General features: G+C 40.7%; 2 protein-coding genes and 1 long non-coding RNA gene across 5 annotated transcripts; 2 read left to right on the top strand and 1 right to left on the bottom strand.

Annotated features, from left to right (window-relative positions):
• Positions 1-150,781: 150,781 nt before the first annotated feature.
• On the top strand, positions 150,782-189,054 carry Dhx15 (DEAH-box helicase 15). The gene is made up of 14 exons (XM_005068778.4): positions 150,782-151,007; positions 156,398-156,833; positions 159,503-159,696; positions 168,558-168,717; positions 169,711-169,929; positions 173,010-173,177; positions 177,464-177,550; positions 178,435-178,584; positions 178,905-179,013; positions 179,561-179,752; positions 182,494-182,616; positions 185,218-185,408; positions 187,255-187,424; positions 188,489-189,054. The coding sequence occupies exons 1-14, from the start codon at positions 150,937-150,939 to the stop codon at positions 188,604-188,606; spliced, it is 2,388 nt and encodes a 795-aa protein (XP_005068835.1). The 5' UTR covers positions 150,782-150,936; the 3' UTR covers positions 188,607-189,054.
• A 34,827-nt stretch (positions 189,055-223,881) lies between these two features.
• On the bottom strand, positions 223,882-225,069 carry LOC121140679. Its single transcript, XR_005877607.1, has 3 exons — positions 224,954-225,069; positions 224,280-224,395; positions 223,882-224,188 (listed from the first exon to the last, which is right to left on the bottom strand). It is a non-coding gene; the product is annotated as an uncharacterized LOC121140679 (long non-coding RNA).
• Positions 225,070-227,429: 2,360 nt separating this feature from the next.
• On the top strand, positions 227,430-867,765 carry Ppargc1a (PPARG coactivator 1 alpha). Of its 3 annotated transcripts, XM_005068780.4 has the most exons (14): positions 227,430-227,951; positions 422,476-422,540; positions 779,665-779,844; positions 827,139-827,333; positions 829,448-829,570; positions 830,422-830,626; positions 834,444-834,489; positions 834,599-834,672; positions 847,221-848,136; positions 848,654-848,758; positions 848,917-849,037; positions 858,756-858,877; positions 859,222-859,373; positions 863,827-867,765. In XM_005068780.4, exons 2-14 carry the CDS (start codon positions 422,523-422,525, stop codon positions 863,928-863,930), a joined length of 2,361 nt encoding a protein of 786 aa, XP_005068837.1. In that variant the 5' UTR covers positions 227,430-227,951; positions 422,476-422,522; the 3' UTR covers positions 863,931-867,765. The 3 variants fall into 3 exon arrangements, with proteins under 3 accessions (XP_005068837.1, XP_005068836.1, XP_021082073.1); XM_005068779.4 differs by lacking the exons at positions 227,430-227,951; positions 422,476-422,540 and adding an exon at positions 774,570-774,735; XM_021226414.2 differs by lacking the exons at positions 227,430-227,951; positions 422,476-422,540 and adding an exon at positions 775,494-775,688.
• Positions 867,766-1,120,285: the final 252,520 nt, after the last annotated feature.

Raw genomic sequence — 1,120,285 nt, 5'->3', positions numbered from 1 at the left:
TCTGGTGTCAGAGCAGAACCAGCCAGGGGAGAGGAGAGAGCAGAAGCTTCTCTGGTGGGAGCCTTTCTTAGGAAGTTTTTCTTGAACCTTTTTGGAGTCTGTTTAAAGTTTTCTTTACATCATTGAACGAGTCTCTGTGTTGTCAATCCCCGACACCCTCCGCACGTTCTCGGACACAGGCCGCGCGGCAGTCGCGACACCTGAGCTGACTCATCACATAGATCCTTACTCTTCCTCTCCTGTCCTCCTCCATGCCTGAGGGCTCCCCGAGCCTGAGCAGATGGCAGAACAGACTGCAGCACCAACTGAGAGGACCACATGTGTCCATTTCATTTCCTAGTTGTTTTAAAATCTTACCCATCCATCTCATCCCCTTCACCTTGGTTCAGACAAGCACCGATGTCCTGTGAACAGCCTTTGTGACCGACCCTACCCCGTCTCTTCTGCACAGTCCAGTCAGGGAATAATGAGTATCCAGGCCTTGAGTTCTGTGACGGTTAATTTTGATGGTCACCTTGACTGAACTGAGAAGAGCCTAAGAGACTGGAAAAGCACACATCTGGATGTATCTATGAGGCATTTCCTGGGTGGATTAACTAAGGAAAGAAGAATATGGGCACAGCATCCTATAGGCTGGTCTTCTGTGTAAAATAGAAGGGGAGGGTGAAAGAGCTGGCTGGGCAGGCATTTGTTTTCTCCGGTCACCATGGTGTGAGATGGTCCATTTGAGTCTGTCCTCCTCCATGGTGTGCCTTCTGAAACAGTGAGATAAAGCAAGTCTTTCCTCTCCTTAAGCTGTTTGTGGCAGGTCCCTGGTCATGATGAAGTCCACACAGTTTCTTTTCTGGTTTCTCCACTAAAGAGGATCCTGCTCTGCTTCCCTGGAACTGGACCTCTGCCCGTAGGACCATAAGTTGATAGATCAAGTGGCTGCTCCCACCCAAACCTTCCTCCCGCCTGACCCTCTCCCCTATACAATTCTAGAGCAGGATCTAGACACACAGGATCCTGTGACCCTGTGTCTTCTAGCCCTGTGTGGGTCTGTTCCCCTGAAGATGGAGCTGTGGCCAGGCCTGTGGTGTTGTCAATGGATGGCCTCTTACCTAGGAATAGGATGGGAACAAAACTGGCTGGAGACTGGGGAAGTCTATACAGTCAGAAAGCAGTGAGATTAATGCTGTCCTTGCCTTAATTTCTTCATTTTGTCCAGTCTCAGACCCTAGCCCATGACACTGTACAGTTCACATTCAACATAGATATTCCAAATCAATCTTCTCTGGAAACATCAATACAGATACACCTAGAGGTGTGTCTCCTAGGTGACTTTAAATCAAACCAAGTTGACAATAAAGATTGCTCAATACTGGAAGGAAGTAACTAAAGAAGACTAACATGGACCCTGCAGATAGAGGGCAAGCCTGAGATCACATCCTATCTCACCCCCTTTACATTGCCCTCAAGAGGATTTATCATCTTATGAGCCTGTACAATGGAGCCCAGGAAGATCCCTCTCTGAACTTTGGCCCCAGTGTGTCTCCTTGGTTCCCTTCATATTTGAATTCTGGACCTACTAAATAATACATCCTTTTAGCAGGTAACACACCATGATTTCTTGCTGTTTCTTTGCTCTTTTTGATCCCCTGTTCCCAGGTTGCCCAATAGACACTGTGCTACTTAAAGGAGGCATCATAACTTGTCTCTGAGTCTCCTTGCTTGTAGGACTGGACTTGACACAGTGTAGAAACTTGGGAGAAAGGGGCAGGGGCAGGCAAGCTGTGTTTTTGCTGGTGGGATTGGCAGCACCTCTAAGACCAACCTTGTCTCCACTGTCCTGCTCTTTAAAAAAAGCTTCAGACAGTTCTCTGTCCCAGCTGAAAAGGAGGTGTGCAGCCTACGTAGCCAGGAATGCCAGCACGGAAATAAGAACAAGCCCAGGTTGCAGGTTTCTACAGAGTCAGAAGCTGTGGATAAGGATGCAAATGTGGGCTTTAGATTGATTTTCTTTCTTTCTTTCTTTCTTTCTTTCTTTCTTTCTTTTTTTAACGAGACAGGGTTTCTCTGTGTTGTTTTGGAGGCTGTCGGTCCAGCCTGGCCTCGAACTCACAGAGATCCGCCTGCCTCTGCCTCCCGAGTGCTGGGATTAAAGGTGTGCGCCACCACCACCAGGCTAGATTGATTTTCAAAAACACAAAAGAGCATCTTCAGAGTTCCCTGTCTATGGGATCCTACCATGTCTTTTTCTATTAGGAGAAAACATGATCCTGGTGTGAACTCAGGCTAATACATCAATTAGCATCATTGGCATCCTGGCTCCATTTCTGATAACCAAGACCAAAGATCAGCAAATCTCTGCCCAAGGACAGAAGCCAACAGTTTAGCCTTCAAAAGCATCAACCACTCAATGTGAGTTTTACGGTACTAGAGAGGTCATAGGCAACTTGGAAGTCAGGATTGTGGGCAAATCTTTATGGATAGGCCAGGTGTGGTTGTCCACATCTTTAAACTCTGTACTCAGGAGAAAAAAAAGAATGTGGATCTCTGTGAATTCAAGGTCAGCCTGGTCTACATAGCAAGTCTGAATCAAGCCAGGGCTATATAGTGAGACTCTGTCTCAGAAAAAAAAAATAGGTAAAACAAACAGTAGGCTGAATTGGTCCATAAGCTAGTTCACCATTTCTGAGCATCTGATCTGTCATCTCCTTTAAAGGTAAGATCTGTAGTGTGTACTTCAATAGCAAACAGTAAAGTGCTACACAAAGTAGTCTTGAAAAATAAAATGAACCAAAGCACTGGATGTTGGCATTTTGGGCAGTTGGGAGTCACAGAATATTGAGTGTTACACAGCTCAGATGGAAAGGTATCCTGGAGCTCGGGAGCCAAGGACCACCACAGGTTGTAGTAAGTTTAGCAGCTTACAGCCTTGCCTTAGGGAAAGGCTTCCCCAGTGTATCTGCTCAGCTCCGACAGGACAGGGTCTTCCATCTGGGGATGTTTGCCCAGTGTAGCAGTTTTGCTTGGCAGGAGGTTTCTCAGGCGAGTTGCTACAGTTCAGCTCTGCTCCTGGAGAGCAGGGAGCAGAGAGCGGATAGCAGATACACTCCTATCTGCCAAGGGAAGGTTTCCCTGGCAAAAATGTTACAGCCCTGCTCGCTCTGCTCTGCCCAGCTCTGTCGCCGCTGCCGCAAAAGAAGGTCTTCACCCGAAGTTCAATGAAGGGTTTTATTGGGAGGGAAGAATCCAGGAGAGTGGCTGTCCTCTTCCACAGTGGCAGAGGACAGGCGGGTAGCGTGAACAGCCACAAGCTGAACAGACACAGGGTTTATATAGGGCTTCTAGGGTGTGGATTGGTCAGATTTTAGTGCTGAGCTCAGATTGGCTAGAGCTCTGCTGGAGAATTGGTTGACCTGAATAAGGTGGAGCTCAAGGACCTCAGACTGACAGCTGGGAAACCAGCATAGGACCAATCCAGAACCCCTGAACATAGGTGTCAGTTAGAAGGCCTGAGTAATTTATGAGACCTCTGGCAGTGGAACCAGTTTATATCCCTAGTGTATGAATGGACTCGGCAAGCCCATTCCACATAGAGGGATACTCTCTCAGCCTAGACACATGGGAGAAGGGCCTAGACCCTGCTCCAAATAATATGACAGACTTTGATGCTCCTCAATGGAAAGCCTCACCATCCCTGGGGAGCAGAAGGCGGATGGGATGGGGGGGGTCAGTGAGGGTCATGGCAGGATGGGAGGGAGAGGGAACTTGGACTGATATGTAAAATAAGATTGTTTTCAATTTAAATTTAAAAATTTAGAAAAAAATGAAAATAATTTTTAAAAAGGAATAGCCGGTCCCATTGGCACAGCACACTCACTAAACGCCACCCCCTTACAGTAGGCACATTGCATTCGCCATCTGTGTCAACTAATGTTCTCACGTGTGTAATGAAAGCAGCTCGAGGAAGGAGGGGTTCACTTAACTCTCAGTTGGTGCGTGGAGGCCATCACGGTTGAGACAGCAGGGGCTTGAGGCAGGGGGTCACACTGCGTCACAGTTAAGAAGCGGACAGAGCTGTGAAGCTTGGACTACCAGAGGGACCCCTGGCTGAGGATCATGATACAAACCTGGTACATGAGCTAGCTTGTTGGAGCCCATTCCTTAGGGTGGGATGCCATGCTCAGCTCAATGCTTGGGAGAGGGGCCTGGCCCTGCCCCAACCTATGGTGCCAGACTATGTTGACTCCTCGTGGGAGCCCTTACCTGTGAGGGGGACTGAACTGGTGGTGGGCTGAGGGAGGAGAGAAGGATGGGAGGAGGTGAGGGGAGTGGGAGGAGGGGTGGGAGGGGGAGCTGTGGTTGGAATGTAAAATGAGATAAAACAATTCTAAAAGGGGAAACAAAGAATGGAGAGAGATGCATGCTGCTGATTCACTCACTCTTTCCCTTTTTATCCAGCCCATGACACAGCACCACCCTCATTAGAGAGGGTCTTCCGGTCTCCGTTAATGCAGTCTTGAAATCCCTCCCACAGGACTGTCCCCTAGGTGATTCTAGATCTTGCCAAAGTAACATCAACATTGGCCATCACGCCATCTTACTCAGTCCTCACAAAGACCTCATGAAATGAGAAGCTGTTACTTACAGCACTGGAGAAATGGACTCAGTGGCTGTGAGTGCTTGCAGCTCCTGCAAAGAACCTAAGTTCAGTTCCCAGCTCCCAGGCAGGGTAGCTCACAACCGCCTATAACTCCAGCTCAAGAGAACCCAATGTCCTCTTCTGGCTTCCAAAGACACCTTGCCCTCACATGTACACATGAATACACACATACATACACACATACATATACACACGCTTTGAAAATCAAATAACATTTTAAAATGATACTAATAAGCCAGGCTTGTGAGGCAGAGGCAGGTGAATCTCTGAGTTCAAGGCTAACTTGGTCCGCAGAGTGAGTTCTAGGACAGCCAGGGCTACACAGAGAAACCCTATCTCAAAAACAAACCAAACAAAAAAGCAAAATTACCTACTAACTGATGTATGTGAAGGAAACTGAGACCCAGGAGCTGTGGTTTGGATGACCCCAGAAGGCAGAGACCGACTAATGTCTCCCAGCAGCCTAACAAAAGCAATACGAGTGTGGGCTGGGTGGAAATAAGAGAAACAACTAAATATTGGAGTACAAACAGATTGGCCCCTGGGTTTTCAGGAAACAGGCAGGACCAGATAATCTTCTCTTCACCACATTAGCTTTGGTAGCTGGTGACTCTGCTGGAAGAGAGGGGCTTTTCCTGGACCAATGCCCAACTCTAAATCCTAAACAAGGCAAGCTCTCAACAAAGGCTCTGCCAGTGGTGGAGGAAGGACCTTCTCAACAAGAGATTGCCTGAGTCATACGGCAACCTTCCAGAACTTTCTGGGCCTGCCTAACACCAGGCCTCAGCCCCACAGGGTAGCTGGAGCAGCCAGCACTACTTCATTGTAGAATTTCCTGCCTCTAGGAGGCCAGATTTAGCAATCTGTCATCCACAGCTGGCCTCACGGTGACACTGGGCTCAGAGAGGCAGGCAACATGGCAGGCAGCAAAGCATCTGCCCGGTTGCTGTGTGGACGGAGATTAGAGAGGGTTTCGGGGGGATAATGACAGGCAGTGGCTTTCCTGTAAAGTTCACGCCAGGAGGAAGGGATTAAGGTGATTGCAGAAATCCCTGGCACTCCATCAGAGTGGTAGTGGGCAATTGCTTTGTCTTGCATGTTACTGGCTTTGGACAGCCCAGGAGAGGTGACCTACCCATGACTTCACTCTATCCCCAGCAACTCTGCCACCCCACAAAGGGTGCTGAAAATAAGAGCCGTAAGGAGGTGCTCCGACTGTACTTTCAGTTTCCAAAGCTTGCATGGTGGCTGCACGTGAGACAAAGCATGGAATTTCTCCATGCAAGAGAAAGACAGACAGCTGACTTTCCCATGGTTTCATATAACTGTGCATTGCAGTGTGACAGGTGAGATCAGTGACACCTAGCTCAAGTGCTGCACTGGGACAGGTGGCGTGCAGTGCTCACCCGTCTTTTTCATCTCTCAGGAACATCAGTGTGTGCTCCCCAAGGACACAGTGCACGCAAAGAGAAAATGGCTGCTTCAGGTCACTTGTTATCATCTCAACCCTACTCTGCACCCTACGCCCCAAATACCTCCCAAACTAAAACCAAATGGAAAGATACAGACCTCTGTCTTCATCCCACATATGGAGGCTGTATCTGTCTATCTGTTTTCTGAGATCCCAGGTGACAGACTTTGGAATCATTGTGGACAGACTTAGAAAAGAGGAAAACCGTCAGAATGGTTGACTTCATCTTTGTCCTTGTCCTATGTCAAAGCATTCTATTACATGTGCCCAAATAATACAAGATCAATGGACTTTTGTTTCTGCCCGGAGAAAATATCATGTCTGAAAACTATGACCAGCTATGGAATTTTTGCAATAATGAGCACTTAGGCTGCTCTGAAGATGGATGGCCACATGGAGTCTAGAAAGTTTGGTCTAGCTTAGGGCTGGAAGCCTGGTTCTGTTCTCTGTCCTACACTAAAAGCCGTGATGAAAACTCACCAGTGTCCTCATTTGCAGAATGGGAAACAAAGCTCTCCATACAGCATAGTGTGTTCATTACACGAAACAGGTCTACCAGGCAGTGGGCACATCACATGGACACCACCACTGCCTCTACTTCATCACCGCTCTCACCATCTACCAGGAAGGCATCGATGTGCCCAAATCCTGAACCCCAAAATCACCAAGAGGCCCATTTCGATGCAAAAGCAAAGAGTCTTTTATTGTAGATGTTTAACGAGCTAACCCCATTAGCTCGGGCCCTTCACCCGGCCACCATGGCAAATGGCTGGAGAAAGACCCCAAGCAACCTTGAGGCAGGGATCTTAAAGTGCAGCGTAAGGGAAGTGTCTAGGGGCATGAAACAGTCTCAGGATTGGTGCTAGGTTTGGGTGGCCCGCCCTATGTTGATTGGTCAACTGGTTGTTCTGGCCCATAGGCCCTCCCAGGGTGGTTGCTATGCTCTGCACATCACTGTTGTGCACTGTCCATAAAGCACAGCCCTGCCAGCTAACTTCTGATTGGTTCCTTGCCGAGGAGGGCATCTGACCTTAGTGACCAGGACAGGAGTGGCAAGGTCATGCAAGCACATTTAGCTGCTAAAATGGGGGACAGCATCAGATAGGACCTCAGGCAGCATTCCCCAGGGAAGCAGATCAATAGGACACATGGGCACTTGCTCTTGTGAATGATGTAGACCCACAAAGAGAGAGTCACTTTAAGGAATTAGCTCACAGCCTTATGGGAGTCAGTGACTGTAAAATGCTGAGGACTAACCACCAGGTAGAAATTCAGACAGTCATTCATTCTATCTTGAATCCAAAGTCAGTCTTGAAGGAGAATCCCTTCATCTCTGGAAGATGTCTGTATGTGTGTGGACATGTTTTGTGTTGGTATACCCACATGTATTTCAGAGAAGATGTGTGTAAATTTGTAGAGGCCAGACATTAAGTCTTCCTTATTTTTTTTTTTTTGAGACAAGTTCTCTGACTAAACCTGGATTCCTCATGGATTCAGCTAGACTGTCTGGCCATTACACTCCAAGTATCCATCTGTCTCTTCGTCCTCTTTGCTGGGTCTATAGAATCCCGCCATGGGTTGTACTGAGGTCCCTATGGGTACATGATATTGGGGTTTGGATGCAAAATGCCCAACACAGGCTCTTGTGTTTGCACACTTGATGGCAGTTGGTAGTGCTGCTTGAAACCGTTATGGAACCTTTAGGAAGAGGCTTGCTGAAGGAAGTGAGTGACTGGGGGTGGGCTTTGAGCTTTTACAGTCCTGACTGCCTGTGCATTCTGTACTTCCTGTGCATTCTGTACTCCCTGTGATTCTGTACTTCCTGTGCGATGGCTGATGCATTGTAACCAACAGGCCTCCTGCTCCAGCCACCATCCTTTCTCTTTTGTGATGGACTTCTTGAAACTGTAGCCACAATAAGACCCCCCTTTTGTTGTTTAGCCAGATATTTGTCTCACATCAAGAAGGAAAGTAACTAGCACACGTGACAAGCTGGCCAGACCCCCAGTCTTTTTTCCTTAAGGCTTTCCACTGATGAGACAAGGCCTGCATGAGATTAGGAAAGGTTTAAAGTCTGCTACCTTGAGTGTTGATCCCAGATAACAGACACTATCACCGCAGCATCTGCACCGGTAATTGACAGAACAGCTGGGCACCATGGCCTTGACAAGATGACACATAAAATTACCATTCTCTTACTTTAGGGAAAACCTGGCTTGCCAAGACAATGAGTGCTGAAGAAGTCTTAAATTAACCACACACTATTAAAACCAGCTTAATAGGTTGATGAGGTGGCAGAGTGGATAAAGGCGCTTGTTGCCAAGTCTGAAGACCTGAGTTCTAGCCCCAGAAATCAGACAGTAAAAAGAAAACCTAAACTCTGACCTTCTCTGGTACACCCACACACCCACACATACAAAATAAATCCAACATTAAAAAATCCCAAAGATATTTAAATTAAAAAACAAACAAAGCAAACCTACCACCACTGTAAATAATGCAACCACTTGCTTAGCCCCTCAGAACCTACCAGAGTCACAAGGAAGAGGTGTGATGGGAAACTTTCCCTGCTAGAAGCTGGAATCCCCAGTTCAAATCCCAACTGCTCTCCTGTTACAGTGTGGCTTTCTGCAGATCCTGAAGTGTCACAAGCTTCCTCAACTCAAAATAAGTGTGTCTGTCCTGGGGCAGCACAGGAGAAATATGAGGGTCATGCAAGGCCCTTTGATGGAGGGCTTTGAGCGTAAATGTGGATGCATCTTCACAAAAGGCATTATCCTGTGCCACACAATGCTTGCATAGATTGCATTCAATTATTCCTACCAAAGCAAAGAGAGGGAAACTCCATCGTGCCTTAAGTTTGACCTTACCCTGATCGTGCAATCATTAATGTTTTCAATTAGAATTATTTTTCTAGCTTGCTTGGGACTTAGAATGGCTTTTTAAGATGTGAATTAAATAACTATGATGTCTGAACGCTAACCCTTTCTTTCTCCCTCTATCAATAAAATTTCGCATTGAAAGCATTCTGTTCCTTTTGCACAGGGCTCAGTATAGCAGGCCCAGCTAGTATTTATTGTAAATAATTATTTGTTACAGAAATACCTATGGAGCCCTTGCCACACACATGGTATTGCGCCAGCCATGAAAGGAAAGGGTGGTGATGATGGGGACTGAGTGTGAACTGTTCCCCATAGGCTCATGTGTTTGAACACTTGGTCCCCAATTGGTGGCGCTGTTTGGGAAGGTGGTGGAACCTATAGGAGGCAGAGTCTCGTTAGAGGAAGTGTGTCACCAGGGCCAGGTTCAAGGCTTACTAACATGGTTCTACTTTGTGTTCTCTCAAAGGTGGACAGCCTGCCTCCAGCTCAAGCGGCTGTGCCTCCCCCATCATAATGGAACAAGCCCCCTGAACAGTGAGCCAGAGTAAACCCCACTCCCTTAGATTGCTTCTGAAGGGTTATTACAGCAACAACTACAAAAAAAGTTACTAACATAAGTGGGGACTTTTAACTCTGAACCTAATCATGACACAGGTGGTGTGCAACAGAATATAGTCACACTATTTAACAACCATGTTTGGCTGGGTGTTCAGGTGCACTTTAATCTCCCATGACTTGGAGACAGAGACAGAAGATCTCTGTAGGTTCCAGGCCAGCATGGTCTGCATCATAAGTTCCAAGACAGCCAGAACTACCTAGAGGCACTCTCAGAAAACAAAGCATATAAACAAGTAGCCTTGCTTTGTTGTTGCTGCTGCTGCTGCTGTTTATTGATTTATTTTTGCATGTTATATAGATAGACCCTGGGATGATCCAAATAAAATATAAATCAAAAATAGTTAGGGAAATGCTTACTTTCAAAAAGTAGTGCATGTATTTGCAAAACATGAAAACAAAGAGACTAAAGCCTAACCTTGTCTTCTTGACTCCTACTAAATTTCATAGAAAATCCCTTATTTGTTCTCATATAACAAGGTATCAGTTGGAAACTTCACAGTACAATAAATAAACAGGACAGTGTAGCTTACAGATACCAAAGACCAGAATCAGTGTTCAGGTCCATTGGTTTAGTATTCTAGCTCAGCAATTTGCCCCTTTTGTTGAAAATAATTTTTTTCCTTCACATAAAATACTCTGATTATGGTTTCCCTTCCTTCTACTCTTTCCAGTTCCCCACCCCAACCTAATCTGGATCCTGTAGCTCAAATTCTAATTGGCCAGGTATCAGGGTAAATGCAGAAAGATGAGAGAAGTAAAGGAGCCAGCCACTAGAGAGATTTTATACCTCTATGAAATCTTCCCACCAAATAAGCTAAGATCCTGTCTCTAGGAATCCTCAGGCTGAATGCAACGAGCTCCTGTCTCCTCCCACCTTATATTTCTCTCTTTTCCCAGCCATATCACTCCTGTTTTCACCTTACTAGTACTAGGATTAATCTCATGACTCCCAAGTACTGGGATTAAAGGTGTGAGCCACCACCACCTGCCGTATATGACTAACTAATGTGTCTAGCCCCACACTCTGCTCTTCAGGAAAGCTTTCTTTGTTAGATCAAAGACAAAATATCACCGCAGGGTCCACTCTTTTCTGTTTCTAATTGGAAAACGGACAGGTTTCTAAGGGATAATAATGAAATAAAATAGGATAAAACAAAAACTAACACATTGGAATTAGACAAAATGAACAGAAGGAAAAGAGCCAGGGAGAAGGCCCAAGAAACAGAGACATACTCATTCACATACTCAGAAGCCCCCATAGAAACACTAAAATGGAAGCCATAATATATATGCAGAGGACTTGGTAAGGTCCTGCGCAAGCTGCCTCAGTCTCTGTGAGTGCATAGGTACATCTATCACATTGATTTAGAGGGCCTTGTTTTCTTGGTGCCCTCCATCACCTCTGGTTCTTACACTCTTTCTGCCTCCTCTTCCACAGGATTCCATAATCCCCGAGGATAGAGGATTTTATGGAGACATCCAATTTAAGGCTAAGCGTCCCAAGGTCTCTCATTCTCTGCATAATGTCCGGCTGTGGATCACTGTGTTTATTCCCATCTGCTACAAGAGGAAGCTTCTCTGGTGATGGCTGAGCAAGGCGCTGAACTATGAAGACAGCAGAATGCCATTAGGAGTCTTGTTATTGCTACTTTTTTCTTTCCAAGAACAGTAGTATTTGGTTTTACCCTATGTCACTGGCCTATCTAGTCTCAGGTTCTTGGTCACTCAAGCAATTCTGGGTATGGGTTCCATCTCATGGACTGGGCTCAAAGTCAAATCCGATCTTGGTTGCTCACTCCCACAAGTGTTGTGCTATCATTGCCCTAGCATATCTTGCATGGAGAACACCGTTGTCAGTTGTAGCTGGAAGTTTCCTGTCCCTCCTGTCAGTTCCTGAAGCTGCTTGTGAAATAGCACTCTGATGCTTAATATCAATTACAATTGTTTGACCAATGGCTCAGACACATTACTGGCTAGCTCTCTCTTATAAATGAACTCATTTCTATTAATCTATGTATTGCCACCAGGCTGTGGCTTACCGGAGATTCTTCAGCATGTTACTCTTTTGGTGGCTACATGGAATTTCTCTGACTCTGCCTTCTTTCTCTTCCTGTTTAGATTTCCTGCCTAGCTACATTTTGCCTGGTCATTAGTCAAAACAGCTTTGTTCATCAACCAATAAAAGCAACACATATTCACAGCATACAGAAGGATATGCCATACCATTTCCCCTTTTCTAATTAAAAAAGGAAGGTTTTAATTTAACATAGTAAGATTACATATAACAAAACAGTTATCAAGTAAGAATTACAGTTACAATATTTAGTCTCTTTGCCATTCTATAGGCTACTGCAGTGTGTCCTAATGACAAGGCGTTATTTGCCTTGCATAAGCTTCTCAGTTTCATTTGGTAATCCCATTTATTACTTGTTGATGTTAGTGTCTGTGTTAGTGATGTTCTGTTCAGAAAGACTTCTCCTGTACCAATGAATTCAAGACTGTTCCCCACTTTCTCTTTTATCAGGTTCCATGTATCTAGTTTTATGTTGAGGTATTTGATCCATTTGGAGTTGAGTTTTGTGCAAGGTGATAAATATGGATCTATTTGCTTTCTTCTGCATGCAGCTATGCAGTTTGACCCGCACCATTTCTTGAAGATGCTGCCTTTTTTTCTAGTGTACATTTCTGGCTTTTTTATCAAAAGTCAGGTATCCATACATGTGTGGATTTATATCTGGGTCTTCAATTGGATTCCATCGATCAACAGTTCTATTTTAGTGCTAATACCATGCTGTCTTAACTCTAAAGCTCTGTAGTACAACTTAAAATTGGGATAGTGGTACCTCTTGCCGTTCTTTTATTATTCAGGATTGTTTTAGCTATTCTGGCGTGTGTGTGTGTGTGTGTGTGTGTGTGTGTATGTGTGTGTGTGTGTGTGTGTGTGTGTTTCCATATGAAGCTGAAAATTGTCTTTTCAAGGTCTGAAGAACTGTGTTGGAATTTTCATGGGCATATCATTGAATTTATATATTGCTTTTGGTAGGGTGGCATTTTTACCATATTAATACTATGGACTCATGAGCATGGAAGATCTTTTTATCTTCTGCTATCTTCTTCAATTTCTCCAATGTCTTAAAGTTTTTATCAGACATGTCTTTTACTTCCTTTACTAGAATTTCTCCAAGAATATTTCATACTTTTTGAGGCTGTTGTGGAAAGTGTTGTTTCCTGATTTCTTCATCAGTCTGTCATTTGTATATAGGAATGCTACTGATTTTAGAGTTAAGTTTGTATCCAGTTACTTTGCTGAAAGTGTTTAACAACTATAGGAGTTTCCAGGGGGGATAGTATGGTTACTTATGCATACTATAATATCATTGAAGATACTTTGATTTCTTCCTTTCCAATCTGTGTGGGACAATCAACATGGGGCTGGGGACACCTAGGAGAGGGATGGGGGACAAGAGAGACGAGAAACGGACGACAAGACAGGATTCTGATCAAGTCGACAATCTTTATTCTTTCCAAGGGGGTTTATAAAGGGCCGAAGGCAGGAAATGAGGAGAGGAGGGAATGGGTAGTGTACTGCAGCCACAAGGAAGCTGGCAGGGCAAGAGGTCAGTGGGAGGGGTAGAGCATCCTGTGTTGCCTGGTAACCTGACAGCAGGGTCTGATCCTGTTTTTTACAATCTATCGTCTATTGCTCAGGCCTATCTTCTGACGGACTTTGTAGTTTTCCATTAAGCTAATCTTTAACTGACAGATAAGCTGCAGGCCTCTTTCTTGGAATTTGCTTCATGTCAGAAGAAGCGGCAGGGTGGTCTGGAGTCCCGTCTTCTCTATGAGGATGTGATGTTGCTAGAGCTGGTATGGCGGAGGTCCCTGACAAATCTGTGTCCCCTCAATCTCTTTCAGTTGTCATATTGCTTTAGCTAAAATGTCCAGTACTATACTGAATAGGTATATTGAGTGGACAGCCTTGTCTTGCTTAAGTTTAGTGGAAATGTTTTGAATTTCTCTGCATATAAGTCAACATTGACTCTGGGCTTGTTGTAAACTGTCTTTAATACGTTGAGGTATGTCACTTGTATTCCTGATTTCTCCAGGATTTTTAATCATGAAGGGGTGTTGGATTTTTGTCAAAGGTCTTTTCTGCACCTAATGAAATGATCATGTGGTTTTTGTCTTTCAGTTTGTTTATGGGGTGGATTTCATTTGCAAAGTTATGTATGTTGAACCATCCCTGCATCTCTGAGATAAAAACTACTTCATCATAGTGGAGGATCTTTTTGATGTTTTCGTGGATTCAGTCTGCAAGTATTTTATTGAAAAGTTTTGATCTATGTTCATAAGGGAGATTGGTATGCAATCTTTCTTTGTTGGGTCTTTATGTGGTTTGAATATCAGGTAACTGTGGCTTTGTAAAATGAAATGGGCTGTGTTCCTTCTGTTTCTATTTTGTGAAACAATTTGAAGAGTATTAGCCTTAACTCCTCTTTGAAAACTTGGTAGATTTCTGTGCTGAAACCACATGGCCTTGGGCTTTTTGCTGTTCCATGACTTTTAATGACTGCTTCTATTTCACTAGGGATTATAGGTCTATATAAATTGCTTATTTGATCTTAAGTTAACTTTGGTGTTATATAGAGAGAAAATTATGCATTTCTTTTATGTTTTCCAGTTTGGTGAAGTATAATTTTTAAAGATTATTCTTAGGATTCTCTGGATTTCCTCAGTGTTTGTTGTTATGGCCCTCTCTTTATTTCTAATTTTGTTAATTTGGATATTCTCACTCCCCATTCTAGTTAATTTGGATAAATGTTTGTCAACTTTATTGATTTTCTCAAAGAATTAACTCTTTGTTTCATTGATTCTCCATATTTTTTCAGTCCTGAGTTTGTTTATTTCTTGCCATCTATTTCTTTTTTTAAGTATTTTTTATTTAAATTAGTATCATGCATGCTTCAAATGTCAATCCCAGCTGCCCCTTCTCCCTCCACCAGCCCCACCCCCCCTACCCCCAGCCCAACCCCCACATCATTCCCCAGGGAGGATGAGGCCCTCCTTGGGGGGGATCTCCAGAGTCTGTCATTTCATCCAGGGCAGGACTTAGGTCCTTCCCCATGTGTCCAGGCTGAGAGAGCATACCTCCATGTGGAATGGGCTACCAAAGTTCATTTGTATGCCATGGTGAGCACTAGTCTACTACCCAAGGCCCCAGAGGTTTCTGAGGCCTCCTGACTGACACTACATTCATGGAGTCTGGATCAGTCCCCTGCTGGCCTCTCAGCTATCAGTCTGGGGTTCAAGAGCTCCCCCTTGTCTTTGTGGGTTTCACCAGCATGGTCTTGATGGCCTTGCTCATCACTCCTCCATCTCTGTCACTGGGTTCCAGGGGGTCAGTTCATTGATTAGCTGTGGGTATTTGTCTCTGCTTCCATCAGTCACAGGATGAAGGTTCTAGGATGTCACATAAGGTAGTCATCAACCTTATCATCACGTAGGGGCTATTAATGTAGTCTCTACGCTATTACTTAGTTTTCCAGTTGATGTTATCCTTGTACATCTCTGGAAATCTCAATAGTGTCAGCTCTCTCCTCAAAGCTATAATGACTCCAACTATTATGGTATCTCTCATCCTGGTCTCCTCTATTCTTACCCCGACTCAACCTTCCTGCTCCCCTATGTTTTCTTCTACCCTCCTCTTATCCTCCTCTCTTTTTCCTGGTTCTTTTGTATTTGGGGAAAAATGTTCTATAAATATCTACTAAGTCCATTTGGTTTATGACATCAATTAGCTCCAGCATTTCTCTGTTTAGTTTTGTCTGGGCGATCTGTCTGTTATTGAGAATGGGGAATTGAAGCCTCCTACTACCAGTGTGTGAGGATCAGCATATGATTTAAGTTGTACCCTTGTGTTTGGTGTGTAGATGCTAAGAATGTAATGATCTTCTGTTGGACTTTTCCTTTGGTGAGTACATAGTATTCTTCTCTGTCTCTTCTGATCAGTTTTTATTTGAAGTCTATTTTGTCAGATAATAAAAAAGCAACATCAACTTGCTTCTTTACGTCCATTTGCTTGGAATATCTTTTCCCATCATTTTACCCTGAGATGATGTATATCCTGGATGTTAAGGTATGTGTCTTGGATAGCCAAAAGATGAATCCTGTTTTCATATCCATTTTGTTAGCATGTGTCTTTTTATTGGAGAATTGAGACCTTTGTTGTTGAGAGATACCAGTGAGCAGTGTTTGTTGATTCCTGTTGTTTTGTTGTGGTGTGGTAGATGTGTGTTTTCTGTCTTTTGATTTGCTGATCTGGGGTGTTTAATTCCTTGTGTTTTCTTGAGTGTGGCTAACCTCTTCAGGTTGGAGTTTTCCCTCTAGCACCTTTTGTAGGGCTGGACTCATAGGTATTGTTTAAATATGGTTTTTACCATGGTATGTCTTATTTTCTCCATCACTAATGATTGAAAGTTTTCCTGGATATAGTAGTCTAACCTGACATCTGTATTTTCTTATTTATAACATCTCTTCAGGCCCTTCTGGTCTAGAGTCTTCACTGAGAAGTCAAGTGTTATTCTAATAGGTCTGCCTTTATGTTACTTGGTCTTTTCCCCTTGCAGTTTTTATTATTTTTTCTTTGTTCTGTACATTTATTGTTCTTATTATTGTGTGCTGAGGGGATTTTCTTTTCTGACCCAATCTATTTGGTGTTCTGAATACTTCTTATACCTTAATAGGCATCTCCTCCTTTAGGTTTTGGAAATTTTATTCTATGATTTTGTTGAAAATATTTTCTGTGTTCTTGACCTGGTTTTCTTCTCCTTTCTCTACTTCTATTATTATTAGATTTGGTCTTTTCAGAGTGTCCAAGATTTCCTGGATGTTTTTGCACCAAGTGTTTTTTAGATTGAATACTTTCTGTAACCAAGGTAATTTCTTCTATTGTGTCTTCAATGCCTAAGAGTCTCTCTTCCATCTCTTGTATTCTGTTAGTGAGACTTGCCTCTCATGGTCCTGTTAGAATTCCCAAAATTTTCATTTCCAGATGTCCCTCAGTTTGGATTTCTGTTATCGATTCTATTTCCATTTTCAGGTCTTAAACTGTTTTATTCATTTTCTTCAATTGTTTGAGTTTTCATAGATTTCATAAGGGATTTATTCATTACTTCCTTAAGAACCTCTATCATATTCTTAAAAGGTATTTTAAGGTCTTTTTTTGTGCTTCAGCTATGTTGGGATACTTAGGACCTGCTGTGGTAGAGTTTCTGGCCTCTAATGGAGACATATTGTCCTGGATGCTATTGATAGTGTTTTTATGCTGGTGTCTAGGCATCTGGGTTTGGGAAGATTGTAATCCTAGGTATTGATATTTAGTGTTGTCTTTGTTGGGTGGGTGGGTATTTTGTTTCTTGGTTTCTGTTGCCCTTTCTGGGTTTTAGGAGAGCATGGTGGCTGTATGTTGTCTGGTAGGAAATTCTTCTAGGATCCCTATATGTGTGGCCACAGAGGTTCCAGGCAAAATTTGTTTCTAGGGAGCTGACACTTAAGAGTGAGAATGGGGTTGGAGGGTGGGGCTGGGGAATCCATAGGAGGAAAGAAAATAGGGTGTTCTACCAGGATCTTTAGTACCCTGAAGAATGGAGGCAGAGGAAGAGAGGCCCTAGCAGGTGATCTGCTACAGAGCTGTGGACTGGATTTGGAGGAGCAGAGAGAAAGTTAAGATTTGCAGTCAGCCTACCTGCTTCCCTGGTCTGAGTATTTGTTTGTTTTAAGGACAGGATCTCTGCTTTAAAGTAAACAAGGGACTGGAGAAAAGACTTCTCTTCCAGAACACTAGGATTCAATTCCTAGCACCCACATAGAAGCTCACAACTGTCCCTAATTCCAGTTCCAGGGTGATCTAATGCCCTTTGCTGGCATCCTCAGGCACCAGGGACACACATGATACACAGATGCAAATACAGACAAAAAATTCACATATGTAAAATAAATAAATAGGTACATTTTTAAAATATAATAAAGTCCAGTATTGCCTCTACTTCAGTTTTTTCAAAGTTCCAGACAGTCAGCTCAATAACATACCAACACCAGGGCATATGGAGTGGGGTTGGAAACTGTGAGGCAGTCAATCTTTGGAAAACTTCAGCATCAAAGGAAATTGTTTTGTGTCTTCTCTTAGAACACTTCACACTTCATTGGGAAGCAATAAAAACAATTACCAGGTCATTAGTAAAGGTTATTATTTTTGTGAAGATCCAAAATCACCTCCGCAGGGTGACCTCAACGTTACAGCAAAGGTGGTGACTACTTGAAGGAGGAGGGCTTTGGGTGTAGGAACCAAAGGACCTTGCTAGAGGCAAAGGGCCTTTACTATCTCTGAGCCCCAGTTTCTTCAAACCTAGACAGAAGTCGAAAGTCCCTGCCTATCTCTTGGCTGTGAGAGACTGAGAGATAATATCATGGAAATAAATCCCAGAGTGGAGAAAATGCAGCATAAATTTGCCAATTTCTTCCTTTCCTGGTCCACCTGCCTGTGTCTGGGACTGGAGATGTAAATGAAGAATTCAGGAAAGTTGAAGTGGCCCCTGTCCATCAGGATGGGCCGAGGGGCACTCAATAACAGCTGGAAGCCTCGGCTGCTGAACAGACAGGCTCACTTCATAACAATAGCCCACGCCTATCATAGGCTGACTAGTGAGCTCCCTGAACCACAGTCACCTGGAAACTCATGTTGGCAGAAGCTCTGTCTTGACCGCAACTCGACCACAGAGGACAGATGAGAAGAATACACTAGGACTCGTGTTTGAACCGGAAGTGATGCAAACACTTCTCTTCACAGTCTATCCACCAATGAAAGCTGCATTGCCACACCTGCGACCAATAGGGTACCTGTGTGGCTTCCACCGTTGCAGCAAAAGTTGCATCTATAGAAAAGAGCTGAGGTTTAAGACTCCAGCTCCAACCTAAAGTCACACATAATAAGCCACAGGCATGTCTAGCAAGCATTCAGGTCCAATATCCCATCCATTCAGATTACTTCCTCTAACCAGCATTTTCTCTTGAACAATTAGTTCTTTACTTACCCAGTCACTCATTTGTGGGTCTTCAGTGCAGTACACACTGTCCCCAGCTCAGCGAACATGGCCTAACACCTGCCCAAGGTTTCCCTACTAGGAGGACAGATAACCAGCCAAGCACAACACATCAACTGTCATTCCAAGACAGAAGTGCAAGCCTCAATCAGAGAACCCTCTCTCAGCAATGAGTGGCTGTGAATGCAGGAGATTCATGGCTGCCCACGATGCAGAGAAGAAGCAACAGCTGTGGGCCCAGATCTAAACAAGACATTCACACCACCCCTTCTAAGGCTCAATAGGCTCGATGGAAAGCAGTGTGGGAGGGATGGGAGGCACAGTGAAGGGCTGAGAAACGTCAGCTTCTTGTGCAATCGTTAACTCACAGTGTGGTTACCTGCACGGGGCCCACACAAGACCAGCCCTGTCCACAATCAGTCAAGGAAATGGGGGGGGGGATCACGGGCCCACCCTTCACCTCTGAACTGGCTTGTCTTTAGTAGTGCCCCACTGCTGAGCTCACTAAGCTCCAGAAGATAGTTCCAAACACATGGTCACAAGGGGCACAAACAGTGCTGCTTAATCTCAGTGGATCCCAAATCAAAATGAGTAGCCATGAATATGACAATGAGAGAGAGAGAGAGAGAGAGTTGTGGGGCAGAGGGGGGTGTGACAAGGGTAGCGAGGTGATGGTGGGTAAGAGCTACCTGTATGTATTGTGTTCATACGCAAAAATGTCTAAAAGTACATTTAATTAATAAAAAGAAAGCAAAAACAAAAAGCCATGAAAACAAGCAAACAAACAAAAGGAATGCAGGAGGTGGTTAGAATAAACTGGGGTTTGAGATGCATGTCTACAATGTTGAATGAGTCAAATGATAGTTTCCAAACTTTTTTGTTTTATTCTCCACCACCTCCCTTCCCTGCTCCACCTCTAAACGCTGTCTGGAAAGCAGCTTGGCTGCATCAGAACAACGGCAACAGTGAAACAGACTCCACAGATGCAGAAACTGACAGTGACCTCTACCCAGTGCCACCCCGACCAGGCTTCCCTAGCAGCAGAGGCAGATCCTGGGACGCAGCCAGGTCTGCTGCTCCACTCTCACAGGGGCACACATGAGAACAAAGAAGCTCCAGGAAGGACAGACAAGAGCAAGCATCTTCACCAGCATCTTATGCTGTGACCACAGGCCAGGTCTCAGCCTTCCTGTGTATCTATACTGATCTAGAACATGCCATGTATTCACCAGCAACATCTAGGTCACTGGTTAGGAGCAAAGACGTAACTTAGGTAGTGCAGGTAGCCTGAGAAACAGGCCCATCACCTGGCCACTCCAGGCCCACCCTCCTGGTCTCCCTTTCTATAGCCTTTGAAGGAATTACTAGCAGGGGGCCAAGCACTCGTATTTCACATTCAAGCAAAATATCCGGTGACCTACAGGGTCTTACTACATATCCCTGGTTAGCCTACTGCTGACCTATGGCTCTGAGGGTCACCTACAGAGCCTGTGGCCTCTTGTGCTGCTTTAAACCTTCTGGCTGGAGTGACAGTTGTCTCTCAGATTCTCCTCTACAAGCTGGGAGTGGCAGTGTACACTCTAATCTCTTCAGGAGGAGGACTTCAAGTCCAAGGCTGACTTGGGCCCCAAATAATAAAATAGTAATAATAGTACAATTAAAAACACTTGAATTGATAGATTTTTGCTGAAGCCAGAGCTATAGGTCATGGGGAGAGTCATGATGTCACATCAGAGCCTTCTGCCCCTTCCAGCAAAGTCTTCTCACCTCAAAATCAGCCTTGAACTGCCCTCATTCTCTTCCCTTAAACACACACATTTTAACAAATGTCTCTCAAGTATAATCCCCCTGACCCAGCCTTGTGCTCAGATGAACAATCTATGCAGAGCCCACCCTGTTCAGACAGTTTGAAAAGTAAGTCCCCTTCTCATCCACTTCCTCCTGTTCCCTTAGATGAGTCACAACTCAGTTTCCCTTGCCCATGGAACACTGACAGAGGCCAAGAATGAAAACTCAGAATTGCAAAGCTGTATTGAAGTCTTCTTAAGAGTCGTCATAGAGAATGCTGCCACCCACAGCCTCCTGCCTCTCTCTCTACACCACCCGGTTTTCCCTCTGGTTCACTCTGCTGATAAGTGCAATCTAGATGCTGGTGTTCCCAGATACAATTGCTGCTTGCTGAAAGCCAGGGCAGAGATATTTTTCAAAAATCTGGCCACTTCGATATTAACGGTGACTTGGGCCCAGTGGAGAATGCTACCTCCTACTGCCAAATTGCAAAATGCCTCTTGAGTTTCCAAAAATACCTCCATGCCGAAAAGTTTTCTGCCTCAGAGGAGTAGGGTGAGGGGTCACAACAACCACTGAGTAGCAGGCAGCAGGCATTAGTCACGCTGGAGGAAGTTGCAGAGAAATTTTAAAGAAGTCGCTGCAAACATGGGACCATATGATGTCCGGGGGCATTTTTGTTTTAGCAGACATATCTGGGGATCTTTGAAGGAATAGCTGCATTGCCAACTCGTCAATTAATCAACCATCCCAAGGTCACCAGGGATGGTGTGGATTGGGCCTAGGCAATGGGGTCCTGGAGGAATGGGCTTTAATTAAAGGATTTGTGCAGTAATGGAATCCTCAGATCCTTCGAGCAATGTTGCATGAACTGGGCCTTTCAATCCCTGGGTGCATTTCCCATGGCAACAGAAACGTGACAGATCTCCTGACGAAGCACTCCAAGGAAGGATGATATTAGCCGTATTGGAAACTCCTCCAAAGGGCCCACTAATGGGAAATGAGTGCAAGGAATTGAGGACAGAGTCTCTGCTGCTTAGGGGAGGAGGTTCCTCTCCAAGCTCTTATCACAATGTCCTGGTAGAGTCATTTATCTTCCAACAAAGAATTGTCAGATACTGTCAGCTTGGCAAGGTCTAGAATCATCCATGAAATAGACTCCTGGGAATGTCTGTGAGGGAGTTCTAGGTTGTGTTAATTGAGGTGGGATGGCCCACCCTAATGGTAGAACACATCATTCCCTGGACTGGGGTCCTGGACTGAATTGAAAGGACAAGATGAGCTGAATACCCACAGTTGTCACTCTTTGCTACCTGACGGCAGATACTATATGACCAGCTGCCTCAAGTCCCAGCCACCATGCTAGTTTCCCCCGTGATGAATTGTGACCTCAAACTGTGAGCCAAAACAAACTCTTCCTTCTTTTGATGGCCTTTGTCAGCCATTCGGTCACACCAACAAGAACACTAACACAAAGCTGTAAGGGTTCCAACATCACCTGAAGCCTTGCCTGGCTTTCCTCTGGTTCCCACTCCCCATCAACACAATCTAGATGCTAGATTGTGTTACTTCTTGATGGATTCCCAAGAAGGCAGGGCCGAGTTACTTCACCCCTTTTCTTCATTGGAATGGCTTCATAGGATTTCTATGAGGTTGCTGGAAGCTGAGAACTAACAGCTAGCAGTTTGTGAGGCCCTGCTAGAATTCTGTGTTTATATATTTTCTGACATGCAAAACATCCTTGCAAGGCATATATTGGATTTTGAAAAGGTCAGAGCCCTACTTGTAGCCCATCCACACACAGCATCGCTGAGGACTCTTGAAGCTATGCTGAGTTTGTGAGCCCGATCAGACATCCCTCCAAAGCTGCACCCTGAGTGAATAAAAATGGCATGTACATAGCTTCCTCATTGTCCCAAAGTATGAGCTACAGCTCAGAAAAAAAGGAAATGGATTGGACTAGTGCTACCTGGCTGCTAGTCTCTATATGTCTTTCATCAAGTCCTGTAACAGGAAGTTCAGATCCTCCATCACAGGACGCCTTTTCAAAATCTGAGATTTGACTTTCAGACATAAGCTTTTTATCGGGAACTGTTATAAGGTCATCTTTACAGATTCTGAGAAACTGCTTTCCAATTCAAATATATTGTTCGGTGTTTCTTATCACAGAAACTTGCAGGCTGGTTTTACTCTGAGAGCTAGGAGCTAAGACAACAGTCTGTTCTCTCAATAACCATATATGTGCAGACTCAGGTCACAGCCTGTCCAAGATGCCCTAACAAACTCCATTGACTGATGGCTGGCACCACGGACCCTTATTTTCTACTGTTCTGGAGTCTGCAACTCTGAAACTGGGATGCCAGCTTGGTCAGTTTCTGTAGAAAAGCCTGGCTTGCAGATGGCCACTTCCTCAGTGTGTCCTCAAGTGGCAGAGAGATAGGGAACACACAGAGATCTCTCATGTGGACACTAGTGCTATTGGACTAGGGTTTTGGCCTCATGTCTTCTCTGATTTTGTTATTTTTGTAGTGCTAGGATTTAGCACTTTTCTCGATCTCTCTGTGAGTCAACCACAGTCTTGTCTTGTAATTTAAAGAAAGAGGGTACATGAAACGTTCTGAGTTATAACAGTTGATTTTAAGGTGGTAACTTTTGCCAATAAAAAAAACTGCACATCTCTCTACAGTTTTTCTTCCCTTATCTTATGCTAATGATGTTAACATTTGCATTCTTTATATTATATAAAAGCTATATTATATAGAGCTATAGTTTTTATATTCTATCTTTAATTTTTATACTGCAGCTAGTCGTGATTTACATATATTCATTACAGTATTAGAGTGTTTCGAATTTGACTATATTCTTAAATTGGTAGTGATATTCATATTTCTATATGGCTTTGGTTGTTTAAAAATCCTTTTTGAAACTGGGTGTGATGGCACACACCTTTAATCCCAGCATTCTGGAGGCAGAGGCAGGCAGATTTCTGTGAGGTCAAAGCCCGCTGGTCTACATAGAGAGTTTCAGGCCAGCCAGGACTACATACTAAGATGCTGTCTCAAAAAATAAATTAACTTTCCACCTTGGATACTTCCTTATTTTTTCTTTTAAATTGGGTATAGTGATAAGAAGTGCCCCTTGAAGTACCAATGGGAGCAGACAAGAAAGCTACTCTCTTGGGAAAAATAACCAGAATAGGAAAGCCAAGCAAGACATAAATGGTTGCCTTCATCTAGTTAAAACCACACACACACATACACACGCACACACACATGACCCTCCTCTAATACTGTCAGAAAGGGCTAAGACAATGCTCTGGCCATAAGCCATAATGTGTGGTGTCTCAACTTCCCTCCTGGGGTAAAAGAGAGAAGGCCAAAGAGGAATTAGGACCTCCATGGTCACCAGCACCAGACAGGCATGTCCCCTCTTTTCCTATGGAGTTAGCAGAGGCTCAGGGAAGGGTAGCCTTTCACCCACATAGGCTTTAATGAGGTGAGCCTCCCTGTACTTCCACTTCCTGGGATACAGTCAAGGACTCTATTGTCAAGTCTGCCATGCTCAGTAATTGGTATTAATACCCCCCCACGCCAGGTAGCACTCTGAATATATTGTCATATATAAATTAGAATAAAAATATGAGAAAAGATATTCTATGTGAAAGCTGGACAAAGGAAATCAGAAAAGGCTATATGAGTGTCAGATAAAATGTGCTTCAGAGCAAACACTTGGACCAGGGAAAGAGGAGGACATCACATGAGGATAAAAGTGAAAACCCAGGCAGGCAAGGCGGCTCTGGGGCATCTCACAAGTCTGAGGACCTGAGTTCCATCCCCAGGACCCACCCAGTAGAAGGAGAGAACAAACTCCTGCAAGTTGTTATCTGACTGTCATATTCACACACGCACAGGCACACACACCTGCATCATACACACCACATACGACACACCACACACACACAAATACACATACCACACACAATACACACACACCATATACATACACACAAACACACCAGATAAATAAATGGACTTTAAAATATTTAAAGAAATGCAAACCTGTTAATTATAAAAAAATTTCGAATATACATTACCAAAACTCAAAGCCTCAAATATAAGCTCTGCTGCATCGGTTGAACTTAAAGTATAACTAGACGAGTCCACAGTTTTACAGTTGGAGATTTCAGCATCCTTTGGCGATTGGAATGAGTCAGATGCAAAGCAAGCAGGTTTCTAGAACTCCATGGCTGCATCAGGCCAGGGGTGTGATAGGCATCTATGGAACATTTTATTTTCCAGGCAGCAGAGGACATGGCATTTTCAGTTACCCACGGAATACATCCGAGAGAAGGCTGATGACCTGGGATGTTATGAACAAAAAAAGCTCACACATTTCAAAGACCTGAAAATCATGCCAAGTGTGTTCTCTGGCCACAGTGAAAAGTCACTAACAGAAAAACAAAAAGAAAATCTTAAGCTGCTAGTCTATTCCTTTTTCAAAAACCGTGACTAGAAGAGCTGGTATTTACTTGTCACAATGCTGGAGGCCGGAAGTCTGGGGCAGAGGCTGGTAGAGACGGTTTCTATGGAGATGCCTCCCTTTGACTTACAGATGACCATCTTCTCCAACTTCTTTGCTACCCACTATGGGTGCTTGTCTGCGTCACCAAACTCTCTTCTAGGGACTCATCAGCCCTATTGGTTGAAGGTCCTCACGAACAGTGTCACTGTAACTTCCAATTTATTTTAAAAGACCCGTTTCCAATTATAGTCGTATTGTGATGTCTGTGAAAACTTCAACATGAGGATTCTGCTGATCCCTTAAGCAAATACCTATAGAACTCACTAAGGCCGAATAAGAGAGAAACTCATAGCACTAAACATTTAATATTAGAACAAAGAGGAGAAAATTGGAATTGATAATCTGCGTTCCCATTTTAAAAATGGAGGGATCAGAAACAAGAGAAACTAATACCCAAGTAAGCAAACGAAAGGAAATGATGAAGAACAGAAGTCAATAAAATGCAGAGAAATGATAGAGAAAAATGAATGAAATGATCAATAAAATTAACAAATCCTTAGTCACTCTGACAAAAGAAAAAAACAAAGATACAAATGGGTTTCGTCAGAAACAGAATGTTCTAGATTAGTAGAGCAGCAGCAGCCATTTAGAAAAAATGAGAGGGACTGGAGTTAAGAGCACTTGTTCCTGCGGGCACTCAGATTCAGTTCCTACCACCCATCTGAAACTCTAATTCTGTTGGCACCAGGAACACCTGTGGTGCACAGGCATACATGCACACACATAAAATATGAATCTAAACAAAAAGAAGAGACAGTGAGGAATACTCTAAACAACTCCACACATGTAAACCTAATTTTTGACAAATGCAAAAGCAATTCAGTTGACTAAACACAATGACCTTAATAAGGGTGCAGGGGAAATTGGACATTCATAGACAAAAGGAGAAAATAAAAGGAAACCCAACTAAAATTTCACGTGAAATTAATTCAAATATCTCATATATTTACTTAAATGTTAAAAATGCAACTTTGGAAGAAGAATGTAGGATAAGGTATTTGGGAATAAGAGGGAAATCCTAGGTAGGACTTACTGAAGACTTCTCAAACCTGATTCCAAAAACACAACCTATATTTTAAAAAGAATTCATACACCGGAGGCCATCAAAATTAAAATGGGTGCTCTGTGGTCCATGGATTCAACTAAGCAGGGCTCGTAAGAGCTCAGAGACTGAAGCAGTAACCATGGAGCCTTCATGGGCCTTCACAGAAACTTCATTAGTCTACACTAGGTTCTCTGCATATATGTAATGGTTGTGCAGCTTGGTGTTTGGGAAGACTCCCGACAGTGAGAGTGGGGGTGTCTCTGACTCTTTTGCCTGGTTTTTGGACCCTTTTCCTCCCATGGGGTTGCCTTGCCCAGCCTTGATGTGAGGGTTTGTGCATGATCGTTTATTGTATCTTTGTGCAGTGTTCCGTTGCTGTCCCTGGGGGAGAAGGGGCTGGATCTGGGGGAGAGGAGAGGTGGGGGGAACTGGGAGGAGTGGAAGAAGGGGTGTATTGTATAAGAGAAGAGTAAGTGAAAAATTTAAAAATAATAAAAAATAAAACATTCTGAACAAGAAAATGTTAAAAGGAGAGAAAGGATCTACAGGTTGAGGGAAAATGTTTCTAAGCCACACATCTGACAAAAGGTTCACTTCTGGAAAAGAGATGTGCCTCAGTTTACAGCGCAATCAGATCCTGATAACCAACTGTGTATTGAAAATATTGCAAGTCAAAACCGTGTTTAACATACTTACTCTACCAAGATTATGGCTCAACCTTAATCATGTGCAAAACACTTATATTTTCCTACAACTGGGCAAAATCTTCAAACACAAAGCCAATAACTGTAATTAAAACAGTTTTATTTGTTCATTCATAAGGCAAAGGGCAGGCACGTGTGGAGGCCGGAGACAGCTTGTGGAGTTGGGTCTTTCTCTCTACCTGGGGCGATTAGACTGGATTATTGGACTTGATCGTAAGTACCTTTGCCTGCTGAGCCATCTCGGCGGTGCCGTCTATTTTCAATAAGGTATTGACTGTCTCGTATACATAGAGATGACTGTTTCTTAGACATGATAGGTTTTTATACATGATGTCAATCTGCACATGCTGAGGGCAGTAGCTTCTAGAAGTCTAGAGTGTCAGTTATTTGCTCCCATGATCACATGGCTGTCTAGGAGACACAGCTACTGGTACAGTCCAGCACAGGATTATCCCACGGTTATCCATAGCCTTGGAAAAGACAAACCCCAAAATTGAAAGTCTGGCTTCTACTGAATATGTATCCCTTTCACACCATCATAAATCTGAAGGACTGCCAAGTGGAACCGTTGGGAGTCAGCCACCATCTGTGCATAAAGAATTCTCTAAAGTCAGCATTAAAAAAATGTAAGGGCCCGTGAGATGACTCAACAGATAAAAGCACTTGTGGCACAGGAGCTGACAGCCTGAGTTCTAACCCCAGAACCCACAGTGGAAGGACAGAACCAACTCCTAGAAGTTGTTCTCTGATCTCCACATGCCCACAATCTCTGGCCATGCCCCGGTGAACACATAGATTCCACACATGTGCAAACCGCTAGCACACACAATTATAAGTAAATAAATTAAACTTGACAAATGACAAAAACCAGGGACACTGCAGTGAGGAGTGTACAGGTGGCAAATGAGCACAACAAAAGCCATTCTACGTCACTGACCTTAAAAGAATGCAAAGGACACTCTGACTGCTACTTATGAAAAGAGCTCAAATAAACACGGACAAGATCGAATACTGAGGAAGAGGCAGAGAGATTGTATGTCCAGTGTACAGGTGATGGGTATGGAAAATTGGACAACCACACTAGAAAGTACCTGGACCTGGGCATGGTGGTGCACACCCTTAGTCCCAGTGCTCAAGGGCAGACAGAAGCAGATCTTGGAAGTTCCAGGCTAGCCTGGTCTACATATGGAGTTTTGGGCCAGCCATGGCTGCATAAATGAGAAGCCTGTCTCCAAAAAAAGTATAATAAGTTTTTCTTGGAGCTGGAGAGATGGTTCTGCATTTACAGAGCACTTGTTGCTCTTACAGAGGACCCCAGTGGTTCCCAGCATCCACATGGTGGCTCACAACCTTCTATAACTCCAATTCCAGGGGATCTGGAGCCCTTCTCTGACCTCAAAGGGCACTAGGCACACATGTAGTACACGGACATACATAAAAGGCAAAACATGCATACATAATAAATAAACAAATAAATAAAGGTTAGTATCAGAAGTATGAAGCCTCAGATTTGCACACAGCCTGGACATTCACAACGGCACTACCTAAAATACTAACAGCTGGAAGCAACCAAAGTATCCTCCAATAGATGAACAGTTTGACAAACTCTGGCATGTCTAGTCTGTGAGATGAATGGAATGAAAGGAGCGACAGAGTAAGTGTCAAGGGCATCATGTAAGGACTAAAGTGAGCCACCAAAGAACATATGCTATGCACCATTATGTGTAACAGCACCCTGAAAATGATGAAGCAGTTAAGGTGAAAGATGGATGAGTGGCCCCCACCCAGGATGTGGGGGTGTCGAGGGGGTCAGGGGGATGACTAGGTAAGAAAAGTCAGTGAATCCATGAATCAACACTTGATAAAATGACATAGAACTGGGCAACCTCATCTGGCAGTCATTTTCCTAGCATTTACTATAAATAGGCTCTAGCCACTGAAAGAAACCGTGTAAACAGTTAAAGGGTACCCAGGACCTACCTTATCCTCTTAGAGATTCCCAATGAAGCAATAGAAACCCTTAAATAAAAGGATCGAAGATAAGATCTTTGCGTATGGTCAGTTGCATCATTCCCAGATGTGCAACCCAAAAGTGCACACCCAGCCAGAAAGAAAGGACAGTCGTCACCATTGCACTGGACACTGAGGACATTTTACATCAAGTCTTTTTCAGCGCCTCCATGAGAAAGACAGAGACAGAGACAGAGAAAGAGGGGGAGGACAGAATGAGGAGGACGGGAATGACAGATGGAGGGAGGGAAAGAAGAAGAGGAGGAGAAGGAAAAACAGAAACCAACACCGAAAGCCAATCATGCACAGAGTAGAAGCTAGGGTCACATATCTAAGCCTCTGCCGCAGGAGGCCAGGAGGGCGAGCGCCCATCTTTTCACCTGTGTTGAGAGGCAGTCTTGGTTTTGAGTGAATATTTACAGGATGAGAAATCCTTCCAGTGGAATGAAAACTGTGTCTGTGTCTAGGTGGGGGAAAATGAACGGCCGCTGTTCACATCAAGTCCTGAACGGCCCTGTTTCTAGATGTGCCTGCCTCTGACTACAGCTCGTCATGCACGGGAGACCTTGACCTGCTGAAATTACTTTCTGCATTTCCCAGTGAGTGCTAACTTCTCAGTGCAGCACAGGGTCCTTCCAGCCTTCTGACCATGTCAGCACCCTACCCCACTCCTCCTTCCTCTCATCTCTGCAGACTCCATCAGGACCTCAGCTGGTCAGACACAGAGTCCTCACAGTCCTTTAAACAGCCATGTTGCCTCGACTCTTGCTACAGGCTCTTCCAAGGTCTAGACAGGTGACTCCTTAGTGTTACAAGATTCTTGTTAAATGGGTGACTGGTCACCTCAGAGGCAGAGCAGGAGAAACTACCCATTGCTCATGTCCTGTGAGATCCGGCTCTAGTTTCTACCTTTAGGTGCTTGCAAATTTTCCTCCTTGAAAAAAATTCCTTTTTAATTTTATCCAATTTAATTAGTCCCCATGCCTAACTTATCCTGGTCAGGGAAAAAAAAATACAATGGGACATTTGGCACATGTTCAGAGAGCTGAAGAGTCATTAGCAGATTGTTACTGAAGCAATCCCCACACCTCCCACGGAGCGTTACTGCCTCCAGGCCAGTGTTCCCTTCCTCAGACATCTTGCCTACACCAACGATACAGCTTCACTCTCCAGCCCAGCTCCTCTCCCCCAGGGCTCTCATCACCATCAGTAACTGGCTGGCTTCTGAGGTTCTCTGAGATGAGGCAGCATCTTTTGTTCATCGCCAATAATCCAACAAGACGTAAAACACAATGAGCATCGCCTGTGTGGAGGAACCTCTGAAACAGGACCAGCCCCCCCTTACCTCTATTCCCTGTCTCTCATCCCCGCCACACCTGATGGGGAGAGCTGATGGGAAGAAGGAAGGCAAATGCAGAGTTTGTCTGCACGGTCCTCGGTTGCTATGTTGCTGCTGCCCTCCCAGGAAAACTCCCAGAAAGGAAGAAATTGGTTCACGTCCCTGCCCACTTGTCTCAGCTTTGGATTCCTGGCCTGTGTTAGGGTGCTGGAGAAGAACCTCGGATAACCTGCAATGAGCTTCATGTCACTGTAAAGAAACACCCTGACCTGCGGAGTCTGAAGTATCCGTGGTTTACAAATATGCCATATAAGGAGCACGGTGTGGAGGATGCTTAGAGAGTTGACAGGGACAACTCTCTAAGTCCCTGGCTGCCAAATGCTGAGATCACATCCTCATCCCCTATCATCATCGATAGACTATCTGGATACAGTGAATGCTTTCTTTTTATTACATTAACTTATGCTCTCTATCTCTCTCAACCCAGTCTTGCAATGCATACTTGGATTTTCTGGGTTTGCTATGTTTTAAGACAAAAACTTCACATGTAGCCCTGGCTGACCTGTAATTGGATACGTAGACCAGGCTAGCCCAGAACTTAGGTGTTCCTCCTCCCTCTGTTGTGTGAGTAGGATGACAGGTGTACAGCACCACATCTGTTTCACGATTTCCCTGCTATGGCGGAGCCATAGGCCTTCACACCATAAACAGGCTGGGACAGAAAGATAGGACATCCTGTTTGGGACACATTGGCTGAAGCCGATGAGAGCTGTGTTCTGGTAGCATTGCATTGAGCAGGGAAGTAGACTGCTCTGTGATGAACAAGTGTTGGGGGAAGTCCTGTGCATTTGTCAATAAAGTACTGTTGAGCCTATAGGGAACCAAGATAGGAGGGACTAGGAGTCCAGGAGGATTCTGGGAAGGAGAAACACAAGAGAGTCGAGATGTAACGCCATTGGGGTAGGAGCCCGGAACTATTCTCCGGTAAGAGACATACTTAGATTAACAATTATGGGGTAATTACTTAAAGCAGAGCTAGCCAGTAAGAGACAAGCAAGGCCAACAGCTTCATAATTAATATAGCCTCCTGTGTGTTTATTTGGGGACTAGAAAGCAGCAGAGCCCAGGCGGCTGGCAGGGGATAAACCAAAGCAGCTAGCAAAGAAAAAGCTTCACTTAACAAACAAGTATTCACAGGATGTCAGAAACCCAATCTCACCTCTAGGTCTCCCCGATCAGGGAGAGAGCATCAGCTGTCATTGCTGCTGGAGTGATTAAAGCAAAAGCCAGGGTTCTGGCAGCCCAGACAGGCTAGGATGGCCATTGTCCCCAGGTAGTGGAAAGCAGACATTTATTCAAGGCAGTTACACTGAGAAGAACTTATCAGAGGGTTCAGTGACCTCCCCCCAAGTCCATCCTTAGGGTGCCAACATGAGGTTTAGGTTTAAACAGAGGGCAAGCATCCTTGGTTAAGGTGTATGGTCCTGTCCATCATTGTCTTAGCTGCAATCCGGTTAAGTGGCCTGCAAACCTACAAATCTGTTAGCTGCTGAGGGTGCCCCTCATTCTCATGAATGCTTGTCCTCGTCTGGAGATGTGGTCTGTCTTGGGATATTCTTCCATCCAAGGTGATTTAAGAGAAAAGGTTAAGAATAGCAACTTCCCCCAAAGTACAGGCCTCATCCCTCATCTAGTCTGGAGTCAGTGCTCTTTAGCAAAGACATTCCTCCCAGGGTTTCTCCAGCATGGACTGCAACTTTCAGGTTACAGTGGTGAGGCCTGGGGGCCTGGGGCCTTGATTTATAATGCTTTGTCACTTTCTTCAAGCATTGTCTGAAAGCCACACAGATAATATTTTACACTGGTAATGGACCCCATCATAACTATCCCACGATGTCACAATGTATAATTGTGATGTCATAGTGCAGCATAGAGATGTCACGGTGTATATTTGTGATGCCATAGTGCATTATTGTGATGTCACAGTGTATAATTGTTATAGTGTAGCATAGTGATATCACAATGTATAATTGTGATGTCACAGTGGAGTATAGTGATGACACAAGGTATAATTGTGATGTCACAGTGCAGCATAGTGATGTCGCAATGGATAATTGTGATGTCATAGCGAACTATAGAGTTTTCATAGTGTATAATTGTGGTGTCACAGTGCACTATATTGATATCACAGTGTATAATTGTGATGTCAGAGTGCACTATAGTGATGTCAGAGTGCACTATAGTGATGACACGATGTATAATTGTGATGTCACTGTGCACTATAGTGTATAATTGTGTTTCATAGTGCAGAATAGTGATGTCACGGTGTGAGCTAACAGGGGGGGGGGATGCATGACACAGGAGGCAGGGCAGTGATGAGGCATTCTTTCTCTGTCCTAAAAGACTGATAGATTCTAAAATACTGATTGAAGTTCAGGATAAGAATCAGAACACTGCTGGTCAGTCCAGAGTCAAATTATTTTGTGCCATCTTTGGGCTCCTTAATGGCCATTCTCTGCCCACCTCCGTAACTGACTCACACTCAGTGATATCACGTGAAACCTTTTGGGTCATATCAACTTAGCAGACCTCTAGCTTCCCCCAAACCAAAGGCTAAGAATGACATCTGAGATCTGCAGTGGAACTGTCCCTGCTTCGCTGTGCCCACCTACCTGCTGTTTCCACCACTGTACTTGAAAACTGAAATGCCTTAACTTATGATTTTTCTTTTGTTCTGTAACTCTAAAAGTCTCATGAAACTGTTACACGCTGACTCATATTGTCTGGGGCAACCCAAACCCATGTTCCCATAGTCATATTTTCCCCAGAATAAATCCTTTCTTTGAGATGAGAGCTAAGTCTCAGGTTCACAAGTCCAAATTGTCAGTCTTGACACAAGGTATTATGTGGGGTTCAACATTAGGGGAAGGAGGAAAACTAATCTATGAACTTTCTTTTATGATCTCATTTTGTCATTCTAAGAGTGACTTGAGTGTACTGTTCAGAAATTAAGATATGTTCACTCAACTTACTCCTCCAGCAGATTTGGAAGGAGAACATGCCTACAGTCAGTCACAAGGAAAACCAGGTCAATTTAGGCACACAGTAGAATTACAGTCAGGTACACTCCGAAGGAAAGGGCAGTAAAGGCACACACCTCACTATATCAAGGATAGAAATCTGATGCAGATGGCTGGGAGGTGGTGGTGCACACCTTTAATCCCAGCACTGGGGAGGCAGAGGTAGGCAGATCTCTGTGAGTTCAAGACCAGCCTGATCTACAAGGGGACAGCCTCCCAAGCCACAGAGAAACCCTGTCTCGAAAAACAAACAAAACAATATGATACGGCTTCAATTTTAAATGTTCCCCCTCCCAAAATGTTTTGAGACTTTGGTTTGATTTTTGTGTTTCAATTTTTGAGCAAAATGTAAAGAAATGTAAAACATGTCTCCAAAATACAGCATGACTTACTGCTGTGAGCATGGCATTTAGGGAACCACCGAGAAACAACAATTTTATAAAAAGAAGGGAAAAAATAAAAACCATGGGAAAAGCTCACATTTTTTCATATTTATTGTACCAAAACTTCAAGTAATTTGTCTTTATTACACTAATAAAAACAGGGTGGATCCTGGAAGATTTGGGGAAGAGAAATGGAATAATGAATGTGATCAAAATACATTGTATGTGTATATGAAACTCTCAAAAAATAATTTAAATTATATTTTTTAAAAAAAACTTGTTACTTCCCCACACCACAGAAGTAAGTAGGGAGGGAAGGAAGGAAGGAGGAAGGAAGGAGGAAGTCAGGGTAAAATTTGCCATACAACAGAGACATCTTTTTTAATTGGTTCTTTTAGACATGAGTGTGTAGACTATGCAAGGCTGATCCTAAACTCTCAGTCGTCCTGTCTCCACCTCTAGAGGACTGGACACACATGTTATCTTAGTTTGCTTTTCTGGTACTGTGATAAAATTCTAACCAAAAGCATTTTATGGTCATGATCCATCACAGAGGGAATTTAGGGCAGGAACTTGAAGTAGAAACTACAGAGAAACGGTACTTACTTACTGGCTTACTCCCTGGCCCAAGCCGAGTTAGGTGATATCTTTCCCAGTCTCACATACCTAGGATGGTGCCACCCATAGTGGCCTGGGACCTTCCACATCAATTATCAATCAGGACAGTTTCTCACAAGCATGACCTCAGGTCAATCCTCCAGTTAAGGCTCCCTCAGCAAACTCTGGGCTGTGTCAGGTTGACAGTTGAAGCTAACCAGGAGACAGAAGAATGCCAGGTTCTGCAGGGCTGGGATCAAACCCAGGGCCTCATGAATGTGAGGCAAATACCTTACCAACTGAGCCACATCCCAAGTTCTGAAGACTTAATTTTATTGCTTTGGTTGGGAACAAGTCCACCAACCCAATTTCCCAGGTAATTAAAATAGTTTAAATGCCACTATTATAATCTCTGATGTTTGGTGTGGGTCCTGACAGAGGTGATGATTTGTAGGGGAGGAATTGTCCCACCTCAAGCACCTGTTAGACGTCTAAGCACAAGACTTCGATGTTCCTATACGCACTTGAATCAGTCTGTGTGCTGGACAGACACTGCTATCACTTTGCTTCATCCTCAGTGTCTTGTAGGATCTCCCGGCAATGCCTCTCTTGTTTCTGTTCTGCATGGTGGGGCTGATGATCTCTGCTAATTGGAGTTCCAGGGTTACCAATCCGGGTTAGCTAGGACACTGTGTCTTTCCTAAGGGTGTAGATCCTGTGCTGCGGCCCAGTCACCCTCTAAAGAAAGCCAACAATAAGTAGCTGCTGGAGAAGTAGTTAAGAGCTGCTCTTCCAGGGGACCCCGATTTAATTCCCAGCACCCATGTGGTGGCTCACAGCCATTTGTCTCTCCAGCTCCAGGGGGTTTCAGACCTTCTTTTGGCCTCTGTTGACACTGCATGAATGTGATGCCCAGACATACAGCAAGGCAAAGCACCAATACGTTAGTAAAAACAACAACAACAACAACAAAGTTTAAGTGGAAAGTAAGGGGACTCCAGTGTCAATAACCTCTGACCTCCATACATGTAAACACACATGCACATGCATACAACACACAAACACACAACACCCACACTCATCCACGTAAGAATAACGATAACAATACCCTCCATAGACCTCTCACTGAGCTTCTGCTTCTGGCTCATTACTAAGAAGCAGTGCACAGTCGTTACAGCATAGAGCCAGTCAGCCTGGTTCCAATCCCCAGTTGACAAGCCTGCAGCCTCTGACCCAGTGTTTAGCATCTCTGTTCCTCATCCAACAAAGGTATACTGGCGATTTATTTCTTTAGGTTAATTAAATGAGCTACCGGCCAGTACACATCAGCCTGTACGTAGTCAGTAGCTCACCTTGGCTGTTTAGTGAGTGGTAACTGTTCACTAGCTTGCTCATTCTTACATGCAGTCATATTCCAGCTTCATTGTACGGCCCTGGCTCATCCCCGTCCAATCTACTCAGGCCTCCCTATTTCAAATGACGCCCTCATCACTGTACATGATACAACTCTCAGCAGCGGCACACACCAAGATCTGTCTTCATCCTGCTGCATGTTCATCCATATCTGTCCCAGAGCAGCCCTCCATGCCCCCACCCAATTCCCGACAGAGCACTGCACTACAGGGCCAAGCTAGGTGAGGGGCCCACTCCCGCCACCTCATAGGTAGTGTTCACCCGCTGTCATACTAGACCGGCATAATGGAGCTGCTTGATAAAAGCATGTGATCCACGGAGGTACTTGAAGCAGCACCACTAGGATACACGGGGAATTGTGATTGTGTCCATCTGTCTGCTCCACACCAACCAGCTGCCTCCTACTCCCACTTGGGCTCCAGCTAGCTCTGAACATCCTCCCTCTTTGCTTGCTATCCTTCCCTTCTTCGCCACACAGCAGTCAAAGGGAATTTTAGTGCAAAAGAGAATGCAACTCATCTCAGCGCTGCCAAGCATCTTTCTTTGTTGGAGAAAAAATCCAGATCCTTTGCCTCTGGCCTACAGCTCTCCACATTAGGTCACCTAGCAACTTAACTCTGCCCTTGCTACCTTGAGCCTTCCTCCCCTTGATGCAGTCCAAGGCACCATCGATTTCTCTGTCCCTTGATTAAATCCAGCTGTGATGGCCCCAGGGCCATGGCATGGCCTGGTACTCATTCTGTACCCACTTTGTATTTCCGGTCTCTGCAGCACAAATGTTCTCGCTATACAAGAAATTCCTTTGGGAAATCCAAAGCAGGGCTTGTCTCTCCCTGCTGCCTAGCTAAATCTTCTTATTTCCAGTTCTTTGTAGCCATTTTCAATGCTACTGTGGATAGCATCCATGATTTACTTTGTCTGCTCCACGAGCACGTAACTTGTTCCATTTACAAGCATGGCATAGCACATTGTCCCAAAGCTCATGGCATGGAGCAATCATTTGTTCCCTCATTTGTTCCCTCATGAGGTCATAGGGAGCTCAGACAGAACTTGAGATGGAGATTTACCTCTAAGGCCTTCACCAGAAGGTCTGGTGCTGGGGCAGGCAGGAACAACTGGGGCTTTCCAGAAGCATCCTCTATCTCCATGTGAACACAGCAGGCTTGCTGGATTTCTTCCATTCATCTGTTTAGGGCTCTAAGCACATACCTTGAAGGAGGACCAGAAAGAGTACAGTCTCACCCACTGTAACAATGCCTTAAAAGTGATCAAGTGTCAACCCCAGAGAAGCTGGAATCCTCTTCCAGAAACAGATGGAAGCAGATGCAGAAATCCACAACTAACCAATGGGCCAACCTCCTGCAGTACAATTGAAGTGAGGGAGGAGTGATAATATGAACAAAGGAGTCAAGACCAGGATGGGGAAACCCACAGAATCAGCTGACCCGAGCTAGTGAGGGATCACTGACTAAGGGCTGACAAATGGGGAACCTGCCTAAGACCGAACTAGACTCCCTTAATATAAGTGGCAATGGTATGGCTAGGAAAATATAAGAGGCTTGTTGCATCTGCTGCTCGGCCTGTGTCCAAGAACGTGCAGAGGGTGTCGGGGATTGACAACACAGAGACTCGTTCAATGATGTAAAGAAAACTTTAAACAGGCTCCAAAAAGGTTCAAGAAAACCTCCTAAGAAAAGCTCCCACCAGAGAAGCTTCTGCTCTCTCCTCTACCCTGGCTGGTTCTGCTCTGACACCAGAGGTGGATGTGTGTGGGTTTTTGAAGGTGCGGTTAGTCTCTGGACAAGGTCGAGGTCAGGGCGGTTTCTGTGGGAAGGCCTTTCCCAGGAACTTATTGTATCATTTTTAGTAAACATGTTTTTACTAAACATTGTCTTACAGCTGCCTACTCCCAGGCAGAAGGGGAAGTGGCCAGGAACTTATTGTATCGTTTTTAGTAAACATGTTTTTACTAAACATTGTCTTACAGCTGCCTACTCCCAGGCAGAAGGGGAAGTGGGTCTCTGCTCAAGGTCTGGTGTTCCCACAATTCACCCCTTTTTATTTTCAAATGAGGCACTCCTGGCTTAGGTCAAGTAGGGTCACCCTCCCTTTCCCGTCTTTGGGGGACCTTGAACCCCTGTTTTAGGTGGGAGGGGTCTTCCCCACAGGTTGCCCGTCATCGGAGATACCCCAACCTTAAATCATCTGTAACCAACCTTCATGGCTATCGGGATTGCCATGGGCTAAGCTAAGCAATACTTGGTTACGGATCTCTTGTCTCTGGAACAAGGCACGTTTGAGCTCGGCATAAAGCCAGAATGCCTACCGCCACTGCCACCATTTCCAGGACCCCCATTGACATAGCGCCTCTCCATTACCATACCCATCACCAGATCTGGGCCATAACATTCTACCAGCCTTCGTCTGTTACAAGGGTAACCCGCATGTGATTTACATTTACAATTTGATAAAGTTTCCAATCATTTTAAGATCTGCTCAGGAAAGCATTTAGAAAGTGCACTTGCACAGATACATTAGGTACAATCATTGATGTTACACATGTAGCATTACGAAAAATATGAACAATAGTTGTCGCATTAGGACAAGTTGCATTTCTCCAGAAAAATACACTGGCCTAGTCGTGATTCCAGAAACAGGAACCATCAAGTGACCATGTCCTGTTCAAATACTGAAAAGAGGCTTTTGCCACTCATAGTCCATACCAATGTCCAAATGCTTTAAATGGGTCCTTTTTTTCTCTGTTAGCTTCATGATGAAAACTCATGGGTCCGGAAGGTTGATGCAGCAGGTCTGTTGAGAAACTGGAAATCTCGAACTGACTGTTTTCTTTCTTTCTTGGGCTGTAGATTCGATGACATCAATGGTCAGGAACATTGATTTAGGAGATCTCACTCAAACTGGCTTAGGTAGGCTCCCATGGTCTCAGGTCCAGTTTTTCTCTGCTCCATGCATCTCACTAAATGGTCTGACAGTTGCCGAAGCTTTATTCTTTTCCTGCAAGAAAACACAAACATGCCCTCGACCCCAAATTAGGGTCTTCTCCACTGTCTAGTGTATGGATGTCTCCATTTGACCTGAGCAATGGTTTCTCAAGTTCCATCATGCCAGAATCTGTCTGAAGCTCACTGGCATTCACATTATAAAATTTTTAAATGAGGAGTGTATTATTTGATGAGTCATGTGGGGACTGGGGGCATTATTCCCCTTTTTTATTTTCTAAAAAAGTTTTCTTTTTGAACTGTTGAAGCTGGACCATAACAGTAGAAGGATTTGTCTACCCTCCTTGGTTAACTATCTAGGTAAATTGGGCTTACTAAATAACTTTTGAAAATTATTTGAAGTCTGTGAGCAGTCTTTCCTAATCTAACCTGTAGAACTCTCACTAGCTGACAAGGCCTCATTTGTATCTTAAATTTTTCTGTTAAAACATTAACAGACTGGCTGGATGTTCCTTTTGGCTATATTTAACGCAATCTAGGTAGCTTCTTAACTATTTTTGAAGGGATTTAAGTATCCTTTTAATCATATAAGCAGTTCACACTCACACATTCGCAATCACATTTCATACATACCGGTGTGGCCACACCATACATTCAGAACATACATGCATCTTTCAGTCATCCTTTTTCCCTAGGTCATGATTAGTCTGTTGCAATGAAGCTTCCTTAATTGAAATCTATGTAAAAGAACAACTCCAGCCAATCCTTGAACTAAAAAGGTTAAAAAGTCCTATATGTTTTTATCATTCCTCCATTTGAGCTACAGTCATGGGGTACAGCCGTACCTACTCCTTGTAACTCTGTAGATGCAAGGTAGAGAGGCCAGGCTTTTGGCCAAAAGTTTTTAGAGATGACTCACAAAATAGAACTTAAATGTAAACAAAATTTTCCATTCCATATACCTTTGTCTTTGTCTTTTTCTTTAATTAATACCAGTACCAATTTTTTTTTTGAGTCAGGTTTCTCTGTATTGTTTTCGAGGCTGTCGGTCCAGCCCCAGCCTCGAACTCACAGCGATCCGTCTGCCTCTGCCTCCTGAGTGCTGGGATTAAAGGCGTGTGCCACCACCGCCCAGCTCTCTGAATATCATAGCAAACATCCTCCGAATCTGGGACATTTAAGCCTTCCCCAGTAATGAACCATGGGCTCCCTCGTTCAATCCATTTTAAAAAGCCTGCCATGGTTGTAGTCCCCTGTTCTTCAAGCAACTTTTTTACGTGATACTGTAATTTAAACTTCCAGGGACTATTTCCCATTGTTTCTTTTCCTATTTTCCTCCATCTGTCCCTGGCTGGCAAAAGGGACAACCCCGTCCACTTACCTCACTTTCACGATCTCGGTGGGACCTCCAATTGTTGCATCTGCTGCTCGGCCTGTGTCCGAGAACGTGCGGAGGGTGTCGGGGATTGACAACACAGAGACTCGTTCAATGATGTAAAGAAAACTTTAAACAGGCTCCAAAAAGGTTCAAGAAAACCTCCTAAGAAAAGCTCCCACCAGAGAAGCTTCTGCTCTCTCCTCTACCCTGGCTGGTTCTGCTCTGACACCAGAGGTGGATGTGTGTGGGTTTTTGAAGGTGCGGTTAGTCTTTGGACTGTGAGTGCCACTATCCTATCGACTTCCTCCCACCCCAAAGCAAGGACAGACCCATGGTGTTCAATAGCATCTGTTGACGCACTCAAAGGCCAGTAGTGTGAAGACGTCATCTACATGTCACAAAACTGAATTGAGACTCTGTAATTGGCCCATGTGGAGACCCAAGGTACTCCACTCCCTCTCCCAGGGTGAAGCCAGAATAAAAGAAATTAAAGGAGTGAATGACTGTATGACCTACCGTAGGGACCTGATGCTGGGATTAGCATTCAGAGCCCATCAAGTTCTAACTCAGTTTCTAGATTTGTATTTATGGGGTACAATCTGTCATTTCAGGATTATATATATATATATATATATATATATATATATATATATATAATGTATTGCTCACTAGCGCATCTGTCACTTCAGACAAGTGTTGTGGAATTTCCTTTACACTGTGTGAAGATATTTTGCTGTGATTGGTTTCATAAAAAGCTAAACAGCTAATAGCTAGGCAGGATTTTTCAGGGCAAAGAGAATGCTGGGAAGAAGGGCCGAGTCTGGAAGAGTCACCAGCCAGACACAGAGAAAGCCAGAAAGCAGCATGGGCAGAAAGTAAATTAATAGAGCATGTTAACCTAAGTTATAAGAGCTAGTTAGAAACAAGCCTAAGCTAATGGCCTAACTTTCATAAATAATAAGAAGTCTCATTGTGGTCTTTTGGGAGTTGTCAAGTGAGAAGAATATTTCATCTATAGATATGTGTCACTAATGCTCAACCTTGGTGTCTAGTAAACAACCATTGTCAATGGGATCACAAAATGACTCTGGTCTTAGGACAGTTGATACTGCTGCTTCCATGGAGGAAAGTGGGGGAGAGATTATTTTCTGGTGAAGGAAAAGACATTTGAACTTATTTACTTGCCTTTTGCTCATTTTTAATATATTGGTGTGTAATCACTTCATACAGTATTAGGTTTTATAAGGACACTTCATACACGTGTAAAATGTATTTTGACCCTGTTCCCCCAATACCTCCCACCTAGCCCTTTCTTTCCTCTCCCACTCTTGTTAGCTCCCTTGTGCCCTGCACAGCTTGCTGCTAGTTTCATGTCATATGTACACACATGATTTGGTGCACCTATGCAAAGTCTGGGGTTCATAAATGAGCAAAAGCATGAGTTTGTCTTTCTGAGACTGGCTTAAGTCGTTTACTATAATGATCTCCAGTCACATCCATTTTCCTGCACAATGACACAGTTTCATTCCTCTCTATGGCTGAAAAATAAATGCCACTGTGCATGCATTTATACCATATGTTCTTTCTCCACTCCTGTGCTGTTGGACACTTTGGTGGGTTCCGTGACTTAATGTTGTGACCAGGGCTACAGGAAACATGGATGTGCAAATGCCTCTGTGGTATGTGGACTTGGAGTCTTTCAGATAAATCCCAGGAGTGCCACAGCTGGACTATGTGGTCGTTCTGTTTTTGGTTTTTCAAGAACCTCCATTTTGATCCCCATAGTGACTGGATAGTTTGTATTCCCACCAGCGAGGGGAATGATTTTCTTTTGTCTGCATCCCCATCTGCATTTTTTGTTATTTTCTTGATGATTGCCATTCCGGCTGAGCAAAATGAGCAATACTGGAGGTATCACCATACCCAATCTCCAGTTAAACTACGGAGTAATTGAAAGACAGCATGACACTGGCTTAAAAACAGCCATGCAGATCAATGGAATAGAAGGAGAGGACACAGATGCAAAGCCAGCTGCAGTTACCTGATTTTGACAAACGGTGTTTCTGTGAGCCACTTCCTCGTCTTGGCCAACAGATCCTGAGGTGTCTCAGGGGAAGAGTGCCACCTGTTGCTGACTTGTTCTACAGCCAATACTACAGTTGCACTCAGCCCTTCCTCTCAGGGTCCAAAGGAGTAGATTCCAAAACAATAGAACCTGGGTTTTGACTTTGGAAGTAACACTGAGACAATGGACTCTGAGTACATTAATTACAGGACAGGCCAATAGGATTCAGTGAAGCAGCAAGGTAATGGTGGTGGGGAATCATTCCCAAATACAGCTTACATTTTTCTAGCAAACATCTGCCGCACCTGCTGCACAGCCTGTGTCCGAGAATGTGCGGAGGGTGTCAGGGATTGACAACACAGAGACTCATTCAACGGTGTAAAGAAAACTTTAAGCAGGCCCCAAAAAGGCTCAAGAAAACTTCCCAAGAAAGGCCTCCCTCCAGAAAAGCTTCTGCTCTCTCCTTACCCTTGGCTGGTTCTGCTCTGACACCAAAAACTGATCTGGGTGTGTCAGAAAAGGCGGTTAGTCTTCGGACAAGGTCGAGGTCAGGGCAGTTCCTGTGGGCCAGCCCTTTTCAGGAACTTATTGCCCCGGGCATTGTATTGTTTTTAGTAAACATTGTCTTACAGCTGCCTATTCCCAGGCTGATGGGGAAGTGGGTCTCTGCTCAAGGTCTGGTGTCCCCACAAACATCTTTACCAAATATAATTCAACCAAGGAAGATAACCCTACAGCATCCACCTCTCCATTGCAGCAAATCCATAGCTAGGTTAGTATGGTGGTTTGACCAGGCATGGCCCCCATAGGCTCATAGTCATTAGGGAGTAGTACTACTTGAGAGGATTAGGAAGTGTGGCCTTGTTGGGTAAGTGTGGCCTGTCACAAGGGGTGGGCTTTGGGGTTTCAGAAGCCCAGTCTGTAAGACCCCGAATTTATAGAAATAAAATATAAGCTTAAACAGGGAGGGCACCCCACTAGAGAACTTGGGAAGTGAACAAAGGACCCCATCCCAGAAACCGGCCATACCACAGAATGGAATGTATGGTTTAGAGACCTTAATTGCAGAAGGGCTGTAAATCCACAAAAGGCCAATTATGGGCTGCCATCTGTGAAGAACTGACCAGGGCGTCAGAGATGGGCAAACAAGATTAATGGGAAACAAGGAGATACCACTATTTACTTATGCCAAGGTTTGAGGAATTTACAGTTACGTACCCCCTTCCCCCATCACGAGATAGGGACCCCTCCCAAAAGCTTGTGGTTTTTGTCTTTAAAAGCTGATTGTAACTGAACCTCGGGGCCAATCGGTCTAAAAGCTGACCGAGAGGCCCATCTGCAGATGCCTAATTAAAGCCTCTTGCGTGTTGCATCAATTGGCGCGTGGACTCTTGATTCTTGGGGTGATGAATCCAGCTTGGGGCCCCTCCTCAATTCGGGGTACCCCAACAAGTCCAGACCCAGTGTCTCTTTCTGCTGCTTGCCATCTCAGTTACCTCTCCAGCAAGCACCATGTCTGCTGTATGTCACCGTGTTCACCACCATGACAATAAGGAAGTAAACCTCTGAAACTGTAAGCAAATCCCAATTAAATGTTTTCCTTTATAAGAGTTGCCATGTTCATGGTGTCTCTTCACAGCAATAAAACATTGAAATGACAATTACTAAGTCCAGTGTGCTGCTTTCTCATGAGTTCATGAGAAATTCCAGTTTATGACATAAGACAAGAGAGATGTTTCCACTAAATCTGCCGTGAATGACTGAGCCTTCTCATGTTATAGAATATTCCAAGTTGGGTGCAGTTCCAAACTGGTTAACCCAATGGTACAAAGATGTCATCAAAAACAAGAAAGGGAAGATTAAGGCACATGTAGTGATGGTCCTGAGCAGAAAGAGCAAGTCATAAGTGCTTCAGACCTCATGATTCTTGTATCTGAAACCCTAAAACAGAAGCCGAGTGTTGTGGTGCACAGCTGTAACCCCAGCACTTTCTAGGCAGAGGCAGGAAGGCCAACAAAGTCCGGGCTCTACTTAGGGAATTCTAGTTCAGCTACAGCAGTCTCAAAAGATAATTTAAAAAAAATTTTAAGCTAGGCATTGGTGGCGCATGCCTTTAATCCCAGCACTCGGGAGGCAGAGGCAGGCGGATCTCTGTAAGTTCGAGACCAGCCTCGACTACCAAGCGAGTTCCAGGACAGCCTCCAAAGCCACAGAGAAACCCTGTCTCGAAAAAAAAATTTTTAAAGAAATTGAAGCAGGTAATGTTAACTTATAGTTATAAAATTTATATCCGTGACGGTCTGGGGCAAGGGATCATGAGGGACTTGGCAGAGGTGCACCAAGGAATATATAGTGATGAAAGCTTTCCATAGATCTGAATAGGATTTGGATTACTCAGATAAATATACTCATCTGACCCCAGTGAGCCATTCAATCAAGAACTCATAAAAGCCAGAGAAACAGATCATCTGCTTTGAAATTGTGTCTTTTATATATCACAGGAGGGTTGCATTCATGAAATTGTAACAATATGATCAACTAAATAAGACCTGTGTGGGGACATCAGACCTTGAGCAGAGACCCACTTCCCCATCAGCCTGGGAGTAGGCAGCTGTAAGACAATGTTTACTAAAAACAATACAATGCCCGGGGCAATAAGTTCCTGAAAAGGGCTGGCCCACAGGAACTGCCCTGACCTCGACCTTTTCCAAAGACTAACTGCCTCTTCGGATATACCCAAGTCAGTTTCTGGTGTCAGAGCAGAACCAGCCAGGGGTAAGACTGGGAGCAGAAGCTTTTCTGGAGGGAGGCCTTTCTTGGGAAGTTTTCTTGAGCCTTTTTGGAGTCTGTTTAAAGTTTTCTTTACATCATTGACTGGTCTCTGTGTTGTCAATCCCCGACACCCTCCGCACATTCTCGGACACTGGCTGCGCAGCAGGCGCGGCAGACCTGCACAAGGACAACACTAGGTGACTTGCCAATATATATGGTAAAAATGTCCCAAGCATTCACCCCTTGTTGAAAACCTACAGAAATTCAATGGCTACTTAAAAAGGGAAAATTAGACTTCTCCGGAGACCACTCCCTGGTAGGTTATTCAATTCAATTGGTCACCCCTAAACATGTATATACACAAACAATACTGCCTGCCTCCATGCTCTCTACCATAGTGGCCATGGAGTCTAGCACTCTGAAGCTGAAAACAAGCCTCCAGTAAACTCTATCTTCTATACGCTTCCTTGGTCATGGTGTCTCTTCATAGCAATAGAAAAGAAGGCACCTGACTAAAATGTGAACAAATTTTCATGTTCTTGCAATATGTTGCAGGGGCTCATGTGTGTGTGTGTGTGTGTGTGTGTGTGTGTGTGTGTGTGTGTGTGTGTGTAAGGGAAGGGGCTAGTCCCTTCCCTTCCCAGAGCCAATTCACTCCTATGAGAAACCTTTCCCAAGGTAAAGGGTACTTGGGAGGGACTGCAGAGCCTGGAAATCATACCCCCCTCCTAGGTTCAGGGCTGAGCTGGAACCTGCTGATACTGTCCTCTGAAAGATGGCACTCAGCTCGCACCAGGCACCCTGACAGTTTTTATTGAATTTCCCTTCAATTTCATTCTACCACACCAACGGACTCTGGAAGACAAAGTGAGCAAGGACCTTATGATGCCAGGTGAGCACGCATTTCCCACATGTCTTCCTCCGTTCTCCGTTATTTCAAATGTCAAATGCACTTTGCCTCCAGCTTCCTTGGCCTTTAATTTTTAAATCCACATGTACTTAATTTATTTATTGGATTTCTGTGGGACTTGAGGGGAAATTTAATTCATATACTTCTGGTTCATTGCTGCCATGCTTGCTGGATGAGAGCATTGTTTGTTGACTCTCTCAGAGAGCGGGGAGAGATGGAGAGGGCAATGTAGATGATAGATAGATAGATAGATAGATAGATAGATAGATAGATAGACTGACTCTGTGTGTGTGTGTGTGTGTGTGTGTGTGTGTGTGTGTGTCCTCCTTCCAGAGGTAGGACATTGGGGATAGAGTATTCTCACTGGAGAAAATGTGTCAGCCTGAGAAGGTGATGGCTTTTTGGGGAGAGCAGGCTCCCAGGCATTCATTAAGACACTCTTGCTAGTCAAAGGTGGCAGAAAGGCCCCGCTGGTTGCCGAAGCCTTCTCTTTGCTTGGGTTTAATTAGCCTAATTTGGGAGATCACCTCCACCACAGGAGCTCAGGGGCAACTCACATTCGTAAATTTTCTTATTAAAAAAGTTAATTGATGACATCTATAACTCCCCAATTTTGTCTTTAATAAGATGAGGTAACTTAGTAGAGATAATTCTGTCCCAAAGCATCACTAACTTGGCATTTTCTTAAGTCATTTTAGCCCAGCAGTGAGTTCTTAGATCATTCCCATTAAGCTTTCTTCTCTCTTTTTTTCCTACCTCTTTTCTTACTGTGGAAAATTTCCAACATTCAGAAACTGGAAATAATTCTATCATGAAGACTCACACATATAACAACCTGTCAGCGGTTAATCCTTCACCTAAGGCTCTATACCTCATCAATCTGTCTCCCAAGTTTTCAAACTCATTTCAGCATGGGGTTGATGAAGCCACACCTCCCAATCCCTCCCAAACGGTTCCATCAAGTGGGGACCAAGCATATGAGCCTATTGTGACCTATCTTCACTCAGTCACCAAATCAATTAATTTTCAACCCCTAGGAATTTAGCTTAAGCAAGGAATTCTGAGATGTGGCCAAAGCCATTCACATAAATATATAGGCCAATGAGATGGTTTGGGAAGTAAAGACATTTCCTGCCCAGCCTGATGATCTGGGTTAGAGATCCCTGGGACCTACATGGTGGAGAGAGCTGAGTTCTGCAAGTTGTCCTCTGGTTTCCACATGCACATCATACATAGTGTGTGAGCACGTGTGTGCACAGGCACACACATGCAATTAATAAATCGATTGATTAAAATGTAATTTAAAAATAAAACTAAAACTTATGAAAATATATTCACTATGGTGTTATTAAAAACAGTAAAATATCTATAGCAGCCATATATCCAGCAGCAGACGATTGCTTAAATAATTGTATCAGAGACTGCTAAACATAGCAATTGACACAGAGGTGTGTTTGGGGATTGAGATGAACACTAAGAGTGTGCCTGCCTGCCTGCCTGCCTGCCTGCCTGCTTGCTTGCTTGTTTGCTTGGCATGTACAAGGCTCTGGGTTAGATTCTCAGCACTACAAAAAGTGAGTAAAAGACAAGCCATAAGATGGAGGTGGAGACTCAGAGACATGTCCTGTGTCACGCATATCTCCTCATGATTCCACTTTTTCAGCCATTTGGTGGACATATTATCAGTGTCTGATACCCAAGCAAGAGATGAACTGAGATGATAGGAGGAAAGTCTGTCTTGATGCTCTATAGGCTGTCCCCAAAATTTCAATTACATAGCTCATAACACACACATGTATACACACACGCACACACACACACACACTACTGTGTAACCACCGCAAAGCATACTGTTCAAGATATATTTAATGCCATTTAAAAGAAATGTTCCCAACATCTTACTAAGTAAAAGAAATGGAGGACACAATTAATTGAACATCAATTGCAACTCTATTGGAGAATTAAGTCTTCCCTGGAAGTGAACACCTATGTAATTATCCAACCCCAAGACTATTGCTTGTAAGCCCCCATATGTACCATCCCAAGCCTCTACCCTCCCAGTCCATTGAGAAGTGTCATGAGTCCTTGCCAGTCCCTCCATCTGAAAGCACCCACAACTCCCCCTCATTCCAACACGGACATTGTTGTGAGGGTTTCCCATGTTGTGTTGGTGGCACCTGCTGTGTAATCAAGTTAAACCGAAGCCCAGATCATGTAGTATGGATATGCTAGAGTATAATTAGCATCCCCAAAAAATAGATATTGAAACTTATTTCAATTTTAATTTATCATATTATAACCAGGATGAATTCTTTTGCCTTACTTTCACTAAGCCTAAAATAATTCAGCACAACTTTTAAATGAGGTGTGAGAAGCTAAGGAAATTGAAGATAAGGAGGACACTGAGAAAGTGACCCCTAACAGCTGGCTGCTTTTGTAACAGTCCCTGAACTTAAGCAGAAGTTTCTGCTGAAGTGAAGTATGCTGTGACATTAACCTAAAACACGTGGCACTGGCTTTTGTTGTGGTTTGAATGAGAAGTGTCACTCACAGGCCCATGTATCTGAACACTTAGTTCACCATTGGTAGCATTCACTGGGGATGTTATGGAATTTTTAGGAAATGGAGGCTTGCTGGAGGAAATATGTCACTGGGAATAGATATCCGGAGTAATAGTCTTGCCTCATTTCCAGTTGACTCTCTGATTCCAGTGTGTGGCTGAGATGTGATTTCTCAGTTTTCTACTCCTGCTGTCATGTGCTGTCTGTCATTATGGAAATCTAACCCTATGGAACCATAAGCCAAAACAAAACTCTACTTTAAGATGCTTTTGGTCGCCAGGCGTTGGTGGCACATGCCCTTAATCCCAGCACTCGGGAGGCAGAGGCAGGCAGATCTCTGTGAGTTCAAGGCTAGCCTGGTCTACAGAGTGCGTTCCAGGACAGCCTCCAAAACAATACAGAGAAACCCTGTCTTGAAAACAAACAAACAAACAAAAAGATGCTTTTGGTCATGGTGTTTTGTCACAGAAACAGAACAGTAACTAATACAGCCTTCTAAGCAGTCACAGGTGTTGGTCACTTTGAATCTTCCTGGGATCATCTTCCTAGTGCTGAGCTGATTGCCGCTGAGTGACAAACAGCAAGCAGGAGGATTTGGGGAGCTGTAAGAATGAAGCCCATGCTAGGCACTAGCAAAAAAGGCAGAAACAAAGAAATCAATCAGACAAGAGCATTTTCTGTGTAGGAAAGCACTTTAGCCATGGTTTCTGTTCATAGAGCTGCCTGGAAACATGTTACTCAAAAGTCTAAGACTGGGAAGCATCATTGACAGTGTTGCCAAAGAAACTGTAAGCTGGAATTTTGCTCTGTCCTTAAATCAAAGGCCAGGGTGATTTTGCTTCTCGGAGCTACTTGGTGATGTCTAGACATTTGATTGTCACACCATTGCCTCTAATCAGTGTCATCTAGTAGAGAGAAGACAGGACAGGTCCAGTACCAAAGAATTCTCTGGCCTAAATTTTGTTAAAAGTGAAGCTGGGAGACCCTGCCTTAAACAACCTACCAGGACCTCCAACTTCCTCAAGCTTTGCGGCTCTCAAGGAGAAGGGATCCAGGAAAACAAAATAGATGAAGGAATCCAGGTCTGTAGAAGAAAGTATTCCTGCAGGCACCAGTGACTACAGTGACAGTCAGCAGGATGTGGCAGATAACTTGACTCTGAGGATTACAGATCAACAGACATGAAATACTGCAACTGGACTAAGAAGCTTGCTATTCCCCAGAGGCTTGGGACACAGAGCACAGCATAGGGACCAGACTAGGATTCTGAGTTGTATTCATGGGGGAGGGGTATGCATGCATGGGATGAAGGGTGGAAAAGTTACTTCTCGATCAAAAAGACAGTACCATAGAGTTCCCAAACCTAGCCCAGAACACATTTGTGAGCCCAGCCTCACAAAGTAGTTTGCTATGGCTGCAGACTGAAGTCTAGCCTGTACAGTATGTGCCATGCTCGCATCTGCCTGGCCTGCCCCATACAAACCTCTATCCTCTCTCATTGGGTTGATGATGACATCTGCCTGGCCTGCCCCATACAAACCTCCATCCTCTGTCGTCACCATCGCTGGGATGATGATGATGATAATTTTAAGGGATTTGGATTCCAAGTGCTAGAGAATACAGAGACACAGTGTAGAAAGAACCTGGGACCAAGACATACTGCTTTGAGGAGAGATAACTGTTTTTCAAAGCTATATATGGGAAGGCAAATCGTCTTTGATGTTAGCCACTACTATTTAAGGTTTATCTGTTAATATTGGAATTATCTGAACTTGTGCTCCAATAGAAGGGACTGTAGTTCAACTGGTTGGATTTTTACTCCTATGAGTAAAAACATTTCTCTAGCCTCCCCGACAAGACTAACCAGGGTGGGTCCTAGGTGGATAAGTCCATTATTCCTCAAATGCAACCATGAATCACTAAGGTCAGTTCTGCTTGGAAATGGTCAGAGAACTTGAGGGACCATTTGCAAAGGGACTAGAAGTCCTCTCCTGTGAGGGTGTTCCAGAGGATCTAGAGGGTACAGCTGGGTGTCTGGAATCTCTGGCTCACTCTCCCAGGTGCCCCTCCCACTCCACCCTTATGAAATGCATCCCCAGCAGACTTGAGGTTGGATCCAGCCAAAATGCCTGCTTGATCTAGTCCCAGATCGGGAAGCAAAGAAGTGAGAGGGGAGACAAATATCTTCCTGGGGTCCAAGTCAGACCCTACTCAAGGATCTCTTTACGGTGAAGCAGAGTACAAGACAGTGTCTAAACCACCCTCAATTTGACACTTCCCCACAAACACAGAATCTAATACAACCTTGGCTTGCAGACCACTAGATTCAATGAAGGATAAGCTGAGGAAAGAAATACCAGCTCAAATGCTTTGGGCTTTTAAGTACATACGTTGGTAAGACTAATCAGTGCTCCCTTTCAACTTGGGCTGCCTGAGTACAAAGAGTTTATTCTAGCCCTCTCTGTATTCTAGAGACCAGTCAGTCTGCCTGAGTAGCACTCAGCATTCTTGTGGGATTGAATCTAATTAGCCTAGATATACAGCCAGAAAGACAGAGTTTGGGAGATCAGGATGATTTCCATGATGCAGCTTTCTCGTTGTGTGGGTTCCTCCCTCTGCCACAACAATAATGTGCTTTTGAAATATCACAACATGCACTCTGCCTATGCGTGTTTGAGGGTTGCTGGGGCTCTGGACTCCAAAAAACAACATTCTGGGAGCCAGAGCCGTGGCTGAGTGGTTAGAACAACCTCCAAAATAATACAGAGAAACCCTGTCTAGAAAAACCAAAAAATAAATAAATAAATAAATAAATAAATAAATAAAATGAATACACCTTAAACAAACAACAATCCCTCTATGCTGCTTTACTGACCTGAGGCTGGTCACCAGCCCATATTCTAAGATTCACAAATGAAGATGACAAAGAAAATGTGGCATTGCTCTAGTGTGGGGTTTCTGTCGCCTCAGGAGGCAGAACTTATTTTTGGTCAAGGGAGAACTTGGATTATTAAAATCCACCCGGTAATTACATGTACTTGCTCACAATTGCCTTGGGCATGGGCATAGGACTCATGGCCAATGTGGCCCTTACGAAGCCTTCTGAGAGGGTGTGATTGGAAAGTTATCTTTACATCTATACACATGGATGAGCCATTGATGTGTAAAGATAAGATCCCTGGAGCTGTGGAGACCATTCTATTACAACGAGGAGAAATGGTCTGATACAAAGTGAAGAAATTGAACCAGGCAAGGATATGGAAAACAGCAACTGGAGACACCACTTGTCTTAAGCTACACACACACCCCTCTCCTGGCAATGCACTTAACAATAATTGAGCATGCACCAGCGTGGAGATACATGTACACCCCCTGAAAACAATTACAGTAAGTCAGTTCTCCCTAACAACCCTTCAATGACTTCCTGTGTCCATTCAAACAGGTCTCAGAATGCATCTGAGAACTAGAAGAAAGTTGTCCATCCAGCCTCAACTGTTTTTTGGTACAAGCCCAATGAGACAAACTATCTTCTGAGTGAATTTTTAAGGAAAAACCCTTATTTGCCATCTTGTGTCTATGCCTGATGAGGCACGCATGTGACTGAAACCAGACACATCCCAGGAAAGGACACACACAATGAAGAAAGGCTTGCCAACTCATGCCTGTCAATTAAAACAGAAAACCACCCATACCTGTCCCCTAGCAACTGACTGTGTCAGTCTCTAGATTAGGTTAATTGAAGTAGGACTATCCACTTAAATGTGGGTTGGTACCATTCCAAGGACAAGTGTCCTGGTCTGGAGAAAGTAAGAGCTGAGCACAGGCAATCTATCTCTCTGCTTCCTAACTGTAGATGCAATGTGATTGGCTGCCTACTATGCCCAGTGCCGTCTTTCCCACAGTGATAGACCATATCAGCTGCCTCCTCCGCCCACCGCCCTGCCTTTCTTACCACAGTGGACTGTATCCACTCAAACTCTAAGCCAAATAAACCCTCCCATCCTTAAGGTGCTTTGTGTCAGATATTTGATCATAACAATGGGAGAAGTAACTAATGTGGTCCACTTGAGGGTCACATGACAGCTTTCCTGGACATCCTTTCTACTTGCTATAGGTACTCAAAATGGCTGACACACCCATATGCAAATCCAATACATTGGTCTCCACAACCTGATGCAGAATCAGTGTTCAGCTGGGGAACAGGACTGAGCCCCTTGGCTTGCTTTGTGGGAACCAGATATTCCTGAAAATTATCAGTGCACCCAAGTTCCCACCTGTTATTCACAGATAAGGGCCTACAGCTGAGGCAGGGAAACTGTATAAGTTGTTGTCCATGTTAATGCCGGACAAACTGAGGCTTCTGTCTCATCAGAGCTGCCAGTCCATCAAGACACCTGGGGTGAGCCAGGTGTGGTGGCTTACGTCTTTAATCCCAGCACTCGACAGACAGACAGAAGCAGGGGAATCACTGTGAATGACCAAGCCAACCTGGTCTACATGTCAAATCCCAGGCTAGCTTGTCTCAAAACAAAATAACAAAAATATTCCTAAAACAATTAGGCCTAAGCAGTAAACAGCAGTCAGCTAAGCAATTCTCACGTTATCGGGAGGACATCTTCACCATTTGGATATAGCTCAAACAACAGCAGCAAACTGAACCAGAGGTGGGGATAGAGGGGAGATGCATGCGTGTGCTTGTGCACACGTATGTGTATGCGTGCCTGCATGCAAAGAGAAGCGGCCATCAGTATTGGAGGCAGTGTGTGCTGCCAGCACCAGGCTTGATGGTCACAGCAGCTGCGTTTCACAGACCTCCTCTCCTGTCCTGCCACCGACAAATTGCACTGATCTGCAAAACAGACAACTCTGCAATTGCCTGCGTGCATTTAATCTTTTCAAATTAAGCCAACTTCGCTTTGAGCACAGCATATGGAACTTTCCGGCGTGTTTATAAACACGGATCCACTCAAACCCTCGTCCACTCTGCTTAAACTGAACCAGAAATAGCACCAAGAGCAAAGCCATCTGGACTGAAGGGATGATCTGTCACCAGGCCACACACTCTCAGAGGTGGAAGGATGTCTGTAAGTAGACGTAGCTGAAGCAGAGACTCTGCTCTGGTAGACACAGGCTGTGTTCCCACATAACTATGCTACGCTTGGCTCATTTTGTATTTCTGGGGGAAAAATTCAAGAACTGAGGCCTGGAAAGAGGGCTCAGCAGTTAAGAGCACTGGCTGCTCTTGGCGAGGATCCAGGTTCAGTTCCTAGCACCCACATGGAACTCACAACCACTTAGAACCACCTGTGGGGGGATCTAGTGCCCTCTGCTGGCCTCTGGGGGCACTATACACACAGTGCACATACACACTCATGCACGTAAAACAAACTGTCTTTAAAAACTCAACTCAGAGAAAAAGTACTGGAACTTAAAAAAAAGAGGAATTTACATAAAAGGCCAGACTTCCTGAATGTTTTGAAAATAGGTGAACTGTGATCTCACCATGCTCTTACCTGCCATAGTGGCTGGAAACTCTGCCTTTTCCTCCTCACTGTAATTTCTCCTGTAATGACCACCTGTCTTAGTTAGGTTTTGTATTGAGATGAAGAGACACCATGACCACGGCAACTCTTAAATGAAAACATTTCATTGAGAGGGCTCGCTTACAGCTTCGGAGGTTCAGTCCATTATCGCCAATTTACAGCTTCAGAGGTTCAGTTCACTATTATGTGGGGAACATGACAGTGTGCAGGCAGATGTGGTACTGGAGCTGAGAGTCCTACATCTTGACTCAGAGGCAACAGGAAGTCAACTGACCCTCATCCTGTAAAGTTTGAGAAAAAGCCTCAAAGCCTACTCCCACAGTGACACATTTCCTCCAACAAGGCCACACCTCCTAATAGTGCCACTCCCTTTGAGGGCTATTTTCTTTCAAACCACCACAGGACCTGAAAAATGCTTTTGTTAAAAAGCACTAAGCCATCACTTGGACTTTCAGCATAAATAAAATCAGGAGAAAGCCTGGCATCTCTGCCTCCATGTTACCTCTGTCTGCCTTACTTAGGTTCCCTGTTTGCCTCACAAAACTTCTACCTAGAAATTAGTCACCTATCTTCTTCCCTTCAAGACTGAAGGTACATGAACAAGAGCAACTGAAACAACTTAGGCCCAGCTTTTTATCACGGTCCATTCCTGATCCCCCAAGCCCCCTAAAGGTGCCAGTTGCCCTAAACCTACAGTCGCCTTGTGGTCCAGGATCAGCAGAACCTGAAGGGTCAGACCACCCTGAGATGAGGGTCATTACCATGATGACAAGACTGGGGAACAGAAGCCACTGTCTTCCACAAACAGCTTGTCCCACTTAGTAGTAAGACTTCTTTGGACCGCATTGCAGAATCACAACTGAGACAATGATGAACACAGTCAGGACCACTTATGTATGCATACTTCTTGCCCTTTCAACAAATCTCCCTGTTTAGTCCCTAACGACACATGTGTGGGTGTCACTGGAGCCTTTATCTGTTCTTCCGAGGGTGTGCACTGACTCAGTCTCTCTGCCTTTCGCCATTACTCATCTCTCTAAGCGGCATATGGGATACGCAGCTGAGCCTAGCTTGTCAGGCTGCCAGAGCTAGCACGTTTGCTATAAAACCACTATTCCATCTCCACCCCTTACCCCTCTAGTCACCTACCCATCACTCATTCTCAGTGCTGGCCTTGGCCTTATATTATAATTATTTTCCCATCCTTATCTTTAACATGATATTCTTTTTGTAGAGGGAGAAACTGGATCTAGGAACCCAGCATCAATTTGTCCAAGGCCAGTGAGCAAGAGCTGAAGATCACATTTGTGTTGTGAGTGCGGTGAGAACATCAGGCGATACAGGGTTAGAGGACTAAGAATACAAGCCGTCCCCAACCCAGGAATTCTTTGATATTCTATGTGGGCTTTGAACTTATTTCTCAGTTGGTAGAATTAGTTAGAATGATTAGTTAAATTGATTGTACTGGGAGAGTTATAGTTATATTTTAAGTTTTAGTTGCTATGTCATAGAGATCCTTGAAACAAAAATGCCTCTGATCTGCAAGCCCCTTGCCCAAGAATGGTGGGTCCTGAAATGCTGGAGGCTAATGTTTATGGGAGAAAACAAGCCACATTTTCACTCTCCTAAACAAGTTTGTTGACCGGATGTGCTTGATCACATGTGTGTGGGAGGTTCACAGGCAGGAAATACATCAGGATGTATGCTTTCCCCTGATTGGACCTGATGGGAAATACTTAGGTCACAAACTATGGCTCAGGGTCATTTTTCTGGGGATCTCTAAGAAAAGGACCTAGCCAGAGCCCATCCACCTGGCCATCATTTAATTAAAGCTTGCTTCACATTTGGCTTTAAGTTGTGGTAGTGGTCTTATTCTCAATCAGTGGGATTAACAGCCCCCCTGTTTTAACAGCCTGGGAGACCATAGGTGCATGAAGATGAGAAGGAGAGATCTGATTCTTGGAGTTTGCTAGCTGTAGATCTCATTCGATGTTCTTCTAGTCTCCAAACATTCACCATGCCTTGCCTTTCAAAACCTAGGCTCTGGGGAGACAAACATAATAAGGCTTGGTTCTGATCCTGAGGGAGCTTCCAGCCCAGCAGAAGAAAACAGACGTGTGAGAGCATGGGTTCTAGCACATCTCTTCCTTCCTCTCCTCTAACTGGGTCTTAAGCCAAAGGGCAGTGCTGGGCAGTAATGAAGACTGCCGGCTAGTGGGCAGGCATGGATTCAAAGCCCAGTGCTGATCCTGCTTGCCTTGAGAAAGATGATCACTCTTCCATCAGTCTACAAGCTTGCCTAAAGTAATTTAATGATGACTTCAGCATGTAAAGGCACTTACCACCAAGCCTGATGACCCCAAATTTCTGGGACCCAACTTCCACAAATTGTCCTCTGCATGACAAGCATGACATCTCTCTTCTCTCTCTCTCTCTCTCTCTCTCTCTCTCTCTCTCTCTCTCTCTCTCTCTCTCTCTCTCTCTCTCTCACACACACACACACACACACACACACACACACACACATGAAGGTAATAAAAGTTTTAATAACTGGGTGGTGGTAGCGCACACCTTTAATCCCAGCACTCGAGAGGCAGAGGCAGGCGGATCTCTGTGAGTTCGAGCCCGGGCTGGTCCGACAGCCTCCAAAACAATACAGAGAAACCCAGTCTCATAACCCCCCCCCAAAAAAATTTTAATAATATAGCTAATGGAGCATCTGCCACACAGCTCCTTGCTCACAGTAAGCGTTTAATAATTGGTTGCTCTTCTACAATTTTCAAAACCTGTTCCTCAGTCTTTTCTTTTGGCCCTCTCCCATCTTCCTCTCCTTACTCCCTACCCTTTCTTCTCCTTCCCTCTCCCTCTCCTTCTCCACATTACTCGCTTCCTCCCACTCACTCCTTCCTTCCTCTTTCACCCTCCCCACCGTCTCCCTCTGTTCATGACATTGTTTTAAATGTTGAGATTTCCAAATACCCTCTGGCACCACAAGCAATTCCTCAGAGGGATGGGCAAGGCTAACAATGGAAAGTGCTAGCACTTATTAAAATATGCCCTCGATGCCTTGACTCGCAAGTGATGAATTGTTTGTGTTACTTCTTTGAAGGACAGAAAATTACTAAGAAATAAATCCTTAATTATTTGGTCTCATTTGCATGGAGTATCTTGGTTGACAGTCCTGCTCTGGGGTTCCCAAAATTCTTCTGGGCCTTGAACATTCCAGATTCAGAAGTAAAACAAAAGACCTAGAGCTAAAAGAAATCTTAGAATTTTTAATCCCAGGACAGATGCTGGCTCCCTTGTTGGCCAAAAGCAAATTACCTCCCCTCCTCACTTTCCCCAACAGCAACGCAGAAATCAATTATTTTCTTGCCTTACTCGAGGGCTGAGAGACTTAATTAAGCTTTTGGAAGATGGTCGTTAGTTAACCTAATTCTCTTTGTAAACTAACAATCCTTTGCTTTTCCAATCACATCTCCTAAACTCTTCATAAATTAGTCCCCCTTTCTTAAAGTCACAAAGTAGATGACGCTTCCTTTTTTACTGAATACTCCACTATAATTTTTTCCATGACATCTGGCTTGGTTTCCCATAAACAGACCCGAGGTGGATATATCTAAAAATATCAATTTAAAGATGATCAAGACCTCAGTATGGCTGGACAGAGACCCTCTTCTCTCTTCAGAACAGAAGCCTTCTCTTTGTCCTTGGCAATGGAAATGGCCTTGGGCCCTCTGGTCACTTGGCAGCCTTGGGGAGAATTGTGGATTAGGTCAAGCTGCTTATTTTATAATGGTGTGGGAAAGAGTCCTTCAGACACAGCTTCAACTCTTGATTTGGGAGGGGCAGGGGCAGGGGCAGGTGACCTTGAACACTCAGCCTCTTCTTTTAAGAGATGCTGATAAGAGAATTTCCCTGAGTTCATCCTGGGGATGAAATAAGGCCAAACAAGCTTCCTCTTCCTGATTGTTTGCAGAGAAGTGTGTGCCCAATTTCCGCAGCTAGGTTATAATAAACCCCTTGAGAGCATCGATGGCGTCATGTATACCCAGTCTTTCTAAATAGGCATTTCTCGGGAGAATTAAACTATGGTAGATGATTTGAGTTATTCCTTTCTCCCAAGAATGATATAAAACCAATCCATTTCCAATGCAAATAAAAATAGTTTTACCCCTTACCTACCGTGGTCACTTTAGACCTTTAGACTCTTGTCCTGCAGCCTGGCTAGAAGTCCCGGCAAAGTGGCACTAAGCACTGTAAAAGACAAGCTCCAAACCCCCACTGGGTTAGGGTGAGTCTGCGTCTACTGGGTAGTCAACGTTGGCAGGAGCAATCCTTCGTTGTTCTCAAGCTCCCCTTGCTCATCTGCCCTGAGAAGCTAGAAGAGGTTTTTCCATTCTCATCCTGTTAGCTGAAACTCAGGCTCAAGGGAGGCTGGGAAATGTAGTCCTTGAGTGAAGACAAGGCAGGGGTGGGAGAGGGGTGGAGAAATGACTGATCAGTGTTTGCCCAGAATATTATTCCACTGTGTTGGGCTACTGCGCATCGTCACATTGTGCAAGGCAGTGTTTGACGAGTTTATTAGATAGATGAATGAATGAATGAATGACCCAAACAATTCACCCCTACACCCTATTTGGTTAGTGTGTGTGTGTGTGTGTGTGTGTGTGTGTGTGTGTGTGTGCAAGAAGAAGTTGACATCAGTTGCCTTTCCTGATCACTCTCCACTTTTGTATTTATTTATTATTGAGTCTCTCACTGAACCTGGAGCGCATCACTTTGGCTAGGCTGGCTGCCAATGAGCTTCAGGGGTCCTCTTGCTCTCTGCCTCCCCAGCAGTGGCATTATAAGACACACCACCCTGGGGTTCTGGGAATCCGAACTCCGGTCCTCAATCTTGTGCGCTGTAGAAGCTTTACTGGTGGTGCTATCCTCACAGCACCTGCTCCTGCTTAGCACACGTCCAATTTCCTTTGAGTCCTTCCTTCTGGACAGCTGCCACTAAGAATGCAAAAATGGTGGGCTGTACTGCTCTGTAAAGTTAAACTCTGTCTGCAGAAAGCACTTGACCATAGATACCGGAGCCATGGACTTCAGTCTCAACTGTACCAATTACCAGGTGGGTGACCAAGACCCAGTTGTTAGTATCTACCATGACAGACAGGTTTTACCTACTCCTTTGATGGTAGTGGAAACAATGGTCTGTGGCCCATCCCCCGGTTTGAGGGAAGGCCACAGGATTTAATACAAATCACAGTACTTTGGGAACTGCCTTGCAAACATAAGCGCTATTCATATTAATCCTCTTTACATTATTAACTGGAAATGCTCACTGCATTTCTCCTCAAAGGGCATCTGCCTCAGAGGAGAAGACTCTGGACAGATTTCTAGTTGTGAAATACCAGGAACTTGCAGCTAAGCCCTTGCTTTCTGCTCCCTGTCCCTTTGCCCTAGTAGTTGCAGGTCAATAATTTCCATAAGAACCATCTCAGAGGAACCCGAGGACAGGGTGTGTGTGAATCTGTAATGACAGCAGGCTCTGGGATCAGGAGGGATATGCAAACATGAGCTGGTTATGTCAATGATATTCAAACCAATCCACAGATGGGGAAGGAAGGAAGGAGAGGGAATGGGAGGGAGAGGCAGGGCAGGGTGCCACTCCACACCAGACAGAGGCTGTCTCTAGCAACACAAATGAACATCCACTGATCCAACTGGATTATTTCCTTCAAAGGGGAGGGTTAGACAGAGCTGGGGGAAAGCAAAATAAAGAAAGTAAGTAATTTAGGGCTTATAGGCTCGTCCTTGGGGGCAATAGAAAAAAGTTCCTTTGTCATTTGCATGGGATCTAGGAGAATTCTGAAGTTAATGCTTGCCCTCTGTGGAGTCCTACTTTGAAGGGCACTCGTTACCACATACACAGCTGTTACCTCTTACGAGGGGAAGGAGTGTGGTATTATAGAAAGACCCCAGTCGCAGAATGAACAGAGGGGACAGGAGGATTCCCCAGCATCCAGATGAAATCCCAGGCACCGCAGCCTATAATCTGAACTCTGGCAGGTGAAAACTAGAGGTCTTAGAGGCTTGTTGGACAGTGTAGACAACCAGTGATCTCCAGGTTCTGTGAGAGACTCTGTCTCAAACAACTAAAGTGGAGCTGGAAAGACAGCTCGGTAAGAGTACCTGCTGCACAAGATCGAGGACCTGAGTTCAAGTCCTCAGCATTCATGTAAAAATTACACACATAAGACACACACACACACAGGAGAAAATAAAAATAAGATGGAGAGTAAATGAAGAAGACATCTGACATCGTTCTCCACACATCCACACAAGGGTGTACATACATGTGCATGTATACACACATATGTGCATGGACACACACACACACACCCCACACACATACAATAAATAGGTTAAACTCGTTGCTGCTTGGATATTCCTTCCACCAGGCAACCTAGCTCAGTGCTCTTCAGTCCCATCCATCAGAGAACTCTAAGATATGGTCATAAACCCATGACAAAGGTGGCCTTTCCTTAATACTATGTTCCTCTGGCCCAGTGAGCTCTCAACAGAGTGGCCTCTGCTCCCCAGAATTCTGCCAACACTCTGACCCCAGCTCTTATAGTGTCTGAAGGAAAACAAAACAAAACAAAACATCCTTTTCCTGTAGCTCTCTTCTGAGTCCTCACCAGTGTCATCTTAAACCCTCTCTCATGGCAGTCTGGACTCTTTCTAGTCTGCTCCCTCAAATTCCTTCACCTCTGCGGTCACCCAAGTTCCAAAGCCAATTCTACGCTTTCACATCAACATCTGCGCTTCTGTATACCAATCTTCCTGTCATAAGCCATATGTGGATCGGATGCTGTAACAAATCACCACAGGCTGCGTGACTTGTAAAATTATTTGACTCACAGTTCTGTGAGTTAAGGGGCCCAGGAAACAGCACCAGCCTCTGGTGGAGGTCTTCATCCTATATCTCACCTAAGTGGAAGGAAGAAAGGAAAGTGGCTCTACTTCATTCCCCCCCCAGCATCCTATTCTACCTCAGGGAACATTCAAACCCCAGCCCAGCATCCTATTCTACCTCAGGGAACATTCAAACCCCAGCATCTGCATTTCCAGTGCCCTAACTTGTCACCTTTGCTTCTTAGCATCAAAGTCTCTTTCTTAAGCGCCTCTCCCTGAGTAACCACTTCTGGTAAATTCATCATGGGGTGTGTGTTCGCAAACTTAGGTTTTTGTCTTTCTTTCCAAACAAAACAAACTCCAAGAGGGCAAAGAGCCTGTCTATCTTGTTCCCAGTGGTTGTGATGTGCGGCAGCCCCAGATGAGAGGGGTTTAAACAGAGTAAATATTTTAACTCTGACAAGCCTGCATCCCACACCGACGAGATCTGTATGTCCTGAAATACAAGAGGCCCTGGGAGAGGCCGCAGTTGACTGAAACGTGTTGTGGCGTGGAAAGCACTCCTATGAGAAGCTCCCTGGGAAAGAGACTCTGGGGAGCTTGGCTAGGAAGAAAGGGCAGAAAAGAAGCCTGTCTGGTTGTCATCTGGGCGGGCAGGATCCAGATGTGTGTGGGGGTAGAGAAGCCGCCTTCCCAGACACAATCCACCCCCACAAAAGCCGATTTGCACGCATCACCATGACCTCGCCCTTAGTGTAGCATCCATCTTCCCTTTCATCAGGGCTGTAGGACGAGGGAGGAGATACCTTTCAGGACCAGACATGAATCCTGCAGTAAAGGAGCTCAACTCTGCCTGGTGTGTGGGGTTTAACCCTTCCTGATACTCAGGGATCAGATAGGTCATGCAGCTTCCATGCAGGGCTGGGGGGAGATAATAAGGCATGGAAAGGTACCGAGAGTCTTCTTTAGAGAAGAGGCATGCGAGCTTGAGCTCTCTGTCTGCTGAGCTGCCTTTGCCCTTCTATAACGTGTCCTTCCTCCTGTCCTCTCTCCCCTTCTCTCTCTTCCCGTTCGTTCTTCCTTCTTTCCTCAGTTTTTCGTTTCATTCCCTTCCTTCTTAGTGAGATTCTAAGAGTTAAACGCTATGATATTAAGGTCTGGCAGACACCCACCACCACATCCCTTTGTCTCAGACCACTTCCTTTTGCCTTTAGGTCAAGATGTAGGAATCTTAGCTCTTTCTCCAGCGCCATGTCTGCCTGAATGCAGAAACCTCTAAAAATATAAGCTACCCCAATTAAATGTTTTTCCTTTATAAAAGTTGTCATTACATCTTATTCCTGTCAGAATGGCTAAAATCAAAAACACCAATGACAGTTTATGCTGGAGAGGATGTGGTGAAAGGGGAACACTACTCCACTGCTGGTGGGAGTGCCAACTTGTAGAGTCACTTTGGAAATCAGTGTGGCGATTCCTCAGGAAAATGGAAATCAGTCTGCCACAAGATCCAGCAATTCCACTCTTAGGCATATACCCAAAAGATGTGCATTTATACAACAAGGATGTCTGTTCCACTATGTTCATAGCAGCATTATTTGTAATAGCCAGGACCTGAAAGCAACCTAGATGCCCCTCAACCGAAGAGTGGATAGAGAAAATGTGGTACATTTACACAAGTACTACTCAGCAGAAAAAAACAATGGAATATTGAAATTCGTAGGCAAATGGATGGCACTAGAAGAAACCATCCTGAGTGAGGTAACCCAGTCACAAAAGACAAACATGGTATATACTCACTCATATATGAATTTTAGATTGCCAGCCTAGAATCCCACTGCCAGAGAGTCTGGGAAACAGGGAGGACCCTAAGAGAGATATGCATGGTACCCAGGAGAAGGGGAATGGGACAAGATCTCCTGAGTGGATTGGGAGCATGGGGGAAGAGGAAAGGGATCTGGGAGAAAGACAGGGGGAGAAGAAGAGAGGAGAGGAGGACATGAGGGAGCAGGAAGGTTGAGTTCGGGGGAAGAATAGAGGAGAGCAGGATGAGAGATACCATAACAGAGGGAGTCATTATGGTTTGAGGAGAGATCTGGCACTAGCAAGATTTCCAGAGATCTACAATCTAAACAATAGTAGAGAGACTACCTTAAATAGCCTTCCCCGACAATGAGATTGACAACTACCTTATATGCTTGCTATCCTAGAGACTTCATCCAGTGGCTGATGGAAGCAGAGGTAGACACCCACAGCTAAACACTGAACTGAACTCCTGGAATCCAGTTGAAGAGAGGGAGGAGTGATGAGCAAAGGGATCAAGACTGGGCTGGTGAAACCCACAGAAACAGCTGCCCTGAACAAGGGGGAGCTCATGGATCCCAGACTGATGTCTGAGAGGCCAGCATGGGACTGATGCAGACCCCCTAAATTTGGGTGTCAGTGAGGAGGCCTTGGTAATCTATGGGACCTCGGGTAGTAGATCAGTATTTATCTCTGGCATTTGAATGGACTGTGAGAGCCCATTTCACATAGAGAGATGCCCTCTCAGCCTGGACATATGAGGGAGGGCCTAGGCCCTGTCCTGGATGATATGACAGACTTTGGAGATTCCCCCATGGAGGGTCTCACCCTCCCTGGGGAGCATAGTAGGGATTAGGTGGGGGGCAGGGAGGGGGTTGTGGGGAGGGGCAGGGGGAAGGGGATGGAGAGAGAGCTGGGATTGACATGTCTCTAATTTAAATAAAAAATAAAATAAAAAGATAAGAGTTGTCATTGTCATGATATCTCTTCACAGCAATTGAAACCCTAACTAAGACAGCTATTTGAATAGTGTGTTTAAGGGGGTTGTTGTTGTTTTTGCTCATACTGTGTCTATTACTTGTTAGTCTTAGTGGAGAAGTTCTATTCTTCCTCTAGGCCAACTAGTTTCTTTTATGTACTAATTGTGATACCACTTTCTGCCCTAGTCTCCTGCCACAGAGTCGGCCCAAAGGTAAGACCCAAGACATAATTTACACCGTGGATTAAGACTGAAGGAGTAAGATGCTTGCATGAGCTGTGTGCCAGGCACTGTGCCCAGAACATCTGTCTCCCCATACTATTTTATTTAACTGCCCCAGCAAGCTCCACAGAAGTGGCTATCCCCTCCACCATAGACTCAATGTGAGGTTCAGCAGTTCATTTGCTTAAGATCACACAACTGTTGATCAGACATCTGTCAGGTTGTGCCTTGGAAAAACCAGGACTCTCTTTCATGGGTTCCTAGTCTTGTTAACACAATCATAAATGCGGGCGAGTGGGGATAGGATCGGGTGGGGTGGGGGCGAGTACTGAAAAAACAACTGGAAAAGAGAAGCATTTCAGGATCATGTAGAAACCTAGTGCAAGGAGAACTCCCAAGAATATACAAGGACGACCCCAGCTAAGACTCCTAGCAATAGGAGATATGTAGCCTGAACCAGCCATCTCCTGTAATAAGGCAAGACTTCCAGGGGAGGGACTGGAACACCAACCCAGCCACACAACCTTTGACCTACATCTGCCTTGCCTAAAAGATGTACTGGGGTATGTGGATGCTCTTTGAGAAAACACTTTTAAGCTTTTTACGGTATCCCTCTGTGCCCAGTTAACTAATGGATTCATTACACATGATTACAATTTGCTGAGTTCATTTGGCAGAATGTCTTCCTGGCACCATCCTTCTCTCTACCTAGTTTTCGTGGCTTGCTGGAATTGACGCAGTGTTTTCCTTGGAAATACTGTAGATATCATTCAGAATTTCCTTGAGAGCTTGCATGGTTTATGCTCTCACTTTCAATTTCTGGGTTATATCATGTTTTGGAGCCCAGTTGTTTGAGTTACTTTTCTGTTGCTGTGACAAAACACCATGACCAGAAGCAATATATGGAAGAAATAATTTATTTTGGCTTACAATTCAGAGGGACAAGAGTCTATCGCGATAGAGAGTCATGGCAGGTATGGCAGTGGGCACAGGAAGCTGAAAGTTCATGTCTTCAAACATACGCATGAAGCAGAGGCTTCAAGCTCTCAAATTCCACCCCCAGTGACATATTTCCTCCAACAAGACCACACCTTCTATACCATCCCAAACAGCATCACCATCTAGGGACCAAGTCATCAAATACTGGAGCCTGTGGGGAACATTTCTTATGTAAGCCACCACACCAGTATACATCCTCCTGAAGATTAAAATAAAATGAAACAGAAACCAAAACAACGAAGTTGGCACGGCCTGGGGAGAGGACTCAGTCAGTAAAGTGCCTGCTACTGAAGCACAGGTGTAACGTGTAATTTTCCACCACCAGCCACTTTGGTTTTTCCCCACCAGCTGCTTGGGCTCTGCCACAGTTGCAGTCCCCAAATAAACACACAGGAGGCTATACTAATTATGAAGCTGTAGGCCGTTTGCTTGGTTTCTTACTGGCTATCTCTGACTTAAGTATTTACCCCATAATTGCTAATCTAAGTATTTCTCTTACCAGAGAAAGGGTCCGGACCTACTACTTCTATGGCAGCTACATGCTGTCTCTGCGTGTCTCTTTCCCAGAATCCTCCTCGACTCCTAGTTCCACCTATCTTGCTTCCCTATTGGCCAACAGTGCTTTATTCAACAACCAATAAGAAACAGATTTCAGAATGACATCTCCCATCACACAGGGACATCAGTTCACATCCCCAGCATCCACAAACAGAGGCAAGTACGGTGGCATGAGTCTGTAATGTCAGAGCTGGGAAGGCAGAGACAGGAGCATCCCGGGAGTTCAGCTAAGCTTGCTTTAAGCTAATTTTTAAGATTAATATTGTTTTCTTTTATGTGTATAAGTGTTTTGACTGCATCGACATATGTGCACTGTGTGTATGCAGGTGCCCACAGAGGCCAAAAGAGAGCATTGAATCCCTTGGAACTGGAATCCTAGGCAACTGTGAGCCACTGTGTAGGTGCTGGAAATTGGTTATGAATCTTCTAGAAGAGCAGCAAGTGTCCTCAACCACTAAACCATCTCTCCAATCCCACTTGCTGGATTTTTGAGCTCCAGACTCTGTGTCAAGAGAGAAGGCCGGGGAGTGGAATGAGGAATGCTAGAGAAACACGCTCATTATTGCTATGGTAGCTTCAGGATATTGAAGCTTTGGGTCCCACCTCTTGTTTCCCTGGTAACACTAGAAATGTAAATATCAGCTGTGCCACATTTTTATAATTTAAGTTACCAAAATTAGAAGGGAGGGACTATTATCCTGTCGTGAGATAATCTTTTTGCACACTGTGAATATGTGTCTCTGCCTTAGGTGCCTTCTGAATGGTTTGGTAAAGAACTAACTGGCCAATAGCTAGGCAGGAGAGAATAGGAGGGACTTCCATGGAGAAAGAGGAACTTGGGAAGAATCTGAGACTCAAGGAATTAAACCAGTGAGATGAGATGTGGAGGGAGTCAGATTACAATATGGAGGAGAGGTAATAAGCCTGTGGCAGAACATAGACTAAAATAAGTGGGTTAATTTAAATTATAAGAGCTAGTTGAGAGCAAGCCTAAGCTAAGGCCAAGCTTTTATAATTAATAAGAAGTCTCCATGTCATTATTTGGAAGCTGGCAGTCTAAAGAAAGTTCTGCTACTTTATCCTTTTAATGAGATAATGTGCTTTTTCTTCCCAGGGATCTTTCCTCAGTACAGAGACTAGTAGCTGCTTCCATTGTGCAGTGCTATGGAGTGTCCACCATGTGCCTTATTAAGGACTCAGAAAAGCATGGCTTCTTCTTTTTGTTGTTGTTTGTATAACTTTTCTTCATCCCTTTTTGGGGATAGGCATGCTTTCTGTGGCACTCTCAGCTTTTTTACTTTCTAAGCCCCCTTCTCCCTCCTCAGTGTGGCTTCTGGTTGAACTCCATTGCAAACACCCCAGGTTTCTCTCTTTTTCAGAATTCTAGATTTCTCTGTTGGAAAAGAATAATCTTGGAGCTGCACAAAGGAATACAGGCACAAAGCAAAAGTAACTTGGCAAGGCAATTTATTTTTGTAAAAAGAGTGCATCAGAACCCAAACTAAACCACCAAAGATACATGACCAAGATGGCTTCTCTTTTATCTCTAGCACAAGTGGTTACTGTGTCTCATCACACTTGTGAGAGCTCAGCTTCACAATCTGCTGTGGTTGGATAATCAGAATGATGGGAAAGGGAAAAGTTCAAGGGATATGGGCCCTTGTCAGGGAAACTACTTTTGATGGGGGCTGGGGGAGTGTTAGTATTCTCGTGCCCTTTCTAGCAGCTGCCAAGATCACCCTGCTGTTTTTCTCTCATAAAATTGTCCTCAAGCTTCCTCTTGAGTCTGTCTCTAATTCTTTTATTAAGAAACCAAGAATCTCACACACAAAAAAGGGAACCACGGTTTCCCTGTTAACAGCATCAACCTCTGATGTGTATTATAAGCACACATGCGACTACACACACACACACACACACAAACATACCTCTGACTTGCATTAACACACACATCTTATAAACACACACACACCTCTGACTTCTATTAACACACAAGTATAAACACACACACACATACTCCTCTGGCTTGTATTAATACACAAGTATTATAAACACACACACATTCAAATAGTGTGAGGTTTTTGCTCCTGAACACTATTGCTAGAGTCACCAATGGAGCTGGGCTGGGATTTTTTCCTTACCTGGCTTCAGTTAGCTGAATGTTGTCAGACTCTCTGGTAACAGGCTTATGAACTGGTCACAGCCTCTTGGTACATACAAACCAACTAGATAGAGTTAGTGGTTTTCCAGTTTTGCAAAATGTTTTAGCTTTCAATGTTGTTTTTGCTTTGCTTCCAAAAGTAAACTCTTCAATAATCATTAATAGCATGTGTGTCAGGTAGTATTTTCCCCATCTTAGAAAAATGTACAAGAGCAGAGAATGTATATATCCATAGGTGTGTGTCACCTAAAATAGTGCTATGTTGTTCAATAAGGGTCTCACACTACAGCTCTGGTTGGCTTGGAACTTTCTATGTAATCCAGCTGGCCTCAAACTTGCAACAATTCTCCTGCCTCAGTTTCCCTCAGCACTAGGATTATAGGCCTGAGTCATTATGCCCAGCTTCTTTGTTTTAGGTTTTAGATTTTTTATTTATATGTATGTGCATATACATGTCACATATGTGTGAAATCAAGTGGACGTGAGAAGATCATGTCAGTTCCCTTGGAACTGGAGTTAGAGGTGGCTATGAGCCACCTCTAACTCCAGAATCCTGAGAGGGATAAGAGGTAGAGCCCCCAAAACTGTCCAAATTTTATTTTATTTTATTGTTATTTGTGTGTGGGGGGGTGCACATATGTGTGCATGCGCGTGCACACAACAGTAACCTGATACGGTTGAACCTGTTGTTGTTTTGCTGCAGCTGTGAGCAATGAAACACAAACCACAAAACTCACCAAAACCCATGTGGAGTTTATTGGGGAAAGGGAGCAAAGGGAGAGGTAGGTATTTGCCAACCAGGAACAGGGATGGAAGGGGAAGGGGGAAAGGGAAGAGGGGGAAGAAGAATGGGGAAGAGGGAAAGGGGAAGGGGGAACAGAAATGGAAGAGGGAGTAGGGGAAGGGGAGGGGGTGAAGGGGGAAGAAGGAGGGGCAAACAGGTGGGAGACGCTCACTTAAAAGGGAAAGCTTGCACATGCATACAGAGTCCTTACACAGCCGCATAATGCATGATGTAGCCTCACAACACAGGACCCTTTGAGCTGTCTAAGTATCTGCCTGAATGTTGGTGTGGGTATCCTGCCCATTGTCAGGGGACAGGGTCAGCCCAATGCCTCAGTCCTTACAGAATCCAACTCTGATCTTCTGAACCAACTGTGACTCACTGAACCATTTCTCCATCGCCACATCCAGTTTCTACACAGCTAAGTAACGTTTAACATCCAATTTCTTGGCTGTACTAGTCTTATTACAAGGGCTCAATCACCCTGTTATGGATTGAATTTGAAATGTCCCTCCCAGACTGACATTTTTGCTTAACCAATAGCCTATGGTGCTGTTTTGAAGACTGTGGAGGCTTTAGGAGGTGAAGCCCAGTTGACAAAAGTAGGTCACTAGGTATGGGCCTTCATGCTTGCCATTGTTCTAGCAATGATTTCTTCTTTCTTGTCAGCCACCACTTGAGGAGTCTCGACTCCTATCTCCACCAACTCCACCTCCATCAACTCTCACTACGGTAGACTGAACTTCCTGCTGCTTAGTCTCGACTGTCATCTTGATGATATGGGGCATTGACTGGTAGGTGGGCCTCTGCACACGCCTGTGTGGGGTTATTGTGATTACACTGATGTGGGATGACCCGCTGGACTTACGAGTGAGATCTGGGCTGGGTAAGCAAAGATGGTGAGCTGAGCACTGGCATGCACACATTCATCACTCCTTGTTCCTAATTATGGATACTGTACAACCAGGACCATCCAAGATGCAATTCTGTGAGTTCCCTTATATGACGGAGCTGAACCCAGACTGAGCTAAATAAATATGCCCCCTCTCCTCTAAGTTGCTTATGGTTTATATACACCCCCCACACACACACCCTACAGTAACACACCTCTGATACCGTGAGCCAAAATTAGTCTGATCTCTCTTGTTTCTGTCAGGCATTTGGCCACAGGGATGCAAAAATAGCCAACACACTCCCTGGTAGACACCAGATTAGACAGAGCAGTGGAGAATATTGTCAGTACTACACAATGTCTGCTTAGTTCATTCTTTTGTTGGAATTGATTTATTTATTTTTGGTGCTGGGTATGAATCATAGGGCCTCATACAAGCTGAGAATATTGCCACTCAGCTGCACATGAACCCCAACTGTAGAACTTTTTTTTTCTTTCTGTTGAGCCTTACTGCTCTAGAGTCTACTATGGGTCTGTGGTGGTTTGATAGAAAATGGCCTCATAGGGAGTGGCTCTATTAGGAGGTGTGGCCTTGTTGGAGTATATGTGGTGTCGTTGGAGGAAGTGTGTCATTGTGGGTGGACTTTGAGGTCTCAGAAGCTCAAGCCAGGCCTAGTGACTCATGGTCTCTTCCTGCTGCCTTCAGATCCAAATGTAGACCTCTCACCTACCTCTCCAGCACCTTGTATGCCTGAGTGTTGCCATGCTTCCCACCATGATGACAATGGACTGTAAGCCAGCACCAATCAAATGTTTTCCCATATAAGAGTTGCCATGGTCATGGTGACTCTTCACAGCAATGGAAACCCTAACTAAGACTGGGAAAAACCTGTAAAATCATGATTAAAACTCCTTCATAATATAAATGTTCACATTTGGATAACTGAAGTTGTTTTTTATGCAGAAGTCACAGTGCAAAAACTAGAGTGCACCAGGTAGTACAAGAATACACAATGGAGCCCGGCAGTGGTGGCGCACGCCTTTAATCCCAGCACTCAGGAGGCAGAGGCAGACGGATCTCTGTGAGTTCGAGGACAGCCTGGTCTCCAAAGCTACACAAAGAAACCCTGTCTCGGAAAAAAAAAAACAAAAACAAAAACAAACACATCCTGGGCTGTTAAGAGAAGCTTTTCTTTGCTAGCCGCTTTGGTATATCACCCGCCAGTCGCCTGGGCTCTGCCACATTGTAGTCCCAAATAACACACAAGACGCTGTATTAATTATGAAGCTGTTGGCCTTGCTTGTTTCTTACTGGCTAGCTCTGACTTAAGTAGTTACCCCATAATTGTTAATCTAAGTATGTCTCTTACCGGAGAAGTTTCCGGGCTCCTACCTCATGGCGTTACATGTCGAACTCTCCTGTGTTTCTCCTTCCCAGCATCCTCCTGGATTCCTAGCCCCACCTATCTAGATTCCTATTGGCCAGACAGTGCTTTATTAGCATAAGACTTCCCCAACACTGGGCACTGGCATTCTGTTGATACCATGGGACAAGCCACCAAGAGCAACGGTCTTTACGATTTTCCCAGGTCCTATGGCCTAGGTTGGGTGAGGTATGCCAGTTAGGGGTCTCTATGTAGTGGCAGACAGTGCCGGAGGTCTGCATGAAAAGCATCTTCATTTCCAGTGACTGGTGCAGCATCGGCTAGAAACATTCTGGAGGGAACAATAACCTCACACTCAGCATTCAGTGCCTGGCTCCATCCTCTATCAAGAGGGCACCAGTGCTCCTCTTCACCATGGAGAGGGCTTGGAGACAGCCCTCTTCTGCTGTTCTCAGAGATGGGCAAGGAGTCTGTGTTGGAGTGCCTTCCCTCCTGGCAGCTGGTCTTGACTGCACATAGAGTGTCAGCTAGGCTTTTTCCAGTAAAAGAAGAATTAGAAATCTGTTTGTGTTTGTATATTTGATTGGCTTCTTGACACAGGGTCTAACCATATAGCCCCATTTGCCTTGAACTCAATCCTTCTACATCAGCCTCCTGAATCCAAGAATTACAAATGCTTGCCACCAAGCCCATCTAGAATTCTATATCTTTATTGTGCCCTGGATCCCTGTAGCAATGTGGTGAAACCTATGGTTCTTCAGAATAATGTTTCCCAGGGCAAAACAAGTAAAATATAGTATTACAAACAAAAGCAGTTATGTGGTAAGAGTTATCAAGCCATTTAGTTAAACTATGATTTGGTAACATCCAGCAGGCTCTAGCAGCAGGTCTTATAAGTCCTATAATTTCAAAGTTGTGAGGAGTATAAATATTTAAAGACATTCATCGTAACAATCATGATGTGTTATAAAGAGATTTGTGATTTCCATTGATGATGAATTCATAAATACCCCTAGTTCTGTTGTGGCTTGTTGCTTACATTCATAGTGAAAGGAAATGTTAAAATTCAGTTAGCAGCAGAAACAAAGATGTGGGCTTTTTCCTGTGTGGTTTGTTTTTCACTCTAGGTTTGTAGAACATTGCTGTCAATCTCAGAAGCCCCAAGCCTCTGCCTCTCTCCCCACCATGGTCCTCTTCTCAGAACAGCTATGCTCTGACCTTGAAATAGCAAGACGAGGTACGGGCTGGCCCAAGGTGGACTTCAGACAGGGAATTGGAGCCGAAGTATTATGAATATGAAGGTAACAAAGCTATAGATTTAGGAAGAGAAGGTTCTAGAAGGGAAGAAACCTAGAGACTCAGGTCTGAGACTCAAGTCTCAGATAATGTTTAGGGGGTTCCTTGCTGGACTAGCCAAGAAAATCTTACTATTCCACACTCACTCCACCTCTTCCCCTCTACTTCCCCCACCCACTCTACTCCCCCACTACTCCTACCACTGCCCCCCATTACTCTCACTCCACCGCAACACACGCGCGCGCGCACACACACACACACACACACACACACACACACACACACACATCACCACCACCACCACCACCACCACCATCACTTCGACTCCTTATACTTGATTTTGCTTTCTCATCCCCAGCCCATGGCCTGAAATGGCTCCTCATTGCCCCACAGTGACCCACTCCATTTTCCCTGCCAATCTAGATTTCTCTCCAGCAAATAAAAGCTGAATTTTCTGCCACAGCACCTGCTCTGAGCCAGTTGTCCCAGCCCCTCCTAGAGCACTGAGGGAACAAATTAACTCCATCACTCTCTGTGTGCCTGAATCCTAAACTGGATGAAAGAACTGTGAGTGAGGAGGTGGGTATCAAAATATCTGCTTTATTACAATTGAAATCTCCATTGGAGCACATGGCTCCCTGTTCTTCCCTACCCAGACCACCAGTACCCACCAGTGAAGCTGGGATCCTGCAGGGGAAGGTTGGGGTCTCTGGCACTAAGATATGTACATATCTAGATTTGCTGTCTGCAGGTAAGGATGGCAGTGCCGGAAGAAGCCAAGAGAGGCATACTCACACATATTTACTATTAGAGTTCTGGATAGACTTGGTCTAGGATCATGGACCAGGGTGGCCACTCACCAGCCAGATCCTCATCTCATCCATACTACAGGAAGAATAAGGAATGTGACAAGACCAGGAATGCTTAGGGGAAATGGTGGAATCTCCACGTTCTTGCTCAGATCTAAGCAATAAGTTTAGTTACTTGTTAGTGCTAGTATTAGTAGCAATTATTGCTGTATCAAGAAGAAGAGGATTGAGAGGGTTCCCTCTCATAATAAGAGACTCAGTTGTAGAAGGTTAAACTCCATGAAATCATCACTGTTTGGCCATTTTGACTTACAAAAATGGTGATTTCTAACCTTCAGCCAAATGGGATCCTCATTTTACATATGAGATCACTGAGGTTTGGACAAGTCAAGTGACTTATCAGAGACACATAGCCAGTAAGTCATCCATCTGCGGCTCACTGTGAGCAGGCCTCATAGCCTGTAGTAGGAGCTCCATGGTAAGTCAAGCACAGCACAGCGAAACTCCAACATGTCTCTTATCAAGGGTAGATAGATAGATAGATAGATAGATAGATAGATAGATAGATAGATAGATAGATATTGAAGAGATCAATAAGATCAGTAATTGGGGTGGTGGCCACACCTTAGAATGTGGCTTTAGGTGTGTGGACACGACCCTTTATAAGGAAGGGGGGTCTGGCTTGCTATCTTGGGTTGTGGTCAGAGCATCCTGAAGGGCAGAAACTGCATCTCCAGGAACAAGAAGAGCACCCCAAGTCCACTGGCGGAACAAGATTCCACTACAAGTAACATAAAGGATGGCCTCTGGTGCTGTTCTTGTACAGTAAATGCTCAGTGGGTATGTTTGAAGTAGATAAATCCCTCAGGCTCTGAGAATTCTTATATCCTGAACAAGAGGAAAACCAGCTTGCGCCATCTCCAGTGTGGTGTCCAGTCTTTGCTGTTTAGGAACTGATACTCAGGAGAGCTCTGGGGTAGCCTGCTTTCTTGCTGAGCACCTGACCAAGGGCTGTGGCTGATGATGATTTAGCTTTCTGAGGGTCCTACAATGCCACTGTTCAGAAGCAGGCCAGTTTACAGCAGAAATCAACACAGGAGAGGGAGAAGCCTTGGGCCAATTTAGAATTTAGAGACATGCTAGAGATTAAGGGATGGGACAATCGAAAATGTCTTTCCTTTCTCTTTCTCTCTTTCTTTCTCTCTCTTTCTTTCTTTTTTCCTTTTTGTTTTCTGAGCATGAATCCATCCTGGACTCTTCTGCCCCACATTTCCAGGGTGAAATGGGGCAGTGGGATCTGCACCCTGGTAAGCTGGTTTTGCCTAGTTTTCAATATGAAGGTTTGGAGGGGTGCGCCCACTTGTGCTGCAGTCACAGACCAGGTTCGGGTGGCAATAATCTCTTCTGCACATTATTGATCAGTTAAGAACAAGATGCTATTCTGGATTAAGTGTCTGAATCTGTTTTGGGTTGCTATGGCAAAACCTTCCAAGCCTAAGTAACTTTTACTGTGACCTCTTTCACTAATAAAACTAGTGGCCATAAGGTTCAAGCATTATAGTGCTGGCATCCTGGACAGTGCTCTCTGGATGCACCACAATAAGATCCAGAACCAGGAAGGGAACTGTGTGCAAAGAAGCCAAGAGTTTGGGCTGGCTTTGAGTTACTCACGTTAGGGAGACAGCATTTATTCACATGTGAGGGTGGACTGTGTAACGTCATTACTTTTCAGAAAGCCCTACTTCTTGAAAGTTCTACCACCTTTTGTTGAGGACAAAACACATCTAAATCATAATATCAGGGTTACCTGGGAGTCCTACAGAAGTTAGCAAGGTCTACCCTGGGAGACTGGGGGTGGAGACGGGGGTGGAGACAGGTGTTACTTGCTCCAAAAACTCCAACTGCTGTGCTTCTTTAAAAGCCATAACACCAAAGTCTGGCTGAGAATAGCTATATCTTTAAAGATAACATTGGTACCTTTCAAACTTATACTTAATATATAACTAAATCCAAGACACAAGGTTGCATTACAGGAAAGCCTAGACAACCATTTGCTGTGAGCATTAAGAATGTTCTCTAGAGCCTGGAGCTGCATGTACTGGAAATTTGTTGAAACCTGATATAATAGTTCTAAGGTAGAGGCGCACTGTCAAAACTCCCAGGGCAATCCTGAGGGTCTCATCTATCACCGTTGATGTCACAGTACAAGAGAGACACTGTCAGTGAGATTGGGTCCCAAAACACCGAGAGTTCGGAGAAGATAATAAACATACATTATGCACGTGTCCATTCTTGGTCTGGTCCCACAAAGACCAGGGGATAACTTGAAATGTAAAACTGAAACAGGAAGACATCAATAAATGTTAAAATACAGCATCAGGGCAAGGATGCATGCAAATGGGATGTTATTTGGGAGGATGATGGGGAAACGACAATAGCTCGTTTTTGTTTTAGTTGTTTGTTTATCGATACATGGGCTCACTATGTATCCCAGGCTGGCCTTGAATTTATGATCATCCTGCCTCAGTCTCCTAAGGGCAGGGATTACAGCTACCATACCTCACTTAGAACATAGTTTAGAAGTCCAAAGGACCTCTGCATTATGGAAGACCTGGCAAGATTAGCTATTTTTTCTAGTGCCCAAGCAAAAACGAAATTTGAATAGCAATATTCACCATCAAGCCAAGAGCTGTGCCTTGGTCCTGCACAACTAAGAGATGATCTGTGTCTAGAAGCACCTCTGTTGGCAAGGAACATTGGGAAATCCCAGGCATCATGGAGACTGGTGGCATGGAGCTCTATTTTATCATGGGTAAAGGGATCTCCCATTCCTAAATCACATCAGAAAAGTCTCAACCTGTTCTGTCTTACAGGTCTATTCCAAGGTTCTGAAAGGGGTTTATCCATGCACCACTCACCAAGGCATATTGTGTACAGTTGCTTTACTCCTTTGACAAATGCTGGGGTGTGCTTTCCAAGCTTCTCTGAAGCATGGAAGAGCCTCTGGCTTCTAAGTGTGCTGCCTCACAGCCAGGACACCAGGATCAACCCAGTTTAGCAACCACTTGAGCTGAAAAGAACGGCCTGGTCTGGGGCTCCTGGCATCTGATGGCCGTTGGTGTTGAGTATGTGTGCTCCATGCACTTATCTCAGCTTGAGGCAGAGCTGCAGGGATGTCCTAGCTTCCTAACACATCACAGAGCTGGATGGAGACCACAGTTCCATGTAGACTGCATCACAGCTCAGCTTTTCTCTCTGCTCACTCCTGCTCCCTTCCTGCGGTGGTTACTGTTGTCACCTTGACAGGCTGTAGAATCCCCTAGGGGACACATCTGATCTTGTCAGTTAAGGAGTGTCTAGATAAGGTTAATTGGGGTTGGAAGATTCCCCCTACAGTGGGCAGTACCATTCCACCATGATCTAGAGTCCCAGACTGAACAGAAAGGAGAAAGCAAGAATTCGTCTTTCTCTGCCTCCTGGCCGCAGACACGATGTGAGCAACCCCCTCACACTCCTGCTACCACGCCTTCCCCACCATGAGGGACTGTGCCCTTAATGGCGATCCAAGAACAAAACTTCCTTCTTTAAGTTTATTTTGCCAGGTATTTGGTCACAGCAATAAGAAACGTAACTGATGCTATCCTTTCCTACAGGGTTGAATCCTAAAATCCTTTCCCAATGAGCTATAGTCATACTCTCAGAGCAAACTTATGGGAGAAAGAAAAGAGGTACTGGGTTATCCATTACAGCCCTGCTACCCACCCTGTCTCTGTCACAGCAGGTATGAGGAAGAAGGGCGCTTGTTTCTTAGTGTTCCAGAGACTGGGTAGTTCAGTGTGCAGCTTCTCCACCTTGTTGGCCTCCTATGGGAGTCCAGGGCTTTCTCTTCTTTCATCTGAAACTTACCTTGGGGGGCTGGAGAGATGGCTCAGTGGTTAAGAGCACTTGCTGTTCTTGCAGAGGACATGGGTTCTGTTCTCAGCACATGCATCACATGGCTCAAAACCACGTATCACTCCAGCTACAAAGGATCTGATACCTTCTGACCTTGACTGGTATCCACACAACACAGCATACCACTCTCACAGGCATGTACACATAGCTAAAATATAAAAATAAACCTTTACATTCTGTTGATATATGTTTAAAACTATAAGGACTGCTTCCTTGTAGTTAATGAGAGGGAAATAGACTTGGTGACTTGAAAGCATCGTAATGATAATCCGTAGAACATTCAAAGATGTATACTCATGTTCTTTTACATCTTAATCCACATTTTTCAGAGAGCCCCGATTTGTGTGAATGCAAACTAAAGGATGCCACAAAATACGGTTTGCATTTCCAGTACGCTGTATTTTAGTAAATATGTTTACGTCACCACCATTGAACATTCAATAAGCATCTACCAGATGTACCCTATAGCACTTGAAAAATCAGCAGGATGGGACGTTGGCATGTTTAAATTTGGCTCAGATTACATGAAGCAAAGTGACTGCATAACTTAACTTAGAAATTATATTCCTACTACATGGCAGTTATTTCTTCTCCTTCTTTCTTTTCTTCTGTAGCTGCCAGATGGTGTGCATCAAATTAGGCAGCCTGGATTTCTGCATGTGAGTATCAGGGTCAGTGCAGATTTTTGTATAATCGTCCTACCAAGGACACAACACTCCACCATACCCCACACCCCCACCACTCATGGTGCTGAGGTGTGGATGGATCCAGCAACTGTATTAAATGTTTATAGAGAATTTCTGGAATAAAACTTTGTTTTATGCATTTTTAAAATCTTTCTTAAAAATTGAAGTTTAATTTTAGTTTGCATTTGGTTTTGTTATTGTTGTTTGTTTGTTTGTTTTCCAGACAGGGCCCACTATGTAGCTCTGGCTGCCTTGGAACTCACTAACAGAGAAAGCATCGGCTTTTGAAACCTCAAAGCCCACCCCCCAGTAGCACATCTCCTCCAATAAGGCCACACCTCCTAACCTTTTCCAAACAGTTCTATCAACTGTTCAAGTACATGAGCCTATGTGGACCATTCTCCTTCAAGCCAGCACAATCATCTTCATTACAGGATTTAAGTGAGGGGACGAGGGATATAAAGAAATGAGTAGCTCCCTGTCAGTCACACAGCAAACTCTCAGACTCCCACCTACTAAACTGCAGGAGATCTGAGCACAGGAAGTGTCCCCTAATGATAAACAGGTGCATGGATGATATAGGTAGGTGGGAGAAAGGGGATAAATATGGAGATACAACATTCTATTTTTCTTAGTTTGAGTTCCTCTAGAATCACACTGAACAAAGACACAGAATGCTCCATAGGGAAGCCAGTCAAACAGGGGGGAAGGGGGGAAGGAGCATTATCAGCTACCAGGTTACCATTGATGGCAACTGGGTTGTAACCTTGCAAGGAATGCCTAGAAATCCAGGTGTGCTGAACTCCCCAACAGAGCACACTCTCTGCCAACCAGGTGGCTGGGTATTTATTCCCTATGTTCCATGTCTTTGGTTGTGGTCCATTTCCAAAAGCTCTGACTCTCGGGCAATTCCAGTACACTGATAATGCCCCAGAGGCCAATTGAGTAGTCTGCAGGCAAGAAAGTCAGGGGTGCACAGGAAGCAGGATTCAGGGTGCTGTGGGGGAAAGGAGAGAGGTAGTAGGTAGGTGGGGAGCTGGTGTTGGTGAATGGGACCAAGAAAGGGTGACTGAAATAGTGGAGGCCTGTCTATGGCCTCTGGGAGCTCTATTGCACTGTCTGTGCTCCCAAACTCGTTGGAAACAGAAAATCTGGTGACACTTGGGCACCTACAGTGGCCAGTGGCCAGAGCTAGGGGGCAGTGTCTGACTGTGAGGATGAGAACCTGATCACGGTGTTTAAAGTCAGAGGTGATGCTTTCTCTTGGAGCCACATGTCAGAGGGTAGAATCCCTTGGCTGAGAGAGTGCCACGGTAGATCTGGACTTCTCTGGCATCTTCAGTGCGTGGCATCTGCTCCTCGTGATCTCAGGATGGCTGCTGCATGTCCAGCTAAGCGACTATGCTTCAGGCAAGAAATGGAGGCGAGGAGGACAAAAGACACAATCTCTCCTAGCAAGACTCTACCCTTGTATATGTGAGAGAAAGTCTCTCTTGGGTCTCCACCTCATGTCTTAAAGATCAGAAGTCAACCCCAGCGACAATACTTTTACTTCAGGTTGGTTCTCAGCTGGTCATGTTCCCCTTTGGTGGTCACCTAAGACCATTGGAAAGCATAGATATTTACATTACAATTCATAACAGTAGCAAAATTATAGTTATGAGGTAACACTGAAAATAATTTTACAGTTGGAGGTCACCACAACACGAGGAGCTGTATTAAGGGATCGAAGCATCGAGAAGGTTGAGAACCACTTCTCTAGAGGGTTGAGTACTTCCGTACAACTTCCACGGCTGAGGAAAGGAGAGAGATGGACAGGTTCAGACTAAAATATCTCCGCTTGCAAAGATTCTTCCAAGTCAGAATTGCCATCTATCCACGATCCCGGCATGTAAGTGCTGGGCCCACTCCTTTGGCCAGTGTGCCACACCTGCTGCTGTTCATCTGAGCCCCACACAGCACTGAGGTTTGCTTTTGGATGTCTCTCTTGCAGTAGGGTCCTTGTAGGTCAGGACGGGCTTCCAAGGCCCCCTGCTCCCAGCTAATCTGCTCCAGTCTTGTCACCAGCTTCTGCTCACACCTAGGCTGGGCCAATCTACATCGTGCCCAAAGAAGTGGTTGAAAGTCACTGATCCACCTATTTAAAATGACTTTGGAAGCTGGGGTTAGTAACGAATATGGGTTCAGCACTCAGGAAGCTGAGGCAGGGCAATCATGTGGTGAAGTCAGCCTGAATTAAACAGAGGGTATCCTGTCGTCCTGGACCATATGAGACCCGACCCTTATCCCCCAAAATAATCCAGAGATGAGGAGTGATATGAAGTGCCATCTTCTGGACATGCCAAGGCCATTGCACTCATGAACCGCTGCAGCCATGATTACCTGCTTAAAACTTGCATAGGATCCAACCATCCACAGGATGCTGGAGGGCAATTAAGGGAGGGAAAGTTACTTTTCTTCACAGGGTGTAGTCAGACTTGAAAGTAGAAGGGGAATTCATTGGAAAGAAGAAGGGGACCAGAGGGAATGGGAAGAGTATAATAGAAGGGAACTGGGGGTATGACAAAAATGCATTATATACATGCTTGAATGTTTCCACAAGTAAATTTAAACTAATTCTTTTTTTTTTTTTTTTTTTTTTTTTTTTTGGTTTTTCGAGACAGGGTTTCTCTGTGGCTTTGGAGACTGTCCTGGAACTAGCTCTTGTAGACCAGGCTAGTCTTGAACTCACTGAGATCCGCCTGCCTCTGCCTCCCCAGTGCTGGGATTAAAGGCGTGTGCCACCACCGCCCGGCTTAAACTAATTCTTTAAACAAAAAATCCTTGATCATGCTGGCCATATTGACATGGACCTGGTGAACAGTAAGGACATCCTCTCACTGCTCCATTGTCGTGTTCTTCCTTGTGATGGATACTGATGGCCTCCCGCTGTACTTAAAGGCAGACTATTGAAGTTCCAAGAGGTGATCTCTGCTTACCCCAGTGAAATTAGTGGTTTATAGAAAGTCAGAATCCCACCCCTCGAAACACCCCTTTACCCCTGACTACCATTTCAACACAGCGTAAAGTATCCAGGGTAGTCCAAAGGCCTGAAGTGTGCAGCAAAACACATCACTTGTAAAATGCCGGTAGCCACTGAAGGTGTGAGCATTCTTAACACAAACTGGGCAACAGGAAATGTTGGGAAGCAGCAACCTTGGCTGTGGTATGTGACTCAAGTTGATGTGGGCCTGAGAAGACCGGCTATTTAATATCAATGCTCCTGAGAGACCGAAGAAAAACTTCAGGTTCCACTAGAAAGCAGAAGGCAAAATGTAGGTCTCAGAAGCACGAGCCCTTGACTCCTTTCCTCTGGATTCCTCTCTGCTCAAGGTTATTCTCTGCTTTATTTCTTTCTTTTTTCCCAGGTTCATTTTTTATTACTTTAATTTTAAATAGCTTGCTTCACATGTCAATCCCATTTCCTTCTCCCTCCCCTCCTCCTGTACTCCCCACCCCCCTCCAGCCTCCCATCCTACCCCCACTTCCTTCCACATAGGGGATATCCAGAGTCTGTCATTTTTCTCAGAGTAGGGTCCAGGCACTCCCCCAAGAGTCCAGGCTGAAAGAGCATCCCTCTTTGTGTTATGGACACACGAAGTCCGTTTGTATACCAGGGATAAACACTGATCCACTGCCCAGGGCCCCATAGATTGCCCAGGCCTCCTCACTGACTCTCACACTCAGAGGGTCTGGATCAGTTTCATGCTGGCCTCCCAGCTGTTGGTCTGGGGTCTTGCTCCCCCTTGTTCAGATCAGCTGTCTCTGCTGGTTTCACCAGCCCATTCTTTGCCCATCCTCTCTCTCTCTCTCTCTCTCTCTCTCTCTCTCTCTCTCTCTCTCTCTCTCTCTCTCTCTCTCTGTCATTCAGTTCCATGGGTTCAGTTCAGTGTTTAGCTGTGGGTGTTTGCTTCTGCTTCCATTAGTCACTGGATGAAGGTTCTAGAATGGCATATAAGGTAGATGTCAAGTTCATTATCAGGAATGGGCATTTAAGGTGGTCTCTCCATTATTGCTTAGCTTGCCAGTTGGTGTCATCCCTTTAGATCACTAGAGGTCTCACTGGTGCCAGATCTCTCTTCAAACCTATGACTCCCTCTATTATGGTATTTTTCATCCTGTTCTCCCCCTACTCTATCCCCTACTCAACTTTCCTGTTCCCCCATGACCGACTCTCTCCTCCTCTTCTCTCCCTCTCTTCTACCCAGCTCTTACTCCCCTCACACCCCGCCGTATTCCCAATCTGTTCAGGAGATCTTGCCTCATTCCTCTTCTCTGGGATACCATGCATATCTCTCTTAGGTTCTTTCCTGTTTCCCAGACTCTCTGTCAGTGGAATTGCAGACTGGCACTCTCCTGATCCATGTCTAAAATTCATACATGAGTGAGTACATACCATGTTTGTCTTTTTGTGACTGGGTTACCTCACTCAGGATGGTTTCTTTTAGTGCCATCCATTTGCCTGCGAATTTTAAAATTCCATCTCCCCCCCCGCGCTGAGTAGTACTCCATTGTATAAATGTACCACATTTTCTATATCCACTCTTCAGTTGAGGGGCATCTAGGTTGCTTCCAGGTTTTGGCTATTACAAATAATTCTGCTATGAACATAGTGGAACAGATATCCTTGTGTATGAATTTGCATCTTTTGGGTATATGACTAAGAGTAGAATTGCTGGGTCTTGTGGTGACTGATTCCCATTTTCCTGAGGAATCTCCATACTGATTTCCAAAGTGGGTATATGAGTTGGCACTCCCACCAGCAGTGGAGAAGTGTTCTCTTTTCTCCACATCCTCTCCAGCATAAATTTTCATCGGTGTTTTTGATTTTAGCCATTGTGACAGGGGTAAGATGATATCTCAGAGTTGTTTTGATTTGCATTTCCCTGATTTGCTAAGGATGTTGAGCACTTTCTCAAGTGTCTCTCAGCCATTTTAGCCTCCTCTATTGAGAATACTCTCTTTAGCTATGTACCCCACTTTTTAATTGCATCCTTCGGTGTTTTGGAGACTTGCTTCTTGAGTTCTTTGTAAATTTTGGAGATTAGCCCTCTGTCAGATGTGGGGTTAGTGAATATCTTTTTACCATTCTGTGGACTGCCTTTTTGTCTTGTTGACTGTGTCCTTTGCCTTACAAAAGCTTCTTATTTTCAGGAGGTCCCATTTGTTAATTGTCGATCTCAGTGTCTGTGCTGCTGGTGGTATGTTCAGGAAGTGGTCTCCTGTACCAATTCATTGAAAAGTATCTCCCACTTTCTCTTCTAAGAGTTTCAGTGTGGTTGTATTTATGTTAAGGTCTTTGGTTCATTTGGACTTAAGTTTTGTGCATGGCGATAGACATGGCTCTATCTGCAGTCTTCTGCATGCCAATATCCAATTATGCCAGTACCATTTGTTGAAGATGCTTTCTTTTTTCCATTGTATAATTTTAGCTTCTTTGTCAAAAATCAAGTGTTCATAGGTGTGTGGCTTAAAATCAGGGTTTTCAATTCAACTCCATTCGTCTACCTGTCTATTTTTGTGTCAATACCAAGCTGTTTTCAGGACTATAGCTCTGTAATAGAGCTTGACGTCAGGAATGGTGATGCCTCCTGAAGTTCCTTTATTGTATAGGGTTGTTTTGGCTATCCTGGGTCTTTTGTTTTTCCATATAAAGGTGATAAATGTTCTTTCAATGTCTGTGAAGAATTGTGCCGGAATTTTGATAGGGATTGCATTGAATCTGTTGATTGCTTTTGGCAAGATTGCCATTTTTATTATGTTGATCCTACCAATCCAAGAGCATGGGGGATCTTTCCATTTTTCTGGTATCCTCTTTGATTTCTTTCTTTAAGGACTCAAAGTTCTTGATATACAGATCGTTCACTTCTTTGGTTAATGTTATCCCCAGATATTTGATGCTATTTATGGCTATTGTAAAGGGTGATGTTTCTCTGATTTCTTTCTCCGCCACTTTATCATCTGTATATAATAGGGCTACTCGTTTTTTTTGAGTTAACCTTGTATCCTGCCACTTTGCTGAAGATGTTTATCAAGTCTAGGAGTTCCCTTGCAGAGTTTTTTGGGTCACTTATGTAAACTATCATATTGTCTTCAAATAGTGAAAGCTTGACTTCTTCTTTTCCTATTTGTATTCCCTTGATCTCCTTTTGTCTTATTGCTCTAGCTAGAACTTCAAGTACAATATTGAAGGGATATGGAGACAGTGGACAGCCTTGTCTTGTTCCTGATTTTAGAGGAATTGTGTTCAGTTTCTCTCCATTTAGTTTGATGTTGGCTGTTGGTTTACTGTATATTGCTTTTATTATGTTCAGGTATGTTCCTGTTATCCCTGATCTCTCTAGGACCTTTATCATGAAGGGGTATTGGATTTTGTCAAAGGCTTTTTCAGCATCTAGTGAGATGATCATGTGGTTTTTCTTTCGCAGTCTGTTTATATGGTGGATTACATTGATAGATTTTCTAATGTTGAACCATCCCTGCATTCCTGGGATGAAACCTACTTGATCGTGGTGGATGATTTTTCTGATGTGTTCTTGAATATGATTTGCTAGTATTTTATTGAATATTTTTGCATTGATGTTCATGAGGGAAATTGGTCTATAGTTCTCTTTCTTAGTTGTGCTTCTGTGTGGCTTGCGTACCAAGGTAATTGTAGCCTCATAAAAAGAGCTTGGCAATGAGCCTCTCGCTTCAATTGTATGGAACAATTTGAGGAGTATTGGAATTAGCTTTTCTTTGACTTTCTGGTAGAATTCTGCACTGAAGCCATCTAGGCCTGGCCCTTTTTTGGTTAGGAGACTTTTGATGACTGCTTCTATTTCATTAAAGGTTAAAGGTCTGTTTAGATTGTTTATCTGTTCTTGATTTAGTTTTGGCAAGTGATATCTATCCAGGAAATTGTCCATTTCCTTTAAATTTTCAAATTTTGTGGAGTACAGGTTTTCAAAGTATGCTCTGATGATTCACCGGATTTCCTCAGTGTACTTTGTTATGCCCCCCTTTTCATTTCTAATTTTGTTAACTAGCATGCTCTCTCTCTGCCTTTTGGTTAGTTTGGACAAAGGTTTGTCTGTCTTGTTGATTTTCTCAAAGAACCAACTCTTTGTTTCATTGATTCTTTGCAATGTTTTCCTGGTTTCTACTTGATTGATTTCAGCCTTCAATTTGATTATTTCCTGGTGTCTACTCCTTCTGGGTGAGTTTGCTTCTTTTTGTTCAAGAGCATTCAGCTGTCCTATTAATTCTCTAGTGTGACTGTTCTCCAGTTTCTTCATGTGGGCACTTAGTGCTATGAACTTTCCTCTCAGCGCAGCTTTCAGAGTGTTCCATAAGTTTGGGTATGTTGTGTCTTCATTTTCATTGAATTCCAGGATGTCTTTAATTTTCTTTTTTATTTGTTCCTTTACCCAGGAATGGTGCAATTGTGTATTGTTCAATTTCCATGAGTCTGTAGGGTTTCTGCAATTTGTGTTATTGTTGAATTCTAATTTTAATGCATGGTGTGGTCTGATAAGATACAGGGGGTTATTCCAATTTTTTTGTATCTATGGAGGTTTGTTATGTTTCCTATTATGTGGCCTATTTTAGAAAAGGTTCCATGTGGCGCCGAGAAGAAGGTATATCCCTTTGTGTTTGGGTGGAATGTTCTATAGATGTCTGTTAAACCCAGTTGGGTCATAACTTCTATTAGTTCTTTTGTTACCGTGTTAAGTTTCTATCTGGAAACTCTGTGATGAGAGTGGAGTGTTGAAGTCTCCTACTACTAGTGTGTGAGATTTTATGTGCAATTTGAGCATTAGTAATGTTTCTTTCACGAATGTGGGTGCCTTTGTATTTGGGGCATAGATGTTCAAAACTGAGACTTCATCTTTTTTTTTTCCTTTTTTTTTTTTCTTTTTGGTTTTTCCAGACAGGGTTTCTCTGTATTATTTTGGAGGCTGCCCTGGAACTTGCTTTGTAGACCAGGCTGGCCTCGAACTCACAGAGATCCGCCTGCCTCTGCCTCCCAAGTGCTGGGATTAAAGGCGTGCGCCACCAACGCCCGGCGAGACTTCATCTTGATGGACTTTTCCTTTGATGAATACGAAATGTCCTTCTTCATCTCTTTTGATTGATTTTAATTTGAAGTCTAATTTGTTAGATATGATTGCTACACCAGCTTGTTTCTTGGGTCTGTTTGATTAGAAAATCTTTTCCCAACACTTTACTCTGAGGTAACATTTGTCTTTGACGTTAAGATGTATTTCTTATATGCAGCAGAAGGATGGGTTCTGTCTTCGTATCCATTCTGATAGTCTGTGTCTTTTTATAGGCAAATTGAGACCATTGGCATTGAGGGATATTAATGACCATTGATTGATGATTCTTGTTTGTGCTTGATTTATTGGTAGTGGTGTTATTGTGTGTAGCTTCTCCTCCCTTTTTCTTTTGGTGTCTGGTAAAGTGGGATTATCTATTGCCTATGTCTTTGAGAGTGTAGTTATCTTCATTGGGTCTAGGTTTTCCTTCCAGCACTTTCTGTAGGGCTGGATTCATGGATACGTATTGTTTAATCTGGCTTTGTCGTGGAATATTTTGTTTTCTCCATCTATGGTAATTGAACGCTTTGCTGGATATAGTAGTCTGAGCTGGCATTCTTGTTCCCTTAGCATTTGTAGGACATCTGTCCAGGATCTTCTGGCTTTCATAGTTTCCATTGAGAAGTCAGGTGTAGTTCGGATAGGTCTGCCTTTATATGTTACTTGGCCTTTTTCTTTAGCTGATCTTAATATTTTCTCTTTATTCTGTAGGTTTGATGTTTTGATTATTATACGGCGTGGTGACTTCTTTTTCTGGTCCAGCCTATTTGGTGTTCTGTAAGATTCTTGTATTTTCATAGGCATATCCTTCTTTAGGTTAGGGAAGTTTTCTTCTATGATTTTGTTGAATATGTTTTCTGTACCTTTGAGCTGTATTTCTTGCCTTCTTCTATATCTATTATTCTTAGGTTTGACTTCTTCACAGTGCCCCATATTTCCTGGATATTTTGTGTTAGGGATTTGTTGGTTTTGAGATTTTGGTTGATGATTGTATATTCTCTAATGAGTCTTCAATACCTGAGATTCTATTGTATTCTATTGGTGATACTTGCCTCTGTAGTTCCTGATCTTTTACCCAACTCTTCTATTTCCAGCATCCCCTCATTCTGTGTTTTCTTTATTGTTTCTATTTCAGTTTTCAATCTTTCAACTGTTTGAGTTGTTTCCTTCATTTGTTTGGTTGTTTTTGCTTGGTACTCTTTAGATTCTTTAAGAGATTTGTTTATTTCTTGAATTTTTTGGTTCGTCTTTTCCTCCATTTCATGTATTTTTTGTTTGTTTTTTTTCTTCTATTTCTATAAGGGATTTCTTCGTTTCCTCTTTGAGGGTCTCTATCATCTTCATAAAGTAATTTATAAGGTCTGTCTCTTCTGCTTCATCTATGTTGTGCTTTTCAGGTCTTGCTGGTGTTGGGTCTCTAGATTCTGGTGGAGTCATGTCGGTCTTTCTACTGATGAGTGAGTTCTTATTCTGTCTTCTTCCCATCTCTTCGTCCAGTGGGTGTAGGTGGGGTCTTTCTGTCTCCACTGGTCTCCTTCTTTCCTGAAGCTGAAGCTGGGCACACCAGAGGGTGGGGTCTGGAAGAGTTTATGTCTTTCCTGTGTGGGCTGGTCCTCTTGATGCCAGGAGAGGGCTCCAGGAAGATTGAGGGAGTGGGTGGTGGGTGGGGGAGGGGCCCCAGGAGAACCCAAGGTAGTCTGGGGCTGGGCACCCAGGGGTGGGGAAAGCTGTGGGTTGGGTCAGTGAGGACTGATGTCTTTCCTGTGTGAACAGGTCTTCTCAATGCCCAGAGCTACCTCCAGAAAATTGAGGGAGTGGGTGATGGGTGAGGAAGGAGTCCCTAGGAGGACCCAAGCTCACCTGAAGCTGGGCCCACCGGAAGGTGGGGTCTGGAAGGACTGACACCTTTCCTGTGTGGCAGATCCTTTGGATGCCAGGAACGGAGCCCTGGAAGATTGAGGGAGTGGGTGATGGGCAGGGGAGTGGTCCCTGGGGGACACAAGCTCACCTGAAGCTGGGCAGGCGGCCATTCTCTGTTTTCTTATCTTGTCCTCCTAACTCCATCTCCACCCTCCCACCCTCCCCACCTACTAGTGTACTTCAGAAAACCCTACTAATGGCTCAGCACACTTCTGAGGAAATTCTTAATTTGGCTCCAACATAGACATTCAAATTTATGCAGGATGCGGGTGAAGCTCCTTATTCAGATGCACTTCATGTTGAGTTTGAATCAGCTTTCAAACCGGAAGCTCTGGAATGTGCGGAGCTGGGCAGAGCCCCTGGCAAGGTTTGCCTCTCTTTTAATTTACATGCCCAAGGTAGTCTCTGCCACAGGAAATCTTGGGAAGAACAAAGGTCTCTCTAGCTGGCCCAGTGACTCAGGTGGACTTGGCTGTTGAGTTGCATCTGCTCATACCATTTGACAGACTTTATTTTGAATTCTTCCTACAGTCGGGCGTAGTACTGGACCCGGAGGATTCAAAGATTCCCTCAAATATGCTTAGCCTTCTAGAGCTCAGTCCCTGAAGGAGGCTACTGCCCCCTGCACAAGTGACTGAGCACCTGACAATCAGTTCTTGTGGAACCTGAGTGTGTGTCTGAATTCTCCGGGGTCCTGGGGAAAATGTCAGCGTCAGTGCAGTCCATATGGGGTGGGGTCCCAGAGTTTATAAATCTAACAAGTTCCCAGGTGAGCCTACGTCTCTGGCCTAGGGCCACACTTTGAGCAATGCAGTCCTTGGAATGGGTGTCAGTCAGGAAGAGGAAGCCTAGGGAAGGGGGCTAAGAGAAGCCCCAGGGAGCAATGAGTGGCTACTCTGATGTAGCCATGGTTTCACTGCAGTTAAGCAGCATCAGCAGTCCTTCAATAAGGCCACATGATACTGGGTTGGCACAAACCAGAGGATCACTTTTCAGTTGCAGGCAGAACCATCTCAGGAGATGCATGGTTAGAAAGGATGTGTCGCCTAGGCATGGAACAAGTCTCGATGGCTGTGTTCTTGGGACACTACACTAGGTGGTGTTTATTGCCACCTTGGCACAAACTAGGGTCACCTGGGAAGAGGGAATCTCCAAGGAGGAATTGCCTAGATCAGATTGGCTTTATGAGTGTGTTTATAATTGCTGATTGATTTTGGAAGGCCCAGTCCACTGTGGGCAGCACAATCCCTCCGCACACACTAATGGGCTATATAGGAAAGCCTCCTGGGCATGCACCAGAAGGAGCTAGGCAGTAAGCAACATTCCTCCATGATCTCTGCTTTGGCTTCCGCCTCTATGTTCCTACTCTGACTTCCCTCAGTGACGGCCTCTGATCTGAAGTGTAAGGTGAAATGAGCCCTTTCTTCCCCAGATTGTTATTGTTTACAGTGTCTATCCCAGCAACAGAAAGCGAACTAGAGCAGCCTTCCTTTCTCTTTGCTATCGTCACTGGGAAAAGGTGTTTGTGTGTGCACACACCAAAGATACTCAGTGAAGGCTTCAACAGTGTTGAGCAGAAAACACATACTCTTTATTCTTTGACTTTTTTTTATGATAGGGTCTTATTATGTAGCCCTGGCAGCTTTAGAACTCTGGAACTCAGGCTGACTTCCAGCTTCCAACCCACAGATATTCAGCTGCCTCTCTCTGCACCCTGAATGCAGGGATTAGGGGCCTGAGCCATTGCACCGGCTTATTCTTTTGACTTTTAAAGGCTCTAGTAACAAGCTTCTATTTTCAAAACTCTCCCTGCCTTTCTCTCTGTGTGTTCCTAGAGATGGAAACCACACATGCTAAGTGCATGCTATGTCACTGAGTTACGATTCAGCCCATTTGAAAGGGGAGGGTTGTTTTCCCACTTTTAGACTTCTGAATCTCTACTTAGAAGACTTTTCTCCCCACCGTGTGTGTGTGTGTGTGTGTGTGTGTGTGTGTGTGTGTGTGTGTGTGTGTGTGTGTGTGTGCACCTGCATGCACGGGCATGTGTGTTGCTGCAGACCTAATTCAAAGTCTCCTATGTGCTAAGCAAGCACTCTTCCACTGTGCTGTTCCTCCAACCATCTTGTTCCTTTTTTTTTTTTTTTTTTTTTTTGGATTTTTGAGGCAGGGTTTCTCCGAGGCTTTTGGAGGCTGTCCTGGAACTAGCTCTTGTAGACCAGGCTGGCCTCGAACTCACAGAGATCCGTCTGCCTCTGCCTCCCGAGTGCTGGGATTAAAGGCGTGCACCACCAACGCCCGGCCATCTTGTTCCTTTTTAATAAAGCGGTGTGCCAGTGTTTATGTGAACCTTTGTAAACCCAGTGAATTCTCAGTCCCTTAGCCTCCAAATATGTGCTAGTCTACAAACTAAGGCTGTGTAACAAACAGGACCTTCTGGTTTGTTTTTGTGGTTTTTGTTTGTTTTGTCTTTCAAGACAGGGTCTCTCCATGTATTCTTGACTGTCCTAGAAGTCACTCTGTAGACCAGGCTGGCTTCCAGACTCACAAAGATCCACCTCCCTCTTCCTCTGGAGTTCTGGGATTAAAGGCGTCATCACTGGGATAAGCAAGACCTTCTGTAATACTTAACCACCCCTGCATTTGGTGCTTGGCTCACAGTTTCTGCAGCTATGGACTGGTCTGGCTCACATCTGGAGGTCATCTCCTTGTCATAAGACTCAGGACAGTCCTGACTGGACACCTGGAGCTACTGGGCTCTGATTTGTATGTCCCTTTTTAAGGCAAGCTGTCCCAGGCATATTCTCATAGAAGTGGTAGAGATACATGCACACAAGCAGGGACCCAAGTGCTTATCCTCAAGCCTGGGTTTGCAATATGTCTTCTCTAACACAACCAACATTATGTCCAGGTGGAGGGCACTGAGTGTTAGCATCCCGGCACACCTGGGGACATGGTAGAGTGTGTCACCCCTGTGCACATGGCAGGCAGTACACTGGCCTGCTGTGTGGTCCCTTTAAAAGGCAGAACTCCACCTACTCCTTCCTCTTCTTCCTCTGCCTCCTCCTGTCCCCTCCCTTCCTCTCCTCTCCCCTCTATCTCTTCCCTGCCCCCACTCTCTTCCCTTCCCCAAATAAAACTTCCCACTATAAGCTCTGTCCCTCACCCACCATGGGGCTTCCCGCCAAGGTCCCTCTAGAGCCATATTATGATGCTGAGGATATATTGAAAAGAGTCTGGATTCAGGGAAGAGAGAAGGTCTGGGCTGCTACGCAATCCATCCTCCTGGGCTTTCACGTGCCAGAGAAGAACCTCAGTTCCAGCTGAACTGATTCAAGCAACATCCCTGTACCCAGTACACAAATGTCCAACCTTCTCTGCTCCCAGAAAGGCAGAACAGCTGGGGGGAAGTCAGAAGAAAACAAAGGCATCCGAGAGGAGGGGGAGCGGTGGAGTTTTTACTGACAATGCTCTATTCATAATCCATACTCAATTCGGGCTCAAAAGGACGAATTTACAATCTGCCAAGCTTTAAAGTCCCCGCCCTTAAGTGAGTCTCTGCAGCAGCAGAAATACCAAGATTTCTGCCTGTTGCAAAAGCCAGAGCCTGAGCTGGCAAGGTAAACAAAGGGAAAGGAAACAGCAAAGGGCAGTATGGAGCTGTGGGGAGGTCTCCAGTGGTATGTCACATGTCACAGGACGGGATGCACTTTCATTCAACATCTTCATTAATGGTCTGGAAGAAGGCATGAACAGCACACTGATTATCCTCAGTGTGCTGCTAAATCGGGGGCTGTGGTTTGCACCAAAGGACCAGGCAGGAAGTACAGCCAGCTTGGATAAGACTAAAAGCACCTAGGAAAAGCATACAGCACCCATCAGGGAGTGATCCAACTGTTTACATCCTGCTCAGAGCTACCCAGGGTACTCACAAGCCAACCAGAAGGAGAAACCTTGCCACCAAGAATGTGGCCCAAGAAATTAGATACAGGCCAGCCATGGCCGGAGAAGGGGGTGATCAGACAAAGGAGTGGGAGCAGGGGAGCATCGATGCAATGGCAGGAGAGGACTGACAACTTTCCTTCACAGCCCCCTCCTCCCTAGGAAGCAAGCTCATGAGAACATAATCCGCGATTTGTGTTGATTCGTATTCAGCTGTGTGCCCAGCACCTGGAATTATGTGCGTGCTACAGAACCATCCCTTGATAAGTATTTGTTAAATAAATTCAAAACAGAAGGAAGGAAGGCAGGTCATTGGGGAGGGAAAAGAGGGGGGCCTGTCGGAGAGGACGGGGCACAACACAGGTTGACAAGGGGGTGAATAGAATCAAAGTATATTGTGTACATGTACGAAAATGTCGTAATGAGACGGTTATTATGTGTAATTAATGTATGCTAATAAAAAACATTTTGGGACTGGTAAAATGAAAGCGCCTGCCATTAAACCTGAGGACCGGAGTTTGACGCCTGGAACCCAGTCGGTGAAAGAATCAACTTTGCAAGTTGTCCTCTGACTTCCACATGTGTGTCATGGTTTGCCCCCACAAACAAGTAAATAAATAAATAAATAAATAAATAAATAAATAAAGCCAGGTGTGATGGCTTTAGTCCTAGCAGAGGCAGGGCCATCTGTGAGTTCCAGGCCAGCCTGGTTTACAGAGGGATTTGCAGGACAGCCACAGCTACACTGAGAAACCCTGTCTTAAAAAAAAAGAAAGAAAGAAAGAAAGAAAGAAAGAAAGAAAGAAAGAAAGAAAGAAAGAGGAAAATAAATTTTAAAATCAGTAATACATAAATAAATGAGCATCTAAAAGAAAGAGGAACGGGGTGAGGGTGGGGAGGAAGAAATGGAATATGACTCCTCAAGAAGGAATCAGAAGATGCTTTGTCTCCATAAGCAACAAGCCAGCATGAAGATGGAGCAAAAAGAAAGCAAAGAAACAGAACAGAAGCTAGGCGTGGGGAGAAGTGAAGCCAGGGAAGCCAGCCAAGTTCTCCTGAGAGCCCAGACCCACTCAGTTTTGCAATAGAAATCCTACTGGTGGCAGTCACAGCGCTTACGTGTGCCTAACCTTGCTGTGGGGGCTTGGTGTGCAGTCTTTATTAGCATCACAGTACATCACAGACACTCTAAGTATCTCCTCACCTGCTCCCATTTTACATACCATGAACAGAGACAGAAGAAAGGGTCCCCAGACCTGTGGGGGTGACAAAGGCCCATTAAGTCTATTCATTCTGACTTTGTGATTTTTCCCCCTACAGTCTTATTCTGCCTGCCCACGCAGGCTGGGGGATGGGGAGAGTATAGGTCAGAGGTCAGAGAGAGATCAAAAAGGGATAGTAAACAACCAGGTCAAGATAGCACCAAGACCTGCGCCTGCCCTCAGGGAGCCCCACCCACACTCCTTCAGGAACCACGGCCAGGTTGAAGCCCTTCCCTGTCTGTCTGTCACCAGAGGGCTGTAGTTTGCCTCTCTGGAGATTCGTGTTTTGGAGAGCACACACATGACCCATTACTGACCGCTGGTTTTTTGTACTCCTTGAGAGCTTGTCTTCCGGCTTCTGTCGCTGTGATAAAACAGACCAAAAGCCACCCGGGGAAGGAAAGGGTTCCCATCATCTTGCAGCTTGCAGCCACTTCATCATCCAGGGAAGTCAGTGCAGGAACTCAAGGCAGGAACCTGGAAGCAGGACCTGAAGCCGAAACCAAGGCAGGGTGCTGCTTACTGGCTTGCTCCTCGTGGCTGGCGCAACCTGCTTTCTTGCGGTACTTGGGACCACCAGCCCAGGGGTGATCCCATCCCCCAGCGGACTGGGCCTTCCCCCATCAATCACTCATTTAAAAAATGCGTGGCATGTCTGCCCACTGGCAGGACAGAGCTGACCGTGTGACATCTTGAGCATTGAACCTCAGATCCTTTCAAGAGTAGTTTAGTTCCTCTTGATTCTAAACCAAACCCCACCATCCTTTGCATGAAGCTACTGGTTCCCTGTCACTTTTGCCTTGGGTGGATTTTAAAATAATTGTTTGTCTTGTCTGGTATTTACTGTATTATGAAATGAAGATCCCAGGCCAACACTGATTGGCTGACTGTCACTGAAATGTAAACTGCACACTTTATGAAGGATACTGGTGACTATTGTGGAAGGTACTTACAAGAGAAACTGGCAACCTAGGTTGGTCTCAGTGGCTTCTGAGACCCGACTCGAACACCTGAAAAAAAAAAGAGAGAGAGCTTCTGCCCTGCACTGCCCTTTATTTGTCACATCCATAAGCGCCTGTAGCCACGCCCAAAGTGGGCGTGGTCATGCAGCACGGGTATCTAAGATCTCTCTCTACAGCTGACCAGAACATCTGTGATTGTGGAGAGTTGGAATGTAGCAGGCCCAGAACTTAATTATCCTCGGCTGTCTTTAGCTGCCTTAATAGCTATTCATTATTCACCTCTGTGTCTGATCTAACAGTCTTGACTGTCCTTTTGCAATGTTCTAACACACCACTGACTTCCACCAACCAGATGCCAAGAATGTCATCAGGTGCCATCTGAGGTCTATAGCAGAAGTTTCCCTACCTACCTGATGTCCTCCACCAATGTATTTGAAAGGGTTCTTGATTTAGGACTTTCTTCTGTTCTCTGTCACTTTACCACAGGATGATCTATGTATGAGTTCCCAACTGAACCATCGAAGTTCCTTCTAACCTAGAAATAAGGTTACTTTCACTAGATCCCTAGATCATGCATTCTGGGGTGTTTTCCTTGCAGTTGCATACTGCTGGCTGGAGCAAACAATTGCTTTTATCTTTGATAACATTATCATGACCAGGGATTGTATTCAATGCTTAATGGCCTTCCCTGCCATTAAGACATATAGCTCTCTGGGATCATAAGCCAAAACACGCTCTTCCTTAAGTTGCTGTGGTCTTAGTGGTGTTCCATCACAGCAATGGGAAAGCAGCAGCAAGTACACTCCCCTGGTCATCATGGTGACATCAAAGATAAGAGATATTTGACTTCTCCAGCACCACAGAATGGAACTGTCAAAGAAAACATCCCCAAATGCATAATCTAGGGATTCAATGAAATAAACTTCACTCCTGGATGGGAAGGAACCTTACTGGCTCATCTGGGAAGACATACATATACACGTTTATCACCCAGGGTCTTGAGCATCCTGCCTCCCTGCCCCCCCCATATTCCTGAGACATGCAGGCATGAAAACACAGGGATACAGTACATAAAGCTGACCTGAAACACCCATCTCCTACCTAGCACACAGAAGCCTGCCATTTTCAAGAGAAAATAGAAAACAGAGATGGAAGGAAGAAGAAAATGTTGGGGGGAAGCTGCCATTTGCTGCTCCAGCTGGTTTTATCTTCAGTGATTGTGTTAATTCAACTTGCAAGTATCTAGAAAAATGGACAGAGATAATTTCACTTTGCATGGCCCTCTCAGTTGGAGAACATTTAATTCGAAAAAACAAATTCTTGCTAACCCAGTTTCAGGCAGTGGAAATAAAACTCATGAATGGGCAGCCTACTATAGTCGGAGTTTTAGTAGAAAATGAAGGATGAGCTTGCTAATTTATGAAAAAATAATGTTTTATAAGACATATCTAAATTTAAAAGGAGATGTTAAAATTATCAAAAATTAATAAGATGATTCTAGAGGTTGTGTCAGAACTAGAGATGAATTCTGGACTTTCAATTCCCTTCCTCCATCCTCCCTGTCTAACTTTGCCTTCCCCCCCTTCCATCTTTATCTCCAAGCAGAAAAAAAAACCATATGTATCAAGGGAAAAGATCATTGTGGTCTATTTTAGAATAAAATCTAGAGGGAGGAGAGAGCCTATATAAATATTTTATATATTTCAAAGCTTCCATAAGGGTGTCTGCCTCGGCTGATTAGTGCTTTTTGAAATATTCTTTTTTATTAATTATTTGTATTGTATGTGTATGTGAGTGTGTGTGCAGGTGCCCACAAATGCCAGAAGAGGGCATCAGATCCCTCTGAACTGAAGTTACAGGCATTTGTGAGCTACATGATGGGATCCTGGGATTCAAACATCCATCCTCATGACAGAGCAGCAAGTTCTTTTAACCACTGAGTCATCTCTCCAGCCCCCTGATTAGCTCTTAAACAGGGAAATTTTAGTAATCTAAATCTGTATTAAAAGCTTCATTTAATTTTCTTACTTTTGCTGGGTCTTTCTTACATCAAAAATGTACAGAGATATAAAATTCACATTTTTGTTTTAACTGAGATGCAAGCACATTCTGAGTTAAAGTAATTGTGTTACATGTGTTCAGGATAATTGTTTTTTATGCATCATTTTGAGTCTAAAACAGCATGGGGCAAAACTCACTCTGCCCTTGAAATTCAAGAAAATAACAGAATAGCAAAACATAAAGCCACTTTGTTTCATATTTCATTGTGCACTAAAATTAAAATCCTCAGAATCACCAATTTAAGAGGTATGTACGAAGGATCTGGAGAGATGGGTCTGCAGTTAACAAAAGGACTGGCTGCTCTTCGAGATGACCTGGGTTCAAGTCCCAGCACCCACGTGGCAGCTCACTACTGTCTGTAACTTTAATCCCAGGGTTCCAGCCCCTCATACATACAGGCAAAACATTACCTCTTGCCTACATGGTGATCAAACATATCCAGTGCAATTAGGTCAAACAAACTTGTTTAAAGGAGTCAAAATATGTAGTTTGTTATCTCCCATAAACCAATAGCCTCCAGCATTTCAGAAAGTTCCTGTGCTTGGGCAAGCTACATGTTTTCACTCCCCTAAACTAGTTTGTTTGACCTAATTGCGCTGGATGTGCTTGATCATACGTAGGCAAGAGGTACATAGGCTGAGATACATAGGCTGGAAATACATCAGGATGTAAACTTGCCCTTGATTGAACCTGATAGGAAATGCAGTGAATTGTGGGTTTGCCTTTTTAAGCTCCTGCAAAATGTGACTCATGACCATTTCCTGGGAACCCCAGGATGGCCGTGGCCAGAGCCCATCCTCCTGGCCAGTATTTAATTAAAGCTTGCTTCAAATTTGGCTCAAAATTGTTGTAATGGTCTTATTTTTGACTGGCAGGACTAATAGCTGCTTTTCTATGGGACTCCAGTATGGTAGTCTAGGAAGTTCTAGGCCCACTGGAGTCTCACAGTGAGATCTTGTCTCTAAATAAATGAATAAACAAATGATGCTTCTTGCCTGAATAGTATTTGAGGCTTGTGAGATGGCTCCGTGGGTAAAGGTACTGGTTGCCAACGTGAGTTCAATCTAGGGACCCACGTGGTAGAAAAAGAGAACCAAGTCCTGCAAGTTGTCCTCTGACCACTTCATATGCACCCACCCACAAACACACACCAAGTAGATCGATGTTTATTTACATTGTAATGAGTAGTTAAGGGGTTCTAGGGTATGGTTGACTAGGATTAAGAAAAATTAAACAACATTCACATTTTGTCAATAAAAAATAAATGGACCACATTACAGAATGGCTTTCTGGAGTCCCGTTCCCCTTTCTAAACGTGAAATAAAAATGAGATTTGGCTATGGCCCACAAAAGCCTATAGAATCTTGAGTTCTCCCAATCATGACTTTCTTTTTAAGATTTATTTTCATTTATTTATTTTTGGTTTTTCAAGACTGTATTTCTCTATGTATCCCTGGCTATCCTGGGTCTTGTTCTATAGGCGAGGCTGACCTCGAACTCACAGAGATGTGCCTCTGCCTCCTGAGTACTGGGATTAAAGGTGTGCGCCACCACTGCCCATCAGTTTTTTTTTTTTATGTGCATGAATATTTCTCCTGCATGTATATCTGTGTACCACTTTCATACCTGGAACTGGAGTTATAGATGATTGTGAGCCACCATGTGGGTGCTGGGAATTGAACTCTGGCCCTACAGAAAAGCAGTCAGTGCTCTTAAGCGCTGAGCCACCTCCTCAGCCTCCTGACCTTCCTTTTTTTTTTTAACCCCATCATTAATATTTAGTATTATGAAAAGACGTTCTTGTCCGAAAGAGTTTAAAGTGGTACAGTATTGTTACCTGATCTCTTCCATTTATTTCCCCAAATCCAAATCTAGTACAATTCTAAAACAATAGGACAAATGAAATTATTAGCTCCAAATGAAGTTTACAATCATTTAGATTTTGAAGAATAATATCCTTCCTAGAGAAAATTGAAATTAGAAGGTAGTTTAATTTTTTTTAATTATCCAAACATAAATATAACACTGATAAAGCACAAATCACTATAGACACAGGGGAAACATAGTCAGTCTAGTTAAACAACAGAATTGCTGTTGGTTTAAAATACCTGCTTTCAGCTGTATTTTCTTCTGTAGGCCATGCTATATTCTTGATTACTTTCTAATATTCCGGTATATTTAAATGTCACTTGTAAATGTTAATTCAGATAATGAGGGCAGAGGGAAAACCAAACCTAGACCAGGATGGCTGATAATTTAACGTGATCCAGCGATTTCTTCTTTGATGTCTTTGCCAACTATTTCTCTCCTGAAGACTGGCTTCCTGTCCCCTGAACCTCATCTTTACCAGATCCTAGAGTTAAACATTCTTGGCATCATGGGACGTAAATGAGTGTCTGGCCTCCACTTCCATCAGATGTGATGCTTGGCCAGGGGAGGCCACTGTGAACTGAAGTTCCAAGGAAAATAATTAAGCTGGTATTAAAGATTCTACAAGGCTGTTGACTGAGGAGATCCATGATTGTGGGGCATTGACATATAGCAGGTCTGGCTCAAATCATTTTGAGCTATTTTTATCTCCTTTAATAGCCCATTTATTACTGCAAATTTGTGTTTGACATAATATCACTGCGAGTTTTGGAGCATACTAACAGACCATCATTTTCCACCAAAGCCAAAGTTAAGAATGTCATTGGAAGCATCTGAGGCTTATAGCAGAAGTTCCTCTGTTTTTCTGTACACATCTACCTGATATTTCCCCACTTAAAAGATATCTTGAGTGATTGGAGAGATGGCTCAGAGGTTTAGAGCACTGGCTGCTCTTCTAGAGGTCCTGAGTTCAATTCCCAGCACCCCAATGGCAATTCACAATTGTCGATAATGGGATCTGATGTCCTCTTCTGGTGTGCAGGTTTACATGCAGACAAAGCACCAATATTCATAAAATACAGAAATAAATATATCTTTTAAAAAGTGCATTAATGTATGACTTTCTTTTATTCCGCTGATAAAACGCTTCCACACTAGAAGGAGTTATTAAAGGCATCCTGAATCCATGTTCACAGGTCATGGTCACTCATACATGACTCCAGCAGGAGCCATCTCTTACTGCCTTTGAGGTGAAAGCTGAGTGTGTCTGCTGCATGTATATGCACATGCACATACCCATGTGATGTATGTGACATATATGCAAAAGAAAAAGGACAATTTTCCAATGTTGACTTTCTCTTTGTACCATGTGGATCCTGGGGATTGAACTCAGATCATCAGGGTTGGCAGCAAGTGCCTTCATCTCTGAGAAATCTTATTTTCCTTTTTCCTATTTTTTTAAAAGAATTATATTGTCAGTCCACAGATCTAGAGAGGCTAAGTAGCAGGATTGCTTAAGGGGAAGATGCATGAAATAGAATAGATTTTGAGGGTGACTGGGGCCAGGGGGGATGAGAACAAGAGGGATGAGGGGTGGGAGGGACAGAGGGAAAAAGTATCTTTGGAGATGACTGGAATCGGGAGACATATGAGGGTTGATATAGAAACCTAGTGCAGTGAAAACTCCCTGGAATCTACGAGAGTGACTCTAGTGAAGCCTCCCAGTAATGCCTAGGAGTAGAGCCTGAACTGACCATCTTCAATAACCAGGCAAGGTTCCCAGCAGAGAGACTGGGACATCAACCCAGCCACAAAAGACCTACAACCTCTCCTGCCTACGAGATGAGCTGGGATAATGTTGGCGCAGAAGTTGTGGGCGTAGCCAACAAATGTCTGGTCCAACTTGAGGCCCACGCCTGACACTGCCTGAATGGATAGCCCACACACCCAGGATAGAACCAATACTACTGTCAAAAAAGAAAAGAAAGTCAAGGAAATGATAACTAATGATATTCTGCCATACTCATAGATCAGTGCTTAGCCCAGTTGCCATCAGAGGGACATCATCTAGCTAGTAAATGCTTGGGCATTAGACAGAAGAAGGCCCAAGACTGGTTTTAAAAAGGCTGAAGGTTGCTCTCCATAAATCCAGAAGGCAACAGAAAGGCACTTTCTAAAGCCTTCTCCAATTAGACTAGGCAAGCTCGGAGCTTTGCCTCCACTGTGGGCATGGGTATTACCTTTAGCAGTAGTGTAGGCCCCTCAATGAGGAGGCCCCTTTGCCCCATGGGCTAAGAAACACCAGGTGCTGAATATTCTTTTTTTGAGAGCTACACACACATTCTGTTAAAGGCTCTGAGTCATCTTAGTAAACAGACTAACTGTCACGTAAGCTAGAACTTCCCAAGTAAATCCCAAAAGGTTTATTTTCAGCAACAATGCCATCCCAGGAACTCTGTGTTCCAGAGCACAGACTTCCAAAAACACCTACCATCAATATAACTAACTCAGCTATAGCGTGACTTGCTGCCTGCTTGAATGACCTGAGCCTGGAGGCCTCCAAACCAAAAATACCTTCCTCCCAAGTTCCCCTTTGGCAGGGAGTTCTATGGTTTACTGCTCTAAAGCCCTTCTAAGGGATATGCACTTATAATGGGATTAGGCATTATGTCAGCTAGAAGGAATAACTCATTAGCTAGCTAAACATTAGCAATAATTAGTTTATCTAAATCGCCACTTACCACCCATTGATTCTGATGGAGAATGAGTCCCCCAGGAATGGCCTCCATGAGCAGAGAGGGATAAAAAGGGTCTTGGGCACAGAACACTGGCTTGGCCTGTGCAGTCGTTGAGTGGAATAATATGATTCCAACCTTTGCTCTACTAATGACCACTTGTCTTTCTTTGCTCCCCTGTATCCTCAGTTTAAAAAAAAAAAAAACATTGACTCTCTTGCTGGCTGGGAAGAGTACTTGTAGCTTCACAAGCATGGACCCGAGTTCAAATTCCCAGTGCCCACTAAAGAGACAGACATGGACACATGTCTTCCTGTAACCCCGGTGCTGGAGGAGGAGGAGGAGGAGGAGGAGGAGGAGGAGGAGGAGGAGGAGGAGGAGGAAGGGAAGCAGAGGCAGAAGGATTGCTGGAACTTGCTGGCTACCAGCCTACCTGCAGGTCCAGTGAAAGATCCTGTCTTAGCAGAATAAGGCAGAAACTAACGGAACAGAACACCTAATGTCCTTCCTTTAGTCTCTGTACGTGTTCAGGTGATGACCTGTGTGCATACACATCGCACACGCAAAGAAAGCATGGTCTCTCACACCCCACCCATGCAGCTCCATTTGTAGTTTCACTCCCATCCATGCCCTGGCCTGTCTTTCATCATTGTCATACAATTCTTCCCTCTACCCCAGCCACTGGCATTCTAGAAAGAGTCTCCATGATCTTCTGAAATTTTGTCTTTTTGTTCATAACTGTTAGATTAAGAGTGGGTCTTGGACCAACCTCAGCCATCAGGAACGTTCCTGGAAGTTTCTGCATTGGCATTAGAGTGAGCAAGTCCAGTCCAGGACAAGGAGGCGAGTGGGAAGTGGTGGCTGCCAAAGATGTTGGGCTTAAATCTGAAAGCTGCCAGCAGCCATTTGTCCAACCACAGAGGAGAGCTTTGATTAGAATGTGTTCCCTAAAGTTCATAGGCTGGGAACATTATCCACAAAGGGATTATATTAGTAGGTGGGAACTTGAGATGCACCTCACTTAGCGTCGGATTGACTCCATTATTAAAAAGAGTGAGTGCCTCATAAAAAAAATGGATGGGATTTCTTTTGGGGGGGGTAGCTAGAGAAATGGCTCAGTGGTTAAGAACACTGTCTGCTTTTTCGAGGACCCAGGTTCAATTCCCAGTACCCACATGGCAACTCAAAACTGTAACTCCAGTTCTAGGGGATCTGATACCCTCAAACAGACATACCATGTAGGCAAAACACCAATACACATAAAATAATTTTTTAAAAAAAGATGGGTTTGTTCTCTCTCTGTCTGTCTCTGTCTCTGTCTCTGTCTCTCTGTCTCTCTGTCTTTCTGTCTCTCTGTCTCTGTCTCTGTCTCTGTCTCTGTCTCTCTCTCTCTCTCTCTCATTCTTTAGCCACAGCTTATCTTACACCATTGGAGAATACCACAAGAAGCAAGTAGGCTCTCGCCACATGCAGCCCTTCCCAACATCTGGAACATTGCTCAGCATGACTTCCTATTCTGTGGTATTATGCTACAGCAGCATATGTCTTTGACCAAGACTACTGACATTTGACGTGAGGTTGTTCTGTTCAGGGAGGCTGCACTGTGTCAACAGGATGGTGTGTTAGTTACTTTTCTATTGCTGTCGTAAAACACCATGACCAAGACAACTACAGAAGGAAGAGCTTGTATGGCCTTACGATTCCAGAGGAATAAGAGTCCACCATGGCGGGGAAGCCTGGCAGAAAACAGCATTGCGACGGGGGCAGGGAACTGAGAAATTAGCATCTAGACCACCAATGGGAATCAGAGAGAGTATACTGGAAGTATACTGTGAAATCTCAAACCCACATCCCTCTCCGGGTGATGTACTCCCTCCAGGAAGGCCACACCTCCTAAACCTCCCCAAATACCTCCTAAACCTCCCCAAACACCACCAACAACTGGAGACCAAATGTTCAAATACATGAGCCTATGGGGTGGGGCATGTTCTCATTTAAATCACCATAGGTGTTTAGCCCTGTCTTTGGCCTCTGCATGCCTGATGCCAATAGCATCTTCCTCCTCGTTGTGTTAACCACAAATCTCTCCAAATGCTGTAGGTGCCCTGGAAAGGGGACAAAAATCCCTTCTCATTACCAGGTGAGGAGAGAGAGTGTCCTGGTGACATTTAAGGCCCTGATGCTATCGGTCCCTGAGGCTCCGCACACTTCAGTTCTTCCATGGATTGATTTCATGAGCCAATTAGCTCTACTGTTTTCCTCTAAGCCTGTTGAAGTTAAATTTCTCAGTTGCTCACAAGAGTACTCTGTTAATCTATAATTTCCATTAGGATTTCTGACGAACTGCAAATAGCTTGCCGTCTATTTGGCGCCTCCTCCCCCTCTCCCCCTCCCCCAGCAGGACCATGATACCTGTGTAGACCCGGTGAGTCAGTTCCCTGTCCTGCAAGAGACCGACAGCCATGAGTCTTGAATGGAGACTGGGGAAGCTGAACTGAATCCTGAGAGCTGTTTAGTGAGTGGGCTCACCCTACCCATCCTCCACCAGAGCAAACCATGAGCTGCTGCTTTCCTGCCAAGCATCGGAAGCTGATGGTGTACAGATCAGTGTTATCTGGTTTTGTTTTGTTTTGTTTTTTTCTAATAGGCTTTATTTTATTTTTGAAGACAAAGTCTTACTATGTAGCCCAGACTGGCTCCCTACTTAATATGTAATCTAGGATGGCCTTGAATTCTGAATCCTCCCAATGTGTGTCGTCAGTGGCCTGAGATCACATCTGTGTACTGCTCTTCCTGACTGAAGGGTACATGGGGGTAACTGGGAAAAGGGAAACTGTTTTCTTCTTAGTGGTGGTAACAGCCTAAGGAATAGATGGAAGAAACAGAAAACTGATGTTTCAAGGTCACAAGAAGACTGCTTGAAGATATACATACATGTGTACACACACACACACACACACACACACACACACACACACACACACAGCAATGCTCAGTGCCTTACCAGAAGAGCTTTCCTAGCTTCTTCAGAGCTCTAGAGTTGGAGCTAAGGGCCTAGGACAGGATATTTGTTAAAGCGGTGAAGTTAACAAAACAAAATTAGGATACTTCCATGCCAGCAGGAGAGTAGGTTTCCTCCTAAACCCTGTTGAGGGGCCTTTGCTAATCTATCTCCTTCTCCCATAACCCTGGAGAGCCGGATGCCCCGGGGAACTGAAGGGTTAATGCTTTATACCAGGCAGTCCAAAAACCCTGCTTCAGGGCAAGCGAGCTGCTGCTTTTCTGATTGGCTAGTGCTGGACCTTCAGTTCAATATCTGAAGAAGCCACCTCTGAGGGAAGGGTGGGGAGGGTGTCAAGGACCAGGCTGATTTAACCCTGCTCTGCAGTGGTTCTGCTTGCCATCAATTCCTTGTGGGTACATGCATTCTCGATGCTCTTTGGGTATGCACTCCGCAGTGAAGCAGTCTGGGTTCCTGCTGTGGGACTCAGGGTGCAGGAGCAGCAGGAGAGAGAAAAAAAAATGTATGATCAGAGCCACAGGTGACCTGCTCCCATCAGGAGGCTGGAACTCGGCTGTCCTTTCCTGTGGAAGTAAGCCTGTGGCTTTGTGGTTTTTCCAGGGAGTTTGGAGGGATTGGTCAGTCTGTAGTTATACCCTTTTGGTGCCTCTTGGGCACCTATGGAAGTCCTTGATCAGGATGGTGGCATATTTTCTGCCTTAGAGGAAGCTCACCCAATTCCTTGTCCACATGCAGGCTTTGCTGTGACTCACTGGGCCACCAAGGCCACATGTGTACCAGGGGACTCATGCAATCAAGTACAGCTAAATTTAGAACAGGGGGTGTTAGAGCTATTTCCTTGCATTGCTCTTACTCTGCCTAATTTAGGCAAAGCAGAGCTCTGCCACCATCCCTCCTTAATTCAAGGGATGTTCAGGTCAAGGAGAAATGAACCAACCATTTTAAATCCACTGCTCTTGAGAAGGCAAAGGAGGTGGCTTTGGATAATGGTGAGCAAAGTTCACTTGGACCAAAATAGAAGACAGACCAGAAAATGACCCTTCCATAAATACCTTCTCTCCTTCCTGAATCTTCCACACCATAGCCTTGTCCCTCTGCTGTCCTGGGCTCTATTAAAGCAGGATCTTGTGTTCATTTCACAGTCAACCATTAGTAGATAAGGCTTAACAACTCCCAGTAGGTATTTGCATTTTAATAGAGAATTGTTGAGAACTAAAAAGCATGCAGGACCAGCAAGAACAAAGCAAAGAATTGGAGGCTGTAGGGTGATGTTTTGGGGGGCAGAAAGTTGAGCAGGTCATTCTAAAGTTTTTGCCATGATTGTTTCATTCCCTCTCCAAGGGTCACCAATTGCCTAGACCCTCTGACATTCCGCCTCTTGTACCGGGGGTCCATCCCCTCTCACAGGAGGCACATGCTGGCTACAACTCATTTGCACACTTGCAGAAAGAACTAGTTTACTTTGATTAGGGTGAAGAGGGTGAATTGGGAAATATTATGGATGAAGAGCTCAAGTTGGGATATGGCAATCCAAATAGGAAAGGTAAGAACCAATAAGGGGAAAAAATGGATGGAGAAGATGGAGATGACTAAGTCATGGTAAGAAAGGTCAATTGACTTTTAAAATAGGAATGTTATTCTAGTTTGCTTTTCTGTTGCTGTGATAAACACCATGAGCAAAAGCAACTTGATCGGCCGGGCGTTGGTGGCGCACGCCTTTAATCCCAGCACTTGGGAGGCAGAGGCAGGCGGATCTCTGTGAGTTTGAGGCCAGCCTGGTCTACAAGAGCTAGTTCCAGGACAGCCTCCAAAGCCACAGAGAAACCCTGTCTTGAAAAACCAAAAAAAAAAAAAAAAAAAAAAAGCAACTTGATCAAAATCCATCCATGTCAAAATCCATCACTGAGGGAAGTCAGGGCATGAACCAGGAGACAGAAGCCATGAAGGGAATCTTGTTTGCCGGATTGCTGTCTGCCTCACATTCATGCTAGCTTTCTTATATAGGTCAGGCTTTCCTGCCTAAGGATAGTGCTACCCACAGTGGGCTGGGCTTTCCCATATCAGTCATTAATCAAGACAGCCACAGACATGGCCACCGACTGAAGCAATTCTTCAGTTGTGCCTTCCTCTTTCCACTCTAGGTCGCGTCAAATTGAAAATGAAAATGAACTAGTCCAGACATTTAATTTTAAGTTGGCGTGTGTATAACTTGCTAAGCTCAAAGTCGCTCACTGCTACCAGTTGGGTGCAGTTGTTCCCTACACTTTCATACACTGGAGAATTATCCTCAGTGTGGTGACATGAGAAGAGGTGTTCTAGGTGTAGAGAGATGGTTCAATGGGTTAAGAGCTCTAGAGTTCAGTTCCCAGCATCTACATCAGATGGCTTCACCCATAACTCCAGTTCTAGGAGATCTGGCCCTCTCTTCTGGACATGTGAGCACACACATGTTATAGAATACTAGTCTAAGATGTGTTACTTTTGCTTATGCTGTGGAATATTGGTGTAATGATGCAAAGATGAGTTGTGTCCTTTTATGTTTCATCTATTTAACTCTGTAAATCTGTGTTACCTTGCCTGTCTAAAATACCTGATTGATCTAATAAGGAGCTGAACGGTCAATAGCTAGGCAGGAGAGGAATAGGTGGGTCTTTCAGATAGAGAGAATAAATAGGAGAATAAGAGGGAAAAATGAGGAGCCAGAAAAGGAGACCAGTCATCCAGCCACACAACCAGCCATGCCAGTATGAAGGAAAGAAAGGTATATAGAATAGAGAAAGGTGAAAGTCCAGAAGTAAAGCATAGAAGAAAAGAAGCAGGTTCATGAAAGTTAAGAAAAACTGGCTAAAAATCAGCCAAACTAAGGCTGAGCATTCATAAGTAGGAATAAATCTCCATGTATTTATTTGGGAGCTGGGTGGCAGGCCCCCAAAGAGTGAAGAGTAAATAAAATTAAAAAACCACAACTACACACATACACCACACATACACATATTTAAAAGTAATAAAACAACTCTCTTAAAAAAAAAAGAGGTGGAATCTAGTAAGAGGTGACTGGGTCATTAAGAATGCTACCTTTAGGAGAGATTTAATGGATTTTTCATGGGACGCCCAATTTTCTTGCTCATACATGGATTACTATAAAAAGAACAGGTATGGCCCTTTTCTGACTCCCTTTTGCCATGACAAAATCTGTATGTTGAGACCCAACCAGTGGTCTTAAGAGAAACTAGTTTGACTGGATCACTCAATCATGGCCAAATAAGTCTCTTTTCTTTATAAAGTACTAGCTTTAGCTATTTTGTTATAGCAACAGAAAATGGATTAATACTTTCCACTTGCACTAAAATCTCAGCTATATAAACCTTTTCCAAGATCTGAGATAAGTATCTGTTATCAGACTGATACTAGGTGTTAACATGAGGACTGCTGTGGCCAAAAGCCCGTGGAATAGAACGGAGTCCAAACTTAACAGGAAGTATTATTACACCTGCATAGTATTCACACAAAGGAAATTTAGAAACAAACTTCAAAAATGTACAAAAAAAACTTACCATGAACACCTTACTAGTCTTCTTCTGCTTGACCACTTAGCTTATCCATACTCTCGGGTGTCATAGTTTGACTTCTTTTCTTCAAGACAGAGTTTCTCTGTGTAGCCCTGACTGTCCTGGAACTCATTCTGTAGAGGAGGCTGGTCTCAACTCAAGGAGATCCTCCTGCCTCTGCCTCCTGAGTGCTGGGATAAAAGGTGTGTGCCACCACTACCCAGCCATAGTTTGACTCAGATAGAAGCAGACCCAAGACGAGGGCTTCAATGTAAGTTGTTTAACTGACTGCTCCTGACAGTGATCTGGGCACTCAGTCCCTTTGTGCATCTTCCAAGGAAATTTGCAAGATGTGTTATGGAACTGCTACACCTTGCAATGGGAAAGCTAGGGGAACGAGTCAGCAGCACCTGTACCACATTGGCTGGGGGCGCCTCTGGGGGCACTGCATCTGATGCTTGGAGGTTGTTAGTAAGAGGAGTGCGTCCTGGCACTGGGGATAGCCTCAAGCTGAAGAGCAGAGTCCTTTGGGGGAAGATGACAGCACAACGGAACTGTCAGTTGCATCAGTGATTTCAGAGGTGGTCCACAGTAACTTTTGGGACCAGGCAGCTTGGCCTCTGCGGCAGTACTGCAGAGCAAGCTCATCTCTAAGCTAAAAAAGCAGTGCGAGCTCATCACTAAGCTAAAAATGGGGTTCAAATCCTGTAAAAGAATCCCTTTATTGTTAATGCTATGCCCCTTTCATCTGTATTGCCATTATTTTCTGTGTGCCCCTGGGTCTTGGTTTTATCATCTGCAGAATAGGGATAATAATCGAGTCCACACAAGTTCTAAGAAGTGTCTGCAATTTCTAATCCTTCTGGAATCCATACCCTTCACAGCGGAAGTCTTGGACTCTCCCCATCCCTTCAAGAATCAAAATCTGTCTCTGCATTCCCTTTGGGAACTTTCCTTAGCAAAATGCTAATGCATCAGAAATGTGTGTGCCAGATCAGATGTGCCAGATGTGTGCTTTGGCTTCCAGAGGTTCAAGTATGGAGCCCTTTGATTGGCTTTCTTGGCCCTGCCCCTGCCAGGAGGACCAATCAGAGCTAATGCGCCACAGGAAGTCAGATTCTAAAACAGAAGTAAATTGTTTCACCAGAAGAACTTGTCCTTTTCTCCTTCTCTGGAGGATCATGTATGTCTGTCTCTCTTAGGGTCCTCTTTGCTTCCTAGCTTCTCTGGTGGTGTGGACTGTAGGTTGGTACTCCTTTGCGCTGTGTCTAAAATCCATATATGAGTGAGTACATACCATTTTTGTCTTTTTGTGACTGGGTTACCTTGCTCAGGATGGTTTCTTCTAGTTCCATCCATTTGCCTGCAAATTTCAAGATTCCATTGTTTTTCTTCTGCTGAGTAATACTCCATTGTGTAAATGTACCACATCTCCATCCACTCTTTAGTTGAGGGTCAACTAGGTTGTTTCCAGGTTCTGGCTACTACAAATAATGCTGTTGTGAACATAGTTGAACAGATGTCCTTGTTGTATGAATGTGCATCTTTGGGGTATATGCCTAAGAGTGGAATTGCTAGATCTTATGGTAGGCTGATTACCATTATTCTGAGGAACCTGATTTCTTTGTTTGTTTGTTTGTTTTGGTTTTTACGAGATAGGGTTTCTCTGTATTGTTTTGGAGGCTGTCGGTCCAGCCCCGCCTCGAACTCACAGAGATCCGCCTGCCTCTGCCTCCCGAGTGCTGGGATTAAAGGCGTGCGCCACCAACGCCCAGCAAGGAGGAACCTGATTTCTAAAGTTGCTTTACTACTAGTCGGCACTCCCACCAGCAGTGGAGGAGTGTTCCCCTTTCTCCACATCCTCTCCAGCATAAACTGTCATTGGTGTTTTTGATTTTAGATATTCTGACAGGAGTAAGATGGTGTCGCAAAGTTGTTTTGATTTGCATTTCCCTGATGGCTAAGGATGTGGTGCTCTTTCTTATGTGTCTCTCAGTCATTTTAGATTCCTCTATTGAGATTCTCTATTTAGTTTTATACCCCACTTATTAATTGGATTACTTGGTGTTTTGGTAACTAGTTTCTTGAGTTCTTTATATATTTTGGAAATCAGCCCTCTGTCAAATGTGGGATTGATGAATACCTTTTCCCAGTCTGTGGGCTGCCATTTTGTTTTGTTGACTGTCTCCTGAGCTAATTAGGAGCATGGGGGAAGGTAGAGGGAGTTAGAAGAAAGAGAAGGGGAGAAGAGGAGAGAAGATGAGGACAGGAGAGAACAGGAAGATACAGTCAGGGGAAGAATAGAGGAGAGCAAGAAAAAAGATACCATAAAAGAGCCATTATAGGTTTAAAGAGAAATCTGTCGTTAGGGAAATGTCCAGAGATCTACATGGTTGACCCCAACTAACAATCTAAGTATAAGTCAGAGAGGCTATCTTAAATGCCCTTCTCTGATAATAAGATTGATGACTACATTACATACCGTCCTAGAGCCTTCATCCAATAGCTGATGGAAGCAGAAGCAAACACCCACAGTTAAACACTGAAGTGAATTCTGGAATCCAATTGCAGAGAGGGAGGAGTGATGAGCAAAGGGGTTAAGACCAGGCTGGAGAAACAGATGACTTGGACAAGGGGTTGCTCATGGACCCCAGACTGATAGCTAGGAAACCAACATAGGACTGTTCCAGACCCCCTGAACGAGGATGTCAGTTTGGAGGTCTGGTTAATCTATGGGGCCTCTGGTAGTATACCAGTATTTATCCCTAGTACACAAATGGACTTTTGGAGTTCACTCCACATTAGGGATACTCTCTCAGCCTAGACACACAAGGGAGGGTCTAGGTACTACTCCAAATGATATGACAGACTTTGAAGATCCCCCATGGAAGGCCTCACCCTCCCTGGAACAGAAAGGGGATGGGATAGGGAATTGATGGGGGCAGGGGAGAAAGGGAGGGAGAGGGAATTGGGATTGACATGTAAAAGAAGCTTGTTTCTAATATAAATAAAAATGTGAAAAAAATTGTTTCAACAGAGACCCTTCCAGTGCAGCTAGTTCCCATCACCCCAGAGATCCATGAGAGACTCCTCTGAGGTGCCTCAGCCAACAGCCAGCTGCTCTGGAAGCCAGAGCGTCCAGCCTATCACGAATGAGGGAGCAAAAAGAAATGCTGGCTGCTGAGCTTTTATGGCTATTACCCAGCCTTAGTATAATGCATAACCGATACAGAAACACTTTCACTGCAGACTAAAGCGTATAAATGAGCAGGGCTGGTCCCTGTGCCAAGACCACTATCCACCCTCCTTAAATGTTTCTTGTTACTGTTGTCACTACGGCACGGCCAGAGCATGCCCTGGAGTCTGATTGTTTATACATCTGTCAGGTTCTCCCACATAACTAGCAGCTCCTGGGTGATGGGAAACCTGATCCCATTCATCCTGGATGATCTATTTCCCTATATTCAGGAGCTCATAATTCAGCAAGAAGATTGACAGCTACATAAAGCCGGCAGCAGGAGCTGGAGATAGCAAGCGTCCAAGACCACTGAGCCCAGAGCTAGCAGAAAGTCGATGTACAGCACTGATAGAGCCGATGATGGACAGCAGACATCCCCTGCATCGGAGCATTTGTGAGCAGGCAAGATGGACTAGAGCAGGGCCAGGCTTCTTCTGTGCCAGGCAGAAACATGGTCAGGGCAGTGAAGAACTGCTCTGGCTGTTTTATAGCCTAACTGTGGCTCCAGCTTTCAGGCTCCCTTTCTCTCAGGAGGCTAACCACCATATGATGCAAAAACTAATTAGAGCAAGTGTGGTGCCCAGAATAAGCGGCCTATTAAAGAGAATGTGAGCCAAACGAATGCAAAGGACATCTATTGTAAATCTGCTCTTAACAAGTATTTATTTCTGTTCTTTCCAAGCTTTCCTAGGGGAGTTTATTGTCTGAGAAAAGGTAAAAACAAAACTGTTTTCACAGTGTCCCTCCTGGTCCCCACAGAGATCCTCTCTGGGGTAGACGGCTCCGTGGAGCCAGCTCCCAGTAGAAACACTCAGGCAGCAAGGTTAACAGAGATTCGGGCAAATTCATCTTCATTTCATGTCTTCGACAGCCTCTCCACTTAGGTCAAGTCGAAGGAAAACCAAGTGATTTTATTAGAGGTAGGGAGAGGTGGTGGGAACACATGCATTCAAATTTCATTCCTGTCCAGGACCCACAAGCGTGGAGACCTTGACCAAGCTCCTTCATTTCTCTGAGTCTTTAGTCTCTCATCTGTGAACAATGGATAATAATAAGTCCCCTTGCTGGGCATAGTGGTCCATATCTGTAATCCCAGCACTTGGGTGATGGAGGCAGGAAGATCCAGAGTTCAGTGTCAGCCTCTGCTGTATAGCATATGTAAAGCCAACTTCAAGTTCAAAGCAAGTTCATAAAACAGACAACAAACAAACACACAAACAAGGAGAAGAGGAAGAGGAGAAGGGACTGGTAAGAAAGTCAAAGAAAAGGTGCCGGACTTGTGGGTCACAGTGGTGAGTGTGTAAGGTGGGGTAGTCTGGTGGTTAGGGATCAGGTTTAGAAGTCAGATGGGCTGTTTACGTTCCAGCTCTGCCCCCTTGCTAGCTAGCCACCTTACCTCTGTGTCTCAGATTCTGCAAAACCTTCTAAATGGGAAAAACCAGTGCTAGCTCTGAGATGACCGTGAGGATCAAATGCGTTAGGCATATGTCATGGCAAGCCTGCTAGGGTTGATATTTAAGTTGAATTATTAATAGAAGTCTCTGATGACCAGAGAGACCTTCTAATCATCTCACTTGAGTCCAGATATCAGCTGTGAGAGTATCAGCTGGTAGGCACAAATGGTGAGTGTAGATTGCAGCAAATCATAACTCAGTGAGTCACCATTCCAGCTTGTAAGCAAAGCATTCAATTTTTATAGGCAGCTGGGCTGCTAATTAAGAAGCCTTTAATCGCACCGCCCGACACAGAAGCCCTGCCCTCCCCTGTCGCCTGCACTTTCCTCACTACTCCCTTGGTCTATCACCACTTCTCCATTTGCTCCTATGTCCATTGAGGACACATCAGTTTTGTCAAAGGGCCCAAAGAACGCTACTGTCTGAATCTGGAACTCATGTGCCACACTGAACACTGGGGAAATTATACATAGGTCCCCATCTTGGTGAGTTTGAGGATGATAACCAACATGGGAGCCTCAAAAGTTGGAGAAGCAGAGAAAACGATCCATAGAATTTATCCAAGGAAACAAAGACCTATGTAAACCTATGGATGTAGGTATGCATAGAACTTTGCTCATGCTTGCCCTTAACTAGAAGCAATCCTAACACCCTGTAACTGGTGAATAGCTAAACAATCCATGGTGTTTTCCCACACTGGAATAGTATTTAGCAACAGAAAGCACAAACTAATCCCTTAATGATGGGGATACACTCTGAGAAACACATTCTAGAAAGTTTTGCCATTGTGCCAACAATACAAAGTATTTTTATGGGCTGGAGAGATGGCTCAGTGGTTAAGAGCACTGGCTGCTCTTCCTGAGGACCAGGGTTCAATTCCCAGCACCTATATGGCAGTTCACAACTGTCTATAAATTCAGTTCCAAGGGAGCCAACACCTTCACTCAGAATATATACAGACAAAACACCAGCACACATCAAATAATAAATAAATAAATCTTAAAAAAAAGAACATTATCTTTACACAAATATGGATGGCACGGGTTAATCACTCCATACAACCTCTGGAGGCCATGGAGAAAACAGCTAAGACAAGATTGATGAGTCCACTACTCATCTGTGATAGCATACTGTATTACAGTCAACTTTTTCTTTTATAAGTAAAAGAAGCACACTTTAAAACAATGGCAAAATGTATAGTAGTTTCATGAAACCCACATAGCTAAGGAGGGACAGTTGAAAGTTTGAAGACCAACCTAAGCTACATAAGGAGTTTAAGGCCAGCCTAGGCTCATGTAATGAGACCCCCATCTATCTAGGTATCAAAACAAAAGGTACAGTAGACCCAGTAATGTTTCTTGTCATTAGCAAGGATTCTGCACTGTGTGTAACTACACGCTAGACTGTCTTATGAATGGCAGGGCTGGCCAGGTGGTAGTGGCGCACGCCTTTAATCCCAGCACTCTGGAGGCAGAGGCAGGCGGATCTCTGTGAGTTCGAGGCCGGGCTGGACCGACAGCCTCCAAAACAATACAGAGAAACCCTGTCTCGTAAAAACCAAAATAAATAAATAAATAAATAAAATAAAAATGAATGGCAGGGCTGTGGTATGTTTCCCTTACCTTCAGCACAAGTATGAGACACAATGGCTTTACAAAGACTATGTTGTCATGCCATTATACATGTAGTGTGTCATGATCTAGAACAGTGGTTCTCAACCCCTTAGGGAGTTGCATATCAGATATTTACATTACGATTCACAACAGTAGCAAATTACAATTATGAAGTAGCAAAAAAATAATTTTATGATTGGGATGTCACCACAAAATGAGGAATTGCATTACATACAGGGTTGCAGCATTAGGAAGGCTGAGAACCACTAACCTAGAATGTAGTTATTTAGGGTACTCTGTGTTAACACAAGCACAGTGTGGATATGTCTCAAATGTCTTTATTTAAACAAAAGAAGGCAGATTTAAAAGGATACATATTATATGACGTCACCATGAAAACACCCTCCTCCCCAGAAAAGACACCTTCCAGGGATGAATCTGTTGTGGAATGATCTTTTTGTACACTGTGAAGATATGTCTTTGCCAAGGTGCCTTCTGGTTGGTTTACTAAAAAGCTGAATGACCAATAGCTAGACAGGAAGAGGTTAGACAGGACTTCCAGGCAGAGAGAGGGAGAAGACAGAATGAATCTAGGCATAGGAGAAATGTCCAAGGACATGGAGAGGAAACAGGAGGTGCAAGATGGAAGAGGGGTAAAAACCATGAGACAAAACAAATTAATATGCCAAGCGTTGGTGGCGCACACCTTCAATCCCAGCACTCTGGAGGCAGAGGCAGGCGGATCTCTGTGAGTTCGAGGCCAGCCTGGTCTACAGAGTGAGTTCCAGGACAGCCTCCAAAACAATACAGAGAAACCCTGTCTCGAGAAAACAAAAACAAAAAACGAAGCAAACAAACAAAAAGCATAGACTAATATAAATGGGTTCATTTAAATTATAAGAGCGAGTGGGACAAACCTAAGCTATAGGCCAAGCTTTCATAATTAATAATAAGTCTCCCTGTTGATTTTTATGAGCTGGGGCCCAAAGAAAAATCCATCTACAGGAAGCAAGCTAGTGGTTGTCAAAGCCAGGGCTAGAGAACCCGGCTGGCTAAACGCAGTCCCCGGAAACTTGAGAAAGGCTTACAGATGCTCTGTATGTGAACAGCGTTGGCACATGTCTTTGTTAAAGCTGATACTAAAACAGATAAATATTACTGCATGTGAGTTATACCTCAACACACCCAGCTTGAAAATGAACTCTTTCATGGGAGCCTTGGAGCAGCAAACACAGCAACAAAAAGAGACCATAGCACCTCCCAAAGCCAGACAACCACAAACAAAATAGCAAAAGCCCTTCATGCTGTTTGTTCACTTGCTTAAGGTATGTGGTATCTATGGACACATAAGGCAGATGGCGGAAGAGTTCAGAGGTCAGGCATCCTGAGAGGAAAGCCTACTGATTCTCCAGTCTCCACTCCCAACAGCAATGGGAGTTGTAGGCTTTCACAGTCATACCTAGTTTTTACATGGGTGCTGAGGATTAGAACTCAGGTCCTTGTGCTTGTGCTCTTGAGCTGCAGGAGTCTTATCCACCAAGCTATCTCCCCAAGCTCAACTTCATGCATTTCCTGAGGCCCTTGGTTAAGCACTAAAATGTATAGATTTAACGGTAGGGAATAACTGATCTCATCAATACTGGTATAGGAAAGTATTTCCGTTCTCAAGTAAAAACAACCTTGGAGGAAGAACCAGATATGAATTCTGTTGTTCTTAGAGCCTGATGTGTCCTCTACAGGCTTACATTTGGGGTGCTTGTTGCCCAGCTGGTGGCACACTTTGAGGAGTCTGTGGAGCCCTTGGGGGGGGGGTCTGGCTAGGTCACTAGGGACAGGCTTTAGAAAGTTATCCCAGACCCTGTGTCAGACGCCTCTCTCTCTGCTCTTTGTCTGTTGCTGTGTGAACAGGCACTCTCTGTTCCCACTGCTGCAGACAGGGCCACCTCTGACCCTCCTCACCCCACAGGTTGAAAGCTCTTTGCACCTATGAGCCAGGGTGTTTCTGTCATACAATGCAAAAGCAACTCAAATCCCACCGAAAAAAGCAGGTCCACAGCCTTTCTCCAGATCAGATGTTGGATGTCATGGAAGGCCTCATTTCAGACTAAGGAGAAGAGGGAATAGGGACACCCCCATTTCTTGGCTAGGCTATTCACAGTGACCTAGGAAAAACTGTCTCCACAAAGCTAAGGTAAAGTTGAATAGAGTCCAACACTAGGTGGGAAGTCCCAGAATATAAACTGTCCAAGAGAAGGACAGCCAATATTGATAACAATCCATTTAGAATCTTCCCAAACTTCTCAGGGTCTGATCATACAAAACAGACTGGCTTTTCACATATAATAGGAATGCACAAGCGAGGACTAGTTGTTATGAGTTATCCTGTCCCCCTTTCCAGTCAAAACCATCTCTGCACTCAAAGCACACTTCACTGATGAGTGATTAGTGCTAACCAATAAGGACGACAGCTCCAAAAAGTCAGTTGACAGTTAAGTCATCCAAGACCGAGGGAGTGAAAGGAGAACACCAGCAACATGAGCCAGCAAGGATTATGCCTAGAGCAGGGGTGAGAGAGAGAGAGAGAGAGAGAGAGAGAGAGAGAGAGAGAGAGAGAGAGAGAGAGAGAGAGAGAGCACGTGCATGCGTGCGTGCATGTGTGTGTGTGTGTGTGTGTGTGTGTGTGTGTGTGTGTGTGTGTGTGTGTGTGTGTGTGTCTCCTCATCAAATCCCACCCTAGCCGAACAGGAACATGTTATCATCACAGTACAGACAGGAGACGAAGGCTTTGGGAGGTGACACCATCTGCTCTTAAGCATTTTATATCTTCAAATGCAAATGCTCTGTGAACCTTTGTTACATAGAAGTGGTGATTCCTAAATTAAATTTAGACAGGTTGCAGGAGGCAAGAGAGAAAATAAAATCATAAAGGAGTGGGCAGTGGTAGGTGGGTAGGTATTTAAGAGCCAGTGCTGGCACAGGTGGGTGGCTTATACAATAAGTAAATATTCCAGCTGGTGACCACTTTCAAACGATCCTCCTGAAGCCTGCAGACTTCCCACTAGTTTCACAATCTTGAAAGGTTCAAGTAGAGAAGTGTGTGTGTGTGTGTGTGTGTGTGTGTGTGTGTGTGTGTGTGTGTGTGTGAAAATACTGATTCAAAGACAGTGTAAGAAGCTCCTCAGTAGAGCAGCCAGTAGAGGGGAGAGGAGCAGGGCTACTGAGAGGAATAGAAGCTGAAAGATATTGGGGAATGATAGAAAAGACACAAGCCAGGAAAGAATGTGAGGCCTCTGCATGCTAGGTGGGGAACATTGCTCAAAGTTAAAAAAAAAAAAAGAATCCCAGCTTGACACAAACTAGAGTCACCAGTTGAAGAATTGCCTCTATCAGATTGACATGTAGACCTGTCTATGAGTATTTTCTTGATTAATGATTGATGGGGGAGGGCCTAGGCCACTATGGGTGGTGCCACCTATGGGCAGGTTTCTTAGGTCACATAGGAAAGCAGATTGAGCAAACCATGGAGAGCAAGCCAGTAAGCAGCACTCCTCCATGGCCTCTGCTTCAGTTCCAGCCTCCAGACTCCTGCACTGAGCTTCTCCCCTGACTTCCCTCAATGATGGGCTGTGATCTGTAAGTTGAAGCAAATCCCTTCTTCCCCTAAGTTGTGCTTGGTCAGTTTTGTCACAGCAACAGAACATAAACAGTAGCAATGGAGGGGGAAAAATTCAAGGGGAAACCAGATTTACAAGGGCCAAGCTGGTCATCCATCAATTTTGAAGGGTGAATGAGTGTATGAGTAGGAGAATGGGAAGCAATCGATGGGAAGGTCTGCTGGTGCGAGAGGTTGGGAGACAGCCAAACCTGGAGGATGGGGAGAGATCTGTGGTAAGGGGTGCATTGGCTAGTGTATATGAGCAGTGATTCAACAGTCAAATGTCTCACACTGTGGCATGGTTGCTCTTTTTATCAGTTACTTTTTCTCCTCGTTGGGACAAAAGAACTGACAGAAGTAACTTAAGGGAGAAAGGTTTTATTTGGGCTCACAGTTTAAGGGCTCTATCCATGCTGGTGGAAAAGGCAACCATTAAGAGTGGCCATATAGCCGGGCGGTAGTGGCACACGCCTTTAATCCCAGCACTCGGGAGGCAGATGCAGGCGGATCTCTTTGAGTTCGAGGCTGGGCTGGACCAACAGCCTCCAAAACAATACAGAGAAACCCTGTCTCGAAAAACCAAAAAAAAAAAAAAAAAAAAAAAAAAAGAGTGGCCATATAGCTGTAAGAGATGCATCAGCTGGCCACATGGCCTGCAGTCAGGAAGCAGAGAGAGATTAGTGCAGACATCTGACTGGCCTTCTCTTTTGTATACAGCCTAGGCCCCCAACCCATGGAATGACACTGCCCATATTCAGGGTGGGTCTTCACAAGTCAGTTAAACCTATCTGGAAACATCATTATTATAGACCTAAGTATCCCCCTAGGTGATCTTAAAAGCTGTCAGGTTGACAGGTGGCCTCAAACTCATAGAGATCCTCCTGTCTCTGTCTCCCAAGTGCTAGGATTAAAGGCGTGAGCCATCACTGCCTGGTTTTTTTTAAATCATTTTTTATTTTAATTTTAAATAGCTTGTTTTACATGTCAATCCCAGTTCCCTCTCCCTCCCCTCCTCCCGCACTTCCCTTCCCCCCCACCCTCCCACCCTATTGCCAAATCCTTCCACATAGGGGATATCCAGAGTCTGTCATTTCACTCTGGGTAGGGTCCAGGCACTCCCCTAAGAGTACTGCCTGGTTTTTTTTTTTTTTTAAGATTTATTTATTCCAATTTTAAGTCAGGTGGTGGTAGTGTAAGCATTTGATCCCAGCACTTGGGAGGCAGAGGCAGACAGATCTCTGAATTTGAGGCCACCCTGTTCTACAGAGGTATTCCAGGACAACGAGGGCTACAGAGAAACCTTTTCTTGAAGAAAAAAAAAAGATTTAATTTAAATCTTGCATTTTGGTGGAACCACTTGACTGCAACACCCATGGAGACAAGAAGAGGGCACTAAATCCTCTGTAATTGGTGTTACAGACGGTTGTGAGCTGCTATTTGAGTGCTGAAAACCCAACCCAGTTTTTCTGGAAAAGCAACTAGTGCTCTTCAACCAGCCAACTGTCATAGTTCTTAAAAGATGCTTCTGTTGAAGAAATGGCCAGGGACACAATGATTACTGAGTAGGGTTTAAAATGTGGCCCAAGGATTACCTCTTCATGATTGTATCAGCCACTCTCAAACGTTTGAAAGAAAATGGCCCCTAGAGGGAGTAGCAGTTTTAGGAGATGTGGCTTTGTTGGAGTAGGTGTAGCCCTGTTGAAGGAAGTGCGTCACTGTGGGGGTGGGCTTTAAGGTATCCTTTGCTCAAGCAATGTGGCACTGCTGCCTGAGGATCAAGATGTAGAACTCTCAGCTCCTTCTCCTGCACCATATCTGCCTGCACACTGCCATGATGACAATGGACTAAACCTCTGAAACTGTAAGCCAGAGCCAATTAAATGTTTTCCTTTATAAGAGTTGCCGTGGTCATGGTGTCTCTTTATAGCAATAGAAACCCTAAGACAGCCACTTACCTCTCTCCTATGCGTTTATATCCATTGTCCATTTCTCTTTGGATCCTTGGTCTTCTGTGTGGATTGCTACGAATGCTTCATATATTCAAGGAACTGGGCTTTTGTGTATGAAGAATAGCAAGAAATTTTCTTTGTTTCTTGTTTATCTTTTATTTTTGTCTATGAGAGTTATTGATTTGGGATGGACTTCTTTTGAATATCAATATCAGAGTTTGAAGAAATATTTAAATAATCAACCTTATTCCTGGTAGTGTTTCTACTCCATGACATGTTTAGTATAGCCTTGTCTGTTGAAACTTAAAATATATCTGTTTTCTTCCAGATAATTAAAGTTTTGTGACATGTCTTTGGGAGTTGGAGCCACTGAATCTCCTTTGGTTGAAAGGAATGACCCTGGTGACCTTTGTTAAGCGGCTTTCCCTTGTTTGCAGCATGGGAGGAAGCAGGAGAAAGAGTGAAAGGGGCCATCTCTTCACTACTGTGGAGACCAGCCCAGTCCTAAATCACCCTCATGCATATGCTTCTGTTCATTTTAGAGTCTGGATTCTCTTTAATGGATGCTGTCTCCACACCAGTCCATAAAGAGTTAACCACCAAACGTGGCCCAACATCTAAGTCTTTAACAGGTATATTCTCCCATTTAAGTTTTTTAATTAGTATATGTATGGGTGCTTTACCTGTGTGTCCGTGTGTGTGTGTGTGTGTGTGTGTGTGTGTGTGTGTGTGTGTGTGTATGTATGTATGTATGTATGTATGTGTACCTGATGCTTAAGAGATCAGAAGAGGGAACCTGATACCCCAGAACTGGAATTATAGACAGTTTTGAGTTGCCATGTAGGTGCTAGGAATCCAATCTGTGTCCTCTGGAAGAGTGTTTTTAAATTTTTATTTATTATGTTGAGACTGGCTGACCTGGAATCCACTATGTAGACCAAGCTGGCCTTTAACTCACAGAAATCTGAATGCCTTTGCCTCCCCAGCACTGGGATTAAAGGTGTGTCCATTGGAGCACCCAGAAGGAGACAATGCAAAAAGAATGATGCTAAAGCATAGTTCTTGCACTCTATCTTCTTAGGTGACTATTTCTGGGAGGGAATGTAGCTTAAAGACTGTTCCAAACCCAAGTGACTCCTGTACAAGGCAATGGACCATGTTATGAATATGGATAGGGTCACAGAGTTTGAAGAAGGGCTTATATTGCTAAGGTTTGGGGCGGGGGTTCCCAAGCACGATCTGTTTTTTGACTAGATTTGGGGGAAAAGAAAGTGTTACCAATAATACCTAATGGAGACTTGATGCAACACACACACACAACACACACACACACACACACACACACAAGCCTTAGCTGTGCTACATAATGCAAATACATTTCCAGCTAGGGCTATTAATTTCTATAGCACAGAAGCACGAAAATTTTACAGTTAAATTTGTCACTTCCTGTTTAATTTCTCCCATTGTTTCAATCTTTCAAAAGCTACCATCTCCTCAAAGATCTTGTCAATAGACTCTCATTTCGGCCACATTTTAACAGTCACGTGGAATTTCTGAACAGCATCCAAAACATGACAAGGAATGAAAAGTAGGTTTCTGTTTTTCACAAGTAAAAGTGAAAATAGAATGGATTAAAGAGAGAACTTGTACATTGTCCCTGAAAATAATACAGAAGAAATGAGGAATAATCGTCCACATCCCCTCATGTGGATGGAGAGGAAAAATGTGAAGAGTGAATATTAAAAAGGTTTCAATGAGCATAAGGAAGAACTTACTTATGATGGTGGTATTATACTAATGGGATAAACTCCAAACAAAGATAGGCCCTACCTCACACATCTATTCTTAATGATATATGTCAATGCTCTATGAACAGTTCAGAACTGAGGTAGAAGGAGTTCTTTGGAGTATCTTGTAGATACTCTTCATCTGAGCACTCCTACAGAGAGAATTTCTTTGGAGTATCCTGCAGCAATAAGTAATAGAAGAAGGTAGGACTCAGCTCAGGTCATGGGTCTATTGCCAAGCATGGCGATCTGGAGAAACTGGTCAGTCCTGTCCTGTGTTCTCAAGTGAGGTCCCCTCTCCGAGGAGAACTCAGGATCTCTTCTCAGCATTGCTTGACATCAGAAGTCAAAGTGCAATGAGTTTCCTAAAAATCACAACATCAGTTGTCTGGCAGGATGCTAGCCATGAACGGCTGATGAGCTGAGGTCCAGTCCAAGACCCCACACATAGAGAATGGACTTGACAAAGCTGTCCTGTGGCTTCCACAGGTGTGTCATGCCCCCCCATACACAATACTAATAATGAACAAGAGACATTAAAATAATAATAATAATAAAGAATTCTGGGGTTGTGAGATTGTTTAATGGATGGAAGCCTGTGAACCTGAATTCAATTCCCAGAATCTACATACAAAGGCAAATGTGATGGCAATGTGTCTGTAATGTAAGCACTCTTGCAGAGAGACAGCACTCCTACAGTAGAGATGAGAACCTGATTTCAATTCCCGGAACCTACATACAAAGGCAAATGTGATGGCAATGTGTCTGTAATATAAGCACTCTTGCAGAGAGACAGCACTCCTACAGTAAAGACAAGAGAACTGCCCAAAGTTTGCAGGTCTGACTATAGTACTCATTGTGGCAAAAATAACATGAGGAGGTCTAGAGACATGTCTCAGCGGTTAAGAGCGCATACTGCTCTTGAAGAGGACCTGAGTTCAGTTTCTAATACCCACATTGGGCAGTTTGTAATTGGTTGTAACTCCAGCTCCAGGGGATCTGTTGAGGCCCTCTTCTGGCCTCACTTACAGCACATACCCACACATACTCATAACTAAAAATAGAAATAAAATTTTTTAAATATAAGGACAATTCTACCTAAAAATAAGGTGGAAGGAGACAACCAATTCTGAAAGTTGTCCTCTGACCTCTACATGTACCCCATGGCATGTATACAACGACATTTACGCACACACACATGAGATTTTATATACATATAACTTTTATATGCTATGCATACTTATATATGCTATAAACTTATAACCTAATATATAAATATGTATTAATATAGGCTATATATAACTTTTTACATAACTATATTTATTTATTTGTTTTGATTTTTCAAGACAGGGTTTCTCTGTGTAGATTTGGAGGCTGTCCTGGAACTCTCTTTGTAGACCAGGTCAGCCTCAAACCCACAGAGATCCACCTGCCTCTGCTTCCCAAGTGCTGGCATCAAAGGCGTGTGCCACCATGGCCCAGCATGTTTACTTATTTAAAAAGAACAAAAAACAATTCTGAGCTAGGCCTGATGGCACAGGTCTGTACTCTGAGTCTAAGACTGAGTGAGAAGGGTTGAAAGCTTTGGACCTTCTGAGCGACAGGAAAGTTCCAAAGCGGCCTAGTCAACTAAGAGAGTTGCTGAGTCAGTGCTTAATAATAACAATAACAGACGAGGATAAAGTTCAACGACAGAGCATTTAGCCAGTATTCACAAGCCTTGGGTTACACACACACACACACACACACACACACACACACACACACACACACACACACACACACACAGAAAGAAGAAAGGAAGAAAGAAAGCCAGAGGCTAAGAGGCTAGCGATGGTTCAGTGACTAAGAGCACTGGCTGCTTTCACAGCATCTGGCTTAATTCCCAGCACCCACATGGTGGCTCACTTCAGTCTGTAACTGCAGTTCCAGGGGATCTGACGTCCTCTTCTGCTCTCGAGGGCAGAGGCCTGTATGTAGTACACAGGCATAGATGCAGGCAGAATACCCACATACATTAAATAAAAACCAAGTAGATAGATAACCCCAGTTTGGGTGACGGTGTGACTTTGTGATCTTTACTAGTTCGTACTTGGTCTTGGACCAGTTTGTCCCTCAAATCCAACATGCCACAGAATTACATCAAACAACCAGAAGCATTGAGAATCTCATTTTTTGAAAGGAGAGAATTTTTAAAGCATGCTTTCCTGTGGCTGAGAAATACTATGTGGAAAGGAAATGCTATGCTAAGGTAAGTTAGATAAAAATAATTTAACATATGCTCAACTCTTTTTTTTTTTGAAAGCATGTTCAGCTTAGATGTCAATGGTCAAAAGCTGGTCTTTTAGCGATTTTGAAAACAGGCATGAAGTAGATATTTGAATTTAGAAACATCTTTAATTTGACTACTAGAGCCATGGTAAAAGGAGATTTAAAAGGTTTTCAGCTGCCTGAGATTTTCAATGGGTTCCCTAAGGACTGAGTGGCTATCTTTGATTTCACGATGGAGCCGATTAGTACGAAGGAAACATAGTGTCAGGCATTAGAAACACATTTTTATTATCTCACATTTGTGCCATTCATTTCCTCTCTGTATCTGAAACACACTTCATAATGTCTCGGTTAATATGGGTGAGGGTATATTTAATGGACTGCAGCTGTGCGTAGAGAGAGTGGGTGGCTGGCAGCCCAGGCAGGCTGCAGAAAACTACCTTGTAAGGGGAAGGGTGGTCACCAAGGCCCAAAGAACAGAAACTTCAACTCCTCAGATTTATGCAGATTTGAGGACAGCTGACTCACATGAACAAGCACTTGACTTTCTCAGGCCAAGATAGAGTGTTGAGTGACGGGTTAGAGGGGCTCACAACTGTCAAATCCTAGGAAAGCACCAGAGAGTTACTTTTGGGAAGAATCTGTCTGCCACAGTGAAGGGAAAACAGCAGAAAGCGTCAACAGAGAGCTGCGAACATGGAATAATTCTTAGGAGAGAGAAAGCACCAGGATTTAAAATCAAGAGCAGAAAGCATCTTACAAAAAGCCAGCACTTAAAGCACGTAGGAGTGGGGCCATTGAGATGGCTAAGAAGGAAAGGGTACCCGGTGGTATCTGATTTCATTCCCAGGGACAAACATGGTGGAAGGTGAGAATTAACTCCCTTACTTCTGTGTGTGTGTGTGTGTGTGTGTGTGTGTGTGTGTGTGTGTGTGTGTTGTGGTGTGCATAAAATAATGAAATAACAAATGAAAAATTAAAACACTTAGGAGGACTGGCTTAGCTCAGAGCTCCAAGTGTAGGGCTAATGCAATGCACTCACTCATTGTTTTATTGTTATTGAGGGCAGGGGGAGTTGTATGTCTACGTGTGGAAGACGGATGATAACTGAGTAGTCATTCCTTAAGTACTGTCTTGGAATTTTGGTTATTTAATTTTTATGTGTGTGAGGGTTTAGTCTATATGTATGTCTGTGTACCCTGGACATTCAGTACCTTAAGAGGATAAAAGTGGACATAGAATCAATCCCCTAGAACTAGGATTACTGCCATGTGGTGCTGGGAATTGAACTAGGGTCCTTTGGAAGAGCAGCAAGTGCTCTTCGCCACGAAGCACCACGGTTTTGCAGCCCCTTCTCTTTTTTAAAAATGTATTTATTATTTGTCTTATGTGTATGGGTGTTTTGTCTGTGTTCTTCATCTGGTGTCTGCAGAGGTCAGGAGAGGGGCATCAGTGTCCCCAGAACTAAAGTTCAACCACCGTGAACCACCAAGCAGGTCCTGAGAATTGAAGCCAGCTCCTCTGGAAGAGGTACAAGTGCTGCTAACCATTGAGATGTCTCTCTGGCCCCCAACTATCTTGTTTTTTTTTTCTTTGTGGTAAGGTCTCTCACTAATGCAAAACTGAACAAGTACACTAGGCTCAGTTGACAGTGAGCTCCGGGAATCTGTCTGTCTCTGTCTTCCCAGCATTAGGACTGCAAAAAAAAAAAAAAAAAAAAAAAAAAATGTGTCACCAAACCCAGATTTTGTCGTGTGAGTTCTAGGGACACAACTTAGATCCTCATGTTTGCATGACTGAACCATCTCCCCAACCCTTAAGTACCTTTTATGTTCCAGGCACTGTTCTTGGCATCTGAATAATAAAATCAATGATTAGAATGACATGTTTGCCTCTACCAGCTCTCTCTCTCTCTCTCTCTCTGTCTCTCTCTGTCTCTCTCTGTCTCTCTCTGTCTCTCTCTGTCTCTCTCTGTCTCTCTCTCTCTCTCTCTCTCTGTGTGTGTGTGTGTGTGTGTGTGTGTGTGTGTGTGTGTGTGTTAAGAGAAAGTCTCATTATGTAGCCCTGTCTGTCTTGGATCTTACTCTGTAGACTAGGTTGTCTTGGAACTCACAGAGATCTACCTACTTCTGGTTCCCAAGTACACGGATTAAAGGCTAAATACATCATGCTAGGCCTCTCAGAGCTTTCTTATATGAGGAGATAAACAACAAAAGAAAAATTTAATGTCACATATCTCACACCTGTAATCCCAGCACTTGGGGGGCAGAGCAGTTCTTCATAGCCAGTTTAAGACCATCCTATTTTACATTAGACTTTACCTAAGAAAAACAAAACAAAATATAAATAAACATTTTGGTTTATCAGAAAAGGGTACAGAAAATGCACAAGTACCTAATGTCAGAGAGACTTGTGGCAGGATAGGAGGGTGAGTGCTGAGTCAGGCATCCAGGAATGGTCTCTGGGAGGACTGAAGAGAGTTCCCTGGAGCACCATTCTGGGGGAAGAGCATTCTAAGAAAAAAAGAATGCAGTTCACAAGGGTGGGAGAGAAGATTCCTAGCAAGTTGAAAGACCTGTAGAGAAGCCACAGTGGCCTGGAATAATGAGTTAGGAGAACTGAAGGGCTGAGGCTGATGGCCACAGAGATTGAGAGTGTGTAGATGTTCCCGCTTGGACTTTGGAGAGGATCTCAACAGTAATTAAGGCAAGAGCAGGAAGTATGGGAGAGATGAGAGAGAGTTCAGAGTCCTAAGTGAAGGAGGGATGGCACCTAATATACACTCAAGGTTGAGAACTGACTATAAGAGGGTCAAGAATAGACATAAGGAAACCTGTGATCCAGGGAGGGAGGGTAGTTTCGTTGGTCAAGGTCTGTGCTGGCTAGTTTTGTATGTCATTTTGATACAAGCTAGAGTCATCAGAAGGAGGAGCCTCAGCTGGATTCCTGAGATCCAACTGTAAAGCATTTTCTCAATTAGTTATCTGGCTGTTCTGGCATCTCCTAAGACAGGGAAGGCCCAGCTCATGGTGGGTAGTGCCATCTCTGGGCTGGTGGTCCTGTGTTCTAGAAGAAAGCAGGCTGAGGAAGTCACAGGGAGCAAGTCAGTAAGCAGCACCTTTCCATGGCCTTTTCGTCAGTTTCTGTCTTCAAGATCCAGTCAGTCTTGCTTGAGTTCCTGTCTTGATTTCCTTCAATAATGAACAGCAATATGGAAGTGTAAGCCTAATAAACCCTTTCCACTCCAACTTGGGTTTTGGTCATGGTGTTTCCTCTCAGCAATAGAAACCCTAACCAAGAGAGGATGGGGGAAGGTCAGTGATAAAAGTGGACTGTTAAGAATATTTTTTGGAGAGGCAGTGGTGGTGCACGGCTTTAATCCCAGCACTCCGGAGGCAGAGGTAGGTGGATCTCTGTGAATTCCAGGCCAGCCTGGTATACAGAGCAAGTTCCAGGACAGCCAGAGCTGTTACGCAGAGAAACCTTGTCTTGAAAAACAAAAGAATATTTTTTGAAAGTAGAAGGAATAGAATTTCCCAAGAAAATTATGGATAACCCATGTCTGGCCTCAAAAACTCAATAGTTGGAGTTGCCCTGATTTGCAATAGTAACTCCTCTGAGGCCATGTAAGGTTTGGAGGAAATCAGAAGAGAGGGGAGGCTGTTAATCTAAAGTTCTATTTCAGGTCTTACTGAGTTTGGTCCAAACAGATGTTCAAAGTGCAGCTGTCAGTAGTAAGGAAGTAGTGTTGGGAGCCAGGAGAGCCAGGAGGAGAGATTCAGACTTTGGGGCTGATAATATGGGTGCTGCATTTAAAGGTCTGAGACTGGATAAGGCAACCACACAGGAGAGCATATGTAAGGAACAGGATAATAGTTAAGAAAGGAGAGCAACTGGATGACTGTCTTAGGAGATGCCATAAACCTAAAACCTCATTCTTGACTTAAAAAGAGGAGGCTGGAGGGACCAAGAAACTATTTATGTAGGGGGAAAATGAAGACTCCTATAAAGAGTGGAAACTACTATGTCCTTCTGTGAAATATATATATATTAAAGAATTTCTTTTTTCTTTTTTTAATTTAATTTATTCTGTATACATTGTTCCTGCCTGCACACCAGAAGAGGGCACCAGATCTTACCATAGATGGTCGTGAGCCACCATGTGGATGCTGGGACTTGAACTCAGGGCCTCTGAAAGAGCAGCCAGTGTTCCCAACCTCTGAGCCATCTCTCCAGTCCAAAAATAACCAATTTTTATTTGTTCATTATTTCAAATTACAAAGCATTCAGATTAATTCAACAAGTGTGGTGGTTTGAAAGAAAATGGCCCCCAAAGGGAGCGGCACTATGAGAAGGTGACGTTGTTGAAGGACATTTGTCACTGTTGTATGGGCTTTGAGGTCTGTTTTTCAAGCTTCACTCAGTGTGACAGTCAACTTCCTGTTGCTGTCTGATCAAGATGTAGCACTCTCTCAGCCGGGCGTCAGTAGTGCACGCCTTTAATTCCAGCACTCGGGAGGCAGAGGCAGGTGGATCTCTGGGAGTTCGAGGCCAGCCTGGTCTACAGAGGAAGTTCCAGGACAGCCTCCAAAATAATACAGAGAAACCCTGTCTTGAAAAACCAAAGGAAAAAAAAGATGTAGCACTCTCAGCCCAGCACTATGTCTCCCTGCATGCCTCCATGTTTCCTTTCACGACGATAATGGACTGAATGAACCTCTGAAACAGTAAGCAGGCCGCCCCAATTAAATGTTTTCTTTATAGGAGTTTCTGTGGTCATGGTGTCTCTTCACAACAACATAAACACTAACTAGGACAGAAGTTGGTGTCAAGGACTGGGGTATTGCTGTGATAGACCTGACCCTGGTTTGTTTCCAGTAATATGGACTTTGGTATGTTGGGTTAGGAAAGCAGTGGGCATGCTTACTGGGGCATACCAGTAGGAGCATGGAAGACAATGGTGCTGATAATGATTTGAAATGTGAGGAGCTGGCTCAAGAGGTTTCAGAGAAGAAGTTTAGTATGCTGCCTAGAAGTCATTCTTGTGATGTTTTGGTGAAGGAAGTAGCTGCCTTTTGTCCTTGCCCAAAGAGTCTGCCTGATGCTAAAGTGAAGAATTTTTTAAATTCATTTCATTGGTAGTAGAAGAAATCTCAAAACAGCCTAGTGCAGACTCTGTCATGTGGATATTAATGGTAACTCCAAAGATTTATAATGAAAGGAGCAAGCTGAGCAACAATAAATATTTGAGGAGAAAAAGAGCACCAGAAAGCAGAATGGAGATAAATCCTTTGTTCTAGGAGATAATCTTTAACCTCAGCACTTGGAAGGCAGAGGCAGGTAGATCTCTGTGAGTTCAAGGCCAGCATGGACTATAGAGATAGCTCCAGAACAGCCAGGGCTATACAGAGAAACCCTGCCTCAAAAAAAAAAAAAAACAAAAAACAAAAACAAAAACAAAAACAAAATAAAACTAAAAAGAAATGGAATAAAGAGAGTGGTAACCTCAGGGCAAGATCCCACCCAGTACGTTTCTAACTTGTGAACAAATACTGAAGAGAAGCTTGGAGATGGTCGTGGTAGGGCATACCTTTAATCCCAGCCCTGGGAAGTAGAGGCTGGCAGATCTCTGAGTTCCAGACCAGCCCAGTCTACAGAGAAAGTTCCAGGACAGACAAGCTTAGGAAATGAAAGACAGGACACTGATGAAGATAGAATTGAATGAGGGGACCTTATTCCAGCCCCAGTAAGCAACAGAACTTGAAGCTCCAACCATGTGGTTCTGGCTTTCAAATGAAGGATAGAAAAAAGGAGTTATGGAATAAAGCCACTGAGGCTAGGCAAGTGTCAGGGGTGTCGCTGAATGGAGGCCTAGTAGAGAGGTCGTTACATGAAACTGTGAAGCTGAAGCCTGGACTGCCTTGGAGAACCAAAGATGTTAGAGATGTCAGGAGTCTTGGGCTGCCTGCTGAGGAGAGCTGCTCACAGGAAGTGGAACCAGCCCAAGAGAAAGAAGTGTGCTGCAGTCGACAAATCTGAACTGGATTGGAGACGTGAAGAGTGTTTTGACATCAGACACGGAGATGTTTGGAGTTTGCCCAGCTGGTTTTCAGTCTTGCTTTGGTCTGGCATTTCCTCATTGTGCTCCATTCCCTGCATTTTGGAATGGTAACGTATGTCTTGCGGAATTATATGTTGGAAGCATGTGATCTGCTTTTTAATTATGATTTTTATAGGGGTATTACAGTTAAGAGATTGCCATGAGTCTCAGAAGAGGCTTTGGCCTTTGGACTTTGAAACAAGTTTGGGACTGTTAAAGACTATGGAGGCTTCTGAAACTGGAATGAATACATTTTTGCATTATGATATGGCTATTAGCCTTTGGGAGTCAGGGAGTGGAATATGGTTATTTGAAAGAAAATGCCCCCCCAAAGGGAGTGGCACCATTAGGAGATGCAGCCTTGGAGGAAGTGTGTCAGTGTGGGGCTTTGGGGTCTTTTTCTCAAGCTTCACTCACTATGACTGTCAGTCGACTTCCCGTTGCCTTCTGATCGAGATGTAGTACTCTCAGCTCCAGCATGGTGTCTGCCTCCTCGTGTCCCATCCTAATGATAATGGACTGAACCTCTGAAACTGTAAGTGAGCCACCCCAAATAAATGTTTTCTTTATAGGAGATGCCCTTTCATGTTGTCTCATCACAGCAGTAGAAAACCCTAACTAAGACATCTAGCAAAACAGCAGAACTAATGTGTAAAAGAAAAAAGTCATTATTTCACCGTCTCCACTCCCTTTAGGGTGCCATGTCAACAACCTGGCATTTGTCCCTTTCTATCTTTTGCATGACTCAGTAGTATAAGCATTGATATAGGTCAGCTCTGTAACCCTTCTTGCATATGCTTTGTTTTGACAAAAAACAATCATCACATGTTTTATATTTTAATAATGTATCAATCACATCCCCCAAAATACTTAGGTCTAATTAATGTCACCTTGTTCTGTTTATATAATGTATATTATGGTGTGTATATACACATGAAGTACACACACACACACACAATGTTTAAACATATTATTGTGATCTGGATGCAAAGGCTCACCCACAGGCACAGGTGTTTGAGCATTTGCTCTCCAGCTAGTGGTACTATTTGTGGAAATTATGGACCATCTGAAAAGGAAGTAGACCTCCCAGAGAGGTGTTGAAGATTATAGTTCACCTCACTTCCTGTCTCCTCTATGCTTTATGCTCTACCCAGATGTGGAACTAGAAGCTTTGAGCTCCTGTCATCACAGCTGAAAGCTGTTTCTGCCATAATGACTTCCCTGACCTAATGGCCCTTACCCCAAAGTGTAAGATGCTTCTTGTCAGGTATTTTTGCTCACAGAAACAAGAAAAGTGCACAATAAATACATTAAGGTATGGATACATTAATCCATATCATGCTAATTTTTTTTAAAAAATCTGAAATTCTTCTTACACTGTCCTCATTTCAGCATCTACACAAATCTTTTTTTTCTCTTTTTTTTAATTTTAATTTTAAATAGCTTGTTTTACATGTCAATCCCAGTTCCCTCTCCCTCCCCTCCTCCCACACCCCCCACCATCCCCCCATCCTCACACCCTATTGCCAATTCATTCTGCATAGGGGATATCTAGAGTCTATCATTTCACTCAGGGTAGGGTCCAGGCACTTCCCTAAGAGTCCAGGCAGAGAGAGCAACCTTCTTTGTGTTATGGACACACGATGTCTGTTAGTATTCGAGGGATAAACACTGATCCACTGCTCAGGACCCCACCCTGCCCAGCAGAGCTGCTGTTAACCCCCAAGGAGTCCATGCCTTACATTGTCCTTAAGCTCATGTAATCACAAACTGATAGGAGTCTTCGTACAAACAAGACATGCACAGTGTAGATCAGTCTACCACCAGGCACCATAAGAGTGTGGACCTTCTCCCTCAGCACGTGTGAGAATCCTAAGTTCTAATGCCATCTTGAAAGTTAAAGCCTAGGATTTTGTGAAGCAGGGACACCATTCAGCAAAAAGGGATTCATTAAACCCTTTCCTCAGGGATGTGTTCACTTGGTTTTGAATTTTTTGTTACTATAACTTTGCATAAAGCCTTCCGTATTGGTTTGTTGTTAATTATTTCTACATGCCCAGGGGTTGAATCACCAGGCCAAAGGTTATATGGATTCTTTATTTTAATAGACATTAATAGACTATTTTCTTTGAAAAGGTGGTAACAGTTCACAGTTTCACAAACAATGAGCGAGATTGCAACAGTAACAGTCTTTTGAATGTTTTCAGTCTTGTAGATGTAAAGTAATGCAGCATAATTAGTGAGGATGTTTTTATTTGGTGCTTTTAGACAGGGTCTCATGTAGTGATGACCTCAAACTCACTATGTAGTTGAGGATGGCCTTGTTCTTCTTGCCTTGACCTTCTGGGTGTGGGATTATAGTCCTATACTGCCACACCTGGCTAGATATCTCAGCATCACCCTAATATGCAATACCCAACATGCTGGTGAGTTTAAAGACCGTTAACATGTCTCTTAGTCGCTTGAATTTGTTAGTCTGTGAATTCCCTGTCGGTACATTTTGCCCCTTTAAAAAATGGAAAGCTTTATCTTTTCCTTATCAGTATCTATGAATTTGCTGTGTGAGAGAAATATTTACCCTTTATGTGTTATCTGTGTTGCACATGCTTTCCTAAACAAGTTTTAACATGATTTGTTTTGGTGTCTTTTGCCATTTAAACATTTTAAGCCTTGTTATCATACATTTCACATTTCCTAAGTTTCTGGTTTTAGTTTCTAGAGTGTGTACTCTGTTCCCTACATTCCATGTAGTTACCTAAATGTTTTTTCTAAGGCGTGTTGCTTACACTTAAGTTTTTAATTCATTCAGAATTCATTTTTAGACTTGTGAAATGGAGACCCAAGTTCATTTTGTTCTAGATGAATAACCAGTTACACCGGCACTATTTATTAAATAAACCATCCTTTCCCACAGAATTGAAATACTGCCTTTGTCACATATTAAATTATGATATATGCTGAGATCTATTTTTGGATTCAGTCTTCGGCTCCCCTGATTTGTCTGCCCTGATGCCGATACAATGTTGATTGTGTTACCTTGGTTTTTATCAGTGCAGCTTTCAGTTGAAGACAGGCCTCTCATTATTTATCTTCTGTATAACTTTTCTTTGCAATTCAGGCATCATATATTTGTGTGTGGATTCTTAAATGATCTCTGTCAAACTTTCTCCCCTTTGTAAAAGGGAGAACCACCAGAGTAGCAACTTGGAATCTACCGGTAACTTAAGAGTGCCACTGTGTATCAAAAGACATGAAAAGTTCAGTACCTTTTTTTTTTAATCAATGCATTTTTACTTTATGTGTATAAGTATTTTTCCCATATGATATATATGTGCACCACATCCCTTCAGAGCCCATGGCATTGGATCCTGGAATATGAGGTACAGGCAGTTGTAATTCACCATGTATGTGCTGGGAACTGAAACCTAATTCTCTATAAGAGCAGCAAGTGATCTTAACCATTGAACCACCTCTCCAGCCCATTATCACATATTTAAAATTAAGTGATTCCTGACATGAGGATATGTCTAGTCACTGTTCTAATTCCCCAGTTATTTCAAAGCTTATTTTACTAAGGTCTGTAAGGCTGTCATTGGGGTGGATGGAGGTAAGTGTTTAGGTAGTTTTAATCCACAAAACCATCCCCCTCCCCCATCCCTTGCTGAAGAAAGAGATTGTTTGCTAAGAACATTTCCATAGCCTGAATTTTGGTAGTTGCACCTCTGTAGTGTCATCTAACATAGTCCTCTGTCCCTGTAGTTCCCATGCATTAGTAGTTAGATCTACAGGTTTGATCAGACTCGGGTCAAATTTCTGGCAAACATTCATCTAGAAGACAGCCCAGAAGGCTAATTGTTGCTCTAGTCAGAACTCCATCCATTGATTTATTAGGGCCTCCACAATGCTGAAAGGGGTCCATTAGTTTCATCATCGTTAACTGTAGAAATCCCTTCTACAAAAACCAGTATCTTCTCCAACCACCTAGTGCCTGGGAATGTAGAAGAAAACATGACTGTTTTAGGGAAGTTGGTCTCCTCAAGCCACTAATGACTATGCTTTGTTTTATTTCTTTCCAAACTACCAAACACAAGCATAGTGTATAGATAAACATAACATAATTTTTATTGTTATTTCAATTCACTACTCAGTGGGAGCTTTTTTCAGGTAGCTCTTGAGTCTTTGGATACCAAAAGGAAAAAAAGAAAAAGAAAAGAAAATCAAATGCTCAGGTTGGATGCATTTCCTGCTTGAACCCCTCAAGGCTACCACCCAAGGGGCCCTGCTGTCTCACAGGGGGAACTGTGTCTGGAAGCCCTGTCTATGGACTTGCTGGTATTTGCTAAGTCATTACATTAGAGTTCTACTGGGGGACAGAGTAGAAGATGCTGTTTGTTTAAAACTTTGTGTGTTTTGAGTTTACAGTGATGGTTCAGATTCAATTATAGGATTTCCCATGACTTGCTTATGTGCTTTCTCCCATTCCAAAGATCTGCAGTTGTTGGTAATCCCAACAGAACTTCTGCTGAATTTAGGCCAAGATTTCTTAAACATTTTCCATTTGCAACCCATTTTCACTTAAGTTTTTCCAGTGCTGATGATCAAACCCCCCTATGTATGCAAATACTCTACCACTGAGCTACAGCCCCTGCCTCAGAAATGTGTGTGTGTGTGTGTGTGTGTGTGTGTGTGTGTAAGACAGATACACAATCAAAACCTTTGCTTGTAATAAACCATAAAGAAATTTACTTTAAAACAATTATTTGGTTTGGATATAGTTTCTCTATGTAGCTCTGGCTGTCTTGTAGACCATGCTGGCCTCAAACTCAGAGATGCACCTGCCTCTGCCTCCAGTGTGCTGGGATCAAAGGCATCCCACCAATGCCGGGATGACAATTTTTAATACATTTATGACGTGTGTGTGTGTGTGTGTGTGTGTGTGTATGCACTCACACCTGCAGGCACACGTGCATACACAGGCCATGGAGCATGTGTGGAGGTCAAAGGGCAGCTTGCAGGAGTCAATTCTGTCTTTCTACCATGTCGATTCTAAGGACCAAACGCAGGTCATCAATCTTGGCAGCAAGTACCTCTACCTACTGAGCCATCTCATGAACCTGGTGTGCTGCCTATGTTAATTTGACACAGGCTAGAGTCATTTGAGAAGGTAGAACCCCAGTTGAGAAAGTGCTTTTTGTATAAATGAGCTGTAGGCAAGCCTGTAGAGCATTTTCTTAATTAGTGGTTGATGTGCTTTGGTTCTAGGTTCTATAAAAAGGCAGATTCAACAAGCCCTGGGGAACAATCCAGAAAGCAGCACCCCTTCATGGCTTCTGCATCAGCTCCTTCCTCTAGGTTCCTGTCCTGTTTGAGTTCCTGTCCTAGCTACCTTTGATAATGAACAGTGACATAGAAGTATAAGCCAAATAAACCCTTTGTTTCATCACAGTAATGGTGACTCTAAACAAGGCACCTGGTATGAAAATAATTTTAGCATTCATTAGAAAATAAATCAAGCCGGGCGTTGGTGGCGCGCGCCTTTAATCCCAGCACTCGGGAGGCAGAGGCAGGCGGATCTCTGTAAGTTCGAGGCCAGCCTGGTCTACAAGAGCTAGTTCCAGGACAGCCTCCAAAGCCACAGAGAAACCCCGTCTCGAAAAAAAACAAAAAAAACAAAAAAAAAAAGAAAATAAATCAAATTTGCGTATTAATTGGAAACCATAACTCATAAGTACAGCAGGATTCCATGTCCAGAAGACAGATCGCACAGCACTCCATTCTCTGTGCTCAGGCTGTTGCATTCTTCTGCACTCTATTTGAGATATTCCTTGAGCCTTAGGGATAATTGATAAAGATGTATTTTTTAGGATTGAACATCCAACAGTCCATGTATTTTCAGGAGTTTCATCAGTTATGAGTCTACATTAATCACCACCCACAGCAAAAAGAAGTTTCTCAGACTAAATTTAAGAGCACAAATCTACAAGTACAGATGTAAATGTTCAGAAGATAGTTTGACAACGTGTCTATTTAGTAAAGTCGAAGTATTTGATTTCCCCTCTAGGTCCTATGAGCTCCTCAAGCAATAGACTTTGACAAGCATGCATTTCCTGTAGAGCAGATTTCAAATCCGATAAGAAAGCTGTAGGTTCCCCCTTTAACATTCATACAACTATTGTAATGGTGGATATCTCTTATGTACCAGGTATATTTAATTCTTTCTTTTTTTCCTCCCCAAGACAGGACCTCATTATGTAACTCTGACTGTCCTGGAACTCCTTATGTAGATCAAGTTGGTCTCAAACTCACAGAGATCTACCTGACTCTGCCTCCCAGTTGCTGGGATTAAAGACATACACCACTATGCTTGGCTTTTAATTATATATGTAAGAATAAATAAGCATATCTACCTCCTTATATGTAAATTGGCTTTCATTTTTAATATGTGGTAAAATTACATGTATGCCAAGGAATTATTTTAAGATATATTCCTTTATTACTTATTATCAATAAATGTTTGATATATGCCTACTTTATACACCCATATACCCAGTGTTGCATGAGAAATTCTTGGACAAAAAGGAATTGAGAGTGAAAAACTTTAAGAAGCCTCTAAATAGATGATTTCAGGAGACCCCTTTAGGGCACACAAAAGGGAAGCCTTTAGCCCATGCCCACAGTTTGCAGGGTCAAGGAAGGAAACATAATATCCACACAGGAACCCTGTGGGAGGTAACATAATATGTAGAGCCATTGTGTCCACAGAAAAGATACAGGCAGGAATGGTGATGCACACTTTTAATCCCAGCACTCTGGAGGCAGAGGCAGGAGGATCTTTGTGAATCTATGGCCCTCCTGGTGTACATAGCAACCAACAGGACAGCCAGGTCTGCATAGAGAGAGTCTGTCTCAAGAAAACCAAGAAAGACAGAAAGAACAAATGAAAGAGAGAGAGAGAAAGAAAAGGAATGAAGGAAGGAAAAGGAAAGAGAGAAGGAAGGAAAAGACGAAGTGTAAAGGAGTCTCAGGATCCCTAGGCAACTTTGAACGGTGAAGGTTTTCTTTTTAAAGTTAATAAGAGTGTAAAAGGCCTAGCAGAATGAAGGTATTCTCCAGAGTTCCTCGTCTCTCTCAATCTATCAGGGTATTCAAGCAATGGACCCCAAAGAAAAGGAAGTTTCTTCAGGAATCTCGTGCTTGGAGAAAGGAAAGGCAACAGCCAGAGAGGGAGCTGGTGCCTTAGAAAGAGTTTACACGTAGCTTTAACAACTCTGCAGACCACCTGACGGGATGAGAATGAAGGGTCAGAGATGGGTGGGACCACATCTCAAATGAGAGTTCTTGGATGTGCAAATCTTTGGCATCTATTAAATTAAATCTCACTTCAGAACCGCAGAGACAGACAGCATCTCTTTGTCCCTCTTTCCAATGTATTTATATTAAGTCATATTAAGCCCGGCTTAAGTTGGCTTTTTAAATTGGCTCATTGAGGACAGGTGGTCAGACCTGTCTTGGGGCACAAGTTGTTGCTTCCAAGTTCCATAAAAAGACTACAGTAGTTGAGTACTTCTTCAAGTAAAAAAGGAACAATACACATATTTGAAGAGCATTTTAAAGAAAGACACTATTAAGGAAATTGACTTTCTAGAAACTGATTCAGAGAAATGAACACCTATGGATTGCCTGATAAGGACTGCAAAATAGTTGTGCTTGAAGGGAATCCAGTAAGCTACAAAATAAAATGGTGACTGGGGGTATAGGTCTGTGGTCTAGTATGAGAATTTCTGGGAGGAAGCTGTGTCTGCAGAGATTGGTGGACTGATTCCAACTGCAGTTCTGTGGAAAGGTTAGAGTGTTCCAAGTCCAGGGCCTCGTTATCTTGTGTTGGGCTAGTTCTAGCTCTAAGAATAGCCAATCCTTGCCCACCTCTGGGTTTGAACTAACATCTTGTGACTAACAGAAATGCTGAGGAAGACAGTTCGAGAGGCAGAAGTGGAATGATGGTTGCCAAGCTGAGGGGGGGATGAGGAGTCGGTTAATGTTAACATGGTGATTAATGGGTGTAGAGTTTTAATTTACAAGATGAGAAAGCTTCTAAAAATAGGTGTGTAAATGTACTGGATTTCCATGCACGGCACACATTAAGAATAGGGCCAGGATGATCTGGAGATATGGTTCAGTGGTTGAAAATACATACTGCTATTGCCAAGGATCCCAGATCAGTTCCCAGAGCCCACAAGGCAGCTTAAAACCATATGTAATGCCTGTCTCAGGGAACCCGCCCTCTCCTAACTTCCTCAGGCACCAGACATACATGTGGTACATAGACATACATGCAAACAAAACACGGACACCATAAAAACAAACAAAAAAATGTACCAGAGGTGGTGGTGCATGCCTTTAATTCCAGCACTCAGGAGGCAGTGGCAAGCAGATCTCTGGCCTACATAGTGAGGTCTGGGGTAGCCAGAGCTACACAGAGATTCCTGGTCTCAAAAAACAAAACAAACAAAACCAAAAATCTTTTAGAATCATTAGCTTAGTAAACCATTAGCTTCTACTAAACCAAAATCTGAAAATGTCATCAGATAGCATCTTGGGCCTATAAAAGAGCTTCCCACGATCTCACTGTAACTGCCCAATGTGTTTTAAATTGCCTTGATTTATGACAGGCTCTGTTCTGTAAAGCTATCAAACGCCATGAAACTGTTCCCACACTGGAACATGAAATTTGGGGTTGTCTAAATCTGTGTTCCTGGGCCATAGTTACATGGTGTCAACAAGGGATTGCATGAGATTCTAGGGTCAGTCCAGAGCACCAGAAAAGCAAGACTAGAAAGGTAGATCGGTGGTTCAACCAAACACGGAAACAACATGTGACCTAAACGAGCAACATGGAGGTAGGAGTGTAAACTAACCGAATGGAAATGCAGTAGGTAATGTCAATAGAAGACCCAGTCAAGAACAGCAACCAAAGGAATCTGCGACCTGGATGGAAGTCAGTGTATTTGAAATTCTCCAGTTTATGAGTGAAACTGATGAATAAGTGAAAAAGAATAAAAGACCGTCCTGGGGACTTACAGGACATCATCCCGAAACTGCTGTCACAGATTATCAGGACCTCGTAAGAAGTGTGGAAGGCAGAACTTATTTAAGGAAGTAATAACCGTGGCTGAAGAGTTGGATCCGTGGTTAAGAGTATTCATTGCTCTTTCTGTGAACCCCGGTTCATTCCCGGCATCCACATGGCCATTAACAAACATCTGCACTCCATTTCAAGGTGCGGAGGCCTAACCTAACCATCAGTACAGCCATGACAGGCTACAGGCTAGCAATACTGGAACTAGGCCTCGCCTATAAAATGACTGCAGTCCAGAGAACAACCAGACAAACAAGTAGCAAATGATCCAGAGCATCAAAGACAGCTGACATAACTTGTGTATAGGTTGCCAATTTCCTTGCAGCAACACCAGCACCAATCCCTGTCTGACAAGGCTCCTGTTGCCCCAATCCTGCCCAGTCAGGAGTTCAACCCCCATTTGAATTTGGAATTCCCCACCCCTCCCTCCCACCCTTTACTCCTTAAAAGCCCTGCCATAACTGAGCTCAGTGCTCTCCCTGATCCAGCCGCTGTCTGGGAGCAGACTGAGAGCCCAAGCTTACAATAAAGGCTCTTTGCTTTTGCATAAGAACTGGGACTCCCTTGGTCCTGCCTCAACAAAATGATGGGACAGGGCTCATGACTTGGGCATAACAAACGGAATCTGATGACCTCTTTGGGTAACAGGCATGCATGTAGTGGACATGCATACGTGCAGGCAAAGTACTCACACGCCTAAAATCATAAAATCTAAAAAAAAAAGAAAGAATTAACTAAAATCTTCCAAAGTATGGACATTGTCCTTCTTGTAAATGAAGTGCAAATATCCCCAAATATATTTAACCTAAAGACACATTATAATCAAACTCATGAAAATTGAGACTAGAGAGATGGCTAGTGTTTGAGAGTACTTGTTGCTCTTGCATTGGACCTGGGTTCAATTCCCATTACCGACATGATACCATACATAACTCTGGTCCCAGGAGATCCAATAGGCATGCATGTAGTGCACAAACATGCATACAGGCAGAACAGTGTGTGTGTGTACGAATTCATATATATGATATATATATGTATATATGTGTGTGTGTATATATATGTATATTGTTGCCTGGCGGTGGTGGTGCATGCCTTTAATCCCGGCATTCAGAGGCAGACAGGCAGATCTCTGAGCTCCAGGCATGCCTTTAATCCTAGCACTTGGGAGGCAGAAGCATGCAGATTTCTGCATTGAAGGCCAGCCTGGTCTACAGAGCAAGTTCCAGGACAGGCAGGACTACACTGAGAAGACCTGCCTCAAAAAATAAAAAATAAAAAAACAAGCACACAAAAATTGAAGACAGATTTTGAAAGCGACACAAGAGAACAGACTAGTCACACACTAGAGTGCAGTACCCTCTCCCCTTAAAGTGGCTACAGGGTTCTCAGCGGAGTGCTTGTAAGTCAGGCATGCTCAAAGTGATGAAAGAAACTGCCAGCCAAGACTACTTAACCCAGCAAGGCTCCTCCAAAGAATTCCAGGACCAGTAGATAAGATGTTCTCAAATGCAAATGAGGGAGGGAGTGCCTTACCACCAAACCTGTTCTACAAGAACTGCCAGGGATCTTCAGGTTGAGACGAAAAGGTGATAATTAGCAGCGTGAGAGTATATGAAAGGATAAAATTCACTTGCAAAGTATGTTGGCAAATTGAATTCTCTAATACACATGGACAAGCTAGTACATGCCTGCAATCCAAGTGCATGAGAAGCTGCCTCTGGAAAACCACGAGTTCAGGGCGGGCTGAGTTACATTTTGAGATCTTGTCTCAAAAACCCCCAAACAAACGATAAACAAAGCAGTAGATATTTAATGCTCTTAAGCTTCCTCGACACTAACACAAAAACCAAATGAAAACAAAACAAAAACCCTGGGCAGTGGTGTCCTACACCTCTAATGCCAGCACTCAGGAGACGAGGAAGGTGGATCTCTGTGAGTTCGAGGCCAGCCTGGTTACAGAGTGAGTCCTGGGACAGCCAGGGCTACACAGAGAAGCAAACAAACAAACAAACCCCAAAATCAAAACAATGTCAAAACCGTGTGAGGTCAGGGGATGTAGCATAGTGGTAGAGCTTGCCAGCATGTAGGGTCCTGGGTTCAATTCTCCCCTCTACAAAATTTGAGAAACTTGTGACAGACCTGGCAGAAATTGAGATATTCTGAAGAGACCTTTCCTTTCCCATTCTAATGAAATAAAAATGTGCTGGAGAATCTCATGCTGGGAGAGGAAAAGGTTTTTAGAAGTGGTAACTTACCTCCTGAAATAGGCCATACAATGAAGGGTCAGAGGATGGGAGGCCACCCATGACTGGATTACTTAGTTGTGCGTATCTCTGGCCCTCTATTTAGACCTAATTTCAGACCCAAAGACAGAGTGGTGAGAGTGGATGGGTTATTACGGGATCTCCTTGCCCCTCTTCCAGTGTGGCCACGTTGAATAAATCTCATCGTTCTGCTTTTTACTGTTATTTTTGATGTCTTATTGACTTTCGTGGGTGGCAGAACTTGACATCTTGGGAGACAAACTGTGACTCCTAAGTTAGTATCAAGGGGGTTCAGTTGCTAAAGCTGATGGCTGCCAAGCCCGAAGACCTGCATTCAGTCCCTGAAACTACATAATGAAAAGAGAGAACTGAGCCTTGAAAGCTGTCTCTGACCTTTACACACCTTTCATGAAGCATGTGCCCATCACACACAGTAAATAAATGTAAAAAAACAAAGCAACAATACAATCAACTTTTTAAAAAGGAAAATAAAAGAACTACGTGAGTTGACTCATATACTAATTGACTTTATTTTGTTAGTGAATATACAATGTGTATGTATATAACTGATCAAAAATTGTACACATATGTACTGAAGTCTGTAAAACCATTAAGTAGAATTGCCAGGCATGCAGAGGGCAAGTACTGTACTTTCCAAGCATATCCTGGGAATAAGAGGGGAGAAAGACAACAGCAGCCATCTGGGGATGTGCTGACTCACAAGAATGAGAACCGACAGGCAAGCTCACACAGTGCTTCAGTAATCCCACTCAAGGGAAACATGTGGACCAATGACATCAGGCTGGTCCTGGGATGCTGGAATAATAACTCTTCCTGGGACCTCCTCAAGAGGAAGATGCATCTGCAAAATATATAAAAAGGCAGAGATGGAAAGAGAAGCTGTGTCTAAGCATACTGTATACATGAAGTTCTAGGCAGAATATGTACTTAGAAGTAGGAAAGTTTAGTAGTGTACATGTACAATTGAGGAAAATAAACTGTAAGAGAACCAGGAGCTCACCACACAGATAATTTGTTAGACTCTGGTGACCTGAGGCAGACAGGGATATCCGCAAAGTAGAGAAGTTACCTACCTTGGAGTTCTCCTCACAGGAATGCAGTGATTGTCAAGAGAGCTTCTTCAGGCCCTGGAGGCGGTATATTCCTAGAATACTATTCTAGCGCTCTGTCTCTGTCTGTCTGTCTCTCTCTCTTTCTCACACTCACACAGACACACACAGACATAGACACAGACACACAGGCACACAGACACACACACACACACACAGGCACACACACACAGACACACACACACACACACACACACACACACACACACACACACACACACACACACACACACACACAGAACCCAGAAAGGGATCCAAGGCTTCAAGGCAACAGGGGTGTCCTGCATGGGAAAAAAATGATGTGTAGATTTTATGGCAAACTCCAATAGGAGAGTCATAGTGTAGATTCTGGATCAAAGCCATACCAACTGCAAAAGAGAATTATGTACCTTGAAAACATAGCTTTTGGAGCAAGTGGTACCCAAATAGAAACAGAGAAGTGGAAATGTTGGAAAGCAAAAGTTTACTTTCCATTATGGTTGGTTTCAAACTACCACCATGGCATCCACAGGCCCACAACAAGTTCACAAAGGTACATATGGAAGTGTGCACAGTGTAAAGATCTTTGTTTCACATGTTCATACCTATTAGAAAGCATCCATTATACAGAAGACACTAAAAGGCCATATGCAATTCAGTTCACATCAGCCAGTCCCCATCACTATTGTGTCATTAACAAGCCTAAGGGCTGCTGTTCATATTACATATTGCAGGACCAAGAGGCCACAGTAGAGGCACCAGCTGGAGGGAAATATTACAAAGATGGCATGCTACCCTTCAAAGCACCATGTGCCTTTTGAATGAATAACCTCTAATGGAGCTATTTTCTTAACAGGTAGAATTCAAAGATCTAGGAATAAGAAATTGTTCCCAACAATCCATCCTTAGTGTTCTCTCCTAATGGAGACTCTGGGTAACCTAGCACTAAGAGCAATCTGTGTGTGTGTGTGGGGGGGGTCATTTGTTTGTTTTTATTATCATCTGTCTGTCTGTCTGTCTATCTGTCTGTCTGTCTGTCTGTCTATGGTTTTTCAAGACAGGGTTTCTCTGGTTACTCTGTAGGCCAGGATGGACTCAAACTCAGAGGTCTGTCTACCTCTGAGTGCTGGGATTAAAGGCATGTGCCACCACTGCCCAACTATTTATTCTTATTTTAGGTGTATGAATATTTTATGTGAACTCCTGTCCTTTTTAATTTTTATTTTAAAAATTTTCCAGTGTTGTTTACACAGAGGGTTTTACTACATACCCCAGGTTAGCTCTGAGCTCATGATCGAGTTCAGAGTTCATGGCCTCCTAAGTGCTCATGCATGAGGAGAATGGAGGTCCAAGACTTAGATTTGCCTCCTTACGGATAGAGTTTAGGGATCCTTAGCAGGTAAGGAAGCAGGTGACATAGGCACGGGGAAGCATGATTGGATATGAAGGAATCAGTATCTGTCATGGCTCACTTATTGATACTCATTCCAAAATTGGTGATATTAGCATTGTTTGAGGGTATGATACTGGTCTCCAGACATCTAAGAGCTCACCCCCCTGGACAGATGTGCAAGCTCAAAGAGTCTGTACGTGGAACCAAGATGTTAAAAGGCAAACCAGGCAACTGTCAGCAGAGCACTTTTCAAAGGTGTTACCTATAGCCATGCTAACAGCCCAGTCATATGGCCAACACAATTTTGACTTGTAAAGCCATCTAATAGTATCTAAAGGCAAGTGAAGTTAGAGCTTCAGGTTTCCCCTCGGTTTTATCATCACGGCTTAGGGGGGAGAGCTTTATCTCTTTTGGACATTCTCTATTGGTCTTCTCCTATTATGCTTAAGTCCTGACACCTAGTCCTCTGCCTTCCCACAGCTCCTCAGAATAAGACTCTCTGGTCTTTGCGCTGTTATTTTACTTTATGTATTTGTTTTTATATGCTGGGGGTGGGACGCAGTGCCTTGGGCATACTACAAATTGTATATTGACAAGACACCCTGGCATATACCTGTAATCTCAGTAGTCCAGATGTGGGGGTCAGAAAATTAAGAGTTCAAGGTCTTCCTTGACTAGCAGGTTGGGGCCAGCCTAAGCTACATGGGTCCTTGTCTCAAAGATTAAAATTAAATTAAAATATAATAAATATATAAAATATAGAGTAATTGTTCTTCCTAAATTCTTGCCATCGCTGTATCTCCCATATTTGAGAAGTGTGTATTTTCTTTTGCTGGACACCACAGGATCTTTCCAATGTTCTATTCTCCAATATAGTGCAGGTGAAAGATTCAGCGGTTTACCATATTCCTTGTGGTGAATATGTTTTCCTGGATGCCACTGATGTCAGTAATAGACTACAAACTCTAAACCCAGTCACAACACTGTGCTTTCTTGAATCATTCCTTGGCTCAAATATTTGAGGTTGGGTTCCATGAAATGTATACTCCAAACCAAAGATGAATAATCAAGAAGTTTATAAAAGTACATACTTAGGGCCTTCAGTGAAGGAAGGCATGAAAGCAGTTGGGCATGGTGGTGCCTGCCTTTAAATCCCAGCACTAAAGAGGCAGAGGCAGAGGCAGACTTGAATTCCAAGCCAGCTTGATCTACACTGTGAGGTCCAGGACAGCCAGGGCTATGTAGAAAGACCCCATTTGAAACACACACACACACACACACACACACACACACACACACACACACACACTAATGGCATTATAGTACTTATTTAATGTGAGCAAAGCTCTGGTATTGCAGGGAAAACATTCATATACTGAATCTCAACAAAACTTCCTGGCTTATGAGAATGTGGGTATACCACCAGGACATGTGTCCTGAACCTATGAGGGTAGGGCCAGGGGTTCTGATTGTAACCCTTAGGATGAAACCACAACCATGAACATATTGCTTCTTTGAGTTCTGCAAGTCATTGTAACAAATTGTTAAACTGGAACTTGTAGGTGGTTGGACAGAGACCCTGGCCGTCTGAGGACAGCTGAGTTTATAGATGGCACCTAGGGAGAGGACATCTTCAGGATTTTTTTGGGGGGGGGAATCTTCAGGATTTTTTGTTTGTTAGGTTTATACATTTTATTTTATGTATGTGTGTTTTACCTTGTGTGAGCCTATGCATATGCCTGGTGCCTGTGGAGGTCAGAAGAGGGTGATGGATCCCTAGGAACTGGAGTTGCAGATTGTTGTGACCTGCATATAGATTTAGGAACTGAACTCAGCTCCCCCTCAAGAGCAAGGGGTGCTTTGAACCACCTTTCTAGCCCTACATCTTCAGTTTTATTAGGGATGTTGGTCTTAACTTTTGGGGTCTGAGGTAACATCATGTAGCTTATGACCAAACTGCATTGTGGTCCAGAGATGCCGTCTACAGTGGTTGCTTCTCCATTGCTGTGATCGAATTATCCAGCACAGGCAGCTTAAAGAAAGAAAGATTCCTTTGGATTCATGTTCCCAGAGTGTTTATTCCATTGTGGCAGGAGAGGCGTGATGGAGGAGCTCACTCTACAGTGTGTCAGGAAGAAGAGAGTATGGTGGTTTCAATGAGAAATGCCCTCCATAGTCTTGGGCACTTAAACACTTGGTCCCTAGGTGGTTGTGCTGTCTGGGGAGTGTTCCAAAGAAACACACCCTGAGCAGAGCCAAAGAAACACTTCGGCCTTGCAAACAGAACCAAGGAAATGTGCTCTGACCCTGAAACCAGTGCCAAAGAAACACACTTTGTCCCTGGAATAAGAGCCAGTGAAAGAAATACACCTTGGCCCTAAAACTAGAGCCAAAAGGCTAAAAAGGACCAGTGAAAGAAATGCATGTTGGCCTTGAAGCCAGAGCCAAATCTGACCCTAACCCTGTGCAGAAAAATAACCAATCCCTGAGCAGGAGATCTAGCCATCCTAAGATCAGGGATTGAAATCTGACCAATCCCCACCCTGGAAAACCCCACCCCTAAGAAGCCCTATATAAACCCTGTGTCTGTTCAGCTTGTGACTATTCGTGCTGCCCAGCTGTCCTCTACCACTCTGGCAGAGGGCAACCACTCTCCTGGATTCTTCCCTCCCAATAAATCTCTTAAATGAGGTTTGGGTGAAGATCCTCTTTTGATGGAGCAGAGACGACTCTGGGTAGAGCAGAGCAGGACTGTAACACTTCCTTCCCTTGGCAAACTGAAGTTGTTACACTGTCCAGGGGAATGGAGCTGAATTGTAACAACTTCGCTGGGAAGCCCTTTCCTGCGGGAGCACAGCTGATACACTGGGGAACCTTTTCCCTGAAGCAAGGCTGTAAACTGCTATGCTTACTGTGACCTGTGTTATTTCTTGGCTCCTGAGTGCCAGAATACCTTTCTATCCAAGCTATAACACCCAGTATTCTGTAACTCCTGAGTGCCAGAATACCTTTCCATCTGAGCTGTAACACTCAGTACTCTTTGGCTCCCGAGTACCATAATCTATCCCTTTCCATCCCATCTGATCCGTTGAAATGCTTACAGGGAGGTCTAGGTGTTGCAGCATTGCTGGTGGAAGAATGTTACTCCAGGGGTGGTTTTGAGATTAAAAAGCCTCCCCTGCCTCCAATTGGCCCTCTCTGCTCTGTGCTTGCAGTTCAACATCTGAACTTTCAGCTTTCTACTCTTGGACCCATACTTTCTGTTTGCTGCCATGCTCTTCCTGCTATTATGGAGCTGAAAGTCAAACTAAACCCTTTCTCCTGTAAGATGTCTTGGTCATGGTGTTCTATCACAGTAATAGGACCTTCCAAATTTGTGATACTATCTGGGAAACAAACATTGTAAACACAAGTCGATAGGGATATTGCATAGTCAATAACACCATCAGAAAAAAAGAACTCAGTGGGTCCCTCAAGGAGTTCATATGTTTTGTAGCTCACAGCTTTCCTGGGTTGGAGAGACATCTCTAGTCTTTCTACTGTTGAAGTACACACTCTGACTACCTTGATCACTCAGCTTTCTTTAGCTAAGCAAGTTCCTGAGAGCACTGGAGGCTGAAGGGTTGTCTGTGGGTAGCACTCCGATTGCTGAGGAATGTCTCACTCTGGAAGTAGGGTTTTGGTGGCAAGTCACAGCACCCACTACATACTGTAACTATTTATAGTTCTTAAATAGCAGAGAGGACAAGTTGATTAAAAACGGTACTGAAGGGCTAGAGAGATAACTCAGTGGTTAAGAGCATTAGTTACTCTTCCAGAAGATCCAGGTTTGATGTACAAACCCATAAGGAGGCTCACAACTGTCTCTAACTCCAGTTCCAGGAATCCAATTCCTTATTTTGGCCTCCATTGGGGCCAGGCAGGAATATGGTGCACAGACACACATGCAGGCAAAACACCCATACAAAATAAAAGAAGCACTTAAAACTATTATAAATGTGCATTTTTTCATAGATACAGATAATTCGCTGGGTGGTGGTAGCACATGCCTTTAATCCCAGCACTTGGGAGGCAGAGGCAAGTGGATCTTTGAATTTGAGGCCAGCCTGGTCTACAAGTTCTAGGACAGTCAAGCTACACAGAGAAGTTCTGTCTCAAAAAACTAAAAGCCAAGCCGAACCAAACCAAACCAAACCAAACCAAGCAACAACAAAAGCCCCAAGATAATTCAAAAAGGGAGATGGGTAGACTGATTGTGGCAAATCCCAAATATTGATCATTCTCCTACTTACGTGTTCTGCTATTTTAGGCCATATGTCCTTAGCAGGGCTCCCTGGGCTGTGCACACTTCCCTTTCTAGTATCTGTTGTTCTCTCTGAGGCCTATAAGCATCTCTAAAGTTTTAGGGCTTCTGTTTGAGATGTTTTCCTCCTTTTCTTCCTGTCCACTTTTTTGGTTTTATTCCATTTTGTTTTTTGGAAACAAGGTTTCTCTGTGTAGCTCTGGCTGACTTCCAGTTTAGAGATCTGCCTGCCTTCCCGGTGCTGGGGTTGAAGATGTGTGCCACCATACCCAGCGCTCCCTGGCTACTTTATATTACCCTTCTGGGTCTTTATCTACATGTCTCTTTTCTCAGAGTGTCTTCTTTCTACCTCAGTCTAGATCAAGACCATTTATAACATGCCTCTGTAGATGGCATTTTTAGCACTTGTCTCAGGCCCACCAAAAGTCATTGTCCATGCATGTAGCCGGTTATGCTGTTTCTCTTTCTAGTAAGTTCCACGAAGGCAGAAATCATGCCTGTCCTATTTTTTCCTGTTTCTCTAGCACGGAACTCAATGACTGACATTGGCTTAAACATATCCATTGAATGAATAAACTAAAGATTGATGTGATGTGATGGTTAATCTAGATTGTCAGCTTGATACTTCTGAAATCAACTAAAACCCAAGCAACTGGCATGCCTATGAGAAACTTTTCTTTTCTTCCCTTCTTTTTTTTTTTTTTTTTTTTTTTTTTTTTTGAGGCTGGTCTTTTGATTTAGCTCTGGCCATCCTGGAATTCGGTAAGTAGAACCAGCTGGCCTTGAACTCACAGAGATCTACTACTGCCTCTGCTTCCCAAGTGCTGGAATTACCTCAGTGGTAGCCCATATGAAATGATGTGGCAGGATGAAGCTTTTGCTCTTTTTCTGTTTGCCTATTATGCCTGAGTCATGAGCCCCCTGGAGACCACCAGGAGTCCAAATTTGTATGCAAAATCAAAGAGCCTTTATTGCAAGCTTGAACCTGGGCTCTCAGTCTGCTCCCACACAGCGGCTGGATCAGGGAGAGCACTGAGCTCAGTTATGGCAGGGCTTTTAAAGAGTAAATGATAGGGTGGGGAGGGGAATTCTGGACTCAGATGGGGGTTGAACTCCTGATTGGCCAGGTATGAGGTAACAGAAGTCTTGTCAAACAGGGATTGGTGCTGGCATTGCTCTAAGGAAATTGGCAACCTATAAACAAGTTAGGTAAGCTATTCTTAACGTTCTGGAGCATCTAGTACTTGTTTGTCTCAATTCTGATTGGTGCCCCTACAGGGTAAAGTCTGTGGTTTCTCCTGGTTATTGTAAGGGTGAGGCCTAGTCCCAGTATTGTTAGCTTGCAGCCTGTCATGGCTGCACTGATATTAAGTTAGGCTTCTTCAGGCCTCATCCGTCCTGCTGCTGAGGCATTCCTTCCCTGGTATTAGAACCTATTTCTTTGGGACTCCAACATAGACCAAAGACCATCTGAGATATCCAGCTTCACAGACTGAACAACCACAGGATTCTTGGCCTTTCTGTTAGGGGACAGAGACTAGCCAGAGCATAGTCTTTAAGTCACGATAATAAATTCATGTATATTTATGATATATATACACGTATGTATATATATGTGTGTATATATTCTATCAGTTCTGTTTGGAAAAGACTGTTGTATCATAGAAGCTGTGATGATAATTCACATGAGATCCTTCTGGGATCTGGTCCACTAACATACGCTTTAGAGAGAAGAGGATGCTCATGGGGTTTACAATTCTCAGGAATCTGCATAAGAGGCTGGTCCTGTCCGGGAGATACGGAGGGAGGGAAACAACCGGCAGTGGTGGGGCTGACTCCGAACTCAGAGAGCCCATTGCCCTGCCCTCTGGAGTGCTGGGATTAAAGGTGTGTGCTGCCACACCGGCCTAATGGACTGTAGTGTACATTTAGGATAGAAAGTTGTATTGGATCCTGTGAAAGTAATAAAAAGATACTCATTTTCGCCCGGCAGTGGTGGGTCTTGCCTTTAATCCCAGCACTTGGGAGGCAGAGGCAGGGGGATCTCTGAGAGTTCAAGGCCAGCCTGGTCTACAGAGTGAGTTCCAGGACATCGAGGGCTGTTACACAGATAAACCCTGTCTCGAAAAACAAAACCAAACACACAAAAAGCACTCATTTTCTTTGTGTTGCTATTTGTTACAAAAATGGATAAGTTGGGGGCTGGAGAGATGGCTCAGAGGTTAAGAGCACTGACTGCTCTTCCAGAGGTCATGAGTTCAATTCCCAGCAACCACATGGTGGCTCACAACCATCCGTAATGAGATCTGGTGCCCTCTGCTGGTGTGTAGACGTACATGGGGGCAGGGTGTTGTGTTCATAATAAATAAATCTTTAAAAAAAAATGGATAAGTTGCCATCTGCGATTTTTCTGTTGTAGTTTTGAGAATTTGCAAGGAACTAGAGCCAAGGGGCAGCCAAGGGAAGCCGTGACGTGAAGTTGATACCCTGTGTGTTGGGCTGGTCCTGAGACCTTTCTCTCGCACTTCTGGGAAGGAAAGGAACTGACCAAGCACATAGACTGTAATGTTGTGGGAATTCCGCCATTCCGTCCAGTGACCAAATGGAGCGGCTTTTTCTTTATTCTTTTTGGCCTTATGGGTATGATATCCGTGACCCCTTAAAAACAGTGGGGGGAGGATCCCATGCTCTCTTGAGTGGTCAGACCAAGAGCAAGCAGCAGAGAAGCAGGCTGCTTGCAGTTTGGTTTCATCACCCTTGGGTGGAACTGCAGGACGGCGGCGGCGGCTCAGCTCTGTTCCGTGTCGTTGAGTGTATCTTATAGATTTCATGCCTTAGTAAGTCTTACCTGGCCCCATAACCCAGCATCCCGCATTCACAAAACTTTTTTTAAATTTTTTTTTTTTTCGAGACAGGGTTTTTCTGTGGCTTTGGAGGCTGTCCTGGAACTAGCTCTTGTAGACCAGGCTGGTCTTGAACTCACAGAGATACGCCTGCCTCTGCCTAAGGAGTGCTGGAATTAAAGGCGTGCACCACTACCCTCCAGGCCTACAGTAGAGTCTTAATGGCTGAGGATAGCCTCCTGCTGAGTTTCAGGATAGCCAGGGCTACACAAGAGAAACCCAAGGCAAACCGAACAAAGACCGGTAGAGCTAACACTGCCATAGACCTAATATGTACTCTTTGCACTCAAACGGAGGAAGACTAGGGCAGAGGATTGGAGGCAAAGTAAGATGCATAGTAAGATTACCTCCAACTTTCTGCACTCTATTCAAAACACCTATAGCTTGAATAAACAGATGTTATCTGTTCTGGGGCAAATGAGCAACACGAGTCGCGGTAAATTAACATTTTTCTCAACTTGTTGGGCATAGGGCGTTACAACTGCAAATTCTGGTTCTGGAGTTATAAAAATAGGTGTGTCCCGCTCTGCTGCTTATCGTCTGTGTGATCCTCATTATTTTCCTAACCTTGCTGAGCTACAAACCCTAAAAGCAAAAGTAAAGACACTGACGGATACATTTCCGAAATAGGATTAGGCTTTTTCAAGTTTCCCAGCGGACTCCAGACGGCGAGGAACAGCTCGAGGCGCGTCTCTGTTTCTCCCCAGCCGCGGCGAACCCCTTCCGAGGGAGAGGGAGGAGCCCGCGGGGCGCAGAACCTTTCAGCCAATCGCACAGCAGGAGGGGCTGGAGTTCCCGCCTCCGATCGGCGTGCGCGCGCACCACGCCTGCACGCCCGCGGCGGAGGCGCGCGCGCAGGCCCATCCCTCGTCGCGGCCGCCATTTTAGCTCCTGGTTCGGGCCGCACGGAGCGGGCTGTGGTGGCGGGAGGGGTGGGGGTCCCCGCGAGTTGAGCAGCGGGCCTCTTCGGTGTGGATCAGGCTGCTGGAGTCTCTGTTCTTCCTTCCTTCCTAAGCGTCCGCTCTAGGAGCTCGAGGATGTCCAAGCGGCATCGGTTGGACCTTGGGGAGGATTACCCCTCCGGCAAGAAGCGTGCGGGGACCGATGGGTAAGGCGGGCCGGGGCGCGCGGTCGCGGCCCAGGCTTTGTTGGCTTGTGGCGGGGAGCAGGCCCGGCGGCCGAGTCTTTGTCTAGCGCCGGCCGGCTTAGGGGCGCGGGCTGAGCGTGTGCGGCGAGGGCGAGAGGCCTGTGGTGGCCACGAGGCCGCGGGCCGCGAGGCCTCGGTGCTCGCGTGAGGCTCGCAGCCGGGGAGAGCGGCCGGAACCCGGTGGCCAAGGGCACCGGGCCGCGGGCGGCCGTGCACGGTGGCGGGAGCAGTCTGCTTGGCGGTAGAGGCGAGCCGGCCGCGGGGTGCACTGTTTGGCGGGAGACGGCGGGCCTCCTTCCATTGAGGCACTTCAGGGGAGGCCGTTGCCAACTTCCGCCCTCCGCCTGCCCTCCCGCCATCTCCTTTATTTCCTGCTTTGCTTAAAAATCGGTCTCGCCTAGCATCACTGGGGTAGGACTGTGGAAAGATGTATTTTCCCCTCCGCTGCATAAGTTGCTTTCTATCCCCTCCCCGCTTTGAATTCACTTTTCAAAAAGTGGTGTTAGGCGTGTATGAGCAAACAGCCCACGTGCAGATTGAGAAATGCTCATACCGATTCTTGGTCTGGCAGTTTGCTTCCTTGTCGTACTTTCGCAAAGGGAAGAGGTACTTAGCATGTAAGCAGTCGTATTAAAATGATCACCTCCCAGTTTTCCTCCTTTTCCCAGGTCATACTTAAAATGCACTTTGGTTTATATTCCTACGCCCCACTTTAGACCGTTGTATGTTTTCACTTCGGCAGACATACAGAGAATTGTTTGGTTACTTAAAAAACAAAATCCACAGAGGCCCGAACATCCAAATGTGTTGCATGGCTTTATCGGTTTGTACCCTGTGACACCGACTTCTGTGGCCTCTTGGGTTTTTATTCACGGACAGTCCTTTGGGGTTGATTTCTAACTATGAGTGTGACATATAGGTCAGGGTAGGATGTGTTCTGATACTCTAATTAGATTGAAATGTTGAGCATGGTATGCAGAATGTCACATTTTGATTGTGTAGATTTTTTTAAAGTCTCGTAATACCAGGCATTGTGATAGCATAGCATCATAAGACAGCTTCTTAGGCCGTCCTCTCAAGCAAAAATGCCAAAGTTAGTATATGAGCTGGTCATAGTACTTAGAGGTAGAAACACGGTGTATTCTCCAAGGGAGAGCAGAGTTACAGTGAGCTTTTCCATGCTTTATAGTGGCATCCAGAACTCCACTTTTCTCAACGTGAAACTTAGGAATGTAGTTAGACATTCACTTGTCATAATGATATTTCTTTTGGGTTGGTAAAGGCAGGGACGGCATTTGTTCTGAACGTCTATGAAGCTAAAATGAATGTCACATTTGGCTAAGATGCAACTAATTTCTCTGTCAGAGGCTACATTGGAATAAATACCAGGAAATAGTTCATTCGGTGCTTATTGTGTGTATGTTCATCATTCAAAAAGCTTTTATTAGGATTAGGGCTTCCGTGTTACATGTGTATATGGTGATTCCTTTTTCCTTGCAAAACATAACCTTGGTAAAATGGTCTTTTGGGTGTATCATGGTGGCATCATATTTCCTCTGAGTATTACATATTTGTCAGTATAGAAGAGTTAGTTCATTTGTACAGTAATTAATTTCTAGAGACACTGTTTCCTAAGGTTTTTTTTTGAGTACCTTTTCTTATAGAACTGTTTTTCTTTAGTAATGAGTTTATATAACATTTGTGCTTGATGTGCCCTCCCCCCACCACACACTTAGTTTAATGCACTTTTGGCAGCCAGGGATCCTTTGCCCCTCCCTCCCTCCCTGGTTAGTGTATTTGACAGCATAGGCTTTTTCATTTTGTGAACCCAGTTGTCAGCAGACCCTGTTTTATCTTAACAGTACACCTTTTTGTGTGTGAATACATGCCACTGCTTGTGTGTGGCCTTCAGAAGAAAACATGGTTTTCTGTTAACCTCCTTCCACGATATGGGCCTCAGGGGTCAACTTAGGGCTTCAGTCTTGGTGGCAAGTGCCTTTACTAGCTGAGCATCTCACCAGCTTTGGAAGAATCTGAAAATAAGGACATTTTCATTCTAATGGTTTTTTAAGATTTCTGATATGAACATTTAATTACAGAAGAGTAGGTGCTTTGCAAGTAGAAGTGTTTGGTGCAACTAAGATGAAATAATTGGATGTAGTGGACAAAAAATGTTCTTGTGTAAAAGTATTAAGGAAAAAAATCAGGAAATTACTCCAGATCTTCATTTCTATCTTTGGAGAGCTTATTCATAAATGTGAGCTGTAATACTAGTGAGCTCTCAGGATTTGTGTGCATGCATGCTTTGATTTTTTTTTTCACTCATAACCACACTGTTAGCTAGCCTTCCCATTGGTTGCATAGGTGCATCTCCTGTCTTGCTCAGTGAGGCTAAGTAACTTCCCATGTTTTATTTTGTAGATAGATGAAAAGCATTAGCATCTGTGTGTGTAAATATAAACACATGCCTAGAAGTTCTGAAAGTGAGATTGTCAGAAAAAGCAGTGTTTATGTAAAATATTCTGATGTAGATGACTAGTTTCCATCCTTATTAACAATTATAGTTGTGCCTGTTATTCCATGTACAATTTAAACTGAGCCATAAGTAGTAACCAGTATTTGTCCATACATTGCAGATATGCCCGTAAACATTGTCACAGTATTAGCTTACTTAATGTTACTAGTTCCATATCAATAGACGAACCTTGAATGTGAGGAAGGAAACACTGACTGTTCTTGATAAATGTCATAGTGTTGACTAAAGAACTATTTAGAGCCTGCTTTGCCTTTCTTCTGAGACAGTGTTTCTCTACATAGCTCTGGTTATCCTAGAAACTCACCGTGTAGACCAGAGATCAGCCTGCTGCCTCTGTCTCCAAGTTCTGGGGTTAAAGATGTGTGCTTCCATACCAGGATTGTTTTTATTTTCTTTGAAATTAAAAGTGGTATGCTTAACTAGCAAATTCTTATGAGCAAAACTTTTTGTAAGTGCCCATTGAAACAAGATACTGCATATGGACAAGTCTACCTATGCATGGAGAGGGACTTAAACATTTTTTAACTTTGTCACTCAAGAGTAGCCAGTGTGAACTGCAGCATCTTTTCTAGACAATTGAAGTAGTTTTCTGCATCCCAAATGTTTTCTTGATGGTTTGTTGATATTTTTCACTTTGCCGAGTAGATATTGAGTTTTAGGCCTTTTCTGTGTTTTTTTCAGCTAGTTGTCTTTCCCCTTTCTTGGGGGGTGGTATTAAATTCTCCCTACTGATCATTGAATCCTTGTGTTTTGTATTGTATTTCTTTCTCTGCGATAGTAATGAAGCTGTAGGTGAAATGTGTCCTGGAAAAGGTGTGTGTTAGTGTAGGTGTTAATTTATCACATAACATTTGTCTGGTACCTCTTCCCCCAGGTTTTGTTGTTTTGGAAAGGTTCCTATTTTAACTGATATCATACGTTTAAATATGGGAGATGCATGTTTAGTTTCTTTTTGTCCTTTTTGAAGTGATAACTACAAATATAAATTCCTTTTTAAGAGTTGTGTGTGTGCACGTGTGTGCGCACACACATGCTGAATACTTTGCCCAGTTGGTTGAGACAGTGTCTCACTGATGTGAAGCTGACTTTTTTCTGAAGCTGACCATTTTTTTTTTCAGCTAGGCTGGCCTTCAAACTCTTGAGATCCACCCTCACCAATGCTGGGTTACAGGCACCACAAGGTCATACCTGACTTACAGATTTGAACTCAGGTTTTCTTGCTTTCACAGTAAGTGGACCACTGAACCACTAGGCCTGCAAAGGTATCCAGTCCTTGAGCTGTTTGAGACTATATGTCTCCTTTGCTTTATAAACTTCATTTTGAGGTGATATCAGTGCCCAGTTAAAGAGCACCTAAATGAGAAGCAAAAAGAGCAACAAATGTGATGATATATTTCAAAGATAAGTTAAGGCTCATATTTGAAGTTTTAAGATTTATATTCTTCCCTTCCTCCTTCCCTCCTTTGGGAGGCAGTTTCTAGGCAGGTTTATCTGTGTTAACAGTCAGGTGTTCAGGAATTCTCTTTTGTAGGTCAGGCTGGCCTTGAACTCACAGATCTGATGTCCTCTGCCTCCCAAGTGCTGGGATTAAAGGTGTACCAGTATGGCCTGGTTTGTTTTATGTTTTTTATTTCTTCAGTAATCTTTTACCTATATACTTTTGATTTCTTTGGTTTTTGGGTGGCATGTGAAGATTTATTTTTTCAGTTTTATGTTGTATTTATGATTCTGTAGTGGGTGGACATTAGGATGGGAGAAGTCATATGCTAATAGGGCTTTACCTCACTGAAGTTTGTATGGGATAGAGTCCCATATTTTATGAACAAAATCAGATGCAGTTGTCAGCTTACCAGTGTTATGGCTGAACCATTCTCATACAGTGCTGTTTGGGAAGCCTTTTAGTTGTATTCTGCTTAAGGTATTTACTGTTACTCCCCTACAAGACTGGACATGGATGCTCTTTCCTGCTGTACTGTACAGATACTTGTGTCACAGGAAATGACCTTTATGTGTTGTAAGTAAAGAACAAAGATAGGTTTGGGGGTTTCTGACGTCTCCACATTGCCTCAATGTTTTAGTTCAGTTCCCAAAATCTTATGGCATTTTGTGGTATATGAGTTGAGTTTGCTCCATTAGGATTATCTGTTGTAGATACCAGAAATGACTAATTAAAATTATCCTTAGTTCAGTAAAATGATTGCTTAATTTTGCAACAGTTTTATATTGTATGAACTTTGTTTTTAATTTGACTACATTTCATTTTGATTCATCAAGATATATAGATTACAATGAACTCACAGAGATCTACCTGCCTCTGCCTACCATGTCCAGCTTCAGTTTTTGTTGTATTTTGTTTTTTTGAGACAGTGTTTCTCTGTATTGCTTTGGAGCCTGTATGTCCTGGCACTCTCATTGTAGACCAGGCTGCCTTCAGGCTCACAGATATCGGTCTGCCTCTGCCTCCCCAGTGCAGAGGGGATTAAAGGTGTGTGCCACTAACGCCCGGCTTGTTTTTTGTTTTAAGTTTTATTATATTATATATATATATATATATCTTGTGTTGAGGAGAGCTAAGAAGAGTTGGTCCTCCTACCACCATGTGGATTCTGGTATTGAATTCAGGTTGTTAGACTTGGACTCAAACCTCATTTTGATGGTCTGTGGATCAGTTCTTAAGGTTTTAGAAGGATGGAACTAGAGACCTTGCCTAGTAAAGGATGTTTATGGAGGTGCATGAAAAATGCGATCATTTCTAATAATTCATTGAGATATTTTATGTATAATTACTGTGATTTTTAAATTTTTATATTTCCAGGAAAGACCGGGATAGAGACCGGGATAGAGAAGACCGATCTAAAGATCGTGACCGAGAACGTGATAGAGGAGATAGAGAACGGGAAAGGGAGAAAGAAAAGGAAAAAGAATTGAGAGCTTCCACCAACGCTATGCTTATCAGTGCTGGATTGCCACCTTTAAAAGCTTCTCATTCAGCTCACTCAACCCACTCGGCTCATTCAACACATTCTACACATTCTGCCCATTCAACACACACTGGGCACGCAGGACACACGTCACTTCCACAGTGCATTAATCCATTTACCAACCTGCCCCATACGCCTCGATATTACGATATTCTAAAGAAGCGGCTTCAGCTCCCTGTTTGGGAATACAAGGATAGGTTTACAGATATTCTTGTTAGACATCAGTCATTTGTACTGGTTGGTGAGACTGGGTCTGGTAAGACAACACAGGTGAGTTGTTAAATACTGTGGTAAATACGCTATGCTGGTGTTTAAACTTAAGTAAATGTGCTGCTTTGTCACGATAGTCATTTTTTATTTGTTCATTTCCAATTGTCTGAAGAAGAGTGCTTTGGTGAATGCTTTTTAGTGACTTTTAGGGTATTATTCTAGTAGAGAGGGCTGGTTTCTTAGTCTATGGAGGAAAAGAACTGCTATCTTTTCATCTTGTTATTCTGAATGTAGCAGGAAAACCCTGGGACAGTAGAGTTAGGAGTGCAAACTTTGTTTCCTAGTGCTTGAGTGGAGTGATCTGAAACATTGGGGATAGTTTTCTTTGTTAAAATATTTGAATAGTGTTACAAATTGAAGTTTCCAGTAATGCTAACACATTTAATTCCAGCATTTAGGAATCAGAGGTAGACAGGTCTCTGAATTCAAGGTCACCCTTGTCTATGTGAGTTCCCATCTCACAGAAAGAAAAAGATTAGAAATGCTACAAAGATGCAAAGTCAAGTTGTCACCTGCCTTCGCCACCCCATATAATACTAAACACAGTTACAGGTGTCTCACTAGGTGTCTGTAGTTTTTAAACATGAACTAACTAGACCCTGTTGATAGAAGATGCAGCCTGTTTTTATGTTTTGTATTTTATTGCATCTATTTATGTGTATATGTTTGTATGGGTGCTCCCAGGCCCTAGCATGTGGGTGGTAATCAGGCTAACTTGGGCAGGTCCTCTTTTATGATACAGGTACTTAGGATTGAACTCAAGTTGTCAGGCTTAATGGCAAATGCCTGTAACTCAAGTGAATTTACTTGTTGGCCATAGGCTTTGTTTGTGGCATTGGGGGCAAGTATGTTTATAGATTTTGAACTGGCTGGATTTATTATAGTTGTAATACATGTAAACAAATAGTCCTTTCCTCAAGGAGGAAATCAACTTACCACCTCCCTCCAGTAGCCATCCATAAAATGTTGGGTTATGTCCCTGAATTTAAGTTCTATTAATCTGATAGGTGAAAAGTAGTAGTGCTTGTAGGGATTCATATGCATTTCCTATCTGGGTTGTGTGAAGTGTACTGCTTTTCATGTGTTCTAAACTGAAAACCATCAGTTAAAAAGTCACTGGAAATGACAGAAAATTTATAAAATTCAGGAAAATGGATTTTTTTTTAATCCATACATTTTTAAGAATTAAGGATTGGCGCACGCCTTTAATCCCAGCATTTGGGAGGCAGAGGCAGGCAGATCTTTGTGAGTTCGAGGCCAGCCTGGTCTACAGAGCGAGTTCCAGGGCAGCCTCCAAAGCCACAGAGAAACCCTGTCTCGAAAAAAACCACAAAAAAAAAAACCCAACAAGAATTAAGGATTAATTGTTCCTTTAATCTGCTAGTCAGTGCTTTGAGTTTCATGTTGCTTGGTCACCGCACTTTACCTTCTAATTTTGGAGGTTGGTGAAATGAAGGTACATGAATAAGGCTTTCCCAGAAAAGCAACCAACCATGGGTCTGCTGGTTTACAGAACTAGGGAGATAGTGTTATTTCAGCTTGAAGTTTTATTTATTTAAGCCCTTGAAAGGTACATACTATTTTCTTTGGAGAAACAGCATGATTGCCACCCCTTGAGTTATTTGTTTTTGTACAGTAGTTAGCCTAATGATAAAGTAATCTAAATCATATAATTATACCAACATTTTTCATCACGTGGCATTCATGTAAATACTTAGGTCCACCCAATGGCTGGTGGTGACACATGCCTTTAGTCCCAGCACTTGGGAGGCAGAGGCAGGTGGATCTCTGTTAGCTTAAGTCTAGCCTGGTCTATGCAAGTTTTGCTCCAAAGCTACACATAGAAACTCTGTCTCAACCCCCCCCCCCCCAAAAAAGAACTTAGATCCAAACCCTCTACATTCTGTAACATTAGAGCCTGTTAGAATTTCAGAACTTTGGTGGAGACAGATCCAGGTAATTTGTGGCAGAGGATTTTTAACTGAAGGTAATGAATGTCTGCCTCTTCTATTCTTTGCAGTTAAATAACTAGAGAACCAAACAGTGAGAGAACCCCTTCATGTCTACATAGTGTAACAGCTCACCATAATGGCTACCTTGAGCTTGGAGTATTTTCCCTTTTTTCCTTGGCTGCTGCTCTCAGTCCTGTTGAACTTGATGGTTGCGACTTTAAGATTGTACCTAAGGGCCTGTCATTGTGTGTGCCATTCCTGGAGGAAGAGGAAGGATGTTATAATGACCTTTTGATGGATTGCAATTTATAGCCACAAGAGGATGTGTGCTTGTGCCTACACTTTATAATTAAAAATATGTAATTTTCAGAACTATGCTATAGTTTGTTTTTGAGACTTAGAATTTTTTGAAGGGCACAATTTAAATTGGGTGTGTGTTTCCATTGTTTAAAAGATAGTGATGTTCCAGCTGTACTGTTGAGCATATTGAGTAGAGTGAGTGGACCTTGCCCACCAGGAGTATAATTATATTACATCAGTGCTACCTGTGAACCCTTCTGGTTTACATACTCATGTTATTTTACTTGTGTCATAAATAGCTTATTTGCATAATTGAATTTCGTTTTAAATTATTAGAATTAAGTAAAGTACTTGATGATGCATATAGTTTGTATTTGGGCAAAGCATAAAAAATTTAAATGTGAAATTATTTCATAGATACCACAATGGTGTGTGGAGTATATGCGATCATTGCCTGGACCCAAAAGAGGAGTTGCCTGTACACAGCCCAGAAGAGTGGCTGCAATGAGTGTGGCTCAGAGAGTTGCTGATGAGATGGATGTAATGTTAGGCCAGGAAGTTGGATACTCCATTCGATTTGAAGACTGCAGTAGTGCAAAAACCATTCTTAAGTAAGTACTGTATCTTTAAAATGGATGCTTCTCTAATTGTAGTTTTCTGCCACTAGAGAGCTTTACTAATGGAGTTACGAGTTTTAGAATAGTATGAAGTAGACTGTCTTAGACATGCCAGATGATTTCTTAATTTTTTAAATCAATTTCTTCAGTAGAAGTTGTTTTGAAGGTCAGGTTTTAGTTACATGGTGCAACATCTGTGAAAATGTTACTAATAGCATAAAATATGAGGTTTTAGTAGGTTATTCAGGGAAATATGATAAAGACTAAAAATGTCTGTTAGAAAAAAGTTACTTTTAGAACAAATGATGTGGGTGGTATATGATTTATTTGTGGTAAGGGAAATTAATAGTACTTGTGCATGAGTTCATAGAAGAATCTTGGAACACATGTGAAGTGAACCTTTGTGGTGTGGGGTATACCTTGTAATGAGATAAATAAGACTTGATTGGATTAGGAAAAATTGTGTAGTGTATAAAATTTCAAATGTCTGTACAAGTAGAACAATCTGAGATTCTGTATATTTACCATCTTTAGTCTTTTTTGTTTCATCCACATTTGAGAATTTTCACTCTTACTACTTAAATCAGATCGTAAATATTACATATTTTTTGTTAATATCTAATATGTTCCGTAAAATGTATAATTTAAAAGATTCTTTAATCAGAATATCCAGTAACTATCTATTTTACTTTTTTCTAGTCTTGGGTGTGTTTCATTTCATTAAAACTTAATAATTTCATAACAGATTTTTCTCAGCTCTAAGAGAAAGTTTTTCCCAACATTTGATTATATATAGTTAAGTGGAAAACAATTTGGAATTTTAGGAAGTTACAAGCCAGATTAATTGTGTGTGTGGCAGAAAGTAGACAAAGGGTAGAGTTTTCAGAAGATGCATCTTTGTGAAAGACTGGTTCAGTTTAAAAGAGTAACAGGTACAATAGGTCAAGTCAAAGCACTTTTGGTACCGTCATATCTTACTAAGCAATTCCCAGAAATTGTAATTAAGCTTTAGAAAAAAATTATCCCAATAAGGTAAGCTTTTTGGTGTTTTACAATCTATTCAGTAGTTAAAAACTAACCTGGCGTTTTTAACAGTCTTGGAAATGGGTATATTTTTTCATTACCTTAAAGGAAAGAAAAATTTTTAACTATTATTTAATGGAAATATTGCTAATGATAGTTTTAATTGACAGGGCTACTTCACTAAGCATTGTGGTAAAAGTAACTAGATATGTTTGCTATAGCAATGTATTAACTCACTGAAACCTCATGTATTAAAAATAGCTAAGCTTTAATAAACTGAGGGTCAGTTGTATAATTGAGTAGGAGAGTGCTTCCATAGGCTCTTTACATTGGAGCTATTTTCCTATCTAGAAATTAAAGTCCTCATATATTCATCAAATAGTCAAGTGAACTTTTACTATAAAAGAATAGTAAAGAAGACTTAAAGATTTTATTAGCAGTGTGGTGGTGGCATATACCTTATGCCAGCACTTGGGAGGCTGAGGTAGGCAGATCTGTCTGAATTTTGAGGCCAGCCAGGCATATGGAACAAGTCCAAGATAGCTATAGGGCTGCACAGAGAAACCCTGTCTCAGAAAAGAAAAGGGGGGAAAGGTTTTTCTTGAATGTCTCAGAATTTAGAGAGTTTGAGGCTATGTTTTTGTGCCTTTAAAATGAGTCCCATATATTATCCATAGTATATTGTTTTCAAAGTTTGAGTTGCATTAAGTTCTATATAGGATACTGCTGTTTGCATAGAATTTGATCTAGTACAAATTAGTTGATATACTCTAGGCTTAAATGGCTACCAGGACAAGGCTTTTTATTTGATTAGATGGTTGTTAGATGTCTTGGGGCCTCAAACTTAACTTCTGTGTGGTTGTCGTAGGATGGAAATTACAAATAAAAAAAATCCAAAGAACAAAAAACTGGACATAGCTTGAAGGAAGCTAAAGAAACAGTCCAGTCTGTGAAAATTAGTGGGTTAGGGATGAATGCCATTGTGACTGTTACTCATTGTGATGTGTGGAAGTAGACATTGACCCTAGTATCTTTGCAGGGTTGAAGTACTTTGTAGTATGAATTGTAACAGATTTGCAGGGAGCAGATAACTTGTGAAAGGGAACAGTTTGATATTCTTTCCTTCAGAAAAATATTTTTGAGTTGTCTTTGTGGCTAAGGTAGTTAAGGTGATAAATTTCCTGCTGCACATTTAGAAGAAACTTGAAATTGAGGGAACCCAGTATTTACCAAGAAATACTTAACAATTTAGCTATTTAACAGTACTTTATGTGTTAGTGTAGTTGTAAGGAATTAATCTGGTCCGTGTCTATCGGAAGCAAATGCAAATACATGTATCTGAAACAGAACATGGTGTTATAGAATAACTTGAATTCAATTTAGATGAGGAATTGGGTTGTTTTGGTGTTGGTGTGGAATCTAACCCGCGATCTTGTGCTCACTAGGCAAGTGCTTTTCCAATGAACTGTATCAGAAAAAATTACTGTTTCAAGTCTAAGACCCAGTTGAAGCTAATTGAAGGTTTTTGGTGTAAAGAGAAAGAATTTCAGGTGTACGGGAGAGAATCTTTCTTTGTTTCCTTGAGGGAAAGGTTAGTTTTTAAGCCTTTAAATACATAAAATTTGTGTGTGAGTTTGAGCATGGTCCATCATGACACATGTGTGAGTATATAACAGAGCAACTTGTAGTTCTCTTCACCATGTAGATTCCAGCAGATCAAACTCCTAGAAGTACTTTTACCTGCTGAGACATCTTTCTGTGGTAATAACTCAGTGTGTGCTTGAGGCAGGGTGTCTGTAGGCCTAGCTGTCCTGCACTTTGCTATATATATACATATCAGGATGGCCTAGAACTGAGTTCTCTGCCTGCCTCTGCTTTCTGAGTGTTGGTTTTAAGGCATGTGCTACCATATGGAGCAGTTAACTTTTTTCGAAAATATTACAGTTACTTCATTTATAATAAAAAATAGTAATACATTGAACAAACTTATATATATATATTTATGCCAGATTGCTTTTAAGATATTAAAGAACTAGATTATTATGGACACAGTATAAGACCAGAGATAGCATTTTTAATTCATCTTGCCTAGTTGAGCCGTATCATCTTTGGGACAGGGCTTATGTTTCTGTTTCCTATACTTGCCTTTTATGGAACTTTTGTGGGTTCTCCTTCCCTTCTCCACTTAGTCTGAGGAAGTGGAATAGCCAGGAAAGGAATGTGAAACTTGTAACTATCAGAATCTTGATGAATATTTAGCAAAATTAGGAAAGGAGGCAGATTCGGTAAAATCCCCTGACTTCCTTAAAAATTCTGTTGGTGAAGTAGGAGACAGGGATCAAGTGATGTATGTAATTTCCTTTCCATTCTGAATATGTTTTGGTTATCTGAGTAACTTTGGCTTTGGAATTTTAAAGGAGACTCAGTCTGGAGACAGTAAATAAAACAAAGTGTGATTTTTGGAGGGCATGAGCTTTTTTTCTGTCAATTATTCTGATAGTCTACTGAGAATTTTTTTTCTAGTGTATAATTTGAGGGTAAGGTGCCAGGAAGCCAAGAAAATGTAAAGTCAAGGGGGTGTGGTTGATTTTGTGAGAGGGAAAAATGAATGGCCATCTTGGGTTTCATATAATAAACTGCCCCATGTAAAGCTTGAAGAAATACATTTTTAAAAGTATTTTTATACAATCTAGATGATAAAATTTGTGTACTTGTTTTAATCTGAAAGGTAGGCAAGATGAAAGAAACCAAAAGGTCCTACCAAGCAAAATACAAACCCTTACTCAATAAGGATCTTGGTGGTACAGAACGTTTAAGGTTCGCACTCGATGGATTATGAGCTATTAGTGGCAAATTGAGTACTGAAGTGCTAACTATAAAAGAATTCAGTGTGGAGTGCTGGCCAACAGGGCACAGTGATCTAGCAGATGGAGAATTTGAGAACCAAGATGATGTTTCTTCTATTCTAGAGTCTTGAGTTGGTACTAGCCCTGTTATTTAAAGTGATAATTAGTTGCAAGTTTTCAGAAGATGGAGCTTCAGAAGATGAAGACACCTCAAGAATTACTCTTAAGTATGTTGGTCCTTATGCAAGCCTAAGTAATTACTGACACTCAATTAGTGTGAGGTCAACATGGCTAACGGTTGCGGCTGGTAGTAGTTAGTACACTACTGGCTTGATGACTTGAATCTTACTAACCAGGTGTGGTTTGAGTGAGAATAGCCCTTATAGACTCATATTTGAATCTTTTGTTCCCAGTTGTACTGTTTGGGAAGGACTCCTAAGGAAGTGTGGCTTTGTGGAGAAGGTGTGGCCTCGTTTGAGGAAGTGTGCCACTAGGGGTAGGTTGCAGTTTGTCTTTCTCCCTCCAGCTTTCTGGTAATATGTAAGCTCTGAGCTACTGCTCCAGTGCCATGCCTCTTTGCTCCCATCCGCCCTGCCATATGGCCATGGAATCAGACTTTGAAACTAAAAACAGGCCTCCTCCAAAAAACTTAGTTGCCTTGACTTGGTGTCACTCACAATAAAAGAAAAGTAACTTAAAGACACCAGCTAAACTAGTTAAAACGGGTCTTAAGGACATAATCTATATAACACAATAATTAAATTACAGTTGAGGGAAGTTAGCATGAATTAAAATTTGATGTTTGTTATTATGGAATGATTGTAGGCAAATACCTTTAGGGCTTGAGGTAAGAGATAACAACAGGTCTGCTGCTTTAATTAAGGCCACAGTTGCACAATTTAAAAGTAACTTATAGTAGACTCAACAGCACTGAAGCTAAATGGTTTATTTTATGTGACCTTGGGGAATAGATGGTTTGTTGACTCTTAAAGCAACTATTTTTTCTGAGACAGGATTTTTCTGTGTAGTCCTGAGTGTCCTGGGACTAGCTTTGTAGACCAGGCTGGCCTTGAACTCACAGAGATCTACTTGCCTCTGCCTCCCAAATGCTGGGATTAAAAGAGTGCACCACCACCGCCCAGCGAGTTCTTTATTTTTTAACGTGTGTGTGTGTGTGTGTGCGCGCGCGCGCGCGCGCACCTCACAGCTTTTGGAGATTTGAAGTTGGTTTTCTAATCATTACACTGAATTCAGGTCCTTGGTTTACAAGGGAAATGCTTTTTGCCCTTGAAAATAGAATACTATTGACTTTTATCAGTGTAAACTAATTTGTTTTTCTAACATTTCTAATATTAATTTATGCATTTGCAAAAGATTGATTGCAGAAAGGCTCACTTTGTTTGCACATTACCATTGTTTTAGGAAATACTGCATAGAAATGACAACAAATGCAGCTATCTCATGCTTTTCTGGGCTTAAAAGAATTTAGAGTTGTAGGAATTGGGAAAGTATTTAAAAATGACTTGATTGTTTTGTTTTCAGTTGTTGAATTTAGGGTTTTTCTTGTAAATGTCTTAATTCTGAAACAGACTAAATATATACTAAGTCTACATTCCATAGCAAATCTGTGTATTCAGTCTATTGAGGCGTCTGGATTAAGTATTTCAGCTAAGAATGAATATTTATGTATCACAAAGGGGGGTTAATGGTTCCTGATTTTTTGCATTGTTTGCTTTATTAGAGCATTAAGGTATTTAAAATAAATTTCTCTTTTATTTAAATTAGAAACAAGCTTGTTTCACATGTCAGTCCCTGCTCCCTTTCCCTTCCCTCCTCTGCCCTGCACCAACCCCCCCCCAGCTCCCCCACATAACCCCCACTACCCTTCCCAGGGTAAGTTGATATCCTTAACTATCTTGAATTAGTAGTAATGTTAATTTTTACATTGTTAGGATGAAAATATGTTTCCATAGCTTAAGTTATTTAGGAGATTTTCATAAGTTTAAAATCATTTTTGGTGACCTGTTCGTAACAGAAGTAGTTGTTTAATTTATTGGCTGTGAATATATATGCAGACAATGAGATTATTACCTATCCAAACTCAGGTTGGTGGAATGCCTGTAACATAGCCAGGGATTACAATAGGCTGTCTGTAAAAAGATCTTAATATTAGACAACAGTCTTACCTTTTTGTAAAGCTGTTTATTCATATTGGCTGAGTTTGTTTGAAGTTTTTATTTAATGATATAAATGTTTTGAGTTAGCACACCAGAAGGCTATGTTTTTAATACAGATAATCTTAGGGTAAAGTTTAACTACCTCTGTTTGGGGACAGTCTCTATTATGGATTTGTTTTCTGTTAATGAAGCCATTTTTGCTTTATTCCCTATGTTGCTGTTATCCAGAAATTCTGTAACTAAAGGTGGTTTGGTAAGGAATATAAAAGTGAATAGAATTCACACTGTTTAGCATTTGTGAAAAGCAGGGAAAAAATCACTATCTGCATTATACTTGGACACTTGCTTGTCATTCCTTAAAGAATACAACTTTATGTAACATTTACATTCTATTATGTGTTAATACATCTGGAAGATAAAATATAGGAAAATATTCAGAGGTTATATGTAAGTAACTAGGCTAATTTATAAGACTTTCAAAATCCACATAGATTTTGGTATCTGCTTAGTGTCTAAAATCAATATTCCAAGGTTACCATATTCAAAAGATCATGTCTTATAAATGTTGATTCTTTATAATTTTAAATAAATTGCTTTCTATAAACTTGTTTAAATAGGCATGTTAACGTGGGTGTATTCTTTTTCTTTGCCATGACCACATACTAGACAAGCAGCATAAGGGAGAAAACGTATTTTGGCTTACCTTTTAAGAAGGGATGGGGAACATCGTGAGGAGTGGTCAGAAGTGTGAGGCAGTTCTGTCTGCTGTGAAGAAGTAGAAGCAAAGCTCGGGTGGTGTTTCTAATCCAGGACCTGAGCCTTTGGCGTATAACCCACATCTAGTGGATCTTTCCCTCTCACTTTAAAGTTTCTAGAAACACCTTTAAAGAAACATACACGAGTTTATTTCCATTAGCTCTCATTAGTTTGGGGTAACTTGTATACAGTTCATTGGTCACTCTCCTTTGCAATTTATATATATTAGTTGAAAACTACTTAAGCCAGGTTAAGTGTTCCTCAGCACTTGGATTGTTTATTTTACTTGGTTTTTAATTTAATTCGGAAGCCTGTACAAGTTAGACATTTAATAATATACCAGCTTTGTAACTTCCTTATAAATTGAGGTACATTTTAGTATTAGTTGAAGTCTTGAAATTGGTAGTTTAGAAGTTGTCATTTCCTGAATATTTGATACTGATCTAGTTTTGTATGTTGTAACTTCAAATACACTGAATTTTTGGGAATAACAGACTGAATTAATCTAATAATTTAAGTGCTTCCAGAAATGTAGGGTTTTCTTTGAAAGACTAGCAACTGATAGTATAGAAAGGTGTAGAAGCAGCACTGAGGTATTTTAAGTAGGTATTTGAACAAATATTATTGAAACAAGATCTAGTTATTCATGTTTCCCTAGAAGATAAAACTAGAAGTTTGTTGCAGCTAAGGTACCACAATTACTTGGTCACTGAATGGCCTAGCTCATGTCAGTAACTCATCTGAAATCAGCAATTGCCAAATGCCCTCAAATAGATGAAAATTTTCAAGACATCTAGGAACTAGTATGGCTTATTAGGTCTGTGCTTGATTGTAAATGATGTTCATTCTTTGACAGTGATTTTCCTTTCATGTATTTAAAATGAATTCTTGGGAGTTGATTCCAAAACTGGTGGTGGTTTATTTTTGAAAGAACATTAAAGAAACACAAGCTATATAAATAGGGACCAGGTGTTTTGACTCTTGCCAGCACTCAAGAGGCACAGGCCAGCCAGTGCTATATAATAAGTCCTTGTATGACATCTGACTCACATGTATGTAGCGAAGGTGTACTTCTTTGCCAAATATTTTAATACACTTAAAATTACTCTTAGATGCAATAAAGAGAGGAGCTTACCATTTTGTGAGCTGTCAAGATTGCTTAACTTTACTGCTTCAATGAGATGGTATAAACTGAAGTCACGTTCATGAAAGGTTAGGTATGTCTAGACATAGGACAAAGAACCAAAATGAAGTCATAAATGAGAACTTCAGATTTATTTACGCCTTTTAAATTTCTAAATGAAATAATGGGCTTTTATTTAACTGACCATGAGATGTGACTTTAGCATTTAAAGGCATACTGTGTTTTTGCCCAGGTGCTAAACTTAAGGCTAGTTGTTCTGTATTAGTGACGGCACTGGCCAGGGTGGAATGACCAGGAGATGACTGGCCCATACAGTGTTCTATAAACCACCCTTAATTCCATATTAACTGCTTTCTCTGAAACCATCTCTAAGTCTGGGTTCTTGTTTTTTTTTTTTTTTTTTTTTTTTTTTGGATTCGATTCGCCATTCAGTCTGATGTCATTTGCTTTTTATTTTACATTTAAGGGTCAGCATTCTTATGGTGCTGATACTATCATTCCCATAGCTTTTATGAACTCATTTTGTCCTTTAGATCATTTCATTCATGGTGTTGAGGGGGAAAACAGTAGACTTCTGTGCAGTCAACTATTGTTAACATTTTAGGGTTTACCCCCCCCCCCAATACCTTAAAATGGTTTGTTTATTGACTTGTGTGGAAATTTTTAGGTTTTTTTTTTAAGTGACAAATTAGGTTTTAGCATTTGTGTGGATCATTCATTGTATGCCACAATCAGGAGTTGTGTTATGTTTCTCAGTATATTATAGTATTTGGTAAGATTTTATGATAATTAACTTTCATGTACTCTTAAAACTATTCTTGAAACTTAATTTTTGCAGTTGTTAACTTATGTCAGGATGGTTAGTTTTAAAATCACATAGCTGAAATTTGACCAATGTTGTTTTTATAGGTATATGACTGACGGTATGCTGCTTCGTGAAGCTATGAATGATCCCCTCCTGGAGCGTTATGGTGTGATAATTCTTGATGAGGCTCATGAAAGAACATTGGCTACAGATATTCTCATGGGTGTTTTGAAGGAAGTTGTAAGACAGAGATCAGATTTAAAGGTGAAGAAGTGATTTTTATTTTTTGGTATGTGTTTGTGTGTCTCCATGAGTGTAGGAACGTGCACGCCAGTGCAGGTGCCAGCAAAAGCCAAAGGTATTGGTGTCCCTAGTATAATAGGGTGGGAGTAACTACAGGGCCATGAGGCCCCAAGAAACAGTTTTTATGTTGAGTGTTGTGACATCTTCATGTATCTCCAGGCCAGGGAGGTGGATATGGAAAGATCCCTGGGCCTTGGTGGCCAACCAGCTTGAAGATTCTTATATACTTTAGATTTTCAAAATAGGCTGTGTTCATTACAGATTATGTAGGAGAAATAAGCAAAATTTTTTATGGTCTTTCTGGGTTTAGGGTATGTCTCCCCTCCCCCTCCTTATATAGGACTTATGAGAAGATACTGCGTACTTATCAGATAGTCTAATATTTTAAAATATAAATAGCTACAGTTTATTCCTTCTGTATTTTTCCATCCATCCATCATTTTTTGTTGTTTTTGAGAGACGGCTTTCCTTTGTTTCCTTGTTTGTCCTGGAATTTGCTGTGTGTGTAGACCAGGCTGGCCTTGAACTCACAGACATCTGCCTGTTTTTAGAAGCAGGGAGTCCACACAGTGATCTACCTACTTCCGTGTCTTGCATGGTAGGATTTAAGATGGGTGCCACTACATTATTTTTAATGTTTTCTTTATATTTAAAGACTGTCGGGGGGGGGGGGGCTGCTTAGGTTAGGTAGGTGAGACAGAGTCTTACTGTGTATTGTTGGCTGCCTGGAATTTACTGTAGACCAGGTTGGCCTCAGTTTCACAGATAAGCCTGCTCATGTCTCCCTAGTGCTGGGATTAAAGATGGCATATACCACCACACCCAGCCTTAAGGTCTGTCTTTATTGCTGATAATATACTTAATTAGAACAGTAATGACTTTTTTCCCTTTGAGACTATGTAAGAATCTTTAAAGATAAAACTTGAAAAGTAATTTGCTGTTTTCCTCTTACAGGTTATAGTTATGAGTGCTACCCTAGATGCTGGGAAATTCCAGATTTACTTTGATAACTGTCCTCTCTTAACTATTCCTGGCCGAACACATCCTGTTGAGATATTTTATACTCCAGAACCAGAGAGAGATTATCTTGAAGCAGCAATTCGAACTGTGATCCAGATACATATGTGTGAAGAGGAAGAAGGAGACCTTCTCCTTTTTTTGACTGGTCAAGAGGTATCATTTGCTTTATGTAGTTTTCGTTCAGAAATTTCTATTAGCCAGCAACTCTAAACTTATATGACAAAGGCTGGCCATATTTTTCTTACCTTAGTCATTCAAGGTTTTCATTGGTGTAATTGAGTGTATAAAATGTTTAACCACCTTTTCTAATATACTTATATTTAAAATGGTGCTTATTATTAAAGAAAAGTATATAATTGAAATGGTAGGTGGTTGTACTCCTTTAAGTGTTTGAGTACCTTTTACAATTGAAGGTCTAAGTCCTGTTTTAGAATGTCTTTCTCAAATATGATCAGTAGATTTCTGATCTAGGGGAAGAGAATTTGTTAAAGTAACTTACTGTTTCTGTTCAATGTTTTTGTGAAATAGGTGAAGTTTGAGGAAGAAATACAAGAGCCTATATTGCCTTACAAGCTCCTGAGGTCATTTAAAAGGAGTGCATATAGTTCCAAAAGATCCCTACTATGATACACAACTAAACAGTGTTGTAGAAATTTGCTCTAGTCTTATGCTGCACTAAAACTTTTTTTTTTGGTTTTGGTTTTTCCAGACAGGGTTTCTCTGTATTGTTTCGGAGGCTGTCCTGGAACTCGCTCTGCCTCATGAGTGCTGGGATTAAAGGCGTATGCCACCAATGCCCAGCTCCTATAAAACTATTAGCAAGATGATATTTTAGATAATGCCATTAAGTTGAGTGTTGTAATTTTTGATACTTGTTTTTAATCCTGGAATTGTCTGTATGTTTTGTGCCTTTGGACATGGATTCTTTGTAGAATATGGCTTTTCATCCTAAATACTATTTATGTTGTAAGTTGAAAAATTTGTGTTGTCAGATGCCTGTTCATTGTAGACATTTATCAGCATCTCAGCCTTTCCTTATTAGATCCATGCAGGATTACTTCATGAGGGGTAACCAGCAAAGACATATGTAGATGTTGCCAAATGTCTTGGGGAAAGGGGACTGTGAATTCTTTCCCTGTAGAGACTCACCCTTCGTTCTTTTGTGCAGTTTTTGTGTTGAAAGTGCAGGTTTCTGGGTAAAGTTTCCCTCTTTTGGTACTACTCATCCTTTTTGTGCAGTTAAAGTGGAAGTTTTCCATAAAGCTTCTGTGAGGCTTACTGCTTTTCAAATGGATGCAAACAGCTGTTGATGCTGTTGGTGTGCTCATTTTGCCCCCTTGAAAAAGTGTAAGAATTGTGCCCAGTTTCTCACTTCCTCTAACAATTAGGCATGTTGAATAATATTGAAGTTTCTGGTGGAAAGAACCAGAATGGGGAGAACTAGAAGGATCTTTTTCTGAGCCAGCTTAGTGCAATTCATTTCATTCATGGGGAAAGGAAAGCTGTAAGCTTTTGTTTTTAGGTGTGTGCTGGCATGTTATGAAAAGAAGTTGTAGCTGTGAACTCGATATTTTGAAGACTTAGCTGCTTTGTTTTGCATAGATTTCATTTATTGTGTTTAGCCATGTCTTTTAATAGATGAAGTGTAGATATTAGGAGGTTGATGACTTATTATTTGTGTTGCTGACATTAACAAATCTGAAATATTGGGAGTCTATTTTTCTTTATTTGATAGGGGTCTTAATTCTGTATTTACATGCCAGCAGGGAGCATTCTGATCTAGATAGAACATTTAAAAGCAGTTTTTTTCTAAAAATATTTTAAGTTTGTTTTCAATAAATGGTATTCAATTTCATTTTCTAGAAACTTGAGGTGGTCTCAAGAAACACTGGATTCTTTGTTTTGTTTTGTTTTTGTTTTCCAGGCAGGGTTTTTCTGTATAGCTCAGGCTGGCCAGGAACTCACTTTGTAAATCAGGCTGGCCTGGAACCAACAGAGATCCACAAGCTTCTGCCTCCCTAGTTAGTGGTGGGATTAAAGGGGTGTTCCACCACTGCCTGGCTCGAAATAATGGATTTTTAATAGTAATTTTCTTGTGTCAAACAACCTTGTGATAGTTAAGAAAATTGGTATTTTGCAGTAAACAAAAGGCTGTTTTATAAGGATTGTATATTTTTAAAGAACTGTTTTAACTTTTTGTATGCATGTTTGCCTGTATGTGTTGTGTATTTTATGCTCAGTTGGCCAGAACAGAGCACCAAAATACACTGGCCGTAGAGTTACATGGTTTGAACCCATATATGGGTGCTCAGAACTAAACTAAAGTCCTTTGGAGTAACAGCCAGTGGTGCCCTTAGCCTCTGAGCCAACCCCAAATTTTATATTCTTTAATTTAGAAACAGTTACAAGTTGGTTTAAATCATTTTTGGGAAGCCTAGTTTGGTACCCAGGTTACCTGAAATTCCCTTTTTCTCTTTATGATATTCTTTAAATAAATAGTTTATTAGTTAGAATAGCTGACTACCTCATTAAATACATGACAGACTGTTTAATAAATTAATGTACTTCCAAGTTTAATTGTTTCAGGAAAACATTTGTCTACCAATCTTCTCTTTATAAGCCATTTGCCACTCTAGAGTTCTGCTTCTCTCCCAAATGCATTTATCTCTTTCTTTAAATTTGTATTTGAATATTAATGCATTAGTTTGCTCTGTAATGCTCTGGTGAGGAAATTTCTGAAGCAGCTCTAAGGCATTTGCGCATCAGTCTACTTTTGAAATATCTATGTTGATACTGTAAAGGTACTTGTTCTCATTAGGTACGGTGAAGCAATTCTTCCATAAAATTACATTAGTGATATGTGACATTAAAGCCTAATTGGCTTATTTTAAATATCTAACACATCAGTTTCTTTTAGATTGTGAAAATTGAAAAGGTTATGAGTGCAGTTAAATATTCCTGGGTGAGAAATTCCAATTTTAATACAATTTGTTGAGAATTAATTAGGACATCTAAGTCTTCAAGAAAAGGGGCATAGAATGCAAATACAGTTACATATTTGGCTAATTTTGGTTACTAAATTTAAAATAGATTATCAGTTAAATGATATGCATGGATCATCGCTAAGAAAACAAAGATAGATTATTGATATGTCAAATGAAATACATACAATGAGGGTTATGATGAATATATTCTACAATTTTGTTTTTATCCTCAATGTTTTTGTTTTGTAGGAAATTGATGAGGCTTGTAAGAGAATAAAGCGTGAAGTTGATGATTTGGGCCCTGAAGTTGGAGATATTAAAATCATTCCATTGTATTCCACACTTCCGCCCCAGCAGCAGCAACGCATTTTTGAGCCACCACCTCCAAAAAAACAGAATGGAGCAATTGGAAGAAAGGTAATATTAAACATTCCTTATAGTGGTTGATAATAGAAAAGTTGTGAGATGCCAAATATGAACAACTATAAATAATAAGTTGGGTGATGACAGAAGTTTCTGTCCAGTCTGGTCCCTCTACCCTTCAGTTCCAAATAAACACACAGAGGCTTGTATTAATTATAAACTGTTTGGTAGATGGCTCAGGCTTCTTATTGTCTAGCTGTCTCTTAATTATTAACACATAACTATTAATCTGTGTGATTCCACATGGCCTTCTCTTACTGAAGAATGCTCTGGCAACTGTTTCCTGCCTTTCCTCTTCCCAGAATGCTTAGTCTGGTATTCCCACCTATACTTCCTACCTGGCTACTGGCTAATCAGCATTTATTCATCAACCTGTAAGAGAAACATATTCACAGCATACAGAGGGACATCCCCTGTAAGTTGGGTGTCATGGTATGTGTCTGTAATTCTCTTGCAGAGGAGGCAGGATAATGAAGAATTTATAATCAGCCTGTGTTATGAGTAAAATGTTCAGTAAAAAAAGAGCTCAAATTCAAGGCCAGTCTTGCTCGAGCTACATAGTGAGACCCTGTCTCCAAAAGAAAAACAACAATCAGAACCCAAAGTTATGGATGAGTGATTACACACCACAAAATAATTTGCATTTCAGAAGCTAATGGAAAAGTGTGTTGAGGTGAACTACGTTTTTTGAGGGGCGGGGTCGTTTCTTGTGTAAGAACGTAAAACGAGGGTGGTGGTAGTCACACCTTAAATCCCACAAACTCAGAAAACAGGCAGGTGGATCTCTGTCAGTTTGAGGCCAGCCTGGTCTACAGAGTGAGTTCCAGTACAGCCAGGGCTGTTATACAGAGAAACCCTGTCTCCAGAAGCAAAGAAAATGAATTCCTTTTCCCACATAGGCAGTTTGTTCTTAGCAGATGGAAGAGTACTTGCAGGAAAGTGGGGGGGGGTGATGGCCAAGTATTGTATTTGTCCTAGTAGGTGTATAACACTAATGCACTAATACTTTTTAATTCAGTGCTTTAGCCCCTTCCTAGAATTTTTTGTAAGAAAATGGGATTTTAAGTTAATAAGTGTTAAATATTGACTCTATACAGACTCCGAATAAATACATAGATTCCTTGAAGGCAGGAACCAGGTTTACATTCTTTTGGTAGAGGGACATGTAATTGTCCTAGATAGGGGAATAAGGGTACTCCTTTAAGTCACTGTGCTCAGTACCAGTTTCAAAATAAGCTAAGATGTTAAGATTTTAGGTGTATTTTTGGGGGGGAGGGGTGTTTGAGACAGGGTTTCTCTGTGTAATAATAGCCCTGGCTGTCCTGGAACTCACAGAAGTTCACCTGCCTCTGCCTCCTGAAAGCTGGGACTAAAGGCATGTACCACTAAAGCATATGGGTTTTAATAGTCTTGAAAATAAGACTGCATTGTTAAAAATACTAGAGCAGTGAATTCAACTTGAAAATGTTCCTACTGATTTCTGATCTAATACGCTTCATTGGGTTGAAGTTTCCTTATTAGATGTTAATGTATTCCCTAGGACATGATAAAGCATTTCTGTGGTGGTTAGCATCTAGGAAGAGCCCAAAGGACTACATTTGTGGTGAAAATATTTATATTTTATATGCCTATAGTTAAAAATACTTAATTTATTTGAAGTATGTTACTAGGCTCAAAGATGCAGCAGTATTAAGGAGAGAGACAGGTTTAGTGTAGTCTAGTGTGATCTCAACAGTTACTCTACTTGTGTCTCTTAGTGTTGGAATACCTAGCGTGATACAACATTCTAGGCTTAACCTATAGCTTACTAATTGCAGAGCCTCAAAATATGGTTCAGGTGAAAAGGATGCCCCTTGAGATAATTCCATAGTTTTGATCCATTATTTGAAGATAGTTAACTACACTAACTAATAAATGACTTTGAATTGGAGTAGAACACTCCTTATGTTCTAGTGACTTAAAATGCAAATTAGCTCAATTTAAAAAGATTATTGTGGCCAAAAAGTACTCAAGCAGGGCAATCCAAGCATCCTAAGTTCTATTTGGAAAACAGTTAGTAAACTAAATATTGGTTCCATTTAGAAGCTAGTTGTTGGGGGTTACTTACAAATTTTAGTGTTGGTGTCAACTGGGGACTTATTCTGTATTGTGGGTAATTTGCCTTAATATAGTTTCTTAGTCCTAAGCTTTTAACACCTTTCAAGTCTATTTTTGAACACTTGCTACAAACTTACAGTCTAGAAAAAATGTGTAACATTCCCACTGGTCCCATGCAAATCCCCTAACTAATTCAACATTTTGTTGACTAGTTCCTATTTGGATGGTGAACTGTTTCATCTAGATCAGATTTACTACTTGCTTTACCTGGGGTTGTAGAGCAGCCCTATAAACTATATCTTGCATTTATTTATTTCATTCAGTGCATGTGGCTGAAAGCATGGTGGTGCACAGGCAAACATGGGTGATTCTACATCTGAATCCCCAGGTAACAGAAAGTGACAGTGGCTCACTGGCCAGGTTTGAGCTTCTGAGACCTCAAAGCCCACCCTCTAGTGACACACATCCTCCATCAAAGCCATACCCCTCCAATAGGGCCACACATCCTAATAGTGCCACTCTCCTCTGAGCCTGAGGGCCATTTTCTTTCAAACCATCACAGGCCAGGTTTTAAGTTATGTACTATTCTAAGCAGCATGGTAACATTTCCTACCACCCAGTTCCCTTTGTTCATCTGTTTATTCATCATATCCAGAGGGTGTATGCTACCTGAATATTGACTATCAAGTGATGAGCAGTGCTTATTTTCTAAAATGGATGTTTGTTTTAATTCTTAGAATTGATCACATCGATAAATTTTTTCGCATTGTATATTACAATGTAAAATGCACTTTAATATAACACAGAATAACCCTTCCTTGACTGTCTCATATGTATTGAGAACTATGATCTTTTGATGAAGTCAGAGTACATATGATTTTGGTAGTTTATGTGGCATTTAAAATATCAGATCTTTTGTTCCCCACAACTCTATGTTAACTAGTCTAATATGTAGAGTTCTAAAAGTAATTTTGACACTTAGGGATATCAACACTTTGATACTATTCTGGTTTGATTTCTAGCTCTGACATTTTGTTTGTCTTCATTACAATCTCAATAAAAACTTGACTTTCTACAAGAATAGTGCAGTTGGGTTGTTCTCTTTTGCCTGTTAGTATAATATATTTTATTTCATTTTTGATTACTGATTGTGTTAATATATGATCTATAGATTGAAAGGTGATGGTGGTGCATGCCTTTAACCTCAGTACTCAGGAGGCAGAGGCAGGCAGATCTCTTGAGTTAGAGGCCAGCCTGGTCTACAAAACGAGTTCCAGGACAGGCTACAAGAGAAACCCTGTCTTGGAAAAAAAAAAAAAAGGAAAAAAGAAAACCCATAGCTAATCTGACCCTTTTTTGCCTCTGCTCTTCTGAGAAATTTTGTGTTGACTTTTCAAGTCCTATTCCATAAAGCTATTTTATTTTTAGGTAGAAGATAATTCTTTTTTAATCTCAAATCATTTTTTATCATTTGTACCTTCTATGTCTATAATCTCATCTTCCAAATTATAAACCTGTAGGAACATATTTTGATGTATCTGTGTCAACTACTTGCATACATATCTCCAAATGTCAGCATTACCATCAAGAAACATCTTTGTTTTTGTAGATAAAAAAATTTAACACTATTTCCCAAGTCAAACCAGCTTTCTTTTTGTCTTTGACCAAACATGATTCCTTGGGCTTACTAGTCAAGCACTCTGAGATGAATGAACCTTCTCAGACTAATTTCTAAAGACATAAAATCTCGGAAAAACATTCATATTTGGGAAAAGACTGCATCAAGTACTATTATTCACTGTAAGAATTTTTGTTTTTTTAATTGCCAAGCAGTGCTTTGTATGCAGTAGAAAACGCACTATTTTGTGAAACTTTCACATTTCATTGTTAGAATATGCCAGTTGTTATGGCATTGTAACTTTCCTGCCATTTAAAAAAAACTATTTGGGGATGAGCGTGTGTTAAACTATGCTTATTTTTCATTACTTTCCTTTTGGTAGGTATTCCATTTCTATTTGATAGTTATTGTGATTGATACGCAAGATGTTGATAAACATTGCTTTATGGGATAAGTTGAAATGGTAAATGTTGCACTTTTAGTTTGTCTTTTAAGGCCTTACTCATTGAAGAGAAATACTTGTTTTAGCTTTTAATCATGGTAATTTTGCTTGCTTCCTAAATAGGTGGTTGTGTCAACTAACATTGCAGAGACCTCGTTGACAATAGATGGTGTGGTGTTTGTGATTGACCCTGGGTTTGCAAAGCAAAAGGTAACTATCCTGGAGCTTACGTCATAACAGTGTGAGGTTGGGGGTGCTAAATGATTGCTCATCTTGTGGTGAAAATAATTTTTAGGGTTACTTCTCTCAAAATCAAATTCCTAACATTATCCTTGTATTCTGTCTGGCTTTCAGAAATTAAAACTGTGATCAATAATAAATCTAGGATACCCTTTCCCCCAATATGCCCCACTATAAGGCTGTTTCAGTGTCCCTTCTGTGTATGATAGTGATGACTTAGGCATATGGTCTCACGTAAGGAGAAAAGTGATAGTAATAGGAAATCCTGGATCAGCCTGCAGATCAGCCACTCATTTAGAATTAGTTTTTATTCTGTGTACTGGGCATACTTTTGGAATAATTTAATCTTTTAGGGTAAGAACGAAGAATGCTACCACTTCTCAGTGAATAGTTAAGTGTTCTGTATTTTGTCAAATATATTTTAAATAAGTTAATATAATTTGCAGGCATATTAACAGAAAACTTTCCCATTAAAGTGAATGCATATAACTAACTTAAGTAAGTTACCTACTGTCCATTCTTAACAACAGATGTTAAATTGTTATCTGTCATTTCTTGGGGTAGGGAACAGGCAACATTCTTCCTTATTAAAGAATATAGCTAAGTTTAAGTTAAGAGAAACAGATGTTTGCCCTCTGTATGTTAGAAAGTTTAGCTCCAGTCTTTTGGAATGGTAGCCAGAATGTCTGAAAGAAGGGTAGACCATGAGATGAGTAGTTTTTATTGTGGGAGTATATCATGGCTAGCAAAGCTACCTTTTATTTTGGCATTAATCGTGGCCTGTGAGTGATTGTCCTGGTTTCAGTTTTGTGTTTTCCTGAAGAAAGAATCACTAATTGTTCCCATTTCAATAGGTATATAATCCTAGAATCAGAGTTGAGTCTCTTTTGGTGACAGCAATTAGTAAAGCCTCAGCTCAGCAAAGAGCTGGTCGAGCTGGGCGTACCAGACCTGGGAAATGCTTCCGGCTTTACACAGAGAAAGCTTACAAAACGGAAATGCAGGTAAGGAGTAGTGTTAAACCTTGAATAAATGTAATGTTCTAGTTGAAGGAAAGGATACCTTTACGCTGAATGAGTTAATGGTATAACCTCTTGATATATGTTTTATTTTTACCATTTCCAGATGAAGTGGCTAGTTGTAAAACATACACATTATAGAAGTAGTTGCAAGGAGTGACCTGATGTTTTTTCCTTTAGTATAATTCTCAAGTAGTTTTTCCCCATGAGTTAGTTAGGTACAAGTTATGTAATGTCAAAGCAAGAGGTTAAGGAGGCAGGGACCAAGGGTATTATTACCATAACACATGTTTTTCTTTTATTAGGATAATACCTACCCTGAGATTTTACGCTCTAATTTAGGATCAGTTGTATTACAATTGAAGAAGCTTGGTATTGATGATTTGGTACATTTTGATTTTATGGACCCACCAGGTATGTCTTAAAACAGGACCTTTATTAGGTCTATTAACCAGACGTTTTTTTCTGTGTATCCTGTAGAGCATACATGTATTAAATACTTTTTGCCTTCATCGTGCATTAAGATTGGTCTTACATAATAGCATTAAGACTTTTTAAAAGGTGGCAGTTATGTGGCCGAATAAACTCCTCTAGATGTTTGTCTGTGAATTAGGTTAACGGAATTATTACCGGGGCATGGAAATGTAAAAACTCCAATGTTTCTAAATTTTTATGAAAAAGTAATTTTCTGCTAACTTCAGTCTTACTAAAGACATCCCTCAACTGATTCTCCTGGCTTCTAAATGTAAGAGTTACAGGTATTTGCCACCATGTCTGGCTTGAAAGTGATTTTAGTGTCGTGTTGTTTGCTATATCTATATATTACTGAATTTGATGACAATTTGAATTCTGAATTGGGTTCATTGTAGAGTGAAAAATGAGGTTACTTATAATAGTTTGTACTTTGTCATATTTTTGCTTACTCAAGACAACTTTTCTAATAGATTGCCTTTTTCCTTAGCTCCTGAAACTCTGATGAGAGCCCTAGAACTTTTGAATTATTTGGCTGCTTTAAATGATGATGGAGACCTGACTGAATTGGGATCCATGATGGCAGAGTTTCCTCTAGATCCACAGCTCGCTAAAATGGTTATTGCAAGTTGTGACTACAACTGTTCTAATGAGGTCCTATCTATTACTGCTATGTTGTCAGGTAATAGAGGGAGAGGGACCAAACACCCAGCTCCTCAGAGTTTGGGTGGACTATCCTTTTATTCGTTTTTATTATTATTATCATCACCATTATTCAGCATGCTAGTAGATTTTATAGATGGTTTTAAGGAACTTTTGTTTGTTTCCTAAATACCTTTATAAAAATAATTACAAAAGTAAAGTTTTTGTTCACAAAATATAGTAAAACTTTGGCTCTATTGCGTACAAATAGAAATTGCAATATGAATACATTTGAATGCAGTTTTCTTTAGATTCTTTAGTGCTATTTTAAAGGTTTATTGCAAGTACAAAAACTTGGCTAGTGTCTGACACACTATTCAGTGAGCCTGTGTTACATTTAAATTGAGCCTTTCCTATTTGTATGTGTATTCGGTGACAAACATGAGTTTCTGATTTAGTGTCACATGGAAGTAGTAATGTATAATCTGGGATGTAAAAATCAAAATCTGACTGTGATACTCTTTTACAGTGGCACAAAAACACTTTGTTAAAGAAATAACTTCTTGATAAACTTGATACTTTTAAAAAATTAGATATTACATTGAGAAAATAGTGCTGTTTCTTAGTGGCAATGAAACTTAATCTAATTTGGAAATTAGATTTCCAGAAAGGAGAAGAAATACTGAAAAAATAGTTTTTCTTTTAAAGCTAAAATAGAAAATAAAAATTCTGATAATCAAAACACTGTATATTACTAGTTTTAGTACTGGAGAGAACTGACTTTAATTGCAGAGTGGTTTATTGGTCCTGATTTCTTAATGCCATTATTCAAAACCTATGGAATTAAAGAATAATTAAGCTTTCTAAATATAAAATTATGGTGTAGTTCAGATGTATGGTATATTCTAAAGGTGTGACTTATTTAAGAAGTAGCTAAATGTTTTCTTGCAGAGTTATGTCTGATCAGACTCAGAGCAGATGGGCAGGGCAGTATCAATGTTTTAAATAAATTGTCTCATTTGCAGAGGTGGTGGTAGGTTGTTGTCTGCCTTGCTTACGTTTTGTTATATTCTCCCAGTTGTGTATCTCCCACGATTTTAGTTTTTAGCAGAAAGTTGGGGCAAGAGTTATTAGTGTGCTTGTTTGTTATCTGCCAGTATTTTTTTTTCCCTGTAGGTTCTCATATCAGACATAGTAAAACAGTACTATTGTATTTAGAATATTAGTCCTTTTGAGTTGGTCACTGTGGTGATAGTGAACTCATCCATCTAGATCTTAGTTATGTGTAGTAGGAGTTAGGGACAACAGTTTACTGTTGGTTGACTTTAGACTATCAAGAGATTGACCATACAGTGGTTTTTAAACAGGGCATTTCTGGACAGTGCTAAAATTTCACTGAGGGAGAAGTCCTGCCAAAAAACAGTCAGAGCTTGTGAAGCCTTGTCAGTTAGTTTGAGGTCCTGAGTTAGAAACCAGATGCCTATGGTGCTCTGTATATTCCCATTCAATTCTGGGGTCTATTTCATGTTAGTGTTTAGAGTTGTGAGATGCTTCTGTACTTAGGAGTTACCTTGCTTCAGTTATGTTAAGCAAGACCTTTAATGTTTACTGTGATTGCATTGATGTCCTTATTTGGCTACTTTGGCATCTTTAAAGGGGAAAATGGTGTGGGAAAGAGTTAATTTGATACTGTATTTGATCTCATTGTTGATTATTCCCATTTTCTTCTATCTGAACTGATATTTCATTTTTATTGGTAAGGTTATAAAAGCTTCAAAATATATCGAAAAGTCCCAAGCTTGTTAATTTATTTTGATACTGCTTTTTATAACTATGGAATTGCTAAAGTGAATTAAGGAAGCTTGTATTTCAAAAAATGTAGTGCATACTTTTAACAACTTAAAAGCTTGTGAGTTAATCTTGAAGCGCTAAACAACTACTGTAGTTCAATATTTTGATGACCCTTGAAATAATGACTGTTTCAGACTAATTGTCAACTCTTTAATATTGAATTTACTTTTATATTGAGGGTTTGATTCAAATTTTTTTTTACCTTGGGGCTATTTACTGATTTTTTTAAAAATAAAAATGCTGCAACATAAATTATTTACCCAGCCTTGAAATTTCTTAATTCTAAGGCGGTTTAACCTTCCACCACTACTGCTGTCATCAAACCCAAGATTTCTTGAATCCTTTTCTTTTTTTTTTTTTTTCTCCTTTTTTTATGTTTACATATGCTTTGCTCACCGGTGCTAATAGTGATACCCACCAGTTGGTAATAGCCACAGATTTAGGAAAACAATTTTGATAGAAATGTGGCAGTAGAATGGTTGCAAAGTTGTTTTTAGTTCTTCAGTGGGCATGTACAGCTTCCTAACTACAGCCATTCAGTGGGTTGAATGGATGGCCTTCTGAAAAATTAGTTAACTTAAAGGCTATTGACACCATATTTCTGGTTATTGGTAGAGCTATCAGCACTGGTTTTTGAAATAAGTTGAGCTTTCTAGTAATTGATGGCCTTCAGAATAGCTGTTTTGATGCCTACTTTTAGATCTAGTTAAAATAATCAGGTACTCTGTAGCTTTGAAACCCTCTTGTCTTACAGATGTGGTTAGGTGATGTACCAAATCAAGGTAGTAAACAGTCCAAGATGCAGTTGGAGGCCATCCTGCCCTGCCCTATGCTCTGTGAACTGACCTAGCTAGGCCTTGTTCCTCTATCTGTGAATGCGTGACTCATCGATATGGGCGTTTGTGTTGGGCCCATACCAACCTTGTTTAGTCCCACAGTGTTTTGTTCGCCCCACGGAGGCCAAGAAAGCTGCAGATGAGGCCAAGATGAGATTTGCCCACATAGATGGAGATCATCTGACACTGCTGAATGTCTACCATGCTTTTAAACAAAGTAAGTATGATTAGATTGAAGGCATTCTTTATGTCTAAATGCCACTTGTAACATTAAAAAAAAAGTTGTTTCGTCTCTTTATTATCTGTGACAACTTTACATTAGAAACCCAGAGGTTGGTTAGAAAAACTCCTGACTAGCATTTAAAATAGAATTACCAATCTTTTCCAGAATTGTTTACCTGTATAATAAGGGAAAGATAAGCAATCTCAGAAAACTTGAGAAATACAGTAATAAAAATGGGACCTGTATAAATTTACTGTTAACAGAAAAGTTGTGACTTTTATGTTTTCTATGTATTGTATGTTTTTCAATAATTTTATATTATACAATGGTTGCTAACAGTTTAATAAAACCAACAAATTGAATGAACAATAGGTTTGAATTACTGTTCTCTGCCATATATGCCTTTAGTCCCAGCTCTTGGGAGGCAGAGACAGGTGGTTCTTAAAGAGTTGACGACAGCCAGGGCCACACAGAGAAGCCCTGTCTCAAAAAATCAGACAAACAAACAAAAAATGCCCACTTAAGTAGCTACCAGAAAAGGAGTATTAAGCCGTGGTTGTTTTACAGGCCTGTTTCAAAACTCTGTCTTTGGATTGCGGCAAATATATTTAATAGAGCAGACACTTTCAAAGTAGGATAGTTAACCTTTACTCAGTAACTGCAACCTTTTAAAATACAAATTTTTCTAGATCACCATACCACTACTTGATTATTTCATACCCTGTTAATTGAGTCTGTGATTTTTATTTTGTTAATTAAAACATCGAGTACATTGGATTTAAGATATGCTTCAAATACTGGACAAGATGTTTTTCATTGGGGACTATGGATAATATGGAAAAACTTGAGGTGTCTTGTTAATAACATTTTAATATTTGTACAGTATCTACAGACAGTTAAATGTTGTAATATCTTTGTGGGAGGCGTCATTCTAATTTACAATTGGCTTACCTTTGAATATTAAGAGTAGCTTTTAACATTGTACAGAGTAGGCAGCATTAGTTTTAGATTCTTATCTGTCTCATTAGTTATTACCAATTTAGAAAATGATGACACTTGTTTATCTTAACTAACAGTTTTCATTTGATGAGTAAGTTGGCTAGTTGGTAGATTTACCCAAGACAGTATTGAATTTAGTAACACTCCCTTTCTGAGTAGCTAGACAACATGCCTGTTTAACCACACCTAGGTCTTGTTAGTCTTTGATGTTTGATTTCTAAATGAGAAACTTTAAAAAAGCTGCATTCTTAGGGTGTGCAAATCAACAACACCTTAAATAGAGATATTCATTGCCCAACTTTTAATATGAAGATCTATTTCATACGCTTGCTTACTCGTTATTCTACAATAGCATTGTGTTTTGTAATAACGAACCTATATACTTATTTGTGTTGAAGACAAGGTTGGACATTGTAGTTGCTAGAATCCCAGCACCAAGACAAAAGGAAGGTCCACATGGTCTAGTTTTTAATGCTTTTTTCCTTCATACTTATTCCATTTTACAACTCTTTCAGTTTTATTTATCAATGTCAGAGGCTCTGAATCAGATGATGATTCTTTCATGACTGCCATCAAAAACAGGTTTCACTCAAAAGGATCCTTTTCCATTCATATAGTTACTACCTTTTTAGCTTTGAGCTGAATAACACTGAGTTCGTTGAAAGATTTTCAAGAAATCATTAGTAGAGAAATACCTTTTATCATACACGTAGTTAGATTACTAGAACTTGACATACTTATTCATAGGCCTTGGAGGACACAGATGACAAAAACTTGACTGTAAATTGCTGAGGCAGGTGTGTCGCAGTCAGTTTAGCATCTCAGTTCAGACACAATTAGAAAACATACTAGTTATTTGAAGTTCACTTCATTACTTAATATTGTATTTGATTTTCTTTAGTTAAGGCTGTGATTTCTTTGAAAATGAGCAAAATCTGGCATTTTACCAAGTTCTCTGAATCTACCAGTGTCTAATAATCCTTTGTTGGAAACAGCCAGGTGGCTGTTAATAGGTAAATAACTCAATTTGCTAAGAACCATTGATTCAAATAGTTTGCCATCTATTATTAGTCAGAAACCTTAATACTTTTTCTTTGAATTCACTTGAATTAGGCTTATTGTTTGTTTTTAAGAAAAGTTGGTAATACACAATTTAGAGAAAATGATATATAGAAATGTTTTTCTCTTGTTTAGTTTATGCTTTTTTCTTATTAAAGATTTTATTCATGTGTATGTCTTTGTGTGTGTGTGTCTCTGTCTGTCTGTCTGTCTGTCTGTCTGTCTGTCTGTCCCTCTGTCTGTCTGTCTGTCTGTCTGTCTGTCTGTGGGTGAATGCAAGTACCCTAGGAGATCAGAGACTTTAGATCCCCTGGAGCTGGAGCTACAGGTGTCCCAGTGTGAACTGCCCAGTATGGGTGCTGAGAATCAATGTCTTGTCCTCTGTTAAGGCAGTCCATACTCTTAACCACTTAGCTACCTCTCTAGCCCTGTAGCCTATTTATTATTTTTTTAAAAAGTTGCCTTCCAGGATTTTCTGCTGTGTGGATGATTCATGGTTCCCTTTTTTTTTTTTTTTTATTTCCCCTCAATTTTTAGATCATGAATCTGTTCAGTGGTGTTATGACAACTTCATTAACTACCGGTCCCTGATGTCTGCAGACAATGTACGCCAGCAGCTATCAAGAATTATGGACAGATTTAACTTGCCTCGTCGAAGTACTGATTTCACAAGCAGGGACTATTATATTAATATAAGAAAAGCATTGGTTACTGGGTATTTTATGCAGGTAAGCAGTTAGATCAGGATTCCATAATTAAGCATTCATGTAGTATTTGCTTTTTAGTAAGCCCACTAGTTTGGTTTGAATTGAAGAGTATGTATAAAAATAGGTTCTAAGCCAGGTGATATGCCTTTAATCCCAGCACTTGGGAGGCAGAGACAGGCAGATCTCTGTGAGTTCAAGGACAGCCTGGTCTACAAAGCAAGTTCTAGGGAAAACCCTGTTTCAAAAAACCAAAACAAAAAAGAAAATGGTTCTAAATATTGTCTAGTTTATTTGAATGAGTTAGTGCGTGCAGAATCATGTCTTATGTACCTGTATATGTGTATTATATACAAATAAGAATGTATATAATATTTAAATATATGCATATGCATATCAATGTGGGTGCTGGGAATCTTGCCTGTGTCTCCACATCTAAATAACTACTTTGTTTGTATTCCTACATCGTGCCCGTTGCTATTTATAAGTCATTTCTTAATTTTTCCTGCTTTTTAATTTAAATGTACTGTATTAACATTTTTTGGAAGTGAGATTTAAAAAAAAACCAGTTGAGTATCTTAAGTGCAACAGCCTCAAAGCTGTGTTCAGTAGCTAGAAGGAATCTAGATGTATTTGGTTTTATAATCTAAAACCAAAGGAGATTCTTGACGTATGTGACTTTGAATCAAAGTATCAAGAAAACGTAGGCTGGTTTTGTGAGAAAGGGTCTTACAAAAGGGTGATCTTGAACACCAGTGAACCCTTTACCTACCTTTTGCTTTTACCTCCCAGGTGTTGGGATTGCAGATATGTGTGGTCTGTAGCTTGGAAGAATGCTTATTGTAGTATAAGGTGAATAATATAGTCAGGAATTAATGCTTTTTCTCTAGACATAATCATATTCTCAATATTTAATATATAGCTAGCTTTTCCTTGGTGTTTCTTAAATTTGCTTTTGTTATCTCACAGACACACATATATGTATAAATCTTAAAAACAGAACTGTAGTATTTCAGCTCCTATTCTAGGAAGCACCATCAAATGTTACCTGGTACCTAGTAGTATTTATTTTATAAATATTTACTGAACGACTTAATGATTGACATTATGCAGGGTTCTAGAATTGGAAAGGCAAACACTCTTAACATGTGTTATTTGGTAGATGTTACATATCATCAGTATAAGTGTATTATTTGCAAAAGAAATATAGGAAAGAATCATGTAACCTCTGTCCATTCTTACCATTTTCTTTTCTTTGTCATTTGCTGTTTACTGTTCGCTTAGGTTTTTCTTCTTCACCTTAGTTATGAGTGTGGTGATACTTCCCTACTCTTTAGCTGGTATGTGGTCTTACAAAGCCCTGTCCAGACATGTCTAAGATAGGAAGGAACAGATAGTAGATAATAAATAAGCTGTGTGTACTCATCAGATCTGTCACAACCTTAGTTCTGCTTTCCCTGGTAACATGATAACAGCCATAAATGGGTATGCCTATGTTCAGAAAGATTTAGGAATACTGAAAATTGAATTTTATGGGACTTGGCTTTGTTTTACAAAACAACTTTTTGAAAATAACCTTTGAATAAAACTCAATATGAGGCTTTGGGGGGTGGCTCAGTGGACTCAGGTTCAATTCTTAGCACCCAGATAACAGTTAAAAAGTCTGTAATTCCAGTTTCAAGGGGATCCAGCACCCTCTTCTGCCCTCCTCGTGCAGCCACACATATGGTACACAAATATCCAGACAAAATGTGCATGTGTGTGCAAAACTCAAATGTTTTTAAGCCTGAATCTGCTTATTTTCTTGTAAATATCATACTATTTTGTAACTATCTCACTAGAAGCACTGTTATTACTGTTTTGGTTTCAGGTGGCGCATTTAGAACGAACAGGGCATTACTTAACTGTGAAAGATAACCAGGTGGTCCAGTTGCATCCCTCTACTGTGCTTGATCACAAGCCTGAATGGGTGCTTTATAATGAGTTTGTGCTGACAACCAAGAATTATATTCGGACATGTACAGATATTAAGCCAGAATGGTGAGCATGCTTTGTTTTCAATTTCACCTTTAGTGTTTTGCTGTGGGTAGAGTGTGACTCTGGTTGTAGTAGATACAGTCTTCTCTGCTTATTATATAGCTGGATCCTCCCAGCTAGATGTGTAAATTCCTATATAATCTGGGATTTACATGATATGGTGGATTTGTATATAGTATGATGGAGTTTTGGTCTTGGGGGAGGTGTGGGAATTTTGGTGTGGACAGAGACTTGGGATTTTCTTTGGTGATATTTTGTATAGTCTGGTTACAGCTGCTTATCTTATTTTTTTAATTAGTATCTTAAGTATTTTATTTGACCTTATTTATTTATTAAATCTTGGTATTTTGGACTTATGCAAAGATAAAAATTAAATCAAGTTGTATCTTAGCTAGCCTATTAGTTTCTAAAAATTATTACAACTGACTTCACTTTTTAGCAAAATGTCACCTTGCCCCCTTCCCCCCCAAGCACACCCAGCACTTTATAAGTTATGGAGATTTCTGCCCAGAGTGGACTGGAGGGCATTTGTGTTAGGTGCTGTCTCCTAGTAGTTTGCAGCTTCCATCCAGCACTGATGATGACTTTTACTCTTAAATGTGTAGAAAATTAGCATTTTACTCTCTTTTGCTGAGGAGAAAAATGTATAGTTAAGTCTTCATTATAGTTTTTAAAACATTGAGAATGAAGTCATTTCACTATCAAAATAGTTTGTGGGACATGTCACATTTCTGAAACCTTAAAATATGGACTAAAGTAGTATGGTCAGATGAAACACTTCAGAGCTTTGTATTATTTTCATATTATGTAATATATAAATAAATGTAAGTAAATATTTTGAAAATTCCGGTACTGTTTTCAAGTTGATAAATTCAACAGAAAATTCGTATTTTTACTAAACTGACATTTCTAAAAGTGTTTATAAAAATGTGGGTTTATATTTCTTATTGATCTGTTTTTGAACATAAGCTTTTATTTAGCAGTTATACAATTAATTCCTAACTCATTAGCAACTCTTGTACTTACTTGAAATCTTGATTTCACAACTTTCCCCCTCTTCTGGACAGGTTGGTGAAAATTGCCCCTCAATATTATGACATGAGCAATTTCCCACAGTGTGAGGCAAAGAGACAGTTGGACCGCATTATTGCCAAGCTTCAATCCAAGGAATATTCACAGTACTGAATTCAATGCTTAGAACTGAAGTTATTCAGAGGACAGCTTTAAAAGATGAATGAAGTCAAGTTCAAGTTGTGCTCTTCATGTTGGTTCAATAATGGCCTTTATTTGAAAGCTTTTTAATTTTTTCTTTACAGTAAATATTCCATTCTGATTTCATAAATTAAACATTTATGGCTCCCTTTTGTGTTGACACTGTAGCTCATACTGGAAAAGTCGATCAATGTTTTGCAGTTTATTGAAAGTAGTTCTATATATAACAATGTTACAAGCATTTCTTTAGAAATGGTTGAAAATGCTTCTAAAATGTGATTATCGACCATGGTATGCATGATCGTTGTAATTGTTGACATTCCTTTTAGAAGTTGTGAAATGTTACAACTTGTGCTTATGTAGACACAATCTTCTGTCTCCGTACAGAGGCACTGACTTCAATAAAGTCTATTTATACTAATCTTGGCCCAAGTCTTTTGGTATCTTTTATTCTAGTCTCTAAGTATAGCAGCTGCTTTCCTATGGGTTGGGACTTTTCTTTTCTTGTTGTAATTATACTGTTATTACATATTTAGCATTTTTCGAAAGGAGTGCTCCTTAGGTACAGTAGTCATTAAAGCCAGGTTTTAAGGAGTATAATGTAGCGCTTTGTTGGGTTAATCGGTATGCGATCTAATGGGATAAAGTGTGTAATAGTTTCTGAAATTGGATCCCCAGAGACAGAATAATGGAAGAATTGCTTTCTCCTCATTCTTCTTAAAGTTCATTTCATAAGGCTGATAATTTACTACCTTGTTAAATGCATTTTTGTCAGATCTTATTATACTCAGGTGAACAGTTTAAGAGCTCAAGCCCCAGCACATGTTTATTTGTATTGGATAGGAGGGAACAGTATTGTTGATCACCATTAGTTTACTAAATATTTAATGTTGGAAGCTTTTTATAGTGCAGTTTGTATAGTGTGTTAAAATAGACCCTCCTATTATCAGACAGCAGACAAACTAAAATCCTTTTGAAACCAAAAATGAGATGTTTGATGTGGCCAGTCAAAGATAACTGCAATAAATTTTTTTCACTTACAGACTATTATTATTGCTGTTATTATTAAAATTGGGTGTCCCTTTCTCTTTTTGTTTTGATTTTAGACAGGGTCTCACTATGAATTCCTGACTGTAACTCATTGTGTAGACCAGGCTGGCCTCAGAAATCACAATGGTTCTCTTCCCTCTGCCTGCCTCAGTGTTTTAAATATGAAAGACAAGTGTATAGTTGTGTTCTGTTGATGTGTCAGTTTCGGTCAATTGATTATAGAAACCTCATCAGAAAGATAAGGGCAAAACAAAACTGGCTCGTTGGCCTCAACAGTAAGGCAAAGTAAGAGTTATCTGCATAGAACTACTTGGCAGTCCTTTCTTAAGAAAAAAAAAAACAACTCTTAAATCAGCATTTCTAGCAGAACATACTAGGAGTCTGTGAGAAGTAGTACTCAGGTGTCCTAACAGCACTAGAATTCTCAGACTGGCTCATTTACTTCATAGAGAAGCTGATTAGGATTCCTTTTTGATTCTGGCTTATGCGCTCATTGTTCATCAGTCCTGGGAACTGATCTCAGATTATTAGGTTTGTTGACAAGTGTCTGCCTAATAAGATATCTCACTGGTGTAAAACAACATTTAAGCCATATGAAATGTAAAACCAGCAAGCTCAGTAGATACTTGTTGATTATGTTTTGCATATACTACTTATTAGAGGAACTGGAACTGGAGTCATTTTTTTCAGATTTTTATTGCTGCTGGTCCCCCACTTGGGTTTTGTGACCTACGAGTTTAAAGCTCCATAGGCAGCCATTGCACAAGGGTAAGTATTTAGCCTTGCCACCAGTAAGACAAGCATAATTGCAGATTATGGAAACTTGAGTTTTGCCTAATGTGAATTACCCGGGCATTTGAACTCAGCCTAGCAAAAGTATTCCTTGCTGTTCTCATTTTTGTTTGATAAGATAACCTGGGTGTTAAGTAAATGCCCTATACTTTGTTTTTAAATAATTTGTTTTTTCTCTTCAAAATTCTATAGACTCATTCATAACTAACAGATGGTAGTAATGGGGTTGTTGGAATATTGTGGACTGAATCTAGGGTCTGCTGCATCAGTAAGTTTCATACCAGACCAAGACTAGAATAGATTGAACCCGATTACAACTTAGAAATATAGGAAGACCACTTGTACAACTTGTTAATTTTGAGAGGGGAGAGAGGGGGGATGAGAAAAATGTGTGAATTACTGGCCAGATTCCAATGTAAGAGATCTTCCTCTTACTGTCTACCTTATGTTTTGAGATGGTGTCTTACTGAACCTGGGGAGCCCACTAATAGATATCCATTTATCAGTCCATCACCTTTCTCTGCCCTTTTGTGGCTAGGGTTGCAGATGAGTGCCAGTATGCTCTATTTGGATGTGATTTTTGAGCATATGAACTCAGATCTTTATCCTTGATTGGCAGGTACTTGACTGACTAGTGTAATTCCTTGTGTAAGTGCTCTATACCATTGCTAGCTCCAGGAGGCATTGTGTGACGCTGTCTCTAAAAGTAGACTGATACTGTCCAGGACCATCTCAGTGTAATATGGTGCCAGGTGTAAGGAACATGGTTAGAAAAGGATACCCAAGGCGGAATCAATGAAGATTAGACAAGTGGCCTGGAGGGGTGGCTCAGAGGTTAAGAGCACTGCTCTTCCATAGGTCCTGAGTTCAGTTACCAGCAACATCAGGTGGCACACAACTATGTGTAATGACATCTGGTGCCCTCTTCTGGCAAGTAGGCATATATACAGACAGAACACTATACATGGGGACCAGAAAGGAGGAAGGGGGAACTGGGATTGGAATGTAAAAAAAGAAATTGGCAAAAAAATTGATAAAATAAAAAATACATAAATGTTTTTAAAAGGCAAAGTGTTAAAGTCACAGGAGAGGGAAGCCAGTAAGCAGCAGAGTGAATATTAAGTATGAACCATTGGGGTCATCCACCTCTTTTCATATGTCTTACATTCCTAGATGATTAGTAGCATTCTTGCTAGCATGGTTTTTAAAGTCCTGCTTTATTATAATTTAAATGTAGGAGACTGCCTTACATAGTTTGATAGTTAGGCAAATACATAGTAGTGATTATAGTACACAGCAATTTTTCATTGCCCCTCCAAATTATTGTCTCTGTTCCTATTCTCATCAACCATTGTACTTTTCTGTTTTTTGTTTTGCCCTTTAACAGGATCATAAGTGGAATTCACTTTTATATCTTGTTTATTTTTTTAAGATTCAAAATGTATCAGTGTTATTGTTACATACCATATAGAAGTTAGAAGTTTGGGTTTCTAATGTTAGGTATTTATGGGTCTATGGGGATATCGTCTTCATTCCTCTTGAGTTAAGCTTAATTTAGGTCACATGTCACTTTGAAAACTGTTATTTTCAGATGTTACTCTATTTTGCTACAGGTTTGTCAGATTTCATAATTACCCATTTTTCTCAAATTTGAGAGGTGAAAACAAAAAGTAAAACATTGTAGCAAATGCCCATTACAGTGCAAACTACCATGGCTAAGGCTGTGAATTAGAAGAGCTTTGAACTTAAATATCTGGTTTTTAGCTAGCCAGCTAGTTTAGGTTTGAAGTAGAGGTTATGTATTTGGTTTTTAGCTAGCTTAGGTTTGAGATAGAGGTGATAGGCAGGTGACCAGTGGGGTCAGATGCAGACTGCCATGTGTATGGGTGACCCTCAAGAGGTGTGTTTAGATAGTCATTTGAACATTTAGGAGGGAGCTCACAGTTTTCTAAACATGTACAAGTTTATGATCTGATCTCCGTGAAGTCCAGTATGTAAGTTTGGGCCCATGCCTGACCTTGTACAGTGACATCTCATTTTTCAGTTTGCTAGCATTCCTTACATACTGTCATCAATTATCTGACCTGTTGGGTTTGTAGAGGTTTCTTAAAATAAAACTTGCAAACGTTAATTTTTTAAAATTTGTGTATGTTTGTCAAATTCCCTAGGGCAGACTTTATGGTCAGTTTTAAACTAGCCATCAAGAGTGCTGGAAACCAAACTCATGACCCCTTCAAGAACAGTTGGGTTCTTAATTATTGATCTGTCTCCAGCTCCCAGTAGGCTTTTAAAGAGCTACATGAGGTAACATTGAGACCAAGACGTGAACAACACTTCTGAGGGGAAAAAATTTATTAATGTTCCTGTAAAGCACTCTCTTGAAGTCACATTTGAGAGAAGTAGAACTGAGACCAAACCTGATTGACTTGAATAGCCACACTTAGATCATGGTGAAGAAGGTGTGTATAAATGTGAATGAGTTATGTAGCCTGGGACCTGAAAGCAATGTGAAGGCCACCTCATGTGAAGTGAATTTAGAGTTTAATCATAGATTCATTGTGCTCAGGTGTGTGTGGCTTCTACAATACATAGATTTTTTGTATCCCGTGTGGTCCTGTGATACTTGATTGGGGGCATTCAGGTTAGTACTTGGGGATTTGCTGCCTCCAGAAATAATTGGGCATCTTAAAGGAGAAATTTTGCTTTACTCAAATCTGAAAAGAGCATAGTGAATTAAGATGTGGCTACTTTAGGGGATGCCTGAGCCCCCCTCGTGAATTGTAGTTTAATGCTTAGTATTAACTGCATGTCAGTTTAGATTGCACAACTGTTGCCAAGGTAAGGCACCAGAAAATATCATAGGTCTTTGGATATCACTGTTCAGTGCCTTAACAGGGAACCTTGTATTTCATCCAGGGGACAATTGACCAGTGCTTTAAAAAACAAAGCACAGTCTCAGAGAAACACATTCATTTTTGTACAGTTACTTTTAGAGAGTGGTTAGATTTTTTTTTTAACCTCTGATTCTTTATAGTGAGAATGCAGTTTTAGTATTCTTTTCCATGTATAATCTAAACACACACTGAAGATTACTTGAAAAAAATAAAATTCTTAACTATATTTTGGTGTTTTATGTAACATAGTTCCTAAGCTTAATTATATTCTCATGAAACTGTACTTGAGATTGGTTTACAATTCAATTTTTTCTTTTTTTTTACACCTAAAGAGCTGACTTTGAAGGCACTCACTAAGCTTTAAATGGGTCACCTGTACCTTCCTAGAGGAATTTTATTTTCTTAGTGTATTAGGAGGTTTTACAAAGAGTGGCTGCTTTGACAGTGTCTCTGGTGGATTGGTAAAAGTTAGTTTGATGGGGCCGGGGAAGTCTTTGAAACTCCAACTTCCCACATTTGTCTTAACAGAGATTTGCTGGCGGATTGGTGTCTTTTGGTAGAGTACAGTATAGGCCGCGCTTGAGGAGCAGATTTTATCACCATACAGGATTGCAGGTTTAGAGAAAGCATAGTGGGAGGAAAGAAAACAATCAAGTAGTGATGATTGTTGCCAGGACCTAGCATTTCAGATCAGAACTGAGTGGCTCACAGCCCCAGGGCAGAGGACTTTTCCCCCTGGTTTTGGAAGAAGTGGAACTAAGACCATCAGTGCTCAGCCATGCCTGGTCTGTACAGCTTGGTGCTGTTGACCTGGGTTATAGAGTACCAGGCCTTGAACTGCCAGCTTCCAGGTTGTGGTGCTCGCTATAAAAGGTGGATGTATAGTGTTGGCAGTTCTGTAGGCTTGGCTTTGTAACCCCAGCTGGACCCTAACTTGTCAGTACTCTTTCTGCTGCTGGGATTATAGGTCTCCCACCTTGCCCATCTCTCAAGTGTACTTTTCCACTCTGGCATACTAGACCCAAGAAGAGAACATGGAAGAACAGAGCAGATCTGGGTCCTTCACTGCAAAGGTTGGATGAAGTAGGGTTTTTATTATGAGATTTAAATTTTTTCCTGTGTGTGAATGTTTGCGCATGTGCACTATGCCTGGTGCTCTCAGGAGTTAGGGATGGTTTTGAGCTACCACTTTTGTGCTGGGAACTGAATGCAGGTCCTCTGGAAGAGCAGCCAGTGCTCTAACTAATGAGCCATCTTTCCAGCCCCAAGGTGGGTTGTGTAAAGCCAGTGGTTGCCTTCCTTATTCTAGTAGGTTTCAGTACTGACACTCTTGATGGTGCTAGTGGGCAGTCTGCATCTGAGCATGCTTGCTCCTAAGTTGTGGGTTAGAAACCTTGCATGATAAACTTCTGCTTGTCCACACCAACTGCCTTGTGTTGAGACCGGGAGCCATCCTGATGATGCCTTTGTTATTTTTTCTATCTCTGGACTTGGAGATTTGAAATTCAGAGCAGTTTTCCTCTGCTAGCCCGTAAGAGCTATATTTTAAGAATGTCCCTGGTATCACACCAAACCCAGCATGCCGTAGTTTTTCAGCAAATGTTTTTACCTCTTTTTACCTTTAGATTAATGTCTTAGATGAACATACAGAAATGGGCCACATGGCTTTTAAAAAATTATTTTGTGTGTGCATCCATTGCAATGGCACAATTCTACTGTATGGGTCTTAGAGATCAGACTCAGGTTACCTTTGCTACAAGAGCTTGGACCCACTGATCCTCATTGTGACTTTTCTTTTATGCATTGTTATTTTTTAAATTTATTTTCTTTCCCTCGTGCCCTCTGGGGGTTCCCCCACCCCACAGATCTATTAAAATGAAACTGCTATGACTTTGTTTTATGGGTGGTTCTTTTCCTTTTGTGGTGATGGAACTCTGCCTTCTACATCCTCTTTCATCTACTAAGCTAGAAACTGGGCTGACTGAGAACTGAGCTAGAATGAGGTAGGTGATCTGACCAGATAGAACTTCCCAAATAGACAGAGCTAGCTTTAAATTAACCCCATGCTCTTTTGACAGTGACCTGGACAATAGTCTTGTGGCTTTCTAGAACCATTTCCTCATTTACCGAGGGTATCTGACTGATCAGCACCCACGGGTGGGGAAGGGGGCACCCTAACTGACAGTTTCCTTCACCATTGCAGATGGAGCTAAAGAAGCAGTACTTGTGGAGTGTAAGTGAAGCCTAGACTTGGAAATGTGTTTTGTGGTGTGTCAGAGGTCACAGTAAGTCCCAACTCTTAGGGTTCTTAGTTGAAGTCTCTACAGTAGGGAAAAAAAAACAAAGCAAAAAAAAAAAAACAACCAACTTTTCTGGAGGGAGGGAGGTGTGTGTTTCTGGCCAGATTTTATCTACTTAGTAATTGGGAGTATTGTCAGCCTTCTGCTCGTATTGCTGACTTATTTCTGGCCACTAGTGCTCTGAAATCTTCTCAAAGCCATTGGGTTTCCTGTAGAATCTCTGAGGTCTGCTCCTTTTCTTTTTGTGGTTAACTGTTTTTACTTAAGCTGTTCATTAGAAAACATTGAAAGTAAGAGTAAAATGTCATTTCACCACCCGTGTTCCTTTTTTGTCCAAGTAATTATCTGGTTTCTGGCTACAGCATTGCTACCCTGGCTTTTACAGTTGATACACTAAAACATTTGTGATAAACTCTTAGTATTGAGGAAAGCCTGGACTTTTTGGTGGGGGGTTAAAGGAAATAGGATGGCAGGCTACAAAATGGTGTTGTCATAACTTATCAGTGGGTGGTAAATAGGGTAGTTGCCTTCTGACACCATTTGAGTGAAGGCAGTTTAATTGCCTGGGTTCTCTTTAGATAAGCCCTTGGGATCCACCATCAGATGTGTGAATGCTAAAGTATTTTTATTTCAGATTTGATTTCCCCATAAGTTCCACTTTACATCAAAAGTTTCTTGGGAAGTGTCTCACTGTATTCATTTCTGGGAAATTTAAACCTAGAGTTGTTGGGAAATCCAGTGACTATAAAAGTTGGGGACGTGAAAATACAGTTGGTGGTTTACTCTGATATGACTGCTAATACTGTTAAAACAACTAGACAATTCATAATATGAGTTTGTAGGGTTTCTAATCTGTTACTTCTTGGAGGCATGCCCTAGTGGCTGAAGGTTCAGCTTCTAAGTATATCATATTCACACTTTCAGCCTTATTGCTTCTGTGGCATAAACAATAAACAGTCAAACAAACCCCTAAGCATTTTCTGAGATACTCAGAAAGGCTGTAGCCATTTGGGCTAATTTTTGCATGGTTTGTCAACTCAGATTTTCTACTAGGTTAAAAATCCATTTTGGTTTTACTGGTGGTGAGTTTTATCCTCTGAGTCAACCTTTCTGCTGTTTAAAAAAAAGTTTTTACTTCTGTAGTCATGTGACCACAAGACTCTGGCTCCCTGAGTTTTAAGATGATATTGTGTGTTTTGTTTTTGTGGAATGGAAGGGCCACATTAGTGGGGAATGCCTTTGCAATTAAGATTAACTGTCCTAGAATTGTTCAAGAGTCATTGACTTCAAACCTTCATTTTCCTCTTAAAAAACAAGTCCTAGACATAAAAGTTGTTCAATGAAGGTCGTTGAGATTGTTACTTATTTCTTTATTCCAAAGGAGGACAGGCTCTCTGTACATAGCACATTCCTGATGCCTTTTTACTTTTAAATCCTGTGTGATCTCCCCAGTTTACCCAAAGTTTTTTTTTTATTAGATTCTTTATCTTATGTGCATTTTGCTTCCATGTGCATTAAGTGCATGTTTGGTCCCTGCAGGGCCTGGAAGAGGGCATTGAATCCCCCAAACTAGAGATGCAGGGAACCACTATGTGTTGGGAATTGGACTTAGGTCCTCTACAAGACCAACAAGTGCTCATTGCTGGTGAGCTATGTCTCCAGGCCATAACAATTCTTCTTTAGCTGGGTGTGCTTGTGCAAGGCTTTAATCCCAGTAGAGGCCTGTGTCTCTGAGTTAAAAGTTAACCTGATCTTCAGAGACCCAGTCTTCTCCCCTCAAAAATGTTATTTTTGAACTGTACAAGTGGCATGAAGATAAACAATGTAAAGTGTGGTACCATTTTAATGATTTAACTGGTGACAGTATAAGCCTTTGGTAATTGTAGATTGTCACTTTCTAATTATGAGATTAGCTTCTGATAAGACTGTAACATCTTGGTTCTTTACAACTAGAGACAAAATTCCCGTGTTTTTCTTTAATTTGCAGGTAGGTAATAACATACCGGTATAGTGATTATCTTAAGGGAAAGTCTGATCTCTGGGATAAGTTTCCAGTTTGGTTGTACCTCTTCTATTTGGACACTTAGTGTGGTATGGACACCATGCTAAACACTTACCACTTGCTGTTCATTATAGCCCAGATGAGACAAGAGAACACTGAGAAGGTATGTTACCATGATGTAGGCACTCAGTTACAGCTCTTGGGAGCACTCTAGGGTTCACAATGCCAACAACTTAGTCTGTACATCGTGCTGTGTTCCATGCTTGACCCCACCAGTGCAGACATACTTACCGTTGGAATTTCAGTCACCAGTCAGCTCCACTGTGCACTGTGCAGCTCCGAGTGTTTTGGTGTAAGGATCCTTTCGGGTTGTCTTCTAAGTTGGTGACAGTCATTGGCCATTCCTACTTCATCTTTAAATCACGAGACAGGATTGAGGTCATAGCACTCTGCTGTCTAATGAATTATTTGTACAGACTAAGACAGATAAATATTGATGTGTTCAGATGAGTGAAAGTTTAGTAAGCTTCCCCTGACATAACTGACATACTTGGACAGATTGATTTTCAGTCCTTTGGCAAATCTCACATGAGTTCTGTGGGCATAATTAAGTGGGGTGATAACCACCTCTTATTTTCCTTCCCCTGGTGAATGACACCCAGTGGTCAGGCTTTCAGATCAGAAAAGTGAAAACAAATTCTCAGCCTCCTGTTTCAGTCTCCACTAAAAGTGGGTGAATCATTGAGCCAGGGGCCAACTGGGGAGGGTGTGGTGGGCTTGGCTGCATCTGAGCTGGCCCCTACAGCCCAGCGCGGGGCATGGATAACTGCTGGACATATTCTTTCCTGTTTGTTATAGAAGTCACATTCATGTCTCATCCTGAGTTGCAGAAGTCAGTATGGCACCGACTTTCTCCACTGGAGAGGCAGGAGAGATGCACACTAGAGGTTTTTGAGGAATGTTTTTGAAATGGCCACATTTTCCTCCAGCCATTCACAGAACAGTCTTTGAGCTGAGAAATGATGTGCTTGTTTTTTGTTCAGGTGTGTGCATACAAAAGAAACTCTCCAAAAACTAGTCCGTGGAGGAGAATCAGAAGGTGGGCCAGGCTTGAAAAGAGTCTCGGGCTGGTGTTCACAGTGGGCAGAGTTGCTCAGAACTGTTCCGTTGGGTTTTCTGCTTGAATTCACCTATGTGTACTGACACCTAATCCAGTTATGAATTAATTTCTATCTTGATGCTGTGAGGATTATTGTGTTTTGAATGTTGTGCAAGTTTCCCCTGTGGTAGGCATTGCTCTTCTCCAGGTCTTTCTGGTTTAAGACTAGTTATGACTGAGGACTGACCTGAGAACTTGCCTAGAGGAAACCTAAAAGGACAATCCATGTAGTATTCATCAAGCTCCCCCCACTATGGCAGTGTTTCAGAAAAGGTGCCAGACAGTAGAACTCCTAGCTGACCCAAGATGGAGGTGAGCATCAAATGGACTGAGCTGGTGGGAACGATGGAGACCCGAGAGCCGTTGTTACTTAGTAACTCAGCAGGTCTTGAGGGCTGTAGTACACATACAGATCTTGCCAGATACAGTTAAAGAGGTGCATGGTGAGGGCGGAGTTGTCCGTTGTGAGATTTTTGTTTGGTTTTGGTTTTTTGAGATAGGGTCTCTTCATAGCCCAGGCTATTCTAGAACTTAGTATGTAGACCAGGCTGGCTTTAAACATGGAGGTCCACCTGTCTTGGCTTCTGAAGTGCTGTGGGTTTTGTATAAGGTGAAAGATAACTTTCTGATTTTGATATCCTGCAAGTGGATAGTCAATTTTACCAGCTCCGTTTGTTGACTAGGCTGACATTTTTCTGCTTGTACTTTTGTTGCCTTTGTCGGGAGTTAGATGGCCACACATAGCTTTGTTGGTTCTACTTCTGGGCCTATTCCATAGACCTGTTTTCATGTCAGTACCAGGTTATTTGAGAGCAGCATTCCAAACTGTATGGTATATCATTTATTATGTATTATGAATCCTCCATTTATTATTTATCTATATTTACCTTGATGAATTTCTGTGTGTGAGTGGGAAGTAAAAGATTTGCTAGCATTTTAGGAACTACTCCTCAGTGTGGTTCAAACTGGTTCTCACTCCAGAAGTTTGTACCCAAAGCTTGGTATGCCAAAAAGAGTACACAGTTGAGAACCATGGAGTGAAGAAGTTATGGGCTTGGCTTCAAATTATGGATCCACTGGGGAGATCACTTGACATCTTGTAGATTTGTACTTCGTTGAGTGGGTATATAGCTCCCTCAGGTTTGTATTAAGCAAGAAAGCACTTAATAGCATAACCCCTAGCCCCCATCAAGTGTTCAGTAAGTTTCTATGACTTGTTTTAAATGAGTTAGAGCAGGAAGGAATGCCTCTAATTTTGCCATTTTGCTCTTGTCCCCTCTGCTTTCCTTTGCTTTTGATGCAGTGCTTGGGGGTCAAACATGGAGCTCTGAACAGGCTAGGCAAGCAGTCTGTCCCTTATCTGCATCCTGGACCAATATCTGTTTGAGTGATGAAGACCCAGTAATGACTAGGTTTGAGATGGCTTGCCTGGGTTCTCATGTCTACACTGCAATCTTTCCTTTTCTTGAATCCAGATTTCCTAGTCATCTTTCCAAAATATCCCCTCTAGCTCTGACCATGCCCAAACGGTACCTAGAAGGTACTGGGGGGTGGGGAGAGGATAAAAGAGCTGAGGGGAAAGAGAGCTTGGGGTTCTGGTCAGGTCTTGGAGAGCAACAAGTGCTGACCTTGGATTCTTGGCTTCTCATGTAAGTGACTTCTCCCTAAATAACATGACATCCCTATTCTATGTAGGCTAATCTACCTCGATATCTGGTGTCAGAAAGACTTCCCCCATCAATCCAGGGTTTAATAGCTACCAGGAAAGACCTGAGCCTCCTTGGAGGGAGTGTGAACTAACACGGAACTGCCTGAGAGCCTGCACAGCCCAGGCTCCAACTGCTTCCAGTCTGCAGTTTCCTACGAAGTGGCTGTTAGGTGACTATACTCAGTTGAGGTAAGGTCTTCTCTATGTGTGGCTCTGCCCACTGGAGTCAGACAGTCTCCAGTCTTGGAAAGGTAGGCATCAGACAGACAGCAGTGTTGAGCACAGGCCATGACTCCACATGCCCAGGTGAGAGTCTGTTTGTACATCCCAAGGTCTTTTTGCATATCTGGTCAATGATGATGTTGCATATCTTATGATAAGGATGGATATACTGACTGGTTGTTGCTCAGTTGTATAACCTAAGGGATGCCTTGTTACCACAAATGGGGTGGTAAAATAACAGCATTAATATGCAAAGCCTATGTTCTGATTTAAAAGCATTTACATCTGAAATGTTGAGCATGTGTTTGGTCAAAGTTGGTACCTCAATGACAATAGTTACTCTCAAACCTTACGGGACTTTAATGACTTCCCATCCATCTGAAGTGACATTACACTCAAGCTACTCCATCCTGAGAGCTGACAGACAGTAGCCACCAAGTTAGGCCTGTGCCATAGATCCCTTTATGAAAACTCAGTTCCATATCTATGGGTGTTCTGTGGTCTTTCCAGGTTGGTCCCAGCATGTTTGGTCTGCAGCTTGTCTTCTGGTGTTTGTCTCAGCATGGAAAGTGTGGACTGAGCACATCTGGTTGTGGGAGGATACATTCCTACTGTGTTACCCCAACAGGAGCCTCTGGCCACAGGAGCCACTGCTCCTGTCCCCAGGACACTTGGAGGTGTGTTGCCTCTCAAGTGGATCATACCTTGTTTTCCAGCTGGGAAGATGAGAATGTTTAGGTCTGTCAGTATTGAAGACTTGGCTTAAAGTTCCTTCTATTTATGTTTGGGGGGGTGGGGGGCATGCATGTGAAAATCAGAGGACAACTTGTAGGAGTCAGTTCTCACCACCATGTGGGTACCCAGCATAGAAACTGGATTGTCAGGCTTGGTGACAATGCTATTAGCTGCTGAGCCATCCCCCAGCTCCTTTAGTCCTTTTAGACCCGGGTACCAAAGCTTGTGTGGATCATACATGCTCTTTAGTGATTGGCATCATCTGTTCAAATAAAGTTCTGACAGTACATAAGGAAGGAGCACCGCTGTGTACAGGGAGACTGAATCGGACTAAGGTTGGATGTGACCTGAGTGAGAGCAGTAGTTTGTTGGTCTCTGCTCCCAGACAAGTATTCTGTGCTTCATGGGAACTTCCTTGTTTCTGTGTCATTCCAAGTGGGTGTTCTGTTGTGTGGAGCTGCATTTTGAGTTCAGATTTTACTCTCCCCCTCCCTGCTCACTGCTCAAAGTATTGCCGTGGGTGTGTCTCATCCGTTGCCTCTCACCACCCCATGCCGGTTGAAGCTACGGCTTCCATCTCCACACACTCTCCCAGACGCAACAGATCATCCATCGTCGGCTGCCTCCGGATCTCCATGATGCTGCTGTGAGCACGTGGCTTACTCAAGGGACTGCACAGTGGTAGTCTTCCCTCCTCCAGGGCTCCCCAGTGCACAGAGCCACCTACGCTGCTGCCAGCCGTTCATCCTGTCTTCCCACTTTCCCTGAGTTGACATCTACTGTTTTCACTTCCGTCCCTCTGCTACTGAGTGTGCACCGCTCCTCGTGTGAATGGAGGACTTCACTTTTGGAGTAGAAAAGCCAAGCTCGTCCCGCAAGCTTCAGCTGACTTGTCTCCGGAGGGTTCAGGTTTTCAATGAGACATTTCCAACCTGAACGGGAGGTTGGCTATTATGCAGTGAAGTCCCATGCTGCCATCCGCTTGTGCCAACAGTTAACATTCTTTCCTGTTTGTTACAACTCTTGCTTTGTAGCTTTTTAGTTGACACTGGAGAGTTTTAAAGCCAGTTTGAGACCACATGTCCTTACATCGAAGTTCTTTTTGCAGCTTTGTTTTATCCTGGTGCTTTTTAAAGCAGCAGGTAGGCTGTTAACCCCAAACACAGTCAATAATTCCACATCCAGATGTGAGTAATGGCTTGCTATGCTGTCCATCTGTCCCTTTACTCTGGGATGCTGTCCGTCTGTCCCTTTACTCTGGGATGCTGTCTGTCTGTCCCTTTACTCTGGGCCTCTCATCTCTTGAGTGTACCTGTAGTTTTCCCCCCTGTGGGAGTCTCACCTGTGTGCATGCTGTCTCTCTCTCTCTCCCCCTTTCCCTCTCCTTTCTCTGCTTTCCTGACTACTCTTCCCGGCGCTCCACTCAGTAGTCATCTACTAAATAAGCCCTTCTCTGGTCTCCCTAACCAGACCCTCAGGGTGTTGTAACAAGCCTTTTTCTCTTCCTCCAGTCAGCTCTCAAATAATGACACAGAGACTTACTAATTGTGAAAGATAGGCCTTAGCTTAGGCTTGTCCTACTAGCTCTTATAATTTAAATTAACCTGTTTATATTAATCTATGGTTTGCTTCATGGCTTTTTAACCTTTCATTTTGTATGTCTGACTCCCTCCATGTCTCCCTCCATGACTTCTCCTGTGCACCTAGATTATCTCCTCCTACTTCCTCTCTGTGCCTGGAAGTCATGCCTGTACCTCCTGCCTAGCTATTGGCCATTCAGCCTTTTATTACACCAAGCACAGCAATTCATTTTCACACAGTGTACAAATATCCCACAACAGGGTGTGAAGACTGGGGTCCTAGCATTTTGACTGGCCAGAAGCTGGCATTGTGCTCAGTGGTGGGATGGATAATGGATCTTCTAAGTTGTCAACACCCTAATCCCTGAGTTTTTGAGTTGGTTACCATCCGCTCCAAAAGCGACTTTGCAGGCATGACTAAGGATCTTAAAATGTGATGAATTAATCTGGATGCTTACCTGGATCCAAAGTAATCACAAGCATCCCTGGAAGAGGGAGCAGAGGATCGCAGTGATGGACATGATGCATGCGCGGAGGTTAGAGTGTGTGAGGAAGGGAGGAATGCCTGTAGCCCTGAAGCCTGAGAGGGCAAGGAAACTTACCTCCTAAAGCTAGCTTCATAGAGGAATGCAGATCCGATGACAGCCTATAAGGACCTCCAGTAATAAGGTTGTGGTTTTTTACATCAGTAAGCTTGTGGCACTTCGTCCTAGCAGCAATAGGAGGCGATGCTTTTTCAGAAGCTGTTGGTCACTGTGGCAGTCCTTCCGGTTTCCTCTTCCTGAAGTGCCCCTTCACATACCCACATTGCTTCCTTCCTGCCTTGCTCGCTTCCTCAAGACTGGAGTGTACCTCCTCAGAGGTCTGCTTCAAGTCATGCCCCAGTACGAGACTCACCTTATCTTGGTCATATCATTCACCGCAACCTGACATTATTACAAGAGTGTCCCTTTTATGCTTAACTTTTAACATTGTGTGCACATGCATGTGGCTGTCAGGATAACCTATAGGAGAGGCTTCCTTCCTTCTGTCATGTAAGTTGCAGGGACTGAATTCAGGTCACTAGCCTCGGCGGCAAGTGCCATCTTGCCAGCCCGAAAAGCTTACATTTTTATTTCCATGTGAGATCAGGGGCTTAGCAGAACTTACATTTCCCTAGCAGAGTGGGGGCCCATTAAGTCATTGTTGAAACAGGAAAGGAAGGAAGGCGCTTGCTTCTTAAGTATCCTCTCGATTAAGGGCTTCCTAAGTGATGTCTCCACTTCACGGGTGTTCTCACAGTATAGTTCGTATAGTTTTTCCTAAAGTCTTCCACTAAAACGAGGATACTGCTTCAGTTGTGAAATTCTTCAAACGCTACAGATTGCCAGCAAGACATCCATTCATTTGACATAATACATGACGGAAATGAGTGCCTAGACTGGGGTCAGCAGGTTTTTAAAAGCACAATGAACAAGGATTTAAGCTGCTGTACCAGACCAACAGCAGAGCAGAGCAGTGGTTCCTGTTAGGCCCATCTGGACTCCCCTACGCCATGCTGCCTGGTAGGTTGGACCCTAATTCAGCACCTAAGCTTAGCAGAAAAACTTGAGCTAAGTGAGAGTCTTGCCCGTGTGCCCCAAAACCAGTCTCAATGCTAACTCGGCTGCCGGCCCCTAAACGTCTCTTCGGTTCTCTTTGGAACTCTGGCTTTCCAGGCTTTTGCAATAGACCTGACAGGCTTTGTGGTGTGGTTGGGGTAGAAATCCTGGCTTTCTGGGCTCAGTACATAGGCTGGCAGGTCGACCGTATGACCTTTTAGGCCTGGTAATACAATCTCTGCTTAGGCTTTTCCTGGACAGTCAGAATTGCCCGAAGTTAATGGCCCCCGGAACAGCCTCAAGTCAGTGGGGGAGGAAGTGAATGGTCTAGGACTGCCTCAGCTGAGTTACCCAGTGTCCCCAACAGGCTGGAACCCCAGTTAGCAAAGCCGTCTGACTGGCTTCCAGGTGTCTGACAGTGCCTGTTTGCTCACTGGGAAGAGAAACTGCAGTACCCACCACAGGTCCGCGCTGTGTCCTCCACACTTGAACTTCCCTAATGACATACCACAATTTGGGGAGTCTGTAGACGGCAGCGTGTTTCTCTCGGTTCCAAAGGTAGGAAGGATGGACAAGACCTGGGCACTGGTAGACTCTGCTGGGGGATGCTCTCTAGTTCACAGATGGCATCTTGTTGAGACGCCGTGACTTCAAGTGAGAGAAAGGCTAAGCGAGCTCTCTGGTCTCTTTGGGTACTAATCCTCTTCAGTGTTCGCGAGCTCCACCTAGTTCATGACGTAGTTCGCCTCCCAGGCTCCTTGCTTCTGATACCAGCAGCATGAGAATTTGGTGAGAGGTCACAGTCAGACCACAGCACCGACAGTCAGTCAGGAGTGCACTCGGAACATTGTCTCGCCCACAGGACCCACTCAGTAAGCATTTGCTTTTACTATAGAAAGCCCGGGAAACACTTTGGGCACTGTAGAAGCGCTTTCCAACATGACCGGAAGTGGCTGGTTGGTTAATGAAGTGACAATCTTCCGCCATGTTCTGTTCCTTCCACACTTTAATTTAAAGCATACCCATATCTGAAGGTGGCCAGGCAGGCCTGGAGCTGGTGAAACAAGCAGACAGGCACTCATTGGCTTAGACTGGAAGGGTGTGCTGGCTCAGTGTCTGCCTGCTCCTGAAAGTAAGGGCCTCCTGAAAGTCTGCACCCCAGGCCCCCCGATGGCCTAGGTTCCTCTTGGTCATCTGGGTGTGCCGACTGAAGCACTCTGTCTTGTATAAGCTACACCCTCAAGTACTGCAGTAACTGCGGTCTCTAAGAGGAACCTAAGCACACTTGCAGAACTGATCTGGGAATCTTACTTTAACTTCCAACTTAACGTTTTTTCTGGCCCATGCCAAAGCCTACAGCGTGTTCTTTTAAGCAACTTACATCTCTCCAATCAAGCCAGAAGGTTCTACCTGGTTTTTATAGGACTGTGGACTTCTTCTCACGTTTGCTTTTAAAGAGGTTTCATAATGTGTAAGGCAAGTGTGAAAGCAAAGAAGTGGAATAAAGCTTCCTGGTGATGGGCATCTTCTGTCTTGTTCTGCGTGTTTCTAGAACTGGAATTCGCATCCACCTCATAGGGTTCAGGTGGCTGTTGTAGGACGGAGTAAACCAGGCTTGACGGCTTTGCTAAGCAGACATAAGCTCACTAGGTGGCCATTTGGGGGCACACTCAAGTGGAGCTTCCATCAGCTGTGGGTGTCATCAAATGGTCCATGGCTAATAAATAAGCTGCTTGGTTGAGAAAACTACCACATTGTGTGGGAAGAGGTAGGGAAGGACCCAGAACCAGCTGACTTGTGTCTTTTGTAAGCCAGGGCATGCCTTCACTAGAGGACAGGAAATGACAGTATGACAGGTGTCATATCTGTTCCAGAAGGAGATGAGCATACAGAGTTGGAAAGGAACCTCCTTACCATGGTCACTGTGGATGAGCCAGGCTACTGTGGTATTCAAGAAAGTAACACGTGGGCAATGCAGTTCTAGATAGAGGTTCCATGAAGGTAAGCCCAGATGATTGTCCATCTGTGTCCAGTGCCTGGCAAATCATTCTTGCCCTACAAAGGCTATAGAAGAAAGTCAGTTCTAAGCATGAAGTGCACCCCTTACAGACAACTCATTCACCAAGGTATCCGGATGGGGAAGTGTTGGAAAACAATGCTTAAAAAATACAGTAAGAGCTTAGCATGGTGGTGCATACCTTTAATTCCAGCAGATGTATCTTGGAGTTTGAGGCCAGCCTGGTCTATACAGTGAGTTCCAGGTCAGGGCTGCATGGTGGGGCCCTGTCTCAAAACATTTCCCCAGTGGGAGTCACTAAATGACATGCTGGGGTGTAGCTTGGTTTCGAGAGTACTACTCTAGCTTAGCAGAGGCCCTGGGCTACCTTCTCATCGCCACCTAAAGAGAGGTGGTAGAGGTACCAGACACTGCGGAGGTGTGAGTTGGGACTTGAAGCCTGGGCTACTTTATAGTAGACCCTGTCTCTAAAACAATGAAACAAACAAACATTAACTCATTCTCCCAGTGTGTGAAGTCAGTTCTGAGGCTGGCCAGTCTTTGGGGATAAAGTGGCCTTGAACTTGGGTAATAGATACTCATTGAACCAGTTGGATGTGGTAGAGTTCACAGATACTGAAGCTTCAAAGTAGCCGGTTGTATTTGGTAGAACTTCCTAGAAGAGGGGACTGATAAAATTCATTCATTGTACCATTGTTTTCCACAAAATTGTGTGAGCCACTGGACTTGGCCCCCTCAAGAGGTCGGTGCTGAGGTTTCTGTCCCCGCTGCCCGCTCTGGTGGTGCTGGGCACACCACACACAGCCCCAGTGGCTGCCGTTTCTGGTGGAAGCCGCAAGTTCATCACTTCCCATCAGGTCCTCCTCTTTCACCTCTTTTTTTTTCTGGATCAGTATCCTGAGAATGCTGAGTTAGTTCCTCGCACAAGCCTGTTGAGCTCAGATTTTACACATCTAGGGTAAACTCCATTTCCTTGACTTTTTCCTCAGAGTTAGTAAAATAAGCAAGAACAATTTAAAAGCAACATTACCAAAACCAGCTGTGTCTTCGAGACAGGGCTGTGTGCTGTTGTGTTTGTCCTTTGCCTGTGCTGTTCCCTCAGCTGAGTGTGAGCTTTCAAGTTGTCAACGCCTGATGCTCAGACCCCAACTCATATTTTCTATGTGGTTTAGAAAATTCTTGTCCCATGTATCCCATCTTTCTCCAGTCTTTGTGAAGAAGGCATCTACATCGTTTTCAGATCTGGGTGGTGGGACAATGGCCAAGTGGCCCGCTCTACTGTGTTGCCTTTTAGTAGCCTTGGCTCCCTTCTGGGTCTGCTAAGGTCTTCTCACATTTCTCAAAAGTAAGCAACCGCAAATTGACCAAAAACCTCTTAAGATAGATATTGCAAAACAGAAACAGTCCTTCTTGGACCCTGTGCATGGTTTTCCTAAAACACTCCAATGTCACTAGCATTCTCCTGAGAGAAGTTCAGTGTCTCTGTTTCCCCAGGGATTTTCACCTCTGCACTTGTTACTAGGCTCTCTTTTCCCAAGTTGCATGGCGGGTAGAGTCTTACAAGGGTGAGTTTTATGTGTGCATTTGGCTAGACCACAGGACCCAGATAGGTGGTCCAACACGGAGGCATGTGCTGGGTATCTAGATTTGACATTCAGTTCAGATGACTGAGTGAAAGCTGATTCTCAGCTGAAGGCTGTCCCGAAAAAGAGAATTTGTTCTGCTGGAAGAACGCATTCAAGTCCAGCTTTTCCCTGCCTCTCCAGGCTCCTGATCCACACTGTAGATTTCAGTGACTGGTCTTTCTCACCCTCACATGCGCACACACTCAGATACAGAGGCCGATTGCCTTCTCGCTTTCCAGTGTATCCAGGACTTTTGGACACCCCCTTTATGGCTCATTGGCGTTCTCTAGGCTCAGGACCCAGTACTGCATGGGCTCGCAGTGCTCATTCCATATGATATTGAAGTTCCCTCTGTGGGAGGTGCATAGTGGAAATGGACTCCAATCTAGTGGGTGGGGGGAGTTTATCAAATGTGTGCTGGAAACTTCTGTACTTAAGGCTCTGGGGAAATGGGACTCCATGTCCAGGAAGCACATTTGAAAGTGTGGATTTGGTCTGAGTGTGAAAATGCCATCCGTGCTATGTATGCAGCCTCTGAGCTGGGAGTTTACTTTTTTGTTTGAATCTTGATTTCACCATAGACACATTCCCCAGCACTGGTTTGACAGAACTCTGATGGAAGTCGTCTGTGTGGCACTGCCACCCTCAGATACCCACCTTCTGACAAAACAGACTCCCTGTTTCTCCAGGATCAAAGCCTGCTGATTCCTGATTGGTGTAGCTTGGGTCACATGCCTGTGTCTAGCTGCAAGCGAGGTTGGGAAGTTGCCTTTAACCTGGGGAGGAGAATGGCATGGATAGGAACTGAGTTGCTGGGTGTGGCAATGGTGTTCTTTAGTATCAGACACTAGGGGAGCATCAGAAATGTCCTAATGTGCCTAACAGACAGCTTTCCCGGCAGCCACCTCTGCTTGAGTTTCCCCCCTCTCCGCCCTCAGCAAGGGAAGTGTCCTTGCTGAGCTGAAATCTGGATTCTGGAACCCTGTCCTCCGCTCACTTTAACCAGCCTAGGAAATGGGTTTGGCATGGTAGGGTGTTGAGCAAAGTGGGATTCAGGTCTCTGCTCCATTTTGGAGTTGTATGATTTTGTCCACTCTCTTTGCTGCTTAATGAATCGCCTGAAATATAGAAGCATTAAAAAAAACACATTTTAACCTGGTGTGGTGTCACATACTATAATCTTAGCACTTGGGTGCTAGAGGCAGGAGGACTACTGCAAGTTTGAGGCCACCTTGGCCTACATAGTGAGTTCCAGACAGGCCAGGGCTGCAGAGTGAAACTCTGTCTCAAATCCCCAAACTAAGTAAAACAAACAGAGGAAAGATGAGTGGAATTATAGTTCTGGGGCTGGGTTAGTGAGGCGGGTGTAGCTGGATGGCTTGCTGGCTTGGCAGGCTGCTTCCAAGAAGACTGAGGGACATGGCTAGCACGATGGTCCCCACTACAGCTCAGTCCCTGCATCATGTGGTCTCATCCGGCTGCTTGGCCTTTCTCACAGGCCCGGTTCTGAGACTCAGGGTTCCTGGAGATGGAAAGAAGCCATAATGCCTCTCATGAGCTAGCCTCTGAGAGCCCCTGGGGACACCACGATTGCCTTTTCTTAGTTATGCTAGCCATTGCGGCCAGCTGGGATTCCTAAGGGGAGTCAGACCCCACCTCCTGAGAGAAGGGCTCTGAGGGAGTTAAGCATTCTTTAACCCTGGATGTAGTTTCCCTCCTCGGGTCATCCTGAGGTGAGGTTATGACGTAATCTGCAGGCTCCTGTGTTGATGGAGGCTTGTGGGCTGACGGAGGGTCTCCTGAAGGTAAGGTTATGCCTTGAAGCTGCGGCAGCTGTGGGCCAGCGCTGGCTCCCTGCTTGTCCGAAGGTCTCTGCAGAAACGAAGAATGAGACTTCTGGAGTAGCTGTGGAGTGTGGACTGCACGCACATTCTGCACCATTCATGCATGCATAGTAAGACCTTGACAACCATGACCATGGCAGACCCATGTGACCCAAGCTGAGCTATGGCTCTGAGCATATTTCCAATATCAAAAGCTCATAACACGTAGCTTGTGTGCCTGCGCTGTGATACACCTTGTCCGATGTGTTTGTTTTCTGGGTTCATTTCAAGAGCCCCCTGAGCACTGAAATGAGTCTTCTTGCCTTAAAGACTTTATGATTCTGGGTCTGAGTTAGTTTGGCAACCCAGACTTTCCAGGGACATCTTGGTCGGGTCCTTGTTCCTCTGTCCCGGAGATAGTAATGCCCAGCTGTCATTCAAATGCACAATGCCCCACAACCGTACTTGAAGCATATTCCTTACTTTACCAAGCCATAGGTTCTCATACGACCATTTACAACTCGCATGTGTCTTATCAGGGTACCCAGCAGGCCAGGCCCACGCTGGGCAGCTTCGGTGCAGCAGAGCACACCCACTGCTTGCAGGGCCTTCTTAGGATTGTATACTTTGTGTTTTGGAGAGGTTACCACTGCCACACCTCACTAGCTTCTAAGACCCGAGACGCTTCTCACAGAGCACCTCTAAACGTCCGTGTTCTCAGGGGTACACTGGGTAGCAGCCCCATGCTCCTGCATGTTTGGGGTGCCACACCACTTCACTTCTTGCAGGCAAAATCCCTGGGGTGCTCTTTCCTGGGTCCTGGAAACTACCCGGCAGAGCAAGAGGCCCACTTTCCGTCACTGTTGCTCCTCTTAGCTCCGAGATCCTGGGTGAGTTAACTAACCCCACTAGCCTCAGATTTATTAGGTTTAACATGTAGAAAATTCAGCCTTGAGCAGAATGGAGGGACTGTCTGTGGTGATGGACACAGATGAGCCCCAAAGGTTCCCACATCGCCCTCCCTCCCCAGCACGGGGCCTGACAAGAGCGCATGCGCCCCCTAGTGGACACGTGCGCCGCTGCCACCCGAGCTGAGGAGAGAACATGTGGCTTGATTGTTGTTCCCAACTGGTGTGTAGACAGTTGTCTTAGACTAAAAAGGCAAGACATTATTCCAGCGAAGGCGATGGATTTGAGCAGCTACTGTGGCTCAACCCCCATCTTATGGATAGTGGCCTTGAGGTCACACAAAAGTGACATGATGGCATTGGGGTGGATGGGTGGATCATTTCCATACACCTGAATGCCTGTGTGGACAGCCAGAGCCAAGATTTTATTACCGTCACCATGTGTACTGTGTAGTTCTTAGTTGTGAGGGAACGTGAGGATCGTCGTAAGAATCATTTTGCTTTTGTGTGTCAAAGACATAGCTAATATCTAAATTCCTTCCAAAGAGTACTCAAAAAAACACAAGTTCCTTATCTACTTATTATGCTGGGTTTTGAACCCAGAGCCTTGAATGTTCCAGACAAGGTGCTCTACAAGTGGGTTACATCCCCAGAACAAAGGTTACTGGCCAGGGAGAATTTGCTTAGCCAGGTTTACGTGCTTCAGATAATTAATCCACTCTCCAAGATGGGCAAAAGGAATTCTCATTTTGTAGCAGGAGCAGAAGCACAGAGCATTTGAGTCAGTTGCTTAAGGTCACACAGCTAACATAAGAGGCTGCTGGAGCTGAAACCTGCACAGCCTGATTTTACACTCCTGTGCTTAAGCAGCACCCCAGCCTGCCTCACAGGAAGCTACCTGTTGGCCACGTGGATTAGCCAATGAGTATTTCTGACGTTCCTGCAGGGTGCCTACCAATGTGCTAGAGCTGTGGAGAATACAAAAGATTCATGAGACTATTTGGTGTATATGATTGCTCCAAAATTGGTTTTGACTTCTTAATAAATGGTAAAATCCCCCAGGAAATACTGTATGATGAAATTTAAAAAAGTGAGTTTTTCAAAGTAGGAAGAAACTGGTTAATAGCAGGCTGAAGGGCAAACATCTTTTAAAAAAGCAACCTAGGGAGAAATCAACACTGTATTAGTGGCACGTATGATTTGTATGCCTGTGAGCAGAAAAATGCAAAAGGGTGTGTGTGTGTGCCATCTCCCCAAGTAACTGAAGCGTGGAAGTTCATTAGGGCTCCGAGGAAGTGTTAGAGGAAGCCCACCCTTCAGAGCATCAAGGGACCGTAAGATAAATGATGTCAGATAGGTGCAAATTGGAAACTGCAGAAGCACAGGCATGATCTGAGGAATACATTTACAAAAATATCAGATAAATAATAAATTATTAAATATGTTAAAAGCTAAAAGGATCCTTGTGTCTGAAAGGCTCTTAAATTCAAGAGGGAAAAAATATATCAGGTTGGTTTGGCTCGACATGGTAAGGGGAGGAGACTGGAGACGGTCTGGCTAGATTAATTCTCCTCTGAAGACACAAGGAATACCCCAGTAGAACACAGGAAATCATGGGCCTAGCATAGGATGGGAGGCCCCTTGGGAAATGAGACACCTGCAATCTATTGAAAGCACATGTCCCAATAACTGGAAGACCTTCTATGATGCCCTCCTCTTCCCAAGGTTCCACGCCTTCTATAGACATCAAAATGGGGATTGGGCTAGGACCAAACTTTCAACATGGCAGGCAGCACTCATGGTCCCCAGGACAACACCCAGGCACTGCTGTAGCTTCTAGTTAACTTCTCCCACTTTGCCTGTGAGAAAGATCCCATGGCCGCTGCAGAGCTCACTAAGCATGCTCAGGGCCTCAGTCTCAGCCTCTGAACTAGCTGGTAATCTTGGAGCAGTGACTCAGTCTCGCTTATTGAATGAGAATGGCCATGCTGGTACTGCACCAATATTCACATATGTATGTGCATTGCCTCCTCTGCTGAGTGAGCATAGGCCTGCCCAAGTGCAGGATTTCACACAGCTCCGGGAGAAGGCCTGCTCCTCATTCACACATACCAAGTGCCATCCGTGGGACACTTACCCTAGATCTTTGGTCACATGATTTATTTCATCACTGTAGCCATCCTGTGATGGAGTCATGCCTATGATCATCATTTTACAGAGCAGGAAACTGAGATGGGAAGGAGCTAAACACTTTGTTCCAAGTCACTCAGATGAAGAGAGATGGTGTTTGCTCCCAAACCCATGGACCTGAAGGGGGGTGGGGTTCACTCCCAAATGCATCATCTGGCATCCGGGCCCGTGCTCTGAACCCCACTGAACATGTGGATCCAGTGGAATAACTCCACAAGTGTAACTATGATCAACAGGATGAAGGAGGCAGATACCGAGCCTGGGCATTTCACCGGGGAAGTGACACAAACAGACACTGAAGACAAGGTCAGAGTTCATCAGGCAGAAACAGAGGCTGATGTGCCAGTGTGAGGACAGTGCCTGAGTGACAGAAGGGACCCAGCCCAGAGCTGGTTTCTTACATGCAGTGTGACCTCCCAGAGGACTTCCATATATGTAAAACAAGGAAAGTGTGGTGGAAGATGAAGGTTCATCATCCATCGTGGAAAAAGGTGCTTAGTCCAGTGCCTGCCATGGGCTCTGAGCTGTCGTCAGTGTTATTCATTAACACAAGGTAAAGAGTTAGAAAATTTCCCCTAAGGCCTCTTCTTCAACAGTGGTACCACCAGAGAATTGAGAAGGTCAAAGGTGGCCCTGCATAGGTACTAGGCCTACCAGTTCATCACTGTAAATGGATTACATGACACACTGAAGGAACTTAACTTGAATTTTCCAAGCTGCCTCAGTGGGGGAAGCTTAGCAAATAATTGATCTAAAATCTGATATGATGCCATTGCCTTTATGTGTGTATTTTGTGAGGTCTCAGCAATCTTTTTATTCTATGACTGATTAAGTCTGGTGTTTTAGTGTCTAGGATTTGACCCTCTAAATGACAGCATAGTTGCACACAAGCATAGTAGACAATTTTTATATTTCTATAATAAAATATCCAAGGCTGGAAATTTTATGAAGAAGAGACGTGTGTTGAGCTCCCAGCTCTGGAGGTTTTGCACTGGCTTCTGCTATGCTTAGGTTACAGCTTTGTGGTGATGTCCTCAATGGTGGGATCACAAGTGGGAGTGAATGATGACATGTGACAAGATGCCAGAGAGTTAAAAATCAGCCCATTATACTTAAAAAAGTACTTGCAGAACTGTGGGCACATGTATGGAGGTTAGACAAAGGCTCTACCACTGAGTTACATTCAAGCTCACATTCACTCATTATCTAACCAAGGTCTCATGAGAGTTCCAGCAGTCCCTTGCAATCACCTAACCACTGTTCATTAAATCTTCCCTAAAGAGCCCATCACATCCTATGCTGCCACCTCAAGGCCAAACCTCTATTACATGAATCATGGGGGACACTCAAACGTGTAAACCCTAGCACACAGTGGTCATGACAACAGGAGCGGAAGCATTCAGGGTCCTTGGTGGGCTGGATGCTTTGTGTCCTGTGTTCTTGTCCTGCCGGCGGGCGTCACAGCCCATCTTGCAGAGGAGGTAGTTGATCCTATTAAAGGCTGCCAGCACGGAGTCACCTGACTCAGTCATGGATCACCTCACCAGCCTCTGACTCCGAATCCGGGCTGCTTGCTCTCTGCCCTGTCTTTATAAGGCTGTGCTAGGCAAGTGTTTCAGGACATCATTTCCTGGAGCGGCTATGTGAAGTGCTTGTTTTATGTGGTGATCTAAATGAATGTGACTCTAGGTTACTCTGTTGTCACCTCCTCCCTGACATTTGCACAGCCCTTGGAACTCCTCCCCCACTAGTTTTTTGAGATGTCACTGTCCATCCGTCATGTCCCATGTCCGTCATGTCCCAAGGACTTCTCTAACTTGTGTTCACATCTCAAATACTTTGATTGTCGTTGTCCTTATTTATGTATCTCTCAACCTGTTGAGCCCCCAAGTTCCACAACAGGAGAACTATACTTGTCTTTCAGGCTCCACTGAGACCAACAGGAATCCTGTACATAGCAGATGCTTGATATCTCGTTGTAAGCAAGCATTCTTGAGTGACAGCACCTGGGTTCCTACACAAGCTGTGATCATTACCCTCTTACTCTCTGCCAATGACTTTGAACAGTGGCATGCCTTTCTCACTTATAAAACAACAGGCAAGAATATTATGCATCACTCAGAATGTACAAATGCATGGACTAATACGGCTGGATGGTCACACTGCTGCAAGTGGAACGAAGAATTGTGCTATAAGGCAGTGTATGGGGATGACTGCCTACATATACACACTCACAAAATAAATATAAATGTGACAAAAATAAAAACAAAAAAGAAAGGACACAGAACATGGAGTTTAAGAGAGTGGCACCACCAAGCTGTGCGCTTTCTAGCTTCAGACCCTTCCATGTGTTAGTTCCTGTCTGTCACTTTTCTCATTGATAAGGACGAGTTTGTGTCAATGAGGCATTCCATTGACTGTTAAGGGACATTGGCACATTGTAAGAGCCTGGTAAGGCCAGCTACTGTTGTGGTGATTCCTACTGCTACTATTGTTGGGATGTAGCCAGAGATAATAAAAGATTACAAAATATTGTGTACAGTAGAAGTATATGTATAGATTGGAAATGTATGTGTCAAATGGTGCTTTTCCTCCATGCAGAAATGCTTTATCTGGTTCAGCAAGATAGCTCAATTGGTAAATGTGATTGCTACCAACCCAGGAGCCCACATGGTGGCAAGAACCCACTTCTGCAAGTTGTCCTCTGACCCTCCACATATGAGCTGTGGCATGCATTTGCCTACACATACACACAGAACATAAATATAAATGTGACAAAAGTAAAATAATTATTTTTTGCTTGCTTTTTCTTTTCAGTTCTCTCTTTCTTTTCCTTGAGAGACAAGGTCTTACCTGATAACACGGGCTGACCTTGACCTTGGGATGCTGCTGCTTCCACTTCCTGAAAGTGCACCGCCACGCTAGCCCTTGTCTCTTCGGTCTTTACCCCTCTAACAGCTGCGCTGTCTTTTTCACAAAAAGATTACTTTGTGTAATGAGAAAAAAGAAGGGACCGAACCTGGTCTCCAAATATGGGAGACAATAAAGTAACCAACTGAGCAAGCTACCGTTTCCAGGGAGCAGGGAGGATGCTCTGGTCTCCATCCTGTCATGATGGATGTCCCTCAGTATGAGAGACATTGGAACCATATTACATGAAGTCCCACACTCATTAAGTGCCTTTGTGATGTGGCAGATGTTGCACTAAACCTCTCACAGGCGCAACTGAATTTAATCCTCAGGGCAAACCTGTGTCATAGTTGCCATCATCACCACACAATGAAGTCTTCAGATCAGGAGCATCAGGTAACTTGGCCAGGAGAGCACAGCTTCTGAGACAGTGACTCACACCCTCTCCTGTGTGATTCAGAGCTCGAAGTGTATAATTTTCTCACTGGGATTGTGAGGTTCAGGCCAAGGCAGGGAAAGGAGCACTGGGAACTTTCTAGAAAATGCAGCCTCATAAGCCTCATACCAGTCCAGCCACACCACCATCTGTCTCCTAGAGATCCCTGGTAGCTTGTATGCCTACTAGAGCTTGAGAAGGCCTGGTCCCTGCCACCTGCCTGTGGTACTTCCCTCACTGTTTCCTCAGTGACAAATCCCCATCCGGTCCTAGGATTTCCCCACTGCCTGCCTTCTCCCTGAGTGATCCTGACATCATCTCTCTGAGGTCTCAATCTCCATATCTCACCAAAGGTGAATTGCAACAACTGGACCCATCACTGTAGGAACTATGTGCAGCTTTCAGACAAAGGTTGATTGAAAAAACAATGTTTGAATCCATAGACCCGAATGGGATTATCTGTGGAGTGGCTATATCCCCGTTATCCCTTTCCAAATAGTGTGCAGTAAATAGGATATTTTTATTATTTAAAGAAAAGTAAATATTGCAGGCTTCCAAACCAGAAGCCTCTGTGATCTATCTGTGCCAGGGCAGTTCAGGGGGCCCTGATTTAAGGGTCTAGTGACAGAGAGCAAAGGTAAATCCTCATGCTGCAGTTATTCATACAGTGATGGAATGTAAACAAGCCTTGTTTGGCTCAGAAAGCAAAACAGGAGAAAGCTTCATCTCGGTATTAAACTATGCAGGGCTGAGAGCAAATGGGCTGTTTCCTTGGTGGCTCAGGCCTGGAAACCGTGCGTGAAAGGCATTAAATGTGTAAGAGGGATGTGGGATGGAACAGTTAGCACAAGTTTATTGTGTTTCTGGTTGTTTTCTTTGTTGCTAGGGATGTTAGAGTTGTAATCCACAGAAGAGAGGAAGAAGTGGATAACATACTTATTAGTGTGTACATGTTGATACACACATGCACATACACAGAGAAATGTACACATACATGTATACACAGATGCACACACACAGATACACATAGACACATATGCAAACATACAAACACATGCACAAACTCACTTCATTGGGTGCTTATGAGAGACCCAAAGATCACATATGGGTGCTGGGAAGATAGTTCAGTTGGTAAAGTGCTCGCCTTGTAAGCACAGAACCTGAGTTCAACTCCCAGACACTATGTAAAGAAAAGCTGGGTACAGTGGCACACACTTGTAATTCTAGTGTTGAAGCAGAGACAGGAGGCTCCTGGAGCTTGGACAGTGAGCTTAGCATACTTGGTGAGTTCCAGAATACTGTACCATTCTGTCTTTGAAAAAGTGACTCTCTCCTGAAGACCAACACTGCAGGTTGACCTCTGGCCTCTTCCTACCCATATTTACACACACACACACACACACACACACACACACACACACACACACACACACCACCACCACCACCACCATCCATGGTAACTTGGTATTTAATTCTGGCTGGGGTTACAGCTGTATTGGAAACAAACGCTTTCTCCCATATTGTCTGTATTTATAGACCACACAACCAGATAAAAGTCAAGGTCCCAGGCCTGAGTTCTTGTTTTTGCCACTTTCTTATGAAATATCAGGCTTTTACACTAGTGTTAGAGCCAACACGGAGAACTAGAAAGATAAATGATTTAATTCAGCCTGTCAGATTCTGTTTGTTTGAAGCAAGGACTCACGAGGAGAAAAGCACATTAATTGAGGTCCCAAGGTGGTAGTAGAGCACATTTTCTTTATTGCTGCTCTCTGTGTAGGGGATTGCTTTTTTCCTTCTTGTTCTTTTAAAGGGTTATACAGTCTTTTCCAGTCAACTTGTATTGAGCAGGTCCTGAGCTAAATGCAGAAAGCCAAGGTGTGGAGCTCAGCTTGCAGGAAGTGGCATGAATGAGGAGATGGGAGACAAGGGATGGCCTCTGGGGACAGTATTAAGGCCTGTCCCCATGAAGATGGCTTCAGAGTTAGAGTTTGTGAAGGGGTTCATCAGGCTGTCGGGACAGGGTAGGAAGGGTGTTCTGACAGAGCAAATACAAATATGGAGTCGTACCCCAGGAGAACATCATCACTGAGAATTTCAATGTTCTGGCTGTCCTCAGGCAACCTGGGGCTTCGGAGACAGAACAAAAAGTTCTTGAGATTGGACAGGCAAGCGACAGGAATCCTATCCCAGGAGCCTTGAATTTCTTTAGGGGGCTGTGTAGGATTATGGGAAAACATATCTGTTCTGAGGTAGGGGACAGGCAGCTAAATTGAAGGAATTGGTGCCATTTATCAGATAAAAATTTTGATCCAAAGATCAATGAAAGGTTTCAAAGGGAATCTGTGACTCCATGTGTGCCTGAGCAAGATGGTTCTCTTTGCATGGTAAAGAATGCATGACAGAAGCAAGCATTGTATGGGAAAGACTTGCTACCCTTGTAAGTCCAGGGTGGGAGGGAAAGGGGGCCTGTTTTACGTGGCTGAGTAGTTGGGGGGTACCTGGGATATAGGTATTGAGGAGGCAGTGCTAAGACTTTCCTACAACACGGTCCACACTTCTGTTGTTAGTTCTCTTCATATGGCCTCTGTGGCTTCTAGGTTTGGCCCAGGGTGGCTTCTATGGCCGTTTCATGCCTCTGTCATTTAGGTCCTCTCACATAGCAAATGTTGGCATGAAAGTCAGGGTATCATTGTGACAGAGGATTGGATGTTAGGCCCCACCATCGTCTTCTTATCCGTGGATGCCGGCAGCCTGCTCTACAATAAATACTGCAAATTAATATACTCCTCTCCACTCCAGCACTCTCCCAATTAACCCCAAGGAGCATAGAGGCCAGAAAGCTAACATTCCACTTCCCAGATGCCTTTGCAGGTTAGATCATGTGAGCCAGTATTTTAGTTGCATTCTGTTGCTGTGAAATGCCACTATCAAAAGCAGTTTATGGGAGGAAAGGATTTATTTAATCTTATACTCTCAAATCACAGACCATCACTGAAGGAAGTCAAGGCTGGAACCTGAAGGTAGGACAGCTCATCAGGTAGGACAGCTCATCAAGCCATCCAGCAGTATTTCCACGGAGGGAATTCACTCACAACTAAGGTACAGGAGGAGCCATGTATGATGCTGGTTGCTAGCTGGATGCTAGTTGCTAGCTGGCTGGCTCATAGGCCCATGTTTAATTAGCCTTCTTACATAACTCAAGACTAGCTGTCCAGGGAGCAAGACCTTCCTACATCAAGGCAATTCCCCACAGATACAGACACAGCCACATACACAGACACAGGCTAGCAATATCTGGGTAGTCCTTCAATTGAAACTCCTTTCTCAGGGATGTGTCAAATAGGTGATTCTAAGATGTGCCAAGTTGAGAGTCAAAGCCAACTACAACATCAAGGTACCCCCAAGAAAACCTACTGTCTTTAGAGACATAGGCAGAAGACATAGGCTGCTAAGTTCAGAAAGATCTAACCTTCTGGCCGACAAACTCGTCAGGATTCCTTCCCTTCTAGGGCAGAGGATGGCAGAGGTGCTGGCATCCAATCCTGTGTCACACAGTTTTTGTCTCTTGAAGCTTTGTTCCTATTTGCATCACTCATTTATCTAGTCCTTTCAGAGATTGCACAGCTTCTCCAAGGCTTTCTGCTTAATGTATTCAAAGTGAATCTGTTGCCTACTAATAAGAACCTGCAATTTATACCCAAGTCGTAGCTTCATTCTTTATTATTACACAATTCTTTTGTTTGCACATGAAGCGATACTTTTCTCTAAACATAGTCTGAGCTTCTTAAAGTCAGGAAAGGGGTCGTGTGTCTGTGGTAATCTCAACTACTGTGTAGATGAATAATGGGTGTCCCGTGGATAGCTGCCATTTGTGTGTAAGGGTGCACATGTGTATAGGCTGGTTGACCATTAAGCTGTAGGGGTCTTCCTATCTTTACCTCCCTAGTGCTAAGATTACAGGGACATGTTGCCATGCCTGGGTTTTGAATGTGGGTTCTCAGGATGGAACTCACATCATTGGGCTTGGTCATAAAGATATCTATCTGCTGAGCCATCTTACTTGCTCCTGTGAGCTCTCTCAGTAGCTCTAGTCGCTGCCATGTTTGCCTGTTTAGTATCTATTCTTCTTATGGATTGAGATGAGCATGTTTGTCCTAGTTTTCCTCTGGGGAATCCCACCTCTTCTCCAGGCTCAGTCATTTGATTTGGTGAATCCAGTTATAGAGCCACATGGGACTCAGCCTGGCCAATCTGAGACTGTGTAGGTGTATATCAATGAAAGACACTTGAAAGTTCAGGATTTGTGCCTGAATGAGTAAGGAGGGAGAGAGGAGGGGAAAGAGGAGGGGAGGGAGGGAGAGAGGAGAAAGGTACTATTGGGGACCACTGATGGGAAAGAGGAGGTAAACCAGGTATTGTTGATGCTTGCCTGTCAAAGGTAAAACAAGCATACAAAAAAGCTGAGAGATTGTGTTGTCAACATAAGTTGAAATGTGTATACACCAGTCTCATCTGGGAACAGCACAGTCCCTAGTTTCTTCAGTTAGGTGAGCCAACTTTGCTCTTTATTTACTTGCATATTTATTGCTGTAACATTGTGTTTTTTTAAATCACTTGTAGCCAAGGGTCCTAACTAATACACAAAGCATCCATAAATATCCCTTGACAAGAACCAAAGGTCTTACTTAGTTCCATATGTTTAAGCCTATACACTCGCCCTCCTCCAGGGGATTAAGATTCAGTACAAGTTTGATGACTGATAGAAGGAACAGTTCAGATAACGCTAAGATGTAATTACTTTTGAGAAGGAAGAGGCTCCAAGTGAGGGACAGTCCACAGAAAGTGTGATGTGGCTCTGAGCTATCATGTATGCAAATCGCCACCATAGACTTGGTGGTTAAGAACATGGATTCTGGTCAACACAGAAGTTAGATGATGCGGGTTTGAGCATTGCACCACACTCTCTAGATACGTGATGTTGGCTGAAATGCTTAATTCTATGGCTTAGACTTAAGTCAGCTTAGAAAAGTTGTTTTTTGTTTTTGTTTGCCTGTTTGTTTGTTTTACTTATGCACCTGGAAGGTCCAGGGGAGTGTCCAGCCTCGGGTTGGGCTGGACCAATTGCCTTAAACTCTGGCAGATATCAGTTCTTCTCATGAGAGTAAGTAATACAGCCTAGAGGAGCTCCAGGATCCTTCTGTTCTCTTGTCAGAAGAAGAGTATCCTTTTCCAGTGGTCTCTGCAAAATCCAAGGCAGAGGTTTGTGGGCTTGGATTGGGTTCCTAGCATACCCATGAAAGGAGGTAATGAGGGCTGATGATGGAGACTGAAGGGAAGTGGTTCTGGGAGAGCAGGGACCCAGTGCTAGCTGAGTAGAAACAGTAAACCTATTCTACACTGTTCTATTACATCCTTCTGGGAAAACTGGAGATGTAACCCTTCCCACTTCATCAGGCTTGTCTAAGAAAACATAACTTGATGCTTGGACCAGATGTTGTGGTTACACCAACCATATCCTCACAGCCCTTCACATGTCCTCAAAACTAGCACCTGTAGCTGATGGGCTGAGGACCTCCTCACCACTGCCAGACCCCACCACTGTCCTGGCCACAAGATGTGCCAGGGAAATAGCAACACCTGGTAGTAGCTTTCTACCAGGGAACGGGGCATTAGTACCCCAAGGCACCTTACCCTTAGAATAGGATACCAATGAGACACATACCACACTGCCCCTAGTGGGTCCAAATGGGACTGAAGCCTCCTGGCCTGGAAGTATACTGTATAGCTTCTGTTTCCTTTACTTCTCTAAATGATCAGCATCATCTCTGTCTTTCTCTTAGGAAGCCCAGCATGCCTTCTATATTATACCAGTGTGTTTTTCTGTGGCTAATAACACAATGGGTATGTTTTAACGAAAAGGCTTGTTTTGGCTTGTGGTTCTGGAGATCCAAGGTGGACAGGTTTCATGAGAGACAGGGAACCCGTGACAGTGTATTTCTCCTGGTCTCTCCTCCTCTTCTTGTAGTCTCCAGTACTCAATGGAGGTGGCTTTGACTAATCCTGGTCTCCCAACCTTATTACCCTTAAACACCACAAACACTTTCCACCATCTTAATGCCTCACTGTGGGATTGTACTCCAGACAGAGTGAAAAATAATTGTACCTGGACAAGCTGGGTAGTTTACTTGGTATCTGTTTGCCATAGCACACACCACAAGAATTTAATAAATGCTATGATTACTGCCAAGGTGCTTTTGAGTTTATTTCGGCCTTACTTTCTCTTGGTGTTAAGTGCTGTTTCCTTTGTCCTGTGCCTCATGAAGAGTAGCTTTCTCCTTTGTTACACCCATCCTTCTGTCCTGTCCCTCTTCCACACCTTACTATGTCTTAGTTTGAATCTTTCTCCAGGGTATTACAATTTTGATGAGATCACAGTTTTTAAAACATTAGAAACAAACATTGGCAACGAACACCCCCCAAACAAGCAAAAGCAAACAGTAGTCCAGACTTTTGTTGACACTCTAAACTTCTTGGAGATAAGGATAAAATATTGGTTTTAATTTTGTCAGGAGTTGCCATAGCAAGCTAGAACTATTTGGTTCAGACTTAGCTGTGCCACTTATAGCTGTTTTCTGGTTGCCTTAAAGGGCGAAGAAGAAGAAGAAGAAGAAGAAGAAGAAGAAGAAGAAGAAGAAGAAGAAGAAGAAGAAGAAGAAGAGGAAGAGGAAGAGGAAGAGGAAGAGGAAGAAGAAGAAGAAGAAGAAGAGGAGGAGGAGGAGGAGGAGAAGGAGGAGGAGGAGGAGGAGGAGCAGGAGCAGGAGGAGGAGGAGGAGGAGGAGGAGGTGGGGGAGGAAGAGGGGGAAGAGGAGGGAGGAAGAGGGGGAAGAGGAGGGAGGAGGAGGAGGAGGAGGAGCAGGAGCAGGAGCAGGAAGAGCAGGAGGAGGAGGGGAGAGGAAGAGGGGGAAGAGGAGGGAGGAGGGAGGAGAAGGAGGAGGAGGAGGAAGAGGGGAGGAGTACAACTCAGCAGACTTGATTATAATAAAGGATGGGGACTGAATGGAACCCACTTCCTCTGTGCACTACATCTGCTTCCCATCTGCAGTTTTAGCCAGAAGTTATCCCCCCCACTTTTATACCCATATCCATAAGAATTTGGCCTCTCGCATTTGCAGAGCACAGCAGCCAGTCACTAAATGACACCCTAGTGGTATGAGAGCGCTAATGCAACTCATTTATAAACAAGGAAACCACCCAGACATTATCTGGACTATTAACCAATTTCCGAAGTGAGATTATTGCTAAACTTACGTCTGAGGGGCAAAGCGTTTGTGAATAAACGTAGATGGTTCATTAGCGGGACCACAGCAAGTCAATACGTCATGCATTTGTCAGCGTGACAAGTCGTGACTTGGCACACCGAAGAAGACTGGTTTGTCTTGGGAGAAGCAGCCACCGTGAGTCTGGAAATCAGACGCTTGTTGTTGTGGGTTTCCATCTTCAGATGTCTGTCTCCTGCACAGTGAGGAGCTGGCAAGGTGACTGGAGCTATCGTTTCTCAATGAGCTTGCTGCTCCCAGGGCTTCCCAAGGGGCCTGGCTCCATCTGTTCTGGTCCCTGGGGGCTGGAGGGGGGGGATGGTTTGTTTTCATGTTGCTGAGAACTAGCAACCAAACCTCCACATTACTGTGCTTGTGCCAGTTGAGCAAACCTACCGAGGAAGGCGGAATTCTTTCGGGGTGGCAGGGCTGCCCTGGGAGAGGGCCATATGAGATGGAGAATGGAGGTAGTTTATCAGAAACTGACTCTGGTGGCCTTCTTTTGGGTGTCCCTATTAAAAATCCAATGTTAGAGATTTGAGAGGTGCCAAAGGTTGATGGCTAGAGACCAAACTTCATGTGTTTAGATGTTCCCCCATGTGTGCCAAGGATGTTCTTGTCACTGGTGCCTCCCTGCTTCTGTCTGGATGCTGCTGCAGCCCCTGGGCCTGTTTGGTGGATCCATGCATGTGTTTCCCTGTGTGCTTAGCAATGGGAGAGACCAACTTTCAGAGAAAGAGAAGTATTGAGCCAAAGTTTTTTTTCAAGACCCAGTTGTATAGGTAGGAGCAGAAGGCAACAGTTTCCTACTGAGACTCATCTTACTCATCTAGCCAGATGGTGGTGGCGCATGCCTTTAATCCCAGTACTTGGGAGGCAGAGGCAGACAGATCTCTGTGAGTTCGAGACCAGCCTGGTCTACAAGAGCGAATTCCAGGACAGCCTCCAAAGCCACAGAGAAACCCTGTCTTGAAAAGCCAAAAACAAACAAAACAAACCAAAAAACAAAAAGAAATAAAAAAACCAAAACAGCAAAATTAAATTAAAATCCAGATATGGTGAACACATACGTAATTGCAGTACTCGGGCCTGAGGCAGGAGGATTGCTGTGAGTTTCCCAGTCTACATAGTGAGTTCCAGGTCCCCTTGGTGATACAGACTAAGGTTCTGCATTAACAAGCCAAAACCAAGCACCCCCCCCCCCCCCAGCCATCTAACAGGGCCCAGGACAAATGTCCATTTGTCATCAACTGGAGGCAATGACAAGACTGGGATTACAGTCTCCTTTTGTGACTGTACATTGTGAAATAGCCAGGTCAGTGATGCACTCAGCTGTACCTGAGAGGGGGGAGACACGTGAGGTGACAAGACTTGCATTTAATTCCTCTCATATACTAGTTGCATGACATCTCTGAATCCATTTCTCCATCTGTGAGAAGGAGCAGGGGTCTGGTAACAGACACTGAAGTAGCTAGCTCCCATTTGCCTGGCAAAGGAATAGGAAGTAGGGTCTTTGTGCCTGACTATATTCTCTAGTCCCTTTGTATTTAATGTGTGTATGGTGACTCCTCATCATAGAGATTGAAATGGGGGCAGGATGAAGGGTCCCTTCTTCATCTCACCCAGAATACCCAGAGAACAAGAGAAGGACCAGCGGAGGAGAAAGCCCTCTATTAACACGGATGATATCAGTCATGGATAACCGAATAGAATGCCCATGGGTCTAATAACTTAAAAAATATAACTGCATTTTGAAGTTCAGTCAGCATTACTTGGTTCTGAAGTTAAATCTCATCTTTTAATGTTCTTTTCAGCATCTCTTTTTGTTTGTTTGTTTTTGAAGAACAATCCTTTTCCTCCTTATTAAAAATCTAAATGCTCAGTACATCTAAGGACCAGTGATTTGAAATGTCATTCTTCATGGATCCAGGAGACATGATGTTGACCTATTTTTTAAAAGGCCATTAGACATAGAAAGTCAATCTCATAATAGGAAAATATCAAAGAAGAAGGAGGAGGAGGAGGAGGAGGAGGAGGAGGAGGAGGAGGAAGTGGAGGAGAAGGAGAAGGAGAGAGAAAGAAAACAGGCATTTAACCAGTATAAACCCAGAAACTAGAGAATCATTCTGTTTGCAAGAAAAAAGGGAGTTGTCTTTCTGGAGCGATCCTCTCTTCTTGGGTTGATTTCCTTTCTGCAATCATGAGTCCAAGGTTTGTGACATCACTGGGGTTGCTGTGGAAATGTTTATTCCCACAGAGGAGTTGGACCTCACGTGGGGAATTTAGAAGAGGAAGTGGGAACTCTCGGAAAAAACAAAATTGGTTTCGGAAAGAGGAGAATCAGAAAGAAAACAATATGGACTGCTAAGAGGTTTGCAAGTTTCCCTAGGAGGAATCAAGTACTCAGAAGAACACAGATATGCCTATTTTTTATTGGAATTTTACTTTCTATAAATATCTATACAAAGAGTCAGGAGAAGTAAGGAAATAATATCTTGCAGTGGGGAAAAAACGTTCAGCTGCGCAATTATTGAGACACAAAGGTTTGGTCTTGAAATACCTTGGCTAGGGGAGGGGAGGAAATTATATCCATTTACATTTTATTACATATAATGGACTTAAGAGGATATCTTTCTTTACAGAATTGTGACTCGAGGGGCCTGACTCTTAGTGCAGAAGCTACAAAATTGTTTTTCGTTTTGAACTGTTAAATGAACACAACACCAGACCAGAGCCTTTCTTCCTGCTGGGGCAGTATTGTTCCCTAAATCCACTTTCCAGTCCTCTCAGCCTAGCTTAGTTTGATGTAACATTTACTTCGCCTACTACAGCAACCGGAGAAATAAGTGGGTTTGCATTTGGAATGGTTGAGAAGGCAGTCACCAGCGTGTGTGTATGTGTGTGTGTGTGTGTGTTTGTGTGTGTCTGTCTGTGTGTCTGTGTCTGTGTGTATGCGCCGCCGGGGTTGGGGAGGTCTAGTGGCACCGGACAGGAAGAAAATCGAGACGTAGCAACTGTGTGAACACAGTATTTTTGTAGCTGGAAGAAGAGCCGCTGCATGGGAAGGCAATTTTAGGAATTAAAATGCAAAAGATCTTTCAGCAGAGTAGGAAGGCGGCTCGAGGAAGGCTCGAGTTGTAACGGGGTGCTGTGTATCTCCGAGGCATCCTCTCTCCTGGATTGGCTTGGGGCGGCCCCCTCCTCACCCACCCACCTGCCCACGGCAGCACCTGCGCCCCCTGCTGTCCCGGGACACACACAGCCGGGAGGGGGAGAACCTGGAGGTCCGACCGGTGGCAGGGGCTGCAAAGGTCTGGTGGCGCGGGCTGATTTAGTGGCCAGGGCTGTAGTACAGGCTGTCCCCGGCAGCCGGCGGAGTCGGGGAGCCCACGTGATGGCCCCGGCTCTCCGGTGAGCTCCCCAAACAGACGCACACCCAGGCGCGCGCGCACACGCGAGCGCGCGCACACACACACACTCACACACTCACACACGCACGCACGCACCCAGCCTCGCGCGCGCACACGCCCGCCCGCCCGCTCTGCCTCTGCGCCCTGCATCCCGGCTCGCTCATTCTCTCGCCCTCTCGCCTCCCCTGCGGTCTCTCGCTCGGCGCGCACACACCGCACACACGCACACGCGCACACACACACACACACGCGCGCATACACGCAGCCGGCACAGGCGGCGGCGGCGGCGGCGGCGGCGGCTGCCGGAGTCAGGACGAACCTCTCTAGGTACCGTCTTGAGAAGGCGGCAGCAACGGCGGCGACGGTGGCAGCCCGAGCATCCCTGCTCAGCCGGAGAGGGAGCAACGCCGAGAGTTCCCGTCCCCTCGGCCATTCCCTTCCCCCCTCCTTTTCTTTATTTGCGAGAGAATTTCAGCTGCCTTATTGATTTCGTTTGATTTGGAAACATTTTTGGTTGCTTTTGTGTGTGTGTCCTTTTTTTTTCTTTCCTCGTTTTATTTGCATCCAGAGCATGGCGGGCTGCGGGCTGTCGGAAGACACCTTCCTCTCCTCCTTCTTTTACAACTACGGCTCCTCCTGGGAAACCCCTTCCAACCAGGTAAGGGGTGGCTCAGTGCCGGGCGGCATCTCCCCGTACCCCCCCACTGCTCGTTCACTTGGCACCAGGCGGGTAGACAGAGGCTCGGGAGGGGGTGGGGAGGATGGGGGGCCAAGTGGGTCGCACTGTCTGGGTCAGCGCCAACCGGCGACAGAGGTGTTCCTCTTTCTTCATACCCCCCACACATAGCGCCAGCTCCAGGGGCTGTCGCGTCCCTCTGGTGCCCATTCTGCCTTGGACCCCTATCTACCCCCAAACCTCCCAGCCCAGCGGGAACCCGAGAAAGAGGCAGGAGCTGGCGCGTTACCCCGAACAACTCCAGGCAAAAGCAGGGAACTCGAGCGCAACCTTCACCAAGTCGCCGCGGGCGCCGCGCCCCTGTGCGCCCGCCTGCCGCCCGCCCTCCAGTTGAGCCCCGGGGCTGCCTAGCTGTAAGACCCCCCGCGACGTGTTGTCCCTCCCTCCACTCTCTTCGGGCCCGGAGCCTCCTCTTTCCCTAAAATGGCTGCAATCTCAAGTAGACGCGTCCCCTGACCCGCGGGGATGGGGGTGATGGTGGTGGTGGTAAGCAGAGTGGAGGCTCTACTCCTGCCGACCCCGTACCTCCCCGGGCGCGCACGAGCACCCCACAAACACACTTAACTTTGATGACTGTGCAATGCAGTCCGGCTGCATCGTGTCCTGCACGCTCCCTGCTGCCGGCCTGTAGGTGTGTGGATCGGTGTGACTGGGGGGGAGGCTGGAAGCTGGAGGAGAATGAGTGGGGGCGTGGAGACTCGTGTCCGCCGGCCACTGATTACCTGGAGAAACACAGGCTTGTGTCCAGGCTCTGGGAGGGGGTGCCAAAGCTATTCCAGCAGCCAGAGCGAGAATTAGAGGAAAAAATGCCTTTTAATTAAATAACTGTTGTAGTCTGCTGCCCCCACTGCTTGTTTGGTGAAAGTCTACAGGCATCTGTCATCTTCAAACTACACGGGGAAGTGGAGCTGGGGTCCAGGGAGAGGAGAGAGAGAGAGAGGGAGGGGGGAAGAAGGGAGAGAGAGAGAGAGGGAGAGAGGGAGAGAGAGAGGGAGAGAGAGAGAGAGAGAGAGAGAGAGAGAGAGAGAGAGAGAGAGAGAGAGAGAGAGAGAGAGAGAGAGAGAGAGGTGTGTGTGTGTGTGTGTCTGTGCGCGCGTGCGTGTGTGTACGATTTGGGAAAGTTGGGGCCAGAAGCGAGATGGAAGAGCAGCGACGAAGGCGGCACCAACTCGGTGGGCCGGCCAGGGCTCCGGGAGTTCCTGGGCCCCGTGGAGCGCGCACCCGAGGGCGCGGGCCCGCGAGGCTGAGGGTGCCGAAGGGGACTGCTCGGTCCGGCACGACTCTCCAGGCTGCTGCGGCGTCTCTCTCCCTGAGCCGGCCCGCCGGCCTCTGGCCGCTTTCGGGGCTGCTCGCCGCGCTTGCCCGCGCTGGCGCGCTCCCTCTGGGGCCCAGATCTCAGCGCGCTCCGGCGAGCTCGCGGATAGGGAAAAAATAAATAAATAAATAAATAAAATAAAAAAAACCAAAGCCCCAAAGCCAAACAACCGAAAAATGTGCTCCGCTGCCCCCTTCACCCCCCCACGTCTCCCAGACACAAATAGCTAAAGTAGTAGTGACCAGGTGACGACCTCGCCTCCCCGGCGTGGGTTCTCCGGATCCCGCTGCGGCCGCGGGAGTGAATAATACATAAGCCGCTCGGGAGATCCGAAGGCTCCCTCCGCCTCACCGCTCATCGGAGCGGGCCCCGAGCTCCCGCCAGCCCGCCGGCCCCAGATCAGCCGGCCCGTCGCGGGGCGCAGGGCGGCGGGAGAAGGCAGGCCCGGCTGCTAGCCGAAACTTGCTGGAGCTGCCGAGGTGGTCGCGCTGGCGATGGAGTTGGGGACCCTGGAGAGACACGGAATAGGATCAAGGGGGCGCCCTGGCTGCAGGTTGCTAGCTTCCAGAGGCATTTCTCCTAGCCACCGCGCCCCGCAAAGCTTGCTCGGGGTGCTCTCTCCACGCTTGCCCGAGAGAGCTCGGGGTTGCACGGACCCCTCGGGTTTGCCCAACTCCAGTCTCCAGGAGCCTCAGTGCGCACGCCTGGTGTGTGTGTGTGTGTGTGTGTGTGTGTGTGTGTGTGTGTGTGTGTGTGACGCGCGTGTGCCTGTCGATGAGTCAGAAGCCAACCTCAGCTCGCCTTTGAGGACCGAGGCACGGACCTAAGGCTTGAACAAGCACACACCTGCCACCATCCCTGAGGGCTGTGGGGGATTCCTAGGCAGCGCCGCGCCTCCCATTCCTGGACCTGAATGCTTTAGGCTAAGTTTCCGGGAGAGTGGCTCAGACCAGCACCGCGGGGAGCATAAACTCGGCTGTTTGCTATTCCTTGGGAGGAAGAGAGAGAGAAGGGAGACCCGGTGGGTGTCGCCAGGCACACGGCTTCACCACTCTAGAGCCACACGAGGAGGCTTCGCAGCGTTTTTTAAGGAGATAGGAAAAACGAGTCGGAGAGCGTAGGGAAGCGGAGGACCGGGCCCCTATTTCTCAAGATAGGCAATCACGTGCGAACTCCTTGGAAACCCGAGGTGGTGGGCTGCAGGGACTGAGGGGTGTGGGACAGATTCGTAGTGGGGCAGGTCATGGAAAGATGAGGACCTTGTAGAGTGGTCGTTGTAGAGGCAAAACATTGGCGTCTCCCTGGGTAAAGTTAGTTTAACTTGATTAGGAAAAGCCTCTCTCCAACAGAGCCTTTCTTCTAGATAGGGCCATGCATGTTGCTAAGAAAATGTAAAGAATTTCTGATAAAGCATCTGGGGCTGCTGGGGCGGTTGATTAGTTCACGGGGTGGTTCCGGGGAGCGAGCTACCCTGAATGCAGAGGAATTGGACGGCAAGCGGGGAAAAGCAGATGATTTGAAGTATTGATTTCCTCCTCCAGTGGTACAGAATGAACTTTAAGATAAAGTGCAGAAACAAAAAAAGGCAGGCATCATTAGGGGAAGGGGCAGTCACCACCCAGTTGTCCGGTGGGAAGCCCTGCCCAGCAGTATGTCATCAGGACTTGTTCCATCTCAGCCACCATCATTTTCGGGGAAGGAAGGAGACTGACTATGCAGTCTATGCATTAGGCCTCGCTGATCTTCAGTTTGTCCTTTCAGCATCTGAGCATGGGCAAATGACTATGGAAACTGCTCCCAACTGCTCCTGCGAAGAACAAGGAGAAAACAAAGGCAATAGTTTAAAATTCTATCCCAGGATTCAGGCAGAGCTGACATGGGGAGAGGCCTGGGCCAAATCTGAAAGAGTGAGACTTATTCATGATTTTACCTGAATTGCTGCCAAAAAAGCTCCAAATCCTTCATTCTCTAAAAATAGCAACGTTCTTCAGGTATAATTTGTTTACCTCAATTAAAAATAAAACCCTCTTCTTGGTGTTATAAAGTGCTTATGAAGGTAAGAGTTGGCTGTACTAAAAAAAAACAAGCTTTTTATTTCTAGATCAATATGATGCGCTCTCTACATCTTAATACCATGTGAAAGGAACCTTTTTACAACATCAATAGCAGGCAGCCGTGTCTACTAAGAACCTCCTTTCCTGGAATCACGAGGCGTTTTGATTTCTTTCGTTTTCATGAGAAACATGATTATGACCCTGCTCATTATAAACAAGAGAGTGAAAAATAGGATGAAGATGGAGACTATCGATATATAGAGCTGGGAAGGAGCGCGCCATTTATTCACTTCTAAAACCAGGCAAACAAAAACAAGCAAATAAACAGACATTAGAAATACTGCAGCTCCAGATCATTGTTGAAGGGAAGGATTCCAGTTATTCTGTGACATTTATGATAGCTGGGGTGGTGGTGGTATTTTTTTTTTTTTTGAGAGAAAGAGTCTAATGTGTATTAGAGCCGAAACTACATCTGTTACCATTTGAAAACTGGGAGATTCCATCCTGTTTCTGGGAGGCCAAGCTGCAGGTATTTTGCATGGGCTTTCCAATGTGCAAAACAAACCCCAAGTGCGTGTGGGCAGCAGTGGAGTGTGGGGGAGCATCTGCTGAGGTGGAGTCTGCTTCAGTTAGAGTGAAACCCCCAATTAAAGTGTATCTGTGAGATGGATTTGCTTTGGCTCAGTGCAGCAGAAGGCAGCCGTTCTTTAATTTACAGCTTCCCGCCTAGGGATGGCAGTAGAGCAAGCTCCCAACACTAGGAGCTTTCTCTTGTCATGTTGTGCCTTTCAGCCCCGGCTTCTCCCCCGGAGTTGGTTAAGCTCTCCGGCCCCCGTCTTCAGCAGTGGCCATTACCTGCTTGCATTTTGGACCTAGGTCACCTTATTAGTTGTCACTATGTAAGCCCAGATCGAAGCTGGCCTGGTCTGTATGATACAGAAGCAATCAATTGAAAGTGAAAAATGGAGCCAATTAGCCGACTGCTTGGGTGTCCCAGAGGCCAGACATCTGACTTTCCTCACCTGGTCGGCCAGTTCTTTGGTTACCTGGTCATTTCCCGGCCAGTTTGTGAAAGAGACATCACTATCTGGCGTGACTATGCATTTTAACTCTCCTTTGCCTCCTGCATTGTCAAACTCTAGGCTCGCAATATAAAATGGCCTCCATGGAAGCACATCTTTGCAGAGCAGGTCGTCTTCCTGCTGAATTTGGCCCCATACTTTTGCTACTCAGTGTAGCAAGATAGAGTATGTAGGCAAGATAGAGTACAAAGAGCCACGCACACTGAGTAGCAAAAGTAAAGTTCTAGTACACATTCATTTCAGGATGTAGGTAAGTTGTTGAGCACTTCCGGTCTGCCTTTTGTTTTTGGTAGGAGGAGAAGGGGAAGCTTGGCACTGTTTCCAGGAATAGGGTCAGTCAGAGCAGGAAGCACCAGGTCGAACTGAATGTATGTTTGTTTTCTTTCTGGCTATTCCACAACTCTTTAAGGATCCTTAGAGCTGAACCGAAACTTGCAAGTGGGAGGAGTCTACTTTCCTCTTCAGCACCCACATAAAAATGCCAGGCATGATGGCATGCTGGGGAGGCCGAGACAGGAAGATGCCAGGGGCTCACTGGACAGCCAGTCCATCCTGGTGGGCGAACAGCAGACCAGTGTCTCAAAGGAGATTGACAGAGCTCTTGAGAATGGTACCTGAGGCTGTCTCCTGGCTTGCACATGCTCGCAGGAGCACACTCATTCACACACGTGAGTCTGCTCACACAGTCACGCCACAACACACAGTAATGGAAAGAATGACCTGTCCCGACTTAGGTTTCTTGTGGGTCTTCCTGTTAGAGGAGCTTCCTTCCGGCAGTGGCTTGAAAATATTCTGCACCTGCTGTAAATCTCTATAAACTTGCCATCAAAGGATATTGACGGTAGCTACCATTATTTTTAATGCTGTTCTGAACACTTCACATGTATATGATTCTTTTAGTCTCTGTCACAACCCGGAAGTTGGGCCTTGTCTTGCTATTCCGGTTTCTAGAGAACGCAAACCAGACACAATTAAGTGCTAGTTAGGAACAAGCTGGGGGTCTGATTAGGCAGCCCGAGGCCAGCTTTCTCTTGTTCTCCACACTTTGTTCACTCTTCTCTACAACACAAAGACACCGTGAGGCTACACATCCATTTCTAGCCAAGTCTCTGAGGATGTCATTTAGTTGCCGTTACCAACAGTGGGCATCTCCTTTGCTTCCCCAAATCCTCTCTCTTTTCCTTTTCACTTTTTGTTGTGTACAGTGTGTACACATGTATACGTTCATGTGAGCTTACACAAGTGTGTGTGTGGGTACGTTCACAAGCGTGGGGAGGCCAGAGGTTGACATCAAATCTTTTCCTAAGCTGCTAACCCTCTTAGTCTTTTGAGACAGGGCTGCTAACGGGACACGGAGCCCACGAATTCAGCTATCAGGCAGCAAGCCCCAGTGTCCTTCCTGTTTGCATCTCCTGCTTTTGGGAGTTTTATGTGGGTGTTGGGGACAGTGCTTGAGTAGCAGCACGTCACTGACTTTACTGATTGGTCCATCTCTCCCATCCTCTTTTTCTTTCTTTTATATCACCAGATAGAATTCCCTTGGATGAAGTTGTCTGTTTTGGTGCAGCCAACCATAACCACCTGATGCTTTTTCTTCTTGGTGATGGACTTTGCTAGATACTTGAGTTTATCACACTCTGATTTTGACAGTTGATCCAGCCAGATAAACAGATGGAGTCTTTATATTGGTCAACTTTTCAAATGAAATGAATAATTTTACAGTTACTCAGATACATAACTCTCTCTCTCACATACACACACACACTCACACACATTTATGCATGTATTCAAGTTCCCTTTACACATGAGCTCATATCAGTTTGGCTTGCAGTATTATTTATGTTTTCAATTCAGAATGAGACTTGCATTTCTCATCACTCCTGTTTTCACAGGAGTCTTCTGTAAGGAATCAGACACCTAACCTTTCTGTCCATCATAACCAATGCCTTGTCGTGATTGGGCTCTTATATCATGTTCTTCCACAGTGTGGTTGTGGGAAGCGGAAGGAAGAAATTGCTGCCAGCAGTGAGATAGTATACCAAGAGGGTGTTTCTCGCTGGCTTCACTGTTCCTGTGGCCCTAGTGGAAATAGTTTGCACTGGAATGAGAATGGGGTCACCTCCCCTTTGTAGTCATCATCAAGGAAGCAGAACTTCCTTCCAGAGAGACCATAGGAAATCAATGGTCACACTTTGCCAGCAAAGAGGTAAATGTGTGCAGCAGATGGCATTAAATCAAACGGCAGCAGTGACGTGACTCACTCTCCGAGGCAGTGTGGCTTTTTGGTCTCTTCAAAGAATTCACATTTTTGATATAATACTTGCATTTAAATCTTTCTTTTCTTTTGGACTATTATATTTTAGAAATGAAGAAAAAAGGAAAATGCCATTACCTGATATTTCTCCCAAAGATACTTACTTAAACAAAGCCTGGTGCCTTTCTGGAATTCGGTGTCAGATCTGTCACCACCTCCCACCACACCCCCATTTTTTTGTTGTTGTTAATAAGAACTGACCTGATTTATGGAAAGTAACTGGGCTTGCGTGCATTTATTTACTTCTTTGGTGTATTCACTTAAGCAGAAGGAGATCTTGCGCTGAGGGAAGGTTCCTCTTGGCCAGAAGGGGCTGCAGAGGGACCCTAATACATAAGGAACCTGCTGTGGGGGAGAGAGAGATGGCTAATGTGTAGGGAAATGTAGGAATGGGGACCTAATGAAATGTGGAGAAGCAGGTGTGTGGCTCTAACATGTTTCCCTCTGTAGAGCGCACTTCTGATTGCTTTGTGAGCTCGTCTTCCTGTACGTTTGAAATCGAGCTGCAGGTAATAGCTGGGGGTAAAGGGAATGTCTGGTCTTTACCGGAAGAAGACAAGACACCCAAGAAATCTCTCAGGGGAAATAGTCTTAGAAATCAAACCGGCTGGAGAAAGCCAGGAAGGAAAAGGCAGGAGACACAGCAGCAACCTTAACCACATTTTATTCCAATTTATTATTTCCAGTAGCAGTTTGTCCCTACTGTTAACAATGAGTGATTATGATTCCGTAGTTTCGTTTACAGCATAAATTAGCATTTTGTTTTCCGTTACAGCTTTTGAATGAGGAATTATAATGTATAATTTGCTGAAAATAGATGTTATCATCTCTTAGGAGGAGAACAACCACATAAACTTGAACAAATGATAAAAATGGAATCAATTACATTTCAAATGGAAGTAGTTTACAAACCTCCAAATACAAAGTGGCAGGAGTAGCTGGTTATTGTAACAAATAATTAGTTTTTTTAAAACAACGTTTATTGAATTCCATTGACAATTTGGTAATTATTCCCACCCAGTTGGCTGTGGCGCTCCCTCTTCTGAGATGAAACTGGCATGGAATGACTGTATTTCATAAGCTGCATTTTTGCCTTATTAGTTCATGTTACACCCAGAATATATACTTCGTTTTGCTTGTAACCCTTCCTGAATCATAGGAAAGCACTGAGTTATGTCATCAAGCTTTGGTGACTTATGACTGTCCAAGGGTTGGCTGGTGACTGGGGGCACTGTCAGCTCCCAGCTGGGGTGGAGGTGGTCAGAGTGATGATGGGTATGTAAGAACACAGGCTGAAGCAAGACCATTTAGCACGACCTGTCAAACAGGTGAATCATACTCTTATTGGATTTTCTTAGTAGTATCTCTGTTCTCCCCCTTTAACCTCTTCTCTCTTGATTCTAATTTCTTTTGTGTCTCTGTCATCACATGCTCTACTAAGGAATGTCCCCATGTTCCTGGTACCTTACCATGCCCAGCCTGAAGCAGACAGCATGATTGTGTTGGACACGTGGCTCAGATACCAAAAAAAAACAACTTTTCCGTTATGTGGTGTGTCACTTTATCTCTCCATGTTCCATTGCTTGGGAAGATGAAGTTAATTCTGTAATGTCATTTTTTTTTTGAAAATGGGAATCTGACTTGGAGAACAAATGAATTCTGTTTCTATTAACGTGTCTCCAGGGAAGAGCATGGTTGGGTTACCATAGACTCTCTTAAACCTCTTAATTTTTAAAATGAAAAAGTGTAAAGTATATGCTTAATACACTCAGAAAGTGTGAGGGGGTAAGTGAGAATCAGGGGGATTACATTTCAACGCTCTTTGGTAACTGCTGCCCACTGAGTGGATCATTCATTTTTGATTATTTCTAAAAGATTAATCCATTTCTTTAAAGTTAATATGCAAAGAAATATGTTCACCATCTCTTTATTTTTAGATCCCACGATTTAGTCTGAAACAAATCAGTGGTGCATTATAAACACACAAGAATGTATCTAATGACGGGAGTTGGGATGAGCAGATGCTGGGGAAGATTCTCCCTGTGAAGCTGAGGGAGCTGCAGGAGGGAATGGAAAAAAGGCTCTAGATGGTGGAGGGCTTGTGAGGTGAATACTGGGAGGCAGTTCTCCCACCAAGCTTGCGCTGCAAGGGGCAGAGCAGAAGAGACACTCGTCCTTAGCACCACTGGTGAGGGTTCGGAAGGCGGTGGACCTGGGAGACCTGCGCTGTTGACTATACAGGGCCCGATTAAGATAGGATTTCTCAGCTGCTAGATTTTCTATGTGGTACCTACTAGGGGAGAGTCTAGGACACAGTTTCTTCTCAGGAAATTATCTTGTCCTGTCACAGTGAGATCCATATATTGAATATTGACTGTAACACTGAGAATCCATTAAAGTGACTTCCATGATGAACTCTTCAAAGCAGCCCCATGGGGGTGGCTGCTGTTATCAGTATTATACATTATAAAGGCAGTAGTGGAGAAACAGAGAGGTGAGGTGACCTAACCAAGATCATCACACAGCTGGCAAGTGGAAGAGCCAGGATTTGTAACCAAACATGCCTGCTTTCAAAGTCGAAGATTGAACTCTAACGAAGGCTACCATCAGCTAGGTGATTGGATGGGTGGACAGATAGAGGAGCATCAAAGGTAAAATGCCTACAACATGGATAGCCTCACCTGTGTTCAGAGTAATTAGGAAGTGACTGAGGCTCCAAGAAAGGACTGTTGTCACTATGGCCGTATGCTGCCTTCTTGCTGGAGGAATTGCAGAATTTCAGATCATGCCGTAGGTCCTAGGCTTTGAGGAACAGAGGATACAGGCAAAGAGAATAGGTGTGCAAACAGGGAAAGAAGGGGCATTCCAGGCAGAAGGAAAGCATAGAGGGATACAGCTCGGAGTGGGGATTGTTCGGATAATCTTTTTCATTTGAAAAATGTGTTGACCACTTTCCTTGTGCTTGTGTTATGTCTGCTCACAAGGATAAATAATTTAGTAGGACACACACACACACACACACACACACTTTCGCTTATAGTATGTATAAGTGAGGTAGGCTCATAGGTAGACGGATGCTATCTGTATTACACATGTCTGTATATGAAGCATATAGACACATCTATCCAGATCTAACATATGTATTTGTCTATCATCTATTCATGTGTATGTATCCACCCATCTGTCATCTGGCTATCATATATCTACCTGTCTATGTAAGTACCTACCATCTAACTACCTCTCATCAGGTCACCATGAACTTTTAAACTGTGTGAGGTGGACAGGGAGGCACTATTCTCTGTGAACCCAAGGGCTTCTTGGGGGTTATTGACTTATCCATCAGCAGTCCCCATGCTAAACTCTTGCTTAGGGAAGTGAAGGAGCCAGCACAGTTGGGGTCTTGTGAGCCAGGCTGGGGAGTTGTTTCACACATTGTCCTGTCTCACACCAGCCAGCAAACAAACAAGCTTTCCAACTTGAGGGGAGGGGGGGGACTTAAGATCTTGGCATCACTGAAATCTGCTTGGCTGACAATGTCAAAAGAACAGTTTAATTAGTAAGTCAAATGGAAAGTTTTATTTTGAGGTTTTATTGCACTTCAGTGGATAGCTAAACTTTTTTTGAGATTAAAATTAGTCACCCAAGTTAGAGAGTGAAACAGTATAAGAAGTCGGGGACACACTCTGAGGCCCGTGCAGCCGTGCTAATGAAATCCTTGACGCCTTGCTTTGCATGATGTCAACCTAAAAGGGTTACAGGGCTTTGAAGAAAAGAGCCCAGAACATCACAAACGGGAATGGAACCATCTCTTCAATACTGGTCAAAGCCTTATGGATTTAAGAAGTAAGACTCCATTGCTAATTGATTTTTCTGACCCTGATAGTAACAGTTGCATTAAAAATAATTTAAAAATCATTTCCCCTGATTAATCTGGTCCTGAAGAACAAGTTGCTGCGAAACAACAGTTTGGCTCATTATTTACATGTATTGTAAATAAATGTTTCTTTATTTTTCAAAGAAGTTGGTCTTGATTTTCGTTCACTGCGTCAACGTAATGAAGTACGAGGACAGTTTGGGGAGTGTAACTGTAAAGTGCTCTCTTGTCGTCTTTTTCATGGCAGAAGAAGAGTCCACCCGTGGAAAGAGGTACCTTTAACCTTGAATACAGACCCAGGAATGAAATAGATGCTCAAGAACCACACTGGCTACTTATTCAAGTTCTGCAGAGCGCTTGTTTACAGAGACGTTAAACACTTGGACCGTGGGGCTGGGAGTCATGACTAACTGCAGCACTTTTCTTCACTTCTCGTTTAACCAATAGTGTTAAGATGAACTCTCTAAGCATCTCTTCCCGAAGCTTTCACTGAGGTCATCTCAGGCTAATGAGTCTTCCCCGAGCGTCACTTAGTTGTTTAAATAAAGTAATTAGAGATTGTTCTGTAATGTGAGATCCAAATATTCCCTTCCCAGAGAATTTTGGGAAAATGCTTTTTCTTGTATGTGGGAATAGACCATATTTAAGAAGGTTGCAAGATAGGTGTGATGGTTCAAACTTGTAATCCCAGGAGTTGGGAGGCAGAGGCAGGAGGATGACCACAAGTTTGAAAGTTTTCATCTGGTCTAATAGCAAGTTCCAGACCAACAAAGCTTCTTGGCAAGACCCTGTCTCAAAATCCAAGACAAATGTATAACTATTAAGTACTTTTATTATTTATTTATTTATTTTAGCCGAGAAAGGGTTTCTCTGTGTAGCTTTGGAGCCTATCCTGACATTCACTCTGTAGACCAGGCTGGCCTCGAACTCACAGAGATCTTCCTGCTTCTGCCTCCCGAGTGCTGGGATTAAAGGGGTGTGCCACCAACGCCTGGCACTATTAAGCACTTTTAATGTGAGTTGTTACTAGTTTCTTTATATCAGTTTCATTTAGAATAAAATAGTTATAGATTTTTCTCAATTGATTTTTAAATGTCTAGAACTTTTTGTATTGGTGTGTGTGTGGGTGTGTATTTTAGTGTGTCTCTGCTTTGATATCAGATATCACTTGAAACGTGAAATACGATGAAAGGTACGGCATAGGTGCTAACTAGCCCCTTACTGTTCATTTATGAGAGAAGTAATCTTGAACTCACTCTAGCAATTTGGAGACATAGTCATCTTGTTAGTCACACAATTATGAGCTGAAAAGACAGAAGGTAGAGGGTTAAGAATATTCTTTTATGCACATCCACATAAGAACATTTTTCTGAAGAAGGGAGTTTTTCTCTTGGAATTAAGAGGACACTTTCTATTGATCTGCATTCTAATTTATAGGGAATATTGTCTCTATATTTTGCTGGCTAACTTAAAATACATTTTAAACTTGGTTTCCTAGGGTACTGTTGTTGAAAACTAGTATATAGAAATCATATCTATAAAAATGATTAAAAACACTTTTCTTGTTATAAGATGTATGTCTTACATGATAACCTTTTTGTTTTGGATTTTTCTTAGAAAATTTGAGAGAAAAGAGGAAAACCAAAATCATCCTTAATCTAAACACTTAAAGAGAATCACAGATCATATTTTGATTTGTATCTTTCCAACTTTTAAGATTATTTATTTAGTGTGTGTGTGTGTGTGTGTGTGTGTGTGTGTGTGTATAGCAGTTGGAGGGCATCTTGTGGGAGTTGGTCTTCAATACTTTGCTGGTCTTCTGCCAAAGCTGTCCTGATTCATAAATGCTGGAATTATTTTCTTCTTGAATATTTGTGTGATGTGTGATGTGTGTGTGTGTGTGTGTGTGTGTATGTGTGTATGTGTGTATGAGAGAGAGAGAGAGAGAGAGAGAGAGATTAAGAGAGGGGCTGTGCACATGCTATTGCATGCTTGTGGAGGTCAGGGGGCAATTTCAGAAGTTAGTTCTCTGCCTTCCACTTTAGTTGGAGCATTTAGTTACTGCATTGTGTGTTCATGACAATTTGCCCCACAGTGCCATCTCCATCTCACTGTAGGAGAGCTAGAGGGACAGATGCACGGACACTGGGTGTGTTTTTGTTTTGAAAATGTAGGGTCCAGGGATCCAAACTCAGGTTATCAGGCTTCTATGGCAAGCTCTTTTGAGCCACCTTCTTGTCCACAAATGTTGGAATTTTATTTCTCTCTCCCTCCTATGTTTTTAGACAGGGTCTCACTGTATAGGCTATGCCGGCCTGGAACTTACAGAGCTCTACCTGCTTCTGCCTCTCAAGTGCTGGGATTAAAGAGGTGCCATGCTGGGTTCAGTTCTATATTTTTGACATATCAATGATTTGACTCTGCCAAGAATAATCTGTTGTTTTTTGTGGTACTTCTCCTATCTATCTTCATGTCTACTCTCCTTTCTTCACTTTCTTGTTTGGTCTGATCTGAAATGTTAATGATCCCAAAGTCTCACTATGAATCAATTTCCCCTTCATTTTATCCATACTCATTTATAGGAACCTCTCCATGATTGGAAATCAGCAACTTCACTGTCTTTCAGATTTGTGCTTCAGATAAGCCTTCTCTTGCATGTATTTAAGGATTATGTAGCCAGTGAGGCACTCAACAGTCTCATTAATAGTTGTAACACAGTATGTTAAAGAGAGAATTTCCATCCAGATTGTTTTGCTCTTGAATTACTTATTTAGGTAGAAGGCAACAATATTCATTCTACAGTGCCATTACTTTTTGCTGTATAGTATACTAGAAGTCACCCTAAGACTAAAACAGCATCTATGTGTAAATGTACAATTATATGCATCAAGAATGTGGGCTGAGGTCAGCTGGGTGGTTCTGCTCTATTCGGTTGGTTCACTTGTGTCTGAAGTCAATCAGTAGTTGGTAATTTTGCCTGTGGTGGCAGATGACTGGCTACCAACAGGGGAATGGGGCTGACTGAGCTGAGTCCAGTATTCACCATTCAGAAGTCAGCTCTAACTCACCCAGTGGTAGTGTAGTGATCACAGGATTCTAAGAAGAACAAGAAGAGGAAGGTCTCAGGAGGCTTGGATTGGAGCTCATAGAAGGTTGCTTCTAATTCATCTTATTGGGCAGAGCAAATCACAGATCAAGCTTCAGGCTCAGATTCGGGGAGAGGGAAGGCACTCTAATTCTTGCTGGGGAGTCTGTCTTTGGGATCGTGTTTAAAAACATGCCATAAGGAAGTTTCATGCCTGTGTGGCAAAGTGAGTAGCCACTTCATAGCTTACTACATCCATAACCCTAAATGACTCATGTCTCCCACATTTCCTCTTTTAATTTTGGCCAGTCATCAAGTCAGGGTGATGCCGTCTTGATGGTGACTCTCTCATTAGTCTACATCTACTACTGCTACCCAACATGTTTCTCACACTTAATCTCTTATTAGTTTTCTAGGGCCAGTGTAGCAAAGTACCAGAAACTGGGCTTCCTAAACCATTAGTATTTACCCTACTGGAGTCTGGAGGCTAGAGGTCTGAGATGTTGGCAGTTTGGGTTCTTTCCAGGTTTTTCTCCTTTCCCTGAAGATGGCCAACTTTGCCCATTGTCTCATAGAATACTCCTTTTTATGCTTTTCTGCCCAAGTTTCTCTTCTTATAAGGATATTGGTCATGTTGGATTAGGGAGCACATTATTTTTTCCTATGCATATAATTATATCTACAAGGACCCTTTCTTCACATCCCACCACATTCAAAAGGCTTCAATATGAACTTAACCAAAGTAATGTTGTTAGTATAGAAATTACTTTCTTTTTTCCTAGCAATTACTTTCTATCACTTATTTTCAACTTCATTACACTGTGGGTCAATGAGTTGGCTCAGTGGGCACCTACATAAAATTGGAGATGGTGGGGCTGGAACGATGACTCAGTGGTTAAGAGTCCTCTGGCTGCTATTCCAAAGGACCTGGGTTCAATTCCCAGCACCCATATGATAGCTTTCAACTGTCTGTAATTTCAGTTCCAGCAGATCTGGCATCCTCACATGGACCTACACGCAGGCAAAGCCTAATAAAATAAATAAATAAATAAGTAACTCACTGTTTAAAAAAAACTGGACACGGTAGTACATGTTTGTAATCTCTGCTCTCCTATGGGGAGATGGGAATAGAGACAGTAGTCCCCAGAAGCTATTGGGCCAGCTATCCTGTTGTATCTAGCAGTTAACAAGAGAGCTTGTCTTAACTAACTTAAAAGGTGAGAATTAATACTTGAGGTTTTCTTCTGACTTAAACACCGAATAATTCAATTAAAAGCAGGGTACAGAACTAGATAGAGAATTCTCAATAGAGGTATCTAAAATGGCTGAAAGACACTTAAGAAAGTGCTCAACATCCTTAGCCTTAAGGGAAACACAAATCAAAACAACTCTGAGATACCATCTTACTCCTGTCAGAATGGCTAAAATCAAAAACACCAATGACAGGGTGTACATATACCAGGGTGTACATATGCCTGAAATCACACACACAAACATGAATGTGCACATACATAAAACAATGTTGTTCTAGAGATGAGGCTGAAATTTCATGCCCTTTGTAAAATGATCAGTATTGTTACTCTATTTTTTCCTTTTATATTTAAATTAAAGACAAGCTTCTTTTACATGTCAATCCCAGTTCCCTCTCCTTCCCTGCCCTCCTCTGGCCCCCTATCCCATTCCCTTTCTGCTCTCCAGGGAGGGTGAGGCCCTCTTCAAAGTCTGTCATATCATTTGCAGCGGGGCCTAGGCCCTCCTCCATGTGTCTAGGCTGAGAGAGTATTCCTTTATGTGGAATGGGCTCCCAAAGTCCATTCGTGTACGAGGGATAAATACTGATACACTACCAGAAGCCCCATAGATTAACCAGAACTCCAAACTGACATCCTCATTCAGGGGGTCTGGAACAGTCCTATGCTGGCTTCCCAGCTATCAGTCTGGGTTCCATGAGCAACCTCTTGTTGATGTCAATTGTTTCTGTGGGTCTCTCCAACCTGGTTTGGCCCCTTTGCTCATCACTCCTACCTCTCTACAACTGGATTCCAGAGTTCAGTCCAGTGTTTAGCTGTGGGTGTCTGCTTCTGCTTCCATCAGCTACTGGATGAAGGCTCTAGGATGGCGTATAAGGTAGTCATCAATCTCATCAGAGAAGGACATTTAAGATAGCCTCTCCACTATTGCTTAGATTGTTAGTTGGAGTCAACCTTGTAGATCTCTGGACATTTCCCTAGTGCCAGATTTCTCTTTAAACCTATAATGGCTCCCACTGTTACGGTATCTCTTTTTTGCTCTCCTCTGTTCTACCACTGCACTCAATCTTCCTGCTCCCTCATGTCCTCCTCTCCCCTCCTCTTCTCTCCTTCTCTTTTTTATAACTACCTCTCCCCTCCCCTCATGCTCTCAATTAGCTCAGGAGATCTTGTCCCTTTCCTCTTCTACGGGGGACCATGTATGTCTCTCTTAGGCTCCTCCTTGTTTCCTAGTTTCTCTGGCAGTGTTTTGATTTGTGTTTCCCTTAAGGCTAAGGATGCTGAGCACTTTCTTATGTGTCTTTCAGCCATTTTAGATACCTCTATTGAGAATTCTCTATTTAGTTTTGTACCCCACTTTTAATTGAATATTTGGTGTTTAAGTCATTAGCTTCTTGAGTTCTTTGTATATTTTGGAAATCAGCCCTCTGTCAGATGTAGGGTTGGTGAAGATCTTTTCCCATTCTTAGGGCTGCCATTTTGTCTTGTTGACTGTGCCCTTTACCTTACAGAAGCTTCTCAGTTTCAGGAGGTCTCATTTATTAATTGTTGATCTCAGTGTCTGTACTACTGGTATTATGTTCAGGAAGCGGTCTCCTGTACCAATTAGTTCAAGGGTACCACCTACTTTCTCTTCTAAGAGGTTCAGTGGGGATAGATTTATGTTGAGGTCTTTGATTCATTTGCACTTAAGTTTTGTGCACAGTGATGGACATGGATCTACCTGCAATTTTCTGCATACCAATATCCAGTTATGCCAGCACCATTTGTTGAAGGTGATTTCTTTTTTCCATTGTATAATTTTAGCTTCTTTATCAAAAATCAGGTGTTCATAGGAGTGTGGGTCCATATCAGGGTTTTCAGTTAGATTCTATTGGCCTACCTGTCTATTTTTGTGCCAATACCAAGCTGTTTTCAGGACTATAACTCTATAATAGAGCTTGAAGTCTGGGATGGTGGTGCCTCTGGAAGTTCTTTTATTGTTCAGGGTTGTTTTGGCTCCAGAGGAGTAGACTCCAGGAAATAATCAAATTGAGGGCTGAAATCAATAAAGTAGAAACTAGGAAAACAATACAAAGAATCAATGTAACAAAGAGTGGGTTCTTCGAGAAAATCAACAAGATAGACAAACCTTTATCCAAACTTACCAAACTGCAGAGAATGAACATGCAAATTAACAAAATCAGAAATGAAAAGGGAGACATAACAATGGACACTGAGGAAATCCAGAGAACCATCAGGTCATACTTTGAAAACTCCTCTGGAGTGAGTTTGCTTCTTTTTGTTCTAGAGCTTTCAGTTGTGCTGCTAATTCTCTAATGTGACTATTCTCCAGTTTCTTCCTGTTTTTGTGGTCCACTCTATTTGGTGTTCTGTCAGCTTATTGTACTTTCATTGGCATATCTTTCTTTAGGTAGGGAAAGTTTTCTTCTGTGATTTTGTTGAATATATTTTCTTCACCTTTGATGTGTGTTTCTTTGCCTTCTTCTATACCTATTATTGTTAGATTTGGTCTTTTCACAGTATCTCATATTTCCTCGATATTTTGTGTTAGGGATTTGTAGGACTTAAGATTTTCTTTGGTCGATGAATCTATTTCTCCTAGTGTATCTTCAACACCTGAGATTCTCTCTTCCATCTCTTGTATTCTGTTGGTTATGCTTGCATTTGTAGTTACTGATCATTTACCCAGCTTTTCTATTTCCAGCATTTCCTCAGTTTGTGCTTTCTTTATTGTCTCTATTTCAGTTTTCTTGTCTTGAACTGTTTGGATTTTTTCCTTCATCTGTTTGATTGTTTTTTCCTTGCTTTCCTTAAGAGATTTGTTGATTTCTTGTGGTTCTTTGTTTTTTTCTTCTATTTCTTTAAGGGATTTTCTCATATCCTCTTTGAGGGCCTCTATCATTTTCATGAAGGTGTTTTTAAGGTCATTCTCTTCTGCTTCATCTGCATTGGGATGTTCAGGTCTTGCTGGTGTAGAGCTCCTAGACTCTGGTGGTGTCATATTGGTTTTTCTGTTGTTGAATGTGTTTTTATTTTGTCTTCTTCCCATCCCTTCTTCCAGTGTGTGCAGAAGGAGTCTCTTCCTCTCCTGATGGGTACTGGACCAAGGTTCCCTTCTGGTGGGTGCAAGCAGGTCTAATACTCTGATGGCTCTCCTCTTCTCATGGATGGAGGTGGAACTAGTTCAGGGGCCTTGGCAGTTTCTGGGTGGGCTGGACCACTGGGACAGGTTCCCCAGTGTGAAGTCTCCAGGCCTCAGGCAGCTCCAAGCAGGACACCAGAAGGCAGGATGGAAACACGGCCAAGCTTGGGCAGAGAATGGGACTAGGTTACTGGCAGTCTCTAGGTGGGCTGGACCCTGCCAGGATGGGATCTGCAGTGAGCAGTTCCCAGGCCTCAAGTGGCTCCCAGAGGGCACAGAAGGCCTGTTACTCTATTTTTTGGCCACTATTTTTATCTGCTATTTTAGACTCTAAGCTCTTTGCAGGTAGGACATTTGCCTTTGTGTTTTCTACGTTATGGAACAGCAGATCACCTGATACACAGTGACTACCTTGAATAAAGCCTGCATTTTTTTCTGCTAATGGAAAAAGAAGTAACATTAGCAACCCTGAGCACATGGTCTGTTAGAGACATGATGATCTCAAGATTTAAAATGTAAAGAAGAGCAGTTAATGCAGGTTCTGTGATTTTAGGCTGATCATCAACATGGGTATAGAGAGATTTTGGTCTTCTCTCATTCCCTGTAGGATTCTCACCAGTACAGAATGATAGAAGATTGTCAGAGTGGAACTTCCCAGACATGCTGTGCAATTGGCACAGGTTCTGTTAACTAAAGAAATGGGACACCTTGCAAATGACAATGATATTAGATTTGTGTCAATCAGTCTGTAATATTCTAGAGAAAGACAAGATCTCTCTCTCCTATCAATCATCTATCTGTCTGTCTGTGTGTGTATGTATGTATGTATGTATCTCTCTATCTATATATCTATCATCTATCTATATCTGTCATCTTTTACTGGATCTGTTAGTAATTAATTGGCTCATGCCAATTAGAGAGACCTGGTAAATTCAAAATCTGCAGGGTATGCTTGTCAGACTTGAGATGCAGGGAAGAGCCACAGCTTAAATTACAAAGAACTGTCATTCAGCCTTCATCAGACCGGATGAGGTTTACCTATCCCAGAGAGGGTAATCTTCTTTGCTCAAATCCACTCATTTAAATGTTGATCGTGCAATTTAAACACCACCACAGAAATATCCAGAATAATGATTAGTCAAACCTTTGGGCACTGTGGGCCAGTCAAGTGAACATGTACAATAAATTATAGCACACAGTCCATTTTTGATGATCACATGGCATATTGTAGGCAAGATCAGATAAAAATAATGTATTGTATACATGTGATCTGTATACATGTGTAGAAGGGAATGACCTTGAAAGTGTCATTATGATCCTGTGTGTTTTAAATATCAGCCAGTGTTTAAAAAGCTACTCAGTTGTTTAGAAAGAAATAATCACAGGACTTAGGGTTACTGCAGTAGAAGACAGGAAAAGCCCTGAATGTTTAAGAAAACTTTAATATTCTTATTTGAGGGTTAATTAAATTCTGGTCAATAAGATAGAACAGAAATATAGAAATTAATATTCATTTTATGCAAATATGAAATCAAAGTTCATGGTGTGTGCTTGGAATGGGTAAAATCAAGAAGTTATGTGACTAGGAGGGCAGACTCAAGTGTTGATGGCTTGGGTTCCCTTATTGTCCTCAACTACTACTCTATCTCAACTACTACTCTATCTATGACTCTCATCAAATGCCCGATGCTTCCTGACTTTAAGCAGACTCAGAAGAGTTCAGAGAAGAAATCACTGTTTTCTTAGACAGTTTTTGGTTTCTGAGAAAATAATTCATAGCAGAAATGCTATCTGTGGGTGGTCATTCATGAGGCAGGAAGAGGCAGGTCATCACATTTTCATTGGCCCATAAAAACACTAGTAAAGGTATGAACTTGGGACAAGCTATTTTCTTTAAATGGCCAGATATTCTGATGATGAAATACTTTCTTCCAAGTAGACTGTAGGCACTTGGCCCAGATTTAATATGCAGTGTTTATAAAATCAAGGCGAGAGAGAAAGGTTACTTGTAGTGATAAATTCAACAAGGCTGTTATTAATGCTGCCATAATTTTTGCTAGTGAGTGTTGTCCCTTCAATTTTACCAGGAAAAGACTCTTGGAAACTTTTCTATCTTCCCAGGCATGCTCATAGAAGGATTCTGCATGGCTTTAATGTTGTAGCCTTCCCAATGTGAAATCCTCCTACAGGAAAGTTCCAGAGGGAATTTGACTAAATATGACAGTTGGTTTCACACATTACTGTTTTCTGATCTGTGAAATGGACCTGCAACATCTACTTTCCAAATTTAGGAGTTAAGTGAGGTCATACTCATGATGGGCTTAGGAACGCATTTGGCATGGAGGGAGAAAACACAAGGGGTAGTGATGTCAGTGTTATACTGAGAGACAGAAGACAGGTCTGATAGAGAATAAATGACTGGAATGCTCATAGATAGATGGGACATCTGTATCAGTCCCTAAACCCAAGGCTTGGAGAACATTGTGGAAGAAGGAACAGAAGAAGTAGAAGATTTGGAGGGGAAGACATGGCATAGAATGCTTCCAGAGGGCGTGATAGGGCTGTTGTACCCTGGAACTCAGAGCAGCTGTGAGTATCTGCACAAGATCTGCAAAATACTGGTCCATCAGCACCCTGTCTAGGAGGGGGGAAGAGCTTTTGGGGTCCCACCCTTACTGTTATTTGCAGATAATGGTTGGTGGGGGACAGTGAGACATTTTCTTCAGTGGTATAGCCACCAGGAAGCTGCACATTCTCCTACACACACACACACACACACACACACACACACACACACGACGTGAGTGAAAACTGAAGAGGGACTAGCTATGAGGAAGAAAGAGGATGATGGGAATGGGAGGGAGAAGGACAAGAGGAGGGGACATGATAGATAGTGAAAATGTCATAATGATCCATTATTGTGTATAATTTATATATATGAGTAAGACGCTAAAAACAAAAGAGACAGAGGGATGATATCTTAAATGATGTTACTTAGATATACAAGAGGCCATTTTGAGAAACTTTAGTCTACTTGGTCTAGCCAGCCCATTCTGCATTTATTCCCAGAGAGTATGTTGATTGTGAGTTAAATTTCAATAGAGTATTTTCCTTCCTTCCTTCCTTCCTTCCTTCCTTCCTTCCTTCCTTCCTTCCTTCCTTCCATCCTTCCTTCCTTCCTTCCTTCCTTCTTCCCTTCCTTCCTTTCTTCTTTTTCTTTTCTTTTTCTTTTTGAGACAGAGTTTTTCTGTGCAGCTCTGGCTGTCCTGGAATTCACTCTGCAGAGATCCACCTGCCTCTGTCTCCCTGAGTGCTGGTATTAAAAGTGTGTGCCACCACCACCAGGCCAATGTTTTCTAAGAACACATAGTGTTGTTGCTTTATTCAGAAGCCTTCTGCCCAAATATATACAAGTCAGGTCATTTTTAGGAGGTTTGTAGTCTGATTGCAATTTTAATATTTCCCCCCTGATTTCTGTATGCAAAAGTGGAACGATTTGCCCATTTATTTGCAAGGAATAAAAACATATAATACCAAAGAAAATTAGAAGGCAAAATTCTAAAATAACATGATTCTTCAGAAAATACAATCCAATTATAGGAGACAGGTAATATCCAGTTCTTTTTTGGTTGACCTATAATAAATGCAGATTGTCTAAGTATTTAATATAGAATGGTATTTCAAAGCCAAATGGTGGCTATTATTTCTATTATTGGGGGAAAAGTAATATCAAGGTAGAAATTAGTACTCTGGGCTTAGAAATGGGGGGGAATGTCTTAGGAACAAAAGTGTCTCAAAAACACTTTTTGAGCATAAGCTAGGGGGTTGTTCTTCTGAATAATCCTTTGGGAGTGCCTATGGCTTGGCAGGCACAATTCGAGGACCCGGGCATGGAGCAAGAGCAAAAATAATCAGCTCTAGCTTCACTGGACAGAATGACTATGCCTGTTATAAAAACCGGCCGAATGACGGAACAGATGGTGACCTGTGACAAGAATGGGTCATCCATGAGATGTGAAGTGTCCGGGCTGGAAGTTGTTGCGGGGAGGCTTCCTGGGGAACCTTCACTCAGGGTAGGCCCCAGGGGAAATACTGTCCACCAACTCAGCAAACGGTGTCTGGGGAATAGAGAGGGTGTGGCCATAGATAAGGTCAGGGGTCATAGAGCCCAGATCCTGCTGGACTGCAGGCCACAGGAGGAATTTAAAGTTGATTTCAGTGGCATTTGAAAACACTCGGAATGTTTTAAGCCAAAGAAGGACAAGGCCTGATTGACTGTTCTCTGAAGATCAGCCTGGCTTCTTAACGGAGAAGGGGCAAGAACAAGGTCAGCTGGAGGCCCTTGTGCGAGGCAGGTGCGAGGTGGCTGTGGGGGGTTAAAGCAGGGAATTGCTAACCCTGGTGGCTGCTGTTAACTGTCAGCTCAGTACCTCTGGGCATGCCAGTGGGGATTACCTTGATTGCATTAATCGAGGTGGGAAGAGCCACTCACTGTGGGTGGCACCATTTCCTGACTGGGACCCTGGACTGTAAAAATGGAGGAAGCAAGCTGGGCATTTACAGCTTTCTGCTTGTCGACTGCTGATGCATGCTGACCAGCTCCCTCAAGGGCCTGCTGCCGCTAGCCGACTTCCTGGTAACCTGGGATGGTGAGCCAAATACGCCTCCCTCCTAAATTGCTTTCATTTGGGTCTTTTATCACAACAACAGGGGAAAAAAGCTGAGACACTTATTTAAACCGAAAAGCATTTGTGAAGCTGCCTCTGCTCGCCAGTATGCTGGGGTCATGGGTATGCTTGGTAAGAAGACTAAAGGAATCTGAAGTCAGTCCCTCAGGCATCGACAACAGACAAAGCCTCCAGACCCAAGGTGTACTGACCCGGATTATTGGGAAGTGACTGAGAATGACCTACCCACCTATGTAAGAAAGCTGTGCTTGTTTGAGGGAGAGGCAAGGGAATTTAGCATGACAGAAGTTAAGGACAGGGGTCCAAGGGGTCCATGGCTGAGGATGGAGACAGGTTTTAGGTACTCTGTGGAGTTTTGTTTTGCTTCTAATTTATTCATTTTTATTTTATGTGCATTGATATTTTGCCATGGGTGTTGGGTCCCCTGGAATTGGAATCATGGACAGTTGTGAGTTGTCATGTGGGTGCTGGGAACTGAACTCAGGTCCTTTGGAAGAGCAATCAGTTCTCTTAACCACTGAGCCATCTCTCCAGCCCCTACTCTGCAGAGTTTTTAACACATGAATATTTTGGATGTTTACAAAAGCAGACAGCTGTTCTGTGGGTTAGCCAGCTGGTCAGTTGGAAGGGCTCAGCTAGGGCAACGTTTCTGGAAGATGTGAGGCATTGCCTGCCATTGTCCTGTAGAAAAGAATGTCTCTTAAGACTGTTTCAAGCCAATGTTTCTTTCTAACATCGAGGGGAACCTAAATGGGGAGGAATAGGTTGAGTATATATATGAGAGAGGGAAGAGCAAGCCAGGGACACAGTAGAAACCAGGGATCTGGTCTTTTTCTTTTCTTTTCTTTTCTTTTCTTTTCTTTTCTTTTCTTTTCTTTTCTTTTCTTTTCCTTTCCTTTCCTTTCCTTTCCTTTCCTTTCCTTTCCTTCCTTCCTTCCTTCCTTCCTTCCTTCCTTCCTTCCTTCCTTCCTTCCTTCCTTCCTTTCTTTCTTTCTTTCTTTCTTTCTTTTTCTTTTTTTGCTTTGGAAGAATGGATAGCATAGCAAATACCCTGGGAGGACTCTGACATACTTTGCAATTCATGGTCAGAAACGAAGTGAAGCTGTGTCTCCTGTGACATAAGGCCAGGCGGTTCTTAGAGTCCATTTCTGTTCTGCCTCACCTGGCTCAGGTCAGCACAAGGGCTGCCGGCATGTTCTGATCCCGTACTCTCCCCATCCCAGAATCAGAGCCATCTCCACCTTTCTCTGCTTCACTTGGCCCAGTTTTGAAGAGGGCAGTTCAGTGCTTTGTGGTCAGCCTTTGAATCACAGGCCTCACCCTCATTAGTGACAGGAGGCTGGGGCCCTCTGAGTGGACAGGATGTCAACAGAGCTGGGTAGGTGATGTTGGACATGCACTGTTGTCTGGTGAAAAAAAAAACCATCATCTGGTTTCTCCAAAGCCTAGCCATCATGTGGCAGGATAGCCAGGACAGAGAACATTTCTGCTCCTTGGAGAAGGCACCGTTAGTGCCTGTGGGGAGTTGTGGAATGTCTCTTAAGGGGGGTCAGGAAGAGCACAGTGGCAACATGGAGGGTCAGATGAGAGAGGCTGGCAGGGTACAAGAGAACACAGTCGGAAAGGAGTATGTGTGTGTCTTTCTTCGTGTATGTGTGTGTGTGTGCACGTGTGTGTATATGTGTGTGCGTGTACATGCATGTGTGTGTACATGTGCGTGTACATGTGTGGGTACATATGTGTGTGTACATGTGTGTGTGCGTGAAGAGTTTGCAGACTTTTTGCAAGAAAAGGCAAGGATGGGAGACAGTTCCCTAGAAGATTCAGCTTCCCACATTCTCCGCTGTGAGAGCCAGACCTTTCATCAGCACCGTCCATGTTGTTATTGCACAAATAGAGTCTGTCTCTTCCTTTCCTTGATGGATTAAAATATGTGAAGAGTTTCTAGACTCAATAATGAAAAGCCAAATGAAAAGCAGACTCAGAAAAACAAATACCATATGTTTTCTCTGATATGTATAACCTAAATAGTGTGTGTGTGTGTGTGTGTGTGTGTGTGTGTGTATGTGTGTACAACATGAAACTAGAAGAGGGACCATGAGAGTAGTGGAGAAGATTTTTAAAAAATATTTATTTTATTACTTTTACTTATGTGTACTTATGAGTGGGTATGAGTACCAGAGTGCAGGTTCTCACAGAGGCCAATGGAGTCACATTCCCCTGCAGCTGGAGTAACAGGCCTCTGTGAGCTGTTCTATATGGGTGCTGGCAATCAAACTTGGGTCCTCTGCAAGAGCAGTATGTGTTCCCTTAACCACTGAGCCATGTCTTCCGCTTTGAAGGAGGGGATCTTTAGGGAGGTGGGGAACAGGAAGAGTAATGGGACTCCTCTGGTGAATAACTAGGGGAAGAAAGGAAACTGGCTGGAGGGAGAGGATACCCTGATGAGGGAAGGAAACAAAAGAGGAAAAGTGTAAGGATACATAAACGATGATGCATGATGAAACCCACTACTCTGCACCCTAACTGAAAAAAAATATCTAATTACAAACTATAGGCCAAAGACCTGAATACAGTGTCACCAAAAGAGACACAGAGGTGGCTGACAGGTTTGAAAGGAGGCTCGGTCACTAAATAGCAGGGAAATACCAGTCAAAACTACAATTTGATGTTGTCACACATCTGCGTGGTTAGCTACTTTATAGAAACAATAAACACGAGAAGCAAAAGCAGCACCTGTGAGTGAGGATCTGCAGAAAGACCATCGTCTGCTGTCTCATTCTGGCTTTGGTGCGTTCCCTGTCCCAGGGCAAGGTGCTGTTGGACCTTAGAAGCCTGTTGAGAAAGACCTGCTCTCCCACCAGTGCTTCAGGGGCGTTGAACGAACACGTGCTTCCCAGAGATAGTCTCTTGATTCTCAAAACGCATGCATTTGCCCAATAAACGTAGGAGTTCCCAATGGGGAAATTCTTCAGATTATTTTTACACATCTCCCTTGCCCTTCAGACCCTGGAACTTCAACTGTGCTAAGGACTGAGTGTTCTTGACCCCTGAAATGCTTTATACCCAACCCGAGCTAACACATTTCATCCTCTGCACGTAAAGTCATTATTATTGTATAATTATGATAAACCCCGTTACTGGTACTTTGAAAGGAGCCTGTGAGAAATAGCAGGGTACAACACTGACAGCCTGGTTGTGTCATCAGAAGAGACAAAGAGGAATTGTCAGGGTATTGATTTTTGTCTCAACACAGCCTCACGGACACATGATTTAGAAAACACTTAAATGAAAAAGCAGTCAGGGAGGGATTATACGCCTTCAATAGAGCAAGATGATCAGTCTTGAGATCTTATTCAACGGTCACACCTGTGGATGCCACTGACCATAGGGTCTTGATTCTGGCTGATGTAATGATTGAACGCAGATGCATGTTTGGAGTAGACCTGATTTTTCAGCATCCCAGTTTCAGTGGAACATTCCCTGAGCTGACTTCAGGCCTTGCAGGGTGAAGCATGGCTGCACCGCCAAGTCTTCTGTAAACTTGTCTGAAGAGCCATCCTTTGCTCTCCAGGCAGATGATAGATTTAGTTGCTCATAAGAAACACACTCAACTCACCATTTCCAGGTAAGACATGAAGCTAGCTCATGGTTCTGGTTCATAGCCAAGCTGTTCTGTTTTATTGAATTAGTTTAATCTTCCAGTTGAGTAGAAGCTTCCCCAAAGGCAAAAATTCTCAAATCCCATTTTTTTGTTTTGTTTTGTTTTTTTTTTTTTCAAGACAGGGTTTCTTTGTAAAGCCCTGGCTGTCCTGGAACTGGCTCTGTAGACTAGGTTGGCCTTGAACTCACAGAGATCCACCTGCCTCTACCTCCCAAGTGCTGGGATTAAAACCTTATGCTACCACCGCCTGGCCTCAAATCACATTTTTCCCTCTTTACTATAACTTTAGTTTATATATTTGTATTTATTTATTTTTGACTTGGACAAGTTCTATAGACTATTAATTTGGACGGCCTAAAATCAATGTTTCTAAAACAGAAGTCTGGCTGTGATAATTGCTTAAAATTACTTTCCCAGGATGGCCAGAGTGATTCCACACCTGTATTCCAGCACTCAGGGGCTCAGGCAAGAGGACAGAGAACACCAGAGCAGTTTGGGCTACTTAGAATGTTCTAGGCCAGCCTGGACTCTGGCTTGGTCAGTTGGTCATGCATAAGCTTGGTGGTATCACTTTATTGCTTCATCACATTCCTCCCCTAGTGCCAGACTGACCAGGAGACCGTTTGTGGTGCTGATGTGTAACATGGTTCTCGTGCCACTGAGTCTTGGCTCACAGGGGTCTCTTTTCCTAAATCTTCCCCACTCAGCTCTGATGCTTCTGTTTAAAAAAAAAGCAAAACATGATTTGAAGTGAAATAGTCATATTAAAACTGAAGAGAGGAAGAGGATATATGAAACAATGAAGATTGTTTGCTCAGCCAGAAAAATAGGTATTTTGTGCAGGTTAAAAAAGCATATTAATAACTTTATGAGGCTAACCAATTTAGGACTCAATTAGGAATGTGATCCCAGGAACTACATACAAATTATTGTAATTATGGTGACAGGAAATGGGACTCCTAGGAAATGGTAGGAGGCAGAGATTTAAAAGGGAGAATATATTATTTAAAAGTCAGGTGGTTTGTCTTGGTGGCCCTAAGAGTTGGACTGGGAAAATTAAAGAGCTCAGATCATAAACTAGCAGCAGAAGGAAGCCCTAAGGTATCCACTCAGCAGAAAGCAGCGTTGCAGCTAGAAATACAGGCTTGCGGTTACTTAATGGACGTGAGTGTTTAATCGTGTCAGGGCCACTGTGCGCCATAGATTTAACATACCATCACGAACATATTTTGCAACTTGGACAATTAATTCCACACCTGTACTGTGCCGTATCCAGCTTTATAAAACATGTCATCCCCATAAAAATAAATGTACGTGGCAAATAGCCCTCTCTCTGTTTGCCAAAAAAACAGATTACTATCAGGAAGGCCGAATTATCACCTGCTGTCAACAAATGGATTACCCAAGTTAAGGTCATTATTGTTGCTGTCATTATGGTGCATATTAAAACTGGCATGTATGAGCTCACGGGGCCTAGATAGATGGGCCAGGATCTAGCCGGGGCTGTTATTAGACCTTTGTGAACTTCATTGTGCATGCTTGCAAAATGATGAATTAAATCTATCCATGCAGCCCTACAGTATTTTTTTTTAAAGAAACTGCTTCTTTAAATGAATATTTTTCTTTATTGCTAAAGGTTTTAGATTAACTCAGCATCCATGAACCTTTTACTGTTGCCATCTCCTGACATTTTTCCTTCTGGACTTAAAAAAAGAATATAATACAAGATAAAAATACACTTGGAGTTGAAACAGCAAGAAGCCGAGATAACAATATTTATTTAGTTTACTTGTCAGCTTTTATTTTCTTCCCTTTTTATTTATGGAATTTATATTTCTATCCCCCTGTAAAAAACACCTCTAAAGAAAATCTTTTGCAGTTAACTTTGATTTCCATGTTTCTATTTTATTTAATTAAACTTTTTGAAGACATTTTTCACCCCATTTAAATGAAACATGACTGAGGAGGAGATGAATATAAACACCTTTGCATAGCCGATATGTTGAAAAATGCATGACCACTTAAATGTCACAACTCGGCGAAGCATTTCCTTTTCATTCTTGTGCTGTTGAATTTTAAGGACAAATTGCACTTCATATTCCTTGCTTTGCTTAAATCAGGTAGTGCTGCGTGCTTCTGGGTAAGAACCAGCCGTTCCATAAGGAGCTTGCTAGATCTCAGGGGTTCTCTTGCCCTCTCCTTTCCTTCCTCTCCCCTCCCTCGCTTTCCCTTCTCTGCAGCTTCTCCTGTCACTTTCCACCCCCTTTTGCCTCTTCCTCCTCTCTGTTTTTCCTTTCTCTCTCTTTGCAAATAGCCTGGTTAGTGGAGGATGACCGATATGAGGCTGGCCTTGGACTGAGCCAGAAAGTTGCACGTTCTGGGCAATGGCCTTTGCTCCTACCTCCTGTGCCTCCATGGGCCTGACACCGAGCTTGCCCCATTCTGCCAGGTCTGGACAGCCTGAAGAATGAATTTTGCTAGGGGTGGCCCTGCTCTTGGCCCTGGCCATGGTCCTGCCCCTGCTCCTCATTGACTTGCTTTAGAAGCAAGGCTGCAGTAGCCTAGACTCTGAGAATGAGGTAAGGTCTGGTTCAGATGTCCTACCAGCCGGATCCCACGGCAGGAACAGGGCAGGGGAATACTAATCGGAAGAGGAAGTGAAAGGACACAGAAGCAATTAGGTAATTATAGCAAAAATAAATCAAAGCAGGGAGAGGAGTGTCAGGATAGGGGAAGTGGGTCAGGGAACTTGTCCTGAACACCTACTGCAGGTGGAACTCTCCCAGGACTACAGGAGTCTGGCTGTGCGGTGACTGGAGCGTGACTGCCCTTCCACACAGTTGTCACCATCCCACAGTGTCTCTAGCCAATAAGTGATGGCTGCTGAAAGGAACATGAAGTCTACATTATCTCTCATCTTAGCTTCATGTTCTTGATTTCTTGGCAATATGGGGGCACTGTAAACTAAAAAACCCTCCATATCTAGGGAGGATACAGCTTTTCTTAATCCTTGTAGGGAGGATACAGCTTTTCTTAATCCTTGCCCTGTAGGTTTGACTCTTTCATCCTATGCGACTGGTCCAGGCTTACCTATGTGTTTGCTTGTTTTGTGGGTCTTCTAGGTATTAAATGTTGACAATTAAATAAAAACATGAATACTGCCAAATAAGTACCTTGCGGTGGGGTATATGTGAACATGTTTAGGGTCAGAGGTTATAACTTGGTTTAAAGATGCAGTATTGAGCGTCTTCTAAGGTCTGAATCCCTTCTCTCTTGGTCTAGCCTTAGTCCTAGGCTGGGACTGCTATTCCCTTTGATAGAAGCTAAAGAAAGAAACTAATGAGGAGCTTGGAAGAATAATTGAATTCCCACTGTGTGTAGGAAATTGTACAAGGGTTTCTGTTCTGCAGATACTTCTGGTCAACCTCAGAGTAATGGAGGGGTATCTGCAAATGTCCTTACCACCAAAATGAAATAACAGTTCAGGACATGGTACAGGTCTCTTAGGATTCAGTGCCAAGTGAATAGCATAGATGATCCTGTTATAGGAATTCTGAGCAAAGAGGAAAACCTCTCTTTGGGTTTCATAGGCCAAAGTATCTCCACCACCCAAAGGGGTAGACATATTCTCCAAAATAGGATAGATAAAGAGGAGGGAGTTCAGAGTGAGAGACTTGGGGTAGCTTCCCCCTCGAGGAGAGGATCCAAGATGATGAACTTGCAGAGGGGTACACAGGAAGCAAAGCTAGCAAGCGAAGCTAAAGTCCCAGGCCTGGATGTGTGTGTAACTGTCCATCGGCCATCTCATCAGCTGGGCCTTGAACCTTTGATATCCAGGGATAAGAATAGTTATGACAGAATTCCTTCCATACCACTTCAGGGCTCCTGTGTGTGCTCGTTAGAGGTGAATTAATGCTGGCAAAGACTTTAAAAAATTTCTCTGGAAAAAATAGTTTTAACATAAAAAAACAGTTGCTGTTGGAACCCAGATGGTGGCTGTATAGTCCCTGGGTGTAAGAGTCAGCCTAGTACCAGTTGCACATTGTTAGGAGACATTGGGACTGCCTTGGACCTGAAAGAAAAACCTAGGAGTAAAGTACAGCAAGGGGGTATAGTAAAGTATGGAAGGGAGCAAGCAGGTGACTTCTTCCCGACATGCATTAGGAGCCCTTACTGCTCTGGAGAGCTGTGGTTTTTAGACCTGATCTTATTAACTGCAAAGCCCAGTGCTCAACTGAATTTCTCACTCAAAACCCTCAAATTTAAAACAGATGAAAATGGTGCTCCCTCCTCTCCCCCAAGCCTTTTCTCAGAGTGCTGTGTTTAGCCCTGGGGCTTGGGAATCCAATATCACATCAGGCTCTTCTCTCAAAGGATGAGAAGGATGGAGAATGAGGGAAGACAATGTTCTTGGCCAGGGCTCTCCACACTGTAGGGAGTTTCCCCAGGGTGAGTTCTGTGACGATGGGGAGAGGGATGGAAGCAGCAGGTTTGTGTGAGTCTATTTTATATCTCCTCAAGTTCTTTTTGGTATTTGTCTCAAAATATGCACAATACATTCATTAGCTCAGTGGAAAATAATCATAGTTAAATTACATTATAAATTACATTACATTATATTATAAATTTAACAGCAGCATGTTTTAGGAGTATGTACAAAACTTATTTTTTTTCTTTTTGCTGATGAGCTATAGTGTCTGGAGACCACACAGTCCTGGATTATAAATGTCAACCTTTGGTATTGCAAATCCTATCTACTCCAGGATCTAATTCCCACCATGCTAGAAGTGAGAAGCCCAGTGTTCCCAAGAAGAGAGTTTAACTGCTCAGGGGCACTCTGCAATTTGTCATTTATGGCAGGTTTTGAGGACATAAATATTGCAGTGGTATTTTTGAAAGGAAATGTTTATCATTATGGCTCCCAAACACATCACAAACAGAAACAATAATTTCATTAGTAGCCAAAAATTGTAATAATGCTGTTGAATATAAATTTCACTGCTATGGTAATTCTAAAACACAAGGATGATGAATAAACAATTGCAGCAGTATTATTGGGAATAAACTATTGCTGTGAGGAAGAAGCAAGTGGGAGGGTTGATGGAGACTGCAGTTTGGGGGTATTGTTTTTCAGCTGGTAGTAAGGGTGTCCCTGTAGGTGTGTGTCCTGTTCTCCAGTATTATATTTTTCACCAAGACTGTAGTGACAGGCCCTCACTCCACCCTGAATCTCACGTCTCTTTGCCTTAAGTATTTTATAAGCTCGCTGACTCTGTCCTGTTACAAGACCCATAGATCACTCTCTTTCTTTGTTTCTTCACATTGAAGATGAGGTTGCTGGCTTGTGTTTGGAGTCTGTTATTCCTCTCTACCTCATCTGGTAGCCTCCCACCCAAGTGGACCAGAGTGTTGCCTTCTACTTCTCTATTCCCTACCTGTGTGTTCCCCTCCAACTATACCATCAGTAGACTGAACATCACTGGGTCATCCCATCTTCAGCTACAACCTGCCTGTGGCTTTCTATTTCTTACAAAACCAACCCCCAAACTCCTTAACTACTCTTCAAAACCCTTGTGATTGCCTCATCCCATGCACCCCCCCCAAAGTTACCATTCACTTTGAAATCTTAGATGCCAGCCCATGTCAACCCTAGGATGTTCCTGTAGCTCATAGCCAACTCACATCCATCCTTCAAGACTACAGTTTTAAGTCCCTTTTCATAAGAGCCCCAATGTTTTCATGTCAGCTACAGTAGTTTCTGGGGACTTTTAGTCATGTCCATCTCCCTACAGCTGTGGCCTCCAGGCTTCTAGGGGGCAACATTCTCATAGGACATGGGGTGGTCCAGAAACCCCTGAAACTAGATCAGGAAGTAGTACTCCATCATTTGTGGCTTTCAGGGTTGCAGCCCCACTTCTGATGAGGACAGGCATCATCACCCATGACAAACAAAATGCTCACGTGTCTGTGGACATTCCTCTGGGCTCTTCACAGAGCAGGCCAGACAGATGTTCCTAACCTGCCACGGGCTTGCGCTTTGAGGTGTCTGATAGATGTCAAGTTGTCTGCCACCTCTGTTCGCCTCTGAGAGCTGCATATCTCAGAGCAGAAGCCCCTTCAGCCACCCTGAAGCCCAGGGCAGTGGAAAGATTTTTGCTCACTCTGTCTTTATACAAAATGTAGACATTTTGCTTATCATTGAACTCTTGTCTCACTCTTCTCCCCTTCTTCCCCACTTAAAAAAAAGATTTATTTTACGTGTATGTGTGTTTTGTCTGCATGCATGTCTATACACCATGTGTATTCCTGGTGTCCACAGAGGTCAAAAGAGTAAATGTGATATGCCCTGGGACCGGCAGGCTGGGACTGGAGTTACAGATGGTAGTGAGCTGCTGAATTGGTTGGTGTTGGAAATCAAAGCCGGGTCCTCTGCAACAACACCAAGTACTCTTAACCATGGAGCCATCTCTCCAGCTCCTTCTCTCTGACTCCTTAATATTAGATGAGTGCTATGCTACTGGGCTGTGTCTCTAGCCAACTGATGTCAGGTTTTTTTTGTGTGTGTATGCTATGTACATGCACACATGTGTGCAGATGTGTGTAAGCACATGTGTGTGTGTTGGCAAGTAGAAGTGAGAAGTCATCAATGGGTGTCTTCCTCAGTTTCTCTGCTTCTTATTTTTTGAGACAGTCTCTCTCACTGTACCCGGCTGCCTAGAGAACTCCAGGAATTCACCCATCTCTGTCTCCCCTGTGTTAGGATCACAGGTGGGCACCCTTGCACCCATCTTTTGTTGTGAGCTCTGGGGGATTCAAACCCCGGTCTTCACATTCAAACAGCAAGCATATTCAACTGTCTCCTCAGCCCTGCGTGTCAGTTTTAAATACTGTGTTGAAGCACATTATTGCTTATTGAAATTCTGGTGACTTTACATTTAGAGTCTAAAGCAAGTGCCCCACCTTCTCCACTTTGTCCCAGAACAATGGTGATCAAGATATGAGGACTTCTTAGGGTTCATTTAAAAAGCTGAGGGGAGTGCAGTGATTGGTGGATATCAGTGGTTGTGATGCTGAGGGTGCATGTAACCCTGGTTCCTGTCCTGCCATGCTGACACAGACAGTACAGATCAGGGCTGAGAACAAAACATTTATTTATTTATCACCTATTTTTCTGCCTGCTTATTTATTTATTTAAAATCATCCCGGGACCCAGGATCAGGTTTTAGCACAATGGAAAGCAGAGTTTGGGGATCTCAGGGCTACAGGCTCAAGTTTTGCCTTTGCTGTCTGAGGCCAGGTTGTATCCTCTTGGAGCCCTAAAGTCTCTATTAGTTAAACGGAGAGTTAAAAAAGCATCTGTGCTGGGTTGTGGTGAACACTAGTGAGACGCTTGGCTCATTCCATGCCTGTCTAGAGAGTGCCCGTGACTTTCCTTGTAGTTCTAGGCTTTAGAAGTGAGAAAGGAACATGAAAGCATTGTCTCTGCTCCCGCAGCATGGAGCCTTCAGGTAGAGGGGGTAGTGGAAATTCTGGGTCATATGTGCTCATCCTAGGTTCCCATGCTGTGCTGTGAGAAGCCATGGGAGGGCTTCATTGGGGAAGCTAGGTCCAGGTGGGTAGGAAGGGGCTCTAGGAAGAGAAGGGCTTGGGCAAAGGAGGTTATAGGAAAAAAAAAAAAAAGAAGTCAGTGTATGTATATGGAGGGCAGGGCATTCATTTATGTTGCTATTTCCCCATCACTAGCCTCTCTGCTGGGCCTTGGGTGATAAGAGGGTGAATTCTAGAAGCTTCCATGGCTGACTAAGCCACCCTTAGGTAGAACAGTTCTGCCTTCAGCTCATAAGAACTGAGTTCTGGGGGTAGGACAATACTTCTTGGGAAGTTTCCAGTAAAAGGCAAGCAAAACCTCTCGGAGTGAAGAAAGAGGAAGTGGAGTTAAGCCAGAAGGAGTCAACCTTACGATGGACAGTGAGTAGACAAGAAGGGACATTTCTGTGTCACCTGCCATTTTTCTTGTGAAATAAAAGTTGTTTTCCAGGTGTTTGGCAATAAAAGGTTCTAAGCCATGGAAGGGGCTCCAGTGCTGGTGAAAAATTCTCTAGTATGTTAACATTTGCAAACGGAATGTAAGGCAGCTCTCATGGACAATATCCATTTGCCCATGAGGCAGGTGAGTTAAGGATTACCCTAAAGATTTTAACTAGTAACTATGTTTCCACCAGTCTTTCAAGAATGCACAAAAAGCAAAGAGCCAGGAAGAACTCTAAGTGTAATCTTAATGCAGCAAAAGGAATTTTACTGTACTATATAATGTTGGCAGAACCATTTCCCCTAGAGGTCATGGGACAGGTGGAAAAGGGCCACTGATTGTCTTCCTCAGCCTCATGGCGTGACCTCAGAGAGCATGCTCTTCATGCCATGGTGAGTGTTGGTCATGTAAATGGCATTTGCGAAGCTGATACAGTCTGGAGACTTACATTGAATCCACCAGAAGGTATCCGCTCTTGCTTCTGAGCCAGTGATCGAGAGGTGAGAAATCCTATAGTCCATTATGAAGGCTGTCTGCTTTCCAGTCACCCCAAGAGTGCTGTAACACCACGGGCCATGTGTGGCATGCTCCATCAGCTCAGGATAAAAGCTACATTGGACCAAAAGCCAATCCGCCAGCCAAATCCCATGATGCCAGCTTGGCAATTAACAGTTTCAGCTTTCCTGAGGGGGCTTGTCACCACGAAGCTGAGAAAAGTCCCATCTGAGAGGTGGCAGGTTCGCAGCAGACCTCCTGCTATCGCCTGTTGTTTATGTCTCTCATAGCTCGAGTGGCTTCTTCCCTCCCAGGAGAGGAAGTCATTCTCATCAGTAGCCTTCAAGAGATCAAGTGAAGATTTTTTGCCATTCAGAGGTCACAAGTTGTTGACAGTGATGACAAGAGAGGCGATCAACAAGTTGTCCTTCCGCCCACGGCTTTGGAGGATGGGGAAAAGCAGCTCTTTTAGAGGCCGGTGAGCTTGGAGCCATTTGTGAACCAAGGCTTTATGATGAGCAGGAGTGCACCATCTGGCCCTGGGCCCCTGCCAGGCTGAGGACACTTCAAGCTTCTTGAGTTTCTGTAGCAATATCGGGGACCAGAATGCGTGCTCAGGAATGGCAGAGAGCTAGGGCTCAGTTAACAAAGGGGAGATGGAGGGCCAGAGAGGAGTTCAGTGATAGAAGTGTGTGTGGCATGCAGCAGACCCAGGTTCAGTCAGAGAAAGAGCACAGGGCTAAGAGAACTTATATTTGTAGAGAGACAGACCATGAGACCCGAGTACCTTCTGCAAGGATGTAAAAGCTGTAGCTATAGCTGCAGCTTAGTATTCCAGCTTAGTTTCCCCACTGTCTGAGGTCTGTGATTGACAGAGGGGAAAGGTAGACCAGGAAGTCCAAGCAAGCTCTTACTCCAAGGATAAAAAAATGAAAACAAAAATGGTTGGGTTGGTGGCTTATGTAAACCTGTAATTCCAACACTTGGGAGGATGAGGCAGAAGGATTGCCATGAGTTTCTGGCTAGCCAGGGCAGCAGAGTGAGATCCTGACTCAAAAGTACTGAAACAATCAAGCAGGTAAACACATCAGGGTACAAAAGGGAATAAATCATGGCTATGCTTAGGATCCATCACCGAGCAGATCTGGAATCTATGAATAGGTGTATTGGTATGTAAAAGCCTAACCAGTGTTTCTTGGAGCAAGAGAGCTCATCTGCTAACCTAAAAGACTCAAGGAAGGGGGCATGGGAGGTGGGGGCTCTCACGAACATTCAGCAGATAATGCTAAACGATAATGGTAGAGACATTGATTTTTCTAGTTTATGAAACTTGTAGGCCAAACTAAAACCCAGTGACCCATTGCATGAAGCAAATGGCTGCAGGCTTGGCAGTCACCCTCCAGAGAGTCACTTGTCCCCCCTGAGCAAAGTAAGTTAATATTTATTCATAGTATTAAAATTTTGAAATGAAGTCATCCAGGAGCAGGCTCCTGAGAAAGAAAGAAAAATGTGCAGAGACACTGGTTAGCAGTGTTGTCACAGGTGAAGACTATGGAGGCAATTAATATGGAGGAAAAAGTCAATCTAGCAAGCCAAGAAACTGAAATATTTATATAAAATGTTAAAAAATTCCCATTAGTTATTACCCAGGTGGACATATCTCCATGCAATTATGGAGTCTGCTAACAAAAGCAAATTTCTCTCTCTCCAGTTCCCATCTCCAAGGCATTTGAGTTGGCGGGATTTCTCTTCACGGGGAAGTAATTTAAATAGACAGGGAACGAGTTTAGGGTTGCTGTAAAATTTTCTTATTTGATAGGTCAAAATTGTGAGTTCCAGGGCTGGAAGCTGCTGGAGAGACGAGATGGCATATGCCACATGGATACTTCATGTGTCTTTAGAGAACCGTATTATGAAAGATGGCGGAGATACTGTACCATGGGGAGCCACTGAAGCAGCAACATGAGCAGGGTGTACGATCTGTCAAAATAACCATCTTGTTTGCACTAGTGAGGCAAGAACAGTGTGTGTGTGTGTGTGTGTGTGTGTGTGTGTGTGTGTGTGTATAGCAGTCTTTGTGATAGAACTCAGGGACTCCTACATGCTGGGCATAATTCACCATTAGAGATGCATCACGACTCATGATTATAGATAAGAAGCGTGCAGAAGAATCATAGAATCTCAAGACCCTGAGTGTAAGATGAGATTCATTGCTCTGAGCAGCAGAGAAAACAAACAAACAAACAAACAAGCAAACACACAGAAAATGCTGTGTTGTCTAACTCTGAGCAATTTTCACTGCCACCATCTGGTTTCTTGCTCTCCTCTGTGAGGCTCTGTGCTTTGTGAAAGGGTCATGGTGCCAGCCGATACCATAGACCAGCATGCTTTCCAGCTTAGACACCTTTGGATTCTCATTAGAGCCACCCAAAACAGGTGCCATCGCCCTCATCTTCCTAAGAGAGAACTAGGGTTCCATCATTTGAGGACAGTGTCATTTTTCTTCCATATACTCAGACATTTTTTCCTGAAAAACAGATCTCATCTCCTACCCCCTCAAAAAGTCAGCTCAACTTTTTTCATTCTTATTCTGGGCTATGTACAACCTTCACCCTATTCCAGTCCTTCACTTATGGCTTAAAGTTCATTTTCTGGCTGATTTGCTGAAATCTACAATTTGATCTCAGGTTGCTTCCATCTCTCTTCCCCCAAATTAACCTTTTAGTTTCTTGATCCAGCGTCATACCTCCACTTTCTTCAATGGCTTAGTGATATAGCTTTCCTACTGGCATATTGCAATGACCCTGGCTAAGCTCACTGGTGACCTAATTTTCACATTTAATAACCTATTTTCAATCTTCCTTCTTTCCTGATTCTTTAAAAACAACTTCTCTATTTTGAAACCATTTCTTTCCTTGGTCTTTCTTTGTTCCTTCATTTATATATGTTTATTGGTCCCTACTAAGTGCTAGGGGGCGCACCCTAGCTTCTGGAGAGACAGTTGTATAGTGTTTTCTAGTAGAAGAAGCAGGTAATGAATACTGCATAAATGAGGAGAAAGATGATGTTAATTAATGGCGCGGCCAAGAAGCACTTTCCATGACTGGCCAGCCCTGTCCTTCCCAATGCCTTTGACAATATCCCTGCATATTCTTCCATCTGGTTCTCTGATACTCTTTGTCCCAGGCCCTCTACGGCGGCTTGCTCACTACATGTGCATCTATAATTCCACTGTAGATGCATGTACTAAACTTGATTTTTCCCTTCCTTTCCATTGGAACATCCTCAAATTTGCCAAGTTTAGAGTGACAACCTTTGATCACCGAGTCTACTCTTCATCTGTGTTCATTGTCCTGGTTACAGACAGCAGTGTCTTGATCTAGAACTTGTCCCTCATCCCTACTGTTACAGTTGTGAAGGGCAGTTGATTTTGAATCTTAAAGGCCCAGGGTCTTGGCCTTTTTTTCCCCCCCGCCCTTAATCTCAGGTTCTCTCCCTCAGATTAGATTCCTGCCTTTAACATCTTTGTGCCCTCTAGCTGGTTCCCTGACTATGGGGCTTTCCACACCAGGTCACCTTTCACCTTGATACCCAAGTCACTACCCCAGGAACACCTGGTTTTGTAATTTCCCACTTCCCCCTTTTTTTCTTGTGTGTGTCTGGGTGGACATGCACATGTGTGTACATGTGGAGACACGAGGTTGATATCGGGAATCACCCTTGATTGCTTTTACTTTAGAGCTCACTGACACAGCTAACCTCATCAGTCAGCTTGCTCTGGGGATCCCTGTCTCCATTTTCTGAGGCTGGAATCACAGGTGTGCCACCATGCCTGTTTGACATTTGTGTGAGTTCTGTGATCTGAATTCTGGTTTTCACACCTGCATGGCATGTGCTTTAACCACTGAGGTATCTCCCCAGAACTGTCATTTCCCATTTTCTAAGACTCCCTTGCCCCTGGTGGCCCATAACATCACGTGAAGAACTGTCGGAGACGCACCGAGTTTGTGGCTTGCAGCAAGTGCTCTGAAATGTGAGACAGAAATTATCCAGGTGAGTTTCACATAGGAAGGGTAAGGATTGCTCTGTGTGCCTTCAGTTTCTGTTACAGACACACATGTGGCAATGTAAGAGGTTGGGGTGCAGCATCTGGAAAACTTCTCCAGTGCTGGCTCTGCGTCTCTGAGACAGACTCCGTCATGTGGCATCTAAGATCTGCCTCAGTTCTGCCTCTGTCATCGTCCTCATCACATTTCTAGATGCTGCTTTACTATAAGAAAGCTCTTCTTGGGTGACTCTTCCTGTTCCCAAGCATGTCTGGATGCCCCTTCTCTGTGACTTCATCCTTCCTGCCATATGGCCTGATTTTCTTTTTTGTAGGGAAATTCTTTATTTTCCACATCTCAGCATCAGTGTTCTTTCCCTAGTCCTCCCTGGGTAGGGCTATTTCTGTTTGCTCCTTATTGTGTGTGCATAGGTGTCCTCATCTTCCATCTCTATCTTTTTGGAAAACAATTTACGTTGATATGTCTTCTCTCCCTCATTAGGCCATGTAGAGGGTGGAATATCAATTTATCTCTGTATCTTCGGGCTTGGGGAAACAGAATTTTGGAAATATTGAAAACTGTGTGTCTGTGTTTGTGTGTGTGTGCACATAAGAACATGTGTGATATAGGAAGGTATGCATTACTGTCATGGCAGTGGCAAACATATTTACATACCCCACTAACATTTTCTTCTTTGGATACCTTTCCCATATTGCTGAGGCCAGATACTGAGTATGAGGCTGGGCTCCAGCACATCAGTCTCAGGCTGATGAGATATGGACTTCAGTGAAATTGTGCAATCATTTTGTCAGGTGACAGCAGGACTGTGACAATTGTCTCTGTCCTTGCCTTGGGACTCTCATCATTTATAGAGGTCAGTGACTGGTGACATTAGGTCCATGTCTTCATAAAACTGGGGATTGGTTATACCATGGCACCAGCCTGTTGGAATAAGGCATTTGTATACCTAACAATGAGGACGACATAACTCTATTTTCTTCACTTTCTGAATGGGTGTGACTCACAGCCATCTTAGGAAAGACAGGGCAGCGGATGACTGGCGTAACTTAACTGTTTATAAATATTTTTGAATTTGTTTCACAACATGTCTACTACATTTTCTTAGGGAGAGCAAATAGTATCCATGGGCATTCTTCACTGTCAAGGAACACTTGGTCCCGGGATGGGCATAAACCAAGTTTCACCTGAGCCTCTTTGGAACTTGGTGGCTTTCACAAAATACTTCTCTCTGTGACCTTTGGTTTTGCTTTTTTAGAGTAAAAAACAACTGTCCTTGTAGGATTGTGTTGAAAATCACATGAATTAAACAGTTTTGGCATGGGACATGCTTCAAATGTGACAATCCAAAGCAAAAAGATGGACTAGAAAGCAGAACGAGATGGGTGGGGGAAAAGAAATGGGGCGTGGCACGAGGGAGAGATGGAAGACAGTAGGATGGGAGCAGTAAAGGAGGAGGACAGGGTCATTCTTGGTAATTTGTCAGCACTGGCCCAGGACACCTTTGACTTTTGGAGCCTGATGATTCCTTGTCACAGGGGCCTCTTCTATGCATTTCCACTGAATACTTGTAACCACCCCTGTCTGGTCCCTTTAGTTATTAACCACTCCAAATGTTCCAGTCATGGCTCGGTGTCCCCTGTAGACAAACATTACCCTGTGGCATCTGTGCTCCAGACAGAACACACTGCAGCAGATCTGATGGTGTTGGGTAGGCTGTCATCCAAACAGCAGATTTGAAACAATGGTCTTCTAGTTTCTTTAGTAAACCCAAATGAGTGACATTATTTCCCAGATAGGCAGAGGAACAATGAGAAATCTGATATTAAGAAAACTGGTAACTGCCTGGGTATATATGCACCTCTAATCCTAGTACTGGGGAGCTAGAGGCAGGAGGATTATAAATTCAAAGTTATCCTTGGCTGTGTTAGAGGGGTGAGACTAGCCTGAGATACAGGAGGCCCTTTGGTGGCTTCAATGAGAAATGTCCCGTGTACATGAGAAATGCTTATGTAGTAAGCACTTGATCCTTGATGGTGGTGTTTGGAGAGGTCTAAGAATTGTGGCTTTGCCGGAAGAAATATGCCACTGGGGGCTGGCTGTCAGGTTCCAAATCCTTGTGCCGTTCCCAGTGCTCACTCTGTTTCAGTTTTGTGCTTGTGGTTTGAGATGTGAGCTCTTAACTTTTTTCTTCATCTACCAGGCCAGTCTGCTGCCTCTGCCCTGCCATTGTGGACTCTAACCCTCTGATATCAGAAAGTCCTTCTCCTATAAGTTGCCTTGATCATGCTGTTTTATCACAGCAGCAGAAAAGTAACTAATACAGATCTCCAAAATGAGAACCATCTCCCCTACAGACAAGAAACAACCAAGTGAAATCTCTGGTGACAAAGGATTCAAGTTTATTTGGATGCTGCTGTCAGCTTTGGATAAAACCTTAACGGTGAAAGGGTGAAAATGTGGTTTTGGAGGGACCCAAAAAGAACAGGGCAAGAATGTTCTGGGGAATGAGTTCATAGGCACCAGTAGAGGGGAATTGGTGCCAACCTTGGTTTACTTTTGTGTTTTACTCAGTCAAAACATCATTAAACTCACTGATTTAGTTTATCTTCTTGGAAGGGCCCAGTTTTCTCTATTCTTCCTCTATTGCTTTATAAAGAACCAACCAGTGGTCTTATTCTGAGTCCTGGCAATTCTTTTTTCAAGCTTTGCAGTGTCCAAGAACTGCTTCTAGACTATAGTTTTTTAGTTTTGCTTTTTTTGTTTTTTGTTTTTTGTTTTTTTTTTGGCCATAGACCTGCTTGCAAAGATTATTGTATGTAAAAAAAGTATTCCTACTTTTTGACAGAATTTCAAAGAAGAAAATGGATACAACATTTTTTTTGTACACTTGAAAAATAGTTTAAAATTATGCTTTTAATTGGCACATGAAAATTGGCCATCTTCATGGGGTACCATATGAAGTTTTAAAACATTTTCCCTATTTTTATTAGAGCATATTCATTGAATAATGTTTCATTATGACACTTTTAATACATATGTGCCCCGCACTTTCTTTATCTCCTCTCTGTCTTCACTGGTCCTCTTCCTCTTTCTAGGTAGTCTCCTGCATTAGTTACTTTTCTGTTGCTGTGATAAGACAACTGACAGAAGGCAACTAACAGAAGGAAGGGTTTTTTTTGGGCTTGTGGTTCTGGAGTGTTGAGTCCATCACTATCATGGGGACGTAGCAGGCATGGTGGCTAAGGCAGCATGCTGATAGCCCATGACTTGAAGTTCAAGCAGGAAGCAGACAGAGTGCACTTGAAAATAATGTGAGTCATTAAAATTTCAAAGCGGTCTAGGGACACACCTCCTCCAACATGGTTACACCTAATCCTTCCCAGACAGTGCTACCAAGAGGAGACAGATTATTTCTATGTCTGAGACCACGGGGCCATCTCAGCCAAACCACCACATCTCCTTTCTAATATCATATCTTCTAAAATTTTCCTTATTTCCAAGAATTTTATAGGTGCATAAAATAAAATATGATCATATGCGATGGCATTTTCCTCCTGCTCTCCATATACTTCTCCATTATAACCCCTGCCAACCCTATGTCTTTTTTTTTTCTTTGATAGCCCACTAGATCCAGTGAGTGCTGCCCATACATGCATGGGACATGGAAACCTCTCAGTGACCTCATCCTCTGAAGGAATGATTCTCCGTCCCCCAGGGTGTGTCCACTGTCAGTAGTTCCTCTGTCAGGATTCAGATCTGGAGATCATCTGCTCCATCAGTGTCAGCATTTTGTGCAGGTTACCACAGGTGCTGTGAGTTCATGGATGTCATAGCTATGTCATGTCCAGAAGACAGTGTTTTGTAGCTCTCCTTCCCATCCTGCTCACACCACGGGGGTAATATTTATTAATATTTATTAAATATTAAATTAAAATTTATTAAATATTCATCATTCATGAAAAAATTTACCTCCTCATGAGACTCCGAGCTTATATATGAGACTCTGAGCCTACACTCGCTGCTTCCAACAGTTGACTCTCAGTGACCTTGCTTTGCTTCCTTCCTAGCAGGCAGTTTGGCTCATGTGTGCTTTACTGGCTTGACCTATAAAATGGGGATACTGATGCATCATTTCCCAAAGGTGATGAGCATATTAACTGAGGTCCTCGCAGCCTTCCTAGCATCTGAGGCTTAAAAAAGGCCGAGATGTCTCCCAGAGGCTGCCTCAGAGCAGTCAGCCTTCCAAGTATGTTTCCCATCACATTGTCCGGGTCCCTATCTTCTCAGGATAGCTCTATTACCCTAAGGTACATATTTTTCAGATCATTATAAGATGCCTGGTGTGATAACAGTAGAGGTAAAGAAATCCATGCATGTGAGCCAGACATGGTGTGGCTTGGGCACTTACAGCAGGATTGCATTGGCTGTTTGGAAGCCCCACATCTGCAGTGCACGCTAGGCCATACTTACCCGTAATGCAGGGTTTTAAGGTCACTGCCGGTTATTATCTGGCCGGTAATGACCACAGAACTATACATTATTGCTATTAGGAGCCATTTTGGTACTATTTTCAGTTTTCCTTTTTATTGAGTAGCTGCTGACACCCAGACTTTCAGGGGTTGGATTACAGTAGCTGGGAGTCTTGGTTTCTCACTGCCTGTTGGGTCAGGGAGAAGTTGTGTACAGCTGCTGTTTTATTCAGATACTGTCAAGGACTGTGTAGTGGATTTGAAACGCTCCTTTGATTTTTAAGCAGCACTTGGGACTTTCATCCTGAGAAGCTGTGTTTTCCAGTTCCCTTAAATGGGGAACTAAGATTGGAGGAAAAGTTGGATTTGGATTTGTTGGTTTTTCTAGCCATCTTTTTAGAATAATTAATAATACAGCTCCAGGGAATCACAGTGTCAGTGATATATATTACAGAATTAGGAAACATCTCATTGGGAGTGCTTACCTTTCTAAGAGGTGAAGTGAGGATGGGATCTGGAGTTAGCCCACCGTGAGCACTTCCTTGCCTTGTAATTGTAGATTATAGTGTGATTATGATGCGGAGGCTCCTGAGAATACGGTAGTGCTAGAGTGTGAATTTGTAAGGTCTTTAGTTTTCAAACATGTAAGCGATCTTTTTTGAAATATTTACTGTTAAATAAAAACACCACAGATTTTTTAAAAATAAGAACTCATTTTCCCCCCTTGGTTAGCGTTAGTCAGTCTTTTGTTTTCTGCAGAGATTTGAATAACTAGTCAGAAGGTGATATTAATACGTGGGGAGGAGGAGACCAGCATTGGGCCATTATGACACTTGATCCAAGGCAGAAATTCTCTCCATGATAATGTATAGTGATGGGAATGGTTTTATTTAGCTGAACAGTTTGGTATAAAGGTCTTAATAATGAAACCTCACTCTGACAGCTTTTACTGTTCGACAGCAGGCTTCATTATATTTGCCTTGTTGATTTATTATTTTTAACTCCTTTTACATATGTATGCAGGTCATGCAGCAATTTCCCTTGTATCTTTTCTTTTCCATCTCTACGTGGACTTTTGCAAGAGCATATTAACATTTTTAATGGGAGATTTTATGTAGGAATAAGGAACAACTACCATTAATTATTATACTTGTCAAAAGTAGAGAAGAATCTACACCATACATCTTTGTCTATTTATGTAACTGTCTAATGCTGGATAAATTATACCCAAGTTGCTGCAGTAAATTAAAAAAATAATAATCCAGGCTAGAGAAGCCGTTTTATAAATCTACATTTCTATGGAAATATTTCAGGAGAGGATGAAGTTTGCCCAAGACTTTGTTATTATGTCATGTCCAAACCTCTGCTAGTGTGAGTCACTGTGGTCCAGTTATTGAGACAGTAATTGTGGCCTGTGATGTTTTATGATTTTCTCCACATTCTGTGGCCATCATAGCTCTTCTTTTACAGGAGAAATCAGGTGGGTGGCAGGTTGCATCTTCTGTGATTCCTTGCCACCCTCAAGAGCCATTGAGTGTTTGGATGGTGACAGAATGATCTTTTATACTCTTAAATACATAATCCCAAGAAGGTTTAAATCAATGTGTTAATTGGTAAGTGATACTGTAATTATATGCATAATCAGGGAAAATTTGAATGTAGATTATTTACGTGCTCTCAGGAAATTAATCTGCAGAGGTCATATATCAGATTGCTTGTTTATTAAGTAGAACCCCTGTAGTTACAAAATTCTGGCTGGTTCTGCCCTCCATGGGCAATTCCTCTAGATGTTCCCAGCAGGTGTTGATGGCACAAAGCCTCGAGTGCTTATTGATCCAGATTCAAACAGTTCATTAATCTAAGCACACATTATATAGATTTTTCAATGTAATTTTGAGAGGGTTGAAAAACTATATTGAATGATGAGATATGATACCTAAATTATGCTTTTTATAGGCCATCTCCCTTGGGATGGTGGCATCTGAACTGGGGTAGATACTGGAGTATGTGTCCCCTTCCAGTTCTCATTTAGGTAGTTACTTGAGAAGTTTGCCTAGTATTGCTTTTGCTTGGTAGTCTCACCACCCTTTCCTATTTGATATAACCACTGGAGCTTCCCACACAAAGCCAAGCAAAAATCAAAGCATCTCTAGATCCATAAAGGCTGAAAATATCATGCACAAAGCAAAATTTAAAAAACAAACAAACATGGTTTCTATTTTTCTTATGAATACAGTAAAAGTTTCCTTAAAATTTTTCATTTATTCTCGAGAGTTTTAGTTCTACACATGTGCCCAGTAGCTTCAAATATGTTATTATGTTCTTAACAAACACAGAGAGGCCACAGGACTCTGTAGGAGTTTCTAGAAAGAATGTTGTGCAAGGTTGGAGTGCCAACATCATGGACGCCATTTTGAGTTTCTCTCTCTGAGCCAGGGGAGTGTCCTGTTCCTCTGGCAGGCAAAGTGGGAAGGTCTTATCTTTCCATTCCTGTTGTACATGTTGTCAGGCCCTTTAACATGGTACGATGCCTTTACAGCATTAGAACCAAGGCCCTGTCCTGTAACTATATTGTTCATACAAATATGCATATTTCTCGAGAAAGAAGCAGTAACAGTAGGATGAATAAGATATTAAGAACTTGACTGGAAGAGAAAGCACAGGAAAGGGAAAGGCTAAGAAGGTATTGGCTACCTCCCTGCTACCCAACACCACTCTCTATATTTTACCTCAACCGTAGACAGAACTTCATCACAAGTAGGATGCTTCCTTAATTAGTGAGGAACATTTACTTGCCTTTGTTTTGTCTTCATAGTTTAATAGAGAATGTAGTCACCTTCTCTTTGGGCAACATTTAGAATAGCTTTGATAGAAGTGAGTGGACTGAGACATCAGCCAACCTTGACCTTGTCATGCATGAGGCACTGTAGGAAAGTGATGAAAACACAGGCCTTTGGCAACTGGTCACTGGCTTGTCATCAGATGTGTGATGCTGGCAAGTTGCTGGTGCTGTAAGAGAGCTCCAGATGAGTGGCCACAGAGTTTGTCTGGGTCAGTGTAAGGAGGTTTATAAGGTGATACAGAGCTGGAATTCAATATATGTAGTGTTTCTCAAGGTTTGAGAGAGTTTTTGGAACTATTTAAAGTCTTCACTCACACAATAGAGCTGTAGTTTCATTTTCCTTTAAACCCAGGGTGCCTATGTGCCCTCCTCTGTGTGAACTGGCCTGAGCAGCTACAGTACTGCTGACTTGTTGGATTCCAAGGCCATCATGCTTAAGGATGCTTAACTAGTGGGGTGCAATTATGCTTACTTGGGCATTTGTAACTGATTAAGATGTTCTTCCTGCAGCCTACCCTTTGTTTCAGAAGTAATTTGTGCATGATTACAGAAGCTACTATGTTACCTGCTTATGCTAACTTTAGCATGTTCCATAATAAATAGCGAAGCCATTACAATCAATTTGCCTTTACTATGAGAAAAGATTTTCTTTTTTCATTTTTATTCTTTTGTTTGTTTTGAGACAGCGTTTCTTTGTATAGCCTCGTCTGTCCTGGAACTAGTTCTGTAGACCAGGCTGGCCTGGAATAGATTTCTTTTTCATTTTTAAGGAGAACAAAATAAAAAGCATGCCAATGCCTTCTTACTGTTACATAGTTTGGGTCGTGGGTGGGCCAGAGTTAATAAGGGGGCTTGCCGAAGAAGTAGATTTTATTCTGAGTCTTCAAGCGAGTGAGCAAAAGGCAGAAGGCTTTGGAAGAAGCTTTAGCAGTGTGGGGAGGAGTTTCACAGAAGGGACATGAGGTGGGGAGGGGAAACGCAGTGAACCCTGGGTGCTATCGTGTCTGGTCCCTCGGCCCCAAAAGCCTTCCTCATGGGGACTTTCAAAGTTCTCTCTGTTCATCTTATAGTCTGGTGAGTGATGATTTAGGGGAAAGGTCAGTAAACTCCTCTTTCTCATTTGCCTCTTCTTTTAATTTGTGGAAGAGTATAGGCAGTTAATGTATTGGGCTTGTGTACAAGCATCACGATGTCAGTGGCAACTGTTCTACCTGCACGAACACAGCCACAAGTAGTACAAAAAAGAATGTTATGGGTATGTCCCGAATGAAGTTGTGTTTGCAAAAAAAAAGGAGGATGGTGCTGATTTGAAGACAGGGCAGCGATTTGCTAACTTCTGCTTGAGGACATTCCTTTGGGCACTACTGCTGGGACATTAGTTAATCCGGGCAGCATCTTCACTGTTGCGCGCTTAGTCCCTTCATATCGACTTGCTTTGTTTTAAACCTTCATTTCATGAAGAACTCTAGGTCACTATCACAGAAAAGTGTCAATTATGTCTCACTCAGAAGGAGCTGCTGCAAACTAGCAACGATGAAGACAAAGCAACTTAGTCATGAGCTGGTATGTCCTCCTGTCCTCTTCTACTTCCTCGTCCTCCTCTTCCTCTTCATTTTCTCACAATAAGATAATTTGAAACCAGTCTCTCAGAATTTATGATAATCCCTTGAACATCTCAGGAGAATGTAGCCAAGCAGACATCATCCTGGAGGCTGGCAGAGAAAGGGCTGAAGCAGGGGCTGCTGTGTGACAGAGTGGGTCATAGTATAACAGCCGACAGGGCTCCTCAAATACAGAATATCAAATATCAAATACAGAATATCCATTGAACTTTCCAGACCAAGTATAACTACATCCCCAATATTAATCACATCGGAACATGCTTCTACTGAAGATATTGTTTGCTTTTAAATATGCAAGTTGGATTTAGTTGGTGTCTCATTTTTCTTTTTTGCTAGATTTAGTGCTGTGGTCTCGAAAATGTCTGTTTCATGGTGGGGAGTAGGCATTCATATGTTGAAACCCAAATTTTTCAGTTCCAATGGTATTGGGAGGAGAGGTTTTGGATGGGATTCTACCCTCATGGGGGAATTAGGACCCTCATGAAGAGGCTGGGAGAGCTAGTCTTGTTCACCATGTGCAGACACAGCTACAGGGTGTCATCTATGAGGCAGGAAGCAGGTCTGATGATACACCTAACCTTTTAGCGCCGGCATTATTGACTTTTTAGCCTGAGAACTGTGAGAAACGGATCTGGTGTCTAAGGTATTTTGTGATAGCAACCTAGATAGCCCAAGGCTGGTTTGAGGACATGCTGTTGGGTGGAGAGGGCTGGAGTGCGGCTGCTGCAGAAGACAGGCCTGAAAGTGTCAACTTGGTTTGCACAACAGAGCCCACAGAGGGCCTCAGGAGAGGACAGATAGGCTGACCTCTTCAGAAAGCATGGGTCAGAAATGAAGGCAGATGCTATGACTTGGAATCTCAGCCAGAAGTCTGTTCACGACCAGGTTCTGTACAAGGAAAGCACCGGAGGGTTATGAAGGAGGCTACGTGGCAGGACAGAAATGAATCTTCAAAACAACTTGGTGTTTGCCTATTTATGTAGCTCCATCATGCTTTCAGTGCCCTGGAAAAATAATCAAAGGAGAATTTAGAGCCGTTCTCGGATTGTCAGTTTTTCATCTAAAAATGTTAATGTACATTAAACTTTTAATTAAAAAAAGCATATCCCATCACAAACTATTTTTAATATGGAATATTTAGCGGTGATGCGCACGTTCTGTTCTGAGCTCCAGCAGGCTATTACCCAGCATAATTTGGGTTTTAAAAAACGAACTGAATTAGGTTGTGTACCCTCAGGTTAAGTCTCAAACAATTCACATTATTTAAACTGTCATCACGACAAGGTGTGCACATGTTTTCAGTTGTTCTCTGCAGGGTGAAACCACAATTCTGTTGTGATTGTCTGCGCCATCAGAAATGCCAGCAACTGACAAAACCATTTATGGAAAAGAGAAAAGAGGATTTTCATCACAGGTCTTCAGAACCTTTAGACTTTGCCCCCCCTTTTTTGTTTGCAAATAATTTTACTTATATAATTGCAAGCCTGTGATGTTTGAAAGGGTGCAGGGTTGCCTGGATTTAGCTATAAGTATCTGCACAGTGGTGAGCTTGCATGAGGATGCATTTGGACATGAAAACCTAAAGTTGGCAGGATCTTTCCTATCATCTTTTGTCTCTTCTGGTTGATTTGGATGTTATTACAATCAGGAAACAGTTTGAATGTGCTAGAACCCTGATGATTCCTAATTCTGGCTGTCATATGCACCAGCCACTTCTGCTTCTCTGAGGGAAGAATTGAAGAGTCCGGTGATAGAAGTTGCCTTTTCAGACTGTGGAGGACTAGTTCAGGCCTAGCTCACCTGGCCACTAGGTGGCACTGCAGCCACAAGGAAGTGTGGTCACAGTTACATAGTTCGGCTGTGGCATTCAGGAAGTCCTCTAAGGAGGAAGTTGGGAAAGGACAGCTTGTGTGGCCCTGGCTTCCCTGGACTGCAGGGCTCTTTGGATCCTTCCTGATGCTTGGTGCATCAAGGCCACCGACAGCAAAGAAGAGTATTTGGCTAGGAAGGGACGTTTCCCTTCTGTGCAATGATGTGACCACACACACATATGTATATGTGCACGTTGAGGATTTGCTGGGATTGGTGTTGGTTGGAGTGGGAAGCAGGTTCTGAGCCGTAGTCTTTGCTCCAGCTGGACACCAGATGGTCTCCCGACCCTACCTTTTTCTTTGGTGTTTATGTGCTGGAAATGTTCTCTTAGAGACGATGGAGTACTGGAAGCTGGGAAATGTCACAGCATCTCTCTGTGTGCCAGTCTCTTCTTCTAGTTTTTTTTTTTCTGTATCCAACCACTGAGAAAAATATATTATCATTCAAAATAATGAGTTTTGCTTTTTCCTTTATGAACAGAAGCTGATTATTTGAAACATAGAATCCCTACTCCAGCCTCAAAGATGACTCTTGTAAGAGTAACAAAGGATAAAATTGGGGGAGGGGGATTTGCTCTCAAAATGCAAGAATTAGCAATTTTATCAATTTTGGCAGAGAATCAGTAGATGTTGCCTAATTGGTGAAAGCTGTGATATTGATCAATATTAAAGAGTGCTTGGTGAAATTAAATTTGCTATCAAATAACTCTAGAAAAAAACCTGCTTATGAGTTTGCCAAAGTCAGCAACAGTAATGGTGGAGTTTGCCAAAGTCCTGCTATGTGTCAGATACTACTGTGTGAGCATCCGGTGTTTAGCCCAAGTCTGTGAAATGCATATTAGTATTTGTCATGTAAAGACAGAGCTGTGGTGGTAAGTTGGCACCTAGCTTGGGTTCCAGGGACTTACCAAAGCTCCAAAGAGAGCTGTTGGGATCTGACCCATGCGTCTCATTGTTTGGAAAACGACTTGATAATGAGACATGGCGGAAGAGACAGTCAATATTGCTTCTCCTGCTGTTGTGGAGTCTGATTTGCTCACAGTGGACTTCAGTTCACATTTGCTCAGCCTATAGATAACTATTAGAGAACTTAAAACAAACAAACAAACAAACAGCAACCTACCAGTGACAGGCATCTTTTTCCAGCTTGGAAAGATGGGAGCCTACTTCATTTCATTTAATCTATCCTCAGTCTTGAGCTGAGTTGTCTAGTTGTACTGAGTTATAAAGTGAAAAACTGGGGTTAAGAACCTTTCAGAGCCTTGGCTGCTAGCTTGTTTGATTTAGGCTAAAGGGTGGTTAATGAGGCTCCATAGAGAACATTAGTTCTTAAAAATTAAAAAAACCCTTATGCATAATGAATAATAGCCTCATTTTAAAAGCTCTGTGTGATCCATATTCCTAAAGAAGACCTAAAATAATTAGTCTAATTTGGAAGCAACATGAGATAGACATTTCACTTAAAAATATCTGAGTTAGCAACAACAACAACAACAACAAATAACAACAAAAGTAGGAAGAGGCTTGCTGGTAAGAAGAGGAGGAGAAGAGAAGATGACAGGGGGGAAAGTATGATCAAAATACTGTGTGTATATATATATATATACATATATATATACATATATATGTGTGTGTGTGAAACCGTGAAAATAAATACAAAATGTAAAAGCTTTAGATATAACAAATGTTTATTCTAGAAAAAATGAGCTGCAATACTAAACTGAAATATGGTAAGTCACTATTTCTGCTGAGAGCTAGAGATAAACATATATATATACACATATATATGCTTATTACATATACTATGCATATATGATTTTAAAGAGAGATCATGTTTTTTAATTTGCTTTTGAAGAATGGTAGATTATACACACTTTATGTGTCAGTTAATTATTTGTCATAATTTTTAAACCTGAAGAATGATCTATAGGACAAATATGTCATAATTTATTTAACCAATCCCTATTATTGGCCATTTGGGTCCTTTCCAGATTTGAACTGTAATAAAGCAACAATGAAATATCTTTGACTATGTAGCTTTGTGCTGTTGGCCTTGACCCATGAATTTACACGGACCTGGTGGTTAGAGATTATCTGGGAGGTGGGACATGGTCACCAATGGACTCTTTCTGCCTCATCAGTGGAGGTCACAGAATCTGCCTGGTGACAGTGGCTGTTGTGTCTCTGGAATTCTGTGAAATGGGAGACTTCTGGGGGTCATTCAGGAGCAGAGCAAAGCTATGCTCAGAAGGAAACCATGCTCAGAAAAGGCAGATCCAGAGACGTCATTAGCGCTCAAGGAGAGCTCTGACGTTGTTAGCTTTTTTTCTCTAGTACAGCGTTTGCTCGGTTTTGTTCCTGTTTCTGTGACCTCTTCCCCCTCATTTCCTCACTGCCTAACAGTTACCAGTACATTTTTACTTCTGGCTTCAAATCTCTCTTCCTGTGACTCCTTCCCCATTTGGATGGCTCCGTGTACCATTGCCTCTTGACTCTGAAACCCTAGTTCGCATGAGTCTATTAGTGTCTACCAAGTGCTGGACATTCACATTCTGGAAGCTTCTAATTGGAGCCACTGCTCTCCATGGGGTAGATTTTCAGTCATCTGCTTCTTCAGTTGCTACACTGTTCTCTCTCCATTCTTGCCAAGTCTACCCAGTATGTTCTGGCTGGCTGGCATTTTGCCTTCCCCTCTATCCACCACCTCTTCCCCAAATTTTCAGTCACATCACCTTTTGCCTGGATGGTGGCAGTGGCCCCATATGGTCCCATTGCCTCCCTGCCATGGCCAAGGCATCTTGCACAGGCTTGGCAAATTCATCTTCCCAGATAAGTCACAGCCCTGTTCCCTTCTAGACTCTTAGTGATTTGACCCAAAAGTGCCTTCTGGCCTTGGCTAGCTTCATTTTCAGTGTTAAAAGTCTAAACCAGTGTGTTGGGTATGCTAGGAAAGCTATAACCACTGAGCCATAACCCAGATCCACCCCATTTCTCTAGTGTGCCCATTATGTTTCAGTCCAGCTGGGCTCCTTCCTACTCCCTTGGTACCTTTGCTCTGTATATGAGCTGGGGCAAGGCAGTAGTGCCTGCTGTCTTCTGCCTACCATTTACAGGAAGACTTGTTTGGTTTCTGAAGCCAAAGGTGACTGGGTCCCTCTTGGTTAATTGAACACAACCTTTTGCCAGTGACCTGAAACACCTACTATAACTACTTTGGTTTGTGACTTAGGCCCTATTTAAAGACTTTAATCTCCTTGTGGGTGTGGGTAGCAATATGAATCCTTCTCTTATTACTTCAGTCTCAGCCTCCTGCTTAACGTGGGTCTTACCCCCATTTCAGGTTCTCAAAAACTACTGTTTGAGCAAACAAATTAATTTGGGATTTAAGGTATTCTCTGTAAATGTTTATTGGACACATAACCACACTATGAAGCAACCTAGAAGCACTCAGTATTGTGAAGCAAACGATCCCACCTGTGTTTGAAATAGCAGTTTCTTACTGGGCCTTCTCCTTGCTCAGCGTCCTGGCAACATGTGTGAATGGGAGTCAAAAGTAGCTGCTCAGAAGGTCAGTGGAAATGTCTGGAGAGTTCTCCTTCTGTAAGTGGGAACCCTTTTCTCTGTCCTTAAAATACACTCTGCCCCATTCCTAGCAGAAAGGTCACAAGACTGGAGCCAAACAAGCCTGAGACACTTGGCCTCTGCTACTTAGAAACCCTGTAATCCTGGGCAACTTTGGTTACTTGTGACACAACGATGACTACTGTGTTACTTAAAAATTGCATTTGGCTGTTGGTCCTAGAAATTTGAGACGGTGACTTGGAAATGAAAAGATTTATTTTCTTTCTTGTGATAGCCTGAAGATAACCCAGAAGTCCTAGGAAATTGTGACTTCAGCTCTTACTACTTTTTCCCTGGGGTGTATACTTTTCATACTCAAGGGACCTCCACAGATCAACATGGCAGCATGAGTTCCAGCTATCATGTGTAGTTTTCTTAACAAGAAGACCACCAGAACATTTTCTTCACAAACTCTACCAAACAACTTTAGTTTAGGGCTGATGCAGTACCTGGTCCCAACAACAAAATCAAAATAGATGCGGGCTTAAAAAGTATCTACACTAAGCCTCAATGCAAGTAAGTTAAGGCAGAATGTATGTGGTCAGGGTGTAGAGTCAGTGTTTTACAAACACCACAGGTGATCTGATGATCTGATTATACAATTAAGACGGAAGACCACTGACCTAGGATGAGTATGTACTTAATCATTCACATCTGGACTTTTGAGAGGAAGAAGGGACGAATGATATAAATTGAGCTTATCCCAGGTGAACTCAGAGGAACCATGAGTGTAATTATACTTCATCTTGTACCGAGCTCTCTAAAGTGGTTAGACACACAGCTTTATTCTGCTACTGTCCTGGAAGGGAGAATGGGAGGCAAGATATTAGCTGGACACCCAGCATTCTTTTCCTTGTCTACTCAGGCTCCAGGCAACATCAGATGAGCTAGGTGAGAGAAAAATCACTGTGAGATGCAAATACTTGAGGGATAATGCCGAGACTGGTAGATACATCTATATCTACTCTCAGAATTAGCACCTGTAAGTGCACTAGTTCGAATTCATTCAGCTCTTGGTGGATTAATTTAGTGCACTCAGGTCCCTATCTTAACTAATGCTGACGAGGAGATGGTGTCCTTTCTTGCCAAGAATGGATATTGGGATGGATCATCCTAGTTTTAAATCCCAGCTCTGCTCCTTCCCTTGTTCCTTGCTAGCATGGTCATTCATCTTCTCTGATTCTTTCCCACTGAAAATATGGCTGACCTCTGGGGTGTTTACAAGGATCTAAGATGGACAGCCGGGATGGATCAGCAGGTTAGGGAGCTTGTCTCCAAGCCTGACAACTCATGTTTGACCTCAGAATCCTCATGGTGGAAAGAGGAAACCAGCTCCTGAAATTTGACCTCAACATGTTTGCTGTGGCGCGCCTGCACATGCACACGCACACACACACACACACACACACACACACACACACACAAACACACAAACACAAACACAAAACACACACACACGAGAGAGACAGAGAGACAGAGAGACAGAGAGATATGAACATGTGGAAACCACATGGTGGAAACCATGTAGTACAACGGGTGTTCAAACATTATTGCTCTCAAGATCACCTGAAGTTGTTGAACAAGGCCATCTTTGCTTTTTCAACCATGTTCAGTGACAGGGATTCTCTCGAGCAACACTGGGTAAGGTCCTTTCTCTCAAATGCCTCCCAGTCCTTTCTGACCACCATCAAGGGTCTCAGCTAGCTGGAGGAACTAACAGCCAGAATGAAATTAACAATTTCAGTGACTCACTCTGGGAGATTTGCACCTTCGAAGTCACCTTTGCCTGTGGTGATTCTGCCTCCCCACCCTCCTCCTGGCCATCGGTCACCTTGTTGCTGGTGTGATCTCTCTTTCCATTGCAGCCTTGCTAACTTGTATACTTTCGTCCCCAGGGCCTGTTCCTCTAATCTTGCCTGCTCTGAGTTTTGCTGTAGTCTTGTCTTCCTTTATTCCTTCTGCTTTGCTTTTATCTTCTTACCTGCCGAGTGTAAACAAACCTTAAGGCAAAAAAAAAAAAAAAAAAAAAGAAGTCAGGCAACATACTGCTTAGCTCCCTTGAAGAGGAAATGCTGGTTAAATCTTAGAGACTGTACTAGGTCGTGCTGGCAGACTCAAAATTCAATATTTTCTACTTGTAGCATGTCTGCCTAGACAATTCAAAGATGTGTGGGAGAGTAAGAAGGTTTCTGGGGAGGGACACCACAAAGGAAATTTTTCTCCATCAGCTAGCTTGTGTATTCTGGAGGATGGCTACAAAGCCTGCATTTGTCTCACAGGTGCTCTTAATTGTATTTGGCATTTTGGGCCATGCCTAGCAACCTCTGCTGTAGATCTTGCAGACCACACTACCTATTTGGCAAGTGCCACTCAGCTGCTTGGACAGTGGGAAAGCAGTGGGCATGACTGTGTTGCCAATAAAATTTTATTTGTGGGCATTGACATTTGAATTCCTGTAATTCTCACATGCTAAGTCTATTCTTTTAACTTGTTTTTCATCAAGAATATGTGGGGCTAGGGAGGTGGCTTTGTTGGTAAAGTGCTTGTCTCACAAACACAAGGACTTGAGTTTGATTCGCAGAACACACCTAAAAATGTCAGGAAAGGTAGCATATGCCTGTCCTCCCAGTGACGAGGAGACAGAGACAGGTGGTTGTCCAAGTCTCACTGGACAGCCAGTGTGGCCTAACTGGTGAGCTGCATACTAACGAGAGACCTTGTCTTAAAGGTCAGTGATAATGACACTAGAGATTGTCCGCTGGCCTCCCCATGTGCTTTCTTCCTCTCTTACACACACACACACACACACACACACACACACACACACACACACACTGCACATGTATATACACACACGTGCCTTCATACATGAACATGCACACAAATACATGTATACACATGTAAAATAAAAAAAATTAAAAAAATGTGTAAGTCATCCCCATCTCTAGGTTGCTAAGTTGTAGGACATCATGGAGTTGGGGGGACTCGACCTCCAGGCTACAGATGCTGACCCTCTGCCCTAGCAAAATGCAAGAAACAGAGTAACAGTTCCAAGAAAACCACAGGTACTTCATTTGGAGGCTAGATTACATTTGCTTATTAAGAAAAATTAGATAAGCTAGGTGTGGCAGCATGAAGAAGGCAGAAGCAGGGGGTTGTCACAAGTTTGAGGTCATTCCAGTCTACATAGTGAGGTCAGCCTGAGCTATACACTGAGACCCTGTCTTGAAAACACATTGACAAGCAAAGACGCAACAAAACCCTACCAACCCTAGACTGAATGCCAGTTTGTGGTGTGATCCCATTCATTGACAGTGTGAACTTTCATTTATTGCTCGATGGTTATGCAAAATGGAGCATCCAATTTGGAAAATAGTTTAACAATTTCTCACAAAATTACCTCCCCCTACCCCATCTACCATATGGCTCAACAGTCACACTCTACCCAATGTTGAAAACTTATATCCATGCCAAAGTCTACAAAAGGCTATTTGTGATGCTTTTATTAATAATTTCCCAAGTTTAGAGGTAAGGGAAATTTCTTTAATAAAAAAAATCAACTATATTACCACACAGTGGAATGCTATTCAGTGCTAAAAAAGAAACCAGCTATTAAATCATGAAAAACCACTGGGTAAACTTCAAAGTCAGGGATGGAAGCCTGTGTGGCAAACATAATTGTGGTATGATGCCAACTTCTTGACATCTTAGAGAAGGTATAACAATGAAGGTAGAGGCAAGATCAGTGGGTACTAGGAGGTGGGGTTGGGGAGGGGTGGGGATGTAGCACAGGTGACTCCAGGCAGAGAAACTGTTCTGTAGTGGAGGCATTGTGGAATGTCTTCTTATAGTTGTGCTTTACCAGTGGGAGCCCTGATGGAACACAGCCTCCTCTCACTCTGACTGGGAGGAGGCCGTGCATGTGTGGGGAAGGGGAAATAAATATGGCGACTCTCTGCATCTTCCGATGTGTGCACATTTAATTCCAGCACTCAGGAGGCAGATCGCTATGAGTTTGATGGACAACATGGTCTACAGAGTGAGTTCCAGGACAGCCAGGGCTACACAAAGAAACCCAATCTTGAAAAACAGACAAAACCTGGGGAGACGGCTTAGCAGTTTGGAGCACTTGTGGTGGTTGGGGGACTGGCCTCGCAGTTTAGAGCACTTGTTGCTCTGGCAGATGTCCTGATTTGATTACTCAGCATCCATGTGACGGCTCATAACCATCTGCAACTTGAGTTTCTGGGAAACTGAACCCTCTTTTGACTTTTTCAGTCATCAGGCACACATGTATACAGAGATTCATGCAGGCAAAACACTCATTCACATAAAGTTAGAAAATAATTTAATAATTAAAAAATAAAGGCTATTTAGATGTTCTGCTCGAGAAATCTACATGTTGGAAGGCTGACAAGGAAGGGTAAAAAAACAAGGAAGGGTGATGATGAAGGCCTAAATGTGGCTAATGAACACTTGGGCCATGAAAGGGGATATAAGTGTTGCGGTGACCCTACTAGTCTACCCTTGGGGGAAGGGGTGAGAAGATGCAGCACCAACGACTTATTCCTTGTGTTTTCTTGGAGGTAGTAACTTCCTTGACATTGAAAATTTCCTTCCAGCACCTTCCCTAGAGCTGAATTTGTAGATAGATACTGTTTAAATTTGGTTTTATCAGGGAATGTATTTCTTTCTCCATCTATGGTGATTGAAAGTTTTGATGGGTATAATAGTCTAGACTGGCCTTTGTGGTCTCTTAGAGTTTGTAGAACATCTTTCTGGACCCTTCTGACTTTCAGAGTCTCCATTTAAAAGTCAGGTGTTATTCTAATAGCTCTGCCTTTATGTTATTTGGTCTTTTCCCCTTAAAAGTTTTAATATTCTTTCTTTGTTCTTTTTTTATTTAAGTTAGAAACAAGCTTGTTTCACATGTCAATCCCAGCTCCCCCTCCATCCCCTCCTTGCCTGCCCTCCCTACCAGGTTCCCTAGTCACCCTACCCAATCTCTATTCCCATCCCCAGGGAGGGTGAGCCCCTCCATGGTGGATATCCAGTGACTGTCATTTCATTCAGGGCAGGGCTGAGAGAGCATCCCATATTGTGGCATGGGCACTCAAAGTCTATTTGTACACCAGGGATAAATACTACCCAAGGCCCTATAGATTACCTAGGCCTCCTCATTGACACCCTCCTTCAGGGGGTCTGGGTCAGTCCCATGCTTTCTACACAGCCATCAGTCTGGGGTCCAAGAGCTCCCCCTTGTTCAGGTCAACTGTTTCTGTGGGTTAAACCAGCCCAGTCTTAACTCCTTTTCCCATCAGTTCCCTCTTTCTGACACTGGATTCCAGGAGTTCAGTTCAGTGTTTGTCTCCCACACTTTTAATCCTCTCAGTGAGGTAGGAGGATCTCTCTGAGTCTGAGGCCAGCCTAGTCTACATAGTAAATTCCAGGTTAGCTAAGACTACTTAAGGAGACCCTGTCTCAAATATGAACATGACAGTGAAGAATGTAAAATCCAACATATAGCGCCAGAATTCCAGGTTGGCTATACTGATTGAGTAGAAGTTCATTGAGATGTACAGACATTGAATCTGGTTATCTCACTGCATCTTTCTTTCTTCCTTCCTTCCTTCCTTCCTTCCTTCCTTCCTTCCTTCCTTCTTTCTTTCTTTCTTTCTTTCTTTCTTTCTGGTTTTTTCGAGACAGGGTTTCTCTGTATTGTTTTGGAGCCTGTCCTGGAACTCGCTGGGTAGATCAGGCTTGGTCTCGAACTCACAGAGATTCGCGTGCCTCTGCCTCCGGAGTACTGGGCTTAAAGGCATGCGCCATCACTCCCCGGCGCATATTTATTTGTTTAAACAATATATATGTACATATATGTTTTATTTTATGTACCAATCCCGGTTTCCCCTCCCTCCCAGCCTCCCTCTTCCCCCCATCTGCCCCCAACGCCATCCACTCCTCAGAGAGAGTGCGGTCTCCCATGGGGAGTCAACAAAGACTGTCATATCATGTAGAGGCAGGACCAAGGCCCTCCCCCACCCTGTATCTTGGCTGAACAAGATATCCCTCTATAGGGAATGGGCTCCAAAACAACAGTCCATGCACTAGGGATAAATCCTTGTCCCATTGACAGTGGCCCCATGAACTGCCCAAGTCACACAACTGTTACCCACATTCAGAGGGACTAGTTTGGTCCTATGTAGGTTCCCCAGCTGTCAGTCCAGAGTCAGTGAACTGTAGCGAGAGATCTAACTACGCACCTGCAGTGCTGACCACACTCCTTTGGACATGGTCACAGGTGCATACAGGAAGGGAAGATTTAGGTTGGCACTGGGAGGCACTCAAGCGCTCTGACTGCTGGCCAGGTCACAGAACACAGCCTGGGAGGATCCTTGGAGCTGGAACTTGCTCTCCGAATAAACTTTTTAACCTGCACTGGGTCTAGCGAATCTTGATTCCCATGCATGGCAGTATTCTCCCACTAGCTTGGGTCAGCAGTTTCTGCGGGTTTCCCCATCATGGTCTTGACCCATTTGCCCATATTATCATTCTTCCCTTTCTTCGATTGGACTCTGGGAACTTGGCCTAGTGCTTAGCTATGTATCTCTGAATTTGCTTCCATCAGTTACTGGAATAAGGTTCTATGATGACAATTAAGGATTCAATCAATGAAAAAAGGCCATTAAATATAATACCTGCTCAATTTAAGTCAACATTCCAGTGGATATGATGGATTTTAGCTTTGCTGGTTTGTTTTGAGACAGGATCTCACTTAGCCCAGGCTGGCCTAGAACTTACTATGTGGCTAGTAATGACTTTGAACTCCTGATAGACCTGTTTCTATGCATGCACCACAGAGTTAGTTTGTAAAACAATCATAGACCTGTTTTTATGCATGCACCACAGAGTTAGTTTGTAAAACAATCAGTGAACAGGAAGTTGTGGGAGTGTTAGCTACCCAGTACAGCTACTGTCTCTTCTTCCCCTGGGTCTTCTCAGAAACAAGAATCCAGAGAACTTGAATAAAACATGTCTGGGTACCTTTTAGAGATTCACAACATACACTTGAATGTTTCTGAAGAGACGTCATTAAAAACCAGCTGTCACCAAATACAAAAATCACATTAAGGTTGTTTAACCCCATGTTTCCCACATATAAACACATCTTCAAAGTCAAATGACAAATGTAACACCATTAAAATTAGGTGTCCTGGGGTCTTTGTCACTCTTTGGACAATGCTAGCTTAAGGCTTTTCAATTAATGGCACAGAAAGAGAGCCACATGCTAGAGATATTTTGGTAGAGAGGAGAAAGGCAGCAATGTCTGACACTGATGCTATTTGTTTTATTACAGTTTGATGTTTCCTAACACATTGTTATATATTATTAGAAAACTATTAGAAAATTACCAGTCATTAGCAAATGTATGAGTTTACAGTGACTTCTTAAATACAGTCTTAAATATAATCAGTTAAAGGCCCTCTTCCCCCAGTATCAGACTATCAAAGTAGAAAGGCAGGGGCAAGAGGGATGACTCAGTTAGCAAAGTGTTTGCCAGAAGAATATGAAGACTTGAATTCAGATCCCTAGCACCCATACAAAAATTGTGTGGGGGCATCCCAGCACTGGGAAGGCAGAAGTGGGAGATTCCCTGGAGCAGGATAGCCAGCCAGACTAGACACTCACTGAGTTCCAGGTTCAGTGAGAAACCTTGTCTCAGAAAACAAGATGGAAATTGAGAAAGACACTCACTGTTGACCATAAGTACATGCATATACATGGGCCACTGTGCCCACACATGTGTTCACCAACATGTATGTGTGTATATATACATATACAGGGGAAAGGCAGGTTAGTAGAGGAGTCTGCTTCAGTTACAGAGTTTTTTCTTTCTGCCCCAAAACTCAGTGCATAAAGAGAGATGTACATAGAATTATAGTTCTTGATATCACAGCACACATTAGTAGAGATTAGTTTATTAGTGAAGTGAATGACTTGCTAGCCTACTAGTTGTTGTTTGTGAGAATAATTAATCATCTGAATATCAATGAACCTTTGAGTAGCTCAGTTATTAGGCTATGACATGGAGTTGCCCTCACTGAGTATTGATTTTTCATTGTGAGCACATATGGCCTTCTGGTCCAGGGAGGACATGTTCCTGCACAGACCACCACACTTTCTGATATCCCAGGTGATGAGCATGTGTCTTCTCAAGATGTCCCAAGCTTGCAGATGAACATTACACAGCCCACATGGCTTGATTTTCAACGGCCTTCTAAAATATCCTCTCAAGAGAATTCTATTCTGACTAGTTCTTGGATATGGTGTGCGTTTTAGAAGAAGAGTTTTGCATTATTTGCACCAGTAGTCATATGCAAGCATCTCCAGGAATCAAAGACAAGGGTCTTGGGAATAAGACTGTTTTCTGTTACAGCTCTCAGCAGTTATGTGCATATGCTTATAGTACTTCATAGTATCCCCTGTCACTTTAGCACTCTAAGCAATGACAGCTTCTTCAGGGCAAAGCTCAGAGAGGTTAGAGAATGTGGCCAAGGACTTGAAGCTTGAGGTGAAGTTGGGGTTTGAATGTCACTGTGGTGTCTAGGTTCTTTCTTCTCTGCTGCCATCATCTCAGAGAAGGGCTTCCACACATCGATGGGTAACTGATCATTTAAATAACATTTGTGGTTCTTTCTACCAGGTAGAATCACCTGATATCCACTAATACTTCTGTTTTTCTGTGTACTTCAGACTATGTCCTGCTAAGTCTAGGGCTCTAACAAAGAACATCCCACTAGAAACCATTTCAAAAATATCCAAGAGGAGAGGACTATATTCCCTCCTGATGCCTATTCACATTTAGACAAAGTAACTCATGGCTAAGCAGCTTATTTTAACTATTAGATGGAAGGATCTGAAGATCTCAGATAGATACCATTCTTTTCCCTGTTACAATCTAAGAATGTGTCTCCATCAGCTCCAATTTTCTAAGTGTGCTTTGCTGAATGATGGACCACCATCCAACCTTGGACTTGGATGCTAGCTCACAGTTATCTCTCATGGTTCTGAGGCTTGACTGACTTCATTTGGAGTCCAGCGTAACTGTGATCACCTTCCCATAGGGTGGCAGCATCTGGGAATATGTGAGCATAGATCTCTGGGTCACTTGCTCATCTGATGCTCAGTTGGAGACACAGATGTCACCATTAACTTCTCAGAGATACTCACATGTGTCTCTTCTCCAAGCATAGTTCCTGAGTTCAGACCTAATGTCCCAAGAGCAAGGTTTTAGAGACATGCACAGAAATGGAAGGCTCTAATGACCTACTTTTGAGTTGCATGCTTATGGTTCCTCCCACTGAAGACTGCTGGAGACTCAACATACAGGAATTAGGCTCTCTCAATGGGAAGACTATCTAACAAATAGGAATAATTACTTATTATTGTAGATATCCAGCTACTGTTCAAGTTGATCTAATTTGAACTGTTTCTGTCCCCATCCCCCAAAGCAAAAAAGAGGTCTATGCATCACATTTGGTGGGTGTGACATCTCCATTTCTTTTATTCTAAGACGGACCCTCTCCTTTTCCCTTCACTTGTAGTCTTTTGTTAAGATGCAGAGTGGTTCGCCTGTTTAATCCCCTGACCTGTGTTTTGCTGCTAGCATCTTCAGTGCATCTCTGTCCCCTGCATTTTGTGTTTGCAAACTGACTGCAAGATCTAGAAGCTTGAGAGCATTCAGGTCCAAAGGATTTGGTAGAAACAATTCATGGGTGGTCGTGTGTAGCTCTTATAGCATCAGTCTGGGAAAGAGCAGAATCTGTTTTGCTCTCTCTCATGATGGTGAAATTGATTTGTGGGCTCAAGTGTCGGATGCTGGGCTTCTGGCTCCAGTTGAGCCTTTTAAGAGGGAGCTTTGAAGTGCCTGCCTCCTGTTTTGCAGGCTGGAACATCATGGGTGTGGAAGGGCTCTACCTTTGCACTAGTGTGCTACCAGACACTAAGCATCTCTCAAGCTTATTCCCTGATTTAGTTTTCATCAATAACCCAGCAGAGGAGACATTTTACTGTCCCCATTTTACAGAGGCAATGACTGAGGAGGCACAGACCCCCTCTTTTTATCCCAGGTGGGTCAGTTCTATTTTTAAGATTTCTAGGAAAAAGCAACTTAGGTTCAGGAGAAAGAGAGCAGGGTTTGTGAGAGTAGCAATAAGGATTTTACAGATGTATTTGCTCTCTTTTAAAAACTGAGGGTCGCTGGACCAAATTCAGGAGAATCCAGAGACTGTGAGTAAATGGTGCCACAGCTTCCCTGTGTGGGAAAGTGATGCATTTTACAGGAACATCCCCTTCTGTGTGCATTTTCCCTGTGTGGAGGGGTCAGTAGGGTGTGGCCACTCCCTCTGCAAAGGGTGTAGAATGATGCCCCAATCCCAGGTTTACATTAGTGCTATTTGTTTTACCCATGACACTCGGTGCCTTCAGGAAGCTCAGAAAGAACAATTTTATTTTAAAGAAAATATTTGCAAATGCAATTTGCAGTTTGTACGTGTAATGAGCAAAATGGACGCAGCTGTCTCTTAAAGGAACCCTGCCATGCCACCCTGTTTTGCTTTCCTACAGAAGCCAGAATGCAGCCAGTTTTTGTGCCTGTAGAGAAGACTTTGGAGTGCCCAGGAGCTTCAGTGAGAGTGGGATGGAGGGAGGGAGGGAGGGAGGAAGAGAGGGAGAGAGACAGTGAGAGAGAGAGAGAGAGACCCAGCAAGTGGGGCTAAAAAGATGCCTCCTGGTGCCTGATATGCATTGCTGGCTGCCTGAGCTGAGAAAGAGAAGGCTGGAAGGAAGCCAACCCAGGGAGAACACAGAGATCTATAGAATGGCTCCCTCTGACTTAAGTGGTGGTGCCTGATATCAGGAGCAATTCCTGTTCTCTGGGGAACACAACTGAATTGCAGCAGCCTTTCCTACATCTCTGTAGAGAGTTTTAGAGCTAATTTGGTGCTGGATGTCCAGTTTTAATGTGGAACCAAACAGTCTTGTTCTATCTACCCAATGGCTTTGTTCACTGGCGTCCTGAGATGTTCTCTGACTGTTGGGCTAGAATGGAGTTCCTTCTGTCCCTAGGAAAGGACTGATTTTCCCTGTGGGTATGAACATTGGTAGCTTGGTTAGTCTCCAGGATCATGGACTTTGGATGTTTTTTAATGTTTGTATGGTCAAGATGACTAGTTCTGCCAATCTCTTGGCATTCCTAGTATTGGCTTGTAGTTACTTTGAAGGATATGAAGGAAGTTAAATCTGTAACTATAGTAGACACAAAGATGGTGTCTGTGACTCAGGGAGGGAGGATCATGGACTTTGGATGTTTTTTAATGTTTGTATGGTCAAGATGACTAGTTCTGCCAATCTCTTGGCATTCCTAGTATTGGCTTGTAGTTACTTTGAAGGATATGAAGGAAGTTAAATCTGTAACTATAGTAGACACAAAGATGGTGTCTGTGACTCAGGGAGGGAGGATCATGGACTTTGGATGTTTTTTAATGTTTGTATGGTCAAGATGACTAGTTCTGCCAATCTCTTGGCATTCCTAGTATTGGCTTGTAGTTACTTTGAAGGATATGAAGGAAGTTAAATCTGTAACTATAGTAGACACAAAGATGGTGTCTGTGACTCAGGGAGGGAAGACAGGTAACTCAGGTATAATGGGGACATACGTTCCCAGGAAAATTCTTGGTCCATTGAGGAGCTAGGATTCACTTGTATATGTTATGACTACTTACATAGGTAAATTCTGACTTCCTTTTGTGGGGTACTGGTTGTAGCCACCACACTGGCACCTCTATTAACTTGAGCACATTGTCTATAAAGGGTGGCCTTAGTTGCCTCATTAAGAATGTGATGACACTTTAGGTATAGCATGATAATGTCTGCTTACTGCTTAGGATCTGTTTTTACAGCATGTACTTTTCCCACCAACAAAGAGCCACTGTTTGTGTTCTCAGGTATGGGTTGTACTTTTATTTTGTATCAGTAGGGAGGAAGAGGAAGAAAGCAAGGGAAAAAGATCAAGGGAGAAGGAGTTGAGTGGAATTAGAAAAGAAGGTATGTACAACATCTTGTACTATACTAGGTCTGAGCAATCTATGAATGTTGAATTGGATGACACATTGTAGACTTGTTTGTCCTCCATTGTCTTTTCAAGTGAAGGGATTCTGCTCATTTGGCTGCTTAGAGGTCACTAATAGTTCCACTTTCATCTTAGGAGAGTAGTGTGGTATCTTAGGAGGGACACCATAGCCCATGGGTGATATAACAGGAGCTTCTGTCTCACTCTTGTGTGTCATTCATGCCGTGGAGCATCATGGGAACTGGGCTGGATTGATGTCCTCTCCAAGAATAGCACCGATTATAGAACAGATTCTCCTATAGCCAGAGCCATTTTTAATTCACTGCCTACCACAGCTGCCAGCCTATAGAGATAATTCCTTCTAGCAGAATAGTTTTAGTTATTATAGGGAAATAAAATTTGCATAAAAGCACTCTCTCTTTTCCCTCCTCCTTCCTCTCTCTGTCTCTCTCTCTTTCTCTCACTTCCTGGTACTAAACATATACTTTCCATTATTTCTGTTGAATGAACTCTTTTGGAGAGGAACTACATTGGCCACCTGCATGCTTTCTCTATAACTGAAAATTTGGAGGACTTCCATTTTGGGTGATACTTCCCATTCAGTACCCACTTTACAACATTCAACATGCTTTCCAGTTCAAGGGACTTTTTAGCTTTATTTTATTTTATTTGGATTGAGAACTGGCACTCAGAACATAAAGCAAAATTCCTTCCTTTTGAAATGACTATTTTATTGGATTTATGCATAAAATTGGATGAAACGAGCAAGGCAGGCATCCTTAAGTTCATTTTGCCGACGAAGAAAGTGAAGCCTGGGGAAGAAATTCAGAGGGCCACTGGGAAAGGTGGGTAGCTTGCAGCTGAAGGGTTGAGAGTGGGGTCTTTAGGGTCTAGTGTGTTTATTGTGTGATAGGCACTATAACATCATTCCATAGGGGACAGGGTCTAGTGTGTTTATTGTGTGATAGACACTATAACATCATTCCACAGGGGACAGGCTTCAGATTGTCAGCTTGTGGTGGCTTGTCCAAACCTTTTCATTGGACATCATTTATTTAAGAACCAGAAATCTTTACTCCCCACTTTCCCTAATAAAAGGGCATCTTGTTTCTGTAGAAAAATTCTACAAGCCACAGCAACTCAGGACCCATGTTCCACTGAATTAAGACTAAGTGGCCGCTGACTTTTGCTCCCTCATCCCCTAGCCCCTTGGAAACTCCCAGCTAAGGTATTTGTGCTTTCCTCTCCCAACCTGGGAAAGGGTAGGGATATGAGGATTTTACTTAGGGTAGCATTCCTGAAGGATTTTTACAATAATCTTTCAGTTTTTCCATGCCTTAATTTATCATCTTAAAAAAAAAACCTAAATCTCCCAAGATTATCCTCATGGGTTCCCAAGCCCGATGATCCAGGATTTGGAGATCTGGAAAAGATGTTTGCTTTATCAACCACTGTAGGCTGGTGCTCCCTCCAGTTGTGTCCTTGTGTGAGTGTTCATGGCTATTATCAGATCCGATTGCTATCGGTTTCCTTTTCTTGTTTAAGCCATCTTTGTGGGGGGGATGGAAAAATGTAGAAGTCTACCCAGCTCCCACGTTTGCACTTGGGCTTAAATTTCCTGGTCTTGTGGGCAAAACCCTGTGCATGTATCTAGGTTCTGCTTAAAAGGTAAATGAGGATATGGCTATTACAAGAAACAGAGAGAGGAGCATGGCCCAGAACACCCCTTAGAAGCAAGGTGCTGCTAAATTCTAATTTGCTGTGCAAGCTTAATTGAATCATTTGATTTAGCCATGGGAGTTTTAGGCTAGACAGATTGCCCAGGAATCTAAAAACAGCACCGAAGTTCAAGGGACTTCTTAAGCATGGATCATAGGCAGTGTGTCTTGTTCTGAGACCTGTAGCCAGGATACTTCTTCCTTATGCTATGCTGTCATTATCAAGCCGGTAGGGTTGATGTGACAGTCTACTGAGGGTCCCACACTGAGCAGAGTGTTGCTTTGGTGGCCCTTACATGATCTTGCAAATCTGTGCTTGGAAACTGGAGATGCTGTTCTCTGTCCACACAGTGAGAAGGTGGCCGCCTGGCACAGTATGATTTGATTTCAAAGCTACTGATGGCTCTCCTCCATGCCCCTTAGCCCCTCTCAATACACTTCTTTCTTCTCAGTACTTAAAATTCCACTTAACTTTTGCTGTTTTGGCTTTAGGCTTTGATTTTGTGTTAAGAAATCAGCTATCAGCTTTTCAAAGTGCAGAGTTTGCACAACACATTCATACCTTATCTCCCTCCATCTTCACAGTAGCCCTAGTAGGGGAATGACATTGTCTCCTTTGGGAATAGGAGATGCGATTTGGGAACCAGATGTACTGCTTTTGAATTTCATCTGTACCATTCATTAACTCTTATGACCTTTGATAGGGCATTTAATTGCTTTGCCTGCATGCATAAGATTCAAATTCTACTTCACAGAGTCATTGTTAAGGACTGAGTTGGAGATTTCCTTTTGTTTGTTTATTCATGACTCATTCATCCCAGAAATATTTGTTCAGTCACTCACTGAGAACCAAGAACTTGCCCTAGTTTCCAGAGATACAGTTGGAAGTTAGTCTGACTCTCATTCTGCCCTCATGGAGCTTAGAGTCTAGAACAAGCACGAGACAGAGGTTATAGCAGTCCCTCAGCAAGAGGATGCAAGAAGTGGAGCCACAGTAAATGCAGACGAGCCAAGTTCAAACCCAGGCTTTGTCTCCAAAGTCTTCAGCGGCTATGGAAGCTCATATCATTTTATTCTGTCACCATCTCTGGTTGATGCTTTAGGACAACATGGTAGAAGACTATGGCCCAGTTCTGGACTGAGCCCTAGCCCTACTATTTAACTGTATGTTCTTGGACAGTTGGCCTGACCACTCCAATTCTCAGATTCCCTATCTCTCTCTCTGTCTCTCTCTCTGTCTCTCTCTCTCTGTCTCTGTCTCTCTGTCTCTGTCTCTCTGTCTCTGTCTCTCTGTCTCTCTCTCTGTCTCTCTCTCTCTCTCTCTGTCTCTCTGACAGTCTTTGCCTCAGCAGCTCCTCATGAGGGTCATATTGAGAAGATCCTAGAATGCAGTGACAGGCTTGCTTGGTGGGGATGGAATTCACAGGCTCTCAAACAGCGCTCATGTCGGTGGGGAAGACACAATCCTCATCTTTCTCAGTATTAACCACCTGATGGCTGGGACATGGGAGTCAGTGGCAGGAGTTAGGCCTGGACATCTATCTCTGTCTCTAACCAGTCATCTACCCCCTTTAGTTAGAAACTATGCAAGGCTAAGGCAGGTCAAGAGTTGACCAGGCCCAGAAGACAGGACTTTCCTTGTTTCTATACAGTCCTGTATTTGGCCACAGCATCTGAAGAGGTGTGGGTTTGAAGACAGAACTCTGATAGCAGGGAGAAGGTGTTGTGTGTCACACCACCTCATTCTCTCAGGGCCTGGAGTGTCCCAACTTTGCTTCTAAAAACTGAGTAATCTAATCTGACTTATTTAAAAAAGATTTATTTTTATTGTTTTTAATCATGCTATGTGTGTATGTCTGTGTGTGTGCGCGCGCACATGTGAGTGCAGATGCTGTCAGATGCCAGAGGTGTCAGATCTCCCAGGAGTTAGGTTTACAGACAGTTTTTACCTCCCTAATACAGGAGCTGATAGTAGAACTCAGGTCCCCTTCATCTCTGAGCCATATCTCCTGACTGTAATCAGACTTCTTATATCACGTTCTGTTTCTTTGTCTGCCAGTAAGATAGTAATATCTTGGTCTTGATGGCTCCCAAAGCTTCTGATTTATTAACCCTCCTGCCTCCCACCCTGAGTGAGCTCCTGCTGTTACACCTACTGGTAGATTAGGACCCTAAGAAAGTGAAATCGCTTTCCTCAAGGTAAGTGAGAGAACCGGGATTCAGATCATACTGATTCCAGAATCATGGCCTTAATGGCACTGCTGTGTCACCACTTTTTGGGTGTTGGTACTAAGAATCTTCTTTAGGGGGGGTTTCTTTATTTTATTTTATTTTATTTTTTATTGACTTATTTTTTACATTCCTATCCCAGTTCCCTCTCCTTTTTCTCCTTCCGCTGCCCCTAATCCACCCCCACCTCTCATATATTCCTCAGAGAGAGTAAGGCCTTCTCTAGGAAGTCTACGAAGTCTGTCCTATCATCTCCTTGAGGCAGGACCAAGGCACCACTCTATCCCCATCCCACCCCTATGTCTAGGCTGAATGGGCTCCACCAAGTCAGTTTGTGCATTAGAGTTGGATCTTGGACCCACTGCCAGTGACCCCCATACATTATCCCATCTGCACCATTGTCACCTATATTAAGGGAGTCTAGTTCAGTCTTATGCAGGTTCCCCATTTGTCAGACCTGAGTCAGTGATCTCTCACTAGCTCAGGTTAGCTGATTCAGTGGGTTTCTCCATCATGGTCTTGACTCCTTTATTAGAGGGTTTTCTTAAAGATAGGAAGAGGTGAACAAGGAAAGCAGTGTGCTCCAAACCTGGCAATACTCGGACCTCAGAAAACATTAACCGTGTGAATCCTCGAAGGTGGAGTGATTTCCTCTTTGCACTTGAAATCATGAGGGTTTTTGAACAGTAGAAGTAAGGCACCCTCTGTAGACCTTGACTTCAGCGTGCAGTATACCTTGACCTCATACTGGAAGCATGAAACCCAATGCCCAAGAATTGTACCATGATAATACTTACTGTGGTTCTTTGCACAAACACTAATATTTCCTGTGAGAATAAAGTGTGTGATGGGTACCCACATACATCTGATGCAATTTCAGATGCTCCAGGCATGATGAGCAACTGTGAACTTTGCTTTGTCCAAACAAAGTAAGCTCCATATGTTCTGCACTGGCTTTTGTACTTAGTCACTTAGCTTGTGGACTTCACATGTCCCATGCATTTAAAAGCCATCAGCACCTCCATCACTGTCAGGAGTCTCATTGTCACTGTGATTAGCATTCTCAACTGCATAGACTCTACAACCACCTAGATCACTTTTGAATCCAGAATTGCAAACACACAAAGAAACTCCTTGTCACATGCTTGAGTTTAAGGAACCACAAATGGCAGTACAAGACCCTTATCATAGTTATGACACACAGAAAAACAAAATGGGCAATGAAACAAAGCAGATTTACAAGTTTTACAATTCCCGTGTTTGCGTCCATAACCTTTTTCTGTAGGATCCAGTTGTGGAAGTTAAAGGAACTTTTGTAGTTGGATGTTTTCTCTGTCTTGCCTAGTTCCACTGGACCACTTTTTCTTTCCTGCCCTCAGGGTCCCTGCAGCCACTCATGAAATAATCACTCAGAGGCTAATATATTAGAATATAATTGTTTGACTAATAGTCCAAGCTTCTTACTGGCTAGTTCTACCTATAAATTAACCCATTTCTGATATTCTATGATTTACCATGAGTCTTATGGCTTGTTACCCCACATTTTACTTCCCTGGCAGCTACATGGTATCTCCCCAACTCCTCCTTCCTTTTCTCTGCATCTTTTTTTTTTGAATTCCCTGCCTAGCTATATTTTGTCTGTCCATTGGCTGAAACAGCTTTATTCACCAACCAATAAAAGCAACCCATATTTTCAGTAGACAGAAAGACATCACACATCAAACTTTCTAGAAAGAGACCAGAAAATAAGAACAAGTGGCAGAAAGGGAATCATGGAGAGTATTACATCTTGTGTCTAAAGCATGAGCTATGGCCAGTGCAGTGCTCTTTTATCAATGAACTGATTGCTGGGGCAATCTGAATCCTACTTTGTCAGGATAGAGAGGAAGAGGGAGAGGGAGGAGGAGAAGGAGGAGAGGCAAGGGGAGAGAGGGGAGAAAGGGAGGGGAAGAGGGAGGGGAGAAGGAGAGGGAAAGGGAGGGGAAGAGGGAGAGGTAGAGGGAAAGACTGCACACAGAGTTCAGAGGAACTTACCTTTGTTGTTTTACAGTAGAGCAGGTTGTAATGGTATCACCCATCCAACATAAAGTGCTCCACAAACAGACATCTTGTCTGTCTTTCCCTTGAGTGCTCTTGGTAGACATAGTCTCATTCAGTCTATACTGCAGCGTGCCTACAGCAAGAATACATCAAAGCACTTTAGTGCTTGATGCTAGGGGTCAAGACCCAGTGGCTCTTTTTATTTTTTGCTGAAAAAATCAGCATATTTATATTATATTCTCTGAAAACTAAAATCCTATTAACGTATTACAAAATATCAGATTATGTTTTTAAAGGAAAATAAGACTTTATATACTATATATATTATATTTCAACAATGAATACATCTGTGGAAATTTTAAGTTTTTTGTTAAATTCATTCTTTGGTAGTTTCATGAATATACGCCAAATAAATATTCATGTATAAAATGTATTCTGATTACTGTTACCATCCCCTCCCCACTTCCCTCTAATCTCTATTACTCACCCCATTTCCTGCAAGTTCCTTTCCCATATTCATTCTTTTTGTCTTATTTTGTGACCTGATAAGATAACCAGTGCTATTTATCAGTAGGTCCACAACCAAAGAGAATGTCTTCCCTACCCTAGAATCTATCAGTAGCCCGCATTTCAACAAGAAGTGGTAGGTCCATGTAGTAGACCCTTTCCCCATCTTTAACTGATGATTGACAGGCCTAGTCTTTGCAAGTCCATGGGAGACAGATGCTGAGACAGATGCTTTGACTGTGCCATAATCAGAAGACAGCATTTATAGCCCTTTCCTCTATCTTTATGCTCGTACCTTCTTTCTGCATCATTTTCTGTGTTGTTCCCTGAGTCTTAGAGGAGGTGGTATGGACGTCCATATATCCTCCTTAAGATGGTTCATAGGTACAGATTTTCACAGGTACAGATTTGTCATTCAGGAAGAGCCCTGGGACAGTACATTGTGGGGAGCTTGAGTGTGGCATTGTAAACTGACTAGCCAAAATGAATGATCTTATATATAACCCAAACTCTATTTCTTACCAATCAGTCTTAATAACTGTCATTGATATCATCAATAAGGCTTGTGCCATTGGGGGTGTTGAATCTTTGGATGTCATAAAATGAAGATGAAAAATAGTCTTACTAACTAATGACCACTGAGAACATGAGTTACTAATTGTGATTAGCTTTTGTAGGAAGCCACTTCTGGCAATCTAGTCAGAAAGATGATTAGGGTCCTTGTACTCTTCCATTGGGGGTATGCTAGTGTTTGATGAACCAACTCAAGTTTTGAGATTTTGTTAACTTATTTAGTTTCTATGGCTAGTAAGCGGTGGGAGCAGGACTCAAACTTGGAATCACAATTTTACACTGCCTCATCTCTAAAGGATGACAGTCTTTTGCTCTAGTTCTACCCAGCAGGGCATTGCAACAGATACGCCTTTTCATTGTTTTCTGAATACCAATTAACTTCCAAGGTCTACATTATTTGCTTTTAGGCAATAGTGATTAATAATGTGTCTCACTGATTCCAAGATGAGTACCCCCCACCTCCATTTTAGCATCTCTCAAATTGGATGCTTCTAACAAGTGATGGTGTATCATCGTTTAATTGGCAGCATTTTTCTTTCTTAGTGGCACATAAAATAATGGTGTAGCTCACAACTGATAACATCTTTGATATGATGAAAAGAGCTAATAATGACTTGGCTCAGAGAAAGGATGAGCAGTGTGGGGGAACATCAACACAGAGTGACATAGAATGTCAGGGCAGGACACTGCTGGGGGCAACATAACCTATCTTCCATCCCATCTCCTACTGTTCCAGTTAAGCCGTTGGCACCTCTTAACTGGATGGATATCTCCGTTTCTTTCTCCTTCCACATTTTTAAAGATCATTTTCTGAGGGACATTGATAGAATTGTTAACAGAGCTCACAATGGCTGCAAGAGTTCCCTACCACCCACCATGCCACTATGGTACCTGAGTGACTTCTGAATGCTTGATGTAGTTTAGAATATTTTCAGCCCCTCAGGATATGTCAAGGAGCAGGTCTTGGTTTTGATGGTGATGAGTCTGTAACACCCTCTTACTCTGCTTCCCCCCGCCTCCTTAGCATTTAAAAATTGTACATAAGAATGGATTTCAACACGGGTATTTTCATATGAATTTGACTGCAATCACTTTCTATGAACCTCCTCTTGTGCCCCATTCCCCCTTGTGCTTACATCCCTTTCCATATTTCCCTTCAGTGTCTTTTGCTTAGGCCTAGAGTCTGCATGGTAGAGAAAACATGATTTTTGTCTTTCTGAGTCTTATTCCACTTACGATCTTATTTCACTCCACTTTCACCCATTTTCTTGGAAACAAATAATTTTATTCTTCTTGATGGTTGAATAATACTCTGTCATACTTACATACCATAGTTTCTTTATCTTCCTACCCACTGGGGGCACCTAGACTGATGCTGTATTTTGGCTTTTCAATCAGTGCCTCAATAAACATGAGTTTGCAGGGATCTCTGTTGCATGCTGACTTTGATTCCTTTCAGTATATATATGAGATTTGGAATAGCTCAGTGGTAGATACATTGCCTTACCTTTGTAGCAGACAGAGGCTGGGCTCACACCACGTTCTGTTTTCACTTGTCTTATTTTTATAGTTCTGTAGTATGTAGGACATGAGACGTTGGCTTTCCAGTTACAGCAGTGTCTCAGAATTGCCTTTTGAAGTAGAGATTTCCATATGAGTATCAATGATAAAAACATATAGCATTAAGCAACAATCAATGCAAATTCTGCGTTTCTGCACTGAGAACTACAAATGTGAAACTCACCCTGCAAACAAGAGGTGGTGGTGACCTAATTCCAGGATACCTCTCTGCTCCCCATGTTTGCCTCTTCTGCTGCTAAATCCCTTCTCACTAATATCAGAACCCCATGCTTCATATGTGAGACTGTCCTAGCCAAAACAGATCCCATATGCCCACAGGATGTGGCTTTGTTGCTCTAATCTTACCAGAACTAGAGAAGCATATGCCTATTTCTGTTGTGATGAAAACCTTACAGATAGTAAGGTTTTTCATCCATCCCCATGTCTTCTTAAAGCTTTCTGTGTAGCTGCAAGAAAAAAAGAGGAGTAATGGAGTTAGCAGTCATTTTATGCAATGCCCCCACACGCAGATATTCAGCCAGGTGACAGACATCTCCCTGGCTCCCCTTGCTTTTGAGCATCACCTTAAATCATGGTTCTAGAGGCATCTGTAGAGCCTACATTGTTTATCAGTGTAACTATGACGCAGGTAAGGTCACTGGGTCATGTGTTACCACTCATGAGGAAGGGAACGTAGGGTAAAGCCAAAGAAAGGCTAGGAGGATGTGTGTGCCAGTGTGAGTGTGTGTGTGTGCACCTGTGTGCATATGCACTGAGGGAGAGGTGCTCCATTGGACTTAGAGCATATCTTCTGCTTGGCTTCACTCTTCATTTGAAGTCCAAAAGACAAAATTCAGTGACCAAAGATAATGGTAATCTAAGCAGAAAGAAAGAGAGATAAATAAAATACTAGCAGTTTTTATACTCCAGCAGCCCCGTTATCCTTTCCAGGCTCTCAGATAAGGAGCTTTGCTCAGCCTGCACAGCCGAGGCAAAGGGAAGTGTGTGGAATCATAAAGATAGATGCTGCTTTGCCAGAGAGCTCTCCTTCTGCCACGGGGGCTGTCTCCTGGGGAGAGAAAGCCAAAAAAGGATCCCAGACCACTAACTACCGCATCAGTTCAGGTGGACTCACGGTGCTTAAGCAGCGCCTCATAAAGCCCCCTTGTTTACTAATCATATCTCTGCCAACCGGGACGGATGCCAGAGTCCACCCGCGGAAGGGAGGCGATAAAAATAGGAGGCAGCTTTATGGGACACACCTTTTATCTTCGTGTGAGACTTTGAAAGCGGATCGCGCCGTTCTCTATCAAAAATAGCTCTGCTCAGCTCACAGTGTGTTCTTGAAGAATCTGATGGGGGAGGGAGGCTGTGGCATGAGGCCTCGTGGTATGCTTCTGGGCTTTCTGTTCCTCCTTTTAGGATTTGCCGGCCCTGAGGTGCTATCAACATGATAGGTTAATTGTACTCCAAGGACTGCTCCCGTACAGTCCAGACTGACACTGACAGTGCTGGTCTACAGTGGCGTAAGAACCTTTATTTTTAAAGAAAAGATCTTCACCTAGTTGTCAGTCACTTATAAAGGAGAGTGGGGGGGTATAATGATTTATGACACCTGGGTGCATCGCAATGCCCTTGTTACATTGATTGTTTTCGGGTCTTAGCTGACAGATCCAGCTCGAAGGGGTAGACAATATGGCTCTCCCAGGGTCAGAATTTCCTAGGGTCTACCTACTGATCTGGCAAGCTAAACTGGAATAAAAATTAATCTGGTCAATTTGCCATTAGGAGTTAATTTCTGCTGGTACCTTCTGGATCCTGTGGCAGCGAACAACCCTGTGGTCCACCGAGCTTTAAAAGAACACACAGTGAATCTGTCTGAGTGCCTTGAAAGTGATTTACCAGTCACATGTTAGATATATGGGACAGTTGGTCTGGCTACGCAATACGATTATTCTGGAAAAGACTTTTCAGTGATGAAAATAAAAGAAAGTTAAAACAGTCATAATTTACTGCTCTTGAGTATGGGGCAGCTGTTTTCTGCCTCGATCTGTATTCTAATAAGTCTTTTAAACGAAGAGATTGATGAGATTATTTTAATTTTGATGTCTTTTTAATGCTTCATGCATTTTAAATACAACCTTTTAATAGTTTTTGAGATTGAAGAATTTAATTTTGTTTTATACTGCAGAAATAAATGTATTCTCAGGAGACCACACCATGATTGTGGTTCTTTTCTTTTTGAAGTCAGCATGTCCTCTACACAACAGTTTAGTTGCTAACCGGAACCCTTAAAGTCAGACGGCAACCAGGCCTTTTCTAGGCGGGGAGCAAATGGGCTAGAAGAGAGAATGCATGACTGTGCTAGATTTCCTCCTTTCGTTTAATTAATTATCTTGTTAGTTGATTCCTCATGTGTGTGATTGCACTAAGCGTTGGTGTGGGTGTGCATTTGGAGGTCAGAACAACTCTATGGGAGTTGGTTCTCTCCTTCCTCTTTGCCTCCAGGAGGCAGTCTCCATCATTGGCAAAACACTGCAGACGAGTTGGCCTGTGAGCTTGCAGCCTGTTCTCCTATGGCCACCTTCCCATCAAGCTGGGATTATGTATGCACACCACCACTTCTGGTTATTTCCTTCATGAGTTCAGGGATTGACCTTGGGTCATTGGTTGAAGCTTTTGTTTATTGAGCTGTCTCCCTGGCTTGGCATAGATTTCTTAATGATGACTCAACTTATTGATTAATCAGATATGTTGGGTGTCTTATGAACAATGGGGGAGGTGAAGTCAAACTCTGATTGGAGAGATCACTGTTGTGCGTAAATAAAACTGCTAAAAACTGCCTTTAGAATACAGTTTTATGGGGCTGCAGAGATGGCTCAGTGGTTAAGAGTACACACTATTTTTGCAGAGGGTCAGAGTTTACTTATCAGCACCTATATCCAGTGGTTCACAACTGCCTGCAACTGTAGTTCCAGATCTGACACCCTTTTTTGGGACTCTGTGGGCAACTGCACTCATGAATGCAGACAAGCACACATGCATGTACGACACACACACACACACACACACACACTTAAAAATACATAAAGTAAATGCTTAAGGGGTTGGGGAGATGGCTCAGGAGTTAGGAACCCTTAGTATTCTTACACAGGACCTGGGTTCAGTTCCCAGAACTCACATGGCAGCTCACAACTGTCTGTAACTCCAGTTCCATGGGATCCAGTGTCCTCTTCTGGTCTCTGCAGGTACTATGCATGCATGTAGTACACAGACATACATGCAGGCAAATACTCATAGATATAAAATAACAATAAATAAATCTTTAAAAATGTTTTTAAAAACTCACAATATTATGAACAGTATTTACTCAGAAATGTATTTTTAGAAAAGCAACAAACTTCTAGAACAACCTGATTTTTAAGGACTTTGTAATAATATCTTACTCTTAAGCATTCTTGGCATACAAACCATAAAGCTAAGGAAAACTTTCATACCTAAACATTTGAAGTGTCTCAAGTTGCCTGGAAGAGACAAACACAAGAATTACTCTTTTTTCCTAATATTTTACAGCAAAATAAATTACGGTCCTAAGCTGCCTTAACCATTTGTACATGTGCTACTTGAACTCTCCAGGAAATCATGACTCTTTGATCACCTATCATGTCAGAGAGGTCTGAAACACAGGACACTATTGAATCTACTTTTTCATCTTTCTCTGTCCCTTTCTCTCTCTGACTTTCTGTGTCTCTGTCTCTCTCTTGTGTTGGGTCTAGAATTCAGAACTCAAAGGACAAACACACTAACAGTCCACCACTGGGTTCTCTCTCTCTCTCTCTCTCTCTCTCTCTCTCTCTCTCTCTCTCTCTCTCTCTCTCTCTCTCTCTTTAAGGAGGAGTGATCAAAATCCGAAGGTTAATAAAAATACCATTCCAACAATAGCCAATACCATGGGCCATGCTCCTGACAAACAGCTAGGTGCAAAAGCAATGGATAACTCAGCATATCCAATATGTCCTTAATGAGGAGAGCTGTGCTTGATGACAACAACGGGTCAGGATGACATGATGTTCATGAAGGGTTTATGTATTCTCTTTTGGGGTGTGTAAAAACACAAGCACACATTGTGCATGTGGAGGGAACGTAGGATGGAGACTGACCATGGACTGTGGAATTTAGAGCAAGTTGTTACCTTTTCCCATACTTTTCTATACAAAAATGGTTTATATACAGCACTAGCCCTGATAAAATACACATACTTCTATAAAGCAATGGGTAAAACCAGTCAGGATTTATTCCATAAATTGTTAAAAATCCTCTCTTTTTGTTGCGATCATGCTATTTTTCAAACAGTGATCTTTTCATTTGTATTCGAGGGGGAAGAAGTAGAAACTTCCTGTCCTGGGATTCAGATCTCATTTCCCAGCTGCAATTGCAGGCCTGTCTGAGAAATAATCACATTCCTGGGCTCCTTGGACCCGGCTGCTACAGTATAGTTTTCAAAATGCTGCTTTTTTTTTTTTTTGTGACTCGATGTTTTAGTCCTTTTCTCAGCAGAAAAAAAAAAAGGTTGCTTACAATTCATGCCTTGGTTAACGATTCCTCCAGTTTTACAGTACTATTAAAATCCCTAAACCCATCTAAATGGCTTTGTCAACAAAAAGGCAGATCATAAATTCCCAACCAGTTTTCTCTCTTTTAGATCATGTCATTGCAGTTGATACTATATGTCCTCTAGTTTTGTGTCTTTGAAGCAGAGCTTCTCTCATCTTGTAACTAAAATCTTGACTTTGGTAGAAGCCTCCAATTGATTTTTTTCCCTAGACCTCAGTTTTCTGAGCTACCTGATGGGTTCAAGACTTGAGTTGCTGAGCTGCCATGAAGTTATAAAATGCAAATGATGTTGTGTATGCAAATGAACTACATATGTAAATGATGTTTTGTTTGTGAACCACAGTGTGTATGCAAATGAGGGCATGCATTCAAATGCTGGTGTGTATTCAAAAGATATAATAATCATGGCTGTTGTCCTTATTTATGTTATAATTATTAGTTGTAATAGGAACAGGCTTTCTCAAGACCAGAGCTCTGGTTCTCCCAAGGATCCCTGTAGTCCCTAATAATAATAGCAGCTAACATTATCTGTGTGCTTATTTTGTTCCAAGACATATCTCTCATTGCCCTGCATGCATTAATCTCACTTAATATCTACAAGACCTCTGGAGAGGGATACTCTCTTTCTATTTTGCCAATGAAGAATCCAAAGCAGAGATCATGTCTGCAGCTCACGGCAGGTCTCTGAACTAATAATGTCTGAGCTCAGATTTGAGCCCCTTGGACTCATAGATCCCTTCTAACTATTGTAAACTTCTGAACCAGTAAGCAGAAACAGCTGTTTGACGAGACATTATCATACGATGCAAGAAGCATAGTGTCTTGGAAATGTTGGGACACAGGCTTTGCTTTTCTGAGTCCCTTAATGTTAAAACAAGGCCTGTTGCTAGCATGTTCTAAGGCTCCTCACTGGAGTATATTCAAACTATGACTAAGAATATTTTAAAAATAAAATCACCATAACACAAAGCAAGCCCTAGTTAATTAAGCATATTAACAGTTTATGCCAGAACTGTCTGCCATTTTTGTTTTAAGAAAAATTGATGAAAAAAGATTGAAGACTACTTGCAGACAGTGACTTATAGATAACAGGATACCTGTCAACATTGTTTCAATGAGTCATGCCTGTAAGTGGGTAACTCCATTTAACCTTGACTCAGTTCTAAACAGGGCTCAGAGTCTACAAATGAGTCATTGTCTACAAATAGTCTACAAACATGTTTAGAGGTATATTTTAGAAGCTTTTCCTACTTAAGACCACTTCCTTTCTATTGATTTCTAACCTCCATTATTCCTCCATCCACTCCCTCCTTTCATCTTTCTTGTCTCTCTTCCTTCTAAATTCTGGATATTCTTGTAAGAACATAGAAGGAAAATTTGAAAAAGCAGTAAAAATAATTCATATTCCAACAACATAGCTCTTTTTATTGCTTTGACTTTGCATATTACTTTGTCTTTAAGAAATTTTTTGGTTTACATACATAATTTATAATTATATGATTGCAGTTGGAGTGAGCAAACAATCTTACTTTGATTTAATGAGTGTGCATCATTCCATTAAGCTGAAGTCCATATTTATGTTGTTTTTTTTCCATTGTTGAGTTTTTGGTTGTTTCTAAGGTTTTGTTTCTTTAGACAATTCCTAGTGAGTATGTTTTTGGATTTAGCTTTCACCTCTGCTAAAGTTCCTTACATTAAATCAAATATGTCTGTGACCAAAATGAAACTTTTAAAATTTTGGTCCAAATTTCTTAAACTGTTGATGCTACATACAAATGGATTTTTACTCAACCAACCTCAAGTCTACTTAATATTGCAAGAATTATTCAGTTAATTTAATCTTGACTACTTGGTAACCGATTTAGGAAAAAACTAATTCAATTCTGTTTCCAAATTATTTATAGATAGTAACTGAATTCTTTATATTAGCCATTTTTTCCATTGACCTGGTAGCATAAATATTTAAGGTAAGACTTAGGCAATTGAATCTCAAGGTTTTTCTCATTAACATTTGACTGCAAGTGTGAGTGTTAGCTGGATGATTTTAAGACCAAGCATTTGGGCATGTCTTGGGATATCTTTGTTTTGTGATTTCATGATTGTGCTTTCTCTGCTTGTCCTGGGATCCCTGTTAAGGCTGCTGGTTTCTTGCCCAGTTCTCAGTGAGGTTTGTATAGGATTGGTACATTCCTGTTCTTCTTAAATTGGGATCAGCCCTCCATTTAAACATCTGTCCATGTCATCACTGAAATTGCTCAGCAATGGGCAGTGAGGATTTCTATTATCAAACATTTCTGTCCTGGCCTCATTTGACTTCTGATAGCATTTTGTTTCCTGAAAATCTCCACTCTTCAGATCCCATTATCTCAGTCTTTGGCAGTCCCATCTGTGTCTTTGATCTAATGTGGAGAAGTATCCAGGTCTCTGCAGTCATCTGTTTGCCCTGCCTTCTACAGTAATACATCCCTACACACTCCAAACACACAGATACTCGCTCAGACATTCACACACATTTCCACACCCATACACACACTCCCTCCCTCCCACTCTCTCTGTCTCTCAAACACACACACACACACACACACACACACACACACACACACACACACACTCTTCACTTTCACCTGACTTCTTTTTTTGTGATTTTTAAATTTAAATTAGAAACAAGCTTCTTTTACATGTCAATCCCAGTTCCGTCTCCCTCCCTTCCTCTCCTGCCCCGCACTGGCCCCCTATCCCATCCACTTTCTGCTCCCCAGGGAGGGTAAGGCCTTCCATGGGGGATCTTCAAAGTCTGTCATATCATTTGGAGCAGGGCCTAGGCCCTCCCCATGTGTCTAGGCTGAGAGAGTATCCTTCTATGTGGAATGGGCTCCCAAAGTCCATTTGTATACTAGGGATAAATACTGATGCACTACCAGAGGCCCCATACATTGCCCAGGCCTCTTAACTGACACCCACATTCAGGGGATCTGGATAAGTTCTATGCTGGTTTCCCAGCAATCAGTCTGGGGTCCATGATCTCTCCCTTTTTCAGGTCAGCTGTTTCTGTGGGTTTTTCCAGTCTGGCCTTGATCCCTTTGCTCATCACTCCTCCCTTTCTGCAACTCGATTCCAGGAATTCAGTTCAGTGTTTAGCTGTGGGTGTATGCTTTTGCTTCTATCAGCTATTGGATTATGCTCTAGGATGGCACATAAGGTAGTCATCAGTCTCATTATAGGGGAATGGCATTTAAGATAGCCTCTCCACTAATGCTTAGATTGTTAGTTGGGGTCATCCTTGTAGATCTGAGAACATTTCCCTAGTGCCAGATTTCTTTTATACACTTATAATGGCTCCCTCTATTATGGTATCTCTTTTCTTGCTTTCCTCCATTCTTCCCCTGACTCAATCTTCCTGCTCCCTCGTGTCCTCCTCTCCCCTCCTCTTCTCTTTCTCCTAACTCCCTCCCCCCCATGCTCCCAATTAGCTCAGGAGATCTGGTCCCTTTCTCCTTCTCCGGAGGACCATGTATGTCTCTCTTAGGGTCCTCCTTGTTTCCTAGCTTCTATGGTGGCATGGATTGTAGGCTGGTATTCCTTTTCTGTATGTCTAAAGTTCATATATGATTAAGTACATACCATGTTTGTCTTTTTGTGACTGGGTTACCTCTCTCAGGATGGTTCTTTTAGTTCCATTCATTTTCCTGCGAACTTCAAGATTCTATTGTTTTTTTCCTGCTGAGTAGTACTCTATTGTATAAATGTACCGAATTTTCTTTATCCATTCTTCAGTTGAGGGGCATCTAGGTTGCTTCCAGGCTCTGGCTATTTACAAATAATGCTGCTATGAACATAATTGAATAGAAGTCCTTGCTGTATGAATGTGCATCTTTTAGGTATATGCCTAAGAGTGGAATTGCTGGATCTTGTGGTAGTCTGATTCTCATTTTCCTGAGGAACCACCATGGGAATTTCCAAAGTGGCTGTACAAGTTTGCACTCCGACCAGCAGTGGAGGAGTGTTCCCCTTTCTCCACATCCTCTCCAACATAAACTGTCATTAGTGTTTCTTTGTGTGGCTTGTTTCCCCTGACTTCTACCCACATACACAGGGCCATGTGTTCCCAAGTGTATGTTTCTACTTTTAACCTGGATATCCAGAGTCTCCTTTGTTTCTGTACTCCCTAAGCCTAACTCTGTCTTTTCTCAGATCTTTTTAATTTTTTGGTTTCTGAGACAGGGTTTCTCTGTATTGCTTTGGAGGTTGTCCTGGAACTCTGTGGACAAGGCTGGCCTCTCAGTCACAGAGATCTGCTTGCCTCTACCTCCAGAGTGTTGGGATTAAAGGCATGCACCACCAACGCCCAGTCCTTTGCTCAAATCTTTCTCACTTAGATTACGGTAACAGTCTCCACTCAGTTACCTTGTCTGGAAAGCTAGAAATTACATCAGCCACAGGTTCTCTTTCTCTAACATCTAAGTGATCACCAGGATATGTTTTTTCTAGCTTTTAGCTGGTCCTGAATCCCCTTCTTTTCTTTCTTGTATCATTGTTTCTATCTAGAATAAACTGTAGGACTATCCTAATTTGTGTTCTTGGACACAGTATTGCTTCCCTTCTTGCTTTAGCCAGAGTGAGTAAATTATCCATCTAATCCTATCACACTTTTCAGCTGACCTCTCCTGATACCTCCCTTCTCAGAAGCCTCTTTGCATCACCCAGAAAGGCTAATGCTTGATCATCCATAGTAGTCAGACTCTCTGACCAGTCATGGACCATCTCCTTCATCAGCTTCTAAGATTCTTGACCACACTGGCTTGGCTACAGTGACTCCTTACTTTTCCATGCATCTGGTGGTTCTGTGATCTGGAATGTTGCCCCTTTGCCTTGCCTGCTATGTCCTTACTAAGCACCTGTTCACCTTGCAAGATGGAGCTCAGGGCTGTCCTCTTCCTCTCACCTGGCTCACGTGTTACTTCCTCTCAGACACTTTGAGACCTCTTTCCTCCTAAAAAAGTCTCACATAGCCTGGCAATCTTCTCCCTCTCCAGGAGAGTCTGAGTTCTTGAGAGCAAAGATCATGTTTATGTTTCCCTTTAAATAACATCTATGCCCTACAGTTTAAAAGCCAAAGTGAACACTCTCATCCAAGCATGGTGGCCCAAGCCTATAGTCCCAGCTGCTGGAGATGCTGAAGGAGAAGGATTGAGGCCAGCTGGAGAAATTAGCAAGACCCTGTCTCAAAATAACATTAACAAAAGGGCTGAAGATGTAGCTTAGTAACTGAGACCTTACGTCACATACCCAAGGGCTCTGATTCAATGCCCATTACTATGAAAAGCAATCAACAATCACTTTACATTTTATCATGAAAAATTTAATGAATAAATTCCAAGGAAGTAAGCAAAACTACACACTCAATATTTACTTCTATTTTGATTATTAATTTCTTTTTTTTTGAGACAGGATCTCATGCATACCAAGCTGGTCTTGAACTTAAACTACAGATAAGGATGACCTCATGTCTCCACCTATAGACTTATAGACTACTGGGATCATGATGTAATTCATCATCCCTGGTTTTATAAAGTGCTGAGAACAGAATTTGGGGCTTCATGCATTCTAGGCAAGCACTCTGTCAACTGAGCTACATTTCCAACCCTTGTAATAATTTCTGTTGAGATTCTTGTGACCTTTACAATGGGGAATATATTATGAAAAACCTCTCTGTGTACTTAGTCTTCAAAAACATAATTTCTAACGGCTGCATTATAGTTGACAATATTATATCATGTAGATATACCATAATTTATTTAATAATTCCTCATTGGTGCATGCTTAATTTTTCCAATTTCAATATACTAATGCTTCACTGGATATCTTTTATTGATATTTAACAGATTTTATGAGATAGAAGAGTGCAAGAAAGATTGATCATACGTTTAATTTCTTCAAACTTAACCAAGTCAGTCAAAGAGCAGCCAAATAGCAACGGCTTGGTGTATGGAAAACTTCATTAACCCTTTAGATTTTTTCATGGTGTTGGTAATTACACATGTTTAAATATATAACCCAAGATGTAGATTAAACATAAAGCATGTGAGGAGTGTTGCTAAGGGAACCCCAGCTTTTCCATTTTCTGATTTTGCAGTAATATAGCTTTTTATATAACCAGTTCATATTTGTGAAGTGCTTTGAAGATGAAAGCTATTATGTAAAGGCAAAATCACTTCATAAAAATGTTACATATAAAATACAAAAATCCATAGACAGGCTCTAAGATTTTCAAAGCAACATAACTCTTTCATGTAATCATTTATAACCACCGTCTTTAGACTAGTAATCCAGCATTCATTTATAGATTATTCTCAGAGTATTTTAGTGTTATCTGTTGCGGTGAAATTGTTTTTCCAGTCAAAGGCGGTGTTTAGGGATGACGTTATTCGTTTTAACCATGGTTATTGAAGTTGTAGCACATTTATAAATACATGAGGATAAATAAAAATTGGCCATAAGCATAAATTATTCTTTCTGACGCTTAGCATTACAACTCCAAGGATTGGTGTTTTGAAGCAAACAATTTCATCGTGTGCTATAGAGGCCTCAAAGTTGCAGCATTTGTATATTGCAGCAGATCATTTTATTTCTGTAGCACATTTAAAGAAAGAGAATGGGATGGGGATGGGGTCTGAAGAACCTGGAGAGGGAGCTCAAATGGAGTTTCTTCTATGCACCCCTAAACAACACTCCATCTGTTCAATGGGATATCCCCAAATTCAAGAGTGTACCCTGTGAACATCAGATATCTTTCATTTGAATAATGATTTTCATTTTTTGAGTATTGTGTTGGTATTGGGGAGACAGATCAGCAGGTAAGACAGCTGCCTGTGGCAGGATAGCTCAGAGACCTAGAAAAGAACCAAACATTACTGAAAAAGTCAATCAAATGATTCCTAATGGTATTCTGCTATACTTGTAGACCAGAGCCTAGAAGAATTGGTATCAGAGAGGCTTTATCCAGCAGTGATATGAGCATATGCAGAGACCCACAGCCAAACATTAGGCAGAGCTCAGGGAACCCTGAGGGAGAAGGGGAGAAAGGATTGTAGTGGCCAGAAATGTCAGGACACCACAAGAACATGGCCCATTGAATCAGTTAAGCAGGGCTCATAGGGGCTCACAGAGACTGAAGTGACAATCTCTTGGAGCCTTCATGGGTCTGAGTGAGGTCCTCTGCATATAAGTTAGGGTTGTATAGCTTAGTGTTCTTGTGGGATTGCTGACAGAGGGAGTGGGGGTCATCTCTTGCTCTTTTTTCATGCTTTTGGAACCTGTTTCCTCATACTGGGTTGCCTTGTCCAGTCTTGATTTGAGGGTATTTGCCTAGTCTTATTGTAACTTGTTATGTCATGTTTGGTTGATATCCCTGGAAGGCCTGCTCTTTTCTTAAGAGAAATGGATGAGGAGCGGATTTGGGAGAGAAAGGAGCTGGGGAAGAGAGACTGGCAGGTGTGGAGGGAGCAGAAACTGAGGTTGGGATGTAATAAATATAGAACAAAGCAATGTCTTCCCAAGTAGAATATTTTATCTGAAGAAAACATCATCATCACAAACAACAAATACTCACTGCACAAGCATGGAGATCTGAGTTCAAATCTTCAGAAGCCCACTACAGAAGTCAGGAGTGTCAGTGTGCATCCAGCACTGTGACGGCGTGGTGGAGATAGGAGGGTTGGTGGGGCTTGCTAGCTGCTACCCAGCTCCAGGTTCAGTGAAAAACCCTGTCTCAAGAGAATAAGAGAATAAGGCAGAGCATTATAGAACAGGATAGCAAACATTGCACACATACCCAAAAAGCTGAATAAAATACTGGCTGTGAAGTTTCTCTGGCTCTCCCCTCTCCAACTTCCCTTACAAAATATTGCTGCTACAAATTTTGAGTGAGCCTCTTTCATTACAGTAAAACACACTTTGTCCCATATCAACTCACCAGCTCCAGAAGCTCAGCAGACCCTCCTATGGTACATGCTTTCCTTGACCAGAACGGAGAGGATTTACGTGGATTTAAGATCAGGAGACAGAATTGTTGCAGCACAAGGCACCAAGAATTGGACCAAGCTTTCAGTCCATCCGACACATCATGGTGGAAGTCTAGTAGCTTTGCCTTAGCTTTTGTTGACTTGTCTTTTGGGATTCCTGGGTATGTGTGAACTCAGATTTTTGAGCTTGGTGGCATGAGACATGAAACACTACACCATCTTGATGGCTTTCTACCTAGATTCTTGCTCACTTAGTTTTAGTTTTTACTCTTTGTTCCTGGGTCCCTCCTTCCCATCTCTTGTCCATCTAACTGAAACCCATGTCCTGTTCCAGTCTGAGCATGGTTGACTTTTTGGGGTATTGAAGTCCAGGTTTTCTATAGGGTTTTCTATTTAATATCCTGGATTTCTTTTCCCAAATGCAAAAAGAATCTACTAATTTTGTTTTTCAATACAGAATTATGGGATTATGGGGTCTAGTATTTTCTCTAGTCTGTGACAGTTTGGTAACTGGTAAATGTTCCTGCATTTTTATTGCACATAATTTTATTGGTAAGAGTTTAGACCATTTGAGTATTTTATTTATTTTAGACTTAGCCATCAAATATTGTTCTAAGAAACTTAAAATCCTGTGTAATTTAAAGCAGAACCAACATTTAGTCACTGATTTGGAGGTGGTAGTCCTATGCTCAGCAAGAGAAGAATCCATCCCAGAAGCAGACACATGGTCGATGTGCTCATGCCCCTGGAAGGTGGGTAGGGTGGTAGCACAGGTGGGCCTAGTTCTCTTTGCAGCAATCTTTGCAGAATGCATGAAGCCCCAAATTCTGTTCTTAGGAAATCTGATGAGTAAGTATTTCCCTAATTGCATTCCCCTTTTAGTCACCCATAAATATTTCCAGAACACCAACCCTTCATCAAATGGTGAATTCTCTCATTCTTATGTGACAAGGAACACATCAGTGAGTTGCTTAAGACTATTTTACAGTCTGTTTTATCATCTGAATGGCTTAAGTGTGATTAAGAGCACGTTAAGATGGGCTTTTCATAAACTTTATAATGTTTTTGGTGGTTAGGAAATGGGAAGATTCTTTGCACAGTTGGGAGATCTTTTTAAAATTACCTGAAGTTAATGACAACCCTATCTGCACAGTGGATGGGATATGTCCTAAACCGGTCTAAGTTTTTACAAAGACCTGGTCACTTTTGCAGTACCTCCACCTCATCCCCTATAGGGCTGAAATGCCAAAGTGTGTGTGCACTATGAGGCATGTAGCAAATACCCAATCGCTTTCAGACATCACCCTTTAATGAAGGGCTCTTGCCTTGCATGTGGTGGAAAGTTGCATGCTTGTGTGTGCTACATGCATTAACCAACTGCAGTCATGCACCAAAGAATGGTGTCTCAGCTAGTGATTGACACACATACAGTGGTCCCATGAGAGTGTATTGCTCATTGACACCATTCTTGGATACGTTAAGTACTCCATAGTGTTAGTGTGGAGGTTGATAAATTCCCTTAGCCATGCAGTTCTGAGAATGTATCCCATTGTTGAGTGACACATGACTGTATGCATCACACTTAACGTTTCCTTAATGAGTTGATGATAATATTTAATAGTGATGATTTCCCAAAGGAAAATAAAACGTATGGGCTGTTAGTGTTAACGTGGGACTGGAGAGCTCTTAAAGAGGAAATGGGAGCCCATGTGCAGTGTGTTTTTTTTTCTGCTGTAAGGACTGTCACTTGCACAGTCTACACCAGTGATTTTTACAATATCATTTGGTGACGAAAGCCAGCATGGACCTGTTCTGCCTCTTCACCTTCAGACTGCCTAACTGAGAACCTAAGCCCTACTTAGGGTCTTGAGCTTGCTTGTTCCTTCTGCTTTGGACACTAATTCCAGGGAGGCTTCTCTTTTCTCCTTCCATGTCAACCTAAAGCTCTTTTTTTAAAGGAAAGTGTAGGCGTGATGGTTAGTCTTAGCAGCTTGAATGGACTGAGAGATGCCAGAGGATTAGGAAAGTGTGATTGTAGTTATTTATGTCTGTGATGGACGGCATTTTTAGAGATGACTAGGTCGGGAGGACTCTCATCTAATGAACAAATTAATTTCATTACAGATTCATACAGTGACAGCACTACTGGGAGGTGGTGAAAGTGGGGCCTAGTTGGAGGAAGTTAATTCACTAGGGGTACATTCACAGTTATTAAGTTCTTTGACAATTTCGTGCATGTATATAATGTATTTGAGTTACTCTTACCCCCAGCCATTTCTTATTAACACCCCTCCTCCTCACACCTCCCTTTGTCAGATTCATGACTTTTGGTCTTGTTTTGTGACCTGTGTGACCACTAGATTAGCGTGATCCATTAGACCCTTGGTGGGGCCATCAGTGGCTACACACCTGCATCTGTCAGCAAGAAATAGTTCAGCAGTGATTGGTAGGGCCTCTTTACCTGCTTCCATCCAATGCCTGACTGTGGATAGGCCCATTCTTGTGCAGACCCAGTAAAATCATTTGCAGTTGATTTTGTGACTGTAACGGCTGTGCATTGTCCAGAAGATTGAATGCCACCATGGCAATGATATCCTACATATTTTCCCTTTCTGTTTGCTGCCAGTCCCTATATGGTTGTTCTGATCCTCCATGCCCCCTTCTCCTTTTGCTCAGAAGACTGAGTGTGTCACCATGCTCTGGGAATGATGTACTTCATATATCCCCTGTTTACTGACTGTCCTGATATGTTTGCTCTGGTCCTCCATGCACCCTGACAAGATTGACTGACACCCCTGAAACTATGAACCATGACAAGCCTCTTTTCTCCTTAAGTTGTCCTTTTAGGTACTTTTGTCACAGTGATAAGAAAGTAATGAATACAGTGGCCTATCTCTCTCCATCTCAACCACAATGCACTTCCTATGTCTGTGGCAGCTTTAGACTCAGTTCATAGTTATTATCTTTCTTTTTAAAAGTAATTTATTTTTATTTCATGTGCTGTCATGTTTTGCCTGCATGTATGTAAGTATGAAGGTGTTGGATCACCTGGAACTGGAGTTACAGGCAGTTGTAAGCTGCCATGTGGGTTCCTTAACCACTGAACAATCTCTCCAGCTCCACAATGATTTCCTTTAGTTATTCTTTTCCCAATGAGTTTTATTGTTTTCCCTATTCTTTGTTAAATTCAAAGCTTTCATGATACTTCCTCGGTTGGTGAAGGTGCTAAATTATTAGTATTTATCAAATTAATGAATTGATTACTACAGAAATGCCCACCATAAGCATGATTCTTCTTTCAGCTGGTTGACATAACATTTTCCTTCTTGAGCTGTCTTTGGACCTGTCCTCTGTTTAAGTGTTGGAGAAGCTGACTGATTTTGATAAAATTCGGTACATTGCAGAGCACGAGTCCCATCTTGAATTGGATTTATAACTCAGTCTGTCATCTTGAATCCAAATGGTGGCAGATAAACCTTGACAAATGGGACTTTGAGCAGATTTCAGTAGAGTTTGGTACACGGATCGATGTTCCATTTAATTGAAATGTGTGGAATCTTACATTTAACAAATCTTAACTCTAACCCGAACCCACCCCAACCCAATTTTCCTTTTTAACGATACTGATTTCTTCAAAATTTAACATGTGGGGTTAGATTAAAAGTGCCTTGGGAGGTGAAAATCAACAAGGGCTTTTAGCCCTGGATGCTCAGCTATTTTCCCAAAATGTCTTTGCATCCTTCAACCTGACAGAGCAGATGACGGACACAGTATTTCTGCATGACTTCTGTCAGTCAGGCCATGTGGAAAGGCCTAGAAGGACAGAGAGGGGACATGTGGTCATTTTCTGCCATATCAGCATGCCAAGGGTAGAAGCAGATAGAAGAAAAGACATGCCGGTCTTGGGTCAGTGGAAATGAGTCTGTCCCACGACCTGTGCCTCATCAGGAGTATTGAAGATCCTGGCTTTACCAAAGGAAACATTATAAACATAGTTGGGAAAATTCACTCTGATATTTGGCCTATCCTATTTGAAATCCATAGCATGCCATCGGAAGTTTCACTTCCTTTTTAACTTAAACTTTTCACTTCTTTTTAACTTAAACTTTATATGCATATATGTGTATGTATGTACTGGTGTGTGTGTGTGTGTGTGTGTGTGTGTGTGTGTGTGTGTGTGTGTGTGTGTAGGGATAAGATGCCACAGTGCACATTTGGAACCAGATGACAACTTATGGGAGGTGGTTCTCTCCTTTTGCCTGTGGTCCACAGTTGGCCTCAAGTTCCTTTACCCACGGGGCTGTTTACCCACTGGGCTGTGTCAGGAGCCCTCCTAGGTTTTCACGCTGGGAGAAAACTGCACAGGTGATGTTTTAGCAAATAGAGGTGTCAACCTCCTTGCTTTGGTTTGGGTTCTGTATGCCTGGGCTTGGTGCAAGGTTTCTTATCTGTAGCAATAGCATGAGTGTCCCTCTGAGGCTTATTTGTGTTTTTCATGGCACAGCAGTTCCCAACAACTTTCAAAAGACAGGAAGAGTGGGTGCCAACATGACAGGCAAGAAAGGCAAATCCATAGACCGAGGGTTGTTTGCTATTTGCAGTTGCAAATTCTGACCTAAGTACCGCTGGAAAGTGGGCCTTTGAGGGAGTAACCGCCAGCATTTCATGTGATCTGTTCTTAAAAACACACCTCTCTCTTGATGGCTTACTCCTGTGCATGCAGGCCTCATCCTCACCCCAGCCAGGCTCTTCCTCTTTATCCTTCCCATCTCTCCCTTTACAAGCGAAGACAACAAGTTGCATTTCTTCCTTTTGACGCCCTCTCCCCATAAAAGACATGGATTTGTTGTAGATTTGCAATCTGAAGACATACATTTGAAAGAGAATAGAAGTCACCCGATACTCAGAGATAAACGGTATTCGCACAGGTTTAATGTGTCTCTTCTCAGCCTTGTTCCTTTGCCTGTATGTGCATGGACAGGGTGAAGCTGCTTGGTGGCAGAAATCTTATAGCCTGTTCCTTTTTGCTTATTCTCAGTGGTCTGAGAAATTCATTCAGTGGCCTTGCCAAAGACGGAATGAACAAATATCTTTTATTTGCTTGTCTCTCCTCTTCCATCTGTGCAGACATCTCTTTGCCCTGGTATCACTAGACCGACTGTTTGCCCATTAGCTCTCTTTGACCGCATACCTCCCTGCTCCTGCTCTCTTGGCTGTAGGAGTCCAGGACTGCCCTACTTATCTCCTGGCCTGCAGTTCTCTGAGTTCACACTTGTAGCTTTTCCCTTCCAGCGTGCAGAACCAGATCTCACTTTCCTGCTTCTGAGCAATTGATGGAGGGGAGGATGTGGCCACTCATGGGAGGGAGGCTGAACTTGGAAGCTATGAGGGTCTTCTTGACTGACATGGATCTGCTCAGCTAAAGACAGGGATTTTAGAAAATCTAGCTTGGCTTTAGTCTAGCTATTTCTTCCGTGCACACAGACACCCACCCCCCCCCCCCCCGCCCTGTACTTGCAGGCTGTAGGAGGGGATGCTGAGTGACATATGCTTCATTCATTCTCTGTGCACATTCACTCCTCACCATAGCTCAGGAAATAGATATAACCCCAATTTTGGTGCTGAGAAAGCCAAAGCTTGGGGAGATGAAGTGGCTTAAGGTCACCATGTGAGGATTATAAACCAGATCTGCACTGCTGCACTGCTTGTATTACTACCACCTGCAAAGTCTGTTTTTGAGCAGGAAAGGAACCTTTAGTCCTTTGGTGTTAGCAATCTCTGGGTAAGGTCACAAGCTGTCGCTGCTATGGGGGCAAGGACTTTGCCAAGAGGACATGGGCAAATGAATGGACCCAAGACAAGGCTGATGATCCCTAAATTAGGCACAGGCTTGGGAAGAATGTGAGAGCAGGAACTCATTATATAAGCTGGAGATTGTCAACTTGTCTGGGAATCACCCAATGGGTCAAACAACACGGAAGGTGTCATTTAAAACAAATCTTTGTGTGCTTGACATGCATGTGCGACATGTAAGAAAATAGCCTCTGGTCCTTACACCCCCTTTGCTTTGAGGTAGGGCGCCCTTTTGTTGTTGGCTGCTGAATACACCTGCTAGAAGGCTCATACCCTTCTGTGGATTCCTCTGTCTCAGCTTCGCATCTTTCAGGAGGAGAGCTGGGAATACAGATGGACCCTATAACATCTGGCTTCACCTGGGTCCTGGGGATCTGAACTTAGGTCCTCAAACTTGCGTAGCTAGAACTTTATTCACTGAGTCATTGACCCAGCCCCACAGGTGTCAAACTTTGACTTAAAAATAATTTCTCAAAAAAAAGGAGCAAAACAAAAGAAACAACAATAGAAAAACCCACTACCACCACCACCACCACCAAAACCCTTCCAAAAACCAACCAGTCAAACAATCAAGCAAGAGAGAAAGAAAGGAAGGAAGAAAGAAAGAAAGAAAACTCTAGAAACTTCATATGTTTTAATCTGGTAACTATTTCACTTATTTTTTTAACCTTCAGAAATATAGTCACAGAAGAAATTTCATGTTACTATTTTAAATGGAAAATGGAAAGGCAGCCGAAAGAATCCCCCAAAGTTAACACATTTAGGCAGACCCTGCTGCCTAAAGGCTGTGAACTGAAATTTGCTGGAAAGCTGGGCTCTGAAGCTGTTTGTCCTTTGTTAAGAAGGAGTATGGGATTTTAGAGGGCTCTGAGAGGTGGGGAAAGCTTATTGTCTCCAAGCCAGTCCTCTGATAGCATCTCCGAGAGTGGAAGCAGATTGAAAAGGAGATAGCACGGGGATAGTGCTGTGTGCAACCACTGCTCACTGAGGGCATCTATTTTCTGAGCCCCAGGATGTAGGCCCCTGCTAGCTTGGCAGGGTGGCGGGCACCCAAGCCTTGGCTTCCTCTCTTCATTGTGACTTAGTCAAATGTGTTGACGGCACAGTAGTGCCTCCTTGCGTGATTATGCAATGGCAAATATGCCAAAATTTTTCTCACTGCATTTATAGCTACAGCTTCGTGGGGTGTTAAAGAAGCATGGCATGTTCCCAGCTATCATGTTTTTAAAAAGCGAATGAGGTTGGTGTTTTATATCTCTTTCTCTGTATGACCAGAGCATTTTCCCCCTTTCCCAGGAGTGTCAGTTTGCTCCTGTATAAACTGGCTTCCCTTCAGCTTCTCTTACCTGCTACACGTGATTATGATAATGATGGATGAGACAGTGATTGGCAAGTACATTTAGGATGTAAAGTATTGCTATTACTCTATTCAAATTAATTTACCTGTAACTCCCATGCCACCGAACAGGGCTGTTGTAACCCTTGCCCTGATCAGTGAAAATGAGCTGCGAGACAAGGTTCCTATCCCTGATGGAACAGCTACGCTCAGAAATTGAACATGAGGTGAGATTGTGTTGGAATGTAATTGTTCCATGTCTAGAATAACTGTTTAAGCAAAACTGGATAAAAATAATGTGCATGCTTATTGAAAACCTTGGCAAATCAGGAAAAAGCCCAGAGAAGGAAGTCTCTATTATCTGTCTTCCCAGCTTGTTTTTCCCTTATCTCTTTTTTCTTTCAGTGTTAATGTTGTTATTAATTACCATGGATCTTTAAGTCCTGTGGCCTTGGGCAGAGATGGGGAGCTTGCCCAGACTCAGGCCGCTCTGCTGTGGTGTGTGGTCAACCAGATGGGATGCCAGTGGGAGGCTGAGGGAATGTAGAGAAGGTCTGGGGATCTCTGACAAGTCCCTTGTCGGGGAGTTGGTGCAAATTCTTTAAAAGGAAAGGCATGGAGTCCACAAGTCACAAGAGACTCGCCTTCTCCTTTCCTTTCTTGGCCTCTCCAGGTGTCTCCCAGTGTACACCCACATGCTGGGTTTCGTACCAGGGAAAGTTCTGATTTGATGCTTGTTAGGTTCCAACTACCTCCCTTCTGCACAGCTCTTAAGAAATTCATTAATATATTGGTCATTTCCCAGCATAGCCCACTGAGTAGAGGACACTTACGACTTTTTTCATAGCTTATGTTGTGTATGTTATATAGAACAAATACATGGAATAACATATTGATATATTTTAAGTATTTGGTCAGGGACCTGACTTCAGATTACGAAGTTATAGCTTGAAGGGAGAAACTCTATGATCCAATTCCATTGCTGTAGGAATCTTGGTCACCTGGTTTCACATAGAAGTATAGTAAAGGGGAGAATTATAAGTAAAATCATGAGGACTCTTTTTCTTTTTAATTTTACATTTGCCTGCAGGTTACTATGACTGCAAAATATCCTTATCATATTACTGAAACCATCTGGTTAACCTTTGGTGCTGACTTGTCCATTATTTTAGGAGGCTGAGTCTGATCAGCACTTCACAACTGCACCCTGAACACATTGCCCCTTCTAAACTGGCCAAGTCCAGATATTATGCAATGGAGTCCACAACTCATCCTATCTCCCTCTGGTTTCTAGTATGCATTTGACCCAGCTGGTGATGGCCATCATGTTTCCCATCTTAACATACAACAAAGTGTTTAGGGACTGTGACTTGAAAGTCAATGAGAAATGTCTCTGTCATTTTGGCAAGTTATAGGAAGGTATTTTTAGAAAAACCTGACTTACATAATTTTGGTGTCTTTTACTTCCTCTCTTCTCCATGTAGAACTGTAGGTGCATAAAAGCAGGGTGTCTGTAGGAGTGAAGATATTTGTTTCCCTTGAATTCAAGGTTGCATTTGCTAGCTTTATACTTACTGGTCCCCAATTGCTGTGACTGTCCCTGTTTGTCAGAGTGTTTTACCGTTTCTCCTGATATTTGATCTAAAGCACCAGCTTTCTTTTCTAGCATAAAAGGAGATTAAAAGTGGCTTGGTTGACTTGCATTTTTTCTAACAATGAAGGAACAATATCTTCTTAAGACAGTATAAATATTAACACATATCGACTCAGTAAGAATGTTTATAGACTATGTTACAGTTGTGTAGCTTGGTCTTCTTGTGGGACACTTAACAGTAGAAGTAGGGGCTGTCTCTGACACTTTTGCTGACTTTTGGGACCCTTTTCCTCAAACTGGGTGCCTTGTCCAGCTTTTAAGTTGTGATGCCATGTTTGGCTGTTGTCCATGGGCGGTCTACCCTCTTCTGAGAAATGGAGGAGTGGATTGGGAGGGGAGCAGAGCAGAGATGGTGGGAGGGACTGCGAGGAGAGGAAAGAGGGGAAACAACAGCTGGGTTTTAAAATAAATAAACAAATAAATATTTTTAAAGAAGGAAGTTTATAGACACCAGCTCCTGTTTCTAAGCATGTAGGGGAAGATGTTTTAGGTAACCCAGGAAATCTCCGATGCCTTCTCACCCTCCCTTTTAAACCACACATTATGTGCATGAATCTGGACTTGTTTTCATCTTCCAAAATGGAGGTTGCCAGCACTGTTTGCAGATGTTTGTGTGACTTTGTGGAGTAGATCCTTCCTTGCAAAGTTCATTTCACTTGGAGTTCTCTCGAGTTGTAGCCTTTTACATTGGAGTGATTAAGTAAGTGCTTTAAAGTCCAGAGGTGCATTTAGGGGGTCTACATTTCTTTGCTAAGTTTGTTCATTCAACTTTGATTTCAAACTAGATGATTTGATTCTTATGACTAATCTGGTTCACTTGTGGCTGGTTAGTTTTTTTCTTTTATGGTGGAAGTACAGGGCTTTATACTCTTTGGTAATTTTCCTGATACTGCCTCCCATTTCTTCCTCAGGTGCCCACTTTTCCTTACACAGGCATGACCACTAACCCTTGGGCTGTTAATAGCAATAACCAGCCATTAGCCCAAATGCTTCTTTTGACAGCAATTGCCTTTCAAAAGGACTAAAGTCACATTTTTGGACAATTTTATCCATTATGATCTATTTTGATCGTATACAGCAGAAGAGAGCAAGAGTTCAGAAACATACAGCCTCGTCATTTCTTCACAAATGTTCACAAAAAGTAACACTCCCTCACTCACTGCTTTCTCCCCTTCTAGAATGTTCCTGGATGGCATCCCAGCATAGTTGTCATCTTGCAAGCATGATCAGAGTTGGAAGGTACCTGGAAACAGGAGAAAATAGTTCTTTTTTTTTTTTACTGCAGAGAAGCAAACCCTCTTGTTGATGACTGGGCCGAGCAGCCTCTTCCCTTGACTGGTCTCTGGAAACAGCCTGACCATGTTAACTTTTATGGGCTTTAAATTCCTTATGCTGAGAATGTTGCCTAAGAACAGAATAAGGATTTAAACCTTAAGGACAGAATAGAGAACCTTCTTCTAAGCTCAAGGGTTTTTCGAAACATCTGACTAACTCACCAGGCCCTTTGGAAATTTCAAGATGCTAGTTTAATAGGTGGCAGTTTGTGTCTCTCCATTTGACATGGAGGAAAACATCTACTGTCGGTGGTGGAGTAGGGAGGCTTGACTTGGAAGAAAAAATAATCAGACAAAACAACAATTATATTTTCCTAGCTAGCCTCCTAGAAGTTGTATTACACATTAGAACAGAAAAAAAGTCACTGATAAACAATTTCTGGAAGAGACAAGCTCAGGTAAATATCCACTCTCACATACATTGAACAGTCAATAAAATTGGTCTAGTCATTTGAATAAACATGACATGATTTTCTTTCTCATTAAAGATTTAAGGAGTCATGCTATGTAAACTATAGCTCTCTCCAGTGAATGAGAGTATGTGGGTAAAGTATGTGAGAAGGATTTTTGGCTGGCTTTCCAGAGGAGATGCTGGTGTTTTGGTTTAAATGCCAAGGAATCCCAGTTTTCCACTTAATATTTTTGAGGTTGTGAATTTCAGCTCTTGGCTTGGAAGTTCCTGACTGATGGGCCTTTTTGACTTAAAGGTTCTCACCAAGGAGTTTGGAGAGCAGGGGCTAGTTAGTTCTTTCCTCTGCCTTCATCTCTCTGCCTCTCAAGTTGATGATTATGAGAGAAGCCAAAATTAGAAGAGTGTAGCATAGCAAGTGAGCTGGCTGTTCTAAAATTTTCATTGTATATTCTCTAATTTTGAACCTGTCAAGTGTTATCTGTCAATCACCTGCCTATAGCTCTTTAAGATTACAGAATCGTGAATGCGCATAAAGATATTGGCTAAATCCTGTGATTAGCAATGAAACTTGAAGAAGAAGAGTTAAAGCATACATTAAAAAATACAAAAAAACATATTTCCAATAAAAGACTCAGTGCTCACTTATGAAAAATAGAGAATACGTGATTGAGAAAAAGGCATTTTTGGAGACTGCCGCACAACTGGAATTTATCTGATGTACCTTTAATAATATAATAATGCTGCTGCACCTGCGATGCTTAAGAACAAGAGACATGATTAGATTTGTGCATGGAAGGTAAAATTACTGCAAAGAATTGCTTTGGGGAATATACAAGCTCCAGGAAATGAAATGGGATAAAATAAATACAAGGGAGAATACTGGTTTTCCCCTTTGCTGGGTGCATTCAATTAATTGCTAATATCTCACCGAGCTGTGAAAGATTCAATTGTGGCCATCGTTTCAATTTTGGAAATTTCCTCTTAAATACAGATTCATTAGAAAAGTGAAAGTCACTGGGTGGGGAATAAACTTATGACTTCAAATGCTGACTTTTCACAGCCAGCTGTAGAAGACTGAAAAATCTTGCCGAGATAAATTAAAATAATCCAGAAGATGTCTACCCCCATTTTATTTTGGATTTACTGTTCTTAAAAGTCCTGTTGGGAGATGAACTAGACCAATAAGCTGGTCCAGTTTTCAGGGCTCTCTTTGCTTGTGGTGTTACCATAGGTTTTCAGGAGTCAGGAAGCATAGTGGAGACAGCTGGGGAGTTTTGACACCAACAGGTCTGGTTCAAATCCTAGACTACTTGTTTTCCAGAAGTATGCCTCTAAGTCACAAAACTTCTGTGAGCCCCAGTCCTCTCTGAGAAGTACGGAGAGGGCTAGTGTAGTTCATTCATGCACCCTTTATTCAGCACTGGTACTCTGGCAAGTTCCATGCTCCATGAGTTTATTGGTTGTGTTTGAGTTTTGTGCTAATTAGTTCATGACCAATACATAATTGTACTGTTGCTATGTAACATGTAGAATATATACACTAATGTAGGTATAAACCAACTATATATGTATTCACTTAGAAATACTGAAATGAATACTTATAGATTGTAATCTGCTCTCAGGAACCATTGTTCTTATCAGAGATATATTTGCGTTTCTTTATTCCTGATTTTTCTTATTCTTAGAAGGTCCATGCTTGGTGTCTCAGGCCTAGACCTGTGACTCCGGAGGCTGCAGCAAGAGGACCACAAATCCAAGTCATAGTTGGAATAAAGAGCTAGTACAAGGCCAGCCTAGGTAACTCATTAAGTCCCGTCTCAACAAGAAGGTAGGGGCTATAGCTTCGTTGGTAAAGCGTTAGGCAGAGCACAAGGCCCATGTTCAAACCTAGTACAGTTTTCCTCAGGACCCCAGAAAAGGAGGAAACTTGACCACAACCAGCCAGAGCAACTACAGGAAGAATATGTAGAGACAGTGTGATGAAAGGGAGGAGATGCCCAAGACCTTAGGCTCTTGTGATGGGAAGTGAGGGGGAGGTCCTTGGAGCATACTCCCTGGACACAGCATGATGCAAACCATGGTTTTAACACTTGAAGATTAAAAAACATAATAGAGCATTGAATTATCAGTGTGTATATATAAACGACACATTGAGCTTATTCCCTGTCATGCCCCCATCCTCCCATTTCTCCATCTCCTCTTCTGTTGTTCCTGTCTATCCCACAGACAGTTTTACTTCTATGTTCACATCATATATATACACATGATTTTATGTGTCTGTGTAAGTGCTGGAACCCCAGTTGAGAGACAGCACACGATGCTTCTCTTTCTGAGGTTGGCTGAATTCACTTCATATGATCCTCTCCAGTTGTATCCATGTCCCTTCACATGATGTGACTCTGCTCTTCTTTATGGGAACAAGTTTCCATCATGGAAACAAACCATGTTTACTCTGTCCATTTCTCTGTTGCTGGACACAGGTTGGTCCCACATCTTAGTTATTGTGAATGAAGCTGCAGTAAATATTAATGTGCAAACATCTCTGTGACATGCTGACTTGGGGTCCTCAGGAAAAATACCTAGGAGTAGTACAGCTGGGCCATATGGAAGATCTATTTCATCTTTGAGAAACCTGTATAGTGATTACCATAGTGGCTGAATTACTTTTCATTCCTAACAACAGCTTTTAATATAGCACTTCTTGTCTGAAACTTCCTTTGGCTAAGGGTTACACTATTGGACCTGCCAGGCAAAACACAGTTTGCAGTTCATTAGTGCATAGAGGGGACAGTGTAGTTACACGCAAAAATCCTCTTCTATCATTGGAATGTCTTTAAACAAGCCTCAAACACCTGAACCCTTAAACCCTTGCTTGTAGTCCCTGTGAACCAGGGATGCTGGCTGGCCTACTGTTGGTATTTGCAAACCATTTATTTTGCAGTTGTGAATGTTTTAAAAAGGGATGGGCTTATTAGGGAGATCTTGGGCATCTAAAGCTTAGTCTCCTGAGAAAATCTTTAGCCAAGTCAGGTTTTTGAATTGCTATGTTAGTCATCCTACTGATTACATAAGGGACCTAGTAGGAGCATTCAAATGCCACCAGTTCTTGGCAGCGGAATGACAATGGGGAGGAAGCATTCAAAAGCAGGTACTCAGAAGGCAGACATGGAGAGGGACCTCTAACTCCCTGCTCCAGAATAGGCCTCTATATTCATTCACTGGAAGAGAAGCATAATCTGAATTAATTATTTGCACATATGGTGCATTCCCGATGTCAGCTAATGCTACATTAAGGACAGACATGCTGGGCACCCATTAAATAATCAAGTAAATATTTGTATTATTTATGATAAATGCATTTCTTCCGTGGATGTTTTCTGTGCCTTTGTAAACATTCCTTTAGGAGGCAGAATCTGTTTGCTGGGGCTCCATACCAGGCTTAAATCTGACAGAGAGTGCTGTTTAAATTCCAAACATGACAAAGAAACTTCACACCCACTGTGTTTTTTTGGAGCTAAGTGAATATTTAGTAACACTTTAATATAATAGCCAGATCATTATGGTGTATTACCAAGCTGAAAGCTGTGTTAGTGCCATTAGTCACATGCTCCCGTTCTCATCCTAGCCTGCGTGTTGTAAGTGTGTCTGTGTGATCCCCACTATAATTCAATAGTAATTAGTGATACAATTAAATCAAACTGGCACCAAATGTGTATATTGAACCAACAAAAGTGCTGGGGTGCAGCTTATAAGTGAGTCCAGTCGCTGGGTATATATTAGGATCAGGGTGAAGTGCCTTGGCTTTTCTTTCATGACTCGTGCTGTGCAACTGGAATGTTAAAAGTGCCCTGAAGGCATGATCCAGGTTGACTCTTTACAGTATTCACTGAAGGTCACACTATCAAGGGGAGGTATGTGAAGGATGTAAAGGATTGCTCTCTGGGCAGAAGTTCTTTTTGTTTTTTTTTTTGTTTTTTGTTTTTTTTAAGAATCCAGTGTTTGGGAAAAGCTGCCAGGGTGTCTGGGAGGGAGTGACATCAAGAGAGGAAGTCCTTAGGATGTGAGTGTCCATTTCTCTGGGTGTAAATTGCTAATGACTGTGAGGGCCAGCTGGAGAGTCCCAGTAATGATTCTTAATAGGCTTCAGGAAGCCTTGGCAGTTGTTGCATGGTGTTTGAAAGGAGCTCCTTCTTTTGCCTCCTGGAAGGAAGGCTATTATGTGCTCCATCATCCTCTTAGTGCAAGTGGGGAAGGGAATGGTGGTGTTCAACCGGGATTCTGTGGAAGCTGAACAAATTGTGTCTGACTGTCTGTGAACGGAGACTGGCGTAACCATTTGGACGAACAACCTCTAGACATTTCTTGGAAAGTTAGAGGCAAGATCTCATTCATTTTCGGAAAGTGGGGAGAGTGGGCCAGCAAATGCTTTTATCCACTTTAAGGCAACGAGACTTATCCTTGGCTACTTCTTGGCTGTGGAATTTAGTTAGCGATGAAAAACATTAATCATTTGATCTGTCCCTGCACTTTGTTTTAAATAAGACAAATGCAAAGTGTGTTTACTTTTTCTCTGAGCCCAATCACGGGACTCTGATCTCCTAATGACTTCATTCACCCATTCAGTCATTTGCTGGACCATAGGAATTGGGATGGATGATGAAAGTGACACCGGAATCTGAAACTTGTGATTTTGGAGGTCACAAAATACAAGGCAGGAGATGAACATCCCTTAAAATGAAGCCGGTCACAACCAGTATCTGAAGTCAATGCACTTCTGAAGGGTGGGTGCTGGGAAGAGCACCCATGAGTGGCGTCTCTTCAGATGCTGGGACTGGGGCATGAGGAATTCTGGATCAACTGCAACATGAAATGAATACAAGTTCCAACTAGGTTGTTCTCTGGTTGTTCCTAAAGCTTTCTGATAACAGAAAAACCCTCTTAGAATGTCAGGGTTGGACTGTTTCCTGCTCCTTCTTCCTCTCCGTTCCTTTTTACCTCTCTCCTCCTCTTGCTTCACTGAGATCGAACCCAAGGCCTCTTTAATGTTAAGTGAGTTCTATTCCTCTGGGACATTGCACAGACTGCGATTTTCTTTTTGATTTCCCATATTGGCTGTGGTCCAAGAGAAAGATTTTGTTGGTGGCTGCCATCTTCTGGCTTTCTGGATATTAGAACATAGCCTCTCAACTGATCCCAGAGGTCTCTCCTCTCCTCTCCCTCTTGATGGGGATGTGTGAGAATAAACAACTTTCTTTTTGTTCAAGTTCCTCTGCCTTCACCTGGATGGCTTGCATCAAAAGTAGCAATTTGATTTTCTCCTTGATTTTTAAGTTCACATTGGTCAACAGTGGATAATCCAACTCAAGATGTTATATGCATAGCCCATTGTTTGAATTATTTTCCTGTTGCTGTGGAGATACATCATGACCAAGGATTATGCTGAGAGAGAGAGAGAGAGAAAGAGAGAGTCGGTCCTTTGGAGGAGAGCTCATGACCTTTATCCTAACACTGCTTTTGAAAGATAAGGAGTTCCCTGTTCAGACCTTGTTTGCTGACTCTTGCTACAGGAACTAAATCCTTGAACCCTTGGACTGTCTGAGATGAACCTGGAGTTTTAGTGCTCACTCTGACCTGGCATGTTTCATACATGCTGTTCAAGAAAGGTATTTTCTTTTCAATGAGATCCCATCTACACGTCCCTCTGAAGCCTTTGAGGACTGGCCTTGTTGGATGTGTCACTGGTATCTGTTGTCCCTGCTCCCGACTTCCCTGCTGTGGCCTCTGTCATGCTTCTATACCTTAACAGCAAGTAGACCTTATTTGAGATCTTGCTTCCTCACCTGATCTCCTCTTTCTGCAATTCCCCCTTTCCTCAAGTGTCATTTGCACCTAAATGGTGACTAGTAACCTCCTATTGGATCCAATTCTCAAGGGGTACATGTGTGTGTCCCTGCTTAAGTGATAGGATATAACTGAGTGAAGCCAAGTTACACCTTTCACTATGCAGCACATGGCATGGGATAGGTGCACCTCTCATTCCCCTTGTAGAGACGACAAGAAATATGGAGGCTTCAGCAGGACCAGGCCCTGCCCCATTGGCACCACACCTGCTATTTACTTCTTCACTACCTCATTGCTTCAGCAGATGCCCTGCTGGTCTCTGACAAGCCAGCTGTTGTTTGGAGTGTCTGAACACAGTGGTGTCTAAATTCCCTCACTGTGTTCTTACTGGGCTTCTCTTCCAGGGAGGGAGGCGGGGTTCGCCCCAACAAACATGTCACGGGTCAAGCAGTGAGAGTGATAGGGGTATCAAGGAGTCAGGTAGGTGGACTACAAGATGGGCGCGAGGGAGCTCTTGCAGCATCTGGCCAGACGGAGGTGAGTGAACTGTAGCAGAGCGGCTGGCAAGGGAGTTTTGAGGTTTAGAGAGTAGACGGGGTAATGGGGAGGCAGTGAACTCCATGTAGAGTTTGGATTCTGTACTGAAGCTAAAAGGTAGTGGAGCAAAGAGTGACAATCAGATTTATGGGGTGTGTGTGTGTGTGTGTGTGTGTGTGTGTGTGGCTTGCCATTCATCTTGTATTTTGAGATGGCTCTCTCACTGGGATGCAGGTCTTGAAGATTATTCTGGTCTGGCTGGCCTTCAGGCCTTAGGGCCTCCCCTATCTCTGGCTCCTCAGCACTGGGATTACAGCACACATTATCACACCAAGATTTTCATGTGAGTTCTGGCCTTGCATGGTTAGCATCTTATGGACTGAACCGTCTTCCTAGCTTATGGTTTTGACAGCAGATTCTTGCAGTTGTGTGGAGTACAGATTGTGGTGGGCTGAGGGTGACTGATGTGGACCAGTAGACAAGCATTCAATGTTTAGAGCCTCTTTTCCTGGGTCTGTACACAGCCAACAGTGAAAGCTGTTATGATGGAGCACAAACAAGGCAACTACACCATTCAGAGAACAGTGTCCATAGACAGTGCTCAGGACATTAGTTATTAGAGTTTGCTTCCATTTCATTTGCCTGAAGAAGTGCCCATGATAGCACCTTACACCCTTGGTCACCTAAAAGAATCATATGTGTCTGACACATTGAGGAAGGACATTTATCCACTCAGACAGTAGGTTCATTCTGAAAAGAGAGCCTGTAATTTCCTTACAGGTGTATATAGTGGGATAACTCAGGTTAATGCCCATGAACACAGACCAACAATTAGCAAGTTAATTAGAGTCCTGATTTTAGTAGCAGAGGATAATCATTTATTAGCTTGGGTCAGACCCTGGGCCTTCCTGTGTGAGTGCTGACTGAGAACGAATCCCTCCATCTTTCCACACAGAATTCACACGAGCTTGGGAACCTCATTACCTCACATAGAGACAGCCCGAAGGACTGTTCAAAGGTCACAGACTTGGTTTTGACCAGTGTGTTTGAGCTGATGGACTTAAATAGAGTTCTGACATGATATGAATACTGCATTCCATGTGCCGTTGTGTTTGTGATTGGTACACACTGTTTCTTTTTAAATTAATTATTTTTATTAATTTAATTATTAATGTGTGTGTGTGTGTGTGTGTGTGTGTGTGTGTGTGTGTGTGTGTGTGTAATATGTACCACGGCACATGTGGTGGTCAGAGGACAACTTCTGGTATAGAGCTCCCTTTCCCCATCACTTTTCTTTAAGGTAGGGTCTCTCTTGTTTTTGCTGCTGTGTACATGTGAGTTTCCAGGCAATTCTTCTTTCCCTGCCTCCCATTTCCTGTAGGGATGCTTGGATCACCCCTTTCTCTGTAGATTCTGGGGATCTCACTCAAGTCATCACAGTAGGCGATTTTACCCATGGAGCCATCTCCCTGGCCTTCACATGCTCTTTTCTGCTCAAATCTCAGATACATTAACATTACCCCAATTGAGCACTTACTGAAGAACAAAGCAGAACACCCTACAAAGGGCATTGTTGCATCTTGGTGCTGAAAGGCATTAGGAAACAGTCAGCTCTCCTTTTTTCTTGTTCTTCACATTGACAGCCATTGACCCACACCTGGGATTCTATACAAGAGAGTGGAGATTATAAATCCAATTTAGAGAAGGGGAGAGGGCATGGATTGAAGGGTCAGCTTGCAATGGAGGAAGATTGAGCCACAGCTCCTCTTTCCTGCAGTCAGAGGCAGTTTATTATGTTGTGATGGTGTTTCTCTCTTCCTCTCTTTTCTTTTGGCATCAGTGTCTGCTTAGAGCAGTGGCCAAGTTGCTTAGCATGTCCCTTGCCTAATAAGGTGGATGGTTGGCTATGCTTCATGAGCTATAGAAAGGATGATGGACAAGGCATTTAAAATTTGTTGGCTCCTGTTTCCTGCGCCATCAGTCATGAATTGTATGAGTGAGTTGTTTCTGTTTGTGAAATAGAAGTGAAGATGAGGTTGAGACAAAGGCAGCTTTGGTAAGTCACTTTAGCTTTCTGAGAGAAGTCGAGCCAGGGCTCTGGAACATTCTTGATCTTCCTCTGCTGTTGGCATGTTACTTGGTCCTGTCTCCCATGTTGGTTTCAGGTGACATTGCTTAAGAAATGCTTAATATTAAAAGCTCAAGTTAAGAGAAAGGTATGGTTTTAAATACACATGACTTTTTGGTCTTAACAATGCCAGAAGTTTAATTTCTAGCAATAAGAGAAAACTAAGTGATGGAATGGCATCATCAATGATTTGTTTGGCTGAGGTCCAGTAATCTAGTTGTTGATTGTCAGACAGTGTTGAAGGTTGTAGTTAAACACTTCCTTCTCTATACTGCAGGCAGAATTATACCTCTCTTCTCTTCTCTTAAAGTTTCTATGTCCAGTCCCAAAGCTGGAGAATGTCATCTGACATGACAGTGGGACTTAGCAGACATAACTAAGGTTACAAAATCTTGAAGTGGGGAGATAATTTTAGTGGGCCCAGAGAAATCATGAGTCTTTCAAAGTGGAGACTGTGTCCTACCTTTGTCCTAGCCATGGAGTGTGTGTGTGTGTGTGTGTGTGAGAGAGAGACAGAGACAGAGACAGAGAGACAGAGAGACAGAGAGACAGAGAGCACACTGTGAAGGATCTGGCACCCATTGCTGGTTCTGAGATATGAAGGGCTGTGTGCACAGAACAGCCATCAACCTTAACAGGCAGTAAATGACCCTGCCTCAGACACCCAGACAGGAGCTCTGTCCTGACAAAGCTTTGATTGGACACCAGTGAGATGCTTACCAAGGTTCTGAGCCACAGTAAGAAGATGCATTTGTTTTGGTTGAAGCCATACATTTGTAGTCATCTGTTGTGGGAATGATGGGAGCCTGCACATCAGTTTTCTTGCTACACCCAGTCTGTATGCTGCAAGCAGAGTGGGCTGTTAAATATCCCAAAGCAAATCTCTGGCTGCAAGTGTTTCAAAGAATCCTTGCCTGTGCTCTTAAGTAGCTAGGAGGTCAGAAGGCAGGAGTGGTAGAGCTTTAGGAAGATTGGAGCAAATGTTCAGTGGATCCTCATGTATCTAACTCTGCTAGATACTCACTGTATTAACCCATTGTCATCTGTCATGCAGCTACCATACTTTACACATGGGAGCCTGGTTCTGAGATGTTAATATCTTTCTCAGGCTTTTTGTTGAAGTGGTGAGTGACATGATAATATCCTGGATCTCCAGAAAATATATCTTTTTGTCTTCTGTCCCTTCTTAACAAACAAGTCTTAAGAGTTGGGATATCAGCATTTAGTGGCCAATTCTTCTGCCTTAGAAACCAATAAAATAGTCAGATATGATGGCTCATATCTGTGGTTCTGGGATTCAGGAGGCAGAGGCTGGTCTACACAGTGAGTTCCAGGCTGTTTGGAGATTAGAGTAAGTCCCTGTCATAGGAAAAAAAAGGCATAATCTTGCCAGTCTCTTCTTAATGTTTCTTCAGTCACTGGTATATGGATGAAGGTGGAAGACATTTTGTCTGCATGTTTCACAAACTCACAGTGGGAAGGTGGGACCCAGAAGAAATGATTTATCTCTGTTGACATATAGGTTCTGTCTGGGCCAGGCTTTCTGATCGTGGCCAGCAATGCTTTGTAGCCTGCAGAATGAACACCTTGAGGTTGATATTTAAGACAAAAGGATCTGAAAAAATAATTATTTCCAGCTGCCACTTGGGACTGGCTTTGTAGCCTTGCCATTTCTAAGGCAGATACAGGTTTGGAGGAGGGGGATGCTGGTTAGATTAGGTGCTCACAATGTGACCCTGACACAGTAGGTACTCTGTAAGCCACTCCACAGTCCTACAAATCATTCAGAGAGCATCCTGGCCATTTCTTGGTTAACACAGCCCAGCGCCATAGCATCGTAGAAGATGGCTTCTTTGAATGCAGCTGGAATACTTATTGGCAGAACACTTCATAGCATTAAATCCAGGACGACAGAGAAACAGCATAAAAGGCACATCTGAGGAGAGAGAAGATTGACTGTAACAATGACTGGAAGACTGGGGAGACAGCTAGCTAGTCAAAGTGCTTGCCCTGTAAACTTAAAGACCTGAGTTCAAGTCCTAATATGTATATAAAGCACCAGGTGTGGCAATGTTTACTAAAAATCCCAGAACTTGCTGGTCACTCAGCTTAGTCTAAGATCTTGTGATTGGTGGGGCTGGAGAGGTAGCTCAGTGGTTAGAAGCACTTGCTGCTCTTACATCAAGGAGAGAACTCAGCACTCACACATTGGCTCACAACTATCGCTGACTCCAGTTCCAAGGGAGATTACTGGAGATTACTGGCTTTTTTGACCTCCATGGACACTAAACATGCACATGGTACACATACATACATGCAGGAAAAATCATATGTATAAAGTAAAAATGAATCTTAAAAGGGTTTCAATTTAATTCCTCAAAGAACTAATAAAAATTAAAAAGGTGAACAAAAGCAAAACTGAAATGGCCCTCTGGCCTCCACACATAATGCATCCACATATACACGTGACCCCCTTATGCAAACATGCAAACACACACACAACCCCCCCACTTGATGGGGGAGCAGGCTTTGGTGAACAAGTGGAGAGGAAACTCAGGGATCTCTTAGCTGGGTGTGGCTGTTGTGGTATATGTCTGCTCATGGGTTGGTTTGGAAGGATGTCCAAAGCATCCCTGTATCTCCTGCAGTTTAGAAAGCCTTGACTTTTGACCTGGTTCTGATGGCTGGACTTGAATATCTTATTACAGAACCATGTAGCCACGTACACCACTGAGATGTGAGGGGAAAACTGAACATCCTCAGGGTGTCTTCACTCACAGAGACTGGGTGCTGTTATCTAGCCATTTGTGCTCATGAATTCCTGTGCTTAAAGTTGTGCCACCTTCTGGAACTTTCTCTTCTGCCCAATGTTAGGGTTTGGCCTATTTGTGCTGGCCATTCCTGTTGTAGCTTCACTCTCACCTAGATTAGGTCTGGCACCTCCTATCATATTGCCTCCCCCTCCACCCCCCCCCACCCCCCAGCCCCGTGTGTGTTTGTCCCAGCTTGCCATTTGTCCTCAGGCTTGAAGTCCTCTCTCCCTGCTGATTCCTATATCTGGGTCAGTTTCCATTTCTCTCCTGGTCATAGCTGCCCCAATCCCAGTGGCTCTATGTAGTTATAGACACGTGCCATTAGGGAGTTGGAATAGGAACAGAGCTGACTCCAAATCAGTTCCTGGAGTTGGTTTGATTGACATGCTTAGGTTTTCAGCTTCTCTTTGAGGTTTTGCTATGATGCTAGGACTCAAGGAGCATTATACTCAGCTCTGCAGCTTTGCTCCATGCAGGAGAGAATTAAAATCCTTGTTGAAACCACAAAGCTAAACCCAGCTCTTCTTTGTTGCCTATAGTAGACTTAGAGACTTTCTGGGTCTCTGTCTCACTCAGGATATTGTTTTCCAGCTCTATTTATTTACCTGTTAAATTAATCTTCCTTTACAGTAAAAAAAAATTCCATTGTATGTAGGTACATTTTCATATCTATTCATTTGTTGGTAGACATTAGGATGCTTCCATGTCCCATATATTGCGATAGAGTAGCTATGAGCACAGATGACCATGAACCTCTGTAGTAGGAAATAGAGTTCATTTGGGTGTATGCTCAGGAGTGGTACAGATGAATCATGTGCTAGATTTACTTCTAGTTTTCCCTCGGAACTGTCACTCTGATTTCCACAGTGCCTGCAGCAGTTTGCACTCCCACCAGCAGTGAGTAACTGTTCCCCATTTGTCACCTCTTTGCTAGCATTTGTTGTCTTTTGTTATCTTAATAGTAACTGTTCTGACTGGGGTAAGATGAAATCTCAAAGTTTTAATTTGCATTTTTCTGATGGACATAGATGATGAACCCTTGAAAAACTTTTATTTTGTTAGCCATCTTTATTTCTCTTTGTAAAAAAATTCTGTTCAATTCCGTAGTCTATTTTTTAATTGGGTTGTTTGGTGCTTCGTTTTAAAAAATTATTTGTATATTCTAGATACATCTTTTGTCAAATGTGTAATGCCAAAGATTTTTCCCCCATTCTCTAGGCTGCCTCTTCAATGAACAGTTTCTTTTGTATCAGAGTAGTTTTTAAATTTCACCAAGTCCCACTTCTTTATTGTTGGTCCTATTTCCTGGGCCACTAGGATCCTATTCCAGAAGCCCTTATCTGAACTTACATCCTATGCGTACTCCTTATTCTTTCTTCTAGAAGTTTCAGAGCTTCACATTTTACTTTGAGACCTCGATCCATTGGGATTGATCTGTATGTGGTCTGGAGAGAAGGATCAAGTTTCATTCTTCTGCATGTAGATATTCAGTTTCATCAGCACTGTTTGCTGAAGATTCTGTCCTTAATGTGTATATCTGGCATCTTTGTAAAAAAAAAATCAGATGCCTTCAGGCAAACAACCTTATGTCTGGGTCTTCAATTCTATTCCATTGATCAATGAACACACTATTTCTTGTTAGTAAACATGACCATTTCATATATATAATAACATTTTTATCTGCATACCAATGTTTATTAAATACTGTTCAGTCATAAAAATGATGTCATGCCATTTGTTGGGAGAAATGAATGCAACTGGGGACAGTCAGAAGATGAATTAAGCCAGTCTCAGGGAGATGAATATCATATCATATTTTTTGTTGATAACTGAACTTTCAAGAAAAAAACACCTGTAGGCAAATGTCTGTATTTAACCTGTTTTCAACAGAGCTATTCCTCTACCCAGAAGTTTTGAGTAGTTTCCTGATTTTTATTCTCCTGTAACTTTTGGGTTGATTTTCCAGGTCTTTCTCCCATCCGGTTAAACTGTCCTTTCACTTTCAAAAGTCGTGTGTATGTTTTTTTTTTAACATTCCGTTCTCCATCTTTTACTCTGTTGATGTTAATCATGGAGGCTCTAATATCAGAGCTTCAGGATCAAATTTTGGTCTATTATTAGCCCGTGATTGACAAGATTGTCCAGTTTGTCAGTTTCAGCACCCTCATCTGTAGAAAAGAGAACAGCTGAGTGTCCTACAGGGTCTGATATGAAGGTCAATTGTATTCTTGGGAGGGAGATGCTTTCTGGTTCACTGGAAGCATTCCACATGTGCCAGATGCTATAACATTCCCTCCTGAAGGGATTAGTGATTTGGATAAAGGAAATAGCTATATCCTGTTTTCCTTAGTCCTATTCACTCCTAGTATATATAGCCTCTTGTTAGGCTTCATTGAAATTAGCCTACCATTAGAACATTTGTTAAAATATGTTATTTGAATTACCATACCTAAATATAGCATAATTTTCTTTCCTTTCCTTTCTTTTTTTTTTGAGGGGGGATCATAATGTACCAACTAAAAAATTTCCCCGAGGCAGCATACATAGAAATCTTACATTCAGTCCCAATACCTTGCACATGTATATGTAGTATTATCTTTAATTAAGAAAGCCAAACATATTTTAGATATGGATCACAAGCTTAGTCTGTTCCCTCTGCTACAATAAATTACCATAATCTACACAATTTATAAACCACAGAAAGTTACTTTTCACTGGTATAGTACTATGTACTCACATGGTAGACTACAGGATAGAATGACCTTGGCCCTCATTTCCCTTTTTAAAGACACTGATCTTATCCACGCGTATACCTCTCTTGTGGCCAATCACATCTAACAGGCATTTCTCACTTAACACTGCTGCTCTGGGGGCTCAAGTTTCTACATGGATTGTAGAGGAACCCAAGCAATTGAACATAGTACCTACTTTCTGGAATTTACTACTGTGTCACTGGTTGGAGCTTAGGAAGTAGGGACAGGCTAATTTTATCATCTATGAAGACTTAGGCTTGGGTCAGGAAACCATAGAAGTAGTTTTAATGCTGACTTTTGCTATTTTGAAACTTTCTGTTCTGATTCTCCACCCTTTTCCCTTCCAAAGAAATCCTATAAAATAATTGACCTTCAGGTCCAGAAGCTCATTGAAAATGCCAGAAAATGAAAGAGCCACAGTGGACAGTTTCTGGTCCCTAGCCCAGCTTCAGGATATCAATTACCCCTCCTTATCAGTCAGCAAGTCAGACCAGGTTGGATGCCATGGTGACCTAGAAGAAAGTTAAAGACTAGTAACAGGGTCCTTAAAAAGTTCCAGTCATTCCCAAGTTAGGTTAATGAAAAGATGTGGTTTTGCTTTTAACATTTCATCCATTTGCTATACAGTATGAACACTTTGATTTTACCCTCTCCTCAAGAAGGAATTTCACTTTGAGTCACCCATTTCCGTGTTGGCAATGTAATGGAGGGAAGACTTCAGTATATATGTGATTGAGGTTTTTCTCTGAAAGAGAAGTCAATGGGGATTCTCATATTTATATTTTAGTTGAGGAGGGTGAAATAACATTAGATATGAACAGATTATAATGCTAAGAACCAAAAATTGGTTACTGTCAGGAACATGATCCTGGACAAGTTCCTTCCTGATGATTAACCTTTAGTGTCAACTGACCATTGAAAGTTGACCAGAGGCTTAGCACAGCATTCTGTGAAGTGTGTCTCTGATGGTGTCACCAGAGGCCCTTCATCATGGGGACTCTGGCCTGGTGAATGGATTAGTCCCTCGATGGATACATAATAGGATGGCATTATTACAGCGGTTCTAAATCTGCGGGTTGGGACCCCTTTGGGAGTCGAATGACCCTTCTACAGAGGTTACCTAAGACCATGGGAAAACACAGATATTTACATTAGGATTCATAACAGTAGCAAAATTACAGGTATAAAGTAGCAACAAAAATAATTTATGGTTGAGGGGTTACCATAACCTGAGGAAGCGTGTTAAAGGGTTATTGGTAAGTGATGAAAGGTACATCCAAGTTGGAGGAAATAGTTCACAGGCTATATTCTACCTTAGGCATATATATATATATATATATATATATATATATATATGAGACTCTTGGCCACTATCATGTGCACTGCTCTGCTCCCTGCTATGAAGGACTGAACTCTTCAAAACCATGAGTCAAAACAATCTTTCCAGCCTTCAACTGTTGCATCAAGTATTTTGATAGCAATGAAGTAACAAATACACCTCTATGAAAGATTTCTTAGGTGAGGTCAGAGACACAAGCATGTAAACACACATGTACAGGCATTTGCATATTTTTCAAGTGTGGATGAACCAATGTATGTAAAGTGCTTAAGGAACATGCTAATAGCTCAGACAGTGGGAGCTTTGTGGGTAAGCACCACTAAGTGTCTTCCATGGACACGGAAGGGCCAACGGCCACAGGCATTAGTGAGAAATGTCTCCTGCCTTTGAGGGTTTTATGTAAAGATATGATGTGGCAATGTATTATTATCTAAAGCATCTCCTAGAAAGTGGAGGAAGAGGATCAGAAGTTCAAGGTCATCTTCAGCTACATAATGAGACTGAGACCAGCTTTGGCTATGTGACATCTCAAACAAAACAGAACAACACAAAAGCTACAAGATGTGGGAAATTCATGAGTTTTAGCAATAAAAGACGACATAATTGGTTTGTGAGTGAGGGATGGTGGCGATGTCTTTCAGTTATCCGTCAGGCTGTTCAGAATCTGGCTTCTCACCAACCCAGCAGCCTAACATTAGGCTTTTCCCTTTATTGCTTATTACACTCCACCTGTACTCATCACTTCCACTGACCTAATAGTCACTCAGCAGAGATGCCACGAGCACAGGATGTACATGAAACACTGGTCTGTGTGGAGTGGTGAACAATGCAGCCTTGAACCCTTCAAGGACACCATTCTGCTAGTGCTTTACCCACGCTGGAGTGTTTTTCCCTTTGATGTGTTCTCCATGTCAGCTTCCATCTATTTTCAGTTTTCCTCCCGCCAGCAAACCTTACTGGTCTCTGAGTCCAAGCTTAATCTAAGTGAAATGCCACCACTACCCATCCCCAAAGTGTCCTTCACTAGACTGTGGAACACTTAGTATGGCTTATTTGTGTCATTGTTTCCTGCTTCATCCTCTATGCTGGTAGCTCCATGATGTCACAGACTGTGTTGATGTTACTGTCATATTTCCACATACAGGACTTAACCGATTCCAGTGAGGTTCTTTAAATATGTATAATGATTGAATATAATACTTGATGTGGTATTGAAATACATTTTCATTTCACCAGTACAGACAGGCATGTGCAGGATTTTAGTGACAATAAATACATTTATGTTGGTAGGTTTGTTTTGGTTCCTTCAAAAGATTTTATGCATATTGTAGTGAGATATCCACTCTGCCTACACCTGTAGAGCTGACCACACCCATTTGAGCATGGTCACAGGTGTGGATGTGACAGAGAGTAAGTTTTAGGTCTGGGGTCTGGGCAGGTGGCTCTCTCTTGCATCTGGCTGGGTCTCAGGGAGCAGCCTGTGCGGTTCCTGAGAGTGGGAACCTGCGGCGGCCATCTGCTTTTTGTGTAAGTGACTTCTCCCCGAAATAAATTATATTTAACCTATATTTGAACCTAGTCCCATGAATCATTATCCGTGCCTCTGCAGCATATATAGTTTATGCATATATAATATATATGTTTTAATTGTTAAAGTGTGACCCTAGGGAGCTAGAGTTTTTATCACTGTGAAGCTTTCAAGCAGGTGTTTTTTACTCCTCATAGGATTAGCTCTTAAGAGTGCTATTTTCCTTGGGATTTCTGAGTGAGCTTTCCATCTTTGTGATAGTATGGGTTGCTTAGAATGAAAGTTCTTGGTTGCTGCAGGAGGCTCAATTCTTTACTTGCACAATGTAAATCTCTCCCTAATTTCCCATGTCATTAGAGGAAACCCAAGTGTCTGGAAGCCTCTTAAAGATAAAAGCAAATAGATGATGTAGGGAACACCAGCAACCCATTTGTTGGGGAAGGGAGTTGGGTGGTCTTTGTATTTAAGTGTTACAATTGGTAGTAGTGTCAAGTATTGCTCAAACAAACTTCATCTTTTTGGCTCAATTGATAGAGCCAAACTTTGGCCTTACTGTCTTTTGGAAAATGTGGCCAATTCAAGTTCTAATACTGCTATGCAAAAAAATCTGCCATCATCTCAATGATGCTGTTGGACTCAGACGGAAACCCCATAAAATCATATGGGTGATATTAATTTAGTCACCTACGGCTTAATAGTCATTTTATGAACATTAAAAAAAAAGTTGTGTAGCCATAATGTTTTATCTGTCTTTATGGTCTCTTATGCTGTGTTTAATCAATGTAATTATGGGATGAGATAATTAAATATAGTACTATACAGTTCTTAAGATTTTAATGCTGTTATTACTAATTTAACCACAAAAATGATGTACAAGAACTAATGGCACATCTTAAAGAGAAATATCCAGTCAGAATTTTCAGGAAGCAATTTGAATGATAGAGGAGAAGTTGTACCCGTTTTAGTTTATTTATGCCATTAAGTATACATTTTAGTTATAGCTAATGAGGAAAATCAAGAAGAAATGATATTTGTCCTAGTATTTTTGAACCAAGTTATATGTCATGACTGCTGAAGTGCTTATATTCGAAATATTTTAGTGTCCCCAAAGGCTAGTCATGACTACAGTTTCAAGCTGAGAGCATACATGCAATCCATTTTATTATCTATTCATGCTCAATACACATTAGCCATAATTTTTGCTTAGGCATAAATAAAAATAATTCCATTAAAAATGAAAACAAGATATTCGAATGACTGACAAAACTGACTACCTTGCTTCACTGGAGGCTGAACTGAGCTCCTTTACAGCTATGAGAACTCATGTTTTATAGCTAGTTGGAAAAACTAGAGGTGTGCTCAGCAGCAAGTCTGGTATAGCAGGTATTTTTAAATAACCCCCCTGTGTGTGAATGTGTGCATGTGCACATCAGTGTTTGCTTACCAAGGCATCATACGTGGAGGTCAGAGGGAGTCATTTCTTTTCATCTACTTTTATCTGTGTTCTGGGAATTACACTAAGACCTCTAGGCTTGCTTTACAAACACCTTCACCCATTGGCAATCTTACTGGCCCCTGACACAAGTATGTAATGGAGATCATAGACCACATAGGATTTATATTAGAGGAATCAGGGTGTGAGGTGGACAGAGGAAAAAGTATTGAAATCTCTGGAACAAAGTCTTTGAACTCTTGCCTAATTCCTGAGCTAGAGGTATGTAGACCTATCTTATCAGAACTTAGGAGAAAATCAGTCAACAATGTGGGAGACTTAACACATTGTTCAAGTGAATAGAGTGGGCATATTATTCAGCCTCAAAAAATGATGTTGTTCCAGTATATATACAATGTGGACAGGCCTTGAAGATGCTGTAATTACTGGAATATGCCAGATGTACTGGATGATGCCAGTGATGACAAGATGCCACTTGTATGAAGTCAAGTTCACAATAACAGAAAGTTGACTAACCTCCTAGGATGGGAGAAGACAGAAATGTTAGTTGCCTTTTCATAGGTACAGCCTAGTACCCGTTACCATGTACTGGGGGTATATCCATACATCAATATCAACTAACTTAATACCATGAACTACACACTTAAAATGATTAAGGTGGCAAATTTTATGATATTTATATCTTACCACATTAGGGAAAATAAAATCTGTAGGAACTGATTTTTTGCAAACAATGGGAAGGTACTGTATGCTTATGGATGGGAGGACGTGAGCAGAAGCTGTGTATTTTGTTTGGCAATTATGTTGAAGCTTATTTTTGTTTCTAATGTATAAGAAGATGAATATTTGGTACCTGTACTTTTAAGGTAATACCGCATAAATAGCGTCAGTAGGTTGAAATTCCTAATGGGAAGGATATAGTGGGATAGGAAGTGAAATGGCAGGAAAATGACATGCATCTTCTCTCTGAAAGACTTCTTGGCAGTGCAAGAGTCATTTTGATTTCTTTGTGTACTGCTAGAAAACATGAGCTGGGTGAGACATGAGGGCCTAATGTTGCAAGTTAGCAGCCTGGAATTAATGGAAAGTGTGAGACAAGACCCTCTGTCTTTAGAGTGGTTTTGTATACGGAATTGATGGGGTGTTCTTTTTCATTCCCCAGGAAATATGTTCTCATTGTGTGCTCCAGGGAAATGATTAAAACACATCATTAGAATACTTCTCTTCCTTTCTTCTTCATTGGAAGATGCCACAAGTGCCAGACTTTTCAATTTGAACCAATTTTTTGCTCTTTTTGTTCTAATAGCTGTGTGTGGTTCATTGTCTTGTAGGATTTCGCAGCCAGGAAATAAAAAAGGGCTGCACAATCACCATATCTCATCTCCTTGTTTTAGGGACACAGTTGGGGCCTAGAGAGTTGACATTGAATCCTCTCAGAATTCATTGTCTGGTGTTAAGAGCAAATGGCGTGGCTAGGCAAGGTGACAGATATTGGGGCATGAAACTCAAGGATAAAGAAATGTTCCGTTGCATGATCAGAGAGAAAATTGGGAGGCCACAGACAGGGAGGTGTCTCAGAAGAATCAGCTTTGATGGGGGAAGGGGTCCACTCCGAATTAAGTCACAGCTCAGGTCTGTAGGAGTCTCACTTGCCTTGTGAAACCTTTGTGGTACGTCCCAGGTAAGCTAGATAGGAAATTTAAGCTTAGATCTGGCACTTGATGTAGCATTGAGTTTCATTAATGGTTTTTGGACAAATTATTTACTTCTCTAAACTTTGGTTTTGTTATTTGCAAAAGAGTAACAATACCTTGTGAGTGGAGTCTTTTGTAGTGTCGGAGTGGCAGCGTTTATAATCACCAATGTCAGGAAAGAGAGGCCATCACTGTGTCATGGGGTGAATGGTCAGACATCATGCCCACTGGAGGTCCTTCTACCTCCTCTGTTTTCATCTTCTGCCCTTGAAGCAGCCCATGGTGCATTCTAGGTTCATGCATGGGAGAGCCTGTCTCCTAACGGAGTGGTTTGTTTATGGGTCTGTCTCCCCACGGCACCATTGTCCCTTTAGATTACAGACTATACTGGTCAAGCAAGCTGTTCACACCCTAGGAATAACTGTTCAGGGAGTGATCGAGTGAATCGATAGGTGAATAGCTTTGTTAGACTTGTTTTGCATAAAGGAGGAATAAGACTTAGCAGGCAGAAACTGGTGACTCCAGATAGGTGATGTGTGAGGTAGTGCTGAGACGTAGGGTAAAGATGGAAAGCCTAGACAAGATTATTGGCTTTCTAACATTCCTTTATAAACTTTGTTAGAAGATTCTTTGCTTGCTAAAGCAGTTGGAGAGAATACAAACCCTCTGGATTAAAAGTTAACAATAAAAAGAACCTTAAAGGATGGCTAGCTTTTGATCCGATAATTCTACTTTTGAAATTATTTACTAAAGAAATAATTGAAAATTGCAGAAAGAACTTTTTGTATACAGTTGTTCATGGTAACATTGTAGAGTAGCAAAATAATAATAATCAATAATAAATAATAGAGATCAGCAAGATGGCTCAGGAAGTAAAGGTAATTGCCACCAAGCATAACAACCTGAGTTTGATTCCTAGAACCTGTGTGGTGGAAGGAGAAAATGGACTTCTGGAAGTTGTTCTCTGAGCTCTACACAAGCACTAAATGATGGGGGAAGTCCTATGTATATGTCAATAAAGCACTGTTGGGCCAATAGGGAACCAAGATAGGTGGGACTAGGAGTCCAGGAGAACTCTGGGAAGGAGAAACACAGAGAGTCAAGATGTAACACCATGGGGTAGGAAGCCTGGAAACCTCTCTGGTAAGAGAAACACTTAGATTAACAATTGTGGGGTAATTACTTAAGTCAGAGTTAGCCAGTAAGAAACAAGCAAGGCCAACAGCTTCATAATTAATATAGCCTCCTGTGTGTTTATTTGGGACTGATGCAGCTCTAGAACCAGGCTGGTGGGAAGGCTTCTTCTCAAAGGAAAAGGCTTCCTTTTACAACTAAATAAATGAATATTTAAAAAAATTGAAAAACAAAAGACAAGTATTTACTAAAGAGCACATGAGCCAGAAAATTTAGATATGTTTACACACTGGGATAAGATGCATCCATTGAAACTGATGTTAACAAGGATCATAATATCAAGGACAATATATATATATATGTATATATGTATATATGTATATGTATATATATAATCAGTGATATATACAAATATATGATATTTGTTAAATTATAGGAATAACGTACACATTTAGTAATGATTGCTTTCATATATATTAAGAATGGTGATTGCTCTTTTTATTTTTCTGAATTTTCAATAGATACTTATTACTTTTCTAATCAGGAAGCAAACTGCCCCAAATAAGCTCAGCTTCCTCTATCCTTTTGCAATTAGACGAGGCTGCAGTTGGGCATAACTTTCCATATGCATTTCAGAAGAGAATACCGCAGCTCCAGGTGAACCCACTTCCCCTTTTGTCTTCCCAGCGGCTGGAGAGGCTGGCAGGCTTGTAGGCACACGGCTAGCTCTCCTGAGCAGAGAGGTGTAAGCTGTGCTGGAGGCAATGGGGTAACTGGTCCCCCAGAGCAAAGCAGAGACAGATTTAGAGAAAGGACACAGAAAACAGAAACACTTGACGGGCAAGGGGAATGGAGGCACAGGAAGAAACAGAGAGAAAGAAAATCTGTATTGGGGAAATGTAAAGAATTCCCCCGAAATTTCTTTTGATGCTCCAGGCCTCTTTGTGTTCTGGATAATAAACCGACAGGCACTTTGCTGTTATTTATTTAGCAGTTGTAGCATTAAACAGCAAATAAATTGACCAATCCACCGGACTTCCGTCTCTAGGAAGCATTTCTAATTCAAATTGGAAGCCAGACTAAGTTTTCTTCCCACGAGTTCCTGCCTCCTAGAGCAGCTGGTCTCCCCTGGGACCCCAGCATTGCAGCATGGACTGTGTGTGGTTGTTGTCTGCACATAGACACTGTGTTCCTGAGTACGCGGCTCTGTGAAGTCTCTTCCAGGGTGGTGCTACCTTTTTATACCACGAGCTGTGACTTGTTGAGACTGGTGATATCTGTCACTTGCCGGCTGGCATCTTACCTCTACTGTCACCTAAGCACTTGAAAGTATGCCTTAACTTTCCAGAATCTCAGGCCTGACTTAAGGGGCATTATGAATGACACATGTCCATCATTTCACGCATACTTGATGGTCCTCCTTGTGAACCTTGTTCCACTCATTGACTTGCCTACCTTATGCCAACAGTGATGCTAAGTGATTTCCAGGGCTCCTGCCTGGTAATTTGGAGAGACAACTCCCATTATTTCCTCCGAATGCAATAAAGTTGTTTTGAGTACATCCTGATAAGTAATTGCTTCCCTTAATGATACTCCAGTGGAATACAATATGGAAACCTCTGAAGGTTTTTATTCTCGAAACTAATTTTTAAGTACAAGTGCTTCCAATTAGTCCTGGCTCCGTGTGATTTGTAGCATACCAAAAAGACTAGGGGTTCTAAATATAGAAATCAAAACACTTTGTATCCTCTGAAAGCCAAGTCAGAAAACCTTACACAAGAGGAGAACAAGCTTGCATTATTCTCCAGTGTAAGTATACATCACATCATAGGGAATGCCTTCCTTCCAGCTAATAGGTATCTCAGAAAGGAGAATGCTCAGTCTGTTAATGACTCATGCCCTGGGCTGGGGAGATCTCTCAGTCAGCAGGTGCCTTGTAAGTGTGAGGACCCGAGTTTAAGCCCTAGATTGAACTCAGGACCCATGGGAGCAATGGTGAGACACGCTTTTGATACCAGTGCTGGGAAGGCAGTCACTGGAGGATCCCTAGGGCACGCTGATCACCTGACCTAGCCTCCTTGACAAGTTTAGGTCAATGAAATACCCTGTCTTCAAAAAGGGTGGATGGTGCTTGAGGCAAAACACATGAGGTTGTTTTTTGGCCTACATATATATGCATATGCACATGCAAGCATATGTGTACAAATGTGGGCATCACACACACACACACACACACACACACACACACACACCCCTCCTAGCTTCCCTAGCACACAAAAAGATTCTTTATAAAAACAGACCCAGTGATTAAAAAACCTGAAATTACACTTAGTACTTGGATGGTGGGGTACTTTGTCAAATGGCACCTCAAAATATTTTATGCAGCCGAGAAAAGAGGCAAGAGCATGGAATTTTTGCCAAGTGGGATTCATGAAATTCTCCTTAACAATACACTAAACTTTCTGTGTGAGTTTTCTCCAGCATGTAGCAGCGTATGACATGGCAATTCCTAGAGCTGAGTCTGGTTTTGACTATGATCAGGCACACATACCTTTTTAACTTCACGAAGTCTCTGGCAAAGGTTTCTCAGGAGATGAAAACAAGAGACCGAAGATATCTTATGGACTTTCCTCAGCCTGGACTGATTTGGGTACCCAGCAAGCTGCAGTCAGAGCTCAGTGTAGCTAGTAGGGCTTGTTTCCTCATCTGTGGGATGATGCAATGGTATTTACCCCAGGCACTGTTGGGATGAATCAAGGAAGTTGATCTAGGAGAAAGTGTAATGCTTGGTTCCTCAAATCTGGATCTCAGACTGGCAGTATCACCTCCATATAGAAACTCATCACAAACACAAAATCCTGCATGATAATCTCAGCAGGGTCAGACTTCTTATGTGACATCTGACTTCCCTCAGATGGATGTTTATATGCAGAAAATGGAAAAGTGAGGCTGAGGAGGCTCAGTGGACCACACACACACACACACACACACACACACACACACACACACACATACACACACACACAAACACACAAACACACACACAAACACACACGGAAATGGAACAAAGAGGCTGTCACATGACAGTTCTGGTTTCAAAGTAAGGGACAAAGACACCCCCCCCCACACCAATTGCTGGGAGGAATGTCAGGGGATTTGTGTCTCTGAAGACGTGGGTTGGTATAGAACACAAAGTGATGAACACGGAGCGTAGTACACTTTCAGGGATGATGGCATCAACAAGCAAGGGAAGGTTCAGAAAGTCAGGCAGGACATTTGCCAGGACAGTCCTGATGCAATGGTCAGGCACAGGGAATGCATATGCTCCATGACAGGGAGTTGGAAGGAAACTCACTCCATTGCTTGTGCACATGCAATGCAAAGATTCTGTCCTATTGGGCAGCTGACATCTCGTGTACATCATTTCATGTATTCATGAATTCAAGTCAAGAAACATATGGGCTCTCAGTGCTAGATATATAAGACTGAGTCCTATCAATAGGGAAGAAAAAAATTGAACCAATAGTCACCAATGACTAACTATTTATGATTGTGCTAAGGCTGTGAAAAATCAATACTCAGGGATGGACACACAGGATCATAAGAAGACCTAGCCGTGTCCTGCAGCTGACACTGGATTTGGAATGAGAAGGTTAGGGAGGGGCTGCCAGGGAAAGAGTGGTAGCCAAGGCTGCTGGTGAAGAGCAGAGGCAACTAACTATTGAAGTATTCCAGGGAAGGGGTCTGTGCCAGGGAGGACCAGGGCCCCATCACTGCAGAGTCCCCTTGAGGCCTGAAGATTGAATCCAAAGGGTAATGGGGTTCACTGGAATGGTAGTATTTGAAGACTTCCCCACATTGCTAAGTCTTTTTACCCAAAGAAGCAGAAGAAGAAAAAAAATGCTGAAATAGATGGGAGATGGTGTTGAGGGATGAACTTGGTTGGTCTCACTTGAACAAATAAATCACCAGTTGCTATTTATCTCCAATCAGAAATAATCCCAGCGTGTTCACCCAGGGTCAGTCTGGACAAAAGCAGCCCACTCGGTCCTTCTCCACATTTGCCAGCCCGTAATAGCATCCTTATCAGAGGAAATCTCTCGATTGCTCCCCAACATAAACTGTTTGCTGGGCAGCAGGGGTCAGCAGTGCCTTCTAAGCCCACTGACTCACCCAGGTGCCCTGTTTGAACTACAGAGAGTTCAACAGAATTGAAGTGGCCAGGTCGAGCTGGTGATGTTTACCGGGACAGGACAGGTGAGAGGCTGGGACTAGAATGTCTCATGAATAATAAGTTCATGAGTAACGCCTGCACACCAGTTTCCCAAGCAGGATGATCAAGCGGCAAATGCATCCAACAAGGGATATTGCTTCCTTACTGCTGTCCTCAAAGAATGGAGCCATTTAAAGCCAGTTCTCCTCATGCAAGGAAGAGAGTTTCCCATAGATTGCAGTGGGTCTGTGTGTGGAAAAAATACCACCCCCCCGTTACAAAACAAAACACACAACCAGAATACATGACTATCACTTTTTTTCTAATGCTACTGAGGAAGCAAAATAGTTTCTCTTGAGGGGAGAGGTGAGTTGAAGGGGTTAACTCTTTAATTACCCAGTAGACAGGCTGCCTGGACTGAAAGGCCTGAGGATTTCAAATGAGCAGTTTGGGCAGAAAAAAAACCATCCTCGACCACAGGAGTTAAACCATGGAACACATTACAGAATCCCCCTTTTCTTTTGTTAATGGGAACTGACATTCCCTACAATCAAATGGGACAGAACTTAATCATATTCTCCATGACAGAAGAAATTAAGGTCTGTGGTAGAAGACATTATAATCTTGACAGAATTTTCATGCCTTCCAAAAGCCCAAATTACTCTGTTTACTCAAATCACATGTTGGCAGAGCTGTGTTTTAATGCTCTGATTGGGGGCCTGTTAATTTCCATTTCGTGGGGGGAGGGGCTGCTTGAGTTATGCCTCGCTTACTGTCATTTATCTTCCGATGTGCTTGAGCAGATAAGTGGGCCCATCCTCAACTCTTTGACTGGAAACTACCCCCACGCCAGATGACTTCAGACTTTGCAGGGCCAAAGGCAGCAGTGAGCCCTGAGTCATTCTGCCCCTCTCTAAGGCCCAGCATGCTTCTTCCTTCCCAAATGATCTGTTTGGGGCCTAGCAGCAGAGCGCTGCCAGGAATGTATTCATTACCTGAGGTCCAATCTCCTTCTCAAAGGAAAAAAGTATTTTAATTGTGGAATCTGGCACTTCTCAAAATCTAAAAGTAGACATGAAGTTACTTCATTTGGTACACAAAGTGACACTCTTCGTGTCACAATGGTGATTAGCAGGAGCTTGGCTAGGTTGACAAGGTGGCCAGTCAGGATGGATGCTGGTGTCACAGCATGTTGGTGTTTGCTTCATAACTGACTCTCCATGCATGGTTTTTGGTGGTGTAACTATGCCCATCCAGGCCAATTTCAAGCTGTTGGTGTGCTATCAACTAGCTTGCAGAACTCCTACAGATTTAACAGTGGGCTTTCAGGAAGCCGATATAAGTCCATTTCAGCTCACTCCTGTCTGTAGTATGTCCTCTCTTGTTCTTATTCCTGCACACACATGCAGATCCACACACACCCCGAGGCAGACTTTTCTTCTAAAACTGTGCAGTTGCAAGTGACCGTAGACGCGGCCTGGCAGGGAATACAGAATCTGAAGTATTACAGGGTGAATCATCTGTGTGGAAGCTGAAATTTGATGATTTCCAGCCTGCCCATTGTTGTGAAGCCACAAACCCAAGCTTCATCTTCAAAATGAACTTCTCACCAAATACTTAAAAAAAAGTCAATTGAAGAGGAGAAAATAATTTTGTATCTTGGCCATCAGTAAAGCCAGCTTTGAAATGTTACCAATTAAAAAAAAGTTTTCAGATTTGGTATGTGGGCAAAATGAGTGGAGGCTATAATCAGGGGACTTTGTATAAGAGCAAATGAATCTGAGCTGATTTTAACTCAGTGGGTAACAATGTCTCAGCATTGTGGCTTGAATAATTCCTTGAAAGGCTTCTTGGGGGTAGCTACGTTCTAAAAATGGCTGATGCTTCTGTTAGGTCAGTGTTCTCCATTAATCCACGATCTATTTTACAGGAAAAACAACAACAAAAAAACCCATTGCATGCAGCCCGTGAGATTTTTGATTTGAGCCCCTTGGTCAGTGGCCGATTAATTCTCTTTCGTGAACATGTCCAGAGTTGTGGCTTGCAAGCGAAGTCCTTACAAAGAATTCTAATAGGCGTCCTGCTGGGTTGTTGTCGGTTCTTAAGTCACTTTTCATTTGAGTTGGTAAGAAATAGCAGTCAGCTGAAATGCTGGTCTCTTTGGAATTGGCCTTTGCAAAGCTGGACAATATAAACCAACATTGGTCCTTACCCATCACAACTAAATCATTACATTCCATGTAACAGACATAACTCCTGACAGACTTGGCCCCGTCCATTCATAAACATGTCTACTGGTACTCTGTGATGCTCTGTGAAGAAATTAGAGAAACCTGTATATTATCTTTTTTTTTTTTTGCCTTGATTTCTTTATAGACTGAAATTAGTTTCTGATTTGGGGAAAAATAATACAGTAGCCCCTAGTGGAAAACCTGTCTTCAGTTATATTTAGCAAGGAAATGAGTCAAACTACTGAGAGACTGCCAGCTGCAGCATTATGGCACTATGCATTTTAATGGGACACAAGTTCGAAGGCCTTCTGGTTTGAGACTTACGTCACACACATTTTATTTTTCCAAGGCCTGGAAACTAGGGAGATTTTAAAAGCCAGGTGTTGAGTGACCTCTGTTTCTTTTTGCTTCATTTTAATCACTTGATCCTTCTTACACGCATCCTTGAGGATGAGAGTGTCGACACCAGAGCATTTAATTCTAAGGGCACCTCTATTTTGGAAGCTTTACATGATGACTTAGCAGGGAAGTGAGTTTCCTCTTCTTAGCAGCTTGCTTAGGTAATTCAGGTTTGCATAAAGAGAAGTCAGGCTTTACATTTTAAAGTCACCTCTTGCTCAGTTCAGCTGGGACTCATGTAAGAAAATGGGAACCCGGATGTCTTTGTAGCCATGTCAGGCTGATTTTTGGAAGGGGATGGGATGGCTTAGCATTTTGGAGGACTATCAAGGCAGGTTTGCTGGGGGCTATTTCTGACTCACAACCTTGTTTGCACAAAGTCAGTTCTTGATAAAATAATAAATAGGCATTCAGCAGTTTATCATTTATCTTCCCACAGCCTGCAGTCTTTATTTCTTTTGCTTTAATCTTCAGTACTGGAGGGTCTGCACACCACACCAAGAGTGTACTTTTTCTTTAAATTGAAATTTAGTTTATATGGATGTATGTTTTGCCTGCGTGTATGGCTGTGTACCATGGTGGGCAGTACCTGAGGAGGCCAGCAGAGGGCGATGGATCTCTTGGAATTATAATTATAGCTGGTTGTGTGCTTGGTGGGGGAGCTGGGAATCAAACCTAGGTATTGTAGAACAGCAGCCAATACTCTTAACCACCGAGGCATCTCTCCAGATCTCCCCACACCGAATGTTATTATTGGCATACAATACATCCCCAAGAGCCTCACTCCACTTTCTAGAAAAGAGACATCTGTTTACTAGCTCAGATATCCAGATTTGTGTCTCTGTCTTTATGGAAGAATACTTTTTTTTAAAAAGACATTCATTACCTGGCAAAATGTTTCCAAATTCTTAATGCTTAAATGTATTTGGGAAATGTCAAAGAGAGTGAAAAGCAAGCCTCCATCTTAAATACATTGCTTTATGATGAGAACAGGGAGTAAGAGGAGCATACAAATCATGACTTGTATTAAATGGTAGGATTGTTTACTATCCTCTGGAATTGGCCAGGGCATGTAAGTCTGGGAGGATAGAATCTATGAGATGTGGAATGGATGCCATGGTATTTATATTGTATGAGGCAGCCATGTTACATATTCTAGAAGGAAAAGGAGTTGTAAACTTTTCTTCCTCCCTTCACTTGATAAAAAGTGGAGGGCAGATAACAATTTGAATAAACATTATCAAACCTGGAGGAAACAACATGCCCTGGGAAGGGTGAACCGATCATGGCATTGGTTCACAGCAAATGGTCTAGGGAAATCTACTATTTAGAACTTAGGTTTATACAAGGAAGTCCTCTACATTCCTGTAGGGAGCCTCCCCCTGGTGCGCCGTTCAGGTCAATGCTAGTTACTCTGGTCGCCTGATGCTGCTGTTTTCCTGGAGGCTTTGCCTTATATAAAGCAGGACACACTCATATTCAGATGGATTCTCGGAGAACAATTGTCTTTCTTTTTTGCTAAGCCAGCATTTGTGGCAACAATCTGGAAAGGAGGAAAAAAGAAAAAGAGAAACGATTACTATGAAATCAACAGCTTCCTTGTGAACAGAGAAAAGCCACACATCCTTCTTAAAGCTCCTTCAATGGCATTCTGCAAATATGGAACAGGAGGAAAAAACTCCTCCCAGGCCCTGAACGTCTGCCTTGAGTTATTTGTAACAATAACATTAGCCCCAACTAAAGCTACAGCCATCACTTGAAGGAACACACGATTCTATTAAGAAATAAAGTGTGCTGAAACACTTGGGGAAAATAGTACCCACAGCAGCCACCCCTCCCAAATTAATAGTGTGTTACTCAAGGTACTTCCCCAACCCATTTATTACTTTTTTAAATTTCCTTAATTTAATAAAAATTTTCTTTGCCTTGATCTTTGGTCCAAGAACACAAAAAGCATCCATCGGGCACAACACGAACTTTACATGTTAATTACTGACTTCATCCTTTCTTCTTGGCCCTTCATTCTTCACAACGGATCCATTCGCATCTCAGGAAAAATGAAAACTTTTCTCACCTGGACCAGACTATTTTTTTTATCTCTTCCCCATTTCTGCTTCCAATTGGTCTTCCTGTCTCTACCCACTCATTTTTTCTTTTTATTTATTGATTTATTTTGATCTGCTCCTCTCTATCCACAGAGTACAATCATTCCTGGTGATGAAGTTCACCTTGCTTATAGGTTCTTTAGGCTTTCTTGGCTGGACCACTGATTTGGCATTGCCAGCAACACGTTGTCATCTGCTGTGTACTCATAAGTTCACCAACCCAGACAAGTTTAAAAAATTTAAATTTAAAATATTTTAAATTTAATTTAAATTAGAAACAAGTTTGCTTCACATGTCAATCCCAGCTCCCTCTCCCTCCCCTCCTCTCCCACCCCCCACTTCAACCTTTCCCCAACCCCTCCTCCAATCCCCACTCCTCTCTCCAAGGAGGGTGAGGCCCTTCATGGGGGAATCTCGAAAGTCTGTCATATGATCTGGGGCAGGGCCTAGGCCCTCCCCCATGTGTCCAGGCGGAGATAGCATCTCTCCACGTGGAATGAGCTCCCAAAGTCCATCTGGGTGACAGGGCTAAATGCTGATATATTGTCTGAGGCCCCAAAGAATGCTGAGGCCTCCTCACTGACACCCACATTCAGGGGGTCTGGATCAGTCCCATGCTGGCCTCTCAGCTATCAGTCTGGGGTCTATGAGCTCCCCCTTGTTCAGGTCAGCTGTTTCTGTGGGTTTCACCTGCCCAGTCATAATGCCTTTGCTCATCATTCCTCCCTCTCTGCAGCTGGGTGGTTCAGTGTTTAACTGTAGGTGTCTGCTCTGCTTCCTTCAGCCACTGGATGAAGGCTCTAGGATGGCATACAAGGAAGTCGTCAATCACGTTATCAGGGAAGGGCATTTAAGGTAGCCTCTTCTGGTTAGGTTGCCAGCTGGTGTCATCCTTGTAGACCTCTGGACAACTCACTAGTGCCAGATCTCTCTTCAAACCTATAATGGCTCCTTCTATTATGGTATCTCTCATCCTTCTCTCTTCTATTCTTCCCCCTACTCAACTATCCTGCTCCCCCATGTCCTCCTCTCCCCTCTTCTTGACACCCTCTCTTTCTCCCCCTCCTTCCCTTGAGAGTGAATATGCAGGGGACCCTGAAGTACACACCCTCATCTTCATTGATGCTTGCTTCATTTACAAAGTCCCTCTAACAGCATCAGAGACAGGGTAGGATGGCAGCCTGATTTAGGCCACAGCCTAATAATAGTTTTCTTTGTGTTTTCAGTGCTTTTCACAATCCCACATGTGGGGTATTGACACTTTGGGTGATGCCAGACAGACCAGGGACTCTCGTGAAGCTGGCTAGTCATGCTTGAGAATTCTTTTTTCTTGTTCTTGCTCTTTTTTGATTTTCAAGACAGGGTTCCTCTGTAGCTCTGGAGGCTGTCTTGGAACTCACTCTGTAGACCAGGCTGGCCTCGAACTTACAGAGATCCGCCTGCCTCTGCCTCCAGAGTGCCGGGATTAAAGGTGTGCGCTACCATTGCCCAGCTGGAGCATTCCTAGAAACAGTTACTCTTATTCAGTCAGGGTAGAAATATTGACCAACTTTCCTGACACTCTTTAGATTATGATGTTAGTTCTTTTTTTATTTTATTATTACATTTTTCAGAACTTTATACATGGGTACTGTATTTACATAATTTCTATCCCCCTCCCAACCCTCCTGTGTCTCTCCACCCCTTCTCAAATTCATGACCTCTTCTTCTTTAATTATTATTGTTTTACACACACAAATATACAACCAGACACACATACACGCAGACACATACATACACAGACACACACGCATTTACACAGAGACATACACAGCTGCACCAGATACACACACACAACCTGTTAAGCCCATCTAGTGCTGCTCTCATGTATATGTGTTTAGGGCTGACCTCTTGGGATTGGATAGCCTATCAGGGTACTTGAATCGAGAGAAGCCTGATTCTCCCTCTCTCAGCAGCCATTAATTGCTCATACCTCAAGTTTCAAGAGTTTTAATTGGTTTCCCAGAAGATTTGAAGCATCTCAGAAATATCTTGCATTCTCCCATTAGGCTAAAGCTACAGACACAAGAGGCACAGAGAGAGGATGTAAGAAAATGCCTATACTGGGCCAAGTTCCCTAAACCCTAGCAGTTCGCCTCCCCCTCCCCCCAAACATGGCCTCCTGTCATTAGCTACTTACATTTTTCTATTTACTGTGCTTCATTTGACAAATCATTAAAAATAGATAGCACAACACTGGCCTCAGGACTAATCTTTGAGCGGCCCCATTATTTTTAGCTTCCCGTGTGGAGAATTGGCTATTTATTCCGGCGTTCGGTTTCTCTCGGTTAAGAAGGCTTTAATCACGACAGAAGTTCACCTTTTACCCTACGGTTCCCGACTAGCCCGCTTGGCTTTAATAGCCTCCTATGAGAGAGACCTACCCAACAGCCTTTAGAGAGTCTAAATAAATTATGCCCACAGATTCCTTTTTATCTGCTGTTTTTAGCACACAATTTTCCCAAACAAAAAACCAGGCCAGAGTGCACGGTTGTCTCTGTAGGTGCTTTGAAATGCCGTTCTGTGGCGTTTGGCTGTCTTGAGGCACAGTCAAGATGGATGGATGCTTGTCTGGTGCTGGGGCTGGGACTGAAGAGGGCATCAGCAGTTTTGCCGAGAAAAACCCTGCCAAACAACTGGTGCTGGATTCCGAGACGCCAGGGAGTCGGCTGGCCGCGTCATTTAAGGCTGGCCCTTATGGAGTTTTCTTTCTTCTCACTCCTGTGCCCGTAATACCAGGTCTCCCCAAATGCCTTCTCCTATGAAGGCTTTTGTTAGCTTCTTTTTCAGCCTCCAAGCAAACACGACTTCTACTTCCGTGAGGCCCTGTGGGTATGCCTTTACTTTTCGAGCATGAACTGTAGAACTTTTACTTATGTGAGAGTTTTACTGCGAGTAGCTGGGATTTTCCTGGCACCTGCTCCTGTGTGGGGCAGCGTGTTAATCAGACTTTTTGAAACTGTGACAAATACCTGGAACCTTTAAGACAACAAGATACATTTTGACTGAGATTTTAGTGCGTGGTCAGTTGGCTTTGTTTCTTTGGGCAGAGCACCATCACAGAGGAAGCAAGTGGCAGCCAGGAAGCAAAGGGAGAGGCAGGAAAAGGCCCGGGACCGGATGCTTTCAAGCATGCCTCCAGGGACCTACTTCCTCTAACTAGACCTACCTAGTATCAGCCGTTCACCTATGAATTCATCCTTTGATGACTCCAGTACCCACATGGTCCAGTCCCTTCAGCATTTGAGACATTTAAAGTATTAAACATTACAATAGCAGATAGGGTTAAATAGTAATGGTTGCATGCAGAATGTACCTGAGTGACCATGGGTAGGCAGGTTTTCCAAGCTTGTGTGTGTGTGTGTGTGTGTGTGTGTATGTGTGTGTTTATGCTTTTGTTTTCTGTCATATTGAGGATTGAATTTAGGACCTGTGCCTTCTGGGTACCATTGAGCTATATTTTTAACCCAGGTTATACTTACAGAGACTCATCTTTCTTACCTGTGTAATAGGGATACTATTATGTACCTTCTAAAGGGACAATGAAGGTTAAGCTATACAAATCCTGGACTGATTCTTACAGTTTGAAATTACTTCCTTCTTATTCCTGGATTAAAATGAGGTAACTTTCCTTCGACCTGCACACGAGGCAGAAATGAACCATGGCTTCTGCTGGAAGGCTGTGGAAGTGGCTGGGATACGTCTAACTCTGACACTGTGCTGGATTTGTGCCAAGTGCTCTGGATTCTCAGATGACTACTGAAGAGTAGTCACTGTTTTTTAGGACATCTGTATTGATAACCAGAAGGCAGGGAACATCGCAGAAGAAGGGGTGGAGGGGGGGTGGGGAGGATTACTAAGAAATGCTGTCTTCTGCCCATGGCAGGCATAGCTACTGCACCCATGAACTTACAGCAGTTATGGCTACCTGCACAAGATCTATATAATATCAAGCCAATCAACTTTCTAGAGAGCCTGGGGGGGGGGGGGCTCATGAATCCCATTACAAGTTGAGATGATCATGCCAGTTGATGGCTTTTGGGGGAGGGGTTGCCAGTATTCTCTGTGGTTGTGGCCACTGGTAGGTTGCCCATGCCTCAGTGGATCACCTCATACTCACACATATTTAGGCAACACTAATTGGACTCAGCTATTTATAAGAACAAACAAACAAAAGAAAGACATATAGATGAAAAGGAGATACTATGGGTGACAATTTGGATGGAGTTTCAGGTTGATACATTGTATACATGCCTTAAAGTTTTAAAGGACAAAAATATTCATCTAAAAATTAGTGCTATTTTCACAGTTCTTACAATGTACAGATTCAGTTCATATGTAGTCTTAGTTATCCCCAAGAATAAGTCCTTACTAATGAGTTTTCACTCCCATTTTACAGGTGATGACATGGATGCTCACAGGGTCCAGAACAAGGTTATTGTGTGAATAACATAAAAACCAAGTATGGGCGTAGGGTCTTTCTCCCACTGTGGGATTTTACTTGAAAGATTCTAGGATGGTTAATATTGATTATCCACCCAATAGAATCTAGAATCACCTAAGAAACAAACCTCTGGTCATTTTGGTGAGGAGGTTTCTATGATGGGTTGATAGATATGGGAAGACTCATTCTGACTGTGGGGTGGTACCACTCCCTAGGCTGAAGTCCTTCCTCCCTGAAGCTACTTTTCAGACACATTTTGTTGCAGCAATTAGAAAAGTAATGCAGACACTGTCACAAGAACTGATATGGAGGGTTTGAAATATATTTTCATTAGTTCACATACAATGGGTTCTGGTCATATTCCCTCCCACTCTTCCATCTATCCTTCCCCACCCCTCCTCCACCTGACTCATGTTCCCATCCTACTCACCCTGATTCGTGTCCTCTTTTAAATTTTGTAATCCATAGTCCTATTTGTGATGCCAATGAAATCATCGGTATGGAGTGCCAGCTACTGGACTGTGGTTTGATGTATGTTGGACCACACCCTTAAAGAAAATGGATGTTCCCTTTCCCAGAAGCCATCAACTGTCCACAGCTCTGCCACTAGGGCTAGGGAATCATGATGTCCTCCTCCTGGAATTTTGACTAGCTCCATCTTATGAGCCAACCACAACTGTTGTATGTTCATGAAGGCAGCATTCTGCCATGTCTGGAAGATACTTTCACCCCAATCTACCTCAGTTTCTGACTCTTAAAATCTTTCCAACCCTTCTAACATGACAGTGCCTGATCCTTGGTGAGAGTTTTGAAACAAAAAGCATTCTTGCATTAATATTTGAGAAAGAGTTTGTTTGTAATGAAGGCCTGGTGGTGGTGGTGGTGGCAGCAGCAGCAGCAGCAACAGCAGCCGCAGCAACAGCAGTAGCAGCAGCAGCAGCAGCAGCAACAGCAGCCGCAGCAACAGCAGTAGCAGCAGCAGCAGCAGCAGCAGCAGGCCTCTTTATTTTTACTTCTGCAGGGGCATGTGATAGAAGGTTATTAAAAAACAGCCAATTAAATAACAATTGTGCATAAAGAATTGGGACTTGGTGCTGACTGACGTCAGAAGTTCTGGTTTAGAATCTTGACAAGATTCCCTTACTGACTCAGCAGTTGGTGAGATCTGGTTTGCTGCTCCACCCGTATTTCCATCCTTCCTGGTATAGTTGTCCCTGCACAGTGAAGATAGAACCTGCTGTGTCAGGCACATCCGGTCTTGACAAATACAACATCACTTTGACTGGTCCCTTCTGTCAGAAGTAGTGGTGATCATCAATTTAGACCTAGATGGATGAGAACATTAAGAATCCTAAAAACCATTCTGGAATCCAACAGAAGGGACAAGCTGAGCAGAACTCTCAGCCCATGGAGGTCAGAATGAAATGTGCTGGGTTCAAAGGCTGCACCTTTGCTTTGGCCTAGGTGAATACTGGGTGAATGCTGATTCGAGGCACTTTATGCAGACTGAAGCATTTGGGTAGGTACTGTGCTTAAAGACTGTACCAAATGGAAACTTTAGATCATCCTGTGCCCATTGAGTTTGGTCTGATCTAAAGGAAGAGTTTCCCAGCTCTGGCATATTGACATTTGGGGCAGACAATTCTTTTTGAGCAAGTCTTGTTCATTGCATTGTTGGATATTTACCAGAATTCCTGGTTTTGACCTAGTCTTTGTCAATAGTATTTCCTAACCATGACAGCTGTAATGTCGGCAGAAGTTGTTGAATGTTCCCTGGGAGGAGAACAAAGTCATTCCTACTGGGGAAACACTGCTCTATGGGCACTGGCTTGTGACCAGTCTTTTTAGTTTGGCGAGAGCTAGCTAGGAAGATTTGGTCTAGTGACATATTTTGTGTCCTGAGTATACATGTCAATCAACAGCTAGAATGGGTAGCTTGTAAGCAACAGAAATTTATTCCTCATAGTTATAAAACCTGGGAGGTCCAAGACAGAGGCACAAATGAGCTTGGAATCTGCAAGAACTTCATCCCTCTGTGTGGAGCTCTAGAAGCATCCTCACTTGACATGCGGGATGAAAGGGCCCCAAAGACATTGTTAGTTTACTCTAGCCTTTGTGTAAGGCATTCTTTCATTGATGAAAGCAGAACCATTATGATGTAAACACTTCTAACAGGACACCACCACCATCATCAGCACCTCCATCACCACCACCATCACCAGTACCAGCATCACCACCTCCACCTCCACCACCACCTCCACCACCACCAACATCACCACCACCACCACCACCAACATCACCACCTCCACCACCTCCACCACCACCACCTCCACCACCACCACCACCAGCATCACCACCACCAGCATCACCACCACCTCCATCACCACCACCACCATCACCACCTCCACCTCCAACACCACCACCACCACCAACATCACCACCTCTACCTCCACCACCACCTCCATCACCACCACCAACATCACCACCTCCACCTCCACCACCACCACCACCACCACCACCAACACCAACACCAACACCACCACCAACATTACCACCACCACCACCTCCACCACCACCACCACCACCACCACCACCAACATCACCAACTCCACCTCCACCATCACCACCACCACCACCACTACCACCACCACCACCACCACCACCACCACCACCACCACCATCATCACCAGCCACCACCACCACCACCATGGAAGTTAGGTTTCCATGTAAATTTTCTGGAGTGGGCACATTTAGACTATACCTCAACAATCCTTACGTTCATGCTCTTCCCAATCTTTTCAAAGCTATACCATGTTAAGAATTTGCTGTGATAGAGAGATGGCTCAGTGCTTAAGAGTACTTGCTGCTATTCCAGAGGACTAAATTTCAAGTATCAGTACCCATGTTGGGTGATCCTAACTGCCTGAACTCCAGCTCTCGAGAAACGAGTGCCTTCTTCTGGCTTCCATGGGTACCTGCCCACACATCACACACACACACACACACACACACACACACACACACACACACACTAAGATAGTAAGTCTTTAAAAAAGAATGTGCTATATGTCTTACTAGTGTATTTCCTACTCTTATTTACATGCACATCCATCTGTGAAAACTGCATTGTTTTAAAACAATTTGGAGTGATGGCCCAGTGGTTAAGATTACAGACTGCTCCTCCAGAGAACTGAAGTTCAGCTCCCAGCACCCACATCGCAGCTAACAACTGTCTGTAACTGCAGTTCTGGAAGAGTTAAAGTCCCCTTATGGCCTCTATGGGAACTGCACCCACATGGTGCACAGATAGCATGCAGCAGAACCCCACACATGTAAAGGAAGATGAGATTTCAGAACACTTTATCTTTTTTACATGCTTTTTTTGGTCTTGTAAATGTCTTTCTTTCAAAATGTTAGAATGTTGAAGACTTTCCACATTCTTAAAATCCAAGTTGATCAGAAGTTGAAAGTTTATAATTTACTATATGAATTTGTATTTTATTGTGCAGTTTCTTCTTATAGAAATGTATGTTGTTATCCATTTTTTTTGCTTCTACAAACAGTCTTGGAATGAACAGCCTTGTAACTTCCCTGGGAATTTCTCTAGTATGTGTAGCAAACAATGAAGTTGGCAGTTCATCTGGCATAGACATTTGAAACTTCACTAGGTAATGAAAGTTTAAATATTAATATTTAATATTGATATTAAATAAAATATAAGTATATTACAAAGGAATATAAATGTTCTCTACAGCTGGTTATATTCCCAAGTTATATTCCCACCTGCAGGGATTATAATTTCTCTTTATGTATGTTCTCAGGTGGGTTGGATTAAAGCTCCTTTCTCTTGACTTTTGAACAAGGTAGGAGTTTCCTGGACTGGGTGGAACATTTGAAGAATTACTGTTTTAGGCTTGTTCAGTGTGTGTGTGTGTGTGTGTGTGTGTGTGTGTGTGTGTGTGTGTGTGTGTCTGTGTGTGTGTCTGTGTCTGTGTCTGTGTGTGTCTATGTGTGTATCTTGCTGACCTGTGCAGTTTGGAGATCTCTCTGCCATAGAAACAGCAAGTTTTCCAACCTGGAAGATTGTAACTGGCCTCTAGCGGGCCACAGTCAGAAGTATTTTAAGTGTTAAGAGGGAACTAAGGTGGAAGAAGAGATTCTGACCTCCCCTGATTCTGAGTCTCCGGTGTGCCTTGCTCTGACTGGAACATGGCAAATACCTCCTTTCACAGTTCCATTGACTCCTGGATCTCTTTGATGTCTCTATTTGAGCTGGGCCTCTCTCTCTCTCTCACATAATAAAGGGTTTCTTCTTTTTACTGTTCTATTCTCCAGTGTGGAAACTGATGCAAATGCATTATTTAGTCTCCCTGCACTCACCTTATCCTTCCAAACATCTACTCTGTGCCTGGATCATCTCTCCAACTCACTGATCCCTTTGCAGTCATCTTATTTCTGATGTACTTAAAGAATTTAATATTATTTGTTGTGTTATCGTTGGCTGTTTGTTTTCAAACACCATTTTTAATCCCTTCTAATCTATACCTTACATCTCACCTGCTAGAGTTGATTTTTCTGTAAGCCTCATACGGGAAAGGATTTCAGTGTTTTGAAAATCCCTTTTCTTTGGTCTCAATAAACTTCTGAACTTTGATTTTTTAAAATTTTGGACTATGTTTTTTAATTTCATGGTTCTGATTATAGGTTGAAAATTTGGAACCTCTCTTTTTCAGGGCATTTTCCAAGACTGAATTATAGGAAGACTAGTATGTATTGCTCAGCTGTAGAGGAATAAGGGAACAATGAATGCACATTTCTTGATGTTTTAATATATCGTTGTCCTTTGTGCTACTGGCAAAGTCCTAGTAATACTAGAGAGGACTGTTGATTCAGTGTGTCAGTGAAGTGACCATCTTCCTTTCTTTGATAAATCAGTGAGATTCTCCTCTTTTGGGTAATGTACAAAGTCATAGAGTTGAGCCAGGAGAAAAACAAAGTATCAATATAGGTCTTCTGATAAATAAGTCAGAGTACCTTCTCTTTTCATCCTGGTTGATTCTTTCCTCTGCAGAGCCACTTAGGTGTCACAGTGTCTCCATCCATCCTTGGGTAGCTCCATCATTTTGTCTAGCTGAGTAGCTTCATTTAGCAGGTTGGATGACATACACTTCAGACTAGCTGGGTAACCTCATATAATAGGTTAAATGATGGGCACTTCAGACTAATGGGTATTGCATTACAGAGCACTAAAGCACTGCCTAGTTTTCCCAAACCCAAAATGTCTATTATTCATATTGTATAGTGTCTATTATTCATATAATATAGTGTTCATTATTTGAGAAAACAAAAATTAGAGGCACTTTGTTTTTAATTAATTCAATCCTCTAAAAATTAGTTCTTTGAGAATTTCATAGATGCATTTTGATCATATTCATTATCCAGTCCTAATTCAGAATTCTACTATTATTTTTAAACATTTTTAGTGTTTATTTTTCCTTGTGATAGGTCCTTTAGAATCATTTATTGCATGCTTATTTTCTTTTTAAAATGTTCTTATTAGCATATGTTGATTATATATAATAATGTGTTTGTTATGACATTTTCATATATGTACATATATATTTTTTTAATTTATTATTTTTAAATTCCAATCCCAGTTCCTGCTCCTCCTCTCTTCCCACTCCCCTCCATCCCACCTCCCATCTGCTCTTTTGATTTATATTGATGTCTTTGATCCATTTGGGCTTGAATTTTGTGCATGGCAATAGATATGGATCTATTTGCATTTTTTTGAGACAGGGTTTCTCTGTGGCTTTGGAGGCTGTCCTGGAAATAGATCTTGTAGACCAGTCTGGTCTCAAACTCAAAGAGATCCACCTGCCTCTGCCTCCCGAGTGCTGGGATTAAAAGCATGTGCCACCACCACCCAGCTTATTTGCATTCTTCTACATGTTGATAGCCAGTTAGTTATACAAGCACCATTTGTTGAGCATGCTTTCTTTTTTCCATTTTATATTTTTAGCTTCTGCATCAAAAATTAGGTGTTCATAGGTATGTGGGTTAATATCAGGGTCTTAAATTCGATTCCATTGGTCTAACTATCCGTTTTTATGCTAAAACTAAGTTGTTTTCATTACTATAGCTTTATAGTGGAGCTTGAAGTCTTGAATGGTGATGTGCCCAGATGATCCTTTATTGTACAGGGTCATTTTGGCTCTCTTGTTTTTTTTCATATAAAGTTGAATATTGTTCTTTCCAGGCCTTTGAAGAATTGTGCTGGAGTTTTGATGGGGATTGCATTGAATCTGCAGATTACTTTTGGCAGGATTGATGATCCTACCTATCCAAGAGCCTGAGAGATCTTTCCATTTTCTGGTGTCTTCTTTAATTTCTTTCTTTAAAGACTTAAAGTTCTTGTCATTCAGACCTTTCACTTGTTTGGTTAGAGTTACCCCAAGATATTTTATGTTCTTTCCAGTTACCGTAAAGAGTGATGTTTCTCTGATTTCCTTCTCAGCTTGTTTATAATCTGTATACAGGAGGGCTACTGATTTTTTTGAGTTAATCTTGTATCCTGATACAATACTGAAGGTGTCTATCAGTTGTAGGAGTTTCCTGGTAGAATTTTTGGATCACTTATGTAAACTGTCATATCATTAGCAAATAATGAGAGTTTGACTTCTTCTTTTTCAATTTGTATTCCCTCGATCGCCTTTTGTTGCCTATTGCTCTAGCTAGAACCTTAGGTACCTTAGATACGGAGAGAGTGGGCGGCCTTATCTTATTCCCGATTTCAGTGGAATCAGTTTGAATTTCTCTTCATTCAGAGAAACTGGCTGTTGGCTTACTGTATTCTTCCTTTATTATATTTATGTCAGTTTGTTTTATCCGTACTCTCTCCAAGACCTTTAATCATGCAGGGGTGTTGAATTTTGTCAAAGGCCTTTTCAGCATCTAATGAGATGATCATGTGTTTTTTTCCTTTCAGTTTGTTTATATGGTAGATTACACTGATGGATTTCCATATGTTGAACCATCTCTGCATCTCTGGGAAGAATCCTACTTGGTCATGGTGAATGATTATTCTGATGTGTTCTTGGATTCAGTTTGCCTGTATTTTATTGAGTATTTTTGCATCTATGTTCATGAGGGATAGGTCTGTAATTCTCTTTCTTAGTTGTGTCTTTGTGTGGTTTTTGTTTCAGGGCAACTGTAGCCCCATAAAAAGAGTTTGGCAATGTTCCTTCTGTTTCTATTGTGTGGAATAATTTGAGGAGTATTGGTATTAGTTCCTCTTTGAACATCTAGTAGAATTCTGCACTGAAACCATCTGAGCCTGGGCTTTTTTTTTTGAGACCATTGATAACTGTTTCTATTTGCTTAGGTGTTATAGGTGTATTTAAGTTGTTTATCTGTTCTTGATTTAATTTCGGTATATGGAACTTATCTAGAAAATTGTCCATCTCCTTAAAGTTTTCCAATTTTGTGGCTTACAGGTTTTTGAAGTATGACCTAATGATTCTCTGGATTTCCTCAGTGTCTGTTGTTATGTCCCCATTTTTGTTTCTGATTTTGTTAATTTGGAGTCTCTCTCTGTCTTTTGGTTAGTTTGGGCAGAGGTTTGTTTATTTTGTTGAATTCCTCAAAGAAGCAACTGTCTCATTGATTCTTTGTATTGTTTTCTTTGTTTCTATTCTATTGATTTCAGCCCTCAATTTGACTATTTCTTTCAGCCGACTGCTTCTGGGTGAGTTTGCTTCTTTTTGTTCTATCACTTTAAGTTGTTCTGTTAATTCACTTGTGTGGGATTTTTCCAGCTTCTTTAGGTAGGCATTTAGTGCTATGAACTTTCCTCTTAGTGCTATGAACTTTCATTGTGTTCCATAAGTTTGGGTAAGCTTTACAGTCATTTTCATTAAATTTTAAGAAGTCTTTAATTTCTTTCTTTATTTCTTCCTTGATCCAGTGGTGATTCAGTTGATAATGGTTCAATTTCCATGTGTTTGTTGGCTTTCTGAAATTAATATTGCTGTTGAATTATAAGTTTAAGCTGTGCTGATCTGAGAGGATACAGGAGGTTATTCTATTTTTTTGGTATCTGTGGAGTTTGCTTTGTTACTGAGTATGTGGTCTGTTTTTTGAGAAAGTTCCATGAGATGATGAGAAGAAACTATATTCTTTTGCGTTTGGGTGGAATGTTCTATAGATGTCTGTTAAGTCCATTTGAATCATAACATCTGTTAGTTCTCTTATTTCTCTGTTAATTTTCTGTCTGGAAGACCTGTCCAGTGGTGAGAATGGGGTGTTGAAGTCTCCCACTGTTAGTGTGTGGGGCTTAATTTGTGATTTAAACTTTAGTAATGTTTATTTTACAAATGTGGAAGCCCTTGTGTTTGGGGCTTTGATGGATTTTTCCTGTGATGAATGTGAAATGCCATTATTTATCTTGTTTTTGATTGATTTAGTTTGAAGTCTCTTTTGTTAGATATTAGGATAGCTACATTAGCTTGTTTCTTAGGTCCATTTGATTACAAGTTTTTTTCCCAATCCTTTATTCTGAGGCAATGTCTGTCTGTGAGGTTGAGGTGTGTTTCTTGTATGCAACAGAAGGATGGATTCTGTTTTTGATCCAATCTATTAGTCTGTGTCTTTTTATAGGTGAGTTGAGACCATTTATATTAATGGATATTGATGACAAGTGGTTGTTAGTTCCTGTTATTTTTGTTTTTGTTGTTGATGATGGCATTACGTGTTTAATTCCCTTCTTCAGGATTTGCTGCTGTAAGCTCATCTGTTGCCTGTGTTCTTGTGACTGTAGCTGACTTCCTTGGGTTGGCACTTCCTTCTAGTACTTTCTGTAGGGCTGAGTTTGTGGATAGGTATTGTTTAAATTTGGTCTTTATTATGGAATATCTCGTTTTTTCCATCTGTGGTTATTGAAAGCTTTGCTGTGTATATAGTAGTCTGAGCTGGCATCCATGATCCTTTAGTGTCTGCATAACATCTGTCCAGGACTTTTTGGTATTCATTGAGAAGTCAGGTATAATTCTGATAGGTCTGCCTTTATATGTTACTTGGTCTTTTTCCTTTGCAGCTCTTAGTATTTTTTCTTTATTCTGTGTGTTTACTGCTTTGATTATTGTGTGGCAAGGGGGCTTTTGGTTTTGGCCCAGTCTATTTGGTGTTCTTTGTACTTTCATAGGCATTCCTTTCTTTAGGTTGGGAAAGTTTTCTTCTATGATTTTGTGGAATATATTTTCTGTGACTTTGAGTTGAATTTCTTCTATTCCAATTATTCTTATGTTTGGTCTTTCCATGGTGTCCCTGATTTCCTGTATGTTTTGTGTTAAGGATCTGTTGGATTTAAATTTTTGTTTGACTGAAGAATCTGTCTTATCTTCAATCCCTGAAACACTATCATCCATCTCTTTTATTCTGTCATTTTTGCTTGTATTTGTGATTTCTGATAATTTACCCTGGTTTTCCATTTCTAGAATTCCCTTTGTTTGTGTTTTCCTTATTGCCTCTATTTCATATTTCAAGTTTTGAATTGTTTATTTCACTTGTTTGATTGCTTTTTCTTGGTTTTCTTTAAAGCATTTGTCGATTTCTTCTAATTTTTGTTGTTTCTTCTATTTCTTTAAGGGGATTTTTAATTTACTCTTTAAGGGCCTCACTCCTCCTCATAAAAGTTATTTTTAGGTAATTTTCTTCTAATTCATCTGTGTTGGGATGTTCAGGTGTGGTGCCGTATTGCTCTTTGTATTGTTGAGTGTGTTCTTACCTTGTTGTCTATGCATCTCTTCCTCTAATCAGTATAGGTGGAGCTTGTGCTTCAGGGGGTCTCTCTTTCTCCAATTGGTACAGATGGGGTCTGTGGCTCCCTTGACTGCTCCTTCAGGTGCAAGCAGAGCAGAGCCTCCAGTTAATGCTTCTCCTGATTGTACAGTTCCAATGGTTGCTCTTTGAGGTGCAGGTGAGACTACAGTTCTGGTGGATGATCTTCCCTTTGGAGTTGGGACCATGGTTCTGATGATTGCTCATAGGTGTCGGTGGGGGGGAGGGTCCAGTGGTTGCTGTAACAGTGGGGTACCTCCAACTGAGAATGGCAGTGGATGCTTGCTGGGACACAGATGCTCTTTTCCATAGGAACTTCTTGTTCTTCTGGAAGCCCTGCTATTGTCTTACCTGGTGGTCACTCCTTGCTCCTGGGCCAGAGGCTCAGGTCTTCCTCTGTACATATGTATTTTGATGCTATTCATGTCTGTCAGGGTTACCCCTATGTCCCACTCCCAGATAGGACTTCACTCTGTTATCCAAGATCCAGAGCTTTTGATTTTCCTTCCTCTGCTTGTTGAAGGCTGAAATTTCTAACATGTGAAACAGTGTCCAACAACAAATGTTTTATTTTCCTTCATTGAGCACAGCTCTAATAATTTGTCTGAATCAAATCTGCTATCCTATTACATTTTTCTTAATCCTGAACTATTTTCCCAAGTTTAACAATATGTTAAATATTTTTAATTATATTCCAGACATTGAGAATTTTATGTTTTGGGGATTCAGGCTTTGTTTCAGTCCTCTCAGAGCTACTTGTTTTAGTAAGCAATGAATTTCTCTGAACTCAAAACAGAAATCCATCTTTTGGGTGGCAGCTGAAATCTCAGTTCTGTTGTTTCCTGCTTAGCTGAACTAAGGCACCAAGATGATGTGGTGCAGGGTCCCCAGGGATTTGCTGCCTTTTGATTCTCCAGTCCTGGTGAATAGGCTCTTCCGTTAAATCAGCCAAAGCCATAAAAATGGGAAACACCTGTGACAATATCTTTTATCCAGTATCGATTTTTCTGGAATCTGCCTGCTTTTATTTACTTTCTAGAGCATTCATGCAGTCGTGTGTGTTATTTTGTCCAGAGTTTATAGTTGTTATCTTCAGGTTAGTCAACTTGATAGGGGTGTTTTCAGCTACCCTGGATGGAAAGGTCAGTCCTGTGTTTTAAACTATCTGGTCTGCATGCATGCACAGAGCAATTAAAAAAAGATTTATTTATTTTTGTTTCATGTATATGGGTGTTTTGCATGCAAGCATGTAAGTTCACCAAATAGTACAGTTCCCAAAGAAATCAAAAGAGGGCATTGGATCCCTTGGAACAGGAGTTACAAATGGTTGTGAGCTGACATGTGGGTGCTGGTAACTGAACCTGGTGCTCTGGAAGAACAGTCACTACTTCTAGCAGCTGAGTCATCTCTCTAGGCCCACATGTCACAGTTTGGACTACAGTCCAGAGCATTCTTTTATGTGCCCAGCATACGTGGTCAATGCCCTACTCTTCTTCTCCCTTTGGATATGTAACAGGCATCTTAAACATAATATGTCTAACATGTTCATTTTGATTTATTTATGATAAAAGTTCTTCCTTACCTCCATCTAGTAAGAGGAATACCATCTTCCTTGATGATGACCCCAGTTATTTATTTACTTATTTCCCAAGAGTTTCATGTTGTAGACAAAGCACCCAGGGTTTTGTGCATTTGAGGCAAGAGTTTTTCAGACTGAGTCATGTCTTCAGTTCCATTCAGTCTGGAATTGCTATTTTTCACTAATCCTTGACCTGCCAGGAGATCCTGTGGATTTACACATAACACATCCTTAGAATTAATTGACCTCAAAGCCAGAGAGATGGACTGAAGGTTAAGAACACTGGCTGCTCTTCCAGGGGACTTGGGTTCGATTTCTAACATCCACATGACAGCTCACAACCATCTGTAACTCCATTTTCGGGGGTCCAATGTCCTCTTCTAGTCTCCATAGGCACCAGGCACACAAGTTGCACACAGTCATACAAGCAGGCAAAAAATATAAAATAAAAGTAAAAGTTAAATAAAAAGATTAGTTGACTTCTCTTCATCTCTAATATTACCCCCTAGACACTGTTAATCTCCTTTGCTAATGCAAAGCTCTTAACCTTGGTCCTCTGTGGATCTACCCCATATCCTTTCAAACTTTTTATATTGTACCATAACCAGGGTGTTCTTCAAATATAAATCACAGTATTTGATTCTCTGGATACAATTCCTTGAATGATATATATATATACATATATATATATAAATTAGAAACAAGCTTGCTTCACATGTCAATCCCAGCTCCCTCTCCCTCTCTTCCTCCCCTGTCCCCACCAACCTCCCCAATCCCCCACCCAGTCCTAACTCAACTCTCCAGGGAGGGTGAGGCCCTTCCTGGGGGATTTCCAAAGCTTTCATATCCTTCAGGGCAGTGCCTAGGTCCTCCACCATGTGTCCAGGCTGAGAGAGCATCCCTCTATGTGGGATGGACTCCCTAAATCCATTTGTATGCCAGGGATAAATATTGATCAATTGACAGAGGCCCCAAAGAATGCTGAGTCCTTCTCACTGACACCCACATTCAGGGGTCTGGGTCAGTCCCATGCTGGCCTCTCAGCTCTCAGTCTGGGGTCCATGAGCTCCCACTTTTTCAGGTCAGCTGTTTCTGTGGGTTTCACCAGCCCGGTCTTGACCCCTTTGCTCATCATTTCTCCCTCTCTGCAACTGGTTTCCAGGAGTTATTTCAGTGTTGAGCTGTGGGTGTCTGTCTCTGCTTCTATCAGCCACTGAAGGCTCTAGGATGGGATACAAGGTAGTTGCCAATCACATTATCAGGGAAAGGCATTTAAGGTAGCCTCTCCACTATTGGTTAGACTGCCAGTTGGTGTCATCCTTGTAGATCTCTGGAAATCTCGATAGTGCCAGATCTCTCCTCAAATCTATAATGGTTCCCTCTATTATGGTATCTCTCATCCTCTAACAGCTCTTCTCTATTCTTCCCCTGACTCAACCTTCTTCCTCCCCCATGTCCTCTTCTCCCCCTCTCTTTCTCCCATCTCCCTTTCTCCTCCCCCCATGCCCCCATTCCCCTCAGGAGATCCTGTTCTGTTTCCCTTCTCTGGGGTACCATTCATATCTCTCATAGAGTCCTCCCTGTTTCCCAGACTCTCTGATGGTAGGATTGTAGGTTGGCATTCCCGTTTCATTCCTAGAATCCATATATAAGTGAGTACATACTGTGTGTTTTTCTTTTTGTGACTGGGTTATCTCACTCACGATGGTTTCTTTTAGTGCCATCTATTTGCCTACAAATTTCAAGATTCCATTGTTTTTTTCCACTGAGTAGTACTCCATTGTGTAAATGTACCACATTTTCTTTATCCATCTTCAGTTGAGGGGCATCTAGGTTGCTTCCAGGTTCTGGATATGACAAATAATGCTGCTATGAACATAGTGAAACATATGTCCTTGTTGTATGAATGTGCATCTTTTGGGCATATGCCTAAAAGTGGAATTGCTGAATCATGTGATAGACTGATTCTCATTTTCCTGAGGAATCTCTATACGGATTTCCAAAGTGGGTGTATGAGTTGGCACTTCCCCCAGCAGTGGAGGATTGTTCCCCTCTCTCCACATCCTCTCCAGCATAAACTGTCATTGGTATTTTATATTTATTACTCATATATAAAGTTGAGATTCTGTACTATTGATCATATAGCTGGCTGGTTTCTGTCTATCTCTGCAATCTCGTCTTTGCCACTTGCTCACTGCACTGTCCCCTTTCCTACTTCGGAAGCAACTCTCAGTCCTTTTCATGCCTGGGTTTTGTGCTTACCATCCTTTTACTTGGGGTTTTTCTCAATCCCCTTTGAATGGATGCCTTCTTATTTTCCTGCTTGATCTCAAATACTACCCCTTTTAAGTGACCTTTTCTAATCAGTCTGCAGAATTACTCTGTCTCATCACCTTCTTTATTTCCCTCCCGGGGTTTGCCATATTTGCAATTATTTTACTCATTTGTTGGTTTCCAAATTCGGAGCCTGAGCTCAATGAATACAGAATCTGATTCTGTCTGGGTCGTCGTGCATCTTCAGTGTGGTATCTTTCAGGTAGAAGGTACCCAGATATAGCTGTTGGATGAACGAGTGAAAGGAAACAGGAATGCTGAGCTATCACCTTTCTTTGATGTATTACCCTCTTAACTCATCCAAGCCTTCTTTCTCTTCTGACACACTATGCTGGGAGGTTTTGGTTTTGGTTTTCTTGGACTGTGATTCGCTCTATTGATAGCAATCCCCTCTGCGATTTTCCCACTCATGCTGTAATTAATTAGCTGATGGTGTTGGGTAAGACTTCTCTCTTCTTGTGGTACTGTTTTCTACGTGTGATATATGGAATCAAATGACAATCAGCACTTGACAATATTGGAAGAATTAGGTAAAGCTCCTTTCTTTCATTTCAAGTGAAGTCCTGTGTTGAACTTCAAGTGGATTCATTGACAGCAAGGTGGTAGACCCATTGCCCAGCCAATCTCACACTTGACCTCCTGAGACTTGCATTTCGATTTTGAGATCTTCAGAACACAACCAGGGAATTCTGATTTTTTAAAAAAACTCAAGCTGCATCTTATTTTATAATATGATCAATTTTTATATGGTGAGCCATAGGTAATGAAATTCTGTACTTTTCACTATGCTAAAATATAATTAGTACTTATGTACTGTATATATAAAATATTCTTTATACACAAATTAAGGCAAGGAAATGTGACATTTAACCGAGCAAAGTAAATAAAAGTTTACAGAATGTAAATGTGCCTCCAAAAAGAATGATCTCCACAGTATTTTTTAAAACCTTTTGAGGGCATCTTTTGCCCTTTATTATTGGACAAACCAGAAGCTTGGGCTTCACAGGCCTGGAGTAAGGGTCTATGTAACTTCCCAGTCTGAAAATAGAAGGCTTGGAAGATCACACTGTAGTATTGTCTTGGGTATTCATTAAAGAAGGAGAGCAGGTTAGTGGAAGAACCATGAAGGAACAGAGAAGGATGGCTCATGTTTCAGCTGGGATGGAGGTTGCTGTTAATTAATGGCTCAAACATATTTCATTTTTGGAGCCAGGTCCTCGGCAGAGACTAAATCAGGACTGCCCTTTATTCTCGTATCCTATGATGTTAAGAGACTATGCCTTTATAAAATGCACAATAGCCCTTGAGTCTTCCAGGTGCTTTACACAACCTCAGGTCTCCTGGTGCTTTTGAACCACATCCAAAAGCAAACCAGGATGGCGCTCATCTTCTGTTTCGCCTTGTATATGTTTGGGAAGAGTGAGAGCTTCTTGAATCCAAGGAGGGTATATTAGTCGTTTGCCTCATAGCTCTTAAAAGTACCCGAGAAAAACAGAAAACATTTCTTCTGGATCATGGTTTTGGGGGTACCATCTTTTATGTTAGAGAAGGGTTGTCATGAGTATGTGCACAGGTGTCCTCACTTCCACAGACAGAAAGCAAAAAGTCAAGCTAGACCTGGAGATTCAGAGCTTTACAAGGCTCACCTTTGTGGCTGTGTCATCTATACCGCATGTTCCAAATTTTCTATAAGGCTAAACCAGAGCCTCCAGCTGGGGATCAAGTGTGAAAACTTATGAGGTTAGAGGGAAGACATTTCATATTCAAAACATAGCACAATATTAAGATGGCCTCAAATTCCTTGAAACTGTGTAATTAAACACATGTTTAAAAAAGCAGTTTCCTCTCTGTAAAGGCAATATATGTTTATTTAGAAGACTGAATAACAGTAGAAGTTTCATTCCAAAGGTCTACTGGGGTGTCTGACTCAAGTGCCTTTCTGAATTTTTCTGACCAGCTCTCTTTTCTTCCTTCCTTTCTTCTTTCTTTCTTTCTTTCTTTCTTTCTTTCTTTCTTTCTTTCTTTCTTTCTTTCTTTCTTCTATCTTTCTTTCATTATCTGCTCTGTCTCTGTCTCTGTCTGTCTCTGTCTCTGTCTCTCTGTCTCTCTCCCCTTAAAACAGCAAAAATTTATTTTTTCAATCCTATGGAGACCAGAAATCTCTAAATAAAATACTGTTGACTGGAGAGATGTCTCATTGGTTGGGGACACTGGCTGTTCTTCCAGAGGACTCAAATTCAATTCCCAGGACCACATGGCAGGTCACAATTGTCTGTAACTCCAGTTCCAGAGGACACAACACCTTCACAAAGGCATATATGTAAACAAAACACCAGTACATATACAAAATAAATAAATCATTAAAAATATTAAGATACTCTATAGGCTAGGCTTTCTTTGGAGGATGTAGTGGGAATCCATGTTTCTTTCATCTGCCTGTGACTCTCTATTTTCCTTGATCTGAAGCTACAATATCCTGACTCTTGCATTCTCTCCTATGTTGTGTTCTATTAACTTACAGACTCTCACTACTCCCAACATACCTAGTTTTGGTGCCATAGATTTCTTCTTTAGAATAAGGGTAGATCTTTGCTGTTACTGTGCTTATCCTCTGTACACTGTTCAGTTGTGAAAATCAGATAGCTAAGTTCTCTGTCAACTCTATATACCTGCTGCATCATGATCTACCTCGGATGTGAGGGTTCAGACACTGATACCCCACTAATGATAATTACAAAGGCCTTTTCAGCAGTAATAGACATCATGCTAGGCATGTAAATGTAGAATCTTATTATCATGTTGCAATCAAGGCATTATTCTTACATTTTTTAGACTTAAAAGTAGATACTAAGTAGTTAATATAGGTCCATGTAATAGAGATAGTGAACAGTAAAAGTTAAATTAGAATCCAGTAGTATTTCATTCTAAGATCATGGTAATTTTTACCATCCTCATTTCTATCTATCTATCTATCTATCTATCTATCTATCTATCTATCTATCTATCTGGATAATCACCAAGTTGGTAAATGGGAGAGTTATTCTTTTATATGTGTGTGTATGTATGCATGTATGTATGTGTATATGCATATATATTATATACACATGTAAAGTGTATATGCATATGTATATACACACACACATCAGAGTGTCCTCAAAAGCCATTCTTGTGAATATTGTCTCATGTAGCTGATGGCAATACTTACAACTTATTTGGATGTAAGTTTCAGCTGGGTAGGGACTTTGACTTAGTCTCAGCCACAGCATGAATGCTGGGTATAGTGTTTGACCTTCAATAGATACACAGTACTTTTGCTTAAATAAGCAGGATAGCTTTTCAATCATTTCTATATTTTTCTTAAGAACTAATGGCTCATGATTTTTTCTTAACTCTTTCTTTTCTTTAACCTCTCTTTATATCATGCATATATTTCTTATAATAAAGGGGGACTGCATGTTCCCATTTCCCAAGAATAGTTAAAGTTTGCTTTTGTTCATTTAGTATGATTATTAGAAAGACTTATTTTTATCCTCAGGCATGCCCCGGCTAGGTGAAAGAATTATGTGGTCGCACACAAAAATGTTGCTGAGCATAGAAGAGTTGATTTTGGGGGCCTGGAAGAGATGCTTATAAATAAATTTTCCAGAGCTGGACCACTGGATTTGAATGTCAGCACACCATATACCTTCTGGGTCTTTCAGGCCAGTAAGTTAACTTCCTTGAGATTCCATTCTGTCTTGGAGGCAAGACAAAGACTTACCTTACAGGACTGCTGGTGAGATTAAGTCAAATAACATCACATCATACATGCAGCAATCCCTGTGTCATTAGAAGGACTGTGAGGGACAGTTATTAGGAGTATTCCATCCCAGAACCATAACTGTAATGACACGTACAACTTATCAAATTGTACAAAGCACTGGGGCTTTTGCTAGAAATACCTATTCTTCGGTGATTCCTAAAATCCAAATCAAGTCCAAAGATCCCCATTTTCCAACACTGTCCCCTTGAAACACAAGCTGACGAGAAACAGGAACTTATAGAACCAAAAGAGTCCTTGTATGGAGGGAACAGTTTCCTTTGAGTCCCCACAGGCCTTCTGAATTGTGAGCTTGTCCTTTGATTGACTTCATTCTCTGGATAGTTCAAGGGAATCAGGATGGGGCTTGTCCCTGAAGGTGTTCTTCTAAACTTATTCACTCTGTTTCCTGTTGAGAGTAACCCCATAGCAGAAAAATGTCCCTTGTACAGCACCTCCTTCCTGGCATTGCATTTGGTTTTAAAGTGTGAACATTTGAGCAATGCAGAGTTTACTGAAACTGGACATGCAGACTTGGCTTTAAAAGGTACCACGGGGGAGAACCCACTGGTCTCAGCATTCCTCCTCCTTCTGCACAGCAATGTTTATTAGACCCAATGATGTACTCGACTCCAAAACATTCATATGGGAAAAATTGAAGAATTGTGATTAAAATTGATTTTTTTCCCGTTGGGAAGTTGGAATCAAAAATGGTTACCTGCTCATTTATGAAACAGATTTATTCTGTTGACATGGAGGCTTGTTTGAAATGTAATTGAATTTCTGTTACCTAATGGAAGGTGACAGTTAACAGTATTTATTTTCCATTTGTGTCTCAGCAGATAACATAACACAATTTTGATTTGTAGTTAGCTTTGGAATCTGAGATTGTTCTATCTCTGTAATTGAAAAGATGAGAGTGTGATGGCCCCAATACAATCCTTTTTTTGTTTTGTTTTGTTTTTATACAATCAGCAAAGGTAGCTTTAATACAGTAAACAGCCTCTCTCCCGTGCTGCTAATGGTTCTGTTCAGATCTGCTGTGGATGTCCTGTCTTTCTTGTTAGGCTCTGACACATCTTTCTATGCTGATAATCTCTTCATTTAGATTCACAGTTTTTTTCCTTCCTCTGCAGCTAATTTCTGTAAATAACCTCAACTCTGGTTTCTGCCCCTCCACCTAGTTCAAAAATAACTTTGGTCTTGGAAATAAAGTGAATATTCCAAATAGGGTTTTAACTGAGCCTATGGAGCTATCATTTCTGGGTGAGTGGCAGAAGGAAGTTGAGGAAGGATGACTTTGGAAGGTTGCCTAAGTTGCATTAGGTCTGGGTTCTCATCACAGTGACAAGGGAGCTTCCTTTTGCTTCATGTTACATGTTTTTCTTTTTCGGAGTCCTGATCGACCTGCCTCTCACTTGTCTATACAAGACCATGACTTCTAACATAGGCCAATGGGAAAGAATCTTTCTTAAGGTGGGTATCCTTATCACTCGAAGACACTGGCACTGGGTCGTGACCATGTCTCCCTGGGTTGCAACTCATTTGTCTCCCTTAGGTTCATTCCGTGGGTATTTTGCTTTCTCAGAAATCCCTTTGGATGGATAATTCCTGATTGCCATTTGAGAAACAGCCATATGTGTGTGACAAATGGCAGAAATGGAGGTTTCATGGCCATTGGACTTGATTATGGAATGCCCTGCCTGGCCCCCTGACTCAGTAAGTGACATGGGAAGCACACTCCATCCACCTGCTGTAAATGAGGGCCTGGAAGGCCTTCAACAGTGGTTGGATGAAAGGTCTTGAGTGAAGCTATGGTGTTTTGATTCAATAAAACTAGCCCTCTGCCTCAGGGCCACCTCCATCAAACACTCTGTCAAAGTGCCCTGGTTGAAGACAAGTGGCTGCAGTGGCCTGGAGGGCAGGGGCAGGGAGGAGAGAAGGCAGATGGTCCCATTCATAACCACAGCCTGTGAGCGGACAGGGGACATTTCGTGTCCACTAATTTCAGCATTGTCCATCAGTCTTTGTGGGCAGTGCGAATCCCTGGGAATAAGTACTGCAGCAAAGACAGGAATCAGAACGGTCTCAAGTTTTCTTTTTTTGTAGGCGGTGTTTTATAAAGAGTCATGCAACCATGAATTCAAGCCTTTTATAGGACATCAGATAGCATAACCATCAATTATTATTCTGTCATCAAACCATTTCCTTGTTCACACTGAAAAATGAAGCAAGAAGGAAGATAGATTTCTGGAGGTGGCTTGAATCTAGAGTAGGAGGGGGCTCTGAGAATGCAGTATCTGTCTCATAAGAATAACTTGGGAGGATGTAAAAAGCTAAGTGCTCCACAAATCGTAACTAATAACCACCCTTCCAGGGTGGTGTGGGTAAGGGGGTGTCCAGGAAAGAAGCAGTTGTTTGTGATGCAGACCAGTACTCCACACAGGGTGAGTCTGCACTATGGTGGCTCCTGCAAGAGGCAGTTCTGGGGATCAGCCTCCTGCTAGGTTAAGGGAGCCAGTGAAAGAAAGCCCCCAGACAGGATTTTGAATCTTAGGGAATGACAGGCTTTAAGAAACTTGAGCACTTTGCTTTAGAACATATGCATACAGTTTTTGACTGTTGGCTGTAGGATGGAGGGGACACACTTTAAACGCTGACTCAAAAGCATGTTCTTTGGTGGCTTTAGAAAGCTGACTAAGATCTTGATTAACTGGTCTTGGTATTCACTAAACAACCCTAACCTACTTACGGATCTGCTGACTCAGTTTCTCTGTCAATAAATTCATGTAGGTAATTTTATCTACCCTATAGGGCAATTTGCAATTTACTACAAATTTCAGAGATGTTAGATTTAAATCTCTACTGATGTTATTATTTACAGAGCAGCTAGAGTTCAGAGCTCATCAACAAGGACCTCATTAACCTTGGGCTGGAATGATTTTGCCAGATTGAATCCTTCCAATTCACAGCATCTCAAAGACCCTGTGCTTTTAAAGATGTCTCATAGTAAGGCAAAACTGCTCATTTATTCACTATTAACAGGTTTGCAAATGAGTATTTTTATCTTACTATGTGATCCCTTAAACATACCAAATTAGGTAACAAATATAATTTACCTTAAAAATAAATTTAGAGCTGGGCATTGGTGGCGCATGCCTTTAATTCCAGCACTTGGGAGTCAGAGGCAGGCAGATCTCTGTGAGTTTGAGGCCAGCCTCATCTACAGAGAGAGATCCAGGACAGCTTCCAAAACAATACAGAGAAACCCTGTCTCCAAAAACAAAAAAATTTAGAATTTTTTGTATATATGTATGTATATGTATTTGTGAATTTGAGTGTGTGTGCACATGTGTCGAGGCCAGAGAACAATGTTTTGTGTCTTCTTCAGTTGCTTTCTGCTTAATTTTTTGAGGCGAGGTTTCTCACTGAATCCAAAGCTCGCCAATGGACTAGACTGACTGGACAGTGAGCTTCTGAGCTCCTCCTGTGTTTGCTGCCTTTAGAGCTGGTTTGAAGGTGCATGCCACCATACCCAGCCTTTCACTTAGGTTCTGGGGACCTGAACTCAGGGCTTCATGCTTTGGTGACTGACTGAACCATTTCTCCATCGCCAGGTTTTAAAAATCTCTACTAATGGAAGGCAGAAATATGTTGGTATTGTAGTAGCCCGAGAATTTATTAAGGAGCCAGATCACTTCTATCTCTCTCTTCTCATCTAGAGTGTATCATTTTTTGTGTCAAGATAAAACATAACTGCTGTTATTTTCAGGAGAGAGAGTGAGAGGAGGGAGGAGAGAGGGGAGAGGAGAGGAGAGGAGAGAGAAAGAGAGAGAGAGAGAGAGAGGGAGAGAGAGAGAGAGAGAGAGAGAGAAGTAAAAATAAGAAGCAATCTCCAATTTTCTGTCATTTTAAAAAAGTAGTTTCTTGGTAATCCCTATGGCATCTGCTTGATTTTTTTTTTGGTTGAGTACCTCTCCATAACTAGCAGCAAGAGAAGCTGTGAAATATAGACTGAACTGGGTACCTGTGCCTTGTGTTCCAAATGAAATTACAGCTTTATTATTAAGGAGAAGGAGGCAGGCACGTGACTTAGCTAATTGATATTAAGTAGTCAATGTCTGCTACTATAAACTGATGGATCCATTTGACTACATTATTGCAGATGTCTGTTTACTGCCAGATATTAAATGTAAATAAGTTTGGCTAACTGGAAATTGCTGTCATCCATTTACAGTTATATATGTGGGTATCTATGAATACTTACTTTTACACAGCAATATACTACCATATATGATTATGCAGTGCCTCATCATATAGGCACATATACTTGCCAATTACGCCACTGTCATGTAAGTTTTAATCTTTGGCAAAATGCTACAGTTTGAAAAAAAATTCCACTGCAAAAAGGAAGAAGAAAAACCATAAAGGCATTTTAATGTGTTTTCACTTTATCTTTGGGCAATGAAGACCTGCATAAATAAAAATGTGACAAATTGAACAATAGTCTAAAAACATGATGTCACAAACAACAGGAGCAAACTGCTCCTAGGAAGGAAGCCGGGTAGACAACGAAAGCAGAAAAGCTGAGTCCTCAGGTTTGTTTCACGGTGTTCCCACCTCATCAGGGCTGACCTTTAGAAGGCTCTGATGCACTGGGGACCTTCATCAGATTGGAAATTATGAATCAAGCAAAAGTGTCGGTTGCAGCTATGGAAATGTTTAATTTTTCACATCACAAACAAAACTCCACATGATTTTCTGCTTCAGACTATCACTTCAGCACTCATGGTTCCAGTAGATGAGGCTGGCATGCACAGCCATTACATTACATATGGATTTTATATTTCAGAAAATGGCACTTTCTAGCCTGGGCCCTGGCTACAGTGATGCTATTCATACTGCAGATAGGATCGGTCTTTCCTGAAGGATTCAGACATCCCAGTTCGTTGCTTCTTTATGTGGTGGTCTCTAATACCATCCATTCATATTTTTGGGTAAGGATGAATCTGGGAGGCTCTGAGTCATGAAGATTTGATTGGAAAGCAATCTATGTCCAAGTGACCATTTATACAAGAGCTGGATTTTCATTTATCTGAGTTAGACTGAAGTGAGACTAGCCCACAGTTGTTAGATTCTGCATAGCCAGCCCTGCTCTTTAACCCAGGCAAAGCTGGTTATGGTGCTTAACCATTTCAGTCCCTTGAAGAAACTCTACTCAGCAAATTACCATCCCAGAGCATTCTGCAGTCTTAGGAAGCCCATCTGCTTACTTCTAAATGCCTTCTGTCACAACTGCTTAGGAAAAAGTGTTCATGTGCAAGATGTAGACTTTGACCATTGGGATGTCAATATACTTTATGTTCCATCGTGAGTATCACTTCAGTGGATAAATTTTATTAGCAAAAGTTGCATTCATCAACCAGGGCCTGTGGTCAGCAGTGGCTATCTGTGCTGACCAAGGAAGAAATCAGGATAGAATTTAAAACCAGGCCCTTAGAGGAGGTGTATAATAAGGAGGATAAAACTCTCACTGCAGCTGTTCTTTGTGTTCAATCTGTGTATTTGGCCATGACTTTTGGCAGCATATGCAGACCCGTTTGGGTGTGGAATATTTTATCCCTTTCATGATAATGAGCCCTATGGATTTAGTTGACTCAATACTGTAGTTCTTTTTTACTGTGCAGTTCACCAGTGGCCTATTAGCTGCCATATTACTGTAGCAAGAGGGGTTGTTTAGACTCTTATCATTAAACATTTAGTATGCACATTTATTAAACACATATGTAGTATAAATGCTATCTCACAGAAGGGAGGCATAGGTGCATTGAGATGTTTACATTTTGAGGAGTAAATTTTTATGATAGATACTAGTAAAATCCAAGGACTTTATAGGGACTCTGCCTCATGGACATCTGTTTCTACGTTTTTGCATGTCAAACTGAATATTTTAAAAGCCGCACTTTACTGAGACACTATGCATTACTTTGGAAGCCTGGGAAGGGCTTGTTTTTTGTTGTTTTTGGTGAGTATTCAGTGCCTATCCCAGAATCTAGAACCTGTAGGGACCTACTTTTCAGTTGAAATAAAGTAGATTGTCATGGAGGCCAAATTACATTATCAGGAGAGGTAGGTCATGTTGCTCCAAACTGTAGTGGCAGTTACACACACACACACACACACACACACACACACACACACACACCAGTGATAGAACAGGGATCTAAATTTATGGAATAGTGACAATGTGGTAGACACAATTCTATACCATTTACACATATTAAGATTTAATCCTTATAATAGCTAATTGAGGCACTTGGTATCATCATTTCATTCTATAGATAGGAAGGTGAAACCAGTTGGTTAAGTAGCTTTTCCAAAGTTGCACAGTTATTAAGACTTGGAGGAGGAATGGAAACCTGGAAAGCCAACTCAGGGTCTGAAACCTGTAACTACAATTAAGTATTTTTATAACCATCTAATATTTTAGTTTGCCTAAATATCTATTCCATTCCCTTTTCCCCTCCTCTCCACTTCCCCCCTCTCCTCTCTCTTCACCTCTCCTCCCTACCTTTTTCCCCCTCCCCTCCCCTCTTGTTCATTTTTCTTTTCTTTTGGTAAAAGTACCTGATTGTGCTTCATTAAAGTGGTCTTCAAGATTAAGACAAGGTCATCCCTAGTTTCACCGTCAGGTTCTAGAAATCGAGCATCCTTGGAGCTGCAGTAGGTATTGCAGAAAGTGGCTACTCAGGTCTGTTGTCTTGTTATGTAGATCCTCTGAGCTATGCTCTGTTCTTGATGCAGCCTGAGTCTCCCATCTTTCTTTGGCCAATGTGTTTCCATATGGCTTCACATTTTCTCTCTGTAAAAAATTATTTAGGTGTATCTCGCCAAAAATAGCTTCTGTTCCATGCAACCAAAGTGGTTGACAGGGGAGTGCTCATTCTTACTAAACATTTTTGTCACCAGTGGGTAGGGAATAGTAGAGGCTTTGGCTATAGGAAATTTGGGCTTCTGTGGCCATCATCCTCCTGTGTACAGATTGCATTCTCATTCAATGCCTGAATTAAATAAAAACATAGGAATCTCACTTTCTCTCCTTTCCAAGTCATATGTATCTATTCTTCTCATTACTGGGATGGAAACAAACCATTTGACCTTTATTGACCTTCTGGCAATGAATGTCTGTATATTTCCATTTGCATTGACCCTTTTCTTCTAGATATGGAGGGTATACAGAGGAATATAATATGTCCATTTGTCTGAATCAAGGGTTATACATTCCTATGGCGGCTCATAGAAGTAAACATGCTTGTACACTAAGATGAGCTGAAAGGTGTGAAGGGCTCATGGGTGTGAAAGAGATGCTTCCAAAGTACTTTCTGTGAAGGCTGTATACAAGAACATTCCAGTAGGTCAGAGAATGGGTTGTGTGGGGGAGAGGCTGTGGGGACACAGGGTTAACGTGCCAATCACCCCACCTTGATGTCTCTGGAGAAACTGTTCACCTTTGTGTCATTTCCTCCTTCGTGCCATCAAGGTTGTAACACGCCTCTTCTGGTTGCTGTGTGGTAGGTTTTCAATGAATGCCACTCATTATTTGTAACAATGATCCGATGTTCAAACCTTCTAATGTGTTAGTAGCCTGTGAGAGATGCTGTGACATGTCTTTGTGTCTTTCATTTGTTCTGCTTCAATGTATTTGTCTTGATGACACTCAAATCACTTGTCTTTTATCTTTTTCTTTTACCTCTACCTGAATCAGTCCCCATATCTAATATGGTCCTTTACTCAGGATACATTTGTAGTTGAAAAAAAGATACTGGGGAATGGTGAGATAGGAGAGTGTGAACTGGGCAATATAACAGTTTTTTTACGTGCATTTGTTCATCTTCACTTAGCTGAGTGACACTGGATACTTCCCTGCAGCTGGTCAAGTAATAATAATAATAGTAATAATAATAATATAGATGGTTTCAATGACAATCATTTTTGGTTTGGAATATGAGTGGCCTGTCCCACAGGCACACCCAGTTCAGATTGCACAGATGTTTAAATTACTTGGGGCTGATTATGTCAGAGTGATGGCTGCATCCTGAACCTGTGAATGCATCAGACAAATATTATCCAACCTCTGTGATGCAGGTCAAGAGAAAAGCCTTTACATGGGTTGCAAATAAGACATGACTTCTTGTCTCTTTAGGATTAACATAAAATGTTAATCGAAAAGTTGCAAGTTAAACATATGATACTCATAAACTTGGGGCTCAGATAAACAATGGAAAGTGCAACTATGTCCCATTCAATATTTTAAAAAATATTTAGCATTTATATTCAAGTGGATATCCTGTATACATGTGTGTATGAACATATATGTCTGCATATGTGTATGTATGTTTCTGAATATGTGTGTATATGAGTAAGTATATACATATGTATGTTTGTTTTTTCTTCCCTAAACCTGGCAATCTTACTTGGGGTTCACACAGGAAGTTAAGAGAAGGCCTTATAAGATGAAGTTGGATTTTTCTCCCCATATCTGATGTTCAGAATTTTGGTCCATTACTACTCCTAATGCTTTCCCCACAAATTCCAGTAGGATCCTGTTTAACCTTAATTTTGTGTTCATCTATTTTAATCCCATTCACCAGATGAATAGCATTCACTCATTCTATTTATATATAGTCTATTTATAAGTACTGCAAAAGAGAGGAAATGTTTGGCAGGAAAAACAACTTGTATTTAGCAACTGGCAAACGTCAGGAGAGGTTTTGGCTTCAACAATAATCTCCCAAAGTTTTGATGGAGGGAAAGAGATCATTGCCATCTTCTTCCTTGGGAGTAAACTGAAAAAGTGAAAACATACATGCAAAGACACACCACACTAGTAAAAGGTGGGAACTTGCTATTGTCCTTATACAGTAGTCCATGAGGCTGCCTGTCACTCAACTCCAGTACTTACAGTATTAACCAAACAGTTTTCCCTGACTGGAGAGGCAGCTGAATTGAAACCAGAGGCTGTTGATTGGGCACACAATGACTGGCGGTCCATGAAACTGCTTCTCAGATGTCTTGTTGGACCCAGAGAGGGCTGGGGAGTGCGGAGGCCTGTGGAGAACTTCCTGATAGATGTCACTCCAGAGTGACAGAAACACTTAGTTTAGAAGAACTGGGTGTCCTCTCTGCTGATTTATTGGATCTTTTTAGCATCAGGATGTGGAGAATGTAAAGAATTCTCCCCGGCTTGGATTCTTTTTTCAAAGAAAGAGATGGGAAACTTCACCACATAGTGATTTGTTATTCCTGGGTAAAGGCAACCTTGTGAATTATGGATCTTCTTGAGAACATCCAAAAATGAAAGGTTCTTAACCCATAGAATATGGTTTTGGGGGGGTACTGTACAAATCCCACCAAGTTGGCTTAGTAACTCAGCTGACTTGTGTTCATTCTCCTTTATTCTTTGAATTGTAAATTAGCCATGCCTGAGAATGGTGTCCTGTCCATTTGTCCATCCATCCATCCATCCATCCATCCATCCATCCATCCATCTGCCCGCTCCTCCCTCCCTCCTTCCCTTCCTTCCTTTCTTTCATTTTCCAGGAAAGGTATCATTTGTAGCATCAGATACACCATATTTATTCCCAGAGAGAGAGAGAGAGACTTCAGAAATAAAGCCTCATAAAATTAATCTTTCTATGGAGAAACCATAGCATACACTTTAGAAATATTACCTGTGTGTTATGAGCCTAAAGCACCACTCACTCACCTCACATTTTCTGAGCATCAACTATGTACTAGGAAAGGTCCTGGTACTATTAGAATAATTGCACTAATAACCAGCATTTTTATAGGTTTTCTGCCTACCAAATTCAATGGTGTCTGATGTAAATTGACTCATTGCATTTATATATTCATCCACCTCTTCATTGACAGCATGGAAATAGCCTCAGTTCTGTCACAGGCCTAAGAAAATGATGTGGGAAGGGGACTGAGCAGATGCGATTTCGACATTCAAGGTCTTTACTTTTAGTTCAAAAGTAAAGACATTTTTTTCCTGTAACAATCAGAAAACAATTTAAGGTGATTTGTAATACCAGAATTCACAGCAAGGGCAAGGAACTTGGGGGCCAAGATTATTCTAGAAAGCCCCCAGTGTGAAACTAGAGAAGCTAGAGTCCCTGAATTAGGGTTAAAGGAAGCCTGGATTTGATGTGATAGAGAGGCCCAGGGGTAGGAAGGAGCATGCTGGGAAGTAGGATTGGCAGCCATGACCGGTGACACTTCTGAGGCCTCTCTGCAGACTGTGTTCAGTAGATGGAGCATCAGGCCCAGGGCACTGCTTATTTGGAACTGACATTTCCCTTCAAGCAATAGAGAGCTTTCCTGACCTGTTCTGTCTTCACACCCCTCTTTTCTCAGAAGGGATCAGGACTGGCATAATCAGGTTATTGGAAACAGCTTGCGAGAGTCACCTCTTCCAGTAAGGAAAGTGTTTGGTGAATGGTGACTTTGTGCCTTGAGATTTGTATGAGTTCTTCTGGGGCTCACCTACTGCAGGAGTCAGAACTTGGCCCAGCTCTTATGACAGTCCTTGGTAGAAGCGAAGTTTCTTGAGACGTCTTGGTGTAGATGCGTCTGTCACATCCTCCTGGATCTGAGTCCTCCTTTCGATCTGGGCCCCTGCCTTCTTTATCCACGTCTCTTGTCCTCTGAGGATGCCTGGTCCCTCTGGCTGGCATTCTGTGGCTGCCTGACAGTCAACAAGCTAACCCCTTTTTTCTTTGGGTGCTCGCAGGAGCCTAAAGGAGCCCTTGTAGCTAGCTGCTTTACACATTTTCTCCTCAAATTCACTTATGTCTTCATTTTTCACATTCTCCGAAGAATTCTCTCTCTAGCCCTTCCACTCTCCACTGGTTCTGTACCAGATGTTTCTCTCTGACTTGGTGCTTTCTTCCAGCTTCTTTTCTCTTTTAATTAATTTACTTATTCTTCATGTCTGCTGGTTTCTACTGCTGGCACACCAGCCTGAGTTCAGCTTCAGAGTTCAAGATGGTTCCGATCATGGGCTTTGTAAGTCATCTGGGCTTGGCCAGAAGCTTGTCAGTTCTACTGCTTCAGTAGCTGTGTTTGCAGACAAATCAGTTTCAGCTCCCTGGGCCTCAGTGTTTCATGGTTGGGGAAAAGGCCTATGGAATTCTCAGCATCCTGGCTAGCAGAGAACATTACATGTGAATGATAGTCACAGGCTAGTATCCATTGCTTAACAACACCCTAGATGGTATTTTTGGTGTCACAAATGCACACTGTTTCACCTGACTTTTATGTGGGTGTGGTGGATCCAAAGGAGGGCCTTCATGTTTCTGCAGAAAGCGCTTACCCACTGAGCAAGCTCCCAGCTCCCACAAAAAGTACATTATAGATGCGCTTTCTTGCCATGCTGCACATGACCCCTTGTCTACCACAAAACCAAGATATGGTAAATGGTGGGAAGAAGTTAATTTATTATGTCATTAAGATTTATACAGATATAGTAAGAGAATTTGCTTTTACGTTTAGTTTTTCTGTTTAATGTTTTGAGGCAAAGTCTCACTAGATAGCTTAGGCTGTCTAGGAAATTTCTATGTATCCCAGGTTGGCCACAAACATGTGTTCTTCTTCCCTCTGTCTCTTGAGCTGGGATCGAAGGTGTGCCGCACCATGCCAGGTGAGCGTGTTTTAAACAGGCAGAGGTTTTAGAGCCAGGGACGTGGGTTTATTAGAAAAAGCAAAGGAGAACAGCTTGTTAGACAGAGGCACCTGTACTCAGGGGATTCATTTGGCTTCTGGGTGGAATCCATTAGAGCGGCTGGGAAGGGAAAGCACATCGGGTCCTAAGTGCTGTTTTGAGAGGTGGAAAGTAGGGAAAAGATGCAGATGACAGGGGACACAGTGCCAGCAAGTAAGAAAAGGTAGGTGTGGTATACATGGGTAAAGAGAAAGGGCAGAAGATGAGTCCAGATTTTGGCTATAGCTTTTTGATCATAGCATTGTTTCAAATTAATAATAAAACGAGACCTGTGAAAAAAGAATCAAAAGAAAGAGACCCAGAACTAAATTTTAGTTAGTGTGACTCAACTAAAAATGTGACAAGTTTTGTGTCACATTAAATGGATTTCAAAATGAGAACCTAATGGGGTAGCAAGAAGCGGGTGCAGCTAGAAATCACCAATGTTGAGTCATTAATTGATATGATTTTCTCACTTCACTACTTATTGAGCACCTACTGTGCGCTAAGCACAGTTCTACAAACTAGAGATATGAGCCAGCAAGGTAAAACCCTGTCCTCTTGGAGGTGACATTTTAGTGGGAGACCGAGTGGACCATTCAAGGCATTCCTGGTCAAAAGTCACTTGGGTTTTGAGTCAGTGCCTTGTTTAGCATTGACTTCAATTATGCCGCACATAATTGTAGACAGAAAGATATTATAATATTCACATTATTGACAGGAAAACTGAGACTTAAAGATGGTGACATGAGTGAAAGCTGAAGGCTGTGAGGTGAATTTTGTAGGGCATTCACCAGTGAAGCTGTGAGGAAGTAGGGGGAGGTAGGGACAGGACAGGTCAGCAATGGGAGAGAAACAGAAGCTAGGGGTAGTCACCAGCACTGGCCAAGTGCCCTAGGAGGTTAAGCAGAACAGCCAAGCACTTGGTGCAAATGACACTTTCGATGTCACCATGGTCAGTCTCCATGGAGAATGCAAGCATATGCCAGAGTTCAGATTCCTCCTTACATGGAGGAATGTCTAGTGAGAAAATGGACAGAGATGGCTCATTGCACACATTAGAGAAAGAAAACAAAGTAGGTAGTGGCTCAGGATCATGACTCATGAGGTTGTTTATTTAGAGTGGAAAAATGTCTATTAAGGCAAGTGCAGAGGGGGTAATGAGATCCTGGTGCAGTAGAGAAAACGCAACAGCCCAGGTGGTGGAGGGACAATGTTGAGTTGGCGGGAAGGAAGGAAAATATGGAGAGCAGAGACACAGGACCAGGCTTTGCTTAAAGAGGGCAATGCACAGGTGGCGAGGTGACTTGCTTCTCTGCTGAGTGGTAAGCTTCCATGGTACCAGGTACAACCATCAGCAAAATGGGGTGGTGACCTAAAGGAGGAGAGATGTTTTCCAGAGAGCCCCTGGGGAACCCTTCCCACAGGACTCACCGTGTGTCGGTTCTGTGGTCGGTATGCACTGTTGCCTATTTATTTATTCAGGGTTTTTAAAATAGCCATTCCTCTTATCCTGTTGGTGCATGTCTGGTTCTCGTGGAAGAAGGCCGGCGATATGAAAAGGAAATTTGTATTTGCACTTTTGTTAGTCTTTCACAGCCTCTTCCTGTCAGCTTTATGAGTGTGAAATGCCATTAATCATTACAATGTCATAAAACACATTTTACAACAATGCTGTTCCCTCCCCTCCCCCAAGGTTTATTCCTACTATTCTGAGAGATATTTGTGTTGGAAATAGCTTTCATTTTGAGCCTTTCATCTTGAACTTTATAGTTATTCTGAGGACTACTACCCCTTAGTTGATAATTGGTTTTGGATGCTTGTTACAGGATTTGAAATCTCAGAAGGAGCTCTGGAAAGAGGTGGGGTAGGCTGATGAAAAGACCCAGAGGTTTTGAACAGAACACAGCATATGGCCTTTCCTCAGGACAATGTGTCCAGGGCCTGGGCTAGGCAGGGTCATAATAGGGCAGAGAGAAGCTCTTTCCTGGGGAGGCTGTTGTGGGGCAGAGGAGGACTAGCTCTTCCTTCCTCTGAAGGATGAGATATGGGTAATAAAAAAATCCAGTGGCTCCCGCAGTTCAGGACTGGGGTCTGAACTTGGACCAGCCTGAGAACTGAAATGGGTTGAAAGCTTGGAAAATGAATATAGACACAGAGAATCCTAGTCACTGGGTCCCTCAGAGTGCTTGACTTGGAAAAGCAGGGGGTGCGCTGGTCAGTGGGCCGTTTTTCTCTTTTGCTCCATAGTGACTTCTGTATGGTAGCATGTTCTCCTCTATTTCATCAGTATAACTAGTCTTTTGCTGAACACGTGGGTATTACTAAATGCTTAAGGAATTCCTGATGGTATAATGTGACCGTTCATTTTGGAAGTGGGTTGCACTCTTTTAAAAATTGCTATGCTTTGTATTCTGACTTCTGTGTTCATCCAGTGAAAATGAACAAGATGGAAACAGCTGATATGTTTCCTTTAGCCATATGCGTGCGTGCGTGCGTGCGTGCGTGCGTGCGTGCGTGCGTGCGTGCGTGCGTGCGTGTGTGTGTGTGTGTGTGTGTGTGTGTGTGTGTAGGAGCAGGTAACTAAGAAGTTCGCTGGTCAGATCCTGGAGAGGTTAGTTCCATACCGGGGTTAGTTCTGTCATTCCTTTGCTAGCCATGGCATTTACTTGACCCTTTAACTTGCTAATCTCCAAAGAGAGAAAAGAAGCATGTGTTAATAGGTAAAGTATGTTAATAGGTAAAGTAAGTGACTAGTCACTTTGTATCAGTGTTCTTGGCTTTTGATAATGAAAGGGGCAGAATTAAGTGCCTTCAGCATCAGAGAAGTTGACTTTCTTAAAGCAGGGGCAAGTATGTGGTCCTCAGTGTGGTTCCCTCAGACCCCTGCTTCTTGGCCTTCACACACCTGGATATGGGCTTGAGCTGGCACCTGTAAGAAGCCAGCAGCGCTAAGCTAAGGAGATTCATTCCTTTGGGATATTTAGGAGTGTCTGGGGACTTCAGCTTTTGGTCACATTGTCATCTAGTAGGTAGAGAACAGGTGCTGTTATGTATATTAGCAATGCACAGACCCCCAAAGAAGAATTAGGCAACCCCAGACATTTAGAAGCCTTTTAAAAAAAGTAATAGACTTTACCTATGAAACAATAAGATGCAATTTCAGAGATTCAGTTGTGAAGAGTGAGTGTTCCATCCTCCCTTGAGTGCTGACTCAAGAGAAGTAAATGCACTGTTATTGACTGTCTGTGGAGTGGCCTGTGTTAGGGAATTTGGAAGCGGGTCTTCTGATTCTTGCCAACAGCCCCAATAAGTGAGCCTTAGGCTGACTAAAACCTAGGCCAGCATCTTGTTGATGGCCTTGACCCTGAGCCTGATGTCTTGTCTCTACCACTATGAGATACCTGACCTACCGACACTGTGAGCTATTTGTTATTAAGATACTAAATCTGGGGGTGACTTGTTATGCAGTGACAGACACCTAACATACAAGGAACTCAGGGAGAGATGTTTCATGATCTCATCCTGTCCTAGCACTTGCTGTGTCTGCACCCCACCTTCTTCAAGTTCAACTTGCTCCATAAGCTCATAGATACCTGTAGTCCTCAGAACCACAGGCCGAGAGAAAGTCCTTCCTGGATATTTTTTTTAAATTAGGGATGAGAACTTTTCTCTGAATGCACCTACGGGTTTTTCCCCTTGGGGTTCCCTGTGGTCCTGATTAAGACATGCACCAATGGCTCAGTCGTGAGACAGCAAATATTAAGCATTTCCAGTCTTTATCATAAGTCCTTTTCTATCACTGATAGAGAATCGCAAGTCTGGAGAAGGGAAAATCCCATGCTTTGTTCTCTGTCATCAAGAGCCTGTAGCTTTAGATAGCCTTCTCTTAGTGGAATAGACATATCTTGACTGGAAGTTCTGGTGAGGTCTCTGGGCTCCTGGTGCTGGGGTAATCCTATGAATCTGTCTTCACTTCTTTAGCTTGAAAAACCACATACTTTTTTATGACAATCAACACGGTGTTGCAAAGCAGTACATTACCCTGAAAATACACATAGCAATCTCTTGTGCCATTAGTTGCCAGTCTGGCTGCAGCCCTTTTTCTGTCACCAAATGTGATTGGTTTTGTTCATAACACAAATACAGTGTTACTAACAACTAATTTTTTGAGAATTTTGTACACGCATCATATGCGTACATAATTTTTTTAACCCCATCTCTATCTCTCCAATTTCTCCATGCCCTTCCTTGACTTTATATATAAACCTACCAAGTCCATTTTTTTCTACTGTTGCTCATATACATACATGCCTGGGGTTGACCACTTGGGATTGGATAACCTATCAGGGGTCTCATTCCTAGAGAAGACTGATTGTCAGCAGCCACTAACTGCTAGTAGTTCTTCATATAGGGGTGGGGCCTTGTGAAACTTCCCCTCTCCTCGTTGACATGCTAACTGATGTTGTTATTATGTGGGATTCGGTATCTGCATTGTTGAGATTTCATGGATGCAGCGTCCTTGTCATGTGGAGAAGACACATTTTTCACTAGGAATTCTTGTCTTCTGGTTCTTATAGTCTTCTTGACACTTCTTCCATTACCTTCACCAAACCTTAGATATAAGGGATGCATTGTAGTGTATTGATTGGGTCTGGGCTCCCTACAGTCACTTATCCTCTGAATTTTGACCAGGTGATGTTCTCTGTAATGATATCCATTGATGCAAAGACTGGTGTCTTTGATGAGAGGTGAACGATACACCATCGGACTGGTCCTCTCATCATGGTTTTATTTACAACAGATATTTTCTTTTCCTTTTTAAATCTATTTTTTCCTTCTCCTTTTCTTTTTAAATTACATACCAATTCCAGTTTCTCCTCAATCCCCTCTTCCATCCCCTCCCACTTCTCCCTATTCCATCCCCCATCTGCTCCTCAAAGAGGGTAAGGTGTCTCATGGGGAGTCAGTAAAGTCTATCCCATCACCATACTGAGGCAGGACTCAGGCTCTCCTCCTTATATCTAGGACGAGCAAGGTATCCCTCCACAGGAAATGGGATCCAAAAAGCCAGTTCACGGACTAGGAATAGAACCTGGTACCACTTGCAGTGGCCATCTACTGTCACCTGCATGGGGGGGCGTAGTTTGGACCTATGCAGGTTCCCCAACTGTCAGTCCCTAGTCAGTGAGCTCTCAGTAGCTCAGGTCATTACAGCAGATATTTTCTAAAGAGATGTGCTCACATCACAAAGAATTGGCAAAGGAAGGTGGGAGAGAATATGAGTCAGTATTTTGCTCCTGGCTGCTAGTTGCACCTGAGGGAGGTGTGGCTGGAATGCAGAGCACCACGCCCTCTGAATTTGGGTGGAGGAGCTGAAGAGGGATGAAATGGGGCTTAATCATTCTGCTTTGCCTTAAACTCTGCTGTTATCTCTGACCCTTGACCATAGTCTTCCAGCTGTGGTGGGAAGATCAAGAATATATATGAGGAAGAAACATTTATCAACCCAATGCTTAAACACAGATTCTGCTTTGGAAAGAGAGACCCAAGTGGACATATGAGTTGTCAGAGAAGGTTTTTTTTTTTTTTTTTTAGCAGACAGAGGCAGGGGTGCAGGGGTAAGATAGTGGGATTAGGAGATAAACATGTTCAAGTCTTAGCACTGCCTCTTTATAGCTGAGTGGCCTTGGGCAAGTCATTTAACTTCTGTGAGGCTCAATTCTATAGTCTATAGTTCACAAGGACATGCAGCAGGGCAGGCAAACAGGACTGATGACTTTATGTGTGTGAGAATCTTGGCTTTTGTTTCTCTTTCTCTAGATTTCTTTTCAAAATCCCCTTCCTCCTCCTGTTTCTTATTCATTCCTGGGCATGTCTAGGATGTCCGGACCAGCGGAAAAGGGATTCAAGGAATACAGGAAGAATATAGGTGCTGCTAGAGGTAGGGGTTTAATTTTTTCCCCTATCTTAGGCATATTTGCATTTTGAAAGAAGATGACTGGATAGGGCCAGGTTAAATACAATGGCATGAACCATGACCTCCTAGACATCAGTGGAAAAAACAACACACACACACACACACACACACACACACACACACACACACACAGACACACGCGCGCGCACACACACACACACACACACACACACACACACACACACACACACCCCTACCTATTTACCTGGCTAGTGAATATTATTTCTGTCTATATCACTACCACCATGACGACCACCACCATCATCATCACTGTCCTCATCCATCATCATGATCATTTTCAGAGACAAGAGACAAGGTATTGCTGTATTGTACAAGCTGCTCTTGAATTCAAAAGTTGAAGTAATTCTCCTGCCTCAGCTCCTCATGTGGTTGGGATTATGCATAGATGCCACTGCATGTGGCTATTCTGTGGCCTCTTAAATCAGTTTATTTAGGCAAGAGTTTCTTCCCTCTCTGCCTAAGACTGATATTGCAGTCAGAGCTCCTTTCAGAGGGAAGGACTGTGCACACCCTGACCTCTCTCTGCCTCAGTGGAGGATTTAAATCTTTGTTTGTGGAGGGTGAGAACTCTTCTGCTGTGTCTTGTGTCTTACCTCAGGGCAGATTGGGAGGGTTCTTCCATTCTTTAAGAAGGGTCAGAGGAGAGAGAGCAGAACTGTCTCCAAGTTTGAAGCATTTTGGAGAATCCAATCTTCACTAACATTTTGCGAACACTGGGTAAAAGGGTGATCTGCCCTTGGGAGAACCTTTGCCCTCTAAAATGACCATCTTAAATGGATGCCCAAGGCTGGGGAAGGAACTCACATCTGAAAATTGAATGAGGAAAGGAATGGATTGGTTAAAAATGCACACTCTGGCATCTGACTGCCAGGTTCAGGTCTCTATGTTTCCCTGTGCTTTCATCCAACAGTCACGACCTTGAACACATCATTTAATTAACCTCTTAAAGCATTGGTTTCCTCATCCATAAAATTGAATTAATAAAATTAATAGTCAACAGTGCTTATCTGGACTCCTATAATGTACCCAGACCTATCTCACATGTCTTATTTAATCCTTGAAGAAATCCTGAGGGTCCTGTACCATTGTCCTCATCCTGGATGTATGGAGCTGAGGCCCAGTAAGGTTGAGTGACTTGCCCAAGGTCACAGTGCTAGTCAGAAGATGCACCAGAATGTCAATATGTAGTACATATAGCTGTACTTGTTCTTAACTGTTTCTCTGCCATGACTCCATAGTATCCCTTTAAAGATGCTTTGAATGATGCAGGACAAACAGCATAGGTCACCTGGAAGGAGGACTATTGGTGTTTTTATTTGTTTATCATTATTTGTGGAGAAACATGAAGTGCATTTTTAGAAGTCAATGAGATGAAAAGAATTATCTATGATGTCCCTTAAGAATTGCCAGAAAAGATTGAAATGAAGATATTTCCTTATTTTGCAATGTCATTCAAGTTCAAATGCTAATAGTTAAAAAGAACTTAAACTATCTGAAGGTGGGTGGAAATGGTGTCTGAGTCTTATATTGAATGTGAGAAAGGGGAGGCATCCATGAGTCACAGGACCAGGTTGACCTATAGTGGAGACTCCATTCAGGTAGCTTCCTGTGAAACCCAGTGATTATAGAGGAGCAGAATAGCAGTGAACCTTACAGCCAAGAATGGCCATCTTCCACATTAGGACCTGATCTTATTGGATCAGATGTCACTACCATGTCCTGACCATTCCCTTTGAGCATCACAAAAGGGTGCCCTGTGGTCAGTCATGTGTCTTTGCCTTAAAATTGTTGCAAAGGAGAAGTGAAGGCCACCGACCGAGTTAGTTTGTAAGGGCCATGGGAAGTAACAGCCGTATTATTGAAGTTGACCTTCTGTTCAAACCTGTAGCTGTTTCATCAATCACCTACAGTTGGGTCTCCTGAAGGTCAGTCAAATGATTCTGTTAATCGCCGGCTCATTCTCAGGTCCTCACTTCAGGAGTAATAAATTTTTAAAACTTTTTAAAAAGTGAAAACTTGGATGACAGCTGGGGATGGAAGAAAAATAATCAGCCAGAAGAGCAGTCATTTAGGAGAAGAGGACAGAGCAAGTGCTGGAAAAGGAAAACGTTCCCTGTGGCCAAAGAGGGTCTCACTGGTCTGCAGAGTCATGGACAGACAAAGGGAAGGAGGTTGTTGATTTAGTGTCACCAGTAACACTGGATTCGGTGTCACCTGGCATCAGGTGATACCCATACTTAGTGAGATGTGTTGATCCACACATGGTAGTGTTCAGTGCAGAATGAAACACGTGGGTGTAAGACGAGACCAGATGGGCAGGCTTCCCTGAAGGTTGCTGCCCTGAATCTCATTGGTCACCTACAATATCAGCCTTCCTTTGTTCTTAAAGCTTATCAGGTGACTAAGTTATGTTTGCATTATTGCAATCGAGCTGCTTTGTTTGTGGATATAGAAGCTGTTATAGCTAAGAAAGGGAAATAGAGTCACTAACCTGGACTTTAGGGCAAGTGCCTTGCTTGATTACTACAGCTGTTTGAAGATCATGACTCTGGTGTCAGAATGGCCTGAATTGAATCCTTTTCAGCTGTGTGAATTTGGGCTGGCTACTTAACCTTTCTGAGTCTTTCCTTCCTAATTGGTAGGTAGGAATCATCATAATTGCTCTGTAGGGTTATACTTCCTTTACTCATTTAAGAAATTAGTGATGTAATAAACATCTTAAAATAGCATAGAGGTTACAAACTTCGACTGTGGGAGTGGAGTAACTGTGAATTCTGTTTTCAGTGTTTACTTGGACAGGCCACAGAAGCCCTGTGAGAAGTAGTTGGTATAGCTATAAAAAAATAAATAAAAGGCAGGGCTGGGAAGATGGTTTAGTGGATGCATTTGGATTCACAGCACCATGTAAATGAAGTTATGATTGTGCAGTCTGTAACCCCAGTGCTGGGATGGAGGTAGGCAAATCTCAGAGGCTTTCTGAACAGTCAGTTCAGCTGAAAACACAAACTCTAGGTTCAGTTAAAGATCTTACCTAAAAAATGGAAGCAATTTAGGATGATATCCCTGCATCAACCATTGTCTTACATGCTTAGGGCACAGGTGAGCATCCCTGTACACCCAAACACACATACACCCACACATAGTAGAAAAGGACCATGTGAAACCCTTTAGGACATGTTGTGTATAGACATTTACCTAGTTAGCATTAATGTTAGTCCCTGTTGTGGTAAAGACAGTGGGGATGGGGGAGAACTTCTGGTTTACCAGGGGAAGGCAAGATACTGTATGATATTGGGCAGAGCCTGATGAACCATGATGGGACGTTCAAGAAATGATAGTTTCGAATATTGTTACTAAGTTGACTAGGTCTGTGTTACTAGAGGCCAGAATTTGAAAAGTAAAGGTGATTGTGCTTCAGGCTTAGTTCTCCCATCAAGCTGTACCTCTTCTCACCTCTCATCTTGCTTGTAAAATAGATGTTTCCATGGAGATGGACATGAAGATGGAGGAGGCTGCCTGGCAGCTAACTCAAAAAGTGGCTTTTCACCCATGATGACAAATATCAGGTGTCTTCATCCATGGTTGGCTAATGTAACATGCCATTACCTACACCCTACAGAACATGGATACAATCTGCCTGAGTATCTTGAATAATGAACTCCACAACCCTTTGGTAGGAAAAACATGACCCGGAAGGCCAGGGATCAGAACCCACAAAAGGTACACAGACACAATGTCCTCACATAGGCAGCTGGACAAGTAGAGGGTCACCTGAAATGAAGCCCACACTCTTACAGACTTTCAAAGCACAGTTGCAGATTAAGTCCAGCAAAAACCTTTACTCCAATTTCCACAGAAATGTGCTCTGTAGTAAAGAATATGGCCATGCATGCCTCTCTCTCTTCCCTCCTCCCTCCCCTCTCTGAAATAAAAGAGCATCTGAGGCCTAGGAGAACAGAGAGTCACTCACGGGAGCTGCCAGGGTGCGCTCTGAAGCAGGTCACAGCACATTTCTGAGAACAAAAACTGTGATCTCCTGCCCTCTCCACTTCCTGGGAAGTTGGTTTCTTTATTTGGCATTTGTTTAGCATTTATTTACAAAGTTTAGGCAGCAGCTGTGACTTCAGCAGGTACACAGAGAAGAGAGCTAGCCGGCTGCCAAATTCCACGAGTACAGAGTACAAATCAAATGGAATGCCATGTTGCGTGAGTTCCCGGCATCATGTGAAATTAAACTTTGGACCGTGGAGTTGCTATGCGAGAAGAGAGGTATCTACTGATCTCTTCAAGGCAGTGGGAAAGACCAGATCCCTGTCTGACTGGGAGCCCTGGGGCATCCTATTTGGGAGGAGGTGGATGTAGGGGGCATTGTCACAGGAAGAGCTGATGGGCTGGATATTGGCTTTCTGGTTGAATTGGGCTAGGTCTCTCTAATAATAGCTCTCAGAGGGAAAGGCCAATTTGCTCTCCTGCTGTTTTCTAGAATGTTTAAATTCCTTTTTCTCAGTGGCCCAGTTATGTACCTTAAGCATATGGGGACTCCAGCAACTATCTGCCCCAAATCACATATCCAGAGCACATTCCTAGCAGTGTGCCATTTTGATGGGGAGCACAGAGCAGGAGAAGGGGGAGCAGAGACTGGCCTATGCCCCCATGAGCCTGGCAGCCATTCATCCTTGCAGGGGCTTGCAGAAGTGGCAGTGCCGGAGGGTTCTGTCTGTGTCACAGGAGCTTTGTCACCATCTGTGGCAGAAGCGGTGAGTAAGGAGACCATGTGTGAGTCAGTGTAGGAGAGTTTGCCTGGTTCTGGCTGGTGAATTCTTTGTTAGATTTCCCATTTTCTTTTTGACTTAGAGAACTAGACGGTGTCATAACAAATGCTTGGCCACTGTTTGTTATATCCTAGATGGAAAGAGTTTATTTCTCCTCTCCCCTCTGATGTTCTTCTTGGTCATCCTGAATGTGTGTGTGGTCATTTTCTCTAGCTCCAAACCCTCCCCTTTGTAACTCACAGATGGAGTTGTGCAAGGGTCACTCAGGAAGCTTATCTTTTTCAGCATGCCTGGAAATCACTCAGCCTGACTTTGCAATTTCTTTGCCCAGCATTTGGCCCAATCCAGGCTCCTCAGCTATCTGCATCTCACATTTAGGGTAACCAAACAAACAAAAGCAAACCAAACCTAGAGACCATTGACTTCCTCAAGCCAAGGACCACTTAATCGATGAAGTGTCCTGGAAGAAGCAGAGTTTTATTTTCTTCACTAGAGAAGACCACAGAAGGCAAGAGACGGTTAGATTGGTGACAATGGCCAGTTGCTGGTCAGCAGTGGTGGACATGCCAACACCAATGCTTTTCTCAGTCTTTCCAGATTATTCTCTTATTCTGGGAACCATTTCTATTGACCATTTTGACTGTGGAAAGGTGTACCTGGAATGTCCTTGTTTGGGTGTAGGAGTCACAAGAAGTGATGCAGGAGAGAGGCTGATGACAAGTCTGTTCTGAAGCAGAGACAAAGCCATGCAGGCTGATTCTGCGTGTGGATACTTTTAGTATGGGGCAGTAAAAAATTAATGAGACTCTGTCCCTTCTTATATGAATCTACAGCATAAAGGAGTTGTCAGTTTGTTGAGTCAAAATAGCAATACAGTGTGGTGATCATTTAGACAATGATTAGTTCAGGGGTCCTGAGAACCAAGGACATAGCTATTGTGGGGGTCACCAAAGGCTTCCAGAGAATAAAATGTGTTGTCGACAATCATGAAGGATAGAGTGTTGAGTCCATATGAAATATACAAATTTATGTAAAAAATTATTATTTGCCTACCATCTGTTCATCTTGTGTGTAGCCTTAAGCTTTGAAATTATATCCTTTTACAATGAGAGATCAAACTGGGACAACTTCCTAGAGCCTGGGACAAAGCCTGACCCATGGCTTGTGTGCACCAAACATGAACTGAATGAATGAATGCACCTTATTGATCGTTGCTTGGAATTCTGGGAAGAAAGTAAGGACCACATTTTGGTTGCTAATAATTTTTTTGCATTAAAAATTTAAAGGTAGATCTGTGTTCCTTGTGACAGCTGCCATCCTGAGTTGCTAAGATAGACTTGTTTCAGTCTATCTAATTTAATCTCCCTGTAGCCCAGTTTGTTATTCTTCTTTAGAGCTGACAGAGATGGAGCTCAGAGAGGCTGTGTTACTCTCTGATGGCATATAGCTGGTCACATTTGCTTTCCTGTCTGGGTAACCCTCCAACTGGCACCCTGCCCCCATCTACCTGCCAGCTCTCATTAATGTTTGTAGTTGATTGGAAAGTAGGTCTTTTAAACAAGGGAATAAATGAAATGAGAGAATTTTATTTCCCATCAGATTTCCTCTCCCTCTGAGAGATTTATGTCCCTTGATAGTATTTCATGGAAGCTTTTTATGACTAGCTAGATTTATAGGTAATAATCAATTGAGTGCTGAGCTGGGTTTCTGTTGCATATACGTACTTTTCACAAAAACCAGGTAAAATGTATCTACTCAGCTCCCCAGCACCTTAGCTGACACCAGGAGTACTGGTGGGCTGGGTGGGATTGGGTCAGGGTAGAGTATTCAGAAGAGAGACAGAATCCACACTGGGATGGATGCCAAGGAAACTCAGGGGTTCATGTCTGTATTCGGAGAAGGCAAACCATCAAGGAGGTTCCTGTGCTACAAGGGAAGGTGTGTGACTTCTTCACCAACATCTGAAGGAAGCCCTGGTAGCTTGGTGCCTCCTAGAACACTTCAGGAATTCTGGGAATCATCTTTACTATCACGTTGTACTCAGCCCTCCTCACCTATGAAGCCCAGATGGCTGACATGTGTCACCCATGGGCTTGCTCAGAGGTTGTACATGATCAGAGAGCCCATGTGTTTCCATGTGTGGAACCAAGTCTCCTCCCATGATTTTGTATCTTCACTGAGGAGGTCTTCTTGTTTCTCTGTTTAATTTCTGTAGACTTCCAGTGTCATCCTATGAGAGAACTCAAGGCTTTGCTTCTCCCAGGTATATTTGAGTTTAATTCCATCACCTTCAGAGACCAGGAAACCTTTAAGGCAAAGGAATGAACGGATAATTATGAGATTCCAACTATTGAGAGCAGTGTTGTAATCATTTCAGAGGCAAAGGGCTCTTCCCAGATGCATTTCACATATGGCCACGGGGTCCACTACTTGCTAAACTCGGAAGTACATAGGAATAGCCTTCCAGGCTTTTAAAAGTACAGGAGATCAAGAGCAGAGTCTAGACAGGCCATGGTCGTAATAGCACCCAAGGACTTCATTGTGTGAGTCCCTGTGATACAAGGGGTGGCCAAGTCTGCTTTTCTGTGAGGAATGGAAGTAACAGTGTGAGTGTAGGTAGGTCACAGGTTTGTGTGGGTGTGTGTCTTTCCTTTAACAGTGTGGTACTGAGTTCTACTGAAGCTATAATAATGATTCCTGTGTCAAGAGAAAACAAGCAGTATGCATTTTGCTAAGGGACTGAGATTACTGGTTATGGTTTGAGCCATGGGAACTTCAGAGTGAATGGTGTGTTGGGTTGGACCTGTTCAAATTTCCCAGTGGTTAACACAAGCCTCCTGGATGACTGAGCACATCCAGCCACAGGACGCAATGATCCCTCTCCACAAGTGCTTGGACCTTCTGCTTTCTGCAGTCCTGCTTCCTACATTGCACTAACATCTCCCTTCTCTTCTGTCTTTCCCCCTTCTTCTTTTCTCTCCTTTTATCTCTAGGGGGAAAATCAGCAGGACACTCAGTATTCTCTCCACTAGCCTGTATGTATTATATATATGCACATCACTCACACATTTGTATCGGCAGAACAGCTTATAAAAGCGGCAGTAAAGCTGGGCTCTTCCATCCAGGATGGGAATGGAGTTGTTAAAGACAGCTGATGAGGTGGCATCTGTTGGCCAACAGTTTTATGCTGCAGTAGCTCTAAGCAGATAACATTAATAGGAATCACATTTTAAAGTTGTAAATTTGATGTAAAATACTAAATTTGACAATAATTGTGTTATAAAGCAAAGATTCTATTTATCAAAGGGCTCCTGCCTCTTCTTTGTGTAAGGGGCTCTGAAATTCTTGCTTGTACCTGCCCCTAGCAATTATCAGACCGTCTCTAAAATTCTGTTTTATTTTTCCATTTTCATAACAACTACATTATGATGTGACATATTTTTCCAGATATTTTGCTTGAATAAATAAATAGGATATTAAATTCAACTGGGGCATTAGATTATAAATTAGTTCTGTAATAGGCGTCATAATGTTATTTAGATTTTCAGTTTACACAGACCTTGTAGCAACTCCCCAGAGCTATGCTACAGAATTAGAAGTAGATAGAAGTTGATGTAAGAAAATTGGTTTTTGTAATATGCTGATGCCAGTAGAGTTGTACTCTGTGTAAAGGTATTTAAATAGAGCGTTCTCCTCTACTTCATTGTGCAGACAAAAGAAGGATAATGACTTCATATGACAGATTTGTTGATGCTGCTATTGGTCGTGTGTACAGCTGAAGTATTTCTTCCTCAAGCTAAGCAGTACGCCTAAAAGCTTAGGTCTCAGGACAGCCTCCCGTGGATGGAGATTTCTCCTATATCTGGCTAATTGTAGTGATGCAATCTTACAACTTGGTTTGGCGACTACCCAGTCTATTAAGTTATATTTAAAGAAAGATATCTTACCCAGGAATGCCTTGTTGTCATTGAGACCATTAACTTATTGAATTATTATTTTCCAACACAAATAGAAGACATGCACATTTAAGAAAAAATGTGGCCAGGAAATTGTGGCTTTAATGACTTTAATCCCAGTACTCATCAGGCAGATCTGTGAGTTGGAGGCCAGCCTAGTTCCAGGACAGCCAGGGCTATTACACAGAGAAACCCTGTCTCAAAAAACAAACAAAAATGTGGATTTGTCAGAGAGTTACTAATAGGAAGCTAAGAGCAGAAGTTTTCTTTATTCCTCCCCCTCCCTTCTTCCCATCCTGTGTATTTCTTTTTCGAAAGAGGCTCTTTCTGTGTAGCTCAGGGTAGACTTGAACTCACAGCTCTTGCCTTAGCCTCTTGAATACTGGGATGACAGGAATCTACCACCATTCCCAGCTGGGGATTTTGTTGAGTGAAATCTAAGAGTGGGTTAAACTATATTGGTTGTGGCCAGTGATTATTTTTGTACAGCTTACCAGAAAATAATGAATTTTGTATTTTCAAATGGATAAGTAAAAATCAAAAGCAGAAGAATCCTTCATGACATGGGAAATTCCATTTTGGTAAAAGTTTTATTGGAACAAGGCTATACTGATTCCTTCACACATCACCTGTGTCTGCTGGTGTATGACAATGGCAGAGTTGAGCAGTTGCCATGGAGACTAGCCTGAAACTGCCACATCTGTTCCTTAACAGACAATGTTTGCTCACCCCTGCTTTAAACTAAAACAAGGGTGGACTGATGTACAGTGGCCACATCAGGAAGTCCTGTGGTAGGAGATAATTGAGCAGGGAGTAGATACTCTTTGTTTGGGACTTCTGATGATGACTTGATTTAAAAAGAAAACCAGACCTATTAAATTGTGTAGCACAACTCAATATGCTACAGGGATGAGCTCACTTCAGAGTTTTATAGATATCAGAGGGTTGGTGTTCTGTGGGATTAAAAAAAAAAGAATGTGCTTTGGAGTCTCATTCATAACTCAGCAATACTGGAAGCTTCCTGGACTAAGGTGAGAACCTAGGGCTTTGGGGTCTTTGCTTCTTAAACAACACTGGGAGATGGAAAAGAGTCTGCTTTGGGGTCTCAGTTTCTTCATTTGTAAACTCTAAAGTGGATGGTCTCTGTGACCTGTAAGGTGACCTGGTAATCTTGAGTCTGGAATCTAGCATGAGAAGGTCCCCCTCTCAGGAAGCAGAGCCTCTTCTCCTTACTATCTTCATAGCTTCTTGCCTCTAAAATTCTGCATTTCATTAAGGGTTCACAAGTCTTGACATGTTTGTAAAGAAAGACACGGCAGGAATTCATATGCCTCGCCATATAACAAACACGTTGTGAATAACCTATATTTGGAACCCAATTTGTCACAGGGATGCGGGCAGAGTTTTAAGTCTGAGTAGCTTCTGAATGCAGTGTTTTGTTCTTCACCAGTAGCTCCCAGGGCTCTCCCACTTTGCACTTTGAAGGGAGTCTTTATTGGAGAAGCCGCTCTCCATTGCTGAAGAAGAGGGACATTTGCATTAAACGATGCAAGAGATGCATTGTAATTTCATGAGAATTACCCTTTCCAATGAATGTTAGATTAAGAACCAAGTAAAATCCCTTGAAAGTGGCTGGAAGATAAATTAGACCTGAGCTGCAGTTAGGTAGAACTAAATTTTATTCCTTCCCTTTAAAATGGTTTTTAATTGATTTGGCATACTTTTAAAGTTAATAATGAATACTGTACCTGGGTCTGCATGATCACTCCTGTGAATTAGATCTATGGCACCTGAAACAGCTTTCTCTTACCGAGGACAGTGATTTTAATGAAGAGTCTTTCCTTATTGCACCAATGGAAATGTGTTTCATGGTGGTTCCAGACAGTTCTCTAATTAGCAGTCCAGTCTTTTCTCCCAAATATTTTATCTGAAATGGTATGGAAATGTGGAAAGGGAAGATGCTTTATCACCATGCTGGGAGGCTTGTCTCACTTTACACCACGGAGGTCTCAGAACCAGGAGAGTCTTGCACGGTGTAAGACCCAGAGATTTTAAAAGGAGATGGAAATAAGTAAACAAAAATGTTTTCTGTATTAGAACAACACATTTCACCCAGTTTTTCTTTCTTTTTCCTTCCTGCCTTCCTGCCTTTTTGTGGTGTGTGTGAGTGTGTGTGTGTGTGTGTGTGTGTGTGTGTGAGAGAGAGAGAGAGAGAGAGAGAGAGAGAGAGAGAGAGAGAGAGAGAGAGAGAGAGAGAGAGAATGAGCAGGAGCAGGGAGGGTATTGCATTCCTAACTTGGGTCCTATAGACTGGTTATGTCAAGTATGATGTGGGTGGAGATAGGAACTTCATGGCTCTTGTGCTGACCTTCTGGGAGATAGTGTCTCCACAATGCTTCTCCATTGCTGCTGGCTGACCACAGGGTGAGTAACAGAGACATGCTTAATGGCCATGGTAGAGCATAAATGAAAAGGTCAAGAGAAGATAAGTCAAGATATCCAACCCTAAGAGCTGAAAAGGTAAAATAGAACGTGGCTTCTTATCTGACTCCCAGCACTGGGTGGGAAAAAAGATGGTATAGAAAGCATGAAGAAAGGAGAAAGAGTGCATTTATTTTGAAGAATATAGTGCCCAGAGATCAGACTAGAAAATAGCATTTAGCATGTTTGATGTTAAATAGAACCTTGGGTTTATATTATTTAGAGCGTAGTCTTGAAAGTTTAGAGAGATGTAATCTATTAATGTAAAATGATAATAACCACTAGTTGTATTCAACACTTTCCATGTCCTCTGTGCTAGGCTAAGTATTGCACACAGTGGTCCCTGGACCTGACACCACACCCCACAACTCTCTAAAATAGCTCTTCTTGGTTTCTGCTTAAAGTCTCTCTCTCTCTCTCTCTCTCTCTCTCTCTCTCTCTCTCTCTCTCTCTCTCTCTCTGTGTGTGTGTGTGTGTGTGTGTCACAGTAAACATGGGGAGGGGGGAGGTCAGAGGACAACTTGTTTTAGTTAATTCTCTTTCTACCATATGCTGCCTAGGCACCAAACTCAGACTGTCAGGTTTTGGTGGCAAGCACCTTTATGCACTGAGCCATCCTACTAGACCTTGCCTTCCATTTTAAATACAGAAAACAGAGGCACAGAGAAATTACCTCTATCTAAATTCAAGTGCCCAGAAAGTGACAGAGCAAAGATGAAAAATTTGGAAGAATGGTTCCAAATCTCACGCTATCCCAATTCTGCTGGGAGACCTGGTACACACTATTTAAAGTGGTGAGACAATTCCAGATACAGCTAGGGCAGAACTTAGAGTAGCTAGCTCCCATCATGCACTTGGAAGAGAGCTGCATGATCTCCAGCTACCAAACTGTAATTAAAATTATCATACAGTATAATGATTTCTAATACATTTCAGAACAAATCACCATCTTATATCTGACATGTTGTTAATGTTTACTACCGTAATTACCAATTTGAAATATAAGGCAGCAATTTTTATTAGTGTTTGGTTATGTATAATTATGTCAAATATGAGACTGCAATTTAGATGGAACTGTATTAGCTGTGATCGTGCAGAATGATGATACTGTATATTTGACATTCTGGGTGTTTTATGTATGTATAGATTTCCCCCCCTTCAAACCATAAGGAATCGTTTAAAGGTATTTCAAAGGTTATTTACAATGCTTTCCATTTTAAGCATTTAGCACATGGGAATACACATAGTCAAAATGGTAACCACTGGTGGTATAGGTTATGGTCCAGGTCTAAAGGCAGAAGAAACATGTACGCCTTAGAGATCTCTAGGCAGAGAGAAAATTCTCCCCCATTCAGCCTCTTTTCTCTATTCAAGACTTGAGTGAAGTCTCAACTTTGGGAAGGATGGCCTCATTCACTAACCCACTGATCTAGATGTTGACTTTATTGGTAAACACCCTCACGAACATGCCTGAAGTAATGTTTAGCCATGAGGCTGGACAGTCTGCAGCCCATCAAGGTGACACATGAAACTGGCACCCTATCTATTTTCTCACAAGTAAGTTTATTAGGACTATTTTAAAGCAAAGAAAATTCACCTTTAGAAGTTTGAGGGAGGGTTTTATGCAGGTTTGTGCAAGTTCACTCATGAGGGGGAAATTTAGAACCTGTGCTGAAGACTTCCGCATTCCATGATAATGTTCTCTCAGGACTGTTACCGCTAGAGATGCTATAGCAGCTCCAATTACAATGAAGCTTGAGTTCTTTCTAAGAAATTTATATTTGAGGCTGTTGAGATGGCTTGCTGGTTTCCCAGAAGACTGGGATTCAACTCCCAACACCCACATGACTGCTAACAACTATTTATCATTCCAGTTCTAGGGGATCTAATCTCTTCCAGGTTCTGTGGGTACCAGGAACATAGGTGCACAGATATGTATTTGGGCAAAGGACCCATACACATAAAATAATAAAATAAATTAAAACAAATTCATATCTGTTATCCTCATCTATTCCCTGTTATTTTCCCCTTCCCTGCATAAGGAAACCAAGATATGGAAAGTGTCTCAGTATGTAATGGTGGAGCCAGAATTTGGGTACAGGTCTTGTGTGATCCCAGGGATCATTGTCTTACTCCTTGGGTCCCTGATGAGGATAACAAGGTCACTTCTTGAGATCAGTGACCCTATAATTCTGTTACACTTCCCTGAGTAGTTTATACTTTATTAACATATCAGAACATTCAAACGTTAACATTTTAATTCTGAAAAAAATGAAATGCAAAACTCCAGTTCTGAAAAAGTTCTTTTATTTTGTGAATAATCACATGATTTAAAGAAATATTTTGGATTTTTGAAAGCAATGATACTGTACAGAGAAAAAACATAGTAGCTATGTTTTATATAATATATAAGGATTTAGTTATGCATATTAATTTTACCTTTAATATGATTTAGTGAGTTTACACTTGATGGTACATCTGCACACACTTTAGAAAATACTAGCGCCACGAGGGTAGAGCTGCTGTGTATTTTGTTTATCCATTTGCCTTTTGCTTACTCTAGTATGTGGTCCATGGTGGAGTTCCACAAATATGTGCATATTAGTTTCTGTTTTGCTTTTTTATTTTAACAGCTGCCACATACTTACTTTAAATTATAATCCTTATAAACACTTTTAAATTTACAAAGCAATTGATTGCTACTGAAGAAATTGCATCCAATGAAAAGACTTCTGTCTTTGACATTTTCAAATTATAGTTTATCTCTCTGTGTTGACCTAAAGCTTAACTAATACACTCCTGTGTCACAGAAGGGTATTTTCCTTGGGTCCAACTTGGTAGCCATTGATATCCTCCATTTTTCTAGGAGGTTTATGCCTAACCAAAGGACATCTAGTCGGAATGACTGGTCCCTTCAGAGGTTGAGGCTTGCTGACCAACCATTACTGGACCATGGATTTTCTCTCTAAGATTAGCATTACGATCTAAAGAAAGCCAGATTTCATCATATATTTGTTATATCTACTCTTGCTGGGAAAGTATTGACTGAACTCTTAGCAGTGGGCTTGGATAATGCAAAGTTTTTCTGTCTCAATCAAAGGGTGCCAAACTAGAGCATACTGTACCATAAGCCACCCTTTCAGCTAAAAAGTGGGAAAAAATGAAAATATTTTGTTTCTGAACATTTTACAAAACTTGTAATAGACCTTTTATCATGTTGGCTTAAAAGATTCATGTATTAGGGCTAGAGAGACAGCTTAGTGGTTAAGAGTGGGTATTGCTCTGGTGGGGAACCCAGCATCAAGTTAGGTAACTCACAACATGTGTAACTACAGATTCAGGGGATCTAATGCTAGCTTCTGGTCTCCAAGGACACATATACTCACACACACACACACACACACACACACACGTAATTCAAAATAAGTTATTTAAAAATGTCTGTGCCAGCATTCAAAGTGTACATGACAAGGAACATGTCAAAATTTCTGTTCTAAGAAATCAAAATTATTTACACTCACACGTATTTGATTATTTGTTTCAAGCGCTTCCACCACCACAGAGACATGAGCAAATCCTCCCAAGGGTTATCGTGGAAAAGAGACTCATAAATCCCTTAACCTAATTCTACAATTGATCCCCTAAGAAAAGCTAAATAGCACCATTGTTTGTAGATTGCTAGATCACCACAAAGATAATTCTTTTATAAATACAGATGGTGCCCTTGTGGAAATGACATGACAGTAAGTAGATGCCAACAGAAAAAGAAGATAAAAACTAAAAGCGACATGCTGATTAGCTAATGACACAGAGTTCAGGAGAGTTATGCTTCTCTTTCTAAGTTATGGTTTATTTGAACTCACGATACCCTGTTCTTAATTTGGTTTTAAATACTGGTTCGTTTTGATATTAAAATGAAATAATAAGAATTTGTTTTTCTGGAGCATGCAGTGCTCGTCCTTGGTTGGTGGGGAGTCAGCCTGTGAAGTTTCCTTCTCTCTTCCCACCCAGGACTTTTTCTTACCTTGTATCACCCATGAAGTTGCTGCAGTTGCCAGAGGGTGCAAAACACAGCTTTAGACTAATTAAGGACCAAAATATGAATCAGTGAATATGATATCAGTCAATTATTGATATAAAAATGACTTTTCTACTTTTTATATTCAAAAGGAAAGGGGAAAAGAATCTCTATTTACTGAGGATGTAGTATGTGTCATACTGAGGACCTAGTATGCGTCACATTGAGGAGGTAGCATGTGTCATATCATAGATGCCATCTCAAATAAAATTGCATCTTGCTGGGACTTTTTATTTTCTGTGGTCTCCATGGTATCAAATTACTACTGCATCTCCCCTTTCCAACACCAGTTTAACAAAATGTGTGAAGAGGAAGGAAACTGAGCCTCACAACCACAACGTGGAGGTGGTTTGCATACCAGCATTGAATTCCCTGTTTGTTGGTGGATTGAATGTGAGCAATGTTGCCCAACCTCTCAGAAACAGCACGTGAATAATCCGGTAATCAGTGTAATATATTCTGCTCTGAGAGTAATCAAGTCATTGAGCTTTGAAGTAAGATCCAATTTTTGGAAAGTGGCTGATGAATGCAGTTTCCGTATTCAGAGGAGGCTGATGTACCTGGACTATTTGGGTCTTCTGGTTGAATAGGGGGAAAAAAGTACTTGAGGAAACTCAAGTGGACTATTCTAAAAATAATCTAAGTTTCGGGATATATTTTCCTAGCGGCATAGTATGCAATTTGAAATTTTAAAATTAAACATGTCTGTGTGCTTTTGAATTTTGGATTGCTGAGAGAGAGCCTGCTTAGCTGGAAGGGAGGGATGGGGGAGATGTGGCCAGTGCTGAGTCTGAGGATCCTGCTTTCCCCACCCAGGCTGCTCTCTCTCTGGATCTTTGCAAGGTAGCATCCTCCTCCTCTGTGCTATTCATGTCTTAACTTAAAAGTTCCTGCTTCAGACATTCCTTCCCTGAGCTCATTTTCTGTGCCTTGAACCACAGAGCCAGAGACTCTATTTTCCTCCCTTCATCCCTCTGCTGCTCCCCTCTTCCTCTCCTTTCTTCTCCTTCACCTTTCTTATTCTTCCTTGCTTCCTTGCTAGCTTCCTTCCTTCCTCCCCTTCCTTCTTTATCTCTCTTTTCTTTCCTTCCTCCCCTCTTCCCTCCCTCCTCCTCCATTCTTTCTGTGTATGTACATGTGTGTTGCTGTGGAGACCAGAGAACAACCTTTGGTGTCATATCTAAGGTTCCAAAACACAAAACAACAACTAAAAAAAAAAACAACAACTAGAAAAAAACCCTCCCCATATTCCCTGCTTTTTGAGCTAGGTCTCTTACTAACCTGGAACTCACAAATGAGGCTCCCCAGCAAAACTGAGGAATCCACCTGTCTCCACCTTCCCTGCATTGGAATTACAAACATGTGTCACCACACTTGGCATCCCCCCAACCTCTTTCTTTCTTCCCATGTGAGTTCAGGATTGAACTCTGGCCCTCATGCTTGTAAGGCAAGCACTTTACCAATTTAGTCACCTATCAAGGCCCCTCTTCTTCTTAATCATCACCAAGAAAAATACGGATACCCTTGCTTGTGTAACCTCCTTAGGAGATGTTGAACTCCCAGAGAGAGAAACATGGTATTCAAAAAAACATGCTGTTCCAGACACCTTGGGGTACTAGTGAAAGAGTGATTTGGTTCTAAGCCAGGGGCTCCACAATTCTGGACACAGGCAGCTGCCTCCACCTGTCATGCTCATTGCTAAGTGATTCCAAGGGCAGGAAAAATTCTCCCTATTGCTATAGTGTGAACCAACTCTAGGGTGACATGCGAAGAGGCCAGGCTCACTGGAGCCCTCTGACTCCAGGCTGGAGGCTGCAGCTAGTTGGGCATCCTCTGTGCCCAGGCAGGTCACACAGTGGTAGTTAGATAAAACAAGGCAATGTCTCTGCTAGGTATAGTTAAGCTTTTTATTATTTAAGACATTCAGTTCAAAATTAAGTCCAACAATATTCTATTGTTGATTCTTGTCTTCTAAGCCCAGGAGGAGTGAGGTCACTTCTCTCTTCTACCTCACATTTACTTCCTGCTCTAATCAGAGGAAAAGTATCCTTAAGACGACATATGTACAATTATTTATGTGTGTGTGTAAAAGATAGAAATGTTTGGACTAATCATTGGTGTTTTAATACTTCTTAAGTTTCTCCCCTACTCCTAGATATTTTGTTCATGAAAGTAATACATGCTTACTGCAAACCTCTGAGATAATAAAATCTTGGGTGACTTCAAGGAGAAGACTTCCCAGGTATAGCTAGAAGGGAATTTGGCTTTTGAGGGAATAATTAACAAAACTATTTTAAGAGATAATTTTCTGTGGAAAACAGGGGAACAAAAAATGTTTGGATGTTGGCATTTCCCCGAATTGCACTGTAGTCCCGGGATAACGGCTTTTTTGTAAGAAAAGGAGAGAAGGTGCTGTGGTCCAGTGGCTAAGAATCACTGCTGAGTTGCTTTCCTGGCTTGTAGAAAATATGTCCAAATGTGTGTGTTTTAAAGAAAGCCACCAAAGCACATCAAAATCAAATGGGTGCACATGTCTCGTTTTTTAAAAAAGCAAACACAATGTTTCTCAAATGCAATTTTTCCATGTCAAGGGGTTCTTGCTGAAATACACTGGGGAGTCATTCTTAAGGCCATTGTTGACATTTCTTGTGTATATGTGATCTCCAATGGGAACTCCATTACTTCATTTTCTTATTGTTTCTAGAATGTATACAACTATGGACTAATTCTTCTAAAGTAATAGTATTTTTCTTTGTTGCTAGTGGTGCAGAGGGATAGTTGGAGACAGGGTCTCCTTCTATAGCCCAGGTTGGACTCAAACTCAAGGCAATCTTCCTACCTGAGACTTTTTTTTATTTTATTTATGAAGCTGTTGGCCGTTTGCTTAGTTTCTTACTGGTTCTCTCTGACTTAAGTAATTACCCTGTAATTGTTAATCTATATATTTCTCTTACCGGAGAAAGAGGTCCAGACCTCTTATTCCCATGGCGGCTACATCATGACTCCCTGTGTTTTTCTTTCCCAGAATCCTCCTCGACTCCTAGTCCCACTTATCTTGCTTCTCTATTGGCCAACAGTGCTTTATTGACATATACACAGGACTTCCCCATCAGAGTAGGTCATGCAGAATGAATGAAAGGTAAAAAGCCCTAAAGCAAAACACAGATGAAGAGAAACAGGTTAATTTAAGTTCTAAGATCTAGTGGGATAATCGTGCATTTATAACTAGTATGAAGTCTCTGTGTCTTGATCTGTGGTTTCCTACCTGAGACTCTTAAGTGGTAGTATTATCTATGTGAGCCATCATGCCTTGTTTGACACTACTAAGGCTCTAAAGTCATCTAATCTAAGATTCCTAAGGTCACATAGCTGTGGAAATGAGGAAAACAAATATGTGTTCTGCTGGCTTTTCTGTTCCTGGGTGAGAAGATGAAGAGGTGACTTGTCTATCACTTCTTCACCACAAGCTGCTCTGGGGGTGGGGTCCTCTCCTTGTGTCCCTGCATAACAACTCATCAGTGTTATTTTGCAGATGACAGTCCTGAAGCTCAGAGGTGATATGTACAATTTGTATAGGTTACTCAGTGGGTAGAATGTGGAATGGACATTTGGGTCAGTGCCCCATGTGAATTCCATAATCTAAGGTTGCTTAAGATATTTACAAAACATAGCATGGTGTTTCCACACAACAACATCCTACCATATACTTCATATCATCTCTAGATTACTAATTCAACCTATGTTAGAATATGTAAATATTATGTAAATAGTTGTTAGACATTATCACCTAGAGAACCATGACATATGAAACAATTATGTGCATATTTAGCACAGATGAAAATTTTATTTTTTAGTCTTTGATTTGTTCAATTTATAGATGTAGTACCCAGGAATGTAAAGGGTTGATTTCATGTGTGTGTGTGTGTGTGTGTGTGTGTGTGTGTGTGTATGTATGAATGTTTGTTTGTATTGTCTGTCATCTCTCTGTTTTCATCATCATCAACACCATCTATCTGTTATCCATTTATAATCTATTTATCCATCTCCATTCTTTATCTATCTATATGCTGATTCCATTCCATGACCTGAAACACAGTTGAAGTCCAGTGACAAATATTTCTTGACATGAATGGAAATGAAATCTATATGAAATGTGCAAATTCCCTGCAATTATTCAGGTTCTCTCCTCTTTTCCAGAGAATTTATCAATTTTGCACATGCATTTATTTACCTGCTTGCCACTAGAGTGTGTCCTTATTTGTGAATATTAACTCTGTGTGGGGAAAGGTCTTTGGGTCATTTGTCAACCACTGTGGATCTACAGTAGAGGCTCTGTAAATATTTGGTGAAGGAATAAATAGTCCAATGCAAGTTTTACTACTACTTCAGCTTCCTGAAAGCTCCTCAGATTGCTTTCTTTACTCGTCTACTTCTCTCTCAGGGGTAGTTAAAATCTACTTAGGGGCTGTAAATAAAGGAAGTCTACATTCCTTGCTGTTCCATATTGCAAGTGCTGAAGGGTTTCCAGTGAATGCGTGGGACTGGCTGCATCACAGATACAGCTCTGGTCTCATGTATAGGCAGAAGTGTAGCCACAGGGCAGTGGAGAAGGTCAACTCTCTGCTTTCTGCTTCACTTTGCAAATTTCAAAGCACAGATCTTTTCAGGAAAATTCCAAAGTCCTCCTTCCACTTATCAGCTTTCCTGCCCAGCTTCCCAAATCACTCCACTCCCTGCTGGGTCCTTAACTCGGGACAGAAAGAAATTTCAATATCATGAATGTTCTCTGCAGTTCTCCGTACACCATTCTTGGAAGGGGTCTCGGTTTCATCAGAGAGCCTGGGGGGCCCAGAAAAGCAAAGACCTCCTGAAGAAGGCTTTCATGGGCTAAAGTATGGTGGCTTAGGCAGGAGTAAAGGGTAAAAATAGATTTTCTTTAATCTTTGAAATTTAGAAAAAAATGTATGTATTACTGCACTGTTTGCTCATGCCTGCCCACTCCTCAGAGCTCACCCCCATTTCTTTCCCTCTCCCCTCTCTATTTCTCTCTTCATCATGACTCTATGGCAGAAGGATGGTTTAGTGAGGCAGGTGACAACCACCTTCACTTCTGCAGAACCATCAGAAAAGAGCACAGGACTCTGACTCCAGGAGGAATGTAGAGCAAAGTTAAAAGGCATTCGGTCAAGATGTTTTCCCTTCCTACTGGCAGAGACAGAAAGAGTCAGCCCTGATTGGATTAGTACTGCCCAGAAGCACTTTAATCTCAACTGCTGCTACCTGGGGATGGGAGGCAGTGTCTGACTTGTAGGAGGTGGGAAGCTCTGAGCCTCCTCACAGTGAGGGTACCTGCAGAGAATATTAAAGGGCTCTCCCCAGAGATAAATCAGGGAATCCCTAGGAATGAGTCTGTGGATGGTCTGGATCCTGCGGGTTAAAATTGTTAAAACAGACTTTGAACACACACAGCCTGGTGGTGGTAGTTTGTACACCAGAAACGGGTTCTATTAGAGGATGAATGGAAACTTTAAAGGGTTAGGTATGGGGGCTTGAGATGAGAGCTCAGTCACTACAGTGCTTGCTTTACAATCATGAAGCCTTGCATTTAATGCCCAGAATCTAAGTAAAAAAGTCAGGCATGGTGATGTGCACTTATCCCAAAGCTGGTGAGCTGGTCAAGGACGAATCCTTGGAGCCCACTGGCCAGCCATTCTAGCTTCCCGGTGAGTCCCAGGCCAGTGAAAAATCCTGTCTCGGAAAACAAGGTGGACAGCTACTGTGAGGAGGGGTATCTGAATTTGTTCTCTGGCCTCCACATGCATTGACATGCACATACCCCCGTCACCCTCCCACACACTTTATATTGGGCATGCATCAGTGGTAGGAAGATGAAGGTAAAAATAAAAATGCTGCGTTAGAAAGAAGGATCTCTTTTAATAGCCAGAAACACCAGGCTGTAAGGAGAAAACAATGGAAGAAAGAACGGATGAAATAGAAACAAGTAGAGAAAAAACAAAACAGAAGCACAATCAAAAGAAGGGTTATCTGTCCAATTACATTAACACAGTTGAAACAATGAAAATCCTTTCTAGGCACACAGTTCATTTCTTAGACCATTCAGAAAAAATAAGTAATATAAATAATTAAAGTAAACTTCAAGATATAGCAAGTTGTACAAAGTGAAACACCAGAATAGACTGCATTTCCTGGTTAAGTGGGATAGACAGTTTCTGTAGGAGGAGGTTACCCAGGGCCCTAAGGTGGGCATGGCCAAGGAGAGGCAGAGATGCTAAAGGCTGAGCAACTTATCCATCGGGCTAAGTGTGTGTGTGTGTGTGTGTGTGTGTGTGTGTGAGAGAGAGAGAGAGAGAGAGAGAGAGAGAGAGAGAGAGAGAGAGAGAGAGAGAGAGAGAGAGAGAGAGAGAGAGAGAGAGAGAGAGAGAGAGAAGGGGGGAAGGAGGGAGGGAGAGATGCCAGGACTGAAATCTAGGAAGCTTGTCCAATAGGAGGCAAAGGAAAAGTGCATGACAATGGTGTCTATGATGGATTTTAGCAATGAGTGAGTCAGGCTAGAGCAGGGGACAAGTAATAACTGGAATACTCTTGGCCATGTGGGGACTTTCACAGCAGGGTGAAGGTTTGGGAAATTTGAAGTAGGCTGCTGACTCATGGGGTAATTCTCCTGTTTTTTGTTTTTGTTTTCTTTTTGTCCTAAACTCTCCAAGTATTTAATCTTTGCTTTTGAGTACAATATGCTTCTCAGTTTCAGGAGGTCCCATTTATTAATTGTCGATCTCAGTGTCTGTGCTACTGAAGTTATGTTCAGCAAGTGGTCTCCTGTACCAATTCCTTCAAGGGTACCACCTACTTTCTCTTCTAAGAGGTTCAGTGTGACTTGATTGATGTTGAGTTCTTTGATCCATTTGGACTTAAGTTTTGTGCATGGTGATAGACATGGATCTATCTGCTGTCTTTTACATGCCAACATCCAGTTACACAGCACCATTTGCTGAAGGTGCTTTCTTTTTTCCATTGTATAGTTTTTGAGTACAATATGCTTTAGAAAAGATTTAATTATTTTAATTTTGTGTATATGAGTGTTTTTCCTACATGTCTATAAGTACCATGTGTGTGCAGCACCCACAGAGGTCAGAAAAAGGTATTAGATCTCCTACAACGGGAGTCATGGATGATTGTGAGCCACCATGTGGATGCTGGGAACTAAACCTGGGTCCTCTGAAAGAAGAGCAAGTGCTCCTAACTGCCGAGCCATCTCTTCAGCCCCCTAATTTGCTTTGTAATAGTTTTTACTTATTTGTCGAGGACTTTATAGATACATACAATGTATTTCAATCATTCTTATCCCCATCTCTCTTTTTTTTCCTGGATGCCACACATCCCAGCGTTTCTCCTTTCCCACTTCATGTCCTTTTTTAAAAAAAGAATCCAGTGAATTCAGTTAGTGCTGCTCCCATGCACACAGGTGTGAGGTCATCCCCAGGAATGTGGACAGCTGTCCTGAGTAGCTTTTACTGTCAATTTGACATGATCTAGAGTAACCAGAGAAGGGAGTCTTGATTATGGGATTGCTCAGATAGGATTGGCCTGTGAAGATGTTTGTTGGAGAAATTTCTTGATGTAGTATGACCCTACCCTTTATGGGTGGTGCTATTTTATCAGCGGGTTGTTCTGGGCTGTGTGAGAAAGCTAGATAAGCATGGGTTTATGTGCAAGCCAGCAAGTATTGTTCTCTATTGTTTCTGCTTGAGTTCCTGTCCTGACTTCCTTCAATGACAGACTGTGACCTGGAAATCTAAGCCAAAACTAATCCTTTCCCAAGTTGCTGCTTCTCAGAGTGTTTCATCACTGTTACAGAAAGGCAACCTGAACAGAAATCTACTAGTGGCTACGTTCCTGAAGAGAAATGTCTCTCCCTCCCCCAACAGCCACCAACTCTCAGTGACTCCTCAGTTAGGAGTGGGCCTTGGGAGTCCCTCCCTTATCCATGTTAGAATATTGACGGGCTTGATCTTGCAGAAGTCTTGTGCTGGCAACCACAGATGCTGTGAGTGCCTGAGTTTGATGGCCTTGTGTTCAGACGACACTGATTTGCAGGGATTGTCTTCAAACTCTCTCACACACTTTCAATATTTTCTTTAATGTGTGGGCTGGGATGATAGAAGCCCAGAGTAATTCTTATGAAAAAAACCAGCAGAACCGATAAGGAAACAGGACCAGATCTCCCTGGAATGGGCATGTCCCATCCTTCCCTTTTGTGTTTCAGAGAACTCTCTCTCTCTCTCTCTCTCTCTCTCTCTCTCTCTCTCTCTCCTCTCTATCACACACACTCTCTCTCTCTCTCCCCTCTCTATCACACACGCGCGCGCACACACTCACACACACACACACACGCACACACACACACGCACACACACACGCACGCACACACACACACGCATGCACACACACACACGGCAAGTGGGAAGAGTAACCTGGGAGAAGTTAGGCAGAAATCCATAGCTATTATTTTTGTGGCCTCTGGCTACAAAAGCTAGCAGGTGAAGATAGCCTAGAGACCCAAAATGGGGGAAAATGACATTTTAGCATTTTTGTCGGGTAGGCAATTTAAAAATAAACTTGAATTCAATGTATACCATTAATGCTAGAGGTTGTCTTATAACGATGCAAAAATGCCTTCTCAGTGGCAGTTTAAAAAATAAAAATCTATGTTGTAGGGGGTGGGGAACCTTATATAGAACAGTCTTATGTGAGTGTGATGACAGCCCACAAAGCCACTGAAATCAAACCAAGACTGCGCCCTGCAGAATTAGCACTGTAACCTATGTCAGAGACATGCTATTATCCTAATATCAGCTTTTGGATTCTGTCCAGTCCCATTAGTAATTCCCATGTTGATTGCTCTGTTACTCGTGAACGTTAATTGCTTCTAAATCTCTTTGGATGTTCAGATGCTTGGGTAAGAAAAAAATTCTGACTGGCAAAGGTGCGAGTTTTATTAATGTGGAAGCAAACAGGAAATCTGTTTAGAGATCTGAGTGAAGCTTTTGTGCCTGAAGATGCCGTAAGTGGCAGAGGTGGCATTGTTCTTCGAATGTCTGTCACATGTTAGTGGTGTGAGAGTGGGGGATGGGGCACAGCTTGGCAGAAATATCTGAGGTGTTCCTTTAAAACTCAAATGCGTTTGGGTATGCATAGATGATCAAATTGTCCACCTCCCCAAGGGTTCCTATTTTGCTTGGTATGGAATGGTGTAGAGGTAAATTTTCACCTAGTTAGCACGCTATTAAGTCAGGAGGTGTAAAAGATTTGGATATGATTTGGTCTATCATCCTACCATTGATCTCCTGGCTTCTGAACTAGGTGGAAACAGCTTCCATACTTCAGATATTGAGAAACAAAGGGCCGGGGAGAAGAAGACGTGAGGGCTGCAGAGAGGCTAATGTCGAGCTGGCCAGGAAAGGAGATCGCCTAGCTTTTGTTCCAGTGACCAAGAATAGAGAAAAAAAGATAAAAAAGAGATATTCATTACAGTTTCTTTTGTTGTTTTTTTTTTGAGGCAGGGTTTCTCTGTATTGTTTTGGAGGCTGTCCTGGAACTCGCTCGGTAGACCAGGTTGGTCTCGAACTCACAGAGATCTGCCTGCTTCTGCCTCCCGAGTGCTGGGATTAGAAGTGTGGGCCACTAAAGCCTGGCTTAAACTTCTTTTTGAATCATTTCACTGAATGTTAGTGGAGTTTCTGTTTCTTCTTTTGGGTGGGACAAATGAAAGCAGAGGCAGATACCTACAGCTAAACACTGAGATGATCTGCTGGAACCCACTGACAGAGAAGGAGGACTGATGGGCAAGGGGGTCAAGACTGGGATGGTTTAACCCACAGAAACAACTGACCTGAAAAAGGGGGAGCTCTTGAACCCCAGACTGATGGTTGGGAGTCCAGCATTGGACTGATCTAGACCCCCTGGATGTGGGTGTCAGTGAGGAGGCCTCAGCAGTCTATGGAGCCTCGGGTAGTAAATCAGTATTTATCCCTGGCACATAAATGGATTTTGGGTGCCCATCCCATAATGAGGGATGCTCTCTCAGCCTGGACACATGGGGGAGGGCCTAGGCCCTGCCCTGAACGAAATGACAGACTCTGGAGATCCCCCATGGAGGGCCTCACCCTCCCTGGGGAATGGAGTGGGGCTGGGGGGAGTCTGGGGGGTTTCGTGGGAGGGTGTGGGAAGAGGGGAGCTGGGATTGACATGTGAAGAAACCTTGTTTCTAATTTAAATTAAAAAAAATTTATTCATTCATTACTAGTTACAACAGTACCCTGAGGGGGAAAAGTGGTGGAGAAAAACTGAGGACCTGGGACCACCTGCTTTCAGTTGGTTATGAATGTGGTTTCTTTTGGTCCTAAATTTATCAGAGATCAAATATGACTTGCTTGGTGGAGTTTTTCTTGTAATGGAGGGCCATAGAAAAACAAAGATATGAGCCCATAAGACAGGGACATGACAAGTCTTAGGAAGAAAGGGAAGACGGGGAAGGGAGAGGTGTGTGATGGGTTGCAGCTTCTTATGAAGTGGTTGGAGGAGGGCTCAGGGAGTGCATTTTTGGGCAGTGATCCTATGAAAGAGACAGAGTAACCTACAGTGGCACTGAAGCAGGGAAATGCATGGAAAGACAGAGGCTGGGAGGTGGGAAAGTCCCTGGATATTTGAGGAGAAAAGAAGTCAGGGTTGCATGGGTAAGTACAGAGAAAAGCATGCAATACTGAGACCCTGAAATCATGGCTGTTGGGAAGACTCTAGATTAACACTTTCCAAGAACTATGTTTTATCATTATTTAGAGCATGGCACATGTGGAGAACCCAAACTCATCTTTTTCAAGAGTTCTCCCTGAAGGTATTATCTTTTCAAGACAAGTGTGTAAGGCTCACTAAGAGTGTCCAGAAACTGACAGAACATTCAGCAGGTTTTTGATCATGGTGGCTTCAACTGTATTAACATCACCAAACCACAGAACTAAACATTTCTTGGTGGCAAGATCCATGCCATCCACATTCTTCCAAGAAGCCACATGTGGAGAAAATTTACTTATAGTAACAACTCAATAAATATCTTCTTTAAAAATGTGTGAACAATGGCTTGAGAGTGATAGAAAGGACATGACTTCTTATAAAGATTTGCTAAAAATACACCCTTCTAAAAACGTTGTGAGATTACATTTGCAGCATTCTGACTCCCTTGGAATGACTTTAAACACAAGTCCATATGCTGAAATGTGAACATAAGTACAACAAACTGAGCAGTGGAAACATTATTTTCAGGCCAAATTTTAGTTGGGTGGTTGCATTTTGTCTATCTTATTTTCCTACCCTGTTGTAAAATGAAAGCGAGAAGTGTTTCCTACCCTCTCATGGTATTAAATGGGTTGGGGTCTGGGCTCCTAAGAACATGTGGCTTCCCTCACCACTGTTTTACCTGGGGTAACTGTGTTAAGATTGTGATAAGAATCACACGGGATTATCAGTCTCCAAGGGAGGGGTGGGTGATCATGTTATGTTGTAATATGAAAGACCAATGTTTTAATTTTCTCCTTCTTTCCTTCCCCTGTCCTCACCATAATATCCCTATAATGTACCCACCCCTCCTTGTTATAATTCAATGTCCACATTTGCAAAGTGAGGGTAACACAAACCTACCCTCTGCCTTTCAGGTTTTTTGCGAAAATCAGTGAACTAATATTGGTAAAATTGGAGCCCCATGGATGAAGGGTACTTTGTAAGTATACCACATTCTTGTCATGTTCTTTTATATTTCTCCAAAGTGCAAATACCAGATGTCTGCTTTTGCTGTATCAGGAATTCAGTAATACCATGTTCACACCCAGATATTGATAACCTGCCTGTCTTTGAAGAATTTAATGTTTCTGACCTCTCAAATGTTTCATCTAGATGTTTGATATAGAAAAAAGCATCTTCTACAAGAGCAGTAAATTCATATAAAGTAGACTAGATAATTTGGACTAATAAATGTCTGTACAGTGTGTAAAATTCTCTTGATATAAATTCAATGTGTTTTTTTTTTACCTGTCTCTCCCTTTCCAATTGCATTGAACTTGTATTTTGAACCATCTGTTTGTTTCTTGGAGGAGGGACTGGTTTCCATAAGGGTGAGTGATGTCTTGATGATGAATGTCAACTAGATGGTTTGCTAGATATTATGTTTCCAGACTTTGTGAGAGGAGAGGAGGCTGAACAGACAGAGATGGGTGCAAACTATCCTCTCACACCTGATTACTCTCTAGGTGATTTGAAGTTGCCTTTTATCCACTGGATGGTAAAGGCTACAAAGCCAAATAGCTCCAGAATGGGGCATAAGTATGATTGTCTTCCAGCAACTATTTAACTCATCGTAATGGTACATCTTTTCATTTTTTCTGAATCAACCAGCATCCCAGAACTGTGTATTTGACCATGGGCTGATTGGCTATGTGACTAGTACTTAATTCATGAAATTTTCTTTTGAAAAAGTAGATGATACCCTTTAAAACTTCTAACCCAAAGGAATTCAGAAACTTCCTGGAGCCCACATTAGTGGCCAGCCTTGGGGTTCAGGTATGAGGCTGTAGCATCTACATCTGTTGGCCAATCTAAAGGCTCCATCTCACTAATGCTTGAGTACTTCTGCAGGGGGCAGAAAATTTTACCAACAGCATTCATTACTTCTGAATTGATGACAAGTTCATTCTCAAGTTACCTCCCCGGAATCCTAATTTTACTATCTATCCCTACAAAGAATAAGTCTTCCCCCTTCAACATGAAACCCTTTCAAATATTCATGATGGCACCTGTCAGGTCCCTTTAGGTTAATTTCTATTCATAAGGAGACTTCATGGTCACAGCATCCAAAGCCTGCCCCTTTGGAGAGGTCCTCATTTGTTTATATCTTTCTTAACAAGCAGCACTGAGAATCTACCTTCTCCAGCCCCACTCTACACCTCAGAGTCAACAGAGCTAGTGAAAGGTGGAAGAGAGCTACCTCAGAAGATACCGTCCGGAACCAGGTGTGCCCTCGGAATACTTTAAGCATCAAGACTACAAGGCTCACATCCCTCTGTGAGGTGCAGATGACTGACAGGGAGAAAGTTGTTTTGGTTAATAATACAATCTGCTCACCTCCTGTAGACACAGCAGAAGCTTACTAATCTGTTAGAAGTGAATTAAGGTTGTTTACTGATGTTTTAAAGTAACTGTCAGAATGAAAAAAAAAAGTTAGCACTAAATGAGACCACTCACCTACTTCAGAGCTGTTGTTTATTTTAAACTGTGTGCATAAATAATATATTGAGATCCAAAGGGTGATTTCAAGCAGTAGAACACGAAGCCTCCTGTTTACTAACTGTCATCAGGCCGAAGAGAATTTAAACAGCTCTGAACCTTTTTGTCTGTGGATGCAAAGCATGAAATTAACTTTCATTTCATAGTTAGCAGAAATCATGATGGCGTCTTGTTGTCCTGTCTCCTGCTGGATCGTTTTTTGCTATGCAAGACAGGCCTTGGCAGCAGAATGCCTTATGTTTCTTTTGAAACAAGACCCCTTACTCCCCCACAAAATAAGCAGGGGCCTGTCTGAACCAGTCAGTCAGCTTTCTGGCTTACTCTGGCTAGAAAGAAGCATAGTAGAAATATATTAGTCTGGCCTCCAGGAATTCATGTTCTGAGTGCTTGTGGGTCTGTCTGAAATCCCCTTCTCCATGAGAAGATTTAGAATAAAAGCATCTACTTCCATTGCTTTATGGGATGAGGGTGAGACTCTCATGAGGTCATTATAATTTAAAAGGTCAGGTGTCATAGGTAAGTGACGTGATACCAACTGCTAACAATGGTAAGGCTGGATGCTAAAAGAAAAGGCTGCATTTTAAGTGAATTACATGTACTAGTTCATTATATCTCAATTGCCCTGTGACATATGGGCTGAGAAGATCCCAAATCTTACCACTCCAAAACCAAAGCACAGGGAAGTCATGTGGCTTCATCCATTTTGTGGAGAGTTTTAAATGTGAGCTGGTTAGGGCCCAGAGTCTGTGTTCTTTACTAATGCCTGTTTGGGAAGAAGGGCCAGGTTTTCCTCTGTGAGTTTGTGCCTCTTAGACATGTACAAAGAAATAAGCCATTGTGTGTAAAAGCCTGGACCACATTCAGGCCTACAAAATATAAGGACAGCTTCTCCATCACCAAGGAGATCTCCTGTTGGGTAGGGGATGTCACAGACTGTATGGGTTAATTATGTTTTATGTGTAAACAGCCTGGTGATTCTTAGCTGAAAAGCACTAAATAAAAAGACCCATTTCTTGTAATGCTTCCAGAAACAAGAAATTTGATTCACTTTCTGTCCCCTTAAACTCGAAAGTGTGATAGCCTATTTTGGAGCTCAGGGAGAGTGTTAGAGAATGAATAGAAAATGTATGGAATATTTAATTTTGCATGATTGCATTTCACATTTGCTGAAGTAATGGAGGCATCACAGAACACCTATTTTTGATGTTTTGATGGCGTGCTCCAGGCTTTACAGCCTGATTTATGAACTTTGTGAGATAAATCCTTATTAAGCAAATGAACAGAAATGCATTTGTGTTCACATCACTGAAAACATTCAATTTGTACAACTACTTTTTAAATTTCTATTTACACTGTATTTATTGGAATTTCAAAAGAGAAAAAGAGCCTAAAGCCATTCATGGGAAAAGATGATGTGGATTTGTAGATGCTTCTGCCCAGAAATATGTTTAGTTTGCACTGGGGTTAAACGTGGCCTGGCAAGAGGGGGGTCTGGTTTGCTTTATATTTCTGAATGAAGCTGTTCAAAAATAGGATCATTTCCATAATCCAGAAAAATGGATGGACTCCTGAGAAGTAATCAGCTGGGGGAAAGAATAAATTTTGTTCTTCCAAATTGCCCTAATCTCAGCAACTGCTGCTGCACTCTAGCATTTGTTAATACAGTAAGATAATTGCATAATTAAATACACTATGGAATTCCAATAATTGGAAACTTTGTTTTCTCATCACAACACACAACTTGCTGATGCTGAAAAGCTCACAAAGTATTTTCAGAAGCCAGGATCATCCTTTCCCTTCATGTCCTCTGCAGTGTTTTGCAACTCCTCAGGAGGTTCTGAGGCATATTTCTTGAGTGTTCTTTTTAGTTAGTTGTATTTAGAAAGGTGAAACGAAGCAGGAAATTCCCAAAGTCTGACTTGTTTGTCCAGACCGTGAGGTTGAGGATCGTTTCTCTGAAAGTCCCCTTAGTTCTATTCAACCAGGGAGCCCCACTCTACGTAGTATAGTGAGACAGCTTAGTGGAGCCTCTTGGAGGTCAAATCTGGTATGGCTTCTTTGTGTGTGACAGTGGGAAAAGATGACCTCTTCTTTTTGCTTACTTATAAAAGGAGAAGTTTACTTACTCACATCTTGGTTTGGTGCAAGGTCTAATTGAGTTAATATATGGAAAGACCATAGGAAGCACTAGGCACATAATAAGTCTCCAATAGTTGGTGGCTATTTTAAGTAGGCAATCCAGAGTGAGGCTTCATATCCATTTGAACTGTAGCAAGTCCTGGAGTAAAGAACAAATCATGGGACTTAGCATTCTACCCATCCGAGAAATATTTGTTGAATCCTTCATGTACCACTATTTTTGATGCCAATGAAATAAAGATATGCGATATCAGCTCTTGACTTGCAATAGTTCAATGGGATTGGGAAATAGGTAGAAACATGAGAATGATGATGATGATGATGATGATGGTGACAAAAATATCAACATGGTACCTAGTGCAGAGCAAAGATGTTTTCAATGGCAGGAATTGGCTTGTTCTCTGTGTCTCTTTTATCCAGTAAACATACAATTCAGCTTCCTACCATTTAGTTTGTAATTCAAAGAAGTTTAGGAGTATAGAGTAGGTTCCTGTCACTGGGTAGTTACTTAGCACCGAAAGGATCATTGAGTAAATGACACCAGTGAAATGGGCTTTAAGATGTTTGCCTTTAGGAGTCAGTAGTGGTTACCACAGCCAGTTTGTGAATACTGATTTAGCCATAGCCCATTTGTAAATACCAATTTATTTGCTTTTGTTGGAATAGAGGGTAATTAGAAAGTGAGGTGCATAGGTACCAGACTATAATAATGACTGCCACCCTAAGGATCAGACAAGTGATTCCTTAATCTTTGCGCCTTCAACTCTTCACTTCTCTCACTAAGGTCCACCTCTTGTTGAATACATTGGCTTCACACTTGTTCATGTGTGAATGACCTTTACTTGTATATGTCTGTGAACTTTTCCCCATCAGGTTTTACTTTGAAGAATTTGAAGCCTACATAAATTGAAAGAATAGCCCTCCAGGGACATTTTTAACCCATATCTACCAATTTGCTTTTCTGCATCTATAACTTTGAACTTTGTCCTAATTCCAAATGTCTTACATTTTCCCACCGCCTGGGATCTCCCCAACAGCTCTCATATCTTCTGACTCTGTAGCCATAGTGTTACATTTACCTTCTAATTCTGTGTTTCCGACTTGTAAATTTTGGAAAGAAAGTCAATAGGAATATTAAAAGAACTTTCCTTACAATTTTAACAACTCGGTTTAAAACTTACTTCTTAAACCTTATTTTTAGATAGCATACCAACATACTAAGAATGTGGTCAATGTAAGATAACTAAAACTTAAAGGTTAGAGTATTTTTCTGGATGCAGTGACATTCTCTTCTACAGAGAAGAATCTTATTTTTTAAAGGCAAATTCCCTTGGCCATGGTTTTCATGAGAGCCTTTCAAAAGTAGATGGTAGTCTAATTATTAGTACAGAGATCACTGCTTTCCTCGGTATGACTATTGACACTTTCCAGACTTACCGCATCCGCTATGCTGGAAATTGGGGGTATAGCCTCAAACTGTAATAATTACACTATGGGTTTTGGATGATACTGACTAACTAGTATGAACCCCTCAATTTTTTTCCTGATAGTCCTGACCTTTGTTAAAAATAAGGTATCTGTCACAAAGTGTGGCAAGATGTGCCAGACAGTTATTTCATTGTTCCCTATGGGAGCCCTATGAATGTGCAGAAAGGTGTGAGGCCTGTCCAGTTGGTGCTGATGGAGGCCAGGGAAGAGGGAAAGAGACCAGTGTTGGAAACCCATGCCATTTTCATGCCCATCAAGCAGCTCTGAGATGACATGCTTCATTTTTGTCATCTGCCTAACAAACTGCAAGGAAGTGTACTAAAGCTATAGAAAAACATTTTAGAAATCATGACATTAGTTGGTAGAAGAAGAAATCAGAATTGTTCATCCAGCCATGACGTTTGGAAGTGAAAAGAGAAAACTGTCAAATTGAAGGGTGGGAGAGGTTGGAAAAAGCATGAAAAGCAGACTTAAGAACCAGAGCCCCACTGTATATGGGAGTGTTAAGCAGGGTCAAAAGCCTGTACATCCCCTAAGGCGGTGGTTTTTAAATTGGAATGATTCCTGCCCCTTAACCCAGAGGCTCTGATTCAATAGATCTGGGGAGGGGCTTGGGAGTGGAGGTTTTTAACAGTCACCCTGCACCAGTCACAGAAAGCTTGCCCGGCAGTCATGTTTACATCACAGAACATGACAATATTTGGTGTTGTTAAAGATGACCAGAGTTGTAAAGAAGCTGTTAAGTTCAGCTAGTTGTATTGTAAACCTTTTTTTCAAATTCAGGGAAATTTTAGAATGGTTTGCTTCCAAAATGCATGAAGAGGGAACAGTTATCCTGAATAATGGAGATGGGTCAAGGGCCAGACAAACAGAATTATATTATAGTGTAGAGTTACCAAATCCAGGGGAAGAGGTGTACATGATCGGGGGTAGCAGAATGTTGCATCCAGCTGGGCTGTGTAGTGAGTTTTTGACAGAGGGAATTTGTGGTAAAGTCACAGACTTTGAAGTCAGATATCCTGTGTTGGAATTCTGACTATCTTGGTTACAAGTAGTGGGAACTGCTCTTTAAACCAGGGTTTCATTCATAGGTCTGGAAGGAATACTCAAATAGGTGATGTGTGTGGGAGTATTGAATATCACACTTGCAATTAATAGATGCTCAGGAAGTGGTGGCCATTACTCTTACTCTTGTGTTTAAGCTTTGTGTTAGTGGTGAATCTGCTGTTGGTTGGCTCTGGCTTTGGTCGAGGCAGGAGAATGGCTCTAACAGATATGTTAAGGAGGAATCAGTGTAAGCAAACCCCAAGGTAAAGGATGACAGATGGTCTTATGCCTAGCTTAGTGTTTCCAAAAGTACTGTCCATACTGGGGGAGGGGGATCCTAGATGTCATGAGCCTTTTACCAATATTAGTTTAATCCAAATGGTGACTATGAAATGAATATTATTTACTTAATAAGACATAAAACTAAAATACAGAGAAATGAAGTTGCAATACCACAATGTTAGTAGGGGCAGAGCTGGGATTTGAACATGTGGTATCTGTTTTCCTAATTGCTTTGTTTTAACAATAATGATTCTACCCACACTAAGAAAAGATCACAGCATAGAAAAAAAGACATGGTGTTATTGATACTGATGCCTGCAACAATGGTAAAGTTTTTACAAGTAAAACTTTTGTTTTCCTTACAGAGTAACTTGATTTAATGAGCCATATGAGATGAGGAATTGGAGCAGGCAATCAGATATGATGAAAGTCCTTTGGGTGGTCCCCAGATGAACTGTTTGAGAAATTATGGGGCAGTGAATGATAGTGGCATGGATAGATGGGGTCCCAGGAGACCTGGTATGTTGTGTCCTCTAACTCACTGTCATGTGTAACAGCAATAAATTCTCTGACTTTGGAGGCAGAAGAAGTAGGTTCACCCCCAGCTGGAAGTTCAGGGAAGGAAGGACTTTGCACTTTGAGTGAAGTTCACTTCCATTCCTCATGTGCCACTGGGGAACCACAGAAATCCCCCCATGACCTTGCCAATCTGCAGAGAACTGGGAGACCAGATGTTTTTGATTTTTGTCTCTTCTCTTCCCCCTCCCCCTTCCTTCTTATTTTAATTAATTTTCCATCTCTCTGTCTATGTTTCTGTCTCTCTTGTTTTCAAGACAGGGTTTCCCTATAGCTTTGGAGCCTGTCCTGGAACTTGCTCTCTAGATCAGGCTGGACTTGAACTCACAGAGATTGGCCTGTCTCTGCCTCCCAAGTGCTAGGATTAAAGGCCTGTGCCATCATAATCAGGCTGATTATCTATCTTTATAATTTTTCATGAAGACAGATTTTAAAGAGTGTATGGCCCAAGAATCAAAATGCTTAATGCAATGCAGTAGGAAAAGACTAATTTGCCCCCAACCCCTTTGTTCCGGTAGCATTTGAATTTACTTTCACGCTTTCCCGGAAGGTACCTGTGTCTACCCTGAGTTTCTCCTTCAGATATGGTCAGAAGACCCCCAAAGCCCAGATAATCTCAAAGCAATCTTTGCTTAGGCTTTTATATTTGCAGCAGCTTTTCTGTTTTAACAGCCTGATTGAGTCTAATATTAAAGTGGGCTTTTGTTCCCTGAGCCAACGAGCACAGGTGTTAGTTCACACATTGCAAGCAACCATCATGGAGTCAGCCTCCAGGCAGGGCCAGGAGTGGTAGGCAATTCTGCAGCTCTCTGAGAGCAATCGGGGTGCCCTGCCTTAGGCTGTAGCTCCACAGTGTTATGTTCATGTGATGTAAGGTACACACACACACACACACACACACACACACACACACACACACATACACACTCTAGGCCTCTTTATCCATTTTTGTTCATTTCCTCTGTCTAAGGGTGAGGAAGAGTCCTCACCACTTCCTTCTCTGCTTCTACCGTCTTGTGTTCTGGTGTGAAAGGATACACATCCACAGTGGACTATTGTTCTTTGAACGATAGGGGAATATCAATTATTTAGTATTTCTCAATTTAAATTATGTTTGAACAAATATTTATTGTCTACTCAGCTTCAGGGAGGTGATGAGATTTATTTATCTGAGGTTGTATAATCTTGGCTATGTACAATTTCTCGGAGGATAGTTCCATGTTCAGACTTAGTTTTCTGTTTTCTTACACCACTTTCCCATGTCTTACAAACACCAGAGGAGTTTCTCCCTGCTGGTAAACCGGGGGTTCCTTAGAGCTGCCTCCCCAGCATTTCTGTCATCTTCCCACAAGGAGGTAGGACATTCCTCCCTGTCTTCCTGACATAATTCATAGAGTGTCAACAGATGTTACTTTCCAATGTGAACCAAGGCGCCAAAGCTTCAGGGACTGCCTGTGAAAACGCCACCAAAGAACCCCTGCCTATGCCACAAATGCCACTCCACAGATTAAAATACTCCTCACAGTAACTAGAAAATAAATAGAATTGATTAAACATGGTTTCAGATTGTTTTTGGACAGTAATGCCATGATTTTTTTCTCCGTTTTACTTGTCACAGGAGAAGGGTACAAAGAAAGTTAACAGGGAGGCTTTAGAGCTGTTTTTCTTCCCTGTGTGTTCATAGTAGTGTTCATAGTAGTTATTTATATCTGGAAGTTTCCATTGGGATTTAGTTCAGGATATAGACTTGGCAGGGTGGCTTCTGCACTCTGTGGTGACATTTGACAGACTGCAGGCAAAGCAGGATGGATTTCTAATATCTAGATGGATGGATCTGGGGGCAAAGTGTCGGGATTGGACTGTATTATGACATGGATTTATTGATGCGAATCTGAAAGCAGCCTTTTTCTTGTCAATATGCAATCTGTATCAATAACTTTTGATAAATTAGGGCTTCGACCTTTTGCTTTGTTTGTTTTTTTTATCAACCCCACTTGGCAATAACAATAAAAGACTCCAGGTGGTGCCTTGTGAATGGCTTATTGCACTCCTCATGAGCGTGACTGACCCCAGGGCTCAGTGCTATGATCTTGCACATGGTATCCGCACCCAGAAGTGTGGGTTGCTGTGCCTCACTTCCTTCCCAGAATTAGATATCCCCCCATTCTGCTGCATTTCAATATCAGCCCGCTGCATTAACCTTGAGATGCTGTGCCTGTGATGTACATAGCATCTTCATTTTCCAGATGAAGAAATTAAGACCCAGTGAGGTCCGATGAGCTGCCCAGGGCCACACAGTAAATCTTGAATACAGCTGAGTTCAAGACGGAGGTGCCATGGTTCTTCTGGGAGGGTATAAAATTTTCTTCCTCAGTGATTACAGAGAGAAAACGGTTGGCAAAAAGCTTAGGCAGCATCATTTTGAGCAGGTATTTTGTTTTATTATTATGTTTTTGGTGAGTTGAGGTGACAAAGAGCATTAGTCAAGGAAGTGTCTTCTACAATGGAAAACTGTTACAGTAGGACTTCTTGTTTGTTTGTAGTGGGCTCATAAGCATATTCTTATCCTCACTATAGCCCTCTTTTTGGGGAAGGAAGACATTCTGCCCCGATGCAAATATGTCTTCAGAGGCTTCATGTGCTGGGATCCTGACCCTCCCAAATCCTTCGCTAATGGCATTTGAGAAGTCAGATCATTGGAAGATGGGTCATGAGGACTGTCTTCATGAACAAATTAATCAATGTGTGAATTAATAGGTTATCCAAGCAATAGCTTTGTTATAAAAGCAACTCTTTCTGGCATGCTTGCTGTCTCACCAAGTCTTGTATCAACCTAGAACTTTGCATAAAGTCCCTGCCAACAGGAAGGTTTCTACAAGACTCTGTCAGCCATGGACTTTCCACCTTCCAGAACTGTAAGAAAGAATGTTTCATTAATAAGTTATCAAGTTTGTGATAATCAGTTGTAGCAACAGAAAGGGAAGGAAAGCCTCACAAATCCATATTCTGTAACACTCAAATAGGGCTGGGGATCTAGTGCATTGGTGACATGCCTGCTTAGAATGTGTAAAGCCCTGGATGTGATCAGGAGCACAAAAAAACAAAAACAAAAAATCGCCACCACCACCAGCAATAATAACCCCCTGAAAAACACCAGAAGTGGAAGCAAGCCAGTTTCACCTGGAATGTGGTTAGAAGTACATTTCCTTATCTATCCTGGCTTGATAGTGTTGGAGTAGCAGCTAGTAATTTTCATTAGCTTCTTGCATTTTTCTAACATCACCTTAACACACATAGTAGGGTCTTTACTTCTTTTGAAAATTAACTCCTAAAGTCAGCATATAAAGCAATGGGTTTCAAACACACATCAGCATACTTTGTTCTTTCTCATTTCACCTCCCTACTGCCTTCCTTCTGCCAGCCTGGTACCCATCTTTCAGGTTCCTTTGATCCTTTCAGGTAACCCTCCTGTATTTGTGTCATATTTACTAAATACTATTAACTGCCCCATCCCTTAAGAATATTTCCTCTTGTAATTTCCTTTCTATTTTCATGTTTTACACACATACATATAAATATAAATGTAGATTCTGTATATGAGATAAAATGTAATGTTTCTTTCTCTGAGTCTGGTTTATTTTGCTTAACATAATGCATCCATTTCCCCCCTGAAAATGTCATGGTTTTGTCCTTGTTTATGGTCAAAAAGTCCCATTGAGAGTGTACCCCACATTCCTTTACTCTTTAATCTGTCAGTGGACATCTGGGCCATTCCCATCCCTTGGCTATTGCGGGTTGTGTAGTTAGGAAATTTATTTCTAACCAATATGCATTCTGTGGGCTAACACATTGAGAATCAATGCCTGAAGGACAAGGATTGTCCCTAGCAGGTTCCAGTAGAAGAGAAGTATGTGTTTCCATACGTTGGAACATGGCTCCATGGATCACTTGATGGTGGCTTTTAGCCAATGACCAGCTATTTCCACACTCTCGAATGTAAGTTGTTTTATTCCAAGCTAGAGTTCACAAACATTCATTGATAATATTCTGTTTTGATCCTAGGGTCTGCATGAGAAACAGTATAACACAGATCATATATAGGGAATCATGCCTACCACATAAGGAGGTCTGTTTTTTATCATGGGGATAATGTATTTCATACAGAGCATACACATTTTATTGGTATCAGATTATGGGAAATCTGTGAGGAAAAACTCAATAACAGCAGAAAATCATCACATTAAAGTTATTCATCCAGCAATTTGTATGCCATGCAAACAAGCACCCTTTGAAATCTTTAGTTGTCCTGTCAATTGAAGTAATTATTCACTGAGTTCATTTTCTTTACCCTAAAACAACCTCATTGCTACTGAGCATGTACCTACGTGAACATGTTTCCATGACCACAACTTGTGGTCACAAGCAAGCCATGAACTTGTAATAAAACAACAAATGAAAAACAATTTAAGTAAGCACATTTATGTCAAAGTATCCCAAAAAGGGACATGATTACATAATTATATGTAACACTTTGAGGAAAAGAAGAAAACCTCTCCCCTACCCCCACGTTCAATTCCACATTCCACCAGTGTCCGGCAGCTGTTTTTTTGAGCTGCCAAGCTGGGTCGTGACTTGGGCCAAATCTTTTCAGAGGGAATGGTCTACACAGGTTGGCAGGCTGTCAAGCTGCGTGTGGGCCTCATCCTAGCAAATGAGTAAATCAGAATTATAAGTTGCAAATGCGCCTCAAATTAACTTCTGCATAGCAGGGAATGTGCTTGGCATAAATTTAAAGTCCGGCTCAGTGACAATTCTCTCTCTCAGCAGATGAATCAAAGGGATGATGGGATATTTAGGCCTGGTGGGTCTGAGAGCTTCCATGGGGCATGAACTCAGTGTACTGTGCTTGAAATGTCACATTCCAAGGGCTCCTGGAATTACCAGGCTCAGTGTCATATCACACTGTGGGCTCTGCTCACATGATGCAAGTCCTTGCTTATCTGCCCAGGTCTAAAATAAGACACTCTGATGCTTTATTTATGAGCTCTGGGCCACTCAGGCCCATGATGTAAGTAACCTTGGGGTACACAGCATTTGATCACTTCAGTTCCCATTAACTACCTGTTTCTAAATGGGGAAAGGCATTTACCCAGCACATAGTGTTATTCATGAAGACACAAAGCGGCCCCTTGTGCTGTCACTGCACTGATTTCCATGTAATGTGACTCCGCTGTTGAAGGCTGAGGATTGCCAGCTTCTAATCTTAGTTTTCTCTTCCTCTTCATTCCTTTTGTCTCACTTTTTTCTTTTCCCTCCTCTCTCTCCCTACATCCATCCATCCCATTTCTTTCCATTCTCCATTCTCAAAAAAGGACCTTTTCCATTCGTAGACATTGATGAGCATGTAACTGTATAGTAAGAGGTTATTAAAATACAGAAAACACTGGAATTCACGACTTGTGAGAAAGCTTGGTTTACATAAAGAAGTTACAGACTTCTCTTGTGCGTATGTGTGTGTGAGAGAGAGAGAGAGAGACAGAGACAGAGACAGAGAGACAGAGACAGAGAGGTAGAGACTATGGGGCAATCTCAGTTGTCATTCTTGAGGTTCAATAGACCTTGATGCCTGAGACAGAGTCTCTCAAGGCTAATCTGACTGGCCCGTGAGATTCAGGAATCTACCCATTTCTACCTCTGCAGCTCTGGGATAACAAGCTCAGGGCATCTGGCTTTACCTATGTGGTGTTTCAAAGATAAGTTCTTCATTAACCAAGTGATCACCCTCGCCTCTACTTTTTTGTTTTCAACAGAGAATATCATAGTGGATGGCAGGAAACTGGTGTAGATAATGATGAAAATATCTCATGCAGAATGTTTTTGACTTACCTGGTAGTTTTTCATCATATGGGCTTTCTTGGAGATTGAAGGATTTGACAGGGGCACTCCTGATCTCCATCTACTAGCCTCTATTCATTTGTGTCAATTGAAAATGCCTTCAGACATCCCTAAGTACCCCTAGGAATCAAAATTTCTCTTGTTGATTTAGTCTGACAATTTACTGGGATTTGCTAGTGAGAAATCTCATTGACACTCAGAGATTGTACAGTTGTGTTTTTCTGTTTTGGGCACAACAGGAAATCTGAGTTTGAATCCTGGCTCGAGTGCTTTGTGGCTCTGTGACTATGAGATACTCAGCTTATCTAAGCCTTTAATTCTCTGCCTACCATGTGGATATAATGACACATAATGGCTAAGGTCATTGGAATCCAGAAAACTAATAAATGTAATGAAAATAGCACACGAAACACACTTAGAAAAATTGATTATCTGGTTATAAGATCCATTGTATGAAGTATTAACCACATGGAGAAAGAAAGGCAGCATTGTGGACCTTCAGACTGCATGACTTACTTCTGGGTTTTTCCCTTTGTCTTTCTGCTTCCATCCCCATCTATCCTTATGTTCCAGAAACAGAGTAATTTTGACCAAAGTTACAAGACTCACAGAATGGAAAGGGAGATGGTGAGAAACAAGTTTGTTTCCTGACAGGACTATTCTACTGTGAATCCCTACAAAGAATCATGGCAAGTATATTTAGTTTCTTGGATGTAAAGCTATAGAAAGATTGAAAAGGCAGAGATCCACTTGATTCACAACACTCTCTGCACCCTTCACTCACTAGACACCAGGCCCACCTTTTTCTTTTTCTCTGGAGAAGTCACTTTCCTTCTTCAGGAGTGAGGGTGACAAATGTTAAATCTGTTTTCTCAGGAAACAGCCGAGGAAATAGTAAGAAATGATTCCCTGCAACTAGAGCAATTCTCTGTTTGGCTTTTCAAAGTCAGAGTCCCTTTTGAACTGTATCTAAATCTAAAAATAAGAGGCAGACTAAGGAGGCAGGAGCCAGTCTCAAATGGCTGCTTAAGACCGAAGTCTCTGACATTGCTTCCAGTCTTGGCTCCTATTTTCACAGAGCCTCTCAGGACTGCTACCTGCCAACAATTAAGATAATGGTGGCAAAGGTCCCATTCTTTCTACGTATCCTGATATTTTCTCTTCTAAATAAGGTTGTTGAAATCTAAGCCATTTATGCAACCATCTCTGCCCTATGTCCTGCTTCCTTATAGTTGCACCATGGAACATGAGTTTGGGAAGGGAGAAGGGAGACCCCATTCATTGGCTGAACTGTTTCTGAATGTTTCTACTGCTTGTGCTCTCTCTTTGTATGATTCTGGAGATGAAGAATTCACTATTTTATACCTTAGTCGCCCAGTCTAATTGTTCTGGTATCTGTATCTGCCCCAGTTGTACTTTAAGAAATATGTACTAGCAATCCACTATGTGTTGGGATCCAATGGGAATAAGATACAGCTTCTCCCTTGATAGGGATGGTGTAGTCATGGGTGATGTGGTGAAGGCTTGCTAAATCATTCACTTATTCATTCCACACACATTCATGAGGTACTCTGGGGAACCAGGAACCTTGCTAGGTCCTGGAGATCCAGTAACATATAAGATGATCCTGAGATAAGCATGCAAGAGTGCCAAGGCTGACAGAACAGACTTCTCTAGTGATGTCATAACAGGCTTTCTGGAGATAACGTGAATTCTTGAAGAAGAGAAAGAGAAGAAAGAACAGTGTCCTCCAAGCTAGCTGTGAGGGACAGTGTTCTGAGATGGGAACAGCAACTGCAGTGGGAGGCAGGCATAAAGTCTGCAGAACTTTCTACAACACAATTGGTTATTCTTCCTAGACTGGGTCTCAGAACCAAGGGTAGAAGTGAGCATCAGCACCCAAGGCTGCAGGTTGGGCATCATGATGCTTGGTGGGCAGCTGTCCAGAGATGAGGTTTTGTAGATGTCCCCTGCAGGAGAGCAAGGTTCTCAGCTGATGACTTAGAATTGCCACTAGGCTGCTGTGTGGTTGTATCAGGACATCCAGTGCTAAGGAGAAGGGAACCAACAGGAGTTAGATTTGGGGGGTCTTACATGCTACAGACACACAGACAGTTGATTTTCCATAGCTTGGCACATGCTGCGTTATGTTAAGTTGTTATGTTGTACAAAATACAACTTGCTAACAAACTTTACAAGGAAGCAACATGCTGTAATATTGGAATACTTACACAAACGGCAATGAATTTTCCTTGTTTTTACCTGCTCTTTAGAAGAATGAGTGCACATGTTTATTTTGTCTGTTAAAAGTGGGATATTAATTATACAATACTGTTTTGCTCTTCCCTCAAACATCTGGATGTTTGTAGTTACACAGGTATGACATCTGGATTTTGGACTGATGTTCTTTTTCCAGATGTTTGGTGTCCAATTGGCAAATCTCAGCGATCTTTGAGAATAGCTACCTAATAAAACTGGGTGTGGATATTTAACAGGGCCTGGGTCTTTGGTGCATTGAAGGTGGTTAGCAGAGTAGAAACAACAACAACACACACACACACACACACACACACACACACACACACACACAAAAGGTGTGAGAAAATAACCTCATACATTGTGGGTCCAAAAGATAATTGAGAAATTTTCTGACTCACCAAAAAGGACTGTAAAATAGTTTACTTGAGCTTCTGAGGACTATTTTTTCCTAGATGAGTATTTGTGTAGTACTGGCCCTGGTGAGGTTGGGTAGAATAGTTATGCCTGTGGAGGGGGTTCCAGCTGAATTAAAGTTGATTGTTTATCTAGACAGTTTATTTAGCATTTTGTAGTTGTCACACAAAGTACATTTTAGACTTTTAGATTTTTTTCATTGTGAGTTTTGTGAAAGAATGGTCCTCCACAAGGGGCTGGGGCAACCATTTAGATACAGGAATTTTACACAGATTACAGGAAGTTCACATTCATGTTATAAACTCAAGGGCAGAAGGAACAAAAATGAAGGAATACTTTGTCCATGGCCAACTGATATAAACTGTCCTGGACGTTCTGCATCCGCTTGTCACCCCTCAGCAGGCATTTCCTTATATTCTCAGGTGTCTTCATGCTTGGATGTGGGAAGGATGGGACTCTTAAACGCCATAAGCCCATCCAAGGCTTCTATGTGTCTGCTCCTATAGATGACGAAGTCATTTGTCTTCTATCTTGTGTCCCCCTTCTTTGTGTCCTTCCTGAGGACTGAGGTTTGCTGAAGAGTCCTTCGCTCCTTCCATGCCCAGCAGAGCTGCCCAAGGCTGAGCATGCATCTCACAGTTGCAGCCCTCTGCCAGCACTGCCTCCCTTTGAACTACTGTCAAGGCAAAATTGCTTTATTTCCTAATTCTGATGATATTAGCAAATACATGTAATGGGAAATAAAATTAATCAGTTTGTGCTTGTGAAATTGCCTCCTGTTTACCTCAGCCTTGTAGCGTTTTCCCCCCTCCTACAGGGGTTATTTTAATTAACAGCGTGAAATTTTGGTAGTTTAATTTATTTTATGATTGTGTAAAAATACTCCTTTGTAAGGGTTTATATATAACTAGCCAGCTAATTAGCAGTAATATTTTAACAACAGCTGTAGAAGCAGGGAGTCCCAAGAAACATCGTTTCTCCCTTCAGACCGCCACGATATTTATTGGTGCCTTTTCTTATCAGGCCTGGCTGAAGGCAACAGAGGAGGGTAGTGTGCGCATCAGATAATTAAAAGAGAAGTGAGTGTTCCAGTCCTCCTCCTACCTGACGCAGCTTCTGGAGGACTACGTGTCTCCAAGGTTCTGATTTAGGACTGTCTTCTTTTCTCTTCTCCTTCCATACTCTATTATGTACTCCTTCTGGGAATCTATATAAGACATGCCTTCCCAGAAAGTTATGAGGAGTCTTTTAAAGGCACTAACTTGGATTAATAATAGTCATCAATATTTAGTCTACACTTTGCGTTCATGTGAAACACAGTAACATGCAGTGTGTGTGTTGGGGGGTCACCTTTCACCTTTCATTCATTTAACATGCTTGAATTCAAGGATTATAACTGGGAGAATGTTCAGGTTTATGTAGGGAAGAGATGGCGCAACTGAGAGGAATAGACATAAGAAGAGGGGTAAGGAAGGGGGAAGCCAGACAGGAAGAATAGAGTAAGGCACACAGAAGAACTCAGTCTTCTGCTTATTGACCCTGACAGCTTGCTCTTTTCCAATTTTGCACATTCTTTCTTGATTACACACTTATATTTTGCCACTTTGGAGTTCAAGAGAGAAGGTTTCCCATGCTTAACTTCCAGTGAGAATGCAGGAAAGGTCCCCACCCTGCATCCACTTCTCCGTGCTTTTTGAAAGCAAGCCAGCAATCAGCTGTGGAGCTCAGTATGCGTTCTGCCCATACATGATTCTCTCTGTACATGTGTAAGGTTAGTTCCTAATTCCTGAAGAAGTCTACCAATCCTCAATAATTAGGGAGGGTGAATACCCTTGGTTGTGTCTATTGACCTTAACCTTATTTTATAGATAGGAATGCTAAGGGTTAGACATGCCAAGCGGCTGCATAATATCACACTAAAGTCAGTGGTGAAGAGGTGACTGGAGCCTAACCCCATCCACAGATGTCTGTGGTTTCTTTGCTTAGTGCATGCTTGTGGAGCCTCTGCTTATTTTTCCAGGGGATATCAAATCTTTTTCCATTATATACTCACATTGCTTCGTCTCTGTTTTCTTTTGGTAATTCATTTGCATCTATCTCCAGCCCTCCAACCAGGGACAGCCCGGTCTTAGATGCTCAATTAGGAGTTACTGAGAGCATAAAAAAATCATAGAAAACTGAACTTGATTTTCCAATGCAAACAGATTTTTATAGTGAGGCATGTAAATTTCTGATTAATAGTGGGCTATTCAACTTACCAGATTAATGATTATAGCTAAAGATACTGCACATGCTGTGGTGTTATAGTGCCTAAAACACAGAAAATGGCTCAGATGTTAACATTGTCCCTCCAGCTTTAATAACATATTTATAGAAAATAATGCATAACATTTACCACAGGGCTCTTAAAATTAAAAACAATGTAGTAGAAGAGAATTGGGGATGGGGCTCAGTCAGTACAGTGTTTGCCATATAAATATGAAGATTCCCCAGCCCCCGAACACAGCAGCATTCCTCTGGAATCCCAGAGTTGAGGGCATGGAGACAAGAGGATGGCTGGGACCTCATGACTGCCAGCCTAGTTCGGTCCATGAGTTCTAGGTTCAGTGAGAGACCCGTCCTCAAAAAGTGAGGGAAAGAAGCGACTTAGAAAGACACTTGAGAGTTAGTCTTTGGTTTCCACACAAGTATACAGGTACCCTCACACATGTCACATATATGCACAGGCAGGTCTGTACATCACTCACTCACTCACACACACACACACACACACACACACACACACACACACACACACACACACACATTCAAAAAGTGTGGCTTTGATGTGAATCCAGAGAGACAAAATGTCCATTGGGAGTTAGGTAGGAGCTTGCCTATAAGTACACACTTGTTTGTACAATGTGACCACAAAAAGGCTTACATCTATTATACATTTCACAAGTATGAGCACCAAAGTATGACTGGTCAAGTCATCTCTCTGCTTGTTGATAAGCACATTTACACCCCATGTGAGTACCTGACAGAACTGGCCCCAGTGTATGTCGGATGCAAGGATATGTGATCTCATTTGGACTTTATGATAACCTGCATGAGTGGATGCTGTTATTATCTCTATTTGGCAAGTGAGGAGCTGTCAGAAAAGTTAATGACCCCAATGAAAGTGTCCAAGCTGATCAATGACAGATCCAGGATCAAAATTCTCCAAAATCTATGCTTGATTCATTGCATAAACAGGCAGTGGAGTGCCAGAGATGTCTACATGTAGTTGGAAAGTAGTTGAGTACGGAGGTAGCTCTCAGCTTTATGGAGAGTCTGGTGTTCTGTCCAGTGCAAGGAGATGAGATTTTGTTATTTGTCTGACCTGGGACTCTAATCTTGACTCTTCCACTTACTATTACTAAGGAATGTGGCATTTCTTTCACCATCTAACCTGTGTGTCAGTTTCTTCATCTGTTAAGTGGAAGTAGCATTAGCACTTACCTTATGATGTTGTCTTAAGGATTATGGGAGATGCTGCCACTGATTGAGCCTGGACACATCCTTAGGACTCGATGACAGTTTCCTAAAGTGGGCTGGCATCTTTCGCTGTGTCTTGTACCTAACATAACTCACCTTAGTGTTTTTAAAGTATTTCAGGCAAATAGTGTGATGTGGAAAGAGTTGTGACAGGAAGGTTTGCAGGAGCATCTTTAAGGCGTGGGCAGGATGCAGGAATGGCTGTCCTATGACTGGCAGCTCAGTTGTCCATGACGGGTATTGAGTTCCATTTGACTGTAATTGTAGGTGAGCACTCAGCTACAAGCAACTCACATCTGTAGATCAGTTTTCCCCAATGCTATCTCAGTGAATGGGCCCTGAATGAGGATTTCAAACTTGGCTGGGCAAAAGAAATGAAGTGGACCCTGGTAACTAAAGGATCTGGCTTACAGCCTCCATCTCAATTCATTTTGCTCTCTTTCCCCATCGAGTCGCACAGTACAACTATGAAAAGTGACATTTCTTTAACAATCTTCAACAAAAAAAGAAAAAAAAACCAAAGCTGGGATCACTTTTGATGGGGAAACAATAAAAATAATTCTCAGGTTCTCGATGAAAGAAAACAGTAGTTATGCTTTGTATTCTATTAGAAGAGTAAGTTCTCAGCTAAATGCATAAATCTAATAAAATATAATACAAAGATAAAATGGACTTCATGAATTGAAAATGGGGCACATTTAAATGTTTTTGGCATCTGCCACCCAGGTCATCAGTTAGATTTCTAATTTCCTGATAAGCATGTGTATGCCTCTTGAATTCAGCTCCACTGAGAGGCCAAAGCCTAATTTCAGTGTTCTTGTTAATTTCTTACTGGCATCAAAATGTCTTACAGGCCCACTCCCTTGTGTCAAACCCTTTTGCCATTTAAAAGGATTGAGAACAGAGACAAAGAGATTTTTGTGACTTTTAAAGGGACTTGAACGTATAATTAGCTGTACAGGACCTGAAAATGGTGAGTCATCTTGGGTCTATTTAAGCATCTCTTAGGCATTGGGTGTCACTTGCACACATTTAAAGAGCACTGTATTTGCAAATGGAACAGGAAAGGTGAATACATATGTATAAGAGCTACATCCCAGTGGAAAAAAAAGCTGCGAATAGACCTGAGTGTCCACTTTAGACTGTAGAACCCCTTTTTCAGAGCAGGACACAGTTGATCACTAGTGGTCAATGTTCTCATGGCCAGTGGAATGCGAGATTGGAGAGATGGGGATTTCTTCATTGGATCTTAGCCCACACAGAGGACTCTCAGCTTAGGGCAGATTCATCATTGAACTTCACACATAGCATTTCCACATAACTTGGGGTACCATACTCTTTCCTAAATTTAAATTAGAAACAAGTTTGTTTTATGTCAATCCTAGTTCCCTCCCTCCTCTTCTCCCCTGCCACCCAACAACCCCTATCCCATTTCCTCTCTGCTCCCCCAGGGAGGGTGAGGCCTTCCATGGGGGAATTATCAGAGTCTGTCATATCATTTGGAGCAGGGCCTAGGCCCTCCCCACTAAGGCCCTCCCCCATGTGTCTAGGCTGAGAGAGTATCCCTCTATGTGGAATGGGCTCCCAAAGTCCATTTGTATACTAGGGATAAATACTGATGCACTACCAGAGACCCCAAAGATTTCCCAGGCCTCCTAACTGGCACTCATATTCAGGGGGTCTGGATCAGTCCTATGCTGATTTCCAGCAATCAGTCTGGGTCCATGATCTCCCTTTTGTTCAGGTCAGCTGTTTCTGTGGGTTTCTCCATCTAGGCCTTGACCCCTTTGCTCATTATTCCTCCCTCTCTGTAACTGGATTTCAGGAGGTCAGCTCAGTGTTTAGCTGTGGGTGTCTGCTTCTGCTTCTATCAGGCTCAAGGATGGCATATAAGGTATTCATCAATCTCATTATCGGGAAGGCATTAAGGTTGCCTCTCCACTATTGCTTAGATTGTTAGCTGGGGTTATCCGTGTAGATCTCTGGACATTTCCCCAGTGCCAGATTTCTCTTTAAACCTACAATGGCTCCCTCGATTATGGTATCTCTTACCTTTCTCTCCTCTATTCTTCCCCTGACTCAACCTTCCTGTTCCCTCATGTACTCCTCTCCCCTTCTCTTCTCCCCTACTCTTTATCCTAACACTCTCTCCCCTCCCCCATGCTCCCAATTAGCTTAGGAGATCTTGTCCCTTTCCCCTTCTCTCAGGGACCATGTTTGTATCTCTTAGGGTCCTCCTTGTTTCCTAGCTTCTTTGACGGTGTGGATTGTAGACTGATCATCCTTTGTTCTATGTCTAAAATTCACATATGAGTGAGTACATAACTATGTTTGTCTTTTTGTGATTGGGTTACCTCACTCAGGATGGTTTCTTCTAGTTCCATTCATTTGCCTGTGAATTTCAAGATTGCATTACTTTTTTCCATTGAGTAGTACTCCATTGTGTAAATGTACCACATTTTCTCCATCTACTCTTCATCTTGGTTGCTTACCAATAATGCTACTATGAACACAGTTGAACAGATGTCCTTGTGTGAATGGACATCTTTTGGGTATATGCCTAAGACTGGAATTGCTGGGTCATGTGGTAGACTAAGTCCCATTTTTCTGAGGAATCTCTATACTGATTTCCAAAGTGGCTGTACAAGTTTTCACTCCCACCAGCAGTAGAGGAGTGTTCCCCTTTCTCCACATCCTCTCCAGCATAAACAGTCCTTGGTGGTTTTGATTTTAGCCATTCTGACAGATGCAAGATGATATCTCAGAGTTGTTTTGATTTGCATTTCCTTGATGGCTAAGGATGTTAAGCACTTTCTTAAGTGTTTTTCAGCCATTTTAGATTGCTCTATTAAGAATTCTCTGTTTAGTTCTGTACCCCACTTTTTAATTGGGTTATTTGGTGTTTTAGTGATTAGCTTCTTGAGTTCTTTGTAAGTTTTGGAAATTAGTCCTCTGTCAGATGTGGGGTTGGTGAATATCTTTTCCCATTCTGTGGGCTGCCTTTTTGTCTTGTTGACTGTGTCCTTTGCTTTACAGAAGCTTCTCAGTTTCAGGAGGTCCCATGAATTAATTGTAGATCTCAGTGTCTGTACCAATTTGTTCAAGGGTGCCTCCCACTTTCTCTTCTAAGAGGTTCTGTTAGGCTGTATTTATGTTGAGGTCTTTGATCCATTTGGACTTAAGTTTTGTGCATGGTGATATATATGGATCTATCTGCAGTCTTCTACATGCCAGCATTCAGTTATGCCAGAACCATTTGTTGAAGATGCTTATTTTTTCCATTGTATAATTTTAGCTTCTTTGTCAAAAATCAGATATTCGTAGGTGTGTGGGTTAATATCAGGATTTTCAATTCGATTCCATTCATCTATCTGTATATTTTTGTGCCAATACTAAGCTGTTTTCAGGACTATAGCTCTATAATAGAACTTGAAGTCTGGGATGGTGATGCCTCCTGAAGTTCCTTTATTGTACAGGGTTGTTTTGGCTATCCTTGGTCTTTTGTTTTTCCATATAAATTTGAGTACTATTCTTTCAAGGTCTTTGAAGAATTGTGCTGGGATTTTGATGGGGATTGCATTGAATCTGTAGATTGCTTTTGGCAAAATTGCCATTTTTACTACATTGATCCTACCTATCCAAGAGCATGGAAGATCTTTCCATTTTCTGGTATTTTCTTTCTTTAAAGACTCAATGTTCTTGTTATACAGGTCTTTTACTTGTTTGGTTAGTGTTACCCCAAGGTATTTTATGTTGTTTGTGGCAACTGTAAAGGGTGATGTTTCTCTGATTTCTTTCTCAGTCTGTTTATCTTCTGTATATAGTAGGGATACTGATTTTATTGAGTGAATCTTGTATCCTGCTACTTTGCTGAAGGTGTTTATCAGTTACAACATTTCCTTGGTAGATTTTTTGGGGGTCACTTATATAAGCTATCATATCATCTGTAAATAATGAATGTTTGATTTCTTCCTTTCCAATTTATATCCCCTTAATCTCCTTTTGTTGTCTTATTGCTCTGGCTAGAACTTTAAGTACAGTATTGAAGAGATATGGAGAGCATGGACAGCTTTGTCTTGTTCCTGATTTTAGAGGGATTGTCTTGAGTTTCTGTCCATTTAGTTTGATGTTGGCTGTTGGTGTGCTGTATATTGCTTTGATTATATTTAGGTATGTTCCTCTTATCCCTGATCTCTCCAAGACCTTTATCATGAAGGGGTGTTGAATTTTGTCGAAGGCTCTTTAGCATCTAGTGAAATGCTCATGTGGTTTTTGTTTTTGAGATTGTTTATATGGTGGATTACATTGATGGATTTTTGTATTTGGAACTATCCCTGCATCCTTGGGATGAAGCCTACTTCTGATGTGTTTTTGGATTTGATTTGCCAGTATTTTATTGAGTATGTTTGTATCAATATTCATGAGGGAGATTGGTCTATAGTTCTTTCTTAGTTGTGTCTTTGTGTGACTGTGTAGTATGGTAATTGCAGCCTCATAAAAAGAGTGTGGTGATTGGGGTACCATACTCTTTACAAAATAGGAAGAGGAGATGTTGCCTATGGAGTTGGTTTCATGTAAGGTCCCCTCACATGATTCTCTTAATGTCGTGTTCTCGGTGGATTTATGTAGAAGCCACTAGGAGCATCTTTTGCTTTTAGAGAGATCTTGCTTATGCCACCTAATGACCTATATGGTACTAGATGTGTGCAGTTCATGGCACAGACCAAGAATCTAGAGATCTCTGACTGTAAAGTCTTCAAGCATGTGGCAGAATTTTTCAAAAACCATTGGCTCACCAGTAGTAACAAGTAGCTGGTGTGCCCATGGTTCTCCTAGTTCTGCAGTTCATAACAAGTTCATCCCTTAGATTCACAAGAGACATTTGGCCATTGACAGTAATATACCCTCTAGTGCTGCAAGTTTGCTATAGCTAGTATGTATTTTCAAGGAAAGAGAGTAAGCACAGGTCTAACAACATGCAGTATTCCCACTGAGTCTTCCACCTCCATGGCTCTCTCCATTCTCCTTTGGGGCTTTGGAAAACTAGTATAATTCAGCTGATTCACCTGCTGGGATCACTTCATTATCAGCCCTAGATAAGTTTACCTTGCCTTTGTCCCAAGTCTCATTTAATTAGATATAAGCCTACCTCAAAGTCAATTCATCCTGTTTCTTAACATTGACCGCAGTTTCTCTTTTGGACAACTCCTTGCCTTTCCTTGTGATTGAGGCGGTAGAGGTTGATAATTCATTTTGTTCCGCCATTATTGATTTGGTGGCTCTGGTCCAAAATTTGAAAATTTCTCTCTAGGTTGTTCTTGCCCTTGATGTTTTTTTTTTCCCAAAGACATTGCATAAAATGAAGGGTGTGTGTCAGAAATAGAAACACCAGTGCTACTTTAGGGTACAAGGGTCCATTTTCCTTTGTAAGAGAGGCTTATTGTTAATTACAGAGATTTCCAAGGGTGTCATACTTCTCAGGCCTTGCCTGGGGGACAAATCCTCCTTACAAATGCCTTTGAGCTGAGAATGGATTTGAAAAACCATTGTCTGCACAGGCTCAGAAATTATTCCCCCATAAAGGCCTTGTGTAAAGGTTTGCAAGATACCTTTATGTGGAAGATAAACTATATTAAGGGCCCGAGAGCCCCTGCTTACCACATTTTTACTGAAGCCTTCCTTTCTTGATTCTTATAAATGTCAGTTCCTTAAAGTCACTGCCTGCCTTGGATTAAGTATGCTGACCCTAGTAGGAGAGTCTTCTCTTTAACTCTGGCTGACTCGGTGGCTATTAAATGATCAGCAATGTTTTCCCTGGTGGATCATTACTAAAATGAGATTGTTTTCGTCTCTCTTTTTGTCTTAAAAAAGGCTTCCTAAAAAGAACCTTTGGGTAACTCCAGGAAACAAGGATTTGTGTTGTTAACTCTTGTAGAAACTAAGATGCCTTCCAGAACCGTCTACAATTATGATGCTTTAGTTTCATGCTACAAACAGTTTTAATAAGTCACTGTCTGTACAGAAAAGTTGGGCCAGAGCTGTAACTTAGTTGGAGGAGTGCTTGCCTAACATTCACAAAGTCCTGGGTGAGATCCCCAACACTGCAGAAACCAGACTCAATGCCACCTATCTGTAATCCTAGCTTTCTAGAGGATAAAGGAAGAATAGATGTTCAAGGTCAACCTTGGAAACATACAGCGTTTGAGGGCAGCCTAAGATAATGAGACTCTGTTTCCAAAACAAAACTAAATAACAACAACCACAAAAGGGATTTTTTGGCTTTTTAAATCTTTTTTTTCTCAATTAGCATGACAAACTGAGCATATGACCATGAAGCCATTTCACTGAATTGTGTGAAGGGGCAATGGGAAGGAATACAATGCATTCCCCCAATGTCCCTTCCTTTTATGTGAGATTAATTCTTGGATTTGGCACAGAATTGTGGCTATGTGTATGTGATTATGTGATCTGCTTTCTTTTCTCCTTTATTTTTTTAAATGACAAAGCTAGAGTCTGTGACACTGTCATGTATTTTTAGAAAGCTGATAGTAGATGCCTTCCAGAGACAACATTTAGCTACAGCTGCGTTCTTCTGTCTTCCTTCCCAACTAATTTAATGCCATTGAACTTTATAAATACATAACATGGAATCTGAGTTTATCACTGGCCTCAAGGTCCACTCAGCCTTGACCTCATGCCTATAGTGAACTAGAGTACCAGAACTGGAAAGTGTTATTCTTGAAGTCATACAGAAAATCCAAAGGCACAGCCATCTCCTGAGGACTTCTAGCACACTCCCTCTCAGCCAGTAAGGAATATTAGAAACAGGAAATGCAAAGGTGTTTATGAGCTCCACTTACTGGCAGTTCTGAGTGTCCAGCCAAACTTAGGGTAAACTAACTGCTTGAACATTCTGGCTCCATTCAGCAGAGTCTGAATCTACCCATCTTGCTTTAATTTCCATAAGCCCTCTAGATTGTTAATTACAAAGTGGCTAATTATGTAGTGCAAGCTCTCCCACTCTGGATGCTCGCAGCATGTCTCTCCTTCTTACTCTCTGGTAAGTACTGTATTGTTTTGCTCCCAACCCTGTCAGACTAAGATTTAAATCCTTAACCTGACATTCATTGTATTCATGTATCAGCTTTTCCTGTCTTTCTGAATTTACGCGCCCAATAAAGTTCTCATTTCTGTCATAGGTCAGGACTTGGTCTTTTATAAATTCTTAGGCTGTGGCCATTTAAATTCTGTTTTTGATTTTATCCTGCCTCTTCAAATTATTTGCCTTGTAAGCGCTTTTACTTTCTGGCCTTTAGTCCTACCTTGTTAGGCTATTAATTTTTTTTTTAACCTACATGACCAGAGCTGAACATTTATAGAAAATCTCACTAACTGTGAGGTAGATCCATTCTGGAAATGTTTGGAATATCTTTAAACATGTGTGTGTCTGCATGCATGCATGCTTACACATTTTGTATGCATCTGCTCAGCTTTAGTCAATGAAGAAATCTTCAACTAGCAAAGTCTTCATGATCCATGTATTTCTTTAATGCATGCTTGTCACTCTGATGAAGTACTGGTTTAGTTTCCATGGAATCCAGTTGAGAGAGGAGAAGAAAAGAAAGATATAGAATTTTTTAGTAGTGTTGGGGTTCAAACCCAGGGTATCAATATTAGGCAAGTGTTATGCCAGTTCCTTTGACTGCTTTTTGTTTTAAATTGAGACAAGGCCTCATTAAGTTGCTAAGGCTGTTTATGAACTCAGTCTATAGGTTAGGCTATTCCTGAACTTATGATTCTCCTGCCTCAGTCACCTGAGTAGCTGAGTTTATAGGCTTTTATCACAGACCCAGCAGAGAGACACAACCTATTTTGAAAGAATTATGATACACAAACAATACAAAACATCACCCCATTTGCTTGGCTATTGGTGACTCATTAAAATGTTTTGTCTCTTGGTTTTCAGTTGGGGAAGAAATTCTTAAATCTTGTTTCATTTGCCTGTGCCTCTGAGTGTGATGCTCTGAGTTGAGAGACCCATTGATTTTGCATTTTTGTTAGGAGAAATGGGCCCACAGCACTGGGGGAGAGGCAGGTGATGCTCCATTGTCAGAGCTTTGGTGCAAACTTGGGTATCTTTTTTAGGTTTTTTAGCAGCCGCCAGGCATTTGGGATCAACTCTGCCTACCCTAGGCTCTCCCCCACCCAGTGTCCCATCCCACCTACCTGTCTTTGACCCCTATTTTAACGATTTGCCTTCTGCTGGCTTAGTCAGTAAATATCTGCAAATATCTTAGAAACCACTGATCTGAAAAATTTTGCATTTTAACAGGCTCTTTTATTTTGTCCTCTTTTTATTTTTTTGAGACAGGATTTTTATCTAGCTCAGACTAGATTCAAATTCCAACTGTGGTTGAGGGTGGACTTGAACTTTGGCTTTTGCTGCCTCAACCTACCAAGTGCTATCATTATGGCAGTTGTAACCACACCCAGCCTTTAACAGACTCTGTAGTCAATGCTCTAAGTGAAAAAGATAGTACCTCTTGTAAGTATTTTATTTGACACTGTAAATGTCCCCTGATCAGACTGGGCTGACAGCCAGCTTCCTTGTACCAGCATAAGAAAGTAGACAAGTTCTACCAAGACAATAATGGCATGTCTTAGCAATTTAAAAAATCTGTTTATGTATTATGTATATATCTATTTCTTGGTGGGTAGTTTATTGATCCCAGCAGCTGTTGAATTTTTATATGCCATTTATGATTGTTCATGTGATATAGTGAAAGAGTCAAGGCAAATTTGATCAGTGTTTCTTTAAAAGGTCAAGTACTTCTGTAGAGTGTTAGTCTGAAGACATTTCAGGATGTCCCTTGCTAGTCCTGAGGGAGTGGGGTAGGTATATGTGACTAATAGAGTCACAGATAGGAGGCTGGCATTGTGATCAGAGAGGTGCTTAAGCGGTCTGGGTTCTGTATTGAGAGTGATACTGCACTGAGATCTCTTGGAGAGGGGACAATCCAATTCCATGGGGTCACTTCACCCATGCAGAGTGCAGCATGATTCTCTTTCAGGATATTTCCCCATCCTCTCCCGGCTTCCAGCAACACTGTCTGATAATGATAGCAGTTGGTCAGCTACAGCCTAATTCAGTCATGTCACAAGCTGAACTGCCTGGTAATTTCATTGTCACACCAAAAGACAGATTGAGACATATTTCAAAAAAGTGTTTCATGGTGACCTGAAAGGTTATACATTTGAAGACGGCTGCAGAAAAGTAGACAGTGTATATACCATTTTGTGTGAATTTGGAAAGATTTTTTTCATAAACTGAAGGAAAAAACAGGGGAAAAAAGAGCAGATGCAGGACTATTTTCTTTGCTAGGATATTTGCCACTTTTTTTTCCTTCTGGAAAAATAAATAGGTTACCATCTAGGTCTTTGTGTTTCTCTCCTTCAACTTGATTGTATGTCTTGTCAGCCTCACTCTGGTAGGATGACATTTGACAATGAGAGGACTGGATTCTGAGATGATAGAAGGGAGTGCTAAAACCATGTCCCAGATACCCAAATAAAGATATACACTCATCCGCCATCATTCCCTATGAAGTCCTTTCTTTCTGGGAGAGGAAGTTTCTCATAATTATCTCTTCCTCAAATTGCAACTGTGTGAGGGTGCAATCTCCACTCCTGCTGAGACATTGTTTTTCAGGTAAAATACCCACACATGAGCTGCCTCCCAAGATACCTGACACTGAGCCCTTCCTCTGGGCTGGCCTAGGTCTGGTTTGGTGGCAAATTCATACCGGGCACCATTAGGAGAGAAATCGAACCACAGCAGTGAAAACCCTACATGGTTGGGAAATACTGAGTATACACTGTAAGCTGGTAATGGTCTGGGATTTTGGTGGAATTTGTAAGTCAAGATGCCTAGATATATGGAATTCAGGGAAAAGAGGCAGCTGCCGGGAGTCACAGGTCAAGTCAAAGATTACGCCCTGAGACAGGTTTTAAAGCCAGTGACAGTTGCTGCTCATGCAGTGTTCTTCAGTCTCATAATAGCTGAGTAGGATATAGCTGTCCAGAGCATCACTCGAGATACAATGGGTAGGCAAGGGACTAGACGAGATAAGAAGTCGAGGTAAGGCTATGGACGCTAACTATCCCCTCAGAAGCACAATGGAGCCCTCTGACTACCACTCCATGTGACTGAGGCTGCTTTCCCTCTGCTCCTCTTTCATTTGTAATGAGACTTGTAGATTATATTGATCTCATCCCTCGTCAAAAAATTCTATTACAAAATACCTTTTATGATCTGTCTGGTTCTCTGCCTATATTGCAGAAATGAAGACTTTTGTCAAAAATCTTTTCCCTTTGAAATTAACACAGCCAACTAACTTGACCAACATGCTTGTAAGTTTCCTATCCAGTCTCACCATGCTTGCTTCAGGATGAAAGCACAGAGGCCTTCCCATGGGCTTCTTCCACATTGACCTACCCTAGCTTCCATCTAGAGTCCCCTTCCCTCCTCACAATACTCTGCGGCTTTGTCCCCTTGAGCCTTCTGTTACGAGTTTCCTTACTTTTGTAGTAATCCTAGTTTAAGTCCAAGAACAACTATTGGGACAAACAGGCACTAAAGTGTGGCTCTAAGCCCCCAGAGGGCTTAAGGAGTAGGCTCTACTGCCTCCATCAGCAACTGGTGGGAGACTTAGGGACATGCATATACCTCTTGTTCTTACCTTATTCTTTCATCTTTGAAATGAAGCGGTCCATATTAGATGGGAGTTAGCTGTCACTAACCTTGGCCATGGATTGTCCTAACCTCACCTCCCACAGAAAGAAGGGGCACTCACTTTTTTGCTTTCATCTCACTGTGTTATTCTAAAAAAAAGGGTTTGTTTATACATGTGAAGTCATGTAAGAATGACAGAAGATGATAAAATTGGGACTTATTGCTGAGACCAGAGGTGTAATCCATGGGGTTGCTGTGGTAATGATACCAATATGTATATCTAAAGAGATTTAAATCACACTTCATCTGAAAGCAGGTTAGAATCACAGTGGAGAAAGATGTGATGGGGAACTGGGCTGTCAGAGTCATGAGTTTTGATGTTGAGGCTGGGGCTTTAGGATGCCAGTCTACATTTGCAGAGGCACATCTGGCTACTATGCTGTCCCTTTTTGAGATGATGAGTGAAAGGCTTTCCTTGCAAGGATGCACCAATGTGTGTCACTTAAAGAAAAGGATAGAATCACCTGGAGAATTTCTAAAAAGTATAAATCCAGCAGGTGCATGCATAATCAAGGAAATATGCCCTGCTATACATAGGGCCTAGACCACAGCCAAGCTCTTCAGTTACTCCAATGTTTAACCAAAGTTGAGGACCTCCACATCAGTTGGTGTGTGTACAGATAGTGACTCGAGATCCCAGAGGTTGAAGCTTGGGTATGTGTCTTTTAAACAAATTTCCCACAAGACTTTGGCGATATTGAAAGGGGAAAGGAGACATATGAATCTACTTGCTAAAGTGTGATAAAAGATGAATTTTGAAGTCAGATACGGTGGTTTACTTCTGTAATCTCAATACTAGGGAGGCTGAGGGAGGAGGATTACCAAGAGTGCCAGATCAGTGTGAGCTATAGAGTGAGATCCCATTTCAAAACAAAGTAAAACCAACCAAACCCAAAGACTGAAATTTTATCAACTTGAAAATGTGAACAATTTGCAGGTTTGATTATTTTCCGATAATTCTTATTATTTGTCATAGGTGTGATGACACAGCATTAGAGTAGAGATCAAGGGTGCTACTCATTGCTGGGAATTTCTAAATTTGACTTCTTGCCTTTTCTTGGTTTTGAACAAACTGAGAAATGGGTTAGAATGGAGGCCAGATACCAACAATTTCTGCTGGAGCTGATACTAGGCTTGACCATGCAAAGCAAATGTCCATCATTATAACCCAGTCTTCTTAAATTATCCACCTGGTCCTTGAGTGATGCTGTCCCCTGCAGGTGGGGCTTGCTGACTCTATGAAGGTGGCTCTTTTCAACATGAAGAGGATAGAACAAGTCTGAGTAAAGCATGATAGGTTGTTTTTCTCAAATTTGGATAGAGGACCGGCCCCTCCTATTTTGAAATGCAGAGGAAAAGGCAGAGGTTCTTCAGTGTGATCATTTCACCACAGAACCAGAAGTGTTGCAGAAGTACATATCTCAATAATTGAGTCACTTCTAAAGCTATAGCTGAATACCAGAGACTGGGTGACTTATAAAGAACAGATGTTTATTTGGACCATAGTTCTGGAGGCAGGGATGCATGAGAGCATGGAAGCAGCATCTCTTGGGCCTCTTGTGAGGGCCTTCTTTCTGTGCCATCAAATGGTAGGAAAAGTCACATGGTATGACAGAGCAATTGTACAAGTTCAGTCATCTCTTCTTATTGAGGCCATGATGCCATGGTTCTACTCTCATGACTTCCCAAAGGCCTTAGGTACATATATCATTACTATATAAATCAATAATTAAATTTCCAGCGGAAACTGGGAGGCACATTAAAACCATAGAATCTTCCATTATGAACCTTCATGACTCATATACACCTGCTCTCATGTCTGCAAACTGCTCTTAGGGGTTTTGGTCATGTCTAATTTCTTCTACAAGGTAAGAAGGATACAGGGATGGTCCAAAACTTGGAGGATTGGATTATGGGAGACCAAGTTGAGATTGGGGATTATGGAATGCTGGGGTCTCTTCATCTCATGCTGAGTAAGTGACCCTCAGTATTAGATCCCTCTGTTTAAAGCATCTGGGATCATTTTTATTTTTGTACTAAGACTGTAACTAACAGAGTTGGCATTTTACAGCTGTAATCTTTGATGTTCCTAATAACTTGGATTTCTTTGTGTTATTCTAGATCCATTTTATAGATGAATTCACTGAGACAGAGAAAGGTTAAGTCATTTCCTCAATCTTAAGTTTGTTGGAGCCAAGAATTAAAAACTCTTCTTTGGCTGAATGCAAACTATGTGGTTTCCTCCAAATGTTCATGCTGTTATGCTGTTTAGAGTAAAAGCCAAGATTTTTCCCCCAAAAGGTCTCCAAAGAAGTTATATTTGAAATTGAAGGGTTGTGACCAAGTTCATTTGTTTCCCTGCACTTGTCTCTAAACTCTTGCCCTTAAGTATTTCATTATTTACTGGCATTACCCAGTCACAGACCAGAAACTGAAGGGGTCTGAACTATCATTACAGATGAGATTTCCTGCAGTTTGGAAGGTAGCTGCTTATTGCTTTAATTTTTCTAAATTGTAATGATGAAGTGCTGTGATGCTGAGTGATTGACTGGAGATGATGCAATGGATAATGCCGTTTCCAGGACTTCTGCGTAAATTAAACTCCTTATCCTTCAATGTGGAAATTCACAACCAAAGAAATAAACCACAAAGGAAGGCCATGGGAAAGCCTTCCTGTGATTTTGCTGGAGTTCTGGGGTTCTAACTTGACTATTAGGCTGGGCGTGGGAGTTGCTGACTGGAAGATTGCCTTTCTTCTATTCCTGTCTCCACTTCTCCATGGTGAGCAACCATTCCCAACTTGCCTAAGTCAAGAATGTAGAGGCTAGATCCTGGACTGAATCTTATCCCACAGCACAGCTGCTAGAGAGAACATGGGCTCCATCCGTTTCCGTCTTTTCAGAAGCCTGAGTACTCTGCCCTGTTCCCTAAATCCTCATTCTCTCGGACTCCACAGCTCAGCTGGAATGAGGAGATTGAATGAAGACAAACTCACATAAGCTCATTTTATCTCTTGTACTTACAGGGTGTGGCAGAGTCTGTCCCATGCTCAACTAAGATGTCCAACAGGAAAGGAAAGTGGGAATGGGAGATGTGTGGGTCCAGGCCAAAGAGTGTGAGCCCTTGGAACCAATTCTTTTTTTTTTTTTTTTTTTTTTTTTTTTTGGTTTTTACGAGACGGAGTTTCTCTGTATTGTTTTGGAGGCTGTTGGTCCAGCCCGGCCTCGAACTCACAGAGATCCGCCTGCCTCTGCCTCCTGAGTGCTGGGATTAAAGGCGTGCGCCACCACCGCCCAGCTGGAACCAGTTCTTAACACTCATTGTCTGTACCCTTCTTTTAGCATTCATCTCTTCTATTATTATTTCACCTTTCTGTCTTTTTACTTCATTTAGTTCTACTATAAATTTTACTTCCCCTTTTCTGTTGTTTGAACATGTGAATGATCACATATTCATTCAACATAAGGTCTTGTCTTCTGGATGACTGTTTTTGAATGTGTGCTCATTTTCAAATATATGATGTCCCCAAATAAGTTTCTCCCTCCAATGTCTCCTACATGTATTCCCATTTTAGCATATAGACAGAATGTTTACCCTAGGTTTAGACCAAAGACCTTGGGCCTTTCTTGACTCCTCTCTATTGCACATCCTATCCAGTTGTAAATCTGATAGTATCCATGCTCAAAACAACCCTAAAATGCAACCATATTTAGCAGGTATCAATTATCATCCTAGTCTATGTCTCATAGCTAGATTATTAAAATTGTTTCCTTTGGTTCTTTTTCCCCGAATAGACAGTTCTTAAATTAGCAACAGACAGTCTTCCTCTGGCCTCAGCCCTTCGAGAATTCCCAGTGTCACTCAAGCTAAAGCTTTGATTTCAAAGTGGTCTATGAGGCCCTAAACTCTCCCCTCCGTGTCTGAGCAGGCAGCTCTCCTCCATCTTCACCAACTTTGCTGATCTTTGTACATGCCCCACACACTCCCTCCAAGAGTGTGTGTTTGCATCTGCTTTGTCCTTCCTCAGATATCTACATGGTTTGCTGTTATAGTTCTTTTGTTTTCTTTCTCAAATCAGTGAGATTTCCCTAAGCACCCCATTTAGAGTTACCAACCTCTCCTTATCCTCTTGTATACCCAAGTACTTTCATCTATGTGAACCCATGCGTTTCCTTCATGCCCTATAATCTGATATGATGGAAGGTCAGATTTATTTATTTATTTCTAGTAACCTGTACTTTTCCCTTCCACTTTACCTTTACTCCCACTAGAGTGTAAGCTCCTTGAAGGCCTGGATTCTTGTCTGGTTTTTTTTCAATGCTTTGTTAATAACATCTAGTCATCGTCTGCCAAATAACACATGTTCACAATTTGTTAAGTGAATGAGTGAATGAATAAAAGCAGAAACTACATGAATGAACTGATAAGGTATGGCCAAGAATGACAATAGCCTTTAGGCATAAGTCACTCTGTCACTTTAATAAACAAATGTTTAAAAATCTTCTGGGTTATAGCCTCCATATGTTCCAGGAAGTCCTCTCCTTTCTGCGAACCTGTTTCTTCTTTCAGGACTCTTTTGCCATCTTCATATCAACCTGTTGATGCCCTCTTGTTTTCACTGGCCTCACTTCTGCCTCCAGTCTTTTCTTTATCATTTATCTCTCTTTCTGTGGCCCCAGGCTCTCTTTGGCTCAGCCTCACAAGAGATACACATTCTAAGAAAACCCTTGATTTACCTCTGGCTTTGTCTTTGGTTTTAGGAATTTTTCCAGTGCTTGAAGAAGTCAAGGTGTGGAAACAGGCAGGTGTGCAGTCATTTGCACCATGCCTGGACAGTCTACAAAGATGGGGTATTTAACTGGCTTTTCTCTTATAAACTCATTACAGTATTGTGACCCAGGATCTCATGTGCATCAACGCCAAGAGAGAATAGATATCTTTTGTCGACATTTATAGAAACATCAACACTTGTATAACATTATAGTATAATTAACCCAATTCTCAATGAAAAGAATAAAAATGTTATCAGTGAACACCAGCATTTCTTTTCTGTGCTCACCTGTGGTCACACATAGGTTAGTATGGCTAGCTTCTATGTTTTTACATTTCCACCTAGCTTCCATAGTTTCCATTTTTAATAGTGTCAGACTACTGAATCTCCTTGACTTGGAGACGCCACTATTTTTGGATTACCATTACATTCATAATAACCAAAGTGAAAAAAAATGACACAACATCAAATATGCTCACTGGCTGCAAAATAAAAATTGCATTGTGGAGAGGCACAAAAATTTACCCAGAAAATGATACTTTAAAATGGAATAAAGTAGCTGGTAACTGGTATGTGTATTCCACAGTTCCCTTTTATTAAAAAATAACCCTCTCGCGTGGAAGAATCTGTGCCTCCAGTATTTCCTGTTTTATGGTTTTCTTGGCTCATGTTAATAGGGGAGCAAACGCTCTCCATTCTGTAGGTCCCATGGCTGCAATGCATCACAGTGCTACCTAAAATGTGTTTCATGCATCTGTGCTTAGCTTCATCTCTACTAGCACTAGGCATTACACATTTTGTTTATCTTGGTTTTTTGCCTAGTGTTGTATCTCAATGAGAGGTTTACACTTTCATTATTCTGGCTACTTAGGGGAGGTATAAGATATTTTAGTCAATTTATGATGCATCTAGAATGCTAGCAAAAGTTACTTTTTACTAACATGGGGGAGGAAGTAATAGATACTAGAATTTGTTCTTTAATGACCTGGCCTTTGGCAAAGGTGGTAGAAGAGATTGAATTAATAGAATTATTGAAAAAGAAAATCAATTTTTTTTGTTTCTGAGAACAAATTTAATTAGATTTTTTACTGTTTCCCCAAGGACCTTTCAGAGAGATTCTGTGTCTCACCTTGGAATTTTCAAGACTTTGTTAAGAATGCTGATGTTGCTTGTTCTGTCGCAGACTGCGTGAGAGTGGATTCCATGCAGCTGCTTCGAGTACATGATAATGATAGTGGAAAATGTTTACAAATGACATTTATCATCTGATGGACAAAGTCACCATCATTTTGTATGCATTAGCTACTTGAATTGTCACAGTGACTTCATAAAATAGGTATTATTATTGTTATACCTATGGATGGATGAAGAAATTGAGACCAAGAGAAGGTGCTATATCTCATACGTTAAAAGGTAGGGCTACCGAACAATGCAGTCGGACATTAAACCCATTTTCATCACTTCAAGGCACCGCCTTCCACTAGTTTAATGCACTGTGGTGTGAATGGGAGGGCCAGCCAGGGTCTAGGTGGACTTTTTCTCTATGCTAATGAGTTTTACTTCCCACCCTGAGTATGGAGGAGATTTATTCTCTTGACAACTGAGAACACATTTCCCAGCCTCCTCTGCTTTTGACTCAAGTCCAGGATCATACACCCAGATGATATCTTTTGCCCTTGAAGATGATGTCTGAATTATACTCTCTCCTGTGTTCTTTCCTTCCCCCGTGTTATCAATGGGTATCTCTCAATGAAGCAGATGTTTAGAGCACCAGGGCTTGCTAAAATTAACACAGACATTCTGAACACTGAAGTATCTGGGATGTTTTTAGTACACTTTTATTTCTCTACCATAAAGAATAATGAACTTTGAGTGAATGAAGGTCTTATTGTTATTAGGACAAACCAAACCATCTCAGATAGCTAATTTAATTGCCACTATGCCATTGCTCATCAAAAGCATCATTTTATCCCATTATATAAATCGCAAATGACTCCTTTCTGTTTGGTTGTAAAGGATGGTATGAATTTTTATTCTTACTTGGCAGGTAATTCAGCCCAGTGATCAAGAGCTTTAGTTTTAGAGTCAGAGGGCTCTGGATCCAAACCAGGTTCTACCATCTCTCTTCCTGTGACCTTGGACACTTTGTCTGATTTCTTTATGTGTGAAACAAGGATTTTCTGTAAAGAATACATAAAATTGTAAAGTGTACAGGAAATACCTGGCATATAGCAATTGTTCAAGAAATTAGATAATAACACACACATGTGTCATGTCCCACCTCAAAGTTTTTTTGGAGGGGGTACAGATCATCTTTTTCTTGCTTTCTTTCTCTGATTGAGTAATTCCTACGTCATTGTTCAAATTTTCCATTTTATGTCCTCTAAAAGGGAGAATGAGTGGGCATTATTATCTCATGGACATTAATAAAAACAACACAGATTCTTTAGTCAGTATTAACAGCATCTTAATTTTGCCCCTTCATATTTTGGGTGAATAGGTCAACTGTAGTTTTTAGAATTATACGAAGAAGTTACAAGACAAGAGGACTTATTCCAAGGAAATCAATTCTTAAACTTCATGTCTAAAATTGTCCAAAGAAAAATGACTTCTCCTTAATGGCATTAGTCTGCTATTGGTGTTATCATCGAAAGCCCCCTCCACCCGATGTGGGCCTCTTAGCAAGAGGGAAAGGACAGTGGTATATTCTACACTAGATGTTGGATTATGTCTTAGTGTCCTCCAATACTAGGTCTAAGGGACATCTCAGGAACATTGATATATATTATAGACCTTTATGATTATAACCAGTCTTGGGAACACTCATGCTTGGGGCAGGGGAGGCAGGCCTCTGGAGTCTAATAGGTGGCTACATGTATTTAGGGAAGCAGACAAGAGTTAACAGGATAAAAGAGACATCCCATTGATGGATTGTTAATTGAGTAGGACCCTACTCCCAATGTTCTGTCTTTATAGTGGCCTTCATACTGTAGGGGCAGTGATGCAGACAGTGATGAAAATTGACCAAAGGAGTTTGGAGAAGCAAAAGCCCCATATGCTGGTGCATATAACCTGGTTTTAGGATTCTGCCCAGGACTGTAGCAGTTCCAGCCTGCAGGCATTGATCTGACAGCTGTACTTGGCCTTGGAGAGACTCTCAGGGTCAGATGCTGCCAGATAACAAGAGTTCAGAGCCTGGGTATGCCTCCCCTGGTGGCATGCTGGCATTTGGAGAAAGCATAGCTGTCTCCTTGGCTCCTTTTCCAAGGGTCATGGGGCCATGAAGGCTCTCCAAGATGTTTGGCTGGAAACCAATTACCTTATATGCTCACCTTCCTGCTGTCACTGCTTCTGTATCAACTGGAAGCTTGAATTCTAAGGGGAAAATTAGTGCTTCACTCGCACATCAACCCATAGATTACAATTTTGTTATCTGGAAGATCACTGTATGTTTTTCATCATGGTCTTGGTGATGGTGTGGGAAGATCACTGACCTCATGACATTGCAGACAAAGCTGAATTAGGGACATTGGGATGTAAATCACAGGCATATTTAAGTAGCAGTGTATATTAAGGAAGCAGTGTTGAAATTTCTCTCCATCCAAGGAAGAGATTGAATGGCGGTTCAAGAATTCCCTGGTTGTGATGTATAGGGTGAGACTATGTGAAGGCATATGTTGACTAAAGGAGTTATTTCCCAAGCTGGCTTCTGAGATGGAATGAAACTGTTGGCTGGTTTAATGAGTGTAGCATGAACGTCCAGGCCAGAGTTGAGTCTTTGGGGGATATTACAGAGAAGACTGCAGAAGCATCCCTCCTTCCCATCTGAAGTTTTCAGTATGCTTTTCGGTACATCTTCACCTAACATGCAGACACCAAGGTAACTGATTGTTAAGTTCCTTCGCCCACCCACACATCTTGGGCCTACCATGTCTACTATTACCCTAGTTGACAAGGGTGACTTCCTTCTGTCCTCACAGGCTATCTCACCCACTAACCACTTTTCTCTACCCACAAAGTGTGAAAAAATACCTGTGTACATAGTTTAATCCAAGGCTAGATGTATCTCTATGGCTTTGCTTTTCTGGCACAGTGATTACTTATCTATCTTTGATGTACCAGGCTTGGGGGAATGTGTTCCTTGATTCTCAGAGTAGCGAGTTCATGACATTTATTATTTTACAAGCACTTGGTGAACACTAAGCTGTTTCTGTGTACATAACCAAAGTTTTAGGCTTAGCTTATCCCCCAGGAAAATCACCATCATTCTGCCATCCTTGCTCCAGACTTCCTGCTCTTCTAGATTTCCTGTTTAACTAGGCAACACCAGCAGTCTTTCCCAGGCACCCAAGATTAATACAGTTATTCAAAAATAATAACTTATTTTGACATTTTAAAGCCGTTTGTTATTTTTATATAAATGTTAGGCATTTGTTGTAAAAAACATTTGAAGAGCATATAATGCTAGAAATGGGAGAACAGTATTTTAAGTTAGTTACCAATCCCTGATATTTCTCTTATATTGAGCCATCTTCCTTGTCCCCATGAGTCACCATCCAACACCCTCTATGTCCTTATATTCTGTAACTAAACAATGACAATAGGTAGAGTCTGGCTAGATACTTCCCAGTTCCCATATTCTTCTCTGTTTACTTCTATGAAAGCATGGGATGGTCTAGAGAAGACCATGTCATCACGAAGAAAAGTTTGATTCCTGCATTTTCTCATCCAGAGGTTTAATCCTTTCTTTGCGTCTTTGATCATAAAAGCCATCTCACAGTGCTTTAATCACTTTCATGATCTACTTTTTCTGAAGAATATATTGTATGAGTCAGGCGAAGTTCAGCTTGAGACATTTGGGAGAAAATCCCTGAAGGACCCACAAGGTCTTCATCTCTGTACCTCCTTCTCTGTGCTTCTCTCCTTCTTAGTAAACCACATGTCTGTATTTACACACCACCGTTGTTCCAGGTGCTGCAGAAATTTGCTCATTGAGGACCCACGAAGCATCAATAAGTGCTATGCATATCTTATCTGTCATGGAATCTTGTGACGATGGTGCAGATATTATTGTAAGAGGGAAGATTTACAGAGAAAGATGGAACAGTGCACACAAGGCCACACAGCCCTGTCTGGAAACTTGGTGTATACTCCCTTAGGGAGAATCAGAATGCTTAGAAAATCCAAGAGGTGCTTGTTAGTATGATCCCTTCTTTGGTAAGGTTCACTTGCTTTTTTTTTTCTGGTCATAAAGATTTGTTTGTAGGTTCTGGAAACTGTCATTTTAAATCCACTTCAAATATTTGAATAGAGACCGAGGCACATGAATGTTTGTTTTTAAGCTATGCTTCATAAAAGAAATAATTTGGGCCCAAACCCCAAACCACCAAAGAACAGAACTAGTCTCCCATGTATCTCTTCAATTTGTAGAACCTAATTATGCCCTCTTCCCACCATCCAAAGAAAACTGACAATGAGTGAATGGATTACATGATGCCTAGTATTTAAAGAAGAAGTCCATAGAGTGGATGGACTTGAGCCATGAGGTCACTCTCTAGGTTTGTGCAGACTAAATAAATAAGACCTAACTCTAACTCTAGGCCTAACACCTGCCTTAGGTAAACCCATTTAAAGCCCACTGCAGAGGTTTGCACACACTAGAGGTAGGTGAAATAGACAGAGTTGTAGTACCCACAACCCCTTGCACCATGACTAGAGTCTGTCTCTTTTTGAGGTCTGGAGTAGGCTACAGGAATAAATGGGCAAAGGATTTTATGCTTCACAGGTGAGTCCATTTTCACAGACATCTCAACATAAAGGCAGTCCAACACAACCATATTGTAACTGATTGTCTTCGGTCCTCATTCAGCACATTTTTCCGCACTATGACTTTTTTGCTCTTTCTACATGGACCTACAGAAAGAGAACTGTGGGTTCACAGGATGATGCTTTATTCCATCTCTGTTGGAACATCATGTATGTCTTACACTCCATTCATTTCTCCCCTCCTTCCATAATAGTGTAGTAACATTTCAGAGCTGCAAGTAAACTATTTAAAGGAGCTACAAAAAGGTGATGGATGGTGCTGGAGGTCATAGTTCAGCTAGTAAAGTGCTTGCCTTGTAAGCTTGAGGACCTCCGTTTGATTTCCCTAAGAGCCTAAGTTAAACAAACGAGGTATGTACTTGCAATCCCAGTGCCAGCGCAGCAGTGACAGGTGTATCCCTGAAGCTTGCTGGGCCAGCCAGTTTAGCCTACATGGTGAGTCTCAAAACACAAGGTGAAAGGTGCCATAAGAGCAACATTTACTGTTGACCTCTAGCCCCCATGCACACACATGTATAGGTATACATTATACATGCATATTCATACATACACACTCCTGTGTGCATGTAAACACACACACATACACACACAGAGTGATGTTATTAGTAAAAGAGAAAACTTAACTATGAGATTATTAAACTGGTCATTATCAAGGGCAAGGGCAAGCTTAACTTCATGTCAAGGGTACCTGATTCCAATTGCTTTCTTCAAGCTGGTGGTATTGCACCTCTGTAATCCCAGTACCACAAAGGCTAATGTGGATTTCAAGACAAGAATGAAGTTCGTAGTAAGACCCTATCTCAAAACATTAAAAAGCAAAACAAGCAACAACAGCAAATCCTCCCTCTCCCTTAGTGTTCTCTTTCCTCCTCTTTCCAAGGATCTTAGTAAATTCTTGAAAGATCATTTATAATGAGACAATAAGCTCTCTCTGCAGTCAATGAAACCCAACCTTGTTCCTAGGCCAGTTCTTCTCAATCATGTTCCATTGTTCCATGTCCAGGCAAGTGGACATGCTCTCCATTACACTACAAGGGGTCTCTTTGGCTGCAAGAATTATGAGTTGACAAGACATTGGAGAATTAATAGAAGGGCCATTTGTCTGTGGGTAGCCTAGGAGAGCAACAGTTTTGTGTTCAAATGAGTCCTACTGGGGGATGAACCTCTGAGGAAGAGAGTCAGCGTGGCATGTCCTTGGCCTTTACCTCTTAGATCTACTGCCAGCTGAAGGTGTATTTGGGCTAGAGTGGTGATGCAGATTCTCTCTCTCTCTCTCTCTCTCTCTCTCTCTCTCTCTCTCTCTCTCTCTTCTTCTTCTTCTTCTTCTTCTTCTTCTTCTTCTTCTTCTTCTTCTTCTTCTTCTTCTTCTCCCTCTCCCTCTCCCGCCCCTTTCTCTTGCTGTATTTCTGGCTTGTAGCCACACACTCAAAGGCCCATGCTTTAGAGCTATTTGGTTAGTTACAAAGAACAAGAGGCTAGCCACATGCTTGCTACTTGTGTCCCCTCCTGCTGTGAATCGCTTGGCTCTCTAGTGCCTTTTTTTTTCTTTTTTAAATAAAAGAGTTTGCCCCTTTTCCTTTGTGGATTCCAGGATTTCTTTGATTTTTGGTTTCCAGGTCTTGACTGTTGTCAGAGTGAATATTTTCATTACGACAGAGAATGAAGCATGGGTGGTCCTGGGCACGTCTGTTTGCCCCAAACTAACTGACCTGCTGACCTCTGGGACTGACCTGGCCATGTGGTAGGGCCGTCTTTACTCCACATACAACATGAAATGCACACTGTGGACTGCGGACTCACACACTACTCAAGATGGCAGGCACAGAGTACTCTGGAAATTGTCTGGGTATCTCTAAGGTGCTATTACTCATTTCTTTAGTTTTTATGGTTTCCTTCTATCTGTTTCCAAAATTCTCCCAAGACTTTATGGAAAGCATTCAATTGTACCTCTTTTCGCCCAGCTTTTCTACACAGGGCGCAATTTTCTAGGCATGCATAAAACCTCACCCTCATTCCAGCTTCCCTAAATCCTTAGGAAAAGACCATAAAATAATGCTGTTGTTTTCGGGGAAGCATGTCATTTGTTTTACCGGTCTGTAGTTGATTAATTTGCAAATGATATTCCCAATAAAGTGCTTAGAAGTAGATAATTACAACTATATTAACAGTTCCCGGCGAAGCAGATGGTATTGCGAGGAGCTGCCATGTAGCATTAGTGCTGACGCTCCACTGTAATGTACCATCTACCCCAGAAAACCTCAGACACCATGCGCAAATCCTGCTGATAGTCCAGATTGAGAGGAAATTGTGCTTTTGCCTCACATTCCATTCTTGTCGGAATTTTTATGTGTGTTTTCTCTGTCGCTGTGGTGCTCAGTGAACTGGTACCTTTTATGTAGAGGCCCATAGCTCTTCAACTCTGTGATTCTGAATTAGTCCCATATTAAGCCCTTGTGAAGTGAGTTTTTAAAATGTTCATCAGCGTTCCTCCTCCCAGGCCTGATACTTTAAAGCATAGATTATCTCTGTACAAACATATAATTTCAATTTTCTCATTTCCTGAGCCAACATGCCATACTAGATAATCAATTAGGAATTTTTGAAGGCAGAGCTTAGCTCCTGCTTTCTCTCCATATTTGTGTGTCACACACAAGTGAGCTTGGATGTGCATATAGATACATATGCAGGAACACATGTATGTATGCATAATTCATACCCAAGCACATGGACACACCTTTGTCTTGTTAGCATCCATATTTTATTAAGCTGCTTGTTGGAAGTCACATCCTGGCTGTTGGTTCTCAGGAGAAAAGCACCAGTAGGAAGACATTGTTGTCTGTCCCTCTTAGGTGGGTTGCAGTCACATAAGTGACACAGAAGGCCTTGAGAGTGAGAGAATACCTATTAATGCTCCAGTGAGCAGAAGACCCCTTGGTAGAACCCATGCATCAACAAGAATATGCTGGCAATCCAAAATGAAGCTTCTTTGGCAGTGGCTGCTGAACTTGTGCTGCAGGTGAAGCAGGTGGCAAGGACTACCCTGGGCAAGGATCTGCCTTGAGCTGCTGCCATCCCTGGATTCTGGCTGGCTTGCAGAAGCCATGTTCAGACTATCACAATTGACCCAGAAGTAATCTCTGGCCGACCTGGATCCACAGGCATAGTAGTGACTCTAGTCCTGAGAGAGTCGCCATGGCCAGTGACTATAATTCTCTAAGCTTTCTTCTGAGAGCCATGGGAGAGGTGAATGGGTGTAGGCTGCTCATTGCCTTGTACTTGTTTTATACTTTAATCACATGCTTGTGGGTTTCTCTAGAAGTAGGCATAGTGGTTTTCTCTGGAGACATATGCATTAGGAGGCTTAGGCGGATAGTCAAGTTGGCTCCAAGGGCCTAAACAAGTTACCCAATTTCTCCCATTAGCCTCTTTATTATGGAGTTTAGTTTTAGCTGCTCCATTTTGAGAGTAGAGCCAACATTGTGGGAAATTCTTTGAATACATCATTCCATTTAAACCTCACAGCATTTAATAACATTAATAATATCTTCACTTACCAGCAAAGAATCACAGAGAGCTTATTTAAATTGTTTCAGGTTGTACAGCAAACAAGTACCAAAGTTAAGATGGACACCCTATTTGGCTTGTCACCAAAGCCCAGACTGTGACTTTATTGAATACTCAGCTGTATTATTAACTCAGGGACCACTTGTTCTGTTTGTGCCTCTGCCCCAATATTTTTTAAAATTCATTTATTTTTATTTTATTGGCATTTTGACTGTATGTCTGTATTGTCTATATGTCTGTGTGAGGATCCTGAACTTACAGAAAATTGTGAGCTGTCATTTGGGTACTGCAAATTGAACCCAGGTCCACTGGAAGAGCAGACAGTGCTCTTAACTGCTGGGCCATTTGTCCAGCTCCCTGCCCTGATATTTTTTTAAAGGATTGTGTAGATACCAAATGTGAATGTCATGGGCATCCTATAGGGCACTTGTTCAGGAAAGTGAGTCCCTTCATTAGCTGGGGGGGTCTTGCAAAAGGGACTAGGAAGAGGATGTGTTAGAGAAAATGAGCTGGTAGAGAGGCAATCTGCACATAAGAAGTCTTTAGACCAACTGAGGTAAGTGACAATAGAGTGGGTTAGGGAACAATGTCAAGTGATATCACTCAGGGAGATTACCCAGAAAGATGCCTAACCTTTGATATTGCAGCATGATGCTATGGTCTACAAATATGCTGGGCCACATTCATAGATGTCTTGGGAGACATTTGGCACATGGGCTGCAGGTTGAACACACCTGCTAGAGTACTTATTAGTGTGTGGTGCCCATGGACCTGTCAGTTTAAGCATTTAAAAATATCTGGACTCATTTAATCCTTATAAAACCCCAGGAAGTAAGTTACATTATGCTTGTCATTTTATAGATGCAAACGTGGAGGAACAAAGAGATTAAGTACTTGCTAAAGGAGGTATTATTGTTTTAAAATGCTAGAATTGAATTAAATTTTAGTCTATTCACTCCAGATCAAGAGGTCTGGCTGGTTAGCTGGGTGTCACTCCTTGTATGTAGGTGGAGTATTCAGGGTTTACCTTGTCATTCTCCATACAGTCCAGCTAAGCATGAACATAGGAGCATTCATATCTACTTTCCGAATAAAATATGCCTAAGGCTCAAGAGAAAGGGATGGATATGAACTCACTATGAGAATTCTGCTCCTGCTTCTTGGATCCTGGCATCATCTTCCCTAGCTGTACTCAGGGGAATGACAATCAGCTTTTTTTCTATTTACCTTTCTTAGATAAGGATTGCCTTTTAAGGTAGAGTCTCTGATGAATTGAGACCAGAAGAACGGAATGCTGGCCTTCTCTGTCATTTAGAAAAGCATGGGCTAGGGAGATAGTGTGCTTGGCAAAGTGCATGCTACAAAAGCATAAAGACTCCTGTTTGGATCTCTGGTACACATGAGAAAATCCAGGTGGAATAGCATTTATCTATAATACTAGAGGTGGGGAGACAAAGACCGGACGATCCCTAGAGCTTATTGACTCAGAGCTTATTGGGCTCTGAGTTCAATGAGAGACTCTTGCAAAAGCTAACATGGAAGAGCTAAGGCTGTAGCTCAGATGGTACAGTGCTTGCCTATCATGCATGAAACCTTGGGTTTGGTCTCCAGCATCATATGCATAGCTATAATTACAGCACGTGAGAGGCATAGACTGAGGAATCATGAATTCAAGACCATCCTCAGTTATATAGCTACAAGTCTCAAGAAAAAAAAGTAAAATGGAGAGTAATCAAGAAAGGCACCTATTGTTGACTTTTGGCTTCCACTCGTACCTGCATACACACATAGAAAGTAAAACAGGTTTGAATACACAGAGCGAGGTCCCTGCTTTCACTGCTCTCTTCATTCAGAACTACTTATTGCTGTAGTCATTAGGTAAGTACCTACTGTGGGCCATGCACATGCTAGGGAGGCACTGGGATTGCTGAACTGAGAAGATGAGCTTGTGGGAGCCTGTAAAGAGCACAGTATCTTGTGCTGACATAAGTAAGCAATTGCAATTTAAAGAACGGAGGAGATCATATTCATTACTCCTTTAAAAAACTGAAGTGCCTTAAAATGGTGAGCTATTATTGTTATTAACTCTAATAGGGAGCGTGAGGGGAGAAAGTCAGAAAATGCCAGTAAAATCTAGGTAGGGGGTTGAGCTGTCTGCATTTCCTAGGCTCCCACTGGGCAAGACTCCAAGAGCTGGGGCCCCTCCAAGGAGGGCACCCTGGCTCCTGCTTGCTTTTGACCTTTCTGGAGAGTGCTTTTGTGAACACACTTCATTTTCAAAAGTTTAAAAATATACACTTGGAATTGTAGATGATCAAGCACGAATCCCAGGTCATACGTGGGTGGTAGGATTGTGCTGATCTGGAAGTGCTCCGGGGCCACGTGCCCTGCAATTTGACGTCAGCCCAGTCCGGGAGGTGGTCAGCGTCTGTGCCGGGCTGTGCGGTCAGTCTGTGAGGCAATGTGTTTTCACAGCCTGTGAATCAATTCCCTCTAGGAAAAAAAAACCCCACACACCACGCTGATCAACCGGATTTACCACTGTTGAAATCCCTGATTTTGCAATATTTAAGCACTTTCTCAGCTGAGAAGGTAAAACAGGGTAAGCAGAAAATAAAAAGCAATACAGATTCATTTGAACCAAACCCTTTCCTTTTTGAATGTCGACCTTTGCTTTTCCAAATTGGGTAAAGGAGTAATTATCAGAAATCCCTTGGTAGAAGGTTGCATGAAGGCAGTTTGAGGAAACAGCTTTATATTTATAAATCCTCTGTATTTTTTGCCAGTTACCAGCTTCCTTCTGATTTGATCTTTTGTGCCTACACTGTGAAGTAGGGGGAACATTCATAACTAGATTTTAGATGATGACACTTGCATCTGACAATTTCTGACTTATCCAAATCCCTTAAACCTAGGCCAAAGGGGGAGAAAGAATAGACTGAGGGGAAGGAGTATTACTTGAGCAAAACTCCACTGGGTTTAATTCTTTGCATAGTCCTGTGGGGATCAGAGTTCCTGTTATCCTTTTAGTATAGCTAAACAGAAGCTTTATAGTTATTAGAGTTGAAGTTGGAGATCTCCTTGATTTCATATCTGTATTCGATACTGAATTACATTATAAAGGAAACTCTTGAATGTTCGTTTTAGGTACCTAGAACATTGTAAGGTTATGTAGACATGGAAGTCATACACTAGATAAACTGTGCAATCTTTGATTGTGCGTGGCTGATGTTCTAGGACCAAGGAAGTAGGTAGAGTGTGGGAGATAGGAATGGATGAGTTAAAGTGAAAAAAGTCTTGGTAACATCATGCAGGAGTTTAGAGAACACCCGCACGGAGAAAGCCATGAGAGGCCACGGAGAAAGCCATGAGAGTTCAGTCTGGTGAGGTTTAAGGATGTTTTTTTTTAGTCTGGTGACTTCTAATACTCTCTGACTACATGTTACTAATTTTCTGAGCAAGCACATCTAACAAATGGATACCTGTCTATGAATAAGCTAAAACATGTATTATGGTGCTGATGCTGCCTGATAAAACCCAAGAACTAAAAATGCAAAGATTCAGAAAGGTACATAAAAGGAATCCTGTTTTCTTTCTGCATCCCACATTGTAGCCTTCAAGTTATGCTGCTTCCTCAGTTTGACTTTTCATCTTCACAGTCATTGATTAGAAGAAGAAACACCCAAGGTATTAGTGAAACAGAGCTTTGGGTGTGTTTGTGTATCTGTAAATGCTTTCCAGTGATGATTAACAGAGGGACAATGACCCAACCTGAGTGTAGATAGCATCATCCTGTGGGCTGTGATCTTCGATGGAATAAAAAGACAAAAGGGAGAAAAACGCTTAATTAGCATGGCCCCTTCTGGTTCTTGGCCCACCAATATATCAGCAAACAGCCTCCTTGCAGCTACTACTGCAACCTTCCATGCCACAATGGACTGTACCCTCACACCATGAGTCCAAACAAACTCTTCTTTTCTTGAATTACTTCTTGTCAGGTGTTTGGTCACAATAGTAAAAAAAAAAGTAAGTATGAATATATTAACAAATCAGGGCACATAATTCAGCCATCAAATCCAGTCTATTTGAAAAATTCACCTGACAGTAGACATGTATCAGGGTAGCCTCTCTCAGCAGTGGTACTGTTGGCATTTTGGATAGGTCATTCTTTGTTGAGAAGTACTTTGCTACTCATTGTAAGATATTGAATGATATCTCTGGTCTCTAACCATTTTATCCAGTTTGAGAGCTAAATGGATTTCAACGTATTGCTTAATGTCCCCTGAGGAGGGTCAGGGAGAAAAGTTGTCTCAGGTGGAAACCACTGCCTTAAGACAACACTAGGGATCTTCTCCTCCTTGCTTATGCCCTCGTAGATGGCACACAGCAGCACATGTCTAGAGGCATTTTATCTGGCCCATTTTAGATGCATCCAGAGGACTCTTGGGCTTGAGTCCAACCTATATTCGTCAGTTCTTTTGGTTGGCCAGCCAGAAGGGAGGGCCAGCTGTTCAGGGATGATATCAGCCTTTGGATGCCTCCTGGCCCATGAGTATCCTGTCTAATCTTAGCTCCTTGTGCTTCACTGATGATGGACTTGGAAAAGTTCCAGTGTAGATGACCATTGTAGGAGGCCAGTGTCAGGGAGTCTAGGCATGGTGGTTAGCAGCTTGGGGTCCAGATTCAGGCAGACACGTGATCAAGTCTGAATTTTGTCATTATTATCCATGACCTTATGCAATTCCCTTGACCCTATGAAACACTCTTCTCTCACCTGAAAAGTGGACATAAGACATATAAGGAATGATATGCTTATGTCCTGGGGTTGTAGCATTTGGTATATGACTGCTCCTATTTCTTATCAAATAGGATGAGCTGTTATTTTGATTGTAATGATGATGATGATGACATATAATAGACCTATTCCTGACTCACAGTAAGGACTCATGAATTATACATATTAATGCACTATGTAATGTAAATATATGTTTCTGAGTTTGGTGGGATGATTTTGAATTCCAGAAAATGGGCATCAGACCTATTTTGTTTGTCACTGGATTTCCATTCTCTAGGTCATTGTGACTTTTAATAGACTGCCAAATATCCCCAAAGAGGTTTGATCCCTGCATAGATCCACTGAGAACTGGTGGAAACTACGAGGTGTGGAGTATTGAAGGAGGTCACTGGAGGTGTGCCTACCTGTGCACCAAGCTGTGGGATAGGACCTTCATATTCTCTCCTTTTATCTATTTCGTGGCTCATGATACCTATGATTTTGCTGAGCAAACCTCATGACTCATCATGGTATCTCACCTTTACCCGAGGCCCAAAGCAATGGTCCACCTAATCTTAGATTTTTCCTAACCTCCATAAGCATAAGCCTAAATAAATCTTTCCAGTTTACAAGGTAATTGTTTCTAATAGTTTCATATGTAACAGAAAGCTAATGTATAGGTCGTCAGTAATGGATGTTGACTCTATGTTCATGTGGGGGTTTTTTTGTAAGCCATTGCAAAACCCATGATCATTATCTCCTAGTTTACATTTAATGTTAACACATAATGGCCCTGACCAGGTACTTCCTACATAAGTCCTCTGGCCATGCAGCAAACATGAGTGAGTGTGATAATATCTTCAATGGAGGCATAGAGGATGGGCAGCACCAACATCTCTATTTTATGATGTGAGGTTCAAAATGAAGGGGTTCCTCATCATCTTGTCCCATCAATAACCATGTACAAGTGAGATCGTCAGATCTGCCTAATTGTCCTCCTGGTTTTCATTGTAACCTTTGTGGTCCTGTTGTCTTTCTGAGCCCTGCTTCCTAATATGACTTTGCTTATCTGGTTTCAGGTTGCTGATTTATTCTCCCTCTCTCCTCAGCCTGACTAGTTTTAGAAAAAAATAGAACCCCTTTGTGGCTTTGCAGAATTAAAAAAAGTTACATTGAAGAATACTTCTGAATACTGGGAATACATAAAAATTCATCTGTAAGTCCAACATAACAATGCTTGATAAATTCAGGGAAGAATTGATTGCAGCAGCACGAGCTGATTTGAACTAATGCCTAGTTGTGTCATTACTCAAACAAACAGGGAGCAGCATCCATTTTAATTTCAGTCTTGTTTAAAACGAGTGAGATTCTTTTTCACTAATGACTGCTGATGATTTTTATCTTTCTGTTAAAAAAAAAAGGATGGGATTTTCCACTGTTTCCTGACTCATTAATGTTGTAGAGTCTTTAAAAAACGTTCAGTGTCTCAAACCTGTAATTTTCGGAATATGTTTTATTAAAGTAGAATTAGTAGTGTTTGGGAATGGGGAACAGGAGTATGGAGGAGAGTTGTGGGCCTAGGCACGTATGTGTGTTTTGCCAGTTAACTAAGTGAGCTGTGCAACTAGACGCATCCTTTTGTTGAAAAAGCATGCATTAAAAAAAACACCTGTCTCACTTTCACTGAAGCAGCTCTCTCTAGATATTAATGGAGTGTCTAGGAGCTTCATTCTTGAGTTGCCTGCGATGTCTCCAAGACTGCTTTATGTTGAATTACATGGTATTGTCGAGCTGCATCAAAGTATTATTTTGAAATGAGATTAAAAACACATTTGACTTTTTTCTTTTCTCTTTGAATATTTTAAAAAGTTTTTCAAGGCAGGGTTTCACTGTGTAACCCTAGTTGTCCTGGAACTCGCTCTGTAGACTAGGCTGGCCTCAAACTCAGAGATCCACCTGCCTCTGCCTCCTGATTGTTGGTATTAATGGAGTGTTCCGCCCTTGTGGGACACATCTGATTATTTTAACACTGTTTTAGAAAGAATGCTGTGCCTCATCAGAAGTAAATGACAGAGGCATAGAGGCTCTCAATTTCCTCCATTATAGAAATCATTGAAAAAAATTAGAAAACTGCAAAGCACAAAAATAAAATTAATGAAAGTTATAGAGAATTCTACTGTTCATTTGTCTCCACTGTTAGCATTTTTAATATGGTCTTAAGTGGATTTGGTCTTTTTTCCTAAACATGGCTTTCAAGAAAGGAGCTGTGATGCTACTACACACACACACACACACACACACACACACACACACACACACTCACACACTCACACACTCACACACACATACACACATTTTCCACTGGTTTTTAACATTTTATTTATTTTTAAATTAAAATATGGGGCTATATGGGCTGGAAAGATGGCTCAGTGGTTAAGAGCACTGAGTGCTTTTCCAGAGGTCCTGGATTCAATTTCCAGCACCCACATGGTAGCACACACCTGTCTGTAACATTAGTTCCAGGGGACCCGAACCTCATGGCAAATCACTAATGCACATACATTTTTAAAAAAAAGAGTATAAAATTAAAATATAATTACATTGATTTCCCCCTTCCCTTCCCTCCCTCCAACTCCGTCCATATCCCTTCTCCCAGTGATCCTTTTCAAATTAATAGCCTCATTTTCTTTAATTGTTAGGATTACATTATACATATAGGTGCATAAATTATAAATGCAACCTGCTGAGGCTATTTAGTATTGCTTGTATGTATATGATAGAGTGCTGACCACTTGGTGTTAGATAAAGGGCTCATCCCTGTGGAAAACTATTTCTGTTCTCAGCATCCCTAAATTGTCTGTAGTTCTTTTTTCTAGGGGTGGGATCCATAAGAGTTCCCCTTTCCGTGTCAGCATGTCTATTGATGTGTCCTTTTTAAGGCAGGCATATTGTTGAGGTGAAGTTTTACTGTCATTTCCAGGAGACAGAATTTCACATCAGATTTCCTGGGAATCTTCCGGCTTTACAATTCTTTTGCCCCACTTTCGTGATGTTCCTGAAGCCCTAGTGCAGGCATTATGTTGTAGATATTTCAGCTGGGGCTGGACATATCACAATCAATTGTTCTCTTCATTTTCACCAGTTGTAGTTTTTCTGTAATGATTTCCATCAATTGCCAAGAGCAGCTTCCTTGATGAGGGGAGAGATATATAATTATTTGTGTTACTGTATTTTTGTGTGATTTTTCTTTCATGAATCTCATAGTTGTGGGACTATGTTGCTGCGAACTTGCAGAATTCAATCTCTATTTCAACGAGTAAACTGCATTGGCAAGCTTCTTCCTTTGTTATTAGACACTGAGGTTGTTTTTGTCATTTTTTTACATAAAATTGCAGATTGGTTATTAAAGTCAGTGTGCTCCAGCTTATATCCCTTTGCTGGTTCTTGTGTCTTTCTTTAAATAGTGTTTTTTTATTCTTTGAAAGTTCTATACATTTATTTAATACATATTGATCATATCTATCTATCACTTTCTACCAGCAGCTTCCCCAGAGTTCTCACCCTATGTCTTTCCCAACTTCATATTCTACAAAAAAATTTGGCATTAATATCCTCCTGGTTCCAATTAATGCTGCCTATATGCACACATGTGTGTAGACTTCCAATAGATCATGAGTAACAGACATATTCTCAAAGAGCAGTGACTCTCTTACTGTCAGCAGCCAACAGCAGTCTTGTGATCTTAATTCATCTTAGTAAAATGGGCCTGGGCTCTATGGCCATATCTCTTTGTTTGCATTGGTGTCTGTTTGTATTATGAGCACCTGTGTGCTCATAAATTTGGAGGGCACCTTTTATTTGAGATAGACTCTCTATCTGGCCTAGAATTACTTATACTGGGTAGTTAGTGAATGCCAGGGCTTCTCCTGTCTTCCTGCAGTGTCGGATTGCACATTTTTGTTTTAAGCATGAGTTTTGTCACATGATGAGTTCTGGGGGTTGAATCCTCAGCTACCTCCCCTATATACTATATCTGATTTTTAAAAATTAACATTTCCACAACCTAAGCAAGGGATAGTCTTTCAAAGAGAACACATAAGTAGCAGCTCATGAACCCTGGCAGGCAAGTACTATTTCTCTTGATCCCAAGAATGGATATTGAATTGTCCTCAGTCAAAACAAGAATTCAGGTTAGATTGTTATCTTGCTTTTCCATGCTATGTTGAATCATTCAAGGCTTGCTTCATTCCAAACTACTGACATTCAGTTGTCAGGCATTTGTTATGTTTAGTTATACCTTTTTCAGACTGAATATAGATTGTGTTGAACAGAAAAGTGTAGTATATTGACCATAGACATGAACTTTCCGGTGCATTGGTGCTATGTTCAGAATGAAAATTGTACCATACATTGCTGCAGTCTGAAGAATTGCAGCTGTTTTCTTCTGGGTAGGAGGACAGCAGCAAAGCACAGGGGCTACAAAGACCACTTTAGTATTCAGCACTTATTTTTGTCACCTCCTCTTACCAATTTTATAACCTACTTATCATGAGAGAGCCTTTATCTGCTATGTATATGCATGCTCCATTTGGACTTGTGTTCTCGAGTGTCTCCTTTGGATAGTAACTGTATGTTTTTGACCAGAGATTTTTCTTTTTTTTCTTGTTGAATGTTTTCCTCATTCCGGTGAAAGATACTGCTTGGATACTCTCAAAGGAACTTTTCATTTCTTTCTAATGAACCTACAGAGCTCTTGCCATGTTTCATGCTTTAAGTTACTGTGAAGATGAAGAAGATGATTCCTCATGGGCTGGGGAAGATGCCTGTAAGATGCCTGGAAAGACCAGATACACAGGTGTGAGACTTAGCAAACAACTTGAGGAAAACATGGTTTCTGTGACTGGCAGTTCTCTTGTGGATAACCTCCAGCCTTGAGATTATGAGACTTCTATGTAGGTATTTTCCTGGCTCTATATCTTTATGTGCAGAGCCAAGTAAACAAGCTCAAATAGAAACCCTGCTAAGAAAATACTACAACACTGCGAAGAATGAGCCCTGTATCTGGTACTCACTTGACTCCACAGCTTGGATACTGTCTTCTAGGATACCCACTTGCTGATGGATATGAGCAGGAAGGATTTCCTAGAAAATTATTCTGTGGAGATTTCTCCCACACCTTCTTATCATTTCTTTATCGATTGTTGGTCTAATCAACAAATCTTTACAACTCAGTTGCCATTTCCCTGGCTCGGTTAACAAATAAGATGAAGTCCTTGTCTTCAGAGAGCTTATAGTTCAGGGAGTTTGAGTGGCTTCCACTAAGGGTCCTGATGACAATACCTTATTGTCAGCCTTCAGCAGTCCTCCAAGCTACTGTGTTGCTGCCCTAAGCAGAAGCATCCCCTTTGGCTCCTGGTAAATCCTTGTACTCTTTGCTGACCCAGCATGGGTTTTATTAACATCATGCAGTGTTCATGGTATGGCCTTGTTAAATGTTTGTTCATCGGTTGGCTGACTGTGCAAGCTTCCCGAGAGACATTCAAGTTGTCCTTTAAAATTATATTTTTCCATCGTGACTTTTATCTGGTTTTCATGCAGGGGCTCCCTGGGAGCTGACTCAGGGATGGCTTCAGTTCCATATCTGTCTGAAGAAAATCCCTACAGCATGGATTCCTGGGTGTTATGCTCTATTCTAGCAACTTAATTTCGTTGTGATAGCGACCATACACTTTCAAATGAACACTTCAAAGCACCCATAGGTGTAGTTGAGACGCTGAACACAATTCACTCCAAATTGAACGACTCTGAGGTCTTCAGTGAATTCATTTTTATTCAAAGAACTCAAAGTCATGGCTTTTCTTCTCCATGATCCTTGCTTCATCGGACATTCATGGTGTGTCTCACTACAGCCTTGTCTTCTAGGAGTCTTTGGGTAGGTGGGTGGGTTTTTATATTGAAGATCTTTTTTGCATTGTGTTTTAAAGATAAACTTATAAGTACTTCTTTTCCCCCTTCTTTTCTATGCCTTTGTAGTTATTTTTTTCTTATTTTCCTTCCTTGGAATCGTTCCTTATTTCTATACCAGAAGAGTGAATTTCAACTACTGCCAGTTCATATGCAATGTCTCAGGTACCATTTGTGTTCTCACTTGCTGATGGCCTAATACCTCTTACCAAGCAGTCTTCCTGATTTCTAGTAATTATTACCTTTCCCTGTGTCACAGGTTGGGTTTAAAAACCACACCCTGATTGATTGCTAACTGTCCATTGCTCAGAACTGCTTATCTACTTTTATATGTCCCTTCTGAGGCCATGCACCTTTTGTGGGGGAAAGACCCCATTCTGGCAAGTGGGCAGACAGTGTCTTCATCCCTTGTTTGCTGACTTTTTCTCCTCAAAGGTCGTGTGCACTGTGGACTCTGTAAAGCTTATTTATCTGGGAAAGGGCTTTAGAGGAGAGATTGAATCCTGGCTGTCAATGGCTCTTTTCTGAAACAGGCCAGGCAGATAAGGAGAGTTCACACCACCAGGTAATAACCTTGCTTGGGATCCACTTGAGAGAGACAGTAGCAAGAGGAGCCTGGCAGGTATCTTTCTTGGGAGGGGCCTTGCTGGATGATGAATGGGTTGATTCTTTGTGCTAAAGTTACTGCCTTCTCTGTTCCCAGAGGACAGAAAAGGGGAGGGTTGTCTCACATGGTTAGTTTCCCAGATTTTTTACATAATGCTTAAAACTATTCAAGTTGCTAGGATAATCCAATACTTATTAGTGTACTTACTGACTAGAAGGGGCCACTTGCCAGCTTTTAACCCCATCCACCAGAGGACTAGACATAGTGGGAGTACCAAGGTCACAGTTCACCCAATTCATGTGTGTATCAGTCCTGTGTATATGTCTGGCTTGGAGTTAATTTCAATGGAATCACAACAAAGAATATGACATAGTCACTCTTTCCTAAGTAATTTTTGAATCACACTGAGACCAAGGCACAGACATATGCTGCAGCTGTAAAATAGTGCCCAGCTGTGTAGAATTGAGCTTCATGTGGAAATGAATTTGCAGCATTACTTAAAATTGCAGTGAAACTAGAAACACTCTTGATGTCCACCAGAATGGGAATACTTAAAAATGATGATCTAACTAAACTGTAGGATATTCTGCACCTGTTAAGATGAATGCTGCAAATAGAACCATAGGTAATGACGTGGAAAGATGGCCAAGACTGCTAAATGGGGAAAAAAGGAATCTGGCTTTCATGAGGAGCCATTCATATTAAAAGCACTTATCTATGTTCATGAATGTGGGCACATGCATGGAAAGGAGAATTTCACCATCTTTATTCTTACACATTTGTTTTTCTGTTTCATAAAGATAATGTATTCACGTTGCTTATGACATCTGAAGAACAGATAAGTGTGTAAGTGCTGGCTTATCTGTAATCAGAAGAGCCAAGTGGCAGAGCTAAGGGACACAGTGAGTGCCTCTTTCACCACTTTGCACGTTGGAGGAAAGACTGGGGAATTGGATGGTGTTGGCTTTCCTGAGGCTTGGCCTGAGGAGTAGTTGCAATAGTCAATATGGCTTTAAATGGCTGACTGTGCTGGCGGTGAACACCCACACGAGGCACCCACCATTTGTCTTCATTTTCTCCTCTTAGCCACAGTGTTAATGGGGCTAGAGTTGGCAGTGTATCTTCTGGTTCCTTGGCCACAGGAAGTTCAGTGTGTTTTTCTGCGATGACTTTTAGATCTTTGGACAATGTTTTAATTTCATTTTCAAAATTTATTTTTATGTAAGCGGTGTTTTGCCTGCATGCACGTTTGTGACTATGTGCCCTCAGCGGTCAGAAGAAGGAACTGGACCTCTGTGGAACCGGAATTACAGATTGTTGTGAGCCGCCATGTGGGTGCTGGGAGCAGAATCTGGGTCTTCTAAAAGAAGAAGTATTCTTAATCACCAAGCTACCTCTACATCCCAACTTTCTTAGAGCTTGACAACTGCTGAGAGATGAAAGAGCCAGCATTGTACTGGTGACTTCAGTTTTATTTTGCACTAATACAAAATAAGAAGAACAAGGTGCTTTGTGGTGACTTACTCTGGTGGCATGTAGTATCTATAAACTTAACTGCTCAAGAGTGGTTTGACTGCATGTGCTCTTTCTTTCCCGACAGATTGTCAACCCACTGAAGTTGTGCTTTCAGGCTGTAGGTAGCTCCTTTTTACATCCTGAAAGCTTAGTAAGTACCTGTTGGCTGCATATATGGCTGAATGAATGGATGGAGTAGCCGACTCAATATAAATGAGGTCATGAACCCCCCCCCCCAAAACCCAATTCTTTAAAATATTTGTCTGTTCAGTAAAATTCCTTGGGCTATTTTTTTAAAAAATGCAATATTTTTGAACAGTCAGAAAGACAGAGAAAATCCTATGATGAATACAACCTTCCAGAAGCGCCCATGTGTTTAATATCCATATTTAATAAATGCTAAGTTTTTCACGACTGTGTCAGATTTGGTTTCCTTAAGAAACGAAACATTTCGGTTATGTGACAGTGTTGTCAACTCTCTTTCTGATAGGTTTCCTCCACTCACCTTTTTGAGGTGGCCACTGTTCTGCAGGGAGCTATACTTTATAGTTTCCCTTATGCTGCCTAAACCTTAGAAGTATTAAAACTCACATGGTGGTACCAGACTGTAGAGTTCTCTTTGATATCTTGCCTTTTTCTGTCAGTATTGCAACTATTTCTCCATGTTGACAATGTAGATGATCTAATGCCTTAACATTTTAGTGGCTCTTTATTATTCCTTGACTTATTTACTAATTACTGTACATACCTATTCCCTGACTCGTGGATACCTGTGTCTCCCACCTAGTTTTTCACACTAGCTAACTGGGATATCAATACCCGCCTCATGGTTGTCTTGCACACACTAGAGTAGTTCCTTCAGGCAGATACATGGATGTGAAATGACTCAACTGTTGTGGAATTATATTTTCAATGTTATTAAATATTGGTAAGCTACCCTCCCCAAAGTTGTTTAATTGACATTCCCATCTATAGTATGGGAAAGTGCCTACTTATGCATATTCTGACACTTGATGGCATTGGCTTCTCTCTTCTGGCTTTTTGAGTAGGAATTTATTTCCTGCTGGTTCTGGATGTATTATAAAGTTCAGCTCTCGCCAGCCTACTTTATGTTCCAGATTTGTGTGACACAACATGACTTCTTAGCCCTGCCAAGCCCATAGTCTTTTCCAGCAGTGCCTTTCTTGTGAATGCATAGTGAACTCCTTCTCATCTTTCAGGTCCCAGTGAAAATGACCCCTGAGTTACTTTCTCAGACACCCCAGATCTCGTCTGAACTCCTCTTGTTCATATAGTTCTCTTCACCAACCTCACTCACTGCATTTACTATAATGTGCTATTCCTTTCTGTGACTGTTGCCATCACCAGATTGTAAGATTCTGAGACAAGGACAATATATACCACCTTTTCTTTCTTCCCATATCTAACTCGGAAAAATGAATATTATATAAATGTCTGAGTGTGTTAATATAATATAATTGGCTGTGCACTTTTAGACGTGTTAGGGATATCCCAAAGGGTCAAAGTTTATATTCTCATTGACCTTCCATGTATGTGTTTATTGGATGTATTATAGTTAGCTTCAGCTATCAATTTGACACATCTGAGAAGAAGGGCCCAAGAAGTTGGTTCTACCTAGTCGACCTATGTGCATTTTCAAGAATGCTAATTGATGTAGGAGGGCCCAGCCTAGCCCTCTGGGGAAGTACTGTATCTAGAGTAGGTCTGGGCTGTATAAGAAAGCAAGCTGAGCAAGTCATGTGAGCAAGCCAGTAAGTAGCATTCCTCCTTAGTTGAGCTTCAATTCCTACCTGCTGGTTTTTGCCTTGAGTTTCTGCCCTGGTTTCCCTCAGTGGTGAACTGTAAATTATAAACTGAAATAAAACCTTCCCTTGCAAGTTGCTTTTGGTCATGATGCTATCCAAGCAACAGAAACTCAATCAGGACAGGGTAAGAAAGTTTATTAACAACACACATACAGAATAGCAAATCAGTGTGTCAAGGGATAAAAGAGCGGCGGAAGTCAATTGGTAGAGGGATATGGAAGTGAGTGGTGTCTCTTATCATCAATTCTACAGTTCTGACTTCAACTGCCTCTCTAACATTTCCTGCCTCACAGTCATCTCCAAATCAGAGGAGCTGGTGCATCCTGGGAGCTAAGGGTGTGCTGCAGTCACCATCCTGACCCTTCCTTTGGTGATTTGAATAAGAGGCTTGTATATTTGAGTGCTTAGTCATCAAGGAGTGGAACTGTTTGAAAAGATTAGAAGGATTAGGAGGTGTGGCTTTGTTGGAGTAGGTATGGCCTTGTTGAAAGCAGTGTGCCACTAGATACAGGCTTTGAAGTTTCAAAAGCCCATGTCAGAACCAGGTGGTGATGGTGCATGCCTTTAATCCCAGCATTCTGGAGAAGGACGCAGAGAAACATGTCTGAAATCGACCCCACATTTTTAAAAAAAGCCCATGTCCTCTCTCTCTCTCTCTCTCTCTCTCTCTCTCTCTCTCTCTCTCTCTCTCTCTCTCTCTCTCTCTCTCTGTATCTCTCGCTGTCTGTCTGTCTGTCTCGGCTTGTGGACAAGGATATGAAGCTCTCAGCTACTTCTCCAGTACCATGTCAGCTTGCATGCTCTGTGCTCCCTGCCATGGTGATAGTGGACTAAACCCCTGAAAATATAAGCAAGCTCCGAATTAAATGCCTTTTTTTAAAAATTAGTGTTGCCATGGTCATGGTGTCTCCTCACAGGAATAAAATAGTGACTATGATGCCTCCCATGGTTTGTGAAGTTCTAGCTGTCCTCAGTGATCACCATCTCAGCATTCTACCTTTTTCTGGATTTCTCTCCTCCCATTTTAACTTGCCCATTCTTCCTTCGGGTTCTCTCACACCACCTAACAACCATTCTGTTCCCAACCCCCCCACCTTCATCTGGAATAACCTCAATGGAAAAAGCTGAAGGGGCTGAGAGTTCATGAAGGAATCATTAGAGAAGAACTCATCTAGTGGAGGACAGAAATTAAAAGAGCTCACACATGGAAGAAAGATATCTCAGAAACAGGGAAACATGTCTAATCCCAACTCTGAGCCTGAGGAAGGAGTATATTTGAGTTAGAGTTAAAAGAAACAACTGGAGATTAAGGGGAGAAGCAACTGAGACCAAGACAGAGCACTGGAGATGAGGTAGGACCTTGTGAGGTCAAAATAGTGTGCCCAATTAGTTGATTCCTCATGAAGGAATAGAATAGATCTGAATAGCGGAGAGGCAGGGGGTACCTGAGGTATGCAATGGGCAAATGCATGCTCATGTTCTTCTGATAGAAACAGTCATACCCACAAATTGATTTAGAGCCTCCCAAGTCATGCAGATATGAAAGGCAATCGTGTTTCATGAGACAGCATTAAATCACACAACCAACTATTCTGGTCAGGACTGGTTGGATTCCATGCTTAGATTACCTTGAGGTCAGCTGCTTTTAGGAGCTGCTTTTGTAAGCATGCAGGAGAGAGACAGGTAAGAAGGAATCATAGACCACAGGAATTCCAGGCCTTTTGGAATAGGAAAAGTGCTATGATTTTGGAAGTAGTATCTGAAGTGCCAGGTGGGTTTCAGAGTTGATATGGACTGCTGGTCAGTGTGCTCTAGCAGGGAGACTGGAGATCAATGTGAGCTTACATCAAAGTGAACCCCACAGCTATGGAGGGGGGAGTTAGACAACTCATCAGGTTTGCACATGAGAAACTACTAATAGCCAGGTCAATTGCTTTTCCATTCCCTGTGGCCATGCAGGCTTGGCTCTGTGGCACCTTTGCAAGGTGGTAGCATCCTCCTTTATTGCTGGGAGTGGAGGCAGGGGACATTTATAAAGAGGCATTTATTGGCTTCTTGGTTGAAAAACATGTATCTTGATCAGATTAAGGAATATGACATCTTTTTGTTTAAATCTTAGGAACAGAGGAATCTAGTCGTATAGGAGTTCAGAAGGTCTGTGTGACATTATTCAGGCCAGGCCTTCAAGATATGGGTGCTACAGAGGGGCTCCAAGGAAAGAATATGATAATAGTTCAAAGGCAAGAAATGTGTTTTCTCTTTGTGACGAGTCAGGAATGAATAATCCCACACTAATCTGGCTTTCTCTGGGCCTCCTGTTCATTTGCTCAGTGCGCATTGAATTTATCATCACCGCTGTAGATGGAAAATGGAGGTCAAATTTCATTTTGGCCCTCAACGTGATAAAAATGACCTGCAAAAGGTAGATGACAGGTTGTTATTTTATGCCCTGGAGAATTGCAAAGATCAGGTAAAGCCTCTTCAGTCCTTTTTCCTTTCTTCTTCCTCCCGCCCTTCTTTATATGGCAGATACTAAGTTTCCTTTGTAATACAGCGTAAATGCACATCCTGATTTGTTAGAAGTGCGGCCAAGGTTTAAAACAAGAGCAATCTATTTCTAACTGGCAATTTCCATCAGTCCAGGTTGACTAGGCACCTCTCCCTGTGTGAGTTCTTCACAGAGCCACTGACAAGTCATAAAAATATCCAGCGCACAAGCGTGACATTCAAACACAGTCTCTGCAGCGTATAGTTCATTGACTCCCAGAAGTCATCTATTTATAGCAATTAATGATTTCTAAGCAATTAGATCCCCCTGTTTCAACAACGATCACGTTGTAGGATAAATCCTTCCCCTCTAAAATACGCATGGCAGGCAGTTTCAGATGTGGAAAGAGGTGCTGGATTTGGCTTGCACAAACTGTTTCCCCCCCTACAACTTGAGGTGGCCAAGGGGTCACCTTAGATAAAAGTTGTCAGGAAGGGTCTACAACATCAAGGAACTTTTCAAACTCTAGAAATATTTAACCACTGTCTAGCTTTGCCTACAAGGATGACAGAGGTGGCCTCTGCCAGTCCCTCTCCAGGACAGTTTGGATACTGCATTGCAGCCTTCTCCACTGGAGGTCCTTCATGAGACAGGACTACTTTTCCCAGCTTTGCTTTTCTCTGGAAAGATCATTGCAAGGGCTTATCTTAGGTAATTGTTATTACTGCCATCTGCATTACGGCATAATTACCTTTCCAAAATGCTAGATCTCTTTAGCTGATGTTTAAAGATAAGTAATAGCCAAATAATTGCAAGGCTCGGGAGACAGCAGGAGCCCTGACTACTTTTACTAAAAAGGTGGGCTGTGGGGGTAGCTCTCCTGCCTTTTTCCAGCTTTCACTTTCTGTTTTCTCTTCCAGAGTAGATGCGCTTCTCCTTTTCCTCTCTTACTTTTATACAGACTAATAACTATGAATTGTAGAACTTATCCTCACCCCCGTGTGACAAGATAGGCAGAGGTGATGTCCTTTAAGCCAAATGAGTTGGTTACAGACCTTCTCCACTAGCGAATTTTCTTTCTGCCTTTGAGTGCTCAAGAATACACAGTAGACAAGATGAGCAGAGGCCATCCCATGGTACACTGGGAGAAGGCAAACGTGTTGGGGTCTCTTCCCTCTTGGCTGGTTAACTTCTAAGGAGTTGGCTGGAATAGTTTTTCTTGGTGGCCCCTTCTTCTGAACTTTCCAGGACAGTTTTGGTTATTCTAGCATGGACACATCTCAGTTAGCATAATCTGTCTTCAGACAACTTTAGCTACCCATGAGCCTGGTGCCTTTGCTGTGAATCATATTGTATGTAAAACCTAAAAATATGACTAAAGAGACATGAAAATGAAGATAACAAGGACATAAAGAAAGTGAGCTGAAAGATGGATTAAATGGTAATATATAGAAATATTATGTCGATATCCTGAAGGTTTGTGCACCGTATGAATATTGAATTCATTATCTTAAATCCTTTTTTAAATCTTGCTGTTCAATGCTTTTGTTCTTCTGAAAAGTCACTTGACTAAGCAAAACTGGCCCAAGTATTTACTGTCCTAAGCTCTTAAACAAGTTAGGCAGATGAGTGACTGAGCATGTGTACTCAAGGGGGTAGCTATAAAGATTACAAAACACAGAGATAAGTACAAGCTTGTAAAATGCCACCCACCCCCAACCTCAGCTTTACAGTGAGAACTTCGGGCAGATATAATTGGTATTATGGAGATGTTTAAAATTCCAACCACCTGAAAGTTACTTTTGCTACCAATCATACTAATCCTTCCATTAGAATTATATCATCTAATCTTCACAAGAGTCCTGTGGGTAAAATTGTGATCTTTTCAGTTTTACAGATAAGGGGACTAAGCCTTAAAGAACTTAAATAAGTTGTCTAAAAACACACAGTTAACATAGCTAGGTTTTGAACCCAGGTTTGTATCTAGGAGGTCTACAAGCCTTTACTTACAATTACTTAGCTATGCAACATCTGTATTCCAGTCATGAAACAGGCTCTCCAAATATACATATACATATATAGAGACAGAGATGACAGAGACAGAAAGAGAGAATATACTGGAAAATATATTGACTGCCTAATATTTATTTGAAAGGCTGACTATGAATCACTTCTCAAGAGAGATGACATTTCCTCTCTTGTCCCTGTCTCATGATACAGTCATGCTAACAGCATTTGACCCGTAGCCTTATTCTAAGTACTATCTACCTCTATATCAATATTTGAAGAGACATATAGAGTGGTTTGCGTGCGTGCGTGCGTGCGTGCGTGCGTGTGTGTGTGTGTGTGTGTGTGTGTGTGTGTTTAGAGATGACAGAAATGTGCCTTACTTCCTACATTATGTTTTGGACCATGACATTTGAAATTCCTGTCTTAGACCTTAGCTATTCTGGCACTTATTTTGGTATTCTGTGTTCAAGGATGGAGCTTCCCAACTGACATTTATTTATTGTAAAGAGCTTTATCAGATGTTTTCTAGGAAAGCAGACAGGAGTGAGAGCAGGGAGAGAAAACAGGAGAGTGACCACTGGTAGGAATTGGAGGGTACTGTGGGACTGGAGGAGAATGCCATAGGATAGGACCACAAGGGACATGGATATGTATAGACACCTTTGTCACCGTTTTATCTTCTTATTCTAATTGTTTAACCAGTTTCACCAGAAATGGGTTGAATACTGCTGACTGTTTGAAGAAAATACATTTTTTTCACTTGTAACAAGTTGCTTATTTACCCAGGCTATTGTAGTCCCTCTTCCTTTGTTTATTGGTGTAGTGTTAATGTCTCTCCGCTCTGTAGGAGGCATTGTGCTGGAACCTTGAGCACAAAGAAAAGCTGTAGCACCAGCCCTGGCAGAGGTTTCTGATGAGGAGACTGACACAAGCAATTAACATGTCTGGGCTACACTGAGCAGAGGCAAGAGTTATTGGATATTGTAACACTGAGAGCTGGAGAGAGAGCTCAGTGGTAAATAGTGTAGCAGTTGCCTTTCAAGCTTGAGCACCTGAGTTCAGTCCCATAATCCACCCACATTTAAACAAACAGTAGCAGTCAGTGCAACATGCGCTTGTGAGCTCAGTGCAAGAAGACAGATATGGGTAGATGTTTTGAGGACAAGTTTCAGGCTAACGAGAGGCCCTGCCTCTTAAAAGGTAGATGACACCTGAGGAATGACAGAGTTTGACTTCTGACTTCTTCATACATGTACCCATGTACCATGTGTGTGCTTATGCATACACACACACACACACACACACACACACACACACACACACACACGTAGAGCAAAACAGACAGACACACCCCCACAGTTATGGCAACAAACTCTGGGTCCTGATCTATGAGTGAAGTTCTCTGTGTGGAAACCTACCTGGAAGTGGGAGCTTGTTGGGAATATACCCTTCTAGAGTTAGGTTTTTTTTTTTTTTTTTTTTTTGGTCTTGATGAAGCCTCACACAGCTTGCAATTAGTGGGAGTAAAACAGATCAGTCCTCTTGGGGTCTCAGCATGGGGTATTCCCTGCCAGGAGGTACTTCTAGAAGTCTGGGGAGAGGTATGGTGCTTCTATTCAGTCTCTCCCTGCACTCTACTGACATCTGTATAGTGGATGCAAATTGAATTTCAAAGTGAGGTCCCACTTCGTGTTACTGCAGTGAGCTTTGAGTCACTGAAGCCCTGTTCCATGGTATGTGTTCCCAGCCTAGCCTCCAGTTATTTACTCAAGAGTTATGGCAAGGGAGCAGCTCAGTAAAGGCAAACACATCCCAAACAGACAGATTAATGCATTTTACCGAGACAGAGCCAGAAAAGGGTATGCCAGCTAGTTAGATATTTGTGAGAAAAGTTGCTAAACATCCTTAAATTTGCATTACAACCTAAATACTCTTAAGCTTTTGCATTTATAGACTCAGTGGTAATTGATCTAGAAGTCTCTTCGCGCCCTCTCTTTCTTAATGTTCTGGCGCTGAGAAAATCCTCATTTCTAATTTACATGTCCAAATTGGTTTCAACTTACTTATATTGAATGATAATAGATTTCTTTTTCTTATAATTAATGTTGTCTGAAAACATACTACAGATTTAACTTATCATTGTAAAGATCTTAAGATTTTAATATTTTTGCAGAGGCATAAATACAGTGTGCCTATAATTATTTCATTATGTATGTGTAAAAATAGGATACAGCAACAAGTACACGCTTTCCCTCCCTGATTACTCTTAATGTCTCCCAAATTTCCTGATTTACAATATTCTCCAAGGATGTAGATTTTTCTAATTGAAGTACAGTAATTTGCATATTTTTAGACCTTGTTGACACAGTTAATTGATATGTCATTACTTATATCATGCTGAATATAATTTGTGCTCTTTATTCACAGCAGACTTACAATGCTGTCCTTTTGTGGGGGAGAGAACTCAGTGTTCTTTGTCTTGCTTTTGCTTTCTGCTAAGCCAGCGGTGGCTCAAAGAAATTCAAAAATGGTCAATTGGTGGGACTTTCCATTGAGCTAAGTATAACACTGGTGGAGACTGTACAGTTCCTCTAACAGTTTACTATTTCCAAGGGGCGTTCACAGGCTATCATCTCAGTCAGCCCCGTGTAACCCCTGAGACAAGGGGTATACTGCTGTTACCCAGGACCACATGGAGCCTGAAGGAGCCTGGGGATTGACTCAAGGTCAAAGGGCTAGAGCATTGTACAGTCGGCATAGTGCACAGGGTCTTTCTTCTGTCTCCAGGATAAGGCTTCCTCTATTCAAAACCTGCCAGTGAGGCAAGAAAAGAAGGCTAAAAGAATATGCAAGGAAGAAGTAAAAAGAAATGAAGAAGAAATGCTAGAGACTGTGTCAGGCGTGTTGGGTGAAAGGTTACCGGCTGCGCTCTAGTGAGGTGTGTCTGGACAACTTCATGATCTGCTGTTAGGTTGCCCTCTTGCTCTCTCTGAGAGCTCTGAGTGTCAGTTTATGTTTTCCTTGAGGGAAAAGCTTTCTTTGCCTTTGTCCCTCCCATAATGCTTTGCTGTGTGTCAATGAGGCACTTACTGCTAGTTGCTGAATGAACCAATGGATGATATTTCTTTATACACTGACTTTGTCACCTTATCATTCCCCCAATCAGCAGACACGCCCCTGACAGCTGTAGCTACCCATAGGTGTCCTCATCTCACAGGCCTGCTCTGTGAGGGAAGATTTCTTTTTGTCTTTTTCTTTTTCTTTCTGCTTTTTCTCCTTTTTTTCTCAAAGCCCCATTGTGCAAGCTAGAGAATTCTCTTGTTAAAAAGATGGCTAGAATTCGGCCTCACATTTATGTGGATTGCTAAAGATGTAGGATCTGCTTTTGGTGGATTTCCAAGTGCACAATCCATTCAAGCCACTGAAAATCACAACAAATGGAGTCCAGAAAGCATGCAAAGGCGAGACATTATCGGATAATGGGAAAAGCATTGGCCTGGGAGTGAGACAGGCCTGGGCATTGCTCCAAAGTCTGCCATTTGCTAGCTGTGTAACCCCTCACAAATCACCCCTCAGAGCCTCAGTTTACTTCTCTGCATAGCAGGGCTCTAGTTAATGCATCCCTCTGAAGACAGTTCATGGATTGGATGTCTAAAATGCCTGGTACCTGGCACCTGCTGGAGGTTGGATGTTGTTTCTCTCCTCTCATTCATATCCAAGCTGCTATTGGCTCTAGTGAGATGAGATGTAACTTCAGCTCTGAAAACACACATCACAACATTCTTCATTCACTAAGTGAGACACTATAGCTTTGTCATACACACACCGAGGGGAAGGACTGTGTGAGTCTCTCAGTTCAAGCCATTGAGATGTCCTGATTTAGAGAGTGGAGCAGTATTCAAACTTGCTCTGCTCTCTAGTGCAGGGGTCTCAGAATGAGGACAATCTGATCTTCCTCTAGAGAAAGGTGCCGGGCAGGTACTTTCCACCGGGAAGGGGGCGCTGTGCTAAACTCAGGGAAAGGACCGGTGAGCATGGCTGGAATCTGCCTTTTATCTCTATAAGAATGGGATAGTAGGATTAAAAGTGAATCCTTTTCTCATCTAGTTTTTCACAGTTTACTTTTAGATCCTAACGGATTAGAACCTGGGGACCAGATAGAACTCACAAATAATACCTATTTTCACCATTTTTAATAGGCAAGAAAGAATCCTGATGTGTTTGTAGGCTATACTGGCAGCCACTTTTATACTGCAACTTCCTCATAGGCTGGCCTGCAAAGACTGCTATGACCAAAGGTTGATGATTTTTGCAGATATTCTATAACTCTGAGATGCCCAGTGGAGTTGTAACCTCATGCTAACAGAAGGGACTCTTCTTAACAAGGTCCCATGCTAGCAAAGGATTGGTGATGGGATCCACCAATTGGCATCCTCGTAATTAAGTGTAAACGGAGCAAGAGGGCAGTGGAAGAGGCTTGGTGGTGGTGGGGTTTTTCTGCCATCGATATATGAAAAGAAAAATGAAAATGACTTTGATTAGGTAAGTTGTTTGCAAGGTGCTTCTGACCTTGTGAATACAAGTGGGGGTAAAATGATCTGCCATGCTGGAAATAATGTAAGAACTGGCAGTGGCCAAGTCAGGGATCTCGGTTGTAGTGGAGGCAATTAAGAATGTCTTCACAGGCGTGCTAGCATTGGCATGACCCAGCTCACTGTGCCTCAGCTACGCTGCTTTGTCTTAAGTTCTGGAAAACACCAGAGTCTTTCCAATCTTAGCCTTTGTACATGCCATATCCCTTCCCATGGAAAGTTTTCTAACACAATTTAATTTAACTATTTACAGTCTTTCTCCGGGCCTATTTATTATCTTTTGATATTTTATTTTGATTTTAAATTATTTTTTTCATATATTTTGATCATACTCTTTCTCCCCCTAATCCTTTCAGGTCCTCCTTACTTCCCTTAACCATCCAACTTAATGTTCTTAAAAACAAGCCGGGCGGTGGTGGCTCACGCCTTTAATCCCAGCACTCGGGAGGCAGAGGCAGGCAGATCTCTGTGAGTTCAAGGCCAGGCTGGACCGACAGCCTCCAAAACAATACAGAGAAACCCTTTCTCGTAAAACCAAAAACAAAAAAACAAAAACAAAAACCAAAACCAAGAAAATAAAACAAACAATAAAACTCAAAGAAAAAAACTATAAACCATAACAAAATAAAGCACACAAAATATCATGTGTTCTGTTTTGTGTTGGTAAACTACTCCTGGGCATAGGCCCTGTCCTGGACTCTGGTTGATATACCCAGTTTCTCTCCATTGGGAAAAAAATGATTTTTCCCTTTCCCAGCAGCTGTCAACTGCAAATAGCCTCTTGGTTAGGGGTGGGACTTTTGTCTACTTTCCCTTCTCCATGCTGGGTTTCAGCTGGTTTGAACTTGTGAATGTCTTGAGCTGTCACAGCCTCTGAGTTCCTGTGTGTATCAGTCTTAATGTGTCGGTTGATGCTATTTCTTTAGAGTCATCCATCACTTCTGCTTCTTACAGTCTTTCTGCTTCCTCTGCTGCATAGATCCCTGGGCCTTGAGAGATAGGGTGTGATAAAGTCATACCCTTTAGTGTTGACTGCTCCAAAGTCTTTCACACTCTACATTTTGTCCAGGCCTTATTTTAAATATTCCAGCCTTAGTAGATCCCAAGGCTAAAGCAGTCCTTCATGCTATTTTCTTCCTAGGAACCCCACCACTTACCTTTTTGTTGTGCATAGTCTCTCGCTGCTTTCTCCACTAGACTCTGAGCTCCAAGAAGCCAGGAAGCAGACCCTGTTTCCCCCCTCCTTTGCAGAAAGACCATCACAGTGTCTAAACTATAACAGATTCTAAATGTTCAATTATGCCTCATTAGATGTATGGCTGAATGGACAAATGCCTACACCGTGTATGTTTTGATCTAAAGGGGACCTTGGCAGATATCTAATATAAAAGCTTTTCATTCTTGGAAGAAGACACTGAATTCAAGATGTGAAACAACCCAACCCAGGTGAGGATAAACACCCTGTGGGTGGAAGAATCCATTGTTTTTAATTTTGGATAATGCCAAAGGTAGATTTAATTAATGTGGTGCTCAGGAGCGAAGATTCTTGAGTCAGCAGCACAGGCTAGCTCAATGACTGTAGACCTCAGCATTTCAGTTTTCTTACCTGTGTAGTGGCTCCAAAAAGACTCCACACCTTGTCAACTGGCATGAAAAATGCATGAGGTATTCTAGGAAAATCCTTAAACATTGGCAGTATAGAAAGTGTTGGATGGATTCTGCTCTTAGCATCATATCTCCAGTGCCACCATCATTTTTAGGCAATGAGCATATTTGCAGATGTGCAATGGTACTATAGAAAGGTGAAGAAGCAGGAATGACCCATATTTATGGTATCTTACTGTCTTAAAAGTCAAAAATCCCTTATGAGGCAACGAGAGCCCTAGTCATGCTGTCCTCTCTGCACTGTTTGCCAGTTAAAGAAAGGAACATGGAGCATAGACTTGGCTTTCCTACAACTCAATACTGATCTTACAAATACCTCTGCTGTGTGTGAAAGTAGTCTCAATGGTCACAGAAGACAAATGAGCTTTTGCTAGCCAGTAGTTGCTCTTGTTCTTTGGTAGTCCCACACCTAGGATAGAAGAATAATTCTGCCCCTTACAAATAAGCATATACTTTAAGGTAGCTCAATTTGGGTCCTCTTGTAACCTACTGCCAATGACTGTGTTGCCCCAGTAAGTGTGATCAGGAGAAATGGATGCTTGTAATACTTTCCTTACTAACTGACTTCCTACTAAGTTGATGATGTAACAACCCTGTTCATTGGGCTATATTTATAGAGAAAGTCACTGAGACACATCAAATGTGAATAAACGGCCCAAGATTATGCATGACGGATGTGATATATGATGCATGTGAACCAAGGTATCTAATCTAGAAGAGCTCCTATTCTACATGATGGGGTACTGGTCAGAAGCACTGTTGTATTAGGTGACTAGTGGCAATGTGTAAAACCCAAATATGTATTGGGGTGCTTGAGTCTAAATCACTTGACATAAAGAGGGGCACATGGAATGGTGCTCCTCTATCTTGCTAGTCTTTTTGGAGGAACCTCTGTGTCTTTTGCTCTCCTTCACAAGCACTCCCTCCTTTCTCTTTTCCCCACTCAATACTCCACAAAAGGCCAGTCTCTAGCATCTGTATAGTCTATGCAGCTGATAAATGACACATGGGAAGAACTATTAACAAGCCGTAAGAAGTTCATGAACGTTCAAATTGAACTTGCTGTATATGAGTAACCAAAGGTTTGAGGATTTGTTTCTCTTGTCTCTCCTCCTTCTATCCCTCAAATAACTGCAAATAGACTCTGACCCAGGATGATTCTTCATCTCTGCAACCATTTTACTGCTTTAATGGAGAGGAAAAAGGTAAATTCTGAAGCCCCCAAAGCAAACAATACTCCTAACTAAAAGAAAATCTATTCTGTCCGGTTCTAAACATGTAATAAGTCACCTACATAGTGAACCCAATCTTCAGCCGAAAGTTGGCAATGCTGGACTTGCTTCTTGAACTGGTGAGGGGGGGAATGCAAAGCCAACACCTCTACTCGAGATCAGAAGGTGACATGTTTTCTTAGAACACTTGTGGGGTACTGGTCATGTGCTCAGTTAGTGCTTCTGGAAGGTTCTGGGCTTGACTTTTAAACAGAAGCAGGACTCAGCTTTTAGGTTTCAGATGAGAACACCACTTACTTTTCTGTTTCTCTGGTCTCTGACTTAAGACTTTTAATGATTTTGAAATTACATTGTGACAGGTTGAGTTTCTTTGTGGAGGATGCTGAAGGACATACTTACTCCAGTTTCAGAAAATACCTGGTATTTTATGAGGGAAAATGTCAACATTAGTACATCTGATGGTTTCATTTTACATGTGTGAAAACAGAGGCAAAATGCCTGTGTTTGAGGAGAGTAATTGTATAGATCAGTGTCAGCACTTTTCTCAAATACACTGTTAAAACCATAATTAAACTTTTACACCTGGTAGACGATGGGCAGACTCCTTCTGCTTGGAGCCTGGTGCCTTTAAGAAGTTCTCAGCTTCAGAATCTTGCATGGCTGTTTCTGTTTCTTCTTACCCATCTCCTTTCTCCTCCCTTGTTTTCTCTACCCCATCCCCAGCTTTTTAAATTAAACTCCCCATTTTCTTCATTTCTCTTCTGGGGTATGCCATTTATTAACCCTAATAACTATTTTAGCTAGGACATTGGAGCTAGACTGGGCTTTGGTACCTCATTCTAGTTTTCTCGGATCTTGTTGCAATTTCAAGTTACTGAAGGACAAAAAGGTGTCAGATGACAAGGGGAGAAATTTCACTGGTGTGGAGGTGAACATCATCACTTTCATCTGGCCTTGGATGAGACTGGCATAGAGGATAGGCATCAGTCACTCAGCTGGCATTTATTGAGCACCTACTGGGTGCAAAACAGCAAGCCAGATCCTGAGGAGGCTCCTCATTTTAAAAATATCTATCTATCTATCTATCTATCTATCTATCTATCTATCTATCTATCTATCTATCTATCATCTATGTAACAACCAGGCAGAAGTTTTCTCCCCACTCATCTCCTTTTATTCCCTCCCCTCTCCCTCTTGTGTTCCTGCCCCCAATCCATTCCCCCTCCATCTCTGTCCAGGAAAGGGCAGGTCTCTCCTGAGTATCAACAAAACATTGGGTATCAAATTACAGCAAGACTGAGCACCTCCCCATGTATAAAGGCTTCACAAGGTGACTCAGAAAGAAGAGTAGGGTGTCAAAAGCTGGTAAAAGAATCAGAGATAGCCCCTGTTCCCACTGTTAGGAGTTCTACAAGAAGACCAAGCTATATAACTGTAACACACATCCAGAGTGCCCAAGTCTGTATCATAGACTTGAACCCCACTCACTGCAAATCTTTTGTGTACAGAACCGATTCTCCCTAGAATCTAGTGCAGAGTGCTACAAATGTAGGAGATCTAGTGCCTCTCACCAGCTATTCTCAAGGCTAAGAAGAAACATGCAAACTTCGATGCATTTCTGCCTTCTGCTTTTTGCCCCTCCACATAAGTAAGATGTGTCTTTGAGTTGGAGGGAAAGGCTGGGAACCATACTGCCTGGTCCGCCGCCAGTATCTTCCTAACTTGTAATTAATACGACCACATGCAACTTTCTAACCACCCCCCCCCAGGGCTCAGTGTCCCCACCTATCTAATGGGTTGGTAAGACTTCTTACCTGGCAGGATAGACTTCATGGGGCACTGTGGGTGTGAACCAGCTTTCAGTCTACACAATGCATTTAGACATACACACACACACACACACACACACATAGAGACAGAGACAGAGAGACAGGCTGAAACAGAGTGAACATGTGATTATTTAAATCACTATGCATTTTGGCAAATGCTTCACATGTAACTGTCACTTCATCCTTGTTTCTACCTCATCCCTTCTCTAGTTTTTCCACTTGGAGTTGTCTCCTTGGCATCACAGAACCAGTTTTCTCTTTCTTGCTCTCCAAATGTGAAGTCATTGGTGTTTCCTGGGTTGTAGACGTGTTGGCTCACTGATGGCAGAGGTGCTTGCCGCTCACTTGTTGGACCTGATCATTCCTTATGCTCTGAAAGCCAGGCATGTCTGGGTGCTTCTCAGTACTGACTTATCTGGCTTTCTGGCCCTGCATGGATATCCCCATGAGCCTGTGGTCCTTTTCAGGTGTCTTGGTTCAAACATTTTCTTATTCATCTTGCTCCTTTTTGGCTATAGTGCTGAGAGCCAAGCATCATATAGCAGTTCAGATCTTGTCAGCCAGTGAAAAGAACATTGGATACATTCTTTCATGGAAAACAGAGCTCTGTATTTTCTAGTGGTGAGGTCTTGGCGGTTTTTCTCACTGCTGTCTCATCCACCCGTATCTGGCCAAATAGACTCGCTGAAGCAAGATTTTCCTCACACAATTGCAGTTGATCATCTAGGACTTTACTTTTGTCCCCGTTAAATGAAGTTTCCTTGGCCCCGTGCCCAAGTTTCCATTTGTCAGAGAGTCTCAGAACTTTCATTCTGATATCTATTGTGTGAACCCTCTCTTATCTTCACTCCACTTGTACCTAGTTAACCTGCAGGATCCACAGACTTTCCTTAGAGGAGCTGGAGAGGCTGCGGAGGCAAAAAAGAGCCTGTGTGATCCAGTGTAGATTTCCAATATCACTGTTTATAAGAAGCATACTCAAAATTACCCACAACAGCAATCACTACTTAATACATGTATGACTATTTCCTAAGAGGTCTCGATACATCAGCTCAGTTACGTGACAACTATTATCACTGCCTTATGTATGTGGCCATTTGATACCGAGTAAGAGAGAAGCCCAATGATTTACCCAGGATAAGTAGACAATGTTTGGAGACACCAAGAGAGGATTTGAACCCCTGTCTTTAGATCTATAGTGACATTTTTCCTGATTATTTTTCTATATGTCAACCCATTAGCAATCCCTATATGAATCTTACATCCTACTTATAATGCTTCTTTGACTATTGGTAAAAATATTTCACTTCAGTGAGCCATGTTATTCTCAAAGATAGCACAGGGCATTTTATCCAATATTTTGACTAAGTTAAGATTTCTCCTGAGGGCTGTGGATATAGTTAAGTAGTAGAACACTTGCCTAACATGTGTGATGTCCTGGGTTCAGGCCCCATCCAGTGGGTATGGGGAACCTTTACTTAGGGTATTTTATTGATACTTTTTGAGGGCAATAGTTGAAAAGACAAAAATGTGTCCCCAAAGGTGGTAGTGGTTATCTAGTGTGTGAGTGACACATGTCTATGTTTTTGTCCCAGAGGGTAACATCTTGAGCTTTGAATGTGATTTTTAAAATGACACAGGGGACAATGGCTTCCAATGCCCCTGATTAAGAGCTTGTGTTGATGATAGAATGCATTTAGTGTGCAGTGACTGATTAGAAACAGTTTGACAACATTTGCACAGGTATCTTCTGGCCCATGTGGATAGGGGATTATCAGTCAGGAACAGTCTTCTGGCCAGAAAGCCATCAGAGGAACTAGTGACATTTACTATGCCCAACTTCAGGTTGGCCTCTCAAATCATGAGTGGAGAGTCATTTTGGACTCACAGTTACAATTGTACACAATTCTTTAGATGGCAGGTGTCCTGATTTTGTCTCTGTTGCTTTGATAAAATACCTCCAACAAAGCAACTTTTAAAGAAGAATAGTTCATCTGGCTCATACTTCCCTTGTGACAGCCCATCATTGTGGGGATGTCTCTCAGGAATTCGAACTGCTGGTCACATCACACAGTAGGAGAGAAATGCATGCATGTAAGCTTAACTGCTCTAGTCTTAAGACATTCAGGACCCAAACTCAGTGCATGGTCCCACTCACTTCGCGGCTGTACCTTCCCACATCAGTTAGTATCACCAAGATAATGCCCTCCGCAGAGATGCTCACGAGCCAGGCTGTTCCAAATGCTCACACAATGAGACTTTCTTTCCAGGTGAGTCTGTATTGTGTCACGTTGACAATGAAAACTAACTAGCACAGCTGAGCATGGCTAAAGTGATTCTCACTATCTGAGTTTCCAATGGTTGATAAAGTCCTGGAATGTCTTGGGATTATAAGAAGCTGAAGGACCCCAAACATTGCTGAAGCAGCAGTTCCAAGACCAAAACACAGTGAGTGATTTTAAATGGCACATAGGCAAATACACACACTTTAAGTTCTAAGCAATGTCTAAAATATAACCACTTTATAAAATAAATTATCTCATGATTACAACTTAAGATTAGGCAGAGTAAGATGTGGGAGTCAAAATTGAATTTTATTTAAAGAAAAACATTCATAGTAATATATTGTTTGTAGGTTGGCAAAGGTCATATCAACAATATATAAATAAATAGGGTTCAAAGAATATTGGTTTAATGCAATGTTCATTAAACTTTAGTGGTGTTGTATATAAATGGCAGCAAACAGTTTTCATGCTCATTGTGTTTTCAAAGATCAAACTGGGCTTGTAGCCAGAGTAGATGCAGTCACTCATAATGTAAAGAAAAGTTAATTATAGAGGGCAAGAATAATGGTAAATTCTAGAGAATCATTACTCTTTGGTAGAAAGTTGGGATGGTTCTTGTAATACACACACATACATACACACACATAGAGACAGAGACAGAGACAGAGGCAGAGAGACAGGCAGAAACAGAGAGAACATGTGTTTAAATCAAATAGTGATATGTTTTTATTCCTGTGTATTACTTTAACTTACCTGTTTTCAACTTTTATCTTTTAATTCCAAGTCAATTCTAGATTTTTGTAAGAAATAAAAATATACAAATAAAGATATATCTCAGCAATGACATGCATTAGCTAGTACTTGCTGTGTAACATACTATCCAAACTCTCATGAGTTTGTAGTTCTGCAGTTTGCAATTGTTTTATTTGGGTGCAAGAACAGAGTTTTAGGTAGCTGATAGTTGGTTCGGTAGATTTTTACCTGATTCTTGGATAGGTGTCCCCTGCAGTGCAGAAGATGATAGGCCCACATGTCTGGACTTCTTCTTGTGGCATGAAAGAGCAGAAGACTCCAGAACTGACACAATGCTTCTTTGGACACATGGGTATATCACTCTAAGTTCAAGGCCAGCTCGGATGAATGCTGCTGAAATTACATTGCAAAGGGGGGAGGTTATTGCAGAGGGCAGTATTATGGCCATTTTTCACAGTCTTTTCCAACCACTTGGCTAATACATCACCTTGGGCAAGTCACTTCAGTTCTGCAGGCCTTAGGATTATTATATGTAACAAGGTGGTGATGTACTAGCCCTTCAGCTGTCACAGCTGCTACACAAAGAGAACTAGTCACAAAATACACACCATGAGTGTAAACCACTTAGCCCACTTCTAGTGCAAAGAAAAACCCCATAAATGGCAGAGGCTCTTTTATTATTAATAAAAGGAAGATAAGCAATAGGTGCAAATGCTGAGTAGCTTGTGATTAAAAAAGAAACAAAAACAGGAGAGAAAGCAGACCCATTGTAGTGAAATATGAGCTTACCCCTCAAATCTACAGCAGCTTTGCAATAAAATGTATTTGTTCGTCACCAGCTGATGGCTTTTGAAATCATTTATTTTTATTGTCTAACAAAGGGCACTTTGTGGAGTGCTTCATTATCCGTAGAAACACTTTAGCATCCGCACCAAAGCCTGTGCTCCAATGTGGGTGCTGGCAGTACCTCTTAGTGATAATTTTCGAGTTAAGTATTATGCATCAGGTAAATGATTGTGCATATAAATGGTCATTTTAGAGTGTGCATTAGCAGGTAGAAATGGACAATCTTCACCAAGAAATATCCAACTTTTCCCCCCTACAGTTAACTACTTCTAGTAAGATTGCAGAGCATGCTGTGTTGTTGTCCAAAGTCAGATTAAAAAGAATAATAATAAAGGTCTTCAAACTGTTAGTTATCTCTTCCAAGAAGGGAGTCAATGCATTTTCTGCTTCAACCCTCCCCCACTATGTAGCCTCATATACGTTTATGGTGTTATTTGAGTAATGGAGGTAAAAGAAACCCCACAAACAATAAAGTGCCATTTAGAACTTTTGGTTTTTAACCCTTTGCACACATTGATTTAAAGTACAGACACAGAGAAGAATAGCATGCAGCCTCTAACAAATGGACTTCTTGTTCCTTTTTCCTACTGCGGGCTCTGGAAGGCTTGGATTGGGAGCTCCCTTAAATCTCAGGGACTTTTGAGTACAGTGTGCTTAGTAAAATGAATGAGTTGTCAGAGAGAACAGTGGTGCCTCATGTATATATGTTTAAAGGCCATGCTTTAACCCAAATTCTCTTGCCAAGACTGTTTCTTGTCTGTTTCCCCCTGAGGCTTCCCTGCTTGTGGTCTGTGGAGTGTAAGGTATCCAATGCAGGGCATAACTTCCAGAATTGTAGATGATTTCCTAGAAATGCAATCCATGCAATCCTGCACGAGGGGTATTTACTCATGTCTTACTTCTTACTTGTGTCCCAAGATGTCCCCGTGGTCATGATAATGACCGCTTTCTCTGATGGCACACTCCCTCTGGAGGCCAACTCTATATGGATGTGCAATTGTGTCTTGTCCCCCGTGCATCTCAGGATATCTGATATCCATCTAGGTACTAAAATGTCCCTAAACTCTCTAGTGACCTGAAGACCCCGCTGAGACCCAGCCTTGGGTTTATTGAGTTACGGTACTGAGGCAGCAGAGCAGTTGGCATCTTGGTAGTGACCTGAGGTATCTGACTGTGGTCCCCGTTTAGAGTCTTTCTCTCCGGTCTCTACTCCTTGCCCCAGTTCTGTTTTTAACACGTGGTGTTTGAAGGGTCTAACTTCAATATTACTGTTTTTCTTTATCTGCCATGGTCTTCTCTGAGGCAGTTGTCAAGTAAGAGCACTGTGGACTTTAGCTCTTCCCAATGCCCCACAGGGGTGTGTCCAGCATAAGCCACGTACTTCCTGTCTACAGAAAACACACTTTCAATTGAATAGATTCTGTATGTATTTCTTTTTGATAATTTCTTCCTTTGTTTCTTTAATTGAACCTGTACATATATATATGTATATATACATATATACATATCCTTATCAGATTATATAAACAACAATCCCAGAAAATTAAAAGAATCTACATTTTGTACCGGGCATTGGTGGCACATGCCTTTAATCCCAGCACTCGGGAGTCAGAGGCAGGCGGATCTCTGTGAGTTCGAGACCAGCCTGGTCTACAGAGTGAGTTCCAGGACAACCTCCAAAGCAGTATAGAGAAACCCTGTCTTGAAAAACAAAACAAAAAAATCTATATTTTGCATCCTTGTATAAGTCAGCCAAACCCCTAGTTTACAAAAGAAAACTCAGAAGCATTTAGAGTCAGAGAAGATGACAAAATTACTTGAAGTAGTTTGGTTAGTCCTAAAGAATCATATGCCAGCACCCTAGTGACACATGTTCCCTGTTTCACAGATAGGATGCTTATAGAGAGGACCAGTATGCATTTCTACATGAGACTGTGCACCACAGAAATCCACATAGAGAACTGACCATCCTAGCTTGACTTCACTCTGTCAACCCTCTCCTAGCTAACAAAGCTTCCTTTGCTACAGGACAGGGCATGGGTATAGACAGGGTCTTCTCACTTTTGTGTAGACAAAGCTGCCACTGGACTCTTGTTCTTCCTGCTTCTGTCTCACAAGTGCCGGGATTATAGGAATGTGGCATCATGCCCAACTTGCCTTCTGTTTTCATGCTATCCTGCCCTATTGTTAATATTCACAGACTTCTACTTTAAACGGTGCCTCATGGCTTGTGTTTGCCCTGCTCTGCCTTTGCAGCTGCTTCTTGTGTTACATGTTCTTCCAATAACACTTTTATTTGTGTACTTTTATGTATTAATAGTATGAATTTTGCAGTTCTGGTAGGTGGAATCCAGGCTTTTCATGTTCACATGCTTCGAGACAGGTGCTCTACCCCCTAACTACACTCCTAGCCCTTACATTCACAACTTTTTATTCTGTGACAGGACTTTAAGAGATGATAAAGACACACGGTCTCTGGACTCCCATAGAACAATGTGAGGTGCACTCTCACCCTGAACTCTTGGGGAAGGGTCTAGGCCCTGCCCTATATGAAATGACAGACTATGGACACCCCCATGGAGGGCCTCACCCTCCCTGGGGGAATGAGGGGATAACGGGGGGGATGGGGGAAGGGCACGGGAGGAGGGGAGGGAAAGGGAGAGGGACCTCGTACTGACTTGTGAAGCAACCTTGTTTCTTATCTAAATTTAAAATGGAAAATAAAAAAATATTAATAAAAAAAAGAAAGAAGGACTACGTGTTTTCATATAAGTCAAATAAGTCACGTGAAGCAATTTCTCAGATAGAGAGGCAGAAACCACCAGTTTAAAAGTTAGCCGTATCCCTGCCCATGCTGGGGTTGAGTTGGGGACAAGGGTGAGAGAAAGAGTGACCAAGCTATAGGATGCTAGAGAGGTGGAACCAGAGGTCCGCTGTGTGTACACATTCATTGCTCACCCCAAGAATTCTGGAAACTGAAGTGGGTCCTGGGAACCCAGCTGTGCTCTCTAGCTGTTCTACTATTGCAAAGCTCAGAGGAGTGATTTTTTTTTAGAGACCAGAGAAGGAAAGGCCCAGCTCAGAAAATCTTAATACTCAACATGTATATCGTGAAGGTTCAGCCTTGCTACTCACAATGTTTTAGTTACGCCTCCCAGTGTGGCTGCTCTCGATCAGTTGCTATGATCCTGGATCCTACACTTGCAAAGGCTCTGTGAAGTGAGAGGACCTTATAGGCCGCCTGTATTAGTTGTTGCCCATGTGGTCATGAAATGAATGACATTCTGGGGGCTATACATTCTCCTCCTGGAGGCAGATTTGGGAGTGGGGTTCAAGTGAATTTTAGTATTTATTATGTATGCATAATCTGAGCCCATTAGCTATATGCACAATAGAAAGATGAAAGAGTGTCACCAGAAATCTGAATAAGCTCAACAACAAATGGGAATGTGGGAATCTTCCCTTACATGGAAAAGTGTGTGTGTGTGTGTGTGTGTGTGTGTGTGTGTGTGTATAGGGGGCTTCCATCCTCCCAGGGTGGCCTTCCATCTTTTCCAATAAATAGTACAGGGTTCCTCCATAATTACCTGTTAGACTGGAAGAACTCCTTGGGGTCCATTTCTGTCTATTGAGTAAATGATATGTTTTCTAGTGGCATTCTTACACAACAGTGAAGCTTGTGAACTAATGATATATATAACCAGGCCTCTCTAGTAAGCTGTGTGAAGGCAGCAGTTACTTTTATAAAGTTATATTCTAGGCTCTGTGTTACAAGATTCCAGAGAGACAGCATTTGTATTTAGTATTACCCAAGAAAATAAACACTTTGTAAGAATGTTCATAGAGCATTTTCACAGGATGTCTAAAGGGGCCATGTGTTGGGCAAAGTGCCATCTCTAGCCTGTGGCATCCTGTTTGGAAGGCAGCTGCTTTTTGAAGCTATGAAAGACATGCCCCAGTTAGTCTGGGAAGATCACATGATAAGTCTCAAATGGGAACCTGGATTATTGGTTTTGGAATCTTGGATGAGAGTGTGATTTAGATTCCCAAGTCAACCATGGGGTCATGGACAAAGGTCTTGAGAGAAGTCCTAAGGCTTGGGCTGTGATTCTGAAGTAGTTCTCTTCCCTCACTGAACTTTGCTATCTGTCCGAAGTTGGATGGATGATGTGAGAGGGAAAATGAGCCACGTGTAGTTCTACACGTGTGTGAAAATGTCATGGGCTAGGGACCTAGCTTGTTTGGTAGAGTGATTGTTTAGCATACATGAAACCTAAGTCCTGGGTTTGATTCCCAGCATGATATAAATCAGATATAAATACTAGCACTGGGGTGACAGAAGCTAAAAGATCAAAGTTCAAGGTCATCCTGCACTACATAAGGGCACCCTGTCTCAAAAAGAAGACAAAGCCATAATGATATCCATTATTTTGTATGCTTTCTAAAACTTGAAACAAAAGATAGGTGTGGGCATCTCTACATCACACAGAGGACAGGACTGAGAGGGAACCTAGGGCACATGACTTCAGAAAAGTTTTGTCATATACTAGGCCTTTAATGAGTGCTTTTTGAGAAACCAAGTCAACAACTGGTGGTTTGTCCACTATACCACACATAGGTCTACAAACGTGTGGTTTTGTGAATGACCTGGGATGCCTGCTAAGATGTAGACTCTCTGGTCTTCTGCCTGACCTTCTAATGGAGATTGACAGCTGTTCCAGTGTCTGTGTATCTGATGACTGTTTCAGGTGATTGGAGTCTGACTTAGTTGGAAAATATCAGTAAAGCTGATGAGGCTGCAAAAAATTCATTTTCTGTCTCTTTCTCATCCATAGGACCAAGTCAAGTGCATGACCAATCCTGTTATATACCCCAGTCATGTAGCCCTTGATCTGCAATTAGCATTTTGACCCAGTCATTATGGGCAGTGACATGTTGACTCAGGTATACGGAGCAGATGTGCCCCTATGCCTCTGTCATGACCATCTCAGGGTGGCTTGGCTACATTTCTTTGACAGATTGAGGTTTTTGTTGTTGTTATTGGCATAATTCCAAATTTCAAGGCACTCAAATGTTTTCTAAGCTTAAAATGAGTATCAATTCAAGACCAGTGGTCCTAAAGAGATAGAAATGAAAGTGATTAGTCCACTCAGTCCTGTCAGAGTGGACCTAACGAGTTTCATGCCTTGTTGATGCCAGATGCTGTTTGGTGTGGAGTTGCCATTCAAGTGTTTCTATAGCAGCAATATGTCTACCTGGGAGGCCCCTCAACCATGTATTGATATAGCATGTAAGAGGTGTCCTATGAATTGCCTCTGTAGTACAGATAGCTTGCCATTTTCTCTGGAGTCACTCTCTTTAGTATAATTTTCAGAAGATGTTTCAGGGTTTCTATTGCTTTGATGAAACATTATGACCAAAAGCAATTTGGGGAGGATGGTGTTCATCATTGAAGGAAGTTAGGGCAGGAATTCAAACAGGGCAGGAACCTGGAAACAAGAGCTAATGCAGAGGCTTGGAGGAGTGCTGCTTACTGGCTTGTTCCTTATGGCTTGCTCAGTCTACTTTCTTATAGAAGAATCCAGGCACCACCCACAATGGGCTGGGCCCTCCCACATCAATGGCTAATTAATAAAAAAAATACCTGATAGGTTTGCCTATAGTCAAATCTTATGGAGACATTCCTTCAGTTGAGGTGCGCCCTTCTCAAATGACTTTTAGCTTGTGTCAAGTTGGCATGAAAACTATACATGAGAGGGGTCAGCTGATAGTTTCTTCCCATAATGATGATCTAGAAAAGTAGACATTTCAGTGTAATAACAACTAATAAAAGTGAGCTGCAATGTACTAAGAGCTTTGAGGGACCAGAGTCTGTTCTAGTTTTAGATGCTGGCCCATGTGCTCTCCAAGGTACCTCCTACTTGAATGATTGGCAGACATGTTATTGGAACCCAGTTCTAACCAAGATGTCTAACTAACACGTGCAGTAGTTTCTACACACACACCGTGATATTTCTGATGAATTGATCTGCTGGGTTTAGTCCCACTGATGCTGTTGTTCTTGGGCCCCATGTTCTTGCCTTCAGCTGGTATGATTCTTGGTAGTCTTCCTTTTCTAAATATTTTCTGCAAAATTCTTCAGGGAGTTGGCTTTTATTTCCATTGTTCTGCTTCTACATAGTCTTCTTGATCTGCCACCTGCAATCTGAGTAATAGAATCTCAGGACTGAAGGGGCTTTAATGGAGCTTTGGACCAACCCTCAGTGTTAGCATGTCATCTACTTCATGATGCTCCATAAACCTTCTGTTTGGGGGTCTACAGCTATGGTTTTCAACCTGTGGGTCATTATCTTTTTGGGGGGATGGCGTCAAATGACTCCTTCACAGGGGTCACCTAAGACCACTTGCATATCAGATTTTTCCCTTACAATTCATAACAGTAGCAAAATTATAGTTATGAAGTTGCAATAAAATTATTTTCTACAACTGGAGGACCTGTATTAAGGGATCTACAGGCACAGATGATTTGCTCCCATTGTAGGCTGTCTGTGAGGGTAGGTGAAGGCCTTGTCAATCTGTTCACATTTATGCCCTTCTGCTGCTCTAATGGGGAAATGCAAAGCCACCAAAGTAGAGAGCTCAAATTTTAATGGATGCACAAATCCAGGACATAGGATTCCTGGGTTTTCTTTTCAAGATCGGTCTTCCTTAGCTGATCTCTAAAGCTGCTTCACATTGGAGCCTGGAGCGTGGTAAGGAAGGTGAAAATGGAGGCCTCTCAGTCACACGGGCTAAGGGAAGGAAGCACTGTGGTGTTTTCAGGATTGCAGAGAGAAAGTCTAAAGCCACAAAGGTAAAGTGCCGTGTTTGCATTTTATTGATTTCCTACATATTGATTTCAACGGATGAACTGTCTGCCGGTGAGAAACAGACTGAGAAGCTGAAACTGAGAAGCTGAAGCTGGGACATAGGCTCCTTCAAAAGAGGGGGGGGGATTACACAGAAACCCCCGGGGGGGTGCATGCTTTCTTTCACATTCAACCCATGAGCACATTCCCAGGATCTATCCTTCAGAGGCCTGCAAGGAGATAGATTTGAGGGCCCAAGTCTGTTGGGTAACACAGCCAGGAGGTTCATTGTATTTGATGCCTCAAAGTATCCTCAACACCTGACAAGTGTGTGTACAATGCATTTAAACTAGAACAGATACCTCGTGAGTTGCTTCCTTTCTTTGTAGGGAGAAACGTTTTCAGGCACTTTCTTTTGTTTCTTGTTCCGTTGTAGTGAGTCTTGGGAGGCTTTGGGGATTCAGCAGCAGTTTTTACCCCCTTTGCTAATTTGACAGGGTAATTTTTGCAGTAGCAGAGGATGCTTGGAGACATTCTTCTACTCTGTCCTCCCTATGAGATTAGCACACAGTCATAGGATACTTCCTGGCCTGTTCTAAACACTTCCCATAAGGGAAGCACTGTGCCAGTCCCTATGCAGAAGATGAGATGAACACATGAGTTTCACATTTGCTTTGGAAATCCTCACCACAGTGCCTAAGTGCGAAACAAGAGATCAGTGACTTCATATATATATTGTATTTTCCATACTGAAAGTCAGCCTTAAAAAGAGAGTTGATATCTGGGGCTGTAACTCAATATACTGCTTGTAGTAGACATGAAGCCCTAGATTACATTCCAAATACTGTGTTTCAAACAAAGAGCCACTGATAGAAAGTTTACCATTGCATAGAAATGGAATGTGAAACAGTTTTACCTGCATTTCCTGCTAATGTTATGCTCTATAGGGAGCAGAGAGGCTCTTGTAAAATGACCTTCTTACCATACAGAAGGCTTTCTCAAGAGTTGAGAACCGAGTCATTTTTAAATTTATATTCAACACAGGCAAGAACTTAGCTAGCTAGAGTGGATGGAGAGTGAGATGTGACATCAGTGAAATGATATGGGGCAGGGGCATGTTATTCTTGGACAGAACTAACTCAATGAAAAGCAGAAAATCTGTTGTCAAGGATGCTGTATGGATGTATGAGGCATCAAAGGAGAAATGCGTTTACAGGATCCTAGAACACCGAGATAGCATCATGAGTCTATGAAATAGAAAGAGGCTGTTTGTCCTAAGGGGGCCTGAGTGATGAAGATTTGAACTCAGTGTCACTGCTTTAGGTGTGAGCCTCTAGGATCCACCCCTGGCTTTCTTGTAATGGGGATGGGAATTGAGGGAGCTCCTAGGAGTTCAATACAACATTTCATTTCACCAATGAAACTCTCACTTGGGTCCCCCTCCCTGTCATGACATTGTAATTTAGCTCAACTTAAAAATCAAGATTTTTTTTCTCCCCTCAGTAGATTATACCCTCTCAGGGGATAGGTAGGAGGGAAAATAATTTAGTTTGGGCAGCTCCAACAGGTACTTTATAGTACATTAATGTCCACTTAGCTGCTACATGGATTACTCTGTCAATACCCAAGGCATTTAACATTGCTGTTTTAGGAGCCTTTTTGCCTGCTGGGTACAGACACACTCAAGCTGAAGCTGTTGGCTCTTCCACCTCCAGCTGTGAGGGACTAACAGACTTGTCACCCTTCACCACAACTCAGTGGAGAACTGTTGGGACTAGAATCAGATCATGGGGAGTGCCACCTGCCACATGGCGTTTATGAAGCTTTCCTTCTCTCTTCAGCAGCTGTGGAGTCTGGCCTTCCATCAGTCACTTGAATGGTGGGGAGAGGCAGACCATGCATGGTGGATGGCCTTATTAAATGTTCATTGTAAAACATTTGTTGACAATGCATTCAGTGGCCACAGCACAGGAATCGTGGCTAGGTGTTTTTATGGATCCTGGAGTGGGGCTCATCTTTGAACCTGGGAAAGCATTGCCTTGTATAGCCATCGCTTACACGTGAGTTTCGTGTCACTGCCTTGCGGGTAACACATACCCAGTCATTACTGGGAATTTTGCTGAATGGGAAATTTGCCTCTTTTCATATTCATTTATTAATACAACCATGGATTTATGGGCCCACAAATGTTGATGTTCATTCTATAAGCTGAGCTCTGTGGTTTGGCTCTGGAGTCCCTTTGATAAGCTTCCACCTTTTATGTGGATGTGGGAAGAGAGAGGGAGCAAGTAGTGGTGTTTTAATGTGCTGCTGGCTCTAGAGACATGCTTGTATGTTTCCTTTTCCAATCCAAGCTGCTGTAACTACCACTAGCAGTTAGTTACATTAGAGAAATGAGAGAGACTTTGAGTTCCATCATAGCAGACTCCCTTTCCAATTTTTTTTCTTCCTTTAAAACAGATTATCTTGGGCTACTAATTTAAAAGAATAAAACAAAATCAAACCAACTCCCCTCTGCTTGATGTCACTTGTGTAAATTAGCTGGATGGCACATATGGGGTGTGTATGAGTATTTATATGTATATATGACACCAAGGAGACACACTCAGCAGTTGAGCTCAGCTCATAGCTGTCCATCTCTGGGTGTTATTTCTGTCCTGATGACCCTGTGCAATCGTCTCCAACTGTGGGCTCTAAATGATGTAGGAAAGGCAGTGAACCATCTCAGCATGACAGGAGACACATTGTACCAGTACTGCTATGTGTTGTTGCCGATTAGAGTTTTAAGGTATGCTCTTATGCAGGAAAAGGACCCCTGACTCTTTCCTGGCCACCAGGAAGAACAAGGTTATGTACCAGGATCCAGCTCGATGTGGCTACAAATGGACTCAACTGTGGTTTCCTGTGCGTAGGAGCTCAGAGTGCTCTTCACACCTGTTCAAATCCATTTGCTAGTCTTTCCTTTTAATTAAGAGCTTGTGTCTGAAGCAAGAAACAAGGGTGCAAGGAGGATGGCTGCTGGCTTTACTATGGAACACAATGTAGAGATGTTTATTTTGAAAATGACGATTATTTGGTTCCAACAGGATTTCTGTTTCGCTGTAAAAAGACAGAATCAGGTGAAAAGAGCAGGGGGAGAAGATAGGATAATGGAAGACTACACTCCTTTAAAATGTGTTTATCTAAATGAACAGGCATGGTATTTCAAGACTGATAGGGGAAGGAGGTCTTTTCATTGGTTTGGAAAAAGCTCCCTGTGGGCTGTTCTTCTTAAACACAGCCTAATAGAGTGCTACTTAATGAGAGCCATGCAGATCTCAAATTCAATTTTGTTTCTAACTGGCTAATACACGTATTTAACTTTGATCTGTAAGTAGGAATGAGGAGCACGATTGGCTAATGTTTGATTTCCAGTTGGCCTAATGAGATTTTATGAATATCAATATTGCTACAGCATCATAATGTATTTGCTGGGTTTTGTGGCATGGAAAACATATTGCTGTCTATTAGGCAAGTGACTTGGTTTCCTAACACCACAGTAATTATTCCAATTTCCGTTCAGTGAATGTGGGGCCACTTCTTAATTTTTGGAGAGGTCAGCATATTTTTTAATTGAAGCTTACTTGGACTTTACCTAATGTCAGTCAACTGTTGTTAATAGGCTCTATTATAACACAAAAGTGCTGATATTAAACGCTGCTGGTGAACCCCAGTCATGCTGAGGAGCTGGGTCTTCAAGGCCACATTAACCATTCAGCAGAAGTCCTGAATTTACGTGGTTAAATTCATTTCAGCCACTGAAACTTGACAACTAATTCTGGATAAGAATGATTGGAATTGATAAACTCCCTTATTTTTGGAAGTGGCTGTTTTTCAAAACAAATCTTTTATCTAGCATGGCACATAATTTAGTGGAAACATACACAAATAGGCATTGCTGTTGATCATGCAGGCCAGAGACTGTTCAAATCATTAGGCCCTTAATTTTTTTCTGAAAGAAATGAAGAACGTTGTATGCAAGTCATCATACACACTCAGTGCAAAACACAGATAGCAATGCTATGGAAAATATTATTTTTCAGAGAGGGATATGGGAGAAAATACTCAGTGTTGGTTATACACATATTGTTACTTTTAGAGGAAAATGTCATGAACACTTGAGCATTTCTGGTATGGCAGAAACTACAGTAAAAGGAAGGAAGGAATGTTGCTTTTTTGAAGACATTTGACTTATGACAGGTCCCTTACATATGCATCCCATTTGCTCTTCATAACAACTACCCAAGGTGGCTGTCTTAGTTACTTTTCTGTTATAGTGATAGAATACCCTGACAAAAGCTATGTAAGGGACAAAGGGTTAATTTGTCTTACAGTTCCTGAGGCATACAATCCATCATGGCAGGAAAGACATGACAGCAGATGGGGAAGGCATGAAGGCAGGAGCAGGGAGCTGCCTGGTCACGTGGTAGCCTCATTCCAGAAGCAGAGGAATCAGGAGGGATTGTAGGATAGACTGTAAATCATCAAGTCCTCGTGTCCCCCATTCACTGACTCACTTCAGCTTCTCAAACAGCACCACCAGCTGGGAACCAAGTGTTCCAACATTTGAGCCCATGAGGAACATTTCATATTTAGACCGCAGTAGTAACTAACCTCACTTTACAGCTATGGAAATAGCTTCCATAAGATTGAGTCACTGGTACAAGACTAGTTGCTAGAATGTGGCTGAGCTGGAATTCCTGTTCAGACCAGCTGGCTGCAAAGCTCATTTCCTTTCATACGAGTGGAAACGTTATAAGGGAAGGAGGAGAAAGAATGTAGAGAGTTGGGCATTCTAGGAGGAAATCTTAGAAGTGAGCATATCCACAACCAATCCCAGCAAGAGAGACTAAAGTCATTAGTGTGCAGGTGCTTCATATGGTTCACTAAGGAGACATGAGTCATTACCAGAACTATGATCTTCCTTCTTGGCTTTCCAAATTGGAAGCCATGTTCTCCTGATTTAGGATAGTCCATGGGGCGTACTAGAGGTTTCTGTGGATTTTATGTCTGGTAACTTGACAAACTCTTTTCATGACCACTCACCTTTCCCCAAGAATTGTTCTCTTGTATTTCGAGTGTTCCACACCACACTGCCTTCCTCTAGGCCAGCAGTCCTCAAATAGCTCAAGGGGGTAGAGACCCCTTTGGGATTGCATAGTAGATATTTACAATTCATAACAGTAGCAAAATTACAGCTATGAAGTAGCAAAGAAATAATTTTATGGTTGGAGTCACCACAACACGAGGAACTGTATTAAAGGGTCACAGCATTGGGAAGGTTGAGAACCACTGTTCTAGGTCATGAGAAGGTTGGTTCAGTATCGCTGGGAATGTTCCCTTCAAAGGCAAGGACACTGGGGGAGGAAAAGGCACCATTTGATTGTCTCTTACTGTATTTGTTGAGGTCACTTACCAAAGGCTTTAGCATGAGGAGGGAGAGCATTTACCAGGGCCAGGGCCTCTCAAAAGTCCACTGCTGATGAAGTGCTTCTCCTTTTTCCTTCTTCTACTGTTAAGTTATAGATTTCTGTTCTCGGAAACCTCTCAGAGTTAAGAAACCAGACTATAGGGAATGGGGAGATGGCTCAGTTGGTAAAGTGGTTGCTTTACAAGCACAAGGACTTGAGTTTGATCCCCAGATGCCACATAAAGAAAGCTGATTGTGGTGGTTCCTGCTCATAAGCAGAGCTCTGGGAAGGCAGAAACTGATTGATCTGATTGATCCCTGCAGCTTAATGACCTACTAGCCTAGATAACATGGCAAGTTCCAAGCCAGTGGGAGACCCTGGCTCAAAATAAACAAAGAGGGCTACATTTGAGGTCGTTCTCTACACACATGTGCATACACACACACACACACACACACACACACACACACACACACACACACCTACCCAATTACAGACAACATTTCCACCATGGTCTTATGGAGTATAGTGCAAGAGTTGTGGGCACCCAGCTAGTTACAAGTTTGGCAACAAAGCCAAGTTCAAAACTGTTCAAGTATGGTATTACTTATCTGAGTGGGACAGGAATGTCTTGATATTCCACATGTTCTCTTCAGACAGAGACTTGCACCCTGTAGATTACCTACCTTCTTTTCTTGTCCCTATTGTTGGGAGACTTGGTGGAGTTGGATGTTTTTCTTGGCTAACAGCCCAGTATTTCTTCAGGTCTTAGGAATGATGAAGCCAATCTGGTGAGGAGGTAACTTCATTTTTTTTCTTGGTTTCCTATATGTGTCTCTACCTGACCAGGGCTTTGAAAACACAATGCCAGGCACATTCGAGCCAGCCAGAGTCCTTCCCCTCAACTCTATAAGTCAGTCTCTTTTATGTGAGGAGCTCTGGTTTAGACCTAAGGATGGCATGACAATCCAAACAGATGACATATCTGCTTTCTATGGGCTTTCAGCATACCTCCTAGGATTCTCTGGAGCAGCATTTCTGCTTTTCCCAAAATGTCTCTCTACTGGGTTTCTGAGTTCCAGGTAGTGTGGTGAACTCTCAGTGCCCTTTTATTCAATCAGCTCAGCGTTTTGTGAAGCCGAAGAGTTTCTTTTGCTCAGCAAAGCTGAACAGGTTGGTGCATCCTTCTATCTGGATCATTTATAAAAATATTAAAGAAGGCCGACCTCAGCATGGCCCCTGGGGCTCCCTCTAGTTGCACTTTGTCTTATCTGTAAGCCGATTTACTCGACACTAGTTAGGTATATAGTAAGTGTTCAATAAATACCTTGTTCATGCATTGATTCCCCTTCCTTGTCCGCCGACTTCCCACAATCTCAGCATGACTCAGTGTTTTAATGGCCCCAGATCTCAAATACCGTCAGAAGTCTCTTCTGAGGCTAAATAAACCCTATGAATTCTTTTCTCCTCATTCCCACGCTTGCCTTCTCAGAGGAGTTACCTGATTAAGCAGACCGAAGTTCATTGCCTTCACCCTCAGTCATAGCACCACTCTCTTTGTGGGTTTGTTATCTCCACTGTGCAGTGATCTGCAAACCTGGAGTCTGAGAGTTTTCAGGAATCAGAACTGAGTGGAGTGATTTGTCTTCCTACGATTTGGGAGTCTGTGTCTAAAGCCTTTTGTCAACCTTGCACCATATACTTGTTATTGGTGGCAACAGTCTGAATTTTTTGTTTGGGAGCCTTTGGCTTTGCCCTTGAACTAGAAGCATATTTATAAGTTGCAGCTCCATTTTCCCTTAGCCCATTCATGCAAATATTAAGTGCTAAGACTAATGCTAATGCTAGGTATGAAAATCATGGGGGCTCTGTGTTCAAGGAGCTTTTTTTCTAGCAAGGGATAGCAAAGCAATCATGCTATCATACACAACAATGAGAATCTCAGGTGGTGGACAGAATGGTGAAACATAACCATGTTGAGGGTCCTATGGCAGAGCATAGGTGAGAAAAGCTCTTAACTCTTCCTCGTGGAGGGGGGCACTCCTTTCATAGTTTGATGAAGAGCTAGATGTGTCATGACCTTAACAAAGAAAGTTCTTGGAGAGGAGACCCGGATAAGAAAGAACATTCTGCTGCTGTATTCAGAATTTCTGCATGACTTTCAAGTAGACACAGATTGCGGTTTTAATATTTCGTGTGACTACATGTACCTCACATTTTAACAAGTCAACAAATAATATTCTGGACATTCTACATATATTGACACTAATTACTAATATGTAAGGCCACTAAAGGTAGATCTGCTTTGAATTTTATTCAATGATATATCCTCCAAGGTCTAGAAATTGCTCAGTGAGTACTTGTTAGACTCTTTGAGGTTAGAAGACTAAGATTTAAAGAGGTTAATTGGGTAGAGTCATGAGAAGAGAACTAGGATTTGAACCTAGATGAGCATTCTTTAAAAACAAGGCATCCTCACCACTTCCCATTTTGGGCAAGTGCGTAGGACCCACCTGCTTCCAGAGTCTACTTTTGTGAGTACCCCTTGAGTTCAGATCAAGGCAGGGAGATAATTCAACTGTTTTGTTCTCTTTTCATTCCTCAGAGAGTGGTCCCTTGGGGGCTCCATCATTAGAGGGTCCCACTGGTTTCAGAGCTAACATGCTGCCTTTGATATGGGTTCAGATCTTTTCAAAGGCCAGACCTCAAACTCGGCCTGCCAAAGTTTGCCTTCCAAGAGGTTTTACATGAATTGTGGAAGCAGCAAGGCTCAGATGCATTGGCTCTGCCAAATGCACACAAGCAGAGAGAATTCAAGAAACTGAATGCTGACTAGGTGGCTCATTGTGATGGGTGGTTTATGTTTTAGGTATTCAACCCAATTTAACAGTAATTATCACAGGAACAGGGTAATAAGAATTGGTCTGGGTCCAGACAGACCTGGTTAAAGATGAGTTTCACATTTATAAACTCAATAACTTTAGAAACTTACTTAATCATCCTATTCCTTAGTTACTTAAAAAATAGAGCTAATGTGATTTATCCCAGATGCTGATTGTGAGATTAATAAAACAGGGAAACATTTCTACATGCTTGCCTGAAGCTAGCATTCAATAAATATGAGTTATCAGAATTGTTATGCTTTATTGAGTCTAAGATGCAATATATTAAGGACCATTATTTTACATAGCACTAAGGGAAAATGCTGTCAATTTAACTCTTATGCACAATCAAGTATGAGGCATTCTGATATTCAAGATGAGAAAATGCACATTCTAGAATGATTAAAATATTGTGTATGTTACATATTCTGTAGCCTGTTAATAATGACAATAAATTATCGAAGCATCTAAAGCAAATAATTGCATAGTCTTTGTCAGGTCCTGTAGGAACAGTGGACTGGCACCTTTCTTTATAGCCTCTCTCAATTATTAATGACCTTCAAAAGTCAACACAATTTTCTTACATTAAGTCAAGCTGTCCCACAACAATTTCAGCCAGCCCTTGCTTATTTATTCCACTCTGGAGGTAATGAGCAAGTGGTCAGTGTCCACAGAGCAGCCATTCATCTGCTTGTTAACTTATAACTTAAATTCCTTTCCCGCAGACTAATTACAATATAATTATGTAGGCCTGCAGAACATCTCACCAAAGTAATGTGGATGAATTCAGAGCATTAAGAGATTTTAAAAGCTGGCCATCCATCCATTCAACAGATATTAATGGCGAGCATAACATATGCCCAGTCTTTTACAATGCTGGCAATGGAAGAGCAAACTGAGTGAGCCCCCCCCAACCCCCATGGAATTTGCAGGAGACAGATGATAAATGACTGGATAACAATATTTTGGATGGTCTTGAAGCATGTGACAAAAATAAAGCAAGATAAAAAGAAAGTGACTGATTTTGAGGCTATTGTAGAATAGTAGAGAAAGTGCCGGGAGAGGTCATTGCTGTCCAGAAGCTAGAGTGATGGGAGGAGAGGAGCAGCTACCGCAGGAGAAATGGGGTAGACTGTACTGTGTGGAACATGTCGTAAATGTAGTGGACAGAAAGAAAGGGGAGACCAGGAAGTGCTGGATCGCGATGGACTTTGAAAAGGTTATTCTGTATGAAATGCATAAATGGATTGAAATGCAAGGAATGAATTGTGGTAGTAAAACAGGAGAGGATGGGGCTACAATCAAAGAATGGAGATCACCTAGAACTGCCCTACACCTGGGGGTAGACTGATCCTAGCAGTTGATGCTGTTCAGAGGAGTTGCCCCCATTCCATAGCAACAGAAACTGATGATTTATGTAACTTGGCCAAGGTTGTGATGAAGTGATAGAGCTGGAATTTGAGTTCAGTGATTTTTGTTCTAGTATGTTAGTTCTTAACTACCACCCTATACTGTCTCTATGTGAGATCTTTGAAAAAATCAAATAGAATGGAGGAGAAGGGAGCAATTCAATATTACAGGAGCCTAGGCTTCAGAAAATATATTTTGGTTGGCTTCATGGTTTGGTAATTGTGCCATTTTAGATGATAGAGAAACAATCTGAATGAAAATAAGCCTGGTTTAGAATGAAGCGAGTGGAGAGTGGGCAGACTTCATAGTCTCTCTTCCTTTTCCAGGTACTTTTTTTTGTTTGTTGTCTTTTTTTTTTGTTTTTTGAGACAGGCTTTCTTTGTGTAGCTTTATAGAGGAGGCTGGCCTTGAACTCACAGAGATCTGCCTGCCTCTGCCCCCGAGTGCTGGAATCAAAGTCGTGTGTCACCACTGCTCAACTATTCCAGGTATCCTTAAACAATAAAAATCACCAGCACTTAATCTTTGATAGAGAGAGAAAGGAAAGGGGGGAAGAGGGAGAAAGAGAGAGGGAGAGAAAGAGGGAGAGGAAAAATAAACTACAAGAGCCAAGTGGCAAGCTTAATCTTTGCTATTTAGAATGATGAAGAGAAGTAATATGTGAAATCCACTTAAAATATGATTTCATGTTCTAATATACATTTTGAATTTATGGGGAACTGACTTCTGCCATTTATTCAGAGAGCAAAAAATGCATATGCTACGCAGTCGAACTTATCATCCTATAATGGGACACCTAGCATTTTTCATACGTGATTGATCTTTCCCACTCCTGAACAGCCCTAGCCTAACAGTTACAGAAAATGGAATACATTTCAAGCTTCTCTTGCACAGTATAGAGCAGAAACCAGAGAAGGTGTTCACACTTGCCAGCTTTAGTAAAAGGGGAAAAATAAGTAGAGAACGGGGAGTGTTTTCTTTGCTTTACAGAAAGGGAAGAGAATTTCAACTAGGAGAGATATCCGGAGGTGGATATGTTAATTACAATATTCCCCACTAAGGTTAGATGGAATGTAAACACTGTTTGAAGCTTGTGTTATAGATCCCCCCAATACACACTGAAGCAGGAGCTAAAGAAACTGGATTTTATTTCCAGCTGTGTCGTTGATTTGAACAAGTTGTTTAGCGTGTATGAGGAGCTCAGTTTATCCATCTTCAAAATGAGAAAAACAGCATTCGCCTGTACCCAAAAGAAATCCAGGTTTCAGATTCAAAGCTAAAGGTCCTGTTTCAAATTGAGTTTTAAGGTGAGTGGATCTGCTTGTACAAAATGTTCAGAGTCCCGGAAATAGGGAGAAAAATAGCTGTGGGTAAAAGTGTTCAGGATGCGCCCATCCTTCCATAATTATGCAGGTCATAATGCTAGAGTGGTCTTGGATCTTTAGTGGGACTTGTTGCTTGTGCCTCTCCATGGGGATGGACACATGATGGGTTCCTGATTTAAGCACAGAAAACTTCACATTCTGGGAATGTCTGGGTCAAATGCAGACAATTGACTACTCTGGATGCATTGAGTCTCAGGTCCTACTTGTTTTAGTGTTTGTGCGTATTGGTAGCAGGATCTCCAGCTTCCTGAGGGCGCACACAGTGAAACAAGTTTGTAGTTTTGACAGTACATATTGGGTTTATTGTCTAACCTCTTACAATAAAATACCTACTGATTTGCTGCTAAGTTGTATTTTAAAATTTTAAGTATCTACCTTCAATTCAGACCTTTTGTTGGGATATTTTTGAATGCATTATTGTAATTAATACAGGAGTCTGTTGAGGGTAGAAGTGACTTTTCCGTCTGTGGGTAAAGAAACTGCAATCAAAGGAGAGAAGGATGCACCCAAGGCCACCAACCTTCTTAGTAGTGACATGACATTGGTACCTAGCTCTTTGCAGAGCAAAGGCCCAACTCCTCATTATAGCACCTGGTAGTTTCGGGACCTGCAACACCCTTGTTCTTCACGGGATTGGAGGAAGTCTGGTGTACCTTTCAGTGCCTAACAGCTGTTCCAAAGAGCTTTCCCCAATGTCCTCATAAGGTCAGTGTTACTCTTTTACTTGGACAGAATTTAATTTGTCTTGCCTTTTATCTTGGTTTGCATAATTGTGTCTTGTTTTATCTTTTGTGGGTGACTGTCTTGTGAGAAGAGGGAAGGGTAATGCTCTCATCTTTCACTTCCTAGTGCCCATATGCTTGTTTGTTCAGTCATTCACTTATTCATCCAAGTCTGCATGACTTGACTAACAGAAAGGGACATGTACTGTGGTTGTCTTGAAATCAGTAGGAAAATGTGAAGCCAGAAAGACAGGACCTTGAATGAGGTGGATTGGCTATATTTCTTGAGTTTAATTCACATGCCACACTACTGGGATTTGCAGCAGTCTCTTCCCCTACTTTATCTCCTATTTTCTGCAGAATTACAAAGGTCTACTAGACAATAAAGATGTTCAGGTTCTATGACTATTAGAAGGAAGTGCTTTTAACTGGTTAGCTTACCTGACAGATGTTTCTGAGTGTCTCCTATAGTCAGAAAACCAAGTCAGGATATCTAGGTAACTGAAGAATGCAAAACTCCTGCCCACTAGAAGTTCCTATTAGACACCTTCCTCACCTTGTAGAATGTAGCTGCGTAAGGGCAACAAACCTTCAGGTGTCCATACATAATTACCTGCAAGAGATGGCATTCAAAGTGGATCTTAGTTTCTGAGCAACTAAAACATTATAGTGATTGTCCACTGCAGTAACTTTGGATTTGTGGCTTCCTTTTTTTTTTGTGTGTGGTAATATCTTTCTTTGTGATACTCTGCTTTTCTGAGGCAGTTTGTCCTGTATCCTTTTCTCCATTCTTTGTCCTTTTTGTTGTTATTTTTTATTGGTTGCAACAAAATGCTTTATAAGGAAGGAATTATTTATTTCAGCTCACATTTCAGAGGCTTCAGTCTACACTTGACTGATTCAGTTGCTTCTAAAACCCTAGCAAGGCAGAGGCATCAAGTGGTGAAGATGATGGAAGCCAGGAAGAAGAAAGAGACAGGGAAGAGTCAGCATGAGGAGATACCTTTCAGGCCTGGGGAGAGGACTTTATAGATAAAGTGTCAAGCATGAAGATGCAAGTTCAGATTCCCAGAGCACGCACACAAGCTGGGTGTGGTGGTACACACCTGTAACCCCAGCAGTAATGAGCTGTCTCTGCCTCACTGGTCAGCCAGTCTAATCAAAATGGTGAATTCTAGGTTCAGTGAGAAACCCTGTCTCAAAAAATATGGTGGAAGATGATACCTGCACATACCTGAAGTTAACCTCTGGTCTTAAGGCGCACACACACACACACACACACACACACACACACACACACACACACCTTTAAGAATATACCCCCAGCACCAACTTTCTGTAACCAGGAATTTTTTGACAGTTTCCATCACCTCTCAATAGTCCATCCAACTGTGAACCTATTGAGTGATGAACCCATTGGCTAGGTGAGAACTCACATGTCTCCAAAATCCATCAGCTGGTAACTAAGCCTTTAACCCACATGTCTTCAGAGGACATTTTAGATTCAAATCATAACACTTATCATTTACAGGGCTCTGTTTTAGTTTTGCAGTCCTGGTATTCCTCTCTCTGGCTTTGTTTGGGTCTTATTTCTAGGTCCCTAGTGATAGAAACTCTATCTCAATCTCAAAATCAGATCATAGCACTACCATTCATCAATACCATCATCATCCATCGCCATTAACACAGCACAGAAAATAATGTCATCAGTTTTTCATGCGAATGAAGAGCAGGAGGGAATGTTTACAGCATTTTATGAAATTTTTATGGACTAAGGAGTGATTGACATGTTAATAAACAGCAGAAAAAATATTTTGGCTTGCTTTCGAGTTATCCTTGTATTTCCTACTGGAAACCTGTTGTCAACAGGCATATGTCTTCCATGCCCAGTGTACACTTGTCTGTGGATAATTGCTATTTATACTTCATTTATAAAGAAATCCTGCAGGAACATTAAAACACCAATCTGTACCATCTAGCTTCATTTTTATTCTGATCATATCGCACTGTTGGTGAGAAGAAAAGGAGGCAGCTAATGCTTGATTTTTTTTCAAAGCATGCCATTTCTTTGAAATGTTTTTAAATTATTTTATTTCTGAGTGCTAGGAGCCTGGCAAAAATAATTGAATTGTCAGTGTTTGGTGCAAATTCAAATATCCAATGACTAGGCTATTTTCAGTTCACTGGCATTCCTGGTCCTCATCCATGCGGCTTATAATCAGGGCAGTTGCAGAACTCGTATTTTTCAGCAAATATTTTATGCTTCTCTGAAGTTACCTTCTCCTGAATCCAAAGACTGTCCTGGAAATCAGATCCCTGCTATTATTACTGTCGCTAACAATAGCTCCTGTCCACAGCAGGGAAGAACAATTAACAAATTCATCAATTGTGTTTGTTTACATGTCTGAGCTCAAGGCTAATTATTTAATTAATGTCTTCTGTCTTGAATAGAAGTGTTAGCACATGGAAATGTTGCCGAGTGGCAAACAAGGTGAGATTAGCTAAATTCCAATTTATTTGTGATACGTAAATAGACATTTATTTATTGAAGGCCTAGAGTTAGGAAGGGAGTATTTTTTTTTTTCATCTCAATGGTTAACTTTGGGAATGCTAGATACAGAGCTGACTAATCAAATTAGTTCATGTCTTTTGCAGTCCTTGGAAGATACTTTATCATATGACTAATTATAGTGATTGAGAATGGTGACCTGGTTACAAATTGTTTGTAAATCTCTCTCACACTCCATGTTGTAGGACTGGACAAATGCAGCTACCGATGATGCTTGACTCCATAGCCTGCCTTGATCTCTGACCATTCTCTCCCAACTCTTTATGTCTGTTTTGGAGATGGTGGTCTAATTGGAATTGTGCTCCACAAAGCTGCCTCCTTGTCTGGGAAGGTTGGCTTGTACCTCGGTACCCTATGGCCAATGGCTGTGCTCAGAGCATCTCAGGCACTAGGCAAACCTTTGCATGAATGGAAGGCTGATTTTCAGGGTTTCATTGATTTTAATACCAACGGAGGAAACAGTTTGCTTTTCAAGTCACTCGCCTTTCAAGGCTCTAAGCACAGATAGGAAAGTGAGACAGTTACAAGACCTTTGTGGTTGATAAAAAGCCTCTTTCTTGAACTAACTCTGTATTTGGGGTGGAAGTGGCTTAAAAGAGGAAAGAATGACCTTGAGTGACCTTGAGTTATCTAGAAACTCCATCAGATGAGGAGTATCATGGAGTTTTTCTTTTTGTTCAACCAAAGCTGTTCTTTTGTCAGGTCTCTACACTATTGTTGAAGCAAGCAAGCCAGGTACTCCTTAAGACATACTTTTGATTTTTATAAGATTATGAGTTTTATAAGAATAAACATATATTGTATATTTGTGACAGTCTTGGGTATTTTTCATCAGAAGTCATCTGCTTTTTTTTTTTTTCCACAGTGTCCCTCACAGGTCTGGGACTTACCATAGAATCTGGACTGGCTGACCAGTCAGTGGGCCACATGAATCTGCCTGTTTCTACCTCCCCAGTTCTGGGATCACAAATGTGTGCTTTTTTAAAATGTTGGTTCTAAGCACTGAACTCAGGTCTTCATCCTTGCAAGGGAAGCACTTTACTGATAAATGTTTCCCCAGCCCTTGTTGGTTTGCTTCTCCCCAACACTTTGTATTCTGTACTCATCTTGACCTGGGAGTAAAACACTCTGCTGGATGCAGTCTTGACACACAGGCCTGACTGGAGATTCCATGGTGTCAAAATTGAAAGGGTGACTTCTGAAACCTAAGTTTCTTCCTTAGCTCTGGGACAGATCAGCTGTTTCTCTGTGCTTCTGTGTTGCCCTGTGTAGAGCAGGGACTAGGTGGCTGGATGGAGGTGGCTATGGTAACTAAATGGGTTTGTATGTCTAACCTATGGGAAGAACTGCGTGGTAGGCATGGAAACAGATGCAGTTGGTAGGTATTAGCTCAGTGCTGTATGTTCCTGTAAAATTGGTGTGGTTCGCCTATTCAAGAATGTGATGCTGCCGGGCGTTGGTGGCACATGCCTTTAATCCCAGCACTCGGGAGGCAGAGACAGGCAGATCTCTGTGAGTTCGAGGCCAGCCTGGTCTACAGAGCGAGTTCCAAGACAGCCTCCAAAGCCACAGAGAAACCCTGTCTCGAAAAACCAAAAAAAAAAAAAAAAAAAAAAAAAAAAAGAATGTGATGCTCTGTACCCGGTGTTGTGCATGGGTACAAGGAATCCAAACTCAAGTCCTCACGATTTCACAGTAGGCACTCTACCCACTAACCTATCTCTTCCACTCCTTTAGTGGTCTTTAATGGGTTCTAAGGAGATACTGAGTGTGACATCCCAGGATGCTCAGGGAAATAAGAATGTATGTAGAAAGGCATTTGGTAGGATCTGGGAGGAGTTGTGGGAGGGGAAAGAAAAAAAATGTGATGATCTCCAGAGGTGGGACCCTGGGGAGATGAACTGGGAAGGAGGCCCCTGTGATGAGAGGAGTACATCTGTTTCTAGAGGAAGCTCCCAGAGCCCTCTCTACTTACATTAGGAAATGACACAGCAGGAAGGAAGTTGCCTGCCAGCTATAAAGGGAGCCCTTACCAGGAACCAGATGTTCTGCTACTTTGGTCTTGAACTTCCAGCCTCTAGACCTAGGAGAAATAAATTTCTGTTGTTTAAGCCACATAGACTATGGCGTACAGTTATAACAGCCCACATTATGACCCTAGGCACACAGCTTCTGCCCTTAGACAAAGAATAACATGGGGAAGAGGGCAAAGCTGAGGGACCCTGAAGGTAAGAAATGCCTTTAGATGCCATTGAAAGTGGCTTGCTTGCTAGAGGAAATGGAGGAGACTGTGTTTTCCCAGCAGCAAACTTAGCGAATGGCAGACTTCAGGATGTGACAGGATCCAGTTTGTGTGGAAAGGCCTTACATGTGGCAAGGCACATGATATGTTTGCAATAAGAAAGATGTGTTGAGCAAAAGAGGAGGAGAGAATGTGAAGATATAACAGGCAACTGGGATGGGCAATCGTGTGGATCTTGATAGCAGCCCTCAGCCACACACAGTGCACATAGCATAGGCTTTGGAATCAGTTGACTTGAAAGTGATTCTAGATCTTCATCTTTCTGCCGAATGGCACTTGCTGTCATTCTTTGTTTTCCATTTCCATTTTAATTTTTTTCAGACTTTCAAGCCCTGTATTTATACCACTTACACCTTCCCTCTCCTTTAACTCCTCCCATCCCCCGCTTCTTCCACAACTTCTTTAATTGTTGTGTATACAAGTGTGTGTTTAAATACACCTGTTGAGTCACTTAGTGCATGTGTATGCATTTGGGACTGACTGCTTGGGACAATGAAGTCTAGCAGGGTGCTTGTCCTGGAGAGAAGGCTGAGTCTCCTCTCAGCAGCCATTTCTTGCTTGTATCTCTCCATCTATGGGTTGAATCTTGTGAGATGTCCCCCGTTCATGTTGCCAAGTCAGCTGGTGTTGTCATTGTGCCCTTCTTGGTTAGGTCACAATAGGTTTGAGATTTCATGGGTGAAGCTTCCCTGTCATATAAGGAAGACACTTTCTCACAGCAGATGTCCTGGTCCCCTGGCTCTTACAAACGTTCCAGCCCCCTTTCTACTGTGTTCCTAGAGCCATACATGTAGCAGCTCCATTGTTAATGGATCCTTTGTTTCTCTGCATTTTGACCATTATGCTGGAGTCAGAAGCCTCATCTGTAAAATGGGTGTAGTTTGCATGTGTCTTAGCCATAGGTAGTCCAAAGACGGCTGCTGCTGGTATTCTTCTGCATGCAGCAGGAAGACTTGGGAATCAATGAGTTAATGAGGACAAGGTTTGGCAGTTAAATAGTAGAAGAATGGAGAGAATCTGTTGACATTAAACTTTCAAAAGAATTCGACTAATTGGGGGAGGGTCAGCCCTCTAGGTTTATTATGAAAGGCTTAGTCTAAGTTGGCACAGTCTTATGTTTTGAACGTTGTTTAATCAAAAGCTGAGGCAAGAGTTCTCACTCATGCTCCCAGGAGACACACAGGGGCTTCAAAGCCACCATAGCACTTGCTAAAGGAAGTTCGGAAGAAGAATAATACATTAATTGACATTTGTGTAGTGTGCCCTGTTGTGTTCCACCAACATGTCTTTTCTGTGTTGCAAATCCCATAGTGAGCTGGTCTCTACTGACCTTCTTGCTTGATAGTTCACAAGTACACCATCCCAGGAGCAATTTCTAACCACAAGACTCAGCCCAGTGTAGCTTTCAGTTCATGACTAAGGTTGAAATAAGATTGTCTTGTCTTGTTTGCACGGCTGATCTGTTAGCTTTTTATTGATTGAAGACCTCAATGCGCAATTTGTTTTTCATCTTAAGTTAAGGATATTCCATGTCTGTCCTCTCGTCTATGAATTATTGATTCACTATGATCTGTAAAAAACTCTTTTGTTCCCAAAGTTTGAGAGTGTACCACCTTCCTAAAGAGTCTTGGAAAAGACAGTCATCTATCCTATTCCAAATCAATGCATTGTGGCTTCACCCCTGAGGTTTGCTGTGAGTACAGAAAAATTAGATTTAGATGAAGACAGTTTAGGCAAGGAAGGGTCCCCTCTTAATTTTTATTATTTCATAACTGGCTTATTGCAAGAGGGTCTATAAATATACAGAGCCACACAGCAAAAGCTTCCATGCTGCTGCTGTCTTCCGCCACTTACATATGATGGAGGCAGTTTGGTACCACTGTGCATTTAAAAACAAGAGTGTCTGTTAGGCCCTTAGAAGAGAGCTCGTCTGGGATCTTCCAGACTGCACCACTCATTCACACGAAGAAACGTGTATAAACTATAAAATATATGAACCCCATGCCTTTAATGGCATCAAACTGATTCTCTAAATGAACAAAGTAAATTAGTAGTAAAAAGAACCCTTCACCAGGCCTGTTAGCTTTACCTTAGCCTAATCCTCAGTATACAGATTCTGTCTGTTGACTGACAATGTATTGCTTTTATTAGAATATTGTCATAAAAGATGCGAGATATTAAAATCTTTCCCAAACTGCTACATCCAACAAGTCATTAATACTGTTTACCTTGGTTTTATCTCTTAGAAATATTGGCGTTAGGAGGCAAGTAACAAATTATGGAAATATATATAGGTGGCGTGTCTTCATTATTCTTGATTTACCATGCAAGATAGATAGAACTAATAATAGTCATACTCATATAGGGAACTCTCCATCATGCCCATTTTCTGCTTACTCCCATGTAGCTATGAGCATTTTCCTTGCAATTTGCCTGTTTTATTTTTGTCATTCGTTTAAGTAGGTGTTCTTTTTTTAATCCCCACTTAAGGATAAGTACGGTAGTAATTTGAATGGGCACAGTGAAGGGGAAGACCACCCAGTGATTAATATTTAGATACAGTGTGATATGAACACAGCTCCTGATGTGGAGTGGGTGCTGGAGTTTTGACAGCTCCATTAAGCAAGTGTGTGTACATTGCACTTAGTGAGGCATTTATTCATATGTCAGTAATGAGTAGTCTTGACTAGTGTTTCCAAGTGTCTTTACTGATGAAGAGATGGCATTTCTCATCTGTCTTGGGAACACATATCATGTTCATGTGTTTGTTATAGACCCCCCCCCCAAAGCAGATAGCTCTCAGTAATCTGTTCACCTGACTTAGTAATCTGTTCACCTGACTCAGTCTATTTGCACAAGAAATTCTATGTTAGTGATGTAGGCAAATTCTTTCCCTGAACCCTTCTTTCCAGGCATCCCAGGGTTCCCAGCCCATTTGTTGCAATTCAGTTATTCACAATTTGTGATGTACTGCATATTGACATGCTAATAATTTTATATACTGCTAAAAGCTCCTTATGTTTGAAGACTGTCTTTTTTGTTTCATATCCATAACCTGGTAGATCACATAACAGATGCTCAATAAACATGATTTCATAAAGTACTACGTGGTTATAGAATAATTATTCTACTTGGGCTCAGTGAAGAGTTTTAAAATTGGTAAGATGGGCTGGGGAGATGGCTCAGTTGGTAAAGGCTTGCCTTGCAAGTTCGAAAACCTGAGTTGACTCTCCAGAACCCATGCAAAAAATCAAACATGATGATTCCTACTTATAATTCCAACAGCAGAGATATAGGAGATAGAAGCAGGCAAGGGCCTGGTACTGTTTGGTCAGCTACCTTAAACTAGTTGGTGATGAGAACCGTGTATAAGACATAAAGTGAAAGGTACCAGAGGAGTTATCCCTGAGGTTGTCCTCTAAATTCTGCATGCACACATGCACATAGTACACATATGTACCTGAACACACATGTGTACTATTCCCAAACACACCATATGTAAGATTACAGCTCAACCATGAAAGAAGGGTGTTTGTAGGAATAGCTCTTAGAACACAGATAAAAGGCTGAGGCTTCAATCCTATGGGTACAAAGCTTGTTAGACTCAAAGCCAACACTCTAGTCAATATTTGATTGAAGGTAGGAAAAATCACACGAATCAGTTCAAGTAGAGCATAGTGATGTAGAAACCTGCCACAGGATAAAGAAGTCAATCGGACCTCTGATGAGTTGGCATCTGAGAGGTGTGGGAGACTGCTCTTTCTGCCTCTGTCTTGAAGAGAACAGAGATAGACCTTTCAAGATTCCCTAGTCCCAGAAGATACCAAGAGTATCCTTTCTGCCTTTTCCCATCCCTCTGTAGTTTGATTCATTTCCTTATCCTCCCTCCTGGGCCATTCTGGCTACATGCTATGACTTAGAATTCTACCATCCACAGTCAGCCTGCTAGTCTCAGGAACTCTCGGGAAACCTCTCAGGAGAGTCTTCATTATTCTCTCAAGGTTGTCTGGCTGGGAACTTGGGACAGTTTCTCATCTAGATAGTCAAGACCGAGTGAGGATGCAAGCAGGCATCAGAGTGATTGAGGGATTAAGAGTAAAATGAATGGCAGACAAGGCAGACAACAGAGTATACTCAGAGAAGTTGGCAAGGAAAATGAGAAGCCATGAAGTGGTGCTCTCTGTCAGGTACTCTTTCACCTGAAGGCTGCAACATGTGGCTGACATTGGCCACTCTGGTTCAGAAGCTTGGAAACAATCCATTCTCATGGTACAGGTCAGCACCAAGTCCAGGAAGAACATGGTCTTTTGGGTTGAGTATAAACCTGGGGACATAGGCCACACACTGCATCTTCACCAGAGCTCTATCTTCTCTTCTTCTTGGTAACACTCAACTTCTTTACTTCTCTTGCCCTGACTAGATGGGAGGCCCATGTGTGAGGAAACATGACAATTATATCAAGTAAAATCCAAGAGTGTATGTCCCAGGGTATCTTTTTCCTAGAGTCAAAGTTTCTGAGCAGTGGACTTTTTTGACAGCCAACAGATCTTTATTGAGTGGAACCCTGTTCCGGGCAAGGAGCTGTAGAGATGGAAGTGACACATCTATTTCCAACCTTGTGGAATGTGTCACCGAAAGGTGAGACAGTCAATTAAACAAAACAAAATAATATCAGACAATAAATGCTAGTAAAAACAGGGGCGTGGGTTGGGGAGCCACTGGACTGCACCTTTAGACCTGGTGGCCAAGGGAGGCTTTCCTGATGAGGGGATGCTGCCAGGAGGGGTACATGTTTGCTAAAGAGAATACCCCAATGCCTATTCCAAGCAGATCCTATCTGAGCTGCTGATATGATCCTGGGTAGGCTATTGTCTTGATTTTTCTTGTTCAGGCTTCATTTGGGGGGTACATAGCTTGTTTTCTAAATGTGGCTCATCTTTGGGGGAAATGCTGATGGTGATCTTTACTGTGTATTCCAACTAAGGTTCTGATGGCATTGTGCTTCTCCAGGCAGTGGACAGAGATGCTCCAAATCCCAAGGTAGGAATAGCTGAGGTCGTGTGAAACTTCTGGCTTATACCAACAGGAGACTCCTCTAGAGGTCTGAGGGTCTTTGCTTACTGCTAACCTATGGCATCCTTCTTATTGAGGACTTCATACTTGCAAAAATGTGCACTCTTGTTCCTTGCCCAAGCCAAGAACACACATGGCAAATAATAACTCATGAGCCAATGTACATTCTGTTTATACTTTGGTTTTGTATTTATTACTGTTTTTTTTCTGTGATCCTTTCCTTTAGCTTCCATGAAACTGTATATTCATGGGCCAATAGCCAGAGGGGTAAGATATGTCCCTTTTTTTGCTGTTTCAATACTTTCAGAAAATTCAACATAGCGTCTTCTGTCTTACAGATCCAGAAGACAGCATCATATTGTACTCTGTTGGGGATTGTGAATGGAACGAGATCTTTTGTATTCCATGAGATGTATTCATGCACAAATGTTGATGAGTATTGATATGTGTGTGTGTGTGTGTGTGTGTATGCACATGTGGAGGCCAGAGTTTGATGTTGGATATCTTCTTTAATGTTTCACTATTTTTTGAGACAGTGTCTCTCACCGAATCTGAAACTCATCTATTTGACTAGGGTAGCTGCTCAGAGATACTCCTGTCTCTCCTTTCACAACATTAGCATTAGAGACATGTGCCAGCATGCCAAGATTTGATGCGCGTGTTTAAAATCTGAACTCAGGACCTTGTGCTTGTACAATAAACAGTTTACTTTTTGAGTTTTCTATAAATACTTAAAGTGAAGGACGCATCTTTAACTTTCCTTCTCAAACTTGACTGATTCCCTCATCCATTTTCTAGGGCATAAGTGCTAATAGTTATTCTAGGAGGACGTTTGAAAATATTCCCTGGTCCTGCATCTCCCAACACAGAAATATAAGACTCAGAGCAGCCACATGTACTCATGGAAGTTTCAAGCACATTATCACTTACTTACAGGCACTAATGACTTCGATAATGTAGTGAAGTTTAGCATAAATAGGCTCATCATTAAAGTTGATGGCAGAAGTATAAACAAGACCCACACTATTAAATTTGCTTTGTTCGTTATGCATCTGGAATTATCCTGTCGTCTCTAGCTGCTTCATACTGGATACTCATAAAGCTTAGTATGCGGTGTTTTTTTTTTTTCTTCTGCCCAACCCAGAACAAAGAGGTGACTTTAAAAGTGCATACTCTCCAATAAATGGGATAGTTGAAGCTGGAAGGACAGTCATTGTGGTTCTGAGGTGATACCTGTCATTCTGGTTACAGGCTTGCAGAGTACCAGGGGTTTGCAGAAAACACTCAGTGACAAATTCTGAGAAGTGAATTAAGAGTCTGAGGGTGTGGCCCTTGGCACAACATTTGTATTCATTGACTTATTGTACCATTGTCTGTTAGAATAAATGCTAAAATGACCTTATCTGTCTCAGCAGGTGGCAAGGCATTACACTGTGAGAGAGGCAAGTATGACATAGGTTTGCCTTTGGGCTGGCTAGTTGTGACTGTTTGCTAATACTAACAGTCACTTTAAGCAGCCATTTCTTTCCTTTGTTCCTCATGAAATAGAGCTGGTAATATGGGGGCTGTGGGGATTCAAGGCCAAAACAAATTGTCTGGGCTCTTACTCAACATTCATGTACACACACACATGCCCACACATATTCACCATGCCCTCGCTTTTCCATGAAGTAGATGTGTTGAAACTGTAGAATACCACAGAGAACCATGCAATAGTAAATGTTACTTGTTTTTAAGGATCCCATGGATGCACACTCCATTCTTTGCTTTCCCCATGCTTGAAAGTGAATACAAGTGCATTCCTGGCAGACACAGAACAGTGCTTAGGTGGTAGTGTCCAGTATCAACACTGGAAAGGGGCTAACATTTATTTGGGCAGGGTGTCCATTTCACAGAGATGCTTTTGATGTTCTTGAGTCTGGCCAAGGTGACCATGAAGTTCAAGAGCAGGCAGAAAGTGTGTGTGTGTGTGTGTGTGTGTGTGTGTGTGTGAGTGAATGCTAGTAGGGCAAAATGAAGGAACAATGGGACCTTGCTTAGTAATTCTCCTTCCTTGGTACCTTGATCCCTGGTTTTTCCTGTGCATAGCTCTGAATAGCAGAGAGTGACATCTTTGCCATCCTCCTGCACACAGGTCAGGCATAGTACATAGAATGGTCCATGTGCCAGGCTGTGTGTGTGTGTGTGTGTGTGTGAAAGAGAGAGAGAGACAGAGACAGACAGAGACAGAGACAGAGAGACAGAGAGAAGGACAGAGAGAGAGAGAGGGGGGGAGAGGGACAGGGAGAGGGAGAGGAAGAGAGGGAGAGAGAGCATAGATAACCCCCTCTTCCTTTAAAACTGGAATCTACAAGCACTTTGTCTGGACAGTCATCGTGAAAGCTACCAAACAGATGTCCCAACATGTTTCTCACTGGCCAATATAGAACCACATCTAGAGTGTTTCATCAAGCGTCTTTGTGACACTCCACTCCTTCCTAAAGTTAACATCATAAATCACACATGGTGCTGAGGGAGGGCATTTTGAACATTTATGACGTGAAAGTAATCACAACAGTTAACACCTGTCAACTTTATTTGCTAAAACACCTGACAGTCATCCCAGGATTAACCTACAAATGCTTCCTTGGGATGCTGTGTATACTGTACTTATTACCTTTCATATCTTATCAGATAGGCAGTGAGATCTTCCAGGGGACACTTTCTTCCATCTCTGTCCTTTATCTTTCAGTTCTGCAGAGGCATAGAGCATGTGCTCAACAGGACCCATATGAGTGAATGGACAGATACAGGAAAGGCACACACGCAGGGGTTCGGTGAGAGGCGTGCTAAAGAAAACTAGTGTAGCTGCTATTTTTGCTTCAAACTCACAGCAATCTTGGAGTCATACTGGCAGGTTCCTCTGAGTTGCTGGCTCTTCCCCAGTTTGTTGTAATGCCAAGTGGCAGCTCTTGAGATCGGAGTTTGCCTCTGATTTGACTTAAGCCTTCCTGAGAACAGGAGCCATGTCTATGATATTTATAACCCTCTTCCCAGCACAGTAGTGGATATATATGATATATGTTCAATAAATGCTTATTGGTGAACATGTGACCTAAATGCCTAAAACACTCATGTAACCAAGACTAAACCTAGCTCCCTTCTTACCTTCATAGACATTTCTTTTCTTTCTTGTGAGATGCTCTTTCTAGGTAATCCAAGTTGAATTTGAACTTACAGTTCTCCTGCCTCAGCTTCCTGAGTACTGGGATTACAGGCCAGTATTATTATATCCTGTTACAGGTCATAGTCATTGTTACAAATTATCCATATTTATATCATCTCATATATGAATGTAGAAGCCCTTTTCATGATTCATTCTTGGTTCTCTCGGCAAGTTTTGATTCTTTTGGGGTCAAATCAAGTTATCTCAGTGACCCTATCTTTTGCCACTTTCTTTCCAATCCCATTTTCTCTGTTGCAGGCATTGTTGACCCTTCATGGTACACGTCCCAGTTTGTGACATTGTTGGACTTTGATGGCATGTCCATCTACGAACTACTTACTTTTCTCATTCATGCTAACCAAAGTAACTAAGGAAGGAAGGGCTTTTCGGTCTTGCAGCTCATAGGATAGTATCCCTCACAGAGGGGAGGGAACGATGGCAGGAATAGAAAGGAGTTGGTCCCGCGGCCTCCATAGTCAGAAAGCAGAGAGAAATGCATGCTTTGTACTGAGCTTTATTTTCCTTCTCATTTAGTCCCGGACCCTATCCCCCTATCTCATGGAAGAATGTGTCTTATCAATTGAGTTTACCTAATCTAGACAAGCCCTCAAGACATGCCTAGAGTTGTGTATCATTGGCAATTCTAAATGCCATCACATTGAAAATGAAGATTAACATTACAGTCTAGGAGGCCAGGGCCTGTGTCTATTCTGTGTACCCTTTTGCCCCCAGTGCTGATACTCTTGCAGACTCTTCCCAAATAAACAATTAAATTAATAAAATATAAAAGAGTAAGAAGCTACTCTTAATAATCGTCACTCTTTCGAGTTAACACTTTGGCATTCTGTTTAAAATAGATACAGATTATCCAGGTGTGGTGGTGCATGCCTTTAGTCACATCGCTTACAAGGCATAGGCAGGTGGATCTCTATGAGTTTGACGCTAGCCTGGCCTATACAGTGAGAACCAGGACAGCCAGAGATATACAGTGAGACCCTCCAATTACATATATGCATATTTTAAATAAAATAGTTGACCCCATACTGACAGTTTTCTTCCTTTACTTTTCCCATACAACAGCCATATTTGTGTGTGTGTGTGTGTGTGTGTGTGTGTGTGTGTGTGTTCTCACTGTTGCTATGATTAAGCACAATCACAGTGTCCTCCTGAATCTTTGCTCCCAGGTATGCTGCAAGCTCAGAGTTTCTTTTCATCCTACTCCACAGCACTAGAAATGTCTTCCTGTGCATAGTCACCAAACCAGCACTGGTGTTTGCATTCTCTTTAGCTCTTGCTTAACCATCAGCTTCTTGATGGGATCTCCCTTTACCATCACTGTCACCTTAATACTACAACCCTAGTTCGCCTTCTCCTTTCCCTGCTTACGTTTTAGAACCTCCTCATGTAATACAAACTTTACTTGCTCATCAGATCTTCATAGCCACATATCCTAGAATGCTTATGTCAGGAGGGCAGCGAATCTTACCACGTTTCTCTTTTGCTGCAACCGCAGAGAAAAATGATCTGGAACACTTCACTGAGGTTGGTTTTAATACCTATATGTGGAATGTGTTACTTCTCCACAGCATGACGTCCGATTGTTTAGCTCACACAGATTTAAAAGAGTATGTAGAGTATGGTTGGCTGACTCTCTTAAAATGAATTTTGTGGGTCTCAAGGAAGCTTCACAAATTATCTTAAGTTTCATTGCAAAGCCACCATTTTTCACCCTCTATTTGGTAGTAGACTTTGTATCTCAATTATAAACCTAGTTCTCTTTCTTGGTATTTGTTCTTAGAACTGTTGGCCTGAGGCAGTTTTTTTTTTCATTTTCACTGAAGGAAACTGAGTTTCTTCCTTTCAAACGGTCACATCCCTGGGTGCTGATGAGAGGGAATGTCCCATTTTCTCAGGAGTCCAAGTGCAGCAGCAGGGTTTGCCCTCAAGTAGATAAGACATACCATACACTGATCTCCCTTCTCCAGTATTCTCACTTGTAATTTTGGCACCATAGTGGGGATTCTAGGATGTTAGCTGGTCCTCTGACAGTGGTGATGTGTGAATGGGAGTCCTTGCCATTTTTCCTGCAGTTCTCATTTTTACTTCGTGGATTAATTTCTTGCATGACAGGCTCTTTGTGTCTACTTTGCTGCCAGTCCCTACTCATTACTTTGAGAAGTTGCTGGTTAGTAAACCACAGATCTGAAGCCGAACTGTATCAGCATGGCTGATTCCCGATCAATACCCAGATGATGACAAGACTTCACACCTCTGTATGTCAGACATATAGCTGCTAAGAAGAACCTCAACGGCTGGATGATCTCAATACAACAGGACTCTTAACTCGGCCTCTGAGGTCTCTGGCCAAGACTTGTTCTCTTGCCTCCTGAATGCACCATTGATTTGTGAGCCACTGAGGGCATGGCCAGTATTGTATTAAAGTCTCCCTGGATGTGGGGGTGACATCTCCCTATTTCCCCATATTTAAGAAAAAGCTGTAGCTTTATTTTTTATTTATGTGTTTGTGATGTGCATGCAGGTGTCCTCAGAGGCCAGAACAGGGTACCAGATCAGCAGGAACTAGCGTTACAGGTGGTGATGAGGGGGCAGATGTGGGTGCTGGGAGCCGAACTCCGGTCCTTTAGAAGAGTGGGAAGCACTGTCAAACCGCTGAGCCATCTCTCCAGCCTCTCATTTTGGCATTTTGCTTCCTAACTCACTGCTCTAAGGAGCCTGGCTCAGCAGGTCCTGATGTCTCTACAAGCTCTTTAAAGCCGAGGCGTGGTGGTTATTTCTCTCTGGAGTTCTCTTAACTCTTTATTAGTCTTTTGTTAGGAGAATTATCCAATGCGGTTCAGAAGAGTGAGAACAGTGGAAATCTGGCCTGTCAAGAGGACCTTCTTCATCAGTGTTAAATGGGATTGTCTCTATTTTTGTTTTCTTTTGGGGAAGAGCCAGTGAGGCAGAAGACGTTGCCTGCAAGTTTGAAAAGACGTATCTAGCTTGAGTCTGAGGATAAGTGTGCTTGGCAGAAACTGAGAGTTTGAAAGAACTCTTTTGTCATGCCTCTCTCAGCCATGTGAGCACAAAGAAAGGGATTCACCTTTCTTTGTCTCCACCTTTTCCTCAACAGAGTCCTATTTTTAGGACATTGGCATATAATCCAGCATCTCATGCAACCAGGGCCTGGTGTTCCTTTTAGGGATTTCTGGAGGCATGGATGGAATCAGACTAAGTTGAGGGCACAGTGTATTTTCATCCTCTTATGGTTACGCATGGACAAGGAGAAAGTGCTATTTTCAGAATGTCTTCAACACAGCATTGTCCGGTGATCAGCCATAAAATCACAGCTCCTCAGCGTTCCTGTGAACAAAAGAAATCCCTTGTTCTTGTCTTAAGGCTGTGTGATTACAGGACCTGTGATCAGATAGGTGACCCAAGACGGATGCCTTCCCGAATATAACTCAGGTTTATCTATAGCTGTCCCCACCTTTATCTCTGCATATGTCCTCAGCATTTGAAGATGGATTTATTTCCAGCCCTGGCCTCTACCACACTTTGTTTACCCTTGGTATCGATATTGAGGATGAATGTATTCTCTCACCTGTGTTCTTGTGTCCCAGTGTCTCCTGCAGCCAGATGGCAAGCAGGCAGATATTGCCAGAAGCTTTGGATCCTGACCCAGCGATGCTGTTCATATATATGATCTCCAGAATAGTAAGATAGGAGACCGCCTGCCTGTGCTAGATACACTGAGCACTTGAGAACCTAGCGTTGCTTCCTGGGAAAGAGCCAGCTTGTTTGGGTTGAGTAGGTAGTCTGGAGGAAGGCATTCATCTAAGTATTCAGGTAACTTGCTTTAGGGGCTCTACCTTTTTTAGTCCCACGGAGCCATCCTGGACCAGAGTGTTACACAGTCTTATTTCTTCCCTTGGGTGTCACTGAGTATGTCCTTCACATGCCCAACTGTTTATTTCTGTGTGAAGGGACTAAGTGACATAAGTGTGCAGTCATGGAACGGTACACACAGAATTCTAATGTACACTGTCAAAATCCCCAGAGCCAGGAGAATAGCAGAAAAGCCAAGTGACAAGGATAAGATTGGAATTTTGTGTGTTTGTCATTAAGGGCCATCATTTAAAAATTGTATCAATTAATGAAAAAATCTGTTTGTGGCTGGAGAGATGGCTCAGTGTTTATGAATGCTTATTGCTCTTGCATAGCCAAGTTTGCTTTCCAGTAACCCATTGGGTAGCCTACAAACCCCTGTAACTTCAGCTCCAGGGCATCTGACACCTTATTCTGGCCTCTTTGGGCATCCGCAAGGATGTGCGTATACCCACACAAGTATGCACATATATAAATAAAATACAAATCTTTTAAAGTACGCTTTCCTTTCTACTTATGCTTTAAAAAAATCCTTGTGTACTCAATCAGTTATGTTTCACAGATTCATTAATATTTGTTGATTAAGGAAAGGGAGAAGGAAGATAAAGGACGGAGGGAAGAAAGAAAGAAAAAGGAAAAAAAACTATAAAGTCATCAGAAGTTTCTGATAACGGAGAACACCTACTTGGTAACTTGCTACAGTTAAAATAGTTGGTGGATGCACTCTGCATCTACCATTGATCCAAGAGAAGAAACACTGTTCTGGAGAACTCTACAGTGATCAAGGAGAGGCATTGCTAATAGCATCTAGCTTCCCTTGGTAGATCACAATATACAGCTCCAAACACAAGCAGTTAAAAGAGGGGCTGGATTGAGGCCACCACATACCTTGCAGGTTAAAGGAACAAGTCTCAAAATCAATACTCTTGCTTAATAGATAGTCCCTGCTGGGATTTCAGATATGGAGAAATGTATTCACATGCCCACATTAGGGTCTTTGCATTTGGGTGAATTTCTTGTGGTATTTCTGGTTGAATTAAATCTGTAGATCAAAGAGGGGGGCATTCAAATGCTAAAAGGCATTGGTACTGTGAGGAGAGAGAGAGACAGAGAGAGAGAAAGAGAGAGGGACAGAGAGTGAGACAAAGAGAGACACACAGAGACACAGAGAGAGAGAAAGAGAGAGACAGAGACAGAGAGATACAGAGACTGAGAGAGAGGATTGTGTTTGATTTCTTAACCCAGGATTCTATGAGGCTGGGAAGATGTTAGTGATTCATAGCAAAGAAGGCTTTTCACATGACCAAGCTGATTACTCCTGGGCACATGCTCTGGGTTTTTTTTTTACCAGGAACAACCAGAGGCCCCAAAACAAACAGCCTTAAAGGATCTGGGAACAGGAAGTGTACCTTCCCTTGTTGACCTTAACTTACATGTTGAGTAAACACGTGCCCATTCTGTGCAGCTACTTGGACTGTGTCCAGTTGTCCCTTAGGTTGTGGTTCTTAAAACTGCCAAGAATTGGAGCTTGAGAGAGACCTGACTCAACTGGAGAAACTGAATTGGAACAGGCTGTGGGTGGATAGACACACTTCTTGGGTCTCAGGTGAGTCACCTGATTCTTCAGGGGGGATCAAGAGGGGCACACATGACTTGGTGGCCCCTTTGGATTGTAGTTTAACTACATCCTGGCAGTGTGTTTGTTGTTCTAACTTTTGGATGTTTTGTAGCTGGTTTAATCTGGTGAGCACACAGCCCAGGGGTGTGGGCAGTTATATACTCAGAACCTTGGCTTCCATGATGATCCTGACCTTCTGGTGCTTCAGTTTCCTTTTGGCAAGAAGCCTGGTAGACTTGTGTGACAACATATAAATACTTCTGAGAAAACTTCATTGAAGATGGCTTTTGTGGCCGGTGGAAGTTAGTGACTAGAATAGTTTTTATCATATAGTTATCTGATAGCTTTACTTATATGTGAGTTAGAAAAAAATGGGGTAGATATTGCTTGATTGTTTGGCTAGCACTCCAGGGAGAGGATTTTCAAAAGAGCTTTGGCTTAAAGGCAATGATCTCCTACTGACCCTTGTTTGTGGCTTAGTTACATTGAAGTTATGCTGAGGCATGAATCTGCCCATGGCAAGAAGCCATTCCTATCCTCTGGGCTCTTCAACGTGATTTCCTACATTCACTGGTGCTATCACCTTCGTGTGTTTTTCAGTGCATATATCTACATGATACTGTATTATGTAAGTTCACTTTCACACAAACATGTGTTGTGTATTGAGAACATTTCTGTCCCCATGCCTGCTATCCCTATCTTCTATACTCCCCACCCTTCTTCTTACTCCTCCTTGTTCCTCTAAGTAATTTTGCTTCTACTCTTATGCCACTTATACGTACACCTATGATTTTATGTAGCTGTATAAAAACTAGGTTTGGACCAGTAGACTGAGCTGGGTCTCTGAATTTTGTATGGTGACTTACTGCTTCTTTGCCCTCAGTAGCCTAAGGTAACTGATCTTGATGTGGTTGCTTCCCTTGTGTGTCTATGAGATGGGGTTGGGAAGGACAGAATGGGAGGAAGCCAGAATTCCTTGGGAGCTTATATTCCCTATTGTATCTGATTGCATTGCTGTTTTGTAGACCAGCCTTAGTCAGGTCAGAATGCTGTAATGAAAGAGTATTGTCTAGGTATCTCACTCAACATACATTTATTTCCTCACTATTCTGGAGGCTAAAGTTGATGATCAAGGGATTGGCAAAATACGTTTTATTTCAGAAGTTTATTTCCTTAGTTTGTAACTTTGACCTTGGTCTTTACATGGTTCTCTGTATATGTCTGCCTTGTACTCTATTTGATGCTCTGTTTTGTTTCTCTGCTTCTAATGAAGGGCACCCCTCTCCTGGGGCTGTTTGGCACATTGACTTCTCAAGTGTGCTGTTGCCACCACCTCACCTCTGATTCTTCTTAGTCTGTTCACATGGTTAGAAATGCACAGTCACTCATAGCGTTTCTGTGATCCATGAGCCATCTAACTCGGGGAACATAGATACCAGAATTTAAAAAAGCGTTCTCTGTGGAAATTGCAAGTAGACTCATTATTACCTTTGGATGACCCCTTTCTATCCCAAGTTAGAGAATTAGCACTCATTGACCCAGTTGACTATCCCCTTCATAATCTCTAAATAGTTCAATTAAGCACTTGTACAGCATCCCCATATGTTGGCTGGATGCAAGGTGCCAATATTTGGACACTGCTTTCTCATTAAAATGATCAGGGCATGAGCCTGGAAGATTACAGTGTGTGGCTCACCTGGGACCTCCCCAAGGGACATGTGCCTGCCAAACCAACCAGAAATAGTGTCAAAGAGGAAGCATTTCCCTCTGCTGGCTCCCCTCCTGGATGGAGTCATTAATGAGCACTTTTTACCCTTGGCAGGGCCAGGTAAGTTAGAGAAGTGTACCTCCTGTGGTGTTTAAACACATTCCAGTTACTCCCATGATAGCGATGCATGGAGAATCAACATATTGACCCCCCCAGAGTATATATTAAATTTTGAAGGATTAATCAAAACTGCACCATGTTGTGTGCAATTAAACTCTTGAAAGGCAAAATAAATTTGCTAGAACAGTAGCAGCTCTCATACAACTTCTAACTGGAATGAGGCAGTTTGCAGTTCTGTCCCTAACAGATGACTTTGTGCTCAGAGGTTTTCCTCAGAATGTAGCATAGGCTGGAAGGAGCCATATACAAAATACTTTACAGATGGTGTGGAGAACAGAGAATCAAACTCTTCTGGTATTATCTTCTGGACATGGGCAAATACCAAACAGAACCATTGTGTCAGAGGAGCAATGAAATGGGTTATATCATTTTTCTCATGAGAGGAGAATGTGTCCAGGAGTACAGGTTACAGGGAAAAGTGGAGGGAGTCATACTTAGGCCATTTTCAGGAAAGCCACCAGGAAGGCTTTGTTCACTTAGTGATGCATGCACATAACTAATGATTGGATCTAGGTGAGTGGAAATATAGGAAAAATTCTTTTCTCTCCCATACAACTAGGTCTGTGTTTACTCAGGATGTACCTCGTGGAGATAACTCTGCACTTCATTGAAATGGCCGAGTCTTGCCAGAATGCCAGTTGTGCAGCCATTTTGGTTTATTGTGGTTTGTAAAGAGTCAATTAGAAGCTGCTGCAAGGCTGAGAAGCAGTCTGTCCTTTGCCAAGGCTTGACAGAGGAAAATATTGGCATTGTGTTGCTCTAAACACCTAGACATACACTAGCCACTGGATTACAGAAACACTGCTCCTGAGCTGTGTATGAGAAGAGTCATAACCAGGTCTGCAGAAAGGTGTGAAGTTAACTATTTCAGTGAAGACATGGATGAGGCCAGACTTCCATTTTCTTCTCATCTGTTTTGAACAATCAATTTCCTGTGTTCTTCAGAGTGCCAAGGCTTTCAGGGACTCCTGTGGATGTAAACTGTAGAGTGTTGCTAGCAGCATAAATTCATCATTGTGAAGCCCGTCCCACCTAAAGAAAGCTTAGTGAATCAAAAGTGTATATGCTGTTCCCATTAAAACTTATATGAAATGCTGCAAGAAAAGTTATTATGCAGGATGATGGGAAATCCTTGAATCAGTAGCTTCAGAAACCCTCACTGTGCACACACAGCAATTAGAAAAATGAGGATAATGTGCCTAATTTATACAAAGTACATCTTTTTTTTCTTTCCCAAAGTTCAGAAATAAATTTTATTGGGAGATGCATCGAAAAGTCTCCTAACATCTGGAATATTGAGGTCTAATTGCTGATTCAATGGCACTGCGAACACAGAAACATATTTCCTTGGTGAAATGTCAAAAAGACAGCAATCAAAATGAAGCGTTTAAGCATTAAAATGAAGAAATGATGACTGGCTTGATTTGTAAACATTCATCTTTGAGCTTACTTTATGAAAAAGAAGGAGTAAGTCAGGGTGGAATGGCACATGTGCACATTCTGAGCCCTCAGAATGTGAGGGGATGGGTGTCTCAAGTTGCCTGTGGGTTCAACCGGAAGTTAATTCTGATAACTCCATTTAGCCTTTCATTTGGGGATCTCTTATGTCTTACCAAACAGCACAAGGTTGTGAGGGGATTAGGGAAAGCCTGGACTAAGGTGAAACATTTCTCTTCAGACCTGTTTAGGGAGCACTTCCTAGCCTTGTGTTATTTCAAGACAATATTTCCTTCCACCATGTTACTGAAGAAGACAGGTAAGGAACTGTAGTATAGGCCTCCTCAGACTGTAGTTTGGCTGTGCAAACTTGAGCCTTTCTTAGAGATCATCGTTCTGAAGGCCAGCGTGTATATACTCTAATGTATACCAAGGAGCAAACAGGGACTTCAGGGTACATCTCAAATTTGTTTCTTTTCTTTTCTTTTTTTTTTTTTTTTGGTTTTATGAGACAGGGTTTCTCTGTATTGTTTTGGAGGCTATCGGTCTAGCCTGGCCTCGAACTCACAGAGATCCACCTGCCTCTGCCTCCCGAGTGCTGGGATTAAAGGTGTGTGCCACCACCACCCGGCACTCAAATTTGTTTCTTGTTCCAGTACAAGGCGGATCTGACAACTGTCAGGTGGGACATTAAACATAAATCCACAATGTGTTAAGCCACATGACAGAGAAACAAATCAACTTGTTAAGATGATGCTGAGAAATTGTTATATCAACAAAATCTCTGCCTTAAAGGGAGGGTCCCATGCAATTTTGGGGGTCACTAAACAAATACTCTTCCCAAATGAATGTATTTACTGAGTCTCAATTTATACCAGGACACCTCTTCAAGGAAGACCCCAGAAAGAAATAAAATCTTTGCCAGAAGAGCAAAGTTGCTTTCCCCCAGGCCATGCATTTTGTAAGGTTTCCACTGCATTGTGCTTGCAAATAACATTTATTTCTGTAGTGTAAATATGCAAGACTTCATTTTAATAAAAAGTAAGTCCTAAAATAAGATAAAACCCATGACTAGACTTGCATTTGAAGATTTAGAGTGTATTCATCTGCTGGTTTGGAGTATAAATATTCATTGGATTTGAGCTCTCAGGTGTTGGAACTTTTAATCTGCATTCAGATGGAGGCACTTTAATCAGACAGTTCATAAAAGTCTGCGACTCCCCCCTCCCCAGGAAAAAAGCCACAACAGACTTACAGAGAGACTACAGGGTACCCGAGTCTCACAGTAACCCACCAAGCCGAACTACATCACTGGAGGGGGGGGGAAGTAAACATCAAATATAATTTTGTACCATAATATCAATATTCTATTAAAGATAAATCTCGTGCTTTTAGACCGAGAAGTCTCAAAAAACCTGTCACTTGACTGCAGTCCTCAGAGATGACTGATAATAGGTAAAAAATCCCATAGCATCTGTTTACCATGTCCTCACACAAACTGTTAGGGATGTTTTTAAATGTCAGCAGTAATGTATGTGTATGTATTAGCTGTCACAGAACAGCACTGTGACCAAGATGGCACTGGGGACTGCACTAAATTAGGTAGGTCAAGTGAGGAAGGTGCCTGAGGAACCCTTGAAACGACGCTGTTTGCCTAGGAGAAAAAAAATCTGAGTTGCGGATGTTAATGCAGGAATATGTGGGAAAGCCCTTCCACCAGATCTCGAATGGAACGTGAAATCACATGAAGCTTTGCCTTCAGGACCCTGGTGCGAAGGTCAGTTCCGGGAGAGCAGAAGGTGGGAAGCAAACATTTCACATGAGCTGTGCTCTGCGTTAGCAGGCTCTCAGATTGCTCTAGGTAACCTAAGCACACAGCAAGAGTAGAAAGTCATTGAGGAACAAATGCTGACTAAGCATTGTGGGGGTGACAGCATTGTTAGCAGCCACTGCAGGCCTGGAGAGCTCTGTTCTGCTTAACTACTTAGAGGGGAATGCCGATTATTGTCCCAGCAGAGACACCAGGTCTCCAAGAGATGATCAAAGCTGGCTTCCCAGCAATGGTGGCTTTTTCATAAACCCAAATGAAGTTCAATGATCATTTTTGATCCTGGAGATTGTTTCTTTCTTTTGTTCCATATATGAAGCTTCACAAAGCTATGAGGGAAATTGATGAGTGGAGGATGGACTGGACTGCACCGCTTGAAGAGCCTAAACCCACACATACTGTTTAATAGTCAATGTGCCTGCCACAGTCGGCACTTTCTCAAAACAGGGATAGTCCTAGAAGTACCCTCATAGGGATGTTGAAAAGATTCACTAAGATAATTCATGCCAAGGGTCCTCAGCACTCCGTAAAAGCTGAAGGCAGATGAAGAGTATGGATTAGTGACAAGCCTCGTTGTGCTGTGTTCACTCACATAAATGGGGTTCATTACGGCTGAGGATGCGCACATGCGCTGTAGAGAGGCTGGTCTTAAGGGTTCAGCAGGATGAGCCCTCATAACCTTGCAGGGCTTCAGCTCACTCGCTCAGTTCCCGTATGAGTGCATGCCAGAGCGAGCCTGCGTGCACACATTCAGAACGGTTTCTTCCGAGGTATTCAAGACAATCAGCTTCTTTTCTGATACCATCTTCCACATTAATATGCGTGTTAAGCTTCTCAAAAACTAATATTAAAAAAGAGGCTCCTTGAGACTGCCTCTTTACATCTTGGTTTTCATTTTAAGTTGTAATGTTTTAACAAAGTGTAGTTTTGTTTGGCTTGTTATGTAAATTAAAGAAGGGGAAACAGAATCAAAGTAAGTGCTTTCCTCCCCTTCATCCAGTGTGATTAGACACCATTGGAGGGATGCATGCCATATCTTTTCCTGAACAGTGGGAAAGCTCTCACTTCAAGCACATGTCATTCTGTAAAAGAATTATTGATAGTTTGACTCTATAGGCCTCCTGCCTAGCATCACTGCTCTATCAGAGTAGAGACTATGCCTTGCTTATTGTAGGGTATATGTTCCCAGAACCCTGACTGGCACTTCCTTTGTTGACTGAGAAGAGTTGTGTAGGGTGATGGTGGAATTAGTTGTTCAGCTTCAGCTTCTAAAGCTTTTAGATCCACCAGTGAGTTCATCTGTGAGTGCTTTTTTTTTCCTTTTTTTTTTCTTTTTGGTGCTAACTTCAATGCTCAAATTGAAACTTATGAACCCTTATTCAGACAGCAATCTTTTTTTCCTTGCTCACTAGGCAAACATTTATGAAAAAGGAGATAAGTGCTGAGTATCCAAGTGGATGTGGACCCTGGGGCCAGCAGAGGGAGATGGGCATAACACCAAGGAAGTGCTGGAAAATAAACCAGGCTCTGAGATAGACAGGTGGCAGGTAACCTGGAAAGTCACTTCTATCTTAATAGGTTGAGAACTATTCCTCCATGAAGTGTGTGTGTGTGTGTGTGTGTGTGTGTGTGTGTGTGTGTATGTGTAGGGTAGGTAGTGGAACTCAGCAGGCTTTGCTAGATTGAGAGTTAGAGAAGGAAACATTTTAAGTAGAAGGTACAAAGTCATTAAAACCCACAGGGCATAGTGGGCTATAGCTTGATATAAGAGCAGAGTGAGTGGCAGAGAAAAGAGAGAAGAGGAAGGATCTGTGTCTGGTACAAGGTGCTTAGAGGATGTCTTGAAGGTAGGCAATGGTATATGATGACTCCTGGAATGAGTTTGTCTTCATTTATGGGAACATTAAATGCTAGAACTGGAGGTGGATTTTGGATAAATCTACTTTACACTTGAAGGTGATGACACATCCCAGGACACTCAATAGGGTGACTTCTACTAAAACAGTACATGGCTAAAATTGAGTTGCCCGTCTTTTTAATAACACTTCATCCAGCAAGTTACTCATTTTCTATTAACCTCAGTTCCTTCGTGCTTAATATGGAGATGGCAGTTTGTTCAATGTCCAGGTAGACAGGTATTATGGGGCTTGGAGGACTCAAAGTCTATGAAGGCCTTTGGCAGCGTCATGAGTTAGAGACATGCAAACAATGTTTTGTTATGCCTGATCTTTTTCCTCAGTTTGTCTGGGTGTTGCCTTTGGTTGCCTCATCTTCTAACTGAACAGTATTGAGGGGCAGCTTCAATCTTGTCCTTCTAGTTTCTTGGCAACAAAAATTCCTATCCTGTTGACTGCCATTGCATTAAATGATAATATAGTTGCAGCAACTTTCAGGCTTTTGCAAATGTAATCCATAATTTATAACAAAATATATTATTTTTATTATGACATGTCTTGTACTCTTTCCAGTAAACCATGCAACTTTTCTTTAACTCTTCATAAGACCTCAAATTCACAGGGCCACCTAGTTGACCAGATATACATTATAGATGTTATCAAAATTAGATGCTTGTTAGGGGATGGCATAGAGTTTGTTTACCATTGCTGATACTGTAGAATTATAGCATCACCTGTGGATTTCAACTGAACTTCATGGAGGCTTTGGCTCTAATTTCTAGTGGGATATGAGGTTATCCTGACAACCACAGTTCTCCTTAGTCTTAGTGGCTGTGTCAAGAATTGATATTTGGAAAAGTAAATACTATGCCTGCGACATATTGGATGTGTGTTTATCATTTATATTTATGCTTCAGATGGCTAGAACATTCAGGTTTAATATTTCCTTAGTGTAAAATATAGGCATCCTTAATATATGGAATCATGTTACAACTGCTGTTGCCCTCCCATGATGCATTTCTGTTCTGTGATGCATCATAACTCCTTAGGAGATCATTTGGTTTTTCCTGGTAAAATAATATAGGTTCCCTACTCAGAAGGCGAAAAGGTGTTTTGTTTCTTTCTGTGATAATTGTTTAAGTATAGCTTTGTTGGTTGGTTATGACTTCCTGCTTCATTTCACTAAAAAGCTCAGAGTTTTATTTTTGCTGCAAGGAAGTAAGCAAAGGTTTCGCAAAGCCAGGCTCAAGTTGATCTCAAGAGAGAGGAGACATAGAATCATTTCTGTTGAATTCATCTGTGTCTAATAATATAAAGGAAAATTGAACAAAGATTAGCCATTGTCCCAAGTGTACATACACACTGATTTTAGTCTTACTTGTCTGGTGATAAATTATTTTTTTCTCATTGGATACACATGCACATGTTTTGTATGTACACAATGTGATAAATGTGTTAACTCAGATACTGAAGCTGAGATAAGCCTTAGTGCTTATCTTATTGTTGTTTAACTTTTCAGAGATTAACACACAATTCAGTCTTTTACCAATGTAATAATGGTAAATTCAATGCCATTTTTGGATAACTATTTGTGAGGCATTCTTCTCAGGATTTTATAGCCAGATATCAATTTATTTGTTTTTTTTAAACTCTTAGCAGCTGTTTTTACTATTAACAATTATTAAAACATGTTGAGAAATGCAGATAGTAGTTAGCTGGTGAACAGTATTGTTTACAGTCTAGTAATAGACAACTAGTAGTTAAAATAAACAGGACTTTATATTGACTTCTCTTAGTTTAAACACAAGTGAAAATCCGCACGTTGTAGAATAAAGTGAAATATCTTTTATACAATGAGTTTTTTTTATTTAGTGTTTTTTTAAATTTTATTTTCCAGTTTAAATTTAGATAAGAATCAAGGTTGCTTCACGAGTCAGTTCCAGGTCCCTCTCCCATTCCCTCCCTTCCTGATGTCTGATACAGTGTCCCACATGATATGTATCACCGATTCCATTATATAGAAACATAAACTAACTCACAGTGATCCTAAGACATTGGTCCTAAATTCATGAATGACAGGCTGGAATTTGGACTAGGCTGTTCAGCATCGTATCAATCTATAGATGACACTGATGGAAACATGCTTCCCAAGGTCAGAGTATTATGAGTACAGCAGTGCTGGCCTCTCTCGGTTGTATCTTTTCCCATATATACATGCTCATGGAGGATGCTAATGTGTTCTACATAAGACAAATGGTCAAGAGGAAGATCAGCAGAAGGATTTGAAATTTCTATTTGGAATAAACATTAGCTACAGAACCATGATAAGCATGGACCAAATCTTGGCTACTCTTCTGAAACTGATTCTATTCTAAGGGACTTACTCAGACTTTTAGAGGTTCTTATAGGTCCTTTCTGGCTGGATGTTTTGCATTTCTATTGTTATGACTATATTATCTTTGTCTCATGCCACCCTTGCTGATGCATTCATTATTTTCATGTTGCTTATCTATCCAGAACCATAAAGCCCCACCTCCCTGGTACTTCTGGAGCACTGTACAATGAGGAGAGGAGTTATCTTTCAGACCCAATTTAGTATTCTGGCTTATTAAACTTTCTTCCGGAAGAAATATAAAGTGCTGACAGAACTTAGCAAGTTACACTTTTGTGCAACTCTCTCTCCTCTCCCTGTGCCCCTGCCTCACACTCAGTATATTTCTATATATATGCATGTGTACATGCATGTGTATAGTTATATACATTCATGTGTGTGTATGTACACATACATAAGTTAATCATATGATTCTTGGAAATTGTACAGGGACAATAACCACCAAAGGATGATTCATTTCTGTTCCAACCTTCATCCTTACAAAAGCATACATTTTAAAACAAACACTTTATTGTTATACAAACACTCAAGTTTTAGACAACTTCGGTGCTTTGGTTTCTGATGCGAAAAGTTACTGATCTCCATGCTCTCTTTCCTAGTTTTTATTAGAGTTTTCTAAGTGGAAAGCCATTTAAAACTTCCTAAAGACTTTGGCCTTGACAGCTAATGGTGGATGGTGCCATGCTTAGAAGTTTCTCAAGGCTAATCATTTTTCAAAGGGAGAAAAAATAAAAACAAAACTCCAAGTAGATTGATCAAAAGGGCACAGTGTTCTCGATGAGGCAAACAGAATCTTCAGGCATGGCTCATCCCCTCTTTTAATTATCCAGTTCATTTAGTCAGCTGTGATCCAGGACTTGGGCAGGTCACCTGCAGTACAGAGAGGCAGGCAGGGCAGCTGCTGACCTACAGCGTGGTTCAGGAATGGAAAACGGCCACCCAGGCTGACTCGTCCTTTAACAGATGGGAGATGCAGAGAAGGGTTGTGAACGTGATATTGATCTGAGAAGTCCTCTTGATGCCCCGAGCTTCCTTGAACCTCATCATAAAAATAATTGTATTTGGGAAACTGCTGGGGCAGCCTGCTCCTGTGAGGACTCCTTCACTGGAACAGAGAGCTGAGACTCCAGAAATGAAAAGTTATGGGTATTGGCTGTGGGAACGCACAGAAGCCTCAGGAAACTGCAATTATCAGTGATGTTGTCAGAGTCATGGTACACCCCTGGTACACCTTTGCTAGACTGCTTGATGTGCCCTGGGCAATCTTTTGGTGTTCTCTGCCATCACAAGATGACTCCTGAGATATAATCTGCAGGCTGAGAAAAAGCGCCAGGGAAACTTGGCTTTGCTCCTGCTTCCCCATGTTGGAGACTCACTTGTCCTAGGGTGAGTCAGAAAAGTAGATAACTCATCCTGCTACCTGCTTCCTCTCAGTCCTTTTGAGGTCACATGCCCCAGTCAGTCTGCTTCCTGTCATGTAGCACATTTAATGTTAAGGAACTAGGGACATTGTTTTATCCTTTTGTATAGCTTTATACTGCAAAGGGCATTGCTGATTATTTTACTTGCAGATAATTTAAATCAATTTATTCAAAGAAACCTCCGGCCCCTCCCTCCCTCTCTCTGTCCCTCCATCCCTCCCTCCTCCTTCCCTCCCCTTTCTGTCTCTATGTCTCTCTGTCTCTGTCTCTCTGTCTCTGTCTCTCTGTCTCTGTCTCTGTCTCTGTCTCTGTCTCTGTCTCTGTCTCTGTCTCTCTCTCTCTCTCTCTCTGTGTGTGTGTGTGTGTGTGTGTGTGTGTGTGTGTGTGTGTGTGTGTTGAGTAGCCAGGATCAGCCAATGCTTAAATTCCTATCTCAATATTTACCACTGAAAGAGGTTAGCCATTGTCAAATGAAACACAGTTGGCATGGAACTGGTTACTGAGGCACTGTTGGCATCTGCCCTGGTTATTAAGCCAGTAAGATCTGGACTTGAACCTGGTTGTGTCAGTTACAGTGGTTAGTCACAACCTGGGAAGTCCCTCAACTTTCTGATATGAGGCTCTTTCCCCTCACCTGCAAAGTAGAAGGAAATTGTGGTAACTTCAGTAGATCATTCTAAGGGTTAAAGAACAACCTTTGTTTCAGATCTAGGCAGTCAAAGAGTTCAAGAATTATATTTCTCAGCTCACTTCCCTCTTCAGTGTTGTCTATGCAAGGGAAGGTCTGTGCTGACTAGAGACTAGAGAGGCCCTGCTCACAAATGTGGGGGGGGCACATGCTTACTACAGGGGCCCTTCCCCTTCCATGCAGCCTTCCCTGAAGAAACCAAGGACCTAGTAGCCTCATATAACTAAAAGCAGTGCTTAATATACTTAGCATGGAAGGACTCTAGTGTCTGGCTGAGGCTTTTTTTTTGTATGGATCTCCAAGAGTTTGGGTCACTTTTGAGCAACTTTTTAATACCATTAATTGTAACTCATCAGTTTCCCTGAACAGATAACTACCAGTATAAATAGTAGGGTGCAGAGAAAGGAAAAGGGCAGGTGTGGAAATTTCCATCATAACCCTGGAAGAAAACAGGTTGCTTGTAGAACGCATTGTGAGAAATGGGGTCCCAGGTTGATGTCTTCAGGACCAGCGGTTGGTACTTGGGGTATGTAAGGACCTGTCTGGAAAGCTCAGAGGTCTGGGGTCTACAGCTCCAGAATACACCATGAGAAAGTTGATGAGAACTTGAGTGGAGATCACCGTTGAGCTGCTGACTGGAAGGCAACTCAGTGAGCTCACCATAGCAACATTGAGTTTATAGGCATTTTGTTGGTGCTCTCATGGAGGAAGAGGCTGGTGAGCTTCTCAAGGATCCAGAATGATAACAATAAGTAGGAATTAATTATGTGGTTCCCATAATGGTTAATTTAAGATGTGTGAAATAGAATCCTGACAGACACTATATAACAGAGGATCGTTATTCTGCAGGCAGCTCACACAGATCATAAAACAGGACTTTTCAGTTTTACCCTGAACTCCAGGTGCTCTAACCCATGATCTTCTATGATGTCTAGCTCTTTCCTATGATTGCAGGGTCTTTTTGGACTCCTGTCCTTTCAGATTCCTTCTATTCAAGGAGGGCCTATAAAATATTTGCTCCAGGAAATCACAAAACTCAGAGATGTTTTCTGGAATTCTTGTGCTCTCATGTGTTTACCATAAATCTGAGACAGTGATATGATCAGCAAGCTTATTTATGTCTGAATACAAAAAAAGGCAAGTAAAATTCAAACCCAGCAGTCTCTCTTTCAAGCCTCTCCCACCAGACATTGAATATGAGCCTGACAGCCCTGCTGGACAGTCTAAACAACGATCAGATATTGATTAGGCATTTGGTTTGCAGTAAATTGTTCTCTGTGCTAACATTTACATATCCTCTTTTCAAAAGGCGCTTTTACCTTCAACTCCCTTGCCAATGTCATTTGAAGACTGTATCTGGCCAGCAACTCCAGGTTCTCCCTCCCCCGCTGTCTGGAGAACAAGTCACTTTCAGCTCAGACATGGTGTAGTTCAGGGTTGCCAGGCTGTTTTGGAATGACACCGGGATTGTGGGTCATGCCATAGACTGTCAATATAAAGTGTCGGCTGGCATCAATGGGATGACTCTTCAGGAAGTGATAATTTTAAAAATGTATGATGAATGCCACTGAAGTAAGACAGATGGGTTGATTTGTGTTATTCCTAAAATAACTGGCAAGTAGGTGTTTATCTCATTTTGAAACAGGACAAAATTGCTTTTGGAGTGATTCATTTGTGAGCCCAGCTAAGTTGTACTATTAATTTACTTTACTTCTGACTGGTGTATTTGCCTCAGTATTTATTGTGTTTCCCATCAGTATTGTCAAACTATGATGCTGTTATGACACCTCGACATTTGCATTTAGATTATGGGGTTACAGGTTCGCATGGAAAGTGTATCCAACTAGACTTTGGGTCTTAAAGGGGTATCCATAGCCATTTCTGACATTTTTTTCCTTGCGTTTTGCATGCACAGTTTTGATGGTTATTATAACCCTCTGGCAAGTTCTGCCTTTAATCTCTCCCCATCCATCCTATCAGCCCTTTTATGATACTGTGTTCCAATGAATTTTTTAACATGCAAATTTGATTCTGGTGGCGCTTTTTTTCCTCTCTCTTTAAGCAAACTTATATTTCTATACACATCAGGCTTCCCAAAGGCATGAAGCTCTTAAGTGTGGCTATACCTATGGAGAGTTGGAGAAAACACATCAACCCCATCCTGCCAGAGCAATGTTATCATGGTCAAAGGAAAAATAGCTCAGCCACTCAAGGGAAGGCAGAGAGAGAAACCCAGGTTACAGTTGCCTTGACTTTGACTGGAGAGACCCTTGGTGAAACAGCTTCTCAGGTTTCATAGATTTGGGTGCAAAAGTTAGAGGTATCTAGTCACACTTGAAGTTTGGTAGCATCAGATAGTGCAGGTCCTCTCTGGGTACTTGGTGAGAGGAACCCTTTTGATTGACTGCAACTTTCAGAATCAGTATAACAATTCTGGCAATCTCTAGAGGGTTAGCATCTGTTTCATTGTTTCACTCTGGAGCAATCAGAATGGGAGAATATGTGCTGTATGGGAGCCTGCCCACCAGCCTTTCTGTCTTTTGTGTGCACTAATGCTGTAAGTGTGTACATGAGCACACCCATGCATGCATACCCCCCTACATTCACCAAAGAACATTATCTCTTTCCATTTGAAAATTAGAAGTGGACAGAGGACTGGATTAGATTCTCTGCTATACTTGAATTCACATTATTTCATGACATATTATCCTGAGTTCTTCTTATACTGGTTTCTCAAATTCCAGCTGAGTAATATTTAGCTCTGGGCTTTTGGAAGAGCTGTTCTTTCTGGTGGCTTCCCTCTGTTTAATTCCCTTAATCTGTTAGGATTGACTCTTTCCCATTTAACTACCATCTTGAAGTCTTGTCTAATACCCCAGTGAGAATCAGATATCTTTCTTCTCAAAATTCTTGATGCATCTGAACAGCAATAACACACTTTTAAAAACTGGTGCATTGCTGTTTTAGGTCACAGGCTAGTTCCAAGTTGCTTAGGCACAGAAACCATGTTCTTACCAAGTAGATGCTTCTGACACATGTATTGCATGATTGGAAGAATTAAGATACAGTGTAGAAGAGTGTAAATAAGTGTTAAAAATAGTGATAAGCAAGGAGTCATGCTGCCTCCTCTCTCTCCTTCTTAACAAACTTATTATTTATTATATAGGGTTATGTAAGACCATTTTCCTGCAAGTACATAATGCACCTTGAGTACGTTACACTTTGTCCCCTGACTCTGCCCTTCTATTCTCCCCTTCCCTTCTTTTCTCTTCAGCAGACAGTTTAGACACCAGCATGCACTGATAACATTTACCCAAACCCCCTAGTGCCTAAAACTGAGAGAAAACACATGATAGTTGTCTAGCTGAGACCTGATTATCTCCAGTTCTTTTCCCTCCTTTGCTGTGTTTGGACACAAATTCTTAGTAGACTTTAAAAAAACGTTCCATTAAAAGTGAAAAATACGATGTAACATTTTCAGTGCAGTGCCTAGAAGTGAGAATGAAGACTGTATGACTTCAGAGTTCAGAAGGGGAGAGACAGACCCTAGACTATAGTGCAGGGCAGCGGCTGCATCAAAGCTTTCCAGACGATGAAGCTCGCTGCCTATACGTGTAGACATCTCCTTCTCTCTGGCTGTCTCAGTCTGTGTGCAGGCTAAGCAGCTAGAGTGCCTTAGATTACCTTCCTCCCCACCCATCCCATCAATGACATTATTCCAACCCTTTGGTTTTTCTCTAAACTTCCTGGCCCAGAACAAAGCGCTCAACGAGGGAGGCCTTTCTTGTTGCTTCCTGGCTTGGCTTGAAGTCAGGCGGAACCTCACAAAAAGGTCTGCTCTTGCCAGACTGCCGGCCAAATTGTGAGGACTTGCTATGCTGGTGGAAACTCAAGTTCTAAGTACACTGCCATAGGGAGCCCAAACCTGCAGCCATCTTGCCCCTGCCACCCATACTTCTTCCTTTCCCCAGTGGCTGCTCCACCCCCTTTGAGTCAACATCGGTTATGCGCTCTTCCCAGGCGCTTTAAATCGGAGTCGTGCTAAAACAAAGTTCTCAGGAACAAAGGGAACTCAAGTTCAGGGTTAAGATGCTAAAATGAGATTGTTCTCACTGGCAGTAAATTGGTATGCCACTCTCACCGCTGCCACAGATAAAATTAACCATGCGTTGCAGTCATTGCAATAGGTGGTGTCATCAAAGCTTATTTGTAATGAAAATATGATGTTTCAGACCTAAACTCAGGAGTATAATGGATGTAGGACCATATGTTCCCCTCCCACGCAGGACTGTGGAGAAGAGATGCTATTTAAAATAGATAACTGTGGATGAGACTGTGGTGCAGTTCGCTCACTTATCATTCGGGGCTGTTCTGGAAGAGCAGAGGGCAGAGTGGCTGTTGGGGTTGAACTGGTGTGACCAGCTTCTCTCATTCAGTGGCACTTACCCAGTCCTCAGTGGTTCTCCTGTACTCCAGAGCTGTGTTCAGGCTCATGCTGAGACCTGTAATCCTGCCACAGGCTCCTGAGGGCAGGGTTGGCTGCTATTCTAACTTGTTGGAGAGACAGGGCCCTTGTTTTCTGGATAGGATTTTCTCAGTCACAGCAGGGGCTGACCACTGTCATGTGCCTGGGAACCCTGGCACTTCAGATGCACTGGGAGTCCACAGCAGCATGACGATGAATTCTGTAGTCCCCTGGCCAGGAACTTAGTCCACTGCTCTTTGGAAATAAAGCAGACGCCCAGTAGTGTACCATGTGGTGGACTGTGTGCTCAATTACTTCATGTCTGTCATTGTGAGAGAGGAGAGCACAGAAGAGACCAATGACCTGGTTCAAACCTGGCTTTGCTGTGACAGAATGCCACAGACTGGGAAACTTATGAATGACAAAGAGTTCCTTATTACACTCTGAGATGGAGAAACCCAATGCAGAGTCAGTGCTGAGGCTTCTATTTCTAGTTTACACAGGGTGCCTTCTTTCTGTGTTCTTACATGGTCAAAGGGGAAGGCTGTCTCTCTTAGGACTCTATAATAGGAAAAGAATCCCATTCTTGGGTACTCTATAGCTGACATACTCCCTGGAGACCTAACTTCCTATGATGCTTAATATTGACACTGACAACCAAACAGCAGCTAGGATGAAGGATTTTTCTAGATTAGAATAATGGAAGGGGAAGAACCATCCAAACTGTGGACAGACCCATCCCATGAGGTGTTGTACAAGATCGAGTAAAAATGAGGAAGTGAGCTGTAAAGAAATTACCTCCTTCCACAAACATCCTTCATCTCTCGTTACTTCTTGACTGTGGATACCATGCGGACAGCTGCCTCGCTCCCTGCTGCCATGCCTTCACCATTATGATGGATGGATTTCAACCTTGATCTGTGAGCCAAAATAAAGTCCTTTTTTTGAAGTTTTGTCATAGAAATGAGAAAAGAAAAAATATACTTCCTAGTACTTAAAACGCTGTAAGTTAGGATTTCAGCTTATAAATATTTGATGGGTATCATTCAGACCCTAGCAACCATTTAATAGCTGTGAGACCAATCACAAGTTCCTTATTTTTTCCCTAGTCTTTACAGGGAAAACTGAGACATTGCTTAGAAAGGAAGGGGTCAGTCGTGTTCAGTAAATCTGTTACCTCTGTTGGGGGAGTCTATGGAGTAGGTTCTATCCACTGTGTCTGAGCCAGTCCTACAACATCCCTCCTTGCATGGGAAGGAACTAATTAGATGGTCTGTGGTCTGTTTCCTAAGTTCTCTATCTTCCTCATAATGCGTTCAGAATATCCACATATAAATTCACACTACAGGCTTTTAAATTTTTATTTATGTTTGCCTATGAGAATTTTTGTTTGGTTATTGGCTTTAGCTACCTGGCCTTGGTTCTTCCATTGTTCTCAGGCTTATTGTAGCATCGTTTGCCCCACGGAATTTAGTACCTTTGAAATGTACTTAAAGTAGGGTTAAAGACTGAAAGAATGTATCTGAGAATGAGAGGTGGGTTTGGGTTGGGTTTAGGGGATAGAGGTTAACTTGTGCCTTCACATTTGAAATCAAAGAGTGCATTTGTTTTTTTTTTTTGTTTTTTTTGTTTTTTTCTTCATTTTTTATTTTAATTTTAAATAGCTTGTTTTACATGTCAATCCCAGTTCCCTCTCCCTCCCCTCTTCCCGCACTCCCCTTCCCCCCTCCCTCCCACCCTATTGCCAAATCCTTCCACATAGGGGATATCTAGAGTCTGTCATTTTACTCTTGGTAGGGTCAAGGCACTCCCCTAAGAGTCCAGGCTGAGAGAGCATCTCTCTTTGTGCTATAGGCACATGAAGACAGTTTGTATACCAGGGATAGACACTGATCCACAGCTCAGGGCCCCATAGGTTGCCCAGGCCTTCTCGCTGACACTCACATTTGGGGGGTCCAGATCAGTCCCATGCTGGCCTCCCCACTGTTGGTCTGGGGTCCAAGGGCACTCCCCTGTTCAGATCAGCTGTCTCTGCTGGTTTTGCCAGCCCATTCTTTGCCAATTTGCTCATCACTCCTCTCTGTCACTGGGTTCCTTGGGTTCAGTTCAGTGCTTAGTTGTGTGTTTGCCTCTGCTTCCATCAGTCACAGGATGAAGGCTCCCGGATGGTTATAGACATCAAGTTCATTATCAGGAATGGGCATTCGAGGTGGTCCCTCCACTATTGCTTAGCTTGCCAATTGATGTTATACCTTTAGATCACTCAAGGTCACTCTGTTGCCTGATCTGTCTTCGATCCTATGATTCCCATTTCCCCTATTCTACCCCCACCCCCTCAACTTCCTGTTCCCCCATGACCAACTCCCTTCCTCTTTACCCCCTCTATTCTTCCCAGGTCCCACTCCCCCCCTCCCCTCGCCGTGTTCCCCATCCATTCAGAGGATCTTGTCTCCATCCTCTTCTCTTGGGTACTATGCATATATGCATATCTTTTAGGTTCTTTCCTGTTTCCCAGACTCTCTATCTGTGGAAGTGCAGACTGGCACTATCCTGATCCATGTCTAAAATCCATATATAAGTGAGTACATACCATGTTTGTCTTTTTGCGACTGGGTTACCTCACTCAGGATGGTTTCTTCCAGTGCTATCCATTTCCCTGCAAATTTCAAGATTCCATTGTTTTTTTCTGCCGAGTAATACTCCATTGTGTAAATGTACCACATTTTCTCTATCCACTCTTCAGTTGAGGGGCATCTAGGTTGCTTCCAGGTTCTGGCTATTACAAACAATGCTGCTATGAACATAGTGGAGCAGATGCCCTTGTTGTATGAACCTGCCTCATTTGGATAAATGCCTAAGAGTGGAATTGCTGGGTCTAGTGGTAGATTAATTCCCATTTTCCTGAGGAATCTCCATACTGATTTCCAAAGAGGCTGTATGAGTCGGCATTCCCACCAGCAGTGGAGGAGTGTTCCTCTCTCTCCACATCCTCTCCAGCATAAATTGTCTTCGGTGTTTTTGATTCTAGCCATTCTGACAGGAGTAAGATGGTATCTCAGAGTTGTTTTGATTTGCATTTCCCTGATGGCTAAGGATGTTGAGCACTTTCTTAAGTGTCTCTTGGCCATTTTAGCCTCCTCTACTGAGAATTCTCTATTTAGCTCTGTACCCCACCTTTCAAGTGGATCGTTTGGTGTTTTGGAGACTTGTTTCTTGAGTTCTTTGTAAATTTTGGAGATTAGCCCTCTGTCAGATGTAGGGTTAGTGAATATCTTTTCCCATTCTGTGGCCTGCCTTTTTGTCTTTTTGACTGTGTCCTTTGCCTTACAGAAGCTTTTTAGTTTCAAAAGGTCCCATTTGTTAATTGTCGATCTCAGTGCCTGTGCCACTGGTGTTATATTTAGGAAGTGGTCTCCTGTACCAACTCGTTGAACAGTATCTCCCACTTTCTCTTCTAAAAGTTTCAGTGTGGCTGGATGTATGTTGAGATCTTTGATCCATTTGGACTTAAGTTTTGTACAAGGCGATAAACATGGATCTATCTGCAGTCTTCTGCATACCAGTACCCAGTTATGCCAGCACCATTTGTTGAAGATGCTTTCTTTTTTCCACTGTACAGTTTTAGCTTCTTTGTCAAAGATCAGGTGTTCATAGGGCAGCACTCAGGGAAAAAGAGAGGAGGTGTCCCTGCCTCATCCTCTTCGGTTTGATCAAAGTCTTTTGGAGAGGTTTCCCTGCTTCTGCATAGGAAAGCAGGCTTGGCATTCTGTTTTATGTCGAGACAATGCAGAGCAGAACACCTCTCCAATGACTGCCCGATAAAGGAATAAATTGACTGTACAAGGTGATGCGTTTGATAGGTCATTCTTGCCGATGCACTAGAAACACCTTCTATTAAGAACAAAATGAGGACAAATTTGTTATGCACCTTCTGTTATTTTTAGATTGCATTGACATTTTTCCCCCTCCAGGTTGGAGCCTATTATTCTGAACTTCCTAACAAAACAGAGTGACTTAGAGAATGTTTCATTGTGTTGACCTCTACTTAATTTTCTATGTAAGTGGAAAAAGCGATTACAGAAGGCCAATCAACACTTTAAATATCCCATGTGTATATGTTATGCTTATAAATAGATGTGGATATAGAGTTTGAGTGTATTTTTATCAGCTTGTGTAAGGGTGAAGGGCTTATTAAATATATATGTCTATATTTATCTGTTTCAGAGAATAGGGGAAAATGGTTCATTTAAGGACCATTGTGGTTCAAGAGATCATGTGACTGCTCAAATGTTAAAAACGGGATAGTGTTCTAAAAATAATAATATTCCGCTGTGGTTTGCTTTTGGTGAGAGCTGTGCATAGGGCAATTAGACAGAGATGCGATTCTTCAGCCAGTTCCTCTTTAGCAGAGGGCACCGACGGAGAGTTGAGCAGAAATCCCCACAAGGAGACCTAGGCCTGGGAAACAGCACCTTTGAACGTCTGGGGAGTCTTGTCTTTGAATTTCCTTCCAATGTTCAAACTGTGGGAGTATGGGTTCTGCAACTGTTCATTGCAGCTTCTCTGTGGCCTTGGCTGGTAAATAGCAGTAAGGTGCTCTGTTTTGAAATGCCTGCACAGCTCATTGACTGTTTGTGTTATGCCTGGGACGCTAATGGTGTATGTGGCCTGTAGGTGACAGGAAGATTTCTGTGGGCAGGGCTTTGTTGTAAATCCAGTTTGCTGATGCTTCTTCCAGATCAGAGGCTCAGAGGTGCTTTCAAAGTAGTAATCTCTGGCTTTTTGAGTTACAGTTAAGAGAAGGAAGATGAATGACAGGCCAGCCTCCCACAGCTGGTGTTCCAAGTCCTCAAAACTCCAGAGGCTGTACAGAGTTTGTGCTAGGTTGATCTGGGAAGGAAAACTGAGGCAGATCTGTGATAAAGTGGAGACTTGAGCTAGGATACATGTGAGGTACACTTAGATCTTTGACAGAAATATTCTAGAACCAAAGAGGACATTATATTAATTCACTCATCTCCATAGATCTTCTTTAGTAATACCAATGATTATTCAGAGATGTTCATTGTATCTTGTCCATGTCAAGGGCCTTTCCATTCCACAATGTCCTCATGTCTGTCTTCTGGCCTTATCCTATATAACAAGCAGTAGATATTTCTAGAAGAGGCAGTGCTATCTTCTGAGGAGTCAGTGAGATTTTCTTAGTGCTGTGGTATGCAAGGTGCCACTGAAAGCTAACAGGGAGGTGAAATCTTCTACCTATTAGGCTCTTGGGTCAGAGATACAAGAAGACTGCAAAGCTAATATATGTGTTGAAGCTGTTTTGCAACTAGCTCTTTAAAATAATTTTAAGGAGGCAGGGGGTTGTTCCTCTGTTGCCCTCTCCCATCTCCTCTTCTTTTTTTGTTATTTCATGTTTTGAGAGAGTGTCTCATGTAACCCATGCTGGCCTAGAACTGAAATTGCTATGTAGCTGAAGATGACCTTGAACTCCTAACGCTTCTGCCTCTACCTCCCAAGTAGACTAAAGGGGTCTGTCACCATATCTACCCTGTGTCTCTTCTTATGTTGGACTTAACATTCTGGGGAGATAGTGTTGATAAGCAGTAGTGCCAGGATATACTTGGGGTGTCCTTGCTGGTACATTTCTTGATTCCTTTATTAAATGGTTAAGGCCACGGTGTAGGATTGTCACAGCTGTTCACTGCTGTTAGCTCTGCTCTATCCATCAGGAAACAGACATAGAGTGAGCTCAGGACCTGGAAGCTGGTAAAGGTATTGGTGGGATTTGACTGTAGGCCATTTGATCTTGGAAAAGTACAAATCCTTCTGTTTATGGGAAAATGGTTACTTTCAGACTCCAAAAACCTCCAGGGTTGCCCTTGCTCAGTACAAACATAATCCTTTCAGAGGCATGGGAAACTTTTATTCCTGTGATTATTTACCAACTTTGCTGGATAATCAATTTTTGAAACTTTGTGAAGGCTAGATGAGAAGCCAGTTGGGGAATGCAGTTCAGTTCCCCTCACACTACCAGGAACTCTGTCCCGAAGGACACAGAAGATTATTTTAATCTACAAGCTGACTATGGTGTAGGGAGGGATAGGATTAGGATTTTAAAGGCATGACCTTGAGACTTTTCAGTATTTTTATCCAATCCTGTCTAGACTTTGATTTCATCCCTGATAAAAGAGCCCTGAGATTTATTCTGCCCATTTACTAGTGTCCCTTGTCTCCTTCCTAAAATTTCTGTTCCCTCTCTGCCTTTAGAGCACCAGCCCTTCTATTCTTTCTACGAAGCTGGTTTCTCAGGTCTTTGCATTGGTTTTCTGACATTCTTTCTGATCCTAGGTCAGTATCTACATTCTTTAAGAGCCTCCATTATGTTGTGTTATGTTCTTTGTAGCATTTTTTTCTTTTTGAAACAATCTTTGTATTGGCCCAGTTTTTGAAGATCTGCAAAACCAAACACACTGAGTGTCAGATCTTGAAAGTAGAATCATGACTAAATGACATAACCCTATTGTAGATCCAGGCGTACAGCAGAAAAGGCATTGGATAAGCACCTGTTGAAACAATGATTGCAACAATGCATAGTTGAGTTATCTAGTCAGAGGATTATCCAAGATCAAAGGATGAAAAACCAGCAGTATAAACTGTTGTCAATATAGAGCAGAATAGAACAAATACCAAACAATGCTCAGGCTAGGCTATTTGGATGCTCTGTTGTGCTCCAGCAGAAAGCTGCTTGGGTAGTTGACCAGGCCTGTTCTCTCATCTGCCGCTGTCAGATCTGATAACTGGAATGTAAGATAATAGCTAACTCAAAATTAAAAAGGCTCTTCCCCCCATTATCCTCACAGTAGTGCTAGAATCAAGTAAGTAAATTTCTTGGATGTGTGCTTGATTGAAATTGAATACAAATCAATGCCCAGCAAAGCCCGAGGCTCCCTTAGATCTCAGGAAAAGTCTCTTGTCTCTGATCTTATCAGGAGGACAATGGAGAGAGACTGTTCTGGGTCAGTCTTTGTAGGAAAAGAAACTGAAGATGAGCCGTTAATGATCTTCTGAAACTTTGTCTGAAGTAAGGTGTGACACTGGAGGTACCAAAAACATCCTAGGTGCTCTGCCATGTTGTATTTGAGATTCCTTGGAATGAAGTGGGGGCTGGTTGTTAATGCTCAAAACTGGAACCCCCCCCATCCCAGAGAAACTTTCATGATAAGGTTGGAATTGAGATATTTGTTTTCTCACAGGTGGGATGGAGTGTGTCACAATCTTCAGTTGTTTTGTTTTCTATTTTTGTTCTTCAAGCCAAAGGATTTCCCCAAGTGCATGTGATGGTCTCTGCTAGCTACCCTTCATCCGAAAAATGTTTATTTAAATATTGTACCATCCCCTCATGTACTTTTATTATTTACCGATTTAAAAAAAATGACATCATTACTTTTCTTCTGAATTTTTTAAAGCGACAATTGTGCAATTAAATTACTGAATTCATTTATATTTAATTGTGCTTTTTGTTTTAATGTGCTATTGGATGACATTTCTTTCTGGGGCTGTTAGTTTTCCATGCAACACAGAGAATCTGAGGCTATATCAAGGAAATATATTACATGGGCAAGACAAAGTCTCATTAGCGTTATTTATAGCATGCCGAAACCTCATTAGGGGAAGGTATGCTGGATTCAAAAATGCATTACCGGGAACGCTTTATTTTTTGTGCTGGAGAAATTGCTTTTATTGTGTTTCTTTGTCACAAGTATAGTGGCTACTGGACATTTTGGTTTCTTAAAGTATGAAATAAATTAAGTTAGAAGAAAAGAGTGATTAATCCACCGGGAAGTATTGGCTCCTCATAGAAGCAGCATGGTCAACACATGGTTATAAGGATTTCTATTTACTCATGTACCTTTTTCCTCCACCAACCATAATTTATAGCTTGTTTCACCTTGAACAAAAAAGCAATATTTTTCAGGGCAGTAGTTTGCATCTTAAGCAGTAATAATGTGCTTTTAGTGTATTTCAAATTGGAGGTGAGTGAAATTTGAGGTACGGAGTCACAAATTGCCCAATTTAAGAAGGTCTGTCTTTCTAAGTGGCCGTGTATCTAGTCCAGAGTAAATATGCCCAGATGTGTGCTGGAAAGCTGAAAATGGAGCAAGTCAGCAGTGAACCGATGAATGCCTGGTGTTATCCATCTCAAGAGGAGATGTGTTCAGCATGTGTGGTGGCCACTCCTTGTTCACTCTGCCTGGTGAAGTGCAGCTGGGCAACTTGAGTTATGATAGCTAAAAACTGCTTTTTTCCTTTGCTGCCAGGAGGACGGCAGGAGTCATTCAAACCTTGTCACTAGTTCCTATGCCCATTACCATCTGGCCTGTGGGTGTTTGTTGCCATTTGTCTTTGGGTGAAAGACTGCATCTCTTAGGTTTAATTTTCACTATAAACTCAGAAAATCCAGCCCACAGTTGCTTGCTATCTAAGTACATTTATGATTTATTTAATGGGAAATCAGAGTTTTCAGCTCAACAATGCTATGGAGAATAGAGGATCTGGGCATCCCTTCCTGCCCTTCTTCCTACCTTGCTGATGGTCCTATGATTTCAACAGAGATGCCACACAATTCCAGGTGTCACATCCACGTACCTTGGGTATTATAAACTGAAAGGGCAAGGAAAAAAACTGTGGGCTTTGATCTTCTTATTTTCTTCCTTTGAGAGGAGGTCCTTCCTTTAAGTGCCAAAGGCCTAAGTTTCATTGGCCAGCATAGGGTCATTGCATCCTTATCTCTCAAATAAATTAACAGCATCAGTCAAATCACCAGGATTGAATTAAGGTGTGGGAAAGGGTCCTTGCTGCCTGAAATCTCAGGTTCTCTGAAAGGAGGGAATAGAGAGAAAACAGGGTTATGACATTGAACACTCAACATTTTTTTGTTTGCTTTGTTGTCCACAAAGCAATTTATAAGCAGTTTTTATGTATAGAGAACATTTCTACTAGTCATGAGTCACTATGATCTTTCTTTTAGGTCCAAGACAAAGCAATATTTTTTGTTTCCTTTCATTAATCCATCAACCCACCTACTGAGTACTTAGAACATAGCTAAAACTTGTTATGTATGTAGTATTAAATGATATATACATATATATATAATTTATTGGAGAAATATATATATGTACATATATATGTATATATGTATATATATACCCAAGCAATAATAATTCAAAACATGAAGTATGCATTGAACTTTGAGTTCAAAGGTGAGTCATCAGGGCTTCTTTCTGGAATAAGATGTGAGTTAAATACTTTAGATCTATCATAACACCCATCTTTAACACAATAGACCTTTCTGATGGTTTCTTATTGAATAAAAAGCTATAATTTCTCTCCAGAGTTATTTTTGACAGTCATTAAAGACTGCGTTTTTGTGACTGCTGGTGCCACAGCTGTGGTGAAATGGCCTCTGCTTGAGAAAGTTGTGGTGATAGGGCAATAGGTAAGTCTTTGCAGTCTTTCACCTCACTGGATAATGAGTGCATTTGAATTTGTGGATGAATTGCGTGGCTGGTTTTGATGAGATTGCTATTGGAATTATGTCACAGATGACTCCGAGTGATGCATCCAGGGCAAGATCACTATAGCAAACACCAAGAGAAGAAATAGAAATCATCAGCCACATTAACGGTGACAAATGATCATGACACTGATGGCGTTTCATTTTTCCTCCCTCTTGGAAGCAGGCAGCCCTGTACCTGGCTATGCTTCTACGACAAATTGGCATCAATAGCTCTTAGATGTAGATCCAGAACTGTTCTACATGCTAACTGATACTTGCTGTCAGAGTACATTAATGGCAGAGGGGCAAACTTCAAGCTTCAAATTTTAGCATGTGTTATATCTCATCACACATGTTTTAAAATAAAAAAATCCAAAAAAGGTTTATGATGCTTCTTTATAAAATAAAGAGCATAAACTCTGGGCCCATAATTGCTTAGATGTAAGAAGCAATCAGGGTGCATCATCTTCAGTAGGCCATAACATTACCAGTACCTATTGTGTACTATTGGTTCTACCTGACTCCCTCTGTTACTTACTTGATTTAGCTCAGATTTAGGCAAATCCCAGCAGGTGCATTCCAAAACCATTCTATTATCTTTGAAAGTCATCAGAGCAGTGCTAACCACTGTCTACTACGTGTTTTTGCTTTGTCTGAATGCTTCGTTGAAAGTCAAATATAAATTCGTGTTCATTAATAGTCCCCTTAACAGTGGGTTACCATTTCAGTCAGTTTTAAATGGAGTAAGACAACTTAAGCACAGTTAATTTAGTTTTATAAATTAATATTTCTTCAGATTATATGTATAAGACATATGAAATTGCATATGTTATACACATACACATATGTGAACACATGCTATACTGGAAGGTAATTGGAAGGCATTTAAGACTTTTTAGAAATCTCATTAAATGGTCTTCAGTGTCTTGAACGAGTTAACATACCTCAGAATAATGCAATTAACTTCTTTGGGGCACTGCAAATTACAATCTTGGAAAATTTGGTTGAGTTATTTCTGTTGTTGCTATTGCTGTTAAATAGTAGTAATAATGGATTTATGTAGCACCTTGACATCACAGAGCTAAAACAATTACATTTAAATATCAATTTAATTTAATGTGATACCATGTTTTGTCTAATCATTGTAGCTAATTGCTATCCTTTAAAGGCAGTTTCTACAACATGTTTATTCACAGCCTGGTAGCAACTTAGATGTTTGGAAGTTTCTGGCATAAAGTGTTCTATATTGTGAATTTATGTGTGTCAAGAGCTATCTTTTAAAATGTATTTACTAGCTGGTGTGTATATAATGAATGACCTGCTGAAGATTGGAAATGCCAGAAGAGAGAGCCTGTCTTTGAATTGACTGTGTCTGGAGAATGTTCATGAGGGAAAGATGAAGGCTTCAAATAATGAAGTCAATATATACAACAGTGCAAAAAGAAATTGGCTCGCTTACCTCTTTTGTCAAGTAGGAGTCCCTATTAACAATCAATGAATGCTCAATAGATATTCGGTGATCAAACAGTATTATAGTAAATAATGTTTGCAGTAAGCTCCCAGGGCAATAGAAGATATGTGATCTCAGAACAGCAACAAGAAAAGATTAAATACCTCAAATGCTTTCTCCTCTAAGCCTGGGAAAACAAGGAATAATGAAAAAAAAGCTAAACTCAGAAATGAAATCAACATTTGCATTGTTTGTGTGTAATGACCACCCCTCCTGACTTAAATCAGAAAGCTTGAGCCTTGTGTCGTGGCTTATGCCTACCATCCTAGTACTTCTGAGGCTAGGAACATTGATGGCAGGTCAGGCAGACTACATAGGGAGTACCAGGCTGTGATGGGCTACAGAGTGAGTCACAGCTAGAGACAATGCAAAGAGAAACAAGACAGGAAGGTCGGATTTTTCAGGCATAATTCTTCTACTTTTTAAACTGGGTGTCCTTAAAACAAATTACTAGATATTTCCGCTTCTTTGTCAACTTTCTATTCGTAAATGAAGACCAACCTAATGTATCTCCTAGGGTTGGAATCAGGTGCTGTCTTTGTGACCTTATAGTATGGGCACATTGGAGATGCCCATTATGCTTAGCATGTGTTAGTGTTCTTTATTTTGACAAAGAGAATATTTTCTGTATGTTATATGCCATAATTTTTTAGAATGACTAGTATTATTGCACTAAATTCATAAAAATGATCTTACTGTTACTACCCATGGTTTCGTCTGGGAATGCCTGAATGGCAGCTGGTACCTGTGCATTCTTTGCTATTGACTTGTCTTCCTCATGCTTTTGTGATTCTTATTCTTGATAGAGATGGAGCAGAGGCTGTAAGTCCCACAGCACTGACTTACCTGGCAGAGGTTTAGTATGTGCTGTTCAAAGAGTGTAACAGCCTGGAGCAGATTTCATGTTCAGTGGAACCTAAAACCCATCAGTTGAGATCTTTCCTAGTGAAGGAAAGCCTACCAGTCTCTTGAACTACAATCTAGTAGGGGCTTTTTTTGTCTGTTTGCTTTATCGTGTTTGGTTCTTCCCCATCTGTAACATGTTCATTGGTCTTTCTACCTATATAGTCAAAACGAGTAGGGTAGACCAGATGGTTAGGTGTGGCTATTGGCATCCAGGCCAAGGAGCTGAGGCCTGTGATACACAGCTAAGTGTGGAGTGGGGTTAGTAAGTGGAGAGGAAGGAAGTACAGTCTGTCACCACTTGTAAAGATGGAGTACTTTGTGAGCAGTACCTGCCATTCCTGCTGGGACACAGCTGCTGAGGAGATATCCTCCCCTTATACCCCATATCCCCTCTAAGCTCACAGGGCTTCCTTCTTTTCCTTCTCCTCTGTGGGGATGCCAAACTCATTTGTATCATCTGGTAGAGGATCTCTAGCTCTGTGGAAAACCAGGGAATGCAATTCACATGCCTTACCTCCCCTACCTCTTTTCCCACATCTTTGAGTTTGCTTTTCCCTTACATATTTTTGACCACATCTGTTTAGAAGCCTAGAAAGGCAAAGATGTATGAGCTGAACTCATACCACTACTTTATTTCTGTCTTCAAGGTTGATTGTTGGAGAATCAATAATTGAACAGAAAGCTCTAAATACAAAGAATGATATAAATGCTAAATAGACCAGTAATTGATGGAGATCCTAATGTACCAGGTAGCACAAGTTGAGATGGGGAATAGAGAAATATAAAGACTCATTCTATAAATATCATGACAAAGTAACAAATTCATTTGTTCAACAAATATTTATCTAGACATTATAGAAGGTTCAAGAGATACAAAATGATGGATCACAAATAAGAGTGAGCACTCTCCACGACAAAGGTGTCTATCTTATGGGATGAAACAGGGAAAACAGTTAAATAGTAGTGAATAAAAGGACAAAATTGCATAAAGTGTTGAGAAAAATAAAGCAGAGAGAGAGGGATATTTGAAGTTAGGAATGAGGTGGATTACATAAAAACTTGTTGGGCCACATTTTAAAACATGACCATGGAATTTACGTTTTTCAAATTAAGACATCCACTTAGATGTCCCTTTTCTGAATGGGATTTTTAATGTGTATGTGCGTGGGGGGGGGTGGTTTTGGCACATGCCTGTGTGTGTGAGTATATTCTCATGTGTATATATACATATACATTTTTTTATACTCTAGAGTCAGAACTTCCCTCTTTGTTCCCAGTATTACTTCCAAGTTCCACAAATCTACCAATACCACTTCCATGTTTTCATCTTTCCTTTCTCCATGTTTTCCTCTCAACGTGTCTCTTCTGGTCCTTGAGTTGAATAGCATCTTTAGGCCTGCATGAGAAGAAAGAACCCGCTATAAATGCCATGTTCAGATGTTGATGGAGATTGTTAGAAGCAGCTCAGGCTGAAGGGGTGTCATAAATGTATTCAAAGATGGCAAGAGTCCAGGCTCTGTCATCAGCTCCAAGGCTTCCTGGAAGCGGTCTCATCTATTAGGGCCTCAGTTTCCTTATCTACAGAATGGACATGATGACTCCTTTCCTAGAAAGCCTTGGTGTGAATCCAAGAGTGGATCCATAGAAAGCTTTTAGTGTATATGGTTCAACACCCAGACTGCCATAGGGTTAGTTGCTCAATTAATGGTTATTTCCTTTATTCACAGTTTTGAAGGATAATGCTCTTTCAAATAAGCATTTTTATGTTAAAACTATAACAGATCATGGAATCACCTTCTTTCTTCTCTTCTTTTTCTTTTACTTTTTCTTTTTCTTCATCTTCTTCTTCTTCTTCTTCTTCTTCAACCCCTCCCTCCTTCTTTCCTTCCATTTTTCCTTCTTCCTCTTCCTTCTTCTGTGTGAAATCTAGCAGAGAACTCCTGTACACAAGGAAAGGACATAAGGTTCAGCTTACTGCTGAGGGAAAGAAGAAGGCTGGAGTTGGTCCATCCTATGCTCTTTTAGATGCCAGGCCTTTTTTCTTTAACACCACCTTTCAAGACCCTAGGAAAACAACAGAGCTTCTCGGGAACTTTAGGGCAACCAGAGCAATGCATTACAGAAGAGGGACTGATTCCAATTGTTACCTAAATGTTATATGAGCATCCCCAAATTATCTTTGTAAATAATCATCATGCTTTGTTTTTTTCTCAGAAACCTTCTGTAGTGGAGAATTATCACAACCAACCAGCTTCATTTTCCTTCATGCATGTGCTTTGTTAAATCTCACTTTCCAGGGTCACAGAAGCTATCTACTAATCCAAGGAAGTTTTCAACATCTTCAATGTTTATGCAGAATATAAAAGTGATAATCTCATTCTTTGTGAAGCTCTTCCAACTCAGGCCTTGCCAAGTCCACAGAAGGGGCCTGAGGCATCCTAACAATCTTTCCTAAATGTTAGCTTTGATGACATATTCCCATGATCATAAATCCTCTATGATCTACTAATACTTAGAGCCCAGAGCATACACATGATCTACATGAAATTAAGCTGTTTTGAACATGAAGTTTTCTGAATGCTCTAGATTGTCACCTCAACTTGCTCTAGACCTTTCAACCTGTACATTTAGAGTTCATAATGTCCATGAATGGCCAAGAAAGAAAACAAAAACAAACCATAGTGGAACTATTAGGACCCTGCCATCTGCTGCTGGTAAGACTAGGGAGATCTAAATGGTAGTAATGGCAGCAAAGCATGGCATCATCCTGTAATCCATTCCTTAATGAGTGAAAGAGTACTTGAGCATGTCCTCTGTCAACTCTACTAGATGGGAGTTATTCAAGAGCAAGGCCTGATATGTTTTTATCTTTAGAAGTCCCTAGAGCATGCACAATTCTGTGTACCCTAAGCTTCAACAAAAGGAGACACAGAAGAAGGAAGGGCCATTGAATTTGAAGTTTAGTCAAGTTTAACAAATGATATGAGCTCATACAGTCTACTAATTAATAGATTAAACCATTTGAAAAATGAAAACTAATATAGAAATGAGTTTTTATTATCTAATTCCCTAATGTGTTCTTTTTAGTTTTTATAAATGATGTACTTATGCTATTACAATATATTTGCGTTCATTAATAATTTTGCCAGAAGAGAGCCAGTGTCCTGTCGGAATTGTGTGTGTACTTGATCTTTTTTTATTGTGGCTTTTCCAAGAAAGCTATGCCAGCTTTTATTTTTACTCTAAATAAAGCCACGTCACAAAGCACTCAAAAAACTGGGTGGCTTTAAACAACCACCATTTGTTAATTCTCATGAATGTAAAAATCTCAGTCATGCTCAGCAGATCTCAACTAGGCTCATCATTTTGTGTCTGAACTAATTACCTGGTCAGATAGTCAGGTGATCTTAGGCAAGCAAAGACTTGTTCTTGAGGTGAAAGCAGAAGAGAGAATACAGAATGGGTAAGGCCACTAAGCCTAGATCTCTATATTCTAATGCTAAAGCAATACATGAAGTAAAAAAAATTCAAGGAGTGGGAGCATAGAATCAAGCATCCCATTGCTTGGGAGAATTTGCAGAGCTGCATGAATAAGGATGTGTGGACAGAAGCAGATATACAGCACTGGTATAGATCTCTGTCCCTCATCTTTTAAAAAAGATTAACAAATCAAGGAAGATGCCTGAAAGATTAGGGATTCCTCTTTCCTGCTTGAGACTCAAGTTTCCAGTGAAAGATGCTGAATGTTACTGCTTGACCTGTCCCTGAAATAGAATTTAATCTTTTAAAGCTAATTCTACATTCTGTTCTGTTCATGCCCTCTTAGTTTCTTATCTTCCTGCACAGGAAATGATAGATCACTTGATTTGTTGCCTTAGTGTCTACAATGAATAAAGAAAAGACACTGAAAAGTTCATAGGAGACAGATATGTAGAGAGACTTCTGGGTTGGCTCTTCCTTGGTGTGTTTTATGAAGGCAGACTCTATAAGGCAGAAGAACACCCAGGGCTGTGTTTTTTGGTTTGAGAAGGGTCTAACTAGGTGACTTAGGGAAGGTGGAGAGGAGAGAGCAAGTGGAAATGCTGATCTGGGATATTGGAGGGCATGAGAAGGAAGGGACTGATCAATAGCTGTTTTTCAAGTGTGGAGCATAATTTGTGTCCGCTGCTGAAATGACTTAGTGCTTCATAGTTATTAGCTGTGAGCACATCCCTTCATCTCAGTTCTCTCCAAAACGTTTGCCATCAACAATTCTAAGGGGGTGGGAATGACTCACAGCCACAGTGAGTAATGCCCTGGAGCTTTGCGAGCTGGAGCTTCTCTGAATACCTTTCCTCTGGACATCCTGTCTCTGTAGTTTAGTCTCCTGCCCCCGGGCCCCTGCCATGCACATGAATCTGCCATTTTCGTTTTTGCACTTTGCTTTTAGAAGTGAGATATTCTTCATCTATCCATTTAGCTCTTCCTTAGGCTAAGGTTATGAACAAATAACTTTCTTGCTGAATTTATCACTTTCAAATGTGGTCCATATCCTGAGAGGTGGAAATTGCCTGGGTGTATAGGAGACCCAAAACTTGCTTCAAATCTGAGGAACGAGCACATGTGCTCCAGCTATGTGCGAAGATGCTCAGGTACATAGCTGCTCTGAGAAATGCACCACCTGTCTGCTGATACTGATTTTTCTTTTTCTTTTGTGTATATGTGGTATATGTTTGTGAACATGTTTAAATGGCCATGTATATCTTTGTGTATATGTGTGTAGGGTAGTGTCAAAGTTGGCTGTCTTCCTTAGTATCTTTGGTGGGCTGAATATGAATGGTCTTCATAGACTTGCGTGTTTGAATGCTTGGCCTCAGGGAGTGGCACTACTAGGCCTTGTTGGAGGAAGCATGTCACTGTGGAGGCAAGCTTTGAGGTCTTTTTGCTTACGATAGACCTAGTGGGGGAATCTCCTTCTGCTGCTTGCAGAACAAGATCTCTCAGTTCCTTCTCCAGCACCATGTCTGCCTGCATGCCACTGTGCTTCTTGCCATGACAGTAACGTACTGAACTTCTGGAACTGTAAGTCAGCCCCCAGTTAAATGTCTTTCTTTCTAAGAGTTGCCTTGGTCATGGTGCCTCCTCACCACAACAAAACCCTAACTAAGACAGTCTCTCTTGAGAAATGTTTTCTCACTCAACTGGAAGCTCACCCTTTTGTAAGATTGGCTAGGCACCATGCCCAAGGAATCTGCCTATCTCTGATGACCCCCAATGATATAAGATTACACACATGCCCAGCTCTTTATGTGAGTGCTAGGGATGGGAACTCAAACCTTCATGGTTATGAGGCAAACACTTTACCAATGAGCAATCTCTCTAGCCTTTCACAATGTTTTTTGTTACTGCTCCTTTTATTTCCTCATTGTTTATATCTCTAAGCCCTTTTCACCCTGAGCTTCAGGTTAGAAAGTATCCCTTCATTTTTCACTTACTTTTCCATGAAGTAAGAGCTTTCTATGATATAGATTGAAATAGAGTTCTATTAAAAGATAATCCATTTTTCAAGGTTGTGTATTTACATTGATAATTGAAGGGCAGTGATGTCTGTGGGAGATTCTTACTTTGCCAAGTGGTGGGAACTGCAAACATTCTGAAAAGTAGGCAATGCCAAAAGTAAAGTGCCTTACCCTCACTGGATTCTAATTTTACCCAGAACTTTTTGCTAGAAAAGAGGCTGCATTCCCAGCTTCAGGCTTGCAAAACAGGAATCTGTGCAGATGTCGTCATGTGACTTGCATGTACTCACTACTGAGTACTCAGTACAAACAAGGACTGTATATCCATGACAAGATACAGCAGCCTCATGAAGTATGACCCTCCCATTTTATAGATGAAGAAAACTGAAACTCTGGGCAGAAGTGTTAATTACCCAAATTTTACGTAGAGCTGGCAAACTGCTGTACTCGGCAAGATCTGAATTATTGGGTGTCCTTTCAAGTGTTGGAGGTCCTATTCTCTACTGTCAAACAGCTCTTCTCACCAGAATTCCCATGTCTATATTTTGGAGGAGAGGTATCATGGTTCTCTCCTGCCCTTTTGCACCTGGGCTCAGGTACATTGAGATCCCCATGCCTATACTTGATTCCATCCCCCATTTTACCTGCCACCTCCAGCTTTCTGTCTACTCTGATCTCTACGGAGGAGGCTTCACCTCTCTCCTTTCAGCTCCTGCCTTTGGTCTTTGGTGATTCGCTTACTCATAGAATTACCTGGCACCCATGCCAACAAGGTCATCATATCCTCTGCTCGCTCCACCCCGACTGGCATTGTGCCTGCCCATCACAAATAACACACATATTTGCTCAGTGAATTGAATCTCTCAGCTGATTTTCTTCTTATAGAGACCTTGGGAGAGTCAGAGGCCAGATGTGGGGGAAGGTTTGATAGAGGAGTATTTGTTCACTGGAACTTCCCTGCACTTTCAAACAAGGGCCAACCCAGACTTTTCTTATAATACAGATGACACCTTGAGAAGCAATGTTGGGGATGTAAATAATAAGAGACAGAGTATGTATAGCAGTCACCTTGGTCCAAAAGGGGAATCTGATTGGCTTTTAAGAGTGCTAGTTACAAACCAAACAACAACAAAAGGAATTCTATATATATGGTATATATATATACAATATATAATATATATTATATATATATATAAACAAACCAAAAAAAACCAGTCTTACTAGTAAGATTCAACTAGAAAGAAGACAGAGAACATTTCAAACTTCCTCCTGGAAAGCTATCCCAGCTCTGATTTTTTAGAATGTCTTCAAGAGATTTAGGTCTATTTTTAATACCCGTGAGACATACTGTTGTAAGGAGAGCTAAATATAGGGGTCACATCCCCCTTTCTTTTATTCATTGGCCTTAATCTTCCTAGGAGAAAAAGAAAACGTCAAACACGTTTCACCCAGAGCAGCTGTGACGTTTGCCCTGATGGGTCCTGGTGAAAGCAAATTCATAAATACTCTGTCGGAAAGATAGCTAATGAATGGATTCGTTTTTTGGAGAAAAATGCTAAGTGCGAGTTTATTTATGTTAAACCTCCCCAGCCTGCTGAAGACTTCTAGGTAGTCCCTCTTGTTTTGCTCAGGGTCCTTTGGGGACAGCAGTCAGCCTGTGTTACTAGAGTAAGCCTCAGTCCCCTAACAACAGAATCCAGAGGAGTAGGGTACTCAGCCAAAAATAACACACAGCATCAAAGCTGCAGGGATAATTCCGGTTCGTTTTATACTGACAAGGCTTTTTCTTTCTTTTCACTTTTTTTAAGGAAGGCATTAAACATATCTTAAAAGCAAACAGCTTCGTGAGTACTCATCGGGCCAGCGTTACAGACGTGTGCTTCCTTCAGCAGCTGGAGCCCCAGGCTCTGCGTTGGAGTGCTTCGTTCTGTGTCCTCTAATTCCTTTTATGCTTTTGTGTGTGCCACTTGCTCTCAGACTCCAGCCTTTACACCTTTTTTTTGATGAGACTCCTATATCCTCAGAATTTGTAATGAGGCTTGAAAAAGTTCCCGAGGAATGCATCCTAAGCATGGCGCACGGGGCCATCTTTCCCTTGGTCTGTTGTTGCAATGGCTGATTACACAGACAATGCAGTGGAGCATGAGGGTGCGGAGGTCTCTGGGATCTCTAGACGCTTGACTAAGGTTCCTTCCTTCAAGGTCAGGGGAACTTTGGAGGGAATTGGCCAACTTCTCCACACACCCAGCTTCCTCCATCTGTGAAATGGGGCTGGCTGATAACATTTTACAGAATTGTTTTAGAGATGCAAGTGCACAGAATGTAGTGAGTGGTAGCCATGCTTATGTATCCAATTTTATCACTGCAATGAGATGTGTGGCCAGTGGCCCTCGACTTTCTGCTCAGTTTCTAGACATGCTGTTAAGCTCCTGGCTTCAAATCCAGTTGACCTTCTGTATCCCTGGGCTCCATATACATGGATTCAATCAAGTAAAGAACAAAGACATTAGAGGCTATGCATTTGTAGTGACTTTTTTCTAGTTATTATACCCTAAGCAAAACAATGTAGCAACTAAAACACAGCATTTCTATCACATTATGCATAAGTAATTTAGGTATGATTCAAAGTTTACAGGAAGATGTGCACAGGCATATGCATATTCAACACATGGACACTTCAACATCTTCTGATTTGGGTACCTGAAGAAAAATGGAGCCATTCCTCCAAGGATACCTACTAGCTGTTTTAACTGCATCCTGGAGTATAGTCTTCTCTTGATTTTGTTCCTAAGTGTTCAGTCCTGACTCCCAGTGTTGTTTTAAACAGGATGACAGCCTTGGCTTTAAGTGAATAATTGTGTTCAGAAACAGCGTCCAACCCCATTCCCAGGAGACATCCCACTCTCTGCCTCCCTTGCAGCCCCTCAGCAAAGAAGAGAAGCCCACAATCCCTGCCTAAAAGATGGAATACCAGCTGGAAACACAGCATGGCTTCTTCCAATGAGGCAGAAATCAGAAGGTCTCACTCAGGTAGCCCTCTTTGTATACAAACCTTTGAAATTCAGTCTCATCCACTCTTTCAACTTCTCCAAAGTAGGCATGCCTTTCAGTCTCTCTGCTGCTAAGTTCAGTTTGAAAGACTCCTCATATCTTCTCTGGTTTGGGGTTGGTTTGCCTCTGAAGGGAATCTTAGGAGAAATAGGATGCAGGGGGATATCAGAAGGGTTCTCTTCCCCATGTTTGCCTGTTCATAGAAATCTTGAGTGAACTTCAACAAAGGAGGCCCTTCTGATCTATATGGCATTGCTGTTTTGACATCCACAGATATTTGGATATGGGACTTAGTATGCTGACTTTTCATGCTAACAGGGGAAGTATTATCCACCATAGTTTTCTCTAAGTATGCTGTGCAGTGTGATTGAGGACTCTGGAGAATCAGCCAAGTCCTGCAAAGAGCTGGGCTGGGGTACATTCCTGGTGTAGGCTTGGCAGGTTTGATTCTGTGTAAACAAGGTATTATATGCAGATGCAACAATTTTCTTGCCTGGCTACTTCATAGCATAGAAAAAAGCATTTCCTTATATGTCAATTATTATCCCATAGCACTATGCTTAGCACACAGTAGGTATTTAATTATGCCTTTGAACTTACAAATATTTTCCAGGGTAGTTTAAAGATATACAAGATTGAGCTTGTACATGTTTATTCACTAAAGAAGACATCTTTATTTCTGGCACAGGGCAGCATATATCTGCAATGTAGTACTCTGTTAGGTCTTGAGAATATCTCAATTTGAATGCTGAAATCTAGTTTGGTCTATCTATAAATTTATAGTTTTTTTGATAACTCTGTGAGGCACATTTACAATCTAAAATAAAGTAGATTAAATAAATTGTAGAATTTGTTTCATTGCTCTTATACCACCTGTTCTCTGAAAGTGTTAAAAAATGTAGGCTGAATTTCACAGATGCCAGGTTAATACACGGTCGGCATCTGTAAATTGTAGTTTATTTGTTGTAGAATCTTTAAAAATTATGGCTGTTCAGACAGAGGCTGCAAAGTATGAATTCAGCTCTTATTTTGTAGTTCCTGTCATGATGAGTGCCTGAGGGGGAAAATGAACAGCTATGTTTGTCACAAATGCCCTTACTTCTAAATTATATTGTTTTCCTGTGGTTTTAAGCCAGACCCTCGATGTTACTTTAACTTGGTTTGCACAGTTTAATTTATTTTAGTTGGTAAAGATTATTCATCACTCATTTAATTCCAAGGTTATATATTGATTCTTTTTTTCATTTGGTATTTTCTGACATTTTGTGGCACTCAATATTGATTTATACAAAAATCAGTCATCTGAATGTCCAGAGGAAGTGTCATTTGCTTGTCATCAGCTGTTTTCTGAACTAATAAGTGGGATGGCCATGTACATCCAGGGTGTTGAGTGATTTAAGGTCCCAAGCCCTGCCCTTCACATCAACTGTGTAATTTGCAGAGAAATCCTTATAGAATGCAGAAACAGATCATGGAGAAGGTTCTATAGCTACATTCTTCCCCAGCATGCTTGCCAGTCATTCCATTCCTAAGCCATGTTAAACCTATACCTTAGTTTACAAAGAAAGAAAAAAAACAAGGGAAAAGAAAGGTGGTAGAAAGGTTATTGTGCAAAAGTAGACTATAAAGGCAGCTCCTTTCCCCAAATCATTGCCTCTCAAACTTAAGGAATCAACCTTGTTAAAATGCACATGGGATTCTATAGGTCTGGAGAGTTGGCTTCAGGATCTGTATTTCTAATCAATTTCCTTCTGATGCTGGCTTGTAACTTTGAGTAAGGAGGTAATTAGTCCATCATCTGAGCATATTTCCATATTAAGTCATTCTTATTTTGAAATGCCTGGCTGTGTCATAGATTCCTGTGACATATTAATAGGGTGGTATACAGAAGAAAGATGGACTTCCCTTCCCTAACTCCAACACACCTGTCGTAGCAATCGTAAGAACTTAGCAAGTAATTCTATGAGATTCCTTTTAATAGTCAGAAACCAAAACAATTCAGTGGTTTACAAAGTTAATTTTCATAAGTCTTTGGATTCTTTTAGTAACATTTGTGCCTGGGGAAGCTGTGGCACCTGTCACCTCTGATCCAGGCTCTTCTGAGATGCCCTTGCTGCAGACTTTCCAGGACTGACTGCTAAGAGCCTTAAATTGTTAAGACTTCTCCTTTAGTGTTAGGCAAGCACACTTCTTGATATTATCCTCAGGAGTGTTTGGAGTTTCATAGGCAATCATGTAAGTGTCTAAAGCAGACAATGTGGTCAAGTTCTTAGACAGCTGGAGGACATTAGGACAAGAGGAAGAGGCTTCCAGCTGGTGTCACAAATGCCATTAGCCATTCCTCATTGTGCTTGCTCATTAACTTATATTTAATTTTTTAAGGGGGCATATGACTGGTGATATTGTTTAAAACAAACTCTTGTAAGAGAGCATTCTGGATACCATCTCTACTGTGCTTCATATTTTCCATGTCTGTCTTCTACTGTCTGAGGCTTTTTGATGTCCAGAACACTGTAGAGACAGGAACAGGACATAAACATACAAGAAGGCTAAAGCTATTTTTACCTTGAATTGGGGAGGGTGGAATGTCTCTTCTTGGTTGGAGTTGGATTTGGTTCTTTCTGAATGAGGGAAAGATTCTTCTGAAGAGAAAAACTGAGGTTCCCACCTATATAATGCCTTTTATAATATTTTGCTTTGTGCTCACACATATCAAGGTAATATAGACACTGGAAAGTCATCTGATTTATGCTGATACATAGCTCTAAAATACTTTGGATTATAAGCAGTTGGCATTATTGTTACAGTTACAGAAAAGCACAGTCATGTCATGCAGTACATGTACATGACATATATTCACACAGTTACAGTTGCGGCTAAGCTGTTTCTCATGGAAGGGGTAAAATGGGTCTGTTTCTCAGTTTGAATGTTTGATTCTATCCCTTCCTGCCTCTGCTCATTGTGCGTAGGTTAGGAAACAAGTCTAAGTCTGCCATTTTTTATATAAAAAATGTCTTCTTATTCTATATAATTGAAAGTGACAGATGACCAGTTAATCTTGCAAACTGATTAAATTGGAGAATTGTAAATTACATACAAAACAGACCTTTCAGGTTTTGCATAAGGTACACAAATGCACATTAATTGGCCACTGTGTTGCTATGGAAGCATGGCTTTTACACTGAGTGTGAGCCTGTGGAGTGGTACTCTCATGATTCTTCCATGTAATCTGTATCACTAGTGGAGCCGGTACAATTTTAGTTTCAGGTGGAATCAATTGCAAGTCCTCAGTTGCTATCTGACAAGCAGACGATGGGGTCTGGGTGGTTTGTATAATCCCTGACTTCCCTGGAGTGACTCTTGTATAGCAAATTTTCTTTATGGAGTCATTCCAAAAAGAAGAAACCACTGGATTTGCTTTTCTTTTCCTTTTTTTCTTTTTAGAAGCAAGTCTCATTTCATGCAAACTCGTATTTTATAGATATAATTATTTGATTAAATTATGTAATTGCATTAGCAGCACTACTGGCATAAACAGGATTGGGAACAAATACAGAAGAATCTTGGTGCTCACTCAGTGAAAGATGAAGACTGTGAGTACACTATAGAGTTCCTTCTACCATGTGGCCATGAATATATGCAGTTCCATTTAAATATTGTGAAGAGAGAATGGCAGCATTATTATCCCCATGAAACAGTGAATTTGAGAACTTCACTTGAGTTTTCTGCTGAAATACAATAGTTGTAAAGCCAGGGGTGTGTTTCAGATCTATAGTTCTCTATGACAGCTGGCTTTCTTTTCTTTTCCTTTTCCTTTTCTTTACTTTCCTTCTTTATTAAGTCAATATGCAGATACCTCTGAGAGAGTGGCTTCAACAGATCATTAGACCTTTGTCACTGCTATTGTCTAGCAAAATGCAAAAACAAAAACAGAACTAAAGCTACAAGGTTTATGGGAAACATTTGGTTTTCCTGTCTTCATGGGATGGAAGACTTCACTAAAGTGGGTTTAAAGTGGAACATGAAATAAAACAGGTGGTACAGACTTGTGTCCAGCACAATGTAAGTCCAAATACGTACAACATTCAGTGTGTGAAAAAGATCAACACATTGCTCCCATGCCTGGGGACTGCTTGAGTTTCTGCTCCCTTTGCTCAAGGTCCTCCAGGCCCCTCCATGAGAGTTTCTTTTCATCTTTTCTGTCAGACTGAAGATGCACATCTCACGGACCAGAGTGCCCTCTTCCAGCAGCAGCCAGCACTGTAGAGTGTGGTTAATCCTCCTGGAAACCACTTTCAATTTTAGTCATTAAATGGAGAATCCACCCACATTTATTCTGTAAGTTAAAGGAATTTTCCTTAAAATCAAGGGAGGATTGACTGATGCACTTAGTATAGAATTTTCCTTTTATAAGTTTTTATATGCACCTTTTTCATAAGGGAAGTGTTACAAATTCCAAAAGTCTTTCCATTTCTTATTAGTCAGCATGTTTGTAATATGCTGCTTTATCTTGAGGGAAAAATAGTGAGAGTTTTCCATTACTTTTTGACATCAATTTGATATTATTTTCTCTATGGTATCGGCAGCTGAATCACCTCACTGAGGGCCTAACTCCCGATGTAATAAACATGTATTGTTTATTCAAAGGCAAGAAAGTGTAGAAGAAAAGCATTTATAATGTGCCTGCATACCTCTACTTAAATATTACACTCTAGCATATGTTTTGAAAGCTGGATGCATTGGTTTGCTGAGGATGCCAGAAAGAGGTATATAGTCAAGATGGTTCAAACACCAGCAATGCATTGTTTCCCAGGCTGGAGGCTGGAAACCCAAGACCAGAATGTGAAGTCCTCCTGTGGGCTCCAAGGGAAGAATCTGGTCCACCATGTCCCTAACTCCCAGTGTTTATTGGATTTCTTTACATACACTGGATGTATCGTCTTGACCTCAGCCTCTCTTGCCCATGGTGTCATTCGCAAGTGCATCTGTCTCTGTGCCCAAAGTGTCACCTTTTATAAGGATGTCAGTGACATTGCATCAGAGCCTACTCTGGTAGCCTCATTAACTTTGATTATCTCTGTAAAACCCTTGTCTCCAAATATGGTTGCATTCTGAGTGCTGAGGGTGAAGACTCCCACTTAGAGTTTAATATGATGCCACCTGTGGAACTGGGACTCATATAAGCACTTGACTTGCATTTGAAAACCCTACAAACAGGAAGGATCTCAAAGTGATGTCTCAAGAGTGAGGAATTAGGTGTGGGAACTTGAAATGAACCACTCTGGCTTCTTGAATTCAGCATGTGACCCATTAGGGGTGTTGCTCTGCTTTTCTTACCCATTATTTTCATAGTTGATCCTTCATTGGGTGAGAACAGTTATCAGGGACAGGAGCACAACTGACATTTTATTGTTTGTTTTTTTTGGCGGCAAGGCTAGCAATAAGAACCCAGCTATTAAGAAATTCCTGTGTCCAAATATACATTTGTTTATACTGGGAACCATGTACTTGTGATTTAACAGCAATAGATTCATACTGGGCTCCATTTATGACTGGAGGTCTCATTTTGCTTTCATTAATTTCCTTGCTAATTGATAAGTAGCATTAAAGTCATGGTATTCTAGGTTTGCCTTCAGAGACAAAGGGGCACTATTGTTGAATGCATACTCCTCCTTTTTTAAAAATCATATTTTGAAGACAGCTATATAAATGTCCCCAATTATTTCTATCATTTTACAGCAGGAAAAATCAAAGCTGTTAAAAAAGGAGGCAATAGTAGAGTGTGAAGAATAGGCAGAACAGAACAGACTCCAAATGAAATCTGTTTTCTGGAATGTTGCAGGTTGAATCAATGCTTGTGATCTATGCTGTTGCTGTGTTAGATTTCATGTTGTCCTTAGAAGTCTGAATATTAAGGGCACTAAGGTATGTCGTGATAATGCACAGCCATGGGTATTTATTTCTTGTTTATATAATACTATCTGTGACTCTCAAGGCAACTCTTCTCAATGAGCTGACTCAGCATATTCTCATCTGCTTTGATGTCAGTATACATACAATCAGTGTGGTTCCCCAGTTACTGCAGTGCAAAGTGGGGCAGGCTGAGAGTCAAGTGCTCAGGATAGAGGCCTACATCTGGAAAATAATCATTATTTTTCTTATATGTCCTTGTTCCAACAGGGCTAAGTGTGTTTCCATATCAGGGATGTGTGGTTGTCTGGAGAGACTATGGCAACTGAGGTGGCGTTATTGTGAGGGCTGTCACTAGCATAAGGTAGGCATTTGAGTCAGGTCTGGGAAACTTCTGGTTCTATCACGTAGGCCAATGCCTTCATCTTTCTTGAATTATTTCTCTGTAAATCAGAAACATAATGATGACTTCAGAGACTGCAGAATAAGATGAACTTACATAAGGACATTACAGCATTGGGCATTTAAGTCCATGCACCATAAATGCTGGTTGCTTTTATCACTGTGTGTGATGGTTTTGCATGAGATCGTTCTGAGAAGGCATGCAATTATTTGCCTTTATTTTCACTGGTAGATCATTAGAAATATTATAGTCACTCTTGGGGTACTGAAGCTTGTGGTATATGTTTGAGGCTGGCGACCAGGGTGGAGAAATGACCTGAAGCTGGTTTTCTAAAGAAACTACCATCTTTGAACCAGGAAACAGATGACTCAGTAAAAGCTTGCTGGAATGGATCACTATGATCCTTTGAGACTCTGTAGGGGCATACCACAATTTAGGCTTCAGCTGTATTCCTTCCATGATTAAGAAGCACTGCATGTATAGGTAGAATGTGCAAGAACGTATCAGATCACAAGTTACCAATCTCTGGACAGAGTTGTCAGGGTTATGAGGAGTCCAGCATCAGATGAATGATTAGATTAAGGAAACCTTAGGCAATTCCTAGTAGTGGCTTCTGTGTTTCTCTCTCTTTCTCTGTGTATGCATGTAAGTGTGGGTATATGTGCATGTATTACATATGTGATGTGTAAAAACATGTGTTTGTATATGTTCATGTATGAATTTTGTGATTCTAATTCTGGATGCCCAAAAACATCAGTGTCAAATCACACACAGTGTAATACATTTGTAATCTCAGTGTTTGAAAGGCTGATGCAGGAGGAAAATGAGTTTGAGGTCAACCTGGATTACATAATACAACTTTATCTAAAACAAAAAAGTTCCAGTGCTTTGAGGTCCACTATACCCCAATTAAATGTGAACCTCTCAGAAGCAAACCTGGTTTCTGAAGAGCAGAAGACTCCCTTCTGCTTGAGGAGTAGGTATAAAATAGGATAGTCAGTTGTTCATCGTTGACATTACCAGGGAGATATGTACAAATGAAACTCTTTTCTGCTCGCTAAGGGAGATTTTTTATTTGAGAACTCACTGACCTGCTGATACAATCCTACAGAATAATACAAATTCTGGTGGTGGTGGTGGTGGTGGTGGTGGTGGTGGTGTGTGTGCGTGTTTGTGTGTGTTTGTGTGTGGTGTGTATGGGTGTATGTCTATGTGTGTGTCTGTGTGCATGTGTGCTGTATGTGTCTGTGAGCGTGTGTGCTGTATGTGTCTGTGAGCGTGTGTGCTGTGTGTTTGCAGTGTGTGTGTGCAGTGTGTGTGTACAGTGTGTGTGCAGTGTGTGTGTGTGTGTGTGTGTGCTACTTTAGAGGATGAGAAGAAATGCCTCTTTCTAGTTGATAGAGCTTGCCTCTACCCTCACCTGACCTTTACATCTGGAGCATAAGAATGACCCACTGGCCCTGGAGCTTGCTTCCTAATCTCTGGACACTGTTGCTGAGCTGTCCTTTCTGTCTGGTCAGCTGGCAGCTGTCTTGGTAGCACCCCCAAGTAGCTTTCTTCTGCTCTGGCATGGCATTTTCTCCATGACAATCTGCCCTTGAACTGCTCTCACTACTGCTTTGGTAAAGGCTTGTAAGGAAAGACAGAACTGCCACTGGTGGATCCTGTTTGTCCCGCAACATCAGCAATGGATGGGACCTCCTCAGCGTGGCAAGAATACTGGCGAAAAGGACTTCAGAGGGGAGTAGATTTGCAGTAAGTGATGTCATCAACCTCAGAGGGGATCCCACTTGCTCCTCGTTTTTAGCCCAATGTCTAGGTAATACACATGAATGTATTTGAAGAGCTGTGTTACCTTCAGGCACATCTGTTTGGGACAAGCTATCATTAGTTTCCACTTCTTTACAAACCACAAAAAATGAATTAACTTTAGATTCTTACGCAAGCTAATAGGGTTTTACAAATCTACATCAATGCTGCTAAATTTATACTTTCTTAATAAAGGCCTATGAATTAACAAGTTGCAGGTGCATTTCAAAGGAAACACACAGATTTGGTTTGTGTGAGTACAGGTTTGTTGCAATATAAAAATTTAATACAACACCTGTCACACGACCTATCTTGTGACTTTTGAGTAGTCTGGAAGAAAGGGCTTAGTTTTAACCTATTTTAATGAGGTAGCCATTCTTTTAACGCAACTTTTGTGCCCTCTTTACTTATGCTGAACTCGGCAGAGGTAAAAGCTGTGGTACATGGAGAGTTCCAGCTAAAGGATTCATTTTGGCACAGAGGAAGTTTTCATTAAAATATGCAAAGTGGTGATGTTTATACGTTACAATACCTATTTCAAATTAGCAAAATTATATGCTCCTGTCTCTTAAGCTGCCAACAGAAATTCCTTCCTGAACCTTGCTGAATGACTCTGCTCACTCTTCTCATTGCACGTTACATACCTCTAATGCATATTGTTACATATCCACTCCACTACCAGTTAATTAGACAACAACATCAAGGAGCAATGCCTGGGCTTGTTTCTTCCCCATAATGCCACTACCTTATGGAAAAGCACACTTCCATGCATAAAACCAATCTTAGGGCTGGTGTTGGCAAAAGCCAAACTGTGATTTTTATCCATTTTGTTCATAACAGAACATTTTGTATGAAGGTGATGATTAAGGATAAGTTGATTTCCACCATCCATTTAGAAAAAAAACCAAAACCAAAACAAGTATGCCACTAAAAATAAGATCTCTTTTGCCTCCTGAAATAGCTATTTTAGTGAACTGTGCTACTGGTCCTGACAGGTGAGCTTCGTTTTATGCAGCATGATGTTAAATATGGCATTTCAGGAATTCCTCTTCTAGCCTGCGATGTAATTGGAGTCCTTCTGCTTTGACTAGGGTATTGTTTAGAAACCAGAGAGGTACAGAACAAATCTCTGCTTGCTACTTTGAGGATGGCACGTGGGAAGACATCAGAAACCCAAGCAAATATCCAGATATTTTATGGCATTCTAATGATAACAAGGCTTAGTTTTTTATGTGCTATGCTTATGTTTTCCTTTAGAAAGCTGTCATTTTATATATAGTCTCCACTTCAAAGGAGAGTGGAGGAAGGATGTGGGAGATGACTCAGAGGGCTCTCAGGGTAAAAGATTTAAATGAAAACCACAGAGTCCAAATGTTTATGTTAATGGGCATGTCCTGTCCCTGTGAGCATCCATGAATCTGCAGCTTTGTGATCTTCCCAAACAGAGATAACAAAAATATTCTTGATGCCCTTAGCCCCTGAAGATTTCCTCTCTGACAGCTGGTTGGTTCTATCCCTTCTCTTGTAGTAACTAGAGTCTCCCAAAGAGCATGTGGAGCTAGTTGCTAGAGATAGGACATTCTCTGTGTGCCTTGGTCCTCCTGAGCATCAGTCTTGACAGACTATCATGGGGTAGGGCCTACCATTTCACCCACTTCTGTTTTTTTCTCAGCATTCCTTTACTCTGCTTGCTGTTTTAACTCTCAGTTTGTCTGCAGTGCTATGCTCAGTTCCCACACGCATCAAGTCACCCCACTGTAAACATACTCATATTATTCTTGATGGTAGATTTTGTTGTAAGAGTGTGTTAGTTGTCCTGTCTACTCTTACAATGGAGGCATGGGAATAAGACTAAAGGTAGAAGTTACTATTTTTAAACAGAGCCTTAAATTTTGATAGATGTTTAGGGTTAGTTTAGATAAACATTGAAGGCCCTGTTAGAGTCAGTCTAGCACTTTTCTACCTAAGATTTGCTAACCACTGCACTATAAGGTGTGTGTGTGTGTGTGTGTGTGTATGTGTGTGAGTTTGTGTATGTGTGTACTCGAAAGCTATATATGCCATTCTACATTTTGCTGGTAAGGAAACTGAGGTATGGAGAAGTTACATAGTCCCTTTCAAAGTCATTCAGGGTCTATTTTAGGCATGTTTGACTGTAAGGTTTGGGTTTTCCCACTAACATGCTTTCATGTGAGTTCAATTTCTTCTCATTTTTTTAATATCATGGGATAATAGCTTGTAAGCAGCTGTGGTGTGGGCAGGCAGGAAGTGAGAGGGAGAGAGGGAAATAGCATGATTATCATCTAATGGAATAATCAATCTCTGAATCATTAAGACGTTAATAAAGTGTTTTTAGTAGTTTAGGTTTTAACCCTTGTTCTAGACTGGGAATCCAGCTGAAATGACAACTCTTACAAAGGCTTGACAGAATTTGCTCCTGTTATGTAGATGGGGAAACTGAGGCTCACAGAGTACCACCTACAGTTTCAACTGCTTTTGTCTCCTTCCCAACAATTCATGACTTTTGTATGCTGCCCTGACTCTCAGGTTATCTGTCTTACTATGTTGGGTTCCTACAGCTTGGGACGCACCCAAGGTCATTTAGCCACTGGGTGGCTTAAATCAGAAGTGAACCTCTTTCGTCTGACTCTGAATCTTCTATGCTTTTTAATGGGATGTCTGTTAGAGTGTGTTTCTAAATTCTATTTGCTTCCTGCATCATTAAAAAATTTGAATTCCTTGCCCTCACAATGATGTAATGGGATTGGTCCTTGAGAAGTTCCCCCAATAGTTTCTTTTGAACATAAATAAGAGTTGGGCAAAATGCCTCATGTACTTACTTCTTCAGAATGTGTTTTAATTGGATGCTGTTTGCCTTAAGTGAACTGGCTTACCCATGGAGTTGGAAATGAGCTAGATGCAATTTCTAAAGTCAACTGTAAATTTGAAAATCCATTTAAGCATATAGCCCATAGTGGAAAACCAACAACAGCTGTGTCAAAGTCACTGTTCCTGTCTCTTGGGAATTCTGCCAGCATTGAGAGGAATAGAGAGGGTAGTGGCTCATGCCTTCAGAGAACTTGGGGACCAATGACAGAATAACTTGAACTGGTGCCTTACTTCTTCTCTTGTCAATCAAGGTACTGATTCTCGGATGATGCCTTGAAAACTTTTCATTTGCCTAGACGATTGTCAGAAGTTACAGAAAGGCAAAGGACTCATTTCTGGATAATGTTGTATTTGGAGGTTTGTCATTAATGTATTTTATTTCAAATTTTTGAGACAAACTTTTTGCTATGTTGCTCAGATTGACCTTGAAATCCTGAGTGTTTTTGTTCTTATTCTTTAACTTCCCAAGTAAGTGGTATTTCAGGTGCATGGCAAACTTACTGTCTTGGTAGTTCTCTTTAAAACGACCCACATAGCTGCAGTGTGGCCATTTTGAATCCATCTATCAATATTGTCTGACTTTGCCTCTCTTCTGCAAGAAGATGAATTCACAGAACCTGCCACACAATAAACTCTGGTTTGCTGAACCCAGTGGATTTGCATATTTGATCTGTAAGGAAGTATAGAAATGATCTAGCTCCAAGGCCTTAATTTTACACTCAAAAAGGGATGGAAAGTGAATGCCCTAAGTTGCTCAGCTCTCAGTGAGCAGCAGATACTGCCGTCTCCCAGGCCCTCTTTCATTTCTCCCATGTTCTGTGATGTAACTCTTTCCTAGCTCTTCACATTCCCAGAAGGAGACTTCACAGACATCTTTACTTATGAGGATACCCTTCTTTGTGTGGCATTAGAATACAAGGATCAATCAAGGAACCACAGGGTGCATGTGATCAAAATACATGTCATATATGTATTAAATTGTTGTAGTTAAATGTGCTATGTATAATCAATATATACTAGTAAAAAAGCAATTTCTAAGCCAAACTCTTGAGTCCCATCTAAATTTTGTGGCCCAAGTTACCAACTGTGTAACACTGGTAGCATTTAAAGTACCTCTCTCTGCTTTAGTTTTCTGATGTGTGAAGTGGGGATAATTATAGCAGCTACTATATAAGATTGTGTGGATTAAATGAAGTAATTTAGGGAGAATGTTTAGAACACTTTAACAACTACTGTTTAGTGACTCGTTAGGTTCATAGCATGTGGCAGCTATTACTTACACATTATTGCTATAAGAAGTTCCACTTAATATTGAGTACCTACTATGTGTGGAGCATGTCTAGGTACATAGGTGAAGGAATTACGTGACAAGTTATCTTAAAACTCAAGATCCTGGTAAGGAGAACATAGTCAGGCCCTTATAACTCTGGGGGGGAAACTCCAGTATGCCTGGTACCATAGGTTAGTAGAGGAGCTGCATCCAGGCCAACCTTGAAAGTTGCATGGAGTTGATGATATTCATTACTCAAAAAGGAAGTAAGCCAGTAGAAGAACTGGGATGGCCCTTAAGGTTAAGAGTGAGAAAATATCAGAGGGAGAGAAAGAAAGAGGAAGGAGATGAATGTTTACCCTGTGTTGAGGAAACAGCAAATTGTCGTATGGTACCAGCCATTCAGAATGAAACAAGATCCATGGATGAAGTTCAAATAGACAGGCAGGAGAAAAGTCCCAAACAGCTAGGATAAGCATCTTCAGTGAACAGGGGAGAGGCAGAGGTGATGGGTTTTGTGTTTCAGAAATGTGTCTTTTAGAAAGATCATCCCAGCTTTGGTGTTGAGGATAATTGGGTATGTGACAAGACTGGATAGCAGAAACATGGGGAAGCTGCTTCAGAACTTTAAATGAGGGCTGCCTAGACCATGGAGAGAAGATGGACTTGCTGATAGACCCATGCCAAATTAAGGGTATGAGAAGGTACCAAGGTTGAGATGGATGTTACCATCTGATAAGAGATTTCCAGAGAGAGGGAGGTGACAAGGAGGCTTGTAGTGAGGTAGATAGTAAATATCACTATGATGAATATGTATTATACATAGTATGTAATCCTAGGAAGATAAGCAAGACTAGTGAAGGTATCAAAATGGAAAAGAATTATTATTGATGATGATTTCCCCTGTACCAAGGGAAGCTTTAAGTAGTTGCCTTGCATTAACTTACAGAATCATTTGTCTGCCCCATTGTAGATATCATGAGCTAATCCTATATTCTCAGTTTGTATAGGAGTCAGATGGATAACTTACCCATCCTAAAGAAATTTGGGAATTGTTTGGCTCATCTCTTTATCCTTGTCTGGATTGATCAAAATCTGAAGCTAGTTCATGGACTGAGGCTCAAGCAGTGTGTATTGGAGCTTATAACCACCCACTGGGTGCTGGGGGACAGAGGTGACATCACATAGATGTCATGTCTCATTAGGAGAAGCAGAACTTTGCAAACTGGAGGAGCCTGAACCAGAGCCTGGAGTCTTGCCACTTGTGGCTATTCTCTGCTCAGAGTGGGTATAATTGCCTTCTTTACATAGATACCGAGAGTCTTAAATTGTTTGAGTTTTGTAAGTGTTACAAGTCAACTCCACAGTGCCTAGCAGAAGGAGTCCCTAAGAAACTGGCTCAGACTGTAAGAACTCAGTGCCCAGAATGGGCAAGACAGAACCCACCATCTTAAAAACTAGAGGTCTTATCTGGAAGTCAACAGCCCTGAGTAGTGGCTCTAGGCAAATTTATCACCTTTCAGAGCAGCTTCCTCCTCTCTAAAATTAGAAGAAGGGCTTGGGAGAGGTTTCAGTGGTTAATAATATTTGCTGTTCTTAAGGGGGACCCAGGTTTAGTTCCAAGTTCCCACACGGCAGTTCAGAACCACTTGTAACTCTACTTTTAGTTCAGTGCTGCTCAACCTTCCTAATTCTGTGACCCATTAACGTAGTTTCTCATGTTGTAGTGACCTCCAACCACAAAATTCTTTTGGTTGCTACTTCATAATGGTAATGTTGCTACTGTTGTGAAACACAATGTAAATATCTGATATGCAGGATATCAGGTTGAGAAACAGGGTTCTAGTGGATCTGACACCTTTTTTTCACCTCTGTGAGTATGAGGCATGCACTGGAGCATATACATGCATGGAGGCAAGACACTTATACACATAAAATAAACATAAATACATCTTAAGAAAAGACAAATGATCAAATACATTGTACAAAATTCTTGAAAACCTGACAGCAAAAAATTGAGAAGGAAAACATCCGTTTGCTAATAAAAGTTCATTCAAGTAATGTATGATAAAACAAACCTTGCCCACTGTATAAGGTTTAACTTCTACTAACCAAAAATTAGACACAATTATATTGTTAAAAATAACAAGGATAAAGTAGCCTCTGTATGCTCAACTTTTGTTCCAATCACTGTTCGTGTTTCAGTCGTCATAAAGGTGGGGAAATAAATCCATAGGTTTGTTGTAGCTTCCTGATACTGGGAGGATTTGCCCTGGCACCCAGAATTAACAGAGGTTCATATTTTGAATTTAGTTCATGTTTAGAATCTGCCTCAAGATTTTTCTATCATTCCTTAAATCAGTAGATGGTGATGATTGGCTGATGTTAGTATATGAGGGTATGAGTTGATACATCTTGACTATATGTCAAGTTCTGGATGGCTCCTAGAAAGATTTGGATTGGATATAGGAGCTATGGGACTTCATATTTATTTTCAATTATCAAATTTCTGGCTCTGTAAGGTTCTATGAGAAGAGAAGCCTCCATTGCTTACATCGCATTATCAATTTTTGTTGTACTGAAATGAGGGATACAATCATTTATTTCTTCATGGGATCAGAGAAAGGGAAGAATTTGATATATTTCTTAGATTCAAATATTATAGATTCCTAAGACTGGGAGAGACCTTGGGATTGTTTGTTTTCTTCCCACATGCTCTTCACTCTGAGTGGAGGCAAGTCCAAACAGCTAAAGATGGATAACCTAATATTGCCTCTCTCCATAACTCATTCTTGGGTCTCACAAACGATTCTGAGGCTAAGGAAATTCTTCCTTATGGCAGCTGTAAACTGTGCCCATAGCTGTGGAGGCCTGGTTCAGCTCCCCCATCCTCCACGGAGGTGGAGAAAAACAGTTCAGTCAATGTCCTCGGGTGTCAGCTTTCCTGGCCTTGAAGACCATTATGAAAGCAGTCCTCAGCCTTTGCTTCTCAAGGCTGAGCAACCTCCATGCTTAGGTATAGTTCTTCATTTCCATCTTCCTGACTTTGTCTGAACTGTCTCCAAATCTGCTCCTTACCCTTAACTCTACAACCTAGAACTTTTCATGAGAATCTAGACAGTGCTAACCTGGCCAATGAACTAATCATTCTTGTGTTTAGTTATTACAGTTACTGTCTCCTTATTAAAAAGAATAGAACTTGAATCCAAGTCCCTCCTGGGGGTGGGGTGGGGCATAAACCAAATGGGTGAAAAGTAATACAATGTAGCAGTTAAAGTGGATATCATAGGTCATTCTCCAGTCACATGACTGTGAATGTGTTACTGTAACCTTTGACTCAATTCTCTTGCAAAATGGGATAGCAGTATCTGTCCTGCACAGTTATAGTGAGGAGACAATGAAAAAAAATACTCATAATGAATTTGGGAGATTGGTTAGTACTTGTTGCAGCCATGTTTGGTAAGTAGAGGAAAAGTGAGCTAAGATGCTGGGCTCTCGTGGGGTTACATTCACTATGCTTGCAAGGGTGAATTTATAGTGAACCAGTAGATAATAACCCAACATAACAAGGCTCTAGTGGTGGTTATGCTCTGAGACTGGAGAGAGATGTGGCCAAAGGCAACAGGAATAATATCAAAGGTCAGGAGAATGGCAGGCTTGATGTGCTTTTTAGCTCATTGCCTATTGTGCACTTCTTTAACAGGCATCTTTATTAATTATTTAAGAATTTCATGTAATTTATTTTGATCATATCCACCGAACTCCTCCTCCCTAAATCCTTCCAGCCACTCCTACTCTTCTACCAACCCCAACATGGTTTCCGCTTTTTAAATATAAATTTAATAGCCTTTGGGCTCAAATTTGTGCTTTCTATATACTTTGGAATTGACATACCAGGAGTCATGATTGCACATTTTTACTATGAAGATTTCTGGGTTGGGTCAGTTGAGAATGAGTAAGAGCTATTTAGGTTGGTGAAGATTAGAAAAGTTGGAAAAAATTCTAGACAGAGAAGCCTGGTGAACAAAGATCTAGAGGAGTCCATGGGCAGCACATGTTTGAAGAACACTGAGTTGAGACAGTTGCTGGTTGATATGCTGCAGGTAGGACATACAGTGTGTTGGATAGTAGAGGGAGATGGAGGCCTTCGTGACTGTTGCTTTGCCCTTAAGCTAATCTGTGCTCACTGTGCCTTTTATCGGTACCAAAAGCCAAAGATGAGGTGGAAAGTCTGCCAAAGCATGTGGTGTTTCTCTTCTACAGGGTGAGCATCACAGATCTGAAAATATGCAATGCAAAATGTTTTGAAATAAGTCCATTTTAAGTGCCAACATGATAATCACAAGTAGACAATTCTACATTATCTAACCTTGTTTCTTTTTTATATTCTCTCTCTCACTGTCTCTGTCTCTGTCTCTGTCTCTCTCTCTCTCTCTCTCTCTCTCTCTCTCTGTGTGGGTGTATGTGTGTGTGCGCGCGCGCACATGCCGGTGATCATGTGTGCAGACACTCATGGATGCTAGAAAAAGGTGTCAGATGCTCCTGGAGCTGGAGTTACCGGTGATTGTTAATAGCCTATTATAGTACTGAGAACTGAATCTGGATTTCTTCCAAGAGATATAAGTGCTCTTAACTGCCAAGCCATCTCTCTAGCCCTTTAAGGTATAGAATTATTTAAAATACTCCACAAAATTACCTCAAGCCTATGTTGTATGAAAATTTATGAAAAACAAATGAATTTCATTTTGGTATAGGTCCCATATCTCAGATATCTTATTATAAATATTAAAATATTATAGGATCTGAAAAATCATACAAAATTCCAAACATTTTGGCTCTGAAACATTTCCAATAAAAACTGTGCAGCCTGTAGTGGCTCTGTTTCTCTGTGTGGAATCTGAGCTGTCAATATTGGAATCTCATTTAGCTGTCTACTTCCTAAGAGCCAAGTATGGCACCACACATGGTGACAACTTTAGTCTTCACATAGGCTGAGACCAAGTTCATGTCTAATCAATGCCCCCATCTCCAGACCCAACCAATTATGCTCATGCACAAATAAATGAGTCTAGGCATTTAGTCTTCTACTTTGTGCTTTGGCTACCTTCTCATTGCTGTGACTAACTACTTGAGAAGAGGCAACTTAAGGAAGGAAGGGCTTCTTTTAGCTCAGTTTTTGGACTGCATGGTTGCAGGAGCATGAGGTGGCTGTTCACACTGCATCCACAGTCTCAGGAAGCAGAGACTGATGGGTGTTGGTGTTCATCTGCATGTTCCCTTGATTTTCAGCTTGAGATGCTGGGCTATGGGATGATGTTACCTACATTTAGGATGGGTCTTACCCCTCCCAGTTAAACCTCTCTGGAAACACCCTGGACCCCTGCCCAATTATTTTTTCTTAGGGAAATTCTAATTCCAGTCAAGTTGATAATGATTAACCATCATGCTAGCTGAGGACCATTCTAGTCAAGGAATGCAGATTTTCAAAGAGGCTGAGGAGGAAAGGTATTTCTTAGTTTCTAAGAAGGCTGATATGCTTAGCATCAAATATTCCCTTTTAGAAAAGATGTCAAAAGCAGTGAGAAATACTTGAGTTGTAGCAGCTGCTTGAATGGTGCAATTCTCTTACTTAGGGCACAAAAGGCACAATTTTCTATCTAATTCACTACTCAATCATTTCTTGGCCCCTGTCTCAAGCTCAATTTAAGCTCAGTCCCCAGTACACAGAGCCACTGTACGGTTATAAAGAAATGACTGGCCAAGGGGACTGAGGGAAGTAGAAGCCACGTGTTGACCCAAAGCTTAAGTTATCAAGTGGCCCCAGGACCCCATGGCATCACTCTCCAAGGCCTCTCATCAAGTTCATGTAAAATAGGTCATTTCTCCTTCAGCCTCTGAATTCTGAGGATCACTGCCTGATAGGAGAATAGGATCTTTTAAAATGCTCACTGCATACGTTGGGGAAACAGACTCATGTACTCCACAATCAGGGGCAGTGCTTGGATTGAAAGTTTGCTGCCTCCAGGGCTTTGAATTGAAATGGAATCGGCTGGCTCTCGGCAGAACTCCATTACTGTTGATGACTGTTTGTCTTTTTCAGAGGAGTTCGGCTGAGCAATAAATATGACTGCTCTTTAGGGAGAGCGTGCCGAGAAATGTTGGATCTTTCCTTACACATGTCAAGTGTATTTCAGTTTTTCAAAAGCCCTTTTTCACTTATAATCCTTTTCCAAACTCAAGGAAGCCCTCGCAAGGAAATGACAGCTATGCTATCAGCACCAGTCATCAAGTGAATACCCAGAGGGTATAGGGTGAGAGTCTTGCCCAGCCAGACAAGGATCTGAAGTACAAGGCTGTGCTTGTGCATTCAGGTTGAGCTGCCTCTCTGTTCACTAGTTAAAGGTCCATTTTCCTAAATTGTAAAATGTGTTCTTTGCTTGTTGTTTTGAAGCAAGCAGTAACTATATCTCCTAGGCTGCCCTGAAACTTGCTATACAGCCCTGATTGGTCTCAAACTCAGATTTCCTGCCCCTGCCTCCTGACTGCTGAAATTATAGGTAGGTTCCACATTTCCTGCCCCAATCCCTAATTAGCTCCAATCCATTGTCCCCTTTCTAAAAGAGACTGGCATGTTAGCTTTACTTAGGCAGGGGAGATAGCTCAGTAAAGTGCTTGCCATATAAGCCAGGGGATCTGAATTCAATATCTAAAACGCACATTAAAAACAAAACCAAAATCATCAAACATGTCGGTGTGTGCGTAAACTCAGTATCAGGGAGACAGAGACAAGCAGATTCCCGGGGTTTAATGGTCAGCCAGTGTAGCCTACATGGTGGGCTCCAGGCTAGTGCAAGACCCTATCTCAAAAAATTTAGGTGGATGGTGCCTGAGAAACAGCACTAGAGTTTTCTTTTGGCTTCCACATGTGCATGTACTCATACCCCACCACACACACACACACACACACACACACACACACACACACACACACAGAGAGAGAGAGAGAGAGAGAGAGAGAGAGAGAGAGAGAGAGAGAGAGAGAGAGAGAGAGAGAGAGATTGACCCAAATCTTTTTGTAATCATTTCTAAGGGAGAGTTTCTCCTACCAATTCCAACAATGAAAGGCAAGATGTTCACGCTTCCCGAGCTGATCATGATGCTTGGGGCATGGGCTTTTTGCAGTGGTGGGAGTCCAGCAGGGTTATTACACAGTCAGTAATCTGGGCATACGCTGCAGAAATACATAATTTTGTGTAACACTCTAAGAGACTTTATTTTTAGCATTGCTGGATTCCTTTTTTCCTTACTAGAAAAGGAGGAACACCATCGCATCCAAGTCAGCTGCTGGCCAAGATGAGACTTACACAGCCCAAATCACCACAGCAGCACCTTTCACACAGATATTCAGTGACTTAGATCAGAGCTAATGAGACCCAAGTGCTTTTCTCAGAAAAACCTGGAAACTGAAATTTGGAAAGTGAAATGTGGCAGTACGATGAAAATTCTTAGTTGCCTTTTGTTTTGGTCCTTGAAGTGAAGTCTTTTCCTTTGTAATTGATCTTGAGCTAAAGGAACACATCTTATACTGTACCTCGCTTCTGTCATCAATATGCTTGTGTCTGTCTGGTGTCTGTCTAGCATTAAACTCTTTTCTCTATTTCATATCCTCTCTTAATCCAAACAATCAATCAATCAAAGGAGTAAAACAAATAGTAAACATAGATGAAAACCGTGTGTGTGTGTGTGTGTGTGTGTGTGTGTTTGTGTGTGTGCATGCATGTGTGTTCACTCGTATGCATGTAGATGTCAAATGATTGGGTATTTTCCACAGTTTCTCCTTCTACCTTATGTTTTGAAACAAGTTCACTCCCTGAACCTGAAGATTGCTGACTCCGGGTACTGGTTGACCAGTGAAACTCAGAAATACTCCCGTCTCTATGCCCCTATTGGTGGATTACAGGTGCTTGCTATTGTACTGGCTTTTTGTGTGGGCCCTAGGGATCTGAATTCAGGTCCACATGCTTGCTCATCAAGCTGACTGATGGCGCCATCATCTCAGCCTCTCCTCATAGTCATCCTTTCAACAACACTGTACCAAATCATAGGGCTTCTTAAAATACTAAAATTAATTACTGGCCAGCATTGGTTCTGGAGTCTACCCACCACCGTTGTCTGCTCTAGACTGAGAAAGGTTTCATTCATATATATATATATATATATATATATATATATATATATATGAATATATATATATTATCAAGAGGAATCATTTTTACAACCAAGAAGGATATTTAGAACAGCTAAGAAGACCATGAGGAACAATGAGAATCGAGTTAGTTAATGCAATATAAAATTAACATTTGGAAAGTAATAATTTTCTGGCTTAATAGTGATAGTTAGTTAGACGATTTGAAGGTAAAAGTCACTCAGGGTAGCACTGACATAAAATATCCAGGAATAAACATATTGAGTAATTATGCTGACACTGTATGAAGAAAACAGTAAAACTTTAGCAGGAGGTAAGAAAGAAGTGTTGGATGCAGAGAAGGAGGTGTCAGCTTCCTAGAGAGGAGCAGGGCATGCTGTCAACACTTTAATACTTTCCAAATGAATGTGCATCTTTAATGGAATTCTCATCAAAATCACGTTGCCCCTGTTGTTTTCTGGAAACTTCACCAAGCATTCTAAAGTTCATCTTGAATAATAAATGGAAGGAGAGAGCTCAAAAATAGTAAGAATCAAGAAGAACAGCAAGGCGGGCATTTCTCTAGTAGACACTGGAAGGTATATTAAGAACTGTGATGATTAAAGCGAGAGATTCTAGAGTAAGAATCAGGTGACAAATGGGGTCAAGATGTCAGGAACAGACTTCATTAATGCTAAGAGTTTAGAGTTCAGGGACTGACAAATTATGCCATTGATGGTCACCTGGCCAAGGGAGAATGAGAATACCAATGAAATTTCAGAGGTAAAACAACTCAAAACGTATTTTTTGAAAGGACAAAAGTATAAAATAGCATTCTTGTTTTCCATGAGATGGGAGGACATAGACATAAAGAAAAAGAATGGTGGAGAATGGAAATATGATAAACAAAAAATCTGACAAATCATAAAGAATGAGATGTTTTTGGTAAGTATGGACCAAAAAATTCATATCTTTGCAAAATCAAGAATTTATACAAAGAATCTTGGGGGTCATGAGATGGGTCAGTTCATAAAGTGCTCAGTGCAGAAGTGTAGAAAACTAACTTTAGGTCCTCCAGAACCACATGAAAACTGAGAGTGGCTGCACATCTGTAAACCCAGGGATGCTGTGTAGAGACAGTCAGACCACACAAAACCAGGGATGGTGTGCAGAGACAAGCAGACCTCTGGAGCTCACTGGATATCCAGTGTTGGGTGAAATGGTGAGATCCAGACTCAGTAAGAGACCTTGACCCAGAAAGAGGTTGGAGAAGCAACTGAGGAAGGCATCCATCATTCCTTTGGCTTCTGCATGTGCATTCATAGGCAATCACAAACTCTCATACAAATGTACACTGCATAACACACACATGTGCGCACACGTGCACACACACAGATGCACACACACACACACACACACACACACACACACACACACCTTAAAAATCTACTAGGAAGAAATGTAGGTCTGGCTCCCAAGCAACTAACAGGAGATATATGCTACTAATAAATACATGAAAAAGTGTAATGGCACTTATCAGCAGAGAATGCAAATTAAAACAATAATGAGACACAGCTGGCAGAGATTTTGAGAATGGATAATGTCCCTGATGATGCTAGTGATGGAGGAGTGAAGCCCATGTGGTGACGGCCTCATTTTCAAGGAAAGGAGTGATTTAAAGCCATCTCTCTGGAAATCAATCAGGTAATAAGTGTCAATAACTGAAGAAAAATGTAATAATATTATTCTAAAGGTAAATCTTAAGTAAAGTACCAGAAAGACCAAGAAACCATTTCATGCATAGGGAAGTTTGTGCAAGTATTGCTGATATAGTGAGTGTTGATTCATCCTACAATTCCAGTCATAAGTTAATGGTTAGAAATACAAGAGCAAGCCTTGGAAGGCAGCAGTTTTAGTACCTAGTGTGGTTGTGTCCGATTTTGATATAAAATTAAGTGAAAATTGTAGAGACAATAGTTTGGGTTAAATCTTCCATCTTAAGCCCTACAAAAAGACAGCAAAATCATAAAGAAGACTTAACTCTCAAGGGACCAAAAAAAAAAAAAAAAGCAGATGACATTGGTAAAGCAATGTCAATTACGTTTTGTAAAGATAAGAGAAAAGCAAACAAACAAATGAATGGAAACCAACTTGGCACAGCAATAAAATGATAGTGGAATGCAAGCCGGTAGGAGAAGGAAACAAGGCCGCCTGGCAGGTGGCTTTGCCAGCTTCTGGAAATGAGCAGGGATTGGAGGTGCCAGGTGTCTTCGGAGGCGAGGGAAAGCAGCAGAAAATAGGTGAGCAGGTTTATAGAAAGGGAAAATTGAGGAGCAATACCACCTCTTACCCCCTGCAAAGGACCAACCCATAAAAGATTGTGCTTTCTTGAAGCTGAGCCAGAGATCTGATCTAGGGAAATCTGGCACAGTGGAGTGAACATACAGAAAAAAAACAAGGTTTCAAGTGAAAGTCTGTATGTGGGACAATAGACTCACTCTCCCTTCTCTCCACAGTGTTACCAGCCGGCTTTACACTTGATGAGAAGAGATCAAGGGATTCCTTTGTGGGGAAGCTAGCCTGCCCCCCAGGAAAAGCCTCTGATGAAAAGGTTACCTCTTCCCCATGTTACATGAAGACCTACCTCCTGGAATTCCCTTCTAGGCATCTGCACATCTAGCCAGATATAGACATTCTATACTTAAAGAGAGAATATCACTATATATTCCCGGAAGTTTCCTAATATGAAAAGGAGATCATATCAGAAATATGAAGTAATGGTAGGAAACCAAGGCTATATAGGACAGATAAAACTGTCAAACAATCTCTATTTCACTTGAGAGACAAGAAAATATAGTATATCTGTTTTTACTAAAGGTTAATGTGATTAATGAATAGTGAAAAAAAACATGTGCATTCACAAACACTTATACATATAGGCACTTCATTGAACACTTTTTAGCATATATGCTGTCTTAGTTTCTTTTCTGTTGCTGTGAAGAAAACACCATGACCAAGGCAGCTTACAAAAGAAAACATTTAATTGAGGGCTCACAGTTTCGAGGGTTAGAACCCATGACCATCAAGGTGGGAAGCATCGATATAGCAGGCAGGCATAGTTCTGGAGCAGTTGAGAGAAGAGAGAGAGGCGGGGGGGGGATTGAGAATGGATTCTGAGAGCTCTAAGCCAGTCTCCAGTGACACACCCCCTCCCACAAGGCCACATGTGCCAACTCTTCCCAAATGCTCCACCAGCTGGGGACCAAGTATTCAAATATATGAGCCTGTGGGAGCCATTCTTATCCTCTTATCCACATACAGAATGGCTAGAACACACTAAAATTTCTAAGAAGAAAATAAAATACATTCCTACACCAAATATTGAGAAACATACTGGTAAATACTTCTTGATACTAGAAATCTGTATCCTGTCACTGTCTTCTACTATCATAGGAATAAAAGTAGAAGACATCTTTAAATGAGATGATAGATAGAAAGGTGACAAAGCTATGGAATAAAGTGTTTTTAGGTATTCAAGTGCTTTACACGTTTCTCCAAAAATTACTTAAGGATGTGTTCCATAAAACAACAAGGAGGAAGATACGAGATCCAGAAAAAAGAGGTCCATCCTTCTGAAAGAAGCCAAGGGATTTCTAATGTAAGGGAAAAAGGATGCTTCAGGACTGTGCTCTTCAGGATGCCTGGAGAGAAGCCAGTCTAGACTAGAGAGGGAGGACTAAGGGCTCCTAAAAAGAGGTGTGTGTGTGCGTGTGTGTGTATGTGTGTGTGTGTGTGTGTGTGTGTGTAAACTGATCAGTTGTCTGATGAGTTCACACATATTGAGAGGGACTTTGAAAGAATTTGTCATTATGCTTCCCCAAAAGAAATAACAAATGAAACCATCAATATTATCTAGTAGAGATGCATTTTAAAATAATATGTGACAACAGCATACTGTGTAACTTAGTAGTGAGCAAAATTTAAATACAGTATTATAAACATTAAGTATGCATTTAAGAAAGTCATGAAGCTACCATTTTGGAAAGATAAAGGGAGGTGTGATATAAGTGTGTTGAATATGTACCTAATTCTACTTGTCCATATTTGAAAGTCAGCAGATGATATATGAAAGGACAGCCTAATGAGATGGCCTATTATGACTTGCAAATAAGGAATAAAGGCAAAAGTGCAGCAGTTTTTTTTCAGGCTTCACAGCTAGATCTGGTCCATGACTGTTGAGGCTCTTGGGTTCACTCCCTATCTATTTGGAGACACCAGTCTTAATGTGTTCTTTCCCTTTCTCTATATCTTCAAGTTCAGTTACACTATGGAAGGTCCCTTTTCAATAAACCAATGTTGGTATTAAAACAATTAACCATAGTTAATTGTTTTCTGTATGGGATTTATTTAAAAAGGCCAAAAATAGTGTTGAGAAATTGTTTCATAAATGTCATAGAAATACACACATTTATTGACTACTTGATTGATTTCTGGATTAGTTGAGTACTCTTTTTAACCCTGGTTCTGGGTTAGAGTATGAGTCTACTAGAGAAGAACTTTCTAATATTGTACAAGCTACTGCATATATTCCAGGCCTTGGCTTTCATATCTTTACAATGGGCATAAAAGAGTGGGCATCTAGCAGGACTAAAAATTGAGCACAACATCTAGATCATACTTAGTTGGGTATGTCAGTGATTGTGGTAAGACTAGTGGTACTTTTGGAAAGAAAGGGACAAGGAAGGCAATTAATTGCAGTGGCCTGAATGTAAGTATTCTGTATTGAAATGTATTTATGATATTAAAATGATGTCTATGACTGCTGGAGACTAGGATGGAAATGTTGGAAAGGACCATGAAATAGGATAGAGAAGCCAAAATGGGTGGAATTGTTTTGGGGTCTGTTGAAATCACCAGGGATTGACATAGATCATAACCCAACTCTCATAGTGTCCAACAATTGAAGAAAGACTATATTGAGCAATGTCACAGGGTTTACTATTTCTTTCAGTTATCCACAGAATGCTTGAATATTAAAGACACCTTGCAAACCATTTGACAATTTCATGGCTATAGTTTAGACAGGTTCCTAATAAAAGTGGGATACTTGGCCAATATTTCTTTTGTCTTTATCAAGGTGCCTCCCATGGAGACCACTCCAATCCAGTTTTTACCACAAGGAAGCAATATGGACTGCTAGGTCACCTGCTCTGTCATATGAATTCCATGTGGCAATTTCCTTGCTTTTAAGAAATGCACCACTTGTCACAGAGTGTTTTCAGGACATGATATATTATTTGATGACAGCCCTGTTCTCTGATGGATGAGGTGGAGAGGGGCTCATGGAAACTTGAAGGTTCGTGATGAGGAAAGACCTTGTTTACCTATCCAGGGAATGATGCATTTCTCTCTGTGGGGACTCACATATCCACAGATCAGGAAGGCAGGAATTTGTAGGGTGCTCTTGGGAACAGGGATCTTCCTTATTTCCTTCTACTTTCAAGGAAAGGATTCTTTGTCTCTTAGAGAAAGTGGGAACTTCCAATTCACTGTTCCTTGTTCATGTTTATGGTTTAAAGTGTCCAAACTCAGCTCTCATGTGGAAAACACAAAGACAGACAGATGCATTTAAAGATGACAGCACACTTATCAGCATTTCTCTGTACCAAGGAAAAAATTTCAAACCCAAAGTTATGCAGGGAGAAAATTTTATCCTAAACTCCAGACACTTCTATGACATCACAAAGAGTAGGGGTTTCTTGGTTTAGGTTGGCTGTGGATAAGGGGAAAGGAAATGTAAGCAACATGTCAGGGAAGGGATCACTACTATGGACAAAAACTGCATAAAGAGGAAACCATGATGAAATTGCTATCATTGTGTCAATCTGCTCTGGGAAATGAAATGTGTTCACTTTTTATTTGCTGACAATATCCCAATAAAACTGCAGATAAAAGTGCTAAGCAACCAGAAAGGAAAAGTCCTAAAGTAGGCAATCAGTGGATGGCATCCTAGGCAATGCTTAGGCATGTGTGGTCATGTCCACTGAACCCTTAGAACAAAGTTGTAGAAATAATCATACAGCCACTCCCACTGACAAGTGTGGACGTGAGAGGATGAATAAGTTAGCTCTCTGTAGGGCATCTGAACCCACGTAACTAGTGGAAGATAATTTTCATTTCACTATCTCTGGCCTGAAAAGCCACCATCTTCTTCTCCTCATGTGAAGGGAACGTTAACTCTTTCTGTTTCCTAGTATTTTCCAGGGTCTTGGGACTTCCCAGTCAGGGGTATGATGTGACGGTGTAATCCTTCTTGCAGGGAAGATTTGCTTTAGCTGAATTAATTGCACCCTCTGAACAGGATGGGACGGTTGGAACCCAGACTCAATGGTATACCTGTTTGTCTCTCATCGAGGGTTGCTCCAGACACTCCACTTTTCATATTAACTTACGTTTCCAGTTTGTAAAATGGTAATGGGAGTTACCACCAACACCATCAGCATCATCACCACCATCTCTGCTATCACCATCATCACTATAAACACCACTAGCATCACTGTCACCACTACCACCACTATCATCATCTTCATTATCTCACTATCATCTGTTAAGAAGAATGCACATAGTATGTGTCTAAGTGGCTCTTTCCACTCTAGGTTGGCTTCGACTATCAGAAGCTTGGATTTGCAGGAAGAGGGGTCATGAAGGAGTCAGAATTCAAGAGAGGAGTATAGAAATCACAATAGTGATTGTGACAACAGGATTACCTGGAAAAATTTGTGAGTTTTAAGAGGCTAGTTGGAATTCCTTGATGGTTGGTAAATGAGAGCTATACATAGGAAGCTATACATAGGTGAGAATCCATAGGAAAATTGTTAATGTCATTAAGAATATAATTTCTCTTTTGTGTATGTGTTTGAAATCTTAATTTTCAGATTTTTAAGAGGATATAATTGTATCACCAATTAAGTGAGTGAGAACAATCTATAAAACTAAAGAAATGCTATTCTTGTGGAATAATATATGTACACAAAATTAAAGCAGTTCAACACTGAACAGTTGTAATGTTCTTTTAGATGGTGTGACTGTGATGGCTATACTCACATTTCCATTATGGCTCTGTTTTCTTTCATTTCTAGGAAATGTTTCCCTTAACAAAAACTCTAATGCTTTATTTTAGCCTGAAGGGATAAATCTCATGCAAGATCTGTTTTAAATGATTTTTTTGAAGTTTTGAAGAAATAAAATATTTTTATTGTAATCTCATTAATTTTTGTGGGTGTGTGCTGGGACAACAAAAACACAAATGAACTTTAAACGTTGAAGCTTTCTACCTGCCTAGTTCTTAGTGGCCTTACTTGTGAACTGGGAATAGTTCAGAGAGAAAAATGACTATCTCAAGAGGAGGAAAAAGTAAAGAATCTGGGACTGGGAAGGAATTCAAAGGCTGACTGACTTCCCATGGTGACCCCAAAAATTGGCTGTAACGTCAACGCATGTCTAACACTCAATAGTAGATCTAGCCTTATATAGCAAGAGATGAACTGAGAGAAATTGTAATTCCTCCTCTAGACTTAAGGTGAACATTTAACAATTAAATACAACCTAAAAAAGCCAGGTGTGGGCAGCACATGAGTAAAGGCTTCATGCTACTCTGATACTGAGGTAGAAGCGTCATGGATTTGAGGTTCACCTGGGTTACAAAGTTAATTCAAGGTCAGCCTTGGAATATAAAATGACCCTATACCTCAAAAATATATAATGTTTTGATGATACCTTTTTTTTTGGTTTTTATGAGACAGGGTTTCTCTGTATTGTTTTGGAGGTTGTCGGTCCAGCCCGACCTCGAACTCACAGCGATCTGCCTGCCTCTGCCTCCTGAGTGCTGGGATTAAAGGTGTGTGCCACCACCGCTTCAGCATGGGACTGATCAAGAACCCCTGAATGTGGGTGTCAGTGAGGAGGCCTAGGGAATCTATTGAGCCTTGGGCAGCAGATCAGTACCCATCCCAAGTATACACACGGACTTTGGACTCCCATAGAACAATGTGAGGTGCACTCTCACCCTGAACTCTTGGGGAAGGGTCTAGGCCCTGCCCTATATGAAATGACAGACTATGGACACCCTCATGGAGGGCCTCACCCTCCCTGGGGGAATGAGGGGATAACATGGGGGGGTTGGGGGAGGGCATGGGAGGAGGGGAGGGAATGGGAGAGGGACCTGGAACTGACTTGTGAAGCAACCTCGTTTCTTATCTAAATTTAAACTGGAAAATAAAATATAAAATAAATAAATAAATAAATAAAATCATGTAAATTGTGTGGAACAAAAAGCAATAGTTTCCTGGGTTATCTCTTCTTAACTTAAGGCCCATTTCTTAACGATAAATAACATTACCAATATTGCTTTATAGTGTGTAGCAAAATAAAACCTTAACTCCGAATTAAACGGCTGTTTAACATTTAAGTTTTGTATGTTTGTTTGTTTGTTTGTTTTAGTGATGTTATAGTAGTAGCACGATTGAGTGAACATTTTCCTAGAACTGAGGAATAGAGAAGGGGACAGTTTCTCCTGTTTCAGACATCTTCACCCTAGACTAGGAATGAAGAACTCAAGACACAGACAGGTCCAGAGACTGTCCAAAGTCAGTTGGTGACACCCTAAGCTGTATGTTAGCCCTGATCTCCTTTTCATCTTGGTTGCAGGGCTTCTTGGGCTTTTAACTCTTTACACAATTCAAGAACCCACTCACTCCTGCATCAGAGGAGCTTGGTCTCCTTTTCCAAAAGGTGACCATTTAAATTGAATGCAATTAAAACAGTGTTGTTGATATTTAAAACTGTCATGTCTAGTCTACCTATAAAATTATAATGTATCATATAATTTACCTAGTTTGGGAGGAAAACAGAAAGAAATATACAATTTCGAATAGGAAAAATCTAAGCTGTTATTCACAGAGGCATTAAATACAATTAGTAGGCGCTCTCCAGAGTCAGTGTCAAATTCCAGAACTGTCTCCCCATGTATGGTGATTCCCTCAGTTTGTCATTTCATGGTCATTGGGTGAGAATCAGAGCACAGTTGGTTCAGGATTATGGCAGGTTACAGAAAATACCATCATAGTGAGATAGACGTCATCTCAGGGTATGAAGATCTAGATCATAGGCACCAAAATTTATGGAGAGGGAGAGGAAGGGAAGGGGAGGGAGAAGAGAGAGAAAGGGAGAGAGAGTGTTAGAGAGAGATATTAACATTGGATGACACTTCTAAAATCGAGTCATAGGCCTGAAGGAGTTTGATCAGGAGCAGCTAAGCCATGCGAGGTCAGTTACACAAACTGAAAGAAAACCTAATTGGCTTAGACAAGGGCTTGGCAAAATTATTCTGTGAAGGGCCAACTAATGAATATTTTGGCCTTTACCAGCATAAGGCCCTTGCTGATATTCCTCAACATTGCCTTTGTACCAAACAAGGATCTGTGGGAAATGTAGAAACCAAGGCCTGTGGCTGTGGTCTAGGAAGACTTTATTTATGGCACAGAGATATGAATACCAGAAAATACACTCCTGTTACTATCTTCATCAACCATTTGAAAATATAAAATCTTTCTTGGCTCACAAATGGAACAACAGGTGGTATGCTTGACTCAATGCAGTCTGTTGACCACAGGCTTTGAGAGCTACCTTCTGAGAAATGCTTATTGTGTCCCAGAAAATAGGTAGACACAACCTGCCAGGATCTGTCCTCCCTAATTTTGTAGATTCTGGAACATAGGTGCTTTCTGTTTTGTTTTGGTTTCTGTGTCTGAGGTCATGACACAGACAGCGAAAGGGCTATGTGTGATCTGTTTTACCACAATGTTCCATTTCCTGGTCTACAGCAGATTAAACAGAGGATTCTTTGCTGCGTCACGCAGACCCATTACTGAGTATGTTTGCCATTGTTTCTAACAGGCAGGAATTCTCTTGGTCTGCAACACACTCTTCATTCTGGTTTGCTTCATAGGGTGTGCACATTTCTCCTATGTATACCTGGGGCTTTAACTTCTTCCCATAACATAGGGGGATTTACTTGCTAATAACCCCAGAAACATATTCAGTTCCTAACTACACATCTCATTAGTTATGTAGAACCCTCATTCCTATTTCTAGTTCATACTAGTGTGATTGGTTCCCGACTCTTACTATGACAGGAATGTCATATGGTAATGGCACTGTTTCTTCTATATAAAACGCTTTTGCATATTATAAGACAACACTTAGGAATGCCTCACAGGAAGGAAGTGGAAGAACTCTAGTTGAAAGCCAAATGAACTCCAGCTGTGTTGTTGTTCTGCTTGCCATGGTAGCCTGCCTCTAATTTAAGAGTTGGTAGGGCTGGTGTCCAAGCGACTTGTAAAGTTTGATGTGATAAGGTCAATTATTCTTACAATTTATTGCCAAAAGAGAGCATTTATTCATTTTATTAATGTGTTTGCACCCTCCTAAGTGTAAGTCATTGACTGTCATGTATGAGGGCACTTTATGCCTTGGAGAGTGAAAGACGATAACTATGTTGGGATTGGTTGAGCAGTTTGTCCTTTTCCGCTGTAAGGCATGGGGAGTTTTGAATTTGACTTTAAAATAAGATAGGTACTTAAAGTGATATGGAGATTTAACTGAAAAGTTAAAATACAGCTTGAAAGTTTAGTTCCTTCTGATCTACTGAGTAGTAGTAGGAGAGAGATACCAGTTGCTCTTATCTCAGTTAATTTGCAAAACTCTTATTTCCTTCCCAATATATATCTTCTACACATAAATGTCTATGATATTCATTTATCCTGTCTTTATCTAAATAGTTTTGATGAGGATCTATTCTTTTGACTGATCTACCATTCATGACGCTGTAGTGGAAGGGATTTCCAAAAAAGATCAATGCCACTGTTGAGAGACTCAGTGTTTGGAAAGTCTTTGTGAAACAGCCCAGATTGAATACAGGCTGTGTAGATGGCTGGGCTTCAGAGGAGCTCTGTGTGTCCCAAGTATAGTGAGCAACAGGGATGGGTACTGAAGGTATTTATGTAATCCTATTTAATTTAATAGTAGATAAGGTCCTTCCAAGGTTCACTTAAGCAGTGTGGACTAAGACCATTATCATCATTACATAGACATTTGGAATTTAAGGAAACCAAGACACCAGAAAGAGAGAGAGGAGATATCTCAACAGTTAACCATCGAAACAGATCTGGTAAGTTGGAAGTCTGGGATCAACTTTAGGATGTTCAACGAAGGTTCTTTAGGACAGAGGTGCTAACACACCATCCTGGATTTCCTTGATCAGTTTAATAGGAGGCCAGACAGTCTTAAACATTTAAAAAATCTAGCTGAAGGACCTAATCCTCAAGACCTCCCCCTCCCACCCAATTCAAGCTGCTGGAGCTCACTTGCTTGCCACATGTAAACCTGGCATGGTGACCTTTTGCAGATTCTGCATCACAGGCTGCCAGCTGTTTCTGAGCATGATCTGAATTTTGTCCTCATGAACACACAGAGAATGATGCCAAACCCTCCCGCAGTTCTCATCTTGCTGTTGGAAGTATGTGTGAGAAAGAAATCCTTGAAGAGGGTGTGTTTTGATGCCTGCTTATGACCTGGATTTCTTTTCTCTTTAAAATGTATATTTAAAGCTAACTGTTTACTCCCTGACTGCTCCAAAACCAATGCTGAATTTCCTACTAATTTGGATGCTTCTTTGCATTAAATATCTTTCATTTTTCTTAGCAAATTGAAATACTTGGAACATTGAATTTTTGTATTAATAATATGTATGATAGAAGCTGATAAATGTGAGATTAATGGCCAAAAGAGACATTTCAGACGGATAATTTAGATTTTTATCATTTATTAATCATAGAAAGTAAACCTGCTGTATAAGTAATTTTAGTTTTATCAAGAAGATAAATTGTCCTGGCTAATGAATGTATAGATATTCTATGCCAAAGGCATTTGGAGTAATCTGTTAATCATTTAAGTGTGTCAGGGCATATGCTATGTCTTCATAAGGCAATTAAAACACATAACGTTCTCCACTGAAATGCGTGTTGGTCTTCACTGCCTAAAGCAAATTAAAATGGCATTTGTCTTAGACTATGTCTTAGTGGCAAGATATCTACAGGCAATAACATGGAAGACTGTAGATGTTGTGGCAAAGAAAGACTAGTTCAGTCTCTCCTACTTGGGGCTAACTTGCAAATGACTCTCAGAGCAGAGCTGTGTTAATGACTGAGAACTTCCTGGTTCTCAGTGCATCTGCCATAGTAGAAGGAATCTTGGCAGAAAATACCAAAAGGTATCCCTCTCCCAGTGCCTGGGGATCTACAGCTGTAGCTCTCATTAGCACTAATGGTGCTCCCCAAATACAGTCCCTCCTCTCTGATGAAGGGACAGATCCCTCAATAATATTCTTGTTCCATGTAGCTGCCCTGTGAGGACAGAGCCTGGCTGCATTACCAGTGTAGTGGTGCCATTTCACTAATAGAGATTTGTGTTGGCCCTTATTTTAAGGTCGTAATTCTATTTTAGAAAATCTTTTTCAATGCAAATACATTTTTAAATGTTAATATTCCTTTTGTTTTTTGTTGTTTTCTCACAAACCTGCAATAGCTGCTGACATGAAGACATGGCTGTTTTACTCACCTGGCAATAGTTCACTCTGCTTGACTTTTAGATCTCCTCCAGCTCATCTGCAGGCTCAGGGCTCAGCCTCCATATTGCTGGCTTATGCAGTTCTGGCAGTAATTCGTTACCAGACCCTATGAGGAAAATTCTCCACAGGGCTTCGGGTGAAGCCTAATATGGCTTGAAGGCAAAGAAAGTAGGAAACAGGGGCCCAAGATGTTTTGGAAAGTGAAGTTTGAAGTTCTTACTTTGGAAATCAGGCGCCTCATTTCTAGGGTCGGTGGGACCCTAATACAACAGAGAGGGATGCCATGAACCTAATTTCTAGCTGGGCTTCCGTTCCCATTAGCGGGCTCAGCACCCACGTTTTCCACAGTGAGCATATGAGACATGTAGATGTATGAATGGACTGAAAGGTTTGATATAGTTTTGTTTATTTCTTTTACTGGCATCATAACTGCCCATAGCATCAGGTTCCTCCTGTGTAGTGGAGTGAAGATGTTTCTTCAGACCTCACAGTGCCTTCTTAGGGTGTCAAAGAGTTAGAGCCCAGGCAGCATGTGACCTCCTCTTCAGTCTTCCTGTATACCACTGTCTTAATTTGCTTGGTTGTTTTTTCCTCATTAGATTTTCTTCAGGGATTTTTATCCTCAAATAAAACCAGTTTCTCTTTTGGACATGGAGGCCTGCGCGTAACATTCTGTTCTTCGTTTCCTTTCCTTGGGGGCCTGAAACTCCTCTTCTGTGAGGAAAGAGAGTGATAGCCAGAAGCAGCTACTTGGGCATTTGGCATGTGGGCACATGGCCAGTTCTGGAAGGCTGGCCTGCTCCTGAATAGTGAACACAGGCACCATGCTGAGTAGTGTATTGATGCCAGCAGATTGCCAGGCAAGGCCTCTTGATGTTTGCAATGCACAGGTCCATATCAGCGATATACATTTCCATATTAATATGATGCTAAATAGGGATCCCGAGACATGGGAGGGGAGAGGGGGATCAATGAGAGAAGATACCAATGAGAACCAAAGCCCTAGGACTTGAAGAGTGGCAGGCTTGCTGGTGACTGTAGAGGTGCACTAGCAGTGGGGGAAGCTTGGGCTGCAGCTGCCCACATTATTCTTGGTTCCAGCCCACTGCCCCCTCTCTCCTCTTTCTCATTGAATTTGATGCTTTATGGAAGCTGCAACGTCATAAAAATAACACTCTGCTGCATCCTTCACCCTGGGATCTCAAAGCCCTCCATGGACATTAATATTTATCGCTAGGAACCCGGGATGTCGGGTGAGAAATATTATCCCAATTTTACAGATGAGGAACTTGAGATTGGGTGGTTAAGTGACTTGGCAGAAGTCACTCTCTACCTACTGAGTGGTGGGACCATACCCTGGGACAGATCCCAGAAAAGTATGCTGAGCCCTTGCAGAATGTGAGAGTGTCCTTTGTTTAATGGAGGAAGGGACACATTGGAAAAAGGCAGGGCAGGGCTGGTGTCTCATCTCTCTCTGACTTTAAGTTCTGTCTTGCCAGAGTCGAGAGCTGACTCTCATGGACTGTTCTCTTTCTCACTTCTCTGCCAATTAAATCTGCCAGCTCAGGATCCATAGCTGGCATGTAGCAGACAGCTTTCCTTCCTTCCTTCCTTCCTTCCTTCCTTCCTTCCTTCCTTCCTTCCTTCCTTCCTTCCCTCCCTCCCTCCCTCCCTCCCTCCCTCCCTCCCTCCCTCCCTCCCTCCCTCCCTCCCTCTTTCTTTCTTTCTTTCTTTCTTTCTTTCTTTCTTTCTTTCTTTCTTTCTTTCTTTCTTTCTTTCTTTCTTTCTTTTTGAAATAGAACTTTCAGCAAGGATGAACCGGACACTAGGGAGAGGGGATCCGCTAATGGTCAAAGAAGGAGGACATGTCTCTGAAAGACAACCTGAAGAATAAGAAAGCTGAGAAGTAAATAGCCCCCAAATAAAAGGAGTTTTTGAGAAGCCTTTAGCGAGAGCAAAGAAAGCATTCGTGACAGGACCAGACTTCTAGAACTCTGAGCGTATTTTCATCTTCCATGTGAAATCTCTCAGGAGACATGCAGGGGAGTTTACCATTTCTCTGTGTATATATGAAATCTTTTGTACCTGAGAAAATGCTTTGATGGTATTTGTTGGGGGAGGTCTTACTTTGGACAAGGTCTCTTTGGGTTGGTAACAGAAAGAGAATGATGCAAGTTTTGTGCTAAGCACTTAGTCCTGCCTAAGAAAGACAAGCACCAGAGTGTGTGGTAGGTCCTTTGTTTCTCCACTTCTCTCCCACTCTTTGATCAGTGACAAAGCCCAGACACAGGCCTTAGACTATGTACTACCAGGGAATGGACCGTCTATCCTGCTGATTAGGACACTGCGTTAGTGGGAGAAGGCAGGCATGGGAATGAAAGTCATGGAGCTATAAGAGGAGCTACAGAGATGGGAACTTTGTGCAGGAGAGACCCTATGGGAGAAGTTATCGGTGCTGAGGAGATTCTGCTCACAGACTATGCCCTTCTCACACTGGCCTTGATGAAGCTGGCACATTTTACCTATTAGGTTTAGATAGTGACCACCTGGTTCATTTGCTGAGTAAACAAAAGCTGCTCGAAATGCTTGATCTAGTTGAATACTGTCATGGCCTGAGAAAATTATAAGAGGCATCAAGAGGGGAGGATCTTGAGTCTTATGCTGTAGATACTACAACAGTGCTCTTGTCATTTGTCATTTACTCAGGGAATTATTAGGGAAGATGGTGAAGTAATTGTGTTAGGGGCCAAATCACAAAATTTCAAAATTTCTTGAGGGTTTTTAAAAAATTGTTTTGTTGTTGTTATGTTGATTAGTAGCATTATAGTGATGTCCTTTGATTGAATGTCCACAGGCTTTGTGTCTTACTAGGGATATAAAAAGAGTAGGTTTGTGGCATGAGACTTGTCTATGAAAGTCTTAACCAGATGACAGCCACCAGCACTAAGGTGAAGATTCTCTAGACGTAACTTGCACAAATAACAAGGTGAAGAGAACCATACGAATTAGTCATTGAGGCTGTGTTCTCCCCAAGCTTGGAATTTAAGCTCCAGTCAGATTGCTTGACCAAGACAGCGTGGTTGAAGACTTCTTTACCCACTGGGTATAACTAAATAGTTCCTTTTCTCTTGGTTTCCAATTGTGCTCTAGACCAACAGTATGTGAATGCCAGTTTAGAGCAACTCTTCAAGAAGAAAGGCTGTTGAGGCAAGGATACTAGGACCTGAAACCACAGGAAGATGACTCAGCAGCTTAGCCATCTTCCTTGCTTACACCCAAAGAACCCCTCTTGTCATCTGTGTTCCTCTTGGAAGGAGAAGTGAGTCTGCATATGTATTTACTGTGCTGACATGAGTTCTGGTGCCTAGAGGGGTGGGAGGACCTGTTTTCCTCTTACGGATGAGTCCCAAGGAAGTGGACAGGTCTTTGCCGTGTTTCATGTATTTCTAGTCTTCTCACCCAGCTTCTCCTCTGGCTGCTCTTGCCCAGTGTAGTGTAAGCAGTGAGGCCTCTGCCTGCTTGCTCCAATGAATTGAATCAAGTCATCAGGCCAATGCTGGCTCGCAGCCAAGGTGGCTGTCCCTTAGCATTGTGAATGAATCCAACCCCCACCCACCCGTTTAAGGCAAAATAGTGGAAACTGGGTCAGTTTTCAGTGAAAGTTGTTCAGAACTGCCTTAGTTTGTAGTTGAGGTAGTTTTATATTGACTCCTGGGAACACATTCGACACAGCCAGTAACTCTTTTTTTTTATTTTTTTGGTTTTTTTCGAGACAGGGTTTCTCTGTAGCTTTGGAGGCTGTCCTGGAACTCACTTTGTAGACCAGGTTGGCCTCGAACTCACAGATATCCGCCTGCCTCTGCCTCCCGAGTGCTGGGATTAAAGGCGTGCGCCACCAATGCCCAGCAGCCAATAACTCTTAAATCTTTTTTTTCTGTATTTTTAAAGAAGAAAACATAGATGCTTAGGGTATGAGAATAATAACAAGTGCTCCAAGAATTAAATAATTGCATCGATATTTATTACAGCCTTTGGCCTTTGATAGATGTCCTTACTGTTCTCACCTATAAAATAGAGTTAAGTATTATCTTATAGACTTTTCTGTTGCTGTGATAAACACCGTGAGCAAGGCGGCTTATAGAAGAAAGAGTTTATTTGAGTTTACAGATGCCAAGTGTCCAGCATGGTAGGGAGTTTATTTGAGTTTACAGATGCCAAGTGTCCAGCATGGTAGGGAGGGAAGACAGCAGGCAGGCATACTGGCTAGAGCAGGAAGTTGAGATCTCACATATTCACTGGTGAGAGAGCATGAAGCAGAGAGAGAGCAAACTGGAGGTAGGTTGAGTCTATGAGCTCCCAAAGCCTACTTCCGGTGACACATTTCCTCCAACAATGCTGCACCTCCTAAGTCAAAAATTAGGGACCAAGTATCCAACTTCTGAAGCCTATGGAGGACACTTCTCATGCAAATCACCATGAATGTCATGTCCTGTAGTCCTTCTAGGCAATATCTGCAATGGCTTAAGTGGGTTAATTTATGTCCAGTGCTGACCCGCCCTTCCTGACACAAATGAAACACTCATTTGGTATTATTTTGAATAGTGCATGCTCACTGCCATAATTTTTTTTTATAAATTAGTAGAAGGATTTTCAAGGAAGACCTTACGAAGTACTCTCTGTTCCCTCTCACCAGCTGGGTATCTGTTACCTCTTATTTTTATTTGGTGAGTGTGTGTACATGGGGGTCAGAGGACAACTCGCATAAGTCAGACATCGCCTTCCCATACGTGGGTCTCAGAATTGAACTCAGGCCCTTCAGGTTTGGTAGCGAATGCTTTTTCCTGCCAAGCTGTCTTGTAGGCCGTCCACACTCCCTACTCCCTCATTGAAAACGAATTCATTTGACAAAGCTCAAGAAGCCAGGCCACCGTGATTACTGGCAGTTTGAATATTGTGTAAGCACCTCTTGCATTCCTTCCCCCTTTCCTTAAGTAACATCCGCCCAGGCATGGAAAGTCTCAAATATTAAAATGCAGTGCTCAGGTGGCTTTGTTTCTATAGTGCTTTTTATTTTGTTGCTGTTGTCATTCCGCAAAAGCACCTTAAAAATAGCACAACCCAGCATTAGACAAATGTTTATCCGATTATAAGGCACATCAACCTAGCTAACATAATAAGGTGGAGTTACTAGAAATTCTAAACATGAGAAACAGGCATATTAAAATGAATGAAAAATTATAGGTATTACTGCTGTAAGCTGCTTGTAATATTTTTAAAGATATATATTTTCTCTAATCCTGCCCTGAAGTGAGTTGCCTATAACGTGAAAGAAAGTGAGTTTCCAGGTCTGAGCAAGAGACAGGGATGCAGAACCCCAGGGACCTTCGACTCTTTGTTTGCTGATTGGATCTTTGACTTGGGTTTGGAGTTTTTTTTTTCTCCTGGACTTGGTGTCTCCCATTGGAATCTTCAGAGCTTCAAACACATGCAGAAGGTTAGCCTGAAACACAACTCCAGTGAGATTTTTTTTTGGATCGTCAGGAACTGGGTATTCTTGGGGGTGAAACTCTCCAGACATGATTATGATTGTGTGCTTCACTGGTCCTCGCAGAAGAGGGCCAGTTCCAAGTCTCAAACCTTCCAGTATGGAGACACAGAAATCAGGGATGCAGGAGTCTTTGGGTTGTTTCAGCTCGGAAGGAAATACTGATTTTTAGGTCACCTTGCCCTAGATTTGGATAGTCCTGGGAATCAAGTGAGGAAAGGGATCCTTGTTACAGAGGATGAAGAAAACTGGAGGGAGGCCCCGAAGGAGAGCTGGAAGGGAGATTTTCCCTTGTGGTCTGAAACTGCATTTGTGAGTGTGGTGGGAAAACCGGTGACAGGCCATTCTTTTGTTTTGGGGGTTGACCTGACAGAGCTGTAGTACCTTTCAGGGAAATGAGTCTTGGGCAAGAGTGTGTGACAGACACGGCTGTATGTGGGAATGGAGAGCTCTGAGTGAAGGGGCATACTCAGTGCAACCAACAATTGTCACTACCCTCCTTTCTTCTCTCCCACACCAATGACTTCCCCAGAAGAGGGCCAGTGCCTGTCAGGAGGATGAATCATTAAGCTGGAAGTGAGTGATGAGGGCAAAAGACTTGCTCTGCCTCTCTTTGAGGACAGTGCGTCCCCCAGGACACCTGTCTCTCCATGAAGCATCCAACCTGGAAATTCCCACCTACATAAGTGATACTTGGGGTGGATTTGTATCAACTCCTTGGATAAATTCTGAGAAAATCCTGTGACCAACCAGCTTGGCGACCCAGCTGCTCCTTCCCTTGACGAGTCCAGGGTGGTGTCACAGTTGAAAGCTTCCGTAGACGGTTTGCTCCAGGTAACTCAATTCTGCTTATATGTGCAGATGTTTTCCCTCCAGATAGCTACCATATTGGCATGTTGGTTGAAGTGACCTTGCTTGATTAAAATAAACACGGCAAAGAACTTTCAGAGAGCCTGGGAGGAGCTTCATAGGCAAAACACTCCCAATAACACCTCCCTGTGCACATGCGATGCGCACCCACTTCCGTCCCCTCTTCTCTGGTCACTCGTCCTTAGCACAGAATGTACATTCTCACTTTTATCTTTGCCTCTCAGTCTGAATTTCCTCCTGGTTGACCTGAACTCTCTCTTTTGTTTCCTTTCCCAGATTTACTGTTTATCTCATAAACACAAGGAGGGGGCTGCCGATCAATGCTGCCCCGGTGTGTGATGGGCAGAGGGCCTCTCGGGCGGGCGTGTTTGTGAGTGCGAAGGCAGCAGAGGTAAATTAGCTTGCAGATTTCAGCAGAGACTGTTATCAGCGTCCTCTGCCAAGGATCATGCAGAGTGCCAAATTACAATTGATTTCTCAATAAAATTGAGTTCAACCTTCCCCAGTATAATCCGAGACAGAAATGACAGAGAACTGTCTCACTTTAAAATTTTTATTCTTTTCAGTCAATTTTGTTCTTGGAGGTTTATGATTGTTATTAGCCTTGGACCATGAGGTGCTCACTTCCCCTGTCTTCCAGACTTCCCTAAGCAGGTGAGGTCAGCTGAGGAAGTTCAGGCACTAGGTTTCCAGGCCTTCTCTCTTGGGTAAGGTTTCTCACCCGATGCTGCAGAAAGATGAAATTAGCCTTTAGGAACCCCGAACATAAAAACATGTGCCCTGTGTTTTGAGTGGCTCATGCTTAGAGCATCATAGGCTGTTCAGGGCAGGTTGCTTCCTTTCTTCCCATTCCCCCACCCATGCATGTGCCTGCTTGAACACACATGCTTACCCCCTCCAGTGTGCTCACAGCCCATTATTTTGGGAACCACTAACCAACGAGCCTAATTAAAACACATTTTTTTTCCAATTGCTGGGGCAATTTCCTGAATGCTTTCCCTTGCCAGTGCCATGTTGAGCCTTCTCAGTGCACTACCTGCATTCAGTTCTCAAAGAAAGACACCTTTGCTGGGCAAGAAACCAATCCCTTTTGTATCATATTCTGTTCTGACCCTGAAAGCAAGCATCTTCCAGGAAAAAAAAAAAAACAACCTCATCCTAGAAGAGGTGCACACGTGCTACACTGCACATCATGATGACATCCACCTTCCATCTCTAAGGTGATGACTTTCTTTTTCACTGTAACTGTTCTGTTCTTTTGCTCTCTTTCTCTCCTCCCCTCTTGTGTGTGTGTGTGTGTGTGTGTGTGCACGCACACGGGGAGCTCAGTCATTCAGTGAGCTGGCCAGCATTCATCTCCAGGGAAGACTTGCCCACTGTGGGTGGTATCATTCCCTGCTTGGGATCCTAGGTGAGGCCAGTGAAAGAAGGAAGCTGGGCACTTGGTGTGCGTTCATCTCTCTCTGTTTCCTGACTGTGGGTGTGAGGTGAGCAGCTGCTTCAAGCTCCTATTGCCTCGACTTCCCCACCATGGTTATCTTACTGTGACCGAAGATAATTCAGTTCTCTGTTCCTTTACTCTTCTTATGGAATTTTATTACAGGAACAGTAAAAGAAATTCGGAGAGCCACCACTTGGTTATCTGAACTGGCTCCCAGTTATAAATGGAGTACATTGCCTTTCCTTACCTAATATGCTTTTTTACATAATTAATCAAGTATGGTGATAATAACTCATTTACCAATTGAGTGAAATTATGTTTTTAATGTGAGAGTTAAATGTGCATGTACAAATGTAAATGATGTGGAATTATTACCCAGTTGAAAAGATCTTTAAGCACCTACCACACCCGACTGCAACTTGTTCTAGAGTACAGGTAAGATCAGCAGGTGCTATGGAACAGCATTCAAAAACCTTTAATAGACACACACAAGTGCAGAGTTAAAACTCCCATGAAGAGAAGGTCCCCAATATACTCTGCTTTTGTTTACAGCAAGATTTTACCAAGTTGTTGTCTCAGATGTTGACTTCCTGTGGCAAGCATGTGTAAGTGCCCATGGAGGGTTTTCTTTAATTTTTCAAAGAGGATATTAAGAGAGACTGTTTTTCACTACCTCTTCAGCAGCAAATAGTACCATCCATATAGAAATGTGCTTTGCTCCCCCCTCCACCCAAGGGTATCGCTCCTTAAAATCACAATGAGGTTCTTATAATTCTAGTGCTGTAAACACCTGGGCCTGACATCTAATCCCTGTACTATTAGTGCTCACCACCACTTTTGAGCAACTCCAGATAGCTGATGACTCAAATCTCCCTAATTCCAAGCATTCATAGAGTCAGATCAGTAACTAGTGTGTAGTTTTCTAATTTACTCCATAATATTCTCATTCCCTCCATAGCTTAATGGTGCTCAGACTATTGAAGCACCCTTAGGCCCAGAGATTTGCTTAGTTGAGGATGTTGATGGCAAGCTGAAGAATTTCTTTAGCACTCAGTACAGTGTAGTAACATCTATACTTAGTACCTACCATACTGTAGTTTTCTGTAAATAATACCTGTATTTTACTGCACAATTTGCTGTGTTCTTACCAGGTGCCAGAATATTAGGAACATTATCTCATTTCATCTTCGAAACTAACCTGAGGTGTTACCTTCAGGCTACAGATGAGGAAACTAAGGCAGAGAGAGGTTGCTTATCTTGTATCATGTCACTCTGTGATTGACAGATTGAAACAATGTAGCCAGCCCAGCATGGACTCAAAGCATGAGCCAAGATGAACCTTTCCTCTCTTTACACTGTCTTGTGGGAATTTGTCACAATGGTGAAAGCCCTGACAAACTAAAGCCTTTGCTCTTATTTATTATTAATGAAATATTTGGAAGGATAGGGAGAATCTATCTAAATAGTCCATTTTTCATGATTGCAGAGATTTAGAATGGGTAAACCATTGCTATTTTTACTTTTTGTTATCCTTTATCTATATCTTTTATGCCATGCATGTCTCAAAAACCAAAAAGGTTGCTGGTTGAAACTATAGGCATCATCCCATTTCCCCCTACTTTGCTTTCTTTTCATATTTTATGTTTCTTTTGCAACCTTGGATTAATTCCCCAAGCAACAGCACTACCTTATGGATCTTCCATTTGACTAATATTATGCATACAGATTTATAAACCTTAAACTGGACAGGAGTAGGGTCTCAGATTCTTTGGAATTTTAAAAAATTGGCTTTGCAGTTTGTTTGGTGTCACATGTATAGGTCACAATGCTTATTTGACTCCTTGAACTAAAGTGACACAGAGGAGTTTGTTTTGTTGTTATTTATTAATTGTTTTTGAGAGCCTGGCTATCCTAGGACTTTGTAGGTAGCTCAGGCTGTCCTTGAGTTTGCAGTTACCCTCTTACTAGTTCCTATATACTGGACAGTCTTGTGCGAATTTGTCTCTATTCTCAGTGAAGGGCAATACACATGCCTGTAAAATTGTGTAAAAAGAATCTAACTCCCTGGGTTGGAGTGAATTTTTAAAGGGGCAGGTGAACTTTTTAAAGGAGCCCTCCACAGCAAACAGCCCTCATTACCACTGATCACTTATGATAGAATTTAGTCTACAAGATTTCCAACTTCTCTTAAATACAAGGATGTGTCCTCTGGATCCGTCTCCCTTCCCTTAGAGCACAGGAGCCTTTAATCAGGCTCCCAGTTCTGAGTAGAGAATCTGGTATTCTGTGAAGAAATTGTGTGTCTAGGTAGAGCTCTATGGGCAGACTAGGTCTGCAATACAATGCTGATTGGATTTGGTAGCAAGACTGATAAAATTGCTTTTGAGATAAGCTGGTTGCCACTGTGCATTTAAGGATCACACTGCAATTTGGAGAAGCAGGTTCCACAATTCCAGAGAACAACACAGCCAAAAATATTTCCTTGAAGCAATGGAATTAGAAAGGGAAGGTGACCAAGGAGCCAGGCAGGCTGCTTTACAGGAAGAGGGAAGGAGCCACACTATTCGAAAACTTGGATTCAGGGGAATTAATTAGTGACTTTGGCCTTCCCCCTAAGTAAATTACACAGAGAAGTACTTACAGCCAAGGCCAAGTAGCTCTTTGATAACAGAGGAAGAATGCTACACAAGAAGCTAAACCAAATACTGCTGTTAGCCACTAAACTATGTCTTATAGGCCAACAAAATCATAGTACTTATTCCAAGGAAAATTTTCAAGAATGAACAAAGGAAATGATTCATGAAAAACCAACTTCCAAAAGTATAGAGTGAATACTAGGAATCACAGAAAGAAATAATTCTGTACACAGTCAAGCCTTGATTAAGCACGCTAATTGAGGAGAATGTAGACAAATCAAACTTGGGATCATGTTCAAGTTACTGCTTTGTTTGTTTCTTTCAATGCCTTTTTGCTGCCTCCCTTGCAGAAGAACAGCAAATCTTCCAACTCTATTACTAATGTCACACTGGAATCCTCAGGTGCCATCCACTGGGGTTAAGAGGTGACATGTTAAAAGGGCATGCAAACGTTGAAGTAGGCTGTTCTGTGTTTGGGCAGGTGGAACCAACCATAGCCATGGAAAATGCAATAGTGAATAACCTACCAATAACCTTTATAAAGCTAAAAATCCCTTGTGGAAGACTTGCAAAGATCAAAGAAAAAAGGAAACTAGCCATTGATGTTCAGTTGTTTTCACTGTTCCTTCTCCAGCAGGTGCTGGGAAGTAGAACACATGGAGCTCCCACAGCTAATTCCACTGCCTCCTTTCAGATACACAGTGGCCACACCCTGCAGAAATCACTTTGCCTCTAGGTTTTTTCCCAGCTTCGCCCCAGTTGCCTACCTGATATGTTTTCCTCAAATCTGTTCCTAATTTTATTTTACTTTTTCAAAACAGATCCTGGTTTTTTGGGGGGAGGAGTGCTTCTCAAGTTCTCCTTTTCCCGGTTTATCCCAATAAATCAATTATGGCTCAGAAAACACCAATACAAGAATTTTGTGTAAGGTTAAGAGAAAAGCTATGAAAATTAATGTATTGTTCCCACTGTAAACAGATACTTCAGCATTCCCTAACTAAGGACATGCAAAAAGCAGAGTGTTTTCTCCACTATCCACATAAAGATGCCATAAACTCACTAAATATAGGAAGATATCTTAATTTTCATTAGCTAAAATTCATTTATCAAATGACTTGTTTGAGAGATAGAGTATCACTTAGTATAGAGCACTTGCCTGTATCTGTGAGACCCTGAGTTCAGCACTGAGAATTGAAAATAAAACAAAGCAGTTTTTAAAATGAAACAGTGAATGAAAATTAGTTGACTGATAATATATGAGAGGTGAGTTTAAGACTGAATTTCAGCACTGGACATTTGAGGGACACAAGCTCCGTGGACAGTTTGACAGAAATATTTTTAAGAAGACCAATAGCAATGCTGAAATTCCTCTTTTATAAATCCCATAGGCTCAGATTGGCCCATTGTCTCAGGTAGCATTTGGCACGAAAGGCATTTCATTGCAAAGTCCTATATAAATCCTATCTGAACCCTACTTCCACAGGACATCACAGTGGTCCACTGATGGTTTATTCACCTGCTTTGGAACTAATTCTCAAGATTTAAGAAACTGAGCCTTGAATTGTGTTGACTGAAAGGAAGTCCCTGTGCAGATCACAGCAGATCAAACATTATCTGTGACTATTAAAGAAAGTTGATTAAAGATGAAGCAGAGGAAAGTCTTGTTAAGAGCAGAAGTGAGGAAGAGAGACTTAAAATTGACACTGTTGCTGAGAGAGGATCTTGAAAGAAACAGTGGAGACCATGGAGTAGGTTTCTGTGGGTTTGTGTTAGAGCACCATCTTGCTTGTGGGAAGAGGTAGACAGACAGATAAATGATAGATAGTAGATAAAAAGACAGATGGGTAGATAAATGATAGATGATAGATAGATAGATAGATAGATAGATAGATATAAAATGGAAAGGCTGTCAGTAAGGGTGGCAAGAATGATGAATGGATTAGTGCATCACCTACTTACAAAGAGAGATTAAAATAATACAACATAGATAGCCTAGAGAAAACGCTGGCAATGGAACAGGGAAGTTTTTAGTATTATAAGCACCTGAGACATAATCACATTAGTAACATTAATTTTTGAGCTTGAACACATCACAAGACGTGCCTAGTGTGATCTGAAGATCTGTGTTTTCCCATTTACCTACTAAGTTCACTGGTGATGAGCCAGAAAAGGCCACAAGTGAAGGGTAAAGTTGGAAGAATAAGAGAAAACATTTGAAGCATTTGTGGTTCCTTCAAGGAATGAGTTTAACTCACTGCTCTATGTGATTAGGAGTGATAATAAGCATGGACAAAATGTGCCTCTGTGAATGTTTATAAATAGGAGTTTGGGTGCATTCTCTGTCTTCTAACATGCAGGTATTGGCCCATCTGTCTTGCTTGGTGACTGCTGGAAGCTCTGCTGATTGAAAGGGTTCATGAATGGGGGGTTGTGGTGTGAGGGTTCTGTATCACTCTGCCTGTGTGAATTCAAACCCCAACTCAGTCATATGCTAGTTGCAATCTGGAAAGAGAATTAAATTCTCTAAAAGAGATTCCATTCTTTATACATAAAGTGGGGATGAAGAGTAGCTAAAACATAGGACTCTTAGCTGCTTTACATAAAGTGCTTAGTATAGAACTGGGTGTATTTTACTTTGAATACTTAGGTTTTATTATTTAAAAAACTTTTCAGGATCTACTTTATACTATGGAAATCAAAATGCTAGGAATATGATAGAGCAAATGCTAATGATATTATTTATTCAAGGGACTTAGTTTCCAGTGAGAAAGATGGGAGAATGAAGAAAATTAGCATGCCATTTGTCAAGTGGTGGTTAAATATGATCAAGAAAAATAAATCAGGTAAAGAGATGATGGTGAGGGTAGAAACATCGTCACCCTGATGATACTAAAGTCAAGAGGCAGGCAATCAATTTGGAAAACTGGTAGCTTACTGAGGCAAAATGATGACATGATTGGACAATATTGCTAAGTGAAGGACAGAATGGGAGAAGTGGACAGAGGATAGAAGGGTGACAGTCAGAAGATGTGTCAGCTTCAGTGCTGAATGCCCAACACAATCTAGGTGATGAACATGGTAGAAAGGGATTTGTTGTCACCCATGCAGCAGTAATCTTTACCAGCGACCCAGGAACTCAATGTCCTTTTGTTGTGCAGAATTGTCATTAACCAGTGCTGCAAAGCTCTACTGAAGGTCTTTTCCATTTAGTAGCAACTTTGGCAGAGACGTAAGATGGGAGATGGCACACGAGAATTTTGTGAACAGGCTGGACAAGGTGCCTGTGGTTTATATTCACATGACTAGAACTTTACTTATATGGTCACGGTTAGGAACTACAACCTATGCAGCGAATGTCATCCATGAATCAAGGACATGGGGAAATAGGTGTTAATTAATGGACATATAACCAGAAGTATTCATCTTATAGGATATGCTAAGGGTCTGAGATTCAATTTTCATTGCAAAGGAAAATTACTGAGATGATCTATGATAGAAAAACACCAAGTTTTAGCCTTAGGTGTGGCTAGATAAAGATTGGATGGATCAAAAAACCAAGTTAATGATAGTAAGTAAATAATGTAAGGCACAAGAGGGGATTCAACTGAAGGAATGGGAAAGTGGGCAAGGGAAAGAGCTTGGACAAATTTGTGTTGAGAGAACAGAGGGGGCAGGAATTGATGGAGAATATTCAAAAACTTCTAATTGTCATTTATGGCGACAAGAAGAGGAGATCTAAGACAAGGAAAGATGGAGATGGAGAGGGAGAGAGAGGAAAAGACTGGGAGGGAGGGAGGAAGGGAGGGAGGGAAGAAGAGAAGGAGGGAACAGGGAGATAGAGAGGAAATCAGAAAGTGTGAACAGTGAGTTCAGGGACCAAACACCCCATTGCTTCTTTTCAACTCTTTTTTAGGAGGGCTTGTCAACCAGGCTGACCTTGTGCTCACAGAAATCCACTTATCTCTGCCTTCTAAGCAGGTGTGTGGCATCACCACCTGGCCTCAACTCTTGTGTTTAATGAATTTAGTTTCCAAAATATGTTTGTATACAAGTGGTGTTATGCTTTATGAAGTGGTAGGTCTAATATGCTTATATTGGAGATTGTTTCAAAATACTGATGATGCAGTCAACACATCTCCTGTTCTCAACAGTTTGGGTTCATTCATTCATTATAGTTACCCACTTACCATTTGCTGAAGCCTTAATATGGGCTTGGAATCTACAACTGAATCATAGCTTTTATTATTGAAAACAAATAGATGCATCCTTTGCTGCTAAAGGGTCAGGTTGACTGGGCTGTGTGGTATAGTTCCTTGTTGATGGTTAGTTTTAAATTATTAAATTAGAGATTACCTCCTGTAGATTTACAGCTTTCCTGTATTTCCCAATGATGTAATGAGATAACTATGATTAGATGATTAATCTCAATTGTAAGTTTGACTAGATTTATAGTTACCCTGAAGATAGACCTCTGAATGATAGGGCATTTCTAGAGAGGCTTAGCCAAGAAGGGAGGATGAACCTTGAATGCAGGTAGCACCATTCCAGGCAATGATCCCTGACTAGTAAAAAAGGAGAAAGTGAGTAGAGCAACTTAGGGAGACTGGCTGCCTTATGCTCTTGCTACTATAGCAGAGAGCTATCTCTGTTACTATGTATTATCTGCCATGATGTAATATGCCTTCAAATCTAAGCAAATATTAGCCTTTCTTCCTTAATATGTTTTGTTTTTGAAGATGATGGTGGTGATGGTCAGGTGCTTTGTCACCATAATGGGGAAAACAATTAATCAAGCGACCTTCTTTAGAAGTTGAGTCAATAGTTAACTAAGTGAAGATCGCTATAGGTTAGTGTGGACCTTGAAACCATCTGGCATCTCTATGAGACCAGGCACATTTGAGCACAGGCACTAAGGGAAGAATTCAGAAGCAAGTATTGAACCAACTGACCTATAAACAAGGTAACAGCACGGGCTGTCTGTAACCACCAGAAGACAGAAGCATCATGGCATGTTTTCTGCTCTGAAGTTAAGAGAGAGATGCTGGCCCCTTGATTCTGTACTTCTAGTTCCCATACCTGTAAGAGAATAAATATCTATTCTTTCAGGCACTCAGCCCTTGGAAACTTACATAGTCTTGTACTAGAGAGTATCATAGAAAAAAAGGGATTTTAGCAAAAAGGTGTAGCATCATTACTTTGTATCTAAACTGAATGTGAAACTAAAAGGGAAAGTAGTGAAAATGTGGAGGGGGCACAGGAGGAAAGGGGATAATAATATACATTATATAATATATATACAAACATAATTCAAAAGAAAGTACATTATATATAAACATGGAAATGTCATGATGAAAATCCTTACTATGCACAATAAGTATACACTCATTAAACTCACTATTAATTGAAATCTTTGTCTGCTAAGACAATTGCCTCTTCAAAGCTATTCCCATTCTCACATTACAGTATTTCCTTTGCAGAAGAAATGAAGGTTTAGTGAGTTAAGGCACTCGCCTCAGTGCACATAGCTGGTGAGTGAAACTGAGGTCTTCTGGCTCAGTACACATTCTTGGAACCAGGGTGATTCCTTCCGTGCAAGAATTAGGATGTGTGCTATTGCTGAGTCATCAGATGCTACCCAGGGAAATTAGGAAGCAGTGACCCTGCAGCCTCTGAGCCATTCCCCTAAGGACTCCTGTGCTTGGTAGGGCTTAAACTACATGTCCATTTAGAAAAGTTTTCTCTTTCTGTCCCTCTGAGCATCGCCTGGGAAATGCAGAGGACAAGTGCAAATAAGGAAGTGTCCTTGGCTGTCATGTGTGCTGCCTGTGTGGAGATTTGAGGACTCTTGTCCACTTGAAAGATTTCTTTGGGTGTTGTACAAGTGGCCTTCCAGCTGCTGGAAAGTGGAGTGTACATTCCAGTGACCAGCCTTGCCAATTAACTGGGTGGCTTGTGCGCTTGAGGAACTCTATGTCACTGTGTGTCACTTTGAGATGTGCCCAGTGCTCTTAAGGCTCAGAGGTTCTTCAAACTGAACTCAGTATGTGTGATGCCTGAAATATCTCAGAGTGGACACATGTGCCTTAAGTGTAGATTTTTGCATGTCACGTTCAGGCTTCAAGATGCTGTTTTTTGGAAGACTGCACCTGAATATGCTTGTTGGGTAAAAGGGAAGTGTGAATTCTTTGCTAAAACAAATCCAACGTGGCCATTGTGATCCCATGTGAGGCTTTTGGGAAGCCGCTGTGATTTTGACTAATGATGCTTTATTTCTACAACTTTCTGCTGTGCTTGCAGGCACCAGGGCAATTCTTTTGAGAGACTCATCACAGTACAGCTCAGATTAGAATCTGGACCTCAAGGTCTTTTAAAAGAGGACAGCCCTGTGAGAGAAATAGTGGACTGAGATGACAAAAAAGTATCTCATTTACCTCCTGTGTTAGTGAAGGAAAGTTGAAGAGGAGTCAAGGCCAGCACCGTAAGGGTGGAAAGGGTTCTTGTTGAATCTATCATCTTGCTCAGAAGAGCTTCAGCCTAAATGTGGTAGCTGATGTTGCTTAGGATGCAATTAAGGTTGTGAGATGACCCATTTGACACTGTCAAGCAAAAGACTGTGTCCATACACATTGAACTCAGAATCAGAAACTGTCCACTGTTTGTCCTAGGAAGTGAGTCTTCTTTCATTTTTAACTGGTCCCTTTTTCCCTAAGTGGTATGAAGGACAAAAGAGGACAAAAAAGTAAACAAAAATGCTATTAATTTGTTTAAGATAAATTAGCAACCGTAACCAGCAATACCATAAAAACCTTAACTGCATTAATTGTTTAACGTATTTAATTCTTGTCATTTTTATTACTAGCCTCATTTTGCAAATAGATAAACCAAATTTCATAGTTTAAAAACTTGGCAAACTACTATCACATGAATCACTGAAGGTGAGCTGGAGGGCAGGGTGTAGGAAGGTATTGGAATGATGTCATAACATGTTATAGGTCGCATTTGAACTGTCTAGAAAAAGGCATTTCATATTGACAGAGGACAGTTAAGCAAAGACAGATTCATAAAATGTATGGTACTTCTGTTGAGTGGTGTTGCAATCTATCTGGAGCTGACAGTAACATGGAGAAGAAAAGTGAGAACCAAAAGGGAATCATTGTCTGAGAGACAAAAGCTTTGACATAGAATCCCAATCATTTCTCTTTCACTTGGGCATAAGGACACTTGTAGGGGTTGAGCCACATGGGCCAAGGAAAGTAACAATGGACCATCAGGGCTGTGCCTTTAGCGAGATTCACTTGGCAACAGTGGAGTCAGAGGCAGAATATATATATATAGGTGAGCAGCAGAAAAAAGGATGAGATGGTACGCTGAACTTCCGAAATCAATTGCATGTATTCTAGATTAAAGGAAAATCACCTCCTGGTTCAGTAGGTAAGCATCAAGGTGGAAAAGGATGAAGAGAAAAGGTCACTACATATTGACCCCACTCAGCTTCCCTTACAGCAGATTAGGAAATCATGAGTGACAAAGACTAAAACTTTGGGGCAGATCATTTACTATTTATGAATGATGTTAATTAAAGTCACCAAAATAATCAAAGAGAACTTTGTTATTAAAAGACATAATGTAGGATAAGATAATAAAGAAAAAACACTTACTTACAAGTCATGAGTGTTATGAACTTTATATGGTTATGCTCTTTAGAATCATGACCACAGGGTCATTGTTTATCCTTACCATATGTTTGAGCTTAAAAAAGAGAGGCTAATTTATATTCCCACAGGACACACGTAAGTTTATCTACACACTGTCATGATATTTAAACAAATTTATTTATTTTTCTGACAGGATGACTTTTGACTACAGGGTCATTAAGATGGTTGACATTAGATAGAAGACATGAACCATGGTTCTTTCACCTTGTTTTCAGTGACATTTGTGTCTCATATCTATTGCTTGTATTCTTTTGTTTCCTTCTCAACCACACAGAATACTGTAAGATGCCAGGAGCTTAAGAAATATAAGTAGCATGTATTTTATGGAGTCAAGGACTTACCAGTGTACTTTAAATTTTAATAGCCATTGATAGAGACCTCAAGAGACTGAATACATTGGAGTGCTGGACTTAAACCTTTCTTTGTTTTCCATAGAAATCTGCTCATGCTGTACCATGGCGGGGTGGGGGGAGGGCAAGTATGTAGACAGGGCAGGTGAAGTAGATTTTTTTCCCCTTGCAATTTATGCATGTTTTCTATTGGGGTAGCTGGGTATATACATTTTTAATATTATGAAGCCATAAGTGTGAATAAAAAAGCCAGCTGAATACATATCAGCCTCTTGGGATATCAGGCTTTGGAATGCTGAATGGGTTTGGTTGTATGATAAAACTTTAAGAAATCTTTTTTTCAGAGATTTCTAAAGACATTTGCTTATCTGTAGTCCAGATGGCGAGTACTGATGATGAATTGTGAACTTTATAAGTAGGTGAAACCATGGCTGATGGAAAAAGATTCCCACCGTCTATTTGATAAAATACTCACATGATGTGAAGAAAAGGGAGAGACTAAACTAATAAAGATGCAATATTGCAATGTAAAGAAATATTTGACACCCCTTTTCATTGTCTGGCTTTTGGTGAGTTGCTTCCTTAGGAGTTTGGGATGTGTGTGTGTGTGTGTGTATGTGTGTGTGTAGGTGACAACAGAGGCAAGAAGATGACATCAAATCCCCTGGAGATAGAGTTACTGGTTGTTGTGCGCTGTATGTACAGTTGACTATGAGCTGCCTGACGTGGGTGCTAGGAACTGAACTCTGGTCCTCTGCAAAAGGAGCAGGCACTCTTAACTGCTGAGCCTTCTGTCCAGACTCCCCCTTCTTACATTTTATTTCACAACCCAAAACTCCAAAGTAACACTCTTCAGAGATTAGCGTAGTCCCCATACATCCACATCTGAAAATTACAACTCACCTTGCTACAGTTGCATATTAATCTTTGAGGTCCCTCCACACATGTGCTTTAAGGTATCTTTCACCTTTTTGAAATGTTATCACAACATTCACATCTGTAGATGATGTACAGTTCTGAAGAGAGGTCCTTGTAATTTTTTTTCTCATTTAGGTTCTCTAAAGAGTTTGTAACCCTCCACAGGCAGAGAACCACTGGGTTAATGGAAGGTGGCCCTATCAGTCAGGATTCTGGCAGGTAACAGATGGTACACTCAAATGGGGTTAGAGATTAATGAAGAGACCATTTCCAAGAGTATCGGGGAGGATGGAGGAAATCAACAAGTGGTGCTTTCCCCCAGGCTAGCAACAGAGGGAGATCTGGAGATGCCAGAGGAGCAATGTGTCCAGAGAGCTACAGTTATTGCAAGTGAAGAGGATGCATTTCAAGAATGTAAACTTTGATGGAATAAACATAATCTCTCCATGCTAAGAAAAGAAGGCATAGGAGGATGCAGGATACCATACTTAGTTGTCTTCTTGGCCTTCCTCAGCCTACTCAAAGGTCAGGCTCTAGAAGCACATATGGTAGAGAAGGGTACATCAAGGATCTGAGGAACTGTACAGAATGCCCTACACAGGGACACTTAGCTAACACATTTTGTTATAAACCCAGTGGCTGCTACCCTATTGCCAGTGGGGACTGGAGCCAAGTTCTGCCATAACAGCATGCTCTGTTTATAAACAGTTAGAACCTAGACTAATGCAAATGCAGCTTTATGGTTTTCAACCTTCAACTTTATGAGATGGCTTCTAATTCTGAAATATAACCATTTGAGGGTCAGCAGCTTAGAATTAACTTCACATTAAGGCAGCTGTTATAGATGTTGGGATAATTTTAAGGCATTTGGATGTCATGAGAACCTGCTTTACTCCATAATTCTGGAGATGCAGTGAGGGGAGGGAATTGTTTCCCACACCTGTGAAGCAAAGTTATGGTTCACTGAGTGGGGCAGAACTTGCGTCTGGCTTTATTTCAGTAAAAGACTTGGATTTGTAAACGCTGGTGTTGCATTAACTCATTGTATGGAGTTCATTGTTGCAATTAGACTGCTTTTTAAGTTTATTAGTGGACTCACTAATGTACTCTTAAAAAGCTTTATCTGAAGGAAGTCAATATCCAAAGCCAATAGAACTGAAGAGCTTTGCCACACGCTCTCTCGCTGAAAATCGTGTTATCAATTTTCATGTGACTGTTAATCAATTAGAGTGACAGAGAGATGATTTGAAGTCAATTTTCTGTTTATTGCTAAATTAGCATTTGATCACATGTGCTTATTTTGGGTTTTAAAGAGGCTCTGAATTCTTTTATCAGGAGTGGAAGTCAATGATGGGAATAATCTTTTGTGATTTAAAGAATATTTCCATATTAAGATGCAAAATTTTAAAGTAAAAATTTCAAAGGATGGTACTTCTTGCTATACAGATGGGCTGGCAGATGAAAACTGGTCACACAAAATGTCACGTGCAAGGTAAACCTACCTATTAGGTGGAAAGTCCCAGAAATAAGCTACATGGTCAATGTTCTGTGGATTGTTGGATTGTATCCCTAAAATGAACAGCAATCCAGTCATTTAAGTCAAGGAAGTATGCCATAGATAGACTGTCTTCAGAATCGCATGCAAAGATCTAGCCTTGATGTATCATGCTATCTCATGCCCAAATTATTGCTTCAATAGTGACAGCATCAACAGGAATTAAATGAGTGACTATGGCATGATGCAGTAAGGGGCATGGGACACAGTGATGCTGTGGCAGTGGCAGTTATTTCCTTACTGTGGACTTACTGTGTGTCTCTACTTTGCAGAGTGTCTTTGGGGAAGAAACTCTGTCAGCTACTTGAGGACTTGCTATAGGCTGCTCAGTGTTATTGGTGTAGCCATATCAGTTTAACAAAGAATGAGAGCGCTGCGTGACTAGATATTCAGCTCTTTCTAGGTATTATTCCCTCTCTTTCAAAGGAAGGGAAACTGCGCTGAAGTGGGAGATGGTTGGCATGCCACTGAGGGGAAGTTTTGTTCAATTCCATAGAAGTGAAGTCCACACAATGTTAAAACTTCTAGCTCCCAGTGAGAGGTCAGAGTATAACCTCTCTTTGTGTTTTAGGGATTGACTCATATTTGGTTTCCTTTTCCTCATCTGAAAAACAAAGGATTAAGCAAGACGACTCTAAGGATTTTTGTAGCCTTAAATATTCAGTGTTGAGAATTTCCCAGAGGGGAGCGATTCCTCTCAAATGTAGAATATTATGCCAATATCCCAATTATAAATCAAATACTATACTAGGGAATCTGGAATGCAGACATTATATTTCTCATAAGAACTCCAAGTCCTTGTAATTGCATATTTTCAATTACTCAGTGGTGTAATTGTATCACTAAAGTAAGGTTCCTTAATTTATGTTGGATAGCAGGTAGATAAGTTTACTAGCAGAAGTGTTGCACATTCTGCTTTTCTCCCTTTAAGACACACTTCCATTTGAAACATGGAATAAATCACCGTGGATTTGTGATGATTCACTGTTATGGAGGGATGTTAAAGTGCTGGAATGACAGACTGCATTTTGTTCATATATTTGGACAAGTAATGTTGAGTTTAAATTACTTATGATCACACTTAATGGTGGGCCAATACACATACTGTTGTCTTTTCTGTGTGTGTAATTAAATTGTGTAAGACAAGACCTCAGTGTGACTCTTAGCTATTAAATCTCTGTGGCGACATGAGGTGAGGCTGCAGGGCTCTGTTGGGGAAACACCATGACTTAGGAGTGAAGGGAGAGGATTTGCTGGCTTCCTCCATATATCAGGTGCTCTATTTGAATTCTGAATGCCTGTTTAAGTGTAGTCTCTAGTGTGCACTAGCAAAGTTTAATGGAATTAATGTAAAACAGGAGATAGCCATTTGCCTTCATAAACACTAGAGGAGGTAGGGGATAGTGAAAGAAAAAAGGAAGAGGGAGAGGGAGAGGAGAGATTTCCCCATCACACCCTATGGAGATCCCAGCGGGAATATCACCCACACTCTGGCAGAGTACTGGGGACTCTGTCAGGGCCTGGATGGAGGCTGTTGTTTCTCTAGGCTTAGGTGATAGAGGGACTCAGAATGGCAAGCTGGTTCCAAATAACCTTGGAGGGTTAGAGTCAGGAGAGGCAATTACTCCAGCTCCTTTCCCTGAACTGTAAATATCACTTACAGACTTTAGTTCCAAACCTGAGTTAATTGCATTGGCTCTGGGGGATCCTGGGTTATAGAGAATGGGTGCTATTGATTTTGTCTATTTAAGGAAGGTTTAGGCAATCTCCACAGCACCCAGGTCAGTTCCCCTGTTAGTTGGATACCATTTGAGTTACAGCAGTCACATCTAGAAGTGACAGAGACATCCAGATTCAGTTTTACAGAGGGGATGGCAATAACCCCGAGTGAGAGAATTATGCACAGTCCAGTCACCGGCACTTCATTTCGGTTTTCTCTACAAGGTCATAACATTCTTTGGTCATCTGGTTATGTGTCGGTGAGTTGTTCATTGCACAAGGAAATTTGATTTTCAAAGCACATAGAGGAATGCAAAGCCAGTCCATCGTCAGCTCGATGAAAAAAAAGTTGGCTCTGGTGAAAAAAAATGGGGGTGATGTCTCATCTGATTTTTAAAAGGCTGTCATTTAGGCCAGCAGCACCTTGACTCATTCTAGATACATATGTCTACACAGAATTGTTGAGTGCCTACTTTGCACCAGGAACTGTGCAAAGCTCAGGTGCTCATACAGTGAACCAGTCATGACTTACCTTTTGAGTACTTTTTGACCTAGTGGTGTTGGCAGCCAGGTAAGTGGTAAAGAAGCTGTAGTGTGGTGGATTGCACTGGTTCAGTAGTGTGCTGGGTTATAGAGAATGGATGCTATTGGTTTTTTTATTTAAGGAAGGGTTAGGCAACCTCCACCTTACCTGGATCAGTCTCCCTGTTTGTTCAGTACCCTTTGAGTTATGACAGGTGCATGTGCGACGCACACACACACACACGCACACACACACACACACACAATGTACTTATACAAAGAGGAGGCACATAGATGGTTTGATAAGTTCACCGAGGTACAAACACAGACAAGGCTGCCACATATACACATGTGTGTATTTTTTTATGTCATTGGAAAATCTGCCAGGAACTCAAAAGATGAATGCAGGCACATATTAGGGAGGCCCTGTTTCTCTGCTTGTAATAGAGATAATACTGACTGCCATATTGACATGGCTTTTTAGCAAGCACAGCTATAAATAAACTGGATTTTTTACTACTCTGTGATCACATATCAAGGTCATGTACCCTCTTTTAAGCAGTGTCTACAGAAACATTTAGAAAGCAGTTAAGTGAAGCAGTCCAGGGAACACGGTCTACCTGATTGTGATGAATGGACCTACCATTTTCCATTTTAACATTGGCCATCTTTCCCTGAAAATTAAAGATAAATGCAATCCAATAATAGCCATAGTCACTAACTTTTCAACAAGCATCTCAAATGAGGGGCTGCTTCTCCCATCAACCATAAAGTAGTAAATATAAAGACACTAAGGCTGGAGGTTAAGTAACACTGTGAATCCAAAGTAGGCTTTTCTGGTTCCTAAGCCTGTTTGGCTGCTAAACCATGATGCTTATGTAGCAGCAGTGTTCCCAAGTGAATCTCCACTTTTCAGGCTGTGGGTTGTCTTTCATAATATTAATATGCCCATAATGCATCCATACTTCTTCAGAAATATGATGTGCAGGTCACTAGCAGATAAGAAAGGGAAAATTTTAATAGTTGAAAACAAGTCTCCATGCTAACTGCAACCTTACAATGAAATTTCATTTCTTACATATATAAAGATACAGTAGAAAGTTGTATGAAGTATATTAAAGTGAAGTTTACAGCTCAGTGGAGATTTTTTTGTCTGTGTGAACTATATCCAACACCCTAGAAACTTCCCTAGTGCCCCTTTAAAGTCAATAGCCTATGTAAAAGATTATTTCTATTATTATCAGTGCTCTTTGCCTGTTATTGTACTATATAATGGACCATATTACTACATAAATGGATTCATGCAGTATTACTCTTTTATATGTTTTCCTTCGCTCCTTACAAACACACATAAGATATTCTCATGTATTTACATGAATCAAAGTCTGTTTACTTTTTTCCTATGTGATGCTTTGTTCCATAAATTCACTGAATTCACTACATTTCACTTAGTGCTTCTGCATATGGTCACTGGGTTGTTTCCAAATTGAGGATAGTGTAGTTAAATCTATTAGAAATTATTTTGGGACTCAGTGAACACATTTTCTAGGATATGAATACAGAAGCAGAATTTCATGATCATGAAGTGGGTTTTTTACCTAACTTTAATAGGTATGGCCAAGTAACTTAACACAGTGATTGAGTCCATTTGCAGAATCACAAGCAAAATGCATTGAACATTCTGCTTGCTCCATGTTTGTGTCAACATTTAATACTGTCAGTCTTTTACACTTTAGTCATTTTTTTCCTCTATAGAACTAGCTCATGTTCCCCCCCCCAGTGCTTTACATCTAATCCACATAGTAACTCCATAACACCAGATTTATTGTTTCCATTTCACAGATGAGGAAATTGAGGTAGAGACATACCAAATATTTTTTTAAGATTACACAACTAGTCAATGAAAAACAGAAGAAGACAGACAATCTGGCCCCAGAGTCCATATTCTAAATATTTTACTACATAATTTGGATATCCATGAGAGATAAACATGTGTCTATACTTCAAGCCAGTGAATAGTAACTTCTAGTAGTATTTGCTTTTCTAGCTTTTAACAAAGACATACGTATTTATTTAAGAATTTAAGATGCAAAGCACTGTATCATTTCCAAAGTACTATAGTTATTTAAGTACCAGTCACTCTTATGTTAGAAAAGGCTAATAATAAATTATATTGTACAGGATGACTCATATTTGTAATCCCAGTTCTTTCTGAAGCTGAGACCAAAAGATTGCCATGAGCTTGCTTCGGCTACATAACGAGTTCTGGACCAGCCTGGAGTACAGAATGAGATGCCATCTCAAAAACACCAACACACATATATATATGCATTCATAAAATAAATAAATATGCATTTCTCAAAGAGAAGTTGCTTTGGGAGCTGCACAAAATCACTTTATGAACTATTGCTGCAGTCATAACTTGATGAACAATTGATTTAAATTATATGAAGACTGACCTGCAAGAAATACCCATTTCACCAAATTTTAAGTACTTTTGACTCCTGTATAGTTAAAAAGTATCGTATTCAGTGTATTCAGTGTATCAGAGAGGTGTCTAGTGCTAACTGAACAAGTGTGTCTTACAGTTTACTTTGTCTTATATCTTATGCTGGCTCCTCAGAAGCAAAGCAATGGAGGAAATATGATTATCTATGGCTGAATGTTTCAGTACTGAGCAATAGGATAAGCCATGTGTTTCAGGGATGCTCAAGGGGTCCGTGCTGTCTTTGTATACTCTCTCTCTCTCTCTCTCTCTCTCTCTCTGTCTCTGTCTGTCTGTCTCTCTCTCTCTGTCTGTCTGTCTGTCTCTCTCTCTCACACACACACATACTTATGGAGGTCAGAGTCAACTTTGTAAATTGTTTTTCAGGCACCTCTCCTTTTTTTGAGACTAAGTCTCTCATGGTCCTAAAACTCAGGCTAACTGAAACTTAGGCTAGCTGGAAACTTAGGCTAGGCTAGCCTACCAGAAAGCTCCAGGGCCCCAAAAATCTATTCCTCTAACTGGGATTATAAACCCACACAACCTAACCTGGAATTTTGCCTGGGTTCTGGGACTTGAACTCAGATTCTCACATTTTTGAGGCAAGAGGTTATTTCCACAAACCCAATATAATTTATTTACAGACTATCCATTGTGTTGATTTTCTCATTTACAGTAATAAAATAACAAACAGATATTGGAGTGTTCCTTTTCCTTCTGTCTTGGGTATCTTGAAAGAAAAGGCCTGAGATTAACTTCTAGTTATTGTTCACGAAAATGGTGGTGTCTTTGTTTGGGATCCATTGCTGGTATGTATAGAATCAGTTATTTAGTGATGCTCTGCCACCACTGACCCACTGCCTACTGTTTACACATGTGCTTCTGAAGATGAAGGTGAAAACAGATCCTCTGCAGCCCCAGGCTTCAGTGCCAGGGCTTGGCCACAGGGATATGAATGGTGTTTTTGAAGGAAAACTGGTTTGAAAGCAGCTTAAATGTAGCAGTAAATGAATATGAGTCGGAGTTAAGCACCCATCACCCGCCTCCACACAGTCCCATCTCTCCCAGCCATTTGGAGCCATTTCTGCTGAACTCCGCCTAGTCAGTTTCCCACCGGGTAACAGCACGCGGCCGGAATAACGGCTTTCGCCTGAGCGTGTGCCTGCTCTCTCCATCAGCCACTTGAAGGCATTTTGGAATTGTATGCTTTTCTTTCTTTCTTTTTTTTAAAAACAGCATATAAAACTAAATTGAATTCAATGCTAGTAAAAAGGGTGGCTTATGTCTGAGACAAGGATGTGTTCTTTCAACTCTAAATGGAATAGCAAAAAACCTCAATGCAAGGTGTTATTTCCTGTGGGGCAAAGAAAGATTATTTTCTTCAGTTACACCTTCTGTCTGCACCTCTCCTGATTCTCCCTTGAACTGCTATCTCTCTTTCTGTCTCTCTCTTCTCTCTTTTAGTTGTGTGTGTGTGTGTGCGTGTGCATGTGTGTCTGTGTTGCCTTTGCATTTTATTATGAAAACATAATTACAAACAAGTGTGAATCATTCCATGCCAGGCAGTGTGTGCATCATTTTTTGAAATCATGTATTTAATCACAGCTCTCTGTCACACACTAGCTGTGTCACTTTAGGCAAGTTCATTAATGTCTCTGTGCTTGACTTTCCTCATTTGAGAAATGGAGACAATAGCAAGCTCTTGAGGGAGCAATTGCAATTATTCTATAGACTAGGAAAGTAGGAGAGAGAAGTCACTGTTCCTAGGTCATGCAGGTAATAAGAGTTGGACTAGAGATGCCTCCCCCACTCCTAACCATGCATCTACCTCTCAAGTCTGTGTCTTCAAATACTTTTCTGTTCAGCATCTTTAGATTCCTGTACATGTATCATGAAAAACAATATATTTGTCAATTTGAATAACATACTCATTCTTTCTTTTTCCTTTTTAAATTTTTATCCTTGATGAGCATGTGTGAACAGCATGTATCAAAGGGGGGTTATTGGATCCTTCTGAACTATTTTAGAACAGTGTTATGTGTTAGCTGTGTGAAGTTCAGTGCCTCAATGATTTGCAAAGCGTATGAGTTCAGTTGAGATAATATTAAATAGTTGAAATCACCTGAACTAAAACAGGTTCCAAAGACAGGTCTAATGTGGGTTATAAGCACCTGTATAACAAATACTCTATGATTGATCTGAGACCAGAGGATGACTAGGACAGACATGGCCCACTGTCCCCTTAGAGCTTCCTCTCTGGTGGGGAGGTACACAAAATAAACACACTGTCCCATCTGGACAATGCTGAGAGCATAGTTTGTTTAACTGTACTTAGCTTTATGTGCCAAGCTGAGGACTAGACTTTATAGGAGGGTATCAGTGAATGCCTGCTGGATTGGATGGATGCCATCAGCTGCTTCAGACCTCCAGTGTGGCTTGGAAATACAAATGTCCGCTGAAAAGGTATCAGAAAGGGCAGAAAGGGCCCACTCAGCAGAAACTGTAGTCAGCTCAAATCAGGAGGAACTAGAGGGCAGTGGTCATTGGGGATATGGATCCTAGGAGTGACTTGAGCTATGGAGGACAAAATGGGAGAGGAAAGAGAAAAGGCATACTACTGTGGCACCCCACATGTGTGCAGCTGACCTACTCTGGGATGGATTATGGACTGGGTCCTTATTCTTTATGAGCTTCAGTCCCTTATATACAAAACAGGAGTAGTATTATGTACTGTGTAGGATTTTTGTGATTTTGATATCCAGATGTTGAGAGTAAGTGAAAAAAGTCCTTTAAAGGATGCTTGGTGGGTTACAGATATTCAGTGTTGGCTTTATTTTTATTGGTGTATATAATCTTTGTTCTAACTTCATTATTATTGGGAAGCACTTGATTTCTGCTAAGACAATTCTAGTTTCCTTGGCTTTTAGAAGCCTTGAAAAGAATGTCCTGGGTAATGGTATTGTGGTAGAATGCTTTTTCTGAGAAAGGGAAGAAGTCTGTCACCTTTTCTACAACTGTTGATAGGTGTTTGCAGGACAGTCACATCCCTGTTTAGGTTTTTCTTCTTTATAAACAAAGTCTTCAGTTAGTTGAGTCTACTCCTGTACTGAAATCCCATGGCAGTCTCTGGAGACTCCACTGGGCAGGATAGCCAACAAACCCACTATCTCATGCCAATTTAAACTTAATGTGGTATTTCTCAGATGGGGTGATATATTTTTTGTTTCATACCCAAGAACATTTACCTGTGTATCTTGGTTGTTACAGCTAGATTGGTGCTGATATGTTTGTCAGGCACTGGGTATTTCTAAGCATCTCACAACCCACAGTAGAGACCTCCACAACAAAAATGACTAAAATGGCACTCAGACTCAGCATACTCTGTTTAATGCTTTCCCTTTGTTTTCAGAACAAAATGAGCTAGCCATGACTCCCTTTCCATTAGCTGTTTTACCATGTCTTTGTGTCATATGAGGGAGCCATAGTGAAGCTGGTTATTTAGAAAGCATTGCTTCCTTTTTCTTGCTATCTCTTGATCACAGGAAGCTGGGAATATCAGTAATGAAAGAAATGAAATCAGTTGTCTTAAAAGGAGAACATGGGACATCATGAGCACACAGGGCCAGAAGAGGAACAGAAATGGGTATCTGTCCATGTTGCTAGAGAACTGACAGGCAATGAGTATTAGATTCTGGCGGGGACTTCTTTGTGAAATTAACTCATTACTTATTACTTGTAGTGTGTCATGGTGGAACAGACTCTGGGCTTTTGCTGGGGATAAAGCAAAGCTGAAGTGATGTGAGTGTCTGTTCTGCAGCATGAGGTTCCTAGTGCCTGGAGCTGTCCCAGGCAAGCCATTCTCATCCTTCTAGAATCCCCATGGAGATGCCTCCTTTCTCAGATCTTTCTCCCATCAGTTGCGTGTACACGTGCTTCTCCGTGGAGGCCTCTCATCTTGCCACAGACCTGGTGTTGGACAGACACTACAAAATTTACCTACACAATGAGTGGGCAAATGAATGAATTAGTGAATGAGGCATAGCTTCAAATCCCAGTATGTTCAAATTTTAAGATAATCCCTTTTGGCTTACAGCCCAACTTATTCTGTGTATCTCAGATTGTAAAAGAGACATGAGGGAGGAACAGAGGCAGTTTTCTGGCTGACTCTTCATGAAGGTGTAGGGAGATGATTGTCACTTAGAGACTGGGAAGGTGTGGTGGGGTCAGAGGACAATTCAATACAAGTGAGAATTGTAGGTGTCCTAGTGTGGTGGGTCAGAAGCATGAAGGTGATCAAAGGGAATAATGGGGCTGGTAACTGCTCTATTATGGGGAAGCATTAATGATCTCCATAAAGATGGTATATGGCTCAAAAGGCATTATTTTTAGTAGGTATCTTCAAGTTGTGTGAATTAATAAGGAACAGCTTGGGTAGTGGAACTCATTAACTTCTCAAATCTACCTTATTTACACTGAATGTAAACCCTTCTGAGACTGGTAGCATCAACCATTGCAAATGATCCTTCCACAGAGGACAGTATTTTCTGGTAGAGCTGGGTTTTTTTTTTGCTTTAACACGTGGTTGTTGTGAGTTGATATTTGGATGCTTAATATACTCTTGGAGGGGCATCATCTGTCTCCAGTAACCCTCACTGAAACCCAAAGTCCTGAGTCACTCCGGGACCATTTACAACTAATCACACATGGTTTGTTTGCTACACACCATTGTGGAACATTTAATTTGCTTATTTTAGAATCACTCAGGTTGGTCAATGGTCTGTAGTGCTTGTCAATAGGAGATTGGTGTTAATTTATAGTGGGGTCCTGAATGGGAGCCTCTCTTGATCTTGGCTTCCTCTGTGAAGCCCTGTTATGGGCTGATATACCTCCTTGTGCAGAGAGAGGCCTTCACAACACAAGCAAATCGCAGTCATTTCTTAACACAGGCCTTTGCTCTCAGGACTTCAGTGACATGGACTCACCAAGGACACATTTTTTTCCTTGACATAAATGAAAACTTCTGCCTTTCAAATCAGCTTCCTTCCAGATATTCCAGGGTCTCATAACTACATTCGTAATAAGAATAAAAGGACCCTGTCCTTGTATTTATTATGATCCTTTCCCCACCTCCATCAGTGAATCCTATCTGCCGTGCAGAGAGAGGAGAAAGGAGAAGGAGAAAGAGGTTGCTGTTAGTTCTTCATGTGCCAGGTCATCTCGTCCCTCCTCTTGGTAGCTATTTTCACCTCAACTATCCAGAAGGGGAAACCAAGGTCCAGGGATGACTGGATACATATTCAAGATCACATGGCTGCTCCAGAGGGGAAGCAGACTTCCAATCCAGATGTCATTGCCAGGACCTGATACATCTCATCAAATGCCTGCAATGGGAGAAGGAAGGGGCAGGGAAGGTTAAGTCAAGACCAAAGAAAAGATTTATAGCTGAGAAAATAGGAAGGAGCCCATCTGAGTGGAGGGAAATTGGAGGAATTGAATTCCTTTTTACTCTGTGCTGATGGACTCCATAGAATCTCATTGATCTTCACCAGTAGCCTCTTCCAATCTTACTCGTGGTTTCTCCCTTTCAGTCCTGAGCCAAAGCCTGGGTCAGACAGTCTAGTCATTATCATGTATCCCTACGTTCATTGTCATACTTCTTCTTTGTCAGGAAGTAGAGGAACAATGTAGCAAAAATATCAGTAATTAACTTTTATTTTGGGGGTGTTCTGCATGGCAGATAAGCATTGAATATAAAATTTCCAATATATCATTGATTAGTGCCCTACATGACTGGATCGATGGAAAATGGAAGCATCAATGTCAGAAAACATAAGCCCTTTGTTTTATTGTTACTACAGATGGTGAGCACAACTTAACTCTCTTACATGTCAGTACTTGTCTGAGGATGCAGGATCACATGGCCCAGAGCTGTATAGTAAGTAGCCTGTCCATGAACAACTGCCATTCAGTCAGTCATTCATGGGGGCAGTCATTTATTCCATGTTACAGACGGGGCAGAGACAGTGAAACTGACTCTCCATAGCCACATGCTACTGAGACCAGGAACTGATGCTGGACAGCAGGTTCCAGAATCTTCCTTGTTAATTTCTCTGAATCTTGTTATGACTCACAGTAGAGGAGGGTGTGTGTGCAAAGAGTTCTGACTTGGTCATTTAGGTTATGTATGACATATGCATCAAGTGAGATATTGTTGGCACACGGATGGTACCTTGCATGTTGTAGGTGCTCAGTAAATAGAATCCATTCATTTTGACAAGAGCACAATTCCCATTGACCTGCTGATAATGATCAAGTGGTGATCTGATTTGAAGCATTTACCATTTCATATGCCAGTTGTCATATCTGTCAGAAAATGGTTTGTCAGGTTTCTATGCAATGGGAGAAATTAAGTTTTAGCTTATCATTTAAAATATCTGCATATTTATTTCTGAATTCTGTGTATATAGCATAAATGACTAGCTATAGTGCATATTGTGGGAATATGTCTTATTTCCCTGGGTATCCAGCAAAGCAACACATATCATTTTTGGGGGGGAATGTTGAGGTCTAAGGTCTAGTGATAAATGTCATTTTTAATTTCATTATTATAATTACACATAGCTATTTCATTAGTAGTTGTGTGCTTTTCATTTATTTTTCTAAATCATCAGTTTCTTTATCTGTTAAATGGGAATGCTAATAGTACAACCTGTTTCAGAGTGTGACTGGAGGGCTTAGTAAATGGATATGTGCAATGCTCTTGGTACAGTGTGTGACAAGACGATAAGCCTTTGTGAAGATTAGCATTATTGTTGGTGAGGGCTGGTGTATTAGAAGGTTGGCTAAGGGTGGGGATTCCCAGACATGACACATTCACAGTATGAGGAGACCCACAGCCTTCAATCAAAGCCACTGGTGGAAAAGAATAAGAATATTAATAGCTGATTATTACAATTATTTTCTTAGAAACAACTACATGTTGAAAGTGCTGCTGATCATTTTCTTATATTTACCTCTTACATCTTCTCAATAACTTTCTGGCTAGCAATAAATGCATAGAGGTCCCTCCAGATGACACCAGGAGAAACCTGGCTATATTACACACTGTTCTCCCATAGCTTCCAATCAGAGACAAATGTTCATAAAGAGTTAATATTTACCCAGTTCCACCTATACACTAGGCTTCTGTTCCAAGTACTGTGTATGAGTAATCTTATCTCATTCTCATACAATGCCATGAGATAAACATTGCTACGGTCCCCGTGTTTATAGATGGAAAACCAGAGTCAAGGGAAATAGATGGAAACTCAGGTAGTGAGAATGGATATCAGCTTTGATTGCAAGCATTCTACTTCTGTAGCCAGTGCTGCTCTGTAAATGAGAGTAGGGTGCTGCACACGGGGACACGCACCCATGCATATACACACATATATGCACATATACACACAGATCTACTCACACTGCACATGCCCCAGTATGCGGAGAGGTGAACACATTCTCTTTCCTGGGTCTAGCATTTCTCATTCTCTGGCTTTTCATGTACCTCTTTGTAAACTCAGGGGATGTTGATGCTTCCTAAAAGTTCCGTCTGCTACTGAAAACCTTGGGAACACAAGTTGAAAGCAGGTTTCCCTCTGTTTCTCCACAACATTACTGACACATTAGGAAGTAACCATCATTTAAATGGCTTCATTTCTACTTAGACCCTAGTTTCATAATTCTGGGTAGAGAAGGCAAGATGGGTCCTTTAAGACCTGTTACTGGCTTCTCATTTGGGTTTGACCTTAGGTTGTTGGTTCTCATCCTAAACACATACAGCTGTGTATGGTTGGGGATCTTGGGCAGCTGTGCTTATCCACAGCTTTCTCGAATGCCTGGCTCCTTAGACAAACTGCACATGATTGCCTTTTGTGCAAAGTGGCCACTCCATGGCTAGAGCAGCGATGGATCATTATTTGGTGGAAGTGTGTGTCTAAAGACCTGACAATTCCCCCTGTGAAATCTTTGAGTCTTTGCAAAAGGTAGTAGCTCACTTGCTGGTTTCAGGATTAAAGCAAAACAAAAATAAACCAACCAACAAACAAAACAACATGTTTTGAAGCCTGAAGTTTTCCATGGTTGTTCATTTGAAAAGAGTCTTTGTGTTCTGTTACACACAGCAAAAGGGGTCCAAGAGTTGCTCGTGGACACAATTTATTATTCTGTCACGGAAGCTGAGACTCAGGTGGGAGATGTGGCCAAGCTCAAGAATCTGTCAGTAACAGATAGTGCATAACAAGCGTTCCATGGATTGCTGTGTCTTTACTCTGATTTGTGTACACAGCTCTTCTGGGAGAGTCTATGATGAGCCAGAAACTCATGGTTTCACCGGCTATGCTGTGTGATACAGCACAGGACTATACAGTGAGCTGGAGACCATGTGTCTGGTTCTGAGGAGAAGTTGATACTCAGAATTGGCCTGTGGCTACTGGAAGGTAATGCCTCCACACAGGGTTGCCATATCTTTGGACTAAAAAGTAGCAAACTTTGGCTGGGCATTGGCGGTGCATGCTTTTAATCCCAGCACTCAGGAGGCAGAGGCAGGCAGATCTCTGTGAGTTCCAGACCAGCCTGGTCTACAAGAGCTAGTTCCAGGATAGCCTCCATAGCCACAGATAAACCCTGTCTTGAAAAAGCCAAAAAAAAGTAGCAAACATCTTGGACTCTATAAAACATTTCAATTTTAATTGTTGAATGTATTCTCATACAATGATCTCATAGGTATGATGGTGTGCTAGATCATCACATGTCTTTGGACTGATTAGGGATCATGGACCATAAATGTTTTTAGTAATGTTTTTATTTAAATTAGAAACATGAATGCTTCACATGTCAATCCCAGCTCCCTCTCCCACCCCTCCTCCCTTGTCCCTCCACCAGCACCCAGGCCCCCACCCAATCCCCACATCATTCCCCAGGGAGGGTGAGGCCCTCCTTGGGGGGGATCTCCAAAGTCTATCATTTCATTCATAGCAGGACCTAGGCCCTTCCCCATATGTCCAGGCTGAGAGAGCATCCCTCTATTTGGAATGAGCTCCCAAAGATCATTCATACACCATGGTAAACACTGATCTACTACCCACAGTGATTTCTGTGGCCTCCTCACTGAGACTACATTCATGGAGTCTGCATCAATCCCCTGTTGGCCTCTCAGGCATCAGTCTGGGATCCAAGAGCTCCCCCATATCCTGTCAGCTGTTTTTGTGGGTTTCACCATCAGGACCATATATGTTTGTAAAGACCAAATTCACCAGCACGAGATTCCAGAAAACACAGGGAAGTCCCAACTCAGGGAAAAAAAATGTTACAACTACAGACCCTAATCATGCCCCCATTCTTAGCCCTTTGCCTTGGAGATGGTTTAAAAATCCACCCTATGCACGAGTTACAGAGAACAGTGGGCAGCCATGCCACCTCAGCTGCACATTCTATTTATGCCTGTGCCTCTTTCTGTGTCCCTTCATCTACTACATCAGAGACCTTGCTGGCTTCGATGTCACCTGCTCTCATGTCCATGTCATCTTCCTAGGTGACAATGAGAGATGGCGAAGCATAGGCCATAAGAAACAGACAGCTCTAAATGAGTCTTGTAAACAGGACAAATCCTGTTAAACAAGAGAAATTATCAGGGGGCAGGTGGGAACTGATTCGTGATTCTTTGGAGGGAGAAGAACATCTTTAAGAAATATGGTAGAATTGCATGTGAACAGAGAAACCAGAGTTTAGCACAGGAGATAAATCTTTACTGTATTCTCCAAATCCAACCTCCACCACCACCCAACATAAGGATGATGGTCTTCATTCAAGTGTGTGGAGATTCCCACAAATGTTTATCTCAAGCTTGGTGCTAATAAAGCGCGTAGCTGCCACCCTCAATATCTTTTTGCCCATCTTCCATTCTTTGTTGCTTGTCCTGTTTAGAAGCTGGAGACTTTCTCTCTTGGGCAAAAACACTGTAGAACACTTTGCTTTATGTACACCCCATTTTTAGATCCTGGGGTAATCAATTGGAAGACAAGGGGTCATTACAAACTTTAGGTAAGGCAAGTCCAAGTTTCTTTAGAGCACAGACATTTCCTATTACAACTTCATCAGATCAGTATTTTCAGCTCTCTTGTCAGAAGGACTTTGTTTACCGGTATTAAAAGTACTAAGTTAAATGTCATTACTTTTCGAGCAGCAGGAGATAATTAAATCGTACACACTTTAAGGAATCAAGCCAGCGGCAGAGCTGTTTTGCATACAGCACGCAAAGATGAGGTGAAAGTAGCCTGTTTCGGCTGTCACTCGATATTAGATTAGCTATTGCATAAGTGATACAGGCCCATGAATCACAGAAGCTGTCTAGAAGACCTCCCCATCCCCCACATGGAGCTCTGGTGTGCCCTAGTCCTCAAATATATGGGATGGTTAATAAACTGAGATGATGGGAGAGTTGACTACCCGTTGGATGTTGTATGTGATAGGATTTTAGGATATTCTAGGAATAAAGCATTAAACATCCAGAAAGTAGCATAATAGACATTTTATACCTATTTACTTGGGACTTTCTGTGTCATGTAGCCTTTGAAGTTGTCCCTGTCAAAGACTTGGGCAGTATGCAGTGGAACATAGGGACTGATGGAACATAGGGACTGTCATACTATACTGGGTGTGTATCATGACATGATGAGACTGTTGAGGGAAGTCAACATCAGAACTTGACGAACTGGAAAGATGTAGGTAGATTAGGAGAGTGCAGGCAGAAGCTACACTCCGTGAACCAAACCAGCGGTGAGCTGAATGTTGACAGAGAGCATGGCTCATACCATCAGGTTCTCATTTACCCCTGTTATAATTTGACTCCTGGCTTCAGTGTCCTTGCATGTAAAGTGGGCATGTGAGGAGGGTTGTAAGTCATACAGAATATCTGGGTCAGAGCTGGCCAACAAGACTGTTACTGTACATGCTGGTCGCAGCAGCATCAGTGGCCTGACCCTGACTTTAACAAGGTATCCACTGGTGAGTTATGTCTAAATACTGATCTGGACACAGCATGGCCACTGGCCATCACTTATTCTAGTCTGCCTGGTTGGTGTTGGTTGCCTAGGGTCCCGTCTATTGATCCCACCAGAGGGAAAGCAGACACAGTGGATCATGAGCTGTGTGCAACATAGATATCATGGGATGGCAGCTTAAGTATAAACTGCCTCTGAAGCTGCTAAGAGAAGCTTATATTTCATCTGCTTTGAAGATTTAGAACAAGGCCATTTCTGCTGTCCACTGTAAGGGGTGCCACCTGCTTTCCTCTTACTCCTCTTATGCCACTAGATATCTCTACCATGTGTTTGAAGGTTTGCAATCACCTCTGGACCACATTGCTGTGTGGTCCAGTTTTGATAGAGCCAGACCATCTAGTAAAATCCCTTGTTATCCTTGGAGCTTAGCTAGTGTTTGTTGAGTGAATAAACAAGTTTTTTATCAAAGTAGGAAGATGATTTTATTGACCTGTAATAGTTTTTCTTGGCCAATAATGGTACATTCCCTGGTGTCCAAAGGAATTAAAGCTTAAGCCTCTGGAACTATAAGACTGTATTTTTTCTTGTGATGCAACTTCTGAATACTTAAGTTACCATGGTTAGAAAATCCCAGAGTTTGTCACAAGTGTCTTTGACCATGATAGCAGAAAGCCCCATGTTCAAAATGAAGGGACTTTCTTTTGCCCTCTTCAGTGTGAGAATTTCAAGTGATCCACTCCTTTTCATTTCTAGACCTATTATTTGTATAAAAGATAGTCCTTCCTATTACCAGTTAACTCAGGTTTCCACTTCTGGTGTGAAATACTAAAATTCCCTGTGACTTAAGCCACTAGGCCTGGTTGTTTCCTATATTTTGCTGCCTGTGGGATAAAAAAGAATCAAAGTTAATTTGACTTTGCACATCCATTGTAATGGTGACCACTAATATAAACCGGTGGCAAGTATTCTCAAATAACAGAATATTCCTCAGTGTATATACTGTATGGCAACTATAAATATCATGAATGTATATGCATGTGTGTTTATGAAATATTAACTATAGTAGCTGATAAAATGATTGCCCTGCAAGCATCAGGACCTGAATCTGATCTCTCTGTGTGGAAAAGGCAGGGCAGCAAGTGCTTATAACCCCACTGCTAAGGAGGAAGAGCCAGGCAGATCATAGGTTTGCTACATAGCCAGTCTAGTCATATTGAGGACTTTCAGGATCAACAAAGACCCTGCTTCAAAAATGTTTACCAGTGTTTCAGAAAGATTCCAGTGTTGACCTCTGGCCTCCATGTGTCTGCTAACTCTGTCTCTCTCTGTCTTTCTCTGTCTCTCTGTCTCTCTGTCTCTCTGTCTCTCTGTCTCTCTCTCTCTCTCTCTCTCTCACACACACACACACACACACACACACACACACACACACACATGGTGGGGCTGCTGTGACTCAAGACAGTGAGGAGATGTGCAAGAAGAGTGAGGCACATAGATAGCCAGGCAGAAAGAGAGCGAGGAGACAGCAGCAGAGCCGCATGTCAAAGAGTGACAATTCTCCCGGCTCCACCTCTGTCATGGCCCCTGTTGCTCACAGCCTGCCCTTTCCCCTGGGCCCTTCTCACACCCCTGCTACAGCTAACTGGTGTTCTCAGCCAGTTATTTTATCATCCATCTCCTGCATCACCATCATCAAGTTTCTCAGGGTAGCATCTACCCTTAACTCTGGATGTCCTTTCTCTTTAGTCTCACTGCGTTGTTTCCCTCTGTGCTAACCACACCGTATTGGGGTGGCCTTTCCTGAATAAACTCTCATATCACCTCCTCTTTAATGGCTTCTCCGACCCCAGAGTCTACATTCCCATGAGTCCTAGGTGACCTGAGAGAGGATGTTAATGCCAGTGACATCTCACATGTGTTATGCTCATGGCTGAGCACTTAAGTCTTAGCTGGTTTCATTCTTCTGATGAATGAGTGGCAATGGTGCTGTGGCAGAGAGTTTTAGGAATTTTCTTAAGATATACATCAGTTTGTAAAGTATTAGAGAACCTACTTTTCTAACTGAAACAAATACTTACAGGTTGTACCCAGTCTCATACTAAATTTATCACAATTTTGTGGTATTTCCATGTCTTCCCTTTGGTCCCATCCTCCCTGCCCATCGTCCCAGATACCACATCCTGTGAGCTATTTGAGGATTGGACAAACAACTTTGATGCATAGCTTAGCACTTGGCAGGGAGTCAGCTCCTGCAGCATCACTGAGGAAAGTGAGTGCCACCACTGGAAGAGTATGACATACGGAAGGCTAGCCAAGAGACCTGTCCATTTCTTAGCACAGCTTTGCACAGGCTTAGTGACCCCTGTCTGGTTTGAGACTCCCTGAGGTGGCACACAATGCTGGAGGAGGGCTACTGTAGGGTGAGGATGTTCTTGGCAATTGATGGTTCATACCCCTGACTAAGAGTATCTCTGTAGTGTCTCATGTGTCTGAAAGGAGAAGGAGGGACCAAGGTGGTGAGATGACTAGAGCCCTACCTGTAGACAAAAACCTTCAGGTAATGATTCAAAGTGGCCCTGGTACCAAGAGGACCACACAAATTAGCATATCTTTAGAAATATTACAAGTAGACTGCTGCAGGCCATGATGACTAGCGCAAAGTTAGGGAGTCATTTCAATAGTGCATCTTTCTTGGTGTTCTGGGGATACTTAGCATAGCTAAGAGAGTGGTTTTACACAATAGAAGTACACTGTAAGTCTGTTCTTGGTGGAGGAGAAATACATGTTGAGCTGGCCATGTGTTCTATGCAGGAGACAGAGGACCAAGTGTATGAGTTTTGAAGATGACAAGGGAACTGATGCAGCTCACATCTCTGCCTACTTTAACATCTCCACCCTCAACACCTGCTCCCACCACTATGGCATCACAGTGTTTTACTCATGCTTCTGGGGAACTGAGGATGCTCCTCCCTTTCCAAGATTGAAGTAACTTTCTCTAGTAGCTGATTTCCTTAAACCATGAAGCATTGTCTTGTGGGCAAAGAGAACACTGAACTTGGGAGTTAAATACAAAATAAATAAGAGCTCCTAAGTCAGTCTCTATTGATGTTATACTTATAAAACCTAAAATCCCTTGCTGACTGTGGAAAATTAATGATAAGCACAGTAAATTTTAATTTCACCTCCAAAAAGACAGGGGGAAATCTTCCAAAATGAGGGTCAATGCAGTCCTCTTTCCAGTACAATATTGAGCATTACTCCCTAAATATTTTTTAAACCAATGACAGAATCACTTAGGAAAGTATTTACTTGGTCCAGCTGATAGAAACCATGATAATGATCCCTGAACAGCAAGGTTTAGGAGAATCTGCTCTTATGTGGTTGAACAGGCTTCTATGTCAATACTGCAATCTTTCTTTGAGTTGGGAGCAGTCTAGATGAAGGGATGGAAGGGGTATGGTACCTGATCTCCTCTATAGAAGGTCCCTCCATTTTGTGTTTCTCATGAATTGTTAAACAAATTCCATCATGCACGAAAGGAAAAGGAGAAGATTTTCCTCTGAGTGTGCTGATTAGCCAGTCATTCTGTGTAGGGAAGATTCCTCATATTCCTGCTATCTACATATGTCTGTAGAAAAGGAGCAGAATGCTCCCTGCACCTCCAGTGAATGATTTTTCAATTATCCTACAGTTTCCTCTGTGTATTCCCTTCACGGTCCTCTGTGGGTGATGCAGAGCAAAGGTTTTAGAGGTTTTGGACAATTTATGTGGTCCATAGAAGCTGTTTGTCAAGAAAAAAAAAACTACTAAAACAACTTTTATGCTCCATTTGGGTCCCAGGTCTTTTGTGTATTTTTCCAGGACTGTTTTCTGAGGTGTTAAAGCTAACTGAAAGGTGGTGGTTAAGTGGTGTGGAAAATGTTTCTGGAGAATTCTGGAGAGCTGGGTAAACCTAATGACTGCATTCACAGCAACAGTGGGCATTGGCATGCTTGTAGGGTATATGTCATTAAAATACTTTGAAACGTAGATGTGATTTGATCTGGAACCTTTACCTTCAGTGCAGTAGAATAGGGCATGTGGTTAAAAGAATGGGTTTGGGATTCAATCATTTCTAGGAGATCTGTAAGCACTTTTCCCCAGTACAAGTTAGCTATCCTTATCACATCTTCATTTTCTAACCTGTAAAGCCAGGAGTTGTACAAAGATTTAGAAAGATAGGTCATTGAAAGTGTAGTATCAGAGCTTGATAAAAGAGTAAGTCCTTGGTCAGCATTACTTGGGTTTCCTGCTGTTGTTAAGAATCTAAACTAAGACAGTATATGAGAAGAGTACAAAGATATAGTTGGAAACAGGTCCTTGTTAGCATTGTTTGTATTAGAGAGAACTCAAATGGGTTGAATATATGATGACATCTATAGACAACGGCTGATTTGCTTATTGACAGTCATGTGATTGACGTTTGTTTATAGAACAGTCTTCACAATAATTTAAGTGCAACATTAGATTACAAAGGATAATCATAGCTACCTCTTCACATTCTCAATCGTACCTGAGTGTACTTGGGTGACGGAAGTAAATTCTTTAATGCCTGTGAGTTCTACAATGTCCACATGCTTTCTTGGTTGAAATCTGTTTATTTTTATTTTTTACTGAAAGAAACCAAAGAACATTGTTTCAGGGTTGAGGGTCCCTAGGAAAGAGATATTCTCTACGTTTTTTTTTCATTTTTTTCTAAAGTTGAAATGTCAGTGAGCTCTTGTTTGAGATTTTGGGACGTGACATAAACATGTTGGAGGTAGGGTCACTCCATCAGAAAATGTAAGAGGTGGAGGAATGAAAGATTGAGAACATTTTAAAATGAGACCATGAGGCATGACAACAATGTGGTCACTTTACCATATATATATATATATATGTGTATATATATATATATATATATATGTTACTAGAAGACTTGCTGACATTTGAGAAATGGAGACCTGTGCCACCAACTTGAAGTTGACTGGCATTTATGGGCAATATAAGGGCTTATTGGCTCTCTAGCACCATTGTCACACATCCAAGCCCTCACCCATCCACCTTCAGAATTAAATTGTAAAACTTTCTAAAATGGGTCTTAGTGGAACGAAGGGTTGTCATTTTCAAAATGTGATTTATCTGGATAGAAATTTGAAAACAAAGCTTGTGACATTTTAAACACTGTTACTGACTCTTGAAAAAATGATAAAGGAAAAAGGATATTATACCTATTTGGAGAGAAACAGGGAGAGCAACTGAGAACAGCTTCATAGTAACTCCTTATTAAAATAGTTGGATCTAAATCCCAGTGGATTTTATAAATAATGAAATAATGTTTGGAGGAAGCACATGATTTCCATAAATATATATTATATTCATACCTCAGGAATGGACCAGGTTCCTTAATTTTCTTTGTAAATGGAAAATTATTTTTATGAACAGGGATTTATCATTTTTATGATGCTACAACTAGACCCTGAGCATTGTAGGATTTTGAGAGCTGCCAACTGAATATGGATTTTAGCCTTGGGATGGTTATGTAATCCCAAATTTGAATGATTGAAGACAGGTCTTTTTCTCTCCAAAGGGTTAAAACACATTTATCAAGGATGTGTGTATATTTGTCTAAACATTCTATTTGTTCCAAACATTCCTGATTCTCAAAACTGTCCACAAACACTTCTTATCTATCTGTTAAGTTTTTAATTCCATGAACAATGAATTTTAGTATAGAATCCAGTTCATCGTTATCACATCTGAAAGCTGAGCATCATAAAATATGCTGAATTCTCTCTGTATTATTTATTCATAAATAATGGCAGCATTATTGCTGTCACTAAAAATTTCTAAAAATGATTTTATGAGGAAGACATATGACTGCAAATGCAGAATTATGTTTATTTCCCTGAGATGCCCATTTTTGTTATAGTTTCTCTATCTTTGGTTAACAGTCCCCCGCCCCCACCCCAGTTCTGTGAAGGCTCTGTCTCTGCTTGTTTGCCTCATCTTTCCTTTTTTTTTTTTGTCTGCTGTCCCTTGTCGGTATGTGCAGACATCACCTCCTCTTCTGAAACTCTCTTTCCTGAGATGAGATTTCAGTTTTCCAGTAAGACTTACCATCATTATCCATTTCTCCAGAGGCCTTTTAGTTACCAAGAATTACTGTTTTAGGCTTATATGTGTGTGCGTATGTGTGTGTGCGTGTGTGTGTGTGTGTGTATGCACACATGTGTTTGGTTCATGCACATGTACATATTTGAGTGTTCACAAATGGAGTTCAGAAGTTGATATCAAGTGTCTTGCTCCATCACTCTTCACCTTAGTTTTTGAGACAGAATTTCTCATTGGAAGCACACCAATTCAACTAGACTCTCTTGCTAACAGGCCCCTGAGATCCTCCTGTCTCTACACCTCCCACCCTTGCAGAGCTGGAATCACATGTGTGTGCCAGGGGTAACCTTGCTTGGGTGCTGGGAATCTGATCTTAGGCCCTCATGCCTGTATAGCAAGCACCTTTACCTACTGCGTCCTCTCTTCCGTCTTTAGGCTAATTTCATGCTTAGTATCAAGAGATAAATGCATTTTAATATTTCATGTTTTATGATCAAGATGACAATGAGTCGCCTGGCCACCTATTTTATTTTGTTCCTGTGATGTTTAATTTTGTTTAATTTATTGCTAGGGTTTTAAAATTTTATATGAATATTTGTTTTTTTAAGACAGAAGATTTAACCACTCTAGGAATATTTCTTATAAAATGATGAGCTGGAATGGTTAAAGGGATTTACCTTCTCCAAAAGCACTAACCCCAGGGTCTCTGGGGACCTGAATTCATCAGTACCATAGCCCTGACCTTGGTAGGCATTTCATTTTGTTGACCTACTTCCCTTCCTTCCTGGTTTTGCAATTCCTCTCCCACAAACCTTTGCCCTTCTGCCTTAAAAGATGAGAATCATGGGTATTCTGGCTGAACCTGAGACAAGGAATGCTGATACCAACACAATATTATCATTCAAGGTCAATGATATCTGAGTCAACCAGCCAGTTAGATCTATAAGTGTAATTCATCATTTGGTATTTTTCCAGGGTGTTATTCATTCTTTCAAACTTTGAGGATGTCATAAAGCAGGCTTAAATATATCTTGTCACAGTTTGAACAATAACATCAGTTGGAAAGCCTTAGACACCTTTATGGGTACCTGTCTGACTTCTGATGATGCAGGTATGCTTACCATTTCAAGATTTGGAAAGATCCATACATGGGATAGTATCTGTGTTTATCTTTCGTTCCTTCTATCTGTTTCTTCTGCCGTGGAGATTTTGTATCTTGTTCTTGCTTTGGTATTGTTGATGTATCATGTTATGTGATGATATTATAAACCCAGGACTTTGTGAGTGTGCTAGGCAAGTGCTTTGCCAATAAACCACATCTTAAGTGAAGGCTGGGGATGCATTAATAATTTTCTGAATATTCTTTTTCACACATTTCATGAGACAGAGATAGAAAAAACAATTAACATTTTGCCTTTGCTTGTGCACAAACTCAAGGAGAAAACAGGTTAGAGTTGGCTGTTCTGCCTGAGTATCTGATTGCATGATCAAAAGAGCAGATCTCTTTGTATTTTTTCCCAGTCCTCACCACATTATACTGTATGGTGACTTCTCAGAGGCATGTTCAGTGTAGGAATGTCTGTCTGCAGTAATGATGCTGGCTTTGATTTGCTTTCTAACAGAGCTGCACCAAAATTATGGCTTCCCATTTTAAGAATATATATCACCAATACTGAAGTCATTGGGAAGGCATCTAAAATTTGAGCTCATATTTCCCTACTTACTGCAAATACTGACTTCTATGTCACCACTCTACCAGTAATAAACCAAGAAACATGCAGTAACGTGTTTTATCAGCCTCCAAAGAACTCATGCCTTTGTGCTATTGGGGATGGATCTTCTCTGTTACAGTAACTGTTGGCAGTTGAAGCAAGCAAGCTTTCTTCAAGGTGATAGATGAGTTCTTCTCAAAGTTTTTACATTTTACAAAGTGAAATTTGTTTAATTTTTCTTTGTGTTTTAGCTTTGGACAAGTTTTCCTCTGCAGAGCTTTAAATTAATTATATGAATTGTCTGCTAGACACAATTTCATTCATCCATGGAGAACTACAAGTACTTGGAAGGGGTCTTCTACCATATCGCACTGATTTCCTGTAGGCAGGAGGAGATTGACACACTTGCTTGAATGTCCCCCAGAGAGTAGAGAAGAGCTGTGTTGGATCTGAAGAACTGAAGATCTCGGCAGCTGAGGGGCTAGCTGGACTAAGATGTGAAATCTAGGTCTAGAAGGCCCATTCTCCAGTTCTACTTTTCCTGAGACTTACGGTTATTGAATACAAAACTGAATCCCCAAACTCCAAGGTTGGGGTTAAAAAAGAGGACCCATTATGCCAGTTAGAATGGAAAGGAAATAACGAATCTTCTATATATAAAACAACAGGTTTAGCTGAAATCCAAATAAGATGTACCAAACTGAGGAACAGATTCACATGGCAGAGTGGTTGAGGACTGTGCTGGATAGTTATATGTTAACCTGGCACAAGCTAAAGTCATCTGAGAGGAGAGAACATCAGTTAAGAAAATAAGGCCAGGCTCTAGGCAAGAGTTTAGGGCATTTTCTTAGTTAGCGATGGATAGGGGAGGGCTCAGTCTATTATGGGTGGTGCCATCCCTGGGCTAGTTGTTCTGGGTTCTATAAGAAAGCAGGCTGAGCCGGGCAGTGGTGACGCACGCCTTTAATCCCAGCACTCGGGAGGCAGAGGCAGGCAGATCTCTGTGAGTTCGAGGCCGGGCTGGACCGATAGCCTCCAAAACAATACGGAGAAACCCTGTCTCGTAAAAACCAAAAAAAAAAAAAAAAAAAAGAAAAAGAAAAGAAAAGAAAGCAGGCTGAACAAGCCATCAGGTAGCGAGGCAGTTTGCAACACCATGTCAGGGCCTCTGCACCAACTACTGCCTCCAGGTTCCTGTCCTTTTTAAGTTTCTTTCCTGACTTCTTTCTTTCTTTCTTTCTTTCTTTCTTTCTTTCTTTCTTTCTTTCTTTTTTACGAGACAGGGTTTCTCTGTATTGTTTTCGAGGCTGTCAGTCCAGCCCAGCCTCGAACTCACAGAGTGCTGGGATTAAAGGTGTGCGCCACCACCGCCCGGCTTTTCCTGACTTTCTTTGATGATGAACAGTGATGAGGAAGTTTAAGGAAAGTAAATCCTTTCCTTGCCAACATGCAGAAGGACAGAGACCTTGATGTTTGAGAGCAAGCCATTTGCCTATCTCTGTACTGTTTCTCTGTTTATCTTATCTGGATCTACATATAATTTGTGTTTCTATATGTTACAGTGTGGGAGTATGTATGTACGTAGTTATATATTATATATTACTTATTTCTATTGCTCAAAAATGAATAGCAATGGGACTTATTAGTCATTTTGTAGGGTTCAGCCACTAACTATGAACACAGAATGGGTTCCTGCATGCCTTCCCTCTACCTCTGTTCCTTCCAATTTCTTTCTGTGTTTGATAAATCACAAGGGGCTTAAATTACCAGGAGAGAATAGCATTATTACATTGGGCAGAAACTTACTATGGTCCCTGAGCTCCCCACCCTGGGCAATGGGGTAAGTTTCTGCCCTAAATGTGGGTGTTAGTGAGGAAGCCTAGGTAATCTATGGGGCCTTGGGTAGTATTTATCTCTGGCATATAAATGGACTTTGGCTGCCCATCCCAAAATGAGGGATGCTCTCTCAGCCTGGACTCCTGTGGGAAGGCCTAGGCCCTGCCCTGGATGAAATGACAGACTCTGGAGATCCTGCAAGTAGGGCCTTACCCTCCTTGGGGATTGGAGTGGAGATTGGGGACTGGAGAACCTGGGAGGGCGGGGAAGGAGAGGAGGGAGCTGGGGTTGACATGTGAAGCAAGCTTGTTCCTAATTTAAATTAAAAGAAGGAAGAAAAAGAAGTGACTGGTGACTTCTAGGTCCTGAGGGTCTCAGTCTTCACAACATTAAAGCACTGAGGACTGAGAAGAACTTGGGCTGAGGGAGAGCACCCCAAACTCTAGCTGAGAGCTTAACCCTTATTCACAGCCTTGTCAGTTCTGTGCTTTGATGTGCTCATCCTCTGACCCTCAGCAGCCACACTACAAAAAAAATGTGTTGCTTTAAGCCATGCGGCTTTTAAGGGTTGGTAACTCAACAATATAAAGGGAGCATAAACATCTAAGAAGCTGTGTGTTCAGACAAGATCTGTGGTACCTCTGCCTACCATAACTTGCCTCTTTGGTATCTTCCTCTATCCACCTCCCTATGTGAAACCAAAGCAGAGATCCAAGTAAGGTCCGTGCCACAGAGAGCCCCTTGCTTGTCCTGGCTCCAGATGGTGCCTTTGCTCCATATCCACAAACTCAGCTTTATTGTTCCTTGCCTTATTCTGTTATGGTCACTGGGAGAAGAACTTCTTCGGGAACAAAAATACTTAGCTTTGGAAAAATCAGGCACTGGATTCCAGAAACTGGGTCTTAGAAGTGAACTTTTGGTCATGTCATCCTACAGCAGTGGGTGAAAAAGGCGTGTGGCCATCACAATATACTTCTTTTATGTCCCTACTCTCTTTTTAAATGTGTTTTCCTGTTCAGGCTTCTGGGCTTTTTCTTCCTCTTTGCCTTTGTGTAGTGGCATTTGACTTGAATTCTGATGAGGGAAACTTGGTCCCTCCCCAAGAACTTATTTGGGGGTAATTAATTCTTGGCATCATAGCAGTGCTTCACAACTGTGACTTCCTTCTCTGTGAATTGGCTGACTAAATGTCCAGGCATGGGACATGTGCAATTATTACATTTTATTTTGCCAAAAATTTAATCGCTTATTGAACTTGCCCCGTTGGGAATGAGAACGGTGATTGACTGTGTAGGAGAGGAAGGATGGAATTCATATGAGGACTGCACAGGAATCTCTGAGAACTCCTTTCTAGTTCCATCCTACACAAACAGGAGCAGTCCAGAAAGTGGAGCCCATACGTGAGGGAGGGGATGGTGTCATCAGACAACAGGCAGACCACAGTGTTGGTTGATGAACTTTTGATGGACTATGTAGTAGTGAGTGCAAAGAGATACATGGGACCAGGACAGGGAAAGCAAATGCGTGTGGCACCCGAGAGTTAGTACTTGAGATACCATGCCAAGGATAAGGGGAATCTGGCCAGATCTAGGAGAGCATGAAGTGCTGAGGAACTCACTAATTATCCCAGACAAGTTCAATTTGAACTTGGACTTGTGTGTAGTTTCAGGAAAACCTTGTACTGCCTAATGCGTGACAAAACAAAAACTAATCAATGTCTTACTGGTCTATATTTTGCAATATGGGGTGCTGCCAGAATGGAGTTATCTGTATCTATGTCTAGCCTGAATCTACAAAATCTTATAGATCTTTTAGGTATTTGCATGTAGTCAGTGTGAAGCTCAGTGATGAGCTACAGGAATGAATCTCACCAATGAACAACCTACCACAAGGGTGGTTCTCTCTCTCTCTCTCTCTCTCTCTCTCTCTCTCTCTCTCTCTCTCTCTCTCTCTCTCTCTGTCTGTCTCTGTCTGTGTGTGTGAGTGTGTGTGTGCCAATGCACATGCATGTGTCTGCCCATGCATGAGGAGACAAGAATGGACACCCAGATTCTTTCTCGATCTCTCTGCCTTATTTTTGAGACAGTGTTTCTCCTTGTACCTGGGTTTCACCACTTTAGCTAGATGGGCTGGCAAGCAAGTTCTTGGAATTCTCCTCTCTCCACTTCTCCAGTTCTGGGATTCCAGTTGCATCATCACATCTGGCTTTTTATGCCAATGTTGGAGGATAGAACCTAGGTCCTCAAGCACTTTACCAACCTTTCCCAGTCTCACAAGAATTTTCTGAAAAGATCATCTGTATGGCTGCATTAATAAACAAACAAACAAACAAAAACAAGTAGGTCATTAATTGGGACTTGTTTCCCATTCACTAAAACACAGCTCCATAGGAATCCTACTGGTCAATGCTGGGATAGCAGTTTGATTCAATGTAATTTTAAGCATACAGTTTCTTTTCAAAATGAAAAATAGTATCTCTTTTACTAGCATTCAATGTGCCTTCCCGTCTGACTGGCTCAATGAGGAGGGGATTCATGAGGGTTTGTAAGGGTCTTCTCTTTGATATTTCACCAGGTATAGGGAGACAGAAAACTTTGGAGGCTGAAGAGTAAGCCCCGTTTGAGTGTAAGACAAGTGACTGAATTCTAGTAAGTCTTCAGGTCAAGCTGCACAACAGGAGACCAACTCAGCACCTTTCAGGCCACCAAAGGGCTGTCACAGACAGGATTTAAGGTAGATGGACAGACAATGACAGAATATAGACCACAGCCTATGCCAGAGGCAGATTCTGTGACCAACTGCCTGTGGGGGAGAGCAGTAGAAATTTTTTTTTTAATCATTTTTTATTTTAATTTTAAATAGCTTGTTTCACATGTCAATCCCAGTTCCCTCTCCCTCCCCTCCTCCCGCACTCCCCTTCCACCCTCCCTCCCACCCTATTGCCAAATCCCTCCACATAGGGGATGTCTAGAGTCTATCATTTCACTCTTGGTAGGGTCAAGGCACTCCCCTAAGAGTCCAGGCTGAGAGAGCATCTCTCTTTGTGCCATAGGCACATGAAGACAGATTGTATACCAGGGATAGACACTGATCCACAGCTCAGAGCCGCATAGGTTGCCCAGGCCTTCTCACTGACACTCACATTTGGGGGGTCCAGATCAGTCCCATTCTGGCCTCCCCACTGTCGGTCTGGGGTCCAAGAGCACTCCCCTGTTCAGATCAGCCGTCTCTGCTGGTTTTCCCAGCCCATTCCTTGCCAATTTGCTCATCACTCCTCTCTCTCTGTCACTGGGTTCCTTGGGTTCAGTTCAGTGCTTAGTTGTGTGTTTGCCTCTGCTTCCATCAGTCCCAGGATGAAGGCTCCCGGATAGTTATAGACATCAAGTTCATTATCAGGAATGGGCATTCGAGGTGGTCCTTCCACTATTGCTTAGCTTGCCAATTGATGTTATACCTTTAGATCACTCGAGGTCACTCTGGTGCCTGATCTGTCTTCGATCCTATGATTCCCTCTTCCCCCTATTTTACCCCCACCCCCTCAACTTCCTGTTCCCCCATGACCAACTCCCTTCCTCAAAATTTTATGTGAGATCTAAAGAACATATCAGGAGGAAAGAAAGTTCAGATCAACCACTGAGATGCTCCTAGAGTCATACATTATCTTCAATATTCTCACCTGACATTGGCAACTCTGACACAGTCTGAGGAGGTCTGGTGGCTGGCAACATAGATTTTTCTCCTAAAAAGGTAACGTCTTAGTGTGCATATAATTTCAGGCATTCTCTTCTCTGAAAAATGTTGACAAAAACTTCTTGTTTTCTATGTCTCACTAGGCACATGGTAGTGAAGTTGATCCATCACTAATTTTTAGTGGATATTCTAAGTACGTCTATGAGAAGCTGAACATATGAAAGGTATAATAATTTTAAAAAGTAGATTTCTATTTTAGGTAGAAAGAGGCTATGTGCACAAAAGGCCTTTTCCAGGGTTATACATTAGATACCTCATTAACTTAAAAACAGAATTCACATGTAAATTACAACCCTTGTTACTGCTCATAACTGCACCTTGGATACGCTGGCGGTTTTCCCATACCTTCATAAACCAGGAACCGCCAGAAGAAATTACATATTGCACCTAACACCTAATTGTCCTTAAAAAGGTAATACTTGTTCAAAAACGTTGCAGTGTGGCTGCAGATTTCACACAAAGCTGCTGCTGCAAGTTCACGGTGATGTTGATGCTAATTTTGCCATTTCCCTGTAGGTTCTTGGAAGGTTGAAATCAGGTCTTGACTATGAAAGGGCTGGATTTTTTTCATTCTGTTGTAATGACTCTGATCCAGGGAAAGTTGATGAGAAGGAACATCTAGGACATTGTAAACACAAGAGAGTGGCCTTTGAACAGCTTTCACAGACTCCCAGGTGACTGTCAGTTGAACTTGTAGACTAGAAAGGCAAGAAACTTTAGCATTTGTCCTTGTAGACTTGAAATGATGTGTTTACTCTCCAAGAATAGGGGTGAAATGAGTCTCCAATGAGCATTTGTATGTGTGTGTGCGTGTGTGTGTATTTATGTGTACATGCACGCACGTGCACACATGTGTGTTCATCAAGTGCTTGCCCTTCCAGTATTTAAAATGGAAAGTATTTAAATTAATGTTCTGATAGCTCATATAGTCTTCTTTACTATATGAACATGTTTACCCAAGCATTCCAGAGCAATAGGTAGAAACTTCTGACATTTCTGAAACTTATGACATGTCTTAGAAGTGCACTCTTTTGTAGATGACTTATTTAGAAGTTAATGAGACAGTGATGGGAGGGTGTGGTTTTGCAGAGAGGCCATTAGATGATGGTGGTCAATCACTTCTCTTGGTTTTTGAAATGGCTGAGGTCCCATTTCTGCTACGAGTTCTTCCTGAATCCTGGCACATTCCCCAGAGACGCCCCCTGCCCTTCATTATGAGAGTTGAACAGATGGCCCTGAGCTGTTCTCAGGACTTCTGCATGAAGCCAAGTGAAAATTAACACTCATGGGGACACTGTTTGTTATTCTAAGACCATGATCTCAGTACTGCTGTTTGGAGACACTTCCCCAACCTGGAACATATCAGTAGTCACAATCTCCAACATTTCTATGCTTCTTAGGCAAGAATTGTGGGTACACAGTTCCCACCCCAGTTCTAATTTCTTATCTATCTCTGTGATTTTTAAAGTATAAGTTTGTGTTTTTCAAAAGCTATTGCCCCCATCAGAAAAATGTTAATGTCAACTAAATGTCATGAATATACATAAAATAAGTTTATAGTTGAAATGTATCATTACGTTTTGATTTCTTACAAATTTTTGGTTTCTTGTCTGGTCTTCACTCCCCCAACCCCTGGTGTATAAAATCTATACGAGATACTTTTATTTGGAGACACAGCATGTATTTAATAATTATTTCTAAATAAATAAGCAGATCACATTGAGGCAGTGACCAAATAGTGGTAATAATGACAAAGTCTGCTTTGTGGATATTCCTGAATTGCTCACTCCTTTAAATACTTCATCATGCGTATGCCAATTAGGAATTAGAGCTTCAGTTCTTCTGAAGGGCAACCAACCTTGAATTTCATCAGATATAGAAGATCCTCTATGGCTAGTGTTACCAAGGGAGTGTTTCTGAACTGCTCCCTTCTTTAAATACTTCTGCATATAGCCACTCCTAATGGTCTTTTGTATGAAAACACTCTTTGATTGACAAAATCTAACCATGAGAAGAGCAGTACACAAACCACCATTTACTTACTGGCCTGTTTTGTTCTAAATACTGAGATAAGTGATTAATTGGGTAGCCATTTCATGTATACTTCTTGAAACACTATAGCCTTCATTCCAGACTGCAGTGATAGGATCTGAATATGATGTCCTGTCAGTTACCCTCATCTTTCTAAGCCCAGAACTGTCCTTGAAAATCTTGAATTTAGCCTGGTTCATTTACTTTATGTCTCAAAATGGACTTTTACGGAGCACTTTGGTCTTTCTAGCAAGGAGTCTAAAAAAGGGTGAGACCATCAGCCCTGTAATGCTTATTCTACCACTGCCATCCTCAAGCACTAATTCTTAGTTTCTGTTTTTAAGTTTATTTTTATCATTTTTAATTTTAAAACAATCTTTTCTCCTTTTACATACCAATCCCAGTTTCTACTCCCTCCCCTCCTCCTGCTCTCCCATCCTTCCTCCCACCCCATCCCCCAAAGCTGACCAGAGCTAGTGGCAGCTCACTGACTTTGGATTGACAGCAGGAAAACTCATGACCAAACTAGACCCTTTGAATATGGATGACAGTTTTGTGGCTTGGGCAGTCTCCGAGGTCACTGTAAGTGGGCCCAGGATTTATTCATAGTGCTTGAACTCATTCTCTTTGGAAGAATACCTTGCTCAACCAAGTATATAGGCATAGTCTTGGTACTGCATCAAAGACTTTGCTGACTCCCCATGGGCTAATTCTTTAGAAGGGCTTCTTAGCATTCATTTGGGGCTATTTTATTTGAATGTCACTCATACTGCTCTACATCCTTCGTGCCCTACAAGAAGGCACTCTGTTCTCTGGATGGAGTTTCTTTCAGACAGGTCTCATGCTTAATAATCCAACCCTCAATTCATTAGACAAAATAGTGGATTATTTTCAGGATGTTTGCCTTTTCCTTTTCATAAACACACACACACACACACACACACACACACACACACAGAAGTTTGTGCCACGATGATAATTAAAGCCAGAAAGTTATGTGAAGGTCTTTTTGTATTAAGTAAACTAACCCTTGTTGAGAATGGAAAGATAAATGATAGAATGCTGAGATGAAAGCTGCTTAAAAATGATCAAAGATTCAAGATATATAAACTGTGGGAAAAAGACACACATATTTTTATCTTTGCTGAGAAAGGTTACTATTTTTTAAAAAGACAGTAACAGAATGATAACATCCTCAGCCAATAATTGCATCACTCTGTGACCCGCATGCCTATAGATGTTGCAAGAAAGAAAAGAAAAACAAACAAACAAAATTAACAGGGAGCCATGCCTTACCCAGAGCTTGCTTGTTGCCCTTCTTATGATTAGATTCTGTCAATCAAAGAGTGTTTTCATACAAAAGGCCATTAGGAGTTGGAGCTTCAGTTCTTCTGAAAGGCAACCAAGCTTGAATTCCATCAGATATAGAAGGTCCTCTACGGCTAGTGCTATCAAGGGGTTGAGTTATAGCTACCGGCATTAGCTTTGTATACCATGCTTACCTGGGGATTTTAATTACCCATGGATTGACGTTTCATGTTTTCCCTTCCTAAACACATATAGCATTTTTATGCCAAAAGTTTATTATTTGTTTTTATGGCTCCATCAAATTGTGATTCATAGAGTACATGTATAATGTCTAGAAATAGTTATACTACAATCAGCTGAAGAGCATTTGTATATAAGTCAATACATGACAAGAGGGGTGAAAAAAGCTCCTATGGATCTTTTGTGTTGTCTTTAAATAAAGAGTTCTCCTTCTTTTTCAGGCTTCAAATACACTTTTATCTTTCTCAAGTTGACTGCGAGGTCTTCAGTGCATATAACGAGGACCAAACCCAAGGTACAAAAGGTGGACCCAGCACTGGAGAGTTCAGAGTCGAGAGTCAGTTTCTGTACATCGTTTTTTCAGTCAGGCAAGAACCAGTGCGTGGGCCAGGTTCCTGCCTGTCTTTCTGCATTCCCAAGGCCCTTCTTTGCCTGCCTTTGTTCATGGTGCACTTCCATCTGAGGCAGGAACCTTTCCTGAATATTCTGACCTCATTCTCTGGGTACTGCTCCCAGGATGTCACTGTAATGCTTGTGGAGAGTGTAGGAGGTGACAAGCTGAGAGGCAGTGGCTGAGCCAGAGCAGACCTCAACACCAAGCCTGTCTTCCGTCATCTGACCGGTTGCCGCCTGAACTGCTGCAATCGTCTCTTTGCTAGAACCCCTTTTCTCTCTCACATGCTGCATGGCATCCTTCTTCTCCCACCCTCCCCTTGGTCATGTCTCTTCAGGGTCTCCAGCTTGTTCCTGAGATGAAGACAGAGAGAGTCCAGGCACCATATTGCTTTCTGCTTATGCCAACCCACATCTGTATCCCTCTTGTTCTCACGTGGCCTTCTCAAAGCTCTACTACATTCCATGAAGAGATATTCCCTCTGCATGCTGCTCTTTTGTCAGCCTTTGAGGTTACTTGTCACTCAGACCTAGCAGGTCACTGATCACTTCCTTGGTGGTGTCTTCTAGCTGGATTGGATCAGTGTCCTTCCTGTTCTGTATGCTTGCTTACCGGGGCTCTTCTCCTTTGGAGTACTGTACTGACGCTCTGGCTGCCATTTGCCATATTTAATCAAAGTCTATCCCCCCTACCAGATGATAAATAAGCTTCACAAAGGCAGAAGCCACTTCTGTTTAAATTCATTCTTTTATTTCTAATACTTGGCACCCTGCCTGTGACAAGAGGGCCTTTGGTAAATTTTGGTTCAATTAAGGAAAGAATGAAGGATGGAGAGAGTGAAAAAATTATGCACACACACACACACACACACACGTTTCCTGTTTCCTGACTGTAGATGTCATGATAGCATGGGTCTCCATTCATGCTTGGCATACTGTATTTTATTAACTATAAAAATCATATAATTATATATATGTGATTCTACATGACTCAGAAAAAATAACACTGCCAAGAAAAGTATGAGTGAGCACTTACTGTGAGATGACTTTCTGTTTTATACATCAGAATTCCAAATGACATAGTATGGGAATAGATACATCTTTGCAATAATGTGCATTAGAATTAAGTGAGGTTATTAAGACCAGTGGATGACTAGGTGGGTAAAAGTGCTTGATGCTTGTTGAGTCTGGTAACCTTGAATTCATTCTGGGTGGAAAGAGAGAGCTGAGTACCACAAGTTGTCCTCTGTCCTTCACATGCACGCATGTGTACACACAACAACACACATACACACTCACAAAACTGAAGTAAAAATAAAAAACCCCACAACAACCATTAATCTGGATTAAATTAGGAAAACTGAGTGGAATTGACAGTACTTTAAAGGGTAAACTGAAAATATGGGTCACTGGCACAATCAACCACTATAATACTGATTCTGTGGCATGCACTGGGGTGTATGGAGAGGTACCTAAGCAGCTTGCTGAGAAGCAACCCAGCACTTCTGGTGTTTGGAACTGTAGGATGCAGTCTCTAATGTGGGAACAAAATGACACTATGACTTTCAGCAGTGCACACTCACTCAGGCACAGGCAGGTGACAAGCTATGGCGTAGAGGGCTATGAGCTGACTAGTTGTCGTCTTCTCAGTTCTTTGAGAGCAGCAGCATCATGTATAGCTCCATAATGGCTTCTGTGGCCTGTTTATTGGAAGAGAAGTTGACTCGGAGTGTCTTGATCTGATATCTAGGGGCAAACCCATTAACCTTGATTCCAGCAGCCCTCACTCCCTCAAGTCCCAGTATGTCCTCTACATGTGGGGATTCCTATACCCTGTAATCTGGTAGAACTCCCAATAGAAAAACCACCTGGCCCAAAAATCATGGATCTTTCATCTTGTCTTGGGTTATAAACTAGCTAGATAAGTGTCCATAATTTCCTGTTACTTCTGTGGTACTCAGTGGGATAACCCAACTGCATGAAGCTTCCAACTTCTACTCTTGACCTGAGACCTTCCCACATCCACGTGGTAATGGGATCCTAAGATTACTGGGTTTGAGAAACACATTCTCTCCTTTCCCTCTGTCCCTCTTCTGCCTCTGATCTGGATTCCCTTTTAACCAATGGACATGTTCCTGAGTTAGTTACTACTCTGCATCTTCTGCTGCCTCTGTCCTGTTACATTTCCCCTGACTCTTACAGTTTGTTCTTTTCATAGGTTTAACCCTCTGTCACTCCCATATCACAGGTTGAGCACTTCATGCCTGTGAGTCCACTGGTATCTGAATGACAATCTGTGAGTATTGCTAACACTCAGTCCCAGTGTCTGTGAGTCCACTTGTATCTGAATGACAATCTGTGAGTATTGCTAACACTCAGTCCCACTCTTTCAGTCCTTGTGAGCTTGGGGCCATGAGAGTGTCACCGTGCCAGATCCAACACGATCTGCAGAGATGTCTCAGCTAATTAACTGATTGAACAGAGGAGCTGGCTTTTACCAGAGGTGACCCAGCTGGTGGTGACACATTAGGACTTGACTCTCTAGGCTTCTCCCCTCAGCTGGCTCTAGTTCAGGAAGCTGAATTCCTTCTTAACAATGTCTAGGACACTCCATGTCTCTACCTTACTTTAAGTGTATATTTTAAAAACTCAGTTTGAGAAAGAACATATATATTATGGCAAAAATCTTTTAAAAATATCACATTAAAATAGAAATTGGTTTACATGTTTGGTACTCATAATTTTTCTAAGCCACTGGCTTCAAGAGTCTTTCTGACTGTTAAATTCATTTCCCCTTTCTTAGGAATAATACATGAACTCAGATCCTTTCTTTACTGTTCTGTTTAAGGATTCTAGTTTGTCTGAAGATGATATTTCTGTGAAGACTATGACAAAGTGTTTGAAAGATAGAGGTGAGACAAATGGGTACAAAGTACACTTCTTCTGAGTGCCTACAGTGGGTTCCACAAACACAAACACATTTTACCCCTCCCCAAAATTTGTCATACTGCTCAACATGACTTTCAATTCAGGACCAGAAATCTATGAGTTATTCAAGCAATAAAAGGTAGAACTAATATTCAAACTCAAATCTAGTTCTTAATGGCTAATATCATGTCAACTTGAGACAAATGAGAGTCATCTGCAATGAGAGAACATCAATTGAGGAAATTCCTCCCTAAGATCCATCTGAATATGGTAGTTTGTTAGCTAGTGATTGACATCGGAGGCCCCAGTCCTTGAGGATAGTACTATCCCTGGGCTGGTAAACCCAGATTCTATAGTAAAAGTATACTGAGAAAGTATTGATGAGCAAGCCAGTGGGCAGCTCCCCTACATGGCCTTTGTATCAGCTTCTGCCTCCTGGTTCCTGCCCTGTTTGAATTCCTATCCTACTTCTTTAGATAATGAACAGTGATATGGAAGCACATGCCAAATAAACCCATTTCTCCTCAAGTTACTTTGGCCATGGTGTTTCATCACAGCAATTGTAACTGTAATTATGACAGACCTGGTAGTCTGCCTATTCAAATTCAAGATATTCAGCTTTCCATGATGTGTGGGTACTGTTACCACTCAACTTAGAACTATTTGTCTTTTAGTGGAGAGCAGCAACACAGCCAGTGATTTTCTTAAAGAGATTTATAACCTGTCCCTCTCATGTTTTGTCTTATCAGAACATCCCTGGGAATTCATCATTCAAGCCACCTTTAAGGTGACTCTCTCTAGGTGAACAAACAGTGAAGAGTGGTTGGTGATTGGCAATGGATAGAACGAACTGAACTGGTTTTAATTTGCCTTTATTTCAGGAAGTTTCTGGTTGTGTGAGATATAGATTTGGAATTTGAACTTTAGGTGTAGAAATATCGTTGGTCTTCTCCATTCAGCGGCTGATTACTCTCCTTCAGATCACTCATGCTACTTCTCCTGAAAGCTAGAGCATTCCTGAGTTTTCTCAAAGTATTGCTTACTCTGCGTTCAACTGGCAAAGCTTAGGCAACAGAACTCTGAAATGGTCAATAGCTTTAAACTCACCTATGTTGGAGTTCAGGCTTTCCCAGGCTGCCATGGCTATGCAAATGGATGGATTCTGATGCCCATTGGGTTTTGCTTTTTGCTTTGTTTTATTTTGATTTGTTTATTTAAGACAGAGTTTCTCCATGTATCCTTAGCTATCCTAGGTTGTCCTGGAACTCACTCTGTAGACAAGGCTGGCCTCGATCTCAGTTTTATTTTACCTATTTCAAAGGTCCTGAATTCATTTTATGTTGAGAACATGAACAGATTATATGCCTTTCCTTGTCCCAATGTCTGAGACATTTTTTGAAATATATGCTTTATGATATTTGAAGATTATATTGCTGTTTATGTAATGACAGCCATTGCTTCCGTTTAGATTTTGTCTGAACATATTTCTTTCAAAAGGACTTTCATGTGTGTTATCTTAGTTCTTCAATCCATTCTTCACACTGTGGCTAAAGTGATTTTGGTGAAGAAGAATATATCAATTTGATCTTATCCTGCTCCTGCTCAACACCCTCCATTTGCTTCCTGTTGCCACTAAAAATTTCCAAATTCCTTTCCTTGGGTTGAAAGTTCCCACAGTAGCTGATGGCTTGCCCACCTCTCTATCCCGATTCTTCTTCTTCTTCCAGGTAGCCATTTTTGTCCTCTCTGTGATCTCAGCATTCAGGCCTGCTCCCCGGTTTCTGCTGTTTCCCAACTTTAGCATGCTTTTATGCAGATGTCTGCAGGGCTGGCTCCTTGACAATGGAAGTTCATGTCACTTAATGATGTGCATGGTCTGCACAGTGTGTGTATTAGCTGACTTTTGGAGAGCAGCATTGGACACCTTTCCAAGAAAATCTTCCCCTTTGTCTCTTCCCATTCCATTCCCGAAGCTACACCTTTGTTTTTGTTCTAGCTCCCTTGGTGCAGGAACTACTAAAAACCCACTAAGCTGAGTTCTCAGAGGCTGAAGAAAAGAATCTGTGGCTTCCTTCAGGCCTCTTCTTCACTTGGAGGATAGGAAGACAGTAGGTCTGACTCAATAAGGGGAATCTTTTGAGCTCCATATATGAGGCTGTATGCTCTGCATTGGCTGTCTTGCTAACTGCTTGTGTATGTAGGCAACCTTTATTTTTCTTGATCTTATAGTTTTCTCTTGCAGGAAATGAAAAGGTTTCAACCTTTTTGTAGACTTATGGCCAGAATTTTCAAGCATGATTGTGATCTTGTGTGATTACAAAAGTGGATTTCCCTGTGTTGATGTTGAGAATAGCCATTGTAAATAACTCTAACAAGATTGGAATGAACATAACTTTCCAATTTCAATGTTTCTTTTTCAGTTTTTCATGAGACAGGTCCTTGCTGTGCAGCATAGGCTAGCACAGTGACTTAGCATCTTCCTGACTCAGGCTCCAGAGTGCGGGGATGACAGGTGTGCATGAACATACCTCACTCAGATATCTATGGTGTTGAGAAAAATCAAAGTTCTGTGAAGCTGACCCAGTTTCATATCATGGTGGGAATATTCCTCTTTCCTGACACAAAGTTGTGTTTAGCATGTGTGACAGCAACAAGTCACAGGGAAAAGAAAATGCAATGTGTGTATATATATATGGCTTTCTGACTAAGCTACATTCAAACTGCTGGGCAGTGACAGACAATGAAGGATGCTGAGAGGTGCCTTTTCCATTTTTTTATTTCATGGTTCCTGTGGATAATATGCCAATTTCGTTTATGTTGTAGAAAACAAAACTAGAAAGATAAGTTCATGACTGTTTAAAAGAACCATAATTAATGCTGGGGTTACCCCAGCATCTCATGCTTGTGTGTCCTGCCCCCCCCACACACACATTTGTTTTACCAACTCAATAGCAAACTGTAAGATTGAGATTTTTTTCTCTGGAAATGATGATGCAGATCCATCACAATCCCTGTAACTGTGCTGTGGACCAGGCTTTCAGATCCTCACCAGAATGTCTGTCTCCATCTTCTGCTTTTCTGTAGTGTCCCCCAATTTATGAATCACAGTAAGTGAATAATAAGCCATATTGAATGACCACCTTTCCAACAGTCATGCCAAGTGACTGGCTGCATGTCTTCTTGCTCCATTCCTTGATAAGCTCTGTGCTCAGTGTGTGACTTGGCTGACCATGCCCCTTTCTTCTTCAACACATAGAGACATTCAATCCCTCTCGGGTTCTCAGCATCCACTTGGACTCCACACTCTAATTAAAGGGTAGTATCAACGGTATGTTTATGGAGCTTTAACAGCTTTCCTCATGTTGCTGTGTGGAATTAGCTTTCTCTGAAGACAGGCTGAAGTTCCTGAAGGAGATCCGTAATTACCCATGATGAATGTTTAATGTTTCTTCAATCAGTGCCACCTTCACCTTTCTGTACTACAAAACACAAGGAGAGCAGGACTCCCGAGCAGCAACTTGGCCATGGGCTTGGCTTCATTTACAATGAAAGGTTTTTAGTCTGGCTTTGGAAGTATAGCTGAGCTTACACCGTTTCCCAGTCTCCTCTGCCGCATTAATCCCTAGGTTTTCATTATGTCTCTATATAATGGACAGGGTTCCTTTTCAAGATGCACAATGTTATCACTTAAAAAAATAGTGCCAGAAAGGAAAAAAATGTGTCAGTCACTCTTACCTCTCTGTTGCTTCCAAGTGCAATCTTTATCATTCATCATGATAGTGATTGCTACAAAGTTTAGCAAAAGATTCAGAGTACTGTAACAATTCAGTGTGGAAAGGTAGAGGGACATCCTGGGGAGACAGATCACTTGTCCCAAGGCCCACATATTCAATAGGGTACTATAACAAAGGGAATCTTGGAAATGTACAGACATGTTTTTACCAGTCACATTTATCAAATATGGTAAACTGAGCCCCAGCTGTATAAGTTTCTCTGTGTTTTTAACATGATACATAGATTTTTTTCCTTTCGTGTTGTTCAACTGTGAAAATATTTTAAAGAGAAAAAACACACTGTTTCTGTCATTTTTAAAACCATTGAAGGGGATAAAAAGGGAAGTGTAATAAGAACCGTATATTTTCATGTCAGAAGTAGCCTTTCTATGGTACTCTTTAGATAAAGCTGAGTATTGGAAGAGCAAGAAGGAGATAAGTAGCTTCCTTATTTATCTTAGTCCGGAATCTATTTTCCTCACTGCTGGGTTGTTGGCATTGTGTGATGATGTGACACAGAAGCAGAGGACCAGGCTATGGGGGGGGGGGGAAGATTCCCAGTTTAACAGACATTTACTAACATTTTCTCCTTATCTCTATATCGCAGAGAAATAAGTAGCTGTTAAATTTCTAGTCCTGCAGTCTTTCTGATTTATCATCAAATTGTGGGTGCACTTAGCTGTCTAGTGTTAGGGAATACAATGCATCCTGTCACATAAGAAAATAAGAAAAAAATCCTATTGGATAATAGCTTACAGTTTCCCCCACAGTGATTTATTTCTGTCACAAGACTTAATTTTATCATGAGGCAGATGCTCTGTCTGTAGCAGCGCATTCATTGCTGCCTTTATCTGCTTCATTAACACAAAAGCACCTGCTGCATCTGAGGGATGCATTTGCCAGCTTTATTATGTGCTCTGATGACCTGATTAGTTGCTATTTAAGCACATCTTTAATTTTCAGTTTCGAGAGTTGATCATCTTTAGCTCCTTTCGATAAACTGAATCCAATGTGAAGAAGATACAATGGCGATTGCAATGGAGAGTGACTATAATAGCAGCAGCAGGTGTTAGTACCAAGCTCTCTGTACCAGATCTTTGTGATTCATGTCGGAGGGAATAGGCAGAGATTAGTTGTGTTACCAGGTGGTACCTAAAATGAACTGGGCATAGATTGCTATGAATTAATTTAGTTGACTGGTGTGTGGCAGCCATTATTGTTTTTCACAGAGTCTGAGGGTAGACTTAGGAATGTATGTAAAGGAAAGATGGACAAATATAAGGGAAAGAAAAAGAAAAGGACAAAGGCAGAATGGAAAGAGGGGAGGTGAGGAGGAAGAAATGGAAGGGAAGATGGTTGGAGAAAGGAAAAGGAGCAGGGAGGAAAAACGAGAAGGAAGGTGAGAGTGATAGAGGTAAGAAAGAAGGAGGAAAAGTTAGGTAGTAGAAAAGAGATTAAAAGGAAGGGGGGAATGGGAAGAAGGAAGAAGAAAGGGAAAGAAGTAAACAGAAAAGAAAGAAAGGAGTCAGGAAGGAGGCCCAGAGGGAGGAAGGGACCGGTTCAGTTCCTCTGCGTTTCCTTTGGTCAGCACTCTGGTCCTTACCCAAAACTTAATGACTGAGCTTGTGTCTGTTTCATCAGCCTATCCCTCCCTCCAATCTGCTGCTTAATATAGATCTTCTACTCTGAATAACCACCTTGTTCTTGGGGACAGCTGAGGGCCACAGGTTGGAATGCTCTGCCAACTGTCCCAACTGTCACCATTCCAGAGGAGCCTCTACATCTGCCTCTAGGCTCTGTTCTGCAGTTCCTCCCCATCTCAGAATGGCAGAGGCCTTCTTCTGCTGCAGGAGGTCTCAGGAGGAAGTGTTGGAACTTCCCCACCAGCTCCTGAGATCTGGCAATTCCCTTTTGATGTGTCATGCAAGAGGCAGTTGTCTTGTCACCTGCCAATTCTGATGACAAGACACATTGGCTTCTGGAGAGTTTTCAGAATCTCCCTCTCCGTTTGCTCATCTCTTCCAAACCCACTTTCTCATCCAGATTCCCTTAAATGAAAGTTCATCTTGACCCTTTATGTCCACTTTGCATCCACCAGGGCACAGGTGGTAAGGTGGATACTGAAAGTGAGTTCCCTAGGTTTGCGTTTCTGTGGCATGGCTGCAAGAACGCTAATAGACAGGAAAGGAGACCAAGCTAATGACAAGGCTCGAAACAGCTGTTGGATGATTCAGCTTCACTACTTCAGTTAATTAATCAGCACCTTGCTGGCAACTCTGGGGGAGAGACTCGTTAGATACTAGGAGCGCACAGACAATGCTTTCATATCAAATATGTTCAACAACACTGAATACAGCGATAACTTGCACAGCAGCGGTCAGGGAATAGGAGTTTAGAAAGACACCTGGGAAGCAGCTCGGGTGTTCCTGCAGATATGTCCTTCGTAGAAGGGCTGAAAAATGCTGTTGGCTTTGTTGTGGATAAATAGCCCGAATAAACCATGGGTGAAAGAATCTCCTATTCCCTGCTATTGCATCAGCCTATTTTTTTTATTGTAATAAATGTATACTTGCGGGTTGATCACAATGGGGATGATGCAGAGAGAAATGAAGCATCCTCATTTTTTATTTTGGTCACAGTCTCCCATTTGGAATTTTAATCATGGAAAGTGTCCTCCAACTTGACAACAACTAAGAGAGATCAAAACACTCAAATATAGGCCACTCATTGAGCTCCCCCAGCATCTAGTGAGCAGTGTTATTGACTCTTCAGCATTTCCCTGACTTTTTCTACTCTGAAAGGAAGCAGCCTCTTGTTCTCCTTAGGAAGTTGATAAAGTCATACATATTTTATGACTGGTAATGCACAGAAATCTTAAACAGACAGAATTATATCTATATCTGGCCAGTGTACCCTGAAAGTTTTTTGCTTGTCCAAAATTGCCAGTGTAATTGGAATTGAGTTCAGTGTAAAAGCTGTATTATCCTAAATTCCCGCTACCTCAAGATCTCCATAGGTTAGCAAAATTGTACTGTCTTGCATAATTTTCACTAGACTGTCTATGTTATTTTTACTTTGTATTTAACAGAGAAGCAATCATGAAAACTTGATTATCTTAAAAGACTTAGCCTGTGTTGGCTGCCATTAAATGAGTACCTGTTTTCAAGTTAATTTTTAAAAATTGCTATAAGAAGAAATTATTGATAACTATAAATAATGAGAATAATTATCACAAAAGTCTGGAAAATCCATAGCATACATTTTATTTATTTATTATTTTATTTTTGTGGTTCTGGGGGTTAAACCTAGGACCTTAAACATTCTTTGTCCTCGCTTTGCTCTATTTGTTAGAGCAGAGTCTATGTTGCTTAGGGTGACTTTGAACTCATTGTGTAGCAGAGGCAGGTGTGGTGTTAAACTCATGATTCTTCTTCCCCAGTCTCCTAAAAATCTAGGATTATAAACCTTCACCACCAAACCTGACATACTTATGATTCAATGCAGGTACCATTTTGTCTGTTTTTTTTTATTTTCTATTCCCCAGAGATAATATTGCAAAGTAGAAATTGGTTTGTGTGTAAAAATTTCTATGTTTGGGAAATCTGTTTGAATTCTGTTCTAAAAACTGGATTTATTCTAGGGCTTTCTGCCCACCTGCCAGGGCTTAGGAGAACTTATTACGAAGGACTTGAAGTTGTATCAACCAATTCATTTAGATGATTTATCCCATTGACTCATGTATTCTGATATCCACAATTATGGCTACAGTTCTTTAATGCATCCTACATGATGGCAGAGGAATATCAGATAATCTGTGATACTCCAGGGAGCCATAAGGAGAAATGTCCCTCTTAAATTAGCTTCATGACACCAAGGCTTTATGTATTTACTTGCAAGTTTAACATTAAATCAAATATTAAACCGTCTCTTTTGTTGACTATGACACTGCTTGAAGAAAGGGCTCTCCTGGAAGTATTAGTGCTGAGTCTATTTCCATCGACTGCAGTTGCTTCTGGTACATAGAGAACAGGACGCTTCTTAAACCTAGGTAATCTGACTTACAAACTCAGATAAAAATGGGAATCCTTATTCATCCAACTACTCAAAGTGTGATTTACATTTTTAGACTTAGTATATAAATATGCTATTGACTTGCTTTCTTCTTTTTCTAAATCAGAAGTTCCCGATTTGTGACCCACTTAGGAAAGAAAAGATAAGAACTTTATTAGAGAACAAGGCAGAGTAGTCAGTTGGTGATCACTCAGCTTTGATCTCAACCTGCTTAAAAAATATTGTTTCATGAATTCTTTCATCAGAAACGTTTTAGTGCGTTTAACTAAGGTGGAGGAATTGGGGCTTGTAGCACAGTGACCCTTCTGACAGTTGCAACAAACAACACAAATTGATCACCAATCAGCTTGAGTCCATAGATAGCCTTAGAGTCTTCCTGAATGCCAAGCTTTGTAAATACATCTACCACTAATCACAGCGGGATCATTGAGATAAAACTCATTCATTGTCCTTGGCCTATACCAGGGATAGGAAAATAGTAATTCATAGCCAAATTTGGCTGACCACTTATTAATAAAGTTTTATTGTAATGCAGCCATGATAAATAATGTACATATTGATCTTATAGTGGAAAGATACTTGGTTTGTAGAACTTTATAGAAATACTGATCTCTGGCCTAGATCATTTTATGTTTTGTATCTAGCCCCTTCCTTCCTCCTTCTCTCCCTCCCTCCCTCCCTGCCTGCCTCCCTGCCTTCCTTTCCTTTTGCAGAAATGGACAATATGGAAAGAGAGTAAATCAAGCAGAAGAAAGGGAAGAGACCAAGCCATTTTCCTATCCAGAACTTGATCTCACAGGTTTGACAAGATAACAAAGTCACAAACATTGAATGTTATTGTTAGGAGATCCTATTCTGGCAGAAGCCTGGGATGTCCTTTTTTGATGGTACGTCAGACTTTCAGAGAGAGGAATTGTTCTCAACTTCATATGCTGTTTTGCAGTGGAAACATGTTGAGTTTTTCTACCATTCCAACATTGGTGGGGTTATGGCTACTTCTCACTTTTCATGTGACTGTAGGCTTTGTAGATGAAGACAATGCCTTAGAAAAGGTGCTTGCAAAAAATTCAAAGTCCTGGGAATTGTCCTCTTGTGTCCTGGGGTAAAGCTGACCAGCATGAGCTTACTCTCTATTATTTCTAGAAGTTTCTGGGCAAATAATCTTTTGTGCCTTTGAGCATCACCTGGGTTTGACTTATTGTAAAGTGTCCTGTGGATGGCTGACTAAGTTTCTGAAAAAGATTCTCCATTGTTTCATCCAGCTAGTCAATGAGCATATGCCTGAATATAGCTCATTTCCTCTCCAAAGTCTACCAGTAAAATAATCAGAAAAACAAAAAGTAGGATGAGAAAGGAAGTGGTGGGCCACGGACCATGTGAAGGCTCACGGAGAGTCACCAACAACTCCTCTTCAGAAGTAATCCTACTCAATCTTTGAGCATTTTAAGGAAGAGTTAAAGGCAGACTATTCTTCTTGGGATGTTAAAAAATGTCAGAATGAGTATTCATACTGTTGGGTAGTGCTGAGGAGTGGTAGGTAGCAAAGCTGAGGGAATTTGACTTTCAACCACCATACTGCTGAGGACAGTAAGTGGGACAGATGCTTGATCAAATAAATGGTGAACAAGTCTCTAGAAAATGACATAGATTGGAGGACAGAGGAACAGGACTATGATATATGCTGCTTGCCAGGAGGATAAGTTCATGGTAACATGAAAGAGTGTGAGCTCCTTCTGTGTGTGTTTGCTTGTGTGCAGATATATATATATATATATATATATATATATATGTTCCCATGCATCATGTGTACATACGTTTCTCTTTTCTTTTTTTTTTTTGGTTTTTCGAGACAGGGTTTCTCTGTATTGTTTTGGAGGCTGTCCTGGAACTCACTCTGTAGACCAGGCTGGCCTCGAACTCACAGAGATCCACCTGCCTCTGACTCCTGAGTGCTGGAATTAAAGGCGTGGGCCACCAATGCCCTCTTTTCAACAGAGTCACTTTACAGGACCTTTTCACTTTGTATGCCACTGGCTGGCCTAGGACATTGGTCAACAGGAACCTGTCACTCTTTTCTTGGATACTCTACAAGGCTGGAAGATTTGCTTGGACCTAACTTTTGATATAATAAATATTTTCACTGACTTTTGGTATCAAAAGTTTTTATATAATGAAAGGTTGATTATATCATAATGATTTTTGTCTCACACTAACTTGTTTTTAATATGCTCACTTAGGTAGAGCATCATCAACTTCATACCTGCTCATATGTGAGTTTCTTTTGGGCCAGCAATCCTTTAAGGACAGAGTTGGCAAACATTCTAAGTCTTCATGGATCTCATTTGTGCTGTGACTTCTATTTCTTTCTTTGTTTCTGTTGTCACCTCCTCTGCATATTATAGTTACCAACTATGCTCTTTGGGCAGTATCTGGTCATGGTAGTTTCTAGTAGGACTTTTGAGTCCTTCTTGCATAGTTCATCTAACCTCCTCTTTCTCTGTGGTGTTCTTTTACTCTTAGATATTTTATGCCTTTTCCTACTTTTTCTTGGCCTTTGAATTCTTCCTTTTAAGTTGCTGCTGCATGGCAAAGAATACACAGGCCTTAAACTCCCTGCTGAAGTCTAGAAATGCCAGCTCTAGTCTCTGTCACCTTGAGCAAAAGTTTTTCTTTTCTCCTTCTTCCTTCCCTTCAGGAGACAAACAAGAGTACTAGAACCTATCTTACAGGTCATTGTTAGTTTTCAATTGTGTTTATTCAATGCGCCTGGCATTGTGTCTGCTACAGTTTACATGCCTGGAAAATGGGAGCTGCCCAGGATGAGGCTTTAGGAGATGTTTCTTTCTTTTCTGGTCTCTGAACAATATGCATGTTTATTTCCACCAGTAATGTCTAATTTATTAATGGGAAGACCAACTTGCCTATAGACCACTTCTCTTCTCAGTCCCCAGGAAGACTTTCATGGTAACAAACAAAACGGCACCTTCCTATAATTCTTTCCAACCTCTTCTTTAAAGTCTTTCTGACAAATCTTCTAGGCAGGATCAAAAGAACTCTGTGCTCCTAGAGTTTCAGAACATTTGAAATCTGCTCAGGAGCCTTTGACTGGCTACTTCCTACAACACAGGGATTACATAGATGGGGCGGGATGGACTTGTAAACCAAGACAGAGAGGAAATAGCCAAGAATGTTAGCACAGAGTGTGTTTGCTTGGAACTGAGGTGCCTGGGATTCTAATCCCCAGCTTAGTACCAGCTCATGGCCTAAAGCGTCCGACCAGCCTGGGGCTTTTTATCTCCAATTCACATTTTCTGGCAACTTCACCCTGCCTTTTTTTAGCCTGTGGAGGAAATGCCAAAAGCAAATGACAACCTTTTTAATAGTGAAGCCCTTTAAGGAAGGGAAAGTTGTCTGATGGATTGTTTTAAGTCCCGAAGACATCACTGAGAAAATTACCCTTAAAAGTACTGGCGGACATAGTTGTTACTCCAGATGTGACTAAGCTTTAGTTGTACTGTTGGGAGGAGAGATTGTTTTCTTTATTTGTATTCTGAATCCCTGCTGGTTTTCCAGCAGTTCAGCATCCATATATGTAGCTGACAGCAATCCTGAAACATGTAGACTTAGTGTTTAGTGTCAAACATCTTGTGTTTGGTTCTAATCCTGTCAGTTGCTTATGCAGGTTGCCTGTCTTGGTGCAACTTACTTGCCTTTTTCTAGACTAGGTTCCAACATCTATAAAATGGAGTTGGTGATATAGATGAACTTGGATAAGTACATGGCGAGTAACTAGAGAAAGTAGCAAATTACTAATTTCAAATATGCTATCGTAATATATGAATTTTTTTATGAAAAATCCTGTTGCATTCTGGTAAACTTTTTATGACTGGCAACTGTTAAAGATGCCATTATTATGTTATTCCTGGTATGCCAACCCAGCGAATTTCTCCTCTATCTTCATTTGCTCTACACTTTCACAGGGGTTATATTTACACTGCCTGTAGTGTCAGACATTATGATTCAGCATTAAGTAGAGAAGTAATCCATGCTTGGTGTTCTGTGGCACATAGTACAAAATGCTAAATGCAATCAACCTTCTTTCTTTTCAAATATTGATGGGTTATGTTATGTGTGTAGGCACATGTGCTCTTACAGGCATGAGAAAGGGAGAGGACAACTGTGCGGGTCAAGTCTCTCCTTCTACCATGTTGGTTCTAAAGACAGAACTGAGGTATCAGGCTTGGTGATCAATGACCTTAGTACCTGGGCCATTTCACCCATTCTAAATGCTACCAATATCCTTACTAGCTTTCTATGATTGGTGATGTTAGCATCACTTTTCAAACATTTAAAAAATTATGTACATAAAACATGCCCTTTTGCTATCTTGTATGTTGTGTGTTTCAGTGAGTTTGGGGTGTTTATGGGCAGGCAAAATGAAGCCAATTTCCTTTACGTTCTAGCACTGGGGGGGTGAAGCTAATTTGACACCGAAGATAACAATTAAACATCAACAATATTCGTTAATATGAAGTTGACATGAAGAGGGCTGAAGGTGCTGGGAAAGAAAGAATGCACTGTGTAAAGTAAGTATTGTTCAGTTTAAAGGCCAAGTTGTTTTTCAAATGTTGAGGGATTTTGCAGGAGGAGTTTGTGGACTTCGTTCTGAGTGGGAACACAGAGGACAAGAGCAGCAGAGGGAGGAGGAGTTGAAAATGAAAGCAGGAAAAGCTGCAAAGGGAATTGAAGAGATTCTGATACAAGTGGGTATAAAATTAATGGGCTATATCAAGCCTTTCAATCACTCTTTTAAAATGGGAACATGCACCTTGTCAAAAGGTACGATTAACACTCACAAAGCCCGGCATCCTCCATTTAGCTGTGCCTGAAAAATGGGCCCTGGTGGTAAACTCACTTGGATTCAAATCCCAGTTCCACTGCCTTTTTCTAGATGTAAACTTGATAGGGAGTTATGTAACATCTCAGTTTTACTTTCTCTCTCTCTCCCTCTCTCTCCCTCTCCCTCCCTCCCTCGCTCCCTCCCTCCCTCCCTCCTCCCCCTCTCTCTCTGTGTTTTAACTTAGAAAAATGGAGTGCCCATTTCACAGAATTTTTATGTAGGTAAAATGAAATAGTATAGACAACATATATAATAAAAACAGGATATACTGATTATAACTATATTACTTGATAATCATTGTAATACTAATAGTAATGCAGTTAGGTGCTGTCTTCCATACTAGCCCAGTGGCATAAAGAGAATGGCCACACAGTTCTAGTTTCTGTGTGAAAGACACAAGGGAATGTGGTTGAAACCCCCTTCAAAAGGAAGGGGAGCAATGGTTGGGAGTAAACTGAGGGCTTTTTTATATTGCTTAATGCACATTCCAAAAGGAATGTCAAGCTAAATTCTCCCCATATTAGTACCTGGAAATGTTCCATTCTGATAAATTGAGGTCTGGCCTTGAATAGGGAGTAGGGATTTTCTACATATGAGGAAACACATTGCACGCTCTTCCAGGTTTCCAAGTTGTTGTACCCCTTTGCCAAAATGTTTTACTATACCTTTTTCTGCTTCTTCTCTATATCCTAGCCTCTCACCTTTGCCTCATGTAATTTCATACCTATTTTCTGAAATACCTGTGAGCAGAGAAAGAGGTCAGTGGATTTTAGAAGTATGCTTTTGTGATTCTGCTATGTTCTTTCTTTATTGATGTGAAGAATTTAAATACAGTTTTTCTTATAGGCATATATTCTATGTTGAGTGTCTTCTCTCCCTCTTTCCTTTGCTTGCCCCCACCTCTCCCATTAGTCCTACTTGCTTCCTAGGCAATTTACATCTACTTGCAATTATTATATCTCTACATAATTTTGTGCAACTATCTAAAATTTAGGAACCACATCTATTTTTCTGCAAATAGAATCACTTCATTCTTTTGTTTTGAAGGTTTATTTACTTTTATTTTATATATTTGAGTGTTTTGCCTGCATGTATGTCTGTATAGTACCCAGGGCAGCTAACAAAAATCCGTTGAATTTCCAGCAACTGGAGCTACAGATGGCTGTGAGCCACCAGGTGAGTGTTGGGAATCAAATCTGAGTCCTCTGCAAGAGCAGCAAATAATTTTTGAGCCACCTTTCCAGCCCCATTCTGCTCTTCTTTATGGATGAAAATAATTCCATTGGGTCTGTGTACACCACAGTTTCTTGTCAGTCCTTCTGCTGTTGGATGCCTCGGTTGGTTCTACAACTTAGCTATTGTGAATTGTGTCGCAGTAAACATTGAGCTGCAAGAATCTGATCTATCAACTTCGAGTGAAGTGAGTGAAGAATTAGCAACTGGTTTAAGCTCCAGAAATGACTTGCAGGCTCACTAGGGAATACACCCAGGGAGTAAAGGTCAAGCTTCCCAAGTAGGCTTTGTGTCTTGTAAATCATTGCCCTGGCCACACACTTTTTCCTCTTAGGGTTTCTTTGAAGATCCCTCTAAATGGAAAATGTGTTCCTTAAGCAGATGAGACCCAAGACTAAGGGAATGTAAAGTAGTGTATGTTTGTCTGAGGCTTTGCCTCAGGGACAGGTGCTTCTCATGTACGTTGTTTTGTTAATTCCTGGTTAATGCTTTGCTTCATTTATTGAGCACATATTTATTGAGCTGTATTGTTCTTAAGGGCAGAGAACATGTAGTTCTTATATTGACAGAATTTTGTCACAGTCTTTCATCTCTCCTACCCAGAACTGCAGAGCTGCTTATCTGTTCCTCTTACTTGCCTGGCTTTGTGTACTGTGATTTCTAGACAGGGACAACCTGTATTTGCTAACCATCTTTGAGGTCTCTCCTGATGAGTGACATAATTTTGGAAAACTCTCTTCTTCCTCATGGGTAAGTGGGGATATGGAAAGGAAGCTGCATTTAAACAAGTCTCCTACATTCAGGGTGATTTGATAGCCACTGCTCATCTCTTCTGTGGTGAGATACTATACAACTGCCCTATCTTAGCATTTGTGGGATAGTTTTAGGAAAAGATGCACAATTCTTTCCCAGAAGGAGTTGCCTTTTCTCATCTTCTGTTAGGCTAGGTTTTGCTTCTTCAGGGATATGATTTCACCCTGCTGCCCAATTTTTAAAAAATTGCAAATTGTACATCACTGGTCATGCTTCTTCATTTCTAGTGATCACTTCTGAGTTCCTGGTGCTACCAGAAGTCTCATCTGTTAGCATTACTGATTCCATTTCATAGTGGGGAGCTGGACCTGAGAACAAATCCCAAGTTACCTAGTAGTGTGAACATACAGTGTTTTTGGTGGAAGCTGAGGCCTCAGATAGGTCAGTGATGGCATCAGGATGTTCATTGTTCCTATTGATTTTTGAGATTGTGTGGCTAAGTGGAATTCAAACAATCACCACTGGGAAATGGTCTATGCTAATATGTATTAGCTCTGTTTAGTAGAGTCTAGGATGCATTCCTACTTGGTGTAGTGAGACTGGGAGACACTGAACAGCACACATATGGTACCAAGCACTGCATGCAAGAAGGAAGAACGCAGCACTAACAGGACAGAACTTACTGCGCTGAATTGTTTGACCTCTGGAATGCCCATTAAGTTTCCAAAAGATCTGATTCTCTTTTGCTTTAATCCATTCAATAGTTATTCATGCAGTGTACACAGACACTTGGAGGGATAAAGAAAATAGTACAACACACACACACACATACACATATATATAAGAGCATGTGTGTTGAAGCAAGTGCAGAACTTGGATAGTTTTTGTGTACATATAATATACTACTTCTGGGATTCTTTCATGTCTATAGAGGTATGAAGTCAGTGATAACTGTATTAGGAAATTAAAGATACTAATAAAAATCACGACTTGCTTTTTGACGTGATGGTAAATGTACTGGTTATGATTAAATGGTTTAATCATTTTCTTTTAAGTTATTTTGAATGCTTCTGAGGAATATACTGAGAACCATGGCCTTCATTTATCAGTGAGTTCATGATGTGGGAATAAAGTAATTGGAGCCCAGGTCCTCTTGCCATAGAAAACTCCCCAGCGTGTTGACTCCTCCTTTACTCTATTTCTTATTTAATTCAGGCAATGTGTACTGCCTTAGGGGGCAAGTGGTAAGGGAGTAAGAGACAACCTCCCTGTTCCCCGTGGAGCTAGGAGCTCATGGCCTCAGTGGATAGGTTGGTCTTCCACATTTCCATTTCTTCTTTTTCTGGGAAGCACAGGAAATGCATTGAACTTTTTGCCTCTTCTCCCTCCTACCCCAGTTTCCACATCAGATTGTGTTTTCTGTAAGAAGGAATCTTATGGAAGAGCTCTTTGAACATGGGCTCAGATGTAAGGCCTAGTGTGCCATGTGCCCCTAGTTCGGTACCCTCATGGGCAAGATTAGTTACAAAGATAAAGCGTACATCTAAAACAGTCTGTCACAATAGTCATGTGGCTCTCAGCTGCTACAGGGTCCACTAATTATTGACAGAAATTCTTGTTAGCGGAAGATGCAAATACATAATTAAAAGAAAACCCCACCTCAAATTCTGATGTCATTAATTTGAACGTTTAGCAGGTGTTAGACCTTTCAATAATGAAGATGTGAGAAACTAATAAATATTTACTTTCTTTTTTTTTGGTTTTTGGTTTTTGGTTTTTACCAGACAGGGTTTCTCTGTATTGTTTTGGAGGCTGTCGGTCCAGCCCAGCCTCGAACTCACAGAGATCTGCCTGCCTCTGCCTCCCGAGTGCTGGGATTAAAGGCACGCGCCACCATCGCCTGTCAATATTTACTTTCTTTAAAGCAGCTTTTCCATCCTGGCTTCCTTGTGTAAATGTGTTTGAGTCAGAAAATATTCAAACGTAAGGCTCATTCCCCTAGAGGTCACGGAAGAGTACCCTATTTTTTTGTGTGTACATATCTATACATGCATGTATCTAGTTTATGTAATGATAAATGTTTTTATATTTCAACTGTTGTGTATTGCACTAGAATATGCTTATGCAATATTTATCAAATACCTTTACACTGAACATAAATATATGTAATATATGTGTAAATGAATACACATATAAATATATGTACATACACAGTAATTACATGCATACTTCATATTATTGTTTTTATAAAACTCAATAAGCCTATATATACTATTTGGTGATATAATAATAAGAAACATGGATATAATATAAATAAATACTCAAGAGAGTAAGGAAAATTCTCATCTTCAGTATGCTGGATTTCTGATAAATTTTTCTTCCAATGCTTTGTTGGTTAGAAAATAGTTTGTGAATGTGGAGATTTCTAAGAATATTGAGGGTGTCCATACAAGCACCAGTACTGAGCAGAGCACTGTAGATTCCATTGTGACAAACTGAAACCCTGTCCTTATGAGACTTAGTGAAGTGTAGGGAAACCCGACAAATGTAATTTGGAAGGTTTGTGTTAGAAGGCAGAGAGTGAGAGGCTACCGGAATGGGTAGACATTGTGGTTTGATTGGACATGGTGTATAGGGCAGCAACACATGGACGTCTAGGTCAGGGAAGAGATACAGGAATCTTGTGAGTGGTGGGAAAGAAGCATTGGTTTTCTGGGCTGAGAGACAAGTACCCCCTGAAACAGGAAGACAAGATTAATGCTATGGTCTTAGGAAACCGTAAGTGGCTCTGGAAGGCTGAAATGGCTTGAGGAGGGCACCGTGGTGAAGAGTGGGTATATATGTGAGTTTTAGTAATCAAGAAAAGGTTAAAGTCTGTAGCAGAAGACATTCCACTGCAGTAAAATCATTTTCTGCAGTTGTTTAGATTTAGAGGGTTTCAGGTATTGTCTGGACAGGGAGATGTAGGCCCACTGAACAACAATCTAAGCACTGTTCTCAATAAGTGATTTTACAATTCTGTTCTTCTGGTCTATTATGTCTTCCCCACAGTTTACTTTACAGAAGCTTCCACTTTGCAAACATCAGATATCATGGCATACCTTAGTATGTCTTCTGGGAATTTAGATCTGAAGGTAAGCCTAGATGTCTCAGGGTTCAGCCTCACAGGTTCTGTGTTCATTCTCTAGGCACTAAAATGAATCACAAAACACTAATTTACACCTGTTACTTCTGTGTTACAGGAGAGAACTTGAAGGTAACAGAGTAAATTAGTATTCTTGATCTTTGATATGCCTTTCATTTGTATATTTATTATTGTCTCCTTGAATCTGTAATGTTTTTGATCACGGATATCTATACATGGCATGAACCCACATATTTTAGTTTGAATTCCGTTTCTGACAGGTACTAGACAACGTGACTCAGGCAAATTTGACATTTTTATTTTTAGACCCGAATTCCTCATCTATAAAATTCAGCTGTTACTAACAACTGTAATTTCAAAACTGAAACAAGTGATTTATATACAATGCTTGGAACAGTCTGAGTTTCCATGAGCTGTCTATCTCAGGGAGATACCTATCCTGCAAAGAAGACTCAATTTCTCTAAGATTTTTTAAATTCATTAGCATTTTGAGAATTGTATATGGCGTAGTTTGACCATAATAACCCTTCCCCTAACTCATCCCAGATCACTCCCATAACCATATTCAGCCAACTTCAAGCAGTGTTGCTCTCCAGGAAGCAAGAAAATGTGGCACTCTCTGCCTTGGCTTTGGAATAGACATGCTGTTGGTGAGCATCAGAAGACTAAAAACATGAAATTATTTTGTTACCTAGTTACATTTTTGCCCACTAGATACCTATATCATGAGTGGAGTTTATTCTTCTATAAGGTAACACCATTTGTTTTGGCAGCTTTGTTGGTAAAAACAGTTGTTTTCCTACCCATTGTGTGATAACACTGATGGATTTGAAGGCTGTAAGTAACCCATTTCCCAGCCTCTGTTTTTTATACTTCCTCACAGCTCTGTAATCTTTCTCACTCCCACTCTTGGGGGCTTAATCATTTCCTTTTCTGTCTTCTGGCTACTCTGGAATGTTTGTCTGTGTTACATGGCATTGCACTTAGGACAGCTCCAAGCCATATCTTCCTACAAGTATCAAGAATTTTCCAGTGTTCCAGCTCACTCATCATGCCTTGCCTGATAATGACCATTGTGGACTGAGGCTTGGGAGATGTGAGTGTTGATTCATACTATGCTGCCAACCAGCTGTGTGGGGCTTTCATATTATTGTTTCAATTCTGTGAGTTTCTGTTTCCTTCTCTGCAAAACAGGGATAAAAATCCATACCTTCATCTACTGAAAAATTGCTTGGAGGATCTGATATAGCGGCCAATAGGTGATGCTTTTTGAAAAATGTCAGCCTCTAAAAAGTAACCTCATCTTCATCATCACACTTCATTTGACTTTTTCTCACCAGCAGCCTCTTGATAAGACATTTCTTGTTTTCAATAGCAATCTTCTAAAATGTTAAAAAGTCTCTTTTAATAGAGTAATTAATGTATCCATTTAATTAATTGATATTTAGTATTGGCTGAAATGCACCAACACAGTGATGACTAGAGAGCTGAGTAAGAATAACTAAAGGTGATATTTACCTTTTTAGAAGTTGAAAATGACGTTTTAAATAGTTGTTAGGATTGGTGATGAGGTGTGTTTGGTAGAAGAGATGTTAACTAAATTAAACAAATAAGCATGGTTTAAATTATTACAAGTATCATGGAGGATATCATAAAGCTACAAAAACATATAGGCGAGGGTCCAGTGGCGCAGGAAGAGTTCTGTGAAGGGAATGACTTTCCAATGGTGGACTGATGTAAAATGAGGAAGAGTGAAGGTTAGGGAGAGAAATTTAGGAACGCATTCCCAAAGCTGTGGGAAATATTTAAAAAAGTAAACCTTCATGGTAATTTTTATCTATCATTTTATTATTCATTTTGGTATTTTAAGAGAATAACACGCACATCTAATCTATACATACCATTATTCATGGTTTGTAAGTGACTGAACATTCATACAACTGATTGCTAAAATACTTTTACCAAGGAAAAATACACAGTCAAAGATGGTCAGAAGAGCTGCTTCTGGAAGACAGAAAGTGATATCTAAAGGATGGTGATGTAAGATAGATACAGGTAGTTTTCTAGAAGAGCAAAGCAATTGGCGAGGCCTAAATGAGAAGGTCTGGTTATGTGTGGTAGGTGATGGATAGATGGCAATAGTTTCCTTCTTCATTGGAAAGATACCAGAAGGTCATTGAATAAGGCCTCTTCCTTCATTTTCTTGCTTTCTTCCTTCCTTCTCTTTTGGTCTTTAATACATATTTTAATCGGCCAAAAATTATTCCATCTTTTTAAAATATTCTATATTTATCAATATTCTTGGCTATGAGTTTGTACCTCTTTTGGATAAGGTTTGGGCCCATTTATTTGAGTAACTTAAAATGTGAACAGTACATCAAATGCAAGGTTTCACTGGCCTGGGGATTGTACCAATGACTGAGTCTAACACTGACACATGTCTCATCCAAATACAAAGCTTGCCTTTGTGGTGTGATGTTTAGCTTACAGGAGTGTGGTTCTCATAGGTCAATGGTGACTATACAAGGGAAAAGGGATGAGATTGAAAGTTGCAGTGTTTATTGTGCGCTTGACGCTTTCCTCCTACCTACCAGTATTTTCCTCTTTCATTTTTTACAATAATGTCGTGAAATATGTGTAATGGTTCTACAATGCAACCAAGGAAATAATGTACTTTTCAAGAATACAAAAGATTTGTTTGATTTTCTAGATCAGGGTTAAGCAAAGGTTTTTCTGTAAGGGCCAGATAAGACAGAAAATACTTTAGGTTTCTCTTCACATATCCATTTCTGTTATAGTTTCTCAGCTCTGCCATTCGAGTATAAATGCAAATGCAATCATATATGAACAAATTGGCATGGCCATGTTCCAGTAAAACTTTATTAACAAAAATAAGTGGTGGGCCAAATTGGACCCATGGGCTATAGTTGGCCAATCCTTATTAAAGATAATATTACTAATAAATTATTAATTACTGTCATTTACTGCCACTTTGTGAGCCAAATGCTTTCTACTAGCCTAACAATTCTCACAATTTTTCACTATGGGGAAACTTTTTGATTGTCTTCTATGTATAAGACTGACATCGAGGAGAAGTAATTTGGTTTAGGTTAAGTAGTTTGTCAGTGCCAGGGCTACAGTTGTTCAGGGTAGGGCTGGGTTCTTCCCTGATTTCTTGTATTTTCAGACTCCTGGGAAATGCTGCTGCTTGTCTCTCGGTGTCTACCCCTGCCTCTTTGCTTTAAGGCAGCTGAACTACTTAGAGACTACAGCTCCCTGTCTTTCTTACTATGATGAATGGCAATCTTACACTTCTAGTCACTGGGGTGTGACTCTCTTAAACTTCTTGGTCCACTGTTACTGCTTGAGAATGATCTATGAGACTTGTATTATGGGTTTTGAATGAGTGAATTAATGAAGAATGCAACAAGCAAAATAAAGAACAAATACTAAATAGCAGAGAGGCAGTGAAACATCAACATATTAGGCACTTGCAACATCCAGAAGCGATGACTGGGAATCCTCCTTGAGGCTGCCACTCATTTCAGATTGAGAGCCTTGGGCAGAGCAGAGTGGTCTCTTCACTGATGGCTTCTGACTTCTTGTTCCCATAGAAGGCATTTTATACCACGAGACAAATAATACAAACCACTTTTGAAAGTGATATTTGCTGCCAGATGTTTCCAAGGATGCAATGTTTTTAATGCCCCTAGATGTCTGCTATTCTCCTTTCTGCCTGATATAGAGTCAAGGGGCCAGCCTGACCAAGAGACAAGATGTTTCACAGGACACTAGATATAAACATGTCAGAGGCTGGGATGACAGTCACTCCTCGCTCCCTGAGTCTGCTTTCAACAAGTGCAAACACCACATGGTAATTTACCATATAAACACCCAGTATAACTTTCCATCCACAAGGGAAGGAGCATTGTGTTTTTATCCCATTGATCAGCATGAAATCAGGGCATTTGCTGGCTGGGGTCCCTTCTGTCCAGGTGTTGGAAGTTGTGTACCAATAACATGTGACAGTCTAGTGTGGTTTGGGCTGAACATCTGATATAGAGTTAGCATCCAGTCTAGAATGCATGTGATTTGAATACCTATGGGAAACAAACCACCATTTTGTTTAAACTATTATCCTTCTAGCATCTGTTAAAGCCTCTAACCCTGTATCCTGACTAATATAAAGGGTTATTTCCAGGATAAATAGTAATATTCTCATAAGAGTCTCAGTGATATGCTTATTTGTATATAGAAGCATATGTACTTTTAGAATTTGAGAATAAATGAGATGAAAAAGCATCATTTTCTTGATGTGTACAGGTCAAAGCATCTTTTACTTTTCTTGGTGAATTTTGACTCTTGTCTTGATCTAGCAATTTTGCAGGAACAAAGTTTTCTGATTTTTCTCTCTATTTCATTCATTTTCAAATTCTGTTACTCTTGTCCCACCCTGGACTTCTTTTTCCCCTTGTCATCTTGGCATCTTTTCAGCTTCCCATTTCCTTGTGATCGCAAAGAAAACTGCTTGAGAGTCTTCTGCCAGCCAATTTGTGATCCAACAAATCCAAAGAAAGCAAAACAAAAACTGATGGTAAATGTGAGATACTAGTAACATTTAACATCCGATGCACATGGAGAAATCACATGGCTGCACAAGCCTCCAGCATTTCTGCATATGGCAGGTCCTAGGATCTTGGCTGTTGGTATCGTTGGTGGGATTTAGACCCTCTCTTGACTTGATGATGTTAGTTCTGCCCTCCAGGACAAGTCTTCTTCCACTCACACCTAGTTTTCCTCCCATGCCCAGTTGGCCCCAGAAGTTTCCAGAGAAGACCTAGAGGGGAATTTCTCAGTAGTTGTTTCTCTACTCTATTTTTCTGTCTTCTTATTCCATCGTTGGCTGTGCTGTTTTAGGTTATTATGTAAGCTGAAAAGGAAATGGTACATATGCAAAGCTGCTTACTTGTTTGTATGACAGCAATGTGATAAAATGATACTCAAAGAACATAGATCCTGTATTTACTGAGATATATATGGCATGTTTTAGGAAGGAGTTAGGGAAGGATGCTGATTGTCACCCAAATTCTATTGCTTCTCTATAAAAGAAGAGCACGAGAAACTCCCACCTAACAAATAAGACATGTATAGAAGTGCTGTGCATAGTATAATGCCATGTAAATGTACACAATCAACAGAGTTTGTGATGTAGACAGTAAGTTAAAATGGGTTCAATACCAATTAGAATGCTCAAAGAAAAGACCTTGTGGAGGAATAAGAACCACAATAGCAAGGGCAGAGGGCATTTTTCAAGCTCATAACCAGTCATCCCTCAGTGCCTTAGTGCTTCTCTAATGGCAGAAGTCAGAGAGAAACTTACTTCTCAGGCTCCTTTGAAAGTAGGGTGCATGCATGCATGCATTTAGGTTCTGCACTTTGTGGGATTTTAGAAACAAAATCTTAAAATAGTCAGCTTCTCCTAGAACTTGCTATCCCAGAATGTAAAGATAGGATCCAATTGAAGCCTTCTCTGTCCAGTCTCAGTGCTGATATGACTGGACAGAATGAGGTACCCCAAACACTGTACATCTCCACTGGGCTATCATGGAGTAATAATTATATATTCCTCATCATTGCTTAGTGTTCAGCAATGTCTTAAGTTTTCAGGGATTTCTTAGATGTACTTTTATATCCTTTAATCTTTATTTTTATTTTTTTGTGTGTCTTCACTGGCACAGAATGGTTGTGGTGGTTGCCACTAAGGATCCCTGTTGATGATGAATGCTGAGAGACATATCCAGCAGAATGACCAAGAGAACACAAATATACTCAGAATAGGGTTAAGCAAGGAAACTGATTTTACTCCAGCATAGAATTCCCTATAGCAAGAGGCAGAGTCAAAGTTTCGCTACTCAATATAAAATCCAGTGACCAGAGTCTTGAATGCCTTGTGGAGGAATGGTGATTTCCAAACCACAGGAGGGAACTACAGATGATTTAAGTAGATTGATGATATCTCTCTGTATGAGTTTGAAGGAACATGAAGAACAAGGTGTTGATCCTCCTTTTTGTTGGCTAGTCCTCTGAATTAAACCACAGGAACTGATGCTGGCTAAATTAATCAAGCGAGCTACCATAACCTCTGGGAGAGTTGTTGAATAAGAAAAAAATGGGAAAAGCAAGTTGTCATCAGAGCAGGAACAAAACCATCTGAGGAGCTGGGAATCAGGACCGCTATAACCATCTTTACAACCAGTAGATTCTTGTGTCTACCCTTGGTTAGGAGATAGCCATGTATCCTAATTAATACCCCAACAGGACAACCTAGACAATGTTTTGGTTCCCTAGAGAGAAAGGATGTGATGAGCATGAAAAGAAGGTAATGCCCACTTCATGTGTACTTTGAGATAGTCCTGGAAACAAGCCTGAGATCGTCTGAGTAGAGGTGACACGAAACTCCATGCAGGATCTTTTTCTGCCTTGTGTAGCAAAGATCCATGGAAACATCCCTCAATAGGTTTACAGCAGCTTCTAGTCCCCCCTGCAGGTTTGTGAATTGGGATCATTAAGTTTTAAGTTGCTCTGCTGTCTTCTGATAAGTGATTGTGCAAATATCAGGATGTTGAATGCTGAAAGCAAGTACTGGCATGACTCTCAAGATCCTGGGCTATTGCTTATTAACTGGCATCCAGATATTGGTCACTAAGAGCACCCATAGCCACTAACTCTCAAGCCAAGACTAGTGTATGTGCACCACCTAAAACGGCAATGTTAATAATTGGAACCATGTAGATGCAGAAGCCATTAATGTTTCTCATGCCCTGTGGTAGGAAGAAATATATTAAAAATTGATTTTCGGTTTCAGCCTTTGTCTGTGTAACATTTATAATAAAGGATACTGGGGAATGTATCCTTGAAAATTGATGTTTCAGAGCTTTTTGGGCTTGTTGGTGTTAAAATAAAATTTTATTAATGGCTTCATAGTGCATGGTAAAAGGTCAACATCTGAATATGAATTTTATCTCCTAAAAAACAAGAGGTGTTTCTAGTGTTCTTCAGAATTTACGTACAAACTGGGATTTCAGCTACCTTGCTGAGTTCGACCCCTGTAAGATGTGAAGTTTTCCTTCAGCAGCAATATGAGCTGAGTATAGGAAAATGTACAATTTATTTATCTTGTTCTACTCTCTGTTTTTTTTAACTTCTTCCTGCTTCCTTCTGCATGTCATAGGGCAGGACTTGCTTCACTCCTATGCATACAGCAGGTGGGAAGCCCAGTGTTCTGCCAGTCCTTTGTCTCTGAGATTCTATTATCACTTTACTCTTTTATAATTGAAGAAGCCTTGTTCATTGGTGGAGAACACATTGCATTTTATTTTCTTCCTACTGAAGCTTTTTGGACGTGATGTGATGAACATACAATCCTGTGGGTGGTTTCTCTTCCCTTTTTTTTTGTTTTCTCCAGTCATTTTAAATAAAATATCCTTCTAAAAAGCCTGCCCCATTTACTCTAAATGTTTTAGAATGTTTCACAGCTGTAATTCGCTAGAAATGAAATGGCATGGTGCTTTTCTGATGTGTTTTCATTAATCTAGCATAGTTTTTACTGCTGATCTGAGTTTATCAAAGAAGGTTATAACCTTATAGAAATAACACTGCCAAAATGCTTGGATTTATCATGTGTTTTATAATTCTGTGGATGGTGTGGGCAAGAGGGATCTGCATCAGAAAACAGCCTTCGATCGAGTTGCAGAAGAGCTTCTGAGGCTGGCTACCTTAATTGCCCAACCACCTAACGTGTCTAAAGAATGACATTTTATGCTAACTCATTCATCATACTTTTAGAAAGTCTATGAGATAGATTAATAAAACATATCAAATTTTCTATGCAAACCAAATGTTTATAATAAATGGAGCATAATCTCACTGTTCTGTTGCAAAGTGAATTAAAGTAGTCTCCAGCCAGTAAACTCAAACAGAATAGAGAAAGGAAAGATGGCTAGGGGACCCTCACAGGCAAGAACTTCACTGTAGAATATATTATCTCCTTTCAAATAGCCCTCCTCTTTTACATTGCAATGGGTTCAGTCTAAGGCCTAAGTCTTTTCTTTAGCCAGTAAGCAGAGCTTACTGGCTCTGGCAAATTGGATGCTTAGAGGCTGGAGGTGGGGTGCTTGCTAGCTGGTCCATCAGATCTGAATGGCCTTTCTACCACTGCCCACTGGGACTGCTGTTATTTTGATGTGCTTGTCTGTTCCTGTTGCACAATGAACGAGTGATCTTTATACAGTATTATGACACTCATTTTATGTGGAAACAGAAGGCAATCTAGCATAAACTGTGATGTAGATCTACCCAGTGGCTTCCACCACAGAATCATCTGAAAGCACACTTACATTTTACTTTTGCAATTTTTTTGGCAGGCAGATATCAATTTAGCCTTCAAAGCAGGGCTATTTGGGTGTGACCATCCTAGGACTTGAATCAAAGTGAACAGTGGTTTCCTTATGTCTGTTTTTGTTTATTCTACCTAAAGCGATCCACTTCTTAGGCATTTTAATTTCCTATCATAACCTCAGGTAAAGGTGGACAGCTTCTTGGACATTCTGTTTAGTGATTTGGTTGTTGGAAGTTTTATGGAAAGCAGGACCTCCATCATAGCTTCCTCTCTTTAGAGCAGAGGCAATTTGGTTTGAAATACTGTATTTCAGAGGGCTCGTTGTGCTCAGACACTGAAGTGGATAGAAGAAATGTGGAAAATGCTAAGGGTCTCAGTGTATATGTACAGGAGGCAGGATCCCATCTACCTGGCATTAGTCCTGGGACTAAGCATCATGGAAAGGACACAACATCCCCTCTCAGGGAAGTCAAGGGAGGACACATAAGCCATGATGACAAAGCCTGCCAACAATGATAAATTAAATCGCATGTTTGGGGTATTTCATAGAGCTAAGTTATACTGTGTTCCTCTAAGAATGAGCCAATAGCATAAATACTAGAAACAGGCTTCCTGAGTTCAAATTCATTTTCAGCCATGGATAAACAGGAAGCCTGTAGTTTAATTTACTGCTTAAAATAATGAAGAGAACAAGGCCTCACATGGTTATTATTTTCATATGGACATGCAATGAAATGTCAAACAGCATGCTCTAGGCAACTGAGGTTGTTAATATTATTTCAGATCATAAATAGTTTTTTAACCAGGCTTGAATGTATAAATACCATATTGTCTACATGGTCCAAAATTTTCACAATTATGTAAATATATTTCAATGCCTGTCTTTTGCAGATAAAGAAACTGAGGTCACCTAAGTGGTTAAGACAGTCATACAGTTCAGAATGTACCCAACATTCTAAATGGATTTTTTTTGTATTATAGTTATACTGTTCCATCTTTGTTGGCTTTGCCTATGCCCACAGTCTTAGTTCCTAATTCTGTGGTCCCACGGTTTTCTGATTTGAGGCAATATTCCTAAACAATACACAAACACAGAGCTAGGTGCAAGCAAGCCTGGGAAATGACTTAATGTATAGTTTCCTTATCTCTTCAAAACAGAGACTCAGTTTTCTTCTGCATTGGATAGAAAATAGTGGTCATCATATTAAGTCAGTGGTTGATTAATGCAAAAAGCAGTTAGCACCTTTTAATGACCATGAACACAAGAGACAGGGTTTTGGCCTCAAAGATCCTGGAGTTCAAATTAAACAATACTTGCAAATGGTTAGCATGGTTTTCCTATGTAGTAAGTACTCCACCATTGCTATGCAGTGGAGATATTACTGTGCTATTAGTATTATTTTGAGTCCTCTGAAGATATTTATTCTGCTGCCATATAGCATTATTGGTATATTGTTTCATTAGAACACATCCATACCTTTCCAAGCAGAGAACAAGTTTTACTTTTGCTCTGTTACTTTTGGGTTCTCTGGAAATATTGGACTTGATGCAACTCACCTCCCAGTTTACCCAACACTGTTCCTGCTTTCTGTGTTATTATTCTCCATTTTCATTCTCCCAGGCTATTAGAAGTCCTTCTCTTTAATGTCCAATGTCCTTCAAATCAGCTGGAAAATAATGTTTACATCCCAAGGCAGGCTTTACCCATCTCTATTGCCACTGCATGTTGGTCCTTTCTGTAACCTGATGGTGGTGCCTCTCAGGGGTTAGTTACCAACGCATAGTGGCACCAGCAAATTTGCTATGTTTTACGGATGTTAGCGTCCTCTACCAGTGCTGTTCTGTGTTTTCCCTTAAGCTGTTGATTTCATTTCAGAAGTACATCCCATATATTCAATTAGGAACACTTTTTAAAAAAACCCTTCTTTTTGCTGGTTTATGGTCCCATCTGGAGGAAGAGAGTTACTCTGCAGAATAAATTGAGTGTGAAATTTGGCTATGCAATAAGAATTCACTTCCGTTAAGGCAAGGAGAAGAGATGCAGAAAATTCAAATCATGCATAGAATAAATGCTTTATCTTTAAGAAACATATAAATAGACATCAAACACCATAGAAACATAGAGGGTTCCCCTCCTTTTTTAAGAAACAAATTTGTGTGCAATTTCAGAGCAAAAACTTTGCAAGGGAAGATTGTGCATGTCCAATGCTGATAAGACTGCCCAAATATAAATTTTATGATGCATTTCCTTTACAATTCCATCTTTATACCAGCACAATCAGAGAAAGGAAAATAAAGTTAGAAAATCTTTGAAGAGCCAAGGGCAGGCACCTGAGGAAAGCAGGGAGAATTGAGAACCTGATACCTTAGCTAATATAAAACATTTTTGCTAAGACTGCACTACTTAAAAGAAGGTACTTACTCTAAATCTGTTTTTCCTTCTTCATCTGCAGGATTGTCCTTTCTGCAAACACTTGTCAAATATTTAAAAAAACAGGGTAGGAAATAGGGAAGTTTGCTAGACCCCGTTGTGAGCCAAGGAACACACGGTGAAAGGCCTTGTGGCATCTGGGTCTAAGGAAGGCAGTTAATCTTTACTTAATCAGTATTCCCAGGCTGACCTCCCAGCCACAGACATCAAGTTACAGGTTAAAGAATGTGGGATTTCTTTATAGGACCCTCGTAGTAGGACAGTTTATTATATGTACCGAAAACCTTTGAAAGTTTTCCAGTAGGATAATAATAGTACTTTACTTTTTTTTGGAGCATATTTACCAAATCATGTCATGGGCAAATGATGTCTATGCCTTGTTAAACTTGGGAATTACTGCATAAAGAAAGAAAGATCCAATTTATTTCAGGACCTTTCAGAGTCTTCAGTATATTCAGGAATGTTATGAGTACCTAGGAGGGGAATGCTGTATGTTAGAGTAGTTTTGTTTTGGAGTAAACAGTTCAAAGGTCTGTGATTCTTCGGAACATACCAGAAGACATAATGGCACAGTGCTCCACAAATGCTCCATGCAGGCTGTTTGGAAAGGGGTCAGGTGGACCCCTGCTGTATCATGATGAACCAGCTTAGTGAAGTGTGCCTACCTAAGGAGTGGTGGTGCCTTAGCTGTGACAACAAGTGACAGTACTTCTGCTCTGTCTGTCTGGACTTAGGATTCTTTGAAACTTTCTGTGCACATCTGTGCTTCTTATTTTAGAAACCAGTGTTTATTTGCAGGAAATATTGAATTCCTCTTTCCAGCCTAGCTTTATGATGGTGGCAAGAGATCTCACACTTTCATTTTTATCATTATCTCTTTAAGCCTGATTGTGTTTAACTTCTTCCAGTTTCATTATTCCTAAGCACTACCTTGGATGCTTCTACATTTCACACTTTCCTCTCTTTTCTTTAAACATCTGTGCTGTCTTCCTTTGGTTGGGTTTGAGGACAGGGAATTTCCTTTTTTTTTCATCTGGATTAACTAGCATCACTGAAATGAGTAAGGGGCCAGTCAGAACATGCTGTGCTTAGGTTTAGTTGAAAAGTACTGTTTTCTATTAAAAGAAAATCTTGGAGAAAATTAACAAATGAAGTTAGAAGGCTAAAACACAGGGTCAAGGTGCTATCTTCATCATATGACAAGATGAATGTTGTTGTTTTGGGCAGTTTCTTAGCAGAAGTGGACTAACCTGTAGCAAATGACAGAAAAGGTGATTCTAAACATACTTAATTCTACAGATGCCATGAATTATCACTATATAGTACCTGGGTGTCATGTGAACCTTCTCCTCCAGGGTTCTCTGAAGCACTTTGCTTTTAGTATCCCATATAGCTAAGGATATATTCAGAAAACTTCCGTATATATGTACACTTCAGTGTGTGAGTGCACCTATGTCTCTCCCTCCATGTGCAGTATACATGCACGAGAGAACAGGGATAGATAGGGTGAAGGGGCAGCTACAGTTATATTCATTAAAGCATCGAAAGTCCAGCTTGGGCATGGAGCTTGGAGCCTGTTGCAGTGCTGTGCTCAGTACATTTCTTTAGTGGGTTCTAGAAAGTTCTGTAAAATTATGGGATGTACACCCAATTATCCAAGTAACCAGAAAGCACGTGTTTTAATATTCAACAGTGGATGCATTTGTACTTTGCCAAATATCAGAGCAAGGCTTATCATTAGAGGGGTGTTAGGAAATAGAAATCATCATTGTTGTTCACATGAAGAGGAAGACAGGAACCTGGGTTATCCTTTTAATCTTTAATCAGAATCATTGTCATTGACACCGTGGAGAATGGACAGTGCCTTGATATTCTGTCTACCAATGTAGAAGGGAATGACATCAGGTGATGACCTGATATCCAGGAGCTGCAGGTCATACATTTTTAAGGATCAGAAAACATTCATAAGCATTAATTGATCCAGGCAAAGAACATGACATATGAATCCATGAATTGAATGCACCATTTTTGAGGGTGAAATTTTAGTTTTAATTGTACTAAGACTCTGGGTGGCACTTCCCTATGCTACCTGCCTCCTCTGTGATCACGTATTGCAAAACCTATTCTAGAAACAAGCAGCTGAGCATTTAAATCATGATTTGAAAAAAAATTGGAGGGGATAGACTGGGACATGTGGCTAACAGCTTGTTTTCTGCTATGTTGCAAAATAGCAGGGATGTGCTCAGAGCTGTAAGGTTCATCTGACTTCAGATCTCCTGTTAACTCCTTCAGTCTTGGACCAGTGGCAAAGCCTGAGGAGGTTCCACTGCAACCTCAAAGTGCTTGCAGCAGCAGGTGAAGCAATGAAATACCATTTGGCTTCCCATCCCATCCAGTGGTTATTGCTATGAGTGTGGGTACACTGTGCCTCAATATTCACTCTAGTCCTCCTCAGAGTTATGCAGGGATTCTTGACTTTGGCATCAAAGGACAGCTCAAGGAAGAGTCTGAGAGTTAGTAAGTCTACCTTTCTTATAGCAAATGAAGTATGGGTAATCCTATTCCAAACATTTCATGGGACACTCAAGGTAACAGGTATCCATATCTGTGTGATCCTCTGACTTTGTTATGTCTGCTTTGGAATGTTGGGAGTTGTTTCCTTATCTCAGTGGGGGAAAGAAAGAAAGAGAATGTGAATTGGAAAGCCCTAAGTTACTCTGTACGCAACATTGAAGGACAGAATAGGACATTTTGAGCAGGTAGCATTAAAGTTGACGCCTGCTGAGAGTTGTAATTGGTGGCTCAGCAGGTCCCTTTGTGGCAGGTGTTTCTGGGAATCCTACTCTAAGCTGGACCAATGAATAACCTAGCAGAAGAAAGAACTCAACTATCAAAACATCCATAGGTGGCTAGGACTGAAACTGAACTTAAGGCATCAGGACAAGTTGATTTATGAGTAGCTCAAATCATCGTAGGAACATGGGAAAAATACCAACAATTGAAACTACCCAGATTTCCAAAATGTACTCCATACTAAGACTCAGCAAACTGCCATAAATATTAATATATAGGTATTTACTGAAGCATCTCTATGTTCACTGTGTTCTACTATTCTTGGAAATATTCAAAAAGGGTTTTAGAATCTGCACCACAAATGTAGGTGGTAGGGATATGAGTTGGAATGTTGGGGGTCAGGTGGGGTCACAGCTGCATCACTTCGTAAGATAAAGTAGTATCTTGGTGACTCAGTTTCCTTCTCCATAATGAAGACTTTTGTGCTAGACCCTCTTTCATGGGTTCCTCCTGAGGTTAACTTATTCAAAGGACAGAATACTTTGGAAAAGCAAGTACAATAAACATTCAATATACTCTAGCCTTTTACTTTGTTTAAAATTAAACAGACATTGAACCTGACATTGGAATTGTGGTTTGAAGGCTTGAGTTCTAGCCTCAGCTCAACCCTCAAATTTTGTAGCTTTTGACAAGTCATTTAGCTTCTGTACTAACTGAGCACTGTTGTTTCTTACATAGTAAATGAGATTTTTCCTATTGCACAACAAACTCTTGCATTTTGTGAACAATGAGATAATGGACAAGGACAAAGACCCAGTAGGTATTATACTGACATGCTATTTATTAGTGCGAATGAGATACTGGTATCTAGTTGCAGAAGTAAGACATATAGAAGATAATTGTTGTTTTAATATGGCATGAAGAGAATGAATAGGAAGTAAAAGGAGTGCTAGAAGGCTGGGTAGGAAAGGGTCCTAGGCCATCTGAAAGGGCTTGTGGAATCAGTACTGTTGTCTAAAAGGAGGTATAGGAGACCAGAGACTAAGTTTTAGGAGAATTAGATCAGTCATGATAATAACCACATGGTCACAACCTATCTATGAAATATTTCTTAGGTATAGAGTATCAAATATATTTTCAAATTCTGAAACAAAACAGTTTGCATAAGGAACATTAAGTCCACTTGTGTGAGTCAACTTGTGTGAGTACCAGGTACTATGGGATTTGGATATGGTTCTGCTGGTGTTAGGGTCTAGGATCTCGATGTGGAGAGCTCCGTTGCTTCCATATAAATAGAGAGAAGTCTGGAACATTCTCTGTCTTCACACATTTTTTTCCTCTTCTGTTCCTCATTTCCTTCGTTTTTTTTTTTTTTAACGATTTCCACCCTCCCCGAAGTATGTGTCCTGGGTGTTTCTCCAGCATAGCCATTCTCTACTATTACCCCACATGCTGTACTCAGAGTTCCATAGAAGTGGAGATGGGGTCAGTTTTATTCATTAAGCTATTCAAATGAAAGAGGAAGGGAAGAGAGAGGAAAAAAGAAGAGGGGGAAACAAGCAAGACCAGAAGTCCAAATTAGCCAAAGTGCCAAGAATAAGTGAATGCACATGCTGAAATCTCTATCCATCTATCCATCTACCCATCCCAAGGTTTAGAGAACATTGCCACAGAGGGGGAGGTAAGAGCTGGGGGACTCAGGGATGTTGTGAATACTATCTTCTGAACGTGACAAACTGAAGCACTTAGAGACTCATAGAAGCTCTGGTTCCTTGCTCAATGTCTTCATAATATTAAGCTAGATAAAAATCCAATTGTGGATTCTGGGAGGGGTACATGAAGCTTCACCTCCAGTTGATAAGCTATTGGCAGCTGATGGAGGATTGAGGAAGGAGAGTCATTTTTCTTTGGAATTGTGGCCACTTGTAGGTGGCTCATAGTTCATTAAATGGCATCACACCCATACACAGACACAGACACAGACACACAGACACACAGACACACACACACACACACACACACGTGCGTGTATATATAGATATATGTGTAGGTATGTGTATGGGAAGAATCATATGCATGTAGTGGCTCATTAACAAATAAAATAGGACATGAATTTGGGAGAGCAACGTATTGTGACGACCCTAGCGATGGAAAGAATGATAGATATGATCCTAATATGTGGCACACATTTATGAAATGTTCAAAGAATTGATAATACATATGTTATTTTAAAATGAGGACAAGTTTGTACAATGAAACATAAGGTTGACTCTGGAAGTTCAGATTGTGAAGTCATTTTCAAAGCCTCTTTAGGACGGAATTCTTGCATACATCCTACCCCTGTTGGCGATATCCTCTTCTTTGTCTTAGACTGTAAGCACTCAAGAACCAATTAAAACTGACTTCTGGGTTGGTCAACTTATCCCCTGCCCCTTAGACACAAGTGGCTGTGGTCTCTGCATGCATCTGCTTACCTGTTTGGCTGACATGTGGGTCTTATCACTCAGAGCCATTGCAACCAATTTGGTCGATAATCTGCAAATTAAAAATTCGATAAGTAGTTCCCAGAATCATTTTCAAAAGCTAGGACATAGAAATTAACATGTTAATAATCAGTGCAGTGGCGTGGGTTTTCTGCTGTGAATTGTCATTGCTTTAATTTGGTATTACAGAAAGGCCATGGGATACATTTCTTTCATTTTATTGCACTGAGTGTAGGCTCTTAGGGGTGTTCTGTAAGTATCCATGTGGGTAATGATATTGCACATAGATTTTGTGACAACTTAGGCAGGAAATAAATTGGGTGTGATAAGATTCATCAGAGTTTCCTTTAATAATATGGCTTAACCTTACAGCATTTGTGGTCTTTCATTAATCCTCAAATGAATCCCAGACTTGCTCTCAACACACTGGAGAGGTAAATGGGGGCTGGCATTACTTTCAATATTTCAATATTCACACACAGATACTTTGGGAAGGACATGTCTCTGTTTGATACGAGCTGGCTCTTTCTTCCCACTGAAGTAAACACTCTTCCCACTGAAATTTGGAACCCACTTGATGGACTAAAGCATCCATAGTTGGTACAGTGATTCCCATCTAATAACTGCTCTAAAACAAACAAGGCTTTGATGGGCAGACGTTGGGTTCAAATCTCTGTTGAACTATAGATTAATTTAGAGACCATGAATTTGCTGCTTAAATCGTGTGGCCTTCAAATGTCCACTTTGAACAAGTATGGAGAAATGAACAAGTATGGAGAAATGACTGCTTCATAGGATCACTGCTAAGATGAAAGCAGAGACAATGGGTATTGTACCCAATGGGAACTTAGTAAGATTTATTGTATTTACTGTCAAAGATATGTGGATCCAAGTATGAGAAATAGAATGTCCTACCACGATTTCCATGTAGTAGTCACTAGCTCTCTATGTTTACTTACATTTAAACAAAATAAACTTACAATAAATAATAATAATTTAAAAAAACGAATTCCCCTGTCTCACCACCTACATGCCAAGTACTCAATAGCCACACAGAACCAGTAGCTTCCATACTGGGTTATCACAACCTTAGGAGGGAAGATATCTCCAAGGAAACCAGCAGGAGAGATTCCATTCAAAGTCTTTGCTCCATGTTGCCACAAGAGGAGGCTACTGGGAGGATGTGGATGAAAGTGTCCTCACTTTCCTTTGTTTGACCACACTGTTTACATTGGGGGATGAGTGGATTACCCATGAGGGATCCAATGCTGTGCACTTAACAGGCCCACTCCAGAACATCCTGCTGATAATTGCATAGAGCTCTGTGAATGGTGGGTAATTTCCTCTCAGGTGCCTGTTCGACACGCTTGTTTGGCATGCTTTATTGTCGGGTGGATTTACACTCTGCATTTGCCATAAAAACTGTTTCCAAAAGAAACAAGGAGCAGGGCAAGATAAAAAGCGATATAAAAGGGGTATTTTGTGATTTATTTATGTCAAATTTATGGAAGATGACAGGAGGCATTACAGTCCCAAAATTAGTTGTCACAGTCAGATTGTAAATCCTGTAGGACAGGAGCTAAAGGAGTAGTTAGGGACTGAGACCCTAGGTCTATGTAGCACCTGTGGGAAGGGCAGAAAAGTCAAGGAATACCAGGAACCATCCACAGAGAGGTTTGGATGGCCATCTTTAAAGATGCTGATCTGATCTGTGATAGCTAGCTCAGTATTATGTGTTATTCTGTGAGCACTTTCAATGTCCATTCTTATTAACTTCCCACTGGCTTTTGCTGTTTTCCTTGATACACACAGGAAGATACTGTAACATAAAGTATAGCATGAATAAGAGGCAGAGGTGGGACAAAGGTGGTGACCAACTTGGCAATACCTACTATAGTTTTCCTAAAAACTGAAACTCAGTTAAGGTCAACAGCATTCATTCAACACTCACTATGTGACAATTTATACATGTACTAGTGGTACAAAAATGACAGATATGGTTCATGCCATCAGCTTTGAACTATCAAGAGATTGAACTGATACACAATAACTGTAATCTGACTCACACCAACAAGAGTGATGTGTCATAAGTATGTGTGGAGTGCTTTGAAACAGCAGAGAAACTTCTTTAATCTTAACTGGAGTGTCTGCAAGAGCTCTGTCAAGGAGAACCCTTTGAGACTGAGTGCATTGGCTCTGAATGGCCAAAGACAGGAGGACAGTCCCATTGACTTTACTTCATCCCATGATCTCTCCAGATGCGATGGTGCCCATCTATCTAGACTGTATTGTAAATTCCTGTCTTTGGTAAGTAGGTGGTATACCGAAGAGGTAAATAGTGGAAGATAAAGTCTTCCTTTCAATGAAAGAATACAGTTTTGTTTTTCCTTTTATAGATTTAATTCTTGCAATCATGGGCTCTACTGTGATATTATAATATGCATATGATATAAAATGATGCAGAGTCATTAGACTTGATTATTCTTTAATCACTAACCGTAGTCATTCTTTGTGGTAAGGACATTCAAACTCCTGTCTTCTGTTTTGAAATACACCACGAATTATTGTTAACTCCTGTACTATAGAACACTAGGGCTTGTTCATCATGTCTAACTATGATTTTGTTCCCATTAACCAATCCAATCTTTCCTTTTCTCCCAGTCCCATCCTCACCCTCTAGTAACCAGTATCCACTCGCTACACCTGAGTTGAATCCAAACTAGAGAAAAAAATTTTAAATCCCTCCTTTTTCCTGACTGAGTCAGCCCTCCTACTTGCTGTCCTTTAAGGATTTCTGTTTAACTCTTCAGTGTTGATGGCCTCAGGCATGCATAGTGGTGAAGAACTGCAAATAGTGCTTAAGAAGCTTAAGCAGGAGGATCATGAGGCAGAGGGAAGTCTGATCTACATATGTGACCTTGTCTCACAAAAAGAAAGACGAGGAAAAATGAAAGCCCTGCTTTCGAGAGGAGGTCCTCTTCTTTCCAACTCAACCTACTTTCCTGTGTGATCTACTCAATTTCCCATGTATTTTTCAAGTAATTCCCCCAGTTTAGATCCTCAGAGGACCAGATCACAGTGGCAGGGCATTTGACTTATACACTTGAGGACCTGGGTTCAATGCCCAGTGTTTTAAATAAATAGATAATGAATGAATGACACAATTGTAGATTAGCCTTGTTTCCTCCTTTAAGCCCCATCTGCAAACAACTATAGTCATTTTTATAATATAGTAACTATTATAACCTATATTGCAATATGGTATCTATTAGTTATTTTTAAAGGCTTGTTTCACAAGCTCAAAGTTTGCCTTTTTCCTCATTTCCTTCAGAGAGAAAGGTGTCGTGAACCATCACACATAGAAATCCTGAGAGTTAGTCAGGAGCCTTCTATCTCTCTATCCCAATCCTGCATGTATCTGAAATCTACCCGATTTGTAATCTGTGGCTTCTGTGATTCATCTTAGCTGATACTACTGCAGGAGCAACACGAGGCATGGATCTCAGAGGTGGAATGTGGCTTTGAACACTGGTTCTGTAACTTCAGTCTTTAGCTTCCTCATTTCTAAAACAGTCATGACATCTAATACCTGTCATGGAATTGTGATAATTTCAAGAGTAAAGGAACAGCTCCTAGAATTGGGAAGCATCAGCAAGTGCTTGCAACTGTAATTTCACCTTTACAGTTCAGGATGCTTTTTGGAGTGCTTCAGCTTTATCTCACAGAACCTTCCAGCACTACTAGGATATGTGCTAGTCCCATAGTAGAGATGAGAAAACTAACTGCTGTCTGAGAAGGAAAACTAATTCCTTTTGTCCTAGAAATCAACAAACTGGCATTCTGTCTCACCAGGAAACCAAAACACCACATTAAGAAGATGAAGACATCAGAATCATTGACATTTCCTCCCAGAACGGCCCCTTTTCACTTCTTGTCTGTCTTTCGAAGGTGTTCCCGTTGCTTCCCAAGCCTTGGCCAACTTTCCAGGAGTGCAGAAAGGAAGGGCAGGGCTTTCATAGATCAGCTGGGACTGAGTTTCATGGCAGTAAATATATGAACAGTTGAGCTGCCTTGCCCAGAGAGGGCTGGAAAGTGCTGACTGCTCTCTAGGGCTCTGGATGGGACTCTTATCCCTGTGTGGACCCAGTATCCGTACCTAGGGTGTCTCTAGTTCTACATCAGGAAGATGTTTCTTACTTTAAATGGCCTCTGGGTCCTAACTAGTGATTAGGAAGGGCTTGCAGGTGCTGGAAGACAAAGGCACGGCACAGTAGCCATGGTGTAGAAATCATATGTGGCTAAAAAGAGACAAGGAAATTAGATCAATCAAAGGTCATTCATTTCCTCAGCTGGGCACTCAAAGTTCATCTAGCTTCATTTCTCGCTGGCAGTGAATGGATGTGAAAATAAGGATTTTCAATGGTATTTTGCTCACAAAAGTTTCCTGCCGTGGGTAAAGAATGATATTGCTCATAGTAATAGCAATGAAAGAGGCTTGGGAGGGAGAATAATTTGAAACATGAATGTCCCTTGCTATTTTCTTTCAAGGAAAATCATGAGAGATCATCTAGGTTTAGCACCAAGTCCTTGCTTCTTGAGCCTATGTTTTAGAAACTGATTGTGGTTTTCTTGTGCAGACTCTCCTGTGTCAGGAACATAAAATGTCACTCTGCAGTTAGATGGCCCCTGTCTGAAAGGTGCTGAGAGATGCCAATTGCAATTCAAAAATCTCAATTTTCGAATATGCCTACAGCTTACTCCTGGTGGGAAACACTTTCCCCCGTCGTGGGCATGCTAAGTGTTGTGCTGGGAAAAGAGGTGGAGAGTGCTCTCGTGAGTGGAAGGAAATCTGCAGCTAGGACCTCAAGTCCCTAGGGATTAAGGAGCCTCCCTTCTTTTAGTGCTACATGTTGTACAGCTTTCTATGTGCTCAAGAGAGGACCAGAGACAATTGAAGTGGCCCAGGAAAAAGGCACAGTCTAATGGTGGGTGCATTCATCACTGCTTCTACTGGGCCTCAGTCAAGGTTCCAGTCTATACAAGCATGTTCCCAGAAAACCAAGTTCACGCAGTAAGCCATTGGCAAACAGGAGTCTTCTATTGACTTTTGGGACTACTTAAATTCATTCATACAAATACCTTCCTGGCTAGGAAGAATCAGTCTCTTCAAGCCACACTACCCATTTCAACCTGGGAATAACCATTTCTGACTGTCAAGCTAACTGGCATCCTTGAACTCAGAGGCAGTGAACTCTGCAGAGATCTCCTTGCTGGAGCAGCAGTGAGGGTGAGGACAGACAGGATGTTAGGGGGCAAAGCTCTGTTTCCTGTTACTCTGTCTAGAGAATTGTTTCACCTTGTAGCCAGTCACCCTCTCTGGGCCTCATTCTGCAAAAGGGCATTGGCTTCTTATGTGCTGTGCTTAAGTGACCAATGTAGGTTTTTTTCTTTGAAAGTGCCTTGGTTCCTCCTAACAGGGTAGAGTGGAGTTTGGCAATCATTGCTGCATACTGTACTTTATTTGGAAGAAAAATGGCTGTCTGATGACTGCTGCTCTCTCTCTCTCTCTCTCTCTCTCTCTCTCTCTCTCTCTCTCTCTCTCTCTCTCTCTCTCTCTCTCTCTCTCTCTCTCTCTCTCTCTCTGTCTCTGTGTGTGTGTATGTGTCTGTGTCTCTGTCTCTCTGTCTCTCTCTCTCTTGCTGTCATTTAAAACACAAGAGGAAGAGTTTGCATCAGAGGAGCCCATTGGGCCTTCTCAGCAGATTTGCTATTTGATTCCTCGCCCTCCCCACCACCATAGTCTTATTCTCACTGGTCAGAGGATTTGAGTTAGTTGAAAATGTCATGTAACAGTGCAAATGCTCATTATCTTTATTGGTCATGATCCACAGACCCATTTCTCTGTCCAAAGCTTTTAAAACAGCTTATTAGTTAACATACTCATTCCAGTACCTTCAGTCCTGGTATCATTGTGAGGGTTGCTGTTACCCCAGGGGGAATGATAATTTCAGAAGAGTTCTCTGTGACGAGCATCTCATCACTGCCCAGCATGCACAGGGGACTATGATGGACAGAGAATATGGTTATTCCATACCTGTCCCAATTACCACACTGAAAAGACAGGCCTTATTCCATGTGGTTACAATACCATCACAGGTGACATGAGAGACTGGAAAGGAACATCCTGTCATTCATCTCAATTGCCATATGTTGCCCTGGGATTGGATTCATACTGAAATTGCCCATATATGTCCAACATTTATAGGAAATGAAGGTCACAGTATAGGGGTTTAGCAAGAGAGCTATTCACTCTCCCCCATTGATTAGGAAGATACATATGAACATTGGGAGAACTAGCCAGTACCCTATGGTTTCTGCAGAGACACAAAGATGTATTATCTGCATGTTTTAATTACATCCCTGGAATCCCCAAGAAGCGGCACTGCCAGGCTCTGGTCTTTGACTTGAGAATTTCTGACCTCCTTTCAAATGACAGAATCTTGATAGGAGGAAAACAGGTTGTAAATTGTTATTCTGTCACCAGAACTTCTACTATGGGAGCAGATCTTTGATGGGAATGTAGTGTTGTGATAAGATGGAAATTGTGATGTGGTAAACCTCCCATTTCCCTAGAAATATTATTAGTTAAGAGACATGTGATGGGCTGGAGAGATGGCTCAGCATTTACTGCTCTTTTAGAGGACCTGAGTTTGGTTTCTAGCACCTATGTCAGGTAGCCCATGATAGTTTATAACTCCAACTCCAGAGTATCTGACATCTTCAGGTCTCTTCAGTCATCTGTATATGCATTTATATTCACATATATGCACAGAAACACACCCATACACATAATTTTAAAAATACATGTGAGTTTTTAAAAAGAGCATTAACTAGAAAATCCCTTTCCCTGAATACACACACACATACACATGTCTCTTAAGCCAATTTTTGTAGATTTTATTCATCAACATTTACATTCAGTTAAATTAAGACATGGAAGAATAATTAGAGTAATCCTTCATAGATTACTCTCTTGATAACACAGAGGGCTTACTGATCCTTGAAGTACTTATTCTAACTGCTGTTGTTTTTGCTGTGTGCTTATAAGTACAATTGGCTGCCCAGGTTCTCAGAGAAGTTTGAATGACTTATGTCAGTGATGTTATGAGTTTGGGCAGATGAATGGAAGTCTGAGATCTTAGGCCACATTCCCGTGTGATGGCTTTCCCCCTGGGTAGAGGTGATAGAGCTAATTGAGCATGCTCATTAAATCTTAACCATCTGCATGACACGTCCTGCAATTCAAGACGATGAGGCTCTCTGCCAGAAGTAATGATCACTTCTCCATCTCTTTCCTTTTCATCATTTCCACAGGATAAGTGAGGGATTCCTGACAGACTTCTGTGGCAAATTTACTGGGCCAAAGTGTGCCCAGTGGAATTCAAATAGGCTTGTGCTTTTGTTCCTTTCCTAACCCGGGATTCAGATCCAAAGATGGCCAGTCTGTTTTGTTGACTAAGTTTGCTGTGAGCTACTTACCAGTGTGTACTCTAGAGAAGGGTTTCTTCAAAGTCCTCAACTCAATTGCCATTTTAGATACTGGCACTGTGTTGTCAATTTCCTATAAAATATAATGATCAGCACCACCTCTGTCCATGACTCATTGGATACTAGTAGCACTCCCCTTTCTGCCCTCCCAGTTGTCACACACAGAAAAAAACCTTTCAGCATTGCCAAGTCTCCCTTGATGGGTGGGGAGGTGGTGTAAAACAGCTATTTCTGACACAGAGGGCTGTGGATTCAAGCCTCCACATCTAACCTAGAGGCTGACTCTTTCTGGGCCCTTTATTGGGAGAGTGCCAGTCAGTTTTTAAAGGTTAGCTGGGATTATTACCTGATTCAACTCAGCAGGAAAAATCATACCATGTTGTGTGTGAAGTGACTATAATTTATGAGCTCATTAGTCTGGCCTTGAAATTGCCATTTGGAGCAGTTGCCCAGGCTGACCACCTTTATGGGCTGAGTTGCTCTTTCACAGACTCAAGGTTTCCTCTTGGCTCTTGGACACCGGAGCTCCAGCTCCCCAGCTTCCATGGCCGGGTGTACAGGCTGATAAGCAGCTTCTCCTTACGCATGTGACTATTCCATGTCTCTGCACCATCACCTTCCAGCTGATATGGGAGTTCCACTCTAGAAACAGGAGGACAGAGGAGGGTGGGTGAACAGTTAAAGGCGGGACAGGCTATATATTCTTTTCTCCCTACAGCTTCCCAGCAGGGTCCGATCTGTTGTAGCTCTTCAGAGCCCAAAAGGACCCCTGACTCTATCTTGGCATCTTTCCCAATGATCCCAATGGAGACAGAGTGAGTGATTTTCCTGAAAGCCACTTGTGGTGGTGTGTCTCAAGGAGAAAGTGAAGCAGATTCTCACCATCTAAGAGTCTGCTCGCTGCGTCTTGTAATTAACTTCTGTGGAATTAAAAGTCATACTGGTCAATCGAGGAGGTTTGTCCATTTGCGGGTGTGTCATGCACATCCTAACACTGTCATTACTGAAACATGCAAGATGGGGACATTTCGTTTTGGACTTGATGCTTGCAAGTTATTTGGAGACTGGGCAGCCAGTTCGTATATCCTGATGGATTTTTTATTTGACCAGGTGTTCACTTTGTTCCCTGCTTAGCTCCCTGTCAGCAAAGAGCTCCTCCATACGTGGGCTTGCATGATGGGGGACCATATGGTGGGCTGAGCTTCCCCTTCAATCAGCTTGCTCACATTGTACTTCGCCTTGGCTGGGATGGTGACAAGGAGACTCTTTCCCTATACAGGGAATATTTGGTGAATGTAGAATTTGATTTTTTTGCACGTGTCATTTTGTTTTCTTTTATTTTTGATAAATAAATCAAGACTAGCTAGAGTCGTTTATTTGCATACTGAAGTTCCAGGGCGCGTTCCAAATTCTACTTCTTCTGTCAATATGAATAAATCTTTTGGGGATGAATAATACTAATACACAAAGCCTTAAATACCTTAAGATGACTATTGTTTTATTTGTGTGGCTAACTGCTAGCATTTTCTAGACTTTGGAAAAGAAAGAGCATATGAGTCTCTTTTTGATGCCATGTCTGAGTCTGTATTAAAGACAATTTGTTTCATAAGTAAATTTAAGTTCTTCTTAGATGTAATTTTACTATAAACGTTAAGACTATAAATACTTTCGTTTCCATCAGCTTTGTGTATATTTTTAGTGCAATGACTTATGTTCACAAGCATAGGTTTGTATTGATATCCACATAAAATCATTTATCTGAAAACTGCCTTGCATCAGAGAAAAACTAATAACCATTAAAATTAAATGCATTGTTAGAGTAATTTACAGTTAATGCAGACAAACTGACTCAAAATAAAGATGAATTTTAAATAACATAAAGAGACTTCTGTGTTCTCATCTTGGTGGAAGTTTCCAGGCCCCTGAACTCAAATCTGGTCTTGCTGCAAGTGTGTGGTTCATCTGAAGTCATGTTATTTGCCATTTGTCTGTCAACTTGCAAGTTTGTCTTTCTGGAATTTTCTGAAATAGTTATAAAGATTTCAGATTCCCTCTTTGACTAGGCTATACTTGTATGACAAACATAATTATGCATACAGTAAAAAGGAGTAAAAATGAAAATATATATAACAATGATTATTATTAAAATATCCAGTTCTGCAGACTTGACTCAAACTTGAATTAGATTTGAATTGTATGTATATTGTGTGTAACTGAACAAAAATCAATTCTCCCCCAAGAGAGTGAACTGTTTTTTAAGTTATAAGATGTTTTGTTTGGCAGCCCCCCACTTTATTTAAAATATACCTATTTCAGTGCATGCCTAGAAATAGGAATATTGGCAACTGATTACATCCATTGTGAAAGTCCTACAATGTTTAGGCCCCAAGCAGACTGTCCTTTTGTCCTTTAGTCAATGCTCCAAGTTTACACCAAATTGGTAATTCATACCCTATAAAGCACAGAAAAAATCATACATCATTTTTAAAGAATTCTTTTATTCATATAATGTGTTTTGATCAAATCCAGTCTCTACTTTAACCCCTACAGTTCCTCCTCTATCTGTTCTCCTACTACACATACATTTTCCTCCAAAATTCATGTACTCTTTTTAAACCCACTGAGACCACAGACCACATAGTGTTACCGGTTTGTGCATGGGTGTAGGGCCATCTACTGGAGCATGACTAGCCTATCAGGGCTTGCATCTTTGAAAAAACATGGCTCTTCCTCCTCCAGCAACTGTCTATTGTCAATAGCTCTTCAGCCATGGATGGCACTTCCTAGGCCTCTCTCCTGTCCATACAGGCATTTTGGGCAGTTTGATCCTGTGTGTGGCCTGCTTTCTGGTTGTGCATTTAAGAATCATCAATAAAATTATAAGCAGTTTCTTACATAGACAAGGCTTTATGCTATGTATGTGGATATTTACATAGGAATACCCCCTTGTGTTTCTCTTTTGTGGCAGCTGCCACTACCATGCATATTTGCTTTCCCATCAGCATACTGTAAATGGCAAAACATGGGAGGGTTGGGTTTTTTTTATTTTGTTTTGGTTTTTGCTCATGTGTGGTAGGACCTACAGTAGTGTCTGACATGCTATAGATACTCAAGAAAAAGTGCAGTGAGTGAGAGAATAAATGAATAAATGATAGAACTTCATGAGAAGAAATTAAAATTTATGTAGTTCAATCCCTTCTTTACACAGATATGCAAACAGGGCCAAGAACGGTCTGCTAAATTGATTGACTGTCTATTCATTGCACATTCTTCTTGTTCATCCATCAAATATGTATTACAGATCCAATATACACCAAGAATAATATTAGTGGTACCAGAAGAAAGTAGAGAAGCCACCTGCAGTGAAATCAGTGACCATAGGGGAAAAACAGCCCAAGAAAAAAATAATGGTGCTCAACATTTTATTCCTTTGGGGGACAGAGGAAAAGATGGGAAATTCTCTGAGGTGGTAATATGAATTGAGTATGAAAACAGTAGGAAGAGACAGGAAATGGTGAGTCTCTAAAGGCTTATGGACAGGAACTTCTAAGTTAAGAATAAAACAGTCAATTTTATTGCTTAAATTTTGGCCATGGAGCCTGAGTCTGTGAGTCTAAATTCTGCATCTAGAATTTAGGTGGCTTCTTTTTGTTTAAGGTTTCTTATATATTGCATAGAAATAATAATAGTATTTACTTCATATAGCAATCTCTAAAGGGATGCCTGGGCAAAAGCCAACTGTGCCATCTACCTAACAGCAATTTAATTGAAGTTTCTGGCTGTGGTTATCATTGCTGTAATTAGTTACACCAGACATTAGTTTGTCTGGTGACCTTATAAAGAAATTACATTTGAATTTGTGTTGAGATGGGTGTAAGTCAGGGAGGGAAATACTAGAATTTAACTTTGAGGAGAAAAACTTTTAGGTTACCAAATAGAGGGATGACTTTGAACAGGATGACAAAAATAAAACACAAAACAAAACAACAACAACAAAACAGAAAAAGGTGATGTTTCTGGAAGTTCCTTTATTGTAAAGTGTTGTTTTTTTAATATTATTTTTTATTATTTATTTTTAAGTTTAAATTTAGATTAGAAACAAAGTTGCTTCACATGTCAGTTCCAGGTCCCTCTCCCTTTCCCTCCCGTCCTCCCATGCCCCCCAACACCCCCCCGTTATCCCCTCATTTCCCCAGGGAGGGTGAGGCCATCCATGGGGGTGTCCATAATCTGTCATTTCATCCAGGGCAGGGCCTAGACCCTCCCCCAAGAGTTCAGGGTGAGAGTGCATCTCACATTGTTGGATAGGAGTCCAAAGTCCATGTATATACTCGGGATGAATACTGATCTACTGCCCAAGGCTCAATAGATTACCTAGGCCTCCTCACTGACACCCCCATTCAGGGGGTCTTGATCAGTGTTGTTTTGACTATCATGGGTCACTGTTTTTCCCATCCTTGACTTCAAGCTCTATTATACAGTTGTAGTCCTGAAAGCAGCTTGATGTTGGCACAAAAATAGACAGGTAGACCAAATTGAATCAAATTGAAAACCCCGATATGGACCCATACACCTATGAACACCTGATTTTTGACAAAGAAGCTAAAATTATACAACAGAAAAAGTAAGCATCTTCAACAAATGGTGCTGGCATAACTGGATGCTGACATGTAGAAGACTGCAGATAGATCCATGTCTATTGCCATGCACAAAACTTAAGTCCAAATGGATCAAAGACCCTGACATCAATCCAGTCACACTGAACCCCTTAGAAGAGAAAGTGGGAGGTACCCTTGAATGAATTGGTACAGGAGACCACTTCCTGGACATAACACCAGTATCACAGGCACTGGGATCAACAATTAATAAATGTGATCTCCTGAAACTGAGAAACTTCTGGAAGGCATAGGACAAAGTCAAGAGGACAAAACAGCAGCCCACATAATGGGAAAAGATATTCACCAACCCCACATCTTACAGATGACTGATTTCGAAAATACACAAAGAACTCAAGAAGCTAGTCACCAAAACACAAAATAACCCAATTAAAAAGTGGGGTACAGAACTAAATAGAGAATTCTCAATAGAAGTATCTAAAATGACTGAAAGATACATAAGAAAGTGATCAACATCCTTAGCCATCAGAAAAATGCAAATCAAAACAATTCTGAGATACCATCTCCTGTCAGAATGGCTAAAATCAGAAACACCAATGACAGTTTATGGTGGAGAGGATGTGGACAAAGGGGAATACTCCTCTACTGCTGGTGGGAGTGCTAACTTTGCAACCACTTTAAATATCTGTGGTGGTTCCTTCGGGAAATGGGAATCAGTCTACCATAAAATCCAGCAATTCCAAACTTAGACATATACCCAAAAGATGCACATTCATACAACAAGGACATCATTCAACCATGTTCATAGTAGCATTGTCTGTAATAGCCAGAACCAGGAAGCAACTTAGATGCCCCTCAACTAAAGAACAGATGGAGAAAATGTGGTACATTTACACAATGGAGAACTATTCAGCAGAAAAAAAATACATGGAATCTTGAAATTCGCAGGCAAATAAATGGAACTAGAAGAAACCATTTTGAGTGAGGTAATCCAGTCACAAAAAGACAAATATGGTCTTTACTCACTCATATATGGACTTTAGACATAGAGCAAAGGATTACCAGTCTACAACCCACTCTGCCAGAGAAGCTGAGAAACAAGGAGGACCTTAAGAGAGGCATACATGGTCCCCCTGAGAAGGGCAAGGGACAAGATATCCTGAGCTAATTGGTAGTATGGGGGAGAGGAGAGGGAGTTAGAAGAAAGAGAAGGGGGAGGAGGACATGAGGGAGCAGGAAGATTGAGTCAGAGGAAGAACAGAGGAGAACAAGATAAGAGATACCATAATAGAGGGAGCCATTATAGGTTTAAAGAGAAATCTGGCACTAGGGAAATGTACAGAGAACTACAAGGATGACTCCAACTAAAAATCTAAGCAATAGTCTAAAGGCTACTTTAAATGCCATTCTGGGATATGAGATTGATGACTACCTTATTTGCCAACCTAGATCCTTCATCCAGTAGCTGATGGAAGCAGAGGCAGACATCCACAGCTAAACACTGGTTGGAATTCCTGGAATCCAATTGCATAGAGGGAGTAGTGATGAGCAAAAGTGTCAAGACCAGGCTGGAGAAACCCACAGAAACAGCTGACCTGAACAAGGGGGAGCTCATGGACCCCATACTGATAGCTCGGAAACTAGCATATGACTGTTCCATACCCCCTGAATGTGGATGTCAGTATGGAGGTCTGGTTAATCTATGGGGCCTCTGGCAGTAGATCAGTATTTATCCCTAGTACACGAATGGACTTTGGGAGCCCTCTACACATAGAGTGATATTATCTTAGCCTAGTCACACTGGGGAGGGTCTAGGCACTCATCTAAATGAAATGACAGACTTTGAAGATCCCCCATGGAAGGCCTCACTTCTGTGGGGTGTAGAAAGGGGATGGGATAGGAGGTCAGTGGGGGGCAGGGAAGGAGGGGGGAAGGTAAGGGTGGGGGAACTGGGATTGACAAGTAAAACAAGATTTTTTTCTAATTAAATTAAAAAGCGGGCATGGGGAGAATCATGGTATGCCTAAGATAGCCCTGCCAAGAATCCACAACTTGACCTTGATTATGAGAAAATCAAAAGGGCAGCCTATATGTTCAAAAGTGTTGAGACTATAAAAATCAAGGAAAGACAATTAAATTATTCCTCAGTGACAAACACTAGATAAACAAAAAAACTAAATGTGTCACAAAAAAACAGAAAAAGGTTACAGACTCGTTAGAGGATGTGGTTTGAAAGATATTGGAGATGGAGAGATGGAAGAAGTGTCTGGAGAAATCATTCAGAGGGAGAAGGGTAAGGATAGAGGAAGGAGCCTGCCTTAGACAAGGTTTCTTTTGCTGTGAAGAAACACCATGACCACTGCAGCTCTTATGAAGGAAAGCATTTTTTTTTTGTTTTTGTCATTTTTAGAGCCAGGGTTTCTCTGTGTAACAGCCCTGGCTGTCCTGAAATTTGCTTCATAGACCACTCTGGCCTTGATCTCACAGAGATCTGCACACCCCAGCCTCCTGAGTACTGGGATTAAAGGTGTGCTTTGCAACTGCCACCCAGCTTGAAGGAAAACATTTAATTGAGATGGTGGCTTACAGTTTCAGATGTTTAGTCCATTATCATCACAGTGCGGAGCATGATGGCATTCAGGCAGATGTGGTGCTGGAGATGTAGTTGAGAGTCCTACATCTTGCAGGCAACAATAATCTGACTGAAACACTAGCTCTTGTAGACCAGGCTGGCCTCGAACTCACAGAGATCTGCCTGCCTCTGCCTCCCGAGTGTTGGGATTAAAGGTGTGTGCCACCACCGCCCGGCTTCTTTCCACTTTTGACTTAGAATAGTTTCTGCTTGTGATGGGATGAAGAGCTAATCTAGACCCCAAGTATTATAAGGGAGGAGTGAAGCATTTCTACTCATTCCTAAATCTAACATGAAATATGTGCTCAAAATATAGTTAACTGTTCTTATTGATAAACACAGGAGTCAGGTAATCAGTGAGTTATAGCCCACATCTTTTGCTATACTTCTGTTTTCCATGGATACAGATATTTCCTCCTATGGATCTGGCACTGGTGCCTCTCTGCATATGCACTTCATGTTACCTTTGTTCCTTCTCATGTCCAACTAGCTCGTTTTAGAGAAATGTGAAGTAATAAAGAAAATTGCTCTTTTACATCCATAGTTAGGCCTCATGAATAATGATATTTATAACTAATAACCTACAATGTGAGATAGATACTGGGGAGTAATTTATTTGGGGATTTTTATGTCATCATAATGAATTTGTTTGTTATTCATTATAATTCTACTTTCAAGGCATAAATCAAAGCTGTTTTATATTCTGGACAGATGCTGTGAATTTCCAGAGCTTTCTTAAGGTAAATAATTATCATTTATTAATCAAATCACAATCATTAGACATTTTGAACACATTTAAGTAACATCAATATAGAGATCACTGCTGTGGGTATTTCCCATTTTGAGAGGATATTGCAAATAACCATGTTGGTATTTAATACTTGAGACCTTGATTTGAATTTAAATTGAATGTAGATAAACATTTTGTTTATCTACTCAGTTGAAGTATAACTTTTCCTCAAAAGAAAGATACTGTTTAGAGAAAAACTAATGCTACTACCGTTCCCCAGCTGCCTTTTCTTATTAGCTACCCTGTGGTGTCTTGCCTAGCAAGCACTGATATCCACTGATGCTTAAGTGAAGAGATGAAGATGACAGCAAAGCCAAGGATTTAGGTGTTGCTATTTCCCTCATGTGAATAGAGTGGTGTTAAATATCAGGTGATTTCCTGAGAATGATCAAGTATTGTAAGTGTCTTCTCTCACTACAGCCTTAATGTGTATGGAAATAGGGAAACCTACTTAGATTTCTTATGGGTTGATATTATTAAAAATAAAAAATAATTGAGTCAGGAAGGTAGCTCAGTAGGTGTCCCAGTGGGTAAAATTATTTGCTTCTAAGACTGAGGACTTCAATTTCCAAACTTACATGGTAGAAAGAGAGAACTGAGTTACACACACACACACACACACACACACACACACACACACACACACACAGAGAGAGAGAGAGAGAGAGAGAGAGAGAATAAATGTAATATTTAAAATAAAATTAATAACATACCATTCCTATATTGGTCTGAATGAGAATATCCCCCACCCCCCATAGGCTTTGATATTTGAACATTTGGTCCCCAGATGGTGGTGCTGTTTGAGAAGACTTATGAAGTGTAGAGAAAGTGTGCCACTTGAGGTGGGCTTTGAGAGTTTAAAGACTTCACCAATTCCAGTAGCTTTGCTTTGCTTAATCCTATGGTCAAGGATACAATCTCTCAGCTTCCTGTTCTCCCACCATATCTACCACTGTATTCTGTGCCTCCCTACAATCATGGACTCTTATTCTTCTGGAACTATGAGTCCAAATAAACTTTCTTCAGTAAGTTTCCTTGGTCATGATATTTATCACAGCAAAGAAAAGTAACTAGAAGCTGGGGGTTGGGTGTGGATTGTATACACCTTTAATACCAGCACTCGGGAGGCAAAGGCAGTCAGATCCCTTTGAGTTCAAGGCCAGCTTCTTCTACAGAGATAATTCCAGGACAGTTAAGGCTGTTACACAGAGAACTCCTGTCTTGAACCCACCCCCACCCCTCAAAAGGAAAGCTACTAGCACAACACCTAAATATGAATCAATCTACTTCTTTACAATTCTGTAGGGACAAACATGCTTATGTTTTTCTACCCATTTTCTTGTTTCCATTTCTTATTTGCCCTTCTAACACAAATATAAACCATACATTTTTATTTCAGGTAGACACCATTAGAATTATGCTACGATTAATATAATGCTGATTTTCAAATTGTCATTCAGAATTCTTCAAATGAAGCTCTCAGACATGAGCTCTTTCTAAAAGAACTTAAGTTGTAACATAGCACAAACAAAGCTGCTTGGGTTATAGTTAATATAAAAGCATTCTTGGTACATTAAGTTCTAAATAGTGTAAAATTATCCAGAGATCTTTTAAATGACTGCTGCATGAAACATGTATGTATTTTCCTGACATGTCTGGGACTAGCTTATTAGAAAATGGAAATAAATGAGAACTGTATTACTGCAGTTGACATGATCAAACACCGAGAGTGGGCAAGCTAAGCTTATTTTCTGTGCTGTGGTTAGCATCTTAAGTCTGCCACAAAGTTCTTCTACTTCTAGAAGTTCCAGTTTAAGAACATAAATATAAACACATTAAAAGTTTGAATATATAGGTTTTAGCTTAGTTGTGAAAGATATCTAGAATCCATAGATGGCTTAAGATTTTAGTTGTAAAAACAGTTTACAAAGCATAAAAAGGACTGATTGTAAGAGGTTAGATGGGTAAATGATAATGGAGGAAAGAAAAGCATGTTTCAAAAGAAATAAAACTGCATGGTATTTTGCCTATTTGCTTATTTTTTTTTTGCAGTGTTGACTATCTGATGGCTTCTCACATGCTAGGCAAGTGCTCTACCGCTGAGCTACATCTCAGCCTTAGCCAAAGAACTCTTCCCTGTAGGACAGTGTATTGTTAGGAAAAAATTAAATATTAAGGGACATGCTATTCTAATTTGGTGTACCACCATTGTATATGTTACCTAGAATATTACTGTGTATTTTCACATGTGACAATGCAGCCCTGAGAGCATTTTATTTTTGGCTCGAGAGCTTCTAACTTTGGCTGGGGATGTAGTTTGACAGCTTGAGTCAATTATAAAAATGGCCACCATTTCTTTTGTTTCCAAGTATCCTATCAGTGAGCATCTGTAATGGCAGGCTCTGAGAATTGAGCTTAATCAACAGGTCAGGCAGTACACTATTGCAGGTTCAACCTCAGTGAGCTTTGACTGTCCAAGGTAAGACCATGGTCACTGCACAGAAGATGGGGCCTCAAATTTAATGACTTCCTGACTTTTACTGTATACCTGGAATTTCTAGCAAAGGCAAAGTGTTGATCATCCTAATACCTGTATCAGTGCCTGAAGACTGTGTAATTTGTATAGTTAAGGCCAAAGCAACATCATTGCATAATGAAGTTGTCTGGCTTTGTAACATAGTATTTCCTGTGCTAGGTAGCTACTAAGAGGTTTATTCAAAAACATCAGCAGGAAGTGGTTTAGAAATGCTAGTGAGCTGCACTGCAATTACAGCAACTGAAAATCAGAGTTGACCAAACAGGTCTTTAGGAAGGTACTATCATATTTCTTTTATGCATGTAATGAGTGTGTAACCAACACATTTAGCTTGTGACCTGCTTGGGAAAGTTTGAAACAGAATAAAGTATTTCTGAGCTCAGTTTAGTTTTGCTTATATTTTAACTTACTGTTTATAGAAAGAAAGCTACATTATGGTTGTTGAAATGAAAGACCTTAGAGTAAGCTTTCATGTTTTCTAAGTAGGTAGACGTAGATGGAAGAAAAGGACGTTGCCAATCAAATTCTCACATAACATTATAATGGGCTTCTGGGGACAGATGTCATCAACACACAGAGTCTATACAGATTGTTGTAATGGTGTAACCTTCATAAAAGGACTACTTAGAGATATGTGACCATATCTAAAGAATAAATGGCCATATGGGAGATGGAAAGAGAGTGGAAGAAACTGAAAGTCTTCAGCTCAAAGTCTACTGAGCATGAGGTAAATGAAGTTTAAGCTTTGGAGTTGTTCGTCCCCTAAATGTAGGGAGAAGGTCACATACCCTCAGCACTGACCATGCCCACCTTGGGGTGTGGTCACAGGAACATGGGAATAATCTGGGATAAAAGAAGGTACAGGGTGGGCTCTCACTCTCTCTTGGATGCTGGTTGAGGTTCAGAGACCATAGAGCACTGACCAAATTCTCAGCCTTTCCTGTAAGTTACTTCTCCCTACCTTAATAAATATCCAACTACCTTTCCTGGCATTCTTAGTGTGACTCATTTCCTGTTATACTGAAAGACAGGAGAAAGGCCAGTAATATGCTGCCATGTACATATAGTATATGTAGAATTTGCAGCTTAACTATACCAGATATAAGTTCCATATAACCTAGATATGTCTCTGGGAGGAGTTAAGTGTTTTGGGGATGAAAGACAAGAAAGAGCATATTCACTTAACTGAAACCCATGAAAACTGGTTCCATGGTCACAGAGCCAGGAAAGAGGTCAAACTATGCAGATACAACTCAGAGACAGGAGAACATGGGGAAGTGTTCCTTGACCCTTTCCCACCCCATCTTCTGTGTCTTGATGAAATGTCACATTGGCCATATTTAACAGAAGCCAACATGCAAGGGAGTCTGAGTAAGAGGGTACTTGGGTCTCCTAAGGACAAAGTAGAAGAGAAAAGGAAGAAGACTTGAGATGGGATCAGGGGAAAAGGAGAAGGAGACAAAAAGTCATTAAAGAACAAATTCACACAGGGACCCATGTTCTCATTCAAGCATTATATTGCTATTATTGTGTGTGTGTGTGTGTGTGTATGTGTGTGTGCTTGAGTGTATATGTGCATGTACTCATACATGTGAGTACATGTGCATGTCCATGCCTGTGGAGATGGGAGGCTATTGTGAGGTGTCTTCCTTAGTTGCTCTGTACCTGACTCTCATTGAAGCTGAAGCTCACTAATTCTGCTATATCGGTTATGTAGGTAGTCCTGCTCATCCTCATACCTCTGTCTCTCCAGGGCTGGGATTTCCAGCAACACCACTGCTCCTGGATTTTATGTGGCTGCAGTAAATCTTAACTCAGATCCTCATTCTTGCATGGCAAGCACTTTGCCAGCAGAGTCATATCCCTAGACCCTCATCAATAGGTTTTCGAGGTATAATTCCAGTTTCTGTATTTCCCTTTAGCTATTACAATGAGACTATGAGCAGGAGAGGCTCTTATAATGGTATGTTATATGATTAATACAATCTAATACAGCATTTGAAGTTGTATGTGCTCTGAACATGGGTTTGTACAACAGTCCCAGTAAGAACAACCAGGTCCTGGATGTACCCAAGAAGTAAACTACAACAACGAAATGATGGATATGACCATGGATTGGAATCAGAGTGATTTGATCCACAAGCTTCACAGTTGGACAGTTACCTTCTTGCCCAAGAGTTCTTTAATAGCTGTTCAAATATTTTCACATCAGTGGTGTGCATGTGATCACATGACTTCTAAGCATTTTCTTGGAGATAATGGCTTTTCTAGTGGAATCTAGGGGTGAGAACTCAGTTTTCCTGTGTAGGTGCTAGGTGACACACTGCAAATATTCAAGTCAATAAGCTAAGGATGTTAAGACAGGGATGGCTAGTTAGGCTCTAAGGTTTTCCTCTAAACTCAGACATAGTTTAGTGGAGTTTTAGTTGACAACCATCCCTTCAGTTTCCTAGAGACCACTCTCTTGTCACTGCACAGAGTCTGTTGCTCCCCGAATGAGGTAATAGATATATTTTGTGAAACATCTATTTTATTTTCAGTCTGGGTTTTATAAACTGTGGTCATATGTCTTTATTTTTGAATCATTTTAACCATTTACTTTTAATCTGAAAATGTTTTTATTTTGGAGCATTTCATACAGCGTATTTTGATTACTAATCTTACTTTTAAGAAAAATTCCTGTTACCGCCATGTGGATATGAAAGCAATCTCTTGATGCTGTATTGCATTTTGTTACCCACTTGTTTATAATATGCATCTCTATAGTCCTGTGTTCCAGATTTTTCCCTTTCATGGCTGCTCTCTAGTTTACCACTCCTTTCATGCTTCTATGGAGTCTATTGTGCTATCTGCTTGTTGGGAATACCCTTTCTGCTCCTAGATACCTAGCCAGTTTTGATGCAGCTTGGCTCAATATCAGCATCCTTCTTGGAGAAACCATTTGCCAGTCTTCTGCATACTTGTATCTCACTTCTGTCATGTACCACAACAAAATCTGTACATTTGCCTCTACATACTGGAGAAGGCATCTAAGGTCAGGGAAGGAGTCTAATTCTTTATTGTCCCTGGAATGTGCAGGCTCTGGCATATAGCATGTCATCAATAAGTATTTGTTGAACTGAACAATTGTATAATTGCAGAATTTTTCATTTTCCCCAAAGCAGAAAGCAGTGTGTAATCCTCAAGGAAGCCCTGGTGTCCTAGTTAAAACTTAGTCCAATGTGTAAAATTTAATTATCTCTCTCTGATTAATTGGCTCCTGAGATGACTTCTGGATTTTCCCTATGCTTGGGGTAAAATTAGACTAGTGTCTGCTTTCCCACTAAACTGCCTGAAAGAGTAAGTTGTACTTTTTGTTAAGACTTAAAGGGCAGATGAGGTAATATCTTTTGTGTGAAGTTCTAGGGGAGAGAAACAGTCATGGTGATCATTTCTTACCAAGTCCACAGCAGAGAAGGTAATAATGACATTGCTTATAACCACATTAGATCTTTATGCCCATTTGATGTAGACCAAATAAGGTTCTTAACTACAAGATTTTTAGTCATTTTCCATGAAGTCATTCTAGAGGAAAGTGAATTTGAATTCTAGCCTCCCTGAATGAGGGCCAGCACTATTTTTCTGTTTTTCCCTGTTGTGGTTCTGTACTGAAACATGGCTCCACCAAGATGACACGACTTTTGTTTTTGTCTACCATTGGTTGATACTGTATACATCCTGGATTAAGGTTTGGTCTTTCTTTTAAGGCCCTCTTGTATACTGGGAAAATCATGCATCATCCTATGCATTTAGAGACAGTTCGCTGGAGATGCTGTCCATGTGGAAGGGGCTTTATATACGATGGGGGCAAAGAAATGCTAGAGAGAGAAGAGGTGAGGAATCTTTCTTTCAGGCAAGAAAATAGACTCTTCTGTAGATAAGTGTCTCAGGGAAGATTTATATTTGTTTTCTTCAAGATGTATGGAATATATACCTTTCTAGTTAGTGGATGTGAAATCTACTTTGAGGCTATACCCATGATGAGTCAATTTCCCGATGGAATGTTTGAGCATTGGACTTTTCCCTGTCTGACTTTGTAAATACCCAAGTGCTTTATATCTCACCAGACCTCATCTATTTCAGTAGAGAGCATTTTTTAAATGGGTTTCCATCTAGACTCAGCCACACTTTTAGTGCACCGTGAAAGTCATTTGAATAATAGGTCTTATTTCTATGTGCTTTCTCCAGAATTGAGAGCAAGAAAAGAAAACAAGGCAGATTTGTAGGGTAGCTGCAAAGTGAAAAAATCCACATTTGAATGAGTGATGGCTGTGATTATTTTCAGTGCCCGCCCTTTGTGGATACTTCCCTGGAGTTTTGTGGATGGGAATGGGTGACTCTTGCCCTTGAATTCACATCAGGCTGTGTCATTGAACCCTGTGTCACTTCATAATATAAATTCTAGGGAAAGAAAGCATCTTGAGATTTGCAGAGTCTAAAGAGACCAGGCAAAATGGAATCCATTTGCTTAAAATGGTCGGGAGTTTATTTACTGGATTAAGTGTGAAGTGTGTTGATAACAGATGGACCAAGTGATCACATGACATATTTAAATAGTCTAAGGATAACCTCCATGTCCTGGTCAATGTTCCTTCTCTCAATTAATGCCAGTGCTAATTAACTGGCACAAGTGTTCCTAGCCATATGGGGGATGTTGCTGAAAGCCGGCTGGCAGCCTATATCCAGCCTCTACCTGTATGTAATTTAGTGCTGTGCCTAGAGCTTTGGGACTTCCATGATGGAACAGAGAAAGCCTAACGTTATGAACCCCATGTTGTTTTCTTTGTTTCTTTTGTGCACACAATTCCAAATGTGATTGAAAAATTAGCAAATATATTGACTTCTTGTGGGAAAGGAAAATGCTGTACTTGGTTCACAACCATACATAGAAACATTGAGTTTCTGAGTGGTCAGCTGACGGATCTTTATTCTGATTTCCTAATAATGGGCAGCTAACTCATAAATGATGTTCACTGAAGCAGAGCTATGCCATTGAGCTATCTATTTGCCCCGTGACTTGAAAAATGAGGGAGAAAACTAGCTAAGGCAAACAAAGAGTAACATGGTTTGAGAGTTAGATTTCCCATTTGCATCAGGCTGTGGTTCTTAGAGGAAGCAGCCCTGCTCAGCTAGGAGAAAGAACAAGGGATTTGGAATTGGATAATTTGGGGGAGGTTCACATTTTTGATGGCTACCACTTTTTCCATATTAAGTCCTCCCAAAGCTCTTTTGGGAAATTGACTTCACCTTCAACAATATCTGCCAGTGTTCTGCAAGCCACCCCAAATAAGAATACAGTTGAAGAAGAGATAACTATATAGTTTATCATGAAAATGGAACATCTGAAGATGGAAGAGGGATTTATAAGAATTACTGAGTGACCACAGGCACTTCTCTGTGCACAGGACAGTGTGAGTCCATAAGTAAAGATAATGAGTTTTGCAATTGTAACTTAAGACATATATATCCCCAGTGCTTTCAGTTGCCAAGGGATTGCTGGAGAGAATCTAAAAAGGCTTCATTGCTTTAGGAAAATGTGTTACCAAGCCACTCTGTATCCATGTGAGCTGTCAAATTAGGGTTACAGTACTTGATTTCCAGGACACAAGAAAGCATGGTCACATGCAAATTCTCTTCAGTGATTTCTAGAGTCTGTCAAATTGACAATCAATAGCAAGCAAACAAATCTCAGACATGTAAAGTAAGAGACTATATTCCCTGCTAAAATCTGAGTCCTTGGAAGGGAACACCAGTGCTTGATTAATTTTGTCCCACTCCTGTGGTGCCTGTGATAGACTCCTCCTCAGTGACATTTGTTGAATGGATGAATGAAATCAAGAGTAAAAGAAAACAGCTATTCCAAAGAAGAGGCTTGCAAAAGCAGAGAGAGGCTCAATTCTTGGATGATAACAATTTAGGAAGCAAAGACGGCCGCACAGTATTTCCCAGACTGAAACTTAAGCTGAGAGTTTTAAAACGGGCATGCTTCTGAAAGGGGGATTTTCCATTGTCCAGGGAGAACTGCGTCTTTCTGTCCTTCCTTGGTTTCTCTATTCCTGAAAGATTTCTGAGATGGAGCTGAAGCACACATGGAGCCCAGCACAGTGGGGAGGGAAAAACACATGTAATTTCCCCTGTGCCCACTCTCTGCCTCCCACACTGGCAATTACGTAGCTGCTCTGCGGGAGACTGCTCTAACATGCTGCCACATGCCCAGTGTGCACTGGACAGATCAGGAACCTGGGAATGCCTGTTTTCACATTTGGTCACAGGAAGAATGTGTGTTCTGTCCACAATGGCAGGGAAGTCACAGAAGCCACATTTTGACCTAGTAACATTGGTTTCCTGTCTGCACTGTGGCTTATGAGAAAGCACTAGGGAGAGGAGACTATGGTAGTTCTCTGAGAAGTGGATGGAGATGCAGGTCTTGGGGTTATGTTGCTCAATATCAAATCCTAACACCATTACATATTGGCAGCATCACTCTGGGCACTTTGGGCAGACTGATCCAGTACTTTAAATCTCTAGCCCCTCATCCCATAGATGTGAAAATAGCCATATTCCCCTATCAGGATGAATGTGAAGACAAAATGAGATCATCTATGTGAAGCTCTTACTTCAGTACTCACACATGGAAGGCATGGGGAGCTGCTGTCCTCCATATCAGTACTAACTAGGGTTGTCGGCGTTGCCTTCATTATTAATGGGTTCTGAACCTGTCCTTTCATTAGACTAGACTCCCTCAGAGAAGTGATTGGTCCAAGTTAGTTAGCACCAGGGAACTCAGGATATAGGGGGAGAAGGTGTTCTGAGAGAAGGACTTGTCACATCAAGTACATTATGTACTGCAATAGCCGGAAGCTGATTAGTACAAATTGAGTTTTGCACTAAGCTGCCAGAGGCAGATTGAGCAGTTGGACACTGTGGGCTGAACTTGATTGTTATACAGGGATATTTGCACTAGAAATGCTGTAAGGATATCTGAAAATGCCAGCCTTGTAGGAGTTAACCACAATAACTTTACTTTTGTATACAACCATGCTTCATGGAAAGATGTCTTGATCAACAATAGGCAACGAATATAATTGTGAAGCCATAATGTTACAATAAAAGTGAAAACTCCTATCACCTATGGCATCCTAGCTGTCTTAGACTAAAGTACAATACATTTCTCACACATTTGTACTGTTGCTGGTGTGGACAGACCAGAGCTACCAGTCATACAAAAGTAAAGAACAATTATGTACCGTGGATGAAACCTGGTATGACAACAAATGACTGCACTGCTGGCCTATGCATTTAATGTACTATGCGTTCAATTGTGACTACACTGTGTTCCTTCCACTTGCAGAAAGAATCTTACTGTAAAATAGTCCTGTGTCATGCAAGCAGCAGCCATGTACATCTTGTATTTATCACTTTTTTAGTTGCAACATTTTCTCTTCAGTTTGATTTAGTTTCATGTGCTTTTGTTCATCATGATGCTAGGAATGGAACACTTACATATACAAGCACACACACACACACACGATGTATGTATGTGGGTATGGATGTGGTGGGTAGGTGGGTACATGTGTATTTATATCATATAGTTCATGTATATCAGACTAAATTATCTATGTTTCAAACAACAATTGTCTATCTATGCATTTAAATAACACATGGCTGAATATAGTTTTTCTTACCTGCCATGAGCAAAATATAGGTTCCTGAAAAACTATTCTCAGGCTTGAAGTGTTAAGGCCAAACTCAACTCTTAGAGAGTAGGGAAGCCAGGGTGGAGAAGACAGAACAGCAGTCTCTGTGCTGTGAGAGCAGGATTTATTCCTGTCCTCTTTTCTCTCTTGCCTGTCTGGGTTTCTGTATCTTTGCAGTTCTTCCCTCTGATATTATTCTACTGTCAAGTTCCTGGCACCCAGAGTAGGAAAGAATTTTTCTCTACTTTGAGCTTGAGCTGGGCTCTGGGAAACCCTCTTGTCAGGGATTGGCGGCGGCAGCAAGGCTATTCTTCATGCTCCTACAGCTTTACATTTTGGCAATTGTTAGGTCCAACCCAGCCTGGGCTTGTGATGAAGACAAAAGTGAGCTTCCCCTTTGTGTCTCTAGCAGAGGCTTCTCTCACTAAAAAGAATCTGCTCTGACCTGGCTGGGCCTGGCGAAGAGATCTCTCCCAGACTGAGTCAGCATTTGCCCTCACTGTTGGGCAAAACTATTTTTAAATTCTACTGGGAGACCAGCTGGATGCTCAAGGGGAAATTGGGAGATGAACACCCCAAAATGTGCCATCAAGAGACTGGAACAAGGGTCTTTCCTTGCCCTTCCCCTACTCTCTCTCTCTCTGAAAGCACAGAAACTGCCCCAAGGACAGCCACTCAGAGTTGAGGTCTGGAAGGAGGGGTCTCTTCCAGGGAAAGGGGGAGGGTCCAACTGTCATTCTCTGTTCACCTCCAGCTGCTCTGGGTTGTGCCAGTTCTGCTCTCCAACTGCTTGTGACTCACATTGCAGGTCACATGAAGCTGACCATCATGACATGTGCGTCACTGGCATTGCAAACACAAACTCAGAAATCAGGTTCGGCTTCTTTTAGTCTTTTGTTCCTTTGTCGAAGCAATGGGAGCAGATTAGGAGTGGTTGATGAGGGTTTTATTATTGTTTAATCAGGAGTTTTTGCAAAAACAAATGTGGAGCCATGGGACAATAGAAAGACCCAGGTATATGTAAAGATGCAAAGAACAGGCTGTGAACTTACCATACTGGCATACTCTTGAGTTTTTCTCTCCTGTGTTTTCCAGAGGATATCTTGCCTTCCACTGTATATCTGCCCCTTCTGTAGGCCAGATGTATTATCAGAGCCTCGCCCCCCCCCGTCTCTCCCCTTCTGTCTTCAGGATTGTTCCTTTTGGCCTTGCTCATCAGAGACACTTCGAAGGTGTCTTTCACATTGCCATTGCAAATGCTTCTTTGTCTTTTTAGCAGTTGTGATGTCCCTGGTCTGTTTAGGTAGATTGTACATTCTTTGAATAACACATCACGGGTGTGCATTTGTGTGCATGTTTATGTATTTCCTTTGGCTAACCTTTTAAATAAGCATTATGTAGTTTTAGTACCTAAAATGATACATACATGCAAAATTAAAGTAAAATTATTTGAAAAATCTTTAAAATATTGGTGTTGGTCTTGATAGATATCTAAGTTTTGTGCAGTTCTTTTTATTCCTACATCTCTGTGATGATGATGATGATGATGATAATGATGATGTTGATGAGCAGGGTGATGTGTAGGAACAGAGGGAGAGAAATATATAGAGAGTGATTATGTAGTGTGGTACCTAATCTTGTCCTAGCTGATGTGTACACATTCTCTCCCATGTGGTGATCATCCTTATTTTAATGAGGAAATAGAAGCTCAGAGGTATGAAATGGCTTGCTCAAGATCACATGGCTAATCTGTAACAGGGCATGCTATCCAGAGTGTTTCATAATTTGAATTTTTCACTCAGCATCATAATAATGCCTTCAATTATTTAAAGGCTGCTAAATAGTGGTTATGAGTCATGTTGAAAGACCTATTTCCATGACACTGAAGAAAGAGTATAACTGTGCTTTTATTCTGTTTTTATCTTTAAAAAATTCATATAAATCTTTAAAATTATTTGAGAATTTTATATATACATACAATTTACTTTGGTCATATTCACTCCTACTCCTTAATTCCTTCCAGATACTTTCCATTCCTTCTTCCCCAGTAGTCTCTGAGCCTTGGGTCAGGGGTGAGGACTGTGTTTTTATATTCATGAATGTGCTACAAATTACTTTCCAAATCTCCTCCTGAGAGATGTTAAGATTGTTCTATTTATCATGTACTACTGCAATGTCACACTAACATTCTTTACAAATATCTTTGAGACATTCAAGTTCTTTTCTTTAGAATTAATCCCTTAATAAACTGGGACCAGCATGAGCATCTTTGCAAGCATCATTAAGTTTATGTTAATAAATTAATTTCTGGAAAATTAGTACCTATTTACCCTCATGAATGTCAATTTCTCCAAGTCAGAGCAATGCTCCTGTGGACACCACTGTGTTAAATCATTGACTTTATAGGCTCATGATTTAGGTCTTTAGTGCATCTACAATGAAAACAAGCAGAATTTAAGTTATATTTTGGCTGAGAGATTCAGGTTGACTTTTCTTATTTTAGAACAGACCAAACTGGGGTTAACTAAGAAGCTGATTCAATGAGTATTTGTTAGACCAAGAACTAGACTGGGGAATAGTTCCTACTCCCAAGGATTTTTTTCAGTCTAGGAATGAGCCAACATAGAAAAGCTCCAATTATTCCTGCAACTGAAATAACGCCTTCATTCAAATTGTAGTTACATTTAATCCATTAGCAATTCACAAAGTGCCTCCTTAGACTGTCTACATGACTTTTCATGCTGAAGAAAGTGGTGAAGATTGCTTCGGGTATTTTTGTAGTGCTAAAATTTATTTAACATGAAATTTAGAGACCTACAGAGATGGAGAGGTTATTGGTGCATGAAGGAGCCTACACTCCAAACAGAAATTGTTTATGTAAATATTGAACTCTGAAGAGATCTTTCCTGAGGAAACCTGCCTTTGTGAGTTCACAGATGCCAAATGGGAGGTGATTATGAAAGAATTATGAATTCCAAGATGTAGTTTTACATGTGCCTAAGTTTAGTTTCCCAGAGGGACCAATTTACTAATACCAAGTGAATGAGGGTTAAATGGGATATGGTGAAAAAAGAGAGGTGCACATTCAGTAAGTGTAGAAGTGAATTTTAAATAAATAACAATAACACTGGCAATTCAATGACTGGGGTTTGTCCTAAACTATGAACTGGGTTAATCTTTATATACTGGGCAGAAAAAATTTCTGAGGATATTTGGTATCTAAATCCACATTTCATTCAATCTGACCATGGAGAATTGGTAAGAAACAGGTCATCATTTAGCTATAATAAAAATCGAAATAGCGATGCTAAGTCCTTTCGAAGAGGGACATTTTTTGTTTCTTTGGTGAACTCAATATTTACTCTGCTGTTGTCTGATGCCTCCGTATGTGTGTCCTGAATGAATGACTGGGCATGGACAGAACTGTTTGAGAAAATGCTTTGATTGGCATGGCTAAAGGGAAGTTGGAAAACCACAAGGCTACCTTTGGTTTTTGTAGTTGTATAGTGTCCTCTGCAAATGGAAATTCTCCCTTCTCTTATTTCGTGTAATGTTCCTGTTGTGTGTTGTTGATTTTAAGAGCTAAAGACTGGGAGCTTAAAGCAGGGAGGACAAAGAGCTCTGGCCGACCTCTGAAATGATGGTGGGTTTTAAGTCTCCAAATCCAATTAAAATCTTTCCTAGTAGTGCAGGTAAGCAGGGAAGGAGAAGATATTACAGTCATTTTTTATAATGTAATTGTAGCAGTGGGCAATGCTGTGGCTGGGCTCTTGTAGTGAGTTTCTTAAGTGACAGTATCCAACAAGGACCCAGGGAAATAGCCCATGGAAGGATGGATAGGTATGAAGGCCACTTAGTGGTGACACTGTGCCCTGCGACTGTACATGCCTCCCATAAAGTTAGAACAGTCTTGAATCAGAATACCTGCTCCAAAAGTCGGGAGCACATGCCCTCTGACATGGAAATCTGTCACCAGAGCCATTCTCCTAGGAGGAATATATGTGAAATGGAATACATACCCTATTCTGTAAAATTTGTAAGTCCCTTCAGGACTAGGGGTAAAGGCAGGCCATGATTTCCATTTTAGAGGTGGTCCAGAAATTCTTTGTTTGTTGTTTATTTTAGTCAGTGACTTATCTGATCCAGTCTGAAGACTGTCATGCTCTAAACCAGTGGTTCTCAACCTTCCTACTGCTGTGACCCTTTAGTGTATTTCCTCATGTTGTGGTGACTCCAGACCATAAAATTATCTTCATTGCTGCTTCATAACTGTCCTTTTGTTACTGTTATGGATTGTGATCTAAATATCTGATATTCAGGATATCTGATATTCGACACATGTGAAAGGGCTATTCAAAACCTACAGATTGAGAGCCACTGCTCTAAATTATACATTGAATTTTGCCCTCCCTCTTACAAAGTAATATAGACTGGTTAGTCCATATTAAACATAAGCCACTAAAAATGATTGCTTGTAGCGATTTAGATTTCTGCTTTTTAAAAACTAATTATAATTGTGCGTATATGGTTTGTATGAGCATGGTACATGTGTGGAAGTCAAAGGACAGCGTTGTGGGATTGTGTATCTTCTTTCATCACTGTGTGGGTTCTGGGGATGATAATCAGGACATTAGGCTTGTGCATCAAGCGCCCTTACTAGCAAAGCAATTGCACCCGTCCAGAATTTGACATCCCCAACAGCCTCTGTTTGACAAACATTAGTACGGAGTATCTGTAGGAAGTTATATTTTAGCCTGTGGATTGCAGAAACATCTTTATATCTGGAGCTTCAAAGTTTATCTGTTTCCTGCTGTACCATAGGTCTACAGGGAAGTCATCTTAAGCCAGGATATTTAAGTAGCAAGCAAACGAGAAAGGCCTGGGAAATTTAGGATTGAGTAATATAAGCTGACTCTGTGAGGCCTGGGGCTATGTTGTCAAGAAGCTCGCAGAGTAAGAGGGTTGCCCTTACTAGCTAACTATACATGTTGCATCAACTGAGGGTTTCACTTTCTTCTTTGTCGGCACCATGTCATTTTATGTTGCTTCTGCCACTGACCATTATTCAGTTGCAATGCATGCAGTGTTATCATAAGCACATTGAGTCAGGGAGTCAGTGAGGGCAAGAGGTTTCTTTCATTCATTTGTTTTTAATGAGAGATAGCCACAGCTGCAGCGTTTTCTCAATCGGAAATCTAGACTTTCTCCTTTTGACAGTTGCCTATTGAGGTCACATTAAAAAGACCCTACTCTTTTTATAAGACTTCAATGGAATGCCACCTCCTCCTGGAGTTTGGCAGAAGTTGGTGGTGGGACTGGTACATTCTCGTCTGCATTCCTGTGGCTCCAGTGGTAGTCTTAAGCTGTAGGAGTTGGAAGTTAGCTTGCAGTGGCTCATTTGTTTATCCCTCTTGAACACCTCATGACAGAGAAGGTATTCCTTTCACCTCTGTAGATAAACAGATGAGTAGTAGACTCATTACTAAATGAAGAAATACTCAAGCAATTTGCATAGGCTTTCTTAAATTGTTGATTATATTTTAGCAATTTAGATGTATAGGGTGGTTGAAAACTTGGAGTTCCAGAGGAGATTCTAAGAATTATACAAGGTTATCTCTAGAGGAGATACAAGGTTATGTATTTTTGAATCCTTGAAGTATTTATGTGAATGCTTCTGGGGAGGTGGACTAAACTAATGAAGCATGGACGCCTCCATGTTGAAACTACGCTACTATTTATTCAGCTCCCAGCAGTGGGGTTTGTCATAATTCGTTATGGGGGCACTGTTACTCCCGACCCGGAGAGATCCCTGATGCCTTGCTCAGTGACATTTATAAGTGGGATACTTCTAACCCTTTCCCTGTCACCGATTTTCAATTGAGGTAGAAACTCATTCCCTATAGATAGAGAAGCTCCTGAGGATCTCCACATACATTGAATCCTGGGGCCTCTGTTGCTTCTGCGAGTGTTTTAGATCCTTGAGAGGACCATGTTTAGAAATAAAATGTAGCTGTTATTATCTGCTAAGTGTTCTTTGACCTAGAGGGCAAGAAGGTGACATGCACATTTCCAAGGGTGCTTGCTGCATTTAAACATTATTGTTGCCCATCTGTCAGTATGTTAGTCTTTAATTTGGGCTGAGCCAACTCAGTATTTCAAAACAAACAAACATTTCGAGAGAGCGCTGAAAAATGTCATTATGAATTTTAATATGTTTACTATGCTTTATTTGGGAAGATTTTGGTATGCAGAGTTCCTATTGAAATGCAGAGGAGGTTGCCACCATTGATTTGAGTACTAAAAATAAGATGTAGTCATGTTCTTATTTGCTTTTTTCTTTCCTTTTTCCTTATTTGAGTAATTGTACGGTAGAGAGCTAAATGGCAAGGAAAACAGAATGCTAAAAAGCAACACTGGGTAAGCTGCCCAGGCCGGGCAATCATCACCATGGACCCCATCCAGCCCAAAATAGCCTCACTGAGCATCTAAGTAAGCGCAGCTGTGGAGGATTCTCTTGACACCAAGGGGGCACCCGACGGGCAGCCACAAGATACCATATAGCCACCAAAGGCTGATGTTTGCTGGGCAGCAGACACAGTGTCTCCTGGCACTCCTTTCTCCCCTGATGTGACTGTTAATGTCCTAAAGGGATGGATGGGTCACCTCCCTGCCTCTGTTCGCTTCTCTGTCCTTTACTTCATTCTTGGATTCTTGCCTAAGCCTTCTTCTTTTCTCTCAGGTCCCCATCCTTTTGAAGGGATTACTATACTGCCTTGTCATGGATCATCTTCTGTTATTCCTAATATGCTTGCAGTCCCACATGTTGTGCATAGAATTTTATAAACTCCATCTTCAAGGAGGCCTTTGTAGGCATACCCAGAATCCATCATTCTGTTCTTTACTTCCTTAGTATTGCAGACTTCAGTCCATCCTTGAGGACCTGGTTTTCTGTCTCCATAATAAGTTTATTGAAGGTATCTCTCCATATGACTACCATCATAACATACACTAAGAAAATAATCTCATGAAAAGAGGTCATTTAAAGGAATACCCAGATAGTGGAGCAATGTGAAAAGAGACGATTCCTTCTAAATGAAAAAGTGTCCTTTGAGGTCTGTGATTTTCAATGGTGACTTCTCAAGGTACCTCAGTCTGTCTCTAACAGTTCCTTATTGTGATACTCAAAGATGCTGAACTGATATCTGATGTAAGATTCAAAACCTACACTAAGCAAAAAAAAAAACCTCTAATTTCTGCAGGTTTTTCTGTCTATGCAATTCTTCCACTTCTTCTGTGCACTCATTTTTTTTCCTTTTAATGTCCCTGGAGCTTTGAGTCTGGATCTCACAGGAGCCATCTTAGCCATTTCAAACTTCCCATGTGACCATTACAGATAGTTTCTCTTGGATCAGCCTCTGAGCCCAGTTGTGCTTATGCATATTATTCCGACTTTGCAAAGTCCTATTGAGATGAATGGAATGTTTGTCAAGGAACTTTCCCCTGGGACATGGTGCGAAGGGACAGATTCTGAACAATGAGAAGATGGATAATTGAATAGGCTGTGATGATGAGGCAGAAAATGTCAGCGTCTTCTAGCTCTCTTCTTCCTCATAGGGAAGTGAGAGGCAGAGAGGTTGTTTCTGTTCACAGCCTTTGACTCTTTCAGACTTGCTGGATGTATGCGAATAACAGGTCAATAGTAGAACTGTGTTCATGGATTGACAAGTCAGTTGACAGTATCTTCTTATTGTTCTAGAAGAAGGAAGCATGTTAAGGATAGGTAGAAATGTTGCTCAATTTAATAGGACAGATTGTTAAAAGAAGTCAGTAGTGTCTGTGTCTTGGGATTGTTTTCTATTGAATAAAAGACGGGATTTCTGGGCTGCAAGTAAGGACTCCTTGGGTCTGATCCACACTTCTCCCTCTGGCTTTGGGCCAAATTTTGCTTTGGGCAGAAGTGATGGAACTTTCTGCCCTAATTTCCTGACATAGAACAGGGCAGTAGCACATTTAAGGCATCTGCACATGCTGCAAGGGAGTATTTTGAAGATTAATCAGTGTCTTATGTTAGTAGGAGAAAAACATTAAATAAATGAAACATGGATTTCACTTGTAAAAGTACCGCAGAGACAGCGAAGGTAAAATAAATCAGGAGAAGCTGAAGCTACACAGGGACCACGGGGTATTTAAATCATCTTATAGTGTCTCATTTTCTCATTCATGGTCTCCTTTCTCTCTTTCTCTCCTCACCCCTTACTCTTGATCCCACTCATTCGTGCCCCCTCCCACTTGCAAAGGAGTATAGTTGTGAACACTACACAATTAAATGAACCCTGATGTTTAAGACTTGTTGCTATAGCAACTGTCCTTCATTACATTCATCCTGTTTTCTGGTCTTTTTAGTAGATTTATACAGATGATCCTCCTCATTTTTAGACATTGTTAGAAGTTCATTCCTGATGACTTGGCATTTTTCCCTGTTTTGGTAATAAACCCACTCCTTAGTTAATTTGTACACAATATCTTGCCTGCTCTGGCTACATTCTTTTATTTTACTGTCCCACTTTAGACCTTTATGGCAGTGGAGCAGAACATGAGCCACACTGTCTGGCTTGTGTTCTGGCTCTGCTCCCTAACATCTGTGATTTTAGGCAAATTCCTCAGTATGTCTGTTTAAAGCAGTGTTAATAACCCTATCTACTTTCTAGTATTTCCTCCACTATCTATGCAGTCAAATATTATCTGAAAATTTAAATGAAGAATTCTAGACATCATTTATGAGTTCTAAATATTGTGCTATTCAGAGTGGCATACAAACTTGTACCAACTTGCTTCTCTAACCAGAGGTATAGTTCAAGCCTTATCCAGTGTACCCATATTCTGTGTACTACCTGACTTCTAGGCACTTAGCTGTCTTAGCCATCAGGTCTTTTAGAATAATAGTACTTGTATATAGAGTTTGATATCATCTATAGTTCAGGTATCCACCAGGTTCATAGAGCATATCCTTGACTGATGAGGAAGATGCCATCAATATTTAGGGTGCTTGGGGATTAGATGAAAAGTGGCTTACAACAGTACTTAGTACATAGAAACTGCTCAGTGTGTAACTGCTGTTAGTACATCGTAGAGTCATTTTAGTGGATCAGCTGTATTTAAAGGCTTTGTGATGATATCAGCTTATTTAAAATTAAACAAAACTCATTAAACTTCTTTCTGGATGTGGGCATGAATTAATATGCAGGAGAGTCAATACTTCATATTTTCTAAATTAAACAGATGTGTAAGCGATCTTACATATTAAGAAGAGAATGTATGACTATTTGCTTTATTGTCATTTTCCAAAAATAGAATCAAAGGACTGCTTATATACAGGGCCGATAAATAAATGTGTATCTGCTTTGAATTTATCTTTTGAAAGTCTATGTCTCTCTTTCACCTTAGGACATCAGTTAAAGAAGCAAAATAGTTAAGAACATGAGTTTTGAACTCAGGCAGCTCGGAATTTGAATTTTTTTGAGACAGTGTATCTATGTAATACTGCTGTCCTGGAACTCACTGTGTAGACCAGGCTGACCTTGAACTCAGATATCTGATGTCTGCCTCTGCCTCTGCCTCTGCCTCCCAAGATCTGGGATTAAAAGTGTGAGCTACTAGGCATGGCTGAGTTTGAATTCTTTTTCTGTGGCCTATCAGAAATGCTGTAGACAAATAACACAAATTCTCCTTCTCCATTGCTTCTATCTTCTGTAAAACAGAGACACTAATGCCACCCATGGTTTACCCTTATAACTAAAAGAGATACTCCATATTAACAATCTTAACACCCAGAAGAAGGCAAGTGTCTTATACAGAAGGCCACATTGGCCATCAGAGGAGGGAAATATTTACAGTTTAATCCCAGTAAGAGCATCTATTGGAGTAGTGTGGTAGATGGTCCTGATGTAGACACTGACAGCTACTAGTGTACTATCATGATGATACATCTAGGAAAGGAACATGTGATCTGAAGTACATGGCCACTTGCTCCCTCTCTGCTCAGAATGTCAGCAGAAACAAACGTTCAAATTAGTGTATTGCATATGATCTTGTACCTTGCCCCTCTTTAATGTCACTAATTTGTGTTAGAAAGGTTTTCCCAAATGTGTATTGTATTACAAAATGAACAAGCCTATGACTTACGAAACAAAGTAGGGGAAAGAGTAGACGTAATCTTTTTTTGCTGGATGTCCTGGTTGCCAGGGCTCAATCTGGTGAACCCCACCTGCCAGGCACGAGGGTATTGTAGGCAGTTTTTTCAGGAGGTGGCACCAGGACACCAGTAGTATTTTGCAAGCAGTATCCTTGGCTTAGCCTGTGGAGCAGAGAATGTGATCCCCAGCTGGGAGCCAAACCACAAGCATGTGAGCCGAGTCTCGAGCTTGGTCCCTACCCAAGTACATGTAGGGGAGTGGAAAAGACAGGGAACCTTTGTGAAATGCTACCGCTCACATGCAGAGACCATAGCACCAGGTCTCGTGAGATCTTCCACCTTAGTCCAAAGGAGGAAATGCAGTGGTAGCTGCTTCTTGCTGACCTGGGATCATCTCCATTAGACCCTACTCATCCACTTTCTAGATTTCGTGTCTTAGGCAACCCACTTTATCTAGAAGAGTTTCAGTCTCTTTATTTGAAACTCCTAGTAACTCTTCTGCCTAGATCATGGTATCTAGCCAAGATTTGCTGTTCAGTTGGTGTGAGTAATAATCTCCCCAATATGATCAACTTCTCCAGTGAGGCCACACATTACCCGCTGTCTCTTAAGATTCTGATTAGTCATCGGAGTCTCTAGGACCCCTGCTAGCAGGAAGCCCAGGTCTCCTTCATAAAGAATCTCTGTCATCAGATCAGGGTTGAAGTTATTTTCAGTTAAGGATCGGTTGGCTTTCACAAGAGAGTTCCACATGGTTTTCATTTTTAATTGTGTGTGCATGTGTACATGTGTGTATGTTTATATGTATGCATGAGGAGATCAGAGGTCGTTGTTGGATGTCTTCTTCCACTGCTCTCCACCTTAGTTTTTGAGACAGAGTCTCTGGATGAAGCTGTTCAGCTACACTTACTGGTCAGCAAGCCCCATGGGGTCCTCCTGTTTCTGCCATTCTAGCAGTGGACTTCAGAAGAACTGCTATGCCTGACAATTTGCACAGATGCTGAGGCTGCAGACTCAGGTCCTCATGCCTGCATGTTAAGTGCTTTACTAATGGAGCCATCTCCTAATCACTAGTTTGTTGGGTTCCATCAAGCTGAGGGGAGGAAGTATGTGACATGTTGTCAATCAATGGGTAGTGCAGCCTCAGTCACTACCATATAGTGTCACCCTTGAACACTGATCCTGCATGGCACAGCACAGGCTGACTCCTGGCTGTGAGATCTGTCCTCTACTGCTACAACCTCTACCCTGATCACTGTTACTATTCTCAAATCACTGTGCCAAGACAAAGTAGCATCCAGCCTTCCTCTTGTCACCTATGGATGTTCCCACACTTGATTCAAATCCTCTTTTGAAACTTTGTTAGTAGAGACTGTTCCAGTTATCAGTAGGGTTTTGATACCTTTGGTCACCCTCATAGCATCTTTCAACTTTTCTTTATTTGAGTGTTCTTTGCTTGTTTTTGTTGTTTTTCTTTTTTCTTTAAATTAGAAACAAGTTTTGAATGTTCTTGTACATTATTCAATTTGTTCATCTCCCCCCACAGATAATATTTAATTGCAACAGGTATTGACAGATACTCTACATAGGACACGTTACTTCTTTCTCTGAGGAAACTGGTGCTGTGGGCTTCAGATTAATCGAAGTAGAGACTTGTGTTGCTCATTCCCAGCATACTCCTGTTTGGCAGTACTGATAGCCCAGGGCACATAAATGACTAGTATATATGGCAATGCCTTCTACGCTAAAAGACTCCATGGAAAGTAAGCTGTTATGATTGCTATTAAGTGGTCAGGGATGATTAATGCATGCCGTGAAAGGAAAGGGTAACACTCATACACTTAGATGATCATAAGCTGTCTGAAACACTGTGCTCTCAAGCATCTCACAGCATGCCAGGGTAGTAGGCTACTTTCTGTAATATTAAATCATGATTCCTTTCATTCCCTCACTCATTTTCACATTAGTTTCTCTAGTCTCAGCTCCATGAGCTCCAAGCCAGCCTGCAGTGGGCAGGAGATGACCCAACACAGCAAACAGTGGGGATAGGAATCTGTAGGTAGTCCTGAAAGCTAAGCAAAAAGAATGATGCTCCTAACTTGAGGGATATAGGACACACATATCCTGTCCTTCTTGTCAGATCTTCAACAGCTTTTTTTTTTGTAAATGGGGTGAAAAAAGAGACGGAGGCAGGGAGCTTTAAGGAAATCCCTGAGTTTTCCACCATCACCATCCATGATTGTTTCTTGCTCTAGCATTCTGCTTGTCTATTAGAAAGAGAATGGTCTCCACTTGACAAAATGTGCACACAGCTTTCAGACATTTTGGCACCAGAATAATTGGGAAGACACTCCAGGCAGTGGCTCCACTCCATCCCTCTGAGCCTCTCACACTGGGGTTTCCTCATTTTTATCCCATTAGAGGCACTGCTTGAGGAAGGGTCTGCCAACCTGGCCAATATGGGCATCTCTCTTCCTTAAGCTCCCATCTCATAATCGCAGCTCAGAGCTACTGAGACTGAAGCCCCTAGGCCCCATGACATTCTCTTCAAAACCACTTGCTCTGGCTTTTGTCAGGGAGCTGGAAACCACACAGCGCCTTGGACTCGGTGGAACATGCCAACAAGCAAACCTCTACCTGACTCTTCACCACTCGAACCTCTCTTCCTAAGTTCCCTCAGGATGCTCAGCTTCCATATCTCTGCTTTCTCTTGAGTGAATGCAATATTTACTTCTAATTAAACAAATAATTTTCTGAAAATAAATTATTGAAGTTAGCTAGTTTTCTCTTCCTTTACCTGCTGTGCAAACAGAAATTTTCATCATTCATTGTTTACCATGTAGTTGCTCCTTTTTATCTCTGTATGCATATGTGTTGTGGATTATTTTTCTTCTTTTTCTTCTTTATGAAACCATCTATCTATCTTAAAGGACTGCATTAGCAGCATAAGCCCTGGGTTTATTTCTCATACTGTTGCTTATTGGCCATGTGACCCTAGGAAAGTCAGTCTGTCTCTGGGCTTCAGTCCTTAAACTGAGAGAGAATTGTTATGGCCTCCCAGCTGAGCTTGGTCCCCATGGAGGAGGCATCCTGTGCTGTTCCAGATTCTCTTGGAAATCTTCTAATCAATTGATCATTGCCTCCAACTTGTATCTATGTGTTCTGTGTGGCACGGTACTGCTTGAGATTTACATGAATATATTGCATTAATTTTTGTTCTTTGCTTTCTGCCTGTGTTCTATTAACCAGTCATTATTTACTCTGTATCTACAACACACCTGACTTTGGTCTCAGTGACTTCTTTGAAGAGCTTGACAGTTGTGTCTTGTTTCCCCATTTTGTGCTAGGACACCAGAGCACTGCAAGGTAAGGTCACATGCTAATAAGTGGTGCAGCCAGACATCATACCTGGGTACATCTGACAGCCAAGACCATCATAGCTCCCATGGGCTCCCCACACCTACCACTTGCTAGCCACTAAGCATGTACCACCTCTTTTTATCTCCAGAGCAGCCTTGTAAATCAAGTATTATTTTTTCTCTATTTTACTGCAGAGGATGAAGCGTAGAAAAAGATGTTAGGTAAGTATGCCAGAGGCACACAGCCAATAAATGTTCTCAAATCCAATGTCAGATGACCTCCCTCCTCTTCCTTTCTGCTCGCTGCTTTGTGAATGAACCAGTCAGAGAGTTGAATGGGTCACCTTTCTTCATTCCTCTTTCCTACTAGTCTTTGCTTCCTTCTTTCTCCTTAAAACTATGTGAGTCTACAAAATAAAAGTCTAAAATGTATTGTATGTTTTTTTTTAAAAAGGGGTGGTGGTAGGTTTTGGGGAGGGGGTATACAGAAAAACCACTACAACCAAAGCCAGTCTGGAATAACCTACCCAGAGTGGTTGCTCACTCACCCCCCCTTCCTGCCCTTGCCTTGTGTCCTCTTAGCCAAGAGCCACATTCTTTCCCTACCTCTTCCAGCACAAACTCCCTTTGGGGGTCCAGTTTCCCTGCTGTGGCACTTGGCATAACGTGCTACACACACATTTGCAAAACTAATCAAGTGTGGAAGGGACACAGAGTCCCAGCACTTCAAAGGTGGCAGCCACCACAGCTGCAAGTCCCTCTTTCTAGCATCAGAAGTGTGGGTGTTCAGGTGACTCCCCACAATGCAGCCTCAGTTCCTTTTCCCTGGAATTGTGGAGCAACAGAAGTCCTAGCAACGGAAAATGCCACCCAGTGGCATGTGCCTACTGCCTCTGGGAGCCCTGCGTTCTAAGCCAAAGTTCAGCTGAAGGGCAGTAGCCGAGCCAGCAAGTCATGCGGTTCTCATGTTGGTTAGTGTGTCACTTTGAACAGTTCTTATCTGATATTACTATGACTAACCCAGTGCTGACAGCATGGGACAGATTATAGGAGCCATGTGACGATTGTTGAAGACATCACTGAATGAACTGTACAGTTCATATTAACCCATTCTTTTCCAGATCATAATCCCATAGGAATTTGCCCCCTTGAGAATCTGGGTAGGGAAGAGAATCAGAAAAGCTCCTTGAATCCTGAAGGGTCCTACTACTTCCCATTTGGGTGACTTTTGATCCACATTTTAAGTTGTCCCATAGCTTGAGTATTATATGTTTTTGTTGTTGTTGTTCTTTTATTTTTTAAATTATTGTCTAAAAATAAATCCATGATGAAAACTGGTTATATTTCAAACTCTTTCTTTTCTTCTGCTTTGTACTGATAAAATTATGTGCCTTTATTGTAGTTCAGGTTATTTTTTATGATATCAGAGAACTGAATGGAAGTCCTAGCCAAAGAAATAGTCCTTCAGCCTTGTATCTAAATGTCAGCACTGAGAGGGTGTTACTCTCCACCATTTGACTGGTGTCTTGGATGGTGCAAAAGAAACAGGAATTGCTGTTATTTGTTATTCATATGTTGTCTGTGTGCATCCAGAAAGGCACAATGATAGGCATCCCTGCAAGGACTGTGCCATCAAAAATCACATTCACAGTCACTCTCAGGATAGAGAAGGGTTTTGCTGGTTTTGAAGCCAGGTACAACAGTATAAATGGTCTTTAAGTCCAAGTAAAAAGAAACTGCAAACCTGGTTTGGAGTCATGAAAGTAAATAAAGCAGAGAGTCTGGTTGAAAATTCTGATGTTATCCTTGGAAGCTATGCAGGGTGCTAACATACGAATAAAGTACCCTGGAATGATAGACAGTGGGGCTGCTATACTTGGGAAAGGTGTTGCACAGCAGCCATGGTAGGAATGTTTCTTTGATGAGCTTAGGGCCTCTTTAACGCTCTGTTATAAAGTGGAACAATACTAATGCCTTCCTCGTCTGGCTATTAAAAAGATTTACTGAGAAAAACCGTATAAAGACTTAGTTAGGGCAAACAGGTGCTTAGTAAAAGGTGTCTGGTGTTACCCTCCTCATTATTCCTGTTATTATTATCTGTAGGAATATGCTCCATAGAAGAAGGCAGCAAAATGTGAATACTTGATTGAAGTGTAGCCATTTCTGGAAGGATTCAGCCTTGGATCTGTCTCAATCATTTTCCATTGCCTGGGCCCTTCCCCACACAAATACCTAGTACTGAATGTGTTATTGGAATCTAGCTGAGTTCACATACTGCCATGATAGGACACCATCATTTCCAGCAAAAATTGAGTTGAGAGACCAAGAGTAGCCTTAGCTTCACTCCTGTTGTTCCAGGGAATTCAACTCTGGCTCCTAACCTGTCCATGGTGTTCTACCACAAAGACCTGTGGTTAACATAGCCTACATCCTTAGATGGTTTAAAGCTCATAAACAATGATGTGAGCACAATCCAAGGATTTCCTCTTTCTATCTTGAAGTACTTATCCAAGTATTCTTTCTACCCCGAATATCATATGTTCTCATGTTGTGGGCACCATAACTTAATATCCTTTTATGCAATGGTACTCTGCATTTCCCTAATACAACATTTAATCCAGCTTGGGTATTGTCTCTGCTCATATATTTAATAAAATTAGTTGAGTGGACAGAGTTATTTTGCTGCCTCAGTTTCTCCACCAGAAAAAGTGTTTATCTCCTCTAAGGATAAAATTATCCATGTACCCTAAATCAGATGAATCATAATAGGGTACCTCTTCAAGTCGAACTCACCATTATAGGAGAATCAGTTGTCAAAACTACCCAAACATTAGTTCGTTAAGTACCTGCTTGGGAGGCTTTATAAGTGTCTGCCCATAATATCATACTGCCACATATCCTTAGAACACCTTTGACTGCTTCAACATCCAGGAAATAAACGATTCATCATTTTCATATTATAGTCCCCAGGCACATTGTGATTGGTTGGTTGCTGCTGTACTGGTTATTATTTCTTACAAATACTTTGGTAGAGAAAATACAAGCCTGTTCCATGAGTTAGAAGTAAAGCTTTAAAATGTGCTTTTCAGTTGAGTGATATTTAGTACAATTGAAAGGCTCGAGTTAGGTTAAGATTCCATATTTCCTGGTTTATGTGGTCTTGGATATGTTATTCTCAATGCTTTAGTTTGTATAGATGGGGGGTTAGTAATGCCCAGACCCCACACTAGTGGAGGCTGATGTGAGGATAAATTAATTCAGACATGTAAAACAATGAGGACGGTATTTCAACATGACAGGCTCAGAAAGGATTGCTTATGTATATTATTAGAATGTTGGGTTAAACTCAAGCTCAAATTAGATTGGTTTCAAGAAAAGGTGAAACAGATCCAATTACCCTCTTCCCTTACTGCAAAACAAAACAAAGCAGAAAGAAGAAACAAAGGAGCCATGTGCTTCCTTTTTTAAAAAGTATGTCAACAGGAGGTTTCAATTTTACTGACATGATATCATAGATCTTTAAAATACCTATGTGTGAGATGTATGTGGCATGTGTTTAATGAGACACAGCATGCACTGAATAGCTATGGACTACAATGTGTGTGGAAGGTGTTTGGATGAATACAAAAGAGAAATTCTACTGTTGATGAGTTCATGGGGAGACACAGGCATTAACCTATGACCCTGACATGCTGGGGTAACAGTCGACCGAACTCTGAGTAGCAGGAGCTAACTTGGCCTCAAGGGGTCAGTGAGACTTACTGTAAGAACTTTTATCTGGAATGATTCCTTGAGGAAGAAGAGTGACAGATAAGGAAAGATGGCCAGAGAGGATTTCTGGGAAGCTTGAGCAAAGGCCTAGAAAAGGGATCTAGATGTTGGGTCCTCTTTAGAAAGTTGGGAGCACAGAGTGCAAGGAGGTCTGACTGTATGAAAAATACAAAAGACTAGAAAAACTCAGAGGCCTGAAGACCAGGGTCAGGAGGTCTTTAGGTCCATACAGAGGCAGGAATTAGTGTATGCCAAGGTGTCATGTGGCCAGAGTTGTGAGTTGCGGACCTCTCTTAGCTTGAACTAAGATGGAATGGGGAGGATGGCAGAGATGTAAAAATGTTGAAGAAGCAGTAGAGGTGACACTCTTTTGGTGGGTGGGGTTATTTATTTCCATTTGATATATGGAAATTGGATGGAAAAGAAGCTCATGATGGGGAGAATATTAAAGTCCATGAAGGTGTATTTTGTGGCCTTGGATCTTCAAGACATTGATCATCAGGCACTTGGTTTCAAGGCAATGGTGGGGTGGTTTGTGTTAGAGATGTAGATGCTGGAACAAACATTGCACAGATACAGTGACAGATGTGATTAACGGTGAGATTCTTATAGGAAGTCAGAACAGAACAAGGGAAGTGGGAGAAATATTGGATTTCAGGGGATACTGGCTGTTAAGTGACAAGACACTAATAAGCAAGAGTAAGGCTGGAAAGATAAACAGGAAAACAGAATATGAAGAAAACCAAATTTGGGCAGGTCAGATAGACATGGAAACATGCTCAATTGGCACCAGTCCCTTCCCCCATGCTTCCATGGTCACTTTGTAGGTGTCAGTTTTTATAGAAGCTGCCATAACAGAAGGATCCTTTCACTTTCTGTGGTTTTAAATCTACCTTTTCTTTCTTTTAACTAATAGATTTCACTGCAGGTAAACTAGCCGGCTCTGAACTGATCATCTCCCTCCATGCCTGTGTACTAAAACCAAAATATAAAGTGGGACATGAAAAATGATTGTGCTCTATCTCCTTGCTTCTCACCCCTTCCAGTGAAAACTAGAACCATAAAACCTTCCATTCGAGTCCTGGACTCGAAGCTTGAGGTCAATTCTTCTTTTAACTGAATCCATTCCATTTTCTCTCATCATCCTCCAGACATGTTCTTTTCATGGCCTTTCATATCCTTTTATGAAATGTTTGTCCTAAATCTCTTTCATTTTGAGTGGCACTTATAAACCAGAGTCTAGCACTGAGCAGATGTATTCATTTAACAGTTTGCTTTGATGGCTCCTTTAAAAGGCTTTCTAATCTTTCTATTTTACCATTGGGCTTGGTGCTTTATGCTCTTATAGCAGGTGTATTTCCTTCATCAGATATTTTCATTTTAAGCTGTTGACTTATAAACACATGGCCTGCGGGGATAGGCTTGTAGACAATTTATTCACTTACCGATTTATTCTCCTGTTCATTTTTTTTTTTGGATTTAGTACAGGGAAATCTAGACTGATTGATAATGACAGTTCATTGGTCAAAGTGGCTCTTTCAATGACCAAAATAATTGTTTCCTCCTGCCGACAAAGGGTCAGTGAGAGATCACTCTCACATCTAGAGGATTTTCAGGAAAAGTTAATTAAAAAAGAAAATGTTTTCATATTTAGTTTTCTCGGCCTGTGTTTTAGTAGGAGAAAGTGACACTTTTATATTTCTTCTGAGGACACTTGAAGGTTTGTCTTTTAAGCCCTTCCATTGTTCAGGCTGCTTGTACTATTGAAAACATAATGTCCTTTGCTTGAAGTTGACATGTTCTGATCTTATACACCAGGCTCCTATAAAAGACAAGAAACAGGAAGAGAGTACCCTCTTTCTTTGTGTTGTTTGAAGGGGGACAGGACAAGGGTTTAAGGTGAACCTTGTGTGTGGAACATGAGAGCAGCCCTGTTCCTTGCATACTCTGATGATGTGGAGAAGGGAAGAGCTTTCAGTGTCCCGGGTCTGTCTAAGAAGACATAAAGTCACAGACTTTCCTTTTGGCTTTGCTTATATGGATACCTCTATGAACATTCAAAAAACTCTTCTCCAAACTCCAGTACCTGGAAATGGCCCAGAAGACCTCATAAGAGCAGATATCTGCCAACATCTAGAGTGGGCATGAGAAGTTTAAGACTGCCTCTCTTGGTGTCTAGTCTGTTTTGTCATGTTATAAAATGGGTGAGGTGGTCCGCTCAGTCTCCTGTGAGTCATTCTTTTCCTCAAAAGTCACTGCGAGTGAGTCCATATGCCTAGGTATCATTTCTACCTGTGCCCAGGAGGGGCCAGGACTGAGCCAGCATGGAAATGAAATTGCCCTGGCTTCCTGGATAAAGGGCCTCTCTTTAGTGAGGAATAGGAGTGTTCCAGTCATGGGAAGAGTGTGCCTGACTGCTCTCTGTATTCTGCCCTGTGGTCCTTTCAAAGCAGAAGAAAAATCAAATGTGAAGAAAAAATTGGCTACAGGAGTAGAAGGAGAGTGGCTGGTAGGTGATTTTGAAAGTGAGCTTTTTGGAGAAATGTTTTCTCTTGGGGAAAAGAAAATGATGGCCATCTATCACTTTAGGAAATCAAGCTAAAATTTCATTTCAGTATATTGAAGAGCATACTTGGAATCTGTTTCAAAATACATACAGTTCACAGTCTCTTCCCTCACCGTTTCTAGCTTCCTTCCTTTTATCCTAGTTCCCCCTCTGTCTTATTTTGACAGTGCTTTGATAAGACTTCTTTTCTAGCAGCCATTTAACTCATGCTCCTTTTTATATCAAAAAGTATTTGTCTGCCAATATATTCCCTCCAGGGTTGAGAGGCATGCATGCCCGTGTTTATTTGCTGATTTGCTTTCATCACTGGTATCCAGCAATACTCTTCTTATTAGGTACTCATTTGTCAAATGTATGAGTAAATGAATAGACAAATGAGCAACAGAACAAGTGAAGATTTATGAATCTCACATATTGGGACAGGATAGCTTTTGAGTCAGTCGGTGAATCCCAGAGTGAACCATTGTGCCTCAGTTCCCTCTTCTGGGCTCAGCACACTGAGGGCTGGGCTCCCTGCCTAGCCAGTGTCTTCAGTGCTAATCCTTCTTGTCTCCAAGTCAAGTTTGAACTCACTTGTTACAGTTGAGGGGTCTTTACATTCTTAAACAGAGCAAGCAAACGGAGTAACCCTAGTGTACTGAAGCACTGCTATTTTCAGAGAAAAGACCCCGGTCTTGAACAGCACCAGAGGAGTTAACGGCAGTGAGTGAAATGAAAACTCAAAGCTCCTGGGAAAAGTCAAGAAGCAGAAAATGCAATAGTTAGCTGATAAAATGTCTGCTTCAGTTTCGGCCAACTTCCTTGAACCTTGCCCCACTGCAGTGGCCCCCAGTTGAAGTGGCAAGGAGGTGTCAGTGATGAATCACCCTGCCATGAAACAGCACAAACGTTAGTAAATTGCGTGTGGAGGCCAGAGTGGGCTCAGTAATGGTGCAGTCCCAGCCAGCAGGCCCCTGTGGGCCAGAATACTTGTCCCTCCTTAGCCACAGGATACCTCCTGTTCATTCAAAGATGGAAAATGAGTTGGGAGGTTTTCACTGAAGCATTCCATTGTATCTGTCAGGAATGAACCAAACAAATACCCAGAAAGCTGAAATGCTGGAAAACAAACAAACAAAAACTGTCCACCTCATACCCAGAGAGCTGGAGACTTATGGTGAACCACTGAAAATCAAACAGTGGTTTCCAATGTTCTAGAAACAACAACGAAAATGCTCTCACAGAATAATAAAAGTGCTCCTTTTAAAACATGGCACAGATCACCGGAAGGCAGGCTGTAAACAGGCGCAGAAAAAATTTAAAGTAGAAGCTTTGCTATTGTATGGGAACATCTACTTCCCTGCTATTACTGGGGAAAGGAGTGGGGAACCCTTGATACTTATAGAGATTCAGGCCACACATAGGTGTGAACCTGCATATTTTGTCAAGAAAGTAGAGTCCTTTAAGAGATGTTCCTTTGTCAATGTGATGGGATGTTGAGGGCACCCCATCTTCTTGTGGACACCGAGGCCAAGCGATAGACTTTTCTCCAGCTGAATTCAATTTCATTGGAGTGCCACACACCCAGTCCTTTAAAGGACTGCTTCTAGCATGCCTAACGTTTGTACCTCACTCTGAAGGATCCCCAGTGCTTGTGTACGCTGTGTATCCCATGTGTCCTATCAGACTGCAAATTCCATAAGGTCAAAATCCGTCTCTGATTACCAGGGTGTCTTTCTTGGTTCTGCCCTCCCTCTGTCACAAAAAAGGGCATGTTTCACGACCACAGTGCAGATTCCATAAGCACATGCAAGATGAGTGAATGATAAGAGTCCCTGCTCCTGGGCTCACTGACATTTTTAGCACCATACCATAATTTGGGAACTAGCAGTGACATTTGATTTAGGTGAATGGTTTATTTTATTTTAAGCCCGAGAATTATTTTTTTTCCTTTCTGTATTACCCCTCTTTTCTGTTTTGAAACTGACACTGAATAATTACCTCTCCTCTACCAACTAACTCTCAAAGCGTGCACCTGACAATCATCAGTTTCCCTCTGCCTTCTGTGTGTCTTTCCCAACCCATTCCAGAAGAGTACCTTAGGATGACTGCCCAGCTTATGAATCCTACCTTCTCCCACCTGCCTGTGCCTGGTAGGATGAGAGCCTCTTCAGACTGGTTTGTGGCTGCCAATGAAATGTCAAACAAGGTGGGGTTCATTGTGCCTGGGGCCTCACATGATGGGCTGCCTGGCACCCTGCTGCCTTCACTTGTAAAGGCTGCCAAACCAAACCCCACACCTTGCTCAGGCCGAGGTCTAAAGAACCAGGAAGAAGTACTGTTTTAAATTACAAGGTGTTTCACCCACACGCATGCATTCTCTCTGTGAAAACTTGGGCAGGAGGGGTGGGGGGAGTGAAGAATCCTTCTCATTCATTTGAATGTGTTACACACACCCCCACCTACACACACACACACACACACACACACACACACACTTGGTTATCTGAGGACAAGCATTGACTTGTTTACTATTTTCCCAGGGTACAAAGTCTTGAAGAGTTTAATTGTGGATGTAATCTGAAGAATCAAAGTCAACCTCATTCCTCATTCCTCACAAGAATGGTGCAAGTGTGGGAGGAAGGAATTGTTCGCTCTGCAGCGCTCAAGTTGTGGAACTAACTCTTTATCCTCTCCCAGCCGTGGAAGCCCACCCTTTTCCCCTTTCCAAACTGTAGATACCCACTCTCTTCCCTTTGAAAAAAGTGGTGGGGCAGGGTGTGGTGACAGCAAGACTGGTTCATTTATCTTTTTAATGGAAGCACCTGGGCCTCACCCCTTCTGCTAGCTTCACACTTTGAGCTGGGTCCTTGCTGTTTACTGTGGGCCTGCCCTGGTTGGACTTGTAGGTGGTAAGTCCGGGAGAGGGAGTGCTGGTCAGGACAGGTTCCCTGTGGTTTGGACTGGTTTGAAGAATGGGAGGAACTCCTCTGCTTCCAAACAGAAGCCCAAGTCATTTCAGTATCAGGGCAAGCAGGAAGGAGGCATCTGGAAGCTGAGTGATAACCCTGTGGGAGATAGGAGAGACCACATCAAAGAATTACAGGAAAACTTCCCCTTGGTTTTTTTTTATTTCCTGGTTATGGGGGGGGCAGGGGGATTGGGTTTTAGGGAGACAGGTTAAGGAAAGTTAACAAAGAAAATAGAAGACGCAAGATGAATAATTTTAGTGTTCTTTATAGAAAAAGTAGCCTTTCAGGAAAAATTCAGCTTTGCTTTGTCCAGGGACCAGGCCCAATGCCAATCACCAAGGGGCACAAGGTCCTGCTCCAAAGCTGCATTTCCAAGCTGCCAGCTATGTCATGTTTCATGCAGTTGAGTAGCCTTGACCAACAGCATAAGCAGATCACCATTCTGAGGACGAATACAGACACAAGCCTTGGTTCCATTTTCATCCTTCTCATATCTCGATCAAGTTATATTAGCCAGAGGCACCTTTCCTGGACAGGCTGTACCAGGTTCAGAGTTAGTTCATCACCAGAATATATCCCACTGGGGAAAACTTCTCTTCACTTGATCTTAACCCATACCACTTTATTTATGATGATCCTTTGAACACTTTATGTTTTATCTTTTCAAATCAATAGGTAGCTTTTGACAGATTGGGATAGAATTTCTTTATGCATAGTACTCCTTTGGCTGGGTTAAAATTATAGGCTTTAAAGTGATTTCATTTACATTTGATCTGATGTGGACCTCAGGGGTCAAAGAGCACTCCAGCCTTTTGAATCTTGGCTCTTTTCTTAACCTTTCACCTGCTGCGGGTTCAAACTGCATCCCTCTTCCTGCTGTCTGCATGAATATGCTGTCTTCAGTTGCAGCAGCATACCTACTCTTGTATCAGCAGGGACCACTAGAGTGCTGGCTGGATTCTCCCCATTGAGTCAGAGTCTCAGGTACTTCTTCTGTGTCTCTCATTCTCTTTCTGTGTGCTCCGCTAAGCTACTTATCAGTGCATGGAAAAGAAGAATGTTCTGTCAATAAAAATATTTTATCTAGTGCTCCTGACCAATTAGTGTAAGGGCCATCACTCAAATCCTATTTTCTATTAGCAACAAGGGGCACTTTTTTTTTTTAATGACTTGAAGCACAGGAGAGAATCGGCATTCATTTATCGGGAACTTAGAATAGGGAGTGAGTAAAAACTGAACTGCTACTCAAGGGGATTTACAATTCACCTCTTTTTAAAAATGAAGGGGTTGGGTGCAGGGAGGGGTCATCTTATTAAGAAGAAAAGAGACTCTGGAAACTCCAAGATTTGGTGAAGCATAGTGTACTATAGGAGTCAGTCAATGGTAGTTCTATTTGGACCTCTCAGAGTTTTATTAGGCTGTCTCCTTTTCAGAGGTGGGAAAACTGAAGTGCAAGAGACTTGCATGAATTTTTATCAAAATCCATGTACACAGTAAACAGAAAATGGTCATGTGTAAGCAGATGTTTACAGTTCCAGGTGGATCTTTACCCCATGCATTCGTAAGAAATGTATTTGGCGGGTGTCTTTCATGTTGCTAGCTGGATGCCAGAGGCTATACTAGATATACACTGAATACATGCCACACTAGAAAGAGTGGACTGAAGGAGATTTATGATTTGTTTCTGTGAAATATAAGACATTTCCAAGTGGAGAAATTAGAGAAGGGTGAGGCTTGATATGTAATCAGGTGTGAGATGGTGTGCGGTGGAGAGGGGTAGCCTTCATTATTCACCATGTTGGGTTGTGATTTATATAATAGATGGAGCCTAAAATAAGTCCCGAGGAGCCAGTAGAATGGAGTTATGTAGCATGACCAAGAGAGGACATAGAAGCAGGGTCAGCATGAAACAAATGGGCTAGGAATAGCAGATATTAGACACTTTAGCCACTCACCCTGCATTCTATTCATGACAGCTTATTCCCTGATTTCAGTACTTTCCACGGAGTCAGTCTCTCACCATCTATCTCTCATATTTTTACACACACACACACACACACACACACACACACACACTTTTCTGTTAGCTAGTATGAAATAAATATAGCATGCAGGAGACAATGAAATTATTTGCTAACTTCCATATCCAGATTAAAAATTCCTTCTTTAGTGGGGTGATGAAGTCCTATTTTAACATTAAGAGACAAAAGCAATAAACTACCTTTGATAGTTGTAAGTAACATTTGTTATGGTGATACATTGTTAAGAGGCCTGAGATATTTATAATCTGCCTTGCATTTCAATTTTTTCTTTTTGTCTAGTTTGATTCCTCAAATCCAGCAGTGCCTAGGATGTAATGGTCATGCAGCAAATATTTGTTGAATGAATGAAACTCACAGAGAAGTTAATTGTAGCCTTGAAAAGGTGAAAGTTCAGAGTTTTATAAGCTGAATTCATCCAGCTCATGCTGGGATGAGAGCCAGGGAGTAATACATCTGCAATATATCTCCATACATAAACTCCCTTCTCCTGTCAAATTGCTATCAGCAGGGTCTTCTGGTTCCCCTGCCATGCATGTTTGCTGTAAGTTGCAACACTAATTAATGGAGAAAATTTATTGTTAAAAAGGGTAGCAATTCTAATTTATTTATTTTCATGTATTTCCATTTCCTACCCAACTCTCTTCTACATCAAATAGTATGGCCAGCTTTGTTTACGGAGAATAGATTGGTCCTGTCAATTTCAATTTTTAATTGATGGGATTGCAAAATCTATGTGATTTGGATTCATTTTGTTCTTGTATTTCCACTTCACACTCACAAAATGGCATTTAAGTGTTTCTGCTTCTGTAGAATCTTATTGCAGAGAAAGATGAGGTGTCACTCCCAGTCTCAAGCATCTCTTCTGGGGGACATTAATGAAATAGTAGAAGAGGTCATGTCTTGAAGGCCAAGACTTCAATAATAACATCTAGATGTTTATCTTAGAAATGTGGGTGATGACAGCTACCATTTACATATTACTTTTTAGTTTACAAAGCACGTTCACATACTGGAAGCAACCCAGTCTGAATGGACTCTTGGCTAAGTAAATCAAGGCATTTTATACAATGGGAAACTAGCCACTGTTATGTTATATAGAGTGCTTGTCAGTCTTGATTTGTGGATAGAACACCCACAGTAAGATTTTTATAAACAATTTGAAAAGTAGTGCATCATGTGTGTCCAACTATTTGAAAATGCTATTTTTTATAAAAGCACACACATATAGAAATCTTTTTCTTCTTTTTTAATTTAAATTAGAAACAAGCTTGCTTCACATGTCAATCCCAGCTCTCATTCCTTCCCCAACTCCCTGCCCCCCCAACCCCTTAATCCTCCCCTTCACTCCCCAGGGAGATTAAGGCCTTCAATGGGAGATCTCCAAAGTCTGTCATATCATCAAGGGCAGGGTCTAGGCCCTCCCCACTTGTCCAGGCTGAGAAAGCATCCCTCCATGTGAAATGGGCTCCCAAAATCCATTTGTATGCCAGGGATAAATACTGAACTACTATATGAGGCCCCATCGATTGCCGAGACTTCCTCACTGACACCCATGTTCAGGTGGTCTGGATCAGGCCCATGCTGGTCTCTCAGTCACCAGTCTGGAGTCCATGAGCTCCGCCTTTTTCAGGTGAGCTACCTCTGTGGGTTTCACCAGCTGGGTGTTGTCTCCTTTGTTCATCACTCCTCCCTCTCTGCAACTGGGTTCCAGGAGTTCAGTTCAGTGTTTAGCTGTGGATGTCTTCCTCTGGTTCAATCAGCCACTGGATGAAGGCTCTAGGATGGCATATAAGTTAGTCATCAATATCATTATAGTAGAAGGGCATTTAAGGCAGCCTCGATGCCAGTTGGTGTCATGCTTGTAGATCTCTGAAAAATAGACAGAAATCCTTAAATTATAAAAAACTAATAATAGTGGCTCATATTATCTCATCTTTGGAATACACAGTGTTTTTACTTTCTTATTTCTATATTTCTGAAATATCTAATCCCTTCAATAAGCATATTCTATTTTCATAAAAAGAAAGCAAACAAAAATGATAAAGTCAATAACTGAAAACTGCAGCTTCTTTTATTTATTTAAGTTAACCTCATACTTAAAATTACTCTGTGGAGAATGGTTCTTTATGTTTCACAAATGAAGATTAGGATTTCAGATTAACTGTTGACAATTTTCCTTACTGCCAGGCAGTGTTCTAGATGACTGGCATATGAAGTTCATTTAATTTTCACAGCAATCCTGTGACTGAGGTAATAACACTAGCCACACGCTACAGATGAAGTTCAAAGTACAGAGATGTTGTATAAGTTTTTTGGAGGCCACAGAGCTTCTACTTGGCAAAGCTAAGATTTAGAGGCTCATTACATAACATACATAGCATTTGTAAGTTTCATTTCTGTTGTGTGGCCTGATAGGAAGGAGGCCATGCTAGCTGTTGAACTTTTTGTTGTTGTTGTTTCTATTCCTCTCCCACTATATATTGCATGTATTTTTTATTTGATGAGTAGTAGTATTGTTGGGCTATAATCTCCCACTCAAGCATAACCTCACAGCCTGCTGTAATTTTTATAAGACTTCATTTATAAACTTCTCTTGGAATACAAATTGGGAATAAAATCTCTCTTTCTCTTTCTTCTTCCATCCTTTACTCTTTTCATCCATTCTTTCTTCCATCCTTCCCTCTCTCCCCTTCTTTCTTCACCCCTGTCCTCCCCTTCATTTCTTCCTTTCCTCTCTCCTTCACGCCCCTTTACTCCCCTATTCACTCTCTATTTCTCACCTACCATTTTAAAGAAGTTATTCTAGGAACTTGTGATAAAATAAGAAACCAAAGTATGGACCTGTATCTTTTTTAACTTTGTATTACAGAAGAATGAAAAGGAAACAATCAAAACATTCACAATTTAGGATGTTGATAGATGCTGCTAAGAAAAATATTAAAAGAAGACATAGGGACTCCAATGAGAATAGAAATGGCATTAACTCAGGAGCACAGAAAAGTCCCATTTCCATCTCTTGGATAAAATATTTACACACATTTTATTTATTCAGGGTATATGCCAACATATATTTCCTACTTCTTTAAAGCAAATTTATCCATTTTTGTTGTTCTGTGTGTATGTGTATGCTTATTTTCTTGTTTCCAATATTTAACTTTGCATGAAACTCAACTTCCACTTTTATTCTTTTATTGACAATTAGAATATATTATTTTCCTCTTTTATGTATGGTACAGGCAATGGAGTCCAAGGCCTCATACTTGCTAGGCAAATGCCACACTGTTGTGATATTTTGTTTGTGTTCTGACAACTAAAGCTTGCCTGAAGATCAGAGGGTGGAGCTAGCCACTAGTTAAGCATACAGGTCTGGAGGTCTGTACAGACAGGAGACAGGAAGTGATAAAGAGGGGGCGAGGAAAGGAGTTCACTCCCTTTTGGTTTGAGGATTTAGAGAGGTAAGGTGCCTGGTCCTGTACTTCTCTTATCTTTCAGCTTTCACCCCAATATCTGACTACAGGTTTTTATTATTAAGACCAATTAGCATCGCTCATCCACTGAGCTACATCCAAGTCCTGTAATTTTGTTTATTTTATGGTGTTGAAGATTAAACCTAAAGCCTTGCTCATGCTGTACAAGTGTTCTTCCACTGACCTCTTCCCACATTGTATAGGTGTAAGTTTTAAACATTGTAAAAACAAATGGAATTTGTATAAGGTATGAAGGAAACAAGATTTCCATTCTCTTTCATCCTCAAGGAACCTCTTATTTTTCACACACATTTTTTTAGTCTTCTCTCTCCTTTTACTGACTCTGTCCAATATGAACGATGTACCCACATCCATCGCTTAACACATGAATACTCTTTCTTAATATTTACTTCCAAGAAGGTTTAGACTTGGCTTTGTAGAAATAAAATGTCTTTTTTTTTACTTTATGATACATAAATATTGAGCTCTGGGGTATTGTTTCTCAGTAAGTAAACTGCTTTCCATGCAGGCAAGAATATCTGAATTGGATTTTCAGTACCCCTGTAAAAATACTTATAATGCTAATGATAGAGAGATGGATGTAAGAAGATGCCTGGAGCTTACTGATCAACCGGCCTTACATCAGTCTCCAGACTTCATTGGAGACCCTTCCTCAAAAAAACTATTGTGGACAATCTCCTGAACAATAGTGTCCAAGGTTGACCTTTGGCATCCAAAATATGTACACATATCCCAAATGCATATGAAGATGCATACATATTTGCACACACATACACTCAAAGTTGTTGTCGTTTTTAATGATAGTGAAATGTTTGTACTTTAGTTACCTTGACCTTTTAACAGAACTGTGAAACTTTCTAGGACCTGCATGATACTTGGCAGCAATTGTGAATCTTAATAAATGTTGTAGTTTTCCAGGGTAATTAGAACTACAGTTATTTATAAAGTTTCATTTAGAAATTGCTACAATATGTACTTGCTGGTAATCGATAGCAAATAAATGTCATTTATCCATAATGCAAGATATTTATACTCACATCTCCTGTTTTAGGGCTCATTTTTTTTTGCAAAAAAGTCTAAAAACAGTGTCTCATGCTACAACAGTAGCTGGAATATAAATTACGATGGTGTTGACTGAAATTCTGGTAGCTAAACAAGGTTCTGGCCACATTTAATTTCAGCTAACATGGTTAGACATGTAAACACAAAAGTCAGATTTTGGATTTTAAATACAATTTTGAAGGCATTTTGTATTTCAACACCACCAATGCCTGGTTATTTACCTTATATCAGGGTTAGATGAGGCACTCCAAATTTATCAGGTTAGTTGTGTTCAAAATTATATTTTCAAGATTTTGATAAGTTTGGGAGGTGGCTTACCTGTATATAGGACAAGGCCTATGTAAGTCTGTGGGGTCAGACTGTTCAAAATTGTGAGTGGTTGTGAATTTTGTCTCCTCCCCTAGATTTAAGGACAGACATTACCTGTTGCTTAACTTAGTGCCAAAAGATTGTTTTGTAGACAGTATGAACTCTGTGACTGTTTGAGTGGGAAACAATACATGTGTTTGTATCTGTATGATGGTCTTACAGGAAAAGGTTTGAAAATGCTGACCCATTTTATTTTTAGTGTATAAAGAGAACCAGTAAATGAATATACATAGTTTAGGAAGACACCCAATCTGATAACAAGGCAACACTGAGGGCTAACTGTTATTAGAATCCTACAGTCTATCTTCTGTTTATTTCTAAGGCAGAGCACAGAGCTCTTCCAGAGCTTTGTAATGATTTCAGTTAAGAAATGGATGCTACTCAAGTAAAGCTGTGGCTTCTAGAAGAGGTGAGGCCTCCCTTCCCTGGCCCTCCTAAGAACTTCACGCCTGGCTTTAGTCCTGTAGGTTTCACTGATATGACTGTCCCTCCTTGTTCACCTGCTTGCCAGTGAGTGCTCCAAAGGTGAGAATTTAATCTGTATCCTCACAATGCTTGATGCCCATCAGTGGAATGGACAGATGGACAGATACATGCTTCCTCTGTAGTCTTCTGTCCCTACCTTAGAAGAGAAATAATGGAGCTTGTGTAACAGACACTAGGGAAAACCTCCCTCTCATCTCTTCATAGTAATCCATCCAACACCTGTTTACTGAGTCCTTTGGCTCTGTTTTATGATGTAAGAACGTAACTGTGGATAAAGAGACACCCTTGTTGTCATGGGGTATACGTTGTAAACACCGCCACGAGGCTTCATTTCATTCGTGATTCCTCTCCTTGGTTATGAACCTGATTTTAGAAAAATAAAATCACATTAATCATTAGTGTCCTGAGATTCTAAGCATTTGGCCAGTTAATCTACTGTGAATTAAAGTCTCCATGGTGCTTGCCTCCTGTGCACATTTGGTATCATGGGGGTATAAGTGACACATAATTGTTGGGGTTTGTGAGGCTACAGTGCATAGGAATAATAGCTAGGTTGTAAAAATCTATTAAGAGCTTCACAGATCAGCTCAGGCTGGAAACTTTTCTCAGGGAATCTTCAGCTTTGCTCACAGGACCCCCAGATGACTGGGCAAGGAGTACTCACAACTGGTTATAAATAATAATTACATCTGTAGGATTACTCCACAGCAACATCTAAGTGTTTATCCAAGCAGCTGGACATCATGGACTGAGCCATACTTGTATATCAAATTAACTACCAGAGTTATCACATCTTAGAGACTCTTAATAAAACCATAAGGAGTGGAATGAAAACTCTTATTTTAAATTAAGGAAACTATCACAGAGAGAACCTGTCACCCGTCCTAATCTGCATGGTGGTCGTTGAGGTCAACATCAGAATTCAGGGTTAAGGTTTTGGGCTACCAGGCTGCACATCTAGTAGAGAACATTCTTTTGAAAATGTGGTATTCTTACTTGGAATTTTCCTTCTCTTGATTTGTTTTCTAATAAACTTTATAGCTTAAAAATTGGTTTCTTGGTGCTAGAGAGATGGCTCACCCGTTAAGTGAGCTCGCTGTTTTTAGAGGACTGGGTTCAGTTCCCAGCTCCTATAGAGAAGCTCTCAACCTTATGTACCCTACTTCCAGGGTTTTTGATGCTCTTTTCTGGCCTCCCTGAGCCCTGTATGCAAGGGCACAGGCAAAACACTTACACAAGTAGAATGAAAATAGACAACTTTTTTGAATGCCTCTAATATTACCTTTCCAAATTTTTTTCAAATTAATTTTGAAAACCCCTCTACGACTGAACTTCTATTTCCTGTTTTATGTTTATTCAGTAAGTAACTATGTTGGAGACAGGCAAACCCAGAGTTGCTCTCAGAATCACACTCAAAATAGTTTTCTTTTTATGGGCATGGTATCCTATGCCTTTGAAGGCTGAGGCAGAAGGATTGCCACCAAGCTAGCCGAGACTACAGAATGAAACCCTATCTCAAGATCCACTCCATACCAAAGAGTAGATAGCTATTAGTTTTAGCCATGAGAAATTTTTCTGTAGATGTGCTATGTAACTTTGTACACATAGTTAAATATTTGTATTACATATATGATGAAGAACTATGAATGTAGACATCATATTAAAAGTCCTTGCCACAACAATGAAATTGGATTCATATTAAAATCCACAATGTGAAATACTTTTTGGTATGCATTTTTTGATGAAATTCGCATGTATTGTTGTAAATTTTCTAGTCCTCAATGGAGAATACAATTTTCTTTCATTTGATTGATATGTTACTAAGCATAGCATGTATATGAGTTAAATATTATGATTATAATTTGATACATTTATTAGTTTACTGTATGATGGATCATTTTGGTTCTTTAGTAATTAATAGCAGAGCATATTGAGACTTCTGACTGCCTAAGATCATCAGATAACTGAGGAAAGGTGGGATATGATAATATCATGGCTGGGTTTGTGTATTATGTCTGTTATTTTATGATTCTGAGTCAAACATCAAAATGTGGGGATTCAAGTTATTTGTGCCTCAAATTTTCTCTCCATAACTTCCTTGATGTCTCATTGTGTAGATAACATCTTGTTTAGAGTTATAAATAAGATTTAGCAGACAATACCATTGTCTGGATGATTCAAAGATGCAAGGCAGTTGTTTTCACTGAGTGGTTTCAGAGTAGGAGAGGGAGAAAAAATTTGTTCTGATAATACCATTTCACCCTTCCATCTCCTGTAGGCAGCCTGGGCTTCTCAAATGTTTGCATTCCACTCACAGTATCTTTCAGATTCCTCTGTGGTCCCAGAATCAAAGATTCTATTGTTCCTGTTAAGACTGTGGATTCCTTGAGACTAGGAGCTAGGTCTTGCTCAACTTTTAGTTTCAGTGCTTCCCAGAAGTTTAGGCAGTAAAAATCCAAGCCTTCAGCAGGTGAGAGAGGGAGGCAGGTAGTTGGTAGGTGAGTGCCTGTCAGAGAAAAACACTCTGCAATCAGGCCACCCAAGATCAAGACCCAACCTTTTTGCTTAATTCACTTGGGACCTCCAGTAAATGATGTAAATTCTCAGCACCCATCTCCATCTGACAGGGGAGGGATAACAATAGATTTCCTTCCATTTGATAGTATCTACAAAGCCTTTAGAACAGTAGTGGGTTTATGATGGACATTATAAGTTAGATCAGACACAAATATGCTTTTCTATTTTAAATGGCTCCCTGTTTCATCTCTCTGGTTGTCTGATAATTTTCTCACACTTTCTGGGTTAAAGACTGAATTCCACAGTGAGATCAAGCTAGTGGCTGTGTCAACCACCTGGTTGAAAGTCAAAACTTAGCTCTCTTCACCCCCCTTCCTTTTCTTTCTCCTTGCCCCGCCTTCTGTCCCTCTCCTCCCACCTCTTTCTCTCCTATTTCTTTGCGTTTCTCTTAGCAGCAAACCACTGGCCTTGCACAATTCATCATTTGTCATAAGGACTTTTTATGTTTTCAGCCCCTTAGTATTGAGGAGAAGTAACATTTACCAAATGTCTGTGAGGTGCCAATCCAGTGTCTGATCCTTGTATACTCATGTGGACAGTGGTGTCATCTCTATTTGAGTACATCGAACCATCCAGAGGTAGGATACATTACTGCCTAGTTCTGCCTCACTTCAAAGTGAAAGCTGTCTTCTGTGCCATGCTATTACCTGTCCTTCCTCTGTCTGATATCTTTCTCAGGTTCCTAGCATGCACTGTCCCCATCAGTTGACTGATAACCAGGAATATCTACATGTCCTTTTCTAGCCAAGCATGCTGGACTTCGTGGCGGCAGATCCATGAATGGAAGGCTAAATCTCTGGCACAGCTGTTTTCCTTTACTTGTTTGTTGGCATCCACACAGGATTACTCAATACTACACCAATCAAGTGATTGGGCACCCAGCACAGCCAGAGGACCAATATTTTTGCTTTGAAAGACGATTTCTTTTTCTATTTGTCCCTTTAAAGTGATGATTGCTACAACTGTTGTGATGGAGATTGCAACGTCACTGAGTATCTGTACATATGCATAACTTAGAAATGAGTCTAATTTATATTTTGAATTACACATGGGGCCGTTATCTATAAATATCTTTATGGGCCTCGATATATTTATGAGATTAATTAAATTTGTTTTCAAGCCTTTAACTGATCCCCACCCTTGCTCCCAAAATACATTCATGATTGTTGTATTCATCTGTGGGTATTTTGATTGATTGGGTGTTCAACTCTAAGACTATAAGAACTTTCCGAAAGGCACTCATAAAATCTTACACAAGGCAAACACCTGGAATAATGCTAGGCCATCCTTTGAAGCATGACAGCACATTCTTGTGGATTTTTGTCCCAAGCATTTACAGATCAGTACAGTCCTACATATAGCCTCCACAGAGAAGCTTGTGATGTGTGTGTTTGGTATTGCAGTGGAGTCTTAATTGTAAGTTTTTAAGGGACAATTTCATCTACCTCTACAGAACAGGAAGAATGACAGTTCATATTTACAGCCTAAGCATCCCCCTTTTGCAAACCCCAAAACAAGTGTTTGAATATCAACATGCCAACCTTAAACAAAGAACTTTACAGTTGACTTCTTGCTAAGTTACTGTCAAAATTCGAGTGCACCAAAACCATTCTACAAAGTTACTTTCAAGCTCTGTAAAGCATTTGAACCATAAATGAGTTTGATGTTTTTATGTGGGTCCCATTCGCTGTATATCTCAATATAGATGGAAATATTCTAAAATATGAAAAAAATACAAATAAAATCTCAACTCCAGAATACTTCTTGGCCTCCAGCACTTTAGATAAGGGATTTTCAACATGTAGGAAACAGAGTTCATGTGAGGGAGAAGGAAGTTCATTCTGCCGCCTTTGACACATCTAAAGTTACAGTCTGAGGCTATAAATAACAATTGTAGACATGGGTTGAAGAGACAGATTCCTTGTGGCTAGTTTTCCAAGCAGGATTGTGTTTACCTTTCTGTTCCCCACCCTCTTTCTATTTGTGGTCGTTATTAATGATACTTATAAAAGATGGTATATAAATAAGATATATATATATATATATATGTTTCTTTCTGCCTCCACTTTATTTTACTTATTTCCAAATTCTGGGTAGTTACAAAGTAGGTCTATAATGTAGATACTCTGAGAAAACTCGAGTGCAATTGAGCAACCAAGCTATCATGTTTTCTTTTTGAGCAAGAAACTCACCTACTTGGGGGAGTTTTATATTTAATTTTTAAAATATATAATCTTCAATGGCTTTCCTTCTGAATGCTTTAAAGGACACTTGATGCTGGAAAATGTGACATCTCCCCTAGTTCTTTCAGAGTTCCCCTTAGCAGCAATTAGTACTGTCTCTTTCCTCACATAATTTCACAGACTTTCACAAATAAACAGTATTGAATTCCAAGCTTGTTTTAATTTAATTTAATTAATTGTTTTAATCTCCAATTTAAAATTGTTAAGTTGTTTTTCATTTCATGCATAACTTTAGTGTTGAAAATGGCCCCTTTTACTTATTTGTTATTACTTCATGCTCCAAGCCCTATTTGTGCTCCTTCTCCACTCTCTGTGCAAAGGTAACCAGAGGAGAATAGGGGCCATAGTTTGTAGTTCATGTTTATTTTTATCAGCATCAATCCCTTAGGGAATAAAAAGTACAGACATGTTTTATTACAAATTCACCCAGTAAAGAGTGACACAGAACTTGTTGGAACTAAGCACCTTGAACCAGAAAGGAAATGGGCGTGCGGTACTTCCCATTGTACGGCAGAAACTCTGGAAATAGTTTCTGACTCGGTAGTTATTAACTCACATTTTATGAGAAAATTGAAGTTCAGAGATTAGTTCAACGGCTGTCACTGGGGTAGTGTAAGCTGAAGGGAACCATGTTTCTTTTGTGTCTCTGGTACTGCTGGCTAGGTATATGGTCTGGTCAGTGCAGCCAACCTATTCAGTATCCATCTGATGTTTACACCACCTTGAAGAGCTTATCCTTGGTGGTGTAATTTGTACATATGGAAAAGAACAGTAGATGTGAAATTGGCTTAATGCTCCCAAGTTTCATCTTTGAAAAGTCATATCTTTCACATCTGATCTCAATATATTACAATTCAAAACATGTTACTTCCTTTCTTACTAAGTGATACTACGGTCCATGCAGTTGAGGTTGTTAGGTGTGGTGATAGTGACAGTGGGTTTTTCAGAGCTCGTTAACATGTGTATATGGACACAGACTCTCAGAATGCCTTTGCTATTGTGTACCAAGAAGATGTAAGAATATCTGATGGTTTTGTTTTCTGGCCATTTTATATGGATCTACCGAACGATATCTACCAAGAGCTTTGGATCTTAACTGCAATTGGTATAAAACTGAAGCCATAGTCCCCCAAACCTGAATGTATTGAGGGGAAAGTGCGTTCACAAGGTATTATTATTAATTATGTTTAGTTAGGGTCTCACTATATAACCTTGACTTGCCTGGAATTCACAGAAAATCCCCTTGAGTGCTGAACTTAAAAGTGTTCACCATGGCCTGTGTTCAGTGTTTAGTTGTTTGTTTGTTTTTGTTATTATGTTTTGTCGGTCGGTTTCTTATCAAATATTTTTAAGTCAGAGGAGATTAGGAACCATTTATCTTAGCTCCCCCTCTTTTAAAGACTAGCACAAAGAATTTTGAGTGGCTCCAAATTATGTGAAATTTCCATGTCCAATTACATTTCCAAAGAGAGATGAAGTAGCTATTGGAGGCTGATTCTGTTCTTGATGGTGAAGACAATGGTGAAGTCTGTTTGTTGAGATCTAGTATAGATGAGAGGATGGATTGAAAACACTTTGTTGGACAAGCTTACAGGAGAGTGTATATGTAGCATGGGAAACATCTTTGAGATGGTGTTCCATGTGGCTTAGATATGTTTGACTCTGTCCTCTCATTTGGAGGAGTCTACCTTTCACTGAGGGACATTAATATCTTTTCCTTTGAGAGTATACTTCGATGGCTTGGATCAAACACCTCCAGTTCACAATAGACGTTGATCTGTAAAGAAATGTGTGTTCCTTTAAATGGTATTCAAGATCTAACATGTAAACACTTTCAGTAAGACTTCCTTTAATTAAAGCAGGATGCTATCCCAGGCTCTGTTCTTTGAATTTTGTGTTTGTCTAATTTCCCTGGCATTTTATGTTCAAGTGTGTTTGGTGATTTTACTTTTTTCCTCAAGCTAAAGCTGTGGATTCCTTCAGATTTTGAGACATCTCTAGATGCCTAACTTATGTGACTATTGGGCAGAAATAAAAATACTCTTTTTCTGCATAGCCTGGTCATAAGAGCAAGACTAAACGAGACAGACTTACTGAGAGCATCAGCTCTTCCATGTTCAATTTGTTTATTCTGAGTAAAGTTTATTCCATTCACTAAACATCAGTGAGGTTATCCTCAGACTCACTAGAACAAGAGCGCTCATTTCTATTGTCAGTGTACACATTAAATGGGAAAATCCATGTAACTGCTCAGCATAGTGTTTGGTACTTATGTATCCATGCATCATTTCTTTCTTATTGTGAAATTTATCATAGTGCAAAATGGAGAACTAGGAATGCAAAGAAACACAGAAGACTTGGTGGTTGGAATACTATAGGGTGAGTTCAGAGAAGCAGGGGGACCTTGTCTCTTTTCCCATTCCTTAATCTTATTATAGCTATAGGCTACCATGGAAACATCTAGGATTAAGGTGGCACTATTGTATAAAGCCGCCAGTGAGCTTTCTACCTAGTGAGCACTTCTGGTAAGAAAAGCCAAAGCAGGTATATATTCCATAAGTAGTTTCTCATTGAAAGGGTTACTTGGGGGAGAAGAGTGGAGCACATTTCCTGAATTCCTTGTCTCCTGGAGTTAATTGACTTTACTGAAACTTAGGACCAGAAGTTGAAACCAGGGTTGTTTCTCTGTGTTTGCCCTTTAGCAGGCCATTCCTTAAAGCTGTCAATAGTTAGGGCCAGAATTTCCAAACTGGAAATCACTCTTTACATGCCAGGGAACGTGGCTTTCTGAAATAGATTCTGCAGCCGAAAAGAACTCCGAGGGTTTTCTGAGAGGGCTGACCTCCTTTCATGCCACTTACTGTGAATTAAAGCTGCAAGGGAGAACTAGTTTGGGCATGTGGCATAGCACTTAGCACCGCTGCTGCCAGGGAACAAGATTTGTGTTTCTAAGGAGATACAACAAAAAGGAGAATGCTTTAAAAGCCAGAGGCTGTCAGAGTGTAAAAGTATCTATGTAGAGAAAGGGAAATAGAAGCTGAATTAAGTAATTTTATACACACGTTACAGGGCACCCTTCTGCTAGTAATTCTTAAATTCCAAAGCAAATAGTGGTGACCACAAAGGGCTTAGTAAATCTCATCTAATCTAAGCTTTCAGACTCAAACTGGCTATGATTGGAACTGACCTGAGCTCTACACGTGATGTTAAGATGCCCTGACTCCTGTCTGTGTTTCTGTTGGGTTGTATTAATAACAGGGAACAGAGGGTGACTTCGTCAAGCAGAGACTTGGGCAGCTACTTGACAATATATTCTGAATGAAGACAGGAAGAAAGTTCCACTTCTAACAGTTAGAGTAGCAAAACAGAGTAAAACTAGAGTACAAAAACCAGCCTCCTTAAATGCCCAGATCAACCTCTTTGCAAATGTTCCCTCTTTTGCTGGCACGGCAGGATGTCCTGGGATTTAACTGGATGAAGTATCACCAGAGGATAGAAATCACACGGAGAGGGCACCAAGGAAAAATTACAGTACTGCTATATTTACCAAGTGCCTCTGCACTAGCGTTTTATTTTCCACAGTTAGAAGGGGAACCACCTGTCTCAACTGCTGATGTCAGAGAGCTCCCTCGAGACTGAGAGCTGTTGGAAAGCACATGATACTGTACATATTTGCTCTTACGTCCATATCTGGCTAGGATCAGCTTTCATATTTGTGTCCTCTTGTGGAATTCATTGAGGAGTGACTCCCAGGTGCCTCCCGACGTCACTGTGCTTGTATGAATTAAAAAGTAGCTGGTGCAAGCCCCTGTTATGACTGTCTTGAGTGGCCATAGGAGTATTTGCACTGCAGCAGAATGAGGGGCATGGATGTTGAGGTTGTCATCCATGGATTCGGTTTTGAAAGTGAGTATCAGGAGGCATTTTCTCCACACCTCAGACTCATTATGCAGTTTATGTGTAGGCTTTGTCTTATTTCTAATGATGAGGATACCTTTTAAGTGATATGAGATCAAAAATTTTATGGTTATATTATTATTGTTTTCTTATTTTGCAGTAGGAGGATATGAACTTAGAGCATCATTCATGGAAATCAAGCACTCTCCACCAGGCTATATGCCCTGCTTTTATGTATTTATCACTAAAGAGGCAAAAAGAAATTAAAATGCAACATAGTATTCTTTTCATGATTATGAAGAAATTACTATGGGGTAAATGAAAGCTGTAAGCTCAAAAGACTGAAAATTATCAATGTGCATTATAGGCAACATATAGCATTTTGGTTTTGTTTGTTTTGGAGATTTTTGTTTAGAAGTACATAACTCAGCAGTTCAGTTCTTTGAGGCTGTGAAGAATTGGATCTTTTAAACATAACTGCTTAAAGAGATGTGAGGCTACTATATTGCATGACTCCAGGAGGTACTATTTATGTCATAGTCAGACTCACACTTATGCTCTCCTGCTGATTGTATGTACAATCTCAGGAAATATGATGCCATCATCATTACTCAAACATTGCATAAATAGAATTGTTACCAACAATTGCAGAAGGTTTTCCATTAGTGAAGTAGTTCGTTATTTTAATAGTGCCATGAATCTGAATTTGAATATCTTTACCAACTTGGTAATTATACAGCTATTATACAAAATAGGTAGAAAAATTAGTCTGCGGGCACTTCAGATCAATGTCTTATTAGGAACCAGCCCCTGAGTTCTTAGTTCCCAGCCTTCATACGATGTACAATTTTAATTAAATTTATATCTGAAATGATGCTTGGTATCTTATGCTTAAGTTCTAAAAATAGAGTAAATATGATGGGCTAAGACCCCTTTGTTCATCTAGTCTTTTTTCTAGTGTAGAGCTTTCCCCTGAAACATTAAAAGTGTTGCCATATATGATTGATATTAATTAGTTTTCTATAAAGTACCACACTCCTTAACATGAACTCAACTAGAAATAAATATATTGCCATGAATTAAGGTTTTATTAGTTGAGAAGAATTGGATGAAGGCACCTATGTGAAATTCTAAGTATAGGCATCAAATAGAATTAATGCCAGCACTATTCAGAGATTGATTTGAGTACTGAATAAGAAATAATGGACTGTAGCATAGCTCTGTTTACTGAATCATTTTTGGCATCAAAAACTAAAGCTGTATCACAGATGTAGCAACAGGCCTTTTTCCTCTTGGAAGAGAGGTGGGTGCGTGTCATAATTCAAGAGAAAGATAGCCTGTTAAAACACAGAAAGCTGCTGTCTTCTGGAGAGCATGCCATGCTGGGTATATCCTATACTGTGTGTTCTTAGTGAGCTTTGATCATCTTCTGCACCTGATCAGAGTTTTCTAATGTGATAAGTTCTAGTTTCTATAGTCCCAATTTCAGAATACAGGGTAAAGTTTTGCCATTTGCATCTCATTATTATGTATGTGTTTTGTAAAGGTGCTGAAAAGATTTATAGGCTTGCCCCAGGCATATTGTAGAAAGATTTCCTAATGATTTTGTAGATGGATAGATTATGTAGCATTTAATACAACCCATTCAAGCACTGAGCAATGTTAGGGATGACTCTCTCTAGACTGTGATGACTATGGCACCACCTGGAGTTGTTCAGCATTGTTGTGGCCCTGCTCAGCTGTTCCTTTTGATTCCTCAGTTCTTTGTTTCCATAAGTCACTGATTTGACTTCTTATCTTTGATATAACCTGAAGACTAAATCAATGGTTTGCACTGTTGAAGAGGAATATTATACACATCACACATGTAATTTAAAAGTTTCTAGTAGCTGCCTTTCAAAAAGATCAATTTAATTTTAATAAGATCTTTTATTTAAAAGTACATCCAAATTTTTATCAACATGTAATCTATAAATTATAAATGAGATATTTCACATCCCATTTCTCATATTAAGTTGGAAATCATAGGCAAATTTTATGGACTATCTCAATTTAAAAACTTAAAGCTCACTACATGGAAAATGAAGTACAATAAGCCACCCCTTGTGTCACTTTGTCAATTTCAAAAGTTATTGTGTGATTAATCAGAGATTTCCCACCAGTGTGAATGCTGAGAAACTGTAGTGGATTGGCTCTGGGGACAAATGTAACTTTATGCCACATTGTTTTATAGCCCTGTCTTTGTTTTCCTTCCTGCCGTCTTGTCAATTTCAGATGTCATTGTTTAAAGCATGTCTAAAACTCAAGGTCTCTTGCACCATATGGTTATTTCTTGCTAGAGAAGTTCTCAAAAGACTTTGGGCTCAAATACTTTTGTGGGCTGCTTTCTGGTTGGAAACAAAATGGTCTCTTCAGAGGCTGAGCTAGGTCAGGTTTCCAAATAAAATATTTTAGTACCTTTATCTTTTGTTAAAAAATATTAGGTTGTTTTTTGTTTTGTTTTGTTTTCCTTTTCTTCAGGTAGGTAGAGAACTCAACAGGCACTGGCCATGCCTGTCAGTTGTGGTACTGAGCCATTCAGAGAAAGTCAGTTTAAGACAGGATGTGAACAACAGCTTGACTTGAGTTGTCTTCTGAGCCTCCCTCCCTCCCTCCCTTCCTCCCCTTCCCTCTCTCCCACTTTCCCTCCCTCCCTTCTTCCCACCTTCCCTTACTTTTTCCATTCTTTTCTTTTACTTAGATGAGGAAACCAGGCAAAAATCAAACTCTACTTTTGCTTGGTATTAGATTGACTTTTAGGCATTTGTATGTGAGTAGAAGGTATCATTATTGCCTGCTTTTATCCGCAAGTCAAAGGACTAGTAGATACCTCATTTAACCCTAGTGCAGACTATATCAAATAGATTCCTTCATTGTCATTTGTATAGATGATGCCGGTGGTTCCCTTGAGAGCTCACAGATGTCTACAGTATGATTCTCAAGGCCAGTTTTCTGAAGAAGCAGATCACATTTTCAAATGAAGTCAAATTCCACCCTTTGATTCAAAAATGAATCTTAAAGCAAAGATAAATGCACTAAAATATTTGATTTGAAAAATATATTTTTGTTACTCAAGAAGCATAGATATAACACTTAATCCCATCCATAAACAAAAGAAAGATCTAAAACGTTAAGTGGTTTCTCCAAGGTCAAACAAACAAACGCCAGGCATCAGGCTTCTTTTGTTTCAGTTTCTTTATACCTGTCACACTCCTATTTCTCTGAATGCTTTAATGACCTAAGAAGGTAAGTTTAAATTATGTTTTTTTAGTTAACATAAAATAAACATTTAAATATGGTGGTATAGAAGTATTACTGGCTCTTCTAGATGTATTTGGTCCCTTTGCTGAACTATAATGTGTTTTTTGAAAGTCAACACTTATCAAAAGTGTTGAGATAGATTCATTTTCCCTGATGGATCACACTCATGTAATCAGAACTGACAGCAAAGAAAGAGACCATGAACAGTCCCCCACTTTGTCCATGCTGCCACCAAGTGCAGCCCATCTTGCTCTCCAGCCTTAGCCAACCTTGCCCTCCAGCTGCATGGATTAGAGTCATCCATTTTGATGATATCTAAAATGGAATCATGGGTATTGTAGTTTTGTTATGTGTGTGAGCCTACTTTTTGTTTATGGCCTTCATGGGTTTGTGTAGTTTGGGGTATGTAGAAGTTCACTTATTTTAATTTTTTGAACTACTTGAGCCTTGATAATAACAATAATTAAAGTAGAAGGAATGTGCTTATTTACCATCAAATATTAGTGAAAAAGTTGGGGGGATTTATTAGCCTTAAAAGTAAAATAACATAACTGAGATATGGTTCCCATGAGGCTTTAGCACATGATACTTGCCAGAAAAATACTCTGCCCAAAGCTTTTACATATGATGTGGCCCTCACTGACAGGATAGAGGAGACAAAGGACACAAAGCCTTAAAATACCCACAGCAGAGATCTGGGTTGGACTTTCTACTTGATGTGTTATGTAGCTCTGGGAAAAGTTAGATATAGCCTATTTTTAGGTGTTCTTCATGGAAGCAAATCTACGAATATGGAGGATAGAATGTTCTGTCTTAGGAGTAGAGACTTTTGTTGTAAAAGTAGGTGAGGAAGCAATCCATTCTGTTTAATTCCTTGTACGAAGCATAGTCTAGACTCTTTCCAAAAAAAGAGTACAGGTTGGTCAACATGGAAAGTCAGCCTGTTTCACAGGCTCTTCATAGACCCTGAACTCAAGCTTCCTTAAGGCAGCTGTTTTACTCTTCCTTTCCATTGGTTGCGGGAAAATATGAAGTTAGGGATGTCATGCTAGGACATGCCATTGTATGGAGATAGCTGGTGCTGTACTGAGGTATTGTCCTGTCTGAGGTTCACTACATACCTGCTGTCTTCCCAGTCTCCTGTCACTATTACTCTGTATCCAAATTTTTGGTAGAGAAATTAAAGTGCTTATAGTATTCATTGATTCTGAAGGGAACCTCTAAGCTTGGTGATAATAGAAGATACTGGAATGTAAATAGCATACCAATTGCTAAAAAGGGTTTAATGTACAAAGAAAATAGTTCATCAAGAAAGCTATAATCCCCAGGACCCATAAACTATTCATTCTACACTTTGGCCCCAATTTAACACATATCCTAATAATGTTATGCCAATAAACAGGCATATCACCTTCTTTTCTTCCTTTGCATACAGCAATCTTACTTGACCCTCTCCTCCAAAATTTACACAGAAGGTTTCTTTTATTCAATACAAGAAGATTTTTATTTAAGAAGCATGACTATGATATTATCAGACAAAAGGGTTACTTAAAATTCTGTTGAAATGCTACGAAGCCCTTTCCTTTTTACAAAATCTTAACCTTAGGTTTCAGTTACTTTCTTTATTCTTCTCTCAGTAACACTGCTTTCTTGTTTTTGAAAACCAAATCACATGTTGTTACATTATATTCTATCTCTATGCAGATGTAAGTAAACAGCCACTACCATACAATTTTTGTGGTTTTTTGACTTACTGCTCAAACACTGACTCTGTTTTACATGTGACTTAATGTCATGTGGTTTATAGTGTGATAAGCATCAGTTCTCCTGAGTTCTTTTCCTAGAAGAGTTAGTAATTAAATATTCATAAAAGGGAAAGTAATGAAGCTGTGCTCTCTTCCACGCACTGGTATGGATCTTGCATATTAGCGTTGACCCCAGAGTCCATAGCATAATATGTTTGGGTTCAACTTTGTACAACAGTCTTCCTGATTTGCTTACATCTGTCATGGTGTTCACACCATGGCATTTTAGAATTGGCAGGGCGTGATCTAAGACATAATTGTATCCTCTCTTTTGAAAGATAAAGAGACTGAGGCCCAACATCAATGAATGAACTATCTATAGTCAGATTGCCGCCTTGTAACATAGCCAATGAGGACTGGGGCTCTTTTAATTTATCCTTTTCTTTCTACTTTGAGTGACCTTACTTATCAGATATCTTTGAGCCTCCAAGAACCACCTGAACCCTTCCAGCCTTGTTTTTCACCTCTGTATTCCTCCTTTTACATTCCTTATGATCAAAATAACCACTGGCCACATGTAAAACAAGGAACTTCCAGGGGAGGCCTGGGAAACCACAGGAACATTGAGTTTAATTGATACATGGTGATGGTTCCATTTCTGTGAATTCTTCTCTAGGGAAAGGAAGCTGGATTGGTCCCCTGTGATATCTCAAAGTTCCATCTCCAAAAAGGGCAGTATCACCTGATCCTTTATGTAGGAGACTTTATGTTTGGAGACTGGTTGTTTTGGAATGCCACTTTGCAAGTCACTGGTTTGCAATGGAAACTTTGTTTTCCCCATCAAGGCAATTCCAGGTGTCTTTAGTAGAAGTCCCTTCAGGAGCACAGTGGACTGACTTTTCTCTAACTGTACCTCAACCTCAGTCCCCAGCCAACAGACTCTAACTGTACCCCAACCCCAACCCCACCCCCTAGTCAATAGACTCTTAACTGTTCCCCAGCCCTACTCCCCAGTCAATAGATTCTAACTGCTCCCCAACCCCACTCCCCAGCCAGTAGACTCTAACTGGACCTCAACCTCACTCCACAGTCAATAGACTCTAACTGTACCCCAACTCACTCCACAGCCAATAGACTCTAACTGGACCCCAAACCCCACTCCTCATTCAGTCGACTCTAACTGTACCCCAATCCCACTCTACAGTCAATAGACTCTAACTACCCCAACCCAATTCCTCAGTCACTAGACTAACTGTACCCTAACCCTTCTCCACAGTCAATAGATTCTAGATGTACCCCAACCCCACTCTACAGTCAATATTTGTTCCTAACAAATATTCTCACTCTGTAAGTCAGATAACGCTTTAAGACACTACTCTTTCTTTTTCTCTCTTGATTTATTCTCCTGACCTGTATGCTGAAAGGGAAGGAAAATCAGGAATAACAAACAAATACCTTATGTAAGAGGTTGAAATTTTAACCCTCCCAAGGATAATTACATTTCTGAAAAAGTGTGTGCCTAATTTGATAAAAATTTCAATAAGAAAGCAAAACAAAGATGGTAGTGACGCCTGAGGCAAACTTTCTCTACCTCTGGCCTCTGAAAGTCAGGCTTAAGGTTTCTAAGAGATGGAGCAGTCACTGCTCTCAGTGGTAGGCCATACCTCACAGCCTAAGGGGAAAGGATGATGCCAGACTTCATCACAATCACTTCCTCTTAAATAGATGAGTATTTTGAGGAAGACTCTGGATGTCAGGGGCTGTTTTGACTTGTTCCATCTCATGTTTCTTAAGAAGCTGTGACTTAATTCTACAGATCTCTATTTCTAAAAAAAAAAGTTAGTCTTTTTTAATATATAAGCAATGCATGTTTATCTAAGAAAATTTGGAAATTATGAACAAACACTAAAGAAAATTAATACATGCTTACAGTCTCCTCAACACTGTGAACTATTCTCTACCACCCCTTTTTATACCTGCCAGCTTGTTTAAGTGTGTGTGTGTGTAAATTCTTAGCTAGAATTTTATGGTTATTATTACTTTAAATCTAATAAGAAACATCATTACATTTAAAATAACATCCCATTATGCTACTAAGTGTATTTTGATACTATGGTAGCATTGATATAATGTGTATAAATACTGATTTATAATTTTCTAAGGAGACTACTCAAGGTTGGACATTTACATTGCATTTAAGTTTTCAGCAACATGAATGATATTATTTTCACACTGAAAATCTTTGTATGCACTTCTCTATTATTTCTTTGGATAACTGTAAAATTCAAATTTCTGAATCCATGGGACTATTCACTTAGAATAGTCCTGACACATGTTGTCTATTTGCCTTGTAGGAAAAAAATGTATCCATGTGTAACCCTATCCAGTGTTTGGGATTCCTATGTTTTTGTATGTAGCTGTAAAAGGTACAGTCTATTCTAGATGTGCCATTCTTTGCTAAGGAAAATTCTTTAAAATTCCCATGTCTGAATGGCTAATATCAAGTAATATTTCATATCTTAGACCTTCAAGGCAATTGATAGTTAGGGTGATAATCCATTTATTTGTCTCCATACTTTAGAGATACAATCCTTTTAGTTTGCTACAGTAAAAGACAAATATCAAGGTAATGAAAAAGAATATGGACAAAAACAAACACCCACCAAAGCTTCCAAGGTTGTCTGATGTGATCCAAAATAGAAAAATAATACTCATTTCGTCTTCCTCCTCCACTTTTTCTTGCTATCTGTAAAGTACAGTTCTCTCCCATAAAGGCAAGATTAAGTTGCTAAGCATAAGACCCAACTCCAGACTAACTACCAGTCTCATTTTGTGTACTTAACTTTTCTCTAGCCCTCACTACATATGGTTAGTAAGATAAAACATCATTCTTACTAAATTAAATTCGTATTTGGGGGTACAATAGCACTTTAAATTTTAATACATTCCACATTTTAAAATATGCAATATGCCTTATTTTTGATTCCAGAATATAACTAGCAAATAACCCTGTTAAACATTTCTTATCTAAGTAATCATTCTGAACACTATAGATGAATTAACCTGAAATAATTACGATAAATAAAAGTATCTGTAGCTTCACAAATATGTCCGATTTAAACATTAGACAATGTCAGATTTTAATCAGTGCTTTATTATCTCTTATGTGCGCTCCTGGAAGCACAATTCTTACTTTACTCTTAGATTAGTCCAATTGACTACAGCTCAGATTAATTCTCATGCTATTTCTGGTTGTTATACATAAAAAAATGCCAAAAGCACATTTTGAGGTCTAAGTTAAAATTGAGGCTGGCTCCATTCCACACGACTCCTCAGAAGGCTTTATTGGGGAATGAGAGCTGTGTTGTTCAACATGTCGATCAAATCCTGTTTATTAAAAAGAGAAAAACACAAATGTTACCAGGCATTCAAAGTTGTCCACCCACTCTGCTCCCCTGCGCTTGTTTTGTTGAAGGATCTTTGCTCCTTTGGACACCACCATCGCAGTTCCTATAAAATCAGATTGACTGTGAGAGTATTTATGGAGTAGAGACCACTGTTACAGTCTAGCTTGCCTGCAAGCCTGGAGCCTTATTACATACAGTCTGAGCTTCAAACTAGAGTCCCAAAGTCTGTGCTCAGAAAGTGATGTGGGGGTGTCAGGATCAAGGGCCCTTTAGGAATTACAAGCAAACAATTGAATGCCTTTTAGCAATGATTAACTCTACAAATGTTAGTGATCCTGCACATGCTCCTGTTCATTCTGGAAGAGTGCTCCAGGCAGGTTGAAGTCCTGGGAATGTTGGTTTCCCTTTGTATATGTGTCTTTGCAGGGGTGGCCTCATGGGTCTTTGCAAGTTCTTTGATTTGGGGTTAGAGACTATATTCCTTCTGAGAAGGACTATCTAAGATCTGCCTGCTCATTCTGGCTTGTGTATTTTTTTCTCAGCTGCAAAGTTGGCACATAGCTTCCTTGGAGGGAGCATTTTGAGGACTGCATGTCCTATAGTATATGCTGATCTTACTGTCTTACTCACATGAGTTTGACTGCCCATGGTTTCCCCTCTCTGCCTTTTTTCTTTAAAGAATTTGGCCTCCAGTTTACTCTCATTTATATTATTGCAAGATTGAAGAGTAAGTGGACAAAGAAAATTATACTGTTAGTCTTCACTTTTGAGATTTCTTTTCTGTTCACATTACAACACTGCCACTGGAATTCAGGGTCTTGTTGTCTGTGGTGTTTGGCTTTGGATATTTTGGTTCTCATGATTGTCTTTTCTTTTTAGAAATAGGCTGTTATATAAACTAGAGAGAGTATGAAGAACACAGACAGCCTATAGTGTGGGGTAGAAGTGGGGAAGGAAACACAGACAGGTCCCCAAATATATATCCTATTGAATTAAATTCTCTTTCTCCATTTCTTTTGACACCCCCCCACCACACAAACAGTATCAACTTGAAGGATAGGTTTTTCTGCCCCCAGCAACGGTGGGATCTTGGAAAACAAATGTTAACAGAACTACTGAAGGAAGGGAATCTGTGAGGCTGGAATCTCCTCTGTGTAGATATACCACCCTATGGGCAGCCACAAGTGTTAATAAGTACCTCAGTCCATTGTTTTGCCAAAACATGGGTTGATTTGGATATGACTTGAGATGCTCAGCATAAGGACCTTGTCCCTGAGCATGGCATGTTTTAAAGAATAGAAAAAGATTTTGAACAAGGTGAGACTGCTTTTCATGTAGAAAAAGATTCTCTCTCCTTAAAGCTTAGTCACCTCCCAAATTGTTAAATTGCCTGTGTTTGTGTTATATGTCTTTTTTTTGTACACACAGTAAAGTTTGCATAGATGTTTGTTGATTGAAAGCAAACCTTTGGAAATCTTAAAGGCAAAGTTGTGGAAGGAGCGGAGAGGCAGGCTATAGAGAGAGCAACGGTAGTCAAGGCAGAGAGAGAATTAAATATAGAAACTGCCTGGGGAGCCAGGAAAACCTAAGGTTCGTGAGCAACTAACAATTTAAATTCCCTTGAGGAAAGAAAAAAACTGGACAGAAGATGATTTTTAATCTGAAGAGCTAATTAACCAAATGATAAGACTTCTAAAATATCCTTCTCCATAGTGTTTTAATCCTGAAGTCTGAGAAACTAGTAGAAGTTATCCTGACTTGTTCTACAAATCCGTTTCAACTTGACTTATGTGTGAGGAGAAATGTGAGGCAAGTGTGCAGTATGTCTTTATCGCCCATGGAATGTCTTTATCCTCACATAGCCTCACAGCAGAGGACAGAAGAACTGTTTTAAACATACCTTGAGCATCATGGGTCTACTGATCTGATTCTTTTTGTCAAAGTAGAATTAGGTAGCCAAAACAAAAACCAAGAACAGTGCCACAATTCAGTGTGAGCAGGTTAAAATATTCAAACAGTAACACCAAGTGATCTAGTGCAAAGAAGTCTCTCAGAAGTGGGAATGGGATTTTTCAGAAGTATGGTGGGTACATAACAAATAAAAGAAGAGAAACCAAACTGTTGGTTACCATCAGGGTGCCTCAGTGGCTTGATAATAATTAATAACCACTGACTCCTTGTAGCCAAGTGGCCAATAATATTTCACAGTTGACTGTGTGGATGGTAGAACCGATGACCTTTGTCCTGAATTTTAATAGTTTACTGAAGTTTTACATTAAGTAAAAATCTAATTGGGAAGAAAATTAGTGTTTCTTTGTGGGAATACAGAGTAACGCTACTAATTGCATGTAGGAAGTGGTCCCCAAGGTTGTCTTTTGTGGCTTTTGTTTTGAATTGGAAGATTAAATCTGCAGTACTTTTCCGCCATCTGGGAGAGGACAGTTGTAGCAGTAATGTGCATTCACCTAATTTAAGATGTCAAAGCTGCTGGCCCTCACATTTCCAATCCCTGATGATAAACTGTCTATTTCATCCCACTATTCAGAAATTTACTAGCACCTTGCTGTGGACATCAGAGCAAACAGACCTCTTATAGGGGGTTTGAAGTAAGCAGCAGGCTGGTGGGCCTTAATTTGTTTTGTATTTCTTTCACTGTGCTGTTGGAGCAGCTGACTATGTAAACTGAGAGAAGTCACCACTGCTTTTCTTCTAAGGTGACAGACAATAAAGAACACACTAAATTAACCTTAGTGGAATAGGAATTTTAATGAATAGTGCTTGATAAATTATATTTATATGCATGGGGAGGTTTTTTCTTCTAAATTACTGTCAAACAAAGGAAAAGAGCTGATTTTTGAAAGTCTGTGGGGTTTAAGGTTTTCAAAGATAGCCTGTGTATTTCTTGCTGTTGCTGGAAGGGTTAAGCCTGAACACCCTGGTGTTATGAAGAGTTTTCCCTCTGTGTTCAGTGCTGGGAGTTTTTTTTATGTATTCAGTATGTAATGTCATAATAGAAACAGTTGCACCTATGTTAGTTCTCATTGTCTCAAGGTACGGACAAAACCACTAGTAAGCAAAGCCCCAGCAGTGAGTTTCTATGCTCATACCATTTCAGTGTTTTTCCTTCATTCCCTGAACATTCTTGATTTCAAAAGCAAACTGTACAACCCAGGGCACCAGGGTTGGAATCCAATGTTTATTCAAAAAGGCACCCCGAGGCAGAGGAAGAAAATGCTACATGTAAGAGAGAGAGAGGGAGAGAGAGAGAGAAAAAAAGGCAGCCCAGGAGCTAAGCTGGTTTTGGCATGGCAGCAGTGACTGTATTTACTAACATTTGTTTTCTGGGAGCCTGGAAGAGCAATGGAAAGAATCGTGAGGATAACGGAAGAGGACAGGGTTTTGTTGCTTACTCTCCTTATACGGAGCAAAGCAAACTGCAGTAACAGTTTTGGAGCCTGCATTCTCTACTGCCAAGGAGACAGCTGATTTTGGGTGGAGGAGTTTGTTTAGACTTAAACAAATGGGGCCGTTTTGTTGACCAAACAAGAAAAAAAAAAAGCCTATTCGCTGCTTTCAAACACTCCCCCAACAGGGAGAAAAGAATCTCAAAAAAATGTATCATGTGAGCCGCTTTTGCTTAGTTCCAGGCAGAGGCTGGGTCCACTTGGAAACCAGTCCTTAAAGAACACACTTTTTAGGCAAGAGAGTAGTTATGCTGTCATGTAGCAGGGGACCTTTGCTACTTGCTTGTTTCAGATAAAAAATAAATAAAAAGAAAGATTGCAGGAGATTTTAGTTATTATATGACCAGGGCTCCAGTTTACACTTGGTGGCATTCAAAGTGTGATGCTTGATACTTCCCAAAGGCAAACTGTTTCCTTCCTTCCTTTCTTCTTCTTCTTTTTGTTTTCTTCTATGCGTTACTTCACTGAGGCAGAGGGCTGCCTTGGAGTGACGTCAGGAGTTTGAGCAGCAAGCTGCACAGGAGAAGGGAGGCTGGGTGAGTGACAGCCCAGCCTACTTTTTAATAGCTTTGTCATGTGACTGGGGACTGTAGTAAGACAGGTGCCTTCGGTTCACTCTCAGTAAGGGGCTGGTTGCCTGCATGAGTGTGTGCTGTGTGTCAGAGTGGATTGGAGTTGAAAAAGCTTGACTGGCGTCATTCAGGAGCTGGATGGCTTGGGACATGTGCAGCCAAGACTCTGTATGGAGTGATATAGAGGTGAGCTGGGGCTGGGCATTGCAGGACGGGAGCTTTCCTCAGATGCAATGATTCCTGGAGGGGGATGGGCTAGGGTAAAGGAGGGGACTTCAGAAAGCGCGGCGGGAGCTTTTGCACCAGGGAATCTCGATCTTATCTTAACTCCAGTAAGTTTGCTATTTTAAGGTGGCTCGGAGATGCCTTGAGCAAATCAAAGCTTAGCTGCTGTCATCAGTATCTGTAGCAGTTAGAAACTCTTTCCATGTGCCTTTGGCTCTGTTTCTACTCATATGCAATATTTATGCTCTAAGATATTGATATGAATCAGGAGCTGAAGTCTTTCCAGTGTTCAGTGGCCTGCTTGGGAAAATGCCATTTCTATTTATAAGAAAATGAAGATAAACATTATAATGGATGTGTTCAGAGAGAGTCCGTTTTGGACTCTTGTCGAGATTTTTGTTTTCTGCCCTCCTTTCTCTGTTCATTAAACAGAGAACTTACAAGATCCCAAATAATCCTGCTGGGTTGAGCTAGACTGCTTTTCCCACAGAACACAAAACGACGGTGCTGTTTCCTTTAAAACACTTGTGTGTGGTTGAAAGGGTTGTCTAGCGAGTTAAAAAAAAATCCCAGCCTTAAGAGAGCAAGGCTGTTTGCTTCACTGGCGAGAAACCGAATGGTTAAATCTCTCTGTACCACGGAGAGCTGCCCAAAGCTAGGAGAGAATGAAGTTTATGCAGACCTTGTGTGTGGAGCTACTCAATGCTTGTGTAAAAATAGACCGCAATACATCAGTTCCACAGTCTCTACTGGCTACAATTCATACAGTGGAGGCAAAAACACAAGCAGTTTCCTCACAGTCTCCTGAGTCTAGCTGGGGACAGAGGACCTCGGCGTGTTTGCATTCAGTACAATGGAATGTTCTCGGAAAGTTTGGGCAAGTTGGAAAACAAGTGAAACTTTTGTGGACTCTGGTGAGATGGACCCGAATTGAATTGCGCGGAGAATCGGAGCTGCTAACTAACAATGGTGCTTCCTCCCGGTAGTGGGGGCACGTAGGGTAAGGGGGAGGGTCAAGTGCCACACGTGATTTGATTAAATAAGATGTCCGTGTGGTGCAGCGATACACATCTAAAGTGAAAATGATTTGGCCAGGCCGCCCGCGAATGCATTTTTCCTATTTAGCCAGGCGTGTCCTGGGTCCTTAACTCTTTGCTGGGTTTGCAGATGTTGGCTCCGTTTGCCTTTCCCTGGCTTTGGCAGATCGGATTTACGGGTTCTAATTATTCTGGTCTTGTTGTGATTTCTTGGTAAGGTGGAATAGATACGGATAACTCATGTGTCTGTGTCTATTGGGAGTCCGAATTCTAAGTGACTCCAGAGTCCTAATTGTTGGAGTAGCCAGAGTATCCCGTGGGTGGTTGTCTGGCTGGCACCGTAGGTCTCTTCGATCCACTTTCATTTTTGCGGCTTGTATGTTTCTGATGCCGCTCAGAGAATGAAGACCTGATCTAAAGGAAATGGAGATTTACCTCCACCGTCAGAATTCCTGCAGTTGTTTGCAAAGAAGCTTCCCAGACATTTACAACTATCACTTTAAGTTTGTTTGTTTTTCTTAAGGAGGAGGGGATTGGGGCTCAGTGTCTAGCCTTAGAGTGAGGCTTGGGTCAGCTATGACTGGCCAGTCACTGCTGCATAGTAGACAGCCAGCTGTTACAAACCTGTGCCTCCGTGGCTGTGGCTCTGGGAATCACCCTTGCCTGTCGAAATATTACAAGCTGCAGGTAGCGTGGGCAGCTTTCATTTTTTGAATCATTAATGTTTGCTGTCATCTTAAAACCTATTATGCCCTTTCTCACATAACGACAGGACAGTGCATTGGTTAATAAAAGTCCAATCACCAGAGCTACCCAGAGTCCCTGTGTTTCACAGCTTAATGGAGGTGATGTACAATAAGGTTACTAAGATTGATAGAGACAGTTCACATGACACACTTCACCGAGACTGTCATTCTCTATGGCCTCTCTTCTTCCCTCCTCCTACCTCAACTAATGTTTTTATCAGAAGATAAGACTCTTTTTTTATTAATATAATTAATACTGCAGAGTCCACTTTCTTCTCTCTCTCTTTAAAATTTGCCATCAACGGCACCAAAACCTGTAAAAGGTTAATGGAGAATTATACTTAATTATAATGAATCATTATCATCGATGCAGTTAAGCTAATTTATTGTCTGCTCCTTAACTAAGGGAAAAGTCTGTTGGGGTGAAATAACGTACAATAATTAGCCTTTTGTGTTTAGTGACTGCTCCAGCCTCTTAAATCTTATTGTAAAACTAAGGCTACAGTTGTGAAGTTGCTGTCACAGTTGCAAAGTGGCAGGAGAATATCTGTGTAATTTCACAAGGCACACCTGTTACAGGTGTGTAGGGGAGCCATCAATAGCAGCATGTCAGACAAGGACAGCTACTGGGCTGAGCCAGCTAAGTCTGCCATTGTCTGAGTTCAAATAGGAATTAACAACAGGAGCAAGTGCTTCTACACATGTGTTTTAGCTTAGTGGGACAATGCCATACTTGGAGGCATCGATTTGATCAGGATGGCAAAGCACAAAGACGATTTTGAGCCATAATATAAGAATAGCCATGAACAGTGTGAGAGAGAAATACAGGGAAAAGGGGAGAGAAAAAGAGGAGAAACCCAAAGAAAGGGAATACTAAAAAAACAAATTGAACTCATCTGTTCAATAGTTGTCAAAAGCAATATTCATGTGTATATATATGTATATATGTGTGTGTGTGTGTGTGTGTGTGTGTGTGTGTGTGTGTATTCTTGAATGTTGAAGAGTCTTTAAACTAGTCTTGCTTAGAGAAGGTGGTTAAAAAGAGATGGCAAAAAGCTCTCTCCCAGCAAGTCATTGTGACAATTTACCATTCCAAAACAAGCCTTCTGTGCTCTGGGACAGGAGTTTCAGCCAGAGGTAGCTTAGGCTATCCTCTGCCTCAGTTTTCATTTGGACTTTGACTTTGATGCTTCAGTTTTTAAAGGAATCCTTCACCATGACATCCATGGTTTTCTGCACTGTCAACAAAGTTGTTCCCTTGTCTCTGCACTGATGGTGTTGAGGAAGAGTTAAGAAAAAGGGGTTGTGCTCTGAGGATAAGTAGTGAAGATAAGAATGGAGCCTCGGAAGTGGTACTCCCATAGCAAAACACTAACAGTGTACCGGGATGAAACCTATGCTCTTTTAGCCCAGCTTCCATGTACAAACCTAGCCAGGTTTCCTGACCTGTAGATTTTGGCTGACACAAATAATATAAAGAAAAGCCCAACAAAATGAGAAAGAAGACCTTTTGGGGGCAGCTTTTTCATGGCATGGCCATGTGCCTGCCTTTGGGGATCTTCTGGCGGCCTGGTGGTCTTTTAGACAAACTGTAATGATATGCAGCCTCTGTTCCCCCCTCCGTACCTGCTGATTCTATTACCCAGTACTACTCACTCATCAGCGTGGGGCTTCGGATCACACTGCTGCCTCTGACCTGTGTAATACAGCCTGACAGCAATGACAGGGGTGCTCCAGAAATCACATCTGCACAACACTTACTTTATTCAAAATCTAAATGTCAAGGAAGTTCACCAGCCTTATGTCCCACTGCTGCCTGGATGGGAACCACTAAGTAGCTCTCTGTGACCTTGAAAAGTAGAGGCACGAGGGCCTTCTCTCTCTCTCTCTCTCTCTCTCTCTCTCTCTCTCTCTCTCTCTCTCTCTCTCTCTCTCTCTCTGAGTGTGAATGCTTAGATTCAGGCAGATGGCTGATGAGAGGACAAAACTGTAGTGGCTCTGCTGTCATTAGACCCTGATAGCAAGCATTTCTCTTTAGAGCACCCAGACCTAGCTCAACACTTAGTAGGCCAGTTAAATGTAGGAGACCATCTCATTGGTAAGAAGATTCAATTCCTCAGGTGGCAATAGGTCAGGGGAATGGAAAGACCATCAAAACCCTAGAAAAGGCTAAAAAATGCGAAATAGCCTTCCTGATAAGTATTTAAACCTTTTAATATATTAACACTATTTTATTTCTCTATGAAATATAATCATTTTTAAATTCACCACAGCTGTAATTTTGACATACCTCAGTAAAACCCAGAATATAACTATCATGGTACAGCACTTTGGTTTTTCACTTTTAGGTGACAGGTGATCACACACACACACACACACACACACACCTTGCAAAGTATTCCCAGTGAAAGCTATAAAGGTCACATAGAAAAGTAATATGAATTTTGTTCTTTAACTCAAGGAACTTGCATTTGACCTGTTAAAGATGGAGTCAGGGAACTCATAAAAAGCCAAGTGAGAGTAAATGATTTAAATAACAATTCAAGAGAGCTGTAGATGAGTCAGAGGACTTGCATCATTAGTTGCTAAATGAATTCTATGGATTATAATACTTAAAGGGAGTGGGCACAGAGGAAGTTTTCCTACTTTAATTCTTGAGTCATGTTATCTCAGTAAGCAGTTGTTCATAGGGATATCCATTATTTCTGATGGTGATTCCAAGGTACAAATCCACTTGCATACTTCTCCCAAACCAGTTCTATGATAAGGACAGAATAAAATCATGCGCATAGTTAACTACAAGAGAGTTTGGAACTCACTAATTTTAATTATCCTTGAGGTAGGAACAAATCGTGTTGCTTTCTAACTGGAAGACTCAAGGAGGCCTTCATGCAAACATGGTACTTAGTTTGGGTCTGGGTTTAGAATTTGGACAGGGGAAATTAGACAAAGTACCCCTAGAGAGCTAAGCAAATAAAGAATGGAAGGCGTTTCCCTTGGCGACTAAAGCCCGGAGGTCAGCTTTGGTGCTGTTATTGAATTAACCAGACGGTTTAGTGAATCCCTGCCATTCATAACCATTGCTTTCTCTTTGCTGCCTCCCACAGTGTGCTGCTCTGGTTGGTGAGGACCAGCCTCTTTGCCCAGATCTTCCCGAACTTGACCTTTCTGAACTTGATGTGAACGACTTGGACACAGACAGCTTTCTGGGTGGACTGAAGTGGTGCAGTGACCAATCAGAAATCATATCCAACCAGTACAACAATGAGCCTGCGAACATATTTGAGGTAAGCATCTCCTCTGGAGAGTTTAGCTTCTCATTGACCTTGGCCTTTGTCAAACCGATGTGGTGCCAGGCGTGAACATACATGTGCTCTTACATTGTTGCCAGCAGGAAAGTTGTCCTCACAGCTAGAGAGTCTCTATGGTGTGGACACACAATTTGTGGACAACAGTGCTTTTTAGGATCAAGGCACTAAGGACTTACAGCAGACTGTGTTAAACTGTGCTGAAATACTAGGGTTGTGGAAGATTTTGGAACAAGGAAGAATAAAAATGTGAAGCTGTTGACTCCCTTCTGTTCCCACAGAGAGGGGCGCCACAGCAAATGGTGCCTAATATGAATTAATACAGAAGAAGACATTTCTTTTTCACTAAGGGGTTAATGTCAATCGCCGTTTGTTTTACCTTGTAGGTGAACACTTTTGATTATTGCTATTATATTATTGCTTCATACCCCTAATTTTCTCGCATGATGGAAAATTTCTAAACTCAAAAAAAATCTAGTATATACTTATAAATTAGTCAAAATTCATTTACCTTTCAGTGGTAAGAATTACCTCCCAGACTCTAGAGGTCTATTATGAGCCTACCCTATAATAAAGAATGCTAATCTACTCCTATTAAAGTGTTACTCAGAGAAACGAGGTTCACTCTCATAAGATCAGGACTCATTTACTTGAAAATAAATCATTTCTTATAGTGATAAGCATTCAGTGAGTGATGTGACAAGTGAATTGGGTGAAAATTGCCAAATCAACTAATTTTCAGCATCAAAATCAGCATCAGTACCACCGTCATCTAACAGTTTCTGAGCCCTTTGGTGCCAGGCCACACATAGAACTTCTGTTAGCCACTGGTCAGTACATTGTTGATGGCCTTTCCACTTATCCAGTTAAAATCTCTGTTCTTCAAGAGAGCACATTTTTATAATAATTCAAATTTTTCTACCACCCAGTGCATAGGTGGTACTGAATAAAATAAATGGTTGTTCAATGAGTAAATGATAACAATGATAACTCTGATAACTAAAAATTAGTAACAATGACAGCTACCATTTTGGAACACTTGCTTTCTGTATGCCATCACAATACATCCTTTAAAATAACCCTTTGTTTTCTTATATTATTCCACATATGTATGTATGTATGTATTCTAATTTTACACATACAAGCACTGAGTTTCAAAGAAAGTTAAGTGATTTCACCAAAATCGCACAGTTGACAGATTAAGACCTAACATTGAATTTCTAAATTTATCTGATTTCAAAGTCTATATCATTGATAAAAATAGGGAGACAGTGATTTTTGGGTGACAGCCCAAAGATGCATCAAGCTGCTTCTTTGCTCAATATACTTAAAAATAGAACAGAATGTCTCCCTTTGTGTTGGTCTGTGTGGAGACCCTGTGTGGCTGGTGAGCCAAGCTGCTTGTCATGTCTGTGGATAGCTAAGATTCTGTCACTGGCCTGGAGCATTACATGGGTCTTAAGAGAATGCTCAGATGGGGGACTTAGGTGGAGGAAACCCCAAAAGCTGTGGTTGGCTATACTTTCCCAGGCTTCTCAGCTGGGTCTCAGAGAGTTCACATAAGGACTTGGCTGGTTAGAATTGGCAAATTGAACATTCCTCACCCAGTACACTTGTCAGCTTACAGGCCCATTCTAAGTCATGCAGAATGAAATAAACAGTTCTTTTTAAAACATGTCCATCTCTATAGACCTCTTATCTAACGATCAGCCATGGCCATTCCGTACTGGGTGTATGCCACACATTTTGTAGATGATGGTTATGGGATAACTGAAAGGTGGGGGCAGGTACTGTGGTAATGATTACCTCCTAGGGAGGCTGATTTCAGAACTTTCCCCATGACCTTATGTCCCCATGTTTCATGTTGTGGAATCTGTGTGGGTACTTCTCATTTATAGCTTTAGGAGTTTTGGCTCAGAAGCCAGTCAGTTATCTATATATAGATGCTTAATCTATGCTACTGACACTCTTTTTGTTTCCCTATATAACTTTATACACTGATAGAATTGTTTGCAATGCTCTAAAACACAGGTTCATTTAATTTAATCTCTCATTAGATCATTTTAAACCAATGATTCTAAACCCAAGGAAATTTTTACATCCCCAGGAGATATTGGCAGTGTCTGGAAGTATGTTTGATTGCTAAGAGTAGGTGGCAAGGTGATACCACTGGTATTTAGTAGGTAGAGCCTGGGAATGACACTAAGTACCCTACAAGGTTCAGAGCAGAGCAGCCCATTGAAAAAAAGAGTTGTTTGATTACAAATGACTGATGCTAAGCTTGAGAAGCCCTGGTTGTTTTTATTATTATTGTAATTGTTGTTGTTGTTATCACTGAAGTTCCCCTTTATGGAGTACAAAAATGATTTGGTTAGATTGCTGAGATGAAACATAGTGCAATGTTGGATATAAGAAGAATGAGACTCCAGATAAAATTATAAAGATGTCTGATCTCAAGACTCACTTGTCAGGTATTCTCTTAGGGACAGAGGATGAGAGTGGTTGCTTTAACAAAGGCTCATAGCAGTCCTCTCTGATGTCACAGGATCCCTTCTCTGTCGAGGCAAGGGATAAGGTCATATGTGGCAACCCAATCACCACCAGCAATAGCGTCATGAACCCTGTCACCACAGTGTGCTGACTCCCTCACACTTTGCCCTCTGTTGTTAAACTCACACACATTTCTCCCATGATGGGAAACAAAGTGAGCACTGGTGGAATTCTAAAATTGAGGAGTTGTTTCATATTCAGGGACAGAGTTCTCTGTGCCTGACTGTAGCCTTGTGTGTCCTCTGCCAAAGTAGCTTTTCACAAGAGCTGTTTCCCAGGGCCACCCACTCCCATGGACTTTCCTCCCGTTCTCCTCTTCTCCTGATCCTCAAAGCCCTGCCTCATCACATTTGAGAAGGCCTTGGCCTTGAGCAAGCCAAACAATCACGGCTCTGCCTGAGCTGGTCTGTCAATTATGAGCAGTATTAGGTACCTCTGCCTCACAAGATAAAATAAGCTATTGAGGAGTTAAACATTTTTCCCTGACTCAAGTTGCACATTGATGACATTACTGGAAACTAGCCATGGGTTTTTCGAAGCAGAGAGAGAGAGAGAGATTTAGGCTGACATGGTGGTCCTCAGGGCCATCATGTGATGTTGAGTGTTGGGAATGTGGAGTATCCACTTCCTTTCGATCTCTAGTATACCTGTAAATCTTGAGTTTAGTTTGTACTCAAAGTCACAAACAGAATATAAGGAATGACAATGGAAGAATGGAGTTGATAGGCTGGAGAGATGGCTCAGTGGATAGTGTGCTTGCTGCTGAAGCATGAGAACCTGAATTTGGACCCACAACACCCATGTCAGAAGGCAAGCATGGTAGTACATAACAGGGTTTGGGAGGCAGAGACAGGAAGATTCTAGGAGCCTGCTGGCTAGTCAGGGTAATCAACAGCTCAGCTCCAGGTTTGGTGGGAGAGCTTGTGCCAAACTAAGATGGACATTGATTAGGGTAACACCTATTATCAACTTCTAGCCTCCATATGAGTGTGCATGGCTACCTGCACACACACACACACACACACACACACACACACACACACACACACACACACAAATACCCTATACAAACATATATTTATATACACAAAATAGTGCAGTTCAACCTACAGTTTATGGAAGAATAAATTCTAAGTGTTACAAAAGCTATGCCAACATACAGTTGGTTGAGTCATTCACTGGACACAAATTAACTTGTGCTGGCAACACCCATATTGGAGACTAGGAATATAATGCAGAAGCCACGTTGAGGAACAGGGCACAGAGCCTATAAGGACAGACTCCAGTGCCTGATCCATGTGTAAGGAAAACAGGATGCTGTCTCTGAACAAAATGGTAGCAAGATTTATGTTTTAGAATATTGCAACATGACTTCCTTCCCTGGTAGCCTTTGTGCATTGTTTGGTAGAGAATAAAGGAGTGCTTTTACAACCCAGCTTTGTATAAAATGGGTGGTATGGGGTTCATTTAAATAGCACCCTGGCCCTTCTGGGTCACTGTGAGCCACCTTGTCTTTTCATTAACACCTGGCTTAATGCCTCCATGATACGAGTGAATGAACATCTTTCATTAGTTCATCTGGTACTTCTGAATGCAGCTGCGTAGGGTTCCTTAGAACACTGGTATGTGGGAATGTAGTGTCTGGAGGTCATTTCTTACAATGTACTCAGAAGCCAGCCTGTGCTAATGGAAGGATACTCAGCAGCTGTAGCCAGCTCACAGGTTTGGTAATGACAGCAACATACGGTGAGACTTCAGGTTCTGAACTAATGTAGACAAAGTGTGAGTGGTGGCTCCACGTTGTCTATGTGGAAGGTGTTCTCCTGTGTGCTGCGAAAGAGTAGTGTGTGATAGAAGCTCTCAAGACACGTGATCATTCTGATCGGCTTTGATATTTTTTCTCGTGGTTTTCTATTTACATTCTAACATTTTCAATAATAGATATATATTATGTACATATTTTAAAAAGTGAAAATAACCAATATTGGCAAATTCAGCAAACCCTTAGCATTATGAAAGGATCTTCTGGTTGTCTTTACTGAAGGTTTCCCAGCTTAAAAGTGAGGAGAAAGTCAGTACCTACAGAGCTGAAAAGCAAATCTGTCTTTATTTTCCAAGGAAATAATAAATCTAGTTTGAGTGGCCAAATGCAGAAATGCAAAATAATTAGCCAATAATAGAAGGCTATATATGTGTGTACAAATGTATGTATACTTTATGTATTAACAAATGAAAAATAATTCAGCACTATATAGCCTTATGTTTGGATATATGTACATAATAGGATTGTCTAGCACATATAGGCATATACATGTATAAATATACACATGTATACACTTATGAACAACCTCAGATACACACACGCACACACACACACACTTTTACATGTACATGCGACTAGCAACTGTTGCATGATTATGTGTGTAGGGTGAAAAGCCTGAGCTCAATTCCAGGACTTGAAATCCCACCAATCCCTGAACTCACCCTAAGTGCAGGACTTGAAAAGCTACCAATTCATGACATTGAAATTTCACTAATTCTTCAGTTGCCCCAAGATCAGGACTTGAAAATCCAACAATCTCAACTCTGTAAAACTCTGCCCTAAGAAGTCCTAAGCTTGCCTCCCTCCCAGTTATTAGTTGCTTTTCACTGGAGCAGTGGCAACCACCCTTCTGTGTTTCTCCCAATACATACCTTGTGGTATTATTGTATGGTATGACTTTGTGGTATTCCTTGTATCCCAACTACAAGGATATCTTTTCCCTTAGAGCTGTAACATAGTGTTTACATGTGTGTGTGTGTGTGTGTGTGTGTGTGTGTTTGTGTGTGTGTATTTTTAGCTAACTTTCAAAAGGACAGAGTAGATTCATCAAGGCTTGTGAGAGAATGAGACAAAGGTTTTCAGGGAGTAGGACTGGAGGTGAAGAGTTTGGTGTTCTCAAAATAAAATACAAGACCTGTTGTAGAAGACGTGTTATAAGTTCAGGTGTAGAATAGCTACACTGTTATGGGGTCCCTTTTTGCATTGGGAGATATTCACAAGTTTGCATGATAGAAATTAATGTTCCACAGGAAACCAGTATGGTGGAGGTGGTGCCAAAGAGAACCATGCTGGTGTATCTAAAAGGAAGAGGCAAAAAGGAAGTAGGCAGAAGCCAGACATCTTATAGGTAATACTAGGGGCATGAGAAGGAGGTAGCTAGAGAGATAGCATCCCGGAAAAGACTCAAAAACCTTGAAGAAAAATTCCATCAGCCCTGATAAGTTATATGTAGAGGGAAATGACAAGTAATGTTGACTGAAGCACATTCTGAAGAGAATCAGGTCTTCATGGATACCTTTCTACATCACGTGACTGCTCACTGTTGCAAACTGAACTTGTAAATCATTTTATAAAGATTGTCCCGTCTCCCTCTGGCCTCAATCTTACTATGTTTACCCTAACTCACACATTTACACGATGTCTGCTTTTATTCTCTTGTCTTCTTGGAGGACATTTTGTAGCCTTCCATGGTAATGAGTTCCTGCCTCTGACTGTGACAGTGGCTAGGAAGACTATTCTATGAGTGGTAAACCTCTTGGAATTTTAACAAAACAAATCTTACATTCAGTTAATCATCAAGAGAATAAATTCCCCCTTTCTTGTGTGGAGGGAGTGAATTCATTTACAATAATCACTTTTTAAAGGTTTCTAGGATTCCCAATTTGCAATCAATAAATGTTTGCCATTTAAATTAAATTTACAGCCCACAACCAGATTTTTTGCCACACTTGGTAATGACACTTTCAGAGAGCATAGACTTCAAGTAAGAAAATAATAGCCATTTAAGTGGGGAGATAATTGGCTGTAACATAAGAACATTGAAGAATGTTGAAGCTCACGGAGACTTATGGAGTATTTTAAAAATTTATGTTGTACTTATCTTTGCATTTGTAGTCTACCACAAAATTCCAAATTCTGAGTATAAATCAGTTAGATGTTCATCTTGGAGACTCACAAATCAGAAACCAACAATCTGATCCAGTCTGTGTGCTGTTGCTGTTGCATTTACAACCACTATTATCAGCTTATCATGCAGAGAGACTGACTGGAGTTGGGCCTCTGTGTGTGTTTGTGTGTGTGTGTGTGTGTGTGTGTGTGTTCATACATGTACTTTATTAGACTTCTTGGCTTGATAACATCTGGCTTATCTTGGGAACATCTGGTTTATCACCCTATTTTCTCCCTGCCATTATGCTGACCACTGGAAAAATATGGCTTAGGAGTTCTACCCCACAGGGCTGTGTCTTTTGGCATCCTCTCTTGCTAATAAATAGCAAGTCACAGGATGCAGGTTGCATGACCAGGGGTCACTAGCACATACTTCCTCGGTAGTGGGTCTTGTTAATGAAAATGGTAGTTATCAGGGATGAGGCTGGCTGCCCTTCATTATGAGAGCTGTTCCAATTCCTAGCCTTTGTAGTCTTGAAAGTAAGAATCTATATGTTTAATTAGACACACTGATTTTTTTGTTACTTACTCAATTTCTTTGGCAGTGCTTGAGATTGAAAGTATGGTATCCCACATGCAAGGCATGCACTGTACTCCCTTGTGCCCAATCCTCACTCTTAACTTTAGAGAGGAGTGGTTATTTTGTGATTTGAGGAGGGAGTTAAAGACATTTCATGTCAGATACTCTGTGTGCTCTAGGAAGTAGGTGAGTCATTTGTTTGTCTTGGTGCTTTCTGGTTTCTCAGAACCTCAACTGAGTTATTTAAAAATAAACATTCCTTTGCTTGGAAATGTTTAGGGATTAGGAAGAAAGAAGGGAAGGAAGGAGAAAGTGGAGACTCAGATTCACAGTAAGAAAATCCTGAAGTTGAATCAGGAATGACCAGGTGACTCTCTGGGTTACTTCAAAGCTATCCATCTGGGTTAAAGCAAATACTATTCTGGGTTTTGCATTGGACAAACAGTCCTTGTGTACAGCACCTGGGTGCTGTGTGGTAACCTCATACATATGCTGTGTGTATTTGTCCATGGACATCTAGCTATGTGTGCTGTCATAGAAGTACAGCCCGGCAGATGGCTCACCTCAGCATGAGAGCAACCCACAAAGCATATACAAAGATGAACATTATCACATTGTTAAACCAAGAGCCAAATTGTTCCTGTACAATCCTTTTTCCCAGACTTCACATTCTTAACAAGGTTAATTTGTCCCCATAATTATGCGCCTATTCTTTTAGCAATGAAAACTTTTATTGTAGGCTTAATAAAATGAATTGCCTGTGATATGAAACAATTCTGCCAGGCTCAGTTTTATCTTCTTCCTTAACCTCCCAAGCCTCCTTTCAAGATGGTGCCTTGTGAGGTTTAGATAGAAGGCAAAACAGGAGACCTCATCTTGCTGTCAAAGATGCTGACTTACAAGTAGCCAGGGTGAGTGCAAGGGGAAGTCAAGAGAAAGCCACAGTGAGATACACAGGGCACACTCGTATCAAGGGCACAGTTTTTCACAGCCTAAGCAACTTCTTATCCTTTTTTCCCATAAATGACGATAGGTGATAGTTCTATACGTCCTCTTCCCCAAAATGTTAGAGGAGTCACACAGTTTCAGGTCCTAAAGCTATCATTGTGTACCCCTGCCCTTCTCCACCACTATTGCAAATTATTCATTCAAGGTTTACAACCAGATGGATTAATGAATTACCAGATCTTGGGGAAAATATCTTAGCCTGACTTTTATACACAGCTTTCTCTTTCCCTCTCCCTTTAGTCTTGTGACTGGGGTTATCGCTTCTACAACCTGAGCCTTTGTAGAATTTTCCCCAGGAAATACCTTCTGGAATCATCTTCCCCACTTTCCTATTCCTTCTCAGATCCTTCTCAGCCACTTACAGAGGAACAACACAGCAAGGTTGGTAGGCAGGGATAGGAGAGATGACGCAGTGGCTCAATCGTTGATAACCAATGACCTTCCTGATGCCAAATGTGCACGATTTTCTCTCCTCTGCTCAGGAGTGGGTTCTATGGGGTTCCTTGCTCAATGTGTATAGCTGCAGCTCTGAACTTTGTAGGAAAGCCTCAGAGATATTTGCAAAGTGCTGGTGTTCGGTGAATACTAAATTACATGTAGGAAATAGTCTCCAGTACCAGTGACACTTCATTTTTATTCTTGACACAGACACCTAAATCAGAGAACAGTAACATTTCAAAGATTATGCAAGCAGTTTGGGTATGTTCCAACACCATAATAGGATCAGAATTTTAAGGCCTTTTGTATTATTACCAATAGTCGCTTAGTTTCTACTGCAGTGTACTTTGTAGGGAATTACAGCTTTTACTAAAAAGATTAAAATGCTATTATGCAAATGATTGCAGTATGTTATTATGTTTACAAATTAACATCCATGGCTCAACACACAAATTAACTAACTATTCTATCTATGTTATTAAGGATTTAATAAAGTAACTGTTAATAAAAATGGGTAGCCTGAAACACTTAATAAGAAACAATTGTAATTTAACACACACAACTAGAGTCTGGTGTTTAATGTTCTAGGTGATATAATAGTAAAATCAAGTTGAGCAGAGGCTTTAAAAAAAACCACCATTGTGTGAATGGTGGAGATGTTTGCTCGAGATGGTGATGAACAAGAACTAAATAGCTTCAGGCTACAATATACAGTGGGCAACATATCAATAAATCTAAGCAAAGCATACAAAACATCTTCTATTAAAAAGTAGTTCATTGAGATGATAATTGCCCTCTGTTCCATGTCTGATATGTTCCACGCTCCCAGAGAATACTTACATTATTCTAAAATGGAGCTCAGAGCACATTTTGCTGTGGTGACTGGGACTTAGCTGCCGAATGTCACTGTGTGATAAAGGAGGAGAAGGCGAGCCTCGGACTAAGATGGCTTTACAAACAGGCAGCAAATGGCTATTCCTGGCTGTTCATGAGAGATCATAAAAGCCAGCAGATAAGAGCCGCCAAGGTCCACGAGAAATGAATGTGTGTGATTACGTTATCTCTCACTTTGGATTTACTAGATGGACCAACAGCACCTTCGTTTTAGCCCCACAGGAAGAGTAGGAAGAGATGCAAATTTTGGATAGTAAACTTCATTGGAATGGCTTTACATTCCAACACAATATAAAGTAATTTTTTTGGTATGAAAATGCCCTCATATAACTCAACACCAGATGCAATGGATTACATGTAATGAAAATTTATATTGAAGGTGATTCTAAAACATCTTTTTTTTTAAAAGAAACACTGCTCAAGAGGGACCTAGTATTCCAGGGTCTGAATCACCTCATGGGTCTCATGATAAGAGATCGAGGTATTAACTTCAAGTCAAGCAAGCTAACAGACAGGAGACACAAGGACTCAACTCTCATTTCAAATATTTTGAATTTGTTTCCTCACTCATCAGAGATGAGGGGGACTTCAAAGTCTGCAGACAATTACCTGTTTAGGTATAACTGCTGATAGTTTCCAACTCGAACTTTTGAAAGGGAAGAGCTAAATGTACTCAGGGAATGCACAGGCAGAGAAGCCATCACAAAGTTGGCCAAGGTTTGTGCAATTTATTTTGTTCCAAATAGCACCTCTGCTGTTGTTGGGAAACTGCTTATGCAAATTTTTGATATCTAGCTTTAGCAAGGTGCCTGGTTCCTTCATTTCCTTCCACATTTGGATAAATTGTGTTGCTCTTCACCATTCCAAATTTGTCCTTGTGGAAGTGAACACTTGCAAATTGGTTGAAGCTTCCTAAGAGAAAGCAAGCAAGGGAGGAGGGAAGGGGGAGGAAAAGAAAAGAAAAAACCTGACCGAAAAACAGTTACTATGACAGCTTATGATTTGATGGTGTGTGGCCTTGCCCTGTTCCCAGGCACCTGATCAGGAAAGTAGTACAATCCTGTTATGCAGGCATTCCGGAAATCTTGCCAACATTCACCTGACATGACCAGGGTTTAAAGTCCTTGAGGTAACTTTATGAAACAGGATAGGATGGAACATGGTGCCTGTGGATATGGGTGCCTATACACTCACATTCTCTTATTTTATGAAGAAGAGGTGGGGGTGGGGGAGTGGCTGGGATCCTTGCCACAGAAGGGTGGTAAAATAATTAGCCCAGGAGACAAATGTCTTGGACCATGTTTAAACAGAGCTTTAAGGACACAGTGTTCCCAACACTCACATATCTAAATACAAGCGAGTGTCAGCTGTTATACAGACTGAAGCATAGCAGCCTGCTTCCACATAGGTCATCGTCAATCCATTTTGGTCACAGTCACACTGCACATCTGTTTCTGCGAGCTGCAGCTTCTTAAGGTGGCATTTGGACTTCATAAGAGCACAAACAACCGAGGCTATAAATTGCCACTGCTGGAGTTATTTTGAATAAGTGTATACTGTTTCATATTTATAATGGTGAGGCTTTATAATAGTCACAGTGAATATATAACACCCATCAGTTCAACAAGCATGAAATTGTATGTTGTCAACTTGTCACATAAATAGAGTCATATTCTGGCTTTCGATAATGTTGAACTAACATTTTTTTCCCCAGAATTGTCGAGAGGGTCACAAAAAAAATTAAAAAACTAGAAAAAAGTACAAGAAAGTGGAGGAGGTGGTGCTTCTTTTAGGTAGCTGTTGTAAAACTGAATTGCCTGCTGCTGCCCTCTGTCCCCCCGCCCTACTCCCAAGAAGCTCCCTTTCCTGGAATGAAGGCTAATTGGTTAAGTGGATGTTTTCTCTGTCATCTAGTGATATCATTTCTATCCAGGTCTTAGAGGGTCTTGCATGTGTGAGTGGCCTTATCTTTCTTTCTCTCTCTCTCTTTCTTTCCTTCTTTTCTTTTCTTTTTGTTTGTGGTTCTCCTTTAAAAGAAGATTTTTTTTAAAAATTCTATTCCTGTGGTGAAAAACAGTGCTAATTGTTATAAAACCCTCTAACTCAATGCTTGCAGGTTTTCTCCCTTCCTTTGCACCCTGGTTATCTCTTAATTCATTATCAGAGCAGTAGGAAATAGTGACAGAAAGACACTTTGTTTAAACTTCTGTGTCAGAAATGGAGAGAGAGAGACAGAGACAGAGACAGATACAGACAGACAGAGACAATGAGACAGAGAGACAGAAAGATACAGAGAGAAGCAGAAAGGAAATGATTACACCAAATTTGCAACTTGCCTAAAGAAGAGAGGACTGAAATGCTCATTCCAGCAGCTAAGGAGCAACTCAGAGACCAGTTTCCACTGTAGTTGAAATGTCTGCACCAGAGGCATAAGAAGAAACCAGTGCAGATCTTTTTCTGCTTTTGAGAAATTCTTAGATGTGTTCAACTCTCCCATCCTTCTTCAAATGGCCTGAAGACAAGAAAGCATTGCAGCCCGTTTCTGCAATCATTTTGACTTAGCCGGTTAAGTTGCTAACTTTAGGACCTCGGGACACTGTCTTGCCTTAAATCAAACACTATGCAGATATTACTGAGGCTTATGACTAACCCTGTTCTCTTCATCCCATGTCGCTTGTGAGATGGATGGCCACATCTTCTCACAGGAGAAATGATTTGCTGGTCAAAGCTCTTGATCTCATTTTTGCATTTCTTTGTGCTTTGGGGTTTAAAAGTTCATCCATTCATTCAATGGTTATAATTATTGCCACACAGTAGCATGGTTAGCTTTTTTGCCAATTTCTAGGGACACAGTGCCTTAGAGGAGACATGCTCCCTGACTTCACGGACTTCATGGCTAGTGATGACTAGAGACCTCTAATACTGAGGGAGGTAAACACTCTCACAAAGGGAACAGCAATGACTTCGTTCACCTAATTATTCTGCTCATCAAAAAGAGAAATTCTGCTCTTTCTTTCAAAGCCCTGAAGTGGACTTTAGTTTGCTTGTTTATTTTTCTGGAGACCACTTTCCCAAGCTACAGGATTCCAACTAGGATCCCAGAGATAGGATCTAAAATTTTTGAGGTAGACACTCAGAATGTTTGAAATTAGGAGGCTTTGGACAAGCTACAGGGAACTCATTGAGTAAAATGAGACTTTGCTTATTGGAATATCTGAGGAAAATCACGAAGACATGAACCTAAAGGAAGATAGTCCCTTGGTCAACAGAGAGCTCTTACACCAGTGTGCACGTCTATGTACAGAATGCTGTGCCTCTGGCAGTCTGCGTCAGGCTTTCCATGGACCAGAACCATTTTGTCCCATTTTAGGCTTGGTGACCTTTCTCTGTGAGAATGATATTTCAGTCCAATTGGAAGGACTCACATGCTTTTGGCTTGTAAGAAACACCCTGTATGTGTGGTGTTGCTCTCTCTGAGCAAGCTGTCTCACCCCGTTTCGATCTGGCTTTCCATTTCCTCCTTTGGTATTGCAGCCCTTTGGAGAGACACTACAGAAAGAATGTCCTCTTTCTCTCTGCTCTACTCTCTGGAGGAACCAAAAGTCATGTCCCTAACAGTCTTATTCAATCAGATCCCTTTTAGATTTATATCCTGCTCGGACTTCAATCTCTTCTCCCTGGTTCCCTTTGAGAAGTCTATCTCTCCAGTTGAACAGCTCTTTCCTGATGAGAAAAACCCTCTATTACAGGGAATGTCCTTGATTTTTTCCATGGACTCTTGGCCTAAGGCTATTAGCTTCGCTGGGTGTCATCTCATCTGTTGAGATGTGTGCTTGGAGCCTCTGTATTCCAGACATAGTTCTGCTGGGTGTCCAAGGAACTTAGCCAGCTCAGATTATGTCCAGAAATGTTCTCATGTCAGGATCCTCTTGTGTCTTGCCAGCCAATGCTTAGCAGGGACACCCTGCTCTCATCTGAGCTGGATGTCTCCATCTGACTCTCTCTTTTTCTTTCTTTCTTCCTTCCTCTCTTCCTCTCTCTCTCCCTTCCTCCCTCCCTCCTTCCCTTCCTTCCTTCTTTCTTTTTTTGGCAGTGCTGCCTAATGGGTAGCCTCACTTCTTACTCATCTTGGAGGAGATTCTGGCAAATGCCCAGGAATTGGAACACAGTGATTCTCCACAAGACAAGTGACTTGTTTTTCCTGCTGATTCCCAATTTCAGGGCTCTGCATGCCTAAGATTTGAGAGGTACATTAGGTTATGAAGTTACTGTCTAGTTCCTTTAATCCTATCACCATCAATCCTAGCTATGTGGCTGTGCTCATCCTAGAGGAATTTGTGTCAATTTCTCCTGGGACAGATCTAGCCTGGACTGCTTTGCAATATTTGTTCAAACTGACAACTTAACAAAGATGCTCTGTCCACACCAAGCTGGAGAATTTTCTGTGTTTAGATGCACTTGGAGGTGAATAAATGTTGCCTGGTCTTGGCCGACAACCAAATCTGTAACTCCACATAGTGCATGCCCTGCCCTGTTTAATTTGACTTTGAATGGCAAATGGGTTTCTTCTCTGAGTCAGCAGAAGTGATGATAACCTCTACCAGAACTGTGTGACCTCCTTGCTGCTTTAGGGTGTAGAAAACCAAAATAGGAATCTTATGTTTTACCTTTAGTGTTTGGCATGTTGTGATTCCTGGCTACATGGTCTATGTCAGAAAAAGTGGTTGTCTTTCATATAGAAGATGCATGTCTAACTCAATAACAGTGCCTACTTTTATAATTTGCACTAGAAGACCTTATTTTTCTGGCCATTATTAACTTAATGTGATTAATTGTCTGAAACGGAACTGAGAAACACACCATTCTGTAAAGTTGTCTTTGAGAACCCAAACTAGATTCAGATAAATTTTCTCAGATTTAACACGTTTTATTCCCAGATAAGCTTTTCTGGCCCCCATTTCACACTTTCTTTCTTTTGTTGAATGTGCAGTCTAAATGAGTCTTAGTTACTTGTTGTTCTGAACGTATGAGACACAGAATAGCAATGATTTTAAAAACTAACTGAGATGGCAGGGAAAAGTACATCATAGTGAGATTTTCAAGCTGACCAAAAGTTGAGACTAAACTTTACCAAACACAATACCTAAATTAAAAGTATTTGGAATCATTTATTAAGGCAGACAAGCCCTGTGTGAATTGTTCATTCCCAACCGCCATTTTGCAAGAGCAAATGATGCTACAATTTTTAACTTGGATGAAATATCTAAATTATTTTTGAAAACTTCTACACATGTACAGGGACATGTGTGCCTACCTCCAAGTAAGTAAATTAATGTAAAAAGAAAAGCTTGTTTACACACACCACGTTCTTAGATTCGTCATACAGGGACCTATTGTGTTAATTCTGGATTATTCTTTGTCATGTGAGAGAATACACTTTGAAATTTTTCAATATTTATTATTACTAATATTAAGCTATTAAATACTTCTTCACACAACAAACACATCTATTTAGATTTTCAGTGACAATGACACTTCTGGTCATTTTACTTGTTAACCCTAAAACTCTCTGGATACAGAAAAGCTTGCTTGTTTTCATTGACTTCAAATACCACTCAGCCTATTTACTGCTCTGCTATTCCTGGCCATTAGAATGTGATTGCTTATGTACCCTTTTCATTGTTTCCATCTTTATATAGACCCCAATAACCCGCAGCCACCCCAAGGTTCAGTTCACCCATGTGCTTTCATCTGAGACATGTTCACTTAAAGTGTCTGTACCCAACAATAATTATTTCCTTTCTCATGCTCTCATATAAGTAAATCATCAGACTTGGGGCTTGCAAAGCAATTATTAAAATTCTTGACTTGGCTTTGGACAAAGGATTCCAGTTAATGTGTTAATGTGTAAGACAAAGTTCCTTAAATCTAATTTGCACTTAGAAACCCAGGAACTTCTCTTCATCAAGGTTTTCTTGACTAGTTCCCATAACTTATACCTAAAAGTGAATAGCCTGTATTTCCCCTGTGCAGACTTGGAGACTTAGTTGGGCCATGATCTCTCATTAATATTCAAACTTTGGCAATATCAAAGAGTGCTGTCTTCACCACCACTGTTAGTGGCCCTGCCCGCCTGGCCCCTTCTCAAGAACTTATTCTTTGTAGAGAGGCATTTATGTCTTTCTTCATGTCCCTTTCAGGAGCTATTCTTCCCCTTGTCCAATTTTTCCCTTTCTCTTTATGGCTGTCATAATGGCCCCTAATGCTGTCAGGCAGCCATGACCCTGTCCATCACTCACCTGCAAGCTATTCTTAAGCTAGTAGATGGTTCCTGAGTGACCAGATTAATTGTGCCAGCACTAGCCCTTTCCACCCGACCTTTTTGTCTCGTGGCATAAAAAGCTGATTCCAGGCTGTGTGTGAGGCTGGCTGCCCTGCCATCCCTGTGCTCTCCATGGAGCCACTCCGGGGCAAGGGCAGCTCCAATGCAAATGAAGTGCTGAAACAGGGGTGGAATCAGGTGTAGGGTTACAGGCTTCCAGAAATCAAATCTGTGCTCCTCTGAGGGACATTGGAAAGAAGTCATAAGGAGGAAGAGTCCTAGAGAAATTTCTGTGGACACCATTTCCATAAACGGTCCTATAGCAATTTGCTATTTTAAAGATAGGGTGTTGGGTCTTTGTTTGGTTGGAGACTTTACCAGGCGCAACATAAACTCTTAATCCCCCAAATTTAAAAGGTGTCTGTGGCCCTCTTTTGGCCCATAGTGAGTTGTTGTCACATAGGTAAAGCGGTGTCCTTTTCTCTTTCCATAAGGTTTTTGGATTATGACACAGTTGACCAGTTCTGGGATTCCGTGTCTCGGTAGATTGGGGATCACATGAAGGAAAGCTGGCCCTGTGTTTGCCTTATCACCTCCTCAGTGCCCAGGACAGTGTCATGCACATTGGCACTGTTTCCAGTGTTTCTTCACAGATGGCTCTACAGTGGCTCTACCGAATTCAGAAAGAGAGAGAGAATAAAATGACCTTCCCAGCCATTCTGACCAATCAGGCTAAAAATAAGACACGTCAAAGATCTGAGAACATGTTCTCCAAGAGATGGTTTATAAACAGAGCCAACAGTGACAGCGGCATGCTGTATGCCTGCCAATATCACTGTGTACCTACCTTCTAACTCATTGAGCAGATTTGCTGTTCAGATTAAGATATGAGGGAAACTTGGGTGCTGATGAGGAGATAAGTAGCTATATTAGGTCATGTGTGTACACAATCCACTGCTAAGGGCATATGACATTTGCTTTTCACCTGTATAGCACAAGAACAAGGTGAGGGAATCTTCCACATTCAAAGAAGTGCTAATGATCTGGTAGTTTTCTTGAGTTCAAGATCATCTGAGTATCTCAGTCTGCATGTAAGAAGGTAACTAATTCTTACCCAGTTCATAAAGACACAGGTCTGCAGTACACACCAGTTTCTCCAATATACCATTCCCAATACTGTGTTTATATCTCCAGGTGGCTTTTGACTTTCTGAACAGTTGCAAACTTCAATATTTTGCAAACATTTTATCACTGTCCTTGTGTTTTCTTGTGATAACCTTTGTTGTTTTATGTCAGGACTGTGGTGAACCTTCTTTAGACATTCTGTCTGCAAGTGTTTGGGCATCAGGGTGACTTACATTTTGCAATATAGTCTGTTCTTATATTGGACGTCCTAGTGCAGATCTGAACTCTGTCATTCATCAATGGATGAAGCTATCAGCTATTTAAGGAGCAGCTGGCATGTAGCAGGCACTGTGCTCACTCCACTGCAATGCATTATGTACGTGACACATAAGATACAGGGACACCCCTCTGGCATTGCCTGTCTACTGAAGACAGTCCTGAGCTAAAAGACAGAAAATGACTCCTGCCACAAAAGTAGCAATAAGCATCAAGGAGACTTCAGCGAAGACTGAAAAATGTCTGCTAAAAGGAATGAGAGGAAAATTGGTCACTGATACAACCTAGAATTACTCCTAAGATTTTAACCAACCAGAAGCAACACACTTTTGTTTGTCTGTAAATTACATTTCCAGAAAGTAGTTAAGCAAGCAGGCATATTGTAGTTAAAGGTATTTTTTTTGAGACAAGGTATCATATAGGTCTTAAATTCATTGTGTAGCCAAGGATGCCCTTGAATTCATGATCTTGCATCCATCTCCCAAACACTGGGGTTACAGACAAATGTCACTCCACAGTGCCGGGGATCAATCTTAAGTTTTGTGCATGGTAAGCAAGATCTGTATGTACTGAGATCCAGCTCCACACAGTAGGTTTTTAATGACATGTTTTAATGAATTTACCTTCTAAGCAGCCCCGTCTACTCTGAGGCTGTACTTGGCAATCCAACAGCTCATTAGATTTTAACAAAAGCAGCCCAGCTAAATAAGAAGGGCTCCTGAGTCAAACACCCCTGGGCGATATCTCTGAGAGCAAATGTGACAAATAGAATCAGAAATGAATTAAATAGTCAGCTACAGCAAGCCAAACTAAAAAAAAAAGAAAAAGAAAAAGAAAAAGGAAGCCTTGAAATGACCAAAAATGGAAATATATTACAGTTATCTGCATTCACCGCACAGAGCAACTTTGGTCATATTTAAGATAATTCTCTAGTGCTTGCTATTTTTAGTCCAAGGGTAATCTCCCTTAAGAGCCTTTCCAAGCTGCATCCCTTTAACCTGGCCTAACAAACTAAGCCAATAAGCTGTCTGCTTTGCCTTGTCCATCCAAGAGGAAGAGCAATGGCTAAAACAAACCATTTGTGGGGAGACTGCTAGGCCTATCTCATATTAATGACTTCCTTCATATAGATTTTTAAAACATTCAAGTGTCGCCTGTCAGGGACCAAAATGTCAAGCTTTGCTGTTTGGAAATTGTAGACTCACGGTTATGAAAAGATGATTTTATAGGCCCGATCTAATGGAAATAAACATTACCCCATTACCTTCAGTAGAAGCAAATCTTTACAGTTCAAGCTATCATTATTAATGGATGTGAGAAGAAAGAAACGTTTCCAGGGGTTTATTTATTTATTTATTTATTTATCTAAATTTCTTTTTTTAGGCTAAGGAAGACTGGTGAGCTGTACCCTAGCAAATGAAAGTTGTCTTAAGGCTTTCTCCTCAGTGAATTTGCAGTGTGTAATTTAAAAGTAGAATTCAAAGAGAAAGTAGTTTAAAATAGCAGTCCTGTCTCTATGTAGTGTATTTCAACAAGTTTATTACCCGTTAGCATGTACTATCTTCATCAGAGAGAGGGAAAGGGGCACTTGTCCATGTATGTGCACAGGTATAGATGCAGGCTGTCTAGGTCGAAACACATGCATGGATCTCAGCACCACATATGTTAGGTTCTGCTCAGCGCATCGGAAACAATGGTTCTGATTATTCAAGTCCAAAATTCATTTCAGGTTGACTAGACTGCCTCAGGCAGAAGACTGTACTCACTACTTTAGCATGAAGTAGAGTTCCGCTGCAGATGCTAACCATGAGGCATCCATTGCCAGATGCTTTCTGAGCTCATGTGTTATGCACACATTAGGCAGGTGCAGTGGGAGATACATGTGTGGAATGTGGGGCATCAGTCTTCTGGCAGTCATGTTCTGGGGATGCAGTATTATGGCCACAGAGCACCTCAGTCAAGGAGACTGAGGATACTTCCAGAGATCTTCTCTGTCCCAGACACCATGCCTACATCTTCCTAGGCTCCTTCAGAGTTCAACACTACCTGCAACATTAACCTTTCCATAAACATTTTATGGGGACCTGCTAAGTGCCAGGCACTGCCTGTGGTTAGACATGTTTTCTGTCTTCCTATAGATTAGGAACTTAAAAGTTAGTATTTAACCAGAACTCTTTCCTGCTTCCCACTCCTTCTCTTCAGTGGCAGTAAGGTGAGATCACCATTCTTTCTCTGGAAATCTCAGGAGCACTGGCTAGCCACATGGCTATCTCCAGGAGGATATTTGTGTCACCACAGTGATCTTTTGACTGTTAGTTGACCAAATGGAACCTGGGATCTTCTGACAGTCAAGGGTCCTGCAGGGCAGGCTGCTTCCATGAGGTGTTTGGTGGTGCTTTGCTGGCCTTGCCTGATCTTTAGTCCCCTTTGAGTCTGGCTGTTAATCTTTAGCACGAGGCTGACACTGCAACACAGGGCACATAAGGTTGCCTAACATCTTGTTTATGTGTTCCTAGGGATCAGAAGCCAGTGTGTGGTTTCCCCTCAATATCAGGTCTTCGATCTCTATTGCCCTCTCACTTTCCCACTGTTGTCTCACACCTCCTTTCTTTTCCAGGAAGAGTCTGTTGCTAGAGATTTCCTTCCTGTTCTTTGAAGGATGCTCACAATCTTTATCTGGTGTTTGAACCTTCACTAGATAGTGTTTATGTTACCATGCCTGCCCCATACCCCTACTGCTTCCTTAGCCCTGCTCCCCATAGCTCCTGACCTGATCATATCCTACACATATGGTACTTGTCTTTAAATCCAAAGGCTTCACTTTGAAGCTCCAGCTATGATCCTTGAACTTTGTCAGAAACTGGGGTACATAAAAAAGAATTCTCTGAGAGTAAAGGATTCGTTTCCTGGTGGGCATTCCTAACATTAGAAAGATACCAGGTTTACATATGTGACACAAACAGCAGCTGTAGCTACACTGCAGATTGTTGCTTGACAAATTCTTTTCCTAGGTTCCATATGGAATACAGAAATTCATCAGTGTTCCCATGCATTCAGTGTCTATCATAAGCTAATCATTACATAAGGAAGCATGTGACCATTGGGAAAGGATTAGCAGACTACTCAGATCTTTAGGAGTGGGAGGAGATCATTAAAACTGGTGGTAAATAAGGAGAGCAGCTATCTAGGGAATATAGCTCCTAGATGAGAAGGGTTTCCATTGGCAGAATAGAGGGTAAGAGTTCCAGGCATCTAATTTCATTGTAGTATTCCTTTTCTGCAAATTTAGCACCAAGGCTATAGGTTATGTGCTACAATGAAAGAGTGATAGGAAAATGGCAAAAAAACTGTTGTGAAGATAACAGCAATGAGTAGCAGAAGGAGCCAACCTAATTAGGCGGGAGGGACAATAGTTGCTATGGGGTAGAATTTTCAGTTGTCTAACATTGGTGTGAGATGATACTGAATCTTGTATGCTCATTTCAAGTAAGTCCAAGAATGTTAGGTTGCTTATAACAAGAAGCCATCTTACAGTTTCTTACAGACCATGGAATAGGTGACTTGGGGAGGGTTAGGGTTAATGAGTGAGGGGTGTCCAGGTAGGAAGCTTGAGGTCATCTGGTAGAAATTGTGAAGGTTATGGAGACAGTGATAGGGAAGGATGGATGGATGCTACAGATGTTGGGAATCTTCTTTACAGGAAGTGATAGTTTTGATGTTGGAGTGTGACAGGAATTAAAATGACTGTAGTTAAACAGTTTGGTGACTTGGAGAACTGGGGATTAATTAATAAACATGACAGAATTGTGTGGCAAGAGGGAAGTGTATGGCTTGAGTATGGAGCCAAGAAGGAGGATTCAGAACATAACCTAAGTAGATTGTCAGCCATATATCCTGGTGGCTGTTGTGAAGTAATTTTGTTCACAAAATATGAGTAAGACATGGGAGGCTGAGTGAAGAACGCTGTCCTCAAGGAAATAATCACTTGGCAGATACATTATGGAAGAGATATCAGGGCTTCCCTGTGTTCTATATACCAAAGATATTTCACTTTTGCTTTGAGATCTACAATTGACTAGATTTCTTTTACCAAATAGCAGTACCAGCTTGGTGTGTGTGTGTGTGTGTGTGTGTGTGTGTGTGTGTGTGTGTGTGTGTGTGTGTGGTGTGTGCTGGTAGTGGGGTTGTCCTTCTGTAGGTCAGGTACTAGGACTTTACATATTCAAATAATGTTTTAATATAAAAGGAAAACATCTCTATCCACTAACTTACTAAAAATACTACTCTTGGATAATTCTCATAATCACCATAACTGTGTTGGAAGTATTCGCTTATTTTGCAGTTTGAAAGTTGAAGTTGAGTAAACAACATGCCCAGGGTCAAGACTTAGAGTAGATGCCAGAATGGATAAGCATTTCAGAACTGCAATATAAAACTTAGGTTTATAACCATTCCCAATGCTGCCTCATAATTAGTACTTGCCAGGCACTGAGCTTCTCATCACCTTTACGCCTCTTTCAAAGTTTCCAAATGCCTGAGATTATTTCTGTCTCCTTATTTTCAGTCTTTCTAATTTAGAAATCACAGGAAATTCTAAAATTCAGCAATTGTTCCCTGCTTAATTCCACTTCTACCTGAAGAGTCAGCATGGTAATGGACCTTATAATATTTATATGTATTGGGAAGAGCAACATGAGAGCCCATCCTACTACCCTAGTCAGAAGATGAACACCCATATTCTGCAGCACATGGTGCCATGGGTGTTTCAATCTGCATAAAAATATGTGTGTGTATACATACATACATACATACATACATACATGCATATTCAGGAGACACTGCCATTGTGGGGTTGGGACTCTTAGTTCTTAATTATCCTCTTTGAAGCACTTTGAATGTTCTTGGAATTTGTTAACTGATTGACTAAGATTCTTGTTGTTAACTTGAATGAAGATAAAGGCTGTTATAAAGTGTTATTAGCGTGTCCTAAACTTGGCTTTAGTTTTGTTCATTGGGACTTTGGAAATATCTTTGTAAAGTAGACTAACATGGATGCCTGTGTGTTCTCCTGAAAGGTAAGTTTAGTGGGAAATACAGTCCCCCAATACAGTTCTCTTTGTTAAGTAATACCAGTTATTCAAATCAGCCAATTGCAAACCATAGTCAGTTTTACTCTTGCCTAACTCCAATATCAATTTAAAATATAAATGTTCCTCCCAATAAACAACTTCTTATAAATTGCACTTAGGCCTGATCATTCTCTTTCCCATAGCACCAAACCATCTTGTATTAGTGATTACACAATTTTCTCAATATTTTGGCCTCCTTTTCCTCTATGTTAAGGTAAGAAATGGTGCCCTTTTCATCTTTCTCCTACATGCAATGCTTGCAATTGGTACATGCCATAAGAGGTAGTGTCATTTGTCAGCTAAATTATAAGCAGGGAGGATGATTTCTTCTTTTTTAAATTTTGTTTGGTTCCTGTGTTTTCTTAAATCCCTGGGTTTCTGATTCAAAATTATGTGTACAAACATAACTGAGTAGCTAGCTGGTGAATAAATGAATGAACAAATGACATTTAACTTATGATCTTCTAAACCATTCTGGAAGTGTTTTTAGGGGACTTGGAAAATTACTTGGGTAATTGGATCTGTTGAATAGCTGCCGGGCTGGGTCTGGTGACTGCCTTGAAATCTGCAGATGGGCCAGTTATTCTGCTTCAGTTTGTTCATTCTCAGTTTCAAATAGTACAGGTTTCTGTGCCTTGATGTTTAAGATAAAGTGGGACCCGTTTTGCATTTCTGGTTGCGTTGCCAAAACAGTGTTTTTGCTGTCTAAACATGCACATATTAGCACCCATTCCCACTGCAGCACCCAAGAAAGGACTGCTGTGTGTCTTTGCCCTTCTGGTTTGGTGGCAAATTATTGATCAGGGTGTTAAGGTAACAGCTGTACTGCTGATGGGATGAAGATAATATCCGAGAATGTGACTGGTATTTCCTGACATGATTGTTTTTCCTGGGAGCTCCGCCATCCCAGCATGTAGGAGTGTTTAGTAGGTACATATTGTGAGTTGTGTTATAGGAGAGGACAAACCTAGGCACTCTAATTACTCCATTGATTTATATTCTAACCCTTACCTCTCTGTGTGTATATCTTTTCACTTTTATTTTTTTAAATATTGTCTTGAGTCTTTAGATTTTTATGTTGTTCCCCATTCCTTCCTTTTAAGTGTTTCCTAAGGCACTTTTGGAAGGGTTATGAGCAAATGCTATCATTGCCTATAATCGCTTTGCTCTTGAGTTTGATTGTTTTTCTGATATCCTCAAATGTATTTCTGAACATTGTTTCTATTTATATGTATTTTAGCTGAACAGTATGATATCTTGATAAATATATTCATGGTGAAATGATTTCTACTGTCATGTATGTTAACCTAATAATCACTTCATGTCTCTTTTTTGTTGTACGAGCATCTAAATCCTGTTTCTGGAAAATATCAGAATACACTACAATATTGTTAACTTCAGTTGCAGTGTAAGATATTAGACCTACACAACTGCAAGGTTGTCCCTTTGACCTTCTTTTCATTTCTCCTGCCCCCTAGTACATTCTTGGTTGTTTAAAAAAGTCATTTTTCAGGTCCCCATTCTTCTTGAATTTTCTGAGGTATTTGGATATTGCCCACTGATCAGTCTATTATGAAACTTTCTCTTTGTTGGTGTTTAATATAAATAATTGAGTTGTTATTACTGTTCAGTTACTGAAGAAGTTTTTCTTCTTCCATGAACTAACTCTCTAACTCTCTCTCTCTCTCTCTCTCTCTCTCTCTCTCTGTCTCTCTCTCTCCCTCCCTCCCTCCCTCCCTCTCTCTCTCTTTCTTTCTGATGACTGTACCAAAGATACCTCTCTCTTACACATTAAGTATTCAGGTAGACTAGAGCTAACTGGGCAAGCCAAAGACTATGTCTGAAATGGCTCCCTGGGGCCTCAGTGTCTGATTGTGTTGGCACCACTGAACTAAGAACCTTGTCTTGGCCTGACTTTACAGTGGCATTTTAAGCAATGCCTCCTTTCCTTAATTAACCGAGGCAATCCAAGGAAAAATGGTTTGTGAAATGATGCTCAAGTGGTCTTTAACTACCATCTTATTCCCTGGGGGAGTCTGTAGAGTTGATAATTCATCCTTAACAATGCACTAGAGAAGCCAGTGTTGAAGATAATTATTGTTAGCACTTTAACTTATATTTATAAGTAAATTCTCTTTCTATTATAAATTTCTATTTTGTAACATCCTATTTTATATTAATATTTTATTTGTCTTACACAATATAAGCTATATAGTTGTGTATCTTAATTTATCTTTAGAAATCATTTCATAGAGACAACCCATGCAAATTCCACATATTCTTTCAGTTTCCCTAAATGAATAAAAAGGCAAATGTTTTGCTGCGAAACTGAGTTTTAGTTAGGAACCCTGCCAGTCTATGAAACAAGAATAGCAAAGATGAACAGTGACCTTAAACTGCCTTTCTGAACATTAAAAAGATTCCCAATTTCAAGAAACTAATATTTTATATGTGCAGAGAATTCTTTAAACCTTCAGAAGCCACACAGGGACCATGTCTCCTTTTCCCAATGATGGACCCAGAACTCGGAAGAGCTTCTCAAGATCTTTAGGGTCACAAGGCATCTCTTTCTTTTTTATACTCCAGAACCCCAGAGGCACTATTGTAAAATGACTGGGGAGAAAAATAGAACTGTATTCAGAAAGAACTGCTTCTCTTTTTCTAGGTATGTCACTTGATTCAAGCAATTACATTTCTTATTCTGAAAATCAATACTGGATTTATAAATTTATTTATTCATTCAGTAAATATTTACAAATCCTGGTATAACACGTGAGAGTCTAGAGACACTGTAGAAAATGAGTAGGAGTTCCTATCTCCCCTGAGCTTCTGTTCGAGCTGGTTGTGTTAAGTCTGAATGAGATGCAACATTAGGAGTGCTCTTAGTCCATAACAAGGGCATGCAATAAATGATTGCTAACAAAATGCATAAAAAGTCCATGAACACCTGGAGGTGATGGCAATTGCATCTCATCGATAAATATGTCAACAAGGAAACCATTATTATTTAGTTACAGTAAAGGGGATTTGTAATTTATAATTCATCAGTTACAAACACAATCATCATCATCATCATCATTATCATCAAAATAATCAACTCTAGAATCCTCACATAGAAGGGCATCTGTGGTGGATAGAATGAGATGACTAAGTATTGAGTTGGGCTTGGCAATTTTAGTATCTGGAACATGGAAACTGGGCTTCATGATTCTGATCAGATTCCAATTTCAGTAATCCTGGGTCCATGCCAGTTGCTGGGGGGAGAGGAGAAAGTGAAGTTTTTGCCCACTTTTTCCTGTGTTAATTCAGGGGAAACTTATTCTGTAAGAGGAAATAGTGGCTTTCTTACATACAGGGCTCTGCAGAATCGATTTTTGATGGACCATTGTCTTTAAAGTTGTATGGGAGATCATGTAAGCAAGAAATGCTTGGCATTCAGAGAAGGAATATGAGTTCCTATTTCTAGCAAAACAGCAGGAATTCTACCACCCACTGGCTATCCTCTGAAATTCCACAAATTAAATTTATTAAAGTTATTTTCTTTGCCTTCAAAACATGAGCTTAAATATCTAATTGTCTGCATACATATGTGTGTACAGATATATGGGCTTTAAATATGTTTTGTAAAACTTCATTTCTCATATAACTTGTCACAGACACGTGCTCCTTCTGTTTCTTGTGGTTTCTGGAGCTCTCTGGCATTTGCTACTTTGTACTTATAGCTTCTTTTGTTGTGATAACAGCTTTAGAAACAGTTATAATACCTAAGAGTTGAGCATCTTTTGTGAGCCTGGTTTTTTGCTGACTTTAGACGCTGGCAGGAAGGTTTGGTAATACATGACATTCCTAAGAACTCAGTTATGTATTTCTGCCTAGATAGTTTGGTTTTTTCATCTACCACTTTATTTGCTTACTTGTTTATGTAATTTGTGTGGGGATAGTCATTGTGTGTGTGGGGGTCAGAGCATAACTTGAACGAGTTGGTCCTCTCCTTCTACCTTGTGGTTTCTGACTTAGGACATCACTCTTGGCAGGAAGCACCTTTACCCAATGAGCCATCCCACTGGCTCTTTTTAAAATGTATTTAAGTTTGATATTTGTTCTTATCTTTTAGTCAATAAATGGCTATTTGCAAGAATATCCGGTACTATAGGTTTCCTGGATAGCTCTATAAAACCAAAAATGTCCTTGGTAAAAAATTGTATGAAAGTTCTGGTGAAGATTCAATTTCAAGGGAAGAAACATCCAACTACCTGTCCCTGGTCTCTGGGAGAGTCCTTTAGTGAGAATGGGGATTCTGCTGCCTGGATCCCCAGTGGGTATCCATTGTGTACTTTCTTGTATCAAAGATTAATTCCAGGGGTCTGACTTTTACATCATTCAACCCCATATGCAGCACAGTTCCTAGAACATAGAAATGACTTAAAAATGCTGTTTAGAGGAATGATATGATTGGGAAGCTCTAGACATCAACCACATGGAAATGAGGAAGCCGTTGGCTTGAGTAGCAAGAATCATTGTTAAAAGAACAATTCTAGAATGGGTATAGTGTCTGGCTAATCTCTGTCATGAAATGTCTCCTTTGAAGGGATGACAGACAGCCCAAATGTGATTCTTTGAGTGACTTTCAGCTCTGAGCCTGTCTCTCGTGTGGCCAACAAAGATCAGCAAGCAAAGGCGTTTTGTACATAAAAGTGTACTCCATCTAGCCAGAGCTATTTGCAGTGACTAATGGGTCCTGGTAAGCAGAAACCATGAAGCAGTGTCCTACCAGACAGAAAATACCAACACAGAGAACTTTGCTTAGAACATTGGCTATAGAAGCTTAGCATTTGGCATTTTCAACAACTGCTGTTTGATTTGCATTACGCTTGTGATGGCACATTCTGGAAACACAGTCAGCTCTGATATAACTTGTGCCAACTCGGGGAGATGAATGTGGAGATATAAATGTTTTGTCTCCTCTTATAACTCTGGGAACACATTTCTATATACCTTATATTTTTTTTTGGTTCAGGGTGGGAGGACCTGGTTTTCAAAAAATGTCAGCTGATTTCCATAATATAACATGAGTGTAGTTATTCATATATTTGATGTCTGGGAAATGACTGCCATATGCCAAATCTGGTGACTGGAAATTTTCTGGATGTATAGCACATTGTTTTCTGTTCTGATGTAGGATCTCCATATACTCAATCCTTATGATCATTCAGCAATCCTTTCCTATACCACTATTAATACCTGGTACCCTGGGAAAGCCAGTTTGCTGCTCCTGTGTGCCCTGTAGCCTCTACCTAGGGTCACATGTTCCCCTCTCTGCCCATAAAGTTTTTTTCTTTTTTTTTTTTTTGGGTGAGAGAGTCTGTGCTGTGACATTTTCTTTTTTGTAACAGCAATTGTTTAACAGAGTACTGAATACTGTACATGCTTGCGATGTCTATACTGAATGATACAAAATAAGGAATTTAATAATCTGAAATTATTCCTGGAGTGTGTTAGACAAAGTATAGCACTATGTATTTCAAGAAACCCCAAGCCTGCTGGGCACTTGACTTGGGCTGGAGGGAACTTCTTGTTAACTCATATATACTCATTTATATGAAGCATGATTTTTGAACATCTAGTCTGCTTCTGGTTATTGGTGTTTTCAGAAATAAAAGTCAGACTTTTAAAAATATTACTAATACTATTTTTCATAAGGGACAAAAGGTAAATATGCAAGAAAATCTGGGTTTAGAGCTATCTGTATGGCCAGGTGATTTTATAGAAGCTGATAATATGTTTCAACCTGCTTTCTACTGGAAAAAAAGACCTTTCTGTCCTCTCCTTCCCCTTTTCCTTCATAACTGATCATCCATTCATCTGAGGGTCATTCATTCTTGGCTTGCTCCATTTTATTAGATGCTTGGGCTACATAGACAAATGGCACATGCTCCCCAGGAAATGCACATTGATAAACATTTTTTAGAAGTTTAATCTATCTGCCTTTGAGTGAGACATTTGAGTACAACACTTATCTCTGTGTAAAAACTCACCTAGCTAGGGCAAGGCCACCCTCATTTATAGACTTAGAATTCCTTTTCTCAAGCTAGGTTGCTGTGCTAAAGCCATGGAACTGTTTGCCTATGAGGCCTCTTGGTCTGGCTAAACACAGCAGCACACTGGAAATGTATACAATCTCTATTGATCATCCAGGTGCCCAATAAGATTTATTTGAAGTCTAGTCTTGATATCTTATACTACTCTCCCTCCCCCCCCCACTTCATACCTCTATCCTAGGAAAAGCCTGGATGGCCTCTTTTGTCCAGATGGGAGGAGAATGCTGTTCTGAATGAGTTGTTGAAAAGATTACCATGACTGAAATAACATAACTATTCTAAAAGTCCCGTGACCTGATAAGAAATTCCTTGCCTGGATTCTTGGCATCATTATTTAAAACTCAAAATGATTCTCCTCAGAACTAACACTCCATATCTGAGTGACTTATCTGCCACTTGTCATGTACACATAGCCTTGTGGAGTTAGTTATATTTTTACTATTCCTGTCTCACTTCCTTGACTAAATTATAAGCCCTTTGAGAATAATAAAATGAACATTGATGATAGTTAAAATTTATGGAAGGCCTCTATGTGTCAGGCAGCCTTCTGAGCACTCAACATGTTTTAATTCATTCAATCTTCTCAACAAGGCATGTGTTAGGTGTTTAATTATTGTCTTAACTATGGGTGGGAAATGGAACAGCAGAGGAATTTAGTACCTTCTGAAGATGCCATTCCTATGTGGTACTGAGGACTCATGCCCAGAGTTAAGACTGCAGATCCTAAAGCCCTCAACAATTACTTTCTAGCCCTGGTAGAGATTTAATGTGTTAGCCTGCATGCTGAATTGCACCTGGAAGGTGCTCTAGAAGTATTAAAGCATTGATTTATCATATTCTCTTCTAAATGATTTTGTAATTGTATCAAGATTCTCTGTAACACTCTGAGTCTGACATAAATGAAAGTTGTGTTACTATTCTTAGTGAGCGTGTAAATATCGAGAGTAGTTATTTCAGATACGGTGTAGATGTTTATGTAGAATTCCTCCTCATTGCAACCGTCAAAGTTTTCTTGAGCCAAAGGGTTTCTCACATGCAGGTAAGTGAATCTGTCAGACCCTAAATTTGAGATTAATTTAATATACTTTCTGTTCTGTAACTGTATCTCATTTATCTAGGGCAACATTTTAAATATAATTTAATCTTTCTTTCATTAGCGTAATACTAATCCAATGGCTTATTGTATGCTCTCTCTCTATATATATACATATAATAATATTTCATTATTATTATTTTTCTTAACTTTATTTTTCATAATTGTAAACACACATATACACTCCCATGCCCCAACTCTCACATTAATTTGATCATATTTCCTTCCATTTCCCTCGTCCTTCTCTCAAGTCCATCATCTTCTATAAAACCCCTTTAATAAAATTGCTATTGCTTGACCACAAATGAATGTTACTTTTTGAATAAGGACAACTTTCCTGTAGCCACACACTGAAGAATATGGCTCTTCCTCTAGTAAGAGCTTAACTCCTCAATGAAGGCTGGGCTCCCTCGCTCCACCTATGAGGGACTATCAGTGGGCCCAGTCCAGTGCAGCTCTTGTGTACCACTCTTTTAACCAGATGCTGATGCTGAAGACACTACAAACTTTGGTTGTAGGATACAGAGAAATCCAGGCAGAACTGTGCCAGAAGCCCACTCTTGCTCTGAGTCCTTAGGTGCACCATCCATGTCATGTCTGGAAGACAGTGTTTCACAGCACTCCTTCTCCTTTTCTGGCTCTTTCATTCTGTCTTACCCATCGTATGTGATGCTTTTTCTGAGATCTGGATAAAAGTAGACTTTAAACAATAAGGGTAAAACCAGTTATGATGTATCAGCACACTTGAAAGAATGTGGCTGGTTAACCAATATTCCATGAGACAGAAGAACGCAAGCAGAAGGGAAACCCATACAAATTCTATGAGCAAAGAAAAATGGGTGAAATATTCGATATGAGATATACCAAAATGAGGAAGTATGAACTTGGGGAAGAATTTGAAAAGGGAAATAAGAGTGTCTTTACTGCTTGGAATACAGGCAGGGTATTGAATCATGAGAATGAAGAGTAAGTAGACATGCAGATGGCCACAGGCATCCTTGTCAAGGTGGTGAGGGTGCAGAGTGGCAGCTACAGTCATCTCTTTTCTGAAGTGGTCACCTCTTCTTCAACTCCCATATAGCAACAATTTCTGATTAGTTTCTAAACTGCAAAACTTTCAGATGAAATTTTAACTTCAGGATGTATTGTTAACTAATCTAACAGTGTTTAAGAACCGTTTGTAGACAAAACCACATTATCTAAGCAAAAGTTGTGTCTGGGCTTCTTATGGAGAGACACATTCATTTTGTAACATGAACCAGCATAAACATCCAAGTTTTTATTCAGACTCTGGTGGCATGTCTTCACAAGACAGGAAGAGCAAGGGCCTCAAAAGGGGATTTGGTGTGATCCAATTCAAGTTATTTTTTTCTGCTCTGTAAGATGTGAGAAAGTACTAGAAAAATGTATTGATTTGATGAAAGAAAGTAGACAATTATCAATTACATTGTATACATGAATGAAAATCTTATAATGATGGTCAGTGAGATGGTTCAGTGAACTAAAGGCACTTGCTGCCCAGCCTGATGATTGAGTTCAGTCTGAACCCACCCACATAGTAGAAGGAGAGAACTGACTCCCTCAACTTGTTACCTGAACCCCACAATTGAGACATGCCATTAAAGCACAAATTCACACACACACACGCACATGCAGGCACGCATGTATGTATGTACACAGGCATGCACACACGCACACACACACACTCCACATAAATAGATAAATGTTATTTAGAAAATTACAATCTTACAATGAACCCATACTTGTACAAATAATGGCTATTAATTATATATTTTAAAGAACGGAACTTAACGCACACAAAAGAAAACTAGACCCTTGTTCCTCTACTTAATTGTATGACACCTGCATGGTAAGGGCTTATGACCTGGAAACTTGTTAAAGGCTCAGAATGTTTTCACTCCACATATCCTGACTCAGAATCTGCATTTAACTATCTTTAGGTGTTTTGTGTGCACATGAGTGTTTGAGAAGCACCAGCTTTGGAGAACTTCATGTTCTCATTTATAACAGTGCTTCCAGCAGGCTTTCAGAGAGCCTTCAGCATCACCAGTAGAATGAAGGAACAGCAACAACATAAAGGTTTACCCTCACTGAAGCTGAACAGAGCAGTTAATATGGTAATGGTGACATAGTTAGCAATGCATCCATAGTGATAACTTCTGCACAAGAACCTGATGAGCTAAATATGAGGAACTGCACAGGTAATGCATTCATTTGGTAATCAGTAAATTGCCTTACATAGTCAGTAAATTGTTAAATCCTGGACACCTGATAAGATCATTTGCTTTCACATGTTTTTTTCAATATTGTGCTGAGCCTTGAGTATAAATTGAATAGAGTGACCTTTTGGTACTCTATGAAATTGACTGCATTCCCTAAGATTCTCTGGTTTCAATTACCATAAATTGTTTGATGTTGGGTCCGCAGTCACTGTGTAGTTTCCAGCACAGTACTATGTTGTCATTGGTTCTGATGTTTTGTATGCAGCGGTATAACATGTTCACTAATGAGTATATGACCATGGACATGGGTGTTCTCAATCAGGACTTCTTGTCAAGTATAAGAACAATGTGTAAATTATCCAAAGCAAATCAAATCACAAAGCTGATTGCAAAATGTTGAGTGATTTGGGGCCCAATGATGGAAACTGTGTTCTAGGTTGCCAGAGCTTGAGTTTGTGAGATGGATAAGTCAATTAGTGGCTCCTCAGTTTATTAGCAACTTAATTGTCAGAATGTAATGAAACTTCTGAACTGCAACAACTCATTAGAAGCAATGAAACACATGACTTTTCTTTTTCTAGAATATTCAGTGAGCTGTATTTTCTTCCCCCAAAGACATCCTGAAAATAAAATGAACAATTAAGTGTAATTTTTTATCTTTGAAGCAGGAAGAGATTTAAATTCCTTCACTGGAAAAATGCTCATAAAAGGTTAAGTCCACACAAGTAAATGAGCCTGGGTTCTAATTCTCACTCTGTCATGTATTTTTTATGTCTCCTGTATTGATGGCTTAATCTCTTCAAGCCTCTCTCCCCTGTTTGTAGAACAGCACAGTAATGATTATCAAAGGGATTATTGTGTAAACAAAAGGAAATAACATTGTGCAGTGTATAACAATAACCATACTACATGGCATGTGGTCTTTTATCTTTATCTTAAGGTCACTTAGATTTTAGTTTTGAATATTAAAGTACCATTAATAAACACATAGACCATGTCTGACCTGTCATACATCATACATCAGGTCATTAGGTGGCTGTATTTTGATGGCTTCTTATACCTTGTATATATGGACTGCTTCTGCAAACCACGAATTTACCTTCAGGGCCCTCGGTAAGTGTCAACTAAGTCTATTTAACCTCCAATTTTGTTTATTCAAGTGACCAGAGCAGAAGCTCAAAGATGAATCTGTGTGCTCCTCTTATACTTTATTATAGTTACAGTGACCAGAAAAAAACTGATAATGTGAATAATAAAGAACTACTGAAAAGTCCTGAGTGGTGATTACAACTTTAATTCATATTTTAAAGGCAGTAATTATTTCTTAAAGTCCACAGCCCCAAAGAGCAGTATAATATGGAAAGAGGACTGCATCTCCAAATAAAAGTGAGAATAATATCTATTTTCTTTTTCTAATTTTGATTTTATTTTTCCTCAATATTATCATTACTTAGCCTATTTTTATCTTAATTAAATAAATCATTTTATTGGCTTCAATGTAGGCTAGCAAGGTTACTGCTTAATTGTAAAGCTAGGGTTAGTGTTTTCAAGTCTACTGTTTCATACATTCTTGCTCAAGATACATATATTCCAAAAGTATTTCCTTAACCTAGTGGATAAAAGAGGAAAGAAAAGAATAAGGACAAATAAAACAAAGTATTAGCCTTGGAGTAGCTTCATTATATATTTTTGTCCTTTTATTTTGATTGAGACATAGTACTTATACATATGTAAGGGCTAAGCATGACAATGTGTTCATTGCACCTATGAAATAGACCTTTTATTACAGAAGTTAGGTAATCTATCTACCACATTTGTTGAAGACTATATCTGTAGTCTTATTTTTAAATAAGAAAAATTAGTTTACTTCTTCTATCATGCTCAAAACCACACCCACATGTGTGTGTGTGTATCCTGTTAATATTTCCTATGAATCATTGTCTCCTGTATTGTTTTAAAAACTATATTTTTACTGTAGGTGGGGCGTTCTGAATTGAAGGTAGTATCTATGGACCTTTTACCAACTAGATTCAACCATACGTATAAAGATGAGACTGTGTCTCATCTTCAGTCACAGTCCTTATGAGATGTAGTTTCCTGAGATATATTTGGAATGTGTGCACTTTTTTGATGATGTAACATTTCTCTTTGGAGTAGCAAATATCTCTATGATGATCTGTGGTACGGTTGATGCACAGTATCACACACTATTACCAAGCAATCCCCTGCAGTTGACAGTGCTGAGTTCAGTGGCCCCAAATGACTTCCCAAACAACACAAGCTTCTACGTGATAAAATTAGAACTTAATTTAATTCTTCTAAGTCAAAAAATCCCATAAGATTTCCAATATATATCTTGTAATTATTCACAATGGACGCGGTATTGATGAGAAGAGCGGTAAAACAAGAGGCTTGGGTTAATGTTTGGAGAATATTGAATGCACTTCCAGGGACAAATTGAGCAGCAATTGATATTTTAGTGGCATCTAAATATTTTGCTATCAATTGCTAAAGCCTGATGTTTTCACACAGTGCCTGGAGGTAAAGAGATCCACACTGGGCCCAGTCAACTCCTGCTGATAGCATTATATCTTGAGCTCTGAGTGAACAGATTACAGCTGCTGATGGCGCTATCCCAACAGTATTGGAAAGTTTGTCTGTCACTATTGCTACCAGCTGGGGTACTAAGGATACCAAGCAGGTCAGGGACAGGTACTGTCAAGATTCTTCTGCTCCAGGGCCCTTGTTAGGATTTCATATATATTCTATTACTGTTTTTACACTGGCCATTACTTTCCACTTGCTGTCACAAAGTTTTATGAGCAAGAAATAAATTCAATCCAACTATAAGTATAATCCAAATGCAGTAAATATTTTAAATGATTTAATGCGAAATGCATGCTACTACATTTATAGATGTAAAAAGAAAGTAACCCAACTTCTAATGCGGATTCCCCTGGATGTCCTTTTATCTTTACACCCATCCTTAAGCAGGCAATCTGATCTATGTGACCTAATGGTTCTTTACAAAGCATGGAATTTGACACTGGTAATAGAAGTTCTTGATTAGTGGGTGTTGCTATTCTACACTAGAGATCTACTTAATGGAGTTATAAGTGTTAAAATAAGATTGGAACAGGTAACTGAGAAGAAAGCTAGAACTTTGAAAAGAAAGAGCCTCTAGTACAGGCTCCAGGATGGGTTGTAGCACCTGTATTCTTTAGTTGCGTAGAGGGTCCTGGGCATCTTCAAGCTGGACAAGTGGACCTTACACATTGGGAAGCTTTGTTTACTTGGGCTCATGATGGGCACTCATTTTCATTTCCTTAAAGGTTCTACCATTTAGTCTTTTGTAGGAGTGATTCTCAGTCCTGGATTCCATTATAATCCTGCCTGGGAAGCTTTAAAAGTACCGACTCCCATTTGCAAAGGTACTGATTTAATTGCTCTGGCATAAGAGCTAAAACATAAATATTTTTTAAAGTGCATACATACATTCTATTGAATAGCCAGTACTGAGAATTACTGCTTTCCAGCTACCTTTCATTTCATATAAAAGATAGTAGCAAACTGTTCTGTGAGTCCAGTTCTTCTGGTTCCAATTATATTTTCAACTTTAAGTGCTTCTAAGTTATCTCAGTGTGAAGTCTTTCCCAAGAAAACTATTCATGCTCTGCTTTTATAATTAAATCTGATTCTTAAATATATTTGGCTTTTCTTAACCACAAGTAGCATTCATATTGCTCTAGCCATTCTTTTATTCTTCACAGTTATTTATCATGTTTATAGTAATTTATGTTGTCAGTCATTAGTCTCCTTTCTTGTTCAAAATAAGCTCTCTGAGGGAAAGGATTTTATTTATTTTGTTCATTGCTATATTTCCAGTGTCAGGAATGCCTGGTATATAGTAAAGTCTCAAACAGTAATTATTAATGTGGTACCTAATCATTTTGTTGTGCAAACCACAATAACTAACTCCAAAGTGCATATTATCTATTGGAAAACACAGATTTGGACACATAATTTTGTAATTATGGTCCAATTTTTCTTTGGAAGTAAATATGTTGGAATTTTTCATCTACAATATTTTAAATGATGTTGAATATTAAGGAAGAAAAATAGTGGTATGAGAAAAACTATTTCTTCAATGTTAATTTCTTTTATTCTCCTGGAAAGCAATGGGAGCCAATGGCAAAACTAACCACCGTACTTGCATAGATCAGAACAAATGCAGACTTATGTCTGTAGATCTTCAATCTTAAAGAAGTTTGTTCAATGCTTTGAGTGTCTTCCTTCTCACTTCCTATGTAGTAGGACTGCATGACTTGATTGTACGTTCTCACTATCTGTTTCTTGTGTGTTACTACATCCTGGTATTATGGAAGTGACTAAAGGATAAGCTCTTACATTATCTGACATCTCCTTTTGTTGTTTTGTAACTCCTGAATTCTTATCCAGATTTGCCTGGCCCACTCTTGCTATTCCCCATGCTGTTACAGCTGAATGTGCTGTTTAAGCCTCTGATATCCAAGTCACTTAAAAAAGGTGTTATGGATGTTATAGGCCCCATTGTCTAAAGTGTGTTTCCTGCTTCCTCACTATGCATGCTCCCACCATACGCATACAAATCACCAATAACCACAGAGGAGCCTGCACTGAGAACCAACTCAGAGGAAAGTGGTTAAAGATTCCTCATGAAAGGTGTACTCAGTGTAGCATTAAAAAGAAACTCAGGATATAAATCCTCAGTGATTGCAAACTTATTCAGAAGCTTTGGAAAGCAGACCCCATGTAGAATTGTTAGATGTGAAGTCATTGAAAAAATGAAGCTCTCATATTGCATTTATTTACCAACTATTTATCGACAGTCCACTCTTCTGTGCAGAACACTTTAGTGGGATATGAAAGTTGCTCAAGGAGTCTCACATCCAATCTCAGCTCTAATGGTTTCTTCTCTCTTGGGGAAGGGCCAGGCACAGCACAGAGGATTACCAGGAAGCACACTTTGATTTCCTTTACCCTAGATGGCCCCACAGAGGACAGGCTTGCCTCTGAATAGCTTGCCTCTACCATGAGACAATTTTCGCTCATTCTATGCTATTGCTGGGATAGCACAGTAATCAGATCATTTGACACTGTCTGCTTCTTAGTGTACCCAACCTGAAATGCCACATAGATCCAGGTGCCGGGGATCTGCAGCTGCACAATCTCACACATATCTCGTGGTGCTAAGTCTTTGTGAACAAGTAACATTGACCTTTATGATGATGCTGTCTAAGCATTTCTTTTAGGCAGAAAATGTACTATCATATATAGAATAAAGATTGCTTACATCGTCACTCCAAAAAAGTACCGTCTCTGTCCTTGAGTCATGTAGTCTGCTAATTTGCCACAATAAAACCTCGTAAGTTATTTACAGCTACCTCCTATCTGAAGACCTGGTGCTGATTGGGGCTCATAGGTGATTGTTGTTACAGTTTTTGATTATTGAAATGAAAACTTCATGAACTTAATTTCTCCTTCATTGAAGCTCAGCTTAAGACTGCTTATTCCTTCAACTGTTCTCTCCCTCTCTCTTTCTCTGTTTCTCTTTTTCACACTTATGAAGACTTAGAACTGTTGGTAACTGATCTTGAAGAAGTTTGCTCAACACTTTGAGTCTCTCTTTTCATCTGCCATGCAATAATATTGCATGTCCTGACACTACACTTTTAATATCTGTTTCTTGTATGTTGTTGCATACAGGTTATTATGGAAGCCATTAAAGAATAATTGGTTAAATGACCTGATTTCTCCTTTGGTTGTTCTGTAATTTTGAATTCTTATCCGGATTGGTGTCTCCCACTCATTATTTCCAATGATGTTACTTTGATGAAGCTGAGAAATCTGAATCTCAAGATCTAGATTTAGTGGTCTATGTTTGGGTCCAGAATGCTTTGTTTCTGTTCTTAAGGCACCAGCTATTCAGGAAAAGAAGTTGGTAGCTTTGCGACGTCTAGAAAATTCGGGTTTCTGCAAAACTACCTTTTTTGAGGAAAAATGTTTAATGCCATCTTTTACATGGGAGTAGTAAGAACAAATGAAGGAAAGGGAAAGAACATTCCAGCAGAGCAACCAATCATGTCCACTAGGAGTAAAGGTGGGTTGTGATGGGACATGAGGCAGCAACAAACAGTGAGAAGCAATTTCAAAGTGCCCCTCTCTTTCCACATGGAGGATTGCTTTGTTTCATGGGATATAGTTGCCTGGACATTTTGGTTTATCTGTTGATAAGTATAGATATGACTTCTGATATAAATATGGATTAGAATAGGCCAAATTTATCCCCTTTTCCTATAAGCTCTTCCTGAAAATTCCAATAAAGAATGTGGGAGCCTTATTTTATCAAATATATTTACTTTGATATTCCACTCTGCCTCTCATTAGGCACATGATTTTTAGACTAATAATAGTGTTAAATGGATAATTTAAATAAAATAATGCAATATGCTGATTAACTCAGCATTGGAAACATGGGAAGCATTCAGTAAAATCTGCTGCTATAGCTATAGTCGCCAGCTCAGGACCTATGCATGATCAAGCCAGCCACCATTCTTGGATGGATAGGGGAGGGACTTGAAATGTCCCACTCTTAGCTGAGTATCTGTTGACAGTTGTTGACTGCAGTTGGGTTTCCTTGGGGTGTGATGCCTGTTAAGTTGCACGTGCTCCATTGGGTACCTTTACATCTATGTATACACAGACAAAACTAACTGGATTCAATGGTTCATTTAAAAAGAATCAAGAAGAGGCCATGAAGTTGGGGAAAGGGCCTTAGTAGGGAGCTAGAGGAGTTGTAGAAAAAGGGCTGAGGGTCGGCATGAGCAAAATACATTGTATACAGAGAAGAAAGTGTAAAAGGATAAATAAAATTATGTTTAAAAATAAGCTGTTCTTTCTTGATGTTTTCAATTAAAATAATATCTATCTAAGATAATTATAATGCTAAACCAGCAGAAAAAATAATCTGTAAGACAATGATCAATATCTTATAATTACCTTTAGGAACAGATTATTTTGTATTTTGGTTTAATTGAATAGGATTGAGAAACCCTAAATATTTGTGTTTCCAGGTTCACATTGGTCTCCCTCACCTTTTTCTTTCTCTTTCTTTCTTTCTTTCTTTCTTTCTTTCTTTCTTTCTTTCTTTCTTTCTTTCTTTCTTTCTTTCTTTCTTTCCTCCCTCCCTCCTTAGCCTCTCCCTCTCTTCCTTCCTTTCTTCATTCCTTTCTTCTTATCCTGAAACAAACACAAAATGACACAGTTGTATGGTTATTGCAATGGCAATGTCTCCTATGTTCATTATAGGCTAAATAACGTATTGCCATTGTTGCTTTATAAAACATAGAAGTATTTACATCCAGTGACATAAGTGTATGACATACATCAAACTGACACTCACTATTGATTCTTACAGTGATTGTACTAATGGCCACTGTTTCACAGAACACCAAAACTACCAGGCTAAACTGAATATATGTCCACTGCTTAGAGAAGACCTAGTCATGCAGTGACACAGGTGATTCTGGCCTTGATGGAATGTGTTATTTGTTTCTTAATCACCTGGGATTCCAAAATGGGTTGATCATAAGTTTTTATGGCATGATTTCCTTTTCATAAAACCATTCTGTTTCTTCTAACATGTTTGCAAATTGGCTGCTTGGTGATGTGTTCTGGAGTCCTCCCCCAAACACGCTGGTATGGATTAATCTCTGCATTTAAAGGGCTCATCCAAATCTCTTCCTTTGTCATCCATGGGTGTTAGGTCTATTCCTATGTGTTCAAAGTCCATGGAACACATTCAGAAGTAGCCCCTCTGTATTCCTAGCTGTTCATATTTTCTTTTTTCCCCAACAAGAATATATTGGCTGCTTGCCTGGGCTATCATCTGGTATGTGTGAGATGAATACAAACTAATTTTACATCATAGTCTAAGATAAACATTATTAAGAAGATAAATAAGCTGGGGGTGGGATGAGGTGGAAATTTCAGAGACAAGTAAAAACAAAAGAAAATGAAATGTCATAATATATTCTGGGTGTTCTGAAAAGTTCTTATTCAGTTAAATTAACCATCTCCAATATGCCAAGCGTCTTTTTATTCTGTGCTAAAACCCACAGCCTCCCACAGGCTAGTCAAGTTCCTTACCACTCAACTTCACTCGCAGCTTTATAATCAAATAGGCCTTTCAGATATGTTGTTTTACATAGCGTCTCAACAAGGAAAATCCCTAACATACACAATGAACTACAGATCCAGGTTTAAAAAGAGTAATAGCCTGGGAAATGTGGCTAGATGTGTCTAAAATCATGGGGAAGACCTCACTGAGAGGGTATGTTTGAGTGAATGGAGCCAAAGGGGATGGGAACTTGTGGCCACCTGGCATGAGAGCCTTATAGGGATAGGAAACACTAAATGCAAAGGCCTTAGGAGAGAATTCTTAGCACTTTGTGGACCAGTGGGCAAGAATTCAGGCAGGTAATTGGTGACGTTGATGGGTAACATGATGTTGACTTAGAAAAGGAAACCATATTCCCCATTTAACCTGTGATAGTGTGGGCCAACCCCGTACAGCTAATCATATTGATTTGGATAATAAATCGCCTGTTGAACACCTAGCTAGAATGTCACTCTTTGGATTTTACTTCTGGTCATATGAAAAAGCACAAGTGGGAATTGGCAGGGAGAGGGGTGAGACTGACATGTTTTTATCAGAGTTATTTATTCTTCTGTGTTGACAATGGAATATCAGGGTGGGATGAAACAAAGAGGCACGGGGTTAAAAGGATGCTCATTCTAGATCATGCAACACAGACAGAATTCAGTTGCTGCACTGGAGGCTGTGCAGCTGCTAGCAGCGAGAAGGGAAGCATCTGTTCTCTTAGTCTGCTGTCTGGTGTCCTTGCACTTTCTGCAATGATGCTTCTCTTCATTTACAGCCAAGGTCAAAAAGAATACCTTGCTGACTCTTCTTGGGTCTGTTGAGTTTCCTGCTCAGTGCTATGACTCAGTTCCTTATTCCTCTTATTGCGAGAAATAGATATGAAATGTTATTTTTTTCTGTTTCTCCTCTGAAATATCTCATTTTTCCCACATCAACCATTCCATTGAACCTCTGTATCTATACGTTGGTTCCTACAGCAACTTTAGAATAATGAATTCCACATGTTCTGTACATACTTATTAACTCATGAATATTGTGATATAAGTTAATAAGTTAGAATGGAGTCTAAGTACAGATGTGAATATGAATTTTATGCCTGCTTAAATAAGGCCATATGTATTCATGGGAATTAAATGGATTTCTACAGATCTAAATATATCCAGGCAGGAAAAAAATCTTCAGATTTGCCTGTATTTTATTTCCACTTGAATTTTATTTCATCTTTGTAAGAATTATACCTAGTTTTTGATCATTGCTTTCCTTGGTTTAAATGGATAACTGTGACAATGAGTATTAAGTGCTGATTATATGTTTTTATCTAGTCAACAAGAACTGAATACAACTGATATGTATGTGTGTTTGTGTGTGCCTAGATACTGTTTCAAAAATGTATACTTGTTATCTATGCTTATGTGTATTATGAATGTATAATATTTCAAATGATCTGTATGTCCATGGTGAAGTAGAATTTAAAATTGTTTTTTATCTCTTGACCCCCAAGTTTTAGCAACCTTAGCTAAGGTTGTTGGTTCTAAGGATACATGACAATAAACAAACCCTTGGTGTCTTCATATAAATTTAAACACTGAAGTATTTTATAATGTGTGTTATAAGCTAAGGGGGTCTATTTGGATTACTGTCTGTTACTTACACATACTTGGGAGGTTTTTAATATCATCTTTTCTTCTGCATTGAATGTTAGTACATTGTACCAAGACTTATATTCCATATGGCAAATTAAAGTTAGTGAGGTATTTTAGGGACTCTGCTTACAGAATGGGGAATGTTCTAGGAGCCCCCAAGTAAGTTATGTGGGGGATTTTACCTGTCTCTTGTTAATTGTGTAAGAAAGGAGACAGACCAGCTGTTCCTGCCTAGAGAAGCAAGAAATGCCACAGTGGAATATGACAGTAAGAGAAAGGAGAAAGAGGGTGAGAGAGTTGTTTGAAGATATTCCAAACACATCACTTCAACTTCACAAAATCTCAGGCCTCTCAGAGTGCACATAAGTACTAAAGAGAGAAGCAGCATCCACCCTGACTACAGACGTTCAAAGAAAAGATGAAAACCAGCTTGATTTCAGGGGCTTAGTCTAGATTGCTATCTTTTAATTTCATTTCAGAAAAACAACAGAAAAAATCTTATTATTTTGAATGAATCTTCTTCCAAATCATGGAGTGTTATGCATTAAATACAAAATTCACACATGCAGCCATTTTTGTTGTTGTTGGTCAATTCATACACGAAACCAAAGGATTCTGTGCATGGAGATTCAGGAAAAGGTACCTGTGTTCAATTGGATTCTTCATTCGAGCTTTCAAATCCATCATGATAGTCACTTCTCTAGTTATTTGAACTTTTGCTAGAATGTAGTGGAACAAATAATCGAAAATTATGGATAATCCAAAAATGTCATTTATATTTGGCTTTGGAATATGCTACCAGATGTTACTCTAGCAGATTTCCCTTCCTAATTAGGCCTCACTTAAAGAAGAAGTTAATTTCATCTTCATTAGCTGTTTCCAAATCAGCAGGATAGGGCAAGAAAGAGGCCTAGGGCATGCTGGGTACTTGGAGGGAGCTGGCCCAGTGTGGAAAGTCAGTGGTGGATTGTGCACATAGAAGAAAATTCAAATGTGAGTAATCAAGATGATGGGCATGTACACCGGAAATACTTTTGGGAACCATCTTGAAGAATTCTCAAGTTGCACTGACACTTTTTAAAAATCCTATTAATCATAAATTCAGAAGAAGAATCAAGATATTCCATAACAGGAATGATGCAGAAAACTTGAAACTTTGCACAGGAAAATAGAGAAACTGTAAGGTTAAGTGACCTCTCACACAGTTTGATCTGAGTCAACAGTTCCTAAGAAACTGAAATTGATTAATGAGTGATAAGAAGACCCCCCTGCTTCCTTCTTATTGATGATTTGAATAATGAGGAAGCTAGAATTCTCATGGACTAATTCACATTAAGAGAGCTAAGATAATGAAGCTGTGATTAAATGGCTATTAAACTATTTTTATCAAACAGAGATCAAGCGAGTGTGAGAATGTGGGGATGCAGAGTGTAATTGCAATTCTACAAGATGCAGAAAAAATTGCTATCATAAGCAGGGCATGATCCTTCCATAATAGGCTGTACTTAGAAACCTTTGGTATGCCACATGTGGTTTTCCTCCATGTTTCTCCCTCCAGGTGCCCGTTAGCAAACCGGTCCTTCATCTTCTCCTTCATTGGGTGGATTCACTTGCTCTGGAGGGCATGTGGATGAGCTGGATGAGCTGAATCCACTGTGTGCCCAACCACCAAGTCTTCTTTGTCAGTTGGAAAGTCCTTTTGCTCCTATGAGCAAAGCAAGACAGTACAATTTAGGCCTGGAGTCTGAGATCTTCAGGTGACCTTGGGAACCTACAGGAACATGGTCTACCTTCTTTAGTTGTGCTGTTTGGATTATGTCAGACCCAGTGCACAAGTCATTTCAGGACACTGAAGTCTGATAGAGCAGCAATAAGCTTCCAGGTTCTGTTGACTGTTCAAAACTATTATTTATTAATGATGAGGCATGGTTTAGGAATTGTTGCAGACTTCATATTTGGGGTTGTCAGTATAAAAGTCAGTGTATCATCTGTCACGGGAAATTCTTTACACCTGGAGTGAGGTTTTGTTGCTGTGCCTCCTTTCTTCCTGGATAGCTCTCAGAGAGTGGAGTTTTCTAGATGCACAGACCTTTATTTAGGCCAGAAGAAGAGCAGCAGAATTGTACCATGTAAGGAGGAACTAAGGTTGACCTCCCCCCCTACAGGAAACACCCTGGATAGCTGCCTGTTGACCTGGGCTTTCCTGTCTCTTCTGCTGCAAGGAATCTAGTGGAGCTGGCGATCTCCACAAATCTTGTGGTGATCTTCTCTTTCATTCCAGATTCTCACTTTTCAATCTTTTAGAGCAGTGGTTCTCAACCTTCCTAATGCTGTCACCTTTTATAACGGTTTCTCATGTTGTAGTGACCCCCCAATCATCAAACTATTTCATTGCTACTCATAGCTATAATTTTGCTGCTGTTATGAATTGTTATGGAAATATCTGCTTTGCAGGATATCTGATATGCAACCCTAAAGTGGTCACGACCCACAGGTTGGGAACCACTGTTTTAGATGCTGCTGAGAAATGGTCTGTCTTATAATATTATAAGTTCAAGTGACTGGAGAGGAACACAATGGCGAAGACTGTAAAAGTGTCCCCTGCAATGTCACCTGATTCACTCATGTGCTTCCATTCCCTGTCACTTGTGAGCAGACATGTGTTCATAGGGTTCTGTGCTTCATCTGTAGATTTATTTGCTCTTCAAATTGGGACCAGCACAATAATTGAAATTAACATTAACTGTTTAACGGAGTCCTCATTGTCACATCCATTGTATTTTCTGAGAAGATGACTATTGAAATTCACACAAAACTAATTGTAATTGCCACAGTGAGGGACAGTGTCCACTCAACTTTACATGTAGGAATATTTGTTGAATTTTGACACAGAGGTACACCATTAGACTCCCATAATTAATGAAGAATCAGAGTTTGAAATCACAACAATCAGTCATCAAAAATTCAGAACACATATTATTAAATAAGTGGTCTTGGAGCATCTGAGAATACAGGGATAGTAATCATACCCAATCATCATTTTTAATTGACAGTATAAAAAGACCAGTCTTATTGGTATGTACTAATTGACCAAGTATCTCAGCCCCACACCCAATTACTGTAGCAGTCTTCCCATTCCACAATCCCTCACCTCCCATTGTGCTTTCAAGAAAGAAGAATTCAAATAGTTGGTTGTTTAATCATATCTTGTAAATTAATTATGACATTATCAAACTCCAATATTTCTGCCATTGTGTGTGGTATACATTCACTCAGGCTAATTAAAGAAATTGGTGAGTACTAGTTAACTTAAGTGTTCTTTGTCATTTTGACTTGATTGGAATTATCAGAGTTTGTTTACAAAAGGGATAGAGCAGCGGTGTTATTGTATCCTGTGATTGAAAGCAAATAGCCGCTTGAAGTATCGCTGGAAAGCCAAACACAAAATTTAAATCAGAGTAAACACAAATAAATACTCTTAACCATTTTTCTTGAGTTCTTTTTTGACATTAGTGAATTAAACCTTTTTGAAAACGGGATAGGTATTCACAAAAAGGGTTCAATACAGTGAAAGTGTACAAATATGTTCTTGGGTATGTGTATGTATTGGAGAGGTCCTCCAAGATTATTATATTAGAAAATACAGTCAGTTATAGTAATGCAAATCTCATTATTCTGATAAGATTTCCAGTAGCATATTTTATTTAAATATGCTTTTATTGAGAAAAGTTTTATGACTTACATTTAATTTTTTTGCATGAGGTGATAATTAGAATTTGGGAATACTAAAAATTGATTCATTAGACTTTCTGGATACTAGAAAATATTTTTACTGTTTTATTATTGGGAGTATATGGAAAGATACAGAAGAATTGGGGGAAGTGATATTTGTTATTTGTTTGTTTGTTATTGTACTGTTGGAAGAATATGTAGTTGATGAAATTCAAGTGCCCTTTGAAAGGGACTGTGAGCTTCTGGCTGAATTTCTCTTCTTCATTAGAATTTAAGATCAATCCTTTTCTCACACTGCAATGTACCCAAAGTACATAACTATACTCTGAAATCCGGGAGCAGTAGGGACAACCCATATGCAAATGTTGAAAAGGTCTACTAAGGTCCACCAAGAAGAAAATGGCTCTTCTTGGCCTCTTGAATCCAAAAGAAAGGAAAGTCTGTAGTTTGACTCCTAGATAGAGAGTGATCAGTAATGAGGGAAAATATTTTTTTACATGAAATAGAACGTCTACATGATAAGAGCCTGCTTAATTTCTCTAGTGATACAATTTGATTTTCTGATTAGCTGTATTTTTCTGTGATTCTTGTAATTTTGTCAGGTCAATTAACCGAAGTTCAGTGCTAGTTAGAAAGGAATTGTGGGCATTGCCAGCTTTATTAGATGTCAGCAGCTTAGGTGCATTTTATAATAGAATTGTGTGGGATAATTTAGTCATATTGTTAATATCGTTGCATACAGAACTTGACAAAAAAGAAAAGATATTTGGAAGCAGGTAAAATTGGATAAACAATGTAGAATTCTAAAAGAAATAATAGAAAATTATGTGCACAGTCTGTGTGTGTGCCAATAAATGCCATCAATGTGTTATTCTGATTAAGTAATGACCTTGTATTCCACGTGCCCAGCACTAGGACTGATTGATTACATGCATAGACAAGAACATACTGTCATATTAACAGATATAGACATTCCAGTTTTTGTATAGAGAACCAAGACTAATATATACCTTTCCACCAGAGGAAGAATTCAGGCTATTTTTCTTTCTCTCTTCATTCCATGCCATAGCATCAACAAAGACTAAATAAAGCATTCAATAATATCTATTAAAGGCATAATACAAGATTAGTTTTGTGTGAACGTAAATGAAAATGAGTTTATCAAGTTAGAATGCACCACAGAAGTAAAGCTTCTACTAGAAACCATACCATGCTTAAGTTATCCCTGGCATAAGAAATGAGTTTAGCTGTGATACATTGCAAAGGAAGGTTTCCCCTTAAGCAACACACTTTTAATAAGGAGTCCAGGCATCCCAGAGCATGAATCTGAAGAACTGATAGTCAAGCTAAAGAAGTTGAGAAAAAGAGTAGTTTTGCTTTGAAAGGTCCCAAGTTTGGGTTTTGAAGACAAGAGAGCCATTATATGGTAGAAGTATCCAGTAGGCAGAGATTTATGACTTAAGTTGGGTGAAATGTCAGTAAGAGAAATAAATGATTTGGGAGTGAGCAGTGATGAGATTATAATTGAAATCACAAAAGTATGTAGCTTCTCTTAGTATAGTTAAAATTTCTGATGGTGGTCAAGTGAAAATTTTCCTAAATATTTGGGGCAGCATACTGAGTGGGAGATATAAGAACTGTGTATGAAGATTAGATGATGCTTAAAATTCTGTTAAGGCCTGAGATTTCCTAAGTTTGGGGCAGAAGACTAAGGATGTGAAAAATGACTTCGAACACAACAGAAATATATGCAGCAGTATTAAGTACAAGTCCAGCAGATTGGTAAACCACACAGGTCCAAGAGCAGTACATGTATTTGTTAATCACATGATTCAGACTAAAAATGAGTTAGGAGTTTGAGGAAGACAGTGTTTGTGTTTGGCATGGGCATTAAAGATTTCACATACAGTTTCCTCACCCACCTGGACATGTTCAGCCTATGCTGATTAATCATGATGCCTGCCTCCTCATGTCAACTCTTCTATATTTTTTTTCTCTGCTTCTGCAGAAGATAGATGAAGAGAATGAGGCAAACTTGCTAGCAGTCCTCACAGAGACCCTGGACAGTCTCCCCGTGGATGAAGACGGATTGCCCTCATTTGATGCCCTGACAGATGGAGACGTGACCACCGACAACGAGGCCAGTCCTTCCTCCATGCCTGACGGCACCCCTCCACCTCAGGAGGCAGAAGAGCCGTCTCTAGTAAGAACCCTTCCTATTGTTTAAGAGTGGTCAGAGTTGCTGCTGGCTGTCCAATATATGGCTGCAGTGTAGGAAAAAATGGGTTGTAGTTGAAAAAGTGAAAAGAAATACATAAGCCAGTCTAGACTTTTCAATTCTGTAATTCCCTATTAAAAGTGTTGATAAAGCATTTCTTACATGGCATAATGGAAGTAGTTTATGAAAACAATCTTTTACTATTGTTTTGTGTGTGATTGTTTCCTCTTAGAATTATTCAAGTTCATGGTTAAAGCTTTAAGAATAGAGTGAAAACTAGAAAGAAAAAACTAAACATTTATTTCCAGTTTTTAAAATATTATCATATCAAAATATGAATTTAAGATTAAGAAGGCCAGACATTGGTGCCACACACCGTTAATCCCAGCACTCAAGAGGCAGAGGCAGGTAGATCTCTGTGAGTTCCAGATCATTCTGGTCTACAGAGCAAGTTCCAGGACAACCTCCTGGAACAATACAGAGAAACCCTGTCTCAAAAAACCAAAAATATTAACAAGGATACGTCATTATGTAATTGATTCATTTGATTTTTAAAAATCTATTTCTATGTGTTTTAAATTAATTTAAATTTCTATGCATTTCTCTCATTCCTCCAACCCCTTGTAGGTACCTACCTCTTAATCCTCCCGTGCTCCCCATTCTCAAATTAATAACCCCTTTTTCTTCAATTATTATTGTTGCACATATACATACATATATGCACAAATATGTAAATACAACCTGCCAGGTCTATTTTTCCTCTTTGTATATATGGTTTCAACATTTGCAGTACTTTTAGTTGCTGCATAGTACCTTTTATATGAAGATACTATGATTTATTAGGCAATCCAGAATGGTGAGATATTTATGTTTTTCTTCCCATGTTTTTGCTGTTACAGATTGTACAATAGTGTTTACATTTCTTTGCATGTGACTCTAAAAATAGAATTGCAAACTCGGGCAGTATGCTATAGTTTGAGATTTTAGATCAGCATTTCTTATGAGATGGAAAAATAATAGCTTATCTGCAGCCCAAGTTACTGAAATTTGTGGTAGGCAATGAAGAGCAAGTTTGTTGGCCATGAGGAGTGACTTTTTTTTGTTTCAACAAAATGCTTGACCAGAATTTTATTATTTCTGAGTGCCGTTTGCCTTCTCATATATGATAGCCATTTGTCATTTGCCATAAATCTCATGGAAGAGCAATGCTGTGTAATTATAGAATGTCATTGTTCAAAATTAATAAAATACTCTGCTATTTGGAGGTTGATTCTCTCAAATCGTTAGGTCTAAGGAACTCAACATGAACATATGGGGATCTGATTTTTTCCTCTTTGAATTCTAAGATTTCTATTCTTGGGGAAAATACTACATGTGTAAGTCCCCCCCCCCATACTTTCCATGTGTCACTCTATTGTCTACCGTTCTAAATCCTTAACAAGGATTTGCATCTATACAATTCCTTCACTTGGGAAATGTTGTTGAGTCCATGACATCCTGCATGTGAGGGCAGGGAGGCTCCTGACAGACAAATGAAGAAACTGGCGTAATGAAATAGTCAGTGCTACTTGTGCAATAACCCACATGTAGGCTGTTAAACAGTGTTCTATTTACAAATCCTTTCTTTCTTTTCTCACATTGCTCTAATTCACATATTTTTAATCATTAGTTTGTATATGTAACTATGAAACATGGTTCAGAAAATGTTTTCATTGATTCTTGTGTGAGTTTGATGGGCACAGAGAAGAATATTTACTTTCTATCCTCTGCCCCCAAAGCTTTAGTGGGCAAGGCAGGCTTCCTTACCACAGGTGGTTTTGTTTTGGGAACCATTGTAGGAAAGATTGCATCATTATTCTTTGTAAAAAAAATCATTTAAAAATCATTTCAAATAAAAGAAAAGGAAGCATTTTTCTAGGTATCTCTGTAATGCTAAAATCTTTTCTTACTTTTAATGAAACTGTTTCCTTTACCATTCTTGTGCTAAAGTGAGGTATAGTTAAAGAGAAATGTCCTTCATTCTAGTCAACTTTTGGTTACCAATCTGAAACTTAGAAGATGTGTAACTTTTCTTGCTTTCCGTTCCCTGGTATGTCTAGCTTAAGAAGCTCTTACTGGCACCAGCCAACACTCAGCTCAGCTACAATGAATGCAGCGGTCTTAGCACTCAGAACCATGCAAACCACAACCACAGGATCAGAACAAGCCCTGCAGTTGTTAAGGTGCGCATGCAAACATTTTAATTCAGAGAAAAGGGGGAGGGTGGGACTTGCACAAGTCTGCATAATGGAAAAAACGTCTGCATGTATTAATTTAGCCAGGATTCAGCAGCTGCCTCTTAGGGTGAAGTCGATCCTAAGTGTGTATTCAAACATTGCACCGGCACTTGGGAAAAACTAGGAAGAGTTGGCTTACGCATTGTTTTTCTGATGATCAGGATGTATAATTCCTTTCCCACGTGATTAATACATGCAGTGGCCTCTGCTACAACACGATTTACTGTTAGGCTGGTAGTTGTGGTCTATGGATGATTTTAGGATGCAGGATGGCTGGTTTGCCAGCTGTTTAACCTGAGAAAGACCGTTTCAGATTAACTGCAAAAGATCCGTCTCTGCCATTAATTGGAGAGAATGCTGGCAATGACATAATTCAGTTAGCAGGCTGTATTAAACAATGTTTGTCTTGCCATTCGCTGTGAGGGAAAGCAGAGCGTTAAGGGGTACTTAAGAGAGTTGTGAATACTGGGCTTCAGCAATCAGCGGTAAATTAAGGTTTAAAGCAGCTTTGTTTTTCCTTTACTCACAGTAAAGGCGCTGTAGGGTCTTGTTAGTTACATGTTGCTGAGTAGGAACATCGGGATGTAGGAGAAATGAAATAAAAAGCTGCATAAATGGCATTTAGGAATTTTAAATGTAATTTTCTTCCTTGTTCTGCAAACAATTATTCACAGCTCATAGATCCAGTACACTTAGACTGAGCACTTCACCGAAAATCTCATCTCTTCAGAAAACCTATATCCATTCTGATAAGGTTCACTTCACTAATTTTAGCTTTTTTATGCCTTGTTTTTAAGACCGAGAATTCATGGGGCAATAAAGCAAAGAGCATTTGTCAACAACAAAAGCCACAAAGACGTCCCTGCTCAGAGCTTCTCAAGTATCTGACCACAAGCGATGACCCTCCTCACACCAAACCCACAGAGAACAGGAACAGCAGCAGAGACAAATGCGCCTCCAAAAAGAAGTCCCATACACAACCACAGTCGCAACATGCTCAAGGTATGCCAGGCCAGTAACAACAGCCCGTGGCCAGCGGGGGCGCTGGCAGCACCTGGGAAATCTGAGTGTGTGGACCCGTGTTATTTTCATCCCATCTGTGTTTGTCTGGGGCAAAAGGAGTGGGGGAGTGGGGTGGGGTCTTCCATGGACACAGGCTGAACGTAACCTATTTGGGAGATAAGCCGTGTGAGTAATAAATCCAAACGACACCTGCATTGTTCACTGCTTGGAGTGGGGCCGCAGGGATTACAACACCTTTGAGGTTTATACACATTTGGATTACTGAGATCACTGACGGTTATGTTGAGTCGCTTGCCAACTCTGTGTGGGGCTCTTTGATTTTTTCCCCTTTCAAGTCATGGAAAAAAATGGGGCACTGAAGATTTCCTCTGCTGCCTTGGGAAGCAGTAAATAGCATTTACGTAGTCTTTCTGACTAAGTACATTCTTGTCTTACTTTTAAGACCACCTGCTTTGCTCACAGATTTTACTTCGCGTATAAGAATTTGGAAACTCCCGATTTCCTCTGACCTTTATATTTAAAATATACTCCCTAAATTAAACAAAACATCTGGGCTGATTTTTATTAGTTGTATATGCAGTCAGGAGGCTGGTGCTGGAGAGGCAGATTCCGGTGATTTGGGGGAAAATCTCTCTTGGTTGAGATACAGTTTTCTCTCTCAACTCATCCCCTTCCAATTGTAGAAGTTCGGGATGCAGAAAGAGAGTTTGCTGAAAGTAATTGTTGCTTTAAAAATGCCAGTGTCTGCTTCCTACCTGAAATCCTGTTATAGACACAGACATGTTCTGTAGCAGCTAGAAACACCCCCATGTTGTGTTTCTGGCTCCTGCAGGATGGTGGTCCCTGTCTGGTTTGATCTATGATCATTTCATACAGCAGGTATGCTGCTGCTGCTGTTGCTGTTGAAATTGCTGCAGATGACGATGATGATGATGATGATGATGATTTTAATACAAATTTTTTCCTCAGGGTTTGTAATCCCTCTTCCTTTCTACCTTGGAGGACTTTTAGGAATTTTCCTTTAATGTTTTAAGTTGGCTCTCCATTAGGGTTTTTGTTGTTGTTGTTGTTGTTTTGTTTTTTGTTTTCCTTGCTGGATGGATCAAATCTACTAACAAACTCTGTCTGTCACTTGGGAGGATAAATTCAACGACATGGGACAAATTCCCTTCTAGTGTCCTCTGCCAGGATTGGCCCTTGTTCTCAATCTTTGTCATTGTCCTGTGGATTTTGTTTTAGCAGAGGGACTGGTGATGTTGAAGACTAAGGAAAAGGTCCCACTGGGCTTGGTGTAGTGAATGAGTGAAGAATCCATTGGGTTCCTCCTGACTAATTCCCAGCCATGCATTCAACTGGAGCTGAATTGAGAGTCTCTGGCTCTTTGAAATCCTCTGTTCAGGAATCTGATCAATTAGCACACAGGTTAAATTTCTTTCCCTGTCTCTTGTCTCACTTTCTCTTCTACTCTCTTTCTCCCCTTTCATTCTCTGTATTCCCTTTTAGAGTTTGAAATTTTCTTAAAATTCATTTACCATTAAATATTACCATAAACTTTTACAAACCATGGCACTGAATGATTAAATAGGTTCTTGGAAGAGGCATTCTCTGAAAGGGACCGGCTATATGAAGAATTTTTAAAATTCTGGTAAGGCTTAAAGGTTCATCACTGTTTCAAAAGAAAAAGAAATCTTATAGTTACTAGAAGACAATGAGAAATGAAGCCTACCCTTCGATTAATAACCAATAGGTGCTTACCTTTCAAGATTACTTAAGTTATTCAAATTAAAAAGTAGAAATCACACGAGTAGTCAGAGACCATTTTGAAGAGGACAGGTATGTTTCTGACTGGGCTTCATTATGTACTTTTGATTCCTTAGGATAATTGCCTAGTCTATGGTGTATGCTGGAGTCTCATTCATGCATTCATTCACATACATATTTATTCAAAATTAGCATCTACATGAAGCATAACTGTGAGGCTCCTAGCAGTCTGTGATCAGTCAGTCCTTGGAACAGCACCAGTTAAATTCTCTAAAAGTGAGATCAGTAGTCCTTGTGAGAGTGTACCTGTGAACCAGTGTCTTGCCAGGGGTTCCAGTCTGAGGGTGGCTAGAGAAAGGGTGGCTAGAGAAAGGGGTGGATCCTGCGTAGGCCTCTCATTTCCTGCTTGCCTCAGCATGGCTGTGACCAATTCTCTCCCTCTGTTGCTCTTGGAATTCCCTATACCTAGCTATCTGAATTTTGGAGACATTTGTATAAGTATTTAACATGGCCAGTTGTACATTCCCATTCCTGATTTTCAATGTACATTTATTGTGTGATTTATCTCACTGTTCTTAATTGGATAGTATTGTCTATAGAACCTGTGTAAATTATCCTGGCTATTAGCTAAATACCATAAAAGGGAGTAAAATTTGTTCATAAATTCATTCTTTTTGAAAGGCTGATTAAATTAGGCATACTCAAAAATTAATGTACAATCAGCTCATCTATCTGTATATATGTAAAAGCCAATTAATCAATGTACCTAATTTGTAGAAGACAGCATGAGCTCTATATTTCTGGATGCACATTGGATAGATGACATACTTACTATTCAATTGTTTAAAAACTAAATCCTAATCTACAAATTAAATATGTAAATATCATTTTTCATATAAAGTACCTTATTCCAGACTAATTTAGACATAAATAATATTTTTACATTTCTAAGGACCTTAGTTACTGGGGTTGATTAATTTATTTTAAAGTATATTGAATTCAATTCCTATTGGTAATAGGAGGAATGAAACATCTTAGTGTCTGATTCTTACAAGAATCAGTTTTATTGCCCTGTAGGCATTGTTTAGCATCTTTATGTCTCAGAGTATTCAACCATAAAGTAGGAAACTATTCCAGAGACCCTTTTTGTTACAAATCTATAATCTTCATTATACACGTAGCTAACTCTTTACCTTCTGAAAGTAATTAGCAAGAAAAAAATTGACAAAACCTTACAAACATACATACATTCCCATAAATAACTAACTATATATACATAATATATTTCTCATCATTTATTATCTTCTGCCTGCTCAAAGCACAAGATTGACATAGAGAAGCACTTAGCACAATAGAACAAGAAAATTCCTACTCTTGCATTTCTTGTTGAGAAAGGACATCAAGGAAGTAAGATTCTGTGACACTCAAGGATGGAAAAGAATACTTAGCTTTACAAAAAAAGTCTATTGATCTTTTAACTGACAAATGTGACAACTTCATGTGTCTATCAGATTTGGGATACAAACTCCATTTAAGCCATCCGGGTCAATGTCCACAATTTGTCATCATCTCTTGATGATGGTTATTGCTTGAGTCTCAGTCTCATAGAAATTTCCTATTCTCAGGGCTACATATGAAACTATGCATTTTAGGAGTAAAATCAACTGAATATTCATAACGTTCTGTCATCTTATAGTTACTCTGCTATTGCCTAGTGTAAACAAACCGTGTACTGATTTCAAATTAAAAACAGAAAACAATATTTCTCTTTGATGGCATGGTACAAATTTTTGTGTCCTTAATGAGATGGTGCATTTCTGGGAAAACTCTGTGTTTGTATGTGTTTCCTAATGGTATTGTACCAATTCAAATGTTGTTTGGAATTTGCTATAGCATAATGAACTGTTGTTTGTCCTTTAGCCAACATTCAGAGGTTTATTCTTACAGTTCCTGGTTGTTTCCTACCTTAATGTAGCAGAAAGTTGATCTGAAAAGACTCAATATTTTATAATTAGTTTCTTCTTCTTTCCTGTAGCCAAACCAACAACTTTATCTCTTCCTCTGACCCCAGAGTCACCAAAGTAAGTATTAAGAAATGCAAACATTTTCAGAAAGGGAAGGGGGTTCTAATACATTTGGCTACAGCAACTCCATTTCAGTTTGTTTTTATAAATGTGCCATATCTTCCAGTGACCCCAAGGGTTCCCCATTTGAGAACAAGACTATTGAACGAACCTTAAGTGTGGAACTCTCTGGAACTGCAGGTAAGCTTTGATTTCAGTTGGAACTTTTCTCTGTGAAATACATATTCGATGACAGGCTGTGTTTTTACCGAAATAGAGTACAAGTGGATTTGGATAAGAAGTCATCTGCAAAGTATCTTCAGCTGCTTACATAAAAATAAAACACTCCCCAAGAAGAGAACCCAAAAACCTTGAACTGAAAAATGTTTTAAAGAGACAACTTGATTCATTTTTCAGAACTAGCCCAGTCATTCTGATACATGGCTTTGTTGTGGATTCTTAAATAATACTACTTCAGTTTAAGACACCTAAACATTAGTAGGAGGAGAACTGAATAGCAGGGTGGTGATGGCACATGCCTCTAGTGCCAGCACTCAGGAGGCAGAGGCAGGCGGATCTCTGAGTTCAAGACCAGCCTGGTCTACAAGAGTTAGTTCTAGGACAGCCTCCAAAAGCCATAGAGAAACCCTATCTCGAACAAAACCCAAAAACCAAACAACAAAAACAAGACCCATGGACTAACTGAAGAATTCCTAGACAAACTTCTGAGTTGTTTGTAAATGGTGCTTTAGGTTGTAAATGGAGGCTCTTGACATCCACCAAAGAGTAAGTCTTAGAATGTCTAAATCAGAAAGTCCTTGGCTCTGGGTATTGCTGATAAGGATAAAGGAACAGTAAGTTAGACAAGATGCTTTGAACCAGAACTGTGGTGCCTACACGCACCACGGTCATTGTCGCTAAGTTTAATTTCACACTTTGAGTTTGCTAAATTACCTTCTTATCAAAGGTCTACTGCATGATTGCATGGTTTGGTCAAGCAGCAGAGTAGTTAATTTCATGGCATATAGTGTATGTATGCAGATGACACATATACACATATACAGGCAGGTATATATAAACATGCACGTATGCATACATTCACTTGTAAGCATATGATTAACTTTGTTTCTTTTTGTAATGTTTCTTTTTGGTTTTTAAAATTATGTTTATATGTGTCTAAGTGTGGATTTGCACACATGAGTGCAGATGCCTGAGGAATACAGGAGAGAACAATGGATCCACTTGGAGCTAGAGTTACAGGCAGTTGAAAGCTACCAGACTTGGGTACTGGGAATGAAACTCAAGTCTTCTGGAAGAACAATATATGCTCTTAGCTGCTGAACCATCTATCTAGCCTTTGTCTCAATTTCTTAATAAATTATAACTTATGTACATTAATAGAAAGAACTTTTGTGTGCACACATTATCTGTATGAGAGACCTGTTATTTGACCAGCAAAGACAAATACTGATGAGTTTCTTTGAAAAGGTGATAAACAATTCTTCATTTACCTTTTGCTTGTAACATATAAATATCCATTCAAATATCACATTTTTGTTAGAAGACAGTAGGCATGTCATTGAGCTTCAGTATACTAACCAGTATTCCATTGATCTTTTCTTCCATAAATCACTCTAATGAAATGTCATGGAGCTCTTCAATTTTTTTCATGTTTTTTGAGGTATGATAATCTGGGTACAATTTTTTTCTGGATTTTTTAATATTCCCAGTACTTTTCAATAACACACACACACACACACACACAGACACACACACACACACACACACACACAAACACACGACAGTATCTATTCTAGAAATTTACATTGTGCCTTTTAATATAAATAAATTGTCTATTCATTTATATAAAACTTTATCGTCTTACCTAGTACCAGTCCCTGGGCCAATGGACATTAGCAGGTTTGAGAAGATGACACCACTCTGCAACTCAGTAAAGTTCCAGCTGAAAGGGATCTATTAATTGAGAGTGTCAAGAACTTGTGGACTTAGTCTCTCTGTTTCTGAAAGGAGCAAGAGTGTTTCACTAGTTATGTACCAATGCTCAACTTTTGATTAAAGAAATATGTATTATTAGTATAAATAATGTCAGCTTATTAGAAATGTCACAAATATAATCTTCATAGTTCTAAAATGAAAATATTCATAGCATTGGTTTTTATAGATATATGTATGTAACTTATTTTGTGTGGTCAGTGAATGCTTATAAAGTTTTACAGCTTAAGTTTTCACTTAATATAAGCTGTTTTTTGTACCATCTCAAATTCTATCAGGATAAAGCAGTATTGTATAATATTCATTTAAGTAGGAAAGTAGAATTTTTTCTAAATGCTTAATTTTACATGTTTAGATTGTTTTATGTTATCGTTTTGAAATAGCACTGTGGGAGAAATTTTTGTACATAAATTTTTAAATTTGATTTTCTCAAAATAGATTTCTAATAGTTGTTATTGCCAAAAGCAAGCATTTGAATATCTTGGGTCATTCTGATACATAGTTACATTAATTTGCCAAATTGTATTTCTGTTTATAGCCGCCCTAGTGCTAAGGGGAGATCCATGGTCCATTACATCTAGGTCGATATTAGATGTCTTCATACCAAGGCATTTTCCTAATTTATAAATATGAACACATCATATAATTTGTATTTGTTTCATTAAAGATATTATGATATTATAAAACACTTATTTTTATTTTCTTCTTTTGTTCATTTTTGTGTGTTTTTTAAGATTTTGATTAGTTTAATATTTTTATTTTATGCATATTTTGCATGCATGTATGCCTATGCACTGAATGCATGTAGGGTGAGCAGAGGCCAGGAGAGCACTGGATCCCTGGGACTTGAGTTACAAGCAATTGTAAGCCACCATGTGGGGTGCTAGGATAGACTCTGAGTGTTCTGGAAGACCAGCCACTGTCCTTAACCTCTTAGCCATCTCTTTGAAGCGTATTTATTTACTTTTGTACTATTTGGGAGAAATGAAACTCCTTGTGCTTGCTAGGTAAGCACTGTACTACCAAGTTGCATTACCCAGCCCAAGCACTTAGTGTTAAACAATTTCCTTACATGTTTTGATTTGTAGTAACTTACTCTATGGAAAAGTAGGTAGAGATTATTTTGTAGATGCTATACATTCTTAACATTTTATATAGCACATTTATTTCTGTTAGAGGCTTTACATTCATATTATTAATTAAAGTCTTTCATTCTTTGTATCTTTGAAAGATTATTTGGTACAATGGAAACCAATTTTACCAGAATCATTTTTCCTCTCAGCTCATTGTTGGTAATATGTCTGGCCTTGGTGAGAATACAGTCAGTAAGAGGCATAGAGACAATTCCACGCCTTGTAGTGAGAAGAGCGTCCAGCCATACGAAATACAAATTAATGGTTCTGAAGTTTGACATAGTCAGAACTTATTGAGAAAATAATGTGCCTTGATAAGTGGCACAAAAAGAAAATAGCTTATTATATATAATGCTTGGGCACCTTTAAGAAAGATGAGCCTAAATGATGTTTGCTAAGCATGAAATCAGTAACTTCATAGGAAAGCTGAGCTGGAGCCAAATTGCATTATACAATAGAGAGTATTGGCATGAAAAGATGAGGAGTCACATGAAGAAGCTGAATGGTGTGGAGAGTGAAGTCTTGCAGTTAGTATAAAGGAGGAGTTGGGTAGAAAGGAGAATTTTATAGTGGCATCCATTATTGTGGATTTAGAAGGAATTCTATGTAGTGAGTGATGCCCACCATTTCCCCTCAGTAATCTTCTGTAGAACACAGTTCTCAGGGGTCAACATTGGGCATCACGAACCACAAAGGAAAAAGGGAGTCATCAAAGATCTCTATGACACCCCATCCCTGTTCAGGGAAGTGTTTGTACAGAAGATTTATAACGTTGAATACTGTTAAGTGTTGGAAGAAGTATCAAAGCAGAAGTGTCATTACTCCAATGAATAGCCTAGGTGATCCATTGAAGGAGCCTGAAAGGAATTGGGCTTTCAATAGGCTTAGCTGATTTGGCAAGTCTTAAGGAAGGAAACTATTTGCATTGGAGTTTGAAACTGGAGTGGAAGGAGAGAAGCAAGAAGGCAAAGACTCAAAGAGGTGGTCAGGTGGTAGTGTGTTTGGCATTGGCATGATATCAGCAGGAGACTGCAAGAAGGGACCTACACTTCATCCTCTTTTTCTTTTGATTGCTAAGACTTTTCTGTGCCCTTGGTCATTCTTCAGGTTTTATGTTATATTCCCCTCTACTAAATGAGAATACTGTTATACTCAAAGTAACAGAACGAAAGTAAAAATATAATATTTCCAGTATTTAACCACTTGTGCTCTACAAAAAAAATGGCAGCTGCCTGTTATCCAACTTTAATTTGAACACTTTACTTTATTAACAGCAAAGATAGAAATAAAAGTACACCATTATGATAAAAGAGACAGGCTATCTTAGTGAAGTTATAAAAAACCCACTTTTATTTTAGACAAGCTCAAGTTCAAGTCAGTGATGGAGTCTCTATGAGTGTTAAGTGAGACCGATCGTGACTGCCAGCATATCATACAGGCATTCAGTCCATATTAGCTTCTGCTAAGGCCGATGCACCTTGCTTCTCAAGTTGTCAAGTCTCATCTGTCTCTAACATTGCTGGTCTCTCTGCTACAGACTCTTTGGCAATCTCACATATGATATTTACTATTGTCTTCTATGGAACACACCAGCCTACTTCTGCTTCTGCAAACATTAAATAAATACTGCTTTGGGTACAGGTATAGGGTTTAGAAAATGGTGGCATAACTAACAGATATTTTGAATTCTATCAGCAACTACTTCTACTGCCGCCAATGCTGTTGATTCTTCACTGGCATTTTAAACACAATATCACTTTGACTCATTGCCTGTTGCATTATCTAGAAAAGCTGTATGTTGACAACAGTTTTCTGGTCAACCCTGGGTTCAAAGGAGCTGAGTCTGCTAGTGTAGATTTCTCTTCTAATTTTAAAGATAGTAGTTGATATCTGTTGTTAAATAGTTTTCTTTCCCCTTTCCAAGTGCCATTGATTGGTATTTGCTGCCAGAAGCACTGTATTGAGAGAGATTCTAAGGCCAAGTTTGTACTCAGTGGGAATGTCATGATCAATTAGTGATGTCTGCCACAGGTACAGCAGGGGGCAAATGGAATAGAAACAACATCCATACAATTAATTTGCTGATCTTTGATCTATGTGTTCATTCTGTTTAGTTGAGACAGAAAAGGTACATAAAGTTGGTATATGCACCCTCCTACTGTCTTCTTTTACTTTACTCTAAAATTTTTTGGTGAATTTCCCCAAACGTTTAAGTGGAAATGTAAAGACGAACAGAATTATAAGACCTCCCGAATAATGTCTGTGCCCCATCTGCAGCATCTTTGGGAGGCAGGAGGAATGAGAGAGGGAATTTGTTTTATTAGGTACTGCCAGCTGCTGTGACTTCCTTGTGGTTGTCCTACGCTAGTTTGTTGTGGCTGGGAAAAAAAGCTCTTTTCTTTTACAGGTGTAAAAACTAATTTGATTTCAAAATAGCTGTTGTTAGTAAAGCAAGATGAGAGAAAGGAGAATGCTCTTTTGCCAGAAGGCCGTTAAATCTATTGCATATGGAGATTTTTCAGACACTACCAACACATTTCTGTGTCTGAAATAGAAATGGAAAAGCACTGTCAACTTAACAAGGTGATGTCTTGAAACACAAGACATGTAGGAACTTGGTAAGGGACCAAAAGGACTGGTCCCTATCTTTTATGTGTATGCATATGTGTTTTGGTTATCACTATAAACATGGTAAAAGCAAGACAGTTGTTTTATAGTGGATAAAAAAAATGAGTAGAAAAAATAACCAGCTGTCTTTTTACTCTGAGACCTCTGGATTCTGACCACATTTTCTTCTGTTTACATATCCTTGGCTACATTGTTTTAAATGGAATGGACTTAAAACTAATTTGATTTGTTATTACTTTATTTGTTTGAAGATTTCATAAATGAGTACACTGTATTTGCAACATTTCCTTGCCCCCACAACTCCTCCCTAAGCCACCCCTCTAAATTTCATGTACTCTTCTTCAATAGTTATTGTTGTCACAACACACACATGCACACACACACACACACACACACACACACACACACACACACGGTACAAATAGTGTTGCTCTTACTTAGGATTTTAGGATTGAGGTCTCATCCAAGAAGAAAAAGAGGAAGAGTGAAAACAATTGGATGTACTCTGCTCAGCAGTGATTCACTACCTGTAGTTTTTTTTTCATACGTGGCTCCCTATGAAACTATTCTCTGTTCATATTGGCATGTTGACTTGTGCAGTCTATTCAGGTCTGATGCAGGCAGCCATATTGTTTAGAGTTCATGTGTTCCAGCTATCCTGCAATAGTCAATCTGATCTTCAGGCTCTTTCTGTCTCTCTGCCTCTACTTCCATGATGACCCCAACATTTAGGGGTAGCAGTTCTGCTATAGAAGTCCTATTTGGGGGTGGGTACTACCTGGTGGCTTATCATATGAATTTTGTGATGCTATTTATTTTTAACTGAGTATATTTGCTTGAATTAAATAACTAATCATTCAAAGTGTGTTTTAGTGAACTAGTGATTAAACGAAACACACATTAATGGATTAATTTCTAATTTCTTTTATTTTGAAATGTTTGACAGAAGAGTCTCTACTTTTCTAAAGGAAACATTGGCAGTGTCCATGCAGCATGTTCTTTTGGCAGTTATTTCTTCTGCATTTGATGTGCTTTGAGAAAAATAGACAAAAGCAGAATATAAACAATAGCTAGTAGTTTTACAGGAAAAAAAATCAAAAACTGCTACAAAAAAACCTGAAGTGGGCCAATGAGATGATTCAGTTCCTAAATGCACGTGTTGCTAAGCTTGGCAACCTGAGTTTGGTTTCTGGAATTCCCATGGTGGGGGGAGAAAACCAACTCCTGGGAGTTGTTCTCTGACCTTCATCCTCACATAAACATCTGTGCATATGCATACACATGCACTCATATGCACACATCCATGGGTCATCACACATGTACATTAAAATGAATAAATGTGGTTCTTAAAAAGGAAAGTGCAAAGTGACTTTGCAGGTTATTTAATCCATTCCTATTTAGGAAGAATCCATGAAAGGAAGACTTTGGGGCCAGTGCAGTGATTGGCCACTCTGACTGGCAGGCACGTTATCTTTTTGCTTCTATTTCCAGTCTCATTCATCTAGACCAGGGGTCTGTACTGCTCATTCTTTTTTCTGTTCGCTTTTCTGGAAATGATACTTTCCTATTGCCTGTTTAGTCCAAGGATAACAAAGCAACTTCCATCCTCATCTTAGCTTTGGGCTTTTATGTTAGATGACTTCAATTCCAGGTTCTCAGCTTCAGGTCTGTGGAAAGTACCTAAGGAACAATTAGTAATCACTTTGACTTTGAATACCACAAGATAAAATTGAGATGTTAGATTCCTTTTGTAGAAAAGTCTTGAAGCTTTTCTATGGAGTTAGTTCCATCCTTAATGATCATGATAACATGCAAAGTAATTCGTGACATCAGGCAGGGAATTCCCAGGCAGTGTGGACGGATGCCTGCTAGAGAACTGGATAATGTATAGAAGGTCTTACTGTGCCAAGTGTTAGTTAACACTTTAGTGGGTGGATTTTGTATTCCCCAAGGGACTCTTGGGAATGAACAAGAGATGGAGGACATCAGAGGAACCAGGATCAGCCAAATACTTTAGCAGTTGTTGGAGTAGTAGCTGCTGTCCCAGCATATCGGCCTTCTCTACACTCTCCCGACAGGCTCTTCCACTTCTGAAGCTTTAGGGTACATTAGAAAGACAAGATCTTCTTGTCTTTGAATTACCTTTTTTGCCTTGGTGAACTTCCAAGCTAACAACCCCTCAGTGTTTTTCCTTCAAATCCGAAATTGTCACACAACCCAAGTAAAATCCTGCTGTTAGGTTAACTTGGAAGTGAACTGCAGAGTTAGCAGGACATTCTGTGCCAGGTTGTAAACAGTGAACAAGAAAAAAAAAGGTAAGAAAAATGTAGCCCTGCAGAATTTAGGTGGATACCAGGGCTCAAGAAACAGGGCAGGAGCTTCATCATTTATTAGAGTCATTCAATTAAACAAACAAACTCCAAAGAGAGCTGCTCAAAGAAAATCACTCATGGCTGGTAATGAAAACAAAACAAAGCAAAACAAAACTTGTCTCTGACTTTTTTGCTTTAAATAAAAGGGCTGTTTAAAAAGATGACTTGTGGAGTGTGTGCCACTTCTCCCCGATCGGCAGTGCACAAGTGCAGAAGTGTGAGTGATGTAGAGGTACTTGTTTATTATAGAGCACATTTCAATGCAGTAATCATAAATATTGCTAAGGTTGTGCTCTGTTGAAATATGACCTACATACTCTTGATTGTTTGTGTTACGTGATTTGTCTGACACCCATTACATTCTGGGTAATAGCAGCCATTTGTTGCTCTGCACAGCAGGCTCTTTTGACAAAAGAAAATAGGCAGCAATAAAAAAGCTATAGTCTGAATTACATTCTGCACGGAGCTGCACTGCTGAGAGTTTGTGCAAGTGTCTTAACAATGCTCTGAACTGCCTCTTGTCAGCCTTCAGCCTGTAATGGCCATCTGTCCTCACATAAATCTGTCAAAACCTGCTAAGTTCAAGAGAGAGCATGGAATATACCTTGTACTGTCAACACCAAAATGTACACATTCTCCAGAAAAATCAACACGCAGGAAGGGAGCCAGAGGTTATGGGAGGCATTAGCACTGTTGATTTAGGCTTGTGGCATGAAATTGAGAGTCCAGCCATTAGTGGAAAGATGAGCAACGGAATTGAGCATTGAGGAATTGAGTGTTGACCTCTCCTGTACCACAAGGGAAGAAACTGTGGGCAGAGCATGCCAGGTTAGAGAAATATAGCTGATTCAGAGGCCAAGAGGGGTAACCTGTCCCATCAGCTATGCTTAAAAGTTTGACACAACGCTGAAAGAAACAAAAAAAAATCTTCTTTGTGTTTTTGTTTCCCTTTATTTTGCCTTGGGTCTCAACTATATTTGGAAATAGATTTTCAATTAAGAACTGGGTAATACAAAGTCTGTCATTCATGAGATATCTCAGTCTTGTGCAAATTGCTCTCTGAATATGGGGCTTTTGATAAAGAGTCTAAAGAAAACAGTGAATTATCTAAAATCTTTCCCCTGCTCTTCCTGCACCAACAGTGAACTGTTCTCTGATGAGCAAGTAGGATTTGACTCAGCACGTGATCTGAGCAAAGATTCATAGCCCTAGTGTGTTCACTCCCAGCACACATTTGGTTTTTCCTAGGGCATTTCCACCCGTTTTAAGTATATCTAAACAAAACAATTATTTGAAAGTTAAAAGAATTCCCTTTTTATTAAAAGCAACCGTGATATCCCTGGGTGTGCATGCTGTCTTTGAAACACTGGCAACCCGTGTAGCATCTGGCACACAGTAGGTGTGTTGTGGATGTCTGTTCAGGAGCAAGAGGCTCTCATATCTGTAGGACATTTAAAAAAAAGCACAACTTTGTCTTTCACTGAAAGGATGTACGACCAGGGAATTACTACATCCAAGAACAATTGGAAAACCACTTATTTAAACAATAATGAGCTTAGATACTAAGACAAGGGTTTCAAATTTTCAAGAGTAAAAGAATTTCTATATTTAAAATCCCTAGATAGTCAAGGTATTTTTAGAGCTAGCCTCTCTTTTATAGTGGCCTAATTTGGCATTTCTGAAGTTCAGGGTTTCTTTTTATACATCTGGACTGTCAGTCAAAACACAGATATTTGGAGTAAAGGCCACGTGCTACACAGATGTTCAAAGACCTTGGTTCTCAGTATGTGGTCTGGGAACCATCTCATTAAAAATTTGCAACCAGCTTCCTAAGTGACTCTGAGGCCACTAACATGTGAGACCAGTTACTCAGAAAAAAAAAACTGCAAAAATGAAAATAAGCAAAATAACCAATAGAGAATTAAATGCAGGCAGTATCCTACAAAACACTCTCTGGAGAAAAGTGACACAATTCTCATTTAAAAAAGACAAATGCAGTACACATGAAGTGAGCCACCCAACTCGAGTCATTAGAACAGAAAAAAAATCCTTACCATAAACTGAATGAGCATAAAGAGATTTATGTAGGTGGATTCTGGGTGTTGAATGGCATTCTCTTCTCAAGGGTCACTTTTGGGGGTTTATTTGACTGGCATTTGTTGGCACTTACTCTGTTTACTCAGCATTAAATTTTGAGTGTGTGTTGTATTGCATATGTGTTGCATAGGCACTTGTTAGTGTTGGCGTGTGCCTGTGTGTGTGTGTGTGTGTGTGTGTGTGTGTGTGTGTGTGTGAAGGTACACATTAATGCAGGCACATGAGGAAGCCAGAGGTTAGAATTAGATGGCTTCCCTCAGTCACTCTTCACCTTTTTATTTGTTGCTTTTAAGACAATTTCTTACTGAATTTGAAGCTAATTCGTGGTCCAGCCCGTGAGTTTCCAGATCCTTTTGTCCCAATGTCCATCACTTAGAGTTACAGGTACACCCTACCACACAGACCTTTTACAGTGGTGCTGTTAACATAAACTCTGGTTCTCATGTATATGCAATAGGCACTTTACTGGCTGAACCTTCTTCCCAGTCCCTCATCATCAATTTATGAACACCTTTGATTCTAATGGGGACTATTCAAGAACCTGACATCTCTTTTTTTTGAGTGTGAGTACTTTGAAATGTGTTGTGTTGGTAACCAAAGATAACCAAGGATAAAATTCTCTATGTAAGAACAGCAATACAAAGTCTAAACAAGATGAGGAATAGGAACTTCTTAGTCTAGAAACAAGGCATGTTCTTTCTAACAGAGAGAGTAAAAAGAGCATGTGCCTCTGCCGGGCATTGGTGGCGCACGCCTTTAGTCCCAGCACTCGGGAGGCAGAGGCAGGCGAATCTCTGTGAGTTCGAGACCAGCCTGGACTACCAAGCAAGTTCCAGGACAGCCTCCAAAGCCACAGAGAAACCCTGTCTCGAAAATCCAAAAAAAAAAAAAAAAAAGCATGTGCCTCAATAGAACAGAAGTTTTATACAGGAAAATGTAGCCTACAGCAAAAAGCGAGCATGTGGACAGGGCCGGCTCCTGTGCAACTCAGATGTGCCATAAGGAAGAGTGTCAGTGTCTGTATTCATTTTATGAGTGTCACTCCCACTTTCTCCATGGAGATAATTTGCTAAGCATGCTAAAAATTGCATAAGATTGGGCCAGGATATTTTCTTGGAGGGAAAACATTAATTTCTTCAACATCTTTATCATCAAGTAGGAGAATAAAACAGCATCTTCCTGTTTATATCAAAATTGCATGTGACTCCCTGTGACCTACTTGGTTCTTGACATATTTATACTTTTTTCCAGCAAGGTAGGAATTTTTTCCACCTTGAAATGCACAGTTGCCTTGAGTCTCACCCCAGGCTTGTTAACAGACTGGAAACCTTGTATTTTTTTCTGCTGAATAGAATTCACTCATCCTCCTAAATAGAAAATCTATTGTAAACTAAACTGTTCCCTTGTAAGCATAAAGTCATTTGAACTGCAGCCTGCCCTCCTTCAAATTTTCTTGGACACTGAGCTTCACAACAATTCTTCCTGGGCAGAACAGAATGAATTAAGTTTATTCATGGATAAGACTTAGAGATAACTGTTATGCCTCAGACTGTCCTTCCTTAGCTTCAGAATTTTCTGTAGCAAGGCAAGCAAGGCACCAACCCACAGACACCCCTGTCTTTCTTTATTTGTTATTTATGTGATTAGCTGCTGAAGCTTGGAGTCATTCAGAACTTCTGTGTCTTGCTCTCAGTGACAATTTGCTCTAAATAAAATGGTCCTCTGGCATGGAGATATTTAGAGTCACTTTGCACTTAGTTTTCTGTTGCAGAACCCTATTTTAGGCAGAATATATTAGTTATGCTTACAAGAATGTATTATACCTGCATTAGCCATGGTTTACTAAGTTAATGAACTGTGGAGACAAAGACTCATTGCTGTCAAGTCATGGAGAAGCTCTGGTTCCCTATATTCAGCTGGGCCAACTTTTTCAAAGTTGTCCATGTATGTCATTCCTACCCTGACCAACATATGCAGTCATTACATTTTTTAAAAAAATATCTCCCCAAGGGTAGCTTCTTGATTGTTCTAATAGCCTTGATTCACTTTTATTTTCCCTGTAGCATTCTTGACTGACAAATGCTGCTAAGGCTGTTCCATGGTTCTCAAGTCCCACACATTAAATGCCTTCAAGTGACTCCTGCAATTCCCTTGAAAATGCCGGGTTTGGTGGCACCTGCTTCTGGGGCAGCTGGCAGGGACACATTCCTGTTTTCTAGGCAGCAGGATTTGTTAGCATACAAATACTATGAAATACAAAATATCACAGCTCTTGCCTGCTGCCTGGTATTGTCCATCCGTCTTTTGCTAGGTGACAGGAACTTAGGAGAAGAGTCCATTTGTCAGAGCTTGTCATTAATTTAGTTTCCTCTTTCTTCACTCAGTTTTAGCCAAAGTTTGAAATCTAAGAAAAATTAGGGAATGTGTTCATACTCGAAGAACATTTTCTCTTTCTCTTTTCTCTCTTTATTTCTCCACATTTCTTTTTGGTTCTCTTTTGTCGTAGGCCTAACTCCACCCACAACTCCTCCTCATAAAGCCAACCAAGATAACCCTTTCAAGGCTTCTCCAAAGCTGAAGCCCTCTTGCAAGACCGTGGTGCCACCACCATCAAAGAGGGCCCGGTACAGTGAATATTCTGGTACCCAAGGCAGCCAATCTACCAAGAAAGGGCCGGAGCAATCTGAGTTGTATGCACAACTCAGCAAGTCCTCAGTGCTCAGCCGGGGACACGAGGAAAGGAAGACTAAACGGCCCAGTCTACGGCTGTTTGGTGACCATGACTACTGTCAGTCAATCAATTCAAAAACGGATATACTCATTAACTTATCACAGGAGCTCCAAGACTCTAGACAACTAGACTACAAAGATGCCTCCTGTGACTGGCAGGGGCACATCTGCTCTTCCACAGATTCAGGCCAGTGCTACCTGAGAGAGACTTTGGAGGCCAACAAGCAAGTCTCTCCCTGCAGCACCAGAAAACAGCTCCAAGACCAGGAAATCCGAGCTGAGCTGAACAAGCACTTCGGTCATCCCAGTCAAGCTGTTTTTGATGACAAACCAGACAAGACCAGTGAACTAAGGGATGGCGACTTCAGTAATGAACAATTCTCCAAACTACCTGTATTTATAAATTCAGGACTAGCCATGGATGGCCTATTTGATGACAGTGAAGATGAAAATGATAAACTGAAATACCCCTGGGATGGCACGCAGTCCTACTCATTGTTTGATGTGTCGCCTTCTTGCTCTTCTTTTAACTCTCCGTGTCGAGATTCAGTGTCACCACCCAAATCCTTACTTTCTCAAAGACCCCAAAGGATGCGCTCTCGTTCAAGATCCTTTTCTCGACACAGATCGTGTTCCCGATCACCATATTCCAGGTCAAGATCAAGGTCCCCTGGCAGTAGATCCTCTTCAAGGTAAGGTTGTCAAAATCTACCCTGTACTAAAGCATTTCCTCAGAAGTCAGAAAAAAAAATTCAACCTCAGGGTTGATCTTCTGGTGTCACCCAGCCAATTATCTGAGTCTTGTACATCCCCCACCCCTTCTCCATGTTCTCTCACATACCTGGTTCTGAGCACTCTACACTGGCCAATCAGAACACAGACAGACATTTGTGAGAAACTTGCTTGTGAAACTTTTTCCATTACCTACAAAGCAGTTCTGTGCCTGGTGAGTTGAGATTCATGTAAGGTAAACATGACAGCATAGCCACCCCGTGAGCTATGGTAAAAACAGTAAAGGACACAGAGAGGGAATTGATCACTTCTTGGTCTCTGGTGTGACTAGCTGATGGGAAATTGTCACTGGAAGATCTTGCTTTTAAGAAGAAGACAAATCATACAGCCCTGAGCTTCCAGTGATGTTCAGTGGTCCTGGTAACTTGGGCTAAGAGCCAGTTGCAAATGTCCTTTTGGTTTTCTCCTCTCTCCCAGATCCTGCTACTACTATGAATCAAGTCACTACAGACACCGCACACACCGCAATTCTCCCTTGTATGTGAGATCTCGTTCAAGGTCACCCTACAGCCGTAGGCCCAGGTAATGAGGGCTGTCCCTTTCCTTCAGTTTCCTTTATCCCCTCCTTTAGATGGCAATCATTATCCTCAAGCTCTTCTTGTCCCCTCCCCATATGATAATGTATTTTTTTTTCATACAAACGGTAGAGGTTGGCCTAATGATGAGGTTCTCTTTCCCAGGTATGACAGCTATGAAACGTATCAGCATGAAAGGCTGAAGAGGGATGAATACCGCAGAGAGTATGAGAAACGGGAATCTGAAAGGGCCAGACAGAGGGAGAGGCAGAAGCAGAAAGCAATTGTAAGCAGTGTGGAGCTAATTTCATTTCTTCGCTTTTCTTCTGAGACATTTTGGCGGGAGTGGGGGGGTGGGAGGTGGGGTTGGCAGACTAGACAATAACTGAAAATTAGTATTTTGTTAACAGAAAAATGTTCCAATTTTTTGCTTTAAAGTATCAGAGTCTTAAGGTCCTTTTATTTGAAAAAATGTTGTCAGTGTATTTCTCATTACAGTTGAGTTGTGAAGTTCATTAGGTTTCTCAAGTTTTGTTTTGAATAATGAAGAAATGGAAGGCTTCTTGGGTCTGATAGGAGTTGGAAAGCATGTGGATTTTTTTGTTTGTTTGTTTGTTTTTTAGCAGCTTCCTGTTACTTCTTTCTTTTAGTGGGACAAGAGGAGATTCCAGAGTCCATTTAAAGTTCATATTGGAAATCTGACTAAGGAAGTCAGTATTTCTTACCTTTGATGGACCTTCACCTGACTGGGATGGGGGGGCTCATGGTTGATGCATTCATCTGACATGTGGGTACTGCTGATGCTCATGTGTAAACATACAAGTTATGACGAACCTGTCTGTTCTCTGAAATCCAGTACTGTCCTTCACTAGCAGTTAATAATGTGGCACTCAGGTGGTCAAAATCCAGTACATGCCCATGGCAGACATTCTTAATCAATCATGGAACTTTGTCCCTCGGAGGTCTCAGAGAGTCTTAAGGTCTTTCCCAACATGGTGCTCCTGGGAGCTGTTGCTAATCGATGAGATATGGCACTGTTTTGGTTCACTACACCTGCTGCCTGTCTATGCTTGCTGCTGCAAGTCACAACAGTGCAAGGAAGTATTTGACATACCTTGCATATAAGCTAACCAAGCCTTGGAGAAATGAGCTGTAGCTATTTATGCTGGGTTCCTGTGGTACCTCCAGGAAGACTCAGTAATATCAACAAAATAATGAGAAAGCAATACAACGCACTGTATAAAGAACATCACTTATGATGTTAAATCAAGTTTTAGCTGATAGTCACCAGCTAGAGTAGAAAGATTAAATGAGAGGTTTTGGAAGGAATTCCAAATAGGAATTGGAAGAAACAGAAATGAGAAATAATTGAATCATTAGACTGAAGTTCTGTTTGTTTGGTACCATTCAACTATGCATCTACCAAGGACTGAATCAAAGGCATTCTGCAAATTGTAACACTTTACCTCATTTTTTCTCAATTTTCAAATAAGCTGTGATGTTAAGATTTGCCAGAATGTCATTAGTTCACCCTTAGGAAGACTAATGAAAATGAAACTTTCAACTTTTCTAATATTGCTCTATTTAATTAATGGCCTATTCAATAATTATCAAAATTCACATTTATAAAGCATCACATAGTTTACAAAGCCTTTTCACACCACTTACTAATTACAAAAGCGAGCCACATTGAGAGAATATACAGTAACATAGTGTTTGCTGATTCATTGCATTTACCGTTTATAAATTCACATCTTACAGATTTCTTGATTTTTTTCTTAAATATATGGTATTATTTGCTCATTTGGGCAAAGTACAGAGCAATTCTAATCAAAGACAGATGAATGTTTCAATCAAAAATATGTAGATAAATGGCATGTATTTATTTTTGCCTATCAAAATAATTTAGGTCTAGATACTTAATTAGAGTAAAGACGGGGAGGGAGACATGATTTTTTCTGGTTTAACTTTCTCTGGAAACATCTAGTAGATTGCTATAGTCCTGATTAGGCAGAAGTGTTCTTAAACTCCTGCTCTCTTTCCTTTGTATATCAAATGTTGACTTTATTCTTTGGAGGACTTGAAGTAATTCAAATGTTCCGTTGGCTATATGAAAGTATTATGCATTAACTAGACACCGGTGACTCTTTTGGAATTGGTGTTTATTTAGATTTGAAAAAGTATTTGAAAAATAAAAAACACTAGGTAACTGAAATTGTTTACTAGCACAGTGATCTCCAAGTGTTTTATACATATTGGAGACATTCTGTTGAATAAATTCCCACTTGGAAAGTTATATGCTATTTCTTTCGACCACACATGAAGTCAAGAACTCAGAATCTCTTGGTAAGTAATTGCCAGGTGCTTAAGGCTTGCATTTAGCTCAAACCTGGTACCGGAATCCAAAGAGCTTGAAGTCAGCAGGCAGATAAAGATGTACAAGCAGAAAATATAATGTGATTAGTGGCTTGATAGAGGATTCATCTAAGGTACATGGTTAAAAGTGGTCATCCAGACCTTTGGGGAAGGAAGAACGAACATGAAGAAGTTGAAATTCATCAAAATCCTGAAGGCAAAGGTTTTTAACAACTAGAATGTCCAATATGGCAACTGAAGGTAATTACATGACTAGTTCTCTTAGGCAGGAATAAGATGGACCCTGTGAATGGATTTTGAAGACTTGCTACAAAGAACAGTGGGAAAGTTCTAAGTGCTTTTGTATCTATCGTGAATCATATAATATTTTAAGATATTCTGAGCTAAGTAGTATGCATTGTTAGCATTATTTTCTGTTTCTGTTTATATAACTTAACATGGCTTCCAGAAAATTTTACATTACTTACATTTTAATGCTTTTATTGAACATTGTTATTCATGGTAGGGACTGTACCTATGATGCATCTCTAGAAGATAGTTCATTATACTGGGAGCCTCTAGTGATTTAACTCTTAACACCAGAGCAGAATGTACCAGAAATAAGCCAATACATCTCAGTAGCAGGCAGATTTTGGAGTCTTGTAACTCGTGCTAAAGATTTTTTAACAAAGTAGCACTATGTAATGACTTTACCAACAGAAAAAAAATTTAATTGGTTTTCTTCATCCCATCATAAAACTCTTCTTTCATGTGCCATGATACATTGGAAAAATCTTAGACATGAGCACGGCGTGCCTACAGTGATTTTTTTCACTTATTTGCCTTAAATTCCATTTAGGAAGTAGCTGTGGGAGCCAAGATAGGCCACCTAAGTTAGCTAGATAGGTGACTTCTGTTCAATTTTTGAGATGCCCTTAAAGTAATGGAATAAATAGTCAACTGAATTTATAATTTCTTGGATGCCATGCTGCATTAACCACTAAGTAGAACAATCATGTACTTAGGGACCGGGCAGTTCAGAAGTTCCCAAAGAAAACGTAAAAAGCATTAAAAAGTGGTCATTGATATTTTGCAGAATAAATGCTCGGTTTTGTCTTGTGAACAGCATTACATCCATGTTGAATTTTTTTGAGGAACGGGGCTTTAGGAGAGCTGCAAACTTGAATTGAAGCTAGAGAAGTCTTCATGGAGCACAGACTCAGCACACTTTCATAAAGCCAACACTAATGATTAGAAACTGCAAATGCTGAATTCTCTGTCATGATTGGATATTATCATTACGTCAGTGTCTGCTTTTTACATAACTTCCATCCAAACTCTATCTCAAAAGCCAATTGAGTCTCTGCCTTTCTCCTTCTCCTAAGTTTAAAATAATTTAGATTAAACTGGAGCTATGAATGCCAGAGTTTAGTACTTAGTGTCTGAACTGTCACTGTTTTAATTTCTTGCTGAAATCCAAGTCCAACTCCATTTGCAATCTGTACAGTTTCTGCCAGAAAACATGATAATGGGATGTTAATTTAAAGAACAAATCTAGACATTATGATACGGTTCAGTGCTTAAAACCAAACCCAGATGCTAGGAAATGGCTAGGCTCTCACATGGCTCTCCTCTATTGGTCACTATAGAGTCCAGGAGTCACAACCAATACATCATTACTGTTGATTATAAATGTCTCTCTCCAAGTGTATAAATGTCAGTTATTCTTAGACAAAAGGATGCAGTTCCCTGTATAAGATTTTCATAATGGTTTTTCAGTATTTAGCCTTTTCAGGGGAATATATGTTATAGCATGACTGTAAGTTCAGAATTTGGAAATTTCAACTTTAAGAGAAAGAAATGCTAGAAGTTGTTTTGCAGCATCATTCCTATAGTGTGCAGTTTGATATAATTAAATGATAGATCTCACATTAAGTATACACCTGTGTACACACGCAGACACACACACATACACACACACACAGAGAGAGAGAGAGAGAGAGAGAGAGAGAGAGAGAGAGAGAGAGAGAGAGAGAGAGAGAGGTCATAATAACACAAGGACACTAATGCCGTTAAAATAGTCAAGGTTTTGCAGGTAAAGTATATTCCCAAATTCATCAAAATATTTACATTGATTATGTGCAGCTTTCATATTCTTAATATATTCAAATAAAGCTCTTAAAGAGCATCATTATTGGTCTATAGTTTTGGTTGCATCTCAGCTTTTATTTGACTGTTTGCTCCTGGATTGACTCAGAGTAGCCATGGCTGCTAGGCTGAGAGAGTCTGTATAGGATTTGCCCACGGGTAATTTTGTAAAACTTAATGTTATCATTTTGTTTCTGTCCCCAAAACATCCTTTAGTAGGAGACATTTAATGAACAGCTTCTCAACTGCATAAATGTACTTGATATTAACAGCAACAACAACAGATTCTTTTCAATTGATCTGTCTTTCTGGTCAGCATTATACCTAACTTGGATATCAACTCTGTCACCTTTTTTAGAAAAATAAAATTATTTAACTAGACTATTCAGTCATGCATAGTATTTGTATACTGGTGTGTGTGTGTGTGAGAGAGAGAGAGAAAGAGAGAGAGAGAGAGAGACTGAGACAGAGACAGAGAGAGAGAGAGACAGAGAGAGAGAGAGAGACAGGGAGTTTGCACACTGAGGAATGGTTCTACCCCCAGAGCTTTTTCCCCAGAAATACCTTGAGAATTTCTTCTGAAGTCATTTTGCAACTACTCTGCAAATGAAAACAAAAATCTTTTGTTATGAAGGTTAAAGTGGAGTTCCCTTTGCAGAGAAGGAAAGATTAACGTGTTTTGTGCTGCTTTAAAATAAAAATAAATGAAAATGTAGAATAAAAGAACTGGGAACCAAAGTCCAAATTATACTATTCACACTGGTGTCTAGGATTATGGAATATTTTACTGAGGTAATCCTTTCAAAAGTATCTAACCCTACTTGGCCTACATAGTGCTCAGTAAATGTCAGCTCCTTACTGATTCTCATCTTTCCTCAGTCAAACTCTTCTTACTGGGAGTCACTTATTATTTCATTTTTTTGCTTGTTTTCCACAGCTAACCAACAAGATCTATTCTCTTCCTGATAAAGATTTTAGTAATACAAAGTCAGTTAATTCCATCATACTTTTTTTTCTTTATTTATCTCCTGTGTTGTAATGTAACGAGAATTTACTGCAGTGGTTAATGCAACATAAATCTTCACTTGTATTATCCATCAGCAAACTAGCCTTTGTGAAAATTGAAGCTAAAAGTTGCTTGATAAATGTTCCATCCTCCTCAATAGTGAAAACTGTTCTGAAAATAATTTTTCAACCAGCTTTTTCCAAAGGTTCTGAGTCCCTTCAAGCCCCTAAGAAGTTAGAAATCATATTAAGCATTTTGATTTCTTCTCCTTTCATCTCCTGTTTAGAAATTAATGTCTTGAAATATTGGAGGCAAATGTTATTTTTTTAAAGATACGAACTCTATTCATCTATCTAATTCAACTGCAACATGTTTAAAGGCTGATTCTTTGCCAGAAATCTTCGCCAATCATGGAAAGATTTTAGTCTTTGCAGTCTAGACCTTAAGGTGTATTCCTTCTATTTTCATGTTTAGCATATAGAAAACAAAGAACTTCAATGCTTCTTAGAGCATTCCAGCATCCTTTCAGTCTTCTGTTCTTTGTAAGTTTGCAGGGCAGGGGCCCATCCTTGTGTTTCATAAAAAGAGCTGGTAGATTGAAAGGTAATTTAAGTGATGGAGGAGCAACTCTTTCGAGCTGTGTCTCCTTTCATCGCAGAATCTTTCAGGCCTAGGGAAGGTCCTCTGGGTTATCTCTTTTAGTGAAGATCATTGTTGCATACAGCTTTGTATAAAGCCGCAATTCAGAAACTGTCCCAATATGTCTGCACATATGGTCGATTTTCGCTTTAACTTCACATTTCCTTGAATACATAGGCTGTGTATTCCCATAATGGTAGCTGAGCAATTTCTGTGCTATGGCTCAATTTCTTTCTTTCTCTTCTGCAGTTCCCTCTCCTTTCTTTACACAGTAGTAACTTCCCTAAAAGGCTCATTAAAAAAAAATCCATAACACCATGCGAGCAGGCGCCAGGAAGTTTAAGTTTAGATAACAGTCCCATCACATTTGGCTGTTGGGCTGAAACTGGGTGCGTAAATAGAATGGAATGTGGTGTTATGATTCCCTTGATAATGTGTGTGAAGGGCTGCTTAGGCTCCAGCCTCACCAACAATTTCTTTCTACTGACTGGATAGCTGTGTTGCATGCTCTGGAAAAACAATTTCAGCCTTCAGTTGCGACATACAATCTACATGGACATGAATCTTGAGTCTGCTTGCTTTACTTCATTGGGTCACTTAGGAGGCTTCATGGCATGTTAGATGAATTTTGCTTCAACTGTTTGATTGGAGTCTCCCCTCTGATTTCCAGAGTTCTTTTTAAAATGATCCTGCAAGCATGCTTCTATTCTGTATTTCTCACCCTTTGAACTTTAAATTCCTTTTGGTAACTTGTAGTATGAATAACAAAAACCCAGACACAGATATTGGGGATGATGCTGAAGATCAGAGAATCAAAGCAATAGCCACTATAGAGTTTTTACCTCTACCAATGCTCAGACTGGAGGGAAGATCTATCAAACCTCAGACTGCTTCTGATTGTACTACTCCTCAGACCTTTGAATTTCTGTCTCCTTCTGGCTAATATTCCTCTCTAGTGCTGGGATTAAAGGCATGGGATCCTAAGTGCTGAGATCAACTTTGTTTGAGCTCTGTTTCTCTTTTAGACTCGATCAATTTCATGAAGCTCAGGGTGGCCTTGAACCAACAGAGATCAGTCTGCTTCTGTCTCCCAAATGCTGGGATTTAACGTGTGTACCACCACTGCCTGGCCTCAATGGCTGTGGTTAGCTTTGCTCTCTGTTCTTCAGACAAGCTTTATTTGTTTGCTAAACAAAATATCACCACAGTAACTCACTCTGCTCAGCTGCCTAGGCAAAGCTTTTCCCTTAATAGAGGGCCATATTCATATAATATCCCCTTTATGGTGGACTATCTCAGAGAGTAAGGCCACCCAGAATGGGATAGTTTTAAAAAGTGTAAACTGAGTACTGAAGAGAACACTTAGCTATTAAGCGCAGCTTTTTGATCTTGAAGACGATATGGGTTTGGTTTACATCATAACTACTATAACTTCAGTTCCAGGGAATCCAGTGCCCTCTTATGAATTCTATGGGTTCCATCCATGCATGTGATGCATACACATATATTCAGGAAAAATGGTTGTACATATGAAAATATTAATTGATCTTTTTACTCTTAGATCAAATATTTACTGAGATTCTCTTTCATACTTAACATAAATTGGGGAAAAGAATAGATACAGGCTCAATTTCATGAATTCTTCATTGTACTAGGGAGAGAGGCATTGAACAATGAATAAACTATAATGATTTAATTGTACTTAAACAGAGAACTACAGTTAATAGCACTTCACCTGAATTTTGATGAAACAGCTATGGAGCTTAATGTAGTTCTAGACAGTAAGTGTGAGGAGCTTGGGTACAGTTTTGGAAATATTTTCCAAGTTATAATGGAGCACTTTATGCAAAGGCTTTGGCATGGAGGGAACACATTGTAATTAGGGGCCTTTTTTCTAACATAAAATCTAGAGTCAAGGAAAGGATGAGCTATAGGAAAAAAGCCCATACAGAGTAGTACAGATATTGCAGGGCTCACCTACTAGATCTTGTTATTGAATTAGATATATTATTGGAAGTATTAGAAGTCAAATACATTTAATTTATATGGCAAATAACATGACTGAATACCCTTGACTTATTGATCACTATTCTATCTGTGATAAAAAGACAAATTAGAGGAAGAAAACATAAAGAAAAGTTGGAAGTGCAGCACGGGAGGGGGGAATTAAGAAGACAAATTTGAAAGAGATTAAAGAGATAAATAAAGCTAAATAGGGCCTGGGTTCAGCCCCTAGTACCCACATGGTAGTGCCTCTTTATAATTCTATCCCTGGAAGATCCAGTGTCCATTCTTAGCCTTCTGGTGTGTAGCTAGAGAGTGTGGTTTGGCAAGGTTGTTCCAGTTTAAGAGGTCTAGAGGAAGTCTAGAAGGTAGTTGGTTATCTGAAGCTCCGAGGAGCTCCCTTCCCTGACAAAAAATATTCAGTAGTGTTGTTTCTAGTAAATGTGTGCAGGCATCGATGAGCAGATAATAGAAGAAGCTCCAAAATGTGAAGATTGCTGGGTTGCATTTCACAGATGCTATGAAGTGCTCACTCTGTGGCAGATCATTTGCTAAAGCTTGTGAAAAAAGAAAGGCTGACACCAATGTTGGTGGACTTCTCTTTGCTATAAGCCTGAAGTGGTGATGTTTGCAGCTTTGAAGAATAAGGCACTCAGCATACCCTGAGAAAAAACTCTTGGAGAGCTGGACATTTATGCTAGCCCTGTGTTTCCCAGACTTTGCTTTGATCGTATGTAAATCTCTGCAATCTCAAGTTCATTTTCTTTGCTTGTTCCTTATAGGCACATGAAGTAGTTAATAAGACAGAGCCTATATTTGCTCCAAATGTTCTCTAGAACTCTCCTTAATTTTGAGACATTATTCCTTTTGGTCCCTGCCCTAGAACATGATATTCAAGAGTGTTTCTTTCACTAAGGATGAACTCCACATTTATCGAAAAGGAATCTTATCTTCAGGCAACACAGTCTTCCTGTGTTTTGTAGGTTATAAATTTCTAATAACTTGTACATTATGATCGTATTGACATCACTTGTAGAAATGAGGCTGCCCCCCTCTAGTTCATTCTTAAAATAGGATTGGATCTATTGGCAAAGTAAAACTTATATCCTTTTTCATTTGGCTCATACTCTTCAGAGACCTATGGCTAAAAGTGGCCTACATTTTAATACTGTTTCTCAAATGTTTCTCTTTAGGGAGTGTACTTTAGAACTGCTGTGTGTCCTTGCTACAAATGATGACGATCGAGGCTTGTCCACCATTTGTATTATTGTCCATCTGTATAAACTCCAACAATTACATTTTGAACACATTCCTTCAGGAAGCTTTTTTAATGGGGGGTGTGGTAGTTATAAATTAAGAACCACTCTTTGAGGATGTAAAATTTTGTTCATTTTTCTGATTAGAATTCTGAATTGATGGGAAATAAAATAATTTCTAAGCCAGGTTAGCTGTTGTACGAATTCTGAAGATTAATAAGAGAGGCATAAGAGCTCACATATTCCATATGCACTGGTTATCTTTTTGGTAATTAAAAAAACTTCATTGAATGAATGTCTTTTCTGATACATGAAGTTCATGTAAATAAAGACAAGAGTGGAACAGAAGAAATAGAAAAGAGAAGATTTGTGGAGAAGAAAGCTTAAGTGTGAATGAAGAGCCTGAAATTAAGGCTTGGAATGTCAAACTCAGTTCCTGTGTGGAATTTTTCTATAGGTGTGATACCTGGTTTGCTCTAGTGAGATTGCTCTGTGAGTGCTTGTACATGATTATATATTCATGGATGCATCTAGTGGTGCATCTGCATTTTGTCTCCAGAGCTAGGGAAAAGCATCTCCTTCCTTTTCGCTCATAGGAAGAACGCCGTGTGATTTACGTTGGTAAAATCCGACCTGACACAACGCGGACGGAACTGAGAGACCGCTTTGAAGTTTTTGGTGAAATTGAGGAATGCACAGTAAATCTGCGGGATGATGGGTGAGAATCTTCAAAATTATTTCTTGTTTAGAAGCTGACGTAGGTTAAAAATTATGACCCTAAGATTACTGGGATGGGAGTTGCCAATGTAAGTGCTTTGACAGATGACATGTTGAGTTCAGCACCTTATTTATTTTCTTTCATCCCTATTTATTAATCTTTCTAGTTGAGATTTCCTGTCTCAGAATAAGTATTTAGCTGCCTGACAGGACAATCACACTGATAAATGGATGTGATTGCAGAGACACTGGTACCAGTGATGTCTCCCAAAGTAGAAGGGGTTGCAGTCCTCCGTGCCAATGCTGTCTAACCAGCTCTGAATGCCTCTTCCCTGTCCATTGCAGAGACAGCTATGGTTTCATCACCTACCGTTACACCTGTGATGCGTTTGCTGCTCTTGAGAATGGATATACTTTACGCAGGTCAAATGAAACTGACTTTGAGCTGTACTTTTGTGGACGGAAGCAATTTTTCAAGTCTAACTATGCAGACCTAGGTACAGTATATAACTGTTGTACTTGGAAGGGTGAATTCATACCATAAAGCTCAAAATGCAAGTCAGCATGCTCTATAGAAACCTTAGGAAAGGCCATCACTTGGTTTTCCTGAGGTGAATACATGAATACAGTCTCTTTTGTTTTTATAGGAGACCATTTCAGAAGCAAGGTGCTTCAGTCTGATGTTTAAGGGCAGATGTTCATGGACTCTTTGAATATACACTAAGCCATTGGTGGTGCTTGTGTGTGGTGGGGGTATTGTCTTATGTGTTGTATGCATTTGTATCTGAATTTATTCAAGCTTTGCACATGTTTATGTTCGTAGTCTGTGTTTGCTCACCATACCTACTCTCAATCCTTTCCTATAAACTCAAGCAGTGTCATTGTTTTTATGGCACGGGGTATGTCAAGGCTTGTTCTTCCTTCCTTATTATGTCCCAAGCACTTGGAAACACTCTCATCTTTAAATTAGAATTGAGAAGAGAAAACTGAAGTCCATCAACTAAATGACCACACACTTACTTTCTTGGGAATAAAATAAAACAAAAACCAAGTTTGTGGAGTATTTTCCAGATCCTACACATTGTAAGAAGTTCAACAAACAATTGTCATTCGAGAGCACAATTACAGTAGGAGATATGTATTGGTATCATGCCCATTGTGCGTATGATTAAAATCAAATGCCATATAACTATTTACTTTTTCCTGTTCAAAGGAGGCTCTTTAGATGAAAAGTAAAATTCTGATCAGCTTATTTCCCTCAGATGAAACTATTACCAACTGATTTCAAAATTTTGTCTTAGAGTTCTCCTGTCCCTGTAGTTGAGATCATGCTGTATGTGTGCTTATACCTGTATGTATAGCTTAAGTCCTACCCTTGTTAGCAGTGATATACATATTCATGCCCTGATGTGATTTGCAGGACATATTTTAATGGTTGCATACCATTTTGCGGGGTGTGTAGTATCATTATAGTTAGTTAATTCATTATAACTCTATTTGTATTTAATTTTTAATTTTTGATATTATAAATAATGCTACAATGGACATCTTAATGTCCTTTCTAATTTTAAATTTCTTCCATTGCATGCCATTCTCTATCTAACGTGTGCATTATATACCATTTAATTCTTTGAGGAAGGAATGAAGAAAAGCGGCAAATGTGCATATCATGAGCATTTTAAATTAATTCATAATAAGCATAAAATTAGCATGCACATCTATTCTTCAGCATTATTAGCTATCCATTCACAATTGCTCTAATGCAGTATAAAGACAAAACTGAATACCAAATACTGGGATTTCTTTTTCCCTTCCAGTACATTTGTGTCTTCCTGGAGTAACTGATATAGGTGCTGTGCATTGTTCAGGGGGAATATGCTATAATTCACTTCACAAGCTAAATAGATAGAGGGAAACAGGGGAGCAGCAGCTGACTCCTGAAGAGATAGAGGCCTAGGGATGAAAATATAAGACCTGGCAAGTCATTTGTTCAAATGTTGGCTGATAAAAACAGTCAAGACAGATTGAAGCCTTGAGTTGATTTGACTTATTTCCTTCAGTGTTGAAGGCTAGGGTGTTTCTACTCTCTCACAACATCTAGAGTTTAAAACAAGCTACCTAGCAGGGTCTTTGGATAACGATTCATCACGGCAGAGGGAGGACTGGATGGTATTTCCAAATTGAACTGATGCCTCCCTGAAATATTTCTAAGAAGAATGCTCCTTCTCAGCTGGTTATCTACCTGCCTAGCTAGCAGCCATGAAAACTTTCCCATTGCTAAGCACACTCACTGATTTTTGAAAAACAGGTTTAATGAATATTGTAAGAGCACGGGATATTTAAACTCCCTAAAGTGTATCAGTGCCATTGAGGTGTGGCTGTTCTGAACATACTCATGAGGTAGCCAAAAGAGCCTATACATAAGAGTCATATCAACCTATGTTTGAGACCTGCCTCACTGCTGATCTTGGATAAGCATTTCAGCTCCATCAGCTTCTGATTATTTCCTTATAAAATAACTCATATTGATGTAGAGGCATATTAAATATCTGTGGAAGCACTGGTATCATAGTGCCTAGTATAAAACACATAGGATAAATTAAAAGTATGAGCAATAAGAAGTCAGAAATTATTGATTATTGTTAAATGGATGAATTACCATTAGGGTCTAGCTTAGGAGTACAATGAAAATTTCATGTCTTCTTATCTTTGTTTCAATGAAGAATTTAGATTAGATGTCTTAAGTCATGTGTGATCCCTAAATAAAAGGAACATAACAATGTACTGCATACATAAAGGAATTGAAAACTCATAGATATGTTAAATTAAGCAAAACTGACATGATGCATATAAATTTTACTGAGACAGAAAATGTGCTGTTATTATTTTAGACTGATTCTAACTTTATTTTTTCCTGTCTTCTTTGCTTCTCCAAATGAAATTATCCCACCACATGCATTGTATTTCTCTACCACAGGAAATGGCTAATGATGACCATAATACTATTAGAAGAAAATGTAATGATTGCAACTGCTATTTGTTAGCCACTTTTATAAGTGAGAGTGAAACATTAATGTGACTTGATTAGGGCTATAGTGGTGAGGCCAGGATTTGAAATTTACTCTACGGCTAAGGAATTTCTTTCTATTGATTCTATTTGCTGTTATATAAGCAAATGACTCTTGGAACTATCCGTAATTCCACGTTCAGGAGATTCAACACTCTCTTCTTGCCTCCACTTGCACACGGTGCACATACATACCTGCAGGCAAAATACTAATGCATATAAAATAAATAAATATAAACTTAAAAAAGTGTTGATTAGGAAAGACAGGATCAGAACAGGGTGAATTTGTGTTAGGAACATAATGGCTTCAATTAAGTATTAGTAATACACAGAATTCATGTTCAGGCATATATAAAAATTGAAGTAATACATTCATAATTGCTTCTTCATTTATCTAAACAGTAGATTATACTATCAGATAGTATACACATAGCTCTACATTTTTTGATATTTATTGGTAAATAACTTCCAGATCAATGTGAATATTGTCAGCTATGGTTTCAAAGTATGTGGGTACCTGAGATTAATGCATCCATTGAACAACATTAATTTTACTATTTATCTGCTCCTAACAGTTTTCCAGGTGTTAAGAATACAAATGTTATTTTTTCTATTAATATGGAACCATTCTTTAAAAATAGTGAGATTTTTTCAGTTTTTTGTACAGTTTTCATTATATCTTCTTGTATTCCAACTTCTCTTCAATACGAGAGAGCATGATGGAGTTCCTACTGTTTTCTTACACATGGCCTGTCTCATCCAATGGGAAAATATTTTTTGGATGCATATTAGGAGGCATAATGTGTGTTCTTGTATAGGTAGCTGCCCAGGTGAAGTTCATCACAGTAAGGAAAATATTGACAAATATTGTCTCACATTGACTATTGTCCATTTATCAATAGAGATACACAACATTAAATTCTGGATTAATTACCCTTAGGTCATTCAACCTTAGGTGACTGAACTCTAAATTCCCTCAATGAATAAAATTGCAAATTGCCATTCCTGGTTCCCTAATGCCTATACCCCCAGCCCCAGCTAAGCATGTCTTTATGTTGGAGTTTCTGTTTCAAACTTCTCTATTCTTCCTCTCCTGTCATTTGGATTTTTGTACTGTAACTTAACTTAGGAAAAATGTGAAATTCTCATATGATTAGCATAACTGCTAATGTGTTTCTGAAAGGTTTTATGTCCCTTCAAATAAACACTTTCCAAGAAAGTAATTCATTCACAGGAGACTTTGGTTATGTTTTCCAGAAACTCTTTCTCACTTTTAAGACTAGCATATACCATCTATATTTTTTATAGATTTAAATGAAAAGGGCTAAAAGTATTTAACAGTATTTTACCTTACCTGCACTGCTAAACACACGTGTTTTAAAGGAGTTATTTGAAGTAATGTGGGATTTTGCATAAAAATCTGATTTGAACCAATTGAAAAATCCAAGAAATTCTAGAATGATCTTTGTCCCTCCAAATCTATTAAATTTTGTGCTCAATAAATTTAAATACATTGAATGGGGAAAATATTTCTAGCTTTTACTTGTGCCTTTCCATTTAAGTTATTGGGAAACCACTGACAAATCTGTTAAAATACCAAGATAAGAGAAAGGAGGTCACTTGTAAAGATATTAAATATTAAAGAAATATTGACGTCTACTACATTTGTGTACTCTGAGTCCTTAGGTATACAATGAATCAATAGGTATTTTGTTTTTGAAAGCCAACTACTCCCTTCTATATTTACATTTATATGTCCAATATAATTCAGGCATTATTTTTAAGTACAATGATTCAGTGTATTCCAGTTGAGCCAAATATTATGAATTGCATTGAAGGCCACCAGCCAAAGGTGCATCTAACCTGGTTTGGGTTTCTTTCAGATTCAAATTCAGATGACTTTGACCCTGCTTCCACCAAGAGCAAGTACGACTCTCTGGATTTTGATAGTTTACTGAAAGAAGCTCAGAGAAGCTTACGCAGGTAACATGTTCCCTGCCTGAGGATGACAGAGAGATGGTCAATACCTCAAGGGACAGCGTGTCCTTTCCCAAGACTCTTGCAAGTCATACTTAGGAATTTCTCCTACTTTACACTCTCTGTACAAAAAAAATAAGGCAAAACAACAGCAACCATACTAGAACAAGAACAACAACGGTTTACATGAACACAGCTGCTGAAGAGGCAAGAGATGGAATGATAATCCAGTAAGCACACGTTTATTCATGGGTGTCAGCTTTGCTTTCCCTGGAGGCTCTTGGTGACAGTGTGTGTATGTGTGTGTGTCTGTGTGTGTGTGTGTGTGCACGTCCGTGTGCATGTAGTTGTTTGGAAAGAACATGTGTGCTCATGTGAGGACTTGGGGGCAGACCTGACCAGAATGAAAAGGGCAAACCCCTTCAAATGGCAGCATTTCCATGAAGACACACTTAAAACCTAGAACTTCAAAATGTTCATATTCTATACAAAAGGAAAATAAATATATATAAATTAAAAGGAAAGAAAACTCACAAACCACCCTAAAATGACACTGCTGATGTCTGCCATCAGCCTCCGGTACTGTCTTTTCAGAAAGTGCAAAACCAACCTGCAGCAAGCCCTCTCTCTCTTAACATAATGATTATGTGACAATCCTGAAGACACTACAGGTTCCATAGAACTAATGTTCTCTCTTTTCTCTGTCTCTCTCTCTATCTCTCTCTGTCTCTCTTTGTATCTCTCTCTCTCCTTCCCTCTCTCTTTCTTTTTGCCATGGAATCTGGGTGGGAGAGGATACTGCAGGCACCAGATGCTAAACTTTCCTAACATTTTGAAGTTTCTGTAGTTCGTCCTTTGTCCTGACACCTATGTATATGTCCAAAATGTTGATCTTCCACTGCAAATTTTGAAAAGCCTTGTCATTGGTCAAGCGGGGAGTGTGTTCGGCGGTTCCTTCTAAGGAGCAGACGTAGTGTTACATGACTACTGAGAATTAAGTAGAACTCTCTGGATGTGTTCAGATAGTGTAATTGCTACATTCTCTGATGTAGTTCAGTATTTACAGATGTTAAATGGAGTATTTTTATTTTATGTACATACTCTACAACTATGTTCTTTTTTGTTACAGCTATGCACTGTAAATGCAGCCTTCTTTTCAAAACTGCTAAATTTTTTCTTAATCAAGAATATTCAAATGTAATTATGAGGTGAAACAATTATTGTACACTAACATATTTAGAAGCTAAACTTACTGCTTATATATATTTGATTGTAAAAAAACAAAACAAAACAAAAGACAGTGTGTGTGTGTGTGTGTGTCCGTTGAGTGCAACTACAACAAAATGACGCTTCACGCACATCCATTCCTTCTTAGGAGCTTCGATCTAAGCATCTTGTCAACAAAAACAAAAATCCTAGGCCCCTAAAGGTATTAGCCACTTCTGCGATATTTTTCCACATTTTCTCGTTGCTTGTTTTTCTTTGAAGTTTTATACACTGGATTTGTTAGGGGAATGAAATTTTCTCATCTAAAATTTTTCTAGACAATATCATGATTTTATGTAAAGTCTCTCAATGGGGAACCATTCAGAAATGTTTTTATTTTCTCTATCAACAGTAGTTTTGAAACTAGAGGTCAAAAAAATCTTTTTAAAATGCTGTTTTGTTTTAATTTTTGTGATTTTAATTTGATACAAAATGCTGAGGTAATAATTACAGTATGATTTTTACAATAATTAATGTGTGTCCGCAGACTATCTTTGAAGCCAGTATCTCTTTCCCTTGGCAGAGTATGATGATGGTATTTAATCTGTATTTTTTACAGTTATACATCCTGTATAAATACTGATGTTTCATTCCTTTGTTTACTAAAGAGACATATTTATCAGTTGCAGATAGCCTATTTATTATAAATTATGAAATGATGAAAATAATAAGGCCAGTGGAGACTTTCTACCCAGGGTGCATGATGGTTGTCAGGTTGGAGTGTAAGTTCTTCATTTGGGAAACTCAGCTCTCGCAGAAGCAGTGTTTCTTCTCTCACTAGCATGGCCTCTGACATGACCATGATGTTGTTCGTGGTGACATTGCTTCTGCTAAATTTAATGATAATAATAATAAATGTCAGAAAAAACCTCCATTTTGAGCATCAGGATTTCATCTAAGTGTGGAGTTGATGCCATGGAAGTCACTAAAGTTTGGAGTATGTTTTTGATTTCCAAATTGAAACGCGTTTACTGTTTGGCTGATGTGACTTTTCTGGAAGATGTGATAGACCTACTACTTACTTAATTGTTCTTTTCCTTTCTCTCACCCAACACGATCTTACAAAATGGGTTTCACCCCCAGGCCAATGCAGCTAATTTTGACGGCTGCATTCATTTATCACCAGCATATTGTGTTCCGAGTGAATCCACTGTCTGTCCTGTTGGATGCTTGCTCAAGTGTTTGGCTTATTATTTCTAAGTAGATAGAAAGCAATAAATAACTATGAAATAAAAGAATTGTGTTCACAGGTTCTGCGTTACAACAGTAACACATCTTTAATCCGCCTAATTCTTGTTCTGTAGGTTCAATGCAGGTATTTTAACTCTTTGTGAACGCCAAACTAAAGTTTACAGTCTTTCTTTCTGAATTTTGAGTATCTTCTGTTGTAGAATAATAATAAAAAGACTATTAAGAGCAATAAATTATTTTTAAGAAATCAATATTTAGTAAATCCTGTTATGTGTTTAAGGACCAGACGCGTTCTCTATTTTGCCTTTAAATTTTTGTGATCCAACTTTAAATACGTTCTCTGTTTGCTCTGGGTCATGGACATGACTGAAATACATGGTTTCTTTTCTTACTTGTCAAAAGACAACACTACGGATTTCATGTTTTGGATTCATTGATCTCCCTCACCCTCTGGCCTGACCAATCTTGTTACCATGAAGATAGTTTTCCTCCATGGACTTCAAATTGCATCTAAAATTAGTGAAGCTTTTGTATCTTATGCAGACACTGTGGGTAGCCCATCAAAATATAAGCTATAAGCTGTGTTCCTTTATTTTCATTTTTTTCTTTTACTTCTTTTGGTAAAGAATATTTCCAACAATCACATGCACCCCAACATCATGGGAGGCAAATTTCAGCATAGATCTATAAGACTTTCAGATGACCATGGGCCATTGCCTTCACGCTGTGGTAAGTACTACATCTACAATTTCGGTACCCGAACTGGTGCTTTAGAAATGTGGGGTTTTTATTTAAAAAAAAAAGAAATGTAGCAGAAAAATTCTTTCCGTGCAGCAAAATCAGTTTTTGTAAAGGACTCTGAGAAAGACAGTTGGGCTGTCAACACTTAAAGCAGCAGAGCGGGAACTTGGCACTATTGGGGTAAAGTGTTTGGGTCAGTTGAAAAAAAAGGAAACCTTTTCATGCCTTTAGATGTGAGCTAACAGTAGGTAATGATCATGTGTCCTTTTTTGGATGGCTGTACCGAGAACTTCAATCACTGTAGTCTAAGATCTGTTCTATAGATGACCTAGAATAGCCATGTAATATAATGTGACGATTCTAAATTTGTACCTATGTGACAGACATATTCAATAATGTGAAAACTGCTGATTTGATGGGGCTACATTAAGATTTGTAGGTGAAAGTGTAATACTGTTGGTTGAACTATGCTGAAGAGGGAAAGTGAGCGATTAGTTTGAGCCCTTGCTGGCTCTTTTCCACCTGCCAATTCTACATGTATTGTTGTGGTTTTATTCATTGTATGAAAATTCCTGTGATTTTTTTTAAATGTGCAGTACACATCAGCCTCACTGAGCTAATAAAGGGAAACGAATGTTTCAAATCTACTTCTGCTTTTCTTATTTGTCGGAACCAAATTGTTGGCATGTTTCTCAAATCAGTACACATCATTGCTTATTATTCAATTTCCTCTCAGCCTCTCCTCATTTGTTTCTTCATTTCTGTATTAATGGATGTGCTTTAGTTCTGAGGACATGTGCACCTCCCGTGTTTTGCCTATTATTTTTCAATGTGCAAAAGGCAGGTGTGGTTGATTTCTATAATGAAGGTTGAGAGAGTGAAAAGTGGCTTGAGACTTAATCAAATGCCTTAGCTTTATTTGTGCAAGTACCCTGGAAAGTATGTACCTTTAAGAATGAGCTAATGCCTTGAAGGTTATCAGGTAAATATGGGTCAGAAACTTTTCAATGACACATATCAGGATAAAGGCCCTGTCCTATTCATGTTACCAGGTTATATATGGAATGGGTGGGTAGCTGCAGGGGTGTCCTGCTGTTTTGCTGTAGGTTGAGCCTGGTAGCTAGCTGGTGATGGTCTTAAATGTAGAAGCCATTATTATTACTACAGCCTCTCCTGATTTTAGTATGGTCCTCTGAACTCAACCACTTGCTTTTCAAGAACAGTGTAAATACAGCATTGGGGGAATCACAACTAAATATATCTGCTCTCACTCAACCCACCAAATCTTCAAGAGAAAAATGTTTTTGATTATTGAGATGTGGTAAAACTATCATTCAAATGCACTAAAAATCTGCCAACTAACACAGGAAACACTCTTTATGATGCTACTTCCATTATATACAAATAGTAAAACCCATTAATATACTTTGTCAACATTCAAGATGTAAAACAATATTAATGTTAAATCATACAAATATTACATTCACCTGCAACTACAGATCCCAAGTATTTCTGAGACTCAGAGTGTGTACTACTGCTGACTCAAATTCCATTCTCACTTATGTTGTATTGAGCATCTCTTTATCTTCTGGTTGGAAGCAGAGAGGACATGAAAATAATAGAAGTGCATCTGAAGGAGTTAATTATTATCCCAGCAACCATTTTGGGGGTGGGTAGATGGGTATAGGGGATTTTAAAACGTCTTAACTGCTAGCTTGGTATTGGAGCATCTTGATGGGAGATAAAGGACTTGTTTCTTACTGCCTTCATAATGTTAAACCATTTCTATCTTTGATTATACTATTGGCAAAAAATCATTACCCAAATCAAAAGTAACTGAATACTTGATAGGAATAGCTTATTGTTTCTCGTCAAAAGTCTTTCACATTAAAACCGGCTAAATTATATACAGTGTCACATTGAGTTGAATCTGTTTTTCAACATTGCCAGTTTTATCTTATTTGTGGGGTTATTTAGCAAATCACTGGATGCAATTTGCAGACCAAATATTATCATTACATTAACTTGACACCTGTGTTACTAGATGTACAATATTAATTATCGAATATTTTAAATAAAGCCAAATTTTTGCAGTGTTTACTTTATAGTAATAGTATTTTGTGCAATTTCTCCTTGGCCCTTTTTTCAGCATACTGTACACCATTATAAATCAATCTTTGTGCTTTATCAAACAAATAGAATAATAAAGAAGGTCACAACTCAGAAAGAAGTTCCTTGGAGGTTTGTAATATCATGATTTAAATCTCAGATAGATTTAATCAAAAGTTGAATTAATCCCAGAGGAAAAGATTTTGTATAGATTCCATTGATGAGTACAAAGCAATCTATTTCTTTTCCAGTGCTCTCTGGTAATGTGTTGAGGAAAGGAACAACTTTTGCGTGGGAAAGGACAAAGATTCCTTCGTGGCAGAAGGCTAACATTCAGTCCTCTTTAGGTCAGCCTTCATCTCTTCCATGATCGTTTCATTCTGCTTATTGAGGCACCATCAGTGTTTCTAGTACATAAGGTTAAATGTCCTCCACCGGCTTATTCTCAGTTATTCCATGTGATTCTGTAACTACACACCATCTCCGAAGCTGCACTCCAGTGAAGCATGTGGAATGTGTGGGTCACATGGGCTGTTTTCCAGGTTTCTTTTGTGCAATCAGGTGATTGCTCGAGGGCAAATTCTCAGCATTCAAGGGTACCAGGAACTTGCAGAAAGAAATGAGCATAGAATGAGAATATTTTCAAGACCCAGTTCTACTGAAAAGCACAGCCAGGCTCCCCGACTAAGGGCAGGAGGCTGCCACCCTCCCAATGTCTTCTTGCTGTCCACAATTCCGTAGCAATGCAACCATGTCCCTGTTAGCTTAACATTCCTTGCCTGTGACCAGAAGACTCACAGCTGTGGCTTAGTGGAATTAATTAGTTGGAAAAAAAGTGAGAGAACTTTTAGAGGAGAAAAATCAAATGATCCTGTAATATTTTCATGATTAAATTAAATGAACATAATTATACATGCACATATGCACACCAAGACATTATTATAATCAGCAAACTTAAAATATTGCATTGTTTTTCATGCATATAGTAGTTACTGATGGCAATGAGCTAGTGTGATATTTGGATTTTCATATTGATCATTTTCATATATTGACTTCTAGTAGTAAGAAGCTGAATTATTAGTGAAAATTCTCGGGTGCTTGGGAAAAATATTGTGCTTTAGCTGGGCTTTGAGCATTGGGGCACTTAGGAACATTACTCCCCCTCCCCTACACACACACACACACACACACACACACACACACACACACACACACAAGCATGCACGCACGCACACATGCATGCACACACACACACAGAGTTCTGATGGATTTTCAACAAGATGACATTCAAGTGAAATCTGAAATTAAATGGGAAGGAAAAATGTTAAGTGGTTAAATCCTAAATAGCTTATTAGACTACTTAATTGGAGGGAATTTATTTTTGCGGCTGTTAGGTGCTCTATAGTCAAGTTTCTTTGTAATAATACTAATTGATGAGAGAAGCAACAGCTAAGGTTATGCGGTTACCACGCAATACCCTCCAGCAAGTAGTTAAGGAAATTCACAGGTACTTTCCTTTGATTGACTTGGTGTTCCTGATAATTTGGTCCTGTCTCCATTTGCTTTACCTCTTTCTCACTTCACTTCCAATCAGGTACTTCGCTTATTCTTACAACAGCTTTACACAATACTTAAAAGTCTTGCTTAATACTTAGACAATAAAGCTGTTCTTCCTCTTCACTTAACCACTTAGCAGGTTTTCCTTTGATAAGCACACCCTTTCATTAAATGTTTCATATTGCTTAGAGATATCACCCTTTGAAAGCATGTCTCTATTCATTGGCAGGACTGTGTGTCCACTATCACAGAATGAGGATTAGTTACCCTACAACACAGAAAGGGAAATTAGTAATATGCATATATAACATGTGATATGAATGCATTACTTTCATATAACTCCATGATCAAATCACATATGATCTAATTTTCTTCTATGTACTGATATGGTAAAAGCATCCTGGTGTTAATTGAGTGAATGACTGTTCCCTGGACCAATTATCTGAATTGCAATGGAGATTTCCAACAGGAAAATAGTTGGAGGGAGAGCTTCAAATTCATTACCCAATATTCTGCTTCAGCATCTGCAGTGTAGGAGGTGCCTACGTTTGCTAGGTTTTCCCACTTCCAATAGCAGGTGTGTTGTAGCACATAAAGGGACATACAAGTGCCTGAGCCCAATGAATGAAATAATTCATAGAGAGCTCACAAGAGGTTCTTTGTCGCATGGTGCCAGTGTATCACACAATCACATGGACTTAGTGGAAAAGTCATCTGAAGGAAACAGAAGGAGTAAATAGAAGGTTACTCAAACACCTTTGATCATCATGTACAAAGCAACGTAGGAAAAGATATCTTGGATCTGATTTGCCTTTTATGTCTACACATTCCATGAAGTCACATAAACAGAAGAGGTTGTAAAGGTAGGTAGCTGACCTATGAAGAAGAGAATGGACATTGTAAGTCTGGTTTCATGTGTGGGATTGTCTCTGTGCTTGCTTACAGGATCTGACTTGCTCTTAGAAAGATATGAACATACATAGGATTTCAGATACAACATTTAAGCATTAATTTTGAACAGTTACAAAATATAAGGTTCATCACACATATAACACAAGGACATTCTGTATTTTATTTCTCTTTCAGGAAGATTCTTTTGTTTTTCTTCTAATGGTTCATTTTTGCCATCTCCAAGTAGCTATTTGCAACAAGGGATCTTGGCAGACTTTCAGTATTTAGAGGTTAACATTAACTTCCCTAAAGCCATTTCTACTATTTAACATGAGCATATGCAAACTTATGGTGTTGGGGATATTCAAAGGCATTTTTCTTCTTAATTTTTTATGTAAATTTCATTTAGAAACATGATCAACTTAAAAAGGTTATTTTCCCACTATGAAAGTACCTGTTTGTTGCTCTTTCCTGAAATTTGAACTTACATAATGGTATGGCTGAACCTAAAATTTTTCCTTAAATATCCTCCATTCAATTTAAGATATATCTTTCCCTGAAAGAAGAACGCACACATGAAATGCTACCTTAAATTGAGACTCTAGATAAAGGGGCTATGAGAACGTGAAGATAATGAAAATATGAATGATGGTATCAGCTGGTATTTATTACGAATTTATCATCTCAGTAGTCACTTTGCCTAGCTGATTACAGTGCATTTTCTCAGTCCATATAACCAAAGGATAAGGGAGAATCATAACCCTTCCCATTTTATAGATGAGGAAATGAAGCTCTGAGACAATTACTGTCTAGAACAGGGCAAAGTTGAACTGGCCTCAAAACTTATTTCCCTATCGTTCAATGTATAATATCCCCAGGAATAAAATATTGATGCTTAAAGGTAAAAAAATCTGTCAGAGGTAATTGACTATTTAAATATTTGTTTAGTGTTGTTTCCATATGGTTGGATCAAATCTCTTCACAGTTTATCTTCTTACATTCTACACTGATGAAATTCCAATATGCAGATCACTGTAACCTATACAAAGATCAGAGAGAGGATAGATGGAAATCCTGCACAACAACATGCTACTAGTATAAAAAATATTAAAATGTAAATTTCCTAAGGTCATAAATAGGGCATTCGGGACCTCTTTGGAAGACTCATACACACATGCACTTCCTTACTTGCCATGTTGTCTGAAGTGTTGTTGCTCAACAATGGGAAATGGAGATTTTTATTCCAATAAACATATAAGAAGTTGAATGCATAATTTAGTCAGAAGTCATCCCATGCATATAATCTCTGAGCCTTCACAGTTGAGAAGTACAGGAAACTTCAGAATTCTGCAACTTCTTTTATGAGCTCAGGGATCATGTTGAACTGCAGTCTTCCTACAGGTCCAGCATTGTAAGAGAATGTTGTGTTAAACAACACTATCCTAAAAAGACCAAAATGTAAATGTAATTTTCAGTCAACGTGTATCACTTTCAGACCATCTTAATGTAGAAGTATCATAAAATAATCTTAAGTCAGAAGCAGCCATATGACCAATATCTATGAAGACAGAGACCAAAGTTCCTCTATGAGAGGAAGGCTTTTGTGCTGTGGTCCTATGGCATACAGCCTCTTTCAGAAGTATTGCATTTGTGTGAACCAACATGTGAATTTGCAGAATTTTTAATTAAAACTTTAAATGGCTTGTTGAAGAATCTGTAATAGGTCTGTGGTATATCCTTTGTTAATCCAATTATTACACTACAGGAGATTTGGTGGTTTAAGATGCTATTACCTTACCACCGAGGAATGAAATGGCAAAAACATCATATATCTATGATTTTCAGCAACTTTAGAAGCTTCTAGATTAAGACTGCAGTACATGACGAGCAGTGGACATACTGAAAAGACATCCTTTGACCAGATGTTTCTTATTCCTATGGCTAGGTTGATGTGAGAGGGTCATGGAGAACACCTTCTTGGGAGTACTGTAATATTTGTACCAGGGTTTCCCTCTACTATACTAACCTTCCCAGACTTACATTTTAGGTTTACTATGATGGAGAAAGGTGTTCAGTATTCATCATTGTTTGGGTTTCATCCTGACTGTGGTCAGACTCAGGGAAAGAGAGGTCCTCTGAAATTGAGAAGTAGTGAAGAATTGAAGTTAGTCATTGCTTTTTAATCTCTGGAAGTCTATGAATTGTCATTTGAAAAACCTTGGACTATGGGTTTTTATGATGGGTGAAAAAATAGATTAATTGACAGTAGACATGAATATATGCACTAACAGGAAGGAGCTACATGAAGCTGCCACTCAAACTCGATAGTATTTTAACATTTTGCCCACTATGTTTATAATTGTTCTTTCTTTTTATTCAATTTTCTTTATATTTTAAGTGTCTGAGTGTTTGCCTGAATGCCTGTAAGTACACTACATCCATGCAGAGCCTGAGCACAGCAGAGGAGGGGGTTAGGTTCCATGGGACTGGAGTAACAGTTGTTAGTCAACATGTGGGTGCTGGGAACTGAACCCTGGTCCTCTACAAAATCAGCAGTACTCTTAGTTGCTGAGTCATCTCTCTAGTTGCAATACTATTCCTCAAACAAGTCACTTTTGTCTTTTGTCTCCTTTCCCCTCTACCCAATGGCTTCTATGTATTTTTCACTGACTTTTTCTTTTATTACATATTCTTGTATCCAAAAGTACAAGGAAGAATTACATTGGTCTTTGGAATATTTCATAATAGACTCCTACTTTTCATATCTTCTTGCAATATGCCAATTGTGCCTTCTAATAAAAATATAGGCATAACAGTTGAGCATTTGAGGAAGATGGAAGGAAACCCTTCTTTCAGGTTTGGAGTTGCCTTAGAAGGTTGTCCTCTATCCCAGCTAATCACTCTTCATTGCACTCTTGACATTCCTTTTTGTTTCATTTTAGCTCATGGTTTTAAATATATTTAACCACTAGCTGTAAAAGTCTTTGACCCTTTGGCCCACGCCTTGTTTATGGATTGTTATAAAGTTGATCTGAAGACAGAGAATGTTATAAAACCATAGCAGGTTTTATAGCCTAGGTATGTGTGTGTGTGTGTGTGTGTGTGTGTGCTTTTGTTTTGTTTTTTAATCATAGATTCTCCTAGACTCTTCAGTGTACCATACTCATATACTTGAACATGGCCATGCCCTTCCAGGGGGGACACTTGGATGCCCAGCACTGAAGAAATTATTCCTCATAATAGAACCAATTAAACTACATACTTGTTTGAGCACATGTTTCTAAACTTTGAACTGATTCAAACTAAATATATTTCTAAATCGTTCTCGTATCCCAAAATACTTCATGCAGACAGGTAAAACTGTAAACAAAAACCCTATTGAATTGGTTTGGAATGTGCAAATAAGACATACAATACTGACATTTAGATCTATGATCTGATCACTATGTAGTGTGTACCTTGAAACATATTATGGGTTTGTTTCCCATCTCTTTTGCTGAAGTCTACTTTGAAACTCCTCAAGAGTGATTTGGTACTCAAAAGTATATGTCAGATTGTGATCAGAAAGAGATCAGAATTTTTCTACCAATTTTGATAGAAAGCAATCTCCTTATAATTCATTTATTGGGCCAAGCAAGAATGGAATTGTTGAAAGTAGGTTGACCTTATTGGGGAAAGTGCAGAATCAAAGTTGCATCATAGGTATGCTTACCATTGGTTCATCAGTCTGTTTCAGGGTATCACTCCATTATGTGCTGTTCCTTCAGTATCTGGAGCCACTGCAGACTGGGGCAGATGGGGATGGCCTTGAAGGAAAAAGTTTGATGTCCCTCCACACCATTACATAATACATACATAAAAAATATTAAATTTACATAGATCTCCATTGCTACAGATTTCCTGGACTCCTACACAGAGCAGGGGAAAAGACTGAATAGGAGTTGTTTGGAAGACTTGGGTGGGTTGCAAACCTCCTGACAACTTAACGAATCATTTTGAGTAGTAAATCACATCTCTCCAACATCATGCTTCCGCTCCCAAAGAAACCTACAAAGATGAAGTAATATCATACACTGGTTGATTTCACACACTTCATTTGAACATACAAAGAGGCTTGAAGAATTGAAACTGACTTTCAGAGAATGGTTATCAGAGACCATAAAGAGAATGGCCAGAGCCACAAGGGGTAAGACCCTGGCTTCAGGTCACACAGTGGGACAGAGCAAGTGAGAATAGGATTATTTCTATTACAAGAGAAGTCTCTTGACATTACAGAATACCAGAACCCAAACCAAAAGTTCTTTAATAAAAATGTACTCATATAGAACAACCTGAGTTATAAGGACCACAAAAATAAATAATGGCCCATCATATGTGGCCTGAAAACAAAAGGACAGCATCAATAGAATCAGACAGAGACTGGGGCCCAAGTAAGCATGTGAAAGACAGACACTAGCTGGCACAGACAAAAACTAGACATCCTGTTCACCAGTGTCACCATGGAACAGACAAAATGCACAAGCAGGAAAGTGTTCTATGCAATGACTTATAAAGAGTCAGTTTGCTAGGCAGACCTTTCCCTAGCTGTGGTCCATTTTCTAGCTTAATAAACAGGCTCTGCTTCTACCATGTGTCCTTGTCCAGTATCATCTTCTCAGACATGAGAACCAAGAAATCCCAATCGTGCCTAACAGACTCCCCTGTCTACCTATATTACCTCTTGTATACATTACAATCAACATTGAGAGTTAAACATTTATTGACTTGTGTACATTAAATTAAGCTGGAAAAAATTATACTGTGTTCTGGCTTAGTTCATTTCATGATGAGAGCTAGTTTATGGCAAAAGAGAGGAAATAGTGAATACACAAGTCCTCACTACCTTGTGATGACAGAAAGCACAGAGACAGTGTGTGCTTAGGGAAAGGATACACACACAGACAGTGTGCCATTGACTTGAAAAGCAATACTGAATTTAAGTAGATCCCTTAAACTTTTTCTGAACATGGCCTTTAAGAACCTTGCCAATTATGTGAGGGGCAAATCTATTTGTTCCTATCTCCAAGGAATACCTTCTCAAGAATAGAGACATAATATTTGACAAACTAAAAGAATTCCTAGTATATCTGAAACACCATTTCCATCGTGAAAGTGACAAAAATAAACTCACAAGCTACCCTGTTCACAAGCAAATTGAGATTAAATGAGTACACACTATGACTTGAGTGAAGGACAAGGAAATATCCACAGGTGTGTAGAAAGATTTGCCCAACTAAAAAGAGAGGAAGGACAGTGAGGATTCTACAGGCACTGAGATAGTAAATGATGTATAGAATGGTGAATACGGGAATAGTAAAACTTTTTCTTCTTCCAGATATGCTCGGGATTTAGAGCCCCCACTGTTTTGGTACCCATCTGCTTACAAAGACAGTAAGCTAATGTTCTATGTATGCCACAGGTTATCCTCCTCTGCCTAGATTTTGGGCCTCATATCTTCTTTCTGATTTCTTCATCTAGCACTGACACTATCATATCAGATTTAGATTTGTTAGTTTGCTTTTATTTTTGTCCATGACATTGGCATGATATTGGCTAATTGAAAAGAGAATCAAATAAAGCTTGGCAGAGTTTGATAGTTGCCTAAACCAATCCCCAGAAGGTATAATTTATGAACTACTAATAGAGTGTCATTCTTCTGAAAATCATATTAATGATAACTTAAGACTCTTTTAACAAAGGAACCTTGCAGACTTTTCTGAGAAGTTACATGTAGGCAATACTTGTGTGATAGTGTTTTCCCCTCATTACACATTCATAGAACAACCCAAGCCATAGCAGACTGTTAAGATAGTTGGTTTAGATAGTGCTGAGTCCTCACTTAGGAACAGAAGAACCACAGTGAGTTAACCTCATGTGATCTTTGCAGAATCTGGGCTATCATCCTACGGCCTATGTCACCGTAGGCTAGGAAGGAGCTAGGTGCTTCTTCCTTCTATGCATCCCAAGATTAGCTTTGTGGCTCTGACTGGGATTGTTTTTGTTATAGTGTACCTAAGCCAAGCATCTTGGTTCTTTATCCTGGAGAAACTTGAATCAGTTAAAGGGGGCTCCCGAGGATGTGGGTACACAGCCACTCTTTCTGTCATTTTGGGCAACTCTGTTGGTTACTGTTTAAGGGTATGTCTCTGGGGACCCACAGATTTCTTCTAATCCTGCCAGCTTAAAGTAGCTTGAAATGTAATGCAAAAGACTCTCACTCTCTTGTACTAAAATGTATGAAGTCTGGGGATAGTTACTCAGGCTTTCCAAATATCTATTTGAAAAATGTATCATTCTGCTATTTCTATGGCCAAATGAATTGCCACATTCATGTGCATCCCTTACCCAGCAATCTGTTTATCAAGAGAGAAGCCTGTTGTCTCCCAATTTCTGCTTTCCAGGTGACTGATATTAATTAGTTTGCAGCAGGCATGGTTTATCTCTGACTCAAACCAAAGCATATGAAAATGCTTGCTTGCAGTAAGATTTTTTTCCTTCTACAATGAATGGGATGAAGATACTTATCTGAGAGAACAGGTTTTAGTTGGAGCTTCCATCACCAGTACTTTGAAATGCATTGTTAGACTATGGCTGATCCAGGTAAGGAATAAAGACAGCATGTCATATTCTGACTGCATTAACTCCTTTCTAACATAAGATGTGAGGCCCTTGCACAATGCTAGGCTTGCTTTGTGGGCAGAAAGCACTGATGCTCTAAATAACCATGGAGTTGCTTCTCAATTACTTTTATTTCCTCAAAGACATTGCCAAGTTCACAAACTCAGTAGCATTATATTACTCCTCCAAAATGTACAACAAAATTTTAAAATCAACCTACTCTTTCCTAAATATTAATAAAAATGCTCTCCATGATCCCTTTATTGGTGGAATTCATGTGAAGTAAGCAATGAACTTCAAAATAGAAACAAACATTATTAGGACTAAAGAATGTGACAGAACTACATCATAGTATAAGATGCTAGATTTACTCATTTCTTTCTATCTTATAGCCTCAGTGTCTTCAGTAGATTAGGAAACAAAGCCCATTTGACAGGAATGGCTAGACCATTTCCTTGCCTCATCTGTCCAGAAGAACCTGGCAAACAAATATACACACTCACTCCCTTCTCTTAGGGAAAAAATGCACAATATCTTTATGAAAATAGAAAACTAAGGCAAAGTCCTAGGTTGAAAAGATGGAGTTTTAAACGTATTTGTTAAGTTCCCCTGCAGTATTCTCCACATTGAGATTCAAGGAAATAAAAACAAAAGCAACGACAAACAGAGCAATTCTGGCTTGGGTTGGAAGCAAAAGTTGTGGCTTTTAGTTCTTCCTATACACTGGCCAGTGGCAACCACCTTATGAATGTGTATTTCACTCACTACATCTCTAGAATGAAAAGGCAGACAGCTCTCTATAGTGGCATCTCAGGAAAGCAGAAGGATGTATCTGTCTATTAACCCTCTGGGTTTTCCATGATACCACATCTGCTACTTTGTATTCCACTTCATTAGTCTTTCTTTTCTTTACTTGAATAACTTATGCTGATCCCCTAGGTCCTTATTGTCAGTTGTCTTTGCCTTTCTGCACCCTCTCTTTGAGATATATCATTGACTGTGGTAGCATTGACTTCCCAAGACTGTGGAAGTGAGAGTTCATCACGGGACTATGTCCAAAGACAGTAGCAGTGAGGATAAGGGAAGATTGTGTGTTTCTCCACAAACTTCAGTGAGAGTAGCCGAAGGATGGCCTTCAATAGGCTTCCCTACCTTGTTCCTCAGCCATGGCCTCCAAACCACCTTGCAGTCAAGGCAACAAGCCCAGTTGATCCTGATAAGCATCAGAATGAAAGGGTTTGTGTGCAAATTAGAGGAAAAAACCCTTCAGCACCTATGGGAATGGTGCCAGGGAGTTAACATTTGGAAGCCTGAGCTCAGTGCCAGGTTGTTGTTGGAAAAGGAGCAGATCTCCAAGCAAATGCCAGGGAAGAAGCAAGGACATGGACTCCAGGAATTATAAGTTCAATTAAAAATCCAGACACCTGATAGCTCTCTTCCTTGTCAAAAGGGAAAAAGAAAGAGAGGCAAAAGGAGGCTGAAAGGTGTGTTCGTGGAAGGAAGCTGGCTGCTCATGGTTTCCAGGGGAATTGAGAGGGCCGATGCTACAAGGTTATTGGAGTCGGTGTCAAATGTGAGAACAAAGTGTCAGTGACAGGAACTGAGAAATGACTAAGCACTGGAGCCCTGCAGTAGCTAAGGGCTGGATTCCACTGCCAAATGAAGCAGTTGTCTCAACTCATTTGAATACTTCTGAAGAGGTGATGAAAACCTAACAGGAGGGATGGAGTCTCTTCCCTGCTAGCATGTCCCAAGGTGGTGAGATAATGCTGCCTATTGCAGTACTGGGGATTGGGACTCATCCCTTTTCTAACTCAGCCAGACCTTTTTTTTTCAGGCTTTTTAGAGCCACAGTCGTAGAGACATTATTTCATAATGGATGGTTTCATATTTGTTGCTTAGGGCTTCCCATCTTCCCACAAGGGCTGTCTGGGGCTTCAGAACTCCAGCAGGCAAGCTTCTGGCTAACCTAGAATATCTCTCTTGCTAGCCTTCTCCGTCCCTCTTCTGATCTCCATTGCTTCTGTATGTTAAGATCCTGAAGGATGGGGGATGAAGGGCGTGGCAACCAGAGCAAAGTTAGTAAAATGTGTGTATCTGAAGAGTAACAGAGTACATGTGGACGGCTCCTGCTTACAGATCAGCCTAGCTTTGCTTCTCCTGCTCCTCATCAGTTTGTTCCTTCTTTGGCTTCTTTTCCTTTCTGCCTTATTAAGAAAGTAGTTTTCAGAAAAAACGGGGGGGGGGGGGTGTTTTCAGGACTTGTGAGATGATGGCTGAGAGGGCAAGGGGGCCTGCTGCCAAACCTGCTGACTTGAGTACGGGACCCACTTGTTGGAAGGAGAGAACTCACCCCAGAAGGTTGTCCTCTGACCTCCAAATGGCCCCTCCCAAAAAATACATAATAGTTTAAAAAATAAGTATAATTAAATCTTTTTAAGGAAAAGGAGTGTACTTAAAAGAACAGCAGTTAACGACAACAAGCACTGTTTAATTAATGCCTCCTGAGCCTGCTATGCCACATCAGGTTGATCTCAGCCACACTATTTTCGCACCTTGGAATAAGATGGGCAAATAGCCTCACTGTACAAGTGAGAAGATTGGGCTAAGCATAAGAAAAGTCACTTGGCCCTGTCAGTAAAAGCAATGGATCTGGATTCCAGACTCAGCATTGCTATGCTGGGCCATTTGTATCCTGCACCACTATTTCTTTCCTGCAACTTGCAAGTGCAGCTCCTGGGAGACGCATTCAGTCCTCTGGACACTTACCCACTAGTAGCAAAACCCTGTTACATAAAACAAGGTAGACATTATATGAGAAATGACACCTGCAGTTGACCTGTGGCCTCCACATTCATGCACATACATGCATATATTGGCATGTTTGTGCCCACACACACACTCACACACGGTAGGGAGGAATTTTTTTTAAGTAGAGAGTTCATTTGAGTATCAATCACACTGTTCATGAACATGCTGGCCCTTCCTTGTCCATAAATGGCCCAGGGAAGAATCGAGTGTGGAAACACAGCCTTCTAGTTAGGAATGACTTTTCTGCTCTGTTACATTTTCTTTCCTTGAGTGCCGACTATACTAAGCTCTGTTCTAAGAGCCAGTGGGAACAACTCCAATCCCTAGGAGGAATTTCCCTTCTCTGTTCCTGTCTCATTGGACAATTTCATACCTTGTTGACCACTTAAAAAGAAATTTTTGAAAAGATCAAGTAGGTGGCTAGGGAGCAAAGGGATTAAGGAACAGAAAGGGGGATATTCATTTTAAACTGTTCATTTAGAATAACTAGTTTCAATCAATGACAATTTTAGGATATTAAATGCATTCTGGAGTAACCTGTCACACAGCGAAGGAAAAGGTGCTATTACTGATATTCCCCAAGGCTTTTCTAATAAGATCAGGGTCAGTGATGGGAAATAAGCTCCAAGATGAATAGGATGTCAGAATGCAATTGAGTTCCAAGGACTTATTGAAAGTTCCCAGTAAATACACTGTGAACAAGTTTTTTCCAAGATGATGGTCAGGGATGACTTTGTTGAAACTGGTCCAGGGAAGAGCTACTCTTTCACCACTCAAATAGTAAGCTGTTTAAGTTGTGTAAAATAGTCCTAGGAGTTTTCCTTCTCCAGTGAAAACAGGACCACAGGAACCTGCTCCTCTCCTCTTCCATTTCTACACTTGCTTGTATTTTAACAATATACCTCCAGAGGCTGAACATAGCTCAACTCATACCACATTCTAGTTCAGTTTTTACGGTCTGGTTCCTTTATGAGTAACTTCTAAACTTCAGTTTCCAAGGTCAAGGAACGGGGATAATAATCTTCTGACTAGTCATGATAGTACACACTGATAAAGGGATTGTGTTTCTGCTGAGAGACTCACCTGCTCATGGGCTGCTCATCAGCCTATGCACAATGTATGTCAAATCCATTCGGAGCTTATCAAGAATTAAGTGTGCAGGCCAGGCATCACAATAGGTGCCTTTTTATAAGTATCATGATTACCTTTTCAAAAACACAGTATGTAAATTCTGCCTCTGCTGGAAGGAATGTCTATTATTTCATATCTACCAGATTTCAGAAGTACAACAGTGACGCAATCAATAGCTACCAAAGAGGATTGTTGCTGTAGTTTTCTTTTGACCTGCCATGTCCCACAGCTGCTTCAGCCCCAAATAAATATGGACACATATTAATTAGTAAACTGCTGGCTGATATCTAGGGCTCTTATTGGCTAGCTATGTCTTAATTATTAACCCATAACTACTAGCCTATATTTCTACATGGCCTTATCTTATGGGAGAATGCCTGGTGCATCCTATCCTACCAGACCCTCCATGGAGTCTTCCTTGAGTCACCACTCTGTGTCTACCTTTCTCAGAATTTTCCTTGTCTCTCTCCTCGCCTGTCTTCCTGCATCTATTCGCCAAATAGCATTTTATTCATTAACCAATAAGAGAAACATCCCACATCGGAAGACATATTAGATTGGTTCACACAAAACATACTGAGGGGTTCAACCATAGTTGTCTTCACACCTGAGGCACTGAGAAACCCATACCCACTCAATCTACAAAGCTGGGTACCTTAGCTGTCCTAATCATGGCTTGTAGACCTTGAAGATTCAAGGACAGTCACTGATATTCAGTCCCCATTGGAAGGCTGAGGAAGTTAGGTGTTTATGCCAGTGAAGAATGCAGTAGCTGTCACAGCAGCAGAGTAGATGTACTGAGAAACAAAGGGTGAAGGTGGGCCGACAGAAAAGTAACAACTTTTTCCAGAATGCTAGCATGTGGGTCACAACTGCTGAAAGATGCCACCCATTTTGGGGGAGGGAACTTTCTCCCATTTAATTCTCCCTGGAAATTGCTTTACAGACCAACCCAGAGCCATATCTATTAATTAAATCTAGATACAGAAAGGTTGACAACAGAGTTTAGCTATCACAGCTTCTTCTTCTTCAACAGGCACATAGTAGCTCATTCAGCAATCACTAAGTCCTCTCAGTGTACTGGATACCAAGATTCATGAGTCAGCTTCCTGTTATTCTAATGAAGCAAGTGAGGTGATTAGCATATAAAGAAAAGGTTTGTGTTGGCTTCAAGATCTGGAAGCTTCAGTTCAGGAGCAAGTGCTGCCAATGCTTCAGGCATTTCACAAGTAATACCCATCTAGATGTGAGTCTGTGGCAGCCATCTGCTCACCTCCACAATTCAGGAAACATTACAAAAGAAAGAGAAAAGGGTCACAATCCCCTTTGAGGGCATACCTTTGATGCCATTAACTTCCAACAAGGTCTCACATCCTATAGTTTGTACCATCTGCCCATAGTGTCACCTTGGGGATTAATCTTTAATAGAAGGAATTATGGGATACAGTTAGCATCCAAATTACAGCATGAGCCATTTAATTTTTCACAAACTTATACTATCATCTAAGTCCATTTTAAGGAGCTATGATAAAATGCCTTCATGATGAAGTTTATTTAATCCAATATTTAGGAAGTGCAAACAATTGAGCTCATATGAGCTTTTAATTAAATATTCACTATTATTTAATTACTATTTTGTATGTGTGTGTATATTTCTGTGTGGATGCATGTATACCACACATATGCAGGAGGCTGTGGAGGACAGAAGAAAGTGTCAGATCTTCCAGCACTAGAGTAATAGTTCCTTTTGAGTCACTATGTAGTTGCTGGGAACCCAAACCAGATCCTCTACAAGATCAGTAAGAGTTTCCCAGTCCTATGGCAGGTTATTTTGGTTAGGGACACAGCCTTTCATAGGGAGTTTAATGAACACAGAAAAGCCAGAATTTTCAATAATTACTTCACTGCAAAATTTGGGGACTAAGCTTCTAAAATATGCAATTTGGGGAGACAATACATATCCAAACTATAAAAAATACCCATTAAACAGTTGTGTAGGGTATTTTTACACAACAGTGACTCATTGTTGAACCATTTTTCACATGCTTTATTCAACACCCACAAACACAAAATAAAATAATAAATGTTACCATCAGACCCTGGGTTTTGTGTCCTGTTCTTTGATTTGTCCTGGACATTCTGTCCTACTAGAAATAAGGGATACATATATTTTATCTTCAGCAGAGCCCCTTAGGGCCCCTTCCTTAGGTCTCAGCCTACAGGCTGTGTGCTCATCTTAAAGAAAGAAGAAAAACATTTCTTCCACCAAGCTCTGACAGAACCCTTCCATCTTCTCTCCATGCCTGCTAGCCTCTAGTTTTTCTCTAGTCTACTTTTGTTTTGGGATCTGTAAGAAAGGAAAAATCACTTAAGGTCAAACAGTAAAAGTTGCTTCTGGATCCCCTAACAACATCTCAACATGTCCCATCATATTTCTCCTGGGTTACAGTTCAATAAACCTTCCTAACGTCTTGTCATCTCACAGGTGCCCTACAACATCTTTCCTCATTAGTTAGAAATCTCCTTTTGATGGGAGACAATTTTGTCTGTTAGGTTTTCAGAATCATTTTGGGGGTGACTTGGGCTGCAACAGTGAGGACAAGGGCTGAAAAACAGGGCGCTTAATACTTTGCCATGGACAAATGATTGTAACTACAAAGGTTCTGAGGGTTCTGTCTGAAAAAGGCTAGATGAAGTGCTATTCCACGGGCTCTGTCTGGTTCCTGAGTTGTCATGATTGTCCTGTATCATCTTTCAAATAATTTGATTATTCAATGTAAGACCACATGTTAGAGTGATTGTATAAGGACCTACTTAGGGCTCAATAATATGAATACTGTAAAGTACAAGCCCAGGTGGTTGCTTTCTCAGTGGGAGAAACAGACAAGTAAATTATTGAGATTGGGGCTCTCAGGTGCTTTTCAAGTTGCAAGAGAAGTTTTTGCTTTCCTGCAGTTCAGAGAGACAAAAGCAAACCTATGTAAGGACAGCCATAATGTACCAAATCATATTAGGCAAAGATGGGTTCTTAGAAAAGGATGCAGAAGCAGCAGCATGCTTGGTATCAGGTAAGCTCAGATTCAGTGTATGCCACATGTGAACTATGTTAACTTTAACAAGCTCTGGTCCTATCCAACTTCAGCTTCTTGAGTCTTAAAATTGATTGGCCTCTGCAGTATTTCTGTGCAAGTCACAATGAAAATTAAAACTTGACCACTGAATAAATAAAATACTTCCTTGCAGTTTGCTGATATATACAGTAATGTAAGTTAAAGGTGCATTGAGGACCTTGTATTCTGTATTTTGGATTATGGGTTATTTCTTCAAGAGGGCTAGGGCCATTGAAAGCTAGCCACATTTTAGAAAAAAAATCTGTGGGCTTACAATTAAACACCTCCATGATGATCTGGTGTTCCCATTATGAGCTATCTTGGTTTGCAAAACCTTGGTCCATTTACCACCTGGCTGTGGAAAATAAAAATCCATCCACTACTTCCCCTCTGAAGATTTCTCAGCAATTTTTCAGAGTAAAATATTTTCCATGAAATTCCTGAGGATTTCTCCCCCTCACTCTGAAAGGCCCTGCATTTCAAACAGCTCTAATGTTGCTGACTCATTCCTAGTTTCATAAGGATCTAGGTTGACTTGTCACATGTTATAAATCGCTCCTTCAAGAAATGTTTCCAATTGCTGTAAGGAAGCAGACCTGGAAGTGTATCAGAGGGATTCAAGGTGGGTTAAAGAGGAGGTCAGCTTAGAAAGCCACCTGCCGTTCTGCTCAGTTTTCCTCTTTTTTCACCTCCTTCCCTCTCCCTTCCTCTTCCTTCAACTTACTTCCGTCTTTTTATCTTTCCTTTTGTTTTTAAGTAAAAGGAGAACTATAACTTTCAGGTTTGTTTTTAAGAACTCAACATACTAGGGATGAATTTATGTAATTTCTAGCATTGACAATGAAGGAAAATCTACTACCATATTCCTAACCCAATATAATTTCTAGCTTATTGTAAATACTAACCCTCATACCCACAAGTGGATGTAGATTTCCTCCCTCATCCAACAAGCTATTTTTTCAGTAGATGAAGACTATCCACACAACTGGTCAAAATTCAGAGAGTAGGTGACCATGGGATGCTCATTTCCAAATGGTACATTGATAGTGCAGACACAATACTAAGTTCTGAAAAAAATACCACAGAAAATGGTACAGAAAGATTGAAAGAGTCAGAGTACTAGATGAGTTCTGAGACACTGTCTGCTATATATGACAGGAAAGCTACTTCCATGAAATTTCAAGAATGTGGAGGCCTAAACAAGACCTACATAATTACATAATTAATTCACTGACTTGCCATCATACGTGGGGAACTTTCACAAGGTTCCACTACTAGATGAAGAGTTACAGGCAATCAATGGCCCCTGGGAGAGGGAGAATCAGTTTTTCTTCAAGGATGAGCCCCTGACAGACTATCCAATCTACAGGACTCAGTCCTAAAATATATACATATGAATAACTTTAAATAGACTCTGTAGGATGTATGTATGTATGTATGTATGTATGTGAGTAACAGTAGTAAAGGATGAAGAGATCATGAGATTGAAGGAAATGGGAAGATATGAGAAGCTAGAACCTCAGTGTTTTACAGAAAGCTGTTGTTTAATTTTTGTCTTGATGAAATGTCAGGGAATAGCCTTCAAAGACATATGTTCATGGATTTCTTAGGATTCATGTAATCTCCATATCAGTCATACCAAAAAAATGTCAGGACTACAAGAGGCAAGACTTTTGGTTTTAAGTCTTTGATGTGAGCACCAGTTACTTTGGGAAACTGACCTGAGACTTGTGTGTTAAATAGGAAATGCAGATGTATGAAAATATACAACAAAAGAAACAAGAGCCTGGACTGAGACAACTGTGGCTTACGACACAGATTTTTTTTATTTTCCCAGGAATCAACTGTATTGACAAATCTATTGAGTAAACACCAGAAGATTTGAATTATGAGTCTGTCAGCCAACTTACAAAAGAATAAGTCTTCCCTGCTAAGAAAGCTTGCCCATATCTTTGTGCATGTTCCTCTCCCCTTAGAGAACACTGATAAATGAACTGATGTATGTGGCCAGGTGGATGATGGGTAAATGGCAGAAAGGATGGATCAGCTAACTAAAATAGCAGCCCTTATCTAAAACCATAACTACCTCATCCCTTATTATGTATACTTTTTTCTTGAGAGTTTTTGCAGTGTTGTTTATTTTGCTACACCTTGTTTGCTCTCCTCTCATTTTAACCTACATGAGCTAAAGTCAAAGTCAGAGAAAGGACGTAGGGAAACTGAGCCTCTAATATTTACTATGCAAGGTTTCTTTCAGGAGGAGATGCTGATTCATAGAAGTGGTCAGGTGGTTTTTTGGGTACAGGTATAATTTTTCTATTGCAATGATTTTGTTAAGCCACAGGTCTGTGGAATGTGAGGAACTCCATACCAAATACTCATCTTATAACCTTGTACAATATGGAATAATGTCATCTCTAGTTTTCCTTGTTGTATTATATTTTCCACTGACTAGAAACGTAAGCTGCACAGGGGCAAGGGTTTTGAGGATTTTGGTGGCTGACATACCCCTTCATGTCCAACCGCTTGCACAAGTAGAAATTAATTAAATATCTGAATAAATTAATGATTAAATACAAAGTCAATACACCTTCTTTCTTCTTGTCTTACAATGGCTTTATGCAGACTTCTTGTATCTCCCTCAAGAAGAAGTTCACAATATTCACACAATGAAGTCTTTAGAGTTGTTCTTCAAGATTGTGTCACTGTAAAACAAGGTACTAGGATCTGGGGACTAAATTCTGTCTCACTAACCTCAGAGAATTACTAAATTAACTTTTCTATATTTTTATAATCCATTTATTTCTGATTTAGGTAAGTAGAAGCCTTTTTTCTTACATTGTTATTATGTAAAAATATTCATTTCTAAAATGTGTTTAAACCTAATTTAGTATTTTTTATAAACTATGCTATATTTTCTTTATAAAATCTCAGTTGTGCTTATATGCAATTCTTCTCTTTTGATCTGCAAGTAGAATGTACCTAAACCTCATTGTAGAATCTCTCTTTTCTTCTTCTTTTTAAACTTTAATAGGTACTATAATCCATATATGAGTGAGCACACAGCACGTTTGTCTTTTTGTGTCTGGTTACCTCATTCAGGATGGTTTCCTCTAGTGCATTCCATTTGCCTGCAAATTTCAAGATTCCATTGTTTTTCCACTGAGTAGTACTCCATTGTGTAAATGTACCACATTTTCTCTACCCACTCTTCAATTGTGGAGCATCTAGTTTGCTTCCAGGATCTATCTATTACATATAATGCTGCTATGAACATAATGGAACAGACGTCCTTGTTGTGTGATTGGGCATCTTTTGGGTATATGTCTAAGAGTGGAATTGCTGGGTCCTGTGGTAGACTGAGTCCCATTTTCCTGAGTAATCACCATACTGATTTCCATAGTGGCTGTACGAGTTGGCACTCCCACCAGCAGTGTAGGAGTGTTCCCCTTTCTCCACATCCTCTCCAGCACAAACTGTCATTGGTGATTTTGATTTTAGCCATTCTGACAGGAGTAAGATGATATCTCAGAGTTGCTTTGATTTGCATTTCCCTAATGGCTAATGATGTTGAGCACCTTTTCAAGTGTCTCTCAGCCATTTTAGACTCCTTTATCGAGAATTCTCTAGTTCAGTACCCCACTTTTAAACTGGATCTTTAGTGTTTTGGAGACTTGCTTCTTGAGTTATTTGTATATTTTGGAGATCAGCCCTCTGTCAGATGTGGGTTTAGTGAATATCTTTTCCCAATCTGTGGGCTGCCTTTTTGTTATGCTGTGTCCTTTGCCTTCAGCCTACAATCACAGTGCCAGCGAGTCTGGGAAACAGGGAGGTTCCCAAGAGACATGCATGATACCCCAGAGAAGTGGAATGAGGCAAGATCTCCTGAGAAGATTGGGAACATCAGAGGAGGGGAGAGGGAACTAGGAATAAGACAAGGGGATAAGAGGAGGGGAGAAGAGGGCATGAGGGAGCAGGAACGTTGAGTCGAGGTAAGAATAGAGGAGAGCAGGATGAGAGATAGCATAATAGATCCAGTCATTGTAGGCTTGAGGAGAGAGCTAACACTAGTGAGATCTCCAGAGATCTACAAGGATAACACCAACTGTCAAACTAAGCAACAGTGGAGAGACTAAATTAATAACCCCTCCTTGATGATAAGGTTGATAACTACCCTGTATGCCATCCTAGAACCTTCATCCAGTGACTGATGGAAGCAGGGACAGATACCCACAGCTAAACACTGAACTAAACTCCTGGAACCTAGTGACAGAGATGGAGAAGTGATGAGCAAAGGAGTCAAGACCATGATGGTGAAACCCACAAAGACAGCAGACTGGATAAGGGGGAGCTCTTGAATCCCAGGCTGATACCTGAGAGGCCTACAGGAGACTGATCCAGACTCCATGAATGTAGTGCCAATGAGGAGGCCAGAGAAATCACCAGGGCCTTGTGTAGTTGATCAGTGTTTATCATGGTTTATGAATGATCTTTGGGAGCCCGTTCCAAATAGAGGGATGCTCTGTCAGCCTGGACACATGGAGAAGGGCCTAAGTCTTGCCCTGGATGAAATGACAGACTTTGGAGATATCCCCAAGGAAGGCCAAACCCTCCCTGGGGAATGATGTGGGGATGGGGTGGGAGGCTAGGAGGGCTGGTGGAGGGACAAGGAAGGAGGGGTGGGAGAGGGAGCTGGGATTGACATGTGAAGCATTCATGTTTCTAATTTAAGTAAAAACATATATTGAGGAAAAAATAGGTACGATAATGTCTTTAGCAGTCTTTCAATGTATTCTAAGTCAAATAAGTTTCTTCCCATTTACTTGGTGAGAAGGTAAGCATCAATGCCTAAAAAAATTGCTCCTTTTTTGTCTGTTCTTCGCTTAAATTATAAGATGGATTTGCAGTAGAAAACAGGTTACTCAGCAAGGCTCTATTCCATTGGATAAGAGAAACTCATTAGTCTACAAGTCCTGCCTAGAAACAAATTCTTTCTAATGCTAGCTGTAATTGCTCCAAAAGGACAGATCACTTTTTTTGTAAAGGTGTGTTGAAGATATCATTGCGTGTATGACAGTAATAATAGTATCATAATGGATAAATTTGAATAAATTCAGTAAGATTATGTTTGTTCTTGTTGAGTAACCATAAAGATAGTTAATTAGTACTCAAAGGAAAGAGAAGAACCCAGAACATGACTGAAAACTTAGTATCCCTTCTTTAAGAAAAAAGGATATGATGAAATTCTGGGAAACAGATCTGTGTTTTGGTCATGGACAGTATCGCTATATAATGTGTGAGTGCAGTTGCTAAGAAAGTAAACCCATTGTGGAAAAAGGGCTGGTAGATGGTTTATTAGATTAATAAGGTGTCATATAATCACAAAGATCACAGTTCAGTTCTCTAGCAGAGAGAACTGCTACATACAAAAACCAGGCTGCCCACCTGTAATTTCAGCAATTAGGAGGTACTGGAACAGGATTACCTAGGACAAGTTGGCAAGTCAGTCCAGCTTAATTGGTGAGTTCTGGATTTAGTGGTATGTCTGGTCTTAGTAAATAAAGTGGAGTGTGATCAAGAAAGATACCCGAAGTCAGTCTCTCACATCCATACACATATGTGCAGTCATACTCATATGCTTATATACATAATTGCCCACATATGTGAACAGGCATACATACATGTATGTACATCATATAGATACATGTGCAGAACACAAAAGAAAAACAAGTTATGTGCCAGCTTCAGCTGACTGACGTTGACTACTAGTGCTGTGTGTTAGGAGAGGTTCTCAATGTCAAGAAGGATGTGTGAGAAAATGAGCAGTGATCATCAGCAATATCTGTCATGGATATTGCTCTTGGACATGCTGGCATGCATTCTACAAATTTTCCATTGCTGATTTGTGTCTAATTATTGCTTCCTTGTATGTTTAATTTTGTATTAAAATTGTTTATTTGTTTAGGAAAGATTGTTATATTCTACATTTCATCTGGCCCTTGTATTGTTTATCCAGTTGGGACTGTTACAAAGTTACACCCTATCTGTCACATCCCACAATTCCATAGCAGAAATAAAATATCCCATTGGTACCAAAAAGAAAAGTATTTTGATATAAGGAAACAGAGAGATATACAAGGAAAGATTTAGCTGTTTTTGTTTTGTTTTGCTTTTGGATGTTATTTTTCTTTTTAATTAGTAACCTGGTACTAGACCCTTCACCTTTACCAGGAAGAGGTCTCATTTGCTGTGTTCTCTCAATTGTGAACAGTAACAAACAGTCAACAGTGGCTTAATATAATTTGAGCAACGACTTTTCACTTAACAATAATCAGTAAGCTGATCATAGCTGACATTTGTTTAGTAACATTATAACATGAGATTTCTCATATTTCTGTCTCTAGCAGTTTTTTTCATGGATAGTGCTTGGAAGCCACATTGACAATTCTCCTGCCTAATCTAGGAAGCGTGGATGGAGTCAGGGAAGGTACCAGAGTCATTTACTCACTTTCTAAAGAAAAAATTATACACATGTCCTTAGAACTTGGCCACCTTTTGTTGAAGAGTTTGTACTGTGGCTCAACTGGTGGATTAGGAAGCTGAGACTTCATGTCTAATGTTTACAGCTAAATAAATGAAGCAAGACATCACTGGAGCAAGTATTAGTTACCAACTACTGTGCCTGTCACAATATAGCCCTCAGACTAGATGCATTTGTATAAAGCCTTCTCCCTCTGTGTGAATTTTAATGGTATTTATTAATCTCATTTCCACAGAGGGTAGATTTATGTCATTTGCTTTTAAGATCTAGCTTAAAGTATAGCATCATCTGATGATGAATGAATTCTCCTTATGATCAGATCCAAATGTGGATTTTCTGGTCTAGTGACTAATACCCAAAAGACAAGTTTTTGTTTTCCTTTTCGGCATGCAATGTTGATGATAGACCAGGATAGTTAGAGTAGCATTCCAACTTTGAAAAGGGGGGAATAGAAATGATATGTAAATGACCTATGTGCACAAATAGGAAAGATTTTGCCCTGGTAGTGGAGTACATTACTGTCTTAGAATCCCACCCCTCCCTGTCTTTTTCTGTGAGGAAGGCTAGTATCTGGAAGGATGCCGGAGATGGATATGCTAATTTTCCTCACTGTCACATATGATTCAGAACTTAGAGAAGATGTTCGTCTAAGGAATGTGTAACTTTATACTTCATTTCTTATTTATGTAGATTCATGGATTAATGGTCTTGGTGACTCTGTTGGCATCCTTCATGTGGCATAGTGGGAGAGGGAAAAAGTTTTTGTGGAGATTAAGTTTAACTCATGATAAATCCTGCCTCCTAGTGCTTAAGTTTAGGAATTTGTATAAAGTACAATATCCTGTGAAGATATGCAAAATATAGTGCCCTGTTTGAAGATACTACCTACATGAGGGAATAGATGAGGCAGTTGTTAAATGTTGGGATTATGCCTTAGTGAACACATAGTTGCTCACCCATACATTAACTCTGTCTCCTGAGAATTCACTATTTAGGATCACCATTTGACACCATAAGGGGATCTTTGAGGAATTTGTTGTAGCTTTGTTGTTAACATTTTTTTATTCAAGCTGGGCACCTTTAATCCCAGCTTTCGGGAGGCAATGGCAGGAGAATCTCTGTGAGTTCGAAGACAGAGTGGTCTACAGAGTGAGTTCCTGTATAGGCTCCAAAGCAATATAGAGAAACCCTGTCTTGAAAAAAAAGAAACAAAAATTCCACCAAACTCTCCCCGCCCCCCAAAAAGCCCATTATTTTGATTCTTTATGATGTTTGCATTTCCTGGATCTCTAGTTCATGGCTTTGATGTCCCCAAAATGTGGATTATAATTCAAATCTTGGTTTGGGGGTGGTACTATTGGAAAGTTGAGCCCAATAGAACATCCTTAGGTAGTGCTGTGCATGTACTTGGACAAGATTTGAGGACTCTAGTGTCTTCTTTCATCACTCTCCTTTTGACTTATTGCTTGATGATGTAAATTCTGCTCTGATTTGCCTCTGTTGTAATATAGCTTATTGAGATAGAGGGATTGTACTATGTACTTGAACTTTCTCAACTTGAAGCTAATTAAATTTCTTAATAAGAGGACTAGGTCAGGTATTTTGTTAGCTAAATGAATTAGTATGCTGTTATTATATATTTTATGTATCATATCTGACTATGTCTAGTTATGGCAGCATAGAAGTATATTCCTTGTTATAAGGGACCATGAGACTAACCCAACCATTTTTCAAGGATATATTACCTTATTTGAATGCTAATCAAGATCTTTTTAATAAGAACCACATCAAGTTGTAAGGAAGTAATAGAAATAAAGAGAAGGTCAAAGATAGGTTGGTTAGGGACAATGTATGAGTTGGTTGAAAGTAGATTGAGGAGATAATTATGCTAATGCAGACCAACTGCTGTGGCATTTCTTTCCTGTGTATCTTGGCACAGTTTAGTGCCCAGGGGCATGTCCTTAAAGCCATTGACCCCTGCTGGATATGAGCCAAACAAGGAAGGGTGAAGAGCAGAAGTCCAATTAATCAGATACCTCCAATATAGGCAGCCAGGAGACCAAAGACTGGAAGGTCAGCTATGACAGAAGGAGCATGAAGGTGTAATAGATCTTAGAACACCAACAGGCTCTAGAGTCTCAGAGGATATAGATTTGGCAGAAATGCTGTAGTAATAAGTATTGAACTTGGACCCTAGGGCAGAAAGTGTTCCATTGAACTCATTATTATAAGACCTGATGAAAGTGAGTCAATTGCTGCATATCGTCAAAAAGCCTAAAAATTTTTCTTCTGATCAATGGTGGGCCCAAGATTCCAGTAAAGACCTTAGATTTTATTATCAAGCTATGTCTTTTGTTATTATTTTTTAATCATTCATTTAGTTGTAAAATTTTCTGATAACATGTACTGATGGAGGAAGTCCTCCTGTGTATATGTTAGTCCGATTGACTGATAAATAAAGCATTGTTGGCCAATAGAGAAGCAAGATAGGTGGGACTAGGAGTCGAGGAAGATTCTGGGAAATGTAGTCAAGAGTAGAGAGTTGCCATGTGATCCCAGGAGGAGAGGATGCATCAGGGCAGCATCCTTGGAAAGATAAGTCCTTACAAAAATATACATTAGCAATTATGGGTTAATAGTTAAGTCATAGCTAGTCATTAAGAAGCCATAGCAATGGCCAACAGCTTCATAATAAATATAGTGTCTTGTGTGTTATTTGAGGACAGAGACAGCAGCAGGACCCAGGTGGCTGGAGGGAAAAATACACATTGCAATACTATTCTATTAGTATTAGCTGGCATTCTGAAGGGGCTTGATCAAAACATACAAGACATGGCGTTTTGTGTCACTTTTACTTACTAGAGAGGATATTGGCCACCATCTACTTTACATTTACTACACAGGCTCTCTATATGCTTCATATTTTCTTATCTATCAACTCAACTACTTATTCATCCATCCATCCACTCAACAAATTGCCATCTAAACTATTATGATAGTTACAAAAGTACAATAATGAACAAAACTTACAAACCTTCCTTAGACTGTTATAATCTAGAAAGTGACTCAGACAATTAAATAAGTATTTATGGTGTGATATCACAACAATAAATTACAAGAAATATTGTAAATTGAGATATGGGATACTTTAGTCTTTCTCAAGGGGCATGCAAGCTTTTGTGTTGGCATCTAAAGTGAGTAACAAATGGCCTGTAAACATTCAGAGAATAGGGGGCAACATGCTGAAGAAATAGAAGATGAAAAATTGCATCATTAGACCATAGTGTGAAAAGGAGAAATACAAGGCAGGATGCCAGGTCACCCAAGATTAGGGGTTTTATTTTAATGGCACTGGAAAGTCTTTGATGAGTGTTTAAAAGTTATTTTATTTTTTTACTTCTTTAAGATTATAATGTAATCACATTATTTTCTTTTCTTCCCCCCAAGTCCTCCCATATGTAACTTCTTATTCTCTTTCAAATTCATTGCCTCTGTATTCATTACTTTTACATACTTAGGTGCAACCTGCTCAGTCTGTGTAGTGAACTTCTATGTATCTTTTCGGTACCAACCATTTGGGATTGGACAACCAATTGGTATAAACTCCCTGGAGTAGAGGAGAGCATGATTAATTTGCTTTACCCTCTAGAAGAATTGCTTTGACTGTAGGGTGGAGGAAGGGTCAGGTAGGAGAAGAATCTCAGCAATTAGTTGTATTCATCCAGATGAGAGATGGTAACAGACAGAACCAGGCAGTGGCCTTTAGAAAATGTTAAAAGTGGATGAGATGGAGTGATAACTAGGAAGTTGAGTTATGCAGAACTTTCTGTAGGTCTTTCTTATGGAATATGTAATACCATGTATATATCACAACTCATATAGAGTAAATAGCACTGAATTGGGATCTCATGCCATATTTTCAGCATCTAATTGAGTGACTGGGGGATTACAGAAAAACTGTGCCTCCAAAATGTACAGTTTTGCACTTGATAATACATGACAAGAGAACCTCTCATTTTCATAAAATAGATCTCAATATTTATAGCAAAGGACTGGTTGTATTACAACATTAGGACCTTGGATGCTATTTGAATTTTTTTCAATTATGAGTCCAAGAGAAAGCTACACTGTAAGGCATTGAAATATGGGACTCAGTGGCGAGATTTAGGGGAACTCTTCTCCCAACAACAGTTATTTTGGAAGAAAAGGAATTGCAGGAAATATTCTTTGGTAACACACTGCAACTCTGTCTTCCCTTTCATGTAACTGACTTCTCCTTTAAGGGAAGGACTTGGAGCTGGATTCTAAAAAAGCAAAGTGACAGCTGAAACTTGGAAGAGTGTAGGTTCAGCCTAGATGCCCAAGCTAGGCTATGATGTAAAACCCAAAGAAGCCTCATTTTTCATTCATTTCATAACCAGGAAGTGCATGAATAGAAGCTTCTTTTTGGAATTATATTGCCTCCCTATTGAATTTAACTTTTGTACAATTGAAAAGACTCATATTTTACTGCCAGTCATTTTAGCTGCTATTCAGCAAACCTTTGAGACTAGATATTTTTTCTCGCACATGGTACATACTTTCATTGTTGTCGCCTCACACAATATTTTGCAACCTGTTCATTTCTATGCTCTGGCTAGCTAAGGCCTAATTATTAATGTGTCATTCTCTGAAATTGAGCTCCTCATACCTTGTCTTATAACAATTGTATTACATATTTAAATTGGCATTCAGGTAAAATCAGATACAGGACTTGTTCTGGCCAGCATTATAATGACTCTTATTCCATTGTATTTCTGCTTTCTTGCCATTTCCAAGGTTCTTCAGAGCCTAGTGACATTTCTCTCCAATAGCCACAAAATAAAAACCTTGCAGGGTGATGAGGGATGGAGGGATTCCTGTGGTACTATCATCAGCTCTAGCCTGAATGACTTCAGTTGCCTGTGTTCTAATCTCTCCAGCTTTCATTCTGCAATCCTCTAACATATTCTCCAATCTGCAGCTAAACATAACCTTATCTGTCCTGTTCCCTGCTGTAATCCCTGTGAGCTATTAGAGCCTTTATAATTTCACCTCTCACTAACTCCCCCAGGAGTCTGAGGTCTATCCAGACAGATCTTTATGTTTCTGGATGGGCTGTGCTTTCAACTTTATCCAGAATTTCCACATATATTTCTTTGTGTATGAAATAGTCATCTCAGACTTTTGTCTGTCCCGTCAATCTGAGTATAACCCTGGTTGTTTCTAGGATTCCTGATTTCTGTAAACATAATTGGACACTTCTCATTCTTTCCAGCATTAAATATCTTTATTTTTAATTTTTTTATATTTATTTATTTTTTGGTTTACGAGACAGGGTTTCTCTGTATTGATTTGGAGGCTGTTGGTCCAGCCCAGCCTCGAACTCACAGAGATCTGCCTGCCTCTGCCTCCCAAGTGCTGGGATTAAAGGCGTGCGCCACCACCACCCAGCAAATCTCTTTATTTTTTAACTTGCTGCTTGATATCTGTCTTCCCTTCTGGACTGTAAGTGGTTGAAAGAGGGACTGTATTTTCTACCTTTGATGCATGAGCAACCAGCACAATGGATGCCATATACAGATAGCTTGATAAATTCATGTTGACTGCTTAGGGTTGTAGGAAAGAAATGTTCTCTCAGCCTCACAACAGAAATCCTCCTCATTAATCAAGGGAAGTATCTAATATTAATTAATTCATTCATGCCTATTCAATAAATATTTTCAGTACCTATGAATATGCCAGTGACTGTTTTGAGCACTGGGGATATGGAGATGAATGTGGCATTTTTCTTTTCCTCAAGACACTCTAAGTTTATGTGGAGAAATAGAGAAGTAAATAGTTATGATGTGATATATGTAATAATAAATAAATGCATAAGTTGCTGTAGAACATAAAAATGCAGTGCTTAAATCTGCCTGAGCATCTAAAGAGACCTGACGTACACTGAGTGTTGATGAATTTGCAAGCAGATAGCAGTCAAGCAGCCAAAAAGAAGCAATTCCGAATGGGGAGGAGTCCACACCTGTAAAGGATCAAGTTGATAGGAGCATTGGCACATCCAGGAAACTGAAAGGTCAATATAGAGACTGATAATGGCCACTCACTGGACCTGTCAGGCTAGTGATGAGCTAAATCGTTGTGCCTTTTGATGCAAATAAAAACAAATGGGATCTATTGATTAATTTCAGGTAGAGAAGAGAGACGCTTAGTGCACATGCATTGCAGAGCAGCACTGTGGAGGACAGAATGGAGGAAAGTACTATTAGAGGCCAATAATCCTTACTAGAAAGCATTTTTAATGATATCAGTGAATAACAGAAAGCTTTTGCATAACAGGTTTTGTCAGTAAGCTTGCAACGAGAGAGAAAGGATTGTGAGTGAAGTTGGAGTCAAACTACCATGTTGCCTGTGCTCTTCCTTCTCTGATTATTTTGTCATTTGTTTAGCTAATCCTCGTTCTATCATTCATTTACCATTATTCCCCTGAAGACTTGCCTCTGTCAATTTTCTTCTGGAATTCTCACCTCAGTCTGCTTAGGTTCCTCTTCCCTGAATCACTCATTATGCAGCCTCGGCAACACTAAAGCAAAACAATTTGAGAGCAAGCATCTGACTATCTCTAAATGTCATTAGAGTCTCTATGACTTGGTATGTGAAAAGTGTCAATGGAGACATCTAGTTAGAGAAATTGGATTTGAGTGGCTTATTAAAAGAACTCAGGAAAGCTGAGATGAAGAGTTATAATTTCTTGATGGATAGGTAGATGATAGTTGAAAGTATCATGCACTTCAGTCATCTAAGAACACAGAGAATAAGAAAATATTTACCAGACATACTTGAGGATCACCAGTATATTGTGCAGCAATAAAGATGTCAAAGAGACCCACGAGAAATGGGTATACATTAACATAAAAGCTTGAAGAGAATATTGCTCAGGAAGACAGAAGAATAAGTCACAGGAAATAGTTGGCAATATCAAATATTTCCAAAGGTCAAATAAAATAAAGGTTGAAAATGTCAAGTTCACATAAATGTATGTCAATATTTTGCAGTGATAGAGATCAAAGTACAGCCTCTCACATACTAATCAAGTGCTTTACCAAAATCACCACTCTCAGGCCCTGAGTTCCAAATTTGAAATTATTTACTCTCTGTGAGGGACAATGCTAATGGAGTATGGAGGATGCCACAGAGTTGGTGATGGTTGGAGAAATAGAATCATTAGAGCTGACAAGAGTAACATCTTCTAAAATGCTTACCAGGAAAAGTGGGGTAGAGAACAAGAAATCTGAGAAAAGTAGTATCCAGACTTGGAGGAATTATTTTTTCTTTGAAATAGAGAAACAAATGTGGTATCATCTTGAAAATATGCCTAAATTTCAAAAGGTGCAATTAGTAGCACAGGTGAAGATAGTTTTTGCAACAAGGCTTAGGCTAGGATGTACTGGGAGCAGCTGAAAGATCATTTTGTGTAAAAGGGTATCACCTGACCTCTGAAATATATAGGAGAAAGTTGAGTTTGAGTTTAAATTATGTGAATTCAAATGGAATGGATTTTTTTGTGTTCCTCTAAAAAATAGTGGCATGATCATATGCAGTGAGTGAAGGGGTTAGGTGTAATAAAAAGAATTTCAAATGCTTGTTGGTTAGTTTCTGTGGTAATTAAACATGGAATTTAACAGTGTGATGAAAAATTATTGTGTAGCTGTGCAGACTGCGAAAATGGATAAAAGTGTGTCTGTTGTGTAGTAATTTTCACAGTTGCATGATTTGCTTAGCATTAGAAAACAGCTGTTTCAACCTAAGTTAGAGAAAGCATGTAATTAACGTGATGCAGATTACCAGTAAGTGACATCTTACAAGGATTTCTAGCTTGGGATCCATGACTCAGAGTTCATGTGCAACTTTAGGAGCAGATATGTTAGGGACTTCCAAAAAGGAATACAACATATGCATGGATACAGCGAATTTTATGGAGAGACAATAGTACCTCCATTTACATTAAAGTATTTTAATAAAATATTTAAGACTAAAAGATTGGCCTGGAGAGATATCTCACAGGTTAAAAGCACTCGACCCCACTGAAGAGTGCAAAGGTTTATTTCCAAGGAAACACAACTGTCTGTAACTCTAGTCTCAAAGAATCTGATGCTCTTTTCTGGAATTTTCAGTACCAGGTACACATCTAAAAGACATTTATAAGCAAAATATTCACATACAAAACATTTCTAAAAGACTAAAAGATTGAAAGAAAAATATAATTACTTGAGGATAGATGAGTGATACTCAGAAGCTAATGAAAAAAATGAAGATTAGTGTTTTGAATTACAATATTTGCAAGCAATTTTTATATTAAAACACATACACAGGCACATTAGTAGAGTCATATAACACACACACACACACACCTGAAAAAATGATTAATAGTCAGACCATAAAAAACCAATAGTAAGAAAAGAACATAAAAAAGGCAAAATCTCTGGACTGACATTCAGTAGAAAAGATATATGCAGAGCAAGCAATCACCAAGATGCATACTAGTGGTAATCAATAGGGAAATGCAAATGCCAACAATAAGGAAATGCACTTCACTATAAAAGTTCATTGAAAACATGCAGTCCAAAATGTTGGTGATGATGTAGAGAACCTGGAACTGTTTACATTGCTGTCCTATGGCTCAGTGGTTACCAACAAGAAGAAAGGCACACTTTAACGACCACATAAGACAAGTTTCTTTGTGAAGTTGATTGTGGTTAATTTAGATACTTATAGTGATAAAAGTACAGAGAATAAGTATCAGTGGGGTGCTCTATGACAAATTGAACATCACACCTCCATGGATTCATGAAAGAGACAGCAGAAAGATTCTAAAAGCCAGAAGCCAGGGAGTGAAACAATGTCTTCTGGACATGAAGGAGTGCCACACTCATGGGCTCATAGCAGCTGTGGTTACTTAAGGAAGATCTACAAAAGATCAGTTAGGAAATATCCTAGCATGGAAGGGAGCCCTTATCTCTAACTGAAGAGCAACTGAGAGTTGATGACCTCTGGGGGAAGGAGAGTCGATTTTCTTTAAGGTGTGGCCTCTGGTAGGTTGACCATTCTCCAATTGGTGGCTGCACACACAAGAGTATATGAGTAGCACAAATTTAACTTACTGAGTTATTAAAAACAGCAACAAAACAAAACAAAAAAGACATTAAAGTGGTAGTGGAAGATGGATGTAGTCTTGAGATTAGCTGAGGTAGGAATAAGATGAGTATGATGAAAAAATTATATGAAACTATCAAATACTTGATAAAATATATTAAAACCCTTATTTACACAAAATATCTAAGGGAAAATTTAGTGACTTTATTCATAACTCAAATGTTTAAAACATTCAGCTGTGAATGACTTTTAATAATTTGGTATATCATACAATAAAATACTATTCAGCAAAATTAAAGGAGGAACAAAATTTTGAAACATGAAGCCAAATAGAAACTCAACAGCATATGGTAAATGGGGGAATCCAAGGTCAGAAGGTTACAATAATGTATGATCCTCTTACGTCACATTTGAAGAAGGCAAATGGTATCAGATTGGTGTTGAAAAGTTAAGACACCATGAGAAGTGGAAAGGAAAATACGAAGAAAACATCTTTCACCTGCCCTATGTGGTTTAAAGTATATGAAGTGGGGAAAAACAATGCCTCTGAAAATTAGAATTGTTTGTCTTGTATGTGAATTACATATGTCTTGGGAAAAATGGGGTGCATAACTCTCCAAAAAATGCACTACAACATTGTTATAATGCATTTATAGTGATGGGACACTTGTAAATGATTTTGGACTATTTTCTCCTCAGTGTCTTCTTTAGCATAGAGCTTGTTCTCCTTGATAAAACCCTTCCTCAATCACAAATGCAAAACAAAGACACTCTAATGTCTTTGTAAAGATGAATTCTGGAAGAAGACTCTACATGTGGTAACAGTGGGAGAAAGAACCCTACTGGCAAAATGAAAATTGGTGAAAAACATCAGGTCTTTCCTACCTACTGTCTTTTTCCCAACTTCCATTCTTGCAAAACTTTGATCTGTATTCATAATGACCTCCATTGCCTTGTAGCATTAGTATAAACAGAAACTCGTACACCAGGGAGAGGTAATCAGGTTAGCTCTTAAGATGCCCATTTCATCTTAGATTACATGCTTACTAGATCTCTGTTCACTGACTAAAGCAAGTCTTGCTTGGAACACATCCATAGTGATGAAACTGTTGTACAAGTTAACTGGAAAGTCCTTGCTTCCTGGGGTCCAAGCACTGAAGGCACTCAGGACTACCAGCCTTCACCACATCACAGTGCAGCATCATGCACCTGCTCTGGATACATTGTGGGGGATGGGCAGAGGTGATATAGGTGAAAGTGAAAATGAAGATAGGAAAGTGCTAAGAATAAACTGATAACTTTATCCTTACTGTAGCTATGACAACACTGGGTACATGTGGTTTAGGTTTGATTTAAAATGAATTCTATTTAGTTGAACTGAATGGCCTAAACTCAAGGAAAGAGAAGGCTGCAAGTCTTGTGTCTGGAAGAATAGGGTTTGCAAAGCATAGAAACTCAACTATCCACCCTGTCACTATAGGACTACAATATGGATTTAAAAAAAGGTTTTCTCCCTAAAATACTATTTGAAAATGTTGATGATGATAGTAATCACGGAAACCCCACAGACTATAAGGTCTCTGCTTAACTGTAATACTTGTTATTTCAAAACATTTCAATGCTAATATCTTGTAACTGCCATTGGCAAACTTATGAAGAATTGCTACATAACATTCAGGAGAGAGATTATAATACTTAACATGAATATATGATAGTTCAGCCATTGGATCTGAAGAAGCCATAGCCAGTGATAACTAAGACAGGATACATTTGAGTTTAATTCTTAAATATAGTTACTTCTTCTAGAAAAGATTTAGAATAAAGTGGTCCTTATTCCTGCACTATATAGTTGAGAAATGAGTGAACCGAATAGGATGGAGAGGAAAGGAATAGGATAGTAAGAGGGAAAAGAAGCCATGGTCAGTTGAGGCTGTTTCAAAGATAAGAATCAGTCAGAATTTTTCAAGATACATGAGAGGGGTTTTTATGATTTAAATGTAAAATGTCCCATGGAGACTCATGCGTTTGAACATTTGGTCCCTGGCTGGTGGAGCTGTTTGGGAAGTGTGCTGGCTAGTTGTATATCAACTTGACACAAGTTAAAGTCATATGAGAAGAGGGAACATCAACTGAGAAAAATGCCTCCACAAGATCAGGTTGTAGGCAAACCTATAGAGCATTTTCTTAATTAGTGATTGATATGGGAGGGCCCAGCCTATTGTGGGTCGTGCCATCCCTTGACTGATGGGATGAGCAAGCCGTGAGGAGCAAGGCATTAAGCAGCGTCCCTCCATGGCCTCTGCATCAGCTCCTGCCTCCAGATTCCTGCCATTCTTGAGTTCCTGTCCTTACTGCTTTTGATGATGAACTGTGAGGGAAAGAAACCCTTTCCTCCCCAAGTTGCTTTCACCACAGTAATAGAACTGTAACTAAGACAGAGAGGTTATGGATACTTCAGAAGACATAGCTTATATGTGATTCAATTAATCAGGCAGGCTACATGGTTTGTAGCTCAACCTGCTTTACCTTAAGGTCACTCTGCTTTCTGGTCCATTGAACTGTGATGTTTCCCAGTTGCAAACTCCTGGTACCATGAAACTCCACCATTCCTTTCTTGCCACAATAGACCCTTTATAGTTATGACCCAAAATGAACATATTCCTCTCTTAATGGCTTCTCAACTTGCTTCAGGTATTTTTGTTTCAGAAATACGAGGAAGCAACTGATTTGTGGAGCATAAATATTAGAAATATAATAGATAAAGATGCAAATCCCCAAGTGAAATTTAAATCACTAAAACTTTGAACTCATATATTTATTGAGACAAATTAGTTAGGATATAAAATTGACTTTTATATGGGAAAGAGATCACTTAAAGTCAACTAGAGATCAAGGCAGGTCAGTTCTCTCCTCTGAGGAAAACTACAGCTATGTACAATTTGACAAGGGTCTACATCATATTAAATATACAGCCAATTGTAGGAAACCTTTAGTTGCATATAGTTTGAGTTTTAAGAAATATGGTTTTACTTATATTTGCATATAGTTAAACATATCTGGGTTTCTGTTTCTTGCAGGTCTTGAGAAATATATTATTTCATAATCAAACTGGATCATTTGAAGGGTACATGAAAGGGAAAATGATTTCAAAGCAATATCAAAATGTCAGTAAGCAAATGACAGTATGTAGAGACTATTGTATTAGGGACATATCATAGGATGCTTATGATTTATTACAATCATAGGGGGGAAGAAAGATAGTGGTTAGAACCAAATGATAGGAAAATGAGGCATGGACCACTTCACAAGCCCTCTCATCTTCTGAGGAAATAATGGCCATTTGCAACATGGCATCTCTCTCTTCTATTCTCTTGGTTTCTCACTGGCACTTTCCATTGTCTGTCTCATAAGAATTCCAGAGCCCAGAAATCTATTGGCATAAGGTCTATAGGTTATCTATCCAGAGTCAAGAGCAGAATGAAGACCAGAACTGAGCATGTTTAGAATGGCAGGGTTTACTTGCAAAGAGACTTTCTTGACAACTGTATTGTTCCATCTATTAAATTGTTATGATAAACACAGAGATACAAACTTGCTATTACATCAGTGTGAGGGTTGATGTAATTATTTTCATTATTCTGGAAGTAAGTTAAAATGCCAGATGGTGATCATGATATGAATCAGTGGAAAGAAAGAAGCCTTGAGTAACCATAGCATTCATTTCTTCTATCTTACCTTAGCAACAGTACAAGAGGGCTAGTTGTTAATCATAACTATTGCCTGAGGTCATATGTTCAAGTCTTTTTCCATATTCCATTGTCCAGCTATAGGTAGACGGTGACCTTAATACTAATGTCTCCCTCAGAGACATAGCTCCAACTTTCCATTTATTATTACCAAAAGATAAAAGACAATAGACATTTGCTGATGGTGACATTCTTTGTTTCATCTTCCTGGTACTCACTGATGACAACAATCCAGTGACCAAAAGATCAATCATGGAACAATAGCCACCCTTCTCTAGCTGGTAGGGAAGCTGCCATACAAGATATGGTTAAGAAGAAAAATACCACTTACAAGTCAAGGGACTCAAGGTTCATGTGTTGTTGTAAGCATTCTTCTTTTTATGTGAGTCCCTCCAAATTCATCAAGATTTTGTAAGATTAAACCAAGTGATGCCATGAGTATTAGCTGATCATTGCTTTGACTTTCACTTAAAATACATCATGACATGGAAAATATCTTCTCGAAGGTACTATACTAATTTTTAAGCAGGAATAACAAAGAACTAAAAACTGAGTGGCTTAGGAAACATAAATTTATAGTCTCATATGTGGAAGGCAAAGTATTATATGTACAACCTGGGCTGGATTGCTCTGAATGGTATATTGTAGTACATGTTGCAGGCCTGTCACCCAGGTTCATGGAAGGATATATATTTTGTATATGTGTACTTCTATTTCATTCCATCTTATCAGGATAACATACAAATATAGCATTATAGTAACTGTTTTTATCTGCTATGACCATACTTTCATATGCTGAAACACCAAGAAACAACATAAAACTTGGGGAGGAATTACAATTCACCCCATAAAACTCTTTCTCCTTTTATACAATGTACTTAACAGAGTCTATCTTCTGAAGGATTCTCAGACCAAACAAATATCCCATAGAAAAAATTCCCAAACATGTTTCTACATCATGAAATCAGGGCATTTTAAATGGTCACTTTTATTAGCTTTAAGAGTGTTGAGATTTCCTGTATAAACAGTGAAGCTGAGGTGACCACCCGACTAGGTAACTAGCTCCCTACTGAACATTGATTTAAGGAGCTATCATTTGGTATGGATGTGTTGTGTGCCGCATGCACTTCCAAGGAAGTGAACAGTTAGAAGTCTTGCTGAAGCTTTCCTGCATTGGAAAATAAGACTTAAATAAAAGGAAATCTTTACTTTTGATTGGATCTAGTCTTTGTGGATAAGCATATATATGTATGTGTGTATAGGTGTAGATATAGAAAGATATAGACAGGCATACACACATCTCTGTGTGTGTATAAATTGGAGACAAATCTAGGAACTGTTTCTCAAAAACTGTATTCTGATAATATTGGTACAATAATCCTGTTGGTCTTTATTTAGTTTTTCTGTGCTGAGAACATAGTGTAAATGCGTGCATATGCACGTGCACGCACACACAACATCGCAGAAGTTATAAACAGCTATTTATATGATATATGGTCTGAGTAGCAATAAAAGACTCTTGCCTCAGACTCAATCTTCCTTTAACCCACTTTAAATTCAAGAATTGTCACTTTGTTCCAGGCAAAAATCCTCCCTGCTATGATATTCTGTGAAGAAGTCCTTTGTTCTAATGAAAATTTCCCTTGGACTAAGTAGGTCTGATACAGTGAAAAGACGACAGACTTGGGGATATAGAAATAGAGACACTGCTTCAAGTCTTGTTCCTAACTGTCCATGGAGATGTGACAAACTGCATCTATTTGGCCCCATGTTACCTCATTTGAATGATGAAGAGACTGATAAAAATCAAGGTTGTAATAATTGATTGATCAAAAGGATCACATGGCCTGCTTATTAAAGATGGCTTCCAGACTGCTCACCTTAGACTCTGGAGTACACAACACCAGCAGGATGTCTGCAGTCACTTTAAACCCCACACCATATCCTATGTTCTTAGGCAACAACAATTTAGGGAAATGCCATATCAGGTTATTTCTAAACTCCATTCCTCTTGCAAGTAATCTTGGAAACTAAATAAAGGCCACTGTACTTACTGATTAACCCATAAGCTGACATTTTTCCAGTTAGAAGAGTATCAAGAAGAATTGTCTAAGATGGGTAACTTCTGATCAGCAGACTCTTTGGTGCAGCAGGAAGCCCAGATGTCAGGTGCAACTTGGAGAACTTGAGGACAGAATGAGGGCCAAATGGATAATTTGGGCATAAGGGGAAAAAAAGCCTGAAAGTGTGTATTATCTATCAGTGCATGAATGTGTGTGTATGTGTGTATTCATGTATATATATATACACATATATATATGAAACAGACTAAATGTCCCAATTATAGATACATTTATAGAGATTTCTAAAAACGACAGCACAAATCTATATTTATTGAAACGAAAAGATGCACACTATGGATTTCTATGTGGAAATTAGCTCTGCCTCAGCTTTCACTTTGGAAAAGAAATATTCCTTTTGAATGTGGATACTATGCTTTGGAAGGCTGGATGAATTTGAGTCGGGTGAGCATAGTTAATTTTTATGCCCTCTTGCTTCCATTTTCATATAAACTCATTTTTAAAATAGTACAAATGCAATAGTTCATAATCATAGGCAACAATAAAGCTATTTTCTTTGTGACAATAAAGGACAAGGTAGAAGGGGAGGCAAGGATGGTGGTTCTTGTTGGACATATGACAACATTGAAAAGACAAGTGTGAATAATTGGACAGAGAGTAATGGGGCAGCCTTGCCAGTAGAGGCAAAAGGAGTGAAGGAGGTAAGCGAGAAACACAAAGCTCTCCTAGGTCCTGTTCACCTGGGGCCCAGGTAGGGTAGCAAACTTTCATTTGTGGCATCGTGGGACAGTGAGAAACCTGTGTGTCCATATAGCAGGGATGATTGCTGTGTGTGAAGACTAAATTGTGTTGTTTAAGATTTACGTCCTTTGCTTCCTGTTGCCAGCCTGCAAGTTTGCCTGTGGCCACCTGATTCACTGACCAGTGTATTTATTTATGTGTGCAACCAGCATTGCAGGGTTGACTAGCAGCTTGGAGGGTAGACAAGGGAACAGAGGCTATTTATAGCTGGCAGCAACAAAGGTTTCCTTTCTTCCCGTTAACACCGGTTGTATTTCTCTGAGACTCTGCCCATGTTGTGCAGAAATCAAAAGGGCCAAAGAACGAGTTCTCAGGAGCTGGTTTCAAAGTTCCAGGGCTCTGTTTTTAGAGCAAAGCTGCCAGCTTCAGAGGAGGTTGCAGCCACCCTCAGATTCTAAATCAGCTTGATGGTGGTGCAAATATATGCAAATGAGGGTCAAATCAATTTCCATAATGAACTGCACAAGCAAAGAGGCCTCCTCTCCACCTGACTCAAAATGACTAGAAAATCTAGCGAGAGGGAAAAGGGAACAAAGAAAGTTAGGGGGTGCTAATATCTCAGTAACTTGGAAACTGTCACTCTTCAGATTGGGAAACGGAAACTCAAAGGTCCAAGGATGGTTTCGGGTTCATTTGAAAGCTTAAACGAAATTAATAAATGGGAACTCCTGAAACTGAGTAGCTTCGGTAAGGCAAAGGACACAGTCAGCAAGACAAAAAGGCACCCAACAGATTGGGAAAAGATATTCACTAACCCCACATCTGACAGAGGCTGATCTCCAAAGTTTACAAAGAACTCAAGAAGCAAGTCTCCAAAACACCAAAGGATCCAATCAAAAAATGGGGTGCAGAACTAAATAAAGAATTCTCAATAGAGGAGACTAAAATGACTGAGAGATACTTGAGAAAGTGCTCAACATCCCTAGCCATCCGAGAAATGCAATTCAAAACAACTCTGAGATACCATCTCACTCCTGTCAGAATGGCTAAGATCAAAAACACCAATGACAGTTTATGCTCAAGAGTATGTGGAAAAAGGAGAACACACCTCCACTGCTGGTGGGAGTGCCGACTTGTACAGCCACTATGGAAATCAGTATGGAGATTCCTCAGGAAAATGGGACTCAGTCTACCCCAAGACCCAGCAATTCCACTCTTAGGCATATACCCAAAAGATGCATATTCATACAAGGATGTCTGTTCCACTACGTTCAGAGCAGCATTATTTGTAATAGCCAGAACTTGGAAGCAACCTAGAGGACCCCCATCTGAAGAATGGATAGAGAAAATGCGGTGCATTTACACAATGGAGTACTATTAAGTGGAAAAAATTATGGAATCTTGAAATTTGCAGGCAAATGGACGGCAGTAGAAGAAACCATCCTGAGTGATGTAAGCCAGTCACAAAAAGAAAAGCATGGTATGTACTCTCTGATATATGGATTTTAGACATGAATCATGGGAGTGCCAGCATACAGTCCCACTTCCAGAGAGTCTAGGAAACAGAACCTTCATCCAGTGACTGAGGAAGGCAGAGGCAGATACCCACAAACACTGAACTGAACTGCTATAATCCAGTGTCAGAAAGAGAGAACTGATGGGCAAAGGAGTTAAGAGTGGGCTGGTTTAACCCACAGAAACAGCTGATCTGAACAAGGGAGAGCTCTTGGACTCCAGATTGATGGCTGTGTGGAAAGCATGGGACTGACCCAGACCCCTTGAATGTGGGTGTCAGTGAGGTGGCCTAGTAATTTATGGGGCCTTGGGTAGTATTTACTCCTGGCATACAAATAGACTTTGAGTGCCCATGCCACAATATGGGAGGTTCTCTTAGCTGGGACTCTTGTGGGAGGGTCTAGGCTCTGCCCTCGATGAAATGACAGTTACTGGAGATCCACCATGGAGTGCCTCACCCTCCTTGGTGATCGGAGTGGAGATTGGGTGGGGGTCTGGGGGACCTGGTGGGAAGGGCAGGGGAGGAGGGGAGGAAGAGGGAACTGGTATTGACATGTGAAACAAGATTGTTTCTAACCTAAGTAAAAAAATAATAATAAACAAAGGGCTGATTTAACATATCTCTTTTAAGAATTTTTGTTTTAACCCAGTCCTCTGTTTTCTTTGCCATATTTGGTCTTTCCCTAACTCAAAGGTCTACTTGCAATTCCACCTTTGTTATCCGTGATAACTCACTTGATGTTTGTTACAATGTAATTTATCTTTTATAAAATTCACCATTCTAAGTACCATAGGTTTAGTACATCATGGAGTTATAAAACCATCACAAATATGTCAGAGTTTTCTTGCACACAAAAGAAATTCATAATCAACAGTGGCCCTCCCTCCTTCTTACCTTCTTACAGACTGTGTTTGTCTGCTTTCTGGATCTATGGATTTGACTATTCTGGGGGCATCAAATGCATGGACTGATGTTCTATGTAGCCTTTTCTGCCTAGCTTTATTCACTATGCCGTGTATCAAGATTTGTCTATATTGAAGCTTGCATAAGTGTTTATACCTTATTGTGATGACTTGGACTTTTTCATATAACGAAGCTGAGGACCATGCATATGACTATATGTCTCAGAGGATAACTGCCACTTCCTTGGCTGAAAACAACATGAACTCAGAGATGATAGTAACACAGTTCAAATTTATTACTTGGACATTTGGTACTTGCTGAGTGTATTTTGCTCTTGATTTCTGTATATTTCAGAAATTGTTTTCATGCCACTCAGTTAATATTGAGATCTCAGCTGACTAACATAACTAACCAAACTGTAGAGACCCTCATTTCCAAAAATTATTTTGGTACTTCTGGCAGGTCCTATATTCTGTATATGGTTGACAAACATGTCTGCAAGAGACAACAGTTTCAACATCTATACATGTTGGATCATTGGCTAAACAAGCCAAGGGAGTTTTAATTGATATGTATGTGGAGTATAATAGTATATAAGGATGAACTGTTTTAAATTCTTAAAAACAAAAAGAGTACTGATTAATGAACTTTATTTGTTGGAAGACACTAAAAGCCTTCGGATAAGCCTAACTTTCTCTCTCTAAAGCTCTATTCCCATCAAAGTCTGTGTCTGTAAACTGTATTCACCTAAGGTTTCTCTTGTGTTGATCACATGTTGAAGCAATGAAATTTGTGTCATTAATTGTGCACAGAAAACCTTCTTTGTTTGATGACTGAGTCAAGAGAACCTCACACGTAGTAGAGAAATGCACAGGGAGAAAAAACACTGAAGTTATTGAACATTCTTGGGAGGCATTGCTTATATCCACTAAAGACCAAAGAATAAAATCTAATCTCAAACTCTTTTTTTTTTTGCTAGCAGGACCATTTCAGAGAATTCTTGACAGGTGTATGAAAGAGAAATTCAGCAATCTGTTTTCCTGATAAATATAAACAAAGAGGAATCTCCCAATAAAGAACTCATGTGCTCCAAGTCTGATCTGGGAACTCATCCTGAGGATATGAGTTCTCTTATACTTTGTGTGATATCTAAGGAATTATCAGAGTTGTTTAGTAGACACAAAGATCTGAGTAAGAACATATATTAATATAATATCATGGAGAGGATGCAAAATTCACCAAAGGCAATATATCAAAATAGAGTTTGTTTTCATATGAGATTGCATTTGCTACATATGGAATGTGATTAGGAGAGCTTGAAGAACAAACATGCATGCACACACACACAGTGACATTCTTTTCTAAGGCAAAAGGAATGTAAATAAATTGACTATGCATAATAACTCTGTCATTATGAAGGGACCAATATTGATATGAACTCTTTGAGACATTTTGATTGCTGCTAGCCTTAGGTCTTCACCTTCATTCTAGAAGCTCTAGAAAACATAAAATCACAAGACAAAATAATTTTTGTGTCTATATCAGAAGTATAATACAAAAATGGTTGCAAAGTTCATTTTAGCACAAAACTGGATGTAACTTCAAAATAGCAATGCCTAGATGTAGCCGTGTGATGGTATAAATATATGAACATAGTTGTATGATTTTAAGGGTAACAAAGAGTTTTTAGAATGGAATAACAACATTAATGGCATTGCTAGTACCAGTGGGTTTAATGAGAGGCATAAGACAACTTCCCAGGTGGAATGGCTGTGGTCATATCCTGCCTTTCTAAGATCCACTCTTCTTCTATTTTTGTAACTCCTTATTTGGTGAGACTCATGTCAAGGGATAATATCAAAAAGAGATTAGTAAGGTTATTAGGGACTTTGAAGAAGTCTATACTAGCTGATTTGGGTGAAATCCAAACAAATAATGATGATTTGAACACACACACACAAATACCAGCTATTGAATGTACTATGGTCTAGGCTCTGTGCCAAGTGCTTGCATTTAGAGCCTTTCAAAATAACTCTTCGAGTTAAATATGTTTATTATATCCATGATACAATCAGGGAAACTGAAACACTGTCTTAGTGTTATCTTGGAAGGGATATTATCAGAGTCATTGGCTTCTATATTCTATTACTCACAACATTATAACATTGGGAACCTGATTTTTGTGTATTCATGCTTTGTATCTGTCTATTTCTTTGGGTATTCCATGAGCATGCTATTTATTTATTTATTTATTTTTGGTTTTTCGAGACAAGGTTTCTCTGTATGGTTTTGGAGGCTGTCCTGGAACTCGCTCTGTAGACCAGACTGGCCTCGAACTCACAGAGATCCGCCTGCCTCTGCCTCCCAAGTGCTGGGATTAAAGGCGTGTGCCACCAACGCCCAGCTTGAGCATGCTATTTAAAACTTTAATCTTTACACAGAAAGTCACAGTTATTCTTATGTATTTAAGTGAACTCTCTTCACCAGGGTAAATGAATTCACAAGCAAATGTGTAAACCTTATATGAGAGTAGACTCTAATGGGAAGAGTAGAATTAGAAAAACACATTATTATTGGTTAGCCCTGAGCATTTTCAATAAAGAGTGAAAGGAAAAAAAGACAGATTTCAAAATCAGTATCATTGCACACTTGTCTTGGGTGAGAGAAGTGATATCTGGAGAAAAATCTTAAGTCATAAGAGACTCAAAGTTATGCATAAACTTAATCCTGCTTATGCCTCTGAGGCACATTCTTGCTGAATGTTGGACATAGCGAGGCGGTTATCCGTTTCTTACTCTTTAAACATGCTTGATAATGAAGCATACATCTTTCCAATTCTAAAAAGCACTTGTGGAGTGTTTCCATTACATCATGCTAGATAATGGTAGCAGTCTTAGTGCTGAAATTTGTGGTAAATTCCATTGTCTGTTGGGAGCGACAGGACATAAATGTTTATTCCTAAGAAGCGCTAATGTTTGATACCTGCTAATAGATAACTATAAATTGGAAGGGCCCTTTGTTCAGATGATAGAATGGGGTTTACTAGAGATAGACAGTAAAGGGTCTCTCTCTTTGTGTGTGTGTGTATATGTGTTCTTCAATTAGAAAGGGAACCAATTACATGGGGAGAAAAAAATCATAAGGCAGAGGGAGAGAAGAGGGTAATGAAATGCATGTTACATGAAAGAAGGAGAAATCTTTATGGGAAAGATGGTTACTATTAAGAGTAGGCAAAGGAGATTGGGGAAAGGGAATGGAAAAGGGGTAGATAAAAAGTGAAGTATATTGACACATATATGAAAATGACACAATGGATCCTATTATTGTGTATGTTAATATAAAAGTTAATTTACAGAAGTAGTCAACACAAACCCATATTCATCCTGAAGATCTGGGATAGCTCAGTATGGAAAGAGAAGCAACACTTTGTTTGGCTTGGATGACCCATTTTGAGAAAGGAGGTAGAGAAGGTGATATCTGGTGACTTATTCTTAGAGACTCATCTTGAAGAATTTTCCAAGTCAAGAAAATGATTGTGGACTTTTCTCCATGTACTTGACAAGAAATCATTACAGCTTTCATAGGGAGGGTATTTGAATTTTTGTGTGGAAAAGATAATTATGGATATGTGATATGTTGATGTATTGATGGGATATTATGGAGAATTGCTACAAAGGTAATCATCTTGATGCCATCTCTGACCTTTCCTGGAACACTGCACACTGTCATTGTCTCTGAAGAAATGTCTCAAAGTCAAGTCCACTTGCTTTGTTTTGTGTCATGTTCATGATCTTATAACCCACCAAAATTTGGGTTTCCCCATTTTCTAGTAACTTCATCTAAGCCCTTCATCTAGTCTAATATAGTTCCAGTCACACAGAACCCCATATAAACCTCATGCCTTGAAAATCCTCAGGTTACTTGAAAGCAGTTTGTGGATCATGTCTTACTTTTGTGTTTTTCTTGGCAGAGAGATAGCAATGAAGTTGAGCTGATAGGAATCAGGAGTGTTTCTCCATGGCTTTTCCAATAGGACTAATAGCTGATGGAGAAAGTGATGCCTTCAAACTTCAGCACAACGTGGCAGATGGGTAATAAATAGCTGGGATTCAAAAACTGGTTTTTGAATAGCCATTCCCTCGGAATTGAGGCATTCCTTCCTTGAGGGAGGAAGGATGCTGATAAGACTCATGAATTATACAAACTTACAAGGTGCAGGAAACTCCTGAAACCTAAAATATTCATTAATCCCCTACCTAAGTCACAATTTCTGAAGAAAGGGCTATCTCTGGCCACCTGAGCTACAAAAACTGTTCAGGGATATCCAGGAAGGAAGCTTTCATAAATTATTGCTCATGCTAGGTGCTGCCTTTTGATGTTGGAACTGCATTTGAGCTACTTATGCTCTGTAAGTAACCCCATTAAACTCACTTATGCATTAAGTTAGACTTGGATGAATGGAATCGGTTCTTTGGTCCATCTTCTGTGTTCTGCATGGAATGAGAAGTTGTTACTTTTTTCATGTTTCCTCATGAAAAAGCATACAACATTGAACAACAAAGAGCACCTTTCATTTATCCTCATGATTCCTGAGGTGGCTTCATTGTGTGTGTGTGTGTGTGTGTGTGTAACATGATGCAAAGAAATGTAATATATAACTAAAATAATTTAAAATATAAAACCATCCTTGCGGTTGAAGTTATAGAAAAGAATAGTTAGAATTAGGAAATAACCCTTTATTCGTGTTTTCCACAGTGGACTGAAAACATCAGCAGAGATTTGAATTCTGTTCTTCATTCTCTTTGTAGTAGGTTTTATGATATTGGCCAAGTCAATTAACCTTTCTATTCCTCAGATTAACCTCAGTAATCTTAGAATAATATATCACAGTCTGCCTGGCTCCCAAGCACGTGAGGTGGAAAGGGCAAATGGGTAAAAGTTTAGAAAGTATCCAAGGCAGTGTTTATCATAATGTCTACAGTCAGGTTTGATAGGCAATCTATGAGTAAGTGTGCTAGATAGCAGAGGGCTATGAAGCCTTCGTCAGAAAGATTACTGGGCACAGCTATCTCTTTTTCCCTGAAGCCCTCAACTTATAGGTCAATGAGACCTCTGTACTGGATGATATTCAAGGTTAGAGGAAACACATGCCTTGCTACTGTATTGTATCACATCAGTTAATTACAGGGCAACCTGTTCTTAACAGCCCCTGGAGTCCCTGCCTGATCCTGAATGAGGGCTGTGAAAAGAGTCTTTCAGGACAAGTGACTTTCATAACCAGACTTATGAGGTCTCTCCCTGTACTCAGGTATTTACAAGGGAAGCTAAATGCAGGACTTACAATTTCCTTTGAAACTCACCATGCCTCCTTTCTATGACTTCTCCACTCCGTGCATGAGAAGATTAACAAGTAGAAGGTTTCTTGAGCATCAGAAATTCCAGGCAGTAGAGGGCTGGTGATGGAATAGGGTACATTTGACCATTGGTTAACAGCTGACTGGGAGAAGATTACCCTGTCATGTGGTAATCACATTGGTAAACCCATAAAGATTGGAGGAACGTCAGCTTAAGCAGGCTAGGTGCTATGTTCACTTTGGGGACTTATTTGGCTGCATGTGTGAAAATTAAATTTTCACATCTTCTGTGCCCCAGAAATTTTACTTTATAGCCCTATAGAAAACAATCACTCATGCATAAAGAGCCATGAAAATGAACAGACGTTTTAGCACACCTGGTAATTTTTAAAAAGGCAGAATGGAAGCATACCTTAAATATAGGAAATGAGGAAATAAAGAATGGTATAGTCATACAATGAAATGTAACAGGGAGAGTTAAAAGAATGTGTGTGGGCTGGCCTATCATAGAAAAATCCTTGTAGTTTTTTTCTAAAGTCTATTGTATATCTGACCAGTTCTAACAATTCCATGCTAAACAACATCTTATGTCATTGCTAAATGGATTAGGGCATACTCAGACACTTTTCTTGAAGTCCCATCTATCATCTTATATCTCCCCCTACAGTTTATTTTCCACCTGGAAGACAGTGTCTCTCATATGTAAATATGATCATATGACAGTGATGTTTCTTATCTTCTTTACATCAATACCAAAGGCTCTCTATAGTGCCTTCTAGGCCATAAAAGTTTCCCATCCTGTGACCTTTCCCAATATTTTTGTTATTGCTGTTATTATACTCCAGTGTAGGTGCTCAGCAAAACATTGCTGAATCCATGAAAGGGGCCTCTAAATTCACTTAAATCGAAAGAGCAAAACCACTTACAAGTTCTGCAGTGGATGAACACACTGATGGTCAGTTTAAAGCACCAGAGTTCTAATCCAAGATTCATCAACTTTCAGCTGTGTTGCTTTTGAAGCTCACTATAATTTATGTATCTTAAGTTTCTTATCTGAAAACGGAAGTGCTATCTCCTAGAGATGATTTATTAAATGATCAATTCAGGTAAAGCAAGAGAGCTATGGCTTACTCCCAGCATGCTCCCAATTAGTGTTTTCTCACAACTCTGTGGAGCTCCAGTGAATGTTTTGGGTTTTCCTCTGTCTTTGTTACTGTTCTGTAGCTATGAAGAGATACAATGACCAAGGCAACTTATTTTAAAAAGCATTTAATTGGGAGCTTGACCATCGTGGCAGGAAGCATGGCAGCAAGCAGGCAGACATTATACTGAAGCAAAGCTGGGATCTTACATCTTATCTGCAACTTGGAGTCAGAAAAAGAAAAAGACTGCACCTGGCATGGGATTTTGAAACCTCAAAGCCCAACCCCAGTGATACACCTCCTCCAATAAGGCCGCATCTCCTAATCCTTCCCATAACATTCCCCCAGCTAGGAACGAAGTATTCAAATACTTGATCCTTGGGGGCTTTTCTCATTCAAGCCACCATATCCTCTTTATATTTTTGCCACTCTATGTGTCAATGGTTCTACTTTATAGGATACGACTAAAGCAGGACTAATTACTCAGGTGATTGTTGGAGATATAAAGGCAGTGAAGTTGAAGATCATAGAGCATATCTGGAAAATACATGTGGGTGGTGGGAATAATTCAAGCAAGTTATCTGAGCTGGGAATATTCTTGAATACTCTCTATACATCAGCACTGTGGTACACGATGGAAAGGGAGATTCTAGGCAGTAATGACACAGCACAGAGTTTTGTGTTATATTCTAATCACAGTAAGCGTTAATGCTGTGTCATAATGTGAGGCTTCAGGAAGAGATGCTTAAAGATGAAAGTTTTAGAAGAGATAGAAGTGAAAACCTCACAAATACTTTTGATGTCTCAAAGCTCATTAGGTTTGAAAGTATCACTCTTCTTACTTACTGCTACACTCATTAGCTCTCCTGGATACTGTCTGTAGTTTCTGTGTACCAGTACTTACTGGTTGCTACTTAATACACAGTTCTTTATTTGAATCTTACTATGGTGTTTGTTGTCAGTTGTTCTGTTATCCTATTAAGAAACCTGAGAATCAAAAACATGCAGATACTATAATATGGGTGATACCAGACCAGAATTTCCTAAGGTTATTTCACAGAATATTAAGTGCTATGAAAAGAAAATGATGATGCTACAAGATTGGGAAATGTTAGATTAAATCAATATAAGCATGCTTTTTAACAGGACTGCTCAGGTCATTAATATGCTAATACGACTCTGCAAGGGCTTTAGCGTGCCACATTTCTCAGTTACTTGAGCACAATTTCTTTCTTAGAGCTTCTCAGAAGTTTAATACTAGGAATAATGTATTTTGGGACATGCCTCTTTAGGTCAACTCAACCCTGAGGAATGATAGATGTCTGTGACTTTGTTTTATTTTTTATGACATTTCTTTCAAAAACCTCTCTCCGTGTTATACCACAATGCTACAAGCATCTGATACTATCTCTGATTTCTCACTACTATCTGGACATAGGTACACATTTTGATTGATGTGCCATTGCTGGTCATACAAATATGATTTCACCTTGATAAATATGCAGTGTATTTGTCTTATGAACAGAATCTGGCCACACAAATGTTTTCTTTGAGCAACTTTAGCCACAAACCATCACCCCAATGCCACAGTCATTTCTTGGTCACTAATTGCTTATACAGTCTGGTTTGTTTAGACCTGCCTTTACTCTCCTTAAGTTTCATGTTCTAGATAATCCATATACCTATGTAGTCTTAATATACACACATTGCTGTGGAAATGAGGGCTTGGTAACCTTTGTAAGAATGGGAGTTCTTTACAGGGTCATGAGTTATAGCTCTTTATTCTAACTGGGTCTACATGGCTAGATGACATTTCTGCTCTAGTCTCATTGCTGAGTCTTTCACCATGGTCCATTGGCAGCCTTCAGCTCTGTTAAAGAAAACCCAATTGAATATTGTCAATATCTACAGGGGTCAAATATTTATGTGGGAATTTTAATTCAAGGTCTGTGTCTTATCAAGCTATAGAAGAATATCTTGGATAGTGAGCTGATCAGATTTTCACACATCTAACCCAGAGTTTCTTTAACTGTGATTTACTTCTCTTATCATGAAAACAACTGGGACTTGCATTGTATGAGTACTGAGTCAGAATCATGCTGAAGTTTTCAAAATTATTATTTTATCATTCATTACCTTATGAAGGAAATACAATTTTTTCTCCACTTATTTGATAATGAAACAGCATCAAATTAATAATTTGCCAAACATATTATCCCTGCTTAACTTAGTGACAGGATTGGCGCTAAGGTGTTCTCAGGCCTGTGTTCTTTATACCTAACTTCTCCTATACATTTTTTGCTTGTGTTTTCATTAATCTGGATTGAAATAAGATTTCCCTCAGAAAGCAAAGTTATCCATATCATCCCTGAGTTCATTTATTAGTCAATCAAAGGTCTAACTGAAGAATGAACAGTTTTTAAAACTGTATAATCCCTGACTTTGAAAGTCTCCTGATTTTTAAGAAGATGGAAACATAAGTCCAGTTATATGATCACATCTACACATGAAAAGAAGGGAGGTTTCATGTGATCACATAACTGTACAGTTGCTGACTAAGCACTGCTTGTTCCAATAGCCAACATTAAGTCCTCTACATACCAGAAATGTGAGGAACCAATTATAATCCAAGGTAAATAAGATTACACAAGAAGACCACAAGAAGGCCTTTTTGCCAGTTCTTTGTTCTTTAGGCTAAAATTCTTCACCAGTTGAATGGCAAAACCCTGTGAATTTGAACATTTTGAGCCAGAAATGCTGGCATTGGGTATGATGGTTCTACTCCTTGGTAGCTACAATAAAGAAGAAGTCCCCCCTGTGAGTGTTAGGGAGATATAAGAATATTTTGGGCAGCATGGCAGGCCGCCTGGTCGCAAGAGAAGCAACAAGGTGACCGCTGAACCAGGTACTTTTGATGAAATAATTGTGTTGGGGATAGGAAATATGGAGAATAAAAGCTCCTCACTGCTTTAAAATTAATATTTAATATTATGGTCTAGGGATAGGGTATACCTTTAAGTTTGGATCTCCAGTACATACACCCTTGTAAAAAGTCAGTCATGGTGGTTGTGCTGGGTAATTTTATGTCAATTTGACACAGGCTAGATTTATCTGAAAGGAGGGACCATCAGTTGAGAAATACCTCCAGAAAATTACACTGTAAGGCATTTTCTTCATTGGTGATTGACAGGGGAGAGCCAAGCCCATTGTGGGTGGAGCCGCCCCAGAACTGATTGTACTGGCTTCTATAAGGAAGCAAGTTGAGCAAGCCAACTCTGCATCAGCTCCTGCCTCCAGGTTCCTGCCCTTCTTAAGCTCCTGTCCTGACTTCATTCAATGATAGACTAAGATATGCAAGTGTAAGCCTAATGAATTCTTTCCTTCCTAACTTAATTTTGTTTGTGGTGTTTCATCATAGCATTAGAAACCATAAGTAGGACAGTGACTTGCATGCCTATAATCCTACTATTTAGTTATGTGAAGCAGAGGCAGAGACAAATTGATATCTTGGTTGGTCACCTCCCACATGTCTGATCTGCTTGGTTTTTACTGATTTTATTCATCTGTTGACAGTATCAGGATACTAAAGTTATTCTAAGAAGTAAAACCATGAATTTTACAAAGGTCTACATCAAAAAGGAGGCAAATTTCCCTGCTTACCAAGGAAATGGATAAGAGTGGGAAGAATCCCAAGAAAATACTATAAATTCAGACTGTATCATCAAATAGGATTATGAACTCACAACACTTGCAATAATATGCACAAAACCTGTACACGACCAAGTCGCACCATGGAGATGGAAGTCAAATATAGACTCTCACCCATAACCATGGAGCCATTGGTAAATTGTTAACTGTTAGGAAAAGATGCTCCAGTTGAAGACCAAATGTCAAAAGACTAGCACAATGTTTTTTTGAAGGGTTTTAGAAAAAAAGGACACAATATTGGTTGGTGGGGGTGAGTTGAGGAGAAAGTGAATATGATCAAAACACATTGTGCAAATCTCTCAAAGAAATGATAAAGTAAACAAGATTGAGAAAGGAACATCAGGTTTCCAGAATTCTATTGGTAACTGGGCGTTGCAAAGACCCTGGTAAGAAGAGACAGTCATAGACAAGCATTAAAGATGATGAGCAATTTCAGTCTTGTCAAGTAAGATCATAGAGCCTTTCAGAAATCTTGGACATGGCTGGGCATAGTGGTGTGGGCTTTTAATCACAGCACTTAAGTGGCAGAGGCAAAGGCAGAGGCAGGAGAATCTCCATAAATTTGAGGCTAAACTTGTCTACATCATGAGTTCCAGTGATTCCATAGTGACTAGAAAGATAGACCCTATAGGAAGGAAGGAAGGAAGGAAGGAAGGAAGGAATCATAGACTTCTTTCCACCATATTCCCATACCCTTTTCTAAGAACTCCCATGTTGATACCCTATGGGAGAATTTTTACCTTTTAGAATCCTATGAGTTTGAGTTGCTGAACACAGTAGAGGAATAAACCCAAAATTTAAACAGGAAATAAATATTGTCACAGTCTTGGGCTACAAGCAGCTATAGAATTAAGCCCCTCTACAATAGTAGCTAGGTTTCCCCTGTCCCAAATCCCTAATTGCATATATGAGTCCTGTGTTTTGATCAGTTCAGAAAGCTCTAGAATCTCAAAATAGAAATCATTTATCAAAACTGATGGTTAATGCTAGCTTTATAGACTAGGTAACACTATGTGGGAGCCAACAGAATGACTCTTCATAGAGATTAGGTCCCAGAGGCTAGCACTGAACTAACTAGATTTGGAGGGAACAAATATGGGTCATTGTTCCAAAGTTTCTCATGTCTCTTTAAATATATAAGTAATTCCAGAAATTAGCATAACCATGAGGCTATAAATGATTATTAGCTGTGATGTGAGGTAGAGCTGAGTTTACGGGAGGTCCGAGGAGGGAGAAGATCTCTGTGATTATCAGTATGGCCAATTTATAAATGACTTAATTTGGATGCCCACTCTGATACTTTGCCATCTGCTTTAAAAGAATTTCCTTCCATTATGTAAAACACTGGATCGTGGGGTGTTGCTTCTATTAATGGATGCTTTTGCTGCTAGGGAAGCCTCATGTGCTTCATCTCAAGTTGAGCTTCAAAGTCAGATTACATTAGATGCTCACGCTGTTAGCCACTTGGCAATTCTCATCTGTCAACAGATGTCTGCGTAGAGCACTTTTGTGCATAGAGCCTTTTGAGGAAGTTTGCGCTAAAGAAACTCACCAGTTCCTTTAGAGACAAAAGCACACAAGGCACACACCTTCCAGCCCAATCTTTATGGCTGAGCAGGAGACCCACAGTTCAATTTCAGACTGTTTCTCGGCATGTAGAATCTGTTACTCCTGAAACTTCAAAATGTACATATTTCCCCCAAATGAGATGTAAGTCTGTTGAGTTAATTATCATACAATTATAGCAATGTAGAAGAAAGCCCTAATCAAACATGAACAGCTTGTCTAACTATTAACCAGGCTGTGGTGAACCATTACTTAACTCTGACTTGCATGATCTATCATATAGACTCTTGGCCCTCTGTGAGAAAATTCGTAAATGAGTCCATGGCCATTTAAAACTAAGAGGCCCAGCCGCCTGGGATCTTGTGATTGTCTTTAAATTGCTTAGTCATTATACTTTACAGGCATGAAGTTATTATAGCAATCTTCCAACTTCCTCCTGTCTTCCTGCAATGGGAAAGAGTGGGCTTGGCATCACAAGAAAGGGAAAGACAAAGCTTCCTGGGACTCTGACCTACTATCATAGTGATTTGTTTCCAAACATCTCTGCTTACATATTCCCCTAAGCTACTAAGAAGCATTAGAAGTCAAATGCCTCTGGATAAATTTTCTTTCTAGGAAGATCCCAGAGTCCAATGCATCTAAATCAAATATCTTTTAATGTAAGTCCCATTTGAGCTGTCTTCAGGCAAATTCAAGTTACTGCCAATATAACAGGCATGTAATACAAAAAGACTCATGTGTGGCACAATAAACTTTTAGTTTACAGTCTGAAAGGATCAGTTTCTACCAAAATGGGGGCATGAAAACATAACTTAATCTTGCTAAATAGGGCTATGTTGTTAACCAGATTGAGATTTAGAAACAGGAGGCAAAATCAAGACAGGCAGATCCATGAGGAGTGTATGACTCTGATTTTTAGTTAAATAGTCAGACAGTGGGATTATTTTATCCCTGGCACAGTGAAGAGTATCTGCCCCACCCAGTACTGGCAGAACTTGTGTTCACTGTATTTTTTTACACCAAACTTCCTTTATGTCAGCCATGACAGTTTGACAGTCATTAGCTTCCCAGGAAAACCAGAAATGGGCCCTTCTTCTATAATACTCTTTGGAGTCACCCACACAGTTAACTTACAGGCTGACCAAGTGTGGAGAAGACTCGTCTATCTCAGACTTTGACAAGGTAGGGCATTAAGAATTAGAAACAAAGAGCTAACTTTATTCAACAAACACAAACTTCACTATTATAAATGAACTTGGGCACTGACAGCGATGTCTAAATAATGTTTTGCTTTTCTGTTGTTGCCTGGTAAGGAAACTGGAGCAAAGAAAGTTGATGGAGGTTGGGGGTGGAGAAAGGGTGAGGTGAATCCCTGCTGCTATTGGTGTGACTCTGCCAAGGCAACCACTACTGATAAGAGCCCCAAGGGCCATATCTATAAACAAACAGGCTGTTCCCAGGAAAATATCAGTCTTACAAGACCAATATGAGCAAACATATTGTGTCCTTACTTTCTCCACCCTAGCTGTCTGCTGAGAAAGACAAATAGTTTGGGAATAAGAACTCAGTTGGGGGTAAATATTTCAGGATGCATTGAATGTCAAGACTTGCTTTCAAAATTTACCTTGCTTCCTGTTAAGTGTTTTTACAAAAGCTGAAAATTAGCTTTGGAAGAAAATCCAAGTCAAGCTTTGTATGGGGATAAAATGCCTGTGAAGAGTGAAGGTCATAAAAAGATGCCCAGGCAAAAGCTGAGCAAAATTCAAGTTAAAGAGGTACAAGAATAGTAAACGTGAAAGCCATGTGGAGAAACAATTGTGTCTACAGCAAAGAAGAGGAAAGATTTAGGAAGGAAATGAAAGAAGAACAATGAACCTCAGAGGAGGATAAGAAAAAATTAGCCACAGGAATAGTCTTGGGTTAAGAGTTGAAGTAGTCAAGGATTCCAGGGACATGCTAAGAGTCTCCAGAGAACTGTTGGCAGTGGAATGCAGGCTGATCTCTCATCCTCATGCTACACCTATCACTGATGGATCCACTTTCTGCTTTATTGAAATAAAGGCACTTCCTACAGGAAAATGAGAGAGAATGCTTATAAAACCAAAACAAGTTTGGCTTGGTGATAGTCCACATATACACTGCCTGCCTAGAAAGCACCATAGAGGAAACTAATAGAGCAGAAGGCATGGGAATGTATTCTCTTTAAGGTACTGCATTAGGATTTGTTGCCAGGGATTATATATCAGTGTTGGGGAAACCCATCATTATCTCTGCCACTGTGACTCTGAGTTGTCCTAGACCAAAGGAAAATAGGGCAAAGTTCAGTTCATCCGCATTACTTACTCTGAAGATGTTGGTCAGCCTAGTTTATAGGAGCATCCAGAGACTTCTCAACTTTTCTAGCCACTGTTGGCATCAATTTCCCCTAACAAATAAATTGTTTTGGAATTGAGGAAACTATGCTTGATGAAGCAATAAACAAAACAAAAAATAACAACAGAAAGCCAAAAACAATGACAAGAGCAAGGGGGCTTTAAAAGCTCTTAGCTGAATAGGAAACAGGGAATATTGAAAAAGAAGCAAATTAGATTTGTTAGAAACACTAATAAAATTTTTGGGGTGGTGAGCTCTTCCAGTGTAGATTTTTGTGTATGCTGCACAATAGATTTTGACAGCAAAGGTTAAGTCATCAAATTTAACAAAAGTAAGTAACAGAACAATGTATTGAAATAGTCAAGTAAGAGTTCATCTCCTTGACGTCTATTATATTACTCCTATCAGTTTCCTGAGCTTGTCTACTCAACAGTATGGTTTTCTACAACACTGTTTCAGTCTGGATAAGCTTATGGTGATGGGATCTCTTCCTCCCCTTGTCCTGATTAGTGGTATTTTGTCTATTCTCATTCCATTCTCTTCTAATAAATCACACTGGCACTGAATAATTGAATTAATTTTGTTAGATAGTATTCATTTAAACAGAGCTCTTCAATGAATGCTATACCAGCAGTACCTTGCACCAATATTGTTCTAGGGGAAGAACTTTCCTTGGATAAGTTGTCTTCTTCATGAAACTATTTGTGTAATTATTTCTATATCCAATAAATGGGTGGAAACCACCTGGGCTTCATGGAGTGAAGTGCAATTTTCCAACTTTACACAGCGCAACAAAGCAGAAACCCGGATACAGACAATCTGACTAGAGTTGTAACTTACCCATTAGGTCTACCTCGCTTCCAATGGGACACTCACACACTCTGTCATAGACATTATAGCTGGGTCTGGTAGTGTAGGCCTGGCATGATGACTAATTGGCATAGAAAAAACATAATTCCAAGACATGCCTGGACTACATAAAGAGTTCAAAGTCAGTCTCGGTATTTCAGTAATACTATTAAAAAAGGGTGGCTTAAGTTTTTTTTATAGAAATACCTGATAATGAAGAATATTTCCCATTTTAAACTTTGTGCTATTGTTCAGATTATCTGAACAAAATACCCCAAGCTTGCTGCAATATATGTTTGCCCATGAGATGTTATATAGATGCTTTGGTGGACAGAAGAATTGGTTGGATGACATTGCTGAAAAATTTGTTAAATGAATGACATTTTGTATGTGGCTCAGTTTCAACTATTTTTTAAGGGCTATTTTTTATATATGTGTATTTTGTTTGTGCATATGTATGTACATGACATGAATGTCTGGTGTCTTTGAAGCCTAGAAGAGAGTATAGTGTCCCCTGAAACTGGAGTAAAAGCAGATGTGAGCTACCATGTGTGTACTAAGAATTGAATCCTGGTCCTCTGTAAAAGCAGCTAGTGTTCTACCCACTGAACCATCTCTCCCAACCGTGAACTTCAACTCTTGAGAATTAGAATGACACACTTAAAGTTGGAAGGTAAACAACTGCATATATAATGGCTTAGAGTCCTCAAAGTAAGTGTTAGTTAGTAAGTGAAGGAGTGCTTGCCCAGCATGCATGACGTCAATATCCAATACCACAGAGAAACAGTAATAATTATTTTTAGAAATGAACTGAATTCAAAATGTAAGTAGACATCAGTTCTCACCAGACGTTTCTTCAAGATAGTATGCTTCTCACTTATGTATCTGCTCTTTAATCTAGTAGCCAGTGTGAACTGTGGATTGTGAAGCTGGATACGTGCGTATTCCCACCCCATTTCCTCATCTACTGAGAACTGTGTGCTCCAGGTAGTGTTAGCTAACCTTTAAAGATTTATAGAAAGGGTTGTGTCCTATAAAGGGTTGTATCAAAAAATGTTCTAGGTTGCCCTACAATGGTTTTATGGAACATTTTATCCCATCTGTCACTCAAATGACATCATCCACTTCCTTATGCACTCTGGATACTTGACCCAGACATGTCTTCTCTGAAGACATAGAGCAGATTCTTCAGTCTTTGGTTCTCTGGCTCAATCACTTCCTATGAAGAACATTGAGTCTCATTCTCCTTACATACCATATTTCAGCCTTCCCACTTTTAAATTTATATATTTTGATGCATTTCCATAATTTTCTATTTTAAAAGGTTCCTTATTATTTTTAATCTTTTTGGGTAAGTGTGTACCTGCTGTGGTGCACACATGGAGGTCAGAAAACAACTTTGGTAGTCAGTTCTGTCCTTCCACTATGTGGGTTCTGGGATCGAACTCAAGTCATCAGACTTGATGACAGGTGCCTTTACCAACCGATCCATCTCACCAGGTTCTCTTTTTAATGTTTTGATTCATGACAAGCTACTGCCAACATCCCAGTAAGTAGCCATCTGCAAGTGACAGGAGCTTTTTGCAAGCAAACATTGTCTATTGATTGTTGGTGCTTCCTTTCCATCAATAGACTTTTTTATAGTGATCAAGGGCAGAAACGCCAAGCCAGGGCCCATTATAGATGAGTTTGGACTTCACTTAAATCTGTAAAGGAGGGATAATGGAATGTATTGTCATCCTGTACATAGTGCAAGTGCTTCTGTGGTTTAGTTAATTTGAAGGGACATTTCATAATTTCTAGCTAATTTGGAATCACAAGTCAGATGGAATTTAGGAACAAATTATAGTGATCTTGTCCTGAAGAGGTCTGGGAAGAATGGGTTTTGCTATGGTCAGTAATGGCTGTTGATGAAGTTTTTGTTGTTGTTGTAGTTTTTTTTCCTCAAGAAAGAAAGCTGCTATTTTAGGAATTGAGAGTTTCTGGAAGCCAATGACAGAAATTCTTCACAAATCAAAATGCTCAAGAATAAAAAGAGTGAGAAATACTAGTGTTCAATGAAGCAATGTGGAATTAAATACTTTAAAAATATCTTAGGCAGGCATGATGGGTATGCATGAAATGACTGTATCAAACATTAGTGTTCTCATGTCAAGTTTAGAGGAGGAAAATATTAAAAGTGACATTGAACAATATTTTGTACATGAAGAGTTGTATTAAACATTGAAAACCTTTTATCATATAATTGTACAACCACACAAATCATATTTATATATTAAATCTGTAATTTATAAAGATTAAATTATTCCCTTCAGGGAATATGATTAATATATTTCACAATTTCAATCAATTCAAGGTTTGTCAAGATAGGTGCCCTTTTTTATCGTTTACTTCATGACTTTTAACCCCATTATAATGAGTCTGCTTTTTTGATTTTTTATTGTTTTTTTTGCCTTTTGTTTACTTGTTTGGATATAAAATGGGCTACCTTTACACAATGCCAAGAGTTAGTATTCACCAACTCTCACTACAGGAGGAGCCTTAGATCAGTTAAAAGAAAACAGTAGAGGGATTTGAAGAGTTTCACTGAAACGGTAACATCCATGTGCCTCCTGAGTGCACCTGGGCATTGTACCTTTTTTCTGCCTTGCCCAAGGATTTCACATACCAGAGTGGGGAATAAGAATTCCAAACACTAGCTAACACATGGTCTCTGCAGGACAGAAGCACATGTTTGGGAAATGACAGAGCTGAGACTGGGGGTTGTCAGTTTCCAAGAGCTTCACTTACTTTATTATGAACAGTGCATTACCCACGTTTATCTTTTATATGCAGAGGGCAGGGGGCCACAGAAAAGCAATGAGCAAAGTTTTCTATCTCACATGTTTTAATAATTCTCTCAGGAAGCCTGAAAGCTACTGAAAAGTACTGGGTTTTTTTTTTTTGGTTTTCTTCTCTTTTGTGTTGTTTGGACAGTCCTGAATAAGCAGGATGTATTCTGCCAGGCAACACACCTGACTAATCCATTTTAGGATTTGCTCATCCTACCATCTTCCTTGCAGAGATGAATCAGGACAACTCTGCTCTGAACCAAAAGCTCCTGGGACTTGGAAGAAGTCAGTATTATTGGAACTGGAAATGAAGCAGTACAGGTACAAGGTTCACTAGGCATGAAGAGATGTTGGAAAGATCAGCAGGAAACAGTGTGTCATAATATCCATCCTGGTCTTTTCCCTCTTGGACTTCAGTCCTTCTATTGCTAGCCCTGTGTTTTTGCCCAGATCAACAGAGAAAAGCAAATGCAAAACAAAGCACAAGTGTTATAACCCAGCACTCAGAGGTTTTCAGGGATGTGAGCTCAGTCAGCTTTTCTCATTCTTCCAAATGGAGTGTGAAATGCGAATCATGGGTCAACCACTCTTAACCTGGTCTGGCAGACTTCAAACTTATGCTAGGATCCTTCCTCACAAAAGCACTTTGGTTTCTGGAGTAGTGATATATGCACAGAATGAAGGCAAATCTCTCCATCTGGCTTTTTGCTTTTGGACTTGGAGAAGTATAGAGTGAGCTCTCAATGAGTATAGATTGTGTGGCTGCTCAATCTGACTTTTAAAAATGAGGTAAATTGTGGGAGAGAGAATTGTTCAATTCACTGACAGCCAATAGTCCTTGAGACTGCTTTCTACAAAATTGAAAAATGACTGACATATGAATACAAATAAACTGATAATTCTAGTCCATTCATTTGTTTAGTCATTCAGTAAGTAGTAGTCTGAGTGACTTTGAGGCAGAAGACTTGGCTCCAGGCCAAGACAACACAGTGGCAAATTAATAGATGCAGTCTCTGCCTTAAAAGAGTTCACATCTTGTGGAGGAATCATCTAAAATAAGAGAAGCAAGAATACATATATCATATTATTTTGTATTAAATTAAAAGAAGAAATTATTAGATTTATGATCTCAATGTAAAAATAGTTCTCATTTATTCACATGCATTTACATATTAACTAAGATTTTTAGTTTTAGTTTAATGTTTAACCATATTTTCTTCCCCTTAGTAGGCATAGTAAGCATTTATATATCACCATAAATAGCCAACCTTTTTTAGTGCTTTTTGTGCTTGTTATTGGAAAGTTGCTCAAACTTTGTCTTATTCTATCTTAACAGAATAAGAGTTAATACTATTGGGCAGTTTTCTAGGCTGCTGATTTCTAGGTAACATTAATTTAATTATCCTTTTATCTTTATGGGATTATTATCATTATTACTACTACTGGTAAAATAGACTGCCAAAGTTCATATACTTGACAACCATCCACATTCAGATATTATCCCTGATAGTAGCTTTCATCGTGACAATTCATAAATACAGTGCTGAATGCACTCTAATACACTTTATAACATATCAGAATATACCAAAAACATAAAGTACAATATTTCTTTTTATGATAGAGATGCATTTATAACTGTATACTAGTTATGTAAACATAGGATCACAATATGTTGTTATTCACTTGCTATTTGCACCATGATCAGTATAGCTTGAAAATCAATATCACTCCTACTCCCAAAACAGTTTTCTATTTATTTCAAAGTGGACATTGAGGGAATGAAAGTTAATAAGTATGAAGCTCTGAGTTCTAGCCATAGTACCACATAAACAGAGTATGATGATGCATGCTTATAATACCAGTTCTAAAGGTTTGAAAGCTGGAGGATCAGAAGTTCAACATCAAGGTCATCTGCTATGTAGCTAGTTGGAGGTCTGTGTGACTAGACAAACAGGAGTCACTGTCTCAAATCAGTGTCTGTTTTGTGGAGACACACACTCCACAAAGAAAACTTTGATGAAAAGATAATGCACTGTCTAAAATGGATATTTTCTGTGGTTCATGAGTTTGGTGACCAAAGACAATTGGATTCACCTCCCATATGTGTAGCCAAGAATGGTGAGATTCTTGATAATTGTGTGTATTCAATGAAACTAAGAATGATGTGTTTTCTTTGCAGTGTATAGTAAGACATGTTAGATTTAAATATCATGACATATCATTGATCTATAATAAATATTGTCCCAGATGACATCTCTTTCTTTGGTCAACCTCCAATTTATAATCTGTGTAGAACCTAGACTCCATTCCAAAAATGCTATGGATTATTCCAGTGTTTATGATGACTCCAAATCATTTGACAGAGTTGCCATTTCAAACCATTTGCTTGCGCTGAGAAGTAACTGTCCCATTCATTCAGGAAATAAGCAATACATGCTAGAATCTGTATATATGCCTCCCCAGTTCTTAAACACTGAATAAGGTAAGATATGTCTTGGGGGGAAACTGTAGCTTTGCTTCTCCAAGTTTCTTTGTGACTTATGACAGTGATGTCTGAAGGAGGGAGCCACTGTGAAATTGTTGGAAGGAGCCATTGAACTTATGGCACGTGACAGATTCGGAAACTATGAAAACTCACTCCTAGGATGTAATCCCACGAGAGTTCTAGAACTTGTATTTTCACACTTACAAGGACACATGCATTGAAATGAAAAAACAAAAACAAAAAGGCAGATGCTTCTTACAGCTGGTTTCACCTATTATCTCTTTAATTTATCCTAGATGAAAGCTTTGCTTCTGTAATAGCAATGTCTCAATCTGGGTAGCTGTGCAAGATTCCACCCTGACACCTTCAAATTGCAGAGGAAATATCAGATATGAGAATTCTCTCTCTCTCTCTCTCTCTCTCTCTCTCTCTCTCTCTCTCTCTCTCTCTCTCTCTCTCTCTCGTGTGTGTGTGTGTACATGGCCAAAAGTCAACTAAAGGAGAAAAAGGACAGATTGAAATTCCTTGTGGTTCCCCTTCTAGTTTCTTTCAGAGCCCCAGGCAAGAAGTGAGCATGTGCTAATTTGCATGGCTGACTAAATTGCACGTTTACACCCCAAATTTGCATCTCTGCTTGGGATCTGAAGTAGGTTTCTGAACCAGCTTCACTTTGGTTTTGTTATTTCTCACTGGCAAGTTAAACTCCTTTGAAAATGTTGCCCACCAGGGTACATCTCTGCAGAAAAGTAATAACATGTCCTTCCCATAAGATGTCCTACATGCTTCTGGTACTGATGTGATGTGAAAATGAGAGGAGAGCTAGGGGCACTGGACAGAGAAGGGGAGGGAGGGATAGACAAGGGCAATGGCAGGCAGGAGGCAGAGGAATGTAAGGTGGGGAAAGGACAAGGGAGGTGATGGGAGATGCAATGGAGATTTAGACCAGCAGTAAATGAGACAGGGAAGGGGAAACAGCAGCAGAGGGAGAGGCAGAGGAAGGGGATGGCAGAGGAAAGGGGAGAGAAGGAGATGGCTTCCGGGCTATATGCACAGAGGACGTCAAATCTCTTGTCCTATTCCTCAATCTTTCCAAGTAAAGATCACTGTTCTCAGGTTTGGCAAAGGGAGGCTCTCCACAGTTTTCTTCTTCCACCTTCCTGGGTCTTGATGGTGGTGGCAGAATAGAGTGCAAAGCAACGAATGTGTTCAAGTGATTCATAAATGTCTCTGTCTAAGTTTCCTTACTTGTAAACTGGAGATTTGCTGTATTCACTTCAGTGGTGTGTATTAGGAACACCGCCATTGTCACATGGAATCTTTGACAACTAAGAATGAAAAGTCAATTTTCATTATGCTATTTTTCTACTAAGAAGGATTCTGAAGCAGAGTCATGGTCTTTGAGGAAGGAAGTCAGAATAGGTTCAAGCCCACTGCCTGGGTGCCTCACATCTCCTACCTACCTTAACACCCTGATCGCAATCACAACAAACATTTCATTGATGAGGACATTAAACCTCAGATAACTGAAGTAATGAAATCCAGCTATCAAAATGAAGCATTTTGCAGAGGTAAAGTCATTATCAATTTATGCCAAGGATGAGGATTTCATCAGATTACCATTTGCCACATAGTTTCAGAGGAAACTGAGCTCCGTAAATAATACCAGAGTGACTACTTGAGTTTGAATGTGTCAGCAACCTAACTCTAGCAAGCTATTGGCTAGAGGTGTCAATTACCAAGGCCCACAACCTGGGCAATGTTGAGCAACCACATACAGAGGGGAGAAAGAGTCAAGCCTTCTGAATAATTGGGATAAACACTTCAAATCATCTCAACTTTCTTCTCTGTCTCGTTTTCAACTCCTGTTTCTATAGAGGAAAGTGGCAAATATTTACTTTTTTTTACTTTGGCCACAAGAGGGAGACTGTATCACCCACTCTACAGGAAACACAAGGATTGGTTCAGAAACCAGGAAGCAGAAAGGCAGTATGAAAACACAGCACCTCCAGTCATGAGTGCTCCGGCAACATAAGGAAGGGGCTGGACTAGATAAGATGATTTACCCCTTGCAGAACACTACTGTGGTAGAAACACTTCAAAGACCCATTTAGTCACCTGCATGCAAGAGCAGACTCATTTAAGTCCAGATTTCTCCCTTATCTGGTATCTGAACCCTGATGCTGCTGCATCCCTGTCAGCCACCATGCTGAGTTGAAATGTTGTTTTTTCATATGATAACTTTCCTCAGTTCAAGTAAACTAGTCCAACTTGAGATGTGGAAAACAAGTGGAGGACTATGATTTGATGCTGTGGAGTCTACACACTGATTCTTCTTATCTTTTCCAGAACCGTTTTTCCTTGGGAATCTATCATTTCATGCTTCAATCTATGCTCCTAATTTGGTACCAAACTTCATCTACATGGGCTGTTATTTTCAAAGGAGGCCATTCATTCTTCTTTAAAAGCCTGGGATGTCGCATATAACTTGGACATTTCTTTTAGTATAGTCAAGATAATAAGTCACATGTAACCTTCAGTGTGCCTAATAATTAAACAAACCAACTAGCCACTTGATAAATGGAAAGATTACAGCCTACTTCAGGCTCCTGTGTGACTACAAGGGCAACTGAGGTGACAGAAACAAAAAAGGCTCCAGCCAACTCTGAAGGTGCTTTGTATGTTCTAGCAAGGTGTTACTGAGATTAGAGATGTAGGGCATCACAACCGTAGAGAAAATGTTTTGACTACCTCTAAAATATCACAATTTATAAATCAGTATGTCACTGCTATATTCCTAGAGAAATGAAGGCTTTCCAAATAAAATAAAACATCTCAGAAACTAATTGTACTTTTCTTCAAGTAAACAACTTCTTTTGCCTACAGATATGGCTGGATGCAAATGAAGGTTATGGTTTTATATTCATAATGGATCTTAAGCTTAGCTGTAGCATAGATTTAACTAGGCCAAGGACTACATAAGGGAATAGTTATTTATTGTATAGTTATTCCAGCAGTCTTGTTTTGGGTCTCTGTCTCAAGTACAGCAATACACCCATAACAATGGGAAAAATAAGAAAATTATGGAATATAAGAAGCTTTTTTGTATAGTAGAAAATCCTCCTGATTCTTAGTACAAATAACACTTACTGAGCAGTGAATTCTTCTGTGGCAATTTGCATGCACCAGAAAGAATACTTAGAGTCATCTATAAATGTTCATAGCAGGGCTAAAGAGACAGCTTAGTCAGTAAAGTATATGCCTTGCAAGCACAGGGACTGGAGTTTGATCCCCAGAATATGTATGGAAATGATGGCTCTGGGAGAATACACTTGTACTCCTATGCTGAAGGGACAGAAACGAGTGATCCCTGTGCTTACTGGCCACTCAGACTAGCCGAACTGCACAGGTAAGTCTGGGTTAATGAGAGACCTTATCTCATAAATGAGGTACAAGGTGTCAGAGGCTGTTTATCTGGTCTCCAGGAATACTTACCTGAACACAACAATTCTTATATGAAGCCCATGTGATATGTCTCTCTACTTCCTTGATACTTGAACACTGTACCATACTGCCTCTGCTTTGTTTTCAGAGGAGTAAGGGAAACACATGCACCGTGACCCAGACAGCCGACCACTTGGATTGTGTCTTCAAGCTTCCAAGTAGATTATTAGAGTTGAGATTTTTAAAAATCCCTTTTCAGCTTCACACATTTATGAATGTGTCAATGAGTACTTTAAGGATATATCTATCAATATCAAATGTGTTTTTTTTTAGCAGAAACCTTGAAAAACTGGCAAAATTATCCTCTGAAATATTGCTGCTATTATTTTTTTAAATTGCAAGAAAATGTTCTGCCATTGCAGACCATTTATCTCTGTTAACAAGACACTTTTTTAGTTGGATAGATAATGTACACCCATCTGGTGTACAGTTTCTTCATTTATTCTGGTAATAATAACAAAAGGCATTTCTCCATTCTTTGGCTTTGTCCAGGCCATTCTTTTGTCTTTCCTGCTATTTTGTGGCTTAAACAAAGCAAGCAGGGATTGAGAACTGGTTATGATACACAGATAACTCAATCAGAAGTCTACTTCAGTATTGAGGAAGAAAATACTGCCTACACGTCCACCAAACCACAACCTTACTGAAAACATCAGAAGAAATACATAGCTCTTACCCTTCTGTGTCACCCTGCTTGATACAACTTGCATGTTGGAAGTGTATGTGAACAACTTAAGTTTCCACACTCTGTCTTCGGTGTGGTTATACTGATGGCGATGAGGTTTAAAGAGATGGGGGCTGTGAATACAGTGACAATCACTGTAGTCATCTTGGTACACACAAAAGTTTAAATAATTCATATGGGACTACAATGAGCTCGATGGAGGTTAATTGTCATGATAGAATGAGACCAATCTCTTACCAAAGTCTCTGGCTTTCTGCCTCACATCTCTGTCTCTTACATGCTTTGGTTGTGATGTCATCTTCCCCAGATGAACGTATGCTATTATGATCTAGGCAAATGACTTTCTTTATAAACTACTTAAGTTCTAACATTCTATTACAGTATCTGAAAAATAACACATATACTATTTTTATTGACCATGGCTGAGTTTTGTAAAATTCTCTACCATGAAAACATATTTGCAGGGGTGTGTGATTCAAATGTCCTTTGCCAGAGTTACCAAGGCAGATAGAATAATTAGAAAGTACTGGACCAACTTTTCATTTACTTAAACTGTGTTTCCAGCAGAAAGAGAGGCAAATCACCTAGGCCCTTTTCTGTATACTTCAGAGTAAAGAGAGAATTTACTTTGATCTCCTCCATATTTGGCCTGTTCTTTTGTGTTCACAGTTTTTGTCTCATTCTCCATTTTCCTTCCTTTGTTTACAGACTTGGCATACATTCTCCAGGGATTCTAGAAAAGATTGTTCCTGAGGCTGCAAACTACCTCATCCCCCTCTGTCCTTCGCTTACTCTCCATCCCCTTGCGTTCCCTTTATCCTTCTCATTCCCAAAGCTACTGGATGCTCAGCTATTTGGTTTTATTGAACATAGTCTATCAAAATACAGTTCAATTCAGAGAAATTTACTTTTTTGCTGTGGTCTGTCTGACTGAATGGTTTTCTCTTCCATGCTTTGTCTGGACTTTGCTGTGCCTACTCCAGGCTTTTTTTGGCAGGTAAACAATACTTCCTCTTGCCAGTCAGCAATAGAGTCTCAGGCCTCTGCCCCTTCCAGGCTGGAGGCATAGAATTGTGAAGATCTCAGTTTCTTACTTTCAAACAATGAAGACTAACCATGAAACAATTCAAGTCAAGATCTTTTATTATTTATTTATTTATTTATTTATTCTTCAGCTTTTGATAGAGGTGAAAAGAATCCACTTAGTCTCAAAGCCATATGTTGTGTAGAATATTATTCTGTGTCGGGTAGAGACACTAAAGGGTTCATGTGTTTGTTTTTATTTTTCCAAATGGTTCCAGTGGTTTTATTGTTCCAAAAAGTATACACAAGAAAATACATTTCATTCTTTTTCTGTTGTTGTTTTTCTCTCTCCAACATGGTGTTGACATTATTCTCTGAAGATAATAGTCTAAGGCATAATTCTTGTGTTCTTTCATTGGAGCTTTTACAAAGCACTTTAGATATATAGTAAGTAGTGCATGTTAAAGTACACAGCATTATATGTTTTGGCATATTTACGCAAGCCTCCATTCCCACAAATATGAAAACATTCTGGTTCCTATGTAGATTTGCTGCTTGCAATTGACAGATTATTATAAGACAAGATTTTGTATTATATATATGTATATGTGTGTGTGTGTGTGTGTACATATCATACATACATACATACATACATACGCTAAATTTACAGTGCAGCCTACAGTTAGAAGAAAGCAGGTAAGAGAAACTGTAAGATGTCTCCATTTTCCTAATGAGGAAACTAAGGCTCCTGGAACTAAAGTCATTTATTGACCCTCAAGGATTGTTCAGGGTGTTGTTTGGTATGCCCTTCTGTTTTCTACTTCTGTGGTGGCTACCAACATGCCATATCTTAGTTCCAATTTTGATGATGGGAAGAAAATTTTATGAGGAAAAATTTCAACTTTATTTTAAGTCTTGATTTGGATATAAATTATATTTATAAGGAAATAAATAAGAAAATGCCCTCATATTCCTCCTCCTCTTACAATCTTCCTCTCTCTCTCGCCCCTTTCTCTGCATTTAGACAGATTCACTCCAATAAACAAGGTCATGAGACACAGATATTGGCAGGCACATAAAGAAAGATATATTGTGTGGGGCTAGATTTTTTCTATTTAATAAACTTGCACTGAGTTAAAAATACAACTTGCACCGTGTAGAAACCCCACACCTACAGTGTGCAGTGTAAAGAGACACCACCAAATCTGCACCAAGCATTTCTGCTGATCCTTCTTGGGATAGTAGATCTGGGATTTGACATTTACCTGGAGTTTTAAAAATCAAATATAGTGCTAGAGATGTGAGTTTCACTTGTTTGTTTTCATTTTTGTTTCTCTTTTTGCATAGAGTGTGTGTGTGTGTGGTGTTGGGGGAATTGAGATGGAGTCAGCACACACACACACACTCACATACACACACACACACACACACACACACACACACACAGTAACCAGTCTATCATTAAATTATAACTCCAGGACCAAGAAGGTATGAACCACATAGATAATTCTTTGAAAAAAGATGCAGCAAAGTAGGATGTTAAATAGTCTTCCTAGGCAAATGAGCTACCATTATAAACATTTTATATTTGAATAGCTAAAAAGCAGAGCATCAATTGCTGGCATGGTGCAGAGAAAGTTAATCCTTGTTCATGGCTGGTGGGAGTGCAAAGTAGCACAGCCTCTATGGAGAGCTTTGTAGAAATTCTTCAAGAAGCAACACATGAACCTACCATATGATGAAGCTATACTACTTGTGATGACTATTCTTGATTGTCAACTTGACTATACCTGGAATTAACTAAAACCCAAGCAGGTGAGTAGAACTGTGAGTGATTTTTTTCTTAATTACATCATTTGAGGATGGAAGACCTACATTTAATCTGTCTATTGATGTTGGAAGATTCAGGTTTAATTTGTGCCACACCTTCTCCTGGAAGCCTATATAAAGGACATGGAAGAAGGGAGCCTGCTCTTGCTCTCCCTGGCAAGTTCATTCCTTCACTGGCATTAGTGCCTACATTTTGGAATTCTGGCATACATTGAAAATAAGTTTAGATATCCAGATTTTTGGACTAAACAGCTACAGGATTCTTAGAACTTCTGTTTGTAGACAGCACTGTTTGATTGGCTGAACCACAGCCTTAAGCCATTCTAATAAATCCCTGTACACACACACACACACACACACACACACACACACACACACACACATATATATATATATATATATTCTTTCTATATGTTCTGCTCCTTAGAGACTAATATAGCTCTTCTGGTCATATTCCCAAAGGACTCTATATCCTAGAGAGACATTTGTTCATCCATGTTCTTTGTTGCTCTGTTTGCAACAGCCAAAATGGAAACAAATTAGATGTCTATCAACTAATGAATGACTAGTAAAGCTTTTATTACATTTATACAATAAACTATTAAGGAAAATGAAATTGTGAAATTTTCAGGTACATGGATGAAACTAGAAATGATCATTCTGAGTGAACCTAGACCTAGAAAAATTAACAGCACATGTTTTCTCTCATATGCTTATGCTATTATAGAATCTTTAAATATTTCTTTTTAAACTGGAATACCCAGAGAAGGTATGGAAGTAGTAAGGGGCCATAGTGTGAGGATTTCAAGAAGAGGCTGATATAATGTGGATGATTAGAGCAGGGGAAGAAGAATAAGGGAACAGGAAGGCATAAATGGGATGGGTTATTAGGACAATACTAGAGGGAACATGGAGACAGGATAACACTAAAGACCTTTGACAATAACAGATGTCGATCTACTACTGTAGAAGCTTCCTACAATGGGTCAATGTTCAGAGACTAAGAGAATGTGGAGTGTTCTACTTTATATGGGACAGCTATATCATACTCGTTCCACTAGAGGTGCAGGGATCATTATGAAAAAGGGGTAAAATAATAGTAAAGGCAGAGAGAATACATGTTTTTACTTAAAAGGCCTTTGCTGGGCATGACAGCATAGTAGCATGGATAAACTCACAATGACTGACACAAGTTCAAGCCAAACAAGTTCCCAGCATAGATAGAAGATCTCATGAAGTACCACTCCTATATAAGGAGCTATTTGTAGTCAATCACTACTAGGACAGGAAGAATCATTTCTCATCAGTGATGCAAGCCCTGAGAAGCTACCCATGCTCAAGTAGATGGTCCTATACACAGACACACACACACAGAGAGAGAGAGAGAGAGAGAGAGAGAGAGAGAGAGAGAGAGAGAGAGAGAGAGAGGTAGGGGAGTTTTTAAAGAGAACACATTAAGATGAAGATATGTTTAGTAGATTGGATCCAAATATGTTATATACATGTATAAACATTATATAAAATAATTTAAAAAGCATTGTGTATATCTTTAGAGAGCCATTTTTCTTTTCGAATACAAAGCCAGAAAGCCCCAAGTCAGAGAATTCATTATTTAAATGTGATGAACTAATTCCTCTCTATATTGTGTTTTTAAGTGAAAATATGCAATTTTAATTATTTTGGATTTGATCTGTACAAGTGCTTATAATTAGAATTGATAGTGTGCTGAAACCCTACCTACTCATGAACATCATCTGAATAATCAAATATGTTAACACTGAAATATGCTGGCTTAAAATTGTTTCAGGGAGTTTCTCAGGCAAGATAAAATATATTCACTAATGCACTCTCAACATGCTGTATCATGCTATAGGAATGATATAACATCAAACCCCTCTCTTTTCCTGCTCTATTATTTGTGAGAGATCTTTATAGACCAAGGTCTTGCATTTCTTCTTAACTGATACATTCGCAGAACCCAGTACTTTGAGACATAGCTGGATGCCCAGTGAATGCTAGTTCAGTGAACAGTCAGATTCAACATTTTCTCTACATTTCTCCTAATGGGGAATAGACACCAAAAATAATACACTGACACAGTCTGATCAGTGTTCATTCTGTCCACTTACCACCTGCCTACCTACAGATTGAGCACTTCTTATGGACCCAGAACTGCATGAACATCTTTTGACAACCATGAGCAAGGCAGACAAGATGCCTGCTGTCTTATAACTGAGTTTCTGCTGGTAAAATTGAAAGCCTCAAGTACTTCAAGGCAGAATTTTAGAGAGGTAAAGATGAAACAATAGGTGAGTGGTGAACTTGTAAGAGTGTGGGGAAAGTAGATAGAATATCTAGGTAGGTCATACATTTGGGAAGATTTGTCCAAAGACATGAAATCAGTCACTAGAAGCTCTATGTTCTAGGCAGCAGCAATAGTAACTGAAAGGCTGACAAAGACCGAATGGACTTTTATAAGAAATAGTGGGTATCAACACAGCCTTTAGTGGTAACATAGGCCACAGGCATCCAAATGGCCTTCAAATGCAGCACAGATCATGGACCTGTGGCAGCTCAGGCCATGGTCATCCAACATGGCCTCCGGTGGCTACATGGCCCACAGACATCAACATGGCTTCAGGTGGCAGCACTGACCACAAACATGCTGCTGCCAGAGACCATGTTGATATCCATGTCACCACTGAGGCCATGTGGATATATAAGGTCCGTGCTATAACTCTTTGAAGTCATGGTGATGTCTGTGGCCTGTCTTGCCACTAGAGGCCATGCGGATATCCGTGGTAGGTACTGTCACCAGAAGTCATACGGAAATCCATGATGCATGCTGCCACTAACTGAAAAAGGGCAAATGGGCTTCTTTTGCAGTTGTATTGATGACTACAGATTCACAGTTGAGAATGAAAGACATAGAAGGCTTCTGTGACAACCTCTTCAACTCCCCCACCCCCAAAAGAAACAGTTCAGATAAGAAGTCATTGAACAGAACTCTTAAAATTTGTGATAGGGATCCTGAAGTGTAACTCTTCAGAGTTGATGGCTTTGAATGGGAGTGGAGATGGAGAATGACTCAGTTTTCTTTAAGGGTCTGGCCAATGGAAGTTTGACCATGCTCCAGTACGTGTGTGGGCAGCACAAATTGGACTTGGATTTATTTTTCATGATTTGTTTTTTGGGAGAGAGTCACAAGGAGAGGTGGACCAGGGAAGCCTAAGAAGTGAACCTGATCAAGTGCATTATGAGAAATTCCCAACTAATCAATAAAAATGTATGTTTGGAATAAAAAGGAAACAATGGGAAGGTTTAGTAGCTTGAGTTGATGGAAAAAGGGGACCAACAAAAGGAGGAGGCTGGGAAGGACAACAAAGACACAAATGACAGCAGCCTTGGATATCTACTATCTCATTGGTTTTATAGTTTTAAATGTCACTTTCATTAAATACTAGGTTTTATAAGTCTATTTAGTGAACAACAGCTTTTAAATTTACTATTTCTAATACCTCTGAAAGAAGTTAGGAGATGAACTACGAACTTGCTAAATAAATATTTCTATAGCCAGGCAAGGTACTTTGACTTCCCCCAATGATGAAATAATTACTTTATATTAAGGGTTGATAAATTTTAAGGTTAAAATGGTTAATAATCTAGAAGTTGAAGATGAAGAGGCAAAGTTCCATGATACCTTGTAGAGATCCAAAAAACTAAAACAACATCGTAACTCTGGTTTATTTCAAACACTCAGGAATAGAAGCAAAGAAACAAAAAGAAAATGATACCAGTTTGTACTATCTAGAGAGATTGTTTCCTAAGTAAAAAATAAGAAAGAAATTACTTATATGCATGTACCTGGGCTGGCATCCTGGAAACTCAAGTAAGAGTTTGTAATTGCTGTCTTGAGACAGAATCGTGTCTCTGAGATGCTTGTTCTTTCAACCTGAAGCTGATAAAATGAGACCCTATCACACTACTCTGTTCTCTCCTACCATCAACCATCAACTTCATTCAGATGTTAATCACATCTGCAAAAGCCCCTATGGCAACAGGTAGATAAGTATTTGAACAAACAGCTGGGCACTATAACCTGACCGAGAAGATACATGAAATGATCTGTCACAGGAAATATCTCCAATATTCAGTGTTTACGCTATGAACTTCATAAATATTTTCTTAAATTGACACATATAAAACCAAAAGACTCTGTATTCAGACAAAATACAGGGATCATATAGATTGTTTTTCCTATTACAGCTTATGCAAATAATTAATTGAACCTTGCTTATGGCACACTTTATGCTGACATTAATGATTCTGTTGAAAAGACTTTTTTATATTTATATGAACTCAGTGTTTGCATACTGTGACTCACAGCTATTACCCACTGTCTGTTTTTCCTCGACCCATGAGTTTAGAATTATGTGTACAGTTTCAAAGTCTTACATTAAGAAGAGTTATATAAATTCAAAAATAGTAGAAGTGGTAAATCTCATTTTATTTGTGATTAAAACATGCACACATGTTATTTGGATCTATCTCTGCAAGGTATCCCTGTACTTTGCCTCTTGATCCTCACCTTCCAGATTATTAACCATGTTAACCTTAAAATGTATCACCCCTTAATATAAACGAATTCTTTCATCATTGGGGAAGCTGAAGTACCTTGTCTGGCTATGGAAATATTTATTTTAAAGGTGACATATGTATTTCCTAACATCTTAGTTCTTTCAAAATTATTAGAAATCTATTGTTTACCTAGTCCTTCCCTAAAAGTTCCACTAAATAGGGACCATACATTCAAACACATGGGACTATGTGGCCTATTCCCATTTCAAACACTGTGCATGTCTTGTTAAAAAGACTGATCAGGAATGTCCTTCTGTATGCTGTAAATATATGCTTGTCTTATTGGTTGATGAATAAATTGGCCAGTAGCCAGGCAGGAAGTATAGGTGGGGCTACCAGGCAAGGAGTTTTCTGAGAAGAAGAATTTAGGGAGTGGGTCAACAGAGACAGATGCCATGTAGCTACTGGGAAGGTAGGATGCCTGGGCATTCTCCAGTGCCAAGATGATTTGGAGTTACATAGATTAATAGAAATTGGTTAATAATTAAGAGAGAGCTAGCCAATTATAAGCCTGAGCCATAGGCCAAAGGGTTTATAATTAATATAAACCTCTGCATGTTAATTTGGGGCTAAATAGCTGTGGAACCAGGAAGACAGAAACTCTGTGATCAAAAAGCAGTTTATTAAAGATGATATAAAGTTCACGTGCATAGACTGTACAGTCATCTCTTGCTTCCTATGAGATGGGGCTCCTGGATATCTGCAAACATTAAAATTTCAAATTTGAGCCCATTATTGACAATGGTGTACCACTTATGTGTAACCTTTGCATATCCTCCCATATATTTAAGCTGTCTCTAGCTTAGGAATAATATTTAATACCTCATAAACAGCTTCTATACTGCATAGTTTAGAGAATACTGACAGCAAAAGAAGAACATGCAGGTTGATTTCAGAAACATTTTTTCTGAATATTTTTATCTGTGATTGGTTAAATTCAAAGATATGAAACTATAAATGCATGACAAATAGTCTATGTGTGTATACATGTATGCATATGTTTATATGTGTTTGAGTATTGTGTGTATGGGTATTGTATATGGGTGTATATATATGTATGTGTGTCTTCGTTTTGGTATTCATTGCTGGGAAGAGACACCATGATCACAGCGCTCTTATAAAGGAAACATTTAATTTGGGGCAACTTACTTACAGTTTCAGAGGTTCAGTCCATTATCATCATAACCATGGGGAACGTGGTGATATGCAGGCAGACATGGTGTTATAGTTAAGAGTTTTACATCTTGTAGGCATCAGGAAGTCAACTGACACACTGGATAGTATCCTGAGCATAGGAAAATTTAAAGTCCACCCCCACAGTGATACACTTCCTCTAACAAGGGCATACCCACTCCAACAATGCCACACCTCCTAATAGTCCCACTCCCTATGAGATTATAGGAACCAATTACATTCAAACTACCATAATGTACATGTCTGTGTGTATGGATATGTAGAAGTGTGTATATGTGCATATGGATATGTGTGCACGTGTGTATATGTCTGTATGTTTGAGTACATGTGCATGTATGCATATATGTATGTGAGTGTATTTGTGTGTATGTATGTATGTATAGGTAGTGTGTACATAGGTATGTGTATATGTGTATGTTATGAATATGCACAAGTACGATGTGTGTATGGATATGTGTGTATATATGTGTGCATATTTGTGATTGTGTGTATATGTGCATGCATATACATGTGTGTGTGTTTGTGTATAACTGAGTGTATATGTATGTTTGTATACATGCAGAGTGTGTGTGTGTGTGTGTGTGTGTGTGTGTGTGTGTGTGTGTGTGTGTTCTACCTGTTCTTCTTTTCAGTAGATACCTGTAGGATGTAATGTCATTAGTGTTGCTCAGGTCTGATAAGATGACTGAAAGTTGCTATGACTTTTAAGAATTCATGAGAATTTTTCAGGTTTTCACTTCCAAAATTGAGCAAGATCACTAGAGACTAAAGCCTAGGCACACATCGAATGAGTCGAGAGTAATTAACTTAGAAAGAGGCTAAGAATTTAGAGAGCTGCAATCCTAAAAGTTTTTTTCTTGTCTCTCCAAATCTTACATATTACCTACCTTAGGAAAGAAAACCCAAAAATCCCCATGGTCCATAAATAGAATTTACAATTGTTCAGCCATTGGATTCATTCTATATTCAAGTCTTTCTATTTGCATGTTTCCTCCCTTGGTCTTGTAAATAACCCAAATAAATCCTCCTAGTATAGTTTATGGGAGTGCCTACTCTCAATTAGGAACCAAATGCCATAAAATGGCTGTATCTGCCACTGAAAGAATTCTCTCTCCTCATTAACTCATAGCTTCAGAGAGCTCAATGCCTAGGGGAACCCTTGTCTTGTACCAGGGTTTCAGACTGTGTGAATTTTTTCCCCAAGAATTGAATGATTGTGCTATTGGGGAAACAGCGTCACCAGTGACAGATAACTTCTTTATTGGAAAAGATGAGTAACAGTGAGTGCAGCATTGATATCATACTTAAAATCTAAAGGGAAGAAAGGTGAGAGCAAGTATCGCCCAACACCTGTCCATAAGGCTCATGATTCATCACACCAGAGAATTCCTCGAGAATAATGCATTCACTGTGTCATGGCTACCAAATCTTCCCAAGTTTAATAGTGCCTGCAGACTCGTGATGCAGGGGAAGCCTCTGAATTAAGATGATTCAGTAGGTCCCAATTCATCCTAAATAAGTGGCTGTCTAGATAAATGAAGTTCATCAAATCGCAATGAATACCATATAACAACCTTGCTGGGATTGCATGCCTTCGGGACATAGACCGTGTCTAACTGCGCACTAGGCAAGAGAATCCTGTGCACAGCACTTTGCAGTCCATGTTAAATGATAACAATATGACAATGGGTTTGCCCTGAGTCATTTTGGTTCTTATCAGGAAAGTTAATGCTTTAACTACATCAATTAAGTCACTTAAATTCAACCAGGTAATGAAATGTTCTTATGGTATACAACCTTGGAACTTTTTTTTCAGTAGCCAGTAAAGAAAATAAAAAGTCACTATTAACAGCATTCTATTCCTTGTATTTTAAAAGGATTGTTGTAAATAATGCTTTATTTTAATTAATGTATTAATTAAGGCTCCCTCATCCTTACAAATCTGCATCTACATCCCTAGAGCAATGGAAAGCTACTAGGATATTGACACAGTACCCAAGGAGGAGCCAGCCAGATCTTTGGAAAATGACCCCAGATCCTTCCTGGAACATTTGGAGAAGGAGGCTGTGGGGCTGGTTCCTTCTTTCATGACACATGTGTCGGTGGGGGACTTATGCTCAAGTTCAGCATTCCATGGTCCCAGATCTCTTCTCTTCTAGGGGAACGATTTTAAGCTTTCATGTCTCTAGGGACTCCAGGTGCAGCTGCAACCCGCAAACAGCTGGCATGCACAGTCGGACTGTCCAGTGCCAAGCAGTTTGTGCATTCGCCACAGATAGGCCTGCTCCCTCACATTTGTTCACAGAAGTCAATGTGAAGCAAGAGGGGCATGGCCCACTGGACTTCAGTTGTGTACTGCATTTAAGGCAAATTCTGGTTCTTGGCAACTTCTGTGGGACAATGGGATCAACTGACTTTGTCTACCTCTTCCTATCTGAGTGTGGCTGGTTTCCTCATCATTTAAACATTCCTTACTACTTACTCTTTAACTTACCATGTGTCTTGGTGAAATTCAGTGTCAACTTCATCATCAAGATATACCTGATCCTGATGGACTCTCCTTGTACAATAGGGCCTTTTAGGTTCTCTTTTCTAGGAAGTACAGCTATTCTAGTCTTCAAACTGAAGAAAGACCTTGGTACCAAGAGGGGTCATTTCTTCCCTCTTACACTTTCCTACCTGATTGCTATGCCTTGCTGCCACTCTTTGGTGCTGAGGATGGAGTTGACTATTTTATATACCTTCTAAACCCTTCTCTCACTGAATCTCAACATGGCCTCCATGGATATTCTGCTGTGGTGGTCAAATAACCTCTGGTGTTTTCACTACTCCAGAGTTTTCCATGGGCCAATAATCAAGGCTATGTTTTCTGTCTTGGCATATCCAACAGGAAAATGAGTTGTGGATAATGACTTCTGCCGTAGAAGCCAGATCATCATTTTAAAACATATCTATATTTTACACACATTTTTGTGGTATAGAGAGAAATCAACAACAAATTTAAAATTTGAATATAGGAAAAGAATCTTAGTCAAGAACTCAATTTAAACTTTTATTTCTTTGCTTCTTTGTCTTCAAACCCAGAAGGGATTCATAAGAAGATGAGGGTCGGGAGATTCAGCACTAGCCAGCTTCTTTAAGGGAGGGTTCTTTGGTGAGGTGACTTGTAAAATATGCAGATTGTTAGAAAGTTGATAGTTTATGGACATTTTATGTTGAAGGGATTGAGGGTATCATCCTCACAAAAGATAAAGACACTGTGTGGGGTAGTATTGGTGGCAGTTGTGGTGGTAGTGGTGGTGGTGGTGGTGGTAGTTGTAGTAGTGTGTGTGTGTGTGTGTGTGTGTGTGTGTGTGTGTGTGTGTGTATGTGGTGAGAAGGCTCAGTGGGAAACAGTGATGGTTATACAGACCTAATAACCTGAGTTAGATCACTGGGACCAACAGTGGAAGCAAAGAAGTAGCACTGGAAAACTGTCTTCTGATCTACATATATCATACATACATACATACATACATACATACATACATACACACATGTAAAGAAACACTAATAATATATGAATTAAGATATAAGTGAAATTAAGCTAAAATTAAGATATAGTTATTGACAAATAGACCGAGGTGTTATGGATGGTAAGTGACAAAGCTAGAATTCAGAAATTCTACTTCTGCCTCCAACTTTTTCTTTTCCTCCATGTGATAAAAATTATGGCATGAGGTCTCATTGGAAAACAAAACAAACAAAAAACAAAAACCCACATCAAAAACTACTGATGATCTCTCCATTCATTAGCCAGACAATTTCAGCTGTTCTTCCCATTTGACCTTGATGTTCTGTGGGCATGATAGAATCCTGTATGTAATCCTGGCAGGGCTCAGTGTGTAGGAGGAATTAGGGATTGGATTTTCTGATCCATTTCTCTATGTGGGGAAGAAAATGAGTTTCTATGAAGGTTTTATGCATCTTTGAGCCTCAGATTGCTTTTATGTTAGTAGCATCTGCTAGATTCATCTCTTCCTTCTTAGGTATTTGTAGAGTCTACTTCTAGTTTTTAAAATAGTTCCAATAGTCTGCAAAACTTAAAACCCTCATAGGTGACTCAATAAAGGTCATTTACTTATACAAATTCCTAGATGAATGAGGTTGTACCTAGAGATAAAGACAAGATCCAATCCCCAGTGAATTTAACTTTTATTTCATAGACCCAAACCATCCATCCTCTGTGTTTATAAATTCTTAGATACAATTTTTTATGTCACTTTTCTTTTCTCTCTGGCATGAGATTTTATTCAATGTTGTTGAACATCTACCTGGGTGTTCCCATCCAGCTTGCTATTTCTTCCCTGGTCTATGTTAGTCTCTACAACATAAAGTCATGCTATCAAGTCCCAGAACAGGGAACTTTCCCTGAGCAAGGAATTTCTGTGACTGGCCAGAAAAGCAAGGACAGTGCTCACTTTTCTTCACTCCAAGGGATCAGGATCTGCCTGTACCTTATCTGGCTCATCACACTCTGTCATTGTGTCCTTGTGGACAATAAATCATGTGCAGTGTATGGAAGGAAGACACATGAAGGTTCCACAGCCAAGTGCTACACGCAGGAAATCAAAACTCTAGTCCTCTTTAGGATTACTAAAGTTATGCTCCTAAGATATTTCCTGTGAAAGAAAAAACACACATAGATATTTTATTTTCCTTTTTGGCAATATAGAAAACAGTATGGAAACGGATGTAGATTTTGTATATCACCACTGTTAATGATTAAACACCATTTATCTTGTCTTGTTCCTCTCAATAATAGGTAACAATCAGATAAGGTCAGTTATCACCACCTAATCATCTGGTCTTTGACTCAATAGGTCAATAGGATGTAAGGAGACATAAGATGAATATTCTAGAGTGTACACTTTGGGCAATAGATGAAGGGGCATGAGAAAATTATAAGGCAATATTTTAGAAATGCAATAGCTTCTAGAGAACAGAGATAGTAATGATGGGAATTGTGGGGGAAATTTTTAAGGGAGTGTTTGGTATATATTGTCTTCTTAAATGAAAAAGAACAGACTTTTAATCATGGGAAGAGCAAGCACACATCCAAAATATTTAGGCACCACCTCAGTTATTAACAAGATGTGCTTACCTTCTGAATGTCTAGATTTGCATGACTTCATGAACTAGGAATCTAGGGCAGAAATAAGAGAAAAAAGTATAAATAAATTAAGATTTTGTCACTTAATAGCATGAGTTAAGGATAGAATCTCAAAATTTTATTGTCACAGTACCTAGGAATCTGTGATGTGTAAATTAGAACTAATACCAAATATTATTGCCCATGGGAACCAGCATTGAACAAGAACACAGAGGCTAATCATGTAGAATATTATAGATCTCTGATCAGAAAAGATGAAACAGTATCACAGACATTTTTAGCCAATGGTTTCTTTAATAATATAAAGGTCTCTGTGTCCCACAAGTTGTAATAGGTCTTAATAATAAAAACCCAGAGTCAGATATAGGAGTAAATGCTGAAAGGTCAGAGAAGTAAAGAAGCCAGTCACAAAAGAGACCCCTTACCTCTACTGAATCCTCAGACCAAAGAGACAATCCTGTCCCTATGGATCCAGAAACTGAATGCCATGAACTCCTGTCTCCTCCTCTTTTCGCTCAGTCATATCACTCCTGTCTCCACTTCCCTAGTGCTGAGACTAAAGGCACATGACTCCCAAGTACTAGGATTAAAAGTATGAACTACCACTGCCTGCTCTGTTTCTCTTTTAGACAGAATCAATCTCCTATAACCCAGTGTGGCCTTGAACTCACAGAAATCCGCCTATCTCTGCCTCCTGAATGCTGGGATTAAAAGTGTGTGCCACAAATGCCTGGTGTAGTGTCCTCACTAGTATGGCTAACTCCGCACTCTGAAATTCAGATGAGCTTTATTTGTTAGATCACAAACAAAATACCACTATATGTCAGAAACTGTGATAGACAAATACTGCACATTAACACATTGCAAACTTCCAATGTGGTATAGCAAAATAACTAGGAGAGGAATTAATGAGTCAAATTGAATATGCTTATATCCTAGCTGCATTGGTCAACTATTGTTATAACAATGCTGAGTAACAAAACATGCCAAAATCAGAGATGTAAAATAACTAGAATCTTTTATTAACTCAGGTGTCAATAAGACTATGTCAAATTTGTTTGATATAATTGAAGCTTTTGTATTTGACATCAGTCTATGGGTTCTCCATCTACCCTTTATTCTTCTGAGGATAGGCTACTCTTCTACGTTTATATAAAAATGTGATCATTTACCTTCATTGTCAATTTGATGAGACTTAGAATCAACTCGGAGGTTCAGACATGTCTCAGGGTATACCTGTTAGGTTATTTTCAGAGATGGTTATTTGAGAGGCATGACTTTCTCTAAAGGTGAGTGATTCTGCTTATGGACTGAGTATTAAAGACAGAATAAAGAGGAAGAGGGGAATCTAGCTGACTATGATCCCCTCTCTCTTCTTCCTGGCTTATGAAGTGCTTTGTTCTACCAAGCCTTCTCCACCGTGACAGTCTTAAGCTGTGAGATAAAATAAACCATTCCTTCTATATATTTAATTGCTCTTATTGAGTATTTGGTCATGTTGATGAAAATACAAAGTGAAGACAGGTTTTCTAGAGTAAAGGACCTAGTATATGCATGCATACTTCACAATTATTTTACGCATTATCTACATACTCAATCAAGCAACAAATTAAGTGGTAGGAAATTCAGTGCCCTTAAGTTAAATATCAGTGTGGACAAGAAATAGCCCTCCCATTGAAGCTGAGATGGGGAAATGGTAAGTGTTTGGGAAATAATGACTTAGTTTACCACACTACCTCTGGGGCCTTGAATATTTTGCTGAATCTCTCATAAACAATAAAGTAACAGTGTAAGCAATAAAGTAACAATATAGCTAACTAACTAATAGTTATCTCATTGGAAAATGTGCAAAACAAATGTAAATTGTTAAGATTAAATTAGTTATTATATTTAAAATATGTAGGAAATTATCTAGCCCATGGTAGTTGCTCAATATGTAGCTCTCATCTGTCATCTTCCATAGATTTTACTGTTTTACCTCATTCCCAAATCGATATGTAGTCATTAATATCTGAATTTTGTAGTATCCAGACGTTTTAGTTGTAAGCATCAGAAATTATTTTGTTGGATTGAAATATAAAAGGAGTTTAATGTATTAAAAAATGGAAATCAAGCCCAGAAATGAATTAGAACACCAGCAGGAAATTTCACTTTGACAAAATATGTTATTAAGAAGTGCCTACAGCTCTCTGACCACAATTCAGGACTACTCTGTAGCAGGGAGTCCATATTCCATATTGGTCCAAGGCCTGGGCCTGGGAAGACTAAAGGTCCTAGTTAGAAAGCAATTGCTATTGTTTTGCTAAATGGATATGATGTGTCCATCAAACTGTCCTCTACATATTTACATTTATAGCATTATATATATATGTATATATACAATCAGCTTTGGTAAGAGAAACTCACTTCTTTTCTGGAGTAGTGGTAACTACAGAGATTCATATTTGGTCAAACACTATTGATTACTCAGACATTAATGAGACTTCCATGTCATCTGCTCCAAAGCTTAGTGAACATTGCTGAAGACTTGGCAGAAAGAACCAGAGGAAGTAGTTGAGTGACTTACAATGCAGTACTTGGAGCATGGTATTGTTCCATAGCAGTTATGATTGCTGGCACAAGACCTATACAAGATTGGGACTGCTGACATCATGTCACTGATGAAGGGAAGAAAGTTATATGAGGGCACCCCCTTCTTGAGTAAGTAAAGAAGTTAATGGTGGGTAGGGGATGGGAAAGACATTTTTTTCTAGTGGTGTACAAAGGAAAAGAATTGTGCTTCTACAAATTATCCTCTTCCAGAACCCTGTAAGCAACACTAATGAGTTCATCTGGGTTATGTAAATAAAGAAGGAGAGTAAGAATATATGAAGGATATCCTAATGAAATCTCCAAATAATTAGGGAAGAGTGACAACTGGTCATCTCTTGTCACTCAACACAGCTTCCACTACTGGGACTGGGTTACATTCAGTTGAGCTGTTAGATAAAGAAGTCCCATGGAAATCCCCAAACAATGCAGGTTAATGCCAAGACAATAGGTTGCTCTCCACAAACTGACAGTAGAGGCCCATTGCTGAAGACGACACCCACACAACTCATTGAACATGGAGAGTTAGAGATGATGCCTTCATAGAGCCCTGCCTCCATGTTCTAGTGTCTTTGCTTTGGGAAGGTTCTCTGCAGGATACCAAAAGAGAAACACAAAGACCAAACCAGCCACAAAACAAATTTAAAATAGTGTCCTTCCTGCAAAATATACTAGAGCAATGGTGCCACAAAGCCTGTGGGAATAATCAACCCATGTCTGGTTTGACATATGGCCCACTTTAGGAGATAAAATCCATTATATGGCACTGCTTAGGTAGCCAAGAATCACAGAGACCAAGAACCAGAGGCTGAATTGCCCAGAAACCTAGGATAAAACTAAAAACTACTGGTAAAAAATAAAGTAATAATAAAATGATTCCTAAAATATTCTGCTGTACTCACCTTATTCAGCAGTGGTCAGGGAGACCTCTTCCTGAAGCAGATGGGAATAAATATAGAGACCCACATCCAGACAATATGCAGAGAGTCTTTGACATTCACAGTGCCAAATGGCATCAAACATCTCACCTTATAGCTCAGGAAACCCTTCAGAAGAGGAGGCAGAAGGAATGTTGGAGGCAGAGGGTATGGAGGACACCAGGAGAAAAAGTTCCTCTACATCAACAGTAGAAGGCTCCTCTGAGCTCATAGAGATTGAAACAGCAAGCACAGGGCCTGAACAGGTCTGCACCAGGTCCTCTGCATATATACTATAGCTTTCAGTTTAGCATTTTTAGGAAAAAAAGAAAGAAGGAAGGAAAGACAGACAGCTGAGATGAAAATAGAAAGACTAAGCGGGAAGGGAAAGAATCAGTGGGAACAGGCAAGGAGGGTTATGGGGGTAAATATGAACAAAATACATTCCATGCAGGATTAACCCATCATTATATATAATTAAAATATGACAATAAATGTGCAACCTTTGGATATATGCCTAAGAGTAGAATTGCTGGGTCTTCAGTCAGACAGATTCCTATTTTCCTGAGAAATGGCCATACTGATTTCCAAGGTAGCTCTATAAGATTTCCAGCAACGGTGGAGTGTTCCCCTTTGTCCATATCCGCTCCAACACAAGCTATCATTGGTGTTTTTCATTTTTGCTATTCTGACAGGTGTAAGATGGTATCTCAGAATTGTTTAGATTTGCATTTCCCTGGGGAACCTGCCTAACACTGAACCAGGCCTCCTGAACTTGGGTGTCAGTTGAGGCATTTGGGCAGTCTGTGGGTCTGCTGGCAATGGAACCAGTATTTATCCCTAGTATTTCAATGGGCTTTTGGAGGGATACTCTCTTAGCCTAGACACAGAGGGGATGGCCTAGTCCTGCCCCAAATGATTGGAGGCTTCACCTTCTCTGAGGATGGATAGGGAGATGGTGGGGGTGAATGGGATATAAAATAATATTGTTGATAGTTTAAATTAAAAATTAATAAAAATAAATAAAATACAAATATGACAATAAAAATGTCCTAAAGAAACAACAAAAAGTTCTATCAGGTATATCAGTCAAGCATATCAGCATCGTTTTACTGTTGCCTATGTTCTGGGATCCTAGAAACTAAGATTGATTCCCTTCTTCCAACCCACCTTGGATAGATTCTACACTGTTCCAAATTCTTACCATGCCTACATCTTGGTAGGAGTTCTTTAAGATGATTCCTTTGGGTGGCCTTAGCTCACATGAATGCTCTTTTGTTTTTAGTATAAAATATGGGTCATAGTCCCTTTTAAAGATTTGCCCCCAGCTGTTGGATAGTTTAGAGGTGAAGTCTCCAAAGTACAAGTGAGCATCTTAGAGGTTTTATTTTTTCTCAGTTCCCATTGACTCTCTGATTTCAATCCACAAGAAGCTAGATGACCCCTGCCACATTTTCACATCATCATGATGTTCTTCTCCACCTTGAATTCAGATTCAATGGAGATAAGACTATGGACTGAAACCACATATGGACTGATGTAAGAAATCCTTCCTCTCCTTAGGTTGTTTTTTGTCAAGTATCCAACCATCAAAATAAAAACTGACACATATATGCTACGGATTTGGGGAAAGTGATGTTCTACTTTAACATGTGATTTTTCTTAATAGAACTGTCTCTCATCAAACAGATCACATGGAATCCCTCAAATCCTGATGAGAAAACCCAGCCTGAAATAAATGAAGAAGGCCATGCTACTGTCATTTGCCGAGTTTCCTGCTTGCCCCGGGTCATAACTCTTGGAACACTTACACATGTTATCAGTGCTTCTTGATGAACCATGCGTGATCTAAGAGTGAAATTTCTCCCACTTATTTTGTAGCATTTTTCCTTTTTACTACTCAAGTTACTGTGGCGACTTTCAGTTTTCCCCACTTTGTAATTTGAGCAGTCTACCTTATGAGATTCAAACTTGTGCCACAATACCACAAAATTTGCTTTGAGGTGTGTATCCAGGGGCACACATATGACACATGGACTTAGAAGGCAACCAGTTTCAGCATTGAAAATTAAATCACTAAAGAGCATTGCCTAAACTAATGTGTGTGCAGCTATCACTGGGCAAATTACCCTCCTGTAAATGCTCTGCAGCAAAGACTACAAGTGTGATTCCAGAATAACTATTGGTTACTTTGAAGCAATATATAACTGCTCCCTTTCGGGGACAATGAAAGTACACAGAATGAACATAGTTTTGCTTCTTCAACTTTATAACTGTGTGACATACCATGGAGTCCCTCAGATTATTTGGCTAGAGGTTATATGCTATTAGAAAAATCAGTTTGGAAAAAAAAGAACTGTTCATTGCATGTTAAATCTGTTATACACATCCCTCGGTATTTTCCCTTTGATGTGAGGAAATTTGTCTTGCATAGATAATTGGGATGCTTCATTGACAGCTGTCAGGTACTTTTCCTCACCTGTCCACAATGGTAGGGTAAGTCAGAATGGAATGGGAAGATTACCCCATGACAGGAAAGAGCAGATGCTGATCAGAGTCAGTTCCATCATATTCATTGTTCCCAAGTCCAGTAAGACCATGAAGAGCATTCTTGTTTCTTCCAAAAGAGTGGCAGCACCCCAGCTTAGCTCCTGTCATTTTCACAGATGTCTGGGAGTTGTCCATCAAACAGTCACTCCATCAGCAATTGGTTGCCTCACAATAACAGAGTTTTGTTTTGTTTTTCTCAAAGATGTTCAGGAATACTCCGATCAGCATTAATCTGGGAGGTAACTTTAGGTAAGTAACAGGGCAAAAGAGACTCTGTGCTGGTCCTGGGAATTACCTCATCATGGTGGGTGTTTTATTCCTGGTAAAGATTCAAGAGATTGCTTTGGCCATGGAAGGTCAGGTGACATGTAGATAACCCTATAGCCAGGGCTGATAACTCTGTCAGTGATCATCTTTACCTATAGTAACTGTCCTGGTTGCACATGAGAAGGAGCACATTCCCTGTCCATGATGGCTTAGTGTGAGTGCACAACTCATTGCATAAGCAGAAGGTTTTTTTTAGTTTGCAGCAGTGAGTGTGTGGCCTCTATCCAGCATGCAACCTCTGAAATACAGCATAGGATTCAATACAGCTTCATCTGAGCATTTCTGCTGCCTAATTATGTACTTTCATCACTGGTACAATGGGGTTCATCTTTAAGCAGGAGGCCTTTAGGACTACCAGTTCCAGCCACACCCAGTGGCAACAAAAGAGTGACAGAAGAGTTACAGAGAATGGTCCAAACCAGAGGCCAGAAAGCTGAGGTTCTGAAGGAATATGGCATTGCTGAGAAGATGAGGAATAATGGAAAGAAGCCTGAAAGAAAGGGGGTTGCTCAAAGCAGAGGATACAGATGACAGCAGACTGTGCAACAGCTGTTTATCTTGTTTTTCAAATGAAAATAATGACACATTTATTTAAGTAGCTCTTTTGATTAACACTGATATTACTCTTAGGAGTATCAGAAGTCATGCTGGAACTGAGTGAGGAGCTATTTTCTATGTCCTTTAACTATTTTATGAGTTACAAGTTTGCTGAGCTTTGGCTGATGACAACTGACAATGGCTAGTGTTTATTTGTTGAGAGACTACAATGATGTAGTAAAGTTCTGAACCTTTCACCCCATTAACTTATTTCATCTCCATACAAACTCTGACACAAGGTTCCCCTGTTACTGCCATATAAAGGCTGAATAGCTTTCCCAAATTGCCACAGGTAGTAAGTAACAAAACCAGAAATTGAACCTGGCTTCTTTCCAAACTACAGCCTCCACTGGAACCATCCTGCCTCTAGAGGGTATATCGAATGTTGCTAAGTCCCTATTCTAAAGGTTTGTGGCCTATCCTATGCTTTGTCATCAGTGTAACTCAGCCACTCTTCAAGCTCAAATCTTATGCTTGTCTCTGCATTTTTCTGCTTTTCTCACCATTACTCACTGATTTTTTTCCTCTCCATATCTTTCTGAACTTGACTGCTTTGTTTGATCTGTCATTTCTCCTCACCTCAGTCACCTTTCAAACCTTTCTCCTACATGATTTCTTCTCTTTGCAAATCATTGTCTAGTCTTTGATACTGTCTCCTGATCCTTTTTTAAATTCTAGAAGTTTTATGAGACTCTAAGAACCAACTAAGATCCCAAGTCATAATTTTTTCTCCACCTTATCAAAAAGTTACATTGCCGGGCTTAGTTGTCAATTCTCCAATTATTTTAGTCTGTGCCACAAAGTTGTTTGAGAATTCTCAGAGAGAAGTGCCTGGCTGGAGCTTTTAAGTTGGAAAAGTTTATGAGTATCATGGGAAACACGATTAACGTGTGTATCATTATAGGATTTCCATGATGAGCTGGGAATCACATAAGACATTCTAGATACATTGGCTAATATAATCATGACTCTTTAAGGCAGGCATTATCATTATTTCTATTTTACAGAGGGTGATACTGAGTTATCTAATCTTTCCCAAGGGTCTACAGCAGACAATCACAGAGCAGGCCTTCAGAACATTTGGCATTTTTACTAAACTAAACCAGGAGCTTCTTTGTACATGTTTATTTTATTTTCTTTAGATCTTTGCTTCTTTTCTACCTGACATAAATAGAACACTTGAAAGTCACCACTACTGTCAATATTAGGGACATGTCAAATCCTGTCACTTAGCCAGAAAGCTGCTTTGGTGTAACTGTGTAATATTATACAACATGACAAGCTCCCATCCACAGTGGCAACATTAAACCCAGGGACATGTGACTTGTGTAAAACCCCAAAGCCATTAGCTAAAATCCCTGGGCCAGAAGGCTGAAGAATTAACCACACAACCCAATATGGTCTCAGCCCTGGATACCAGAGGCCCTCTCTGCGTGGGTAGGTTATTTTCATTCAAGGCAAAATGTGTGCTGACATTCAGCTTTCTGTGCCGGAGCTAGCTGGGCACATTATCTTCTCAGTGTGGATTGGCTGAGGGAGGTGAGAAGCAAACAGCAAATTCTTGGCAGCCAAAGACAGGCAGTAACAGAGGAAGGGAGGAGAGCTGTCAGAGGACTTAGGGAGAGTCATTTGACTTTTGCAATGTTCCTGCCATTTTTCTTTAATCAACAGCCTGCTGTTTGAAAGTACCTTGCGATGTATGAGAGGTGAGAAGGAATCCTGAGAATGAAGATGCTGGAAGGGGTCATCTGGTGGCCTACCAGACTTCATCACTACATCATCCAGAATTTTAGCAGTTAAGATACTTCCAGAAATAGGAATATCCATAGCACAGAAAAAAAGACCCTATACAAGAATGATGAATGATAATTCACAATTCTATGTAACACAGATGTCCTAACTCAGAATATGCTGAAGTAAGCTTTGTCACATATGTATACACACATGTACACACACTATTTTCAGTAGTGCAGATTGTATATTTGCACTATGGTAGCCAATAGCATGTATCCTGCATGTTCCTTAGTTCAACAAATGAGAAAACCACCCTTGGTTGTTCTCCAAGGAAAGTTCTGAACATTCTCTGGCACATGCCCCACCTGGATCCCCTATGGCCTGTCTACTTCACTTGAATCCAAGGGCTATCAAAGTTAACATAAAACAACTGAGAGATCAGCTTGAGCTCAGGATGAAATCATCTCAAGATCTACACTGAAATTGCATAGAAAGGGAGTTTTGCATGAATCCTCCTGTCAACTAAAGAAAAGGAATATTCCCAGTAAGAAGGTCCCCACCCCATTCCAACTGTGAGCACCACGGGACTCACAATAAGCAGCAAATCTCCCCACTAAGCTCTTCTAAGCCTGTCACTCTAGCCCTACTTTGATGCTGTTCCCATTGAAACAAGTGAACTTTTAGCAGCTGGTCTGGTATACAAAATCTGTTATGGACTCCTTCTTATCTGCCTAGCCCTAGTCTACAAACAACTAGGAATCTCCCTTCGAGTCTTCTTGTCTCAGCTCATTGTTCATCCTTCTTCCAACATATCCACACAAACCTTCTCCCAAGAACCCTTTTATGATATAGCATCTCATGCATGCATAGCAGCCTCCTAAAAGAAACAACCCGATTGCCATTTTTTCTTTTCTCAAGAATTTTCAAGGACAGATCCATTGGTGATACATGACGTAATACAGATATTTGGTCACTGAAGAGACCTTTGCTGAATAATCCCATATGTCAATAAACTTTTACTGCTAAGCTGTGTGAGCAAAATGTTAGCAGACAACACAAAGTCCATCAAAAAATTTAAGGAGTTATATTGAAAAAGGCATGAAATAGGTCTTTCTTTCTCTGTGGAAGTTTATTTTCTCTGACTCTGAGCTGATTGATGTCACAAAAGACAGTGATGCACACTGCTTGGTGTTCAAATGTCACTGTATTTTCAGGTCTCTCCACCAAGTTCTTTCTTCTTTTGTTCTAGGAGATGATGGAAAGTGGTTGGTACTTGTGCTGAGATGGCTATATGAATTCCTGGGCACTGGAAAGAGAGTAATGCTTCTGTGTGCATCTCCAGGTCTGGTTCTATTAAGCAGGTTGGATGGTCAGCAGTAAGTAATTCTTCCTGGTCAGTTTTCTTGGGTGAGAAATGAAAAATGCATTCATTCCAACAACTGACTCAAAATAGATGTGGTTTTATTTATTTATTAATTAATTTGCTTTTGTTTTTTGAGACAGGGTTTCTTTGTGTAGCTTTGGAGCCTGTCCTGGTACTCACTCTGTAGCTCAGGCTGGCCTCAAACTAACATAGATCTACCTGCCTCTGCCTCGCAAGTGTCTGGGTTAAAGGTATGCACCACCACTACCCAGCTCTGATTCAAAACAGGGACGGGAGAGACTTTAGTATCAACCTAAGTTAGTTTGCTATTCTGGCATTATTTTATTTTAACTCACCGCACAAGAAACTTGCACCTAATTTTAAACTAATATTTCATTGTGGAAAGCTCCCAGTACATAATTTGTATTACTACCAATGATATATTAGCCTAATTAATTACAAGCTAACTTACAATTATGAAAACAAATGAAGAAATAGATACTTTTGTTATATAGTGGCTTCCACTTATTGTCTTTTTTTCTACACCCCCGCTTGCTAGCTCTCTGAATTCAATAATATGTACTGGATTTTCAGGCATTAGTATGAATTAAAAACACTCTACTGTAATTCATTGTAATTCACCAGAGATGAAGTGCTGATAAATGGAGAGTGAGTTTTTAACGAAAATCACTGTGGCGAAGCCAACTTAGTGAATTCTGGTTCCCTTTGGTAATTATGCTTTCTTTCCTTCAGTTGCTCTACTCTACATCCCTTACTAATATGTGTATGGGGGGGTGAAATAAATAAAATCCTTTAAAAAATCCTGTAAACTTGAACCTGGATTTTAATAAACTTCACACTAGTAAAAAGTTCAGGTGATTGGAAAAAAGGTTTTTAATCAGTCCAGGTAGATAAGATCACAGTCATAATTGCTTTGCTTGTTATTACTTCTTTTGCATTTGCTAATACCAAATGGAAAATAAAGTCTTGAGATGTCTACAGATGGAAATGAAAATAATGGTTTTCAGTGATAATTTGATAGGAAGCAATTGGCCACCTGAAGAGAAAACCCCTCATCGAGGAAATAATTATAAGTAATTGGTTATTCGAAGATTGGACTCCATTTGATACACTCAATAAAATAAATAATCCTAACTAAAGACACTAACTTGAGGGTTTGAGGGTATCAGCAACTGCATAAATTGGAGATAAGATACTTAAAGACAGGGTAGCCCTAGTCTTTTTTTTTTTTGGTACATGGAAATTATTTATTTTATTATATTTTGATTAGTTGCCATTTGATTACAAATGAAGACATTGCATAAGGTTATGACATGCTGGTTTTCTCCTGAAGGGAAAGAAGAATGGATGACAACATCAGATAATTCTGGTCTTTTGTCACCATATTGGGAACAAATGATATGGAACCAATATAAGTGGAAGTAACAGAGTTCTATATTTCCAGTGAGTGCCCTGCTATTTGGCACTTTTGTTACCTTCTCTGGGAACATCTATATTCATGCAAAACTTTTGCATTTACATAGTAATTCCATATTTCTTAACTTACATGATCTTTGCAACATTCTGAAATAAATAAAATTTGAAGAAAAATTGACAATGCCTTTTTTTTGACAGAGGTATTTTTTGGGGAAATCTCACTTTAAGAAACATGTCAGGCTGGGCGGTGGTGGTGCATGTCTTTAATCCCAGCACTCCTGAGGCAGAGGCAGGCGGATCTCTGTGAGTTCCAGGCCGGGCTGGACCAATAGCCTCCAAAACAATGCAGAGAAACCCTGTCTCGTAAAAACCAAAAAAAAAAAAAAAAAGAAAGAAAGAAAGAAAGAAAGAAAGAAAAAAAAAAGAAACAAAGAAAGAAAAAAAAAAGAAACATGTCAGTAAGGGAGGGAGCCAGCATATGGAATCAAGACTTCTGAATCTGTCTTTTGTTAAACTTTCATTGATTTTTTGTGGATTTTAAATCATGCAATCTGATCCCACTTATCTTCCCTTTTTTCTCATCTGCCCTTGAAACTTCCCTGCCCCCAAACAAAACTACATTTAAAAACCAAACCAACTGAAACAAAATAAAAAAAAATGGAGAAGAATCTTGTCATGGAAGCTGTAGTGTGGCCATTGAACCACACAGTATACCCTTTAGTTCATTCATGTTTACTTGCAAGAGTTCATTGCCAAGAGCCATTGGTCTGGCTCTAGGCCTCTGGCTTCAGCTACACCACTGATAATGTGATCTCCCTGAGGGTCCTTTTGGATATCCTGCTGTTGTATATTGTGGAGAGCTTGCTGTTTTGAATATGCAGGTTCAACCTCTTCACATGTTCCAACAGTTCTTAGTTGTTGGATTGGGGTGGGCCAGACTCATAGCCCTGGTTCTGGGCCTGGGTGGTAGCCAGCTTTCCCTCATCATCACTACCAGAGCAACTCTCAGCACTCAGGCTACCTTACTTAGTGCAGCATGAAGGATGATTGGATCGGTTCTTGTACTCTCAGGTCCTCAGATTGCATCATCCACATTCATGTCATCAGGGCCAGCTCTACTGTTTTGCCCAGGCAAGGTTCAGGATCCTCTCTCCTGGGGGGGAGGGTGAGTGGGGCAGATAGAGGGATATATAAACAGGCTGTGGGGGGGGGGGGGAATGGGGAGAATCAGCTCTCCTGCTCTCATGCCCTAAGGGCTGACTCACCATGGTCACCTCTAGCTTGTGGCCCAGACAGGATGCAGAGCTTGCTACCTTGTGTGCTGCTGCCAGTGAGAGGCAGGGCTATCTCTCCCACCCTAGTGAACCCAGGGCCAACTCCCTCATCTGCCACAGTTGGTATGCCCTGAAGGGTATCTTCCAGGCAGGAGACCCTCGCCCAAGGATCGAGACAGAGCCACTGGATGCAAAGGCAAGACGGTTCTTTATTGCTCACACAGACACCTGAGGATGCTGCAGCACTTCGGGAGGCTGAGCATACCAGGCTAGATTCAATACAGCTTATATAGGGTTTGGGGAGGCAGAAGTGGGCTCACAGAAGCAGATGATTGGTTACAGGGCATACCTCATTTACATATGAAGTCCCGTGGACCTTACAAGCTTGGTTCCCAATCTGGTCCGATATGCAAATGAGGTTTATGCAAATAAGGTATAAACTGGTGACATGCAAATAAGGTATAGGACATGGCACACTAGGCGATATGCAAATGAGGTAAAGTCCCGTGGACCCTGCAAGTGCTGCTCTCAATCAGGTCCGAGAAGTCTGATATGTAAATGAGGTGTAAGATGAGGTACATCCAACAGGATACTCATCTTTGTGATGTCACAGACTTTGAAATTCGCACTCTAGGAAGGGCGCGGTTACATTTGAAATTCACGCTCTAGGAAGGGCGCTGTTACATGGCAGTACAAGCCCTCAGAGTGCGGGGAGGGGGGGTTGGTCTTTCAGGTAATAGGTGTGTGTGTATGTGTGTGTGGGTGTGTGGGTGTGGGTGTGTAGGGGCATCTTGCTCTCATCTTGCTACCACATAGCAGGGAGGAGGGTGGTTGAGTCATAATCATAGACTTCCTCACTGAGTACTCTAGCTCTGGTTTGAGATCCATTCCAGAGCTCTTTCCTGTATTAATGTGCACACTATTACTTGAAGACTGTCCCCATTAGGCTTCATCTTAGATTGAAAGACCCTGGCCCAGTCTAACAGGCAGCTGAAAGCTGAGGCTTATGGAAAATTCCGTTCCTCCACAGCTGCATAGTCATTGCCTATCAAAAGGAAGCTCAGCCCAAGGACACAGGCTGCCTGGTGGCAAACACAAAGATATCTGTGGGCGGCCGGATGGCCCGCTCAGCAAGGTTGAGCAAACACAAAGATATCTATGGGCGGCCAGATGGCCTGCTCAGCAAGGTTGAGCAAACACAAAGATATCTGTGGGCGGTCGGATGGCCCGCTCAGCAAGGTTGAGCAAACACAGAGATATCTGTGGGCGGTCGGATGGCCCGCTCAGCAAGGTTGAGCAAACACAAAGATATCTGTGGGCGGTCGGATGGCCTGCTCAGCAAGGTTGAGCAAACACAGAAACCGATTGTTCCTCGGACAGAGCCAAGACTAGAGTTCCAAGAAAAACCTCAATTGCCCCAAACCCTAGCCTCATTTAAATTGTCCAATCAGGGTCCTGTTACTAAGCTTCTCGCTTCTGTCCCGCGCTTTTTGCTATAAAAGAACCCCTGAGTCCCCAGCTCAGCGCGCTCAGTTCCCGGAGACTGAGACGCCCGGGTACCCGCATGTTACCAATAAAAGCCTCTTGCTGTTGCATCCAAGTTCGTGGTCTCGCTGTTCCTTGGGTACGGGTCTCCCTTCCGTGAAAGCATCTCTTCGGGGGTCTTTCAAGATGAGATGATTGTTTTATGTGAGAAACACTAAGAGTCAAAATCAAGATATAATTTTAAATTCTGGCACACAGGGAAACCTCTAGGTAATTTCTAGGGGATACTTCATTAGTTAGAAAAACGAGCTAAATTCCTACTGCCCTGCTAAGGAAGCTTTGACCCCCAAGGTGGGGCATATTACCTCTTTCACTGGGCACTAATCTCCAACTGGATCCCAAATCCAGTTTGGATTTTCACTTGAATCAGAACCTAGAGACAAGATCCTGTGTTCTCTCTCAAATATTGGATCTTGGCATATTGAGTTCACACACCCACACACCCACACACCACCATGTCTCAGCTCAACTTCCTTCACTTACAAAAACCCTCAGTGACAGCAACCTATTTTACTGCTTTAAGAGATATTCCTACTATGTGATATTTTACCACTAGTTCTGTTATCATTTTACAGTGACTACATGCTGAATATGTTTATGGCCTATTTGTTTTTTTACCCCTTCAGATGTAACTGGAATTTGATCACTATTACCTGTACAGCAGGAAAACAAAGGGAGGCTCCTGGAATGTGAAGATTTTACTACAGCTGTTATGTATCATCTCAGAGAGGTCAATCATTGTAAGGAAAGGCTGGCTGATGTCTCCAGAAACAAGGGGGCAACCTCAAGAGCTGAAGTAGGGACCTTTGTCCTCTGGGCAGGAGTCATTTTTGTCACATGCTTCCCTTGCAGCAGCTTGGCTCTAGTCTGCCCCTCTCCACACAGCTTGTGCACTTGACCCAGTATGTGAGCTACACCCTTTCTTTCTGCTGATTCATTATCATCATATTGACTTGTGTATACTTCATCACAATTTTAGATTGCTCTAAAGCATAAGGACCCTGTAATTTTTTTTCATGTTGAAGACTGAACTCAAGGCCTCATAAATTCTCTATGGCTAAGCTTCACAGTCAGCACACAGTATAAATATTTTGGCATGAATTTCATGTAATTTCAAAATACCAACATTAACATTAATTCCTATATCTTGACAAAATGTAAATTATGATTGTGCACAACTTCTGCATTAGTTCTAGCAGAAATGTAGTAAAAACCATATAAATAATTTTAATTGCTAAAATTTTTAACAAGTGACTAAATTATAGTTTAGTAATAATGACTAGGGCAGTCACACTAGATTATAAAGGAAATGGGGAATACATGAAATTAACAATAATATCATATACACATATATTTAGTTCTATAATATATTTAGTAGGAAATTAAAATATAATAGGTTGAATTTTTTAATTTGTTCATCTGTACTAAACCTTTGGAATTCAGTACATACTTTACACTTCTGGAATCTCTCAGCTTGAAGTAGACACACTTAAAATATTCCATAGCTACTGCATGGGCAAAATACCACTTACCTTCAGATTCTACTGTACCAGAGGAAGGACAAAATTTGGTCTAATCTTTTTGTTACAGTATTCCCAGGAAAGAGATATGGAAAATGGGGTTCTTGATAAGATAAATAATAGTGCCCATGTGCTGATGGCCTGGAAGATGGGATAGAGCTTGAGAAGGTAACAGAGTAAGAGACAAGAGGGGACCTTGCCTTGGGTTATTGCTAGAAATTGGGTCTTGGAGAATATTCCCTATTTTCTTAGTTCCCTTTCTCCCAATTTCACTATCTTACTCTCCTATTGTTAAGTTCCTTAAGATGCTTGCAGGGAACTTGTCCTTATTGTGTTTTTCAAAAGAGAAGAGGAACACAAGTCCATCCTTGGGTATATAGAAATCATCAATAAACACGGGGAAAGAACCTCACCTGGGACAGGAGAACAGAAATTTTCATATACATACCTTCCAAGAATTTTATGCATGGGAGACACATGCTAGGACCACTCTCAGAGCTTATTCAACCAAACAATTTATTCTATTAACCTTAGTGTACTTCTCAAGCTTGAAATAATTCCATTTCCAAGATTTGTGCATATGTGTGAAATAATCATATCATAGGAAAAAAGGCCAAACTTTGCCAACCTAAGCGTCATACTATGTTTGATGAATGTATAATAAATCTGATGATACTGTTACTAACCTCTATTGTAATTGTATTCACCTCAATTGCTCCCCCAAATCCTCTCAGATCTACTACCACCTTCCTACCACATCACTTCTTGTCTCCCCTCTCATTTTTAAAAATAATCCTTAGCATCCAGTATGTACTTCCTGTGTACTCATGGGAGTGAAGCTACCCACTAGAGAGTGCTCAATCTGTAAGAGGTAGCATCCCTAAAGAAAATCTACTCTCTATTCCTAGAAGCTGTCAATAGCTCCTAAGAGATTCTGTGTCCTTCTCCTCTCCATGGCAGAATACTGTCTGGCTTTGTTTTATACGTGCTCTTGGTTCATTAGTACAATGGTCCTGGCAGAGTCAGAAGACACTGTTACAGTTTGGTCCTCCTCTTACTCTTAGAATATTTTTATCCCCTCATCTGTGGTGGTTCCTGAGCCTTGTATGTATTGGGAAGTAATAAAGATATCCCTTGTAGAACACTTCACTGACTCACGTATTCTATGACTTTCTTCATTAACCACCACCCACTGCTCAAAGAAACTTCTCTTAGGAGTTGTTAGAGCTACACTAAGTATATCTGAGTAGTGAAATTTAACACTGTGTTCATTTAGCAGAATAATAGAAGTAGTCTCACCTCTGGGACTTGGGGAATACCACCAACTTTGGTTCTTGGCCATTTTTACAGTATCAGTCATGTGTTTCCTTCAGTAGAGTAGGCCTAAATTCCAAGCAGAAAGTAGTTTCTTTCCATCCACCATGACATCCATGCCACTATTGCTCAGATGGGCATATCCATGAGAGTCATTACTGTAGTTCACAGCTGGGTAAGACTGTTGAAGACATGTTCTCCTAGTAGCCTACACAGCACATTTCTATACTATAACAGCTAATTTATAAGTACCAATGTGAGTTCTCCATACCTTGTGACATAAGTCTATAGTATCTTCAGCAATAGAATCATGTCATGAAGTTCTGAAGGGCAACTGATTGCAATAACATTAGCCTGTATTGTTTAAGATGTCTCTGGGACCCTCAGACCAGCAATGTTGGGAAAAATATACAACATTAAGCACTGAACTTTTTATTCAGCAATATATGACTCTTGGAAGGGAAGCTATGCGTTGTTTAAGCTAATCATGCTATTGTTTAAGTGTATATTTTCTCTGCATTTATTTATCCCAAATCCCTAAAGACAAAATATTATTTCCCATGATTTTCTTTATGCCAAAACATCATTTGTTGACCTTTCTGGATGGGCAGTTTTTAAACCAAGTCATCCAGGTAGTGAAATCATTCATGACAGGAAATGTGTTATGATCCCTACATGGCTATGGATGACTAGACATACTCAATGGCATTTTTAGGCATTGTGTATTGGACAAGATGGAGATCTAGCTGTCTGGACTGCTCAGCCCCTTTCAAAGCAGGATAAAGTGATATATGAAAGAATGTGGATTAAGAGATTTCCCGGGTTAAAACCCCAATCTTACTAAGAACTTTATATACTTCAGTGACTTAACCTATGCAAATCTCTCATCTGTAAAAAGAAATTTTCACTGTGTCTATATCTTGGCTATTTTGAGAATGAATTAAAATAATATATGATAACTATTTGAATATGCCCTTACACATATGTTTGTGTGTTTCTTTTCTCACTTAGATAGTGCTAATCATACACTCAGCACATCGTTCTTTCTTTATGTTAATCTTTCTAACAACTAAATAGATGGGTATTATAATTCACATATATCCCATGGTACAACCAGAGCTAACAAGAGCTAACCAACTTTATCCTAACTACACAACTAGCATGAGAGAAAGTCGGGACTTAAAGTTAAGGATGATTGAATTCAAAGCCTAATTCACCTACTTCACAAGAATTATTTCTGTCCCAAGAGACGTAAGATATAAATGAAGGTGAGTGTTGACAGTCAGTATCCTTTGGGGGAGTTTTATTTCCATGACATGCGATAGATTACTCCAGAACACATCCTCAGGATCGTATTTTATTTCCATGCAGCCTCATCTCCAGCCCCCTGTCCTATTCATTTTTATGCTTTTGACTGTCAAAATGCAAGACCTGCCACTGAGCCTGGGTGCTCTGTACAGTCAGGTCTCGCTGCCGTCAAGTCATCAGTGATGTGTTGAAAAGGTTTGTTCTGGTTTGCTTTGCAGAGAGTGAACTGGTGCCTCTTTGGACCCAAATCAGGCACACTGCTTGAATAACAGGGCTGTAAGAACCCAATCAAAAGGTTCAGGCTTCTGCTCCTGGGACCGCAGTGATGGAACAGAAGGCAGCTTTACTGTCATTCTCTTCCTTAACAGTAGTCCGGAAATGGTTTTCATGGTTGTGTAGATTGACCAGAATTCTTTTGCAGTTGCAAAACATTATTTTATCATGCTTTGGGTTTTGAAAAAGAGGTTCAGGTTTTGAAATGATCCATCTAAGACAGACTTTGCCTTTGTAGCTTTGGAAAAAAATACACACATACACCTGTGTAGAAAGGTGCAAATGCATTGCATTTAAGGGTAGACCCATTACAAAAGTCAGTGCTTTTAAATCCTGAAAAATCAGGGCTTGGAAGGGAATGCATCCTTTGCTGATTGCAGGGTAACTAGTGCAGCTAAATGGGCTCCAGACACTACTAGAATAGCAGATCTCCACGTGTAACTACAGAGGAATATATAAGAAAGAAAAAGACAGATGGTGTACTTAGGTGCACTTAAGTCTGATTGCATGAGTTGATAACGAATGTTTAAATATGGCACTCCCATAAAATCAGATACCTGTAGACAATACTGGAATAACTACAGACTTGATATAGGGAAAAAAATAAAGGTGTGGATTCTAATTTTTGTTTTGTCATTATTATGATTGTCTATTTACTCTTGGGGAATTTTCATAACTTTTTCAGAGCCTAATCATAAAACATAAAACACCATCAGTATCATGTAAAATAGGTTTTTGGAAAGGAAAACAGCCTTAAAGATTATTTCAGAGGTGCAGAAGTTTGTAACCAGGTAGATGAGATGACAAAGGCCACAGAGAATTATTCTTCAGTCTACCTCCTTGCCCTGTCCTTCCCCTACCACAAAGCACCAGATTTCATTTTTAAGAAGATTTTATTTAAAAAGATAAGACTGGCAGGGAGCAAAATAATAACAGTATATAATCAATGTTGTTCAAAGGTGAGAAAATTTTCTACCCACCGCATCAATGACTATGGTTTTATTGGACTCGAATAAAATTAAGTAAATTTTTGTTTTTGAAGCACTGAGACACAGTACAAGTCCACATTTATGCTGTTTAAATAAGTGTTTTAAATATCTTAAAAATAAATGGTAAATACACATGCATTTTCTTAAATAGTGGCCCAAGCTTTTCCACTGTTTTCATGCATATACTGGACAAACAGCTCTTGAGTTACAATATTAAACTTCAAAATCACATAGAGACACACCTTTTGCCTTGATTAGCAGCCAAGGGCTGACTATAGTATGGGGGCAGTTCTGGAGAAGACTGGTCAATTCACTTCTGTGTAGGAATAGTGAGGAAACTGAAGACAGACAGTCCTGATGCCAAGTGTATGTTCCACACAGAAAGTAGACATTGATCAAAAACTGTAAATAAATCAGACCTGGCACTTTAAGTGCCTTAAATGTTGGGAGTTAAACCTTCAATTGCATCCTCATTCTTAAGGGGAGCAGTGAGCTTCCCATCAAAGAGACCAGTGGCATAATCAAGATGAGTAATGCTGCTGAATTCTGAAAGGACTTCACACTTTGAGTGGAAGACACAGTCCTGGGTACAGGGAGCAATGAAAGTCCACATGTTATTTACCATCTGTGTAGTGAAAGATACACATACTTTAAACCAGAGTTATGACAAATATCAGGAACCTTCTGGATGGCGGGCGATATGCTGTCCAATTGCCATCTCCAAGCAAGGTCCACATCAGGCTGCCAAAAACAACAGCTCTTCATAGAAAACTTTGGTGAAAATTGCCCTTTGAGAATCATGGTGGACAATTTCACATATAACCTGAAATATCCCAATAATTCTACATTTATAAATCATGTCAACACTATGTGGGCTTATAAATGCTGCTCCGGCTATTTATATCCACACACAGAGATAAATTCAGGAAGGGATTATGATACAAATGTCCTTTATATGTTTCCTAAATGACTTGTATTTCTCATCTCACCAAAATGGTAATAGGATCATTTGTTAAAATTGGTAAAGGCAAAGTAAGTATTGAAACACTTCAGCATATTTTGGGCAGACCTCAGACACAAGTTCAAAGAACCATGAGTTTGAAACCAGGCTTTCATGATTCCAAATGATATGTTAGATATGCATTTACACTCAGTGAGGTTTCAGGAGATAGTACTTGTGTGCTCTTGGGAATTTGAGGAAAGTTAAGATCTACATTAAATAATGTAGAAGTCCTACAATGCTCATAGGTGAAGAAGGGCTCAAAAGACTCCTTTAGGTGAGAACATATGAGAGAACTCAAAGAAAATGTTGTTTGTGAAATCAATAAATAGTTCATTGATGAAAAGGATTCACATCATAGAGTTGTTGTAATGGTTGCCCTAAGAGGTTCAAGATCTACACCAGAGATGCTCCATAATCAGTCTTTTTGTACCACTAGGAATTATAGAATCATAAACAGGAAATGCAAGTGTTGAAAACTGATGCTCAGAATTCAAGGAGATATAATGATCATGATGAGGGATCAGGATGGAGTGACAGCCAGAAAGATTTCTTCCACAGATCTACGATTACTGAAAACAAAATAGTACTCCAAAGCACTATTTTCCCTCTATTCCCCTCATTTCTTTCTTTCCTTTCTATTTTCTTCCCTCCTATCTCCCTCCATTCCTTCCTTTCTTCCTTCCTTACCTCCCTCCCTCATTCTTTCCTTCCTTCCTTCCTTCTTTCCTTCTATTCTACCTTCCTTTTTTACCTTCCTAGATTTCAGTCTGCCTTGTTTAGCTTTAGTCAACTTGACACAACCTAATATTAACTGATAAGAGGAACTTTAATCAAGAAGTTCCTCTATTGTGTTGCCTATAGATAAGTTTGTAGGGAATTTTCTTGATTAATGATTGGTATGAGAGGGCAAGCCACTGGGGTTGATTGTATAATATTGTATAAGAAGGCAGGCTTAGCAAGCCATGAGAGAAAGGCACAAAGCAGCACTCCTCCATGACCTCAGCCTTGCTATTTGTTTCTGGGTTCTCACTTGAGCTTCTGCCCTGACATCACTTCATGATGAACTGTGGTCAAATGAATAAGTCAGATTGCCTCTTGTGGTGTTTATTACACTGTGAGAAAGCAAGCTATGACACAGACAATTTTCACATCTGGCACTGCCATTAGTTTTGATTTTTTTAATATATATTAAAAGGACAGGGAAAAACAGCACACACATAAAAGAAACAACAGTATACATTTTAGTCTTGCTCCACAATTACCAGAATAGTTTTAAACGTTCTACCTGGCAGGAAACTGAAGGAAGAGAGACTGCTAAGATATATTATAGAACCTTAAACATGTGCATTATATATCAATAACATACTAGTTGATAAAATGAATCAACAGTGACAACTGTATTGGAGCCCTTGGTAGAACAAGTATAATAGAAAACAACATATTGAAGATGGAGAGAGGACATGACATTAATTGAATTTGGGGAAGTGTATTTTAGACACATGCTGAAAATAATTTCTAAAGATCCATTATCACATCTTGTAATTCACCTGATGATGGGGGCACAATACCTCACAGTTGTCTTAAGACTCTCAACATGCAGTGCATATGTAAGAATATTGGTCTACTCCACATGCTATAATGACCCAAAAGTCAGACACAGAAAAGGAGCTCAGAGCATTAAAAAAAACTTAGCAGGTTGGTACTCTCCAAAAGTCACCCTACTACCATTTGGATCATTAGTGGTTCCAGGATATTAATAGCATTGACATTGGTGGTTGGCAAAAGAAACTGTCTTAGTCTGTTCAAGCTTCTATGACAAACATCATAAACTGAGTAGCAGTTCAACAATTGAATCTAGATTTAGTAAATACTGTGTTTTGTTTTAAGAATAAGATTCAAATCTCACCTGGATGAACAGGTAGAGATCCTGTCTGGAGATTAGAGCATGGGCTCCGTCATGGGAAAGCCTTTCTCACAATCCAATCACCTGTCAAACTCCATGCATTGAAATGCTATTTTATTGGCCATTTGGATTTAATTAATCTTAGAGGTACCTTAATATTCAATCAATACCAATACTGTGTGGACCTTATGGAAGGTTCAAGAAAGATGATCAAGACCATTCTAATATGCAGAAAGCAAATGTGTTTCCAGAAAGCATCTTGGCAGCTGAAGAAAGAAATCATTATAAAACTCAACCATGAAATAGCTATAAAGAACATAGAATAAGTCAGAATTTTTCTGAATTGTAGTTTACTTACTTGGAAAACAGTAGATGTTTCAAAACACTATGAACTAAAGGAAAAAAACCAAGGGTACAAAGACACAGGAAAAACTCTACCACATGAAAGTAAGCTAAAGTAGAGAGACCACCTCGAATGTCCATTCCTGATAATGAACTTGATGTCTATAACCATCCTGGAGCCTTCATCCAGTGAATTATGGAATCAGAGGCAAACACCCACAGTTAAACACTGAACTGAACCCAAGGAACCCAGGGACACAGAGAGAGAGAGATGAGCAAATTGGCAAAGAATGGGCTGGCAAAACCCTCAGAGACAGCTGATCTGAACAGAGGAGAGCTCTTGGACCCCAGATTGACAGCTGGGAGGCCAGCATGGGACTGATCCAGACCCCCTGAATGTGAGAGTCAGTGAGGGGACCTGGGTAACCTATGGGGCTCTGGGCAGTGGATCAGTGTTTGTCCCTGGCATACAAATAGACATTGTGTGTCCATAAGACAAAGAGGGATGCTCTCTCAGCCTGGACTCTTAGGGGAGTGCCTGGACCCTGCTCTGAGTGAAATGACAGACTCTAGATATCCCCTATGTGGAAGGACATGGCGATAGGGTGGGAGGCTGGGGGGAATGGGGGTGTGGGAGGAGGGGAGGGAGAGGGAACTGGGATTGACATGTACAACAAGCTATTTTAAATTGAAATAATAAAAAAGAAAGAAAAATCTAGAACTTTTTCTTGGTAAAATCATAAAAAAAGAAAGTAAGCTAAATTCTTTCATTTGTTTGGTTAGCATTATCCCAAGGTATTTTATGTTGTTTGTGGCAATTGTAAAGGGTGGTGTTTCTCTGATTTCATTCTCAACTCTTTTATTGTCTGTATATACTAGGGCTACTGATTTTTTTAGTTGATCTTTTATCCTGCCACTTTGCTCAAGGTGTCTATCATCTGTAGGAGTTGCCTGGTAGAGTTTTTGGGTCACTTATGTGAACTATCATATCATCTGCAAATAGTGAAAGTTTGACTTCTTCTTTTCCAGTTTGTTTCCCCTTGGTCTCCTTTTGTTGTCTTATTGCTCTAGCTAGAAATTCAAGTACAATATTGAAGAGGTATGGAGAGAGGGGACAGCTTTGTCTTGTTTCTGATTTTAGAGGAATTGTGTTGAGTTTCTCTCCATTTAGTTTTATGTTGGTTGTTGGTTTGCTGTGTATTGATTTATTATGTTTAGGTATGTTCCAGTTATCCCTGATCTCTCCAAGACCTTTATCATGAAGGGGTGTTGGATTCATCCAAGGCTTTTTCAACATCTAGTGAGATGATCATGTGATTTTCCTTTCTCACCTTGTTTGTATAGTGGATTACATTGATGGATTTTCATATGTTAAACAATCCCTGCATCCCTGAGATGAAGTCTACTTGATCATAGTGGATGATTTTGTTGATGTGTTCTTGCATCCAATTTGTCAGTATTTTATTGAGTATTTATGAGGGATATTGGTTTGAAGTTCATTTTCTTAGTTGTGTTCTTGAAAGACTTGGTTATCAAGGTTATTGAAGCCTGGTAAAAGTGTTTGGCAATGACCCTTCTATTTCTATTGTGTGGAATACTTTGAGGAGAATTGGTATTAGCTGTTATTTGAATTTCTGGTAGAATTCTGCATGGAGGCTATCTAGCCATGGGCTTTTTTTGGTTAAGAGACCTTTGATAACTGTTTCTATTTCATTAGGAGTTATAGGTCTATTTAAATTGCTTATCTGTTCTTGATTTAATTTTGGTAAGTTATATGTATCCAGTAACTTTGAGTATTTAAAGAAAAATATTAAAGAAGATACCAGAAAATGGAAAGATCTCCCATTCTCTTGGAAAGGTAGGATCAATGTAGTAAAAATGGCAATCTTGCCAAAAGCAATCTACAGATTCAATGCAATCCCCATCAAAATCCCAGCACAATTCTTCACAGACCATGAAAGAACAATTTTCAACTTTATATGGGAAAACAAAATACTCAGGATAGACAAAACAACCCTGAACAATAAAAGAACATCCAGAGGCATTACCATCTCTGACTTGAAGCTCTATTATAGAGCTATAGTACTGAAAACAGCTTGGTATTGGCACAAATATAGACAAGTAGACTAATGAAATCAAATTGAACACCCTGATATTAACTGACACAGCTACAAATAACTAATTTTTGACAAAGAATCTAAAATTATACAATGGAAAAAAGAAAGCGTCTTCAGCAAATGGTGTTGGCATAACTGGATGCTGACATGTAGAAGACTGCAGATAGATCCATATCTGTCGCCATGCACAACACTTCAGTCCAAATAGAAAAAAGACCTCAGCCATACTGAACCTCTTAGAAGAGAAGAGAGGTAGTACCCTTGAACAAATTGGTACAGGAGAATGCTTCTTGAATATAACACCAGTAGCATAGACACTGAGATCAATTATTAATAAATGGGACCTCCTGAAACTGAGAAGCTTTTGTAAGGCAAAGGAAATAGTAAACAAGACAAAAAGGCAGCCCACAGAATGGGAAAAGGTATTCACCAACCACACATGTGACAGGGCTGATTTCCAAAATATACAAATAACTCAAGAAGCTAGTCACCAAAACACCAAATAATCCAATTAGAAAGTGGGGTACAGAACTAAATAGAGATAGAGGAGTCTAAAATGACTGAGAGACTAATAAGAAAGTGCTCAACATCCTTAGCCATCAGGGAAAAGCAAATCAAAACAATTCTGAGATACCATCTTACTCCTTTCAGAATGTCTAGAATCAAAAACACCAATGACAATTTATGTTGGAGAGGTATGGAGGAAGGAGAACACTCCTCCACTGCTGGTGGGAGTGAAAACTCATACAGTCACTTTGGAAATCAGTATGGTGGTTCCTCAGGGAAATGGGAATCAATCTACCATAAGATTCAGCAATCCCACTCTTAGGCATATACCCAAAAGATGCACATTCATACAACTAGGACATATGTTCAGCCATGTTCATAGCAGGTTTTTATTGCAATAGCCAGTAACTGGAAATGACATAGATGCCTGTCAACTGAAGAATGGATGGAGAAAATGTGTTACATTTACACAATGGAGTACTACTCAGCTAAAAAAAAATATGGAATCTTACATTTGAAGACAAGTGGATGGCACTAGAAGAAACCATCCTTAGCAAGGCAACCCAGTCACAAAAAGACAAGAATGGTATGGATTCACTCATATATAGATTTTAGACATAGAGCAAAATAGTACCAGCCTACAATCCACACCGCTGGAGAAGCTCAGAAACAAGGCGGACCCTAAGAGAGACAGACACAGATGCCCCCCGCCTCGGAGAAGTGGAAAGGGACAAGATCTCCTAAGCTAATTGGGAGCATGGAGTGAGGGTGAGAGGGAGTCAGTAGAAAGAGAAGGAAGGAAGAGGACAGGAGAGAGCATGAAGATTGAGTCAGGGGAAGAATAGAGGAGAGCAAGAAAAAGATACCAAAATAGGGAGCCATTGTAGGTTTAAAGAGAAATTTTAAAGGGAAATGTCCAGAGATCTACAACTGACCCCAACTAATAATCTGCATAATAGTCAAGAGACTATCTTAAATACTCTTCTCCAATAATGGCATTGATGACAACCTTATATGCCAACCTAGAGCCTGCTGATACATCCAGTAGCTGATGGAAGCAGAAGCAGACACTCACAGCTTATCACTGAGCTGCTCTCTGGAATCCAGTTGCAGAGAGGGAGGAATGATAAGCAAAGGGGTGAAGACCAGGCTGGAGAGATCCCCAGAAACAGCTGACCCAAACAACCCTGTTCAACAAAGTAATATCTGGAGAGATGACCATCCCTAACTTCAAGCTCCATTATAGAGCTATAGTCCTGAAAACAGCATGGTTGTGGCACAAATATAGACAGGTAAACCAATGGAATCAAATTAAACACCCTGATATTAGCCTATACATGTATGAACATCTGATTGATATCCAGGTCTTTGATCCATTTGGACTTAAGATTTGTGCATGGAGATAGACATGGGTCTATCTGCAGTCTTCTACATGCCAATATTCAGTTATGCCACCACCATTTGTTGAAGATGCTAACTTTTTTCCATTGTATAATTTTATCTTCTTTGTCAAAAATCAGCTGTTCATAGGTTTGTTGACTAACCTCTTAGCACTTGCAATAAAGACACACACACACAAACTCTCTCTCTCTCTCTCTCTCTCTCTCTCCTAGAAATAAGGGCAACACATGCATTCTCTTAGTACAAGCAGCTGGACGTCTTGCCTTTCTTTTCCTGATACCTTCATGACAACCTTATATGCCATTCTAGAACCTTCATCCAGTGACTGATGGAAGCAGAGACAGATACTCAGAACTAAACACTGAACTGACCCCCTGAAACCCAGTGACAGAGATGGATAGATGGAGGAATGATGAGCAAAGGGGTTAAGACAGTGCTGGTGAAACCCCTCAAAGACAGCTGACTGGACAAGGCAGACCTCTTGAACTTCAGACTGATAGCTGAGAGACAAATAGGAGACTGATCCAGACTCCATGAATGTAGCGTCAGAAATGTCTGGGGCCTTGGGTAGTAGATGAGTGTTCACCATGGTATACAAATGAACTTTGGGAGCCCATTCCACATGGAGGGATGTTCTCTCAGCCTGGACACATGGGGAATGGCCTAGGTCCTGCCTTGGAAGAAATGACAGACTTTGGAGATCCCCTCAGGGAGGGTCACACCTTCCCTGGGGAATGATATGGGGAATGCCATGGGAGGGCTGCTGGAGGGACAAGGAAGGAGGGGTGGGAGTGAGAGCAGGGATTGACATTTGAAGCATGCATGTTTCTAATTTAAATAAAAACATAAAAAGAAAGAACAAGGCTAGGGGCATCATAATATCTGAATGTAAACTCTGCTACTAGACCACAGGGACAAAGAGAATACAGCACTGGCCCTAAAGCCAACAGGTAAGCTATCAAAACAGAATAGATGGTACAGAAATAAACCCACAGAGCTACAGCCACTTAATTATTGACAAAATGCCAAAATCCTACATAGATTAAAATAAACATTTCTTTGACAAATGGTGCACAGAAAAATGGATGTTCAAAAGCTATCTATATATCTGCCACCTTGTGTAACAATCCATTCAAAATAACCAGAAATCTTAAGACTTGAAGTATTAAAACTGTTGGAGACAAACCATACAGAAGCATTACAAAATATAAAAGAACTATCTGAAAAGGATTCTAATAATATACATACATAATCACACACATATACATACTACAAACACACAGAGAGACTCATATGCAATCGCTCACACACATACCCTGTCATTCACAAACACACACTCACACAGGCACACACGTGCCACATACACAGCACACACACCCTCACATACAGACACTCACACACAGATAGACTCACACACAAGCACTCACACACCCATACATATATTCTCACACTCAGAGACGTACACTGTCACACAACACACACATATACACATACATACACATAGAAAGACTCGTACACAAGCCCTCACACATACACATACGTATACACATACGTATACTCATACACACACAGTCATGTATACCATCCCTGCACACACAAGAATTTACAATGGCGATTAATATTGATTGATACACTTCTACACAGCAAAGAAAAAAATCATCAGAGTAAAGTGGCAGCTACAGAGTGAGAGAAAATCATTGACAGTTACCTATCAGAAAGGGGTCTAACAATTAGAATATATGAAGAATGCAAGTATTACACACCTCTCCCAAAATCTTTCAGTCGACAGATTGACTAATGAACTAAACAGCAGTTCTTAAAACAAACAAATACAAATTGCCAATAAATATGTGAAATACTCTTCAACATCCTTAGCCATCAGAGAAATGAAAATTAAAACTACTTTGGGAACCCATCTCACCCCCAGTCAGCATGGGTTACATTAAGAAAACAATGCACACCAGAAGCCAATAGGATGTTGAGGAAAGGAAGTCTGTTAACTGCTGATAGTATGAACTGGAATAGTTGATATACAAGTCAGTGAGGATGTTCCTTAGAACACTACAACCAGAACTACCATATGACCCAGCTCTACCACTAGTACTCAAAAGCACTTAATGTCCTACCACAGAGATACTGGTACACATGCATTCATGTTCATTGCTACATTATTCACAGGGAGCTAAGAAATGTAAGCTGCCTAGATGTCCACTAACTAATGAGTGGGATAAAGAAAACAAGATACATACACAATGGAAATGCATTTAGTCATAAAGAAAAATGAAATGGAATTCACAAGAAAATTAATGGAACAGGAAGTTTTTATGTTACATAAAATAAGCAAGACTCAAAAAAATGACTCTACTGTAGGCTGTGGACACTAGACATGGAGTCATGAGAAGGGAAGACAAGATCTTAAAGGGGAGGAAGAAAAAAAGGGTAAGAGAACATATGTAGCACAAAGGCAGAATCAGGGCCAAGGAAGGCCAGCAAGGTGGGGTCAGGGAAGAAAATTATGTGAATGGACCTATTGTCATGCTAAACACTGACCAAAGACAACTTGGTGAGGACTGCAGGTATTTCAATGTATGGCTTATATTCCATCATGAAAGGAAGTCAGAGTAGGAAACCAAGGAAACCAAGGAAACCTCAAGCATGAACCATGAGGCAGAAACTAAATCAGAAGGCAGGAAGGAACCTTGCTTACTGCCTAAGACCCCATGGCTTGCCTAGCTTGCTTTTTTATATAATATAGGACTGCCTGCCTGGAGGTGGAGCTTCCCACAGTGGGCTGGGGCTTTCCATGTCAATCATTAATCAAGAGATGACTACGTACTTGCCTGTAGACCACTCTGATGTAATCATTTCCTAATTGAGATTCTTTGTCCCAGATGACCCTAAGTTTGGTCAAGTTGACAAAAAATACTTGGCACATGTCAATACAAATAAACTGTATTTGAAAATACTAGAACTTAATCCGTTTCTTTCTGTGCTAACTTAAAGAATAAAGCACTAAGAAAAAACTTTAAAGTGTGAGGAGACATGAATCTTTAACATATATGATCTTTAACACAGCTTCTTAACCAGACGCCATATGAAAGTGCAATAATTAAAAATGTACAACTTGGGGATGGGAGCTGCAAAGATTGCCCAGTGGTTAAGAGCACTCAGTGTTCTTGCAGAGGACATAAGTTCAGTTCCCAGCACCCTCAAGTCTGCATACAATAACCTGTAACTTCAGTTCCACGAGATTCAATGCCCTTTATAGCTACATACACACTTGTAGTACACATACACACTTGAAGGCAAAACACTCATACACAAAATAAATCAGTCTTTTAAAACTCTGAAGTCCTGGAAGTCTGAATCTACTCCTGGTTCTTGTCAAATGTTAATGTGAGGACTAGTAACTACTGGATGACAAAGTAGAGTTTTCTATGGCAATTGCATAGAAAGCTTTACAGTTAGCAACAATACATACTTGATTCCTATGCTTTCCAAACTGTATCTCTAATTTGGAGTGCTAGTGTCTGTATGATGTAGGAAACATTAAAAATAAAAAGTACATATTATTCAGTTTTTACCATCAGTGATTATGAACACCACAAACCCTGTCATTTAATCTTCTGGAACCAAGTGTCTTAATGAAGGAAGAACCATCAACATTCATACTCCTTGTGTTCATTTAATGAATAAATGGCCCAAAATTTGTAAATAACTTGGCATAATTTTCAAAGCCTTATGACAAAACAAACAAACAAACATGCTGCAAATAAGAAAGCATAAGTATTTCTAATGTTCTAGGAGTGAATGACCTTCTTGTGTCAGAGTGATATAGAGCTAGTTTTAGAGGCCAAAGAAATCCATTGAAGTTTTTGTTTTTATATGCCTGTTCAACAGCCTTGGAGGCTATGATATGTGGTAATGCACTAGTATTTCAATGTGGAGAAGGATTCCACTCTTCTGCTATCTATAGTCTTATGGGTTTTCCATAGTAGCTCATAATTCCATAGTGAATTAGTACATTATTTTTCTACTTTTTTAATTCATATTTTCTTCTGATCTTCTGAGAGCAGCATTATGATGTTTGCAAAGCACCAATTCACTGATTTCATGATATGTGATTGATGGTGTGATATGGTCATCTCATTTTAATTTGAAGAGTGATGATTTAAATGAGAGGTTAGGAAAAGCCGCTCACATTGGTTATTGAAATACCCTCTGGACTTAACAGTTCTTCATATTGAGCTGTTGAGAACATGGAATATAATATAACATTAGAGATGTGTGGTGACTTTCTTCCCTTCATGACTGGAGACTGTGGAGCCAAGATGGAAAGCATAGTTAAACAATAGATAAAGAATGAGAATACAATTTGATTTTCTGTGGAACCACATGGTTGTGAAATTATATTGAGACTAAAAGTTTTAGCGTATTGGTCCAAAAAATTATTTGTCCCTTTAAATAGACAAATTTGTATCCTATCACTTGAAACTCAACAATACAAAGGCATTCTCTTTAATTCAAATCATTGGAACTCTAATGCACTTGAACACATTCAACAGAAACAATAGTAGGCATTACAAGCCTTTTGGGCTGCTCAGCCATGCTTTGCAGGCCTGTCTCAATTGAGCACTTACTGTCAAGATTCAACCAGCGAACTACTTTTACCAACTTCTTGTCTTGCCATTCTGTCTTTCCCTTAAGAGTCTGAATATAGCATTTGAGCTCTTTATAACAAAATAGCAAGATTGTTTTGCATAAACACACATGACTTCTTCCAGCTCATTCCCAAATTAGTCTTCTCCATCAGTGCATAGAGATGCCCATGGCATATGGCTCAACTACAGTATTACATTCACTCCCTACAGAGATTCTCTGGGTCAGCTCTGGAGACAGTAATTACTCCTTGCACAGAAGTAGCTATGTATCATCAAGGGGCTTGTGTAATTGATGTTTCTTATAGTGTGCTTCTTTTTAGAGATGCCTTGGAGAGCTGAAGACTTACTTATGTAGATGATATTTGCTTTACTTATTTTAAAAATGGATTATAATTTTATGATGAATTTATTCCATTATTACATAGCCCCTAAATTCACATCTCATGCACCTCCTTGATAATGATAGATTATCTCTAGAAAAGTCGTTGGGCACTTTGAGAAAACAAACAGCATTTAATTATTGATAATTATGACCTCATGTGAAATTTCAAATTAGCATTTATATATGAATATTAGAAAATCAATTTTTCACACCAAACATTTCCTTTCACGGCTTTGAAGACTCACCTTTTCATTTTCTAGGCAAAACATGTTCTTGCGAAATAGAAACATGAAAAAATGTCATTTGTTTTTAGTTTTTGAGAATGTAACCTTTCACATTTCACAGCCTAGAGATTCATAATCACTGTGCAAGCTACAATCACTAGAGCCTCTTAGACTAATAGGAATGTAGAGGCGGGAGTTTTAAGCGTGCACACATCTGATATAGGACCTTATTTGAAGAACATTACAGCTAAACTGCAGAGAGCATAGGGCAACAGAAATGATAAATGGAATGGAAGGGATTACTGAACATATGAGAAGAGATTAAGAAAATGGGGTTGTTTAGTCTTGAAAGAAGATGAGTCTGAGGTGAATTGATTGAGGAATTTGAACTAGCTAAGGGCCACAATGCAATTAAGTTTGATCCATTTGAAGGTGCACCTTCAGGCATAAATATGTGAAAGGCAAATTAAAGGGCTCTTCTTTTACAGAAAGTGTGGTGATAAGCAAAGAAAGGATTTGTAAGTACTAAGCTAAAATAAAGCAGTATTATCCTACTTCAGAAAAATATTTGTAGTGTTTAATTGGAGACTGTCATGAACAGGAGAAAGATAGTTCAAGTAAGAATCTGAGTTGCCATATTATAGACGAAGAGATTTTATTCGTTCTTTGCTAATCATGCTATATTAGCACTAAGATATTTGCCTGGGATTTTGACTTAGTGTCATGCTGTTTCTGTGATTTTTATGAGCTGGTTTCCTCATCCACTATAAATACTACAAAAATAATGTTTGAATTATTTCATTAGATATAAACAGATAATTTGCAAACATATTACTTAAAATACAATATAGTTGGTATATAAGTAGATACTTAACAAATTTGCCAATGCAAAGACAGTTAAAATACGTGTATTTAATTAATTTATTTTTTTATTCTATGACAGTTTCATATTGAATGTACATATTAACCTGTCTCTCCTCCACCTGAAATTCACAGTTTCCCTCAAATAATTCCTCTCACTTTCAAGTCTTTCTGGGGGTGTGTGACATACTGAGTTGAAACAGCATTGCCCATGATCCACTAAGTAAGCAGTTTTTCTTAGTGTTGTTTAAGAAAGAGTATATGTGTTGTGGCTTGAATAAGAATGGTTGTATGTAGTTGGGCATTGGTGGCATATGCCTTTAATCCCAGCACTCGGAGGCATAGGGAGGTAGATCACTGTGAGTTCGAGGCCAGCCTGGTCTACAGAGCAAATTCCAGGACAGCCTCCAAAATAATATAGAGAAACCCTGTCTCGAAAAACAAACAAACTAACAAAAAAACAAAACAACAAAAAAAATGGTCCTATGCTTATAGATTTGAATGGTTCCTCATTAGGGATAGTTGAGTGGGGTTAGGAGGCACAGTCCCCAGGAGGAAGTGTGAGTCACTGGGTATGGGCTTTAGCATTTCAAAAGCTCAAGACAGGCTCATTGTCTGTCTCTTCCTGCAGATCCAGATGTAGAACTCTCAGCTATCATTTCTCCTCATGTGGTGTCATGCTTTTTGCCAAGTCAATAATGGACTAAACCTCTTAAGCTGTAAGCAATCCCCTATTAAATATTTTCCTTTGTAAGAGTTGCTGTGCTCATGATGTATCTTCATAGTAATAGAACTGAGAGTATTTAATATAAAGAAAGCACTTTGTAAGAAATTTGAGTTATTTTCTTCAGTTCTACCTTCTTCCAAATCATGACCTGAATATAAACCAAAAATATATAATATAATGTATCCATATTGGGTACAAGAAGAAAATAAACGTCTCTAGTAATATAACCTATAGTACATAACAAGACTACAATGTACCCTATGCATTTCTATGAACAAAATGAAACAGATTCTAATGAAAATAAATCCCAGAATTTTAAAATCTAATAGTATATTTACAATGAAAGCATATCACAGGTCATGGTAATAGTCATGGATTCTTAGTATTTTGACCAAATAAGTATCTTCTGAGATGGCTACTAGACAAGATACAAGTATCATAATGATCAAGCTTTTGATCACAAAATAACATCACAAAATTTCCATATATAATTATGATAATATTATATAATAATATGTGTATTCGCCGGGCGTTGGTGGCGCACGCCTTTAATCCCAGCACTCGGGAGGCAGAGGCAGGCGGATCTCTGTGAGTTCGAGGCCAGCCTAGTCTACAAAGTGAGTTCCAGGACAGCCTCCAAAACAATACAGAGAAACCCTGTCTCGAAAAACCAAAAAAAAAAAAAAATAATAATAATATGTGTATTCACTGCCCCAAGGAGAGCACTGGTAGTAAGGAATAACAGCAGAATTTGAAAAATAAGGAAAGGAAAATTTATTTAATTTATTCTTTCTTGAGACTTTAGGATGGCTATTCCTTAGTAATAAGGACAATAATTGATAAATGGACTTTATTGATTAAGGTGACTGGATCTTATTTTAGCTACTTTCTAAAAGACATCTATAGAATCATTAAAGTGTATTTAAATTTAATATCTATCATCAAAATGAATAAATGCTATTAGTAGCAACCAAATAACCAAAAGGCAAAGGAGGAAAAACAGAAATCCAGAAAATGATTCAAATGTATATAATTATACACCTGTGATAGTAAGATAATCAATTAAGATTAATATTTTTGAAACTAGATGGAAAGAAAAATAATATTAACTTAGAATTTAGACATATGAGAAGAAATAAAATGGAAGTATTAGTATCCAACACCATACCAGGTGTTGATAGGTTCATTTTACAAAATATTAAACACAATAGAAAATAGAGTAAGAGAATGAGAAGATAAGGGAGTGAGAAATATCAAGTTTGAGAAATCGAAAGAACAAAGAGGATTCAGAGAGGACTATAGTAGACATGTAGAGCAAAAGAAAGAATCCTAAAAGACATGTTACCCAAGTTTCAGAATACAGAAGAAAAAAAAAGGGTAAAGAACAGGTAGATACCCACACATTATTTTTAAAACCAATATTAGATACAAAGGCACTGATTTCAGAGCTTAGTGGAGTCCGGTAAGATAAATACAAAGAAATGTGAGCAACCATATTAGAAATATTGAAAGAAAAATACAAACAGTCTAGAGACATAGTTTAGTGATGACATGCTTGCTTAATGTTTATGGCCTTGGCTTTAATCTTCTGCAGCATAAGAAAAAGACAGAAGTAAGAGAATAAACAGGAATTATAAACAAAAACATGAAAAATAATCATAGTTTTCAAATGATGTGATATTGGTATAAGAAAGACTTTTGACTTCTAAGTAGAAAAATGAGAGGAAGATGGTAATGTAATTACTTTTCATCTGTAAAAGAATGTAAATACCAAACTTGGTTCCAAATGTCACTGATATGAACCTAAATTTGAACTTCATTATCATTGTGTTGTTGCTACCCCTCACCCACGATTTTGCAACACAAAAAATAAAATTCACAGTACTGCTCTATAAGTCAGAAGTCTGCCACAGTGTTTTTGAGGTGAATATATTGGCAAAGGTACAACCAATCTTGAAGTTTCTAGGAGAGAGGCCATTCTCCCACATGGTCAAACTCCTAAAACACATTCATATTTCCTAGGTTGTGTCCTTTTACCATCTTCTAAACATGTTTATGAGAATATAGAGAAGTTATGAAAAAGAGTAAATACATGGTAAGCAAACTACTTAAGATGACTAATATATTGCGATGAGGAAATGCACACGGACCCTAGCATAGTTCTGCAGTTAGGAATCACCAACTTATAGAAGTTCACTGGCAAGTAGTCATTGTTTCTGAAAGTTAATTGTTCAATGCATGTTTTAGTTTTATCAAAAGTCACAGTCTAATGCTGCTGCAGCTAAAAGTGTACTAACAGCAAATAAGTGAGTATTGAAAAACTATAATATCCCATTTTGTTGTATTATACTTGCTATTATTGCTAATTCTTCATACGATTGATATCTATTCTATTTCTGTATGATTTACTTCCTAAAAGTTCACTGAAAATTTTCCAGCATGTTACATTGTGATTTGGAGTTCATTATCACAACAGCATTCATACCAGGAGAACCAGTAAACACTGCAACTCATAAATTTATTTACTTTTTTGATTTATTGTCTATAAAGTGCTAAATAATATCCCAACCTTGCTGCTTAATTATAATTTCTATTAGCAAAGAAATTTATTTTATTAAGGTGCCAAACTCTAATGTTTATCTAATTTGATTGTTATAATGTTTGAAGACATAAGTAAACCATAAAACCATTCATATTCTGTATATATTTCTTTGTTGAAAGCATGAATCATTTTGATACAGCATATAAAAGTTTGGAAAATTTCAATGGAAGCTTTTTGTGGGAATTGATTATATAAAATTCATGAGAGTGTTGCCTATTTTCTCATTATTTAACAACTTGATATTATTCTCTATCAGGAAAAAGCAGAGATGCTTCCCACTTACAGTGGCTTCATTTTTTAAAAACACACAGAATTTAAATTGTAAATCAACATGCATTTAGCACTCTTAACCTACATGGCAAACCTTATTCACACAGCACACTGAAACACATTGGTTAAGTACTCTGAATTAGGCTGGCAAGGATAGTGGCTTGTCCTGTGTCATGCAAGACTTTTGGGCCACATGTTGCTACCTCCAGGAAAGATATCAAATATTTAAAGTAAGTTTTAATGAAGTTATATTGATTTTGTCCATTATAAAATCAAAAAACTGTAAGTCATTCATTTAAACAATCTGTAATAATCTATTTAACAAACTCATATATACAAATGCCTTTCCCTCAGACAAGTAACTCATTATTTACTGGTGTACACCAAAGAAGGTCCAAAATATATTAACAGAACAAAGATGGGCTGTATGTGTTAAATCTTCAAAGGTAAAGTTATTAATGTAAGGACAAACAGGTAGGTTGGAATTCCTGGGATTATCAGAAATTGAATAATGAACTTAGAAAACTACACTAAATATGATGCCATTTTTAGGTGTAAGAAAGATAGGGATTTCATTCATTTCTATTCAGAATGATTACTGATATATTTGGAAACATTATTTTATTATTTGATTTTTTAAAATATTATTCTAATTATCATCTATCATCTCCCCCTCCCCTACTTATTTACTGGTGATTCTTTTAATAAAATCACTTCATTTTCTCTTCTCCTATCCATTTGTGTGCATGCATGCATGCATGTATGCATGTGTAGGTTCTGACCTTATTATAATCATCTATTATGCCATTAAATACTCTTTAAAACATAATTTTAATGGTAGCATAACATATCATTATATATGTTATTATTTATTCTCTTTCTTGTCAACAATGCTATTGGGACTATTGTTTCCCACATATTTCTTTGGGAAATTTCTCATTCCCACATGATAGAGACTTAGAAGTATACTAAAAGGCATTACTTGTTTTTAACTCTTCATATACAGTAACATTACCAACTGCCTTACAGAAGGGTTGTGTTACTTTATAGGCCTTCTAGTTGAAGGATATTCTTTTTATACAAATACATTTGACATTGAATATCATTACTTAAAAATATGTTTATCTGTCTTTAAAATTGAAAATGCATACCGCATTGGCATGTTCATTTATATTTCCTCCACAACTATTAAAATTAAGTAGTTTTTAAAAAAAATATTGATTTGGGTGTGGGCCTCTGCATCTGCTTCCATCCATTACTGAATGAAGGTTCTATGATGATAGTTATGGTGGTCACCAATCTGATTAAAAGATAAGGCCAGTTTAGGCAACCTCTCCACTCTTGTTCAGTGTCTTAACTGGGGTCATCCTTGTGGATCCCTGTTTCTCCCTAGACCTGCAATGGCACCATCTATCAAGATCTCTTTCCTTGCTCTTCCATCCCATCCCTCCCACAACTCAGCATCCTGTTTTTCCCTGGTGTTCTCATTCCTCATGTGAGTTACAGGAGTCCAGGTAAAGAGAGGGATGAGGGGATTACATGAGCAAGGGGAGTCAAGATCATGACTGGAAACCCACTGAGATGGTTGTCCTGAGTGTGTGAACTTATGAGAGTTCATGGACTCTAGACCACCAGCTGGGGAGCCTGCAATGGACTGAACCAGGGCCTGTGCATGTGTGCAACAGTTCTGTAGCCTGATCTGTCTGTGGGACCCCTGGCAGTGGGACCGGGATCGACTATCCCTAGTGTATGAGCTGGCTTTTTGAAGCCCATTCCATATGGCTGGGTGACTTAATGGTGGGGAAGTAGGGGATGGGGGGAGTGATGACGATGATGACTTTGTCCTGCCTCAACTGAATTTGCCAGGCTTAGTTGACTCCCCATGGGAGGCCTTATCCTTTCTGGGGAGTGCATGGGTGTGGGTTGGGGGGAAGTGAGAGGAGGAGGAAGGAAGGGAGGGGGAACTGTTGTTGGTGTGCAAATTAAATGAAAATAAAATAAAAATGTATTGGTGTCTTAGTTACTTTTCAATTTCTGTGACTAAACAACATGATTAAGGCAACCTACCAAAGAACATATTTATATTGGGTCTCTTGGTTCTAGAGAGCTAAAGTCCATGAATATTTTGGCATGGAGCAAAGCAGTAAGCAGAGAGATATGGTGCTGGATCAGCAGCTTAGAGGTTCTACCATCATCTACAAGTCGGACACAGGGATGGCTAACTGGGAATAGTGGGCTTTTGAAATATCAAAGGCAACACCCCATAATATTTCTCCTCCAATGAGATCACATCTCCCAATCCTTCCCAAACAGTTTTAACAAATGGGGATTGAGTATTCAAATATATTAGCCTATAGGGGCCATTCTCACTGAAACCATCACAATTGATTATAAGTATATTTTTTGTGATGTAACGTGCATTCTTCCCACCAGCATCTTGGGTTCTGCAGCTGTCTCAGCCCCCAAATAGCACACAAAACACTATATTAATTATGAAGCTCTTGGATGTTAGCTAAGGTTTCTAATTGGCTAGCTCTGAATTATGTTAACCCATAATTACTAATATATATTTTATAAGGTCTTGTCTTTCCCAGGATGCCATGCTGATGTGTCCTGTCCTCCTGCAATCACATGGTGACTCGCTACCCTTTACTACATTTCCCAGAATCCTCCTTGACTCCTAGTCCCACCTATCTTGCTTCCCTATTGACCAACAGTGCTTTATTTACATATACACAGAAGGACTTCCCCCTTCACTGTTGTTTGTTCATATTTTTCACTTCAGCTTTCCAAATGTTTTCTTCATTAGTAGCATTTTATTTTGCTTTCAGTGGCACTAATTTTTATGTCCTTTATCTCCAAATTTGTATTTGTACCCTAACACCTATGTTTTGGCCTAGTATATAAAGGTAGAAAATTAGAGAAGGTTTCTTTCTAAGGATTTCCATGGTTGTCATTAACAGAAACACACAAAAGCTTCCTCTCCTCTTATGTCTTTTAAGGAAAGGTTGAAAGATGTCATCCACAAACAAGGACAGTCCTTAAAAGATAGCACATTGATCTCCAGAACTCTGAGAAATGCATTTCTCTCTAGCCACTGAATTTATAGTATTTAAACACAGCATTCCAAATAGACAAGAGTATTTGAAATGAGTTGTTAGCCCATAGAATCACATATACTAATATTAGCCAGTTTGTTACTGTTTACTAAGAATTACCTGCCTTTTTACTGTTATGGGATATGAAAATTTATAGCACCCCAAGGGTCTCATATGCATGGTAGAAAGCTGTTTATTCATGTAATAACATAAACCAATTCAAATATAAGACTAGAGTCAATGCATATTCCTAGCAATAAACACACGTCAGGAAATATTATTAATTGGAAATATTTTTGATAGTGTTGGGTATGTGTTAGAGGAAAAGCAATGTGCAGAGTGAAGGAAGCAGTGAAAACGTGAATAAAAATGAGCAAAAATATACATGTGTTAGATGAATAGAAAGTAGGATTTGGGGCATAGTGTTCTGAGCCTATGAGCAGGCATCCAGTATTTAAACCTCATTTTGGACATGAGTTTTGATGCTTTCTCATCATCAAAGAGGTTATGTTCACCCTCCAGTAAAGACTATTTTAATGTCCATGGCAGAGACAAAAAACAGACTATGCTGATCACAGCAGTGAGAGGCCAATGTGTACTCTTGAGGCAATATCTTATCTGAGTGATTTCTGTGCTGATGGGGGAAGTCCTTCTGTGTGTATGTTGACGAATAAAACACTGTTGGCCAATAGGAAAGCAAGATAGGTGGGAGTAGGAGAGAAGGAGGATTCTGGGAAATGTAGTCAAGAGTAGAGAGTCACGATGTTATCCTGGGGAAAAGAGGACACATCAGGGTGCAGTCCTCGGAAAGGTAAGTAAGTCCTTATAGAAATATATATTAGTAGTCATGGGTTAATATTTAAGACAGAACTAGCCAATAGAAGTCCTGGACATTGGCTTACAGCATTGTTACTAATACTAATACTAAAGCAGTGACTGGACCTGGGCAGGAATCCTGCAACACTGTGCCAGAAACCTGTATGTATGGAAAGCTAGAAGACTGCAAGGTTTAGTTATTCCCCACAAATGGATGGTTGTTTAGAGATGTACAGATGAATGATGAGATACACTTCTCCAAAATCTTAATTTGACTCGAATTTAGGGTTTTCATAGATGTCTCTCAGGCTTATCGGTTTTTTAGATTGCCTGAGCAATTTAATTGTTTGCCTTTCAACACCTCCTATTCTGTTTGAAATTGACTAAAAAACAATTAGAAGTATTCAAACAACAGAAGATAACTTCAAAAGCATTTGGTAGCCTTAATTGAGACAGGATTTTCTCTCATGCTGCAAATGACAAGAAAATGGTATATAGTATAGAAAATGACTGTTTTGAAAAACACAAAACACGCAGTTGTAGTACCAAGGCGGTAAACAACTGATAAATGATGTATAACTGGTCCTAACTCCTACAGAAGAGGAGGCTTACAGTTCTGAACTGAACTGCAAAGGAAAAGGCCAAGCTCAATATTGGGTCCCATAGAGTAAAGGAACAAAACGCAAAAGGACAAGACTGTTAAAATACTAAGTTCAGGGGCTGCAGAGATGACTCAGCTGGTAAGAGCACTTGCTGATTTTGCAGTGGGACCAAGTTTGGCTTCCAATCATTGACATCAGATATGTCACAAATACCTATAATTATAGCTCCAGGGGAATCTGAAGCCTCTGACTTCTGCAGGCACTGGTACACATGTGCATATACCACAAAACCCACACAGATAGAATAAAATAAACTAAACATTAAACATAAAATAAACATTAAAAATACTATGTTGTCATTTGAAAAAAGGGGCCCCTAAAGGGGGTGGTAATATTAGGAGATGGGGCCTTGTTGGAGAAAGTGTGTCACTTTGGGGTAGGCTTTGAGTTCTCCTAAGCACAAGTTACTCCGAGTGTCTCTATCCACTTCCTGTTGCCTTCTGATCGAGATGTAGTCAGTACCATGTCTGCCTGTATGTGTCCATGCTCCTCACCGTAAAAATAAGCCAAACTTCTGAAATATAAGCAAGGTACTACCAATATTTTCCTTTGCAAGAGTTGCCATGGCCATGGTATCTCTTCACAGCAATAGAAACCCTAAGACATACTAAGATCAAAACTTTCTTCCCCTCTCTAGGATGTTTCAATGGATATTGAGATCTACTTGGAACAATGTTGGAAGATACTAAAACTCACTTTCAACCCCATAACCTTATGCAGAAAGAATGGAGTTGAAAAGGAGGGCATTGCTATGATTATTCCCTCCATAAAATATTTAATACATGGCTATTTATAAATTTATCTTTTGCAAAAATATGCATGCAAAAATCGAAATTGTGTATTATTTATCTCAGTAAACTGTAAATCTAATGGAGAGCTGTCTTTCATCCACAATGAATTTCTAGTACTAGAAGACTGCAGAAATGTATGTGCTTATTCCTTGTTAATTTTCTGGACTTGAAGATTGCTCTTGGTTTGCCTGCCATGCACAAAGCCCCAAAATCCATCCCCAGCACACACACACTCACTCACACACACACACACACACACACACACACACACACACACACACACACACACTGCTCTTTCTGAAAGTATGAGTGTCTCTTTGGACTATTTGCAGAGTTAGAAGGTTCAAGTAAATGAGAATGTTAGGTGGAAATGGATAGCATCATTACTTTTCCTTAAGCATCTTTCAATTTGGCATTGATATTACTGTAATTTCAAAGTTGGTTACTTGACTTTAATTACATTGTTAGCAACTAAATTTTGATGAGGTGTAAAGGAGGAATAGTTAATCACAAACTCAAATATCGCCTGGCACATCGTTTTCTTCCTCCCTGAATGTTGAAGGCACCCTAGAAGTTAGGGAATTGCATCCTGGTTGAAGCTTCCCATCGATTTTGAAACACACTTTCCATTTACATAAAGCATGTGCTGTCTCCTCCTCTTCTTCATGGAAAGAGGAAAACTTTATGTCTTCAACCAGTCAGCTTATGAAGGGGACTTCAGTACGCCTTAATCAGGAGAAACAAACACCCTGCATATGCAGTGCTCAGAACCTATCAAGCTTCCTTATCATTTATATGGTGGTTTAAATGAGAACTGTCCTCACAGGCCCACTAGTTGGTGGTGCTTCGGGGGCAAATGGCAGCAAATTTGAGATATGGAACCTTGCTAGAAGAGGTACGCCACTGGAATCAGACTGTCAGAGTTTGTGGTGTCTCCCACTTCTAGTTGATTTCCTTACCTCTGAACAGTTAAGTTGGGAACCCTCAGCTCCACTCTCTGGTAGACTTGTGCCATGCCTCCCTGTCTATTAAGAATTCCACATCTGGAACTTTAAGCCCAAATAAACTCTCTTCAAAGTCAGGTTTGTGTAATGGTTTATCACATCAACAAAAAGGAACCGAAACAACTTGCAAATACACTTTTTAAAATTTTATCATATTAATGTTTTAGTTTCCAAACGATTTCCTGAAGAGAAAGTCCCCAATACCCTGGAAAGTCAGAGGTCCTCACAAGAAAAAATGAAGATTAACTATGGGAAAAGAAAGAAAGAAAATTTGGAATGTTTTATCATGTAGGACACATGATGGATGTGAGAAAGACTGAAGAGAAGACGGTATGAACTTCAGTATTTCCTCCATAATAAAGGATAGAATGATATATGGGCATGTAGTATAGCCATGGCCTGAAATGGGAGGAGTCATAGGAGAGGAAGGGGGTCACAGCAGCAGGATCCATTTCTTGCCAAAGAGATACATAATTTGACAGAGCCCTGAGCTCATTTGAAAATATTTGTATTTCATTGTACTAAAGGGGAAAAGTACAGCATCAGTGTAATTTATTTATTATTTTTTATTTTCTTGAGATTGTGATGTGATTACATAACTTGTGCCTTTCTTTTCCTCCCTCCAAGCACTTCCATAAAAACCTCCTTGCACCCTTTCAAATTCATGGCCTTTTAAAACATACATATAAACAATATATATGTACTCCTAAACAAATTTTTCTTCTCGGTATGCAAAACAGTACTCCTGTTTTCAGGGATGAACAGTCAGTATTGGATAAACAGTTGGTGCACACTTTTCTCTTTCTCAGCATTTCTTATTGCCTGTGTAGGATTTAGGCCTCCAGAACTTCCCCCAACTCAACTTCCATTCACTTTAGCATATGTATTGTTGCTTTTATTCCGGTCATTTTCAGAAATTCCTGTTGATGAGACTTTATAGGTGAAGCTTCTATATTACTACGAGACACAACTCACAACAAATTCCATGTTTCTCTGGTAACAGTTCATTAGTTACTTCTGTTAGATATACGTCAATTATCCAGTCTGGTGATAGGAAGAAGTTATTGGGGATCTTTAAATGGGGTACATTTTTGGAGTGACTACCTCTGGTTATGTGGCAGGCATGGAAAGGAAGTCAGGAAAACACGCATTTGTGCATATCTAATACTTAGAAAAACTAACCACAGTAGAATATGACCATTAATAAGTACAGCTTGTAGAATAGCCCTGAAATGCTTTTACAGGAGCACTCAATAGAAGAATTTAGTGAGTGTGTACTCAGCAGGCATCTGTAAGTGTTCATCATATATTTAAGAACATTAGAGATATCATCCCTTTCGTAGTGTAAATATTGACATTTAAAAATAAAATTTTTAGGTTATACTTTCAGAGTTTCCAATAAAATTTAACTATCACAGTGGTTAAATATTCTACCAGCTCTCATTGAAAATAGAGGAATGGCTTTAAATATAAAGGCATTAATTTATTTCACCCTTCAAACTTGTACTTCTATTCTACTTCATCCAAAAAATTTTATCCTAGTAACATATATTTTATGCTTGAAAGGAATTTATTGATTACCTTACCACACATCTCTACAATAAGCCATATACATGAATCGAGATTCAATTTTTAAAATTTTTCCTGTAACCATAAGCCTGTTAAGCATTAATATCATCCATGATGAGTTACAGTAATTGGTATAGGCACACCATTGATCACAACAACATATTATGTTTCAAATTTTATTAATAATTGCTAAGCATAAAAGTAATGTTTTATTATCTCTTCATATCTTAATGAGATATATGTGGTTTTATTCTTTTCTTGGCTCATGTACCTATAGATGAATACTACTTATTCCTAGAGTTTTATAGACCCTACCGGACTTCTGCATCTGGTTTTGGTTTTTATACTTGTAAGTACATAATTAGTAGGTGGTGTTCATAGGACCATTGTCACTGAATCTTTGATCTTCTCTGGCAACACATGCTATGCTTCTTATGATAACCTCACATAGTAAGTTACTTCTCATGTATTAGCTAGCAGCTTGATTAGACCATCTTCAGCTTTGCTGAAAACAATTATTAGGAAACCATTTGACTTTCATAAACAATTTGTTGTGTCATTATTAGTCACTCAGTTTTCTTCATTTACACTAATGCTCATCCCCTAGCCCAGTGTTTTAGAGGGTACATGTCCCTGTGGCACTTTGCCAGAGGTGGATTCTAGAATCTATCTAATGATATTTTTACTCAAGGAAATTAATTTTAAGAAATAACACTCATGTAGGTAGTTGGGAACTCAGAAAATCTTGGCAAGTTCACATTACCTGGTAACAGAGTTGCTGCATAAGCCTATGTAGTAACAAGAGAGGTAGAAGATTTTCCATTGGATGAACTTCAACTTCTTATATTCACAAATTGGGTGGACATCAGTTACCTATAAGACATATGGCAAATATGTCCTGTACTTTGTAAAGGGTAAATGACAGTAAACATGCAAAATAAGTAAATAATATGTGTAGGAGGAAGCCTGTATGCCGCCATTAACCATGTGACTTACTAGAGGCGCATACAGATGAGGTAATAAAAGAGCAGTTTACCACACCGCTAACCACACCCACTTTAGGCATGACTAAAGACGTATAAGGACGTAAAGAAGTATACGTACCTAGGCGGTGAACTATGTCACTAGCCAGGCCCACTTTTGGGCATGGCTAGGGGGCGTTACCGGGGGAAGGCATAAAAGACCAAAGAGTGGAAGTCTTGGTCTCTTTTCCGGATTTCGGCTTCCAGTTCAGCAGCGGAAAACTACTGGTCTCATCTGGGTTACTTGTTTGGTATCTTGTGAGTAATTTCTACAATAAATACTTAGTTTTACACTCAGTAAGTGTGCCGTTTATCCTTATAGCGTCATTTGGAGCATCAAATATAACCCCCATTTTCTGCATTTTTTTCCTACTTTCTTCACAAGTTTCTCAGGGTTTGTTTGTTTGGAAGGTCTGCTTTCATTTTTGTCTCCTGGCTATATTACACTTAGAGATTTTTGTTAAAGTTTTCATGTTTAGATTTATATTTTTTATTAATTTTGGTTACAGCAAAAAGAAAAAGTAGAATGCTTAGGATCCTCACACTCTAACTACCCCATTGCAACCTGGTATACCACAGTTCTAAATAACATATATCTTCTCATCCACAATTTCTTACCTTATTTTTCTGAAATATCAGTTTTAATAGATTGGTGAGTCATTCATTTTTCTAGGCTGAATTTTCCCATTGATTGTCTCATGAAAAATCCAATGTTACGGCATTCCCAATTTCCTAAAGACTGTAAAACTTCCAAATTGTGTGGCCTTATCCCAAGGATTTTGTAGTATTGCATTTTTCATGTTTCTCAATAATTTTAAAGCAAATAAAAACCTGAAGCAATCAGATTTTTCCCTCTCTGAAATCAACATCTTGCATTAAGTCCGATCCACATTTTCTTTTATAAAGTTTTCTTTAATAATATCTTTATTATTTTTCTCTTCAATTTTAATGTTTTACTATATCTGAGACATCAATTCTCTCTATGTATAATATATGAATATATATTCGTTTTCTCTGAAAATTTTAAAAGGATCACTTGTACATATTTGAGACTTTTGTCTCTTTGTCCACCATCACTTTCTCAGCAAACTTTTCTCTTGCCTTTATGGATTTTAATGAAATTATAGTGACTGAGGCTATTTTGAATTTTCTCTTATGTTGTCTGACAAGTACTTTTATATTTTAAGTTGATAATAATTCTTTTTTAATTATTTGGATCTATACTTTCTTGCGGGACAACAGCAATTTTAACTTTGGTTTTATAATAATTTTACATAATTTTAGTTATCTTTTATGTGAGCTATGCTGTTATTTGCACCTGCTTTTTATTTAAGCCTCAATTATTTTGTATAATTCAGGTGTTGAAATCTTCTATATCATTTTGTGTACATTAGCTATTCTGATCCAGGAATTTTCTTAAGATGCATAATGAGTATCAGGAGGTATGGTAAGCACACTCAATCAGAGCATCTTGGATTTTGGTATATTGACAATAACTTTTCATCCCAGGAATATGTGTTTATTTTAAGCCACTGAATCTCAACTTCTGTTTTGTTACCCCCTAGGGGGTCACATATAAGATATCCTGCATATCAGATATTTACACTGCAATTTATAACAGTAGCAAAACTGCAGTTATGAAGTAGCAAGGAAATAATTTTATGGTTGGGGGGTCAACACACCATGAGGAACTGTATTAAAGTGTCAAGATATTAGGGAGGTTGAGAATTACTGCAAGCCAAGAGAAATTCAGACAATCATACAGCAAAACATCCTGTGACTCAGTCATTTAATTGGATTATCATCCCTGAGTCATGACTTGTCAAGTTCAGGGGATTCAGATCTGATTGCCAACTGTTCTTTCGTTTTTTTTCTCCCTCTTTGCCACAGTGGCAATACAGCTTTTCCCAATGTCAGTATATGTATTTGGATAGTTAACAATTAACTGCCAGAGAGTCCCCACATCCAATATTATTTCTAGGAATGTCTCTGAGGGTGTTTCTAAACACGATTAGCATTTACCTTGATGGGTTCACTCAAGCAGATGATCTCCTCCATGTAGGTGGGCAATTTCTGTTTCCGTGAAAAACTAAACAGAAAGAAAGAGATAGGAATTTGTCTTATTTTCCAGCTTCACTACTCCAGACAGAACTTAGATCATTGTATTCTTGGATTTAAGATATGGTCTCCTCAGAGTCTCAAGGGTTGAAACTTAGACTGAATTAGTACCTTGGTTTCCAGCTTGTAAAGCAGACTGGGGTTCGTCCCAGCCCAGGAAATTATTTGAATGGATTCTTCATTGAATAAATACTCCCTGCAGAGATTGTCTTTATTTGGTATTTGGTACTTTCTCTCTGCATTAAATATCTTAAGAGCTCTTTCAGACTCTTACATGTCATGCTATATTACATAAGAAGCCCGTGATGCACTTCTCATAATAATCTACCCAGCTAAGAAGGTGACTTCAACTATAGCTTTCTAAACTCTGGCAGCGCGTTTCTCTGCTCTCAAATTCTTCCTTCAATTTTGACGTGCTTTACAATATTTGCCACTGCTTACTGGCAGTTTATGGATTGGTAGGATGGATATATGTTACTTCTATTAATGTAGGTCCCTGTATTCTCTTGTTGTTTGTTTGTTTGTTTATAGTGGTTGTTGTTTTCCTGCTGTCTTTGTAGAAGAAGAATTGAAGTAAAAATATCTTTATACTGTCCTTACAAGTGATAAGGGCATTAAAAACACATTAATATAAAAGGTAAGAATTAAGGTAGACATGTAAATAATTAGTATACTGTATCATCAAACTTGAACAAATAAAACTACAGGAGGAAATGCTATATTGGCTACACATAAGAACAATAGTGGAGTACTCTGTAGAGTAGTTGGAAGACAGTTTGAAAGATAGGTGTAGAGAAATGCTTTGAAAATATACAATGTAAGGTTTTATTCTATATTACAGTCAATTAAGAACTGTTGAATAAAGGCCAGCATAGAAAAACTGGGTATGAAATTCATCTTTAGAGACAGTAATCTAGGTATGTTGCAACAGGGTGAAGGATATAGTGTATACATGGATTATTTAAAAGTTTCTGTATTCATTCTCTTTATTTGCATTCAATGTTAGGTATTGATAGAGAAACTTTTTAAAATAAATTATATTTAAGTTAGAAACACTATTATTTTACATATCAAGCCCAATTCCATCTCCCTCCCATCCTCCTGTGCTCCCCAGCAGTCCCCCATCCCATCCCCCATCCCCTGCCTAGGGAGGATGAAGCCTTCCATGAGGGATCATCAGAATCTGTCAAGTCATTTGGGGCAGGGCCTAGACCTTCCCTTGTGTATCTAGACTAAAAGAGTATCCCTCCATGGGAAATGGGATCCCGAAGTACATTCCTGCACTAGGGATATATCCTGATTCCAATTCCAGAGGCCCCATAGATTGCCCAGTGCTCTTAGCTGACACCCATGTTCAGGGGGACTGGTTTGGTCCTATGTTGGTTCTCTAGCTGTCAACTGGGGGTCCATGAGTTCCCACTTGCTCAGGTCAGCTGTTTCTGAGGTCTTCCCAGAGTGGTCTTGACTGCATTGTTGGTCACTCCTCCTTCCCTGAAACTGGATTCCAGGAGTTTTGCTCGATGCTTAGCTGTGTATCTCTGTTTTTACTTCCATCAGCTACTGGATGAAGGTTCTAGGATGGCATTTAAGATAGCCATCATTCTCATTATAGGGGAAGGGCATTTAAGGTAGCCTCTCCACTATTGCTTAGGTTCCTTGTTGGGGACATCCTTGTGGATCTCCCACTATTGTTGTGTCTCTCTTCTTGCTCTCCTCTATTCCCCTCTCCACTCAGTCTTCCTGATCCCTCATGTCCTCCTCTCCCCTCCTATTCTCCATTCCTCTTTCTCTTTGGTCCCTAACCCATGCTCCCAATTTGTTCAGTGGTTCTGTCCCTTTCCAATTCACTGGGTGAATATGTATGTCTCCCTGACACTCCTCTTTGTTTCCTAGGTTATCTGGAAGTGTGGATTGTAGGCTGGTAATCATTTTCTCTGTCTGATGTTCATATATGCATGAGTACATACTATGTTTGTCTTTCTGTGACTGGGTTATCTCACTTAGGATGATTTCTTCTAGTTCCATCCATTTGCCTGCATATTTCAAGATTCCATTGTTTTTTCAGCTGAGTAGAGCTCCATTGTGAAAATGTACCACATTTTCTATATTCATTTTTTGGTTGAGGGGCATCTAGGTTGCTTCCAGGTTCTGGCTATTATAAATAATGCTGCTAGGAACATAGTTGAACAGATGTCCTTGTTTTATGAATGTGCATCCTTTGTGTATATGCCTAAGAGTAAAATTGCTGGATCTTGAGGTATACTGGTTCCCAATTTTCAGGGAAACTAATATACTGATTTCCAAAGTGGCTGTAAGTTTGCACTCCCACCAGCAACAGAGAAGCCTTCCCCTTTCTCCATGTCCTCTCCAGCATAAACTGTCATTGGTGTTTTTGATTTTAGCCATTCTGACAGGTGTAAGATGATATCTCAGAGTTGTTTTAATTTACATTTCCCTGATGGCTAAGGATGTTGAGCAATTTCTTAAGTGTCTTTTAGTCATTTTAGATTTATCCATTGAGAATTCCCTGTTTAGTTCTTTGACCCACTTTTTAATTGAATTATTTGGTGTTTTGGTGACTAACATCTAGAGTTTTTTTGTATACTTAGGAAGTCAGCTGTCTGATGTGGGGTTGGTGAATATAGTTTTCCATTCTGTGGGCTGACTTTTTGTCTTGTTGACTGTGTCTTTTGCCTTACAGAAGCTTTTCAGTTTCAGGAGGTCCCATTTATTAACTGTCAATCTCAGTGTCTGTGCTACTGGTGTTATGTTCAGGAAGTGGTTTCCTTTGCCAATTTGTTCAAGGGTACTGCCTACTTTCTCTTCTAAGAGGTTTAGTGTGTCTGGATTTATGTTCAGGTTTTTGATCCATTTAGACTTAAGTTTTGTGCATGGTGATAGATATGGATCTATTTGCAATCTTCTACGTGTCCGCATCCAGCTATGCCAGTACTATTTGTTGAAGATGCTTTCTTTTTTCCACTGCATATTTTTTTTAGCTTCTTTGTCAAAGATCAGGTGTTCATAGGTGTGTGGGTTACTATCAGGTGTGGGGACACCAGACCTTGGGCAGAGACCCACTTCCCCATCAGCCTGGGAGTAGGCAGTTGTAAGACAATGTTTACTAAAAACATGTTTACTAAAAACAATACAATGCCCGGGGCAATAAGTTCCTGAAAAGGGCTGGCCCATGGGAACCGCCCTGACCTTGACCTTTTCCAAAGACTAACCACCTCTTCTGACACACCCAAGTCAGTTTCTGGTGTCAGAGCAGAACCAGCCAGGGGTAAGGAGGGAGGAGAAGCTTCTCTGGAGGGAGGCCTTTCTTAGGAAGTTTTCTTGAGCCTTTTTGGGGCCTGCTTAAAGTTTTCTTTACATCGTTGACTGGACTCTGTGTCATCTTTATGCTGGGTCTTTTGTTTTTCCACATAAAGTTGAGTATTGTCCTTTCAATGTTTGTGAAAAATTATGCTGGTATTTTGATAGGGATTGCATTGAATCTGTAGATTGCTTTTGGTAAAATTTCCATTTTTACTATGTTGATCCTACCTATCCAAGAGCAAGGGGGTTCTTTTCATTTTCTTGTATCTTCTATAATTTCTTTATTTAATGACGCAAAGTTCTTATCCTACAGATCTTTTACCTGTTTGATTAGAGTTACTCCAAGATATTTTACGTAGTTTGTGGCTATTGTAAAGGGGGATGATTCTCTGATTTGTTTCTCAGTACTTTTATTGTCTATATGTAGTAGGGCTAATATTTTTTAGTAAACTTGTATCCTGCTACTTTGCTGTATTTGTTCATCAGCTATAGGAGTTTCCTGGTAGACTTCTTTGGGTCACTTATGTAAATTATCATATCATTTGCAAATAGTTAAAATTTTACTTCTTCCTTTCCAATTTCTGTCCACTTGATATCCTTTTGTTGTCTTACCAAAAGGCAGACAGGGAACATGTGAATTACAAAAATTATAAAATAAAAGGGGGACATAACAACAGACATTGAGAAAATCCAGAGAATTATCAGGTCATTCTTTGGAAAATTCAAAGGTAATTGACAATTTTCTGGATAGATATCTCTTACCAAGTTAAATTAAGAGTAGATAATCAATTTGAATAGATCTATAACCCTTAATGAAGTTGAACCAGTCATCAAAAGTCTCCCAACCATAAAAAGCCCAGGGCCAGATGGTTTCAGTGCAGAATTGTATCAGAACTTCAAAGAAGAGGTAATACCAATACTTCCCAAACACACACAATAGAAACAGAAGGGTCATTTTTAAACTCTTTTTACAAGGTGACAATTACTTTGGTACCTAAACCACACAAAGACACAACTAAGATAGCAAACTCCAGACCAATCTCCCTCATGAACATTGGTATAAAAATACTCAATTAGCTGGGCGGTGGTGGCTCAAGCCTTTAATCCCAGCACTCGGGAGGCAGAGGCAGGTGGATCTCTGTGAGTTCGAGGCTGGGCTAGACCGACAGCCTTCAAAACAATACAGAGAAGCCCTGTCTCGTAAAACCAAAAGAAAAAAAAAACCTCAATTAAATACTGGCAAGTTGAATCCAAGAATACATCAGAAAAATCATATACCATGATCAAATAGGCTTCATTCTGTTCATCATACAAAAATCCATTAATGTAATCTGCCATATAAACAATCTGTAAAAGTAAACTCATATGATCATATCACTAGATGCTTAAAATAGTTTGGCAAAATTCAACACCCCTTCATGATACAGGCCTTGGCGAGATCAGGGATAACAGGAACATACCTAACTATAATAAAGGCAATATATAGCAAACCAACAGCCAACATTAACTTAAATGAAGAGAAACTCAATGTTTTTCCTCTAAAATCAGGAATAAGACAAGGTTGTCTCCTCTCTTCCTAGGTCTTCAATATTGTACTTTAAGTTCTTGCTAAAGCAATAAGACCACAAATGGATAGAGAAACTTAAAGTAATTTCAGTGGTAGCACAGGATTCTGAATGTGCTTTGGAGCACAGAAACCTTTGGACTTTCTCTTATGTCAGATGAAGCTAAAATCAAGATGGTAATTGGGACTTAGGGCCCACATGTTCCTTCAGCTTCTATTAAAGTTCACCCAAGATTCTAGCAGAATTAATGCTCTGTTGATCTGATAGCAGCTTGTTCTTCAGAGCCAGAGGGTACTCTGTATTTAGGAAAAACCTGAATTATCTTTTAAGAGCTCTTTGTGAAACTAACGTCATCCAGGAAAATGATCCCTTTAGATTAAGTTCCATTGATTTGGAGCCTTTATTACACCTGCTGTATTTGGCTATCTTTGGATTACAGCAGAATCTAATTAAGCGAATGACCCAGTCTCTTTACTTTGGCCAAATAATTTTTTTCATGGGTGCAACCCCATGGGTACAAATCATAGGGCATATTGGAATTCTCGTCATCTACTAGAGTTATCAAGCAGGGTGTGCAAAACACCTTTAACAGATGTGTATCCTAGTACTGTGCTCAAATGTAAATTGCTGTAGAAATTTAACCCAGTAATTAAATATACCCTGGTACGTGCTCAAACAGAAGCATTTAAAAGATAAGACATTCCTTAATGGACAGCCTTCAGCTACTGCTATGGACAAAATCACATATGGCTTTTTTTTCGGAAAAGGCATTTCTTGACTGGATGAATAAGATGGACATAGTTAGCAAATAAAGGCTGGACTTGTAAAGCAGGGGAATTAATTATCACCAGATAAATATTTTTATATTTACAATATCATGTTTACTTTAGGTAATGATTCATTATAGATTTTTGCATTAAGTTTGATTTTTGAAATACTGCATTCAAACATTAATTATTTTTAGTGATTGCCTTTGTGGGACTATTCTTTTAAATTCTGCCCTTGAACAAATTTCTCTTACATCACAGGAACTGTAGCTTCACACCTTTGATAGCAGAGCTACCCAGGAGAATGTACATGTGTAGGCATTGCTGAAGTATAAAGGAAAAATGGCCATTTGACTGACTGGCTGGGGTAGAATTATGGGAAATGTTTCTTTGCTATTGAGGAAAAAAAAATGCAAGACACTTTCCCTGGAGAATTTCAGGGAAAGAAATGATTTTGGATCAGAGCAAGACCAGGTAAGACATAATCCAAAAAGATTGTTCCTGCAGTTGAGTCTAGGCTAGTCCTCCAATGGTTGCCACTCTGTTAAAGAAGACAAATTGGGAAATGACTATAATGACCACATGACTTAAGTCATTACATTTCTGTTACTGCATGTTTTGTGCACTGAAAAGTACTTTAATTTTGAGGTTCACCAGACCAAACTGTGAAGTCTTCTTGGAGAGCATGCTGGATGACTTTTTTTTGACTCTCTAAGTGGTAGACCTTTGGCTAATTTTTTAAAATAGGCAATCACATTTATAGCTGAAGTATTTCCATAACTATAGGCAGCTTATTTCACCTGAGAAAATGTTTTTGATAAGATACGATATCCTGATACATGATGCCAGGATTGAGTTTGAGCCTATAGCTTTTATTACACTTATATGCAGTGATGTTAGGTTAGGAGTGAGGCAAATGAATCCTCACCATGCCAAATTGAACAGCCCAGCTTTATAATTGCTTCAGGACAGCCGATTGCCTATTTTGTCTCTGTTCAAAGCACCCAAAGGAAATCTTGCTAGGTCTGCTGAAAATATCAGAGTCTGCAGATGGAGATCATAACTATATGGTATTGGCTGTATATTTAATATACAACTAGCAAGAACGATTCAAGGGAGGGAGCCAGGATTACAATTGGATGCTTGATTGGAAGGGCTGATATTAACCAAGAGGCCAATCTATAAAGGGCTCTTTTACATAGTAAAGAAGCAGCATATTAAAAAAGTATTTACTGCCTTGAAAGATTTTAAATATGCAGAAAATATATGCTGATGGAATCATAGAGCCATTTTATATGTCATTGTTATTTAGTATCTCAGTTGCCAACCCCCATTCCTGCCTACCCATCATTTAGTTATTTTTATTTAAATTATATAACTTTGCCATCCCAGATTGTTTTCTCCTTTGTACATGGAACCCAAAAGCTCCAAATTACTTTATTTATTAGGGTTCTTCTTTTTCAATTAGAAAAGACTTCAGTTTTTTCTAATTTAGTGTTTCTTGTCATGCAGAATGACCATCAGTTAACTGTCATGACAGAGTTGTTAATTTTAGGGTTGATGTATAACAACAAAAAAAAAGATTCAGAAGATCAAAGCCAACATTTCCCTGCATTCCAAGCCTGTAGGACATCTTGCTGAACTAATCTGTTGGTATGGTTTTGTGACTCCTCTGGACTAGTAAGTAAGGAGGTCCAGCTCCCACAAGTAACCCCTCAAAGACTTAATCCCAAAGCAATGGAGAAGGGAAAAGATTGTCAACAGCACTGAGATGTGCTATCTCATCTCTGTTCCAATGACTACTATCAAAATGTCAAGGAGAACAAATGTTGGGAGGCTGTGGAGAAGAGGGAATGCTCTGTACTGCTGATGGGTACAGATTGTAGCATTCATGATGGACAGCACTACAGAGATTCCTAATGAAATTAGAAACAGAATGGAGGAATCACCTCTTTGGAATGCTCATCTAAACTCCAAAATCCTGAGTGACTTTTGAGACAATGGACAATGTGACAGTGGTACTTATAAGCAATAGGATGACTTTTGGCATAAGAGGCAAATCAATCCGATTCCTGTTGCATTCTGAGGCCAATATTATCAACAAATTGAGTTCCAGGGCAGTTGGGACTATATAGGTGAGATCTTGTCTCTAAAATCAGTATTAGGGTCTAGAAAGGATAAGATCTTGACATTTACAATAGTATGGGTGATTCTGAGGAACATCATGCTACATGAAGTAAACAAGATAGAGAAAGAGCAATATTGTACAGTCTGATCTATATGTGGAATTTAAATAAAAATCAAACATAGAGATGGAGAAGAAAACAGGGTTCCCAGAGTAGGTTTAGAGGAGAAGCAGGTAGGAGGGATGAACAAGTCTAGAGCTGCACAACAAGCGGATTGTTGGTAACACTGCAGCAATCTGCTATATGAGTAGACTTCATCTAAAAGACAAAATAAGGGTAATTTTCATGTGAGCTTGAGAGTGTCTTAATTTGCTTTACTCCATACACTTTACTATCTGTATGCATCCTGAAGCATCAATCACACTGTATACCTTAAATGTTACCCATAAAGGGTGGGACAAGGACTCAGTACAATGGTTTGCTGCACAGGATGAAGACCTGAGTTTGGACTCCTAGCTGCTATGTAAAAGCCAGGTACAGTGCTGCATGACTCTAATTCTAGTGCAGAGGATATGAAAACAGCCAGATCCCTGGTGCTCACTCAACGGCCAGAAAGTTGAATGTGTGAGTTTCAGGTCCAATGAGACACATCCTGAAAACCAAGATGGAGAGTGACTTGACATTCACCTCTGGTCTTCACACAGTTGTACACATTTGCAGGGATGTCTGTACATGCACACATACCAGAACACATACATCCATCACATGTATACAGAAAACATACCATATAACTTATTTACAAAATCCAAACAAAACACAAAAGCAAAGAGGGGAGATTCTTGCTTCCATATGGGGCCTCATTTCAGAAGCTCTAAAATTGCCTTCCAGGATATGCTATACTTAAAATCCCACTACACACCACACAATCTTTTATTACATAACAGAATTTGGAAAACAAGGTTTAAAACATAAATCTTCCTAAGAGAGTTTACATTTTAATTAAATTTTTATTAAAGCAAAAATTGCTAGTCGCTGAGCTTTGCCTGGGAGACTCCACATCAAGAGGAAAGTTCTGCTCTGAGCTGGTGATGGCATATTGAGAGATGTGAAGGCTGGAGTAAAAAGAGCCACGTTGACCTCTCTCCCTTTCTACTTTTGCTCATCTTACTTAAAAGCAACTAAAACATGTAAATATTAGCTCCAACAAAATAATTCAGTTTGATGGAACCTTAAAACAACAGAAAAGTATATGAAAGTAAAGTAAAATTCAATTATTTTCCTTACAAGTGAATCTCTATTTGTTCAGATCCCTCACCACAGACTATTACTAAGGAAGTTTTGAGCATGTTCCTAGGAATGCTCTCAGAATATATACATAGATACTCATTTTTAGTAGAGTAGCCAGTGTAGTTTGGTGGATAAAACTGATTATTAGTTTGACTGGACTGAGTATCACCAGGAACAAAACCCCTGAGGCAGTATCTAGGTTGAGTTAGTTGCTGTGGGGTGATCTAACATAACTCTGGCAGATACCATGCTATGTACTAAAGGTCTGAGTTGAATGAAAAAGAGAAAATGAGCTGAACCACTGTATGCATTGCTGTCTGCTTCTTGCTGCAGATGAAATTTGATGAGTCACTTCAATTTTCTGCCACTATGCCTTCCTCATCCATGATGGACTAGTCACTAGTCAACCATGAACCCAAGTAAACCCTTGTGTTTTTTTTTAAGTTAATTTTCCCCAGTATTTTGACATAGTTACAATTATCTAATATGCAAAAATATCACACGAATACTATGAATATGAGTTGTATAGTTCTCAGCTATTCTAATGGGAATAGATAGTGTCTATTTCTCTTGTCAGTGTGCATCACAACCATTCCCTGTTGGACTCTCAGCCATCATTCTAGGGTTCAAGAGCTCCCCCTTGTCTGGTCAGCTGTCTTTGTGGGTTTCACCAGCAAGGTCTTGACCCCTTTGTTCATCACTCCTCCATCTCTGTCACTGGGTTCCTGGAGTTCAGTTCAGTGTTTAGCTGTGGGAGCCCACTCCACGTGGAGTGATGCTCTCTCAGCCTGGACACATGGAGAAGGGCCTAGGTCCTGCCCTGGATAAAATGACAGAGTCTGGAGATCCTCTCAAGGAGGGCCTTGCCCTCCCAGGGGAATGATGTGGGGATTGGGTGCGAGCCTGGGGAGGATTGGTGGAGGGACAAAGGGAGTAGGGTGGGAGAGGGAGCTGGGATTGACATGTGAAGCCTGCATGTTTCTCATTTAAATAAAAATATATATTGAGAAAAAAAAGAGAAAAATTCCCTGTTTACGCATGCATGATGTCCTTCTTTCCTTTCAGGGCTGACTTCTCAGTCTTGCCCCCATGAACATTTTGGACTGATAACTGTGTATTTGGGAAGGCAGTCACATGTATTCTAGATTGTTTAGTAGCATTCTTGCCATCTACTCACAATATGCAATGAACATCTCTGTGACAACCCAAATGTTTCCAGATATTGCCAAATGTTCCCTAGGGTACCGAGTAACTCTTGGTTGAGAAACTGTTTTTAAGAGGGATCCTATTATAAAAATATGTACTCACCTCAGTTCATATTTAGTTGTCATTAATTTCAAAAATCACAAAATGTTCACCCTGAGCATTTTAAATCCATGTCTTTGAGTATGTGAGGTAAGATAATCTCTAGATTAGTTCCTGTGTCACAGGGTTATGCATTTTATATTTGAGCATGTATTGGCACATTGCTCTTCTTTTATACCTAATTCTCTGTTTGCTTTAGTTCTTCTCTGTTAGAATTCACTTCTTATCCTGGGTTGGTGGAGAGAAGAAGAGTCTCAGTAAGTGTTTATGTCACATATTCAAAACTGAAGATGATAGCAACATAGCCATTAACTGCCCTGACTTAAGTTCTCAAGGAAGTGCATGTAGCCTATCGAAAGGCATTTCAAGGCAAAAGGAAAAGGCGAGATGGAAAAGCAATGAAGAAGTGGGAGGTGATGAGAACACAAGCATTTACTACACATCCTCTATGTCCAGGTGCTGGGATGTGCACTTTACATGTGTTAGCTCCAGTGTGATAGGAATTATCACCGTGGCCTCTGCAGGCATTGGCTGAAGTCTCTGGGCAGGAAACCAAAGCAGGTGAGCAGGCTTACTTAAAAGCTGAACTCTGCCAACATCAGTGCAGGTGCTGCTTCCCTTGTGCAGAGCAAGCACTGCCTCTTCAGCAGCCTAAAGACAGTCTCTGTTTCATAGCTGGTATATGTCAACCAAATAGCCCATTCTGTCGGTCACACACAGAGTTCTACGACACGTCTAAAATACACTTTAAACCCAAAGTCCCAAACTATGTACAAGAAGGTTGCATTGACCCATAAATGTGGCTTATTTGTCTGCAGATCTTATGAAAATATTGAGCCAATATTCAAAATTCAAGAAAATTTAACACAAAAAAACTTTTTCTTTATTATAATACAGGGGCTCCCACCACAGCTTAGACTTGTCACAATGGAACTTACTATATAATACCAAGTGGCCTTGTACTCATGACAATCCTCCTGTCTCAGTCTCCTAGGAACCGAGACTACAGGTGCAAACAGCACCATGCCTAGGTGTAAAATCATGAGTTCTTGTTTCTAATTTAAAAACAAGAAGGTAGAGAGAGAGGTAGATCAGTGGTTAAGAGGACTTGTTGATCTTGTAGAGGACCTGATTTTAGTTCCTAGCACTCTCATGGTAGCTCATAAGCATCCAGTTAACCATTGGTAACTTAGTTCTAGGGTACCTGTCATTCTCTTCTGTTCTCTGTTGGCATAGACACACATGTAGTACACACTGTTACATGCAACCATACACAGAAAATGCAAGTAAATACATCCTTATAAAGATGAAGATCTCCAACATTCGTTCTGCATTCACTCCCCAGTAGCAGTTGACACAAGCTTAGTGTAGCAAATGCCCCTTAGGACAGGCATGCACTGTCCATTTTTAACTGCTCCTTCCTATGTCCTTGATGATATGCATGCATTGACTCTGGAGACATTGTGAACATGCTGAAATGATAGATGATGAAAAGGAACTACTTGTTTAGCTCCCTGGAAAACAAAGAAGACAAGTCTAATTCAGTAGTTCCTACAATACTTTAGAATCAAGGATACCTCTTTAAGTCTCCCCTCTTGACCTTCATTGAGTCCAGAGAGGTCCTAGGCATAAATAGGGTTTAAACGTTCCCAGGTGTCACGGATACTGAAGTTTGGTATTGATATCTAAGTCCCTGCTCTTATCATCTATTTCTTGAGCATTTCAGCTTTGGATTTCTTGCCAATGACTTTTACCACCTTACTGATAAAATCATAGCCTGAGTCCTTTCATCTGGGGAAAGCGCGTATTTGAAACTAAGCTTGCTGCTTTGAGAAACGCTCTTGAACAAGCTTTGAAAGTTAGATTCTCCTGAGGTCCGAGTCATACCTCTTTCTGTGTGCTGTGTCGATTGTTCTTTCTCATCCGTTTGTACATGAAGGCATTGGACTCAGAGACCTCAGCTGACATGGTGAAGATCATATTTCTGATAAGAGACAAGATTGAAAACATCTACGTTTCTTGCTGCAGAAGTCTCCACTCTCTCGTCCCCAAAGCAATTTGTACATCTGCATCATTCCCTGTCTTACTTTTGAAAGTGCTCAACTAGAGACAAAGCCTTTTATTTCACAATGAGAAAGCACTAGAGGGACCTTGCCCCTTGAGTGGGCAAAGTAATGAAACAAAAGTATGCTGATGTGAGAATAATTTCATGCCACTGTGTTGGGATCAAATATTATATCACTACCTTTGTGTAGTTATAGGGGTTTTCAATGCTTACTGTAAAGTTTTGGAGAACAGAAAAAATGGAAAGCATTTTAAGTATTAAGAGACCATTCTTGAAAAGCACTCAATATATAACTTTTTTAAAACACTTCTTTTTCTTACCCACTTATCTCAAAATCAAAATCATATGCTAGGTACAATTTTCTCTCTGAAATCATTGTGTAATATTATATACTGTTTTACCCACTCATTGAAAATGCTTAGAAATATTTCAAATGGCTGCAAACTATTTTAGTGTCAACTGCTGCAGTTTGTTTGAGCAGCTATGCTCACGATGCTAGAATGGATTAACAAAGATATGAGGGCATTTTTACACATGGACAGGGGAATGCAAGTGCTCCTATACGCACTCTGTGTCAATATCCACGAAGCTGGGCGCTTTCCCTAGAATCACAGCTGTGGCTACTCTTTGCTCATGGCTGATTATTTGATATGGATTTGAAATAAGTCTTTGGAGAGCCTGACTTATGCAAGTCTTTCAAGGGAGGGAAATGAATTTAGAATAGAGGAGAAAGAGGCAGCAGGAGGAAACAGTCAACAAGAGATTTTATGAAGTTGGGAGTGCAAACAAATAGAGGGAAAGTCCACTCCCTTTTATGGTAGACAACTATGGATCCAGAGGATGAATATGTATCTGACAATATGTAATGTTCCATAACTTGCTCTGTAATTAATAAGAGGTTCTTATGCTATAATGTTTAGGCAGTATTCACTTGACAGACATACTGTGCCAAACATAAAGCATTAAGATGTAATGATGGGCAAGACTGACATATAATTCACTTTCTAGTGTTTGTGAAGTTAAAAACCAATAATTCGTAATCCCATTTTTGTTTATAAATAGAGGCATCTACATAATCCTACTTAGTAATGAAATATTAGTTTTCTTTTAGTGCACCTATTTCAGAAATACTTAAAAAATGCCTGCTCTGTGGGATGGGCTCATGCCACATTACTAACAAGAACTCAGAACAATGAGTGTAGGTAATAGAAATATGATTTACAATGAGGTTCAATGGATTGATGTTATAAAATATGCCAAGGGCAATCGGGGTCACACACAAGCAGACTCTGTTATTCTGCAGGGGAATGGGAAGTCTTGGAAGGCATGTCAGGAAAGGAAACAGTGCCCTCACAACACACTAGCCAAAGATTTGCAAGAAGAGAATCTGGAAGAGGTTTATGGGGTACAGCAACTTGAACTTGTGAGATAGTATGATATATTCAGGGTATGAGCACATTATACATGATATTTATTCATTTATCGGTTCCACGGACATTTATTGCATATCACGCATGCTCAGCATTGGACTGAAAGCTGAGATGGAATGAGTATCAATAAAAATGCAGACACTTAATTTCAAGGGCTTAAAACCTGCTGATAGATGCACATAATAGACAAAAATCACTCTTGAGTATATAGGTGCAAGCAGTCACAGATTATGAAAGAAAATTCTTAAAATGATCTGTGTTGATATTTCCATCATTACACCAAATGTCTGAGATAATCCGTTTAGGATAACACATTCAATTGTCTCATAGTTTTGGGAGTGTTTGTCTGTGATTAGGTGCTCATAATGCTTTGAACAAGGGAGCACATCATTGCAAGAGCATGTGACTTTTTGACTAGGAAGAAAGGGAGAGTGAAGAGTACAGTCCCACAGTCTCATCAAGAATAGGATCCTAATGACCTGAAGATTAAGGTTCTTCTTAGTGTTTCCACCATTTCCAAATAGGATTACAGGCTAGAAACCAAAATTGTTGCCTATGGAGCTTTAGTGTACATTTAAAACCAAACAATTGAACCACTCCAATTGCTTTTCAGGAGAAGACAACATTGGATCTGTGTACAAATTATCCACAGAAAACAATTAGGAAGGGAAAGGGATGTTTGTTAAGATTTCTAATGTCATGTCACAGAGGTGATATTAAAGGCCCCACGGTAAGGCTGAGTTAGAAGCCTGACTTGAGAAAAAAAAACAAGTTTGTCATCATTACACACCAAGACCAAAACTTACCAAAGCTTTGATTACCTTGAACATTATTAATTCACTGATGTCTTATGTTATCTGTCTTGGACCTAGACCCATGCTTTATTTTTTACTGTTTTCACTTCAAAGTGGATCTCTGTAATATTCTACCAGTAATTTCTTTTTTAGGACTGTTCTTTTCTCTTCTCATGTTTACCAGAAGACTTGTCACATACATTGACAAATGGTGATTGGTCTTATAGGTACTCCAATATAGTCTGACAACAGTAGCCCTGGATTTAGGTCATAATTTATTGGTTTAAGAGAGATGATTGTTTTTTTCTAGTAATTTTAGTCTCTGATCAGTTTTCTTTATTTGCAACTGCAAAGGATGCATGATAACTATGTCATTAGTGACATAGGGTGAAGATAGTATCCTATTTATTGCTATCAATCACTTTTGGGTAGATGACAAGTATAGGATTTCTGCAGTGATTGTTGTATGAATTATACCGGGAATAATTACTAGTGCTGAGAAAATACACTCGACTTTCACTCCACATTGCATATTGATATGCTAGTCTAAAGGAGTATAGACCATATCTAATACCAACAAGCAATAAAAAAAATGTACCAGGTGGTCATTGACCCAGATGTTGGGAAAGGAAATATGAATGTCAAAGGTATGGAGAAGAGCTTCTGAGAATCTCTTAAGACTGTAGCACCAGTGTTAGCAAAGGGTGTTAGCGTTTCAATGCACTATCACTCAGGCTATTTCATACTGAGCCCCAAGCCTAAATAGATAGAAAGAAAAATTGTCCCTCTTCACTTACTTAACCCAAAGTGCCCTTGGCCCTCACTTAACCCAAAGTGGCCTTGGCCCTCACTAGCATTTTCAAAAAAATAAATAAATAAAGCACAAGGAACTCATTTTGGTCATCCAAAAAGCAGTAATTTACATAATACATTCAAACATGTTCCAAGAAGGATACTTGTCTTAGGTTTGTGGGATTCTCTGAATGAGAAACTCTACAAGAAATCAAATCTTATAAAGCTTGACCACAGAAAATAGTTTCTTTAAGAGAGGTAGAACACCTAAGAGAGCATGTCCCTTGCCACCATACGCAGGATCAGAAACAGGACAGTTATGTCAGCCAGGCCATCTTCCTACTCCCTAAGAAGTTGGATGGTTTACAATGTATAGTTCATTATACTTGTAGTCAATCCTCTGATTTAACTCTTATGGAATCCAGAAATAAGTGAGATCATGCAAGACTTTGATATCATATTTGTAATGTGGTCTTGCAATTTTGCTCAGAAGAAGTTGAATTATTAATTCATGAATGAATGAAATAGTTAACTGTATATTAAGGAGACATGCTAACATGTATAATGCAAACAAACAAACAACAAACAAAAATTTGTCTGTTAGCAAAATTTGTAATCCTAACAGTAGGGCAGTGCAGATAGTTGGAGATCTCTGGGACTTGGTGGCCAGCCAGCCTAAAATACTAATCAAGATCCAGTGACTCAAAAACCAAGGTGGATGGTACCAAAGAAAGGACATCTAAAGTCTTCTTCTGGTCCTCAGTTGTAAAGACACACACACACATACATACACAGAAAAATAAATCAGAGAATCAGAGAAAGATACTAGGAATAAAGAACTTATATAAAGAAAAGTACAAAATATCGATGAAAAACAATTTTGAGTGCAAAAATTAAAAGATATCCATTTTATGTTCATAATTTGAAGGCAGAGTCTTTAAATCTCTACCAAGTAGTGATAGGATACATGAGAAATTATTTCCCCTTTAGTTTGTTATGTAGTTCCAGCTTGTTCTATGAGACTTTCTTGGAAAGCCTTGAACAAATATCTTCTTCTCCTAGATACAATCAACAACAGATCAAAGTAATGTTTCCACCAAAGTCCCTTTGCCAAATCAATAAGTTCACTGGGGTTAGTTAGGGTGCATGGATGATAGGTTACTTCCATGAGCATGTATATTTCATAGATAGCTGCTGAAATGCCCACCTAGAATGAGTGAGAACTCACTGAATACACATTCTAGTAGATCTCTGCTTGAGTCATTAGCAGTTGAACAGGTCCAGGAATCTTCCAAAGCAGCTCACTTAGCTGGGAAACCTCTTATTCCCTAGCAGATATTTACTGCTTACATAGCTTTGAAAAGGGACTTAGTAAACCTTGCTAGTTTTAGAAACTTCCTGAGACTTTTGGGATGGTTACTTCCTGAGTCTCAGGAAACTCACTCCATAGTCCTGTAGAGAACGTTTTAACTGTAAGGAAAATTGCACAGGCCACTGTTATGATGTGATAGCAGAGTCTCAGCCTACCTAAAACTCTGTAGTTCTTTTGAGGCCTGTTCATTTGTAAATTCAACTCTTCCAGCTTCTATTAGTTTTGTGAGTTTCTTCTTACTCTTCCAAAGAATTATGTTCCTCCAATGTCATCTAGAGTAAGTGTCCATTACTTTCAACACAAAACCCTGATGACACCCACATTGACAATTCCAGAAAATATTTTCTTTTAGCTTAATGCAAGGAAACAATTTCAGCATCTAGATAAAAATAAAAAATAAAAGCTAAATTCTATAATGACACCTGACCTACAAAAACAATAATGTCTACAACATATTAATTCTAAGCTTTAAAAATCTTTTTTAATGTCATAAACACATTTTAGGTTATAGTCAGAATTAAGAATTAATATTCTCATATGACCACACACAGGCAGACTTTGGGGATTAAATGTCACTTTACAAACTGAAGTTGAAAACTGCAGTGTGCTGTAGAATCTTTAATTATCTGATGCTCCAGAATTACTCATCTTCTTAGACACACAGACTTTCTTTCTTTGGTCATTTTGGTTTCTTCCTCCTGCTGTTACCCTAACTATTCATGAAATTTTGTTGAGAAGAATATTTCTTTTGTCCAGTGGAAAATACTTCTAACATTCAGAGTAGCTGGTTCTCCATCATCTTGGTAATTAAAGTCTTTTGAAGGGGTACATTGGATTTCTAATAACTCTCATGACAACAGAAGCAGACCAAGATCCTTAATACCGGCTCTGATCTTTTACATGATGACCTTCCCTGTGATAGATGTAGATTGCTTCAGCACCTTTAATTCACCAAAGCAAACATTCTCCATTAGAGTCCTTTCAAAAAAGAAACTGTCATAACTAACTTTGAATTCTGTCCTTAGAGAAAACTTTGTTCTTTCTGGCCTTATGTAATTACTAGAAGGTTAACCAAAATTATATATTTACTTGTAAATATATTTCTTCAAAAGAATGCAAACAGACCCACCACTCACCCATAAAAGGGTATTGGATTTGATCATGTGAGAGGTCAGAGGTAGGGGTGAGCGGGTGAATTGAAAGACTGTGCTTGCTTAGCCCTGGACTCTCTCCCTTAGCATAGACTCCCTCTTGGTCACCTGGAGAGAGTTGTTGCCAGGCTTCCTTCCATCAAGACTGCAGAAGGATGACACAGCATTTTCAGGACTCCAGAGAAGGGAGGAATGAGTATAGAGGTGACAACCTTGAAATCCACTTTAAAACATTCTGTAGTAGCAGAGAGAAAATCCTCCTCTGGGTTTCTTTTCCTTAGGCTAGATGTTTTTCCTGTTCTTCTGGAAAATGTCTCTTTTACCCCTTGTGTCATGTTTTGAGCTTCAGAGGTCACCGGGTGGCTGCAGCCTGTCCATACTCACCCTCCTTTTCCCTCAACCATTTGTGACTGTCCTGAGCAGACCATTCTTGCCTTGCCTGGTTTCACCTTGTTCTTCCTGAGGCACAGTCTGGATCCTTTCACTGAATTACATTGGACTCCAACTTTTTCTCATCATTAAGTTGAAACCAACTTTGCACCATCTTTTGTACACATAATTTTGTTATCACTTCTGTTTAGTCTTCTGTCTGTCCTTACTTTGTGCCAGGTAATCTAAACACTGGATCTGTTCCACAAAGATAATGAGGTCACACATGGTCTCTGTCTTCAGAGTTCACAGTCTAGGATAGCAACAGAAAATTAATTACATTGCAAGGAGAAGTGGTGGGGGTGAATATGAGAGCCGTGGAAATAACAGAAAGGGCTCTGAGCTTCCATTCCTGGATAAAGTAAAAATGAAATTAGCAAGTAGAGGTAAGTTAGGTGAGTCAGGTGGTACAATAAACCAAGAAAACAAACCTTATTCTTTCCAGTTTTGTCAGTTGTAGAACTTACTCATCTATATGGTGAAATGTTGGGATGATAGGAGATGATAAAAACAAATACAGAAAGCAATTATCTTGAGTCCAAATATTATAAACCATTATAATCATAGTACTTTTTTTCTAATGATGGGTGTGCATTTGAATGGATGGCCTGACAGTACTCTAAAGATGAGCTAGACTATAAATGTCTCAGAATAGTTGCTGCATATACAGTTTTCAATTTTGTGCTTTTTTAAACTTATAATTGTACCATAGGCTTTGTTTCACTCCATTAAAGCTTTCAAAAACATTTTCATGGCTCATTTGGTTTTTCTACATGAGTCCCTTCTGGTTTCTCTCACTCCTGTGGTCACCCAATAATCTGTCTTGTTCATGCCTCCAAACCAGAATAGCCTTCTTAACACTCTCTTGGAAGGGGTGACATAGGTCCTGCGAACATTCTGCATCATTTGTGTGAATTTGGAGTGAGTGTGCCCTCAGATGGTGAGATATACATGTCTTTAGAAATCCCTTCTATGAATGCTCAGTAACTGTCCCTGGCTAATCTATCGATTGATGTTCCCTTAAAACATAAACAAGAATCAAAAGTTAATGTGAATTGGCTGAATCTACTCTCAACCTTATTTACTCTTCTCATTGGGCAACACCTAAGTACCTCACACTGTGAGTTATTGATTTTGTTAGTCGTCATTTGTCCTAAAATTTCCCCTTATTTGGGTGAAAGTAAGGGTTAGGACACCATGTGCCTCTTTTCTTGTTGAAATAGCTAAGGTAGTGGCAGCTAGTCCACAAATCCATGCATTGAAGTCATATGTATATGTCTGTGCCATATATCATCATTCTGTCACCATTTATCATAACCATAAATATCAATTACAACATGCTTCAAATGTGCCAGGCGCTGTGCTCAGTAGAGTTGCAGGACTCAGATAGCCTTATTACATTTTCAAAACAAGTTTCTCAGGGAACTGCTAATTAAATTTCTGCTCCCCAAAGTTTTATTTCCACTCTCAAAAATTTAAACTAAAACATAGTTAGTAAATGGCTAGGCAGATAGAGGAATCAGATTTATTGATTCCAGAGTACATTGTTTTAGAAGAGAAGGAATATGAGATGTTGTGGGGGGTGTGTGTGTGAGAGAGAAAGAGAGGGAGGGAGAGACAGACAGACAGACAGACAGACAGACAGACAGAGACAGAGAGAGGAGGTATGAGGGGATAGTACTGAGAGAAGTAGGGATGGAGAAAGAAGAGAAAGACTTGAGAAAACTTTTACTCCAGGAAGACTTAAAGTGGCTTCCTATAGGTCTATTCATTTTCATTAAGGAAGGGAATCAGGCAAAGATAAACAAATAAAATAATAGCACCGTTTTGGGGAATGAAAAATCCAGAAACTTTTGTGAAAAAGATGTAACTCATTTCTGCCATGCCTTATGGCTTCCCACATGTTACTGTTTTGCAGATTGCTAGTCTTTACCTTTGTAGATTCATTTAGTCTCAGAATCACAAAGAATTCCAAGGAAGAGAGTGATGTCATGCCAGAGCCTTAGGCACTTTGCAGTAGCTCACATATTCCCCTGGAAATCTTTTTTTTTTTTTAAATTTTAAATAGCTTGTTTTACATGTCAATCCCAGTTCCCTCTCCCTCCCCCCTTCCCACACTCCCCCATCCCCCCAGCCTCCCACCCTATTGCCAATTCCTTCTATATAGGGGATATCTAGGGTCTGTCATTTCACTCAGGGTAGGGTCCAGGCACTTCCCTAAGAGTCCAGGCTGAGAGAGCATCCCTCTTTGTGTTATGTGCACACAATGTCTGTTTGTATTCCAGGGATAAACACTGATCCACTGCTCAGGGCCCCATAGGTTGCCCAGGCCTCCTCACTGACACTCACATTCGGGAGGGACCAGATCAGTCCCATGCTGGCCTCCCCGCTGTTGGTCTGGGGTCCAAGAGCTCTCCCCTGTTCAGATCAGCTGTCTCTGCTGGTTTTGCCAGCCCATTCTTTGCCAATTTGCTCATCACTCCTCTCTCTCTATCACTGGGTTCCTTGGGTTCAGTGCTTAATTGTGGGTGTTTGCCTCTGCTTCCATCAGTCACTGGATGAAGGCTCCCGGATGGTTATTGACATCAAGTTCATTATCAGGAATGGGCATTCGAGGTGGTCTCTCCACTATTGCTTAGCTTGCCAATCGGTGTCATCCCTTTAGATCACTAGAGGTCACTCTGGTGCCTGATCTGTCTTCTAACCTATGATTCCCTCTTCCCTGTATTCTACCTCCCCACACACTCAACCTTCCTGTTCCCCCATGACCTCTCTTCCTCTTCTCCCCAGCTCCCACTCCCCCCCCCACTCCTGGCTGTGTTCCCTGTCCCCTGGAAATCTTATGATGAAATGTAATTACCATTGTAAGCACACAGAGCTGAGACCTGTTAGGGTGATTAGGCCTTAAGGGCCCTGCCCATACATAAGCTAATGAATATTGTAATCGTGGAAGTAGGATGGTTGCAACAATAGTTTGGCCCCTATCTCCTCACTGCATCGCATCATTTGCTCTCTGCTTTCTACACATACTATGATCCAACATGAGGGACCTTGCCATGTGCTGGTTACATGCTCTTAGACTTCTCAGATTCAAGAACTGTGAGGAAAACAACTCTTTCCTTAAGATAAGTCTCCCTGTTCTGTTACAGCAGCAGAAGACAGACTAAGACTGGCTTCTTCCTGTTCCCCCATGAGTACTCATGGGGGAACAGGAAGGTTGAGTAGGGGGTAGAATAGGGGGAAGAGGGAATCATAGGATAGAAGACAGATCAGGCACCAGTGTGACCTCTAGTGATCTAAAGGGATGACACCGATTGGCAAGCTAAGCAATAGTGGAGAGACCACCTCGAATGCCCATTCCTGATAATGAACTTGATGTCTATAACCATCCTGGAGCCTTCATCCAGTGATTGATGGAAGCAGAGGCAAACACACAGTTAAATAATGAACAGAACCCAAGGAACCCAGTGACAGAGAGAGGAGCGATGAGCAAATTGGCAAAGAATGGGCTGGCAAAACCATCAGAGACAGCTGATCTGAACAGGGGGGAGAGACCTTGGACCCAAGACTGACAGCTGGGAGACCAGCATGGGACTGATCCAGACCCCAGAATGTGAGAGTCAGTGAGGAGGTCTGGGCAACCTATGGGGCCCTGAGCAGTTGACCAGTGTTTATCCCTGGAATACAAACAGAAATCGTGTGTCCATAACATAAAGAGGGATGATCTTTCAGCCTGGTCTCTTAGGGGAGTGCCTGGACCCTACCCTGAGTGAAATGACAGACCCTAGATATCCCCTATGTGGAAGGAATTGGCAATAGGGTGGGAGGATGGGGGGGGATGGTGGGGGCATGTGGGAGGATGGGAGGGAGAGGGAACTGGGATTGACATGTAAAACAAGCTATTTAAAATTAAAAGAAAAAGAGACTGGTTTCTTAAAGGCACTTTGACAGCTTTGTCTGCTTTTCTGTTTCCCTTGTCTTGATCTTTCTCTCTATTGCTATCTTAATTCTAAGTTCAGCATGGAAAATATACAGATGTTAATGTGTGAGCTTATAGGTGAATATTATGAGTCCTATCATCTTTATCTCCTGTTCCCTGTCCTCAAGCAACCTCTTCTACTTGCATGTAGGCTGGATCTGTGGCTTGCTTCTGATAAGTAGGATATGAAAACGAAAGAAAGCAGTTTTTCATTATAATGCAATATTCTGTCTTACTAGTGGACTTTCCTCAGAATCTTATTGGCTAGGTGAATTAAGTGGTTGTATTGGAGAAGCATTAGTGATAATAAGGAACCATGAGAGTTTAAGTTGTTTCCAGCTAGGAGCCAGCAATAATCGGGGAACTCCATTGAGGAAAAAAATGCTTTTGGGAACCAGAGTGAGCTTAGAAATTAAGGCTTCATATTTAGGAGATATAAGTGCAGTCTATTGGATACCTTGACTGGTCTTGTGAGACTTTCAGCAGGAAGCAAACCCAGCTGAGATGTTCACATATCCCACAGAATATATGATTATATAAATGTATTCTTTAGAGCAGCTGTATCTGTGATAACTTGTCATGGAGCACAGTCAACTCTACAGCATTTGAAAGCAAATGCCCTTCACTTCTTTTCCTTCCACGGATTCATTCTAGTAGAAGTAACAGGGTAGTCAAGTTGTCAATACAATGAACCTCTGGTCTTTAGTTTGGAGGTTATCTCACTGACATTTGTCCCTACACCATTTCGAACTCTCTATTTCTACTTCACAGTTTATCTGGAAGCATGAATCTGAATCAATGTGGTCCTTTTCCAAATTACACATGGCCAGGGCCTTCTTGGAAGGTATTGATTCAGATTTGATAGGATGGAAGTGAGGCTTCAACATGCATTTGAGTTACTTCACAGTGACTAAAGTGAGATTCCTCCACAGGTAGTCAACACCCAGTTTCATACCTTCTAGGATGTTTTGCTTTCCTCAAAGGATAAGTTCCCTCAAAATTTCACTTTGTATGACCCGGCTTCCTGTCACAGGCTGACTTCGGTCACTGGTCTCCCTCTTCATGGTTTTAGGAGCCTTTCTATGTTGATGACTCATATGATTTTCTCTATATTCCAATCACTCCTTAAAACTCTGAAAGTGGAAAACCTGCTGAGAAAATCCCGTTTGGGTTTTCTCCAGACTTCTGTGACTCTCATGCTGACTTCAGCCTCACCATTCCCTGTCTATATCTTCCTGCTTTCAGTGCTTTATTATACAATAAAGGCCACTCGCTTTCCTTCTGATACTCATGTTAGAAAACTGCAAAATCATCTGAAGCTTTAAATCCTTTCAGTGACTACATATGATCTAAAGAATGATTCTGAATTCTGTGGTCCCAAAGGACCAGCTTCAAACCACTTCTACAGCTTTAATAGTATAGGCTGTGGGACTATACTCACATTGCAGCAGGCACACTTACACTGTTCAGTTGCTCAAAGCTACCCACATTTATATCCCGATATTCTCCTGTTCTTCATTTTCTATCTGTAAAAGACTTCCAATGTTTATTCTCTAGGTCCACATCTCATCTGTCTCTCCATTTCACTATCACTGAAGGCAGTCACAAGTTTCTCTTGGGTTACTAAAATGTTTTGTGTATACATCTTTCATTGGTTCTTAACATATTGATTTTTTTTACATTTATATTGCTGTCTTCTTCCATTAAATGATAAATGCCTTGAGGGCAGAATCTGTGACTCTTTTCTTTGTATTCCAGGCTTCGTCTTTGATTTCATACTTCTAGTGTCTTGAAGAGCTTTCAGCATATGGAAATTGTATAACTCAACTGAACAGTTGTTGAGCTGACTGACAATAAATACAAATGCTGTGGTTCTCTGCTCTGTGTTCTGGAATGAACTAGATAAGGAATGAATTGTGCCAGGTATGTTTTTACCCCTGTCTCCTCTGTTTGTCTCTCTCCGATTTATTTATTTTTGTGTGTATGAGTGTTTTGCCTGCAAGTCTTTATATGGATCAAGTTTGTGCATGGTGCCCAAGTAAATCAAAAGAGGGCCTCAGATGCCCTGGAACTGTAATTACAAGTGCTTATGATCTGCCATATGAGTGCTGGGAACCCAACCAGGTTCTCTGGAAGAACAGCATGCCCTCTTAACAGCCCAGGCTTCTCTCCAACCCCAGAAAATGTCTCTTACTGGCTGTCAGTGGAAGCAAGTCAAGGCCTAAATTTGCCCCTTTTCTTTATTTTGAAGGTAGCTTGTATTTGTTGGTAAGATATGGTATGTTGAATGTTTTCCCTGATTATTGAAGATCAATGAGGGCAGGAGAAAAAGTAGTATTGACTGATTTTTCTCTGCTTTTCGGTTGTTTGTTTTTCTTTAAGTCTTGAAATACTACTATCACTCAAATTCAGGGAAGTTCAGAGCTTGGTAATAAAAGTCACAACCAAAATTTTGGAAATATTCCCATTCCAGTCTACTAGTCATAGGATAAAAATGAGGCGGTGGGACTATACTGAAAGCAATAGGTAGAATAAAATTTAGGACTAAAATAGTTTTAGGAAAAGGATACATATACTGATTCAGCCAGATGTATTTATAATCGACATTTGCACTACAGGCTGGCAGATGTGTCTGATGAAGCCAGATGTATAAATTCAGTGAGGTGTGCATGTCTCCTTAGCCAAAGACTTGAAAGGAAAATGTGAAAGGTGGAAGCAAACATACTTGTAAATATGGATGGTGGTGGAGGTGTCATCAATATTTAGATGTGGAAAATACAGCTTTTCTTTGAGTACCAAACAACAGCAGCAGAAGCAGTAAATGAAATATACCAGAGCACCAAAGGAGTTCTTGGACTTAACAACATTCAACTATTGCCAAATCCATAGTATCCAACTAACAGACTTTTAGTGCTTTTATTTTTTAAAAAAACTTAGATCCCTCTTCAATATCTTTGCATTAATAGATATTGTAGATAACTACAGTCTTGCAAATTTTATTTCATTTTTAAAACTGCCATTTTATAGCTGTTTGTTAAATTTTAATTATTTTCAAACAGAATACTTATGTCTAATCTCAGACTGAACCATATAATATTAATGATGAGAACAATACAAACCTCATCTGACCATGTTTTCATCTTTGTTCTCACTTTGTGGAAGTGAAGAGGTGATGTGTTTTTATCCTAAGTAATTCATGGAGGGAGATGGGTAGTTAACATATATGTATAAGCCCATGAATGAGTCATGTGTAATGTCTTCTGCCACCTCAAGAAACCCATTTCTAGACCCGGTCATTGGAGGAAAGGGACTGCATCAAGAATTGACCATTTAGACACATAGGAATGATACACCTTGGAGCCAGAAATAATCAGGGACTAATCAAGACTGGACTCCTGCAGCCTCTCTCTTATATGTCTCCGTGATGGAAAGCCTCACAGCACACTTAGGGAACACTGGAGGGAGTTGAGCTCTGACTTCAGATTTCTGACAGAAATCAGGTGACTTAGAAGGATGTATAAATAAAGATATGTTTCTTTGAATTGAACATGAAAATTCATCAGCTTACATTGTGGACACTGCTATACCAGTGGCACCTGTCTGTCAAAGTATGAAGTCTGTATTGTCAGTCTACATGTTATATTTCTTTAAAAGAAAAGTTTCAAAGCAAAACAAGCTTTCCCAGTGTTAGTGGGTCACAGAGGATATGGAACTGGTGAGTTTTAAGTAGAACTTCACTTTACACGAATCTACAGACCTACATCTAAGCACAAATGTGGTGTGACTGGAGTCCTGCCTCCCAGAACCACTGGGGGTCAGCTGTTCTAGGGTGAGGCTTCAGCCTCACAGTTTCTTAGAGGTTTATGAGATGATTCTAATTATAAAGCAACATGAGTAGAGGAGTCAAAAACATTACTGACTTTCGTAACTATGAGGAAGCAGTGGGCTTAAAATGGAGACTGACTTAACTCTCATAAACAGTTCTACAATTTCTTGCTTGTTTCTGTAGCATGCATGAACACTGTCTGTCATGACATGACTTTTCATGTTGATTTAACTGCATAGGAAGATAAGGCTCCTTGTGTTACCCCCAGAATTTTGATTTATGAGATAATTACACATCTCCTTTATATGAATCAATTCAATGGCTTATTAAATGAACTAAAATTTAATAATAGATTTAATTTCTCAAAGTCTATTTAATTCTGAAGCCCTAAAGTTTTGGACTTGAAGACTGTAAGCCAAATACAAACCACAGGAATTAATCTGAAAATTCGATGATTGAGGTCTTTGGCTTTCATTTCCCTATATCTAGTGGAAATATTTCTAGTAATTCTCTGAGCAGATGATCATCGTGATAGACCCCAGTTATTTAACAATATTTTACCAGTAGCATTTGATAAACTTGAAAAACTTTTAAATAAAACTATGAATCTCAGGTAGTTTCAAAATTTTTTAAGGAATTGACTTTTTATTTAAATTAGAAACAAGATTGCTTCAAATGTCAATTCCAGTTCCCTCTCCCTCCCCTCCTCCCATGCTCTCCCACCAACCCCCCGTCCCCCTCCCCCAAATGCCACTTCTTTCCCTATGGAGGTTGAGACCCTATATAGGGGTATCCATAGTCTGTCATTTCATCAAGGGCAGGGCCTAGACCCTCCCCCAAGAGTCCTGGCTGAGAGAGCAACTCTTATTGTGGGATGGGCACCCAAAATCCATTTTTATGCCAGGGATAAATACTGATCTACTACCCAAGGACCCATAGATTGACTAGGCCTCCTCACTGACACTCACATTCAGGGGTGTGGATCAGTCCCATGCTGGATTCACAGCCATCAGACTGGGGTTCAGGGGCTCCCCTTGTTCAGGTCAGCTGTTTCTGTGGGTTAAACAAGAAGCAAGTCTCCAAAACACCAAAGGATCCAATTAAAATGTGGATTACAGAACAAAATAGAGAATTCTCAACAGAGGAGTCTAAAATGGCTGAGAGACACTTAAGAAAGTGCTCAATATCCCTAGCCATCAGGGAAATGCAAATCAAAACAACTATGAGACACCATCTTACCCCTGTCAGAATGGCTAACATCAAAAACTCCAATGACAGTTTATGCTGGAGGGGATGTGGAGAGAGGGGAACACTACTCCACTGCTGGTGGTTGTGCCAACTCCTACAGCCACTTTGGAAATCAGTATAGAGATTTCTCAGGAAAATGGGAGTCAGCCTACCACAAGACCCAGCAATTCTACTCTTAGGCATATATCCAAAAGATGCACATTCATACAACATGGATATCTGTTCCATTATGCATAGCAGCATTATTTGTAATAGCTAGATCCTAGAAGCAACCTAGATGTCCAAAAACTGAAGAGTGGATAGAGAAAAAAGTGGAATCTTGAAATTTGCAGGCAAATGGATGGCACTAGAAGAAACCATGGTGAGTGAGGTAACCCAGTCACAAAAAGACAAACATGGCATGACTCTCTCATATATGGATTATAGACATCTACCAGGGGAGTGCCAGTATACAATCCCACTGCCAGAATGTCTGAGAAACAGAACCTTCAACCAATGACTGGTAGAAGCAGAGGCAGACATCCACAGTTAAGCACTGAGCTGAACTCAAGGGACCCAGTAACAGAGAGGGAGGACTGATGAGTATAGGGTCAAGACTGGGCTTGTTTAACCCACAGAAACAGTTTCAAACATTGTTAAAAGAAACGTACTATATTCACATCTTATTGAGCTTAAATAAACCTGTATTACCAGTCATAACAATGTAAAATAGTCATGGTACTGAACAAGTACCATGAATTTCCACATGCCAATCAGTCTCTGTGGGCATCATCTTCATTTTCCCTTCAAGTAAGATAACAATGAAGTATTGTCTGTACAAGACTCTAAATTTCATGTATTTCTAAATAACATGCACATTTGCAACTATAGTTTTTAAATTCAGTTTTCAATTCAAAACTATCACAGATATACAGAAATTAGACAGTCAAAATAATTCATGTATTATTAGTGTCTAAGAGTAGTATAATACATTTTATAAGTAATAAAGGAATGCTGAAACATTAATACTAATGAAAGTTAACACTCCATTAGTATTTGTTCAGCTTTTGTCTTTGATATTTTGCTTCCAGAATCTCACTCGAGATACTGTGTTATGTCAAGTAGTCCTGCCTCTGAAGGCTTCTCTTTATTGTTACGGAAGTACTTCCCTGATTTCTCTTGGTTTCAATGACACAGTATAGAGAGGCCTACTCAGATATTTGAAGAGTGTTTCTCCTTTTAGTCTTGCATTTGTCTCATGACTAGCCTGGATCATTGGGTTTTACATGTAGACCACAAGAGCAGATCTGTAGAGTGTAGCCTTCCCTGCCTTGCGCCTGGGACCTGTCACAGTTGCAGTCCACAAGTAACACACAGGATGCTATATTAATTATGAAGCTGTTGACCATTTGCTTGTGTCTTACTGGCTAGCTCTGACTTAAATATTTAACCCATAATTGTTAATCTAAGTATTTATCTTACCGGAGAAAAGGGTCCAGACCTCTTACTCCTCTGGAGGCTACACCGTGACTGACTCTGCCTCTTTCCCAGAATCCTCCTTGACTCCTAGTCCCACCTATCTTTCTTCCCTATTGGCCAACAGTGCTTTATTCAGCAACCAATAAGAGACAGATTTACAGAATGACATCTCATGTCACAGAACCATTCATACTGCACCACGTACCCATGCCATCACAACTGTCTCCACTGCTGTTGACCTTGGACATCTAGCTATGGGTTTGTTTGCCAGTGATTTCTCCACTGTATACTTACTCTTCCATTCTCTTCTTAAAATGTCTGTATTCTATTCACACCTAGCTGCAAATCGTCACTATTTGTCATTCTGTGTGTCTGTTTAACTTTTGGTGCTACTGTACTTGTTAACTATTAGTACACTTTTCAGCCCCTAATTCAAAATCAGTCATTTCCTCAAGTAACCCTGTTTCCATTCAATGGAGAATAGTGCTAGAAATCAAGGTCTTGTGTCTAGATGAACTCCTTGCTGTTGGGTTGTCTTGTCATTAGGCATCGCAGCTTAAATACCTAAGGAATATGTGATCATACATACTAACATATGCATGTATAGGTATCTATAAATATTTTGATGTGCAACAATCTGTATCTATATTACATTATACATAAATTCATACTGATATCTGTGAGTCTAATTCCTTGCAATTTAGATCATTCAAGACTTTTCTACTTGCTTATCTATATCCTCTTCTCCAACAGTGAGAAATCTGGCTCCTACCATCTGCCAACATTTAACTTTTCAATTACTGTGTACATACAGACATATCCCAGTTATTAAACTCTAAGCCCAGGAGACACAGCTTCATCAACTAGAGTACAGTTCTTATGTCTAGTTTCTATTGCCTTTAGTCTTATAGTCTGTGCTCATTCCCAGTTACTTAGATTAGCATCTTCTTCAATTTCTACCCCTTTAGTGATGTTTGTTTCGAATGCTGCTAGAGATTGTGTTATGTCATATTTCACATTACATTCCATAATCCTTAGATCTCCTAAGCTTTTACAATATGCTTTGGGAAGTCATTGTGGTATTAAGATGTGTTTTTTTTAAAATTTTTTAATTTTATTTTCCAGTTTAAATTTAGATAAGAAACAAGGTTGCTTCACAAGTCAGTTCCAGGTCCCTCTCCCTTTCCCTCCCCTCCTCCCATGCCCTCCCCCAACTCCCCCCCATTATCCCCTCGTTCCCCCAGGGAGGGTGAGGCCCTCCATGGGGGTGTCCATAGTCTGTCATTTCATATAGGGCAGGGCCTAGACCCTTCCCCAAGAGTTCAGGGTGAGAGTGCACCTCACATTGTTCTATGGGAGTCCAAAGTCCGTGTGTATACTTGGGATGAGTACTGATCTGCTGCCCAAGGCTCAATAGATTACCTAGGCCTCCTCACTGACACTCAGATTCAGGGGGTCTTGATAAGTCCCATGCTGGATTCCCAGGCTGATGCCTGGGATTCAAGAGTTAACCCTTGTCAGTTCAGCTGTTTCTGGGGGTTAAACCAGCCCAGTCTTAATCTCTTTGATCATCAGTCCTCCCTCTCTGTTACTGGCTTTCTTGAGTTCAGCTCAGTACTTAACCAAGGGAGTCAGCCTCTTCTTCGATCAGCCACTAAATGAAGTTTCTGTTTCCCAGACTCTCTGACCATAGGATTGTAGGCTGGCACTCCCCAGATCTATGTCTAAAATCCATATATGAGAGAGTACATGCCATGTTTCTCTTTTTGTGACTGGGTTACCTCACTCAGGATGGTTTCTTCTAGTGTCATCCATTTGCCTGTGAATCTCATGATTACATTATTTTTTTCTGCTGAATAGTACTCCATTGTGTAGATGGAGTTGCTGGGTCTTGTGGTAGGTTTATTCCCATTTTTCTGAGGAATCTCCATACTGATTTCCAAAGTGGCTGAACCAGTTGGCACTCCCACCAGCAATGGAGGAGTGTCCCCCTTTCACCACATCCTCTCCAGCATAAATTGTCAATGGTGTTTTTGATTTTAGCCATTCTGACAGGAGTGAGATGGTATCTGAGAGTTGTTTTGATTTGCATTTCCCGGATGGCTAAGGATGTTGAGCACTTTCTCGAGTGCCTCTCAGCCATTTTAGACTCCTCTATTGAAAACTCTCTATTTAGTTCTGCAGCCCACTTTTTAATAGGGTCCTTTGCTGTTTTGGAGACTTGCTTCTTGAGTTCTTTGTAAATTTTGGAGATCAACCCTCTGTCAGATGTGGGATTAGTGAATATTTTTTCCCATTCTGTGGGCTGCCTTTTTGTCTTGCTGACTGTGTCCTTTGCCTTACAGAAGCTTCTCAGTTTCAGTAGGTCCCATTTATTAATTGTTGATCTCACTGTCTGTGCTACTGGTGTTATGTTCAGGAAGCTGTCTCCTGTACCAATTCGTTCAAGGGTACCACCCACTTTCTCTTCTAAGAGGTTCAGTGTGGCTGGATTTATGTTGAGGTCTTTGATCCATTTGGACTTAAGTTTTGTGCATGGCGATAAACATGGATCGATCCGCATTCTTCTACATGCCACTCTCCAGTTATGCCAGCACCATTTGTTGAAGATGCTTTCTTTATTCCATTGTATATTTTTAGCTTCTTTGTCAAAGATCAGATGTTCATATGTGTGTGGGTTAATACCCGGGTTTTCAATTCGATTTCATTGGTCTACCTGTCTATTTTTGTGCCAATACCAAGCTGTTTTCAGGAGTATAGCTCTATAATAGAGCTTGAGGTCAGGGATGGTGATGCCTCCGGACGTTGCCTTGTTGAACAGGGTTGTTTTGACTATCCTGGGTCTTTTGTTTTTCCATACAAAATTTATTATTGTTCTTTCAAGGTCTGTGAAGAATTGTGCTGGGATTTTAATGGGGATTGCATTGAATCTGTAGATTGCTTTTGGCAGGATTGCCATTTTTACTACATTGATCCTACCTATCCAAGAGCATGGGAGATCTTTCCATTTTCTGAGGGCTTCTTTAATTTCTTTCTTTAAAGATTCAAAGTTCTTACGATACAGTTCTTTCACTTGTTTGGTTAGCGTTACCCCAAGGTATTTTATGTTGTTTGTGGCAATTGTAAAGGGTGATGTTTCTCTGATTTCTCTTTCAGCCCTTTTATCATCTGTATATAGTAGGGCTACTGATTTTCTTGAGTTGATCTTGTAGCCTGCCACTTTGCTGAAGGTGTTAATCAGCTGTAAGAGTTCCCTGGTAGAGTTCTTTGGGTCATTGATGTAAACTATCATATCGTCTGCAAACAGTGAAAGTTTGACCTCTTCCTTCCCAATTTGTATTCCCTTGATCCCCCTTTGTTGTCGTATGGCAATAGCTAGAACTTCAAGTACCATGTTGAAAAGGTATGGAGAGAGTGGACAGCCTTGTTTTGTTCCTGATTTTAGAGGAATTGCGTTGAGTTTCTGTCCATTTAGTTTGATGTTGGCTGTTCGTTCACTGTATATAGCTTTTATTATGTTTAAGTATATTCCTGTTATCCCAGATCTCTCCAAGACCTTTATCATGAAGGGGTGTTGGATTTTGCCAAAGGCTTTTTCAGCATCTAGTGAGATGATCATGTGATTTTTGTTTTTCAGCTTGTTTATATGGTGGATTACGTTGATGGATTTTCGTATGTTGAACCATCCCTGCATCCCTGGGATGAAACCTACTTGATCGTGGTGAATGATTGTTTTGATGTGTTCTTGGATCCGATTTGCCAGTATTTTATTGAGTATTTTTGCATCAATGTTCATGAGGGATATTGGTCTGAAGTTCTCTTTCTTAGTTGTATCTTTGTGTGGCTTGGGGATCAAGGTTATTGAAGCCTCATAGAAAGAGTTTGGCAAAGACCCTTCTGCTTCTATTGTATGGAACACTTTGAGAAGAATTGGTATAAGCTGTTCTTTGAATTTCTGGTAGAATGCTGCACTGAGGCCATCTGGACCTGGACTTTTTTTTGGTTAGGAGACTTTTGATGACAGCTTCTATTTCCATAGGGGTTATAGGTCTATTTAAATTGCTTATCTGTTCTTGATTTAGTTTTGGCAATTGATAGCTGTCCAGGAAGTCATCCATTTCCTTTAAATTTTTGAATTTTGTGGAGTACAGGTTTTCAAAGTATGACCTAATGATTCTCTGGATTTCCTTGGAGTCTGTTGTTATGTCCCCCTTTTCATTTCTGATTTTGTTAATTTGCGTGTTCACTCTCTGCTGTTTGGTAAGTTTGGACAAAGGTTTGTCTATCTTGTTGATTTTCTCAAAGAACCAACTCTTCGTTGCATTAATTCTTTGTATTGTTTTCCTGGTTTATACTTTATTGATTTCAGCCCTCAATTTGATTATTTCCTGGCGTCTACTCCTCCTAGGGGATTTTGGTTCTTTGTGTTCTAGAGCTTTCAGCTGTGATGTTAATTCTCTGGTATAACTGTTCTCCTGTTTCTTCATGTGAGCACTTAGTGCTATGAACTTCCCCCGTAGGACTGCTTTCAAAGTGTCCCGTAGGTTTGGGTATGTTTTGTCTTCATTCTCGTTGAATTCGAGGAAGTCTTTAATTTCTTTTTTTATTTCCTCTTTGACCCAGGGATGGTGCAGTTGAGCATTATTCAATTTCCATGAGTTTGTAGGTTTTCTGCAATTTGTGTTGTTGTTGAATTCTAATTTTAAAGCATGGTGGTCTGATAAGATGCATGGAGTTATTCCAATTTTTTTGTAGCTCCTGAGGTTTGATATGTTGCCAAGTATGTGGTCGATTTTTGAGAAGGTTCCATGTGGTGGTGAGAAGAAGATATATTCTTTTTTATGTGGATGAAATGTTCTATAGATATCGGTTAATCCCAGTTGGGCCTTTACTTCTATTAGACCCTTTGCTTCTTTGTTGAGTTTCTGTCTGGTATTCCTGTCTAGTGGTGTGAGTGGTGTGTTGAAATCTCCCACTATAACTGTGTGGGGCTTTAGATGAGATTTAAGTTCTAATAATGTTTCTTTAACGAATGTGGATGCCTTTGTATTTGGGGCATAGATGTTCAGGATAGACACTTCATCTTGGTGGGTTTCACCTGTGATGAGTATGTAATGACCTCCTTTATCTCTTTTGATTGATTTTATTTTAAAGTCTAGTTTGTTAGATATTAGGATTGCTACCCCTGCTTGTTTCTTGGGTCCATTTGATTGAAAAATTTTTGCCCAACCTTTAACTCTCAGGTCATGTCTGTCTTTGAGGTTGAGGTGTGTTTCTTGTATGCAGCAGAAGGAAGGGTTCTGTCTTCGAATCCATTCTGCTAGTCTGTGTCTTTTTATGGGTGAGTTAAGGCCATTAATATTGAGGGATATTAATGACCATTGATTGCTCAACGTTCTTCGATTTGCAATGGTTGTTGTTGGTGGAATTATGTGTGGAATTTCACCCCTTTGTTCTTTTGGCTGTTGGTAGAGAGGGATTCTCTAATGCCTATGTTTTTCTGGTTGTAGTTAGCTTCCTTGGGTTGGAGTTTTCCTTCCAAAATTTTCTGTAGGGCTGGGTTATTGGACACATATTGCTTGAACCTAGTTTTGTCATGGAATATCTTGTTTTCTCTGTCTATAGTGATTGAGAGCTTTGCCGGGTATAGTAGTCTGGGCTGGCATCCATGGTCTCTTAGTGTAGGTAGAATATCTATGCAGGACCTTCTGGCTTTCAGAGTTTCCATGGAGAAATCAGGTGTAATTCTGATAGGTCTGCCTTTATATTTTACTTGACCTTTTTCCTTAGCTGCTCTTAATATTCTTTCTTTATTCTGTATGTTTGGGGTCTTGATTATTATGTGGCGAGGGAATTTTTTTTGTGGTCCACTCTATTTGGTGTTCTGTAGGCTTCTTGTACCTTCATTGGCATGTCTTTCTTAAGGTTGGGAAAGTTGTCTTCTATGATTTTGTTGAATATGCCTTCTGCCCTTTGAGGTGGATTTCTTCTCCTTCTTCTATACCTATTATTCTTAGGTTTGGTCTTTTCATGGTGTCCCATACTTCCTGGATGTTTTGTGTTAAGGATTTGTTGGATTTAAGGTTTTCTTTGGTTGATAAATCCATTTCTCCTAGTGTATCTTCAACACTTGAGATTCTCTTTTCCATCTCTTCTATTCTGTTGGTAATGCTTGTATCGGTAGTGCCTGACTGTTTGTCCAGCTTTTCTAGTTTCTGCCTTTCTTCAGATTGTGTGTTTTTTAATGTCTCTATTTCAGTTTTCAACCCTTGCAGTGTTTGCATTGCTTCTTGCATTTTTCTGTTTATCTTTTCTTCCATTTGTTGCCTTTTATGAATTTTTTAGTTTGTTCTTTCTTCCATTTCTTGCATTTTTTGGTTTGCTTTTTGTTCCATTTCTCGCATTTTGTGCTTTGTTTCTTCTTCCATTTCCTGCCTTTTTTGGTTTGTTTCTTCTTCCATTTTTCTCATTTTTTGCTTTGTGTTTTCTACCATTTCTTGCATTTTTTTGCTTTGTTTCTTCTTCCATTTCCTGCCTTTTGGTATGTTTCTTCTTCCAATTCTTGCATTTTTTGCTTTGTTTTTTCTTCCATTTCTTGCATTTTTTGCTTCATTTCTTCTTCCATTTCCTGTCTTTTTTGGTTTGTTTTTTCTTCCAATTCTTGCATTTTTTGGTTTGTTTTTTCTTCCATTTCTTGCATTTTTTGGTTTGTTTTTTCTTCCATTTCTTTGAGGGATTTTCTTATATCCTCTTTTAGGGCCTCTATCATTTTCATGAAAGTGCTTTTAAGGTTGTTCTCTTCTGCTTCGTTCGCATTGGAATGTTGGGGTCTTGCTGGTGTGGAGGCTCTAGAATCTGGCGGTGTCATATTTGTTTTTCTGTTGCTGACTGTGTTTTTGTATTGTCTCTTTCCCATCTCTTCTTCTAGTGGGTGCAGAAAGAGCCCCTTACTGGTCTGGGGACCAGAGTTCCCTTTTGGTGGGTGCTAGCAAGTCCAATAATCTGGTGGTTCTTCTATTCCTTGTCCAAATGCTGGTCCCGTGGTTGGGGAAGAAGAACAGGAATCTGGGGCGCTTAGCCTCCTACCTGGTCCCCTGGACCCTATGCTGGGTCCTGTTGTACCTGATCCGGAACAGCTACTCCCCTGGTCTCCCTGGCTCCTCTGGTTTCCTGGTCTCCTTGGCGGGAGAGAAGATCTGGAGTCTGGGGTGCTTGGCTCCAGCCGGGATTGGGAGCTCTGTGCAGTTCCCAGGCGATCTGCAGGTACTGGAACACAGGCCAGGAAGCTGGCCTGTTTACCTGATGCTGCTGCAGGAACAGCTGTTTCCCTGAACTCCCAGCCTCCTCTGGTTTCCTGGTCTCCTTGGTGGGAGAGAAGATCTGGGGTCTGGGGTGCTTGGCTCCTGCCGGGATTGGGAGCTCTATGCAGTTCCCAGGTGATCTGCAGGTACTGGAACACAGGCCGGGAAGCCAGCCTGTTTACCTGATGCTGCCGGAGGAACAACTGCTTCTAAGATGTGTTTTTTTGTGTGTATTTTGGTGTCACTCTTATGGATTATTATTTGCACTTTAGTGATTCAGCTGTGAAATAAAATCTTACATGTAAATACCTGTAGTATATTTATAGTCTGCTAGATTTCAAGGAGTTAATATTTTATAGAAATTCTTTCTGAAGAGCTATATATTTATATACATATATGAATACATATGAATATATATTCATGGACAGATAATATATATAATATATATCATTCCAAATTCTTGACTGAATGTAATAGATCAATGACATAAGCAAGAAGTGTTGGGTGAGAGTTTGTGAAAAATATTTTGTTCTTAAATTGAAATTTTTTACACTTTAGGATGTTTTAGTAGGGGCACATTTGCCTTTATTAGTATTCCTTATTTTACACACACACACACACACACACACACACACACACACACACACACACATGCCTGACTCTTATCTGTCAAATGGTCCTAATTCCACTGATGAATAATACAGGTATCCAAACTGAAGATAGTCAGGCACATTGTTTTCAGGCCATGAGAAACATATTTTGTATCAGCAAATATAATTACATAATGTATTTCCAATTCAGATTTGTATTGTAAAGATTTTAAATGATTTAAAAGATTAGGTAAATTCTTGTTTATTTTCACTTATTCTCAAAATCTTGACTTTTTGTAGGTTTACATTAATGCAATTGCTTACCTTCTGTTACCCTATACCTTAAATAGAATAATTTCAACAAAATATCACATCAGTTTTGCTCCAGGAAGATTACTAAATATGTTTCAGTCTTACTGCCTTTTAACTATTGATACTATAGGTATATGCTTTAGAGTCTGTGTTTTAAAGTCACTTGAATTCAAATGTCACCATAATCATATAATCATGTCCTCAGCTTGAAATGGGCTTTGGCACATTTATAATGACTTTGCATGGAATTAATCAGTTTTCTGTATATTGATGTAAAGTTATAAAATTGTTTTTCACACTCTCCAGACCTTTTTCTTGCTTTATTTGCCTTCACAGTAAGTTATACCTAATGTATTTCATGTTATTTCATTTATCATCTCTCATGCTTTAAGCTATCTAAAGCCACAGACATTGTTTTCCTTTTTTTTAACCTTGACATCCCTGGTATATAACAATATGATAGGTATTTGAAAGTAATTGTTTAATGAATAAGTGATTTCCATAATTTTCATTAAATTGGCACATAATAATTTAATGGATGATGATTCCTTTTTCATTAATTTTATTCCAGTGACTTCTGCTATTGTTACATTAGAAACATCCACTAAACATACTCTCTGCCTTTTCTGCCCACTGTATTCTTGAACTTTTAAGTGATTTCACTTCATTTTTAAAAATACATTTATTTATTTATTTAATATCCTGACTGCTATTTCCCCTCCCTCCTTTCTTCCCAATACCTTCGCCAAACCCACCCCTCTGCTCCCACCCCCAATCCACCATACCACACTTTTCTGTTTAGGAAAGGACAGGATTCCCATGAGTATCACCAAGACATGGCATATCAAGTTGCAGTGAGACTAAATACATCCCTATGTATTAAAGGTAGACAGGGTGACCCAATATGAGGAGTAGGGTTCTAAAAGCCAGTAAAATGTTGAGGACAGCCCCTGTTCCCTGTGTTATGAATACCACAAGAGGACCAAGCTATGCAACTCTAACATATGTGTAGAGTGCCTATGTCAGTCCCATGCAGGCTCTCTGACTGTCAGTTCAGTCTCTGTGAGACCCTATGAGCCCAGGTTTGTTGATTCTGTGAGTTTTCTTATGGTGTCCTTCAGCCCTTGGCTCCTACAGATGCAGACCCAAAGCCAATCAATTGACAGAGTTCAGGGAATACTACAGAAGAGGAGGAGAAAGGATTTTAAGAGCCAGGGGCCTCAAGGACTTCACTTCATTTTTTATGACTTGCATGTTTTGAGTGATGTGTTCCACATACTCAAGCCATTCTGTACTCCAATTGACTGAAGGTCATGGCATTTTAAAATTCCCCTTTCTTGTCATTAGTCATGTTAATTTCTTGTGTCCTGGACATACTCCTGTGTTCTACTAAATCTGGATTGCTAGCTTTCTAGATTCCAGCAGAAATCACCTCTCTGTGCTTGTTTTCTACAATTAGAGCTCCAGCTTGGATACACATGTCTCTTGGTAGTTATCACTGGGCCAGTTTGCTTGTAATCCTTGTAATTTCAAATAAAATGGACTTAACATGGAAGCATTCTGGTAGCCTTGATTTTTCTTCCAGATTTTTCAGAGTAAATTGTCTGAGATTGCAGTAGAGAATTGCCTATTCAGCTGAAAGTTTAGAAAAGTATGAAATTTTGGAAAGTGGCTAGCCAAACTTGACATTACACTGCATTGTCAAGGCTTTGACTGTCAGGGCCAGGAGAAGACATAGGAGTTGGCCTCTGTAGTCAGGACAATTTGACAAACATGACGGGAGGGTCTAATCACTAGTTCATGGCCTTTTAAATGCCACAGAGCAGGGCAAGTGTCAAAAGACAGAGGACAGAACCAACATTCATCTGCTCTAAATCGCATACATGGCACTGTGGTGAGTGCTGGGTCAGAAACGTTTAAGTAGTTTTCAGAGCAATAAATGCCTCTCAACTCAGAATAAATGTTGGCATAGGAGACTCCATCACTTTATTCTTCCAAACCGTGTTTCTGTTTTTGTTTTATTGTTGTTGTGGTGGTGGTTGCTTTTATTGTTCTTTTGAACACGGTCTGGCTATGTAACCTAACTACACCCTGACACACACAGGTGCTGGGATTATTGACATGTAACATCATTCATCATAAACCCTTCTTGACCTTGACAAGGAGTTTCAGATATCTGGATTCATAGCTTGATGCCGTAACTCACTCTGCCTCCTCCTCTAGTATTGTTTACACATATTTTACTCCTAAAATCCTGTGCTGTGGGCTGGATGTTAGTGCTATCCCCAAATTCATATGCTTAAGGACAGCCAACACTGCGATTGAGTGGGACTTTGGGAGGCCACAAACTAAGAGAGCAAAGACTTCCTGAGTGAGATTTCTGCCTTCATGAAAGAGTCCTAGGGAAATGCCTTGCCTTTGGACCACATGGGAACCTAGTAAGAAGATAACACCTATGCCCCAGGATGTTGACTCCAATCTCCTAGTACCCTAATCTTGGACTCCACAGCTTCAAGAGTGCCAGAAAAAATTGTATTTTCCTTGCAATCTGCCTAGTTTATCATGTTTTATTATCACTGGCTAAATTGGTTAAGGTAATTGTTGAAGTTTAAAAAACTACATGGAACTAGAGAGATGACTTGCCAGTTAAGAAGGCATATTGCTCTTACAGAGCACCTAAGTTTGATTCCAAGCACCCTCATCCTCATTGGGAAGCTTCCAACTCCTCTAATTCCAGCTCCAGGAAACCCAGTTCCCTTTTCTGCTTATCATCGGAACTGCACTCATATGCAACCCTTCAACACACAAACACTACCCATATACACATTAAAAAATAATAACTGGTCTTTAAAAATATTCATTTAAATTTGTTATAAAATTTTATTAATTCACAAATAATTTCCCTTACCAAAGAACATAACTATTTACAGATTAATTAAAATGTTATCAAGTATAATTGTATTCTATATCACCAGTGGCCTTAGTCACACTTCATGTGAACAAGGTTTAGCATCCTTAACTCAGTTTCAGACTATTTGAATAACAGGTTGGTGTTTTTATATTCTGTCTAACTTTACTGTGTTCTTAGTCACCCTGATAGTCAGAGCTGAAAAATGTTTCTGCCTCTTTATATTTGCCTGACACTCCTCTTATTGCTAGGAACTTTTTTATTCCCAGATGATTCTGTGAACTAGCTTGAACTATATCTTGTGTAATATGTGGCCCTTGTGGTTACAGGAACTGGAATGCAGTCTTTCATTCTCTGCCAAGCTTAAAGAGTCATCCCCTCCATTCTACAATGCTCTCTTGATTCTTCAATGTTTGCTTTCCCACTGAAGCTTTTAAGTATATAGAAAGTACAATAAGGCAAAGAAAGTAAGAGAAGTATAAATCAGAACTCCTTTTAACAATCCAGACCATGTGAGATAAACATATCTGCTTATTTTATGATTTTGAGTACATTCAATACATTACAGCTACTTTTCGTAATCCGCATTTATCGGTAGCTAAAACATATAAAGCGAATGTAGAAATTTACATGGTAATGCATGGTCAAAAATGAGCTGTGTCAGACAACACAGTGTGTTTCTCCCAGCCAAACTCCTGTGAAAGGGAAAGCCTACCAGTATTTCAAAGATATGATATGCAGAGTTGATAATCCCTCTTAAACTGACAAAAACTCAATCATTTTGTGATTCAAATAGCTGCAAAATATATATGTTTCTGATTTGAGCTGTACTTAAGGTATAAAAAGCCTATTTTCAAAGAGTCATTTAATGTTCAAGAGCCTCATAAATAGGATCAGGTGACTCATGGTGGCTGAGAAGATCTATTTCTTGTTTCAGCCTTAGATGTGCTGAAATGATATCCAATTCATAGTGCTACTCTTGACATGTCCAGAGGGTAGGATCCTGTGATGCTTAACCTCATGTTCCATGAGAAGCAAAGACTGCATAATCTTCCATTATGTGAGGGGACCATCACCCACCTCAACATCTCTCTCTCTCTCTCTCTCTCTCTCTCTCTCTCTGATATTTAGGCTGCTTCTTTGTTTATATGTAAAATCGCTTTATTATTTTTCATTCCAATTTGATAAAGATGGAACCTTACTTTTAAATAGAGCCTTTTAATGCTTATGAATCTGAAGTATGAATGTATAGTAGATTTTTTTCTAAATTTCATTCATGTGTGTTCTTGTGTTCTGCATCATTCCATTGGTGTCATTTCTTCAGTGACTAAAAGTCAGAATCTTGGATGGCCTATTTAATGTTGTCCTTCTAGGTTTCAATTCAGTGCCATACACAAAACCAAGCAAACTCAAACAAGAAATGTCTCCTAGAGTTTAATTTGGATATGTGTTGATGGTGTCAATTTCAGGTTTCTTTAGAATAAATTATTTAGAGTTGCTGCAAACTTGCAGTATGAGATGATTTTTTTCATGGCCAAAATTCTAAGTTTAGGATACAGAGTTTTCAAATGTCACGTAGAAGTTAAGAGTCTGATTACCCATATTCTCACTATTAGTTTTGCCTAAACTATAGAGAGACAGGGATATTCAACACATTTCCTTTGAATTGCCAGGTGGTTCATTAAAGACAGTCTGGAGGAAAAAAGAAAAAAATAATGAATATATATCTGTTTAAATTAAGTTATGATTTACATGTAAAATAATGCCTACAGCTTCATCTGATCAGCATTTTGGTGCCCAGCTAGTGGTGATTTTAGGAAGTTTCTGAAGCTCTAGGATTGGGGCCTGGCTAGAGGAAATAGGCTAAGGTGGGTCCTTGGAGGGCATACTGCCCCTGCCTCCCCGATGGGGGAAGTCCTTCTGTATATACGTTTGTATAACCAAGATGTCACCACACCTCGCTTTTGTTTTTCCTTCTTCTTCCTGTCTACTATGGACTAAGGAGCCCTTGCTCTCAACCCTGTGGTGTTTTCTCCCTATCCTGGGTCCAGAAACATGAAGCTATGTGATGCTATACTGACTCCTCTGAAACTATGAGCCAAGACAAACCATTCCTCTTTAAGCTGGTCATCTGGTGTTTCAGAGACAGCAGAGCAAAACAACTAACACAGATCCCGGATGCAATAGTTAGATGAAAAGAATGGCATTCAAGAAAGAGGGAGAAGCATACATGGGATAATTAATGTACAAATAAGTTTGGCTGGGAAGTGCAATCACAGAGCACAATGTAAATGCTACGGAGTTTAAAACAAATGATACACATCAAAACCAGAAGTCAGAAAAGGAATCCATGTCAAGTTATTTTATATTCCATAGCAAGAAATCCCTAAAGGATAAGTCATGTTTTCAGATACAGCACAATCTCAACTCCTGAAGATGGTCATTATGTTTTGTTTAACCCAGAAGAATTCAAAAGATTCAATGTCCCATCAAATAAAAATATTTTATTTAAAGTAGATTAATTCCTTTGAATTGACTAGCTTTCTTTATTCCCTGTTGCTCTTGCTATTTTTTTAAACTGGCATGTAAGTCAATGGGCTGCACCATGGCATTTTCATATTTTTGCATCTATGTACTTTGCTCATGTTCACTCCCAATACTCCTGCTTATCTTCTGTAAATTCACATGAAGACAAAACAAATCTTTCAAAATTTGCCATGAACATGTTGGTGTCACTATGTTTAACACTCCTTTACTATCTACTTAAATAGATTAAACATGTGTCATGTTTTAAACATATTTTATTTTAGATGTGACTAATAGGTACGAATTATATATGTTATTGGGATTTAGTGTCATATTTTATTATGGACTATAGTATGTTCTAATCAAATGCAGCATCCCTTCACCCATGCAACCTCTAACAGTCCAGCAGGTCACCCTTCATGAAGATTCCACACATAAAGCAGAACACGTACATTTTATCTGTTTGTGTCTTGCTTAGTTCACTTAACACGATAGCACTGGGTTCCATTCATTTTTCTGGAAATTACAGGATTTATTTTTTCTTTATAGTGGAATAATATTCCATGGTGAATAAACTATCTTTATCCATTCGTCTGCTGAGTATTTCTTTGCTTGAATCTTTAGCTTATCTACTGTGAAAAGTGCTGAAATAAATTTAGGCATCAGGTATCTCATTTGTGTGATGATTTCATTTTCATCTTCATAAGAATGTGCACCTGGAAGTAAGATAGCTGTGTTATACGGCAGATCTATTTTGTTTTCCACTGTAGCTGTATTAACTTATTTTCCTACTGAGAATCTGTACATATTTCTCCTTGTAAGATCCTGTGGGGCAATTTGTTTTTGTTTTATTATGTCTAACATATATGAAAATATGCGAAAGATATATATTTAAAACAAAAGACCATGTTAATAAAATAAATATAAGCCATCAGATAAAAATCTCTGAATAAGAAACAAAGAAATTTATCAATGGAATCACCAAATAAAAGGGGAGACAAAACTGTAACTAGATGTTTCCACCAAAGGAAACCTTCAGTGAGAGAAATGGGTTGTATCTAATTGAGTTGTTGGTGAAACATGCCCAATAAGACCCCCTCCCAAAAACCTAGGTTGTTACCAATTCACGAACTGAACAGCTACATAATTTAGTGCACATGGAGAAGTCAACAAGATCTGCTGCCTATCTAGAGCCTTCACTCCTACTGACTAGTGCCCAAGGAAATGGACAGTACTCTGTACACTAACAACGGAGAAAGGTAAATACTGACCTAGCTACAGACCTTTTGATCTACAATGGTAAACTGCCTGCATGATACACAGGTTCAATAGTGGCAAAAATATAGGAGTAACCAAATACTATCTGATGAGATTTAAGCTTCATACTTTGAGATGGAATCCATGCCAGGCACTATTCTGGTGCTCAAGAATATGAGACTAGATAGGCCATGGATCTAGAGTAAAACCAAATGACATTCTGCTATGCTCGTAGCAGAGTGCCTAGCTCAGCCATCATCAGAGAAACTTCCTCATGCAATAAATGGGAACAAATGCAGAGACCTGCAACTGGACATTGTGCATATGAACTCACGTAGACTGTGGCAGCATGAACAAGGCCCACACAGCTCTAAGTCAAATGGGGTCCCAGTGCTCAGAAGGAAAGTAGACACAAGCTCCCATTCCTAACTCAGAAGCTATCTACAATTAACAACTACTCACAAAAGAAAAACTAATTTTCTTCAGTGGAGTCTCAAAGGGTTTACAAACCACACTTAAGAACAGGCCTCATTCCTAGCAATGATCTACAAAAACCAAAGTAAATGGTATTTTTGTCTGATAATGCCTTTTCTATCATTTTAAACTCACTGGTCTTTTATTGTACATTATTGTTTCCAATTTTGTGTTATTTCTTCTTCTTCTTCTTCTTCTTCTTCTTCTTCTTCTTCTTCTTCTTCTTCTTCTTCTTCTTCTTCTTCTTCTTCTTCTCTCTCTCTCTCTCTCTCTCTCTCTCTCTCTCTCTCTGTGTGTGTGTGTGTGTGTCTGTTTTTATCAGTATGTTTCTTGTGTTCATTTCCTATTTGTTCTTTATGTTTATTTGTTTTGTTGTATTTTGGTTTGCTTGTTTTTCTCTCGTTGTCTGTTTATTTTCCAATGAGAGAGTGAGAACAAGAGAAGGTGTGGATGAGTGGGGAGGTGGGCCCAATCTAGGAGGAGCTGGGGCAGGAGAAGTCAAGGTAAGAATATAGTGTATGAACAAAACTTTTTCATTTTTAAAACAAGAAGGGAAAAGTTGAAGATTTGATTCTTTACACCAGTGATTCCAATGTGGAAAAATATTAAGACTATGCAAAAATTGAATACATTTATGCACTTCAGAGACAATATAGCAGTATAGATTTGAGCATTTGGCCTCCAGCTATAATTTCTCAGATGTTCTTTCTCTCATATCTTGTCTGCCACAGAACTACACTCCCAGTATTTACCAAAGTGTAACATGCCCCTGTGACAGTGCTGTCATATCTTAAATATACATGATATTGCCACTGCTTTCTTCTCATTAGTGTGATATCTTTGTTCCTAGTCTAAGACATTTTGTTAGTACTCAGGCATCTGGACAGGATAAGCCCTCAGCTGTAGTCACTAAGAGCAACACCTGTGCATGTTCCCATTTTTCCCCCTCAATATGTGTTTTGATTTAAATTAGAAACATGAATGCTTTACATGTCAATCCCAGCTTCCTCTCCCACCCCTACTCCCTTGTCCCTCCACCAGCCTCCCCCCAGGCCCCCAACCCATCCCCACATCACTCCTCAGAGAGGGTGTGACCCTCCTTGGGGGGATCTCCAAAGTCCGTCATTTCATCCAGGGCAAGACCTAGGCCCTTCTCCATGTGTCCAGGATGAGAGACCATCCTTCTATTTGGAATGGGTTCCCAAAGCTCATTCATACGGCATGGTAAACACTGATGTGCTACTCAAGGCCCCAGTGATTTCTGTGGCCTCCTCACTGGCACTACATTCATGGAGTCTGGATCAGTCCTATGTTGGCCTCTCAGCCATCAGTCTGGGATTCAAGAGCTCCCCCTTTTCAGGTCAGCTGTCTTTGTGGGTTTCACCATCATGGTCTTGACCCCTTTGCTCATCACTCCTCCATCTCTGTCACTAGGTTCCAGGAGATCAGTTCAGTGTTTAGCTGTGGGTATCTGTCTCTGCTTCCATCAGTCACTGGATGAAGGTTCTAGGATAGCATATAGGGCAGTCACCAACCTTATCATCAAGGAGGGGTTATTAATGTAGTCTCTCCACTATTGCTTAGTTTGCCAGTTGGTGTTATCCTTGTAGATCTCTGGAGATCTCATTAGTGTCAGCTCTCTCCTCAAGCCTATAGTGACTCCATCTATTATGGTATCTCTCATCCTGCTCTTCTCTATTCTTCCCTCGACTCAACCTTCCTACTCCACCATGCCTTCTTCTCCCCTCCTCTTCTCCCCCTCTCTTTTTCCTGGCTCCCTCTCCTCTCCCCCGATGTTCCCAATTTGCTCAGGAGATCTTGCCTCATTCCACTTCTCTGGGGTATCATGCATCTCTCCTGAGGAATCTCCATTGTGATTTCCATAGTGGCTGTACGAGTTGGCATTCCCACCAGCAGTGGAGGAACGTTCCCCTTTCTCCACATCCTCTCCAGCACAAACTGTCATTGGTGTTTTTGATTTTAGCCATTCTGACAGGAGTAAGATGATATCTCAGAGTTGCTTTGATTTGCATTTCCCTAATGGCTAAAGATATTGAACACTTTCTCAAGTGTTTTTCAGCCATTTTAGTCTCCTCTTTTGAGAATTCTTTTTTTAGTTCAGTCCCCCACTTTTTAATTGGATCCTTTAGTGTTTTGGAGACTTGCTTCTTGAGTTCTTTGTAAATTTTGGAGATCATCCCTCTGTCAGATGTGGGGTTAGTGAATATCTTTTCCCAATCTGTGGGGTGCCTTTTTGTCTTGCTGACTGTGTCCTTTGCCTTACAGAAGCTTCTCAGTCAGGAGGTCCCATTTATTATTTTTAGATCTCAGTGTTTATATGGATAAACAAAAAACCCTGGATAGCTAGACAACCCTGCTCAACAAAGCAACATCTGGAGGCATCTCCATCCCTGACTTCAAGCTCCATTATGGAGGTATGGTCCTGAAAACAACTTGGTCTTGGCACAAAAATAGACAGGTAGAACAATGGAATTGAATTGAAAACACTGAGATTAATCCACAAACCTATGAACACCTGATTTTTGACAAAGAAGCTAAAATTATACAATGGAAAAAAGATAGCATCTTCAACAAATGGTGCTGGCATAACTGGATATTGGCAGGTAGAAAACTGTAGATATATCCATGTCTATTGCCATGCACAAAACTTAAGTCTAAATGGATCAGAGACCTCAACATAAATTCAGTCACACCGAACATGTTAGTAGAGAAAGTGGGAGGTATCCTTGAACGAATTGGTACAGGAGACTGCTTCCTGAACATAACACCTGTAGCATGTTCCCTTGTTCCCTTTTTAAAGGGCCCTGACTCATCCTCATCCTTCTCTCTCTCTCTCTCTCTCTCTCTCTCTCTCTCTCTCTCTCTCTCTCTCTCTCTCTCTTTCTCTGTGTCTGTTTGTCTCCTTTCTCTCTCTATATTCCTCTGTCTCTCCCTCTCTCTCCCTTTCTCCTTTTCTCTTGCCTTCTTTCCTCTCTCCTGCTGCTCCTATTCTCAGAGACCGGTCTCTTTCTACTCCTTCCCCTTTTTTATAATTCCTTTCCATAATAAAAACCCTCTGCTTGACCCCTGTCTCATGGCATCTTTCTCATGAGCACTGCTTTTCTTAGATTACAACATAATTTATTGCCCAATTATAAATTTTAGTTCTTAAAGATGACATTTTCATTCCTTCATTCTCACACTATTAAGAAACAAAAATCCCAATTTGTAAAATAAATTCTCATTTTCTTCAGATAGTCACATATTTTTGTTGAAACGATAAAGGATAATCTAAATATGAACAAAATGTCATGTAGTTATGTAACTCTCACAATGTTCTCAACACTTTTCTGTTTTGCACATTTTTCCTCAACTTAACCATTTAAAAATAAATTTATTTATTCACATTACAAATATGAGAAAACAAGAGTTTGCATCCTCTACCAAATAAATAGGTATGTTTCCAAGACTAGGCTATGAATAAATGAATCAATACCTAGACTTATATGAAAATTTAATGCTGTAAATGTGATCAAATAAAGCTATATTATTTGACATGGAAATATATATAATACCTTAAATTTTAAAAGATGCTAATGGCCTTGATTATATGAAGAGGTTGTTTATGAAAAGATTCATTAAATGTGTTTATATATCAACCTTTCTTCTATATTTATCTTTGGTCAATTCCACACCATCCTGCTTGTATTGACTTCTGTTTGCATAAAAATACGTCTTCAAGAATGTTTTTCAAAATGGCAACAGAGTTTGTTTCTGAGTTATTAAGAATGGATGTGATGTACATTTTTTCATTTTTCATAAATTTCTGAAATTATTTGAATTCTTCAAATGGTTTTTGTACTTTGTTCCCAGATTTCTCTGCATCGGACTGATGCTACATGTGCTTCTGGTTTGTTTGTTACATATCAAACCCAGCATCTTGCACATTGTAAGTGTGCATGCTGCCACTAAGGTGTATTACCTGCCTTAAATATTGATTTTGAGCAGAAAATGTTTAAGTAAAATTCTGTATGAGACAGTCATTATTAAATTTCATTAATACTTCCTATGTTTGCATGATCTCATTAGTATTCATGTTCAGTCTCAAATGGTACACAGTATTTAATTAATAGTACAGTAAGTAGTATCCTTATGCAATAGATTATGGGCAAATTTAAAACTATTTTCTTCTGTTTTCTGAATTTTTCATGTTTTTCCTTAAAGTGCACATTACATTCATGTAGTGAGCAGGAGTACTAGTCACACACACACTGAAAATTCAAATGCCAGTCACATATATATCACATTAACAATCCCTTTTTATTGCAAACTCTGCCTCATTACATAATACAGTATGCCTTCCCAAACCTATATTTACTAATCACTTTCCTTTTAAGCATGTGCCATTGTAAGAGCCAAGTATACTCATATCTGACCTGTCTTTTATGCAGCCCTTCATTCTTATCACCAGTATGTGTCTGTGAGATTTTCTCCTTGGTTCTGCATTCCTTCTGCGGATTCTGGAGTTTAAACTCATCATCATTAATTCTACAGCCTTAATGTTGCCCTTTATTGCTTTCAATGCAGATTTCTATTCTTTTATTGAAATTTTAATCTCCTTCCAATCTTTTTATCATGCCACTCTACTTAGCGTTTACCTTCCTCTGAGTCCCCTTTCTTATCTCAACTTATTTTCATATAATATCATCTTTCATCTCTTCATTCACAGACTGTAGTTTTTATATTTTATTGAGATTACAAAGCAGAAAATAATTCCAATTTCTGTTTCCCTTTGTAACTGTTTGTTTTCTAAATCTTAATTTCATTTTAATTCCCCATCAAACATGTAAATTTGATATTAATACCAAACATATGGCAGACTGAAGTGCCTTAAAAATATCAACATGCAGAACTTCCCTAATTCTAAAAGCATGCTTGAGCTAGATTTAGCTATGTAGCTAGCCTCAGACTTAAACTCACGGTCTTGTTTCAAGTTCTGTTAGGATTATGGTTATGTGTGACCACACCTGGCTTGGCTATATTTATTTCTATATTGTAGGTGAAATTATTGATAGAGTTCTATACTAAGTTAATCATTCATGGTCATATGGCTTGTAAAATGTAGGTGGAAATTTAGAATTCAAGTAGCATTACTGTCAGCAAGTTCTCCATTTTCAATGTTTATAGTAAATGTTTGCTATAATTATGACCTGAAAAAAACTTATCTGTGAATGATCTAAAGTAGTGAGTTATTTTTCTTTTCTGAATCAATACTGCCAATTCTTATTGAGGTTTTACTCAAGATATAAATATGTAATCATAAAACTTCACTGCCCTCAGGTCTAAACCATTCCCCCAAATTATTACCTCTTAGTGTATTTAGAAGGAATAGTCCAAATTGGGTAACCTGAGGTAAAATGCATATATGCACACACATGGATACTTCTATGTGTTCTTTTTCATTTTCAATGCATATTTGCAAAGATGCACAAGTACACACACACACACACACACATACACACACACACACACACACACACACATATATATTGCTTACTGGTGTTTTGGAACCAGCTCAACTTCTGTCTAATATAGCTGTGGCTCAACAGCCATCCATGCCTGCTACCTGTCATGGATTCTGCATTTCCAATCCAAAGGGTAGAAAATGTGGAGTTCTGCTTCTGCTCTGTCCTTCACATTGGCAGTTTTGATCTCCTGCAAGTGACAAGTTATGTGCTAATATCAGCTGACAATTGTGTTTCTCTTTTCCACTCTATGAATATTGTAATTAGAGGAAATTCCTCTAAGATTTTGGCAGTAGATTAGTTGTCAATCTTACTTTCTTGGTTTATTATGTACTCTTGTCCTTTCTGTGTTTTCCTAGATATTGTGTCATGAAAATCACAAAGGCTGAATTAGGAATGATCTTTAAATGGTATCTTAAGCTACATGCTTTTCTGCTTCATTCATCTTTCCCAAGTACTTACATGTATACATCTACATACACATTAAAAATAACTGAGAAGTCTAAACACAGTGTTTCTAATATAATAACAAGCAGAACAATGTTAGTAAAATATGAAAGAGAAATGGAGGAAGTTCCTTTGAGAAAGTTTTCTCCACCCCCTTTCCTCTGGCAGGGTGAGGCTCTGCAGCTAAAACAACTTGTTCAGATCATGCCATGCTCAGGATCTAGATAAATGATATCTGTAGGTATGTTTATCCAGTTTTTTTCTAGAAAACATCATGTTTTAAATTGATAACAAATGAATCAGATGATCCTCTAAAGTGTGGATGGACTCTATCCAACTCATGGAGGAGCCAGATTGAACAAAAAGAGGGAAGAAAGATTGGGTTTATACTCTCTCAGGATTACTGCTTGAAGTGAAACTTTGATCTCCTGTTTTTGCCCTTTTTTTCTCACTTTCAACATCAGACTGCATACTTATCATTGCTTGGTTCATTTCCATTAACACCATAAGGTTAATGAATACCACAGGCTTTCCCAGATATCCAGTTAAAAAATTATGGAGTTTGGTATCTATAATCATGTAAAACCACTCGTCTTCTCTTCTCTTCTCTCTTCTCTCTTCCCTCCCCTTACTTGCCCTCTCCTCCTTTCCCCTCTCTCCCCTCCCCTTCTCCTTCTCTTTCTCTCCTCTCTCCTCCACTCTCCTCTTCCCTCCCATCCCCTTCATTCTAATTCCCTCCCTCCTCCCCTCCTGTCCTCACCTCTTGCCCTTTCCTTCCCCCTTTCCTAACCTCATCTCTCCTCCCCTCCTCTCCCTTCTCTCCTTTTCTCACCCAGTCTGCTGCTATCGGTGTCTCCTTAATTTAACTTAACTTAAGTTACTACATGTGTGTACTGGTAGTTACAGGGTCTATCTTTTGGAAGCACCCTAGCATTGATAAAAATGTGGTGACACTTTAGTATCTGATTCAGTCACCAAATGAGCTTTGAGGTTCCTAATGAAACCTGATATTTCTGCCTTACCAGAGGTCTCAGATAAGACATACATATTTTACGTGTCTTACATACATGTCGTACAAGACATACATAATTTTGCATAGGATAAGAGTAGAAATGAAGACATTGAGGATGGTTCTGACAAGATACTGACAGAAATCTTGAACAGTTTATTAGACAAGACAGAAAAGACAAGCCTTATTTTAAAGCAAGGAAGAATTTAAATCAATTGTCCTGTTCTGATTCGTCATGGAATGTACAGAAGATAAACAATAAAATTGGATATTCCTCTCTAAGATTTCTAATCAACCTGTTGAAAAGGAGGCTAGATTTTTCTGACTGCTTGTAGTAAAAAGTAACAAAAAAGAGATGCTTTGAAGAAGGCATTATTAAGGCAGTCTCTCAGCCAATTCATATGTACAATGATGAAGCACGTATATCTGAAGACTAAGTATGGGGATAAGCAATCATTGATAAATGTAGTATAATCAGGAACTAAGATTCTCACCCAGCCCATTTTTGCAAGAGTTACTACAGAAACTGATTATACCAGCATAAGCCATGCCAGCAGAGACTAACAGAGACAGATAAACCTGATGCAGACATAGCTACCCTTCAAAGAAAGAGGACCCCATGATGATTCTATGGTCATGAGGCTCTAGTTTCTATAACAGACTTAGAAAAACAGCTAATTTGTTTATGCTGGCAAGTGTAGGATGGTCTTTCTGGTTTTAGAGGTACTAAATGTTCCCATCCTTCACTCTACAGGAGGACCAGAATTTGTAGCAATGTAAGTGGAGTCACTACAAGAGTGCGGAAGCACAGTAAAGACAGTCACCAAACTGTAGGGATGACATGACTATTCCAATAATTGATGGGGCTGAGAAGGGAGCCAGAGGATTACTCTAACATTGAAGATGATATGATAGAGAACAAAAGACAGCAGAGCTCATGTTCATGCTAACAAATTCTAGTTTGATGGTTTGTAATTAATTCCCTATCTCAGAATGGATCATGGAAGTACAAACCAATCATTTCGTCACACCCCTCCACATACACATCAATCACACATTGAATGATTAAACAACAGGAGAAATCAAGATCCTGTTGGCTAGATATTTTTCTTTCTGAATTAAACCTGAAAAGATGACTATACTATTCAATTTGATTAAACAAATGGAAGAATAGACTAAAGGCTTAGAAACTGTAAAATTAGCAATTTCAAATGACAATAACAATCAGACTTTGAGGTTGGAAATATGCTAGCAGAGAAAAAATGCAAGTTTATTTGTTAGTGACTTTTTGTCACTGTAATGAACATCTAAGAGAAAACATGTCAAGGTGGATGGGCATGTTTTGACTCACAAGTTTCAAATGTTACAGTCTTTGGTGGGGACTGAACACCATAGTGAAAGAAGTATGTGGTAGAGGAAGTTGTCTACCTTTTGGGGGACAGGAAGGAGACATATGCCCATGCTACCAGGATTCCTCCTTTCTCTTTTATCCTGGTTCTGTCATGTGTAGGGCAAGTCTTCCATACTTCCATTACTTCAGAGTCTCTGAATGCACTCTAACAGACAGAGTCAGAGGTATGATCTACTAAAATCCTAGGAATCTTTCCATTTCATCAAGGTTATAAGGAGCATGAGACACTACAAAATAGTACTTTGAGACAAGACACTCCACTGAGCCAGCTGTACCAAAGAGAGGAATTCTGCACCTACAATGGTGGTTTGAAACAAATCGAAGCAGGCTAAGAAGTTCTGGAAGCTTCTGTTAGATCACATGAAAGAGAGAGATCAGAAAACACCTAGAAAGTTCCTGTTGAATGACTCACAGAGAAGCTTAAGCTGCCCAGTTTCTAAAATTGAAAGGAACATGAGATTGTGGGATTGGTCCTGTTCAGAGGTGTATGATTGCAAACTTTAGAAGTGAGTATAGAACCAAGCAAAATGACACTCATAGGGAGAGAGGGGTGTAGAAAAGGTGGTAATAGGTTGCAAGTGCTATGAAGGGGAAAATAGTTAATACAGAGGATTTTTAACTAGAGAAGGGCAGAGAGGGTAACACAGAGGGAGAGGAAGAGAGGAAGGATAAATAATATTTAGGATGTTTGAAAGGTCATAGGGAAACATTTTATACTTACTTAAAAATGCATCGGTTGTGTGTTTGGTATGTATGTGTGTGTACTTTAAGTAAAGTTATGTGACTTGAGGTAATAATGGCCCCCCAAAAGATTCTTAGATATAGAACCTGATGACTTCATTTATTATTGCTCCTACATATATATGTTTAAGGGTGACAGCTTGGAACTAGATAACCTATAAATGACTTATGCCTGAAAAAGTCTGAGTCTCCCATTATCACAATCAATAATTGTCTATAGGTCTTTACCTAGTGGTGGGATATTGTGAGATTTTTGTCATCCGCATAGGGATGCTAACTGTTAATGTCATTATTCAGGTAACCATATTGCTGAGATTTATTGGTGAAGCTTTGCTGTCATATATAGACAAAATAATTTACAGCAGACATCCTGGTCTTATGAATATTACAATCTTTTCTCCCTTCTTTCATGATATTCCCCGAGCCTTAAGTGTAGGGATGGATTTATAGATAAACCAGTTGATACTGGACACCACGTGATCAATTGTTCTCTGGTTTTGGCCACTTTGGGATTTTTGCAACAAAAATCTACTACAAAAAACTTCTTTGATGAGGAGTGAGAGCTACATTTATTCGTGGGCAAAAGAATAAATCTTCAAATTTTAATTAGTAAGTAAGCTAGATTGGGAAACTGACAGTAACACGTTCATCTCATGGTCCCGTGGCCTTAACAACCCCAGTTAGTTGGTTAGGTTTATCATACCCAGAATGAACCCCTTCCAATTGAATAGACCTTAAATCCAATTAGAGAACAGAAGGTCAAGCCTAATATGTAAGTGCCACTGCTGCCCCTTTGAAGATCAATTTCTGTGATCGTGTTTGTTTGCAGGCCTTATAACTAAGTTGGATTACTGATTGCTTTTCCTTTCTTGGAAGATTGGATAGCGCCTTCAGATATTATGAGATCTAAACCTTAGGTGATATGCTCCCCCTAGGAGTCATCTAACAAAAAGGCCACTACCACACATGACAAATTTCTTTTGGAGATGTTGATGAGTGCAGTCCAAGAAATTTCCAAAACAATATGGGCATCTCTTTGCTTTTGGTTGCCTTCCATAACTTGAAGGTAAGATGCTATTACTCATAATACCACACACTTCAAACACAGGACTTGAAGGAGTTGACCTTGAATGGACTTGGAATTCTCCTCTCTTCTGGTTACTCTCAAAGTATACCAATATGCTATAGAAGTTCTCAAGAGAAAAAAGGAACCAATGGTTTACCCAGATATAAATCCTAAAAATCATTGCAATGACCACCATGACAACGTATCTACAAGCATGCAATAGTGGCACTTATATTTTGCTGGTAACCAAGAGCCAGCCAATTGGACTAAAGGAGGGGACTCATACCTAGTATCATAAACTTATCCAACTAACTATGACTGGTCATGTCATAGACCCTAAAGGAGAGCCTACTATTATCATCTTTCTAAATTAGTATAATTTCTAACTGAATTCAAATCCTTCTCCTTATAACCACAGGGAGCCTAGCTCTCAACCTGCATCAAAGAAGCTCCTTTTTGCAGCAGTCAAAGACTATTACAAAAAGGAATAACTGGCTAAAATGCAGAAAACAATTGACCTTTGGATAGTCAAAATAAACTGGTGCATTTACAATAAGATCCCTACACCAAAGGATCAGGGGATATCACAGAGGAGGGGGGAGAAAATTATAAGAGCTAGAAGACCAGGATGTTTGCTGCAAAATAGCATCTTGTATTATATAACAGGGAAGCTGCACCCATGAACTCTCAACACTATATTCACAGATATAAGACATACCAATAAAAATACCAGTTGATATGTCAATATGATGGGAGAAATCCCTCAAAGACTTATCCCTAGATTAAGAGATGAATCCAATTAATGACTGATGAGAGATGGAGAATCAGTCTATTTCAGGTATGAGCTCAAAGTAAATTATCTAATCCAAATCCTGTCAGAATAGCTAAATCAAAAACACTAATGACAGTTTATGCTGGAGAGGATGTGGTAAAAGGAGAACACTCCTCCATTGCTGGTGGGAATGCCAACTTGTTCAGCCACTTTGTAAATCAGAATATAGGTTCCTCAGAAAAGTGGGAATAAACCTACCACAAGACCCAGCAACTCCACTCTTAGGCATATATCCAAAAGATGCCCATTCATACAACAAGGATGTCTGTTCCACTATGTTCATAGCAGCATTATTTGTAATAGCCCGAACTTGGAAGCAACCTAGATGCCCCTCAACTGAAGAGTGGATGGAGAAAATGTGGTACATTTACACAATGGAGTACTATTCAGCAGAAAAAAACAATGAAATCCTGAGATTTGCAGGCAAATGTATAACACTAGAAGAACCATCCTGAGTGAGGTAACGCAGTCACAAAAAGAAATGTCATGTACTCTCTAATATATGGATTTTAGACATAGATCTTGGGAATGCCAGCCTACAATCCCATAGCCGGAGCATCTGGGAAACAGAATCTACATTCAGTGGCTGATGGAAGAAGAGGCAGACTCCCATGGCTAAGCACTGAGCTGAACTGAAGAAAGACAGTAACAGAGATGGAGGACTGATGACCAAAGGGATTAAGACTGGGCTGGTTTAACCCCCAGAAACAGCTGAACTGACAAGGGTTAACTCTTGAATCCCAGGCATCAGCCTGGGAATCCAGCATGGGACTGATCAAGACCCCCTGAATGGGGGTGTCAGTGAGGAGGCCTATGTAATCTATTGAGCCTTGGGCATTAGATCAGTATTTATCCCGGGTATACACATGGACTTTGGACTCCCATCCAACAATGTGAGATGCACTCTCACCCTGAACTCTTGGGGGAGGGTCTAGGCCCTGCCCTGGATGAAGTGACAGACTATGGATACACCCATGGAGGGCCTCACCCTCCCTGGGGAAATGAGGGAACATTGGGGGCGTTGGGGGGAGGGCACGAGAGGAGGGCAGGTAAACGGAGAGGGACCTGGGACCGACTTGTGAAGCAACCTTGTTTCTAGTCTAAATTTAAACTTAAAAATAAATAATAATAAAAAGAAACTAAAACAATAGTGAGGTTATGGATTTGAAGGAGTGGAGTGGGCATAGAAAAAGTTAAAGTAGGGAAGAAGAAGAAGAAATTATATGATTACAGTACTCATGTATAAAATTCTCAAGTACATACACCACACAGATGATGTGAAATTGGGAGTGAGACATGTTGGGGTGATAGAGAGAAGGACTGGTTTGGAAGTGGGGTGAATATGAACATATGTCATTTGATATATGTATGAAATTCTCAACAATAAATAAAGATTGCAAAAAAGAAGATTGATAATTCCCAGCCAAAAGTAAATTTTAAAGGTAGAATTGATTTTGCAAAACTCAAGTACTAAGAAAGGACACCATGGCAAAATTTCTTGTTCAGCTGGTGTCTCATTATGCAGCCCACTCTGGCCATAAACATCTCCTCCTCTTCAGTCTTCTGATTCCTGTGGTCTCAGACATGCACATGCCCAGTGAGACAGAACTTTATGAAGACCCATCTCTGTTGAAAACAGCGAGGGAAATACTGAATAAGATAATTCTTTCCCACCCCTGATCACCTCTCATTTCTTCTAGTGCCACTCTTTCCTGACTTCAGACTTCATTTATCACTTTTTCCTGGGGCTTTAGGGCCAATATAGAAGTGCATATTGTTTTTTTCAGCACTTCTTAAATACTTTGTTCTCTAGTAGTCTGTATGTAAAGGGAAGCCTTTTCCTTGAAAGAAGCCTTCCCGCCGGCCTGGTTCCAGAGCCGCATGAGTCCCAAATAAACACACAGGAGGCTATATTAATTATGAAGCTGTTGGCCTTGCTTGTTTCTTACTGGCTAGCTCTGATTTAAGTATTTATCCCATAATTGCTAATCTAAGTATTTCTCTTACCAGAGAGGTTTCCGGGCTTCCTACCCCACGGCGTTACATCGTGACCTTCTGTGTTTCTCCTTCCTAGAGTCCTCCTGGATTCCTAGTCCCACCTTGGTTCCCTGTTGGCCAACAGTACTTTATTGACATATACATAGGACTTCATCAACAGTAGTCTTTAGTTTTTATTTGTTGCTTGTCTTTGTTTTGTAAACTTGCAACTTAGCACTCAGTCTGGACAGAGATCTATGCAGACACCATCATGGTCTGGCTTGATTTGGGCTTAATGAAGGTGAGATTCAGCAGGTAGAGACTGTTAAAAGTGTCCAATCTTCACTTTTCATTCATGGGAGGCATCAGGCAAAGCCAGTTTGCTAACCAACAGTAGGAAAAAAAATGACCTTCTTAGAACCATGCTGACAAGGTGGCTGTTTGATTGAGATTCTTAACTTTGGTTAGATATTTACAGTGATGGACTGATTTGAATGTTGTTTTTTTTCCCCTGATTACATTAGTTGAGACAATACCAGAGGCCTAATTCTCCACTTGGCACCTGGGCCTATCATTCTGTCTTGTTATACTTGTCAAACAAGTTTGATACTGTCACCAACATCCTGACCAATTCACCCTGCTGTGTCTTTTTTGGCCCAGACATCTGGAGAGTTGAGACCCTGTCGTCAAAACTCAAATTTTCATTCTCCCTAAGTCCTAACAATGCAAGACTGGTTAAAAGGAAAAGAAAACCCCCCACAAATATTGGATACACAGTCATCCACACTATGAACTCTCAATTCACAGTAACTTTTCATTTTCTGCTTCAGAAAGTGATTATGGGTTCTGATTGGAGTGACATCTGTGCACTGAACTGAACTTTTGGGCCATGTTATATGGCTTAACTCCCTCAAGCCTTCTCTGTGCTACCTCTGGCATCAATAAGTTATCCCCCTACTCTTTGCCAGTATTCTCGATTGTATTTTCATTGTTTCTGCCTCAGGCCACATTCTTCCATTCTCTAACATCCCTTACACATTCCATCTGACAATTTTTTCCTCATGGTATTGGGGGAGAGACAGATGAGCTATTGCAAAGTTACTTTTCAAGATTCACAATTACATTTCAACAACAAAAAATTATTGATTGCTAAATACTGTCTCAGGTTCTGATGATAAATTAGTCAAAAAATGATGATTCCTGCCCCCAAAGGAGATCACAATCCTATGCAAATCCAGAAAGATGCATAAACATGTATTTATGACACAATGGGGGAAATCTCTACAGAAGAGGCATCCATCAAAAGTCCAAGAATATCAATGATAGGAAAGTCCAGCTTGTTTACAGGTGATTGAAAGTTTAGCCTAGGCCCAGTAATTAAATAGTTGTTTTATTTTATATGTGCTCAAAGAACTTACATTGAACCAAAAAAAATGTTAGAGAGTAGACGTGTATGCTTTGGTCTGTTTTACATGTAAGGAACCTTACTCTAATAGGTCAAAATGAATCCACTGCTGGGAATGTCTGTTGGCCAGAAAATCAGCCAGTAATTAACAGATAATGAACAGAACATTGGTGTCTCTGTCCAGGATAGTCTTTCCCTCATCTTCTATATGAAACTGTGTGGTCTTGCCTTCTTCATCATATTGTAAGCATGTTATTAGGAAAACATACCCCTAAGATTGTTCTAGTAGGTGAAGAGTTATGATACTTGTAAAGTTTGGATGTTGGCTAGGCTCCTTGGACACCATGATAGCACTGCTGGCAGAGTGGGACATTGAGCTGGGGTCCTGTGAAGAGTTTTCAGGTCAATAGAGTCATGTTTTGTTAAGGGATCATAAACCCTCAGCCATCTCCTCACTCTCTTCACTCCCTCTCCATGAGAGAAGTGACTTTTCTACAGGATATATTGTTCCCAAAATCTGCTGTCATGCCACAGACAAAAGAAACAGAACTAACACATAACGGACTGGAAGCTTCAGAATTATGAGCTAAAAATAAAGCTTTCATTTTCATAATTCAATTATTATGTCCAGTTCATTATAGTAACAGAAGGCTAATACAGGATTGATATTGCTTCCTAAGTGCATTGACGTAAAAGACATCATTTTGTGTCAATTTATTGATACACACAAACTTTATTGTTTCACTTTGAGAAATATAGGAGAATATAGGATAATTATTGCATTCAAACTATCTTTGCTGTTCCTCTCTTTGGAGAATAGTTAGTGAATGCACTATTGAAGTGTTGTCATATATATATATGTATATATGTATATATATATATATGTACTGGTGGTAGAATAGCACAAAAGTCATTTATGAAAAATAGTTTGGCCTGGGAGTGGTCATGCACGTGCTTAGGAGTCTAAGGTAGACATATCTTCTTTTTGAGTGCCAGAAGAAACAGGGCTACATAGAAGATCCTGTTTCAAAAAACAAAAACAAAAGAAAGAAACATAATAGGTTTGCAGGAAGAAAGGAGGTTAAATAGATGGATGAATTGAGGTACCACAATGATCACTATGATGATTTGAAGGGAAAATATCCATAGGTCTTGAATATTTGAATATTTAGTCAATAGTTGTTAGCTATTTTAGAAGGATTAACAGGTATATCCTTGCTGGAGGAAAATGAAGTGAAAATAAACACTACCCTACCTAAGAATAACTAAAGCAATGATAACTGTATTGGCTAATTTTCCTTTGCTGTGCTAAAACATAGTGACAAACAAACTGGAGGCAAGTTGGAGGTTTCAAAAGTTTCCAATAATCCGGAATGTACTCTCTCTGTTTCCTATTTGTGGCTCTCAGATGCTGCTTTAGTCCTCTGCCACCTGCTACAACTACTACATCATTCCTCTTTCCCTCTGATCATAAGTCATAAATATGTCCTTTCCTCTCTAAGTTGCCTATGTTTTAGCACAGCAAAGGAAAATTAGCTAATATAGTTATCATTGCTTGAGTTATTCTTAGCTAAGGTAGTGTTTATTTTCATTCCATTATCCTTATGAGTTGACCCCAATGTTTTTCAACTATAGTATGCAACCATCTTTTTGTGGAAAAGAAATAGAGAAAATTATTGCATCATGGAATGTTTTTGTGTTAATCACTTTGTGATTATTGCTGCAGAATAAAACACTAAGGGCAGTAAATATTGTCATGATAGCTGGCTTTGAAAGAAATGTCAATATTATACCTGCTTGCTGATTGGTGAGATTAATATACTCTTCCTAATATTAATAATATTAACTAAGCCCTACTGCATTAGCTGATCCTTTGGTCCCATTTATAGGAAAAGCCTAATGTCCTTCCTGAGCATGACTTGGCATAACTTAGCACATCATTGACAGACCTGAAAATTGGTGCCAAGCTCTTCTTATCATTTTATTACTATTTGGCACTTGGACTATAAATGCATATTGGACTTCCTCTGAAACACGTAGAAAATGTTTTTGCGTAAAAGGAGACCTTTGCATCTTGGAGAGATCTGGGATAACAGGAACATACCTAAACATGATAAAAGCTATATACAGCAAAAAAAAAACCCAGCCAACATCAAACTAAATGGACAGATACTCAATGCAATTTCTCTAAAATCAGGAACAAGACAAGGCTGTCCACACTCTCCATACCTTTTTAGTATTGTACTTGAAGTTCTAGCCAGAGCCATATGACAACAAAAGGGGATCAAGGGGATAAAATTGGAAAGAAAGAGGTCAAACTTTCACTATTTGCAGATGATATGATAGCTTACATAAATGACCCAAAGAACTCTACCAGATAACTCTTACAGCTGATTAACACCTTCAGCAAAGTGGCAGGCTACAAGATCAACTCAGGAAAATCAGTAGCCCTACTATATACAGATGATAAAAGGGCTGAGAAAGAATTCAGAGAAACCTCATACTTCACAATTGCCACAAACAACGTAAAATACCTTGGGGTAACGCTAACCAAACAAGTGAAAGACCTGTATCGCAAGAACTTTGAGTCTTTAAAGAAAGAAATTAAAGAAGCCCTCAGAAAATGGAAAGGTCTCCCATGCTCTTGGATAGGTAGGATCAATGTAGTAAAAATGGCAATCCTGCCAAAAGCAATCTACAGATTCAGTGCAATCCCCATTAAAATACCAGCACAATTCTTCACAGACCTTGAAAGAACAATAATCAATTTTGTATGGAAAAACTAAAGACCCAGGATAGGCAAAACAACCTTACTCAACAAGGCAATGTCTGGAGGCATTACCATCCCCGACCTCAACCTCTATTGTAGAGCTGTAGTCCTGAAAACAGTTTGGTACTGGCACAAAAATAGACAGGTAGAACAATGGAATCGAATTGAACACCCTGATATTAACCCATACATGTATGAACATCTGATCTTCGACAAAGAAGCTAAAATATACAATGGAAAAAAGAAAGCATCTTCAACAAATGGTGCTGGCATAACTGGAAGCTGGCATGTAGAAGAATGCAGATAGATCCATGTCTATCACCATGCACAAAACTTAAGTCCAAATGTATCAAAGACTTCAACATAAATCCAGCCACACTGAACCTCTTAGAAGAGAAAGTGGGTGGTACCCTTGAACAAATTGGAACAGAAGACAGCTTCCTGAACATAACCCCAGTAGCACAGACAGTGAGATCAACAATTAATAAATGAGGCCTCATGAAACTGAGAAGCTTCTGTAAGGCAAAGGACACAGTCAGCAAGAATGGGAAAAGATATTCACTAACCCCACATCTGACAGAGGGCTGATCTCCAAAATTTACAAAGAACTCAAGAAGCAAGTCTCCAAAACACCAAAGGATCCAATTTAAAAATGGGCTACAGAACTAAATGGAGAGTTCTCAATAGAGGAGTCTAAAATGGCTGACAAGCACTTGAGAAAGTGCTCAACATCCTTAGCCATCTGGAAAATGCAAATCAAAACAACTCTGAGATACCATCTCACTCCTGTTAGAATGGCTAAAATCAAAAACACCAATGACAATTTATGCTGGAACGGTTGTGGTGAAAGGGGAACACTCCTCCACTGCTGGTGGGAGTGCCAACTTGTACACCAACTTTGGAAATCAGAATGGAGATTCCTCAGAAAAATGGGAATAAACCTACCACAAGACCCAGCAACTCCACTCTTAGGCATATATCCAAAACACGCCCATTCATACAATAAGGATGTCTGTTCCACTATGTTCATAGCAGCATTATTTGTAATAGCCAGAACTTGGAAGCAACCTAGATGCCCCTCAACTGAAGAATGGATGGAGAAAATGTGGTACATTTACACAATGGAGTACTATTCAGCAGAAAAAAAAACGACGGACTCTTGAAATTTGTAGGCAAATGGATGGCACTAGAAGAAACGATCCTGAGTGAGGTAACCTAGTCACAAAAAGAGAAACATGGCATGTACTCTCTCATATATGGATTTTAGAACTAGATCTTGGGAGTGCCATCCTACAGTCCTATGGCCAGAGAGTCTGGGAAACAGAACCTTCATTCAGTGGTTGATGGAAGCAGAGGCAGACTCCCACCGCTAAGCACTGAGCTGAAATCAAGAAATCCAGTGACAGAGAGGGAGGACTGATGACCAAAGGGATTAAGACTGGGCTGGTTTAACCCCCAGAAACAGCTGACCTGTCAAGGGTTAGCTCTTAAATCCCAGACCGAGGCCTGGGAATCCAGCATGGGACTGATCAAGGCCCCCTGAATGTGGCTGTCATTGAGGAGGCCTAGGTAATCTATTGAGCCTTGGGTAGTAGATCAGTATTTATCCCGGGTATACAAATGGACTTTTGGCTCCCATGCAACAATGAGAGATGCACTCTCACCCTGGACTCTTGGGGAAGGGTCTAGGCCCTGCCCTGGATGAAATAACAGACTATGGACACCCCCATGGATGGCCTCACCCTCCCTGGGGAAATGAGGGGATATTAGGGGGGTTGATGGGAGTGCGCAAGAGGAGGGGAGGGAAAGGGAAAGGTACCTGGAATTTACTTGTGAAGCAACCTTGTTTATAATTTAAATTTATTTTTTTTAAAAAAAGGGATTTTTGCTCAGCAGTATTTTCTATTGAATGGAGAAGGGTGGCTCTTTGCATATTTGGTACTGCTCAGCATAGCTAGTCTGCTGCCAATGAAGAGGCTAGAATCTCTCCCAGATAGCAGATACATGTAGCAGAAAATTTTTGTAGCTTTGGAGATGAAGTACTGACAGGCTTACACGGCTGTTATTCTGGAGAATCTACTCAGTATTAGAAGCAGAGAGAGGTCTAGTTACTTAGGGACCAAGGGATCAACTTGTCTTTTACACTTACTCCATCAAGTTCACCTTTGAGCACTGTGCAACATGCAAAAATGGGACAAGATGATCCTTGTCTGAAAAATTGAACTCACAGAGGGTAATTTAGAGGTTTCCTCATTCAGATGAATTCCCTTCCATGTTTACTTCTGTGCCTTGAATTTTCAGGAGCATTTCCAGTTTTGGATTAAGGCATTAAAGGCTTTCATTAAAATGAACCAATGTTACCTAGCAGGGGTAAAGTATTTACTCTTTGTTGCTAATATCTTACTGTGAGTAATTAAAATAAGTTTTCTTTCTTCAGTGAAGCCTTAAGAAATATTAATAGCAATGTTGAGAAATTATGATGCAATCTGGGTTGTTTCCTTACTTGTTCTGTGTTGTAATCTTAGGAGATGAGAAAGGCAGAAGGAAGTTGCTATTTTTATTGAACAGAGGTGTACTCCGGAGATCTCACTGGTCACTGGGTAGTTCAGGGACATACTAGAGGACTGAATTGTAGGATGAGAGAAGTAGGGGAGGTAAAGTAGGAAATGAGCAAACCAGGGGGAGAATCACCTTTTTTTTTTGACCAATAGAGGGCATACTACAGGAAGTATACATGGAAAGTTGGGACTATCAAGGAAGTTTGAATGATGCCCACAACCAACCCAGCAGACTACTCTGTCTGTCCTTGAGGATCTGTCAAGGGTTAAGTACCACTCTAGCAACTCACATAATCTTCCATAATCTGACAATACAAGGAACACCCTGTGGTCACAGATCAGGATGGGGGCACTTAGGGAAAAAAATCAAAGGTATTTCTTTAAAAATGGCAAAATATTTTCCTATTTCTAAACCCCCATATGTTCTGGATCCACATGCAACCAGAGTACAAGAAAGCAAATGGAGAAAAGGTCACAGCAGGGCCTTGAAAACAAATTTCCCTTTCTTCACATCTGTCTCAGACTTGCTCTCTCTGCCCTTCACCTTTTCATTAACTCTGTAATCCTACAAAGAACAGAAATGTGATCACATGCTGACCAAAGTAAGGGCTTTAAAAATTTCTAACTGGGCATTTTTTCCCATTTCAAAAATTCTAATTTCCTTACCCAGATTCATTAGGAATGAAGATGGAAACTTTCACACTTTTAAACAGTAGATTCCCTATTTTCAAGATAAAACTAATGAGTTACCTTTTCATTTTGTTTTGTTTTAATAATCCAATTTTCCCTCATTTTGAATAATGTTCCCACTACATGTTTGTTGCCTGTGTCAAGAATTACCAGCAAGTACTCTGACATGATTATGACTTACCAAAATTTCTTCTGATCAGAATTTTCCCAAGAAAGAAGTATGTTAGGGGCTGGAATAATGGCTCAGTAATTAAGAGAAATTAATTTTCTTCTAGATGACTGGAATTTGGTTCTCAGCACCTGCCTATGTCACATATCTTATATCTGCCTGTAACTCAAGCTTCTAGGCATCTTACACCCTTTTTTGGCCCCTTTAGGAACTTGTACATATATACACAGACACACAGAGAGAGAGACAGGCGGAAAGACAGAGACAGACATAGAGAGATGCACACACAAAAGTAAAAGTAAAGAAACAAGTATTTCCATTAAAAACAAAAAGCAAACCAAGGTATCCAGTGTGGGGGATGTTTGATATAATGGGAAATATCCTGATTTTACATTGACAGTAGCTCTTGCTTTTGCTGTAAACAGGATTTACTCTCCTTGATTGAAAGTTGGCTACATCTTGGGTGATATGTGACTTCTGCTTAAAAATGCACATTAAGCAAACAATGATTAAGAGACAGCAGTAGCTGATTGGGCTTAGAGGTGATCTAACAACTCTCCTTTCCCCTGCAGTGACCTTCAGGAACCTGTGTAATTTCTCCATTTCTCAGTGTCCTCATCTGTAAAATTGGAGTATTAACCCCTCACTCACAGAGACACTGTCAGATCTAATAAACTCAGATGAGGGTCTCTGAAACCCCAGAATAAATGTTACCATGTGACTGCGGATTATTAGTGCCCTTATTATTTTGACAGTCACCCATAAAGCTTATCCATCACATCATACAGTTCCAGCTGAACTGGGCAGAGCAATGGATTCTGCAACTGCATCCAATGGCAGCTTGCCCTGAAGATAAAGTCTGTCACACACAATCTCTCCCCAGAGCAAGCTTAAGCTGGCTGCAGTATTGATGTAGGTGATCTGCCTGCCAGGATGAACAGAGGCAGTTTAACTAGAGCTAATTATGGCCAGTCATACTTCCCAAGCCAGAAGCTCACCTCTGACCATGATGGGATGTGCAAAGAAACTCTCTCTGTATAAGATAACCAGGCAGAACTTTCCACACACTGATAATGGGCATACTTCTGAAGAATGCCAAGGACACCTTCATTTCAGAAGACTTAGATAAATATTTCTCTATAAAGGAAGAAAATCCCAGAGGTCTGTTGACCTTGAAGATTGCTCTGTTTAAGACTTGCCATTTATTTATTTTGGGTGTTGTTGTTGAGGCGCAAATGTAACATATTTGATAGAACTGAAGAGAAGAAAACATTGACACATGAGACTTCTAATATGTACCCTGACTATCACAAGAGTTTTGGACCTAAGATGAGGCAAAAGAATTGAGAACAAAGGGAGAAGTTGAGAAATGAAAATGCTAGGAGCTAAGAAGTTGATGTTATATGACTGATACCATGATGATAAGTCATAAGGTAAATTACATATGGCCTGCTTATGTAATTATAAAGAGACTAACTCAATTACTACCACTTTAATGAGAATCACCACCTTTTATGAATACTTACATTGATAACTTTTCAACCGGTCAAAACATTTTCAACCTTCACACTATTATATTCATTCAACACACACTAAACTTCTGAGAACAAAGTTTATGTCTTTCAAAACTATGTTCTCTATTGCATTTAATACTGTGGTTAGACAGACTCTTACTATTGTTTCTTGGTTTCCCAAATATGGTGCTCACTAAACTTGAGCCGTGTTAGTTTTCTCTGAACTCTTTGAAAGGCAAATCTTCACCTGCTCCAAAGCTTGTATAAATGTCCTTCCTACATGTTATTTCCAGCCAGAGTAATATCACTACACTCATCACTATGTTACTAGACTCCAATCCTTATTGCTTGTCAATGTAAAAGTAAATCATATCCTACCAGAAATGGAGAAGTGTTTCCCCTACTTTGCATCCTCTCCAGCATAAGCTATCATTAGTGTTTTTGATCATAGCCATTCTGTCTGCTGTAAGATTGTATCTTACAGTCATTTTGACTTTCATTTCCCTGATGGCTAAGGATGTTGAGCAATTTCTTAAGTGTCTTTTTGCCATTTGAGTTTCTTCTCTTGAAAATTCTCAAAACTGTAACACATTTTTTATTGGATTATTTAGTATTTTCATGCCTTTTTTTGATTCCTTTATATATTTTGGAGATCAACCCTCTGTCAGATATGGGGTTGGTGAAGATATTTTGCCATTCTGAAGGTGGCCATTTTGTGTTATTGATTGTGTCCTTTGCCTTACAGAAGATTCTCAGTTTCGGGAATTCCTGTTTATTAATTGGTGCTCTCAGTGTCTGTGCTACTGGTGCTCTTCTTAGGAAGTGGTCTGTTCCCATGCATTCAAGGCTACTTCCCACTTTGTCTTCTATGAGGTTCATTGTGGCTGGCTTGATTTATGATAAGGTCTTTGATGTCCATTTGGATTTGAGTATTGTGCATGGGAATAGATATGGATCTATTTGCATTCTTCTACACTTTGGAAATCAGTGTGGTAGTTTCTTAGGAAATTGCAAATCAATCTATTTAAGACTCAGCAATATCACTTTGGCATATATCGAAAGGATGCACACTCATACCACAAGGACATTTGCTCAATGAACTGTGTTCATAGCAGCATTATTCACAATAGCCAGAAACTGGAAACAACCTAGATGCCCTTCAACTGAAGAATGGATAGAGAAAATATGGTACATTTACACAATGAAGTACTACTCAGCCATAAAAAACAATGATACCTTGAAAGCTTCAGGCAAATGGATGGAACTAGAAAAAACCATCCTGAGTGACGTAACCCAGACCCAGAAAGACAAACATGGTATGTACTCATTCATAAATTGATATTAGACATAAAGCAAAGGATAACCAGCCTATAGTTCATGACCAAAAAAAGCTTGGTAACAAGAAGAACCCTAAGAAAGACATACATTGATCCTCCTGGGAAGGGGAAATAGACAAGACCTCCTGATAAAATAGGGAGCATGGGCGGTGATAAGGGAAGACAGAAGGGAAGAGGGAGGGGGGAAGGTGGGAGTAAACCACGAGGGAATGGATGATCAAGATAGGGTAAGGACAGAGAGAGAGCAAGAGCAATGAAAGAGATATCTCAATTGAGTGAGTTATTATTGGGCTAGGGAGAAACATGGCACTAGGGAAATTCCCAGGAACCCACAAAGATGACCCCAGCTAAGACTCTGAGCAATGGTGGAGAGGGTGCTTGAACTGATCTTCCCCCTCTAATTAGAAAGATGACTACCTTGATATCATCATAGAACCTTCATCCAGTAACTAATGGGGGCAGATGTGAAGATCCACAGCTAAGCATTGTGCCAAGCTCCTGAAGTTCAGTCAAAGAGAGAGAAGAGTGATAATATGAGCAAAGGGGTCAAGGCCATTTTGAAGATATTCACAGAAACAGCTGACCCAAGCTAAGAGGAGCTCACTGACTCAGATTTATAGAGTGGGAACCTGAATAGGACCAAACTAGACCATCTGAATGTGGATGATAGGTTTGTGGCTTGAGCAATCTATGGGGCCACTGGCAGTGGGACTAGGATATATCTATAGTGCTTGAACTGGATTTTTTGGAGTCCATTCTCTTTGGAGGAATACCTTGCTCAGACTAGATATATGGGGAAGGGCCTTTGTCCTGCCTCCACATTTTGTTGTTGACACCCCATGGGGGAAGCCTTACCCTCTCTGAGAAGTATATGGGGAGTGGAGTGGGGGGAAGGTGGAAGAAGCAGGAGGAATGGGGGTAGGAGGACCTGGGATTGGTAGCAAAATGAGAAAAGATTGTTTTAAATAAAAGAAGGCTAAAAAGTAAATAACCTCCCTTGCTAATGTGCCATTTCTTATTGTATTTCTTATTGTACTCTTTCAAGGGCTTTTCTACAATCTGTAATAATTCATTCATTCATTCATTTATTCATTCATTCGCTCATTCACTTAATCCTTAGTTGACTTGATAATTGTTTGGTTCTCCAGAAGATAAGGTCTCAGACAGAAAGAACTTGCCCTCAGTCTGGCACTTAAGAGAGTACCTTGTACAGACAGATGTAAAATTTGTTAATGTTGCTTATTGAGTAACAAATGTTTTTTTTTTTACTGAGTACCCACTACATGTCACACAATACAGTGTCTTCTTTATACACAAATCATACATTTTATAAATGACCAGGAGAAGTTGGGGTTAGCTGTAGCTGTTATATAGCTAAAGTGATGTGTAGAGACCCAGATTCATGTGGAACGTTATAGTATGGATTTAATGCCTAGCAACATGAGCTTTCTTCCCTGCCTCTAAAGCCAATCTGCTGCCACTGTCCCCTAAGTTGAGTGGCTGGGTGAGCATTCCAGATGAAAGGTGTTGATCATAAATCTTCTCTTGATAACATTGAACATGGGTGGACTTAGAAGTATTTTGAGTATTTTGCAGTCTAGGAGCAAGCCCCAAGTTAGTATCCACCTTGTAAAATGGCCCATAACTTTATGAGGAGTTTCTATGTAATTTGGTGTATATAGGTATATAAATGAGGTATACAACTAAATAATGTAGTTACTCATACTTAATCACAAATCAATTTTCAACTGTTTGGTGTGCATATAATCTCACATTTATTAACTATGCAGCAAATTTGCATACTAATGAAATGGACTCAACATTGGTTTGTTTTACTATAAAGAATTAAATGTTGGCTGAATATTTGATAATGCCAAATATAGAAATATTCAGTGTTTTTCAGAGTTAACTAATATTTTGATTTCATAACTGTCAGTGCTGAGAACACAGTTTCACATAAATACACATTTTAAAAAGGCAGAAGTGTATGTAGTGCCATTTCAGAAATTGTTGGAAATTCTGTCCTAATCCCAAGCCAAAATTCATTTAATGATTTTGAATGAAAATCAAGTCAGTAATTCACACAGAGCAATTTAAAACCCAACATTCTAACAAAATACAACGCAAAAATACAAGAGTTAAATTCTTGCATGCTGAGCAATGATATTTGGGAAAGAGTAAAAATCTTTGCTTTCTGTAATTATACCAGAACCTTGCTTTTCTGTGATTATGCAGAACATTTGTATATATATATATGAAGACACTGTACTTCCCTATGTACAATTGCCATTGATGGAGGCAAGGTGTTTCAGAAGTCTGGTATGAGGCATGTGTATTGACAAGTGCATATATGGTATGTTCAGAACCAACACTTCTGTGAACTGACACAGTGTAGACCATTTCAGAAACACCTCTGGTTCATTTTCTATTCAATTTCAAATTGAGTTTTGGCCATTGTACAATTCAGAAGCTATTCACTATTGACAAATATCTTATGAATCCTACATAATGTTACTCAACCCCAGGTAGTATTGTAATCTACAATTTTAGAAGCTTGGCTCAAGAAGAGAATTAGTAAAAAACCTTGAAAAAGTGAGCGCAAGCCACATCTCAGTTCATCTTAGGAAAAGTTCTCGCTTCTTTTCATGGCACTGCTTGCTGCAGCATCTCTGTCTTTGGCTCCTGATTGCTCTTTCCTGGAGGGAAGTTTAGAGAGTGTAAAAATCATTTCTCTTCTAGGTTCACTTGATTTCAATTAAGAAGTCTGAACATTTAACAGTATAAATCCCTATAGAGAAAAAAGCCCTCCTTAATTAAAGAGTAAAGATATTGTGACTTTTCCTGAACTTTGGCATTTTACATGTGGTATTTTGTGTGTGGGTTGAAGTGCTTTCATAATTAATATTAACAAACATGATCAATTTTCATAAATGAGACAAGTTACAAGGACCACAGTGGCACTTTATCAGTTCTTCCAATAATTTATGGGTGTGTCAATAGAGATTTCTAGACTCATACAGATGCTTTTCCTAAAAGACTTTTACATTTCTCCTGGGATTGTTGTAGTGGTTAGGTTGCCATTGCTTTTGGAGTAGAAAAAGATACAGACCTAAAAGTATTTAAAACATCATATCTTAACTGGAGCCATCAAAACAACCTTAAAAGACACATGCAGATGGAGTTAATCAACCATGGTGTGACAGCTTCAGGCTGTTGCAAAGGGCAGCTAAAGTAAGACTAGAAGAGTTAGTTAAAATGAGATGTCCTTGCCTAGGTTATGTTAAGTGTCTTGAGATAGCTAATTTGCAGCTAGTCTCTGTGCTGTACTGGACTAACAGTGAAGACAGAAGAGTAATTCTACATCACTGTAAAGTAGTCCTCCCTTGGTCTCATAGGCAGTTTTCCTGTACCCCTTGGTGGTAGGTGGTACTTTAAGTATGAAAAAAGAGGGGTTCAAGCAGGTCCTGGAAGCTTACATACATCAGGAAGTCTGAGAGACTTGACTGGGTTTTAGTGATTCCATGTTCCCTCCACCACACTGTGGGATCTTTGGAAAACAATATTTGTAGCATAATGCATAATCTTCCAAGGGCCAGAGGTGTGCAAATAGGAGCTTTGTTTTGTTTTCCTTTTTGCTGACTTTATGAGATGGTCTTCTTTCTTCAAATTTTAATGTGCTGTGTCAGGAGAAAATACATAATGAGTGCTCTGGATTTTCTGTCTTTTGAGCTGATTCTGTAAGATGTGTCACATGCCTCTTCCTTAGAGAGAGTAATTAATGGGGTGTATTGTTGTTTCCATCTGATATCAGGAAGAATTTTGTTTTGGGCACACAGTGTGGGAGTGAGAAAGGCAAAGGAGGGGCATTGCTAAATTTGTGCATTAGTATTGAATAATATTTCTAATAGGATATGCAGTCAAATAATAATTAAATGGAAAATTCCCTTTGATCTCCATAGAGAGATTTTCTTGTTGAACTTGATTTATAATACTTTCAACAAGGTAACTGCCCCTTGATGTTTGACTGTAGACTGAGATTATGGGTGGGGTAGGTGTGGCAGACAATAAAAAAACAAAAAACAAAACACTGAACTTTCAGTATAGAGCCAGTGATTGTTCCTTAGGCTAGCTCAGTGTTCATTTCATCCATGCCACACAGGGATCCTCAGGAATTGTTACTTTCCTCTCAGGTAAACATTGTATTTGGTTACAGGGTTGAAAAAGACAAGCAAATAGAGATGGGAAGGGTGTATCTCGTTTTATTACCCTTTTGTGTAATAATAGTAAAAGTTTTGTGGGGAGGATTGCATATAGTAAAACAATCATTTGTCAAAGGGTAATCTTACTGAACTGAACTCAGCCCTTGAAAGAGCTCTTGTGTGTCACACAGTACACAGTGTTCATAAACATTTGGACTCTAGGGTTAGATACGTTATTTCCACAATTACTAGAGTTTTCTGGAGTATCGAAAGACTGAGGATTAAGCATCTCTTTTTAGGAAGCACCATATCACACTTTGTCCTGTGTTGTGACACAGTCCATTAGCCTGGACTCTACGTTTTCAATTTCAGAAGCCCAGAAAAATTTCACTGACAAAACAAAAAGAAAAAGAGGGACAAAATAAAGAAGTGTGTCACCAAACCCGACAACAGAACAATGGAAATTAACAAAGAAGGAGTAAGAGAGGGGGATGAAGAAGAAGAGGACAAGAAGGAGAAGGAGAACAAATAGAATGAGGTGGTGGAGGAGGAGAAAGAAGAAGAAGAAGAAACAGCCAGAATGTATATCCTGCTTTTTCAAAGACTCCTTCCTTGTCGTTATAGTTTACCTGTTATAAGCATGTGTCTGCTAGCTGAGTGATATCTGAAGTTGTGTTAGTTATCGTTACTCTGGTTGATTATTTACCAGTTGATGCCTTAAGAAAGTCACAAACTGCTGTCTTTTAATGTATGTGTTTGTGTTTTGCATGGATGTGCACGAAGGACTGAGGTCAACTTGTGATGTCATTCTTTAAATATCACCTACCCTTCTTTTTTTGAGACAGGGAGTTTCACTGGCCTGGAGCTTACCAAGCAGCTATAGTGGCTGAACACCAAGCTCCAGTTCTCTTTCTCTTACCACAGTTCCAATGTAAGGGTTGCAAATATATGTAGAAACACTAAGCTTTTTTTGACACAGCTTCTGAGGATCAAACTCATGTTCTCCTGTTTTTGCGTCAAACATGTTTTTTTCCTACTGAACTATCTCTCAACTCTCACCCAGAATCGATATCTTTAAACCTTGGTTGTCAGTAGAGAACTGATATGACTCATGTAGTAGATGAAGAGAATGAAAGAAATTAATGAGAGTCCCTAAAGATAGAGTGGCAGGGATGGAACACCTCTAGATAACCACTCACAGCAAGAGTGAATTTGAAGAGGAACATAAAAGGCAATTTCGATGACATGGTCATTCAGAAATTCAAGGTTGAAAGAGCAGTGTGAGTTACACAAAATATCAGGAAAGTTTAGATATGGTCTTCAAAATACAGATTGCCAGCTTCAGCTCTGATATATGAAGTAATTGAATGTTGTTACTCACAATCCTTACAAGAGGCATTCAGGCAAAACTCAAACTATAACTGAGTTCGCAGGGCAACACTCTACTCTGTACTTTTCAGGGGAAGATGAATCTGCAAAGACACAGCCTGGACCTGCTCGCTTGAAGCAGATGACCTGAAGAACTAAATAGACTGGAACACTTGTGGCTTGTTTTAGTCATTCAGCTTGCTGTGATAAACACCATAAACTGGGTACTTATAACCAAAAGCAATTTATTAGCTACAGTACTGAAAGCTAGCAAGTCCAACATCAGGACATAAGCAGATTTGGTTTCTGTTTAGGATTGTCCTCTCTTGCTTATAAGTGGTATATTCTTACAATGTTGGTATGTAGTAGCTAGAGCAAACACACTAATCCCACATAAGAGGTAAACGTTCATGACAAATTATCTTCCAAAGGCCCATCTCTTAACACAAATGTTTTTAAAGTGTTCAAAATCCTTGTCTATCAGGGAAATATAAACTAAAACTACATAGCAATTTGATCTTTTCCATTAGAATGGTTCTCATTAAATAGCAAAATAAAACCAACCATACAAACAAAATCAAATGACCACTAATAACTATTAAGGATGTGGATAGAGGGGAACACTGAGTCACTTGGTGGGAATGTAAACTGGTACAACTGATATGGAAACTAGTATATAGGCTTCTTGGAAAGATATAAGTAGAACTTTCATATGACCATACTATAGTACTGAGCATATACAGAAAAGTACTTTATATACTGCATATCTCTACTCATGATGCTTTATTCATTGTGGCAAGAGAATGGGACCTATATGTCTATCAAGTGAAGAGTTGATAGTAAAATCATGCTATACATATGCAATGGAATTTTATTCAGTCATCAACAAAAAGGAAATGATGAGATATTCAGGAGGATTGATGGAAGTATAAAATGTTACATTAAGTGATGTAAGTCAGGAACAGAGAGATAAATACTGAACGTTCACTTTCATGTGAAGATTCTAGCTACTTTTTTATATGTGAGTGTTATGGAACCGAGAAAATGGCCCAGTGTGTAGAAAGCAGGTTCTCTGAGGCTCTGAAGATGTGGCAAGGGTAATATAACACATATGATGCTAGAGTGAAAGGGAATGATCGAAGTTGCAAGGTTTGGACGGTAGAGGAAAGGGGAAGAAGAGATTCGGGGGAGGCCCAATCAAACTAACACTATATAAAAATCCACCTGGAAATCTCATTCTTGGTAGACTAATAAAATATGCTTTTAACAAAGTTTGAATGGAGGTACACTGTGTGCCAAGATAAAGATAACTTCCCAAAGCCACAGTTTATTAAATGAAAACTCCAGCGCCAGGGATGGGCTATCTCCCTGTGAAGAGATATAATAGATGTATAATCTATTTTCTGCCCGAGAAAGGCCTCTGAGGTTCCCACCAATAATATAGACAATTGTTGCTGGTTGACCCTTAGAGGGCTAGTAGTTCCTATGTAGGTTGCTGGGTTTGTCATCAACAAATCAACAAAAAGAATTGTCATCAACATTTTTTATTAAGCTTTAAACTCCATGTGAAAAAAATTGATTAGGCCAAGTGTGGGGACACAGATGTCCTTTGCTCACACTCTCTAGAGAAACTAGGAATGTTAAACACACATTCTTCAAAAGAATAGATATATAATCTGTTTTCTGCCAAAGGGATTGAATAGATGTGATTAATGGCCTGAAATCTCTGAGCTACCTGTAGGTCCTGGCTCCCCCAGTCTCTTAAATTTATCTAAGTCATCCTCCTGAGACCCATATCTTAAGCATTGTTTCTCAATCATTAGAACTCATTTGGGGGGGTGTCACATCTATTATACAAATGGAGTGGAGGTAGTTAATAACCAGGTGATGGCTGAGGTATCTGCATGGCAAAACCTGGGTCTCCCAGACTCTTATGTTTATTTCAGTCATCCTTCCTAAAGTTAGTTTTAGGGTTGTTTCTCAGTCAGTAGAACTGGAAGAGGTCACATGCATTTGGAAAAGAGTTTCAATGTAGTCATATATTTGGCTTTGTTGTACACATGGGAATGAGTTAATTATCACAAGATTTTAACAAAACTATGCTGTGCTTAAGCTTAAATATGTTTAAAATAATCTACCTAGGATTAGAATATTGGCATTTGAATCAATATGGCTACTGAGTCATGTGGAATTGAGCTTCCTTCTTGGCTCACATTGATGGGCATTGTGCTGGTTATGGTGCTTACAAAACCCTCCACAAGATGAACCCACTGGTACAAAAGAGATAAATCTATTATGGGGCAACTAACTTCTTATGGAATTTGATGTTTACTCTACAGGAAGAAATTTGTAACTGGTTCTGCCAGGGAAGTCATAGGCTTAGTAGGGAAGCTATTGCAGTTCCTTTGCTAAATGAACATGATATGCCTGTCAAGTTGCTTTGCAAATAACTATCTTTATGATTATACATTAGTGATGCTGTCAAGTTTGATCAGAAAAGCTCAATTTTTCAGTAGTCAGTAATGACTTCAGAATCTCAAAACTGGGCTAAGAACTGATTATAAATGTCCACCCATAAATGGGACATCGATGTTATTCAATGAATGAACTGAAGGGGTAGGAAAAATGTAAGAACTAAAGAAAGGGGCAGGGGAACTGTGTTGATCACCTACTTGGGGACATTCCATGACTATTGTATTCATGAACTGACAGCAGGTGTAATTACTTACACAAGACTGATGGGTGAGTGGCTGATGGGACCCAATCCCTCCTGAGGATTCATATAGAGTTAATGATTGGTGGAGATTAGAAAGACATTTTCTTCAACTGTGTTGCCACTGATAAGGTGTCCAAGCTTCTATAAACACATGACCTACAAAAGAGAACATGAAAGTAGAAGGGGGCTGGCAACTTGGAAAAACAAAGATGAATGAGAGCAGAAGGCAGATAAGAGAGGGAAACAGGGTTGAATGTTGAATGTATTCAAAATATATTATGAATATATGTGAAGGTATCAAAATAAAACCTACTGTGTATAATTACATGTACTAAACAAGTAAATAAATAGAATTAATTGATAATTAAATAAATAGATGAAAGATACAAATGTCTCATAGTAGAGAACTTCAAATGATTGATGTGAGTACTTTTCTCATGGATGGGTGATGCTTAAGCCCTCATTCTGTATATGGATAGCACTAGTGACTTTTTTCTATATAGGAGTGAGTGAAGAGAGCAAAGATAGTAATTTTATAGTGTAGACCCTGATGAACATGAACCCATAGAATTACTAACCCATAGAACCTAAGAACTTCAACACAAATCATGTCTGTAAGTAGCATGTACTGCTAATGTAATAATGAATATTACCTTTGTGTTTCATGTTCCTCCTAATAGCCCATAATCACAGTCTAGTTGTGAAAATTTCAAACTATAACTGATAGACCTTTTGTCTAATATTCAACTGGGGATCCTCAGAAGCAGGACTCTCAGGCAGATGACTCAAGTCTTCATGGCATATAACAACTTTTGTCTATCCAAACAATAGGTATAGCACACAAAATTCCATTCTAAAACAATATGTGACTTCATATGTAAGGATTGTTAAAGAATTTGACTGCTCTCTCTTAGGATGCACATAGAGTGTACCCATTAGTACACTTCTCATGCTTTTTGTTAACAGAAAATCCATATTTATCCATAAAGAAATTGATTTCAGAAGTGTCTATTTCATATGCTACTGATCTGTATTCTATCAGGCCACCATTAAAGGCTGGTTTGAGTGCTACCCATTCTCTCTTTTGCCTTGGGCTTTCTGGTTTATTCAAGTTACCCAGGAATAAAAATAGCTGCTTTCTTGGCAGGATCCATTCTCTTTTGCTATAGGGAATACTCACTATTTAGCAATGAGCATTTTCAAATGCAAATGACCCTCCAAATTAGGGCAGTCCTCCTTCTTTGAGCCACTACTAAACTACCACCTGCATGTGTTCCTATTCAAAGCTGCTCTACTCAGCCCATATGCATCTCCTCTAGTGTTTTATTTGACAATCTGTTTCAGCTTCACAAGGGAGCCAGCAAATTATGTATTGCTCATTTTGTCAAAGTCATCATTGATGACAATTCCGGCATCAAGAGGCTCATTTTATTCTGCAGATGTTTTTATCAAATAGAAGATAAATCATGGTTTCCCGTTTTGTTTTGTGTTGTACTTCTGGGAATAACAGAGGGCACAAATCAAAACCTTTTCATTAATGAAGAAAGGAAGAAGGGTACCCTACAGGATAACCAGTGCGTGAATTTCAGATATGCAGTGCACACACTGGCAAGAGATTATATTTAGCACTGGTACAGCAGGATTCGGAGAGAGGTGATGGTGCCAGCAGACTTAATATTAAGTCTTTAAATTCATTTCCTCCCATTACTTTGGGCAGACTGGCCCTAACTTCATTGAGTTTCAGTGAGGAATAATATTCGTTGTTCATTTCCTAGAAAGGCATCACATCATATCCCTAGCAAAATAAATAGTTCATCTCATTGACAAATATTTCACTGTGATATATTGCCTAGCTGTCCTTGTGGAATAGGTTGGTGCATGGTTTTTAGACCTCAGTACCAGGGATGAATGAATCTCTGATTTGGTCTCTGGAAGAGCTGGGTGAGAATGGGGCAAGAAGACAACAATAACAAAGTTAACAGAGCACACAGCAGGCATATGTATCTGTCTTTACTTGCTGGAAGATAGATGATAGGAAAGAAAGTAAAAGCAGGTTTCCCAATCCATATTGAGCATATGCAAGGAATTAATATTCTAATAGGATCCCATCTGTGTGATTAAAATGGACAAGAGAAGTTTCTTTGCAGTTACACAGGGTTCCAGTGCAAGATGGAGTTCACTGGGGTTGAAATCAGAAGAGAATAAACACATGGAAAGTAAATCAAGTTCCGCCATGATAGACTCACACAATGAAAGCCACTCAAGAATAGAGATAATTGTGGAAAATCTCTGGAGGATGCTGGGAATCAAGAAAGTTTTAGGGAAGTAGTAGAAAATCAGAGGTTGTTGGGGGAAGTGACTATAGCTTTGTTTTTGGATGGAACATGATTATTGCCAGTGATGTCAATTATGTGTGAGATCTGATACTTCGCCTGAGTGAGTAGCATGACTCTATAACATGGAATAATGCATATTATCACTCACTTTTTTAATACCTGCGTCTTTAGACTGAATTGTGTTTGATAGGGCAATGGGAGCTCACAGAGGCTATGCTCTTTACCTGACTACATACCTGGTGCCTTCAAAAGACTGGAAAGTGAATAAGAGTAGAGTTTGCTTTTGACTCTATACAGTGAGAACCACCATGACCTATTATAACTTTGAATTGGGTTGGCTGATATACGGCTTATTTACTGGCATGCTTGTTTGCCTTCAATATCCTTTTATGAGAGGTTTGCTAAGTGCCAAGTGTTCCTCAATGAAAGGAAAATTTTATAGATATCAAAATATGTATGGAATAATTTGTGTCAGAAGGGGATCGGGGTACAGCTCTTAGTTTTTGGCTTTGCTTTGTTTTCTGCTATTACTATAGATGGACATTTTCTATCCCAGTCTCCCTTTCAAACTCTATCAGATCTTCCTAGGAAATGCTTATTTCACTTCAGTGTTGCAAGTAAGTATATAAGGGAGACATTTATTTTTATTCCCTAATTTTATCTCATCAAATCTGAATAAAACTGAAGCTGGTCAGTATATAAAATATCCACAAATCCAGCCACTGCTGTAACCATGTGAGTTTATTTCCTTTTCTTCCCTTCCTTTACTTCTCTATGATTTAATACTAAATTTAAGGCAAAAACAACCCCAATAACAACAATAACAAAAGAACAAGTAAAGCAAATGAGATTTTAACAAGCTTTCAATGGGCTGACAAAAGGAGACAGGGAACTTGAAACACGAAAATAGCAAGCAGTAACTCTGCCAAGAAACACAGCCTCCAAATGGATCCTGAATGAGAAATTTACTTATTTATTGGCATCTTTCAGTTCAGTTTTGTGTTGACTATTTTTCTCTCCCTCATGTTGAAGGCGCTTGATTTCTTGCATGGTTTGGTGTTTCTTTTCATTCTGTTTGTTTGTTGTTTTAACATACAGGCTCCTTATTTTAACATCTCTTTATGATCATACTTTTTAGGCACTACTTACACGTTTTCCCCCTACAAACAGTAGAAATCATGGAAGACTGAGAGTTATTTTTAGTGTTCAAATAGCTTAAGACAGATTGTAAAGTCCCTAGTGATCAAGGGACTGCATAATGCTGACTGGCTCCAGCAGCGACAGCAAAAATTTTCATAAGCCAGATGCTTAGCTTTCAGCACAGCCTATCATTGTATCCATCCCATGTGGGAATCCCCATTACTATCCCAAAAAGCCTATTGTCATTCTGACCCTTGGAGAGATTCTGCAATTTCTGGGGTACTATCCTAGCTTCATTCTGTCCACAGCTGCAGATAACTCAAAATGATGAGGATAAATGACAAAGTATAAAATGACAAGGATGTACTATAAAAGATAAATGGACATTATTTTTTACCAGACATAAGCAAATTCAGATAACAGAATTTCAAAACAGGAAACACGAAAGGTCTCTTGAATGTGATACTGCCATTTGTAGTTTGAGAACTTTAGACCTCCTTGTAATCACAGGAGGTGTAAAAGGCTGTTGTCATTTTTCAAAGAGATTTATTGGATTGTTTTATGAATTAAATGTTCAAATTGCCATGACTTACAGTTCATGAACATAGGGCAATGTGAGTTTGATTTTTATTTTAATTAACTGACTCTCTTCTCAGTCTCTATGAAAACTTTGTGGAATCTTTTTATATCTTGAGGACAGCTGCTAAGTGACTTCTATATTATTTAATACCAAATAATTTCAAACTCATTATATAGGGGTATTACATCAGTCTCAAAGACATAAATTAAACCTAAAATACATTTTGTTGAAAATGTATATTAGGTTGAGAAAAATATCTGCATAAATAACAAAGATATGACTAATGTAACACAAGGGTAACAAACCAAATGAGGGTATCTTTCAAAAATAAAAATAAAAGTTGGAGTCAGCCCTGAGAATATAACAGTTGGTAGAAAAGAATGAAAGAATATAGACTGAGCACTGAGCAGGTGACACAAAACATGCTAGTTGAACTACTATAACAAACTTCTCCAGGTTGCACATCTTGTCACAAACAGATAGTTATTCTTTCATGCAAAGCTAGAAATATGAAATAAAGGTGTCAGGAGACCCTCCAATCTCTCTTTATCTTCTGGGAGTAGATCCTTCACTGCCTCTTCCAATAATAATTTACATTCCATGCTTGTGTAGATATTGCTTCTAAGCATGCCTATTTTTCATAAGTCCTTCTCTACTGAGAATCTCTTTACTTGTGCCCCAACTTCCCTCTCCTTGTTAGGGTCCACATGTGCAGAAAAAATACTGACTAGTTTTTACTTACTTTCCCAAACAACCGAACACTTCTGAGACTCAAAAGGTGTGGCCATTTGTCCATATGCCAAGCAAGTTGTCAGTTCTACAGTAGACATCAAATAGATATCATCTGATTCAATTCATCTCTAACACAATCTACCACTCCCTCAGTCTTCCAAATGTTTACTAACCTTGATGTAAGAGATGCAAGTGTAGGGTTATTTTAAATGTGTTTCAGATTGTGGTGAATGTGCTTAGGTGTCTCATGGGATTCAATGACATGCACTTGTTCACCAGTAATAGATTTTATAAAGGACACAGATGAAGAGATAGTCAGGTGTGCTGTTAGGGAAGAGAACTTTCCTGCCTTTTGGACACACCACCTTCCAGGTTTAGTTCCACAGAAGGATTTAAAACCCCAACCTTCTTGCAGTATATGGAGTCCTCATTCCATAGGCATGATTGATTAAATCATTGGCCACTGGACATCAACATAACCTTTTATTTCTTTCATCCTAGGAGCATTGTGAGCTGAGATTGAAAATAGTAACCTTCTTTTTCATGATGTACCCTGTCTGTCAAGCTAATCGTGATCCTCTGAGGGACTTTCAGTCATTAGTCAATCCAGTAGTTTATACAATCATAATATCATACTAGAAATTCCATGGGCTTTTTGAGTTGCATGTTAAAAATGAGAACAAATGATGTAATTCTTGTGAATATAAGAATCATACATATATAATATATGGTTTTTACGAGACAGGGTTTCTCTGTATTGTTTTCGAGGCTCTCTGTCCAGCCCAGCCTCGAACTCCCAGAGATCCGCCTGCCTCTGCCTCCCGAGTGCTGGTTTAAAGGCATGTGCCACCACCGCCCGGCTTATATCACACTCTTTTTTTTTTAATTTTATTTTCCAGTTTAAATTTAGATAAGAAACAAGGTTGCTTCACAAGTCAGTTCCAGGTCCGTCTCCCATTCCCTCCCGCCCTCCTGAGCCCTCCCCCCCGTTATCCCCTCATTTCCCCAGGGAGGGTGAGGCCCTCCATGGGGGTGTGCATAGTCTGTCATTTCATATAGGGCAGGGCCTAGACCCTTCCCCAAGAGTTCGGGGTGAGAGTGCACCTCACATTGTTCTATGGGAGTCCAAAGTCCGTGTGTATAATTGGGATGGGTACTGATCTGCTGCCCAAGGCTCAATAGATTCCCTAGGCCTCCTCACTGACACCCACATTCAGGGGGTCTTGATCAGTCCCATGCTGGCTTCCCAGGCTGATGCCTGGGATTCAAGAGTTAACCTTTGTCTGGTCAGCTGTTTCTGGAGGTTAAACCAGCCCAGTCTTAATCCCTTTGATCATCAGTCCTCCCTCTCTGTTACTGGCTTTCTTGAGTTCAGCTCAGTACTTAACCAAGGGAGTCTGCATCTTCTTCGATCAGCCACTAAATAAAGTTTCTGTTTCCCAGACTCTCTGGCCATAGGATTGAAGGCTGGCACTCCCCAGATCTATGTCTAAAATCCATATATGAGAGATTACATGCCATGTTTCTCTTTTTGTGACTGGGTTACCTCACTCAGGATGGTTTCTTCTACTGTCATCCATTTGCCTGCGAATCTCATGATTCCATTATTTTTTTCTGCTGAATAGTACTCCATTGTGTAGATGTACCACATTTTCTCTATCCACTCTTCAGGTGAGGGACATCTAGGTTGCTTCCAAGTTCTGGCAATTACAAATAAAGCTGCTATGAACATAGTGGAACAGACATCTTTGTTGTATGAATGGGCATCTTTTGGATATATGCCTAAGAGTGGAGTTGCTGGGTCTTGTGGTAGGTTTATTCCCATTTTTCTGAGGAATCTCCATACTGATTTCCAAAGTGGCTCAACCAGTTGGCACTCCCACCAGCAATGGAGGAGTGTCCCCCTTTCACCACATCCTCTCCAGCATAAATTGTCAATGGTGTTTTTGATTTTAGCCATTCTGACAGGAGTGAGATGGTATCTGAGAGTTGTTTTGATTTGCATTTCCCGGATGGCTAAGGATGTTGAGCACTTTCTCGAGTGCCTCTCAGCCATTTTAGACTCCTCTATTGAAAACTCTCTATTTAGTTCTGCAGCCCACTTTTTAATAGGGTCCTTTGCTGTTTTGGAGACTTGCTTCTTGAGTTCTTTGTAAATTTTGGAGATCAACCCTCTGACAGATGTGGGATTAGTGAATATTTTTTCCCATTCTGTGGGCTGCCTTTTTGTCTTGCTGACTGTGTCCTTTGCCTTACAGAAGCTTCTCAGTTTCAGTAGGTCCCATTTATTAATTGTTGATCTCACTGTCTGTGCTACTGGTGTTATGTTCAGGAAGCTGTCTCCTGTACCAATTCGTTCAAGGGTACCACCCACTTTCTCTTCTAAGAGGTTCAGTGTGGCTGGATTTATGTTGAGGTCTTTGATCCATTTGGACTTAAGTTTTGTGCATGGCGATAAACATGGATCGATCCGCATTCTTCTACATGCCAGTCTCCAATTATGCCAGCACCATTTGTTGAAGATGTTTTCTTTATTCCATTGTATATTTTTAGCTTCTTTGTCAAAGATCAGATGTTTGTACATGTGTGGGTTAATACCCGGATTTTCAATTCGATTCCATTGGTCTACCTGTCTATTTTTGTGCCAATACCAAACTGTTTTCAGGACTATAGCTCTATAATAGAGCTTGAGGTCAGGGATGGTGATGTCTCCTGATGTTGCCTTGTTGAACAGGGTTGTTTTGGCTATCCTGGGTCTTTTGTTTTTCCATACAAAATTGATTATTGTTCTTTCAAGGTCTGTGAAGAATTGTGCTGGGATTTTAATGGGGATTGCATTGAATCTGTAGATTGCTTTTGGCAGGATTGCCATTTTTACTACATTGATCCTACCTATCCAAGAGCATGGGAGATCTTTCCATTTTCTGAGGGCTTCTTTAATTTCTTTCTTTAAAGATTCAAAGTTCTTACGATACAGGTCTTTCACTTGTTTGGTTAGTGTTACCCCAAGGTATTTTATGTTGTTTGTGGCAATTGTAAAGGGTGATGTTTCTCTGATTTCTCTTTCAGCCCTTTTATCATCTGTATATAGTAGGGCTACTGATTTTCTTGAGTTGATCTTGTAGCCTGCCACTTTGCTGAAGGTGTTAATCAGCTGTAAGAGTTCCCTGGTAGAGTTCTTTGGGTCATTGATGTAAACTATCATATCGTCTGCAAACAGTGAAAGTTTGACCTCTTCCTTCCCAATTTGTATCCCCTTGATCCCCCTTTGTTGTCGTATGGCAATAGCTAGAACTTCAAGTACCATGTTGAAAAGGTATGGAGAGAGTGGACAGCCTTGTTTTGTTCCTGATTTTAGAGGAATTGCGTTGAGTTTCTGTCCATTTAGTTTGATGTTGGCTGTTCGTTCACTGTATATAGCTTTTATTATGTTTAAGTATATTCCTGTTATCCCAGATCTCTCCAAGACCTTTATCATGAAGGGGTGTTCGATTTTGTCAAAGGCTTTTTCAGCATCTAGTGAGATGATCATGTGATTTTTGTTTTTCAGCTTGTTTATATGGTGGATTACGTTGATGGATTTTCGTATGTTGAACCATCCCTGCATCCCTGGGATGAAACCTACTTGATCGTGGTGAATGATTGTTTTGATGTGTTCTTGGATCCGATTTGCCAGTATTTTATTGAGTATTTTTGCATCAATGTTCATGAGGGATATTGGTCTGAAGTTCTCTTTCTTAGTTGTATCTTTGTGTGGCTTGGGGATCAAGGTTATTGAAGCCTCATAGAAAGAGTTTGGCAAAGACCCTTCTGCTTCTATTGTGTGGAACACTTTGAGAAGAATTGGTATAAGCTGTTCTTTGAATTTCTGGTAGAATTCTGCAGTGAGGCCATCTGGACCTGGGCTTTTTTTGGTTGGGAGACTTTTGATGACAGCTTCTATTTCCATAGGGGTTATAGTTCTATTTAAATTGCTTATCTGTTCTTGATTTAATTTTGGCAAGTGATAGCTGTCCAGGAAGTCATCCATTTCCTTTAAATTTTCGAATTTTGTGGAGTACAGGTTTTCAAAGTATGACCTAATGATTCTCTGGATTTCCTCAGAGTCTGTTGTTATGTCCCCCTTTTCATTTTTAATTTTGTTAATTTGCGTGTTCACTCTCTGCTGTTTGGTAAGTTTGGACAAAGGTTTGTCTATCTTGTTGATTTTCTCAAAGAACCAACTCTTCGTTGCATTGATTCTTTGTATTGTTTTCCTGGTTTCTACTTTATTGATTTCAGCCCTCAAGTTGATTATTTCCTGGCGTCTACTCCTCCTGGGGGTGTGTGCTTCTTTGTGTTCTAGAGCTTTCAGCTGTGATGTTAATTCTCTGGTATAACTGTTCTCCTGTTTCTTCATGTGAGCAATTAGCGCTATGAACTTCCCCCGTAGGACTGCTTTCATAGTGTCCCATAGGTTTGGGTATGTTGTGTCTTCATTCTCATTGAATTCGAGGAAGTCTTTAATTTCTTTTTTTATTTCCTCTTTGACCCAGGGATGGTGCAGTTGAGCATTATTCAATTTTCATGAGTTTGTAGGTTTTCTGCAATTTGTGTTGTTGAATTCTAATTTTAAAGCATGGTGGTCTGATAAGATGCATGGAGTTATTCCAATTTTTTTGTAGCTCCTGAGGTTTGATATGTTGCCAAGTATGTGGTCGATTTTTGAGAAGGTTCCATGTGGTGGTGAGAAGAAGGTATATTCTTTTTTATGTGGATGAAATGTTCTATAGATATCTGTTAATCCCAGTTGGGTCATTACTTCTATTAGACCCTTTGCTTCTTTGTTGAGTTTCTGTTTGGTATTCCTGTCTAGTGGTGAGAGTGGTGTGTTGAAATCTCCCACTATAACTGTGTGGGGCTTTAGATGAGATTTAAGTTCTAATAATGTTTCTTTAACGAATGTGGATGCCTTTGTATTTGGGGCATAGATGTTCAGGATAGATACTTCATCTTGGTGGGTTTCACCTGTGATGAGTATGTAATGACCTCCTTCATCTCTTTTGATTGATTTTATTTTAAAGTCTAGTTTGTTAGATATTAGGATTGCTACCCCTGCTTGTTTCTTGGGTCCATTTGATTGAAAAATTTTTTCCCAACCTTTAACTCTCAGGTAATATCTGACTTTAAGGGTGAGGTGTGTTTCTTGTATGCAGCAGAAGGAAGGGTTCTGTCTTCGAATCCAATCTGCCAGTCTGTGTCTTTTTATGGGTGAGTTAAGGCCATTAACATTGAGGGATATTAATGACCAATGATTGCTCATCCTTCTTCGATTTGCGATGGTTGTTGTTGGTGGAATTATGTGTGGAATTTCACCCCTTTGTTCTTTTGGCTGTTGGTAGAGAGGGATTCTCTAATGCTTATGTTTTTCTGGTTGTAGTTAGCTTCCTTGGGTTGGAGTTTTCCTTCCAAAATTTTCTGTAGGGCTGGGTTAGTGGACACATATTGCTTGAATCTAGTTTTGTCATGGAATATCTTGTTTTCTCCGTCTATAGTGATTAAGAGCTTTGCTGGGTATAGTAGTCTGGGCTGGCATCCATGGTCTCCTAGTGTAGGTAGAATATCTATCCAGGACCTTCTGGCTTTCAGAGTTTCCATGGAGAAATCAGGTGTAATTCTGATAGGTCTGCCTTTATATGTTACTTGACCTTTTTCCTTAGCTGCTCTTAATATTCTTTCTTTATTCTGTATGTTTGGGGTCTTGATATTATGTGGCGAGGGAATTTTTTTTGTGGTCCACTCTATTTGGTGTTCTGTAGGCTTCTTGTACCTTCATTGGCATGTCTTTCTTAAGGTTGGGGAAGTTTTCTTCTATGATTTTGTTGAATATGCCTTCTGCCCCTTTGAGGTGGATTTCTTCTCCTTCTTCTATACCTATTATTCTTAGGTTTGGTCTTTTCATTGTGTCCCATATTTCCTGGATGTTTTGTGTTAAGGATTTGTTGGATTTAAGGTTTTCTTTGGTTGATAAATCCATTTCTCCTAGCGTATCTTCAACACTTGAGATTCTCTCTTCCATCTCTTCTATTCTGTTGGTAATGCTTGTGTTGGTAGTGCCTGACTGTTTGTCCAGCTTTTCTACTTTCTGCCTTTCTTCAGATTGTGTTTTTTTTAATGACTCTATTTCAGTTTTCAACCCTTGCAGTGTTTGCATTGCTTCTTGCAATTTTCTGTTTATCTGTTTGTCCGTTTGTTGCCTTTTATGAATTTTTTGATTTGTTCTTTCTTCCATTTCTTGCATTTTTTGGTTTGCTTTTTGTTCCATTTCTCGCATTTTGTGCTTTGTTTCTTCTTGCATTTCCTGCCTTTTTTGGTTTGTTTCTTCTTCCATTTTTTTCATTTTTTGCTTTGTTTTTTCTACCATTTCTTGCATTTTTTGCTTTGTTTCTTCTTCCATTTCCTGCCTTTTTTTATGATTCTTCTTCCAATTCTTGCATTTTTTGCTTTGTTTTTTCTTCCATTTCTTGCATTTTTTGCTTCATTTCTTCTTCCATTTCCTGCCTTTTTTGGTTTGTTTTTTCTTCCAATTCTTGCATTTTTTGGTTTGTTTTTTCTTCCATTTCTTGCATTTTTTGGTTTGTTTTTTCTTCCATTTCTTTGAGGGATTTTCCAATATCCTCTTTTAGGGCCTCTATCATTTTCATGAAAGTGCTTTTAAGGTCGTTTTCTTCTGCTTCGTCCGCATTGGAATGTTGGGGTCTTGCTGGTGTGGAGTCTCTAGAATCTGGTGGTGTCATATTTGTTTTTCGGTTGCTGACTGTGTTTTTGTATTGTCTCTTTCTCAATATATTTTATCATAAATGATTAGGCATTCAGATATTTTCATTTCAAAGACGGTCATATTCAAAGTTTCCAAGTAGATGCACTTGGAAGTACCCTATTGATCCAAGAACACAAGAAGTCCAGGTTCCATTTTGGGTAACATGTACCTGAGTCATCACAAATTAACAATGTCTAAATCCACTTACCTGATCTCATGCCCCCTAAAGAGATATAAAATCAGTGTCTTTGCAAATTTACTTAACAAAAATAAATGATTCTGTTGTTCAAATCCAGAAACTTAAAATTGTTTCTTTCTGTGATTTTTATTCATTGCTCATATTCAGCATGTGAAAAAAATTCTCTTTGTTATATCTGGAATCTGGTTATTTTCCATACACATTCTCAAATGTTCCTGTAGAAGGAGCTACCATTCTCCCATTGACTACCTCACCAGTCTTTCAACTGTTTACTCTATGTCTACCCTCTCCAGTTTTATTTTAAATACCAGTTCACAGGTTCTTTTTGAAACACACATCAGATTATATCACTCCTCTCGTGAAGTCTATCAGGCCTTCCCCTTGTCATTCAGAGCAAAGGCTAAGACTCCTTGAAGCTCCTGTGTAGGCCTCTCCCCCATCTACTTGACTTAACCTCCCTTGTCTTCTGCTCTATTTATATCTCCTGATTCACCCTCTCTCTTACACACACACACACACACACACACACACACACACACACACACTAATGTTCAATTTTGGCTCCAAGATTTGTGTTCATGTATAACTACTTTCTCCTTCCAAAAATTGTTTTGAATTATTCAAGTCTCTACACTGACTTAACCATCAAAGATAAGTGGGAAAAAAACATGTTCAAAATGATTCATTATATGGGATTTTAAAAGAAACACCTTATTTCTATTATTTGGAATCTCTTAACAATAAGTATAACACCATTATACTTTAAAACTGCCCTTACACATGTATAAGACATTGTGTAGAATTGCCTTTTCATGTGATATCATAGTCAAGGACTTCTCAGTGAGTCTGATGTACATCAGGATACTGAAAAGGTAACCTTTAACATACTACATGGGAGAGTAAATCGTGTAATTACACAGATAAAGCAAAACCCTTCACATTGTCCTTCAACTTAAACATATTAGTGCCTACTGCCAAATACTGGTTTTACAGTTTATCCAGTGCTTCACACGGGAAGTATGAATTCATAAAATCACAAGTCTCTTCAAAAATATTTCCATCCAATATCTTGGCATCTGTACCCATTACCGTTTTTTTGAAAAACATAATTTAATACCAAATTGTTTTCATGCACTAAAGGAACTAAAGCAATACTAGATGGGTTTAGATAATTAATTGGCCATGAATTCAAATGCCACGAGGACTTATGTGTTGAAACAAAGAAAAGAACAGTCATGATGCCAAGCAAAAGACATTTACCTTAAAGAGAGATTATAAAATAATTATCACAGTGAAAACAACACAGACCAAATTCAAGAATAACATGGAACAGAACAATTAAAGCAATATGAAGAAAACTCGGTTAAGAAACACAAATAAACGCAGAACTTCAACTGGAAGTCTGTCAGGAACATGACAAGTGGGATTGAGGAAACTGTACAGAACAGAATGTAACATTTAAAGTTGCTTATAGAAAATCTTCCCAGTGTGGAAGATAATAAAAAAGAAATGGAACACTTGTAATAATAAAAAAAGCAGCTTCCTATTCTGCAGATGAAAATACAACATATGGGATATTTTTAAAAAGTAAAAGAGAGAGAGTAGAAAGTCTTTCTTGAAATTTAGAGAAAAGCTTAATTGCAAATGAAAATAAGATAAAATAATAAAACTCCTGTCCCCAATTCCCGTAAAATCATCCTGGTGAAGTAACTGAATCTTAAGGGAATTAAAACAAAGGAAAACACCATCAACCTAAACAAAATTATGGACACTATGGTCAGTTTGAGAGGTCTACATTGCTTCTGATAATGCTTTTTAAAAGTTGATAAAAATTTATGTAAAACCCATTAAAAATTTAATTCCATGCATTAAATATGTGGAAAGATACTGAGAAGCTAGGAAGTGAAAGTGTGTGGGAATATAGAAGGACAGAGCTCAGAGCTAAGAGAACCTTGAAATGATGAGAGAAATATTTGTTTTCAGGATAGTTTGCTGCTGCTGGCAAACCAGAAACTTGGGATTTAGCAAGCAGCTTCCATCTCACATGGAACAGGAGACATTTCCATATTTCCTAGGAAAGATAAATGGTGAACAGGGTGTCACTTTGTCCTTCAGGATCTGAAAGAAATCGTCTTGGTGCTGAAGTGATAAGTGAAAGAAAGAATTTGAAAAAGCAAAATTTTTTTTTTGTGGAATTGAGGTCCTAGTATTTCAATTGCTTAGTTTTATTGACCTAATGCACATAGTGTAGAAATTCCAAATGAACTTGGGCTTAGACTTGGGGTCACTATAGATGAATAGAATTGGCTAGAAAATAGTTTCTTCATATTTCACAGAAAATTCAAGCCTCAAAAAATTTTTCAAAGGCACTGAGCAGTATATAATAAAAATATTCAAGTGAAATATAAAACTGAGAGCACTGATTGAAATTCAATAAATTTTCATTAAAAGAGATGCACAAGGACTTTAAAAATTCAATTTATCTGAGTTTTTTTTACAAGTACTTAATTTAACAATTCAAATACACACCAGTTATAACTGATGGTCGTAATACCTGTGCATAGAAAAAAGTAGTCAAATGTAAAATGACATAAAAATAAATTTCAAAATCTAATAAAATGAATTCAAAATTTTCTTTAAAATTTTATTTTATTAAGATTCCAACCTTTTAAAATAAATTCTATAGAGTTGTTCATATGCAATATTAAAGCATAAAATTTCAAACATTTTAGGACATGTATATGCTATATACTCTTGACTATTACATAAAACTTATAAAATATTTCTGTCATTCTCTGTTCTGTTAGTATATATAATGGATTGAATGATCATCTGAAAGTGGTTGTTCATAATTCTTGGAGACAGTAAATACTACTGCACAGTAATGGTTTTTGAAAATGTGATTAAAATCTTGTGGCAAGTAATATTTTCCTTTTAAAGTCTATTTTAGCTTATGTTAGTAGAGGTAGTATAGCTGTACTTAATTCATTCATTACCTGATGTATCTGTGTGAATTATTTACTTTCAATCTGTGTTGGAATTTAAGATTTGTATGACTGACAACATATAACTGGATATAACTATTAACAAACTTTTCCCCAATCACTGGCTTCTAACTGGGGAAATTTCCCCATTTACATTTAATGTAATAACTGATAAACTAGGATTTAAGAATTTAAAAAGCAATTTGATACCAGAAATACTTTTTTCTGCCCCTTTTCTCCTCTCTTATAATTTTAGATCATATATTATATATTTGTTGGTTTGCTTAATGGTGTGCTATGACTTTTTAAGTACAATTCATTACATAACAAGGTTTTAGAGTCATAGTAAAATTGAGAGGAAAGTGGAGATTTCTTTTGCCATTCCTGAAATCTCTGTTCATAGTTGATATCTCCAACCAGACTGTTACATTTTTTTGTTTTTTTTATGTTTTTATTTAAATTAGAAACATGCATGCTTCGATTGTCAATCCCAGCTCCCCCCACTTGTCCCTCCACTAGCACCCCCCCTGCCCCAGCCCAATCCCCACATCATTCTCCAGGGAGTGTGAGGCCCTCCTTGGGGGGATCTCCAGAGTCTGTCATTTCATCCAGGGCCGGACCTAGGCCCTTCCCCATGTGTCCAGGCTGAGAGAGCATCCCTCCATGTGGAATGGGCTCCCAAAGTACATTTATATGTCATGGTGAACACCAATCTGCTACCCAAGGCCCCAGAGATTTCTGAGGCCTCTTCACTGGCACTATATTCATGGAGTCTGGATCAGTCCCCTGCTGGCCCCTCAGCCATCAGTCTGGGGTTCAAGAGCTCCCCCTTGTCTGGTCAGCTGTCTTTGTGGGTTTCATTAGCATGGTCTTGACCCCTTTGCTCATCACTCCTCCATCTCTGTCACTGGGTTCCAGGGGGTTAGTGCAGTGTTTAGTTGTGAGTATCTGTCTCTGCTTCCATCAGTCACTGAATGAAGGTTCTAGGATTTCATACAAGGTAGTTATCAACCTTATCATCAGGTAGGGGTTGTTAATGTAGGATCCCGCTATGACATTGTTACAACTGGTTAGCATTTCTGTACAAATAATTATTTCCTAGACTGACTCTGTGGTTTATATAATAAGATTTCTCTTGGTGTTTTACATATGTATGGGCTCCATTTTCTGTTGCTGTAATACCATACACTTATAAAAGTAACTTAAGGGAACAAGAGTTTATTTGGCTCATAATTCAGGGTTATATTCCAGCATGACAGGGGGTCAAAGAAACAGGGATATCCATAGTAAAGTGTAGAGAGCAACAAACTAATAATGCATGCATACCTGTACTCAGCTCACTTTTTTACCCTTACATATTTCAGGATCCATTCGCAGAGATTGTGCTACGCACAGTGAAAGAATCTTTCCATTCCAAAGGCAAGAACTCATCTTTCACAGACATTCTTGGTGCTCTTTCTCTCAAGTTATAAGTATTGTGAAAATTTGCCAATTATAAGTATCCCATAACTATCCTTTGACATCTTGACATACAAAGACAACATTTTTGCCACAATCCTCAATCACTGATTCCCAAATCTCATGTTTATCTCATGTTCTAACATGTAAACATTTTTTTGTTGTTTTTCGAGACAGGGTTTCCCTGTGTAGCTTTGGAGCCTGTCCTGTAACTTGCTCTTGTAGACCAGGCTGGTCTACAGAGATCCACCTGCCTTTGCCTCCCATGTGCTTGGATTAAAGGCATGTGCTGCCACCACCCAACTTGTAAAAGAATTTTAAATGTCTCCAGAGTTGGGCTAAGGAGATGGTTTAGCAGATAAGTGTGCTTGCTACTCTTTTGGAGGAATGGAGGTCTGTTCCAATACTGATATCTAGTGGCTCACAATTGCCTGTAATTCCAGTTCCAGGGAATTAAATTCTCTCTAATGCCCTCCTTGGATACTCACATGTATCACACATGCAAACACACATACATATATATTTAAACATAAATATAAAGTAAAATAAACCTTGACAAACAATTCTCCAGTCTTTAAAGTCCCCAACAATTCAAAGTCTCTTAGCAATGAGGACCTATAAAATAAAAAATAACATATGTTTCTAACACATACTGACACAAAATAAATATTCCCATTTCAGCATGGAAGAATTGAGTCACAGCAAGGAGTACCCAAACTCAAAAGCAAAATCCAGCAGCACAAACAAAACCTTCAACTCCATGTCTTGCATTTGGGACCTGTAATGTAATCAACTACTTGAGCATTCCCAATTCTCCAGCCCTGCAACCTGTAGCACACACAATTTGTCTCTTAAATCTAGTGTGATTCCATCTGCTCCACACCGGCTATCAGATGAAGATGTAATTTGACCATCTTAGACTAGAGTAGTATTCCTCTACTCCTCTACACTGAGGAGACAATTTTGTCCTAGTACAGAACACTTTATTTCTCTTTCAGAGATCTAACCTTTTTAACAGTAGTAACTGCTTTGTTTTCTGCATGTTCCTAGTCTGAAACTTTATATTTGCCCACACACCTTTCGTTTTATTTATTTTAAAACAATCTTTTATTTTATATAACAATCCCAGTTCCCTCTCCCTTTCTTCCTCCTACTTCCTCCTCCATCCTACCACCCCACACCCAATTAACTCCTCAGAGAGGGTGAAGCCCCCTATGGGGAGTCAACAAAGTCTGGCACATCACTTTGAGGCAGTGATGACTACCTTAATTGTCATCAGAGAACCTCATCCAGTAACTGATGGAAGCAGATGCAGAGATCCACAGCTAAGCGCTGAGCTCCCAGGGTCCAGTCAAAGAGAGAGAGGAGCCATAATGCAAGCAAAGGGGTCAAAACCATGATGGGGAAACCCATAGAAACAGTTGAGCTGAACTAGAGGGAGCTCACTGACTCAGACTGACAGCTGGGGAACCCACATAGGAACAAACTAGGCCCTCTGAATGTGAGTGACAGTTGTGTCTTAGTTTGTGGAGTCACTAGCAGTGGGACCAATATTTAATCCCTAGTTCATGAACTGGCTTTTTGGATACCATTTCTGATGGAGGGATAAGTTACATACCTTTCTTTTTTCAAAAACTTCCTCCCTTGTCTTTAAATTCATCATTATGCAAATCCTCAGACTATTGGCAGGAGGATGCCAGATTCTTGAGGAAAATATAACACAAGCAGACCCTTGCTCTGTTACCCAGACTCTTTTCTCCCTTCCATAATTTCCTGAGCTGGGCCTCCACTGTTAGCATTCTACCAGAAGCAGTGTCTCCAAAGTTCCCATCAAAATTACCCATAATATTCTACTTAATTCACTGGTTTTTCTAGCCCAAAGCTTAGCAACCACATAGTCAAATTTATCCCAGCAATGGTCTCATACTAGTATCAATGTCTGCCAACATTAAATTTCTTATTGCTGAGATAAAATTCTTTGACAAAATAAGGGAAAAATGTTTATTTAGTTCCAATTCAGAGTTGCTTTGGGGAACTCAAGGTGGTAGGATCATGAAGAAGTTAGACACATCCACAGTCAAGGAGCAGTGAACAGTGAGCTAATGCGCACGTGCCTGTGCTACGTTCACTTTATCTTATATAGGCCAGAAGCCCATAACCAAAGAAAGAAGCCACTCACAATGGGCAGTTCTTGCACATCAGCTAAGATTTCTCATGGGCTCTCAGAGGCTCTTGGACCAGCTTATTCTGTGTTGTATCAAGCTGACAAATATAACCATCACATGTTTTCACAAATATCCCCTTATTATATAATATCAAAGAGCATCTTCATTTCCCCAAAAGTTGCTTGTGCTGTATCTGACCCTTCATTTCTGATTTTCAGATTTATATTGATTAATTATTTTTAATTTTGGTTTCTTAGACCAGATACATTCATTACACCTGTCTTCAAGCACATTAATTCCTTGTTCTGATCACTCAAAGCCAATTTTATGTCTGTTGTGAATATACTGTCCTTTTCAAGTTCAATAACATCTGTTTGGCTGCTTTTATAGTTTCTGTATCTTCATAATCTATTCACTGGAACATCATCCTCAGAGTTATAGTTTTAGATAGAAAGTTCTGTAGCTCATTTGGGTATATCTATCATAGTTAATTTAAGTCTTTGTCTATTAATTCTTATTAATTACTTTGGATTGCTTCTATTTTATTAAAGAATCACAGTACTCTATTCTTCATGTGTTTCATAATTCCTTGTCTAAATGGATTATTTTCAATAACATCTGGCAAAATGAGATGTCATGTTCAAGATTTCTGATGTTTCCTAAGCAATGAATAGACACAGTATTTCTTTCTCTTTTTCTTTTCTTGAAAAATTATTTTTTTCTTAGATATATATTCTTATTACCCTTCTCCTACTCCTTCCAGTTCCTCTCCACCTCCCCTCCACAATGTGAATCCATCCCCTTTCTCTCTCTCAGAAAACAAACAAGCTTCTAAGGGATAAGTATAGTATTATAAAATGAGATATGATAATATAAACACTGGAATTGGAAAAGACAAAGAGAAGGAAAAGAGCCCAAGAGTAGACACAGAAACAGAGACCCACTGGATCACACACTCAGAGTCCCATTAAAAACACTAAACTAGAAGTCATAATATATACACCACATACCTGTAGGGTAAAAGAAAGAAAAAAGACATAAATAAAATAAAATTAAATTTAAAATAAGATAGAATTGAAAATAAAAAAGGAAAATCCCTGAAATGACAATGTAAAACAAGGAACCTCCCACGATGCTGTCATATGTGTGTCAATCATGTTGATCTAAGGATCTTGTTTTCTTGGTGTTCTCCATCTCCTCTAGCTCTTACATTCTTTAGAATTCTTTTTTGGGGGGTTCCCTGAGTCCTGAGCTGAGGGATTTGATGAAGACCTCCCATTTAAGGCTGAGTGTTCCAGGGTCTCTCACTCTCTGCAAAATGTCTGGCTGGAGGTAGATGGGACAACTCTGTATTTGTTCCCATCTTGTGTAGGAGGAAGTTTCTGTGATAATAGCTGAACAGGCCACTGATTGTATTTGCCTTTTTGGATCTGGGTTATTGCACTCAGGATGTTTTTTTGTTTTGTTTTGTTTTCTAGTTCCATCCATTTGCCTATGAATTTCATGTTTTCTTGTTTGTTATCTCCTTATCTTCCTCCTTCCTGTTTTCTCTCCTCCTAGTTCTGTTGTGTCTCCTCCTCCTCCTCCTCCTTCTCCTCCTTCTCCTCTTCCTCCTTTTCCTCCTCCTCCTCCTTCTTCTTCTTCCTCTTTTTCTCTTCCTCATCCTCTTCATTTTCTTCCCTTCGGCCTCCTTTTCTTCATCTCCTCCTTCTTCTTCATAATACTCCATTGTGTAAATGCACCACATTTTCTTTATTCATTATTTTGTTGAGGTTGTTTCCAATTTCCAGATGCTTCCTTAGCTAGAATAAATAGAGTGTTTCATTAAAATTTCCTAGCTTTTATATGAATTTATGTGCTTGGGTCACATGTGCAATATACTTGAACTTACCATTTTATTTTAGATTTTATTCCTGCCTGGCATAAAGTCCATAGTCAGCTAAAGATAAGAAATTGAGGCCTTATTTGGTACATAACTCTCAAATGCACCTGGCCTTCTAGATATCCAGGAATGTGTCAGTGCTTATAAAGGCATCAATGAGTAATTTATCTTTATATCTTAAGATTCCTAATAATAATTTTGACTGCCATTGGTATATCTATCCCTGAAACAAGCAACAACAAAGAATGAACAGTTATTGGCATAAGAAGACTAGGGAAAGAAGACTGCATGTTGAATGAACTATTAGTTATGCCATGTGAAAACAAGTCATGTGAATGGATATTTTTCTAGAGTTGCCTAATAGTTTAAACCATGGCAAGTTTCTGTGACATCATAGGTCTAGTGGGAGCTGTCCATCTTCTTAGCATCTCCTAGTAACTGATTGGAAGTTGATTTTCACACCTCCTGAGGATATGAAACTCTAGATATTCATGCTTAATATTTGTCATTTCGCATTTAGTGCTAGGGATTGAACCTAGACTTATATATGCTAAGTGTGAACTCAACTAAACCATTCTAAAATTTGTTCTTGTCAACATGTAGGCAGTTTCTTTTCCATTTTAATTCCTTCCAATTACAATATCAGTTCTGAAATTTTTATTTAATTTATTTAATTCCTTCCCTTCATGTATTTGGATTGACTTTATTTTTTTCTTTCAGGAGGCAAAGAACTGGAGTATGATGACTGGTACTAGTTGAAAGATAGAAGCAGGAAGATAGGTGGGGGTGGGGTGGGGGGTTGGGGAGTGGAAGGGGAAGTGGGTGGGTGGGGAGGTGGGGGGAATGGTTCAAAGCCACCTTCAATTTCTGCATGAATTGGAGGTCAGAGTGAGTTGCATGAAGCCTTTTCTCAAACAAAGAAAAAACTTTCAAAATACAACCATAGTGGCATAGTTTTAATACTTGGGAGCAAAAACATCAGGCATTTAAGGTCATCTTTGCCTATATAGTGAATTCAAGATAAGCCTAAATTTGGAAGATATTTTTTTCAAATAGAAAACAAAGCAATAGAAGTGACAAAAATAGTCTGGCAAGTCCTCTAAATGGTTTTACCATCTTATACTCTACCAACAATATTAAGAATCAGTTTCTTCTGATGCTTAGAATTATTTATAAAATGGCAAGAGTCATTACACAAGAAGAGTCAATTAGAGACTGAAACAGAATGTTTTAACAACTTAACAAGTAGTTTTTATAAGTATTGCACTATTAAACTCTTGCAAATAATAAATGGAAATATGGATCAAGAGGAGAATGAGAGCAACAGTGGGAGAATGCAAGAAATCACTATGTAAGTTTAGAACATAGAGATAAAAGGAAGATCATAAAAGCTTTTCAAAAAGGTCAGGGGCCTGACAAAGAGAAGAATAAGAGGTGATTTATTTCTGGCAAATCTAGCTCTAGAAAATATAAAACATCACATTAATGTATCAGCAGGAAATATTTTCTTTAAAGAAGTATTTAGCCATGCAAATTATCTGTCAACTGTGTAGTGATAAACTAGATGATTTGACATAAAAACATAAAACATTTTACTGCACTCTGCTCTAGTTGGAATTATTCCTCATGGTATATTATATCCCCTTCCACCCTCAGGAAGTTGCTTCAGCATGGACTCAAGCACAGAGAGATGGAAGACCTCAGCCTCCAACCAGGAGCCTTACAAACAGGGAAGTAACACAGAAGGTAAATCTTGGGATCAAAATTAAGCAGAATGTCCAGTGCAGAGGAATCCAGTATGCAGGAGGAGAAAACATTCTCAAAGCAGACTCTCTAGGAAGAAGTGATAGACTGCATGAACTCTCTTAGAGACCTTTCAAGTCTCCAGTGTTTAAAGTGAATAATTCAATATAAAACAAAGGACTTGGAACCTTTAAAAAGAGAAATGTTTTACATCAAGAGAAAATGTTTAGGTCAGCAAAGAGTGAAGAGTGTATGTGACCACTGTGAGTGGTTTCAGTTAGAATGACCATAGTAGGCTCATGTATTTTAATATATTTGGTCCCCATTTGGTGAACCTGTTTGGAAAGGATTAGAAGTTATGGCCTGCTTGAAGGAGGTGTGTTACTGGGGCCAGGCTTTGAGGTTTCAAAAGCTCATGCCATGCATAGTTATCTCTCTCTACCTTTCTGTCTCCTTCTGCTTCCTATTGCAGATAAGAATGTGAGCTCTCAGTACTGCTCCAGCACCATACCCACCTACCTGCTGCCATGTCTCACATCAGGACAGCCATGAACTCACTCTCTGAGATTGCAAGCATTCATAAACTCTTACTTTTATAAGTCGCTTTGGTCACAGTGCTTTGTCACAATAATAGTAAAGGAACTAAAACAATCCTAATAATTTTATGTTCAATAATTAGATTAAACTTTTTCCCAAACTAAATCTAAAAATTAAGAAAATGAAATGTTAATGGACAAAAGAAGTTTCTCAATGCCCTACCTTTCTGACACCCTGAGAAGACTATTGTTCCAGTGAATTTATCAGGTAACAACAGTTTAATACACTTTAAAAACTGTTAAAACATGAATATATCAAATATACTTTTAGTTGTGCTAAAAAGCATGGACTGATCATGAACAACTGAGGAAATAGGAATCAGACTATGAAAATAGTCTATTAAGAAGGAGAGCTTATTGTCTTTTATAGAGCCATTTGGACTACCTAGTTTGAAGCTAAACACAATGAATTTTAAGCATTTGGGACAATACTTCTGACAAAGTCAGATGGCATAACTATAATTGCTGAAAGTAATGACAATATTATAAACACTGATAATGTGAAAATTAGAGTGTTGGTGAGCATTTCATTGAAAGTACAAAACTATGAATGATAAAATTGTGTAATATTAATTTGCAAGTCACCTTGCCATTTGCCTAGATGTTTGGTTGAAAGGAAACTTAAGCCTCAATGCACTGCATCCATTGCAATGTTGAAAATAGAGTCGGCATATATCATTATGAGAATTAAATGATATATAGTACAGGGCTAGAACTGAATATGGACTTATGTATGATAAATTGAGTGTCAAAGACTTTCATAAAATTAACATGCCTTTTATTTCAAAATTTAGCCAGGGCCTATCCAATATGGGGCAATATAAGGACTTTCTTCATTTTGTTTATTTTCTTTTCCCACATTTATCCATATTAATTAGGTTCGGATAAAGAGTACTAAAGTTGAACATTTTCTATTCCAGTTTTTATACTATAAATATACAAATATAATAAAACAGTTGGGAAGACATTGAATGTTAAGATGATCTGTATCTTATTTAATTTCTATAAATACATATTCAAATTCCCATTTTTCATAATTTCCGCAATAGTGTGTGATAGTTACCGGTATGCACTATCACTATCCTCGTTGTCAAGCTAAAACGATCTAGAATTGTCTAGAACACAATCTTTTGCATATGCATGTAAGAGATTGTCTAGAACAGACTGAGATAGGAAACTTTAACAGTAAGCAGCACGCCATTCCATGGGCTAGGAAACTACAGTGATACAAAAAAGAAATCAAGCTGAACACTAGCATTCACCACTCTCAGCTTCCTGACTGTTGATACAAAGCAGTCAGCAGCCTTATGGCTGGCACCGGGTCTTGCCTACCATGAGAGATTTCTTTTCAAACTTAAGTCAAATACCAATCCTTCTTTACATAAGTTGTTTTGTTCAGATACTTTGTCATAATAAGACAAGTAACTAATATGTTCAACAAGACAAGTTTTTTCCTTCAGATCCCTGTTGTCATTCTTAAAGTATTTTGCTTGAAGTATAATGTATATTCACCCAGCTGCTGATTACTCCCTCTCCCATGTCTTTCCAAAACTTAACATGCTTTTTATTCCAAAAACATCTATTCCATAGAGAACAAGCTACAAGCTCACCATATCCTAAGATTCTTTCTTATCATTTCTGATGTTCTTGACATGGCCACCCTCCCTCCAGAACCTTCTTTTCCCTATCTCAATTCAAAGCTGTTCCCATTGCCTCAGTACCATTTTGTTTGTACTCAATGAAATTTGACACATCTGCCTTTTTTCTGATCATGGTGGCAGCATGGAGACTGATTTATATGCCTGAGTCTAATTCCAATGATGCACAAAATGTTTAGTGAACAATACATTGAGAAGGTTTGTGAATGAACTGGTAAGCAGAATGTAATTAATCTGATGATTTTATTGGTATCAATTTCCCAGTTAGCCCAAGATTTCTGTTTGTTTTGTGGTAACATTATTGACATCTAATTTATATATCATAATGCTCAGCGACATGAAGTGGATATCTCAATGTCTTTTTTTCACATGCTCTTATGAATGCACACTTCTCATAATTTTGGCAAACAACTTTCTCCTGGAAGTTTTGCACAGGGCAACCAAAGAACTTTAATTTAAGGATGAATAATTAACTAAGAGAGACAAGAAGGGAAGAAGAGAACATGACATAATAACCTCACTGCTGCTAATAACCATGCTAACGTGAAATATGTCATGCCAATCTCTAACTGAGGAGAAGTGAACTCCTCAGTTAGATTTGTTATGTGTCTAATCTGGGAATGAGAATGCTAATTATCTCTTGGTTTCATTCTTTACACCTTTTAATATATCGCTGTCTGAGCCCATTTTCTGCTACTATCCCAGACCACCTCATATTGGATAATTTGTAAAGAAAAGACATTTATTCATTGAAGTTGCAGAGTATAGGAAGTTTATGATCAAAGGACTACATCTGTCAAGTGTCTTCTTATTTGATGTTACTATGGAAGATTGTGGTGTGCAGACAGGGAAAGTGGGGGCCCAGGAATGCTGATTCAGAACAGGCTTCCTTTTATAGTAAAGCTACTAAAGCATAATTTAGTCACTGTAGAATAGGTTCAAGATGGACACTTGTGCCGTCCAAGTACACAGCCTTGTGATGTAGCTGTTTAAAGTTTTGTTCTCAGTACCAAAACAGTAGCAACTAAAAGTCAATATGATTTTTCAGTGGACATTCAAATCTAGGCAAACTTTGTTTCTACTGTTATTGGGGTCTAGATCTGGTGTTCAGGTTGTTGGTTTCGTATTCAAAGAATAGGAAATAAGGGCTCACACATGACTTCATTTTGAACAAAGGGGACAGTGCATATTTCAGAGGGAGATACTGTCAGGATTGACAGCAGGCCATGGGAACAAGAGTGCTCATAATCTCTAGCCTACCCTCTTCGGTTTCTTACTTTGGGGTATGAAGGAAGGAGGCACTGACTACTAAGGGGTATAGTTTGGGTGGTTCTCTATTTTTTATTGATAGATTGGGTTATATAATTATTCCTGTTCTGTATGTGTTCCTTCCCACAATGCACTGATTCCACTCATATGCACTCCTCATAATGCATAGGCCATAAGATTTTTAAAAGGAGATCCTCCATAGAAGTTAACTAAAGAACACACTTTTGTCTTTTTGCACATGCATATAAAACCAGCTCATGCTAGAATAGGCTTTCTATTCTTCACACCCAGATACATTGCAACTACAGTTGAATAGAAACTACCCAAATTTAATTGGCACCAGGAGAAGGGAAACATATGATTGCTCAGAGATAGGTACATACATAGCCAGATACAAATGGGAAGTTGAAGGTTTCACTACTGCCAAGTGCATTGTATGAAGCGGGGTATGTATGTACAGTAGGTGCATGTGAAGGAATAAGGCCACAAGGGAAAATGTATACAAATGGGGTTCCAAGCTCAACTACCTCTTGGCTATCTCGGGAATTCCCACATATCATTACTGTCTAGTCTGCATAGCTGAGATCTGGAAAAGGGAGAAGCATAGAGGTGTGAGATAACTAAAGACCTATTATCCTTTTTCTGATGAAGATCTTCCCTAAGGCTAGATGTGTCCCGCGCTACCGTCTCGCCAGCAAGAACGACGCAGAACACTCGGATCCTTCTGCAGTAAAGCTTTAATGCATCTTGAGAGATAGATGATCAGCTTCTTAGAGGGAGACCCCAAGCTAAGAAACCCAGCCCCTTATATAAGCCTAGGAGCTCCGAGTGAGACGTGTAGAGCCGGGATTGGTGGTTTGCACATCACCCCAGATGACGCCACGGGAGAGGCACAGCTTAAACGGTTAACTCCAACTGACAGCAGATGTCAGCGCCATCTTCTAACGGTTAACTCCAACTGACAGCAGATGTCAGTGCCATCTTCTAACGGCAATAGCGATAGCGAGGGCGGCTCCTCACATCTCCCCCTATTCATTTATTTTTGAAGCAATAGGACACCCACAACTTTGGAGTGGAGATAGAGGTCAAATCCCCATGTGCAAATTCGGAACATGTACAAAGCTCCTCTCCAGGGTCTTATCCCCAGAGAGAGCCCTGACCAGTCCGATGTCGTTTTTCTGGGGGAAGGAGATCATGACATAGAACCTTCATGCAAGATGACTTATCTCCCAGGAGAAAGTCGTTATACCGCAGACCTCTCCTGTGCAGTGCTTAGCCTTGCAACTCCTTGGGCTGCTGAAGCCTACCCACTCTATCCCGTGCAATGAGACTAGCCTCGTGGGGTGCAAGAGCTGGGAGGCCAGCGACCTATTGCTTTAACATGGTTAACCAAATGTCAGGGGAGGCTCCGTGTTCTAAGGCAGCAAGTGCTTGTGCCACCACCACTTTGTCTCTTTTGTTTGGGCTCTGAGCTTACACACCATCCAAAGCATCAACACTATTCCACAGCAGAGAACTAGGCTAAATGATCCTACCCCCACCCATTCCTTAAAATAAGAAAATGCAGATGAAATCCAGGAGGAGAGGCCTTCCATCAGAGAAAGATCCAGATGCGTCGAATTCACTTGCAGGATCGCCATTCTCAACTCACGGAGTGTCTGCTCAAACTCAAAAGTCCAATTCTGTAATAAATGTTGAGACAGAGCTTGTGACAGGTTAGCTGCTCTTGTAAAATTCTCATATTGTACTGAAGTGACACAAAGGCCAGGCAACTTTTGTTCACATCCCAATTGGGCCATCTGCCACAATATATCCAATTGTTCCTGAACCAAATTAATCTGTTGGTTTACCAACATCAGGCCTCCTTGTATCTGAGAATTGGCAGTGGCCTGTTTATCTAGGACCATGGTCACAGTGGCCTATAGTTCATTAATGGTTTGAGTTGTCTGCACAGTGGCAGAAAGTGCAAGGGCCGAGGCGGTAACCGAAGCAGTAACCGCGGCGGTGGCTATCAGGCCCACAATAATAGCAGAGATCCCAAAAATCTCGCTTTTCCCTAAACAAACTCAAATTACTTGGCGTCTCAACAGGAACTGGAACAAATCGAGGCATGCGCATTACCAAAGCAAAAGGGTGCTTAATAGCATCCCAGCATAATGCATAAAAACAATTCTAAGCAGAGCAATTTATTTCTTTCTGATTCTTACCTAAGGTATCATTACTCACAACCCAAATAAAGGGCAGCTGAATAATTAGTTCTCTTAAAAGGGGTATACTTAACATTGGAGGAGGACCAATCAGATGATCCATAGCTCTGTCCCTCACTCAGACTGTTGCCTAATGCCCCTTTCCAATCAAAAGTAATCTGTCCCTTCTCACTATCATAGGAGAAAGATCAGTACAGCTTCCATTAATTCAAAAGGATTAGCATTAGATCTTTCTGGATCCATATGAATAAAATTATCCTTTAATGAAGAAATCACAGTAAAGCACAAGCTTCCTACCAATGACAAGGTTCTCTCATCCTGAAAACTCTGTATCTGAGGATCTAAAGGCAAAAAGGCAAGCCCCAACTCTCTATTAGTTGTGAAAAATCTAGGGAACACCTGGGCATTCTGCATCACTGGCATCGGTAGGGGGAAGGTAGACATGATGGCCCACCGTAACTCTCCCATCATACTAGGAACCATCATCCCGAGTAGGAGAGTCTTCATCACCCACTTGGCCTCCATCCTTCTTATTCTGGAGTTGTGAAGGAGCTCTTCGAGTGAGTCTTTCAGGGATCCACAGGGGGTTTTCTTCCTCCTGTGGAAAAACACACACAGCTCCCCTGGATCTTATAAGAATAGGATCCGGGCCTTTCCAGAGATCAGTCAAGACATCTTTCCATTTTACCATTTCTTTTGGCCTATCAGGCTCTAAACTGTGGCGATCGGCCGCAGTGTGGCCTTGGGCATCAGAGTTCAAGAAATTAAGGGTAAAAAGTGCCATGGATACAGCAACTCTTGGTACCGAGGGTAGAACATCCTCAATACTCCCCTTTTGTTTAATCAGATATGATTTGAGTGTACGATGGGCACGTTCCACAATGCCCTGTCCTTGAGGGTTATAAGGTAGGCCAGTTAGATGGGTAACATCCATTTGCCGACAAAACTGTCGGAATTTTTGAGAGGTATATGCTGGTCCATTGTCTGTTTTTAAAATTCTGGGTTTTCCCCAAGCACTCCAGGCCTCAAGGCAATGTTGAATCACATATGAGGCCTTTTCCCCTGTTAGGGGTGTGGCGAACATTACGCCAGAACAGGTGTCAACAGAAACATGAACATATTGAAGCCTTCCAAAAGAGGGAATATGAGTAACATCCATCTGCCACATCTGCAATGGTCTAATGCCACGTGGGTTTATTCCCATGTGGGGAGTAGGTAAGAATTCGCAGCAATTCTGGCATTGAGTAACAATTTCCCTAGCCTCTTTCCTGGATAGAGCAAAACGACGGCGCAAGGTCTCAGCTGTCACATGAAAGCGCTTATGGAATTCTTTTGCTGCTTGTGCATGGGTAGACAAGGCAGCGGCCACCAGCTTTGTAGCCTTGTCCGCTAAGTCATTCCCTAAGGACATGGGACCTGGGAGTCCAGAATGTGCTCGGACATGGGTAATGAAAACAGGAAATCTCCTATTTAACAAGGCAGCTTGTATCTTTTGAAAGATGTTAGCAACTCTGCTGGAGGATCTTATTATTCCAGCTATCTCAAGGAGATTAACTGCATTAACCACATAAGAGGAATCTGATACAATATTGAGGGGTCCTGGAAAAGCCTCAAGAACCTCCAGTACTATCAGACATTCTACAACTTGAGGTGAAGTTTCATTATATTGTTTAGATATAACCCTATCCTTGACCACATAAGCTCCCATACCAGTTTTTGATCCATCAGTGTACACCACAGTCCCATCTGGGAGTGGGTCTTTAGCTGTCACTTGTGGAAACACTATAGCCTGGTTTAGGGCAAACTGTAAAATTGGATGCTTTGGAAAATGATTATCAATTTGTCCTGAAAAGGAAGTAACTAAAACTGCCCAATCACTAGATGTGGCTGCCAAGGTCTGAACTTGTGCAGCAGTATAAGGCACAATCAAGGAATCAGGATCCCTGCCAAAATGTGTAACAGCTGCTTTTATTCCGCGAAGCGCGAGCTGTGCAACAGCATCAGGGTACCAGTCAATAATCTTAGCAGGGGAAGCATTTGGATGAATCCAAAGTAATGGTCCATGTTGCCACAGGACTGCAGTTGGCAATTGAGCTGTCTTAAAAACACACAGATTAAAAGGTAGTGACTCCTCAATACGTTGTAATTGTGCTTCCTGTAAGGCCTCTTCCACCATCTGTAAGGCTCGGTGGGCGGCAGGGGTAAATTTTCTGGGTGAGGAGATATGAGGCTCACCCTCCAGGAGATCGAAGAGGGGTTTTAGATCAGCAGATGGAATTTTTAAAAAGGGCCTCAACCAATTTATATCTCCCAGAAGTTTCTGAAAATCATTTAATGTTTGTAAGTGGTCTTTGCGAATTTCTATTTTCTGAGGAACTATATTTTTGGGAGTAATCATTGAGCCCAAAAAGAGGCCTGTATCTGCAATTTGAACCTTTTCTGAGGCAATCTCTAATCCCCACTGTTTTAATTCAGCCACCAGCATGGGGAAAGCCTTTTGTAAAACATCTAACTCTTTGTGACAAATAAGAATATCGTCCATATAATGGATAACGATTAAAGATGTAAATTGCTTCCTAATTGGCTCCAAAGCCTCCTGCACATACAGCTGACATATTGTTGGGCTATTGGCCATGCCTTGCGGCAGTACCTTCCACTGAAATCTCTTGTCTGGTTCCATATGATTAAGAGAAGGGATAGTGAAGGCAAACCTTGGTCTATCCCGTGGGTAAAGTGGAATAGAGAAGAAACAATCCTTAATATCTATAATAATAAGCTTCCAATCTTGAGGAAGTGCAGAAAGCAAAGGAAGGCCTCTTTGAACAGGGCCAAAAAGATGCATCTGATTGTTAATGGCCCGCAGGTCATGGAGTAATCTCCACTTCCCAGATTTCTTCTTAATAACAAAAATTGGTGTATTCCATGGGGAGGTAGAAGGCTCTAGATGCCCCAGCCGTTCCTGTTCTTGCACTAATCTTGTGACAGCCTCTAATTTTTCAGAGGATAGAGGCCATTGAGAGACCCATAACGGCTCCTCTGTTTTCCATGGTATGGGTCGTGAAGCCTCAACGGCCCCTAAATAAAACCCAGTCCTTTTCTACCCCGATTTCCGTGTTGCGTAATGGGTTTTATTCTGCCTTGTTCTTGCCTACCCAAGCCTCTACCCTTTGTATACCCCATCTTTGCCATAATGGCTGATGCCTGGGGGAGTATTCATTAGTTAGGGTCATGCCCATGGCTTGTAACACATCCCGTCCCCATAAATTTACAGGGAGTGGCAACACATAGGGGGTAAAACATCCCTGTTTGCCCTCAGCATTCCGCCAGGTTAAGGCTGAGGCACTGATGGCAGGAGAGGACTGGTATCCAAGACCTTGTAGAGAATGAGATGAAACAACAGTGGGCCAAGACTTCGGCCACCAATGGAGTGAAATAATGCTTTTGTCTGCTCCCGTATCCATTATCCCTTCAAATTCTTTTCCATTAATTAACAATTTTATTGTAGGTCTCTCATTTAGGGGTATAGCCAGATAGGCTGAATCACTTCCAGAAGATCCCATAGCCCTTTTTTGTAAAGTGTAGGTTTCTCCATCCCCGAGGGAGGGCAGCAACACCAGTTGTGCAATTCTATCTCCCTGCTTTATAGAAAATACACCCCGAGGGCTAGAACAGAGAACTTGAATCTCCTCTTTATGATACGGGTCAACAATTCCAGGATATATAATGAGTCCCTGTAAAGTTAAGGAGCCACGGCCCAGAATAAGCCCAATGGTGGCAGGGGGCAAAGGTCCAGGGGAATGGACTGGGACCGGTTGAACGTTCATTTGGGGCATGAGTAAGAAGTCGGAGGCGGCACGCAAGTCCATTCCGGGGTTCCTCGGAAACCTCTACTTCCTCTTGATTGCTTTTCTGAAATTGGTTCCCATATTTCTGAGGGCCCTGGGACCATGGGCCCCGTGACCCGTTTTTTGATTGGGGTACCTTGGGTTCTTCAATAGGGGGCAGAAGCCTCCCTTTACATCCCGGACTGACCTGCATTCACTAGCCCTATGATAACCTTTACCACAACGATGGCAAAGCTTCGATTCGCTTGTTCTTTCAGGGGCTTGACAATCTTTCTTAAGGTGCCCCATTCTCCCACAATTAAAACAAGCTTTTCGACTAGATAAATCTCTATACCTGTGCGTTTGTAAAATGGCGGCAGCTAGTCCTGCATTGGTTAGGGTCCCCCAGCTCCCTGCACACTCTGAGCCAATCTTGTAAACCTTTGCTTTTGCGAGGGGCGATAGCCGCTCGACATTCCTGGGTTGCTTGTTCATAGACAAGTTGCTCAATCAGGGGCATAGCTTGTTCTGAATCACCAAAGATGCGACTGGCGGCCTCTGTCATTCTGGCCACAAAGTCTGAAAATGGCTCTTGGGGTCCTTGGACAATCTTTGTAAGGTGTCCACTGGACTCTCCCCTTTTGTGAGGGCCTTCCATGCTTTAATAGCGGCGGCCGACACCTGACCATAGACACCCCAGATGTAGTTGGTTTGATTAAGGGCATGTTGACCCTGACCTGTCAGCATTTCAAATGTCCACTGCCTCTGATTCTCATCTTCAGCCATGGCATTAACTCTAGCTTGTGCCTGGGCTGCATCATACCAGAGAGCTTTCCATTCCATGTATTGTCCCATGTTGGGAAGCACTGCTTTCACTGTCGTCTGCCAGTCAGTGGGAGTCATGGCAAAATTAGCAAGCCTTTCCACCTGTAATGTGGTAAAGTTAGCATTGACCCCATAATTACGAACGGATTCGGCCAATTCTTTGATTTGATTGTAATCTACAGGGGTATGTACTCTTCCACCTTCCGCATTCTCGAATACTGGAAAAGCCATTTGTATTTTTCTCCGTTCCTCTAAAGGTAAAAAGGAGTCAGTACCATTATTCAGCCGAAGCTCATACTGCGGAGGCGCTGAGGGGCGTGAGCCCGCCGGATTTATAGGCGGTGGCCTCACATTCATTTTTGTTTTCAGTGGCCGGTGTCTATCAGGGTGATATCTTTCTTCCTCATACCGTGCCACCTCCTCCTCTAGACCACCTTCTTCGCTAGAATACAGAGTGTCAGAATCAGAATTATCTAGCTCCAAGGCTTCTAGCTCTACTGTAGGGTATAGACTAGATTCTGGTTTTTTCTTTTTCTTAGATTTGTTAGGGGGTGAATGATCACTCCCTTCTTTCTCTCCCCCTTTCTTAACTTCTTGGGGAGGGCCTTTTTTCTTAGACATGTCTTTCCTTTTGCGAGCTCCCATTCTCTCACTCTGTTCAGTTTCTGACATGCTATCCTGAACTTCCTCTAAGGTTCCCTGACTTTCTATTATAGCAGGGTGACAGGCCTCATCCTCCAAGCAGTTTTTAACTAGCTTCCAAATGGCTTTGGTACCTAAGTGGAGATCTCCTTCTGCATGTTTCCTGTCTAGTTCTTTACCTAGCTTGTTCCATGAGGCCACAGTGAGGGACCCGGAACAAGCATACCATGGTGCTACTCTATCTACCTCCTTCACAAAATTTTGAAGTGTTCGTGGTGCAATTTTAAGATCTCTTTGTTTTAGCACAGTCTGTAGGGCAGTAACCACTGACTGTGACAACCCCATCGCGCTAGCGGCTTATCTAAAAAACGACGCTCAACTCCGTTACCAGACTGACAGCACCAGACTGACAGCACCAGACTGACAGCACCAGACTGACAGCACCAGACTGACAGCACCGTTCTGTCAGCACCAGCCACGATGAAGGAGAAGGACAAACAGGACTAGCACCAAAGCCTCCACTGACCCGTCCCACGGTGATGACAAACTAAGGCCAAAGTCGAGAAAGGGGGTGTTCAGGATAAAGCATACCTCTCTGAACTTACGTCCCTGCAGTTCTGAATCCGCCCCGTCTTCCAAGGGGTCTCCCGCGGCGCCGGCGATGTTGAAGAGTTCCCGGGTTTCGGCACCAGATGTCCCGCGCTACCGTCTCGCCAGCAAGAACGACGCAGAACACTCGGATCCTTCTGCAGTAAAGCTTTAATGCATCTTGAGAGATAGATGATCAGCTTCTTAGAGGGAGACCCCAAGCTAAGAAACCCAGCCCCTTATATAAGCCTAGGAGCTCCGAGTGAGACGTGTAGAGCCGGGATTGGTGGTTTGCACATCACCCCAGATGACGCCACGGGAGAGGCACAGCTTAAACGGTTAACTCCAACTGACAGCAGATGTCAGCGCCATCTTCTAACGGTTAACTCCAACTGACAGCAGATGTCAGCGCCATCTTCTAACGGCAATAGCGATAGCGAGGGCAGCTCCTCACATAGATGGACAGCAGAGATCCAAAGTAGAGCCTGCTTAGGTCTGGTAACTTTGGTTGCCAGGGAAGCTTGGGTTTTGTAACAGTCTTGGAAAGCATTGTATTTCTATGTATCGTATTTCTGTTTTCTTCTTCTTCTTCTTCTTCTTCTTCTTCTTCTTCTTCTTCTTCTTCTTCTTCTTCTTCTTCTTCTTCTTTTTCTTCTTCTTCTTCTTCTTCTTCTTCTTCTTCTTCTTCTTCTTCTTCTTCTTCTTCTTCTTCTTCTTCTTCTTCTTCTTCTTCTTCTTCTTCTTCTTCTTCTTCATCTCCTCCTCCTCCTCCTTCTTCTCCTTCTTAATTTTTGTTTTCTTTGTTTGTTTTTGGTTTGGTTTGGTTTGGTTTTGGATTTTCGAGACCGGGTTTCTCTGTGGTTTTGGAGTCTGTCCTGGAACTAACTCTTATAGATCAGGCTGGTCTTGAACTCACAGAGAGCCACCTGCTTCTGCCTCATGAGTTCTGGGATTAAAGGTATGTGCCACTGACACCCTACTGCATTTCTATGTTTCTTCTAAAGATTAATTTCCTGTTATAGGAATGACACAACCATGCAGTGACTTAAGCTAATGCACACTGAGTTCCAGATTCCTTTCCCTCTGGGAAATGACAGGTTAGGTTTATCATGGATACATTTTCATATGTTCCAGCCTTTGAGTCACAAATCTAAGAATTGAAGACGGCCATGGGCATGACAGGGAGGAGACTGGATTTTTCCACTGAGAAAGAAAAGAGAATGCAGCATAAAACACAGCAATGTCCCAAAGGAAGGCTTGCCCCAATATCTTACAGAAGACTATGGGGAAGCAGTTGACTAAGTAGAAAGATAGAAAACTTCAGGCTTAGGTTTGCCAGAAGTGACCACTGGCACAGTCACATAGAGGCTTCCAAAGTATTTGAAAAAATTCCTTCCCATAGGGTCATGTTTTGGAACAGTTGGTCCCCATTTGGTTCAGTTTGTGAAAGTTATAGAACATTTAGAAGGTGAGGATTTGCTTTAAAGTTTTATAGTTCGACTTGTTCCTTTTCATTCATGGCATGACTTTCCCCACAAGCAACTTAATCTATCCCTCAAGAACCAGAAGCCAAAAAAAAAAAAAAAAACCAAACAAACAAAAAAAAAACCTTTCTTCTCTAAGTTGTTACCAGTCATGGTATTTTATCACAACAATAGAAAAGTAGATGATACAGGACCTGAGACTTCTTCTACTAAAATAACGATCTTTCAGTGGAGATATAATATGGCAATAAGCATGGGAGTCATGAAGTTGGACACAGAATTATATGTACCAGACAGAGTGTGCACAGCAAAGCCCATGATATGCAAATAAGGAAAAACTCCTACATTATGCAAATGAACCCTCAACCCCACTAAGGTAAAATAAAAACTTAACATTATGTCCAAGTGTCGATGGAGATGCTGAACTCTCTCTGTCTCTGCTTACTACCTCCCACTTGTGAGTGTTCTATCACTTGATAAACCATCTCTGCCTCTACAGAAGCTGCTTCACTCTACTCATTTCCTTGTTCAGGGACATGAGAATCTAGAGTCCTGATACTAGCTGTGATATCTCCCCTCTGCTCCATCAGACAAAACTGCAAATACATCCATTTTCTTTCACCTCTTCTATATCTTAATTTCTTTGAGATACAGGAAAAGTACAGCAGCAGGTTTAGGAACCTAAGTACAGATTAAAAAGATAAAATATGAATATAAAAAATAAGAATATCTGAGGCAATCATTTCTAAGACTTAAAATATTCATTTCTCTGTTTTCAAACTGCAAGCTAAGATTGGTCTTTTAGCTACTTCTCATTCCAGTGGAGCAAAAGTGTTGACTGTAACTCTGTCTTTGTCAAGATCAATTCACCCACCATCCTTGATGAGAAACTGACAAGCTTTAAATATTCCCTGACAACTCACATTACATTTTACTTAATGGTCAGAATCTAAGGAGAATAATTGAAGTTGAATCCCAAACATGTTTTAAGAAATAATTGGCTAAATGGAGGGGATAAAATTATGCTAGAACCCCCTAACTCCAATTCTGTTTCCAATACCCACTACTCACCACTTCCAAGGAAAATACTGAATATAGAAGTTGAAGGATTAATGTAATTATTTGAATCTTGTTATGCTACCATAACCCCTTGGAGTCTGGAGGTCAGTCTAATTTCTTGATTAACTGAATGTATATTAAATTGGATCTCTATGAATTTGGGGAGCTGTCCACCAATAATTAACAGCTTGCTAATTGTGTGTTAATGTCTATGCCACTTACCCTGACAATATTTAATTTCTCACTTCTGTCATTTAGTGTTTACCCATGCACATTCACAATTCTGGACTATTAAGAATACAGCATCATTTATCAGCATTCACTCCTATGTCATGGGAGTGTCATTTCTGTTGTACCACTAACTACATATTTGTCAGCATCAAAGGTTCCTTGGCACAGTTGTCAGGTACACTCTACTGATTGCAAGGCCATCTACTTTACAACTTTGCTACAGGGAACCTTTGAGGAAAGGTTGGTTCTGTAGCAAAGTCATTCCCTCTGCAAAGCAACAAATGAGCAGGGTGCTGCATTATGTCCTCTATAAGCAATAATTGGCTGCTTTGCAATGCTTTGGCCCAACTCTGCCTAATTTGTAATGCACGAGGCTCTGTTCAAAAGAATAACATATTCCATTTCTGTTTACAGAACTAACGCGTGATGCAAAGTAAGATACAAAAAAATAAGATTGGTCCCTTATTGGTGATAATTATAGCAACAATACTGAGCAAGAGATGGAAGGGTTAGATAAAAGCAAATGAACTTACTTTTTAAATTGAGTTTACTAGATGTAATCATATAACGGAATACAAATCTTTTAGCTGTTCAATTAAAACTACCTTATTTTTCCCAATAATTTAGGAGTCCACTTTTTTATTATTTTGCATAAAGATTTCAACAAATTTCCATAAATTTGCATTTTGTTCAAAAAGCCCTAATGCCAATTATGTAAAGTAAATGTAATTAGTTAGTACATTCCATAGCAAATGCATTTCAGTCTCCTTGTTTTGCAGAATGCCTGGGTTGGTCACCTAGAAAAGTCCAAATTAGAGCCTCCCTGTTCCAAAATAAAAGAAAATATGGGGATTCCAGAAAGATTCGTATATATATGGAATGTTTAAGAAGCTTCATTTGATTCCAAAGATAAATTGCATGCTCTAGGAGTGTCAACATCATCATCTGAATGGAGCCATCACTTTGCTGTCTAATTCTCAGGACAACTTGGTCTATGAAGGTTTTCGGGTAATTCTCATTCTGAGATTCCCAGTACATCATTTTGCCAGAAGACAGGTAAGAAGAAGTCACATGTTGTTATCTGAAACTCTGTTCTCTTTTTCAGAGTTTCTTCAGCAAGCTCCTGAAATGTGTCACCACTGTTTTTAGCACATAAAGGGCATATGCTAGATGTTCCACACTGTGTTTACTCAGTCTTTTACTGAAAGTGTGTTTTGCACAGAGTCATGGTGTGTGTTTGCTAATGTGAAATAACCATCAACCATCTAGACACTAATAGTCTGAAGGGCTCTGTTTGCTTGCATGTTTGTCTGTTTGTTCTTTTAACTACTGGGTTTCCTTATGTAGCCCTAGCTCTCCTGGAACTGGCTCTGAAACAGGCAGGCCTTGAACTCAGAGATCCACCTCCCTCTGCCTCCCAAGTGCTGGGGTTAAAGATGTGAGCCACCACACTCCGCAACTCAAGGGAATTTTTGTTAACTGAAAATTTGGGTAAGTCTCATTTGGAATGCCATAGGTTACTGAGGAAATTGGTGTCCACTTCCAGGGTTCTGAGTCTCCTTAATAAAATAATTGAAAAACTCACTAAGAAAGAGGATGGAGGGCAATTTTATTAATGGGAAATAAAAATCCCAGAGCAGCCAAAAGATAAATCTCAACAATGGCTTGGAGGAGGAAGATGAGAAAAGAAGAGGAAAATCATGTTAGGCCTGGAGATTAGCAATAGTATGCAGACAAACAACTGCATGGTAGATGTTTGGGGTAGGGAGAAGCTACAAAGAAAGAATAGGAAAGCACATGGTATCTAGAAAGACAAGACCAATACAGGAAAGAAAGAAGGAAAAGAAACGTTATGCTTTTCATAGTAATTAAGAAAAGTAAGCAAATCTTGACAGAGTCAAATGGCCTGGGTTTAGCTGCCTAAAAAGTTAACACAATGGTCTTTTGGCCATGGCCCTTTTAATACATCCTGTTTCCTATGCTGAGCTCTGTGTGTTTTTTCTCTGAGTTCCTTTCATGGAGATCATGAGGGCTAGAACCTAGAAGAGGTCAGAATACTAGGGACACTAATATAAAACAAGAATAGCCTTAAAGTCTATTTAAGGTTATTTACTGTTTGCAAATCTGAGCCTAATGATATTTAAATTTTCTCAGCAGAATCACTAATTAAGTTTTAGAATAAATAATAAAGGCATCTAAGTATGTATATTCACAATCTTTAATTCAATGTGTATTGTCAAAGAAGGAAAGAAATAACTGTCATCTCACCTAACCTCAAGTTGCATATCAGGTTACTGCATATGTGGACTTAAGTTCCTGTAATGATACTTCATCTACACTGACAGTCCCCAAAGGCTCCTTGACTTACTAGAATACAAGTTTAGATAAATGTTGAGGTATTGGAGACTATCTTGTTTATTCTTCTTTTGATTGAAGAGATACCATGATCATGGAAACTCTTATAAAAGGAATAATTTAATTGGGGCTTGCTTGCAGTTTCAGCAGTTTAGTAGATTATCATCATGGCAGGGAGCATGGTTCCACACAGGCTGACATAGTGCTGAAGAAGTGAAGTAGCTGAGACTTCTATATCCAGATCCATAAGCAGCAGGAAGAGAAAAAGGCACTTGGTCCTGGCTTGGGATTTTAAAACCTCAAAGCCCATCCCCAGTGACACATTTCCTCCAACAAGTCCACACCTACTCCAACAAGGCCAACCTCCTAATCATTCTAACTATTGCCACTCTATGATGACTGCACATTCAAACACAAGAGCCTATAGAGGCCATTCATATTCAAAGCACCACAGAGACATAGAATCAAATTATCTCTAGATATCTTTAACTCCCTTCATAGTCATTCACTGCCCAGCTTTGTCTCTCACTCATCATCCTGTGACTACCATATGAAACTGTGCAGCCTGTACTAATTTAGCAAACCACTATCTTCCGATAACCCCAAAGTTACTGTTGTTATCAGATAGCATCTGAGGCCTATAACAGAGTTTTCCTTAATTTGCTGCATCAGGTCTACCTGATATTTCCACCAGTGCCTTTACAAAATATCTTGATTTATGACTTTCTTGTTTTCTTTTTCTATTGTTGTTTTGTTTTTAGAGACAGGGTTTATCTTTATTGTTTTTGGAGGCTTTCCTAGAACTCGCTCTGTAGACCAGGCTGGCCTTGAACTAACATAGATCCACCTGCCTCTGCCTCCCGAGTGCTGGGATTAAAGGTGTGTGCCACCAACGCCATGCAACTTTGTTGTTTTCTTTCTTTTTTTTTTTTAATTTAGGTTAGAAACAATCTTGTTTCACATGTCAATCCCAGCTCCCTCTCCCTCTTTTCCTCCCCCTCCCTCCCCACCAGGTCTCCCAGTCCCCCACTCAATCACCAGTCTGATCCCCAAGGAGGGTGAGGTACTCCATGGTGGATCTCCAATAACTGTCATCTCACCCAGGGCAGGGCCTAGGACCTCCCCCAAGGGTCCCTGTGAGAGAGCCTCCCATATTGTGGCATGGGCACTCAAAGTCTATTTGTATGCCAAGAATAAATACTACTCAGGGCCCCATAGATTATTAGGCCACTACATTCAGGGGGTCTGGGTCAGTCCCATGCTTTACACACAGCCATCAATATGGGGTCCAAGGGCTCCCCCTTGTTCAGGTCAGCTGTTTCTGTGTGTTAAACCAGGCCACTCTTAACTCCTTTGCCCATCAGTTCTCCCTTTCTGACACTGGATTCCAGGAGTTCAGTTCAGTGTTTGTCTGTGGGTATCTTGTTTTCTATAGCTATAAAAAGGTTATGAAACTAGCAACACATTGCAATACAGAGTTTGGGGAAATCTGAATTTGTGTCCCATGCAATGGTCACTCATATTTGATTCTTAACTATCTTGTTCCCTTTGAAGAAGAGTTGAGATTTTAATAATATTGATTAGTTTAAATAATTCTTTCATAAATGTCTCTATAGGGCTTAAGTATGTACCATCATGAATTGTCATTGACTGAGAGTCAAGGATGCATGGTGTACTGTTTTGGTGAACATGGAGATTTGTTTGAACTTGAAGACATAAGCATAAGAAGCTTCCACATGTGTGAGCCACATTTTGTCTTATGCTTCCTTTCAATTAGCAGTGACAGCACTGTGAGGATTGGGTGGCCCTGGGGTGGCAGGTCATACAGCGGGGCAGAAGCATCCAGACCTATACTCATGGGACTTCCTGCCATTCTGCACTATTTGAAAGGATGACAGGTGATTGTGCAGCTGCCAAATTCAAGTACACTAAAGATAAAAATATCTTGTGCTTTCCATAGAACTGTTATATAGATCATGGCTGAAGCCTATCAGGTTGCAACAGGGTTAAACAAACAACAAACAAACAAATCCTGACCTAGTTAGCTGTGCCTTCTGGGAAGCTGTATATAGGATTAAATATTAACACACTTCCTTGGTTTATTCTTCATATTGGAGTCAGAAGTTATCATAATCATTGTTTCATACAGAGCAACTGGTTCACATAGAATTTGTATCTTAGATTTTTCATGTTATTAAGTCAGTGAAGATACAAAGTCCATTGCACACATTTCCAATACAATAGCATATATTAAACTCCATTAAGTCAATTTCTGGTGGAATTGTTTTCTTGGAAGTGGTTAATAGTTTACACACCACATGGCAAGACAATACAATGAGCTGTAAACCAAAATCCTACGAGTCACTTAATTGAAACACACCTCATTGCTATCTCACCAAATTCAGTGGAAGGGAAACATCACATCAGATGATTTTAGGAGTTATAAGCAGAGGGGAAGATTTGTCATGAGAGGAAGCTCAGTAATCCAGGTCTATTTCATCTTCATCTGGATTCTAAATAATTTCTGTCCTGAGTTCTGATTGGCTCATGAGAAAGCTAACTCCTGAAGAAAGAGGATTGTCAGTAAAAGAGTGTGTGTGTTTGGGTGTGGTTATGGCTTATAAAACTGCTTCTTAATAGGCAGAAGTCTAAAGGTCTCAAGAGCTGGCTTCAGTACCTATGGACTCATCCTTTTAGACTGCATTCCACTGAACAGCTAAGAAATGTATCCAGTGGGGACAGTATTTGATGCATCCTGATGTGGTACAAGTAGACACTTTTGGATAAAAATACCATTTCTATAAAACATCTAATTGAACACCCAGACATTAACCCATACACATATGAACATCTGATCTTTGACAAAGAAGCTAAAAGTATACAATGGAAAAAAGAAAGCATCTTCAACAAATGGGGCTGGCATAACTGAACATTGGCAGGTAGAAGACTGCAGGTAGATCCATGTCTATCACCATACACAAAATTTAAATCCAAATGGATCAAAGTCCTCAACATAAATCCAGTCACACTAAACCTGTTAGAGGAGAAAGTGGGAGGCACCCTTGAACGAATTGGTACAGGAGACTGCTTCCTGAACATAACTCTAGTAGCACAGACACTAAGATAGACAATTAATAAATGGGACCTCCTAAAACTGAGAAGCTTCTGAAAGGCAAAGGATACAGTCAGCAAGACAAAAAGGCAGTCCACAGATTGGGAAAAGATATTCACTAACCCCACATCTGACAGAGGGCTGATCCCCAAAATTTACAAAGAACTCAAGAAGCAAGTCTCCAAAACACCAAAAGATGCAAACAAAAAGTGGGGTACAGAACTAAGTAGAAAATTCTCAGTAGAGGAGTCTAAACTGGCTGAGAGACACTTAAGAAAGTGTTCAACATCCCTAGCCATCCGGGAAATGCAAATCAAAACAACATTGAGATACCATCTCCCTCCTCTCAGAATGGCTAAAATCAAAAACTCCAAACGCATTTTATGCTCAGAAGATGTGGAGAAAGGAGAACACTCCCACACTGCTAGTGGGAGTGCCAACTTGTACAGCCACTTTGGAAATCAGTACGGAGACTCCTCAAGAAAATGGGAATCAGTCTACCACAAGACCCAGCAATTCCACTCTTAGGCATATACCCAAAAGATGCCCATTCATACAACAAGGATGTCTGTTCCATTATTTGTAATAGCCAGAACCTGGAAGCATCCTAGATGCCCCACAACTGAAGAGTGGATAGAGAAAATGTGGTACATTTACACAATGGAGTACTATTCAGCAGAAAAAAAAAACAATGGAATCTTGAAATTTGCAGGCAAATGGATGGCACTAGAGAAACCATCCTTAGTGAAGTAACCCAGTCACAAGAAAGAAACATGGTATGTACTCACTCATTTATGAATTTTAGAAATGAATCAGGGGAGTGCCAGAATACAATCCCACTGCTAGAGATTCTGGGAAACAGAACCTTCATCCAGCGACTGATGAAAACAGAGGCAGTCTCCCACAGCTAAACACTGAACTGAATTCCTGGAATCCAGTGTCAGAAAGGGAGAACTGATGGGCAAAGGAGTTTAAAGTGGGCTCGTTTAACCCAGAGAAACAGTTGACCTGAACAAGGGGATCTCTTGGACTCCAGATTGATGGCTGTGTGAAAAGCATAGGACTGACCCAGACCCCTTGAATGTGGGTGTCAGTGAGGAGGCCTAGGAAATCTATGGGGCCTTGGGTAGTATTTATCCCTGGTGTACAAATAGATTTTGAGTGCCCATGCCACAATATGGGAGACTCTCTCAGCCGGGACTCTTGGGGGAGGGCCTAGGTCCTGCCCTTGATGAAATGACTGTCACTGGAGATCTACCATGGAGGGCATCACCCACCCTGGGTCAGAGTAGAGATTGGGTGGGGTATTGGGGAACCTGGTAGAGAGGGCGGGAGAGGAGGGGAGGGAGACAGAGCTAGAATTGACATGTGAAACAAGATTGCTTCTAACTTAAATAAAAAAAACCCAAACATCTAATTTCACAAAGCAAAGAGAACTTTATTGACAACATTGGCATGTGTTCCTCTTATTTACCTGTCCACCATTGTCCTCTATATACTAATTTTTGAAATAGTTTGCATCTTGGGGTAAGATCAACTTAAAGGTGATTGTCTTTTAATACCATTTCCTATATGATAGTTTTATCTTATTACATATTTCTGACATGGAATACTTACAATTTATTATTATTATTTTATTTATTAGAAAGCACATAGACCACAACAAACATGTGGTGATCAGGACAATTCTCAAAGTTCAGTTGTTTCCTTTTACTGTAGGATCCAGCAATGGAACTCTAGCTTTCAGGTTTGTGAGGCAAGAACTTTATGCCAGCTGAGTCATTCTAACAGCCTGATATGGAGGAGTTTATATAGCATACAGATTATCTTCCAATAGATCTCTGAAAGGAATAAGGTCTATGTTATACTGTGTAAAGTAAAAGCCATACAGCTTGTAAGATTTGTGGACAGTCATGTTAAATTGAGGATTTTGGGGACCCAGATTATATGCCTTAGGTCAACTTTGCCATATCTCTATGATTGTTTTGTCTTATTTGTATGGGTCCTATAACCAGAGGACCCTTAGTTTATTGAGAAGAGTTATATGAGTTAAAGAATAATTAGAGCAGTACTTTGAAAATATATATGGTTTGAGTAAGGAGAAGAACGATGTAAAGGAGGACACTGATGGCTAGACTAGATAATAAAGTCACCTGGAATTAAAGAACTTGGGAGGTAGAGGCAGACAGATGGAAATTTTAAGGGCTTCTTAAAACTACTGAGAGTTTGAGGACAGTCTGAGCTACAAGACTCCCTACCATAAGAAAGTCTAAAAAAAATCAGAAAAGGACAAAATTACCAAAACAGACCGATGGGAAAGGGGACACATACATGAGACTGAGTTTAGGACCTGCAACATAAACTCTTTTGTATTCCTCCTAATCATTCTACCTCATCATGGGATGTGCTAAGTCAATATAGCCAAAAAGCTGAAAGAGTGTGTCTTACTAGAATGTCCTACACCTGTGCTAAAGTGTTATTTGGAAACAACTTTTTATGTTACTAGTTTTATCTAGCATCGGTGATTAAATCTTAGTTTTTGTGCACGGTAGACAACTTCTCTGCCTTTGTGCCATATCCCCAGCAATATGGATCTCCATTTCTTGTTAGTTATGAACTGCTCAAGAGTGCTTTCATGCTTCCTTGATTTCTCACTCTGTCTCCACCTGGAAGACGATACCTAGTGAGTGCCCACTATGCTTTGCTGACAAAAAGTGCAATCAGTATTTAAAGCTTTCGTCAATGTTGCCTCACAACAGATATTCAGGGTGAAAACCAGCTACAGCTTCTGAGGCATTGCATCATGACAAAAGTCTGTGTTCATACTTAATTAACCTTGTCTCTGAAGTGGTTCACAATGGATATATCCCTCAGCCTTTCTGTTTTGTTTTGTTTGTTTCTAGCTGCAATCATAAAAGCCTATTGTGAACAATGTAAGCAAAAGCAAATTTACTGGAAAGATATTGGGTAGCTCCTGAAATAAATGTACAGGACCAGGAAACAAGATCACACATACAAAGTTCTTAAAAGAACAAGAGCAATCAGGACAGGAGGACTATTCAGCCCGGATAGCAAGACAGTTGGGTTAGGATAAATGAACATCAACCATGCTTTCAGATCTTAAATTGCTCTTGCTGAGATTCAAAGTTCCAAGACAAAGAATCTGATTAAGTTGAATGCTCACTTCCCCTCCTGTACAATGAGTTGCAGAGAAAAGACTTGGCCAAAGCAGCCTGCACTGTTTCTAAGGATTTCTGCAGCCTTTATTTGTAGTGTCGGGAATGAGTAAATTACAGTGCCATTCCCACTCTAATCAATGAAAGAGAGTTGATTTCACGAAAGGAAATATAGGAACTTCTGGAAGGCACCCAGGGATGACCAGCCACCTGAACAGTAAATACACACAGTACTGATGTACCGTCCCCAGCAGTTTTCACATAAAGAGGGCTGGAAGAAGAGCTGTGACTGTGGCCCGACGTGATATCCTGTGGATGAGGAAGAGGTAGAGCAGGGTCTCACACCTGCCCCCCAAACCACATGCACACAAACACACACACACACATACACACACAGATATTGCATGCTCTCTCTCTATCTCTCTCTGTCTCTCATGCAGACACATATGCAAAGAGTGAGATTGGAGGGAGGGGGAGAGAGAGAGAGAGAGAGAGAGAGAGAGAGAGAGAGAGAGAGAGAGAGAGAGAGAGAGAGAGAGAGAGAGAGAGAGAGAGAGAGAGAGAGAGAGAGATTCTGGAAGGAGGTTTTCAGAAACGGAACAAATGAGGACCCTTGTGGGATGCTTGTTTGTGTTTTCCTTTTGTCTTTGAACTGTTTTCCCTAGGTCCCTTGAAGCCCAGCTTCATTTATCAAAGAAATTGTACTTGCTTCCATATTGTAGGATCCTCTTTCAATTTCCAACAGCTGTCTGTCTTAAAGAAGTTATCTAGAGATTTAAAAGTAGCTAAAATTGTATTGAATCTTGATTATGAATGGCTAAAATGAAACCAATACTGGGGCTGAGAAGACATGGCTAGCTTGGAAGCCCATCATTTCTATCTGTCACTGACAAGGCACCAGGACACTGTAATTCAGAATCATTCGTCATGTCTTCTGGAAGCTCAGAGGTAATGGTTATAGAAAAGCAGCAGACACTGATATTTCAGGAGGAGAGATTCTTTCCTTGTGCTGGTCGTGTTCTGGACACTCCACAGATTTAAAACCCAAACCAAAAAGGAGTGCCAGAGGTGGGCAATCCCATCCTAGAGCCAAGCCAGTCTATTCCTATCATGCAATTAAGATGCAATTTTGCTGATTCTGAATCCTACAGTAGGAGAAGGGATTCTGATAATCCTGTCCTGAGAATCCCATTGACAAGATTACTGAGGAAGGTGGCATTTGTTATTTTTTTGTAAGAAAGGCTACACTGTTAGAAACTTCTCTAAACCTTGAAGAGATAAAAAAATACAAGGTATATACAGAAGCATCAATCTGAAGCTAAACTGGTACACATGTTCTGTTATTCTGCCTCGTAGGAATTGCCTGCAAACAGCTCTAGATATGTGCAGAGTATGTAAGAATTCACTGAAAACCTAAGTGTTTAAGTGTTTCTTGAGGTGGGATTTCCTCAACTACTCACTGTACCTGAATCTGCGCTCACCCTTTCTTTCTGCTTCCATGCCAAGGACTTTCGATGCAGCATAAGGAGATTCTTCTCTCGCAACTTAAAATGACAAGATGTCTTGATGTAGACCAGCACTGGATAATGTAAATACTTTTTCTAAAAGTGTGCTTTTATGCCTCTGGCTAAGCCCAGGTCTGCCAAGGGTACCTCTGAAATGAGGAGGAAGTACTTTACAGGGACATTTGTAACAGTATTTTGTAAAAAAAATAAGTTTTCCTGCCTTATCCTATTAAATTATGTAATTTTATATGGAAAGACACAGCTTCTATTAAAAAATTATTCCTCAGCTGAAATCCATGAGAATTTCAGAAAATGAACATTTAAAAAAACAGAAGTAACTCTCAGATGGATGACCTTGGAACTTTCTAGACCTGTGATGATATGATAGTTCTTACTTTGGTTCTTGTTCAGATATCACAGATGGAAGGCAGGAAAAAAAACAAGAACAAAAAAAACTTGGCAAAGTGTCACTTGTTTTGCTATCAAATTCATTTCTTTCCCCTCAGATGTGTTCCAGTATCAAGTAGACAGGTCGACAAGTTTTACTTAGTCACTGATGTTGATTTTCTAGAACAAAAGTGAAACCTAGAGTTGCCTCTGCCCCAAACCTACTTTCCACTTGAAAAGTTAAAGACCTAGAGTTAATTGGTGCTCTGGTCAAACATTTAAAATGGAACCAGAATCCTGACCCATTGAGTTTCCTCTCTCAAGGCTCTATTAGAAGGGCTAAATCATTGCAAAGTGTCTCCAGGTTAATCAGTATTCCTAAAAGATAGCCTTGTGTATAACGTGAACACATTCAGAGCAACACATGGTGGAAAAAATATTTATTAATATTTAGAAATAGGCATGGTTCCTATGACAAGCACAACCATTCAGGAATGAATAAAGTGCATATACCAGGGATTCTTTCCTGTGGACCCATTCCCTTCTGATTCTTCTAGGGCCCCCCTTTCAAACTCTTATGATTATCTTGTCTGTATGGCTTGGGTCTCAGAGCATACTGCTATAACCACTGTGGTGTCTTCTGGACACAGAAGCACTCATTAGAACAACGATTTATGAAACCATTCATCTCTCAAGTGTCTCACAAAGGCATTTTATATTCAATAATTGAGTGGAAAATGGAGACCCCTAAACACTCTGGTGCTAATTCTCTATATTTTTTCATATTTCTCCAATGCATGATTCTGTATTTGATACCATTGCATATGGATTTTAATAGAAAACATGGTGCTTCCCTGTATATTTAATGTTGCATTCATAGGCAGGTTTGGGGCAATTGACAGAGTGGTTGCTTCCTCCCTCAATAATATACCCTATAATTAAGCACAAAGGGGTAGAAATATGCGAACAAATCTCTGTAATATTTAGATTGTATCTTCATTCCATCTATAATCTAGCACTCCCAAGGGGAAATGGGAGATGGAGATTTACGATTCACCCAGGAGCTTGAGGGCAGTATCCTGGAGCATCCTGTATAGTAGA

This window comes from Mesocricetus auratus, unplaced genomic scaffold, assembly GCF_017639785.1.
Source record: "Mesocricetus auratus isolate SY011 unplaced genomic scaffold, BCM_Maur_2.0 Super-Scaffold_100006, whole genome shotgun sequence".
Taxonomy (NCBI): domain Eukaryota; kingdom Metazoa; phylum Chordata; class Mammalia; order Rodentia; family Cricetidae; genus Mesocricetus; species Mesocricetus auratus.
This window is presented reverse-complemented; position numbering and strand designations above follow the sequence as displayed.

Excerpts from the sequence above, each read along its gene's own strand:
- Ppargc1a (XM_005068779.4), top strand. The coding sequence starts at position 774,688 with ATGGCTTGGGACATGTGCAGCCAAGACTCTGTATGGAGTGATATAGAG. Across the intron at positions 848,759-848,916 it reads CCCTACAGCCGTAGGCCCAG|GTATGACAGCTATGAAACGT; the intron begins GTAATGAGGGCT and ends TCTCTTTCCCAG. Across the intron at positions 858,878-859,221 it reads GTAAATCTGCGGGATGATGG|AGACAGCTATGGTTTCATCA; the intron begins GTGAGAATCTTC and ends TGTCCATTGCAG.
- Dhx15 (XM_005068778.4), top strand. The coding sequence starts at position 150,937 with ATGTCCAAGCGGCATCGGTTGGACCTTGGGGAGGATTACCCCTCCGGC. Across the intron at positions 156,834-159,502 it reads GGTCTGGTAAGACAACACAG|ATACCACAATGGTGTGTGGA; the intron begins GTGAGTTGTTAA and ends ATTATTTCATAG. Across the intron at positions 178,585-178,904 it reads CTTACAAAACGGAAATGCAG|GATAATACCTACCCTGAGAT; the intron begins GTAAGGAGTAGT and ends TTCTTTTATTAG.